Here is a 1,025,470-nt window from a genome sequence, read left to right on the forward strand (position 1 = left end):
TCATTTTAAAAAAAAAAAAAAAAAAAAAAAAAAAACACAAAATTGCCCCTCTTTCCCCAGCTACAAGAAATCCAAATTAAAGCAAGAAAAGATAAACACCATTAACTCATCTTCTCCTAATTACATATCTTGGTGTGTACTTAGCTTTTCAGTCAAACTCTTCTTCCACTTCTTTAAATAAAGTCCCAGAGACAATTTTTTTCAGCCATTTACACAACTTCATTAGGGAAGATGCTGTTCTTCACCCTGATATATTTGGAATCAATTTAGCAAAGCCAAGCCCTTAATTTATCAAGAGAAATCACTTTGGATCCATGCATGCAGCTGAAATTGAGGCTTTTCCCACTGATTCTTAACAGATGTTGGGCATATGTTTCTTTAAACCTTTAAGGCTTCAGAGTCAGATAGAAACTTTCTTTAGCTCTGCTTTACACATTTTGACAGAAACTCACTCATTCTTGCTATCACTGCTTCTTGCTGTCTCACAAGATCTGAGTTTTATATACTCATTAATCAAGCTGTGACAAGAGCTTAAAGCAGTCCAGGCATGTTTAATTTACAAGGGAAGCAAAGGTCTGAGCACATGAACTGAGCAAAGTTTGAGCAGGAGATGTGACACTGGCTGCTGACTCAGTGGGGTTTAACAGGCACCAGCAGAGGCTGCACACACTCACAGGACAGCCTTGTGCTTGCCTCTAACAAACAAGGTTTGTTTGTTATATGATCCTTTTCAAATTTTATATGCTCCTTGTTTGTTTGTTATATGCTCCTTTTAAGTTCCTTTCTAGCTGACTGAAGTTGTCATGATACAATGCTCACAGGCAAGACCCTTCATACCCAAGGGGTTGAACTGCTCTGACAAGAGCTCAATTCCTTCCATCTCGTTCAGCTGATGAGGACTGGGTTAACACTGGGCTAAACCCAGGATTAACACAGACCTCAGGATCAGCTGTGGATTGCCCCAACTTTTTTCTGTTGGTGTTAACATAGAAATACATTAAATGTTATTATGAACTGAAGCATTCTGCAGTCAGACTATATTCCAAAGAGAGTTATCACCTAGGAACACCTGCATTAGTATTTATTGTTCTATTAGGAGATAATGAGACATTTAATTCAAAATCCTCTCATTGATCTGAATGTCACATGTAATTTTAACTTGACTCAGAATAAAAGAAAGTGCAGTATTGAATGTGTTTAATACATTATACATTGCATCACAATATTCTAGGATCTATGGCTGATCTTTCATTGTTATTATCAGTGCTTTGGAAAGCATCCACTACAGTAATATTTATGCTTAAAGAATAAACTATGAAGAAATTTAAAGTTCATTATTTCTGTCCTAAACTTTCTGTTCTCCATTTCAAGGTAAAAGAACAATGTTCTCTCAGTGATAAGAACTAAACAGAAACCTTAAGGAGACTGGAAGAAAGCCTTTATGACAACTCATCTTAAAGTAATTAAAATACTTTTGCAGATATTTACTCTTGCCAAATTAAAGAGGCTTTCCTCAGACACACCTGAATTACAGTGGGGAAAAGCTGCTATCAGAAGTACAAGGAGATGAAATCTTGTTGCACCTGCTAGGACCCCAGGCTAAAAAAATATTTTCAGTAGCCACCAAATACATTGGACAAGTTGAAAAAATGCAGCAAGGAGAAACTTTATTTGCTTTAGTCCCATTTATCTCAGCAGGAGTCACCCAGGGAATACACTTCATGAAGTGCACTGTATTTTTCCTCAGTGAGGATGGTCTGCTAAACCCCAGCTAAGTGCCTGCCATCATATAAGGATTTCTCATTAGGTACCTAGAGAAGAGTAATTTTTGAACTAAAACTAAAATCAATGTCTCAGTTGGTGCTTTCAAATCACCCTCTCTGCTCTTATCCACATCATCCTTTTGCCACTCTGCCAGCACTGGGAAAATAGGGGCAGAGCAGAGCTGTGTCCTGGACAATTCAGCCTTCCCTCTGTGGCAATCAATAGCACAACACCCACTGACTCCAGTGAGACAGGAACAAACCTCCAGAGCCTGGAAGTTTGCTCTGGTCTCCAGAAATGCTTAAAATACATACCATACTTCAAATAATATATGTGAGCATGCAGATCCTTTGCTGCCTCTCAGTTTTTGCAATCTTTTCTGGTATCTGGAAAGCAGAAATGCAAAAATATTTCCCTAAATGCTGTCCTGCAGATACAGTGCTGCGATGTTGATTTTAGTCTGATTACTCTTTCCAGCATTAACAGCCAGGTAAAGAAATCAGAGTTATCCAGCACAGCACAACAAGTGTAAAATAAACACCCACACTCTCCCACCTCTCTGTTCTACCAGAGTTACTCAGAGCTGGAGTAGCAAACACACAAGATTAACATCTCTTGTAAACACAACACCTTGTTATGAAACAAATCCTGACTTTCAATAGCTAAATCCTGTGGAACAGTACAGTTAATTCATTAATTTACCAAGAGACTGATGGCAGCATTGTGTTTTTAGAAAAACCATACTAGGGACCAGAGCAAATAAAAGCAGAAGGTTCTTTCAGTAGATTTTTATTTTAACCCGCACTTACATACGGTATCAATCAAATAATTTATTAGTACTTCTTGTACAGTTGATGAACTACTTTTTTTTGTCTCTCTTGATAATTTAGCAAAAGATATAATTGTGATATGTTTCAAAGCAAGATCACCTCTTGTACTTAGATGTAATTTCTCACCTGTGAAGGTCCAACTTGTCCTTCTGGGAAATCTGGAGATAAGAAGATGATAGCAAAAGGCTCCTTTCTGATGAACGCAACATCCTTCTGTTGCAGTGCATATATTGCTGATGTTAACAGTATTCTGGTTTCATTTTTCTTGATTTAATGTATAATTTCAGTATCTGCTGGGACAGAAAATTTCTGCAGTATTTATATGGGCACCAGTAGGAATCCTTCCACCCATCAACTTCACCAAGTTATTTTCTGCTTGTCCATCCCATCTAATCTATTGCACTTACCCAACAATCCATTAGTGCTTGTTTTTATGAGTACACATTTTATTTCTGAGAGAAGTACTGCAGCTTACCTGCTGGTGACCAGCTTGCAGCTCATCTCAGTTTCCATGAAGCTTCCCTCATTAGAATCCTAATGCCCCTTTTTTTTTTTTTTTTTTAAGTATTTTAAAGTATTTTTAGCAAGAAACCACTTCAGTAGTTCTGAGAATTTTTCACCTGTGGCCTTTCCTTCTTAACAAACCTTTGGTCGCATCAGGAGATGGAAATATCTGTGGATCTGGGAAGCTCAGGAGTATATCCCATTAGATTGCATCCTTTGCTGACATTCAATTTGCATTAACATTCCTGAAGTAAAAATTGTGCCTTGCCAGGAAGGGAGCACTGTTCATTCCTTCTTCAGTGTCCACCTCTTCAGATGACACCTGCATCACCTAAAATTATTAGATACATTGTAGGCAGCAAAACAAGTTTACTGATGCTTTTCAAATAAAACTAAAACTATAAGACATAAACAACAAAGGTTACAGCATAGATGACTATCAGAAGGAGTTACTCATCTGATAATTTTATCACATATAGAAAGTTGGACTTCAGGGAAAACTGAAATATGCCCCTAAGACACTTTAGTGCTCAATATCAAGTTCACCATTTTAGATTCTAGGCAAAATCATTTATTCATGCAACAATTTAAAGAACAATGGATCATAAACTTCACTAGAAACTTCAAACTGATGAAATTTCAGCCACTAACATATTAAAAAAAAAAGAATCTACTGTGAGACAATTTCTTAGAGTAGCCTCAGCCTGGCCAGAAAAGAAGATTAGTGCATAAATATTACCATATGCACACGCTTTTTTACTTTGCAAAAATTATTTCAGTCATGGGCTGACTGCCCATGCTGAGCACCAATCCCAGAGTGCCTGGGGAGCTCTAAGCTGACACAGAGGGAGCACAGGCAGATGAAGTGGATTATTTATGTATTTACACTTGGTTGCATTAGAGCCTTAAAGGGCTTATGACCAACACCAGAGGTGTTACCATCCCATCAGCAAGGCAAGACATAAGCCCTGAAAGAAGGTAAAGCTTTGCATTTTCTTAAATGAGCAGAGATATGATTTTCCATGGATCACTGAGGGAAGCAATAATTGCCTCAAGGCTTAAAGCACTTTAGGCAGGCAGAGTTTCTCAGCTGCTCATGGAGGATCATCAAAAAGCAGCATGCAAATGGGGCAGATGTTAAAAATTTCTGCAGGTTTTGACAGCAAAACAGTTGAAACACTTTGTTGCCAAGGTCCTTGGAGGAGACAGAAAATAACAAGGCTACAGAAAGGATAGAAGTGTCCTTTTGGTTACCCACAGTCACTCATAGGGGTACCCCAAAAACAACAGCCAAAGGGAAGTGTGAACCTTGGAGAACACAACTTAAAAGATGCATCTTCACTGTTTTGTGCCAAAATCTATCAGCTCTTCCTCCATATACCTCACACATGTATAGAAACCATTTCCAACTAAAGACAACCAGTTCATGAAATGGCTGAAAAGAGTTTATTCTTTCTCTGCTGCCACTAATCCTTAGATCATAGATATACAAAATCATAGATATACAAAAGTGACTCCCAAATCTGCTTGTTTCTTTGTGCTTCAAAAAGAAACAATCCATTGTCTGGTGATCTGCCAGGCAGCACTGAAACTTCATTTAGAATAATTGCTGGTGCAAAAAGGTTACAGAAGTCAAATAAATGGCTGAGACTTCAAAAATGCAATCTCATTTGGAGCTGCTATATTTAATATGTGTGATGTTCTAAGGAAAACAAGAATAAATATTTGCTTCCAATCAGGTGCTTCATTCTCACACAGCATCACACAGCACAGCATCCTGAGAGAAGCATCCTTTGATCTGGAAGTTTGAGTAACTTCACTTTTCAGTCACTTGTCATGTGCCAGGGGAATTTCAAAATTACAGGAAATCCATTTGTCAGCCTTCAGCACAGCAAAATGTTCAGGCACATCCACAGATAATTATATGTATATCAAAAGGACCTCAAATATTTTCCAAAAATTACCTCTTTCTATAGAGTTAAGGTGAGGGTTACATTTTCTTAACAGTGGCAAAGATGAAGATAGTGGAAAGACACTTTTGACTGAATAGTATTATGTGCTAAAATTGCATGCTAAAAATTTCAAGGTGCTGTCTCTTAGGAGTGGAATAGTCTCATCTGGGATGTGCTAAAGTCTGTGACACAAAAGATTCAGTGAAGAACATATTATAACAGAAAAAAACCAAAGCACATATTACAGAATAAATTCTTTAGTCACATGTGCAACTTATTTAAAAAATATCTCCAGGGGAAAATAAAATCTCAAAAATTATTTCATTTTGTGGCATGAGGTGGCTCCTGAACACCCAATTTCACAGCAAATGAGATAAACTTACCTTGAATCAGTCTTTTTCTCTGGGAAGAAAAAAAAAAAGTTGACTTTTAAGGTCCTGGACACTGAGAGGCCAAACCATAATACAATATTGGATCTGAACATGGATTTTTTTAGAAATACATTGTACTTACTGGCTCGGTGCAGTGAGCACACACAATCTTCCAGAACCTTCAACATCAGTTTCCTTCAACTTTTTAAAATCATGTGGAATTTATTACATCCTTTCCTATCTCTAATGCAGCTACAGAAAGAATATTTTTCTCTGTGAAAGGATTTGGGCAGATGCAGCATCTTGCTGAATAGGGATTCTGCTAAGGCTGAATTTCTATTAAAATTGTCAGTGGGAGAGGTATGGATTTTTATGACTAGGTTTACGAAAACAAAATGTACTGAAATATATAAAAACTGATAACATGCAGCATTTTGACCAATAAATTGAGGCTTGTGGTGACTGACAGTACATTTCAAAGCAGCAGAAATATACATTTGAGATAAAAATACACGTGATTTACCAAGGGAAATGCTGTTTTCCTGGGAGAATGTGTAAAATATGTTGTTTTTCTCATGATGGTGTTCATTATGTTCTGTTGGCAAAAAGCCAGTGAGGCCCCAAAGGTCACAGGTTACATTTTGGAGGACACATCAGACCAGGATCCATCCCCTGGGGCTGCACACAGAGCTCCTACTGCTTCCCAAAGCCTTTGCCTCTGCCAAAACAGCTCTGCTGAAGGAGCATTTTCAAAAGAAAACCTCGTTTTCCAGTAAAACTTTTCAGATAACACCAGCTCCTGCTAAAATGCTAATCTACCTCTGCTTTTAAATGCAACATTTATGGTTTGCTAAATCCACAAATTAAGTATCCATATTACATTTGCTCTGTGGTTTTTTCCTTAATGTGCTGTTGAAAATGAGTAAAATCTACAGTTCAGAAACCCTGTGCCTTGCTGAGGCATCTCTAAAAATGCACAGCTTGGAGATAACAAAAGAGCCTTGGAATCATCTGATGGTCTCTATTTTGTGGGTTTAATTTAATTTTTTTGCTGAACTCAAAAGCATTCTGTCTGCAGAGCACTTGGAGCTGCAACAGTGACTGTGCTATCATCAAATTCAAAAAAATCCCACGTGTATTGTTTCATCCTTTGGAAATGGTCATGACTTACAGGAGGAAGCATAATTATATATTCATTTTGGGTATCTTTAAAACCAGGAAGATTGTTCTGTAAGATAGATTTAGATATAAGAGCGAGCCAAAGGGAACTGAATCTATCGAGAAGCTTTGTGGAAAGATCACTGTAAATTAAATCATTTCAAAAGCATTCAAAATAGGTTGGTAAGCAATTCTCCTAGAGAGCTTCCAGGGCTTTGTACAGCTTTTGAATGATTACAGACTCCTAAAAAACACAGAATATCTGTGACATAAAAACCCCACTATCAACTCTGGATGATGGCTTTATAGGCTTAGTGGTTATCCTATTCTAATTATAAATAAAACCTTTTTTTTCAACAGAGCTCAGCTTCTGTATATTATCCACATTACTGGAAGATGCAGTTTTGTCTTATTTGTGCCTTATGCTGAAAGAAAAACAGCAATTTTAGCTTCTAGTAAATTTCCTGAAGGTTTTCAGTGCTGCCTGGCAGACTCAGATATAAAGTGCAGCAGAAATAGAATTTAATTCCAATAATGAAATTCCAATTTTACACTGTGATGAGATTAAGAAAGCCAGGTAATATTACAGGATAAATTATGAGTATGTAAAACTACAGCATGCAAAACATTAGGCCACTATTTTATTACTCAATTACATATTAATATGGAATTAAAAGACATCATGGTGTGATTTTATTGCTAACCACATCTGTTTGCATTTTTTTATAACCACTAAGTCCTTTCACAAGAAATTTCCTTTTTAAAGCCTGAATTACCATGCCAAGAGGAAATCTTTTAAAATTCAACAATCAAAAAGGCTAATCAAAAAGGTTTAATAAAGGCCTTCTACTGGAAAATGGTGTTCATTCAAAGCACTCTCTTAGGATAATTTCAAACTTTAAATGAAAAGCCGAAACCACTATGAATTAAAAGGGGGGTGGGAAGAAAGAAAGAGAGAGCAATATTATAAAATCTGCCCAGAAATACAGGTTCTAATGCAGTTCAGCAGTTCCTAGTGCAGATTTTGGTGCTGCTTTTTCTGTCCTGTACTTGGGCCAGATCCCAGACTTGGCTGCCCCTCCATCTTTGAGGTGACTCAGCTTAAAACCACAGCTCACCCAGCCCAGTCACAAAGAAAGTGTTTACAACTCACCTCCAGTACAACTCCCAAGTGCCACAGATTTCTTAATTTGCTTTTTCCCACTGGCAGCCAAAGGACAGGGAAGGTGGGAGCAGGTGGATTTGTTCTGGTTAGCATGGGCACGACACATGTGGAAAAACTCCCAGTCGTGTCTAACTCATGCTAGTTGGGTCTACATGGATGGGAAGTGGATTCCCATTATTTTGGTCTGCAGCACAGTGTTGGCATGTGTGAAATAAATCTCCTCTGGAGGAAGCTACAACAGAAGCTCTTCCCCAAGATGTTCACCAAAAGCAGTACAAATCCCCCTCCCAAAGGGGCTGTAGGGTTACAAACCAAGGGCTGCTCCTTTGAACACCTCCAAGCTACTTATAAAGTGGAAAAACTCACTCCAGAGCAACAGGCTAAGTTTGGTTTGAAATAAAATCTATCATAGTATGAGGCTAAGGGGGGGTACTCAACATCAGCTCCTCTTAAAGGTCTTTTCTAACACAAACACAGCCAATTCTGTCAAATTCAGGCAAATAATTTCCAGGCCTATGTGCAGCAGCACAGGTGTGTTCAGAAAGAGCCACAGCCGAAGTTCCCTGGTGCCCATATAACTTTAAATATCTCCATCGAGTGCTTTTATTGTGTGTTCAGGCTGGTACACATGCACTGGAATAAATGCTGCCCAGAGCTCTCTGGAAATCAACCTGTCCTCTTTTTGTCAGTGCTAAGCATCAGACTGGGTATGAGACAAAATCCAGGCACAAAAGCAAAGCAATCTACTTTCTCACTTTAAAGAACAGCATCACTGCAGCCTCATGCAGTTATTTAAATGTTTTTTCCTCACCAGATCAACCTCATGAGACAAATATCTAATTTTCTTGGAGTTCCCAGAGAGGCAGCAGTCATAAAATCCATGTTTCAGCATCCTGCACACAGCACAGACAATGTCAAGCAGAGCAGATGTCACCATGCTCTTGCATAGAAACGAGGAAGCAAACAAGTGGCCCGTGTCTTCCCTGCACCTGCCAGAAAAACAAGCAAGAGGCTCATGTGGTTTGCAAACAAAATTCATTTTGCAGCTCTGAGTAGTACAAACAATTGAAAAACTGACACCCCCCCCCCCCCAAGCTGTACAATCTTCCTAGCAGAGTTCCTGCATATTAACAAAAAAATGAAATAGCAGGGATACAGGCACAGCCTCAGCTGTGCTTTTACACCAGCTCATGGTTTTGCCACCTCCTCTGGCTCCAGGAGGAGCCACTTGTGGCTCAGCCACGTGCAGAAGTACCCAGAGCCACTGTCAAACCAACCTGCCCTGTCTGTGGCTCTGCAAAAACACGGAGCAAAGATAAACCTTACAACAAGGAATAACTGGAGGGGTGGAGAGGGAAAAAACCCAAATCCAAAGCTTTGAGCAGGAATTCAAGAGGTAAATCTTGTGAATAAGGGTGCTGAGGGAAGTGATATGTTTGCTGGAGGAATGTGTGCCTGGCAGTTAGTGTGAGGCACAGAGGGGAAAATTTTGAAGGAAAACCAAGGAGAGAACGAAACCACAGCCCTTGTGATGGGATACAGGAGCCTTTTCCAAGGGGTGGGTGTGCTGTGTGGAGGGGGAGCTGGAATGGCACAAAAGGATGCAGGAGTACAAGGCAGAAGTGAGCCCAAGTGATCCAGCAGGACAGGCAGTGGTTGCCCATTATGAACAACTCCCAGCTGGGTTAACTCCTTGGGCCAATCTATTATTTACTCATGATTTAAATACTGCAGTGTCAGTCACAAAGCACCAGCTGGGCACATCTGCACTAACACACCTTCATGCATCAGTGCATGAAGATATTCAGAATGAAGCAGCAGAGACAAATATTCCTGTCTCTCCTGTCAAACCCCCAGGCACTGGCTGTGGTGTACCCACAGCTACAGTTCCCATTGGCCCCACAATGCCCTGGAACCTTGCAGACAATCTTGTGCAAAAGCTGTGATCCACCCCTTGTCAGTCAGTGAGGGAAGGGAACAGTGCTAAGGGGAAGCTCTTTTGTTCATCTTCCCACAAAGAGTTCCTATTCTGAGGAAAGCACTTCCCCATTGTCAGTGTTCTTGTGAGATAAACTACCCTGGGATCTGTGCCTGCCAGGAAAAAAAAATTGCAATAGCTAAGAAATGCAATGTCGTAGCCTCCAGTATTAAAAATTAAGTCATGCCCTACAATATTTACCTAGAAGTGATCTGCAACAGTTTCCTCCAGGCATTAAACAATAAGAATTAACCAAGTTGTGTGCAAGGAAAGGGCATGGCATCCCCTCTCATAGCTGCTTTTCTTTCTGTACTTGCCACACCTTTTACCCGTTTCAATTAAGGGGTGAGCTTTTAGGGCAGCTGAGTTATTTCTAAGGTAATAACAGTGACTCAATGAGCAATATTTATCTCCTCATGCAAATAGTAAACAGGGGACAACAAATACCTAATTTAGTGTTTGGCCAGACACCAAATGTTGTATCAGGAAGTGATATTCTCTCAATGCCAAATTAGAAGTGAGAAAGGCAATGAATGACTGGGTACACTTCTTTGTCTTTAATTTACATTGTCCCTTATGCTAAGGTCTCTGTAGCAGGCTGATAATAACAAAACCAGAAACAACTGATAGCTGATAGAGCAGCTGAGCAAAGCAGAACACAGAGGAGCTCTGTGGGACTATGAACCATTTGTCAATGGGCTGTTCTCAGCCTGAAATCTGCTGCAGGAGCAATCCCTGACTCTGCTTTTTTAGTGACAGCAGCATGAAGGAGAAGGAAAAGCACAGGAGGCAGGGGAAAATCAAAGCCATGCAAACTCAAACTCATGTCCTATAAGCAAGCCCTGGGTTGCACCACCTGTCTGGGCACCTCAGTGCCAGGCTGGGAGCAGCAGCTCAGGCTACAGCAAGATGTGCAGACAGCTGAAAATTCAGCTGGCAATAAAAGGGTCCTGTGTCGTTCATAGATTCAATTCACCTTCTGACAAGCACAGCAGGTAGCTGGGATGCAAGAAAAGACAGGCCTGGCTGGTTGCTCTCTTGTACCCTAAATGCCTGCAGCTAAGGCAGGGGATGAATCTGTTCAACATCACCTGACCCCTTCTCATGGCCAAGCTGGGCAAAAACATCCCATCTGGCTGGAGAAAGGAAGCATCATCCAGGTACCTGAAGAGGGACAATTTCAGTGGGGGACAACTGGGGACACAGAGCCAGAGGGTTGTGTGAGAGCTGTGATTATCTCCCATGGGCTGGCTACAGCTGAGTGCACCAGACTGATGGAGCTGTGCTCATTTACACAGACTTTTTGTCCTGGAAAAAGTATCAGAAGGGAAACTCTGCAAAGCAGATGTAGGGACCAAAGGAACAATGGGATTGTCACCACCTGCAGCAGGTGCAAATCTGAACTGCTGAGTCAATATGTGGAGCACCAGCACCTGCAGGGGTCAGAGCATCCTTCAATGCTTTTTTCCTTGTCCTTGGGATGCTCTTAGCAGTGCAATTTAATTTTTATGGCAGATTCTGTAATCTGAGGTGGGGGTAAGTTACATGTAGCAGGGAAGGAGCAGTGGAGAGGATCAATTGCACCCTGCCTCTCTCATCTCATGGCAGTAAGTTAATCATTCACTACACTTTAATCCTCATCTCCATTTCCAGAACTTTTGTGATTCTCTATTAGCTCCTTAGCTCTCAACAAGTTTATATGCCTCATACTTTGTTTGCAGTACACCCTTCATTAAATTTAGGTGCCTGCCATTCATCTTGTGTGCTCCTGCTGAGAGATGCAATAATGGGGAATGCTGGGACCCAGGGAATTTTGTGGGATGAGAAGAACATGGAGACATCCCTACACACCTTCATGCAACTCCTGTTGTCTCAAGAGCCAAAGAACTCACTCAAGAACCCAAAAATTCTCTCAAGAGCCCAAACACTTCCCATCTACCCACAGGTGGAACTTGCTGGAGCTGAGCCATTAGCCCAAAATCCCTTTCCTCCCCATGGAAGGAGCTTACACAATCTGTCTCTTGTTGTAGATACTCTGTGGTGGTGATTGAGTCTGTACTGCTGAGCTTCTCTTGGCTATGAAGGAGTAACAGAGCAATGACAGCTCTTTGCATTGTAGCTTTCACCCTTCCCAAACCTCCTGAAATTGTTCTTCAGGTTTTTTTCTTTGTTGTTAGGGGGGTTTACTCCTAAAGAAGCCACGCTTGAAATTTATTTCCCATTTCTTACATTCCATTGAACAATTGCTTGTCATTTGCTTAACTTCAGGGGACTGTCAGAGATTTTTTCTTTCAGACTGTTCTAACATCTGTTCCACCTTGCTCAAGGAACAATAAGGCCTGATTTAAGGTAAGACAAAATTTAGTAAAATATGCCTCCCCTTTGGACAAGATCACTCTTTTTAGACTATAAAATCTGTTCATTTCATGGGAAACAGAATCAGGTAAAACATAAATTACAGTTCTCCTATTTTTCTTACTGCTCCCTAGAACTCCCTGATGTAACATTTATTTCAGTTTTGCATGATATTTAGCATTCTTGTGAAGAGGAGCAGCCACTTAATGATATCAAAATATTTATGTCAGCAGCATGTTTATAAACAAAAGCTATTTAACCTCTTCTAATGCATTGGTCCTACCAAAGTACAAACCCAATGCAAGAATAGCACTGGAAAAGCCACCAGAAAAATAAACCAAATACCTCACTATTTAATGGCCTTCAGATTTATTGAAAATAAATCAAATATTTTCACTATAATCTTGAGTGAGGAAAGAGACCATTTTGTGGGAAAACTGCTGCAGAATAATAAAATGCCTGCAGTAAAAACCTCCACTGCATACTTCTACCATCTTTAGGAGGGCAGAACTTGGCTTTTTTAACATTTCTGGTGAATGAACAGTAAAGAAATATCTGCTAAAGATATCAGTAAAGAAATATCTGCTAAAGATATCAGCTCTCCCCAGTGGAAAAATCATTCTTAAAAAAGCCTTGGATGTGGGCTGCTGGGATGAACCCCAGGGCAAATATCCACAGCTGGACTTCAGGGCAAGCAGAATCTCTCCTTCCCATGAGCTGTGAAACATTGGCTGGTAGAAACTCACTTTTCAGAGCAAATGTTTCATGCTTTCATGAGGCATTTTCAAAAGCTTTGCTTGGATTTGCTTTCCAAATTGCCAATTTTCTTAACAAATTTAAACATCTCATGACTTTTTTGCTTTGGAGACTCTTTGAGGTAGAGAGGACCTTGCACCCACCTTGAATGCCCTGGACACAGGGATATCAGTATTGCACAAGCTTATTTCCCTGTACTACACAGCACAGCACAAGCTGAGCTCCAGAAACACACAGGAAAACTCAAACATAAAATTCAGTGCCTTCTTGGTTGCAAAGAAAAACACATTTCTTCCCAACACAAGACATCTGACAAGCTTTTTCAGCAATGATCGCACCAGCACAGACACAGGGGAGGTGCTCTGGAGGATGACTGAGAAGAAAGGCAGCAGCAGGGAGGAGAAGTTGTAAAGCCTGTCCATGGCTGGGAGAAACAAGCCAGCAGCCACAGCCAGGGCTCAGTTTGGAGAGTGACCCATGCAGCCTTTAGATCACAGCTCGCCCCTTCCTCGAGGGTCTCTCCTGCCTCTTTCTGCTTGGGTCTGAAAGCACAAGAGTTTGTCTTTTTCTCTCTGTATTGCAACAAAGAGAAGAAGCAATCAGTCACAACTTGTTCTCAAGGAAAGATACTTAGTAAATATGGACATTTTGTGAAGCTTCTGGTAGTGTTGCAGAATGCACAGAATTAACAAAGAATCACTGGGTTGGAAGAGACCTTCAAGATCATCAAGTCCAACCCAGCCCCAACAGCTCAACTGGACCCTGGCCCCCAGTGCCACATCCAGGCTTTGTTAAACACACCCAGGGATGGGGACTGCACCACCTCCCCGGGCAGCCATTCCAGAACTTTATCACCCTTTCTGTAAAAAACTTCTTCCTAATATCCAACCTCCATTCACGCAGCTTGAGATTAAGGTTTCCCTTGACATAGCTTTCTATTAACCCTGAAAATACAGACCAGAGGGCTTAGACACTTACTACACCAAGCTTTAGTGTCTCCCAAAAGACAATGAACTACTATTTAAAACTGAGAGCATTATAATCTCTTTAAGTCCTGTAGTGAATTTATCTTGTGCCATTGTTTGCTAGCCTGACTCTGACAAGTGGCTGAAAATCTACCTGACTACCTTAGGGAGCTCAGTCTCTGCCAGCCTAGCAGGGCCTCCTTCATTCTGCTCAAGTAAGAAGCTATTTCAGTGGAAAAAAGCTGTTTTTTATCAGATCAGAGGCCGCAATCACTAATTCAGTCCTCTCACAAGGACGCAGAGAGCCAAACGTCTTTCTGCTTTTCTCCACTGGCCTTGATGAAGTTGGCATTATCATGCTAAATTACAGCTCAGGACTGCAGTGCATGTACAGATTTATCAGAAGAAAGCTATTAAAAGTCTTCAGTACCGTGCCAATTATGCAGTCCCCAACACATAATTAAGTAAGGCCCCAAAGTATGTATTTTAATCAATCCCTGTTCAGCAAAGCACTTATGTGCTGGTGCTTTACTTCAACACTCATCTAGCAAGCACATGGGTCCTTTTGTGAACAAGGAAAAACATGGGAGTACTGAGAACTTCACCAGTGCCAGGCACCACTGCGATAAGATATTATTATTTGGATAATGGTTTATATTTTCAAAGTATAAATCAGATGCTAAGACCGCTTTCTAGATGGACCTCAGCACAGAGCTGTAACTAGGGCAAGTTAAGGACAAAAATACACAAGTTCTGGAGGAATTAGTATTCTTTACTACATGGCATGCAGTTGGATAAAATTTGCAGACTTGAGGCAGCAGAAATCTTCTTACAGGCCTTTAAAGCTCAGATTCATCCTGTTTCACCTGAGCTGGCCCCAGGTAAGCTGTGCTGCCTGAACAACTCACCCAGGATTTTCCTGCAGTCAGTGGAGAGCACATGTACATGCCAGGGATTGAGGGGAAATGGCCTCAGGCTGCACCAGAGGAGGTTTGGATTGGATATCAGGAAAAATGTCTGCACTGTAAGGGTTGCCAAGCATTGGATCAGGCTACCCAGGGATGTGCTGGAATCATCATCACTGGAAGTGTTCATAAAACACATGAATGTGACACCTGGAGATGGTTTAGTGGTGAATATCTTGGTGCTGGGCTAGCAGGGGTCTTTTCCAGCCTTACTGGTTCTATAAATCCATCCCATGTGGAGGTTTCAACAAGGGTAGGATGAGCCATGCTCTGTTTCTCTGTTGTTTTTTGTTGGAAAACCCCACAGAAGCAGTTTAGATTAAACACCTGAGTTGCACCTGACCGAATTCATGTCCACCCAAGCTAACTCTCTGTACCAATGAAGATATTGATGTTGCACACTAACTAGACAGAACCTTGGCACCTTAGCTGAAATAATTCATGCCCTAAACACACTCTTTTCCTCCAGCCCATCTTACACTGCCTAGCTCAGCTGCAGAGAGGGGGCCACATCCAGCCCCATAAACGTCCGGGCCAAGCACTGCTTTGGGCACTGTGTGTTGTCACAGAAGGCCCCCAAATGCCATCCCAGAATAACACAGGTCTGGAGTGGCTCCCTTAGCACCACTGTGTGTCACAGGAGCTTGGTGGCACCCTGAACACCCCACAATTAACACCAAGATGTCCTGAGGTGAACCCCTCCCTCTCCCGCACCTCCTTGGGGAGCAGCAGATCTCCTTCCATCTGCCAGGCAAAGCAATAAACAAAACCAGATGGCAAAGGCCACTCATTTACACACATCATGGGCTTTCTCAACCAACAGAGGCAGCTCCATTTGGCTGCTCCCACTTTCAGCTGGCATCAGGCATGGATCATTTCAGAGCAAAGTGGTGTATCTACCCAAAAAGCAAAGAACCTATGAAAAACGTGTATTGACTTAGAAGTTGCTATGCAGCCTGAGCTACAGCAGTGAGAGCCTCTCTGTAATCCATTACAGCTGTGCAAAATGTAATAAAACTACTACAAGGTGCTCTAATTCCATTTACTAATAATCATAAAAGTATTTGAGATGCATCTGATGAACCGTTTACAGGATGCATTTTTCAAAGATGATTTGTAGTCCTAAGAAAAGCCTTTAATACCATATAAATTAGATTTTATGTACAACAATATTTAAAACCATTGCAAAGGAGGTGTTTTGTTGTTTTATAGTCGCTGTTCAGTCTTCATTGAATAATTTCTTTGAAGAAAATTCTTGGCTTCTGAGTTCTTCCCAATGAATCACAGAGCAGGAGCAATATCATAATTTATCAATTTTTTATCTGCAGATGCTATGGTGTTCAGTGTAGCTCTACCCAGTTAATCTGCACAGCTTCTGATGAATTGCATTTACTAAAACACACAAAATTATTTTTCACTTAACCAACATCCTGAGCAGCTCTACTGACAAATCAACTCCTACAATATGCAAACACACAAATGTTTTTCTTTTCCAGAAACAGAGGCTGGGTGTGCCAGAGAAATACAGGAATAAATAAATCAGCCATTGAATGATCTGCTGCACCATTGATGTCAGCTAGCTTGATAGGTTGGAAATGATTGCCATATTTTTATTTTTGTCTTACCACCAGCTTTTGCCATCACTAGGCATTTGTGTGGCATCTCAAAGAAAAGGGCTGGTCTCACTCCAAAGCCAGATGCATGTGGGGGATTTTTTACACATTTCCTTTATGCCATCTCTAATCTGTCACTCTTGCAGAAAAATTCTCCTTTAAGGTACAGTTTCCTTCGCTCCTATTTCCTCTGGGAGAGCAGGAGATTCCTGCTGGCCCCTGTGAACACCAGGCTGGCTATTACACTGAATTTTTCCATTATGCTGCAATAGCGAAGACATTTCCATTCCTTGCACCTGGTAGAGGAAAGCAGACATCAAACACTCTCTTGCACCCATACCAGCCTGACTTCAGGATTGCCTTCATCTCCTCCAGCCATCCAAACAAGGGTCAAATCTTCTTCTCCCATATGCATTTTGCACCTACTTTCCTTTTGAAAAGCTGGACTAAGAACACTTATCCTCACCCCTCACAATGCCATGTGATTTAAACATTGTCAAGTTTTTCATTCATCCACCAGAGTAAAACTTATTTGCAGAGGACAATCTATAAAACACAGTGAAATAGAAAATCTGTCTCTCCACAGGATTTCAGAGCCTTTTCAGCAAACCACAATGTCACCATCAAAAGTCTCACAGAAGCAGCAGTGCTGGCTAACACTGCCAGGGTACATGGGCTGTGTTAAAAGCAGCACAGTCTCACACAAAAAAACCTCTACCAACTTCATTCAGACTTCCCCCACCTACAGCTTGTGCTTGTAAAAGAAAAATGAATAGGAGAAGAAAGCTGGAAATCTGAGCAGCACTAGGTTGACATATATTTTTTAAGTACGTACCAAGACCTATATTGTCATCAGCTTTTATTCCCCTTTTTACCCATTTGCACAAAGCAAATGCCTTATCTCCAAGTGTCTTTTTTTTTTTTTTTCCCAGGGGCAAAGGGAATCTCTGAGGTCAGCTCTTAACAGCAGACAGAGAAGGAAGAAACCTCTGAAATGAAATATCACAACTGAAAGTCCTGGGATGAAAAAATTTTGACAACCTCCCATCCTGCCCTTCATCACCAAAAAATATTTGGGGAAGGTGGGGAAAAGAAAGAAATCTATAATTTTGCATTTAGAGGAAAGTCTTTCTTTATTTATACATTTATATTCAAGAAATAAATAAAGGTCACCATTTTCCTTTAAAGCTTATACAGAAAAAAATGACTGCGGGAAAAAAACTCTTTCCAGACATGCTGTCCAAAAAAGAAGTTATTGACTCTGGGTTAAGGATTTGTCTCTGCAGTAAATTTTGATCATGACAATGTCCCATGTAATTCTCAATTACTTACAGTTATACACACACACCATACAGACAGTCCTACTCAAGTGTAACACAGATTTTTGGACTTTTTTCCAGCTTAGCTTATTTTAACCAGTTTAAGATGGGTGAAGAAAAATATTTCCACTGCAACAGAGGAGTTGTATTTTCATGGTTACATTTCCATGATACCCAAGTCTTAGCCACACTCCTGGAGATCAGCTCTGCTGGGTAGTGAATAATCACCATCCCCAGAAGAGCCTGGGGACACTACAGGACTAAAACCAGGGCAACTAGACGGGCTCAGCAGAGTTAACAGACTCAGTGCCCACTTTCCTGCATGTTGGACACCAAAGAAGCAATTGCACCATTTAAATCTCATTTTCCCTTCCTGCCCAGCTGTGTGGGCCAGCAGTGGGTGAGCAGAGCAATTTGCGTTCCTGATTTCCCTGGCCCTTTCTTCATGGACTGTTACATTTGGAGCAACATTTCAAATACACACAGGAAAGTCCCTCATATTTCACTGCAGTCAGAGCAGCTGCCTGTCAGTGGGACTTAGTCCTCAAACCTGAGCAAGGCAAGCTCCTATTTGGGAAATCCCACCTGCTCCCACTCCACAGAAATTCAAACAGGAATTATTCAAAGGCAGTGCTGGTACAGCAGCCCAACAGTGACTACCAACTAAGCCTTCAGGGAAGATTTTGGCTGGTTGGGCTCCATACACTAGAAACTATATAAATAGGAAAAGGCAGCAGGAGAAAGATTTCCATCTTTCCCACTTTGACATTACCTCTGCTGCTGTCAGTATACCTCCCATGGCTTTCACTTTCACGCAGCAGAAACACAAAATGAGGCATAAATCCTGCACTTCTGACTCACACCCAACACAAAATCTTTGGAGTCACACACCTTTACCTGGCAGCTGATCTCTGCACTCATGCTCTCAGCAGCCAGTCTGTCCTAGCACAACACAGAACACGCTGTACAGCTTGAGCTGAAAGAAATTAATAAACTCTTATTCCACAATCAGAGTTATCAACACACAACTAGAGCACGCATCTCAAATCTCCCAGCACAGACCACACTCTGCAATACAATTTGGTGTGAGCAGCAAGATGCTGAAAATGAGAGATGAAAATCAAGGCTGGGAGGAAGCTGCCACTTATACCAAACCAAAGGGGAAGACTGAACAGCTGCAGGTGCTTTTGACTCCTACAGGTGTAAAGCATATGCTAGAAAATTGAGTGAGTTGTTACAGTCTGAGCTGAAGTATTGAAACTTTCTATTTCATCTAATTTGTTGTATAATTACAAATGTGCCAGTTTAATTTGACTAAAGTGTATTTCTGCAGGAACAAGCAGTGTTTTTCTTCACTTGGCAAATGCTCCCAATGCAAAACTTCTGACAGCCAAGATGCACAAAAGTTTGACTTCAAATCTTCAGAGAGTTCGTGAAAACAGAAGAAAGGAAGCATAGAACATCCTATGGGAAACTGCTCAGAGGGGAGATGTTTTAGCTATTGTTTTGTGTCCATTTTTTATTCATTAGTCAAGAAAAATTCAAATTCCTCCTTACAATCATGGGCTACATTTTGAGCTTTACACCTTCAGCGAGGTGCCAGCAGTGAGTGCTGAAGTGTGAGGTGTGGTGTGTGCATCCCAGACAGGCTGTTCACAGCCAGGATTTAGAATTTGTACTGCCAGCAGCCACATGCAGAACAACCTTTCCAGGGTAGTTTCATCCAGTCAGGGAAAATAAAATAACATGACTGACATGGATACTCAAAAAAGCTGTCACACCACGTGTGTAATGGTAGAAAATTCACTGATCATGTCCTCATGCACTGTTTGTTGGGGTTTTTCTGCCAGAGACAACAATTTCCAAAAGAGATGGAAGAAGGCAAAATATTCACTGTTCTTAAGAGAATGGGACTAAGAACTCTTGGCTGAATTTAAACCCAGTTAAAATATCTGCTTTTTTTGCCTAAGGAATATAGGATGATAGAGGTAGCAGAGTTGTAAAGATGGTGCTTAATTTCTTCCCATTTCCCAAGGCAAAACTGATTAATGTTACTTGAACACACACATCCTCCCCATCACAAGCAATGTGAACATGACAGCATCTCCAAAAGAAGTGTGACACTCTTGAGGCATGAAGAAGACTTCAGAAAGTACCCCAGAGGATCATCACCAGCCAGGCTGAGCTCAGCAGCCAAACCCCCAGAATGGGAGCTCTCCCACCTGTGTCCATTCTACCAAATCCCAGGCAGATGTAAACCCATGCAGAGCAGGCTGCAGGACCGAGATGCTTTTTTACATGGAAAACCCACCACTGTGAGACAATTCCATCTGCAGCTGTTAGCTGAATCTCGTTTGACAGAAGACATCCTGCCAGCAAACCTGGGCTCTGTTTGTGAAAGGCAGGACTGCCACATTTCCAGCGCCACTCCCCACCCTTGAATGCCAGTGCTAATGTTTCTAGCAAATTACCTCCCAAATGTTGCAGCACGACATGCTTTAGAGGAGCTAATGAATCACGCAGTAAAAACTAATTGCAACTTACACACTGTTTCGAGCTGAGTTTTGCAACATAAAAGCAATCAGGCAGCAATTAAAATGCTAATATGGGGCTGAACCTCATATAACTGTTTGCCAAAATCTAGTGCAACACAGTGCTTCCTGGAGTACTTGGAACAGATGGGATTTAGTAAGTAGGTAGTCATTTCATCAAGCTTATAAACCTTACCATGCTGGAGGAGGGTCCCCACTATGATACATTACATATTTCCAGTATTAGAAGTGGCAGTAAAGGATCATTACATATTTTTTTCTTTTGAATGGCTTTTTTTATTCTCATGTAAATGATTAATAAATTCTTAGCAAGTCAGAAAGGAGGGATACATACCAGATGCTCTTTCCAGACACAAACATTTTGAATTTCTTTTTGTTGTAGTATAGATGGACTCCAAATGTGGTGGTGGAAATCATCAAACCTACTTTTCTTTTTAATTATAAAATCTTCTTTTCACAGATTCACTAATGCAAGGTTGTGAATTGAATGAAACAATTACATTTTAATTGGGTTCACCTCCCCCACATCCACTTTTTCTTCATTACATTCCTAACACTAAGGCAATCAAAATAGATTAATTAATTCAAACGGGGAATTATTAATTTTCAACATTATCAGCCTCGGAGAAATTACCTCTGGTCCTGGAACAAAGCTCTCAGGAAGAGCTTCTTCCATTGCATGTCAGCCTTTAAATTTTTATAATCATTATTTGTAACCACACTGAAAAAGCATGAACAAGCTCTAAACTGACTCACCAACCTCTTTGTTCTGAGCCACCTGCTCAGAGAAGCCAGGGAGGGAGACCAGAGTAGGAGCCTGGAACTCGCCTGTATATGGTGATGCCATCCAAACTCCTCTCAGCAGGACACAGAACATGAGATACCCAAAATGTCCAAACTGGATAAAGCTGTCCTTCAGGAACAGGGAATCTTGAGTAATGAGGTCTTGGCTCTCAGGTCCTTGCAGCCCTCCAAGCACAAAAGCAAGGCAGATCCTTGCCTGATACCAAGACATAGTCAGACACAGATAATGAATACAAATAACAAAAAATTTATTTAAGTGTTTTCTTCTCACTTATCAGTGGCTTTCATATCCTCTTTTCGTCTCCTATTCAAAAATAAAGCTATTTTTCTCACATTTCTTACAGTGCAATGCTCTTCATGAGAAACTCCACATGGAGGACCACATTCCTTGATTAACAACCACTTCCCTTCCTTACCATTTTATCCTTAGCATCTCCAAACACCCACTTTCCCCATCTTATCTCCACTCCAGCCTGAGCTCCAGAGAAATAAGCAGCTGCTGCTCCCAGCTCAATCCCAGCAGTAAAACTCCACGCTCAGCACACCTGCACTCCCCTCCCATGCATCCACCCTAAAAGGAAATGGGAGAGAAAATGCAGCATCTGTCCAAAGACATGACAGCTGCCTAAAATGCAGAAGATGTGTCCAAAAAAAGCAGGGAACACCCCTCCACCTGCTCCAAAGGACGACAGGGACCCTAAATGAGAGGAGATAGGCTGGGGTTTGCTGCTGTGTTCACTGCTGCAGCTCCACCACCACGTGAGGACACAAGGTCTCATTCTGAGGCAACTTTGAGTTTATGAAATAGGAAACCTATTGCTCAGAGTGCAAAAAGTGAATCACCACTGGAGAAGTGACCTGCAGTCTGAAAGAGGTCTGTCAACAGAGGAATTGGAAACTTTAAGCCTGATTTCCCAAATTACCACTTTGAGATAGCTTTGGAAGAAAACTGGCAGGAGTGTGGAGAGAAAAGGCACTTTCACAGAAAAGTGTTTCTCATGATAGCAAGGCAGAGCCTCCCTTAGCCAGACTAGGGATGGAGCAGATTTCACAAAACCACTAGTATTCCTGGAAGTCATAGAGATTTGCCTCTGCCTGTTTGCCCTGGGGACCCAAAAATGATGGGACTTTTTATAATCCATCACCAAATCGGAGGAGCCCTAGTGCCCAGCTCCACAGGCAATGCATCCCTACAGATCCAACCCGTCTTTCTCAATGAGGGCTTTATACTAGACAATAAAAGCTGCTTTGCTCTAAGATTCTCAGTACAGAGGAGAGGAGCAGCACCTTTATTTCACCCCAGTGAGCAGAGAGAGTGTGTCCAGGTGAAGGATGTGCCCCAAATCACACAACACTTTGGGTAATCCATCCAGTGCCATCACCATCACTTTGTTCTACTTCACTTACAGCACACCCCACAAGGCAGTAAAACTCTGAATTCTTCCTTCCACACACCAGGTTCCCAAGCTCACACACTTAACACTCACCAACTTAGATGTCAGCCGAGGCCTGTGGCACCACCACCAATTTTAAATAGTTCATTCATCTTACAGTGGGTGCAGACACTCCAGTCTGACCCAATTCTTCTGTTTTATTGGTAACTGTGACCTTGAAACCCATGAATTGTGTAAAGGGGAAAATAGCTGTAAATAGTTCTAAGCAGTGAAAGTTCGCTGATATTACAAACACATTAAAGAAATTATGTTGGTTTGTGTCTCCTGAAAATCTGACCCCATAATGTGCTTCTGTACACATTTACAACAAGCTGTAGGCACACATATTATCTATTTTTTTACCAGGCAGAAAGAGCCACAGTGCACATTTGAAGAGCAAATACACTGAATTTAAAGGTAAGTAAATGAAAGCAATGCTGAGATATAAGCTGGACATGATAAAAAATGCTACTGTAATTCCTTGCAGTATTAAGCTCTGTAGTTCCATCTGATGCCTTGGGATAAATATTGCAATAGGGCTGAAGATCTCATTTCATTGTACTCTTGGAAGGGATTGGGTTCAGACTGCCTGCTCTGGGAGCCTTAGAAAGAGACTTGTTCAATGATTTCATAATAATTTGCTTTCATGCAAAGCTTTGGGATAAATGGGAATCATTCAGCATACCTGAAGCTCTGCTGTCATATTATTGTACCTGTGTGTACCACAAAACACCTCAATGAGCAGTGAAGGCAGAAAGTTCTCCTCTGATTTAAAAGAATTTCTTTCACAGAAATAGAATTTTCAATGATGGCACAAAAGCAACTAGATAATGAAAACAGCCCTGTGTTTCCCAAATTTACACTTCCTTTTGTTTTATTCTCATTTATCTCTCTAGTAACACAGCAGAGTAAAACAGGGAGGAAGGGAAAAAGGAAGTTTGTGGTTAGCAAGGGGATTGTGAAGGGATTTTAATGTTCAGAAAGAATAGGAAGCAGACAAAGGGGTACAGTCTTGTCAAAAAGAAAAAGTACTAAAAAGCACTTTCTCTTCTAACATAAGGTCAGCGGAGGAACCTGGTATGCCATGCTTCACTCCTTTGTGATGGAGATCGAGCAGTAACTCTGCTCATGGCCTCTGGAGCAAGCCCTGGGTGAGAAAATAACTCAGGGGAAGCCTCCCAGCCTGTTCCCTCGCAGGGAAATATTCATCTGAGGCTGCACTTATGACTGGGAAATTTGCATACAATTTCAGGAGCCACCCTCCCAACCCAGAGCAATAGATCTCACAGTGGAAGAGGAAAGATCAAGGTCATTTTTGGAGACCTTCCCAGAGTGGGGCTCAGCTGACTCCTTGTGAACAGCAAAGGACTGGGGCAGGTGTATTTGTGTACAACTCAGTGCCCCTGGTCTGCAAATTTCCTCAAGGCCACATCTCAGCACCGGCACTGTGAGAAACAGAAAACTGCAGCCAAAGCAGAGCAGTGCAGCTTCTGGGTCAATGATGAGGTCAAACATCCAACTGAGAAAAGAGCTGGAATCAGAACACTGGGAAGAATCAGAACCCTGACTGATGAGCTTGGGACTCACACAGCCTAGAAAGGCCAATTGCCCAGATACTCCTCACCTGTGAGATGAGTTACAAAACCAGAAAGAAATCACACAAATGGGCATTTTTTAATAGGCTGGGGCTCCTGCAGCAAGTCCTCATGCCCAGAACCTTCTGGCATGACACCCCTGACATGGGCACCATGGCAGCAGTTGTCAGAATTTCTTGTTTTAAAGAAGCACTAGTGAGGTGAATGAAATTAGGAGATATCAGAGGCATCATGGTATAGTGCCACCAGTAGATGAAGTTTGATGCAGGTGACCCCCAGGGATACAAGCACTCACCAAACACCTGCTGGTGGTCAAGGAAAGAATCACAGACCAACAGCCCAACTTAGCCATATGAAGGGGCTTCACAGCAAGAGGCAAAAAAGGCTGGATAGATCAAACCCCAGCACTTTGAAGAAGCAACTCAGTGAGAAATTAACTTTCAGGGGCATTTCTGGGTTGTGGCTAAGGGTTTTTCAAGTGATGAACAATCCCCACTTCCAAACAACAGCCCATAAATCATTCAGAAATCACCATCATGGAAGAGAGCAAATATGAAAATAAAGTTAATAATTAAAATGGGGCAAAGGGAGAGGATGTTAGCTACAAGGAAAGCATCAGCCTTTCCAGAGGAGTTAACAAAATCAGGCATAAAGAAACAAAGCAGAACGAAAAGAGAGTGGAGGGAGAGTGAAGGTGTGACTGATGTGGTCAGCACCACACTATGGGCAGATTTGTAGGAAGGAAAAGAGCAGGAGCAGCACAGAGGCAGGTCGGGGAGAGAAGGATATGGGAAATTCAGGCTGTTGGAAAGAGGCATATCTGAGGATCATGACCTGACAGAGGTGAGATGGGATGGTGGGAGAAGAGATAATAGGAACAGGAATGAAAGAAGCAGGATAGAAGGTACCCAGGAACCAGAGGGACTATTTTCACCAGAAAATGTTAGCCAAAATGTATTAAATAGCCCTGTATGGGCATCTGAGGGCTTGTGCTGTGGGTGTGGGAGATTTTTTTTAGACTTACTTTGAGATGCTGGTGTATAGATAAATTTTGCTCAAGCCAAGGTCAAGATGCCCTGGTTGAAACCACTGCCTGAGGGCCTGGTCTGTGCTCTGGTGAATCCCATAATAACTTGGAGAAGTGAAGGCAGGGAAATACAGCAAAAGTGCTTAGAAGGAGTCAAGAAAATGAAGTGAGCTTGGAAGAACCAAGTTCCCCATGGAGGCTACTGACTTTGTACAAAACTAATGGGCAAAGCCAGAAAGGTGAGATTTGATGAGGGCAGAGACATCAGGTCAGTGAGATGAAGGCTATAATTGAATACAGTGAGGTGGCAGCAGAGGTAATTAGGGTTAAATAAGCTGCAAAGGGCACAAATTAAATGAGGATAAAACAGAAGTTAAAGCACAAAGACAGTCGGCGTGCAGGTTTTCTTTGCCAATGGCAATCTGGCTGATGAAGATCAATTAATTGAATTCAAAGAGCTGGGATAAGCCAGACCTCCTGGGAAAACAGAGTTTGGTTGTGAAGAGAAAGAATAGAGCTGGTGAAAGAAAACGGGGTGGTACAAAACAAAATTAATTTGGTTCAAAAGAAGATAAGAGGGAAATACCATGAAAAGAGAAATTAGGAGAGATTGCTGGCAGTGCAGGGAGGAAAATGCTGAAAAAATGAAAGTTTGAGAAGGTATCAAAGAGGGGGAAAACTGAAGAGTGGAAAGGAGAGAAGAGCACTATCATCAGCAAGAATGAGGAACATCTGTGTTATTGTCTTGTAGTCAGACTGGAGTGGTGGGAAGTTACAGCCCTCACCAAACACTCTCCTCTTATCAGTGGCTAATGCCCTGCTGATGAGCAGCACTTCATTCGTCACAGGATTTCACCTGCTTTTCTCCTCCCTCCATGTGAAACCATGAGGAAAGACACAGTGATCTTCCTGCTAAACCATGGAAATTATAAAGGAAAGCATCACTAATAATTTTCAGGGCTTCCTTCTTCTCTCCGCAATGCTATCAGAGAAAGTCTGGCTTTGTGTTCAGAACTTTGGCTGCACCAAGCTATTTCCCAGCCTTTGCAGGCATGTGGCGTTCTCAAAAAACAAGATACAAGATGCCAATCCTCCACCACCTGGTGCCAAGGAGATTCTTGGATTGGTGCTGGGGAGATTGAGGATGGAATCACTGCTGGACAGTGTGGCTTGAGCCCCAGCACAAGCCTGGCCAGGCTCTCCAGTGCTGTGTGAGGGGTCAGGCTTAGGGAGGCCTCTGCCTCAATCTTCCTCATCAAAAACTCAAGTTCTGCACTTTGTCAAAGCACCCTCTAGAAGGACACAGGTAACTTTTAGGTGGATCAAACTTGGGTCTCGCAGTGCAATGACTGAGAATAAGGAGGTGTAAAGAGATCTGTCCCAGCCCTCACTTGTTGGGTCCATTCTCCCCAACTGGTTCTTAGCCCAGCAACCTTCAGTGGCTTCTGAAGATATGGACTCTGCAACCCTCAGGGTTTGTAGAAAATTCCTTCCTTCCTTCCTTCCTTCCTTCCTTCCTTCCTTCCTTCCTCCCTTCCTCCCTTCCTTCCTCTTTCATATGGTACTTCACGCCCTTCACAACTTCCTGATCACCTTCTCTCCTACAGTCTCCCAGTTCCTGCAGATTTTCCCAGTTAAGTGAAGTCTGATGCTGGCTGGGAAGGAGCAGTTCTCTCTCCCAGGGTCCTCCCTGACTCCAGGTCTACTGTCCTGGACAACGTGATGAAGTTGTCCTTCTCCCTGCTGCTGCATTTTCTGTACTTTGTCTTCAACACCTAAAAATAGCTAAATGCAGGATTAATACCCAAGATTCTTGGGCTCACATTAATTAGATTTGCAGCCTGGAAAGACAACACAGTGGTGAGATTTTTCACAGTCCTGATTCAAATAGAGATAAAATCTCCCTTGAGAACGGTAGTTCTTCTGCACTGTCCACCCAAGAGGCACAGCAAATTGAACTGATCCTAATTTAGCCAAAGACTGATGATGGATATAGGCCAAATGCAGAGTGAATAGAACAAAACCTGACAAAGCTGAGGGAGATCCTTCCACTCTAAGTTCTTGAGAGGACACGGAGTATGTTTGTTTCAAAACTACTTATGTAAGCTTATGAGATTCTTTCCTACTGTAGAACAGTACATAATGCTGATGAAAAAATAATTTGCCAATTCGACAGTTTCTATCTCAGCCAGTCCATAATAAGGACAGGGATGAGGACAGATGGACACTTATGTGTGTCATTCTGAGAAAGAGCAGACTGGTTACTGCTCTGCCTGGCCACCTTCATAAAGCACTCCTGGATAAACTGACTAAGATCTTCACTGCTGAACCTGATGTTCATATTACTATTATTTAATTTTTGAGTCGAACGGGCTGATCTACAGCATGGCCACAAACTGTTCATTATATGGCTCCCAGTGACATAAAAATAGTCAAGGCGGGATGAAGCTCTGTACATGTACAGAGGACAAATCTTGCCCAAAGAATTCCCAAAACCAGGAATTTTCTCTTTTTCTTTCTTTTTCTGTTTTGCAGGCTGGGAATGCTGATTAAGCACTAAAATATTTGTTTAATGGCAGCAAAGCCTCCTCAGTGACAATCAGATAAGGTAGAAATAAAAAGAGGATAAGGCTAAGCACTGCCCTGAGTGAGATGCCAAACCAAAGAAGGCACTGCTGCTGTTCACTTGGCCAGGAGTGCACGGTCACTCTCACAACTTTTGACTCAGTAATTGCAGAGTGATGACCAAAACTAGCAGGGCTGGCATTGCCACTTCCCCTGGGACTCGAGCAGAGCCTTTCCATGGACCCCCAGCACAGGCTCATCCCTGTACTCCCAACATGACCCAATGCTGGACAAGGCTTTTGTAATCTTGGTTGGGTTTTGTCCTCCATAGATCAAAAAGCCTAACAATTATATCTGGTTTTTCTCCTCAAAAAACTGGTTTGGGTTTCTAGTATTGCTTTGATTAGGCTGACCCAAGTATGCAATCAGTGCAATTTATATTCCTAAAACAGATAGAAGTGCTCTGACTGGAGTCTGTATTTTCTGTCTGATTGCTTTTCATTTCACACTTCTTTGTTTTAATTATGCTTTAAGATTAAATACGGAGATTGTAGTTAGTTGCACTCCATGGATATTGTACAGATTCAAAGGTCAAAGGAAAAGGAAAGGAAAAAGACAACTAATACCTCACTGTTTGCTGTTGTTCCTATTACATGGGCAATCAAGTGCACAGTGAGTTTTAATAGAAATTTGGTTTGATTATGATTAAATGAAGAATATACTGAATGAATTCTTCAGCTAAAAACTACAGGATTTTAATTTCTCTACCTGTATTGAGCCAAAAAAAGCTGATACTGCAGAACTTTCTTGACTACACTGATTGCAACTAATTGCAAGATGGACAGCCTGGATTTTAAAGAATCAGCCTGTTGCAGCAGCTGGCCAAGTGTTTCTTAGATAGCTCAACATGATGGGACAGAAAGGGACATGTGGATTTTACTATTTCTTTCACTAAAGCCATAAAAATACTGCTTGGCTGGCTCATAAGGTCTGTTTAAAAATTAATAAATAACAAAAATAAAACAAAAGAGCTATCAGTAGGTTTAATATAATTTTATTAATATATATTAATTTTTAATTAATATAAATATTAATAAATAGTATTTTTTTAAAGTCTGTTGCTTTCCTTTATTCTCAATAGTGAGAACTGAGAAGCAGTGAGAAGTATTTTATCAATAAATATGAACAATCAATATGGTTCCAACAGTCCCTCATCTCCCTTTTTAATTAGCCTCTGGTACAGTTTCAAGACAGATGCTTCCCAGAACAGCCAGTAGCATTGTGAATGGTGCTTTCACAGCTGAGCTGGTGAGAAGCACAGTGAATCACAGAACTAGGAATACCTGAGGGAATTTGTAGTGTTATTTTGCATCTCATATTACAGCCTATACATCATATTTGCTATGCCGCTATTAAAAAAAAAAAAAATCAGTATCTGCACCAACTAGCGTTTCCAAGGTCCAGAGGAAGACAGGAAGGTGCTCAGGAGGAAGAATGGATGCCATGCCAGTGGTTGTGCAAGGAGCTTTATGATCAGAAAGGCCTGAGAAATTCCACAGAAAGCAAGCAGATTTCTATGCAATAGGATTTCGTTCTGGAATCATCCAGAGTCAGGCTGGATGGAGCTCTGAGCAACCTGGTCTAGTTGCAGAAGTCCCTGCTCATTGCAGGGAGGCTGGACTGGATGACTTTTAAAGATTCCTTCCAAAAACTATTCTATAGTTTTATGATTCTTTAACTGCACCTTCATATGGATTTTTCCCATATATGTCTGTCTAAATGATGTACAAAGAGGGAGAGCTATGGCTGTGATTTACTAATTTCTTTACATTTGGATTTGCAATCTTAAAAATTTATGACACATCTTTTATGCTAGGAAATAGATATGAAAAATCACAATGTCTTCTTGCTGCTTTTCTTCTCCTTAGGCACAGAGATATTTAATAATGGGAGATAAATAAACTAATCAAAACACTTTAAAAACCCATGAGAAACTAAATGAAGAAGAGGAAAAAATAGTAAGAGTTCCTGTCCATTCCTTTGCTGACTGTTAAATAATTTCTCAGACAGCAAACACATTTGCATTTTTTTAAGAGCATGATCCACCTTATAACTAACAGGGCATTATCCTGTTCATAATTAACTGAGCATTAGCATCACTGACCATGAAGGTCAGCAGTCTGTAAGCAGCAAGGATCCTGAGAGTTCTCCAAATTAATTGAAATATCAATAACTTAAGTGATGAGGCTCTCACTGCAAAACCTAATGAGGGTGTTTATTTACTTGTACTTCCTTGGCTCGATGGAGAATGTCTCCTTTGACTACCAGAGGAGCAGAGTTTACACTTGGCTACTGGAGCCCAACCACAGTCACCCAGTGACTTCTGGATTTCTCTGGAGGTGTCAAATTCCTCCCCCCTTATTCAACAATAATGAACAATTAGTTGATGGTTTAAAATGGCGACTCCATGGCTGAGGAGGGAAATGAAGTGTCAGGACAGAATACACAATTATATCATGCTAGAAGAAAATCAAACTCATCTTCTGAGCTTTATGAAGAATATGGTGCACTAAAACACAAAACAATAAAAATATTTCTGGTTTTATTCCATCCCATTCAGCTTCTCACACCCCCCCATATTCCTCAGAATCTGAGAGTGAACCTGAAAGGTGATTTTGTGAATGGAAATTAGGGCTTATGAGCCTTCCAGGAAAAAATTCACTGATGTGGCCATTCTTTGGGGCCCTGTCAGGGTCCCCAGAGGAGAGAATTGTGATACCCTGTTCTACAGTGCTTGATGAAGATATTCTTGAATTTCTACTCTCTGTACAAAGGAAGTTCAGTAATTTAGGGTGATGGTAATTCCTTATTCTCACGCCCACAAGAGCAAGGCACAGAATTCAACAGGCAGTCACAGAATTCAACAGGCAGTTGTAACCCCACATTTTTATTCTGTACTAGCCAAAAAAATGAAATCTTCCAAAATCTTGTTTTTAATCAGTTCTAGAGTTTTCAGAGACACTTCTGCAGAACACTACTGGCTCCCCATTCAGAATAAGTAAGTGGAAAGTAGCACTCTCCACATCTCAGCCATAAAAAAAGACACCAAAAAAATTGAAATGCCTGACCTTTTCTCTTGCCTTATTAGCAATCATAGATCCAAGGCAATCTGTCTATATGCTCTTACACTAAAGAGCTATTTCCTAATATTACTGGTTTATTGCTCTTTCTTCCAGCTGTAGATTATTGCCCAGCACTAAACCAAGAAGAAAAGCACGTTACAAATGCCAAAATAGAAGGATCTTTCCAATTCTCACCAAGACCTTTCACAGGTATTTCCAGAACACAGTCCCTCAGATTTGACAGTGTGACTCATGGATAATGAAGTTATAAGTATATAAATGTTATAATTGAAGTTATAATTGGCATTACAAAATAATACAGATGAGTAAATTTACCAAAAAAAGAGAGGCAGTTGTTATAATAGACATCAGGTTTACTAAGCCTAAGAAGTTTCATGGTATTTTAAAGCCTTTTTTTTTGTTGTTGAGTAACAAGGAAAACCAATCACAGACAAAATGCCCATTGATGTAAAGTTGCCAACTCTCCCTCCGCCATTGCACCAAGGACACAAAGGGCTCCCATTCCACAGACATCAGCCCAAAGTGGAGCACCAGGTCACTGACAGATTATTAACCCTTCATATTTAGATTTTCAACAGGGCATATGGCAAGAGAAACTCCTTACCTCACTGCAGGAAGGAACTGAGCACTCAGCTGCAGTGAGGAACATTCTTCTGTGGGTTCTGTGCTGTGCGTTTAAAACACAAACAGTGCTCAAACAAATGGACTTAATTTAATTAAATCAATAGCCCAAGCAAATTACATTTTCAAGTTTTATTAAGCATTATTTTACATTACTGGGAGTCTATTGCCAGGACAAAGAACTGGGAAAGGCAGTGAGCTACACAAAGCACTGATCTCCTGGGAATTTGTTTTCCTACTTATCCAACATGCTGGTACTCAGCCTATTGCTCAACTGAGTGCTTTATACAATGTCCTCTTCTGGTTTACCTCAATTATTATGAAACATAATCACTAATGAGCTGCATTCCACTTGAAAATTTATTTATATAAGAATTGGAAACAGAAAAGAGGGGAAGGGAAGGGAAGGGAAGGGAAGGGAAGGGAAGGGAAGGGAAATAAGAACTCATAGATCTGGAGGCCTGGAGGGGGAATTAAAACCCTAAGTAATAACCTTTCTGCAAGACATTTGGGGGCCAGCCAAATTTGAGCAGAATGAAATTCTTGAGGGTGGTGAATATTTCCTTTAAAATAACCAGCCTGTGTTAACTTCTATAAATTATCAACCAAGCATTTCTTCTCAGAAGATAAAACAGGGAAGACAGAGTTCCTTGACAGGTGATTGCTTTCTTGACTTAAGAGTAAGGAACCACATAACTTCTTGTACTTCTCAGCCCTAAATCCTCCTTAAGAGTTTTGTGTGTGCCATGAAGCTGTTTGGGTATAAGCAGTGGGCACACACTGCAGATGTTCTGCAGTCCCCAAGCAATCACTTTACAAGGTATTGCAAAGATATTGCAAAGGTGTCCAGAGCTTGTCACAGACATATTTTATGAAAAATCTTTTTGTTAGGGTCTTTTCTCCTGAGAAGCTGGGAAGCTTCAGCTTCTCCGTGTTTTGTTGCTTTGAAATGCGATTTGGAGAATTGTTTACCTAGCATGTGAAATTGTTTTTACTTGATAACCAATGATAGACACCTGTGCTGAGGCTGGGAGCAGTCACAAGATTTTGTTATTTATTCTTTTCTTTTTCCAGCCTTCTGATGGATCTTCCTTTCTTTCCTTTTTAGTATAGTTTTAATATAGCATATTAATATAATATCATAATACAATAAATTAACTTTCTGAACCATAAGAGTTCTCTTCCCAGGAGAGGGAAGGAGCTCTGACTGCAAGGCTGACACAGGAGGGGACAGCCTGACATTGCCCTGGCCACCAGAATGGAGAGCTGAAATTTCCATCCTGCCAGCATCATCTCCTGTTGCAATACCACTCCTGTGCATTCAGGTCACCTGCTGAACAGATTGTCAGTGCCACATTCATTCCTTTTGAATGAATTCATTCATTCCTTCTGTATTGTATTTGCGGGTGACCCCCACGGCAGGGAGGAATGATACATCTGAGTCCATGTTCTCAGAAGGCTAATTTATTACTTTATAATACTATATTATGTTAAAGAATACTATACTATACTATACTAAAGAATACAGAAAGGATACTTACTCAATGCTAAAAAGAAAATAATGCAAACTCATGGCTCTTTCCAGAATCCCAAATCAGTTTGGCCCCGATTGGCCAAAGAGTCAAAACAACTCACACCAGAATCCAATGAAACAATCACCTGTGGGTAAACAATCTCCAAACACATTCCACACATGAGCACAACACAGGAGAAGCAAATGAGATAAGAATTGTTTTCCTTTTCTCTGAGACTTCTCAGCTTCCCAGGAGAAAAATCCTGGGCGAAGGAATTTTTTAGAGAATGTGAATGCCACACTTCTGAATGTAGGAGGTGGGAAAATATGAAGTCCTGGGGAAAACATCACAGACAAGAATTTGGTGGTAGCAGTGAAAATCCTCTGATGGCAACAGCACTGTCCTCTTTGGCACGGGAGCCACAAGAGTTCTTGGAAGAGGGGATAACATAAGGGTTTCCTGGAAACCCCTGGGTAGTGTATGGGAGATGGTTTTCAGGAAGTGGAACATGGAAGAATGAAAATTAATTTGAAATGGGTAGATGACTCTCTGAATTTAATACACATGGGGTAAGGACAAAAGTGAAATACAGATGAGCTGATCAGCAACCTTAGAGAAAATAAGGGGGAAGATGGGTGCATGCAGATTTGGCAGCCAGCAGGGCAGCTGAAGGTCATGAAAGACTTTTTCCAAGGAAGGTAATGAACTAAACTCTCTGTGTGACTGCTTGAGCTGGAGCACTAAGAAAAATAAAACAGACACGTTAGCACTTCAGGAAGGAACCCAAAAATCACAACATTCCTCTTGTACAAAAATTTCCAAACTCCCTTGGAATATTCTTTCCTGGAATGAGAGGCAGAAGGGCAGGTAGGACTGGAAAGAAGGATTTTTCTTAAATCAACATGACAGCATAAGGGCCAATTTCTTCCCCAGCTTCAGAAAAATAGCTCTACAATGTGGAGAAGGAAATTGGTCAGCTATCCAGAGGTACTCACCCACTCTTATTCCTTCTCCGTGCTCTTCTGTATTTTCTGAGCAGCAGTATATGAAATGGCTCATGTAAATAAAATGCAAGCACTTAACTGAAACAACCTCCAAGTCTACTTAGTGTCACTCCTGATATGTGGCAGTGAGTTTGGCAGAAATTCACATCATTAAGAAGATTTAACCCCCTATACAGAAGGCCTTTGGGCTCTTGGCAGCCATTGCCATCCAATTCTAGCTGCTTGCCTGTCAATAATTAAAATGCAATCTAAGAAATAATAGGAAATTGCTACTTCTGGGTGCTTTTCTGATAGCTGAGCAGCGGTTTCCTTGTCCTGAGCTGGAGAAGCTTTCAGACAGCTGCTGTCCTTGAGTGAGGACTTGGAAAAGAGCTGCAAACAGCTCCTCTGGACAGGTTTATCTTTCAACCTGATGATCTCCAAAGTTTACCTGAGGTTTGGGAGCTTTGTAACCCTTTCCCTGGCTAAGTGGTTACTCAGGGCCAAATGTTTGTGTGCCAGTGCCCCAGTGAGCAGTGTTGGATTACAGCTCCCAGGTAACTCAGCAGCTACACCTCAAACCTAACCTGAGATATGGGTGACAGGAGAGCAGGGACTGTGTGCAGGACATATCCACTAAGGGGATTTATTCTGAGCCTCTGGGCAAATGGGAAGGGAGTTTTGCTGACTCCCAGGAGAGTGAAACCTTTTTCATTGCACCTGGATGTGGCTGGGAGTGATTGATTTCCTCCAGGGAGGAGGGATAAAGCACAGGCTGAGTTGAGGGGGGTGGGAATCTCAGCAGCAGCCAAGCATGCAGAAGGGGGTGAGTTTTGTCTTCATTAATGTGCAGACTTCCTTGAAGTGACGACGTTTGTAAGGCCCTTGCTCACAGCACCCTTCTATTATGTTAAATGACACATCTTCCTTTTCATCTGTATTTACACTGCTCTAATGTCAGGCTGTCACAGAGACAAACTGGGCACATTTGGTGCTTAACTTTCCTTCATAAATCCTGCTCTACAGCCTTATTATTATCTGTGCTTGAATTCTATCCTGTCCATCAGTGTGTCCCAGTTATGACCTGCCCAGGAAGACCAGAAGATTAAAGGCCCACCGGAATGAAGTCACTGCCTCCTCATCCCACTGCTCCAAGCCACAACCCCCATGATTGCTCTCCCAGCCCTTCCCACTACTCCTCATGCTCTTGGTCCTTCCTCTAAATCTGGAGTTTATGCAGAGTTTTTCTTCTTTAATTTGCCTTTCATCTAGTTTTTCCAACCATCTCCCCAGTTTTCTGTCTCAACACTTTTGTACATTTTGTTATAGAATAATGGAACAGTTTGTGTTGGAAAGGACCTTTGAAGGTCATCTAGTCCAACCTACCTGCCACAGGTAGGACACCTCCCACTAGAGCAGGTGTCTCAGAGCCTCACCCAACCTAGCCTTGAATGTTTCCAGGAGCGAAGGATCTACCACCTCTCTGACCAACTTGTACCAGTGTTTCACCACCTTCATTTTTAAAAAAATTATTTTTTATATCTAGTCTGAATTTACCCTCCTTCACTTCAAAACAATTCCCCCTCATCCTACCACGAGAGGCCTTCCTAAATAGTTTGCTCCCATCTTTCTTATAGGTCTCCTTTAAGTACTGGAAAGGGGTTTTGGGAGTACACAGCACTAACCTGCCTCTCTTGTGAATCTCAGGCACCCAAGTTTGTTGCCATTAGGTGCCATAAAAACTTTGGTAAACTTTTTGAAGGGAAGGAGGAACATCAGCATGACTTGTTTGGGTTATTCCTACTCTAAGACACCTTGTCCTGCTGCTGCCACAGTGTCGGTGCTTGGTTTCTTTAGGTCCAAGGAATTTAAAATTCCACATTAAATTCCTAGTAGAGGCTTACTTAACACATGATTAAGGAACTAGAATGAAACTGCTGCAACAAGCAGTTTTTCCCACTAAAACCTCTATATAGAAAAAATTGATAAGATGTCAAGTTTTTTCCTTTAACCGATTTATCTTCCCTGCAGAGTTAATAGTAAGATCATCTTGAATAACTAATCCACAGCCCTAAAGCAGAAGCTATCATTTATTTTAGCATTTGCATTTAAACAAAATGATATTACAATTCAGCAGGACATGATATGTAATCCAATAACCTGAGGTAATGTAATTCTAGTCCATGTAGCAATCATTCCCACAAATAATGTGACCACAGAAGGCCAGCAAAATTTATAGCAAGTATTTTTGTATTTAGTGCTACAATATGACTAAATTCAGTAATGAAAAGTATAAATGCTCTTGATTTTAAATAACTGATCGCTTGTGCTTCAAGCATTCACTGGTAAAAATTTCATTTGCTTCAGTACATCAGCTTTGTTGTACCATCAAGGCTTCTGATTTTTACAGAAATACCAATGTGAATCTTCTATTTATTCACTACCAAGGTGAATTTATTAGTGAAATATAATCCCAGGACTATCTTTACTCTTACAGAATGTCAAATCAGTATCTCAGTTTCCAGAGAGCAAGTCAATCCTATCGGGTCTTTAAACCACCAAGAGCTCCAGTCCTGGACTCCTCCAGCAGAAAGGGCTTTGGATCAGCAGCTCTGCCATAATTTGCATTACTGACCTCAGCCTGATGAGAGCACCAGGTATTTTTACACAAATCTGTAGCATGGCTACTGACTTCAGGATTATGATCTGTATTTGTGAAGGCAAAAGAATAAATCACACCAAAAAAAAAAAAAAATAAGGAAACCATAGAGTGCTGGTGGAAAACAGGATAAACTGTCTGCTTGCTCGTTCATCCCCCTTCAGACTGACAGCATGGTTTTCTTCCCATTACATGGTCAAGTTAACAAACCAATGTATAAATAATTTTTTTTTCCCCAGAAAGCCCTTCTGTACATAAAACAGACATTTACACATGTAATGATGGAGTTGGGTAAACTCTCCAGGCACCTTCACATAGTACAGGACAGCATGAAGTCTGCAAGACACTGACAATCTTTCAGAGGTTTTTCAAACATCTTCATAAAACACTTTTCATGAAAAGACTGACATTGGCTGAGTGGAGTTTGGATAGGCATCAGTATAAGTGAAAGGTTTCAGACTTCTGCATTAATTACCAGGGGAAAAGACATAAAATTCTTCTTTTCATAGAAACACAAATACTGCATACACTGCCTCTGGAACTGTGTGCTGGAACCCTTTGCACCAATGAGAAAAATTAGCACATTAGTAAGAAAGCTGAAGGCAATGCCAATGGCTGAAGACTATTGTAAATGCAGGGCTACCAACAAAGGAAGGAATGATGAGGAGGACTCCATCTTCTCAGAAGGCTAATTTATTACTTTATTATACTATATTATATTAAAGAATACTAAACTATACTATACTAAAGAATATAGAAAAGATACTTACTGAATGCTAAAAAGATAATAATGCAAACTCATGACTCTTTCCAGAATCCCAAATCAGTTTGGCCCTGATTGGCCAATGAGTCAAAACAACTCACACCAGAATCCAATGAAACAATCACCTGTGGGTAAACAATCTCCAAACACATTCCACACATGAGCACAACACAGGAGAAGCAAATGAGATAAGAATTGTTTTTCTTTTCTCCAAGGCCTCTCACTGTCTTTCAGCTTCCCACGTGAAAAACCCTGGGCGAAGGAATCATGTTCAGAGAATGTGAATGCCACAGAAGACACCTGGCCTTGGCTGCTCCAAGGGGACCCCACAGCCAGCCTGTTGTCACATTCCCAGCCTTAAGCTGAGCATGGCTGAGAGAGAAGCTGAGGAAGAAAAAAATCATCAATCCCATCCTCCTCAAACTGTCCATTCAAGAAAATCTCTCTCCAAGTGTTAATGTCCAGCAAAATTACCATCCTACTGTGACAGTTTTGTAGAGGGGCTTGTCAAGCAGCCCCAGTGACAGAAGTGTCTCCTGTGGATACTGCAGGAGCTGCTGCCTGCACTGAGCAGGTGATGGCTGCACCACCTGCCTGGTAGCTGAAAAAAAAGGTGTGTGCTGCCTCTCCCAGCTCAGCAGGCCAGACTGGCTCAGCTGTGATGTCAAACTGTCACCACAATGCAGCCTTCTCCTTGTGACCATTATTTCAATGAATTGTCTCAATGTGGTGAGCTCCACGACAGCCCAGGGCAATGCATTTCACAAGTGAAGTGTTCATCAAATTCATTCAGCCTTCAGGTTCACATTTGCTACCTCTGAGTTTTCCTCTGAAAAATGGAGAAAGAACCCACAATTATTTCATGAGCAGGACAGGCAATTGCTGGTGTCATTCTGTAGTTTGCAGAAGCTCCAGAGGTCTCAAGGTTATCCATGGGAATAATGGCACTCAGATCTCTGCTGATATTAAAGGACTGTCACAGATTTTGCTCCTAAACCTTAACCTCTTCAAATAATAAGTTACTTTCCTTTTGTTTTATTAGCTATTTCTTCCAGCCTCAGATTCTTTACCTCAGAGCAATAATTCCTCATAAACTTTCTGTTGAAATTGCATTTGTTCCTGTACTTTGCATTTTATTCCTTGTCTGTCAAGCTCTCTCTTCCCTTCCTGACTTACATGACTTACACTTTACATCTGTAAGTGCTTTGCTATTAATCTGCACTGCAATAATTTTTCATCCCTCTAGCTTTGTTCTTTTTATTGGTTACACCTTTTAATGTCCCCACCTGATCTGGTATTATTTGCCTGTAAAAATGCCTGCCCAACTGTTGATGTGACAATGTAATAGCAATAATTTTCCAGGGAGCTGAGAATACAACTTCCCAGTCAGTTCCTGGGAACTGCCATGATTTAATGAGTCTGAAAAGTATCTAAGAGTGCAACTAGGTCACACCATGATGAACAGAGCAGAAATGCCAGAGCAAGTGATGGCCACCCAGGCTCCAGAGCAGCCCAGCCCCTCCTCTGAGGGCATCAGCTTTGCTATGTGTCAGAGATTACCAGTGTGGGTTTATTGCTGTGCTAAGAGTGATGAAGAGCTGTTGGGGTCTGATCTAGCATCTCTGCATGACTCAATGGCCCACATGATCTGTGTCTCCAGCAGAAAACTCCACATGAACTTGCTGGTGCTTGCAGTGAAGTCAGCTGTAAGGTGTAGATGTGTCTAGAGGCAGGATAGATCAAGTGCTGGTCTCCTAGTGTAGCTGTGCACTAAGAGGGAGCCCACGGGGATAAGGAGACAGTTTTGACCAAAAAAAAAAAGAAGCACAGGAGGCATCAGTCCTCTGCTAGAAACCTAACCTAGATACCTGTGCCCCTGGCCCACAGATTGTCACTTACTGCTGTGGGTGTAGGGGCTGCTGTCACACAGACCTGCTCTGTGTAGAGGTGTCCCAAATGTGGCACTCAGCTCACAGCCCTGGGCACATTGGGCTGCCTGGGCACGATGCCTTCCTTGAGCTGGTGAAAGTCCTGATAGAAACTCCATGTGGCAGAATGTCCAGCAGCAGCTCAGCTACTGAAGCCAGCTGACTGGCAAGCAAATTTGCAGACAGTGCAGAACTGGGAGGAGTGGCTGATGCACCAGAGGCTGTGATGCCATCCTGAGGGACCTCAGTAGGCTGGAGAAATAGGCCAACAGGAACGTCATGCAGCTCAGCAAAGGCAAGTGCCAAGTCCTGCAGCTGGGGAGGAGCATCCCCAGGCACCAGGACAAACTGGGGGCTGACTGACTGGAAAGCAGCTTGGCAAAGGAGGCCCTGGGGGTCCTGGTGGACACCAAGCAGAGCACAAGTCATTTCAAAGGCAATGTGCAGAGGATTTTGTGGACAGTTAGCTAGCTGACAAAGGTCATACTGGAATAATACCATTAGTTAAGCAAGAAGGAGACGAGGATAGGAGTCAGAAATCAGTGTCTAAAAGTGGCAAGGTCACTGTGCCCTTGCCGAAACTTGAGGTTGTGAGAGAGGTTCATTAGCTAGCAAGAATGAAGAAACCATAAAAGAAACCACAACAAGGTGGACACTAGAATGTGAACGTAGGTGTAGTTAGGTGATTGATAGACGATTAACCAATGATGAACTCAATTTTTGCAATATGCATTAGCCTTATTAACACTGTTATAAATGTGTGTGCCTATTCAATAAACTTCAGAGACTTGCTGATCACTCATATTGCGTGCCGCATTTCTCCCGCCGATCGCAACAGCAATGCACCCCTGTAGCCAAGAAGGAAAATGGTATCTTGGGCTGCATTGTGAGAAGCATTGACAGCAGGGGATGGCACAGTGCTAACCATGGGTAATACTGGTCTGAATTATTGCAGGAATAGGGGAGTACCATACCAGCTCACTCTGTGGCCACACAAACAGCCTTCTTCCTCTGCAGACCCTAAGTATGCCCCGCTACAAAAATGCTCCCCTCTTACCCTTCCCAAAGCTTCCTGCAGAGCCAGCCAAGACTGTCTGCAGCAGACCTTTGCAGAAGCAAGGCTGCCTACGACTGGCAGGGAAAGGTGTATTTTTGCAAAGCACCTGTATTTGCAATTCCTGTCACTGAGAACAAGCCAAAGGTCAATCCTCTGCTCTGCCTGTCTCCCCAGCACAGCACAATCTCCCTCCCCAAGATATGACCCAGACAGCTTTCTCCACTTAAGAATGCAACAGCTGCACCATGGCTGCCCTTCAGTCATGTGTTTCTTAGGTTCACAGATTTGTAATGCCAGGAGGGAACATCAGGATCAGTGAGTATGACAGCACCGTAACACAGGGCATAACATTTCACCTGGTAATTCCTGCATAATTTCTGCTTGAACTGAATAAAGCTTACCAAGAGAAATCCAGCAGTGATGTAGAATCCACAAAATAATTAGATGGAATAATACCATGGCTGCTAGCTTGTAAAAAGTTTTGATTCTTTACCCTAAATTTATCCATCTTGAAGCTCTGACACAGCATCACACCATGTATTTGCGTGTTCATTTCCTCAGCCCTCTGCCTTCAGTAATTTTCTGTCCCACGTAGGTGTTTACAGTCTGTGAGTAAGACATATATTTATTTCTGAGTAACATTCCTCTTGTAATTAGGCTTTTTGCCTAAACTCAGATATTTTTTTTTTTAAATGTAAGTGGCTATTCTTGTAGTGAGGACATTGCACCTTCATTCAGACTCCAAGATATTTTCTGCCATTGAGCACACTACAGCAGCAATAGATAATTTTTTAAAAATGTAAGTGGCTATTCTTGTAGTAATTCAGACTCCAAGATATTTTCTGCCATTGAGCACACTACAGCAGCAAACAGCAGTAATATCACTTTCTTCATTCCATTTCCTCTAGGATTTACATCTGAGGCTCCCATTAGATCTCTGAGCCACACAATTATATCAGACAATCACTGCACACTGTTTATTGACCATGACCTCCCATCCTCTCCTCTTCCAGGAGGCAGCCCCACATCCTGCCAGCTCCAGGCCCAGCTCCACTTCCCAGGGGCACATGTTGGCATTTGGGTGCATTAAAAGAGCTGGTTCTTTAAATCATTCCACATCACAGAGCTCTGTATGACTGTCCTTCCCTCACCATTATTCACCACTGCCAGCTGATGCTCCAAACCCCAAACCCTGCTAGCAATGAGCCTATCTTTTCCTTTGTATCATAAATAAATGCAGTGTGTTGAGCTACACCCTGTGCGTAACTACTCACTGAGTTCTCCTGGTTAGTCAGCTCTTTAACATATTTTGCATGGTTCAGGTGATTCAGTATGCCATTTATTGTGGGGCTTAATAGATGGTCATTTAATGGTCATTTAATATCCCTGAGCACAATTGCTGTCATCCTCCCACCAAAGTCATTGTTCCCAATTCATGTCATCCCTTGGGGGGCAGGTACACCAGGATTACTTTGGCCCACAGGCATTTTGAGAGATGCACACCTCTCTTTTGGGAGCCCTGGGCTACCCCACAAACATCAACACAGTTTTAATCCAACACCAAAGAGGGCAAAGGCTCAGTGTGTGTGCCCACACACATCCATAAGCACGTGGGACGTGTGCTTTGCAGATGTGTGGGTTTGCAATATCCAGCCCTGTCTCTGGGCAGATGTGTTGCACCAACACATCACAGGCAGAGCAGCTCTGATTAGGACTTGGGGTGATGGATGAGCAAAGCCTGCCACTGGGACTGTGAACAGCTCACAGTGCTGCAGCAGACCTGTACAAGACACCCTGTGTTACAAGAGGGATGCTCAGCAGTGGGGAGGAGGAGGTGAAGAGCCTTCAGCAATCTGTACTTCAGATGTGCAGTTAAATCTCCAGCCCTGTCTGATAGGATTACACTGACAATTTGTCAATATTTGCTAAAATATCCCCTATTTTCAGGGTGCATCAGGATCACAGTCCATGTTAAGGGCATGTTCAGTTTCTGAAAGGTCACTCAATGTCATAGATGTGCCTGTTCAGAGCTATGACCTCCAATAACCCTTATTTGGCTTTTCTGTTTCTTTCTGATGTTTGAAAGCCCTTGGTAAGATACAACTCCATTGGCTCCACTGTGGTGCTCTCACCTCAGCTCCCCATCTGACATTGTACTTTATATTCTGTGCTAACACCCTTCTTGGCAGGGTCAGGTGAAAATTTCAAAAGCCCATTGATGGCTCCACAGCAGGAGGCTCCATGAGTTACAGCTTGAAATTTTGTGGACTTCAACAGGGGCTCTCCTCCTAAATAATTTTGATGCTTTGGGAAAGCTGTTATTTCCAGCTGCCTCTGTTTAACAGCAGGATCCCCAGTTCCTGCAGAGGTTCTGTTTTGGTTGCTGCTGTTACAGTGCTAGTGAATATGGTGGGAAGGAATAAACAGTTGATCTGTTTATTTTGATGACTCCACTCAATGCATCTGGATGGAAAGATACAGAGAATTATTGTCTGATTATGTATTCTTTGGCATTAATCTCAGTAGCTGAAATGAAATATTGGGCTATTATGAAGTGTGAATGAGCTTCTAATGTGATAGGGAAGGTTAAGATTTGAGCAGTGGCTTGGTTTTCTCATTCATCTTCAGTGGGCCAGATGGTGTGTCATCGGGCTTTTATTGGTTCTTTATCAATTTTATTAGCCATATGATTTGATTGATCTTATTTTGCCCCAGTAAAAAGATCAATTCAAAAGGTATAACTTACAAGAGCAGCTCCATACCTTAAAGAAATAGAAGAGCCCAACAAGCATTAAAAAACTGTTGAGATCAGTGTGCTTAGAGGGGTTCCAAACACATCCACACAAGAACAGGCGTTGTCATCAGGAGATGAGGCCACCAGGAGACAGGGGAAGATGGATGTACTTCATCAGATTGGAGCAGGCTGATGGCTCCTGGAGATGCAGCTGAGAGCAGGCATCAAGGAACAATAATCCAGCAGAAACAGCAGCACAGCACCTTCACTGCTGTGTGTAATTCATGGCTCAGGTGGGAGGCAGCTGTGGCCATTGGAAGCATCAACAAAGAAGAAAGAAGCATTTCCAAGCTTGGGATCACTATAAGAGTGTTTCTAGAAGGGGTCTCTTCAGATGAGGAGTCTGGAGAAGGCAATTTTCAAGGTCCTTGCCATCCCTTGGGGCAGACATCACAGTAGCTTTGACATCCAGCACTGTCACCTCCAGGCACATCTTGCCAGTGTCTACATGGAGACATCTGTAGATGACCTCACATTACACTCAAAGAGATCCAACCTGTCCAGTTAGTGAAATCTAGGAAGTATTAACCTCATCCTACATTTATACAGAGCTGAACAACTCTCTGCAATCTGGTCTCTCCATCAACAAGTTCTTCATGGAATAAAACGTGAGCACGTGGCTCACACACAGCCATCTCAGTCTGAGAGTTTACCAATCCCTAAATTTAAATCTGCATCTCACCAGCAGTTTCTGAAATCAGGACTAGAATATTTCTCCAAAGATAAGCTATTTACCGGATAAATAATGGAGACATCCTAAATTAGGGGATACAAACACTGTTCACACTGATGGCCATGGCTTTTCTACAGTAGAAAATGGGCCCAAACAGGTACAAACACCACTGTGCTGCAACAGCAACCCCAAACATTAAGGCAACAAGGGAACTTGTAAACAACATTCAGTGCCAGGAGCAAGCCAGCACTCAGCAGTGGGGTTTTACACCTCACACCCTGCCAGAGCAGTGCCACTGAGCTGGAGGTTTAGGGATGGAGCAGCTTCTTCCACAGCCAAAGAGGCAGGGGAGCTGATAGCACCTGTGAGAACACACGTCCTGTTCACAGCCATGTGCTCCTCCAGCACCCCGGCCTTTGTGAAACCCCATCCAACAGCTTCCTGATAAGAAAGTGTTTCACAGTCAAGGTTAAAGCAGAAAATCAAAAAAGAGCACTGCCCTCCTCCCCACAGTCCAAATGGAACAGGGAGAGACACAAATAAAACACCCAGAGTCAAGAGGAGGGAGGAAATGCTGATGAAGAGAGTGTGAGAGAACATTACGAATCCCATTACACTTCTATCTCACAGAGCAGATTGCTGCTGGCAGGAATTTCTGACGTACAGCCTAACTTGCTGTACAGTCTTATCACATATAAAACTGCAGTAATCATAATGCCAAGGAATGAGACAATGACAAATGAAAAAGCTTTCAGAAGTTAATGTTCACAACACACTGCCAGCAAAACACACAATCTATTTAATTAGTAAAATGCCATGAGATACTGCTCAATTCTCCATTCAGAGAGAGTGTGAGTAAATATGCAAGAGTGTTATAATCCAAAGAGATGGCTGCATTAAAGATTGAAATGTATGTGGCTGGTGAGATGCAGGCACTGCACATTAAAATAAACACACTGCCTCATAAATTTAACACACTTGACATCATAATGGGCAATAAAAACTATGTCACCTATGAAAACAGCTGCAGATCCTTTACAACCACTGGCACGGACTGCTGCAGATGCACATCAGCTTGCCCAGTGTCTGGTCTTGCTACTTAGGTGTTGTGCCACCACAACAGCCACGGGTGTAAGGAGAACCAATGGCTTTTTGTTGGGATGGAGGGAATCCATGATCCCCCCATGCCATGCTCTCAGTTCTCTACACGCAGTTCCTTTCTCTATTTTCCTGGCTCTTCACTTGGCTCTTTGCCTCAGTTTAGGTAGCAAATTCCACACTCTAAATCAGATGCAATCTCGCCAGCCTCAGCCTTTTGTAACTGCTCTTCCCCCTTCTTCCTCTCATTCCTGGGGACTAAAATGTCCTTTGTCTAGTTTCCATCTCCACCAGACATCACCTGCAGCAGCTCCGTAACACTCCAAGCCAGGAATGGGCAGGCATTCTGAGCTCCTATTCGGCCACTGACTCCTTCTATCATTCCCAAAGCCACCTCCAATAATAAAATATTCTTAAAATAGCATTCACACTTCCCAGGAAGCTCTGGAAAGCAGCCTCAGCCATCAGGAGGTTCTCCAACCCACACAGTGTCAAAGGATAACTTTTATTCTGGACAAGCTCAACATGGAAATCCCAGCTCCCTTGGTTGTGCTGGGCCCAACTGAGTGTGGAGGGCTCACCCCAGCACAGCTGATATTCCCTGTAAATGGATGTATTAGGATGAGGGAGTGAGGAAAGGACACGATGGCACTGTCACCAGTTCAGGTCCCTGTGCATATTTTAGACCATTGTGTTGCACTTTTCACATGCAGCACGGAATATTTAATATTCATGGGACTCCATGTGGTCCTCAGAATGTCTACCCAGCAAACCATAAATTCTGTTCTCTAAGCAGTAACTTTGATTTAACATTGCTGGTGTCCATTCCTAAATCAGCTTCAATGTCTCCAAGTCCCTGCCACTGTATGTCTGCTTCAGCAAGTGATGCAATGATTCACAGTGAGCAATCTGGTTCATCAAATAATCTATTCCCTCACCTCAGTAATTATTTTTGATTGGTGATTTATGGTTTTATGAGCAAAGCAGGTTAAAAGCCTAGCACAGCATATTTCAGAGTGTGGTGCATGGTTACAACTTCTTGAGTTCATATGTCTCTCTCAAGTCCAGGATTGACTGACACATCACAAAATGTCACTTCATTAGGAGACAAACAGAAATAATCCAAGCAGAACAATTTTTATTGATAAAGTGGAGCAGAGAAATATCAGGGTCACTTATCATTTTCTATGTGAGGAAGAGGCAATGAAATCTTTATCGGGAAATTCTCTCTGACAGGAATGCACTTAATCTTGTCAGAGATAACACAGCCACAGTAATGTAGTGCTTGATATTTATAATAGCTACAGTAGATAGCCCTACCCAAACATGCTGTTTCAGCAGTCCACAAGGCTTAAACTACTTTGTGTCAAATGCCTTTGAAGATTTCATTTCTCCCTATTTTTTGCCAAAAAAAAAAAAAAAAAAAACAGTATCCAAGCATTTATAATGTGTCTATTGCAATTTCTCAGTCTTAATACAGAGCACAAAAGGTGCCATGTGCTCTAGAGCTCACAGGTTTGCAACAGGACTCTTGCACCTTCAGAAGATGCTTCTGCAGGACATGCAGCAGGTTGATTTTGATTTTGACAGGTTCAAAATGGGAAATAGGATACCTTTAACAGACAAAATGCTTGCAGAAATGCTCATACCACCTGTTTTACAAGTAGCTTAAGCCTTTCAAAACAAAACACGTTTTGAATTGCTCCAGAAAGATTCTTTTGTTCTTGCTGCCACGTTAGTGACCCCAAAGGAGTAAGCACAGTCAATAACCTCCAGTAACATGGGGAACTTCCCAGTCTGGTGACATCCTCAATTCCAGGGCAGGAAATGTTCCTGTAAATGAAGCCATGATTTGCGTAGTGTATTATACATTGTTTTTCCATTGCACTACAATAGTCAAGAGACCTTATCTTTCAGTTACTGAAGTGTAAGGAATCCAAATCAACCTCCTCTACCAGATATTTGATGACAAATACCTCAGATGCTGACAGCTCTACATCCTTCTCAGTGAATCTCTTTTCAGTGTTTCATTACCAAGTTTTTTGTGATGTCGATTTTAAATTCTCCTTGTTGCAACAAAAATCCATCATTTCTCATCACATTCTGCTGGAACTTGAAAAACAAGTTATTCTTGGTAACAGTCCTTTGTGTATTTGAAGACTAGAACTACTCCTTCTCAGTCTTTTCATATTTAGGCTGAGCAAGTGTTGATCTCAATCTCTTCAGGTTACATTTTCTGTTAATTGACAGCAGAATTCAGCTCCAGAGAATGAACCTCTATGTAAGCACCTACCTATAGCTCTATACATGGAATCCAAGTGTCTAAGATCCCAATATAGTTAACAGTCAATCAACAAGAATTTTGAGAATTATTTTATTCAGCTTAAAGCAGGTATCTCCAGTGACTATTTTGCCTTCATCTTCATCAGCTATAAGAGCTTAGACATCTGCTTTGCCTGCAAATGCTTACACTGTAGCCACAAAATCTTAGGAATCTAAACCAGATATCAAATAATCCCCATATAATTTTCATTGTTTTCCACAGAACTGGTGGACTCAAACCTCTGGGACAGTTTCAAGCCATCACCACTTGTATCTCAATGACTGCATTCCCCAAAAGAGTTTTCCCCAAAATTAGTGATTTACACCATATATATACATAATAAGTTATTTATAACTCAGGCAAACAACTCAGAATACTCCTGTCCTGACCTGAAAACACTAAATTAGCAGGAACTTTTCAGCCAGGGATTTTTTAATGGCAGATATCCCAGACCTCAGAATTTTAGAAAAGATTAAATCTGGGGCTGGGGAGCAGTTTCACTGCTCCACCAGCCTGAAAACAATTATAGTGATACTGGCAATTCTCCTGACCTCTCCATGGGGCCAGATGTATCATGATACAAGCAGGAGGAGCATACAGCTATGGAGCTGTGTCCTTATCAGGGAATGTGGGAATATGCTGAAGCATCTGGTGCTGATCCTGGTGCCTCTAAATCTTATCCCCAGAAAAAGCTCTGAGGAATGTTCTAACACCCTCTCTCTCCTGTGGAAGAGTTTTATGTGGACACTGCCACCTATACAACCTGAGCAGCCTCCAGACTGCTGCCACCACCCCCTGTGCTGCAGAAATGCAGAGCCCTGCACAAACACACACCAAAGGCAGACCCTGGGCAGGCACTCACAGGCAAAATAGACTCAGCAGCAACAAACAAACAGAGAAAAACCTTGCCAGGTCCAGAGTCCCCAGTTTGAGCTGAGATGCAGGTGTAAAAACCATTCCACACTCTCCCTTTCTTGTTCTATACACACATTGCCCTGCCGGCTCCCTGGCCAGTTTGCCCACTGGGACTGGTCCCAGCTCCTGGCAGCTGCATCTGTAATGGAAGAAAAGCCAGCCAGTGCATGTTAACTGGCAGCATATTTCTGCAAGAGGAGATTGGAAGTGACTTCAGCAACAGCTGCCAACTGAAGGATCCTTGACTGTAGATAAGGAAATTTCATTTTTGTCTGTGCTCCCCTACTTGACTGATGTTCCTAAAGAGCACCTAAAGAGCAGGTCCTGCTACAGGCACCTGTGGAAGAGGAAAGGGCAAACCACACCTTGTCTCTCCAGGTTCTTCAGAGCAAATATTTCAAACTGTGATTTAGATTCTCAGAGCTGAGGTTCAGCATCCCCTGCTTCAAGCTGAAGCTCCCCTGAAGACTGGGATGGGGATCAGAATGAAGCCCCCATAATCCAAGGGGAAAAGCTCAGGGACCTTGGTACAGCACTAAAGACACACACAGCTCCATGGGGCTGGATGGGATCCACCCACAGATCCTGAGGGAGCTGCAGGAAGTTCTCACTGAGACACTTCCCATCATTTACCAGCAGTCCTGGGTAACTAGGGAAGTCCCAGTTGACTGGAAGCCAGAAAATGTGATGCTCATCCACAAGAAAATTCAGAAGGAGAGTCCAGGGAACTAGAGACTCAGTGCCAGGGAAGGTCATGGAGATCACCTGGAGTGCTATCACATGGCACACAAGGACAAACAGGGGATCAGCTCAGCCAGCAGGGGTTTGGGAAAGGCAAGTCCGGCCTGGCCAACCTTACCTCCCTCTGTGACAAGGTGACACACTTAGTGGGAGAGGGATAGGCTGTGGATGTCTACCTGGACTACAGGAAAGCCCTTGGCACTGTCTCCCACAGCATTCTCCTGGAGAAACTGGCTTCCCATGGCATGGATGGGTGTTCTGCTCACTGGGTAAAAACCTCTCTGGATGGCCTGGCCCAGGGAGTGGTGGTGAATGGAGTTTATTTGAAACTGCCTGAAATGGAAAAATAAGATAGTTCTCAAGGGTTCTAAAGTATTTTTAAATTATTTCTTGTGGAGGTTTTCTCCTTACTTTTCACCCTGAATGTATTTATTTTGAAATGAAAACCTGGGCATGATGTCTTGTCCTGCCAGAACAAATTGTTCTCTGGGAAAGAAAGGTCATGGCAATGGTGAAGTTACACAGGCAGCTCTTCCTGACCCTCCAGGTACAAAACCAGACACTTGACCTAACCCTCTGCCTGTGAAAGTCTAACCAGCATCAGCAGCTTCCTGCACAGACAGACCTGGCTGGGACATCACGTGTGGCACTGGAGCTGAAAGAGCCATTGATTTCATCTGTACTGAAAAGGACTCCATGCTCCACTTGATTTTAGTGCTGCTTTTGTGCAGGAATCTTTGAGACTTGTTCTCCATTATCTCCACACATAAAAATGTATCCTGCCTTGAATTACAAATGCCAGTAGTCCAGGTTAAGAGGTAACATTATTGTAGCCAGGTACCAGCTCACTGTAAGAGATGTACAAGTGTAAATCCACCACACCCAGCTGAGACATCTCGTTATTGCTCTGGCTCAACAAAGTGGACATTGAGGCATGGGGCAGCCAGGAAATTTGAATTTTGTTGAAATACTGATATTCAGAAATAAACAAGCAAAGTTCTTGACCAGAGGGGAAAAAGGTTGCAAGTTTAGTCTTGACACACATGTAAACATCTAAAAGCCTGCAAACCCTTTAACCCAAGCCACACAGCAAAGGCAGGAAGGTTTGGGGGCTCGGTGGCTTTGCCACAGAAATCCCTGCATGTTTCCCCAGCTGGCTCACAGTGCACCTCAGTTCTTCCACCTGCAGACTAAGCCCTGCTGAGCTTGTGAGACCTGCAGGGTTTATTTCACTAAGTATTGGAAGATAATCTGAACATGAGAAAGCGATAGTTAAAGATTCATGAAGCACCAAAACCTTTTTACCAAACCCAGACGTGAGAGCAGGGAGAAGCTCTGATAAGAGAAAACCTACAGAGTCTTCATGAACTTTTCAAGACAACAGAATTCTTCCTGTGTGAAACCACAGTCCCAGCAAGAAATAATTGGGGTCAAATAGTTGAAGTCAATAAGTGCCACCCCACAGAGAGCAAAGAGCTCCGGGGCAGGCTGTTAAGGAGCAGGCCCTTGAGCACAGGAGCATCCCATGAGCAGATGTGCTTCTCACTGGAAATCACCTCCTACATACAGCTCTCCTGACTTTAAAATTAAAAATGAGAATTTTCTAAAGCAGATTTTTTTCCTTTTCCACTGTAGCAGGAAGTCATTGTAAGGGAAGCTGAAATATTCCTCTGCCAAGGTGCCCAAATTTTTTCTGGAGATAGGACAGGCAAACGAGCTCAACAAAACCCAATTTCTTACACAGAAAACCTATTCTAAGTCTTTAAGTGTTGTCATAAGTTTGGAAAACAATAGTCATGATAGGGTAGTGATATTAAAATTACTGTTTTGAAGAGAAAAAGCAAGGCTGAAATAGCACATATCTTTGTCTAAGAGCTCCCTCTAGCTCATCAAACAGTGTTCAGTACCACAGAACTACTCCTTGCACCACAGAGCAACACTGCACATATGCAAGTTGGATTTACAGAAAAGTATTGCAATACAGAATATACACAGCATGAAAATCTACTTCTCATCACTCCCATAGGATTGAGAACAACAATAAATACAAACCAGTAAGATATTAAGTTCCATTTCCCAAGACTTTCATTTTCCTCTAATGTTAAATGCAACCTGGCTTTAGAAGAGTTTTTGCCCCTTCTTGCAACTCTCTCAGAATCTTACCAAAAATAAAAAAAAGAAAAAAGAAAACACCAAAAGAAAACAAAAAAACAAAAAAACCCCCCACAACTCTCAATATTGTTTTGCCAATCTGTGTAATGCATTCTCCAACACCCACGTGCCTAGCAGCAGCTCCCCTGCGCTGTGTTGGGCAGCAGCAGCCACCCCACGTTCCCCACTTTCTTCTCCCTGTGCCCAGGTAAGATGTTGGCACCACAGAGTGGTTGCAGTGGTTGCTGGAGGGGCAGGGGAGGTGAGGGAGGAGATGAAAACAATTGATTTTCCAAAGGGCAAAGAAGGTCACACCCCTGGTGATCACAGGGATGGGGCCATACTCCCCACAGCCAGCACTTGCAAAGTTGCACCTTTGCTGGAAGCTCATGCTGGGCTTTAATTCACTGCCAAGGACCTCAGCACAGCTCATGCAGAAAAAAAAAATACAGCTGCCCTGCTCTGCTTCATTGAGCAATAGGGAAACTGGTTTCTCAGCAGCTGCATCTGTCTGGGGGTGATGTCTGAACAGAGAGCTAGGCCTGGATATCTGTCAGAGCTGGACAGAGCTGTGATAACAACTGGGAGGGGTCCAACAATTGCAGCAGGAAGCCTCTTCCTCCTTCTGCATCATGGAGCACAGGCAGCACCATGATGGGGAGTGACTGGAGGCTCCTTACACCACAAATCCACTTTTAGACAGTGCCAGGTATTCCAGTTTCTGCCAGTTTTCACCTGTTGTTGAGTTTCCCCAAACAGACACTGTTTCACAGAAATCATGGTGGTTCTTCTTGATTTATGAGCCTTGAATGAAGGACTGATAAAGAAAGTAAATGGAAGTAAGGCTGGGAATAAATGTCTTGGGACAGATCTGTTCCTGCCTCCTCCTAACACCCCAGCAGCCTCAGTTCAGTATTTCTCTTCACTAGAGCAATGTAATTAGAATCACCATAAAACTTTCATTTTTAGCTTTATATAAGTTTCCCTCAGAAATAAGTCCTATCTAAACAGAAGAAAGTCAGAAGAGGAAAAGCTGAATTTATTAATCATCCCAAGCTGGATCAATACACTTATTTTTAGTTAATAGCTCATCCTGTGTGTGAACATGCACAGTGCCCACACTCCAGCCTTGCCTCCAAACAAAATCCTGGTTAAATACCTACTCCCAGCCAAGGAGAGGACAGAAGAGCAGTCAGACTTAGAGATTAACTGCAAAAAAGTTTCCTTCATCTAAACTTAATTAATGTGCATCCTTATCAGGTTTTAGCAAATTGCTGAGAAATCACAAGCTCTGTGCAAAAAAAAGTTTCTAGAAGTAGAAAGGTCTAGGGTTTCCTTTCTGGTAGAAAAAAGATAAAAAATTGCATTCCAATATCATCTGTAATTGCCCAATAAATTGCAGCTATCTGATTTTCTGTAAAAGGCCAAAAGGCAAGAATTCAAATGGAAATGTCTTCTATCACTATGTTCTGTACATAAAGTAATGTATCAATGCAATGAGGAAGTTAATTGGTTTCATGTTGCTTAGAGTGCATATGGAAAAAAAATTCAAAGGACCCAATTGCTATCTCTAATTAGAATTTCTGAGGAGCCACATCGTGGAGACAGATTGTCAGCTTCTTCAGGCATTTCCTACTCATGCCAGTCAAATTTATGCACTCCATTTCCAATTAGTACCTCAATTCCCTTTCCATAAGTAACAAACCAGGGCTGGCTGATAGATTATTTTAATTCACACAGTCACAGAGATCTACCAGTGAGCATCTGGGCAAATGGGTAAACCACTGTGTTGCAGTGATGGACAAACACTGCCATATGAAGTATTTCTACTACAAAATTAAACCCATTACAATTGCCATCTAGGACAGTACTTTTAGAGGAGAAAAGAAGTAGGTAAAAAATAGCAAAATATTTTGAAAATAATATGGCTCTTGTAAGACATTCAAATACATGAGAAGGCTTTCATGAATATATCTGCTTTATTCACAGGGTCTTCAAGAAATTTGGGCTGGTTCTTGTTATTCAGTTTAGTCTCCTTTTACTGCATCAAATCCACACAGGAGACTCTCAAGTCAAGCACCCCAGAAGGGCAAAGTCATCTATAGAAGATGTTCCCACCCATTGCAGGTGGCTTGGACTAAATGACCTTTAAAAGTGCCAATCCAAACCATTCAGGGATGCTATGGTCAGGTGTCCTTCCAGAGTACCCAACTATGAAAAAGTCAAACTTATAAAAAAGGCAAGAAACTAGAAACTATCTTACCCAAATTCACACTCACTGTTGTTTTTCTTTCTTCCCACTCCTTCCCTGCACAGCCCAGCAAAGCAAACAGAAAACTCCTGTCACTCAGCAGCTTTCCCAAAGTTCACTGGTTTTACTGAAAGCCAGAGGGGATCCTAGGAGGGGCAGCACAATTCTGATGGCAGTGTAGATCTTTTTTGGGACAGAAGGCCCCTTGGCATGGGACCTGGATGCTGATGAGGGGCTAGGTGAGTGTGGCTTGTGGGGTGACAAGGGGCACAAGGTGACTGTAAGCACACAACGCAGAGAGACCGTTCAGCCCAGGGGACAGAATGTTCTGTCTGTGGCAAAATTGACACACTCCAGGCCAGGTGTAAATAAGAGCTGTTGGCTGGTACATGCAGGCAGAACTAAGACATGTTGTTCTACAGATGTACTGGGGCTATTTCTCCCTGCTCATTTGGTGCTGCTCACTGCAAAATGTCTTGGCCTTGGAATGCTGAATTTTTCTAAAATCAGTTTTCTGAAAAAAAGAAAAACACACCATCCTGCTACCTTAACCATTTACTGAAAGGGGTTTTTTACTAGATGTGTTCTAACCAAAGACATAAATGTTAATTATAGAAGACAACAGCTATGCATCATCCTGTGGCTGGGAAAAGGTCAGTGGGCTATGTGCTCTGTAGCATTTCTATACATCAGTGTTATTGTATATGTGACCTCACTGGGATGTGAACTGTAGCTAGGCATCAAACACTGGGTTGTGTTCCAGCTCTTCCTGACTGCACTGCCAATCAGGTGAAGTGGCTAATTAACACCTGCCAGGTTCAGGATTCTACACAGGCAGGAGAGAAGAGCTGAGATCCCTCTGTCCCAGACAACCTGCAAGATCCCCTTGGATACTGAATCCTCCTATCCCACCACTGCTCCTAAACCAGGCTCTTCTGAAGATGACAAAATTACAAGATGAGGACCAAGCAGCCCTCCCAGAGCCAGTTTAAATCACTACTGAACATTATATTCTGCATTTGATCTCTAATGGGACAGTGAGCACTGGACAGTGACAGGTGGAACCATTACTGAGAGCTGGGGATCCTGCTAGGACTGATGAGAAATATTTTGACTGTATAAAAGCATATAAAAATGGCAACAACTGTCCATCAGTTTCCCAATTATTGACATCTCTATTGAAAGCTCTGCTCTTCTGATTCCCACTCACTTCTAAAATGGAGACAGCAAACCAAGCCCAGGACTTGGGGCTGCCTCCACACTTCCATCAAGTGTCCCAGTTAAATTTCAGCAAAGATCACTGAGGTGTATGACAGCTTTTTTTTATCATCTTCAAAATCCCTGAAAAAGTGTACCTATTAATACCTGGACATTTCACTCTTCTGAGAAGTATTACTAAGGCATCCTTTCAAAAGAAATTGTTACAGCATATAGAGATTCCTAATTCAACTCAGGCACAGCTATAGCAGAATTAAGCACTATGATACATTAAATAGAAATGACCTTGGAAAAAAATGCTTGGCAATACACCAGAAGCACTTTACTTACACAAAAATCAGAGTAATGAAGTAAATTGCTGTTCAGTATCTATGACTTTTCATCTTGTAGGCTAACTGCAGTGGTGAAATTCCATTTGCTTATACAAATGTTAGGTGAAGAATAATAAATTTGCATCAGTTAAAACTTCATGCAATGAACTGGCCAAAAGCCTGGAATTTTTTTAAATCATCAAGTGTAATGACAAGATCCTAACACTACAAGCAGGATTTAAAACTGACTAGAAAGCAGGAGCCAACAGGTCAATGCAGACTGGTCATGATGGCAGTGGTGGATGGCTGTAGGGAAATTCTTCATACAAACATTTCTTCATCAAGATTAGAAACACCAAATGCTTTCACATTCTTATCCAAGTTAAGAACAACGATGAGTAGATCAGCTTTTTAAAAGCATTTGAATTTTTAGCAGCTTTCCTAGAGAAAATTACAGAGCAATAAGCCTACCTTCCCTATGGATCCCACAGAATAAATCAGTGTATCTTCTCTCACATTATGAAGCTGCACAGCAGCTCAGCCTCCTGCTGAGGACCACCAGAAGTACTGCAGTGATCAGCAGGACACAAGGTAGGGCTGTGATAAACCTAGAATCTCCAAAAGGAGGTGGGCACAGAATTGCACACAGCATGGACCTGTGGAGCAAAGGCATGCAACGAAAACAGCATCAGGTGCCATGAGCTTTAGATTAAATGTCAGCACAACCCTCCTCCCCATCCCTCTGTGCCCCACAACCCTTTGTGTTCAAAAGTCAACTCACTCCAGACTAATGCAGCCATTTGGAGTGAATTAACACTGACTTTGGCTCCCTGAGAAAGCCCTTGCAGTTACACCTGACTATTTAAAACAGCTTGACTAACAGAATTATGCTGTGCTCCCAAGCAAGAGGATAAACTGAAACACCCTCCCCAGTACCAGTGAGGGACAGGACATCCTGTTTTCAGCCACCGTTGTTGCTCTTCTATTTTTAGGTGGGAGAAAACAAATTACTTGATCCTAGCTGCTGCCTTCTCCACAGTGCATGTTTTCCATAGGTGACTCCTTCCCAAACATCCCCTGCTGCCAGAACATTGTCAGGATCCTTCCCAGCCAAGGAGGTAAGAGACATTTGCCTCTGCATGCAGGCTGGTGTCTCAGAAACTTTGCTCTAAAGCTGCCAACAAATAAACAAATAAATGAGCATTATTCAGGAGCACTCACCCATGAAATATTGGTCTGCTTCAGCCACTAACATCCCATAGCCACTGTGGGACACCAGTCAAAAGACACCATTACAGCACATGGGAAATCCATGTGATGGGTTTCCAGATGTAGAAAATGGTGCTGTCCTGAAAAGCTACACGATAGTCCAAAAGGACCAATAGTTGAGCTGTTTATGTTGATTCAGGAAAGGTGAGCACAGACTGAGCTGCTTCATTTTCCCTGGTGTTCACACAGGGAAAATTTTCCTGCAAAGAACCTAAAGGCCCTGTGATGTGCCCAGCACTCCTAGTCCATGCAGCAGAAAGACAGTGTAGGTAGCCCAGCAAATCACCTGTCTGTAAACAATTTAATTAGAAGGCTGTGCTCAGAGTAATGTCCTAGGAAAATGGCAGCCCAGAGCAAGAGAATATTGACAGCCCTGTGTGTGAGCAGGGAAAATGCTCTGGGGGGATTGGACAGGTTACTTTGAAACTTTACCACCACCACTGACCTTTTGTACTTCCTACAGCAAGTCATTTACTGTCCTGTGCTTTTGCTGCCTCACCTGCAGCCATCAAAATTTAGTCACCTTGCACAATTCTTGACTTTAACAATAAAACCCACATCTAAGTGGAGGGTGTCATTGCTGTGACACAGAATTTGTTCTCTGCTATGAGCCTGCCCTTTTTAACCTCACAATTCATGATGTGGCTTGAAGAGCAGGTAGAACGGCACAAATAATTGTAGGTAAGAGCACCTGCCTTTTGTTTCTTTGGAGTCAATCCTAATGGGTTAATTTACCTTCACCAGTCAAATCACATCTTTTTGATGAGAGACTCGGGGTGCACCTCAAAATGCTGAGGCAGCTGACACAATGTCTGATGTCAAAGGCAATTGCTGTTGTTCACTGCTGAGGAGCAAACCTGGCTGGAACAACAGGACACTTGACAGTAATTTTCAGTGTGCAAGACAAATAGCTGGATACTGTGCAGCTGAATGGCTGGGATGATAGATGGGCACTATCTATATAACTAACTATAATAACAGCCATCACACAGCAGCTCAGAGCAGGGAACAGAAGCATCACATTCAGTTTTACAGCTCCAATGAAAACACCACCAAGCTGGACTTGTCCAAATGTCCTGAACAGCAAGTGCTGGACTGACCACTGAGATGCTTCAGACTGGCTAAAAGGGATTATTTGAACTTCTGGCCAATGGATTGGGCACTCTTGACACAATATAAGGGTATAACCCTTATATAAAGGTAATGCCTGTGACTTCAGAGTTCTTTACTTCTCCTGATACACCAACAGCAACCAGATCACACAGGGACTTTAGCCCACAGCACAGGAACCACAGCACAGCTTTTTTACCAGAACCCTTGGCACCACATCACCTTTGTGGAAGGACAAGAGAAGGACCACTGAGCTGGGTATTGTCATTCAAAGCCCTGCCAATACTTGCCACGTTCCTCATCAATACCATAGGTAACCAGAGATGTCCAAAGGAGCAGGCCAGCTGCTCAAAAGGCTCCATGCAGCAAAGCCATGGTGTGGCTGTCTCAGGTCTAGGAATTCCCATCAAGATTATCATCAAAACAAAAGATCAGGTTCAAGGGAACAGTATCCTTTTGGCACCTCCTATCTTAACACGCATTTAGCAAACAAATACTGATGGAAACAGGCTCCACTGCCTGCCCTCCTTCCCCCATAGGAGGGATCAGGATTCAGTCCCAATCTTCTTTCAGTGTGCTCACAGTTTAACACATTGCTCTCCTCCTCCTCGTCTGTCTGCTTCTTCTTAGAAACTCTAATTCATGATTTGGGAAAGGTTAAAGCAATCCCAAATGAAATGAAATTAATTCACAAAGCTATTTAGGAGTTTGGTCTTTAAGTGGCAAGAAATGCAGACCCAGAAACAGGACATTGATGAACTAACAGTTGCTTTGAGGATAAGAAGGTTGAATCCCTGTGTCTGAACTCCCTATTATTGAACTCCAAAGCTATAATAAATGCCTTGTTTGATGTCCCCAGCCCTCAATAAATCACAGTATAGCAAGTCACTGCTGCCCTGTTAGAAGGAAGAGATGCTGACAGCTCAGTGAAGATAAGAAGCAAAATAACATTAAAAACAGATTCATGAAACACAAATACGGAAGGACCCAAGAATAGCTACAGTCCAGGAGTAAAATGATTTCAAAGACATCAAAAGAAGATCTTTAAACATAAGCAGCACTGTCACAAACAACAACCATGTGAAATGAACCTTCTCAGCTCTGACACTGCACATCAACCCCATGCCTTTGAAAAGATGTAATATTCACACTCACACAAATTACATGGGGCAGCTGAAGTACAGCATCACAAAGTACCACTGAATAATGAAGAAAGGATGCATGGAAAGAATAAACACTCACAGTTCATCTGATCGTGACGGTTACACTCAATTTAGTGCTACCACCAGCTGGTAATTGGTAAATGGATGTCTGAATCAACTCAAAATTCAGGGCAGCATGAAAACATTACCAGAAATTTCATTAGGAAATGCAGTTTCTTTCTCTGCTTCTAGAAGTAAACAGCTTTTCTCAGCCTTTCAGAGTCGTAACCTGACTCTCTCAGGACTCAGAAAAAACCTGCTGTTTCTGAAGAAGGGCTAGCACACGTCTGTCCTTGTCAGAGACTGGATACACCACCAGAAGACTTAAGCCCAAGTTTGTGACACAGATTTGAGTTGAAGAAAACTCTTCTCAGTTCCAGCTGCATGTCTTGATCTCACTGCATGGGAAGAAATAGGCAGTACCATGGAATTGTTGCTCTGACCTATTTCAGACCTGTGTGAACTGCACTCAGCAGCACACACTTCCCTCCTTGGATTACAAAGAGAACCAAAATTGATGACTCAGGTTCAGGTATCTGAGAATTATAAAGTGGAACAGATGAATTCTGTCCTAAAACACAGCACATCATCTCAGGATTATAAGCCTGTTTTCTCAGCACAAAACAGTGAGCTACCTGAATATCCACTAAGGAATCAGGAATATCAAATGTGATGAATACCTTCCTCGCAGAAGAGCTGGTATCTTCAGGAGGAGGAAAAATTGTAAAGTAAATTTTTCATAATACCCCCTTCTTCCAGGAGGATTTGCTCACATCTAGCTCCACTCTGCTGCCCTTCACAGAGCTGGAAAACCCAAAAGAATGGTCAACAAGACCAAGAAACTGAGAGCTCTAGAGCAAAAGATGCTCATGTTGAGCAGCTGCGCCAGGCTGCCATATGTTTGTCTTCCTAGTCAGCACTCCACTCACCATTCCCATGATGATATTCTAGATCATCTGGATTGAAGAAAATTAGTATCTGTTGTTAATTACAGCCGTGGAGGCCGGGTAGAGTACAGAGTGCATCTCTGGCAGTACACAAGATTGGTCAAAACATTAGATTTCTTGGAGCTAACAAAAGCTAAATAGTACTTTGGTCAAGCTTTTGAGAGGATTAAAATGAAAACTTATTAAAAAAAAAAAAAAAAAAAAAAAAAAAAAAAAAAAAAAAAAAGTAGAGAAATCCAGAAAGCACTTGCTTGTAGTCCAAAAGGAAAGGAAAATCCCAACCAGAGCCAATAACAGCAAAAGTGCAGTTTAATCATCATTTGATGTGTAATACTTTTATTAGCATCATTTGGAAAAGAACAATTTCAGTTTAGGGATTGAAATACTTTATTTTCCTCACCAAAAAAAAAAAAAAAATTATGCCTGTCATGAAAAAGTGTTTTATGAAAACCGGTGTTTGGACTAACCTACTCTGGCTGAGAAAATGCTGAGCAGCCAATCACAAATCCTTCCTTTAAACAAAACACAAAATCAAAACAAAAAACCCCAAACCAAACCCAAAAGACCCAACCAAACAACCAAAAAACATCACAAATACTTCCTTTCAACAAAAAACAAAATCAAAACAAAAAAACCCCAAACCAAACCCAAAAGACCCAACCAAACAACCAAAAAAGAACAACAAAAGTATTAGTACTTAATTTTGGGTGTCTAGTTAGAGTGACAGCTACCTTCAGAAGCTACAGACCATCCCTCAGATTGGGGAGAAATCCTGAACAAGGAACACCAACCCCCCAGGTCAGAAAGTATCTGAATTGTCTGAGGGAGCTGCTGGTCTGCCTGATGATTTCTGGTGGGGGCTGGAACAGGTAAAAAGTGCCTGCAAGGAGGAAGCAACTCTTCCATATAATTTATTATTCAAGTATAAAAGTTTAATATACCTATTTGAACAATTAAAGTGTGCTCTCTAGAGCAAAATTTTCTTTTTGTACTTGAAAACACAATGCCTCATGAATCACTAAGTGCTACAGCCAGGACCCAAACATGCATTTAATTGCAAGTTGCTTGCTGCTCTGTACACACCTAGGAGCAAGAAATAGCTTTATTATTATAAAAGACACAATTAAAGAAAGATAAAATCAGGAACCTCACACAAAACTCACTGGGCTTCTGTGACAAATCTGCTCACAGCTGGAAGCCCAATATGTTTAAGGGTGTTTGGTCTTTAATACAATTTTTATAAGATTGTTGCAGAGCTGCTATAAAAGCCTGTGGCACAAATCATGATTGGAACAAGCAGACCTTCCCTTCAGAAAGAACTGAGCTGGCTGTGCTGCAGTTCACTTCATTTCATGTTTCAGGTGTTTATATCTTTGCAGTTTAACTGATGGTAGTACCAAGCTGTTGCCCAGTTACATTCAGCAGCAGGAGAGGAAAAGGGAATTAATTTCACTGTTACCTTCAGATATTAAGACTTTGGAGTACTCATGACCCAGAGTCTCTAACTCACAGGATGGATTTAAATTACTATTCTGTGAAAGATTTCCTTTCTTTGGCTCTAACTGTGAGCATACAGCCTAACCTGAAAAAGAAGGCAATGCTTTGTTGCAGTAATAAGCAGACAGGGCTCAGTTTCTTCATGCAGAAAAGCCAATCTTTAATGTTACAGCCCATTTTTACACATTTTTCAAGACCTCATGTATAACTCTAATTGGTTCATAACTTTCTTGCCACTCAATTCATTGGTTAGAAAATGATTGTGTGTGTCCATGCTAAGATTCTCTCTTTCTCCAGGTGTTTACATATTTTCTTTGTGGATTCTCATGGGAAAGACTCCTTGTTTTTACAGGTGCAAGCAGTTCTCTTACCAGACCAGGTTGTTGTGCTAACTGCTTCTCATTCCTCTGATCCCTTCTTATGGGAACTTACAGGCTAGCTCATAATTCAGCAGAGCAAGATCTGATTTTATAAGGCCTTTCTTTTATAAGATATTACCTGTATGCAACAATGCTTGGCTTTGAAAAGAGTGACACCACTAAACATGTTATCTGCTGATTTAACAGTTGATTTTTCACTGTTCTTCTGCTGCTATACAAGCAACTGCATCTAGCAGTGTTATCTAACTCTGCTTTAATATTTCACTAGTAGGATCCATTTGAGAAGGCACAGCTTCACAAGACTGCATCTTGCCAAATACTGAGAACTGTATTCCCTGTCCTCAAAAATTACTATTGGTAGCAGAATCGCCCAAAAAGGATTCCCCTTTCCACTGAAAAGTCACATTTTGTAGCAGCTAATCTTTTCCATTAAATTAATCATTTAATCAAAACATCCATGCCAACTTTCTAGGACCAAGACAGAAGAAAACTTCAGCAGAGGGAAAAAATACCATACAGACACAAAAGGACAAAGGAGAATTTTTACTACAGTTTCAAAGCAGTTTCTGCTTGAAGAGAAAGACAGAAGAGCTTTAATGTTCATGCCATCCACACAGCAGGCTGGCTCCAGCTGCCAGGCCTTATTTGCAGCAGCACTCCAGAACAAATTGTTCAATTGATAGCTCTGTAAAGCCATCCAGAGAAATGTGAAAGTCAAGGAGGATGGTTCTTCCTTTCTCACATTTTCCCATCAGGAGGAAGATTCTCAAAGACAAATTAGGTGCTAGATACATCTCTGTAACGACAGCTTTACTGAGGTTACACGATGGTAACTCATGCAAAACAGTGAAACTAAAAGATGAAGGAAAAAATCCTGTTAACCATGAAAAACTGCAAAAAGTCAGGAGTATAAGCTGACCTGTATTGTTACATATGTACAACTTAAACATTTAAATCCTATTCTGACATAAAGAACTATAACAATGTCTTTAAAACTATGGGGGTTTTAAAAAATAAACTGGAGAGTCTTTTTTCAACATTGTTATCTAACAGTCTAAGGTTCACATTTCTTCAGCAACTATAGCAAAAGCACCCTCCTAAACCATAAATCAGATTCATGTAAAAACCAGAATGACAAAGATATGGGGTCTTAGGAAAATAAAACATCCTGTTTGAAATATTTAGCATCACTCTGCTACTCAAAAGACACAGGCTTGATTTATGCTGGCAAATTAAACACTGCCAAGGAACATTACTAGGTGCTGGAGTGCCATCAACTACACCATTAAATTGCAATCATGATCCACAGCACCATTTTGGCCACAGCCAACTGTCAAGTGAGCCAAGAAATGGCAGAGCACAGCTCAGGAATCAACACAGGGCAGAGAGCAGCCCATAAAGCAGCCCAGATGTGCTCACTCCACTGGCACAGTCAGGGAGCTGAGGAAGAACAGGCTGTGTCATGCAAGTGGGTCTCAGTGCCACAGAAGGGCTCTGAGCATGTTCAGCTTACAAGTATTGCTTCAACCACTCAGAATTGACATGAGAAGCAAGATGATGCATTTCAAAATTAATCTAAGGTTTGATACTACCCTTCAGGAGGTTTGATACTACCCTTTAGGAGAGTCATCCAAGTTCACAAAGTTAAATGTCATTTAGTTAATATGTTGTAATTTGGAAAAAAAGCAGCCTAAGCTTTCCAAACAACAGTTCAGCACTCTCCTGCTACTCCAAAGACAGTGCTTGGTTACATTCTCATCCATTTCAAATAGCACCAGCATTTGGTTTGTCTTCATTACAACTAAACAACTGCAGTTCTTCAAAGAAATGTTGATTGCAGAGGTTCTTGGAGTACATAATTTCCAGATATATAGAAACAAAATGTTTATATCCTACTACTTGTGAAATATGTAATAATATATGATGAAAGCTCTCTTCTCCATTCCACAGCAATGGGGAATCCACAGCTTTTTGCTGAGGTGTGAAGGAAGAGTGCAAAAGAGGAGTCAGTTTAACAGTGCAGGGCTGGCTGCTGAAGCTTGTCTGCTTTCACTTCTTTAATACTTCAATTTCAGGGTTGTCTACTCAAGATCTGAGCTACTCTGGCCAGTCCCTGCAAGATAAACTCAGGGTGAGGGAAGCATACAAGCAGAACATGACACAAAACATTCTCCTGGACTGTATCCTCTAATAACATTCCCCAAGAGAGGTCACCAGCTCCTTAAAGCCAGTGAGTTGTGAACAGCATATCCACGAGCTGCATGTTACAGGAAAACAGCCTGTAATCCCCCTATTAATCCTTGGCATCAGGGCACACACAGTGTAATTATAGACTGAAGCAGAATAATTTGAAAACTTTATTCCACAGGGCCATAATTAGATCCTGGCTGTAATCCTTTAATTGCCAATATCATCTAATGCATTACAGACATAGCACACAACCACACCAGCAAATGGGCTGAGAAGTTGTGCAAGAGCCACAGCAAAAGCAACAGCAGAGCCACGGATGCAGGCTGTTAAACAGGAACAATTAATAAACACCAACAAACAACCCAGAAACACCAGGATTTCTACTCTCTGCAGATTTGTTGCATCAGTAGTTGGTGTCCAAGAGCACCTGATTAGAAACACAAGGTCACAACTATTGAAAAAAATCTATCATAAATTGTCACTCAAGTCACTCAACCACCAAGAAAAGGGCAGAAATAGATTTCTAGCAATTCTTTGGAAGAAGTTATGAGGACTTACACTGCAGTAGATGCTGACTCAGTCCAAAAGGGAGTGAAACCACAACAGACCACCCAGACCAGACAGCACACAGCCAGCTGTCAGTTCTGTGCTCCTCTGTGGGCCAGGGAGGTGCCCACCACCTCAGCAACACATCTTCAATTGTGTTTCAACTAATTCTCATTGCAACTAACCCAACGACACCCAACTACTTATCAGCAGCAATAGAATTACAAGCAATACACCTTTACATTAAAAATATATTTCTCCTTTTACCACCTGTCAAAGGCAGTGAACAATTTTCCCTTTGTAAAAGTGGCTGCAACTCCTGTCATTATCCCACAGGGTGCTGGAAAAAACAATAGCACAGCAAACTGCTGAAAAATTGCTTGAGAGGAACACAGCCTCCCAGTTAAACCATTCTGCTCCTTTATTTACTGATAGGAACACACATAGCACCACTTCTTTTAAGTGCATCACAAACTCAAGATATATGGAGGTAATAATTCTCATAAATATCCTCTATTTACTGACTTTTCAAATCCACATCCACTCACTTTGTTTCCTATGCAGAGAAACACCTCCCCTGACTGGCAGCTCTGTCACTTCCTTGCCTGGATTAAACTGGAAGATAAATTGAAAATGAGGGGGGAAATTAATTAATGATTTTCCATATATTCATTAATAACACAAGATACCATGGTTGTTGGGAAATGTAAAGTCTTTAATTTTAGAACAGTCTAAGCAACTGGGGAGATGTAACACATTCCTGGAATCAGAAGTAAAGCAGCACCCACCCTCAAACTAGGCCTAAGTAAGAAACAATTACTACTAATAAAGCTTTATTATATTCACCAGCTGAACTCAAGAGGATTTAAAGGGAAATAGCACTAGAAAAGCAGGAGAGGTGACAGGAAGTTTGTTTATTTACAGGTACTTAGATGAACTCCATGCCTCTGCTCAGTATGGCAGGCTTTTATTGTAATATATTGGTAAAAATATAAAATCTCATTTAAACCTCTGAAAGAGTTACCAAATTCTCCTCCTTCTTCCCAATTTCACTTAATGAAAAGTTGAAAAATAATCCAAATGTCCTGATTTAGTTTGACCTCTACCTCAGCAATAGCTGAAGGCAGCAGATGGGTTCTCAGGCACCTCCAGAGCCTTTCACCAGCCCAGCAGGAGAAAGCTGCAAGGCACAAATGCCACTTGGACAAGCACTGCTCCGAGGGGACAAAACCTCCTTCTTGAACAATGTGACAAGTGCAGGCAGAGCTGAGAAAGCTGCTGAGAGCTCTGTGCTGCGAGATCACACCATGGCAGCTCTGTGTGTCCCCAGGCACAGGGGCACAGCTGTGCCAGCTCACCCTTACCTCGCACCAGGGAAAGCTGCAGCTCACAGCAGTTATCTTCCATAAAAACAGGCAGGAAGTGTAACAGGTTGGCACAGTGAGAGCCAAGCTGTGAACACAAAAGCAGGACCACACAGGTTGTTCATTTAAACAACATCAAGGTAAAAAATCTCATGTTTGGAAGCCAAAGCAGTAGAGCATTTTTCTTGGGTGCAGTGCAGCAGACCCTCCTCAACTTCCTCAGCCAGACTTGCCTCAGTGTGTTCCACCAACAGAGACCAAAATCAGGGTGGCTTCTTTTTATTTTTCCTCAAACTTTGAGCGTTTGGAAGCCAAAGCAGTAAAGCAGCATCCTTCAGCATTTTTCTTGGGTGTAGTGCACCAGACCCTCCTCAGCTTCCTCAGCCAGACTGCCTCAGTCTGCTCCACCAACAGTGCCCAGAGACCAAAATCAGGGTGGCTTCTTTTTATTTTTCCTCAAACTTTGAGCCTTTAAGAATTAAATGCAGCATCTGTGCATCATATCATAGAATTTCATTACCTGAATGGAAAAATCACTGCCAAAGGATGAATGAACCAACTGCTTTTAGATGCATACATACTAGGATGAGATGACTTGTCCCCAGAATGTAATTACACTACTTCTGAACCCAAGTGACCATGTCAGACATCTGTACCCAAGGGTTTGTCAATTATGTCAGAGCACACACACTGGGTGCTAAGGTATTGTCTAAGAGGCAGTCCCTAGGAAAAGGTCAAGAAAAAGCACACAGGAATGAAGCAACCTGCCTGAAGTAGTGCAGCATGGGCAAGACTGACATGGCAAGTGGCTCTAATAAATGGAAAAGAACACAGAATAGTATCAATATCAATACAGAATCAATAATGCCAAAGAAAAATCTTTTCCACTGACTTTGGATCAGGCTCTGGATTTTGACAGAGGAATCACCAGAGGTGAAACAGCAAGAACAAATGTGACCTGACATGAATACATACCCTTTTGATTCTTTCTCCCATCACATGAATACATACCCATTTGATTCATTCTTCCATCACATAGGTTTAGCTTGCAGAAAAGAAACCTAAGAAGCTGGAAAGTTATACAAACACTCCCCTTCACTGCTTTTTTTTCTTTACCTTTTACAAAAATGCTCTTGCTGGAGACCAGTGTATGAAAATGAGAGTGGCTATTTCACAGTTCTGAGTTTTCATTTTCTGCAGCTAACTGAAGGCACCATGCAGCACTTCTAAATATCAAGCAACACACTTTCCAATTAGGCTGGAGGCTGCATATCTCTGCTCAATATCCCTGGTGGTTTTTATTAAGGTTTTTGCTTGTTCCATCTCCAACACTTGTTTGACACAACAGCAATTTTTCCAGATGAGAGAGAAACCAGCAATCATGAAGAATGAATTATTTGCAGAAAGATCAGTACTCCAGTACATGTCAAGACTTCATTAATTGTAGTTAATTGAAAGTACCACACTGAACATATGCACAGTGCTCTTCAGGTTCATAAAAGCTTCGAGTGTTTTTAAATACTACTGAAAAAATGGAAAGGCTCAGAAGATTGATAGCAGGAAACAACACCTTCCAGTTCTAGAGCACTGACTCAAATCAAGTCAAAGCTAATCAAAGGTAGAACACATCACCTGCTAACTGGCTGAAGAGGGCAGGTAATCCCTTTTTCTAATCATAAATCTTCAACAAAGCCATAATCCCCAATTACAGCTGTGCAGATCAGGCTGAACTTTTTGCTGCAGTTTAGCTTACCTGAGCTCTCTGTCCATGCAGGCCCTCCACCTGAGCCACGCTGATCTAAATCTTTGAAGAGCTTTTAGAACGACTTTCAAGGCATTCTACAAACCAAATAAAAAAAACTAAACAAACAAAAAAACCAGAGCACCTAACTTCACAAGACTCATTTAGAAAGCAGCAGCAAAACTCAAGACCAATTTAGCTCCAGGTTCATTGTTCTATTCATAAAGTTGCAGTTTCCACAAGCATAGTGAAGCACCCTAACAGATCACTGTGCTCAAGAAAACAGGGGTGGGGTGAAGTTGCCTGGGAGGTTAACACTTCAAATCATCTCACAGAAGTGTCCTGTGATCACCAGGGACAAAGCAGGATCACAACCCCTTCAACAACAGCTGCAAGAGCAGCAAACCTTTACCCTCACCAAGCTCCAGGAATGTATTATCTTTAGCGAGAGCACTCCTTAGGAAACCATGCTGGTGTGTAAGTGCCTGGAACTGGACTAGGTACCTGCTGGACCTTCTTGTTTATGAGTCTTGGGCTCAATTCCTTCCTCTGTCCAAAGGAATTCAAAGCCAAGTGCTCCTTCTTAGGTTAGCACCCAAAACACAAAGTGAGGAGATCATTTTCAGTGTCACTGTGGCTACTTATTAACTATTTGCAACAAAGCCATAAAATATAACTGAAAAGGCAAGCTTACCTGCTCTGAAGCTCAAATTATTCCAACAGCAGAAAGAGAGAAGGGGCTAATAACTCACATTTGCATTGGTCCCCTAACTAATCTCACCTTGGATTTTTTTCAACCTAATGACTGTTATAGACTCACAGGGTCTGTCATGTGGCAAGTATTTCAGCCTTCCAAAAACTTGAAGAACAGGGAAATTCAGCTTCAGATCATTCAAACATCATGAACATTCTTACAATCTCTATTTTTTTCATGAAGAGCAAACATGAGCACATTTCCTGGTTTGTTTTCAATACAAGTTTTACTCACTTTCTGAAAGCATTTTTTCCCCCCCAAGACAAAATGGGTGCCCATGTCTTGTGTCAGAAGATTTTATCAAAAAATTACCTGCCTCCTAAAAATTTCAAGATGCCTTAATGCCTGGTTAGAGCTGTTTGCAAGCCACATGTAACTTCCCATGCTACTTACCCAGAATTCCCAATTTGGTAGCACCATGTGAGTGTGATGGTACCTCAGCAGCCACTTTCTCAGTGCACAAAATGTGTAACTCTTCCTCTGAAGCCTGACTTCAGCCATGCTGTGCTCATGGCTCTGGATTCTGCTGTACAGGTCAAAATCCTAAGTAGTCAGCAGTGCATTGACAAACTTGAAATGTAAATTTGAACACAGACAAGCTGATGTGACACTGGAACACAATGAAATAGTACACATTGTACTAGGATATCCATTTCTTTCTTAGTGAGAGGATTGAGCAAATTATGCTTCAGTGTTCTTCCCCTGAGTGCTGAGCTTTAAGTTCAAAAGCATTCAGAAGCAGGGTTGAGTCCTGCAGTCTCATTTTGCCCAATTTCTAACTTATGCTTGGTAGAAATAATTGCTTGGTATCAATCCCTCCATGCAAGCTAAAATCAAAATGATTTGCCTTACAAAATTCTTATTGCGTTACACAAACTGTATGAAACCTCTGCTGACAGAGGGGCAAGCAAGGATTTCCTACTCTATTGGATTTAAACCACAGAAGAACAAAAGCTCTGTCCACAACGTAAGAACATGTACCTATAACAGAATAGTTAAGCCATGGATCAGCTTTCCCAGGTGTTCAGAAACCTCCATTAACAGAAACTTGACTGGCCCTGGGCAAACAGAGAGGATTTTGAAGAGAGCCCTGCACTAAACAAGAGTCTGTACCAGAAATCTCCAGACATCCCTTTACATTCAGAGTATGTGATCCCACACAGACTGACGTACAAATGCAAAGCCAACCCCATGAGGTGAAGTGGGGGAGTAAATCAGGACTACCACAAGCATTCATAAAGATGTTAACAGCTTTTATTTCACTGGTGCAAGGCCCATGTGTCATCCACCACTCACCAACAGCAAAACAAAACATCATCTCCTAAAAAACAGCTTCAGAAAATTCAAAACAAAGGAACAGTGGCTATAATAAACTTCATACAATACTGTAAATCACTTTGTATCATCCAAACGTGAACAGATCCATTTCTATCATACATGGCTTTTTTTTTCCCCAAAAAAATATACCAGCACTGATCCAATACATGCCTCACACCTGGAAATGCATAACACCATTCCATTACATTGACAGCTGTTCATGCTTAGAACTAGTCATCAATTCACCCTACCAATATCATAAAATACAAAATGGTATGAAAACCTACATTTACAAAGTACTGTCCCAAATCCTGCAACCTATTCCATTCGGGCAGGTACCTGTATCCATTCCAGCTCCCCTAAAGGCAATGTGGTATTTAGTGCTCCATTGCTAAAGGTTTGATTGCAAACTCAGGGCACAAGTGGGAAAGGTTTAGATCTTTCCACAAGCAGTAAAACACTGCCTTATTCTTCTAGATTCAGTTGCAGTAGTATTTGCACAACCTCCTAAACCGAGACTTACCTATTTTCAATTACCTCACATTTAGGAAGAAAGAAGGAAAGGCTCTGAGTAGTCAGCAGAGAAATGGCTCGTACTGAAATGACTTGGGGCTGTAAGCTGTGCTTTAGTGCACAATGGTGATCCAAATTCCTCAGAGTTAACCACATCTTGTTTCAGTATTTACAGTATCTGCTGCCTTCCCCTGCACTGCATGGGTTTCTTCACCAGCACAGTATCAGAGATCTTACTTCCACTGGATGAGCATTATGACATGACTCCAAAAACGGGATTATGACGACAAATACTAGGGCCATACTCTTCATAGTCCTTCTTGGTGTGACATACTTGGAAAAACTCTGGCTATAAAAATATAAAACAGATCCCCCCAAAAGCATAAGAACCTAAGTAGGAAAAACCAACACATAAAAAACATCTTGACATTTTTGTAGATTGCAGCTTTACAACATTGTACTACATTTTGAAATATAAAAAACTGAGAAATATTAGGATATGAAAACAACTAATCAAGAAGTTTGTCTGGTCATAAGACTGCTTTTGAACACTGCAATTAGAAATCCCACTTGGCAGACAACAATTGCTCCCATTTTCCTGTATTTGCTTCTCTCTTGCATTTAAGACCGCTGATTTGGATTCTATATTCCTGAATTCCTAACTAATCTCTAGTGCTGATTTAAAGAATAAAGGCATTATATTGGAACTACAGTACCAAAACTTTATGTCAACTCATGATGTCCTTACTCAAGCAAAGCCCCCATTTGCCCTTTACAAATTTTACTGAGATAAAACTTGGGTAAGGATTCCAGAATGTGACACAGTTTAGGCTGTCACAATGACAAAGTTTAGAATTTAGTACTCAGGTCAAATATACCCAAAATTCAACACACAATAAAAATTAAAAATAACTCTAATGAAGACTTACTGTTGAAGCCAGCATGGAACCTCCAAACCAAACTGCATAACGCTGCATGTGATGTGTTATCACTTGAACCTCCACTGGTTTGGGCTAAGGAAAACAGTTCATACTGAGTTGGTTTTCAAACTTAACATGGTCATAACCAGACAGCTTCAACCCTCCATTCACATCACTTATTACTCAGATACACTCCCCCTAGGAGACTAAGTCATAAAACTCTTCATGACAACTATGATGAAGGACACAAAGTTAAATCCCTCTTGTCTACTGCTCACATATCTCTTAGAAGGAAAACCTGAACTGCTCACAGTAATTTTAAGATTCCTAAAGATGTCATATACTGCAAGGCTACCATTGCTTTTAACAACACAAACAAATCCTACTGACTTTATAACATATTTTCACTAGTGAGGAGAGAACTTTCAACTTGACTTCAGTCATTAGTCATGTAATAAACGCACTTGAAACACACACTCACTTTTATCCGACCACCACTGAGCTCCTCACTGAGCCGCAGTCTCGCATCCACCACTCTCTTCAAATCCCTTTGCAGTCGTCGTCCAAAGTCCCTGAACATCGTGGAGCCTCCTGAGAGGACCACATTCTGTGCAGAAATTAAAAACACATTCTGTAAATCCATCTTCAAGCAAGTTTCTCAACAGCCAACACTGCAGAGGTGACTCTTTGAATTTCAGCATCATTAGGAAGCTGACAAGGCAGGTAGAACAATTTCAGCACCCCCCAAATCACAGGAACTTCACGGCTCCCCTACTCTTCTCCTTTAAATACCATTATGTAGAATGGGTTATTAGAAAGGAGGATTCCATTAAAACCATGAGCTAGTACCCTACATACACAGAGCAGCAGAAATATGACACTACATCAAGAAGTTTCTCTGGGGATGTTCACAGCAAGCAGTTTTAGCCCTGACACTAAAGGCTCAAGTCTCATCATATTACATAGCTACAAAATTACCTAGAACACTATTTTCTTTTTTTAATTTCCAGAGTTCTTCAAAAAGGCATCACACCTTCACAGAGAACTGGACCAGAGGAAGGTATGATGCCTCTTCCCTTGCTTGTCTGGTATTACTCAGTTTTCAGAGCAGAATCAAATGCCTCTTAGCCTGGACTTGTACTTAGATTTTAAACAGACATTTTAGAATTTCTCATCCCAAATTCTGATAATATTCCAGCATCCCAGACTAACACAGAAGTAATTTCAAAGGTGGGGGATTCAAAACAGGACCGCTAGAACATAACAGCAGTGGCAGCAAAAATGCAATTCATGGTCAGGAAAAAGAACTTAACATGACAAAACTGCCCATGTGCCTTTGCACAGTGCTGGAAGCACTCACATGCCTTTGGCACATGTCCACAAGGAACTTGGATCCGGAGTTCATTGTACACAGTTGTACACAGGTCCAAGGATTACAGTAACACATTTCAGTACCATTTTTTGACACTCCAGAGCAAGACTGCATATAATGAAAGAATCCCTGACCCACTGCTTTCAGCCTGCACATGGATCTGAAGAGTCAGACATGCACAATAAGTGCTCACACTTGCAGGATGCAGAAATGCTTGGATTTTAAGCAACAAATAATCAGGGAAATCTTGTTTGTACCTTGTAAAGTGAGAAGAAAGCTGTTTGTTTTTCATGAGGGAAAAAAATCCCTGCACATCATAAAACCATTACAGTAGGAAAAAGTCATTTCTTCACAACTGCAGATTATCTGCAGTATAAAAGAATGCATAACAAGGCAAGCGTGCTTTAAAGAAAAAAAAGCACAAGTCCCCATAACATTAGTGAAACACTTCCAAAAGGAAAAGAAGAGGACAGAGGAGAGGAAAGGAGCCAGAAATCACAGCTGAGCCTGAAGTTAAAGCAGCAGGAAGGATTCCCCCTACTCTCCCCATACACAAGAACATATCTTCTCCTACATCAAAGTGGTCATGTACTCCACTTGGGAAAAGGAAATTGCTAATGGGCAAAAAAAGACAACAACCAACCTGAGTGATGAAATAGCAATTAAAAAGATGTCATCAGAAAATATTACCTGGAGATAATGAAGTTGGCAAAGAATGTGAAAGCAGTAATTCTATTTAAAGCAAATTAAACTTCAAGCATACTCCATAAAGTGGACAATGCTATCACTACAAATAGATTCCAGAATAAACTCACAAATATTTTTTCAATACATCCAAGACCAATTCGTGTAACTACAGAGTTAGCAGCATCACTGAGATGATCCTTACACCTAGTTATCATTCCAGGGTTAGAGGCTAAGAAGTTACATCTTCTTCAAATTATGACTATTCAAGTACTTCTACACAACAAAATCAGTTCAACAATAACACTGCCCAAGGAGACCAGAAGCACCAAGGTACAAATGTTGAAAAGATGAGTCACCTCATTATCATGTATCTGGACTAGCCAGGCTAAGCAAAATTCTGGATATAAGTAACTAGGTGACACCAACTGCATTTAGAAGTTGTTTAATTAAACAGTTGCAGTTCCCCTGCTCCCTGCACTCTTGTCAGTGCCAGACCAAACCCATGCTAACTCTTTAGTAGAAGACTTGTCATTCAGCCTTCAGCAAGTTCTCAGGTCAGAAGCCAGGTAATTCCCACTTAAAATGGAAGCAGAATGCATATCCATTCCAAACCCCACAAACACCACACCCACCACTTACAAAGGACACAATAAAAGTAAGATAAAATGGTCAGATTGGAAAAAAAAACACCTAACCAAAAACAAGCCCCAAAAAACAAACACCTCCCTCCACCCTGACCTCTCAAATATCTTCTCTAGAATAAATCTGAGTAATTCCAATAACTACTTAAAAATCATAAAAATAAAGCATGCTAAATACACCTGTGGAGACAGCTTACTAGTGATGTTTGGGTTTTCAGCTTGTCAGAGAATCCTCTGGCCTCCCAGAGAAAGACATCAAAGAAGTTAGGCTTTAAGTATCTATTTCCAGCTGATTCCTTTAAAGAAGACTTCTTCTGATCTTACTCTGCTCAAACACACTTCAGCTGGTTTAAGAGCTCCAAGCAGCCCACATGTTTCTCAGCTAACACCAATTATCATACCTGCTGATGGAAAGAACCTCCAGCTGGTTTCACTTTTATAGCTAAATAGCTGAACATTCAACTTGTTCTGAAAGAATGTGTTCCCTTAGCAGAGAGGGACAAAGCCCTTCCACACGCCTGAAAAAGTTAACCACAACAAGCAAATAAATGGAAGTAGGCTATTTCTGGAAGGAGACCAGGGAGTGGATACCAATCACAGAATCATTATGATGGAAAAGACCTCTAAGATCATCAAGATCACCTCAAAGGGCTGGCAAGAAATTTCTCCCTTCTCATTTGTACCTTTTGCTTCTCTTATGAACTCTGTGGTGCTGAGTTTCTCCTTGTACCATTTCTGGTATTATGCCCGTACAATGTAACACTGCAGAGACCTGAAATTACCCAGCTCCTGCAACAGAAATCTCTGACTAAATCAAGCTCACATCAAAATTCCAAAGAGGGAAATTAGCTCCTGAAGAACTCAGCACTACCAAACACAAGGTGCTGAACTGGTTTGTGCATCCTCACACTGCACTGTGGTGTGAGCACACTCTCAGCTGGACACAGCAGACTTTGCAGCACCAAACTGAAAAGCATCCCCTACTTTTCTGGCAAGTAAGAACACATCCCATTTTCCCTTCTTTCCAGCTGACAGCCTAAATTAAAGTTAACATGACGTGACCAGACCACCAGAGACATGTAATGAGATCAATATATGACTGTTAATAAAAATTATTATGGGAAAAAACAGGAAGGTTCATAAGCTGAAGCCAAGTACTTCATTAGCAAGTGAATCAATTAAGCTACATGTCTCTGTTAATTTGGTTAAAACAAGGCACTATTTGCCAACACAGTATGGAAAGTGTAAGGATAAATATTGTTCATACCAAACAATAAATATAGCACAAAGAAGTAAATTTATTGTGAGAAACACTATTTTAAAAATACATTTACTTCTAATAATAAAGAAATCATTTCTTTCTCCTTAAAATCATGAATGTAACATTCATTTCACATTTCAATTCACAGCAAGAGATTTCAGCATGACTTATGGTGGTGCCATTCTGCAGAAATACGCCTCAGACACAAAAGGAACCAGAAAATCCTGCAGATGCACTGAGCTATTGTTAAACCAACTAGCAGGAGTAATCTTACAAATTTATTTACAGCTGTGATGGGAATAAACAGGGCTTCTCCTCAGTATTCCTGTGCTACAACGACAGAGTTAATCTCTTGGGGCTTTCATTAAAATACCACAGGAATACTGCAGTATTGAGCAGGAATGCTCTCCCTTTCCCATGTCCTGTCATGGTGCAAGCAGATGCCATGGCCTGGCAGTTTCTCCACCCTTCCCTCACCCCAGAGCCTCCCCACTGTGCTCTGGGTCAGTAACAGGGAATTTCTGTGCTGCTGGAGCACAGATCAGCAAAGCCAGTCCTACAGTGCCATCTACCCACCATGCTGTGCAGCTGGAGCTGCTCTCATACCAGGTGTTTCTATTTTCCACAACTGAAGTCAGAAGTGATGTCAGGGGGTTTTTAGCACCCCGTCTGTCCCTGCACCCAGGACCTCTCCCGTGTCTGAGGCAGTATAACTTGCTCAGTGAACACTGACACAAGGGCAGCCCAATCTAAAACATAGCAACGAGCTTGACTTTACTATTTCACTAAGCTTTCATTTTGAGAGAGACTAATCTGGGTCCACAACAGCTGCAGAAGTCACCTTCTCTAAGGAAAAGAGACAATTTGTCAAAATCTTCTCTCCATGCACCCGTGTTTCCATGGAAAACCTGGATAATTCATCTCCAACAAAACACCACACTTAGCAATATCCTACAGTCCCCCCATCTCATGCAGAATTTTCAGTTTGATAAGGTGGCTTAGAAGTTTGAGGTCAAGGATGTTGTCATTTGATTCAGCATGATGTTCAGCATGAATGCTTAAGCATGCTTGGCTAGGACCTTTCAGAGGTATTTCTGACACAATTTACCTGGCTTCAGATGTCATTTATCTTATATTCTTACTTTCAGGTACTTGTGCCAAAAACACAGCAGAGAAAAGTTGAAAAAAGTCAATTGCTGAGACAGTCAGTGACCCTACACTTCTATCCTTTGTACTGGGAGAAGGCAAGGACCTCAGAACTGTTAATACTGCTCTCATTTAACTCTGGAAGTACCTGGGGAGAGACCCTGGATAAGCAAAAAGAAAGATGAAGTAGAGTGTGGAATAAAAGTGATAGTTTCTGAACCTGTTACTAACAAAAAATACTGTTTATTAGGATAGCAAGCAGTTTTTAAAACTTTTCAAAGCCCTTAGTCCATCTCTGAAGTTATTATAACTACACTCAGGAGACTGGTTTTTGACACTAAGTGTCAAAAACTCATGTCCTAACTGACAAATGTTAGGACAAGTTTCAGAGCACTTTCAGGTTGAAAAGAGACTTTTAAACACCAACTAGTGCTGAAAACATTCCACACCAGCATCTGCTATGGCTGTACCACAGGAGCAGATGCTCAGCACTGATCCAAGCTGGGTGTGTAGCAGTTACACAGAATTTACTGGTGTGCTCACAGGAATCTGAAAGCTGGAGAAGGGTCTCATTTTTGTACAGACCACCATCATGCTACTGCACTCTTCCTGTAATTTCTCTCCATTTCTAAGATATCAGTTGGACTATGTATTCATATAATTATGAGGTAAGTACAAGGAAAGGTTGTGGATCAATATTTTAAGAAAAAAGGAAGCTAAGAAATTCTCAAAAAAAAAAAAATAGAACTAGATGAACTATACACCATTCTTCCTAGAGAACTCTAAGGGTGATGGAATGTCTCACTGAGCCCCACAAATGCAGGATTTTTAGCTGCATGCAGGATGGGTCATTTTTCAGTGGAATTTAACACACAGGAATGATCAATGTAGCCAGGATGCCAAATTGTTTCATCCATATGGTAAGATCCAAAAATTATCTCCTCTGTCATTTCTCATTTCATTTGAGCACTGATTTTAAATTTCATTTTACTTTTTGAAGCTCTGCGTTTGAAAGAAAAAAAAATAATAAACTCACCAAAGCCCACCTCATTTCTTCAAATTTCAATGCAAGTCCCCTGATTTCAAACCCATACCTATCTTTTCCTGTTTTAGCAGAAAGCAATTCATCCCAAGCAATTCAGATCTCTCGACTCTGTGTTAGAGAACACAAATCAGTTTTTCCAAGCAATCACATTAAGATGATGTAATCATGGGAATTAGAGAGTGTATTGCTGGCAATCATTGTACAATTTAAAAAGGCTTCATCATGTGTGAAAGGATGTTTGTGCTTGGTATGGAACAGCTGCAGGTTATAGGATCTTGTGGAGACACAGAGAGGCTGACTTCAGTTGTGGGATGGATTTTCAGGGGTGCATCTCCCCCACTCCAGGCCCCAGTGGGATCTGAAAAATGCTCATTAGGCCTCAGCCCTGACAAACTGCACTTGGACTAAGCCCTTCTTGAGCTTAACAGAAACACTGCCTGTTCCCAGAACTAACAAGTGTTAAGTGAGAACCTGTCTTTTAACAAACAGCCTTAGAAACCTTTTTCTTGCCCAAATAACAACTCAAGTGAAACAGTATTTTTGTTATTGAACTTTCAAAGAAACTTACCAACTCAAATTGTGGCCAGGAGGGGAAAGTAATGTGATTAAAGCCCACTCTCTACTGGTCCTGTAAACAGCAGTTCAACGTGGAATTCTTTTGAGCTCTCAATTCCCAGAAAATAAGGGGCTCATGTGTATCTCTCAAACACCAATAACTAAACTGCTGTGGAGCCAACCAAGAACTGTTGGAAACAGCAGACAAGAATTGCTGGTAATAACCAGGGACTATTGGTATTAACACACTGTGAGGAAGAACACGATTTGGCTGGAGAAGAGGGGCCCAGGCACTTGTAGGGCATTTGTCCATGAGAACAAACCACAACACAGTACAAGGAATGAGTGGGAGGGAGCTGACATGGACTACAGGGTGGGATTACTGCCACCAAAAGTCCCCAAATCCCTCCAACCCATTTCCAGAAAGGCCAGAAAGAACAGACTGCACGTGGTAACTAATTTACAGCACTCCAACCCATTTCCAGAAAGGCGTGAAAGAACAGACTGCACGTGGTAACTAATTTACATGGAAAGCAAGAATCCCATATTTGGGGCAGAGGAACCTCTCCATAAAAAGGTACCCCCACCCCAAGCCCAGGGTTGCCCCCAGGACACTGGACATGCCATTGGCCAGACTGATGCAGCTGCATCAACACTGAAACCAGGACTGGTGCTCCATTTTTCTCTCTTTCTTTCTTTAATCCATCTCTCCCTCTTTAATTCCTGTCTTCTCCTGCATTCACCCTACCCCTTTACCCAAAACCTACTGCTGTGTGCTTAGATAGCAGGTCAGGGACTAATAGACCAATTTCCATGCCAAGCGTGTAATTCATTAATAAAACTTTCAGACTCTCTGACTTTTCTAATTTCTTTTGACCAATGAGCATTTACAAACCTTAGATGCTTTCTTCCCATTAGGCTGGGTTGTCACAGATCTGGCTAAAGTCTTATCAAGGTTCTGCTGGTTCAAACATCAACATGAGGTAAGATAAGAGCCTTGTGAGAGAGATGTTGATCGGATTAGGAAACAGGGATACTGGCAGTAAAACTCAGAAATACCACAGGACATCAAAAGATGGGTTGTGGAACAACCATCATTCAAAGGCTACACACCACATAAAACCTGCATAAGGGTACTTGTTAGGTATTTTCTGCAGGAACACTGAGGAAGAATGCAAATACATTTGATGGCAACTCAGCTCCAAAGCACAGACCCTTGGCTGGCCACCACTCAGCACCATGGGCAAGTGAAACTGATAAACCTCAGAGAGAAAGCATGAGTGGAATATTTCTGCATCCATACACTGTTTTAAACAACAAGAACAAGGGATGCTCATCCCTTTGAAGTGACCTTGCTTAAAGAAGATAGCTGCTTTTACCATTAATAACTACTGACATCTCTCAGTACATTGCACGGGTAATTGTGAAACTTCATTTTAATTAAGCAAGTATAATGAAAAACAGAAAAAGGAAAAACAAAGCCTCAATCAGTGGCAAGCCAAGGGAAAGTTATTTGTCTACTGACTATGATGAGGCAGAAGTAACTTAACCTCAAATTTTAAACACCACTTTCTAATCAGCACCAAACTCTACCCTACCAAGCAGAGAATCTGTTGCTCTGAGGAAACTCTGGTCTTCAGATAAAAAGCAGAGACCCCTAAGCACAACCACACATTAAGGGGTTCCTAAACTCTGTTGCTACCTAAGCCTGAACTGCAGAACTGACATCTACTGCAGAACTGACATATTAATCTGTTAAATAGCTCAACTTCCCCTTTCAACCTGCCCCACAGACCTGCTCTGCAGTGCTACATCTCATTCGAGATTACAGAGAGTGTTTATCAGGCAAGGAGAGACTGTGAAATGTCAATAGTTACAAATTATCCTGAGACATGACTTAGGTGGAACTTAATACTCATTAAGTATTAATCAGTAACATTACCACCTTTTACACGAGCAGACAAATCTCTCCATGCTATAGCTTTGTGCTGTTATTTCCAAAATTGTGCTGCTCCTGCACAAACTGAAAAAAGGGAACTATGGGATGCGGGATGTGCTGCCAATACAGACAAAGCTTGCCATGGACTATGCATGTCAGTACCTTACTTTTCACTCCTTAAACAATCAGGAACTGGAAGTACTCCCTGGACTACACCCGGGTTTAAGCAGGTTTAAGTTGCCCTAATTGTTCTCTCCTAAAATATTTTCAGTTTTCATGTACTTTATAAGTGATGCAGTACTGACTAAACTGCAGACAATGGGCAAGACAAGTACAATGGTACAAGACTATGAAAAAAAATATTGGAAACCACTACTTAATAAAGCAGGAAAAGGAGGGCAGTGAGAGGGGTAAGACCACATAAGTATAAGCCTTAAAATGGGCAAAATTAGAAGTCCTTCATGCATAAGAATTCACATTACAAATAACATCCCTCTGCCACAGCTCCTCAGTGACAATACTTACCTATGTATTGAGCCTTTCCAGAAACTTTTCTTTCAAAACTAAAAAAGCAGCAAATATCTAGTGGCATTCAGAAGTGGCACTTTGTTTAATTTCTACTCAAAGTTCACACTTCTCATTGCAGAGGAAGTGGTAGCCATGCACATGCTTCTGACCATGATGCTGGTATTTATTCCTCAAATAAACGAGATGAATCCTACAAGAGAAAGGCCATACCTTATACAACGGCCGCCGGACATCGATGGGACAGCTCTGTATGACTTCATCCACTACATCCGAAATGGATTCCATGAAATCAGGGTTAGCAAACTAAAATGAAACAGAACAGGCATTAGATTTTTCATCCAAAGAACAGAGAAATAAAAAAAGCAGAAATAAGGCTGTGGAGAGACTTTATAATAGGGGATGAGTGGGAGTTTCAAGTCCTGCCCATCACTTATTGTACATTAAAACAAACACTTCTCTGCAAGGGAAATGAGAATTTCTTTTTTCTGCTAAGAAACTCAGATTCTCTTCCTTGGTCAGAAATTCATTGTTTACAATTTATGCACTATGCACTTTTATTGCCTCAAGATGAGTTTGAGTTTCCCTGCAGTATTAAACACACTGTTACCACTCACTGTGGTCCTGCCTTTCCTTTCAAGTGAGATTAAAAACACCAGCAAATCAGAATGTTTCCCTGCAGAAACATTTTAATGCTACTAAAATACTTCAGTTAAATTCCCATCAAAAAGTTCTACTTTTTTTTCCCAAGGCCAGGAAGTATCTAATGTTCAAAAAAGCACAAATAGTCTAAGATTTTGAGTGAAAGTCCCCATCAATGCAAACATGAACACAATGCTGATGTAAATTTCTGCATTTATAAAACTAGAGAGTCAAGAGTTGCTAATGCCAGAAAACAGTCTAGTGGAAATTTTCCACTTAAAACTTAACATAAGCTTTAAAGTAAAGAACTGGTAATAGCCCATGTTTTTTTGCTTTCAGAGGTTAAACTCTAAAACATTAAATCAATTGCCAATATATATATATATAATATAATATATTATTGCAGATATAAGTTTTTGTGTAGAAGTATGTGGGATTTAAATTCAAAACAAGATGAGGTATCTACATGGATGAACAAATAACAGTCAAGCACAGCAAATATACACTGAACTGAGAGAAAATTAGCAAAGGCTTGGAGCTCAGGAGCTCTAAGAATGGTGGGGGCACTTCCCAAGAATTCAAACTAACTTCCACAGTAAGAATTAATCATGCAAGAAGCAAAAACACAAAGCCACATAAACCAAAAGAGAAGCTGCTGCACACCAAGTTTTCATCTGAATGAAATACAGCCTGAAAACTCCTGAGCTCTCCATAAAGATATTGATAAAACAGCAGGGAAAAAGGAATAAGTAGAAATGAGAGGTGGGGTATAACACCATCCCAGAATAGGAACAAGAGAACTGAATGTAAAATTGCAGTCTGCCAGCCAATATGATATGTTTGGAGAACAGTGAATAAAATCTCTAATTTAAAAAGCAGAGAAATAATCTGGATAGCCACAAACCCCAAGACCTAAATTCAGGAGTATTAAAGACTTCAGAACAAATTCTGTAAACTGAAAATACGAAAAGATTACAAGACAGCTTTACCAAAGGCACTTTTTACCTAGCTAAGCTGCTACACTTTCAAGTGAGGAGTTAATGAAACACAAGAAGAAATTCTCTTTGGATGCAGTACACATCATCTATTATGTTTTTCTTGTCTAGGAAATCAATTCAGGTTTGGGGTGGTTTTTTCAATACAGAGTCAAGAAACTACCAAGAAATGAAAAAAAATGGAAATTGGTTCTTTATTCCATTCCCAAGTCTTTTTAGAGACTATGGAAAAAGAAACTCTTGAAATTATGTCTGACATGGGATTCAGTGCTTCTCTGTTCAATCACACTGGTATACAGCAGGGAAGAAAAACTATTTAGCTCAGAGATTTAATACTGGCAGAAGATCAGATGGCTACAAACTGACCACAGAAGATTAAGGCTGGAATTCAGACAAAAGGTGGCAGAGAGAAGCTTTTTAATATTCCTCCAAGGAGGAGGGTAGAAAAAGGGAAACTTCACCAGTGTTGATATGGATTTTTATAAAAGTTTTTAACAGTATTACAGACTATGGGTGCCTGAATTAGTTCAAGTAAGTGTGCAGGAATGGAGAGGACCTGTATTAAAACCGGACTCCTTCCTCTCAACAATATCCTGAAACTCCCTTAAACTGAACTATCAGAAATCAGAGAGGTGAGGTAATCTTTCCCAGAACTGTACATACTACGTATGACCACACCAAGAGAGATTTCAATAGACTTCCTTCAAGGACAAATATATCATCCATGCCTTACAAACCGACTCAGTATCAAAATTCTGCATCCAATATTTAGAATATCATCAATGCCATGCTTAGTAGTGGCCAAAGGGATTGGCAGCATACAAAGTATAAAGGCAGACTTGTTTAAAGTGATGCTGAAAGAAGAAAATGCTATACAAAAACTGTGAAATGAAAGAGTTTCCTCTCAAGTTCAGATTGCCTTTAGAGGAACAGAACAAGATGTTAGAGTGGACACCACAAAACCACTTTTCTGCTGTGCTGACGTTACCTGTGAGTGCACCTGGCTCGTGTTCAGGAGACTCAGTGGTCCCTCACTGCCACGGGATGGCGCCCAGGCACCGGGAATGGCACAACTGAGCACGGCTATTCCCTGCTCTTACCTCGGGATGGAAGAAGATTTCTGGCCCCAGGAACCTCTCGTAACCAACATCAATAACAAACTTGGTTTTGTTGATGGCGTTGATGCCCGTGTATTGTTTGATCCACCTGCGAGAGTCCCCGTCGTACTTGGCAAATTCCTTCACTATGTCAGGGCAAATGTAACAGTATTTCTCCTGGTAAGAAACACCAGGTGTTAAAAATAGCTGAAATCATTAGTACATCAGTGCAATTCAAGTGCAACACAATCAGGAAAAAAAAAATAAATAAAAGAACATTTTTACAGATGGAGCTGCTCAAGGGACTTTCTCACCCAAATCACTACTGGAGCCTCAGCCCCACCAGGCACGGGGCCCATTTGCTCCCAAAGGGCTGCACACGCTGATTCAGCCACATCTGCCTCTCCCAAAATGAAAACAATTTCAAGGGCAAGCTTTCACTGCAAGAGCCTACACAATCACCCTATTTTTTTTTTAAGTTCTATTACAAAGCAAATTTTAAACAAAGTTTAAAAAGTTGAAATGCTGATTTAAGCTGTGGAACATACTCACTCCAAACAGCCTAGCATGAATATTTTCTTCCTCTTTCTCCTTCCCCCACACTTGACTGGATAAACCACCAGAAGCTGGTGTAATTATAATACACTGCCTACATCTGCATTTTTAAGAGAGCCACTGGCAACTTGCTAGAGCCAAAAAAATTAGCTCACGGAGATTTACTATGTATTTATTAAGAGATAAAGGAGGATGTACCTTTATGGCTTTTGCTGTCTCCAGAGATTGTTCAGGAGGAATTCCTACCTCCCTTTCCCTTAGAAGCTGTTGAATAAAGTAAGTAATATCTCTACCTGCAATAGGAATATGTTTGATGCAACTTCCAATGACATAGCCTTCTGCCTATGTAGGAGGAGAGGAAAAGACATATTTAAGGGGAAAACTTACTGTGTACCAATAATTAACATTCATTTTTATAATACTCTGATTTTCTATTAAAAGTAAACTCTTGAAACTTCAAAATCACTGTAAAAATGTGCACTCCATTGCAAAGTGGGTATGATTTTTATTTAAAGACCTTGATTACCACATCTAAACAGATAATGATTATCTAATAGACATACAAGTGATAAACATACCAGTCATATCTGTACCTATTAGTCAGATCTGATGGTTCCTTTATGGTATCATCAGAAAAGTAATATAAATAAACTACCTGTATTCTGTTTGAGAGTGAAAAATTCATAGGAAGAAAGTATAAAATTAAATTTCTCCGACAAGAAAAATCACAAAGGAATAGAAAACTCAAACAGAAACAGGATCTTACAAAAAGCACAACAAAAATAAGAAATCTACTTGCTGAATTTTTTTTAGGATGTATTTACTGAAAACAGTGATACTGCTGAGCCACATTATTTTTTCCCTTGCTTTTTTTTTTTTTTTACACTTTTCAGAGTTTCACTAGGATCTTACAATAAGCACAATAAAATTAAGAAATCTACTTGCTGAATTTTTTTAGGACGTATTTACTGAAAACAGTGATATTGCTGAGCCACATTATTTCTTCCCTTGCTTTTTTTTTACACTTTTCAGAGTTTCACTCAGTAAATGCTCCTTGTTCTCAGCACTGCCCATATGACAAAACACTGAGAAGATCAAGTTAACACCAAAATGCAAGATGAAGTTAAAGGGAATCAAATTTTCATTTCTAATATACCTGATCATTCAAGGACACAGTATGGTCCAAAAATACACAAAATGTCATCAATGTTGTCAGTATGCACAGATATCTCTGTATTTTTAACATCCTCACATAACTAAACTGATAAAATTGATTGTGTATACCAACAGGTACTTATATAAATTTGTAGTTGTTTCTACATAAGCAGAGTGGAAACAATAAAATACAATAATTCATATAAAAAGCACACATTACCACATATATTAAACAGTCAAAATGCAGGGTGCCTCTTTAATTCAGAGCCACAACTCATATTAGGACATTCCTTGTCAGACACTTGGCATAAACCCATGATAATAATTGATATTTAAGAGAACTGAGGCATCACAATAACAGAAATAGGTTTTACACAGAAATAGCCTTTTAAAAGCTGGATTGATGGTTCCTAACTGTGACTTTCCTGTAGTCTGCAAGCTGAATTAATACATACTGAAAAACACACTTTTGCAAGGAAAGAAGTCCCAGACAACACGAAAAATTTAAAAATACGGTTTCATTTGACACTTCTTATTTAAATTTATAGTAACCAAAGCCTGTCCAAAGCAGGGCTGATTTCAAAGTGCATCCTGCTCCTTACCACGGGGATCACGTGGGTCACTCCGTCACCACTGTCGATGACAATTCCAGTCAGAGTCCGCTCCCCAACCTGCCGTGACGTCCAGGAGGCAGCTAAGGCCAACACTGCCTACAGCACAGAGAGTTTATATTTAGAAGCAGGCAGAGTGTTCTAATTTACACTCCCAAAAAGTACTGTTTCAAACATTTTACACACGTGCCTACGAAAGACCAAAACACCGCGGTTGTTTTCTACTTTAGAAGAACGCATTCACTTTGTTCACCTGCACAGCAATGTAAAGTCCTGGGATGTTAAATGATTCAAACATGATTTCTGCAAGATATTCTCTGTTTTCTGGTGTGTTCAGTGGAGGCTCTGTCTGCAAAAACAAAGAGTTTTGAAAAATCACCTTGATAAGATCCTGCCTTGATTAGTTCGGTACAATGCTAATCAAACTTTTGGTAATCAAACCTTTAAAATCCTCAGTGCACCCAAAATAAAAAAAAAACAAACAGAATTTAAACAGTGTTTGAAGCTTTTCAAAAGCAACAGCTGACCTTCAGTAGCATGCATCACAAAATTAACAGAATATAGTTATAATGCAGCTTTAAATATTAGTTTTCTCCTCCCAACACAAACCCTGTCATTGCTAGAGAAATAAGATATACAGAGAAAAATCCTCCAGCAGAGCTACTTGTGCTTGGAATGGTATTTGGCTTTCCTATTACAAAACTATTTCCTTACCAGGCCTCATTAACTCACCATTAAAAAATAGTGATCCTCAGGCTCAGCTCGAAGGTACTTAAAAATGACTTGTTCCATGAACCTCTCCATGAGGTCCCAGTCCTCAACAATTCCATGTCGGATAGGCCACTGCAACAGCAGAAGATCAGCACTGGATCATGCAAGGACAAAGAAACCCAGCCACAGGAACAGTCTGACACCTCATCTCACAGGAATCTCATCAAACCCTCCATCCTGACTTTAATCCAGAGGCACAATTCAAATTTGCCTCCTGCTCCCAAGCCCAATTCTACCTTGCAGGACTTGCAGCCAGAATCCAGACTCTATTCCTGTTAGTCTGTTGCAGAACTGTGTTTTAACCTCTTTCTGTATAAATTTTATCACTTAAAAAGTTGAGAAGCATACTTGGCTTCAATATGGCTTTCCATATTATAAAAAGAAATAAAGACCATATAGGCTATATATTTTTCACCTAAAATTGCTGGCAGGGATGATGTTTACATTTTGTTCAACATTAAGAACACAGCTGACATTTAAGTAACACAGAAGGATGTATAAAATATGATTTTTTTCCACGTAGTTCATAAGCCAGTAACGCTTACAAGTACAAGAAGTCCTTTACTAGGGTATGGAAAATATGATTCACAGAAAAGCTGCATTGAAGACAGCCCTTCACAAAACAATTGTGACTCTCCCTGAAGCAAAAGTATCCAACACATTTCCCAGTTTGTATGCCATGTTAAAAGGGTACACTTTTAGCAAGAATTTAAATATTCAGTGTATATGACTATTTTAATAACTCAGAATTTTGAAAACTGAACAGCTGCACTGTATCAATGAATATTTACACAAACACCAACCACACAAGACAGCACTAGTAAAACAGATATCTAAAAAAGGGTAAAGCCATGAACAAAATTGTGAAGTTCTTAAAAAGCAATAAAAAATTCACAAAAAATGAAAACGTGTTTTGAATGGCTATCCAGAAGTCCTAGAACATTTTATCATAAAAATGTGAGACTTGGAAAAGGCTGTCAAAGTCTCCTGAATGCTCACCTTTGTAGCATAGGTAGGTTTATCTATGGCTTCATCTCCTATGAAAAAGTCCAGATCATCAACACCTTTCATTACCCTCCTCTGAGCCTGGTCCCCCACTTTGGCTGACTCTCGGATTGCAATACCTGCAAATAAACCCAAAAAACAAATCAAAACAAAATTAAAACAGCTAAATGCCAAGCAATGAATGTTTATTTACTTAAGGATTCTTTTCCAAAAATAAAAATTGGGATATAAAAAGTAGAAATCGTGTAAGTGATCTACTAACAAGCCCATAGAGCCAAATTCATTCTCACTGCATCCTGCAGGATTCTGGTCATCCATTCCTCATTATTGTACTAGTAATTCACAGAAAATACTGAAAATGCATTTTGTTACACACTACAGCAGTCACTAAACCTGTACAAGTGCAGCATTCCTGGAAACAACATGATTTTCCGAGTTCCAACTCTAAAATAAAGAGGATGAGCACAGGAGAAGAAGAAAATAAACTGTGTATTCAAAAATAAGTATTTGAGTCATTATCCTGGTTGGTGAGAAAAGAGGAAAGAGGGAGGGGAGAAATCAATTTGCAGGGCTACAGAGAAACCTCTGGAGACACTTATGCTTCCCATTAGCAGCCTTCAACTATCACTGAAATTATTAGATGATGGCTGCTGTAGGCAAGAAGATGAGACAGCAAAAATCAAATCTGGGGCAAGCTAAAAATAAAAATGGAATGAAGTACTGCTAAAATGTTACCTTATTTATATAGTTTTCTTTTAATAGGTCATAATCAGGGTCTAAATAACATACAGCAGAAAATACAGAGTAGGCAGGCATCATCCACAAACACACCAAATCCTACTAGCACCAAAAATGACTCACAGGTGAGCAATTATTTTGGAAAAACATATATCCCCCAACAGGTTTACAGCTGTATAAAACAGGAGTTATAGCAAATTCACAGGAAACCCCTGCTATCTCACTTCTTTAACACAAGACATTTAAATGTTTACCGGTGGTTTAGGTTTCAAATATTACAACACTTAAAATAGTGAGTCTGTAAGCAGTACTGCAGCTACACCTGGTGAAGAACTGTGTCCCCTTCACTTCTCTGGCCACCAATTACCTTTATAACTTCCTTATCTTCATACTTTCTCCCATGAGTCTAGGTAGTCTAATGCATTAATAAGGAGTTAATTGGCAAAGGTTTACAAAAAGTAAAAAGGAGTGTTTAACATAAATGGAAGTAACAGATGCCATTATAGATGTAAATACACAGAACTACTATTTATATATATACACACAGCATTTCAGAAAAACTATTAAGATGTCAATTAAAATCAAGAACACCAGAAAAGTATAACATTTTAAACAAGTTTAACACACACACAAAAATTAAAGAGTAAATCTGTTCAACAAAAGCATTTTAAATGTGCAAGAACATTTTAATTGGTAAACACACACCCAAAAGGAGTATTTTCTAATAGGAACAACTTTTTTGAATATTAAACTGTCTACAGTCCCAGACAATGTAAATAAGGCAGACACCACCTGCACTTTAGTACTTAATTTGATTGGGAGCCTTCCCCCAGATTATCCAGGCTGTAACCATGGTGTCAGGTAGACAGGAGGTAAATTACAGTCTGTCTACTCAAGAGTCCTGGCCAAAAAATAATGGAGATAAAAAGGAAATTGGACTGGAGTTCTCTTCATCTTTGTCATAGCAACCAAGAGCTGGTTTAATGAGCAACAGTCCTAGCTAACTGCAGACAAGGAGCTCTGTTTAGCTACACTCCAGCCAAGGATGCTAACAGGGTGAATATCACTTCCCAGATGGACACGGGACTATGAGGGCTGAGTTGGGAGTTGGAAGCATGTCATTTAATCCTCAAAGTGCTAGTAACAGCAGTGTATGTTACAATTTGGAGGGACAAAAAAAATCAACTCACATGATGGGATAATGAACTGAGGTTCTGTATTTCCTGCATAGCCAAGCTTTGTATACCTAGGGGAAAGAAAAGATCACCAGGTCATTAGAGGTCATTAGATGCACTTCGATGCAAAAACATGAAGAAAAAAATACTTTCAATTCATTCCACTTCTTGAAGTGAAGGTGAAACATGCATCACATGCCATGTCCACATTTTCTGGGTTATGCTTTCAAGTATCATCCGGCTGAAAACAAAACCCAAAGTTTTTTACTTGAGGTAAATACTTTAGGTGTTAATTTATTTTTCAGACAACTTCAGCTTACAAAGTTTGCTAGTGTTATTCAGAACTATCAAGTCTGAAAACTCAATTCTTATTTTTTCCATCTTGTTGACCAGCTATGACAAAGGACAGGCAGGTCACATTGCACCCTTTGGGAAAAATTAGGGCTGTGCAAATTTTACCCTTCAGTTACCATGACCAAAGAGATCTACAGACTTGACATAGTTGTTTAAACATAACAAATACAGGAAAAAAAGAAACCATACAGTGTCACAAGTAAACCACAGGAGACAACCCTACAATCCTGATACAATTCCCTTTCAGGCCTTGAACAAACCACTCACTTTGTCACAGGTATATTATCTGTGTGTGATAAAAGGCAAATACTACACCAAAGCAAGCCTGCACTGATGAAATGCTTTAGAAATGGGCAGCAGATGGTACAAAGCATTGATCAATTCTTTCAATATACATATAAGATCTATTTTAACAATGGAAGGCTTGAGAGGAAAGAAGCAGGGGAAAAAAAAGTAAAGAAATTTTCACCTAAAACTTAAGAATTTCTACAGGTGTTAGTGGCTGCAAGCTACTCCGGGTCTTTAGCAACTAGAAATAATTAACATCCCAGACTAAGAAAAACAGCTCTATTTCCTGGGGAGGGGGGGGGAAGAAAAAAAAACCATAATGACAACAAAACCCACATCAGAAACTGTTAAAAGAAAAACCAACCCAACTAAATTGATTGAATGCTTGCAGAGACTGATGTAATTCTTGAGTACTGCCATCAGCTTCAAACAGAAGTACAGCAGCAGCAGGATTTGAGCGAATCAGCATTGTTCACGTAATTTTTACACAAAAAAACATAAAGGCATGATATTCTTATATTAGACCAATCCCAGTCTAGGTCCTAGAGTGAATTTGAAGTCTTTGTCTGCATCCTACTCTCAATATTTGCAAATAATATTATGCAATGGCCAAAGCAGAGGTTTGCATCTTCATTAGCAGCTTGAAAAGTAGGTTCCTCTTTACAGAGTATTTGGTATAAAAATACTTATTAAGGATCACAGTTTTCTTGGATAAAGGAATTAATACAAATTGAATTATCAATGACCTTGGACTTAAATATTTATATTTCAACTTCTCTTCAAAGCTATAGCTTCAAGAGACTTCAAACAATAGTTAAAAAGCCATTCCCCCAAGGCTAAAAAGACAAGGACTGTGTTTTGCAGGCAAGGGTTTGTTGGGTTTTTTAATCATCATTATAGACATATGCTTTCAGTCTAACCCAAATTGTTTATGCACACTTGCTGTGGCTCTCAGAAAAACATAATCAGGACGTTAAATTAGACTGACTGTAAAGGAGGACATTACTAGTGAAGTTCTTTTTATGATTATTATTGCATAGATTCCTCACATTTTAGAATGAAGCCGACCTAGGGAATATTGTTAAAACATAACAAGCAACAACAGGAGTTCCACTGGGATTTAAGACCAGTACAGGCCACTTCCTCTTATTTCTCTCTCTGAAATGAATCATGGCTAAATGAACATAATTAAAACCAAGGAAAACATTTTTATTTGTTTAAAAGACCTAGTTTCAAGACTTAGAAATGACAATTAGCCAGAAACACCACAAAAAAGAGCCTTTCAAGCCTCAGTGACAAAACCCAAAGACAATATTTACATACACATACATGTAAAAAATATATATACTTTTCATACAATTTTTATATATCTGTGTGCATGAATAAACTAAAAGGTTTCTGCAGCCTAACCAGAACTCATTCCTTAGACTAAAGTCTGGCCAAGAGGTGAGTTCAGTTTGCCATCTTTTCCCCCTCAACACACATGCTAAACTCACACCCACTCACAGCATTAAAAAAAGAAAACACTCTCTAAAAGTCAATTTGGGCTACCAGTCTGCAAGAGCTTCACCTTCCCTCTCCAGAATGGATCAGATCCCCCTGCCAGGGTAACTTGTAAAGTTACCAAACCCTTACAGCTCAGTATTTTACAGATTCATTTTTAACCTGGGTTAATTCTCCAACTAAAAAACTACCAAATAAGTTTATTTCTCAAGTATAATGAAATAAATTCTCTCCAAAGAATTAATCTCACAGAAGGTAACATATGGAAAGATTTCTATTGCATGTCATTAATCCATGAAAGACTAATACTGAAACAAAGAGAATAACTAAATTCTCAGCTCAATGGTGAAGCAAATAAGCAGAAAAACAAAATCTGTTAAAAAAAATCTACTTAGGATCAAACGAGAGACAGACTGGAACAAGCAGACACATTTCAGGTATTTTTGACAAAACCAAGTACAAGGGAAACTCAAAATTTCTCCCAAGACCATGCAGGAAGAGAAGGAAAACAGATGATGCAGTTGTGCAGCTCTTTGCTATCCAGGAGCCTCAGGCCATGGCAGACTTGGTCCCAGATCTCTGCTGTGCCCAGCAGGACCCAAACTCATTCCACCTCTCAAGGGTACATTAAATTGTTTGGGTGACCCATTTCCAGCACCTCCTACAGAAAATACTCCCTTTCCTACATGATATTCAAATATTCACTGAGCAGAAAGGCTCTAGACTTTAACAGTTACAGAGGGTACCTGGTCTCCAGTCCCTTCTCCAATGAATATTTAAGCATCTCAAACACAGTTTTCTTTCTCCTGGGTTACAGCCTAGCAGACTAATGGTAATGCAACATCTTGTGATCTGTAGAATTACAGAGACAGCTGTAGCAGAATGTGTAGATAATCAGTATTCCAACTTAATTTCATTAAAAGCAGCAATTTGTTGCCAGTGAGATAGGAACCTACTGGAAACAGGCCAAAATATAGGATGCTGCACTAAAAATTAGCAGAAAACTGATCCAATAGACTAAGGCTATTTCATGCAAGAAGATTTGGAGGACTACACATTTTGTATTAAATATCTGGAAATCACATGGTGTTGAAACAAGCAATTTCTAAAAATAGTTTGGTCTCTTTCATACTGCTTTGACCAGGTGACAAGTTCATACACAAACCAGTTTCACAAACATCTGCATGAGGATGGGTGACCTAACCCTGTTCTCTTCTGAGGTCCCACCAAGATGGAAAGATGGAAAAACTTACATCAAGAATCAACTCCAAAGATATACAAATGCACTGCACTTGGAAGCAGATGCTGCACCCTCAACCACTTTAGAGAGAAGAGATGTGTTTAGGAAGATTCTTCCCAAAGCAGGAGAACAAATCACAAACTCAAGCAGTTGCTTTATCCATCTGAAAACACAAGACATCCAATTTTTCTCTGCACAAGTATGCAAAAGAGCAAAGCCCAAATGCAACTATTTTAGCATTTGATCACTCTCTATTGCTTTTTTGGTCCACATCTTTAAAACAATGTGTTACATTTGCACAAAAACCCTCCGAAAAGATAAATACGAAGTGACTAAAAATAGCAGAATGCTTTGAGAAAGTCCTGTAAACAAACAAATAGCCTCTGTAAATAGAACACTTTCCCTGACAGCTAAGAGGCTGAATAACCAGGCTACTGCTGCCAGAACACCTGTGATGCCAGGCTGCCACAGCAGACTCTATTATCATTATTACAGCCATGTCTGAGGAACTTGCAACACGAGTTCTTCATGAAGATTTGGAAAAGCACTTTTGAAATCAAGGGATGGGAATGAAGAAGACATGAAGGAGAAAATATCAAATAGAAAGAAAAAAAATCTATTTTGTCTGCACAATTTACCCAAGAGCACCATCAGCCACTATAATAAAGAGTACAGTAGAGCCATTGGGTTTCTTGAGAAAGTCTAGCACTTTGCAGGACTGAAGCCTGTGATTATAAACATCAGTTAATTAACTCAAGCTCCTTAGACCCAGAACAGCAATTACAATAATGCCTGTTCACATGTCTCACATGAGAAGAGCAGAGGTAATACTCACTAGGCATCAGAAATATAGTAAGAGAGGGAAAACTTAGCATGTTCTGAGGCTCCAGCTATCTTCAATTAGCAACATCATCAAAAACACCTTAAGCTTCAAGTTTTAAGACCCAGTCCAGCTCACTTCTCCCAAAAATTAAGTATTTACCTCTAAACTCAGCTGTAAGACTTTGCCAAAGTACTTTCTCTTTACTAGAAAGGAATGGCTTCAATAAAATACACCCAAACCAGAAGCACTCCTCAGCATCTACAAATACACTGAATAGGGGTATTTTAATACCTTTGTTTTGCTCACCCACCTACTACTGTTCTGATGTCCCACAGCTAAATGCCAATTAATAAAACTAGTTATGAAGTCTAAAGCTATTTAAAACAGCAACACAAAAAGGCCTGGTAGTCCTAAGAAACTAAAAATAGCATGCCCTTCTCCACAAAAAGAGTGACAGCAATGTGTAAACTGATCACGAGGAGAATCTCACGCAGAGAAAATCAAGATGTAGTGCATCAAAATTGCATTATGTCAAGTCATTTGCAAATACTAACGGAAAAGATTATAGCAAATTATTAACTATTTCTGCAAGATTTGTGAATAAAGAGTGAACAGCTTATGGCAAATGAAATTCAAGTCAACTAAATCCAAGAGACTAAAGGAATGTTATCCTGTCCTGTTATAAAAATGTTTCTCACTGAAGGTCTGTAAGTATTTTTTACACCCCTGTTCTTACTTTTTTTGAGGAATTCTGGCATTTACAGGACTGAGCCATGCGCCTGCAAATTACAGTAAATTAAGCCAGCCTCCTTATGCACAAAACAACAACAAAACCATTCTTTTAACAAACTTCTAAAAAACCCCTTACATGAAAAAAGATGGATTAGTGGCTGGACAGAACATCCCATTCTGTACCAGAGATTTAAGTAGAAAAGTGTATTTTATATACACCATGTCCCACGGTGCATGTCTGCATATACCTTTCCCTTTCTGCTATGCTCTTCCCAATTTTTCATCTGAAAACCCTTTCATGAATAATTTGAATGAATTGTTTGAAGCTGGAAACCCAAAGCAGATTCATTCTAACAATAAGAAGGTTTTCAGCCCACACAGAGGAAAATTCCAGAGACTGCGTATCAATGAGTCAAGCTACTTCTTCTGGCTGCTTCTGTTCAAACTTGTTTCATCCTGAATTCTGCAAGACAACTTATTTCACATTCAGTAGTCTCCTTGCTGAAAAGTCTTCAATTTTTGAGTGCCCTACAACATAGTCAAGCACAAGTCCCATGAGCAGAGATATCATGTTGTCTCCTGTGAATCAAGATCACTTGGAAGTATTGAAAAGCAAATGGGCATCCCTTGGGGACTATCCAAACTCTTCCTGAAACAAAACAATATACATGTCCCTCCTCCAAAAACCCATCAGCTTTGCCCATGCAAGCACCAAACAGATTTTAGAAATTCTACCTCAATTATTATTTCTTTGAAAGGGCACAATAAGCAACGTCCTATCCTTATTTATTTTGTGTAACTGTTGGCCAGCAGTATCTCCTGCTAGTGTAACACTGGAATTACTGCACAAACTGAAAGCCAAGGGGGGTCTCCTGCAAAAGGCAGCTTTGGCATTTAACGTATTTTCTGGGTTTTACAGTTCCTACTGTACCCTTTTTAAAGGATCCACCTAGACCTCCCATTTCTCTCTGAACTATCAAGTAGCAATCCTGTAATATCAACAGATCTGTGGAGAACAGATACTTACAGTATCTTCAGCAAATACATAGAAGAAACCTGGGAAACTACCAAGAAGTATCCAAAGATCAAGCAGAATTAGACACAAGGTAGAACCTGGTCTCTATCCTATCTCCAACATCTCCAGCTGTCAACTCCAGTATTCCCCACTGAGGGAACAGAGCTGGATTCTGGTAAGCTAAAGTATAAGTAGAAACAGGCAAAGACTTCTAAAACTTTCATGACAGTTTAATACAGACATATGTCAAAATGTGACACACTTTTTCAGAAGAAGGTAATGTGGCACCACAGCACTGGAAAATGCTTCCTGCAGTTACCTTGGGATTGGGGTTTCTTGATTTCTTTGGATTAGTCTGGGGTTTGGTTTTTTAAAGATTGTTCAGTTCAGGAAATTTTAAAGATTTCTTTCCAAGTACTAAAGAAATAAAAATAGTGTTGCAAATTCCCTGCAGAAGAAAGGCTAAATTAATGCAATCAGTGAGACCGAGTCTAACAAGTAAAGCTACTGCACGAATAGTTACTCATGGACCGGCGCTTCACTTTCTCTCCTCAGAGCTGTCTGTAACTGTCGGGCCAAAGGAAAGGTATTAATTAGCAAAAGCACACCACAAATTCAGTATTACAGCTGAATTACAGCCCCCTCTGATACCACCCCCGCTAAGGCACAGCAGGACTGGATGCTGAATATCCATTCAGGTCTTCTCTAGCACAGAGGTAGGACAGAGCCGCTCCTGAAACGCCTCCCAAACACAGCCTCTGAAATTCAGAGTCACTCCTGCCCTCAAAGACTTGAGTTACAAAACTTATGGTTTGGTTAAGTATGGAATAAACCCCACACCGATGAGAGAAAGGTGAAGGGGTGACCCAATGACCGAGCGCATCACCGGAGCAAGGCAGCGAGCTCCCACCTCAGCCGAAAATGCTGAAATTGGGGACGGCTGGTTCCAAGCGGGGAGAGGAGGCAGGAGCCCGCATTGAGAGCGGCCCGGGGCGGGGAGCTGGGCTCGCCGGGCTCGCCGGGCTCTGTGTCCGGGCACGGCACCGACAGGACTGCCCCCGGCTCGGGCACCTCCGTGAGCCTTCCCAGCTATCGCCCCTGCACCGCTCCCAGTGCGGGCTCCTGGCTCCTCTCCCCTTCTGAAACCAGCCGTCCCCAATTTTAGCACTTGCATCATGCAGTGCTTCACAGCCAGAGCACACAAACGAAAGCGGGTCCCGAGAGGCGAAGAGGGCACACAGAAACACGCACGGCGGGGACGCGGCAGGGCTGCCCCGCTCCGCGCTCGGGCGGGATGGAAGGGCAGGAGGGGCAGAGGGAGGACGAGAGCGATGGGCACCAGCCCGCTGAAGGCCGGAGGGGAGAGAAGCCCTTAGCAAGCCGAGAGGCCACCGGGACACACGGCAGCAGCGCGGCCCCGTGCGAAGTGCGCTCGCCGGCAGCGGGAGGCGGCGGAGGGGCGCGGCGCGGAGACACCCCCCCCGTCCCCAGCACGGGCACCGGCAGCCGGTCTCCCCTGCCCGCACTCACCCCGTGCCGCCGTCGATCACGCAGGGCGGCAGGCAGCTCGCCATGCTGCGGGGCCGGCAGTGCGGGCCCTACGCCACCATCCGGGCGGCCGCCGGCTCCCCCGGCGCGGGCTCCATGCGGGCGGGCCCGCAGCGGCCGCCGCCAGCGCCGCCCCCCGCGCCTGCGCCGCCGCCCGCGCCCGGGCCGCCATGTCGGGTCAGGGCCCACCCGCGGGCACGGTGTGAGGGAGAAGCCGGAGCGGGGCTGTGTCTGTGGCGGAGAGCCGTGCTAGGGGTTCGGTGATCGACTCGGCACTGACGAGTCAATGTGGTTGGGAAAGAGCTCGGGTGTCCTCGAGTCCAGCTTACCACCCAGAACGATCAGAGCATGTCCAGTCTTTTCTGAAACACCTCCAGGTGACTCTGCCACCTGCTTGGGTTGCCCATTCCGAACTGGAGTCCTGTTTCCCAAAATGGACATCTCTAAAATGGACAGGGTATTATGAACCTTGTGCTCAGCACACATCCCAGCCAGCCACTAGATACTGTGAGGAAAATAACCCCAGCTAAAGCCAACGCGTTCCACTCGTTATTCCACACCACTGACACCATGCACAGCTCCCACACTTGCTCTCCTGCTTGTGAGAACACTCCTTCACCCATGTCAACTAGGGCCCCTGATGGATTTCATCAGGTTAAAATCATCTTAAGTCAGATATTAAAAAATTTAGGTTGGATATTAGGCAGAGATTCCTCATTCAATGAGTGATTGGGTGCTGGAACAGGGTCCCCAGGAAAACTGGTCACAGCACCAGCCTGATGGACCTCAATAAATGTTTGGGAAATGCTCTCAGGCAAGTGGTGTGGCTTTTGGGGATGTCCTGTAAAGATCCAGGAGTTTGACTTGATGATTCTTGTAAATCCCTTCCAACTCAGGATATTCTGTGGTTCTTCCAAGCCACGCATGATGGCAAAGGCTACAACGCAGGTTGCAGGGGGAATAAAAGGCTCACTGCCCTCCAGCAAATGCTGCAGATGCTGCTGCCCCTCAGAGCAAGACCTGCCTCGCTTCACGTCTCGGTGAAGGTGGGGTTTGCCCCCGGAAAAAAAACACCGACGTGGAACCAATCACTTGTAAAAACACAAAACACTCTTTCTTTGGGTGCAGGTGTGTTGTAATGTGGTTTTTTGTTTTATTAGTATGCTTACTGTTTGATTTGTAATTTTGTAATTTCCTTATGCCGTCCTTTCCCTGCCTTTAGAGTGGCACAGGTTTCCCATTTTATATTTTATGGTTTTAAAACTAAAGTTGCTTTCTCATTGTTACTTGCTTTAGTTAAGAGTTGGGTTTTTTGTTTGTTACCTAGCTACTCCCTGTCAAGTTTTAAACACCCTCCCCTTCCCAGTTGATAACACCCTCTGCCCTTTCCCCAGAACCTTCCTTACTCCGCCTTTCATTAAATGTTAATCCCACCCCGAACCTGCCTTCCCCCTAGAAACTTCCCTGTCAGTTTTGTATTTTTTTCAAACCCCAGTAGTTCACTGAAGCTGTTCTCCTCCCTTGAAATTTTTTTATTGGTTTATACATTGTATTCCCCACCTTGTTTTTCACCCCTAGTTCTCCTGATTAGTTAAGGTTGTATCATCCCCTGAGACCTCCCCCCATTTATAAGTCGTTGTCTGCCCTCAGTTCAGGGTCCTGGGATGCTGGGGAGAGGGAGTTTTGCCATTGAATAAAATTACCCCAGTTCCACCCCAGGACTGTGCTGCTCTTTTGTTTCCACTCTGCGCTTCCACTGGTAGCTGGGATTCAGTGGAGCTCAAAGGGGGCTCTGTCGCACTCCTGTCACCATCTAGCCGGGACATGCGACACAGATGGCTGCCCTTCAGCCCACAGATCCTCCAGGTCAGCCCAGAATACCATGTACTGGTGCACTTGAGCACGTCAAATAAAATTAAAAAAAAAAAAAAATAGGCTGCAACAAACATCACCTGCAAAGTTGTTGACATCTAATTTGCATACAGGATAATGATGTGTGACTCAGCCCTGGTCACACTGCGAGTGCAGTGCGTGGTGATGCCAGAAATAGCTCCTCCAGATGCCTTGGCCTGAGCATGAACTACAGAGCAAGCGTGTTTCCCATGAGGAGGCAGTTTCCTATCCCCCACTCCCAGCTCCACATTACTTTACCAGCAGCTCGTGCTGACTGAAGGCCTGTGGAAGAAAATTAATGAGATGCATCTTCTGGTCCTCATACCCAGTGTTGGTGTGATGGCTATAGACTGTGCATATGTCCTGGGGGGGTTGTTCTGCTGTTTGCCACAAACTGAGCACACTCGCTCAACATATTTGTTCACTCTGTTCCCCTTGGAGATTTTGGAAGATACAGAGCATGATGGAAGGGAGCCCAATTTGCTTGTTGGATGTGCTCCCTTATCGGTGGGTTGAAACAGCGAATGTTCAGACTCTAATAAGTACCTCCAGAGCTGGGGATTGGAGCGTGATGGAAATTGTCTGCCCCCCCTCGTCTGGCCAGTGAAATCAAACAGCACATGGAAGGCGCTGCTTTAGCATCCAACAGATAAAAGAAAGAATATGCTTTGACTTTCCTGGCCAAAATTTCCCCTCTCCCATGCTGTTGCACAATATGCTGCACTGGGCTCAGAGAATATTTGCTCGTATGCTATATGGGCACATCACCATAAACTTTCTTATCATTTGCAACTTTCATTTCATTTTATTTTTTTAAAGAAGCTCCTAGCTGTTACAGCTGAGGAGAGAGAACACCTCATCTGGAAACGGATATTGCAATAGCTCACGTGCAGCTTACAGGCTCTCTGTAGACATTCAATTTGCAAACAGCTGCAGAGGTTTCAAACATTTGTGCCCCGCTGTTCTCTTTTCAAGCTGTTTATAGAGTCCCTTGGGCATTGATTACTACCCGGGTAGCTCTCCCAGCTGTTTGAGTGCTCCCTAACCCACTTCAAGCAGAATCAGCTGAGTTCAAACAATTTGAATAGGAGCCATAGACTAACTGTGTTGATTGTGCCTGAAGTGGGTTAGGGAGCACTCAAACAAGTTGCTTTGTTAGCAGAAGTGAGGGGGTAAGACATAGTAACATCTTAAGCTGTTTCAGGAGATGACATCTGTCTGTAGTTTAAATAATATAGAGACAGGTCCATGGAGTATGTGGAACAGAAATTGTGCCATGAAAGTGTGATGACAAATGCCAGCTGATGGTCTTAAAGCAGTGGGAAATGTGAAAACATTCATTCATCCTGGTGCTATATTAGAAACCCAGTATGTAATGATTATTTAAATGGCAATAACAATAACTAGATTCTCAGGTAGAATAGGAAGAATGAGGCACCTGATCTAAGATATAGGGTGTAGCATTCTTCCAAATTCATCATCACGCAGTGTTTGGAGGATACCCTGGCCTCTCCCTTGGAACACAGCCCTTGTAATTGTCATTTCATGCTTTAAGCCCACAGATACCATTATCTCCTTCTGCTGTCAACACTGTATAGGTCACTGCAGTTGCTGAGTTTAAGCTGTGCTGGAAGGGAAATGGACACCCAAGGAGTTCTGGGTTTGGATCTCTGTAGTGCCTACCACAAGTTACATAATTTAAGCTTTGTTGTCTTATGTTGGTTTGTCTACACCCCTTTTCACCACAGCATCCAAATGCCTTCCAGGAATGTGTTAAGTGATGTGGCTAAATATCTGCCACTCTTTCATTTCAGGCTCAAAGACAGAACTGTGTAGGCAGCAGAGGGTTGGGGGTTTACTTTTTATTTTAGGGGTTTTATCTTAAAATGTTGATGTTACTGTATGTTTACAACAAAGAAAGCAACCTAAGTGAGTAGAAGGTGGTGTACCTTTGATAAGCCTTTACTCCCATGAGAACTTATTTAGCACTAACAAAGCAGGTCCCAAGAAACTCAGATAACTTTGAAAATTCACATCTTAGCTGTGAGAAGCCAGCATGTGAGAAGGGGATGCTTGTGATGCTTTGTGTGAAGATGAACTGCACGTTGTGTTCTAGATTGTGCATCTCCAAAGGTAATGGTGCCATACCCAGCCATGCTGCTGTTTCAGGGAAGGGGTAATGGAAACCCAGCTTTGGTTACATCTTAATCTGCCAGGAGGAGACAGGAGTTCTTAAAGCAAATGCACAAGATTAGTGGCAGTTCAGAGTCCAGGGCCATCACCAAATGAATTAGCAGGTTAACCCATAGTGTTTGCATACCCTCAAAGCAATGAGACTACAAAAAAGGTTTTCTTTGTTTGCATAACCTCTCCCCTGCTTGAGATCGCTTCAGTCAGCTTTTCCTTCTTGCTGAGCTGCTCTGTAAAAGCACTCTGCTGTCTCACTGGTACTGATAACACCTAAGATCTGCTGAAGGACTGTGCTGCTGGCACTGTGGGTCTTCGCATTGCCCAGACAACCTACCTGCAGGCCACATGTTCATGGTAAATTCTAGTTGAAAGGATTAGTTGTCAGGATGTACATCTTCTTATTTAGTGGACATTTTCATAGAGCCCCAAGAACTTTCTCCTGCACTTCTGCCTCTTCACAGAGAGGTCACCAATATCTTGAATTGTGTAACTTGAGAATGAGGAAACACTACCACACGTCCCCTGAAGTTTCTGTGCTGTCCAGCTATCATGCTTCATCCAAAGTATTATGTTTTGGAGTATTTTTAAAATTACTTTCAAATCTAAAATTTCAATCTTTAGATACATGTCCAGTCAGCACTCTCTTTAAACTTTGATGTGGAGAGCTGCTATTATATCATATTCAGTGAATTACTTTTGACTTAGGTAAACTATCCCCTCTGATTTTGTTCATCATACCAGCCAAAACCAGTGCTGACATCTCAGTCACAAATACAGGATTGAATTCCCTCCTTGTTCTCTAACTATCTGAAGTGATGACAACAAAAAAGACTCACTTCAGAAGCTCAGCAAGCAGCAGCACAAAAACCAGGTCTTTAATCCCTTGATCTTCATAAACCTGAGGCTGGTTTAAGAGCAACTGTTACGCAGTTGTCATCATACAATCACTTAGGAAAGGTTACCAAGTAATGATGTTCACACACCAGCAATCACAGTGTTGCTCAGTCACTAGAAAGTAAATGGATGGAGGAGCTAAACCTTCCCCTTGCCTGCAAAGCCCCCCAAAAAGAGCAATAACACAGTGTGAACTATTCATACAAAGATGAATCTGTAAAGCACACATTAGCTTATTGCATATTTATACCTGTGCACAGCTATTTCTAGGACCATTCTTCACCAGAGTACTTCAGTCCACCTGTAATTTAAAGTACGTGAGTACTCCCACTGAAAACAACAGAACCATCCATGTCTCTGAAGTTATATGTCCTTTAAATAAGTTTGCAAATCAAGGCCTTTAATTCCTGCAAACCAGACCTTAATATACTGTGGCAAAAACCTACAAGCTGCTTATGCAAACGGTCTAAAAAAGGACTTGCTGTCTTCAAATTATATCAGGGTCTTATGATACAAGACAAGTTAAAGAGGGTTTGGTTGATGGGGGACAGAGATGCATTTTGCAGAATAAGTGTCTTAGTTCTGAGTGTCTTTCCTAGTTGTGTATCCCACTGTTGTGGGATCCCTTGCGTGCTTCATAGATCCATGGGGGAACATTGCCATTACTGGCATCTGTTCAAAAGAAGTTTTTGTCTCCCAGCTAAAAATTTTTCAGTGCTTCTCAAGTTTCTAAAACATCTCCTGTGTCTGCTTTTTCTGTGCTAGATTTGAACAGAATCAGAATCCAATACTCCTGTTGATATTGTACTACCAGCCATGATATAATCAACTACTTCCTACCTTCCTCTTTCTATAAGCCACTCTAGATTTACTATTGGTGTGTATTTTCTTAAATTTTGCACAGTGACTTCCTACCTCCCTTTCCTGAATGGCCACTGTTAATTTAGATCTACTCAGAAACGTTTTGGATTCTATCTAATCTATTTTCTATTTATATCACATTCATCACCATGGTAGCTGAATGCCTTAGAAAGTGCCTTTGAGGTAGAGACTATGCAAAGCTTATTTTAAACCACTCTGATCTGATTCTTTGCCTTTAAAACTGAAATCTCTCAACTTCATCTTACCCCAGCTGAGAAATTGCCCTTTTGCACTTTGCAAGGAACTGTCTGTAATTTGAAGCCAGTCCAACACTTGGGACCCAGTGTTAGCTGAGAATATCAGCTGCAGCAACTCTCACCTATGTAAATATTGCACTTATATTTCTCATATTCAAAGAAATATTATAGAACATACAGAACATTCATAACTAATTAATTAAGCAGCAGTTCCTCCATAGTTTCACCTATGTTAACGTGCCCATCTACCTCAAAATCTGATTATTCACTGTACAGTCTAAGTCTGCATATATTGAGGTGTATATATATAATGACATAGCTGTGTCACATGGTTTTAAAACAGAACACCCAATTTTGTTCCATATACTCAGTTCTGTGTACTTTGTGATGCTGCACCATGAAATTTGAGAAAAATTGCAGCTCTAATTTTAAAAAGAGTACACCAGAAGCCATATTTTTATATCAAGGGATTTTACACCTGCACTACTGAAGAATTCTGGCGAACAACAGAAGGTCTAGCCAGTACCTAGAGAAGGTCTGAACTACTCCATTAATCCTGTCTTGCTTAACAATCCCAGCAATACACTTGTGAATTGTAAATTTAAGGAAGAAAAAAATAAGTCTGCCCATATTGAACATGGGAATAGCACAGAGTCAGTTGTGTTTGTCAAGTTTTTATAGTAATTGTAGTTAGTGTTCAATTTCAAATTCCTCATTTGGGTTTTCAGTTTGATATTCTTAGGAAAAAAGTTTATATTATCTGATAGTTTCTTCCCTCCCTCCAACAAACTCACTGGGCAATTTCAACCAAACTTGAGTCAGGGGTGAGGCCTGAAGGATTTTCAGGAGTTGTGTGAAGAAAATTCCCGAGAATCTTACAGGGAAAGGCCAATACCACCCTCACAGAAAGATTCAGCATCAGCACAGCTCTATTATTAGACAACAACAAATTAACAAATTAACATGGCTGAGGCAACTTCCCAGTGCCACTGTCTAAAGGACTATTTGCTCATTTTGCCTGAAATAGCTACAGAAACCCAGCAGAAAGACACAGAACAGAGCAACACAGCGACGAATTGGAGCATGTATGGCCACCCAAATAAAAAACACCAAGACAGAGAGAGATTTAAGTTCATGCAGGTGTACTTCAGGGTGCCCAGCTCCAGATGATAGAGAAGCACCCCGGCTCTGAGAAGTGCATGACCCATATGTGTGTGCTGAACCTCTTGTCCAATGGTTCCATCCTTAAATAAAATCCTGCAAGCTGACCTGAGCCTCTGTTACACTAGACTGACAGCTGCACATCTTGTCTCCTGTGCACTGAATGGAATATTTTCTTCTATTACTGGCTGAGTCATTAAAATACCATTCAAATAACTTTTATGCAATGTGGTTTTTATCAATATCAAACCTGCTCAAGTTTCGTGGTTTGCTAAGTTTCCCATGACATGCTCTTCATAAAGCATAGATGTGTTTGTCACAATGATGCCATCTGAAACCTCCTCTGAGGCCCAGAAGACCTGATGGTAATAGAGAAGTGATTTCTTCATACAGCCTATGAAGCAAACAAGAGATCACAATAATCTGATGAGACGATATCCTCCAGCCCAGCCTACCTCTGCTGACATGTCAGTAGACTCGTTTGGACAAGCAGTTTGTTGTTTGTTTTCTTTTAAAATACATCAAATGAGTCAACACATCAACAAGGCAACAACATATTTTTTCCAGTTGCTAAATGCATTTGTTAATCAGCCAAACCAGAGATACAGTGAAGCCTCTTTGTGATGAAGTCTTTGGTTCTCGAAGTCACCTTAGCATTGTCACACACAACACAAACATCATTTTGATCTAATTAGGCTTTAAGAAAACATTTATTGTAGCTGAATACAGCTGTTCAAAAATCACAGTCATCCAAACTGCATGTGACAGGATCAGCCCCAGAGGCACAAAACGGGGTCTGACCAAGCTTTGCTGCAGGAGCAGGGCACTAGCTGGTCTGAAGCACCGTTAAAAGCAACATGCCATACCTCATCTCCTAAACCTCTGCTATTTAGACCAACTATCTCTCTGAGTCTGTGTGTAACTTTCCTAAGCAGCAGAACTATTTTTAAAAAAGCTTTTGAGGAAAAACTTGTGAATTTTTCAGGTTGCAACAAGTCACACACCAGAAGGGCTCTGAGACTGGTACTGGCATACAGTAATTGGAGGTGGAAACCTAGCCTTCCATGGAGGCCAGGGGCTAATTCTCTTCAGTTACACGAAAATCCTGGGATACTCATTCTGCCAAAAGTGAAATGGGCTGCTTCACTCTCCAAGGCCTTCCCACAAAAATATTTTCAAAAACTGAAGCTAGACCTAACTGCTAACTCAGGCAAATACATTTTTATTGGGCATTTGCATATTAAAATTCCCCAGAATCTCTAGTTGGACTTAACTCACTGACAGTATTCATCCATTTAGCAGTAAAAATGCTGAGTGTGAGGTGTTGTTTTGACTCTAAGTTCACAGGTCCAACATCCAGCAGCTGTCACTCACTGCAAAGTGCTCAGACCTGTGGTAATTGTCCATTGATTTACACACTTTTTTCCTTTTCTACCTCAAGAACCATCAAGGTTTATGCAAGCCTCAGCATTTTAAAGTTATATAAGCTCAGTCACTTTCAAAACTTATTATTTCCCTACATAATATATCAAGGGAAACCCATCTTCCCAAAGCAGTATTTTCATCTTCTCCTATATGGACAAAGATAATTTTCTTCAAATGTTTTGCTGCTGCTTACCCCTCAGCTCCTGTATCTCCACTCATACCTCCCTGCATTCAACTCCACTTGTTTTTGGGCACTGAAAGATCTATCAACTACCAGATAACGTAGGCTTTTTCCACAAAGTACAGAATTTTTCTAATGCATAACAAAATGTTTTGATACTAATTCTGTGCAGAGGCAACCCCCGTGTCCCAAGTCTCCATATCATGGCATCAACGTTTGTGAAAACAAAGACTCGAGTCTGTGGACACCTGGTTTCACACACCACCTTCACGTACACCATAGTGCAACAGGTCTGTTCTGCAACTGGAAATAAAAATACAATTGCAGCACCTGTAAACATATGCAAAGCATTTCTAATCTTTGTATCTCAGCCACGGGTAGCAGTGACTGCGCAGCCACGAGGAGTGGGCTGGGGGTGATTAACCGAGTGGGTGGCGCTTGCATTGATCTCCTCACCCTGCCTGTTGCCCAAGCAAAGCAGATCAAAGTTAAATTAAATGTACTTACCCACACTACAAGCAGACCCCCAGCTGAGGCAGACATGCATGGCCACTATACCATAAATCCTTGCATATCAGATTTCCTCTTGCCTGTACTCCCACTCTGAGAAAGGCTTGTAGCAACTCTTCAGAGCAGCTGAGTTCTTTGGGACATGTGTGGGTGCCATGCCTTTCCTCAGCTGGTTTTGTTTTGTTGTTTGTGGGGAGTTTTTTTTACATAAGAAACTGTCATTACAGCAGGTCAGGCTACGACACCATGAGGTTCAAAGTAAGAAAGACTATCAGCAGATGCAAGCAGTGAGGTGAAGATTCAGTACTAATAATCTCAAAGCCTGACAAGAGGAAAGTGGGAATCACATACTGACAAAATAAGCAGATGCAATCAAGCAGCTGCACCCTTTACAATAGAGCAAGTTTTTATCTTATCTATTCATTGCAGATGCAGTGTTACTTTTCCACTTAGCCAGACACTGTGGCTCCCTCAGGAAAGGTATGGAACTGGCCTGAAAAAAATAAGAAAGAAAAATGTTCATACTGTTTGAAAAATGTATCTGCTTCACAGTTTTGTAGATGAAATATGAGATTCTAATGTAATTCAGGAGCTGAGAGTTCCATAGAATGAGGCAGTAAAAATTACCCAGCAGTCACAGTCTGTCGGGCACGCTGTAGGGACACAGTCACTGCATCATCACTTTGTGAACCCTTACTTACTTTTTAATGACAATGTCATGGGTCATCTCTGTGCACCACACCCCAGGCACCAGCATTTCTGCGGGATTTGAAAAAAGCAAAATACAGGGGGCTTGTTCTATATTGACTTCTCTAATACAATTAAGTTTAAAAAAACAAAAAAGCCTGCTGATTTAGTAGCCAGAAGGTCAGATACTCCCCATTTATATTACCAGCAAATCAGCCAGTTTAGGGAGCTCAAAATAGTAATTATGGCCACTTATTGCAGTACCAAATAACTCCCAGAGGCACTTACTGTGTACATATACATGTGTGTGTGTGTGTATGTATGTATGTATATACATCAATATCAACTTTTGTCATCACTTTGGAATAAACCTTACCTGAGGTCTGAAAAGGAGGAAACATAGTGAGCCCTTAAAGGCCGCCTCATAATTTTGCTTTCTGCAGATCTCCCTGGAAAAAAGTAAAATAAAACATGACCTTAGTATATCCAAGTGAGCCTCACACAGGAGTTCACTGCTGCACACGGGTGGAGATCACAACTCAGTCTCTGCAGCACACTCCCAGGGTGTAAAAGACCTGGGTCATTTACTCTTCTTTCCCACAGCTCCCACTTCTCTAGCAAGATCTTCCAGCCATCAGAATAGGAACTGCTCAGCCCCACTCCTGTGCATCTCCTATGACAGCTGGCTCACTGAGCTGCAAGGTGAAAACATTCAATGGGCCACTGAGAAGCTAAGCACCAATCTGACTCCTTAATTATGAGCACCTCCAGAAAGGAGGAATCTGGTTCCCACTCAGTGACTGCTTGTATTTTTCCATTTAAGAGTCCACCTATCATTACCTACCTTCCTAGAGCTCAGTATTCTTGATCTGCAAGGGACAGAGACACCCCCAGGCAGTCCCAAGTCAGGCATCTGGTCTCAGACACATCTTCTCATCATCTGTCCCAGGAGCTTCTTCCTCAGCCCACAGGCTTCATCATCCCATAGATTCATTACAAACAAAAGGAGAGTTACTGCCTCCAGCATACTGACATGGCCTCTGAGCTATCTGTCTTCACTTGGAATCACTGCCTGATGGCCAGGAATTAGTTTTGAAGCATTATTTCACTTTAACCTAATGCCTGAAGCTACTGGGTATATCAAGTCTTTGGTTGTGTTTTCAAAAGCACTTGTGCAACCTCAGATCCTCAGAGTCACTTTCAAACTGACTCATTGAAAACACTCTCTACAGCCTCCAGTTATCTCCAGAGGACAAGAGGTGAGTAAGACTGAAAAGCAGAGGCAAGAAGATATACATAAATATATCTGTGTACACAATGATAACATTTAACATCACAAGAAAAATTCATAGAAAGATATCTTACAAATTACATAAACTGTTAAGTTTTGGAGTACAGATTAAAAACTCCTTGATATAAACCAAGGATATATTTCCCTTTCAGTAGAGGATTCTCTAATGGTCCAGTGGTTTCTCTTATCGGTGCTTTGAACTAAATGATAGTTCCTCTGTTTTGAGGTAGGGAGGTTCAAACCATGAAGAGCTTCACTAGTTCAAAACTTTTATTTTAAACTGAACTAGATGTCAAAGTAGAATATAGATCTTGACTGTCACTTCACAGTTTCTCCCAAATTCCCCTTTGATGCCCAGTTTGGCAACCAGCCCTTGTGTACAGGTTATTTCCTCCCCATCCTTATCAAGCAAACTGCCACAGGGCTGTCTTGTCTCCTTGCAGGTGGCAGGAAGAAGTCATCACAAAAAGGAAATCCTATCATAGCTGATGAGCAATATTTTGAGCAGCTTTGTCTGCTAAAGGAGTCTCTGCTCCTACATTGTTTCTCCTTGTACCTCCTAGGTTGCTGCAAATAAATTAGAGCAGGGAGTTGAGCTAGATAACCCCCCACCTCTTCTTTTTCAGCCAGAGTTTTTTTAAGTCAGATTAGCTCTCCCTTTGCACTTCACCACATGCCCAAATGCTTGTGCCAGAGTAGCAGAAGGAGGAGTAAGAGAGTGGGAAGAAGTGGCTGGAAGTAGGAGGAGGTGAGGGAGCAGAAGGGACTTCTTCAGCTCTGAGGCCTGCAGCCTAAAAAAATAACTCCCTCACTGGGATCAAGTACTCCTGGGGTGCCCTTGTGAGGATGGATGTGCTCACTCCCTGAAATGCTTCACTTGACAAATCTTCATGTGCTGGCAAATACCTAATTTGCTGTAATGGAGATCTGCCACTGAACGCGTTTTCCAGGGGGGACATTACCTGTAACAGACAGCGGGTTTCAGGCAACCACTGCCAACATCTTGTGGTAGTGTGTTGGCCTTTGGGCTTTTGTATGTCTCCAGCCTTGTCTGAGGGCACTGAACAGATTCTGACCTAAAGCAATGCTCTAAGCAGGCGTTCTGTTGCCTCGGATTTCACACAGCCCACAGCGCAATCACAGAACCTGCAAGCAGCTAGATTATATTTAGAATCCCACATTGTCATTACTTTCATCCTTCAAAACGGAGGTGGGGGGAAATAAAGAACAGAGGTAGATGAAGAATGCACAGCTGGAGAATGTCAGCAGGCATCGAAGCATTGGCAGGGCCTGGTTCACCTCCTCTTCAACTGAGAGGGAGTGGGTGAGCCTGAGAAAAAGAAAATGGGCATTTATTTCTCCTGTGGTCAACACCTGGCTGCCCCTGCAAAGAAAGTGCTCTAGTAATCCTCTAAGCATCGTTTTCTGTGCCAAGTCACTGCTGCCACTGAGGGACGAGTGGGTGGTGGGAAAGGACACAAGTGAAAGATCTGCCAGTGAGGAGAGGAGCACATGGCTGCTACCTGGACTGAAATATCCCACAGGCAAAGCACAGCAAGAAAACATGCCGTAAGGACAAAAGGGATTGAAAATAAAAGGTGATAAAATGAAAAAAGAAAGCGGTGGCACAGTCCATTTAGCCATATAGAGGTCAATGCATAGTCATATGTAATTATAATTAATGATTAATTTTTTTTTTCCTAATTCCTTTGGATCTGAACTGGGATTTTTTTTTCCAAGACAGGATCCCAAGAGAAAGAGGACAATCTTGAAGATACAGATAAAGTTTGAATTCTACCTCCAAAAGATACTTCCACAATCACTCAAACTTATCAGCACTGTTTCCTGTTCATTCTCCAGGCCCCCATTTATGTCTGTGTTAAAGCATGAGCAGAGTTGCCTCCAAGGGAAGCAAATGACCTATTTGTGCTCTCTTCTACTGCTCCTAAGGCATCTTTATTTAACTTCTCAGAGGCACCTCATCTCTTGATAGCATGGAGAACCCTTGCTCCTGCAGCTGTAATAATGGGTAAAATCAACCAAATTATGCCTTTACATTTTTTATCTCCATGCTACTCTTTACATTAATTTGTGGGGTTGGGGATTACTTTAGTGAAGGCTTTGGCCTGCTGAGGCTTTCCCAAGGGCAGGAGGGAAAAGAGAATAGAGAGAAAGATTTTGGCTATTTTATTTTATTTTTAAAGAACTATTAAGTTCACTTTAGAAGAGCAGGCAAACACAATAGCCTGCTGAAGCCTCCAGATTATGGGGTAGAAGAGCTTTTCTGGGCTCCAATAACTCTGTTACTGTCTAAATAATCCCTGTTATCCTTAATTTCAGGAAAAAAAACCAGCAATATTAGGGGCTGTCATGTTCAGTTAGAACCTGTGGTGTTAATCTCAGAGTCCTAACCACATCAGCTCCCATTTCCCCTCTGTTGCAAACCAGCCCCATTCTTTCCTAGTCCCTTGCTCTCAGCATCCTCAGTACCAGTCAGACCAGTGATTCCACTGAAGTGATGCACATATTTTACAGATGTTTCCATGTCCCATTCTCCTTCTATGACTGCATCCTGAGAAGCAGATTTTCCAGTCACCATAGACACAGATAAGTCTCCTAGAAAGCCAAGACCTTTGTTTATTGGTATGAGGTGTCAGAAATCCTGCTCTTATTGCATAGGATCCTTGTAGCAATTTTTAATATTTCAGTTAACTTCTGAAATACCTGTTGGACATGAGAAGTTCTCAGAAATCCATGGTCAAGGGTTGTGCAGCTCCCACAAGTCTGCTACCACTTCCCAACTTTCCAAGTTGTCCTAGATCATCTTCTTTGTTATTGACCATCTGTTTAATCAATCCAAGCAAGTGCTTGCGTGCAGGTCTTTGGGGGAAACACTGTAGCACAATTGTTGCTGCTGTTGTTATGTATGAAATCACTCTTGTTGAAATTCTGCTGCCATCAGAGGTTTTATCCAGAAATAATTTTAGCCTACAGATCTATCACAGTTCCCTCACAAATGAAAGGGTAGAAATGACGTGTGTTGGGTCAGGCACAAAAACCATTTTGGATCACCTCCAGGTGGTCTGGCAACAGGGTATTTTCTTCCGGACACTTCACTGCATGCTTCAGAATTTCAAGCTTTTTTTTGAGACTAAATCTCACAAAGGATAAATTGATTTCTGAGATTTAACAGTGCTTTGAGATGTCCCTGCAACTGTAGTCACTTTTTGCCAGCCTACATACAGAGGTGTGGCCTGGCCTCTCTCACTTCTGGTTTCATGATGCCATCTCTGCACCAGGGAATTGAGCACCAAAACTGGGGTACCATCCTTCCTCTCACCCCCATCAGGTCCCAGCAGCATTTCAGGGCTGACCTGGTTCAGTGCACGACCCCAGCACAGCCCAAAGGAGACAGCAAGAACATGCAGCCCAAAGAGGGTTCGCATCTTCCAGGAGCAGCTTGAGTTTGTGTTTTAATGAAATCAGGCAATTGCAACCTTAGCCTGCACATTGAAAATTTCAAATTACTCAGGTAATTTAAGACTCAGTGAAGTGTTTAATGTTTTGGTAGAACACTGTTCACTGCTGCACTGATTATCACAGGTTATGGCAGTGAAAGAGGTGAACATGTTTTCATGATCTACATAAGCTGAGAAAGTATGTCAGAAAACCCCATTTGAAGAGAAAGGATGTTATCACACACTTTTCCCTCCAGAGACCACAATTACTAAATCACAGTGTTAACTTTTTTTCCAAATGTTTCTATAAGAGGAACTGTTTTTGTAACCTGTCCCTCAGCAACATGCATCATCAGAAGATTCAGGCCATCACTGCCTATGTGAGTACACAGAACATACAGTTCATAGGAAAAAATGTGGTTTATATATTTTTATATATACTTATTTAGAATTATTTATTGAGAATTAATTTCCTGCAGATATACTTGAATGTTGCCTTACAAAGTTGCTGCTTCAGTGAACATTCCTATCAGCAGTTAATTGTGAGGGCATGTGCAGAAATGCATTGAAATAGGTATGAACACAAGCAAAGCGAACACATTTAAAAATTAGAGAAATGCTACTCATCCCAAAGTGAATTTTTGCAGTAGTGTCAGGACACAATGCATACAGGAAATCAAAACACAGAATAATATTCCCAGGCCATGACAAGCCATCTAACCTATCAGAATATTAGATGGGTATTTTCTTTAGCAACCAGTAGGAGGAGGTTTCTCATCCTAGGGGAGTTTCAGTATTTCAAAAGCCAAAGAGCAAAGTCTTGTACTCTAATTCACCAGTGAGCTGAGCTAACAAGAACATGTTTTAAATCCTTAATTTTAACTATGGCCTCCTTTCATTGAAATATCTTAGTGTATTTAACATTAAGAGCAGAAAAAAGTTTCATGGGTCAGTTTTCACACAAGAATTGTTAACCTATGATGTCTCAGCAACTTCCAAAACACTTCTACCTGGAGATTTTGAAGATGAGATATCCATTCAACCCATTTTGATTCAGCCAAGAGAGTCCACGAGAGAATTTTTGTTTTCTGCCAGACTTTATTCTCTGATAGGAGAACTACAGATTGTTAAACTGTTGGCTGACTCAATTCTATGTTGCTCCCATGACCATCTTCCATCCTCGTGACAGAAGAACTGCAAGCATGCCAGGGTGCAGGATGTTCTCTGCAGCTCTCCACAAGTGCAACTTCACAGCAGGTACTCCCAGTTGCCTTACACAAGAGACTCTCTGTGGCTGATGTAACATCCATCATGGATAATGCAGCTTTCCACAGTACCAGGAGACTGAAAAGACTCTGAAAAAGCCATTGTAAAGCCATATTTGATCCACAGCCATGGTCACAGATGTACAGTTTGCACAGATTGGAACTTCTGAGAAACTTCTAAGGAAAACCCTACAGACCCAGGCAGGTCACAGGCAAACTCACCTGAGACTCCTCAGGCTGCTGTGTGGAAACAAGGATTGCAGAATCAGAGAAGCAGGAATAAGCTGCTGAAGGTCACTTGAACCAACCTCCCACTGAAAGCCAGACTGCCACCAACTATAAATCAAACCAGACATGGATTTATTTGGCTGAATCTTGAAAACCTTCAAGGACCAAGATTTCACAACTCTTCCAAAAAATGTATTCCAGTGCTATACTGTCCTCCTACTGAAGAAATTCTGCAAATGTCCAGTTTCAATCTCTCAAGATGAAAACTGTGGCACTTGCCCTCAAATTTGCTCCGAGTTTCCACATTTCACAGTAAGTTTCCAGTTTGTGTTGCTGCATGAGGTTATTCTGCTTCAGGCACCAGGCTTCACACACCTTACTGAATGTCTTAAAGTCCAATCCACAGGTGTATTCAGTCCCTCTGGACTGAAGCTCTGTTGTTCAGGGTGCTAATCATTTCCCTTAGTTTAGCATCATACACAGGTTTTTAGAATTTGCATTCTCACTGATCACAATGAGAATACTGAACACCGCCAATCTTGGGGTACACAAGTACTGAGTTTTGGGCTGTTGATAACTGTTCTTCAAACCTCATGGTCCAGTCAGTTTTCAACCGATCTAACAGTCTGTTCATCCAAGCTGTAGTTCCTCATCTTACAGATAAGGATGCTATAGAAGCCTTACTGAACAGATAATGTATTACATCCATTTTCTCATCTTTTTAGCCAGTCATTTCACCATAAAAAGCAATCAGGCTGGTGAAGAACAATTTACCTTTGGTAAATAAATCCATCCTCACTCTTCCTTGTCATTACCATTTTATCATTTGTGTGTTTCTAAGTGGATTCCCAAAGGATGTGCTCCATGAAGAACAGACTTGAGCTTCAGGGGTAGTGGCAAGGCCAACATCACACAACACTTCAATTTATTCACAGATATCCAGATATTGCGGTATCACTCTGCTGCAAGCACAGCAGTGCAGGGGTAGAGAGGTTAGCTCAGACCCTAGAGTTTACCCACAGTAGGACAGACTTGGTCACTTTACTGAGCAAGCTTCTGTGGGGGCTTGGAGCCATGGTGAAATCAGACTGCCACAGAAAACCTGTGTGCAGTGCCAAAGATGGGCAGTCACTGCAGTAAGTGTACCCCAGGTCTCTCTGGCAGATGGAGCTCACAGGCTGTTCAGGCTCAGCTTTAGGTATCTCTGGGATGAGAGCGCTGTCAAGTTCCAGTTTACAGACAACAGACAAAAACAGGCATTCCCTGAATAGGGTCTGGAGTGAGGTAAAGGTCTGGTGTGGCTTGAACGACAGTTTATAGCCTTCTATAAAAACATACCTTTTTCTATTACTACTGGCAGCAGATCTGACAGTGTTATCTCTCTACTTATATTTTATGCTTCCTAATTCCAACATATGATGGCACTTCACTTCCCAATATCCATTGACATTCTTTTGATGTATCTTTTGGGCTACTGCCTAAGCACATTTGCAAATAGTTTAGTGCTCAATTTAAGGCTGAGTATATTCCCAGAATTCCTTGGGCAATCAATTATTTATTACTTACAAGTGTTAAGATCAAAAAGAAAAGAAATAGATGTATATTCCACACTGACAGGAGGTCCACGGGGATTACAGAAAACAGAAACTTTAATGCTAAATTTGTGTAAAAAGGATAAAATGGGGATTCCCTAGTCAGTTAAAAAAGAAAAAAAAGAAAAAAAAAAAAAGAAATCGCCCAGATTATGCAGTTATTTTTCTTGCACATTTGAAATGTGCCATTAGTTCTCTGTACCACATGGGCAAATTGTGGTTTGTCTTCACTAAGAAATACCAGTCAGCTTGAACTCAGAGCCAGCTACCCTACTAGAGGATGCCCTTTTAGCAATGTGCCTAGGGGAGCACAAATAGCTAATTAATTAAGATACTGATTCACTCTTATTGACAGGCCTAGGATTTGTGTGAATTCTTCAGCAGGGTCATAGTGCCTGCATGGATTCTATGGAAAACCTGGGGCTTGTAAGGGCATCAACACTCAAGCAAAAGGTAACTCACAGGAGCAGAATTTAGGAAGATCATTCATTCTTCATTGAACAGCGCTGTAGAAGGCAGAGGACATTTTCACAAGCCTGTTTGACTGAGGCAGAATTATTTTTATTCCCGTCAGTGAGATATGAGCAGAGAGGGAGGTTCACAAGGTCAAAGACAAGACCTCTCCCTCCATGGGCTGCAGGTCAGAGCTCAAGTACTCAAAGAGAAACTTCATCTGCAGTCACTGCTGGCTATGAAAGTGGCTTTACAAACCACATGTTCTTCTCTGTAAGCCTTACTTACTTATTGCTAACCTGAAACTGTGCCCATAGACAAGCAAGAAAATACCCCTGGCTGGGTCACCAACACAAACCCAGTCCAAGCAAGGGGCATCCAGCAGCTTTGCAGTGAGCCAGTGCAGAATCATTCAGGCAGGACAGAAATAGCTGCAGGAAAAGGACAATGTGGTAAAAAAAACATGAAGTAACTCCAGCTCAGGAATACAAGCTGATGAAAGGCAATAAGAAACCCAGACATAAATACAGGTGAATGGCTACACAGAGCAAGTTTATTTCTGATGTATGTCTGCAAGATGAAAGGTAAAGCAGAATATCCAGCAACTGGCCAGGAAACCATTCCAGGCCAGGTTGGATTGTGCTCTGAGCAACCTGGTCTTGTGAAAGGTTCCCTTCCCATTCCCTTGCCCATGGCAAGAGGATGGGAAGTAGATGAGCTTTAAGGTCCCTTCCAACCCAAACCATGTTATGATTCCATGATCACAAATGCCAAGACTAATAAAGACCTGGACTTGCTGTTTCATGGCTAGCAGTCCAGCTACCAGTGGATTAAATTATTTTCTCTTTGTGATGTTGTTTTTATTTTTTCAACAAAATTCAGGAAATCTATCAGCTTTTCTGAGGTCAGTGAAATTATAACACATTTGCAATTTAGGTTACTTATTTCTCAAATAAACAGATAAATGAGACTACCATAAAGCCCAAATGCATGTAAAGAAAGTGGCAGCTCTCCAGGTAAAAAGAATCAGCCATCTGCTCTAAAAAATAAAAGCAAAAATCTAATAAACCCCAGTGACAGATCACTTCACTCATTGAGAGAAACTTGGAACAGTAAGGCTGAAATCAGCTCCATGAAACTGGAGGAGTCATGCAACAGAGAGGTTGCAACTAATCTGGTGGCATTCACTACATGGAGACCCAACATATACTTTAAGTCTTAATTCTTACTACCACTACTACTTCTGTTACTGTTATCAATCCTTTTTAGGTCTGCTTACATCTTTGAGATGGTCTTTAGCTGATAAACCTTTTGGGGTTTGAGCATTACTACACAAAGGAGGAGATAAGACTCAGAGCCCTTCTGGTTTATTTCTAGGAGTGATTCTTTTGTGTAATGACTTTTGGAAGAGTCAATTTGTCACCTTTGGAATGAAGGTATTTAAGAGTCTGGACATTAATTAGGAAAACAACAACTGACTTTACTGAAAGAGTTTAGTTCAACTATATGAACAAACTGTTTTCAAGCTAGAAGATCTGTTTGGAGCTGGTTTGTGCTGGAATGTCACCCACACAAATCTTGTGAGGGAACATTAAGTGACAATACACTGAAAATGATGAAGCTTATGTTGGAGCAAAATCTCTGTGGCTCAGAAAAAAATCCAAGCACTCAAAGGAGGAAGCATTTACATTCCAGTTTCTAAATTAGCTATTACTTAATTAAATATAAAAGTTTGATGTGTTTTTTGCAAACACCCTCACACAATCTATCTTTCTTGTCAACATATTGGTTTCCTTCATGCTTTTCCCCTTTTGTTTAAGTTCTTACCTCAGGCCTTGTTCTAGGACAGGGTGTTAGTTCTTTAGACTGCCATCTAAAGTCTAATAATCAAATTCTTGAGACTATTGTAGACCAACTGGCAATTTAGGACTTTGCATTTTAAAAATAAATTAAATGTTTATATATACAGTAGACTCTCAACATCCCTGGGGCACCTGAGCTAGTTCTTCCTTCTCCAGAACCCATCCCAGTTTCCTTCTGCTGGCTGAAATTAACAATAGTGAATGAATATGAAGAATCAAAAAAAAATTTTTAAACTACAATAAAAAATAATTTTGCAAATCCACTTCAAATACCTCCCTCTCTTGCACTGTCATTTTTCCTCACAACAATGCAGGTCTTAAACACATGCAGTGGAAAATACAGCATCCCAGCATGGGAGATGTTCAAAATCAAGAACAGAAAATAGGCATTTTCTCTGGAATACACATTTCATGAAGACAGAGATGCTCACCCCTAGAGTCTGATCTTTCTGCTCTTAGGAAAGTCCTTGTTCCTGCTGCTCAATTGCTGCGCCAGCAGTGCTGTGGCTCCTGGGGCCCCCTCAGGCTCCCCTCATGCCAAACAAAGGAACAGTAATTTTCTGCCTGCAGAAATAGGAGTGCTGGGGCATGGAGACCCTGGATACTACGAGCTGCTTAGAGCTGTGCTGCTTTAAGGAGGATTCTGCTGTTTGAGAGGGAAGAGTAGGGGGTGGGTGGGATCCTGTACTCCTGGATAGCCCACTATCACTCAGAAACGCTCCAGAAAAATATGAAAGAATGAATCATAGATAAATAAATAAATAAAGACATATTAATAGATAAATAAGCCCACCAGAAGCCCAAAAAGTAGAGGGTGCAATTAAAATCCTTGCTCTGCTGAAACCAATGGTAAAGAATTTCTCTCCTTACCTATGTTACTGTTTTTCTCCTAAGAAGCAAGGTCAATGAAGAGGTTTGCCATGCAGGGAGAAAAATAAACAAACAAACAAACAAACAAAAAAGATGAACTATGAGAACTACATAGACAGCTTTGATAAAATATTACAAAATTTGGTAAGATGCTAGCAATATTGACTGCTGGTGTGCAGTCTCCTTGTTAAAGTGACCAGTGTATTTGATTCACACATTTCTAATTATGATGTACTAACTATTTCAAGCTATTAAATATCCTTAATATTTTTTTCTCAGATGAGTTCTATGGTTTTAACCTTCCTCTCAAATATTTGCTGCTTGATCTGCATTGAACTGTGATACTTCATTTTGCATTAGGTTGTAATGCCAAAGCTGTGTTCAGCTGTGCAGGGGAAGAGCTCCCACAGAACCCTACTGGGACTCTTACAATGGTGATGAGCTAGGAGTGGGCTTCAGTCGACTGGTATTTATCTGTGCTGTACATTTTATGGCTCTAAATTCAACTAGCAATCACTTTTCAAAAATTAGTACAACATCTTTAATTAGAGGACAAGAGCAACAAAGAACCTATAATTACAAAAAAAAAAAAAAAAAAAGTGGTTGATGCAGTGAGTAGTGTCTTTGTCATCACTCTGCTCTTGGGTTAGGTCACTCCTCAGTCAGCTTCAAGGACAATCACTACTAATTAACAAAGCTTTTAAACTCTTCCAGGTGGCCCAGACCACTGAGGTACTGTAGGAATACTCAGATACACAGCTCTTAAAGTTGTCTGTCCTTTATGTTGACTTCTTCCAAAATGCAAAGAAGAAACTTCCTTCAATACAATGAAACCAAAAAGTATTGTCGCTGCATTTTTGTGCCCTCCCCATGGCCATCCAAGTCTTTCTCACCAGAGAACCACATTCCATGCTCCTGATAATGTGGCACATGTATCCATACACAGAGAAAGACAAAGACTACCCAGGCTATGCAGAGCAACCATCTCCCTTCTGTACTTTAATGAGAAGAATTAGGACTGGACACCAAAACTAGAGGTTTGAGTTGGGTTAATTCTATCTGATGCCATCCATCTGGAGTTAGTCAAGTGACAGCAGCAGTGTGTTTTGTATTGGAGCTCTGTATTTTGGGCTGAAAGAGGGTTGAAAGAGTAAACACAGCTAATGCCTTGCATGTGAGGTTAGATTTTTTGTTGTGGCGCATGCTAGTAGAAACCCTATTATAGACAAACCTGATTTCTTTGAAGCAACAGAGAACTCCACCACCAGTTTCTCCTGCTAACTGTAAGGACGTGCAGTATCACCGATAACCTGGCTAGACCCGAAGGGATGGTATCATGGTATCATTACTGCTCTTTGATATGCAGATACTGAGAGCTGCTATTCTTATCCTGCTGGTTTTGCATTTAGCCTATGGAAAAAACAAACAGGTTCTCCTGTGTTCTCCCTGTGCCCATCCCTCTTGCCTGCCCAGGTTGCACAACTGCAGTGGACGGGCCGTGGTCCAGGAGGAGCAGGTCCTGCTGCTGACCACAGGCTGCTGTGACCAAGGCACTGACCATCAGCTCCTGCCTCAGGGCATCACACACCACGCACCCCGTTCATTCCAGGGACTTCTCAAAAATACTCTAGACCCCTTTTCATTTAAGCCGTAATTGATAGCTGGCTTTGGCAAAGAGCAATTTCGCAGGCGTCAAGAGTTTAATCGCAGCCACGCGAACGAGCTTCCCTTGAGTCACGGCTACCCAGTGTCACCAAGGAGCATCCTCTGAGTCACACCAGCCCAGCCACCTGCTCCTTTCCAGCAGGAGCAGAAAAAACCCACACACGCCTGTAGAAAGACAAGTCCTTAAAAATAAATAAACAGCTTGTCTCCGGGTGGGGGGTTCAGGTTCTTCTCTCAGGTAACTTGGGACAGGATGAGAGCACATGGTTGTAAGCTGTGCCAGGGGATGTTTAGGTTGAGCACCAGGAAAAATTTATTCTTAGGAGTTATTAGACACTGGAACGGCAGCCCAGGGAGTGGTGGAGTCACTGTCCCTGTTTAAGTGTAAGATTGATCTCTGGTTTAGAGACAAAATACAATATTTAAGAGATGCAATACAACATTTAAGAAAAGACTGGACATGGTACTCAGTGCCATGCTCTGCTTGGCATGGTGGTGTTAGGTCATAAGTCGTACTCGATGACCCCAGAGGTCTTTTCCAACATATTTGATTCTGTGATTCTCTCGGCCGCGTCCAAGGAATCCCAGACCGCCCACGAAGGACGGGCAATGAATTGGCCGGAGGCTGGACTCGAACCTACGACTCCGCCGCCCTCAGGCTCCACCCCGCGCTCCCGGGGGGCCGAGCCGCGCAGGCGCAGAGGGCGCGGCCGGGCGGGGGCGCTGCGGGGCGGCAGCGGGCGCGGGGCCGCGGGGCCGCCATGGGTGACGCGTTCGGCGGGGCGGAGTCGGGCACGCAGGTGAGGCGCGGCCCCCGCCCCGCTCCCCGCAGCCCCGGGCCCGGGCACACGGGCGGGGAGGGCTGGGCGAGGCTGTAGCCAGGGGAAAAGAGCTCCGAGCCTCACCCCGCACCCGCACGGGCGAGCCGCCGCGGGCTTCCTGAGGGGGCGGTGCGTGAGGGAGGGAGTTCCGCCCCCGAAAGGCCGCGGGGGCTTTCCCGGTGGAGTTCCCGCGGATCCCGGGGGGATCAGGGTTCTCCTGGTCCGTGTTTTGCATTTCTGTCGGGATGCGGGTGGGTTCCTGCCGTGGGCGCTTCTTGCAGCACGGGGAGAGGTTGGTTCGGGTGTCTCGATAATTCCTTCATAAATATTCCCTTGGCGCTCCCCTCCCTGGCGTTGGAGGGGATGCCCGAGGAAGAAGGCTTGTGCGGAAGGTTTCATTTAAAGGTTCGGACTTGATGATCTTAAAGGTCTCTTCCAACTTTATGTTTCTATAAATAAACATTTTGTAAGGTGGAATTGCTTTCCTCCTCATTAGGAAAAAAAGGGGTTTGAGTTTTGGGATCTTGTGTTATTAGGGTTTTTTTTCATTTCTGGGTGTTTTGTTTGTTAGAAACTTCCAACTTAATTGCTTGGAGATTTGTGTGCAACTCTACCAGAATATGCTGAATAGTTCACATAAAACAGAAAAGTGTGATAATATTTATTGTTAAAGCTCTGTGTGGTTTTTAGTGGGACTTGGGCTTTTAAGCCCTTTTGACACTTAAAAAAAATACTAATACCAGATGTCCACTATTGGCAAATGGACACGAATTAAGGACATGAGCTGTGCTCTTTGTCCGAGGGCTAAATGCATTTATTTGCCCCCATGAGTGGTGCTGACAGGGAATGCTCATGGCATCACCTGCCTGCAGTGGGTGGATATCCAGCCTGGAATAAGGGAGGAGTTGAAAACCAGTGGCTTTAGAAAAGGCAATGTATGAATGCAGTGTCCAGTCAAAAAATGGTAAAAGCACTTGAAACAGAAAACACTTAATTTAAACCAATACTTCTTTAAATAGTCTCATGCATAAAGTCAGATTTTGCTGAGTTATACTGAGACCGCAGTATTGTGCTTTTATTACTGAATATAATTAATACAGCAAATTAGAACTTCTTGCAAAACACCTTTGCTTTATCACAATAAAAGTAAAGATAAATAGCTTGCATATGTCTTCATGCCCAAAGTTTACAAAAGCTCAATCAGAGCGGTTATAGTGGTTGAGAATTAAATTTTGTCTAGTACTCGAGATAGGTTTGTATGTGTAAATAGCCTGTAGGTTAGCTCACAGCCTCTACCAGAGCTGGAGTATTTAATTTGAATTTCTTTAACATTTTAATGAAGTAATCTCTCATTCCTGACAAGACCTATGTGTGTGCTTGCATTGGTACACAGCTCTGTTGAAGCCAACAGAGTACGAGCACGTCGTGCACTAGACAGTGGGACTGTCCATATGCATGTTTGTTTATTAAAAGGACAATAAACTATAAAAGGCATGGCTGAAATATTTGAGTCCCACCAGCTTTGTCATTAATAACATTTAACCCGGCTGCTGCTGAACTTTTTTCTGTACAGCTTATTCTCTACATGTAACTGCACATCTGTGCAGTTTCTTGCTGGCATAATTACATTTTCAAAGAATACCTAAGAGTGAGGAGCTACCACTAGCAGGTTGCTAAAGGGTGGTGTTTTATGTAAAAAAAGATGAAGAGAGGCTTATGGAGGAAGAAATGAGCACCTACACTTTGATTATAGAATCAGAAGTCTCTAATATGGGATTTGAAGTTGACTTGGGAATTTTTTCTAAGCTCTTCCCACTCCAAGATTCTCTCCAGGGGTGCTGTCCTGCTGTGTTCTGTTCATTGTGACAAAGCTGGGGACACCTGACATCCACCCTCCAGACTACCCTTTACATGCTGTAGATTTCTCCTCCTCTCATATTCCAGAAGAACACGTGAGGAGGCAAAATGGGAAAGCCTCCCCTGGATCAGAGCCAAGGTGGCTCTTGCTGGATTTGGAACAGCCCGTGCTGTCCCTGTCTGTAATGTGGGCAGAGGTGAGGGGTGCCTGTGTAGTGTCTCATCTCAGCTTTGCTTCCATCACTTCTGCTGCAGTGTGGACAAACCTTTGTGAGAGCTGAAGGAAAATTGTTGGCTGTTTCTGCCAGGAACCCCGTTGCTCCCAGCATGGCACTAATGAGGCAAGTGCCTTTGGAGATTCTGCTTCAGAACTCGGAAGTAAATACAAGCTTGATAAAAACACAGGTGTGCTATCATCAGCAAATTACCATAAATTACCTTCATGAGCAGTGCTCAGAGAAAGCACCTGTAGTTATTTAAAATTAATACATCAAATTGTCATTTAAATCACAACAGATTCATATTTAAACGATGGTGATCAATTTACTCTCTCTCAGTAAACTTATAGAGTTGATAGTCTAAGAGGAGACAGGGCTCACTGTTCCAGAAAAAATAAACTGCAGAGGATGTATTTGTTAATGTACAAATTAATTTAGGAGCACGAGGCTGCAGCAATGTGTTCAGACCAGCCATAGTTGTGACTGCTGGCCCCAGCTGAGCCCATCACTGAGCCCCTGTTATCCCTGCGTGCTGCAGCAGTGCTTCCTCTGCTAAAAAGTGAAGAGCATCAAAAAGCAGCAGCCTGTGGTGGTTTTCCTCTTCCCCTCAACTCCCACTGCTGACAAAGGGGTGAGAGATTCCTGGTTCTTCTCCCCAGTGGGTGCAGCCTCTCTCCTCTCTCCTCGCTGGTGGCCAGGCCCTGGCAGCAGAAGAGCTGCACATGCAGGGTCTGCCAAGGCCCTCTCGGTAGTTGAGAGCTGCTGGTTTATATGCCCCAAGTTAAGTTCCTGTATTCTTATGTACATATGTCCAACTGGATGTTTGCTTTGTCCAGATCATGGAACCCTGCTGCTTCCCAGGAGTTCACTGTGTGTTTTGTGCTGCACAAATGTGTGAAGTGTAATGGGAGGATCTGCTGATTTTTGGTTTTTTGGCCCTTCAGAGGACGAGTCAGAAAACTCTCCTGGATAGGTATGAAGAGGCCAAGGCAAACACACTGACATTTTGTTAATGGAAGGGAATCTTAAAGTGTCAATGAAAATGTCACACTTAGATTCCCATTGTGACTACTTGAAGCAAATTCAGGACCATGTAACGGAGTTTTATTTTACTCTTAAAGGCAAACACACACACACACACAACTGTTCAAAGAACTTTTAAGATCATTGAGAGCAAATGTTGCTCATGGATGTGACAAGGAGGAAAGCAAGAGAAGGCAGCAGTTGTTTGAAGGTCTGTGCTCACTGCTCTCTTGGTCTTGAGGATGGGATAAAACTGAACAGGACTTGTTTTGTTCAGATCTTTAAATAACAGCTGGGTGATTTGGAGAATGTAGTATTTGGCACCAGGTAGGTGCTCTGGTGACACTGAGCATCCCAATAATGTCCTTTCCATGTATGGGAACACATGTAGGGAATAACAGTTCTAGTACCAGGAAAAATTGTTTATTCTTGCTTTACACAGTGTGCCAGAATTACTAATAACACAGGTTCTGTGAATACCTGTCTACTTGCTATGCAAATACCTCTCAATTTAAGAAACTGTCTGTGATCTCTGAACTAATTAGTTTTACAATGGACTTACTTTACGAGGGGCTTTGGAGAACTTGCTTAACAAATTCAAGCTTGCTTTAGAAAGGTTCTTGCAGAGCCACTGGTGACTAATGACTTTTGAACATTCGTAATCCATACTCTGTTTGAACAAGTAACTATGATATAACAGGATTGTAGCCCAGAGGAGTCCTGTGTAACTTTTCAGGTGAAATGCACATGGTTTTACTTACAAATGCTCAGAGAGGCTGGCTCAGGGGATTGTTGATGGGTAAGGTTTCACCTCTCAGCCAGTATTTCTTTTGGAGGTGATGGTTGTTACAAATGATGTTCTTTCCCTTTGTTCTTTGGAATGACAGCACTGATGTGTACTGGAAGTGATCCCTCTCACTGATGTCCCTGAGCAGCCTTTGCTTTTTAAACTTTATTTCTCTTCATATCTCCAGTCCTCACTGCCACTGAATCTGTGTGCTTGTTGTTTGTAAGGCTGGGACCTTCTATTGCTGTAGTCCAGACTATACATTTCCATATTATTTATGAAAACATTTTTAAAATCAGGCTGATCTTTCAACAGGACTGTCATGGAAAATTGTCAGTTCTTAGAATCCTTTAATTTTGTGTCCTGAGGTTCATTATTTAAAGTTAACAGCATGGCTCTCTGTCTTGTCTTTAAAAGCTGCTTGCACGACTTGAGGGCAGAAGTTCTCTGAAGAATCTTGAACCTTGTCTGTTTCCTGAGGAAGGATCTCCTGTTCATGGTAAAAATGTGTCTTCATCCCATTTATGGAAAAATGTTCATGTAAAAGTATTCTCAGAGATAAGCATACAAGTAAATTCTTTTGCCCTAGATCAGAATTTTAATTGTTGTTGTAGTTCAATGCAAACTAGATAAAATGGAATAATGCAAAGTTACCCTTCCAAACATTATTAAATAGGCCTCAAAATGTGCTTTATGCATATCAAAACAGAGGTGTAGATGAGTAAATACCAAGCACGTTGGTCAGTGTCAGTAGTTTTCCAGCAATTTATTCTAGAGTCTGTCATTAAACCTCTTTGTTTGTTTTTTTTTAATCAGTGATCTAGACAACCGCCACAAAGTCATAACTGCAGAAATTTGCAAAGAACATGAGGTTCAGTAAATAGCAAAGAGTTCAGTGATACAGAGTTGTCTGGGTAAATTAGGATAAGGAGCATGAGCAAACAGTATTTTTCAATGAAGCCAAGTCATGAACCTGAACAATCCTAAGTATACTTAGAACAGAACTTCATAAACAATTCCATTATGGCCATAGGTACTAATTAGTTGAATGAGTTCACAGAGTCAGTGTCAACATGGCTCCTAGAGACCTTCAGTGAATGAATGAGAATTTCAGATGGGAGAAGTGGGGTAACCTTTCAATGACACCAGTACAGGAAATTTTAAGGTCAAGGTTGGATATTTTAATGAAAGAAATTAGTGAACTAAACAGGAGAGAACACATTATTCAGGAAGCCAGACTGATTTTCCAGATTGTGTGAAATTTCATGAATTTCACAATGGAAGAGACTTACTAACTCTGATTACACAAGACTAAAAATGTGTATGAAAAAAGTGAGTGGCAAACTGTAAGGATCAGTGGTGAGGTACTACTGTTGTGGAATTTATGTCTGAGTGAGTGGATTTCATAGGGCAAGTATGTGGCTTCAGTGGTTAGCAGCACACTTATCTGCAGTTTGAATTCCCACAAATATGGAATGTTCACAATAAAGAGCAGAAAAAGCAATAAAAAGAATCAGGATAATTGGATGAGAGGTGATGCTTAGTCTTCAAACACAGTCACTGTGAGACCCTGTGTGTATTGCTTTGCAGCACTAGAAAACATGTGGGCTTTAGCAGTACATGATTCCTGCCCTGAAAGCTTCCAATGTGGCATAAGAGTGATAAAGGGTGGAGAAATACTGCTAAGCCAGTGCAAGTAGAGCACAAAAGAATATTTAAATACTCTCATTTCTGAGCTGCTGTGTTACTCCCAAGAAGAATTAAGGGCCAGGAGTGAAATTGGTATGTTTCACAAGACTCTCAAATTCTTATTTTTTTTAGAAAATTAGATACTACTGGTTTTTTCAAAACATAAATATTAAACAACCTTTTAGTCTGGATGTTTGGTATTTTTTGGTCAACTTTACACACAACACACAAATGTTTGAGACTGAGCTGGTTATGTGCTGGTCAAACAGATTTTAAGATTTTTTTTGGGGATCACTAACTGCCCTTGCTGCAGTCCATAGCGTTACATAATTTCATGTCAAATTATCTCCTTTGCTCTTAAAGCTTTGTAGGTTGTTCACGTCTGTCTGAAGACTGTTCCAGAACCTCAGTTCTGAGATGGCTGGAAGCCTTCTAAAATTCATCACTGACTTCTCTGTGCCAACAGAGTCATTGAGCTTTTGAAGCACTTGTATTTTTCTTCTGCTTCCAACAAATGGTATCAATTATTACCCATATTGGTCATGCTTTTTGGCTGACATTAATGAAGCTGCCTAACATATTAGCACAGCCCTTTAGCTGTATATATATAAATGGACTTCACCTTTTATTGCATTTTTGCTTTGTCTTTTAATACCACAGTATTCATGTGAGGCCATGTGTTATTTTGATGTGTGTTCACATTATTCAGTCCTAAATCCCTGTTGAAGGCCTACTTCTCCATTTGTCATGAACTTGACTTTTAGTGTGTCACTGTGGAATTCTGTAATATGTTGCCCATGAAGTCAATACTGAACAGCTCTTCATCTAAAATACTGTGATTAAAGCAATGCAAAGACCTAAATTATTCTTTTTTCTGATGAAATTTAAACCAAACAAATACATGAAGTTTCAATAAACTATCCAAAGGTTACATTTTAGTTAAGTGTTCATAACTTGCATGTCAGGGTACTGTAAAATAGGGACAGGTAATATAGGTATTAATGTGATATTCTAACCACTGCTTCTAATTATGATGGACTTGCATATTTAAGAGTGCATAAGTACATTAATTACATACCATTTAAGCTCTTCTGGAATGGAGCAAAAGTGACACAAGCATTAAATAATCTTCCACTATTGCCAGTCATATTTCCCCTGTGCCACTGGCATGAAGGTGTGGGTGTCAGTGTAAGGCTCTGATGTTCACCAACTGCAAGACACCCAGCATTAACTTGGAATAAATATTAGGCCTTTCTATTTCACTTATAAATGGTATAAATATTAGTGACAGCTTCTACACAGTATTGTAAATGACCAGCTCAGGAACTTCAAGGTAGCCTACAATGTGAAACACACAAAGTTATTGCTGAGTGTTCCAACAGCCTGTTTGTATCTGCAGTGTCAGAAAATAGTTTAACCAGCATGTGCTGGTGGATTGATTACAGACAAAAATAAGGCTCTTGTCATTCAAGACATAACACCAAACTGATGACCAGGACTGAACACAGTGTTTCAGTTAAAAATATATTAATCTTACATAAATATTTACATTTCTTCAGCATCATTTAATTTAACCTGCATGCTCATTCGTAGGAGTGGACTATTATTCTCTTCAGTCTGCCCATAATGAGCCAGTTCAGGCTGCCCTGAGCCAGGCAATGTGTTTGGGGACTCCTTAAAACCTAACTCCTGAATTTACTCGTGCTGAATTTCATGTGAAATCACTCTACTCATCCATCTCCATCTGTTAAGTCTTCACAAACTTAAGTTTTTATTAACCCAATTAGTTTGTCTTCTGCATGTTTTGCCAAGCTAATGGAACATTCATCTACTGATATGTTTAATGTCTGCCAACACCAACTCTAATAGAAAAAATTCCCATTAACTTTCTTCCATGTTATAGTGCTGTTCCTGCTCTCCCTCTCAGCCTGTTCTCATCCTGTGACAGTATCTTTTTACTAATCCTCCTTTCAAAGTTGTTTTGACATGAATGGATGATGCTGGTTGTGATCGCTCAGTTTCTTCTGTGACCTATTGTCAGCGTGTCAGAGGCTTCTTGAAAACGTTGCTGGCCTCACTTCCTCCTTTGCTGTGTCATGGTTTGTCCTCTCTGATCCAGAGAAATGAATTTCCCCTCTTATCTTCCTGTAACAGCCTGGTTGCTAATTCAATGAAACCCTACATTTATAGCATTTATAGATGTTGCTATAAATGGCTCCTGTTTTGCACCCATTCTCCTTGTGGGCAGCCTCTTGGATAATCAGGAAGGCACAGAAATCCCCAGCTCTCTTGAGGTTTTCTTGCAGTCCAAGCTGTTGCTGTTTTCAGAGTAACTCAAGTGTCTTGGTCAAACTACAAGGCATCTGTGGATCTCTTTCAGCAATGTTGAACAAAGTTTGAGGGGTGCTTGGGTGTCTTGCTGTTCACATTTATAAGCCACCACCACAAAAACCTCTGAGAATGATTTTTGTCATTCAACTTAGAATTTTTACTCTAATAAGTTTTAATAATTTTTGAATCCAGCAGGTCATATTTTGCTGTAAAGGCAGGTGAAGCAGTGAGGCCTGTTGGCCCCACTCAGTTGCTGGTCTGGATTCAGAAATGCCAATCAGGGTGGCAGAAGTTTTGTGCCACAGCCAGCGGCAAAAGATACACTTAGTTCTTTATCAAGAGCTGCCTTACACAATTGTTCTAAAATACTGCAGGAGACAAAATAGGAGGAGGGAATGACCTACCCAGCAGTTTTAGGAGGAGTTCTTCCAAGCTGGTATCTCACCCTGCCAGGGTGTGGTTATGTCTCTGGCACAGGCTGTGTGACAGCAGAGCCACTGGCTGCAAGTGTCAGTGTCGGGCACTGTGACCTCTGGACAGGAAGAGAAGATAAAAACTTATGTCCCAGGACGTGTAGTTATCTTTCATCTCAGAAGTGAGGGAGCCATTCAGAACAGCTTAATAAGGGCTTGGGAGACAATCAAGGTTTTAATAGATTTCAAAGGATCAGAAATTCATATAAATGGTATTTCTGAGTGTCACTGGAAATGGACAGACTTGTCACATCAGGTGTAAATTGCTTTTAACACTTGCAAAGGGAGAAGAGCTTGGTTTCTTCTCTACCATCCTGCTCCCCTGATCCCAAACTGCACCTTGACATTGTAGGCACTTGTGAATGAGGACATCCTTTGGAAGTTGAGCGGTGACTTGAAAAACCCTGTTAACTCAGGCAGGCACAAACATGTTTAAGGAAGGTTCAGTCAATTCTCTACTCTCGCATCCCCCTATGGAAAGCTGTTATGCCATTTGCACTTGCCAGGGCTGTGGAAATCTCTCACCTTCCTGCAATTACAGTTGTGTGATTCTCCTTACTGCATGTGGTTACCCTTCTGCCTATAAAATCCAAAATGTCATAAATAAATAATCCAGTTCTCAAAATTAGAAATTTATAAAGAGCAGCTAATAAATTAACTTCTTCTAGGGCCTTGCTCTGATACAAGACATCAGAAGACTTTGGATAAGGCTTTAGAATATCTTGCATTCATGTCCCACAAAAGAACTGGTTTCCTAATGAAGCATACTGCTGTTTTTAATTAACATTTTAAATTTTTATGATATGTATTTTATGACCCACATGGATGAGGTAATTAGGCTGAATCCTTTTATGAACAGAGATCCTTTGCTTTAGACAGAGGCCTTGCCTGGAGTTGAAGGAATCCCTGAGTCTCCCTTGTCAAAAGAAGCAGTTTCACATTATTATCACCACAGAAGAATATAAGTGCCAAATAAACTTACTGGTGTTCTCTTCACCAGTCACAGATTCCTGTAGGAGTCTTGTGACATGCAGCATGTGGCATCTATGTGAAGTGACCTCTAATATGTCAATTTTTTTTTTGTTTTGTCCTCTACTTGTTATTTCTTAATTGTGTAGATGGTTTCTTAGCCACTTTCGTGTATCAGCTTCGTCTTCTTCGTTTATCTGCCTGTAATGATATAGATGAAATCCAGTTGCCAACCTTTTATTGATGGAAGTCTCCTAGATGGTGCTGACAGAGGATTTCAACCTTTGTTCACAGCTGATTAACTTCACTTCAGAGGCCTTTCTTGAAAACTGAAATGTCTTTTGGTAGATACCAACCAGGATTTAAATAGTTTTATGAATGTCATGTAAAATGCATTTTCCAATTTGTGCAATATTATTGGTTCAGAAAACACTGAGAACCAACTCTGGGCTGTAAATGCTCTTGCCTTACAACCTGCTGCTTTGTTTTTGAACAGGAGATGTTGTTGAGTTCCATGGCCCAGAAGGGACGGGAAAAACAGAAATGCTTTATCACCTGCTAGCCCGCTGCATCATTCCCAAAGCACAGGGAGGGCTGGAAGTAGAAGTCATGTTTGTTGACACCGATTACCACTTTGATATGCTCCGCCTGGTCACCATTCTTGAGAGCAGACTGGCACAAGGGACAGAAGAAACGATAAAGCAGTGCCTGGGAAGGCTCTTCCTTGTGAGCTGCAGTAGTAGCACTCAGTTACTCCTCACTCTCTACTCTCTAGAAAACCTGTTCTGCGCTCACCCCTCGCTCTGTGTTTTGCTTTTAGACAGTTTATCAGCTTTTTATTGGATAGACAGAAGCAATGGAGGGGAGAGCCTTACCTTGCAGGAGATGAACCTGAAGAAATGTGCTAACTTCCTTGAAAAGCTTGTGACACAGCACCACTTGATCCTCTTTGCAACAACACAGACACTAATGCAGAAATCTGCAAACTCTGCAGAAAGCTTTTTACCTTTAAAACTTCCACATGAAACTGATACAGACTACAGACCGTATCTCTGTAAATCATGGCAGCAAATGGTAACTCACAGGATGTTCTTCTCTAAGCAGTGTAATTCTGGTAACAGCAAAGGTTTTACTGTAGTTTCTTGCCACCTCAAAAGAAACCAGATAGTAAAACGATCATTTAGTGTTGCAGAATGTGGAGTTCAGTTTTAACATCAGTTTATTTAGTAAACATTTATCAAATCCTGGTGCTTAAGGCCTGATTAGGCCTAAGTACCTTCTCGTAACTTTTCAACTAGCTGGTTGTTGCTGGTTGGTTAATAATTGTTGTCACCATTTTCTTGAAATTCAGTGAAGGGCAGGGAATGGTAAAATTTTTTAATTACTTCAGCAATTCCATCCAAACTATAGAGGACTGTTGACATTACTTGTTTGTGCTTAATCAAGAAAATGATAACCAAAGACACATTAAAGTCCTGGTATCCTTCAGCAGTCGAATTTATGTGGCCAAATGCCTGTTGGAATTTCTGGGTCTTGCTCCTTTACACTCTTCCAAGCTCCATAACTAGGAGCCTACTTTTCTGTGGCAGAGGTTGCAAAGAGGCCAGAGTTCATGCTTTATAAACATCGGCCTTGGTTTATTCCCTGTAGCTTTGGGCATAGGAAATGCTGATTTTGCCTGAAGAAGAAGAAGAAGAGGATTCATTTTCACAGCCTATTAAATAGTGGTGATCCTGACTGTGCTGCTTCTCCTGGCTCTCAACCTCTCCATTTACATTAGCAGGTGCTCAGAGGAGCAGGGATTGCAGGTGTTCTGACCCTTACAAACGTCTGGCATTGAAGAACCTTCAGCTATTAAAGAAATAGAGGCCTGGTTTCCATAACTAAAGGAAAAGTAAAGACCCAGCTCTGGGTACCTGTGAATTTGTGCTACATGCAGCAAACAGTTTAGTTTTTGAAAATAATTAAGTGCAAGTTATGGGTTATTTTGGGAGGGGAGGTGTTTTTTTTGTTGTTTATCATTTTTTAAAATGATGCACATACTTTTTTCATAAGTAATTTTTTCATCATTTTTGCCCTTCCTTATTATTCTTTCCCGCTTCTTTCCCTTCCCCAGTCTCTCTAAGAAATCCAGGAATGCCATGCCTCTGGTCTTCACCAATATGTATTTGCCACATGCAGAACATTTGTGCAGGATTTGGCATGTAACATGTTGCAATTCTGGCAAAGAAGATTCAGAACTTAGGAGAAATGCCCTACAGTTCTGGCAAAGAACACCACATTATTTATGAACCTAGAGTGCCCTTTGAAAGCTTCAAAGTACTTCACAAGAAAGAAAATTGCACACAGTACATTATTTAATACAAAAACTTACATTAGCTTACAAATTCAAATTACTCAAACAAGGGGGAAATACTTCTCACAACGATGTTTGTTCAGTCATGTTGCACAGCACATTTTATAGTTTAGATTGAAGAGATTATTAACAAAAATGCATATTAAGAAGAAGTATCTAGCTCAGTATCTTTTTGAGGAAGATGCCTAAAAAACTCTGTTGTGAGATACTTAGCTTTGAATTTCATGACTTCTGAAGCAGCTTTTTCAAGCTGAATGTATGTCTGGAATCCCAGCTTTGTATAGTTCAGTTACTCTCTTGGGTTCCACTGTGTCTGTTGATAGTGAGTTCAGTTTAATTATTCTTTCTGTGGGAAAACTTCTTTTTTTCCCTTCTCATTTTAAACCTTTAATCTGATCACTTCTTCATGCCATCAGTTCTTTTACTCTGATACATCAGCAAGCTTTGCCTTTTCGACATCTCCCAGAGCTGATGATTTTATAGACTGTCACTTCATTTGTGCTTTCTCATCCATCAGCACCAATATGTATTTTATTTTAAAACCTGCATAAGTACACAAATACATGAAAAAATATATAAAAAGCATTCAGCCTAGAGTGGACCCAAGTTAGATCGTTTACTATGAGTAGACACATTCATGATGAATTATGATAAAGGGCATTATTGAATTTTTTTGTAAAAAAGAATGAGAAATTTCAAGTAGGACTTGAGAACTTTAAAATCTGAAAATTCTAGGACTATGTAATTTCTACTAGAAAAAAATCAAAAACAAACAGCCCCCCTTTCTACTGGAGAATACAACCCCACTGATGATTGACTTCTTTATAAAATCATACTTGCTAAAGAATATGCTTGAGAAAAAAAACAATGGATATGTTCTGGCATTCCCATCTGGAAAAAAAAGCTTTTATATTCTTCACAATGTAGTCTGTATTTTGCATTGTATTATAAAAGAAATGCCTAAATTGAAATGAAGCCAAAGTTCTAGTTGATCAAAAAGAGCACCTCAGGAAATTTTGAAATTTCCCAGTTTTATTTTTACTTTGAATGCAGACAGATTTTTTTAATTCTCTGGTAATTGTAATATTCATGCTTTGCACATTTGTTTTAGCTGTATAGCAAGGCTGGCTTTCTGAGGTGCTGAGCATCTGCATATCCCTGTAATGCTGCAGGAGGGATAGGCAGTACATAATCTGGGAGTTCACTGACCTCATGCTTTGCCAAAATTATGCCATTTGGAAAAATGAACCTTTAGGATACAAGTCTCAGAAAGATGCAGTGATAAAGAACATGGAAAGCAGCAACTTTGTTTGTAGCTTAATGCTCTGTGCGTATTAAACATGGGGTTTGCCATTTTTTAAGTGGAGAATTTTCCAAATTTTGTACCAATTGTAGTTATTGGAGATGGCAGTCCATCCCTGTGAGTTAGGAACAGTGTATGAAATGTAGCATTATACCTGGAATAAATACTCTGTTTAATGCAGATCCTCCTCTTTCACCCAGACCTGAGGTCCCACCCTGTCTCACCTGGGGTGCCCTGAGCTGCTGTAGCTCAGTCTCCCAGGGAGGAAGCACATTTCAGGTTAGTAGGTCTGGTTTAAATCAGCCCAGCAGAAGAGCATGGAATACATGTATTCCTGAACTCTGATTTAAGGTATTTCTTAGAAATGAAAATCCTTTCATGTCAGTGCCATTGTTCTTCAGTTCAGGGTGGTGTTATTAAAGCTTTTGTAGACACAGGAACTTTTTACATTCCTTAGAATTTTATTTGTTGTTTCATATGCAACATGGAATTAAAGCAGCAAGCTTGAAATAAGGAGGAACTAGTTCACCCTTTCCCCCATTCTTTTCATAACAAGAGGGCTTCTTAGCAAAACCAAATTAAGGTATTTTGCAGGTTTTATATTTATTTTCTGCTATACTGGTATTTCTATGAACACCTGGAAAGAAAATGTAGAGTTTTATATTCAGTTAAAAGTTCTTTGTATTCCTAGGCTTTTTATAGAGCAAATAAAATACAAATAACTGTTTGCTTGGTTTAAGTTTGCACTTGCACATAAAATTCAAGTTTCCTTTTTCTTATATAACTGATCTCAGAAACTTAATTTTTCCTGGAGTTTGGAAATTGCAGAAGATAAATGTTCTCCTGTGGAAACATACCTGCAATTGTATTTCTGCTGGAGAGTAATGGACAGAGGAAGAAGAAACACCACTTTGATGGCAGCTGTATAGAAGCCATCTGTGTCTGAAGAGGAACATGACTTTTTACTTTTCTGTGGCTGCTCTAATAAAATGTCTCTTGAACTTCTTTATTCAAATGTACTTTTGATATACAAATACCATACTGGGGCAATGGGCCACATCAATTTGCCGTTACCAAGCCTGATGCCAAACTCAGCACCCACCTCAGCATAAAGCTGTGCCACAGCACCAAACTCCAGCTGCTGTAGGAACAGGTGCAGTGTATCCAACAGCTACAGAGTAGCACAAGACCCCCTGCATTTTTTAAAGAAGGGGAGGCACTGAGAGGGCTTGAAAGACTTTGGCAATGGAAAAAATTTTCAGACAGGTAAAGGAACATGACTACAATGCATGTGCATGGTCTGGATAGAGAACTGATGCCCTGCAGCAGTCCGTGAAATCAAAGGTCTGGCCTTCCCTGTGTGTGGGAGAAGACAGCAGAGTGGCACTGGGCTATGAACATGGAGTGTGACAAAAGGGCCCATGAACTTCACTGACCTGTCTGGCATGGCAATACTTTCGAAGAGAAGGTTGACTAGAGTGGGCCTGTATGTTGTTCCCACTTGGGAATATGGATTCCACTACATAGATGCTTTATAGCTTATTTATAATGAAAATATAAAACGCCGCTGCTCTGGACCCAGGAGGAATTAAATGTAAAAGCAGACTTTTTATTTTATGTTGGGGGTTTTTTCCCTCCAGCTCTAGGCACCTTCCCAACAGTCAGCACTTAGCTCCAGAGCACTCTTGCAGCTTTCTGTGGCAGGAGCAAGTTTCACTGAAAGTGAGTCCTTCTCTCCTTTGCTGAGGGTTTATGAACACTCTTTATTACTAGCACAGACTGGGCTACCCAGACAGGGAAGCTTGAACCCATGTGACACATCAGTTAAGTGGTAAGTAGCTGTGGAGGCTTGATTCTGTTGGCAATCAGGAGTAATGTCACATTTGAGTAGATGATTTTGAAGAAACGGGGCTATGACTTCGTTTGGGAAAAGTCTGGCACTCTTCCCTCTGCTTTCCCACCCTGCTTTGCATCGTGCCCCAGCCAGCTGGTCCTTGTACCTGTGTGGGCCTCAGTGCTCCAGGATAGCGGTGACAAGATGTCACCGCCTTGCCAAATGCTGGTGAGCAGCCATGTTTGGATCTTGGCACTCTTGTTCTGCAGGAGCTGGCACAACCACTAGAGTTAATTTAAACCTTTTGCCAGGTTTCTTTCTCATACATCTCACTGGGCCTGTGCTAAAGACCTCCTAGCCGTGGGGGAGATAGGAAAGGGAAGAAATCTTAGGGTTTGAATATTAAGGACAAGTTTTAGGCCATTGCTCCAAAAAGAGGCTGAGCAAGGCTGTGAGGTTCCTGCAGTGGCAGACAGAAGTCAAGGCCCTAAAGACGGCTTGGTAAAGGTCAAGGAATGGACTCTACATCTCCTGTCAAGGGATGAATAGGAATTTTGACTTAGAATATCTGCACAGTCTCACATTGCTAATGGAGAAGACCATGCTGTGGTGGACAGTGCTGTCTTGGAGGCACATCTCAGACTCCATCACTGACTCTGTCTCCATCCCAATATCTCTTTGAGGAGGGAAGTGAGAGGGGGAGGGGTTGAGAAGAGGGGAGGCTGTTTAGGAAACTCCTTAAGGCTTTGATGAAGTATGGGAAACAGGAGAGCCATTTGGTCATCAAAAGTTGGCAGACAAAGGCCTTCATTTCTCTCCAGAGCCTGTAGAAAAATGCCCATAGTAGCAAAGAATGGCTTAGCTAAAACCAGCACCCTCAAAAGGTCAGGGGGTTGCAGGAGCAGCCTGCAGCCACCATAAAGAGGAAAACTTGGCTGAAGAGGAGACAGCACCAGAGCTGCTGTTCTGCTCCTCCAAATTCCTGTGAGCATGTCCTGGTGGACATACTGCCACTGGAAGCTCCTGTCACAGCTGGAATTGGGACACCATTCAACCCCTTCTGGGAAGCAGGAAACTGGTGGGAGGCCACCCTGTCCCCATGGCTGCTAAGCAATCTTGCCCATGATGAAGAGCATTCACTTACAAGGTCATGGCTAAACTTTCCCTCATCCTTTATTTTAATGCCTTAACTTAGTGGCTCTGCAGTGAGACTGCTGGCACTGCTTGCATTTCAATTACCATATGCATCAGTGGCACTTTTCTGACAATAAAATCACATTTCGTGAAATTATACAGGTGCATGTATTTTCACCCATCAGAAAAAAATGATGCTTTTAAAGAAATTTATGAATCCCCTAAGCAAATGCTATAGACCTGTTGCATAGGCAATGAAGTTACAGGAGCCGATAGAGGCAGGAATTTGAATAGCCCACGCAGTGAAAGGAAAGGGCTCACCGTCTTTAAAATCCATGGTGGCGTTCCAAATATCATTATTCTGCAATCCTGTTCACAACAAATCTTGCAGGCTGACACTACATGCCCCTTCCCATTGATTGTATGGCCTGCACAAGCACTCTGAGTCTATTAAGTCTGAAGTCCCTGCTGCAGATAATAACTTAGACATTTCAGTCCCTCAAGCAGACACAAAAAAGTACTTACTAGCATAGTTGTCAATTTTGTGGAAATATCCTGTGGGATTCCATAAGTATCCTAACAACTGGCTGAGCTCTTTCCTTTGCTCCCACAGGTGTGGTTAAATCAAGGAGCAGTCAGTGCTAGCTGGAGGCAGGCAGGGCTCAGCTGCCTCATGCCTGCCAGAGAGCGTCCATGATCCACTGCTGGCTGCTAAATGCTCAGGAAAGGTTCCATCTCCCACCATGGCAGAGGAGTCAGTGAGGCCCCTCTGGACTCAGGAGGGGAATCCTAATAAGCCTGATTTTCACCATGCCACAGCAGCAAATCAGCCTTTCTCAGTGGTGGAAATGGGAATTTCTGACATTGTCAGGTCTTTGCTGGTTGCAGATCAGCTCACACTGATGTCAGTAATTTACTTCTGTGACAGACCACCACAGCACAGCCTGAAGGAGACTCACCTGGAGGCAGCTGCTGGGAGGTGCAGCATGGCTCCTGGACCAGGACACTGCTCCTGGCATCCCTCCAGGCACAGGGAGAGCTGGCTCTGCTCCCCTCTAGAGCTGCACAATGCTCACATGTGGTGGCAGTGGCTCCTAACCACTGTCACAGAGTACAGACATCACTAAAGGAAAACCCTGTCTCTCATTCTGATCAAATTCCATAGGTCTGCTCATGGCTCTGCTCTGGTGGGATTCGTGCTTGTGCTTTGAGTTGAAGTCACTTCTGTTTTGTAAAGAAGCTCAAGTGGTTTTCCTGCTCTGGATGAAGGACAGAGGTTGCGTCCACTGGTCTGAGTGATACTTTACCTACCCTCATGGCTGTGCTGGCTGTGAACCAAATAATAAGGAGAAAGAGCAGCATAACAATGTCAAAGTTACAAAACAGGCTTTTCTCTTTACATTGGTTTGGGGTTTATTGCTGCTTCTAATAGCTCTTCTAGGAAACAAAATTTCCCAATACTTCCTTTTCTGGTAAGACAGAGTGTGTGTGGTATCCTACCCCAAAGGCAAGAAAATAACATTCTCTGGGTTTATTTTTTTGAACTAAAAACATACTCTGGTTTGGGCTGTGCATTCCTCAACACAGTGTTTCTCCACTCATGGATTGATCAAAGATACCATGGACAATGGGAAAAGTAGGAGGGAGTGCTAAAATACAAAGCAGGCGGCACTGCAGGCAGGTGTTTAAATGAACTCACTGAGTTCATGAAGAAAATTCTGCAGATCTGAAATCCAAACGTCAAACTCTGAACTATTCCTTCTGAATTTGCACTTTTACTTGTGCAGGACAGCTGAATTAGAGGCTGAAGATGATAAAAATGCAGACATAGAATAACAAGACTGGTTTTCTAGATCTTTTAATACTACAACCTGTTTTCTCCAAGACCAAAGTTTAGCTTCTAGGAAAATAAAGGTGACACAAACAGAAGAGCTTTCTGTTAGGATAAGAACTCATCAAATGTCAGTGCAAAATTTCAAAACCTGCTAAATTCTCAGTATGTAGAATTGATCCTGGCTACTCTCTGCTCTGGATGATTTCAGTGTCACTGTTGTCCTGTCATTTATTTGAAGAAAAAAACATTATATTTGGGAAGCAGGTAGGCTTTCAAACTCTTCAAAACCAATTCAGTATAATTATGGAGTAGGATATACTAAAACTAAAAGGTTAATTCATACACAGACTAACATATATTTAGTTGCCACTAGGATCCTTGTGAACAACAGCAACACATGGATAGGACAGAAGGCATTTCATCTTGCAAAGCCATCATGACATGGAAGAGGACATTCAAAGGCAATGGAGAAATGCTTTTGTTTAATGAAAACTGAATGTGAGGTACATTTTCTTACACTGTGGTCTCTTGTCCCAGCTCTCCTCCCTGTCTGAAACACTGTGCCAAAGCTCGAGCAGTAAATCTCTCTTTGCCAAAAGAAGCCTGCTGGAAACCAGAATAAATACAAGTGGAGACTGGAGTAGAGACTGAAGCCTCATCTCATTTTGGATTTGTCTTGTTTCCCCACAGCTTTCCTTCTCACCAGTTAATTGGTCTTGATACTGAAAAGCAGATCCGGATAATCCTGGGCAGGGTGACATTAGGTTTTGAATACAGAAGAAAAGAGAGGTCAGAGTGTAGTTTTGATACAAAGACCCAACCTCCCCCCCAGTCCTGTGAAACTGTATAAAAGCCTTAAGTACTCCTGAATAAGGAATTGCTTTTTTGCAGACTTTTAGTTGACGGTCTTGTTCAAGTACTCATTTTAATTCATCAAAGGAAACATAGAAGATGGTTGAGGATGCGACTTGCCCAGGCTTATGCTATGAAAACTGCAAAGCTTAAAAGTCTGTTTTAAGGTGTTTTAACAAACACAGGTCTAAAAGGCTTGAGTATAGGGCAGCAGATTTGCCAAACAAGAGGCCTTTGGCTTTTAATGGTTTTGATTGTGCTATAGGCTGCGTTCATGTTGTTCTCCAACCACCAGCTCAAGTCTCAACTTTGCTTATTTGCTGGAAGTTTGTGTAGCTGACATTCCCAAGCAGGCCATGACAACTCCAGAACAAACTATAGATTTATGACTACAGCATAACCTAGACAATAAACCTATCAAGAAAAACAATGTGAAGAAACAGTTACAGACAATAAAAATAAAATCATTTTCCATGTGAATATTAAAAAATAATTATGCGTTAATAGCTAACAGAATTCTTGCTAGCCCAGGTAAGCTACTGCTTGAATGAAAGTTCATTACTTATAAACAGACTGGGGATATCTTGCTCACAACAGACTGCTCAAGTAATGTAGATCCTGTTCATTTTTATCCATTCCCTTTGTCAGGCCCCAATGGAATTGTTTAAGTTGGACTTAGCACAGAAGCCACCAGCAGAAATGCACTGAGTGTGCTGCTCTGTTGGCAGGACTCGAGGCTGTCAACGCAATGAAAGGATCTCAGCCACACAACCCAAGTTAAACTTGCCTCCTGCCAATCTGCCACATGCTAAATTCCAGTAAATTGCTTAATTAACGTAACGAAAGCAAACTGCACTCCAGTCTGCTCTGTAGGTCGGTGAAAACACCCTTTCATACACAAGCAATGATGCCCTGTCCTTTAACAGTGTGACCTGCGTTTATCTGTTCCTAAGAGGACCTATGTGCACACCTCTTGTAAATTTTTCTGTTCCATTGTACAGAAAGTATTTCTGGTTAACTATTTTGGTAGCCTCATTTATATTCCCTATTTCTAGAAAGGTTCATGCATATGTTTAATGCATGAATAGTTCCAGGGAAGTCAATGGGAAAATTTATACCTTTAAAGTTAAGGGTGTGCATACATCTTTACAAAGTGAAAATGGACTTTTCATCTACACCTCAAGGTTTCCTCCAGCTGTGTCTGCCAGAACATACATAACTGAACCAGACTTCCAACACTAATCCATTATTCCTCCACCTAGAAACTTGAAATCCACCATTAGCTCTACGATCATTATATATGGCTCTCTTCCTTTTTCCTGCTTCTTTCCCAAATTACTCAGAACATGGGACATGAAAAAATTACTGTGGTGGCTAAGAAAGCACGTGCACAGGCAGAGCCAGGTGGTGCTGGCTGGAGAAGGACACCAGGCCATGCTGACAGTGGCTGTTGTCTCACGTTGTGATTCTGAGGCCTGTAGAGGTATCCACAGGCTCACTGCACACAGGCAAATGTCCTGTTCCCAGTCTGTAATGACTGGCACTCATTTCCACCTTGTTCTGGATCAAAATCCATGATCTAACATCTGTCCTCAGTCCCATGTGCTCTCCGTGCCTCAGTGACTTGGAGCCCTTTCCCACCAAGCACATCAGTGTTGATGGCTTAGGACCACACTGCTATTTTTGGTATGTATGTTCCACTCAGGAAAAAATCCAATGAAGTGTAATAATCTGTGTTGCAGAAAAAAAGTAGCTGCATTTTATCTCACTTTATTTTCCTCTACTACAAGGACAGGCCAGTCAAAGACTCCATGGAGTAGAAAAGTGTGCTCAGTAGAAAAGCACAACTCCTGCCTACATGACGTTCAACTATCAAGTAGAAACATTTTTTTGCTTGGTGATTGCATTCCCTCCCACTCTCACACAAGCCAAGAGGAGTCTCTTGTGTTTACAGCCAGAGAATGGGAAAGAAGCACTGGGCTGGTCTTAGCTCAGCTTGATTTTTTGTTTGTGTTGGACACACGATGACACTCCCCTCTTCAGATCCAAGGTCCTAAAAGCAATTTGTTTTCATTTAAAAACAGAAAAAGGCCGTGCTTTCTTACCAGCACACACGCTGGGGAAGGCTGACAAAGCAGCTGCCTGTCCTTGTGCCTCAGCAGAGGAGCTGGAGCTCCCATGGCTCCCACCCAAATCTCGGGCGCGTCAGAAAAGTATAACCACAAACTTTCCAACCTTTTGCGATCCAGCCAGCAATATTCCTGGTTTGGCAACTCCAACTCCCAGCTGTCAGCCTTACTGGGCTGTATCAGAGCCACGTGGACACGGGGAGCTGCTCACACAGCCCAACTTGCAAGACCGGTGCCTCAATTTGTCATGCTCATATAATAAATCAATTTGTTTCCTTTAACCAGGGGTTAGTCAGCAAACCCTCACTCATGCTTTTCTCTTACAGTAGGTCTCACTTCCCTGTAGGATTTGTGTGAATGTGGCCTTACCTTTGCTTTAGGAGAAGCAGTGAGATGAGGTTGGTTTTTCTGAGATATCCATTCTCTTGTGAATCCCCCCACTCAGCAAACACCTGATTTTTCTACCCATGATGAACAGCTATTGGACATGTGGTCTACCCTGTATCCTACATGGCATGGTGTAGGGAAGGGATGATGTCCTCCAAGCCAGGCTGACCTGGATGTGATGTGGCTGAGCAGCAGAGCATTTCACCCACAGCCCCACTGCCACCCCTGTTCCATGTCCTGGGGGCGTGTGGAGGCTCTTTGTTCCGGAACAGTCTGGGACAATTCCCACTGAGCCAGGGGAGATCCTGTCTGTCCTTCTGGACAAACAGGTTGCTGTGTTAGGCAGGAGAGGCCTATCGGTGCTGGCATCTCTCAGTCTGCCCCAGCAGGGCTGTGTGGGAGGGCTGCTTACCAGCACCAGCAAAAGTGGCTCCTTGTAGCCCCCTGGCCCCTCTGGCCCCAGTTGAACCCTGCTTGAACTCAGGTTCAGGCGAGAGATTTCGCACGTGGTTCAGAGTGGGGCTTGGAGCAAAAGGACAGTGTCAGCAGCAGATCCCTCAGCACTGCTCCTCCCCAGCTCTGGCTGTTGGACTGCAAAATCTCCAGCCCCATGTGCTCAGCCTGCCTCATCCAGCTGTGGGAGGAATTTCAGCTGTGGAATAATTTCTCAGAGGAAGTGTCTATCCATGAATTAATGTCTCTAAGAACTAATTATTGGGTAAACTGTATAAACAGTCCCTGGAGTGCCTCTTCAGTACTCAGCTTTTGGGCTTCAAAACAGACAGAGCAGGCAAGAGGATTTTCAAAGGACGCTCTGTCTGGGCAAGCGATGATGTAGGTGACTCAGTGGTTTTCCCTCTCACAGCCTAAAAAGACAGAAAGCTCCACAGTGGTCATTTGGAGTGAAAATTTATAGCTTATTAATTAAAAAAGAAGGAAAAAAAAAAGCCATTTCTAGGCCAGATCATAGATTCTAGGCTACCATCCAATGTCAGAAAATGTTCCCCTCCCAGCAGGGGATCCAGGCTAAAAGGTTATTTAATACTTTCTGGTTGATTTCTGTTTGGAATAACTGCCTTAAATGATTGGTTTTGGCCTGAGAAACTGTTTGCTTACCTGGCACCTGAACTTCAGTGATAAACTTTAATGTCCTCCTCTGAGTATTCCCGTAGCACACAAAGGAGGCTTCATGCAGTCCCACTAGCTATAAATCTGACCTTTCTTAAAAAAAAAAAATCAAAATCAGATGTTGTTCATTATCTCTTCCAACTCTCATCTACCCGTGAACATCCAAAAGTTTTAAAAGCCTTGCTTAAGCAGGTCTCCACTCCATTGATGGAATATCCTTTAATATTTTATAGCTCTGACTTGCACTTCTAAAAGTACTAATTAATCTCACTAGATAAAAACTGGCAAAAAATGGCACAAGTGAGAATAGCTTCATCCTTCCTCACAGCAATCGTGTGCCAGTTCATCTTGGAGCATGTAATGATTTACGGTAATAGTTTTAGGTCCGTAATGGGGCCAATAACTGGCATCTGGAAGCTGTGAGGCTCTTTCCCAATGGATGCCATTCACATATAGTTATTTAATTAATTAACAGCTCCACTACCATAAGCCAGTGAAGAGTCCATTAAAGGTTTTATTTTTTTTAAATATCTTCCGAAGTAAGAACATATGCTGCACACTGCTTTTCCCTTGGAGAGTGCTTAATGTTGCAACCTGTTTATCTTATGACTGATTTTCAAATTCCACCTTAACCAGCTGCTTTTTGCTCGACTTTGGGATTCAGCAGAGACTGAGCTGCTGAGTGCTCAGCAGGAGCAGCAGAATAACATTCTACCTGCATGTGCTCATTCCTGAGCAAGGTGCCAAACCCCTGCAATGGCTGCCTGGCTGTCTCTGTGCTCTTCCCAGACTGTACATGTGATGCACTTTCACTTGCCTATTTTCTCTGCTGAAAGAAAAAAAAAAAGAACTAATGAAAAAAAAAAGACAAAAACCAAGGTGTGGAGTTCATTTGGAGTAAGCAAAATATCAGTGAGAAAATGAAACCCAGCAGACATTGGAGGGAGTTGGTCAAGTTTGTAAAATGCATTTAAGAGCTCAGTCCCATGTGAAATGTGGAAAAGCCATCAGGGGCCGTCAAGCCAGCAGGGATGGGTTTGGTCTGGTAACAGTGCCAAAGGATTTTGCTTCCCAAACGAGGATTCCTACTCCTGAGGTGCAGTTAAATGCAAACCACGTCCTGTTGGGTGCTGGCCTGCAGTGGGGTGAAGGGCTCATCCATGAGATCCATCCTTCTGCAGGGAGCTGAGGCAGGAGAGAAGAGCAGCTTCCCTGGCTCTGGCTGGGCACAGGCACGTGCAGCGTGCAGCTCCAGCCCAGTGCCACGCAGCACAAGGGAGCTGAGGAGCTGCCCCAGAAGGATGTGGGAGACATGAAATTGGAGAAGCTCTGACAGGACAGGAATGTCATTTAACAGTGGCTGTCTAAAGTGAGCCTGCTAACGTGGCAGGGCACAGTGTGAGCTCCCCGGTACTGGATCCTCATATGTAGGACATGTCAAAAGTTACATAATCCCTGATGCAGAATCCTTTTCCCTGGATGTAATGTGTTGTGTCATTCCTTCTCCTGCTCTCCGTCCCACTGGTCTGCAGCACAGCCTTCTGCCTGCAAGGCTTTTACTGGGGTGTGCTGCAAGGTTTGGGAAAACCAGCAGTGCCCTGGAGCAGCTGTCACCTAGAGCCCTTCAGCTAGTTCCTCACCCCTGTGACGCACCATGGATCATCCAAGGGCTGCCAGAAACCCAGGGGAAGCCAACAGGAGCTGGGTTTGATACTCCTGGAAGAGATTCAGGTGTGCTCTGCCCAGATGTCAGGTGTGGAGAGTGAAGAGCCAGTCTTTTTAACTGTGATGTCTCGTGCTCCTCCCTGGGTAGAGCCTCAGGCCTGACCAGCCAGCATCCAGCTCATTTCCAAGTCCATCAGGGCTCTGAAATTGCTCTTCAGCCCAAACCCCCTGAAACAACCAGTCTGTCCAGGCTGCTGGGTCATGGGAGGCCTTCCTCCTCCCAGAAGGAAACAGCAGCCCTGCTGCCTCGCAGAGCAGGGGCTGTGCAGGACGTGGTTCCCACTGTCAGTTATTTAATGGTGAAAAGCATGTGAACCAAGTTCCTTCTCCTGTAAAAGGGCATTCAAACATGCACCTCCCACTTTCCTCAGGATACCTCAGCCCCTGGGATAATGCACTCAGCCCCTGGGATAATGCACTTGACTGGAGGAAGAAGGGACACTCTGCATTCACTAATGCTTGTGTCCCTGTGACCTGTCATCTGCACAAACTCCATCAGAAGTCCCTGAAGCAGAGGTCAGAGCTCAGGATCTCTCCTCCCAGGAGAGTGCCATAGCCAATACGCCATGCAAGGTCACTTCAGCTAACTTCAGCACTATCCAGGTACCTACATGTCTCCTATAGGTACCTGGGAATCAGGCATTTCTTGTCCTGAGACAAATACCTTGAGCTCCTTTTCCTCTCCACTGATTTTACATGGAGCCTAGGATGATTAACACAGTCTTTGAAGTCCAGCTGTTCAATATCTACATCAAGGATGATGAGTCCTCTCCTCTCCTCTCCTCTCCTCTCCGCTCCTCTCCTCTCCTTTCCTTCCTCCTCCTCCTGTTGGATTCAATGATCTTAAAGGTCTCTTCCAACCTCATTATTCTGTGATTCTGTGAACACTTTCCTGTCTTCTCTTTCTATCCCAGTAAAACTTTCATGATGCTGCAGCTCTGACATGAAGACCTGGGAACACAGAGTTATCCTAATCCCCTGCGGAACTGCTAGGGTTTAGGAGCTGTGGGCTCAAAGCATCTCCAGGAGCTCTCCTGTGAACCAGCAACCCCCCAGCAGAGGAGGTTCTGACGTCTGGTTTCCTTTCCCAGTTTAATTTAATTTAATTTAATTTCCCACTTTTATTTTAATAGGCAAGCCTGACCACTTCTTGGTTCTGCACAACACATGCTGTAGACACCTATCTTCTGCAAAGAACTGTAAAAAATATTAATTAATATTGTAATTAATACCCCATGGGTACTTTGTGCTTTTGTGGAGAGCAATGCAACTATAACCCAGTTTGACTGGCTGTTCTGTTTTACTGATTTGTCCTGCTCTACTACTTCAATTAATATCCTCTTTAAATGTGATTTAGGCTTAATATTACTTATCTTCAAAATATTAGAAGCATCCCGCATGACTTCAGGTTTCTTGATTAGTGTTCATTTACAGATAAATTACCTCAAGGTGCAATGAAGGTTATGCACTTATACTGGAAATTTAAAGTAAAACACGTCTGACAGATTTTCAACTAAACCCTGGTGCAGAAAGCACTCATTCCTGAAGTTACACTTAAAATCCAAACGAATTAATATTAGAATCATAGAACCATAGAAAGGTTTGGATTGGGAGGAGCCTGAAAGATCACTTCATTCCAATTCTCCTGCCATGGGAGCTTCTAGGTGCTCCAAGCCTCATCCAGCCTGGCCATGAACACTTCCAGAAATGGGGCATCAACAATTTCTTTGGGCAACCTGTTCCAGAGCCTCACCACCCCCAAAACAGCAAATATATTTGCTCTCTGGTAGTGTTTACTTCATGAGAAAAACAAAATCTATCATAGGCCTCAAAAAAAAAAAATTTACCAGCTCCAGCCATGGATTTTGACCCCTGCATGGTCATAGGCAAGCCCAAAGATGTGGTGTGGGGCCTCTGTGTGCTTACTTCCTTCCTCCACATCCAGCCTCTAGACCAACCTTCCACTTCTTTTCTAGGTTTCCAAACACATCAGACTGGACTTCTGAAAATATTCAGTGGTTCTTTGTTTCTGTGATGTGGAATAAAACCCAATTCACAGCCTGAGAACTCCCTGGGATAGAAACAGGCTGGTGTGATTTTCTGTTTCCAGGAGTGTCGCTGGAGGATCAGGGAGTATCATTAAAGCACAAGACAGAACTTTCCCTGGACATATGCTGTATAATGTAAAAACACTCAAAGGATTAACAGCAATCAGGGATATATCTCTGGCTGTGTGCACATACCAAATCTACAAACAAGGGATTAGAGATATAGCATATGAACCTGCAAGGAAGAAATATAGTGGGGCCAGTAATGGGATCGTAAGAGAAAGGTTATTCCTGCATCTGTAAAATTTTATACAGATCCTTATATTCCATGAGGGCTTATATTTGTATTGCAGGAATATGTAGAAAAAGAGATCAGTCACAGGCTGCTGGGGCTTGCATACACTGCTCACAAAGGAGAGTCTCCCCTGGAGCTTGCAGGCCAAGAGCTGTTCCTTGCAAGTGCATCCACATGGTTGGACTCTCAGCATGTGGAAACCCAGTCCCAGGCATTAGCCCAGAAGAGTTATTTAAACAAGAAACATCTTTATTCTTTCGATGCTCATTATTAAAATAAAACACCCTTCTGAATTTTAACAAGATCCATGCACTCCCTGCCTGGTTTTACAGCATCACCCTCTTATCTAGATAGTTTTTCCTAATGTCAAACTTAAATTTTATTATCTGCAAATAAAGCTAGTTCCTTCTTTCCCTATCCCCCAGCAAGCATGGGGAAAGATTTATCACCATCCTCCTTACAATAAACTTTAAAATATTGCAAGATTTTTATCACAGCTCTTCTTTAGACTCTGCTGTTCCCAGACTAAACAAACAATCCTTTCAACATTTCCTCCTAGGTTGTTCCTTCTATGCCTCTGATATTTCCAGTGTCTCTCTCCTGGACTCTCTCCAGTTTGTCTACATTTTTCTTTACAGCACAGTACCCAAAACTGGACACTTTATTCCAGCTGAGGGCTCACCGGTGCCAAGTGGAGTAGAATAATTATCTCCTATGTCTTAGGTTGCAGCCTCACATCCTGTTCTGCCTGCAGCTGAGCTGGGTGAAAAGTTTATTTCTTTTCACCCACTCCAGCTGCTTATCACCACCCCCCAGCTGCAGGCTCTCCCCCTCCCAGGTCAGCAGCGTAACTGCCGGGGGATTGCTCCGAGCACAATCGGGGTGAACAGCCCAGGTTAGAGGCAATAATTCAAACAACAGGGCCTTCCTGATCACCAGGTCAGCAGGACCAGGTGAAGCTGAGGATAAACAGGTATGAAAAAGCTGAAACCTGAGGTGGGAGGAGATGATGAGCAACAGGGTAATGGACAGCAGCTTTCACAGCTGGAGGAACTGCAGCCAGGAAAGGAAACCTGATATTGTCCTTACCCTCAGCCTTTTGTCCCCTCTGCACGCTCAGTCCCTCCTGATGCTGCTGCCCAGCTGGGAAATCCTCTTTTGGATTTCTCCTCCCAGAGTGCTGTAGCTTGCACTTCATCATCAGGCTGACTTTATAACATTTTTCCTCATTATCATTACCCTTCTAAACTCACATTTTGCTGTCCTGAGTAAGACCACCACAAACAGTTCTCTTGTGACACATCCCTTGTTCTCACACCCAAGGGGTTATGAAAAGGACAGAGAGGAGAACATTGAGGTCTGGCTGAAAAGCTGTCCTGGTGTGGCAGCAATGCTTTCATAGCCATCACCTACACTCCTCATCCAGCACCTCAAAGTGACAAAGTTTTATGTCTGCTCACAGCCCTTCACTGAACAGGGTCACAAGGCTCACCAGTGTCCTCGTGAAAATTCCTGTTGCCTTCCTCCGCTTGCTCTGCCTACAGAGAACACCTGGCAGGACCCCATATGGGCTTTTCCCACTGACAGGAGAAATACAGCCAGACAATATGGAAATACTGCACTGATAAGACTGAAGGTGAGCCCTTCTTTGCTTAATCTGTGGCTTCTGCAAAGATATGATGCAGGCCTGAGATGGCTGCTGATCTGTCTTGCAGATTTTCTGCTCTCCTGCAAAACAGTGGTTTGTGCTCTGAAGAATGAAGACTTGGGGAAACAACAATCCTGTGGGGTCTAAGGGCATTTCTACACCAGGACCACCAGCCACAGTGAGAACATTTGGTGACATTGTGACCCTGTGTGACTCCCTCTCACAGCTGACATTTCCTTCTGCTGTTTAAACAGAGTTACACCCATTCTGCTTTGGACATACCTTCATCCCACCCTTTGCTTATCCCATGCATCCTTTCCCTGTCCATATTCATTCATTTTTTTCCTAGTCTCTCCCACTTTCCATCTCCTTGCATTGAGACTTCTCTCCAACAGCTTCCTTGTTTTCTCAGGCTCCCCTGTGCCACCTCTCCATTCTCCTGGCCCCACCATGGCCCCCAGTAGCCGCAGGCAGGCTCTGCCCTGCCTGGACACAGCTGTGGGGACTCTGTTCATGCCACAAATCCCCTCTTTTCTCAGGCTCTGTGGGAGCTGAGGGTTGGGAACTGCAAGCTCATGGCAGGCTGAAGTAATAAGAGTAGAGATGAGGTGAAGTTCTTGTTCTGTCTTGAACACAGACTGCCAATCACGCCATAATAGATGGTGGTTCTAGGCAGGGAACAGCTTTTCAGCCCACCAAAATTACACCATTAAATGGAATTTCCTCTATGGGCTAATCAGGATTTGAACCCATTTCTCTGGAGATAAAAGGCACAGCTCAATCTCCTGGTTTGAGAGGTCATCTGGAATACAAATCAACTTTCATGTATTCATTTGAAATGTTTTTATGTAAAGGATATATATATATTTTTTTTTAATCTGCTTGTTAGTGCCTTGTGCCTAAACTGGAGCTGTGAAGTGACTTTTTCTCACTAGAGGCTAAATAAAGTACTGTACTGTTTTTATAAATGTCCTAAGCTTTGCCAGAAGGCTGGCAATGAAAGAGGCTGGCAGGAGACAGGCACTGTCTCTGTTCTGTATCACGGAAGTGAGCCCAAGGACACCGGGCAGTGCCTCCCATCCGCGGGAATGCCACCAATTAACGCACGGGTGATGTCATGGCATGGCAAAGGCACTTCCCTCGCAGCTCTCCCTGCTCTGCCAGCTCCAACCTTCAGTGTATTTTCCTCAGTCTGGTCCATGTACTGTAATAACTAAGTCAACTGGAAAAAATATTGAAGAAAAGACTGAGGAAAAACAGTGTAGGGGCAGCTGGAGCCAGCAAAGAAGGCACACTGAGAGCTATAAAGACGCTTTGTGCAGCAGCTTCTCTCAACTTCAGGATATTTAGTTCCACAGGAGTTGGAGAAGATGGGTAATAAGCTGGCCTTTATTTTAAGGGATATCCCTTGTAGTCTCAGCTGCATAAAGATCACTCTTTGGGCATGTGGAAACAGTGCTAACAGTATCTCTCTTTCAGTACCTCCTGCTGCTCACTCCATTGAATGGCCTTGTTCCAGCTAGAGAGGAAAAAAACCTTCCATCCCTAAACAGCCATCAGTCTGAGGGAAAGGAGGTGATGAAAAGAGGCTGCAAGTGATGAAGTGAAGTAATTATTTATAGAAAGATACATGACCACAGCACTCAGGTGCCTGCACAGGAACAGGGCCCAGTACTGCTCATCTTGAATGCAAGGGAGATGTGTCTGTGCCTTCCCTGCCCCAAAAAAGGCAAGGGGAGCACTTCTCTGGGCTTCAGGCACATGAACCACACTGTGCACAGGGTCAGGGAGCACCGTGGATGTGGGATGAGGCTGCTCCAAGACCAGCAAGGTGAGGCTCAGTGAGGGATGAGGCCAGGCTCAGATGTAGCTGCAGCATCACTCGGGCACAGACTCGGGGTGGGAGCTGGAGATCAGCTCTGGAGAGAAGGGCTCAGCTGCCAGTGGGACTTCTCCCAGCTCCTCCCACAAGGTCTCTTCCCAGCACATCTGAGCTGGCCTGGAGCACTGCCAGCCAGAGCTCACAGAGGGAAAATGGTCTTAAAGGCAGTGGGCGCAGCCAGGTCTGTGTGTACCTGTGTAACCACTCAAGGAGATGACCTAAAGAGGAGCCCACTCTGTAAAAACTGTGAGCTGAGACATCCAAATGGAGCTGAGATATCCAAATGGAGTCAAGACATCCATATGGCCATGTGCCACTTGGGGTTATGGATGTATTTGGAAATTTGTTCTGTGTTTGTGAACCAAGACATGCAGTGCTGATGATGCAGATATATAAATTCAAATTGGCTTCATGTGACCGTGAATCAGTAGATGTTGGTAGTGCATGGATACAAATCCAACTGATCCTGTGTCATTGTGAATCAATATCCATCATGCTGATTACACCCATCCAAATTCTTTTATTTTGTAGCTGATGGGGAGAGCCAAGCTTTGAGCAGGGATAGGAGGAAGAAGCAGCCCTACAGGCATTGAGCAGAATGTCCCAGGGACCAATGTGTTAAATTGATCAGAAAAAAAATTTAAAATTTTACTTGGAAGGAAATTCAGAATAAAATTGCCTTGAATGTATCGCAAGGGAAGGTGGCTTGCAGTGTTCTGTTGTGCTGGGCAAGCCAGCAAATGTTCACACTTCCTTTTGACCACAGTCACCTGCACACGCTTAAAGAACATTTTTCTACCCTCATCATTTTGCTCTCAAGCCTTTGCTTTTCTGTTCTACCTCCATTACAAAACTGGCTTCAAACCATCTCCTAAGCCCAATGTGACAGAGATGAAGAGCAAAGAGATGCCAGATTGCTGGTGGGGGCTCTGGCTGACTGGGATTACTGGTGGCTGGAATGTGCTAAAACAAAGGGAGAGCAAAGGAGCTCAGGTTTTTCAGATGGAATCAGAAGGCTCCAGGGGACTTATCTCTGCCTTGTGAAACACTTTGCAGATCTTCCAACTGGTAAAATGTAAAGTGACACTAAGTGAAATAAACTACTTTATAATTCAGCTATAAGTATCTTTAAGAGCCATATGACTAAATTCTAAATCGTTTAATAAAATAAAAGTTCTTGTTCTAGAAGGGTTTTCTTTTTAATGGATACTTCAGATGTTCAGTTAAATGTATTGTGACCAATGTAATTATCATTTGCCTGTATCTCAAAATTGTCTAATCAAGCACTAGAGGGCTGAGTAGTTAACAAGCACAAATACTGAACTCTCTTCCTGTGGGTTTCATCATCTTCCATTTCCACTCACCAGAAATACCAAAAATGTGGAGACATGGGCTAGACATAAGAGTATAACAGGAAAACTAGCTGGGAATAAACACAAGCTCAAAAACTAAAAGTAAGGTTGGGCATAACTTCACTGCAGGAGGGCAGGAGGGCAAAGCAAGGGGAGAAAAAAAAAAAAAGGAAAACAAGCAAAACTACTTTTAGAATGGAAGTTTGCCCATGTAATGAAAGGGATTACATCATGTTTGTCTGCAGTAGTGAAGGGCTGAACTCAGTGACCTCAGATATCCCTTCCAGCTCCTCGGGCTCACAGATACCATTTCACTGAGCACAAAAGAAACACCTGACCCTGCTTCCTTCTGCCACAGACACAAACAATGTGGCTGTCTGTGGGCAGGAGCAGTTTATATACTGAGGGCTTTTTTTTTAGAGTTTATCCCTGCTCCTTAACATCTGGATTTGGACAGAATTTAGAGACCTTAGTTCCAGAAGTACCAAAGAGAGCACAGCCTAACCACCATCATTTCCTGATCCCCGAGGGGCCCTGGTCAGTTTCCCACCAAAACCCTCCTGCAACCCAAATTTTGGCCAGTTCCTACACAGAGTTGGAAAGATCACTGGAAGGGCACTCTCAGAAAACACTGACAAATGCTAACAGAAACACAGTGATGAGGTGAAATCTCTGCCCATCTCTTTCACAGCAGCTTGGGCACCCCACAGGAAGCAGCAAAAGGGCACTACAGGCTTTGCTCAGCCCTGTGCCACTGACTGTTTCTCAATAAAGAGTGGGCCCAGATCAGTTTAGAACAGAACAACAGAAGTTCCTCCAGGGCCAAGATCCCCAAAGGATCCAGGGCAGCCCTGAGAGGAGGGCTGGGAGTTCAGGGAGGGGAGTGAAGGCAAAACACAGCATTTAGCACTGTCTACATCCCCCCAACACTTCATTTCTCTAGAAAAGCAGATTGGTTTTTTGACTCACTCTCTGCATGCGAAGCCCAAATAACCAACCAAGGTGACCTGGCTCATCCTGCTGGAGTCAAGACACTTAATTTCAGCAATGACTAATGGTGGCCTAAAGTAGGTGGTCGTTGTTCTGAGCTCAGTTCCTTCCCTGGTCTGAGGTGACTTGCAATTAGCAGTGCTGTGACTAACTGGTTAATAATAGTTTCAGGTTGTGCTGCACAGATCTTACAAGTATTTCAAAATGCCACTGAGCTTTACAGTGCACTGCTTTCCCCTGCAGATGGAAAGAACAGCCTCCACCAGCCCTGTGTACCAGGTAGTCTGTCAGCAGTGCTAATTCACCATAAATATTGTTTCCCCTCCACCACAAATATTGTCTCCATCTTCCCTTTAGGAGGCAAAAAATCCCACTGTGCCTCCCATTTCTCGGAGTAGCTGAGATCCAGCAGAATACAATATCCCTCCTTTGGTATTTTGTATTGTTACTTCTGTATTGACATTTTTGGAAGAAATGGGTGTATGGGCTGCCTGCAGAAACTCTGCAAGAGCTGTTGTCCCTGCTGGGTTCCTTTAGGCAGTGTGGAAGCAGCTCCAGAGCCTCTCCCTGTCTCTGGCAGATCCAGCCCAGCAGCCCCAGCCCTGTGTGGCTGCCCCAGCCCCAGGTGGGCTCAGAGGTGCTCCCAGAGGTTGGCTCCTCTTTTCTTTTTCCACCCCAATTTTAACTCTGTCAGCACAGAGAGGTGCAGACAGATGTGGGCTCACCCTGCCCCTACTCCAATGTGCTCCTGTGCAGGAGCCACGGGGCTCAGTGCCCACGCCAGCACTGCTGCTGAGAGGCTGGGGCAGGAGAAGCCTCTGTCTGTCAGTCTGTCTGTCTGCATAGAGCTGCCCTGGAGAGCTGAGGCACTGCTACTGCTCTTCAGTAAGTTAACTTTTTTTCTTAAATATGAATACAGGCATGAAAACAAGGGATTGTGAGTTCCAGGAAAGGTTCTGTTATGTTTCTTTGAAGCTGCCACAGATCAATCCAGCAGCAGCCCCAGGAAGAGCACAGCAGGAGCCAGGGGAGCTGGCTGCCTCCTTACCTCTGCTCTGGCCCTCCCAGTCTAGATTGCCCATGTTTACCTCCCCCTCCTTGAGGGAAATGGAGCAGAACATGCACTTTCCTAATGTAGTTTTGGCCAGCAGCTATTGCTTGAAAACTCTGTGGTGGTCTGACATTAAAAAATTATAAATCTGTTAAAAAAGGTAACACTTTTCTAGAACACAGTCACACATTATATCCTATTTTGATAGAAGGAGAACAGTACCAGCATCCTTCAGGCCATATGTAGGCATGTCAAAAAAAGAATAATTTTCAAAAGAAATTCCTGGCTGCTAATAAAAAGTTTACTATCTGATCCTTTGTATATCAATATGGTGACTCAAGGCTGGCTCTGGTGCAATATACAAATGAATTCAGTGTTTCTTTGTGCAACACCAATTTGGTTTACCATGCTAAGACATGACTTCCAGTGTTTGTGGCCAGGTGGAAAATATCCAGCAAAAAAGTCCAGTGTCCAAGTGCTCTATTTTCTCAGAAAGATAAGTACAATTAGGAAGCTCTTAATATGGGCTTCCTTCAGATAAGAAGTTTCTGACTAAATTTGTATTTGGTAATCAAAGGTCACCCTATTCTAAAACTCCAGTGAACTTCACACCCAAAAATTGCAGCATTTGGTGGAATGGAAATAACAGACAATTCTTATAAAATGAAACAGAGTTCATGAAGAAGACCTCGGGGCTCCTTGAAAAGCAGAATGTTATCCTGAGATGTGGCCATGAATGATAGATATTTAAAATGTCTGTGAAGTTTTGTTAATTGGAGGAACCTCCCTATTGTAATCTGTTTTCCTATAAGCCTTGTATAAAGAGAAATTCATATGAATAAAAAGAAATAACTGAAATCTTCAATTCTTCAGGAAACAAAACCAAGAGTAGAAATTGCAGTTGCTGGGTGCTTTCTCTCTGCACCTCAATGGGTCAGTGTGGAAGAGGAAACAAAACCAGGCACTATCTCCCTGTGATTCCAGAGGCTGCAGCTATCATCCTGTCCCATATCCTTGGGGAAGTCCAGACTGAAAAGACTGAGCAGTGCTGAGATGCTTGAAAAATTATTTGGGTTGTGGCATGTAACAAACATCTATTCATTAAAGCCTTGCAATTGTGACCCAGCCCTTCATCTTGCACAAGATCTATAAAAAAGGCTGAGTGACTATAAATGTGTCCCTTGGAGCAAATTATGGAAGACATTATAGGAAGACTGGTTTCTAGCCAGCTTTTCCAGCTTAATGAATTCCTTTCAAGGATGTGTGAAAGCTCCATTGAGACCACTGGTGAGTATCCTTGGACTCCTCCAGGAAGATTTTATAAGGGGTCTCAACTATTGTATTCTTATTTTTCTTCTATTTTCAGAGAGCAGTTAGAAAATTATTTGCAATGGTAACACTACAGTTCAAGCACTGTGAGGACTGACCTAACTGATCCATGAAGAGTCAGGAAAAGGCTCTTGGGCAGATCAGTTTTATCATGGTATCAATAACCATGAAAACTACTGGAGTTTTTGTGCTGACCACTCTGGAAGAGATAAAAAATGCTTTCCTGCACCTTCCATGCTGAAACCTCACTCATTTAATTAATGTACAGATCCGGATTTCCAGTGTGTTCCTACAGACATCAGCTATACATGGACCTAGAATGGGAATACTGAGAGCCAAGGAAGACTTTGCTTAGATCAAATACCTGCAGGTACCTTATATTTCTGATATCACTTGCAGCAAAAGAACTTTCATCCACACATGTATTATGTTATCAGCTGACTTCACATATTTTCTGTTTCTCCATTAACAGAGTGAGGAGGATAATGATCTGCAGTGTTTCTCTCTCTAGAGACTGGTTTGCTCTTTCAGACTCCATGCCTTCAATCACTCCTGCCCAAGATGTTGGGATGAGTGGGGGAGGTGAGGGAGAGGAATTATGAGTTATGTGGAGAGAACCTACAAAGGGCAGTCAATGGAAAAAAGAGGGATGTTTCATCTGGGAAGGAAAAGGCACAGAGCAACGGGGGGAACGATGGTAAAGAAACAGAGCAGTGTATAATATGCAGGCAGAAAAGATGGGAGATGAACAAATGGAATAAAAAAAAGGTATGAAGTTTTAGCTGAAAAGGTCATCACCAGTCCTTTACCTGTGTGACTTCCCATCCAGTTGTACTGGAATATCCTGATATTCAGCTTTTTGCTCAGGTACACAGCAAGTCACAAGGCCCAGGGAGTGAACAAGTGCTGCACACGCCAGGCCAGGTTCACACTCTGCTGGACCTTGTCACATCGACCCCTGGAGCTGCTGCTGGCACCTCTTTGTAAACAGCTACCCAAATGAAAACTCTTTTTATCATCCAAAGACAGAAACATCCCAAAATAAGTGTTGTCACATGTAGCAGGAATTACAGACACGTACTGAAATACGTGACATTGCAGACAGGTCCACAGGCTGATGTCAGGGCAGCTGTCACCTAGAGATCCTCCTGGCCTAGGATCAGTAAGGCCTAAAATATTGTGTTTGTACAGAAAAGGCATGAGCATCAGGAATCTGCTCCTGTCCTGGTTAATGAGCAGAACCATCCTTCATCCAGTTGGGAAAGCTGAGCCATGGACTCTCAGCATTTCCCTATTTTATTGTTTTTCAGACTACAAACAGAGGCAAATTAATTCCCCATGTAATTCCATTGAAATCTAGTACATTAAATGAAGGACTGCATTTATTTAAGCCTGTACCAATATTTATGAGATGAATTCAGGCCCAGAATGAGTTGGCTGATGGCCCTTTATTGGGAGATGAACAGGATTGCTTTAATGGAAAGACTCCCCAGCCACTGGGAGTGACAGTGGGGACTGGGCAGGAGGAAAGAGAAGAAGAAGGGCAGAACAGAGTGTCAAGATCACAATAATGAATGCTTAGTGAGGCAGAAAGGGAGACAGACTCAGAGGACAGAAATCCAGCTCTTTAATTCTTATGTTGTGGAGTGTCAAAGTCAAATCAATGGCTTGAACACAGCTTTATCTACACAGGTGCCACAAGGAACTCACACACTTTCTGCTGTTTAAAAAACAACAACCAGCATTAAATTGTCCTGCCACAGCAACAGGAGTCCTGCCAGACTGCCATGGAAGCAGGGACAATACAGGTGGGAAAATCTTTTAAACCTTACTCATTTTAGATTTCAGAAATACATCTGACATTGTTATGCCAGCGGCACAGGCCTGCATAGGTGAGAGTAAGAGACAGTTCCTTTCAGTACAGGGTGATGATTGGGGTGTATTTGAAAGTAATTACAGATAACAGAGCTAGAAAGAAGCTGGGAAACATCATAAAGAAAGCTCCTCTTCACATAAACTAATACATGGAAGATGCAGCCCCTTCTGATGTTTTGTGTAGCCTTTTAAAAGTTATTTAGAAGTTCCTAAGGGTGAAGGATACACCTCTTGGAAGACAGAGATTTTTCACAGCCCTTTAAGTTAGAGATTAAAAAAAGTGAGTCCATAGGCCTAAATAATGTGGTCTGTGATACAGAGAGATGTGTGTGCCCTCTGAAACACTCAGCAAAGGATTCAAGAGTCAATAATGGCTTCTTCAGCTTTTTACAAGGGAAGCAGTTTAGAAGCAAACTGTCAGTCTCATGGAAATCACCACATGGAAATTACTGTTGAATTTAGGGACAAAATTGTTAACAGGAGCAGTGTAGAATCAGTTGAACTTCTTTAGTTCTTTGAAAATGTTATCCAGTTTTAGTTTGGCACCCTTTTATATTTGTGGAACAGAAAACCTCCCTTGTTACTCTGTACACTCAGGAAGCATTTGAGTCTCATGGACTTCCATCTTTTCTTTGCAATTTTGTTTTGTCAGTTACTTGTAATTTTGTCACCTCCAGAATGGATTACACCATCATTTAGGGCAAGCACAGAGGGACCTGTGGCACCAGCAGTCTGTGCCTGCAGAGGAGTTTTGACCAATGTGCCCACACCACACCAGACTCTGCCCATTGCTTTGGATACCCCTCCAGTTCTTGGTGAAATTCATACTTTTAGTGATATAACAGAAAGTCTTTGATAATTTGTAACTCCATTTAAATATGGTGTCTCCTTCAAATTTGAGTTGTTCCTGCTGGAAGCTTGGGTTTTCCAAACCTAACAGCTGAGTATTTTTGGTCTGTACATCAGATTCTGCACTTGGCACATTCTGGGCACTGTAAGTCAAACCAGCTGTTTTCAATGTTACTGAATTTCCATATTTGCATTTGTTTGGTTCTTTGCCCCTTTGTTGCTGGATTGGCAGGGGTGGGGTATTCCTGGTTTCTTGATGGAGCTTTACAAAATGCAGATCAACTTCCTAGACTAGAAGTCAGAACATTCCTGGTTTTACAGGTTTTTTATGCACAAACCTGCCAGTCTGTGGGGACTAAGGAGTGCTGCAAAACCTCTCCTGTGTCAGCACAAGGAGCAGTTTGAGCCCTCCAACATCAGGCAAATTGTTACACACCAGGACAATCCCCTGCAGACCAGCCAGGCTGGGGCTGAGCCCTGAGATGCTGCATAACAAACAAAATAGGAAAATGTGCATGTCTGAAAAGGGAATTATCACTGTGGTACAATGCCTGCTCTGCCTCCCTGGAAAATGCAGCATGGTGCGGGACTTTGTTCAAGCAGTTTTTTTCCCAAGCTGCTATTGCCAGCTCCAAATGTTCAAGAACTACAGTTTGACCCTCAAAATCACAAGCTTGTCTGTGAAATGATAAATGTGGAGCTCTTTTACTGTGCTTTCTGGTTTTTGAGCTGTTAGGGTGCACCTGGGTCACACTTGCAAGCTTTATACTCTAACCATTAGGACTAGGAACTTACTTTAAATTAAAGAAAGAGGAAAACTGAGTTTCTAACCTCATTACACAACTGTAGTAGCTGGAGTGTAAGTGAAACATCAAACATCACAAGACTTGTGATAAAATCATGAGTGCTGACAACATCAATTTAGAGTAGGAGGTGGGATAGCAGGGGAAACTCAGGGCAAATGGATTTACTTTTTATCTTAATGTTTGTACAGGCTGTCTACTTTTATCTTTAATCAGAAGTTTTCAGTGGCAGTTCTTTCTTCATGTATCTGTGCATGACATTAAAAGGTCACTTCTGCATTAATACCTGATGCCATTTGCTAACTGCATCTCTCTATCAGAGCTCACATGAAAAGGCAGGTGTACTGATGGTGCTAATATCACAGCAAAGAGGAATTATGGAAGTCCAGGTCATGAGTGCATGGGTAAAACTGCATTCTAGTCCCCTGTGGGGTGTGTGTGTGAAGAATACAGGATGTTTCTCATGGCTCTGATATTTACTGCCTGAGCAGAGAATACTGTGTGGAGAATTTGCCAGTAAAGCTCCACAGTCTTTGTGGAATGGGTTGTTTTAAGGCACTGCATGCTGGATTTTTTATGTCTGAAAATTACCTCAATGAAAAATAACATGGAAACTTACAAAGGTAGGTATAGTTAAACCTTTCATTAGAATAAATTGCCTGTAATTAAGCCAAGTAATTAACGGATCACTATGATTATAGATCAACAGACTGGCCAGATCAAGAATTCTGGTCAGTTTTCTGTGATGCCAAAGTGGCAGCAGTGACAAAGTGCTCAGCTGTCCCTCCACTATTAGAGGCAGTTTCCAAACCTTGCTTTTATTATGTGAAATGCTCCAGTTTGAGGGAATTGTGCAGTCACCAGTCCTTCCAACCACATGCAAAGAGTTGTCAGTGGCAGGTTCTTTGGTCACCCAGCTGCTGCCACTTGGTCTGACCTGTCACTGATCTGAGAGTGCCAGGGCAGCAGAGTGGCCAGCTGGAAGGCAGCCCCAGCACAGGGAATACTCCTGCTCTACCATCATAATCCTGGGATTTAAAGTAGGGAGCTAAGCTTGGTCCAAATGGTCAGTTTGCTTCAGCTGCTTAGCACGGCACCACGGGTACAAGCAGAGTGCACAAATGAATTTCATGGTGACAAGCCAGAGGTTTTTATAAGACATAATGCTGATATTATATATCTTGCACTCATGAAACCAGCTCCAGATGCATCTGGGTGGGACTGAGTTCTTTAGTTCATGGGTGATTATGTTGCTAATTGGAAGGAGAGACACAGCCCCTGTGTGAATCAAGAGGAGGTGTTGAGGGTCTGGAGTGTGGCCCTTGCCACAGCAGAACGGATCCAGCCCAGTGCTATCCCAGCAGGTATGTAACAAAATCAGAATATTCCATTTATTCTCCCCAAAAACATCACAAACCCAGAAAATTCAAGACAAGTGCACAAAATTCAAAAATCCTAATAACCTCAAGTTTGCTCTGATGTGATATATAACCACATGTAACTCACATGCATGAGAGAATTTCATAGGTCATAGTCTGAATTTGGGGGAAAAAAACTATTTTAGAAGAGAAGTTACTTTTAAAAACATGTTTCAGTATGTTTTGGTTCCACATATTGCTGCAGGAACAGGATTTGACCTGTTCATTCTCATGCAGGTGATTTGGCATTTGGTCTGATTTGATAGATTTCATCTTTCTACAAAACTCAAGTACAGAGGTCAAAGAAGGAAATGCTTTGTCATCCCTGCCTGCTTTCGTGGGGGAGCATTGAGGTTAGCCTTCTGGATGTAAAATCTTACCACAGAGACAGAAAACAAGATTGGCTAACCACAATGACTTGACTCAAAGAATTAGCAGCTCTGACATAATGGAGGCATTCCTGAAAAATCTCAAGTCAGAGTTCTGCCCACTTTTGTGAATAAATAGCAATCAAAAAATCTAGGGCAATAAAACTCCATAGGCATCTCAGAATTTTATTTCAGCCAACATCAATCTTCCTTCCCTTCAGACAAGCTAAATTATACCGGTAAATCAGCGACATTAAATCAGTCAAACCAGCTGAATGCAAAAGCTGAGGGAACAGACCAAATTTGAACTGTGTATACTGAGAGAAAGAAAGCTGCTCATAAAGTTAAATCTTAAATAAACATGAACCCTTAGAGGGGGCACACAGGGAAAAGGAAAGACTGCAGTCCAAAACTTCTGAGAGGCCTCTGAATAAATGTACAGGGGAGTGGGAAAGGGCCTTGGGTTTCTCTGTGCTTCAGAGGCTGCAGCTTATGGAGCCAGAGCTGTAAAGGAGCTAAATCAGACTTACCAAGAGGACAGGAATAGAGCCACAGCCTGGCAGGGCCAACCACCAGGAGCACTCCCAGTCTGATGGATTCTGTAGCTGACACTGCTGGATTGGTGCTGTTGGAGGCGCAGGATCCAGCGTGCTCCAATCATCTGCACAAAGTAGGACAGGCAGCTCTCGGGGGACTCCTGCATGTCACTGCAGTGGCTGAGGACGTGACATCCCTGCCTTCCTGCAGGGACATCCCTGCCTTTCCAGCTCAGGACCCTTCCTGCAGGGACAGAGACATGGGCATGCCAGCTGCCAAGTCACTGCTGTGGCAGTGAAACCTCCCTGTTGGTTTAGGCTGATTTGTGTGGAAGATACAAGACCAGGAGCTGCTGAGATCCGGGGCAGTGCGTGTTTGGGTCTGCTGATCACACAAGAGGGAAAACTCAGTAATGGAACCTCCACTGACTGAGGTACCCATGGAAATGCTGACCACACTGTGCAGGATTGTGCCTCAAACCCTGTGAGACTCCAGAGGTACAGGCACTCTTTTCACCAAGTCCAAGGATATGTCTTACATCGCCCACATCTCTCCCACAGCTCCCAAATGACACAGGACACAAGGTTTGAATGCTCCAATACAACATTCTTCAATCTTGCCACATCTGTAGGAACAGGATGGCTCACTGCTTTGTAGGTGCCCTGGAACAACCTTTATTCAGAGCAAATGTTGGAGAAACTATAATGAAAGAACACCCATGCATATCCAGATAGCAGAAACCAGTAAGAAAATCCTGATTTTCTCCTCCTGTACTGTAGATCAGCTCCAGGAGGCATTCTGCTGTTCCATCCAGTGAGGCAGCTGTGAACTGTCTGTGGCTGGGATCTGCCATCCCCTACAACAATTTTGAGTGAGGTTTTCTCAAGGAGTGCCCAGAGATGGAAAACTGAGCTTGCCTTAAAGCAGAGCTCACAACAGATCTCCCTCTAGTCTACTCCTATTGAGCACGGGACATCTGAACTTGTCTGCAGAAAGCAGCTGAAAAAAAGGGCAGAAAGGGGCTAAGAATGACTTGAGATTACTCATCACTTGGGATTCCTTTGATTTCCTCTCACAATATGAAACAGTAGAAGTGGAGCAGGTCTAGTAGATCAGTGAATGCATCTTACTTGAAGAACAGGATTAATATCTTCCCACAGCCACCCACAATGAAGAATTCTTCAGTTGCCAAAATAATTCTGTGCTGAACAGAGGAATCCACAGGTGGGAAGCATTTCTCAGTGAATTTGCTTTCTGGGTACTTAAAAACTGCACATATTCAACAGCATCATTCTCTGAAACAAACAAGAGCACTTTTTCTGTGGTGCCCTCCTGCCTGTTGGCCAAAGGGATCAGAATCCCCAGTTCTGTTCCTAAAGGCTGGGTCCACACTACCAACTGGTGGGTTGATCCTTGCCAAGACATTTTTAGAGGAATTATAAAAATCCCTCTTACAGAGGGGAATTATATGCAGTACTTAGGAAAACAGGCATTCCATTTATAAATATAATTACTTCTGCTATTCTATCAAGAAAAAGAATGTAGTAGTGAGGGATACAACAGAGAAAATTATTTATGTGTTGACACTTGACAACATAAATAGAAAACAGATCTGGCTGGAACTAAGTGGGAAATGAAAAAAACATGAGAAAATATGTAACTGAGATTACCAGTTGGGGGGATAATTTATGACCACTCCTAGTGCATTCTTTCCAATGGAAGTGCAGTCCCTCATTTTGCTTTATGTTTGGACTGTAATTATGTGTGCACTTAATTAGCAACAAATGCACGAGCTTACTTTGCGTTTTTTGGCAAATTATCTTCTTTTGACTGATGCCCTGAACACTACAAAGCAGGCACTGGTCTGCCGTGCAAAGGAGGGAACAGAAGATGGCTTGGACAGAGTCCCTGTGCTTTAGTGAGCAGGTTGGGGAAGCAAGGAGTGAGAGTGCCATTCACACTCACAAGCAGTGACTGATGAAATATTATCACCTTAGGGATGATTCTGCCCCCATCTCTTGTATTCATGCTCCTTTTACTCAGGCTGCTTGTCTGGGTATGTCCATTACTGCACATCTTCTGCTTTAGATTTGGGAAGAATATTTTTCTCCAGCATCTTCATTCTTAATATTAGTGATTTATCACATATGGTGCTCTATATTTTTACAAAGCTGTAAGATACCATGGTGATTAACACCATATGAGAACCTAAATAGAAGGGAAAAGGATAACAGAAACGTCCTCCCAGCAGACACAGGGCTTTGGCTTGTTTTTAGAGACAGTATCTCAGCTGCATGATTTTACTCTGTACATAAGAATTCTAGGAGTTCCATAACAGAAAACTGGACAGTACTTGACAATGTTGCACATTAAACCTCATGTTTAATTTCCCTCTAGCCTTTAACTAGGATTTTCAGATCAATTTGGAGAGATTGATTATTCTAACTCTTTTGATCATACAGATTTATTACTTTGATTTAAGAAGGCAGGAGAAAAAAAAAAGTAAGAGCCACTAGTATTATCCCTTGTGTTTATACATATACATAGATATATTCTGGTAGGAATTTCTGGTAGGAAAATATCCCAGCTTCACACAGCCTTGCAAACTTGTCCTGTCAATATTGCAGTCCCCACACAAAATCTATACACTAAACTGACATAGTAATGAGAAACTAATCACATTTTACTTACCCAAAAAAACACTGTGAAAGCCTGGAGACACTGAAGGCTGCTTGAAATGAACACATCACAGCTGGGCACAGCACAGCCCTGCTTTCCAAACAGCTCTGTCCTCACCCACCTGGATTAGGGCTGCCCCTGGGAGAGCCTTCCCCCCTGCACCACTGGATCCAAAGCAAGGATTTTACTGAAGTGTGGCAGCCAGCAAAAAAGGATAAATTGTCTCTGGGCACAGGGTAAACCAGAAAGACAGCCTGGGGGATGCTGGAAAGTGTCAGGGTGAATCCCCTGCGGTACAAACGTGCTGGACATGAACTTTGGCTCCTGCTGGGATCCCATGGCAGACAGGCAAAAGTGTGGAGAAGCCAAAGAGGTGGCTGCAGGCTGGGCATCCCTGGGTACTGCTTGATCCTCCAGGACCAGGGCTGGCTGATCCTCCAGGAGTGCCAGGAGGGCTCCAAGGAGCGTGGGGAGATGAGCATGAGCAGCTCCACACACATCTTCCCCCCGAGCAGCACAGCACAGGTTAAATTAAAAAATGCACCGGGGAGAAGGTTGTTTCTGTAAAACTGGTCACTAGCAGCCAGGCCCCCAGGGATGCTCTCCTTGCCTAAGGATGAAATAGGATTATGATGGTAATGTTTGCTGCACTGTAATTAAGGTGGTGTCAGGACTTTCATTAAAAAGTGTTGTTTTTGTTGAGGGACTATGGCTTGGAGAAAATTTTTGCTTGAGGCTGAAATATAACATGGTTCTCAGCCAGAAAACACATGCACAACCTTTATTATATATGTAATTTAGATCTTTAGTCTTGGCTGTGAAGGCTCTGCTATTGTTTCCATAGGGGTATGTAGCTAATTGGTTAAAAAAATTAGTTATTAAAGTAGTGAAGGACTGAATTCTGTTCTGGAACCCATGTATGTGACAGGCCCCCATTAACTGTCTGCAATTAACTCCAAAAACCAAAGGCCAAATGCTGCCCTTCTTACTCAGACACACAATGTTATTGGAGTAAACAGCTGGAACAGGACTGGGCACCTGTGTCCAAGTGTTTACCTCACTACAGCCCAAGGCCTCTCCCACACTGTAACAACTCTACTGAACGTGGGGCAGAGATTATTTCCTTGCAAAACTGGCAATCCACGGCAAGCTTATTTCCAGAAACAGTATTTAAATTCCTATTATCATAGCACCCAGGATCTCAGATAAGGAACCATGACCCCAGTGCATGAGGTTCTGCGCAAAACACAGAATAAAAACCCAGTATATGATTGCACACCAACAGATCCTTTCCCCCATTTTGTGGCCAGGTTTGTATTATTTCTGTTCGGTAATCTGAGTGCAACGCACCACTCCTGCAAACAGCAAACACTGCTCAGACATTTATTTAACTTTCTGCATGATAAAGTCCCAACTTCACAGCAATCTATTGTCTTTCCCCAGAGGTGCACATAAAGGGGTCAGCTACTGCCCTGGGTTCTTGCTGCTGGCTCTGGGGTTTTTCCATCTATCTGCACAGTTTGGCACGTACTGCTTTCAGGTACTAATCTGATTTTCCTCAAACTATTAGCATTCTACCTTGTTGGATTAAAACCCCCATGTAATTAATAGTACGTCACAAAATATAATTTCTCTGCTGCCCACCACCACATAGATAAATAAAAGAATACTCAAGTTTAGAAAATTACAGTTTCATAAATGTGTAAACCAGACAGGAATTCACAAAGAATGGAAAAGAAGTTCCTAAGTAACTTGTAGATGTTTATGTGACTTCACAGGGATGCTAAAAAAAATACAACATAACATAGCACAGTTCATTGTTATTTCTAAGAAAAAGTTACATAAATTGCTAGTTTAGGATAAATTTAAGCATTTCTGCAAATGTTTAAAGACAGAACAAACTTTGATCAGGACGTAGTTGTCTTCAGTGAACCTATTTATGCATCTAGTTACTTACCTGCCTAATTTAGCATCCCCAGGATCATGGCCTCAGTTTGGAATAACCTAATGAATTTCAGTAGAGTGCCTCAACTACCACTTGTAAAAATAGGATGATTCAAATGCAAATAAGTGCAAACATGTGCAAAATTAACATTCCTAATAGACAAAGCCTTTCCATATAGGAAGGTATTAATGCTACTACCAGAGGTAGGCAAGCATAATTCCTCATGTGGACAAACTCACCCTGAGTACCGTTTTTTGATTTCACCTAAATCAATTAAAGAAGTTGGACTTAATCTAAAAAAAAAAAAAAAAAAAAAAAAAAAGCCAGAAGATGCCAGGATGAGTGAGTCTGCATGAGGGTTATACTACAACCCCTGGTTTTAAATTCACACTCTGGTGTGCACAAAAAGAACACTTTTTTTGAAGATAAAAGCCTCCACGTGTAATAACTCGATATATAGACAAGCCCTAGGGGCTTGCATCTTGAGCACTTAACATTTTTGGCCTCGTCTTAATGGATAAAAAAGGTGTGTTTCACAGTCACATTAGCCCAGTCAAAGGAGCTTAATATGATGAAAAGGCCTTAGGGTTTGGTGAGGCTGAGGTGTAAAGGTGTGAGGCAGCACATCCATCACAGCGTGGGCACTGCTGCCTTCAGCACACACTGGGCTGGGCAGGGGCAGCAGGCAGGGATGGGGAACAGGGAGGGATGGGAGCAGGGAGGGATGGGGAACAGGGAGGGATGGGAGCAGGGAGGGATGGGGAATAGGGAGGGATGGGAGCAGGGAGGGATGGGGAAATGGCAGGGATGGGGAGCAGGGATGGATTGGGAGCAGGCAGGGATGGGAGCTGGCAGGGATGAGGAGCAGGAAAGGATAGGAAGATCACAGAGATGGGGAACAGGAGGGACGGGGAGCAGGGAAGGATGGGGAACTGGCAGGGATGGGGAACAGGAGGGATGGGGAGCTCACAGGGATGGGGAACAGGGAGGGACTGGGAACAGGCAGGGATGGGGAACAGGCAGGGATGGGAAGCAGGGAGGGATGGGAAGCTGGGAGGGATGGGGAACAGGAAGGGATGGGGAGAAGGCAGGGATGGGGAACAGGCAGGGATGGGGAGCAGGGAAGGATGGGGAATAGGGAGAGATGGGGAGTAGGGAGGGATGGGGAGAAGGCGGGGATGGCGAGCAGGGAGGAATGGGGAACAGGGAGGGATGGGGAGCAGGGAAGGATGGAGAGCAGGGAGGGATGGGGAAATGGCAGGGATGGGGAGCAGAGATGGATGGGGAGCAGGCAGGGACGGGGAGCTCACAGGGATGGGGAGCCTGGCCTGTGTCAGCCCCACATTCCTACAAACTCTGGATCTGTTTTGTGGGGTGCAGCTGCTGTCCGACAGAACTGAGAACAGGGATGGATGGGAGCAGGGACGGATGGGGAACTGGCAAGGATGGGGAACAGGAGGGATGGGGAGCAGGGAGGGATGGGGACCATGCAAAGATGGGGAGCAGGGAGGGATGGGGAGCAGAGATGGATGGGGAGCAGGCAGGGACGGGGAGCTCACAGGGATGGGGAGCCTGGCCTGTGTCAGCCCCACATTCCTACAAACTCTGGATCTGTTTTGTGGGGTGCAGCTGCTGTCCGACAGAACTGAGGGTATTTCACAGAGAGGAGCAGGTGAGAAAACATCAACTACAATGAAATGTTTTTTCCTTGTGGGCTGTGAATGCCTCCAAAGAGAGCAGTTAGATGGATTTTAGGCAAACTGGACCTCCACACCATGTGCACTGCTCCAGAGCCCCTGGCAAGTGCAGTTCTCCAGCTATCTGGGAGTGTTGCTCAGGATGAGAAGTGAAGCTTTTCCCCCACCATGGCAGCAAAAAGCATCTCCCCAAACTGCTGGGAAAGTCCTCACTGCTCAAGGAAGGGTGTGTGTGTCATACCCACTACCCAGGCTGTGCTGCTGCCTGAAGTAAGGCAGATCCACGAGATGACAAGTAAGCAAAACTGATGAAAAGAAGAAACAAACATTTCAAGTTTAAAACTAGGCTTCCACAACACATTGGTTAGCATACGACAATTAGCATATGCTAACATTTTTTGTAGCCCAGCCAAGTTTAGTACAAATTAACCAGAAGTCACGTATTTGTATGATGTAATCCTGATTTTGTCACTTGATTTAGGCTTTGTCTAGAACTCTTTTAAATTATCTTGGTCTTGGTTTTTATTACTGAAAAAAAATCCAGTAATTTGGCTATTTCTGGACTACTTGGGTGAATATAAATGCAGATGTAAAACAAAGATCACAGGCAGCTGATGTGGTTGCTGCACTCAGCTGTCCCTGCACCTTCATCCTGAAGTTTGCTACAAGGAGAACCATATGGGATGTGCAGCAGCACCAAACTGTCTGCAGTTTTCAAAACAGCACACTGAGGTAAGCAGATGTTGAACACAGTCAATTATCAATTTAGCACAGGGTAAGACAAAGTGGTTCAATATACTGAACATTTGAAATGTTAGCATGATGCCGGTGTAGCTTAAATGCAGCCTTTGTGATAACTTGGATGTTTCTGCAATGGGAACACAAGTGAGAAGAAAACAAAAATTAAACTTTTATTTGGTTCATGTAGAGTGATGGATGATCATTAAGCTGGCAGAGCTCTGAATTAATGTCATAAAATAGAAAGTATCTGGATCCCATTCCTGATATAATCCAGAATAATTTTCTTATTATTTATGTTCCATACACCACTTTAGCTCTATGAAGACAAAATTATATTTACATTCCAGTTGTCATTTTCCTTTAATTGTAACAGAATAATTTTCCTTAACTAGCTGATTTAAGACAAGATCCTGTCTTCAACTTCTTCTGTTATGAAAGTATTTGTTATTAAGCACATTGGGACAATTTAGGATGTTTTGAAGTTACAACCACTAGCATGCCTTGTTTAATCAGAACTGCAAAGATCTCACTTACATTTCAGAAACAATTCCAAAACTACAGAAATGTTTATTTTAAGGAGGGCTAGAATATAAAATTCTAGTTGAAAGCTTCAACGCTGTCTTGCCTTTAAAGTTTAAAAAAAAGCAGGTGTGTCAGCTCACCTGAGTTAGTTTACAATGAACTAGAAGATCTCTTAACATTCAGTAAAGCAGACAACCTGTTCATTCAATATTATATATTTGCTGCAAAAGCGTGTGTTTTCCAGACAGCGAAAATTTATAATAGGTGGTTAGTGTGGCCAAGGTATAAACGTAAAAATGTTCCTGACAGAACTGTTCAAATATCCTGAATCAACAAAGCACTCCCACACTGGGTTTATGTGTGACACGTCTCCCAGCTCGTCCCTCTGCCTTCTCCAAGTGACAGATAACGCCAGCAAATAGAGTTCCCTACAATTCCATCTCCACCTCAGGTTCCTGCTCACGAGCCTCTCTCAGTCCTGCTCGGCTCTTCACACCTTTGATTGCCACAGCAGTGGCTGCAGCCGCTCACAGCACAGACCTGCCCAGCTGTGTTTGGACACGTAGGGAGATAAGGCACAGCAGCACAACTCCTGGGCTAAGTCCCTAATTCACTCCCGTGCTAGACCACACCACACCAACGCTGACTTATTCCTGCCTCCACTCCTGCTTTATATGGTGGTAGGTATATATACACATAATAAACGTATTAACAAAGACAAAAAGAGAAAATATTTGAATTACACATTTTTGTATAAGACACACATCCCAAAGCTCAACCACTCAGGGGTGATAGAAAGGTATTAAAAATGTGTCCATGGGGAAACTGGATGAAGAACGCAGGGACAAGTGAACCCAGTGACTTCTGTGATCTGCCATGGGATGTGGCAGCTATTCCCCACACACCAAGCAGTTGAAGCGAGCCCACGGTGTGCTCCAATCAATGTGCACACGCAGAGTGGCTCTGACACATCCGAGGCTCACCCAAGCCGTGGCGCATGTGCACTGGGTCTGCTCACGCACAGCCAGCCTTTCAGGAGATGGCCTTTTTTTCACTAGACCAGATGGCAACCTGGCAACTCCAGCAAATGCCACACCAGCGATCCCACTGTGCAGAGGCAGTGGCCTTTTCCTTCCCTCTCCCTGCCCTTTTTCTCTCTACTCCACCCAAGCCTGGGCCTGTATGGCATTAAATGTTTTCTGTTAAATTACGCTAACTTGCCTGGGTTAACAAAATTCAAAGGCACTTTCTTCTGTCAGACAACATGTAAACACATTAAGACCCTGTATCTGAAAGTGTATGAGTAGTATAGCCATGCTGTCATTTGCAGACTTCGTAACACAAACATTTAGCTCGGGATGTGTTTTTGATTTGGCATAAATGAGTACATTTTCAGTGATAGGGCCAAGAAAGCCATACCAACAATCCAGCTGCTCTCCTTGCATGGCTGAACAATAGGGATGGCTCCATATAATTTTTTATGAATGTAAGTGGAGACAAATGTGTTACTTTCTAATATATTTCATACGTTATATGAAAATGTCACAAAGATCTATTTAATTACTCAGAAACGTATAAAAGGAATCAACAAAGGTTTTGTTATTAAATGGTTCTGAAGAAAACAGGCCAGCAAAGTCGTATTTGCCACAGCATACCATTTAATTTTGTATTCTGACGCTGACAAGTGAAAAATTGGGGAAGGAAAAGAAGTGTAATGGTCTGGATTGCTTTGTGTTTATTTTTACTTAAAAAAAAAAGAAAATAGCGACCTAAGATCAGCCCCTCCTTCCGTCTTTGTACCTCTGTGATACCCCAGGCCATTTTATCAACTGGGATTCAAACAGAAACCCAAAAGCCACTGCCAACACGCTCCGTGCGGAGCTCCCGGGATGTGTTTACTCGCACCCTTGGGGCTATCGCTCCCCACCAATTCTGCAAGTCCGGCGAAGTTCCCGAACCCGCCCGCCGAGCGCGAGTCACCGCGCTGCTCCTCTGTCCGTGCGCGCCGTTCCGTGATTCAGCACCCGCGCCCCGAGCGCGCTCCCTGCGCACCCGCAGCTCCGGCCCCGGGAGGGAGGGGAGGAGACAGGGAGGGAGAGCGGCCGGGCCGGGGCCCCGCGGGGGTGGATCAGGGGTGCCCTTGGGGCGGTGCCCGCTCCGGCCCCGGGAGCGAGGGGAGGAGACAGGGAGGGAGAGACGGCCGGGCCGGGGCCCCGCGGGGGCGGCTCAGGGGTGCCCTTGGGGCGGTGCCCGCTCCCGCCGCGGGCAGCGGAGCGCGTCGGGGCAGCGCCCGGGAGGAAAGTCCGGGGGCGCGGCCGCTTCCTCGCCCCGTGGCCGGACTTTTCTCCGGCTGCGAGGCCGCGGCGCTCGCCGCCTCCCCTCGGGAGCCCGAGTCCCCGCTGGCCTCCGGGACACGTTAAATCCCGTGTAATGAGGCTTAACCCCGCCCCGCAGCCGGGCCGGCAGGCAGCCAGCCAGGCGGGCCCCTGCTCGGGGAGTCCCCCCCCGCCCCGAGCGCCCGCAGCTGTTCCAGCCGGAGCTGCTGGAAAGCGGCCACGCTCCCCAGACTTTGTCTCCCTCGCACACAGCGCTGAACTCTGCTCCCTCCCTCCTTCCCATCCCCCGGGGCGCCCGCGGCTCCCCCCGCCTCCACCGCCCCGAGCCGCAGACGCGCGGCGGGGGGAAGGGGGAGCGCTCCCGCCGCCGGGCTCCAGCGGGGCCCGGGGGGAGCGAGCGCCGCCGGGGCGGGCACCGAGCGCTGCCCCCGGAGCCGCGTCCTGCGGAGCGCAGCCCGTGTGCGGGGAGCGGCCGCTCGCATTCAGGAGGGGCTTTTCCTTTTCTACGGGGAAATAAATAAAAAGAAATAACAAGGGCGGGGAGAGGGTGCGGGAGCGCTGGAGCAGCGGCCGGGGCGCGGTGCGGGGTGGGGTGCGCGGAGCTCCCCGTGGCGCCGCGTCCCGTCCGGGCCCCGCTCCGCGGTTTCCCCGCAGCCCGGCGCGGCCCCAGCCCAGCCCGTGAGGTCGGCGAGGCGGCGGATGGGTGTCTGCGCCGGGGGACGGGCGGTGGGCGGGCGGGGCAGGCGCAGTGTGGGGCCGCGGCAGGGGAGGAGGAGGAGGGCGGTCGGTCGCTGTGTCTATGTGTCGCACTGGCAGGGGGGAAGGGAGTCGGGGAGGCGGGGGTTACACACCAGGGCAGCGCCGGGATCCCTTCTCCACCCCGCGGGGAGGGGGCAGGGCGCCGCCTCCTCCTCCCCCTTCCTCCTCCCCCTTTTTCACCCTTCCTCCTCCTTCTTTCCCCAAAGTTAAACTTCCTGCTCCCGGCCCGGCTGGGAAGGGGACGCGGAGCCCGGCCGGACTCAGCCCCTCGACACACACAACAGCTGGAGCTGTCAAAACTTCCTCCGCTCGGCCTCGGCCCCCGCCGCCTCCGCCGCCGCCGCCCGCTCCTCCTCCGCCCCCGGGGGCTCTGCGCGGGGGGAGGGCGCAGGGCCAGGGTACAATGAAGCGGCGGCCGCCGCAGCCGGGCAGCGCAGCAGCCGGAGCCGCCGCCAGCGCCCGGGGCCTCTGAGCGGGGGCGCCCAGCGGCGGGACCAGCCGCGTCTCTGTCGCTCGCTCTCTTCACCTCCCCCAGCCCCGACAGACCCCGCCGAGCCCGGGGAGGGTGTTATTGTGTGTGAGACCCTTCCTTCCGTCCTCTGCGCTTTCTCTTCGCCCCCCCCCTCCCCCCCTTACAACTTATGTATAATAGAATTTGATAAGTGGATGAACAGATTTTTGAATTGCCACATGTGACTTCTTGACTTAGGAGACTTTCACCCCCGCCACCCCCCTCCCCTCCTCCTCCTGCTCTCCCCATGCTGCTCCCCCTGCTACCTGTGCTGGTCGGCGGCGGCTGAGGCCAGCGATGCGAGGCGGAGGTGGAGGAGGCGGAGGTGAGGAGGAGAGGAGCCGCGGGAGCAGGAGGAGCATCGGGATCCCCATCACCATCCTCATCTTCATCCTCATCATCATCATCCATGTGTCTCTCTCGTCCTGCTGACTAGGATGTCAACGGAGGACAAGAGTCTGGTGGTGGCGGTGGTGGAGCCGCCTCAGCAGCAGCAGCAGCCCCCCGAGCCTGGAGCTCCCCCCCCAGCAGCAGCAGCAGCAGCCACAGACAAAAGACCTAGGGGCCGGCCTCGCAAAGATGGCGCTTCCCCTTTCCAGAGAGCCAGAAAGAAGTAAGTTCAGCGTTTGTGTGTGCGAGGCAGAGAGGGGCCGGGGCAGGCGGCCAGGCGCAGGCAGAGCTGTCAGTGGAGACTCGCTACTCGTCGCCCCCTCCCTCTGCCTAATGCCATTTTGAGAAGGGCCCTTCTTTCTTCTCCTCCTCTCCCCTTTGCACTTTCCCCTCCTCCTCCTCCTTTTTCACCTTTGTCTTCCTCCGCCTGCTCTCCCTTTTCCACTTTTCTTTCCCCATCCCTATTCCTTTCTTCCCCTCCTTCTTCGGAGTTTCTCTTTAGCTCTTCCCCCTCCACCCTCTTCCTCCTTTTTCCCTTGCCTTTGCACCTTCCCCCTTCTTTTTGGGTCCGTTCCCTTCCAGGACGCTCGGCTGCCTTCAGCGTCGCCTGGGTGCTCCCTGTGCGCTGACGGTAGTTCCTCGTCGCTTTCCCTTGTAATGCCCCCCCCCCCCTTCCCCTCCTCTTTTTGGGAAGGAAAACACGGTTCTCGGCGGGTGGCGGGGAGGACACCCCCGCACCCCCCGCGCACACGCAGAGTTGAGGCAGGAGTTTCTCGGCGGCGCGGGGGGAGCTGTCAGCGGCCGCCGCACGGAGGGACGCGCCGGCGGGACGGTGCCGAAGCACAACAAACACACGGAGGGAGGGGGCGGAGGATGGCGGGGGGAGCCCGTTCCCGGCCGCTGGCAGCTCTCCCTTCGCCGCGGCCTCTCCCCGCCGGGGGCGCGGGCGCTCCCCCCGCCCCGCCGGGCGCTCCCCCGGCACGGAGCGGGGGTGGCCGCGCTGCCGGTGCCCGGGGTGCGGGGCCGGGCTGCGCTCGGGGAGAGGCCCCGGGAAGCGCCGCTGCCGCGCTGGCTCCGCTCCCCACGGGTTATTTTTGAGTAGGATGGAGCTTGCCCTGGCATAGCTGATGGCAGCGGTAATAGGGCAAAGCTGGGCGGCACGTTTGGCCGAGGAGCGTCAGGAGGTGGCCAGAGCAGCCTGTCTGTCCGAGCCCCGGGGTTCAGAGGTGGTTCCCTTTGTTTTGGGGGACGCGCTCCGTTTGACACTGCCGTGTTTGTCCCGGCCCTTCCCTAGACGCCCTCCCCAAACATCGCTGCCGATTTCCGTGCCGGAATCATTTCGGTTGGAAAAGACTTTTAAGGTCAAGCCCGACCATAAGGTCACAGTGGAAGTCCACAACGTGACAAGGGATTCTGCTGGGCTGGACCTAACCACATGCGGAGACCAGGCGTCTTTTATATGCGTTTGTTTTTACCAAGACATAAGTATCCCAGGACAGAGCTATCACTTGTTTGGGATACATGATTTTTTGTTCTTGTTGTTTTCATTGATGAAGTTTACCTGCAAAGATTTTCATGTCACCTCTGGCTTTGGGGACGGTGTGTTGTTTACAGTTCCCTCTTTTCATTATCTTATGTATTTTCCTGATAGAATTTTTAATATAGCGGTCGTTGAAAGTAGTTGGCAAACATACACGTGGTGAAGTTCCTGTGTTCATCTCCTTTATGCTTAGTTTGACACGCTTTGGTTTTATTTTTACTTACAGAATCCAAACCTTACATAGGAAACCTTTGAATGTTTCCATTTTGAAGGAAATTTTTCTGAAGAAAAATGCAAATGCAACTGAAATGTACCAGTTTGCACAAAAAACCTAAACAGTGTTACTGTGAAAATTGACATATCTTGTTAGGCCAGTTTGAGGTAGTGTATGCACTCTTGAGGAAAAAAGTGTGTGTTAAAGAGGTAATTCCTTGCCTTCAGTTAGGTTTTTGGTGTCATGGAACTGTTGTTGGCTAGGTTTAGGGAGAAATAAAATATTCCTGTAAAATATGAGCTTATGTTGACATGGTTATAAGTGTTTGTGTAAAAGTGGGAAATTAAATTAGCTGAGACAAAAATTAAAATGAATCAATACTCTTTTTGTTCACACTCTGATTGTTCCTGGCTCACTTGGTGCTCCTTATCCTGCTGCATCTTTCTGCAAATCCTGTACTTTTGGTAAAGGCATTATGACATAAGTCATAAATGCTTTTGAAACTAGGGTTTTATAAAAAACTGTTATTTTTGAACATGTACAGCAGAAGTGTAGACTGGTGGTTTGTAGTTGCATCCATTTTGGGAAGAAAATGGTTTTATTTTGTAAGTTTTCCTATTTACAAAATACAGATTACAACTAGCCTGGCAAATACAGAAATGAGACAACTAAAGCTATTTTCTATTTTTTCCTTCAGAGTGCGTGGTCCTGTCTTCCTTTTCACTTCTGTGCTTTCCAGTTGGATTAATGTGCCTCATGTAAACCAGATAAAAGAGCATATGTCAGACCATTTTCTGTACTGTAATCACATGTCTAAATCACTATTAGCCAGTCAAATTGTTCAACTGCTTTATCCCATTATAGGAAATGTTCCACTGAATGTTCAGTCTAAGTGCAGTCTAAGTAATGATAAAACGAAGAGCCCTGCATTAAACTGGCAAAGCCAGAATAGAATAATTCCTCAGCTATGGATGCCTCCATTAAACAGCAGTGCCATATTGGAGAGTACTTTAGGTTGGTATTTTGCCTTCTTTGAAGGCCATGTTTTTAAGCAAATTTGATGAGTTTAAGCAGACAGATGGAAAACTGCCTTGAATCTGCTCCTGTGGGATGCCAGGGATTCTCAGCTCTTCCCAGGAGCAGGCTTATGTTAAGGGAGCAGAGGGTCCTTCAGTAGGACAGTGCTTGCCCACATCTCATTCTGCTTTTTGCCTGGTTATCAGTAAAAATTCCAGTGGTGCTGTGGACACAGATAAGTACAGGGAACAGTGGAGGCTTCCTGCAGGTGAAGAACTTGGAATTAATGTCATCAGTACCTGGAGAGAGATACAGATGGTGGAATGTGGTGCTAGAACAGCCTTTTGTCATTGTTTGGAGGCTGTAGCTTCATGCAGCACTGTCAGGAGAGTTAATCTTAGGTGAACAGTTCATTTTTATTATTTATATTGTAATTGTGCCTAGAGGCCAGGGCACCATTACACTACACGCAGTACAAATGCATAAGCAAAGGTTGTTCCTTCACAAACAATTTCTTAATTTAAATGTGAAGATAAGACAGCATGTAAATGTAAGAAATGTATTGGGAAAGCACAAGGGAGCTGTGAGAATGCTGTGAGCAAAAGAACATGCAGAAGTTCAAGTACCCTGACTATCTCAGCATCGGGGAGTGATTCACAGGCATCCAACTTGGAGGATATATTTAAAGCAGGGTAGCATTGTCACCCTGAGGATTTTCACAGAAAGCTGGGTTCCTGCCTGAACTGCCAGGCCAACACTCCTGTTTTCTTCCTTATGTTTTGACAAGGGGATATCTCTACAGAGCAGCAATTCAAATTTAAGAGGTGGAGCAAGAACAGGCCATGCAGAGCCTTGAAATTTAGAGCAAGGAGGTTGTTCATGTTATGGGGCATCAGGAAGAATACAGAAAACTGTAATCAAAGCAGTGAATGAAGAAAATATTTTTGCAGTATTGCCTTTCTGCCTTAAAAGGTAGAAAGACTGAATTCATAGAAGTTGAAAAAAGATAATAAAGTTGCATTACTAAGCTGGGTCTTGATGGAGAAGAAAGAAGCTTTCAGATGCATGGTTAAAAGAAGTCTTGCTAGGATTGTAGAGGGAAAAAAGGAAATTAGGTGCCACCTCACTGTATGGCCTGAAATCTTGGGAACTTAACTCTTGCTTGGATTATACCTCAAGTTCCAGGGTAGGGACCTGAAGGATAGGAATATGATTGGAAAGAAGTTGTAGAGGAAGAGTTCTAACTGCACAAACAGGCGGTTGTTCATGAAAATGTATCAGAATAGTATTGTAAAGGTGAAGTAAACATTTTTGTAATAAATTTTAATTAACAGAGCTGTCTTAATCTCTGCAGGTTATAAGCAGCACAAACAGATGCAGCTTCTTACCAAAATTTAGTAGAAGTCTCATTGTAGGTCAGTGTCTAAGCTCACTTTAAATGTTATTTTCAGCATCCATCAGATCTTGATGTTTGTTATTTTTGCAAATGTGTTTAGTTTAAAGCAGCATATAATAATGCTTTCAAAATTGTGGAGAACATTTTGTGTGTCTTTTTTAATTACCCATGTTTTCATTTCCATAGTAGTTTTTTCATTACTTTGGCCAATATAAGCTGCAGTAGGTTTTCAAAGGCCATTGATTTCTCATATGCAGATAGTTCTGAGGACCCTTAAGCATAAGTGTTTTTGCCAGGAAATGATTATTTGAGAATTTTTATCATCATTTTAGTTGCATTTGCATTAGGGTAGGCCAGTATTTAAAGATACCTACTCTCATTTCAAAAGAACCTTAAAGTGTTGGATGGAGCTTTGTAGCTCAGCTGTGTTTCTTTAGTTCATCACACACCTTCTGTGTGATACTTGTGTCTTTACTTGCCTGCCCTTTTCTCAATTCAAAATTTAACATTTGCAAATGGAAGATGTATGTTGTGTTGTAGAATAAAAATGTTCCTAAACAAGATCACAGTCAGGGGAAGTCATCCCTTCCTGGCAAGACAGAGGTTTTTTGATGGACAAGCTTGGTACAACTATTGCACAGCAAAGGGTTAATGTATTAAAGCAAACACTGGCCTCTACAAGCCACGTGTATCAAACTGTTTGGCCAAAAGCCAGAAGGCACATAGTGGAACACGGAGTGAGGAGGAGATGAGGTGTGAGGATTGAAGTTGGCTCTGTGCAGAACAGGGCTGAGCTTTGTGCCATTTTCTTCAGCAGCCCGTGTTCTGTGACTTCCTCCACCCTATTTGAATTCCCAAGCAATTCCCCAACTGCTTTATGTATTTTTTGCACAGGAGCCTGCCTCACAGTGCTCAGGAGGTGAATGATATCTCTATTAATCTTCAGATTTTCAGTTCTCTATAATTGCTTGTGTGATGGATAGGGTTTATAGAATTGTTTTGCCACAAAATTATTAAAATACGGATTTATGTAGAGTCTTTACTTGTGTCTTAAGGGTGAGTGAAGTTAAGCTGAATGCTGGAAATAGATGCACAGTTTCCCCAATTTGAAACAGACTTGCTTTGAAGGACTCTTTGAGACTTTTTTTTTTTAAACATTTCACTTGTTAGTTTCTCTATGTTTGTATTTAATAATACATTGAACTTCTGTAGCACTTGTCATGAGAGGACTTCCAAGAGCTGTCAGACACATCAAGTGTGATGGCTGTCTGAAATCTCAGCATATTGGTCACAAGGAATGTCTTGCCCAGTCTCTTGGTTGCTACTCTGAGCCATCTACACACCAGACATCTCTTCATCCTGTGTGCAGTGACACTGGAGACTTTTCCCAGCTTAAAACAATAAAAACAGTTCCATTTTCTTGGCTTTGCTTGTGGATTTTTTTTTCTTGTTAGCATGTTAACTCCTACTAACTTCTTGTCATTGTTCTTTCATAAGATAAGTAATTGGAAATGGACATTTCTATTCTTTGTCATCATTTCAGCTCAGAGATGGTTTTCCAAGGCAGTTGGCTTGCTGAGAATAGGTGAACTCTGCCTTTCTCAGGCTGGAGTTGTTTTTAACTCCTTGCACCACAGCAATACTGGAGGGATAGCAGGGTTATGTATTACCAGGGGAAATAGAATTTCCTTATCCATCACTAATGATCACTCCCTTATACAGTGTTGTTATACACTAATGCTGTGAAACTCACTTTTCAAGAAATGCTGTCACAGGTACACTAAAATGTTATTAATTGCTAAATAATTAGGTGACTGACAATTCCAGGAAATATTGAAAGCTTTTCTCCTATTTTTAATGTATTTGATCACCAGTTCATACAATCTGCATGGTTCATATAGTTTGGATAAATACAGAGGAGCAAGATTTTACTACTTTTTTGCTTGTAACTTGTACTTTTCATAACTTGTACTGAATTCTGCATTTTTTGGCGGTTTTTTTGGGTTTTTTTTTTTTTTTTCCCACTGGAAGGATGGCACTAGACAGTGCTGTTCATGCCATTCCTCTGTTAGTCAAAGTAACTTTGGGCACTTGTTTCAAGAACTACCCTAAGTTCTTCTAACAGCACTGGTGCTTTTGAGAGCAAGTAAGACTAAGCAGGAAAACCCTTATAACCTAGAATATTTATTACTTAAAGAAACATAGGCTCTGAGTGTGTGGAGGGCATCAGGTGGTTGTTTTCCCCAAACACTATAAATCTTAAGCTGGTTCTGGCAGCGAAGAGGAGCGGCAGCTCTGCCCTCCCTCTGCTACCAGCTGTTTGTTCTCTCCCCTGTGCTGACCCAGGCACTTGTGGTGAGCTGGGCTGGGAAACTGAGCTGGGCTAGGACTAACCTGGCAGAGAAACGTGTTTGTGATAGCACGAGGGAGGAGGAGGAGGAGGCCAGAGCAAGGGCCAGGCTGCTGGAGGGAGGCAGAGCTGCGGCTCTGGCAGCGCCGCCAGCCTGCAGCGCGCTCTGCCAAGGGGCAGCCTCGGCTCTCTGAAATTTGGGGGATTTTGGTCCCCAGGCTGACTCCTTTGAGCTTGCCAGCACAGGAGGAAATTGAGGAGATGGAGGTTTTTTACAGGCTGGTTGTGCAAGAAGAGACGGTGATGTTGAGAGGGTTCTTCACAGCATGTAGATAGAGGAGTTGTTCTCATCTTCCTTGCCTCAGACACTGGCATTGATTAAATGAGGGGTTTCAGTTCTCACTTTGATCCTGGGAGCTGTTCTTAAATTGAGTATTTAAAGCGCCCTCAAATAACAATGTAAGTAAAATATTTTATGTTAATAAATATGTTATAACAATAATTTCTAGTGTCCTGGAAGCTCCTTCCTACAGGCATATCAATATTATTATTGATTATAATTATAATGAAATCAAATGAGATCTTGTTTCTATCAGAATATTTTTGCCTTTTGCTTTTTTTTTTGGAAAGTATTTTTACTAAATCACACGTGCGCCCAATCCTATTGCCAGCCATTCCCATATAAATTTATAATTACTAATTGTCAGTGCTGTATTTATCAACATTCTAATTGCTTTCCTTGAAGAAAGTGCTGGAAGCACTATCAAACTAGGATGTTTCCACCCAGACTTTTGGCATTGGGTAGGGGGAGGGAAAAAGAGGACTTTTTCTCTTCTACTGCGTTATTACTGAAAATAAAGTCTTGCCAAAACTAGTTTTAATGAGGCTCTCAGGGAAAAAAAAAAACCCATCTTTAGAAAAAATTACCAGTTTTTTACTTTGCTTATGTCCTTATATATTTATATTCTTGGAGCATGTTCAGTTGAGCCACTTCTATGGCCCAGTAAGATAAAAGGGACTTTTGGTAGTGAAGACGTGGTCCAAGTGTGCAATCTCTGCCTCTAAACATTTTCTGACATCTGAGGTGGCTCTTAGTGATGTGAGTCTGGAAGCTGCAGCTAATCCAGAATGCCTTCTGGAGCATCCCAGTGTTCATGGAACCTGGATCTTCCAATAATGGTGTCTTACCCTGCTGTCTGGCAGCGAAGACTGTCTGCAGTGTTCTTAGGGGTCAAGAGAACAGGACAGCATGTCTCCATGTTGTTACTAATAAAGAGAAGAGTAATTCTGTCTTAAAATTTGGGAGATTTATTAGTAGGCCATTTCATAAACCCAGAATGTGAATTATTCAGGGCTCTTTTTCCTGAAGTGTGAAGTTCAAAAGCACAATGAAATTATTTTAAATAAAAGGAATATTTAGTTTTCCTGTATCAGCAGAGATAAATGGAATTGTATGGCCAAAAAAGACTTGAGGGTGATCTTGCTCATCCTTCTGTGTGTTGTGTATCTGTTCCATTTCTGACAAATGGTTCTCTGACTTGTTTTTGAAGTATTTAGTGAATGCAGTTCCTCTGTATCTCTAGGCGGTTGGCTTCAGTAACTAATTTTGTGTAGTATAAAATAAATATTCTTTACTGCTGATTAAGCCAGTTTTGTCTTGTATTACACACAGCTAAGACTCAACAGCTGAAATGGAGAACAATTTTTATACAAAGCTTTTTCAGGTGATTGTCTCCTGTGTTCTGCACTGAACCAGCTTAACCTCCTTAGCAACATAATATTGATTTAACTGATTTATCCTTCAAAAGATTGCTAGTCTTTATTAAGTTTATCTTGGTTGATATAAGCCACTTCTCAATTTAACAGAATGATTTTTCTTAAGATCTTGTCATCAAAAATACTTGTAGCCCCTGCCTCTGCCATGTCTTGTATGTAACTCTGCTGTGTGTGTCAATGTCCTCATGCAGGTCCTGGAGGAGGGGACTTTCTTGCCATGTTCATCCACATGGATTGAAAAGAATTTGCAAATAAAAACCCTCTGGGTGCCATAGCTCATTGTTGCCAGCCTCTCTTAGGGCATTTTTACCAGGACTGTATTAGGGAAGATGATTGCTCATAGCTTAGAGATTACTTCTGTTTCTTAAGCATTGTGTGAAATTCTTCCAGTCCTGCTGACTTGAATTTCTCTGATTATTTAGTCTAGCAACAAAATTAGTTTCTAGTATTAGCTACAATAAATCTGTTTTATGAAGGCTAAATACAGAAAATGGCATTTGAGTCTGTTGTGTTATCCGTTTGTTCTTTCTAAACACTGTTTGTACAGACTTTTGTGTTTTACTTCTTACTTCTAAAATATTTCTGAAACTTTGTTTGCCTTTTATACTGCACAGTGGTAATACTGCATGCTGTGCTTTTATCTCTTCTGATTTTTATCCCTGACAGTTTATGCTGTTCCTTTATATTCATTAAAATGCCCTTGTTTCCATTCCTAATATGATTCTTTCTAGTTTCAGACCCTTATTACTGGCTGCTTTTATGTAGCCTGTATTGTTCATATACATTTCCTATCTCTCCCCTGCTTTGGAATACTTTGCCATTGTGCACATTCCAGTACAATAACTGCCAGTCCTCCTTTAAATTGTAGTCTCAAGAGATTCTAGCAACAAGTTCAAAGAGTTTGTTGAAATTTGCTTTTCTCCTTTCAGTTAATTGAAGATAAAAACTTGCTCTCCCTCTCTACTGCTCTCGCTTTCCCCCTTCCTTGGCACAGCGAGTGCTTCTCGTTACCACTTCCAGCCAAATCACTGTACACATTGAGATGTTTAAAATGGAGCCTGCCCTAATAGAGTGAAGTGTGAAGTAACTGCTCTTCTGGCACCCTCAACTTTGTGAAACAGTTGTCCTCAGCGTTTTCACAAACATGTTGGGCTGTTTGTTCTGATATTTTGGTTTTCTATTAGACGTATGGATGATGAAGGCCTCCTCTTACCCTCTGAGATACGTGCTCTGAAAACTTCTGCTGGCTGATTCCAAAGCCTCAGCAGCTTCCTCAGATTTTTCTCTCCCAGACTTCCCAGTTCCTTTTTCCCCTAGTTCCCCTTCTCAGTTGCTTATGTGTTTGTTTCACCTCCAGCTTTTTTTCCTTCTCTGTTTTTTTTCTTTGTAATAAAAGCAAGTGACTATTTTTTTTCTTCCCGTGGCCCACTGAACTGGATGAAACTAGAACTTAGAAATGGGCCAGATGCTTTTCATTGTGAGAAAAAGCTTGGAAAAGGGAATTTTGAAATAAAAGGAACTGATCATTTCAGTTCCCTTAAATTTTTCCATTTCAAATTGTGCTAATTTGTGGCTGTGCTTGTTTTGTATGGATGAGGGGCATGGCTGTAGCCAGCAATAGTGTTCTGGCACATGAAGCACTCAGCTTCTTGTCCATGGTCGTGAAAAACCCAGCAGGGAATGTTTGGAGTTGCTGGACACTGTTGTCCCCAGTGTTGTCTCCGCTGTCACACGGTTGCAGTGGTGGCTCATCCAACTCTGACCATTCTGCCAAACAGTTCTCAAGGCTGGCCCAAGGTTTCCTGTGGTCCCCACGCTGCTCCCAGCATAGTTTGTGTGTGGTTGCTTTGTGTGGGAGTTTGGGAATTAGATAGCGTGGATGGAAGCTGTCCTGTGCTTGTCAGCCTCAAGGCCACCACCACCAACTACCTTTAATGTTCTGGTATAACCATAACTGGATTTGTTTTGTTGGTGGTGTTCTTTCAAGGAGGAATTCAATCAAACTGATAGAATTGTCATCAGTTTCACTTTCAGCCTCCTGGGCAAACAGTGTGCCACAGTTAATGTTCTCTAACCCATAGGGATGTGAGTTTAGGAGGAACAGCTCACTGCAGAATTGCTCTAGAGGGAGCAGAGGAGATGGGATGTAGGAGCCATGAGGCTCTGGGAAATGCTGGATTTCAGTGTTACTTCAGGCTTCTCACACACAATGTTTCCTGGTTCATCTTTTGAGTAATTAACCTTGCACCAGGCATCCTGGTAGAGATCTATACAAAGACATTTGGCAAAACACATTTGGCAGGAGTTCTAATTTATATTAATGCCTGCGTCTTCAAGAAACCCTTTAGGAGGGATCTGGGCCCAGAAATGCGAGGGTAACTCAAGAAATAAATTATCTATAAGCAAAATTATTTGAAGAAATAATCTCTGAGTTCTTTCATGTAGCACTGAGGGCTGGCTCATGTCTGGCTATGATGTTGTCTCTTTCTTTAATGGAATGGCAGAGTACGTCTTTGTCTTGTGGTATGCTGTGAACAGCTTGGAAATACATTCATTTCAAATGTATTAGTTGGTAAAGAATGATATAAAAGCTTGGTAAACTCACATTTCACGTGCTCTCTATGTGGTCTTCTCAGACAAGGATGCATTGGTAGAGCAGAACAGAGAAAGTACTGTTGGTTGTGAACCTGCTTTCTGGACAAGCAGAAAATCTTGATCTCAAGGCTTGTTAACCAGATGATGTCAGGGGGGGTTTTAAATTACTGATAATATAAATAAATATTTGTTTAAGAATATTTTCAGCGTACTTTTTTTTTTTAATTCATGTGTCTCTTTCATTTTACTTGCTTTGGACTGTCTTGATAGAAAAAAATAACCAGTTTTTACATTGTTAGCTTGATCATGTTATTTTAAAGCCTTTTTTAGACCAATGAGAGTTTCTTGTCTATACTTTGTTAACATGTTCACACTTAGAAAAAGTGAAGTCATAATTGTCTTGGACATGTTTAAACTTGAGTTGAAGCTTGGGCTCTCAGCTATTCCGTATCTTCTCAGATGCACTGTTTTCCTTGTGTGGCTAGAATTTGGAGAAGTATTGTGACAGACATTTGTTAGCTGCCTTTTATCTAAAGACTATAAATGTTGTTCAGTTAAGTTGTTAAATATTTCTGGGGGTTTTCTCTCTCTCTCTTTTTTTTTTCTTTTCTTTTTGTCCCCTAGAGTGTAGCCTGAACTGAACCTGGGGAATTTATATCTGCATGGATGTGACCACGTCATGTGGTGTGGGAGCATATTCTATAACAGCTATTAGTAATGGGCCTTGGGGACAGGGCAGGGGCTGAATTCTAGCTCCTGTAGTCATGCTACCTAGGTTTCTTTTTTAGGAGCATTGTGATGGTTTCTGTCTGAATTGTTTTCTTTGAAAACTTGAAAGGAATAATTATATTTATTGTACTGTTCTAAAGGAGCTTACTAATGAAAGGAGGAAGTGTTTTTAAGTTCTGCAGAGGTCCTTATGCTTAGTCAGAAGAATGAAGTAGTTATCTCTGAAATGCAGTTCGGATAGACTGGGGTCTGGGCAGGGGCAGTCTAATAGGAAATACTAAACAAAGGTGTTTAGGTGTGATTTTGGTTGTCTGAATATCACCTTCATGCCCTGATCTCCGTTGTCTGTACTTGGCATAAGTAATTTCAAATAGGGTCGCCCCCCATTGGATTTCAGCACTGTGTGTAATTACACAGTTATGTAAACAACAAATTGAACTTACAAAATGTTTTTAGATCATTTTGGGAACTGACTCTGACCTGCTTTGAGGGGGAGGTTGGACTGGCTGACCTTTGAGGTCTTTTTCAACCTGAGTGACTGTGTGATCCTATTCCATGAGCATCCCTTCTGATGGTGATGTCCATTATTTCTGTGGTACCCATTGCTTTTACACAGTGAATGATGTGTAATAACTTCTATTTCCTAGATGGTGTTTTCCTGTATTGTTTATGGAAAGAAAATAGTTTACTCAATCTCTTTGTTTCATTGTCTGTGCTTCTTATTTCCTTTGTCACTTGATACTTGCTTTATCTATTAATCTGTGTGATTCCACATATACTAAATAAATTATTACTTCCTTACACATTGGGATTGTTTTTTTCAGAAATGGTGTCACCTGGCATTCCAAATTTTCTTTTTAAAAAGTAGATTTAAAAGTTTATCTGCTAGAAAAGTGTAGGGCTATTTTGATTACATTAAAGTAAATATGTCAGAATTTATATTCTCACTGGATTTCCATCATGCACTGTTGAAAAGAGTTTTGTCCTGCCTGTGCTAGCAGCTAACAATGCATGTCACTAGCAATGAGTCATTTTCTGATGGCCTGGGAGTGTTCATGTATTTCTGTTTTTTGCCTCTTCTAATCTTGCATCTTCTTTTGAACTTGTGGTTTTTAATCTATATTGCTTTTTAGTCCTCTCTGTATTTTTTTTTTTTTTTTTTTTTTTTTTTTTTTTTTTTTTTGATAAAGAAAATTTTCATCAGGAACTCTAGTGACAGGACAAGGGGGAATGGCTTCAAACTGTCAGAGGGCAGGTTTAGATCAGATGTTAGGAATAAATTCTTTGCTGTGAGGGTGGTGAGGCACTGGAACAGTTTGACCAGACAAGCTGTGGATGCCCCATCCCTGGAAGTGTTCCTGGCCAGGCTGGATGGGGCTTGGAGCAGCCTGGCATAGTGGAAGGTCCCTGCCCCTGGTAGGGGGGTTGGAAATTATATTTGCCAAACCTTGCCAGTCAAAGCCATGAGAAAAGACAGAATGTGAAGTTTTCTTTATAGAAAGCTATTTTAATTATCTGACTTACATTGCTGTTCAATTTTGGTTTCTAAATGCAAGCTTGCTAGATGTGGCATCTTAGATGTAATGGCTTTAAATCAAATTTATCACAGTAGGTTAATGTGGGTATGCAGTTAATACACATGTTTCTTGGCTGTGTGACGTGCTGCCAACCTGTCTTTGGGTCTAGATATGATCTGGTTCATGCTCACAAGAAGAGAGAAGCAGGGGAGAGGAAACAGACTGTTTGGAACTGGTTTAGAACCTTTTTTCATTTTATTTTTTACTTTTAGAAATGAAGTCTCTCTCTAGAGAATGTTGTAGTACAGGTTAGAAATGAAGAACGTCCAAACACCTTCAAATGCAGTAAAAAAAGGAGTCAGTCTTCTGTTTAATCCTTTGGCATGGATATTGGAATTTACAGAGAAATTATTCACAGAAGAGGGTGGTTTGAGTTGCTATGTAGCATGGAAGCATAAAGGGATGCTAGAAGGTAAAATGCCTTTACATTTCAGCAGAATTGCCAGGCTAAGGAGAAATATTTGCATTTTCTGCTGTTGTCCTTTTGAAGCTCAGTACTTAGGGCTTAATCTCAAGTGGTTACAACTGTAATATTTTTAGAAACCCACTGAATATTTTGGAAATAGCAGGTCGGCAGGAGTTGAGGAAAATGTGTAGGAAAGACAAACAGCATTTTGATCTTCTCAATGTATCTGTCTTTACATTTTAAAATCAATGAAGTAACAGATCAGATGTATGACCCAATTAGAGTAACCAAGTAATACTTCTGTTGAGAAGCCCATGTCTTTTAATTGTATATGTGTTCCATCTGAAATTTTGATAAGAATATATTGGAATTGGTGACTTGTTTATTTCTGAATTTCTCTTGGTTGCTGTGAAGAAACATTCTCCCAAAGTTAGGAATGTAAACAGGGCCTATCACAAACAGATAGGGCTGCTTTGCTCAATGTGTCTTGATTAACTCAAGAGTGGCATCCTTGAGTTAATCAATTTGAGCTTGGAAGAAAACAGTCCACCATATGTATAGACATAAGTTTTTATCTTAATCATTAAATCTATCACTTCTGTTGCTTATTAAAAAAAAAAAAAAAAAGAAGTCTGAGGAGAGACGACTGGTCCCATTTTTCCCATGTACATTTTCTTGGCAGAAGCACTGGCATAAACACTTCCTGCCTTGCCATTATGGTGACACACGTTTGTGGAGATGTGTGAATCAGGGCAGGGAGCTGCTGCAGACACAATTGCTTTGCCTTTTCTCAGTGTCCAGCCCTGCTGCTTCTTGCTGGCTTGTCCTGTAGCAGGTTTGGTCCATGTGGCTGGTTCAGAATCCAACATTCATCTGAACGGGAACAGTTCCAAGGCTGGGAGGAAGAGGTGTGGGGTGGGATCAGCTTCCACTGGAGCTGCTGCTGAACATATAATCCTACTGCATGCAATTTATGGGCAGTTTGTGTGGAGAAGTAGTAATCAGTCAACATGACTGGTGTTGGACCACATCTGACTGTGCTGTAGTACAATTACACTTTTTCCTTCCTAAGATTTTTATGGCAATTAATGTGCTCTTACAGTAAAATAACTGTCACCCTTTGATGTGAGAGGAAAATACATCCCCAAAGAAGGAGAAGAACAAGGCCAGCTAATATGGCTTCACACCTGTTAGCTTGGATCTTGGGTCACATGAACAGCAAGGAAAAATACTGAGAGTAATTTATTATTATTATTTTAACCAGCTGTTACTAAATTAGAACTTGTTCGTGCTTAAACTTGTCAGGTGACCCATTACCTTCTAGGTTAGAACCTAAAGTTTTTAACAGTGTAACATGTGAAACATATGCAGGTTTAAGGTACAGCAGCACAGACAGTGATGTGAATTGATGGAGGGTCACTCATGCTGCAGGGCTGTCACCTGGAATGGTACCACACCAGGGTTGTGGTGGAAGCTCATGAAAACAGGCAGTTATGGGATAGATGACACATGGGAAACTTGGTACTCCAGCCTTGCTTAACCTACTGACCCTAAACACTCCTTTTATTTAATACAGTTTGGAGAACACACAGCTTCTGTCTGCTCTTTGGTATCTTCTTTGCTTGAAGAGGAGCTTACTTTAGTTGATCTGAGAATTATTGGTTAGAATAAGTGTTTAAACTCAGCAGAGATGGATGTCCAACAGGGGCTTGTCCTGGCTGAACCTGAAGGACAGTGAGTGTGACAGGGAATAGGCAAAGTGATTAATGGCTCACTAGGGGCTTTGCAATTCACCACTTGTTGGTTGGACCAAGGCAACCAGCCCTTACTGCAAAATAAACCCCTGACATTCCCCATCTCAGCTAAGGTTTAGAATAACATATTTAACCTTCTCATTGCAGCAGAATGAGTGTGCTAATACGTGTGGTTACAGAGATGTGCTGATAAGCCAGAGCTTGATAGCACCTTGTAGCCAAATATATTTATGTGTCCGTACCTGTACTAACATGGCACAATGGCTCTTATACAATAGTTACTTGTTTCAGAGTAAACACCTGGAGATTTTTTCATGTGAGTGCTTTCATTTTAAAATTTTATCTTCATCTTTGTAGAATGGGTTTGATAAAAAACTTTCCTGTAGGCTGGGCACCTAGAACATGTTCCAGCTGAAAATGGAAGGAGAGGCAGCATTGGTCCACTCCCTCTACCTGGGTAGATCCCATTCTGTGAATCAGTGTGGGATTTTGGGTTTATTTTGTTCAGTCTTGGAGGTGAAATGATATCTTTGAGTTCCTAGGTGCATTTATTGAGAATTTCTCTAACTAGTACTCATAAGGCAATACTGAACTTACTTGCTTGTTCACAACAGATGGTGCCCAAGATTAACTATGTCCAGCTGCAGCTCGGTGTGACAGAAGACAATTTGATAAGAAAAAAAATACCAAGATGAATGAGAAAATAGAGGTGATGCATGGTCTTACTTTGTTTGGCAGACAAATCAGATTATTGTTGTCAATGTGTCAACCTCTGTCTTGCAGATGTCTGGTACTTAAGCAAATTTTAAGAAAACTTGAGATTGACAGAAGCAAAGCATTACACAACAGCTGCTTCGGGGTTTTTGTGTGAAGGGAAGTTGAACAAAGGTAGTTGCATTACTGCTCAAATTGGCAGGACCCATTGGTTTGCCAGTATCTATCGATGCAAGTGAAGTGACACTTGCGTAATGTTTTCTTGATTTGTTTTTCTCTCTGTAGGAGAATAAAATTGGCAGGGAGCTTTTGGAGAATTAGGAAAGAGCCATTTGTAGATGGACATTTGTCAAGCTTTGCTTTCCTATCTTGTCCATTCCAGATTGTTTTGGAGAAGTGTAGAGCAGCCTGGAAAGCATTGGGGGAGCATGAAAGGGGGAGAGAAAAAAAAAAAAAAAAAGAAAACTAAAACAAAAAACACTAACTAAAACCACAAAACTAAACACCAAGTTTCACCTCAACATGAGGAACTTTATGTTGAGAGTGGAAGAGGCTGCCCAGGGAAGTCATGGAGTCATTCCAGACCCACCGGGGCGCGTTCCTGTGTCACCTGCTCCAGGTGACCCTGCCTTGGCCGGGGTTTGAAGCAGCTGATCTCCAACCCAAAGGGTCCTGTGATTCTGTGGAAAAAGGAGGAAAAAAAAAAAAAAAAGGCGATCCCCCCAGTCCCACGATGATCTTTCACGCGTGAAACCCTGCTTTTCCCAGAGCAGCCCCAGCAGCCGAGGAGGGGCCGCCAGGAAAGCGGCTGGCGTCTATGGAAACGTAACTTTTGGTTGCGCTGCTTTGTTAAATGGAAAAGTGCGGGCGTGGGGGGAAGGGAGCGGGAGCGCTGCCGCCCGCCGCGCCCGGAGGGTGCTCCCGGGCAGGGCCGGGGGGAGCGCCGGGCGCTGTCGCGCTCCGTTCCCGCTTCGCCCCCGGGCTCGCCCGCCGGGACGCGCGGGCCCCTGCCTCCGCCGGCGGCCCCAGCCTGGTTCGGGGAGGATCCCGGAGCCGAAGTTCCGCGGCGATCGGGGCTGTGGCGCATCGCTCCCCGGCGGCGCCGCCATGGGGGGGGCCCTGTAGAGCCGCCCGAGGCCCCGGGGCAGCGGCCGGGGGAGCGCCGAGCGAGCGGCACGAACATGGCAGACCGCGGGCAGCGCTGAGCATCGCCGTCTCCGCTCCGCGCTGGGCTCGGGCCCTGGCATGTAAATAACTTCTCTTCCCTCCGGATCGCACCGGTGCCAGCCCCTCCATTTTCCAGAGGGGATTTGCGAGCGGTTCCGCGGCGCTGGGCGATGTCGCGCAGAGCCAGTTCGCCGGGGGTGAGTACGGCTGGCGCTGAACTTCTTTGTATCGAGGGCAGGCGGTGACAGCGGGAAGGGGCTCCCCGGGGAGCGGGGACCCGCCGGGACCGGGCGGCAAACTTGGCGTGGGGACTGGGCGCCGCTGACACTCGGCACGGCGGATTCGACGCCGTTCGGTCAAAAAAAAACCCGGACCCGTGTCCAGACGTGGGTGTAGAGGTTCAAGTTACACGCTGGCTGGATTATCCGCGGCCGTTTACAAAATAAAAATAAGGAAAGGGAGGGTGGTGGGTGGGAGAAAGAACCACAAAAGCCCCGCTCGCTCTGACCCGGGCGCAGCCGGGCATCCGGTCAGCGCTGCCCTGGGTACACCTACACACGTGTGCCCGCAGATATTCTTTAAAAAATACGACTTTATATAGATACCTATAGCACAACTATTTATTTTTCCTTTTATTTTTTTTTTGGTCACTTCCTGATGTAAATACTGGAGAGATGGAAAATGGAGATAGGGTTAATTTTTCTTTAATATTTTGGAGTATTCCGTTCACGCTATTTTTGAAGAACGTGCCATTTTAATTTTGCATGCTTTCAAAGCATACCTTTATAGTGTTAATTTTAGGTGATCCTCCCGCTGTTTTAAACTGTAGTTCTAAACTAAGAGAGAAAAATAAAAACACTTTAAAAAATAAAATATGTCTCTAGCGTATAATGGGTGCTCAGACCATCATATATGATGATTTTGTGTAAGCAAATAGGTCATAAGTCAAAGTAAACGTTATGTAACTGGCTGGCTTTAACAAACTTGGTACAACTGTAAAAAAAAAGTCTATTTTTTTTTATTTTTATTTGGGCACTATGAAAGGCTGGCTACCCCTTTTTCCAGTGGCCTTACTTTGTAGCAGGTTGATTAAAAAAACCCACCCAACATAACAACCTATGCTTTCAAAATATGAACCAGTTAATTTGTACAGTGTTTTGTATTTTCCTGAAAAACTTCTCCAGTCTTGTGCCTCATTCTAGATACTAAACACTACACACCAGTAAATCATTAGTTAACACTCTAACTGGATTCTTACATAATTGAAAAACGTTCCTGAGTTAGTTTAAATTTTTGTTTAACTTCATTTTTTTTTCTTGTGTTATTTGGCGTAGAGCTGTTGAAAGCTCTGAAGATCGGTATGAAAATGGTTTGAGGCTTTTTCATGTGAAGAAATAAAGCAGTAGTGGGTTTGTACTCCTATACCAAAACTGAAACAACTGGGCAGACATTTAAAGGTTCTCAGTGACTCTGTACAATGCTGGATGTTGAAGTACACGCAGCTCCTGAGCTGGAGGTTACGTGCAGGGGTCTTTGTGCTGTGTGACCATCACGGTGATGGTCGTGTGTGCTGTTTGATGCTCCTGCACAATAAAATCCACTTGCTACAGAAAATAACTGCAGCTTCCAGACTGCTGAGTGGAAATATTTTAACCATCTACTTGTAAGATAGAAACAGGAGACAAGATAGACTTTTTTTCTCAGTGCTGTGTGATTAGCTGCTGTTAAGTGCCATTCAGTAACTTCACTGATGACTACGGTACATTTGTTTTTAAAGAATTTGGTTATGCATCTTTTACTACTTTGTTGTAGATGGCCTTTCTTTTGGGAATATACTTGGAGTTAAGTATCTGTAGTTTTTAGTTCCTTGCCTCACAGGTCATCTTTGTAAACTGTTTTATGATTCTTGTTTTGTCCATTCTGTGCAAAGTAATAACTAATATTCTGCCAGCATTAAATATAGATGCTTTTAGGTCAAAATATTTTTGTTTTGGTAGGAATAGTATTTAATTTTATATAATTATTTTGTCAGACTCTGTTGACTTTTAATTTTTTCTGCTTGCCTTTCTTTTTTTCCTTTTTTATTTTTTTTTTCTGTATTATTCTCTCCTCAGCAGAAACTCCTGCAGAGTTTTGGCAAAATGTTCTTTGGAAGCTTTTTTTTGGAGGGGAGGACACAGGGGGTGATATTGTCATTTACATAATATACCAGTAGAAAGTAGTTGCATCATGTACAGTTTCTTAATGTTCATTGGACTTGCCTGAAAATGATTTCTTAAGGGTAAATGGCTGAGCAGAAATTAAAAGCAGCCATGTATTTGTTCCTCCTTTTGTTTCTGGCTAAAAGGACCACTCAATGTATGCTTTACGTGTATTTCCAGACTTACTGTATTTAATTTATTCACCTACTTAAAAATAATGGTTAAAGTATTCTTTTCTCATCACTGCTGTCAAACCTTACGGCTTTGCAATTCTGGTTTCCTGTTCTGAAAGTGTGGATAGAGAACTCTTAGTATGGAGGAATATGTACTTGGTGTATGCCATTTGGTATAAAACACACAGCTCGAGAGCATGGGGGACTGGCTGTGGAGTGTTGTCAAAAACATACTCTAAAAAGGCTGAAATACACTTTTGTTTTATTTGGGCAGTTCCAATTTTAGTGATTACTAAAGCTCCTGGGACATAGGGTGTTTGAAGAAGTACTAAAATCCAGTTTGACAGTGGGCCTTCAGCTAGTCTTTTATAATTCTGTCTTTCCTCTGCGAAATCCTTTTGGCGTGTTGAGGTTCTCTGGCAGGATCCCAGCGTGTGATATCACAGATATCAGATGTCTTCTTGCGATTCATGGCATTTGCTGTGCTCCCCGGGACGGCCGAGGTGAACCAGGAAATGTCATGGAAATTCAGTAGGGAAAGCGTGGCGGAGGAGCCGTCACGTGGCTTTGGGAATAGGTGAGCGCCTTCTGTTTGACAGTGTTCACGTCTTTGTGTTTGGTAATCTGATGTGGAATGTATTCAGCAAACAGATGAGTCTTTTAGTGGTCTTGACAGATTTTTTTTTTTTTTTCCCTGACATCTCAGATGGAGTTGAGTGGCGAAACATCACAGTTAAGCTTTGTCCTTTGGAAATATCTTTGATTAAAAAAAAAATGGAGCGTAATTATATGTGGCCTTCCTCGTTAAAATTTTTTTTTTCATCTCCGTGTTGAGGTCCAAAGCCAGGCACAAGCATAGATGATATCATCCTTTGGAGGATATTTGGCTCCTCCATAAGGTCTGTTGGAAGTTAGTCATAGCACTCTGCGTTTCTGTCTGTCTCTTCAGGGAAGTCTCCCTCTTGTTTGTACTCACTGGAGAAATGTTACACAGAAGTGTGGCTTGTGCTGATGGTGCTTTTGTATTACAGCTAGAAAATGAAAGATTTCACGCTGGCATCTTTGTCCCATGTTTTCATCCTGATTTCCAAACATTGAAAGGTGAATACTTTTGTAATGTTACTTAATTAGAAGAGTCTGCTTGTGTATTTATTTGTTTGTTTAGCCAGAACTTGCAGTTCTTGCGTATAATTCAGTTTCAGGAATGAATTAGTTGTTTTAGATAGAGCTCAATATGTTCCTTCCAAGCACAGTCACTTCCATGTTGTTTTTACTCTGGATCTTCTTTTTCTCTATTTATTTATTTATTTGTTTGTTTTCTTACTTTTAATTTCTAGGCCCCCAGTGCCCCGATAGTATAAAAAGAGATGGTAGGTTGCTTTTGGAAGACTCCATTCAGGAAGAAATGCATATGAGAGCAGGTTATTACTGCCTGGTTTATATAGTTTATATATAGTTTATAGTTAACCAGTTTGCAGTCCCTGTTAGCATGTAACATCAGGTGCCATGGAGAAAAATGGGACAAACTCTGAAAAGGGCAGTTCTGGGAATAATCATTCCGTGGGGGATGTGTTTGAGGTGGAGTTAGACCAGGAGGAAAGGGAGCTGTATTTTTTCCAGAATTCAGAAAACCTCAAACAGAATTATTATTTAGGCTCTTACAGTTCTGCAGAATTCTGCTGTCTTTGAATCAAGTGACTTGTGAGGGTACTGAGTTTAATACAATTTGAAGGCTTTTTTGAAGCAGGAGGAGCAGGGTGAAAGGATATGATGTATTTGGTGGAACAAAGAGGATGGGGCAGGGGGAAGGGATGGGCTGGATGGGACTATGCAGGGATGGTGTATCTGGAGCAATGAGAAGAAATAAGCTTTATTTTAGTCACCTTGCCCTTGGGCTTGAGTGGGGCAATTTTGTCAGCATGGTTTTGTGGCACTGTTGAGAATGTATTTAGCATGCGAGAAGACACCAGCAGTGGTCAAGGAGAGTGGTGAGGGAATGAATGAACCTGAAATATTTTCTGACCTTTTCAGAGGTCCTTGATCTGGGTCAAATAATAGGTGTGCTAGGTGTTGTCACTGCCATGTCAGCCTTGCCTTGTGTACAGAAGGTTTAGTCACAGTTGTGGCAGAAGTCATTCAGTGTATGTTCAGGGCTGCCATAAAATGGAGGTCAGGATTGAGCAGTAAATACTACTGTTAACCTTTGAGAGACTGTTCTTGTTGGAAACATTTCACTTCGGCTTTGCAGTATTTTAGTAGAAGGCTGATTGCACATAGGAAGGGGTACAGAAACAAGGTAGAGAGCTTTTGGAAGTGTTGTGGGTTTGCAGTGCTCAGGAAAGAGGAGCCCAGAGTTACAGGAATATAATCTGTAAAACAGATGGGAGATGGAGGTTGAGGAGCATGGACTTCAGTCTTTCTCTTTCACCTTAATCCACCTTGGTGAGGTAGCTTGCCTGTAAGCAGTGCTTAGTCTTATGTGTATGTTTTTGTATCTTTATGTATCTTTTCATTTCTGTCTCCTTGTGATCTTTGTTTTCACCTTGTTAAAGGAAGCTAAGATTTTTAAATTAAGAAAAATAAACAGTCTAGGGAACCATGTGAAGACATTTTTATGCAGCTCCAGAAATAACAACTATTACTACTTGAAGTCTAGTTCTTGGAAGAAGAGAGTGATGGTGAGGAAGTCTGGAAGATTCCTGAGGTGGTTTATTTGGATCAGGGTACAATCCTACATTAACAAATTCTTGAAACTGGGCTGGGGAGAGCAGTCTGCCTTGTAGATTTTGTTCAGATATTTATTAGTCAACAAGATGTGAAATAGTTAGACACGTCTCTTTTTTTCCTCTGGTATATTTGTCCTCCGATGGTAAAATCCTTCTAGAATGATGAAGAATGTTTAGCTGTGAGGAGTTAGTAAGTTAATTTCTTTCTTCCATTTTTCAGAAATGCATGTAGATATTGAACCTGTCTTGATGCCTGCGGTTCAGTAACTGAGACGGTTGTGTCACTTTTCCATAGAAAGTTTTAGAATCCTGCAGCTGAGCTGGTGAACAGCTTCTATTTCAGGCTATTCTATTGCTTCCCTTGGGGGTGTTTTGAAATCGGTTGACTCCAGTTTATTTATTACCAGAAAGTCAGAGTTTCTGGGCTATGCTGTGTAGCCAGGGATTGCTCTGGCCAGTTCTGATATCTGCATTCACCCATGTTGATGAAGATAGTTAGCTGCTGTTTTCTCTGGTGAAAGCTGAGAGATGTAAAGGTTAGGCAGAGGTAGTTCCCCTGACCATTGGCAGACCTACGTACAGTTGATATCTAAACCATCCTATATTATATTTATTTCTTTCCTCATGGCTGCCTAATCTTCAACATCTGCTGCTGACAGCTTTGCCAGTACTACAGAGGAGTTTTCATTATTGATGCCTCTGGACCTCCAGATAAAGAACTGTCAGTGAATAAGTACTATATGGATTCATTTAATTATTAATCAGCATGATGGGGTATTCTCTAAGGTACACAATTCTGTTTCAAAGACAAGTCAAGTCAATAGAAAGTTTTCCATTGAAATAAAATAGTCATGAGAGTAAACATTCATCAGTACAAGTAAGAATTCGATAGCCTGGACTGTTCTGCACCTACTGTTTTGAATAGTGCTAACGAATTGCTGCTCTGCATGATCAAAAACTGTGGGGAAGAGGATGCTTCCGAGAAAAATAAACCAGGCATTGTGGAATAGTTTTTCATTCTTCAGATATCAAGAAAATGTGAGAACAGTTTTCTGTCAACTTGGATTCTGTGAAACAGTGCTAAGCTGAAATCACAACAATTATAAATTGCATAAACTTGTTCTTGATTTCTCTATTATTCTTTTACTGGCCAATTAGTCATGTTTTACTCCCACTGCTTTGCAGAGGCTGGCAAGAATCACAGTCCTGTTGTGTGCAGGGGAAAAAAGGGGCAATTTGGGGTCACTCAGAGAGAGCTAGGCTTATTTCTTCCTGAGCTAGATACGTATTTCATGCCTCTGAGGCCCAGCCTACTGATTTCATCAAGCACAGTCAGCATCTGGAAAACTGATATTATGTGTTCAGTTTTATCAGAGTGATGTAAGGCTGAATAATTTTGCATGTAGTACTCCATATCTTGTCCTTGCACTTCTCACCAACCCCTGTGCCAGAAGTTTCAGGCCAGGAGGCAGGTAAAGGAGAGATACTTCGTTGGCTTTCTTGGTAAGTAAGACATACATTTGTAGGTGAAGAGTAGTAGACTTTTTCTAAGGAAGGCTGTCTTGCCAGGGCTTCTTTGTAATGGAAAAGCCAGTGATGGTTGTGGTCTGTTCAGCAGTTTATCATGGCAATTTTTTCTGACTGTTCTGTAACATCTTCTGAACATGGAATTACTTCTGAGAAATTTGGAAGATGTGCTGTATAGTGGTATAGTTAGGGGCAGAAGAGCAGTGGTGGTGGGGTCATGTCTCTTGAGGCTCTAAGAGAAGCAAGGATGTGAGTGAGGGAAGGTGGTTGCATTTTAGGGAGTTCAATCTGCAGAATCCTTTCAGTGGTTGCAGCTTGGACTGAAAGAAGACGTATCTTGAAATAATCTCTCCTGTAATCTCCTCTCCAGGCTTTTTAACAATCTCCTAAGCCTGCTAAACTCATCAGAACTAAACTTTCTGCAGATCATCCTATACCCTGATTCTACCTGAGCAGCAAAAGTGAAATTTACTGACAGAGCTCCGTGCCATCCCAGTACACACACTCCCAAGTCAGAACCATCCAGGTCATGGCATTCTGCAAAATACACTTTGTCTTTTACTAGTTTTCCTCATGAACATTGACCACATCCTTATGGAAAGTAGATGGGTGAAATTAAGCAACTTTAAGGAATGAGGAAGAACTTGCCAACAGTCAATGAACTCCAACTGTTTTTCATAAAAATTCTTCCTTGGCTCTTTGGTTGTGGTATTCAAAGATGCTTGTCAAATTCCATCAAAAAGATGAGCCTGAGTGCTCAAAGTCAGGACTTTATCCAAGGTGAGGGGGCAGAATAACCTTGCATGAATCTCTCTAGGTAGTCTTTAAGTGACAAGAAGAAGCAAACAATTATAAATTATATAAAGGTAAGGTTAGAATGCTCATGAATTGGGTATTATTTCAGATTAGAAGATAGCAGTAAAATGTAAGGTGATTGTATTTACAGGACAGAGGGGCTTTAACTTATTTCTGATGTTGTGCAAGAAATTCTATGACTTAGGAGGATCCATTGATCTGCCAGAAGAGCTTCATGTTGCTTAAATACAGGAAAAATAGACGTTCTTTGGCAGTGAAAGCATCTTGTTAAAAAGCATGATTGTGTGACATGAAGCTTGCCTCAAGGTTATTGTTTTGCTGTGGTAGATAATGACCTGAGTAGGGGATAAGGTATACACCCTTTTCAGCACAGTATGGACAAAGATCCTGGATGGGAAGGTCTATAGGATGCTTGGGCATTTTCTTTGCTGCCCCCCATGCGGAACTGAATTTCTGGAAGCCCACATGGGAGTCTTTGGACTCAGGAATCAGTCTTTTGGAGCAATGAAACTCCTATAAACCACTAAAAGCTGCATAGTTGCAGGTTCAGTTTTCAGAGTACAGGGTATTGAGTACAAGGCTGGAAATGAAGTTCAGTGTTGCTAAAGATGAATTTTTAGATGTGACAGTAATCTGGGTAGTATGATGAGCTTTCTTGATTCAGTGTCTGTTTGTAAAATAATTTGGAGAAATTACTTATTTCACAAGAGCCATCTGTGCTGGGTCAGATCAGAGATGTGGATGTCCCATCATCATGTTTCCTGCAGTGGTTACTAGGAAAGTAAGACAAAAGTAATTTTGTAATGATACTTCCCCAAACCCCTAATTGCAGGAGATTGGGAAAGAATTGAGGGATTTCTGGAGTCAAGGATAGTGTTGCTCTGTCAGATCTGTTGAGCATAAAAATCTCCTTTGAATGTGTCTAGCCTCTTCTCAGTCACACAAACTTCCAGTGTGCTGGGCATGGAGTTCCACATTTCAGCTGCAGAGTGTGATTTCTTGATCCTTCTGCCTACTAGCATCAGTGCTGTGTAGTAATTGTTGGAAGAGACAGTAAATGCTGATTTTGTGATCACCTTCTCAATGTGAATTGTGGTGATAATTGTCAGGATGCATGAAAATGTATGTGTGGGAAAACCAGACTATGTGCTTTCCAAAGATGTGGTTGATAGCACTAGGGCACATCAGGAAAATTTTATTTAAACTGAAAAAAAAATTCTATATGTGTAACAGGACTGCCTTTTGAAGGCAGTAAGAGACAAATAGACTCCAAAAGCAGGATTTCTGGACTGTTAGCAAGTTTTGGTGTGGTTCTTAGAGCAGGAATTTTTTTCACTTTTTGCAGCCTTAAGGATCCACAGTATCTTGTTTTCTGATGTTAAATGTCTATTGCATAGCTTAGGTTTTGATTTAGTCTATTAGTTAAATAATATTTGTATTTGGATAATTAACCTGTTTTTTATATGACATAAATTGACTTAATTATTTTGCGTAATATGTCTCCTGATAGAACTGGTTATTAGTGAGTTAAGGTTTCACACTGGATGCTGCTGATTTCTGTGGATCTACAGATCTTTTAAACCCCCAGTGTATTAATGCTGTTATCAACCAAAGCTGCTGCAGCAGCTTTATTTATTTTTCCTTCCTCAGGGGTACCGTAGAGGCCAGTTGGAGCATTAGCCACCAAATGCCAAGGTGGCTGTAGAGTAACTGCAGCAGCATTTCAGCATCTAATGGACCAGGTCACGTGCAAAGCCTCATTAAAATATGATTCAAGTATCCCCTTTTGTTTGTTCCGTGGAGCCAAGCCCATGCTGGACCCTCCATTATGTTTGTGCTGTGTGCTTGGAAATGCCTCCTGGTTTTTGTGAGGCTCCTTGTTCACCCCCCTCAGAGCCCAGCCCTGTCCAAACCTCTGCTGAAGATGCTTTCCCTATTCCTCTGTCCTCTTCCATCCACCACTGATTAAATGCGAGGAAATGAAAATGGTGTCTGCTTTCATTTAAGCATAATCTGCTAAAGACAAATATGAGGCTTCTGTTGTTGTCTGGGGGTGTCTCCTGCTTTCCTGTACCTCTGCTTTTTAACTGCTGAAGACTGGGGTGTGGGTTTTTTTCTGTTTGTTTGGGGTTTTTTTTCTGGTATTTAATTAGTAAGCTAGACTTGCAGTTAAAGAACCAGAATAAATTATGTTGGTAATTTGCCATGACCACCTGTGGTAGTACATAAGTAACGAGAGAATAACAAAAACTTACAACTGAATTAAAAAATGAAAAGGATTTTGTTACGCTTTCTCACACAAACCTTCATAGCTTGTCTGGAAGCAGTAAAAAATGGGCTGTTCCTTAGGTTTATTTTTTGTGAAACATGGAAATCAGTATGCTTAAAGCTAAGACTCATAGCATGAATCCACAAATTTTGTTTGTATCTTTGATCACATACAGCCTTGACAGTATCCATGGACAGCTCAAACTTACTGAAACATGGTGTAGTTGACTAAGTCCTGTGATCAGTGTAAATGACTGGAGAGGGACAGCAGACTTCTTGTAGCCACTGGAATTTGAGCAAATGAAGAGTATTATTTCCAAATCAACATGTTGCAGAGGAAGAAGGGATAGAAAATGCTATAAAAGTTCTTAGATCTGGCTTTTCTTTTGACACTCTGTGAAATCAGATGATTTGGCACTTGTAACTGCTGTGGGTAAGAGGCGTTCATAAGAAATAAAATAAAATGTATATGTGGCAGTGGTGGGGGAGGCGTCTGTTCTGAAAACATCTGAGATGCTGGAAAACTTGTCCCCAGTGGGAAAGAGAAATTGCATAGCTGGCACTGAGACTCGCTGCTTATGCTTATGTGGCCATATTTAGAAAAGGATCAACACTAGGAACTGAATTATTAGAGAAGTGAGTGACTGGAGGGATTGAACATAAAGAAAATTATTTCTATCTCGCTTGTTTGTTTGAGTTGGGCCAGACGATGCTGTGGGAGGGCTGCGAACTCCAGACTCTGTGGAGTGAATCTGGAGATGAATTTGAGGAGGTCAAACACTGTTTGAGCTCAGGCTCCTCCCTACCTGGGTTTGGAGGTGGCTGTCTGCAGGTGGAAGATGAGCAGGAATGGAAAGGACCCTCTTGACTTGGAAAAGTCTGGAAAGACTTGATGGAGCGAGATGCAGGCTCGCTGTGCTGTGTGTGGTGCTGTGGGAGGCTTCTGGTTTCAGTACATCTTGCAGACATTCGTGTGTATAAGTAAATCAAACAACAGCCAATTAAAAAACCAACACCACGTTTCAAAGTTGTTGTATATATGAAAAAGAAAGCTGTCTTATTAAAAAATACTCATCAGTAGAGCAGCACAGTTCATCACAATTATTTGCATCTGTGTGGCAGTTTTAGTTTATTGTGGTTTTGTTGCAGAACAACAGATTATCTAAATAAATTAAGTAATTTGGGGTGGAGGAGATTAAAACAGCACTTCTAAGGAGAGATCCAGGAGGAATGCTTTCAAAGTTTTTAGGGGCACTTAAACTACCCTTCCCCCTCTGCTTTTTTTTTTTTTCCCCCCCCTTTAAGAAGTGGTTCTTTTCGTTCCAGTCATCAAGACTCATTTTGAAAGACTTATTTTTCTGGTTTTGGCAAAATAGTTGATCAGCGCGACTGGCAAGGAACTGCTGTGGAGCAACAAAGAATTTCTGTGTAGCTCAAAACTCTCTTTGAGGCCATCTTGGAGCCGTTTGTGAACTAGAGTAGAAACTCCGTGTAAGAAAAGCCATTCAAGTTAAGCTGCACGTTTTCCTCCCCAAAATTAGCATACCAGAATACTTCACTGCAGTGTTTAGAATACTTTGTACAAGAACTAACAGTAAGTTGGAGATCGCTAACTGAGGATCTGTAATGATGCCAACTGACTTTTTTTTTTTTAATGAAAGCTTTGTATACATAACAGGATGAGTCATCACTGGAGAGTTCTGAAAGTGTTTGGCATCCCGAAGAATCCTTTTGTGTGTCTCTGCCGCACAAAATGAGTATTTTTGTCATGAAACTCTGCCTTAAGAAGTACTGCAATAACTGCAAGCTTTAGGGGGAGGTTTTCTAATGTGGCTTCACTTTCTATTATTGTTTTAAAAATATTTTGGTATTCTTAGATCTTCCTGAATAATAGGATAGAAAATTCTAAATACTTTGTTGGCTATTATTTTTTTTTCTGTGATTCAGCTTTAGGCATACCTCTATTATAAATTTGTTTTTAAAAGTGTATAATAGGAGTTTACTGTTTTCCTTAGATTTAATGCAAGTATCAAAAATCTCATTGTGGGAGAATACTGTTAACTCATTTATCTTTATTCAAACCAGGGTACCTGTAGTAAACTGATAGTAGCTGCTTATCTGAGTCACATTTATTTTATGTACATTTTCTTTTGATACATCTGTCACATTGAAGAACTGGTTGGCCTCGATAGTTTTTATGTCTCTTTGAAATGAGTCTCTTACAAAGTTAGAATTTTTTTTCTACGTGTACTAAGAACATGAGTAGTTGCTGCACTTACTCAGAGCAGCTCTGTGATAAAAAGAAAACCTTTCTTACTGAGGTGTTGGTGGGCAACGTGTCAGACACCATTGTGTTTGGCCCGTGATATTCCTGATTATGTGAAACCTGGTTCCTGTAGTCTTCCATGTGTGAGCAAGGCAGCAGAGATGGAATCTTGCAGCTGGTGCAGTAGGTTAGCAAATTTTATCTGAGATATTTGGGAATGGATGACGTTTTTCAGAGATCTTTTCACGATGCCATTCATTCTTCAGTAGTTTGTTTTCTAAGATGTGCTGTCACTAATTTTAAAAATCAAATTCATTGATGGATTCTTTCATGGTTTGTTGTAGTGGTGGTATATTCATTAGCTAGTAGGTTCAGCAGTATTAATTTTTATTATTTCTTTTGAATTAACCCAAATATAAAACTTATGGCCAAGGAAACTTGAAATAACACAATTCTTCTTCAGAAGAATTCTTACAGAACTCATCAGAAATTTGTAGGATTTCATAAAAAAAAAGCTTTTATAACAGTTTAGAATTATATAGGCGTTTCATCTAAATGCTCTGAATTATGCTGATAACAGAATGCATAAAAACCAAAGGACTTTCAGACAGTCCTTGACAAACTACACAGGTTAATTACTCAGCCCTGCATGTGCAGGTGTGATGGTTTTGAGTCAGGCTCTCAGACTAATATATTTTTATTTTAATGTGCACATCCAAGGCTAAGCATTTAATCAGGCTTGCATTTCACTTGGAAGAGGAAGAACAGAAATGTATTTAGCTAATAAAGTTTATACTTGGTGATATTTTGTATTAAGCTAGCTGTGAGTTCTGTGGCATTGCTAAGAGATTCTGTTTAATGATAGAACACATTGTCAGTGTTATTGTTTTATTTTTTAAGCTGAAGTTCTTACACCGTGCATTACCAACTTAGTTATATTCTGTAAGAAATTAAGTGTTGGGGTGTGATAATGTGGGGTGTGTCTAATGAGACTCAAGCCCACGTGTATGGAATGGAAGCTAAACCTCAACTTCTGATCTCAGTTTTGGAAGAAAGAAACCCTCAGCATATCTGCAGATTGGGATGTAGAATTGGCTGTAAGAAAAAAAAGGTGTTGGGGTGTGTCTGTATATAGAGGAGGTAAAATTTTTGGTGTTACTCTTAATTTCATTTTCCTGGCATCTTCTCAGAGCTTTCATTGGAAGGATCTCTGCTTCAAAATACTGTACTTTACCCAACAAAACATAATTTCCAGCTGTCTAGATTAAGAAAGTTTCCTTTAGGGACTCTAAACCAAGCTTGTTAGCTTTACTGTAGGATCCAAATGCAAAGAAGAAAACTAATATTTGTCCCTTTATCAGATGACTTTATGTGCTTATTCTGGAGTTTATGGGGCCTGGAATTTCTGTGAGTCTTAATTTAGTCTTTATCCTTTTTAGCTTTGAGGTTGACATTTCCTTTTGCTGTGGTATAGATTTAAATTTATAAATTTGTGCTTTTATCACTTTATAGTGATAAAATTCTCTATAGTTTAGAGAATTCTTGATAATACATCTTGAACAATTTTAACCTGTTGAAATAATTTGAGATTTAAAACGGTTCAGATATGCAGGAAGAAAGACAGGTTTGGTATAGTATTAACATCTTTGTCATGTCAGTAGCATAATCAACAATTTAGTATCTCCTGTTGTGCCACATCAGCTTTACTTGTCAATAAATCAAACTTTCCACAAGTTAAGGCATGCCATATTTAGGCGACACACTCACAAAATTTAACTTTTACAGAGAATACTCAAAACTGCCCTAATACTTCTCAGAAGCTGAGATCCAGGAAGCCAGCTTTGTGTTATCTTCATGAGAATTTTGTGCAAAACCAAAAAAGTCTAAATATAACAAAAAAATGATAAAAAGGAGGCTGCTTAACAGCTGTCTAAAGAATTAATGTTGTGATGTGTTAGTGCTGAGCTTTTAAAGATGAGAAAATAAGGGTTAAAAATTCATGTTACTTCTGGTGCTTGCAGCATAGTTTACAAAATGATAGGTGCAGATAGTCTGTAAATGTTTTGTGGAAATTCAGAATGAAAAAATCAATACAAATGGAGCTGCAGTTCCAGTGTGTTTGAAATTGCTTGTATCCAAGAGACAAGGAGTGAAACCCATGGGAAAGGTGGGAGCTGGGTGGAAATAGTTAAAGGCAGACTTAGGGATTAGTGTTGGGTTGGCCTTGCTGTTAATGAGCTGGAAAAAGGTGGGAGCAGCGAGTTAATGGTATTGACAGACAGCGTGGAGGTAAATGGGTTTGTCAACACAAAGAGAGAGAAAATGGAGAAGAACACGGGGTAGGAATATACAAAACAGGGAAGAAGGAGGTTCCCCCAGCCTGCTCTAAGGGATGGAACAGCCACCATTGATTGAGTCTGTTTGGGCTGATGGGTTTTCCAAACGTGGCGCTGATGAGAGTGAGAATCTCACAGTAAAATAGTGCTGAAAGGGCACAGCAGATAAATGAATGGGTTTTTTAAATCATATTTTAATTCAAATACATGATGAAGATTAATACGATATTGTTTATTTTGCAATTACACTGTGTTGAGGTAACAGCAGGCATGTCCACGGAGCAGTGCTGCTTTGAGACAGCAGTTCATGTTCACACCTGAATTGTTTAAACAAATGCATCGTGGGGAAAAAAGTATTGCTGGTAAAATAGAGTAGTTAAGAATGAAGCATGTTTAAAACTAGCAACTTTCTTTTTGTATGTTAAAAATATTAAACCTGTTTTATCTTGTAGATGGTGGTGAAAATGTAATGGTAGGCAGAAATTATTTTTTTTTTAAATCTTTTTTAGGAACTTTGAAAACAAAGTTATACTCAGAAAAGAGAGGGCAATTTTATAAAACTAGTGATAGTATCTGTAGTCCGCAGTGGATGAAAACATGTAATAACTATTACCATCCTAAATAAGTAAATAAAATTATCCACTCTTGAACCATTTCAAACGTAACCTCAGCTGCTCTGCAGACACAAACATCGAGACTAGACTAGCAGCATTTACCAGCTGTGTGTAAGAGCTACACTGCACGTAAAGGGATTTCACATTTTATTATGTGGGAGGGATGATGTCAGTTTGGTTGATTATGCCCCTTTCAAGCTGCTGTGATAATTACCTGCTTGTTACCAGAAGTGTCGAACCCATTTTCAGTTCTTGTTTGCTTTTGCTGTCATGCCCTAATTGCTACATAATTTTGTCCCTGCCAATTACTACCTTGGAGTTGAATTTTACAGTGAAAAAGTTGTAAGAAGCAATAAAGTAATTGTTTTTTTAGATCTGGTAATTTCAGTAGAATATTTTATTATGCTACAAAGTATATTGGGATACATACTGCTCACTTCTGTGAGATACTGAAATCCCATGGTTCTCACTGAAATGACAACAGTATGGAAGGCATGACTTTGGGGCAGATATGGATACTTTCTGTTGTAGAAATAAAGACATTTGCTGTGTTCTTTAGAGGCAGGAACTCGTAGGTTTGGTGGGCTTTTTTTATTCTTTCCCTTCCTTTTCATCCTTTTATCCACTTTGTGAGTTTTACAAGTTTCCTTTGATGTAGGTATTAGGTCATCTGATGTGGTCCTTTATCCATCGTTTTCTATGAAGATGTAATGTAAATGGATTTCTTTAAAGGTGCTGGGCTTAACAGTGTTTTATACTCTGATTAAAACTATTTGTTTGAATTATTCAGTGGAATAAAGCCTGCAGTAATTGGTTTAAGGACTGGCTGACCAAGCACTTTGTTGTCTTTGGGAGCTGTCATCGCTTTGCTTTGGGTTTTTTGGGTGGTCCTCCAGCAGTGAAGTCTGGTATTAGTCAATATTAATAACAATTACTGCTGTTGAAATCTGGATATGGAATGACATGGATGAGCACAGGGAAGAGGCAGAAGAGCAGTAAAACAAAATGTTCTTCAGAATAAGGAGAGAGGATGGTGTTGCCATGTAGAGATTTAGGGATGGGGTTGCAGTCCAGAAAGGAGCATTTCTGGCAAGAGGTTTGAAGTGTGGGATGTTTGTGGCTGTGCACTGAAGCTCTGTTTATCATAGAGATTGTGAGATTTGCTGCTGCCATTTCAATGTGATTCAGATATCCATGGCTGAAAGACCAAAATACTGGCAAAAAGTCATGAAACAGACCAGAGATTGTAGAAAGCTTGGAGAAAATTGCTTTGGGGAGGAAGGTAGAGGTGCTCAGTCTGGTTATGGGGGTGGGGGATTTAAACCCTAAAAACAAGTAGTAGTTACAGAACAGTGAATGATATCTGCAGCAGAGAAAATGCTGAGTTCTTAAGGGATCCCTAATGTAACAGGAAAAGGGACAAGAACCAGTGGTTGAAAGCTGAAACCAAAGAAGTTCACAAAGGAAATGAGCACGAATTCAGAGGGAGGAACAAACGACAAAGGGAATGGCAAAGTGAGTGGCTTTCTGAAAGATGGGCTTCAATCAATTATGGTTATTGAGTGGTAGTTAGGGATATCGGGCTCGCATGGATAATGATTCTGGCATTGTGTCCCCTGAATCTGTGAGCAGACTTCTGATAGCACTCCCTGCAGCAGCTTTGCCAGGGATGGTGTAATGAATGTTGAACACCTTTGTGGTTGAGGATTCTTTTCAAACGTTATCTTTAATATATTGATTGCAAAAGACAAATGGTTTCTAAGGTTCTGAGGGTAAGGCATACTTCAATTGTAGTTCTTTTTGTTAGCATAAAGGCTTTCAGGTACTTCAAGGAGAAATTTCAGTGTGCAAAAATACTGCAAAAAAAAATTATGCAGAATACTCTTTAGGAAAAAATAATTAATTTAACACTGAAATTTGTGTGGCTCTGAGCTAGGAACTGCTCTGTCCTGTCGTGACACCAAGGCAGTACTTGGATAAATATGAGTAGCTTTAGGGCCATTAAGTTTCACCTATGTGCTTCCCTGTTTGTATCATCTTCACAAGTGGTTGCCAGTATAGCTCTTTCAGAGCCGTTCTGCCAGCTTTTTATACCTGAAAGTACTTCTGAAACATTTGATTAAGATAATTTTTAAGGCTCTGTGGTGTGGTCTGGTGAGTAGAACTGAATTTCCATGCTGTAAATGTTAATTAGAAGCATATGTGTATATGTAAAAAGCAAGCTGAAATAAAAGTATAAATATCTAAGAAGCTGTCATTCCAGAAGGTCTGTGCTCAGAAAAGATTAGGTAAATATACAAATAGTCCCATTATAAATCGGCTGCAGTATCATTTCTGATTATTTTCATTACTTTTTTTCTGGTGGTTTGCAAAAAAAAAAAAGAAAAAAACTTAGGAAGCAAAGGGATTCAGATTATGATTTCCAAATCCTTTTAGACAGCATTACTTGCACTGTCACTAAAAGAAGCTCCAGTGGCTTTATTTTCTCTTATCCTTCTTCAGTAACCCTTTCCTACCACTGCTCTCTCCCTGCTGCTTCCAGCACAGACATTTAGAACCTCTAATGAATGAGGCAAACTGATGGGGATGAAAACTCTCTTTTTTGAATTTGGGTATAAATTCAATTAGTGTTGATTCAGCTTAGTATAATTTGTAAGTTGCCGGGTCTGCACGTTTGAGGCTTGAACATTTTCATGTTTTTCTCCACAGTGAACTTAGATTTTGAGAATTGGTTTCATTACATTTAAAAAAAAACGCATTTTAATGTTTAAACTGAGTATACTTGTGGAACTGGAGGGAAGCTGCAGAACTTGAGGACGCTGTGCAAGTTGCAGGGCAGTAAAAGGAATGAGCTTGCAGCCTTGTGTCCTTGGGTGGTGGCCTGGAAGGAACTTGACCTGGAGGTATCAGTTGGTCCTCTTGGATGACTTCCATTGTAGTAGCTGCTCCAGCAGGGTTCGCTGGGGACGTGCCCCTCTCATGTGACACAGAGACAATTTTGTTTATAACTCTGACCTGTATCATATGAGGTAGGCTGAGCAGTAGATCACTCTCGTGCTGGCAGTTCTGACACAGCCCGATCCCTGCTCAGGCTGCGAGAGTCAAGGTGGGCATCAGCTAGAAAAACTCCTCTAGCATCAAGTGCTGGAAATACCATCCTTCTATTGACTTCACTTTTTAAAAGGTTTTCTTTAAGAACATATTAAAGAAATGAGGAACTAAGACTTGAAAAAAATAATTAACCCCCCCAATAGTTAAAAAATATAGCATTAATTTGTTTTTAATATTAAAAGGCTGAAGTCTGGCATGGACAAAAAAATATACAAACCAGCTTGGTATAGTTGGTAGTGGTCTTGAATAAAAACAGGTGAAATGTTGATATATTGGTGAACAGCAATGATCATTGTCCCAAATAATAATGGTAATTTAACAATTCTTTTGAACACTTTAAAAGTTCTCTATTATAATTACTTGAAGCTATTTGTAAGCTATCTGTAATTGTCAGAAGGCAGATTTATGTCGTCAGTTTAGAAGACTTCTTCAGGGATGAAAAAAAGGTTTAGGCACATTATTGTTAGCAGAATTTCTAACAAAAACCTTAGAATTTCTATCTCATCAGCACCCCTAGAGATTGATGTGCCTGTTTATGCAGAAGCTTTTAGACATGTTTCAAGATCTGTATTACTTGTGCCTGTGCTATGGAGTGTTGCTTATTATGCTACTTATATTGTTGTTTATATTTCACAATAGTATTTCCAGACTTTTATTTACTCTGGTATAAAAATAGTTTCCATGATCTGGCTTTTAGGTTTTACGTCTAGTTTGAAAACAATTTTGTTTAAAGAAAAACAATTCATGTGAATTATAAATATACACTGACACCCATCTGATTCCATTGCCCATTTTCTTCTTAGATCTATTTTTATTCTTCTGAGGTTTTCCAAGCCTTCTGACTAAGTTTTAATGGATTTTTAATTAGTGAGCAGATCTTGTGTTTTTTCCCTTTGGCTTTCCTAGGTTTAGCAGTTTTATTGAAAGAGAAATATTTCATAATACTTGTTGACATTATCTGAAATAAAAATGTATTTCTTTATAAGGAGCACTAAGGGTGCTAACAGATGGAAAAGATACGTGGTGATATGACATTCATTTCTGTTGTGTTTTTTTTTCCCTGTCTAAATCCATTTTAGATGGGTAATGACAAACTGTGGTTGACATGCAAGAACTGCTTTTCTTACATGCCATCAATTAATTTGAGTATTATAAAGAAAATTCTATCTAATGCATTCTAGGCCAGCATCTTGTATAAAAGCAGGTTATTTATAGCTCTTTGGGTACTGCCCTTTCATGTCCTGATCCTTCTAGTGGAAGCTTAAATGCTTGTTTAAGATTAAATACACTAAAATTTTTGGCCAGAGGTTCTTCTATGCTTTTCATAAACATAATTTCAGGTGAAACTGGTGGACAGATGCCTTTCTTAGGAAATCCTGTAACACATACCTAGTGAGAGAAGGGTGTTGGTTTTTTTGTTGTGTTAGTGGCATCAGAAACATTTGAAAAACACGAGAAGGAATGGAGTTATTGTCCATGTAATCTACAGGAAGAATTGTCTTTGCTGTGAAGTCTGAAGACATTAGCAAAAGTGACTTGAGACAAAAGATTCTGAGTTTATTCGATGAGAAAGCATGAGATGTTCTGAGCTGACTGATGCATTTTGATAGATGTAAGATCTGGAAACTTCTCAAAATGATGTAGTGTGAGTGGGGTTAGTTTATCTAAAATATAAGATAGTTGAATATTTGCATCCTTTTTTGAGTGTCCAAGCTGAATTAATGATGATTAAAAGCAGTGCTTACAACACTGTATAATCAGTGTATGCAGACTGTACTTGCTGGGTATAAAAACACTTTTCTGAGTAAAAACTTTAGTATTTAGTAGTAAACTATTGGATTGTTTGTACACCTGCACTGTGTGTGGCTGAGTGACAGAGAGCACAGCCTTCACCTGGCACCTAAATATATCCAGTGAGGATATTTAACTTAAGGAGACAAATGCACTTTGCAAGAATCTTCATGATGTTCCTGTGATAAGACTCTGTCAGACTGCAAAGTTCCAAAAGGAAATCTTTGAAAATGACTTCTAATTAATGGTGCTAAAATTACAAAAATCTGTTCACAGAGACCAAAACTTCTACCAAGTTCCAAGTACTTGGCAGCTGTTTCTCATGCGTGATGACTCAGATCCGCTGAATTTTATGTACAGGATCTTGAAATCACCAGACATGAGAATTACAGCCCTCACCATTGTGGTGCCACCCTTATTCAAAAGAGAGTAGCAAGCGAACCCTGCAGCATGTGAAAGAACAAGGAGCTGGATAATTCTTAAAAAAGACATGAGCTTGGTGCTGATGTGGGTAAAAAATTCTGGGCACCATGGCTGTTCACAAGATTGGAGGAGTTGGAACTTGGCATTGCCCGTCGTCATGGAGAAACAAATCTTGTGTTCAGATGGAAGTGGATGCTTATGCTTCCCATGAGGAAAATGCTGTGTTGGGTGCAGTAGCATATTTTGATGCAATTTTGTTGACTTAGAGGACAGAGGAATGAGGACAAGAGCAGTGGTGAATGGTGTGGGTTGAATTTGTCACACGTGAAAGTCTTGCAGAGGTTAGAAATTTGTGCTTTTGACAGTCAGGTGATCTCTCAGCTGTTCTTGTTGCCATTTCATTCTCTTTGTCTGTCAAAAGAAACCATGTGAAAACAGTCAGTGGACTTCATAAACATTATTTAGCAAATTTACCAAAGAGCTTCACACTAACTGTTGTCTGGGGGAGTTACAAAGGCAGAGCCATTATCAAGTCTGGAGCCAGGTAGATAAATAGAACTTAGTGGGATTGGAAACTTGCAGGTGCCTCTACTTGGTAGCTCTTGGTGCTCCCAAACAATTGTCTTAATTTGATTCTAGAAAAGGTTTTAAAAAATATTGCAAGTGCTGCAATTCTAGTATGTTGTTTTGCATCGTTATGTTAGTGAACGTGGCCAAGTGCATTGGTGACAAATATAGAAAGGATGTTGTTTGTGCAAAACTGCAGATACATAATGTGTTGTAATGGCAAATGAATTTTTTTTACCATTTTTTTCTGAAAAGTGTATAATTGTTCAGGTCTGCACGTAAAATGTTTTGTGTTACGGAACTAAAACTATAAATGAGGCTCCATATCAGTGGGAATGTGGTTCTTGAGAAAGAAGAACCTGTAGCAGTTTCTGATGCTGTGCATTGCTGGGTTAATGTGACAGATAGTTGACTGAAGGCAATTTTCACTTACAGAATTTATAGATGTCTAAGCAGTCAGTTTGAAAAGTAAAAAAGAAAGCTAAAAGATCTGAAAGCCTTTTATATGATTTCTCACTCTGTTGCTGGAACTGTCTCCAAATCTGAAGTCCATACATGTAGATCAGGCAGCCTGGCTTCATACTTTGAACATCTAACTCAGATTTTCTCATGCAGTGGCGTTACAAAAGGGTGTGCAGAAGTCTCTGCAATGTAGTAGGCTTATTGCCAGTGTCTCAGGCCATAACTGGCTGTAGCAGAGCAGTAACTTCACGGGTATTTTATGGGCTCATGTGAAAAATGTATTATTTTATGTACCTGAAACTGTTAATGAATTGGTAATCAGTGATGCTGAATCTTGCTGGTGTGACCCTGTGTCTCTCCTGCCAACCAACTGAGGATGTTCTCAAATGAGTAACAAGTTGGGAAGAAGACTTCATGGTCTTGATATTGTTAATATAGCTCTGCTTCAGCTATGATGGCCATCGTCAGCTTTATCTCTCAAAAGAGCAGTTCCAGACTCAAACTGAACATCTGTAAAGAGCATCAGGGATGAACAGAGAAAATACTGAATATGGTGGCTTTGTCCAGATCAGCCTCATCACTCAGCAGAGTGCAGCTTCTGCCTCCTGGATCTGGTGGCCTTCTGCAAAACTGAGTTGAGATTAAGATTTTTCAACAGTGGGATGACATTCCTAATGCTCTTTGGTTCGGGTAGACAGTCCTCTGATGAGTGCCTGCAGGCAGCACATCCTATTTGCCTTTTCTCAGTCTCCCATGGAAAGTAATTTTGCATCAATACGGGCCCGAGAACCTCTGTAGTACAAGTAACTATGTGAGGACAATTAAATCAAAAATACAGATAAACCAAACTTCACATTTGCTCAGATATACTAATTTATTTGGCTTTTAAATCATTAGAACTATGCAATTCAGATTCATTTTGATACTTCACTCCCAGCCTCTCAGCCTTGTTTCCTCAAGAGCTCTGCATTTACCTGTGGGTTTCCTTTGCATTTGCTTACTGTATGTCAGCACTGACTGTACTCTAGAATGAAAGCAAAGATGCATCTATGATACTCGGTACAAATAATCTTAAAAAAATTCTATTTGCATTTCTTTGGGCAATGTAGGAAATTTTTGACAAATCTCCCTGTCACAGGGGAGTACTAGAAAAGCTAAGATGAGAATTGTCCAATGGAGATAGGGTTTTTTTACGCTTTTTCTCAGACATCCTGATCTCAAAGACTATAATTTTTTTTTTCCAGGTGTTTATTGCTTTCAGGAGTAACTACATTAAATATAGATGTGAAAAAGCTTCAGCTCTGAAGTTGCTTTAGCCTGAGTAAAGGAATAATGTTGAGTGACTGAATAATGTTTTTTAGATTGTTACTGGTTAGAGGAGAGGTGTGAGGTGGGAAGTTGCAATGTTTTGGTTTTAAATGTAAGCTGGGTCACTTCTCTTTAATGCAGTGTTTTATTTAAAGATTATAAATTTATAATTAAAATTAGTAAGAAACTTGCTTGTATTTGGTGGTACCAGGAGACTAATAGGCAATATCAAGTGTATTTTTGATATGTTTTAATAATGAAACTGAAGGTTGTGCAAGTTCCATGAGATTTTAATTAAAGTCTGGTTCAGCAGATGTTAAACAAGAAAGTTTTCACTTCTCTCTATTAGTAAACGGTCAACTTTTTGTCACCTTTCACTTGTCACGTTTCTGTTGCACATCTTTCCCATGCATCAGGATCCCTCAGCCTTTAGTATACACATGTATAACATAAGAAGTAAATAGGAAGAAGCTACATGTTGCATTCTTTTTTTTATTACCATGTACAAAAGAAAACACAGGGAACATTTTCACCTGTTACTGATTGCTCAATTAAAAAATCCTTTGAAGAATCTTGTAAATCAATCAGTTTGAAGCTGGAGTCAATATAAGAGAGAGTTTCCTGTTTTAGGCTTGTTAATGTTTAGGGCTATTGAAGTTTATTCTAGCTAGATGGCATCTTCCTTGCTTTCAGAGCTGTGCTCTTCATTTTATCCAGACTTGGATGTAGAATTTTCTCAACTCTTCGAAGTAATAAGGAGTAAAGTAATGTTTAGGGGGGGGGGGGGAAATACCCCTTTCCTCACAGGTATTTTCCATGAACTGATTCTTGCTTGCTGTGGTTCTCTTTGCTTGGGGCTACCAGCTGAACCTTGAGTATTTTAGCCTCTACTTAAGCACAGTTAAACTTTTACAGCTGTGTTTGGGACTCCACGGTTCAGTAGCAGTGTAGTGGGAGTGTGTGGCTTTTGCACACCTGTTAAAAAGATTCTTCAAAAGAGGGTAACAGCTTTCACTGGTGAAAGTGCCTGGGAACATTAATTTGTGACTAGCCGTGCTGATGGCAGCACTAATTGAACCTTTTTATAAATCATTCCTGTACCATCTTCCAGCACAGGCCTGTGGACAGATGTTCATTTAACAAGACATCTGTGCTGGTTTAGGATGTTACTGTATCCCAGATGTTGCACTGCTTTTTAAGGTTATTAGCCCTGTTTTATGTATTTAGTGCCATCAGTTTTGCTCCATGGTTTGCAGAGCATACGAAGGAAGGTGGTTTCTTTTCTGAATGATGTAGAGGTTTCAACATTTTGGAAAAAGGTGTCAGCTCTTGAGTGGATCTTGTATACCAAGATCAAGTGGATCTTGTTTTCATAAGCCTGGAACAAACTGCACAGGGCGAGTAGGGTAGTTCTGATAGAAGGTCTTGAACGAGCTCTCACGTGGTTTTGTTGGTAGCAACTTAGGGAAGACTTACAGAAAGTGGTGTCTGGCAGTAACTTCTGGGTAATCATAAACCAGTCCTGGCAGTGACAGGCATCTGAGGATAGTAGCTTTGTCAGTTGTTTCATGTGTTCCAGGAAATGTTGGCCCATGGCCTTATTCCTGAGCACTTTGTGGAAAGAATGAGCAAGATCCAAGATGTACTTTTGACCTACATTGTACTTGTCCAGTTTTGGTGCTATTGCTGTGACTTTTCAAAAAAACAACAAAACAAAACACCTAAAAAAGCCCTAATCGTGCAGAAAAGAAAAGAAACAGTATCTCATTACTGTCAGGTGAATAAGAGACTTTCCCATTTTCTCCCATGCTGCTCTCTGTGCATTCAGCAGAAGCTGCTCAGGTGCCTGGTGATCTCCCAGTGGTATCCAAGTCCTCAGGGCTTTGAGGCAGCCTCAGCAGGGCTTTCCCCCTGTGCAGAGGGAGTACCTAATGCTCTGCTGAGCCCTGTGAAAGGTTTTTCTGGGCTTTTCTTCCCCCTCAGGGCTAAATTTAATTAGTTGCTTACCCAGAGAAGTATTATGAGATTTTTGTTTACCATGGTATATTTAAAGATGGAGATTAATGAAAGGCATTAGCTGAAAAAGCTAATTGATAAAAAATTTTAAGAGTGGGTCACAAAGGATTTGGATAAATGACTCTGTTTTATCGAAGGAGGAGTAAAATTATTGTAGAGAGTAATTATATTCATGTATTAATAAAAAAGTCTAGTTTGTTGTTGACTTTATTCCATAAAATGCTGAACGTGCTTTAAGCACTTCAAGAAGTTAAATTTCTCTCAGCAGATCTGTTCTCTTGAGCAGAAAGAGATGTGCTCTTGTATTTTTTTTTTTTTCCTTCTAAATTGACCTCTGTTGTAGGAAAAAGGCGGGCAAGGAAGCCATGGCAGGGACCTTGGCAGCACTTCAGCCCCTGTACCAAGCTCCCTGCCTGCCCGCTGACTGATATTTATTGTTTTCTGCCGCAGTGTGCATCGGTCAGGCTCTGCCTGTACATTTTGTTCTGGGTCTGTTGTGAGCTGCAGGAGATGTGGCTCATCTGTGTTCAATATTTCTGAGCTGCTGGGGGTTCTGCAGGGTGATGGAGTTACTCCTCCTGGTAGGAAAGTTTGGGGTCCAAGATTTAGAGGAGAGCTGAGGTTGTGGTGTTCAATACAGCAATTATGGTTCAGGACTGCCTGGCTTTATGTGGGTGAAGGGCAATAGTCATGGGCTGTAGTTTCATAATTGCTTTAAGACTGAAAACTGGTCCTCCACACCATCTTTCCCCTCTTGCCTTCTTGCATCCTCCTTCAGAAGGATGAACTTGAGAAGAAACCAAGTTCCAGGCAAAGAATGGAGCACAGGCTGCTTTTCCCACTGTATTTAAGGGCAAGTGGAAATAAATGTAGAGAAAAAACCAAAAATTAACAGGGTTTGTCAGTGGAAAAATGCAATGTTGTGCAAACCAGCCAAAAGCTTTATCTATAAAACTATTAAATAAAATGTTTAAATTTAATGCAAATAACATGAAACAATCCATTCCTATTACAAATGCTGATTGCAGCGATTAGGTGTGCTATATGGCCTTCTCAAATGGCATTTGCTGTGGAAACATTAAATTATAGTTGTCAGTACAGTGTATATTTCACTGTTTTCTGACTTGAGTTATTTTTTTGCTCTAAGCCAAACATAAATTTGTAGGCTATAAAATTGCTTCTGGTGATTGGGAAAATAATGTAAGGAGCAAAAATAAGTTACTGATATAATCTACCGTGTTTTCCACTGTTTCTTCAGTTTTATTTAAAACCTGCCCCACATTAAGAAGGCTTTTTGTAGAATATTTGGGGGAGGGGAATGGCAAGGAAACACCAGACGTGGTTATGTCTTCTGCTGAAAGAAGCAGCTATGTTTAATTAATTGAAACTTCTGCTTTTCCTTGGTGTTAAATAGATTGCTAAAATACAATAGGGAGTTCAAGGTATGAATACTGCTCTTGTTTAAACAAACTGTTTAAAAAGACTTTGTGAGTTACTTTGGTGTTTAATTCATGAACTGTAGTTCAATAGAAAATCTAAACTCATCTGTAAATTATTAAATAAACATAAACAATCATCATCTTCCACTATCCAGCAAGTTTTGCGTCCAGGGTTGTGTTGGGGAATACTGAAAAGGGGTGTCTGTGAAAAAGTAGAATTACCATTTATGTTTGTGATGATTTTGCAGTAATCCTTGTTTAGTATGGACTTGTAACTTTGCATTGCAGACAGGTAGTTGGTAGAAGAATAATTGGGATAGGATTTAGAAATAATCCCTGTCCTTAGCTGATTGTGTTCTGTAAAGCTTTTGAGCATTCCTGCACCAAGGGAAGTGTTTTCACTCACCTGCATTCCTGTCCTTTCACTGGTGCTGGATGATGTGCTGGGATGTTGTGAGAGCTGCAGGAAATTTAATACTTCAATGCTTTTGGCTTCTTTACCTGCTGCTTTGTTTTTCTCAGTGTTAGAGGAGTGTTACCTTCCTTGCTGTATCTCAGTCTTGCTGGAAGAGCCTGTTCTGTCCAGTGGCTGTGATATTCCATTTGCTTCACTCCCTACTTTTTGTTATGGCTGGGAATTAATCTCTCTGACCATCTCAGATGCTGCTGCTAGCATTGTTTGTGTGTTTTCCACTTCCAAAACATGTCCCCATTCTGGCCAGCTCACTGGTCACTACTCCTGGATGGGCTGATGCTGTGGCTGGAGGGAGCAGTGCAAGACAGTTTCATCTTGTCACTGTGCAGTTTATTCTGGTTTGAATTTCTGTGAAACGTGGGTTTTAAGAGACTGCTCTAGGAGCTTGTGAAGTGGCAAATAAGTGAAGGGGATTCTTCTGTCTCTCATAAGAAGGCTGTTACTTATTTTGTGTGTTCTGGATGTGCTGTCAGTGCTTATGGATAAGCAGGCAAGGGGAGCAATAACCTTGTAATCCCTAGGATTCCATCTGTGCTCACGTTTTTCAGCATTATCCTGAAAAAAATTCATAGGGATGCCAAGAAAAGTCCTCCTGTCCTTAATCTCTTCTTGCTTTTCCCTTTCACCCAGCTCCTTTGTAAATTGAGTGGGAGGTTTTCAGACTTTGGTTTGAGCCTCATTTTAATTCTTCTTTTCCTCCTTCACAGAGAGTAAAATGGCCCCAACACAATCTGAAGGGGTTGTCTTGCTAGGTAGTCCAAGAGAATCAATCCTCTTCTAGCAGGAGAGCAACCTGTACAGATTCCAGAGATGGTTCTGTCCAGTTCTTTGATCCAAGAGAACCAAAGGCATTGCATGATAGCATTTCTTCTGTAGCTGATCCAGTCCTGCGGAAATAGTTTGGATGGACCACAGTTCTATAACAGACTGTACAAAAAAAGGAAATGCTGGTTTTGGAATGATTTAATCGCTTCAGAAAAAACCCAAAACCTTTTCTCCCCAATGCAGAACTAAACCCAAACCTTTCAGAATGCTCTGTGAAAGAGGAACTGGAGGGGTTTTGTCTGGGGGGGCAGGCGGGGTGCCCGTGTGCTGGCCTGCCGATTCAAGGCATGTTGGTTGGGTGAATGGTTGCCTGGGAGCTCTGGACATTGGAACTGCTGAGATGCCCCAAACTGCTCAAAATTTGTGTACTTGGAATCAGAAGCTCCCAGGGTCTCCCAGGCTTTCCGTCAGCATGCCAGGCAGGTTGCCAAGTAGCCTGAAAATTTGGGAGGCGAGTTGCCAAGCTCTTGGCTCCCTTTCAAATGGGCTGCTGAACAGCTGGGAATCTGGATGCCTGGGCTTCTCAACAGCCCACCATGATAGTTACTGAAGAGCCAGGCAGGGAAAAAAGGCTGGAATTTGTGGCACAAACCTGTCTGCTTTCCGTCAGACCTTGGTTGAAATTGAAACAAATCTGCCAGGTATTTTAGTTTTGACAGGCTGTCCTCACGTGATGACTTTTTTTAATGTGATGACATCTAGTCATCTCTCATAACATTTTACTTCATGTGTCAAAATATTGTTTCACTGAAAATAATGTGTGTTTCAGTTTCATTGCTTTAGCGTCATTATTATTCTATAGAAATTTCTTCCAAGGATGCTCTGCGTGGATCAGTCTCTATTTTGTAGTAGCTGCTGCCCAAATTTTGGATACTGTTCTCTCTTACCTCTCTGTAGTTAAATTTTACATGGAGCACATAGGATGCTTGTGTCAAAATCTGGCTGAGTTAGTCTGTTGTTTGATCAGAAAAAGTTCATTATTGTATTTTTCTTGTAAAAAGAATCAGAGAAACTTAAGGGGCCAGCTGCTGTTTCATGTGTACCTTCCTGGGGACATAAACTTAGAATGGGGACATAAACCTAGAAGTTTCCAGTTTGTACAAGACTGAAGTAATGGGTTAGCTTGAAAGTTACATAATTAAGTGCTGACATTCATCCCTCGAAATGAAGTGATTTAAATCCTAATTTTACAAATGCTTTCAGTCTAAGAATTTTTTCCTTCTTATGTTTGCAGGCCTCGGAGTAGAGGAAAAACTGCAGTGGAGGATGAAGACAGTATGGATGGTTTGGAGGCAGCAGAAACAGAAAACACTGTGGAAACAGGTACTGAGATTATAGTGCTGATGCTCTCTGGGTATTGCTTCTCTCTCAGAAATGCATTTAGTTATGCAGGACTTTGGTAGACAAGAAATACTTCTTCCATTTTGTAGTACGAGATGTGCCATTTGGGCAGATTTAAACCTTAATATTTAAACCTATATTAATTTAAAGCTATTGAAACTATTATTTTTAAATAGTGTAATGGGATTCTCTTTGTAGTGTAGATATGTAGAGCTTCTTTTCCTACTTTTGCAAGGCTGTATCTAACAAAAATAAATGCTCTGAAGTGGCAGCTGCTGTTCTTGGAGTACCTGCCAAAATACACTACTACTTATTGACCTGTGTCTTCAGCTAACTACAGCAGACTATATACCAAAGGGATAACCAGGATAACCAAATGCTAATGCTTGCTGCTGCTGCTTAGGAAACGGATAAATCTCTGTTCTTGCCTCAGTAAATATTTGTTGTGGTGGTACCCAAATGCTTCAGTTACCAGAGGGAGCTCATTGTTCTGGACCCAGTACTGTTGAAACAGTTTGTGATTTCTGTTCTGGCAGTTCAGGAGCCTAAAGAGACAAGCAGATGAGCCAGCACATGAGATAAAGGCCATGGTGAAGAGCTGTCATCTCCTTGCCAGGCATGTGTCTGTAGCCATTTCCCTGTTTTTAACCAGGGACTGAGTGTAGAAGAATGAAACCCACCAGGGAAGATGCTGCTGTGGCCACTTAGCAGAACTTTGTTGGCTTGACAGAAAGAAGCCTTGAAAATGCTTAATGAAAATTGAGATCTAAGTGTATAAATTTAATTAGGTGGTCCTGTGTGTGTATTGAGAGAAGTGGAAGGAAGCACAGAGACATGAACAGCAGAAGCTGTTGGTCAGGGCAGAAATGGCCTGGAAGTGCCAGCTGGGTTAAGGGAGTTGTCCAGGTCTCTCAGAGCTGTTGAGTAGAGGGGGTAGAGTAGTGAAGTCCTTAAAGATGAAGATGAGGATCTGTGCTTAGTGAAGATTTATAGGGACAACAAGTAGAGAACCTGAGAAGAGCCATTTTTGCAGCAGTATTTTTCATGGGCCAAGCAGGAGCTTGGCTGCTCTGGTGAAAGCCACAGAGGAGGAGGAGGAGGAGGCTGAAATTCTCCTGAGGATGGGCTTCATGTGTGCTGGTTTGCTTCCTCCTTGCTAGATGTGGAATGATGCTGGGAAGTCTTTGTGCTTGTGACTCGAGGCTTTGGGGAGTGTCTGGAGTGTGTAGTCACAACTTGTGTTGAATTCAAGTGTTAATAGCATGTGGAGGGAACCTAAATTAAAGCTTAATTCAGGGATGTTTCATTGTTTCATTCTGCCCTTTGTTTTTCCGCCCCTGCAAATAAAACTGCTGGTGGTAGTGAACTTGGGTGATCTTTTGCAGGTTCTGCGAGTAGGTAATTAGTAGTTAATAGGCTAATAAATTAATATATAAGTGAAAAAGTTGGAGCAGGTATTTATGTGTAGAAAAGCAGAGCAGGGTAAAGGAAGACTAGTTCTAATGCTATTATTCCATCATTGTTATTACTTTATGATGATGATTACTGTTCCTGTCCTGTGTGGTAGAAGCATTCTTATGAAAGTCAGCAAAGGGGACAAAAAGTGTCCCCTTAAAGTGATAAGTTCTATAAATTTTAAATATGTTTAAGAAAAATAAAAAGACCAAATGCAAATTCAAACCTAACAACTGGTGCACTGCTGTGTAGGGAATTCAGTGATAGCTGTATTTTGGTTTTTTTGCTTTTGTCATTTTTAACAGAGTTACTCAACAGAAACGTGAGAGAAGTTTCTGATTCAGAAGAGAGAAGAACACATAATTATTTTTAAGGCTCTGAGAGTGCATACAGATAATTCTCTCCATTGTCTTTCATTAGAATAATCCTGAGTGTCACAGGTGTCTGATACCCATTTCTAAAGGTGTGGGCAGTAGGAGCACTGTGCTGGAAATCCCCATGGGCCAAGACTCCAGCAAGTCTGCTGCTGGAAGTGAGGCACCATCACTTCAGTGCTGAGCCCAGGATGGATTTACAGACTGTGCTCCACACTGAAAAGATGCCTAGTAAAAATACATATGTCTGAAATCCCATTTGTGCAGGGGAACCAAAATAGACTTGAAAGAGCATTATCATGTTGAGCAGTTTGATAGAGACAGAATCACAATTATGTTATTTTAAAAGCAGGGCACCATGTGACTTGCTAGAGGTTTAATCATATTATCTGAAAAGGGTGCTGCCTCTAAAACTTACTCTAAGCACTTACCTGAGTTAGTACAAAATGTGGGAGAAGGAATAAGCTCGGTTTGTTTCTCTGTTTAAAACTGTCTTGATTAAATTGAAGGGTATTTCTATACTAGTTTATTAATTTTTGCTTCAACTAGAAAAGGGTTTTGTTTTCTTTGCTTGCAAAGAATGGTCTTGCCAGAAAATTTTTGCAGTAGTTGGCAAACCAAAACACAATATAGTAATATTACAGAAGTTGAAATTAAATGTCTGAAGATCTTGACATGTGATTTGTGACATATTTTGAGTCTTTGTGTTCCTAGCTTCCTTTCCATTGTTTGATTCATATGTTGAGAATAATCAGGAGTTCTTTTACTGCGAGAGTTTGGATTTTTGAGGTTGTTTCTGTTTTGTTTTATTCAATTAAGCTTCATAAAATGAGAGAAGTTCATGTTACTGATGTTGTATTAAGTATAATGAGCTCTGCTTTTAGGGAGAAGGGAACAATGCAGGAGGAGTAAGAACTCCGGACACAGGGAGGGAAAAAAGGATATGCCCCATATAATCCCACCTAAGATAAAGAAATCTTAGGTTTGGTAGCTGTCAAATCTTTTATGGGGGAAAAAGCAAGGAGTGTGCAAGTACTAAACATTGTTTCCATTTGTAATGTTGACACAAATGTTTGTTTAAATAAAAAAGAAAAAGACCAAAATTCTTCCCAAAGGGGCTCTTTTGCAATGCTGAGGCACAGTAATTTTAATTGCAGTTCGGGAAACAAGTTACTGCCCTTCCCAAAATTCTGTAATCTCACATGTGAAGTGAGGCAGAGTTGGAAGTAGAGCAGGGTGAGCCGTGTGCTGCTCTGATCAGTTCAGTATGGCTGCTTCTCCTGCCAACTGCAGCAATTCCTGAGCCCTGTCCCTTTTCTGCCAAGTACTAAGTTCCCTTTGGTGTAGATGAATTCTTAAGGACGGAAAGAGAGGAGGAGGGATTTGGAATCGGAGAAAGGAAATTCTGGAATTTGGAAAAAAAGAGCTGTTTGGAGCTAAGTAAACTTTTTTCCTGAAAAAAGGGTGTTGACAACTGCTTCTACTGAATCAATAGATTTTCAGCTTCTTGTAAACCTCAGGACAGACTCCTTTCATTTACCCACCAGCCCTGTCTCTCTTGCTGATCCTTTGGCTCCTTACTTCACGTCTGTTCTGCTCTTCAGCTTTGTATTGCTCTTTCCAGCTGTCTGCTCCTTCATTTTTCTTCGCTGTGGTTCCCCCAGTGATGTTACACTGGTGTTTCTCTAGCCAGCTGATGTTGTGGTTTCCCATTCTTCCCATCATTTTGGCACCACAGCATCTTAGCATGGTTAAGGATGGCTGGGACCTCTGGGGATCATCTTCTCCACAGCCCTGCTCCAGCAGGGTCACCTAGAGCTGGCTGTCCAGGACCACGTCCAGACAGCTTTTATCTCCAAGGCTTGAGGCTCCACAGCCTGCCCTGCACAACCTGTGCCAGTGTTCAGGCACCCTCACAGTAAAAAAAGGGTCTCCTGATGTTCAGAGGGAGCCTCTGGTTTTGTTTGTGTTTTTGTTTGTGCCTGGTGCCTCTGTCCTGTCAAACCTTCCAGCTGTCAACACCTTCCACCTTTCTGGTTATCAGTAAAATACTATTTGCTGCAAAATTCTGTGTTCCCTTCTGGATCCTCTTGTGCTCCTCATCTCTGTAAGAACAGTTTTCTTCTGGTGAGTGAATTTCTCATGGCCAAGAATATACAAACCAGAAAATTCTGGAATGCATGGGGCTTTGTGCACAGGGATATATGCAAATATAAAACTGCTAATCCAAAGAAAGAAATAATACACCAAGAAGCTCCTGATATGCTTACTGTAGGTTTGGTAGCCCTTTTGCTACTAATGAAGACTTGGCTTCTGTTTCTTTTCCCCATCTTCTGTTAGTTTCAGCAAGTTTCTGTACTTGATATTTTCTTGGCTCTGCATTTAAGTTGAAACTGAATTCTGTATGTTAATTATCTGATTATTCCCTTTTTTTTTTCTTTTTTTGGATAACACTTGTGAAATATCCCAACTCATTCTAGAGTCTGTAATTCTTGCTGTCTGTGTCCCATAAAAATGTTGAGATTCAGATCTGGGAGAAATGCAATAAAATAAGTTTATTTGAACTGCTGAATCTCTTAGGTCAGGTATTTATTTTGTTAACTATCCATACCATGTCAGCCAGCTCTTACAGCAGTGCTGTCTACCAGCCCCTCAAGTCCCCATAGTGTTGAGAGGCTTCTGATAATACATAAAAGAACCTGGATGATGTTATCAACCAGTAGTTCCTTATCCACATTATTGTTGTTGGTAACATTTTTATCAGACCCCGTGACATTGCCTGGCCAGATCAATTCTTGTTGGACTTAACTTCCTGAAGATGGAGCTTCCTCTGACCAGACTCATTTGTCTCTGGGCAAAGCACTGAAGAACCAGAAACAAACACTTCTCAGTGGAGGAAAGTTATTAATGCAGAAGTTGCCAGGGATTTTTGGACTAATCCAGAGTCTCATCAACTTTGAAGCAGCCTGAAAAGCACTTTCCTGGAGAAGAAAATTCTGCAATATCCTGCTTATTAAAGGAAATACAGGCATCCTTTTGCAGTCATATGAACCATACTGAGTAGAGCCTCTCATTGAAGCAAAGCAAAACACACCTGAGAGCAAGTCCTGGTCTGGGTGAATCAATGGCAAAGCTCTTGACAATGTGTTTTAATACCAAAATTCAGTTTTAAAGTCCAGGCAGATACTTTGGCCTCATCCTTACCACCCATTCTCTCTCAAATTAATGAAGGGAAGAATTAACATCACTGAGGGCTTTCTTGTAGATTAAACTTGGCCGTACAATTTGTGGCAAATAGGTGCTTAGAAATGCACCTAAATATTTTTAAGGCAACTAATATTCTATGTACTCATTAGAAAAGGAGTCATTTCTTCTTTCTTGTGCTGTTGACTCTTACCTGCTCAGCCACTGGAAAAATTAGCAGAACTGAAGCATGTTGTTGTAATTATTATAAGCATCTTATTATTTTTGTTTTATATTCTGGTAATTTGTTTGTAATGAGGAAAGCAAACAAAAGAGGAGGTTACTTCATATTTGCATTTAAACCATTGTGGGCTTACTCAATAATACCATTTATCATCATGCACACTTAAAATGGGCCATTTAGAAAAATCTGATTTTTTTGCCTTTTGGCTGATATCTCTGTCTCAGGTGTTTTGAAAGCTGGAATCTCTTAATTCCAAATCAGTTTTAACCTCACTGAGTTTTCCATTCTGGAGGTTATTTCTGAAATGCAACTTTTCTGGTTTTGCTTATTTATTCAGTAGTGGTTTTGCAGTTTTGGTGTCAAACTAATGCTTTGTTAAACGTAATCCAACAGGTTTTGAAAGTTTCCCAGGACCTAGAATTTTCCACTTCTCCATTACCTTGATGTTTAACTCTGCTGCTGTGTCATTAGTGATGTGATGGAAGATCTGCATGGCCATTGCCATTCAAATACATTGAAATAGTTACATGTGCTTTGTGTGCTATATGCTCTTCTCCTCACTGGAAAGAGGGGCTGCTCTGTGTATGTTTTAGTTCATAGACTCACAGAATGGTCTAGATTGGAAGGGACCTCAGAGATCATCTTGTTCCATCCCTTCTGCCATGAGCAGGAACCACTTGCTAATTCTGTAGACTTGTCTTAATTTTTACAGTAATGCTGTGTTGAGGATGACGCTTCAGTTGGGTAAAAGAAATAGAAGGGAAATTCACTGCTGATGAATTAAAATCACACTGTAAATCAGACTGGTGCTGGAGTACCACTAACACCTACCCTGGTAGCCCTTTTCTAGGTCAGGTTCAAAGGGGAAGAACATAGTGGGTAAAATGAACTTATTTAGGATAATAAAAGAGAGGTACCCATTAAATTACTCTTAATTCAGTAGTAGTAAAAGTAGTAGTAAAAGAACACGCAGGGCAAAATTACCATCATGCTTTTATATAAACAAAAATCACTCTCAAATAGCTTTTGCTACCTGAGCAAGTGGTGCTTCAGTTCTTCTGAGAGTTGCAGAAGCTTTCATAAGTTAAAGAGAGAAGGAAATTCTAGGAATTACTGGCAAAGGGATAAGTGGAATGAAGCATCAGCGAGGGATTTTTTTCTCTTTTTACTGTTGCTTTATAAACCCTTGGCATGTTAAATGTCACGTGCAGTTCTGCTTTGCCTTCTCCAAAAGGATGAGCTGTAATTGGGAAAGTACAGGAAAGGCCAACAAGTATGACAAGAAGTAAGTAATAGCTTCTGTATGGGGATCAGTTAAGGTAAAACCTTCAATCTGAAGTGATTTCACTGAGGAGGGTCCAAAAAATGATGAGTGGTATGGGGAAAATGGATAGGGCACAATGACTCATTTTGTTGTGCAACACAGAAATTAGGGGACATCAGGTGGTGTTCATAGAGTACAGGGGCAGGTGCATTTGCACTCAGCATCTGCTGCAATTACAGAATTCATTGTTCCTGGATGCTTTGGGCATGAACCACTTGATATTGGTTTCAAGAAGACCTAAACAAATTAGCGAAAAATAATCAGGTGAGTGCTGTTGAATACCACTCCTGGCTTAGGAAGTTCCTCAGTCGTGGAGGTTCCATGTTATGGTTATCCATAATATGGTTTCATGTTTTTTGGGTGACCAGAATTACACTTCAAATGGTCCTATATTGAGAATCTTGTTTTTATTTTATAACCCAAAATTTTCATTTATTTTCTGTACTAAATGTATTTTGTAGTTAAGAGCTCATTTGAATGAAAAGTATCAAAATACACAGTGAAATGTGCAGAACAAGAATTACTAACTGATGGTTTTCTTCTCGTCTCCATCTAGCACCTGTTGCAGTATGTAAATCAGAGAATTATAGAACAGTTTGGATTAGAAAGGGACCTTAAAGATCATCCAGTTCCAACCCCCCTGCCATGGACAGGGACCTGTAGACCACATTTCTCAATGCCCCATCCAACCTGGCCTTTGAGCACTTCCAGGGATGGGGCATTCACAGCTTCTCTGGGCAGCCTGTGCCAAAGTCTTAACACCTTCACAAGAAGAATTATTTTCTAATAGTAATCTAAAACTACCCTCTTTTAGAGAGTAAAAGAATTCTGCACCTAAGAGATCTGTGCATGTGACTTCCTCAGCCACTGGCAGGAGAGGTGATGTTGCTGTCAAATTGTGTCCAGAGCAGTAACAGAATTATCAACTATGAGTAGTGGACACTTGTTTTGTTCCTAAACTGGGACAGTGAGTGAAACTTGCTAATTATAGTACTGGGTAGTGGTCATGGTTTATCCCAGCTGTCTGCTGAGTACCACACAGGTGCCTCCTCAGCCCCTGCCCCATGGGGAGAGGAAGGAGAACTGGATCAAGGTAAAACCCCAGGGTTGAGATTGGAGCAGTGCTGAGCCCCTGGTACAGGTTCCCCAGAGAAGCTGTGGCTGCCCCATCCCCCCAAGTGTTCAAGGATGGGTTGGATGGGGCTCTGAGCAACCTGGTCTAGTGTCCCTGCCCATGGCAGGAGGTTGGAATTGGATGATCTTTAAGGTCCCTTTCAAGTCAAACCGTTCTGTGATCTACTGGGTGTGGTGTTCCATGGTGTGGAGTATCCCTCTGGCCAGTTGGGGTCAGCTGTCCTGGCCATGCCCTCCCCTGGGTTATTTTTGCACCTCTTTGCTGACAGAGCATGGGAAACTGAAGAGTCCTTGCTTTAGAGTAAACATTGTTTAGCAGCAACTAAAACCTCAGTGTGTTACCAAAATTAAATCTCATCCTAAATCCGAAACTCAGCGCCATACCCGATACTAAAAAGAAAATTGATTATGCTGGCCAAGCCCAGGACAGGTAGGCATTTTAAATTCACAGTTTGCATTCCCTTGTTAAGGTTTCTTTTCATATTGTTGCTACACTGACCTGGTTTTTATCTGTCAAAACTCCTGGAGCTTTTTGGTGTGTTTGTAGCTCTGCAGACCCCTGTGGGGCTGTGTAAAGCACCTGGTCCTGTTGGCTGTTTCCTGACACAGCACTACCCCTTCCTTGTGCAAAAATACCTGTGGCTGCCTTCAAAACCTCGTTACTCCCTCTCTCAGAACATCTTGGTAGGCAACAGTTGAGACCCCTGGGATGTTCCTGCTGTGTTTGGTGATCTTGGCATTTTCCAGCCTGCAATACTTGGTGTTCTTAGTGAAAGTTTTGGAAGCTCGTGACATGTGCTTCATTGTCTGCCTGATCAGTAGGTCTGACAGTAAAGTAGTTAAATAGTCAACCTGCTGCACCTAAATATTAATTTAGTAGTAGAATATTAATTTAATGTTTATGACAGCTCTTTGGGTTTTGTTTGGTGGGGGTTTTTTTTAAGTGTCACTTTATAATGAGTATTATGATATTTTAAAGATATTTTTTCTGGTAGAACTCTCACGGTATTTTTAGGTTTTGACTTGACAGGTAGTTTCTGAGTATGTAGAAGAAAACCTTTTTGATATGCTGATGTCTGTCCTTTGCCTGATTGCCACAGCAGAGCCCACACATACATCTCCTTATTTTGCTTTATGTATACCCAGGTAACTTGTAGAATGGGGCCTTATGAAAACAGAAAGAGATTGTTTGTAACAAAAGAATGTTTTAGATCTTAAGTTGATGTTGCTTCATCACATCCCCAAAGAAAGCTGTGGTGGTGTAATAAAATCCCAGCCATCCCCAGCTTCCTGCTTTCCACAAGCCCTGCCACAGGGGGGGCTTGCACAAACCAGGGCTTCCCTCCTGAGCCTGCAGGTCCCATGTGTGTCTCACATGGGGAGAGGTTTCCAAGGGCTCTGAAGATAGAGCAGGAAAACAGGAAATTATCAACACAATTATTACTCAGAATGTTGTAAATCTCTACATAAGATGTGTAAATAAGGAGACCAGCTCCTAGGAAGCTGGTGTGGAAGGTGGGTAGTCAATCAGCTCAGGGTGCTATGTGCTGTTTGTTATTTTGTTTGATTGTTCTCTGCATTCTGCTCTATAAAGGGGAATAAAAATAACAAGAAGTCTTTGAACCTCTGTGTTTTTCTCCTTCTTGAAAAAACCCAAATTAAAACCTGAATAGTGTAAAAGCTAAGGATTGTATTTTCACCACTGTATACGTATTACTGAAGCTAATGTGAAAGAAGTGTTAATTAAAAGAGACATTTAATACACATGTAGTAAATCTTACCAGTCCCAGTGACTTCCCTGCATATCTGTCCCCTGTCAGTGGTAGGCAATTTGATTTTTTTCCTTTGTATTTCATGTCTCCATCCTTGAAGATGCTCAAAAACCATTTGGGCAGCTGGCTCTGGTGGCCCTGCTTGAGCAGGGGTTTGGACAAGGTGGGTCTGGGCTGCCTTCCTGCCTCTGCCAGATGTCATCCTGTGAGTTATTCAAGTTTGGATAGCATGTGGAAGTCTCAAGCCTTTTGGTGGCCCATATGGACAGGAACTTTAGTCCTTGTACTTCTGGGGGTTTTCTTTTAATAAGAAAAGTAAGCTTTTCTGTCCTCAGCAGCCAGGTGAGAAAGAACTCTGGATGTAAGTGTATTTAAGTAATAAAAAAAAAAAAATATTAAGTGCAGCGTTTCCTAATATTTTCCTGAAGTTGTAGAAAAGGATAATGACATTAAAAATAACCTAGGGACACTGGAGAATTGTACAGCTAGGTTTTTAAAATCTCAGTCTCCCCACTAACTCACTATACGTAGGCAAGACTTGTGCCAGAAACGATCATGAAAAGAGGATGCAAAATAAAGCATTACATGTGAATCTGCAAATGAGCTTCCCATTTATTAATCATCCATGGATCCTTCATTCCCAGTAGCTTCAAAGTAGAATGTCATAACCAAATCTGATGATGTTCATTAAACATTATGTGCCAGGTGCTTCCAAGAACATCTCTGAGGTGTATCTCAGATGTCCCCTCGCCAGGCCAGTGCTGAGATCCATCTCCTAAGAATTTGACCCATAAAATGCAGTGCTCCTGTTCTTCCTATATCTTCTTCAGGAAAACTTTCACAAAGTTTTTTCAGAAGTAACACACAAATTTTCCTTACTGTTTAGTGAGCACCATGTTTTCAGTCTTCCAACGGCATATTGAGGCACAGTTTGCTTTATTGCAGAGACAGCAACTGAGATGTTGTTTGTCTCGTTTAGTATAATTTGGGTCCCTCCTTCTCTGGAGAAGCAAACAGCAGGGGAAATGCACCATAAGGATGTAAGCTCATATAGTTGTCATGTGTAGTGAAACAATCTGTGTCTTCTCACACAGCCCAGAGTTCCTGGGAGTGACTGAGAGCGCCCCTGAACTTCTCCTTCCCGGTGTGCTGGCTGCCCAGTCGTGGTAATGAGCTGAAAGCTGGCACAGAGTAAATGGCTTTTTTCCTTTACTTGATTGAAAGTTTCAGCAGGCACACAATCAAGGCAGAGTTCCTTTTGCATAGTTTAACTAGGTTAAAGAAAGTGGCCAGGATGGATCAGAGCAGGGCCAGGGTTTCCGGTGGTCTTCCTGGAGCACTTCAGGCGTGGCTGTCCTGGGCTGTGCTGTGGGTTTTGTTCTGAGTGCTTTGGCGTCTGCCTGTCTTCTAGGTGTTTATGTTTTGCTCTCTTCATTGAGGTTGCATTTAGAAATTTGGGGGTTGCTGGCACAAAATTGTCCTTTAGATCCAACATTCTTGGAAACGCACCGCGGACCGTTGTGAATGGCTCTGCTGGACACTGCCTGCTTCGGGAATCTTCATCCAGGAAACATCCAGGGATGTTTGTTCAGATGTGCCAGAAACTGAGGGTGTGGGGTTTGGCTTTATTTTGTTTTGTTTTCCGTACTGAGACATTTACTATTACAAGGGATGCATTCCCAAGGGGATATTTATTTAGTGTCAAATCATGATCCGGCATATTTATTCAGAATAAATTGATGAAAGGGGTTTAACACAAGCCATTGGGATTTTGGACAGATAGTCACATTTGGATGTTTCAGGTGTCCAAAAACCATTTCAGATGTAGGTTACTGAGTTGTTTAACTGACGTAGGATATACAATTTCAGTTTATACCAGCTCAGATAAATACTTGGAACACTCAGTCATAACCAGGATTTTTTTTTTTCTTAATGTTGTGTTTCTCATCACTTGGTTTGAGGTGTTCACTGAGGGTTTTAAATGTTGTACATTGTCTTCCTAAATGAGTTCACTTTAGGTTAAAGAAAAATCTTATTTCAAATCTCTGTTCATGAAACAGGACAGATTTCCCATTTTCCATGTGCTGTAGCAGGCATATGATTTCAGTATTTCAGACCAAGCTGCATAGTTTTACGTTCTGAGAATTTTCGTCTCTTTTCTTGGTTTTATTTATAAGATTAAAGCTTGTAGCAGGTTTTTATGCGTGCCCACCCATGTGGCAGATTCTTCTACCCTTTCATTTCTCCACTTGTCATTTATCCTTTGCAATATTTAATTATATTTTGACATGTATGTTAATTTTTTAAAAAATGTGAATGCATCTTCTGCTGAATTTTTCTAAATAATCTGCTGCTTTACTCTAACTGGACTACTTTGCAAGAGCTGTTTGTACTGGCCTCTGAGCTCAGACCCATGTTCACTGGGAATTTTGAAGGGGACCAAAATGGCACTGCTGTGAGACAGATCTAGAAGCCATGGACACCAGCAGGATGAGGCACATGTATCTTAAGCTGGAAATGTCAAAGCACATCTGTCAGAGTCTTGTGATTTTCATGTTGCTTAGGTTTCAAAATCAAAGTACAGAGGAGTGCAGAAACACCAAATTCTGTTGCTGTACAGCCATGAACCTTGTTCTGTGCATTCTGGTGCACTTGGAGCAGTGCTTTGCCATGTCCTTCTGGTAAATCCCTGACTCACTCCAAGCAAAGGGGGAAGTTGATTGGGAAGAGGGTTTAAAGTTTCACAGACAGTGGCATGTTTCATATTTCAGACTAAAACCAAACTTTGTAGTCAAATCTAGCATTGTCAGCTATAGATATATATATTTTTTTGACTAACAACTAAGGTAATGTAAAAGTATGCTAAAAAATTGGTTATGTTCCTTCAGTTCAGAATGAAGTTTAAGCTGGCATGAACCACATCCTTCATTCCTTCACCTCCTCAACCCTGTGCCAGCATAGTTAGTGTAACCAGGAATGAATTTGCAGGGAATTGAACGAAGTTAAAGGTAATAGGGGAGGAAAAAGGGTTTAATATACCCCAGAGTAGCGTGCTCACTGTGAGGTGTGTTCAGGGCTGACACAGCAGGTGCGTGAGAGATGTGGGGAGAATGGAAATGGCTCCAGCCTTGTATGAAGTTTGTCACTGAACAGTTTTCCCCTCATGCCATTCCTCATTGCATTGAACAGCTTTAATTCACAGTGGTACTTTGTGTTATGGAAATAATGTAAGCATCCAGTTTCATGTTTTAGCTAGATTTGGTAATTTTCTATTCTTCAAATTTTGTTGTGTGGCAGAAGATACTTACATAGGTTAACCTGTCTGTAAATAAAATGGATGCTTTCTGCACAAAGGAAAGCTTCCACATGCAGCTAAAATATTAAATATTTTCCTTTTTGTATTTTTTTACCCAGAAGTCAAAGAGCAGTCTGCAGAAGAGGATGCCCAGACAGAAGTGGAGAGCACCAAGCAGCTAACACCAGTCCTTCAGCACTCCGTGTCCGAGGAGTCCGCGAGCTCCACCGCCTCCGTGGGTGTGGAAGCCAAAACCAGGTGAGTGAGAGAGCAAGAGGAAGGAGGTGGCTGCTGAGTCAGGGGACCGGCTGGGGCTGGGGCTCTGGGGTGCAGAGTGCTCGGGGCACAGGGCTGGGACTTGCTGTCGCCGCTTTGAAGTTTGGGGCTGGTGCCTTAATTGGCATAAGGAGGGAGATCAAGGTGAGGAGCGTGTTCCGTGAGCGCTGTCCTCACAGTGCTCTGGGAAAGCCTTGAGTTACAGCTTATTAGCTGGGTAAATGAAAGGAGGCATAAGTGATAGGAGATAAAATGTGATTACTGAAGCTTTCCTGCTGTGTAGGAAATGGTGTATTAGCAAATTTATATAAAGTTATTTTTTGATGTTGCAGCTTGTATGAGTGTATTTTCAGGAACAAAGTAAACCAAATGTCTTGCCATATCTATTGTGTTCTTCCTTGTTTTGGAATTTATAACAGAGAAAATAATGTTTGTATTTTTTAAACTTTTTATTAATACAAATTAGCCTAAAAGCAGTGAAAGTATTAATTATGTTACATGAGGGAAACCAGAGCACACTCTCTGTGGTCACTGTTGAAATGGTGTCACACAATAACCAGAGCTTCTCTGGTAAGAGCTTCTAGCCCAGTTGCAGGTCTCTCCTGCTGCAGAAGGTGCTGTTACCAGCTACCAGACAGTTACAGGTGTAATTATATTTTGACAGACTTGGAGAGAACTGTCGTCATCATTTCTCTTCCTCTTAATCCAACACAGAACATATTTTCCATGCACAAAAAATTACTTAATCTACTTGATACTTATATAATTTTCATGTTTTACATGCTCACAAACTTCTTAGATTCCAAGAGTTACTTTCCTTCTTACAGAAAATTCAGTTAAATAGTTCCTGTGCATATACCTGAGTGAAATACGTAAAACTGTCTGTCTTTGATGGAATTTTCCAAGGATGAGATTAAATTGCACTAAATACTTAGGGCAACTTGAAGTGAGCAGCTGTTTTGCTTCATTATTTGACCCTGTTTTGGATAATTTGCAAAAATTTTAGTGCTGTTTCATCCACCCTCTGTTCTTCTCAAGGTTACTTTTTTTGCTGTTATCATGAATATTTGATTACACCACTTTCCATAGCCACAGACTTGTTTCTTAAAAGCTGGACAACAGTCTCCTGAAAAAACTTTGGCCTGATTCTGAGCCAGCCCTTATTTGCCCTCAACTTATTCTTCCTTCCAAAGTATTGACTTTGATCAGTCAGGATGGAATGGCTATTATGTGCTCATTGCTTTGGCTGATCAAAGTATTAAAAGGCTGAGTACTATTAACTTTTGATTAAAATAATAGTGATCAGACTCTGTCTCTGACATTTTGGAAAGAAATGTATTGAGGAGATATGAAACTGTTAATTGGGAATCAGGGTTTCTCTGACCCCAGGTAATTTTGATTTCAAACTTAGATGCAGAATGGGGGTTAGTTGCAGAAGTCATTGGTGTCTTCATAACAGTGGAAAAACTCCAGATGTCAGGGTTTCTGTGGAAGTGATTCTTGAAAAAAGCCTCTTCTGCTCTGTGATGTTTGATCAGTCATTTGTGTCATGGTCTGTGTAGTGCTGCCACTGACATTGTGTCGTGCAGGGGCTGGAGGACTGAATTCTGGGTGCTCGACTCTGTTTTCTTTGGAGAAAATCCAGTGTGTGAAATAACAGACTGCTAATGCTTTTGTAATGACTGGAGGAAATGTATCAAGATTTAGGATGAAGTGTGGCTCCACAGTGCCTTTAAACTGTTACTTGGGGAAGTAGTTTTAAAAGTGATTTCCAAATAATTCATACTCATCAGCTTCATCTCTTTCTTGGTAAGCTTTTCTGTTTTATAACATAAGCAACTTCCACTTTCTAATAAAATGGAAGAGTTGGTATATATAAAAATAGCTTTAGGTCTGTGAGACATAGGAGCATTATGAGAGTATATCATAACAGACAGAGCAGAAATTGCCTAGAAGACAGAAAAATCTAAGCCTCCATGAAAAGTAGATACAGGTGTAGGTGGAGCTACTTTTGCATTGCTTTTTCAGAGTTGAGTTTAAGAAAATTCTGTGTTTCTGTCTTTGGTAATGAAGATAAAGAAATTAGAGAAGCACAGGACACAGGGCATAAAATAAAGTCTTTTCCATTAAAAAATTAAATAATTTACTACTGAAAAACAGTGATTTTAACATAGTAGGGCATGTCAAAACTAGGATGGGGATTTCAGTAGCTGAGAGATGAGCCAGAACTTGGCTTGTGTGGTATTTCTCTCTGGATCCTTCCTGAGACTGCAGCTAAATAAAAACATTCAAGAGCAAGGCGAGAGAGCTGGTAAATTTTGGAACCTTCCTGAGATGGGATATGGGAAACCAAGAGAGCTACTGACAGCAGGTGGGATTGGGGCAGGGAATTAAATAACAGATTCAGGATTAGTGCTCAGAAAGCAATGTGTTAAAACCCCATTAAAATAGAGTCTGAGCCATACTGGGGTAGGGAGGCTGAAAGGGCTGAGGCGTGTGCTTGAAAGGAGTGAGTGAATTATTGACCACATGTGGGGAGGGGCAATAACATCAAGCAGAGATAAACTCCCAAGCCTGGCAGTGGCAGGAGTAACACTGCCAGCTCCTATATATCATGAGCGTCTTGGGTTTTGGAGCCTTTTCCTTTGGTTGTTCCCTTTTTTCTTTTTATAAGCCTTGTGAGAAGCTTCTGTCAGGCCAGGACTTCTGGCTGAGTGGAATCCAGCTTCTTCGAAAGGAATCTGCTGCCTTGGTTTGTGCTGCCTGCAGAGAGCAGGGGAAGTGCAGCCCTTGGGGAAGGCAGGGAGCCAGGAGCCGGCTGCGACTCAGAGCAGAGCCCACTTCCACCTTCCTCCTCTGCTTCCCACATTGGCAACCCGGGCATTAAAAGCTAATGAGAATGGCCTAGAAACACAATTTCATAGAAGAACAAAACACCTTTTGATTCATTTTACTTTCTGTCTGCTCTCGGAGACTGTGAATCGCATTAATTGCATGTTTTTGGTCCTTTTGCCGTAATCATGAAGACAGAACATTCTTAAAAAGTAGAAGCTGAGGTTTTCACACAGCTCTTTTTGATTTTGGTGCTTTGGCTTGCTTAAATATCTGCTCTTGTGAGATTGTTGCTAAAACTACAAAAAAAAAAAACCCAAAGAACTGGCAAAACACCTTCCTGCTTTCTTGCTTCACTTGTAATTGGACAAAGGACGTAATTTTCATTCCAGACCAATTGCGCCATTCCCTGTTATTTTGTTGCTGCTGCTGCTGAGATGAAATCTGGAGTGTGGAGATGGAGGGCTTGGGTGCTTTATTCCATCAAAAAGAAGCAGTTGGTGAACATCTGTAGATTGTGTGAACAAAGAAAATAGTGAAAAAGTAGCAGTGAACTTCTTTATCTTTGTTCCCTTTTTTTTTTTTTAAATAATCTTAAAGCACATTACAGAATTTGTAACAGAGCAACACTCAGTGGAAAAAGAAATTGTAAAGTGGCAGAGAGTAGACAGTCTGGATAGAATAATACTACAGTGATGGAAGGAAAAGCTAGATCTCTAGGCAGGAGGAAATTAGATAAAAGATTTAGTATTAAAATATGTTTAAAAATTGGTTGAAGTTGTAAAGTCAAGCACATGTTTTGAGGAGATACCAGTATTAAGATTAATTTTAAAACTGATTATTTCTTTTTATGAACATGTACTGTGATACAGTTTGTAGTTCTATGAGAATGTTTTTCTCCAAGGATAGTTTCTGCAGAGAATGGACCTTATGCATGACACAGGGCATTTGAAGCCATTGCAGAGTTTTGCCTTTACATTTCCAACTCTAGATCCATTTAAGTATTTATGGGATCTTCCTCTGAAGCAGGAAGATCCCATCTGGAAAGAAGACACAGTATTCCTTTGTCTTCCAAACTGAAGTACTACTTCAGCATTATGTTAATGACCAGTCTAACCCAGAGGGAAATTACTGATTTGGCTAGCAGGGCACAACTAAAGACTAAGACCACACACTGAAAAATTAGAAAAAAAGTTAAATATTTACTGATTTTCCATCCTGTTTGTTCATGCATTATTATGGAGATGGTCTCAAGAAGAATTCTGTGACGAATCATTGTTAAAGCAACTTTTCCTTGGATTTATAGGGCAGGAAGGGACCTTTGGAACTCATCTAGTTCACCTCCTTTTCCAAGGCAGTTATCTACAGCTGTCATTCCTGACAAAAGCTTACGTAAACTGCTCTTAAATCTTCCAGTAATAAAAGCTCCATATCTGCCCTAAACAGTCCCTTCCAGTCTCCTTTGTTTTTACTGTTGGAACCACTTTGCTCACATCTAACACACATTCTCCTCATCCTGGGTTTATTCCATTGCTACTCGTACCATCTGCCAAGGATAATGGAGGACAGCTTTGAGCAAAAGTCTCTCATTTATTTCCCCAGCATGCTTTACCTCGTAACAGAAATCCCAAATTTGTTCCTACTTTCTTTGTAGATGATGTTTTCTTGAGCTCAGATCCTCCTTGCTGGTTTGAGTTTTCTCCAGATGGTCTGTGTCTTTCTCAGAGCACAGAAGGCGTGTCACACAAATGGGGCCAAAGAAGGGTTTCACAGGCAGCCAAAATCCTGCCTTTTGCTTAGGCTGAACAATTGCCATTGTGGCCATAATGTGTTTAATGCTCTCATGTAGAACTTGTGCCTTGTGGGATTTGACACCATAATCAATGACATTCATTCTGGGCCTTTAAGTTGCACAGATCTTTGCTCCATGATTTCACCTGTTCTGTAGGAAGGTCCAACCACAGAAACCATGAAATGTCTCCTGCCCAGCATGGGCAGGTGCTCCAGGTTTCTGGAATCCCACTCTCAGCCTCTCAGATGTTTTAGGCAGTTTTTCTGTCTCGTCCCCATCCTAAGGCTGCATGTCTCCACCTTGGTCTGTCTGCCCTGCTGCTTACAATTCCTGCACCGGTGAGCAGCAACCTAAGCACTGGCAGGTCAGGTCTGATGCCTGGACAAGTTTTCTGTCCTCTGGGAGATGGCAGACAGAGAGACAAGCAGCCCGTGGCTGTCAGTCTGTCAGGCCATGCTGCAGGGCTGAGGGCAGTACTCACTGCAGCATGGGATGCCTGCTTTGCCAGGGATTGCACAGATACAGGATATTCTCAGACAGTGGGGATAGGCTGGGATCTTCTGTTCAATGTTGAGTGAATACAGCATTTTCTCTCATTTCTTCTAAATAACACCCCTTCCATTTGTTTAATTTTTTTTTGTTTTTTTGTATTTTTTTGCCTCCAGCTTTCTTTGCCAGCCTCTTGGGGTTTTTTATGTTGTTGAATGCTCATATTTCCATTCTCTTTGCTAATTCTAAACTGCTCATCAATTTTAATCATTGTTTTAAGGTTCACTTAGTTGACGTTTACTCTTCTTTTTCTCTTTGCCTGATCTGCAGTTTCCTTCCATCCATTCTGAGTGGCTTCTAGACAGGTGTTTGTTACATGGTGTTTCTTCTCACCTTTTTGTCCATTTTCTTGTTCATTTCCTTGTCAGCTGTGACTGTTTTCTTCTTGCTTCCTTCAGCTGTCTGTGTGATTTGTGTTGTTTTCCAGAGTCAGTAGTCTTATTTCTCCAGCACCTTCCGTTTCCCTCTGTGTTGTGCCCTTCATTCTTTCCTTGCTTCCATACTGAAGCTGATGGAAAATAAAAGCAAATTAAATGGTGAGATCTGCACTCACAGCACCCCAGAGCTGTAGTTGCAGAGATGATCCCTGTGAGTGTTTCTGACCTTTGCCAAAAGGATGTTCATTCACAGGGAGTGGATGGTGCATATGGAGTCTGCTTTCACGTAGGGACTGGGAGATTGGAGTGTGCTTAGTGAGGAGAGAATCTTTGTGCTCGTAGCTTCAATGTGCTGAAGCTCTTCTGAAGCCCATGGGCTCTGCTTGGTGAGGATAGAAGCATTTAGAGAAACAAGTTTGGACTAAGTTTCATAGGGTTACAGAAAGTCTGTCTGTAACTTCAGAAATTAATGTAGTGAAACTATTAAACATGTCACAGAGCAGAAGGGTTGATCGAAGATCTGAAGTAGATTGCAGTTAATTCAGGACCCTTCAGTCTCTGAAAGGTGTTGGAGAAGGAAGATAAACTTCAGAATCGCCGGTGGAGTGAGGAAGATGGCTGTATCCTGACTGTTTAGTTTCTTTTAATGCAAGAAGCTGAGTGATGCAAGTGAAACTTTTAAGGGTTAGATGCAGAATAAAAGGAGGTGGTTCTCTGTACAGTGGAGAGTTGTCTAGAGTGATATCCTTGCCAAAGGATGTGGTTCACTGAAACTTTAGGTGTGGTCAAGAGAAGACTGGGCAAGTTCATGAAAGGGAAACTGAGAATGAGTGTAGAGGAGTCACAGTTGACACAGGGAGGCCCTGAACTGAATGTACTGGGGGCATGGATAAGTACCATGTCATCCTCCTCTTTAATATCCCCGTGCCTCTGCTTATCCTGCTTAGATGAAGCTTTCTTGAATAACTGCTGTTTAAAGCCAACTTGCTAAATGGTAAATCTCAGTAATTTTCAGATAGTAAGACCCTACTTAGTATTTGTATGAAGCTCCCTCCAAGAGAGGCTGGCACCTCTGTGAGTTGGGTGTGACTGTGGCTGCCCCAGCCCTGGAAGTGTTCAAGGCCAGCCTGGATGGGACTTGGAGCAGCCTGTTGTTGTGGAAGGTGTCCCTTCCACGGGAAGGGTTGGAGCTGGATGATATTTAAGGTCCCTCCAACCCAAATCATTCTGTGTATCATGTTCTAATTACCAAGGGAGAGAATTTGGTTTACACAGACAATACTTTCTGGGCACAGATGTATACTGAAGGTTGAAGCGACAGGACTTCTTATTCTTTGACTTTTATCCTTCACAGATGAAGATAACTCTCAGAATTGCATGAATTGCTACTTTTCATGTACAATTAGTTGCATTCTATAGGGGATTGTTATTTAAGTGTACAAGTTAGTTCACATGGACCTTAAGGAGTTAACTAGAGGGCCTTGGATTAGACCTCTAAATTCACTTTTTTCAGCATTGGCATTCTGGTAACTCCTTTTGCATCTAGGATGTGTTAAATCCTAACTGAGCTTTAAATACTTGTTTAAATTAAAGCTGACACAATTAATGGTGAATAAGAACATATTTTCTACATTTCAGAATGTCAGTAAGATGTTGTTGTTTTGGTTGTGTTCGGAGGGGAATGTTTTCTTTCTTTCAAATGAGAAGAGTATCATTAAGTTGATTATATGGCTGTAGAACTCCAACTGTGCTGGTTTGAATAAATTGGAAAGCAGTTATTGTCTAATGCAGTTTAATTGCTTTGTATAAACTTTTAAAATTCTTCACCTGAAGTTCGTATGAACTGTCCCGCCTTATTTTTTTAAAAATAATTATGCTACATAAGTTAAATACTTACTTCAACCCCAGATCTCTACAATAGTCTAACAGTATAATAGTGTCAAGCCACTTTACAATTTCAAGTTGTTCTGTGATTCACGTACCTATTGGAAGGAGATTGTGCATCATATGCTTAAATACAGCTTTTAGCAGAGATTTTTTTGCTTCTTTCTCGTTCTGGTATCTCCATTTGCCTTTTCCATCCTTGTCTGTCCTTAGTATCTTCATTCAAAAGGGTGATTTATTGGGTTGTTAGTCCTGTATCAATGTGAAGCTGTTATGTCTCACCTAATGAGGTTTCTTTGGCAGTTTCCTTTCAAGCTTTATTATTATTGAGGTCCAGATACTTACAGAATATTTAGATGATGCTGAAAAGCTTCATCTGAATCTGAGTTTTAGATAAACTTTAGCTCTGTAGTATCTCACATATATTTGAACTCACACTGATGGAGATCCCTGGTGTTTCAAGTCAGAAATATTTTGGTTTTTTTCTTCAGTTAAAATGCAGCTTGCAGGTATTGATGTGAATTTACATAAATGATACAATGGTGCATCTTCACTAAGGAGAAGAACACTTTACTCTTTAAATAACACAGCATAAAATGAGAGCAAAGGTATTTCATGCATTGGCACAACTTGGCACAGCTAAATAAATAGTAGGTCCCCTGTAGCATTTCATTTAGCCTTCCAGCATATGTTAAAACTACTAACAGTGTTAGGAGGAAGAAGAATTCTCAAGGCCAGTTCTTATCAGTCTGCTACGGTAATTAGCACAAATGATGCTCTGAAGTTCTGTTTTGCTCCCAAGTACTCCATTTCACTGTGATGAGCTTAATTTTAATTGTGAAAAATAGATGTTAAAAGCACTGTAAATTCCTGTAACAGGTAGTGTGTTAAAAAGACATCCTGAAGGCATTTCCAGGCCTTTAAAAACAAATTCGTAGCAAAAGTCACATGATAACCCTCTTCACTTTCTTTTTCAACCCAAACCATGAATGAAAGAAATCTTTATGCTTTCCAAGTTGGGTTTCTTTTTAACTTTACTGCAATAATTATCATAATAAATGGCAGTAGTGGTCATCTGCAACTTAGTGTTTGATGTTGAGGCAATGGCTATAGTTAGTGGATCTTACTGGATTTGCCATGCCTTGCATTTTCTCACATACAGTAGATTGTTTTTTCCTTTTTAAACCTAGTTTTAGTGTGATTAATTGGAAAAGGTGAATGCATAGCAAAACTCTTTTGGTAATACCAGTCCCACAGTAGGCTGGGAGAGATTTCAGAAAAGTTACAAGGTGAGCATCCCTTGAGCTGAATGCAAGAGTTTGAATTTCTCCTGCTGTTGACAACCTGCCCTTTATCTCTGTGTAATGTTTGGATTCCCCTGTGCAGGCTCTCCTGAAAGAGGGGCACCTTTAACACCTCTCTGCAGAACTGGCAGCTGCAGGATTTCCTTCAGCCTGCCACCCTCTGCATGAGTACTGAAAGGGTTGGATAACTTCAGGCATCTCACTGGCAGACGTGCTCAGCACAGGCCACTCGCTGTCTTGCTCGGAAGGAAGTTGTTCCTGTGAGAATGAGGAAGGAGGATTTATTCCCCCAGCTGTATACGTGGGGGTGTGGGGGCATGGCAGTGCCCCGTATCACTGCAGCTTGTGGTGCATTCTACCCATGTATGAAAAACAGGCAGGAGAGTGAGATACTGTTGAGGGTCACACAACCTCCCCTGGACGCATCTGGAGATTTCCAGAAGCTGCACGGTGCTCACGTGGGCACAAGTGCACATCTGTGAGATAGGAGCCACAGCATAAACAAAACATGTTTGCATGAGCCAGTCTGCACATCTGCTTGTTATCAAGGAGCCTTGGCTGACACAGGATTACCCAGTGCCATTTCCCAGCTCAGAAGGATCCAGGAGGGGCCTCTGCTTACTCCTGGAAGTACAACTACAGGTGTTGGTAATCCTGATGCTAAGGCTTAATTCTGTTAAAAAATAGTTTTGGGGGACTCTCAGTTTTACCTTAATTCTCTGACTGAATATTTGCAAGCAAACCAGATGTTTCTCCTCCTCTGGTTGTGATTTAATATTGTGCAATCAGTTGCCCAATATTGCATGTGTTGAAATGAAGTTGTTTCAATGGAAAAGTCTGTGTTTTAGGATGAGTCCTGATGACTGTCATCAGTCAAGTAGAGGAAATAGTGACTGGTCTCCCTTCCTTCGGGATTAAGTGGCTGCAGGGCATTTTGTTATCCTTTGTCAGGATGTGGACAGGGGAGGATTATAGCACTTCAGATTGTCAGAGGGTTGAGTAAATTCTGTGTGGGGAAGAGACACTGATGCGATGAAATAAGGACCTGTAGAAGAGAGTGGCTGTGAAAGAGTGATGGGATCATCATGTTTCTTGTTAGAAAGGGCATCCTTCAAATCCAAGGATCCAAGTCTGGATCTCCTCTCATGGCTCAATGGGAACAGACATTACCTTCAGACATTACTAGCTTTTCTGCCTCTTACTGCATCCCCAAAACTCAGCGTGTCTGGTTCACTCTGAACATGTTTTTTCCTCAGTGTTATGTATTAAAATTTCTGTGCATTCAAATCTACAAAATCCTGTGGGATGAGGTGAGGAATAGGAGCATCTTCTGGTAATAAAACACTTCTGGATCTTTAAACCCTTATAAGAAAGTAGCATTTGTCATGGGAAAATATGTCATTTAAGTTGAAATTACAGATAACGATGAACTTAAATTTTGAGTTGGAGCACCTAAGATATATCTTAAATTGAGTACTCTTGATCTGCTTTTTTTTTTTTTAGTAGCTTATAAAAAGATTTGTGACACATTGTCTCTTGCTTTTTATCCCATTTTGAATTATCCTGTTCTTAAAATATGTTAATCATGATAACAGATCTAGGGTTTGATCTTAAGATTTGCCAGTATCTCTATTTCGTTGTCTTCAATATGAGAGCTCTTCTTGCATCACAGATTTAGATCCTTTAATTGCATATTGACATATGGAAAGTAGATTTGTAAGTACTTTCTGCAGTCTTCAGATGATAAGAAAAAAATCTCCACCTTCTGCCCATACAGACATAACTTAAAATATTTACTGAGCGCTTCAAGCTAAAAGGCTAACGTGATGGAACTGGCCACTTTGTATGGCATGACAAGCCAGCAGCTGTGGCATGTCAGGGGGCACAGGAGCGTGGCTTTCCTGCAGAGGGTCTCTCCAGCATCCCAGCAGAGGCAGGGAGTTCACTGCCACTGAGTGTTTGTGGCTGTCTGGCTGTGGGTACAGTTGAAGCCCCTCTGCTAACCCCCCTGGAAAGTGTGAAACCTTTTATTCCCCCTTTGTATATATAATCTCTCCCCTCTATCTCAGCCCCACTGTGTCCTGGCAGTGCTCTGGGCACGTTCTGCTGCTCCTGTCTTTAATTTCTGCACCCACGTGCTCTCAGCCCTCAGTGAAGGCTCCCCCAGCCCCCTCCCCGTGGCGAGCACTCGGTTCAGCTGCGTTCCCAGCTCTGCTGGAGCAGGAGCAGTAGCACAAACCATATGATTCTTGACAGCTTCACAGCTGTCCACAGCACGCTGCAGAGTAGCTGTGAAACTCCCTGCTCCTGTTGTTTCACTCCACCCTGCCTGCAGAATGCTGCTGCTGGAAGTTGTGATGCTGGAGCTGCCTTACTGGCTCCAGAAATACAAGCTTTACTCCTGAATGCCTTTTCATATATTACCACTTGAAGAGTTAGTTTATTTTTTTTTTCTTAATTACTGTTTCGTATTTCTCTTTTATAGATCTTAACATTATTGCATATTTGCCATGACTCCACTTTAAAGGGCTTTGTTTATTTGTTTGTAATTATCCTCAGGTCTTTTAATGAGCAGTGATAGTCTGTCCTAACAGGATGTATGAATAATTATTTATTCCACTGTGGATAATCTTGTGTTTGTAACTAGTGTAATTTATATACCATGCTGTTGTTGCCTGTTTAAATCTCTTAAGTCTCCTCACAAGTCTCTCTAGTCTCAACCAGCATAAATAGCTTTCCTTTCCCTGCTTAGGAACTCTGCCTGTGCGGCCATATCAGGTTTCACTGGCAGTCCAGTGGTTACAGTCACTGACAGACAAATAATAGTGTATTTGTTGCTCTATCACACTGAAAGCTAGCTATGAAATAGACATATGTACTGTTCACTGTAACTTTTCACTTTTCACTGCTCTCACACTACCTTTATCCATATTTTCTTTGAATTTTTTTGTCTTCAGATATCTTTTTCTAAAGATTTCCGGAACGTGTCAGACATTTGCCGTCAGCTCCGGGGGTTGTGCTGGCTCATGCTGGTTGTGTGTTGAGGCAGATCAGTGAGGGATGTGCAGCCAAGGCCAAGAGATGAGGACAAATGTTTCTTAACAGTACCATAGGAAGGTGTGATTTCAGTACTGTGAATGGGACTTACTTTATCTGCCCACCAACCTGCGTATTCCCAGTGGTTCGTCTGCCTTAATGAAGGTGCAGTCCTACCTGTCAACCGTAAATTAAGGCATTTGGCTTCATTCTGGGCTTCATTTTGGGCTCATGAAATGCTTCTCCCTTCCTTAGCATCTGACTGACTGGTGTTACCAGTAGTAGTAGACCAGTTCAGTTTTCTTTCTTCTTTTTCTTTATTACTATTTTTGATCTATGGCAAGAGCAAAAGGAGCCATCCCAGAGTATGATAACCCAAATATCAGAGGCTTTGCTGGATTCTTGGGGTTTTCTGTTCTGATTTGGAACTTTCCTTTTCCACTTCCACTTTTTTCTGTTGCTGTTCTTGTCTCTCCAGGCTGAAAAGCAGAGGAGACTTTCTTTTTCCCCCCAGAATTTAGTAAATATTTTACAGCAGTTTAGCCTTAAGGTTCTCTCTTCCTCCCACTTCACTTCCCTCTCACTCACACAGCACAGACTGTCCCAAATCCAAATGTGCCACCTTGGAGATGCACTGAAATCTATTTAAATGGAATCCAGGCATAACCAAGCCTCTATCCAAGTGCCTGATTCCCTGAGGCATCTTTTTGGGGTCTTTGGGGCACAAATACGAAGAAAACAGAATTGCTCATTTAAGCATTAAAAAAAAAGTGTTAAATGGCCTTCCTTTAATGCAAACTGCATTAGTTGCAGAAGTTCACATTTTAAGTTTGTGGGTATGTTTATTATAGAAATATTTTTCAGTAGCTTCCATATGATGTGACACAAGGAGTGCTGTCAGAGCTGTCATTTCAATCCTGTCGCTGTGTTGTGCATGTTAAAACATAATTGCAAATGGTACAGGGTATTGCAGCGGTCACGGTTCTGTAAATATAAAATTCCTCCAGTAAAACTTTTAGACATAACTTTGTTTTTAAATATTGAAGTAAATGAGGATGGTTGCATTTGTGCATGTGGTGTGCTCTGGCATGTGTGACTGTAGCCATTGCTGTGGTTTTCTCATATTCCATTTTTCTCCATGTTAGTAAACCTTTTAGTTTATAGTATTTATACATTGTGTTACACATAAGCTGTATGTGCTTCCAGAAAGGTGTGTGTGTTGTAGTTTTCTGTGTGTTCTGTAACATTTTGTTGCCTTTTAGCAAGTATGTGTCTAGACACACAGAATTTTGGAAATTCTAATCATTTGAATATAACATAGACTTTTTTTTATTTGCTTCCTTAATCAGTTTTGTGAACAGAAAAAAAAGTTATTTTAATGTAACTGTTAATTAGCTGGAAATAGTGTTTCTGAATGCTGAATTCTGATACCTGACAGCACATGGGAGCTTTTATTGTCTTGTTATAAAGGGTTAAATTAGCATGAAATTTGCTCTTTGATGAGGTATCCTCTGCTGGTTTTCCCCGCAATAAAGAAGTAATGATCTTCCCTTTTACAGCGAACAACTCTGCGCCTTTTGTTACTGTGGAGAACGGAGCTCATTAGGACAAGGAGATTTAAAACAATTCGGTCCCACTCCTGGGTATGTTATCCCATGGAAAAACCAGCCTTTAAATAAGAGTGAAGCCAGCGACAGCACCGATGGAGCTTGTGAGAGAACTCCAAGGCAAAACTCAGTGCTGCGCAAACAGAGAGGCCAGAAGAAGTAAGTCTGTCCTAAAATAAATATGTAGATTTGTTTTATTTTGCATGAAATTCAGGAAGGATCTTTACTGGTTCTGTACTACAATAGGCAACTAACTTGTATTTGTGTAAATGCGGGGTTTTAATATTAAAAAATGTTTGTAAGGAAAATAAACATATACAAAAACCTAACTAAAAATAGAACCCCAGAGCAACCAACACGTGAGCAGCATAGCAGTGCCTGTCTCTTCTGCTTTTTAAAAAAGGGTTTGTTTCTTTCCCAAGTGAGAATCTTTACTCTGAAAGAACACAGATAAGAAGCATAGCTACTGTAAAACACAGATCTACTTGTGATGCTGATGTAAAAGTACACACAGAGGATGGAAAAGGATGGACTTTCGACACTTGATGTGTTGTGTAGCCTGGAATGATGGGTAGCCTCTGCCCATTGTAGCCTCTCCTTTTGCCATCCAGCACTGGCTCTCGCCCTGGTGCCGGTGCTTTGGAGGGCACACAGCAGTGGTTCCTGCCCTGCAGCAGTGGTTCCTGCCCTGCAGCAATGGGGTTTCCTGGCAGCTCTCCCAGACCAGGGGGGTTTGGTCATGGTCCCCCAGCCTCCCAGTGACTGTGAGAGATGGCAGGAACATACCTGGGGCTCTGCAGTGGAGCTTGCTCAGTACATGGTGTGTAATCCCTGGTGAGGGCATTGGGATAGGACTGATCAGAGCCACGTCTTTTTGGGCTGGGGATCCTGTCACTGGGGCCCTGTGTGACTTGGGTTTATTCAGGGTTGATTGGTGAGTGTGGGATCACTCCGTCCTGTCTATGTGGCAGAGGGGCTGCAGCCCTAGAGAAACATGAAGGGTGGCAGTGGCAATGCGGGGCTACAGGCCCACGGCTACGGGATGGGCCGAGTGGGATTGAGGGTGGTGAGAGGTTGAGGGCGGTGTAGGGTTGAGAGTGGTGAGGGGCTGTGGGTAGTGTAGGGGTGAGGGGTTCAGGGTGGTGAGGGGCTGCCAGTGGTGAGGGGCTGTGGGTAGTGTGGGGGTGAGGGGTTCAGGGTGGTGAGGGGCTGTGGGTGGTGCCGGGTTGAGGGCATTGAGGGGCTGTGGGTGGTGAGGGGCCGTGGGCATTGAGGGGTTGAGGGTGATGCTGGTGGTGCGGCATGGTGCAGGGTTGAGGGCAGTGCCAGGATCAAGGGCAGTATGGGTGATGTGGGGCAGTGATGCAGGGTTGAGGGTGGTGTGGAGCAGAGGGCAAAGTGGTGATAGTGATGCGGGACGGTGATGTGGAGCTGCGGGCAGGATGACTTATGAGGGGTCGAGGGTGGGGTGATGATTTGGGACCACGGGTGGTTTGGAGCAGTGGTGATGGGGGACAGAGATGCGGGGTGATCATGTGGGGCTACGATCTGGGGCGGTGGTGATGTGGGGCTGTGGTCTGGGACAGTGGTGATGTGGGACAACGATGAGGGGTTGAGGACACGGTGTTGATGCAGGGCTGTGGTCTGGGACAGTAGTGATGTGGGACAACGATGAGGGGTTGAGGGCACGGTGTTGATGCGGAGCCACGGGCGGTGTGTGGCACAAACCGGGCATTGCGGGATTGGCTCCGGGCGAGGGCCCGGCCGGGAGGGAGCAGTGAGGGAGGCCGGGGAGGGAGCATTGAGGGAGGCCGGGGAGGGAGCAGTGATGGAGGGGGGAACAGTGATGGAGGCGGCTGCCGGCTGTGCCGAACTCCCGAGCAGGGAGCAGTGAGGGAGGCCGTGGAGGGAGCAGTGATGGAGGGGGGGAACAGTGATGGAGGCGGCTGCCGGCTGTGCCGAACTCCCGAGTCAGACCTGTCTGTGGCTGTGCTGCTGCTGCAGAAGCTGCTGAGAGTGTTCCGCACTCACTGAGGTTGCTTGGGTACACATTGTATGTTTTTGGCATCATGTTGGTGGTGGAAAAGTGCACACTGTAATGCTGATAGAGAAAAGTGGCTTTTCTTAAAGCTAATAAAAGTAACACTCTCACCTCAGGTTGTGTTCTATAGGTATATGAAATAATATTTTCAGAGAAGTCTGTAGAAAGGGTGAGATTGCAGAGTAAATTGAGAAGTTCTATAAACGGATTGGTTTGATCTTGTGAGAAAGTTTTTTTTCATACAGAAAAATGCCTTATCAGTCGAGATTTAGTTTTTCTTTAAAAAACTAAAGAAAAAGGATCTTAAGTTTTGGTGTTGTGAGTAGCAGTTTGGTGTTAGAGGAGGCTCCACTGTCCTGGGGTGAAGCACTGGCAGAGGCTGCCCAGAGTAGCTCTGGATGCTCCATCCCTGGAAGTGTCCAAGGCCAGGTTGGACAGGGTTTAGAGCAAACTCTGGGATAGTGGAAGGTGTCCCTGCCCATTGTAGGAGGGTTGGAACGAGATCCATTCCAACCCAAACCATTCTGTAATTGCAGTGGACATGAATGGTGTTCAAGAACCAATTTTGTCAAACAGAATATAGTTCTTTGTTAAGGAGGTTTTAAATATTGATAGCATCAGCATTAATAGGTTTTGGGGTAGATATTTTTAAATTATGGAGGTCATGAAGATACCATGTAATAATAGAAAACCTTTAAGATTTCTTGGGTGATGCAAGAGAGGTTACTCTTTTCCCCATAAACTGAGGGGCTTTAAAATGTATTTATAAATGTAATGGCTGAAGTAAAGCGTGGTTTTCAGCAAAGCAGAGTTATCACAGATTAAAATTCCAGTGGTTACTGTATTGACAAATGCATACAATTGAGATATTAACAGCAGAGAGTAATCAAGTTCAAAGACCTTTAGTAGAAAATGCAGCACTACCTTTCCTACCAATTGTTGAGGCATGAGTGATCAGGTCTCTTATCAGTAGGCCTAAATGCACACCCTTAGATGTCCAAGATATTCTTCAGCCTGCAGGAAATAAAGGCAGAATTGTTGCTTATGGTTTTTTTTTAAATGTGGTAATCTCTGAGTTGTGTGAATTTTTTTCTGTGGAGATTAGAATTTGGGGAACAAATTAATAAGGTTATAAACCAGTACAATATAGTAGTCTTTATATCACTGCATTTTTTAATCTCCCCCCCCCTCCTTTCCTCCAGCTCACCCTGCCTTTTTTTTTTTTTTTAAATATCTGATGACATTGTATAAACATGTTTATTTCCAAGCAGATTTTGAAGTCCTGGTCTTTTTTCTACCTTCCCCTCATAGCTGTAGCATTTTATAGAGGCACCTCACCTCTGGATGTTATCTCATTCTCAGTTCCAAGGGTTGGGCAGATTTTAATATCAAACAGAATCAAGCTTAAAGAAGCATGTGTGTCCTGAAGAACTGGAAGAGAGCAGGCTTGTTTATTGAATAGCAGCTTTAACTGGCAATTGTTACTGGGGAAAGTGTTGGGATAAAATATAAGGAAGACTTTTGTTCATGTTGATTTATATTTTATCATATTAGGAAAAAATTGTACTCGCTTGAGTTTTGGATCATTTGTGAGTATCTGGCTAATTGGACAAGGAATGTGATCACTTCTAAGTTTGTTTTTCTGCTCCCTGATACAGATCTCGATCGAGTATAGCATCATGTACAAGTGTAAGCACCCAAACTGCTTCTGACGATCAGGTTGTCAAATTCTGGGATGAACTCAGTTTAGTTGGCTTACCAGATGACATTGATCTTCAAGCCTTATTTGAGCCAACAGGTAAGATCCATTGTTGTCCTCCTTTTTCTCCCTGTTCCAGTAGCAGTACAGTAGCCACAGTGACATGAGTGAAGTTTTGCAGCTGTTGGTGTTTTGTGCTGTGGTGTTCGTCAAGTCTCTGATAGTGCTTCAGCAGCTTTTGCCTGTCAGGTTTTGTTTTTGTAGTCTTCCCTCCAGAAAAGAGAATCCTCAGCTTTGTTTGGGGAAGTATCTGTAATCTGCTGCTGAGCTGGTGTTTGGGTAGTAATACCTTCAGTATCATGATTCTGTTTTGGGGAGAAAAGGGAGAAGAAATGAGGCACCGCTTAATATAATTGTCAAAAATCCTGTGACATTACCTGATATCCTGCTGCAAATGTTACTGGAAACAATAGAAGATTTAGAAGAGCAGTAGGGGCATAATGCTCGTGCATGTTTCCAGAATCTGCAGGTTTGCTGTCAGAAAAATGTCTGGTTTATCATCTGCTCTATAATTTCAATTGAACTTTTCTATAATTAAGTTCTTAATTACTTTTTCAGAAGGCATCTGTGTCCAAATGCTTTGATGCCAGTAGTCCATTCACTTTTTTTGCTCCAAAAAATGGAAATGCGTTTACGTAATAATAAAAATTTCTCTTTCATGAGTGTGGAAACTTGTTTCAAGGTCTTATTAAAAGAAAAAAATAAAATCCAATGGCTTTGTTTCAATAGTTTTACTATAGTGGATGTTGATGCCTGGGTGTAGATCTATCAATCTACGTTTTTATAGTTGCTGTTATTTGCAAATGACTCTGCCCAAATCCATTCAGAGATTTTTGGGATTTTTTTTTTGGTAGCTTGAATTATTAAGTTGGCCAATACCTAAGTTGAACAGCTAGTGTAAACCATCATTTCTAATTCCTGTATAAAGCAATCAGAGAATTCCTTTGGAAGTATACATCATTTGCATTGTTTTTCCCAGAACTGAATTAGAAACTTCCTGTAAGAGTTACCTGTTGAATTGTACAGCTTATGAATTTTTGTTTTTTGTTAGGTAGGTGTATCTCTCTACTGTGTTTGTTGTATTGACACCATTTTCACAATCTTTTATATGAGTTCCTGTACATGTTTTATTTTGAGCTTTTAAACACTTTGTGTAAATTACTAAAGCATTATATGAACATATTCTACATGAACATACAGATCTCCAGTCCTTGGGAATCATAATTTAATTAATCATAATTTAACTCTTAATTTAGAGTACAAACTTAGGGAAATGTTATCTACAGTGAAATACAAGGTGAAATGGAACTGTGTGTGTTGCACAAGCATTGAATGTAGTATCAAAGTCAGAGAATGCTGTGCACTCCCATGCTATGATTACATGTTCAGGCACTTGAAAATTATAAACAGATAAAAAAAAAGTTTGTTGTACATAAAAGAAAATTGCAGTGTTTTTAGTGTCTGACAGTAACTGCAATATATTCAGTGTATGATAAGGTGGGTTTTCAATGTTGCAACAAGAAAAAAAAGGGGGAGAAGACCTCTCTGTTACTTCTGGCAAGTATTCAGTGCCAGAGGGGAGTTCCATGCTTGGAGGAAGTGCCTGACAGAGCTGTCCAACCCCGGCCCTTTGTCTCTCTGCGCTCCAGGTCACTGCTGGGCTCATCACCGCTGTGCGGAGTGGTCTGTGGGAGTCTGCCAGACTGAAGAGCAGCTAGCGCTGAACGTGGACAAAGCTGTTGTCTCAGGGAGCACAGAAGTGAGTAAAAACACTTGAATGCTCAAATCTCTTAAGAAAACTGGGTGGGTAGGGTTGATAAAAAGATAAACACAATAAAAAGTGTGACTGTAAATATCCGTGTGTGGATCTCTGAGCGCTCATTTATAATAAGGTTTCCTTGGGCAGATCCTTGTGCTAAAAAACTTGAGTTGCAATTTATTATAAAGTTTTATGGAGTTGCACAGGAAATAACATTAATTAGTTTTGAGGTAACTAGAATATAGGAAGAGTCAGGCTGACCAAAACAAATTAGACACAAAAGAAAAGTTGAGTTCAATTAGCAAATACTCTGGTAGGTAGAGGTAATATTTATTGTACCAGTTTATATCCTGAAATTATATGATGCAAATACAGTAAAAAAAATTCTCAGTTACTTTCATACCAGTTTCAGAAAGCAGGTTAGGATGAAAAAAAGCCAGTGTTTGCCATGAAAACTCACCTTGATACTCTAAATACTCATAGAAATACACAGATAAATATTTCATCTTTTAAATTGAAGTGTTAATGTGTTTGGAAAAGTAAGTGCCTTTGAAAAGAATGAACTTGTTCTGGTGTCATATTCTGGTACCATTTTGAAATCTTGGTTTTACACATTGGCTTTACCACATGTAGCTATTGTTTGGTCACATTTAATACTGCCCAAGACGTTTTTTTATAATTGTATTATTTTTTATATTAAATCAGTTATTCTATCAACAAATATTTGTAATTTTTGGTGGTTTTCCCTTGATTATGCTTAGGCCTTTTTTCACTTGAATCTTCTTGCTTTTCATGCATTATAATAATAAAAAAAAAAAGTGGCAAAAGATACCAATAGATGTTCTCCATCATTTGGACTAAAAAGATGCTTCACATCAGTCTTTCAATACAGGCCATAGAATACAGCTTTCTTTGTACCTTTTTCTACTCATACTAAGTAAATGCTTTATTTTGAATAATTATTTAATTCCTGTGTTTCTGCTTTCAAAATAAGACTATTGAAAATGAGTGAACCTGACAGTATTAAGTTCTAGATGACCTTGAAAACGTTAAAACATTTGTGTGTGTATGTGTGTATGTATAAAAATAAAACAGTAAGAATTGAAAGAGTATTCATACTTGAATATTTTTATTTTTTAGTCTTGCAGCTGAAAGTTTTTACCCCCTTGTTTTTGGCTTGCAGTCATTTTGTGATCAGCTCATTCTTGTCTGTAGTCATTTCTTTTAACAGAAATCCTGGTTGAGCTGTTCAAGTTGGGGTTTTACTATGTTGAATTTCATTCTGTTTTCGTTATTTCGTTATTTCTTTCTGTCCAGTACCTTGCTCTTTCCCTGTGCTCAGGGTAATGGTGCCTCACCTCTGTCATCAGCACCTTTTTAAGTTTTGCATAGATGTTAACAATGGAATTACTTACCTACACATTTTTTGAAGAATGAACATCTCTGGTGTTGCGGTTTCCGTTCCAGCCGTCTTTTCATGTGCTGTACTGAATCTTCCCTACTGATCTTTTCAAATTCTGCAAGTAATGTTTAGATCTCCCTGTTGCACGTTTCATGACAATGCAGAGAGAGGAGAGGAGTTTGAATTGAGTGTCATTCTGTGTATTTTCTATTCAGTCTTTGCTGAAACCGTTGAGAAACTTTTTTTTTTTTTTTTTTTGTGTAGTTCAGCAGTCAGCCAGTGAAGAATGACATTGATTTGGTTATTCTCTTTCATCCTTCTTGTGATATCCCCAGGGAGAGCTGAGTAAAGGCACAACTGTGATTCTAGAAGAATAGCTAGATGGAATTGGACTTCTTTATCCCACTATCACACCAGGGATTTGTTTGCTTTTTATTCTATTTTATTTTTTCAAAAAATAAGGACCAAACTCTTCCGTAGTTCTCTGTTCCTGACTACAGAGAAGTGTAATGATTGCTTAAGGAGTTGGTGAGGAACTGGCTTGGAGCCCAGGAAATCCTGTGTTTGCTTGTGTCCAGCCTGCAGTGCTTGGTAATAATTCTTCCACTACTTTTAAAGTTGTTACTAAGATTAAGAAGGAAAAAAAAGTGTAAGGTCCTGGTTGTCCTATGAGATAGTGGAAAAGGTCATCTTTGTGTGAGTTATTTTAAAAAAGTTTAGAATGAAAGGTGAAATAATTAATTGAAGGTATCAGTTTGTGTTTGCAGCATCTTGTGCTTCTGTTCATTTGGGCTTCGTTCTAATGGGATGTTCCTGCATTTTAAAAGAAGAGTTCTGTTCAGATGTTCTCAAATCTGTTGGCCATGCAAAAGAAACTGTGTGCTCAGGGCATACAGAAAAATAGTTTAAATAACACCAAGCTGCATGCTGTTTTCCTCTACTTGTCACCAAATTTGCTTTGGGTTTGTTGTTGTTTGCTTGGTAGGGGATTTCTGTCTTCTTGGAAGTCCTTTTGGCATGAAGAACTGGTTTGTGATGTGGTCTGCAGCACTGCATTTTTCCTTTACTGGGAAAGTACATTTTCTTTTCCTTCTATTCATGTAATAAAGCATATTTGAAGTGTAACCAACTTTTGATAATCCATTGGTTTAGGTATTTTCATTTTTGGAGAGCATTTCAGGCCTGTTCTTACCTTGAGGAACACTTTAATTTGTAAGCTGCATTCATGTTTCTCATTAGTAAGGCTGCCTGTTGTTTGCAAATCTGCTTTAACTGGATGTGACAGTGTTTCTTATTACTCTGTTTACCAGTTGAGATGTCCATTTGGCTTCACTGGACTTGTGATTGCATTAGTAAAGCTTGTGTGGACATACTCCACTGACCTGTTCCAAAATACATATTTTTATCCATTTTGGTTGTATTCTGGGCCCTTCCTTCTTTGCTGAAGGTTTAAAACACAGCACTACAGAGGTCTCAGAATCTGTGAATGTCTCACAAAATACCCTGCTTAGCGTGTCTTTCTTCTTCAGCTCTTTTGATTTGCTCATTGTGAAGGCCTGGCAAAGGCACCTGACCAGCTTGTTTCATGTATTTGTGTCTAGACAGTGGTGGATTCTTTGTCTTTCTTTCAAAGTCTGGGGTTTGCCATTCTTTACTATTCATGAGTGCACAAACCTGCATCTGTGAGGTGTTTGAAATCCTGTGTGTCACATTGGTTTGTGACAAGGGACAAAGAAAAGCTGGAATATACAGTCACATCTGTGGTGGAGGTGCCTCAGTTGAGCTATTTGCTTGTCTTGCTTATCTCAGCAAGGGAGAGTCATGGATTTTCTCAGAAATGCTTCCTAAGTTTATGAAGCCATAAGGAAGAACTGGTGATCTTGGTGACAAACCTAGTTGCCAGAGCTTTTCTCAGGGTGATCCTAAGAATTCACCTCGTTATCCTGGTTCAACACCCCAGTGTGGCAGTGACTTTCCCCCACTACTTTAATGGCATTTAATGGGATTTGGGAGTCACTTTGTTTCAAGGTTTGAAAGAAAACAACTCTTCAAAATATCAGTGGGGGAGAGAAAAGTTCAGTGATTTGTTTGATCCAAAACTTAACTAAATTTTCTTATCATTCATAAGATAAGAATGTACTGTTTTGCTCAGTATATAAGATTCACCATGGTAAGGAAGTTGTCACGTAGTCAGCTTCAGGAAGATGGACTTTATTGGTGTTTCTGCAGATATTGATTATAAGATGCAAAAACAATGTGAATTGTAGACTTAATAAGACAAACTAAGCAAAAGAATCTGATCAAACAGAAATTACAGTTTTTTTTCCCTGGAAAAAAATACAATAGATTTGGACAAGTGGAGTTTACAGCTTTGTCTTTTATCTTTGGTTTCAGTCTTTTGTAACTCTCCTGCTTTCTGGTACTTGGAAATTTGAACTTACATTATCATGTAAAATGTAGAGGCCTTTTAAGTCTTGTATTTGTTCAGCTTTTAACAAGACTGGTTTCTGAAATAGTGGTTCCCGAAATATTTTCAGGTATTTTTAAGTAATACTTCATAATTGTGATGTTTATTTTGCATGTATTGAGTAGGTTGCTGTTTGTTTGTCTGCAGTCAGCTGAGGAAAATTAAACTTTGCCAATTACCTGTCTTACATTGTCTAGCTATAGCTACTCTGTATGCCACTGAGTCCCAAATCATGTGGACTGCTTTTTGTCCCCCAGTATGTAAATAATTCAGAAAGTGAGTTTAAGTAGATAATGTATTAAAACTAGTTTGGAACAAACTGAGCAGAAGAAAGGAGTGCAAGGGTAACTTTCCCAGCCAGCTTTCTCTTCTGATAAGATGTAGGAAGCAGTTTCCAAGTTTGGGAGAGTTTGTCAAGGACATGAAAGGCAAAGAAAACAGTGCTGGTGGAAAGCAAGGAGGAGGTTCCTATCTGCCTGAAGACTGAAAAGGAGAAACATGATAGTTATGAAAAGTCTCTGTAGAGTTCTTTGCTCAAGACTTGGTTCTGGTGTGATGCCTACCAAGCTAGATCAGAAATAAATAAGCTGAGGGGAAAGATGGGGAACATGTTTGCACATCTTTAAAACTGTCCATATTTTGAATGTATCTTCACCCCTTAATCTCAGTGCTCTTCTCATCTTGTTGAAAATTGTCCTTGTTTTTCATGGTGTGTCTGTTTTATTTGTGCTGCTTCAAGTTGAAAACCAGTTTGGCTAAAACAATACTTCCTTTTGTAGTTCCTTGTATGTGAAAGTGAGCATCCACATCCTAATGTTAACTTCATACACTGGGGAGGATTGTGCCCATTTAACCACAGCAATTTTTCATTTGGTTTTACTTTTTGTTGAGAAAAACTGTGTCAGAAATGGCTTAGATGACAGAATCTTGAATGTAGGGATGGTGTTGGCTTTGTGTATGTCACAACTCAGCTGAACAGAGCATGGAGTGATGTGGGGTTTTTCTAGATAGAGTGCAGAATTTGCAGCTCTTTGATGCTTTAAAAGCTCCCTTCTTCCTTTTTTCATTATTGGAAGAACGACTAATTCTTAAATCCAGAGAAAAAAGCATGAAGAGAATAATATATTATAATTTATACCATTTCTAGGTAGTGTCCTCTGCATTTACCCATTTTTCAAGGACAAGCTTTGTAACATGAAAACTAAATGAGCACCTCTGGGATTTAGAAGTTCCTTTCCCAACCCTTAAGTTTTTAATGGTGCTTTTTGCATGCAGCAGGCACTTGGCTTCTCCTCATCTCCCTTCACTACAGCTTGGGAGGGACTACCTGGCTGCTCTTGGGAGTGGCTTCTGATTTTATCTTATTGAGCTTTTTTTCCTGTAGTTGCTTTTGTCCTGCAGCTGAGGAAGTACTGCAGGAAGTTTTCTTCCAAAATAACATCTACTTTTTTTTTTTTTTTTTAATGGGTTGCCGTCTCTTAGAGGGCTCCAGCACAGAAAGTGCTAGAGAAAGACTGGAGAAATAGTGACATACATGTCACCAAGAAGACACTTGCATGTGCTTTTGGTCAGTTTGGTAGTTTCATTCAGTTGCTGGCATGTTTTAGACATGCTGTAGCAGTTCACCAGTGAGGGCTGTGGACTATTCAAGTTTTCCATGAATTTCCCTGCTGTTATTTGGAGTTTCTCTAGAGATCTGTAGCCATTTCCCTGCTGATGAGGATAAGCATTGTTTTTAAAGAACCTTACTGACTGAGGGTACAACTTTAGGGATCTGTAAATGATCTTCCATTATTTACTCTGTTCTATAATGGTTTGGATTTTGGTCACTTAAAGCCAGATCCTTGTTGTCTTGAAGAATCTGAATTGTTCTTAGAGCCTACAAATGGTATCAGAAAGCCTGTGTCAATTGTTTTATAGCTGTGTTTCCCAGGTTCTGGAAAGCAGCTGTGGTTATCTTTAAATTATCGTAGTTGGCTCTGATTTACATGTATAATTCTTCTGGAACACCTTTGTACACCATAAATTATGTCTGTGCAGCTTTGGTAAATCTGTTCAGGTGACAGGGCTGCTATGGGACCTCTGTGTGTTCAGATTTTTTGCAGGTCCAGCAGTTTGAGAACAGATATTTGATGCTTAGTAAGACCTACAACTTAATTCTCGTTAGCATTGTCAAGTGAACAGTGATTCAAGTATTCTTTAGTTTGAACCAAAAGAAGCTTTACCATAACAAGGGTGCTCCTCATTTGGGCTCACAGAATCACAGAACAATTTGGCTTGGAAGGGACATTAAAGATCATCCAGTTCCACCTCCCCTGCCATGAGCAGGGACACCTTCCAGCCAGGTTGCTCAAAGCTCCATGGCTTCAAGCAGAAAGAGAGTAGCTTTAGACTGGATTTAGAGTGGAAGCAGTTCTTTCCTGTGAGGGGGGTGAGGATTGGGACAGGCTGCCCTGAAGCTGGGAGTGCCCCATCCCTGGAAGTGTTTGAGGCTGGGTTGGATGCAGCTTTGAGCAGCCTGTTCTGGTGGAAGGTGTCCCTGCACATGCCAGGGGGTTAGAGCTGGATGATCTTTCATGTCCCTTCTAACCTAAACCATTCTTTGACTGTGATTCTGTTTTTTCTTCTGCAGTGAAACACAGAACAGAAAAATGTAAATTAAGTTCTGACAGAAGAGTTTTGTTACCTATCAAAACACAGCACCTTTGAAGCTACAGACTTGAGGACTCAGCTTTCAAAACACAGTTTCCATTTCTCATGTTGTCTGATGCACCACATTTTCTAGAACAAAATACATTTTTCTAAATCCCTGCTGGTATTTAAGACAATGAAGTATTAGTTAAAACTGAGTAAATGCAAATTAAGAGCTTTGAGATTCTTTTCTTCTAGTACATTTTTGTAATTATTTTGGCACCTAAATTATGGATACCTTGGGATATAATTAGACTCCATGCTTGTAGGTGAATCTTTAGTGGTGTATTTAAAAGTTTGTAAGGATTACTGTAAACTAGACTGGTCTGTCTGAATAGTTATGGTCATAAAGTAAGAGGCAGTGACACATGGGAAATACGTGGCTGAAGTAAAGTCTGAGCACATCTGATGATTGAAGGGGTCTGGAAATAATTTTAATTTTGAATTTTCCATTTTTTAAGAAAAACTCTTTCATTTATTTCATTTATTTTCCTCATCTTTCTGAGAATCCTTTGATACTTGGGTGGGACTGGGTGCATGGCTGAGGGAAAGGTTTTTAGTAAGGGTTACTTGTTGCAATGTAATTGAGGTTTATGGAGTGAAGAAGTGACCTGTTTTTTCTTTCCCCCCACCTTTTGTTAGGTGGATTGATCCTTCAGGTTTGTACTGTGTGGTGTGAGATACTCTGTTATCATTAAGTAACTTTCCAAGTCAGCCAGCCAGTGAAAAAAAAATAAAGGCACAGTATTAAACTGAAAGTGTTTAATTAAGAACTTGTTTCTAAAATAATCTGACAGTGAAAACAAAATAAAGGCATACAAAGCTACAGTATTAAACTGAAAGTGTTTAATTAAAAACTTGTTTCTAAAATAATCTGAGCAAGATTACATTTTTCCCCAGCCAAATTTCATTTAAAATAAATACAGATTTTTTTAAAGTAATTTTCCCATAATTAAAATTTTTATTATTAACATTCCAGTAAAGTCAGTACTATGCTTCAGCCTGTTAAGGTCTTTGGGATTTTTACAAGTGGAAAAGTTTATTAGGAATATGAAGAAATACTGATTTCAAGACTGTATGACACCTGTCCACTTCAGCACTTTTAAAAATCAGCATCTCAAGAAACAAAAGATGTTCCTTTCTTTAGATACACAAAACACTGATCTGTTTATGTGTTAATGTACAGTAGAGTATCAATATACCAAATATCAGCAAAGTGTTTGATTTAGAGCTTTTTCTGGGTATGGAGATTTTTTTTTTAAAATTATTTTTTTTACACTTAAGAGCTTTTTCTTTTTTATGGAGTTTGATTCTTATCAAGTGCAGATACTTCAATTTCAAGTCATTTCCAGTCTCTGTAGTAGTTCCTTGTTTGATAACCTGTTACCAGTGTGATTCTGACCTGTTGCCTGGAAGAAGGAGCACATGGTCATGCTCAAACTTACTTAGCTATTGTTGTTTTTTTTGTATTGTCTTCATCATGTTTATTGTATTTACAAGAGGAAGGCAGGCTTTATTTTGTGAATCACAGTTCAGAGAAGAATTTGCCTTTTCAGATGAAGCAGAACAAAAAGTGCACATTTTAAAACAAATTTTATTTTGAGATTTTTATTTTGATGTGCTTTGTCACAAACCTTCTGTGAAATAACAACTATGTTCGTATCCCTACCTGTTTGTTTCCAAGTATATAAAAAAAATAAAATACTGTGAATTTGTGTGCAGATCAGGTGGTACTGTCAGTGCACATTGGAACTCACTGCTTAGAGTAGAACTGTGTCTTGTTCCTTATTTGCGCCCTAAGAACCTTGCCAGGGACAGTGACCAGTGCATGGATGCTAATATATGTTTTAGGTTTAAGTGTTAAACTTTTTTTCACAGTAGGCCAGGATTTTTCATAAAATATCACTTCTTTCCAAATACAATTTCTCTTGCTTCCATTGCTCTGTGTCCCCTACAGTTTTGTACATCTGAACAGAAGCATGGTGTCATTTCTGGCAAGTGAATCTACCTAAATGATCTTTCCCTTTATAACTGCATTTGTGGAATACAGCAGCAAATGAGAGAGGAAAATACTTGGGGTGCTTAGGCAGCACTGAGTGTCTTTCCTTAAGATGGTTTGTGTGGCTTCATCTGAAGGGGGAAGTGTTTGATTTTTCAGCCTGATCCATTGTTTTTCTTTCCCAGAGCAGTGGTGCTGCTGGGTTCCTGCTCTGGAGCCAGGAGGAGGTTCCAGGGATCTCACCATGGGAGCGCTCCCATGACACTCAAGTAGGAAAGCAGAGCCAGCCTTGGAGTTTTCAGTGTGGGCTTTTTTTCAAGCTGAATGCTTTGAAAAATGCACCTTTCTTGAACTCCAGATGTCAGATAGGTGGGTACCAGAAATGGGAGGGAGACTGTGGTTACAGAAACATTTCTGAGAGGGTTTTTGATGCTGAATAGGTGATAGGCACTGAGGGCAGGCTGAGGTGTAGGAACCAGACAAAATGGACTGGAGCACAGAAAGAGACTGAGAAACAGCAACAGCCCAGGAGTGAAAGCTGAAGAGCCTTGCTGAGAAACATGAAAGGGCCTGTGTTCCTGGAGGAATTTCCAGTGCAGGTTTCCTTTATTCACTAACATTCACTGAAATAATTTACTGGAGGCTCTGAAGTGAAATTGTTCAGTGTGTGTTCCAAACTGCTGAAGTGTGTCTCACAAAGACCTTTTCTTCCTCTGGCATGACTTGGGTAGAAAACACTTTTTTTCACGTGTCGAAAGAAATCCTCTTTTTTTTTCTTCTCCCCCCACTTCCCTTGATGTATTTCATAAATGTTACTTTGAGCATTAAGGCAGTGGCATAGCAGTTCACTGACATTCCATTGTAAAATTTTATAATCTGGGGGGGGAAGGTTAAGTGTTAAAACCAGAGAGAACCTGATCTCTGAAGAGCAAAGAAAACCCACTGAAGGAAAATCACACTGTCTCTCCAGTCAAGAATGTACTTTCTTCCTTGGTAATGTGTCACATTACTGGTAGGACTGACCCATTTTGGAGCTTTGCTGTAGGAAATGAGAATGCAGATACTTGGGCCCTCCCTTTCTCCTGTCTTTCTGTGCACAGCAACAATGGCATAGTCCTTCAATGTCTACAAAACAGAGAAAATGTCAGTGGAATGCCCCCAAACTCTGAATGTGGAACAAGGAAATAAAATCTCATTTTAAAATGTATGAAAAATATTAAGAAATTTATTTAAATTATTATGCCATTAGTATTTTCAGCAAATAAGAAAACTGGAGCTCTGTATATATTTAAAAAGTCAGGAAACCATACCCATCTCTTAACCAGCATGCCAGCAGTAAGTTTATAAAAATTTACACAAGGAATTGTGGCAGTACCACCAATCTCCTCACCTTTGTAGGTGTTTTAATGCAGCCCTCCTTTTCCAACCTTATTACCACCTCACTCATGGTTGCTTCTGATTTAAATATTTTATATTCAGTATTTTCCATAGCTCATCTGGGGTTTTTATATTGTTGGTGTTCAAGGGTCTAATTTTGCCTTTTGTGTGATCGTTATATTTATGCAAAAAGAGTAATCGGTCTTTTGGAGTTAATATTGGTTAGTTTCAGTCAAGGACAGGTCCTCATTATGCTTTGAGCATTTATAGAAATAAAAAGGCCTCTTCAACAGCTTTCTCCTTAATATATAGCACAGGAATAAAAAGCAAAAATACTTCACTGGGACTAGTAGGTGTATTTGCTCAGCTGTAGCATTGTTTGCTTAGTGTTACACAACTGACTCTAATCTAGGTTTCACAGCAGTATCCCTTTTATATAGTATTTTATTTAAGCGTGTCTGTTAAATTTATCATGAATGTGAGTCACATGGTTTTTTTTGAATGAGAGCTTTACAGTCCAGACTCTTTAATGAAATTAGAATTATAAAGGGGTTCTGATTATTCCAGTCAAAAGAGTCTGAGGTTTTTTTCCTGATTACTATAAATTATATTGTGGATTTTCATTTGGGATTTTCACCCATCCTCAGAAATATCTTATAAACATGCTTTAAAACTCAGGAGTACTCATATTAGTCTGCTGGCTTCAGTTTGCTTTTAAGCAGTAGCCTAAAAACTACTTCAGAGATTGGTGTACTCAGCAGCTCACAAAATCAAACCATTAGCAAAAAATAGTTTTGAACTCCCTGAAGATTTTGTTATTGACTTCCATTAGTGTAAGTTCTGTCCCAGAGTTGCAGATTGAGCATAAATATTGCAGACATCAGTATGAAGTAGTGCCATTAATGCAGGTGTCATAGAGTGCTTTTTTTAATAACATGGAGCAAATCAGGCATGAGAGAGGCATCTTAGGAATCCTCACAAATGTGGAGCAACTGCCCATCCTGTGCAAGTGCATCACCTCGGTGGGAAATACAGACATTACTTGAATTAAAGCTATTTTTCCTAATAGGCCACTGTTGATAGTCATTTATTTATGTGAAAGAATTAATATTGTTTATTTTCATGTATATACTTGTCCTCCTCGTTCTGCAGATCTGACCTGGGAATAAAAAGTAGGCAGACAATAGTAGGTCTGCTGCCAGTAATGAATGTGTAGGTGTTCCATGAGTCATAGTCATGATTAATTATAAGAATCCTATTAAATAACATTAATTGAAGGACTGATGAAGTGGCATGTTCTCAAAGCAGCACTTCACGTACTTTTTTTTTACCAGTGTGTTTTCAGTCATATTAATGGTTTCCCTCAAAGATGTCACTTTCCCCTTCAGTACTTCAGGGAGGAAAAGTAGCTGTTATGAAATAAATAAATATTTATTTTTTGAAGCATCTAACATGGGTAAAATTACTTGCTACTCTTTATTGCAGTGTCATGGTCTCACTTCAGATACATGTATTCAAGCTGCAATCTAGACACTTTTTTTTAATAAAACTGCAAGTGCTTCCACATCTAGCTTTTCCCTTTGCACTTTTTAATTTATACTTTAGTATTTCCTTTCTGTTCAAAAATTTTCTTCGGTATGAAACTGCTGTGTAAAGAACTGGGAAGAATCACAGAATCTGCAGAGTAAATAGTGAATCTGAATCTAAATACCCAATCCAACCAAATATCCAAGCAAATACTGAGGGCTTTTTTCCTTTCAATTACTGCAGGTTGTTACAGAATATTAGATTTTTTTTTGTGTGTTATTTCCAGAGAGATGTGTTGACAAATTACAAACCTTTAAAAGCAAATAGAGAACTTCTAGACAATTGACACAGGAAGACAGTTCAGTTATTATTCTTCGAGCTTTGTGAGAGAAATGCTCATTTTCAAAAATGTAAATGGATTTTATACATTCAATACTTAGGAGTTTCTTAAATGTCACACCAGGTGAGGTTTTTTAATGAGAATAACTTGAAATAGATGGCAAGTCTTTGGGAAGACCGTAACCATTACGCATCCATCACATCAGAATGTGCCTTGGGCACCTCCAGAATGTTTGCTTCCTGTCAGACCTAAATGCTGTGATGGATAATCCCCCAGAAAAGGTCGGCCCTGGCAGCAATGCTCACTTGTCTGGGAAACTGAAAGGTCAGGATGCTCAGGGTTCTGGTAAGATTGGAAGCTGAGCATCTCACTAACCTCTGGTTGGACTTTCACTCCTAATTTTGTGTGATCTTGTTGTGTGTGTTACTTCTGGAAGTTAATTTCTGTAGGTGAGTGCTCTGTTACAGTCTTAGGCACCAGTTAAGTGTTTTTCAGCCTTTAATTGAAATAAATCAATTTTGTGGTAAACCATCTCTTGCCTTATGGGTGTTTTAAGTAAAATACTCATCCTAGTACTGTGACAGAATTGTTATCTTAACACTGTCACAGCATTAGGATGTCATCTGATACTGAGATTTCTATGCCATCAGATAAAATTGGTTTTAGAAAACAGCGCAATCATCTTGATTGTTTTAACCATCTGAACAGCTCTCTAATACTACTGGACTGCTGACATGAATTAGCTGAGCAGCCTGTGTCTCTTGAAGAGTTTATTTGTAGATGATGATGTTGATTAAGCCCAGGAACCTCAGTGAAGTGGAGTCTCCACTGTGTCAGCGTGGGGACAGTCTTGTGTTTAGGGCTTGTGACCTTAGAGCCTGGTCTGTGTGGAAAATGCCCTGTCCAGAGCATGACACAGAGTCCACAGAATCTCAGTCTGGCTCCTGCTCTCTCTCCAGGCACCACATCTTTTGTTGACCCAAATTGTTTCCCCTTCACTAGCTCTGATGTATTATTAATGTTATTTCAGTGTGGTTTTACTTTTGATAAAGAAACGGGATTTCCCCATTTGACTGTAAACATGGTGAGAAAAAGCTTTTAGGACATTATTCCAGCCCTAGTTTAGCTGTAACCAGCTGAAATGTAAATATCAAAACCTCCTTGTCCTGTCATTAGAGATTAAGGAAAACCATTATGAAGAAGTAGGACTGTGCTTGGTTTGTCTTTGTGCCACAAATGAAACAGAAGCTTCATTTGATTGTTTGTACCTTTGCATGTAACAGTGTTAAAAAACACACAGAATCTTGTAGTGGAAAAAAATGGCTTTAATGTTAAAGAGACCAAGTAGGAATTGGTGTTGGAACAGAAGAAAATATGTACATTTACTAAGGGAATCTGTGACATATAAAGCATAACACTAATCTCTGGTAGTTCTTTTCCATTTGATGGCACTAACATTTCTATAATTAAGAGCAATGGAATTATTTAGAGGAAAACTGTGTTATAAACCATTCTTTTTTTAATTGAACAGCTGTAATTTCTACCAATGGAGCAAACTATATTATAAGAAAATGATTATTAGTTTAAAATGCAAAGTTAAATGAATGCAAAATTAACAAACAGATGGTGAAGAATTATTGTGCTTTATTTTACTCCTGGGTAAAAGGGCTCATGCAGGATTGTAAAAATGTCATCACACTTCGTAAACCTGAAAGCAAACAGAATTTGCAGTTGTGCACATCTGTTTTGGGACACTGCTAGAGGGTTAGAAGAATCAATGTTGTTTTCAAATAAGGGTATTCATCAAAAGGATATCATTTACTTAACAGTTATGGCTTCTGCTAAGCATCAGACTTAATGTTCTGTGGAATTCATTACAAAATTTGGCAGCTTTTTTCTTGACAAGCTACTGAGGCAGCATTCTGCAAAACTGAAACAAACAGCCCCTTCTTACCCTCACCTCCCTGAAGCCCAGCTGAATAACCTGCTTCAATGTTTGACCAGTAATTTTAGGGTTTTAAATTCTGGGTCAAGATGTTGCATTTCACAATGCTTGCCCAAGGAATACCAGTGAAGGAGCAGGATGGAAAGACATGGGGCTTATTATTTCAGTGGCTGAGTTAAATAATTGTATAATGTTTGGAATACCATGTCTTGGAAGAAGCAACGGGACAAATACATGTAAGTGACTAATTTAGTCAAGTTGAAAAAAAAAAAGCTAAAAGCCCTAGCCAGATAAAACATGTCAAGTTTTTATTAGGGAAGAAATGATACTAATGTTCAAGCTGGTAGTTTCCAAGTATGCCACCTAATTGCTTTGTTTGAGCTCAATTTACAGAAATTAGTGAACTGAAGATGTAGGATTTTGTTTACGATGACTTTGTGCCATTTGGAGAGTGCAATTTAGGAGCAGCCAAGGAAATAGGAATTATGAACAATAAGGTACTGATTGCAGTCAGTGGGGAAGGAATACTAAGGAGGTGCTCACTAATGAGGAAGGTATTAAAGGCAGGAAATTCTTGCATTTTTTATGTCTCTACATAATCCAGAGTTTCTTGTCACTCCATCCCTTCTATTACCTTGTAAATTATATGTATCATTGAGTGTATATAGTGACTTTGGCTGACATTAACTTTCTGTTAAATCAGGGTAATGTATCTTCAAAATCTTTCTTAAAAGAGCACATTATTAAGACAATAAAATGAAAACACAAAGTAAGGCCATGTCAGAAGATGGGTTGTCTGCACACAATTAACATCCTTTGCACACAGTTTGTGTCCTCTGCACACAATTAATGTCTTTTGTGCCTTGGCCTGATTATGCATCTTTAATTATATGAACACATGCAGAACAGTTTGTGCCTAGTTCAGTCCATCAGATAGACATTGCTGTCTTAGTATAAACCTCTTCAATATTGCATTTTTTTTCATTATTTAGTATGTAGGTATGTGGACTATGCAGATACTGCTGAAAATAAAGAACTCCTCATTTCTGCATGATTTTTTCACTAATGTGAATAACTTGTCTGTAATTTTTTTTTTAATAGCAGGTTTACATGGCCTTGTTATGTGTCTTAGGCTGCATTTTCCCCCAGAGAAGTTGAATTTATTTATATCTACTAATTTGGATGGCAAATTGAAGGAGTTTCAAAAATACTCAGGCGTAGTTAAAAAGGTTGCACTGATATTGCAGTTCTTCCTTCACTCTGGTGCAGTTGTGAGTACACAATCTATGTGGAAATTAAGGCTGAATTTTTACAGGGCAAAGAAAACTCCAGGCTTTTAACAGTAAGATTAAGAATAAATAAAAATAAATGAAGAAAAATTTTACTTAGTGCCCTGCCCAGTATCATCAAGGGAGCTTCATGGAAGAAATTAAATTGCAACTCTTCTGCAGGCCATTGCTCTGTTGCCATAACTAAGTGCTTTTCTTCTCCCACAAGCCATCCACAACCTTTTCCAATATTTCCTTTCTTTTTCTCTCTGTAAATTAAGCACAGTCTCACAGGTGACAGGTTTCTTTAAGTCAGTGACTCCTCTTAAAAGATCTATTTTATGCACAAAATCCATGTTCGATCTGTAATGCTCCTTGTGTTTTAGTGCACACACATGTGTGCGTGTCTGCCCATTCCTTTATCTCTGTCTCCACGTCTCTGTGTTGTCCTGTATTTGCCTGCCTGTATCATTTCCTTTTGTCATGGAGAAAAGGAAAAGGCAGACCTCCCAAACTGCAGGTTTAAAGCCTTTGTGCCTTCATAAGAGCGCTGCTATTTGAGCTGGCTGGGTGATAGTGATACAGCACTAGGTGTCAGAGAGCAGTGTACTTTTCCTCCTGGTAATCTTCATCCAATTTCAGTTGTCTCAGACTTCTGACTTTTTGTTCAGGTTGATATTTTTAGCCATTTCCACTCTTCATTTCTCCTTAATATTTCTCACCCCTTTTGGCTAGGTTCTTTCTGGGATGTGTCCCATCACCATTTCCTGAGTCTTAGCACCCAAGTTCCTTTAAGGGCTTTATCCAGTTTGAGTGCCCATGTTTGATTAATTGGCCCTTCAGGTATTACCCCTGCCCCTCCTCAGCTTCCATCTCCATCCATGGTTTCTCCTCCCAGTTCACACAGTGAATCCCTTTTGTCTCTTTGCTCCTTACTTGTCCATCTGCCTGTGTGCTGGATACTCCTATTCCCCACATGATTAAGTGACAGTAGTATCAGGATCCTTAGGGATGTCTTCTTTCCATTCTAATGGCTTTTTGTGCTTAGGCTTAGAGTATTTATTACAGACTTCCTCCCTCTAATCCTTGTCACACTGAAGGAACATTTGCAGGAGGTACATGTTGTCCAGTCAGTGCTAGAAATTGGAGAGGATCAGTCATGATCAATGAGAGTAGGTTTTTCTGTGATTTTTCACGGACAAACTTGTGGAAGTGTTTTACATGAAAAAAAAGAAATAGTTTTCTCAAGCTTGGTCACATCTGGATAGATCTGCAGGGAAAGGGCAGAAGTTGCATCCCCCACTCTAAAACACATGACAAATTGCAAATCCCATGAATGAGGCTGTTTTTAAGATGAACAGAATGTTTTTAGTGACTTTCCTGGCTGGAAAGTTTTGTCTTAAGTGTTCCAAAAACATGTAAGAGAATTTAGAGATGTGTTGGGAGAAGATTACCCCAGCTCTTTATTGTTCAGAAAATTTGCAAAAATAGGGGAGGATTTATATGAAAGTATTTTTAAACAGTCTCTATTTACATCCCTTCTTTGATAGTGCTATGCTGACAAAAACTTTGGTGTGGACTTGGCTGTGGTACCAGTGAAGAACTTGTGTCAGCATAGGACAGCTCAAGGCTGTACTCTAAATTTTGACTTCCCTATGGATGTGCCTACCTGTGAACTGTGTTTCAATTCCAGCTGCAGGCAATGGAGATCTGGCCAGTATTGTCAGTGGAGCCTGAAAATGGTAACCCACTGTTTGGCCAACTGAATTGCCATGAAGTAAACACCATAAAATGATTAAGCCTTATTAAGTATAATGAAGTTTGGATGTCCTCATCAGGCCTTGTGTTGTTTGGAAGCACAGTGTGACTGTATGAGCAGTCCTTTTACTTTAAATGCCTTTATAAATGTATTTATGACATAACCTGTAGAATGCTTGAGCTACTTCTCAATATATGATTTAGGAGTTCATGGGCTGTGCTGGATTTCACAGAAAGTTGACTTCATCCCAGTATGTTCTGCAATGACCAGTAACAGATGCCTAGAGATGATCATTAAACAACAAGCATGTAGCAATGTTTCCCTCAATTATTTTTTCTCAAGCCTCCAACAATTTGTGGCTCAGCTCATGCTCTGCCAACACAAAGAAATGTCTACACACACTTCTTAAGACCTTCTGAGCATGAATCAAATGGAACTGGCACAATAGTCTGTTTTCTGAGCCTGCCAAAAAGCAGCCTCAAACCAAAGCTGATGATTTTTGTTCTTGCCTTGTTTGTCCTGGAGTTGCTGATGCTGAGGCCTAATAACCACAGTTTAAATTACATTAAACATTATTGACCTTCTTGTTGTTGACAGTCTAACTAAACAACAGGCTCATGTGTGCTCTTCTGCCATGGTGGATATTAGATGGGAATTAAGGGAGTAGCTGGTTGATAGCTGTGGAAAAGCTTAGCCTCACTCAAAACATTTACATTATCCGAACTCTTGCAGAAAGCAAGGAGGTGATTAAAAAACCCCCATTTTTCTTCATGAAAGTGTGAAAAAAGAAGCAAAGGCAGAGCCTGTGAGGGAAGTCATATCCATGCAGTTATTCTGCTAGCTTATGTAATGATGAGTAAAACACAGCTCTGAGGCACCCAAACCCTTCCTTGGAGCTTCTGAATAAACAGGGTTTGGGGACATTTCAGGTTATATGAGGAAGAATTTGTGTGCAATAAAGTTTGTATGTTTTCTCCTGCCTATTTCAGGTTTCAAATAAAAAATGGTATCTTACTTAGCAAATGGATTTTTACAAGTTTTTAACCTATTCACCACTATTAGAAAAAACACCCCTCCAAAACCTGAATGCTTTTTTCCTCTGAATTCTTAAATGCCTTAATATCAACACAATTAATTTAATATATTTTTTAATGAAAGTGAAAAAGAGGCAGCTGGTAAGAGAAACAAAGTAGTGACTTGTAGAGAGCCTGAAATTTCCACAGTTAAAAGGACTTCTGCTTTCTGCCTTGTTAGCATGTGTTGAGTCACTGTGTTAAGGTTTGAGGAAGAAGAGTAACTGATCTCTGATTGACTTGCTTGTTATAAATTGAAGTAATTTCCAAATCTGTGACATGAGTCATATAAAATTAAAAAGCTAGAAGGTAATTTCCAGTACTCCTGGAAAGGTGTTCTGTTTAGTACTTCTAATCAGTAGTTCACTTGAAAGCCATTAGTTGTTTTTATGTTGCCATCTTACTGCATTGTGCTCTTTAGTGCTTTATGGTACTTAAACCAGTGTAGTTGACATGAGAGGTGCTAATGGTCATTAGTGTCTGCAAGCAATATAAAGCTCTTTCTAGATGATGGAGTAACCAGTGAAGATTATCAGAAGCACCAGGGAACATACTTCTTTAATGACTGTTTATGTAAAAATTTCTTACTGCTCTCATTAATGACAGGTTTTTAAGGTCCAGTTCTCTTCAGTCACAGGTTTGTATGACAGCATTTCCCTATAGCTAACCTGTTTGAAATTTGCTCTTACAGGTAATGCATTAAATTGTTTAACCAAGGACAGATGGCTTGTGTGTATTTTTGGTACACTGTCATAAAATTAAAAGTTCTTATTGTTCTCATAGGTTGTGTCACCTGATCTTTTTTAAAGAAAAAGTTCATAATCAGTGAAGAACTTGTCATTTTGCTTTACAATTCACAGTACTAACATTTAGGCTTAGGACACTTAACCAAGTTGCCATGTACTTACTCAAAGACTATTTTAGCCTTTCTTAGCCTTCTAAGGGTTGTTACTCGTCTGGTTGCTGAGACAGTAATACTGTGAAGTAATTCTAAGGGCAATAAAATAATGATAAAACATGACCTCTGATTAGTTCTTGGTACTATCTGGATAAACTCTTACATTGCCTTACAGGCATCTTTTTATAATTTGAACAGGATTTTGGAGTACTCTAAAATATGGAGCAACAGGAAGGTTAGAAGTACGTAAACAAAAAGCTGCTGCTCTTGTCACCATTTTCCACTTTGGCCATCTGTTTCCAGTAAAGCCAGTAGGATTTGTGACATCAACTGAACTGAACAAGGCAGAATTAACGTTTTTGTTCAGCTGGTTTTGGTGCAATTCCAGTTGTAGCAAAGAGGGTTTTGAGTTTTTGTCTTCCTGGAAATCTTCTGTGTGGTTTCTGCCACTCTTATTTCATGGGGAATTTTCTCCCAGAGAGCTAGAATACAGAGAACGTGATTGATCAGGTTTTGTTTTCTGTTGGTTCACTTAGTTCTTCCTCTTCCACTGTATTTGTACAACAGTGTAATATTTGAGCCAGTAGGATTAGTAAATAAAGGGATTTTTAAAATCAAATTTTAAAGATGGAATAGCTTTTGCTTTTAAAAATCAGTTCCTTTTCTGTCTGAAAAAGCAGATGTAAAAACCAAAAAAAGTCAAAATTGCCAAGTAGAAAGAGGAGTGCATAGTTTTAAATTATGGAAATCACAGTAGTAAGAAGTAACACAAGTAGGGATGGACTCAGCTTTCTTGCAATGGACAAGTGCACAAGGAACTTACTGAAGGAAACAGTTGGTAACCAGTGAAGGACTTCCTGAGTAGGAAAATAGTCTGCTGGCTCTGCTTTAGTTTATTTCCTTGAGTGTACTATGAATAAGTAATAAACTATCTCTCCAGCTTTCTGACACCTTGTAAAGTTGGGGTTTTTTTTCCTGTAGAATAGGAATGTAAAATTATTTGATCCATAAACAAAACAGTGTTTGGCTTACCTTGACAGATTACCATTTTCTAGTACCTGCCCTTTGAATTCAGCTTCCACCCCCTTCCCATAACACCTTATTTTGTGTTCATACTAATGAAATGGGACTCCAGCCTGTCCCTGGCTCTGGTACTGTCCTCATATGGGCATGCATCTCATGGGCAACATGATTTATTGCTTCATTCCATCTCCTGCTGTCATGATGCCATATTGTAGCAGTAGTAAAGTAGTATTCATTACTGATTTTATTTAGCAGAGCTTTTAATATTTCTGTTTAATTTAATACATTTCTGCTGTTCTTTTGGGGTCATAGCATGGGGCCTGGCTTCAGAGGAGTGTTGGCTTCTAGTGCTGGAAAAGTAACTCTTCTCACCAACATCTGCTGCCAAAAAAATCCCTTTGGGCATTAGTTTCTTCAGACTGCTTTATCTGTCTTACAAATTCAGCAAATGTTGATATTCTGTGCTTTTTATTTGCTTCAGATGATACATACCACATTGTTTTCAGAGTGTGTTTCACTTATCTGCCAAATGCTTTTCATTGCCAGTGCAGTTTAACAGATGGGTTTGAAGGGTTCAGTTACATGTAACTTGGGCTTCCATTTTTCTTCCAGCATCTTTATGTGGTTCCTTAAACCAACATCAACATTTTTTAAGGTTTTTTAGTAATCCTGTAGTTTCTTAATTTTCCATAATTTCTTCATTTATTCATAGAGCATTTGGGAAAAGTTGCATTCTGATTTTGTAGTTGCTACGTACTGTGGCTGATTGGTGGTTTTGAAAAACAGATGTGGTATTTAAAAATGCCTTTTATATTGCTATTTTATTCCATTATTCCTAGCTTTTAATAAATGTTGAATGATTTAAGTGCTTACAGCTCTATCATAATTTTCTTTTCCTGATTTAATAGCTACCAAGGGTCAATGATGTGATTCAGCAAAGTCTTGTTGAATACTTTTTTGAGGGATACATTTTGGACCTTAGCTCCTCCAAAGTTCCCCTTTCTATTTTTTTCTGTACTGAGTAAAATCTTAGAAAGAAAGTGTGGCCTGTAAGAATTGTGTCTTAGCTAAACCTAGTCCATCTCCATAGGTTTTCAGAACATGAAGGACAAAATAGGGCAGTGGTTGTGTGTGGCTCAGGGTGGAGCTTCAGTTCTTGAAGTTGGAGGCTTTGGGCTGTATTTTCATGGTTTTACATCTAAATTCAGGATTTGCCTTGTGCAGCTTCCTCAGCAAGTGCTCACTGAAGGTATCATTTCCTAAATGGAGTTTCTTGCAGGACTTTGGTTTTATTGGCAGTCCATAAATGTAATTACCATTGCTGCTGCCTTGCTCTCCCTCAGAAGTTCCACATTATTATTTGCTTATCTTGTTCCCTCTCCTCTCCTCTGCATTTCAGCTGGTAAAATAACAGGATGCACCTTACCTGTACAGTCAGCAGGTGTTAGACATGGGTAGAGGTGAGATGTCCTGCAGATCACAGGACAGACTAAGCCTCGTAGGCCACAAACTTGGCAGTAGTTCTCCTTGATGTTCTCCTTTAATTTCTTTGCCAGAGCATTTTCTCTTTACGCTGCAGTTCTGTTTAGCATACACTAATATATTTTCTGTCTCTTGTCCATGAGTTGTGGTGCTGGCAGATATTTTTCTGAAGATCATTCATTTCATCTGGTTTTAAAGAATATTAAGGTAGCTGTTGACACAGGCAGCTTTGTGATTTGTATTTTCATATGGGCTGGTTTGGATATCTGTGGACTTGTAGTAGCACTATTTCATGCCTAATTTCATGCCAGTCTTTGAAACGCAGAAGAATTACGGTAATAAATATTGTCTGTATTCTAAGAATCAAACAGATGCAGTACATAACTTTTCTTTGATTTGGTTTATGTTCGTATTTGGATGTTACTTGACACTTCAGCTAGTAATCAAACACACCAGTGTTAGTGTTGTATTTTTATTGTGAAAAATGGAAGTCCCTGAGCTCAGTTGTTGCTGTATATTATGTATGCCTTCCTGTGAGCTGCTGACCTGTTTTTTCTTAAGTTTGCTCAAAATCTTACCGTGCTGTGCCTTAAAAAGTATTGTTGCCTTGGTGAAAAAGTGTAAAAGGATGTTACAGTGCTTCAGGGACTGTAATGAATCCGAGAAAGAAAAAAGACTGATTAACTGAATCAGAAAGGTGTGGGTTATTTTTTACAAGCAGACTCATAGACTCTGCTCTCGCTTGACTGAAGAACTGCAGGATCGTTGCGTAGTTCTTTCTGAGAAATTATTTCTCTGGTGTCTAATAATAATCATGCTTATTTATGACTTCTCAAAGTTTGGTGGTGATATTTGTGTAGTCTTGAAAGGCAAGATGAGAAGAAAGTGCAAGGTTATGTAATGCATTATCGTCCCAGAGAGAATTGTATAATGCCAGTAAGATTTTTGAGAGAACATCATACTTGAGTTCCATTTGCATTTCTGATTACAGCATCTGTGGTTTTACATTACAGCTTACAGAGCCATGTGGTTTTTAGTCATAACCTATTGACAGCATGGTGTCATCTGCCTTTATTTCCAGAATAAGTCTCCAAGCCCCATTACTGAAGGCATAGCTCAAGTTAGATAACATAGAATGAAAATGCTTTACTGTGACAAGAAGAGTCTTAATTGTCAGAGTGCGTTTAGAGCGCAATGTGTTTGGGAGTGCCACTGAAAGACAACACTACCCACTAGTTTCCTTCTCAGTATTGACTACCTCCTACTGGCCAAGGTGTTCATCTGCTAAATGAAGGAGGGAAACAGATCTGGCTAAAAAATGACAAGAAAACGAAATTTTGAAATGACTTGTTCTCTTTGTTTTTCAGCGATGTGCATTTTGTAAGCACCTTGGAGCCACTATCAAATGCTGTGAAGAGAAATGTACCCAGATGTACCATTACCCCTGTGCTGCTGGAGCAGGCACATTTCAGGATTTCAGTAACTTGTCCCTCCTTTGTCCAGACCACATTGATCAGGCTCCTGAAAGATGTAAGTACACAGTGTTCAAATGACACAATTAGTACCAGGTTTTATGAAAACTGCACTGTCATATCATCAGCTTAAGAATGCATTTGTTGACGTGCACTGTCACAGTTCACATACCCAAGAATTCATGTGTGTTCATGGATAGAAAAGATGTGAGTTAATACTCTTCTGTCTTTAAAGACCAGCAGTCCTGCACAGCAAAGGGTTTTTTTTTATTTTAATGACAGAACAAGAAAGAGGTTTACTGGTAAGGCTTGTCTTCTGTTGGGTTTTAGTTCAAATTGATGGACTTGCTTGTCCTAACTCAAGTTAGAGCAGCCTTCTTGCAAACACTTCAGCTAAATAATAGATTTAGGTCTGTTTATTTTGTACTTGTTCCACAGAGGAGTTGGTTCCGAAGCTCTCAGCTTTGTCTCGAGGAGAATAAAACTGTTTCTTTTGTAAGACTTCATTAAGGTTTAAAATGAATTTACTGTTATAAGAAGATTAGTTGAGAAAACTGAATTGAAATAGTAGCTATTAAATATATTAATTACATTGGAATTTCATAAGAATGGTCAAGTTTTTTATGCATAAGAACTACTAAGTAATTTTTCGGGTTTATTGAATTGTTCATAATTTTGAACAAAATAATAATTGAAAAAAATAATTCTTTTTAGCAAAAGAAGAAGCAAATTGTGCAGTGTGCGACAGCCCTGGAGACCTCTTAGATCAACTTTTTTGTACTACCTGTGGCCAGCACTACCACGGGATGTGCCTGGACATTCAAGTCACACCTTTAAAAAGAGCAGGTTGGCAGTGTCCTGATTGCAAAGTGTGCCAGAACTGCAAGTAAGTGAGACTTACAGGACATGGAGGAGTATGGTGTGAGATTTATGCGCTGTGGCTTTGAAATGCATATTTCATTAAATGTTTGGGGTATTTTTCCAAGAAGTGTGGATTATTTGCCCATCTTTTCTGTTATGATGCTATGTTAAGTAGCTGAGCAAACACTGGTATTGGAAGCTTTGTTCTAAAAGAGCTGAGCTGAAAGTCCTGTGTGTTTTACCCTTAGAGTTACCATTATCTTGGCAGGTTCTGGAAAGCAACAGAACATTCTAATTATTTTTCCTCCTTTTATACAGAGGAGGATTTTTCTCTAATTTACCAAATAAATAATTCTACTGTAGTGCTTTCACAGTCTAAGAACCTGTGTTTTAACTCAGCTGACAGTTCAGTTGTGCCTGTGCCTACATTCTGGGCAGGTCTCCTGCATTAGGCCCTCTCATTTAATATCTTTCAGAGGCAGATAAAGAGTTGTTAATGAAAACAAAACCATGGCTTAGTTGAGCAAAGAAGCAAAGTGACATGAGTGGCCCTGATTGAGTAGTTGCACCAGAGAGAGACAGAGACAATGAAACTTAGTTGCTGTGGCACTGTAAGAGTTCTCTTAGAAAATTCTGACTGCTTATGGGCTTGTTCTCTTATAACTTAATCTGATGGGCACTGCAGGGTTCTTTCGCTTGCTTGGGTTTTTTAAAGGATTTACTGAAAAAGAATTGAGTTTTGTTCAGCTCTAGTCAGATCAGCTGGGACAGTATGAAGGAAAAAAAAAACCACTCTTACTACTGCCTCATGTGTCTCATCAGTCAGTGCTTTCCTGTTTTCCAAGCAGAATACTTGGTATTTGCTAGCATTCACTCAACTCACTTCAGAAGAAGAGTGTTTCCTGATCACATACAGGAGATAGTAAATCTCAGGAATGAAGCTAGCATACTGAAGCATGTTCTAAAAAGTATCCCTGAAAATGTTTTACTAGGTGATTACAGCATCTGCTAACAAATCTTCTCTTTAGTGGAAGAGCAGAGAAAATGAGGTATGTTCACACCCAGTCCATGGGACCATATGAGAGATGTCCTTGGGTTCTGAGGGAACTGGTGGATGAAGTGGCTAAGCCACCATCCCTCATATTTGAGAAGTTTTGGCAGTCTGGTGAAGTTCCCACTGACTGGAAAAGGAGAAACATAGACTCCAATTTTACAAAGGGAAATAAGGAAGATCTGGGGAACCACAGGCCTGGCCCATCCGTCTCACCTGCCTGCCTACCAAGGTCATGGAGCAGATCCTCCTGGAAACTGTGCTGAGACACATGGGACATAAGGAGGTGATGGTGACAGACACCATGACTTCACTGAGGGCAGACAGTGCCTGAAAAATTTGGTGGCTGCTGGGATGGGGTTACAGAGTTTGTGGTGGAAGAGCAACTTGATGTCACCTACCTGGATTTGTGCAAAGTGTTCAGCACTGTCCAACACAGTATCCTTGCCTTTAAACTGGAGAGAAATGGATTTGACAGATGGAGCACACCATGGATTCAAGAGCTGGGGTCAAGGACTGAAGTGGAGACCAGTGATGAGTGTTGTTCTTCAGGGGTCAGAATTGGGGCGGGTGGTGTTATAAACATCTTTGGCACCCTCAGCAAGTTTGCCAGTGACGCCAAGCTGTGTGGGACAGTTGATGTTGCAAAGAAGGGACCCCATCCCGAGGGACCTGGGCAGGCTGGAGAGGTGGGGCTCTGTGACCCTCATGAACTTTAACACAGCCAAGTGCAACGTTCTGCACTTGGACTGGGGCAGTCTCAAGCACGAGTACAGGCTGGCAGAGGGGCACTCAGAATGGGTTGCCCAGAGAAACTGTGGATGCCTTTCCCTGGAAGTGTTCAAGGCCAGGCTGGATGGGCTTTGAGCAGCCTGGTCTAGTGGGGGGTGTCATTGCCCATGGAACTGGATGGTCTTTCAGGTCCCTTCCAACCCAAACCATTCTATAATTTCTCCCTGTGGTATGGCAGTTCCTCACTATTATTGGAAGAACAGCATTTTAAGCATATCTTCATGCAAAGAGAGGGTTTTTTAAACCACGAGATCTCCCAGGTAATGAGGTAGTATCTAGTATGTATAATGCCATATACTGCAAGGCTTTATCTAGGCAAATCTTGTTGCATGTTTACTTACTGCAGTAATTTATTTAAACGAAGGCAGAACACAATGCCTTTAGATATTACCAAACTATTTGTCTTGTTCTCAGCAAATTTATTTTATCACTGGAATCTGTGGTGGAGCTCTGTAATACATCATTGTAGAAAAATTGAAATCTCTTCCTTTAATGTTTGTTTTGCTCTTGCAGTCATATTGTCTGACATTGTAGGAGCTCCAATAGTCAGACTTGATGGCTCCTTTTTTCCTTTGGAAAAATTATGGTCAGACTGCAGAAACAAGTACAATTGGATGTTCTCTTCAGAAAGAAATAAAATGTATATTGCAGATTTTGAACTGGTTTCAGTACAGAGAGGCCATCAAATCTATCTACACATGTGTAAGTGAAAGTGGGCCAATATCTGATATTCAGAATGGTTGCACAGGCTCAGCTCTTGGTGAATAAACATAGTGGAATGCACTTGTATTTAAAAATAAATTTGAAGGCATTGTCTCTGGAGATATTTGTAAGTATGTTTGTGTATTTTTATGTGCACACCTGTGTCTTCCTGTTTAGACTTTTCTTGAAACAGATATTTTGTTGCTGCTTATTGAAATAATTGTTGATCACTTGTTACTTTTCTTAGACATTCTGGGGAAGACAACAAGATGCTGGTGTGTGATACATGCGACAAAGGCTACCACACTTTCTGTCTACAGCCAGTTATGGATGCTGTACCAACAAATGGTTGGAAATGTAAAGTAAGTGGGAAGGTTTCAGAGTAACTCCTGGTCATTTGTAAGAGCCCAAACTTTCTTATCCATACTATGCTGTTCCAGGTGTATTGTGGATTGCTGTTGCTGTGTAATGTAATTTGTAATTTTTGAAGGAATCCCACTTGGATGTAAATCCTCTGGCTCTACAGCTGCTCTGTGGGGGAGGCTGTCAGTGGTGTGGCTGAAGCAGCCTATATAGGACAGTAAATCAGCCTCCATAGGGAAAAGAGAAGTGTAGGATCCAGGTGCAGTGGATAACCTGCAGTTAATAACAGCTGCTCTCGTGATACAATGGGAACAAAAATGTAAACTCAAAGCTATAGTAATGTATGTAATCTATACTTAAAGTCTGTTTATATTCCACTCCTTGCTTACTGAAACAGTTCTGCAGCTTGTGGGTTCCTTTGCATTTGAGGAAGGCAGAATGAATTTGTTGTTTTATAAGTAACTTTGTAAGTAATTGCAGTGGGAAGTCCTTGTATATGAGATGTATGTAATGTTACATCAGTTTGGGGCAGTCATAAGATAACTGAGAGCAGCAATAAAAAAGTTTATCTCATAAGAAATACTCCTTTCAAATCAGGAGTAGTGTCAGGTAACTTCTTGCTATTGTGCAGGTTATTCATGCTCTGCTATCAGATCTTTGATAACTTTTTATATTATCAAGGACAAAAGCTATTAAATTTAATTAAAAATAGGAAAATGTCAGTTAATGGCAGTTCTATCACATTGTGAAATGTCATAATTAACTACTAAATTCTTGTGATCTCTAGAACTGTAGAGTATGTGCTGAGTGTGGCACACGAACAAGTTGTCAGTGGCACCATAATTGTTTGGTATGTGACAGTTGTTACCAACAGCAAGACAACTTACCTTGTCCTTTCTGTGAAAAACTGTGCCTCCAAGACTTCCAGAAAGATATGTTGCATTGTCACATGTGCAAAAGGTAAGTATCCAGCTTTTGTTAATTTGTACTAAAATGCATGAAGCTTATGATGAGCTGTGTGACACTGATGGGTTTCTGGGAAGGATGTACAGTACCACAGGATCTTGGGCAGCTCCTTGATCCTTCATCCCTAAATACAATGAACAATAGCAGGTAGCTTTATTTTAATCTTAGCAAATAAGTATTAATTGGCTGTTGCTTGAGGATATCTGGCAGTTACTTGCTGCAAGCTGCTGCTGCCTCTTGAATTTAACCTATTTTATGAGGAAGCAGGCTGAAAAAGTCATTGTCCTAAAGTTTAAAGACTCTTGTTTGCACTGATCTGGGTTGTTGTTTTTTTTTCTTTAATTTTCAAGTTAATATTTTGTGTTTAATTTTTGTCTTTTACTGTTTCAGTAATTAAAAAAAACCCTAAAAATACAGTATTTGGAACATTTTAAGAATGTAAGCTATGGTTTTTATCCAATAATACTGTATCTCACTGTGCAATATCATGATGGTGCTCTACATCTTGTGGAGTCTAGTTGGCTGTAGAGATAATTTAGGTCTTCATGTTTAAGTTTGTTCACTGTTTGACATGCTGACATATCATGCTTATTCCTCTAAAGTTCTCCATAATCAAGCATTGGTTGAAAATCTCTATTTCCCCATAGGAATGGGAAGTAGTGCTATTTTTTAATGGATTTTTACTATGATGCTTTATATTTTCCTTACTAAAATCACAGTCACAATAAATTAATCTCCCCAGATGGATTCACATAGATTGTGACAGATCTCCAGGTAGTGAATTGGAGTCTCAATTGAAAGACTACATCTGCACTCTTTGTAGACAAGGAGAAGGGGATCAGACTCAGTCATGTGATGTAATGAACACTTCTGAACTCATTCCTGAACCTGACAGTATAACAGGTAATCAAACTTAAACTTCACAGTTCCAAAATGCTAACATCAGATGTAATACCTGTAGTCTCACCAAGTCTTCTGTGAACCAGCCACTCAAATTCTGCTCTGTGAGGTTCGTCCCTTCCTCTGTCTAACAGCAACTGCTCAGGCAGTCCATGGGTGGCTTCTCTTTCTGGCTTCAGGATCCTGGGTATAAACATGAAACATGGGCTAGTGAGCACCATAACTGTGGCTCTCAACCTTCCAGCTCCAGCCTCTCAGGCTGTAGCTATAAACTTCACTGATTTATTTTGGATGTGGTACAGTTCATAAATGTGTTCATTTGACAGTCTGGCTGTTTCACTCATTTGTGCGTGGTAGATATTTTTGGAGACATTCAGTTCTCCTGTTTCTCTCTAGCTGCTGGTCAGTCTCATAGTGCTTGTTCTCCTCACTTGATCCAGGAAGGACAGAGCAGTGGGAGCTGGACTGTGTTCAAGGGACAGGTGTTTATTTAACTAGACAGCTTTTAATAGGTGTTCTTTTTCAGAGCAGTGTATGATCAGTCATCTTGTTTCTGAGACATTCTTATTTAAGTGGACAAATCAAGCAGAAAGTGGAAAGTTGTATAGAAGTGTAAAGTATGTTTTAAAAAATAAGTCAGTAACAGTAAGGAAGCACAGGGAGGACTTGGATCTGCTGATCTGAGCCCAGTGGGTCATCCACAAGAGCTGTGTTATAAACTGAAAACTAAATGCTTTTGTGTATTTTACACCACATGTGTGCTCTCTTGGGCAGCACCTACACTCATCCAGGCTGAATTTCCCTGGAGAAGCATAGCTGTGGTTAAATTCAGAAGCAAGGTAAAATGTAACAGATGAACTGCACAACCACTGCCATGTGCATTTCTTGGGCTTGCACTTGCTTGTGCACTGATCTTTTGTTATCCATAAGTATCTGTGGTTTTGAAAGCCTGGTAAATTTTGGCAGGAAAAGGGAAGTGTTAGGCTACAACAAAACTCTAATGTTTGTGTTCAAACTGATGTTTTGTATAAACAAGTCATCCCTTTGATGTTAGCCTGTACATTACCTTTTGTGAGCAGTAAAGACATGATGGAGAAGGTGCTCCTGGAGGAAGGGCAGTGACAGGAGGGAAATGTCTGTAGATGAGTTCACTCTGTTAGTGAACACAGCCACCAGCGTCCACTTCAGCCCTTGCAGATCTTTTCCCTTCTGAAAGCCTAGGAGAGGCTGTGGACTCCCAGGCAGTATTTTTAGAGCATTTTGAAGATGTCCAAAACAAAACATACACTGTCACAGCTCCCAGTCTCCTACAAAAACCCCTTTTGAGTAAATAGCAGGTTAATCTGGAAGGCTGAAGTTTTAAGCAATGCTTCTGTTAGGATTTCTAGCTAGTAGAAACATTGACAAGCATGCTCTTGTCCCCAGGGACAAGATGACAGGACTGTCATCTCACCTGCTAGGAGTAATTTGGAGCTATTACATCAGTAGAGTCATGCAGGGTTTTTATACCCAGGAGAACACTTCTGTACTTTAAAATGAGATTTGGAGCCAATCTAAATGATCATTTCCTTGAAGTTAAAATACCGCTTTAAAGTTGGCAGAGTCTGAGAGCTTTTAGGCTGCTAAAAGTAGTATCACCTAATAGTTGTGGGCTTTTTGAACTTAAGAAAGACTTTCTTGATGCAGGAAGCTGTGTTTGTTTCCCTGGATTTTTTGTGGTAACATCCATAGAGGATCAGTTCTCTTCAAGTTAATGCTTGTTATATACTTTGTTTTCCATACTTCATCTAGTGCATTTTAATGAATTTCCTTAACTGAAAGAGCTTTTACACAAGGGGGAAAAAAAGTATGTCCTCTTTCTGTGCTCTGTAGTGATCCTGTCAGCCAAAAAACCACTCAGTTGTGCCTTTTCCATGCAAAGATAAAGATATCTCAGTTCTAAAGTGACAAAATTCAGTTTTCACATTGTTGAACACGTGAGGTGAAAATCAGTGTTGCCAGTGCTGATGGTAGATGAAACTTCATGTCTATGCCATAATCCACTGTAGTATTTATATACAAATTTGCAGACTTCATGCTGCCAGTTCTATTGAATTTTATAGACCTGAAATTTAAGAAAATTCTTTCTTGTATTGCTCAGGCTGTGCAGAAGTCTGTAACTCTGTGCCTATTTTCACTATTAGGTGTATGTAATTGCCTTACAGATATCTGAGAGCTTCAGTGTTAATGAGTAAAACGTTCTTAATTTTTAAGGAGTGCTGTGTAGTCTCTTTACCCTTCTCACTGACCTGACTTGTCCTAAATCCTGTCATCATTAAATATCAGTCTCTCTTCAGCCAAAAGGTCAAACAGTGGCAGCAGTTGCTGATGCCAAAGTAGTAGAATAAACACAGCAATTTTAATAACTGTTTTGCTTCTCCTTAAGCTTGTACAAATGAAATGGAAATGGAAAGTGCTGGAGAGGATATGGCATTTCAGGAACAAGCCATTACAGGTCATGGCCCTGATCAGGAATCAGCTGTTGGGTGTGTTACAGAAGGTAAGAAAGAGCTTTGCACTCTGAGAAAATACCAGGTCAGAACCCTTCAGAACCAGAGCCTTCTTCCAGTCACTAAGGTTTGCAGTGCTTTATAAATGCAAGACGAAAAAGCACCTGGAAAGCACTAGGAGACACATTGCAACAGTTCCATCTGAGCTCTCAAGCAAGTATATTAACTTTGCTTGATAAAAGAAATGTTTTATTGAAGGGGAAGAGAGCCTTCAGAATATTTGTGTTGTTTTACTTTTGTTTGTTTGTTTTACTTTTTTGTTGGGACTGGCTTTTTCCAAGCTGGAAAAATAGTTCAATGCTTTGTATGCTGGAAGTTTATTGTAAAACCCAATGATTTGTTGCTATTTAAATACTGTCACTCACACTTTCTCTTATGTGCTTTATGGTTTTAACTCCACAGGCATACTTGGTTAAGGGTTTTCTGGATTTTTTTTTTTTGTTTGTGTGTTGGTTTTTTTTTCCTTTCCCTTTGTAAGTAAAAGATAATCTTTGACAGGGTTGCAGCAGCTGATCATTTCTGTTTCAGGAGAAACTGCATCTTACCAAATGTGCAGAGAGGAGCAGCTAAAGAAGGGTCAAATTCACTAGGTGTGTTAGTTACCAATATCAAGGGTAAAGAACTTGTCAGTATGTCCCATTCAGTCCCATTCAGATGTTAGAGAATGGCTGCTGTAAGGGGACACAATAAACTTGTATTTAAAGACAAAGTAAAAAAGCCCCAACTTTTCAGATTAGCTGTGATCACTCAGTTGTGCATCACAGTGGTAAAAGGGCTATGATTTAAGCTGTGAAGAAATATTCAGAATAAAATCTGCTGTCTGTGAACTTAGTGGCTGAGGAAGTTGTAGCAGTGTGAGGTTTAAGAAGAGTACAAGTGTAATAGAAATAAATGACCTGTAAGAGAATCAGGGCCCATCAAAGGAAGGTGTGAGAAGCCAAAATCAGAGCAAAGAATGTGGTTCTTTATAGAGTGGAACAAAAACTCTGGAACTCCTTGATGAAGAAAGTTATGGATGAAGGGTTCTTGATTTGGTCCAAAGACGGGCTTGATAAATATTTTTGAAAGAAATTAATATTAGATTAATAACTTAAATCAAACCAGCAGCAGCTGTTTTCATTTCAGTTGATTTCCTGAAGTCTGAAAGAGTTTTAGGAGGAGAATGTTTATTTGTACTTGTCCTGTTTTTCTTAGCTTTTTGTAAGTGTTGGGACAGTAGCTTAAAATACATTAATTTATGATAGCATGCATCTTCAGTACACAGAAATTAAAAAGAAGAAATTACTTTTGGCTGCCTACATGGAAATGTGTGTTCGATTCCTCAAAAATTAATCTTGGGTCTATTTTATTTTCATTTACTCTGCTGTGTTTTTAGGGAAGAAAAATAATGAACTAAAAATATAGACTACGTAAAAATAGATACAAAGAAAGATGTTAGTGAAGTATATTTTAAGCTACATATTAAATTCACTGAAGTAACGTGATATGTGTTGGCCTGCATGATGTGTACTGATACTTGTTGATCAGAACACCAGAAGTTTTTTTTCTTTTTCACAGTGAGCCTTTAATATGGTTGTACTTTATTACAGGCATATCACCAGGAGAAAAGACCACACAACTGGAAGCAGAAGTCTCTGTTGAAATCAATTCAGCTGAAATGGAAATGTCTCCTAAAAAGACACCAGCATCTGGTGACAGTCAGAGTGAGAAAATGATGGAAGTGGTAGAAGGTGTTCAAGCTGTAGCACAGCAGGAGTTGGACAAACCAGCTGAAGAGACACAGCTGCCTCAGGGTGGTGGTGTGGAGGTATCAGAAGTGTCCACAGCAGACTCTCGGTCTCTGTCCTCAGTACCTGAGACCATGACTGTGACACCAGAAATTCTGGAGACTGAAAGAAAAGGTGATATTTCTGTCCCCGTAGAACAACAACTGGAAATAATGAGAGTGCAGAAAGATGTAGAAAAGGAAGAAACCCATGAGAAATCAGAAGCACCAGCTCTTCTAGAAGTAGAAACTCCTGCTTCAAATGGAGGTGTTGTAAATAGTTCACCAGTCAGAGACAAACCCATAAAACCACCAGCTGAGACTTGCCCCTCGCTTCCCCCATCACTTAATCTAAACAAGACAAACGTGTCTTCCTCACCAGATGTTTCTCTAGACTTGCATTCTGCACGAGATGTGCAGCACAGTCAGCCCCCAGTGCTGCCTCCAGCTGCTGGGAGCGCTCTCCCAACCACCTACATATCAGTCACTCCAAAAATCGGCATGGGCAAACCGGCCATCACCAAACGCAAGTTTTCCCCTGGGAGACCCAGATCCAGACAGGTAAGCACATGCACTGTTCCTTTATGTGTCTATTAAATTGCAGTATAACTCATCAAATCCACCTGTTTCTTATAAAATGCATTGATTCTCCTGAGTGTGTGGTTTATTTCTTCAAGGAATTAATGGTCTGGTAAATAATGAAAAAGTTAGCTATCATAAAGCTTCTCTGGTGAGAATCTGAGTTTCTTTTGGCTCATGGTTAAAGCAGACTAGAAGAAAATTTGTTGTGTTTTTTGTCTGCTACAAATGCAGATAGACACAATGCTGTGCTGTTTAACTTACCTTTTAATGTTTTTCATATATGCATTTATTTTGGCTGGTACTTTCAAAGTGTGTTAAAGCTTCTTAAACTGGCCTTAGAGAAGAACCTTCTACAACTCTGTGTCTGTTACTCTGCCAGATATTTCCTTGATCGACATTTCTAATGGTGTGGTAAATAATTCTGTGGTTTTGTTACATTAGGAAATACCATGCAAGAACTTGTACAAATCATTGTGGTTTGACTCAGGATTAAATTTGATCAGTGAAAAGAATCCTCAAGTCTGTCACTTTCTGCAACATCTTTCTCTCTATTCGCGTTGTGTTCCGGGGAAAATGGTTTATCAATCCAGGGTATTCATTTCTTGTTGATGAAATTCTATACAGAAAGTGTGTCAGTGTGACAAGTTAGTGTTTCATCTTCTCATCACAATTTATTTGTAGTCTTTGGGACTTCCAGGTTGATGATTTCGTGCTTTTCTGGACTTAATGTTAACAAAGGTTTTTTTATATATTGCACAATTCTTTCAGTTTTTACATGTCATCTAAGGGTTCAAAATTTTTGCTTCCTAAGGTATGAGAGAGTGTTCTGGAAAGTTTTTCTGCTGTTTCCACTGAGTTTAGGAGGTCTGTGTTTGTTGTGCTGCAGTTAGGTTTTCCTGGGTCACTGTACAGTCAAGTGTATGTATCATATTTGCAGAAATATGTTAATGCCTTAAACAAATTTCTCTTCAGTACTCATAAGTTCCTGCTCTGGGCTTTTGATGAAGGACTGAAAGCTTTTGAATGATGTTCTGTAGGATATGTAAAAAAGAGATTTTTAAATGTCCAGTTACAGGCAAGTGGGGTTTTTTTTGAGCGAGATGTAATTGGACAAATCCACAATGTGGAAGGCATGTATTTAAATCACTTTGGATTGCAGACAGAAATAGGTTTGGGTTTATTTTATGGGAGTTTTAAATTATTTTTTCTGCTGAAAACATTCATTTTTTAAAAGAGTGTGTATTTTTCCAAATGGAGAGTTGTGCATAGGAGCAGAAGCAGAATCCCAGAATGGGTCAGGTTGGAAGGGATCACAATGGGCCATCTGGTCCAACCTCCCAGCTCAGGCAGGGTCATCCCAGAGCACATGGCACGGGTTGCATCCAGCCAGTTTGGTTTCCTGTTACATGGGGATTCTGTGGGATAGTGTTGGAAGAACACTATGTTAAACGGTGTTGCATTTATTCTGTGTATCTGAATTGAACAGAATTGAAATAGTTATTTTTGCTATGGCACTGTGTACTGGAAAGCAAAGATTAAATCAGTAAATAGAACGCATTACAAATTTTGGCTCTGAAACAGTGGTAGGTGAAGAGTTGAGAGCATTCTGTAGAATAATTTTGAATAAAAAACAATAAACTTTTGCTGGTTTTGTAAATTCCAGAAATATTATTTTAGTATTATTCCAGAGTGTGTTCCTTGAGAAATACTTTGATCAGAGGTATTTAATCATCATGAAGATGTTGGTGATGATCACTGTTCCACAACACACTGAGTGTCTGTTGTTATTTTAAGAGGTTGTTTTAAATGAGATTTAAGAAGGCAGAGCCCTGTGATGGGTTTGGTTGTGTGCTGTCTTGGATGGGATGGTTTTTTTGCTGTCTTCACTTACATGGTATCACTAAGTATGTTGTTGTAAAAGGTAAATGTTGGAAAAGAAGAGAAAAAAAGAGTCTTTTTCAAGGATCAGTTGTTGTTACAGTTTTTATGCTTGGTGCTTGGTTGGTTTTTTGTTGGTTTTTTTGGTTTTTCTTTAATGAGGAGAGCTGTATTTTCAAGTGATTAAAGTTTGTTCACAACCCTAAAATTACATTAAATATTAAATTGCAAATCCAGCTTTGTGCATTTGCAATTGCAGTAGGATTCATAAAGCGTTAAGCAGCTAAACACAGTCAGTGGTAATTTAGTGAGATCTCCTGACCCTTGCTGACACTGGGTTTCCTTTTGTTATAATTTACTTGCAGCTGTGTTGTTCAATTTTGAGGACTCAAGAATATGATGGAGAATTAGAACTTCCTGTTTCTGTCACAGTACATAATTATTGCTGGGGTTCTGATGTAAATGAACTGAATAGAACTTTCTCTTCAGTTTTGTGTAGTAATAGGCATTAATTAAAAGCCAAAAATATAATTAATGCATCTCTTTGATGTAATTCATTTGTTCGTGGTATTGTGGAAATGTGTGTTTTTAATTAAGTTTATCTGACCAAGAATTCAAATTTTTCTGATCTACAATAAAACTCGGGTTGAATTTCCAATTTAATTCTTAACAATATGGTTCATGAATCATATACAAATCATTTTGTTTTGCAAGACTGAATATTTCATATTCAGATTTAATGTTCTTTTAGCTTTTTAATCTTTTGAATATATTTAATCACTGGAAAAGTTATCTTCCTAAAAGGAGAATAATTTTGTACCTCAAAACTAAGAGTAGGTAATTTTAGTTGTTAAGTATTTTCAGCATGTTTAAGATCTTGAATTTCGACACTGTGAGCATGTTGCCTCCTTTATAGATTGATGTAAAGATTACTTCTTTGATAAATAGATTTTCTTTCTGTTGCTATACAGATTTTCTTTGTGTTGCCACTTTATAAGAACAGTTGCCTACCATGCATTACGAATTTTAGCAGTAATGAGGAAACTAATTAAAATTCAATGAAACTTTGTGTTTTACCTGCTAAAACTGACTGTTACTTTATATTAAAACTAGGGCTGGAATAGTTTAGGCAATCTCCTGTGCCACAGACCTGTTGATATGGTTGCCTACCAGCGTATGAAATTTCCTTTTTTCCCCCCCATTTCTGACATGATGTCCCTGTTGTGTCAGGAATGTTCTGTCCTTGTGCCCTGGGTGTGAAGCGGGACTTGTCCATCTCTAGGTCGGAAGGTGAGAAGGTTTATGCCCAGCACTGTTCCCCTGTTAGAGGGTGATGAACCTCTTGATCTTCCGAGTTGTCTGCATGATGACCACCTGTCTGCAGTCAAGGAAAAAACTGGGATAGCAAAATCTTCCAATCCAGGATGTTCATTCCAGCACACTGAGTGGAGTCCCTGAGCAGCTGCTGTCAGGAGCTGTTCTTGTGGAGTGGGTTTTGGAAGCCTCTTAGCAGAGGGGAGGCTTTGATGGCCATCCAAGCACACAGGTGCTCTGGGCACTAAGCAGTTTGTAGGTTGTGTGTCCAATTACCACCTCATGTGGGCAGAATTGTCAAATTGTTATTTTTTAAAGTGTTGTGTTGTCCATAGTCCTTTTTTTGTGCAGGCAGAGCTAACTCCCAGAACGCAGATCTATGCTTAATACCAACTGTGTCCACACTGTGGGTTGTACCAGTTGTTGGTGTTTTTACCTTGAGACTTTTACCCCTAATTAGGCATTTAGGTCACTGACAAGCTTTCTGGTTTGGGTGCCTGATCAATTGAGGGATAGCCCTGTTTTCAGTAAGTGCACCTGTTAGCAAGACATCTCTTTACAGTTCAAGATGAATGTATGTTTTGATGGAGTTGTTGATTCCAAAGGAACTCATTTCCCACACGTTCTTGATGGAGAAATTGCATTTCAGAAAAGGAAAAAAAACTCCAACACATCTTGCAGAGCCATCTCGTTTTCCTTGATGCTTATTATTATTATTGTACATCCCAGTATTCAAAGGTGTAAATGTGTTTGGACTTGCCCTTGTGAGAGATGTGAATAGTTGGGATTGTTTGTATGCATGAGGTTATTCCATATCAGCCCTGGGATTATGCTGCTGAATGGCATTCTGGGGAAGGTAAACCTACCCTTTTCATCAGTTCCATTCCCATCCTGGTATTCCATATTTCTTACTCTCACAAATTTAGAGTTAGGAAAATGTACTGTCCTTTATTAATCTAATGTGTAAATTGGCAGTGAAGTTACTTATGATGTCTGTCTCCTGCAGTCTTCCTTCTGTGCTTGACAAAGTCTTCCACAGATTTTACTTTCTATGAGGAGCCTCAGCATTTTTTCCCTTGGCTGTCTTAGCATTTTCTTCTCATATTGCTTTATTTCTACTGACAGTCATACAATATCTCACCATGATGAAACTACATAAATATGCCTCCTTTATAGATTGATGTAAAGATTACTTCTTTGATAAATAGATTTTCTTTCTGTTGCTATACAGATTTTCTTTGTGTTGCCACTTTATAAGAACAGTTGCCTACCATGCATTACGAATTTTAGCAGTAATGAGGAAACTAATTAAAATTCAATGAAACTTTGTGTTTTACCTGCTAAAACTGACTGTTACTTTATATTAAAACTAGGGCTGGAATAGTTTAGGCAATCTCCTGTGCCACAGACCTGCTGATATGGTTGCCTACCAGTGTATGAAATTTCCTTTTTCCCCCCACCATTTCTGACATGATGTCCCTGTTGTGTCAGGAATGTTCTGTCCTTGTGCCCTGGGTGTGAAGCGGGACTTGTCCATCTCTAGGTCGGAAGGTGAGAAGGTTTATGCCCAGCACTGTTCCCCTGTTAGAGGGTGATGAACCTCTTGATCTTCCGAGTTGTCTGCATGATGACCACCTGTCTGCAGTCAAGGAAAAAACTGGGATAGCAAAATCTTCCAATCCAGGATGTTCATTCCAGCACACTGAGTGGAGTCCCTGAGCAGCTGCTGTCAGGAGCTGTTCTTGTGGAGTGGGTTTTGGAAGCCTCTTAGCAGAGGGGAGGCTTTGATGGCCATCCAAGCACACAGGTGCTCTGGGCACTAAGCAGTTTGTAGGTTGTGTGTCCAATTACCACCTCATGTGGGCAGAATTGTCAAATTGTTATTTTTTAAAGTGTTGTGTTGTCCATAGTCCTTTTTTTGTGCAGGCAGAGCTAACTCCCAGAACGCAGATCTATGCTTAATACCAACTGTGTCCACACTGTGGGTTGTACCAGTTGTTGGTGTTTTTACCTTGAGACTTTTACCCCTAATTAGGCATTTAGGTCACTGACAAGCTTTCTGGTTTGGGTGCCTGATCAATTGAGGGATAGCCCTGTTTTCAGTAAGTGCACCTGTTAGCAAGACACCTCTTTACAGTTCAAGATGAATGTATGTTTTGATGGAGTTGTTGATTCCAAAGGAACTCATTTCCCACACGTTCTTGATGGAGAAATTGCATTTCAGAAAAGGAAAAAAAACTCCAACACATCTTGCAGAGCCATCTCGTTTTCCTTGATGCTTATTATTATTATTGTACATCCCAGTATTCAAAGGTGTAAATGTGTTTGGACTTGCCCTTGTGAGAGATGTGAATAGTTGGGATTGTTTGTATGCATGAGGTTATTCCATATCAGCCCTGGGATTATGCTGCTGAATGGCATTCTGGGGAAGGTAAACCTACCCTTTTCATCAGTTCCATTCCCATCCTGGTATTCCATATTTCTTACTCTCACAAATTTAGAGTTAGGAAAATGTACTGTCCTTTATTAATCTAATGTGTAAATTGGCAGTGAAGTTACTTATGATGTCTGTCTCCTGCAGTCTTCCTTCTGTGCTTGACAAAGTCTTCCACAGATTTTACTTTCTATGAGGAGCCTCAGCATTTTTTCCCTTGGCTGTCTTAGCATTTTCTTCTCATATTGCTTTATTTCTACTGACAGTCATACAATATCTCACCATGATGAAACTACATAAATAGGGATAATAATTAGTTAAAAAGAGCTTGTAGGTACACCATATAGATGTATATTATTACTTGTACATAATAACATGTTCAAATGTGATACCACAGCATAACATGAAAACACTGGGGTGAAAAAAATCAGTGGTAGGGTTTTATAATGGTTTATTTGTAGCAGACTTGCAGGAATGAGCTGCTTTGTTGATTACCATGGCTATGTTCCTTTTCTTTTGTCTAGTGGTTTATTCATACTCCTTTTGTTCGCTGTGCTTCTCAGACTAGTTGTTGCTGTGAGTGGGGGTAGTTTAGCTTCAAAAGTCAACTGAGGCCATCAGTTCTTTCAAAATGTGATTTGGAATATAAAAGGAGATGTTACCACCTCCAACTACTGTCTTCTTCACTGATGCAATAAAATTTAGGCATGTAATTTGTTGTTGTTATGACTGCTTGTTTTACATTTGTATTAATCTTTGTGTATAAAACTCATTTTGTTGTGCTTAACCATCAGTTGGAAGTAAATAATGATTTTAGGGCATGTTTCAGTGAGAACCTAAAAATTTCCCACTTTCTACTCACTCAGTGAACTAATTGACTACTGAAGTTAATGTAGAAATGCCTATGCCTGCATGTGCTTTGCTTTTCAGATTTTTTTTTTTTTTTTTGTTTTTTTTTTTTTTCCTTTTTTTTTTTTTTTTTATGTTGCAAAGTTTTATACATCTATTTTCTCACCTACCGTGTCCTAGGGGGCTTGGAGTACCAATAATACAGTGAGCCCACCTTCCTGGTCCCCAGACATTTCAGAAGGTCGGGACATTTTTAAATCCAGACAGCTTCCTGGCAGTGCCATTTGGAGCATCAAAGTGGTAAATAACTTGAATTTATTTTCATGTATCCATTGCTGTCTTTCTGCTGTAGAGATTAGTGATGAAATTCTGTCTCTCACACCTTAATTAATCTTCCATTCTGTTACTGTTCAAGATCTCTAAAAATTATTGAAGCTCTGGAGGTTTCAGGTTAAAAGGTGTGAGCTCTCCAGAGCATACACTATGATGGCATTGCCTTGATTTTCAATGGCAAAGAATACTTTGTATTACCCAAATTTTGTGTGTGTTGAGTACATCACTTCTTGTGGTTGGCTTTACGTGGCTGTCAAAATAAATTACCTGAGAAGGAAAATGTCTTTAAGACTGGCATTAAGGTAAGCCAGGCATGGAAAGGAGCAGAGATCTGAAGGATGGCTTGAATTTGTTGCTGTGGAGAAATCTTGCAGAGTGGATTCAAAGTGACATCGTTTTTAGCTGATGGGGGAATAAACAACAACTTTCCTACCTGATTAGGTGGGCCAAAATTGTATCCACAGTGACATTTACTATTAAAAACACCTGAAGTAACTAAAGTAGAATTATTTGGTTTAAGTAAAGGCAAAAAAAAGCTAAGTTATGAAACTGACAAATAACTGTAGCTTCCCAATGATTTAAGTTCATCTCACTTTAACTCTCATGCTACTTTTATTTTGATTTGACATAAGCTTAGCTTTTGCTGCTTTAAGCATTAATTTTCAGCTTAATATTCAGCATTAACATTGATACAATTATGTGCTTATTCCTGTTACTATTTGTGTGAAAATAACAATACTGACACCTGTTCTGAAACAGAAAATAAGAAACTTGTCAGAAGAGTTTCCATGTTAAAAAGTTGATGAGTGTATGTCCTACGTGTGCATATGTATTAGCTCCATAGATATCTAAGGACATTTTTTGTTTCACCTCAGCCTCCAGCAGCATCCTTCCTTTCACTCCTCAAACATCATTGTGTTACATTAACTTGGTGTGTGAGTCAATTTAATTTCTTTTTTCTTTATTAGATGGATGTTAATAAAATTTTAACATTGGGATCCTTCAATTCTCCCTTTAATTATGACCATGAAGTTCAATATCTTCTTTTAAGCCAGGAGTTGGAATATTTGAGAAATACTGTAGGGAATATTGAGCCCACAGTGCTTCTTTCCATCCAAGGAATTCCTGTCTCCATCAGTAAAGACCCTTCATGTCTCTTGGTGCCACAGTCCCCATGGAGCTTTGTTGCTTCCATCACTGTTGTTTTACAGAGCAAATGTTTTACCTTGGTATTAAAAGTATTTTGCAGCACACGTTTGGATACCCCATACTCTGTACTCCATACTTGGGCTGTATTGGCAGCTGAGATTGTTGACAAATATGAAATGCAATAAATAATCTCAGTGCTTTTTTTGTTGTAGGAAAGGTGCTTATTTGTACATGCCATAATTATTGGTTACACAGATTAGAGGCTTTGAGACACATTGTAAAGATATCTGATATATCAGCCAGAATTTGTGGACGTGAATATGTTCTTTTTCTCTCTGGAAATGATTAGGGAGGATTAGGAATCCTCTTGTGCTTAGTTCATTTTGAAATTTAAAAAAAAAACCCAAAAAACAAACAAACAAAAAAACCCTCTAAATTTCAAACTTAAGTCACTGTATGAATAACAGGTAATTATTAGTAAAAACATACTTACTCTCCCAAGGATAATTATAGTTGAACACACTGAATACTCCAAAGCACAACACTGTAACTCTGCCTCTGCATCTTAAATAAAGAAGGGAGAAGAGAAGCTGTCTGTAAATCAAGTGAAGATTGTCTAAGAAAAGCTTGACATTATGGGGATTATTGATCTAAGTGTAATTGACAGAATTAATATAAAAAAACTCTCTCTGTACATGCTGAATTAAGAGAGTTTCATGGAGCCAGCTCCCACTTTCCTTTGTGAGTGGAACTCAATCCTAATAAATTCCAGGTTTCACTTGATTATTCATAGTGTAAGAAAAGAATCTATGATTACCAGTAATCAAGTGTCCAGACCCTGTGTAAAAGTCCCATGACTGTCTGGGCTGACTGTTCAAAGAGAAAAGAAAAATGAATCATAGAATAATAGACATATTTTGGAAACTTTGCACATGAGGTGGGGGGAACTTGTGGGGGAAATCCGTATTTCCAGTTACTCCTGAGCAGAATGTAAACATTCCTGGTTTTGGATGCTTTCTCGCTGAAGATAAAGGTGATCATATTATGCCATGTAAGTAATTAAAGGTATTTCACACAGATTTATGCAGAGATTTAATGACCATGCCCTGGTGTGCTTGCACTCACCAGAAATCACAGGGTGTTTTTTACTTAAGTTTTTCCCTAGATGAACTGAACAAGTTTGAATGCTATGTAACAAAAGAATTTGAGAGGTTGCATTTACATTGTTACCTTCCATTGAATAGGGCCGAGGATCAGGATTCCCGGGGAAGCGGAGACCCCGTGGAGCGGGTCTGTCAGGAAGAGGTGGCAGAGGAAGATCAAAACTGAAGAATGGAGTCGGGGCTGTGGTTATTCCAGGGGTAAGGCCATCTTTTTTACAGTCATATTGCAGTCTGTTAGTATAACAGTTTTACTCAGCTGTAATTTTTGTATTAAAATATTCCATAAAAAAACCAATGAGCTCTACAGAGCCAGGGGTGTTTGATGGAGCCTGGCTGTTACTGGTTGTGATGAAGAACTGGAACACTACAGCTCAGTGGGCCTGGGGCAATTCTGTGCTTGTCTTGCCATTTAAAGACACAACAGTTGGGAGTCTTAAAGTACTCCTTCCATTTCCTTTGGTGCAGAACGTGCTGGGTAAAGGCAGCACTGACTGGAGCAACCCAGAAGGAGAGAGCAGGCTTTGTGCATCAGAATGTAACAGCAGCCATAGGAGACCAGAGCAAAAAGGTTCTTCTAGACTGAGTGGTGGTGCAGGAGTGCAGAACAGAAGAGAAGACATTTCTGCAGTTTGTGGCTTGGGGACTTGCTGGACGGGGGGTAGTGTCTTGGTCTTGGGCAGCCTGTGTTGGAGCTTTCTTTCATAAACCTGCCCATTCACTTAAAAAAAACAAAAAAAACTTTAGGGAAACCACGGCTGTTTAACCTTTTTCAGTTCAGCTCCTCAGTTTGTGTTTTAACTGGCTGCCTCCTGGATTAGCTGCCTGCCCCTCAGTACTCTTAGTGGAAAGCTGGTTTCTATTCTTTTCTTCTATCCATGCCACTCAGTTTCTATAGACCTCCATCATTTCTCCTCCTTTTCCTTCCACTCTTGACTTACAAGTATGGAGGATGCCAGTATTTTGAGTTGTTCCTTGTAGGGAAGCTACTCCATATTTCTGATCATCAATACCAGTTCCTTTGTCATGTTAATTCCCTTACTTTGTGGACATCCATCTGCCATTTTATAGCCCAGCACTCAGCTTCACGAAGTTCTTGTGCAGTTCTTCTCACTTGTCTTTTGGATTTTATTACTCTGAATATCCCAGTCCTGTTGGCAAGCTTTGTCACCTTGCTTCTCACTTGATTTTTCAGATTGCACATGAGTGTGTTGAGCACCACCACCTGTTAGCAGGCAGGCCCTGTCAGATTTTGACTAGTGCTATTCTCCCACATACAAAACTGATAATTTAGTGCCCTCTTTATTTTGTGTCTTTGGCAGTACAGGGACCATTCCTCTTCAGTTTAACTTTTTTTGAGTAGCTTTGGTGAGGGACTTTGCCAAAAGAGTCTGGTGGTGAAGTAAGTGGCATCAGTCAGATTTCCCTGTCCCCAGAATTGCTGACTCTTTCAGAGAGCCCTTACAGATCATGATTTACCATAACTAAAGCTTCCTTGACTCTTTAATGAATTAATACATCAGTGAGTCTCAATTCTTTGTTGTGATCAGATGTCTGCTATTCTGTACACAGCTTCTGTTCAGAAACCCTTGAGAAAAAAATGATTATATTTGCTGTCTCTTTTCTTCAGGAGCACTGAAGTGATTGTAAGCAAGTGATTTCTCACTGAAGTTGATAGTTAAGCTACTTAATACTTGAAGTATTTTTAAAACTTGAAAATCCTGTGCAGTCCTAGTCTGCTCCTCATAAGAAGAGGGATTTTGATTCGAAAAACTTGGAAATCTGGACTGTAAAACAATTTTTTTTTCCCCACTGTGGGCTTGTTCTATTTGAATGTTCCTTGTAAACTTTGATTACCAACAAGCCCTGCATATTTTGAGAGACATCCTTTTCCTTGTGTTCAGAGAGGGACTTGCTCATTTCTGTTTTTATAAAGTAATTCCTGAGACTCCTTTAGAGCTGTGTTTTTGTCTTCTTACATGGAATCCATTTGAGTTTATCACATTTTCTGCTGCCTGTGTAATAATATTTTGGAATACTCAGGTGCTTGTGATTTGAAAAAGGAACAATCGTCTCTATCACTTTTCCCTTTTAAAGCATTGGATGGTCAAGATTCATAAGGAAATTGGTAATTTTAAACATAAAGGATTAATTCCATTTAGGCTCGTTATAGTACCTTAATCAATTGGAGGTATTCACATCATTATTTTGGCATTACAGAGCACAAATCTGTACCTCAAGAGAAGCTGGGGTTTATAGATCAAACTCCTAAAAGTTTTTGTAATTGATCAGAGGAGAGTGATATAGGTAAGTTGCTATAAATACAAAATGGACATCACTCTCCACCTTTTCCTACAGAAATTTGATGCTTTGAGTCATCACATCGAAGGGAGTCCAGAGTTCCAGAGATGTGGCTGCCTTGTGGTAGAGTAGATGGAGTTAGCAATGCCAAGAGCTCAGCCTTTTGCCAGATAAATGTTTGAAATGAGAGTATTTTCAATCAGTTTGCACAAAATAATTCTTACTCAGCATGTGGTCAGTGGACAGCCACACAGATTTGGAAGTGCCTTGGTATATCTTGGGAATGGAGAAAAAGGTGACTACAGGTTTGACCCATGGTCAGTGCTGGGGTTCAGCAAACACCAGCATTGCAGTCATTCAGTCCTTCAAATTCTGCTCTTTTGTATATGCAATTACAAGAACTTTGTGAAACCTGTGGAAAAGTAGGTAAGGGAAATGCTGTCCCTGAAGGTATCAAGGTGTTTCAGGTGCTCTGGAGTTAACTGGTTAGTTACAGCTGCAGTGCTCTCAAATATTTGGTAATCAAAATACATAAAGAATATATTATCTTTTTAGCTGTTTCTTAGTAAATGCTGTTTCAGCAGCTGTGTTTCGTAGGGATTCCTCTGGCTGATACTGTGGTATTTACATTTGTCCCTAGAGTTACATTTGGATTTGTAAAATATTTAAATTATTATTTAAACAAAATTTATCTGTGTAGGACTTACACTGTATTTAAAATAATCCACATATATATAATTGGAACAGCTGGTGAAACAAAGTTGCAATTCTCTAGCATGCATTTCATCTTTTTTATGGAACTGTGCCCTTATATTCCTGGTTCAGAGATAATAGTTGGGCCTATTAGTTTAAATTCATGGACAGCAAATTCTGTATTTTAAGATTCACATGAAAGTCAGAACACAGTTGAAATGTTTCATTTGTGTTTCTCTTCCTGAGAATCTGTATATGAATATGCTGAATTAATAAAGGGCAGGTGAGAATAAAAATCACTTGATGAAAAAAAGAAATACTGTCTACAGTAAGAGCTGATGGATTGGGATCAAAATAGCTGTTTCAAGTTCAGTGCAAGTTTTTGTGGTAAAGATTGATAAGCCTCATAAACTGCTTGCAGCAAGTAACTTTAGAGCTCTTGCTTATTCCTCTAACATACTTGGAACATTAGCTGAACCTCATTTTAGGCAATATGGGACAAACTACATTTCTGCAGTTGCTTTTTGAATTAATATTCAAAAGTCTGTCACTGCAATTAACTTTTTGATAAAAAGAACTTCAGTGTTTACGTGCAGGGAACAGAGCAGACTGGGCACAGTATGACAATTTCTGCTTAGTGATTTTTTTAATTCGAGTATGTCTTTGCTTCCATTTTCGTTTGGAAGTGTAATGGGATAATATGTGAAGGTGAAAAAAGGAGAGGAAGAGAATATGTGTGTAAAGCTATAATACTGATAATGAGAAAACATGAATTAATACAGTAATTTCTGATGGAGGTAGCTTTTTGTGAAAGTTGAAACTGCATGAATAAATATTTGCAAAACTCTTATTTAGAGAATGTTTGATTTTGTCTCATGTCTTAGAAAATGTGGTGTGCTTGCTATTTATATTTTGTGGTTTTTTAATAGGTCACAACCATGGATATTTCATCTAATAAAGATGAGGAAGAAAACTCGATGCATAATACAGTTGTCCTCTTCTCTAACAGTGACAAGTTCACTCTCCATCAGGTCAGGATAATAGCTACGATTTTTCAATTTGTTTCCCTGATCTTAATTGGAAAAAAGTGAATGAATATCCTTGTTAGGAGTTAAATTACATAGCAAGCTAGTTGGATTTTAGTTGCATGTTTTCAGAATGTAGTGTCTGGCACGTGCTGAGAGTCTGCTCTTGTGTGTCTTTGCAGGATATGTGTGTGGTTTGCGGGAGCTTTGGCCAAGGTGCTGAGGGCCGTTTGCTGGCCTGTTCCCAGTGTGGGCAGTGTTACCATCCATACTGTGTCAGTATTAAGGTGAGTGCTGTTGTTCCACACAAAAACTACTTGATTGCACTGTTTTCATATTGTACTTTAATAGCACCATGCTGCCTTCGGTTTTGTGGTAATTAGGGGAGTCATTAACTTGTTAGATATTCATCAGCTAATGTGACCATTATTTGTATGTGACTTATGAAAGACTTTAATTAAATGTCATTTTATGGTATGCATAGCCTCAAGAGAAATTAACCTTTTTGTAATTTCACAACCATAAATAGCACTGATTATCCAGCAGTTGGTTAAAATAACAGTTTGAGATACAAGTTTCAAACCTAGATACAAGCAGCATTAAAAACAAAGAAAAATTACACTGCATCTTCATTTACTTGGGGCATAAGGTTTAGTTGATTCAATTTGCCTGTTGGCTGTCAGAATTGACAGCAGTTGGAGTGGTTAATTAATACATTTTACATTCATTAGTCTAGGAGAGAATGTGTGAAAATTAAATTTGAATGCTGTGAAATGACCTAGCAAGCACAAAATAAGCTATTTACTGCAGTATATACACTGTACACTTTTCATTGGTTGTGATGTAAGTATATCTGTGTAAAAGTGGGATTTTTTTTTAAACATGTCAAAAAACTTTATTTTGCACATACTTTACAAAATGCCATATGCGTATTTCATGCAATTATAATTTGACTTTTTGTTTATATGCTACTCTTGCATTATATATTAATTGCAGTAAGTTAGCTGTTTGCTTCAGATTACTAAAACTCCAGCACTGATCACATCATAACATGAGAGGATCAGGTTTGTGACCTCTTGAGGAACCAGAATGTGCACAAATGTCTGGGACCTGACAAGATGCATCCCAGAGTCCTGAGGGAATTGGCTGATGCAGCTGCCATGCCACTTTCCATGAGATTTGAAAAGTCCTGGCAGTCAGGTGAAGTCCCAGGTGACTTACAAAGGGAAACACTGCATCTGTTTTTCAAAAGATTAGAAAGGAGGACAGTTTCTTTCTGTTTAATCCATTCCTGTTCATTGAAGCTTCAGAAAGTCTAATTGCTGCAGAGCTCCTTGAGATGTGGGTGGTGTGCCCAGAAGAGCGTCCTGAGCTCCACAAGCCAGACCTTAATTTATACATAGATCACACTTCACTGAGCCATTTTCAACTAATTCTCACCTTGCATTTTTCAGATTACTAAAGTGGTACTTAGCAAAGGTTGGAGGTGCCTGGAGTGCACAGTGTGCGAAGCCTGTGGGAAAGCCACGGATCCAGGGAGACTCCTCCTGTGCGACGACTGCGACATCAGCTACCACACCTACTGCCTGGACCCACCCCTGCAGACCGTGCCAAAGGGAGGCTGGAAGTGCAAATGGTCAGTGTATAAGGGAAACTCAATGATAAGTGTATAAGGGAAGCTCTCACCTCCTCTTAAAACTGCTTCTTCATACCAAAAACCACATAAACAGAGACAGACAGAATTTCTCTTTTGAAACGCATAGTGAAAAAAGTTCCAATTTGTATTCATTGTAATCATCCCAGTGTTCAGTTGGAAAAATGAATGGGTGCTTCACCCCAGTGTTCTTGACATAAAACCCTGTAAAAACAATTTGTTTTACTTGGGTAAAACACAAACAGACCAGACCTCTCACATGGTTAAGTCTCCAGATCTCAAAGTGAATGGCAGCTGGAAACAGGAACTCCTTTGACCTGTTGAGCTGTTACAAGAACCCATCTGCCTGCTTTTGCAGTTTCGAGGGAATTATTAATTAAGAACTTTCTCTAAAAAGTACAAAAAATGTTGTTAAACATTTGTGGTTAAACATGTTGTTAAGTTAAAACTTAATTACTCACCTCTTTTTAAGTGGAAGAGATTTAAAGCCACAAAATCGTCTTCCTGTGAACTGACAGTAATAAATCTTTTTGTCTCTTCTGTAGGTGTGTTTGGTGCAGACACTGTGGAGCAACTTCTCCAGGTTTAAGATGTGAATGGCAAAATAATTACACACAGTGTGCTCCCTGTGCAAGTTTGTCTACCTGCCCCATCTGCTACCGCACGTACAGGGATGAGGAGCTCATAATTCAGTGTAGACAGTGTGATCGGTAAGGATTTCTAATATTTCACATGGTTTTTCTGTTCAAGTCTTATTTTAATTTTTTCCCCCTAATATTGAAGTGTAGAGATGAAGAAATGGTTATGTGGTAAAGAACGGTGGATTACTGAGTCTCAGAAGTCTCTTAGTAGTTCATTCCTGGTTATACCACAGACTTAACTGTCTGGCTCTGGGCAAATTAAGTAATCAGTCTGTGCCTCTTCCCCCCTGCCCTGTAAAAATAAAACTAATTTACCACACAGGACTATTGTTGTGAGGCTGAATCTAGCTTGCATTGTATAAAGTAATTAAAATTATTGCAATATAAGGAGAAAATTATCATACAAAAACATACTTGGGAGATTGTTCTATAGAAAGTTCTTTCCTGTGGAGGGAAATAGTTGTTCTGCTCCTCCATATACAGGCTGTAAAACACACCACTGTAGGGGATGCTGTATATGGAAAATCTGATTCTGTGGTTTCTCCCTAAAAGAATTCAAACTGAACAAATATTCCCCATTTACTTGGACCATAGACTGATACTTGGGTCTCTTAAAACACCACCTATTTCCTTTAAATTGTATTTTTTCCCCCACTTAATTTCTAGATGGATGCATGCAATCTGTCAGAACTTAAGCACAGAGGAGGAAGTGGAAAACATAGCTGATATGGGTTTTGACTGTACCATTTGTAGGCCATACATTCCACCAACAAACGGTAAGAAGACAATCGAAACCAATGGCAGGACTGCACACTGCAATAAATAGGTTTGGGAATGTGTTCTGTGCTCTGATGGAGGTTTGGATTGTGGTAGAAGTAAGATTTTTTTTTTTTTTCATGTTTGTTTTAAGGGCTCTTGTGAAAGTGTCTTAGCCTCTTTTGCACTCTCAAGTGATTTAGGCCAGAGGAAACCTCATGGGAATTCTAGGTAGAGGTATTGAAGATAGGGAGAAGCTGCTAAGAGCATTTGGTAGTGAAGGGGTCAAAGGCATCTCACTCTGTCAAGTAGAAGGAAAAAAGCCCAGTTCTCTAAAGTTACATCTACAGAAAAATCAGAAAATTATTTCTAAGCAGAAAAAGTTGGTGTATTTTGAGGCTGAGGCAGCAGTAGCTGTAACAACAGTCTGTGTAAGCATTTTTTTCCATCCTGCGTCATGTTTTCCTAATGCCTTTTCCTCAGCTCTCCCAGTATTCAAGACCAGTGCTTCCCTCCCTAGCTGCAGTCTCAAAAAGAATTGGCCATACTTCTTTATTTGGGAGTTATCACTCCCTTATTAATTAAAATGTGTAATTCCTTCTGATGAACTTTGCACTTCTCTGGACTTGGATACGGACAGCCTTGCTGGTCTGTATCACAGTTCTGTGTAGCAGTGGCACTTCAGGGGCTGAGGTTACTGCACTTTAAGCACATTTACAGCATCTGGTTCTGGTGCTGGTTAATGTTCCTGTGAGTGGCCTGTCATCAGTTAGGTTGGCCTGTGACATGATTTATAGTTATAGTCTTATATTTTGCTGCAAGGGTGATAGCCCAGGTCTGTTTTCCCTGCATGTCAGCTCAGGGAATTTGCTGCTTCAGTTGGCTCCTTTAACATTGACACCTATTCCCATTTTTAGCATAAGCAGATGAAAGTGTTCATATTACCCATTCATTGAGGTATCTCAAGATAACAAGAGGAGGAAGGTACAAGAACTAAGCAAATGTTTCAAGAAAAATTCATATCCCCCAAGAAGTTGTCAGTAAGATTGGTTTTCCTGATCAAGATGGAAGATGTTGTGGGGCTTGAGAGATCTGCCAAGAAAAGTTCAATAGAGCATCTAATGTCCCTCAACACTGTGATGTCCTCATCAAGCAGTAATTGTAACTTACTGACTTGACCATGGAGGTTTATATACTCCCTGCTGGAACACTTCCAAGGAAGTGTCCCATTTTTATCTCTAATAGAAAAATGACTAATGCTTCTGTATTTCTGCAAGTCACTTCATTGTAAAGATCTGCTTTCAAAAATTCAGAAGGGGAGAGGTTTTGTAAGTGGAAAAAGCAAGAAACTTGCAGATACAGCACAGACTTCTGTGTATTTTTATAATAAGCTTTGAGTATTTAAAGCAAAAAGATCCTAGTAAGAAATACTTCTTCCTTTCTCCTGGGAGCTGGCAGAGCTACCTTGTAGAGATAATTAAAGTCCATGATATGTGAGATGGAACAGCTTCACAGGAGGTGTTTCCCTTCCAGGCAGAAGCTGGCCCCTGAGTTAGTCCTTCCTGCACACCTCTCTGTAGTTGTGTTGCTTAGGTTTGGATTCCAAGGAATAGGAACCAGTCCCTTGGGAGTTCCTAAGTTTTCTTTGCAGGTTTTTTTCACCTTTTTTTGTAAGACAAATTTTTCAGCTTATTCTTTCCTGTTTTGACTCAGTATTAAAACTTCTCTAACACATGTACATTTGCACAGTTGCATGTCTGAATATGTCTTTTGATGCATGTTGATAGAAATACCTGCATGTACTTTTATATGAAATGTTTTGGTCTTTCATGAATTCTTATAAAACTTCTCTGAAAAATGTCTATAATTTTTTTGTTTCAAAGTGAGAAGAATTAGTGTTTGATAAACTTAGGGAAATAAATATTAGTTAGCAGTACAAAGCATCTCAAAATGAATCATATTGTGGGATTCTTACTGGGATGGTTCTTGCCCTTTCCATTTGATGTGTCATAGATGTGTGGCAAGTATTATTACAGGGTTTTTAACCACTTTTTCTAGAAGAAACAAGAGCCCCTCAACCTAATAAAGAAACAAAACATTGCAGGTGTACCCTTGGTGAAGAGGAAATGGTTCTTGTGTTGTAGGTATTGAGAAGGAGCTTTCATTTCTCTTTCTTCTGAAAGTGGAAACTTTTTAAAATTTGTAAAAGCTCTTTCCTGTCTCATCATACCTGGTATTCCTAAAAAGTCATCTTCTTCAGGAAACAGAAATAAAAGATAATGTTTTTCTTCTTGAACATACACAAAAATCAAAAGCCATGATGGTGTAGGATTTGCTCCAGTGTACCAGAAACCTTCATTACAAGGTTATTGTGAAATAACCATCTCTGATCACTGTTTTACCAGGTTCCTTCTAGTACTGTCTCAAGTTATAACAAATGTCCCCCAGCATATTGCTGTGTCCTGTAGAGAAATTTATAAATTCTCTTGACTGGATGCTAGGCAGGTGCAGCTTTTCCCCTGTGCTGTAATTCCTGCACATTCAGGGGGGTGTGTGTCTCTCTCATCTACATCAGCTCCTGGACAAGCAGTTCTTGACCATCTACTCAGCAGTTCTGCCTTTGTGTCATTTGCCCTTGCATGTCATATGCCCCATCTGCAAATTTCATCCCTCCTCACTTACTTCCATCCTGTCTCCATCCAGACTCCAGCTTCCTCCTCCCTTGGTGCTGTTTTCACTCCTCTGCAGGATTCAGAGGGACCAGCTCTGCCTGGTTTTCTGTAAGCAGTTAGAACTGAGCTGGGTGCAGTTTCTGAAGCTGCCTGTGCAGTTATTCCTCTTGGGGCTCAAGTAAACATGTTCATGGAGGCAGTGAGGATTTGGTATCACTTACCCCTGTCCAGGGGTACCTGATACTGCCAGTGAGACACACTGTGGCTAGCAGTCTCTCTTGTATCATTTTCATTAAACTGATGTAAATTTTTCTTCATTCTGAAATTTAATTCTGTGTACTTTATAAGATACAAATGCAACATAATACTATGTGTTAAAAAATTAGGTTTTGAAATTTTTTTTATTATTTGGCCCATTTACTGTGTCAACTCTAATGTTCTTGTGTCACTGCATTTACCAAAAAAAATCGCTGTGTCATTGACACAGTTATGCATGCACCCAATAAAGAGTGTTCTGTTAGTGCTGTATTTCTACATCAGCCATTCCACTCTGTCCCATTTGCTGGTTTCATTTTTTCATAGAATTGTTCTTTTCTATAACAGCCTTAAAAATGAACTCTGCTTTCTTTTCTCATCATTGTATTCTGAGCAATTATTTGCTTTCCATTGAGGCTACTAAATGCTGTACAATATTCAGCACATTTAAACCATTTTGCAGATAAGTTTAACAATTTTGGTTAAAATGCAGCTGAATGCCTCAGAAAGCACTATTTTTTCCATTTTATTTTTTTTTTTCCTTTGGATAGGCTTTCTCTAACAGTACTATGCTTTTCTGCTATCCATTTTATTGATTGTAATCCTTAATCTGCACTCTAATTAGCTCCTTTTCTGGAAGTCTGTTTGATACTGTCTTCAAACACTGTTAGTTCATGCAGTTTTTGTGAATGGGTCTCTGAAGGCCTCACCTCTGTCACTATCAACTGGTTTATTTGAGCCTTTCAACTCTATTCAGTCTCCAGAGCTAAAATGGTTCAGTCTGACCTGGATGAGAAGATCTCTCTGTTGTTTGACTTTTAAATTAAGGATTTCAAATTTCTGTTCACAACTGTCTTTCTGATTTTCTTGTTTACCTTAGATTCCAATTCAGTATTTGCTACTTCATTCTTAAAACCATCTTGTAAATTATAAGAAATGAAATGAACAGATGATGTTTTATTCCGCTTTGAATAGTTCTTACAATTGGCCTCTATTCTGTTTTTTCTGTTTTGAGTATCTTCCTTCCTGCAGCTTGTCCACTGTTTTTGTTTCTTTCCGGCTTCATGTCTCTTTCAAAATGTCATTTTCAATTTATTTTCTTCCTTGTCTTTCTCTCCACTGTTGAGTTCAGTTTTTCAGTAGCTCTCATAGGCTCCTTTTGTTTACTAATTGCATGAAATACTGTTTTTCTGTAGGTTGTACCCTCTGCATTAGTTGCACATTACATAAAACTTTCAAAGCGCTGTACTTTTTGAGGACAGACTTGCACTTTCTTTAAATTTATTTATATGCTGGAAAGCATCCTGTATGTTTCATACTCATTCTAAGTGTTACTTGGAAGCTGTTGTGCTTTTCCCCATCTTGTCCTGGCTCCCATGGTGTGTTGTGAGGTGGGAACAGCAGCACAGTGCCATGGTTGATGTGACACACAGAACCCCCACGGGTTCTCTGCCTCAGGGGTCTCAGCTTGTGTGACAGGCACAAAGGAAATACTCCAGATGTTATCTTGAGTCCTAAATTCAGCATGAGTAAGATTTCTAGGCCAAAGAAAAAGGAAAAAAAGTGTGGATAAACTTGTCTCTGTGGTAATGCTAACTGTGCCTGACTAACAGGTTTTCTGATTCTAGTTCAGTGTTTGCAAGATAGAAGCTCCTAATTTTCACTTTACTGCTCTGTCCACGTAATCTCTGTGAAGTCACTACTAATATTAAAGTTTAGTCTACACATCATAGGTGAGTGAAGCATGATTGCAGTTATGTAGTTAAAGCAAAAGGGAAGAGCATTTCTGCCCACTGCTAAAGCAGCCTTGTGTTGCAGGACATTTTGATTATTATTTTTTCAGTCACACTGTTCCCTGCTGCCCTGTAGCACACAAGGTGTAGTTTTTAAGTTGAGTTTCTGCTGTCCATTTATCAATACTCTTAACTGGAATAAGAATTGCCTTATCTGACTTGAACAGGTCCTGTGTTATCTGTTCTCAATACCTCAGTCTTCTCCAAGTGCTGTGTAAGGGCACAGCACAGACACAGTGAGAGCCTCGTGTGCAAAGCTCTTGGAGTGTGCTGGCCCCTCCTTGGGGAAATACTGATCAATACTCACTTCACAAAACCCTCACAGTTACAATGATTAGGGCAGCAAAACCTGAACATCACGACTAGTGTAGAGGTTGCTTTCCCACCCAAAAGACCCAGTGTATTCTTTTGCCCTTGGTCCAGTAGAAGGAGATAATTTCTCATTGAGTTCAGTGCTACTCCAGTGCCATTCTTGGCTTCAGGAAATTGGAGAACTTCAGTTTCTATCAGGCTTCTTTTGTAGTCACATCTGTGACGCTGAAAAGCACTTTATTTTAAAGGTGCAAGTAAATTATTGTCAACACTATAAATTAGCTAGTTTAATGGAACTGCTTGAAGGAAAATTGATAGTTTCAATTTAAATCAAGTCACCATTTTTAAAAGTTGAAATTATTTTCCTTATATTTTTCAGTGCCTTCTTTGGACTGTTGTGATTCATCAGTTGGAGCTCAGATTATTTCAAAATCAAAAGAACTAGGTAAAGAATGGAAATGCTTAATATCTGATCATTTAGAGTACTTTAAGGGTATATTTTTACATGAGACAAAAATTCCTTTTCCTGTGATTTTGTAACACACAGCATTAACTATCCTTCAGTTACCACAGCATGCTTTCTATTTTTTTTCCTCATTCTCTCTTCTTTCTTCTCTCTTGCCTGCCATACCTGCACTATAATAATTACTTTAAATTATGCTTTGATCCTACAGTCTTAGCTGCTTGCCTTAATATCAGTGGTGATAACACAGTGTGGCTGAGTCAAGCATGTACACAAATGTTTACAGGCTTGAGCTGTTAGGAGGATGCAGCTTTTCTGTATTTGTTTGGTTTGTGCAATCCTGACAAGCCTACTCACAAGTCAGTCTTTACAGTGATAGCATCCAGCAGCTTCTGTCATGTTAGGACAGCTTCCATCAGATCAGAGGTTTTTTTCTATTTGACACCTGAGAGAAGGTTCTCCCCTCAAATATTCAATCTGAAAAAGAGTGTGAAATGTTTTTGAAGCACACTTTCAAGTTCAGTGTAAGAAGGCAGTCAAGTGGGAAGAATTTGTTCAGAACCAGCTGTATTGTCAGATGTTACATGAAGAAATGTTTTTGGTTAAATGGAACAAATGTTACTATATTTGTGTGTTTTCAAAAGCTGTGTTACCAAATCGTGATTTAATTGGCTCCAGAGAGCTGAAGCATCATTGCAGCCTCCTCATTATTAGGCAACTCCCTGAAAGTTCCCAAGCTTCCATTTGCAGGGCCTCAGCACAGGTGGCAGGGCCTTTCTGCATGGTGAATTAAAGAATATTAGAGCTTATCAGTGGACTCAGTTGTCATTTAACAGCTTGAGGAGGAAGCAGTCTTGCAGGTTTTGGGAAACCTGTGTTCTACCCACAATTTCCTTTTTGATCTTGAGCAGCTCACTTGATACAACTTGGGTTTTTGTCTGCCTGTGAAATAGGGCTGATAACTTCTCTGAGTTACCAGGAGTTCTTGGAGGTTTAAGGTTTTTTAATAAGATGAGGGTAAAGTGCTGAGGGCTGGATGGGGGCCTTGGCTGATAAGCAATAAGGACCCAAAGTATGACTTGGCACAGTTTTCTGTGGGTGCCAGTAATGCAGAAATACCCTGCAAGGCACCAATTTCCATAATCAAATTGTTCTTTCTAATGAGTCCTTGATATAAGTTGTTTCATAGCAGTGTAATGGATTATTGCTGGATTTGACATCAGACTCTAAATCATAAAGCTGTAATTGTAATGTGTAAGACGGTGTCTGATATCTCTGGTTTATTTATTCCAATTTCTTCACTCACGGGTCAGCTCCATACTTGTGGATTATTAACTCTTGTAAGTGCTATTCCTAAAAAAATCAAAGACTTGTAAATTAAAAGAGTTTTATATTGCTGTTATGATTCATTCAACTTTTATAGACCCACCGAAGACATACACCCAGGATGGAGTCTGCTTGACAGAATCCGGCATGTCTCAGTTACAGAGCCTCACTGTTACAGTACCCAGAAGAAAACGGACGAAACCAAAGCTTAAACTGAAGATTATAAATCAGAACAGTGTGGCTGTGCTTCAGACACCCCCAGATGCCCAGTCAGAACACTCAAGAGATGGGGAGATGGATGACAGTAGAGGTAGCAGTCTACTTTTGGCATGTCTTGTAGCTTGGAGTGTTGCAGTACCTGTGTGTATTGCAAATATCCCTGGGAGTTTTTATTACACTGATACTCCTGTGTTCTGTACAGAATGTTTTATGGAAATTTCTTGAACAGTAGTCATGGCTCATTGTCCATTTCAGGAATTTTCCTTTGTTCTGTTTATGGGACATCTATCTTACAGGAAATTCACCTTTCTAGGGCTGCCAGCACTGGAAATAGGAGATGATTTTTTGTGTAATCTTTGGGTTACCTGTAAGAAGCGTTGCACACTCACAGTGTACAGGTGTACTCAAATCCAGTGCAAAGTGTTTGAAAGTGTTGGCTCAGCAAAGCAACATCTGTATCACTGAGAGGCTGGTACTAAAATCAGGTGGGAAAGTGGAGTAGTTCTTTGCTGAGAGTAGTATTTCTCTTTTCTGAAAGAAGTTAGGTGAGAGTCAGTGATCATGGCTAGCACTTGCATGGTACAGCACCATTGTCCTTGCCTTGGTCTGCCTGTGCATGCTGAGAAGGGTGATGGCACAGCAGGTGTTAATCCATGGCCTGGGACAGGGCTCCTTCCAGTGGCAGGTGACAAGTCATTGCATTGGTCATGTAGGTGTCTCTGGAGAGGAACTGAGGCACCCCCACCTCCCCACAATTCTGTTACTCTAACACTGCCTCGTTAATCAGATCAAATGTCATAAGAAGCTGGGTAGTTCAGCCATCAGTGAAGTTTCAGTGTTAACTTGTTGATAGAAGTATTGTTCCTGTTGTTTGATGAGGACATTCTTACCTTCTGTTGTTGACTAGAATTATTACTTACTAAAAGTAGCTTCCTTTTATTTCTTTATAACCTTTTAAACAGTTTGTTTTTCTTTCATGTCTTTCAGTATTCACAGGGTTTGGTACATCATCCTAGCATTACAAGGACTCTGAAATTTCATCTCATATTTTCATATTCTCCATCAGCTGGGTTTTTGAAAACAAAAAATGCTTTTGAATTTGGAGGCAGCTAGTCACTTCCCTTGTTCTTCTTCAGTGGTTAATAATCTTTACTTTTAAAAATGTGTGCCTGTTTTCTATATGACTTTTTCTGACTTCTTTATCTGCTTGTTGGCTTCTATAAGTGGTAGGTCTTTTCCAGTAGATAACAGGATATATAGATGTGATAGCAGGGTATGAAAGGGAGAGCCAGAGTGTCCACAACTTCAATTTCAGTTCTGATCACCTTTTGTTGCCTTTTTTAGAGATAAAGCACATTCATGTGTGTGATGGTAACAGCACAGTGAGTACATGGGAGATAGGCTGGATTTCCTTGAAGCTCTGGGTGTGTAGGGCTGTACTCTGGAGAAGGGATCAGTGTCTATCTCCAAATATCTGGAATTTTTGTATGAGCATCAGCATGAATAAAGCTGTGCCATGGCTTTGATTGGAGTAACACAGTGTAGTAATTCCAGGGAAAAGGAAAAAACCCTTATTTTGACTGTTGACATTCCAGGTGGAAAAAAGAGGCTTTATCTGAGAAAAGTGAGCTCGTGGAATTTCGTTACCATCTCGTCTGTAGGCTTGCATCAGGTTCAGCTTTCATTGGGTCTTCTACATTTTAGAGTCCACTTGAAATTTTGAGCTTGCTTTGGGAGCTTCAGCTTGATGGCCTTTGCTCTCCACTGGCTTTGTTGGATGAGGTCTTCATCAGTGGGAGAGTCTGGGCCATGGCCTAGCCTGTGGAAGCGTGAGGGTTACAGTTCTGCTGCAGCAAAAGTGGTGTGAAAGAGTCCAGCTCTGTTTTAACAATATTTCTCCCTCTTACAACTGCGTGGGGTTTTACTCATCTAGAATTATATACCTATATCCAAAGCAGAACATGAGAATTCCAGTGTGTTTTCAGGGGTGAGAGCATATTTAACATTTCAGAAGGTTTATGATAAAATGAAGATGCAAGGTCTTTTTGGGGATACCAAGAAGAATTTATTCCCTCTCTCTTCAACACCAAAGGCTTTTTCATGTCAATGTACTTTACATCTGTTTCTACCCTGCTTTCCCACAGAATATAAACTTTGAGTTGTAGTCTTCATCTTCAAGGCTGAGTAATTCCTTGGGCTGAATTTTGTATTACATAAGTCAAATTCCTCTTCATAGGTCAGTCTGCTTTCAGTCAGTCACACAGCTTCAAGTCATGAGCCCACTACACTAGAAGTCATTACACTTTGCTTTCCAAGTGCAGGCTGCAGTTGTTGAGTGTCTTCTCAATTAAAAAAATAGTCCTGTCAAAGAAAACTGAGGAGGACAGTGAAGAAAAGGGAGTATATCTTGGTAAATTGGGTCCATATTCCTTGATGGAATAGCTAGAGATTGCTCAGACACTTAGCACAAGCTTCCAAAGGAGGTACCAAAAACTTTCTCTGAATTACATGTACTAATTACAGCATTCATATGCTGGTTTTGTCTATACATCATCTCATAGGAAATGTGTGTATAGATAGGATGGGTTTCCCAAAAATGGCCAGGGATTATGATTGTCTGTCACCCTTTCGAAAAACGTGTCATTCTCAGCCAGTTTCTCATAAAACAATCATGTGGAAATTTTGGAAAAAATAATTTTCTTTGGCTTTTCCAGTTAAAGTTACCATTGCCTCTTTTCTGCAGAAGGTGACCTTATGGATTGTGATGGAAAATCAGATTCCAGCCCAGAACGGGAAGCTGTGGATGATGATACCAAAGTGGCTGAAGGAGCTGATGGGATTAAAAAAAGGAAGCGAAAACCATACAGACCTGGTAGGATAAAGTAACTTAGATCATTGTGTGTCCATTGTTCATTTTTTTTCTGTATCATTACAAAAAAAAATTCAGAAAACACTACAAAATATTTGAAGTTTTCTACTGCTTATTGATGGCTGTAGTTTTTTTTTCCCTATTCTGTTTAAAGTTGCCTTTTTTCTTCTTTGCCAAAACACATTTGCAAAGGTTGCTGGTCAGCAGTGCCCTTGTTCTTAGTGTGCTTGTCAATTACTTGTAGTAGTTGAGATCTGTGTCTTATTGATTCTTAACTGGATAGGAAATTGTGCTGTGTTTCTGTAATTGTTGAAGGCAAGTTTTTATGTGTGTATATATATGGAAATACCTGAACTTCAGACAACTTTTTGTAGTTATTTTAGGTGTTTTCTGAAATATTTTAAAAGAGTAATTTACCAGGTATTTGCAGATTACTTCTGACAGGTGAATTTTAATGAATTCAGTTACTGGATGAATTCATTTATTTTAATTTCTTTGTGTAGTTGATTCTTAATTATCCTGACTGGATTAATTAACTGTATGTCTGGTGCACAAACAGTTGAGCTGTATCCATGTAGAATACATCCATTAGTTATCCATTAGTTTTCTGCAGCCAGCAGTTCCCCAGGAAAATGAAACAGATCTGTATCTGATACATACACACTAACTGCAAAGATCAGGAACTCTGCAGGCAGTCTCTAGTGAAGGATTCAGGAGTTCCAGGCCACTATGATGTTGATTAATTATCTTTTTATTTGGGATATGTCCTTCTCTGGTAGCATCATTTGGAGTGGTGGGCTCTCTAGAGCTATTTACAGAGGATTTTTTGTGATCCTTTGAGGTTCTTTAATAGGTTTCATTTGGTAGATTGACAGCTAATTCCAGCAACTCATCAGTTTGCCCCAAGAGAGGGGAAAACCAGCACCTGAAAGTTGCCAGGTTTGGTGATTCGAACTTCTTGTGGATGTTCTACAAACCTGAAATTCTGATCATTTTTCATTACATGTGTACCCACTGAGACACAAAAGTTCAGAAACATCTCATAAAAATCAAAATGAAAACTCATCAGATGTCTCAGATTCATTCTTAAACATCAAGGTGCAGCAGTCTCCTTGACCTGCAGAGTAATCTTGGCTCTCATTTGTACTGTGAAACACAGTTCTTATTCAATATATTGAATTTTTTACTTCCTTGTTCAGGTATTGGTGGATTTATGGTACGTCAGAGAAGTCGTACAGGGCAGGGGAAGACAAAAAGATCTCTCTCCAGGAAAGATTCTTCTGGATCTGTTTCTGAACAGTTGCCTGGCAGAGATGAAGGTAAGTGCAGGAATTTGATGTTAAATGTTTGTTCATGCTTAATGCAGTAAAAGCAATACAGCTCATCAAACATGTATTTTTGTCATGATGGCTTCATTAATTCAACTGAAAATACCCATTCCTGCATAGCTATCATTTCAACAGAGCCCATGATGTACAAAGAAACTGAAACAGTGAATTGCAGGAGTGAGGATAATAATAACAACAATAATTAATAATGATAATGATGATGATGATGATGTTATATTTAAAGGAATCCTCTTTCTGATACACCTTTCTCCAGATATAGCCCTGGTCCAGGGGTGTCTTGTGGACCATCAGATTTAATACTCTTCAGTGTTTCATATTCCATGAGTGTGTCTAATCAATTTTTATAAATCTGTTCATGCTCTGGAAAATCCTTTATTATAGAGTTTAGTGATAGGTTACTGTTGCATGAAAAAATAATTCCTTTTTATTTTAAGCCTGATATCGGATATCTGAGAGTTTCATAAGCTGTCCTCATGTTTAATGTTATGAAAGATTATTTTAAAAGAATCACTCATTCTAGAAATATTTTCTAGATGTGTATCATATTTCCCCATCAGTGTTGCCTTTTCCAGGGCTGAAGAATCCTTGACTTTGTTGGGTGCCTTTTCCCATGGCAGAACCATTTTCGTACCTCTGACACTGCAGTTCTCAGTAGATTGGGCACCTAACAAGAAGTCAGATTTTATTCATTGTCCTTTTTCTCTTTCTTACTGTGTGTGATTAGACTAAATTATTCCATCCATCTGGAGGTGTTCACACTTACCTAGAGGATGTTGAGGTATCATGCAGGGGAGATGTGGAATATGTTTAGTTCAGAGCCTGTTCCCTGGAAAGTCAGTAGAAGGAGTCAGCTGCTTCTGAAGGATGGCTGATACCACCCCAGTTAAAGACCCTGGCCTGAGATTTCTCCTGTCACTGTCTCCTTTCAGTTTAGATACTGGCTTTTTTACCTGTTGTAGAGCCAGATCAGTCTCTTGCTGTAGATTGTACAACATGGTGGATCTTTGCTACAGCATAGAGTCAGTATTATTAAAATCTAACATTCAGGTGTTGTCTGTGCTTGCATTTGTAGAACTACTTCATAAAGCCAATAAACATTTCTTTTATCAGTGCAGCCAGATACCCTGATTAAGTTCCCAGTCTTGGTATAGTGTTTGCTTTCTCTTCAATATTAGTGTTACAGCTGTGTTTCTGCTTTGTAAATAGTATTTCAGTGTAGCATACTGCCTTATTTCAGCTTGTGCTGAAAATCTTGTGTTAGATGTTTTCATTGCTGTAGGGGTTTGCTCCTTTAAGTAATTTTTTTTTAATTGGCTAATAAGCTAATTCCCCTTTCTGGGTAACATTACAATGCATATTGTTTAAAAGGAGTATTCTTAAACAAGTATTCTTCAGTTGGAAGTTGGAGGTTCTTTTTGTCTGCTCAGGCACAATTGCTAGTTGAGAAAAATACAAATCATAGTTTGCCAAGAGCCTGCTTCTCAGTGGCCAGTACTCATCAGCTTTACCAGGATTTTTTGCATCCTTGTCACATCCCCTCCTTTTCTCTGTAAAACCTCCCTCTCAGACAGTGCATAGGTCAGTGGTGGTGAACCTCGTTCCACTCATGGTCCTCTGGATATCCTACAGGAGATTACTGCAGTACAAAGCAGAGCTGATTTTATTACCATGATAATACAGTTTCCTAAATAACTTGCCAGAGTCCTTAACTTCATGTAATTTGCTTTGGCAAGACAGAAGTATCAGAACTTGAGAAGTTCTGCATTACCTGCAGTGTTTTTCTTGCTCTGTTGTAATAAAATACTGAATGATTGATGAGCACTGTGTGCTTTTGTGTTTATTAGAAAAAGCAGTGCCACTTTGAGATATGACAGCTGAATAAATGTGTAATTTTTCTTGAAGGGCTTCTTTATAGATTTCTTTTTCTAGGCTGTTCATTATTTATATGATATTTCTTTCTCAGATTAAAAAAAAAGTCTTTTTTACTTGTAATTTGAGAAAAAATAGTGTATGAAATGAAAGGTGGTTAATATGTAACTCAGTATTGATGACACTGGAGGTACTTCTTCAGTGGAATTGTCTTTTCAAATACCTGCTTGAACGGCACCTATAATTTCTGTCAAATTGGCAAATTCTTAGGTTGCCTGGGGATGCAGAAGTTAAAGGTCTCTGTGTACCTGGGAGCTTACAACAGTGATGTGGCTGGTGTCACATCTGGCATTTCTGCTGCCAGAGCCTGGGTGGTCAGGGCAGCTCACAGCTGGGTGAAAGCCCCCTTTGGAATGCATCTGCAGTAACCCACACACCCAGAGGTAGCCAGATGTGCTGCCACTGTCCCTTTAGAGCGAATTACTGAGTGTTTTATTTACTTGTACCCTAATGTTCCTTTGTAGGTTGGACAGAGCAGCTGCCAGACACTCCAGTTGAGGAGTCTACCCCAGCTTCTGAAAGTACTGAGAAAATCAAAAAGCGTTACAGGAAAAAGAAAAATAAACTCGAAGAAACCTTTCCTGCCTATTTGCAGGTAAAGCTTGTGGTCTGCTCCTTGTGTTGTAAATCCATTTAAAAGCCTGCTCTTCTTGTGTTCTTTCATAGTTTATTTAAACCAGTAGTGTTTCTTTTCTGATTCCAAAATGGTTATTTAAATGAAATGGGGTTTCTGTAAAGAGCGTTCATGAGCTTGTACAGGAAACTCTATATTATGTTAAATCTCCAGGAGTCTGGAGAATCCTTCTCAATGTATTTGGATCTCTCCTTGTTCTGAGAGATCAGATGGTTTGGAAAAATCATTCTTCTGCTCTCTGAACTGCCTCATGGTGTTTGCACATTCAGCCCTGTAGGATGTCTTAGCCTGATCAGGCCACTTCCTCAGCTTCTCATTTTGCTTTTTGAGGATTATAGAAATAATTTGATAAGGAAACTTGTTTCCTACAGTTTTATAGATTAATGTGCCCTGCATCTCCCTGCCACAATAATGTCTGTTCTTCCCTCCCATTGATTTCATGGTGTCCCTAGCAGGTAAGAGGCAGCAGTTGTGGGTAATAACCAGGATATTAATGTTGATTGAGCAAATTTCCTTCCATTAATCAGGTTACAAACTGGCTGGTTTATATATATATGTATATATATATATATATGTATCTCACATACTTGGCTTGTTCTTCTCAGCCACCTTCTTCATGGTGAAGGGAACTTTGCCAAAGTTGCAACTTTTCATGGTCTTGTAGATGTTCACCAAACTTCTTGGCATGAACTGTATTGGGATTGAAAGCAAAGAATTAACAGAGAGGCAGAATATTTTCTCTTTAAAAAATAGTATTTCATAAGTAGGGAAGTGACTTGGAAAGAAAATACTTAAACAACATTTCCTTTGGACTAATAAGGATAAATATTTTTAATGCATATTTTACTCCTGTAAAACATAGAATATTTCTTAGATTCTTTGTTGGTATTACAATAATTGCTACTGAAAAATCTATATTTAGAACTGTATCCTAAATCAGGATTTTAAGGACAACATGGGAACATGTCCCAACATGTTATATAATGAATAAAGGTTGGCAAATTACTGAGTATTCAGGCTTAGGTGAGTGATAGCTGTTACATAATATTTTAAAAGCCACTTTTATAATGTAAGTTAAACATCTTCAGGTGTTTTGTTACTGCAGTTAGACATGAGGATGATTTTGTGAAATGCAGTGTGTGGTGATTGTCAAAATGGAACCAAGGTTCTACATCAAGTTGCCCAGTAGTGTGCCCCTTCTTCAGCTCTCCTTTTTGTGCAAGGAGCAATATTTTAAATAATAAATAAATTGTGATAGATAGTAACACTGTATTGGTACACTGTCTGTGCTACATGTGTGTAAGAAGACTGAAGTTTTTCTGTATAATCTTAAGGCATTAATTTAATCCTAAAACTTAGGTAATGTAGCTTTCTCAGGTAAGTTGTTGCCACTGTAGCCACTCCTCGTAGAAGAGATATTGCCATACTGGAATGTTTGTGAGACTGAGACTGTGCTTTTATATTCTTACTAATCCTTGACTTTTAGTTTTAACTTTGTCATTTACTCAAATTTTTCAGTCAATACAGTGTTCTTCCTACGTTAAATCATTTTGTCTTCTTTGCAGGAAGCTTTTTTTGGAAAAGACTTACTGGATACCAGTAGACAGAACAAGATGAGCCTGGATAATTTACCTGAAGAGTCACTTCCACTTTCATGTAAAACAAACTTGGCCACCAATTTCCTGGATCCTTCATCTGACCCCCTTCTTAGCTCCACCTCCACTCCAGCTCAAGCAAAACTGGGACCTCAAGGTACACAAACCTGAACTTAGTGATAACTCAGTAGTTTGATTTTATTGTGGTGACTGTGACTTTTCCAAACTTTTCCCCTTTCCTCCCACAGTTTTTCTGCTGTATTTTTCAGCATTCTATATATGAACTGTCCTTGTGAGGTTAACCAACACTGATATTTAGTGATATTCTTCTCAAGGGCTCCAGCTGTTTCAGAAAGAGCAGTGGATGACACAACAATTGGCACTTAAAGCAAATCCGCAACATCTTGACTATAATATCCATGGCTATAAAATCCATGAAAATTAGCTCTGTGTGGGAAAAAGCATAACAGTTCATTATAGAATAAAACACAGATACTCTCTTTAAATGATATTTTTAGTAGTTTAGTGAATACTAGTTGGATGAATATCATCCAACTATTCTTTTCTTTACTGTTTTAGATTATTTTAGTTTGCCAGTCTCCTCAGAATTTTTGTTTCACCATGTCCTTTCTGAACATGAGTGCCCTTTCCAGGTACAGTTTGTAGCCCCTAGGCAATCTTTTGCTTCTGCTATTGCAGAACCTTACTGAAGGTTCTGCTGAGAGTTTTGCAAATAGCCAGAGGGTTGTAAAGTGCTGCTGAAAGAGCAGCCTCACACAAAAGAGCAATTAAAACCTTACTGTCTACTTCAAATTGTTTTTTCTCTGCCTTGTAGTAAGTATATGCTGTTACTAGAGGTATCTTTATTTTTAGAAACTGCTACTATTTCTTTTGTATATTAATTAATTTATGGCTTGTGTTTCAGCTGATCCCCAGAGTTTTTCCATCTATAGTTGTTTGCCCACACTATCACAGGTCCCACTGTCCAGAGAGTCATTTGAAGAAAGGTCACCTATTTGTGGTTGTTACTCAGTGAAAATCTGCTAAATGAAAAGCAAACAACTGTATTATAATTAAACATTGATTCTTCTGCAGTTGAAGTTGTGAATAATAGAGAATGAAAAAAGTAACTTCCCTTAAGGTGAAGCTGCTGGAAATGAAGTGTTGCATGGTCTGTATTTCTTTAGTTCCAGAACTACAAGAAGATACGCTCACTATGAATTTTTTCCACCTGGCTTTCTTTTGAAGCCAGAGAAATTCAACTTCAGAGGTCTTTGCTGGCCTGTCCAACTGCAAGTTTGAATTCACTTAAATGTTCATGTGCTATGGTAGTACAGGGGTTTAGAAATTCATGAAGTTTATGTTAATTTAATGGTCAGTTTTTCCAAAGTCTGAAAGCTCTTCATAAAAAACCAGAGTTGTAAAACTTTGTAGTTTCGTCTTTTATTTGTTCAGAAATAAATAATAAAGAGGTGGCTATTAACAAATAAATTGCTAGCAATGGCTTTAGTGGATCATCTACTGTCCTTCCCATTTGACATGTGAGACACTCAAAGGACAGTGTTTTCTGGCCATAGGAATGTTCTCAGTCAATTGCCTTTCTCAGTTCTCTTGCAGCTGCTCAGATTTCAGCTAGAATTGTGTCCAGCTGGAGCTGTTTGGTATTTGGGGCACCAGTGAGTGGGTGAAGTCACCTTGCCAGTATTGATCAGTTCCAGTGCAGTTGGGAACTCTTTGCCTGTGCCTTTCTGGGACAGTTATTTCCACAATAGCATCCCCCTGTGTGAGGGGTTCTCTGGCTAATTGCTGAGCTCCCTTCTGGCTGGAGCTGCAGATGAGAACAGTGTCCCAGGGCACTGGGATGTTTTCATCATTTCCATACAGACCTGGCTGTGCAGCAGGAACAACACGAACGGTTTGTTCCCTGCACTGGGGGCTGCAGGAGTGTGTTGTCATCAGCTGTGATGTTTTCCTACACTGTCACTTCCCACAAGGATTACTGACTCCTCTGAGAGTCCTTCCTTAATTGCACAGGTCTTTTCCACAAGGAAAATGTTTTTCTCTTGGAAACTCCACTTGTAGAATCCCAGGATTAAGGGTTGGATATGTTTGTACATCTTACAGAGAGCTCTTAGGAATCTAAAGAAGTGACCCTGCTCTGCTTTCCAGCAGGTACCCAGGACTGCTGGGAAGAGCAATGATGTGTTCAGGCTGCTCCTGAGCTGACAGTGCATTTCAGGGACATGTTCTGGGATTTATGTGTTCTCACACCTTGGTTAAGGGTAGCTGAACCTTTTACTAGCCAGCGTTGCAGTGGTGATGGGGATTGGCAGAGCTGGACAGAAGAGGGGTTTGGGAGTCCTTTGTTTACTGTTAATTTCTAGAAACTGTGACTGAAGTGAGCTTTAGGCTCCCAGCTCTGCTTTTTGTCTGACAGAGAGGTTGCTGGTTTTATTTTCAGTTAGAAAACTCACCTTTCCTATGTTTTTATGACATGTGGCACTCTGTGCACTCTGTTCTGCATGGCACCAACCCTTAAATCACTCCCAAGTGCTGGAACAGAGTGCAGAGGTTTGCTCACAGGTTCATGGGTGAAGTTGAAGGTGTTGATTTAGATCTGTTGCGTTCTGAGGACTGTCTGCCTCTCTAGTTTGCTGACCTATGTGTCCCTGATGAAAAAGAAGCCGCTTGGTGAGGTGTGTGCTGTGAAGGCCCCGGCAATGTGACCTTTCCTTTAGTTTGAAATAGCTTAAATTCAGTGTATTTTTTCTGGAAGTACTGAAAAAGTCATCTGTTCAAGTGAGGTCTCCAGAGAATGCTAAAGAAATTCTTCCTAGACAAAAGGAGAGGAGTTGTCTGAGTCTCTGCCACTGATTCAGGTGCTGCTGGGACATTTTATGACTAGAAATGTTACTGTGATTAAACGTCTTGGGGTGGCTGCAGCCTTGGGAGAGGCATTTTTATGATTTTAGAACTTCATAAATAAACAAATAGCTGCATTTGAGGGATCAGGCTCACAAGATAGCATTGGAACTGTACTCTCTTAAAGATCCAGCATTATAAGCAAATTATTTTCCTTTTTGCTTTGTCTTGGCTTTCATCTCCATTCTGAAAAGAGTCAAATTAATGAGCAGTATTGAGCTGTTTGTTTGGCAGCAGATGTCAACCAGCTATTGATTGTGATCCGAAGCAGCTGACTCAAGTGATTTTGTTGTTTCCAAGATAATATTTAACACACATGGAATTAAAACAAGGAAAAAATAGAAGGAAAAAAAAAAGTAAAAACATGCTTTAGATTAGATGTCTTGTGTGAGTTTTATGGATTATAGACTCTAGCCCTCTGCTGTCACCAACACTCAAGTCTTTTTATAGACTTAACAAACTGCATTTTGAAAGCAGGATCTCATTTGAAAGCCAATGTGGAGTCTTAATTTCCTTCATTTCTTGTGGAATCCTAATTTTTCTTCGGTTTGAGGGTTGGAGACCCTCAAATTTGAAGCCCGAATTTATCCATGGCCAATTTGTAGCTACAGGTGGTAAACTTTGTATCTTTACATGTTAGATCTCTTCACCTGAGCTCCTCCCAGCTACTTGCACAATATATTTATATTCACATTAGAAGTTGAAATGTTAGGGCTGTGGAGAAAAGCACCATAAAATAAAATACTAGAGAGGAATTAAAGGCTGCCAGTACAGCCTCAATGCTTCCTTCATGGGCTTTTTTCTCCCTGTTACTTAGCTGCCTTCAAGCTAACTTGAGGAAAGTCAAAGAGGGACTAAGATCAATCCATGAGCCAGCTGAAGTCATTACATCACCTTGTGCTGCCTGGTTACAGTTACTTGCATAATCAGACCAAATTGCCAGAAGGAAAACAAGTATCTGAAAAAACCCAAACAAACTAAAAAAAACCCAAAAAATGAACCCACCAAACACCAACAACTGGGTTCTGCTGAGAGACTTACATTTAACAGTACTTTTTATCAGGTACCAGTAACTATGCCTGCAAAGTGCTGTGGTTTTGAGGCACTTGTACAAAGGTTTGCTGGTATCAGTAGGAGCTGTATTTTGTTTGTACATTTAAATGGACTGGTCTGCACTGGCTTATTAATCCACCTTGTTGAGTGGCAAATATAAAACCTGATTTAATTAGGGTGGTTTCATCTTGTCTGCGTTACAAAGGGTAAAAGTAGCAAAGTAAAGAAAAACAATTTTTGTTTTGACTTGATACTGGAAGAAGGGAAAAGGGTTGTCTCTGAAAATCAGCAGAAGGTACTTGTAATTCACTGTTAAACCTAGCAGCTTGGAAAGTAACCTCATGATAGAAGTAAATCCTTGGCACCAGGCTCTGAATTAAGCTGTATTTTTTCCTGGGGCAGTTGGATTGTAACAATGGGAAATACATCTGTATTTGCCTGAAATGTGTGTGTTCTTTGGCTTTCTGGTCCCCCTTCAACCTGGACATATATATGTTTTCCACATTATATATTTTATAATTTGTATTAATCCCTTTTTTCTGTTAAATTGATATTTGCCATCTCATCATGTTTTATTGGTCTGGCAGTGATTGCTCATGTAGTCATGACAGTCTGCAGTTTTACTGAAAAATATTTTTCTCAACTTTTATTTGTTTGTCAAACATTTTGTGCAAATGCTGCACATCTGTAATAGTCCAAAGCAACTAGTTAATAAAACCAGATGGGCCATTTGGAGTAATTCCTCTCTAGTGAATTGGAGGTCAAGAAGATAATAGTATCCAGAATTCATTATTTAATATTAAAGAGTTTATTGCTAGACCAGGCCAGTTTTTCTTAGATGACAAACAAACATGACTTTTCTATCTCTGGCAGTTACCACTCTGTCAGGTTTTCTTCTGATCTTAAAGGTATAATCTTCAATTTCTATGTATTTACTCTTGCTTCTTACTCTAGATTTCACTTCCCTGTCAGGGTGCAGTAACCAGTTGCTTCTGTATTAAGAAAGACAGTGGTGATAAAAGAAGTAACTGATTACCTTATAAAAAAAAAAATACTCCTTGTAGATTTACTGTGAGCTGTCCTATATAAAACCTGTTTGTTGACTTACACATTCATGGGCCTTTGTGTCTCAGAGGTTGCAAATTCAGAGTAGATTTTGGGATATTTTTCCCCTGGAATCATCCAGTCTATGTTTCACATGATGTGATCACATTATCACTTCTGAAAAGACTAAACAATGTAAGCACATGCAGGTGGCTCAGTCCTGGCAGGGAGGGGCTGCTGGTCAGCATAGTCTGACCCCAGGGACACGTGCAGTTGAAGACAGCATGGGAGACCCTTAGAGCCTGGTACATCTGTTTGGGGCTGCAGCTCAAGAACATCACCAGAGATGTAAAAATGTTGATTTTGTTCTTTGCATCTTCTACAGGCAGCACCGATGATCCTTTAGCTGATCTTTCTGAGGTCTTAAATACTGATGATGATATTCTTGGAATACTTTCTGATGATTTGGTAAAGTCTGGAGATCATTCAGGTATGTCTGTCCATAGGGTCTCTCCCTGTTGTTTCCTATTTTTTCCTCTTTATTATAAATGTATTTGTTGTGCTGTATCTGTAGGTTCTGCTCTAGGTCATTTCAGATACAATTTTCGTATCTTAAGAATACCTTGGTTTGGAACAATTTTGGTTTATTCTACCAAAAAAATGCCCAAACTTGTCAACATTTTGTTTTTACTTGGCTCTTTGCTTTGCTGCTTAAGAGGAGATAAAATGTAGCTGCCGTTGTCTCTCATACCTGCGTAGCTTTTTTCAGCATGCAGCTTTTTCTTTACTTTTTTTTTTGTTTTCGTGTTGTAATCATCCATTTTATCTGGTTTGGGTCCTGTAGGTCTTGATTTATGCACTTTCCAGGTTGAGAACTCACCCTCCCCATTTGGTAAGAATCTAAACAATGGATGATCCATGGTTAGCAGTAGCCCTCTTTTCCTAGTGGTTTTAGCTGAAAGAACTGCATGTGTAGAAGTTGCTTCTCCTTTACTGTGTCACTAATTCATGTTTCATTTTCCACTCTGTGGTGTTTGAGTCTAACACAACCTCTAAACTCTGCACTCTGCCTTTAAGAGTCCTGCATCAAGTTTTGCTTATAGCTTTTGAAAACCTCCCTTAGTTTTTTGTGTTTCATCATACAAACCCATGCATTTTCTTGCTACCACTGTAAATATTACTTCCTGTAGTAGTGTGTAGTTTTTATCATAATGGTATATTTTGTAAATGAAAAGCATTTTTTCAATGTGAGTATATGAAAGCATGATTAAAGCAGTCAGTATCCTGTCGTTTTCACTGGATAATGGTTCATCACTTTATGTAAAAGGTTGACAATAAGTGGAAAATGGTATGTTTCATTATTTTAAATTCAGGGTTATTTGGTAATTATTATAGAAATATATTTTAAATACTAAAGGACACAATTCTTTTTTTCCAGATTTTTCTCATTTGAGAGATTTATTGACTTGTTAGGGATGTTAGGAAATTTATGTAGTGAGTTCTGTTTTCTTAGTGCCGACAAATCACTTTGATGTAACCCATAATAGTTAGGATTTGTTTTGAAAGTGAAACTTCTCTAACTTGTTTTATATTGGCTACATCTCAACAGCATTTCAGTAAATATTTTGTGTAATATTTGAAGTGAACCTTAAGGTACATGAGGATGAACCATGTTTACTACTGGTGTGTTTCTTTTCAAAATGTGGAAAATAGTTAAAGTGGAACTATGTTCTGAAACCAATACATTTGAAACCATGTTGAACTTAAACTCAATAGTCTTATTTCCTGTTCTTCCAGTTGCATTATAGTCAATTAACATTCCTCAGATAATACAATAAACTGGAGGCAAAGAGTGGGAAGGTTTTTTACCATTTCTAATCAGTGTTTTGTTTTGCCTTACCTTTCAAATATCAGAAAGTCCTGGTTTAATTGACGGCTGAATTCTAAGGGAAGGAAACAGGGTTTATGCTCTTTATTCAATACTAATAAAATTTGCTATTCATGTCTAATTTAATATTCTTTCTTCCTCCAGCTGGATTGGATATTGGCCCCATCTCTGATGATCCTTCTTCCCTGCCTCAGCCGAATGTCACCCAGGGCTCGCGGTCACTGAGTGAAGAGCAGTTAGATGAAATCCTCAGTCCAGAGCTAGACAAAATGGTCACAGATGGTAATTTTTTTTTTTTTGTCCTTAATCTTGGTCTTCTACAGAACTGATATAGAAATCATCTTTTCTTTTTTCTTCCCCCCAAATGGCACATCTCTGTATTGTAACAGACCTATTTGGACTTGGTTGCACAATACTTTCATTGCTTCCTCCGATGATTACTTACCCTGTGTTGCCTTTGCTTTGTCCAGGTGCTATTCTTGGCAAACTGTACAAAATCCCAGGTATGTGTTCTGATCCTCCTTGTCTTTTATGGAACACAGTTCACAAGCAATGCCAGCAACTCATGCAGAGTGTTTTTTGCAGAGCTGGGAGGGAAGGATGTTGAAGATCTGTTCACAGCTGTGTTGAGTCCAGCAGCCCCACAGCCAGCTCCTCTGCCGCAGCCTCCTCCCCCACCACAGCTCATGTCTTTGCACAGCCAAGGTATGTTCCTCTGGTGCTTCTGTGGGCAGCAGCCTGGCCAGGAGAGTTGTGCACATTTCAGATGCTGATGTGGAAGTAAGACTGATCTTACGCTGTGCTAAATTGTGGAATCTGCCATTGTTAATTTGTGAAATATTATTCTAAACCTGTTCTGAAGGGAGTATGTGATTAACATCCATGTAAATGTTGCTAATAGAAAAGGACAGTTATTTGAGGTTTTTCTGACATATTGGTGCTTTTACTTTAGCTGACACTTGGTTTGGAAATGAGTCTGTGATAAAGCATGTGTTCTCTTCTGACTTCACTCTTTAATTATTTTTGAGTACCTCCTCAAGAGTAAGGCAAGACCCTATGTAACAATGATGTACTGAGTCTTAATATCTGTAAGAATGCAGTATTCATGTATTAGCTAGACCTAATGGAAAGGAGACTAAAAAAATATAACATTTATCTTGGAAATTATACTTTATTTTTCTTCACTACTACTAAAATTACCATGAGTTAGATACAGCATCTTGCTCTTGTATTGAAGGCAAGAGATAGATTGATTTTATTAATGTTATCAGTAGAGCTGTTTTTTTAAGCAGTATGTGGGAATGTAATCTTCAGACATCACCTCTAGTGGGTTTTCCATGAGCTCATGTAAAGAGTGTCCACTTTGATACTGGTACTACAAGAAAGACTATGCAAATTGATTTGACCAGTGAATTAATCCTAAGAAGAAAACTGATTTGTTTCCTAGTTGGATCAGTTTTCATAAAAAACAAAATACTTCTAAACCTCTTAGAAAAGAGAGTGTTTTGAGTAAATAATGAGTTGATTTAAAGCAAAAGATAATGTGCATACCATTGCCTGTTTCCCAGTTACTTGAGTACTTGGGGATAGCTCCAGTATTTAACTCTTCAAGATTGTTCAGCTCCTCCCTGTGGGAACTGCCATGATAACAAAGTTTTGGATTTACTCTTTGGTTCTGCTGCAGTGGAATGATCCACAGATAAATGCTTCAGTAGTGGTGCAACTTGCATCAAGTTTCAGCAATTTCGGATAAAATTATTGCTCTCCTCTCATAAAGCCACAGTGCAGACCAGAGCCCTGACTCCATCCTGTTTGTTTGCCAGGTCTTCAGAGTTAGTTACTGTGTTTACCAGCACAGTAACATTCTCCTAAATTTTGTGTTACTACTGTAGTTGCTGCATAGCTTACATAACCTTCAGATCAGAAACAGTCTCCTAAAATGGGAGTATGATACAGTGTCATTCTGCAGATAAATCTGATTCCTGAGCTACTTTTGTGCTTTTAAGGAAGTTCTGGAACAACAGTTATAATCTCACTTAAGTGACGGGATCCAAAGGCCAGAGTTAATTCTGTGTAGTAACATCTGCAAATACCATCTGCTGGAATGAATCTGCCTGTGCCACATTTGTAATACTGTAATCAAATAAATAACATTTTCTGCCTTCTTACTGCTAGACTGGACATTTAATTAGAAAATGTTAATGCTCATTTGAGTAGAGTTATCTGTTTCATTGGTTACAAATTAGGGAGTTAGTAGATAATGAGGCTTACTTTGGTACAATGCTCAGGAGTCTCAGAAGAGGAGATGTTTCATTCAGGTGGCTAATGATCATCCTGCAAGGACTGAAAACTACCTTCTCCCTGGCTTGCTGCTTGTGACTGGGTCTAGCAAACATGAAGAACATGAGATTTTAAGTTTATTACCTCAGTATAAAGTGCAGTACCATGGCATGGGCTACTGCAAAAGTTTTGGGAATCCATTTTTGAAAGAATTGTATTTTAGACAAGAAAAACAATGTGTGCAGGGATGTGATAGAGTAGAAAAGGATCCTTTAAGTTTACAGGGAAGGATTTTGAACTGATTTAAAATATTTCCCAGAAAAGTAAGGTCAGCACTGTAAAATTTTAAAGCAGTTCGTTCTTAGAGGAGACATTGTTTTCTCAGTGAAAGGTTCCACCTCTGCCTTAGAAGCAGTCACCCTTGAAAACTTAAATGAGTGACTTAATTTGCTTATTTCCAGGAGAGAATACATTTCCAAGAGTGCCCCTCATGAATGGTTTGATTGGCCCCAACCCTCATCTCCCTCACACAGCTCTCGCTGCTGGAGGAGGGCTGGGCACCTTCTCTCCCATTACTCAGCAGCAATACACTGATGCCAGGTAAGTCCAGGTGGGGAATAAAAGAAATTTAGTGTATTTAGCATTTAAAAAAAATGTAATTAACAAAAACAGCTGGAGGGTGTTGTTGGTTACTAATAATGTGATATTATTAGTTCTTGAAGCCACCATAAAACCTTGTGTATTCTTGCAGTGTGTTCACTGCTGAAATAGCAAACAGAATGAGTACCTTGCTAATTGAGGGTGGGTTTGTTTTGTTTTTATACAATCTGTAAAACAAACCCCTTTTCTGCTCTGTCAGGGATAAGAATCCAGCATTCAATCCAATGGTGAGTGATCCCAACAGCTCATGGGCACCAGCTGCTCCACCTCTAGAGGGGGAAGGTGATACCATGTCCAATGCTCAGAGAAGCACCCTGAAGTGGGAGAAAGAAGAAGCTTTGGGTGAAATGGCAACTGTAGCACCTGTTCTCTATACAAATATCAACTTCCCTAACCTGAAGGAAGAATTCCCAGGTGAGTGATTTACTGAATCAAGTTGAATTTTGCAGTAATTGGTTCATCTTGATTTGAAAGTGTTTCAGATAGACTTGCCATAGCCTTGTGTATTGACGCATTTTTTGGTTGCAGACTGGGCTACAAGAGTGAAGCAAATTGCTAAACTGTGGAGGAAAGCAAGCTCTCAAGAGAGGGCTCCCTATGTGGTAAGAACAATTCCCACCTGCATTTGCATGCTTCCAGCAAACATACATTTCATCTATAAGGTTGTGTTGTTTTGTTCTGTTTTTAATAACTCAAGTTCCAGGTTTAGTGATAAACCCTTACTGCAAGAAAACCTTTTTAATTTAACTTCTAAGTCTGAATACTTCTACCTGTATTCTTTGTTTTTCAGTCTTGGAATAAACTATATTAGTATTGTGCAATCTAAAGACATCAGCTGAGATGAGAACATTTGTGACTCTCACTGCCTCTCAGCTGCCTTTGATTCATGCCTCAAGTCATCTTTGCTCTGTCTCTTTCTACACAGAATCTCACCAGTTTCTTCAGAAGGATAATAACAACTGATCATGAGATTCCTCTCCCTTTCATCCTCCCCTCTCACTGGGCTATTCTTTTTTTACCTGTTAGAGCTGCTGAAGTTTTTCAGCTATTGAACTAACAATTCCAGAGGTGTCAGTGCTCACATCTCTGCTTTCCTCATTTACTTTTCTACTCCTTGTGTTCTTGCTTTGCTGTTCCCTTTCTTTGCTTACTCTCTTGTATTGCTTTGTATGGGAACTCTCCTAATATCTTCTGCTATTCATTTTTCTGGTACCATTTTGTGGGGAGCATGAAGGACTCCATTTTTCTCTCCAAAATCATTCACCTTCTTCACATCTGAGCTAAGTGAACACACAGGTACTTGTAGCAGCTATCTGGAGTTACATGGTCATTGATTTCACCCTGCAGAACTTCTACCATTCAGAAGGGCTGACCCTTAAGCTTTGTTGAAGCCTCTGTTGAGGCCTGTGTGCATCCAAAGTATTATTGATTCTTTTGGACTTTCCCAACAATTGCTGGCAAATGTACTTTTCTTTAACTTCCATTCTCTCCTGGTTCTCATCTTTGTTTCTTCACAGCAATAACTGGATGGTCATTCTCACTTTGCAGCTTTCTGTGGATTTTGCAGTTTTCAGTCTCATACTCTTCCCCTACCTGTTCTTTTTTCATATAGTCCCATCAGTAAACAAATTTCATTCCTCTGCATGTTGATGACTTAGAGTTTAGCAGTACTATGTCATCTTCTGCTGTCCAAATTCAAAATTGCTGTGGTCTCTAGCTTAAGAGGATAAATCATATCCCCAACTCATTGTGAGAAGTGGAGTTCTTGATCTTTCTGAAACCCTTTCTACTTGAAAGAATAATTCTCTCATTTTTTCTTTGTTATCACTGAGGCATCATCATTATTCTGCTTTTTATTCAGTGTTGCAATTTCAGCACCTTTGGACCTCTATGTCACCTTGCCCATGCTGTAGTTAATCTTGGTGAAGGAAGGTGATTCCTTCTTTGTAGTATTTATAAGATAATACCCACTTACATGGGTGACATTTACCACTTCACAATTATTTCTGTTACTGATGCTTTATTTTTCGTTGTTCTTAAAAAATGCAGTCATATCCTTGTGATGGGTATCCAAAAGTCAGCAACAAAAATTACTCCCTTATGTACAGGAGGAGAGAGCATGCTCCTGCACACAAGTAATTCCACAGCAAGGTGTGGTTAATTCCTCTCAGAAGAGTTCTTCTGCTTCTGCCATGCAGCTCCTGCTGGTGTTCCTGGCATTGTGCACACAAGAAGCTGCTGTGGTTCCTCTCCTGAGGGACTTACACTCCGAAGGGTTGAGTGAAGGCTGAAATGAAATTCAGAGGAGTACTAGTAAATTTTCACTGTAGGCTTTTTACTTTACTTAGCATGCACAATCCCATCACTTACAGGGAAAAATGACAGTGATTTTTCTGCTGCTGTGACATTGGTGTTCTCATCCATGTCACTATTTCATTGTTTGGGGGGAAGTATTAAAGCCTTTTCCTCTAGGCAGCCCCTACTTGACAGCTGCAGATAAATTTGTGAAAAAGAGGATGTGAGGGTTTGGTTCAGAAAAGAAATCACATTCTAGATTGGTGGTAAAACAGGCTCTTTGAAACTTCCATTAGATACTTTAAAGTGTCACTATGGCTGTAAAATGCCTCATTGAAGAGGAATTGCTGTGTCTCCATACAGTTTTTCCTGATCCATAAGCCCATATCCTATGTTTATACTGTTAACTGTTAACAGACTCAGATCTTTAGAGGTCATTTAATGGACTAGACTGTATTTTTTTTGTCATTGAAGTTCTCCACATTAGTGGCCTTTATTGATCCAAACATCATCTGCTGTGCTCAGCCTTCATGTTGTAGACCACACCAATATGTGATTGGAAAGGTAAACTGGTGCTATTAACGATTTCTTGGCACAGCACTGTGCCTGCAACAGACACCCTCCTGTACAGAAAAGCTTTGCTAATAGGTTTAGTAATTTACTAATTGCTAGTAACCTCTTAGTTCCTTCCATATATATTAAACACAGAATTTCCATAGAGGTGTGAAATTTTTCTGTTTGGAATTCTTTCCAAAGTGCATAATGTCATTTCCACAAGGATGTGTGTGATTAAAACAGGCTGTACAAATAATTTGGTGATAGATTTTGTAGGAATAACAGATGCAGTATGCACACTTAATAGAAGAAGATAAGTCTAACTGCATCTTTTCTCTTTTTCCAGCAAAAAGCCAGAGATAATAGAGCTGCTTTGCGCATCAATAAAGTACAGATGTCAAACGACTCCATGAAAAGGCAGCAGCAACAGGATAGCATTGATCCCAGCTCACGCATCGACTCCGACCTCTTTAAAGATCCATTAAAACAGAGGGAATCAGAACATGAGCAGGAATGGAAATTCAGACAGGTGTGTAGCATTTAAGGTGTTCTGTTATTTTCTCTCTGCTTTTTATTGCATTGTAGGAATCTGTTGTAGTAAAATCTATTTGAATCTTTTCTTTGTAAAAGAGCATACAGTCAGCATTCTGCTTGGGAAGAAAATAGATGTTATCAGGACATAAGCTTGCTTGTAAAAAAACTTTTCTTTAAATTTTGACTGTTAAATCCTGTGTATTATAGAAACAGGTTGTTCTTTCTCTACATGGGTGGATGCTGCAGTAGGTTTTTATTACATACCCTGTATTGCAGTAACTTTGTCCTGCAGACTGCTGCCTCACATGGGGCTGGATGTCTCTCAAAGCACACCCCAGTGCTGCATGTCAGTAACCTTTGTCTCCAGAGTATAAGGTTGGAAAGCAGTGATGCTCTGTAGGCAACCTGGGAAATGCTTATTCCCAGGCAAGCAAGATGCATGTCAAGGTAATTGAACTTCACAAATAGCGGAACTCTCTGCAATTATTTGTAACTGATATTGGATGTGTCCTGAAGTTTTAATTATAGATTCAGTCATTAGAAAGATTTTGTATATCCTGAACTTAGAAGTGTAACATATTTCCTCATAATTTTAAAACAGCAAATGCGGCAAAAAAGTAAGCAGCAGGCCAAAATAGAAGCCACACAGAAGCTTGAACAAGTGAAAAATGAGCAGCAGCAACAGCAGCAACAACAGCAGCAGCAGCAGTTTGGTTCACAGCAGCTCCTGAACCAGTCTGGCTCAGACACACCCAGCAGTGGGATCCAGAGCCCCTTAACGCCGCAGACTGGCAATGGAAGCATGTCTCCTGCACAGCAGACATTCCATAAGGATCTGTTCACAAAGCAGCAGCTCCCTGCTACGCCCACACCGGCGTCCTCAGATGATGTGTTCCTAAAGCCACAGGCCCCACCTCCCACTCCCACCCGAATCCCAGTGCACGATTCACTGTCTCAGTCTCAGACTCCGCAGACATCATCACAACAGATGTTTTCTCCAGGTTCCACAAACACAAGGCCTCCTTCTCCGATGGATCCCTATGCTAAAATGGTGGGAACACCCAGACCAGCACCCATCAACCAGAACTTTGTCAGAAGGAACACCATTGCCCCGTTAGATTCCTGTGCAGCACAGTCCTCCATATCTCGGGAGCCGTCGGGAAGCAGGCCCTCACCAGTCAGGGACTCATGTTCTTCGTCTCCAGGTAGCAGTGATCCCTATGCAAAGCCACCAGACACACCCAGGCCTGTCCTGCCATCAGAGCAGTTCTCCAAACCGCTGGGAGTCCCACGGTCGCCCATAGTTATGGAGCAGTCAGGGAAGGTTCCATTAGCTGCTGGAAGCAGCGATCCGTTTACTAAACCGGCTCCTAGGACTGACACGTTTCAGAGACAGAGAGTAACCTCTGCTGATGCCTATGCACGGCCTCCATTGACTCCAACTCCTGCTCCTGTGGATGGGAGCCCTGGACCTTTCAAAACTCCTCTGCGCCCTCCTCAGTCCCCGCAGGATCCTTACTCCTCCATGCCAGCCACGCCCCGGCGCGTTGCTGTCGATCCCTATGAAAGGCCCCCTCTGACGCCCAGGCCCGTGGATAACTTTTCCCATAACCAGGCCAATGATCCCTACAGCCAGCCTCCCCTGACTCCCCACCCTGCAATAAAGGAGCCTTTTGCCCATCCGCCGCGGATAGTGCGGCAGCAGGGTGATTCTTTCCCTCAGTCTGGGCCCATTTCAAGGCCAGCTTCTCAGGACCCTTACTCCCAGCCTCCAGGTACTCCTCGGCCAGTTGCTGATCCTTATGCCCAACCCCCAGGAACTCCTCGTCCCACCACGGTGGATCCATACATGCAGCAGCCACCAACACCAAGGCCTGCTCAACCAGCAGATTTGTTTGCTCAGTCCTCAGCAAACCAGAGACACTCTGATCCCTATGCCCAACCTCCTGGAACACCACGGCCAGTTCTCAATGATCCTTACTCTCAGCAGCCAGCAACCCCAAGGCCAGGCATTCCTGAGGGTTTTAGCAGACCTGCCATGACAAGGCCAGGACTGGTAACAAGTAGAGATCCTTTCCTGCAGACACCACAGAGCAGGTTGCAGGGCACTTTTGTCAGGCCATCAGACCCATGTTCTCAAACTCCCAGGTCTGCAGGACCTGCAATAACAGATTCCTTTAGCCATGGTGCAGCTACTCCAGCACATGACCCATATGATCAACCACCAATGACTCCAAGACCTCAGCCAGAATCTTTTGGAACTGGTCAGCTGGCCCATGATGCTGCTGAACAGCCACGGCCTGGATCTGAGGGGACCTTCAGTGCATCTGGAAATGCTCCCATGACTTCTCAAGGACAACAATTTCCCAAAGTTTCACAAGTTCCTGGCCCTGCACCCACTACGGGAGTAACAGATACACAGAATACCATGAATATGTCTCAAGCAGATACTGAGAAGTTAAGACAGGTGAGAATTCTGATGATATTAAAATTCTGGAAGTAGAAGAATTTCCCCAATTTTTGTTAATGCTTGAAGTTTCTTGCCATTATATGTAACTGTGTAAGATAAAAATTCTCTTAGTTTCCTTAATATGTTTGGTCCTTCTGGGTAGAACCACAATATACAGAAGCATCAATAATTTTTAAGGAGTTTGGACAAGATCCAAAAAAAGAAGCGAAGGCTATTATATTTGAAGCCACTGAATACATAGATGGTTGGTCTGTAATAGTGCTTTTAGCTACAGTCTGAGGAAGAAAAAAAAAACATTTTAAAAGGTCAGTTTGTTCTATTCTGTAACAAATGAGGTGTGGAACTGATTATCAGTGACTTGTCCACTGGCTGGAGAAGGGAGTACAGGCAAAGGTCTCAGACCACATGTCTGACTTCACAGTTGGCCAGAGAGTTGAGGTCAATCCTTCCCTTGGTCGCTGCTCTTCTTGAGGAACATTCACTCCATGTCTCTGTCCATGAATGTGTGGCAAACAGCTCAGAGATAGAATTACATTCAGCTTGGGAGAAGCTGCTCAATCTTTTGTTTGGAAGGAGGGATGGGAAGTGAATTTAATGAAAACCAGTGGTTTATCATAGTGGTTGTCACAGAGAGTTAAGAGGGAATTCTGCAGCTATGGTGCAAAAACCTTTTGCTGAATTTTCTTCAGTGGACCTCTAGTCACCTTTGTCTCTCAGAATGCAGTTTTCCTGTGGTGAAAGGGCCTGCAGTACTGGAATAGAAAAATTGAAAGAGAGTTGCTTCCATGTTAAATGGTAGAATGGGATCACACCATACACTTTACCAAGAGCTCTGGATGTTAAGTTGGGTTACCAGCACCCTGCACCATTTTGATCCTCCTTTTAATTTCTGAGGTGATTGTGTGTTGTTTATAATATTTTCCTGTAACAAATGAAGAATTTATTTCCTCCAAAAGGCTCAACCTAGCAGAGTGTAACATTTCAAAAGATGTCAGTTGCAGTGTCAAGTATAATGATTTATTTTCTTGTAAACAGCGCCAGAAGCTCCGTGAGATTATTCTACAGCAGCAGCAGCAGAAGAAGAATGCAGTTCGCCAGGAAAAGGCCTTGCAGGACACAGCAGCTCCTCCCCATGCAGCCCCTCTTCAGCATTGGCAGCAAGACAACTTAAATCAAATCTTTAACCGCCCTCCTCCTCCCTATCCTGGGAATATTAGATCCTCTGTGGTCCCTCCAGGTGGGCCAAGGTTCTCCATGTACCCAAAGGAGCAGCGTGGGCCGTTCCCTGGGGATGGGCAGTTCAACAGGCCCCAGTTTCCAGGAGATATGAACACCATGGGGATGAGACCTCACGGTCTGAGGTAAGCTCTTGGATCTCTTAGGGTAGTACAGGGATAGTTAGAGAAAGGGGGCTTTTTAGAAAGGGTGGAAAATCATCTACAAGAGCTTGTAACCTTCCTGAACTCTGTACGTGCAGTGGGTTTTCCTGTACTATTAGAGTGTGTGTCTTATACTAAGTATTTTACACTGTTTTGTTGGGAGTAATTCAGAAAAATAAATGCAGAACTAGTCAAACTTACGTGACTTGAAACATCTTGTTGTCCATGGCTTTTGGGGCATTTCTTAAAAAAAAAGTAAAATACTTTATTTTTGATGTCTTAATAATGAATAAATTAATTTCTAATGAGTATGTGATCAAACATCAGCTTCTGTCTGTGGCATTTCTACAGTGAATGCTACAATTTAAAATGAATACCAGTATCAACAGTCTCAGAAATTAATTTTTTCAGTATCTGGATTTATTTCAGTAATTTCTAAATCCACATACTGAAGTTTTTTTACTCTGAATTGCATTAACATGTATTTTAATTACTAGGTTAGTTCTGACTGTCAAGAGTTTTCTATCTATTATTATTATTGAAATTGAAAGCAGGTTGTTTATTAAACATAATTAAAGCAATTATTTTATTGTAGTCATAAAGCTCATTTAAATGTAAGTATAATTAGTCAAAACATTGATTTAAATATCTTGATGAATGCATCATGTAAAGCATTTTGGTGAGCAGTTACTTAGTCATGTGAGACTGAGAAAAAAGACGATTTGCCTTTCATGCTTTATTTTAGATACGGATTTCCAGGAGGTGGCCACGGTCCACCCTCGGGCCAGGAGCGTTTCCTTGGTCCTCAGCAGCCCATGCAGCGCCCTGGAGTTCCCCCACAGCTGAGGAGATCCCTGTCTATTGACATGCCCCGGGCAGTGAACAACCCACAGATCAATAACGCGTCCGGCATCTCGCAGCATTTTCCCCCGCAGGGAATTCCGGTGCAGCAGCACAACATCCTGGGGCAGGCGTTCATCGAGCTGCGTCACAGAGCTCCTGATGGCCGGCCAAGGCTGCCCTTCAACCCCGCTGCTGCCACTGTGCTGGATGCAGCAGCTCAGCACCAGAGGCACCCCGGCTTCCTGCCCAGGCAGGAGTTCCCAGGCCCAAGACAGGCAGAACCGCTGAGACACAATTCTCAAGGAATCCCAAACCAGTTGCAGATGGCTGCGAGTTTGGAGCACATGTCCCAGTCCCAGCAGGATCAAATCAATCCTGAGAACCCACCTGCACTTGTAATGCGTTCTCTGGGTCAGCCAGTTGCTGATGCGTTCCCAGGACCATCTTTGTCTACATCTGCACCGAGTGATGAATCTGCAAACTTGCAGATTCCCAGCCAGCCAAGTGATGGTCTAGAAGAGAAGCTTGATCCTGATGATCCTGCTGTAAAAGATTTGGATGTGAAAGACCTTGATGGGGTTGAAGTCAAGGATTTAGATGATGAGGATTTGGAAAATCTGAACCTGGACACAGAAGATGGGAAAGGAGATGAACTGGACACTCTAGATAATTTGGAAACCAATGATCCTCACCTTGATGATCTTCTGAGATCTGGGGAATTTGATTTAATTGCATACACTGACCCAGACCTTGATGTGGGGGATAAGAAAGGAATGTTTAATGAAGAACTAGACCTTAGTGTCCCCATTGATGACAAACTAGATATCCAGGGCAAGGCAGAAGAACCCAAACAGAAAGAACAAGGGGATACAACTGTTGCCCCTGCTGAGACCCCGTCTCCACCAAAGAAATCAGCTACAGAAAATGAAATTAAAACAAAAGTACTTTCCCCAAACACTCAAGAGGAAAAGAAGAATGAAAATGAAAAAGGTGATGGAAATATTGAGTCCACAAGTACTCAACAGGCTGCTGAAGTGGAGTTAAAGGATGGGGAAAAGGCTCCTGCACAACCTGCTAACCCAGAATTCCCTGACGCAACTCCTGCTGTTCCTAGTCAAGATACAACTGTGCCTAGTCCTGATGCTCAGGGATCTGCTCCACTGCCTGTTCAAGGAGCAGGAAGTTCCTGCAGTATTTCTGGGTCCACCCCAGTCCTCTCAAGTTTGCTGTCTAGTGAAAGCTCAGACAATGCTGAAGCAAGAACTCTGGGATCTCCATCTCAATCTCTGCCACCCACACAAATGAACCATGGATCAGGTATTCCACAAACACTCATGACACCTGCTGGACAGATCTTGGAAAACACTTTAAATTCCAATCTGCCCATGGTTCCACGAATGAACCATAATTTTTCTCAAGGGTCACCAAATCCAGGATTTATTCAGGGTCAGTCATCTAATCATAACTTTGGGACAGGACAGACATCTAATCAGACTGTGGCTGTACCAAACCGTCCTGGTCCCAGTGGCATCTCTGGTCCCCAGCAGATGATGCTCCCTCAGCCCCTTGCTCAGCAACAAAACAGGGAGAGGCCACTTCTGCTAGAGGAACAGCCACTTCTTCTGCAGGACCTCTTGGATCAGGAGAGGCAGGAGCAGCAGCAGCAGAGACAGATGCAAGCCATGATTCGCCAGCGTTCGGAGCCATTTTTCCCCAATATTGGTACGTGGGTGTCCTGTTTGTGTTCTGGTTGGTGTTCTAAAAATGCAGCAACAAATAGTTAAATAATCCACAGGACTGCCAGAAGCAGGTAAATTTGTAGAACTCGAAGGTGGCATAATGAAAATCAGCCTGCCTACTAGGTACGAAGGGAGTATGGAAATTGAGCATTGTGGGTGGAATTCTGAACTCCGTGGCAAAGCTTCTGTTGCCATTACCAGGATCAGGGTAGCTCTGCTATACTGATAATGTTTGTGACGTCAGCTGTGTCACATACTCTCTTTGTACTTTAGGTTCTCATGAGACAGGGAGTAAATGCATCCTTTGTCAGCAAAATAAAGTGATCAAGTGCAGTAGCTGACCTTGATATTTCATCTATCAATTTTATGTTTATGGTTGTTCTATGACTTTTTTTTTTTTGAGTATTCGTTGTGTCATAAGGAAAGGGATTATCAAAACCCACAGTCTAGGCAAGGCCCAGAAATATCACATATAATTCTGCTTGTACTAAAAAAAATAAGAAAAACTGTGGTTGCTTGTTTAATATAACCAAGCAGTTTGAGCATTCATATCAAGACCATCACCATTATTTAACTGATAATGAAACACTAAATTTTGGAATTGTTTAAGTTGTAACTACAGTGACCATCAAGGCCATTCTCATAGTGCATTAATGATGGTGTCTCAGTTGCCAGTTGCGATCACAGGAACAACTCCTCTTCCTGAGTCTTAAACCCATAAATAGAATTTATTAATCTGTTAGGTCATAGGCCATATTGGGTCTAGAGCCCTTCTCAAAACTCTCAGACTGACCTGCTTTTGGTTGTATGTTGTGGCTGATAACAAAGGCAGCTGTTGCTGCACTAAATTCTACAGGATACATGAAACTGCTTATTAACCTTGAATATCAAAGTGGGGAGGACAATTAATGTGAAATAGGAATGGAGTTAATGTTTTACTGTAGATTTACACATGAACTAAATGTAAACAAGTAATTTCCTTTTAATAACTTGTGATGTTCAGCTGTGTGATTCACTGCTGCTGACTTTGTCTTACAGATTTTGATGCGATTACGGATCCCATAATGAAAGCAAAAATGGTGGCTCTTAAGGGGATCAACAAAGTCATGGCACAGAGTAACATGGGGATGCCACCAATGGTCATGAACAGGTAGGCAACTCTTGACACCATTCTTTAGGACTACAGAATGTAAAAGGAAATGACAGAGCTCAGGGAAATTGTGCAGGAAATGAAAAAAATTATTTCTGTTATGTAGTTCACATTTTATGCTAACACAGCATTATCTCCTAGGAATAAAGCCAGTGTGGCAGTAGGGAACTATAAAAGGTATTCAAATGCATCAGATTTGTGTTCCAGTTGTAATGTCATGGGTCAACATGGCCAACATGTTGATGCTCTTCTTGTTTTCCCACTTGCTAATTAGGTAATGACACATCTCCCACGGGTTGTGCTAGAAAACTGGGGGTGGCCGTGTAACAGTGGAACCTCATGTTGCAGCAAATCATTTAATGCTGGGTATAAATAAGATTTTAGCCCTAGTGGAAATTCCATCCTCTCCTTAAATCTCTTCTGAGGACAAAAGGAGCCATGAACTGTGCAGGCTGTACCATGACTGTCCTTAGGGTGGGTGGGGAGTCCAGGGGCCAGGGAGAATCTTGTGCCTGTTCTTTTGGTGTGGCCCTTCAAACTGGATTTTCTCTGTCCAGTGCCCCATGATAACAAATGGCTTACCCAAGGTGCACTTACCCAACTGCAGTTGACTGTGATGGTGGCCATGAAACCTAAATTCATTCAACTGTTTTTCTTTAAATTATAAAATATTAAAATACAAATACAGACTTGTGTGTGTGTGTTTTCACTGTTGTAGCACAGTAGGTCATGTTCACTTCATCTCTCTGAAAAATGTAAAATGCAATAGTTTCAACCAAGGGCAAGATGCTATATGTATTCTCCAGATGTTGAAAAGGTTTGGTACAGAAGTTCGAGTGCATGTCTGTATAATATTTGGGTGCTTTGTTTAAGTTGAACATAATAAAGTTGTCTCACTCTCCTAAAATGCTGGTTTGCAAGGTTACAATTTCTCTTTCTGTTTATCAATAGGTTTCCCTTTATGGGTCAGCCAGTGCCAGGGGCTCAGACCAGTGAAGGCCAAAATCATATGCAACAGGCAATTACACAGGTAATGCAACTTGATATGGGCTTGAAACAAAACTGTTCAATAATGATCACTAAATTTTGAGTATTTTAATTGAATCATAATTCAATATCCTTGTTATGTCTGTTTTACTGAAATTTTTAGGATGGAAGTTTGACACCTCAGATTTCTAGACCTAATCCTCCAAATTTTGGTCCTGGTTTTGTCAGTAAGTAAAGATTTCATAATTTATTTATGGTTTGGTGGGTTTTCTTTCATTTTACAGTTCTGCTTTCTTTAAAATGAACTATCCATAGATGGATCCTGTCTCAAAAAAAAAGATCATTTTAAAATTGAGTCATTTCATCATTACAATGCCAGGTAATGATGGGGTGTATAGTAAATGCTGTTACCTTTTTTTTTTCTAGAAGCTATCATCAACAAAACACCATAAAGAAAGAGGGAAACAGAAAATTAACATTGTTTGGATTTGTGTAAGAGCAATAATCTATTAACTGACTGCTGTATCAGAAACCTGGTCTTGGGTTGTGTTGTAATATTCCGAGCTCAATGAACAGCTGTGTATTGATGGAGTTTTTTTATTTCAGAGGCAGAAAGTTTTGTGCAGCATCATTTTCATTTGAGCAAATACCAGAAAAAGCTTTCCAGGCACTGGTTAGGCAAGCCTGGCTGGTGAAGCACAGTTGTTGAAAGCAGAAATACATTGCAGTAGCTTTTTGCATTCCTTATTTCTGGCTGCCCTAGATCAATTGTGAATCCTAGTCTCTGTGAAGAGAAAGATTTATTGGAAGAAATTAAAACAGAGCATATGTTGCGAGAGAAAGACCATGTGTAAAAAAGTGTTTCTATTACTACAAATACTTCACTTGATATTTGTGAATAAGAAACAGAAGTAAACTCCTTCACATTTTCCAGAAGCTGGAGTAGCAGCACTGGGTATGTAATAAGGAGCTTTGGCAATATTATCTTTATTAATTATTTGTGGTGTGATTCCACATGGCACTCAGCATGGCCCTGCTCTGGTTGGGTGGTGGTGGCTTCTGAGCACTTGAGTAAATCTGGTTTTCAGTTCAGTAGTAATTACTCTTACCTGGAACTCATTAACATTTCAGTGCTTTCGTGCTTCTCATGATACTCCCAGTGCTTCCACTCAATTGTCCCCTCAGTTTTTGGGATCAGTTCTGCAGAATTTTTCCCTGAAAGCGCCTTGAGGCTGTAGCTCACCCTGAGTAGGTTTAGTTGAGGTGTGTTCAGTCAAAGCTGTCAGTGACACATGGAGCAGAAGGTGGCAGTGTCTGGAGCACGAGGAAGACATGGTTATATTGAAATCATGGAGCTGTGTGGTATCTCTGTTAAACGAGGGTCTTCACAAGGAAGATCTGTGCATACTTGTGGTGTCTCAACTCACTGAAAATGTGATCAGGAGACAAATGACACCATCAGCAGTGTTCTCTCTTGCTTTCCGTGCTTAGTGCAGATCAAGTGTTATCAGACATGGTTGTTTTGCCTCCAGAAAAACATCAGAGAGCAGTGGACTGCCCGTGGCAGATGAGCATTTCTCATTTGAAAGAAGAGCAATGCCTCTAAATGAGAGGCATTTATTTTGGGGATACAAAATGGCACTGGTGCTGAAGGCCCCATGCTGAGAGCTGACACTGACAAAGTGGTTTTTACAAAGACAGTCTATTTCTTTCACTTCATGAATATTTGATGTTGTTCATCATTTTAATATTTTTCTTTTAAGTTGTAATAAAAATAAATTTTATATGTACAACAGTTTTCTGCAAACACCAGAATTTATTAGGCCATGTTTCCTTTATGTCCTTGTTCCCTAATCTTTTTGTACTTGAGTACTTCCAGAGATCTTCCATGTCCCCTCTTCTGTGGCAGGACAGGGAATCACTGGATTCTGTAGCAGTTCTCAAAGCCACATTTGCTCACTGGCAAATGTGTTTCCTCTAACAAATGAAGTAATTTGGATATCTATCTCATTTACTCAAGTCATTCCAAGACATACTATTTCTTGAAATACCTGTCAAATTTGGCTGAATTTGACCACTAGTTGCTTAAAATAAAGAGGGGAACCTGATTGTTAAACTTGAGTTTTAAAAAGTAGGATGAGTCCTCATCTCCAGGATGAGATCATATCACACTTCATTTCCCTTCTCTCTAGATGATTCACAACGAAAGCAATACGAGGAATGGCTGCAGGATACACAACAACTTCTTCAAATGCAGCAGAAGTACCTGGAGGAGCAGATTGGAGCCCACAGAAAATCCAAGAAGGCTCTTTCAGCCAAACAGCGCACGGCCAAGAAAGCCGGCCGGGAGTTCCCAGAGGAGGACGCAGAGCAGCTGAAACACGTTACTGAGCAGCAAAGTATGGTCCAAAAACAGCTAGACCAGGTAATCATCTGGAATCCAGACTGTTCACCTTGGCACTGAGCTGTCACAGTGGTAGTAAGTCTTTCCTTTAAATCTTCTGAAAGACACAGTAGAGCTCTACCTAAAGGAGCCGCTCCCTGTTTTGTTCCGTGTGTGTAACAGCATTGCTCTTGAGTGTAGGTGACACTGGAGCTGCAAAAGGAATATTCTGTAGCAAACATTATGACAAAAAGCTGGGTTAGTACTTTTGGGAAGAGGGGAATTCCTTGGCAAAATGACTTGCAGCAGAGTTCTTGGCACCATACCAAGCAAAAATGAAACCTTCAGAGAAAAGTTTTAGCATGCAGGGCTTTGTTTCAGGCTTGAATGAATGTCCTAACCCAATCTTCTTCTTTTTTTACAGTTTGAAAATCTGTTGTTATTATATCTAGTGTTAGACTAGTTTTGTGGTCTGTCTCATTCCTAGATGCTAATCATCAGTATTGTGTCATGGAATAACACAGGTCACAGGGATGTCTGGAGATCTTTTAGTCATGATCAAAGCAGAAGTATCTTCACGATTAAATCAGGTTACTCGGCACCTTGTCAGTCAAGTTCTGTAAGTCTCCAGGGGAAGAGATTTCCCAGCCTTTCTGGGCCCCTGTTTCTACATGTAACCACTTTCACTGGGCTTTGTTTTCCTTTCCTTACATTCAGTTGGAATTTCGCGTATTGTAACTGTGATAATAGTAAGATGAAACCTGCGATAGTTTTGTTATTATGCTTTGCCCACCAGTAGTTATTCCTGTGTTCCTCAAGACTTTTATTATAAATTACCTGGCATGATTGTCAGGATCAACTAGTCCTGTTGAAAATGAAAATGCTTTAGAATTATCCTTTACTAGTATGAAAGAAAAAAATTGGCAGCAGACAGCTTGGAATGAAGTCCTGAGCAATATCTGACCCTTGAGTTCTCCTGGGTTGCTTCAAGACGAAGTATGTGCTGGATGGGATATTAGTTGGCTTATCTTTCCACTGTGTGGAAGAGGGATGGAGTGGGTAAATTATTTCTACATAATTTTTTTCCCCTTCCACAATGAATCACAAATAGAACAAATGCAGAAAAAATCCCCTTTAACCAATTTTTTTTATACATACGACAGTCCAATCTTTTGGTGGAGTTAGACTGAAGTAGCAGCTGTTAACCATGACATTGCTGGCAGATCCATTTACTGCCCCATAATTAAGGTTCTCCTATTTGTAATTTTTAAATTTAAGTTCAATCTGCTGCTAGCAGAAGCCATCCACTGCCCTTTAGCCACTGATTTAGACCAGTGGTTGATTCATCCACATCCTAAGCCGCATTTTATTCTGCACCTCATAGGAGCTTAAATGAGGTTTAATGCATAGTTTTTACCACCTTCTATTGGAAGCAATTTGCCACTCTTTCAAATCAGATCAAATAATTTTTCTGCAATCAACCTCCTGTTAGTTTTTGAAAAGTCTCTGTATGTATGTAGAGAGAAAAGATCTCCTGGATCCCTGGGAGTGGCTGGTCCTGGACACAGGCACGGAGGACGCGGAGCTGACTGTGCCCCGGGAGCTGATGTGAGTCAGGGTTATTGGCCAGGCATGGAGCCACACAGACACTGCCAGATGGCCCCTGTGGCACTGTGCCTGTGCTCACAGGCTCTGCCCTGCCCTCCCTGCCCTGCTGAAAGCTCCAGCTCGGCTCACAGCCTCTGGGTGTGCGCAGCCCTGGGCCTTGGACACCTCAGCTTGTTCCAGGGACAGTCACAGCTGATCCAGGCCCAGGAGGTTGTGGTGGTTTGGGGGCCTCACGGTACAGCCCCACAGAGCCAGCATGGATCTAGTGCTGTAGGAGCAGGGGAAGCCCTGGAGCACTGGGTCTGTGCAGTGCAGATGGGTCCAGTCAGTGCCTCTGTGCAGTAGCACTGTTTATCCAGCAGTGTCAGTGCCAAGGCAGAGCTCATAAATCATCATGGACTTGGGATTAATGTGTAAATAACCTTTTGGGTGCATCTGTCCGGCAGCCTAAAGTGTGTCCTGTGGCATCACTGTTACCCTGAGCATTCTGTCTTAGTCCTTGCTTCAGATAAAGGAGAGGGCTATCACACAATTCATTTCAGAGCTTTTCTATCCCTACATAAGCTGTGGAAGTCATAATCAAATGAGCAGAAGTGAGAGGGGGATTTTCCATAATGTATGTATCATCAACCAGTGGATTGCAAATCCTTCTATTTTTAGTTTAGTTGGGTCCCTGCAGTGTTTCTGAAAGGCTCTTGCTTGTCCAGTTGACAGTGTTGTGACCTTCCCTCAACTTCTCCAGTTTCCCTCAACTTCTCCAGTTTCCCTCAACTTTCTCCAGTCTAAGCTACAAGGCATAACTTGCAGTGCCCACATTGAGTTTATTTTGGTCTTAAAATCTTAAATTTTCAAGCAGCTGTTGCAATTTTCATCTGATACGGGGTGTTTGAGGATCTGCTTGTGAACAAATGGGAATATCCATCACTGTTTTCCTGCAAACTTTTCCTTTCCAGTTACATCTTTTTAAAATGTTGCTGATGTTTGAACATCATCCATCTCACTGTTTCCCTTTTCCTGTCTGTTCCCAACTGTTTGTATTCTGTGCATGGAGGATAAGATCTGTAGGACAAGGATCACTGCTGGTTTAGGTTTGTATATTCTCTAGCACAATGCAGTCTTGGTGTGTAATTAGAACTTTGAGATGCTGCTGTTTTGTCTGAGGTCTTGGGCTGGGAAGTATTTCTGATGAAATAATGGCTGTTTAGCATTAAAAACGCTGCAGAAATTCTGGTTTGGCCTGAGGTTCATTGTCTCCTGGAATTACAGTGGTGAGTACATGCTTTATGCTGCTTGCACAGCCAGTTGGTGGCAGAGGTGAATAATGACTGTTTCAATGTTTAGATCCGGAAGCAGCAGAAGGAGCACGCGGAGCTGATTGAGGAGTACCGGATCAAGCAGCAGCAGCAGCAGCAGTGTGGGATGGCCCCACATTCCATAATGCCAGGGGTCCAGGCCCAGCCTCCCATGGTTCCAGGAGGAACAGCACCAGCAATGAATCAGCAGAGCTTCCCCATGGTGGCACAGCAGCTCCAGCATCAGCAGCACGCAGTGGTGATCCCTGGGCAATCCAACCCCACCAGGATGCCAAATTTATCCGGATGGCAACCTGCGAACCCTGCGAGTCACATTTCCATGAATCCAGCAAGGATGCAGCCTCCAATGACACCACTGCCAATTACTCCTGGTGCACCGGCTCCTGTGCCTGGCCCAAATGCAGCTGCACAGTCAGGGCCACCCCCAAGGGTGGAGTTTGAGGACAACAACCCTTTCAGTGAAAGCTTCCAGGAGCGGGAGCGCAAGGAGCGCTTACGGGAGCAGCAGGAGCGACAGCGCATCCAGCTGATGCAGGAGGTGGATCGACAGAGAGCTCTGCAGCAGAGGATGGAGCTGGAGCAGCACAGTATGATGGGGCCTGAGCTGAACAACAAAACATCCTTATCTCAGATACCTTTCTTCAATTCTGAGCTGCCTTGTGATTTCATGCAAACCCCTCGGCCCCTGCAGCCGTCCCCACAGCAGCAGCAGCAGATGGGGCAGATCCTGCAGCAGGGTGCTGTGACTTCCCCTCCTGCCACCAATTTTATGCAAAGCACGGAGCGAAGGCCAGTGGGACCTGCAGCTTTTGGACCTGATGCATCTGCTGGTCCAGGTGGAGCCCCCAGTTTCCATAATGTAAAACAAACTCATGGGAATCTCCCTGGGGCTGCCTTTACGCAGAACCAGGTCAGGCCTCCGTTCCCTTCTGCTGTCCCTTCATCTCCGGTGCTGGGGGGCAGTGCCCCATGTGGGTCGGACACTGGTGTGCCCCAGGCTGCAAACATCCCTGTATCAGGCCAGTCTCTCATCCAGCTGTATTCTGACATAATCCCAGAAGAGAAAGGCAAAAAGAAAAGGACACGGAAAAAGAAAAAGGATGACGATGCCGAGTCCATCAAAGCCCCGTCAACCCCACACTCGGATATCACTGCACCATCAACCCCAACCATTTCTGATGCTACCTCCACCCCCACAGTGAACACCCCCAATGAGCCACGGCACCAGGATGAACTGGAGTCCCTGGAGCTAACGGGCCCCTCGACATCCAACGCAGGAGAGAGCTCCCCAGAGCTGGAGGGGAAGCTCCCCAGCAGCAGCAGCGTGTCCCAGAAACAGCCCGGGGGGAATGCAGAGGCTGAAAAGGCTAAAATGGACACACCCACCAGCCTCCAAGAAGTTAAACTGGAAAAGGCAGAAACTGATCAATGCTCAGGTCAAGCTGAGCCTAAACCAGAAAATCCAAGCAGTATTAAGGTGGAGGAGGATAAGGTCACCTCACAGCCAACCTCTTCAGCTCCGAGTCCAGCACAGCCATCCGGTGCTCTGGCAGCCAAAGGGGAGTCAGGGAATGAACTGCTGAAACACCTGCTAAAAAACAAGAAGTCCTCATCTCTTCTAAATCAGAAACCAGAGAACAGTGGCCGAGCAGAAGAAGAGGCTTCTGGGGATAAAAAGTTAGCAGAGAAGCAGAGTCCAGCTGAAGGAATGGTGAGCCTGGTACTGGTTTTGTTACTCTGTGGTCAGCAGCAGTCCAGCCTAGTCTGTGCCTTAGTGTGGGCATGTGTAGGGACATAACCTACCTGTACAGGGGTGGAGGAAACACCTTTAAGGAACTTTAGCCTCTTTCCTGCCTTTTCTCCACAAGTAAATCACTGTGTCGAGTAAAGAATATGGCTTCTTAGGTCAGCATATGCAGAAGTCACTAAAATGCAAAAAAACCCCAATTTCTACAGAAAATTTTCTTCAAAAAATACCACTTCCTAATATTCAGGCAGGATTTTGTAGTATGATTCCTAGTTACTGACTGGTATGTGTCTGTGCAGAACATGGTGTGTCTCCTTTCTCCTGTGTCTCCACCTGAGTCATCTGTATGTTTTATTAATTCTTAAGATCTTTAAAAACAGACCTAAAGAAAAGTGCTTTTTGTGGAGGTAGGATACCCTTTACACTTAGATTTGTTGGTCGTTTTATTGTAATCTTAATCTCTGCTTTTGGGTTTTGACTGCCTAAACTCCTAATTCATTCTTAAAAAAAAAATTCAAATGTATTTAAAAGAAAAAAAATACTCATAAAAGTAAAGGTAATTGTGTGCAGCTTGTAACTAAGTGTAAAAGATCTCCAGTTAAAACGTGTGGTTGGAATATTAAAATACTAGTGGTAGGGGTCATGTAAAGCTGTTTAAAATAACAGTGAATTTTTTAAAAACTGGACTTTCTTTTGTTTTGCCCCTGTATCATTAGACTCCCGTCCTGGTCCCTTTTACCCATCTATGCTTCTATGGGAAGAAAGGCTTTGCAAATTTGTACTGGAAGTATTTAAGCAAGTGGTACAATCCAGAAAGGTTTCACAGGATTTTTTTTGTTGCTAACCTCAAAATTCTTTTGTATTATATTAACTTCCACACCTTTCTTCTGCCACCAAGTCTGTCTTTCATTAGGCCCTGGTGAACATCTCCAAGGCTTCATGCACATGTAACTTTATTTTAGGGGGTATTCAGAAGAGAATGTTACTGGCCTGTGAGTTTTTAATGATGTTTTCAGATGTCAGTGGTGTTAATGGGAGGTCATAATTCTGTCTGTAGGGACAGTTTAGCAGTTCCACCTGCCAGTAAAATACACTTTGTTATCAGTGAGATTTATTACTCTGTGCCTGTGCTTTCAGAGCCGTGCAGTAAATCGGAGTGAAGTGTGTATTAACATGTCAAAAATTCTGCTGCACTTCCTTTTTTCACACCAGCAAACTGCAGGAGCCCAGATGCAAGGTACATTTGGGTGCAGTAACAGCCAGCTCCAGAGAGCAGATGTAGGACCTGAAACCAAGAAGCAGAGAAACAAGCGGGCTCAGAGGATGGGAGAGAAGGCAGCTCCTCGGTCCAAGAAGAGGAAAAAAGAGGAAGAAGAGAAGCAGGCTGTTTATCCTAATGCAGATACCTTCATCCAGCTGAAACAGGTGAGTGTGCAGGGGCTGGCAAAGGCAGTCCAGAGGCCATGTGGAGCAGTGGATTTCTCCCAGTGGAAGTGAAGTTGATGCTTAAGTTGAATTTTGAGCACAGGTTGGGGAAAATGTGAACTTCCACAAAGTCAGGGAATTTGGTGTTTAATTTTGGAAGGTGGGCTGACATGGCAGATAGTCCCAAAGCCACAGAGTTCCTGTCAGCTCTGGCAGCCTTTGGAAGAGCTGGCAGGGAGCTGGAGCTGAACAATTTCCTGCAGTGGATAAATTCCAATTCTTATTTCAAATTAGAAAGCACTCTACTGGCTGGAGGATTGCAGTGTTCTGTCTTAGACTTAATTTCTGACTTTTTTTTTTTTTTTTAATACAGCAACTTTCTCTTCTGCCTTTGGTGGAACCAATAATTGGAGTGAGCTTTGCACACTTTCTCCCTTATGGCAGTGGCCAACTCAATGGTGGAAATCGACTTGTGGGAAGTTTTGGTAGTGCTACTCTTGATGGGGCCTCAGATTACTATTCCCAGCTCATTTACAAGGTACAGTTTTAATCTGGATTTCTGTTCTGTGCTCTCTGTGGGAAGACAAGTCCATGATATTACCACTAGTAAGGGTTCTTGCCTTTTATGCAACTAGAAGAAAAACAGCCTATTGGTAGACTAGATATGTGAAACAGTCACCATTGTTTTACCCTCTGAAAGTGGATTTTGGTTCTGGAGACTGTTGTTGTAAACTAATGAAAAACTACAAATACTCTTTTAAGAAATGGACGCTAAATAATGAAAATTGTAATTACAGGTTTATGGAGCAGAAAAGACTGAATTCTCAGTATTTTGCGAAGTCTTTGAAAGCATTAAACATTTCTTAATGTGAATTAAATAAGAAATAGAGTTTTTCTCATTTGCTCACCAAGCCCTGACTAAGACCCTGGGAAATCTGAACAAAATACACTGTTTGTTGATGAGTTAATAACCCACAGCATTTAAAACTTAGTCTCTGAGATCAGAGTGGCTGTACTGGGGGGGCAGTGGGATACTGAACAGACAGAATCAAATTTGCTGCTTGGATACCCTAATATAAAAACTCTTAAAACCAGTGGTGTTTTCTCCAGCCTTACACAGTGTGTAAGCTGAGAATGGGACCTACAGAAATAGTTCTTGTTGTCAAAAGTAAGTAATGAGGATTAGCTTTGTGGGCATGACTGCAGGAGCAACAGATACTGAAGTTCTCATTTAACTTTCATTTAAAATATGGGCAGTTGAGTAAACTGGTGAGAAGTAGCCCAGAGCATGAACTTGCAGAGTATCTGCTGCTCCATGGTTGCTGCTTCAGTGGCAGCTCATCCTGTGCTGAACATGAGGCAGCTTCCCCTTGAGGGGCATTTGGGGAAGCTGACTTGTTCATGGTGCTGGAGAGTCACTGTGGAACAGCTCTCAGCATGGAGTTGGGACCTTTGCTGAAACTGCAGGAACTAGTTTGAAACCGTTCCTTCTTTGAGCATTTTTGTAAACAGTCCACTTCCTTAAAATGTTCTTTGAGCATTTTTGTAAACAGTCCAGTCACATCTTCTTTTGGCAGCGTTTACTCACACGAGCCATTTCTCTGATGTCACTGATACAAGAAAAGCCACTCGTTGTGTCTCGTGCAGTAGACCCCTTTCTGTCTCATGCTTGGGTCTCAGCTGTGGCTGTGTATCAGTTCTACACCTGTGAAACTGAGTAGGTTTCATTGTCTGGTACTGGAACAAGTTGTCTCCTTGTGTTCCATCCTGGTTGATGGTTCTTTCATCCATGTCGTGCAGCAGAACAACCTGAGCAATCCCCCGACCCCCCCGGCCTCTCTCCCTCCCACGCCGCCGCCCGTGGCCTGCCAGAAGCTGGTCAATGGCTTCGCCACCACGGAGGAGCTCGCTGGCAAGGCTGCAGTGCTGGGAGGCCACGATGGTAAGGCTCTGTGTGTTGGTGCTGTAAAGTCTGTCCTGCTTGTAGCAAGCGGCAAAATAGATCTTTGAATCATAAAACATGCTGAGTTGGAAGGGACCACCAAGGATCACTGAGTCCAGCTCCCAGCCCTGCACAGGACACCCCCAACAATCCCACCCTGTGCCTGAGAGCATTGTCCAAATGCTCTTGGAGCTCTGTCAGGTTTGGTTCTGTGACCGCTGCCCTGGGGAGCCTGTTCAGTGCCCAACCACTCTCTGGGTGAAGAACCTTTTTCTGATATCCAGCCTAAACCTCCCTTGACACAACTTCAGGCCCTTCCCTTGGATCCTTTCACTGGTGACCAGAGAGAAGAGATCCATACCTGCCCCTCTGCCTCCCATCATGAGGAAGCTGGAGGCTGCTGGGAGGTCTCTCCTCAGACTCCTCCAGGTTACCTCCTAGATGCTTCTCAGTTGCAGTGCTCCTTTATAAAAACAAAATGCCCAGATTTTTCAAGGTTAAAATCATTACTAGCCAGCAATATCTTACACCAGTATAGTGTCACTTGTTGGTGCTTTTGCCTTGTTCCCATTCAAAAACATGTTGAGAGCTAGAGACACTCTTAAGAAATGAGAAAGAAAACCTTAAGATTATGTTTTTTGGGTCCAGTACAAATGACTGGCACGAGTTCCTTGGTTAAGTGAGGTCAAAGCAGCCTATCTAGAATGTGTGCAGTCAGTGTGTATTTCCTGATACTTACAATTTGGACAGTTAAAATTGCTTTCTGTTCTTTGTACTGGCTCTTTGTAAGGACTATTCAGTGATTACAATCCTTTTTTTCACTCCCCTTTTCCTTTGTTGTTACAAAATTGTTGATGTTTTTGTAGTTTTGTGGGTTTTTTAAGTAAACAAACATCCTCTCATAGTGGAAGAAAACACACTCAAAAGCCTTTCAGGCCCTGTTTGCTCAAAATATGCAGATTTTTGTAAAAATGGAAGTTAATTCCAAATGGTCACAATTTTTTGAACTCCCAAGTGCCTTAGAATGGTGTCACCATCAGGCCCCACCCACACCCAGCAGGCAGCATGTCCATCACTGCAAGAGCTGTCCAGATGTCTCATTGTGCTCTCTGTGCCTCTCTGGTTTCAGTTACCAAAGCTCTGGGGCCAAAGCAGTTCCAGTTGCCTTTCAGACCACAAGATGATTTATTAGCCAGAGCAATGGCTCAGGGCCCCAAAACTGTGGATGTTCCTGCTTCACTTCCAACACCACCTCACAACAACCAGGAGGAGTTAAGGTAGGTTTGATTTGACATCTTCTAAAAGATACTGGAGCAGATTCTGTGATCTTTCATTGGAGGAGACTGAGAAAGTGTGGAGAAACAAAATCCTTTTTGCTCAGGCACAGAAGGGCAGAGAATGGAATGGGATAATTTTAACTCTTAACAGTCCACGTGTAGAGAGCAGCATAGTGAAGTAGGTGATTGCTACACTCTAGATTCTGCTAAATTGTTAGGAGTTCCTTACCTTGATCTTTTAAGTGGAAGAAAACTATACAAATAGGTGCTTTTCTTGGAGCAGTGTGGTGCTGCAATGACAGGTGACTGCTGTAGCAGCAGCAAGACTGTGCAGGGGCCAGCCTGAAACTGCAGAGCTCCACTCAGTTTCCCAGGTGAGAAACACTGGCTGGAACATGAGTCTTCCTGCAGAGTTCTTCCCTTTTGCCTCCCTTTCATTTGCCTGCCCAAAATGTGGGTGAAACACTGGAGCCTGTATTTGAACAAAGGCCAGACAGTTTAAATATTAAAACAGTTCAAATACTAAATGTTCATTTTTTACCCTGGTGGATAGAGCCATGGGGAACAGAGGGTTTGGCTTTGTTAGTGTCTTTGTTTTCTTCATGGATCTTTCCCAAGAAATGGAATATGTGTGCAATGGAGTATGAGATACCCAGAGGTGATGGCCAACCACCTACTTGTGTTCTGTGACCAGGAGCAACCAACAAGTTCATTTTAGTTCCCTGTCATGATTTATAACTTTGGCTTACCAGAAGTTTAGTCCATTTCCAAAACAGCGTTTTTGGTTTTGTTCCAGGGTTCAAGATCACTGTGAGGACAGGGACACTCCTGACAGCTTTGTTCCTTCTTCCTCTCCTGAAAGCGTGGTGGGAATGGAGATCAGTCGCTACCCAGACTTGTCGGTTGTAAAGGAGGAGAACCCAGAACCTGTCCCATCTCCCATCATTCCCATCCTGCCCAGCAGCACTGGGAAAGGTGAGGCTGCAGCAGAGTGAACACTTACAGCTAGGATTGGTTTTTTGTCTGTTCCCATAAGTGTAGGATTAATGTGCTGTATTCTGGTTTATTTTCAGGTTCAGAAGCCAAAAGGAATTACATAAAATCAGAACCCGGTTCAGGAGCATTACCTGGTTCTGGCTTCTTCTCCTCCCAGCTTGGACCATCCCAGAACGGTCCTAAATCTGGCCTTATCTCTGTAGCAATTACTTTACATCCCACAGCTGCTGAGGTAAAAAGAATTAGCATGTATTACATACATAGAGTACAGCAGCAGTTTATTAGGTTTGTGTAGAGTGACTCTGAGGAGGTTACAGTGCAATAATGCTGCTGTTGCAGTGTTCTAACAGTTTGTATCTCTGCTGTCTGAGCTGTTTGTCAGATGTAAACAAATGATTTTTGGTTTTTATTCCTGTTTTTAGAACATCAGTAGCGTTGTAGCAGCATTCTCCAACCTGCTCCATGTCAGAATTCCCAACAGTTACGAGGTCAGTAATGCTCCAGACGTCCCATCCTCCATGGCAGCCACCAACACTCCCAGAGGGAACCCATCTATGGAGTACAGGCAGCACTTGCTCCTGCAGGGTCCCCAGGCAGGATCCATGGGACCTGCCAGGATGGTGGGGCCCTATGGACTGAAGCAGCCCAATGTGCCATTCCCTGCCAACAGCAATGGTGAGTGGGCTTTAACCTCCCAGTGTTCAGTACCAGGCTTTTAACTGAGTCAGTATGGATGTATTTCAGGCTCATAAATCCATGCTCTAGAATTCAATAATTGATTCTTGTTTCAAATAAACCTTTTCACTTCTTACATGATCATGTGGATGCTCCTGGATTTAACCATGAGGAGTTCTCATCCATCTCTGATTTCTGTTGTCTGTTTACATCACTGTAGGTGAGGCATTTCTCCCATAATTCCTAACATTATTAGGGTCTTTTATGTCTGGTTTTAAATACATCATTCAGGAAAATTATTCCCATGTTGGAAAGTTTGACATGGTTGTTGAAATGGTTGGTATTCCAATATAATGTTAGTTAATTTTGTGATTTTTTTACACAAGATGTGTTTTTGCCTGGTTTGCACGTCTGTTTTAGGTCTGACTTACACAATTTATCTGTCAGGTCAAGGTTTAAAATCCTCCTTCCATGCCCTATCCGGGAGGTCCTCTAGTCCGGTCCTCTACCAGTGAAGAATACTGTGATGTCTCATAAATCTGCTTTGATCTGATGCAGCCTCTACCTTCCATGCCCTATCCAGGAGGTATAATCCTCTAGACCAGTGAAGAATACTGTGATGTCTCATAAATCTGCTTTGATCTGATGCAGCCTCTGACAGATAATCTGTTCCCTAGGTCTGGCTGGCTACAAGGATCACAGCCAGAGCATGGCAGAGGGCTCAGCACTGAGGCCTCGCTGGTGCTCCCACTGCAAGGTCGTGGTTCTGGGCAGTGGTGTGAGGAAATCCTTCAAAGACCTGCCCTTCCTCAAACAGGTCAGTGCTGAGGTGCCCTGTGCTCAGCTGGGCTCCTTAAAGCAAGGGGTGGCACAAAGTCCTGCTTGTCCTGCCTGCCAAGAGCACTTCAGCTTCCTGTGTTGTCCCCCTTCCTTGTATGTCCTGATTCAGGGTGGGACATTCAGGCAGATCTGCAGTACAGCTAAAAAATGGCAAAGTTGCTGTTACTGATAGAAAATGAATCCCAGAACATTTCATAAACCAGGTCCCATCTATGGGGGTTCTCAAAGCTCTCCTACCAACCTCCTTCCCTGACTTCTTCAGGGACCTCAATTCAAAAAAAGCTCATTTGTGAGGCAGCCACGTTGCTGTGTCAGGAATTACTGCAAGAGCAAGAATACTTGCACTCCTTTGGGGCAGGAATCAGATTTCAGTTGCAATCTCTTGTCCTTACACTGGGAAGTGTCATTCCTTCAAAGAATGCCATTGCTCTTCAGTGACCAGGAGGTGACTACACCACAAAGACACAGCCAGAACTTGCACAGAGTAAAGTGTTCATGCAGACAGGAATGCACTGAATTCCCAGTAAGGTTTTGCAGATGGATCACTAGATAAAACAGTGTGATCTAGCTTTGATTAGGCTGAAATTAGACATTCTTTTGCCATCTAAAGATAAAAGAAAATGGATTTTGCTTTGCAAGAGTGCCTATGGAGCAGATGGATGCATGGTGTAGAATGCTTTATTTTGATTGTTAAACTTCTGTGAAAGGCAGGAATTGCTGAAGAACAGGGGTGTAGGTGGTGGTAACGTTAGATCTGTCAAATAATCAAGTATTTATATCACAGCATCCCTCATTATTTCACAAATGTTCTACAAATAAAAGAGTTTCCAGCCAGATTGGAAGACTTGTTTCATTACACTTACTATGTGAAGAATGGTATTAGAATGCACTTCTGACACTCTTCTGTGTTTGATTCCCAGGATTCCCAAGAAGGCTCAGATAAAATGAAGGACATTGTATTCTGTAGCAACAACTGCTTTGTTCTTTATTCAGCAGCTGTGCAAGCAAAAAACTCAGAGAACAAAGTAAGTATCAAACACTGGCAGACCCAAGTGAGCTGAAATTATTGCAGCTATTTGTTGGAGAACAGAGAGGGGCCGAGGGCAAAGTTTGCACTTCATTTGAGAGGTTTATAAATTAATTGCTCTATATTCAGACACTGAGATTCTGAACCAGCAGCATGAATTAAAAATCATGTTTGCAGAAATTTGTGTCTGACAGATGCATGGCAGAAAAGCCATCACCTTTGGCTCCCCACCCAGGCTTTGAAGATGCAGTCTCAAGAAATGAATGATTCAAGTTCTCTGGACATTGTAAACAACCACAGACATGTTTTAAGGGGTATATCCTGCATTTGGATTTGGCTTGTACAGTTAAAAATAAAATTACAGCTGTGAAAATAATAATTGAGCAGCAAGTTTGTAAAAAGAGTTTAATTTGTTCAGTGTACTGTGAAAATAGAATCCTGTTCCCTGGCTTTATTTGGGTGAAGCTGCCATTTTAAAGCATTGATTACCAAAACACCAGTAAGGAGCCTGTGAGCTGACAGTGACCAGGGAAAGGAGTTCCTTCTTACTGCAAAAGTACATCTGAGGAATTTCATTCAACTGAAGGTGGAATTAGGCCAGGGAATTTTCTCAGGTGGTCCCAAATATTCTGCTGTAGTTCTCTACCTGCAGACACTGCAAGGGGTGTCCAACACCTGAGAGAAACGGGGCGTCATTTCTTGCTGTCTCAAGGGTCATTCAGTGTCAGAGGAAGGGGAACCTAAATTTAGATTACTTAAATCTAATTATTTAATCATTAAAAGTGAAATAGTCTTCACTGAAGACTGAATGATCTTGTTGAGTTTCTCACAGTTAACATTTTTGGAGTACTGCTTTTGACTAACTTGTCTTCTACTGTTTCTAGATCATATGTACCTTTTTTCCCTTAAACTGTTGGACAGAACAGCTTCCTTCAAGCTTTACCTAATTAATGTGTTCTCATAGTCCTGTATAGGCTGTATAGTTTGAAGCCTTCCCTCAAGTGCATCCTACTTACTTTCTCAAAAGGAATTGAATTAAAAAAATACAACCCTGGATAAGATAACTCTGTGTGCATCCATATCCTTTTAGAGTCCCATGTAGCTCATTTTCAGTTGTTGTATAAACAGGGTAGCATTCCTCTACAAGTGCATCAGCATGTACCTAATTAAGTTAATTAAATGTCATGTTCAGCCTCTTGATCCTTTAATTTATTCTTTCAAGATTAATCACACAAACGACGTTAAGCACTTCATAATATAAACTTCCTTTGTTGTTTCTTGTTTTCTCTCTTAGGTTTTTGGGGTTATTTTTTTTTTTCACAAATCTCTGCAGGTATAATTCTTGTTTACTGTGACTGAATAGTTTAAGTCCTCAAGTTTTATCTAATCCAAAGCCCTGCAGAAATTCCTCCTCACTTGCTTCCAGGAAAAAAATTATGTGGCATTAGTTTTAAATTTTCCACTTCTACCATATATCAGATTCTTATGCTTTAAATTAGTTCATGACCCATATTTTAAGGTTCCTTTGTGTTGTAACAAAACTTTCTAAGAATCCCCAAGAACTAAAGCTGGCAGTCAGCTCACGGAGGGCAGTTGAGGAGTTTTGCATTCAGAACCTGGACAAAGGATTATTTTTGCTTTCTCTCGTGTATTGAAGGGGCACCATGTTCTAGGTAGGCTGGGGGAGCTTCCTGCTCCAAATCCTGATCCAAGCTGTGGGTCAGAATAATTTCCATCTTTCTCTGTTGCTGCATCTTGATTTTAGGCATTTGGAGAAGCCTCTCCCATACTGATCTACCCATGTTTTCAGGTTATGTTAATGATTAACAAGTTTGGGATCTTTTTCTTAAAGAGTTTTCTGTTGATTTTCAGGAATCAGTCCCAACCCTGCCACAGTCGCCAATGAAGGAGAGGCCGCCCAAAGCATTCCATCAGTACAGCAACAACATCTCCACTTTGGACGTCCATTGTCTGCCTCAGCTGCAGGAAAAGGTTTCTCCACCCTCATCACCCCCCATCATGTTCCCCCCTGCCTTTGAAGCAGCCAAGGTAGAGGCGAAACCGGATGAGCTGAAGGTAACGGTGAAACTCAAACCCAGGTTAAAAGCAATACACAGCAGTCTGGAGGACTGCCGGCCTCCCAGTAAGAAATGGAAAGGGATGAAATGGAAAAAGTGGAGCATTCAGATTGTGATTCCTAAAGGATCATTCAAACCTCCTTGTGAAGAAGAAATAGATGAATTCCTTAAAAAACTGGGCACAACCCTTAAACCAGACCCTGTGCCTAAAGACTACAGGAAATGTTGCTTCTGTCATGAGGAGGGTGACGGATTAACTGATGGACCAGCAAGGCTTCTCAACCTGGATTTAGACCTTTGGGTCCATTTGAACTGTGCTCTTTGGTCTACAGAAGTCTACGAGACACAAGCTGGTGCCTTAATAAACGTGGAACTAGCACTGCGGAGAGGCCTGCAGATGAAATGCATGTTCTGTCACAAAATGGGTGCCACCAGCGGTTGCCACAGGTTAAGGTGCACCAATATTTATCACTTTACCTGTGCCATTAAAGCACAATGCATGTTTTTTAAAGACAAGACCATGCTTTGCCCCATGCACAAACCAAAGGGAACTCACGAGCAGGAGCTGAGTTACTTCGCGGTGTTCCGGAGGGTGTACGTGCAGCGCGACGAGGTGCGGCAGATCGCCAGCATCGTCCAGCGCGGGGAGCGCGACCACACCTTCCGTGTGGGGAGCCTCATCTTCCACGCCGTGGGCCAGCTGCTGCCACAGCAGATGCAGGCCTTCCACTCCTCCAAAGCCCTCTTCCCCGTGGGCTATGAGGCCAGCAGGCTCTACTGGAGCATGAGGTACGCCAACAGGCGCTGCCGCTACCTCTGCTCCATCGAGGAGAAGGACGGGCTCCCGCTCTTCGTCATCAAGGTGGTGGAGCAGGGCCACGAGGATCTGGTTCTGACTGACACAACACCTAAAGGTAAATTTTGTCAACTAAGATGATGAATTTGTGGCTTTGCTGTTCATTGTGGTACTGCTGATTCCTGTGGTACAGTACCTGTTCGAAGCGGCTGTTGCAGGCACTGTTCTAACCTAATGTTTATAGTGAGCTTCCAGGGCCCATTTTTAATACCCTGCTGTGAAGACTGTGATCGCCTCTGAAGAAACTATAAGCTGCAGATCAGAAGAATTGTTCCAAGTCCACAGAGGAGACCCAAGACTGAGTGTAAAATAAAAATGAAATAAGCAGTAGGAAAGTCAGCGCAGGTTTCATTTCATGAAAAGTGACTTTGTTTAAACACAGAGCCACTACTGAGTTATCTTCAAATCAGCTGGGCTCAAGTTAGGGTGCTCTAACAACAGCTGAGTGACCACATTGTTCTCAGGGTGGGTACTGTCTCTGTCAGGGTGAAGAATGTCAGGCTGTCCATATTTCCACTTGGAAATTGTCTCCTGGATGTGCTGGAGGCCTATAACCCTCCAGGTCTCAAGGCCTTAGTGCTGTGGGTGCTGATACCCTCACAGAATGAGCACTGACTACAATCAATCAGTGGAAATAAATATATTACGTATTTTCAGAAAATCATGCTTTTGCAGCATTTCTCGAGAGAAACTTGTCCATGTTCCTGTCAGAGGACTGAAAGTTTCCATGCTGAGAACACTGAAAGCTTCATGTCTGAGAACTGAGAGTGCAGAATCAGTGGTGTTTTTGATTGGGATTTGTTAAACCCCAAAAATTAGCAACTCAACAGTCATTCTCCACTTCACTTTCTAGATCCTGGCCTGTTTGTATAGGCAATCAAAGACAAAAGTTTTCTCAGTGCTGAGTTCTGGTTCCCACATTCTCAGGTGTTTGTTTTAAAACCCAAGTGCAATAGTTTTTATTTTTTTTGATCACTGTAACTCTCTCCCAATGGTTGTGTAGGTGTGTGGGATAAAATCCTGGAGCCTGTTGCTTCTGTTAGAAAAGAATCTGAAATGCTCCAGCTGTTCCCCGGCTATCTGAAGGGTGAAGACCTCTTTGGTTTGACAGTCTCTGCCGTGGCCAGGATCGCAGAATCGGTGAGTTCACCACCCCAGTTCTTGCTGGATCATCCCACTTGCTGCATAGACACATGAGAAGGGGAACAGAAAGAAGTGTGGAGAAGTAAACGTTTTGTTACACTCGTAATTAAACACATAATTATTTGTATTTTTTTTTCTTTCTCTCTTTTTTTTTCTGCAGCTGCCAGGGGTTGAGGCCTGTGAGAACTACACTTTCCGCTACGGCCGAAACCCCTTAATGGAACTTCCTCTTGCCATCAACCCCACGGGCTGTGCCCGTGCCGAGCCTAAAATGAGTACCCATGTCAAGAGGTTTGTGTTAAGGTATTTTGTTTTAATTTCACATAGTACAGCCCAGGGTTTATAGGCTGCTTTAGGGTTATTTGTGCTTTCGTCCGCTGCTTACAAACCCTGTCGTCCTTGGCTGTGAATGTGCATGCCCCAGTCAGAGGAACTGCTTTGTGTCTCCGCTAGCTGGCTTTAAGTGTCTGTATGTCCGAGAGGATTTTTATTGGGTTTCCTGGCTGTTTTCAGAGAAATCTTCAGTTTTTCTTGTATTCTTTCCTGTTACATGCCCAATTCCTACAGGCCTCACACCTTGAATAGCACCAGCACATCGAAGTCCTTTCAGAGCACAGTCACGGGGGAGCTGAACGCGCCTTACAGCAAACAGTTCGTCCATTCCAAGTCCTCTCAGTACCGCAAGATGAAAACCGAGTGGAAATCCAACGTGTACCTGGCTCGCTCTCGCATTCAGGTCAGCTCCAACTTCAGGAAATGGCTATTACAAAAACTACATGTGCTTTTATTAATATCTGCTTTACAGCTAAATGTTGTAGATATCATATCTTCTGTATAATTATTTATCCAAGTCCAGATGAAAATTTGAAACCAAACTAAATTTTGTAGATATCATATCTTCTGTATAATTATTTATCCAAGTCCAGATGAAAATTTGAAACCAAACCAATTGCAAAATTCCTTTAAGTCTTGTTCCAAAATTGGCAGTTTTTAAGTGGCACATCAATTGCACAGATTTACCTTAAGTAAGATTTGTTTCTAATTACTGTAAATATCTTAAAAACTGCTTTGTTATTGTCGTCTAGAAAAAGGATTTAATTTCTGGGGTGGTTTGTTGTTGGGTTTTTTTAGCCTATTCCTCAAAACCATAGTAAAACTATAGAAATAGAAATACACAGTGGAACCTTGAGATGCTCAGGCCAAGCTGATGAAGTGATACAAGACCAGCAGGAAGAGCTCAGCACTTGTTTGCCTTCTAAGAGTATAGAATCCATTGCTTTATGTGATGCTGCTGGTTTGCCCCACAGTGTGTTTTGGAAAAGCTTTGTCACTAATCTGGCCATGTGTGGACATAGTTGTTGTTTATTTCAGGCTGGACTTCACCATGCCTGGGTTCCTCGCAGGTGTCTCTGGTCTAGCAGAACCCACTTTTATTTCTCAGTGAATTTACAACCTTTACACAGTCAGTGTCAGAGGGGTAAGAGCAGCTTTCTCACCAAGACAGCACCCCCAGTTTTGTGGGATCTGTATGAGGCTGGATTCTGGGCTGTTACTGCATCAATTACTTATCAGTGCTGCTTCTCTCTCCCCTTTGCACTGCTGGTTTGGGGCATGGTGAGGAACACAGTGTGAGTGTAAAGTTATTAATTCTCAGTGTACTTTCTGTAGGGCCTGGGCTTATATGCTGCTCGAGACATTGAAAAGCACACAATGGTCATTGAATATATCGGGACGATTATCCGGAATGAGGTGGCAAACAGGAAGGAGAAGCTCTATGAGTCTCAGGTAAGGCTGTTTGTTCATTCCCTCTCTCCCCTTCCCCATTCAGACATTCATAGAACAAAACAAATGCTGTTCTTCCTCATGAATTCAGGTCCCCTGATTTGTTTTCTCCTATGCCATAAATGAAAATAGGCTTAAAAGAAAACCAGAGGAGTCTGTAGTAGTTGCTATCAGAGTATTTCAATGTTTAATAAATCTCACAGCACCCTGGCCAGGTAGGGAGGGCACATTCTCTGATCCAGAGGTCACAGTTCTGACAGACATGTCAGGACCTCCATTTTTAATGAAAACTTCTTAAATATAAAGCCACTTCCTTTGTGTAACTTGATGGCATTGTAACAGTTAGTGCCTGTCTGGGAAGCAGTCAGATATCCCAGATGAAAGGCAGTAGGAAGCTCTTAGGGAAAACTGAACTGTCCAGAGGTTTGTGTTTATGACCCATCATCCCTCACAAACCCGTTGGGACACAGGCAGTGTGTGACAGTGCTTTCCCTCGTGAGCCAGTGGGCAGTGCCTGATCTGGAATGCAGAATGGAGCTGGCCCACGTTGTTGGTTCCTCACTGGCAATGCAGTAAAGCCTTACCAGAGTCCTTGTGCCACTTGTGTCTTCCAGAACCGAGGTGTGTACATGTTCCGCATTGACAACGACCACGTCATCGACGCCACCCTCACGGGAGGCCCTGCAAGGTGGGTGGCCCTGGAGGGATCCCTGACCTCCTCTGGGGCATTCCCCGTGTTGGCCTGGGGCTCTTGGAGGCTCTGAGTTTGTGGGGTTTATTCTCTGAGCTGGTACATTCAGTCTTCAAACTGTCCCACTGTCTCTTCCATCAGCTTTGCTCGTCTTTCAGATATGTTTCATGGCAGCTGTGAAGAAAGGAATTTTTTTTGATCCTTGATTTTTTTGGCATTTTCTAGGTAAAGGAACAAGTACAGAGTAATGTAATTGTATGTGGAAAGGCGGTGAGGCCGTGGAGCTAAGGCCATCCTGAGGTTTGGTTCCGATTTGCCTCAAGGGTTGGGTTTTCCTAAGAGGTTCCATCTGTCCCACTCTTTCCTAGGTACATCAACCATTCGTGTGCGCCCAACTGCGTGGCTGAGGTGGTCACTTTTGAGAGAGGACACAAAATTATCATCAGCTCCAGCAGAAGAATCCAGAAGGGGGAGGAGGTAGGTTCCTTAGACCCCTCTTGCCACGTGCATCCCTTCCGTGGTTCCTGGCCAGTGGCACAACTTGTTTGCTCTGGGGGGAGGTGACATTTCCCTTCCCCTTTCCTGTAAAACTGTGCTGTCCCTTACTCTGCTGGGTTTTGCTGTTTAACCTGTAGCTACAGGGACAGCTGTGGCAAATCCCAGCTCTTCCATAACCACTCTCGTGCCTTTCCTTCCAGCTTTGCTATGACTACAAGTTTGATTTTGAAGATGACCAGCACAAGATTCCATGTCACTGTGGAGCTGTAAACTGCCGAAAGTGGATGAACTAGAATGCATTCCTTGCTGTCTTTGAGGGTTGCTTGTCCCTAGGAAGAAGCGATTCACATTTTGATTTTGTCGACGGAAAATTGTTGCCTTTTTGAAGGGGGAAAAAAAAAATGTCACTTCTGGAAACACAGATTTCTATCTACACAAGTGTTTAAAAGGAAAAAAAAAAAAAAAACCGAAAAAAAAAAAAGGAAAAATAACCCACCAAGCACCAGAAGCAAGCCGGCAAAATCTGAAGCTGACTTTCCAGACACGTGGAGGTGAAACTGAGTTAGCAGAATGGTCCAGCACTTTTGTTTTTGAGCTCACTGAGGAGAAACTGTTTAACTTGGGCAAAGAACCGCTGGCTGACCTGCAGGAGGGCAGGTGGCCACTATGAATGTAAGACTGAAATCACCAGCGAAAGGGAGAAGTCCAAAGTGCTGGCCACAGCCTTATTTGAAAAAGGGGCAGGCCCTCTAATTAAAGAAAAAAATTTTAAATAAAAGTAGACACCACTGAACAAGGAATGTACTGAAACGACTTCCTTAGGGATAGAGCTAAGGGAAAAAATAACTTGCACTAAAATACATTTAAATACTTGATTCCATGAGTCAGTTTATTGTAGTTTTTGATTTCTGTAAAATAAGAGAACCTTTTTGTATTTATTATTGAATAAGTGAATGAAGCTATTTTTAAAAAGAAAGTTAGAAGAAAGCCAAGCTGCTGCTGTTACCTGCAGAACTAACAAACTCTGTTACTTTGTATAAAAGTGTAAATATTTTGAGAAAAAAAAAATACAGTATAAAAATAGTTATTGACCAAATGCTACCAGACTCTGCAGCAGTTCGGGTGCTCATTCTCAAACGTCGATAGGGATGTTACAATATGATCTCATGTGCTCACGGACATGCGATTCCCAGTTCCGAATAACCAAAATCTCAGTTTAAAGAGAGGGGGTTTTGTATGTTTAAAGCAGTCTCAACTGTGGTCTTATGAGAATTTTTTTAAGTAAACCTTAAGCCTGGTAAAGGCCGTGTATATTACAATTCTGACTTTTGTAGATGTTTGGGTAATTTAGATTAATTTTATTTGTATTATATTGTTGCATCCCTATTTCTTAAGTCAGGTTTTTTTGTGCTTACAATTTGTGATAACTGTGAATAACTGCTAAAACCACCCAAAACAGAGGCTGGACATGGTTTTTATTCTTCAGCAAAAGTAGTCAAGGATTAGGTGACTGTTCAGCCTACAGATGAAATCGTTGTAAACAGCATAGAATGAGTTGGAGCTTCAGTCTCATGCGATAGCCTTCTTAAAAGGAAAACAAGGAAAAATAATTAGGTGTAATGTGCTTGCAGCTGCAGGACTCTGGCAATAGGATTTTGGAAAATGTAATTTAAAGATGTGTTTGTATGGATTGTTTTTGTTTACATTTCTTTAAAAAAATAAACACTGTTTTGTGTTTGCTTGTAGAAATTTAATCAGCATTTTGAACCAGGTTAGCTTTTTATTTTGTACTTAAAATTCTGGTACTGACACTTCACAGGCTAAATATAAAAAAAAATGAAGTTTTTTTTTTGTGTGCACAATTAAAGTGGACTGTAAACTGTTGGTATATTCAGTAATACAGTTCTGAACTTGTAATGTATATGGCATGATGTATTTTTATCTTACAGAATAAATCAATTGTATATATTTTTCTCTTGATAAATAGCTGTATTAAATTGTTTCTTGAATATTTTTCTTCTCTTGTACAATATTCCAACATCCTACCAGTATTTGTCCTACAGTTTTTTTTTCTGTTCTGTATAATAGTATCTAATGTTGGCAAAAAAAAAATACAAAAACAACACAAAAAAAAAGAATTTTTTGAAGTATACAGAGTGTTATGGGTTTTGGAATTTGTGGAAACAGATTTAGAAGATCAGCATTTACGAATAAAAATATTTTACATCTATAGAGTGCATCCTCCTGTTGTCATTTGAGGTGTCTGGTTTCTGCTTCTTCCAGGATCTGCCTGCTTCCACCATTGAGAAGTAAGTTTGCCTTCCCCCTTCTCCAGTGTATCCTAAAAGTCACAGTGGGTGCCACAGCCTCGTCTGGGCCCATGAGCTGGGACACTGAACACCCTTCCCCAGTGCTGCAGGAGGGGCAGTGAGCAGAGGGTTAAACCTCCACATGGGTGCTGTGACAGTGCTGGACACCAGAGACATTCCCGGCCAACTCTGAGCACGGATCCAGCCTAAAACAAGGCTCCAAGACTTACCATGGGGCAGTGGGAAGCAGCCAGGCCAGAGCTGTCCCTGCTGTCATTTATATGGCGCACTTTGGCTGCTGCAGGGTCTCTGCCCCTCTGGCAGCCACGGCCCCCACCCACTTCAGGCGCCAGGGACACAGGGAATTAATTCAGCCCCAGAGTTTCCTTCTGTACAAACAATAAATTCTCACTATGACAGCAGCAAGCTGGGGGCTGTGACAGTGCCTGCCCTGGGATGAGGCTTTTCCTTCTGTGCTTCCTCTTCACCAAAACCTCCTAGGTAGCTCGGAGCAGTCCCTCAAATACAGGGCAGAACTCGGAATTCTGCTCACACCAGGCAGCCCAGCTGGGAACAGGCCCATGGCCCAGGGCTGGGATTTCCCAGCAGAGAGCTCTCACCCTCAGGTGAAGGCCTGGCTGCACCAGATCCGTCTGTGGCCAGGAATGCCCTGCAGGAACTGACACCATCCCAAATGCCATCACCTCCATCTGCTCCTGGAAACCAGTGCCACTCTCGGTGACAGCAGCCTCCAACTCTCCCCAGGAGCAAAAGGTCCAAAATTCTCTGTGGCAACCGACCCAGACTGAAAATAAAGCAAGCTGCTGCTCTCCCTGTTTGGGGATTTGTTTGGGTTTCCTGGTTTTTTTTTTGTTGTTGTTTTTGTTTTTTTTTAAAGACAACATAAAGGCAACAGAAGACAAGGCCAAGCAAGGTTTCTGCACAATGTGGCTGTCACCGCCAGTGTCACAGAGAAGCCCCCACACACAGCTGGGAGGAGCTGTGCCAGCACCTGCTGCAGTCAGGCTGAACCAGACCGGCATAAAGGAAGATGCAGCCCATCCTTTCACCCAGCAAAGACTGGAATTTCACACACAGCAACCACCCAGGCTGCCACTGCTGCCAGTGAAAGGGCTCACCTGAGCTGACACCATGTTCCAGCCCGACCCTGCAAGCCCTGCCTGCCTGCAGGAGGCACCTGGGAACTGATGGCAAGACTCCAGGTGACCCTGAGCAAGGAAGAGCACAGGCTCAGCTGACCAAGGGGGCTGGGGTTGGTTTAAGAGGCTTTTCTTGGTAGGCAGGAGCTTGGCTGGTGTCTTACTTAATTACCCCCCTTGTAATGCTTTATGTGGAAGGACTTCCCCTTCGGCCAGTTGGTTCTGCTTTGCAAACCCTGGTCCCTCGTTCTCCCTGCCAGGGGCTCACTCCCTCCAGGACTAGTGGAGGAGGCTAAAGCAGCTGCCCTGTGGCCAGGCCACTCTTACCTGCTCCTTTGCATCCTCTGCTCTTCTCCCAGGTGCTGGCCCTGGCAGGGGGCTGAAGGACCAAACAGAGCCTGGCACAAGCAAATCTCCTCTCTGCAGAAAGATGTGGGTCTGTAATTACTCCAGCATTATCATTATTTTCTTCATACTGCCCAAAAGGTCAGTAAGTGGATGCTGGAGCATTTGTGCAGTTGGAGAATGTTTCTGCTGCCCAAGTGGAAGGGCAAGGCTGTCCTGGAACTTCCAAAATCCGAACTGCATGTTCCCAGGGAAGGCCGTGGCTGTGGAGTGGGAATCAAGGCCAACAACGGTGCTAAATAAAAACACACGGGGTAAGAGCAGCTTTTCTCTTCTGCAGGAGCTTCCACACGCTGGAGAAGCTGAGGCAGGAAGTCAAAGAAATGGTAAAATAAATGAAAACAGAGAAGTGGAGTAAAAAAACCCAGTAATTATCTGTCAAGCCTTCCAAGATGTGAGGAAGGGAGAAAGGGAGTGAAAACAAGGGAAGACCCAAACTCTGAACATTAGTTTCCATCGGTGTCTAAGTTGGTGCTTTCTGGTCTAACAGCTACAAAGAGTAAGACCATACAAATTAATAAAAAATTGATACTTTATTTTAAATGCAGCTACTGTCATGAGTCATCAAAATAGACTTTGCAATAGTTACTTTGTTTTAAATATGAGGTGACGAATGACAGCAAAGAACTTAAACTACATGAAATGTCCTAAAATTAAAAGAACTAAATTTAAATATTTCAAATGACAATTATCAGAAGATAAAAGGGAATAAAAATATTTTCCAAAAAAAGTAAAATAATTTTGGCCAGTAATCCCATACTAGAAATGTAAATTACTGAGATACTGCACATGAAATAGTCAAGGAGGACTCCTTTCTGTCATTGTCATTTAGAAGATCCACAAAGCTGAAATCATGTAATTTAAATTACATTGCTCTAATGATTTCTCTTACTTAAAACCAGTCCAGTAATCCAGGACCATCCAAGGATGATGATAAATTTCACTCCTTGGTGCAGTGGGGCTGCTGCTCTCAGTGTGTGACCAGGGACCAGTGACCACCTGGAGCCTCCCACGCTCAGCTCCTCGGGGCAGGCCATTCCAGCAGGTCCTTCCATGGTTGTGGCAGGTGTAGCAGCCAAGGGCTCTGCACAAACCCCTCCAGAATGACTTCAGATCGTGGCTGAAGGGGAACCAGGGCTCAGCTGAACTCCCCTCAGCCGCCTCCTCGCTGCCTCAGCTCTCGAAGTGCCACTGCTGAGGAAGGGACCCGTCGCAGATGGCCACGGTCACGTAGCCCTTGTGGCTCAGTGGATCCACCACCTTCAGGCACTGCCCCACGGACACCTGGTACAGGCGGTTGTTTTTCTAGAGCAGACAAAGACAGATGGGATTTATTTACTGAAATTTCTGTTCTCCATTGTCAGACTGGAGCTGGAAGTGATGCCCAAGGGCAGGGGGTGCTCCTTCTGACAGATGAGCCTTTCAGCAGCCTCCCTGACACAGCAGACCCACAGCAGCAGAGTACAGCACACCCCATAACCACATCCAGACTTTGAAACAAAGGCTCTCACGTCCTCACAGGCCCCCAACTGGGATTTTGTTTATACCACAGTCTTTTAATGAGGTAGAGGGCTGATCAAACCCATTCCCCAGCACTCAGCAAAGAGAGAGAGCCCACAAGGCTGTAGTGGGCACAGAATCCTAGAGTGGTTTGGGGTGGGAGGCACCTTAAAGATCATTTAGGTCAAACTCTCCTGCCATGGGCAGGGACATCTTCCACTAGACCAGGTTGCTCCAAGCCCATACAACTTTGCCATGAACATTTCTAGGGATGGGGCATCCACAGCTTCTCTGAGTAACCTGTTCCAGCATCACAGCATTCTCACAGCAAAGAATTCCTTCCTAATATCGAACCAAAACTTGACCTCTGACAGTTTAAAGCCATTCCCCCTTGTCTTATCACTCCATGCTCTACGAAAAAGTCCCTCTCCAGCTCTCCTGTAGCCTCCTTGGGCACTGTAAGGATGCTTTAAAGTCTCCCTGGAGCCCTCTCTTCTCCAGACTGAAGAGAGGTCCCTGTTTTGCATCTGACCATGAGCACTGCCACTGCCCTCAGCACCCACACAATGGGGAGCTGCCACACATTGTGACAGGCCTCATGCATGGTGGGTGCCCACAGCCAGGGCAAGACCAAGCCCCAGCCAAGAGTGACAAGGAAACAGATCCTATCCTTTTATTACCTTTAGAGGACTGTGCCATCTCCTCCACTAACAGCCTGTTGCAGCTGTCTGGAAAGGGCTCTCAGCAGCTCCCATGGGCAGCCACCTCCTGCTCTCTGCACAGAGGGAGCAGATACAGGAGCACAGCCATGCCAGGCTCTGCCACTGCTTTTGGCCACAACCAAATGTCCAGTGAAGCAGGAGGACGTGGTAAGAAAACAAAACACTCCTCCAAAATATCCCCCCAATCCAAGTCTTGTACCACAGCTGGCAGTGCACAGTTAGTATTTCCCTGTATCAATGACTCAATCAATGGAATTCCCCTTGTTCCAAAAGGCTTGATATCTAAAGGGCTCCAGCCAGCTCTCATATTCCTTATGGGAAAGGTGCCCCCACCTTCCATTTGCCTTTTCATGCCTGTTTGAGCCTTCTTCAGGCCTAATTCAGCCTTTGTGAGAGGAGGGGACCAGCACGTGCAGTACAAACATAGTGTGCTGACATTTCCCTGCCTCAGTTTTTATCCCCTTCCTAATCAATCCTAGTATTTGAGTCACTTTGTTTTCTTGTGGGTCACTGATGAGCACCAACGTGACCCTGTTACAGATCCACCTCCCACACCCACAGTGGCCATGGCCAGCTCAAAGCCCACGTGTCACACATGAAGTGCAGATTCTCCAGCCCTGCCACAGGCATCACCAACAGCCACATGCACCCAGTGCCAGTGGCCATTCCCTCACTCCTGTACATCCCTGCCTGCTAACACCAGCTGCAGAACCTTCAGTAATTTCTGCTCAGCAGAACTGTTCACTCACTGTTCCCACTGTCCCTGGGGGCTGTGGCAGACACACACAACCCTGGGCTCACACAGTATCTCTCTATCTCCACACCATCCTGAGCTGCAACAGGACTTGTGGGACTCCCCTGGGGAACTCAAGCTGCCAGCCAGCAGCATGGTAGGAACACGAGACAGGCTGTGCAGAGCTGTGCTGGAAGCACCACTGGCAGTGCTGGAAGGTCTCTTCTTCCCTCTGTTCAACCATGCTGGTGCTACAGACTCTCTGCTAGGCTGAGAGAATGTGAGGGGCAGCCTCTGAGTGAACACCCAGGAAACAAATTCCATGTGTGAGCAGCACTGGCTTAGTTTTGTAGATTGGCCACTCCAGGCTGTAACAATTACACTAATGAGATCAATTACAGGGCAGAAGCAACTACTCTGCCCTGTGCTTCTTGAAGCACTAAGCAGGAATCACCACATGGACAATTCCTGTCTCCCAAGCCTGCAAACACAACACAAAAAAGCTCTGGGGTGGATTTTCTTCTCTCTGGCATATCCCAGATGAGCCACAGTGCTGTGGGTGGCTGTGACTGGCAGAAGAAAGGCTCAGTGGAGCTGCAGAAACCTTTCTTTGTTGCAAAGGGTCTGCATGTCCCAGAGCACAGCAGAAGTCGGGCTGCTTGAACCATGGGCTGGGCCTGGTACAGTGCAACTGCCTTGGTACATCTGAGGTTTGGTCACACTTAAACTCAACCCTGAGGTCCTGTTAGTGCTACTGTCCCTGACTGAGACACTGATTACATGTGTCATATGGCAGCCTCTCCACTTACCCCAAAAGTCCACTGCTGAGAGCCACCAGAGCCGTGGCACTTCATGAGACGAGGGGGATCGGACGAGCGAGTTTCCGAAACGTCCAAGCAAAGCAGATTATTTAAAATCAGCTCGTGATCCTCGTTGTAAATCCAGACCTGAAACAGAACACAGAAAGACATTTATTGCAATGTTTCAGGGCAGTTTCCTTGAATCTTTTGTTCACCTACAGAGGAGATGCTTCAACATCTGGATGTCAGAGATGGGCATTGCAGTGAGTGGTGAGAATGGAATGCAGCTCCTTCACCAGGGCCCACCTGCATGAAACAGGAATGCACTGGTTCATATTTGCAGCTTCAACTGCAAATGGGTTCCTGAATTTACATGCCAGAAGAGTTTCTATGTGATCACACTGAAAAAAATCAACTGTCAGTTCCAACAAGCAACAAGGACACACTGAAGCTGCCTCTTGTCTGTCCTCTCCCACATGCTGCTTGAACAGAGCAGGTATTTTTGTTCTTGGCACAGAAATGTGTCAGGCACCTTCAGTTGCTGCCATTCATGCCCAAACCCTGCTGGCTCTCAGCAAGGCACACCTGGCACAGCTGGACATTCAGGGAAGCAGGAACAGCAGCCTGGTCCAACTGCAGGAGCTGCTGGTTCTCCCTCCCTTGGCCAAGATCACATCTGTGGAAGACCTGGAGCTCTCACAACCAACAGGAGAGTCTGAATCCCAAGCCAGAAATCAAAGCAATTAAGGAACTTGGGGCTGTGCACCTCAAAATATCCTGGGTTACAGAAGGGTAGAGAAAAGAGAAGTACATGGAAACAGTAGCCCTGCAGTGCAGGGAAGATCCTGGAACCATCTGGCTCAACAGCCAATGACAGCTATTCCCAAAGCACAGGGCAGCCCTGGCACTCACAGGACAGCTGGACAGCACTTCCAGCCTCTGGGGATGTTGAGCAAGGCAACTCCCTTCCTCCTGACATGGCAGCCTGTGAACAAGAGGAGCTGAGCCCCTCATACCTGTCCCTGCAGTACCTACATGAAGTTCTTGTGGTGTGCTCCTGCTCCAGCCCTGCTCCCATTTCTCAGCTCAGTGCTGCACTTGCCATGCCCACCGTGTGATTTTTTTTTCCATTAAGTCTGCATGAGTTTCACAGTCAGAATATGGCATATCAAACTCTAGGCAGAAAAGTCAGGCACCTAAATTTTATAAATTTTGTCTTTTTTTGGCCTATGAAACAAAAAGCAGCCTCCTGGGGGGTGCTGGGATTTGGGACATAGCCTCAGTTGGACAGCATGAGTGAAAAGCACACAGTTCATTATCACAGTGACTATTATAACACAAGGAAGGCCTCCTTGGAAGAACTGCAGGGATCACATTAAAATTTGCCCCAACCTCAGGCATTTTGTGTTCTAAAATAGACTTTTCTGTTTAAAGCCTGCCATGAAAAAGAAAGCATGGCAAGATTAGAGGGAGGAGAGAATGGAGAAATGGCAGGACTTGCCAGAGAGAATTACTATTGAAAGAAGAATGATGGAGCCAAGTCCAAACAAGAGATGAACTGGTAAGAATGGAGAGAGAAGATTGCAGTGACACAGAGAACAGATCTTCAATCAAAAACTGAGTAATAGCAAAGAACACAAGGCAGTGGTTAAATCCAGTGTGATACTTCTCCAGAAAGGCTTACACAAGACAGCCAAAATTAATTTCATACTAACTATGTGTTTAGCATAGAAAACAAAGGAAAGAGGAAAAATAGGCCCAAATTTGGTTCCAAATCCAGATTATAGTATCACTATGAATTTGCAGATTATTAACAGATTCAAGCACCAGGAAAGCAAAACCACCCCATGAGGTTTCTTTGTTACACAATTGAAAGCCTTAGCATATTCCAAAAATTAACTAATTTTCTGCTGAAGACTGAAAGGATAATGTTCAGCTCTTGTTGCCAAAGGCTGTCAGGAGCAACAGCCCCATACAGGAAAGAAACTCCTGGCAGGCAGCACAGTATCTAAAGTCTGTAAGCAGAAAGGTGCCTTCCCAGGATTTATGTCTCATTTCTGAGAGGCTCTCTTCTTTTATCCTCCTATCTATTAAAAAAAAAAAAAATTGAAAAAAAAAATCACCAAAAAACCCCCAAACACAACCATTAAAAAAATCTAATCTATTAAAAAAAAAAAAAAAGAGGCAACAGAGATGCAGGATATTTTCAACCTGGATGCACTTCCTAACTAGCATCACTGTGGTGATCTCCTAAATGATGCTAGTTAGCATCACTACCTAGCATCATTTAGGAGAGCATCATCACTGTGAAGACTTCGGTTTCTAAAACTGGGAATGTGTCCAGTCTCCAGAATTATCCCAGACTGTTTCTACTACAGTTAATGGATCACCCTAGTTTTCATTATAACTTATAGACATAATTTTTCATATATTTTCTAGATACAAAACCCACTTCCCTTATTATTTTCTTTCTATAGCAAAATTATGAACTGATTGTCAGTCATGTCAAGCCTGAGAAAGCAGGACAGTGTGGAGTGCCTGACTAATTTTCAACTCTACTTAATGATGACCATCTAAGTCAACTACAATGAAAAGTATTGCCCATAATGCTGCTACAATTGAAAGCTACAGAATACCTGTTATTTCTTTTAAATCCAAGTTAAATGAGAACTTGAAATTCCTTAGCAGCCATGAAGGCTACACAAAACAAAGCAAGCATAAACCAAAGGCAAAACAGAATTGCTTTTAAGGTCAGTCCCATGACTTTGGAGAGGTTGGTCAACTCTCACACGCATTCATCAGACCAAACATAGGCTTTTTTTCCTAGGATAAAGGCATAAAACAGATAATAAAGGCATAAAAACAGATAACAGAGCAATACCAGCTGAAAATGCCAACAAGATGAGTGAAACTACAGTTAAAAGCTTCCAATAGTCAGGGTGTTTCTTGCTATTTTTATAAGAAGCTGCTAAATAAAAGTCATCTTTCTCTACATTGTTCTCTCCTATCTATAGCAAGATTGTTCAAGAGGTTATGACAGCAAGTTGGCTGAATGCACTCTTGGGATTTATTAGGAGAACAAAATAAATCTAATAGCAGAAAAACAGTGTTGGTTGACATACTTGGTTGGAGAACAAAATCATTGTGAAAGAAGAGAGCACAGCCAGTTTTTTTATGAGAAATAATTGTTAAATTTACCACTAGTAAACCAGATTCATGAGAAAAGAAGCCAAAGATCAACAATCAGAGCACAGATTTGTCTTTCTCAGCACCAAAAGGGATAACTGATGTTTGTTCTCCAGGATTAAAAAAAAGTCAGAAAAAAGTTTTGATGTGGAAAATCAACAGAGATTTTCCTCCAGGCATGTGGCACTTCATTATGAGAAATACTGCAGCAAGGAGAAGGGAAGCATAACTGTGTGGACATGCCCAGGTTTTCTCACCCAAAGACAGAATGGCTCAGAACTGCAGCTTTGGCACTGCAAATGTACAATCACTTGGTGATGGTTGGTGCCCATCAGTCACTATTACAATCACACAGCCTTTTTTATTGATAAGACTTGCTGACTATCTTACAGCTAATGGAACAGATGAAATAGGAACAACTCCATTCTCATGCCAGCTTTAATTAATCCATCCTTAACACAGGAACTGGCAATTTGGTCACAGTGATGATTCTCAGTGCTCCAGAGGTGAAGTACAAGGATGTACATGTACTTGCTCCTGTCTGATAACTGGACCTGGAGGCCATGTGTCAAGAGCCAGCCACACTTATCCAGAGAACTGCAAACACCCCTCTGTCTTCCTCTGTCACACTCAGCTGGAGAGGCCACAACAGGAGGCAGAAAGTCCCATTAGGTGACAAAGCACACAGCATTTTGTTGGGACTATCACAGATCCACTGCTGCAGTTTCCATAGCCTGAAAACTGTTGCCCATGCCATGCTCCATTTATTCTGTGTCTTTGATTACTTTTCTCTTTAGATCCAAACTAGCTTTTAGAATTGGGTCCCATGGGCTCCTAAATCATAAGTTCTCAGAGTAGTTCTTAGCTATGTAAGCCTTTATGGCATTAGCTGAAGATCTCTCTATCCTGGAGACTTTTTATCCAAGTCCTGAATTTCTGTTACCTGAAAGAAGTGAAACAGCAAAGGCTTCATGTAGTGATCCAAAAATTCTCATTAGGTTTTCACACCTATCTCTAATTAATCCCCAGATCAGCAATTCACCTTAGCCAAAGGATCTTCTGAATTCCTTTTATTTAACAACAGTTCATTCATTTGTCCCAAACTGCAGTCACTCCAGCAGCAGAGGACTAGGTGTGCAGTACACAACCACCAGCAGAGCAGGAAAGGGCTGCTTTAAATTCCAGTATGAGGAACCAGCTGAAAGAGCTGCTACAAATTCTGAAGTGCCAATCAGTGGATTATGAACCCATCAGGAGCCACTTTAGGGCAGCCTTCAGCCAAATAGAGAAATTCATGCCATAAAGACAGGAGAATATAATATCCAACACTCAGCATTAGTAGGAGCTCCACAGTGTCCTGGGCCAGCCCTGAGGTTTGAATGCCCCTCTGTATGCAGCCTGTCTGCTGATGGGATGTCACACCAGGGCACTTTGCCAGCAGGAGAACATATTGGCCATTCTAAAGACATGAATTATATTATTCAATATCATTGGGAATCTCATACCTGGTTCTGATCGTTGTAGTCACATTCCCGAACCACCACCAGGCCTCCTTTCTGACTTGGGTGGCCCTGGGCAACCAGGCATTTGTTGGTTTGGAGGTGATACAGCTATGAAAGGAAAACAGTTTGATAGTCAGTGTGCTGAAAAAAACTCAGCCAACACTTCCAGTTATTAAAAAATTCTTCCCTTTTAAAATGCCATTCTGTTTTTCAGATAATTTGGAGAAAAAACTGCACTAAACAGTTCCAATTTGCTTTCTAATTACATCAAGATTTCTCTCTCTGGTACAGTACACACATCCTGGCACTCTGTCAAGGCTCTTTGCCCACTTCACTCTCCATGGAAGTCTAAGGCCCTACAAATTCTACTCAGGAATATTGACTGTACTATATAAACTGCATTTTACTACAGTTTAGCTTAAACGCAAGTCTCCTCCTTCAGCTTCTCTTCATGGAACAGGATCACCTCCCTGGGAAAAGAGAAGGAATTACTGAAATAAAAACAACTGCAGAGATTTATGTTGTTAGCAAATTGATTTTCAGAAGCATTTATGTAACTGAAAAGCCACTGTTATCAGCTATGGTATTTTACTGATGGATCAGGGGAGGAAGAGAACATTTTACAAGCATCTAAATGCTATTTTTGCTCTAATGCCCTACCTAGTCTGACTTAGGGGAATGCTGTATCAGAGCACTGAATTCAGGTCAGAAGCCTGTCCTGTGATGCAGAACTGTAAGCACCTACCATCAAAGCAAACAAGAAGGCTCTCAGCAAGCTGGCAGTCTCTCCTGATTTGAACAATGATGCCCACCCTAAGAGACATCCAAAACATTTTCTGCTGTACAAAGTTTAGGTTGTTCTATTTCAAGAATCAAAAAAACATTAAGATCTTGATGTATCCCCACAGAGGTACTCAGGGAGAGAAAACACCTCTGATTCTGGCTTTAAATTACACACATGCTCTGAACTAACTGCTGGCCAGCAGATGACTTCTTTTCAGCTTGATTATTTTTCTTCCCCTGATGTGGTGGGGATCAGGCTCTGCAGGCAGCCAAGACTGCCTGCACACTATGAGCTGAGAGATGGCAGGGCCTCAGATCTGACACCCACATTAAAAATACTTATTTCCAATCTGGAGCTGGATGTAGAGGGAAAAAAAGAATTTACTGTCCTGAACTCCAGGCCAGGCTGATTAACTAGCCAGCTGAACTTTATTATGAAGACATCCATAGCTGTCTTGGCATTGCTGTTGACTCTACAAATTTTTAGAAACCAAAATACACTTCCAGTAATAAAAGGAACAAACTGCTCAATCACGTGATAGCAACAATTAGCACAAACACCAAATAATATTTTTCACTAAACACCATTTCTGGACATAGCTGTCCCAAGGCACAACAACAGTTGCCTTGAGTGCACCATGCTTCTCCTGTTCCCCACACACATCTAGAACAAATTACACAAAACATTCTAAGCAACATTTCCTCACACCCCAGATCTAGCACAGATCTCATTTTCATCATTCCTCACTCAACAGAAGGTTTTTAAACCATACACTACATGAGTTTTGCATGATTTTTGTCCTTTTTGTTTTATTGGCCATGATGGCCAGCATTGGATAACACTGGTAGCAGCTGCAACCATCATTACATTTCTTCCCAGCTGTCAAACCACCACTTATCTGTGGCCCAATTAGTTTTTGAGAATAAAGTGAGATTTGGAGTGATTCCTCCCAAATCCTAAAGAGTCTGGCACACAGTGGTGACACTGGCTGATCATTCTGTTCCTTGCAGGCATCTGGAAATAGTTTATACAGCCATCAGAGCCAAAGCTGACTCTCTCATACAATGCTGGGTATAATTCTTGAACCCCAGAGAACCAAGCCAAGGAATTGCATTTTTCTGCTTCTTTTCCCCATTTCTTAAGGGGCACACAAAGTTTTTCTCAAAATTAAGCCATGATAAATAAGTGCTGTGAAGAGTTAACCTTAAGTGTTGCTGAGATATTCAGATCCCTCAAGGAGTTCTCTCCAAAATCAACAATTTCTCAGTTAAATTTCTGTCTGAATGAAAGCAAAAAGCTATTAAATTTTAAAAACAAGAAGAAAAGGTCTGACTAGGGGAGTAACAACATCCAACAACTAGGGGAATCAGCCCATCAGTTTTATTCAGGGAAACCACATAACAAACTTCACAGCTTGGCTGGGATGTTGCTATAAAAATACTGCACAAATTGAGGATTCCCAGACTGCTGCTTCCAAGAAAAAAAAAAATCTAATGGTGTCAAGAGGTCCTGCATGAACACAGGTCCTCCTGACTCACTTCTTGCAGAACCAGCAGCTACTGCAGCCTGGGGGGACATCACTACTAAATGCTTCCAACTATTGAGTTAAAAGGGAACCTGCTAACCATAATCTGTGTGCACAGGAAGCAGTTTATTCCAGAGTATTTTCTTCTATAGAGAAGATATTGAGATAGTTGTCTTGGGTTTGAAACTATCCATTATTTTTGGGAAGCATAAAAAGCACACATCAAGTGAATCTGACCCTGGAAAGAGCAGATGCAGTCTGCTGATTCTGCCTGCATACAAACCCATAAGCAAAGGTCTCAGAGCTAAGGCATGAATTTAATAATGATTTCCTTCATGAATACATATAAAAATTTCTCTCTTCACTTCTACTTTGAAGCAAAAAAGAGATGAGAAAAACTCAATTTTTCTTCATTAGCTAACAGCCAATACCAGAAAAGCCATCATCAGCCTCAGATGCAAATGTTCACCTTTGCAGAAAATTACCCAGTAAAAGCAATGAGTTTGTAAACTAATTACACTGTACTCTTATCATAAACCAACAGAGTGTGAATATTTGAGGCCAAATTTCTCTATCCAAATCCATCTCCAGAACCAACAGCCATGAAAACACATTCTAAAGACTGCAAAATAAAGTTCCTAATTCAGAACTTCAAGGTAAGAGACCTCATGGAACAGTATCTAGTCTAAGGATGGCCTGAAATATAGACCAGACTGATTTGACAAAAATCCTGTTATTTTCAAGACAGCTTGTTGCAAAACTTATGGAAACAGACTATTTTGTTGAATTTGAGCAAATCTTTAAGAAAAAGTCTCATAATAATTAACACACCAGAATTCCATATATTTAAGTTTCTCTTACCCTTCCACGCTGGATTATTTTTGGTCGTTTCTGTGCTCTATTAATAAAAACTGGCTGTGGAGCTTTGGCATTGGGCCCAGATATTTGCATCTCAGGATAGATGTTATCTAAATACCACTTAAAGGACTTGCAGTTCAATCTCTTCCTCAGTTCTACACGGTCAGTGATATTTCCACAGCTCCTCATCCTCAGCTCAGGTCTCAAAGCAAAATACTGCTCCTGTAATTAAGAGAAACAGGTTGGGGAAAAGGGGAGAAAAATTTCACATTACTGATTTCCAAATTGTTCCTGTTTCCAGAACTCCTGAAATTTCATTTCATTTCATTTTGCTAGTGCTTTCATTTCAGTTTGCTAGTGCTTTCAGTAGGTTTGAAACTGGCAGTAGGAAATTGCAGTGCTTGCATTGTTACAGGAAGTGAGATTTAATCTTGCCTAACTCTGAGCTAATCTTTCTAACTGAGGTTTTTTTTTTTTTTAATAAGATAATTCTTGGGTACAAATTTTCTGATCTTTTTTAGATGCCAACTTGAGGAAGAAACAAATCAAACCCAACTTTATTCCATTGGCAATACAGGCATCCTAAAATCAGTAAGTAAAAAACAGATGCATGTACCATCAGCAGCCTCATCTGACAAAAGTTTCTTGAAATTATTTTTGATTGTTCAATGGATTGTTTCCATTGCTGTGGGATTCCAGTGTGTTTTGTCTTGCACAGTTTCCAGCCTTCCAATTTTACAAATGATTAGGGCAAAACCATTCCAGAATAGACCTATAAATGGGACTAATATAATGAAGTTCAGTGGGAACACACCTTATTCATGTGAATAATCAGAACTGTCACCTGGGCTTTCTGGGAAGCCCAGTTCTTTCCATTCATCTGCATCATCTCCAAGAAGACTCCCACAATGTTATTTTTTCACATTCTATTTTATGATAATACTCAGAATCTTACAGATTAGGTGAAGATAGATTAAGACTTCAACCCAATCTCATGTGCTGTTTGACTCCAATGCAGAGACAAAAATGGGGACAAACAGGAACTCATGAATGTACAATGCAGCACAAATACTATTGCTAAAAGTAGGGAAAAAATCCCCTTTTAGCATTTAATCCCAGATAAAGTTACAGAGCCCACAGAAAAGGCATTGTATTTGCATATTAATTTGTTTACTAGGTACTATTTAGAATTCAGTTTTCAGGCCACTGAACAATGGTATTTTCCTGGATTCATCTCCAGGAGACATTTGGAATTCACCCACCATGATGTGGTTCTGACAGTTTTCAATTACTTCCTGCTATCTGATACTCAGAAAACAGACAGCATCACCTCTGGACAAGTTACACATCTCTCTTCATCAAGATCTTTGAGCATTTGGATGTGCTTGATGTATCACTGCTATTTTAACAGCAGAGGAAGGGGAAGTGTGTACTTGGTGTACATTGGACTGTTGGCCAGCTCTGAGGAAGTCTGGAGACAGACTGGACATCACAGTCTGGCCTGCTTGGAAAAGGAGATCTGATATTCCAATTTTCTCTTTCCTGGTTGAAGTTCAAATGTTGGTATCCCATCTTGCATGTGTTATTTATTACCACTGTCTACATGAACTTATACTTTTGCATTTTGCTTTTGAGAATTATGAAAATTTTGCTGAATCACTTCCCTTATGCCATTTCATTTATTAAATACTGATATTTACTCGTTTAAGTCTTATCTTTGTACTGTGCATTATTAGATTGCTTTGGTAAATTATACTGGCCCTAAATATCTACATTATTCTCATAAAAAAAATATTTCCAAGCTTGTCTTCCATACATTCTCTGGCAGCTATCAGAGAATCAGAGCAGAAACAGCTGGAAAAGTTCTGGACACAAATCTGTGATAATAGACTGCTAGAATCAGCAGTTCAAGTGCTTGCTGGATAAAGCAGTTCAGCTGGAAATTATAACAAAGAAACAAGCCCAAGCTTCAGAGAAAGCCATCATTAATCACAAAACAACTGTGCCCAGACACTGGTAAAAGGGAAGGTGATAGATCAGATCTACCAAAGCATTACAGAGATGAAGAATGGAGATAAAAATTAATGCCCTCTAACAGGTTTCTCAAATTGAAGATCAAGGTAAAGGACGGGGAATGAAATATAAAATTAATTAAATATATCTTATATAGAAACTGTAGGGAGCACAGGAACTGAATACACAGCAAATCCTATGGTCTCATTAAGTATCCCAAAGATGAGGTACTCAGAAGCACCTGACCTATGTTTAAAAGCATCATTATCAAGACCTGAAGACAAGGAAGGAATACATTTGCCCTTGAATCCAGAAATTAATCCTGATTGCTCTTCCAGGGCAAGACAGACTAAGAAGCATATTGCTAATTAAAATAGAAAGCAAACAAGCACAAAAAAAAAATCCCTATCTCACCAACATGGAAACTACCTGAAGGTACAGTACATGGCTGCCACATAATACTGATTTGGACACAAAGCAATGCAGAGCTTACCAAAGCTCATCCATCATCTTTTACTTCACTAAAAAGGCATAAAACTCAATCTCCTGCAGGTAGTAAAGTAACAAGGAGGAGACTTGAGCACTCAAAAGCCAAATGACAATTCTATAGAATTTAGGAACTCCTATCAGAACTAACATTATGGGTTCAGGCTACAGAAGGAAAACCTCATCAGAGACGTAACAGCTCTCGCTACGACACAGTTCTTTGACAAACAAACCAGTCAATAACCATTCAATAACTTCATTTCATGACCTAGAACTGCCTCTTACCTTGTATTCATCCATCCACACATGTGCCAGCCTCAGTGAGTTATGAGCCATGGTGTCCTGTCCCCCAGGTGAGCCATAAGGACGCCTCTTACGGAAAATGTGTCCTACCCTGGAGCAGGGGATGATCAGAAGTCTGCCACCACACATCCAGATCTGTCCACAAAAAACCAGAACATGTTCAGGTTGCTCACTCACTGTTCAGACTGCTCACTAACTTCTCCCCTTCTTCAAGGTATACCTTATATGTTATACAGGATTAGGTGCCAGCAGTGTTGGCCTTCATGTCATGTTTTCTGACAAATTAGATTTCTAGATCTCCATGTTACAAAAGAGAATTTTTCTCATATGGCCACACTTTCCACAAAACACATCATGGCTTTCAAGAGACAAACAGAAAATTTTGCTGTTTTGCTCTAACAACCTAGCAGAAAAGACTGGGATTTATGGGCTAGGACTCATCCTGCAGATTAAGTTACCTAAATTTATTTACCTGCATGAAAATTATCCACAATTCTGTGACAGATAACAAAGACCAGTCTTTGTCATCAAGGGAACCTGAAGAGCTTTTCAACTAAGTGTGGAAATTTATTGGACAGAGCTGTTTGTTTCTGCTAAGATAGGGGAACTCAGAAACACTGTTCCCATTCAGATGCTACATTTAGGAATCTTTCTCTGTGGCACCAGGGATCTACACTTTATTTACACTCTACTTCAATTTATCTTTTTTTTAATTGCTTTTTTAACTTCATCCTCCAGCAAATTATCAGCACTGGCTCTTTGCTGGACTAATATGTTCTCTAGGCCCATAAAATCATCCCACATTAGCAGTTCATAATCAAGACACTTTTAAAACTCCTTCTAGACAAGATAAAGACTCAACCTCTTTCCAACTCTCCCCCAGAGAGACAGGGACTTCCAGAAGCTCTAAATTCTCTGAATGTGTTCCAATATTTCAAAGCTGTTTCTACTGAAACTGTGTATTACAAGATAACAACAATAATCTCCTCACACTCCACACACTTCTATTCAGATACCTAATAATTACATTTATACTGAAAATTTAAAGATTTTGTTTATTCTGTACACACTCCTTTAAAGTCACTCAAATGTATGAAATCCAGTTCTTATTTTTGAACCCTAGTGTTGAGTTCTCTAACTGACAGATTCTTTAAAGTTTTGGGGGTTTTGTGTCTGGTTTTAGGTTTGTTTGGTTTTTTTATGCTAACTTCACCTTTTCATCCCCTTTTCATAACTGTCATGATAGCATATCATTTTCAGGCAGACTCTTGTCAAACCTGTTGATGAAAGCCCTTTACAAAAATAAAGAGATAAGCACATTAAGCACAGTAAGTTTTTTTCCTTTCAGTGGAGTGACAGGGAAGATGACAGAAAACACAGGAAGCCCAATGCAGCTCCATTTTCAGATCTTCTGATTTTGATTTTCTCATTACTTTTCCAACCAAGACAACTCCTCTTCATGACTCTCAATTTAGTTCCAGAAAATTTTACAATTCCAGGTCCTCAAAAAGGAAGCTGAACTGTCCAAGGAAATACACTAAGCTTACATCTTAGCAATATTTCTGTGAGCCACACATCTCTTGTGTGGCTCAACTTTCTCAACTTGTGAAATTCATTAGACATTGCTCATAAACTAATTTGAAAAACTTGCATAATTCTTCTTTTCCTACTCTTCTTTACAGCTATTAAGAAAAGCTCCACCACCAACCCAAGAAAAAGCCACAAACATTCAACTACAGAGCTGTAAATTCTCTGCTTACCCGAAAAGATATTTCCAGGTTTTCTCCTCCCCAGATGTCCATGCCGCTGTCGTACTGCCCAAGCTCGTTGAAGTACTCGCGGTCCATGGCAAACAGCCCTCCAGCCATGGTGGGTGACCTAAAAAGGTGCATGGAAGGAAGTCCATTTTCTTTCAGACAGAGGAAAAAAAACCCCACACAGTAATTTTTGCTGAATCTGTTGGTCCCAAAGTCCAAATTTATAAACTGACCTAACACAACTTAAATCCTTCAGTCATTTAGACATGAGTTCTAGTCTCAAAACATTTGCAAAAGCAGATCTGTAAGTGATAATTTGTGATATTCCATTGTTCCAATATCCATAAATCTTATTTCTTTACCTGGTAAATTTGAGGAAAAGGGATAGGACAGAGAAAGAGGCAGCTTTGTTTCATCATTAACTCAATTATCAGTTTACTGGCAAGTTATTTACACTTCCTGTATTTATACAGATGGTCCCTCTGGCATTTTGCAGTTTTTCACCTTGCCTGCATGTTACTGGAATGTGTTCTATTCTGTAAAAATCTGCATAGACCCTCACTGTTCAGTCTCTAGATTGAATTTCTACTGTATCACAACACTGGAATATGTGGATGACCTACAAGGGTATAACAGAGTAAAAACACTACATAAAAACAGGATATGATAGTTGGAACATCCCATGGGCTGGAAAAAGGCTTTTTCCCATCCTTGCAAAAACCCCCTGTGATGAAACCAAGCCTAGGCCAAGATTTCATTGCTTGTTCTCAAACAAATTTTTACTACAGTTTCTGTCACCTTAAAAACTGGGTTGAAAGGTTGCTCTCAATTTTCCCACCCTGACACCAAAATACTTCACTGGGGGAAGTCCCTAAAATTCAACACCTTCTGTTGGATGGAAAGCCTTTTACAAGGTTAAATAGCAATCTAGGCTCCTTATTCAAAGGAGGCAGAGACCTTTAGGTAGGAAAAATCACTTTCATACTCAGAAAAGGTAATATTTTGAGATTATTACACTTGCTTTAACTATAAAGTTCTCTGTCTTTTTAGCATAGGACTTTTCATAAAACTGAGTTGAAGGAATGCAACAGCAGTGTTGAACACAGCAACAGCTAACCTAAACCACTGACCAAATTAAGTGTGAGAATAGCTCTTAACAGAATAAGGATTTGAATGCTGATTTAATAAGGATTTGGATGCTGATTCCCCACTCAGGTTTTTTTCAGTCTGTCCTTTCCTTCCAGGTTCAGAAACTGCCACAGTGACACTTTCCAAACAAGCCAGTCAAACTGTTAAATAACTTAATAATTTTCCTGGCTTCTCAGACAAAATCTGGGGATGGGGAGATATGGGAAGGCCAACTCCAGAGCTGTCAGATGACAGCAGAGAACCTGTGCTGGAACTGTTTGTGGCAGCAGAAATGCTCTTCATTTATAGTCCAAGAAAAGAGCATGAGAGAGAAATGAAAACACACCCAATTTCTAATTCACTTGGAAAGTCTTATCCACAAAGAGTTATTTTGTAAAAAGGGGGAAGTTCTTCCACCTGACAAACCTGAATTCTGTACTGAGATTGATATTTGCAACTAGAAAAAGCACAGTGAGCTTCTTGCCTTTGCTGTAGCAGTTCTGGTTCTTTTCATTAAAGGATTCACTTGGGACAGTTCTATTTTTGTGTCTGAACCACACATGTCTGCCCCTAATAAAAGGTGCCTGCTGACACCATTTTACATCAGCTACATGCTCACTAGAACCAGATATTGCCAGTTCTGCACAGGTCACACAGCCATCAGTGGTTAAAAGATATGGAAGGCAACTTTCTAGTCCCAGTGTTGAGCTTTACTGAGACTTTTGTTTCAAAACAACTCTCAAAAGACCACAAAACCAAATTCCTATTACCATAAACAGATTTTCCCAATCTAGTAATTCTTCAGCACTTCATCACAGAAATTATACAGTTCATATTAGTGGGATATGCAGGCTACTCCTGGAACAAAGGCAATATCAAAATTGTCATTAAGCCAAGCACATCAACAGACTGGAAACAAACATCAATGCATAGCTCAAAAGTGAAATTATTGGATAGATTTAATACAGACCACCATAAGCTCCCTCAGAATTTTGTCTTCAGCAAAAGCTGCTATTGTATAAGCATTTTCTAGAAGTGTGCTTTCTTGACCTAATAAAACAGATATATCTAATTCATGATTAAATGCAAGAAATTAAGGTGCAATAGTTTTGGTTACTATTCCCTATTTCTAAGCAAAATAAACATGTCAGATATTTGACAGGTTAGGCACCTGCTCCTAAACCTGCACAGCCAGAGAACACTCCCTGCTGCTTAGGAAGCACTCCTGATCACCCCCGTGTCACACAGAGCTTCTCACCACAGAGGAGGAGCCTTACTTGATTGGAGCAGTGGCTCCCTCGGGTCCTTCCAGTTCTGCCAGGGGAACGAGATCCCATTTGAAGTGCAGGCCCCAGTTAAAGCCCCCCCGCACGACGGGGGAGGAGCTGTAGGTGAGGGTGTCGGCGCTGATGATGTCGATCACGGGGCACACCACAGTCCTGCGATCCTCCCTGATGGGAGTCAGCAGAGGCTGCAACCACATCTCATTCACCTCACAGTGACTGTCCAGGAACACCAGCACCTTCCCTGCAGAGCACACAACACAAAGATCCATGGGGCCACGGAACACAAACATGCAATTCAGTGCAAACACACTGCATTAGACAAAGCAACACTCGGCAATTCACATGGAGATTACTTGCCACAGTCAGTAAGAACAGTTTGATCTGTGACACACCCTCAAGCTCAGTTGGTCTAAAAAGGCATCAGCATCTTTATGACACAACATAAAATTTATATAACACTAGAATAACGTAGGAGACATGGGAAACAGGTCTAAAGAAAACAACTTTGGAGCATACAAAGATAACAAGACACCCCACAGTCAGTATTTGACTGGGCATGGGGATAGAACTCCTGCAGTTCAAAAGAGTCATAAAATTAATTAAAATTGCACTAACTGAAATGTATTTTAGCACAGCTTGGAAAATGTAAGCACAATCTTCTCTCTGGATTATACCATTACAATGGTAATGAGTAAACACCAATTAAGAGACTTATCTGCCACTCAAAATTATTTAAGAAAGTAACACAGTTTCTCTGATGCCAGAGAATTTAACTGAAAGCACATTCTAGTAAAGGCTGTTTATGAATCACCAAATATTGGTTTTCCCAATTAGCACTCACTGCAACAGAAGAGCTTCTACAGAAGAACATTATAATTACATCTAAGCACTAACAACTAGATTAGTGTACCTTAAAAGGGAGCAGATTTTATTTTAGACCAAAAGTTCGCACATGAAACATGCAAAAAATATTCTGCAACTACAGTATCTTGACCACATGGAGATGCTCCTGAGACAACATTCTTTCAGGGCAAGAATAGGAAAAACTCTACATTGTCTCACTAACACTGCAGTCATTGTTTGAGATATAGTGCAGGGGAAGATTTGGGATGATGATAACTTGTGTTCATAACTTTCAATAAAATGAGGTACTTTTTTAGAGCACAATACTGGTTTTGTTTCACAATTTCACTTACCCACTCTAAAAAAGTACCTCATTTTATTGAAAGCAAATGTCTCCAGGAAAAAAAAAAAAAGAATCAACAGCTGAGACACTCAGTGTCTCAAGGTTTAAAAACCACTCAAATTTCGATCCAAATTTCAGTTATTATTTGAGATAGTGCAGGGGAAGAAAGATTTGGGATAATGCTAAGTTGTATAGCTTAGTGTGTGGCATGACATGCAGAGCCCCTTCAGGAGGCTGAAGTAAGCACAGGTCAAACATCCAACATCTGAAAAAGTGCACTACAGAAAGAGAAGTCACCCAATCAACTAATTGTAAAGTACGCAAGGAAAAGAGAGAAAAGCAAGTGTACCTGTGGCATGAGAGGCTCCAATCATCCTTCCTCTGATCAAGCCTTCCCTCTTCTCATTTCTTACCAATTTTGTGGTTTTAGGAAGCTGGGTTTTAATATATTCACTCAAGTCTTTTTTCAAGTCAGCTGAAAAAAAGGAAAACACAAGTTCAACAACAGGAAAGAAATTCTGAAAGCTCTGTTTAAAGTCTCAAGACGTTTAACTCAAAAATGGCCAAAATCTTGATCAAAGCATTACCCTGACACAGCAGAGCTTCAAACTGAGAGTATTTTAATGACAGTCATTCCACATCCTATACTTCCCCTCCGATGCCTTTGGTACACTACTCCAAGTTAACTGGAACTACTAGACTCAAAAAAAATTGCTGTTCAAAGAAACACATTTCCAAATTCTTCTCATGGTGACTGGCATTTGCAACAGATGCAACAATAAACATTTCATGCAGGCAAATTATTTAAATTACTACATTCCAAACATGAAAACAAATGCTGACACCTTTCAAAAGAGGTGCCTGCTTAACTGACAGAACAACAGATACCAAGTACAACTCACTCACAGCTGGTTGCTTTTCTAAAACCAAAAAGGATCAAAGATTGTGCTGGCAAGCCTGTGCTTTTGAAGGAGTGCAGAGTTCACTGGAGTCTATGGGCACTACTGTAACTTAGCTGACATCAATGGCAATTTTAAGAGTAACAATAGGTCTTTCACCCAAGGTCAGTGGTTTCTAACATTAAAGCAGAACTACTGAAGGGAAGATGGACACAAAGACTGAAGTAATGGAAAAGCAGAAGTTAATAAGCTTATGGAGAAATAAAAAGGAATATAAAATGAGAAAGAAAAGCAAAAACCCAACTGAGATTTCATAGAGAACCTTGGTGTAGAGAGGCAGACAGACTTTTGTCACAGGATATGAAATGAAATATATGTGGAAGTCAGAGCTGTAACCTTCAGGAGGAATAAGAACTTTCAGGCAGGAGATTCCCAGATGCCATTCCAAATTTTAGATCTCAGCTTTTGCATTTAAAGGAAACATGGTGGATCAGAAGTGAGAAGGCAACACACAGAAAGTATGATTCTAGAGAATACTCTAAGACAAAGGAAACTCTCCGGGGAAATACAGACAGAATTCATTTGGGTCACAGGAATTCTCTCCCCTAGTCTGGAATAATGACATCATATGCCAGAGACAATAGGGAAGATGTTTTCAGAGAAAATCTCCTAGAAAATTGATTAAATAACCTCTGAAGTATCTCCAAATGAGATACCCAAACAATCAGGGCAGGCTTGCAAACCTAAAATAAAATACTGTTTGAATCATTCTTCACCTGATTCATTATAGCAAGAGAAGAACAGTGTACACCTGCAGAAACAATGGGACAGCACAAAGCAGAAAAAGCTCAGTTATGAAATTCAACTCTTACAGCAGATAAGCCAAATAAAAAAGGAAGGAGTTACACATCTTCAAACTTCTGAAAATAATAGGAAGGGAAAAAAAAAAGGAGAAGATGTGACCAGGAATTAAACCAGGTCCACAACATTGGCTTGAGCAGCAGAATGGAAGGGAAGGGCCAGTAGAGTTTTGACCCACACAAACAGGCTGGCAACTGTGCCCATATCACAGATCATTCTTAACAGGCAGGTTTGTCTCAGACACATTTTGGGATTTTTGCTGTTGATGGATTTTTGCTGTTGATGGATTTTTGTGTGTCACCTCCATGTCCACTGGGAACACTGACTACTTCTGATACAACACAAAAAATTGCTTCAATCCAGCCTGAGAAATTTTCCTCCAAAGAGAGAATTGCTCCCTATTAGCCAGTCTTCAAAAATTACTTTAGGCATTACCTTCTTCCATATCTATGCAACAAAGGCAAAATGGGCTCTAGGATGGGAGTCTGGAGTGTTATTATTTTAAACTATTCTAAAGTACTGAGCTGCAGACAATTGGCTCCTTTGCTGTTCTTCAATCTCTCCTTCTACACAGAAGAATGCCTCCAGTAACAGCCTTCAAAACACATCCTCAGGGTTTTCCACAACAAGTTAAGACTAAATCAGGGAGAAAGAGGTTATACCAGAAAAAGAAATCCTGCCTTTCAGGGAATGGAGGAAAATACAACAGTGGGTTCAGCTGAGCCATGGCAATGCCTGCTTGGCTAGTAAAACTGTTGATGGTTGAGTCTAAGAAGCTTTTGAGGCAAAACTGGGTGCAAAGGCCCAAGGTTTGCACAAGAGCACTGATGTGTACCACAGCTCTCATATTAGCAGGTGAAGAACTAGAGAAAATTTCATCTAGAACACCACTTCAGAAGGCAGGCAATGGAAGGAAAATTAATCTGTAATTAAAAAACAAAACAAAGGGGCATAAAGATCAAGCAAAATGCCTGAGCTCATGATATCCATAGCACAGCCAAAGTTTTTATCCATTTCTTCAGTTTCCAAACCATCCCCATTCCCCACTTTTCTTTTGCTGTAAGAATTCATCCACTAAAATTAAGCAGCAGCAAACACATAGGCTCATTAGCATCAAGAGCAGTAATTCTGTGTAAACAATACCTCCTCCTGCCTTTGACTTCAGAACAAGTTCATTTGAAGTCAGAAAGACAAAAAACAGCTACTTGAATGTTTTGAACTTAATTTGGTTCAAATTCACTAGTCACTTTAATTTAACAACAGACCAGAAGAGTGATGGTATTACTGCCTCAACACAGGCATCAATCAAATGCATCCTTGCATTCCAAAGACTGAGTTTTGAAATAAGGCAAGCTCTGAATAGAAAACAAATTGCACAAGACACTTTATAGCAAGTCATATGCTCCCAAAACACAAAACAAGCTTTTAATTATTACACATTCTTATCAGCAAGGAACAGTGTTTGATCTTTGTTCTCTCTTGTATCTTGACATTTGATCTGACCTCAGAGAAATCAACTTCCAGCACAAGAGAATGCCATTCTACACCAGACATATCTAATCAGTCTCTTAGAGCAAGTGAGACCTTAAACCAGAACGAAACAATGAGACCAAGGGAGCTATAATTATATATATTAAATAAAAATGCAATCTAAAAAAATCTTTAAAATGCAAAAAGTTGTGGACTTGAACAAAGATGAGCAGGGAACCTGCACAGTCATGCTGACAAGAACTGCTATGCTAGCACATTCTTCAACAGGCATTAGGCTTTTGAAGAGCCAAAATGAAAGGCTTTTTGAGGGCCATGCTTGAATTGCGTGTCTGTCTTTGCCTTGTCTGTCAATCGAGAGAAAAAGCAGCAATCCTTCAACAGGAGGAAAGCAGCTCTGCAGAGCCTACCCCTCCAGGGCCCCTCCGTGCCTGCAGGAGCAGAGGCTGCTCCCAGAGCCAGGACAGCCGCTCCCGGCGTGGCCACAAGAGGCTGTTGGAGAGCCACGCAGAGCCCCGGCCCCAGGGCGCTGCTGCGGTCCGGAATGCTGAGTACAAAACGCGGCTCTGTTTCCATCGTGCCGCAGCAACATCGGCAAGGCTGCAGCCGGGAGTGCCTCCAGCTCCTTTCAGATGCATTCACAGCGAGCAGTGGCCTCTCTGTCACCTGCTCTGAGCACCTGAGCAGATCAAGCCAGGAACTGCTAAGAAAATCCAAACTATGAACAACTGTATCATGACCCCCACTCATCAGTGTGTGCAAGAGGTGAGATAAGAGTGGAGCACATACCCTGCGAAGGCAGGGGAAAACCGGGGTTGTTCAGCCTCGAGAACAGAAGGTTGTGTGGAGACCTCATTGCAGCCTTCCTGTATCTGAAGGAATCCTACAGGAAAGCTAGAGTGGGACTCACCAGGAGCTGTAGTGACAGGATATGGAGTAATGAGTAGAAATTGAAAGAGGGAAAATTAAGGCTAGATATTAAGAAGAAATTATTTCCTGCGAGGGTTGTGAGACACTGAAACAGGTGCCCAGGGAAGCTGTGGATGTCCCATCCCTGGAAGGATTCAAAGCCAGGTTGAACAGGGCCTTGAGCAACCTGGTTTGGTGGGAAGAGTCCCTGCCCATCACAGCAGGAGTTGGGACTAGATGATCGTTAAGGTTCCTTACAGCCCCTTAACACAGTTTGACTCTATGATTATTAGCTTCAAAACCTGATTATGAACGTTAAAGCCTGAATGATACAAAGCTCATCAGCAAAATGGCACCAGTGGCAAAGAGGATGTCACCTGGGGCATCTCTGGACACCACACATCTCCGCTGGCTGGCTCTCTGGTGATGGGCTGCAGTACAAACTGGTTTTGCATCATGACTTCCACAATTTATTTTGACCAGTCAATAAAGCAGAGGAAGGCCCAGGAGAGTAATACTCCTGAGACAGTCTCTCACCCAATTCACTGTTGTCATCCACCAGAATGATTTCGTGCAGGAGGTGGGCGGGGGTGCGGTCCAGGACGCTGTGCACCGTGCGGAGCAGGGCGGAGAGCGCCTCGTTGTAGAAACAAATCACAACGCTGGCAGAGGGCAGATCAGCAGGGTAGGACTTGTCTCTGCATCTGCAAACAGGAACAGAGTCTTTGTCACTATTTACAGAGGGGTTTCCATAGAGCTGGGTCACTGCTGAAACTTCCTAAATAACAAGCAAACATTAAATGTGTAGGAGGAACCCCTAACGTGAACATAATGAGCCCAGACGTGTAACAGCTATAGGAGGGCTCAGCATAGTAAATTATTTTCCACATAACACAGACTCATAGTTAACACTGCTGCTTGCTAGAAAACAGAGGATGCCATGCACTGAGGTGGGAATAAAAACCAGAGATCCTCAAGACAGAGAACAGAAGATAGTGAGGGCTTGTTTCAGCTGTAAAAACACAGTCTAGTACCCTCAGGTAGCTCAGACAGTTCAAATACGACATGAGGCCCACGAAAATACCACAGCTTTATTGGCCAGCTGCTGGAGACAGAGTTGGATATCCCAGAAAACCTCCAGTGGGGCTAAATACCTATTTACACAAGCAATACTGGGATTCAGAGGGCAGATTAAGACACTTAAGTCTAGTCACTGCTGTCAGTGCAGTCTAAATAGTGTTCAGCTCACCCTAAGGCTGTCAAGCGTGTTTTGTCAGCTGAAGAGCTCTGCATGCTTCATTAACTCCACTGACTGGATCTCTGCTAATTATAATAAAAGCAGAGACAACTGACTAACAAGCAGTTATCTAAGCATCTTAATCTGCAAGATGAATCCCACTCAAAGCAAAATATCATTCTTTCTTCTCATTTTCAAAGCTTGTCCTTCCTTCTGATAGGGCCAACTATCACAAATTAATGCCATATGAAGGTGCTAGGCATAGGGGGATCCAATAAAAATAAGAAATTATAAATGAAAACCCAGAAGTATAGAAGAAAAGTTTTCATTTACTTAGAATTAGCTCAGTTCTGGGAAAAACAATCAGCAAGTACAATTCATTACATTCACCCACACCGGAGAAACCACTAGAAAAATTCATGCAAGTTTATTTATTTTTCAGTGTTTGGAGTTTTTATTCTTGTTGCAGAGGTGAGTTGCTCCCCTCCCCCCCCCCATATGCACCAGGTAGATTATAGAAAAATATCTCTTCTTTAATAGAAAATATTTAGAGCACAACCTATCATATACCTTTAGCAGCTAACCAAAAAAAAAATTACACATCTGCAGAAATAATATTCAGTCAAAAAAGACAGAAAAGACCAAAGAACAGAAACCCTAACTTCAAGCACTCCTGTTAAATAGCTGAAAAATCCACCTTCAGCAACACATGGGGATGGAATAGTGTATGACAGAAACACCAAAATACCAAAAATATTACATACTGCATCAGGTGTAACAAGTCATTGAGCATATGAAATTATACCATGCTCTCTCCAAAAATCAGCACCTACTTTGCATCTCTTGTATCAGGCACCTCCCTGTGGTATCCCAGTCGATTGCTGATAAGCATATTGAAAGCATGCTTCTGATAGCCCAAGTCTCTCACTTCCTGATCTTCTTCATTAAAAATCATTCCTGCAAAAGAAACATGCCAAGATCAGCTAAAAGACTCAAAAACATCATTTGAAAGAAATCAAGGATTGAAACATATGCTTCGACCTCTTCTAAAATCCATCATGCTCTTAAAAATCCCTCTGGTTTTGCAAAGTGTGTATTTGTGCAACTATTTCTGTTTCCTCTCACAAACAGGCAGCACTTATGAGCCCTTGCAGCTGTAACAAAATTAAATCCTTCTCCAAAGACTGCTGGCTCCATTGTGTTTATTGCCTCCCTTCACTCATATGGCCTCTAATTCTTAGCACCACCTAAAACCAACATCAAACAAGCAACAGAGGATAGACTTTGGCATACCATGAATCAGCATCTATCCCTACAGGTGACAGGTGTGTAATGGGATTTTTGAGTGAGGAAATACATTTAAAATTGTAGAAAAATCCAGACAATAGCAGCTCCCATTTCATGCAGTTCTGTAGTCCATGGTAACAAAAATAGCTATGCAAGAACTGTAAACTTTTGTTTATCTCACCTGGGACTTTGATAACAAGTAGAACACCAGCAGAGCTGCTCTTTTTTGATTTTTTCAGCAGAACTAAAAACTGTGACTAAGCATAGCAGAAGTAACTGTTGTTATTAGGAAATGTACTGCTATCAGGCAAGATGAAATTTTCAATGCCATCCTGCCTGCCTTGACTCAGTGCCACGGGCTTCTCTCACTGAGCCATGCACTCACCAGTGTGAACAGAACCAAAACATTGTGGCACTTCACACAACTCCATGAGGAGTTGAGACAGCTGGTGTCTGCCACCACCTGTGTCTCTAGCCACTTCTGCAACAATTCAGGGAGCAGAGTGATTATTTTTTATTGTCTTTATTCAACTGGCTGCACAGAATGAGATGCCTGTCACCTCTTCACTTATTATCAAACCACACAGGCAATTTTACTGAAATTTCAGTACAAGAAGTGAGCAAGGATCATGTAAGTTATCTCCTTTCACCCTGCCCATCATCTCCATATCATTCAAAATCTGCAGAAAATAGTTAACAAGAGGGTTCCTCATTCACATGATACCATACTTCCAGGAAAATATGTTTCATACATTCACAGACTAATTCATATTGAAAGGGACATCTGGTCTAATCTCCTTCCCAAAAGCAGGTCCAGCTAAATCAGAACCAGTGCAGTTAAGTTTTGAAAGCCTTCAGTATCTACAACGATGGAGATTCTACAACCTCTTGTTTCCCTGTTCAGGCATTTGACCACCATCACACTGAAAATGTTTTTCCTCTTCCATAATTGAAATGCCCTCGCTCCAATTTCTTATTATAATCCCATGCACTCAGGAAGGAATCTGCCTCTATCTTCCCTGCAGCCTCCTATTCAGCTGCTGCTGACAGCAATAAAATCTCACCCCTCAGCCTTCTCTCTGAGGCAGAATAAACTCAATCCTCTCAGCCTGTCTCCATACCTCATGTTCTCCAGTTTTCACCAGCTATGCAAAAGCCAGCTAAGCTCAAGCCTGGAGAAAATGAATTGCGTTAAACACAAAAGAGAATAATTTTAGAAGTTCGAAATGGAAAAAAAGCTTCAAAACAAGTAATCCACCTGGGCCTTTGGAGCACAGCTGTGTCTCAATGACAAAGTCTACCTAAAGGTACCAGGTGATCTTCAGGAGGGAATTCCATCCACGTTCCCACCATTTATATTTACCACTCTGTGGCTTTTAGTCTCGAGTTCAGCAATGGCAATGCAGCTGCACTGTGCAACAGCTCAAGAGTAAATGCCCTGGCATTTGAGCAGGACCAAGTGGGAAGTGCTGGTAGGGATATCTGTGAGATAAATGGGGACACACCCACACAGTGTCCTGTGACTGCTGTGCTGCTCAGGGGTGAGTGCTCCCACTGTGCATGAGCTGCACTGTGGGGGTAGGAATGAGCTCTGTTTACAGTGGCAGTGTCACTCCCCCAGCCCCAGCAGCCTAAAGGGGTCAGTCAGTCCCCTAATGAACCACATCCACTCCCAAAGAAATGTCTCCATCTGGTCAGTTCAGGCACCCAGCTCCATTATTCTGGCATAATCAGTGGCACCTTATAATGTGGTCACCTTAAAATGTTTTGTTCATACCAAGCACGAATGTAAAACACACCCCAAATATTTCATTCTACAATCCATCCATAGCCAACCACTAACTACATTTTTCTGATCTTATGAATATATTCAAGGAGTGCTAATATTTTTAAAAACTTCTCATGAAGAAGAGTATCCAATGCATGCAAAAGACCTGAATGATTTCAGTTCAAACAGCAGAAAGAAGCCCTTGAAAAACAAGGGGCTTGCAATCAAAACCTCATTTTAGGCTTTACTTCAGCAGTGTTATATGCGGCTCAAAGGTTAACAAAAAAACAAAAGACAGACTGACCTACCAGATGACAGTTTGATTTTGACTATCATACACCACATTTCTTTTCACTTTATTTTTTTCTTTTGTGTTTATCACTGTTCTACCCTACACAGACTTCAGGAAACCCTTTCCTACAATACCTCATCTTAAGAGCTGTCTCTTGATGATTCCTGTAGAATTTATCCTGGCACTGTAACTTGCCTTGGCTTTCACCAACCAAACCAGTCACTTGGTTTGAAGATCAAAGAACTTCTCAGCTAAAAAGCTCCATTTCTTTCCTGGCCCAGACTGAATAGCTGGAAAGAAATGGCCACCTCTGGACTGGCCTTCACCCCACTTGGCACTCAGGTTTTTTGCAGTGAACTGAAAAACACTTGTGATGCCACAGGGCAACATGAACTGCCATTTTTCTAACATTGACAAAGGTCTAATAACCAACTCAGAAGGTGAAGTTTGGTAAAATTGTACAAACTCACGAAGCTCGTGATTCACCGTTCGTCCACAGTCATGACAGGGGACTTCACTGAGGTCTGAGCATTGAACCCTGCCTATGAAGGTTCATTTCTGTGTTCTATTCCCCAAAGCAGCAGCAGAAGCCAATACCCCAACACTTTGCCACAACACTTCTGCCTCCAGACTCAAACCAAGATTTAAGCCAGTACACAATGTGCCTGTTTGCACGTCTGAACCCAGCAGTGAATATGCTGTAAGCACTAGAATACACAAAGCATTTTATTTTGGAGCACAAAACGAAACCACCTAATTGATGAAACATGCTCCAGTGAAACATACAGACCTTTGCTGGTACAAAGTAAATAGGATTTGGCTCTAACCACTGTCATCTCAATCTTGCATTGCAAGTGTGTCCCACATGCATTTCTTGTACATTAAGTTATACTCCAAGCATATTCTCCAAATCAACAGGTACTCTTCATTGTTTATTGATACCATGTTATTTTTAATTACTGCATATAAGTACAGTCTCTCTGCAGCTAATTAAGGCTTATGTATTTGAGCCCAATTAAAACAGGAGTAAGATATGAAACAAGCACGCACTGAACCTTCCAAAAGCAAGATTAAGTTCATCAAGGGCAGACCCTGCTGTAACCCAGTCTTCATCAACACTTACACAGCATAGATGCAAATGTTGGAGTGTATTTTGGATTAAGCACTGTAGAATAAATTTCAAGTAATTCCTAATGAAGAGAGCCACGAGTACCACCTGCATTTTAACAAACAAAATTTCCTTCATTATACACTTTCCCCTGAGATAGTATTCTGTAAAAAAAGAAAAAAAATCTCATTTCTCCTGTTGTTTTACTAAGTTTGTCACCAACACTAAAAACCACTTACCCATTTCAGGAGAGAATTCTATCTCCCCCTTAACTGGGTCCTGGATATGATTTCCAAAAGAGTTTCCTATCTTATTCTCTTTCTGTTGCAATTCAGGTATATGAACTGGCCCCCGTGTAAAACGGGGATAGAATTTTTTTGGAAATGGCCTCTGAGGTTCCAGCCCCTTGATGGGCACATTCTTGAAGGATTGGTTCTCTTCACTGAAGTTGAAATAAACAAAGAGCAGAAGTGTCCAGGTCACGGATGTGAAGAGGCACCCATAGCAGAAATAGCGAAGTGTGACACTTCCCATTGTAGACTCAGCATCCTTGAGGGCCCATTCTCAATTACCTGGTAAAGAGTGAAAACACACATTTTGAGAGTGCTGCCTGTTACCTTATACATTGCAAAATACATTCAATATGTTACTCCTCCATTAAATTGTTTTTAGAGCTTAAACTTTAGGCACAGACCTTCATTGTCCCATTCAAAAAGTAAACATGACCAGTTTTCACATTTAATGTGGATACCAGTGCTTTAAAATATGGAGCAAACAATCATTAAGAGCCCAGTAACACACCACAATTAAAGGTAAAAATGATGAATTCTCCTCAGAATAGTTATATAATTATCACTGTTCTACAACAGTATACTTCTAGTATTCCTGCCTTGAATTAAACATGTAACTATATAATTAAATATATCTACACAGGGAATTGATTCTTCACAGATTGTTTTGGCTGGAAAGGACATCTGGAGGTCACCCTGTCCAACCCCCTTGCTCAATCAGGGCCACTCTGAGCCAGTTGCCCAAGAGTAAGTCCATGTGTATCCATTTTCATAGCTCAGATCCTATCCTAAAGCATAGAATGAGAGACCTCAGATTCAAAAAAGCTACATGGTTCAGTTCCTTTTGCCCCAGATTTAAGAATAGCCCTCATGAATGTCCCAGGAGTTCCAGAAAACATGGGATGCAATTGAACAACACATAGCACCAAGACAGTCAGAAGATTTACAGATAATCTTCTCCACAGAAAGAAGACAGATGGGACAGGAAAAGAAGGAAAAGCTCTAAGGCAATTTACTGGGTTCCTCCAGGCCTCTGCAGACTCCAGAAAAGCTTTCATATTCCCTGAAGGAGATGCCCATCTAGAGCTGGGAGGAAGCAACTCAGACTAGAGTTTTACTTTAGACATCCATAAGACAATTTCTCCCAAAGCTATACTGCATAGGCAAAACTCTGAAGTGAAGCAGATGAAGCTGGTGAAAAGATTTTATTTATGGGCCAGGGGAATTGGGAAAACTTTCTGGACTTCCCCAAATGTAAAAAATGTTAAACACCCTTCCCCCACCCTGTAAAAGAAACCAAACAAAACCAACCAAAACCAACAAAACAAAACCTCCAAGCAACACACAAAAAACCCCACACGCCTTAAAAACTATACAGATCAGTTCCTCAAACTGAGGGGGGAAAATGCTGACTTGAAGAATATGATTTCTTTCATTACTACCTAACCAAAACAAAGTCTTTCCACAGTAACAAAAAGTGAGGAAACAATGTAATCACCTTTTAATTAGCAAAACTTTTAATTTAAGAAAACAAATATTGGAGGAGGAGTCAATCATTTATGCTGATACGTTTTTCAAACTATTCAAAAAGTCGGAAGCTACCGAAGTTTTCAGGTCAGTCTGGCAAAGAACAAACCAGAATATTTATGAGTCCAAAGAAATTATTCCTTCTCAATATGGGAAACTCTTAAACAAAGGTAAAAACTGTTAATGATCCCAAAGAACATTATAGACACCATTTGCTTTGGCAATGTAATTCTGAGTCCTTAGTGACTTGGATCCAAAAAGAATATATGTCAAAATTCAAGCTTACATTTCCCAGACTGCAGCAAGTCATCATCACCCAAGAATAAAATATCCACAGAGTAAAGCAAAAACCAAAACCCACCCTCCTCAAAAATAATTTACCCATTGTTCTTACCATGTCAAACTCCCTCACTTCTGCAAGGCAACAATCTACAGAGCAGTTGAGCCCTAGGAGCTTAAAAAGGTCTTACAGAGGGTTTAAATCTCAGGCTGACCCTGTGCATACAGATGAATTGCACTCTCTGTGAAACAGGCGCTCTCTCTAACACTGTCACACAGAAATCGCGCTGCTTAACTGCAAGGCCATTAAATTAGGGAGGCATCGAATGCTCTGGGGCAGAAATGATTGAAGAAAATCCTCATTTTTGCTAGCAGAATAGGTTTCCCAGTTAGAGAAGTACAGATGAGCAATCCCCAGTGCCTCATCCCTGTGCTAACACAACCACACCAAGGTGAACCTTGGCTCAGAACAAGCACGTGAGGCTGCAGAGGAGCAAGAGCAGACAAACAGCTATATCCTCTCATTATAATAATTCTTCCTGCTCAGCAGTCTGCAGACAATTCATGCTTCTCCATAAAAGAGGATCTGGGTGCTTGCCAGATTCTTTTTGCATGGCCACCAGAAGGTCATCAGCAGAAAGATTTGTCCTAGCCTAACATTCTGCTCCTCAAAAACTGCTGGAGGTGTTTTTCCATTCACTATGGTAACACAGATGGACAATCCTAACATGCCCTGACACTTTGGAACAGAACTGTCCTAGTAAGATAAAAATTACTATAACAGAGAAGGAACCTTCTCATTTCAGAGTTGTTTAAGGATACAAGCACTGCAGCTTGCACAGAAGAAACAAACAAAATCTATCTCTGGTAACAGTCAGAAGACAGGCACACAGAGCAGAATTCCTCATGGATTAAATATTTCCATAGGTCCTTGCATCTCTTTCATAGCTCAGAGCTACACCTGCTGCTCTGGCACTTCCAGCCATGACAAGGTTAAAGTTTGCTGTGACTGACACACTCAGATTAAAGAGGAAGGGATAAATTAATAATCACCAAAGTGAGGACCCTGCTGTACATCCCTTCCATCTCTAACCAGGATAAAAACTCATGCTTGGCTACTGCTACAAAAGGAACAAATACAAACCAAAACTAAATAAAACCAAAATTAAAACAGCCTGTGCCCATTCAGTACCTTGCTATTCAACCAAGACATTTGGTAATTTATTTGGCAGGAAAATACAGACTCACTATGTAGACCATTCTGAAGGTGGAACAGGAAAAAAAAAAAAAGTTAACCCTGTGTATGAAAAGCACATTGAGGCTTATTAGGTTACTTTATTCACCAACACACATGTATTTACACAAACACTGTCCTTTGGATTTCAACCACTTCCACCATTTAAGCAGACAGTCATGATCTGTGTCAGAGCTGCACATTCCAGTTTTAGACAGTTTTAAATTGAGTGACTTCTTACAGATGTGGTTTAGGCCAGAGGAGGTTTCCAAGTCTTCAGCCATGTCAGTCCTGCTTGGGATCTGCCCTGAGGAACCAAGAGAACCTTTCCAGCCCTACACTTACATTTGTGTGATTGTGCTTTGTATGCATGGATCTCTGCTCCTCCTCAACATACCAAGAACCAAGAATCCCTCCACTCATTTCAGTGTGCAACAAAAATAGCCACTTTGATAAGTGCAGAGGGAGAAGAAGAGGAGACTACAGCTGGGGACAAGGACACAGGAGGAAACATTCAGTTCACAGAGCCTGACATTCAACCCTTGATTCTTACCTCAGCCATCTCCCTATCCATGAACTCCTTCCATGCAGACACAGTGAACAGAAGTCTTACTCTGTCCAATTTCCTTTCCTCTCCAGTGTTGTGAAGTCTTCTAGGAAATACATTTTTCCAATCTACCCAACAACTGTTTCAGCCTATGGATGGTCATAATATCTTGATGAGTGTCTTAAACATCCATCCTCTCCCAGCTGGTTTCTTCAAGCAGGATTTTGAATCTTAAGCAAAGTCAAATCTTTCTTTATTTCTTCCTCACTTTTTTTTTCCCCCTTAAATAGAGAAACCTGTTCCTGAATACAGGCGATGCAAAGGACATGCCTTTCAAATCCAAAGGATCTTTCTCAGTCCTGATACATGCTGCATGAAAAAAACAGATTATATGTATTTTTAACTCAACTGCCTAAAGCTCTGCTAATGGAAGCACAGCTGGCAGGTTTGAACAGTTAGATAGAAACAACTGAAATTTTAAAAAAGGCAGAACTGCATAATTCAGATAACCAACGGGTTCATAAGAATAATTTTCACTTATGCAATACTATAACAATGAGTCCAGTCACCAATAAATTGCTATTTGGACAGTAGTTAAAATCCTTTTCTATTTATTTATTCAAGTTCAAACAAAAATACTAAACGCCACAAAAGAATAATCCATTATTTAAACATAACAAGAAGAATTGTTTCACAATGCAGCTCCTCACAAATTTTCCTGGAAAGAAACTAGACTCGAGGGTCTATCATGCATCTCCCCTTCATTTCTGAAAAGCAGTACAGCTGCCAAAAGTAAAAAAAAAAACACCTCAAACAATTCTTCTTTCCAAAAACTCAAGTAGTGAAGAACTTCCAGAATAAACAGAAGGCATTTCCCTTCCCTTGGCAAGATAGGAGCTTCCAGAGCAAGTAATGAATAAATGATAACACCTTTATGTATTTTACAGGCATTCATTCCCATGCCCTGGAGATGCATGGAGTTCATGGCTGTTCACTCTGGTGTACTCAGGAATCCAGAGACACTTCAACATGACAAACACAAATCATCCAAGGTGGCAGTATCTCCTACATCAGGAAATTACAATTCAGATCGGGGGGCAAGAGAGGAAAAAACATATCTTAGAAGCTGTCTCCATCAGCATCAGCTCTGAAGAGACCAAGGCTGAAAGGAACAGTATTCTGAGAATTTCTAACCAAATATTCAGCCTTTCAGTGTCTCTCTTGTTGCTCTATTTTGACTGTCATGTATTTATTGCATGGCAGTTTTCCTTTGGCAAAGTCTTGGAACTGAGTTTGCAGACCCACATACCAGAAATGCCAGGAGTAAAATGCTGCTCTCTAATTTCCACAAATTCCAGTACATAATTCTCAGTTCCTTGCACAAGTAGTAAATAATTGATTTTTTTAAGAGAACTATAAAGGTTAAATATTAGTAACTCAGTAAAAGTCTCTTGAATTCAATAAATCACAAAGGTGAAAAGGGCTCCAGGAGCCCACCTGCCAGACCTGAGCTGCAGTACTCACCGTGCAATAGGCTTTTCATGCCACAGCAGCTTCTTTTAGCAGCTTTACACCACCACCATGACATTCATTTCATACATTAAGCCCAGGAACATTTACATTCATTTAATAACTGGCCCAACAAGGACACAACTGTGTTCCCCCCACAGCCCAGGAGGGTTTGTTGTTAGTAACCTGCACAGCTCTCAGTAACACTGGCCCAATGTGTTGGGCTTGGATATTTTTAAAGGAAGCAAAAAATGTCAACCACAATCCACAATATTTTGGCTTCAAGAGCAATATTTGCTACAGACTCTATGACCTGCCACTGCTTAAGCACTGACATCTGCTTGGATTAATGTCAACAGCTTGGTAAACACACCGTATGAGTAGATATTTCATAACTGTGCCAGAACTCATGTTTGTCAGAGGTCAAAGAGAGGATCAGACTAACCTCAAGATTTTTGAAATAGGAGTAAAAATTATTTGAGAAAACCTTTAAGTCTGCTTGTAGTTTTTCCAAGAACAGCTTTTCTTTAAAAAAAAAAAAAAAAAACAGGAAAAGACAGATACTCAACTCATACTACTCAGGTCCCCTGCAAGACTACCTGTATATTTTGGAACTACACTGAGGCAAGGAACAGATGTGTATAATCTTCATTTTTAAGAAGTTTGTCTACCAAAAAACAAACAAAAAAAATCACTAAACTACTTTATCTTTCTACAGAGTATTAGGATATTTTTCTGCATGACTTTCTGTAGATGCTTATAATTTTTACTTATTCTTTGGGGAGAGCAGAACACAAGACTATAAACCAACACTATTCATGAACGCAACTTTGCTCATTTAGTAGCCTGAACCTTTCCTACATTTCTTGGCCTCCAAGATGATACAGCTACCCATGAACTGGCTTTCCAATTTACTGATGGAATCACTATCAAACAACAGCATTAACAGTGCAATAAACAGAGGCCAGATTAGGAAGAAGTAGTACTGCAGTAAGACACACTCATCACACAAACAGAGATGCCATTCACACACCTTCTGCACTTGCAAAAGTATTATTTTTTTCCAGGCAACCTTTCCATTAGAATCTCTCTCATCAGGGAAAGTCAGAGTTAATAGACCAGCAAGATGAGATAAGGGACACCTCAGGCAGATTTTGCTTCAGATCCAACACATATCACTAGGAACAACATTCACTGAATATGCAGCCAGAGCAAAAGTAATAGACACTTCCAAATAAAAGCGTTTCATGTGCTCCAGCACCAAGCCAATTTAACTCCTTCTTTAAAAACCTTCCTACAGGACTGATTTATCACTAAATTTGATCTACCTACCAGTTTCTTTTAATTAAAAACCACCATTAATTTTTGACCTTACAGAGAGATGGGTGATTGCACTTTATGAATTAAGTGGCTTTTTTTGACAGAATGCAGGCAGTTTTGGGGTTTTTTTTGACAGAATGCAGGCAGTAAACACTCATGTAAAGACAGGTTGGGCCTACAGGAACCTAAATCGTTCAGAAGGGACAAATGCCAAGTCCTGCACCCGGGACAGACAAACTCTGTGGCTGCTGGCACAGCCTGAGGAACAGCTCTGCAGACAAGGACCAGCCAAGGCCTGGCTAAGCCCGAGCCAGAGCACAGCCCTGCAGCAAGGAGAGCTCAGGGATGGACCCACAGGAGCACAGGCAGCTGACCCAGGGGTGCAATTCCACAGCTCCCTGAGACCACAGGCAGAGGACAGCACCCAGGGAGGGATTTGCCAGTACAAGACAGACATCAGAAAACTGGAGTGAGGTCAGTAAAAGGCCACTAGGATGGTCACAGGCTGGAACAGCCCTGTGAGAACTGAGGATGCTGGGCTCCTTCAGCCTGCAGAAGAGACAGCTTTGGGATGAGAACTAAAATAGCAGCCTGTTGCTACCTACAGGGTACCTACCAAGAAAACAGACCCAGGCTATTTAGTGAGGTGCAAGGTAGGAGAAAGAACTAAAAAAGACTAATGTTAAATCATGTTAATGTTCAGTCACACCAACAGTCATTCACAGAAATATCCTGTGGACCACAGGCTGTCCTCTTGCATAAGACTACTGTTCCCATTCATTTTAATGAGATGACACATTAAGATCTATTTTTAATTAGCCTCTGCAAGTCCCTTCTAAATTCAACTTTCAAAGCTTTGAGAGCTAACAGTTTAGTCATTTCAGCACAGATATACAAATCCATGTCATACCACCTAAAATAAATCCTCCTGGAATGAATACAAAAATCTTGAGCAACACTTTACAGATAATCTTAAAATACCAATAATATTCATTATACTTTAAAGATAAAGTAAGGCACATAGATTAGTTGCATGAATTGTTGAAGATCTGTGAAACTATACTCCAATTATATGAAGTCTGAAAAGCTTTAAGTGTTTTAGGACACATTTAAAAATTCATCTTCTTAAGTCTTTATGTTCTCAGCCCTCACTATTTTTCCAGTGTCAAATGACTCACTCATATACTGACTTGTATTTCAGTTTTTGGGCTTTAACCAGAGATGCCTAAATATTGCATAGTATCATTTTCAAATCTATGAAATATACATTGAAATGCCTCCTCTAGGAACATAAATTTGCTTATCAAGGAATTTCTCAACTCCAGTAAAAAAGCCATACTTAGCAGGCTGCCATTCCAGAGTGTATGCAAACACTTTGGCTTTTTTATAATAAAAATGTGAAATTCCTCTTTTATCCACTCACATTTTAAAAAAAAAATTTTTAAAAAAGCATCCTTAAAGAAATGTTCAAGTAACATCTTCCACTTCTTTGTCAACAACAGAACATATTGGGGTTTTCCCTAATTGATAAAGGATTCCTTTCTCTCCACATATTACTCCACTCCATGAAGTGAGAGTATCTCACGAGGTCTCTAATTTAAGGACACAATTTTAATGGAAAAAACAGTTACAACTTTTGGAAAGAAAACCTTTTGTAAGTCAGGATCTCATGTTAACAAACAGCTGAAAAGAACACCAGGTTTAGTTACAACCAGTGGTGCAACACTGCATCAAGAAAAGTAACACAATAGTGCAGCCTGATTAGAGAAAACAAGAACTATTGGATTAGAAATACAAGCTTACCAAAATCCTAGCTCCCAGTTCTGGGTAATAAAGTGCTATACAGTACACAGTTTCATGCTGCTGCAGTGTCCTCATTCCCCCCAAAGAAAGCTTTTTATTTCCCAAAGCACAGTTATAAGAAGAAATCCTTACCTATCCCCCTGACAAACGCTCAGGCTGCTGGGCTGGATGTTCCTTTAAGCCATCTGGCTCACAAATACATGTCATGCCATTCCCGGAGTCCTAAAAATACCTTCAGCCTTTCTTGTTGCTGACAAATATTTTCTTCTAATTCAAACAGCAAGATTTTAATTTCATCAATAAAACCAGCTCTGAAAGAAGCCACAATGTCTCCGAATAAAGCTGCAATGCATTTTGTAATACAGTCCCTTCCTTCTTCACAGAGCTTAAAAAACAGCAAGGTTAAACACCCCACAAGTTGTTCCTCATTGCATCTCTCTCACATTAAAGATCCATGCATTTAAATATTAGTTTAACAACCCTTCAGCACAATATACAAATGCAGAATGTAAGAGAGCTTGCAAGGTCAACTACACACAAATAAGCTGCTTAATACCTTTTCTAAATGTTTAAATCTGCTTATCTGTTCCTCACATTTTATGTCCGCAAAGCTCACCGAAATAACAACAAAAATGCAGATTCACGCAAAATAATTAGATTATGACACTTTTACAGGAGCAGCTGAACTGTAAAACCCTCACCTTTTTCCAGAAGAGTCGGCACTAAAGCAGAGCAAGGTTACACAGGGAGAGCACATTGACTGCAGCAGCGGCGGTGTCTTCATTCCCGGCGAACAATGAACCGCTGAGCCAGAAACTTAACACTTTATTGCTTGCAAGTCCTGACTGGGAATGGGGAAACAAGCACAGGGTTCTCTAGGAAAACAGGGCAGTTTGGATGGCTCTGAGGACACCAGTGCTGCATTCACTGCTCCAAAATCGTCAATATATTTTTTCTCTTTGTAGTTATTTTTCACATCTCTTTTATTATGTTTTGTGGTTTTTTTTCAGCTGATGCATGATCCATCTACCAATCCATGGATTTGGCAATATACACATGGTCATTTTCCTGCCACTCACATAATCAATCAGTAACATTGTTTCTCATGACTAGACCACAGTAATGCTAGAGAAAGTGATCATTAAGTTGTATAAAAATTCCTGTAGTTCTCATTTTCCAAATCCCTAGGAACTTCATAAGACTCCCACATTTGAACAGAAATTTTCTAGGTATGTTTGCTGTTCATTTTCAGAAATTTTCATCAAATGTGCTTTGGGCTTTTTTTTCCAGTCATTTATTAGGAAAGTGAAAACACATTTTCTAATTCTTTAAAAAAAAAAAAAAACCAAAAAAAAATTAAGGCCTCGTTTGTGCAACCATCCTGACCAAAAAAAAAAAAAAAAAAAAAAGCTGGCAGCAAATCTGTCAACAAAACAGACCTCACTGAAGGACTTTTGAGTGGGACAGTGGTAAAAAGTGGGGTTGGCCAGGCTGTTTTAAACCTGTGCCTGCTAACCATGGAAACTGCACTTGGCACAGGTTCTGCAGTAGCTCCCAGAAGACATCAACCATCCACTCGTGCAGAACTCAGGCTGGTATCAACAGCTGGATACAAAAAATACACAGAAGACATCTGCCAACTCACACTGGAAACTTCCAAAGACTCCACCTGAACATGTACGAAATGTAAAATGGCTGCAATTATGTTACTATTTGTACTAGAGTGTTGCAAACTGCCTTAATGAGAATTGTTACATTGCACCTTATCCTGCAGCCTCAGATCCCAGAATTCCTAGACATCTGTGCCTGCTCCCCACAAATCATACAAGACAACATTTCTCTTTCTCTATGGTTTTCCTTTTCAATAGGCAGAAATTTATATATAAGTACTTGGTTCAGTCAGACCAGAATCAAACATCATTATGGAGTCTGAGCAGAATCAAACATCTTTATGGAGCCTGAGTAACTGATATAAACAAAAGGATTTATTTGTGTAAAAAAACCCAACAACAAAAACCAAACACAAACAAACAAAAATATAAACAGTAGATGAAATGTAGCCTCAGAATTCGCCATGAGGTTAAAACAAGTTACAGTTTAAATCCCTAGATTGCCTCTAATAGGAGAATATTTAACTCATGCTAAAGTGCTCAGAGTTAACCCTGTTACATGTCTCCATGCTGTTAAGGATAGCACTATCTTAGTGATTCCCTCAATATACCAGATCCTGTGTTTTTTTCATGTGAATGGCCATTGTTAAAAAAAAAATTAGAAGTGAAAAAATACTAAAAGCATGAGTTGAACTTAATGTCCATCTGCATTTCTCATGTCCAGAAACAAACATTATTTGGAGTTTTTCACTCCAAGCTTTAGCACAGTCAACAGTATCCATGCCATCTGGAACTTTCATTTTTCCCCAGTAAGAAAATCTGAGATAAACCAAGACCCTGCAATCTTCTTGCTTTGGATTCATTTTGTCATCTGAAGTTTAAAGTATTTTCTGCATGCAGGTTTCCCTCTGTGTCTCTAGACATTAATAAAAGAGAGGAATCCTAAGGATATAAACCTACTTTGTGTTCTCTCTTCAACTCACTGACTGCACCAGGACAGGTACCAGACCAAGCCAAGAAACACTCTGGTTGAAGTGTTTGTTCTGCTGCAGATTTTGATGAGATTCTCAGCAATTCAATGTCTCAGCTCTCTCCTCATGCATTAAGGAAAATACCTTAATTGTTGGATCAAAACAAGTCACTAGCAAAAACAGATTGTACACTGCCTGTAAGGACAGCAAACTTCTACAAGTTATGCCAAAAATTAATTTTCTTAGGCTTTCATTCCTTCTCTGTGATCTTACAGACTAAGTCTTTCCTTCTCATAAGAAATCCCTTTGAGGAAAGGGCTGTGGACCACTCCTTTTCCATCCCCTCTTGGTCACTTTTCTTCTACTTATCTATTGCCAATGTTTCTAACAGGAAAAAAATACTCAGGATTTTGATGTTGAAATCACGGATGTTGCAACAAAATGAATAGCAGATCAAAAATACATTTTCCCACTTGAGTAGGAGCCATGCCTCCCAACACTCTGCTTGCACAGAAGGTTAATGTGCAATCCAGAACTTGGCCATCTCCTGGTTTATAGGTGATGAGTCTCGACATCTGCTGACACCAGAGATAAGAGGTTCATGCTAACTGACAAAATTAAGGTATTTCAGGAAATGGAAAACTAAAGAAAATACTTCTAGAAAACATATTCAATAACAAATATGAGATATATCAATAGAGACAGTGGCATCCTTTGTTCTTGATGTTATGCTTGAGGAACTGGCAAAATAGCCAAAATACCTACAAAGATTGATTCATAAAGGGTTTTGAATCAAAACAAGATAGTTTGTGCTTCCTGGAAAAGTATCTGTGTTTTAATTAAAGCCACCTCCAAGGTTTAAAGCGTCCAATTTAATTCTTGTCTGCACAAGAATATCTGTGTCATTTAGCCAAGCAACATTTGGATGGTTTTACAGAAACTAAAAAGACCTCCATGAACATGCCTCTAACATTCATTAAGTATTTGCTTAAATCAGTCTGGCACATAGCAACCCTTCACTGAGGTACCTACCTTTCAGCATGCCTCTGCAAGTTTATTAGCTTAGCCTGTCAATTTAAAATCTGACTTCTTAAAAGGTGCAGTGTCTCTGTAGCTGGAGTCTTGGGAATGACAAGAAGTTATTGCAGGTAGGCAGTTGCCCCCCAAACTGCCACTCATGCATGTATGGCTTCCCATTCAAGCAGCAAGAGGAGTTACTTTTGTCCTGTTCTATGGCAAGAGAGGCTGGAGCACAAATGTGAACAGTCTCTGTAGAAGAGCTGGTAAGGCAGAACTTGTCAGCCACAGCCAACTTCAGAAACACAGAACCTGCAATGCCACTACTGCCACGAGACACAAAACCACAGGAGCTCACCTGCTCCCAGCTGAACTTTGAGCCACAAGGACATCAAAGACCTGTGAGCACTGTGGGGTAGCAGCTCTGGACTCCTCCCTGGCCTGCACAACTTCTTCTTGCAGCAGCAAATCCTGCACCAGGGGTCTCTAATCCGTGTCAGCAGTGGAAAAGCTGATTCACCCCTGAGCACTCTGTTCCAGTTTCAAACATGCAAAGGATCAGGCTGCCAAGCCAGACTGCACAAGAAAGGGCTGAGATACAGCACATAAAACACATGTTTACAGGCACTTTAATCCATGCTCTACATTTCAGTAACACCATCAGTCATTTAATCTACAGATTTAGCATATTTTCACATCTCAGGGAATAAACTCAGAAGTTCCTACAACAAAAAAATCAGAAATTTAGTATGCTTGGAGTCAATTTTTGAATGAAACAGTACAAACAGCTTCCTAATTTTCTACCTTTTCTGCTGCAGAAAAGTATTTTTAGTTTTCACAGAGTCTTCAAACAGAACATTTACAGTAATTCTTACCCAATGCTGACTCACATGAGAAACATGCTAGAACGTGGCTGAAGGATGTGGTGCATACAACTCTGACACAGAGAGAGCTGAACAAATGCTTTCACTCATGCTGCAAACCCTGCCTGATCAGCCGAGACCTCACCACTGACACTACTTTATACATTAACACAGTAGCTGCAACAGCAGATGCTTTCATCTCCATAAACCACCATATGTTTAGAAAAGAAACCTTAGATAAGAAGACAGTTTATCTGCCTCCCACACTCTAACAGGGATTCAAACAGACTTCATCTCTGTAATACTTTTTGAGAAGGGAAAATCAAATTTATTCCTGCACTTGAAATACAACATACTTTTACTGTGCAACAGCAGGCAGTATCTCTCCAAAATGTATGGTACCAAAGGAAATTGCTTGATTTTGGGATACCTTTAGCTGCAGTATCACCTACCAGGCAGATGCAACTTTTTAGGAAGGTGACAAACAACAGTCTTAGAAAGGAACGAAGGAATGATTATAATCTTGGAAGTTTACTTTTTCCTTTCAGTGGAAGTCTCACAGCTGCCACAGTGCCAAACTCAGCCTGCTGGTTGCTCTGACTGCAACTGTTCTACAGGACCTTTAATGAATGTAACCAAAGAACCAACCTGCCTCTGTTCTTTTCACCCCCACAGTACCCTGCTCTTTCTCACTGGAAAATCCCAAATCCTCACTTTTACCATCTGCTCAGACACTTCTAACTTCATCCATGTGACCCCACACCACACACACGCCTTATACCTACCAGTAAAAACTTGAGGTTTGCATCACTTATTGTGAGGAAGCCTATTTTCTGTAGATAATTTTTCAAAATACCAATAATTTATCTTTATTCCCCTTGCCCTTCTGTTTTCAGGCTTTCTGCCACCTGAAGTGCTTCAATCACACCTACTGTCATTTTACATCACTATGAAAATGATCAGACTCACCCATTCTCATAAACTACAGTCACACAGAAGCTTTTCAGGAAGTCTATCCAGTGCTACTCCTGTGCATAATGAAGTATTGATTTGCATCCTCTGAGAATGTGATTAGACAGTAGAAGCCAGGCCACAGGCCCTGAAATCCACAGTCAGACTCTCTTCCAGCAGAACAAATGCCACTTCCCCTGCTGGCATCCTCATCTGAGGCTGGGAGACGAAGGCTCATTAGAGCTGCACTGTTATTTCTTTCCTTCCCTGCTGCAGAAGAGCTCCTAAAACTCTGCAGGAGCTTATCTTACCCAGAAAGGAGGAAAAGCTTATGCAGGAGGCATGCAGTTCTTCAGAGACAGTTCTACCAGGGGAGGCCAATTGCTTGTTAATCAAAAGCCTCTTATCTGGAACCACCTGGACATTTACACTGTTCTAAAATGAGGCCTAGGAATCCCAGCTGGACTGTTTCACATTTTTAGAGGTTCTCTACGGGGTAGCATGGCAAAAACACACTGCAGGAAGAGATTGGTACCATCCTTTCCTGGGCACAGTCTGCATTTGGATCAGCTTAAGCTAATCAGAGATACTCAGGAATAGTTTTCTATTAAGATGACATCCATAGGAAAGGAAAATAAAAACAGATCCTAGCTCATAAAGCATGCAAGAATGCTTAATGTAACTTACAGACTACTCTTTCTAAGGAAAGAAGGGATTTGATCCTCTGTTGAAATACATTTTCCAGGGAAAAACAGCATGTTAGCAGAGTGCTAACAACCCTGTCCACCTGCACAATTACTCTGCTGGCACTGAGAGATTTCACCCTTCCTTTGAACAGAAAGCAATGCTTCAAATACCCTGGACCAAATGGAGAAAACACTGTTTACAGAACAGCAACAAAGCCAGGGCATGAGATATTGTTTTTTTTTTCTTTGGAAGAGTAGAGGCTGCACTTTAATTACATAATTAAAATCCTGTAGGGTTTACTGCAGCTGCCCTGCAACTGATATTAAAAACAACTCAGGATACAGCTTGGCAGAGATGCTGTAATAGAGCATCAGTGTTCTAATTACTTTCAACAGCAGTTTTAAGGCTGACACCTGTGACAAAGTGAACAAATGTGAAACAGCTGTCTGGAAAGGTGGATTCTAAACACAATGCTTGCTTCCAGTACCACATTACAGCAGGGTATTCTAACCTGCCAAATCTCCCACTACAAGTAGCACAGGGCTTTTGGTGGTTTATTCAGATCCATTTGTTTTCTTGCAAGCAAGGGACCAGAGAACCTTTAATCCACCTTGCAAGTAACTTTGAGACAGTCCATTTGCTCCAGCATGTTCTGCAGCAGCTTTCCTTACAAGCTTTAACATAGACACAAAAAAATAAAAATACCACATGGCAAAAATGAACTGACTAAAGAGCTGGAGACCAGCCACAAAGAACAGCACATATTTGCTAAAAGGAAGAGAGAAGCCTCAGTGTTGCATGTAAGTATGTACTGAAGAACAAGGGGGGAGCAGAGAACGGGGGACAGGAGGGGGAAGAGGGAAGAAACGGTTTTCAAATAAATTTCCCAGTCACAAAGGAAAGAAAGCTTTAATACTTCACGGGGTCACAGAGCACTCCAAAAAGCAATGCCTGACCTCGCCCTACAAACGAATCAATGAACGGAGCAGAGCCAGCAACACCAACACGTAGCGATCCTCACATGTCAGGTCAGATTTGCAGAGTTTCAGTCTACCTGTAGCCGGGCTGCTGCTGCGCCTTCACACGCATTCAAAGAGTATAAGAAACAGTAATTACGTTATCTCCCATCCCGTACAGCACACCCTGCTGCAGCCCCTCGGTCTCCCCCCGGGGTCACGTTAAACCAGGAGCTCCCAGCAAGGGGCCGGGTCAGGCGGGGACCCGGCCGGGGCAGCCTCCCGCTGTCACCTCACCCGAGACCCAAAGCCGGGCAGCCCCGCACCGCACCAGCCCCTGGGGCTCAGCAACCGCTGCCTCAGGGCAGGCGGGAAAACACAATCACACCGCTAGGTTGGAAAAGACCTCTGAGATCATCGAGTCCAATCTACGACCGAGCACAGAGAGCCCGATGCCGCCGCTGACCCCGACCCGCTCCCCCGGGCTGCCCCTCACCCCGGCGCCGGTTCCCCCGCCGGGGCCGCCTCCCCTCACGCCACCACCGCGGCCCGTGTCCCGCTCAGCCCCGCACTCACCGCGGCGGTGGCATCGCCCCTTCGCCCGCCCCGCGCCCGCTGTGGCGGCGTTGGCGCCATGTGACCGCTGCCTCCTCCTCCTTCTCCTCCCTATTCTCCTCCTCTTCCTCCTCCTCCTTCGCCGCCATGACAGGCGGGGCTTGGGGCAGTCGGAGAACATGGCGAGTTCTGAGGGGTAGAGCAGAGGCGCTGTGGCGGTGTGTCCTGCATCCATTTTGCCGAGCTGTGAGGGGAATCAGGAGTGCAGGGCTGTGGATATGCGGCTTTTACTTCTCTCCTCCCCTCAGATTTGCTCTGAATGTCTCTGCTCATGCCACCAGGTTTACTCTGTGTGTGGCAGCTCTCTGAGACGAATAAAGCATTTTCCAGTCCCTCGAAGTATTTGTTTCGGGCTTTTCGGCCTTAAATGGCCCCATGGAAGTACAGAATCACAGAATTGTTTGGGTTCCATCCAGCCCAACCCTGCCAAGGCAGGTTCACGTGGAGCAGGTGTCACAGGAATGTGTCCAGATGGGTTTGGATGCAGTGAGGGGAGACTCCATGACCTCATTGGGCAGCTGGTACAGTGCTCTGCCACCCTCAGTGTAAAGAAGGTCTTAACTCATCTTGAAGTTCAACTTCTCATATTTTAGTTTATGGCCATTGCTTCTTGTCCTGTTGCTGGGCATCACCAAAAAGTCCAGCGTCGTCCTCTTGACAACCCACCACTGAGATACTTCTATGTATTCGAGAGATCCCTTCTCAGTCTTTAAACTGAACAGGACCAATCTCGCCTCGTAAAAGAGATAGTCCATTCTCTGTACTTTTCCTGGGGCTTTGAAGGGGGAAAAAAGGTGTGTAGGTCAGGCTGGTGGAGGATGTCTGGGCTGACCAGCCATGGATCCCTCACCCTGTAGGCTGAGTTGCTGTGGGGAATGTGAAGGGGTGTTTTCTTCATCTGGAAGAGGGAGATAGCAGAGGAAAATCTACCACAACTACACTGAAATAACCTGAGATTGGCAGTTAATGTGCTTCCGTAGCGACGAGATTTACATCCTCACAGGTGGGGAGTCATGCTGAAACCTCAGATCTTTGATATCTAGAGTAAAGGGTCAAACAACTGGCTTGCTAAACCCACCACACCACAGATCCATCTTTGTGCAGGACTGACTTGGCAGGTGTCATTTCTCCAGGCAAAGGGGTGAAACTGGAAGGCATGTTGGGTTTGTAAACCCCGGTAAGGTTTAAGAACAAACTAATTGTCAGATTTGCATGGCATAGTCAGGACTGGGAGCTTATTTTATAAAATACAGATTACAGAACTTGAGCTCCTGAATGACACTTTGAAGATGGCAGATTTTATTTTATTGAAGTGGAAATTAAACTGGGTTGACACATCCAAGCCCATTCTTTGGTGGATATTGCCCTCAATATCCAGAGATTATGGCAAGTTGCTTTATGATAACAAAAATAGAGAAGAACCCAGAACCTGTCAAAACTCTGTAGCTGCAGCATTAGAGTACAGAGGGCAAAAAGGCAATCCATAATCAGAAGCTGCAGTGAGAGAAAAGGGAGTTACAGCCTGTGGAGGGGCTAGTAGGTGGATGGCTAGGAGGTAGCAGGGATCAGGATGAAAGCAAGGTGCAGTTAAATGAGATAACCACACAGTCAGCCCCCCATCAGACAGCTTTCCAGAATTCCTGTTTCATAATGGCTAACATGCACCTTTGATCTCATAATTTATCCCAAGGACTGCAAGTGTGTGTTAAGCTCTTTTAGGTAAAAGCAACCTCAGCATATATGATATCTGTTTTTTGCAGAACCATTATCCTGGAAGTCCTAATTTGGCCAGTTGTTGCCCACCTTGTAACTCGAGCTATTTAATCTCTTTTAATTCTTATTGATAAGAATTTCCCTGGTGCTTGGATTATCATTTTATTAACAGAATTAATAAACCTATACTTTTTTGTGTCATTTAATATAAGGTCTTTGAGATGTGTTTTACCTCTCAAAATTCCTGATAATCTGTCCAGCCCAATTGCTTAATAAGATCTGTGATAACTCGTTAGTGTTAACTAATTGACCCACTTCCTATGTGCTCACAGCAAAAGGCAAGAACTCTTATAACAGTCCTGGCAAGAAGCCATAACCCAAAGTAATCCTGTGTCAGTGTGGGTTGGGGTCAAAATTTGGGTTCCAAATTTACTCAAGCACTGAAATTTAATTTCTGTTGTTGATGTGTCTTGGACACAGAAATTACGCAAGAGAAATGGACAGTCAGGTACAAAAGATACTCTTTAAATCCTGTCTCTTATCTTAGATTGATCCATCTACTTTGTGAAAAAGGAGCCAAATGTCCCCAAAACCAAAGAGAATTAATGTGTATTGTTTTTTCCAAATCCAGATTGTTGAGACCAAATTTCTCCAGCTGATGTGTAGTGCTTGTTGACCAGCTGTGATAGAGAAGACTGGAGGAAACCCCAAGTATTCCTTCAATAACTGGGAGGACTTGCATTTGTTTCAGTGGTTTCCTGTTGCAATTGTCTGCCTACAGGCTGTCTATGAGTGAAGTCAGTTTCCACATCCCCTAACAGTTTCTAAGTGATTCTGGTTTTGAGTGGCATAGAAAAGCCCTTGCAAGTGCTGGAGAGTTTATTTGGAGTGTTTGAGGAGCAGGACATTTGTCTGGTTGCTCTCAAACCACTTCCTTCTTATTGTTACTTTTGCTGAAGACCACTTGACGTGGTTTTCTTGCCTGCTTTCCCAAGGAAATAAGGTCAAATGACAACTCAGAATATGTATATGGGTTTATCTGTTCTGCTGTCTCTTCTCAAGTGCTTCTGAAATCTTGGGCTATATGTATCAAATTTGACAGTGGGTGGAGATCTCAAAGGGATATATTCTAAATAGCTTTGCAAAAACAGACGTCTGAATTGGAGAGACTCTTATCCACCACCAAGGAAAAGCCTGTAGAACAAAGACATCCCACATACCCTTAAATTTATTAGGAGCACTCAGGAAAAAAATCTATGGAGCTCTTGTAGCTCATCTATTGAAGGCATCAATTCTGTGCTTTGGAGCAGATGAAAAGGCAAAAAGGATGTTAAGTATATTAAAACCAGAATATAGAACAAGACGGGAAGATTTGTAAAATCAAAAATGCTTGCACATCTTGAATATTTTGTGGAATTCTCCCTAAAGCACCAAGGTAGAGAGAAAAGCAATGAACTGATTGGAATTTCTTCCTTAAAAAATAAAAAAAAAATAAATAAAAGAAGTGTTGGAATACACTTGAATGGTTTAATTTGGAAAAAGACCATGAAGGAATGTGATTGTGATAGCGGTCAAAAAATCTGTTGTAATAGAAAAAGTGAATTCTGTATTTCTTATAGCATAAAATTTAGATGTCCTGAGTGGAATTTCCAGGCAATAAATTTAAAATAAATAAAAGAAAGTATGTTTTCTCTAGAGTTACAGTTGTAAATTGCTGCAAGTGTATCAGAGAGGCCAAAAGTATAAATGTTCTCATGAGTGGATTAGAAATGGAAATGAGAAAAATGTCCACTGAAGCCTCTTAAGCATAATGCTAATGCAGCTGCCAGCTGAGGAAATCTCCAAGTAAAGGGGTGGATTCAGCCAGCAGATTAAGGCACCTAAATTTGGTTTTCCATGTGTAGGTGTCTCCATGTGAACCAGATGTCTAAGCTCCCCTTATACTCAGCAGAGAATTAATGTGAGATTTAGTTACATAAATGCAGGCACCGAGTGCCAGTTTAGGCACTGAGGAATTTTCTACCTGGCCTCCTGCTCCAAGAAACAGCAGGTATCCAAAAAAGCTGTTCTGGCTGAAATCTCACGTGGAAGTTGTTGGTATCTCAGTCCACCACGGTTGTCACTGAGCACAGATGGTTGGCAAGATGAACCTTGCTCATGGTTGCACAGCAAGCTGTTCAGACCACCTCCAGGCAGATGGATCAGTGTACTCTGAGCAGCTGAGTAGCTCCTTGCTCCATCAGCTGCATTGAGTAGTTCTGTATCGACTGCAGGAGGAATTTGCATGCAGATGAAGACATTGGCATGGGGACACTTCAGTCTAGGTGTCAGAACTTGTAGGTTTTGCCAGGCTGTACAGAGGGAATATTGCTTAGCTTTTCACGCTGTCTCCTGAAGTTTCCTTAGCTAGTCAGACCAGTGAGTTGATTCGGCAAGTATCGATTTGGGGGAAGAATCCAAGAGATTATACATGAAAAGCCATCCTAAAATACTGTTGGTAATGAGGCTTGTGTGAAGGATTAGTGACAGTGTGTTGTATCACGGTGCATGGATATGGAGTGACACTTGGAACACAGTTACATGACTCCCTCAGCCTGGAAGACACCCAATGGCCAAGAGTTCTGGGGCAGCCACAGGTACTGCTGCTGACACCCAGAATGGCCAATTCTTAATGGCCATTCAATCCTGTAGCTAAAAGGGATTTTATTTTTTTTTCTTCCACAAAGGGAAATCAAAATGAATTTGGTTGATGGCACGCTTTGCACGCTGTCGGCTGTGAATCAGACCAGTTAGGTCTTGTTAGAGTAGCACAACTTGTCTTAAAAGAATTTAGGCTAAGATTCAGGGCAAAGAAATCAAAAAGAAGGATAACTAGAAAAGCCAGATGATAATTAAATGATTCTTGGAATGCTGAATCAGTTTTTTCCTCAGTCTCTCATGCTTCAAATTATTTACATTTTCTTGTTGGAAATACAAAACTTTTAGCACTAATGCTGTCCTCTGGGGCTGATGAAAGTTCTAACAAAACAAGTCAGCAAGCTCAAGAGTTTCTTTTTTGGACATCCTACAACAAGATGTGAAGCCTTTTTCAAACACCATTGAGCACCATGTGTGCTCCTACACATTTGCTAATTATTGGCAGAATGCTTTGATACTGCAATAAATAATAACAAATAATAAATAATGAGTACTTCCTTCTAGCATTGCTGGTGTCAGGAGAACATTGTGATCTCAAATATCCTGCTCAGACAGAGATGAGAGCAAACCTGATACATTACAATAAACAGGTTCTCTCCCTTTTCCCATACACAAGACACAGATAAGATCTACAAACCAGCTAAATATATTAACCCATCCTAATGAAGCAGGAAACAACTAGTAAGCTGGAGTAATGAGCATGTGTGATGTGGCCCTAAAATCTGCAGGAATAGGAGGAAGGAGCCAGTTGTGTGACATACAGTGCCTGGGAGAATTCACAGATCCAAGGATCTTGCTAAGAGTTGTTTTGTCTTAGCAAGGTTTGCAGTACTGAGCATACAGAGTAGTATTGTTATGCTCTCTCCAATTCCCTTCAAATTTTTGTCCTTCATTTTCCAGCCGAGGCTGTGTTGTTTTTCTGCACTTCTTAACACTTTTTTAAGCTCTTCTGTAGAGTCTCTCCAGAACTGTGGAAAAGTTGTGTTTTATCTTTGGGGTGTTGCTGTCTAAATTCCATCTAGTTTTCATGTTCATAAGTTCTCACTCTTAAGGTCTTTGAGTGAAACATTTCTATGTTTTCTAGAATTTCTTTTTACTGAAATAAAACTTTCCTTGGAATCTGTGGAGAGGGGTAATTGGCCAAACTTTCTGTCCAGTGTTGCTCAACTGTGCTCAGATCACTTCACAGGCTCTGGAGTCTGGGCCAACCTGGACTGATTTCTTTTCCACTTTGGACTGCTTTGCAAAGTTTGAGAATGAAAACAATCCCATTAACCCAAGAAATCTCATAATTGAATTGGCTTTTTACCAGTGAACTATATTACAACTCTACCAAGAGTTTCCTTCCGTCATTGTTTCAACTCCTTGATAAGAAAAGGAAAAAAGTTTATTTGCAGAGGAGTTCAGCCTCATTATCTTCTTTTTACAGATGTGGAAGTTAAGCACAGAAAGATGAAGTTGTTTGTTCCAGGTCATCCAACAAAGCACTGGCAGACCAAAAAATAGAATTGAGTCCTTCAGTGCTTTTTCTGTTGCATCACTGTCTTCCTGTTTTGATGAAAACGTCTAAAATGTCATTTTCATAGGTAAGTATCTGAGAAATATTCAGACTTCCTGAACAGTCTGACAAAACCTTTAGTTATGTCACATAAACTGGTCTTAGATAGAGTTCAGACTGAGACTAGGACTCCAAGCCTGAATTGTGGCATTTCTATTATAAAGGGGTTGGTTTTTTTTTTTCTCTTTTTTTCTCACAACAGGTATAATCTTTAATCAAAAGATCTCTCAGCCTCTAGCCCCAAATTTGTTGTACAATAGGATGCTGAGCTATTTTGCTTTTTCATACTGGAGGATTTTTCCTGCATTCTCAGGAATGGGCTTTCACTTTCCTAGAACTGAGAAATGCATAAAAAGGATGTATGTGTAACAAGGAAAGGGTGGTTATCCAGTAATATTCATAGTTCCATTTTAGGTCTATTTTTCCCATTCGTTTTGTAAAATTATTCTGATTCGCACTAACTGGGGGTAGTTCCTGCTTCTCTGTAGCAATTTTAATCACAGTGGTACCCTTCTTTCTTTTCTTCTCTTCCCTCCTCCAATTTGTCTTTTTTTGTCTGTTTCAATAACACATCCTAAAAAAATTTCACAACTTGACAATTTTCATGAGCAATCAGACAGTGATTTACAAACTTGTACTTTGAATCATTCTTCTTTTTCAGAGGCCTGACATATGTTTGCAGTAAAATTGATCTTTGTATTGTTTTTTCAAAGAATATGTGAAGTTCAGTTGTGTTTCCTACCTTATGCACATATGAGAAACTGCAGAGGAAATTATATTCTTATAGCTAAGAGGATAAGAATTAGGAGACGTGACTGTCCCTTAAGGCACTCTCTCCATAAATCTGGATTTATTGTTTGATGTCTTCATTTGTTATATACAGTGTGTTGATAAAATTGTTACTCTCACAACCTGTGCCTACTTTATCTGTTTAGATTAGAACCACTTGCAGTCAAACACAGTTTCTTGTTGGGCAATTAAATATCACTACAAGCAGGGATGCCTGACCTCTCAAAATTCCCAGGCAAATTGAAAGCAATACAAGAAAAAAAAATCCCCATCAGGAAGGTGCTCTTTGTTGCACCACTAACTTGTGGTTTACCAGAGAAATATGTTAGAGTAGACTGTAAAACCAGTATTTCTAAAATGCAAGTTTTAGAAGTGTCATAGATTTGATTTCAATAAATGATGAAAACAAAAATAAGTGTTCTAATTGGTCTATACAGTAACCAAGAGCTGTGCAGTTACATGTAAATTTACTCCTTATTTTAGCATGAACAAGATTGGTATGATTAAAATGCTCAAGGCAATTTTTGGGCCTATTAAATTAAATGAATGACTGGAGGAAACCATTATTTTACTCTCTGAAAATGCCAAGCTCTGAAAGTGAACTGCCTAAGGAAAATGGTGAGATTGGAAGATAAATACCACAGAAATTTATCCTGATTAGACATTGTGCTGTTCTAGGGAATAGCATGTTAATAGCAGGAGAATTCTGTGTGAGCTGTGAGATGCCCCCTGGTGTATTTCTGCTGAGACATTGTACAGGACCAGGACACAATCTGAAGTATTGACAGAGGATAAGGAAGTGCAGAAGGCACAGGAAGCTATGTAAGGACACAAAGCTGCAGAAGAGGGATTGGTAGCAATGCCATTTAGCATCTAACTGCCATTTACAATAAGAAGCATTACCTGTAAGCCACTCAGATTTCAGATTTCAGTAGTAAGGGTGGGAGGATTCTATGTGGTGGTGGGGATCCAACTGGGAAAGAGATCAGCAGCATTTTCTGGATGCTATAGATGGAAGGGAGGTTGGAGAGGCTTTGATGAGCCCCAGAGAAAGGAGTTCCATTCTTCACCGTGATGTCTCTTTGATAGAGAGCTTTGTGAGGGTTATGGGGATCCCCAAACTTGCCTGCACAGCATGTGTCTGAATTCCTCTCACCACAAATCACCACTCAGATTTCAGTAGTAAGGGTGGGAGGATTCTATGTGGTGGTGGGGATCCAGCTGGGAAAGAGATCAGCAGCATTTTCTGGATGCTATAGATGGAAGGGAGGTTGGAGAGGCTTTGATGAGCCCCAGAGAAAGGAGTTCCATTCTTCACCGTGATGTCTCTTTGATAGAGAGCTTTGTGAGGGTTATGGGGTTCCCCAAACTCACCTGTACAGCATGTACAGGTGAGTTTGGGGAACCCCAAACCCTCTCACCACAAATCCCAATATACTCTGTCTTCTTCCTTCTTCATCCCCAAACTTGCCTGCACAGCATGTGTCTGAATTCCTCTCACCACAAATCCCAATATACTCTGTCTTCTTCCTTCTTCTTCTTCTTTCCTAAAAAATTATACTTGTTTGGAGCTGCTAAGAAGAGGAAGAAGCTGGAAAGGGACAGAAGAAAAGGAACTCAGCAGAGGGGAAGGAAGGAATGGAAGCCCAAGAGGAAGGCTTTAGAGAGCAAGGATTTCTGTTCCTATTACTGGGGTCAAAAATCACTGCTCCCAAGAACCAATGCTCTGACAGTAATGCCTGCTCCTCTTGCTTTCAGAGATAGCAGTGGCTGGGAAGGTAGCAATCAAGCACAAGCCTGAGTGCCTTGATGTTTGTGTGTAATCCAGAACCCTGAGCAGAGTGCCTGTGTCCCAAGGAGTGGTGCAGTGACTACTGGGACATGCTCTTACAGCAGCCCTGGATTTCAGGTACAATTTTGAGTTAAGTATCATTTGTTACAGGAATGCTAGAAAGTAGCAGTAGTATCTTGAATAGGATAAGAAGAGAAAGTGGAGGTATTTCAAGGTCTGACATAAGGCTGGTTGGCACACGGTGGACTTAGAAAAGTCAGGATTTTCTTGGAATAGTCTTGTCAATGAAGAGAGAAGAAAACTGTGATTGGGGTAAGAGAAATTAGAATTCTTTTGCCTCTAAATTGGTATGGATGGCTCTTGTCCAAACTTAAGTGGCAGTTCTAGATGCTAGGAAGTTGTTCTGTGGTGTTGATTATCCAGTATTTTTCAAGAAATAAAGTCACATAAACCATAAGGACCTAAATATGTGTAGACAAGAGTAGAATCAAAAGCAGGGGATTCTAAGAGTTTGAGGAGGAGCTCCTGCACTATAAATTACCCGTTCGTAATTCAACTGGAATTTAATATTTTCAACTCTCTTTTGGAGGATGACAAAACAAAATGCGTTTGTTACTTCATTCAAGAAGAAAAAGAGTATTATAAACTATTTTCATAATTAAATTAATCCAAATCTCAATCCTTTTTGTATGCCCTTGTGATGGAAATAAAAAAGAGTGTGTAATTTTGTATCATTAAGAGAAAATGCCAGTGGTTGAGCCAGGTATCTTTTAATGTCTGCATATTTTGGACATGTTTTTACTAATGAAAGCTTTAGTTCTCTTGTGGATTAAATAAGTGAGGACAGGGAAGTAAGGAAATGAGGGCAAAATCCCTTTGAGCAGATCAATACTGGCTGTAACAAAATTTCATTTCAGCACTTTATTGCATAAAAATCTGTTGTAAACCAAACAATCCTGGTGGTGTTCTTACAGCCATTGTTGCCAAAAGAAAGAAAATAAAAATTTCAGCTTTCATTGTAATGAAAGCCTCCAGTTCTTGTGATTACAGGAATAAAGCCTTAAAGATTTGACAAATACATAAAATGATGGCTTTTCCTACAGAGTAAAATTAAAAATAAAAAATAAGTGAAGAGACAAAGGGAAATAACTTCTAGTATTTTTTAACAAAGCCATTCTTCTGATTTTACAAAAACCAGCCCCGGTTTTGTTAGTGCTCAGGCTGGTAATGCTGAGCATAAGTTCCAAATATGTTGTCTGGCAGTGCACCAGTTTGAGTTAAACCAAAATATATTATCCATTCTCCTAAATGCAAGCTTCTGCTGCACCAGATTTTGAAACCAAGTTATCTGAGAGTTACAAAGCAATACCAGATGGTGACTGTAGGTTGGCTGGAATTTGTGGTCTCTCTCGTCTTGCCACATGTTTCACTACTTGCAATATACTAAATTATATTTTTCAGTTATTTGTCTCCTTGGCTCAATATTCCCTTTCTTTCATGTTCTGGACTGGTGCAATTCTTCATGGTTTCACTAGGTGGGTCCCCACAACAGTGCACTGGGGAAGCAAATTGTTGAGCTGCCTGAACACACTCAGGTAATCTCCCAGTTAGGTTTATTTTCACTTCCTTTGGCAGAAGTTCACTACAGCACGTGTTTTGATGTACAATCTGGTGATCAGTGTGTTGGGAAGTTGTCATAAAGGGACTGTTTCTTCCTAGGACTATTGCATCTCGAACTTACCTATTTCAAATTGAATTTAAAACCAGTGTAGGGTTTTTGATAGCCAGTTAGGTTCAGGCCATCAATTTTTGTAATTATTTTACCTTTCAAAGGGTGAGGAAAAGCTGGTGATCCATTACATATATCCTTCCTTTCCAAAATCAAATAATTTTTAATGCTTTGATACTTTTTATACTAGTCAAAAACAAACCAAAAAAATCTTTTCCATGTGTGTGAAGTATTAACATGATGCCTTAAAGATCTAGAAATAAAGCAACACACTTTCAAGACAATATTAGTATAGGAGGTATTATAAAGGCTGGTCTCTAATGGAGGCCTCCAAGGGGCAGATATGGAAAAGTGCCCACACCACATAGGGTGAATACAGTTCTATAAATTTAGCAAATTAGCATAATTGACAAGAATCACCAATTGGAAGCATAAGTGATGAAGTAATTCTCCCTTTTTGATTCCACAACTTCTGCAGCCCCCTTTTAGATAGGAACTGAACTTTTTTTATGAAAATGTGTCTCAAAGAGCTGGTTTCAACCTTGGCTGCCAGAGAGCCAAGATAGGATAGGGGCCTTGGACCACAGGGTTTGGAGCCTCTGGAATGTGTTTTGTCTTTCTTCCTGTCAGGGTAGGGAAGAAGTAGGGAAAAGTATTGGAGCTAGCTACAAATACAATAATAGGCTACAGAGCTACAAATAGATGTGTAAAGAATATAGAGAATATATAAAAGAAAAAAAGGCAAAAATCATTTTGGCATCAATTGGCTAGTATTAAAAGAAAGACATTTTAGCTACAATCTTCAAAAATTTTCTTTCCTAGTGTTTTATATGTGTATATTTAACATGGAAAAGTATTTACCCCCTAGACATGACCAAGACAAAACCCAACACAAAGCTTCAGATCTCTGTATCCATTAATGTCCCAGAGAGAAGAAAAGGGAGAAAAGAAATAATATATTAACAATATCTTTCATGTCAGTGGTGCTCTGACTGAGGAGGCAAGTGGCTTCTTTACTGTCTCAGATTGTGCAAAGAGAGAAGATCCTTTAACCTGCAGAGAGTTCTGTACTGTCATGTCCAGGCTGCTTCTGGCATTCAAACTTGTACACTTAAACCCATGGCTCTTTATTGTGTAGTCTGTAACACTGATTTAACTTAGTTAACTCTTACTCTGGGAGACTTATCTAAGGACAACTTCAGTGTCCCCTTCTTATATCTTGACATCTACAGAAAAAAATTAAAGCAGACAATTTCCATTTTTGTGAGGTTTGGGATTTTTTTTTTCTTCCTCCTTTTCCCCCTCATGTCCAGGCTCACTAAGTGAATCTATTTAATCTGCTTGTTTGACATGATTACTTCTTATATCTTGACACCTACAGAAAAAATTAAAGCAGACAATTTCCATTATTGTGAGGTTTGGGATTTCTTTTTTTCCTCCTTTTCCCCCTCATGTCCAGGCTCACTAAGTGAATCTATTTAATCTGCTTGTTTGACATGATTAGACAATTCATTTAGAAGCCTATCAAGAAGCACAAATTTTGATTGAACTAAAGTTTTTATTCCTTGTGATTTATGTTTAAAGGGCAAAGAAAGGTTTAGAAAATTCTTACATTTTGTATTGCATAGATAAACTGAAAATTAAAATTGACTGTTTTCTTGCTCAGTAACCAACTTGCATTAAATAAAACTCATAATCATTATTGACTATATTTTTCAAGTCAGAAAATCTTGTTTTTTCAAATGGAAGACGAGAAAGGCTGTCACAGCACACATAAACATGGTAGAACTTTATGTCAGAGATCTGGCTCAAAATTCATCCTCAGGAGTGACTATAACATCTGATTTCCTGTTTTTAGTAAGCAGGTAGATATAACCTTCTGTATTTTTTCCAAACCAGTTTTAATAGTCTCTTTCTCCTCATTTTGATGGCAAGACCCAACTTGGAAAAAAATAGCTTCTGTACTGTTTTAGTAGACTTGTGTCTCTAAATGATAGTTATGAGCTCCAGTAGTTATCTCTCCATTATCAAACTTGCATCACTTACAGTACCCCTTCTTCATCTGGGGTCCAAACCTTCATTTAGGCTGAGTGCAAATGCTCTAGGAGTCCAGGGCAATGAAGATTGGTGAGAATTCCAATAAAAGCCTGATTCAGATTTGGAAAGAGCTTGTGGTCTGAGTCTGGAGGCTTGATGTACATAGGGAGATCTCACGCTCTCCTGGATTAGAGTCACCGTTCTGTGTCCCTGGGCAATGACCAGAGTGTGGTGGGAGTGCTCATCATTTCCACTTGCAGAGTTACAAACCACACAGCCAGACACACTGTATGAGCTTGGTCTGCTCACACTTGTCTGGCACCATCACTTCCTCTGGGAAAATGGCAAAAGCAAATAGCAACTTGTCTGTTTGCATGTAGGCGTGAGCCTCCTGAGAACGCAGGATTTGGCACCGTGCACGAGTGAAGTTCAAACGTCCTCGAGCTATGAGTTGTTGACATGTTCTTCTCTCAGAATTGACATATAAACTACTTAAGCAGTTTTGGTGCTACCTTATCTCAACATTACCTTCAAAAGCTATCATGATTCCCAAGTCACCAAGTCACCCTGACCGGGGAAATGTGCTTACAGCAAAGGGTGTTAACCATTTGCATCGTCCCAGTTGCCTGCAGGCAGAGGGTAGCAGAGCTTACAGCCTCTTCGGGATCCTGGGAGAAGCAAAGCACACTCCATTGAATGCTGATGTCTTGCTGCCCCACAGTGGCTGTGTTTACAAAAGGAATAATCCCCACAACAAAGGCGATGGTGAACGCTTCAAACAGTAGTAATTTCTCAGTCAGGTTATAACTGTGCAAATCAGACATTGCATTTGCACGGTTCTGTGTTTACTACTCTGAGTTTGAATGCAATTAAGCATGGATGGTGTTGTCACACTTATGCTACCAGTGATGGACCTGTCCCTCCTTTAGAGGAGTAGAGAAGTGCCAAGTATCACTCTTGTAATGAAATCAGGGGAAGGTAAATACACAATCCAAGTATTCCAAGGCTTCTTGGGGCTGAGAGTCAGCAAGCGAACCTTGGCTACAGCACCAAAAATCTGAGTTGTTAATGGAGGATTAAAGTGGTAGGCATCCTCTCACAGGCATCCTGCTACAGCAGGATTTAACAAATACCTGTGAATGAAACGTTCAAAAGGACTCCAAGGCAAAGCTTGACTGCAACTTGGAGTGTGCACAGAGGGAAAAGAGAAAGCAGTCCAGGATCATGTTACTCATCTGATTGCAACGGGCTCTGTTTTCAGCGCTGCCCCCAGGGCTTTACCTGATCTATCCAAATAAGTCTGCCCTTCCCACCCTGCAATCATTCATACATAAACAACTCTAAATACTTTTCTGACTGTTCTGCCAGTTTCAGCTCTTCTTGCTTATTCAGTGCCCGCTCTCCTGCCAAAACAACAAACTGAGCTCATGTGGGTTGTGGTTGGGGACAGAGGCAGGCAACAGTGGTCTGCCCATTTCCTTTGTTTTCAGTGTTTCTCTTTGGCCTTTCCTTGGGTAGAATCCAAGGGATGGATCATTGCTGGTTCCATCATGATGCAGACGGAACAGACATCACTTGTCAAACAATGACAGCTTTATGAAGCTTAACAATCTCAGCCAAAGTCTTGATGCTATCATCAGTCATGTCTTTCTTCCCAGTCCCTGCAGGTGACTGCAGCTGGCAGCAGATCTTTTGACAGTCAGATTCTCTATATTATCTCTTTTGGACCAAGCCTTTAAATAATTGGACAGGAAAATCTGGGAAAGAGATATGCTGTTTCAAGGCATAAATAACATCGTGCTGAGTGCTACAGAAAGCTTTTATTTAATTTAGTTTGATTTGGTTCAAATGTGGTCATCTGGTTTGGCCTCCAACCATGATTTCTGTAGATTTATGCTCAGTTTCTTCTTAGACCACTGACTGTCATATCCAAATAATTTCACTGTACCTGCATTCCTCAGCTCTTCAGTGGGAATAAGAAGAGGTTCTTTACTTACAGGAAATGGAGATAGTGATGGGATAAGGAGTTTGTGAGATTTTCTTATTTTCTAGTAATAGAGATCCATATACATAACTGAAACACAGGGCTGAAATGCCAAGAGTCTTTGCTTCTAACAACAAAGAAATGTGGAGAGTATTGCTGGTACTCTGCCATCAACTTGTGTGTTCTACCCCATGGAGAAAGCCAGACCATGCAAAGTTAAAACTATTTAAGCGATCAGAGATCAAGTGAACTTGAGTTTTGGGTAGTCTGTCTGACAAAGTCACTGTGATGGTGACACTTATAAGGAAGAAATGTTTTACACTGAGGGTGGTGAGGTACTGGCACAGGTTGCCCAAAGAGGTGGTGGATATCCCATCCCTGGAAACATTCAGGGTCAGCTTGGATGGGGCTCTGAGCAACCTGGTCTGGTTGAAGATGTTCCTGCTTGTTGCTGGGGCTAGATAAGCTTTAAAGGTCCCCTCCAACCCAAACCATTCTATGAGTGTGTGCTTACAAGGAGTTTAATTCTTCAATTTCCTTTTAGCCAATTGTGATGATGACTCAGAGCTTCATTTTAGGTCACAAAGTATTTTTGATAGTGATCAACTTCACCTTTTAATCTGCACGTATTAGCTCAAGGCTGTTTTTTTTCCTTCCAACACACCAAAAACATTCACCTAAATGGAACAAAAAAAAAAAAAAAAAAAAAAGGAAAATAGCCTCGACCAAGGACACACACACATTCACATTTGCCTTTTTTTATTCTCCCACCCTTTTTCACAAAGGGGCAACTGCAGCTACCTGGCTTTTTCTGGAATGTAATATGGGAGGTGATTTCATTTTTCCTGTGGTAAGAGGAACAGCAGACTCCTAGCAGCAGCATCCTGCCAGCTAGTGCTGCCACCAGAGTATCAACAGGAGCTGTGAGCCTGGGGATGAGCAGCTCCCCAACAGCTCCGGATCAGGGGCAGTAAAGCAGCATTTGATGGTTTGACCTGTGGCATTTTATGATATTTACTTGCTTCCCAGAAGTCTGGGAGGCTCTGGATTCCTTGGCGTCTGGCTGAGCCAGGAAGATAGATTAACTGAAGGACTGTGACTGTTTTGTCTTGGGTGAGGCCTTGTGGGCAGCCAGCTGTTTTATTTTGTGTATTGCACAAAAGGTTCCTTTAAATCTGTGTGTTCTAGGGATGAAGACTTGGAAGTGAGAGGGTAAACTGGGATTTTTTTTTTTCCTTACACAGCAACCTTCACTAGCCAACATTATTGGCAAAAGCAGACAGAAGAGAGAAATTCTGTCAGAGCAGTGCTTGTGCACACTGCCCTGCCGTGGAAAGTTTAAACCAGGAGGGTCAGTCCATTATGGTGCTAAAGGCCTGATTATAAAATTCACTTGCTGCCTGTTCCTGGCTGTTAGAGGTCACTGCTGGAGCCATGTAATATGCTGAACATATTGAAGTTCTGATAGTCAGGATCCAGAAATCTAATGCTGTAGCTGGACTAAAATTACCACCTTATGTGTACACAGGGAGCTCTGCTGACTGCAGTGAGACAAAAGCATTCACCTAGAATTAAATGCTTATCTGTTTGCAGATAGATAATGGCTGTCCTCCTGTCAGGAGACAGCCTGAACAAAGCCAGGAGACACTGTGAGCTCAGTGATATTTGTGCAAACCACATGCAATGGGCTTTCTTAGTTCATCCTTTTATAGTGCCATGCTCCTGTAACACAGTTCTTACTTTCACATTTTAACCAGAAAAATTATGGTGTGCTCTCTGCAGTATAGCTCTTCCTGCCAAAGCTGCCTCAGAACAGAAGGAAAAGCCAGCTTTGCTTTTCCAGCTATGGCTTTTTTAAAACATTTTTGTCTCAATCTGTTAGGCTTCCAGAGAATGTTCCATGGATATGTAGCATATTATGTTATTACTGCAGTCTATCTATGTTAAACCCTTTATCATTCCATGGCCCTTTGAAACAGGGAAGGCTTGTAAGTCCTGGTTTACAAATGAGAAAACAGTAGCACAGCACTTAACCCCTGTAAGACTTCTCTTGGGCAAAATTCCCACATGGGAAGAACCCATTGCCTTCTCTGTCCTTGTCTCATACCACTCATGTCAGGGATGTGAATGAACCACGTGAGATTGTGTCCATGCTGGAGACAGGGGCCAAGGAGATATAACCAGACCTGCTCCCACATATTTCAATAAAAACTGTGAGCACAAAGTACTCTGGAAAGGGGGATCTTAAGTGATTTGGAGTAGGCACCCTCTAACTGCTTGTAAGAAAACTGATAGAGATTTTGCTATTTGTATATGTCTTGACCTGTTTTTGTTTTTTTATGCAGTAATGACAAAAATTAAAATTGATAAACATATTAATAAGTTAACGAATAACTTTCTTAACAATGTTGGCCTTCAGATTGCCATTAGGATGCATTTAAGCTAATAGAATGGTCTCAGAATTCTTATTCCAGCTTCCTTGCACACCTGTCTGTCTGTACTGATCAAATCTTTGAGGTTTTCCTCACAGCTGTTAAGATATAGAAACTTAATGTCATGTGTGCATATGTTGTACAGCTAGGTTAAAGTCCATACAGCTAAAAGAAACTCAGGTCTCAGGTTTCCAGGTTTATATATAGATTTTTTTTTTCTGATGCAACAAAATGAAAAACAAACCCATAAAGCATGTGGACCCATCCCAAATTGCAGGTAAACACACTTTAAACCCCAAGACAATGTAAACAGAAAAATGCTTGCTACGTTCAGGCTTCTGTCCTAGATTCACCCAGGCAGTTCCAAACTGTTTTGGCTTTACCTGTCAAGTTTCTGGATACACTTAGATAACTGATATCTCACTAATGTATTAAATGAAATATATAGTACTAGAGAATCTCACTGGTATAAGTTGAGATGTAATTTATATTGTAGTGTAAAAACTGACTTTGCACTGGTGACTCAATCTCCAACCCCTCCATTACTTTGCTGTTTGCTGCTGCTTGGACTAAAACTTGCTGAGCAAGTGTAGCTTTTCACCCCAGGAATTTTTGCTGTCTGCCAGTGGCTCAGGCCTTGCAACTCAGTGGTAAATTTCCCTTGTGACTTGAGCAAGTCCCACAGTTGGTGTGCAATAAATATTCCAAGAGTTTGCCATTTACCCCCCAAGATCCACAATGCTGAAAGGAGTGCTGAATTCATATACCACCTGTGCAGCATCTGTTTCATCACTAGAGAAGATCTGGGGATAAAACAATACTTAAACCCATAAGATTTTCAATAATGGAAAAAATTACAAAAATATACAGGATGGGTCACTAGGATTATGTTTGCCAATAAAGCCCTTTCACAGTTGTTCCAACATCTCATGCAGTAGGAGGCTGACATGGCGATTAGTTTCTGCTATCCACATCAGATTTGGCTCACCTAGAAAACTTGAGAGCTGCCTTTTTCATGTCCTAGTGATAAAGAGGTTACTCAGAGTCTGGAATAGCTGTTCCAACCTGGAGCAGAATATCTTGTCACCTACCCCTGATAACACTTTCCCTTATCTCTTACAATAGGGCACTCAAATTAATGAAGGAGATAAGATCATTACTGTACTCTATAAAAGCCTTATTTTCCTGTTGTACAGTTTGACTAGAACACATTCTTGGTTTCAGTTTTGATTTTGTTTTGGTTTTCGTTGGTTTTTTTTTTCCCTTACAGGTCCCTTCAGACAGTTTTTGCAAATCATAGTGTATAAATATATAATGTGCAATTCATAAATAATAAATTATTATTATAATTCCATTTCAAAATACAGATGAAATTTGCTCATTTTTTTGAATTCATTGCAATTAATTTTTTTAAAATTTAATGAAGATAAATGGATGGCAAAAATGGGAATTGAAGTGTTTGGAAGTTTCAAGTTTCTAGGAACTCTTAATTTCAAGGGCCTTTTTCCTCCTTAGCCCCAGATTAGCAGAGAGATGGGAGAGTTTAGCCACCAGATATATTAAACACAACACCCAAGTGCTCTCTGGTTTTGTGTGCAGGGTTGGGTATGGGAGTGTAGAGCCCTCAGACCTTTACACCTCTGCTGTCACCTTTCTCAGGTGTTTTTACTTTGTGTGACTTTGAACCTGGTAGAGAATAAACATGTTCCCAGCACGGTGTGAAGCCCTGCAACACAGTCCTCCTTGCATTAACATTGCCTCTACCAGACATAACAGTACAAAGTTCAGGCAGCTTGTTGAAGGCTGAACTGGTCTGTTCTAATACAATTTTCTTTATCTTATCAGAAGTCCCCCAATGAGCTGGTGAGTCCAGACTGCTTCTTGGTCTTTGGTTCCTAGGCTCAGTCTCTGTCTTCAGGCTGCATGAATCAGTTTGCAGTTCTCTGGCTCCTGTTTTCTAATTATCTGCCTATTTTTTCTCTAATCATTTTAATCTGTAACTATACGTTAGGAATATTTTGGTTCACAAAGCTCTGACTTGCCTTAATCCATTTCAAAATAAAACATTCCTCTCTCACATTTTCCTAGTTCTGAATGTAGCCACAAAAATTTTCATTGCAGCGTTTAATTACTTACCCTGACCATTTTGAGTTCCCTGCCACCTCATTTTCTATGCACAAAATCATATTAAATTTGTTTGCTGTTCCCCACTTACAAGTTCTACATCCTCAAAATGGTAATTGGTATTAATTAGCAATTGCAGATTCATAGGGACAGTCAGAGCTGTGGTCAGCACCAGTAGCCTGAAGCAGTGGGTTGTAAACTTGGCCCATGACATTTATTTACATCTCTTAGATCTGAGAACTGTTCAAATCACAGTTTAAGACCATTACAGACAGTTTGTTCAGACTTAAGTGAGGCTGGTGGGTGCATGTCAAATGCCAGCATGGGACTACTACAAAATAAAAATCATTTTCGTGTGTTTAGTTCCAGTTTTATTTCTCATGATGTGTGGCTAGTGTCTCATTTCTTCTGAAAGGCCTGTCTTTGGCCACTTACTTTCCAGCTGACCTTATAAGATTGCACTGTGTGTCTGAAAAATCAATTTAAAAAGAACTGAAATACACTTCTATTATATATTAACACGTGTCCTTGTAAAGAAAGGCCATGATCTGAGTATGCAAAAGCTAATAATTTACTAACTTGTGGTGCCATACTATTTGTTCTATTTATTTTCTTTGCTAAAAGCATGCAAACCCTTCACAGGGACACAGAAAAAATCTGCAGAACACCCACACCAAGTTTAAATGGGCACATTTTAAATGTTGAGCAATGATTATCAGTTTACATCACCAAGGCTGCAAAACTCTTCTAACAAAAGAGAAAATTCAGATTTTATAGGTTCATAGTAGTGCAAGAAAAATAGGTTTACTTTGGCTCATTGTAAGACTTTAAAAAAACCAGCAACTCCAGATCTAATGTGATAAAGGCACATGAAACGACAGGTTTGTGGTTTTGTGTTACAAGGGACAAGTTCAGCACTTGACTTCAGGAAGTTTCTGAGGGCTCCATGTGGCATCCAACATTTACTCAATGTGTCTGCAAGCCACTGGAACACTGAAGCTCAGCAGTGACATTTGTCTCAGAGCAGAAAGTCCTTGTGGTCACTTGGGGGGACAAAGAGGACAATGCATTCCTGTGGCAGCTGTGTGGCAGGGGGGACATGGCCTGGAACTGTCATGTCCAGTGGCAGCTGAGAGCTGATTTGGCCTCCACTCTTGTTTGTCTTCCTTAACTTGTCTGCAGTCTTTTGTACTCCTTTTCCTCCAATAAGAATTGCCCTGTGCCCTGGAAGTATTTCACTTCCACAGATGTTATACCACAGGACTATTTTTTCCCTAAGCTATTTCACTATAGTGATCTTTCATAGAATTATTACCATAGAATAGCCTGGGTTGGAGGGGACTTTAAAAATCACCCAGTTCCAGCCTCTCTGCCATATGCAAGACACCTTCCACTAGACCAGGTTGCTCAGAGCTCCATCCAACCTAGCCTTAAACACTTTCAGAGATGGGATGTTGTGATACGGCACAAAATGATGACACAGACACTGCTGCTCTCGAGGGGAACAAAAAGGAAGAAGAAGAAGAACTTTATTTTCTGACTCCAACATTTATAGTTTTCCAAAGGTGACAGTGGATTGGAGGGCGACATTGCCGCCTCTCCAATGTGACTGGACAGACCAAGGGTCCATCAATTCTCTCCACCTCCATGAAAGAATGCAAAACATAGGTTATTTACAGAACTGTGTGTGAGAAAGTTTGTTGAAAGAATGCAAACATCAGAAGGCTTAACAAAGTCTTATAAAATCAGGGCGATGATGGGATATCCAAAACTTCTCTGGGCAACCTGTTCCAGTGCCTCACCCCCCTCATAATAAAGAATTTTCTTCAGTTTGAGGCCATTCCCCCTTGTCCTATCAGTACATGCTCTTGTAAATAGCCTCTCTCCATGTTTTTTGTGGGCTCCCTTCAGGTGTTGGATGGCTGCAATTAGGTGACCTCAAAGCCTTCTCTTTTCCAGTCTAATTGGTATAATTTTGAGAATAATTTTGAGTTTCTATGCTCATGGTGGTGCCACACCTTCTTTGGTTTCACTGTACTTCCAGAACCTCTGAAAAAGTCTCATAATGCTCAGAACTATCTCACAGTCTGTAGGACTGAGGTCAAAATGAGTCACTCTTGCTCTTTCTCAGTAATTTTTGGGACAACTCACCTTTCCTTCTGGGCAAGGATATACATTCTTGGAAGACATCAGAGGACTTGGAGCATTTGAATAGTTAACTTCTATTCACATTGTTGTAAGGGAATAATGGTCTTTCACCCACATGACTATATTCTTTAATTCAGTTTATAACTCACAATGACCATGAGAGATGAGCTAATCTGTGGTGCTTTCAATTCCAGCTTTGTAGCTTGAGAGCACCAAGATTTAAGGGTTCCTTTTTTCCCCCTCTGACTGAGTTAAACTGGGGGTTGTATTTAAACAATGTAATGACAGGGCAGACCCAGACCTGTATCCAGCTGAGAATTAGACACTAATCTTTTAGTAGTCATACCTCATTTGGCCTAATTCTCAGATTAACATTTACATTCTGGCTGGGAACATATTCCAATCACCTGTTATTGACCCTGTTATCATATTGAATATAATCCCTTTTGTTAATATATTGCCATTAGCTTTTTTGCCCGTTTCTCTTTGAAAATCTATTCCAGAACTTACTTGCTCTTATCCATAAGAAACTTCTTCCAATTCTAAATGTTTTCATTACAGGGGTTTTTTTTAAATATTTTTTCTTACAGCAACTTTAAATTTTAGCTAAATTGATTTGGCAGAGAACACTCTCAGAGTCAGGCTGATGTTTTCTGAAAGAGCTTATAAATCTGTAATTCCAGTGCTCTCCCGTTTTCTTCAAGGAGAAAGTACATGTTTCCTCCTGCCCAGCACTCCTTTGATACCAAGAGCTATTTATTTGCTTAGAGCAACTCTTCAGTTTTGGGAGTTTCTTTTAATTTTGCCTTTGCATCTTGAAAGATGTGGTCTCTCATAGCAGATATTAAAGAGAAATTCAGCACATACTACCCAGGAGCAACATTGCTACTAATTGCTTATCCAGAGGATAAATAATAAAGCAGCTTTACTGTGAAAAGAGTTAATGAGGAACATAATTTTTTTATGGATAAGAAAATTGTATCATCCACTCAACTTTACCATTGAAGCTTTAATTTTTTGTGTGATTTGGTGATAAATATTTGTGTGACCTTTGATGTGTACTTGGCTGGGTATTGGGATTCCCTCAGCTTCTCTTTTAGTGTTAATGAGCAGAATGCACTAAAAATATTTTTCCTAAACTTGCCCTAATTTTATGGGACATCAGTGCTCTGGTGGGACTAAGCCTTTTGCTGAGGGATTACTGTCAGGTTCTGCAGACATGAATGGCAAAAGTTGTTCCTTTATCTCCAAAAACCTTAAAATAAACCGACTTTCCATTCCCAGGAGTGGAAGTCTTGCTGATGAGCTGAATGACAGCAAACCTCACATACAGCATAGATGTTTTCCAAACAGCAAAAAGTAAATTCTGAGTATTAACAGCCCAAGAGTGACATTTGACTATTCCATTAAATCAATCACATTGTACCAAATATTTTATATTTTATTTTGGCAGTGAAATAATATTTGTTGAATATGGATCCTCAAGGCCTGATGAAAACAAAACTTCTGTTATGATAAGATTGCAGGATTAGCCTCAGCTTTAGTAATTAATGGCCTACTTCCAGAAAATTTCATATGGAATGCTTGAGACTGGTTTGAGATATATATGCCACATATGTTTATGTCTGCATATCAGCAATTTTGTATCTTTAATATGGTATAAAATTAGACCTGTTTATGGTGGGTTTTACATATGGGTGGTCCTCCTATATTCTTAATTAGTTATACATAATTTAATTACTCTTGTAATATATGCAGTCGAAATATAAATATGTTACAGTCCTGATTTGAAGTTCCCAGACACAAAGTGCTTGTCATTATAATCTTCTAGATATTAAATACCAGCTCAGATATTCATCACTCTGATAATTCAGAATAACTGATAATTTCATTAGTTCAGATAGTAGAATAATGCTCAGTGGAGCTTACTACCCTACAATAAAAATATCTTCCACATGATCAGCCTTGTGCCATCAGCAGCAGTGTGGATGGGCATGAGGAAATTTGACAGGAGGATGACTGCTCTCCCCCTCCTTTCCCCCAAGCTCTTGTGGTCTCAAATCATCTTGGCAAGACCCAACTGAGGCTCTTGGGACCACTCAGCTCATGGTCAGCTCCCAGTGGAAATGGGTCTTGTGTGGACCACAGTAATGCTGGGAATAAAGAACATATTTCACTCGGCTTAAGAGAGCCTCCCACACTTCCCACTCACATTTTTATGCACACCAGAAAATAAAATAAATTTGTATTTAGTTAGAAGACCATAAAGTCAAGATTATACCCTTCCTGTCATCTGTGAATCTTACAGAGATGCTTGCAGAAACAGAAATCAATTGCATCTCACCTGATACAGGCAGGACTTTACGATTTTTTTCAATCATCCCCCTGCTCTTCACCCTCCTCCAGTCCATAAGTTTTGTGCCCTTCCTGCACATGATTCCTGATTTTATTCATCCAGCAGTAGCATTTTTCCATACTTTGTGGCAGACTTCCTTGGACTGTAGAAGTGGATATGATCTGACATCAGTTCTTTCCAAGCAGATCTCTATCCCATGTCTCATGATTCTAGCAGGCAATTGCACTCTATTGATGCTCACTTTGTGTGAGCTTCTGACTGTGTCCTCATTCACTAAAACAAGAGATATTCCAGCTGGTGCTTGTATTTGTTTGGCTTTCTAAGCTGATTGTTGTAGAAACAGTAAAGACCATGTATAGGGAAGTCAATTTGACTTCAAATAACCTAAATTCAAACTGTTCTCTGTGCTCTCCCTGCAGAGTTGAGTACCTGGAGAGCTGAGAGAACTGGCTGCTTTCTGCTGGAAGTTGCTAAGTTGGTCCAAAATCAGCTAAGTTGGTCCACCTATCAGCTCTTACAAAGCTAAGAGCTACTTTGTTTTTATTTTATAGAGGATATTCAGTAGAAAATACTCTGTTTGCATGGCCAGCATAACTTTGAGGATTTATGTTAACTACCTTTTGCCTTCCTATGTTAATTCATATCTATCTGGGAATATTACAACTATAACCTCTTAATCAGTAACAAAACACAATCAATTAATAATTTTGTTTGTTTTGTTGTCTGTCTTCAACACCTGGAAGTTCTCCTTGAGCCATTCCTTTTCTTTTAACTCACTTTTTACCTTCAATGTATCTGCTGAGCTTGCACATCTCTCTAATGTTACCTTGTAATTTTTCATGTAAAGACTCTAAAGTCCAGGTACTTTGCATAATAAAACATAATCAAAATTTTAGTTGAGAATAAAATAATAATCTTAATGAAGCTACACTGAATTACATTAACTATTTTTAGGAACTCTTTGGATTCATTGTGGGGATCACTTCTATATTCTACGGTCATTTCTAGGTATTTGTTGCTTCTAAAGCTCTTCTGATAAGATTTTAGACCCTCTTCTTAAGAAAAACAATAAAAATAAAATTATTTTGAGATATTTTGAAACAAAAGTTCTTCCTGACATGAAATTATGTTATCATAAACCTTTCCTTATGGACATTTTCACCATTTTCTAACACTGTTAGTCAGATTCTCCTGGCTTTAGAATCTGACTGCATTTGTTAAATTTGTTAAATCTGCACTTGCTATATTATATATGTACTTAGTTTGTAATGACATCAATGCTATGGTAATGTACAATCTGCAGTCTTTAACTGGATAAATCGCTCACCTTTCATGTGTCAGAATGATTTGCCAATAATCATGACCCTTGGTACCTTCATCATTGCACATCTGAGATTCCTCCTTGTACAGCTCATTTTCTGCCACAACAGGAGCAGTATAATGGGAACTGTGTTGGCCTTCTCCTATGGAAGTGGTCTGCTGACAGACATTGAAAGGACTGAGAAACAACTGTAGTTTAGTTTTCAGAGAGCCCAGGCATGCAGGGAAGCCAGGATCTAACATTTCCCTCCTCTTGGCACAGGTCTGAGCTTCAGATCTCAGACAGTACAGCAAGGCTTTTAGGAAAACTCTTACCTGTCAGACAGGGCAGCCGTGATCTGGCTTCCTACTGGCAGTGCTCCCTGAGGTGTTAATTCCTGAACCATGCCTTGGCAGAGTCTTGGAGAGCTGCAGACAGCCCGAGCCAAAGCTCTGCAGGGACTGAGAACAGTTCAACAATCAGAACTGTTCCAGGACACTGCTCAGGCCTGTGCTCTGGTGCTCTGGTTTGCTGGTGGAGATGACAGTTCTGAGCCACCTTTCCTAAATGTCACCTTTTGTCCTGGGGAGATGTCATCTTGGATCTGCATGAATTCACACTGAACACCTGCTCATCATGCTTGTCTGCGCCCATCACACATGGAGAAGCAGAAAAACAAATCCTGCAGCACCTCAATTACATAGAGTAGATACCTGGGATCAAAAAAAGCTGTTGGCATTGTTGCAAACAAGCCTAGTTAAGACTGTGCTCTTAGTACAAGAGAAATACAATTAATTTATGAAAACAAGCGGGAGTTGCCATTCACCTCTCATGCTTTTCAGATGTTTGGTTCTTGTTGCACACATTGTGATATCCATAGGTCCTGGATACCAAGGTGTAGCCAAGCAAAGTTTTGGAGCATTCTGATCCTTTGGAAGCCATTTTGCAGAGGAGGTTTCATATCATTCTGCTGTTTCTTCTTTTTTCAGTCCTCTTGTCTCATCCATAAACTATCACCTTCTCATTGATTCTTCACACATAATGGAATTTCTGGGGCTCTTCTGTTATTAGCTACTACCAGATGAGAGAAGATGTTTGGGTTGTTTTACAATTGTTGCAATTTTGCCCTCCCTAAAGGGAATCTTGCCTTGGCTGGAGATCAAGTGGAGAATGCTGCTACAGGTGTGTTCTGGGACACTGTGCCACCAGTACCTTGCAGCATTACCAACTTGAAGCTAAATATGCAAAATTTGTTTTCTTTGAGATCTTACAGCCCATCCTGGAATCGACTGCTTATGATTGCTATGGAAACCTCACCTCTTTTTGCATCTGCACCACCAAGCAGTGACAGAGTCATGTTTTGGAGCAGTCTCACCCCCTCCAATCCAGAAGGAAAGTGCTGTTCTTGCCCACTGTCCTGTCTGAAGCCAAGCACACTCCATGCCAAGGAATAAATTCTGATATTATCACACAGAGAAGGCTCACAGAAAGCCTGCTTGTAGCTCTTCAGCTCTCTGAATTCTTCACAGTGAACTGGGAAGAACATGGAAGTACTTTCAGATTCGTGCTGCTGAAAACACTTTTTGTTCTTATGCCCACACATACCTGGTAGAACCATGTCTCTGCCTCCTTTAAACATTCTTCCAGCTAATGTACTGCATTATGCATATTATTGGAAAAGAAAATGAAAAGCAGACTCTTCTTGAATTTTATCTGTAATTCTCTGTTAATTTGCACAACTGACAAAAATCACTCAATATGGGAAATGAATCTTTTCTCACTGGTTTTGAATATAATCTGTTATATTAAATTTTGATTGAGGTTATCTGTCTAACTTGTAGGCCTACATATGCAAATCAAAGGTTCCAAGTATTCTGTTTGGCTAACAGCCAGAAATTCTGACTCACAATCAGTAGAAAACACAAAAGAAATTTTCCTGTATCAGTAAGGAGGAAATTAGCTACTTTTAAAAGTCTTTTTCATTGCTTCTTCATGACTTTTAAGTACTAAGAAAACTTGAGGCTGAACAGCATCATTCCAGTTAATGGAATTTTTTTTATATATAGAAACCAATATAAAAAGATAATGTCTGATAAGGTACTTCAATCTTTGGAAGGCTCTCCTGGCTCTCAGAACCAACAGAGATTGTGTGAACTTTGAAAATCAGCCTCAAAGTTTTTTATCAATGTGTTGTGGTTCAAACAAGAAAATGTGTTTTCCATGTTTGTACCTAGTCAGGTCTCCCAGCTGCTTTCTAGCAGAGATGAGAGTTCTTTATTTACTCTTACAGTGTAGTGATACAAATGAGAAACAGAACTTACCTGTTGACACAGTCTATAGAACTGTGCTGGCACTAATGCCACCACGCAGTGGGGTTCAGGTCACAGCACCGTGCACCATCTGATTTCCAGTGCCTGCATTTCCTGTGGGGTCAGTGCTGTGCAGCATGAGGGCAGCCTCGTGGGGATTGTGGTTCTGGAGCCATGAAGATGTCTCCAGATGTCTCTGTGTCTCTGGGACACAGAGAGACAAGCACTGCAGCTGCCAAACAGGGAGCCTCCTGCCAGTCCTTGCTCCAGTGTCCATGCCACGGCCTTCTGTGTACCAAATACACCCATTCCATGGTGTTCCACTGCTCATTTTGAATGATGACTTCTGAAACTTTTTGATACACAGGATCAGTTGTCAAGATCTGCAAGTGAAAAGGAAATAAACTCAAAAAACTGCCTCTTCCTTTGGCAGTTTGAGAGAAAATAGCAGTCAGGTTAAATTAGAGAAACAGCCTAGAAAGGTCATATGAAACTGCTCCTCTCTCACTTTCCCTCCTCTGCACTGTGATGCAGGTGAGAAGACATCCCAGTGACTCAGTGGATGAAGCAGTGCAGCAGCTCTGGGGGAGTGCCCAGCAGCCAGCAGCAATTCTGGCAGGGATTCTGGGGACAGTGGGGACGGAGCTGCAGGGCAGACTGTGCTGATGGGCCTCAGGTGACAAGAGAATCCATTGCAGTAACCACTTACCTACCAGAAGGTGTCTGACAGCCTGGAAAGGAAGCACAGCCATCTGTCCACACAACCTCTCTTTCAGCATAAATATTTGTCACTCTTTGCTACTGTTATGTTCCTGGAGACCTTCTGGGAACAAGAAGCTCCTCTCATTAACCTCATTACCTCACCTTGCTTCAGCCACTCATTCCTTCCTGGCAGATTTACAATTTCTCCTGCAAATTTCCCCACGGAAGGCAATTTTAATTGCAGTTTTGCTGCAAGCCATGCAATTTAGCTATCTACAGGAATTTCCTCATGTTGGTCCTATATTCTATTTGACTTGAAATATGCACCCTGCACTGTGCTGAGTGTCAGCAGGTAGCAGGTCTGTAGGCAGAGTGTGGGTGTAGGCAGACAGATGTCAGGGCTGTGTCCTCTCTGGCCTCTACAGAAGACTTGTGCAGGGACTATAGCATCCCAATACTGCATCAGGTTAATTAGATTGTACTGGTAATTAAGTTAAGGAGCCCTATGCAGCAGGGTCGAATTCAATCTAATAAATGTGTTGAACAGAAACCAAGCAATCTACTTCAAGCATGCTCAAAGAACTGAGTGGCAAATTGGAGAAGAGAGAAAGATGGACAAGAAAATCAGAAGGATGAGAATAAGAGGTGAAATGTGAAAAGAAAGGGACAGGCAGAGGAGGAAGTACAGAAACCAACATGGACAAATATTACCATACGAAGAGAATAAAGAGAAAAATAGCTATTATAAAGCATAGTTAATGCTGGGATACTGAATACCAACAACAGCCAGGCAAGGTCTTGGGCTTCCAGATTTCAAAATGTCTTGATTTTTAAGATCTTGCTCTAAATCCTGGAAACAGTTTAAAAAGGTTTGAAAGTCACAAATAAGAATATATGTGTATATATACTTAAGAAATAATATGGTTGACCTGAGAAATTACAATATTTACCCTGGAATGGGATACACACATTATTTGTGGTAGGAAATGTAGTCACCCAAAATGAGACTTCTGCAGGGGTTTGTGCCTAAAGTATACCTACAGATTGCATGTGTGAAAAATCTACATTGAATGCTCACATTATGATTAATATATCATCTGCAGAGAAAGAATAATAGTTTTTTTCACAGATAGCTTTCTTTTTCCCCTCTGGTGCAATGTGTATGATATTACCAACAACAAACTATAAAGCATTACCAAAAAATGCTGGTTTTAATAAAGAATTAAAACCCACCAACTCACATAGCTCTCCCTATATACCACTTTTTTTTTTTTTTAATATGTTTTCTCAGTGAAATTTAAAGTCTTCACAAAATCTCTACATATTGCATGTGGAACCTCAGCACAAAAGTTTGCTGGTGCCATATTATTTTCCTTACAGCAACTATAATCAATACAACCAAGGCTCAAAGAAAAGTTTTATGGCTATTTTATAAACTTAGGAATGTACTCAGGGAAATTTATTATGGAAAAATGGACTCAACCTGTATTTAAGGATTAATGAGGGCAAGTCCTGTGGCAGGGTGTAGCCCAAAAATTGCTGTTTCTGCTGAGTTACAGGTAGGACTGAGTTATAATGGGGAGCATTCAGGTGGTGTTGGGGAGAGGCAAAGCGTGGCTGGTGTGTTTGAAACGCTGTTCTGCTTTGCCCCCCTGAGGGCTCATGAAATGTGGAAGTATTTGGGTGATAAATGTGATGCCCCATCCCTGGAAGTGTTCACAGCCAGGTTGCATGGAGCTCTGAGCATCTTGGTGTAGTGGAAGGTGTCCTTGCCCATGGGAAGGGGGTTGGGAGCAGATCATCTTTAAGGTCTCTTCCCATCCAAACCGTTCTGTGATTCTGTGATATTCTCCAAAGTGTTTTAGTACCAATTTGACTGTGAAATCAGTAATTTAGATGCTTATATGCATCTGAAAATGTGGTTGTTGGCAGTGAAATTGATCAAAATAACTTAGATCTCATGAAAAGTATTTACAATGTTGTTTGGGCATATGCTGGATACATTTACCCATGAAGGATAAAGAGCAAAGAGGGATAAAAACAGGGTGCCCTAATGTCTGAAATAATTGGTGATTATTTTGTAGCAGGGTCGTATTAACACTTGATTTTACAAGGAGTCAAGCTCTTGAAGTCTAGCAGCTGTAGGAGGATTTAGGCTTTGTTTTGTTGTTTGTTGTATTTTTTGTGGTTTGTTTTCTTTTTTTCTTCCTTTTTTTTTTTTTTAACATGTCTCTAATCCTCAGAGCTGCAATGAAAAGTTTAAAAATATGACTGGAGAATCAAAGGTCATATTTGAGATCTTAAAGGGTCAAAGGAAAAAAAAAATAAGGATAATTCCTTATTGTGGTATTCTGAAATGATAAACATGCTTAAGGCAATATCCTGATGGAGAGAGGTTGATTTGTAAATTTTTTTTAGGTTTGGGTGTTTGGTCATGCTGCCTTTATGGAAATTTCTGAAACTTTTTTTTACAATAACCACAATTATTCATACCAATAATCTAAAACAAGAAGAATTAATTTAGATTTAAAATACTAAATATAGAAAATAAATTATAATATTGTGGGAAACAATTTTGCATAAACAAGGGAAAGGAGTATTTATATGGTATATTTCACTCCATCTTGAATTAATTAATGAATTTAGTTAATTTAGTTAATTTAATGAAGAATGACCAGAAGATCTGCTTACAATACCAATTGCTAAAATCCTTCTAAAGAAATTCTACCTTTCCTTCCCTGATTTTTTTAACTTTCAAGACCACAGTAGCTAGAAAAACCTTGTGACAGTTTTTTCATAGGCACGATTATTAGCATTTTTTTCATTTCTTTATTCCAGTCATTCCCATATCCCTTGACAACAGCACTTTGTTGGCAGAGTTTATATAAATGCTGGGAGAAAGCAGAGAGATGTCCACATCCCTTCCTGAGCTGGTGTCAGTGATCTTGACCCCTGTTTCATTTCCATGACAGTCTGTAGGAACCTATAGGACAGTTGTCTGTTTCATTAAGGGGGTCAAATTTTTATTTAATTCTGTACGGTTTTAGAGAAGCAGCTACAGGCTTTACACACGACCAAGCTTTGCACCTGTTAAATACTGAGACTTCCAAAAGGAGGGAAATAAATCTGAATTCTTGCACTTTTTGATGATAACCACTGCAACCCTGTATTTTTTTCAGAAGATAAGATTTTTGACGAAAACTCTTCTGCCTTCTCTCCTCAATTGTTGTTTTATAGAATCTCCCAAGATTTGCTGGTAGTGATTACAGTGTCAGCTTTGTGAATTACACACATATCTTTGAACCCAGGGAAAATCTGAGTTTAAGAGCTGTGATCAAAGGTCTGTGGCTGTAACGGGTTTGGCCTTACCCTCAAATTCAAGCAGTGTAAAAAGATCCAGAGATTGTCAAGGGAAAAAGAGCCACTTCTGAAACAAACCCTCATATTTTGATGCAGCATGTATGCTTGTTTAAACCACCTGCTGTCCTAAAGAAAAGACACCTCTCTGTCCTTGCTGTCCCAGACTCTCAGCCCTGGTGGCAGCAGGGGTGGCACCGCGGTGGGATTGCTCTGGGGCAGCAGCACAGCCACAGGTGAAGGGATGTTGGAAGCTTTTCCTTCTCTGGGAGCCGGGGACGCCAAATCCATTCGCCCGCGGGGGCTGAGCCGCCTCTTTCGCTCGGCTGGATCTGCAAGAGAGCTGAAGGCTTTTTGGAGGGAGGGAGCGGAAAAATCTACGTTCAGGAGTGGACTGCGGCCCTCCCGGGCTTGGCACACGTTCCCTGCCAGCCCGGCAGAGGCAGGGCAGCCTGGGGTTTTGCCCAGAGGGAGTGAAGCCTGGCGGGGCCCCCTCCTTGCCGGGCTGCGGGGAGCGGTGCCTCGGGGGAAAGAAATACCCCTCCCTTAGGGCACGGCCAGGAGAAACCCTGCGGGGAGGGAGGCGAGAAAACAGCCCGGGAGGTCGGGAGGGAGAGGAACCGCGCCGCCTTTGGGCGTTTTTGGCAAGGTGAAACGCAGCCTTTTCGCCCACCTCCGTGCTCCGGCAGCCCGGGGAATGCAGGCACAGCTCCAGCTGCTCTCCCAGCGCCGAGGGGCCGGCGGGGCGGCCCGGGGCGAGCGGCAGCCGGGGGAAGCGGCCGGACTGCGCGAAAGTTGCGTGGTGCTCGTTTGGCAGCTCCTGGGGACCCTGCCGGGGCTCTCGGAGAGCCCGGGCACCTCCTCCCATCCTCCTGCCCCCCTTCCCTCCCTCCCTCCCTCCCTCCCCGCTCGGGCTCCCCGCGGGACTCCCCAGTCTGCCAGGAGCGTCGCCCGAGCGCTTCCCCTTTTCGGGTTTTGTGGCCTTTGAGTGTCTGGGGGGTTGTTTTTTTATCTTTTTTTTTTTTTTTTTGCCTACTTGAAAAGAGCAGCAGTGTTCCTGATAAAGGTGAGAGTGTGGCCGAGCTGGGCGAGGGGAAGGAAACTTTCTCCCCCCCTCCCCCAGGATGCTCCGGATATTTTTGAAAGGGCGGAAGAGTGAGAAAGGGAGCAGCGTCTGTAAGGGCATCTCATGCTCTTGCGAAGGTCCCCCCTGACACCTCGCTGCTGGGATTAAAGACCGGAGCTGGAGAAACTCCTCCCCTTCCCTCGGCTTCTCTCTTTCTCCCCCCTCCTCTTGCTTCCCCCCCCCGGGGAAAAAAAAAAAAAAAAGAGAGAGAAAAGAAGAAAGAAAATAAGGAGCCTGGAGTAACTGCAGCCCGTGGGACGGTGGGGAGAGGTGGAAGAGGAGCCTCCCTCTCCAGGTCCATCGCTCAGCACCACGCTTGGGTGAAGGCATGGGAAGCACTGCCATGGACAAGAAGAAAGATGCCTCCAGCAGCAGCAGCAGCAGCAGGAAAAGCTCCAGCCACAAGAAACTCATGTTGCGAGTGCACATCCCCGTAAGTGGCTCCTCGCTCTTCCTCCCGTTCGGCAGCTGGCGTGGCTTAGGCATGTTTTTCTCTGACATGGAGCGCAGCGAAAGGCAGGGAGAGGTGTTTCCTGCCGAGCTCTGCAGTTTGGGGCATGCTGGGCTGGGGGTGCACCCCTGCAGCAGGAGAGTCCTCCACATCTGGGGTGGGCTGAACAGTGGGGTCTTGGCCCCCCGTGCAGTGCTGGGAGCCCAGGATGCAGTGTCCCTGGCACGGAGGTGTATCCCCCTATCCCAGTGTCAGAAGTGACTCTGACTCCCTGCTGTACAAGTGCCTTGGGCTGTGGGTTTGGCTCAGTTTGTCTCACCCAGTTCCCTCCCAGACTCGCAGCGCGGTGTGGCAGAATGTCTGCTCACCCCCAAACGCTGGTCTCAACATTCCCAGCTTTGGCTCCGGGAACTGTCCCTGCCTGTGGCTGAACCAGCGTTTAGTCTGATTCTTCCCTCTCGAGACTAATCCAGTTCTGAATTTCCCAGGGCTGGGGAACCCAGAGCTCCCTCAGATTTGGATCCCAGCAGTCTGGTCACCAGCTCTGTTCTGTATATTCCACTATAAAGTAACATGCAAGAAATTCTAGGTATAGATACAGAATAACTACAGATCAAAAGTTTCTATTTCCAGTGAGTGCTAAAAGGCTGACTGGCTCCATCTTCAGAATTACATGCCTTTCAAAACTTATATTACTGGGGTTTTTTACTATTAGGATGTTCTTGTGATCCATGTAGCTATTAGTTTTCTATTCTCAGTCCTGATGTACTTTTGGTTTCAATGCTTCTGGCAAGAAATGGCAAAGTCCTTGTATCTTCTCTGTGCCCTCTGTTGTTTTATTGCTTATTGGTGTTTGGTTTCTTTTTTTGTTGTTATGTTTTGTTTATTAGTTTGTTTTAAATCTCATTATATAAAAGTGGGAAACAGTTCTACCCGTATCTCTGCCAGGCCACCAAGGAGCAAAAAGATATTTGTGGTTCTAAGATTTTCCTTTGTTTTAGGAAAGAATAAGAAGTCAAAGCAAATTTATTAGGTGTCTTGAGTGTGTGGAATAAAATGGAGGAAAAGTACATGACTCTTCTGCAGATTTTATTTTTCTCTGGGGAGGAATGCAAGCCCAAGAGCCCAAGCCAAACTTCTGGAGCTCAGAGTGCATTCAGTTCTAGAAGAAAAGGGTCTGTTTCTGCTAACAGAAATGGGTGTTGCCTATGTATTTGTGACAGAAGATTTTAGGCAATAAACTTTACCATGTTGCCAGTAGTACTTCACAATAGGGATGTAAAATACCAGCAAATAAAATGTACCACACCAAAGCACCACTCCCCCTGTGCTCATTATCCCTTCCCACCCTGCCTGCAAAATTGTCTCTGCCATCTCTTTCCACTGGCCCCCACCTCTGACTCAGTCTGGCCAGAAACTCTGGTGCAGTCGGATCCCCGCTGCTGCTCTCAGGGGCTGCATTTTCTGCCTGCTGAGGAGCCATAGGTAGTTTTGGGGTTTCCTACTCAGTCTGGCCAGAAACTGGTACAGTCGGATCCCCACTGCTGCTCTCAGGGGCTGCATTTTCTGCCTGCTGAGGAGCCATAGGTAGTTTTGGGGTTTCCTGTGGTTATTGCAGGATTTTACAGCATGCATCTGGTGTTTTTGAAATACCTGCTGATCAGCAGATATCTCTGACCACACCAGAACTTAGAACAATTTTCCTCTTTTTATGGTGTGAAGCTAACATGAAAAAAGTACTTAAGGAACTCATTAGCACTAAATTATTATTGACAGAGGAATGCTAATTCTTTCTTCCCTAACTTCCTCCCTAATCCATAGACAACCTTTAGTCATGAGTGTTGCCTTAGTTCTGTTTTGGATGAAACATTTTTAGTAGTGGGTCATAATTTTTCATGTTCATCATCTCTTGGCTTTTTGCTATACACTTTATCACCTGGTAGTGGTAGGGACTCAGATACACAAGCTTGCAAATGCCTGATGTTGCACTGAAGTCAACATAAGTTTTGTTGTTCACCCAGTTAGTAATGAGATAACACCTTCCATCCTTCCTCTCCATCCCCAAAATATGACCCTTCTCTTCCATTGTGCATCATTCTAACATTCCTCAAATGGACTACTGAGCCCATGGTTGTACTCATATTTTTAGTGGTTTTCTGTAATCTGGCAGAGTTTGAACATGGCTGTGCTATAAGAAAGAACATTTTTCACATTCTCCTTACTTGACAGAGGAATCTGCATTTGAAAAGATCTGTTTAGACTGGGGGTTTTTTTCTCTTTCATAACGTTGTCTTGGCTGTTGTTTTGAAGCATCATTCCTATTATTTCAGTGGCGCCTGTCAGTGTAGCTGTAGTTGTCAAGGGAGCTTTCACCAGACTGTAATTTTTATTTTGTTCATCCTCTTCTTTGTGTTTCTGTGAGATCATGTTTATTGCTGAGACACGTAATTCTTGCTCATTTGAATCTTCAAATTAGGAACAAGAGAAGACCTAACAAGGTCTGAGTAGGAGAGGAGAAAGGAGTCCATTCTGAATGAGAAAGCAATGGGACAGAGAGGTACTGTTGTGATGCAGGCTGACCTAAAACATATTTATTGGTCATGCAGAAATGCTGAATGGAAAAATAATATATATTGTGGGGGGGAAAAAGAAAGGGGGAAGGATGCAAAATACACTATAATTAGCTTAGAGGATTCTGTAATAATAGGAATTTCTGAAAAGAAAGTTGTATGCATATCTTCCCTCCCCCACATAGTTTTATTGTTTTGGGTTTGTTTGTGACAGTGGGGAAAAAAGAAGAAAGCAGTTTTGGCTTGCAACACTCAGGTACAACTTTCTTAGAGAAGAACAAGACATGATACAAAAAAAATAGAAACACTCTATTTTCAACTTCTTTCTGTGCTCAGCCTCCCTCAGCACTGGTGGGTGGTGCCCTGCTTGTACTTCTGGGAGTGATGGTGGATCACTAAATTCCTGCAGGCTGGCTTTCCCCACTGCTCTCAGCTTGTGTTCAGTGGCCAAGAATAAAGTAGGGGCAACTGTAATCTGTAGCATGGCAGGGGAGTGTTTGCTGAATGGCTGGGATGGTGGAACATCTTCTTGTTTGGTTGTTGTTTTCTTTGTGAATACACAACTGTCTAGTAATTTAGATGGACCAGAATATAATTGCAGGAGCCTTTGTAAAGGTCATATCAACCTCTGTCTGTCCCAGCAGCACATTCAGAAGTCTTGAAATTAGAGATGCCTAAATGGAAATTTCTGGTCCAAATATCTTTGAAAGCTGCTACAGATTTAAATAGAAACCTTTGCTCTCAAGATGCATCATAGCTGTAATATGAAGACATTAGCATTATAAAATTCCTTTTTAAGCCATTAGAAGTTAATGCCTGCACACTGCTTTGAACATTTTTAAAACTCTATTCTGAGACGGGATGCAATTGTCTGCTGAGTAGGAGCTCTCAGCAGTGAGATCAGAATGTTCTTTTGTCATCTTGCAAAATCGATCTGTTCTGATGTTAACGTTGCCATTGTAGGCCCCTGGTGCTGAAAAAAAATTAATTCTGCTCTTGTTTACTTTTAATTTCATCTGGGATGGTTCAGTCAGTGCTAGCAAAGTTGTGTGGTATTTACATGAGCACAGCTGAGGGCAGAACCTCTCTCAAGAGCTTCACTATGCCAGGTGCCAAGCACACGCTGCTCCCAGCAGGTGGGAATTGCAGGAGCTTGGCACTTCCTTGGATTTTGCCCAAATACATTGCAAGGTGACTTTTTATTCAAAAGAACAAAGAAGTTTTTTCACAATAAGCACAAAAATAATATCTGTGAATGAATGTCAAAACACCTTTCAGTTCACTGAGGTGGCTCTTGCCTCTGGTACTTCAGCCCTGACAGCAGAGTTGATGCACTAGAAGGATGTGCTTGGAGATCAGGGTTCTTTATTTTCTGTGCCACACAAAGAAACATCTCTGCATAGTTTCTCCCTTTTCTTTGTCAACCTCTGTGATTTGAAGAGACTCCTCATTGTCAAAATTTATTGCTGTTTCCAGGTTTAGTGTTATGGGGGAATGCCAGGCTGAACATCAGATGGCTTAAATATTTCTAACCCGATAGATGACAATGATGTTCTGACAGCTACTGTTGGCTCAGACGCTGCCCCTCCATCTTGCTTTCCACACTTGCAAAGTCATTAGTGGCTGCATGCCTAATAAATCACTGTGAAGTGATTTTGTTCTGTCACAGTTTTTGCAGGGTGCTTCTTGTCTCCTGGTAATTGCAGGGTGGGCTGATAAGAGCTGCGCTTCAGTCTAGGCTTTGTTTAGGAAGCTGCAGATGGGGAATAATGTAGTGAATTCTTTCAAAGGTGAAAAGAAATCAGCTTCCAGTGTGACCTAGGAATGAAAGAAATATTTGTTTTCTTGGGAAGAGGAGGTAAAGGGAGAAAGAGACAGAGAGAGAAATGTTTGCCTAAAATTAAATCACAACTGTTCTCCCTCTTGCTCTCCCACGGCAGGCTCTGAGTTGTCCTGAGCCTCTGTGGCCTTGAACTTTAAATTTGGATTCCTCCCTCAAGAGCTGATATATTAAGACAGGAAAGGGCAAGAGGTATTTGCTCGGGAGCGTTGGGATGGTACTTTGAATTATCTGAAGGATAAAAGAAAGGATTCATGTTTACAATCATAATAGCTGCCACTGCAATTAAGGAAGCATCAGTCTTTTTGGTTCTACAGCATAACAGAAACAGACCATCAGTATATAGAAATGTGCTGTGTCTTACAAAATACTACTTTTCCTGGGCTTAGATTCTGCTCCTAAAGGGTCTCACCTGAGCCTGTGAGGACGGTGGGCTCAGAGGAATGTGAATTTCCTTGGAGAAATAAGTTATGAATGTAGAAGGACCTCTCAGAAATGTGGATGGTGAGACTTTTGGGCTCAGGGAAGTTTACACTGTGCTTGTATTGGGAATTAGTGGAACAGAAGGAAAGTCTTGCTCCAGAGGGATCAGGAGTGAAATGGGGGGTAGTGATCTCCACCTAGGAGGTTCCAGCTCCTGATCACAGACCCACAAGGTTCAGCTTATGCTCAACTTCACCACATTAAATTCCAGGGAGCTACTCAGATGTGACTGAAACCAGAATTTAGCCCTCATTTTGTTGATGATGTATGGGCAGTCATGGAAGTAGGTTGGTGTGCCCAGGTGCTGGCTTCGCAGAGCTAATGGGAGGAGGAAGGAGGCTAAGTCAGCATGGGTTGCCCAAATTGTGGGCATTTATGTTGAGTGAAGTAACACATGTAATTCTCATCTTTTTGAAGAAAAGCTGAATTTCTGTCAAAAGGCTTCCCATGCACAGGGAATAACGAAAGAACAGAGTTGGTTACAAGAGAAATGAAGCATCAGGGAAGACATCAACAGCAGACAAGGAATGTCACAATGTGGGCTATTTTACCCTAGACTGATCACCAGGCTCTGGGAATTGGCTCCAGGGTTTGATCTGGTTGCAGGGGGCTGCTGTCTAAATTTTCTACTGTTGTTTGCACCGTAGACACACTGGAGAAAGTGTTACAGTCTCACAAACAGGGAGACCTGTACATGTCTTCAAAGGCTAAAAGAAAGAAATTTCAATCTTGAATGGAGTGTGGTTTCTCTCCTGAGAAGGAAAACTTATGTACACATGTAAATACACAATGCCATCAATAAATATAAAATATTATTGTTGGTGTGGTGATACAGTGCTGTACTGCTACTGAACTATTTCTCATACCAGCAGTGAGCTAAAACACCAATATGTGTTAGATATGCAGAATGATTTTTGTGTTTATTCTTTATGGAGTTGTAGAAACTGGACTATAATGCTTCAGTTTAGTGTTTGCTTCTGTAATACTGTCTCTCTCAAGTTGCTTGCCTATGAAACCTTTAAAGCATGAAAGCATTATTTACACAGTAGAGAACCAAAACATAATGCTGTACTCCAATTTTTGACATTGAGGATTCATAGAATGGCTTATAACATCCTTCAAATTTTCATAAAATTTAGCTTGACAGTAAATTACATTACGTAGGCGTGACCCAGTGGGGTGCAGAGCAAATGCATTGCAGTGTGAGTTTCATGGTTGTCATTTATTTCCCACACCGTGACTCTTCAGATCTTATGGTCATTATTGCAAAGGGTGCCTGTGACCTTCTGCTCCAAAAACAGAACCTGTGTCATAAGCTGAAGACTTAATCTATTTTTGTGACTAGGTTGAGAGAGCTATATGCCTTTTTTAAGCTGCTGGAGAACATGCTCACACATCTGAGAATTAATTAGGAGGAAGTGTGTGCATTATAAGCATTGTCTGCTATGCTATGAAGCCTTTATCACCATTTATGTATAACAACAGCCATTCTGCAATTTTCAGTCAACTTTTCATGTCAGTAATGCTGCTGGAACAATGAAAATAAGAAAATACACTGCTTCTGCAAGCTGAAGAAAGCAAACCTCTCTGAGTGGCTGGAGTGCATCCTGACAACATGACACAACACAGGACTTTCCTGCTCAGTTGTGGACTTAGCGGGGGTCTCTTATGAATGACTGAAGTTTGGGTCTGGTTTGTGCATGTTGATTTCTTTAGAAGAGGTTGGAAAAGTGTTTTCCATGGAATTGTAGAAATCAGTACTTGGTGAGCTAGATTAGGGGTAAAATCTGAGTCTAAGCATGAAGAAACTTTTCGGTGAAGACAAGCTCTCCATAGAAATGGGATAGTTTTAGGAATGTAGTGGACTGAACAGGTGCCATAAGCATTGCCTGTTGCCTGTCTAGTGCAAAAAAAAGCATTGTTACCTGCTTGCCCCTTGTTTTGAATGGACTCTACAAGGAAATCTGAAAAGACGAGTTGTGTAGACATTGCTCAAGTGTGTCACAATGACTCTATTAAGGCTACCTACCCCTAATCCTGACAAATTTCCTCTGATACAGGACTGTTCTATGCCTTTAAATAGGTGTGCATTTAATGTGTTTGCTAGGCCTGTGTTGCCTTGCTTTTGGCCATGTGGCCTTTAAAAGGTATAAGTGCAAACAAGTGTTTTTACAGAATCATGGAATTGTTGAGGTTGGGAGAGGGAGATCTGGAGGTTGTCTAGTCCAGGTGTTATTTCTGACCCAGTGGTCAACTTGAGCAGGTTGCTCAGGACTGTTCCCCATCAGATTCTGAATTTCCCCAAGCATGAAAACTCCCCAGTTTCACTGATCTGACGGAACACATTTGAGAAAGTGAAAGTTCCTAGAAACAAATTATTGTTCAGCCACTCCACAGGTACATGGAATTGAACTCCACAGTTGGTTGGATCTTGTCCCAAAAGCATAGAGCCACTCTGAGCAGTGAAATTGAATTTGGCTAGAAGGAGTGTAGAGACATCTGGGAAAAATATATCTGAGATGATATCAACACTGGAGGCACAATAGTCTCAACAAGACTTGAGAAAGGAAGGAACAGTAAGGAAAGGTAAAAAAGGTGCTTAGTCAGTGCTACCATGCTGTGTATGAGTTTGCCAGCTTCTCAGTAGATCACTGCATCTTCTGGAATGTGGTTTTCATCATGTGTTGTCATTCCTTTTGCATAAATTCATTAGAGAGGGATTTGCTATTACTGAGTATTAATCATGTGTTGGATGTGTGATCTAAACCAAGAAGCATGAGGAAAGACAGTTCAAGGATAAATCCTCAGCAATCTGAGTCTCTATCTGCTGTATGGCCTGAGGGCTGAGGAGGTGTAAGCTGTGCGTTGATGAATGGCTGAGGCTTGAGGTCCACAAAAAATGAACTTTTAAAGTGTCAGCGTGCCACACTGAAACACCAAAACAGCTTGTAGGATCTTCTTTCCATCCATGACTGAATGCTCTTAGATGTCTGTACATATGTCAGTAAAGACAAACTCTCTGGAGAATTTAAAGCCTTGACAGATTGTATTGGCTGGAGGAGGTGTGAAGAAACAACTTCATCCCTCTAGTGCTGATATTCAAGGAGATGGCTGGAGTTAAAGCAATTTTTCCCATATTGTATAGGAATGTGACAGTTGGACTCCTGAAGTTTTCAGACCCAGTTCCCTTACCTTAACCGTAAGCCAAAACTTCTTTCTATGGTATTTGTTCCATAAGGATCCATTTACAAGCTCAACCTAAGTCAGATCTGTGTATAACATTAACCTAAGGCAGCAGTCATTTTTCCTTTTGCTTTTTGAAGATATGTGTGAAGTGAAAGGATTCCAGTCTAATGTCTACAGACAGTCATGCCAGGTCTTAAAATAACACTATTAGGACTCTTGGCAGCCTGATCAGGAAGACCAAGGATTGAGGATATTAAATAAATTAGAGGAGACTATTTTAATTTCCAGCATCAAAAGTGGTACCAATGATTGTGCCTAATTACCACATCCTCCATGTGGTTGATGTGGTTGTTGAAAGCTGTGCAATGTTACTCTTTTATTTTCTGTATAGCTGGTGGCACATCAGTTGTAGAATTCTTGAAACAAGCCATCTACAGCTATTTCACATGTAGTCATCTACACTGTCAAGAAAATGGAGTTTGGGTACATATAAACCAGCTCTTTACCAGCCATGTTCAACCTACAGCAATCTCCAAAGAGTTTGCATGCATTCTGTCTCCTTTCCTGAGTTCCACTTGCTTGTCCTTCCAGTTGCTGGAGCTGGGCATTCTCTACTGCTGCTGTCAGCTAGAGCAGGAAAGAGAATTACCAGCATGGTCTCAACACCATTTTTTGATACTCCTTCCACTAATCTAGATCAACTCTACATTTTTATGGGAGAATGGGGAAATTCTGCCATTTGAAAAGTAGAGCCAACATTATTCGTAAACATAAAATCTGGAGCCTGAAAAGAATGGGAGGTAGATGTTATTCAGCTGTTCCCTTTGCTCTTTATTTAGTGAGTCAATATTCAAGGTAAATACTAATTTAAGAGGCTTCTTTTAGTTGGGTGATGATTAATTATGCATTTTCTTTATTTTTTTTTGTGTTTTAGAATGACTCTACATGCTTTAAGCTGTGCAGAGGCAGGAGAATACATGCCAGCATTTTTCTTTATAAAGTAAATCCAGTAATTCAAAAAGTGCAATTACTTGAATTCCTTTTTTTCTGTATTGTACTAAGAGTTCTGGCTCTTTTCACTGCTGCAGATCTGTGGACATGTCATCAATTGGCATGTAAAAGTTGCTGTTAATGCAACTCTTCTGATTTTCAGCTGTAAAACACTGGTGTCAGTAAAAGAGGAAGTGTCTTACTTAACCATGCACAGGATTGAGCTCATCTCCATTACTTAGTCAGACAAACTGTTCTTCACCCAGTATTCCTCAGTTGTCCTGGTGGACCTCAAGCATTTACCATGGCAAGGGAAGCTGCTGTTCCCCAGCTGGATTTCCCAACAGACTGTGTGCATCCTCCTGCAATGCTGAGCAAAGCCTGCTGCCTTACTATGCCTTCCTACTTAGCCAATCTGTTTTATTTTCATGGTCAGATAAAACAAGTGGTAATTTGGTAAGCCGTGGTAACTCGCTTGCTTTGATGCCCATCTGTCTGTAGTCTCAGGTCCAAAAATCTGCAAACAGATGACTCAAGTTTACTTAAAATGCCATTCACAGGATTAAACCTTGAGAAAAGAAAATAGATGCTAAGAAGGCTAGTAGCTCAAAGAGATGTGATTTTCAAAGGAATTTGGGCATCTTAGGTTCTTCTACAGTATTTGAAAATCCTGCCAGTCCATTTGCACCAGGATATCCTTAATTACATTTGAAAATTAAGCTTTACATCTTTCAAACTTTCAAGATGCCATTCTTCCCTCTTTGCTATTTATACCTGCATTACAAACAAGCCACTTTCCTGCTTTTCCAGTAACATGCTCTTGTGCCTGATAGCTAAAATGGAAAAAACAAACACAAAATACAACAACAACAAAACCCCAAAACAACCCCAAACAAATCAGAAATTGGCTTTTAGTTCAATGGAACAGAGATTGAAAGTAATACTAGGAAGTAATTTGGGAAGAGATAAATAGCAGCTGCTCTCCTGATGATAAAGACTGAAACTAATGCTGATGCTTGGTGCGTTGCAATCTGTTGTGACATGTAATAAAGTCAGTGTATGTTTGTCTTATGTTTGTCTGAGAGGGACCAAGTATTACATGTGATAAAGACTTCAGAAAGGGATTTCTTTTCAATGTAACTTGAGAAAAGGCTGTGATAATTTAAAATTGTCAGAGGATTTTTTGTTTATATATTTTTTACCTGGGTAAACTTGAAAGGTTTTGTGAGCTACTGTACGCATTTAATGTGTTCAGACTCTCTCTGGGTAGTTATTTCAAATTTACTTTCAAATATAAATGTTTAAAAATTAAAAATATTTATTTCACTGCTATAATCCACATAAACCTTTTTGTCAGCATGTTTATGAAGCAGATTTGGGTTGAAGTAACCAAGGAAGAGGCACACATGTAAAAGCAAAGGATGTAAGATCAATGGCATTGATCACTATATGCACTTTAATGGATGAGATTTGGGACACCCAGGCTGAAATCTGGGGACATGTGTCTGGGGACCGATCACCTTCTCTTGGAGGAATGGTAAAATCGAATTGCTCGACTGCAGCAACAAAGTGAGAGAAAGATATTAACTGATGCACTCTATATATTTCTGAAAGTTCATTTTCAGAGGGCAATAGGTTCCTTTTTTTGTGTTTTATGGTCTTAAATGTTCTGTGTACCTGACTAGGTTAATTTAAAAAACAGATCAGGACACAAGTCCTTACCCACCGTGTGGAGTTCATCAGGAGAAAGTGCTGGATTCTGCACTTTGCATGGGGCAGCCCTGCATGTACAGGATGAGAGGCTGGAAAGCAGTGCCACAGAAAGGGACCTGGGGCTCCTGTCAATGGCAAGCTGAATGTGATCAGCAGTGCCCTGGAGCCAGGAGGGCAACAGATCATGGGGGCATCAGGGCCAGCACTGCCAGCCTGGCAGGGAGGGATTGTCCCACTCTGTTCTGGGTTGGAGCAGCCTCACCTCGAGTCCTGGGGACAGTTTTGGGAGCCACATGACAAGAAAGACATTAAACCATTAGAGACCATCCAAAGGAAGTCAATGGAGATGGTGAACGGCCTTGAGGAGGATCTGTGTGAGGAGTGGCCGAGGGCACTTGGTCTCTTGGAGACTGAGGGGAGACCCCACTGCAGTTACAAATTCCTTGGGAGGGGAAGAGGAGGGGCAGGCTCTGATCTCTGCTCTGTGGTGACAGTGACAGAACCTGAGGGAATGGCCAGAAGTTGTGTCAGAGGAGGTTTAGGTTGGATATTAGGAAAAGATTCTTCACCCAGAGGGTGGCTGGGCACTGAACAGGCTCTCCAAGGCAGTGGTCACCAAATCTGACAGAGTTCAAAAAGTGTTTGGACAATGCTCTTGTTCACATGATGTGACTCTTGGGGATGGTCCTGTACAGGGCCAGGAGTTGGATGGACTGTGATCCTTGTGGGTCCATTCCAACTCAGCATATTTTGTGATTCTGTGATGAGCAGAGCCTGTGTGTGTGGAGAGAAGCTGCCCTGTGTGCAGCTGTTTGCTCTAAACTGAATACATTCAGTGTGTATAGACAAGCTGGCAAATTGCTCATGTTGCAGAGAAATGAGCTGTGATGGAAAATACAATAGATGTTTAATTATTTCAGGGGAAAACCCCATGTTATGAATATCCTGTGTTTTCATGTCACAAAACAAACAGAGCAACGAGTCTGACCTTTAGGCTGTTTTGATTTCTGGTGGTTTTTGGTTTACAAAAATTAAGTAATTTAAAGTTCAGTCACCTGGGCTGTTGTGCTAAGGGATTAACACATAGTGACTTGCATCCTACTGTGCCAGATGTAACCAGGACTAACTTCTTCCTTGCCTCTGTCTGCTTCCCTGTATACAGCCATTGCTGTAGAAGGCCTCCAAGTCATGTCATGTTCAATAATGCATGGTCTTCAGAGCTCACTGGGGGAGAGAAAAGTCTGGGAACAATGTGAGCAGGCACAGCCAGGCATTTCCACTAATTGTTGATGTGGACGATGGAACACAAAAGCAGAAGAAGGGAGGGGGGGATGGAAATGTGTCTTGGTGTGGAAATAACTGCGTAAAAACAAATATGCCTGGACTTGCTTTTTGGGAATGTAAATGTAGCACAGGAGAACTCCCACAACAGGAATCTTCTGCTTTAGTCTGCCCCTGCCAGATAATTTTAGGTTTCTTTTTTATTTATATACCTCTCGAGAATTTTTTGGCTACTGGGGGTTGTGGACTTCAGCAACCTTAAATTGTAACAGGTAGTTGCATTTTACTGCTGAGCTAGCTTTAAATTATCTGTTACCTTTTGTTTCTGGTTGCCTAAATATTGGAAATGGAAAACTTTAATTACTTAATTATTAATGCAACATGGAATTGGCATTTCAAAATACATCCTGGTGGAGTTAAATATCTAAGTGACTCTCTTCCATACTGTGTACTCTAATCCAAAGCGGGGTGGAGTGATTTCCAGATCAGCTGTATAAAATAAGTAAAATAAAATTGCATATTTGGATTTGGGTGGGGAGGGGATTATCCATAGTGGCAAAATAGAATTTCCTCTTGAGAACTGCCATGCAGAAATATCTATAATGTAATTTCCTTAAAGTCAGAAACACAACAGGTAAAAACAGTGATGAAGTCATGACCATTTGGTAGGATGAGCCTGAAAATGGCACATTTATCCTGTAGAATGAGAGCTATATGGGATTAACTGAAAATGAAGTTAGTAAATTTAGTGAGATTCATAAAGTAAAATTATTAGGTTTATGTTTCATTACACAGTGGAAATTTTTGTACACAGGTGAGCTACCAACCCATGTTGGGCTTCCTCATCCCCTCAAGATGGAAAGGTTTTTTACATCAAGGAAGCAGAAAACACAAGTGATGCACAGGGCACTTGCATGTTCACCTGTGCCTGAAGGATCATCCTACCTACGCTGAAAAGCAGATATTTTTGCAGTGAGATGCAACAGCTGCAATTAGTAATCAGCACAACGCAACACAACTGGTGAAAATCCAAATGCTTATTTTGCCCATTTCCTAAATGAATTGAAATGTCTGAGCTGAGAACCATTATGGACGCAAGAGGAAAGGGAATAGCCATCAAAAACACCAATTTGTTGATTATATAATGGATCTGTCATTAGTAACTTGATCATGCCAATGCAATTGCTTTTTCTGCAAGACAGATGCTTGTTCTTACCAGGACTGATTGAAAAGCACTCTGATTATGCCAAAGTGTGCTTTAAATGGAAAGAGAGAGATGGAAAACTATTTAACAGTAGAAATATGATTGCTGATAGCATTGCAGAAAAGTGACAAAGCAGAAAGATAGCATGGTTTTATCCAAGCAGTTAGATTGATCCCTTTTTAGTTAAAAATAAACTCAGTGCTGTGAAAGTTATCACAAGGACAGCTGTAAAGACTGATCATGGCTCAGAGTGAAAATTGAGTTCATCCTGTGAAATTCATGACAACAGTCCATTGTGCCACTTCAGTTTTGACAGGCAGGATTGGCCTCCCAGCAATTACCATTGAAAATATTTACTATTGTAGTGTGGAAATCTGACTCCCTGGCACTGGGCTGGCAATTTCATTTCACAGTAATTCCTGAACATTTTTGCTGACTAAGGCTGATTCTGAGCAGGTTGCCAAAAGATTTCAATTTCTCCACCTTCTTCCCAATCTTCCAGTTTTTACATCAGATTTGTCTTTATTATGTGTTCCTATTTTTGTAATCCTGTGATTTCCAAAAGCCACTGTAACCTCCACACAAGTAATAATTCTTTATTTAAACTTCTTTATTGTGCAGGTGACAACACATTGAGACCGATTGTCTGCAGAGGATGTGGAGTCTCCCTTACTGGAGATATTCCAGAATGATCTGGACATAATTCTGTGCCATGTGCTCTGGGATGACCCTGCTTGAGCAGGGGGGCTGGACCAGATGTCCCTCTGTTGTACCTTCCAATCTGACCTGTTCTGTGATTCTGTGAATATTCCCTGAGCTGTATTCCCTGAGCCAAAAGCAGTAGCTGCTATCTCTAGAGTTTCCAAAACCTACCACAAAATATGAAAAACAAAAATCAGGCTCACAGAATTACATATTGGGTCTTTATGGAAAGGATTTTTAGATTTGTTCACATTCCTGAGACATGGGCAAGCTTTAGGTGTGAATATCTTGTTTTTCAGAATTTTGGTGACTTTGCTCACAGCTGAGGTACTTAGTGCTAATTTGTGCCACAAGGTTCTTGCTATTTCATGGGGGATTCCCACACTTAGCATTTTAGGGGATTTAAAAATTATTTTATATGGTTAGGTGACCTGTTCAGTGCAGAGCATAGAGCAGCTGAACCTGCTGGAGGAAGATTTTTGAGCAGCTTTTTGAGCTGCTCACCATTAGATCTCCTGAATGCTATTCTGGTGGTACTTGCCTTAGCAGGAGCATTTTTCCTGTTACTGGAGCTGCTAAGGGCAGTGGGGCTGGAACTGAAGAAGCTCTTTCTGCATGGGATGGAAGTGTTAGGATTTCATTATGGCTTTGTGCAGCTTAGAGGGATGGGAGAAGGAACCACCTAAAGCTTGTGAGTGTATAAAGTATAAATGAGCAAATATGGTGTACCAGAAACATCTCATGAATGGATACCAAAATATCAGTATTTTTGGTTTTGATTTTGCAATAATTCCATTTAACAAACAACCAGGTTTCTTCTAGTTGCTCTGCTGAGACCTTTCTCTCCTTGCAGACAGATTTTCCAGCTCTGCTTACCACAAGTCTTACCACATGTGAGAGGATTGTGTAAAGTATCTGATACAAGAGCACTGTGATGGAAATGGGGGAGTGAAACCAGGGTACAGTGGTAATATTTATGGCTAATGCTATGATGCACCCTCTCTGCTATTCTGACTGTGTTCCAGCTTTAATTCTGGAGCTGTGGTCTAAAATGGGGAGGCAGGTAAGAGGCTGAACTCACTGTGAGCCAGGAAACCTAAAATATCGCTTTTACTTTTGGCCAGATGCCTAGACCAGAATAAATACGTTCAGCCTTTCTCTTTCACATCCCCATTGTAGAGACGAAATACAAAAAGGCCAAACAGAAATCTGACAGACCATATTTTGTTTATATAGAGGCTTGCTAACGATATGAGATGAAGAGACAGTTTTCAAGCTAAGTCCTGTGCTTTATATGGATTTATAACAGCCATTTAAATAAAGTATGCCTTTGTGCTCAGGCTGAGAATTTGTAAATTCAAACTGTTTTATGCATGTTTCCATAATATATGAGGGGGTTTTATGTGTAGCACATATATTTGCCTAGATGTTTTTGTTGTTGGAATGATCATGGTGATTTAGTTAATGTTGTTTTCTTTTCTCAGCATCATCTCAGAAATTATCACAATTTCATTAATAGGAAAAATCCCTTCTTTTATCTGTCCTAATTTGTACACAAGGGCAGTTTGAGGGAAAGGTTGACTTTTCTGAGAAGCTTCCAGAAGTTCCAAGAAATATTTATTTCCATCTGGTTATTTCCATCCGGCAATTAATTAAAAATAGGCCTTAAAACTTCCTATTTTCCTTTCTAGGATATTCTGTTTCTCAGGCTTTTCAGCCTGGCTGTCTGTGAGTCTGATGGTGTGTCACTTTACAGAACTGCTCTGTGGTCACAGAAGAAGATCTGTGACACCAGTGGAGGGAGAGGACTTTCCTCTGATGGCTGGAGCTGGAGTTCTTGGTCTGGCACATTGGCTGGGCTTCAGAGGAAGTGTATAGATTTGGGAAGGAAATTTTATTATATGTTCTGGCATAAGCCTTAACATTTTCTTGCTCTTTTTATTGTTGGGAAATTGCATGTAAAGCAACTGCAACTGGTGCAACATATTTCTGTATTTTATGTATAACTTCAAAGCAGAGTGAGGTCAAATGTTTATCTCAGCTAAGTCTTTTCCAAGAACATGTATTCATTAAGCTGACCATAGAAATTCAGTCAAACATAAGCTCAGCTATTGCTGGTGATTCATTAACAGATTCATCTAAAACTTTGTCCAAAGCTTTAGTTTCTGAATCGGGTCATGAACAACTCATTTCCTCACCAGTCCTAAAATACACAGTTGATTTGGTGGTTAAAGCCAAGTTTAGCCAGACTGAGCAGCAGTGTAACCTCCTAACCACAAGCTTGCTTTATCTTGGATCCAGCTGTGCTTCGCCTTCCATGTGGCAGGACTGAGGAGGAAGAGGATATCCCTGAAGTGTGAACATGGCAGTCTTGACCCTGACACCCTGATGGCTTCGTTCTTCATCTTGAAGGGATTGTGTAGCCCAAACAAAGCTCTCACTCCACTGACCTTTGGGTGGTTCATTACTTGGCTGGGAACAGAGTGTGTGGAGTGAACTCTGGGGCTGATACAAACTTTGGCATTTGAAAAGCCCTGAAGTGCTTTAGGAGTTATGTTTTGTCATACATGACTGACATATAGATAGCTATCTTAGATATCTGGGGCAGTGATCACTAAATGCTTTGCTGGTGTTTAGCAGTGCTAGGAACATTTATGCTGGAATTCAAGGAAGTTACTTCATCTGGACTACATGATAGGGAGGACTTTGCCAAAAAATGCCAAGTGTGGAACAGAGTTTAGAGTAAAAGTTCTTTTTCTGAAGGAAACTCTTGTGAGATCCTGAATGAACAAAAGAAGTTTACTTCTCCGTGTCTGGAGAAAACATGGTTTTGCTCATTCCATGTAAACTCAATTTCCTCTGTAGCACTTTGCCTGCCTGCACTGGCCCTGGCTTGTTTCCTGGTGAACCCAGTAACATCAGTGCCCTAAATAATCTGGATCAGGAATTTAAAGAATCACCAGTCATTGAGCTGTCAATTCTTGGATACATACAAGATCCTGATTTCCCCCAGTCTCATCTTGTTTTCCATATGGTATTCAGTTTATCCTCTTGCAGCTCTTATCAGACAAGTGTGCCTTCTAATATCAACCTCCTGTGCACTCAATGTTTCACTTACACATGAAACACTGGGAGACCTGCTTTATTTGCTCTCACCAAAGAAGTGGACTCTTGGAGGATATCCAGGTTTTTATTGAACAGGTATTTGATCCAAGCATTTCTTTTAAAACTCTCCTAGAAAGAAAGCCTGGGGAAGAGCCAACATAATAACCCTAATGCACTGCCCCCCTCTATGTCCTTCCTTCTGTAAATTTCTAAATGTTTAGGAGAAATAGTTGATTTAATGTTGCCCTGGAAGTATCATTATTTCTGATGTGAAGCTTGGAAAGAAAAAATTTATGAAGTAATTTGCCCAAGACTGTAGCATGCTGGAAAGTAGAGCTCAGTGGTTCCCTAGTTTTATATGTAAGCTAAAAACCCATCATGCTTAAAGCCAGACCACTGTACATAATTCAGCACTGCAGATGTCTTGGCCCACTCCACTCCTGATTCTGCACTGTGTGGAGCTTTCCCTATATAAAATCACCTATAACATGGCTCCCTTTGGCCTCAGGAGTTTACCTGGGATGAGGTCTGTTGCCAGACTTCTGTGTCAGTACATTTACTGCCTTCAGTTGTGGATGAAGCCAATTTGACTCACTTGAAGCAAAATCAAAGAGGACCATGAGCCTATGGCTCCCTATAAAACCTCCCTTCCCTGCCATTCACGCTTGTTACGGCTGATGGAAACGAGCCAGTGTTAAATAAGGGTGGGAAAGCATCGCCCTGCCTTAAACTGAGTACAGCTGCACTTTTGTTACTCCACTTATGTGCAAGGGCAAGCAGTGTTTTGGCATGCTCTGGGCTCCTAAAAGCACTGCTGGGGCAGCAGCGGAAGTGACTCCCACTATTTTAAAAGGCAGGTCACCAGAGTCCCAAAGTTCCAGCAGCTGAAGCCTCTGGAGAGCCCTGTGTTCCCTGAGCCCTGGGGAGAGCTGAGGAGGAGCCTGTGCTGCCACGGGAACTCACCGTGGGAACTGTGCTTGGAACCTGCACGGACGGTGACAAATCTGTTCAGAACTCCCCAATGAGGGTCTGTTTTTTCTAACTGTGATAAAAAATCAGCCAGATGGCTGAGACAGGTGAAAGTTGGGACTGTGGTGGTGGCTGGTCGAATGCTGGAAATTCCAGTGCTGTGCATTTCTAGGTGGCCTTTCCCATCCATTTTCAGGAAGGGTTGTTTTTTTTTTTCCTTTCTTTCTCTGTCCTTGTTTACTTGTAATTTCACTTTTAAAGCTCTTCCTTCCTCTTTCTGGGCTTCTCTTTTGAATCTGTTAAAAAGAAATTTCTTTCAGATTCACAGAAACAGTGTTTGCTTGCTTGTTTGTTTTCCCAGGCTGTTCAGTAGACTGCAAAGATAATTTCTGCTTGTTGGTTAGTTTACATAGGTAGGATCCTCTTGTTTCCTATTTGGAGTCATTATACAGCTCTTCATCAAAACTTGGGACATTTGAAACTCTTAAATAAGCAGATGGTACATTTTTATGAGCAGTATCCCATGTTATGTATCTGTGTAGGTGGGTGTGCCTGCACACACCCATATTTCCATGTGTATTTTTTGCATATAATCCTTGGGGCACGTTTGATCTGAGGCTTTGGAGAAGGACCGGAACCATGGCATCAGGGAGCAAGGATTTCTTCTGACACATCTGGTATGTTTTGATGCAGGTGTAGGCAAAGAAGATGGTTATCACATTCTGAACATGGAAAAGGTCACATTCTGACATGTAGCCACTGGTTGTGTACCAGACTCTTTCTAGATTTGGAAAACAGTTCAGAATTAACCTTTCTGAATTATCATATATTTTTATGTTGACCCTCACATTACACCTAGAATGACTCCTTTCCCTTGTCTGTAATTTGTCACCGTCATATTTTCTGGGGAAAACCCCTTGCCCAGGATTTCTCTCCTGGGAAGCTGAGAAGCCTCAGGGAAAAATCTTTCCTCACCTTCTTCAGGGCACCCCAAACATACCACAGCCCTTCCTCATCTTTCAGTCATTAGACATCAGAGCTGGTTTCCTTCTGGAGATCAGGCAGTTATTGGGTCTCAACAGGAGGATCAGAATTTCTTGAGTCTAGAAAAAAGTGCTGGAAACATTCTTCTTTATTTCCCTTCTTGCTCTAGGGGTTGCATAACGCAAGAAGGAGGCTTCTTTAACTTGCCATTTATTTCCTACCTCCAGTAGGAAAACTCTTTAGGCAGTGCCATCATATCTTTCCTGCAATAAACTCCATCAATTTGCAAAGTGGTGTTTCTTGCTCTCATTAGACCATTCCGCCAGAACATCACTCTTTTTTCCCTTCCTAATTTCCAACCTCAATTTATGCACAATAATTTTCCATTTTCTAATTGCACCCACAAAGTGTCCTTTATCCCTTCTCCCTTGTTGATGTTTATGCACCTTATGTAACTGAGGAGAAGGATCACACACACGATCAGCTGTCAACTGCAGAGCCCAGCGAGCCAAGCTCCTTCAGTCACGTCCCACGAGAGAGACTCTCTGTTCCTCTCACCATCAGAACAGCCTGCTAATGCACCTGTTGCCAGCTGAATTAACCTTCCCTGAGCAGATGACCAGAACTGTACACATTATTCCAGATGAGCTTTCACACTGCTTATATATATCAATATGGGATTAAAGCTTTTTATCTGTTCTGGAGGCCTCCTGATGCCTCTTCTGATCTGTGCTTTATCCATGGCAACATTACCATGACAGCTCCCAGTTAACCTTTTGAGACAGGTGCACTTCAGTTTGTCTCTATCCAGCTGTTGAGTGCTCAAGTTATAGACAAAATGATAGTCCTTGAATACATAAATGAGGGATTAAGGACTCAACTAAAATAATTAAATTAAATTGATTAAATTAATCTGATTTGTAATCCTCCACTTGCTCAGATTATCCAGTCCTTTTCATGAGAGATCCTCATGTTTCCCTCAGGGATTGAGCCCAGTATCTTGGTATCCTCACCAAGGTGCCTGGCTTAGTTTAACACACTGTTGCTGTTTACCCAGGTTTCAGGAAGTTGTTTCATTATTGCTTCTCTTTGCACTGGGGACTTGAAATTCCTTGTTGTCCTCCAAGGTGCCCAGGATGCCAGCAAGAGAGAGCACAAGAGATTTCCCCTTTTCCTCAGCATTGTTAGCTGGCACTTGAGTGGCAAAGAAAAACAGCAAGAGGATGTAAAGGGAGTAACAAGGGTTTTCTGGGTGCAAACTAGATCTTGGCAGAATTCAGTAAGAAATTGAGATGTCTCCCACAGCTGTCTGGTTTATTGCTAGGCCAAAGTTGGGCAGAGTCTCACAGAGATGGCATTAGACACGCCAGGAGACCCTACTAGATTTCATGGTCATAGTGACAGTGACAGATCTTTGTGGAAATGTTATATTTTTTTTTTTATCTGACAAGTAATATATTTTTCTAAATTTTTCTTTTTAATCTTTTAGCTAAAACTTAGCTTGAAAAAATTTATACCATAAGGGAACACCTGTCATTTTTGTTGAATTACAGCCTGCTAAGACAGGAGTTGTTTTCTAAGTATTTGTGTAGCTACAGGTTTTATAGCCTATAGACCTCTTGTTGCAGAACTGTGAATGAAAATAGACCAGTTTTGTGCAGGAAGGCAAAATAATTATCTGGCTAAGTTGTTAAGATGGTATTTAGCAAGTTTGCATGTTTAGTTAGGACTACGTCTGTCCTCCTTGCAGCAGTAGCAGCTGTCTAGAGAGTAGTGGAGAGGGTGACTAGAGCGAGTGGATGGAGTAGATGTTGGTTAGTTTGGTTAAAACAACGTGACCTTTGGAGCTAAACCTGCTTACTCTTTTTCTCCCTCTCTTCAGGGTAACCTGCTTTCCACATTTTTTAATTGATGGGCTGCATACTTTTTGAAAGAAATTGAGCTCATATAAAGTAAAAGTTGTTGGGATTCTTTTTCAGGGTCTTCTTCAGCTGGCTTGAGAGGCTGATAATGCTTGGAATAATTTTTTAAGTTTTGTTTCTTCTTTTTTATGCTATGCTTTATATTTCTTATTCCTTGTTTCTCTGACCTATCTCATTTGTTTTTTAAATTTTATTTTTACTATCTCTTTTCTCAGGTCTCTTTGAAGGGTGTGAGCTGTCCTTTTAAAGTGGTGGTATTCAAGGGAAATAAAAGGTTAACACAAGATCTGGGCAAATAATGATTCATTTCCAACAGTGCTACCAGCAGAATTTGCTTTAGCTGCATTGTGTGCTGAAAACTGATGACTTACAATTGGCTAAAGCTGCTGGTGGGGCTGGAACAGCTGTGGTACAGCAGGGCAGCAGAAACTTGCAAAAACAACTGGATTTGTTAAAGCTGAAAAAGAATGTAATTTTCGTCCCCTCTTGTGTAAGTAGGTGCTCTGAAGGTTTTCTTGTGCTGTTAAATAGCTGCTGAGAAACAGCAGGATTTCAGGAACAAAGCTGTTTGCATGTATGTGTACTTACATAGTGAAATGTTTAGATAATTGATTTGGTAATGCTTAAGCTTTAGTAAAGTTTGGGTTTTTTTCTTTTCTTATGGATTTAGTGCTTGTGGCAAAATTGCTGGATGAACAGCCCTGTAGCAGTCCATTTATCCAGGGAGCAAGTCCTGCCCAGCCCCTGGCCTGGCATTTCCTTTGGCTCACCTGCCAAGACTCCCTGGAGAGGCAATCTGTCTCTCCACCCCACCACCATCCTATGGTGGTGGAGAAGTTAAGCTTTGCTGAAAGTTGTGATAGTTTTGTGTTGCAGAATCCGGACCATACAAAATTCAACCAAGTACAAATTCATCTCGTGGCAATGAAGCTGATTTATGAGGGCACTGTCAGGGAGGGCATTTGCTGTGCCAAGGGAACTGTGTCTGTGTGGCTAGTGATTCTGGAGAGAAACCAGCTGCTGCTCCTGCCTGTTATTCCTACCAGCTCCTCTTTCTGCTCTGCTTCTATTAGGACCAATATTCTACCAGCAAGATAGAACTCTTCTGCTGGGAAAAAAAAAATGTTTTCTTCTGTGAAAACACATTAGTTTGGCTTGGTTTTGTTTTTAGCACTACCTAGAGTCCTTTTGTCTGTCCTGGTGATGTTAGTGCTGCTTCCCCCGGGGCTGCAGCACCCTGAAATGCGTCAGTGTGCTGCCATAAATGCTGAGCTCTTCGTTGTTTCCTTAATCCCTGCTGACTCTGTGGTTTCTGGGTGTTAGCAGGAAAGTGCTCTCCTCGGTAGCAAATCCACATGGGCCACTGGACTTCATGGCCTTGCGTGCGTCACCACATGGAGTGGTGCTAGAACTGGAGAGATCTTCCCTCCAAAGAGAGAAAACAAAGGGGAAGGAAGAGCCTAAGTGGCTCTTCTTATCAGCAGAAAAAAAGAGGATTTGTTTTTGAAGGCTAAGCTGCTAATGCTGAGTGACATCAGGAAAGAGATAAGAGAGCTGCTAAGTCTTTGAGGAGGGTCCTGGGGACAAAGTATGCTCTCCAAGGAGGATACAAAAGACAAAAGAAAGGAAAATCAAAACAGTTATGGAAAGAAAAAGTAAGCCACTCCAAGAGGAAGCTTAGCAGAGAAGATGGGCAGCAGTGAGGAAAGTTGTGATGTCTATGTGAAGGAAGCCAGGGCTGATAGAGGCTGGTGAAGATCATCCTCCACATAACAGAGATAAGATCCATAAGCAGCAGGAGAGAAATATAAAAGGTAAGGGCCCTGATTTTCCTCACCTTCTTCCAAGCTATTTGACTTTAGCTGCTCTCTTTGGAAGAGTTGCGTGAGTTGTTCCCATATAAACTGCCCTGGCTTGCATTTGATTGGTAACAAATAAGCTTCCAACACCAAAGGTAAAAAATATCTTCTACTGATAGAATTATTTCCTGAAACAGAAAGAAGTATATGAAAAAGCAGAGAATGCTATCCAAGATAGAATGTCTTTCTCAAAGGAAGGTAGTGCAGGGCCAGTACCTGTTTGAGTTTCAGTTGGGAATCCTAAATTACCTTCAGAAAACGTTAAAAGAAAGAAAAACATTTTGTAGTGTGATGAGATTAGATGAACAGCTTGATGTAGAGGTGGCAGAAAATCTGACCTTTGCTCTTGGATGAGTAGCCAACAGATTATCCGTAGAATGAGAAGCTTCCAGTAAAGGCTGTGATAAGATACCTTTGTGTTTCTGATAAACATGAGAACTTTTTCAGCGTCAAACAGGATATTCTGAATAATGTCCAGATCGTTGATGTTGTTCTGAGTAGGACATGGTGAAAAGAACTCGTGGAAAAAGCAAGACCAGCTGACTTGAAGAATTCACCAGGATTTCTGGAGTAGGTGATGGCTGTTACTGAGCCATTTTACCTCATTTCCTAATGATACCCAGTAATACTGGAAATGGAGATCTGACACAGCACAGCCGTACACAGTCTTGTGTATTTTGGTATTTCCCCCAGATTAAGTTTATTTTAGCGGACTGAAATTTTGACATGGGCATGATCTATCCTTACTTCTTGCCATGGATTTTGCTATATTTGCCATCTGAGCTGCTTGTGTGCTGGACAACACAAAGCAGGGCTGCTTCAAAACATAATAGTCGACTTGTTATTAGTAGCTTGTTTGTTTGTCCTCAGGCCTATTTATAAAAACAGCCCCAGGCAGGGAATTGTGCCAGCAACCCAACCACTAAACAATTACAGATCTTTTCTTGGAGCTGTGTTTTCCAATCTATGCAATAATTCAGCAGCAAACCATACTCGCTGCTCACAAGCATATGAAAGTAGCCATTTTTCTGTGTGGCACTGTTTTTGTTGTTTTTTAAAAAATCAAAAGTAGAGTCTCCAAAGGTATCCTCATTAATACTAAAAAAATACAAAATTTAACTTACAGGCATTGCTGCCAGGTTGGTAAAACCAGGCCCAGTATGATATGCAGAACTCAAAAGTAAGTCAAAGTGTTCAAGTAGATATTAATCAAAAACCATACATAGGCTGCAAACTTGAACAAGGAATTCAAGGGACTGGTACTCATAAAGAACCAGGCTTTCCAGATCTCTCCTCTCAGGTTTAAGAAAAACAAACAAAACAAAGCAAAACAAAACAGAAACAAAAAACAAACAAAAAAAAAAACCCAACCAAACAAAACAAATCAAAAAAAACCAAAAAACAACAACAACAACAACAACAACAAAAATAAAAAAAAAAAAAAAAACAAACCAAAAAAAACCCCACCATCACACAAACCCAAAAACAACTATAAGGAAGAAGGTTAATCTAATTTTGAAAGGACAGTGTAATATCTGGTTTTATTTGTGCTGTGATCATAGAGTTCAATTCATAAGTGTGACAGGTGGTTGACTGGGTTTGCATGGTTGCAATGCAGATGAGGTGCACTGTTTAATTAGTGGATAGGAAACTACAGGGAGCAAATAATAGGCCCTTGTTGGCCAGAATGGGATGGGAGGAAGTTTAAACATTTGGTTTTGTTCAGACTCCTGTAACAGCACAGTGAGAGTATTTTGTGAAAACAACCTGATAAACAAGTCAGTAAATGAGTCTGGTGAGTCTTATGAAAGGTGGGAATGGCCAAATGAGACTTTTGGGGAAGTCCTCTCCAATGGAGACAGCTTTGCACAAGGCTGGGTCACTTCTCTGTACAAAGTTCAGAAGTCATGAACCACAACATCTCTGCTTGGAGAATGTGGGTTTGTTAAACAGATTGGTTGTGTTTCAAGGGTTTGAAATGTTCTTTCTGCACTTGAAATATGTGTCTGTGTTTGCTAGATATGACGCAAGGTTTTGGCAGTTTTGCGCTTGATTTATAATTTAAGCCTTAAGAAAGACCTAGAATTTGGGATTTAACCCCAAATCACTATGAAACTTTTTAGGGGTTTAAGTATTGGAGTTTAAAAAACTGTTATTTTATTATTATTTTACTTTCTTCTTTCTTGGAGGGAAAACAAAGCTAATCTTCTGGCTGCTGCCATGGAGAGGTGTGGCAGGGACAATTTGTTCCTTAGATAACTTAGGCCTGCTTATATAAATACACCCTTGAAACAGTCAATCCCTGTATTGATGACTGAAGATTGAGGGAAATTGTGAAGTAGCTTAAAAAAAAACTGCTGTGCAGAGCACAAGGGTTGGAAATGCAGAAATACTGTGCTTTCCTGTGTACATCTGAAAGGTGTGACAGCAGCAGAGCCACTGTATCTCCAGAATGTGCAGCAAATTGGAGGGATATGGAGCACGGATGTGGAAGCTCAGCATTGTCTGCTGCTTCTCCTTCACAGCAGCCTGGGACTGTTGTTGAGCAAGGTTTTATTCTAGAAAGCAAGCTCTGTCCCTGTTCATTCCTCAGGTTAATGAAAAAACACCAAATATGTCATGCTTTGGATGTCATGGCTCAAAATGGAAGTCAACCAGTGCTGGAAAGTGTCTGTGAAGTGTCTTGAACTAGGAGTGGGAGAGGGAGGAATCCTGTAGCATTTGTAGAGGCTTTTCTCCTCTGACTTGTTTATTTTCTCAAATGAAAACTAATATATAATATTGTTTTAAGGAGTAGATGCAGACTTTAACAATAAGTTCTACAAAGTAATTGCCCTTTTATATTGTTATTTTCTTTCCATCTCCTCCCCCCTGCCTTTTGCTTTGTCTTCTTTAGAGTTTAAAAATGGGGAGCAGCAGAATTGTAGCTTTCAGTCTCAGTTCCTCCTTTTTTCACAAAACCCTTGTTGGATTGCCCTGATCTCCTTCCCGACAGATTATTCAGCCACTCTTCTTATAAAAGGTTAAGATCTGATGGTGTTGAAACCTCTTGTTTACAATCATTGCAGAACTGTAGTATGGAAATTTCCATCTGCAGGAAGATTAAAAAAAAAATCCCTGCTGTTTTTGTGAGCATTTGGATCCAAATGAAGAGATGGTGGTTGAATCAAGCATGTTAATTCTGACTAGCACATACAGTGTGTTCAGCCAAAGAGGTCTAAGCTAATACCCCCATAGTCTGAGGAAATTACCTTATTCTGCTTCTCCAGGAGCCACAGTCTCACTTGCAGAGGTATCTAAACTGCTCTGATAATCTTTGTATTGAGGTTCTCTAAAGTGGAGTGCTACCTTCCTTAGGGAGATATGATCAAGGTAAAAAAATCACTGACTTTCGTGCCAGCAGTGGGTTAATTTTTCTTGATATTTAGCTCTTCCACCTGTTTGGGCAACGCCATGTCCAAGGATGTCAGTACTTTTGGAGAGTAGTGTTCATAGTGCAAGCTGCCTGTGACAGATTTAAATCTATGATTTGATTGTTTTGGGAAGGATCCACAGGCCTTTTGGAGAAACCAGACAGTTACCTTCTCTAAAAGCAACACCAGTGCTCCCTGTGTTTCACATACTGTGCTCTATTCATGTGCAGTATTACAAGCGGTGTAATTTCACAGAGAACTTGGACTTTCTGTATCAGTTCAGAGCACACACAATAAAGCACCCATGCCCTGCAGCCACAGCTGCCTCTCCTGCTCCTTCCAGAGCCCAGCAGGGCAGCAGTTGTGCAGTGTTATCACTGGGCACAGAAGGGTACCCTGCTTGCATTTAAAACTTGCTCTGAAGACTCTGATATTTTCTCTTAACACAGCAACAGCAATTTAAATTCTGGGGTTGAGTTCCTGACAGAAGCAGATGACAAAAATCAAACTTTTTGACAAAATGCAGGGTTGTGGTTTTGGGAAGAGGTTCTTTCCAAGTTGATGCTTTTCAGTTGTGTACATGTTAAGGTTTGTCACTGGGCCAGTCTGAGAAGGAGCATTTGGTGCATTTGGGAAGCTGGTCCATGTGCTGCTGGCAGTCAGGAACTGACTGACTCCTGTCTTGTTGCTGAGTGCTCAGTGTTCACTGGAGCACCCTTGGCCACTGCCTAATGAGCTCAGTGATCTCAGCATCTTCAGGCTGCTCTAAGTGACCATTGTTTTCCATAAGAGTAAAATTGAGGGTGTTCCATGTCCTCCTATTTTGCTTTTGGGACAGGTTATAATTAATCTCCTCTTGCCTTTGTAAGCCTTAGCCCAAAGCACTGCAATAATATTAAAAATTATTATTGCAATAAGCAATAATAATCAAGGTTAATAATTCTACACTATAGTGACTGGTATTTTCATAAGCCTCTACCAGCATTAGTCAGTTAACTATCGCAACATTTCTGCTGTAAATGAGCATTAGGCTCATTTTTATGTGGGAAACCTTTTGCTGAAGAGCAGGGCTGTGATGAAAGCATGAGGGAAACAAATGGTGGTGTTGGGATGGATTCCAACCATGCCTTTTGCCAGAATAAGGCAGGATGCCTTGGGTTTACCTGGCAAGGGAGAATATATGATAATACATAACCTCTATACCTGCTGGGAAGAGCAGGCATCTCCCCACAGCATCCAAGAGGGCTGTGCTGTGCATGTTTGCAGCTGTGCACTGGCAGCTGCAGGTGCTTTCCTGTCAGATAGCATGGAAGGTGCCTGGCTGGCTCTCTGCTGCTGTGTTCATCTCTTGCAGAGGTTTTGGCCTCGTGCTCATTAACTTGCTGGTGCAGGGTACCCTGGAACAGTCAGGCAGGAAATGCTGTAAAAATCAGGAATTTATTTCTAATCTGACTGCCTTTGGGCTGCCAGTCTCCATGTGAAACATTATCTGTAGCACATTTGAAACACTCCAGTGATTGCTTTTAGACTGTTGTGGGTTTTTTTCAGTCATGGAGTTGTTCCCCTGGCAGCATCCCTGTGGTAAAGGCAGGTGGAAGTTAAAAGGGAGACTGTGGATATGCAGACGAAATGCCAGTGTGAGCAATATTCCCACCTCAGCACTCAGGATCTGGATCAGGTCTGCCCTGTCTCAGGGTACTTTTCAAAAGGATGCTCTGCAATCTCCTGTGTGGCAGGATACCACCCTTATGCCACTACTGGAGGTGGACCATGGTCACTCCAGCTTCACTGGGAAAGGCAGTGAAGTGGGAGGAATGTTTATGTATTTATGCTATTTCTAAAGCCAAGGCTTCAAAAACAACAGAAAAATCAAATTCACAGCTTTTTTTCTCTGGACAGTTCCATTGTTTTTGTTTACAACAAATCTTCCTAGTTTGTATAGAAAGAAAAACCTACAGTGGGAGAGACAATATCTTAAAAATAAGAAAAATCTCCACACAGCTCTGAAGGAGATGAGAAAAAAGCTTTCCAAATGTTTAATTGTTGCAGAGATTCACTTGTAAGGTACATCTGGGTCTGCATGTGTGGCTTTGCCTGGTAAAACAAGGGCATGTTAGAGGCAGAATCCTGGCAGTGGTCAAGGCAGTGGGATTTTTGCCAGTGATTTTAATCAGAGCCAGAATTTCACCCTAGGTCTATAATCTTGTGTAATCTCCCTTTGAAGTCACATGGATTTTTAACCAATGTCTTATATAACACTAAAACAATTCACTATCCACCCAAATGTCTGTTTTCCTTTGTAACCAAAACTAAATGTTCCAAATCATGTTTTCCAATACCTGAGATGAGATTGAATTAGAAAGCTTTCCCCCCCACCACCATTTTTCTGAAATATTTGGTGTTTACAGAGTCACTTTGAATAGCTAACCATGTTCAAAGCCTTATGTTTGGGACAGAGATTTATGTCCTTCCCTTCCAACCTGAACTCTTCTCTGATCTCACAGTCCTGCTTTAGATCTTATAGAAATCCCTTTTAGGCTCATCTGCTGATTAAGAAACAGATAGGCTGCTGAAAACACAGTTTGTCGCATTAAAATGAATAAAATTATCAACCCTAATAATTCTTTGTAAGAATTTGAGTTTGGGGTTTTTTGTCTGCATATTTGGGGTCCCTTAGCCAGTGACCAGCTCTACTGAAACCTGAGGAAATTCCATTTCCAGCTTACATATCCCCAGAATTTCACTCTATCATCAATGCAACATCTGGGATTTTTAAGACCGCAGGTGTGTCTTGAGCCTGCTGAACTAAAAGAGAGAAGGTGATAGGAAAATATGTTCAGTACAGTAATAAAATGGTTCCATGTCAGAGACAATTAGAGGAGTATCACACAAAACCACTGTTTTGAAACAAGGACTCCCGTGTAATTTTGAAAGGAGTTATTTCTTTCAGATCTTAAAGATTATGAATATTTGGAGGTTTTCAAGGCAAGGCTGGCCAAAGCCCTGTGCACCCTGGTTGAAGTTCCCTGTTGACCCTTTCAGCAAGAGCTGGGTCTAAAGACTTAGAAATTCCTTCCCTTTTGAATTGTTTTATGATCTTGAATCATGCACAGATCTGCTTAAATAAGCATTAGCAAATCCTTGTCCAACACAGACTATAAATTATCAGGTGACAGTACACAGGTTGTCTTTTCAGTGCATTTTGGCTTTATATTCTGTATTTACACAGGACTGAAAGCTGGATTTTTGCTTTGCTTTAATAAAAGTCAGAAGGTATATCAGTGACAGAGGCAATTCTTAATTCCTGACCTGATGGCCTGATAATACAGTCTTCCAGGACTGAGGAATTGTAACCTACATCTGGGCAGATTTTATAATTCGCAACAGTATTTTAATTCACAAGTAGAATTGCTGTTGACCTGGTTTATATACACATGTTTTAATTTTAAAACAGTTAAGGAAAACTTTCTGACTGTATTAATCTATTTTTATTGTCAGTTTAATGAGTTACCTTTTTTACCTTATAGCAATACCTTGGTGGTTTGGGTTTTGTTAAAAATAACCAGCTGACAGTTTCTGTTTCTTTGTGGATTCTTAATTTGTGTGAGTTTTATCTTAATATTTTTTTTAACTGTGTGTTTCCTTTTAGTTCTTTCCTTAAAAGAAAAATCTCTGCCTTTGTAGTTCAGTCAAGTTTGAATGAATTTGCAAATATCTGACTCAAGCTAAATTTGCTGTAGAGAACATCTTTGTAAAGCCATGAGGCTTTTCTTTGTTGAGGGTTAACTTTATATTACTTTGATTTGAATGCTTCAGCCTGGGAATTGTTTCAAGTGGTGGATTAAGAGGTTTGTCTAAAGTACTTAGGAATGCAAGATTTGCAATAGCAGGTGAAATAATTTGTCAGCTATGTCTGGTAACCTGCCTCCAGCAGTTGTCAGTCTCTGTGGCTGTGGTGAAAATTTGTTTTTTTCTCAGCATCCCTTGTACAATTGGGCTGGTTACTTGTATAATGCAGTATAGGATAACTGTGGAAAAAAACCACATTATGTTTTTAAAGAATAATTAAACTTCTTACACTGCAAATTTGACCCATATTTTAAAATTTCAATTTGGTACAGGAAGTTTCAGACTGTAAACCTGGTTTTTGTTCCCCTCCCCCCAAAAATGGACAGAAGGCTTTACCCAGTTTTCCAACTTTTTTGAAGTAATGTGTTTTTTCTACAGAAGTCAATATAGTTGAGAGCAAAACAATGCATTAGACTTAGTGATGTACCCAAGAACTACTTCAAGAAAATAATTGCTAACCAAGAGATGACCAAATCTAGAAATCAGTGAATCTAAATTTGTTTGGTTGAAATAAGACCACATTTCTAAAGGAGAAGATGACCATGGGCTCAGTACCACTTCTGGGATCCACCACTGGTAACCTAAGAGTTAAAATCTGTTATTTGGGAATTGAGGGCCAAAGGAAGCATGTCCTGCTGTCCTGACTGCCAGCCCTGACCTGCCACCACAATGGCCTTTCCTTATTGTCATCCTGAGGAATGCTTTCATAAGAGACAGAAAGATGGACATAGAACAATATATTCTCTCTGTCTAGCTCCCAAATGACAGCCAAACAGGGATTTTTTTTCTCCATTTCTCTTTTATTTTGTCTTTTGAGAGAGTGCAGGCTGTAATCAGTCATGTGGCTTTTTTTTTTTTACTGTCAGCACCTGAAGGAAAATCTTAAATTGCCAAGCACTGCTATAAATTGGACAGGTTGCTGCATGGCTGGTTGGGCATTGTACCATGTCTGTGTTTCTCCAGCTAAAACAAAAGGAATAAAGAATTGTGTTGAAATTAGAGCTTTCCATTATTGGCTGCTTTGAATTATCTTTCTTCACTTCTACATTTGTAACAAAACCCTTTTGAAGACAGTGTTTTGATCAGGGCAGTGTTTCTGTATCTCGAAACTCCAAAATTTGCTTAATTATTAAATGTCTTACTATGGCAGGGTCATATTTCACCCTTGCACTCTCAGAAATTCTTTGTTACATAAATATTTTCACAGCAAGCCCACTGTGGTGGAACAGGGCTTTCCTCAGTGTTACTCAGAGGGTGTGTGAAGGAAAACCCATAAGCAGCAAAGCAGGCAAGGGCAGTGCTGGGACTGGGTGTTACAGTGCAGCCAAAGCCTGTTCACCTCTTCCAGCTGCAGGCTTCAGCCAGTTCCATAACCCTTGAAAGATGAAGAAGGGTGTGTTGGCTGAGGAACATTCATGAGTCAGGAAGCTCTTTGCTCTTGAGCCTGTGATTGACTTTATGGACACTCTTTGTGCTGTGTTCTTGCTAAACTAAATGGAAAGTGCTCTTGGGTTTTGCAAGAATGCTTAGAGGTAGCTGAAGTGTTTGATGAACAGCCTGGGTGGGATTGTAGCCTGGTTGGAGCACTTTGCTGTGTAAACATAGCATAAAAAAGAGACCTGATCAGAAAATCGACTTGACCTGTTTGTGAGTTGAACTTTGCACTTTTTCTGGAGCTCTCTTTCCTTCAGGTGATCCCTGGGTCTTGCTGGAGGGAAGGTACAGTTTCTGCTAAAATAATGCCATTTTTCTTATGCCAAACAAGAGGAGACACAGAGGCTGGCACCTGCAGCACCTTGCTCATTCACTGTGGGAGCAGAGGATGGCCCAACCCCTTCTGTCCACCAATCTCACCTGAGGTTCTGAGTGCAGAGAGAAAGTGGATTTGATGTGTTTGAAGGAACAAGAATGGCTGTCAGTATGTATGTGTTTGCTCATGTGCTTCAGGGGTTATTTACTTTGTTTATTATGTTATTTATTGAAAACTATAGACCTTGCATAGAATCCTGTTTGTGGAATGTTGTTTGGTACCACAAATTGAATACCTAAGCACTGAATGAAAGGCAAACAAATTATTACAAATTTTGTTCTTGTAAGAATATATTGAAGACTGCAGCATGTGGGAGGGCTCTTGGGACACTTAAAATCAGGACTATTCAAGTATATATTTTTCTTTCCATTTGTTATATGGGGTGAAGGGAACCAGATCTGCTGCTACAGAACTCCATTTCATTCCTGCTGGGATTCATCAGATAGTTAATGATTATCTGTTGTGGGAGAAAACAATTGAAATGGATTCAGCCTTTATGAAATCAAAGCCAAAGTCTTCAGCCCCATTGTTGTGACATACCCTCTGGAAGGTGGCTTCCCATTCTGGATCCTGGGAGATCACTCAGGCCAGGCTCTTGCATTAAAGCAGGATAGGTGCAGCTGGACTGGACTGAGGCCATGGATGGCAGATGGGTCACAAAAATCCAGCAGGATCAATGAAAAGAGGGAATGCCTGCTAAAGCAGCAGAAGGTGCTGCCACAGCTAGCTCTCCCATCCTGGCCCTGCACACACAGATGTTCAGGTGAAGCTCTGCCTCTGCTGAATCCGGATGGAAAGAGCAGATAATGCTGCAATTTCCCTTATCCAAGACAACCCTCTTCATGAACATGGAGTGTGTGGGATGCTACAAAACTGAGATGCAGCCTCCAAAGCTATCAGACCATCTCTGGCTAAGCTCTTTTTGATAGAAGTTCTTACTAGGAAGATCTACCACCTCCCAGAGCAGCAGGTTCTTCAGCATCTCTTGGCTGTCTCTCGAACTTCGGGGTCATATTGATAGGAAATTATCCTACTGTCCAACCTAAATCTTACTTCCTGAAAATTAAGTTCATTTATCTTTGTTCTTGCCTTAGAGACCATGGAGAGTATTTGACCAACCACTGACATGTTTATTTCTTGTCTTCTCTTTCCCAGTCTGGAAAACCCAGTTCTATCAACACAGGCCACATGTGATAGTCCTCCTCTGGTTCTCTGCACTGCTCCATTTTGGGGCACTGTGTTTTGAAGATGCTCCAGACAAACAAGATCTAAAATTAGACTCACAGAAATCTTATAGAGTGGGAAAATTGTCTAAATTGCCTGTCTGACATCTCTCCTAATGTACCATTTGGATACATTTGGGTTTTTTTTGCAGTTTCATGTCACTGACTCATCCTGGAGTATTTCTCCCTTTTAGCAGCCTGGCTAATAGCCAGCTGTTCCCTGCTTCATATTTAGGTGTTGTCTCCCTTTTTTCTCTGACCTGTTGAAGTTGAAATTTTCCCCTTCAAGGGGACACAAAAGGTTTTTTTTTCATTAGGGATGGGATGTGTGGACCTTCACAGAGGCACTACAGGGCAGCCTGTCCCAATCCCTGTCCCTCAGCCCAGGGATGAGCAGCCCTAGGTGCTTCTTCAGGAGTCAGACACAGCCCAAGCTCTCACAGTAAGCACTGAAATTATCTTCTCTACACTCAGGGGATCTTGGTTTCTATCACACACACAGAAAGGTTGAATAAAAGCCATCTCAGCACCCTCAGCTTTTTAGGCCCAGTCTTGTAGCTGTACAGCATTTCAATAAGAAGTTCACAGCTCCACACCAGATTCCCAAAGTGGGAATGCACAGATGCCCTTGCAGAAAAAAAATTCCACAATATCCCTAGGGTAATGCCACAAGGATAATGCCACTGTGTCATCCCAAAACTACTAACATCTAATGTATTTCAACGGACTTTGATATTTTGTTACTATTTCTTCTAACCAAAACTTTTTTATTTGTTGCTTTCACTGAAGGAACAAGATGAGATTAAAAAATCAGGCAACAGAAGAGAGAAGTATGGGATCCCAAGATAAAACAGGAAGAAATTTGCTCTGATTTTCTTCTCTTCTCTCCTTTTTGCCTCCTTCCATATTTCAATTGTTTATAAATCTTTCATGGTTCTTAAAAACCCATAGAGGGAATAGTACAGAATAATTCTTTAATTTTTCAAATTAATTTGTAAAATATTATTTTCCAATTGTTTAAAACATTGTATTGTTACTTTGGGAACATCTCTTCTAGGTTGCTCCATTTGCAAGCACATAGTTTTTCCCCCAGTGCAAAAGCAGATGTCTCCAAGCAGCATCATACAGGAATTTTTCAGACATGAAACAAAGTTATCTCAGAAATGCCATTTTTGCCTTAACCAGCAGTGGGTTATGATGCACTGCAGTTTACTAAACTTTTGGGAGTACTTCATTTTATTTATCTGAACTATTAATATACTGCAATCAGCTCAGTTGGCTGATTTTTGGTAATAACACATTTACCTGCATTTCTAGTTGCCACTTTTTTTGCTTCCTCTTATTTCTGCCTTTTCATAATTTTGTTTGGCCAACTAACAAACATATAAAAAAACTCACAGTCTTTAACCTTCATCCTCATTAGATGTCTGTTCCCCATCTCTTAGGCTCACACTCTGGTTTCACATACAGGATACAATTTACCCCAAACACATCCTAAAATGCACACATTCCAGCATGATTATATCTCTTCCCAGTGTGAATGTTGTTGCTATGTAGATCAAGCCCATGAGAAAAATTTTTGTTCTTCAGGGGTTGAAGTAAGCCAAACACTCCAGTAAAGTTGTATATGAGAAAAACAAGGCAAAATCCCAACGTTACCATTCATATCCACAAAAACAACCTGAGAAAAACATGACACCCATGTAAAGCTTTATAGGCATCATTTCTGGCCAGAGGTTGAGCAATTGAGATGTGCACATTTCTTGTAAGAGCTGCTAAAGGAAGTGACAATCTATAATTTAGCTTATTTTTCTGTGTAGGAATGCAGCATGAGCAAAGGCAAACATGATTGACAGCACACATATAACTCAATATGTTTCACTTAGGAGATCTTAGAGCATTGTAATTAGTGAAAAACAAAATACATGTTTTTGCTGAAGAGCTGTCACCAGCTCAACTCACAGGAATTGCATTTTCAGTTTGAAAGAGTGCAGAGTTAGTTTAGAGAATTCAGTTATCCCTAATGACATTGAGCCTTGCTAGTGAAGGAGCCAAGAAAGCCCAAAATGACCCACAGCATAAATACTGTTTGCTAACAAATATCATATATTAATATCAATAGCAACCCAGAGTCTGTGTTACATTGCCAACAACAGCAAACTCCACAGGACATGTTTCCCTACTGATATTCATGAATATTTTTGACCACAAATAGCATTACATAAAACTGAAGGAATATTTGTATCAACTATAGCAACTAAGAACAACTCCTGGAAAAACATCCTACCTACCTGTGTGCCTCAACACCTTAAAATGGTAATTTGGTTCTCTTTGTTTATCCTACATGGTTGAAAGGTTTTTGAATAATTCCTAAATAATGCCACCTTCAAGCCAAAAAGATCTGAATTCTGGAGCCAAGGCAGCCCAGCAGACAAACCCTCAGGGTGCTGGGAGCAGAAGGAAACTCTGAAGCCAAAATGCTATTCAGAAGTTTGAAAATAAGCTAGGAATTTCCCCCAGAAGAGCTCTGCAGCAAAGAGACCTGGCTGAACTGCCAGCTGCTGGGGAAATGTGAATCTGGACAGCTCTTCAAGGGCCAAGGCATTCACCTGCTGCCAAGGAGCAGCAGGTCTGCTCCCATTCCTGAGCTGCCAACAGGCTGAAGTAGTCTTTGAAACACACAGGGTAAATTAGCATTAAAATGAAAAGCAACAAATTTAAAATGTTATGCAGATGGAGGCAGAAAGTGGCCTCAAATTAGGATTTTCCAGTATGCAACTGATTTGTGGCTTGTGGTTCAATTACTCTGGGTTTATAAGATCATTACTATAAACATACCCATTAAACCACGGCAAAACATGGTGAAGCTGCTCACCTGGCATTCATTTCTATGGAATCACATACAATATTTGTAGGCCAAAGATTACCATCAGAGTTCAGAGAAATTCTGGTGGGATTAATAAAGAGTAACATTCAAATAAAACTTCTCATGTCCGGAGTTCTACAAACACATCCCAATTCCAAATAGCTTCATCAGGGAGATAGCGACAAATGCTTCTCCTTTTTAGAAACTAAGGAAAGAAAAGCAGAGAAAGTCATTCCTCCAGAGTCACTGCAGGGGCAAGCAGGAGGTAACAAGCTTTAGATCTTTAGTCACACTTGTTGGCACAAGTTTTGGATCTTCCCGAGCCCTTCTCTCATCACAGCTCCCAGATCGGAGGAGAATTCCTCGTCACCGGCACTTTGTCTGTGTCAGCACTGCCGACTGAAACTTCAACAGGAAGACATGGAAATACTTCCTAATGAAACAGTTTGGCAGCGAGGAGAACTAAGGACCAATTCTCCTTGCAGGCTTGGCACATAAGTCTCATTAAAGTTAATAACAGATATGAGACTCGTGTGCAAGGGAAAGTGATTAGAGCCTTAAATCCAATCAATGTCAGGTTTGCCACATTGTTCCACTTCAACAGCTTCTTTACTGCCCACGCTGATGCTTCTTTCCCAAGGAAGTTTATTTGTACTTACAGTTTTCTTTCTGTGGCCATTTTATTTTATTAATGAGAAATTTAAACATTATGTGTTTGGTGTTTCATGGGCTTGTGGTTGTTGGGATTTTTTCTTAGGTAAACTGGTAAGCGATAAATCATCTGCATCTTTTTTCTTTCTTTTTTTTTTTTTTTTAAGCTAGCTGACAGCTGATTTCCTTCCTCTTTCTCTTTGAAGATCTGAACTCCTCTTTTGTAGTTGTTTGTTGAACTACTGGCCCAAGGTCTGGTACAGTTCTCAAACTTTTGCAGCTCTGTGGTTACAGAACTTCTTCTAAGATCTCAGGAACTGCAAACTCATGCCAGAAAGTAAACAGCTCTACCAGCAGGACAAAGAGCAGGGTTTTCTTTATTCTTTTGCACACAGGTTGGTGATTGCCAAATATCCACATCAGGTTTGGGGCCTGAGCTGCTTGAGCTTGTGTTTGAGATTTCAAACAAAAACTGTTCATGATTAACATAGTGCAAAGCATGTATCTGTTTCCAGTTGCTCTTTACTAACCTTTTCACGGTGCTTTCAGCTTCCTCTTTGGTCTTCACGAGTTACACAAGGACTTCTCACTTTGAATTCCTCATGGAGAGATAAACAGGAGGCAGAGAAATCAAACTAGGCTGGCCTTGCTCTCAGTGCCTTGCTATTGGATTTCATAAACCATTTGTTTAAGCATATTTGTCTTTAGTGGTTAGGAAAACCATCTCTGGGTTTGCTTTAGTTGGCAAAGGTACCTATCTGTAGAGAACATGCTGTGCATTATGTATGCCTAGTGCTGCTTTATGGACTATCACAAATCAAAGATTTGTTTGAATTTCATCAGATGCTTCTGGCTACTCCAGTCCAAATTTATATATAAGGCCTTTATACAAGAAAATACAAGAAGTGTTGAAAGTATATTGGTAAGGTTACAAAGTCAGTGCCTCAAAAGCTGAGAAATGTTTGGACACAAGTAGCTTGTCCAGCTTCAATTCTGTTCTTTTCTGCAGATCCATCAGGATGCCCATTTATAAGCCTGCAAGCTACCACTGGAGCTGTGCTAAGTAAGGTACCCTGCCAGACCTTCAGCTTTCCTCATTGACCCTGGGATACTGCTGCTGTCCCCTCTCTGGAGAGGATATTCTTTGTCAGTCACAAACAGTGACATATTTTCTGCCAAAGGACTCCAGGCAAATTGGTGAAGTGTTTTCCCATAGATTGCAGGCCCCATGTAGATGCTGTGGCAGATGTCAGCCTGTGCCCTCACCTGTGTTGTCTCAGATGGCAAGGACCTCTATTTCAGCCACTGAATGCCACCCTTTGCATCTATTTTCTATCCTGGGAATTCAAACACCAGGTTATATGTAGGCATTCGTGGTGCGACACCTGAACTTAGGTGTCCAGTTTTAGTTGACTCCTGCTGATAGTGTAAATTTACCCAGTCCTGTTGCTTTCTCCAGGAGGAATTGATTCTGTTTAATCTTCTGGAAGTGGACAGGAAGTGAAGTCTCTTTCGCTCATTCCCAATAAAGCTGTCTCACTCACATCCTATGCCTTCAGTCACTTTGCCCTGTCCCTGCCTCATGTCTGCTTCTTAATCCAGACTTCCATTCTGTGGATGTCTGAACCCAATTTCATTCTCCTTGTCCAGCAAGTATTAGATTCGGTCCTCTACCTCTCAATCGCTTGCTCCTTTTGAGATATTCTCAGATACCACAGCTGCTTACTTGTTAGTCTGACCACATTATATCCCACATTTTCACTCCCCTTATTTGAAGGGGCTCAGTTTTTCAGTCCCACTGCCTCCAGTGCTTGTCCAATATAAGCATCCCTGTATAAAGTAGTTTAATTTAGGTTCATTTTTGTATAGAGAACAAAAATGTTTGCCTTATGCAGTCTGTCCTGCCAAGTCATAACTCTTAAACCAAACCCAAGGAGGAGCTAGAAATCTCCCTCTAAAATTCACCAGAAAATTGTTGCTTATATGGAAATATTCTCTGCAACATTTTTTTAGGAATGGCTTAAATATTTTGGCTGAAGTTTTCTCAGATAGTTCCTCTTTGGGCAGATGCAGCTTTGGAAAATTTCTGCTCTTTCTCATTACAGTTTGGCAAGACTTGAAGGCAACTTAAAACAGGTTGTTAAAATAGCAATTGCAAAATACAAGATTCAGATGCAATCCTTGTTTTGAGCATGTGCTGTAGCTGAAGCCATACATCAAGCTTATGACTTTACTACTAGTTTTGTAATGTCTTAGGGGCACTGACTTGCTGTACAGCTTTCTGAGTAGCTGACACAGAAACTACCTCTTAGTGATTTTTATAAACTGAAGAAATTTAGTAGTGGGATAAGATCGATATGGACTACTCTGCATTGTCCTGTTACCTCATTTCCACAATGAAAAGCAAAAAAAAAGGCATTAAATTGACAAGAGAGCTTAGCTTAATCTGCTGAATGTTTGTGGTTACATCTGGAGGAACAAGCTGATCTGGTGGTTGCTTAGGACAACAAAATGAATGTCTCAAAAATTCTGTGTGCAGTGGCACTGGTTGCCATCAGCGTGTTGGTGAGGTGTGTGTAGGGCTGTTTGTGAGAGACAGAAACTTGGACATACATCCCTGAAGTGCTGTGTCTGCTTTTTGTTCCATGACTGATGTTCTTTGCAACAGGTGCTCCTCTGTCAGTGTTGGTAGTTGCCATCTCCAAAGGTTTCATGCTACAAGGATCTGCAGAACATTTATTACACCCCATAGGCAGGGACCCACTGCAGTGCAGAGCATGTCACAGCTTCAGCAGAATGTCACTGAAACCAAAATCCACCACCATGATGTGCTGCAGGAAAGGGGCTGGAGTAATCCAGACTGCTCTCAGCTTTTTATTCTGAAATTTACTTTCCCAGAAGGAAGGGTTTGTCAGGTAATTTTCTGAAGTGTCCCTGGAAATGGGACCACACATAAAAAGATGAAAACCAACACAAAGCACTTTCAGGAAGGAAGGAAGGAAGGAAGGAAGGAAGGAAGGAAGGAAGGAAGGAAGGAAGGAGAAGGAGAAGGAGAAGGAGATGGAGAAGGAGAAGGAGAATTAGAGCAAGCAGGACAGTCAGAAAAGTGGTAACCCTAATCCTAGAGGCACTTTTTGCGGAGAAGGAGGAAGGGGAAGGGGAAGGGGAAGGGGAAGGGGAATTCTGTCCTGGACACCTCCATTTGTTTTAACCTCGAGCATGTGAATCACCTTTTCTTCTCCCAGTGTTCCAACAATCAGTTCATGCAAGAACATTGTGCTTGTTCTTTCAGTACATGAAGCTCAAACTCTAGCACTAAGATAAACCTCTTAATTTTTGTAAAACAAAGTGAGGAATGGATTCAGAAAGATTAACCATTAGCTAGTGGATGTTGCTGTGCTCACTTTTCTCTGGGTGGTTCTGAAGCACTTGTCTGGGCAAGCTCTGGCTTGGAAGACCTCAGCTAAAATTATCACAGGGTAGGGCTGAGACATTTTGAGGGATACTGGCTGGACTTCCTTTCAGCTGGGATGTAATCTGGAGTCTGACACAACATCTGGATCATCATTGACTGGAGTAGATGTTGGTCTTGGACCTGGGGAAGGAAACTCCATCCTGGAAATGCACTGCTAATATCTCTTTGGTGGTAGGAAAAAATAAAAAAAAATGTTCCTGTAGGATCCCTGTAGCCCCTTACTGTGCTCCTGCAGTGTTAGGAGTTGCCTCTTTGATGACTCTTTGGACAGGATGCCTGTTAGGAATAAGTTTGTACAGAAGAAAGGGGAATAGTTATTATTCTTGCCTAAAAATAAGCACAGTATTGAGCTTCATAGTGCATTTAAATATAGTCCAGTCAGTGGTCACTTCCTTCTGTGACCTTGAAATCTAGCATTTGAAATGGCGTTTTCCAGGCAGTTGTAAGTGTTTGATTTTCTTCTTCCAGATGCTTTCTGCTTCCCTTCTTCCTGCCCTAGAGCAAATAAACCAAATTAGCTCCTTGCCTACTGGTGCTTGAGATGTTGTCAGTGTATTACACAAAAATCTGACTTCACAGCGTAACTTCCAAAGGCAGTGAAAGGCTGCACTGCAAAGTTCAAGTCAGATATATTTCTCTTATTCCTTTCCCAGAAACAGTCTCTGCTGATTATATTTCAGTGGAAATCTCTACTGATGCTCTGAAGAGAGGTAATCAGACTCTGAACACCAAGGAATGAATTCTGTATGGAAAAACCTTTTGTAAAAAAGCTTTAGTTGAGGTGGAAACCAGTTTATTAGAATGTCTGTATGCTGTCAGAGTTTCAGCAGGAGGTCCCCAAGGTCCTCCTGCAACTTGTTAAATGGACATATTTCTGAAGCATTCGAGTGGAAAGCTGAGGGACTGAGAAATCTGTTTGCAAAAGCTGCTTTGCAATCAAGAGAGGCAGTGGTCCTGGAGAAACAAATGTCTTGAGCTGTACGTGGATGGAAATGTTTATTCTATTTTAGGACATTGTAGCTGGTATATTATGCCATGCTCATAATGTTTTAATTCAACTACTAGGAGAGGATAAACCCAGAAGTATTTTGTAGCTGCAATTCCTCCTTTTTTTTTCCTTTCAAAATAGCTGACAACTTGTGCATTCTTAAGAAATTGCTGCTAATAACACACACAAATAGTAGTTAACATATCCTCAAGTAAATAAAATTCTCTTTTTGGAATATATTATTGGGCTGTAGGGGAGGATTATCTTTGGCATGAGATCTACAGAGGTATCCAACGACAAGGGCAAGGTTGAAAGCCTTTCTGGAGTCTTTTGCAAAGCCCTCAACCACTGGCTGTTTGTTGATCAAGATCCAAAGCTGCTGTTTGTCATAATTAATGCTGGTGTTGTAGCCAAATGATTTCTCAGGTTTCTTGGTGCTTCCTTATTTAATGCCACATTATTATCTTATACTATATCAGAATTTCACTGAACAATACTTGTTTTCCTGTATGTTCTGTTAAAAGGTGGTACAGTGTAGTCTAAAAAAAACAACAAAGAACAACCAGGAGGGGAGAAATTAAAACAGTCAATTTTTTTGAACAGCCATTAATACTTTTTCCTTTTTGTGATAAATAAAGAAGAGTTGCTTGTTCTAAACTGATACTCCTGAATTTTGCAAATGTGGCTGCACAGCCTGGTGTGGTAGAGTGATTCTTGCTGATAGATCAGTGGAAGTATTATTAGATCTTATATTAGGACTATCAGGTCTCATTAGACCTGCCACAGCAAAGCACAATTTTGCCTAGGTCCATATGGGGAGCCAGAGATCGGGACTGGGACCCATGTCCACAGACCTGTTCTCACTGGAAAATGTGTAGAGGCTCAAAAGTACTACAAAAGGAAGAAAAAGGCATTTTATGAAACACATAAGAATGTGCTTTGAATTACTGAATGTTGCCAAGAAACAAGATTTCAGTCTCCAACCTTCAAAACAGATGATCCTGCTGTTTATGGGACGTGTTCCTGTTCAGAAGCTGCTCTGGTGCTGACAGCTGCAGGGGGGTGCTTGGGCACTCACAGGGGGATTTCTGTCAGCTCAGAAGCCTCTGGACTTTTGTTACCCAGTGCAGACTATAACACAGTGATCAAAACAAATTATATAAATGTAGTAGTATTTGAGGTATGGAATTGGTCTTTCCAGGAGGTTTTTCAGGATGTGACTGGGCAGGGTGCTAGATAATCTCATCTAGGCTCTCTTTCCATGAAAGGTTGGTCTGGATGATTTTTTGAGGTCTTTTCCAACTTGGGCTATTCTATGTCATGGCAAAAATTGGTTGATCTTTTAAATTGATATGACATAATTAATGTTCTGATTGCACTCTTCAGTATTTTTTCAGCATAATTCATAGAATCTCCCCGAACAGGTTTGGGGCTTGTGGTGTTGCCCCCAGTGGAATCTGGGTGTTTGAGGCAGGTTTGGAAGCCCAAATGTCTGTGGAGGACAATTTCAGTGTGAGGAATTAAACAAGTGATGCTTTGTGTGTAGGTTGTAGTTGTTTCTGCCATTTTATTTGTGTGTTTAAGTCAATATTATGTCAAATGTACAAAGTTTGAAAATAATCATTGCTGTTTCTTCCAGTTCTACAAAATACTGAAAAGTATTTTAAAAAAATAAATTAACTCTTCCTAAACAAATCTAGTCAATCTGTGACTGAGAGAAAAGACCCATCAGCCTTCAGGGCTTGCTGGAATTTGTCTGCTGGGAGTAGAATGTGAGTACCCTGCCAACCTCAACCACAAAGTCATCCTTCACCATTTAAATTGTAGATGTAACAGGGAGGCCATGGAGTGGGGGAAGAACTAAAAATATTCACCTGCAACAGTAGTTGTTATGCATGTGTCTGTATTTATATGTACGTGTGTGTGTATTTTCTCAGGTAGATGTACATATATTCACACAGATTATTACTCTTATTAACCTGGGTTACAGCATGAATTAAATTAATTGAGTGACAGTTTGCACTCTTTTTTTTGTGAGATATAATAGTTACAGCCTTTAAAAGACTTCCCCTTTTAAATTATTTCATGAACCTCTTAAGTGAAAAAAGTCCATTTTATATACGTGCCTTAGTGATTGCTTTGTGTGCAACTTGTCTTACCTTTAAAAAACCCAACCTAATAAAAGAAACAAAAAAAAAAAAACAAATTAAAATGAGAATACTGCAGAAATTGACATAAGTGTTTCTTCGGATGTGATTGTTTGTACTTTGTCTTTGATTTTTTTTAAATTTTGTTGGCTCTTTATTAGTTGGGTTCTTGAAAATCAAACAGCATTCACTTTTCTTTAGGCAAATTTTGTGTCCACAATGTATTTAAAGTGCTGTTGTCTGCAGTGAGAGACTTTGAGAGGACACTTCTCTTTCCGGTGTGGGTAGATTATTTTAAATTATTATTTACATGACCAAATTAGGAAGTAAAACCTAAACTTGTATATGCTCTTATGTGGTTTGGATTTTTGGTTTTTTTTTCATTTGTTTGATTGGTATTTTGTTTTTGTTTTTGTTTTTTGTAAATAAGTCCCTGTGGTGGTAATGAAATATTTGATCTTAAAATAACTTCACTCTCACTGGGTGCATCCTATATCCAGAACTGCCTCTGGCAGTTAAATAAACACTGGACTTTTATCATGGATGGCGTCTGTTTCAGAGCTGATCACCACTGGGCTCCACTGTGCTTGTGGGTGCCACAGTGGAGCAGTGGGGCTTTGCCTCTGAGCATTTTGCATCCTTTTGGGGAGGGGATGTGGCTGAGCTCGAGGGTCCCTGAGCTGCAGCCCCAGCAGAGGGGAGCTGCTGCCCGTGTGTGGTGTCTGCTCTGGCACCAGCCTTGTGGGGCACCTTCCTGAGAGCTGGGCAGCCCCTGGTGCTGTGGGAGTGGCTGAAGCAGCTCTCAGGGAAATGGTCCATCTGTATTCCAGAAATCCCTGAGATCATCTCTAGTTACAGTCTGACAGTCTGACTGCTCATTCCAATAGGATCCAGCATAACCCGTGGATGTAACTATTCCTAGGGTGTTCATGCCAGTCTGCAAGTGTTGAAATGGCTCGTACCCATCTCATCAGCCCCAACTGCTGCATGTCTCTAAATGAAATTGAGTGGAAAACTCATTTACTTCTGTTTTGGTTAAGCTGACAAGTTCTTTCTGGTGAATTTGTAACTCTGTGTCTCTGCATGTCTCTAAATTAGAGTGGATAAACTCATTTACTTCTATTTTGGTTAAGCTGACAAGTTCTTTCTGGTGAATTTGTAACTCTGTGTCAGGTTTCTGCATCACAATGTATTTAAAAGTATTTCTTTTCTGGCAGTGCTGACCTACTTTAAATGCTGCAAGGTGCTCTTACCTCCTTTTTTTTTTTTTTTTTTTTTTTTTTTTTTTTTTTAACAGCCGGTTGATACCAGCAGAGATCTTTGTACTCCAGCTTCTAAACCTTTGATGATATTTTAACTGTTCATTCCTGTATGTAGGCAGCCACTTTATCCTTTTCTAGGTGGGCCCTTGTTTCAGTTCAGAGTTAATGGTTACTATTTATTGCACACCTACAAAAGGTAAAAGCTCCATAGAGCAAAGCTGCTACGTGCACAGAGTGCCTTAGAAAGCCCAGAATCCCTGACCTGAAGAACAAATTGTCCCTAGCCAGGCTGTACAAAGATGTGAGGACGTGGGTAACTCACCTGGGCCCTGCAGGCACGGGGATAACTTCAATGAAATAACTCAGCATCCACCACAACAGTCAAACCTAAGTCATGAGGTTCAAAGAAAATAAAACTTGCTGTGAGCGTGCAAGAGCATCTTAATTCCTGGATGGGTGTCCTGGAATGTTATTGTAGTGGGATGTTTTCTTTTGGGTAAATAATTAGTGCTCCCCTGAGAGCTGCAGATGTGCTGTAGCATTATATGTTCTCCACCACAATCTCTAAGCCAGTCTTAAAATGTTACAGACTGCTCAGGTGTGGCTGAGTTTATGTGCAGCTAATTACCATCACCTTTTGCTCCTTCCTGCCTCATTTTTTCATCTTGTTCCCCTGGCTTTTTTTGGCACTGATGCCCCTATCCCTGTTGCTGCCCCAGCCCCCAGGAGCAGTGTGTGCTGCCAAGGGAGGGAGCACAGAGCAGCCCAAAGGCAGAGAGATCAAGGAGGCAGCAGCAGAGCTGAGGCATCTCCACTCGTCCATGTGGCCACTGCTGTGTCCTTGTGGAAGTGCTGCTCCTCAGAGATCCCACTCTGGGACCAGTGGAGCTGAAAGCCATATTGCAGAATTCACATTTTTATAGATCCCAATAGCCTTTGCATACAGATATAAAAGGATTTTATGCTGAAGCCCCTGGTTGGAGTTCTTACCCATAAATCACCAGATCCTACTCCCCTGTGGTTTTCTCCCATTCCTAGATGCTGCCGTAACTTTTTTCTATTCCGTCTTGTGGGACTGTTTCTGGCCCACAAAGGGTGTTTCTCATCCAGGCTCTTAAGGGATACAGAAGAAGCAAGGTAAGACCCATCCTGTGTCCTTCAAAACTTTTAAATTGCAGTGCCTTTGTAGAAAATGAAAGCAATGGGAACTCTGAGCCAGTCCACAGTGTTTAAATCTGGTCATCCTGAATCACCAGTTGCTACTGATTCAAAACCTCCCAGATCATCACTGATACCAGTGTGGCAGCCCCCACAAACACCTCAAGCAAAGCTGAATGTGGGACCACTGCGGCACCACCAAGTTCCTGACAGTAATTTTGCTCTCTGGTTTGTTCATCCTCAGAGACCAGGACATCTCCACACCACTGAGGATTATAGTTCAAAGTGTTGGTGCTTCACTCCCTGAGTTATTGAACATTGTGTCCTAGCTCAGACTTTGTAATTCTCCCCAGGCACCCAGAGGCCTCCACTGACCGCAGACACAGCTCAGCTCTGCACTGGCACCTCTCCAGAAGTGTCTCCACCCCTTCCTCCCCACCATGATGCAGGAAAGAGACTCCATCTCTCCATCTGTGAGATCTAGACAGGTGGGAAGGGCAGTGAGGTCTGTGTGGAGCAGCACAAGGCTTCTGTTGTGCAGCCTCCAATACTGCCTTTGTATGAACACCTCATCATTTCAATGTCATTTGCATCTGGGTATACATGCAAATACAGAGGGGAAAACCCCTGTGTGTGAGTCCTGCTAAAGAACTAGATTTGAGAATACAGCTATCAGCTTTTGGTAGCTGAGCTGGCTGAGGCATCCCTTGTGCAGTGTGATCCATATTCACTGCAGAGGCTGGCAGGGTGCTCCCTCCCCCGGGAGAGATGGGTGACTGCTCGCTGGGGTTTGATGTTTCTCACATGGATGTGCTCCTTCTGGCTTGTCAGCAGTGAGTCAGGAATCCCAGCTACTTGGTTCATTGCTTGGTAGATCATGCTGAAAAATTGCAAGGAAAAAATTGTGGCTGTTTGAGATGAAAAAAAGGAGTAAAATGTGGATTTTGTTTGTCATGGCATATTTTTCTCTGCTCCTCTCTCTTTCCATTTTGTACCATCTCCATCATCCTGCATTGCAGTTTTGCCTGATTTGGGTTGGGTGGACTCTGCAGTTCATCCCTACCTCTTACTCTTGGGCCAAAATGTTTTGGTTTTTTCCTTGTGCTCCCTTTTCCAACTCTTGCAGATCACAGCTGCCCTTTGCCCGACATCCGCTCTTGAGAGAACTACTTTGGCTGTTCTACTAAGAGCTGGTGTCTTATGGTGCAGTTTAGGATTTTTTTTCTCCCCATTTCATCTTCCTCTTGGGCTCTGCTGGTCTCCCAGCTGCTGCTGTGGCTTTCCCTGCCCTTCAAGGACTTGCTTCTCTCATCTGAGCATTCCCCAGGTGTTTTGGCTGGAAGCTCCATATCTGTGTTGCACTTTGCTTTTGGTTGGTGCTTGTGCTCAGTAGGAGTCAGGATAGGGCAACCATGAACATGATGGCTGTGTTGGCTGTAAAAAATGTGAAAAATCTTTCTTAATTACACCCTGGACAAAAGCCCTGCCCTGCCATGCAGAGCTCTGGCTCACCATGAACTTTGATAATTGATGTATCTGCTGTGTTCTGAAGTGATATCTTCACAGACAGAAGCTCCATTGATTTCAAGGCACTGTTTGCCTCTTAAGAAAAAGGAAACTATAATGGAAGCTGGCCCCATGAACTCATCTAATTTATGTAGTACTTACAAACCCACCATATCTTTGTGGGAAATTATGGAATATAAATAACAACAACCAATAGCCAGACATTTTCTGTCTCCTCTGGGAAATTGTGGAAGGTTGCTGTACTGCCAGTTAGAAATTTATGATACTTTAGGCTTGTACTTGGACTAAAAGGATGAAATTGAGTTGGTGTTTTGGAACAGTTCAAGGAAATTGTGCAGGAATTGTGTGCAGTCAAATCTGAAGCTGATTGAGGGGTCTGGCTCTGAATTTCTGAAAACCAAACTCTTCAAATGGAAAAATAAACCAGTACAACAATGCCTGATTCAGTTGGGCAGGGAATTCTGTAGCTTTATGCTGGTGGAAATGTGACAGTCATAAATCTGCTTTGCTCAGAGTTTGGTCTTTGGGCCATAGGTGAGTGTGTAATTCACAGTCCAAGGCACAAGCAGGTTTTGGTAATTTGTTTTTCCTCCAGCATTGCTGCCTGGTAAAGTGTGAGAATCCTACAGTCAGGACAAATATGTGAGTGATCTAGAAGTCCTCTAAAAGGAACTTTTTTTTTTTTTTTTTAAAGACAGGTGGTTATAAATGTATTAATGACTGCTGAGCTTGAGATGCAAGGACTTAAGAACTGGGAGGAAAAAAGAAAGAAAATATCTGAAAAATACATTGTCATGGAAAGTTGATTATACAAAGCATTTTCTCTAACCTTCTGAATTCTCCTTAATATGTAAGGAAGAAAAGGAAATGGCTGGAGTTTTGGATCCCTGTTCATAGAGACTCCTAGAACCTGTCAGTAAAGTGTGGTCGAAAACATCATCAAATAACTCCATTTGTGTGATTTCCCATATTGCACCATCTTGTGCTAGATGATGTGCTGTAACTCACTGCTGCTTTTAGTCACTGAGCCTCAGCATCTCTGGTAGAACATAGGCACTTGAAATCCCAATGCAAAACAAGGTATTTATTCAGAAATTAGTTGGTTTCTCTCAGATCTTCACCACTTGCTTATGCAGCCACATATGAGCACAGGTATTCAGTATGGGAATATTTAATAAAAATATATATAAATATTTACTTAAATGTGATTTGGATACCTCAGGCCTGTAGATTCAAGAATCACTTGGGCTTCTTTGGCATGAGATATCAACATAAATGTGAGTAGTCATTAAATAATGGTAAGAAATTATAGCAATAAAATCTCTCTGCCTATTTTTCACCCCAGAAGGGTGAAAGAAAATGGCAAATTATTCAATGTTTTTAATGGTTGTCAGAAACTGGACAGAATCCAAAAACTAGTTCAGCAAATATTTATGAAATGGTATCTAAACCATTAACTGTTCTGCCTATCTGAGATGTAGTTGTGCAATCTGTTTCACACTCCTTTTCCAAAGGTGGGGGAGGAAAAGGCATGTTTTTGAGGTGGAATTTGTGCCAATCAGACTTTGAGACCAGAAACAGTTTCAGGGGTGGTTTTTTTGTTGGTTTTTTTTTTTTTTTTGTTTGTTTTTTGTTTTTTTTTTTTTTTTAACACTTTAATAGGTCTGGATGTTTCTTGGCATTGGCCACATCAAATTGAGCCCGTGAGTGATTTAAAAGGGATGATTTAGGGATGTGGGACATGTTCCTGGCTGTTAATGCCCCTTTTTATTTGATCTGATTGCTTATCAGAATAATCCTTAGAAGTTACCTATACAGAGAAGCATTTGATCTGAACTGTGCTTTGCAGAAGAGCCCTTTTTATTCCACTATGAATCCAATCTTCCCTTTTACCCTCTCTAGGTCAGCCACAGATTCCTTCCTTTCTCCTACAGCTCAAGGAGGAAAGACAAAATGTGTTTTGCTTGCTCCAGCTGGTTGACTGGTTTCTCTTGTACCCCTTAAAGAGCATTTAAGAGGAAGCTTGTTTATTTTCCTAAACTATTTGTACATTCTGCATGCATAAAATATTAATTTAGCTGGGGACAAATCTTCTAAACACCAAATATTTGTGCATGTTTCTGTTAAAAAGTGCTGCCAGTGATCTTGTCTTGAAAGGATTTAAGTAATAGCTGCCATTTGTGAGTGAACACTATGTACCATTTTCAGCTTTTTTTGCTCCCAAGGGGCTTGTGTTATCAGAGGCACTTAGCACACTGAATGAAGAGAGAGCAGTGGATGGTTCCTAGGATGTGCTGTCTGCCTGGCACACAAGGGGTGTCACCTGGACCTCATCTCTTTTGCTGCTCAAGTACTGCCCAGCCTCAGTGGTGTTTATTATTTGATGTAGCAGAATTAAGGTTGGTGTTGGCTGCATCCTCTTGTAAAAGGGTGCAGCATCATCCAGTGAATGGGATGAATAGACTGAGAGTGATGTGTAAGCCAAGTCCACTCCACTGATCTAGTGGTTTAGTGACCTGGCCTCAGTTAATTAAAGCAAATTCTCCATCTTAGGGAGTTTTTCAACAGATCATCACAAATGGTATTTTGAGATGACCAAGAAAGAACTGGCAATGCTCTGTCACTCAAGATGTGGCCACTTGTTTCTCCAGAGAGGTGTCAGTTCATTGCATGGTGTTTTGATGCCTCTGTTCAAGTATTGGAAGCTGCAGGGATGACCTTTCTGCCTTTTGCTTTCTTTTGCTTTGTTCTAGCAGAGGTGTCCTCATCTGATCCAGCCTTCGATAGCATCCTGGCCAAGGATATGTCCCCATGGTCTGGGAACAATTTCATTGCCAGTGAAGGACACTGTGTGACTGGTTGGTGGAGTAATCAAAGCTGAATAGGGTTATAAAAGAGGGATTTAGCTTGATGAAGAAGAAAATTCAAATCCGCACCATCCCTCAGCTCCTACTGGGAGAGTTTGCATTGCTCTGCTAAGCACTTGCTCATGTGGTGCCCTTTCAAAATAACTATTATCTTTTTTTTGGATGGTGATACTTTTGATGGTTATACTTTGTGTTCAGGCACTTTATTTTCCCAGTGAGGTCTTTATAATAAATTTAAAAGTTAGCCAAGTTATCCCCTGTTCACACTGCAGATGGGAAAACTTAAGCCCAGAGAAATAATGTGACTTTTGTGCAGCTACAAAGTGGAGCTGTGGTTAAGTGGGGAATAAGGCTGTTATGGAGCAGCAGAGACTCCAGCCTTGAAAATGCATTTACTGCTCTGTGCCGCCTTCCCAAGGTATTCGATACTGATGCAGACGCAGCCTCAATCATCTGAAACTTCTGCTATTGAAAACGAGGTTCTTTTCCCCCCCTTCAGATCTCATTAAAACCGCCTGCGGTTATTTGAACCCTCTGACTTCCTCTGTGCCCCCTGAGCACCTCTCACCCAAAATGCTGCTAAATGACCCCCCCGTGATGCCCGAGCCCCCGGCCGGTTCTGCAGGCGGGGAGCCGATCCTGGCCGTGATGCCCGAGCCCCCGGCCGGGTCCATGGCCGGTTCTGCAGGCGGGGAGCCGATCCTGCCCGCGGTGCCCGCGGCCGTGCTGGCACGGAGCCCGCAGCGGGGAGAGCCCGCCCGCCTCCCCTGCGCTGCGGTAGCGCCGCCGCTGCCAGCCCCGCACCGCGCCGCGATGGGAGGCACCAACACACCCAGCCCTGGTCCCCATCTGTTGCAGCATCGGCTCCAGTAGCAGAGCCCGAAATGTTTAAATGCGCTTGCCTTTAGGGAAAAGCTTTCAATGCAGTTCTTCGATGGACGTTTCCAGCCAGACTGCAGGATTTTTCAGAGCTGTAAGTCAGAGCCGGGGTTCGATTGTCCCTAGGTTTCTCTGGTTTTGATTGTTTTTATTATTAAATTAATTTATCTTAGCAGGGGAAGATAGGTTTTGCATTCATTTAGGTGGATGCCCGAGTGCACTGCAGGAGTCTGCCGAGAGGCAGGAATTCTTCAGGCTCTGTAAGAAATGCATGGTTCTTGGGTATTTTGGGATTTTTTGTTGTGTTTTGTCTCTCGTATGCGTGACTGGCACAGGGCTGTTGTCCTGTTTTTAGACCATTTAATTACAATAGATACTCCAAGGCTGAACAAAATGTTCTTTTATCTAGTTAAAGAATGTAGCTTGGATTTGGGGTTGGTTTGTTGGTCTGGGGTTTTTTTTTTTTTTCCCCTTGCATAACTTTTCGTTAATGTTTTGGAAAGAGAGATTATCATTTGGGGGGTATTCATTTATTTTCAGCCTAAAACCATCTGGTCTCTGCATCCTGCAATGCTTGGTTTCTCCTACTACTCATCTCTCAGAGCCTCCTGAACTGCTGAGCAACTAATTGCCATTGCAACCCCAAATCACAGGTTTGCAGGAAGTGCTGGTTTGCTTAATGATTTTAATTTGATATTTCATGAGGTTTGTCAGGATAAAGAGCTGTGTTACTGGCTTCATGCTTTCCTCCTTGCATTTTCCCCTTTTTACAAGAATTAGTGCTGAACACATGCAATTTGCACCGCAATTAATGGATCTGTAAGATAATGAACGGCCAAAAACGGATGAGGCGGCTCCATCCTGGGATCAGAGCCTGAAGGGTTTCAAGATCTTCTGTTAGTGGGGTGATGGTGAACAGCAAATGAAATTTAACCCAGTATAAGATGCAGGGTATTTTGCCAGCATCTTGTGTGTTTTGCTTGTTGTTCAGTGTTACGGGCCACAGGAGAGCTGAGAGTGTCAGCCTTTGGGGAAGGCATTTCCCCCTCAGCTGTGTCCCCTCTGTGTGAGCGCAGGAGAGGCTGGAGAGCAGAGGCGGTGCTGACTTCGAGCAGCCCTGGGAGGTGTGAGCAAACTGGGGCTGCTGCAGCTGGGAGCCTGGGGGGCAGGATTATCTGATGGAGGAGGGAATGATGGGCAGCAGGATGAAAGGGATCCTGCTGACAAGGGGCCAGCCCTCAATTCTAAGGGAGGCAGTGGGAAACCCAGCAAAAGAAGACTTGGTTGTACTTCAATTTAGTACATTTTTATTACTGGGAGTGGAATACAACTATTTTTTTTTTTAATGCCCAAGTTTGAAATAAACAAAAAAGCTCAGCTCCCCCTCCAAACCCATCCCATCAATCTGAATGTGCAAGGATGTCTCGCATTCATCAGGAGGAAACTAGAGAATTAAATGCAATATTGTTGCAAATCTTTAAAGGCAAAACATAGAGTTGATGGAAATCACCTGTATCCAGAGTCTGCTTCAGGCAGCCAAGAGCCATCGGGTTTCCATCAGGAGGAGAAATTCCTCCTGTCATTTCAGCCTGTTTGGCCACCCAAGTAGGGGCACTAACAAGCTGATTTGAAGACAGTAAATATTTAATAATCCTAAATTTAAAATAAATGGCAGTTAAAAAACTGTAAGAACTTGTTACCATGTCTGTATGCACATATGAATGTATATGTTTTCCATATCCATTGCCTTACATGAGACCATGTTTTGTGTGTGTGTAAAAATAGTGATGCTCTTGGAGTTAAACTCTGTCGCATCTACATCTGGGAGGAAATCGTCACCAGGGCAGTTTGTTTCTGCTTCTCAGTGTAGGTGCCAGTGCCTTTGCTTTTAGATCTGATGTATGTTTTGATAAAGTTACCCTTTGTGTGCTGATGTAAGAGACACTTTCCTCATAGGCATTTGATGGCTTCTAGTGCCTGATTGTGGTTCTAAGTCCAATTTGTATTTTTCTAATAGGCCTCAAAATAAGTGTTAATAAAACTTGGATGTAAATATATGCTAATAGTTGTACAGCTATATAGATAGAAATTAGTATATATATAGATAGAAATTGGTGTTCCTGATGGGAAAAAACACCCAATATTTTTATGGCCATATTACTGGCATGAACCTAATTTTTGGTAGTAATGAAAAGGTAAAATTGTTATTCTGAATCAAAATTTCCTGCTTGTGGATTTAATTTATCATGAGGGGAAAAAAGAAAAAAAAAAAGCTTTGCTGAGTTTTGCTTTGTTTTGTTTCCTTCTTGGGTGTTCATTAATTTCATGGGAGGTTTCAGTGATGCTCCCTGGCAGGGTGGGTGTCCGTGCCAGGCTGAGCTGCAGGCAGGGGCTCTCCCTGAGCCTTGGTTTTTGGTAATTCCAGTGTGAGCTTTATTTTTTTGTGACAAACAAGTTTGGACTGTCTGCCACATGGCTTGGAGCAACAGCCAGTTCTGAAATGGCCTCTCCCATGCCAGGCTCATACTCTGCCCATCTGTCACCGTGTCCAGGGTGTCCTGCTAAGTTGGAAATGTTTCCCACACTCTCCAAGCAGGATCAAATGCTTCTCAACACATTTTGATGCACAAACTGTCAGCCAAATCAAATGCAGATTTGCCTGTTTCAGCTCACCAGTGCCTGCTGGGTTTCAAAGCCATTGCAGAGGGCAGAAATTACTTTTGGTGTATGTGGATAATGAGCTTAAGTTTTCACTTGGGCTTCCCTGAGTGCGTGTCCTTTCTCCACAGCATGTTCATATTGGTCCATTATTATGGTGGTGCTTAAATGAACTCATAAAGAATAATAAGGTGGCTAAAATCAGGAGACTCCTGCTAAAGGAGTCAGAATTTGATATGGCTCATTTGTAATGTTTTCTTCCATGCACTGGATCTAAAATAGGAACTATTTCTGGAAAAAAAAAAATTAATGAAGTCATAGTCCTTGAAAAAAGCCTGAAGTTTACTTGGGGAAATATCTTCCTCAGAATTTTAGTACTACATGTACAATAATTAGAAAAAACCCTTGGGTATGTATCATTTATTCCCTTCCTTTTCTATATGAGGATTATTTCCAAACTGCATCCACTGCAAAGATTTATTTTCAGTGGTGGCTATTTCTAGTGTGAGTGAGTAATCTCTTTGTTGTGTTCTTCTGTTTGCCTCATTGTTCACAAGATTTTCCAGATGGCCAAGTATTTTATCCATATTTCTTCCAGAGATGGTCACTGGTGTCTTCTAACACCACCTTCCAAGCAGAACTGTGATGCTCTTTGAAGCACATCCCTTGAGACAGACTTTAACAAGTGACCAGGGCTTGGTGTGTGTGAGCCTGGAAATGTGAGATGTACTATCCCTTGGACATTGCCAATTCTCTTAACAAACATGCTTTTTCTCAGAAGATGTATAGCTGGCCTGTTTTCTTAAAATTTAATTTCTGATTATTTCACTTGGCCACGGAGGTTCCTTCATCTCACTCCACTGGGCACTCAGAGAGTTAACCCTGCTTTCTACACAGCAGCCAAAGCTGTGCAAAGGAAATCTCATCTTAGTAACACTTGCAAGTGCCCCCAGAGCTCCCAGCGCAGGGATGTCTCAACAGAGTGTGTCTCAACAGCGAGCCAAGCCGGGATGAAACCGTGCTGGAATGATCCCGGCTGGGTCCTGCAGCCCAAACACGGAGCTGGGAGCTCGCCGTGCTGCCGGAGCCTCGGCTCAGCCTCCTGCGGGGATGGAGCATCCCCGGCCCCGGCGTTGTCATGGCTACGCTGGTACCGCTGCTGGGGCTGGGGAGGAGCCGGAGTAAACCGCGCTCCGAGTGCCGTGCACAGCGTAGTGAGAGGCAGCCCCTTGTTTGGACAGCTTTCCAAATAGAGGGGAAAATGAAAAAAAAAAAATACCCAAGTTTATTCCCACTTTATCGACAGTAAAGATGGAGAGGTGAGATGCAGGGTTCATTTATCCTATGTTGAATCCTCCAAAGTTTAAGCACGTCGTCCTGCCTCTGCCATGCCAGGGAAATGGCAGCACATTGCCCATGGAGATGCTGGCTTTCCCCTGCCCTCTAAGCTGGGGGCATGACCAGTGGCAGATATCCTTAATGCCTTCCCAGAGCTAATCCAGAAAGCCAGAGCAGGCAATGAAAGACTCATCACTGAAGTGCTCTCATGAAGCTGTTCTTGACTGGATCTGCAGTTTGTAAAGCCCTTTGGATTCCCACAGCATGATTGTGATTTATTAGCATTGGATGTCACTGCCAACTGAAAATCTAGCAATGGCACAAAATCTCACTCTTAGCTCCAAGTCAGGGGTAGGACCTAAAGGGCATGCAGGCTGTGTTTGGGCAGAATACTGTACTAGGAGTGTGATAAAGTCTCCTGGGTTGTCTCTGAGAATTTGAGCTTTCTTCTGTCCTTGAGAGCATTCTGTGTTGCTATCTTCAGCAAAATGCAGCTTTAAATAAAGAGCTCAGAGTGTGATGAATTAACACATCCATTCTTTCGAGAAAAGAAAAAACTAGTTTAGCTTACGAAATAAAGCCTGTTAAATTTATTGGTCTCTTTTTACACGTGGTGCTAAAGGTGTAAGGAAAGCTGTAGCAAAGTGGATGTAAACTTCATAGAGGTGAAATTGCTCTCTGCAGCTGCAGAGTGATGTAGGAAAATGTGTCAGGAAAGCACCAAGAGGGGAATCTTTCCTCATCATGGACACCATGTGCTGTTCCCCCTTGACCTCCCATTCAGGTCTTCAACACACAAAGCACAGAATCATCTTGTTCTTCCTTTCCTTCCCTAATTCCCTCTTTGCTTCTGCATTTTTTCCCTTTTTTTTTTTATTTTATTTTTTTTTATGGGACTACAAGATCAGAGCAGGTCCCTCACTTGCTCAGCTTTTCAGCTGTAAGCTTTCTTCTAATTCTCAAGATTATTCACGGTTATTGACTGACAAGAATGGAAAGAGGAGGCAACAGGCAGCTGTCTTCCTAAATGCAGTGAACTGGAAAAAATAGTTGCAGTTCAAGTATTTGTGGCAGAGATCTTTTGCCTGGTGTGATTGTCACCTTTTTTAGTCATACATATGCAAGGGAGAACCCTGCAAGTCCTTCTCAGATAAGGCCATCAGCTGGGGGTTTTCAGTTCTGATTCTGTTGTTTTATTCTTCCTTGAGGACATGTTTTTTGAAGAGATTTGGCCAATAAAAAGTGGGGAAATACATAAAAAATGTAAAACACAGTGACTCAAAGTAGCTGAAGCGTGGAGATGACTTCGTAAGCCTCAGTGTGATCCTTGTGTTGAATCCCCTTCAGATTGTTTGCTCCTGTGCTGAGCAGCTCAAGTGTTTTTATTACATTATGACAAAATCATCTTTTGTTTCCTGCAGTTCTGCTATTTCACTGTGGCTGAAGTTGTGTTTTGCAGCAAATGCTGGCTTTTCTCTACAAATACATTGGGATCCTGTGTCTCATCTATGTAAGACAAACTCATAAGTATTGGAAAGCACTTTTATTGGCACTGAGTATGAGCCATCTGAAGAGTAACATTTCCAGTCTCCTGCAGTCCTTCCTCAGAGTCGTGCGTCTTGGTTTCTTAATTCCCTCATCACTCACCTAACCACATTTTCCAGGACTGAGGTGTGTTATTTTCTGCTTTTTCCATGTGTTTATAAACTTTGGGTGCTTCTTAAATGAAATGTCTCACCAGAGGAAGGTTGTCTTTGGCGGAGCACCCAGGAATAGCACTTAATAATGGGTTTGTATGTGCATAATGGTGGTGTCACAGAGAATATTTGGAATTTTGGTTTCCTCCCTGGCATGCTTTCTCTGCTGTTCTCTCGCTTTCTCTCTCTCTCTCTCCCTTTTTTTTAAGTGACATTTCATTATTTGCACGTTAGCTAGGTTGTCCATCTGCTGTTGTAATAAACACACTGCCAGTCACTGCTGTGTGCTTTGTGGCATGAAGGAGCTGACAAACCAGGCTGTGTGCTTGGGGATCCTAGTCAGGCTTTGTCAGGGTGCCTCTGTGACTTCCTGGTGAGGTGGGGAGCAGCACCCTCCACCACAGCCTTTCCACACAGCCCTGAGCTCTCTGCACACTATAAACATGATGGGGCTCCAGGCAGGAGGGATTCCATCCCACCCCAGGCTGTCTGTGCCCAGCTCATCTGCAAAGACTGAATCACTGATGAGATACAGTGGGGTTTTCTGGCAGGAGAGCACAAGGCTTGAAAGAAAACTTCATTTTTTTTTTTTTTTCTGTAAACAGCATAGGAATGTGTTCTAGTGATTTAAGTCTGAGATTGAGAACAACACGAAAAACAATCCATGCACTCTTGAAAGTTTTTTTTTTTTTTAATGGATCTTGTCTACAGCCCCAGAAACAAAACAAAACAAAAACAAAACAAAAAACAAAAACAAAAAAAAAAAAAAAAAAAAAGTGAATTTGCTATATGCAGACTGCTGGAGATTAATGCCTGTCAGGATCAGTTAAGAATTTCAGAAATTAAGAAGGGTGTACTGGATGCTGCCAGTATCCCATGATCAGGATAACTCAGGAAGAAGAGCTTGGAAGACAGCTGTTTTCAGGGAAATATCAAGGACTTATTTGTTTCATGGCTCTCTTTAATCCCTTCCCTGTAAAATTTGTAGTTTAGCAGTTTTTTCTGCCCAAGTGGTGGCAATCTGGAGGACCTGTGATGAGAATAATGACTTCAGTAGCTCCTCAAGTAGACCATGTCCACTTCTTGTTGCAGCTGAAAGAAATGCCTTTGAATTGCACAAAGGCTGTTTTTCTTCTGCCAAGCTTTCATATGTGAGGTTTTTTACACAGAACATTGAATAATCACCTGATGGATGGGGATTTTTACACACTGAGATCTGGGTTAGATTTCAGTCAGCCATTACTTCCTAACCTTTCAGATAGTGCCTCTTTGGGACTGAATATTTTCCATTGGTTCCAGGCATGTAATTTAGGGAGACTTACCTTCTGGTATTTCAAGTCTGATGCTGCATCCACCTTGAAGTGCACACAGCTGGTCCTGCACAGTCACCCAATAACCCCTGGACTGTTCTGCCTCTGGAATCTTCATACTGTGGACAAAATCATAGAATCATTAAGGTGGGAAAAGGCCTCTAAGATTAAAGAGTTCACTGCAAACCTGCCATCTCCACCATTTCCTCTTGTCCTCTTGCTTGTTTTGGGAGAAGAGACCAACCCCCTCCTGACTACAGCCTCCTTTCAGGGAGTTGTGGGGGATGATAAGGTCCCCCCGAGCCTCTTTTTCTCCAGGCTAAACTTCCCCAGCTCCCTCAGCTGCTCCTTATAGGACTTGTATTCCAGACCTTCACCATCCACCTTGCCCTTTTCTGGACACTCCCCAGCCCCTCAATATCTTTCTTGTAGTGAGGGGCTCAGAACTGAGCACAGGATTCAAGATACAGCCTCACCAATCAAGTCTCTATATCTTATTTGTACCCTCTCAAACTCTCCAGACCTACATATTTGTTTGGGTTTTTTTGTTTTGTTTTGTTTTGTTTTACCTTTTTTTAAAATACAAATAGCCTTAAAAGTAATAGCAAACAGATAAATTGTAATAGCCTTGTGCAGTACAAAGCTGTCTTGCACAAATCCAACCAGTTTTGTACATCTGTTCCTGCCCACTCCCATTGAGTCATACTGAGACTTAGTCACCAGCATCCTCAGTCTCACAGTACAACTTATATATTTCTCTCCAAAACACATGCTACAGTCTAGATGGCATGGGGGAGTGAGAAAAGCAAAGCAATGAGCAACCTACTCCTAAAGGAATAAAGGAATGTATCAAGTCTTATTATACTTTACTATAACTGGTACATCAAAACAACAATAACAAAAGGACAGAAATGCCTGTGTATGTCAATTTTGAATCTTTCCTTGTGCAATAATGGAGTGATTTGTTATAAATCCCCAAAGGCTTCTAGATAGGATTGTTCTCAGAAAAAGACAATTTTCTATTCAAGCAGAGCTACCAAGCTATGCCCTCTATTCCGTGGAGATCAAACTGTGGATTCTGCTCACAGGCTATTAGCATATGCAGCATATTTGCTATTCAGAGTTTTACATAGGCTTGTAATAGGTACAAATTCAAGGTTGATCTAAAAAAAATCTGCTGGTGTGCAGAATGCAATGAAAGAAACTGTTCACAGCTGATGTTAATAAAAGATCCTGACCTTCTTTGTCCTTGCTAGGATACTTGAAGTGCTCATAGCTCAGTAATATCAGCACAGGAGGAGGTTTTGTTAAGGTGTGATGCTGAGGAGTGCAGCTTTTATCAATCTTTTGTGAGATCAGAGCTCTTGTCAACACACAGCTTAATTTCACTGTATGTTGTTTTCTTTGTTTATTTTATTAAAGGAGCTGTCTCCCCTTATTGAAAACTGCCTTAGTAAAGTGTCACCTTCTGCTTGAGTTATGTTGTAAAAAGAAACTGTAATGTCTGGCAGGCATTTCACATCCTTAAATTTGGTGCAATCCTAGCACATATATAGAACTTAGTGAGGCAGAAAAATAATGCCTCAGAGGTGACACCATCCGTAGTCAAGACTGCGTGATGCTACCCACACTAGGACTCTGTTAATAGCTGAGGAACCCAGACTTTCAGCAGAGGCTGGTTATGGGGTTACCATGAAGCTCTTCTGACCTGAGTCACCCCTGAAATGTGGCCAAAGAGATGACCTTGTTCATGGGGACCCACCACTGTGGGCACAGATTTCACACCCCCGTGTTGCTCACAGTCTTTCCTCATGTTTGAATAGTCAGTTGCAAAAGATGCCAGCAGGGAGCTGTTTGTGAAATACACTTTTGATACCCAGCCCTGAAATTTTGGACCACTGTTGAGTGGAGCCATAAAAAGGTCCTACTTCCACCCAAAATACATTGGAGATTGGTCTCTGGCCTGTCAGTCACAGCATGCCCCAGCCCTTGCTGGCTCTTTGGCTTCAGCCCTTGCAGAGAAGCTTTATCAGCCTGGCTGCCAAAGCAGCCTTGAAACTAAACAATAATAAAACAAGAATCCTGTTTATTCTGTGTTGTTTACTGGATTCAAGGCTTTAGTGGTGTGTTATTTAAGTATGCAGCCTCTGCAACAGAATTGCTGGAAGCCCTCTTCTTACACCAAGGTCTCCAACTGCAGTAACCTCCAGACCAGTGTGTCTGGGCAATACTTTTTGGCAGGAATTCTTCCCAGTATAGAAAGAAACACTGAAACTGTCTGGAAAAGGTGAAAAATGGTTTGGCTAACCAGATCTTTCTCCTGCTATTTGAATATGATATGCCAGCCAATATATTTGCTTTCTGCATCCTCAAACGTGATTTTCTTTCCTGTTCTCCAAACCAGTTCTGAAAAAAGTTTATTTATTTTCCCAGGATAACAAAGTACAGAAATTTTATTATTACTTCTTTTCACATAATCCCAAATATTCTGATATAAGGGATGTTAGAGGAAAAGGGAATTAAGAAGGATCATCCTGTAGGGGTAACCCAGACCAGAATCATGCCAGAGTTATTCTCACCTTTGGAGGAGAATTTCCTGTGAAGAATTTCTGTAACCTTCCAGTTGTTTGCCCAGAGGAAATAGGGAAAGAAGTGGTAGAGAAAATAAGTGCAAATGCAGACAGAATAATCCTGGTTTGCACTGGAAACTCACCTGTTGAGTTTTGGGAGATTTCCCTTCCCAGGAGGGAGCCTGGCTGCTGACAGGAGCACTGAGCCATGGCTCTGCTGTGTCATGGCTCTGCTGTCCTCCAGGAAAAGCTTTGCTGCCCCTGGGGCTCTGTTCTCCAGTGAATACAACAGAAGCTGCCATGACAACCACTTGTAAATAAATTGGATTGAAAACAAAATAAATCTGAGGCAGCTTTGTGGCTGTAAAGTAGATCTAGAGTGGTCAAAGAGGTCATTTTTTCTAACAGGATGACAGGAGTGATGTCTGCCTGTCAGATGGGGCAGAGTGATGCAAGGATTGGCTAAGGAGCACAAGCATGACAGAAAAGCCAATGAAACTTCCAAACCAGGCTTTTCATATTCTTAATTCCAGGTTAGCAGCACTAGGAGCTGCTTTTTCTCTGTACAGGGGTGATCACAGACTGAGTTCTCTGCAGAAGCTGTCTGTCCAAGGATACAGTGCAGGACTGATGGACACAGGGCTCAATGCCATTCTGCAGCCAGGGCTCTGCAGTCTGAAGGACTCTTCCTCCTACCAAGACATCACTGTGTGCCTTTGATGGAGTTTTAAATGTCTCTGCAGAACCATGTGGTTGTCCAGGGAGCTGTTTCCAAGTGGAGCAAAGCAGAGCTGGAGAGCAGCAAGGCTGTCTAAGAACACTTCAGTCCCCAGTCCCTGGCAGAGCAAGGCTTCTGTGTGTGTCTGTTGGCACCAGATCAGAGCAGCCACAACTGTGACAAGGGCAAGGGCTGCACCATTGGTCTGTCAAGAGTTCTGTGGTATTTTGCAACACTTTTGGAGCAGTTTGGTTTTTTGTTTTTGTTTTTGGGTTGGGTGTTTTTTGTTGTTTTGTTTTTCTTAAGAGTTTTTTGTTGTTTTGTTTTCTTAAGAGTTATCATCAGCTGTATCATGATGTGTTTCTGGATGAAGAGGAACACAAGAAAGAAATTGTTATTTATCTCTATTCTGCAGAAATATTCATGAAGGGGAAATAACCACCTAATGTTTCCTTGCTTAACCAACAGATTGTAATTGAGAGAGCAGCATTTGTAGCCTGGTATTTGATATATGTATTTTTTTCCTTCTGTGAATGGATGCCTTCATATATAGAATCTGATGAAAGACTGAAAAATTGTGAGGTAGCAGTTACAATTATAGACTCTTTCACAGGACTAAAAGTACAATTATTACCCACTTTGAAATGTTCAGCAGTGGAAAGCTCCAGCTTCATTTATTTTGGCTTACAGGTAGAGATTTGTTCTGGATGTAAAGATAGATGAAGTCACAATAATACCTCCATGGTATCTGAGAGTTACAAACCAGAATAGAGTCATCATCTGGGTTTCATGATACTGTTAGACTTCAGCTTTTGATATATATGTGGCTTTAAATTTGGAATTGTAAATGAGAATTGAAATTTAGGTCCTAGAAAAATAGTTGTATCTGCCTAACCTCTCCTGGTTTTGAAGGTTTCTGCTCAAATAATATATTTTGGTTTCATTCCTGGCAGTTCTAGATTTCTGAACAGCTTTTTCAACCCTGATTACTAGATATGTGTCCCCTTCAACCCAGTTTCTGCCATCCAGTCTCCAGCTTTCCTAAATAGCTGCTTTCTTCCCTGGAAATTACACCAGGGAGTAATATAGAGCTACTAATATGTGGATCTCAAAAGAGGTTATTTTCTTGATTTATTCCATGGAAAATTACTTAGCACACATCAGATTCCAGCTTCTGCCCTACTGAAGATGGGTAGAGGAAAATGCTGGCCAATCCTTTGGCTAAATTAAACACGAGGGGATATGTTGTTGTATAACTTGCATTAGGGTCTTGTATAACTTTCATTAGGGTCTTAAATATCTTTACAGAGATTCTTCAATTAAGTCCTGCAGTAGCATATGAAGTAATAATAATAATGATGATGATGATGATGATAATCTGTATATAGATGGTGTTTATCAATGCCATTTATGGCAAAATAATTTTTATATGGAGTAAGTAATTTTAATCTTAATTTTAATCTCTTCCTTTGGTTTTGAGGTGTTTCCTTATCTTTTATTTGCAAACAAAGATGATGTGAAACACAGATGCCCAGGCAAGAGGGAGATGTTACATAGCTAAGTTTTGTAGATAGTTCCTATTGAATGTGCATAGGTAGGGTTGGGAGCAGACAGAATTTGTCAGGAATACATTTGTTTGGGGCCTAATGATTTGGGGCCAGCTTGGCCAAGCCTGGCTCCTGCTTTTTTTTTTTTTTTTTCCTCTTTTCAACTTGGCAAGAATTACTCCCATGTGTTTCAGTTCCAGTAATTGAATATTTTGTTCCTTGTTTTTGTTGCTTGTTATGTAACCAGAATATTTTCAAACACTACTAAGAATTATGCCTGAGTTATACACATTTTTTGAGCATATTTTGACTTTAGTATGATTCCACAAAGCAATGTAATTAGACCTGTGGCTGCTCTGAATTCTGAAGACTAGCAAGCCCTGCAGACTTCATGGATGGTGCTAATTTTTAATTAAGCTCTGTTTGATCACAAATTAGGTGCACGTGAAATTGCTATTTATTTATATTTTGAACTCTTTTAAATGGATGCAGATGTGGTGGTTGAGAAGCACTGAATCACTGCATGGAAAGGGTGATGCCTTGCATCTGGGAGGTTCTGTTTTGGGAAGGTATTTCTGACATTTAGAAAACAATTTAGGACCCAAGACTCAGTTCTTCAGCACACAATATTAGGCAATCTCATGCTTCTGGTCACAGAATTGCTCATTATGTACTTTTCTGATCAAACAGATGCTAAACTTGATACTAACATAATTTCTTTATGCATGTAGAAAGGAGCTCTAAAAACCCTGTGGCTGGAACATTAAGTATCATAAACAGAACAGACGGCAGGAGGTGGAATATAATTGCAGTTTGTTTTTGTTAGTTAAAAATGAACATGTGTGCTTTTCTTATGGCTTTATTGTCTTCAGTCCTGCAGAATTGGATGCTCCTCTCTCATTTGTGCAGGTGAATCAGTTATTTCTTCCTTCAGCACCATGTCAGTTTTCTCTGTCTTTTTTTTAGAAGTTATATATTTCTCAGAATGTTGACATACTTTCATTCAGGTTGTGTTTATTGCCATAAATATACTTTAAGATTTTGCATCCCACTAAAGGCAAGACAGGCATTTGCTGAGCAAGTGGATGTGTTTAAACTATAATTTCCTACCAATTTTTCTGTAGGATTTTGGTGCCTTACCTTGAAATTATAAGGACTTTTGAATTTGGCTGTGCAGGTGGATTTGATGGTGATGTGGTGCAAGTGCTGCTGGGGGCTCTCTGTTCTATTGTAACTTACCTCTGACATTGTTTCCCAGTGGGCACTCTGGAAATAGACCTGTGGGCTTCAGTCGTGGGGTTCTCTGATGGAAGGAAGAAAACATTGATAAAATACATCCCTTTTTCTTCTCTGTCCTTGCAGGATCTCAGCTCATTTGCCATGCCATTCCTGGACGGTGATGTGGAGAGCACGGACAAAAATGCTTCTCGCAAGGTAGGATTTATCAAAGCTTCCCCTTCTTTGCAGTGCTTGAATCCCTTGTGGTGCACACAATTTGTCAGGCTTAAAAAAGACTGGGGTTTTCATCTTCCCTGCCACACCATTAACCTGTTGAGAGTGGTGCACTAAGGCAAACCCAGTGGCTTTTGCTGACCTTACCGTGACAGTGCCTGTGCAGTATAAACTGTAAAGGATGCAAGCTGCTGGTGGTATTGCTGTAAATACTGCAGATGTTGTGTGTAACACAGCTGTAAATCAGTGAGGTGATGTTGCATAACTATATAACAGGAATATCTTTACCTTACAAGATCTGAGGTGTTGCTGCAGAAATATACACTGCCCAAAAAGGAATCTGTGGCTGTTAGTAGGTTTTCCTGGAATTGCCTCCTGATGGCTGCTCTCTCTCTCTGGAGGGTTTAACTGTTCACTGTCCTTGATCTCTCTGTCCTTGGCACTGGAAAAATGAACTGCCTTCATTTGCTGAAGCCATAGTGGTAGAGCCTTCCCATGAGCAAAGTAGAAATCTTCCTCCTCAGTGTGGGATTAACTCAAGGTTATCCTTCTGGAGGCATTGATTTGTTTTTCTAATGCTATTAAATTAAGCCAATGTAGTTACAGAGTTGCCTTGCTTTAAAAAGGATCAGGGCAGCACATTCAATGGATGACATTGGGGATGGTTATACAGTGCCTGCACAATCTTCAGAGCAATAAAAATGGTGTGTAGGATGTGTCATCTTCAGGTCTTGGCCTCCTCATTTTCACAAAGCACTGAAGTACAAGCTGGGCTGCTAAATGGAAGCCTCCTACCAGCCTCGTTTTGGGTTTTGCAAAAAGGCATTCTCCTCCAACCCATCAACCCCCAAAAATTGATCTTCATCTACTCCTCAGACCAGTTTCACTGATCACAGTATTTACAAGGCTGTGGACCTCCATGCCCATTAAACCTGCTACAAGCCATGAGGCAGAGAGTCTGCAGTTTAGGTTAAGGCAGGCAATGTAATAAACACTCCTTAGTGAAGCTGATCTGCCTCTAGAACAATAATAACTTAGCTCTGTTGACAGCATGAGTTTCTATTCCTTTGCACCTCACAGCTAAGAGCAGATATTTTAAGAATTTCTGCACTCCATCAGCAATTGAATACATTTATAACATTGGCCTTGTTCTTTTCTGTGCTGGACCTTTTAGTCTGAGGTAGGAATTGCTGGTGTTGGGGAAGTCTTGTTGTTGTAGATGCCAGGGAAGCTAAAATATACAGTACTACCAAAAGGTGCCTGTTTGGAGGGTTTGAATAAAGGGAACAATGTGATGTTTTTGGAAGGGATAGTAATGCTGGAAGAAGGCAGAGGTTTCTGGCTAAAACTTGATTTTTCCATTTAGCACCTTCTTTCCACAAAGAAAGGTGAGAAAGATGAATCGCAGTCATGAGGAAATAATGTGCCAAGGCTAATTGCCCTGATGTGCAGAATTACATGTTATCATTTAATGACTTCCACTCTACCATTCCTGAATCCTGTCATTTTCTTCCAAGTGGTCTGAGGACTATTTTTTTACAAAAGCACAGAATCATTGAGGTTGGTAAAGATCTCTGAGATTATTGAATCCAACCTTAGGTGACCACCTGGCCTTTGGTAAGTTCACGTCTTGGGAGAACTGGAAGGACATTTCAATAGTTGCTCTTCTTTTTTTTTGGCATTGCTAAATGCTGGGGCAAGTTCTGCTTATGGAAGTGCAAGTGACTTTGGAATAACCACAGAGCTGGGGCTTAATATCTGAAGTTGTATTTTTAACTGACCTTTTAGACTGAGTGTGTAGGACCTAGTGTTTTTTCCTACTATTATACTTGAGCTCTGTTCAACACATGCAACAAAATGGTAAGAAGGGAGCTGGCAGTGCCCCACTTTTGATAAAAAAGAAGAGATAATATTTTAAAATCCATTGCCACACAATGGATTGACATCCAATATGTCATTTTCCTCCATGAGAAGTATGGGATTTTTATTAGTAGTTAACGAGTAGCATCAGACTGCTGATTTATTTAATTCTAACTAAAACATTGCCATTCCCTACTGCTGATACATAAAAAAGTCCCTAAGTTATTCTTCAAGGAGGAAGGTTTTTCTTAGTTCAAGTTTGAAACCACTGTATCATTTGCAACTTTTGTCTATTAAAAGTCAGTATTTCATCAGTACTTTGGCTTTTTCCATTCACTCATCATGCTGGAGACAGGGAATTCATCAGAGATGTCTCTCTTCCTGCACTTAACTCTTCTGTCACCTGGGCTATAGATCAAGAGTAGTTAACAAGCCATTTTTCCAATCTGCCATTAATTTAATTCTCTGTTCTTTTTGAAGGGCTTTTAGAAACTGAATTAACGTTTTTCACAGAAACTCTCAGCAGTTTACCATGCAAGTGTCTCTCAATCATTGTCCTGTGACAACAATCCTCATTACACAGCTAGGAAATTCAAGTCTAGCATTATTTGTTCAGCTTCACATAGCATTTTTTTGGCAGCAGTGGTAAAGTGACACACATTTCCTGAAGTTCAGCTTTAATCACTTCTCATTAATATGTCTACTATTATAAATGATGTATTCTTCTTTCCTTTATGACTAATGGCAGGAAAAGGATAGGAATAGTTTTCACCCTTCTGTTTTGAAGATGGAGAATATAATACTGTGAAGGATCTTGTGTAGAAATATTTGGCCTGGTGTGGTGGAGAAAGGTGCCTGGGACAGATATTTTTACCCTTCTTATTGCCAGACAAAATACCATAACACTTGTGTGGGTGGCTTTGTCTGGTGTTGCTGATTGCCCCATGCTCAAAGGTGGGGCTCTCCAGAAATGGCTTAAATCCTTCCTGCACAGAGGACCATTAAAGGCACAAATATAGACAAGGATAACTGGGAGCTGAAAAGCAATGACATTTACTGCTTTTCCTCAGCCTGGGGTCAGGCAGTGGAAGAGGGGTAGTTTAGAGACCTGGAAAATCATGAGTGATTGGGAGCATCATTCAGAAAATAATTCTGGTACAGTGTGGCAGGGCAGCAGTCAGGGAGGAGTTCCCCTCTGCACCCAAACAGCTCTTTCAATTTTAGAGGTCTTCACACCTTGAATGTTTATAGATCTTTCATCTCAAATGTAGGTTAAAGGATAAGGTTTGGAAATTACAGGAAACTGACGGCCATTATTTTCAGCTTAAAGCCCAGGGCTGTGAATGATTAAAAAAAAAAAAAAAATTACACAGGAAACTTTTTTTATGAGGAGTCAGCTAGCAAATTATAGATGGAGGAGGGAGGAGGTGGGAGAAAAGACATCTGAAGAATAATATTGATCCATTTCTTTATGGCAATAATGGAATTGTCACAAAAATATAGACAAAAGCTTTGAAAAGAAGCATGCATTAAAATTCTTTTCTCTGTGTGGGGACAAAGCTGGGGAGATGTTTATCTTAGATTACAAAGGTGGCTCTATCCTATTAATAGCTTAAGTGTCTTCAAAGCACAAGCTGTTAAAGTAAGATATTTTAAAATTAAATCCAAACAACTCTGATGAAACACTCTTGAATGAAGTGGCAGAGCTTTCTCTGCCAAGTGTTGATTGTGAATAAATCATGGAGCAGAGATGAAGTTTCAAAAGACTGCAAAAAAGGCAATTACTGTGTTAATATTTATGTTTGCAATTAGGATAATGTACAGGTTTGTCAAACATTAGTCCTGAGCAAAACAATGAAATAGCTAATGTTGGCTAGTTAATGATGCTGTTATAATGGACTCATTTGGATTAAAATTAATTGTAAATGGCTCTTATTGAACAAATGTGGGGGTTTAAATTAACTATAAATTGGGTTGAGAAATGTCATAGCGTTGGTGTCAGGTATATAGAAAATAGCACAAGTCACTTTTATTTAAGAAACTGGAATGAGACTGAATAAACATGGAGCCTGGTAAATGAATAAAAACCTGGCTGCTAAAATAAATGGAGACTCACCAGTGGAAAATTTTGTTTCTAGGCAGACAAAACATTCTGCTGCTGTACTATATCGTACCTTATCAGTGGTTTGAAAGACAGACAGACTCATTACTGGTACAATTTGTGGTTCATACAAAAATGAGAGGGGAGAGAGTGGTAAATTCTGAGTGAGACTCTGATGGAGAATGACATGACTCATTTAAAATGCATTTTGCAAACAAACAGCCCACCTCCATTTGGCCAATTTGTGATCAGTTACATCTAGGAGCATCAAATGCAGACTTTTTGGGAAATCTTTCACAAAGCCTGAGTTAGATTTAGAGAATAGCTGTAGGTATTCAGCTGTTTGTGGATTCTGGATGTGACTCAGTGGTTAAAGGATTAGTTTGGGTTCAATGAACAAATGTACAATGCACAAATGAAGGAATAGACTGAAAGTAGAGGTTTTGTTCTGACTGTTTGGCACTAACTCGCTGTTCTGCTATCAGCAATGCAGGGAAATGTGGTCCAGGAATTGTTGGTCGACTAGAATCAGATTATTGCAGGAGTGACTCCAATATTGAAGGATTCCAAGGAGTGTTTTGTCCTGCTACTGGTCCCAGAATTCTTTTTGTTTTGTTCAGTGACTCATGGGAATGGCATGAGCAAACCCTGGATAAGGGAAGAGAATTAAAAAAAAATTCAGCCCCTCCTTCCTCATTCACTGGCAAATAAATCTCCTTTGGATTTACTGTTAATTGTCCATTTTTATGAGCAGTGAAGATGGGGAGCAAGTCCTGGACAGTGCCACAGCCTTGGCATAGGGCACCTGCAGTGGATGCAGGGAGCCTCAGGGCAGGGCATGTGCAATAACCACTGCACTGTGGTGTGCACAGCTCCTCCCCATCCTCTGCTTTGAAATAAATGTACTTAGGGATTAGGAATTGGACAGGGAGCAGCCCTGCTCTGCCCTTTCCTAATGCCTGTTTTCTGTCTCTGAGCAGCCCTGCTCACTGCTGGAAACCTTCCCCTGACCATGTGTGCAGCAGTGCAGAGCTCCCAGAGCTTGCCAGAGCACCAGCCTCATCCCATTGTATTTTAATCTGGGAAAGTGTCATTGTACTTCAGTTTTGGGAAGTGACATCTCTGACCCTGTAAAACACGGTGCCATCTCAATTGGTACAGCTCATGCAGAAGGAAGGGGACCAGTGGTGCTGAATGTGACACTGGGAGAGCAAGTCCTTCATTACCTTTCAGTCTAATGAAGTCAGCTCTTGTGTCTCTGTGAGCTCTTTTATTCCAGCAGAATGAGAGAATCATCCAATTAACTTTATCAAAGGGCTTTTTTTGTTGGGATTCAGTGGAAGAGCAGGAAACAAGTGCAGACATCTATCTGCTGTATTGTCTCTAATTGTGTTTACTGTCCCTGTCAAGGATGGTGGGAGGTAATTCCTTTTCTGTTACTTGCCTCTCAAAAAATTTTAAGTGAAGAGGCAAAATAAAGGTCAAATAACTCACTGTTGTAAAATCATACAAACTCCACAGTGCTCCATAAATGTCCTCACTGTTGAAGAAAAAGGGAACAGAGCTCAGGAGCATTTTATAATTTTCACTTAAATTCAAAAGTATTTTGAAAGGCTGTTTAGATTGAGCCCATTTGTATTTGACAGAATTTTTTTTCAGCTTGTTTTGAGAAATGAAACTAAATTCACCACTGAACCAGAGCCAGAGATTTCTCAGAGAGAACATCCTCTGGGAAGGCTATGTGCTCAATCCAGGATCTGTTGCTGGGGCACCCTTGGCAGGAGAGCAGAGGGGATGGCTGTGAAGAGGTGCTGGGCACAGGCAGAGCCTGGATTTCCAGTGCAGTCTCTGCCTGGCCATGGTCAGGGTCTTCTCAGGAGAGCTCATTGATTTTTCTGGGCATGCAATTTTGCCAGGACGCTTCTCTCCCCTCAAGTTCAGTGCTCCTTAATTTCTAGGTTGGGACCAGAAATTTCTTCTTAGAGAGGACTTTATCAGGCAAAAAAAAGGAGTGATCAGATTTCCAATATAAAGCAAAGGAACAAAACTAACAATGTTGGGAAAATTTCTGCCTGTGGCAGGGCTGAGATGGGTGCTGTGGGGATGACAAGAGACCGGTTTGTGGTGAAATACGAATAGTTTGCTATCTTAACCCATTGCACTGAGGATTTTCATATGGTAGTGATTAAGTGTGGTGCACTTCAATATTTCTTGTGAAATAAGATGAAGAATTGCAGGCCAGGTAAGAAAATAAATGAAGGAAAAGATTGATATTGAAAGGATGAGTGCTGGATAAAGGGACAGAACTGGCTGGGGTTTCCCCAACGTCACTCCTGGGTCTTTGCCAATAAAGCTGAGACAAAAAATAGAAGAACAGCAACCAAATTTATTGCAGATGCAAAGGAAATTGATTTTTTTTAATTGTAGGGAGGAATCTTATACAGGAAAACCTGGATGACCTTCAGGGTGGATAATTCTTAACAGCACAAGATACAAGGTTGTTCACTTCTTGTGTGTTAACCAGAGCAACAAGTAAAGGAAGTCAGGGAATGTTCTCTTGGTCTGAAGATGAAGGGTTTGGGCACAACCCTGTTGCAGAGCCAAACTCTAGGCTAGGAGAAAGGAAAAGGAGATCAGCAAGAGAGAAAGATTCCATCATCCAGGTGAAATGACACGGGCAGCTTTCATAGTCTTATTCCTTGTAGTGAAATCTTCCAGAGCTGCTTGACTTGGAAGTCACTATCACTTTATGTTTCACTCAAAAAATGGAATGCTAAGTCTGCTAGATGCCAAACACTGTAAGACATGTCTCATTTTGTTGCTTTGTTTTCAGCAGTGGTAATAGTTCTGGAGGTATTTTCAAAACATGCCTGTGATCACTTAATGTGTACAACTGGGCAAAATCTCTCCCTGATCCCCAGCTGGGGATCCTTTTGTGCTGCAAAGCATGAAAACTGATAACAAAGAGCATTTCAGGAGATTTTTTTTTTTCCTCAGTGCTGTGTGAGATAACCAGTTTAGCCTTGAACAAGTGCAGTTGGTCACTAGAACCAGCACATCTGATGTGGAACAGGGCTCTGCTCACCTCCCTTGGGGAGCACATTGCTGTAGGCTTAGGGTTACACTGGCACTAGCACCAAGCTGCTGATTTAGCCCTGTTCCAGTTCCACTGCTCTCTGCAGGCATAAGGTCAGGGGCTGACATTTCTCTCCAGCATAACCAGTTTTAAGATTTAAGGAGTCGAGTGTTGGGCAGAGAGCTCAAAGGTCCCATTTATGCTTTGCACAAAGCCAACACAGGAAATGTTTTGTGGTTGGTTGGTTGGTTGGGTTTTTTTGTTTTGTTTTGTTTTGTTTTTGGGGGGTGGAATTTGTTTGGTTTTTGTTTGTTTGTTTTTGTTGTTGTTTTTTTTTAATGGCTGAACAGTCTTAGTACTTAGAATAATTCTTCAAATTTTTTATTAGATGTTATTTGTGCATTGATTAATATTGTACCTGCATTGTGTGTTTGGATTCCTTATCTCCAAGAGGTCAATTGTCTGTTTGGGACAAAATGAGCCATAGCCCCATGTGCATTTATGTTGGTTTTAGGTGTGTTTCATATTTCTGCCCATCCTCTCTTTACAGCTTCTCCTGGACCAAGACAAAGACAGTGCTTACTAATGTGAGAAACCAGGGTGTAATACTTTTATTTTGCTACTAAAGCTCAGCTGGGAGAATAGTTATCTTTCCAAAGCACATGTGGGAGTTTTCAGCCCACCTACCTGTCACAGCTTTAGGGAATGAGTCCAAAAAGCATGAAGAACAGGCTGATGAATGATCTAGCTGTGTAACCTGCCTCTAGCATCACTGCCAGAGTTGTCACACCAAGCCTGCATGGGTTGATGGGGTTTATTCCACAGCAAAGATTCTTCTGCATTCCCAGCTGAAGCATGAAAATGAGCATTGCCTTATGACTTTTGGATATGCTGTGATAACTGTTGCTGCTGATTTTACTTGCAGAAGTACCTAATCATCTTTTAAAACTTGCAATCCATTAGCCACAAATGATATTCTAAACAAGGAATCCTGTTGTAATTCCCCAAGCAAAATCACAAGTGTTTACCCACCGTGATGGTGGGTGTAACCTGTGTGTAATTAACAGGCTGGGGAAGAATTCAATGTAGTAATTTCCTTTAATTTGGTAGCATGCACATGTGTATTTAGCAGCGTGCCCCTGGTGCTCTGACAATTAATTAATTCATCTGCCTGGCACGATGGAGAGAAAGCAACTGGTTGTGATTGCAGTAAATAAAAACACCCTGCTGCTTCTGCTCAGAATTTGAGAATAATTTGCTTTTGTGTCTGGCTTGCATGTACAAGGGAATACTGACCTTTTTTACAATTTGTTGTTTGACATTTTACATCTCTAAAATTACTTTAGTGTGTAAGGACACAGCAGTTGTTTTGAAGTGTCTCCTATCAGTGTGTCATTTTAACCAAACAAGCATGAAAACAAAGTTAACATGAAGCATTAAGGGTAGTGCCAGAAAGAGGTCCTTGGCTTTACAAATGTCATGGCTTGTCACTTTAGGAAAAAATATAATGAACTTGCCATCCTGGAAACACACCTAAACTACAGTAGCTATGGCAGATTTGTATCATGATTAAAATAAGCTAGAAAATGTTCTTACTCCTCACTTTCAGGCAGCAGACCTATTTAAATTGCAGTGCAGAAGGAGGTGCCATTGTGCCACCTGGTTGTTTCTTGAACTGTGTAGTTGTGAAGAGAACAAGGCATGAGTAGTCTCAGATGATTTACAGATTATATTTTAGCAAAGTTAATGAGCTTTTATGAGAAAGCTGTCACTTTGGGACTGTTTTACCCATGACAAAAGTGCAATTTGTTTATTAATTTCCTATAGTGTGGTTATTATGCCTGGTCTCAGGTGAGAGACTGTGCCCTATTATTCTTGATAAGTACTCACTGGGAGACAGTCTGAGTGCTGAAGGACTTAGAGTTGGAATAAAGGAGATGCAGTCCTCATGGCAGAATAGATTTGTAATTTGGAATGAGTTTTCAAGATTGCACACAGAATCCATGACAGAGCTAGGAGGCAAACCTGAGCCTCAGGCAACTGCATTAAGCATGAAACACTGCTTTTTTCTTCTCTTATGGAGACTGTCCAGAGTCTGTTGTTGCTTTTGGTAGTTGCTATTGCTTCAGTTAGAATTGATTTATCTTTTTCAAAAACTTCCCCTTGAGGACAACTGCTCCCCTAATTCATCTGTAAAAGGACAGATATATGTTTGAGACATTTTTGCCCAAACTGTCAAAAACAGAAATGAAGTTTTAAAAAAAGTTGTTCTGTCTCTTGTCATTCATCTCTGTGCTGTGCAGAGGAACACAGAGCAGAATACATCATCTCACCAGGGCTATGCTGGCACAAGTCTGTGCCCTTCTCAGTGACCCACACTATTTGTGTCCATCTTCCAGACAAGGTGCCACTTCCACTTGCCCTTTAGGTTAGAAACCTTCCCAAAAGGGAGATTGTAATCTCTGCAGGCCTTTCTCCAGTTCCACACATCAGGACCTGCTCCAGCTCTGTCCCATCCCAAGTGGAAAGAGGAGCTGGTCCAAAGCGCACGTGCAGGACACAGAAAGGTCTACAAGGGGGACCCTGGGTTATGGACTGAGCAGCTATTTGGCCATTATGCTGCTTGTGCATATCTCTACACATGTTTTGCAGCTGTGAATAAACATTATTTTGAAAAGAGAGTTGTTTGCATGGGTTTTAAACTTTGCTGACCATTTTTAGTTGGGTTAATACACACAAGCCCTTCACCAACCCAAAGCAGAGCATATGTGCCTATGAGGTTTCCTTTCATCTCAATCATCCTAATGAAAGATGCTATTTTTACCTAAAATGACTCCCATGGCAGCAATGCCTTTACCTAACTGGACTGACACACATCAGGAAGCATCTTCACAGGCCTGCTCCATCTCTCTGGTTTGTGTTGAGTAATTGGGCAGAGGCATGCAGGGGGCTGTGGGCACATCCAGCTTGGCCTTGGCTTGAGCATTCCCTGGTGACCTGAAACCCACTGTGCCTTCTGCCAGGAACAGACCCCTTCATTCATGAGAAATGCCCACAGCCAAAACAGCAGCCTTATACCCACAGAACTACTTTGTGCTTCCAGAAGGAAATAAACTCTCTGTATAGCCCAGGCACGTGCAAATCCCACAGAAATTTTGGATCAGCTTCTGTTAATTGTATAGGGAGGAGAATTTAATCTTAGTTCCTTTTTTTTTGTTTGTTTTTCTGGGTTCTTTTCTCCCCCTCACTGGGCGAGCACACACAGTACAGAGCTGTCCTGTGCACAGATATTTCCACTGCTGGAAAGGCAGCACAGGTCCCAGAAGGGATACAGCTGTTAGAAAGGTCATAGCCCAGCTCAGGTTATTAGCAGGAGCGTCATCACTCTAAAATGGCTCCTCTATTTTTGGGATAGAAGTTGCAATCCTACAGTTGTGGCTGTGGCCAGCATCATGGAGGCCTGTCAGGCACTTGGGGACTTGTGTGCTGTGCTGAGTCACATCATGGGATGGAGATTTAAGAGCTGATTTAAGAGGGGAAGACTTTGGGGCACCGTGTTTCCTTAACCACAATCATTCATTGCCTTAAGTAAATTCATTGCCAGTCACCTTTCTTTTGTCTGAGGAAGGAAAAGGTGTTTGTGACAGATAAAAGCAGTAGACAAATTCCTGCATTATATGTGTGCTAATAAAATGTATCCACAGCTTGAAATGTTTCTGTGAAATTCAGGGTGTCTTTAGGAGCAAGGGGCAGCATGAGGCCAGAGAGGTGGCACACACACACCTGTGTGTCAGTGGAGGCGGGTGCTGGGGAAGGTGAGCTCTGGCTAATCCACCACCCCAACAAACAGTAGTTGGCTCTGTTGAGACAAATTCAGAGATCCTGGAAGCCTGAACTGAATTAATGGAATTTTTCTTTTTTTCTTCTTTCTTCTCTCCTCCTCAGGTGGACGAAAGCTACTCAGCCGGCAGTCCTTCAAAAGGCCTTTTCTCAAAGGGGCTGCAGAACCGACCTTCCAGCCCCGTTTCTGCCCCTGTGAGATCCAAACACAGTCCTGGCTCACCCAAAACAGTGTTCCCCTTCCCCTACCAGGAGTCTCCCCCACGCTCCCCACGCCGAATGAGCTTCAGTGGGATCTTCAGGTCCTCCTCCAAAGAGTCTTCCCCAAATTCTAACCCGTCTACCTCTCCTGGGGGCATCAAGTTTTTCTCCAGATCAAGAAAAAGTAAGAAATTGCTCATGTTATTTCAGGAAGATACACGGTACCTCTGGGCTTGGCCCATTCTTTACCTGCTGTAGTGAAGTAAGTGCAGATGAGGCATGTGCTAATTGTTCATTATCTCTTTCACTGACCGTGTGTTGTGGGTTTCTGATGTGCTGGCCTTGAGGCGTGACTTCTGCAGGGCCATGGACACCTCAGGGGCACCTACACAGGGCTGAGGATGGAAATCACACTCCTGTGCTGTGTTTAGAAATCCTTTGTCCACGTTAGTGGGAGTTTTCTGGGTGGTTTCAGTGAGGCTGGTTGGATCTCAGTGCCAGGACTTGAGAACAGCTGGAGATGTTCATGGGATGTGTGGTGGGTGTGGGCACTGACATGATGCCACTCAGGAGTTGCAGGTTCTGTAGACCCCAAAGGGAATTTCAGCTGTGTTCTTTAATTGGTATGTATTTGCCCTATTGTAGGAAGTGCAAGTCACCTTTGCTGGATGGAAATAAATTTAATTTTTTCCAGTCAAATGACCATTAAGGGGATATTTGAATATGAAATGCATAGCAAACCTCCTTGGCTCAGGGCAATTACTATATACAGCTTTATACTGGGCAAAGATTTTAACTCTTCAACAGCGTGGGTGCTATTAACACACTGCTAGAACTCAGAAATGAGCAGGATTGAGAACGTGCTTCAATTTCAAAACTTTCTTACTGAACAAGGTTTCCCAGTGCTGGCCAACAAACCAGCCTGGGCTGCATGAGGGTTTGGTGGCTGTGGGAAAGGGGCAGAGTTACAGGGGAAAGAGAGGAATAATATCTTGCTGGATTGTGAGACCACAGTGAGTTTTCAGTCTGTAAATAGAAGAAATAATGAAAAAATGTTGGCAAATCTTCTGTGACAATGTAGGTACAGAGTGGTCATTCTTATACCTGCATTGGGCTATATGTTTCCTGCAATGTATTTATAATTTTCAGTGATGTTAAGTAGTAGAGAGGGACCTTCTCATTTTTTTATGAGAATTTGTCTTAAAATCATTGGCTTGAATCAGAACAAGTTATTTCATAATGACTTGTGCACAAGAACACAGCAATACAAACCCATGGAAGACTTTTCTCTTGGTTTATCAGAAGTGCTGCTAAAGGTTAATTGAAATGGTATCTTTTCCACTCCTTGCTTCTCTCTAAAACACCATCAAGAGACTGAAAGTAGGAGTCAGTGTTTCTGAAGGACTCAGAGATGGCTCTAAACATCTATTCAAGGACATTTGTTCATCCCTGCTTGAAGTTCAAGTATGCTTTTTACGCTCCCTCTTGTTAAAACTTCACAAGAATTAAAACCCATTTAAGCTCTTCTTGCTAGTCCACATAGGTTCAAATATGGCCTTTAAATTTTGGCAGTATTCTGCTGTTGGAGTATGCAGAGAAGGGCTCTCTGCTGCATTAATAGCAGCAATTTAGACTGCAGAGCAAAGCCATCCTGGGACTTTGTAATCGACTTATCTAAGCAGCCAGCACTATTTAAGTCCCAGCTAGATACAACAGATTATTAAATAAAGGAATCTTCCAGGAGTCAGCAAAATCCTTTTGATAAGGTCACATCACTGCCTCAGGAGCAGGCTTGGAATGGGGCCATGCTCTATTTGAGCTAACAGAAAATATCCATGGCCCTGCTGCTCTGGGAGCCTTGCAGGAATTGCACTGGGCTTGGTGCTCGTGGTCTTTCATTCTTAAGGCAAGACAGACAGCCTCTTGGAAAGGGTGTGCTGATTTTAGTTGGTGTTTAAATTGATAACTCTTCCACAGCTTTTTGCAAAACAGAACATTTCTTATCATGTTTTCACAGCATTTAGCTCTCTTACAGTGAGTCTGATGCAGACACCTACCCTTCACTACCACATTAAAGTAGATTTTATCAAAAATCTGCTAAACAGGGGCAGCAAGGAATTACACACTTAGAGTTTACTATATTTAATTAACTTTGACAGGATTTTATTTAGCAAAACCCTTTCAGGACTTCTGGAAAAATATGGGTTAGCATTTCTGCTGTGCTGTTATATTTTTACAAGCAATACTTCTGCATTCTGCTCCTTTGCAAATAGAGTAACCCCATGTAGTACAGAAGAGTAAGTTAATTGGTTATGTGCTACTCAAAACAAGGTCTCTGTGGCTTGAACAGCATTTCCTGAGAGACAAGGCTTCTCAGACACTCCTCAGACCAGACTTGCAGAGGTGCTGTGCTGAAGAGCTCTGAGAAAAGCTAAACCAGCACGTGGCTTCACATTTCTAAAGGTGCTTAAATGCTTCACTGCTCAAAATTGTCACAACCTACGTGATTAAAATCCCATTTTTTTCAGACAGCTTGGGTTGCCTGTGTTGAAAGTGAGTGGGACTCAGGTTGTTTTATCACTTCTCAGACTGTGAGTGGGACTCAGGTTGTTTTATCACTTCTCAGACTGTGAGTGCATTGAGATCAGCTGGACTTGCTGTGTTTGCCTGCCTTTACATCCCTGCTGGTGCTGGATTAATTGCATTAAAATGAAAATTAACAGACTGCACTCTGAGGATCACCAGCAGGTCAGGGGAGGTCATCCTCCCCCTCACTTGGCACCAGTGAGACACATCAGCAGTGCTGGGTCCAGCTCTGGGCTCCCCAGTACAAGCAAGATGGGGACATACTGGTCCAGTAAAAGCCATTGCTTACTGGGGCTGCAACACATGGTGGAGGGGGAGGAATAAAAAGCAGGAGAAGATCTTTGTGCTGTCTTCAGATTCCTAATGGGGTTAGGGCAAGACAGTGCCAGGCCCTTCAGGGATGCCCAGAGAAAGTGCAGGAGTCAGGAGGGAAGTGCCAGGACCGTGTAGGAAAAATGTTCTTGGAGGGGCTGATGTGGCAGCAGGGCTCCAGAGGGGCTGTGAAATTGCTGTCCTGGCAGATTTTAATAAAGTGACTGGACTAGGCTCTGAGCACCTCAGTTTAAAGCTGCTTTGAGCAGGGATCAGAGCAGAGATCTGCAGATGTCCTTCCCAGCTGTGGCTCTTCTGGGAAACTCTGTTCTGGAGTCTTCCCTTTGGGTTTATAGCAAGTCTATGTTTTATCCAGGCAACCAGCAATCAAAAAAAAAAAAAACAAAATAGAGCAGATAAAAGTTCACAGGGACCTGGGGTTTGTTTTTGTCCCCCACTTTATCTGAAAGGAGTCTGTGCTGCACTCCTTTCCTGTCATCATGAGCAGTATGTGGCGGAAAGTAGGTGCAGTCCTTGTTTTAAATAACATACCCCATCTTCCCTCCACTTCCTCCTCCCACACATTGTTCAAAACATAGACTAACCTGTTACGCTGCATATTCCTTGTTTTTCTTGGAAGCAACTTCTTCCTAGCTTGTTTTCATTTTAAATACTATGTGTGGTATTTGCAGCACTTGCTTTCCCATGTAGTTGCTCTTTTCCAAACTAAGTTATTTTGTCTTTTGAATATACACAGTTTAGGAAGGGCTAGGGTAGGACAATGGTAAAACAGAAAGTGATCTGCAGATGTGAAACCTAAAATATTTTACACTTCAGGCTGGGAATTTAAAGGTTTTGCTCATCTTCAGTATTTTATTATTGGTTTCAGCAATGTCCAAGAGCTCATCTTTGTGCCTCTTCCCTTTGGTTACCCCAGTTCAGTAGCTGGTCATAACCTCACAGCTCTGATCTGACAAAAGATTTGCCTTGCAAGAAAAAAATACCTTCCCACAACATGTGCTTGGCTGCCAGCCACTTCAGGTAGTCCATAAATAACAGCAGTAAACTGCTGGTTGGGGCTTCACATTCAGCTGCTTGGGGCTTCACTTTCAGCCTCCCACCTCTGCAAAAAATCCACCTCAGGTCCCTCTGGGAGAGGCTCTGCAGTGACATTTTTGGGTGAGGTGTGTGCTTGGCCCCCTCTCTTTGAGAAGTTCACTGCAGAAAAATCCAAGATAGCTCTTTGTGTGCTGGGTTTCTGTACAAGTGCTCTGAAATTTAATAATCAAATTTATTTAATTTTTCATTTCTTTTTTGTCTGAGTATTTCTTTGCAACAGCACTGTTAGACTGACAGCTGAAAACTGAATATGGATTGGGGTGAATTAAGCCTGGCTTTGAGGTGAATATGAATATGAGGCTATGGGGTGAAACTGAATATGGATTGGGGGTGAATTAAGCCTGGCTTTGAGGTGGTGCAGAGGACTTTTTAGTGCTGTTTCCTGTACTGTGATGCTTGGTGAATGCATCCCCTCAGTGCTGCTCACCTTACACCTCCCAGAGCCAGGTGCTTTCTGCAAGTGGAGATTGGCTGCAGCACCTGGACCCAGAGCTGCCTTCAGCCTGCAGCAATCCAGCACTGTGTGTGTATATCAAAGGACAGGAAAGGTTGTTGTGATTTATTGGGATGCAGTGGAAAATGTTGGAGCTGGGTGTGATGTCAAAGCAGAGAATAAGAGATGGATACCACCCTGGTTTTGGCTGGGATAGAGTTAATTTTCCTTCTAGTGGCTGGTACAGTGCTGTGTTTTGGATTCAGTACGAGAATAACGTTGGTAACTCCACTGGATTTGTGTGGCCAGGTTTTGGTAGTGGGGGGACTACAGGAGGGGCTTCTGGAAGCTTCCCCCATGTCCAACAGAGCCAGTGCCAGACGGCTCCAAGAAGGAGCTACTGCTGGACAAGGCTGAGCCCCTCAGCAACAGTGGTGGTACCTCTGGAATAACAATGTTAAGAATGGGAAAATATCCTGCACAATTAAGGATGTACAGCTCAGTACCACCAGCAGCAGTGTGGGCACATGAGCAGTCATGGAACATTAAAGTAATTACATTCTAATTGGATGTGAGTGCATTAGTGTGACCTGTAGCTTGCAGTAGCCTTCCACAGAGCTGACACTGATTTCACAGATTTTCTTCAGGGACAACAGGAGCAAAGGGTGGGTGAAGAGGTGCAAGTTGGAGTTTGAGGGGCTGTGAAAAGTGATTTCAAAATTGGCATTGTAGAACTGCTTCCCAGTTTGTTTTAGGCTGGCTCAAAACTGCAGGAACTGCTCTCATGAGGCACCAGTTGGGGCTGCTGCTCCAAGACTTGGTTGAGTCGTGGCTGCAGTGGGGAGGCACTTGCCATGTGTGTCACTTTTGTGAGAGGTGAATGCCAAGAGAAAGCAGTGACACTTCTCAGTAAAGCAAACCGAGGTGATCCAAAGTAAACACAGGAGCATGACCTGCACTGGGAAGAAACACAATGCAGATGACACTTTTCTTGCATGAACTCTCCCTGCACAGCAAAAACATGTACAAATAAATTAGAACAGCTTTATTTCACCAAGTGGAAATCAGGGAGCTACCCCTGCAGATAGGCTAAAATCAAGTACCCTGAATATTTTATTAGAAGTAGATGTTTGTATGAATTTTAATTCATTTAAATATACATTTAAATGTACATTTTTAATGGGTCTGAATGTCTCATTTGAAGGACATCAGAGCATTTTCCAGTGCTGCTTCCCCTTCTGAAGCAATTGGTTCAAGTAACAAACAGCAATACTCCTGACACATTAATGATGCTATCAGTTTTACCAGTAAAAGGAATCAATTAAAAGGTTTCCATTGACCTAAAGCTTTGGGTTGAGGTGCATGGGATCAAAGGATAAATTTAGCTCAGAATTGAAAGTTGCTTATGGAACATTGAATTGAAAATTACACAGCTTTGAAACACCTTGATGCTGGTGGTCAGATTTGGATCATGGTGAATTCTCACTGCATTTGAGAAAGGAAATGTTTTTCACTATAAAGTTTTAGTGTTCTGCTTCCTCTTAATACTTTTTTCTCCTTCTGGTATTCAATACAATTAACAAGCAATCCATAAGGAGGACTCCTGGTGCTTCCATAATAATGGTCCAGATGGTATTTCTTTCAAAAGACTGTGAGAAGCAAGGCAGAATGGTGGTCATTTACCTTATTCATTCAAATAATTTATTTTCTTGTAGAACATCTCGTGGTTAGATGATGCCCTCTGTGAGAAAAGCCTATGACTATTCTAATTTTTACCCATAGATGGAGCAAGTAGCTCTCATTTGCAGTTACCCAGGGAAGGGATTGGGGAAACCCTGCCACACTTCTGCCAGTGTGCTCTGATGATGTCTTGAAGACCTTTGGATTGAAGCTGATCTCTGCTAAAATTTTTCTTCAGGCATTAGACTGAAGTTCATTGCCTCCCAAGATTTTACTCCATGTTTGTGGTATTTAGGTGGCAGCTTGCAGAGACGTGAGTTTAGCCCAGGACAGGCTTTGTGGAGGGCTGGCTGCTGGGCACAGACATTTCACCTTCCCTTTCCTCAAGTTATTTCCCACCATTACTCTTCAGGAATGTTTTCCCGCAGAATGGCACCGTGCAATGGGTGTCCTTCCTCATGCCAGCTGCTGCAATCTGCATTTGGATTTATTTTTTTTTCCTGCTAAATCAATAAATTCCTCCCAGGGTCTTGGAGCCTCCCAGCCTTTGGACCACAACTGCAGAGACCCATCAGTTGCAGCCTGCACCAGGACCCAGAGCACTGAGGCCATTTCCAGTTCTTCTCCTGTGTTCACAGTGCCCCAGCCTTCTGAATGGGCAGGCAGGTGGGCTGCAGAGGGAAAGGGGAAAGGCAGCTTTGATTTGTGTCTGTGACCACTCTGCAGGACAAGTGGGGACAGCTGGGGAAGGACAGGGCTGCTTGGTCCAGATCCACCTTGGGGGGTGATGTAGACTCTTCCACAGTCAGCCCATGAAACCCAGAAAAGGAGAAAAGCTGTTTGTCTTGCTTTATTCTCCAGTGCTGGTGTGCAAGGACATCTGATCATCCATTTTCAAGCTTGCTTTGCCCTCAGAGGCAGACAAGGGGAGCAGCGCTGTTCATTTTGGTCTCATCTACACCAGAAAAATGACTTTTTGCAGACAAAATGTGTCAGCACTGCTGCAGCTAAGCTGGTGCTGCACACATGGCCAAAGAGCAGCCACGTTCAGCACCATTTCTCCTGCCAGTTACTGATGTCTGCTGTCAGCAGCAGATGATTTGTCTGGGTAAAACGTGCCTATGGTGATTGTTCTTAGTTTATTTGGAGATATCTTTCTATGTGCTTCCCTTTTCACTTCAGTTTCTTACGGTCAGTCTTGTCTGCATAGGGGGAATACATCCAGTATGTTTCTATATTCCTCCCCTCTCTGTCTAGGCAAGAAGAATTTTTCAGATTGTCTTCAAATTTCTAATTATTTATATGCAGTCATTAAAAATAATTTTTAAAAAGTCAGTCCTTAACTTTCATCTGTAGGGTATGGGTCAGACCTGTGACTGCATTCATTCCCATTTTTTATCTCTTTCCTGGGGTTTCAGGTGTGGAACATATTGCAAATAATCAAACTTTTAAATAATAACCAAATTATTATTTCTTGTGATGTATGGACAAGACCTTAGTTTTATATTTGCTCTTTTAGGGACTGCTGCTGGCATGAAGGGTAAATAGAAACTGCAGTTTGAACATCTCCAAAGGCTGATGAACTGCTGCTCTTCTTTGTGTCTTCTGATAAAAGTTGTCTGAAGGGTATTGCTGATGTGCAGGTGACTTTTCCACACAGGCAGCAATGTAAGAAATAGTAAAGCTAAAGAGAGTGCTTTGCTGTCTTAAGCTGTCTAATCACAGGAAATCATTTGGAAATAAATTGTGGGGGAAATTTTTGTGGTTGTGGGCTGTTTATATTTAGCTATCTGTATTTTACAAATCTGAGAATATATGTGGGAGAGGAGCTTCAATTACATTTATGAGTCAATTTTCCATTTTGATCAATCATTTCAGAATTTGGTCCTTAAGTAAGTATTTGTTTTTAAGTGCTGGAGAAATCCTATTTATTAAGTAGATTTGTTCACACATTTAAAAGTACATTGCTTTTCCTGTTTCTAAGTTAATGCTTGTCCTAATTCCACTGAAAAAGTGTTGTGCATCCAAGATTTTTTGCTATGTGTTTGCAGTCTGGAGGAGTAATAATGACTTAAGTTATCAGATCTAACTTTTACAGATATCATGGATTATCAGCTTCTTAGATAAAGTGCTTGGAAAAATGCCTGAAAAATGGGCTGAATAAACATGATAAATGTTAACTCAATCAGTTTTCTGATGTGGGAAAATATGTAATGAAAGAACCTGTTCACAAAGCAGAAAAATGCATGGATTGAGGAATACAGTGTGTGTAGTAGAGTGGGTAAAATATAGTTAAATCCCAGGCTCAGGCAGCTCTTATGTAGCCCTTCTTGGGTCAGTGTGAGTTATGACTGAGCTTGATCTGATTTTAAAAATAAAATAAGCCCCATAAAAATGATGGTGAATTGCTGTGCATCGTGAGAGTCAATAGGGCAAGGAGCTGATCACTATCATGTCTCAGTTGATGGGCTTTGTGGAAATGAGCCTTTGCTTTTTCAGCCTTTGGGGCTGTGAAAACATCTTGAAGGAGAGCTCTGCTGATAACCAGTGATGTGACTGAGAGGGTTTTATAGGCTTCACACAGACTCTGCTACTTGCCTGCAAGGTTTTCTAGATTTGTTTCCTGCTTCCACATGTACATTTTCCCATTGACCATAAAGCCAGCTGAAGGTGACATCCCCATTTGTATGGAAAATAACCATGGGCAGGCACTGCAGTGTCCCAGCTGAGCTGCTATGAACCATCACATGAACTTCCAGCAGCTGCTTTAGCAACTCCTCACTTCCAGCAGTCACTGCCAGGGTCACAAACTAGGCAAGGAGAACCTGGATCATTTGGATTCACTCAGGGGCTGGAACACCTTCAAGCTGTGTAGTGATCATCTTCCAGTGGAGTTGTCATTTGTACAACAAATTTAGAAGCAGGTTGGTTGGTTTAGAAGCTGGGAGAAGGAAATGTGGAAAAGCAGAGTAAAAAGTATAAAGCTTAGCATGGTGCCAGGTTGAGGATTTTTTTCCCCATTGCCATAGTAAGTCAAATAAATATCTGTCTGAATTAGGAGATCTAGGAAGAAGTCTTTTGTCCTTGTAGTTTGACAGAGGTGAAACTGCTGTGGAATTGGTGTAATTCCAGCCTATGTCACTGATCTAATTCCTGTTCCACTGAATCTGTGTAGTGCAGCTGAATCTTTCCATGCTGCTTTCTCTTTGACCAAAGTGAGCTCATGTTTCCTTTGTCAAAGCCAAGTACAACAGAGATGCCACTTTTTAAAATTAATTAGATCAGGATTTTCTAGCCCAGTGAGTTAATTGATTTGAGGTTTGTTGTGAGTAGAATAATGAACACATCAGCTGGAGAAGGCTAGAAGTCATGTTCCTAGTTTAAAATGACAGACAAAGTCTTCAACTGATAGCAGAAAACAGGTCTTGGGTCTAATTTTTGGACAGTGATCTATGAACTGTTCCCATCTATCTGAACCTTTCAATAAATTTGATTGATAATCCATCAAAACTTCTGACAAGCTTCCATGGCACAGTGTGGGACATACTGAATGAAGGACAACACTGTGCAAAAGACCCAATTCAGGCTTGTAAAAGCATTTTGTTACTCACAGGCACTCGCATGCATGTTAGCCAGAGGTCCATGCTCCCCAGATTTTGCACCATTTTGTGATTTTGCCCTCTCTGTGGTGCACCAGTGTTGTATGAAATGGTTTGTGCTGCTGAGTGGGTGTGTGGGGATGCTCCACAAAAAACGTGCAAAGGATGGGGCAGGGAGATGAGGATTTGTGGGGGTACAGTGAAGCTGGAGTAAGCAAATATCTTGTAGTGAATGTGATTTTGAGAGTAATGCCCTGAATAGAAAACTTTCTGAAGGGAAGATTTTAGTCAGTAATCTCTGATTATCCATCTCTGGCAGTAATCTGTAGTTGGTGTTCTCACACAGCGCTGCCCCTTTGGTCTGCTGGGGTATTAGAATTTGTTGTCCAGCTGAACAGCTAAACCAGTGCATGTACAGAGCATTGCTGAAAGATCCAAATGGCAGAAATTAGCTGATTTATGAGAGTCCTAAAACCAGCAGTGATGACTGCTAAATGACAAACCTAAAGCCAGCAGAGAGCTTACAAAGGTCCCTGTGCCTGGGATCTCTAAGATGGATCAGTAGACTCAATCACCTTCTCACCAGGGAAGGCTGGTTCTAGAAAGGGCACCAAGTGTTAATGAAACCCAAATTTCTTATTTTAGTTTGAAAACAAAACAACAAAAACAAACAAACAAAAAAAAAGGGTTGTGGATTGTTTGGTTTTGATTTGTTGTTTTGGATTTTTTTCTATATAAACTTTCTGTTATGCCCTTTTCTTTTGCACTTCACAGAGTATTTGAATGTTCTTCTGTATCTCAAAAAAGCCTCTTGTCTTAGATGATGAAAATATTAATGTGTGTAGTTGATATGTGAAACAAGCACTCAGAGCCTTTGATGATCAACCATCAAAGCACCTCAGTTCTTTAGTTAAATTATTTTGAAGCTGCCTGGGGTTTCCTGTAAGCACACTTTATCAGTTGGCAGCTGGGGTGGGTTTCTTTGTAGTTTGCCTCTTGCAGCATCTCCTGCTGTTTACAGCTCTCTGAGCCCCAAATGTGGGTGAGTGCAGGGTTGGGAGCCCTGTGTGGGTGTGTGACACAGGACTGTGGTGACAAGAGCGTGGGAGCAGCTGTGCCAGGCAGTGCCACACTGTGCCAGCCCAGACTGCACTTCCCTGGCAGCTCCTACAGCACGGTGAAACCGAGGTGCCCTCCTGTGGGCACCCCTCTGCTTCTCCTTCTTGTGTGGAGAGCCTGGCATTGCCTTGCCTGCCTGGAAATCCTTTGGCTTAGGTTTTGAGCTAAAAACCTTTGACTGTTCTCTCTGTTGTTTTGTTTTTTTTCTTTCTTTTTTTTTTACCTTCTAAACCAATTAAAACATCAGGGACTAAAAGCATCCCTCCTTCCAAACTGCTGGAATTTCAGCAGTTGTTCAGGAAATCTTCTCCTTCCCAGGAGAGTTTGACATTGCCTTCAGGTCAGGATATGACACTCCATATCAAGGTAGACATTTAATTGTGTTGATAAATGCATGCAATTGAATTTTGGCTGAGGAACACGTGTGGAGGTAAGCCATTAATCAAATAATCTTCAACAGACACCGTTATTTGGGAATACAGAGCATTTCATTTCACTGTGAATGTATCTGCTTCATTGCCTGCCTGAGCTGGGCAGAAGGTCTGGTGTCAGATTTGTTTGCTTAACCTCAGTATAAGGTTTCCAGAGCTCTTCATGTTCACAGTCTTTCCATGAAACTGTTTAATGGTGAGAGAACTGCACTTGGCAACCTGAGCTGTAGCTCCAACAGGATGAAGCTGTTTGCACTAAAGCCTTTGCTTCAATTCCTCTGTCACACTGACATGCCCCAGAGCACTGAGTATCCAGAGGCCAAAACTACCTTTAATTCCTGAAAAATAGAGGTGCACATCTAAACTGCACAAAGGTCAGGACTTTCTGGAGGGAAGATGAAAGAATTTAGCATCTATATTAACATATAGCAATTAGCATCTATATTAGTGCTGCCTGCTTTGTGTGTGGTGAAGGGGTGAGTTTGGCCATGTTCAGGGCACCTGGGAGAATTTCTGAAAGACAAGAAGTGCCAGTGGCAGCTGAAACAAGTATCCAGCTAAAAGAAATGGGCTTTTGGCAAAGGAATCCTCAGCAAGGCAGCACCAGCCCAAACTTGTTCAGGAGAGTGAACCTCAAAAATGAAAGAGTGGTTAGCTGAGTTTTTTCATCTTTTAGAAGAAAGTATTGCCTCTTGCAGCAAAGCTGGTTAAAATGTGTTTCTACCTTCATGAAGATCAAATTTTGCTCTGTTATGTGCAGTCAAAGACGTTGGATTTACTACATCTCACTTTTTGACAGTGACACAGGGGAAGATTTTATCACTGGGCTCTGAGCCAATGGAACAATTTCCAGACTTGGGTGCCTGAAATTAATAGTAAATCCTTGCTGAGCCATCTAAGTCAGTTGATCTAAAGAAAAAAGCCAAGACCACCTTAAAACAAACCAAAGCAAATAAAAACAAAATCAAAACAAAACCAAACAAAATCCAAAACAAAACAAAACCCCAAACAAACAAAAAAACCCCAAACCCACGAAACCAAACCAAAAAACCAGAAATATTTTGGCTAATTTCAGCAATATTTGCTCATCCCCCCTGTGAAGGTGGTGAACAATAACCAGTAGTTTCCTACATGGGGATCTAAGTGTTGGGTTTCGTCCTTAAAAGCCAGAGGAAAACCCTTCTGATGCAGTCAAAGGGATAAATTCTAAGTAATGAGGAGTATTGCTGATCTGACATCTTGTATGTTTGTGTTCACAGAAATCTTTCAAACAAATGGTGGGGATTAGTGCAAACCCATTTGTACAGCTGTCTAGATTTTGTTGGGTCAGAAGCCCAATCTGCAGAAAAATAGGTGGATTATCAGCAAATTCTTACTAATGGCAAGGGAAGACAGGTAGGGAGAGATGTTCTAAATTTAGAGAAATGGTCAAAGCCACGGCTGTGGAGTGACAGATTTGGGCTTTGTTGCAGATGTTAAGAACAGTTTTCTTTTTCTCTGTTTTTTGTAGAAACAAAGACCAAAAAAGAAGCGGAGATGTAACATTTTTCTCAATTTCATTGATGTATATAAATAATAAATAGCCATTCCTTTGGGATTTATTTGTGATGGGCCACAGTCCCTTGAAGTTTGTTTAAGCAAAGAGGATTTATGCTTTGGTGTTATCCAAGTCATTGGAGTGAAGAATGTGTAAAAAATACTAGAATATGAGAATGCAAATAAGAAGATTAGCATGTCTTATTTCTGCATGTTATATGGAACACCTCCATGTAGCAATAGTCACACATATCCTGTCAGATAAATCCTGAAAGATAAGGCTCTCCTGATTTTTGGGTGGTGTGGGGGGTGTGTGGAGCTTCTGTGCAAGGGAGCTGTCATCAGAGGGGTTTTGCCCCATGCTGATTTGCTGCTTTTTCATTCAACTACAGCATTTAGGGGTGATGAAGAGGGTTGAAATCTCAGATATTTTTTTAAGGGAGAAAGCCCCACCAGCCACCCAATGGTGGCTACATTGGGATTGTCCCCAGCCTCAGAGAGTGGTGCTGGAGGAGCAAGTGGCTTTTCCAGAGGTGACACTTGGGGTAAGGTTGTTGGTAATATTGTGGCTGTGCTGGCAGCTGGAGAAGCTGTGGGTGGCTGCAGTCCCTCAGTGACCCAGGAGAGGTTGTGCAGCACCAAGGAAGCCACAAGTGAGAGAAGAGGGGATTGAAAACCCTTTGGAAACTGGCCTTAGGTCAACTCTTGTTCCAAGCACAGTTTCTTGGCATGGGTTTTGTTACTAAAGACATGTCACTGCAATTAAATGGCATTAAAGTCAACCCAGCTGCTGCTGAGGGCTGGCCAGAATTCATGACATTAAAGTCACCCATCATTTTGGGATGAGCTTTGAGGCAGAGTGTCTGGAGCTTTGTTGGAAGCAGCTGGAAGCCGCAGTGGCTGTCACAGGAAGTTCCTACAGCCCCTCTGTTTGGAAAGCTGGGATATGGAGACAGTGAACGTTGTCAGTGGAGGAGCTTGCGAAGCAGAATGTGTAAAAACTTTGTGCTGCAGAATGGGAAACTTATATCCAGTGCATGCAGCTGCTTCCCTGGAGAGCCCAGCTACAAGCTCAGGAAAGGGGAATGCCAACAGAGCACTGAGCTACAGCAGTGGTGCCAGGGCTTTGCCATGTTTGGCTCTGGTTTAGCCAAGAGAGACCAGAGAGGATCCAGCTGCCCTGGGCTGGGCTGGGAGCCCCACCTGTGCTTGGAAAAGAGAATTGGAGAGTGTGATTATCAGGACTCACACCATCATTTCCACTCCTTTATTGAATTCTGTATTTAAGAAGAGGTGTGCAGTGGGAGAAGGCTTTTCTTGTGCACAAGTTCAGTGGGAGCCTCCTGGCACTGCCTCCATGCACTGACTTTTGCATCTTCAAGCACATCCAAGTGCTCTGATGGTTCCAGCAACATCAGACTTGGGAAGGCAACAGCAAAAGGCATCACCACAAAATGAGCCTGTTGAGTCATCTCCACCTTTATTTCCTCTGCCTGTCATTTTGTCCATTCCAGTTTTAAAGCTGAGAAGAAGAAATATTTTTCAGGGCTTGTTTCTGCTTCTAGGTTTTCATCAGGTTTTTTTGTCAATGTCAAGATTTTCTAAGTAAGGTTTTTTTGCCAGTGCTTAAATTTTAAAATTTGGACTGCTACAACAGGAAAGTGTCTTCTCCTCCCCACGAAGCTGTTGAAGTCAACAGTGCCCAAAATCTCATGTCTGCTACCACTGTAATGAGAGGGAAAACAGGATTACACAGAATAGATGAACTTCACATGTTCACACTGCTTTGTGCTTGGCATCAGCTGGGAAGAGTTATGAGATTGTGGTACCTGTTCTTGTTGCATTTAAGCTTCATTTACCCTTTTGAGATGATGCAGTCATGATGTTTATTGTTAAAATATATGGATTTTTTTAATGAAGAACTGGAAGAGGAAGGAGAGTATACCCTTTGCTTCAGCATGGCTAAACTGAGTCATTCCCCAGTGCTGTAGGCTCTGCAGGAATGGGGACCTGATGTTTGGGGTGGCATTGTTGGAAGACCTGCTTGCCTATGGAAATCCTGTGACATTATTAGATAAATTTAAAAAGTGGCACTAAAGAAAGTATCTGAACAGCACATAATTTCCTTTGGAAAATAACCCCGCAGGTTGCTGAAATTTGCTGTGGGGCAGCAGGATAATTGTGCATTATTCCTCACTTGGGAACCATGTCAGGGACCAGACTGGAAAAATTGTCTGCAGTGGATGTTTTTTACTTCTCTGTCATCTAGCTGCCAGGAAGAGGAGTTTAGGGCTGTATTTTGTATATGAACTTAGGTCCTGTTTCTGTTTCTGTATGAAGCTCTCCAAAGTCCTTCCAAATTCTTTACCATAAAGGATAATAAAACACTACAGTACTCCATTGAATGGCATCCAGAACTCTCTTCTTCAAACACTAAAGCACGAATCAGATTGGGAGCAGAACAGCAATAAAGGGAAGGACTGGGAAAAATTCACTTCCCTTTGGAGTAGCTGGATTTTTGCCATCCGTGAAAACCTGGAATCCATCCACTGTAACAAAAAATTAGCAGGTACTTAATAATGCTCTTTTTTCCCAAGACTCCATGGATACCCACCAGTAGTGATTTACTGTAAGCTCTCCATGAGAAGCAATGTTAAATCCTGCTGCCTTCTGCTTCGGAGGTCACAGAGAGACAGCTGAGCAAATCTCAGCAGTGGCAAATGCAAGGCATGAAATACTGTCACTGGGAAAGAAGGAGCCAAGTCTAAATCACATAAACAGATTCTCATATACTTTTGCCATGCTATTTCATAAAGTGTTTATATAACCAAAAAGATTAACCTGGAGAAAAAAAAAAGGCTAGAAAAAATATTTTTACAGCTTCTTATTTACAGCTTTACTATGGTCGAGGAATTAGTTTGCATTTTACAAAGCTGAAAAGTGGGGGAGGAGAGAGAAAGAGGGATCTGAATAAGGAGAGATATTTGCACGGATCTCAAAATATTAAAGAAAACCTAAAATCCCAAGGAGTTACTCCTGTCAAGTGCAGACATGCAGGCAAATCTGAGGCTGGAGCAGGACTCAGTATCCAGGCAACGTCAACATTTTTTTGTTAAGCTACTGCCAATGCCGCTGACAGCTTTTGCCACTTTATGGTCACATTTAAAAAAGAAAATGCCTGACATCACTGAAATTCTTAGAAATTACTTTCTTGTCCATCCAGCAGATGCGAGGCTCAGCAGCACACAGCACACGCACATCTTGCAAAAATTCCGAGGGAAAAATCCTGTGATGAGTTCATGGCTAGGAACTTGTGTTTCTCTCCAAACCTGGCACTTTGTTTCCCCAAAGTTTCTTATCCTCTGGCCTGGACACAGATATGTGCTGTGCATTGAGGAAGGAATCGTGTTCAACCAAGCCATTAATAAGCAATTTCTGCTTCTTCACTGAAGGCTGCAGGATTAGAGGAGCCCTTTGCTGTGCTGAGGAAGCCTCCAGCTCTTCTTTCCTTGTTCTTTTTGCATGGTTCAAAAGCCAAGGAGGTAAACAAGGTTAAGAACTTAATTAATACACTAATAATGCTAATATAGGAGGGGAAGAGGCCCTTGATTCGCAGCCTTGAAGGGGTGAGGCAGGAGTGGTGGGTGCAGCCTAGTGGGCTCCGTGCTGTAAAGAAAGGACACTGGTTTGCCTCGTCCTTAGAGAAATGCAAATGGTTTCATGCTGGTATTGTTAACACAGTGGACCTTTTCTTGGAGCTGAGCAGTTAAAACTGTTGAAGAGCCAGCTTCATTCTTCACTGTGGACCAGCTCAGGGAGCACTGAGCACTCCCCAGGCACAGCTGCATGTTTTGTGCCCTTGCAGCAGAAAGCAAAACCATCGGTGACATAGGGCAGTGCCTGGTGACAGCAACCAAGGAAACGCTCTGGAGACACATGGAGCTTCCCAGTCATGAAGGGGGGTACCACAAAAACCCAGTAAAAACTTGCTGCTGACATGAAGCTGTGTAGCTGAAGCACATTAGGATGAGATACACAGGGAGCTGCTGAGCAGCAGAAAGTCCTTTGGGCTCTGCTGGTGCCCCACATCCTCTCCCATGTCAGATTTGTGCAGGCTGGGATGTGGCAGGTTTGTGCAGGCAGGGAGGGTAAAGGCTGGGACAGCAGCATCCCTCTCTGCTTCTAGTTTCCCCAAAGCTTTGTCCATGAGCCTGAGTGGATCTTCTCCATGTTTTGGTGAAGTTTCATTAATGAATGTAGTTTAAGAGTGTGAATTTTGTAGCAGGTAACTGTAAATAGGGAGAACTGAAGGCTGCATGGGGAATTTGAAGGGCTGATTTAGGCTGGTGGTGTTGAGGGCTCTGATTCAAAGATCAGCAGGACCTTCTTAGTCAGTGCTGTGCTTGGCACAGGAGCTTGTGTCACATCTTTCAACATGTGCAGGAAAAAAACACTCAGAAATTAATTTAAAGACATCTTGGGTTTTGCTACTGAGGCCAGTGGAAGTTTGGTCTCTTGGGTTGAGGGTTGGTGCTTTCCACCCTGCACTTATCCCTCTCTGAACAATTCCTCAAGACACAGGAATTTTTGCTGTTTGCCTTTGAACACATAGGTTTCTAATGGATATAGGCAGCAAATAAACAGGGAGGAAAGCCAGAAACCTGTGGTCACCATAAAAATTTACTTCTTCTGCTGTGGGTCTTCATTTTCATTAAGATTTTTAATTAACTTTCTGGTTAATAGGAGTAGAAAAGGGATTAGTCTAAGCATGAGACTCTTGCAGTGCAGTAACATCTGAAAACAGATTTTCATCTGAAGCTCTCACAGGGATGATGTGGGTTTTTCCTGGCTGTGCAGTTGCCTGATAGCAGAGTTTAGAATAAAACCAAAGTCTATTAATGCCATACTCAGTCCCATTTCAGTGTTTCTTCTTCCCCTCCTCTGCCCTGAAAGTATTTTATTATGACTGGAAACAACCTGCCTGGTTTAAAGGAATATGTGGCTTGGAGCAGTAATTTCTGTTTGTGTCTGTTAGCACAGAGGTTTTAATATTTTTATTTTTGCTCCAGTGATGTGCTTGCAAGCTGAGGGTCAGATTTGCCAGCCTTTATTGCCAGCTGCCAGGTGATGATGGAGTGGGGGTTTTTTTCCACAAATATGTAATAATAACAAAAGTGTCCAATCTGGAACATGAGTAGGTTTTTACAGGCTGTTTTAGGCAACCTTGACTCCGAGAGCCAGAACTGCACCAGGTGGGAGAAAGCTCCTAGGCCTGTGTTAGAAATGTGCCCCAGAGAACAGAGGCACCTGAGTGAGGGATGAAGGATGCAGGAGTCTTTCAGGGCAGACCAAGAAATTCAAGAGTCTCTGCTGCTGGATATATCCACAGCTCTGTGGCCATAACACTGAGCTTCTGCTTTGTTTCTTGATATGGAATTTAAGGATTAGTGACAGGGTAGAGTGCTTTCTACTTTAAGCACTGAAGCCACTGCATCAACCTTGATGAGATCTGGGAACCTGATGTCTCTCTACAACAAATTCTGGTCATCTGTGGTACTATTTTAGATAATTTTCAATTTACTTGACAAGGTACAAACAGTACTGTGATTGGCCCAATGTATTGCTAAGCTAAGTCACAAGAAAAGAGATTCCATATTCCAGAAGTCTCTCAGTTTGAGGCTCAACATGCTTTGAGGAAGTGGACAGGGAAAGATGCTGGCTGCAAATTAAGTGTCAGCTGGGATGTGCCTGGGCACTGGTCTTCTGATTTATAAGGGGATCTTAAAACATAAATGACCAAGGAAATATTGTGTAAGGAGTGGCAGTGGTGTTCCCCCTTTCCCACTCTGTTTCTGGCTTTCCAGCAGATCCCCAAGGACACAGCTGACAGCCTTTCCAGTCTCTTCCTTTATCATTAGCTGTTGTGAAAAGTTTCAGACTATTTTTTCTCCTGCCAGGTTTTGTGTGTGCGGACTGGCAGATCCAGGAATATTTTCTTGCTGCCTTGTAGCTCCCAGGTTTCCAGCTCTTCTGTCATCTCGAGGGATAAAGACTCAAAGCTTTCTCTAGTTCATGTCTGCGTTGGTCCCAGCCAACCCACTGAGATTTTTCACACAATCCTAAAAATAACAACTCTGAACTTTACAGTGCTTGGTGTTTTCACTCATACAATGAATGAACAGGGAACTTTTCACCACCCAAACTGTTCCACACTATCCTTTGAATCGTAGGATTGTGGCAGCCACAGTCACAGCAGCTCTTTAGCTAAATCCTGGGGATACTTCTTCCCAATTTGCCAGTTACACAAATTGGTAGAATCATCAATAAATGGGAAATACTTGGGTGGTTTCTATCATTGTCAAGAGTAAAACAATCCAGCTTTCCCATACATGTTCACTGTCTCTTTCTTTGTCCCTTCTGTATGTTTGGAGACTGTTAAGGTGCCTCTGTACCACGTCAAAAAGCTGCAGAGTCTGTTTTTCTCACTGTGCTTTCATATCTCTTTAAAATCAGTAGTTTCTTTTGCTATCAAAATTGCTCAGTGTGATATGGGTGCAAAAAATGTAAAACAAACCCCATTAAAACAAACAGCAACAACAAAAGCTAGAAAAAGAAACCAGAAAGATTTTCTCTTCCAGACCCTGTGTGTGCCAGTGTATATTTTCTCCTCTATATTTCCATCTCTTCGGGCATATTTGGAAAACTAATCCTAGTAAACTTCCTCTCTCTATATATCTATGTCTATATCTATGTCTATATCTATCTATATCTTTATCTGTATATAAGATGGTGATGGTTCCTGAGGTGTTTATCTTTGGAAGTTAACAGAGCTGGTTTGCCAGTTGTTCAGTTATTATGACATTAAAGCATGCAAAGCAATTGACTTTATTCCTTTCCTTGCAACTAATTATGATTCTGAGTCATTAATTTCTTGGAAAAGTAAAGGTAAAAAATGAAGACAGATCTTGAGGGTGTTTTTTTCTGGATTTATTTTCTGTGACGTTTTGTTTGGTTTTGGGGTTTGGGTTTTTTTGGTTTTTGTTTTTTTTTTTTTTTTTTTTTTTTGGGGGGGGGGTTTTTTGGTTTTTTTTTGTTTTGTTTTCTTTTTTGGTTTTTTGTTTTGTTTTGTTTGGTGGTTTGGTTTCTCTGTTTATTTGCTTGGGGGTTTATGTTTTGGTTTTTTGTGGGGTTTTTGTGTTGTTGGGCATTTTTGGGGTTTTTTTGGTTTTGGTTTTGATTTTTGGGGTTTTTTGCTTTAGTTTTTATTTTCTGGTTTGTTTTGTTTTGTTTTTTGGTTTTTTGTTTTGTTTTGTTTTGTTTGGTGGTTTGGTTTCTCTGTTTATTTGCTTGGGGGTTTATGTTTTGGTTTTTTGTGGGGTTTTTATGTTGTTGGGCATTTTTGGGATTTTTTTGGTTTTGGTTTTGATTTTTGGGGTTTTTTGCTTTAGTTTTTATTTTCTGGTTTGTTTTGTTTTGTTTTTTGGTGCAGGTTTGGGGGGTTTTTTTTAATCCCTTGTATTGTTTTTTAAAGACCGAAGGTTTACTGTATTTTGCTAACGATGGCTTGAACAAACAGATGAAGAGATTTGCTGTGATTCAAAAAGATTTGCAGGCAGGATTTTAGTTCAGTCTCTTCTACATAGAGGATTCCTCTCTTTATTGTATTCCCCTGGCTGGAGCAATCCCACTTATATTAAGAATGCTGCTTTGGTTGATCCTGTAGGAATTTTCCCTCTTGGCATCACTCCTGTGTTTAGTTCATCAGGATGGAGTCCTGTGCAGTGTCCTTGGTGTAACCAGACTGGCAGTGGCTCTATAATTAGTTGAAGTCCTTCCCATGGATACCCTGGCTAGTCCTTGGGATTTTGTAAGCTCTGAGCTCGAGTTCAATGAGCAATTCAGCTCACTGCTACAAGGCCCTGCTTTCTCTGCCAAAATAACATTTATTTAAACACCTATAGGTGACCTCAGCATAGGTTTCAGGTTCTTCTGCACCATCAGAGCATCAAAGAGCAGGAAAGGCACACAAATCCTCCTTTGCCCTTCAGATTCATGGGGGATGTTTCATTCCTCTGGAAGTTGCTGCTCCCTTGCAGATGAGGTCCTTTTTTAATCAGTGAATAGTGGGAGAGTCATTGGTGAAACTGCTAGAGTCAGGAATGGGGAAGGCTTGTCAAGCATTACCTAAGCATTTAGCTTTTCTAGGTGTGGTTCAATTTTCTCTTCAGTCAGCATTTCTGTGTTGTCTCACAGGTCTAATAGGATGCTGCTGACCACTGTCTGGTTTTATGCATGTAATATAAATATAGTATATATGTCTTTATTTCACCCACTGTAGCATTGGAAAAATGTGGAAAAAATGGGTCATTTTGGGGTGGCTGGTTTGTGTAGGGTTGACATTCAAGGACAGCTAAGCACTGGTGTCAACTGCTGCTAACTCAGTGAGATCTGATTTTATGTATGTAATATAAATATAGCATATATGTCTTTATTTCACCCACTGTAGCATTGGAAAAATGTGAAAAAATGGGTCATTTTGGGGTGGCTGCTTTGTGTAGGGTTGACATTCAAGGACAGCTAAGCACTGGTGTCAACTGCTGCTAACTCAGTGAGATCTTCTCTCTCTTCTCTTCTCTTCTCTTCTCTTCCCTTCTTCTTCAAAAACTGAATCAGTGCAGGCCTGTATTTCTGTAGATTTGTAATGCTCTGATTTTTCAGTCTCTTATACTCTTCAAGTATTGGGATAGTCATATAAATTTCACTTTTCAGTCACTGGCCATCCCTAACATATTACTTTTTTTAAGCAATCTCTGTCTTATTTCATTTGCTGACATTCCCTTTGTGATGCATTCAGTGCTGGTTTTAAGACTTTAATTTAAACTGAAGGCCCTACAATGCCCATTTTAACTTTAACATCATTTAATCTGTTTCAATTCTGCATGAGAAATGAAGAAGCAGTAAAGAAAGGAGGACAAGAAGAGAACAAAAAGGAGATTTGTGATGTTCCAGTGAATTCTATCTCCTTCTCAAGGTTTTGTGGATCAATATATTTGAAAGACTTCAGAGAAGTAAGAAGAAAGAGAAGCAAGAAGAGATGAAAAAAGCCCAAGTAGAAAATTCTTCTAAGGAATTTATTATCTCTGCTGTTGCATTATTTTTTTTTATTTTGTAGAAGTTACTGCTGAGATGTTTTTCTTTATCTGAGAACTTGCTAAATTTTAGAAGTGGTGTTGTCACCAGCCATCTTGTATTTCCTGGATCAAATACTGTTTTGGTGTTTTGAGCACAGCCAGATGGTGATGCATTTAAAAACAGCTCAGTTTTTTACAATAGATGTGAAATTGTTGAAGAGAGTGCTGGGAACATATGCACCGAGGTTTATTAGAAGGATGTGGGGAAATGATAAAATTATCATTTGGATGGGATCACAGTCATCAGTCCCAGCTTACTGCTTTTCTGGGTCTGAAAAAGTGTTTTTCTTACTAGAAATCACCAATATGCCAACACTACCATTGCTGTTACCCCTGTTCCTGCTGGTTTGTGTTAAAGCTCTGGAAAGGTAGGATAGGAAAACATCACAAAGATGCCAGGATGTAATTTATAAGTAATTTACCAAGAGTTCTGGGGAATACAGTGTGCACCTTAGGGGACTGCTGGAAAGAAGTGAAATTAAACTTTTCGATTTTTCTGGCAGATTTTTCAGAGATTGAAACCTTTCTTAATGTACAGTGAAAGCAGCATGAAGTAGTATTAAAAAAGGGGGACGAAAGCTCGTTACACAGAAACACTTGGTTATGATTATGGGAAGTAATTGAGCCCAGCTTGGAGTCATAAACTTGCAATTCTTTTATGGGGTGTGAGCTGGGCTTGGACCAGATGGAGAAAGTGGTAGTTTGTGTTTCTCTTTGAAAACATGGGCTATGTGTTCAGTTCAATCAGCCTGCAAATGGTGTTCAGGCTAAACAGCCTTTTTGTTATTGTGCATTGCATCACCTGCACTCGAGTGGCTTTTTTTTTTTAGAGCAAGGATCTCTTATTTATTTGCACGTTATTTTGAAATATTTTCCACATTTATATGAAATATGGTTGCAGTTAAGATCAGTCTGGTGTTGTAAAACATGTAAGCATGTGCCAGCACCACTGACAGCATTAAAATGTTCAATTTTGCCAACATTATTAGGTAGAGTTTAAAAAATGAAAATTAGAAAAAAAGTCCAGTTTAGGGGAAACTTTTAGGACAACATGGCAGAGAAACATGATCCATGTAGAAATGCAAGCATGCTTCATGCTTTACCTTTCTGAGCATAGATCTGAACTTTATTTCTCTTAGCAATGACAAAAACAGAGGGCATTTTGAACTAGGAAATTCTCAGCAATGAGGAAAGGGAAATACTTGGTTTTGCTGATTTGCAGTCAGCAGCCAGTTCAAACAGTAATTGTCACTAAGAGGATACATATTTCTCTTAGCTTTCCTGTTTTGAGCTAAATGAGCTCTTAAATTTCGAGAAGGAAAACATTGTTTTTTCCATTTTCACAAGAAAATAAATTAGATAGCATTAACTAGCCCCCACTGCCTTCTCTGTATTCTGCTGCTGCATTTGTATATCAGATTCAAGCTCCTGTTAAAAAGTCAACTGAGAAAACGGTTTGAAATACCAGTTTTTAAAGTATTTTCCCCATGGCAGGGAACTTACAGCTCTGTGAAATGGATGAATCAGTTTCTGTTTCAAAGCTCTGATGTCTGGTGGCTGCACTTTGGTGTGATGACATCTTCCATATTTGCTATCTGGTGACCAAATCTGAACACTCAGTTCTACCTCATAGAACAAACCTTCAAATCACATTCAGAGAAAAAAAGATTTTTGTTATGTTTGTGCCTGAGGAGTCGTGGTAAATCACTGGGGGCAGGTTCTTTAATCCTGAGAGGTGGAGAACTTAAAAGCAAAAAGCATCAAAAAGAGGGAGCCCAGGCAGGGATGGGGGTTTTTGGGCTGATGTTTGGCAGATACAGTGGGATTAGGGCAGTGTTTGATACACATACACCAGTGTTTTTTTCCTCCTTCCCCAAAAATAATTTTATTAAGCTGCCCATTGCTTGGTATCTCTCAGAGTAAGTTCATGTAGGATTTTTGGAGGGGCACGGTGTTATCCTTATGCAGCTAAAAAATCATAATATGGGATAACTAATTTGGGAGACTTTAATGTGGCTTGACAAGAGTATATTTCATGGTTGCTTGGAGGGGATGGAAGGGATTTGTGTTTTCAATCTCCAGAACATAGATGGCCCCAAAGGAACGCTTTGAAGCACAGCTTTTTATTATTAGTTTTACAAGATCCTTGCACTGGAATCATTAAGAAGATGTAGTACCTGGTGTAAATGTGCAAGTATCTGCTAGACCATTAGCTGTGGGAGACAGACTGATTATACTCAAAACACTTAGTGCTTTTTTAACAAATTACTGTGAAAGTCAGTTGTTAAACAGTGTTGTTTCATTTTCTAGTAGCTCTGTGCAGAAACATTAGAGTCTTGCTGCTTCCCTTAATAAGGGGAAATGAGCCCTCCTGGTGCAATGGCCCTGCTTGGAAAGGTCATCAGTGACTATTTATCCTTGGTTTCCATCAAAAGGGGGGCTGTTTCCATGCTGAAGCAATAGCAATTCTTATCTCATTAAAAAGGGATTTAAATTTTTTACTTTCTGATAACATTAAGTCATTCCTAGCAATCCTTTGGCCACTGAAGTATGAGGAATGCTTTTCTGAAATAGAGGGAGCTTGAGGTTCAGACTGCATTGGGGGTGTAGGCAACATTTCCTGTGGTTTTGGCCAGGTAAAGACTGGACAGGGAACTAAATAACTGTTGTCAAATATGCCAGGAGTGACTCTGGATCAGAAAGGAATGCTGCTCTCCCTGTGCATGGTGAGAGAAGAATGACTAGGCTTAGTTTGCAGCAAGGAGAATCCAGGTCTGGTTTGGAGGAGCTGGTTTTCAAATGGATAGCACTTATGGAAATAGGTTGAGAATCAGCACTTGAAATGTGCTTGTGGGGAGAGCCAGAGCTTGTCCCAGGGCAGCTGCTGTCTCCGTGGTGGTGCCATGATCATGTCAGAGTGAAGGGAGGGAACAGTGCAGATGAAGTTGCACAGGTAAATGTGGTGGCTGCACAAAGCCAGATGGGGTGTGCAGAGCTTAAGGCTTCTCACAACTACATTAAACCAAATATTTAAGTAACAGAGACACTTTCCCCTGCTAATTCCTCAACTCATTGTTCCATTTGCTCCTCCTCTGTGCTGGGTGAACAGTGAGCCTCAAGGGAGGGGCTGGAGAGGGGGCTTTGTAAACACACTGTGCTGACAGGAGATTTTATGCCAAGGATTGTTATTTGGTTAAAAGCAGCAGGATGTTCACTTGCAGAGCTGAAACAGGGCCACAGAGATGAGGGTAAAAGAAAGTGGGAGGACTAGTCAGAAGGGGAAAGTCTGAGAACAACTTCACGTTAATTATCATCGTGCCTCACTTGGATATTAGTTCAGATCCTTGTGTGGAAGGTAATTAAGTGTCTTGGTAATAATTTGATTGTTTTGGTTGCTAGGTGAAAGAACAATGGTGTCCTCTGTACTGTCTTCTTCCACGTTCTTCAGGGTAGACCTGGGGGAGCCTCTGGCAGCTGAAGATGACAGAGGAACCTGCTGCCACCTCTGCACATACTCTTGGGGGCCCTGAAGGCCCAAGACATCCTTGTGTTAATGCATATTTCTGAAAACCAGAGCTTGCAAGGAATCTGTGTTGATAAAGGCCTTTTCTCTAGCATTCAAGGCTGGGCTTTGTTTTTCTTCCTAATGATATTAAGTCCCAGAAGCAATCATGGGCACAAGGAAGAAGTCATGTTTCTTTGTAGAGGAAAAAGGTGATATAACCTTCAATTCCTCCTAGGAAGTCAAAAGATAAGACTCTCATTACTCATGTAGGGATTGATTTTTGAAAGAGCTGAGCTTCACAATCTAATGGTGTCCAGAGGAAAGGCTGATGCTCTGTAACTTCAAAAAAAAGCTTTTGATTTAACAGAGCATTTACTATGATCTTAGGAAGGTTGGCTACGATGGTTTGACTGTGCCTTGGATCACACTTACACCCCTCTCCAGCTGCTCAAGATCCAGCCCACGATGTTCAACCCTTTCCTAAAATAAACAGCTCTAAATGTACAAACTCAGAGCCAAACATCATCACACAGCCTGGCTGCTTGGGATGAGCAACAGCCTCGTGCATGTTTGTCTCATTGAAAAGACCACGAGGTGGATTCAGCTGTGTTACAAACAGCTGTGCTGGTGCCTTTTGCTTTGCAGAAAGCGAATTTGGACAGAGCAATCTGCACTGAGCACAGGGAGGGCACGTCACAGAGAAGCTCCAGCTCATCACTCCAGCTACGGTTTCCAGAAGGTATCAGCCTTCTTTTTATGAATTGGCAGGAGCTGGATCCCATGAACCCATCAGTCATTAGCTGTGGAGGGCCGGGCATTCCGGAGCTCATGGACAGTCAGCTGGGCTCTCCTGTCTCTCCCAAGACCCAGCACACGTGAATCAAAATAGTTGGGTGACGTCACATCGTGGTGCCAGTGTGCCTGGGACACTGCTGCCAGGAATTGTCTGTCCAGGGGTGGTTTCCTTTTACAGCCTGCTGAAAGAGCCGTCATGCCGAGCTGCACGTGACGGTTCCCTTCAAGAGGGCTGGTGGCTCCTTCGCACCGTCAGTGGTTTTTAAACAAGGCAGCTCATCAGGCGGCTCCTGACCTTTTCCACATGGGCTGACCCTCTGGGAAATGTTTTGGTCTCCGAGGCTTCTGACAGCTGATGTATAAGAGCTCTGTGGCTGCAAGCTGGGCAGACTTTGAACTTCTCCCCGTGTCCCCAGAGCCTTGCAGGGCAGCCGCTGTATGCCAGAATTAAGGCTGGAAGCGCCTGGCGGGCAAGGGTCGGCAGCCTGCTGCAGGACAGCTCTCCAGGAGGACCACAGCCAGGCACCTCAGAGCTGAGCTGCTGGCCAGCTGCACTTCTTTTGCAGCCACGCTGTCTTTCTGGAGAGTTCTTTTCTCGCACCTGGGCTTTTGGTGTAAGCAACACCTCACCTCGCCTTGCCCCTCTTGCTGGTTTTTTTCCTCCGGCCCCGGGCATGAGCGACAGCTGCCGCCACGCGAGTGCATGTTGCAGCTCATGAAGCGTTTTGGCAGCTTCAGAGGGAGCAAGAAGAGAAAGGAGCGATGCAAAATCTTGGAAAGGCGCCACTCCGACCCCCAGGGCCTGTCTGGTAAGGAGCCTCTGCATCCAGCAAGGAGGGGCACTGCTCTTTGGGAGAGGGTGATAGTGAAGAATTGAGCAGCAATGCTGTGCTCCCCAGCTTCACTGACTGAACAATGCATTTGTTGCGTGGGGGGGTTATTTTGATGTTGGTTTGCACCAGAGATGAAAATCCCAGCTGACACCTGTAGCACACATCAGCCATAACCTTTAGGAAAAGAGTGGTGGTACAGGAAGCTTTGCAGTAAATCCTATGGCATTCAGAAAGGGCTGCTGCCTGATGTCACTTTAATTGAACAATAATAACTAAGTTAGGCTTAATAACATCTATTTAAACATGAATTTTAAGTAGTGAAAAGATTCTTATCAATCTCTTAACTAATGCATTTAAAACCATCTTTCTGATACTGCAGTTATCGGTATAATTGTGTTTGAGTTGCAATTAGGGACTGTTCTCTCTTAATCAAAAGCTTTTCCTGGTCTGAGTATTAGCTCCAATACAGGTGCTGAGGTGTACATGTCAGACAGTATCTGTGTGTCACACAGGGAGCAGCTGGTCAGGAGAAAAGGGATTTTTCAACAGGATCTGTCTGTTGTCTTACTAAAGGAGAAATACCAATTTTAATGCATTTCCTAATGCATATGAACTAATGGTAGCTGGTTCTCTGAAGACCATGAGTATTACTGAGCAATTCTGTTCTGTGACTAAGAGGGTTAAAACTGATGATACACTGAATCAGCTGGATAAGGCTCTCTTTAGAGAGGCTGACATATACAACGGGTAGGCAGGGCTCTTTTACTGATTGATCTTTTACCTCCATTGATCTGGAGTCACTGTGTCAAATCCAGCAGAATGGTGCAGGTAGGAGAAGTATTGGACCAAATGCACAATGTGGAGGCATAGATGGACATTTAGTGATGGGGAATTACAGCTGTTGGATGGCTGGCTGCCCAGAGCGCTTACTTTTCTATTTAATGTTTTGCAATTTATATAGTGGTTGGTTGTGTAATTTTTAAGTTGTAATCTTTACAAACACTTCTCCTTTTGTTCCTGTTGTGTACAGTTAAGTCATTTTAAATCTAAAACTGTTTACTCTGTCCTGTTCTGCATTTCCCTAAACCCACGTGAGGGTTTCAGTGGGAGTGGTGGGAAGGTCAAGGTGATGTGAATGAGAAATGACCCAGGTCTTTGGAATTTCACAGTGTCAGCAACAAAGACAGGGTTTATGCAACAAGAAGGGGAATATTTATTTACCTTAAATATATAAATATTATTTATCTTAAAGATGTAAAATTTCTTCCCAAATTTCTGATTAAACCTCCTGAATTCTCACGTAGAATAAGTAGAAACATATGTGCAATTTATTGATTGAATGTTGAATGGCACTTTGGACCACTAATTCACTGTATTATTGTGGTTTCATCAACAGAGGGGAATAGCCAGTATGTGCAAAAGGATTCACTGCTGCAAGCACTAAACATAGTGTGGCATGTCTGCTTCCTCTGAGTCTAACTCTAACCCTGTCCTCAACTCCCTCCATGGAGAAAATAATTTGTTCTGCACAAAAAAACCTGACTATATGAACTGTACTCTTTGTGACAGAGTTATATAAAAAAATTGGAAGTATAATGCCAGCAGTGCCAAAATACTTGCTCCTTCTTTCCCTTATTCCTATTATTCCAGCTTTGTATCCCACTCCAGTGATAGACAGCGAGCACCAGGCAGAGTTTTCAGCACAGTTTTTACTCTACAGATTTTGCAGATGCCATTCTTGCCTTGCATTTCCATCATCAACAGAGAACTACTGAGTCACAAGGGTGGGGAAAATCAAATGGGGTTTGTCTGAGTTACTGCCTTCCTTGGATGCCCTGCTGTGGGGATTGCCTCTGCCATCCCAACAGAGTCTGAGTTCCTTTCAGGGAACAGGTTAACACTTGCAAATGCCTTCCCCACATACTCCCACCCCAATGGCCTTAATTAATTGCAGGGAAGTGTCAAGACAAAAGCTTTGCACTATTTGCTACATTTAATCTGTATCTTGTAGCTATTAGGCCTCAATAAACACTCTCTGGGCAGCTTTCAAGGGAACTGCTGGCACTCAGCATGTTTTATGACCAGTATTAATGTGTGCAGAAGTGCTGGTAGCAGGCAGGCTTGGTGGCTCCTCAGGGTTAATCACACACCAGCACATCTCATTTGGTTGTCATCTACTATCAGGGGTGAGAACTGAATGACAGCAGCCTCCCTGTTGCTAAATGAGCTTGGATTGTATTCAGAAAAGGGATGGAAAAGGAAATAAGAGGAAAATATCCCCTGATATTTACCCAAAAGGGTAATCTGACACTCGGACTGGTTGAATTTGGAATTTTTGATTTTTCTTGGCCACTTTCTTAAGTGTTTTAAGGAAGAATCCTCCAGTCATTGTAAATAGGATTGGGCCAGTGCAGCTTCTTGGCTTCCCAGGGCTAGATGACATCAGGCCACTGCAACTAAAATTATCAAGTAGTACCATTCTTCTGTGTATGAGTTGAGCTAAATCCCTTTCTGCACTGGTGCAGGGGTTACATCCTGGTGCAGAAATAAAGAGTGGCATTGCCAAGGATGGTCATCTCTGTAATTCCCTAGATTTGGAGCCTTACAGTGTTTTTATTCCAAGTGAACAGCAAGGGGAGACCTGAATGCAGACAGAAGCAGAGAACACACAGAGAGGAAACGGAGAAACACATGAATGAGTACCAGGGGCAAACGAGAGCAGGAGTGAAGGTGGAGATCCCCCAGTTGCTCTGGGACAGGAGCAGCCAACAGGGAGACCTCAAAGCTTGAAATGTCCACCAAACAGCAGGGAAGCTGATTTATGCAATAGGATTTTGGCAGGGCTGAGAACAGGGATTACCCAAAATTTCTCCAGCCTCTAGATCACCACTGCATAGTTTCCTCCTTCCTCTTGCAGCTGCTGTGCAGGGTTCTGGCAGTTTCTCCTCCTGGCAGCTCTCACTGCAGCTCAGTGTGTTGTAAATGGATAGGCTCTGTGGCATTTCTGAAAGGGAAAGATTTTTGACCTGAGAGAGGCTAATTGCTCTGCCCTTTAAAGCACACCATGTATTCCACAAAGGACTGAGTGACCTATGCAAAAGGAGTAATGTTTAAAATGTTTTCTCCCTGCCGAAAGGAGGGAGCTGCACTGGGGCTGCCTTGTGCTGGGCATTTAACCTCAAAACACTTGTTTTGGAGTCTTTTAGCTGCATGGAAGTGCCCAGGAGCTTCTCTTTGCCCATGCTGCTCCTCTTGGGGTTTGTTACTTTAATCAGGTGGCTTTTAATCATCAGATAGCAAAGCTGAGCCCCAACAAGTCCAAGGGGCTCCAAGAAAACCTTGGTGCAGCCCCTGTCCTGTCCTACCTCAATGCACTCTTGAGGATAATTTCCCTTGCAGTTGTGATAATTAGGTGCATATTAGGACTAAACTAGGAGTGAGCCTGCTGGATGTCTCAGACCCCAGTAAACACCAGTGCAAAAATGCTTCAGCCGTGCATGAATCAGGCAGTCCCAGAGTCACTCCGTAAGCTGCTGAGTGCACCTCTTATCTCAGGTCTCTGTAACCACCATGGAATGTAGTGGAATGGAATGGAATGGAATGGAATGGAATGGAATGGAATGGAATGGAATGGAATGGAGGGCTGCTGGGGCTCTAGAGTGCATCTGGGAGGTGCTGTGGGATGTCCTTAAATACTCAGCCTAAAGGGAAGTGTCTTCCCCTCTCAGTCAAAAACTCAAGGGGCTTCTTCTGCCTCTTGTCATGGTCCTTCCCAGACCCTGGGGGTGGGGTGTGAGTGTGGATTGTGTGTTGAGCAGACAAATTATGTTCTTCTTTCCCAATAATGGGGATATGGTGACTGTGTCCATGATCACTACGTGCAGGTAATGTGCCATGGGATGTGACCAGCTCTCACAGCTGTCCATGGGCAGGGACTTACACCAAACCAAAGAGTTGGTGCTTCACAGCCTCTCCAAGTGCAAATGAAAACCCAGGAGATAATTCAGCCTGGCTCTCATTACCATTCATTGGCAGAAGCCTGAGAACAGGGGCAGAAGACATGGGAGAAGTGCAGGGTGAAAACATTAAGCACAGAAAACATGATGGAGAAGAAATTGCAAAAAGAAAACAAGACTTTATCTCCTTCTCTTCCAGCCTGGAGAGCTGCAGCTCACCCAGTGCTTCACCCCAAAGTGGGTGGTGCTGCTTGTGGGAGGATCAGAGATATTTATTTTTCTCATTCTGGTGGGATGTTTTTTGTTATGAAGCAGTGGGGGAGAAATCGTTGTGAAAAAATTTCTGGAGAAATAAATGAGAGTGAAGGAATTGCTTCATGTTCCAGCACTGCCATAAATGAACTGGAAGAGCAAAATCCTGTTGCTCCAGTAAAGCAGCTTGAAACCACCATCATCAGACACTGGGCATGGGAAACTGAGCCAGCTTTGGTTTGTTAATGATTTTCTCTACTGGTTTTCAAGCTCTGTTGAGCTGACAGTGATTTTAGAAGATGTGCAGCCCTGGCTGATCAGTACTGATTAATCTTGTACTACAGAGATCACCAAGACTTGGAAGCTGTGAAATTTCTATAGCTGGTTGTTGGGAAGGGGAAAAGCAGTGACAAGCCTGATTAAACGTCTAAGACTTTTTAATTTGCCATCTTCTGCTTCCTTGTACTCACTGTCCTCATTCTTTCTGGCACATCCAGGCTTTGTGCACAGCTTTGAATGTGCACAAAGATTCTGAACAGGGGGAAAAGGACTCTGGCCATGAAGCAGTAGAAACAGCAAGATGTTTTCAAGCAGGCACCTGTAAATTCAGGTAGTAATAAACTCATAAGACCTCCATTGATTTGCTGGAAACTGAAATGGAAGTGGATTGAGCAGAGTGCAGCATCCTGCCTCTGCAGCCCTTTGCAGCCTTAAAGAAGACGTAGACTCTGCCCTCATGATGAGTTGTCCAAGAATGCAAATTATCTGAGTAATTTATTTTCAAAGAAGTTATTTTTGCCTGAAGGGCAGGTTAGACATGTAAAAATACAGTGTGTTCTCCAGGCACAAATTTCCAGATCAGTGCTGCCAATGAATCTGCCCACTGACTCTTCTTCCCAGTCCTGCTCCAGGCAGCTCTGTGTGTCTCATCACAAAATTTGGTCAAAAATATCTGTACTACTATAAATGACTGAATTACTCAGCACTGACGTGCCGTTGTCAACAACGTGGTGAGAGCAGCAGGGCCAAGCCTCCCTTTTGATGGGCTGTTTTACAAACTGGGCAGGTTTTTGGGCAGGGAGATCCATCTGGGAGGAGTCCATATGGTTCTGGTCCTTGTTGCTACTTGTGGGTGCAGGTGTTTGTCCCCCAGACACAGCAACAGCAGAAAAACTTCATTTTTAACTGTCTGAAGGACACTTTCCTGTAATTCTGCAATTATTCAAATAGTGTTATTTGAAAAGTGGGATAAATGTTATTCCTGAGAGAAAGAAATTAAAAGTAAGTCTTGGGACAGAATCTGAGCAAAGATGTGAAATGCAAGTATGGGGAGGAGTTCATTGAAGTGAAAAAGGAGAAACTGAGATAGAAGGAAGCTGGATACTGACAGTGAGTTAAAGAGGGTGCAGATCCTGCCTTTTTCTGACAGCAAGTAATATTTATGTATTTATCACATTTCCTTTTTCCATCCTCTGCTTCTGTTGTCTTCAGGTAACAAGTCATTTCTGATAGGTATGTAAGGCTGGAACACTATCTCTGTTACTTCTGATATAAATAAGTATCTGATTCATTTTTGAGGCTGAAATAAAACAATGTAGATAAGACTTTCATACATGGCACCTCAGTTTAATGAACACAGCCTGGAGTGCCTTCATGATGGATGCTGGAGAGTCACAGCCTACATACTAAAAATCACTGGAATTGCTGATTTCCATGCATCCTCTCTCACCCTTGTTACACCAGTTGGGAGTAGCATAGAGATAATTTTTCCCCTGCTTTCCCTGTACTTTCCAAGGGTTCTCACTTCAAAGGAATATCTGCATGAGAAGCTGTTATCCTAGACTGACTTTCTACTTATTTGAATGTGCTAAGCTAGACTACAATTTATTTATACTCCCATGCAACTATATTAAAAATCCTGTTGTCAGACTTTAAAAGCAAATTTCAAGCCCAGGTCTGTTTTTACAGCCTAAAATTGCACTTGACAGTAGCATTTAGGTAGGTGGGTACTTTAGTTAAATTAGAAATCAATGTTTTGGACTATTGACTCCTTGCTCAAAGTTTCAGTGAATTGCCCAAGAGTGCAATTTCAAGGATGTTGTTAAGGCAGTTTGTTTGTCAGGTTTAGTGGATCAGCAAATCCCAGGAATTACCAAGATTCAGCTGTTTTCTACTTTCACCTCTATTTTTGTCCAACCTAAAAGCAGCTCAAGGACTTAAAAGTGCTCATAATGGTGCTATTGAAGGCCTTGAAATTGTTTCAGCCATTTGATTGTCATTGCAGAGTCACACTGACACGTGAAGGCTTTGCTCTTGGGAGATGAAGGGCTGCTCTGTGAGATAGCGTGGTGCAGCTGGCAGGCTTGGCTCAGGGGCTGAATTCTCCCTGCTGGAAAGGTCACCCAGCCTCACTTGGTTTAAGGACAGACCCCAGGGAGGGTTCCCATTCTGACCTTCTTCTGCTCCTCCTTTGATAGAGTTGGGGCAGTTTAGCTGGAGGAGGAGTGATGGGATTAGCTGGCATTAATTAATAGCATCCTGTTGTTGCTTCAGAGTTTTTTCCAGTGCTTGGAAAACAGCTGCTTCTCAGTGCTCTGCTCCCTGTGGGGCAACAAGGACCCTTTTGACACACTCAGAGCTACAGTCACAGATTGTTTCACAGATCCTGCACATCTGGGACCCTGGTTTTATTTCAGTCAGAGCAGGAATGATGATAGTGAACCCAGGATCCCTGGGACAATCCTGCCTTTCCTGGAGAGGAACAGATGATTTATGACATTTTCACTGCTTGTGTAGAGTATAATTAGGGATAATAAACAAGAACAGGGCAATAAATCAATTTAGGAAATACAGACCAGGCAGAAATGAGGTGGCAAGTCAAACCAAGACATGAAAGGGATGGAAAGCTTGCAGTGGAAGGGGTCTTGCTGCAGGAGTGACTACAAAAGTTGGGTGGGTGTTCAGAGGTGAGGGTTGCACCAGTCTCCTTGAGAGGAGGACTGAGTTGAAAGGATGAGAAGCTGGAATAATGTTGGCATTTCCCAGGGGACCTAACTGTATTACTGAATTTAGGGATAGTTAATATCCAGGGACCAGTATGGGGACTGGCAATGTTCATCAGGGAGCTGGGTGGTGAGGAGAGCCTGCAGCAGGACACGCTGGCTCCTGACTCCCAGTGAGTCAGCCACCCCAGGATTTGGGGTTGTGGTGGATATAATCTGGACAATAATCCAGAAATGTGCAGCAGGTGAACCACATACTGAGTTACATCAGGAGGAATGGAGCAATCCAGTCTAGGGGGTTATTATCTTGGGGTTGTGGTGGATATAATCTGGAAAATAATCCAGAAATGTGCAGCATACTGGGTTACATCAGGAGGAATGGAGCAATCCAGTCTAGGGGGTTATTATCCCACTCCCCCTTGGCCTGCTGGGCTGCACCTGGAACAAGGGGTCCAATTTCTGGGTCCCCCCCAAGAGAAGGACAGAAGGAGGCTGGGAAACTACAGAGGGTTTTCCTGAAGGGCTGTCAAAATTGTGACCTATCTCAGATGTTTTGGGATCTGTGAGGAGAGGCTGAAGAAACTGGCAGGCTTTTTTTTTTTTTTGTCCAGCAAAGAAAAGACTAAGGTGCATTTTAATAGAAGCTTGCAACTCTCTAAAGGGCAGTTTCAAAGGTGACAGAGCCAAACTCTTCTTAGTAGTTGCAGATGGTAAAAGAAGGAGGACAAGGCAAGAATTTGTGCCTGAGGAGGATGAGGCTCAGCAAAAACTCCCTTAAGAGGGTGGTGTGGTACTGGCACAGGTAACCTAGAGAGGCTGTGGCCTCCATCCTAAGAGATTTTCAAGTCTTCTAATCAAAGCCATGGTTGACCTGGTCTTGGTTGATACCAGACCTGTTTTGAGTGGGACATAGAAGAAGGGGCCTCCAGACATCCTTTCCAACCAACATTTCTGTGGTGCTCAGTTGTTCAGTGGCAAGGAAAGCTGAAGTTTCAAATATTGTGGTTTTTTCCCATCCAATTCTCAACACAGGCACAAAATCATTCTTGTTCTGATGAACATTCAAGAACAGAGTGATTTCTTGGTGGTTGTATTTGTGCAGCTGATTTGTAGAAGGGGACCACTGCAAAGACCAACACCAGCACATTTACTGGGCCAACAGAAGCAGCAAGATGTGTGTGATTCCTACAACAGGTACCCAGGCTGCCTCCTGCCTGTTTCATATGCATTAAGCATCACCCTGAGAGTCCTGGACAGTTTTTAATGCCCCTGAGCTGAGCAGTGTCTGGGCACCCCCAGGTGCTGCTCCACTTTGGGGGGTGCTCCTTTCCCAGCCCCAGGAATTGCAGTGGGACTCAGTTTGTATCAGCTATCTGTCACTATAGCAACCTCTCACTTAACCAGTCCCTGCACTAAAAATAGATCACCTTGATCTCAAGGAAAGAAAACCAAAGGAAATCAAAAGGGACAGTGATAGCAAGAGCTGTGGAGTCAGGTATTGACTCAAGTCTGGAGCATTTGAAACCTCTTAGGAATAAACTGTCACATTAAACTCATATTTCAGGGGAATCTATTTATCCAGAATCCCCCCTGTGTCACTGGGTTTGAAGCTTTTGCAAAGGACACGACTTTTTATCAGAGGGATGTGTTTGCAGCTATCACCCAGCAGATGGGATGTGAAACCCTGTGGGATGTTGTTTAGCTGGTTAAGACACATAAGGGATCTTATCTTCCCAAAAAGCAGATCTGCAGCTCTCTCCCTAGAGCTGATAGCCTCCTGTGCTCTTGTATATAAGTTATCAAAATCCCTGCTGGTTTATGAAATTGTTGCAGGAGTCTGTGAGGGACCCAAACCTGAAAAAAGCCAAATGCTGCTGGTGAAGTCGCTGCTATCTCACGTTGCAGTGAAGGGGAGCTGAGTGTTCTGGCACCTGATAGGGACAGGGCCCTCTGTAAGGGATGTGTAAATGATATTTGATCCTATTTTTCCTCCAAACCCAGCTAGTGCTTTCTTCTTATCCTCACAAAGATAGGGCAGTGAAGGTAAAATAGCAACAAGATTAAAAGTTTGTTAAAGAACTGCAGAATTAATTGAAAATGCCTTTGATGGGGAAATAACAGAATTTGCATAAAGACAGCTCATATATCACAGGCAGCACATATGATGCTCAGGAAAGGGTTAATTTAGCTTGTGGAGATGACTGGAATTAGCAGCAGGTATTCAGCATTATCAGTCAGCAAGAGTTTGCTCTTGATAAAGGGCCAGATTATTTTAATGACCTTTTAGGGCTGACAGTTTGCAGACACAGCTGATATTAAAATGTGTAGGTGCTTAACTGCCCATGCCTTGTATATATTGATTCTTGTTTTATTTAGTATTATAAAGTGTGTATTTTACATTTAGTTAACCTTCCAAGAAGTAAGAGAAGCAGCTTTCAATGCTGTCATGCACCTCTGCAACAGGGGAGGGTGAGAGGTGGCACCAATCCCCAATTCCCTCCATCCTTTCAAGGATATTATTGCAAAATATAAAATTAGTTCTTAGCACATTTTTTGACCTCACTTGAGATCCACTGCTTTTACACTATCTGGGGAGCAGATCCATATTGCTCACATCTCTTCACCAGATTATCTTTCAAATCAGCTTTGGAGCTGTGAAGGAACTGCACTGCAAAGTTATTGGATATCCTAAGTGTATTCCCAAACAGCAGGCATGGAGGTGTGAAAATATAAATTTAAGTTTTAGAAACAGAAGAAAATCATTCATTGAAAAGGTCCTGTGGTGCTAAGCCCACCCCAGGCATGACTCCAGTCCTCTGTCACTGCATTTTGGGGAGCAAAAGCTTTATCAATGTTTGGATGAATGTCTCTAACACAGACATTAATGAGGAGGAGATGAGAGCAAATGAACTGCACATATCATTCAAAGACTTGTACCGGGGTAGTCACAAGTCTTCTGGAGATGCTGGTTGCTATCTCTCAAGGTGCCAGTGCTGTATTTGCCCAAAGGCAGAAGTTCCCCCAAACTGCAGGAGTTAGTGCCAGTAAATGCCCTGCCTAGTGCTTTTATTTCCAGCTCCAGCCTGGCAGCAGATTTGGCACAGTTACAAAATTTGTAAGAAAGAGCAGAGTACCCAGAACCAGTATTCTCCTCACATGAACTTTTCATGGAAGTAAACTGTTCTTTACCTCACTTAGCAGGAAATATTGCTAGAAGTGCTTCTTCTGCCTCTAAAGAAGCTGCTGCTTCCACTGAGATGCAGTAAAACTCCCCTTCATACCCCAGAGCAGGTGGCAGCTTTCTCCTGCTGCCAGATTTGGGTTTATTTTCTTCTCTATTTTCTCCCCTTATTCTATAATAGAATACCAGAGTTTTCCTCTCTATCAGCCAGGTCCTTGTTTAAAACTTCATGGAGATCCTTCCGGGCAGAGACCATGTGAATTCTGTTTGAGCTTTAAGGGTTGTAAACAAGGGTCTTACTGTAAATCATTACAATTTTCTTCTCAAAATAAACACCAGTCTGACACAGAGCATAAAGCAAAGCAGCAACATACCCATACAAGAAATCTCAGCAGCATAAACTAACCTTGAGATGTAGGAGACTAATACAGAAAAACTTAAGACTGACAAAACTGATCCTGACTGAGACTTGTAGAGAAATGATGATATTATGGGTTTGAAGTGCCAGCTGAAATGAAAGCCTGGAAAACAATGAGTGAGCAGCACTCTTTAATATTTAATTACAAAACTCTCTGGGAGATCAAGAGATGCTTCTTCTCTGTTGGGTGGAGCTGGTGAGTGGTCAGGACCTGGAATGATACACCCGGTGCTGGCTCTTAGCCAAAAATGAGATCTGTGAGGTTCCTACATGAAGGGGAAAGTCAGCCTAAACAAGAAAACAATTAGGCTGAAGAAGTCATACTAGTGGAAGTTCTTCCCTCCATGTGGGGTAGGGAATAGCCCCAGTCTCACTGCAGCTGCCAGGGTGGGTTTGTGTCCCTGCCTCATCCTTGGGTGACCACATAGACTTGAGTGTGCCTCTGCTGCAGTCCTGCTGTGCAGAATGGCTCCACAGCAGCCAACTTTAAATCAGTTGATTGCCAATTTAAAGGAGAGCAGCAGCTTCTCAACTGCCCCATAATGGAGTTAGCAATTCACCTTGCTTCCCCTGCAAGCCCCAGCTGTGCTGACACGGCGTTATCCCGGTGCTGTGTTTAAAGGTGGCTTGGATCCCTCCTCTCTGCATTGCAGGCAGGACAATTCCAGCTTGCTTTTCCCTCCCCAGCTTCTTTCCTAATAGGAGGCAGGAATCCACCAGGTCTGATCCTCTCACTGCTCTTGCAACACCTTGTAACCATAAACAGGCCACGTAAGCTTGGACTTGACTCTTCACACTTCTGAAAACAGCAGCTTGAGCCCCTCATCCTGGATTCCAAAATAAACACAAAAAGGAGGATTTTACCTCAATAGGCATCAAATACTCTGCAACAGCTGGTGCTTCTTAAAAATCAAATTTAATGCCTGATGTCTTTTTTCCTCTTCTTTTGGGACCTTTTCACAGACCTTGACTAGTTGGACCAGCACATATAAACCCATTTACGTGGCTGGAAGGTTTTGGCTAATAGCATGAGCAACTCCTCATGATTGTGTTATTTGTTCAGCTGTAGATCATGAAGTATCTCTAAAAGATAGGCACCATTAGTATCATTTCACAAATGGTAAAGTTTGGGCTGTAGAAAATAGAGTGTTTTATCATAACCATTGTGTGGATGGCACTAGGATAAAGGCAAGTCCTGCTTGGGCATAAGGTTCCATTACTATTTTTACTGCTTTGAAACTCACTTTCAGTTAAAGCACAAGAGCAACTGTACCACGTCAGGCCAATTCTCCATCCAGGTCAGTCTCTTTTTGTGGCAGTTGTCACTGACAGAGGTAGTGTAAGAAGAGGACAGGAGCATAAGGGACACGTTTCCCCTTGTACTGTCCCAGCCTCCAGCACTTTGTGGCTCACACCCTAAGCTAAAGCTGATGTTTGGTAGGCTTTAAATAGTTTCTTCCCAGGATCTTGTCCAATTTCATTTCAAACCCAAACTTCTAGCAACTACAACAGCACCTGTTCTGCTGTTTAAGAATGTGATATATCAGGAGCATTTATTTGTGTTTGCTTTGAACCACCTGCTAATTTTATCTGATGCTCCTTCCCTGTTTACCATCTCCATCCCATGCCAAATTTTACAGGCTTCTGTCATATTATTTGCTTGCAGTCTTATTTTCCTAAAATGAAGAGTCACTCTGGACCTTCAATCAACCTTTATCAGCCTTTTCTGCATCTTCTCTGGTTTTAGTGAGTCCTCTTTGATCTTGCTCAGTAGAAACCCGAGGTCATCTACTGCAGTGTGTAACTGCAGCTCGCCCTGCCCCTCTGTGTCATGAAGCACAGCCTATAAGTGACAGGAGAAGGCCACCACTGATGCCATCCTTGGGCCTGACCCATGGAGCTTGACACAAAAGAAGGTTATTTTTGTTCTTCAGCCCATCCATTTACCTCTGTGGATTGTCCACTCTGGTATGCAACCCTTGGCCACTCAAGGCACAGCTTACCTGAAAAGAGGCAAGCTTGGCCTTTGTGGTTTATTTTTTTTCCTACACTGATGAGCAAGGAATGGGTACATTTGCAAGGTGGGACATGTAAGGGGAAAAGCATTTCTTGGCTCACTGGTAGGATTAGGAAAGTAGCTTTGTAAGACCTGTAATAAAGGCAGTCAAAAATAGTTCCCTGTCTAGCAGATGGGAAAATGATAAACCCAAAAAGTGTTATTATGTGATTTATCTATCTGGAAGATTTAACTCAATAGCAGGAAAGCTTTTTGCAAAGAAAAGTCGGCTCAGACTGCCTTGTAGACAAATTCAGCTCTGCACACAACTGTGCCTATAGTAAAATAATTTTCTGAAAAGTGGAGTTGTCTATTTATTATTTCCTTGGCTTGTGTCTGACTATCTAATCAGTCTTTGTACATGTCAGCAGCACATCCATAATAAGAAAGTGCTGTGTGGATTGTGTGAACTGGAATTAGAAATGTGATAATCAGCCAAACCGTTGGAGGCAATGTAAAAGCTGCCTGGTATTTGCATTCCTTTAGCTGAGGAGAAAACCCTTATACGTGCAAATGAGTTGTTGGTTTGTTTTTTTTTTTCCTTCCTGATATGTTATAAGCAAATTTTTCCTGAAGCAGCACTTCCCTGACAGCGGGCCAGCTCACACTGGGGTGCCTCCTTGCCTGGTTAGACCTGTTCCAGCCTGCTGGGGACAGCTGTGCTATTACTCATATGTGAGGTGATGTGGCAGATAGAGGCACAGAGATGCTTGTATGCCATGGAAAAAATTGCTGATGTATAGGTGGGTCCTTGGTTTCATCATAAGAACATCATAGTTAGGATCAGAAAATCTATATTCCCATCTGTACAATTCTGATAATATTAATCCATCCCATCAAGATGTTCTGAAAGTAGCTAAGAATTAGAAAAGAAGCCTCACTCTCTGATGCTCATGGTGTTCTAAATTGTTATCAATCCTGATGTGAGCAAGCTGCCAGTTATCTGGTTACTCTTCAGCCTCAGGATTTTCTGTCCCTATCCTCCTTGGCTCCTTTCTTCCCATATTTTGATTCACATCACTGTTACAAGGTTATCAAGGTATAAGGAGAGACTGTAAGCACAAGCCTAATGTTGCAGAGGGAAGGTATGAGGTGCTGAGCAGGTAAAAGCAAGGTTAGAAGTGATGAGTAGGACAAGTTCAGCAAAGTCTGATCCTAAATTCAATAGCAGCTTTGTATGGCTACCACACCTTTCCTGGCTGCAGGAGGAGAAAATTGTGGGTGAACTACTGGTGTGTTCAGTCCCTGTGCTCAGCCCTGCCCATACCCAGTGTCCCTGCTGCCAGGGCAAGAAAATGAGACAGAAGAAGGTGAGACTTGAAATGAGGAGTTTTTTCATTTTAAACACCTGTCCTGACATACACCCCAGGGCATATATTGCTTATCAAATTATTCTTTAATGTATATACTTTTTAACTATTCCTGGAAAGTATTTATCCATATTTATAAAATGCAGAATTTGACATTGCTCTATACATAAAGAGCATTCTCCTCCCAAAAGATATTAATCAGCTAAATGAGTTTTTGCATGTTTTAATGGTTTGGGTAACTAAAACATAGATGAGTCAGCTCACCCTGCATCAGGACAGATTTGTGTCCCTTGTTGGGTTACATGACCCAATACAATCACCCCCCTGCCATGAAGAGCTGGATATTTAAGTTTTCAAAGGTATAACCTGAGAAAGGGAGACAGAACAAACTCCCTTTCTGCAGTTCTAAGGGCAAAATGGGACAGGTCTGTATCCATTGATTGGTTTCTGAAATTCAGGCTCATTATCCCAGGCTGAACCTACTCCCTGCTCACATTGATGCTGTGTTTAGTGACAGGTGCCAGAGCTCATCCCAGCTCCACTGGCATCTGGAAGAACAGGAAATATGAAGGGAACGTTAAGCCTGCAGTGTAGGAGACTGTCTGAAGAGCTCATAGCTAAGACACTGTGCACCAATGATTTTAATCAGGAACTCACAGGAGTTCTTGGATTTATTCCATTGTCTAATGGAACATTTCAGGACAGAGGAAGCTGATTACATTCTTTGCAATAATATCCTTCTTCAAAGAGACTGACATGTCTTTCTGGTTAAACAGAAATATGAGCTGACAAATGTAGTTATACACTTGAAAAGTAGCAAATCTCAGCTCTGTGTTGCTTACTCAGGCATTGGGAAGGATGTGAGAACAAAATAACTGAGTTGTATTCAAATGCAATATTTTGCAGGAAAGTGATAGGAGGATGCAGATCAATTCCTCTCCTGCTCTCAGTCTCCCACAGTTCTTTTCAGCCTTGAGAAAAGACTTGATGAATGAAATCTGACCCACTCAATTTTAAATTCCCTTAGGTGAAGTCGCTCAGGAAAAGGTGTTGTCATAAGAAGAGGGATTAATGTATCAGATGAAAATCAGAGTTGTGTTCACTGCACTGGCAGCTTGAGTTTCACCCCAGCTGACTCCTGCTCACATGCAGGAGGTCCTAGCTTTGATTAGGGATGCTCTAAAGCTGAGATGCTTTGCTCAGAGGGAACTGTGTTGCTGCCACTCAAAGTGGAGCAGGGAGGGTGCAGCAGAATTGCAGAGGGGCTGCTGTCCCTGCTGACACTGCTCATGACAGTAGGTCTTTTATTTCATTTTCTCTCACTCACAGGGAAGAAATCAAATGTAGTAAATCCTGGCTAACAGTGGCAGGCAGCTCCTACAGGAGAGGGCAAGGACCACAAACAGTGTAAGAGGGGATGTTGTGAGGGGCTGTAGCAGGATGCTGTCAATAATTGGAGAGTTTGACCAAGACTAATTGTTTATACATGCAATGTTTTTAGTGTTACTTACCCAAAATACATTTTGCTTAAATATTTCTTTTCAGGAGTCTTATTGTAGCAGTTCCAAAGAGTCTTTATGATCTGTTTGCTCTCTGCCTTAATGTGTCATGGTCTGGGGTAGTAATAGCAGTTTCAGACTTCATTCCCTGTTTTTACAGACTATGATAAACCTCAGCCACAGAAAGATGAAGGAACTCAGGAGGGATTCAGTATCAAAACCAGAACTAAAATTGCAGTTTTTTTCTATTTCAAATTGCACTTCTCTCCTCACACAAAGGGACCTTTTCTGCTGGCTGTCTCACCTAGTTTGTGTGTAACAGGTGTTTCTATTTATATTAGCATTCCTGAACTCCCATTTTTCTTGGGCTTTTTTGTATCATAGCACTCATTCACTCCTGCTTGTTGCTTGAGAAGACTTTGGAGAGCAGACCAGACAAACCACATCTCCTCCTTGGGTTACACAGCAGGTAACTCAGGGCCTGGTTTGCTCAGGATGCCTTCAGTTGTATCAGTGCCTGTTTTCCATCCTCATATCCAAAGACAGTGTTTTGTGCTCAGTTATCTCATCCAAGTATCTTATCCTCAGGTCTCCCATCAGTATGTGTTTCCCATGGGCAGGTGCACTGGCAGAGATCTTTGTTCATTTTTCCAACAGAAATAGTTTTATGGAGGGTAGAAGGACAAACACTGACTTCTTTCTGAACAGTGATTTAGTTATTAGTGAGCAAGAGCAAGCAGAGAAACTCAGGCAGAACGAGAGTTTTGTGGGTACTGTGTCTCTAAGTGTGAGATTATATTTCAATGTTTGGGAAAACCAAAGAGACACATGGAATAATCCTTAATTTTGCAATTATGACAGATACTGCTGAGCACACAGAGAGGAAACCAGCATATTTTACTGCACTTTTTTGGCTGTCTTAGAGGAAATCTGAAGGCCTCTGTGAGTGTGTCTGTCTCTAACATGCTGTGATGACATACAGCCACCTTGCAGGTGTACTGAGTAGGCTTTAATTTAGTTAAATCAGGTAATCCTTTGGCAGGAAACTCTGCATAAATACCTCGAGGTGCTGGCAGATCTGGTGAGTGCATGGTTGCATATTCACATCTCTTGGTTGTGGTGCAGACATTCTATTGCAGTCAGCATGTTTTTTGCTCAGATTTTTTTTTTTTTGTATTGTGAAGTTTAAAAGGATGCTCAAGAAAGTATTCTGCTGACTTTCAGATGGCTGGGGTTACCATTTCAGATTGGTACTGCTTAGAAAAGAGAGAAGGTAAATGAAAGATTTAGATTTTGTTGATCAGAGCTTGCTGAGTGATTTTGGATAAATCAGATAAAATTTTCCCATTCAGGTGCTTGCAGCTCATTTCCTAAAACCCTGTGGCACAACGCCAGAACAGGCTTCAGTAGCACAGTGGAATCTCTGAATCCAGAGTGCCCTTTGCCTTAGCTAAGGCAGTTGGGCAATTATTTAACTAATTTCTGTGGATTTGGGTGTCAGATCAAGTTTACAGTCCTTGCCTTAAGCTCTCTGTTTACCCAGCTGGTGAAAAACATGGAAGAGTGAGCTTCCTATTGTGAGGCTGCATTTCATGAGTGCTGAATGTAGAGGGAGAGCCTCATTTGGCAAGAATCTCACTACATTCACCACCATCACCAATCTTCCCTAATTTAATTTAGCTGAACTATCAGCATCTGATGAGCATTAATATAACATGGAGATTTAAAAAATCATTGATCTGAGGCAAATAGGAAATGGTGGTTGATGCCTCATGAGGTTTTTGGAGAAGGATCTGGTCCCTTTGCTCCATTCCCAGTAAGCTTTGACTCATCCTGCAGTTCTGGGAATGAATCTGGAACTGCAGTGTCCTCTGCTGTGGGTATTTCTGTAGGGAGAGGCAGCTGTGCTGGAGCTCATGGACTTTATTTTACCAATGCAGTCAGTGAGGGAGAAGAGAGCCAAGAGTCTGAAAGTCAAAGGCATGCTGATGCTTCTGGGAAGGAGGTGTTGGTAGCACAAGTAGTAATGCCATGTGTCACCAAACAGCCAGGAACAGGTTTTCTTGCCCACAAAACAGGTTTCTGTGAGATTTCTGAAAAGGAGGTGGAAGTGCAAACTCCCAGAAGTGGAAAGAAAGGAGCAGAAACTGTGAAAGTTGTTTGGCTTTTTGCTTTCTAGCTCCCTGTGTTTCATTCTAATGATTTAATGGGCTGTTGAAGGTACGTGGGTGAGTTCTTGGAATCTAGTCCACCTATAAAAATTTCAGCTGGTCCTGTCAGTGCTCATTAGCTGACATAGAGCTTCCTTCATTTCAGCCTTTCATCTCATGATAGAAGAGGTTTGCAGGTGGGGCCTCTGGGTAGGTTTCCTGTCCTGCCTTCTTGGGCACATGCTGAGCGTGACTTCCAAAAGCAGACTCAGTGTGAATCAAGCTCATGTGATGCTTGAACCTGAAATACATGAGCTATGGATCACAAACTTCTACTCTCCTGTGATTTTATTTTATATATAAAATATATGTGACTAGGCTTTCCTGTTGTCATGTGGTTTCAACCCAAATATTGTGCCACATTAGGCACAGAATTTTAGGTGTGTGTAGGGAATGGTAAGGCATTTAAGATTTTAAAGCAGTGTGGCTTTGCACAAGTAACTGGTGACAGACCATCTAATGACACAGCCCAATTGTGATTTTCAGTGAGTTATTCTGTGTCCACATGGTTTTTAATGCTGTAAGCAAATGTAGGTTTTCATGACATTAAAAATCACAGCACAATTTCTGGGCTTAGCTTTTCAACACTATAAAAGCTTCCCTATGTGAATAACTCACGGAGGGACTATTCATAGCAATAACTGCTTCTCCCAGCCCTAAGGATTTCTATTTTATTTTGCATAAACCTTGCCATACAGGCAGGACAAGGAGCATCTGTCCTGCTAACATTATGGAATTCAACTTTTTCTAGGAGATAATATTGAAACATAGGCAGGGGGGTGGGTGAGTCAGAGGTGCAAGCAGCAGAGGGGCTTCAAGGCAGAAATGTATGGCTATTTCTTACTCCAGGATCGTATTTACCTGGGATTGCTGTTACAATGTTTCCTTCTTAGAAGATGTAATTGAAGGTGAATTTTACTTCCTGTTTAAAAAGCATCAAACTTCTGCAGAAGCAGCAGAGTTACTTTAGACTGCTTTTCAACCCCTGTTAAAAACACAGGGTTTGGCAGTCAGGCAGGCTGGGTTTCAGGATTTTCTATGACTAAATTCCTGGTACTGTTTTGAGTATTGGAGCCTGGCACTTATCTGTAGCTGTCTGACAAACACTTGCTTGTCTTCAACTGTTCTCACAGGCAGCTTTGCTTGATTTCCATGAGGGTTTTTTTGGCAGCCACTTAGATCTAAGAATACATTATCAGTCTCCATCCAGATCCCCATAACTTGTAAACCAGGCTGTACCCAGGCTGTCTGGAGGCAGCAAAGGGGAGAATCTCCTCTGTGGGCTGTGGAGCAGCAGAGAGGATCCAGGGCTGTGGCAAGTGGTTTGGTGGCTGTGGTTGCCTCTGCCCCTTTGTGAGAGCATCCTTAGCACTTCATCAGCTTGGATCCAGCACAGCCATAAAGTTGGTGGAAGGCAAAAAATGACTTGCCAAGGTAAAGCTGCTCTCTGTGCTGAGAATATGAACACAAAGGCCTTGCTGGGGAAGGGGAAGGTTTGAACTCATCCCTCTGTCCTCAGCCATGCTTTGGCTGGTTTGGCCCATCTCTGCCCCATCCTTGCTGCAGCAGAGGCCAGAGATGTCTCTGGCAGAGCCTCTCTGTGTCCTGCCCTTCCCCAACTGCATTTGTCTGGTTTTATGGAGACCTTTCACCTCTGTGTCTGGCAGGTTTGGCCATGGCAAGAAAGTATGTGCTAAATTCTGAGCACAGAGCAAGGAATGTAAAACCAGGAGGTTTAACCTTGGGGTGTGTCACCCAGGCATGCCCCAAGCCCAGGTGTCTCTGTATTGAGTGGTATAATATTTATCCCACTGCAGCAAGGCTGCCAAGCCACGTGGCTTGGCAATTGGGCATGCAGGCAGATTATTCCCTGACATGTTTAGAGAGGCACACCTACCAGGCAGCATGTTTGCCCACATTTGAAAGAATCTTGATGGAAACAAGAGGGATTACAGCATTCAGCATTCAGTCTCAGGCTGCAGGAGTGATTGCAATTAATTAAATGGCATCTGGACAAGTTTGGAAGTTGTGTAAGAATGTAAAATCAAATATAAAGGAGTCATGGAAAGGCATCTCAGCATAGCTGTGAAATGAGGAGGCACCTTCACTGCCCTGTTGTGTTGTGCATTTGGTGCTCAGAATTTAGAGAAGTGCCATTTTATGTAGTGACAATCAATTAGATAAATACTGCATTCATTTAAAAGCATTCCCACAATCTGCGGGATTCCTCCTGGGGATTTCTGATGGACCTGGGTTCCACAGTCCTTCCACTGGCACACACAATACCCTTCATGCTGGCTGGTGGGATTGTAATTGTGTCTTCTCATTCTCCACATTACTGGTCTACAAATGCTTCTATTTCCACTAGTGAGGGAATAATTTTTTTTTTAATGTCATAGGTCTTTCTATTTCAGATTCTCTACCACACTTTATGGGACATCAGAAAGAATGACTTGTTTTTCTTCTATTTTCTTAGACATGGCTTTATACTAAAGTCCCCAAACTTCTCTAGTACAGTTTTACACATAGAGAATCTGAAAGATGTCCAGCATGGATTTTTACATGCAATGTTTGTTCTAAAAACCTGAGTTATGATTTTATTGGGTTTTAATTTGCTTGTTTATGTGTGTACATGTGTACAGTTACAGGTACAGGCAGCTGGAAGGTGGTAACCTGTAAATCTGGTAGCAAATCAAATGTCACAGCCAAAACAAACAGAGTCCCTGCCACAACTGAAGTTATAACACACATTTTTCTAGAAACTAATGCATGCATGGTAGACCAGCTATACTTGAGGCAAAAAAACCCCAACCCAGAATGAAGTAGTTTAAGTTCTTTTGAATTTTAAAATATTGGGGAATAAAAGTGGCAGAGGCTGTGCAAGTCAGCTATGAACAGCTTGCTCTAGAAGTTACTCTGAGGAAGGAAGTGCATGAGCAGATGTGTAGAGTGAATTGTTAACTCTCTTGGAGTCCAGGTAATGCTCACTGGGAGTCTCTCTATTGATTTTTATTGGGATTTAGATCAAGACTTTTGGTTGAGAGTGAAATGAGAGATAGAATCAATCACAAACCACTTCCTCTCTTCCAAAATACAGCTTCACTAAATAATGACAATAATTAAATAAATCAGCTCACTGTGGCCTGTTCCATCAGTTTTGTAGATGTGGAGCACGCATTTCAGTGTTGCTAAGATGGTGAATAGTATTCTATTTTACATTTTGTCAATATTATTTGTATAAAATTTAGGAGGTTTCTTAGGTATTCATAGCATGGTAGAGCAAGTCATAAATCATTCCTGTGCGGTATGTAGGAAATGTCCCCAGGATTCACAGAAGGGGGAGCAGAATCAGAGGAAAATAAAATTGTGGAGCTGGAGTGCTCTTCAATTTCCCTTGATTTTATATCCTATACCATTATATCAGTTGAACATTTATGATTTTTTGTGATCATAACTCATGAATAATTGCTGGGTTTATTATTGTTATTATGTACAGTGGAAGTCTGATTCTTGCTTCATAAATAGATACAAATCAGGAGTAAGTTGAGGTATTCATTTCTCATATCTGTACATAAATGAGAAAATAAATCAAAAGTAATTTATGAAGCAGAATTACCAGTCTAAATTTCTTGCAGCTTATTGAATCTGTAGTCTCTAATGTCCCTGGCTTCTGGAATCACATTACTGTACAAAAGCTTTAATTTTCTTTCTTTTTAAAAAATCAAACAAAAATAAAAAATTTTATTTCTCCTTGGAATTTATAGCCCCTCAGAGTGCAGAAAAATATTGGAAAGATTTAATGTTTCAAAAGAAAAAAACTAGGAATCCTGACATTTATAGGTTTAAATACCATGACACTTTCAGGGTTGAGCTGGTGATTTTTTGAGGCATTTGAAACCAGTCTTAGTGATGAATCCAGTAGGACCATATGCATTAAAATGGCTGTATAGGACTGTTGTTTGTTTAATCCTGGGACATGTCCATGGAAAATCAGGCAGCTAAACCAGAAGCTGGCTTCATCATCAGGGCTGCATTACCCAGGCTCCACATGCACAGCTTTAGGCACAGTTCTTAGACAATTTTGGCTCTTGATCTGGGTTGTGCAATGCTCAAGCAAAGGTGGCTGAGCTGCCTGAGATGCCAATCAATGAATGAGTTAAAATTGGCTTGTGAGACAATTATGTCTAATCCAGTGTTTTGGTAGCTCTGCTGGGGCCATATCAAGTGCACTTATAACAACACAGCTATTGAAATGCAGGGTTATATTTACATTCAGGAGGGGAATGGTTTGTTGCTGTTGCTGTGCCCAGCTCAGAGTGTGAGATCCAGCATTTGTGCCAGGGGATCTGAAACACCCTGAGCAAAACAAGGTGTCTGGGAGCACATTCAGCTTGGCCATGCTCTGCTGTTATGGCCAGCAGAAGCCACAGCTCTCAGAAGTGACAGTCTTCCCTCATGCATGGAGTAGATAAACAGCCTAAGAACCCAAACCTAGATTAGTTGCATTGACTACTTAACGTGTAAATGACCTCCTGTGAATCCCAGAGGGAAGTTTTTTGAAGAACTGTTTGACAAGGTCAGCAACTCAGTTTGGAAATCGCAGAAAAACCCACCCTCAACTTTAGCAGAATGGCTGGGGAGGTTTTTAGGCCTGTTCACAGGAGTGAGGGTGTTCTCAGCCAGAAAAGGTAAGGTCCATGTTGGAGACAAGGCATGAAGGTCCCCTGGCAGGAGGACTGGAGCACAGGGAAGGGAAAATAGCATTTGTTATTGAAATGGGTATGTAAGGAAGAAGGTTTCATGGCATTTCAATGAAATTCACTAGTTTCTGTCTGCAGCACAGACCTGTGCCTTGCACTGGGGGTACAACTGGGAAGCCCAGGTGCCCCATGAAGTAAGGTCAAAGAGAATCAGTTTCATTATCCAAGTGGGATGAAATGTATGGAAGATCGAAAGCAGATGAGATCTGAAATATCCCTAAAGCAAGACAGCTTGTCTTCAGGAAAAACCAAATAAACAAATTCATGATTAGGCATGATTAGCCACATTTCAGACTAGAGTCATCCCGTGTGTTACCATCATGATAAGCATGTGCTTTTCCCATGAATTCCTGTGGCACGTTCCGTTTTGCACGTTATCTCCAAGCTGGCCTCTCACAAAGCCAAATATTTGAGCAGGAGTCATCTCCATGGAGTTGGAGGGATCAGATCAGGAGCCAGCAGGGGCAGCTGAGTCAATGGCAGGGGCTGACCCCAGCAGCCTGCCAGGAACCAGGAACGGGCAGCTCCGCATTCCAGCTCGCGCGGTGGGAACGCCGCCAGCCCCGGCTGCCCAGGAAAAGTCATGAATTAATGCATGTCTCTGCCGAGGAACAGGGGTGTGCTGGGGCCTCTCAGGAAGGAAGGGAATGCACTGGTCTGTGCTTCTGTCCCCTGTTCAAAGAGCAACTTTGAACCCTGGGGAGCGTATAAATACTGGGTTTGTAAACCGAGACGTGTAGGTTGTTATTTTGGTCTGCATATCCTTGTGGGTAATGCTCTACATATTTGATGTAAATGGTACAATGGGTCTGGCTCCAAAAGAAGTGTGTAGCTCAAGGGATAAATTGCAGCTCTGTTCCCAGAGGAGTAAGAGATGCTGCTCTGGTTAAGTCTAATGCAAGCTAATTTCTGCAGAGCCCAGTGTATTCTACTGCTGATGTCTTGCCTTTGTTGGGTTTGGTTTCACATGATTAATTAAGCATACTGCTGCTTCCAAGCACCTGAGACCCCTTTGAAGTTGCAGTTTGATCAATTGATATGTGTTGTGCTACAGGTATAAACAACCTCAGTGCATTAAACTGACACTTTAAGTAGTTCTGCAGCCTGAACACTTTCCAGAAGAAGTTCTCCCTGCTGAATCACGACTTCACATTCTAGCAAAGTCTGTACCACCAAATGTTGGCTTTGGTCTTTAGAAATGCCTGTTGTTCTAAGCAAATGTATCATCACTTTTAAGAGAGAAAATATGCATTGCCACATGTTTAAGGCAGTTGTACTGGCAAATATAACCCTCCAGAGAGAAGAGAAGAGAAATGGCAGCCTGTAAGGGATCTATACAGTGATTAATAATCTGCTGTGGAAGAGATTATTGTGAGGGCTATCTGGTTATTTGTTCTCTGCAAAGTGCTCAGTATTTGTGATGGTGTAGCTCATCCGTGACAGTGTTGCAGAGCTGAGTGGACATGTTTGGATTTGATGCCAGTTCTCCTGGGATTTGCAGAAATCTGGCTCTGTGCTTTGAGCTGTCTGATCTTCCTCTCCTTTGGCAGGGCCAGCTCACAGTGGGAGAGAGATGGTGTGAGCACACTGTGCTCCTGCTTCCTCTTCCTCAGCAAACTGCGGGAACAGGAGCACCATGAGCAGCAGGATGGAGGAGGGAAGGAAGAGATTTGTTAACAGAGTCTGGTAATCCCCACAGGAATACAAAGGACATAACAACATCCACATTTTCAGGAATCATCCCTGTAACCTCCATGAGGGAATGAAATCCCACAAGGACAGCACCTGGTTCCCAGCAAGGTCCCATCCCACTAGTGATGTCATCAAAACCACAAATCTTCTGCCCATGCAATTGCATGATTATTTCCAGCCTTAGTTCTGAATCCTGTTCCCCTAGTGCTTTAGTCCTTGGCTAAAGGTTTTAGACCTGCCTGAAAGGCTGCTGGGAGAGCCCAGATCTGAGTAAAGAAAGGATGAAGTGGCTGTGGATGACTGTGAATATTGAGGTGTTTCCTGCACCCTTCACTTTGTATATATTGGTGGCAGACAGTTTCCCTGTGCTCAGCCCACATTTCTCCTTTCTTACTTAATTTAATTGAGATAAATCCCCTGTGTCAACCAAACCAAAGGGCTCAAAGTGTGAGAGAGGAAACCAGCGTAGGGAAAAGGAGGAGGAGGAGAGGAAGGCAGTCAAGGGAAAGGACTGAGCCAGTTTTCCTTGATCACACTGTGGCACGTGGCTGGGAATCACAGGGTCCCGGCTGCGTGTCCTCCCGTGTACAGCAGCCATCCACATGTCTGTCACACTCTGACACTGGATCTGCAGCAACTGTTGCTTCAGCAGCTGCTGGCATGTACTTATCATCAGGGGTGTTGAAAACAGAGCCAAAGCAAAATGTCATGAAAACTCCAGCTCTGGACACCAACAAGAGAAAAATGGAAAAGTAGCAATATGGGGTGCGTGTATTTTTAAGCACAGGTTTGGGATATTTTCGTTTGGATTTTGATTGATTTCAGGTAACAACCAAAGGAATGAAACCAAATGCAGTTACCAATGTGTTCTGTTGTTCCTGCATGGTTTTATTTCTCCCTATTTCTTGCACTGTGCCATAGGATGAAGGTGTTCGGTGGCTGGGAGCCCCGTTACTGCTGGTGGGACACAGGGCTTGGGGAACAAGGTCACTGATTGGTGCTGTTGTGTCTCAGCAATGACAGAGGTACATAATTATGTCCTTTGGGGATCCTTTTTGCTTTTGCATATTGCTGAGGAATTCCCACAGGCTGGGCCTTGTTTACCTTGGCCATTTTAGTGTGGGGCAGGCTCTGGCTGATACCCATTTGTTTCTGCAGCTCTCACCTCCTCCCATGGCCAGCTGTGCCCCCTGCCCAGCTCTGATTATTTTCCTTCACAATAAATAGTTTTGATTCACTGTCAGAGCCCTTTATTTTCACTGTGCCTTTGTTGACTGAGATGAAGCAACACACTCAGAGCCCAGAGTAATACAAATAATTGCAATTTTGGGGAAATTGTTCCCCCAGCCCCTGAGATCTCAAGCTTCCTGCTCTGCCTGCTTGGTACCAGCAATACCAGCACACCCAGCTCCCATCTTGTCTTGGTTTAAAACCACAGCTACTCTTTCTGCTACTGCACTTGAATGGAAGTCAGTGCCTTCTCCAAAAACTGGTTGCAAAGTTTCAGGTTTGTGCTGGGAAGTTACTTTCATACAAACTCCAGGACTGTGGGGTGACAGAACTTGACACAATCTGTGTTTGGAGCAGGGCTGAGCACTCTTTTGGCATCACTGAGGTGAACAGGGCTGAGTCAAATGCTATCACAAATCCCACACTTGGCTCCTCATAGTGTGAATACCTTGGACAGAAGCTCTGCAAGGCCAGGGGCCAGCCACGTGATAGTCCAGAGATCTCAGCTGGCCTGGGCTGGTGTTCAGCTTGTACCAACCACTGACACAGCTGAGTTGTTCCAAGCTGGATTCTGTTCAAGTTCTACAGAACTTCAGGGATGCTTCATACTCAATCCTGTATCAAGAAAAAGTATCACTACCAGCTGCCTTCTCCAAAACAGTGACTGAATTGCTTTTACAGTGGTGAAACTTCAGCAGACTACATCTGTTTAATCAATGCAAATTTTAGGATTTTTTAAAAGAGAAAAAAAGGCTTCTTTTGGCCACAGCTTTACAGTGTAATGGAACAAGTGGTGCAAATGAACTGCTGAAGCCCCTTGTTCTTCCAAGAGCCCATAAGAACAAATCTTAGGGAAACTTATAGAGAGCCATGACCACTATTCTGTACCATCTTGCCCTCTCTTGCAAGAACATTGCAAAAATTCCTGATGTTCTTTGCAGTCAATCTAGAAGCTCATGGTTGATAGGAGTTAAGGACCTCATGCTGTCTCTGCAGTATAATCTATTTTTCTGGAGGTATCAAGAACATACCTCAGAAAAAAAACAGGCTTGGGAAAGAAAAGGATGTGGTTTTCTTGGCAAGTGCACTCTCCTAATTTTATGTCCTTTGAGTCTGGCCTGGAAGGACTAGAAAACAGTCCCCTTTTCTAAGTAGCTTTTGCAAGACCTGCTCAGATCATCTGCTGTCAGCCACCAACCCTCATCTGGGTGGCTCTTTAAGCCAGCTGGCCTTTTACCACCTGACTGATCCATTTGTGTTGAGCAGCAGCAGCAAACTCCCAGCATGACATACATTTTCACCAGTTCTGTAAACTGGGGTAATGTATACAGGTTTACTGCTTGCAGAAGTGCCTGAGAACTTGTCACAGTGTTTGTGGAGGCAGATTCAGCCTAACTGGCTTCCTGAGCAGGAGCCCTGGCTATCTCAGGGATATGCAGACACTGAGAGAGCAATGCACTTGTCCCAGAGCTGCCAGTGCTTCGAGGAACAGGTTGCAGCACTTCCATGCTTTAACAACTGAAAGCAACCAGTTTTCCTCTGCAATAGTTACTTGTTACAAAGAGAAAACAACTCATAATTTATTTTCAGGAATGAGGTCAAAGCAGTGCAGCTTGGGGGGAAGTGACGGGTGCAGCAGGTTGGTGAAGAGATAAAAAGCTAAAAAGCCTTTCCCTGCTAGGTTAAATCCAGCTTCAGTCAGCAGTGACTGAAATCTTTTCTCATCTGACAGTTGTTCCCCGTGGCCTTTGCAGTGTTGGCTTTGCTCCCTGACATCTGAGTCAGTACTTGCATAAGCAGCCCCCTGCTCAGGGCTGGGGCAGGTTGGCAGGGAAGCATCCGCTGGCCTTGCCGGGATCACACGTGTCCTGTGAAGAGACCTTCTGCTCTTCAGAAGGGTTCAGATTGAATGGACTTTCTTCCAGTTTTGAAGCCCTGACCCCTGCCTGTTTCCAGCTGTCTCAGTGGGCAGGGTGGAGCTTGTAGGAATCATCTGCTCCAGGATGAAGGGCAGCATTTGAGTGGCTCTGCCAGGGCTGTCTCAGCAGCCTCACCAACTGCTCCATCTGGTCCTGGCTGGTGGAGTCATCCCTTCCCCAGGAGATCTGGTCCTGCCCTCAGGTCCCTTCCTCACAGCCTCCTCTGAAGCCCCTCTCCTGTGTGCACAGATTCTCACAGGATTAAAGCCTTAACTAGAAGAGCTCACAAATCTTCTGTGCATTTCCTTGAGCACTGCAGAGTTACAGAAGACAACAGGGCAGGCAGCCAGACCTCTGCCCACAGGCTGCCCTCTAATGCAGAGCTTTGGGGGTCATCAGTGTGCCTTTCTTACTGATCCACCTTGGATGGGAAACACTGGGAGCAGATACTTAAGAGCTGTCTGTCCATGCTTCTTTTCTGTGGCAGGTCAGAACTGTTCCTGCAATTGCTCCCCTTTTAGTAGATGAACATTCATATTGTAGACTTTGTCTGCATCTCTCCTGCCCAAGATTTTGGATACTGAGTTGTCCCTAGTCAGAGAGGCAGGAAACTTCAAGGAAGAGCCTCTGCAAATGTACCTGCTTGGAGATGCACCAAGTTTTATCCTGATGCAAAGGAAGAACCTAACAGTCTGTTCACCTTCTGTGCTTTTTATGGCTGCTGGCTTTGCCTGGCTTCTGTGGTTTCCAGTGGGCCAGTCCTCTGGGTTTGCTGCTTGGAGATGCACCAAATTTTATCCTGATGCAAAGGAAGCACCTTCTGTGTTTTTTATGGCTGCTGGCTTTGCCTGGCTTCTGTGGTTTCCAGTGGGCCAGTCCTCTGGGTTTGCACCTGGCTATCTGTGAGTGGGCACGGCTCAGCCTTCCCGAGTCCAAGGACTGAAGTGATGCTGTAAAATCCCCACCCCACTTTGGAGTATTAACTTGAGTGGGAAATGAGGCTGGATTGGTGTGTCAGTGTGAACTGCCTGTCCACAGCTGATGCTGATCTGCAGGAATGGGATCAAAGTCTCTGGAGACCCCTGCAAAAGATGAGAACTGGAGTGATGGAGAGGAGCAGGATGAAAGGGCAGGGGTGGATCTGCTGAAATAAATCACATTTCCCACTGAGCCAGGGGAATCTCTGGCATGGAGGTGTCCTGTGCTCCAAGCCTGCTCTGCTCTTGAGGTATTCATTCTCAACATGCCGAGTCCTTTTGGCTCCTATGTTCTCATTTGCTTTATAGCAGGATGACAGCTCTGGGGAGTGGAAGAAGCCAGGAAAGTGACTTTATCATGTGCTGGAGGAACGCTGTAGTAGTGACCTGGGATGGGCTGTGGGGTGAAGCTGGGGTTGGATGACAGGGGAGGGGAAGGATTTCCTGGAGATGCAAACTGCCTGACTAGCCCTTGGAAAAACTTACTCTGCCAAAGGGCTCTCAGGTTCTTTCCTGCCAGAGGTTTCCAGCACCACAGGGCTGGGTGTTGAGAGGAGGAATCAGCTCCTGTTGGGCAGCCAAGCAAAGAAAGCCGCCCTGTGCATGCTTTTGGGGGCTGGTCTTGCAGGCACTCTGTTGTCTTGGCAAGTGGAGGAGATAGGTCTAAATCAGCCTGTATGTTGAAGATGAAATTGCAAGAAAAAATTAAACGTGTGAGGAATTCCTCTAATGCATTCTTGTAGCATCAGTCTGTACTGGTCCTGAAATGGAGAGTCAGATATGACATTTTAGCAGGAAACATGGAGGGGAGGGGAGATGGTTGGTCTGAAGAAAAAGGAGGCAGATCAGGAGGGAAGAAAGTGTGCCTTCCTACATGGCTGGGAAGGCACAGGCCAACCCTGTGCCCTGTAGCTCGTGCAGAAATATCAGAAATGTTGCAGACAACAGAAACACTTGGCAACAGAGATATGAAATCACACCAGGTGTTGGTTGATCCAATGCAATGGACATCACTGAAATGTTGTCCCCTCCCATGAGTTTTATTTTATTCATGGGCAAGTAAGAAGAATAAGATGATGGAGTTTAACTTGATAGGATCATTGAACAGCCCAAGCTGAGTTTTTCTTCATTCCATGTGACTGATATTTATCCAGGTATGAGTTTGAAATTCCCTTTAGGCTTATGTTAACAAAGTAGGGATTCATTTCTGACTGAACTCCTTAAACAGGATGGGCCCAAGTGTTCAGGGGTCTCTTGGGCAGGTAGCAAACGCTTGCTAAGCCTGTTTGATTTCACAGCTGTGGCAACACCACCATCTAAAACCCTGCAGACATATCTTCTGGTAACCCTTGGACAGCTTCTTGGAGTATTTGCTGGCTCCATCCTGAAGTTTAAATGTACAGATGTGATATTGCTGCTCCTCAGCCTCATTTCATGGCTGGGTATCCTAACAGTACTTTATTGGAGTAAGTGTGGAGAGTCACAGCAAGAGGACCGGACTTAATTTGATTTTAATCTTACCCAGTTTCTGTACTGGGAAAAGAAAATAAGATGGTAACTGATTCCTCATGTATGAGCAGCATGGACTTGCCAGTGGTTGATAAGTACATCCCAGTCCAGAGCTTTGATACATTTGTGGGTTTGGTGAATGGCTATGCATCTGTCTTCTCTCCTTTTCCCTCCCTTGTGCCCTCAACCAGATCCTGGATGGACAACTCTGTCCCACAGGAGAACTTGGGCTATGGTTTCCTGTACACTACCAGGGCTAAAAACCAGCAATGTCACTGTACAAAGTGATTCTGCTTTATCCTGGCCCCTTTCCCACTGCTGCCTACCTGTGCCAAGAGGAGTGTTTGCTCTGCACTGGAAACCAGTTTGGTTTCGAGCTAACCAGAAGGAGGGAGGCCTGAGGTTCTTTGTCATCCACATCACCTTGAGATCTGATAGTGAAAGGCAGAAGAAAGCTGGTGCTGCTTGGATCATTTCAAGAGAAGGGGAGGGGAATTCTGTGCCAGCTGGTGTCTAGAGAAAGCAGCCATTTACTGCATTTAATGTTCTGCTAAAAGCACCATCCAGTACCAACTAAGGCAATGGAAATTATACTAGCAAGTGGCTTAAGGAGCAGGAGCAGTCCCACAGCAATTTATTTTCAATCAAACAAGAGCCATGAAGTCATTAGTTATTTCTTCAGAAGTCTTTGGTAGGTGTGCTAGAGAGCACTGAGTTGCCTCTGCCATGCCATATGTGCACAAAAAGATTAATTCCCAGGTTAGCAAGAGAGGAATTATGATGAGGCACAGGTCTGACTCAGACACAGTGGGAAGAGGCAAATGCCACCGGCTGAAGCAGTGCTTGGACTCTTGCTGAATTTTGAAAAGAGCTAGAAGGAGAGATTTTTCTTTCCTTTTAATAAAAGAAGAAAAGAAGGTTTTAAAAAATTAGTATCAGAGACAAAGAAATGTCAAATTATGTCTTCTTTCTTTAGCTACAGCTTTCCTGAGGATTTGGAGTACTTTGCAAATATTTAATTACTCGCAGCTCAGTGCCCTTGTAAACATTGCAGAAAATAAACAGAATTAAACTGTGCTGTGAGACTGGCATTCCAGCTGTACCTCTGGTGCTATTACTGGCACCTCTGGAGCTATCCTATTCATTGCAAGAGTAGGAACCTGAGGCTAACATAAACCAATGAATTAAACAGAGAACAGGTCCCGGGGCCTGAGTCCTGAAGTCTCTGCCCTGATAGCCTTATATCCTGCTATTCCCAACCTTGGGAAGCATCACAGTGTGATCACAGCCTTTAGCTGCATGCACAGTACAGTGCACATTCCCCTGGCACCAGCCCTGGAGCTGTCATGCCTACCCTGCAAATAGATGCCCTACTGGTCTTTATGTGCATTAATATTCTGTCTCTCGCTGTTACACAGTGAGTGGATGTACTGTGCAGATGAAATCCCCACAGGGATTCCAGTGGGGTTCTGCAGGCTCTGATTTAGACTGTTCTTTTCGTCAACTTGCACCTCTAATGACATATTTGTAAAATATTTGGAGACTGCTCTGTTCGTCAACTTGCACCTCTAATGACATATTTGTAAAATATTTGGAGCTTTTTTTTAATTCCATGGGGTGTTCCTCTGCTTTAGTGTGTTACAGAAATAAGGTACGTGATTAAGGTGCAGTTTTATTGCTAGCAAATCTTTGCCTTAATTACCTCATTTTTTTAAAATTTGCACTGGATGAACATATCATAAATCATAGGTGAAGCAACAGCCTACCTCATTCTGCAACCCCTCAAGCATCTGCTTCAGAAAGCTGACATTTATTGCAGTGATTAAAGATGAAATCCCTAAATGTGAAATTAAGCATCAGAGCAAGTAATTGCTTCCAAACCTGTCTTTATATGCCGTGCATGCAGCATTCCTCCTCCCACCTTTTCCCCCTAAATTTCCTCCTCTTTTCCTTTGCCTGTGAAAATGCAAACCCTTCAGGGCAGGGTTCTGTTTCCAGGGTCTGTCCATGAAGAACTTTGCACGCAGCAAAGAAGAAGCAGAACAGGAGCAGTGATGATGATGGTTGTGCTTTGGGAACTCTGCTGTGCAAAGCCAGGGAGAGATGCAGAAAGCAGTTCTAGCAGCCTCATTTCATGGCTGGGTATCATAAGAGTACTTTATTGGTAAGAGTGTGGAGAGTCACAGCAAGAGGACAGAGCTTAATTTGATTTTAATCTTGGGCAGGGTGATGGAGGGGCAGAGAGTGCTGGCCAGCAAAGTGTCTCCAAAGACAGTAATGGCAAGGGAGCATTTAGCTCAGCTTGGCTCAAAACAGAAGAAAGCCTGGATGGGACAATAGAGGTTAATGTGGAAAAGGCTGTTAAATGCCCGCCTGAGCAGCCAGCCTCTTTGCTAGAACAGAAAACAAAAGTTATTTCATTAAGGGCTCTGAACACAAAGTACCCAGTGAAAGTTTAAATGCCAGGTGGTGTATTAAGTAAATAAAGGCGTCCCGCTGTAGGCATTGTTCCTCCCAGCAGCCGGCTGTAACCAGTGCGGCACCAGGGCCATGGGAGCCCCTGCCATGTGCTGGGAGCTGTGCCTGCCTCTCTCTCCTGGCTGTGCCTGGGAAGGCATTGGAGCTTTGCTTTCAGCAGCTCCCAGCACATCGATAAGGGCCAGCTGCGGCACGTGGCTCCTTCTCCTGGGCTGGCTTTCGCTCATCACTCATCGCCGCTCTGGTTGGGATCAGAAGCGCGGGGTCTGCACAGATGCCGTGTGTCTCCGCAGCGTGGTTGGAACGGAGAGGAGCGATTCATTTTAGTGACTTTTCAGATGGGTATCGCAGCGCTGCACAGTTGGCTTTTGTTCCAGCCCAGCGGTGGTCCCCAGGCAGCGGCCGCGGGATGTCACATCCCATTACCGCAGTCCCGGCCCTGTGCGCGGCAGGAGCCCTTCGGGAGGTGGCCCTCCTCAGCACCTCCAGGAGAGTTGCCCAGCCAAAGTGAAAAGCTGATGTTAAAAATGGGAACACGCTCCCAGTTCTAAAGTGATTTCAGCATTTATTATAAGACCTAAAGCAAGGGGGCCCGCAGGTCGAGCAGGAGCATTCCTGTCGAGGATGCTGCCGGCGCTGGATCTTCTTCCTTCCTTGAGCAGTGATGTCCCGATGTTCCAGGTGGAGCAGCACAGGTTCACTAGGTCGGATGCTCCCTTTTTACACTGTTTCTTGTTCCTTTGGATTGGTTTCTGTTGGGATCCTTCGTTTGCACGAAGGTTTAAAGCCCTTGATTGGCCCATTACAGTTCTGTCAGGGCTGGCTCGTTTTGCCTGCGGAAGGGGATGCACTTTACTTAGGGGTAATACAGTACGTGGAGCACCATATTTCTTATTTCTTATAACTACCCTTTTAACCCCTTTTACAATACAATTACCAAACTTTTTTGAAGTACATGCTTAACAATTATCAACTATTTTACAACAGTTTCTAACCTATTTTTGACAGCTGATGTCTGCAAACTTCTTGACCCCGTGCTCCGTGGGTGATGGATGTACAGGAGGGTGAAGCATTCTTTGCTCATGTATGTGCTTCTCGTGGAGATTCCTGCTCAAACCTCCTTCTCCTGGTGTTGGAACCCAGGGCACAGGGAATATTTCTCTTCCTGTCCTGAGAAGTCCTGATCCCCAGGGGAACACTGCTTTTAACCTTCGTCTATGGAGAAAGCTTCCAAGACTTAGGGATGAATTGGAATCTACGAGTGTGTGAAATAGATAGTAGTGTAGTTTATCACAGGGTGAAAAACTAGATGAAGACAGTGTGCTGAACTTCTGACAAGAGAAAAATAAACAATAACCGAAGAAGAACAAAAAAACCAGAAGTCCCACCCATCTCTCATTCCCAGCACAGAACTTTTTAGGGGTCTCCCCATCAGGAGGATCGACGAGGGAGGTTTCCACATCCTGGTTCTACAGGATGTTCCCCCATCAGGCTGTTACCTGCTGAGGATCTCTGTCAGTACTTTTCTCCTCTCACTGGCACTTGTGCTGGCAAGGCACACGTTCTCTGTTTCTGACTCTGTCTTGGCCGCAGCCATCTGGTGTCTGACGAAGTCTTGGTGCTGAGTCTCTCAGTGTAATTACCATGCCCAGTTAATTATTCGTGCCAGCCCAGGCACTTATTCAGTGACTACCTCAACCATTACCAGGACCTCTTCATTCATCACCTGTCAGGCTGTCGAACAGCAATGGAATGTGCATTTGGCCGTCTCAAAAAAAGCCATTCTTTGTCATCAAGCTTGTGAGTGATCCCCTTTTCTTTGCTCTGAATTATTTGGCCGTGGTCTTTCCTCCAGTATTTGCAAGACAAAGGAAAAGCACTGGCAGAAAATTAGTAGTTAGAAGCCAGGCTGGAACCTTGCTGCCAATGAGAACTAGAAAAAGCCCATTGGGAGGGATGCTCCCACCAGGATTTCTGATCTTGGAGCTCATGTGTTTATTGCTGTGTGAGCTAACATAATGTGTCAAGTCTCTCCAGATTTGACAAGTACATTTAACAAATATAAGATAACCAAGGTGTGGTTCTGGGCAAGGTGGAAGATCCTCTGCCTAATGATCATTGCAGGAGAGATCTTCAGTAAACTCCTTTGAGGATACAGCATCATCTTTTTCAAAGGATACAGCTAAGAGTTTCTCCTGATCAGCCTTTCCTCATAAAGGGGCCTTGAGATCTTCAGAAAGAAGAACAATTCTCAAAACTTTGCTAATTAAACTCTTCAGCTCCTGCTTTTCTCAGTTTTATGAGGAAAAGGTGTTACTTTGCAGATTCCACAGACACAAGTGTGGTTTTGGCACATAAATAGATCACAAGTGGAGTAGAGCAGGCTGAAATCTGGATACCAGTGGGGTTTTGTCTTTGGTTTTACAAAGTGAAATAGCATCTGAAGCAAAAGCTGGAGCTTTCAGGGTTGGTCAGGTGTTGCTACGGCTGAGACCACTTAAGAAATGGTTTCCTTGACTATGTTCAAACTACTATAAATAAATTTGATTTTTTAGAATTTTTTTTAAGTTACAAAATGATACATTTTCCTGTGAAATTTTCAGACAGCACATGGTATTTTAATTACTTAAGAGATGTATTTTTCTCTTCCTCTGATTCATGAAAGCATCAGAAATGTGTTTTTGGAAACAAGTGAGCTTCCCATTGAGTGGTGTACCTGCTACATGGAAATCTATGGAGCTGTTTCAGTAAGATTGAAACAAATACATTTGCTAATGCAGCTGGGGTAGATGCTGCTCAGCTGGCAGCAGGGAGCTTGGAAGGGCTGGAAGGCCTGACCATTATATGGGTGATGCAGTGTCAATCACAGATAAAGGCTATAGGGTTTGAGAATAGGACCTGTAATTCTTACATGGTGGGAGGCACCTGAACTGGTGTGTAAGTGGCAATATTAGATAAAGCAGAAAATTTCCTGGGCAGTATCCATGCTATTTTTTGGTACAATAACTCTTCAGATTTACTCTTCAGGCTTCATTTATTATTTTTTTAAACTAATGGGTATTTTACAACATTTAGTGCCAATATCATCAGTACTGTTTGGATGGAAACAGGCAGTAGCCATTTACCTGCTGATGGCTTCAGAGCTTTACTGCCATTAAGTGGCATTAAACCTCATTTCACATCATTTGCATTGATTTGCTTATGTGTCAGAATTAACATAGTATTGTGTCTGAAGAGTGAATCAGCTTAATGAACCAGCAGCTCAGCTCAGATTCACTTGTGCTGCAGGGTACTTAAAATTCAGCAGCCACAGCCTGTGCCTTCTCTGTTTCACTGCCAGCTGAGAATGCAAATGAAAGGACAGTGCTGCCCTGGGAAAGAGTCAAGACAAAAAGTGTCACACGGAGACACTGCAAATGGAAATTCCTTTTGGGTTTTGTTTTGGGGGGATTTTGTTGGGGTTTTTTTTTTGGGGTTTTTTTTTTTTTTTTTGGTTGGTTGGGATGTTTTGTTTTGTGTTTGGTAGGGGGTTTTTGTGGGTTTTTTGTGGGTCTTTTTGTTTGTTAGTTTGGTTTTTTTTCTGAGAAGTTTCACTCGAAATGGTAAATGAATACGTCCCTATAAATAAACTCAGAAAACTGTATTAGCAACAACTTTAAGTATTAGCAGTGTTGTTATTTGTTTGATCAGGTACAGGATGAGAGAATACTGAAGTGTTTCCTAGGGAAAGTGCAAAGAGTGATTTCATTTTCATGGCCAGTAACTCTCTCCAGTTTCAGCAACTTAAATATACAAATTTAAAAGTTTGAGAGCAGGCTGCTGGCTCCATCCTTAGGGACCTCAATGAGGAGTCTGTTACTGTCCCCTGAAGCCAAATCTCTGCAGAGGAGTGTTAGCACATCCCTGAAATCCCTTCCAGCATCCTATGGGGGCAGGTGGCTCCAAAGGTTCATGGGGGCAGCAGCTGTTTTTCTTTCTGGAGAAGGGTTGATGAAAAGGGAGGCTTTGGCAGGAATCACTGGGCTGTGAGCATCCTGCCTCCCAGAAACCACCAGATGCATCCTGCCAGGTCAGGCATGAAATGTAGGTGACAGAACTCATTGTGGGTGTCACCCTGGGAATGTAGGAAATGTAGGAGGGCATCCACCCTTCTTCCCTTGGGAGTACACGGATGACAACACAGCACTTCATCCTTTCCTGTTATGCAGCACTGGAGGGCTGGTTTGGATCAGAGTACCCAAGTACGTGGGTGAAAAACTAAATGCTGTGCAGAATAAGGGCTATATTTAAGAGAAATGGTTTGAAATACCTAGAGAAAAATTGAAAGGAGCAACACTGATTTTGTATGTCTGTGCCCAGCTCGATACCAGCCAGCACTGGGTGTGACTTGAGCCAAAGGTGTGGGCACTGCCATTCCAGCAGCACTTCCTTGGGGCTTTTCCATGATGTGTGGCTCGATCCCAGCTGAAGCTGCTCAAGTAGGGGCACAGAACTGAGTGCTGGGCCATCCCTGTCACAGGGGGAAAGCAGCTGGAGACAGCCCCATTCTGCTCCAAGTCTGCTAGCTAGTTCTGCTAGGATCTCACATACACGTTCCATGTGAAGTTGTAATATGAAAGTTGTAATATGAAAGTTGTTTTGAACCACATATTCCTGTGAATCTCATGAATATTCTTATTCATATGCATAATCAGTTATGCAAATGTTAGTACTTATGATTCATCAATTTGGAGACCAAAAAGTTACCCTCTTTGTTTGCTCTTGTTTTGTCCTGAGAAAGGTAATGTGAGAATGAATCAGAGCACAGCAAAACTCTCAGGTTGTTTCAGGACTGGATAGAGTTAATCAAAAGGAAATAAAGAATCATTGAATCATCAGATGTTTTGTGTTAGAAGAGACCTTAAAGATCATCCAGTTCCCACCCCAAAGGACAAGCCCTTTTGTTAGCCAGAGACACAGCAACAATCTGCTAGACCCTTTTCTCTCCTTTTAATTTTTTTTTCTAAAATTGTTTTGTGCTATAAAAAAGGGACAGCTATTTATTTCCATAACATGAAAACACCACATTTTGTTCATTTGTTACCAGAACTAGTAGGGTTTGTAGCAAATGTCAAAGTTTGTTTCTTCCCCCAGATCCTACATACATACTGAATTGCTCCAGCTTCATTATAGAAGAATCCTGAATTGTTGTCTGGTTTTCCCTGTTTAATTGTTTTAAGCACATTCTCCCAAATAAACTGGTTTCAGCCATGGGGTAGAGTTGTATGTTGTCTCTTCACTGGATTCCTTTTGCTGCAGGAGCAGGGCACCCACTGCATGTACAGATAACAATATATTTACACCCATGCTGCTGTTTAGTTGTCAGGCCAATAGGACTAAAGTCAATACAAAGTCCTGTTACTCCTGAACTGATTTGCTCTGGAGATCTATTACAGATTTTCATTCTTTGATGTGGAAGGCTTTTATAAAGGACTTAGGTTTAGGGTGTTAGGCTGTATCACAGCAGTCAAAAGTATTTTGTTGCAACTTCATAAAAAATTTAACATCTCCTATGTGATTATGACTTCATTCTCAGTATTGTACAAATGTAAATAACATAGATACCCCAATAATACTCTGAAGTAGGCTAATAAAAGATTGAAAATCTTAATTGCATTAATTTTATCAAGTACCCTGCAAAATAATTATATTTTTCCCTCCAACTCTGTGCAGAAACTGAGTCACAGACAAATTGAATCTCAGATGTATTAGGGTGTGCCTCACAGCGAGTACTTTATGTTTGAAGTGCCTGGTTGAAACAAACAGTTCTAAGGCTCAGTGTGCTGGAGTCACAGATGCTCCTCATCCATAAAAACTCATGCCAAGTATCCAAGGCTGGCATCCAAAAGGAGATGCACCACCAGTGAAGGTTCTTATAAGATGGAAACCACGCTGTCTGTCCTGCCTGAGCTGTTACATGTCAGTGATGAGGTGACAGTAGTTTTCACAGCATGTTAAGAGGTGTTACTTCCATGGTCCCCTTTGATCCACGTGTCCCTGTGTCCTACAGATGTCCTCTGCTCTTGGCAGGCCAGCCTTGCTCGGAGTGTGTGGTTTCTGTATGTCTGCTAAACTCTTCTGGCAGAGCCTCTCGGAACTGGAAATGGTTCTTCTGGACTTGCAGAATACATTAGCACACAATGAACACATCCCAGCAGCAAGACTTTAAGACCTAATGGTGTTTTTCTCCCTTTTAGTGGTTTTCCATTTGCATCGATTGCAGCTATCTCAGCTCCCAGTCTGAGCACTCAGGGAACATTTGTTCAATAAAAACACAGAGGAGCATCTTCCCCAGAACTGCTTATTTAAATTTGTCTGCAAGCAAAAACTGAGCAGGCGAGTTAGGTGTCCTTTCAGTCCTTAAGGAAGTGGAACACACTCTCCAGGCCCCTGAAATGAGCAGGGCTTGAGGACACTCAGAATGTCAGGGTGGTTGATCTTGCCTCACTTCGTGGCATGTCACATCTGCCAACATCTGTACCTGCCTCCAGCCCCAGTCCCCTCTGGGCCTGAGGTATTGCTGCTTGACTGGCAGAGCTGAAGGGCTCCTTAAAAATCAAATTAAATGGAAGTCCAGCTGCAAGCTTGGAAAAGGACCAGAGATAGGGTCTGAGTAGGGGGTCCTTTTCTATTCCAGCAAAGCTGAAGTTTATCAGTGAGAATTAAGATTTTCTTTGAAAGAAATGAATACAGTACTCTGTACCACTAAACCCACTATTAATAAAACATATCAGAGCCTAATTATTTTGCAGGTTTCATGCTGAGTGACTCTATTATTATAGAGTTAAGTCTCTTATTATGTAAAAGCCATCAAGAAAAGTTGTTTTCAAAGAAGAATAATAGGTAAAGAACAGTTACCCATATTGCATGTTAATTCCTTTAAACACAGAATATGCCAACTCTTCCCCAGATATGTCATGAGTAATAGTTTCTTCAAGTAATAGATCCCTCCCTGAGTTGTTGGATGTCCAGTGTTCCAAGTCTAGGAATTTAGGAAAAAACCTCTGGAGCAATAATCTCTGGTGGAGCCCTGAGAGCTCCCACCAAGGATCCAGACTTACCATGAAAATGCAACATTGTGTTCCCAAACACTCCTTTGAGTGGCCTGGGCTTTTATGCTCATTGATCTCCTCTCTTTTGATGGGCTTGAGTCCCCTTTGGACTGACTGATCATCTACACAAATCTATGGAAGCATAAGAAAAGAGCCAAACTCAGAGGTCTCACAGCCCATTTAAAAATACACATCCCAGTTCAGCTCATGGTTTTTATGCATCTGACTCTGTTCTGATTTATGCTGGCACCAGAGAACCACCCTTGGTTTGCTGATGTACATGGAATCAGAAACACAGATTTGGAACCTGAATTTTCTGATTGGTGGTGGATGTCTGCTGGTTCTTAAATGGGTAATAAACACAGTTTAAATCTGTTTGTTCACAATTCAGAGCTGCCCTAGGAATGTAACCAAAAATACAGCTGGGGTACACACACGTGTCAAATAAAAACAGGGTGCTCACAAGAGCAATTATCTGCTGCTGACACTGATTTTTGGCAAAAGATATGATCAATCTTTCTTCTGAAAGGCAGCTGAAAACAATTTTAGTTTGTACAAAGGCTGTACAAGAGCTTTACAGAAAGCAAACTGAGGCTCAGGAGAAATATGCTCTGTTTCTTTTTTGTCTCTGCTCCTAATTGTATTTTTACTGCTGGCTGAGATACTTAAAATAATAAAAAAGAAGGAAAAGCAACCATTAAAGGATTTGAGCCATGTGCCATGAGATAAAGGTAATCCTGAGACTCATAGGAGTATTAAAATGACAACAATAAAGTAATACCCGTGCTGAGTGTCATTTTAGAAATAAGCAATCAGAGAGGAGGGTAATACAAGACAAACCTCCAGCACTCCCATCCTGCCACTGGGCCTCCCTGTAGTGGACCAGACAGTTCAACCTTCCTAAAAGAGTTGTAATGGCAAGGCACAGATTCCCTTTCATAAACAAAGAGGTGAGAGCCCTACTTTTAGTTTGGGGAAATGTGATGCAAAATACAGGATTTCTGTAAAGCTGAGATCTCCATCTGCTTTTCACCTGAACTGATCTTTGGGCATTTTTGTTGTTCACAGCCTCTGGCCTCTCCTCTTCTCCATCTACCCCAACACAAGTGACCAAGCAGCCCACGTTTCCTCTTGAGTCCTATAAGCACGAGCCTGAGAGACCAGAAACAAGGATTCACTGTTCCTCACCTCCGGACACGGGGCAGAGATTTTCTCTGCCTCCATCACAAAGTGCAGCCAAGCCTCCCATCATGACACCAGCTCCCTGTGCTACCTCAAAACCTGTAAGTAAAGCTCGTGTCCAGTTTTCCACTGGGAAATGTGCAGGGCTGTGTGTGGACTGTGTCTTGTGTTGCAGCTGATGGGCTGCAGTCCATTAGTGGGTGTCCATATGGGACAGAATGAGAACAAAGCTTTTTGCCTCAGTTTTCTTCAGACTTTGGCTGAGAGGGAACTGGGAATCCAGACGTGGTGGCTCCCTTCTGATTTATCCAAATGGTAACTAATCTTTGCACTGCCTTCAAAGTGAGTTTTGCAATGGCTTCAGATCCCAGGATACGCTGCTGAGATGCTACCCTAGAGGTGGATAAAATTTTATTTAGGATTTTCTTTTATCTCCCTTAAGAAGAGCTGATGAGAGAGTTAGCAGCCAAAGAGAGCATATAAAAAAAGAAATTCACAGTCTGAGCTGCAGGGGCTCTGAGTTCCTGCTGCCTCTGGAGTCTGAGATGACTGGGACAGCTGGTGACTAATAGCACACGTTGCTATCACACCTCCTGCCTCAGCCCAGAGAGCAGAAAAAGAAGGGCAGCACTACCAGGACATTTATCCAGCCCCCACATAGCAAAGGTGTCTTCATAAGAGTGGTTTCTTCAGTTCCTGGTAGTGCATGAACTCAGCAGCTCCTGGGAGCACATGAATTCCAGCCTCTGATATTCTCCAGTACTGCACAGCTCTGTGCCTCTCCCCTCTCCCTTGGCCAGCCTGAGCCTCAGGGTTATCACTCTCCTTTTCTTTCTCCTCTGCCTTTTTCCCCCTTTTCCTTTTGTGTTAATTCCTTTGCATTACCTGTATCTTTCCATTCCTCTGACTCATGGAACCAGCAGACCGTGATCTGTCACCAGAGTAAACCACCCTGCATCTGCCTTGCCCAGCTTTTCTTCCCTTTTTTCCCTCCAAAATATAAAATCTTCAACATTTTTTGTGTCTAGAAATCCAGAACTGTAAAGGGCATACAGGTTCATGAGGTCAGTTGCTCTGTTGAACAGCTATGAGTTCTGTTTCATTCCAGCTCTCGGTAATTTATTTAAAATCAGGAAGTTTCCTCCCACTCACCCATGGGAAAGTTGTTCCAGGATCTGAGCACAGTAACACAGCAACCCCAAAGCCTTTTTGCTTTGGTGTGAGGTACCTCCAGCAGCAGCAGCTGTTGTGATGCTGAAAGCATTTGGGTCCTGGATCAGAGTTCATCTGCTGCTTTCAAATCATTCACACATATCCCATAAAACACCTGACTTATTTTGGGGGCCTCTTCTGTAAAGTTTAGGAAGTCTCTGATTTTCAACAAAATTTTTTCATGGGTTAACACTATTTGCTGTTATAATGAATGGCCTTTTTCATTCATTGTTTGCTACATCCTGTTGTACCAGTAGCCAACCTTTGTTTTTTCAGATCAAGCAAGGCAAACTCTCCCTACAAATTACAGACTTTCTGTTTTTCTGCTATGCAAAAGTAAATAATTAAAGTATTAAATGAAATAAGTTCTACATTTATAGTTAGGGAACTCCAGCAGTAACTTTTCTGCAGCCAGCTCACTGCCTTGCCATGTCAGTATATTCTTGAGATGCAGAAATTATTAAACCCAAAGGTTTGTAGGATAAAAAAATATTTTGGGTAGGTTTTACTCAATCAGTCATATTATTTGCATATGAATGTGTTCATCTGTGCCATGCAGCTACAGAAGAGTCTTTTGTACCTGTTAGAATAGAAGTGAAGAAACAGCATAATCTTGGCACATTCCACTGACTGAAAGACTGAAAAGTTTGTTTTGTTTTTGATTATTTGCTGATTTAGACAACATGCAGTTGAGCAGAAGATGCCAGAATAAAGAAACAGAATTCTCAGCAGGTTTTTATGAACAGTTGTGGCTGTATATATGTACAAGAGAGAGTCTGGGGAGTAACTCAGAATGCTGGACTCAGTTCTCTCCTGCTCAGAAGATACAGAAATATGTGGGATGTGTAGCACCTGATTGTCTGGTACCCTCTGTACTCATTTATGTCTGAGAGCAGTGAGTGTGCAGGGCTGCCAGTGAATCATTAGGGGTTTGGTTTACTTGGCAATAAATGTCAGCAGCCACAGAGCAGTGAGGAGCAAAGCTCTGGATGTTTAATTTTCAACAGAGACTGAAAAGAGAGATTATATTTGCCATTCTCTTCTAGGAGAAACTGTTAGAGAGAAAGGCTGAGTTCCTGCAGAAGGACGTGAATCTGAAGCTGATGAGTGTTCCCTCAGCACTGTCATGTATTTTGATCCCTGCAAATTATTGACCCAACATTCCTTTGCAAATACAACAGCACTATACAAACATTCTAGACCTGAGTATTGTATTTCCAACAATTCATTTATTCTGAGCTGTGTTAATAAATACATCATTTCACAATCATGTACCATAAACAAATCTGTAACAGGCAAACTCAATTTCTTCTTTACTTACATCACTATTTGCTAGCAGAACAATTTCAGTTATTTTAAAAACACACTATAAATTTGATGATAAATATGGCCATGCTGTTAGGTGATCAGTTCAATGATATGCAATCTTCTGTGTTGACATCTGAAATGAGAATGACTCTTATCTACAGGCTTCTGTCAACTTAAATCTCATTTACTTATTACATTGCTTAACTGGTAATGATAATGTGTGAGACCCCAGAACTATTATAAATTAATCATGATTGCTATATATATCACAGTAGGAAAGAGGAACTGTTTAAATAATATTTCCAGAGCTGGAAATATTATTAAAAAAAAAAAAAAAAAACAAACAAAAAACCAGAAGAACAGATAACTATAGGAAGATATATAGTGTCATGGCTTGGAATTAATCTTAGCCTATTTTTATAATTAATGGCATTTGAAGCTTGTTCTGAAATTGTTTTTGACCTCTCTGAGACTTGGGTGCAGAATAGTTAAATCTGTTCAGTAAGAGAGAAGACATGGAGGGAAAAGTACTTATTTCCCAGCAGATGTAGCCAAAACCTTTCATGTTTCAGTAGCACTTCCAACAGTGGGTATTTTCATGTGGCTTTTAAGCCTTTACTTCTGGGGAGGGGAATAAATAGTGGGAGACAGTTCCTGAGAGAGGGAGACCCTCCTTCAGCAAGCATCATCTCCACACAGTACACAGAGCTGAGCAATTAACCTCATGCTAAACGGGTGTCCGTGGTAATCACCAAGGTCTGGATTTATCCCACCTAACTTTAGAAACCTTTCTGAGCTGCTTAAGCTGGGAGTGCAGCAGCTCCAGCTGTGTCTGCATGCCACAGAGAGGCGTTTGCAGGGGATGAATCAGATCCCAGGGGCTGAGGAGCCTCTGGGCTGCCTGGGAAGGAAGGGTTGACTCCAGGTGCTGCATTTCTGATCCAGGCACCTGCAGCTGCTGGGGCTGTCACACACCAGTGCAGCAGCTCTGCCAGCCTCTCCCCTGCATGTGTAGGTGTTCCTGGTGGCTGAAGGTTATAATGAGAGATGCAGCTGATAAGAGATCAAAGCTGTGCCTAAAGATTACTGTGTGCTGCATTAAACGGCAAAGGAGCAATTTGGTTTCTCACAATGCAGCTCACTATTCTGTACTTTGGCCTTGTGTTGTTTGGATGGTGTAACCTGCAGGCAGTAAGTGGTAAATGATAACTCTTTCCTAGTGTGACATTAGGAACCATGATAGAAATGCAGAGAGGTTGCAAATTCAGTACCAAACCTGTTTGCCCTGTTTCCACCTTGTCTGTATTTTGAAGTGGAACGTGGTACATGGGGCATTATGTGGCTTGTGGAAGCCCAGAGCACTGGGAATATTTCTCTGTCTGCTCTGGGGTCACAGTGGCTGTATCCTTTTCTTTCATCCTTTCTTCCTCCCCTGATGCACGACAATGTGAAAATAGCACTGCTCACTGCAAACACAAGCATTTCTGTGCTACCTCATGCTCCTTTCCCAGCATGAGAGGAGCCCAGGCCACAAGGTGCTGGCTCCAGACTGGAGAGGTCTCTTTTGGTGGAAAACAAGGCCGGGGCTTCCTCTGCTCAAAAGTGACAAATGCAGAACATGTCTACAAATAGTCCTTTCCATACAATCTTGCAGTGAGCCACTGCCCTCCAAAGAACTTCCAAGCCAAGTAATTTCCCAGAATGTTCTTAACAAGAGGAAAAGTCAGCCAGGAGGTAGTCAGAGACTTACCTTAGCTTGTGTGAGTGAATCCCCTTAAAACTGCAGACAGAGCACACAGAAGGGAGTCTGGTCTGTGTTCATTTTGCACAGTCCTTGCTGCTCCAGCACATGGGAGAGGAGAGATGTAATGTACAGCTGGGACTCTCTTCCAGCCCTGGGTAAAAGGGAGACACCAGATTGTTCCTGCATCTACTCACTTGTTGAACAGTAGCACTTCCCTGCAAAGCTATTCATGCTGTTTCTTAGCCAAAATGTAGTAAACTCCCAAACAGGGCTGTTAACTTGCTCAGAGGGAGAGAGAGGCTGTTACATCACACCCTGGGCTGGCAAGGAGCCTGGGAGCCAGGATGTGTGCAGCAGGTCCTTTGGTTTGGCTCTCCAAAAAGCTGTACCACCTATCAGAGCCCCATGATCTGCTGGGTGAGTAAAGAGATTGAAATCTGGTGAGGAGAACAGAAAAGTGTTCTTTGATTCTGAGGTGGTCTTTAAAAAAAAAAAAAAAAGGTACAGGCTGGGGAAAAAAAAAAGGAATCCAGTTTTCCAATGTACCAGAACTCCTTATTTTAGCATTTGTGTGGTTTAAGGCAGTGTGTGAGTGTGCCAAGACATTACTGTGATTCACACCACAGTAAACTGATTACCAAAATTAGAGCCCCAAAGGCTGTCATTTACCAGGGACAAAGCTCTGGCAGTGCTGGTGTGTCCAGGCTCCTTTTAAATGCCTCAACAGCAGCACTCCTGGGAGGTGATTGTGTTCCCTAAGAGATCCCAGGAGCTGTAACAAGCTATCCTTGTTTAATCATTTTTCCCTATGGGAGCTGTTGCTATCCATGTGAAAATGTGTTTAAATTTAAAATATTTCTCAATAGTGGGCATATAACTAATTAGTTGCAAACCTAGTGAAGCAATCACTCTTGATAAACCCTACAACAATTATGAAAATACTGCTGGGAAAATGGTTGGAGCCCACTTGATTTGATTTCAGTCTCCTTTGACAGAGCATGATGGTGCCTCCACTGAATCAAATATAAGTTCACAGGAGCATTCTTTATTATGATTGGAAAGTCCATAGTGAGGTTTAGTGGGACATACAGAATAAATGAACCTGAACTTCACAAACACAGAAAGCTTCAGCTATATCACACTACTTTTTAATCACAGCTCCCATTTTATTAATATTCTGTTTCCTCACTTCCTTTCTCCCTATTAGTCATATCTTTTGTATCCCATTTGGTGTTTTTCTCCCATTTTAGTATTTAGAGTATGCAAAAAGCATCTTGCTATCCCATTTATATTGGTTATTTTGTTGTTGGTTTTTTTTTTTAAGCTACTTACTGGTTTTAAAAGAAAAAATGTTCAACCACAACCTCCTGAAACATTGGTGTCCTCATATATTTTTATCCTGGTTGCAGTGTCCAGATTCGTACAATCAAACTTACATTGCAGAGAAGTTTTTTTGCATAAAGATAATTTTTTCTGCCCTAAGGAAATGTGTGTCTGTGTCAACTTGTGGCTTTTTCTGCAGCTACAGAAATAATTTAATCAACTATCCATGGGTTCACTCAGTGGAGAATTTATTTTAATGACATGAAGTCCTACAATTCCTGTTCCTCCTAGTCCTAGATCAAAAAGAGGAAGGCAGGGTGGAAAGGATGAATAGCCAGAATGCTGAGTCCAATCAATTCCCAGCTGCTTTGACAGCTCTCATAAGGCTATAAGTAGCTAAGGCAATTAAAACTAGAGCATCTCTGGGGCTTTTTTAAGATACTTATTGGTACCGAAATCTTGACCCCAGCACCCTGAAGACTGAGTTAGTAACTTAAACCTAAATTACTTTTATCACCCTAAATCCTGCACTATGCATGGTATAAAAAGGCTAAAGCTAAGGATCTGGCCTTGTGTATCTGTATAAATAGATATCTTTTGGTTAAGTACCATGCTGTAAGGGAGCTGGAGGGACAGCCTCATTTTACCCATTGAACTGATTTCTCATGGCATGGTTTATCTTGAATTTTAGACTTGTTAATTTAATAAGCATTCTGTTATTCTGCTTAGAATATCAGAACTTCTGGTAGGAGTAACCTCCATGAGTGATTAGAAGCCAGATGCCTACTCTGTGATTTAATATAAAGCTGCAGTTTCATGCAGGGTCACTAACAGTTTCTTCCCAGCTGTATCTGAACAATTTTGGAACACTAAAATTATTCATCATCAGGGCTGTTTATTCACAAAGCAGTAGGGATTATAGAGCACTTTCCCATGAGAGTGGAGGAGAAATAAACAGCTTTGAACCTCTTTGGTTGCACCTTTCCTGCTTCTGGATTGGACTAGATGGAAAGTGAAATAAGAATAAGGAAAAAATTATATGGAAGGGAACTCTTAGAATTCCTAGCCATCTTCATGTCTCTTAACCCAATTTTGTCTATATTTTATTCTTAGATACAGTCTTTAATGGCCAACAGAGCTTTAAAGAATGTAAAAGGCTTGTTGATACCAGGAGGAAATTTTCTGTGTAAAGCAGTCATATTCCTTTCTCACTTTCTCACAACATTCCCCAATCCCTTCCTCTGACTGGATGAAATAAACTGGCAAAGTTGGAAGAAATAAAAGGGGACATCCCAAAAAGGGGTCACTCCTTTCTCCCAGCTTTCACATTTTATAGTGTCACTACCTGCTTGTGCAAGAGGAGAGCAATAAAGCTCTTTAAAAATGCAGCTGGTTGTTGTGGTTTGGTTTGTTGGGTGTTTTTTTTTTTTCTTTTAAGATTACAATCAAGCAAGTTTGGCCATTTGAAAGTCAGCTGCATGGGCTGCTGAGTCAGAGGAGCACTAGATACCATCTTGGCAGCAGCCTGGAAAAATGTTTCCATTGTGCTGGTGAAATGAATGCAAAATATTTATTCTTTGAGCTTGTTCACAACAGCAGCTCAGTTCTCAGCTGGAACCGAGGGTGGGGCCATGTGAAAGACATTTATAGGAAGACAATAATGATTTGTACAGGGCCTAAGGTGTACATAATCTTATTTTATGATTAACAAAGGACAAGGCTCCAACCATATGGAACTCATAAGCTGAAGTGTAAACCAGTGAAGTAATCAACAGAGAATAAAAGAGAAAAAGTAATGGAGGCAGAAGGTTAGCAAAAGAAAGGAAGGGAGCAGAATTCAGGAGGGGAGGGATTACTTTAGTGTTTTTGCATATTTAGGGTTACAGAAAAATGCCAGTGTTAAGGTTAATACCTTGGACTTTTGAAATTTTGATCTGTCATACTTTTTCACTTAACAACTGCACAAATCAGGTTATCTGTGGTATGTAGAGAATCTTCTTCCTTGTACCTCTGAACAGAAAGTTCCTAACTGCTATTTTGTGGTATATGAGTACATATGATTCAAGCAGAAAAATAAACATGCTTTTTGCCCTGGGGACCTTATTGTCCAAAAGCCTGATCTAGCAAAACAGGCCAGGCAAATTCTAAATCTGTAAGAAAGGCTTGGCTCAAGCAGGGTTGTTCCTAAACACTACTTCCAGTGCATGCTTGCAGAAGAGATTCTGAGTGTAGCCATAACAGAGTTAGCAATGACAGAAGGCACTGAGGAAAGGTAACCTGAAGGTTACAGCCCTGGGTTTGGTTGGGGTTGCTATGTTTTTATGTTGCTGAATCTCAGGTGCTGTTTTGTTCTGGCTGATGTCAGTGTGGTGATGGCCTTGATCCAGGAAAACACTTAAATGTGTGGTTGGATTGAAGCACAGTGGCAGCTCTGTTGGAGTCAACAGTACTGGAGCACTTAAAGCTCTGTGTGTGTGTGAAGTTACTTTGCTGGATCAGGGTCTTTGTGCAATTTTTATGGTCTATTAAAATATTGCAAGATGACAACAGCAGGTACTGAATATAAGAAAGGAAGCTGAAGGACAGAGGATAATAAAAGAGGTGAGGAAAATATTAAAGGTTCAAAAAAATTGAGAGGAGAGGAGAGGAGAGGAGAGGAGAGGAGAGGAGAGGAGAGGAGAGGAGATCCAAGCTCTTGGTGACAATGGGAAATGGCTGCTGAGGGAGTGGCAGGGAGGGCAGCAGCTGGAAGGTCGCTCTCTGCCTGCTGTTGTGTGTCTGGCATTTCTCTGGGTGTCAGGACTGTATTTACTTGGAAACATTCACGGTGTGTCCTACCTCAGGCTGGAGCTCCTTGTGTAAATGGGAAGAGCTACTCATGCAGATATGAGAGAAGACACCTGAGCCCTTTCCCACCCCTTTCCCTTGAGCCCGCCAGAAACAGCTGCACAAAAGCAAATCCCAACAGACATCCTGCACACAGGAACAGGACACTGCCAAAGCTGCTCTCTTAGCTGTATTCACTGTGAGGAATACAGAATCACAGAATCCTTCAGGCTGGAAAAGACCTCTGAGATCATTGAATCCAATCTTTCACTGATCACTGAGTGCCACATCCAGTCAGTTCTTGAACACCTCCAGGGATGCTGACTCTGCCACCTCCTTGGGCCTCTATTCCAATGTTTAAGAACCATTACCATGAAGAAATTCCTCCTGCTGTCTAAACTGAACCTCCCCTCATGCACCTTGAGGCTATGGTCTCTTGTCCTGTTGCTGTTTCCCAGGAGCACAGCCTGACCCCAGCTGGCTGCTCCCTCCTGGCAGGAGCTGTAGAGAGTGAGAAGGTCTCCCCTGGAGCCTGTCATCTCCAGGCTAAACACCCCCAGCTCCCTCAGCTGCTGCTAAGAGAATTCACTCCCCAGACCCTTCTCCAGCTCTGTTGTCCTTCTCTGGACATGCTCCAGCCCCTCAATGTCTTTCTTCTTGTGAGGGGCTCAGAACTGGACACAGCACCTGAGGTGTGACCTCACCTGTGCTGACTACAGAGGGACAATCATTTCTCTCGTTGCTGGCACACAATTCTTGATAGAAAATCATTGCCAGAGAAAGTGCACAGCTCTCTTTCCTGGAGTGTGCCATGAGGGCATGGCTATGGTACAATATGAACTGGTCATTAAGTAGTTGCTTCCATCATCAAAGATTTTATGGGTACAGAGGTTACACTTTGAAGATATAGATGCTTTTTTTTTTTTTTTCTCATGCCCTCAAGGATTTGGCTGTTGATATTTCAGGGAAAAAATAATGGAATTCAATGAATGTTTTAGTTGAAGAGTCATTAAGGAAAGCAAGAGTTTGAAGAGGAGAAAAATAGTGCCAGTAGCTGATCAGAGAGACCTGGCTGCTACCATCTGCCCCATCAGAGATCACTTGTGCAGCCCTAAGTCACTTGGTCCCTCAGTGCCTCAGTTTCCCATTTATAAAAAAAATGGGGCTACACTGCTCTAAGTCAGAAATGTTACAGTGATAAATTCATAAAAAAGTTCTACATAACTCAGATATTTTTTGAACAGGAGCTACAAGTGGCTTAAGATAAGCTAACCATAGATAGAATCTGTTGTGTTTAAAGTTTGTAGCAACAGGCTCTCATGCTGCAGGCTGTACTGTGTCCAGGAAGCCCTGATGTTTTCAGAGCACATCAAGATTTACACAAAAGATCACTGTGAAGTCGGCTGCTCTTCTGAGCCCCAGGGAGGCATGTCAAGAAATAATTTCAGCTCTTCTCAGACATTTAACTACAGACTCAATCTGCATCTCAGGTTACGTGCCATGAACCCAGCATTTGCCATTTCCACACTGAAAGCACCCAGTGCCCATGAATGAACCTTTGTATCTGCATCTCCAGCAGCTCTGCAGGGACAGGAGCGTGGGGGCTGGCTTGCTGGAGGTGTATCCCTAGTCCTTAGTGTGGAACTAATTTCAATTTTTTTTTTCAATCCCACTTCCTGGAATAGAGGGAAAAGCCTTACCACTATTTGCATGTCCCTTTATGATCTTGTTTGTAGCCATGAAACATTGAGCTCGTGTGCTTGATAGGTTTCTTGCTCAGCACAGCCCTTGTGTGAGTCCTTCCAGAGGGTGTCAAACCACAGAAGCAGCACTGAGCACAGTCTGCTTTCACTGGCAGTGTACCTGGAATGAGGGAAGGATGCAGTTAAGAGGCTGTGAAAAGGGAAAACAAGCATGGCAGAAGGAAGGTATCCATTGTGTGAGCTGTCATTGCAGATTTCTTTTGTGCATAACAATACCAAAAAAAAAAGAAGCAGCACACAAAAACAAGGCCTGGAGTGATCAGCAGTACATCTGGAATGAATTCAGGAAGAGGGATAGGTTCCTCAAGCTATGCACATTCATTGCCATCTGAAAAACAGCTTTTAGTCAAAAATTAATTTACTTGGAGATTACAGGCCAACTGTAGTCTCTGTGTTTAAGGAGGTTTATTAATATATTGGTTTGTTTGTGCATAATAGCAGCTACTATTATTAGATAACAGAGATAACAGGTCTCACAAGGCTGAGTGGTGCCCCTGGTAGCACTCATGCCTCGAGTTTGTCAGCTCTGGGGTGGGCTTGAAATCTAACGCAAACACACAAGCCCCAAGTGCTACAAGGAAGTTCTCCTCAGTGTTCAAAGTCCTCCTAGAACTGCAGTGAAAAAAAGGCATCCTTATTTGTGCCTGCCTCTTTGAGAGAGCTCCCAAAAGCTCCTTCTGGAGCCCTCCTGGGATCCCCAGTGTGATGGGCACTGCACAAGTGGCCACCTGTAGCAGCTGCTCCTTTTCTGCACCTTGTGGCACGGCAGCTCGTGCCACAGAGGAGTATTTGTTCAGCCCAAGTCTATGCCAATTTCTCTAAGTTTTATTGAGGTTGTGGGTGACTCAGCTCTGAGCTGAAGGTTGTCTGAGTTTCTCAGAAATGCACCTTTGTAACTCTGCCCTACATCTGATGCCCTGGTTCGACAGATCTGATTTCAGCCTTTCGGAGCTGCCGATGGTTGTGAGAATGATGGGCTGGGAGAGCTGGGGCTGCTCAGGGTGGGCAGCAGAGAGCTTCAGGGAGACCTCAGAGCACCTTCAAGGGCCTTAAGAGGCTGCAAGAAAGCTGGAGAGAGACTCTTCACAAGGGCATGTAGTGATTGGACAGGGGGAAATGGTCTTGAGCTGAAGGAGGGAAGGTTTAAAATAGATTTTAGGAAGAATTTTTTTACTGTAAGGGTGGTGAGGCACTGGGCTTGAAGCTGTGGACTCCCCATCTCTGAAAGTGCTCAAGGCCAGGTTGGATGGGGCTCTGAGCCAAGGTTGTCTAATGGAAAGTGTCCCTGACCAGGGCAGGGGGTTGGAATAAAATGATCTTTAAGGTCCCTTCCGACCCAAATTATTCTGTGATTCTAAAATTACATTTTGATGATAGACTACAATTTGGTTACTAGAATTTTGTGATATTTACTCGAGCCTTAAGTGTAGTATCAACTAATTTCAGGCTTATTTTAGGGGAAACATGTTTCATTTTAAGTTTAAAAAATATCACTGAAAGCTGGTGTAACAAGTGTTCACTCAGTGGACTCACTACTCATGACTGAGCTTTGAAATATAACACTGAGATGAAGAAAGCAAAAGGGTAGATAGTAAATGTGTTTATTTAAATCAGATTTGGCTCTGAGTATTTTTTTTTTCATTTGTTATTCTCAGTGGCCTTGGTTCTGCAGATTACTCATCAGTACTCTGGCCTCAATCCAGCTAAAGTACTTAAGTAAGTGCATAACTTTAACTAACATGAATAATCCTGTATTTAATGCCAGCAAATGAAGACACACATCCATGTGGGCTCACTTTCTTCTTTCCCATTCACTTAAATTAGTGAATGTGTACCTATGTTTTACCATTAGTAATATCTTAATCTGTTCTGTTTGCTTTATTTTTTTTTTGAAGTACATTTTTCACAAGAAAATATCTACTGTAATCATGCTTAGTACCTGATTGCTGCAGCTCTCTCCAGCAATAATTCCCTCTTGCCCTTACCTGAGCCCCTGAGTGTGATGAGAGGCTGGTCCTATTTCAAAGAACCTAAGGAGCACTCTAGCATATGTGTAAAAACAGCTGAAGTACATCTTTTTGATCATATACAATAACAAATATTTAAGACAAGAACACTTAACAACTCTGGAAGAGATTAAAACTAAGTGGCATCCCTGTGTTTGCAGTCAGGTAGAACACTTGTAACATCTGTATTCACAACAAACTCAGGTTAGTTGCTCACAAGTACTTGACTTCTTTGAAAGTTGTTCAGAAGGACAGAATTTAAATTGTGTGGCTGTTTGATTAATAACGTGTCTCACTGATAATTGTGATTTGGACTCCACCTATTCTCAACATGAGTAATCTGAGGAAGGAATGCTGGCCACAAGGGCTTGAACAGAGAATGCCTCTGATATTCTTGACTCTAAACTCCACCTTATCTGAGTAGCAGAGCGATACAGGATCAGACACAGCTACAGATTAGAGGTTATGTAAACAAATCCTGCCTCTTTTCTACTCCTGCCTTGATTTCTCTCTAGGAGTTTAGCTTGGGATCTAGTTTATTCCTTCATATTTTACTTTCTTTGAAGTTTATTTTTCAGAAGTGCTTAACTCTTCTCTCACTGGGACCATTTTTCTTTGCCTTAAACTGAGGAGCTGGAGGACACTGTGTGCCACACAGGTTCTTGGTTTCTGGTGTTAGATCAAAGGAAGTTCTGTAAATCTATTCTCTTTCGCAATTAAGTCAGGAACAAAACTCACTGGGATTAAACTTCAAGTTCATTTCCAAACAGAAATATTTAGGAAGGGCTCAACACTAAAAACGTGGAATCTCTCTGCACATTTATTTCATGTATCTCCAGGGTAAGCAAATTCCAATACTCAGTATTGCAGTGAGGATTTAATAGAAATGAAGGTTGTCTATTTTATCATCTTTCTCAGTGCAGCATGCACTCCATGTTTTTTATTCTTTTTTTGTTTTGTTTTTGGCGGGGTGGGGGGAGGTTTGTTTGTTTTTAAAAAATTTTTGTTATTTATTTAGGATTTGGCTAAAATTGATTGTTGCTACATTTGTGTTATCCATTTTACCTCCTAAAGATCCCCAACTGCTTATCACTAATAATTAACTCTGTAAAGTAATTAATATCATAGCTGTTATGTGGGAGGACACCTGTAGCAGGAGGCTGGTTACTTGTTAGAAAAAGTAAAAGCAATATACAGCTGTTCTGTATTTCATGCCACAAGACTCCTGCTCAGGATCCCTGGGCGAGTCATATTCTGATGAGATTGGGATGAAGTAAAAAAATCCTTCCAGGGCAGAGTTGTTATGCAGTGGCAAGCTCTGTCTGAGCTGTTTTGAAATGGAATCAATGGAGTTTCTTCATACTGGAAATACATTTAGAATAGATACCTGCTGTGGGACAGTTGTGTCCCTGACTCATCAGATTAGGGACAGAGCACCCAGCTGGATCCAGTAAGGACTCAGAGGGGAACATTGTCAGTGCCAGGCTTTTTATGGGGCTTGGTTATTCTGTTCTAAACAAATTGTAAAATCTGAGCTGCCACCACCTTCATTTACACATGCCAGGCACAGACGTGATTGTAGCATTTGGTATTTCAAAAGCCTTTTAAGACTAAAGCAATTTTTTATTACATTCCTTCTGGATATGGGGAATAAAAACTGCAATCCAGTATTTTGTATGAGGCGTCCCCTTCCTCACTGGTTTATTTGGTGCATGGAGCAGTTTCCTTAGAATAAATGGTAGAAATTACAGTTCCTGCCCAGCTGCTCTGGTCACCCTGAGGTTTTTGAGGTCTTTGAGGTGAGACCAGAACACTGGACAGACTCAGGGACTGCCAGCCTTCGCACACAGGTGGCACTTCCAGCCCCAGAAGGGATCCAAGCTGGGATCCTGACCTCAGCCTCAGTGATTCCAGTGTTCTCAGCTGTCCTAAACCCACCAGTATCAGTTACCACACTCTAGCAAAAAAAAAGTAGCAGTTTAATTTACAGTTTAACCAGCAGATGAAACCTTTTTTTTTGTCTTTTTTCCTGGTAACTTGTCCTTTTCCACTTCACAAACCAGGCTAAATTAAACTAAAAATAAGCAGAAAGTGTTCTAAATTAATTTTACACAGATTGCAAGAGAAAAAACATATTTATGCCATACATTTGGGAAAAACTGTAAGTTGTTCTTTGACAGTTCATCAGGAGAAGAGTTGTTAACTACTTCAGTTGTGTAGAACTGTAATTGTAGTAGGGAGCAGTAGCAAATGGTGGGAAAATTACCATTTGTAGTTTACTCTTGCATTCAAAATGGCTTTGCCTTGATTTGCATTTAGATGGGAATTCCTTCTGTTGCTCTTCAATCCATTAGGTTTTATAAGGTAAGTAGTCTTTTTTTTTTTTTTTTTTTTTTTTTTTTTTTTTTTTTTTTTTTTTTTTTTTTTTTTTTTTTTTTTCTGAAGAGCTGGGAAGGGTATTCAGTTTTAGTGCTGAGCTGTGCAGGGGCACCCCAGCATATTCATATTAAAGCCATCAGGAAAGAGAAAGGGCAGCCTTGAATTTACCTGGAAATGCCTATTTTTAAATAAAGCACAGGTAACATTTTTGTTGTAATGCCTTAGTAGGTCTGCTCCACACAGACTTGTGATTTGCAGCAGCATTGCTTTTTTTTAGGTTGTTCTTTCTATTCCTATCCAGTCACCAAAATATGCAATCTTTATTATTACTCTGACAATATTTGCTTTAGAATATTTCTATTTCAGAATTAAGGCTACTTGTTTGAAGAGAGGGGGAAAAGAAAATTTACATTTGTATAGATGGTTTGTAAACTGGGTTTTGTACATAACATACATAAAAAGAATTATCACTGAATTACCATACTAAGACTATATATATTTTTCTAAAGATTGGACAAAAATAGAAACTAAAAAAAAAAAAAAACCAAGCCTGGAAGGGACATTAAAAATTCATTTTCCCCTATCAGACAATCAACTATATGGAAATAATAATGAACAAATGGGTTTTTTTTTAAATCCATTGCTAAAAATCTCCTGTGATGGAGATTTTAGAGGTTTTTTTCAGCAAAATGTGCTGGTGCTTCATTTCTGTTATACTCAGAAACTTCTCCCAAAGTCCAACCTAAGAATTCTTTAAAGGCTAAGTAGATAACTTCTCATCCCATAACCAGTGGACCCAGAAGAGTTAATCACTTTTCTTCTTGCAAAAACACACCATGTTTGGAGCCTGTTGAGGTATTTTCCTTCAGTCTTCTTTTTCTGGTGTTGTGGTTTTTTGGGTTTTTTTGGGGGGGGGTTTTTGTTTTTTTGGGTTTTGGGGTTTTTTTTTTTGTTTTTTTTTTTTTTTTAGTTTGGTTTATTTGAGGAGGGGGTTGTTGGTTTTGTGGGGTTTTTTGTTTGGTTTTTTTTTCCCTTTGTAGATGAGGAAACTGAGAAGTTTCCAAGTTCTTTACAGGTCATGTTTTCTGAATGTGTAGATCATTGCTGTTCCCCTTTTTTAAACTCTTTTAGTTCATTCTTGAGTTTAATCCCTAAAACTGAATGCAGTATCCCAGCTGGCATCTAACCAGGGAATGTGTAGCACAGATGCTCCATGTCTTACCTACAACACATTTGTAAATAGTGTGATTTTCTTTTTTTTTCTTTAATTTCCAAGAAACTGACATTGTAGTCTCACATTTAGTTTCACTCCCAGGTCTTTTGCTTGCATGACTGCTGGAAGTCAATCCTTTCCCATTTTATTTTTGCATTTGATTATTGTATAACACACTCTACTTAGCCATATCAAAGTGCACCCTGGTTTTTAAAGCATTGCAGCAATTCTCAAGTTTATTTTAAGTTCTAGGGCTGTCCCTAAAAGAGCAGCTTCTTTTACCATTGAGTCACTTTGAGTCATTTGAAAATGTGGTCAGGTTATTCATTATTTCTTCCTTGAGTCATCAGTGGAAACACTGAGTGATGTTAGAGAGAGCACAGACCTCTGTGGAACCCTCTCTTAAACCCTTCCAGTGAGATAAAGAAACCTCTGTCCCTTCCTTGAGAATATTGTTGTGACCTTTAGCAGTTGTTTCACCCAGACAATCTGGGTGAATCATTAGAGAGGCTGAGAGTGCTGTGGCTTTGGTTGCACACCTTGACTGTTACTGATGATCCTTCTTTCCTAGATCTCCTTAAAATGTCTCTTACACATCTCAGAATCAAACTTACACCAAAGAGCGTAAGGCAAGATGGCAGGAAACTATATAAAAAATTATTTTCTGCTGATGTTAATTGATGTTCACATCCCTGAACCATCCCTATGACTTAAATACTCAGCATGTGCTTATGAAAAGGATGGGATTCTTTCAGTAGGACACAGGAACTGAAAGATCTCCTAAATTATCAGAAAAAAAAAGATTACCAGATAAGCTTTAATGTATTCATTGTAAGAGCATCTATAATTTATAGGACTGATTTTATTTCCATAGAGTATTAGTCATTCCTCACTCCCTTTACCCTAGGAAGCTAAAGAAACAACCAGAGACAAAGTAAGCAGTTACCTATTAAAATTTACATTCCAGCCTTCCCAGAAATCCTAAAATCTCTTTTGTTTACATCTACCTTTTGTGACTTTTGCAGTTGTATCAACCATGAATTTTCATTTTGTGTCTACAAAGACTGATGCCTCTGCTGTATTAAGGTCATGTTGTAGGTCCATGTTTTCTGGCATAAATAACGTTATTGTAAAAATGTGACAAAGAAGAAATGTACTCAGGCAGTTTTGGGTTTGTGCATATTTCTCTCCTAACTTTTCTCTCTAGCATTTGTCACCTGGCAATATTTAGGGTACAAGTGTGTACTGTTCTGTCACAGAGGGTGTCTCAAACAGTTAAACTGGGATACCTGACACACTCTGAGAGCAAACTTTTGAAGTATAATTTGGATAAATCCCTTGGTTATAGTTCAGGGAAACCTTCTGTGGCAGTAGAACAAAAAAATCAAATAATCACAAAACAGAGGTAGGAAACGTTACAAGACGTAATACCACCCTATTGGAAATAACAGCTCCTTTTCAAGAAATATTTTTTTCTTTATCTTTAGCCAGTAATCCTGCTGTAAAATGACAGAGGGAGTTTGTAGAGAGACAATACTGTTAAAAATATCTTTTAATTTGTCTAATCCTGTCCAGGATGAACAGGATGGTGTTTTGACCATGATTTAGGCTGATTTCAGAGTGTGTTGTTCCCAGAAGGTGTGGTCCCACTGTCACTCCTGAACAATTCGTGTGCCAGTGCTGATACAGCTGAACAGTGAGTTGGATCAGGAGCTGATCTGGATAAAGCCCAATCTTTTCTTTCAGTCCCTTTGGTTTTCAGCTGCATCAGTTTCCTGTTCTGACTCACTGTGTTGCCCACAAGCCAAAAGGAGCCAGAATGCAAAGCGAGGAGCAAAAGGAACGCCATGATCAGCAGCTTGTTCCAAAATTGGTTTAAACAAATCGTGAGACTGCAGGCACATTGAAGGATGGGGTTTCAGCCTTTAGCTCTCCATTTCCTTTGGGTTTCTTTTTTGAGCAGTGTGGATGGTACATGTTTCCATTACAAATCTCTGTTGTATATTAAATTACTGCCTTTTTATTATCCTGAGTTTCTCATAGTACTCTTGGTCTGGATGTAGGTTCTGCCACTGTAAAACTCTGATCTTGCAGTGAGCTCTGGGGTTTGTAGCATGAAATAGGCTTAAATGACTTCTTATAAACATCTTGTGTTCTGTAGCAGTGAAATTCAATGCACACCTTTCAAGTCTCAGTGTCACTTCCAGCTACAAAAACCTCGGAGTTGTATTTCCTCATGGCTGGTGCTTACTAGATAATTATGGGGAGTGAATTAAAATAAAAAGAAACAAAATCATGGCAGTTATTTCTAATCAGATATGTCATCTTCTTCTCTGCCTTTGATTAAGAAAAGATGTTAAAAACTCTTATCAGTATCAAGGTACACGATAAGGAAGATAAATAATTTAGAGCTTTTAAAGCCAGCTCCCAGAAGGAATTAAAAGCTTCCAAAGTGTTTTAATTAGTAGGCTGAAAATATTATAAACTAATATGAACTGCTCTGCTATCTTGTGTGACTGGTCAGTTAGAACATTTACTGAAATCCTAGAAGCTTTTTTAAAACACACCTATGAATGAAATATTTCAGAGTTTTTTTTTCAAAGGATCTTTACAGTAAAGAAGAACTGGCTATTGTTCACTTCCTCCTATATCCTTAAAAGTGTCCTTAGATAGCTTGGGAAAAGAAAAAAGCTGTCACCAGCAGTTTGTTTCCTGCAATTGAGAAACTACGAGACATCTTTCTGTTTTCCCATAAATTCTGTCTCTCTCTGCCCATCATAGTTTTATTCTCATTATCTTTCATCTTTCCCTGAGTTTTATCCACATTACTGTGCCGTGCTGGGTCCGACCAACCTTCCCTCCTTGAAGGGCTTGCTGAACTTTTGAAGCCTGAGCTTCCCCTTGGGACCAGTAGGTTTAAAATGTTCCTTGACGACTCCTGCGACTCCTTTGGAGCGCCATCCGTGTGTGTCAGCTGCCATTGCCAAAGGAATAATCCCTTTATCCCCTTCTGCAGCATCCGTGTCTGAGCTCCCTGAGCAGCCAGCGGGACCTGCGCATTTCGGCTGAGGAAGCCCAGCCAGAGCTTTCCCACACTGCCAAAATAAATGTAAATGACGAATCTATTTCGAATATTTCCTCATTTCTGCTCTAGCCTGGCTCAGGGGCTCTGATGCAGTAAATCTCATCGCTCGTGAAGTCGCTGCTCCGGGAGGGCAGAGCCGCGCCGCCCGCCCGGGAGACGCCGACATTCGGGATAATCTTGAATTGTAACTTAATCTGGAATTGTTTTACATGGAAAACAGCGCGCCCGTGCCCAGAGGGGTACCCCGGGATGGAGCGGGAACCCCGGCATAGAGGGCACCTCGGGACAGAGCGAGTATCCCGAAACAGGGAACACCCCGGGATGGAGGGTACCCCGGGATGGTGGATACCCCGGGATAGAGGGGGTATCCCGACACAGAAAACATCCCGAGATAGAGCGGGTATCCCGACAGAGGACAGCCGGGGATAGAGCGGGTATCTCGGGATAGAGGGCACCGCGTGATGGCGGTACCCGAGACAGAGCGGGTATCCCGGGATAAAGGGCACGCCGGGGCCGGGATAGCGGCGCGGCGCACTGCGGGAGCTCCCGTCACACACAGGGGAAACCCCCTCGACACCCTTACACCCCCCCGGGGCGCAGTGGAACCGTCCGTTTCCCCGCCGCTGCCTCGCAGGTGAACGCGCGGGAGCGTACCAAGCTCCGCTGGCGGGGGGAGCAAAGGGTTTCCCCCGGTCCACCTTCAGTCGCACCGCTCTAGTCCAGGTCAGCCCGGAGAACAACCGAGGCTGCGGAACGGGCTGCGAGAGGCGGCTACCCCGGCAGAGCTCTCGGGACACTAATCTCCCCCTCCTTCTCCTCCCCTTTCCACGCGGAAGTGGTAGCTCCCTCCCCCTCCCGCCGCTGACCAACGGGCTCGACTGCAGCAAAACGGGACGTACCAATCTCTCCGCCGGGGGGAGGGGGGAGCGGCGAGGCGTGGCGGGAAGCGCCGTCCTGTGAACGGGCGCCCGGGGAGCCGCTCCCGCCAAGCGGGGAAGAGGCGGCGCCCGCAGGAGGCACGGCCGGGAAGCCGGAGCGAGCTCGGGGAGAGCCCGGCGGTTCATGGGCTGGGGGAGGGCGAGCCTCGGTTCCTCCTCCGGTTCCTCCCCCCGCGGTGTGTGCGAGCGGCAGCGTGTGCGGAGGCCGAGGGGCAGCTGCCGCCGTCCCGCCTCCCCTCCGCCCGCTCCGCGCCGCCACTCCCGACCCGATGCCGCCGCGGGGCCGGTGAGTCCGCGCCTGGATGCTCATCTCCTTCTCCTCTCTTCCCTCCCGCAGGCGGCGGCAGCGGCTCCGGCTCCCTTGCAGCTCCCGGCCGCCTCCGAAGGGATGCTGGAGAAACTAGAGCTCGAAGATGAAGGTAAAAATCCGCGGCGGCAGCGGGGGGCCGGGGGCGGGCCGGGGACACCCACGCGGCCGGCGGGGTCCGGGCGGGAGCGGGGGATCCCCGGCGGGGAGCGCGGGATGCGCCGTGCCCGGGCCGTGTCCTTGCGGGGCGGGTCGCAGCCTCGCCGGCCGCGGAGCCAGCCCGGTCCCGCTGCGGAGCTTTTGTCCCGGTGCCGATCCCGCTGCGGAGCTTTTGTCCCGGTGCCGATCCCGATGCCGCTGCGGCGCCCTTGTGCCGCTGCCGCCGCCGGGCCGTGCCCGATCCGCCGCTGCCGCCGGCCGGGTCCCGCTGCCTTCATGGCACCCCCTCCTCCCCGTAAAAAAAACCCTTCTCCTGGAATACGTCTGCGATACCAAATATAGACTTTGAGAGCAGTGATGGAAGGCTCTTTCAAGTAAAGCTTCCACTCCTTATGGCAGCGCATACATCTGCTGGAAGCGGCAGCTGTACACTGAATTTTCCTTATGTGGCTGCGCTCTGTGGTTGTTCTCCGCTGTGCTCTGAAGGGCTGCAGTTCTGAGCGTGCTGTGCTTTCACACGGCAACTCCTGGCAAGTTTTTCCCTCTCGCAGGCACTAAACCGTGCTGTGGGAAAGCACGGATGGTTTTTTTTTCCTCCAGCTTACACCAAGCAGCCACTTCACCTCTGAAAGATCCTGAATATCTCGAGCTTTCATTTTCAGAAAGGATTAGCTCAGTGGATGCAAATGCGGACGCATGGCTTAATCTCTATGCTCAGCATTGTGGAGTGGCTAAGACTTCATGGGATGTGTTTTTCTGTGGTTGGTAACTCTTATTGTAAAATGTAGGACAAATATTTAAGGAAAACTTTGAAAATAGCAGGCTGAGTCATTCTGGGAGAAGATATATCTAAGCTGGTATGCTAATAAGGCAGCTTCTTGGTTACTAGCATGCTGCCTGCAGTTGTGGGACTGGTCTGGAAAAGTAACACCTTTTATTTTCATCTTTCTGTGTGTGAGAAAAGGAAGCTCTTAACAATTGCATTCTTTGAGCTGCCTTTTTTTTTTTTTTTTTTTTTCCTTTGGAGTCCAGACAGAGTTTGAATTGCAATGAAATACTTGTGCCTTTGTGCATCTTGAACATGCTTAAGTATGAGTATTTGGTGCAGGGGATCTGCTAACTTGTAGGGTTATTTTTCCTCACACTGTTTAACTGTTTTTAGTTAGGCATGCATGTTATGCTTATGGAGACGTAGAAAGTTACCAATTTACCTGTTTTATTTTTACATAAAGCTTGCTACTGTGAGATACAGGTTCTTAAAACCTGCTGAATCATTAATAGTTAAGCCTTTTAAAAATCTATTTAAAATATCTTACAAATTTAGGTATATGAAAAGGATCTCTAGGTTAAAAAAATTTGAAACGACAAACCTTCAGTTTTGAAACACCTTTGTACTTTTAAAAGTGTAATGTGGAGTTATGTGGAGACACTTGATAAGGGTGAAGATCTGTGTGTCTTCTAAAACCCTGCAATAAAATAATTCGAATTCTTTAGGAAATTTAGTAGTTTAAACCATTTTTTTATGTTTTTCAAGCTTCTGTTTTGCTTTTGTCTTCTAATTCATTTGGCTGGGAGGGTGAGAGGAGTTCAGGGGCCTGTCAAAAGATCATGGCTAACAGCAAGTTTAAAGTAGGGTGTGGGTTTTGAAAGGAAGCAGTCACCTTATTAGCCTTTCAGACTAAATGAGAAACTGGCTTTAGGCTTAATTTTAAAGCCAAGGGTAAAAGGGTTAGAGTGCTGTATTCAGAACCTGGGTGTGAGTAAAAGTGAGTGAGAGTCAGACCAAAAGCTGCTGCCCAGAGTGCTTCTGTGTGAGAGGGCCCAGGGAAAGAGAAGCACAGAAAGTTGAGATGCAGCTGGAAATGCAGCTTAGTTGCAGTACCTGTTTTATGACCTAAATTTCTGCACTGGTTGCTGTCATTGTGTTTGTGCTAATATTGGGGGTGGGAGAGTAAGAGACATCTGAAATGTTCACTTTGTTGTTGGATAGCAGGTGGTGAGTGCTCAGAAGTTCAGAAACACCTCTGAAGTCTTGATGAGGTTTCATTGAGTGGCTGTAGCCAAACTGTAACTGATGATCTTTTGTCAAACTTTAAGTTTCTCTGCTGATGCTTAAAACTGTGGGTTGAATGACTAATTTAACACTTGTTTTAGAGCTGCTTTCCTGACTGCCTCTACTTTGGGAGTACTTGCTCTTCTGTATCCATCAACAGTTGCTAACTATCTTGTGTATCAAATTATGCAGCAGTTCTGTTGAAATAGGGAGCTTAATAAAAAGAGCTGAAAAATGAGGCTCAGTGTGTCTGTGGAATGCCATCCAGTATGTGAAGTGGATCTGTTAGTCCCTCTCCTCAAAGGTTACACAAATGAGAATATGAAAGCACAGAAGGCATTCATTTAATTTGGATTCTAATTAAGAGGGTGAATTGGAAAAAAGAATGGTGCTAGAAAGATTTATGATTTATGTAGTACTGTAATGAAATATGCAGAGTCTGGCCTGATGGTGTGACTTCTAAATAAAACAGTGGTGTCAAGTGAAGAGCAATTTTAATTTTCTTTATGTAAAAAGAGTGTATATGAGCTATTTTGTTCCTAATTAGCATGGACAGTGTTAGATAGGATGCTATTGTTGCAGAGAGAAGTGCTGGTCATGTTTTTAGCATAAAACATCTTCATATATCTGGCTGAACTCTAAGATCAGTGTAACTTCTCACTGGAGGGTCAGTGGTTCTGTCTAGGACTGGCTTCATAATGTTGCTTTGGTGATGTGTAAGTGTAAATGTCAGTGAGGTGATGTTAAACAACACCAGGGCACCGTGGCTGGAACAGGCTGTGGGCTCAGTATGTGCACACAGGAGAAGGACTGCATAGGCCAGGGATATTTATTTTATTTAGGGCTCCCTACAGGACCTTCCTCCAAGCAGCAGTCAGTGCAGGAAAGGAAAAACTCCCAGATAAAAGAAGTCCAGAGTCTCTTTTTAACTGAAGAATGCTCAGCTTAAAAATAAACAGAAAATTCTGAGTAATGACCTCATCCTGCTCAGTATTTCTTTGGATGGGAATGACGCCTATATTTGCTCAAAAAGTGTGAGAGCTACCTGTTGATGGGTGTGCAGTTTTTCATTGTAGCCTGAAATACAGTGCTGAGAGGCCTCTCATGAATGTAACAAATGATCAAAAACTGGTTATCTTCATACACATTATGGATTTTCCTTTTCAGCTCTAGTGTATGTGCAATAATGTGTCTGGAGTAAGATTATTTCTACTTCTGATCAGTCAAGAGTAGTTCTGGGTTTTCTTTTATGGATGATATGATGAGCTTGGAAAAGGATGTGGAGAAATTATTCTGAAGATCTAATATAAAAAAGGACTTTAGTTAATAATTTACACTTACAAGCTTATTTTGTTAAGCTGGGATTCCATAAATGGTTGTGTTCCAACATCTACCTGTGCTCTGAAAGGAGAAACTAGGTTAGAGTAGCAAATCAGCCTGTCAGGTGTATTGATTCAGTGGGTATAGTTTTAGCATGTTATTTTGGAAACCAGTTTTGTTGCAATGTTGCCTCTCATCCATGTTATTCTCTTCCTTCTACTCACCTTGAGTAATGCAGTAGTAGCTGCTGAAAGCAGAATTAACTACTTCTCTGTAGCACCTGCAAACCCCTTTGGAGGTGCTTTGTGCAGACTGAGTTCATTTAATTGCAGGCTTCTGCTCTGTCTGTGCTCAATTCCTAGTCTGGAAAAAGGGAATTCTGCAGAGTGTGTGCAGCAGTTGCAGCATCAGCATCATGGGACCCATGTGCTCCCTCTTGAACACTCTGCTTCTCTGGATTGTTGCACAAGGCAGCTTTTAGACATTGGATAAACAGTTTGCATTAGAGTGGAATCTCTCCTAGTAGTGATCTGGCCTTCATCTCACTCTCTCTGAATTGTGCATCTCTTCTGTTACCTGCTGTCTCCTGAAATAGACTTTCACCAGTAATTGCATCTTCACTGCTGTTGTGTCTGGGGTCATTCCTTGCCTGCTCTGTGGATTTTCTTACTGTGTCTTATTAAAAATAGTTTCTTGAGCTCTTCCTGCCTTCCAGCCTCCCGCTGTCAAGTGAATATCTGAATCAAGGTATGAAAACAGATGTCACTCTAGGGCCAAAAATAATTAAAAGAAGCTTGTAATAAAATGCATGTTAATAGGCAGGTTGGGTTTTAAGACTGAAGGATCAAGTGCTTGGGTTAGGAGGTGGTAAAGTTAAGCCATTGTTTTGCAACTGTAATTAATTTCTAATAAACATTCATTACGTGATTGTTTAAGCTGATGTGCTCTGGCACACAGAAAATGTATTTTGCCCACAAGATGTGCTTTGAGATACCAAGGGACATGGTGATAGTGATAAGGGGATGTTTTGTATTAAATTTTACATAGTTTAGAATCCTGAGTGAATGTAGTAAGAAGTTGTTAAGTGGAGATGATCATTGTTATTAATAGATTTCATACAATCTTTCCTATAATGTACTTTACAAAGTTGTTAAAGAGCAACATATCTGGAGTATTTGCATGTTCAGCTTTATAAGAAATCATGATTGAGTGCTACACTGCCCTGGACACCCTTGTCCTTTGTCTTCCAGTTGGCTATATGGGAACACCATACATGATTTTTCTTCCCCCAGGAAACTTCCATCCTCATATTTTAAAGATGAAAATTAAGTATCAAGTGATACGTAATTAATTAAAAGTGTAAAACTTCATTGAGCAGTGCAAGAGAAGATGCTGGAAGTTTTGTTGTCCTCAGTGAAGGCTGTTCCTGTGGTCCACACACGAGTCTTTATCTTGTGCAAGTATTGAAGGGGTTCTTGTCAGCACAGTGCTCACTGTGTCCAAACAGCCCTGTTTTCCTACTCCTACAGAGGATACAGCTGTCGTTTATTAGTTTATACAAGAAATCATGATTGAGTGCTACACTGCCCTGGACACCCTTGTCCTTTGTCTTCCAGTTGGCTATATGGGAACACCATACATGATTTTTCTTCCCCCAGGAAACTTCCATCCTCATATTTTAAAGATGAAAATTAAGTATCAAGTGATACGTAATTAAAAGTGTAAAACTTCATTGAGCAGTGCAAGAGAAGATGCTGGAAGTTTTGTTGTCCTCAGTGAAGGCTGTTCCTGTGGTCCACACACGAGTCTTTATCTTGTGCAAGTATTGAAGGGGTTCTTGTCAGCACAGTGCTCACTGTGTCCAAACAGCCCTGTTTTCCTACTCCTACAGAGGATACAGCTGTCTTAGTCTTAATATGGTATTTAGCCCTACAGTGAGCAATGCTCTCCTCTGTCTTGACTAGGAAATAACCCATTTAGCAGCTAAAATTTGCAGTCTTTGTCAGGAAGCAAAAATTTTTAAGCTTTACCTATCTGGGAAGTGATGTTTTAATAGAGCAAAAGATACACAGGGCATGCTTCAAAACTGCTTTGGGTCTAGAGGGATGCAAGAGCTTCTTGATGAGAAAGCTTTCATAAAATTTTAATGTGGTCAAAGTATGTATTTCCCTAACTTGTTTATGGAAACAAGTGCCTGGGACTTCCTAGAAAAGGCTTACCATGGCAGCAATTCCATGTAATTGCTTTGGCAAAGCTGCAGGGAACTGAGAACAGTTGCACAGGAAGTGTTGGGGCCCATTGTGTCCTGCCCAGCCTTGCACCTGCATGATTTGCAGACATTTATCTTCCAAGTGAAAGCCATTCTTGGCCAGCAGCTCTCCCTGAAAAATATTGGGACAACGAGGTGTTCTCCTACACCTGAATGACTTTGCTGCTTCAGGTTGTGCACGTGTGTTAGTGTCTGATGGACAAGGACTGATTTACAGTCGCCTTTAGCAGCCACTCCTGCTGGTGCTGCCACTCCTGTGTGCTCCAGAGGGACAACATCAGCTCTGTGAAGGGCTTCCCTGCAGAACCTCCCTTGTCCAGAAGCTGCTTGGTTTGATAGTGGGGCTGTCACAGCTGGTAAGCCACTGCTTGATAGGAGGTCAAAGACTTTGGCCAATATCATCTCAATTTCCTGGTTTAGAGCTATTGAGTTCACAGTGTCTTGTGCTTGAGCAGGGATAGACCTGGAAGATGTGACAATGTCAGTGTGGCCTTGTAGGTGGCTCCAGAATGATGTTTGTTACTTGTCTGTGACTGCTTTGCTGGGCATTACCAGGATGGAGAAGGGTGACTGCAGAGTCCTTCCCTTAAGAAACTCCCTAGGAGGTGGTCTCCAGTATTCTATCCAACAGAATGACCTGCACATCCATAGGCAGGACAGTACAGATGAAACAGGATGACTGTCTTGGTGGTTTGATACTTTCTGCTGTTAAATTTGGCTGATCAAGTCAGTGCTCTTGGAAAACCTACTGCCTTGGGGCGTGGCTGAGTTCTGCATGGAGTGACTTGGTTTGAACTGAAGTAACGCCAGTGTGGCAGGAGTGACAGCAGAACATTTGCATCCGTTGGCCCAGTCTAACTGTTGCTAAACAATCTTACGTATTTCTGCTTATTAATCATCTGCAGCAGATGTGGGTGTTCTGTAAGACAGGACTTTTTGTGAAGTTCACTGTGGTTTTGATAACTTGAGGGTGCCTGATCGCAGTGTTTGGAGCCTCAGCTCATGACACTGACACCAGTTCTGCTGTTTGCTTAGGAGCTTGGCCTTTGGGTAGCAGTGAATGATCTGTCTGCAGGTACTTTGTTGATTTGAACATTTTTAGCTTCCAAAATGTACAGCTCTATTAGCATTGCACGGGTTTGGGGAAATAGTTAAGTGTGAAATGTGAAGAAATGCAGCATTTCCAAAGTACAGGAGCTGATGGCATTGTTTTTCAGAGCAGTTCTTGTATCTTGAAACAAAATGTTTCTCTCCATACTGAGACTGTTTGCCTTGGGTGCCTGCTGTGGTGGGCTTTCCTATAGCTCTTCTGTCAGGGCAGAAGACTGACAAATGGAAAATCTGACAATTCAGGGGAAAATCCTTCTGTGGAAGGGTTGGGATTAACATAAAGCCAAAGCAGTTTAATACAAGCCTAACTATGTTAGAGCAAAGTCAGATTTGTCTTTTAGGCATCCAGCTTGGTATCCAGATGGAGCTTTGGAAAGCTTAAATTACCTTGTCCTTCTAAGAGTGGACCACATCTAAAAGGTTTTTGAGTATGTTGTGGATATCTTCAAAGCAGCTTCTGAATACTGTTTGAATACAACTAATTTGGTTTTAGGTTATTTTCTCCTCTGCTGAATTTTTTGTGGATTTTACTTTTTCAGTGAACCACTTGGGTGATTTTACCATTTTTGACTGTGCAGAAGTTAATGGCACTCCTACATTTTGTCTAAAAGCAATTTTTCTGTGCTATAGACCACTGGTTTTACTTGTGATGTGATTTTCTTTTTGACTTTTTTAGGGTGCTTTTAAATTGTGTTGGTATTTTTGGTTGGTTGATTGTTTTTACAGTATTATTGTATTATTTTGCCTTTCTCTTTGTATTGTGACAGAGTATTTCGTTCTGACACTGAGCATTTTAACAAATAGAATGAAAAAGGGGTTTTTTTCCCTACCAGTCCCTCACACTGTGGCATTCTTTTCTGCTGTTTATTTTGAATTTCTACTGATGTAAAGACATGGAGAAAAAAAATGGCTGAGCTGCTGGAGGAGGGAAAAAACTGAGATGGCCATAGAAAAAGGCCATTTATGAGGAAAGCATAAGGCTTTGCTCATTTAACTCAGTAAAAGGAAAACCAAGAGGTGATGTGATAACACTGTATGTATGAAAATATCCTAGAAGGGATGGGAACGGGGTAAACACCAGGGAGGGAAATTAATCTAGGAACAACATTGGCACAAAAATAAATGGATATAAACTCTTCCTATAAGAGCTTTAAAGCAGTATTCTAACTTCCAGCATAGGTACTGTAGGGTGGGTTGTAGGATAGATTTAATTATTTGGCTCAGTCCAGGATGGAGGGTGATCACTGGCAAGGGATTGTGTGGCTGCCTTTGATGGAAGTCTCTGAGTGCCAGAGGGCAGAAGGTGAATGCTCTGCTCTACACAAGCAGTTGCATGGATCTCTCCTGCCACAGCCTTGCTTGAATTTCTCTAGTATAATAAGGCAAAAAGGACCTCTCAAAAACTCCAGTGCTGCTCTGTATAGACATCAAGACATCAGAGGAAGGTCAGCTTTGGGAAGAGTTGCAGTTTATCTGTGGTATAGGGAATAAAAAAAATCAATAGTACCTGTAAAATGGGTTCCAGAAAACTGTTTCTGAATACATTGAATGTGTGTTGGGTGTCACCTGCTTGAGTTACAGAGCTCTTGGTTCTTTTTCTGTGTCGCTTCAAGCTACACCTGCTGTAGGTAAATCTCCTAAGTGGTATATTGGAGCAGAACACTCAATAGCCTATTAAAGTGTGCATACAGATTCATTAATTTTTATAAGAAATGCCAATAATAGCTATTTAAAAGGTGTTGCCATGCATAGGGAGGGAAGGAGAAGAAATGTGCAAGAGCAAACTAGAGAGAAATGAAAATGGAAATACCTAATTATTAAAAGCTTCAACTTAAGATGGTTTAAGTAAGTATTCAGGATTTGAGACCAGCAATTTATTAGACCTCACAAAACTTTCTCCAGCAAACATAATCCAAAGTCCTTATGGCTGAAGTCTTAAAAAAAGTATTTCTTCCTTAAAGCATTGGTCCTTTGGGTGTAGTGTTCAGTGGATGATTACCTCCAGATTAAATAATTGCCCTGTTCAGTAGGGATATGGCTGCAGCTTGTGAAGATGCTGTGTGCTCATTTTGAAAATGCTTGTTGTGTGATTAATGCTTTGGTTAAGCTGCATGTTTAAGATTGATCTTAAACTAATTCTTTGAGGACTTAAATGACTATTTCTTTTCCAAAAGTTTGTGCAGACTATGTATCTAGTAGGACTTGGGCTTGTTTTAAAGATACAGCAAAAATTCAAATTGTTTACTAATCTTGCAGTAGAGATTCAAGCTGGTTTATTCTCTCATTAATCACATACCTTAAAGTTCCCTTGACTCCAACTCTGCACAGAGTGGTTGCTGATATTAATATTCAGAAGTTTAATACCATTTTTAGTTTCTTGCCTTTCGTGTCTCGCAATCTTGAAGAGCAGGCCCACATTCCAGACAGGCGACATCTTAATTTAGATCTTTGTTTGGGATGCTTAGGGAAGAATTGTAATGCCTGTTGTCAAGGGAAAATCTTCAACATGGTTTAGAAAATTCTTCAGGTCAGCTTATTCTTTGTTGTGGTGAAAATCCTAGAAGCATTAAGGTTGCAGGCTGAAGTTGCTACCTTTATTCACAAAACCACAGTGATGCTTTTCTCAAAGTACAGACCTTTGACCAACAGTTGATTTAAGAGATACAGACAAAAGTATTTTTCAAAAGGATTCAGTTGGGCTTATGGTGCTGTTTACCAGTTAGGTCCTTAACAAGGCAGCTCTTGCTTGTACACAAATGAGTTTCTCTGCCTGCCTGGACAAGGAACTTCAGAGTTACTATGATTAGCTCAGGAATGTGGAGTTTCTTAAGCTGCCCATCACTTTTTTTGTCTGTCTCAAATCTCACAATAATCATTTGCTTATCCACACTGCCAGTAGAGAGCTACAGAACAATAGAAGTGTTAACTTAGCCCTGTTACCAGGACTTGCTAACACCAATAATGAGGAACAAAATTCAGTGCAGGATTTTTGAGTGTGCTGTGAATGTAAGACTGCAACACAATGCAAATCTTTCATTGTTCCAAAGAACTGTTTGTATCAATTTTCTCTAACAAGTCTTAGTTACTGCTGAAATTTGAAGACATGTCCAAATCTTTTGTTTGTATCAATTTTCTCTAACAAGTCTTAGTTACTGCTGAAATTTGAAGACATGTAAGTATCTAAACCTCAAAACCAGAAAAGTGGATCTTTTGAAGTATTGTCAAGAATTAATAACTATTTTGTTCTAAACAGGATGTGCTTTTGAAGCACATTTGTCTCATTCCCTGTTTTGGATCTTTAAGGAAGGAGGGTGTGCAGTGTCCTAAGGTTGCTTTGTTCTGTCTAACCAGCTTGTGGAATGCATTAATAGCTCTCCAGCACCTGTGGTGGTTTTTTTGTTTGCCTATTGTTTTATTTAAGCAAACTACCTTTACTTCTTTACTTCTGCTGTAGCAAATTAAGTTAATAACAAGGTACTTCTCTCTCAGTAGTGGTGGTGTTTAGTTACTCCACAATTTGAACTCTTCCAGTTGAGTGTGTCTTTCAGATTTCGGTATTTCCTGAAAAATTGTATTATCTCCAATCCACTTCTAATTTCAGTTTGAATATATTGTTAAGTCTTGCAACCATTTCAGACTCTTACTGCAAGCTCTTTGGAGTGTGGGCTATTCCTGTTTTGAAGTTCACTAAAGAGAAGGTTGAATAAAATGAAGTCTTGATCCCCTGATGATCTTTTGTAATGGAAAGTATCAAACAACTGGTAAAAAACACTTCCAGGGTGAGTTGTAGAAATGTAAGTTCTGCAGTATGAGCTTGCATGCCATTCTGCACTACCTGATTTGCATGAGGTGGGCCTTGCAAATGTTCCAGCTTGGGGAAGAGTTTGAACTGGAGTCCTTGTCTTGTTAGGAACACAGAGTTGTCATCCAGTCTTGCAAACCCACTGAACAAAAAGCATATTTCTAGTTTTGCTGCAGCTGGGATTGCTTGTTAGGCAGCTGCCATGGGGTGACTCTACTCTGTCTTCTCCTCATGCAGTGATATCCGTGCTTGCTTTAAAATTAGTGTCTCAAGCATGCTGTGATTTTTTTACTATTATTTATATTTTGTGTCTTCCTTTTTAATTCAGTTGATAATTTTATTCTGGGTAAAAATTGGTTAGTCTAAACTGTTCCTATACAGCCGTGTTGAGTTTTTTCTTTGCTTTTGATGAGCTGCCTTTGTAGGTGCTTGCAAAGGCACTGGTTTTAATCACTTGCTTCAATACACTCCTGACAATTCTGAGTGGGTTTGAATTTGTTTGGCTTTCCTATAGACTGGTAATATATCTTCTACTTCACGAACCTGCAGAGTTCAGGAATGGTTGCTTTTAGCTAGGGTGACTCCTGTTTACACACATAATAACCTGCTGTCTCTGCATGAAGCAACTCCTCGTGACAAGGGGAGAAAACATCTCAATTACCTTGGTGATCCAAAGTGACTGAACAGTTGCACTGACTCTAGAATTCAGAAAACACACTAAAATGTGTAGGGGGAAAAAAAGGTAGATGCACACAGTAGTGAAGGTTATGTTTGAAAGTGTCTTAAGCAATTCTGAGTATAGTTCTTAAAGTTTGGCTCTGGTTTCTTTTAGCTTGTTACTGTTAGTAGAAGGATTATTCTTTGTCTGAAGACCTGAACAACAAGACAGCACATTTACTTCTGTATTTACTGTTATTTATCTGTTCATGTACCTGTTCTCCTCTCTTATTTTCTCTGCTTCTAGACCCTCTTCCTGTTTGCAGGGAGAGCTCACGTACTCTATTGTTGTTCCTGTGTGCTCACACTTCTTTTTAAAGTACTTTTCCTCTGTCACATCATATATCCATGCTGTAATATGCAATTGAATTAATCTTGGAGCACTGAAAAAGCTCCTGATACTGATCTCCAGATACATTTCCTATCACTTCTTTGTATCAGAGCTCTTACATTTATAAACGTGCTGTAATCTTTATTTGCCAGCTCGGGCATTCCTTTAGATGAGGGTGGGAAATGTTCAGTCTGCAACATCCATGCCCTATAGCCCCTGGCTGCATGAATAATGCTACTGTGTAACTTCAGTGTGTGGTCTTCCAGAATATTTTAAAGCTCTTTGTAGTTCTCAGAAAGAAAAATAAAGTCTTGTTTCTGTCTCTACATCCTTTCTTCCCGTTCCTTGCATTTGAGAGCCTTTCAGCTTGTGATGGAGTTGTCAACTTCTATCACTGTCATCACATTATCTCTTTTATATTGGACTGTAAACCTGTTTGTTTTTCCCCCTGTATAATTGGAAGTAGTACATTGCTAGTCTAGTCTGCCATTTCTGCAACCAAGTTTTGTCAGGCATGTTCTAAAACTTTTGGGGTTGTCCTGTGTAGAGCCAAGAGCTGGACTCTGATCCTTGTGGGTCCCTTCCAAGTCAGGATATTCTCTGATTCTGTGATTTATCTCCTGCCATACAGAATAGGTATTCTTGTGACCATCTCTTCCTGCTCTTTCTGTCTTTTTTTTTTTTTTACCACTTAGTCTTACCCTGTGGCTGATTACATCGGTGGTGTTTTTTTCTTTTTCTGAGATAAGTTTCCTCGTGAATAAACAGAAATCAAATGATAAAGCACAACACTGCTTCTTTTCTCCCGTGCTTGCCCTTGTTAAACTATGTTAGTGTTCTCTTCCTACCAAGTCTGACATTGATTCAGCTTCTCTTGTCTGGTTTCTTGTCCACTGTTTCCAGTGTTCTTGGTTCTTCAGCAGACTGAGCAGTCATGCCCCCTTACTGTGTTATTCTGTACAAAATTTCAGTTTCTTGCACTTCACTGCCAGCCCCTCGGTTCCCAAGCTTTTCACTGGATATACCATGTACGTTTTAATTGGTGAAGCACTCAAACCTAACTAAAAACCTGCTAAACATTTGTCTTGCAGAAGGTAGGCTGAAGTAAAGCTCTTGCTCGTGATCACAGCAACGTCCTGTGCACAGCAATTACTGGATAAATCTGTTCCTGTCTGTCCTTTTGCTGAGGAATGCTGATCAAATCCTACCTGGATATTTGATTCCCAGAACATTATTCTAGAAACCCTGCTTCATTCAGATGCCTCTGTTTCCCTTAAAAGCTGTGTTCCAGGTCCTGGTGGTCAGGAATAGTTTATGATTCCTTCTGTGTGGTGTCACTGTTGCTCTTGGAGTGGATGAACTGCACCCATTGTGGATGACTTTTTCCAGCCCTGTGTTATGTTAGTGACTTCTGCTGGTACTCCTACAATCTCCAGCACTGTGAAAGCTGTGTGGGAGGTTTTCCAGGATATTAAGGAGCTCCTTCAGTAAATTCAGACCAGGAGTTATCAGAAACTTTAAAGCCAGTTTTGGTGACAGCTTTCAGATAAAACCACAGTCAGAAGAACAATTTACAAGGTTAATGATGTCTTTTACCTGTTGTATTCTCTGCCAAGGGTTATCTGTAGCAGGAGGGAGGGAGGGAGGATAATTTGTCCTGGCTTATTGAAGTGATTTCTCACCCTGGTGTCTTCTGGCAGCACTTGGCACAGCTAAGCTGATCTTTGCTGTGAGTGCTGTCATTGTCCTGGATAGCTTCTAGTGTAAGAAAAGGGCAGGAGGATATATAAATATGTATATATAAATATGTGTGTGTATTTATATATACATATAAGAATAGTACTTTGGCATAACACCTTTCAAAAAAGTTTATCAGTATAATTACACTAATAAATTTGACTTAATGTATTGCTGTTGGATCAGTTCCATAGTAAACATTGTGATGAAAAAAATCTTTGGTCTTTAATATTTTCATTCTCTGGCATCTGAAATGTGATATGCAACATACCATGTGACTTTTAAAATAGAAGTATGGCTTGGAGTGCCCTGAAGTACAGATATGTGTGTGTGCAGTAACAGAAAATAAAATGTGTTTTCCCATAACTAGGTTGTTCAATGTAAGTGAGAACATCACAAAACTACATTTCTACTTCCCCATTTCCTTTTATCTATTGGACCTGGCTGAGGGGAGATGATTATGCCAATAGTAGTCAAGGTGAAAAGCAGTGCTGGCGGTGCTTAGCTCAGCTCCTGCTGCTCTACGAAAACTCTTAAGCTTTTCAAGTTGTACAATTTCCATACTGATTCTTATTAAAAAATCAGGCAGAATGGTGCAATTACTGTGTATATTTGTGGGTTTTGTCTCCCTCCAAGCTGTTCACCAGGCTAGGCAGTTAGCTGAGTGTATATTTTACATACTGCTCTCTGCTGTTTTTTCCTTACTTTTTAAAAGGCCTTTAAAATTTGACCACTAATTTCATATGAAACTTTAAGACGTCATTTATACTAACAGTTATTTAGGTTAATGAGAAGGTTTAGGTTCATAAGTTTGAGTTCTTCAGATGATTGAGAGTTGCCAGAGGACCTAGCCCTCAATCTAACCATGAGGACAGGGGTATGGAAAGCTGCTGTGGTGGAATTAACACTTCAAAGAAAGTGAGAGAGCCCAGCCTGTGTGGAACCTGTGTCTTTCTGTCAAATACTGCTGGAACCAATGAGTGAACTTGAAATACGACTGGACACCAGGACCATAACACAGCTGAACCATAAAATACAGTAGGAAAGGTCGTGATGGTGTATTGTTGAGATCAGGAAGCACGTGTGGTCCAGGATCTTGTTGGGCCATCCCAGTAGGAACACAGCCCGAAATGCAGCCTGTGGTTTGCAATAGCCACTTCTGAGGAACTTTCTTTAGGTTTTTATGTTGCAGTATTTGGAAGCTTTTCCATGAGTGTTGACATTACATTCCTATTCTCCATCTTCAGGCACTTCTTTTTTTGTTGTTTTTTTTTTCCTCTTCTTTTTTCTACTTTTGAAGGCCTTGAAAGCACTTGAGGAAAGCACCCTGCCTGGTGGCAAAGGCATGAGTGGAACTGAAGGATCTGTTCAGTAGATCTCTGAAGAAATGGCTTCAGCAATGCTGCAGAAGTTTCTGTGTCATTCATGAGTGTTCAGATGGTAGTTCTACCTTAGAGCTCTCTGAATAGAGAATTATGCTTAGTACTGAGTCTCACTGCAGTCTGAGTCAGTATTGATGAATAATTAATCTGTCCAAAAAAAAAAAGAGCTATGATGCTCTTGTAAATAACATCTACTGGTTGAAATAAAAAACAAAAGCATGTCTCATCTTATAATGAAGGATGGGAGAAAGGAAGAAAGTAAAAACCATTTTAGTCAATAAGATTGAGGAGCAGAGTGGCAGAAATACAAATAGATTGATCTTCTACTCTTTAAGTAGGAGCAAATAAAATGCCAGTGCAGAGAATTTACTCTGTAAAACCCTATATGACAAGGTGCTCAGCTTCAGGTGTTAAACTGTCTGGCAGGGTTTATCTGTAACCTTCCAGGTGATTTCTCTTCTCTATTAAGAATCACAAAATACAGCACTGGGAATTTGGATGTTTTTGCCTTCACCTATGTCTTGTGGAGAGGAGTGCACATGACCAATGTCCACTTGCAAAATAACTTGCAGGTGAATCTTCAGGAGATAAGCTTGCGTGAGTGTGCGCCCTCACAGAAATACACATTCAGCTACTTATTAGTGGATTCTCCTCCTCCCTGATCCTGCTCTAGATTCAGATGCCTCCTGCTGGGAATCTGCTCTGTGAGCCAGCTGATTTGCAGATGATGAGCTGTAGAGAGCTGAGGTTTGGCTGGAGGCAGTTCTGTGCTCAAATCTCCTGCACGCTGGGCAGATGATCTCGGGTGCAGATCAGAGATGACGCGCAGAGACTGAGGAGGTTGTAAGTCAGGCCAGGAGGGATCTGTCCGTATCCATCCAAAGGAAGTGCTGCTCTGCAGGTGCTGCAGAAGCTTCAGAATGAATGGGCAGTTACTGGGAAAGCAAGTAGAGACTGGAACAAGAAACTAAGCAGGTAAAAAAGTAGAAATATCCTCATGGAGATGAGGATGTTCTTATTTGATCAGTTCTATTTGCAGCACAGTGGTGCTTGGATACACCCCAAAGCAGTGGAAGGGGAAAGAAACTGTAAAGAGGATTATGCCCTGTGCAGGAAAGATGGGTGTGAGTGTATCCCTGAGATGTGCTGAGCCTTAGGTTTGGGAGACCTTTTTCTCCATTGAACAGCTGTGTATGTACATAATATATACATAATCCACAATACCTGTACAAAGAATTGGGCTGTGGCAGTTTTTGAGTATCCCCAGGTAGCTGAAGGTATTAGAAGGTCTTAAATATCCTTTCTCCAGGCCCTTGCAGCTGTGTAGGACTTGAGAGTTAAATCAGTGCTGCTGATGTTTTGCATGTTTAGTTAGTAACTAATGAAGTGGTGCATTGCACTTATTTAAAGTATAAGGATCTTCTGTAGAAATAAACTTCAGTTCCAGCTGGACAATTTGATCCTTGTCCAGATCCTGCTAGAGTTTCCTAGCTATTTCACAGATGGCTATCTCATGCTTCTGAATATTTTAAATTGTAACTTTCCAGTTAAAATTAAAGGGAAACAGTCCCTCTGTGGTGTCTCCCCTGAGCTGGAAGACAGCACAAGGTGAGATGGAATTTAACCATTCCTTTGCATCTGGGTGGGGATTGTTGGGGTCCAGTTGAATTTGTGTTTGGAGGGTGGGAATGTGTGGTAAGTGAGGGGAGGGTTTATGGGCACACCTTCACTGTGCTGGTGAGAGTTCCTGGTTGTGGCTGCCATGAGCAGCCTCCCCTGATTGAATTGTTGTGGCTCACAGTTATTGTGCTTATCCTGATACATTTAAGAATTGTTAGTGAATTGGCAAGACTGTGGAGCCATGATGTGCTCTAAGAATGGTCATTTTTTTCAGCTGGTTGTTTTGTGGTTTATAGAATCATTGAATCATTTAGGTTGGAAAAAACCTCTTCAGATCATCCAGTCCAACTGTTAACACCGTGTTCACCATCCGTGTCCCCAAGTGCCACATCCACACATTTTTTTAACATGTCCAGGGATGGTGATTCCACTGTTCTGGTGGAATCTGAGCTGTTCCTATGCTTGTTTCTACCTATAGGATCTTAATTGTTTACAAACTTGAGATTGAAGTAAATAAGGGCTCTTGGGACTGCACTTAGGATTGCAGAAGCAACCATAACTTTCTAAAGACCAGACTTATTGATTATTTATTTAATTATTTATTTTAAGAGTAATGGGAGCAGGAAATGAAGGACTTGTTCAGTGTGTAGAAGCTGCTAGATCCTGGAGCAGCCACTTGCAGGGGAGATCCAGCTTTGCTTCTGTAAATTTGGACTAAAAAGGCTGTGCTGAGCCATTTGCTGGAAATGACAAATAATTTGTCCAGAGCAATGTAACTGATTTTGAACAAATCTAGCAAATTAAGATTTTGAGTTTTGAACTCCCTACTATGAAGTTCTTTAATGGTCAGTAGGTATTTCCAGGTTTTTTTTTAAATTTGTTGTCTTTTTTTATTGTGCTCTTCAAAAGTGGAATATATGTCCAAGTTTCTGTGGAATTACTACAGGGTCTAAAGGGTGCAGTCTCTGTTGGGGGGATTATCCTTGACCAAGTTCTAGGTACTTGCTGGAAAGAATAGAGAGCCAAACTGCTTAAAAAAGAAAAATTAATGTAACTGGGCAGATCTGGGGGTTGTATGCACATGCATCTGAACAAATGCAAAGGAAATTTAAGGTAATATGGATGTGATTGCATGTCCTTGCTACAGACATGCAGCACTAAAACCATTCCAGCCACGTGGATCCTGGATTGACAAAAAAAGTGTTGGAGTTGTGGTGCTCTGTGTAGCCTGAAGAGAATGGAGCTGGTTACAGAGCTTGCCTTGCCTGCTACCTCTTTAGAAAATAGAAAATTACTGTGTGAAAAGTGAAACAGGTAGTGGTACAGATTCAAGAAATACTAATTTAGGGAGCTGGAGTTAGTCAAGCCCAACACTACTTATGTTTCAAATTGTCTTCCCCTGTACATAATAGAACTGAGATGCATGTTCCAGTAGCTGCTGTTAGGGGAAAAAAAAAAAAAAAAAAGAAGGTTTTTTTAAGAATGTAACTCTTCAGCATGGTAGTCCTTTCTCATCAAAGAACAATGCATTTTGTCTTTATTATATTTAATCTGAAAGGAAAGATGAGTCTGAAGTGCCAAGTGCAACCCTGTGACTGTCTGTCCAGACCTGAAAGTGTGAATTTGAATTTTGCTTTAGGATTGTCCTCCTGCAGTGGTGTTCAGTTGATTTGGCATGGTTTTTTACTACTCTTTTTTTAAGGTTACTTAAATAAAACAACACAATGTTTTTACTTGCAGCACTTGAAGAATCGGAAAGTGACATTTATGTGCGATTCATGAGGTCACACAAGTGTTATGACATTGTTCCAACAAGCTCTAAGCTTGTTGTTTTCGACACTACGCTACAAGTGAGTATTCTCCTTTCAGTCTGCCTTTGCTTGCAGTTCTTTTTTTTTTTTAAATGAGTGTTTCCTGAGTGTTAAATGAAATTTGATCTCTTGAAGAGAAGTACTGCCATCGTGCTGTGCTTTGACTGTACAAAACTATATTGTTTCAGCTGTGTCTTTCATGTTATGCCAGAGGAGGAGTTGGGGGAAGACATCCTAGCAGAACAGGCAGAGGGGATGTAATCTGGTTTGCAGTTGAAATCTGTGTCTAAAACCAAATTGCAGATGAGCCCTAATTTATATTGGCTTTTTCATGGATATCTGAATCTTCATAAAGACATTTGGTGGAAGACCCTTGTGCAACAGCTAAGGAGTACCCAGGTGCTCTGAGGCTGTTCCTGCCATACTGATAAGACAGTTTAGGACTCAAATGGATGGCTTAATTATGCAAATTATTACATTCTCCAGAAAATTTTTGTTTTCAGCTTCTCATTTTGCGTTTAATCAGTAAATCATCTGCTAGACTCTTGGCTCTGTCTGAAGAGTTTGTTTGCCAAAAGAAGGCATTAGCTGCCTGCTATAGAAACAGACTAATCTGTTCTGCAGTGTGGTAGAAAGCTGTGGCTTTCTTTGTTTCCTGGATTTTGCAATTGGTATTTTTTTTTTTGTTTGCTTTGGTTTTTTGCTGTTTCAGTATGTTTTTCCTTGTAAAGATGCTCAAATTCGGACTTAAGTAAGCCCATTTAGTAATTTTGGTCTGGAATGTACTACTCAGACCTCAGCTTTCCACAGTCAGAGGCAGCCATGTAACAGATACTCAGTCCCAAAACATTCACAGAGCCATCTTGTGTATCAGATAATTGTATACAGTGCTGGATTGAGTGCTATGATCTGAAAAGTGGAAAATTTACATTGACTTTTTCACCATCTTAGAGGGAGGAAAGTTCTGCAGTCTTTCCTTGCTTTTGCCTGAAAGAGAGGATGACTGTCAGCTCTTGAGTAAAAAATTTTGACCTGAAAAATCAGATTTCGGATTATGGGGTTCACTCTTTCAGCTCTTCTCAAAGACTGTTGGCCTCCTTTTCATTCCAGAAGATATTTTTTCCTCACGCTGTGCTGGGAGTTGGTATCTGCAGTGGGCATGACCCACAGCCTGGGTCAAAGGTTACAGTTGGAGGGATGATTGTCCTTTATTCCATTTACCAGTTATCTTGAGACCACTGGGGCAGGCCACTGATTCCTTTTGGAGTCTCCAGGTCTCTTGATGAAAGACATCATGCCAGATACCAGTTTCATTGTTGGAGCTGTGCTGAGAAAATGCTGTTAATGCCAAAAAGTGAGAGTTTCCTCTCCAGGTGGTGAGCCAGTGTGAGGTGACACCTGGGGAAACTGTGAGAGAGTGAGCCTTGGGAGTTTGCACCACAAAGGAGAACAGGTAACTCAGTGGTGATGGAAAACTTTCCACCAGCACTTTACAAAAATCCCTGTCTTACTTGGCATCCCTGATGATTGTCATGGATTACAGCTAGAGGAGAACAAAGTCTGTGATCATGGAGTCATATTCTCAGTCTGCTTCTCCAGGTATTTGAAAGCAGAGTGGTGGTAGGAGGGAAGTCTGGAGTTGTTCAGTCAGACTCTAGTATACAATAAATATCCAAATCTTGAGTTTGTATTGCTGGTGAGGAGCTTTTTTTCCCCTCTAAACTGCTTTTTTTTTTTTGGCTTTGCATTATTACATTTAATCCACTTGCATTACTTTTAATTTATAAAGTCATAATACTGTAAAGCAGGATGGGCTTTACAGCATGGACACTATCTTTCAACTTAGCAGGTTTTGCAGAACTATTTAAGAAAACACTAGAAAGGAAGATCTGAATGCTTACCAAACCTACACTGTTAGGAGGTCTTCTAAATACTTCTGTTCAATATTTCTTTTTAGTTCTTTACCTGGCACCACTGTTCATGTGCCACCATCAGTGTGTTCAAAACACATTGTGGCCATTCACTTTGATTGGTGTGGCTGGTGCACAAATATGTATGGAATATGAAAATAGAATAGCTTTATTTGCCTAAAACAGCAGAATAAGTACATGGTGGAGAATTAGCCCAATAAGGGTGGTCAAATAAAACTTCTAAACTGTTCCTTGCATTTTAATTTTTAATGTATAAATTACTTATTGTCCAGTACCTCAGGACTTTGTATCAGTTCATACTTGGAAAACACAGCTCTAAAACATTCAGTGTCCATTAATCCTCTTAAATAGATATTTGTCTTTCCAGGGTCTGTTTCTTTCCTACCCACATCAGTGTTTCACCTCATATAAAAACAAACAAACACAAAACACCTACCAAATAAACCAAAAGAACTGGTGCATTGAAAAAGTTCTTCAGTGATTTGAATTCAGGTTTTTATTAATATTAGAGCTAAAACACACAATTTAGGAGCTCAGTTCTTGCCTCCCTTTAATATAAGTTATTAATCATCAGTGGAGGAAGAAGAAAAAGTAGAGCTGGGTTGTGTTCTCATGGCATCCCTTGAAAGATTCCAGATTTTGGGTTTTTGTTTGGGAACAGTATCCCGTCTCCCTCTGCTGGTCAGCGATCTCAGCACACATCACGTGGAAAATGATTTGTGAGATCCTTTGGAAAGTATTCCAAACCTGTTGTTAGTTGTGGGAAAATTGGAGATGTTACCCTTATATAACGGGGCAGCAGTCATACCACTGAAGCAACACTGATGCATAAAAGTAAATATTTATTCTCAGTGTCTGTGAGGGAATTAGTATGAAGTTTCAAAGGGAATCTTGTTTTAGGTCTAAGAGAGGGGATGGTGAGGTGCCCTTACCCTGGAATAGAAGGAAGGCTTTAAATAGCAGCTAATGAAGAGCAGGAAAGGGCTGAGAGCCTCCAGCCCTGCTTTGTGCCTGTCAGAAGGCATGGGGAGCTTGGTTCCAGCAGCCCCAGGGCTGGCTCAGCTCAGTGTGCTGGAGTGTGCAGGGCACAGGCTGCTGTGTCTCCTCTGTCACCTGCACGTGGCTGTCACAGCTGGGACACAGCTGGGCTGTGGCTCTTGCCCCTCTGCTGGCCATCAGCTCCTTGCTGCAGGAGAGCTGCGCCCCTTGGCACCCAGCATCCACACTAAATAAATGCAGTGTTGCAGCTAGCACAGCTCAGCTGGCCTCTGAGGTTTCACCTAGAGGTTCCCCAAAACAGGATCTGCCTCTGCTCTGCCTGCCTGGAGTGGTGCCTGGCCCATGCTGAACCCTGGAAGTGGCAGATGTTGCCTGGGAAAGTGCTTGCTGGCACAGATTTCTTGATCTAGACTGACAGTGGACTGTTCTTTCACCTTTTCAGTTTATTAATACTTATTTGCTCCTCATAAATATTTATGGAGTCCTGTTGAGATTCATGGCTGTGCCTTTCCCTGCCTGTGACCCACGAGTGCTCCTTGTTTGTGACAAGCTGCTGCCTTTGGCTTTTCCCAGGGAAGATACTGTCTTTGCTTGGCACACATGAAAGCAATTTCATAAAGTCTGATCTGACCAGGAAGAGAGTCAGGAGACAATTAGATGTTATGAGCTTTCCTGTGATGTCTGGAAATTTGACTCTGTGGATGATGGGGAAATAGGGCAAGTTGCAACAGTGTACAGCTCACAGTGGATAAACTTTCTCATCTTTTTACATCTCCTGAGATGTAAACAGGACAATAAACCCTTCACAGCCCCTAGGAGGTATTGGTGAGGTTGTCCCTTGAAGGGCTGCTCTAAGCATTAATTTACTGTTCTTCATTCTAATTATGCTAAATATAAATGACTCTGGATTGTCTTCATGATAGACTTCAGGAAATCACTGAGTTGAATTCAGATTTATTGGTCACCAGTTTGTGTCTTCAGCACAGCTTGTGAGCACTGTCATTTGGTGTGTAGATGATCTGGGGGAAAGAGGGGACACCCAGGGCTGCCTTTCCTTTCTTTTTGTTGGTTTTGACCTGTATCAGGTACATACAGTGACACAGCAATCTGATCTTTTCCTTTGATGGTAAACAAAACAGTTCCTGTATTAACTAAAAGATGAATGAAATATAACACTTTGTTGACATTCTGTCTGCCAGGCTACTTTGTCTAAAATATCTAATGTGATTTCAATTTTTCCTTGTTGTTGCATGCATCTGGTTTTTTAGAGGCCAGTACATTCCCTCCCCTCACCCTCATCCTGAACTGTATTAGCATTTTTTAAGGAAATGCCTCTTACCTAGCTTATAGCAATCTCTGAAGCTTAACTCCAAAAGCTTTCTTAAGGCCAGATTTTTGTCTGACCTTGAAAGAAATGTATTAATTTGTTGTGGCTTTGCCCAGACTACACAAAGATGAGAAGGATTAGCTTGTTTTCTAGCACAGAGCAATTAACCCTTGAAGAGGAGTGTGGAAGGTGAGTGTTAGGTGGGGACTTCCCTGCTTTACATCAAGCAGCAATCTGCAGTTCCAGGAAGGATCTGCTAGCAGATGTAGTGGCTGTGTCTTGTGGGGTTTGCATAAGCTCTCTTTGGGTCAAAAGCTCTATCTAATCTTTGACTAAATTTTGGTCTTGCTTGTTACAAGTAAATTTGGGTTTTAATAATAAAACATACATAGCTTTTACTCACCATGACCTTGAAACTGTTTTTAAAGCATTTGTCCAGCACTTCTTCATAAACTAATAAAAGTCATGTTTATATGGAAACAGTTATCAGAATAAGCTTTCAGAATCATAAAGACTCTTCCCTTTTATTTCCTTCTGTATGCAGAAGAAATCTTTGCACGACTCGGTTAAATTATTTAACCTTTCTGTTTAATGAAATTACCTAAGTTGTTAATGGACCAGATGTCGTTGTCACCAATGTAGGCTTTTTTCAGAACCTGTCACTCTAGTAAGAACTCAAATAATTTTCTACCACATAACTAAAATAAAAATACTTAAAAAATGCTCTGGAAACTTCTTTAGTGATTTGACAAGCTGGCAGTAAGTGTACCTTGTAACTTCTACGGAGCATGCAAGGGATTCAACATTAGAAGAATGGAAGAGGATTTATATTTCTCTTCCTTGGGCTGACTCTATTCAGTAAATGGATTTATTATTCTGATTCTCTCCAGGTCATTCTTGACTGGGGTGTTGCCTCTCTCCACGGTAATGAGATAAATCAGGCTTCCAGGAATAATGTTCCATGATGGTTTGCTCCCAGAGCCACAGAGCAGACTCTGGGTCTGCTGTCACACAGCTTTACAAAGGGACTGACTGTCTGTTCCTTAGCTGGCTTTGAGGGTTCTCCCTGATGAAGCTGCTGCTGTCTGCATTTCTGAGGAGTGTGAATACCCCTCCTTGCTTACCCTGCCCACAGAACTGTAAGAGAATCATCTAATTTTGCTTCTACCAGCATGTGGGCTGAGGCAGTGGAGCAGCCACATAAAAGCTCCCTTCATTGAGATCAGGCTGGAATCAGTAACATAATATGGGAAGACTGTGGTGTTTTTTTAGAGCTTCTCCTGTTGCTGGTATACAAGCATAGGAGTTTAATTCCTGCAGCTCTCAAAATCAATAGAAAGCACTCATTTGTGGATCTTGGAGGAATGATAGATGCCACTTAAACAGAAATTGCTACAGAGGGTGTAGGTATGGTGTTTGTGCTTGGCTGAGTGAAAGTTACGTATCATTCTTCCTGCCTTCTCTGCCCCATCACCACTTTTTGGATAAGATCTTAATCTGTGATGAAGGAACTTCTGTGCCCTTCCCCATGCAGCTGATCCCACTGGCTCTGCCTGTCACATTTACCTGATGTTCCCTCTTGGCCCATTGTGGTGTGAAGTCTGACAGCAGACAGCTCCAGTTTGGGCACAGTGACACAGAGCAGGACTTGGTCTGATGTTCCCTCTTGGCCCATTGGGGTGTGAAATCTGACAGCAGAAAGCTCCAGTTTGGACACAGTGACACAGAGCATCGTGCAGGACTTGGTTTGGTGCCTTTCCACAGGCATGTGGTGTGGGGAGGAATTTTGCATGTGGACATGGCACTTGCTCCCAGGGGAGAAATCTAGAGTATGTGCATAGTTTTAACTTGAGGATAAGACTCTACCTGTTACTTCTGGGGTTTGCCTTGGCCCTGAAGGGTATTTAACCATCACGTCTTACATTTTACTCAGCTATGGTGATAAGAAGTGCATGACCTACCCAGGAGTGCTCCCTTTCCATCACCTGCACAAGATAAATGAATTTTAATCTGGTTTCATACAAGCTTTCCAAAATTCAACCTGACTTAGAGGACCTGGTTGTGAATGTTTATTGGTTGGGGTTTTTCAGATGTTGAAGCAAGTGTAGCTGCCCAGTTAATAACAGATTTGTCCAATGTTTCTCCAATCTACGTGGTAAGGTAAAGGAGGAAATTCTACTTGATCTGGTCCAAGAGTGCTTGTCCCTTGATGAAAGTCTTCATTGTCCCTAAGTAGCCTCTTTGTTTGACAGCATAGTCCTTTAAGGAGGAAATGCTTCTAACAAATTCATAGACCAAAGAAAAAAATAAATGGAAAATTAATTTGAATGCAACAGTCACAATGCTGAGATGGTTGGTTGTGTTCTTCATCCTGGTTTAATCTCTCCAGACAAGTCAATTTGTAAAAACACTGAATTATGTAAATGCACCAGAAGAGAGATTTAAACTTTTCAAAATAGCTCCTTTGCAGGACTGTAGTTCTCTGTAACTTAAAAATATGTCTGGATTGGTCATTACAACTTCATTTGAAGGGGGAAAAATAAAGGAATTGCGAGTTAAATATGCTTCCCAATGTGAATTGCTTCAAAGTGAAAGTGCATGATGGACTTGGACAATATTTAGCTTGTACTGCTTTTGTATTATCAGGATGGTAATTGTGGGATCTGGAGGTGAATGCAGTATTCCAGGAAAAAGTCCTTTGAAGGTGATGCCAACAGCAAGGAAGGAGAAGGCTGTCCAAAGAGCTCTGTGGCAAAGTTTTGTTTTCAACTGAGTTATATGTTCATAACATGTTCCCAAATAATATTTCATGGTTTTTGTTCAGGTGGCAGCCTCATGCAGAGGAAGCACTGCTTGAAATCCTGTCAGTGTGAGGGAGCAGCAGGGGAGATGTGTTACGCACCTGTCTTATGGAGCAAGACCATCACCTTTACCTGCAGAAGTTTTTTTCTTTTTCTTCTCTTGGAGACTTGCTAAGATTTGGGCAGCCAGAGAACTTGCCATGCTGCTTAAAGAAGCTCAGTCCTGTTTATGTTTGGCTAGAAACTGTTGCCTCATTCAGGAGTCTTGGCTCATAAACACACTTGAACCAAGGGAATAAAGTGTGGGTTGCCCAGGTTTTATGCTGTACAAAGGTTGCAGCAGAGCCCTGATGATTTTCCTGTTACAACAGAGACCTGTGTGTCTTCCTTCTTGGTAAGAACTATTGAAATGAGAGTTTGGCCTCTTAAGAAGGAATTCTCACAGTAAGTTTTTGTTCCACCTTCATGTTCTTAACAGTGAGAGCAAGTCTGTCTGGAGTGATTTTGTCACATTTGCTCATGTTGTAGAGATAGAGATAATGCTGTTTTCCTTTGAAATTATAAAACTTTTCCCCCTTTGCAAGAAGAAGCCATTGAGAAGCCCCTCCATGCTTTGGTACTTAAAAGATGTGAGTGTGTTGGTGTAGAAATTCAACCTTCTCCTTTAGTTTAACAGCTAGTCTTACCAAGTTTGCTAAGACTGGATGTCTTCCTCCTGTAAATTCCTTTGAACTATATTTCAAACTTTGTGCTTTGTTGTGCTAGGAAGGGTGGTTGTTTCTCAGGGACTGCTTGAAAGATTTGGGTTTGATACTGTGGTCTGCGTGTGTATTTTTGGAGGTTTTTGTCCTCTCTGGTTTTGTGCTCCTTAAAAATAGTTGAGAATAAAAATAAGCTGGGAATTTGTCAACTTAGCTAGTGAAAATTATGAATGTTCTACATCACCTTAGAACATCCATCCATCAGGAGTCAGAGATTATAAAAATGTCAGGGATATCAGCTGGGTCTGGTACTGCTTTTATGGGAGCTCTGTGCCAAAGATTGTAAGAAGGAGCTTCTTCCTTTCTATTCTGATCTGATAAAATAGACATTTCCCAGGGTTACATTAGGGGCTTTCCAGGCAAGTGGCTGATGCTGGCTTATCCAGTGAAACAGAGAGACATTTATCATCCTGCCTTTTGATGGCAGCCATACCACAGAAGTTCTGGCAGGTCTTTGAATGCTGTCCATGCTACTGGACAAGGATTTGCATCATCCTCTTGCTTGGTGCTGGCATATCTGAAGGTGTTCCCTAGCTTTGTTTCTTACTTCTGCCACCTTTGAGTGAATTTTGTCACAAGGCAGTTGTGCTGAGTTGTGTTTTTCAGCTCAGTAGGATTCTCTGCTCAGCTCTGACCCTTTAGCACCAGGAACTGTGACAGCTCTTTTCTCACAACCGTTTGTCGAGGACAGGAATCTTTTTGCAAGGCAAATGAAGTCAAATATTTCAGCAGCAGCAGCAGTCAGTCACCCTCCTTGCCTTATGGGGCAGTCCTGGAAGACAAGTCTGAAGCCACTGGTTACTTATGGACCTGGTTACAGTTTCCATAACACAGTGTTAGGTAAAACAAACGTGAGTGTTGTACAAACACTGACTTTTTGGAAATGAGCTCATCCTCAGTTTTCCTTTCAGGTGGGTTCCCTCATTCACAGATGTTTACTGGGGAGAGCATTTCTGCAAGGGCTTGTAAAATCCCTGGTGTCTGGTAAGAAGGAGTGTCCCTTTCAGTGTTTCCCAGCAGTGAGGAAAAAATTGTTCTGCAGTCTGGTGAAATCTTCTACCACTGTTCCTGGTTTCACTGCCCAGTAATCCAGCTATTTTAGGAGCTCACTAACTGTAATGGACAAGGTTTTCCAAACATTCTACCTGGAAAACAGGACTTCTATGTCTGGGTCTCTTGCTTTCTTGGTAATGACTGTTGTATTGGAAGAGGCTTTGTCCTCCTTCAGACTTGCAGTGGAAATGCTTGAATGGTGTGCAGAAACAGTGACCTCCAGAGGCTGTGTCTAACCTAAATTAATCTGTTCTTTATTCAGCATATTCACAGTGTAATGAGTTCCTGTAGTAAGAAAAGCTCGTTCCTCTTGTGCTCAGTGCAGTGGAATAGCAGCTATTGTTGGGGTGATCTGTGATATATCCAGGATTTAGTTGCTGTGTTCTTTTGCTGAAATGTGACTCTTCTACTTAAAGGGCAGATTCTTGGAGAAGGCAGTCACACAAAGGAGGATTGCTCTTCTAATTGTAAATGTCTAGACATCTCAGTGGGGGGGAGATGGCATCTGTGGGATACAGCTTAATCCCTGTGGAAGGCTGGTGAGTCGTGCTCCAGCTGACTGTGAATATGCAAGGTCAGGGTAAATGTCAGAACAACCACTAAATTTGGGTGGATAAATCCCATTTTTAGTGGCTCACTGTGTGTGTTAGGACATGGTTAACAAGAACAAAAGTGCTTTGTTTAAAGAGTGTGTGTACATGGTGTTGAACAACAGCAATCTGTGGGCTCTGGCTGCTGAACAATGGGTTTGTGCAGGTCAGGCCAGTCCAACACTGTGGGGTCAAGAATTAACAACGCTGTTGGAGGTCCAAGGATGGGACATGGTGGAGATCTTCAAAGGCTGCTAGCTATGCATCATCAGAAAGCAAGGTCCTTGTGGGTATTTTCTGCATGAACATCACTGAAACATCTAAAAGTGCTGGACAGAAGCCCAGCTCCACACCCCTGTGTTTGGCTGGCCACCAAGCTGTACTTTGGGCAATTGAAATTGGTCAACCACAGAAACTGCAGGGAAGTGTGAGTGGATGAGTATCTGTTTGCACTAGCAAGCAGTTTTAGCAAATAAGAATTAAAATGGCTTTTTGCATTGTAATTACCTTACTTAAATAAGAGACAGTATTAACAGTAAGAACTGATGGCATTATTATTTTATTTAAAAGGTGACCATGTAACACTTTCTACAATACAACTGAAGGCAACAATAGCAATGTCACTTGAGCTGTGGTCTAGGAGGACAGCCCAGGGGGTTGAGTTTAAGTGTTTCTTTACTAAATTTTGGTGATTTATTACGTCAAATGTTTAATATTCTAGTGCTTAAGCTAAAATCCTTGTCTTTTGTGAAGGATTTAATTCTGAACTGTCTTAGTAGCTGTATCTGTTCAGATTTTCCAAAATTTATCTTTTAAAGCTAGACAAGATGGCGCCTAACTGAAGATTCTTGTGATTCTTGGAGGCAAATAACGTGAAAGTAAATCAAACAGCAGGATCAGGGCAAGAACTTATCCTTTGAAGAATCCTTTCTTTTCCTTCTGGATTGTCTACAAGCTCAGCATCTTGAGTAGTATATCTTTGGAACTCCCTCTCTTGAAGTGTCTTTTCTGAATGTAAAATATTACCTCAGCGTTGCTGTCTCACCCATCTGAGCATGGTGCTAGCTGCTGTTCTTTGCTGCTGCTGTGTCTGGGAAAGGAGTAGCAGGAATTTGGAGATTGCCTGAAGTGCTGTAGTTGGCTTTCTACACATTTTCTGCCAGGGGCATGCTTCTCTTCCAGGTTATCAATTACAGGGTTTGTAAACTTGCTGGAGGAGTTGTGTTGCATGATTGCTATCTGGGAGAAAGCTCTTTCCCCCTGGCCTCAGTGGGTTAGCTGTTCCCTTCTGGCTCTGATCCAGCCTTGAACATCTTTTTCTATTGTGAAGGACTGGGAATATGAGCTGACAGTGACTGTGACCTTGTGTGATGGCTCAGGGTTTCAGGCTGTGTGAGGTCCTTTCCCCTTTTTTTGATGAAGAATGGTTAGAACTTTGTTCTGGTCTGTGTGAACTCACATCTGTCTTGTATCTGCTCCCCAAATAGCTCCCTGCTTTTGCTGCACTAACTCAAAGTGTGATGCTGTTATGTGGGAACACTTCATGTAGCTTGCCTGGGGGGTTTCTTTGTGGTTTCAGTCTTCCTCATGAGTTAGGATGCTCCTGTGGTGGATTTGGTAATGTTTATTTAGGCTGACTCCTTCTTGTTTCAGCAGGGTGGCTGAACACCTCTGGCACCTTTCTGTTTAACCATTTTTTAGATAATTCCAGTGGATTTACTCTTACTTGTTTGTTTCCCTGGGGTTTTGATGTTGTTTTTCCCTCTGTGGCTTCTTCAGTTTCAGTGCAGTTAAGGGATGATGGCTGATGGTTATTCCTGTTCATTGGAGATACGGGATCCCCAAAGTCAGGAGGCAGCTTTGAGATCTGCCATCTGCTGATGTCTGGAGGGTGGATTTGCTTCTCATGGTCAGGGAGGAAGCAGTCAGGCTGCATAGAAGCTGCAAGAAATGCAGATCACTGCCTACATTCTTCCTTGCCACTACTTTATTGGCTGCCGATTCCATTGACTGTGAAGCCCTTTTATTCCTATTAATGTGAAGTAGAGAAGATCCCTTGGCACATAATTTAAAGTAGACCTTTCAGATACTGATGTGAAATCATGATCTGTTCAGATTGCAGTCATCCAGCAAGTGCAATTATTTGGGCCAAGGACAAGTTTCATGGATACAGAAATAAAGATTGGTTGTGTCCTGGTTTTGTGTCAGGTCAAGACCTGGGCAAGAACCATCACTTCTGTATTGTGTTTTCCATAGGAAGATTATTTAGGGGTGTGGGCAGGACAGGAAGGATGTCATACTCCAGCACATCACCAGATCAGGATTTTGGGGTCCACCAGTACCTGAGTCCTTCATTTTCAGAGAACCAGAGTTCACAGGGAAGTGTTTCTTTCCCGAATGACACCATGACCTTGTAACCTCTGATTCTGGAGAGGATTAATTAATTAAAAATTGAAGTGCTTGGTTGATTTCTTTAGCAGCGAAACAGGCCAGGTACTTCTTTCAACTTTTGGTCATATTTAAAAAAAAAAAATTTATATATCAGGTGTCTAAAAGCTGTAGGAGACATGGAACTGCTGTTGTTTCAGTCTCATTTTTTTAACAACTTGCTACAGTAAACATTGATTAGAATGTAGCATAGTCTTCATGTGTTAAATGTAAGGCCCTCTCTAGTTTATGGATATATCAGAAGCTTTAATTTAGAATATCCACAAAATAAAAACAGATCTAGTTTTGCTAAGCTTTTTCTAGCTTTTAAGCCATTTTAAAAGTTAAAGGCTGAAGGTTTTTGTGTGGCATTGTGGTTTCTATTCTGTTTTGAATGCCAGCTACCTGTTATACTGCTTTTGGGTTTTTTCATGGTGAAAGGGGAAACCTTCTTATGTTGGTGTCTGGTGTGCTAAATCAAGGTAAAAATTTGAATTTTTTTTTTCTTTTTTTTCTTTTTTTTTTTCAGGTAAAGAAAGCCTTTTTTGCCTTGGTGGCAAACGGTGTGAGAGCAGCTCCACTGTGGGAGAGTAAAAAACAGAGTTTTGTAGGTAAGTAGTTCTGACATTATTCAGGATTACTTGAATTTCCAAAGTGCCTTATTGTTCCAGAAGGTGACCTGAGCCTGGCCATCACATAACATCCTAGAGAAATACTGGCAAATTGAGAAACTTGAGAAAATCATGATGCTTCTTTTAGGTCCCATCCTTCTGAAATTCAGAATATTCTAATATTCTAATATTTGCACTTCACTGTGTATTTAAAAATAAAGACAATGGTCACAGAAAGGAAAAATTGAAAACAGGAACTACAAAGAGAATGATTTAATATTCCAGTATCCTGATATAAGTGCAGTAGGAGGCTGTCTCTGCCTGTGCTTAGTAAGGTGCAGTGAGGATCTCTAAAACCAGAAGTGAAGCTACACAGATGTCCCATGTTGGGTGGAAAACATTAGATCTGTGTACTGCTTTTTAAAAATCATGTCATTAATTGCCACAACAATAATCTTCCAAAACTAGATCTCTCAGTTAGAAAATGGGGTCACAGTGGCAGTGGCAAATAGAATTATATGTATTTCTTGTGACCTGGAACGTTGCGGATTCCTGGAAATGAATGGTAGATACTAAAAAAAGCATTTGTTAAAATACTTTATATCCAAGTGGGGAGGAGCAGTCTTGCAATACACCATAGGAGTGCTGTGTTTTTTATTTTAATTTGATTTGATTTCATGTTCTGTCTGTAACTAAGCTCTACTGATTTAAAGCTGAACTCCAGATTAATTTTTCCCTTCCCCATTTCTTAGTTTCTTCAGTTTAGATGTAAGAGTAGTAAACAGTGGAGCAATTGCATCTTCTCAAATCTAGAACTTGAAAGCTCAAAAAAGATTAATATTTTCAGGTAACTAAACTAATCATCAATATTATATTACATAGCTTGGTGTTGGTGCTTAAAATATATATATAGACAATGGATGTGCTATTTTTTCTTTTGAAAAGTCACATTTCTATACAGGCATTGAAGATTACCATGGAAATGATTGAATGAAGTTCTGTAATAAGTAATAGTCAAGAAAAATGTATTATACTGTTCCTTCATTTGAGTCTAGGAGTCTGTCTGACTTGGCAAGTACATAATGAGAATGTGTCTTATTCAAATGAAAATGAAAGACTAGAATAATTTTCCAACTTTGAAAGATGTTCTAAACCCCCTCTTTTCCTTCCATGTTTGGGGGTGGATGTGGTCTGAATTCAAGGGTTTTTTTGAGTCAGATTGAAAGTGAGGAGAGGCACATGGGTTATAATATTGAATATTACTTCAGATGTGTTTTTATTCTGAAGCACTGTGTCAATGTGAAAGTGAATAGATATGGTTTTGAAATCCCAATGTTAAATAGTCCAATACCAGTGGTATTTTACATGGATTTAACACTTATCATATTATGTATTGTGAATATAAATTGAGAAAGTAGCTGAGAGTTCTGTATGTTAAGTATGTATCTAAAGACCTTTTTTATGTGTCACTTGTTACAGGAATGTTAACAATTACAGATTTCATTAACATACTGCATAGATACTATAAGTCTCCTATGGTAAGTATGATGTTAAGCTATAATTTGATCATTTGCCATACAGTACAGAGACTGATATACCAAACTGAAAGTTTATGTTGATTGTCATTATTATTTAAGTCTGTGCATGGTAACTTACAGAGGCTTGGATGCTCTAAAAATTACTGTTCTTGGAGTGATGGTATGGAATAAACAAGTTAAACTAGTTAAATATATGCAAATATTTTAGTTACATGGCTGAATTGCACAATCAGTTGGAGATCTGTTGACTTCAATTAACTGTAATTTGAAATTCCCATTGGCAGTCAGTTGATGAAATTCTCTAGCTTGCATGTTCATAGAAACATTTACATCCCTTTCTTGCTCTTGTCAAATCACAATTCCCCCCTACCAATTAAAACATATGTACTATGTTTTACAAGCTAAAAAATCAAGAACAGTTGGATGGAGCAGACATCTGATGTATTTCCCTTCTCAAAGCTCATGTTGCTTTTTAAAAAATTAAATGAAATTAAATTAAATTCTCATCAGATGCCAGTGGTGTTGTGCACTGTCCTTTATCCATGTTAAAGAATTCTTTTTTTCTCCCTGGGGACTGATAAGGAGTGGGGGGAGGAACAAATGAAAAGTACTTGCACACTGGTAACTTCTTTAAAATTGTTTCTGTGTTGTTATGACCCTCTGCATCAGTATTACTGATTTTTCCATGAGACTTTGCCTGATGAATTCTCACTCATTTACGTTGTTTAAGGTCCTGTTCATAGCTTCTACTTAAGCTGGCAGCATTAAAAAGGAGAAGCTGAGGAGGGACAATATCTGATTTAAGTGACTGATGAAGTCTTCTGTAAGAAAAATAAATAAATGAATGTTCCATCAGAGAATGCTCTAGTTTTAGTAGGTGAAATTATGCAGAAAATATAATTCTTAAAGTTTTTTAGTCACTCTTCCTGAAAGCATCAGGATGTAGAGTAGGAAGCACATTGCCACTCATGTGCTAGATAACATCCACTGCTGAGTGATGAGAAACATCCAGGTAGTTTCTCCCTAAAAGAAATGCTCTTGGTTGTTAGTGATTAGCTGACTTTATTCTGCTGGCATTAAAAAATCAGGTGATCAGGGTAAGCATTTTACTGGTGTGGATGTGTGAGGAATCCCCCAAGGGTTTACCCTGGATGGTTCTTTGAAGGTGGTAAAAATGACTGAGGTGATGTCTCTGAGTCCAGAAAACACCTGGGCTGCAAACCTAGGCCAGTCAAAGGCTTTCCTGTCCCCTGAAATAATGAATCCAGAATTGTATTATGCATCAGGGGCAGGATTGCACCCTTTTTCATTGTTACAAGAAATGTTGTGTTGTTCTTATTCTGTTAGATTTTTGTCAGTGAAATAATATTATTCAGATGTTTACAGTGTTAATGATGCATTTAAAATTAAATTACTTCAGTTTGAACTTCCATCTACTCGTAGGTTCAGATTTATGAATTGGAGGAGCACAAGATAGAAACCTGGAGGGGTAAGAATATTTACTACTTGGTTGATAATTTACTAGGTTCTGATGTTTTTTAGTATAGTGGATTTTGAATTCATCATAGACTTCTCTCCACGTATTTTTTAATGAAAGCAGAAATACTAAAAGCTTCTCTTTTGGCTCTATTCCTTATTTTTTCTATCTGAAACAGCTGTGGACTGGTGATCTGGGCTGTGTAGCACTTTGCCCCTCGTTCATGGCTCTCTAAGAAAGGAAAGAAGCCAGTGGAGTGAGGCATGTGTGGAGGGGGAATGAACAGAGCTGTGCCCGAGTGAGCTGCACTCTGCACCCAGAAATTCCTGCCAAATTCTGGGTGTGACCAGAGGTGCTGAATGTGGGGAGGCAGCTCCATGTGAAAAGCAGTGTGTGTCCCTTGGAATGATACATGGAGGTGTCTGTGTGCAGCACACACTCACAGAACCAGGAGTAAAGGATTATTTGTTGTAATTGCAGTGACCTCTGCTGGTATCAAGCTTAGTCCTGCTTTTAAATTTTATGTCTTTTTAATGTCAATATAGAGCACTGTGCATAAATGGTAGAATAACTAACTGTAAATTGCTGTCTGCCACTTAATTTTGTATGAATGAATTCATGAAATGCTTTCATAAAAAAGCTGATGTTTTCGTTTGAAGTGGTAACAGTCTATTAATTTTCTAACCACAGAGCTTTATTTACAAGAGACTTTTAAACCTTTAGTGAACATCTCCCCAGATGCAAGGTAGGATTTCACTGTTCACTCTGCTTAACTTGAAATACACTAACGCTGTCTCAACTCTATTTATATGTAAGAAGGCCTATTTATATGTAAGAAGAAACAATTTGTTTTGTAAACTACAGTACAATAAAGAAGGACTGTCTTTTAATATAATCAAGAAGGGGTGAGAGCTTTTTTTTATTGTGAGTGAAGACTTCTTTGATTATCCTAAGAAGGAAATTTTGAATTGAACTTTTGTGGTTTATCAGCATAACTTTTCTGGTAAATGAGCTAGACATGGGTCAAAATTCAAATGCAAAACAGGCAATAGGTTGACCCTTCAAGCTAGCCTGCAGGTCATCTTTATTTCATGAAAATCAGAAAATTTAGATCCCATCAGCTTGTTCTCAGCAGTCACAGTAATTGGAAACTTAAAGCCCTTTTCAAGGGAAGTAACTTTCCTTAACTGAAGGAAAGACAATATCTCTGTGGCTTGTTCTGCTCTACTGTAAGGCTCTCTTTCTTAAAATATAAATGACTGTCCTTTTCTTCTTGATGGAAGTTGAAAGAAATAGTTTTTAAACTGTCACTATGCCTTATTTACTAAATAACTTGAGAGGGAGATTTAGTTGATCACTTAAATCTTGAGAACTAATGAATTGCTGAACTGGAGGGTGAAGTTGTGGTTCTTGCTTCAGTTTGTGGACCAGGATTGTTTGTGCCCTGGTGAAGGGAGCTCCAGTGATTTCACTGAAGTAATGATGTGCAGTACCTCAGTGGAATTGTCATTTAGTCATGAATAAATCATTCAATTCAGTCATGAGGGATGTATTTTGAATGGTGGCAGGTTGCAGTTAATATTATTAAGACAACAAAATAGCCATAATTGGTTTCAGTCAGAGTGCAGCACGAGCAGCTTTGCCATAAAGAAAATGCAGTAAAACTTTTACAAGAGGTTACAGCAGGTCAGCTGCAGACCTGATCCAGAGATGAGCTGGGGTCTGGGGCAGTCAGACAGCACTTGGGAATTGTTGAACACTCACTGCAGGAGTGGGGTCTGCAGCAGGGGGGGAATCTCTGTGTACATTAAATGGGGCTATTTCATCCCATGATGGACCCAGAGCACACAGCTTGTCCATGGGAAGAAGCCTGCTTCAAAAAGTCGGTGTTTGTCAGAGCTTTACCAAATTTTTGACTTGCTAATTTGTTGCAGTCGCTGGTCAGATGCTTTATCATGGTCTTAATGCACCAAGGGAAAAAATAAAAAGTGTCACTTGCAAGAAGAGCAGACTTGCCCAGGTTGGAATGTTGCTAAATCCTAGTCTGGAGTGCATGGGAATGTTTTAGATCTCCTAAGGATAATTTTTTTGCCAATGCCCAGTGATAATTCAGTGAAATTATTAGGTAATTGTTAGGGGTTAATCACATATATGCATGCAGCCATAAAAATGCCCTTTGTAGAAAATGTTACAGAAATTTGGGATTGGGATTCATTGAGTGCAGGAACTCCATTTTTCACAGTTTGTCTCTTAACAGAAAGGCTCATTCTGAGTGCAGGGATGCTGGAAGCACAGCACTTGCTGGAAAATCAATTTACACTTGTGAAGAAATTTTTTTCTATACTTCTTACCACAAAACGAACTTTCAATGACATTTTCTTAATGGATTTAGATTTCCATGAGGATATAGTTGTTCATGTAGTGCAATGCAAAAAGCTGCACAAGTTAGTTTGAAATCCCTCAACTTCTGTTTTTTATAGCATTAAAGATAATGCAAATAATTACCACATATACTTCATGTGGGTTTATAAATGTGTGCATATATATCACTTGGCTTTACTTGTTGTTAGCTAGAATTCATTAAAAAAATAAAATGTTTTTCTCCTCAGCCTTTTTGATGCTGTATATTCGTTGATCAAAAACAAAATCCACAGATTGCCAGTCATAGATCCAGTCAGTGGAAATGCACTTTATATACTTACCCATAAAAGAATCCTCAAGTTCCTCCAGCTTTTTGTAAGTATTTAAAGCTATGCTGTGCTTAGCTGATTTTTTCCCCACAGTAGACATGTGATATAATTAAGCAATTAAAATCTTGGTGCAGAAATTTCATAATGAATTTCCAAATTCATTGTGTCTTTGTGTGTCTTTTATAAGGTAACAGGGTAATTAAAGCTTGATATAAGGCCTATATTTTACCTTTACTTTGTTTTACTCCTTTAAAGAAACCTAAACAGCAAGGACTTGTCTATTGGTGTAATTTGCTGTTGTTTCTGGAACACCTCCTCAACTTCAGGAGTTTGTTTACGTGAAAGGAAAAATGAATTGTCTCCCAGAGATGAGATTGTCATTACTCTGTAGTAATGTTAGTCTCAGCAATGAACAGGAGGCCAAACAAAGCAACAAGAGTTCAAAGCAACAAATATTCAGATTAATGTTTTCTATCTTCTCCCTCCAGTTTTAGTGGGAGTGACATAGCTTTTGGTGGTGTGTTACTACAGAAAAAAAAATGGAGTAAAAATCCTAGTTACATTGTCCTAATTTAGAGCTTTGAACAGAGTTATTTAATGTGTTAATTTCTGCTTTGAACAGAAAACCCTTGGGTTGTTTGGGTTTTGTATTAGTGTGGTATCAGGAGACTGCAGTGACCTGTAAGCATCACTTGGAGCCTGCAGATGGATGGGTGAGTGTCTGTGTAAACCCATTCCTTCTGACTCCCCTAGATGTCAGAGATGCCAAAGCCTGCCTTTATGAAGAAGAATCTAGATGAACTTGGAATAGGAACTTATCACAACATTGCCTTCATACATCCAGACACTCCTATCATTAAAGCCTTGAATATATTTGTGGAGCGAAGGATATCGGCATTGCCTGTGGTGGATGAGTCAGGTGGGTACAAAAGGGTGGGGAGGGAAATGCTGCTGGGAAGGAGGGGAAAACACAAGAAAAAGTAAAAAAAATTTATTAAAAATCCATAGGGGAAGAAAGGGAGCATAAAGAAATACTTATGCACAATGTAGGTTGGTGGGCTTGGAAGAATTTTATTATTTGATAGGTTGTTTGGGTTTGGTTTTTTTTCAGATTTTCCTTCTTGACCTATCATTTCTTTTTGGTGATGAAAACAAGTAGAAACAAAACTGATACTGTATTTTAAGCACTTTGTTAACTTTGTTTTTATTTTCTTTTTAGGAAAAGTTGTAGATATTTATTCCAAATTTGATGTAATAGTAAGTATATCTCTTAAAATCTATTAAATATTTTCTATGTAGTAAGCATTTGCAAATTAATTTGTTAATACAACAGTTCTATTTTGTTCCTTTGGCTGTAATTAACAAACTGAATGAAGAGATCCAATTCACCCTGCACATAATTTTTTTTTATTACTGCTTTTATTTAAGTTATCCTTAGTAGTACTGTTTGCACACAGGCTTTTATTGCTCTGGATGTTACCCAAAATAAGATCTGGCTGGGCATAATCCAGAGGAGGGGATCAAGGCTGGATCTTTACCAAGAGGTGTTAGAACACTGAACAGGCTTCCCAGAGAAGGTGGCTGATGCCCCAAGGCTGTCAGTGCTCCAGAGGCACTTGGGCAGTGCCCTGAATAAAATGCCTCAGCTTTTGTTCCTCCCTGGAGTGCCAGGCACTTGCAGCAGGTGCTCACTGTAGGTCCCTCACAGCTGAACTGTTCTGTTCTTGTTGGTTTCTGTTTTTGAGCGAGGATTTCCTTTTTCCAGCTGCTGCCACTCCAGTCTGTTCTCAAAGAGAATGCAGATTTCTTTGTGCAGTCTGAGTAGTTTGTACAGCTTGACCTCAGTGATGTAAAAACCACTTGGCCCATTCTTTTGTGTCTCTGACTCCAGAGTCTTGCATCTGTATTCCTTCTGCTTTAGATCTAATCCAGGATTTCCCTCAAGATTCCAGCTGCATACTCGGATTCATGCCATGATTTACCAGCCTCTGAGAGCAAGGGCTTTTCTATTCTCATGGCTTTCAGAAACTTGAAAAATAGATCTATCTTTTTATCCCTGTCCCCTCCCAGCTGTGTGCACCTGCTTTCTAATTGCAGCATCTGCAACTGCTTTATTTTCTGGAGGTTTCACTGCCCAGGTTGCCACCAACCAGCTGCACTAATGAAGAATCCAGATGTTTGAAACACTGCCTAGAAGGCATTCAGTAAAATGGAGAATAGTCCCAAGTGAAAATACTTTAAGCTTATAAATATCTCTGGCTGCAAACATTGTTCTTAATAGTGAAAATTCTGTGATGTCACTGCTCTTGCCTGTCATTTTTAGGCATTTGTCTTCTTATTTAGGACTCTTAGTGTGCAAGATCCTGTTCTGCCATAAAAGCTTGTCAGGGAATAGGCAGTAGCTGCAGAGAGAATGGCCTGATGTGTCAAAGACAATGAAATTTCCCAGTTGGTGGATTCTGTGTCAGTTTATTTTGTAACTGTGCTAGATTTTGGGGCAGGGCATGTTTCCTTCATTTCCCATTCTTCTTCAGAAAGACACCAAAAGGAAGAGGGCTCCTTATGTTTTTCACTTCTTTTCTCATTTTAAGTGATGAAGCAACAAATTTGATTTTTAATGATGTTGGATCATTTATCTGGGAAAAAAATATGTATTGGGAATTGGATAAACACTCCACACGACAAAAATGCAATTTTTAGGATATAATTGTTTGCACACAGCTAGTAACATGGGAAAGAGTTAGGGCATCTATTGATTGCATGATTGACATGTGGAGTTTTCCTCACATGTCCTAGTTTGCTTATTAAGTTTCTAAATAAATCTGAATTCTAAATAAGAGTCTAAAAGATTCTATTCTTAAAAGATAATCACCTCTGAGCTTCCAGATTTCATCAGGCTGCTTCAACCTGATCTCCAGCTTTGAAAAAAGGAAAAAAAATGTAATCTGAAGTGTATGGATCTGATCTTCCAATAAACATAGAATTTCCAAGATTTTTAACTTTAAACCATGTGGCTAATGTCCCTGCTTGGTGGTTGAAGCTATGCCTGTCTATGCAGCTGGCTAAGTTGATAGATTTCTTTCATTTTAGAAGTTCTAAATTAATTTTTAGGTTCTTGATTGGGGAAACCTGGGAATGGAATGATGTGTAGGGATAGCTTTATATTGCACCAGTTATTGTGTGTAGGGTGACTTCAGTTTGCAGAGACTTTTTATGTCCTCTCAATGTCCTTCATTAGGACCTGGTTAAATTAATTAACTAAAATTGGCTTTATCTTCATGATCACCTTGAACCTGTCTTGTCACGTCTGGTGTAATTCAATCAAAAAACTTGACCCGAGTATCTTCTAGCCTAAAATTAATTGAATTTTATTGCTTGGTCCAGTGCTTTCATTTAAAAGCTCTCTCTTTGTTCTTCCTTCAGTGCCTCAGCAGCAAAATCAGTAGGCCAGGGTGTGCCAACACTACTAAAATACCACAATGGTCTCACCTACAGAAAGCTTTTGCAGGTCTGGACAGAGTTCTCTCACTGCAGGCATGATCCTGTTCTTAGAATGAAAGTTAAAAATGTCAGCTTTCAAATCCTTTTAATCTCTTCCTTTTAGTGGTGGGGGTGAGGTTTCATTGTTATTATTCTCATAGTATTTATTAAAATACACCCAGACACACAAATTGTGATGGAATGGCAGCACCAGCTGAGTCCAGGAGAGGGAGTTTGAGCCCACAAATTAGGAAGGTGAAGAATGAATTTGCTCTCCACTTAGCTCTCAGCCACTGACATCTACTCTGTGGGTGCTGTTCAGAACAGTGTCTTCCCCAGCCCTATGAAAAACAAGCAACAAAAAGTTGTGTATTCTGTGTGGTGTGAAATCTGAAGAGCTTCACCTTTACATTTGCTGCTCGTGGCAAAAGCAGGATGAGTGACACCAAGATGAGCTACAAAGTAAGATTTTCACTGGTGGCCTAATGCAGATCCCCAGTTTGATCCATTTACCCAGGGTGTCAGGTGGTGTTCAGCATCTTTGTGCTTGACAGTTCCCAGATCTGAGGCTGAAGAGCATCTGCTTTGTTTAATGTGTTACCTGGAATGGACTCAGCTTGCACCAGAACTCCCTATCTGCTTGATGCCAAAATATTTACTTTATGGAGTGCTTTGTTACTAAGTACTGAGCTGTCTGACGTGTCCTGGGTTTGTTTTTCTTTTTGTTTTTTTTTTTTTCAGAATCTTGCTGCTGAAAAAACATATAATAACTTAGATATCACAGTGACACAAGCCCTACAGCACCGCTCTCAGTATTTTGAAGGTGTTGTAAAGTGTAGTATGCTGGAAACACTGGAGACCATTGTGGATAGAATAGTGAAGGCTGAGGTGAGTCCCTGCATAAGAAGTTACAATTTGTGTTATGAAACTGATAAACAGTACGAATTTATCCTCTTTAAGTTGTTTTGATTACTTGGTGAAAGTATTTTTTGATAATTATGTTTTAATAATTATATTTAATAATATAATATGTATCATATGAAATTTTTTGAATTATCTAATTACTTTTTAATAATTGTAATGATTAATATTTAATTCAGTCTGCTCTATAGACTCAGGTCTATATATATATGTATATATATATATATAGATGCTTATAGGGATGTGCAAAATATTTCACAGTATACCTCTAATGATATTCAGTTATTTGCATTTCTGTTTTATGACATTAACTAAACTGAATACAAAGCTTTCCCAAGTTTCTTCCAAGCCTGTCATAAGTTTTGCAAACAAATAATTTGTTAAACTCCCAGTTTATAGCTTGGCTCAGGAAATTTATTGGGTGCAAGTTGTTTTGATGCATGATGGGATCCTGCTCTGCTCTCACAGAAATGCAGTCAAACAGGGCCATAAAGTAAATTCTTGTGAAGAAGCCTTCACTAACTGCTCTTGCAAATTTTTTATCTCTGTGCTGTCCATTCTTTTGGTGCTATTTGTCTTGTTTATAAGTACTGGGAACTTCTTACATAGAGAGGTGAATGAGTTTGTAGGTCTTCCCTGTAAGGCTTCTCTGCAGAAGAAAATGAATATTCCCAGTTTCAGTCGTCTCTGGGGTGTGATCAGCTCCATTTTGACGCTTTAACGTCATCAATTACGAGATTTATTTATTTTTAGGGCTGTAACCAGGCATACACTTGATAAGAGGAAAACTTCCACTTTGTTAAGAAGCCCTTAGAACCTCATTAGGCAATTTCTACTTGCAGCTTTCAGCATTTGCTTGAGCTTCCTCCTGAATGGAATAATTTTAGCATTCCTGATACACAGATTTCAAACTTGGATTATTTTATTACTATCTTAAGAAGCTTTAGACATTTGTGTTTTAGGAACAACTCCTACCCTCTCGTTCAGTCTAAACACAGTGAGCTTACATGTAAAAATGAGTCAGTCAAAACTACTACACAGCTATTTTTAGCTGCCAGACAACTGCTTGATCTTACAAGCAATTAAACAAATGAAACATTGTCCATTTTTCTTGAATTCATTACACTGAGAGAGGAATAAAATTATTAAATATGTGCATATGCAGAAACAAATAAACCTGTTTAAAATATCACCAGCGTAGCTTTATCAAAAATGAACTATTTTCTCTCAACTTCATAGTGAAGAGAGATAATTCACTTGGGTAAAAGTAAAGATGTAGTAGGCTCTGAACTTAGGACAGACACTTCCCTGGTTCTGCAGTGGCTTTTCTCAGCTTGCTGTGGCCAGTGAGCCTCAGGATACAGGAGCACCCATCTAATTTCCCTGCAGTTAGCACAAAGGTTTTGTGGTGTAAAATGTTCCATAGAAGAGGTTTGTAAGGATAGATCATTGTTTGAAAATATGGTCTTGCTGTTGGTAAATCTTTCTTCTGAGTTGTGTCCTTGTGTTTATTTGAACAGATAAATGGAATCCTTTTTCTGTCTTAAACAGTCTGTTTAAAACAAATTGTTTTAAAACCAATCTGGCACTCACTTTCCATTGTGAGAAAAATTAAATTAAAACCAACTCAGAGGTGTCAAAATACAACAAGTTTTAGTGTTGTGTCTCTCTGCTGAGTAAGTTGGGAAGTATTTTTCAGAAGGAATCCTCATTTTATTACTGTGTCTGGTTTTTTGGAGACCACAGACTGAGCTGGGCAGAGGCTGTAACTTGGGGAAAAGTGTTTGATGTGAGTGGCACATTTTGAGAGCAGAAGTATTTTCAAGACCTAAATCTTGACTTACCTGTCACTTCACATCACATTCTGTTGCCAGTCAGCCAGTTGTGTGCCTTTTAAACATTCACTATTTTCATTTATGTAGGGCAAGCATGTTTGTGTTTCTGTGAGAGAATTGCTATTCCTGGCACTCTGAACCATTTTGGGTTGTTTTTTCCTACTTATCTTCACACTGCTTTACTTCAGGGGTTTTGTTTGTTTCTTTGTTTGTTTTTCTTTGCTTTGCCTACTTTAAATCAGGTAAATATATCTCAGGCTCTTCTCCTGCTGGCAGGTTCATCGTTTGGTGGTAGTGAATGAAGCTGATAGCATTGTGGGTATCATCTCCCTTTCTGACATCCTACAAGCTCTGGTACTCACACCTGCAGGTATGGATCTGCCCTTGCCATGGTGCTGTGCACACCCTGCTGGGTTTCAGTCATTTCACAGTGATAAATGTCTGATTTTCAGCTTTTTTAACTGATTATAGTTCTTAAATACACAAGTAATTTCAAAAAAAGCTGACAGAATATGAACTGTCAGTCTCCTGTTCACTGAGGAGGGCGTGCAGAGCTTCATGAATGTCCCTGCTGTTCATATATCTTTTCTAGGGGGAAAAAAAAGTCTTTATTAATATTTTAAGTGGATGAAGCTGAATGTATAGACAACATCTACAACTGGGCACCTTCTCAGTTTCTGTACTCTGGCCAAGTGTGGTCACAGCTGTGTTTTCCACTAAAAAAATCACTTTTTGGAGTCTTGCTACTCTCCAGATATGCTTGGCTGGCACAGCTTAAGTCAGAGATGGAACCTCAGCCCACCAGAACTCTTGCAGTATAAAACTGCCTTGTGAGCAGGTTAAATCTCTAGTGATCAATCTAAGCATGACCAGGTTCCTTTTAACAAAAGTATCCAGCAGTAGGTTTATTTCTGCTACTTTTATCTTGGTTGTGGGGGTTTGGTTTTGTTGGGTTTAGTTTGGTTTTGGTTTGAAGTTTTTCCCAATTTCTTAACCTACTTTATGTTTTCAATTGTGACTGCACTTTGACCTCATAAGTTACTTCAGTGTCACAAGAACTAAAGCAAAACCCTGTTTTGGCTCTGTGAGGAAGGCAAAATGTCTTGAGGATTATTGCCATTTTGCCTCAAAAAAATATCAGACAAATAGAGCCAGGTACATACTTTAAAAAAAAACAAACTAAAAAAGTCAATATGTGAGCTTAACTGAAATCTCTTACCTATCAGAGAAATAGAGCCAGGTACATACTTAAAAAAAAAAAAAAACTAAAAAAGTCAATATGTGAGCTTAACTGAAATCTCTTACCTGTCCTGATAGATAACATAATTAAATAAAATTGGTTTTTTCCTCTGTAGACTTAAAAAAAAAAAAAAAAAAAAAAAAAAAAAAAAAAAAAAGCAGCTAATGTACCTTGTTTAAATAGAAATATTTCTGTTCTGAAGAGAAGCAATCAGCTTTACTGCTGGAGGTGTTGTGTCAGTACATCTGGTTCCTTTTAATAGCCTGGAAGAGCAAGAGCAGAGCAAGCAGCCCAGCTCTCTGAGAAATCAGCCCAGAGGTCTGGGTCAGATGGAATCCTTGCCTGGAGAAAAAGAGGGAGCTGTGAAGACAAGCAGCCAGTCTTGGCAGAGGAGGGAGTTTCATCCATGACTGGAGGGGGTAGCAGGATCCCAGGAGAGCAGATTTTAGTGCCAGTGGTGCAAAGTTCACACAGAAAAGCTGCATTTGGATGCTGACAAACCAAGAGCTTTGTTGTACTGGAGTCACATGGACACCTCTGTTGGGACTCTGAGCTGAGCTAAAAGTGCTCTGGGATTATTGCAAAGGGAAATTCCTGCTCCCACTCTGGGGCAGCACCGTGCTCTGAGGTCCCTGAGCTGCTGTAACTCACTGAGCCAGCAAAAAAGCTGCAGTTCAGTCAGCCTGGCACACTGAACCTGCCCACAGAACAGTCTGGTACTGAGCACAGGGGTTAGAGCAACAGAGAGGGCAGGGTTGTGCCACTGGGAGAGAGGAGGTGAGGGAAGGTTTTTTGGGGAGCACTTAAGCATCAGATTGCATTTCCACGGGCAGCTGCCCAATTTTAGACTAGAATTTGTCTCATGCAGGGAGGATGTCTGCCATGTAAATCTGATTTGTAGAGTATGAAGTGTGACTTTGCTCCTAAGAACACCAGATAAATCATTTGTCCAGTTCTCTTCACAGATGGAAAGGAAAATTTATTGACTGGCAGGAATTAAGACCAGCCTGTGTTTGGGAAAAAATTAACAGTTGTGATGTGAAAACATTTAATGAATCTTTCAGTGTTTGATAGTACATTACAAGTAGCAACTCCAGGTTTCTGGCAAGAGATTCTTATTCTGTAGAGTTGGATGCTGAATCCTAACTCACCACAGGGTTCAGTCATTGCCCAGCATGTTTGAGTATCTGGAGAAGAGCTGAGATGCTGCACAGTCCTGCTGGACAGGTCTCTCAGATCCCTGCTGTAAGCAAAATCTGCCTCTGAGCCAGGAAAAAATGGATCCATCAACAAAGTGTAGTTAAACTAAATTCTTACATCATTTGGCTCAAGCAGGACTCATTTTCTGGGGGCTGTTATGATGATTAAGCTTGGCTCTAAGCTGAGGGACAGGTTTGGGCTGTGGGTTTTTAGTTGGGAGTTTTTAAACAAATATTTTGTATGTGCTGGGGAGAATCTTCAAAGGCATTTGGAGTAACTTCCCAGAAGGGTTACTTAAACTTAGCAATGAAATTAAAGCAGTGATGGTCTCGAGCCTCCCTCACTGTGTCTCACGTTGGCATTTAGCAATCCTGCAGTTTATTCTCTTTAAATGTTGTATTTAGGAGTGTGATTTTGCTAATGTGATCAGGGAAAGTTGCAGCAATTGGAATGAGCTGCTCCAGTTTTGTGTGGCCAAGGAAATGACAGCTGCTTTCCTCTTCTGTTCCAGGTGCCAAACAGAAGGAGAACGAGAGCGAATGACTGCTGTGAATGTAAACATTTGTAGGAGAACTTGAACAGAGTTTCTGGGTCGTTTGTCTCAAGAGCAGTGACTGCAATGGAACAGAGCAGGATGGTTGAGAATGTGTTTTGGGACTTAGTGATGGATGATGAGTCTCTTCCCCCCAGTGATGTCGCAAAAAAAGCAGCATGACAAAAGCTTATGTTAAAATGTAGGCTCGTATTTCAAAACATGTCTTCGAAACATTTGCTGGAAGACTTCACATGATGTCCTTCATTAAAATGCACTGTATTCTGAAACTTTTTCATTTTGTATTTGACAGAAGTCACTGGTCAGCAATGGATATATGTGGCATAAGGCAAGTGTATGGCATATTCATATCATAGTGCCTTATGTCAAAATACAGCAATATGTCATCACTGTTGCCCATCACTGTCAAAGGAAGTGTTGTGCTAAACGAGACACTGTATTTGAATGTGAAAGTCTTTAAACCTAAAACCAAATCAGTTTCAGTTCTCATTAGATTTGTCATAAAAGCTGTAATTTGGGTATCGGTAGACTTCTTTAAAACTTCAATGACAGTTTTGTGTTCAATGTTGCATTCTGAACTGAAATGTAAAACAAGACTGATTTAAAAACAGCTTTATTTATTTTTACTTTCATGACAATTTTTTACACATCTTTGGTGGATAGCTAAAATTTCACCATATCCATTAATAAACTGTTGATTGTTATACAAACAAGTGGGAGATTTTTCTCATTATTTAAACCTTTGGAGTTGCAGAAGCTGTGCCCTGTTCACCAGTCTGTTACTTGAGCTGAAGATTTCGGAAGCATGGATTGAAAGTGCTCTGTCCTGTCGTACACAGGCACCACAGAGGAAATGAGGTGCCAGAGGACAATATTTTCACCTGTACTAAAGTGTAAAATGATGTTTGTACAACGAAAACCCGAAACTTTTTATTGTATATGATTTGTACAGAAGCGGAGGAGTGAGGAAAGCTGTGGGGTATTTGCTGATGTAAATGTACTGTAAAGTTTGAAGATGAGACTTTTATAATTGTAGATTCTTGTAGACGGAAGAAATTAAACCCTACAACATCAGTTTGGTTTTAGCAGTTCGTGCCAAGTTCTTTCACATGTATGAAGTACATGCATTGGGATTAGTGCAAACCAGGAGCATTCTTATTTTCCTCTGAATTTAAAGCTGGCTTATGCTGATGGAATACTGTAGTTAGGACTTCTGTACTGTGTTTCCAGTCTGAATACTGCACTGGAATAATGCGGGAAAGGGATACAATATTTTTTCCATTTATAAACATGGAGGTAAAAGGTGAACAGTTTTCAGTTTGCTTATAACATGTAAATATAATAGTAATGAAAAACTTTCTTCAGAACTTTTCTCCTTTCTACAAGAATTTAAATTCTGAACTAAATGTGTGAAAACTTCCTTCTTACAGGTCTCTTTCATGACTAAAAATATTATTCCTGTAGTACATGATGGAAACTGTTCACTTAGAGTTTCTTCCACTTTCTTACCTTGTGAAAAACATTGTCAGCACCTTTTCCTTTTCTGACTGGGTAAATATTGTTCCCTGCAATTCTAGGTGGTATTGAACTGCAGCAGCTGCTTTGTCCTAAGAACAACAACCTGGTGCTGGTTGCTGCCATCAGAGCTGACACCAGCCCAGCTCTGATTGTCCTCGTGTGGGAGATGGAGCGATTCAAACTAAAAATAGTGGCTCTCATTCTTCATAGGGTGTGTGGAGGGGAGAATCTGTGGTAGGAAGCTGATTAAGGGTAAGTGGGCAGTGCTACCTGCAAATGCCACACAAACCACATGAATGCAGCTTTGTGAAAGCAAGGCTCTGCTCCAGCACAGGCATTGCAGCCTCCTCTGGGAGATGGGGTGGCAGGGAGGTGCCCAAAAGCATCCTGACATCTCTCTATCACTCGTCTGCATGAGCACATTCTTCACCCCTCTGGTCAAGGTATTTTTAAAGATAAAGGTTGAAGCACTGATAAGTTTTTTATATCTATTTTATAGCACAAGTTCTTCTGTCCCTGTTCATGCAGATGCTGTGGGCCTGCCTGCGTGCTGCAGAGTGCAGAAAGCCAGAATGAATTTGCAGTTTTCAGATAACCACATACAAGCTTCCCATTTTCACATTATTACAACTGCTGTTGACATGTTGTGGACACAGGACTTGCAAACGTAGGGAGAACACCCTCCTCAGTGGCACAAAACTGTGTTTAGAGAATTTCCACCCTTTCTTTCTGGAATTCAGCTCTGAAGTCTGCATTTGTGAGTGGCAGAACGGCGATGTGACCCCACCAGCACAAATCAAGAGCAGTGCCATCAAAATACACTCTGCTTGTGCTGGCACAAGTGCCAGTGCTGGTGCAGTAAACAAAGCTAAAGAAATCTTGTCGTTTTTAATACACATCAGTTTTCTACAGAGCTGGAAAAATGCTTGTTCCAGCATAAGGGAGGTACAGGAGTAAGTAAATGAGGGTGGAGGGAGGAGGGGTGACTCAGCAGCGCTGCAGCACGTTCCAGATTAAAGGGAAAGTGTAACTAAAGCTTCGGTCTAGAGCTCTTCATGTAGCTCATTAGAGGTCTCAGCCATGAAAAAGAATTAATAAATTGTCATTAGACTCGAGTTCTTGTGCGTTCTCCCCTCTGGACAGGCAGCAAGCAGTACTTACAGGTCTGAGACCACTGAAACAGCTCCAGAAGCTCCTTTTCTTGTCACAGACAGGACCATGCTGCAGATGGAGGGGTCAGTAAATGTCCCCTGTGACTCCTGAAAGCCTGTTCAGCAGTGCAGGTGAAGAAATGGGTTCTATTTTAACCAGCAGGACTGTAATATGTGATTGATGCCTTTGCTTCCCTGTGCATTTCCTTGCACAGCAGGAGATGTCTGTGAAAGATAATTATTCTGAAGGGCTTGTCTTGGAACAAGGGCTTTTACCTGCTCTGGATATTTTTAACTGCTTAGGTGTAAGAAAATTTCTTAGTAGACTTCAGCCCTCCGTATTTTTCAGTACCTAGAGATGCTCTCAGCTGAGGAAAAATCACCCTTTGCTGACATTGATGAAAAACATTTTCCTGTTTTACTTCTGGAATCCTTTGGGTAAAAGGTCTGAGATCAGACAGTATTTGCTGTTTTCTAGGAAGTGAATTCCAGTTGTTGTGTATCTGAGGCCTATTCAACATTTATTAAGGAATACTGTTCTGCTGGGAATGTTGGAGTAAAACAGAAAGAACAAGCCTTGATTTCCAAGGCCTGAGCTCTTGTCTCATGGCAGACAGGAGGAATCTGACTGAAGCAGTTCCAAGACTGCACATGGAGAACACTTCTTGCCATTTTTGGAGGGTAAGTTGGAGTTTTTCAGTTTTGGTCCAGCTGGAAGTGAAACCACACGTGCTTAATCCTGTCTCACAGCAGGCCCTGTAACTGCTCCCACTGAGCTCTCCAGGCAGCTTTAGAAGTAACCAGTTTACTTCTAAAGTTTCCGTGAACTCTCACCCATATTGAACACTTATTAAGGGTAATTTCCAGAGGAAAATGCCATTCCGGATAATTTAATGCTACCCTTGTACCCACATAATGCATTTATGCAAAAAGAATGTTCTGCAGACACTGCTCTTTCCTCTTCAGGACTTCATTTAAATGTGGTTTTGAAAGTCACTTTCTTGGTACTCATTTGTTTTCTGGTGGTTGCAGTCAGACCTGTTCCTGCTGAAGTGAATGGGCAGGAGGTGACCTGTACTCACACATCAAACCCATTCCTTCAGATCCAACCCTGTGGAACGTGTGTCCCTGCCAGCTGCACACCAGCCCCTGTAGGGCACCAACCCGTGGTGTCAGCAGCCCCTCTGAACTGAATCAATCCCTTAATTTGCTTCTACCAACATCTCGCCAGCGTTTCTGCCTGAATATTGCAAAATTCAATCACTGTGAAAAGGCAGGAGGGAGCAGAAACAAGAGCAAGGCTGAACTGAATGTACTTGTTGAGCTCTGTGGGCTGCAAGGGCTGTGCTGTGCCTGTGGAAGCACGCCCAGTGCAAACACTGGACACACTTCAAACACTCCTTGGGAAGGTCCTGCTTTGCTGAAGGACAGAGCAGGTAATTGTGCTGGTAATTGCTGCTGCAGGAATTGAAGGTGCAAGTCAGAGCTGTTCTGCATTTGTAGAGTAGCTGGATGGCTGTGGGTTTGCACCTACTGCATTAGTGTAAAAATACTTGGCTGTTGAGTTACCTTTATTACATGAAATCTATTATGGTTCTTTCTCCATCACAAAAAGCAGATAGAGGCAACAAAAGAAAGCCAAGCACTGTTTGTGCAGCCTTCCTCAGCATCCTGATCTCCCCACAGACACTCACTCCAGCCCTGCTTGCTGTTTTCCCCCTTGTATCTTGTCTTTCAGAACCACATCTGATGCGTTGTATTCTTTGAGCATGTTATCTCATTTACAGTAACATTAATGTCATTTATCATCTGAACTGATCCCAAGGCTGTGTTGGATTTGAGGGAGTACCTGGCAGAGGGAAGCAGGGGAAAGGCCTGGAGCACAGCCAGTGCAGAGGCACACGGGGCATGTCACTTGTCCCACAGCTCTGAACTCCTTGGGAGCTCAATTTGCAAACACTGCAGACCTGAGGAGGCTGCAGCAGGAGCAGGGAATGCACAACCCTAATTCCTAATGTAACTGATGCTATGGAATGCTGCTCTGGGAAAACACAACCTGGATTGTTACAGGGGAGAGGATTTAGCAAAGGGGTACATGGTGTGTGGGGCTGTTCAGCCCTAAATGTATAAACAACAGGAGTTCAGATAGTGCACAGTGCCTGGACTGGACATTCACAGGTGTGCTGTCCCTCTGCTCAAAGCACTCCAGAAGTGTTTAGATTTCACCTGGGCAGGAGAAATGCAGTAGCAGCCTTTCCACAGTCCAGATCCTCTCACCCCTGCTTAAGCTGCTGCCTCTTGAGTAGCAGCATCCCAGAGTGCTGCCAAAGGCCATCAGCAGTGTCACCCAGCCCCAGAGCATGGAAAAACAACAAACTTCCCTGAAAGCTCTGTATTTCCCTGTATTCCCAGTAAGACAAAATGAAGCACTTACAGGATCCTGCTGGAGGAAGGATTATTAGGCAATTCCCTCCAAAGGAACAGTGGAAGAAAAAGGAGTTAAAGGTTTTTCTTCAAAATAAACCCATGCCCAGGGTGGATGAGTTCTGTGTTGCTGCTGACAAGCATCCTAATGTGAGACAACTCCGTTGCAATTTGAGGCAATAAAGCAAATAAAGAGGGAAGAACAGAAACCCTGCAGTAGTGAGCTCCCCTAATCAAGCACAGAGTGAACCAGGGGCAAGGTAACAGAAACCAGATAAATATACAGACACTCTCCAAAAGGAGAGTGGGATACGAAAAATACAGTAATGGAAAATACCTAATCAAAAGAAATGGAGGGAACAAAACCAGAAACTGCCAAAAATGAAGAAAATGCTCATCACTCTGAGCATGTGGAGGGGTATGGATATATATCCTGAAAATACAAGTTAGTTTTCACCAGAGTAAAAAGCCCAGTGCCAAAATATGACAGACAATGTAAGGAGATGGAAATTGAAAGCATCACTACCACAAATTTCAGCTATTTTTCCAAATCCATGTATGCCATTGGAAGGTGATTCTTATCTCAGTCCTCTCAGTCTTCAGGCTCAGGAAAAAGCCCACATTTTGGACCATGGCATGGTTCCAGAAGGAATGAATGTGAAGGTGATGGCACAGCTCCAAGGGTTGGTCCTGCAGGGTCATGGCTACTGCAATCCTCATGTGCTCCATAAACAGTCGTGTCTGTCAGAAGCACAAGACAAAGAGGAGTCTGGTGCCGCACACCAGGCTGTCCCTCTGCACCTCCTGGGCAGCTTTCAGCAGGATCCCTGCTCACAAACGCTGGATTTCCACAGACTGCTGCTTTTTTGCAGGCTCTCCAAATCCCAGCAATCCCATCCTCCAGGGCTGTGATGAGGTGGGAATCTGCTGTAGTGAGTGGAAAAGGCTGGACACAGAATGAGCACGCGGAGTTGTATCACCACAGCCATCACTGAGAAAGTACAAACCCCCCATGTTTCCTCAGGAAATAACTATCCTTCCATCATGTACATCATGTATTCACTGTAAGCTGTTATTCCTGCTGTTTAACAGGTTACCAGCTCTTGTCCTGTAAAACCCCATAATCCAGAAGACTAAGGGTATAATTAGACTATCCCTAAAAATGCAGGTATCTCCTAAAAGCCTGTCTGCTCCTCCAGAAGTGAATCACTTTTGTGGACAAATGGCTTTCTTTTGCTTTAGCTCCCTGCCCTCTCAGCAGGTTAGATGAATGCGTGGGAGTGGATGGCTGAGATCAGGGAGAAGCCAATCCATGCCCCTTAACACCACCCAGCTAGGCTGGTTTGTTGTACCCTGGCATAATTGCATGTTGGGTATTAGTGTTCCCCAAAAAGACAAGATGCACGTTTGAAAAAATTAATTCTAACTAGCATTCATTTTTCAAGCAAATGTGTAAAGGGTTGGGGATATTAACCCAAAGTGTTCCAAATCTGCAGTAGAGGCGGGGGGAGGGATATGACTTTCCTTAATGTCTTTCTCCCTTAAATTCTGCATCCATCAAGTGTTGCAGTCACCACCAGTACACGCAGCCCTCTTTTCACAGCGGAAAATTCTGCACCGCTTGGATCTCACTGTTAACCATTCCCAAGCTCCCAAACGCCGTGCAATTCCCAGCACTTTATCGACGCTGAGAGGCCCCGAGATAAATTGAAACAAATTCAAACAAATTCAAACCAGCCCGGCACGGGAGCCTGGAGCCTGCGGGGACACGGCAGGGACAGCGCCAGAGGAGGAGCCCCGGGATGGGGAGAGGAACGGGCATGGACTCGGGGATGGGGAAGGAGAAGGGGACAGGGATGGAGACAGGCATGGGGATACGGACAGGACTGGGATGGGGCCAGGGCCGGCGACGGGACTGGGAGGACCCGACGTTTCTCCATAAATCATCTGCGCGCACGGGGAACGCTCTGAGAGGCACCGAGATAAATTGAAACAAATTCAAACAAATTCAAACCAGCCCGGCACGGGAGCCTGGAGCCTGCGGGGACACGGCAGGGACAGCGCCAGAGGAGGAGCCCCGGGATGGGGAGAGGAACGGGCATGGACTCGGGGATGGGGAAGGAGACGGGGACAGGGATGGAGACAGGCATGGGGATACGGGCAGGACTGGGATGGGGCCAGGGCCAGCGACGGGACTGGGATGGGCATAGGGACGGGGATAGGGACCAGGGATGGGGATAGGAACAAGGATGTGCACGGGGATAGGGAAAGAGATGGGGAAGGGGATGAGGAAGGAGACGGGGATTGGGCCGGGGCCGGGACTGACAGGATAGAGACAGGGATAGGAACAGGGATGGGGATAGGAACAGGGATGTGCACGGGGATAGGGAAAGAGATGGGGAAGGGGATGAGGAAGGAGACGGGGATTGGGCCGGGGCCGGGACTGGGACGGGCACAGGGACGCGGATAGGGTCCCCAGACAGGGATAAGGGACAGGAGCCGGGCACAGGGACGCGGATAGGGTCCCCAGACAGGGATAAGGGACAGGAGCCGGGCACAGGGACGCGGATAGGGTCCCCAGACAGGGACAAGGGACAGGGGCCGGGCACAGGGACGCGGATAGGGTCCCCAGACAGGGACAAGGGACGTCCCGAGCGCGCTCCGGCCGCCGCCGCTCCCCCCGCGCTCCCCGCATGTCGCTGGCGCCGCGCCCCGCGCCCCCACAGCCGCCCGCCGCCGCCCTCCGCCGCAGCCGCCGCCCTTGATGTGGTTCGGGGCCGGGCGGGGGAGAAGATGCCGCCGTCCAAGTCCCGCAAGATCGCGATCCTGGGCTACCGGAGCGTGGGTGAGCGCGGCGCGGGTTGCGCGGCGGGGGTGCGGGCGGGGTGCTCCGGGTGCCGCCGCATCGCCCTCCCCCGCGGCGGCGGCGGCGGCGGCGGCAGGTGCAGCGGAGGCAGCGGCGCTTCCCGCCGCCCCGAGCGCGCAGCCGCGGCCCGAGGGAGGGAGCGAGGGAGGCCCCGCCATGGCGGCGCCGCAGAGCTGCGGGCCCGCGGCCGCCGTGCCCTTAATAGGAAGTTTCGCCCCCCGCACTCCCCGAACGCAGCCCGGAAAAGCGGGATCGGGGGAGCTGCCGAGAGGGTTCCTGCTCCGCCGGCTTTGCTGTGCTGGGGTCCAGCTCCGTATGGAGCGAGCCCGGGGAAGGGCAGCGGAGCTGGGGAAGGGTCTGGAGCGCGTGTCCCGTGAGGAGCGGCCGGGGGAGCTCAGCCCGGAGGACGGGAGGCTCAGGAGGGGCCTCACGGCTCTCCGCAAGTCCCTGACAGGAGGGTGCGGCCAGGTGCGAGTCGGGCTCTGCTCCCGGGCAACCAGGACATGAGGACACGCTCTTCAGCTGCGCCCGGGGAGGTTTGGGTCGGACACAGGAAGAATTTGTTCTCAGAAAGAGTGATCGGACACTGGAATGGGCGGCCCAGGGAGGTGGTGGAGTCACCGTCCCTGCAGCGGCGCTCGGTGCCGTGGTTGACACGGTGATGGTGGGTCCCTGGTCAACCTCAGAGCACTTTTCGAGCCTCGGTATTTCTGTGATTTAGAACGAGTTTTAGATGCTGGGGAGGCCAGGCGGGTGCGTTGCCCGTGTCTGGCCTGTTTCTGCCCCCGTGGAGGTCTGTTCCCCAGGGCCGCCTCGGCTCCGGGCTGTGCCCAGCACTGCTGGGACAATCCAGCCCGGGCTCATGGCTGGGACCATCTTCGTGGAAGCGTCCAGCACGAGTCTATAGCAGCTGATAGAGGGTTTTGTTCCGTATGAAAAAGTGTGATCTTTTCTCCTGCATTTGATGGAGAACGGTTTCAGATGTTTCAGCATTCGGGCTCTTGAAGCAGAGGGGAACAAGCTGTAGTAGAGCCGCTGCTAATCGATCAAACTTAAAAGCATAGATCAATGTGTAAGATAATGTGTGGTTGGAGGGGAAAAAGATGGTACAGAGAGATACTACTCTGATATAAATGGGGTTTTTACATTGAAAACAGTTATTATATCAGTAATTTGTCTTACATGGCACACAGTTTAAAGAACCCTTTAAAGAAGCTTTTTTCAATATATAAAAGTGGGCTAAATAAGGAGAGCTTCTTCTTGCATTTTGTGCATAGCTGCAGCCAGGTTGGTGTTAAAAGGATGATGAATTTGTCCAGTTCTTAAACAGAACAGTGCGTAGTAGATTGATCAGTTTGCACAGTCTGTATGACATCACTTGTTGCAGTCTGTTCATTGTCCTGTGTGCTATGTTTTCTTTCTTCTTTGAGCACTGGTGGGAGCAAAGCAATGGGCAGTGGAAGTGGGAAGGGGGAAATGCTTGAAATTCTGTTCTTTGGAAGTCTGTGGTGGGGACTGGGTGTGCTGTTGAGCTTTGGTCCTTCATCTGTTGACATGGACAAACAGCAGTTAGGAAATCTGATATTAGTGGGGTGTAAGACCAGTCGAGGAGAAAGAGAAGTAGTATAATGTTGTTAGTTTGGTTGGTGATGTGAGCAATAGTATTCGTGGAAAGGATGGCCAAAAAGTTACCTAACTGTTAAGACCTACTGCTGAACTTCTTTAGCTAAAGTTTTCTGGGACTAGTATGGAATTTGGCTTGATAGGACAAGACCAGTTTTATTAGGAGAGCTTCAAATTGTATGGACATAGAATTAAGTGGGGGCGGGGGGTGGATCTGGTTTACTGGAATTTTCCCTTCATTGTCATTTAATTTCTTGGCAAATACTTAGGTGAAAGTTCAAGCAGTAGAAATGGGCCATTGAGGTCCTACTTCCATCTTGTAAAGCTGTTAGAAAAGCAGGAAGGTTAACCTGTGAGATTTAGACTATGCTCTGCTTCCCCAAATATCCCTCCTAAAGTGTAGTAGGATGGGGACTGAGTTTGGCTTCAAGGAAACTTTTGATTAAGACTTGCCTTGTATTATGATGGCAAGAATATCACTTGAACCCTGGATAAGAAAGGATGTAATTCCATTTTAGGACAAGTGTTTGGGTGGTACAAAAGGAAGTACGTTTCTTTTGGAGGAAATGCTGCATTGTATAGAGGTAATACTCATTAAAGTGGGGAATAATTCCAGAATCTGAAGGACTGGAAGGAAATGCTTTCTACATTTCCTTTTGTAATTAGGGAACAACATTGTTTTGCCATTAACGTTAATCTTGACCCTGGAATTAGGGAGGTTAGCTTTGGTGAGTTGTAAGATGGTTGCAGTTTCATAGGTTGGCCCTAAATGCTTAGGTGACCTGCTCTGGGAAGCTGGGTGCTCCCCCTGCAGTATTTGAGATTAAGCTGTCAAAAAAAACGAGGAGCTGTTTTTCCCATGTCTCTCTCAGTTAGGTGCTGAAATAACCAGGTTTTGATGATGTATGTCAAGCAGGGAGCTTTTCCCTACAACTGTTGATTCAACAACACCGTGGGTCTCTCAGGTTACAAGTGTGTACAGTGAAGGGTGGGCACGCCCTCCCTGGGGATTTGTGAAACAGGGTCTGAAAATTGCCCTGGATTCGTGCTAAGGCCTTGTTTATTTTACTTACATTAAATTTTAATCTTATCCCGCTGCTGTTGTCAGGTAAACTGGAGGTTGGGAGTGGTATTCTGGTATAATCGTTCTCAGAATAGAAAATTCAGGAGTCTGCTTGTTTGAATACACTCCCTCTATCTTTCAACACCGCCATCAAGCCTTTCATATGTGAAACTCTTATTCTTTGCTGATGGGAGAGATCACAGTGGCAGCCTCGTGAATTCCCAGGCAGTCATACTTTCTGAGATGCAGACAGAGTATTTGCCAGGAGCTTTAGGAGTTGTTTTTTGGTGAGGAAGACTATCTGTGGATATAGCATGCAGGTCGTGGCATGACGTGAGACAAAATCACACAAGAATGTCTCTGTTGGGTTTTGCTCAGGCTTAAATTGGTCTAAGAAAGCTAAATTCCATTATGTAAGTGTGCTTGTCTCAGCAAGGTTCTGAGTAGAAATCAGATGGATTTCATCTCAAGATCTGAGTTTCACAACAGAGGAACTTGACTTCCATTACTGTTAGCTGGGAAATGACCAGAGTGGATCAGCTGTTTGAGATTTGATTCTGGACGAAATCTGTCTTGTGCATGATGAAGCATAAAATTTTATAAAGTTACTGCCTTCATTAAAAAGAATCTTCGTGTTTGTGTTTTGGTCATAACTTAATATCCCAAATATAATTGGAAGTAATGGATTTGCTTGGAAATAAATCAAGCAGGACTAAGATTTTCTGGATCTTTTTAGAGTAACAGCCTCTCTAAAAGCAGGTTAGAGTCGCCAAAAATGCTTTGTGTTCAGTTTCATTCTCTGTTTGTAGAACAGATGTGCAAATTCAGACCACAAATGCCTGTAGGAAAGAAGAAGTTTCTTAGATCATCTTGTAAAGTACCTTATTAATGGGATTCTCTGTGTTCTATTGAATGGATGGATTTAAGATAAGCAGGAAGGTATTGTTTGGATCAGCTCCTTCAGTTGTAGGTCTTTATCTCAGCCCAATTTCTTTTGTGCTGCTGGTTTTACAGATGTACTTGCAGAAACAGGAATTCTCTTTCTGAATTTTACAAGTTTGTACTGGTCACCTGAAAATGCTGTCCTGGGCACTTTATGGCTCTGAGGGGAAAATCCAGTTAATAATAGGGAACTTACCTATTTTCTTCCCTGGATAAATAAATCAACTTCTTTTGTGTGTGTAGGTGTAGAGCAGACCATCCTGCAGGCATAAGTAGTCATGGTCTGGCTGCAGCATGCAGGTATCAAAAAAAACCTGTGATGGAACAAAATGATCTGTCAGGATTAGATTTGTGTGGAAAGGCTTCCAGGTGATTGTATTCAGCTGAAAAAATGTCTCTGCCCCCTCCACTTTGCTTGAAAAGCAAGAAGGCAGAAAAAACAGTAACTTCCATATGAACCTGTAAATAGTAGATTTTTGTGGCAAAACGTAGTTTGAAAACACGAGTTGTGTGAATATCAGGAGGTTTGCACTGTAAAATGGAGCTGGGGCTTTGCTGTTCGTGTCTGAAAGATGGCATCTGCTCGCACAGCAGCGTTCCGCCCCGAGCAGGGATCCCTCTGGGATTGGACGGGGAAGTGGTAATTTTAGCAGGCGATAAATTGCCCGTGTAAATGTCAACAGAGGAGGAATGGAGAAATTACCGCTGTCGTGCGCTGTAATTTGGTTTACACAATCGGCTGTGTCCGCAACGTGGGAAAGCCTGAGATTTACCAGGAAAGCTGAGCGCTTCGGGAGCCAGCTGATATGCAAGGTTACGTTTTGCTGTCCCTTGTAAAGTGCCAAGATGACTTCCACAGCCCTTCCCTCGCCAGGGCCGCAGTTGGCTCTGCCGGGGTGCGGCAGTGCTGGAGGAGGAAAGGTTGCAGCTCCCAGGGGAGCGGGATGAGGCTGGAAATGCCGGCTTTAATTGCATTTCGGTGTTAGCGGCTGCAGCAGGGAAAGTTGCTACAGAGCCTTTGATAGCAGTAGCTGGAAGCACTAGAGGCAGCATGTTCAGCTGTAATATCAAGCCACCGTAGGGTTATTTGAGGACACTGCTCGAGGATTAACTCTTAAATTGCCTGCTCTGATCTGTCAATGGCAACACTTGCACGTTTTGCTTGTATGTATGGGGGCGTTTTGGTGTTTGATTACACAACTTGAAGTTCACATCGACAGGAAAAGCTAAATGAAATGTAGATCCTGTAATTTATAAGCTATATAAAGTTGGAGCTCTTCATTTAGAGATACTACACTGCCTGGAGTGTAGGTTCTGGCTCAAGCAGCCACCTCTGCGGTACAGGCTGCTGCGGAAACTCGGCGTGACCACGCAGCCGGGATTAGAAGAGCAGGCTAAAAAGTGATAAATGCCATTATGATTAATTTCCTGTAGCTCTCCTGAAGGTGACATCCAAGGGCGTGCTTTAAAAACTGCTCAACTTAATTGTGTATTCCGTCCAAAATCGAAACAGCTTCTCTGTGGGATGTTCATAATGCACTCAGGCTCTGCGAATCCTGCATGAGTCAATTGGCTGGTGTCATCTCAAATTTTCCTAAATCAGAAGCTGCAGACGTGAAGCGTGGTGAGTAAAAACACGAAGTGGCCCTTGTCAGTCGTGAATTGGTCTCCTTAAGGATTTGAGAGGTTCCCTTTTGTTTTCCAAGGTCTGTATTTGAAGTGAATGGCAGATCTGTTGTGAATTTGATAATGTGAGGAAACAAAATCTGCTTCCTGTGTTTGGGAGATGGTTGTTCCTTAAAATTTCTTGCTTCCAATCCTGGTCAGGACATTGGCATTGACGCTGTGGTTCCTGCCCATTGAGGGCAGCTGTCCTGTAAGTGAGGGTATGTGGGATGGGGGAAAAGGGGAGTGTGGACAAATCAATGTTTTATGTTGCCTAGCAGACCTTTTCACAAGATTTCAGATTATTAATTTTACTGAAAGCATATTAATATGGACTATTACAGGTTGCATTTCCTTTTGGAGAAGTACAAGGTATGGTGGGTGCTGATTTGGGTTTTTTGTGGGGTAAAGTTGCTTGTATTGAACTTTTCACAAGGAAGGAAACTGAGGCAATTTTTGAACCAAGTGCCAAAACAGGCTTTCAGGTGCAGCTTTTCTCAAGAAATATCCAAGCCACTTCCTTTTTAAATTGCCGCCTAATGAAGGCAGATGCAAGTGAACTCTGTTGGGTGGAGCACCTCTTGGCCCAAGTTGAGCTAATCCTGCACTGTGGCTGGAAGTCAGACCTTGCTACCTCTACCCAGGTCCTGGCCCTGGTATGATGGAAGGCTGTCCACCAGCTCAGAGCAGTGATTTATTTAAAAAGTAAAGCAACCAGGAGGGAAAGTTTTTGTATCCTTCAGCTAGTTGGCTCAGTGAGTGCAGCCTGACAGGGGGAATGGGGTCAGGAGCACAGGATTTTGGGGGAGGGTGGTGTGGGCTCTTTGTGGCTGTGCAGACTTCTTTTCAGTCAGACTTGCTATGGAACCACATCTGTGTTTTCCTCCACCACCTGAGACAAGCATGGATGCTTTTTGGTCAACTTTCAGCAGTGGAACTTCTGAACTGGACCTGTTCTCTTGATGGAAAAAGATGGCCTTGTGCAGGTGGTGAGATGTGTGCTAGGGAGCCATGGGGAAATCGAGTTCTTGAAGGTTCTTGTTTAAATAACCTTCTGTAGTCAAGTCTAATCGATTCATGCAGAATTGAGGAAAAAAAAAAAATCTTTGACCTGGGGTAAACCTAAACCTTGTTAGACAAAAGTCTTTAAATTCAGATGGTGTCTCAAGTGATACAATCTGGAATTTTCTGGAAACACGTGCTAGTAAAGATGTTGCAATGGATGAAAACCAAAGTTTCAGGAAAAGAACATGGAATCCCCCTGTTAACCCAGCACTGCCAGGTCCACCACTAAACCATATCCACACACCTTTTAAATCCCTGCGGGGCTGGTGGCTCACCTGGTTCCCTGGATATCCTGTTCCAATGCTTCACATCACTTTCTGTGAAGAAATTTTTCTTGTCATCTAATCTAAACCTCTCCTGGCACAACTGTTTTCTCTTGTCCTATTGATTGTTGTTTGGGAGATGAGGCTGACTTCCCACTTGGCTACAACCTGTCCAAGGAAATGAAAGGCATTCAGAGTCGCTGATTTCCTTCCTAAGTGGAAAGCCAGTGGAAACAAATCTAAGCTGTGTTGCTTTTCAGCGTGGTCTTCTGTCTTGGTCTTTCAAAGTATCTGTTTTTTTGCAAATACTGGCTGACTCCTCCTTTGGTTGTTTATGGGCCCTTAAGGCTTAGTGATGAATCTTAGAGTTTAGGGATGAATCACAGCTACTTCATTGTTGAAATGCTCTGGTTTTTCCTCAGTTTCCCATAAACACATTGATTGCTGGCATGTACATTTTAAGAAATGAAGGGTGCTGGATGAGACAGTGGTGAATGAAGCATTGGTGCAAACAGATGACACAGGTTCTGAAAATGCAGACTTGGGATTATGAAGCAGAATATTCCCCAAGATGAAGTTAGGACAAGCTTGAGCCTTGGGGGCTCCTGCAAAAGGGAAGTCTGCTAGAATTTCTTACGAGACTTCTTGTGTGAATTAGAGAACTTGAGGCTAGAACAAGAAGAGGAAATGTACAGCAGTTTGATTTGGGTGGAATGATCAGGAGTTTGTGGGTAATAGCTAAAGGTTATGAGGCATAAGACTAAGTGCATGATTTCTGAAGGGCCTTTAAGGAATGAAAGATCCTGTGTGGCACTTGGAGGATTAGTTGAGAAAAGTTGTGGTCTATGTTAAATAAGTATCAGCTGCAGAAATCACAATTCCCTGATAGATTATACTTGAAACAGTGAATTTTTCTTTCAACACTGTTTTTAATTATGACACTAAAATCTCAGAGATTGAGGAGTCAGTATTTCTGGGATGGTTGTCACTGTTGTTGGGTATTTTAGATTACAGGAACCAGAACATCGTGTGTGCCAAACCTAGTTATTTGTGTTCTGTGGGGTATGGAGTTAAATTAATTTTAATTTGGGAAAAGATGGAATATATAAGTGGTCTTCAGTGTGTGGATGTAAACATGTGCAAGTGTAATACAAAATTAGGATATGAAAGTGTCTCTTGACAGCGTTGTCTCCAGAGTTAGTGAGATACATCTGTCTAGCTTCAACAACTTGTCAGATTGTATTGCCAAAACTTCATTCAATATGTATGACCTCCTTTAAAGGTACTCTTGCTGTATGCAAAAGAGCTGGGAAGCATAATATGTAGGAAAACTCCATTAAATCTGCCCTACAAGCTGTCAAAACAATCAAGCACTTGACATTAATGCAGTAAAGTGTATTTTGCTTCAAGGCTTGTTATTCCATCAATAACAAATTTTTGGTCTTCTGAAATCTGTTTCAAAATTAGCATTTTTTTAATTAGAACTGGAAGTTTCTGCTTTGAAATGTGCATATAAACAAGCACCATGTTTCTTAGTGTGCTGAAGTACCTTGTTCTTCATTGCTGTCTTGGAAATGGTGTTTGTGTCTTTTGTATGGTTTGACCCTGGTGAATAAATTCGAAAGGAAGGTGTTGGTTGTGCTGTTTCCACCTTCATATTTTGAGAAAAAACATCAAAACTCTTCATAAACCTTTTGAGATTGCTAAACTTAAATATAAAAATGGTTCAGTTGGAAGGTAATGCAAGTTTTTCTGAGCAGTGAAGATAGGAAGAAAAAGTTGTCTGAATGTTTCAAAATCTTGTTCCTCATACAGAGTGTATAGGAGGCTTAGGGCACCTCAACCTTTTTTCTGCTTGTCATTCTACAACTGCACATTTTTATCACTTTTATCCCCACTTTTAGTGTGGTGATAGGACAGAGGAGGAGCTAATGTGAAACTTGCAGAACTGATGGGTTGACATGCAGACAGACAAATAGAATGTTCTGCTGTGTCTCCTGAAGCCTGACCTTACTTTAGGTTGTCTTAAGCTGTAGTTCAAAACCCAGCTGCTTGTCTAAGCTGTGTGGTTGTGCTAGAGGAGCACTGGAAAGTGAAGTATCCAGCTTGTGTTTGCAAGGGCTTCCTCAGGTGCTGGAGCAGGACTGGCTGGAAGACACTTGACTTGTGAAAAAATGAAAAAATAATTTATTTTCAAGTTGCAGGTGTCCTGAGATACTTTCAGGGGGGGTTGAAAGAGGCTGGGAGTGAGATGGCAGTGGTGAAGTTTTTTTTATTTGTTCTGTGTTTTTCTCTTCCCTGCAAAGGTCAGAATTTTGTGTTGTGACCTTTTAGTACTACATAATATGAAAACTGAGAATAGGCAAGTATGATTCTTATCCAAAACCTCTTAATTTGAAGACCTAATGAACCAACAGATGGATATGTGCTGGTTAGGGAGGTGAGAAGGCCAGCTGGCTGTCATGGCAGGCAAGAATTTGATAGTAAGATACAGCAAATAGGAATACCTATTCTATCTTCTCTGCCCTGTGGCAAAATCAACTGTCATGTTGTATCTGACAGATCTTTGGCTTAAATTCCCTTAACATTTCCCAAGGTTGGGGGCTTTAATGATTCTTCTGGTATTCTACATGATGTTATTCTTACCCTGGAGTCTTATTTTCGCCCTGCTGTTTTACCCATGGGCATCAGGCAGAGATTTTGCTGTATTACTACTTTATTATTACTTTAAACCTCCCTTACTGTTGACAGATTGTCCTCTGTATTCAGCAGCTACTCTTGGGTAGATGGGTAAGTGTGTAAAGGCAGGAGGCTTGCAGCCAGCGTTGGTGGGGAGGGGCTGATGACTAACTCCAGCTGGGTGAAGTGCAAGGCTGTGAAGATGGCATTTAACAGATTGTGGCTTTCTTCAGCTCTGATAAATAGAGGGGAGGAGCTTCCCTGATCAGCAGAAGTAAGATGGAAGGTGCCCGTGCAGTTAATTCAGAGAAGATCTAGAGCTGAAATGGAGAAGAGACAAAAGTAACAACAAAAAGCCATCAAAACCTGGTGGTGTAGAGGAAAGAACAGTTCAGGAACACGTTGGTTTTTATGTTGGTGTGGTTATGTATAGCTCCACTGGGGTAGCACAAAAGAAATAGTCAAGGCTCAACAATATGAACATTAATCAAAACTCTGTGTCTGCCAGTTGTGGACAGAGATGTGATGGAGTTGACCATGTCTTGCTCTGTTGGAAGAAGGAGTCAACACAACTCTTTGTCAGTATCCCCAAAGGTGACTTTCCCTGTTCTGTGCTGAGAGATTTTGGTGTTACAGGGTTGGTACTGCAGTGCCTGATGCTTCATGCAGCCTTGGGGGCTTCCCCCTTGTAGGAATAGCAGGTGAATGGTGCTGTCTGCTGATGTTGGGTGCTGGTAGCAGCTGTCCATGGGTGTCAGGGTTTATTGGCCATGTGCATTGCTGGTATTGGGTTTGTCAGACCTTGGACCATCAGTGGTGACACAAAGAGCCTGAAACATTGACTGGCCACCTAGCAGTCACACACTGCTGCAGAGTGGACCTGTCTGTTGTTGCCAAGGTTTTCTAATGTTATGCAGCTTGATTTATGTATTAGTATGATATGTTGTACAAGTAGCCTGCCCTTGTGGGCACAAATCACTTGTATCTTCCAGCTTTTGCTACTGTTGGTGGAGAGCTCTGTGAACTTCCTGCAGAGTAAGGCTGAAACTTCTTAGCAGTAGTTACAAAATGTGCATCACATGATTTGATTGGATAATGTTACCAAAAGAGGGGATATTACCCTTACTCGCCTGTCAGGATTTTGTCAGGTGATAAGATAGCCTTTTGCCATCTTATAACAATGGAAAGAGAAGTACATCTCTTACACGTGTACATCTTATATTCTTGCAGTTCCAGGAAGATTCTGAAGCCCTCTGGTCATATGCATTTCAGTAGTACTGCCAAGATGATCTATCTATTCCTCACCCCTTTCAGCTGCTTTTGGTATTACTTGGTGTTACAGTATGCTCAGGGTCATGTTCCTAGACATGTGTTTTTAAATGATGCCAGGAAGGGTTTAGTGACGTTTTCAAGGACTTGGCTGTCTGCTTGGTGGTGGCTGTAAGCAGTGATTGGTGTATGGTGGCCACAGTGTTGGCAACTGTGAATCCTGTGGCTCCAGTCCTCAAGATTCTTTTCAGGAAATACCTGCATGTCAGTGGAGCTGAGGTCTTTCATCTTGGTAATGCTTCTCTTTCTCTCTTACTGGTCTGAAAATGCAAGTGAGATGTGTGGAAGGGTTCATCCTGTATCCTAACAGAACTTGAAAGTTTAACAGGCAGTGTCTGTGCAGAGGGTGCAGAGCTGGTGCTGTGACTGCATCTGGAAGGATTCACTTGAAGAAGGAATGGCAATTTAGGTTGTACATCCCAGAAATCTTTAGCTGCAAGAAGGAAGTGACTGGAATTTGAGAGTTTGATCCCTTGTGTTCTTGAAGATAGAAAAGGGAAATGTGTGGAATGCATTAAAGCAAGAGAGATGTGTTATTTCTAATGACATAGCATTTAAAACTGATTTAATGATGAAGCAATGTCAGTTCCTGAAAGGATCTTTCAAAGACATTTCATTTCATGTTGTATATACCCAATGTTCCAAGGAAAGGTCAAGTTTATTCAAACACCTAATGAGCTGCTTGAAGTGTGTGTATAGGGGGAGAGGACTTGGATTCTACCCTGCAGTAGAAGTTGAATTTTGCCCCTTTGGAGAGGAAGTCAGTACAAATTTCAGGCTCTTTACCTTTAGGTGTGTCATAAACTGCAATGTTAGGGTCTGATCTTTAAGCTTAATAAACTTCCCTTTAGAAGTTGTTAGGGTTTAACCCATTGGGCAGCTGAACACCACACAGGCATTCATTCAGTCCCCAGAGTGGGACTGGGGACACAGGTGGGGGAAAAGATAAAATGGAATTGGGATAAAGACAGTTTAATAGGACAGGAAAGGAAAGGTAAATGATAGTAATGGTAAAAGAATATACAAGTGATGCACAATGCAGTTGCTCACCGCCCACCTACCGATGCCATTGGATTTCTGCTGCCACCTGAAATATTTTAAGCCTTGTGCTGTGGGAAGGTGCTGCAGGGATGCACAGTTTCTGCAGGAAGTCTGAAGGGAATACAGAGGATGGTATTTATCTCAGAAATGCAGGCTGACTGTCTGGGGTAGGAATGTCTGAATTTCCTTTGCAGTTAAGGAACACCAGGATGCAGTTCCCCTGACCTGTTTAAAGCATCTTCAATGCAGCCAGGTTTGCATGCATTCCTTGGCCTGGTGAGGTATATGCCACAGAGGTTGTTGTTTTGGGGTTTTTTTTGGGAAGCTTTGTAACACCTTTTCCCATCTTTGACAGCTGACAGTAAACACGTGGAATTAGAATTCATGTAACTTATTAAAAGGGGAATGGGAGGAAAGCTGCAGCCTGGTGCTTTTTTGCCAGCAGGGGTAATAAGCAGAGGTAACAGGACTGTGTACTAAAATAACTAAAAGATTTCTTTTGACAGTCCTTTGCTGTAGTTACTGACTTTATTGAAGACAAAATGGACTGCCTGGAAGTGTAAGCCATAGCAGGAATGCCATGGAATTTTTCTTTACATACTTGTTTGGACATGTAATCCATTGCAACACAGTTTAAGTGAGCATTGAGGGATGAGCACTGCTGTAGGATAGAACAAGCCTGCTGCTAAATATCAGGAATAAAGCACATGCTCTCTTCTTGCTTTCTTTACAGGAAATGTGATCTAGATAGCATTAGGACTCTTGGCTTGTGTTCAGAAGGCTCATTGCTGCCGACCTAGCCAAGGCCTGCAAGTACTCCTGTGAGTGTGACCGATTGCTTTGAAATCTGAAGAAAATAAAGGAAGCCATGTGGATTTGTTTCTAAATGACTGCTCTCAGATTTCCTCTGGCTTGCAGAGGAATACCTTTGATAAACCTCAAGAAAATTGTGCAATGCAGATGGAAGGGAAACAAGCATCTCCCAGCAGGCTTATGCTCTTGGGTGTTACAGACCATCATGTGAAACTTCTCCTTTACAGCAGAAGTAGTTCTTGCTACAAAACCTTGCCTTAGACTTCAGATGTATTTCCTTATATGCTAATTTAAAAAAAATAGAGCAGGAGAAGGCAGGGAACAATTGTAGCAATGAGACAGAGTGTCAAAGAAGTTAAAGAAGAACTTTGGTTGTCCTGAAAAGCTGATCTGCTCTTTAGTTTGTCATAAAGGGTTCTGCAGTGTTTGACACTCCTTATCACATTACCAAAAGTTGTGTCATCGAGGTCCTCCAACTTTCACTCCCTCAGAATTACAACCTTTAGTCTGTCCTCCAGAAAGCTCAGAGAGCATGTTGAGAGAGGAGTACCACCACTCCGTGCTGCAAAAGCATGAGTATCATGAGCAAGTGTAGGAATTGAGGAAGAGTTTTGTCTCGAAGCATCAGAAAATATTTTTCTAATCCTGTTACTGTAATGCTGACATCACAAGGAAATCCCTACAAAAACGTATAAAACTGCAGCTCAGTGTAGATGCTTATATAATTCCTCATGATTAAAAGTCTAATAGTAGAATTAAGTTGCATCTGAGTAAAACACAAACTACTCATTGTATTGCTGCCTCCAGAGATTTAGAAACAGAATTCTTTATTGACCCAGATGTATCATTTTTATAGTCATTAGACTAATTCACCAAATACAAAGCAATGATCAGCAAAACAGGAACTACACAGCTGTAATTAGTACCTGGGGGGGTATCTTAATTAACTGTAGAAAGTTGCTAACGATGTGGCCTGAGATGAATGATGAGCTAGTGATGGGCTCTGAGATAGTCTGCAATCTTGTGAGAGGATCTTTGTCAGAGGGATGCTGTAATTCTCTTTGTTACCCAGTCAGCCATGGGCTCCAGGAAGTCGTTCAGTCCCACTCTGTGCTGAGGATGGATAATCTGCACTGTGGAAATGCCACTGTCTCCTTTTTTGTGCATCTTGGTATTGTGAATTAAAGAAGATAAAGATCCCAACATTCAAATTAAACCAAGTGTATCTTTTGGTATGAAAACTTCATCTCTTTGCAGTGTAGTAAGTTGAGTGTGCCATCAGACTTACCTAATTTGATGTGACTGACAACATTTCGTTATGAAATTTCTTGAGTGCTTTTTGTGGCAAGGCCTGAAGTAGTTTGTTCTGTGGGCAAGACTGGGTAGACCTAAGGAGAGTCTAAGAAGACTAACTAGGTAAGTCTAGTTACTAAATTGATCTAGAGACTAGCTTAGGTAAGGTGCTATGCTTGTGGTAGGAGTAGATGAGATGCTGCCAGCTGTTAAATGTTTAATGACTATGTAAATAAACTACATAACCGTGCGTTTTAATAGCAAAAGATGAGTTAAAGAAACTGCATCTACACTGCCAACAGAACTGCAGCTCTTCAGTAGCTGTTGTTCTTGAGCAGGACAAACTGTTTACTGATGGCTTGTGTGGGCAGTTGCAAGGATTGAGAAACCCTTCCTGTTGAGATAAGCTGCACTGTGCTGCCCGTGGCCGTGGGCAGCTGTGCAGCCCTGCTTGCACAATGCCCTGCTTGTGGAGCTGTTGTTTGACTTATCGCTGCCTGGTTGCATCATTTTTGTCTCCTGGGTTTGGGGAGAAGTTGGCTGCCGATGAGAGTTGAATCTGGGCTTTCCCTGTGCCTGTTGCAAGGAGAACAGGGTGTGAGATGGGGACAGCAGGCAGGTGGTGGTGCGCAGGAGAGGGGCATGACCTCTTTGGGGAGGGCAGCTGCCCCCGGATGGGGACAGCAGGCAGGTGCAGGAGAGGGGCATGACCTCTTTGGGGAGGGCAGCTGTCCCCAAACCCACCCAGGCTCCGTTACTCATCTCTTTGGTAAACTGCCTAGTGCTGTAAAGCTTGAATTTTAAGGCTGGACCCCCGAGCCCACCCAGGCTCCGTTACTCATCTGTTTGGTAAACTGCCTAGTGCTGTAAAGCTTGAATTTTAAGGCTGGATTATAAATACCACAGTTCTTGTCCAAGTAGTAAAAGCACGAGTAAAACACAATTTGGCAATTGTTTTGTCTTGACAGTTGCAATGGCATTTGAAACTGATGTGCTATGATTGCACTAGTTAGGGTGTTTATGGGATGCTCTGCTTTATGGTGCAAGTGGTCTAGTGTATGAACAGAAAGATACACGACAGCTTTAGTTTTTGAACTGGCTTTCTGTCTGAAAATCTGCTCCTTTTCTGTTTTGACAGTGGAAAACTCTTTTCTTTACCACTCTCACCATAATAATGAATTGTGTATGCAAATACACTTTGGGTACTTCTGGACAACTTTAGCTGAGTTTTCAGTTACCTGGGACTTGTATTCTAAACACTCATGAAACCCATTTCTTGCAACCCTTCCCTTCTGTGCTGTTCCTTCAGGGAGAGAGAGTCAAGTAAACTTGGAGGATTTTGCTTACAACTCTGTTGTGGAGTACCTGGTGTTTTGAGTTACTGTAGCAAGGCTCTGCACTCAGCTTCCAGCCTTGTTTCAGCTCCTATAACTTCTCCTTTTGGTCTCAGTGAATGTTTATTTTCTTAAAACTCAAATACAGTGGATATGTTGAATTTACTGGCATGGAGGATGCTACAAGGAGAAGCTTAGCAAACTACAAAAATGTGTGGCTGCGTTCCAGACGAGGATACATTAGAGCTGAGCCTCTTTGAGGTGTGCACCCTTGAGGAATCAGCTAATCAAGCCTTTGCTGCTGGTGTCAGACTCCCGGGTGCTGCTGAGGCTGAAGCGTGCCCGTGGTGCCTGCAGCGCAGACAGCCGTGTGTTCCCTGCTGCGCCCCGACATGGAGCTGGCCATTGGCAGGCGCGGTTGCGTGCGGTCCCTTGGCCTCACGGACCTTGTGTTTGTGTTGCAATCCTTGCTGAAAGCCTTGCCTGATCTTTCTGGGGCAAGAGCAGATAGGAGCTATCAATTGTCAGCTTGATTTTCCGCTCTGTCCGTGAGCATAGGTCAAAGACCTGGAATAAAACCTGTGGGACAAAGTTCAAGCCAAGCTGTTGGTCGCAGGGTTCTGCCTGCTGCTTGCTCATGGGCTGACACACGGGGTGTTAATGACTCAGGGTTTAGATTTCTCGTGTCCATGGAAGCCTTGGTTTAGTGGGATACAGTTGCCTGCACTTCCCCCGGAGGGGGGGTGGATGCTGAATCCCAGACTGGAGAGTTTCCCTGTGCCTCATGGAAGAAAGCAGGCTTGCTCTCATGATCATGAACACATCATTACTGGAAGGCTTGTTAGGAAGCTTGGAGGAATTTAGGAGGAGAGTGTTGGAACACTGGTTTTATCTGTTTCCTCTTCTGTCACTGTTAGGAGGAAAGCAGTAATTAATACAGCTGGGTGTGAAATGCAGCATTTTCTGTTGGCTCTGACTTCTTTCTGCTATTCAGTTTCTAGGCTTAGCACAGACAGACGGCAGCAGTCAAGTCTTTCAGTTAGTTCAGAATCCTTCTTAGGAGGAAAAAATTTCAGTTATGATCTTTACTGAACTTAGCTCTCTTACCTTGAAGATCTAACAGCGTAATATAGGGGTAATTAATCTTTTTTTTTTTTTAATTGAGTGCTTAATGTGCTGATATTGGCAAAGAATCTGGGAACATGAACTCTGGGTAGCAACTTCATAAGTTTATAGCTAAAAGAGAAATAGCTTGAAAGTTTGCTCACTTTCTAAATGGTGTCCAAAATACACAGTTCTAGAAAGTTCCTGGGAGGCACTGTTTCAATCCTTAATCTGACTTTATTAGGATGATTTGGGGGTGGGGTGTGTGAGCCTTGCTGGAGCAGCAGTTTAAAGTGAAATGTCCTCTGTCAACTCATGCACTGTGAGCGTGACACCTTCAGCTGAGGTGCTAGATAAGACCAGGAAATAGTATCTTAGAAATTTGATGTTAGAAAAAGCAACTCAATAAAATCTTACTGATGGTTGGTCTTTGTGGGGTTTGTCTGGAAATTTTTTTAACATTGTTTCTTGAATAAATTGTCATGATTGATAGGAGGCAGCAAAGGGGTAAGCATGGCAGAGAATGAAATGGAAGGCTGTTTTTTTAATATCTCCTGGAGGAATGCTTAGGAAAGAACATTTTCTGAGTTCTGGAAGTGGGCAGTTTTTTTACCCAAAGCAATTTATTCTTTTAAACAATAATACTGTATATTTCCACCACAACGTTGGTTACTTAAGAGGTCATTGAGAGGTTTCCACTGCGTCAGGTGGTTTTGAGTCAGAATTTTAACTTGAGGTTGTATTTTGTTTGTGTTTCTTGATGATGAAAAGAGTATAAGGAGCATGAAGAATGTGCTCATGTCCAAAAGCAGCTAATGCACTTGGCAATCCTTGTAAGAGGGTATTTGTCCAGTAAACATAATGTAATAGGATCTAGGAGATTCCCAGATGTAGATGATGTGCTGTAATGGAAATTGTGTTAAGGCTTCACTAATGCTTTGAGAAGTCTTCAGCTGCAGAGCTTTAAAGGTGCTTTTTATGGTCAATGTATGTGATTCACCATCTTATAAAATATCTCAAGACTAAACGAGTTGTCATTTTTTCAGTCTTGCTACGAAGTTCAGTGCTTTGCATTACTCTTTAAGTGAAATGGGGGATGTTGTCTTCTAAAGTAGCAGTTAAATGGCTTTAAAGAAAAATCCAATTATGCCACTTCAGTCACTGCTTAAAATACAGCATCCACTGGCCTGTTGTGGTGTGACAGTAGGAAGATTAATAGGAGAGTATATTGGTCTCAAGAATTTTGAGATCATCCTTTTGTCATGGGAAATCTCTCCAGTCTCCCAGTAAAACCAAATTTGGCTAATTCGATCCAAGTTTTTTCTGTGGTTACTGAAAATTATTTTGAATTTTACTTGCTTCTTGACAGAAAAACGTTCCAAGTATATCAGTTTGTTAAATTTAGTTCTATGAGGATCATGCACTGCTGCTTTTAGATTTCTTTTAAACTGGAGGAGTCATTTAAATTATGCCCTGTTAAAACAAAAGCAGAACACATGCTGAACAGCTTTTGCACTGCTTTTTTTATGTTCAGGAGACCCAGTTACTAGAAATAGGCACTTAAATTAAAAATAGGTCAGTTGTCATGTATAGATAGTTTAAATGAACCACACAGAGCTCATATTGGATAGATAGAAAATTGGTGTGTCTACTAGTATGCAGTGACATGATAACAGTCAGAAGACTTTGTTTCATTCCAGATTTTTCTTTGCTTTGCTTTACAGGAAAATCTTCACTGACGATCCAGTTTGTGGAAGGACAGTTTGTTGATTCATATGATCCAACCATAGAGAACAGTAAGTAAATAACTTCCAAGCTCCTCTTCTGTACCAAGCTAACTTGTATCAGAAGCCATTGGGGTTGTACATATTACTTATGTGGGTATTTACATATTAACATTAACGTCCATTAATTACCACAGAAGTATTATTATTCTTTTGAACCAATGCTACATTGTTGCAGCGTGGAAATCACTGTGTGCATATTTCTCTAGACAGCTGAACTTTTAACATTAAATGAAGAGGTACCTAATGAATCTGGCTAAAATGCACCTCCTTGTATTTTATGTGTGTTGTTGAGCATCTGCTTCCCCTGATGTACTTGTGGCACTTCAAATTCCTTACATCACACTGTATGAAAATGTGCCACCAAATACAAGTATTCCAGAGTCTCACATAAGGTCAGTATATCCAGATGAACAGAAAGCCAGCAATATCCATCAGGATTAAACCACTTAGAAGGTAGGCTATGTGGCTATGATAGCATGATAATCGTTTAAATTCCTCCTTTCCAGCAGCTGGATAACAAGGCTGCAACACAATCAGCTTGCTGCAAATACTGGGTATTTGACTTGTCAAGTGTTTTTTTTTCTCTTAGCAGTTCTTTTAAAAATAATTTTAGTACCTTTGTGAGTAGCTGGCATAGCAGGTGAGTAAAGACACTAATGCTAAAAATGCTGCCAAGAGGAAAAAGTCATTTCAGAGGTTACCTGGCATTCATTACAGTCCAGCCACCTCTTTCTGAGCTAGCAGTGGCCATAAAGTACTTCAACAACTGCAGTGCTGGGCTGAGTAACTTGACCATGTTGGCTTACTTTAGTCATGTGGCAAATAAAAGTGATTTCATGATCATAGCCCTGGGGTTCTTGTATTTTAATGACTTGAGTAGCACACATTTTTAGTGTTTTGAACTTATGCAGTAGGATGTTAAGTCTGTGTGATACTCTGGAAATTTGAATGAAGCAATCAGCAGAACAAGGTTGGTTTTTTTTAATATATATATGTGGTATATAATTACATCAGTAGCTATCAGTATATTTTACTTGGGATTACTTTATTGCTTAGAACTGAAATTCAAATGCTGTTTTTTGAGAAACTAAATTTCCTTCAGCAAGTCAGAGTGGATAATTTGGCCCTTGGTCTGAATGTTAGCTCTTATACAGATATTAATACTAACACTTTCCATCATCCTTTTTTACTTTGTTTGAATTATAAGTCAGGTATGTCTTGAATTAAAGCTGCTAGCAAAATACTGGGGTTTAAGCTTCTGTGTTTATAATCTTAATTCAGTTGGGGCAGGTTATTTTTCACTGTGCCATATAAATGCAAATTATTTAAAGTAATCTTTTAGTTTTATGCAGCTGCATGTGAATGAATAAAGACTGAGAGACACAAAGGCTTTACAAAATACTGAATCTGTGTCTTGTTTTAGGATTTTGACACCTTGGTATAAGATTTGTCTTGTTTCATCCTTTACCTGTTGTCTGTAGCTGCTGTTTGTAACTCTGTAGTTGTGTTGTCACAAGTTCAGCATTTCTGAACCACACCAAAATACCCTGTGGATGAATTTTGCTCATATTTGACTCTCCTAGTCTGCACTGTGTGCTTGATCTGAATTCTAAGCATTGAGCATATCCTGGCCATGAAGACTTGCTGGGAGGGGGCATCTTGAAAAGCCTTAACTTTTCACTTGATTTCTTTCTTGTATGGAAAATAAACATCATTCATTTGGTGTAAGTCTTGTGATCTGTGGCATGGTTGGAGGAATTTGCTTTCTGAAAGGTAGAGAATTGAAGGGTCCTTCTGACATCAGAAAATATTGCTGGGAAGTAAAGGTTGAAAAGATGAAAGTTATGCCCTGGGGCTCAAAACAGTGGGAAATCTGTCCCATCTTTAAGCCCCAGAAGGCCTGGTAGAGATAATGCCTTAAAAATGCTTCTGTGAACAACAGACAAGAGAACACACTCTAATTTAACACTAAAATTTAAAACTTACTGGGTTTTTTTTAAGACAGATGTGAAACTAGTTTTAATAGGTTAAGTAAAAAACAATTATTTTGACTTAGAATTTTTTTTTTGTCATTAGGTTTTTTTTTTTCTAAATAGAAATCTTTGTTCAGCAAAGTCTTTGGATGCTCCCAGCTGTGTTTCTGATTCTGTGTAGGCTCATAAGATGCAAAGTACATGAGCAACTCTTAGACTTCTCCTAGCTTGTGATTTCACATTTGGTGGACAGTGTTGGCAAAAAGAGTTGAAAACTCCAGGTTCATAATTATACTATGGACAGTGTTAGAGAATGTTGCCTTTTTCCAGGCCATTATAAGTTGTAAAATGTTTTCAGTTTCATCTGGTGATTTGGTCTACACATGTAACAAAACTTGGACATGAAGAGCATACGTGGGAAAGGATAGTCCAGCCTAGGTGATTTCTGTTTTGTCTCCAGAAATTGTTGTTGGTAATTTGTTACAGTATTCTACCAGCAGTGAAGAAAGGCTAGAAAGCTGCAGTACTGTTGGTAATGCAATCTTTATAATTTTTGTCCTCAAATAATAAAACTTGCACAAAATATTGACTGCAAAGCTAAATTGTATGTAAGGCAAGCTGTAACCATGCTCTTACAGAACAAATTGTGTAGTTTATAAGCCTTGAGCAATAGGAGTAAGACCTAATATTGTAGAAATACCAGGTTTTACGTGTGAAAATCTCTGCCTTTGGAAGTGATAAATGGAAAATAAGGTGCCTCAGATTTGTCGTATTGTTTGTGAAGGTTAGGACAGCTTCACTGCTACATTTTCCTTTGCTTATATTGCATTTGCACCAGAAAAGTTAATTTATTTCTGTGAAGGGGCATGCTGAATTCTGTTCCTTCTACCAAACTTGTGTGTCAGGAAGAGTAACTTGTAACCTTTTGTGGCAGCAGTGGAGGTGAGAGATAATAGCTTCAGGAAGAGACTTTCCCTGTCTGAATGTCCCAACAGGAGTGACATCTCAATGAGTGGCTATTCTTGAGACAGCCAGGTTGAGAAACGAGTGGAACTGCTACTCGCAGGAATGTTGGAAACGGAAGAAAGATCTTGGAGAGCAGGAATGTGTGCAGGGAGTCTGTGTGGACCTTGGGCTGGATGGGGCTCTGCAGGCAGATCAGCTCACATGAACTAAGACCAGTACCAATTAAAATGCAACAATTTTACAAGAATGAAAACTAGAACATGAATTGGAAACTCAGGTCAGAAGGATCAGGTAATGAAGATGTGCACTTAACTCCACCCACATCATCTTTGCAGGGATGTCTTGTGTTGCAAGTAAGAAGACTTGAGTGCCCAGGTGTCAAATGTGTCCTCCAGAGCCTGCCTGGCTGCTTTTTGATTTTTGCTGCAGTTTTAGAGGGCCTTCTAGCACTGCTTCACAGCTCTGTGATCTTCCTTTCTCCTCTAAATTGCCTCACTAGCCTCCCTAAGGAACGGAACATCTTCCTCCATGCTTCCTGCCTCCATCCCAAGTTTTTTAATACAAATGTGAGTAGAAGCATATTAGAAAGGAGCAGAGGGCTGGAGAACCCCTACTAGTGGAGGGGCTCCTGTAGGTTTAGATGAGTCTGACAGAGAATCTTCAAGGCTAAACTTCTACACATGCCTTGGCAACTGCACTGGAAGGGTGAACTGTTCTTCTCTGGAGCTGCTGGTGAGCAGCCTTCTAAGGGGTGCAAGTGAGACTTCTGAGGAAAACTAAAAATAGCTCTCCTGCATCACACATCTCAGTGTTGTGAAAGATGTCCTGGTAGATTAGTGGCAGGCATTGACTTTGGAATGCAGGCCAGTAGAAGGAGATGCAGGAGGTGGTAACCAAGGAAAGCTTGTGAGGTGATTGTATTTAGCTACCAGCCATGTTGTGGCAGTGATGTTACAGCACTCTTGTACCTTTCTTCAGTATCACTATTGATCTAAAGGCCTGCATTTCTTTGCCTGTTACTGTTTGGGGCTTTTCCCCTAGCATAATGGCTTGTTTCCACAGCAGCTGTCATGGAGTTGCACATGCAAATAATTTCATTCATGCTGGTCTAATTGCAATGTACTTCATCTTCAGGTAGCCGTGATCACTGGAGTTGTGTTGCAAGATGAAAGAATGTCCAAAATCTGTGTTCCAGTTGGTGAGCAGTGTTTTGGAGATGCTCACATTATGATTTAATGTCAGGTCAGGTCTGCTGAAAAGTGTCTTTGGCCTACTAGGAAGAGCCAAATTGTCCAGGGATTATATTGTTTGTCTTGTGCACAAGCACAGCAGAAGTCCTAGGATGATAGGTGATGGAATTGGAAATTAACACTTTGGCTGGATCAAGGGGACCAAGTTTTTCACAAAATTAAATTCTTAACTAGGAATGGTTTTAAAAAGCTTCAGCAAAGAAATGAAAGTCATTGGTTGTGACTTCATTGAAGCAGATCTGTCTTCACACTAAGCTGTGCTTAGTGCTGCAAGGCTCTGCTCTGTACTAACAGCTCTCCTCACCAGGCTATGCTGACTCCTTCACTGTTTCCCTTCTCCTATCTCTGTCACACTGTGCTTTCAGTAATGATGATGATGACATCATTGCTGTGTCTCTTCCAGGCTTTTAGAATAGTCTGAAAAAACTGCTGTCTGTCCTTTTTTAAATATTAACTTCATGATGCCCTTGAAGTTACTTTGCAGATGCTTTGATGCGTATGTGAAGTGTCAGGAGACTGGAGAGGCTGTTACTTGCACACCTGTAAAGGCACTGTGTCTCCAGAGGAGTCTGTTTTCCCTCTGACTCCAAGCAGTGATATTGTATATTGCAACACAGCCTGCTAATATCTGTTCAAACAGTTTGTCCCCATCACAGCATTCATCCAAGGCAAAGAGCCATTGTGGATCCGTGTTTCATAACCTAAAACTTCTAGTTGTTTGCAGCAATAACAGCAGCATCCAGATTTGAGGGCACATGTGCTAAAGCAGCTTTCTTGGGGGATAACCAGGGTAAGGCAGGAGCTTTCTTTGAGGCTCCATTTCAAATGTCATTTGCTGATTTTGTAATGGAAACTATAGGTACACTTTACACTGTTGATTTAGATGCTGTTAGGTTGGCTTTGCTGTTTGAATTGCTCCTTTTTTTCGAGGATTGGATTTATGAGGTGGGTTGAAACCTCCAGTTTCAGCTATTTCAGCCCACTTATTCAAGATAATGCTCACATTGTGGGGACTTGACAGAGGGACAAGCTTGGACTGGGAGGAGGAAAGTTGGCCAATTCCATCTACTTGAGGCGTGGGCAGGGGCTGCCCAGCGGGGTCAGGAACGTTCAGCTGCGCAGCTTTGGGAAGCTTTGGCCAACTCAGCTCACCTAAGTGACCTGTTCACCTGACTCTTGTTTCCCTGCTCATCACTGCAGTGGCAGATGAGGTTTCTGAGGACTGCTACTAGTTAGGAAAACCACCCCAACTAGAGGATAACACAGACTTTACTCAGCGTGTCAGAACTGTGCAGCAGTGGTGTCTGGAGTGTGTCTCGAAGGCCACATGAGATTTCCAGAGCCAGGTTTGTGTGCTCTGGTTGGGACATTATTCCTGCAGGAGCTGTGACACTGTTTGCTTTTGCAGTTGCATAACACAAACACTGGGTAAGATTCCTCGGCTCACAGCGCGTTGGCATTTCATGAATCCGAGGAAGAGCAGCAATTCTCATCACTTTTAGGGACTGAATGTACTTTGTGACTGGGGACTGCACAGGCTGGTAGCTGCAGCAAATGTGAAAGTAACATGGTGAACTTAGCTAATTGTTATCATTTGGGTTTAATATAATCATACGTTCTGTGTGTTTTAGCTCTCAGCGATTTTTCCTTTTTTCAATCCAGATCACTTACTTCGTGGTATTTACATTTAGGAAATTGATTTTGCTAAACTGTTTGGTAACCAAGGAGAAGACCCTATAATAAGTTCAAACTTAGCTTTGATGCCAATTGAATTTAAGTGTCTTTTGTTACCACAGATTACAATTGTCTGGATCTTGTAGAAATGCATGTAAATCACCCTTTTTATTCCTCTTGTTACCTCTTGTACTTAAGAGAGCAAAGAATAAGCTGCTGCATCCAGAGTGAGAATCATCTGAAATCTTAAATTCAGTTTCTGAGTTTTGCTACCTGCAATAGACTTGCATCTGATTAGCCTTTTATTGCTCCTTAAAAACCTGTAACTGGAGTTCTTTTCTTTGTGCCTTGGCTGATGATAGCACAGATGAGTGACTTCTGATCTCTTCTTTGTGTATAATTCTGATCTGTTTATGTATTTCTTGTTCTAGCTTTTACAAAACTGATCACAGTAAATGGCCAAGAATATCATCTTCAGCTGGTTGACACTGCTGGCCAGGTAAGTTACCTTTCTTTGAATCTTTCTTTTAAGTTATGACAACGGGTATTGATATTCCTGTTGAGCTAAGTTGGTAGTGACTGTGTGTTCAGAGGTGAAAGTTAACTTAAAAACTATCCTGACTTGTTGTTTAGTCACTAAAGAACTTTTTCTGTAGCATTTATTTAAAGATTTTTGTTTGTGTTTTGTTACTGGGTTGGGGTTTTTTTCCCTATCTGTTGAATGAGTACCTAAAAATGGGAAGAGGAAACTACTGTAACTCTGACGTCCCAGAAGTTCATCAGTAATGTATAATATTTACAGAGTAAGTGAGCAGTCTTGCTTTAGATGAAAAAGGGTGCTTCAGTAAACCATGGGGAAATTTTTCATAGCTTTTTAGTATTTGTCTGCTCCAGCTACACCACCATGACTTGTATCCATGGAGCAGTCATGGGGAGCAGACAGATTCATGTAGGTGGTACTTACTGAGTTAGCAATAAACTGCTGCAGTTTGTCTGCATTTTAACGTGATGGTTCACGTGTGCGTCCGAGCTGCACGTAATGACGGGGTGAGGAGACAGGGAGCACGTGTCCTGCAGCGTGCTGGGGAGCTCTGGGAACTGCAGCTCTTCATTATTTACAGGTACAAGAGTTCACTGCACGCTGCTGCTTGGCTGAACCCATGCACGAGAGTGCTGAGTCTGTTGAGAGACTCTGTATGAGGGAAAAAACTCATCAGGGACCACTAATTAGACCCCTGTATTTTTATCCTAAATTTCTTTTTTTTTTTTTTTTTTTCTTTGCTTACACGCTCTTGCCTTCCATGATCTCATACTATGCCTTTGGGTTTTTCCAAACTATGAGTAGTGTTAAACAGTGTTAGTGTTGTAAAATACACTGCCAGTACTTAAGGCTTTAAAGCTGCAGGATACCTGCTCATAGCTGTGAGACTGTTCAGAGGAGTTGTAACTTTCTAGGTATGTTTGATTGCTTTCTTGGAAGAGAGCTGTGTGACTGGGGACTAGCCATGCTGTATTTATATGGTGTCAGCCCTTGGTGCTCATCAGCAGCATGTGTAATCTCTCAGAGGTATCTGAGCACAGCACTGGCCACAGGATTGCTGGATGGGGAATGCTGTGCAGAGGAGAGGGTGAGAGAGGGGCAGGCTGAGGAGTGTGAGCAGCAGAACGAGCTCCATAGGTGTCACTCAGTGCCATTGTAAGTGCACTTGCATTACAGCTCTGATTGTGTAGCACAGTGATAAAAGAAAAATTCCTCTTTGAGGAGGAAATTGCCTTCTGGGAAGGCAGTGTGACTCACCACTGACATACCTCTGTTGCTGAGGATTGATTTAATTTTATACAGTATTGTAGAACTTAAATAGCTGCTTTCCCAGCCTGTGGTTATTTTCAGATTTAATTCTTCATGGAATGATTTGAACTTTGATTTCTGGCACACAAGGTTAGAGAGGGGAGATGATGTTGGGTTATGGAAGGTGTGGCTTGGACAGATTTTTTTCTCAAGTCTCTCTTGCTTAATGGCCCATAGGGAGTCCTCATGTGTATACAGCACAGCAAGAATTGTATTGCAGATTTGTTAAATACTTTTGAAAACCTGGCTATGGCCTGAAAAGTTGTAGCAATGTTGTTTTATCACTTGACAGATTTCTTAATTTGACCCATAAGTTTCAGTGAGCATAGCAGCTTTCCTTCCATCTCCTAATGAGCTAAAAATAAGGTCATGAATTAGGAACAGTTGAGGTTATGGCTCTTATTTTTCTTGGTATTCATCCTCTGTCCTGTGCCTCTTTACTTTTCTGGTTATTTACTGTGCTTTGTGCAGTTCAGTCCAACAGGGGTCTTGATACAGGGTCACAGAAGAGGAGTGTAAAGGGAAATCTTACCTAACACCAAATTCCAGCTGGGGCAGTCCTGGGAAATTCTGGGTAAAGTCAAGCCACTACAGAGTTGCACTTTCACCTTTTTTACACAGACTTAGCTCAGATCCCTTCTGTATTGACTTTGGGATTTCACATCCAACTGGAGTGGCACTTTGGCATTTCAGAGAAGATGGGTGAGGGCTGCCCTCTGGGTAGCAATAAAGGCAAATAAGTGCAGCTTTTGCCAAGTGTTATTCTTTCAAACTTTTTTTGGCTGGATCTATGAAGTTGATTTATAAAGAGTTTTTCCTCTTCTGCCAGTGAGGGAAGTTTGATTCCTTTTGGGTGTCTCAGATTTAAGCTATGTGATTGCACTGCTCCATCTGTTCAGCCATGACAATAACAGAGAGGTTATTTGATCTTCAGCTAAAATTAACATCTTCAAAAGCATAAGTTTAACAATTTGAGAACTCATACATTAGGAAGTATGGCTCTTGTCAAAATGGAAATGTTTCCTGGGAATGTCTGTTGGAACAGGTTTTTAAACTTGGATTCATAGTATTTGTGTTGCATTACCTGCAGTATATCAGTCTGTTTTGTTTGCCTGTTTGGTCAGTCCCTTTTCCAGAGGGGTAATAAATTCACTGAGTAAGTTTCTGGTGGTTCTGTCTGGTTTTCTATTTATGTAAACACTTGTCCTGTAATGTAAACTTGCAGTTGTCATAAAGAAACTAATAACTGTATTTTTTGCACTTGATAAGCATAAGTTAGTAAGCCACAATTACTCAATTCCTACCAGATTCCTTAGGTAATTTAGATGTGATCAGTGTCATTTGAAATTACAAACTGCTAGATCCTGTCGTCAGCTGTTGAAATTAAAATTTTGAAATGTATCACCAGCAAGATAAGAGGCATAATTGCTAATTAGTAGTGGGACAGAGTGGATGTTTTGTACTAATACAAACAGATAATTAAGCAGGATAAGAGGATTGGGAAGAGCTTCAGCTCATCCATAGTCTTAGAGGGAATAAACCATAAAAGCTGTAGATCAAATTGTGGAGTATACAGAGGAACTTAGAGCTTTCTCTAGATTTGGTAAAGATGCTGCTTGTGACATAATGATAAAAAAATCTGAAAGTACTACCTATACAAAAGGTCTTAGAGATATGACTGCCTTACCTGATGGTGATCTCATGGCATCAAGGTCTGAACTGTGGCACCCTTAATTTTAACTGCAGTATTCCTTCCACAGGATGAATACTCCATATTTCCTCAGACGTACTCCATAGACATCAATGGCTACATTCTTGTTTATTCAGTCACGTCAATAAAAAGGTAATAAAATCTGTTTGTCTTCTTCTCTTGAAATATTTTCTGGGTTTAGCTCCTGCCTCTGCTGTACTTTGTGTGATTATTTCAATTAATTTTTCACCTTTAGAAGTATAGTAGAAGTGAATATTAATGTTTTGTCAGAAATGTCCCCTTGGACCCAAGTGTCACAGACACTTTGCAGACTCATGTGCAAGGTGCCACGTAAGAAATGAGACAGTGTTAGACTACATTGTTTTGAGGTGTAAGAAGAAGTACAAAGGATCATTACAGAAATGAGTTCATTGCTCTTGCATCAGATAGAAAGGCAGACATAAATATGAAGCTGAAGGGCACTGTACATTTATGTGAAGTACCCAGTTAGTCACTAGATCATTCCTTCAGCCTTGTAGCTTTTTACAGTACTGAGATTCCTTTGACTTCTTGTATTGAGTTGTCCTGATTAACTGTAGAAATCCTCATATAAACAGCAATAGATGGCTTTTGAACTGTAAACACTCTCCTGGCGTGCTGCAGCAAATAATCCTCCCTGAAGGTTGTCCCAGAGTGTCCCTCTTGTTCTTGCTGTTCCCTGTCCAGAGTCCCTCGTACCTGGAGTCACACAAGACACATCAGCCTCTGTGTGGCTTTGTCACCTTCTGTTATTTCCTCCCTTCCTCTGGTCATCTTGCTTTGTTTAAATAATGCTTATCCTTGAGTAGGTGTTGATTTTCTGATGTTGTACATCATCTTTATTAGGTCAGCTGAAATTTTTGTTTGAAGAGAGTGATTAAGACCTTAGACCTTTTCAGTCTTATCAAGTACAAGAGAAATTGATGCTTCCCTTCTACTTCAAGGCAGTTAATCAGCTTTTTACAACTGCTGGAGTGTTTCATATATTTTCCTCTGAATCAAACAAAGCTGATCATTTCAAGCTCTTTGATAGGCTATCATAAAATACAGGTAAAGCAACTTGCCTGTTGACTCTTTTTCCTTCTCAAAGGAAGGATATAGTCTGGTTACAAATTTCTGCTGCTCTCAAGGTCTTTAATGTTGAACAGATTTCGCAGTTCTTCATTCTTGGTTTTCATCTTCAGTTCTGAAGTAGAGAAGGGCAAGCACGTGTTAGGCTTTTATGTGTGTCCAGAGATACTAAACTACCAAACTCTCTCTGGGTTTTTAGTGAGAAGTTCAGTGTTGGTGCTGGGTAACTTGTATGAAATAGGAGTCAGTATTCTGTGCCTAAGCAGCCAATGCTCCACTCCTAAAACAAATACAAAAAAGTTCACTGATAAATGGGTGCTGTGAGGACAGAAGTGCCTTTGACTGAAACCAGTGTACATTACTCAGGGGATTCTGCAACCTGTGCTGTTCTCTGCTTGGCAGCTAAAGGGCATATTCTTTCTCAGCTGCTCCAGTTGTTGCCTCATGATGCCTTGAGCTCACCAGGTGAAGAAATGAACATGTTTTCTGTGGTAGCATTCAATCAGTTAAACCAATTATGGTAAAAATACAAACAGGACAGGCTAGGTTAAGGCTGTAGGTCAAAAGTCTTTTCATCAGTATTTAATCTTGATCAGTTTATTCCAAGTTTTTATTGTTGTTGTTGTTCCTTAAAATTTCAAAGTGTCCGTGATCCTATCTTGTTCAATTCTTGATGTTCTGTATCAAGACAGGGTTTAGGTGATAGGAAAGATCTTCCACAGTACTCTGGTAGCTTAGATGACTTGCCCAGACAATGAGATCACAGTCTTCATCTGTCCTGACTTCTGTCAAAGTGTGTGTATTGATCCAAATATTGATCCAGCTGGGTGAGAGCTTTGACAGCAGACTTATTAGAAATGCTCTTTTTAAAGTTATCAGCTTCCATGCTAACCTCCAGTGGGAAGTTTAAATAGGACTTGAATGAAAGCTAATGCCCTACATTTTTTATATTCCCAGGCTCTCAGCAGCAAGGTTACTGGAAGGCTTTTGCTCTAGTTCAGCTTAATTAAATTCCAATTTTGTATCTTGCTCTAGGTTCCATGATTTTGTGTAACACATTTATCTGACAGCTAGTAATGGTTTTTTTTGTATTTCACACATTGAGCTGTTTGCTGTAACCCATTTGGTTGACAGAACTGGAAGGGACCTCTTACAGTCTCCAAATCTCACAGTTTCACAGCTAGATGTGATGGTGCTATTTTTGGATTGGTCAGTCCTTGCTCCTTTTTGTCCTTGCTCCTTTCAACATTATTAATTTGGAAAGCTTTCTAGAACATTAATTGGTCGAGCCAATTTCATTCCTGGCAGTTCTTAGCAACTTGTTTCTGTGTCAGAATTGTGTTGGAGTTTAAATAGCACTTCTCCTGTGGTTTCCATCTTGGTCTGTTAACAAGGATCAGCTTTTTATTTGTAGTATTTTCACTAAAAAAGGAGTGTTGTGAGCAATGTCAGACAAGCAGATAGGTGCCCAAAGTGGGGCAATGGAGAGCCCAGGTTCACGAGCACCTGGCAGCACTGTACAGGGGAGCCTGAGGCAAGGACTTGCCAGGGTGCTGTGCTGTGGTGTTTTTCTGGCTTAGCTGGAAGCAACACACCTAATAGGGGAAAGGAAACAGTCATTGTACTCTTCTAAGGATTCAGTTAGCCTCTGGCTAGGGTGCTAAGATTTTTTCCTGTTGCTTCAGACTGAGAAACAGTTTTGTGGTCTGTAGCAGATGGGTTTTTTTGGTTGCATTTTTATTCTTTCAGTTTGCAGGGTTATGTAGTTCTGTGTGTACTGATGCCTCTCAACTCTGTCACAGCCAAGCTCCATTTAACTCTTATTTTCTTAATAATTATCATCTTCCAAGATGAGTTCTCAAGACTAGAATTTCACTAATACTCTTTCAGCATAAGCTCCTTATGTCTCTAAAGTCCTTTCATTGATTTCACATTTTTCATTGATTCCATGTTTTCCACAGTGTAATCTGTAGTATCCTACTCGAGTTACCAGTAGCAATTCTTGCCAGAGTAACTCATGCTTCTGTTTACAAAGAACTCATTTTCTTGATAGGATGCACTGAAACTATTAGCTGAGCATGGAGAAGCATTGTGTTCCACATAGCCTCAAATATTACTGCTGGAGTCAGACAAATTGACCTGCTTGACAGAAAATCCATCTTAAATGTGGTAGAGTTTATTGTTCTAGAAGGGAGAGGTTTTGCTGCTTTGAATGGTTTTTAGGCACTAGGTCTTTGATTTCTCTGAGCTGGAAGTGTGTTTGAGTGCTGCTCTGTTTTTAAGAGTTTCAATTCTAATTGAAATGCAGTGCAAGTCAAGACACTGCCTGTAGCTAGCAACCTCAGAAACTGGAAAAGCTTTGGTCCCTTTTCTGTTGTCTAGTTGCGTGTCTCATCCCTGAGCCTATGCCTCTCTTAAATCCAAGTTGTGTACTTCATGTACCAGCATTTTTTCCATAGTGTAACCAGAGGAGTGCAACATCTGCTCTTCAATCAACCCCGTTTATAGCTTGTTCTCAAAAGTACTGAATGTCAAATGCAGTGGATTTTGTTAGTGAGGTTTATGACTTGATATTCTACAGTACTGCTTCTTAACTCCTGTCATCCAAACTTCACCTGCGTGGTAGAGGAACAGACAAAGAGTATTTGAATAATCACTGTTTCAGTGCCATCTTGCTGATCAGTTTATTCACTTTCCATAGAAAGTTAGAATTTTGGCTCCTTTTGGCTTTTGCATAATAAAACTTAGTAATTATGTATGAACTAAATGTTCGTTAAAAACAATGATGGAGCTTGCCTAACTAATTACTTTTTCCTCCAATTTGCTTTAATTTGACATACTCATCCAGGATTGTTAGACTGCAGCAGTTAAATTTCTCACTGCAGATACAAACCAGATGAGAGGTGGGAGGGACTTGGGGTGATTCTGTGCTAGATGCATCAGTCCTGGGTAATGTTATTTATTTCTGCAAGTACCATAACTGGGGAGGCTGTAAGGGTAGGCTCAGGCTGGTCTCTGCTGCTGCTGGGACCAGTCTGCTGTGGTTACACAAACGGGTAAGACTTTTCAGCATCTGTGCAGTTGTGCATACATAGAATAAGTTTTAAACACAACCTACATATGCATTTAATTGCTTGTGTATTGGGTATTGAGGATAAACATCAGAGTGCATGTGTGACTTCATCCCTTTATTTTGCAGTTTTGAAGTGATAAAAGTTATCCATGGCAAGTTATTGGATATGGTGGGAAAAGTCCAGTAAGTAGTGACACTTTCATCTCATTTCATTGCAGGCATGTTGCTAGTGCTTTGTTCAGTATACTGTAACTGTTCTGAAGTTCTGAACTTTCTTTCACAGAATACCCATTATGCTGGTTGGAAATAAAAAAGACCTGCATATGGAACGGTATGTGAACTCCAGAATGTGAGAAATGCAAGGCAGCAGCCTGCATTCCTGTGGCTGCAGCGTGCTGGGTTTGTTCTTGGCTTTCCAGAGCTAAAATCAAATTGTTGGTTAAAATAAGTTCCTGGCAAAGGACTTGTGTCCAGAATGTGAACTGCGAACCATGAACTTCTGTTGTAATGTTGATTTTTGCTGTGAGGTTCCAGGGACAGTCATTTAAAATCACACTGGGTTTTTTTCAAAGTAACAGAAGTGTATTTGTCACAGCAGCAATACCAGATAATGTTACAGACTATGAAAACAAAGCAATACTTTGGAACAACTGCTCTTCTGGCTCACAGAGCAGTTTTACCTGGCCCAGAAGTGCATTTGACAGCAGCCAAAAGCAAATGCTTTGGATCAGACTTCACAAGGCATTCCTATTACAATGCACTTAAGTGCTTTGGTACTCATGAGGTATTTCTTGACAGATCAGATTCCAATTCTTCTGCAAGTTATAAGAAACATATTTTTCTTTCTCTGATCAGGGTGATCAGCTATGAAGAAGGGAAAGCTTTAGCAGAATCCTGGAACGCAGCTTTCTTGGAATCTTCTGCTAAAGAAAATCAGGTAATGGATTTAAGAGTCACTTTATTCAAATAGCAATGTAATGGATGACTCAGAGTTTGACTCAATAAAGGAAGCTAAAATATTTGCATGCACTGTACAGATATTTTGTGTAGATGGAAGCAGAATGGCTGTCTGCACTCAGGTTTATGTACACAAGTTTTTCCCTGCAACTGTCAATGGGAGGAGGAAGTGAAGAACTGAAAGTTCAGCTTCACTGAACATATCAGAACACTTAGTGACAAATTAAACTCACATCCATGGGGTTGGGTGGAACAGGGTCTATTACCTTAAACAGGAATCACTGCTGCCAGAGCAGTGAGTTGGTTTCAGAGGATGAACCTCATGTTTTAAGGTGCTGGGCAGGCTCAGTCTCTCTAATGGGGCAATAATAATTTTGTCTGATGTTTATGGTCAACAATTCTGCAAGTTACTTGAGTAAAGTTGGATTTTTTCCCTGAAAGAAAAACTTGGATTATATTTTGCCACCAGATATGGAACACTTGGAGTTAGTTTATCAGGATTTCTGTTTCTGGCTAAAACTTGGATTAACCTTGTCAGAACTGGCATGATGGAAGCATGAAATTTCTCCATATCTTCTATGTATACTGGAAAGCTTCAAATGCATACCAAAGGAAATTAAACTGATAGTGTAAAGAACAAACCTGTTTAAAATGTCTGTTCTTGTTTTCCACCCCTTTATTTTAAATAACTTCTGGATTAGGCAAAGCTGTTGCCTGTGCTCTTTTTCATTTGGCACATGTTCACAATGTGCAACACCACAGCAATTCATATCCAGCAGAAGAATATCTTACTGATAACTTTTCTGGAGTTTTTATTGTTCTTGAAGCAAGAAGAAAAAAGTCATGTTTATTTATGTAAAGAAGCTACAAGCTTTGTAGGATGCTTGGTATGTCCTGTGTGTTAACTTGCTGTACTGACAAAGTCCCCTGTACTGCCATGTATTTGTGCTCCTTTATTAAGTTAAGCTGCCAGCTGGAGTTTATATCTCAAATGTGGTACCCTTCAGGGAAATCAGAATGGCAATTGTACGTCAGATTTTCAAAATCCTGTACAAATCCTACCAGAAGAATTCAGAAGTCCTGTGCATTCTGGCTGTCAAAGGTCTTCCTTTCTTCAGGACCCTTCAGAATAGTGATCACTGGTCGCTGTAAATTCCATCCCTCTGGGTTTAGCAGCAGGTTGTTAGAGGCAGGTGCCTGAACACAATTCCTGCTTCATGCCTGCTGTATAATACACTTGGTAAATTTGTCCATCTTCAGAAGTCTGGCAGATCAGATGTCACTTCAGAGATGGGTGCCTGCAGCATGTGACCGTCCTGTAGGCTCTCTGGCTTGTTTCCTTTGGAGGCTTGGCATGTGTGGAATAAAGTGTGAAAGAGCCTAACACTGGCACTGCTGCCTCAGTCTTCTCACACATCCCCAGCTCTGAAGAGGTGGAAGATTGAGTTTTGAGAGACAAGTGTGGAGTCTGGAGCTGTGGGGTGCTGGGGGAAGAGGAGACACCAGACATTGTAACATCCCTTCCTGTGAGTTGGACCAGGAGCACTTCTGAACTCGTTTGGGTTTTCTCCTCCAAATCCTAATCTGACAGGATCAAAAGAGCTGATACATAGACTTCTGTCAGAACAGGGCATCTTCTCTTCCTCTGAAGCTGTGTCTGGTTGGGGGGGGGAAAGGGGTTTGTTTTGAATTTGGTAACAAGCTGTGTTGTCATTTTCCTGGTACTGACTGTTCACCTTACGTAAGCCAACATTACTGGAAAAAGAAGTCTGTTGGCACTTTCTGCATTGAGGTTCATCCAAATAATCACCTGTACTGGCTTGGTGCTGCAAATGTAACTTGACTATCCAGATTGATTCCAAAATCCTTCCAAAAGTGCTTCAGCTTCTGTTTGCTTAACGGAAAGCTGGTTTATGCTTAAGGCATGAGCTAAACTGGATCAAGGATTTGGAACTTGAGCAGAGAGTTCAAAGCTTCTTGACTGAGGGTATATCTCTTCATTCTCTCTGAAACCAAGCCCATCTGTATGTGGAGGATTTGGAGCAGAAATGTGACATTTCTGGTATGCTGGTCTGAGATGGGTGGTGTACATTATGTTCTTCATAGTGGTGAGGAGAGGGGGGTCCCTGATAGCAAAGGCTCTTTCCCCCCTTTCCTATCTTCCTCTTCTATTTTTGCCTCCCCAGTCCCCCAAAAAATCCTTTTTGGAGCATCTGTGAAAGTCCAAGGAGCATAACCCAATTATACTGGGCAATTAAAATAGTTCTATAGATTAACTTAAACTATGCCTATTCTGCCAAGAGTTATCAAAAGAACATGTCCCAGAAGTGGCATGACTTGGAGTAGATGGAAAGTGAGAGAGGCAAAGATTAAAGCTGCAGTGATGATAAATGATGGTGGCTGGCAGGAGTTCTCAAGGTCAGATAGACTTGAGTATGTGCCAGCTCCTCCAGAGCTGGGTGACCTGGTAGGGCTTTGGGAGGAGCCTGCATATCACCAGCACATCAGTCATCAAGGGAAATCCCTGGGCTTTGGGAAGGCAGTCCTGCCACTTAATGGAAAAGACCTCTCTGAGATGATTGCTGGGCTGTTTCTGTCATGTTTTCTCAAGCTGCTTAATTATTACCAGATATGTTGAACTGCTTTGGCTAACTTCAGGAATTTCAAGTTCTTTCTTGTGGAATTCCTTATGCAGCGTCACCTGGACGGTGGTAGAGTGCTTCATCTTAATCCCAGTGCAATAAAGTCACTCTTGAAAATACAGCCAGAATCCAAAGTGGTCTTAAACCCAGGTGAAACTAGAAGCCAACTTCTACTGGAAGAATTTAGGAAGTAACAAGCAACTAAAAGCAAAATGCATTAGATAAATTGCAAAAGGAGCAAGGAAGTAGCAAAAAAATTTGCTTCTTACCAAAATGGAGCTCTCTTAAAAAGCAGTTGCTTGGTTGTGCTTCTTTTTTCATGAGCAGCTTCATCTTGGAGCTCAGAAGATGCTCTGCTTTGTAAATGCTTCAGAGTAGTTTGGAATTCGGGGATAGGGATCTGACATGTTTGGACTGGCAAAGGATGGGGGGAAACAACCCTCTTTTACCTGGCTGTTACTCAGATTCCTGTGCCCAGTTCTGTGCTAGGATAAACCAGTAGCATGAGCAGCTGAGGGTTTCCTCTTTGGAATAACAAAACAGTTGCCAAAGGGTGACTCCAGCACTGTGGGCTGGATTTGGGTGGTTGCACCTTCCTGCTGCCTCCTGGCAGCACATTCCCAGCTCCCTGCCCGTGCAGGGAATCTGCCTCCTGAGCTGCCTGTCCTGCTCACACCAAGGGCACATCTGCAGCAGCAGCTGAGCCTCTGGTGTCCCCTGCTCACTGCTGGGCTCTGTGGGCAGCAGGTGTTGCCCAGGCTGGCATCTCTTTGCTTTGCTCGGGGAGAAAGGTAGAGGGAAAAGCCAGATGGCTTCCCGTGGGCTAGGTGTGACCCACATTCCATAATTGCACCATATGGAGGCAGATGCTTATAAAGTCTGGCTGCATCCTTTATTCCTTGTCACAAAACATCTTCCTGTGTTGTGTAAAGGCTCAGTCTAAAACTCCTCAGCACGTTTGAGCTGAATTACAAACTCCAAGGCGTTCGCTGTAGGACAGTAATTAAACCTTCCCAGTGAACACAGGGTTTGTTAATTCATTTCACAGAAAATACGTGAACTCCTACATCTCAGTGCTTCAAACAGCACATCTTTGACAGGCAATGTGCAGCTTTTTGGTTGACAGAGTAAGTTGTGGAGGCTTTTTAATGTGTTCTGTGAAACGTGGGCAAAAAGACTTTGTGTATTAAAATGAAACCATTGAAAATTTCGACTCTAAGGAAACGGTGGTGCAGCATGTTTGTAAATCAGTGTATCACCAGGTTTTGATTAAGGGAAGCTCTTCATTAGTGGAAGCAGTTTGATAGCAACTGCAGTCCTGGCCATGGTTCTCCTAAAGTCTTAATTTGCCAAGGAAATGTGTTGTATCATTACTGAACTAAATTAGCCTCTTCTGTCAGGTTCTGTTGGGATTCCAGCAAACTCCATTATATGGAAGAATACCCTATTTTCCAGCTGGTGAAGTACTTTAAATAGTTCCAGAGATCGTACTGTGCACAAACAGTATAAATGTAGGAAACTTTAAGTCTAATCTTGTTAAGATTGCTGTGGGGCTTCAGTCAATGAGATTAATTTGGAAGTGATCCAGTTAAGAATTACATCTTGTGGAGGTGGAAAAACATCTGTTAAATCAGAATACGTAGCCATAAATCACAGGGTGCTCTTCAGCCTACTGATTAAAACCAACAAAACCCCCTTTCCATCCTCTTTCTAGCATGACTGCTTTTATATAATGAATATATTTTCCTGTGCTGGGAATTCCTGGAGTGGATGGCCAGAGGTTGGATCAAATGTCCAACCATTTCAGGAGACCATTTCCAAGCTGAAGATTCACACACTGAAGCTCTAGTCATGCAGCTCAGGCTATTTAAAATGTAACCCCTTCTCTCTCAGGAGGACTTTATTAAAGGATGTTGCTTAATATTAGTGACAATTCAGCTTGTGCTTTCTGCTAGTGTCACTGTGTCTGATATGGATCTTACTCCTAGGGACAGTGAGGAAATCAGGAGTAGTAAAGTCACCCCTCATACTGGGCTGTGCAAAGTCAGTGTTGAGAGCTGAAAAATCTGCTGCCTTCTGAAATTATTCATTATTTTAAAGATTACTGAGAGCAAACTAATTGGATTATTCTCCAAAGCAGCACAGCATCCAAACCTTCCGTGCAGTCAGCCACTCAGGACAGGCTCACCATGCAAAGTAAGGTGATTACAGTTATTAGCTCTGGTGTGAATCTGGCTCAGTTTGTGCCTGCCCTCCCTGCTGAGGATTGCTGTGGATGGGGGTTTGCACTTCGAAACAAAAATTACTGTGTTTGCCCTCCTCACTTTCGGAATAAGCATTGGATGTGTGTTTAGCTGCTGATGTAGTTGCTAAAACTGCTAATGTTTTTTTAGTTATTCTTTCAGTAAGTGGGCAGCCCCACCTTCCCTCTAAATGTGTGCTCTCTCTTTGCAGACTGCCGTTGATGTTTTTAAGAGGATAATTTTGGAGGCAGAAAAAATCGATGGGGCAGCTTCACAAGGGAAGTCTTCATGCTCAGTAATGTAATTCCACTGCAGAACCTGAAAACACTGGGAATACATTCTACCTGAAGAAGCAAAACTGCCCATTATCTTTAAGGATAAACTATGCTTCTTTTTTTTTTTTTTTTTCCTTTTTTTTTGGTTTGGAGCCTTTCCCTTCAGATTATGTTAAACTCTGACTCCTGTGCAAATGGCTTCACTTCCATTTTTCAAATTTTAAGCAATCATATTTTCAATTTATATATTGTATTTCTTAATATTATGACCAAGAATTTTACTGGCATTAATTTTTCAGTGTAGTTTGTTGGTTAGAATAATCATCAAAATGATGCATATTGTTACACTACTATTAACTAGGCTTGGATATCAGTGTTTCTTTGTGTTAAATGTATACTTGTAAATAAAATAGCTGCAAACCTTAAATGTTCTGTTTATAATTTTTCGTTGATTACTCCATATCAACTTTTATTTTTTTTTTTTTTGTGAAAAATGTTCACCTGCTGACCTTAAGAGGAGGCGTGAGATCCCTGGAGCCAATGGATTGTTTGACTATTGCTCGGGAAGTTGTTTGCGAGTGATCCCAAACGTTTTTGCTACTGGAACTCCAGGCTGGCCAAGCAGCTCTGCTTTGCTTTGTGCAAAGCAGAGGGAAGGAGAGACAAGTGCCAGCTTTATTTGGAAGTCCTGGGTTTCAGTGAGAGCCTGCTCTGTGTTTTTCCTCTGTAACGGCTGAGTAAAGGGTGCGCAGAGCCGCCCCGAGTTCCCGCGCTACGGACTGTTCACGCAGACTTGTGACTGGCAGTGCTGGCAGGATGGAGTGGATTTATCCAGGTCACAAGCGTAGACTTGTTAAGAGAACAAAAATGTCATTTAAAATAAATTGCACGTCCTGAACAAATCGGTGTGGGCTGTTTGTCGTGAATTCCTGTGCTCCTGTTGAGAGGTGAGCGGCCTCCTGCTGCCTGGCCGTGCACAGTCAGGGTTCCTGCACAGCTTTCCCTGACCATCGCCAGGCTTTTCCATGGCTTTTGGACTGGAGGCTTAGCAAGCTGTAATCTCCCAAGTCTGGAAACAAACCACTTACAACTACGTATTTAAAAAATTTGCAGTTGACCTACTTTGTGTTGAAAAGCAGAACAAAACCCAAAACAAGGCTGATTTGGGGAACAGTTAATTAAATTAAGTGTTTCGCCTGCATTTTTGTGTTCATTTGAAAACTTAATTTCTGACAGGAATACATAGGAAGGGAAAGCTGGAGTGTATTTCCAACCAGAATTAACTTTTACCTTACAGTCTGTGCTAAAAGATACAAATGAAGCATTTTGTTCCTTTATTTTCTTTGTGCAGTTGTTCCCTCCTATGATATAAAAAATTGTCTAAATCTCTCAACAGTGTACATTGGGAAGCTTGGTATTTTCTTTGGTCAGCATGAGAGTACCTGGTAAAAGAAAAAAAGCCTTTTTTCTCCACTTAGGTATTTCCCAATGTTTCTGAAAACCCATTTTCCATGAATTCACACACCCTTGTGCCAAGCACAGGTTGAGTAGCTGGATGATTGCTATGCTTGATGGATTGCTGGAGTTCAGCAGAGAGTTTGTTCAGGGAAACGAGTCCATGCTTTGATTTTGGACCCAGACTGAGCTGGGGCTGTTTCTGCCCAAGAACCTGCAGCATTGCAGCGAGGGCTGCTTGGCTGGCAGTGGCATGGCTGAGGATGCAGAGCATGGCCTGAGGAGCAGAGCACAGGGTGGTGAAGGTCTGTGTTCCTTCAGTGCCCCATCCCCAGCACTGATGAGCTGCTGCATGACCCGAGGCTGTGGTGTTGTGTCATGGGCACAGTGTCGTGTTCTGCGTCACAGGGTGGAAATTCTGGAGTAACACAAACCTCAGTGACCACATCTGCTCCATTTTTTTGTCAAACTGGCTGCAGGTGTAATGGCATCAGTCTAACCCCCATAATAGCTGCTGCACTGCTTCTTGAGGCGTGCCAGCTGCTAAGAGTTTTAAAGGAGATGCATGAGGGCATGTGCAATTTAACATCTGGGATAACTGAGGTGCTGCCTTGCAGTGGTGAGGCTTTCCAGAAGGGCTTGCTTAAGGGCAAGTGCAGATTCTCTGAACGATTTGTGGTGGGAGTTTCTGAGACTTGAAAGGGACATTTCACAAGGCCATGTATTGATGGACAAGGGGCAATGGCTTCAAACAGCAAGAGAGTAGGTTTTGAATAATTAATAGGAAGAAATTCTTAAGGGCAGTGATACACTGGAACAGGCTGCCCAGAGTTTGTGGATGCTCCACAAAACCAGGTTGGATGGGGCTCTGAGCAACCTGGTCTAGCAGAAGGTGAACCTGCCCGTGGCAGGAAGGTTGGAACTGGATGGGCTTTTGGGTCCCTTCCAGCCCAAACAATTCATGCACTCAGCACTGAGATCTGTAGTGCTCTTGCATTTTCCATAATAGCTGAAAAATTGAGCTCATCCACATATGTTACTCCCTTCTTCCTCTTTCTGCTTCATCCAGTAAAAAATTGAAATTATTCCACTTGTCCAAGCCTTTGTTAATAAGATCTGAAGACCAGCCATGTGCAATAGTCTTGCAGTTCTGCTGAAATGTGTACTCAAGCTTGATCAGTGAATTCCTCCTCATCCGTGGCTGTACACAGATTTCACTTGGCTTCTCAGGGTGGCACCTTCAGCAGCTGGAGTCTAACAGGCTGGGGCAGCCTTGTGCTTCCTTGTCCTGAGTGGCACAGGTTGGGTTCTTCACCCTGAGAGCCCCGAAGGTGAGGATGGGCAATTGTGGAAGTCCTGTTATGTACAGAAACAAAATACTGCTTTGTAGCAAACTGCTGCTTTCCTGGAGTTGATGAATTTATACAGCCTTGTTAAAGTTCTCTGGTCCAGGCTAGAAAAATAATTATGTAGACTTAATAACCTTAAGTCACCTTAACTACTCTTAAGTCATGTTAAGTTATCACTGACTTGTGTGGATTTATAACGGCCTGGTTTGGAAGTGACTCCTGCCTTGCTTGTGCCCCTGTCCAGCTCCTCCTTTGCTGTGTGAATAATCCTGAGAGCCAGGGCTGGAGCTGCCCATCTCCCAGCCTGCCATGCCTGGAAATGCTCAGGATGAGTAAGGCAGTGGGGCAGGTGAGCTCAGCTGGGGGAGGATGGACTGCAGGTGCTAAATGGAAATTTTAAATTATTCTTCCTGTTTCCATGACTAAACGAAGTTTGTCCCTGCCTGGTTAACTCAATGACAGGGAGTTTGGGGAGTCAGCTCTGGGTCTGTGGGGCCTTCTTTGTTGTGCTTCTTCCCAGCTTCTGTAGAGGGTTGGTGAGTCCATGCTGGAGAAGAAAAAAGCTGGAAAAGTGTTTTCATTGCTGCTGTGTGTCTGCAGTAGCTGTGCTGTCATATCTGGATGAGGTGCAGATGTCCCAGGTGCTGTGTGAGCACGGTGCAGGTGGTGATGATGTGATGTGCCCAGGCTTGCTGGGCTTACCCTGCTAATTAACACAGCTGAGCCTCTCCAGAAGGAGAAATCAACAGCTTCTAATTAGCCCTTATGTAATCAGGACTGCTCATCTTCAGAGCATTTTGCTAATACTGGCTAATCTTCACAACTTCATCTCATAAGGTCAATATTGCTCCCCTTTGACAACTGAGGAGGGGGAGTGAAAACCTTTGCACAGATCCCTTCAGCTATTGTGAGTATGCAGAAATGTGGCTAAACTGGTGTGGGTGATGGGTGTCCTTAGCATCCAACTTTTCCTTGGATATCCTGTTTCCCTATTTTTTGAAATACAGTGAAAAATGAAAGGATTTCTCCCCCTAGGCTTTCTGATGCTTTCCAAAATGAAGTCCAGGTCCCATCTCAGTCAGTTGCTGAGGTGTGTGATGAACCCTGGACAGAATACTACTGAAAACAAGACTGTAATTGGCTAAACCTGACCAGCAGGTCCCCTCTCCAAGGTGAGGAGCTGCTTTTCCTAGTAGGAATCTGGCCAGATCCATCATTTTGTGACAGGATTTGCTGAGTGTGAGGAGGCTTTTTGGAGTCCTTACCCCGCATGAGGTGTTGCTGCCATGGGATGGGTGGTGGATCAGGGTGTGAGATGGCCACCCTTGGTAGAGATATTCCAGAGATTTTTATGTTGTAGTGCATCCATGCTGAAGGCAACGCACTGAACCCAAAACCATTGCCTGGCAGCTGATTCCCATTTCCAGCAGCAGGTGATGTGTTCTGCCAGTGAGGGTGTGGGTTGGATGTTTTGCAGAGATGCTCTGCAGTCCCCCTGGCAGCTCTGGGAGGCAGCACGTGGTGCACTCAGGTACAGGAGTGGGTTATCACCAGCAGAAATTGGTACTTCTGGCAGCTGGTCTGAGGTGGGCCAGCAAGCAGCGTGTATTTCACACAGAAACTCTCCCTTGAGTCCTGAGATGGTTTCTCACTCGGTCTGTTGCTGCTCTGAGGAGTCCCACAGGATGTGCTCATCATTCCCAGCAGCAAGCCAACAGTTTTTCCATGGGAAGGAGCAAGACCCATGGTTGTTTCATATTTAATGAGCTCAAAGTATCTCATGCTGAGGTATGTGAAAAATCTATGAGCTTTTCAAAGCAAGGTGGTGTTTTGAAAGCCCTGAGCTAGGGATTTTCCGTGCCAGGTGTTAACACTGCTTTGCAGATATTACAGGCTCCTCCAGAAGCTGAAGTGTGGCCCTTTCAGAGGATGTGGAGCAACTCCTTGGCTGCGGCTGCTCCATTGGTTATTTGTGTGGGGCTGTGCCAGCTGTAGGAGGTACCTGTGAGCAGAATGCTCATCCTGCTGAGCCTCTGACAGGGAATATTCCATTCATATACATGAGGTCACTCCCAAAGATTCACCTCCAGGAGTCACACCCTGCTCAGCTCCCCTGGCTCTGGCCTGGACAATTTGGAGAGCAAATTGTCTCTCACCACTCCACTCCTCAGCTTTGTGGCAGCAAAGGCCAGCAGAGATAGCACAGCCTGGAGCTGCCCTTGTGGACACCAAACCCAATTCCTTCCTCTAAACCAAACCCACAAAAGAATCTCAGATTTTTGGGTTTTGGCTGTTGAAGCCAAATACTCAAACTTACAGGTTAATTTCCAATGCTTCATCCTTTAAGCAGCCACAGTGGAGGAAAGCTGCCCACAACCCTTTTGCTGTGGGGCTCATGGTCAGATGGACCTGGGCACGAGCAGGAGGCAAGGATCACTTGCCTGAAATGCTGTTTGTGGCCATAGGCTCCTCAGGCTGCTCTTTTCTCTCTTCCATTGGCAGCCTTTCCTTCTTTGGCAAGGAGTTAAATGGCTTTGTCCAGGAATTATGATTTGCCATTCTCCCCTATTCTTTCCCCCATCATTTTGCTTTTCTCTAGAGATGGGGCCTTTCTTATTTCATATCTTTAACATGGTTTCTCCAAGAAATGAGGATAAAATTGCCACAACCTCTTTCCACCTCTCCTGAAATGGCTTTTGAACCTGTTGGACAATCTCTAAGAAATGTGACAGCTGGGCACAAGTCTCAGATTCAACAAGCTCTTGCACATTGAATTAAATGTCACACCTTAAGAGAAACAGGAAAATCCCCTCATGAGACAGAGCCAGAGGAAACCAGGCTTTTGTGGTTCCATAAAAATCCCCTGAGGCAGTGTTTGCTTCCCTGGGTGCTTTGGAGCAGTTTGCCATGGATACCACGGGTTTTGCCCTCCAGGCACCCAACAGCTCATGGCCAATGCAAAGAGTGCTTGAGCTCCGACCCCAGTGGGTGCAGAGCTGGCTCCCAGTGCCAGTCATGGTGCCACCCCATTGTCCTCGTGCTCCCAGCCATGACTCAGAAGAGGGACACTTCTCCTTCCCTCCCAGGGCACTGACTGTCACAGGAAGTGCCTGGTTTTTGGGTTTTTGGGAACACTGCTGATGCCCCCCATCTTGGCTGCAGCTCTTCCAAGTGGGACTCTGCGTGCTGTTAGTTTTCCCTGCACCATCTGGTGATCAATGTAACACCTCAAAATTAGCACTGCTGTTTCAAAGAGGTTTTGGGCAGGGTTGGTTCTTTTAATCAGATGAGGGTTTTTCATTGTTTCCTGCCTCACAGCACAACAGATACGTGTGAGCCGTGTTGCTGTGATGCCAGGGCAGATTTGCCTGCACCAGCTGGAGGATGTGTTTCCTTTGTGCCACCTCTCTCCTTCCTCCTCCAGTGCATCCCAGTCAGTGACATCCTCTGGCTCAGCCTACGTGTGTCTGCACACGTGCTTATTAACTTTTACATCTTAATTGAAAGGGTGGCACACGTTTGAGCCCTAATAATGACATCCTTTTTCCTGAAGCAGTCTTTAATCTCGAGATGAAGCAGTGAGCTGAGGCAGCAGAGCCAGGCTGCTGGCACACCTGAGGATGGGAGCAGCCTGCCAGGAGAGGAGGTTTTAGGTTCAGATTTGGAGCCTGTTCCTGATGGTCCAGGGAGAGAGGTGGCAGCAAGGGGAGGCGATGGGGGGCCAGTGAGTGAGAAGGAGGATTCAATGAGCAGGAGCTGCATGTGAAGTCTCTTTCAGGGCTATTAAAAAGCATAAAAGCACAAATCTCCTTTTAATGTGGCCCCTTGGTACGTCTCTGCCTGCTGGTCCATGGGCCACCCCCATGCATCTGCCTTTACCTCTTCCTAGCCTGGCTCGTTAGCATAAACTGATGGGATTTATGGGCTGGGAGCTTCCTTTGCTGTTTGTCCTGGGAATATGACAGTTAAAAATCTCTGTATATTCTTATAACACAAACAAGGACTTTATGATCCCATATAGCTGCAATATAAGTTACTTTAACATGGTAACTTTATGGTCCAAAAGTTCCTCTAATCCTGACTTACAGCTGTGAGTCAGGGCTTCAGTGCCGGAAGATCAAAACATTCCTGAGAACGATGCTCGTGAGTAACATCAGTGGGTTTGTGAGGCCAGCCTTTGTGCTTTGGAGGGGATCAGGTCCTTGGCTTTTGGAGGTGCCATTAAGAGAGGTTCAAAGGTTAAATGAGAAACCATTGGTTTGACAGATGCAGTGCAATGTTTGTTGGTGGGGAGTCTTCAAGGACACCCTCTCTTGGCTGCCACGCTGCAATAGGTGGGAAGAAGCTGGGAAAAAGCAAACCTGACATAGAGAAATTATGTGCCATGCTTGGAGATGCTGCTGTTTCCTCATTTACTTGTTATCTGTTCTGGGGGGAAAAAAAAAAGAAAAAATAGGGGAAAACAGAGGGGGGAAGTAAACAAGAAACAGAAACAAAGATGAAAAAAGTAAAAAAAAAAAAAGAAAAAAAAAAAGAAGTCCTCCAAAAAGGAGCAGTAAATGTGCACTGCTAATCGACCAAAGCCCTGCCAAGCAAATCTTTTGTCAGATCATCTGCCCAAAATCAAAAGCCCGGACTCAGCAGGCCCCGTTAGCGGCGGTTCTGCCTACGAAGCAGGAAAGGCAAAGCCCTGGCGGCACCGGCCCCGCCGGCGGCCCCTATATAGCGGGGTGTCCAAGGGGCTGTCCATCGCCGTTCTGCCCTGGCTCCCGCTCTTGGTCTTGGGTAACAGCCAGCAGAAAATGTCTCAGTACTCAGGAAAAGTAAGTAGCGACTCCACCGCTTCCCTTTCAGCCTGGGGCCGGAGAGCCGGAGCATCCTCCGGGTGGACGGAGCGGATGAGGGTAATAGAGGCAGCAGATGTGGTGTGAGTGGTGATCCATCCCGGGAGCAAATTTGGTAGCAGGGATGATGGGGAGGGTGTGGCAGAAGGAGCTGCATTTCGGGAGGCGAATTTCCTGTTTGAACATTCCTGCTGGAAATAGGTGTGAGTGAGCACGAGGCGGTGAAAGTGTCACAAATGCGGGACGCACTGCCTTCCCAGAAAAACAAATACGCTCCTTAGGAAAAAACGCCAGTGATGCCGTGCTCCTTTTGCGGGAAAGCATCTCAAATAACCCAAACCACCCTGAAATGATGCATCTGCAAGAGATTCCCATCTGCTTGGAATGGGAGTCCGGCCGTGTCCCTGCTCCTCAACGCGGGCCCTTTCTCCTCCTGCCCCCAGATCACTTTCTACGAAGGCAAATGCTTCACAGGCAGGAAGCTGGATGTCTGTGGCAGCTGCAACAGCTTCCAGGACCAAGGTTTCCTCAACCGGGTCAACTCCATCTGTGTCCAGAGCGGAGCTTGGGTCTGCTTCGACCACCCCGACTTCCGAGGGCAGCAGTACATCCTGGAGCACGGCGAGTATCCCGACTTCTACCGCTGGAACGGGCGCAGCGACCACCTGGGCTCCTGCCGGCCCATCGGGATGGTGAGTGGGGTGTTGCTGCTGTTGGGTCTCCCAGCCAGAGCACTGTTGGGTTTGGTTTATCCTGGTCACAGGAGCCCCACGATAAAAGCCATAAAAAGGTGTGTTCTTTAGGAATAGGGTGTCCCATTGAGTAGGAAGGAGATTCCTGGGTGGGTTTGTCCCTGTTCAGAGCGGTCTGTGCAGGCCACAAAGCTGAGACAGTTTCCTGTGTCCCCAGAGAGGAGGAAGATACATCTCCTTCCTCTCACAGTGAAAAACACAGTGCCTTTAAGAGGATGAGACATTCCTGTGGTTTTCCAGATGAGATGGCAAGGTCCTGCTGGTACCATGTGCTTTTCCTTTTAATGTAAGCTGCTCTGAGATACTCTTGGGGGAATTCAGAAGGAGATTCATTGCCCGAGGCAAGTTTGAGCTGCAGCTGCTCCATCTCCCCACGCACCCAAAGGGGGAGAGGGCAGCCCAAGGGCTTTCCAACCTGACCACAGGGCTGCTCCTAGCAAATTTTAGTTAAATTCTCTGCTGTTGCAAACCACACTCTGACCCCAATAATCCTAAACTAAACCCAGTATTTTCCTTTCCCTTTATCAAGCTTTCAAAAGCACTGTCCAGAGGAAGGGTTAAATGGGAAGATTAAAAAGTAAGAAAAATGAGTATGGGTTGGGTCTTTCCATTGATTCTCCTGCCACTGAGGGCCTCTGGGGCAATGATGAGCCCAGCTGGAGCTGGTGGGATTTCTCACTGGCCCTGAAACTGCTTTTGGCACAGCAGCAGCTCTGTTTCAGGTCTGTAACATCATTCCTAAAGCACCTCCATGATCCATACGTGGAGGGATGCTCTGGCCCAGGCCCTGGACCTTGGCCAGCACAAGGATGTGCTCCTCCTTTCCTGGCCCAAGATTTTCCCTGTGAGATGCCAGCAAGGGCTTGGAGGCGTTTGTGCAGCGCAGATTCCCAGAGGAATGTTTGCTCAGGCCCGGTATCCGCCTGGCTGCTGCCGGCGCTGCCTGCTGTGAGGTTTGGCATGGCAGCCCGGCCTTCTTGTGTGCTGACGTTGTTTATTTGAAAAATGCCTTTAGGTATTCTTTGAATTTGGCTTAAAAATACCCTTTGAGCTCGCTCTGTCCCACATAGCTCTGCCACAGGCTGCAGAGATCTCCCCAGAGTCATTTGTGCCACGTGACCATCAAGGGCTCACGCAGCAACGATGATGCTGGGAAAGTTTCCTTTTCTCCCCCCTGTTTTTATTTTCCTAAAAGAAAGGCAAACATCTCTCACGAGGAACAGCAGCTATGCATGAAACTGCAGGCAGTACTAATTAGCTTAGGGGAATACTCCAACATCTTTGTACACTCGGGATACGTTTCTTTTTTCCTGTTTGGGTGTGCGAAGCGTCGGGGCTGCAGCTGATGCTGCATTGGGTGGAGGGTTTGTGGGCTGGTGGGGGGATCTGCAGATGGATGAGGGGCTGTGTGTGCCTGAGCACTGGCACCCCACGATGTGTTAGCACGTGGACAGCAGCGCACGAAGGTGCAGCTGGGCACAGGTTGAGGGATTTTTGGCTGCTTTCATGGTTGCTGTGCTGGGAGGCAGCACGAGTTTGTGCGCGCTCTGTTCATGCTGGCACCAATGGTCTTGGATTGCTCCTCACATCCCCTTTCCAAAGCACCCTTCTGTCTCCCTCTTTGTCTGACAAAAGCCAGAGAAATAATTTGTTGTGCTTTTTTGGTGTTGCTGTTGACTCCAATCCCTTTGTCCCCAGCACGGCGAGCATTACAGGATCGAAATATTCGAGGGGAGCCATTTTAGGGGTCCCAGCCTGGAGCTGACAGAGGATTGCTCCTTCCTGCAGGGACAAGGCTGGGACAAGGCCTGCATCAATGCCCTCAAAGTGTACGGCGACGGCGCGTAAGTGATTCCACGTGTCCTGGCATCAGCCACTGCCACGCTCCCTGCCCTGGGCACTGCAGGGGACAGGGGGCTGCAGACACTCCTCCCTCATGGAAAACCCTGTCAGTGCTGGGGCCACTTGGAGAAAGCCTGAAAATGTTTGTTAAGCCTTTGGTTAAAGGTGAATGTTGGTGCCTGCCCACTGTGAGCTGCTTCAAAGGGGTGTGACTTCTGGAGGGTGGCAGCAAAGCACGAGTTACAAGAACTCTGAGACACCTTTTAAAGGTGTGTGAAATGAGAAGCCTAAAACCATCTCCTCCCTCCCCCCCTCCCCTCTTTCAACCCATGCTGGAGCTCTCAGGGAAGTTGGATTGATGGTTCCAGGTGATACAAGTCAGGGCTTTTGCTTTGAAAGTGGCCTCACCACACCTTTTCCTATGATGGCAAAACTGGGGCAGCAGCATCTCCCCTTTCCATTAAATCCTGTCTCTGAAAGTCAGGGCTGGCAGCCGTGGTGATGCCCAGATTGAGGCTCTGCCCCTGCAGATGTTCCTGAAAGCCTGGGCAGAATGCCAGTTTTGCCTTTTCCTTGATGTTTGGTGGCAGTTTGTATTTTCTCAGTGGTGTTGGTCCTTTTTGTGTTTTTTTTTTTCTCTCTTATTGTCAGACAGGCTGTTGTCTGTCTCCCCTTTCCTCTGTCTGACTGCAAGGGTGCTGGGAGCTGGGGAATGCCATAACACCTTCCCAGAGCCAAGCAGAGGGTTAGGGTTAGGGTCAGAGGGAAGCCCCTGCAGAGGAGGGAGCACAGATGCCTTGTTCTTGTCCTTCACCTGTCCTAGACTGGATGTTGTGCAGCTCACAGACACCTGGTGTGACATGCTGGACCCTTTGTGCCCTTTTTTTCCTCTTTTTTTTTTTTTTTTGAAGAATAGGGAAAGGTTGTTGCCATCAAGACATCCTGACGACAGCAGGTGTCCTGCAGGAGTTTTTCTGATCCAACCAAGGCCTCTCCTCTTCCAAAAATCCAGCCTTATGATTAGGCAATGGTGGTTCATTAAGGAGCAGAGCTGGCCACACCTGATGGGAAGAAATGGTTGGAGCCCACCAGGGACCCTGTTAGTGCTGAGCATTTGAGTACCAACACCACAAAGCCCAGAGGGAGCCTCTGAGTACTCTGGCAAGAGCTTTAGGGCCAATTTACTTCTTGGGTCCCTGTAGCAGAGGCTGAAGCTTGAGAAATTGGGAAGCTGCCCAGAAACTTTCAAGCACTTGAGTTTTTCAGATTGATTTCCCCCCTCCACTACAAAATATATAAAGGGCACAAAGCTTGCTCTCCCTCACATGAGAATCTGGATTGTTTGTATTAACATTACAGGACTTCTCAAGGTCCATGAATAGTGAGAAAAAATTGGAAAAAAAAAAGCACAGAGAGGAGCATGGTGAGGAAACTCGTTGAGGTTTGTAGCATTACATTCAGATCCTGGGAAGATCAGTGTTGGACATGCTTGGAGAGGTCTGTAAAGGCAATTAAAGGCAGGACAATGCAGAGGGACCTGCTGTCCCGGGCTGCAGGAGGAGAGAGGGAAGGATGAGATACCACTGCAGAGAGGTGAGAGCAGGGAGAGGAAGGGACCCTGTAGCACCACTTTTCTCCTTTGGATGGACCTTCTAAACCCAGGTGCCTCCAGAGGTGCTGCAGGTGTAAATGGTGCTGGCAAAACTGTCCCAGGACTCATCCTTGGATGTCTGGGGGGCAGAGGAGATGGGGTCAGTGGAAACAAAGGGAGTTTCAGCCACAGTCTCCCTCTGTGATTTTCACCCTCAATTCCCACAACATGACATCTGTTGGATACAGAAATATTTGTTTCCATTTCAAAATCCATGGATGGTGTCATGTGCTGATAAAAAGTTGCTGCCTGCGCTTTGTGGAGGTGGCTGTGCCCGCGGGAAGTGATGATGGATCAGCTGGAAACATGGCAAAGGACTCAAACATCGGCCTTTGCCATGGGGCATGGTGAGCCAGAGGGGGTCCAGCACCTTCCCTACTGCCTTTCTGGGGTGGGCAATTGCTACCCCCACAGCCAGAAAGGGTGATGGTAAAGCTGTTTAAGGCACTCTGGTGGTGAATTGCTATTTCGGAGCAGTTTTGAGGTGTCACCGCCTCCTCGGAAGCTGTTGCAGGTTTGTGGTGAGTGGCTTCGCCCGTCCCACGGCAGAGCCAGCTCCAGTATCACATATGGTATCATCTGATTTTAGATGAAGATGTGTGCTTCTTGTCCTCCTTTGTGCCTCAGCCACTCCACAGAGCACGGACTAGAAACTGCAATTTAAAAAAGCTGAATTTGTTTTGTGGCCCAGGAGAGAATGCCCCAAAAAGAGCTTTTCTACACTACAGTGGAATAACCTGAAGGAACAAGACCAACCATTTATTTTGCTGAAGCATCCATGAGTGCTTGGTAGCTGCTCTGCAGTCAGGTTGCAAAATACAAAGCAGGAGAGGTACCCAAATACTGCTGCCCAATGAACATCACATATTTCTCAGCAAAGGTGGCACCTGCTCGTGCAACTGCTCAAGTCCTACATGGAGAGTAAGTGACTTTGAGCTCCACTGAAAGCCTCCTGCTTGGTTCAGGCAGATGCTACAGCATTCCCCTCCTCATTTTTCAGTTGGAGCAGCCAGTGTTGGCTTACAGAGTTTGAGTTGGTTCCATCAGCATTTTATTCCCATGTCCGCTGGGATTATGTGCTAATGAAACACAGCACTGAGATGTTTGAGGGCTGTGTGCTATGTGCCTGGATCAGCTCTCTCATGCTGGGCTTGAGGACAAGATCATCTCTTTTTTTTTTTTTCTGGGCTCCTGACTGACTTGATTTCCCCTCTCGCTGATGGTCTCAGAGAACGTAAATTTTAGGCAATAAAGGAACAGCTAAGTAAGCCATACAGTCCTTCACTCATCACCTTGCACTGCCAGCACACTTCACTCCCATCTTTCTGCTATTCCTTTTATTCCTTTGGGTTTTTTCAGCCCTCCCCAAAGCAGAGGGACAAGTCAGGGAGGGTTCTTATCACCACACCAGGTCACTCAGTCTGCTTATCTACACCAAAGCCTGTCCCATTCCCTCCATGTAATGGTGCAGACACATCAACCATGTGTCTGGAAAGAAATCTTGGGAAAGACAGTGACTGTGAGGGGCTGCTCTTCCCCCTGCTCTATTCCCCAGGGTCCACATGTCATTAAAAGATGCCCTAGAGCAGAAGAGCTGAAAAGAAAGAGAAGGAAAATTTTATAAATATATAAATTAAGCTGAGGACGCTTTCTGTCAGTGCACACTGGGATAAGTGGTGGGGGTACACTACACTCACAGGTGAGCTGTGGGCAGCCTTCCCCACATGCTGCAAAGGGAGCATCAAAGCAAAAGGCTGAGAATGATTTTGTAATTCCAGTCTGGGATATAAACTGGCTGCAACAAGTGCCAGAGAATGATGTTGTTTGTTTGCAGGAACCACGTGTCAGCAATGCCAGGGCTCTGGTACTGCAGGATGCTCTTTCACAAAACCAAGGCACAGTATTCCATGCTGGTATCCACAGGCTGGTCCTGCACAGGGATCTGGGAGAAGGGACTACCACAGTCCCACCTCATGTCCTCTCAGAAACACAACACAAATATGTCAAGGAACCTGTAAGGTGCCTTGGATAAATACCCCAAATTTTCTTGGTTTGTTTTTTTTTAAATAATGCCCGTGGGTGGCTGGTTTTATAAACAATTTTTCCTAAGCCTCCAGCTTTTTGCTTTGGGTTAGACTGATCTGAGTTCACCAGCTGTTCTCTGACCCTTAAGGCCCAGCAGTCTTTGACCCCTCCAATTCCTGAAGAAGTTTCTCCCTGGAAATCCCACATACAGTAGGTCCCAACCCCAGTGTCTCAGCTGAATTCCTGCAAAGACAGACCACAGAAACCAAATTATTTGGAGGATTGCATTTCTGCTTTGCTGTCATTGCTGAGCACATAAATGGGAAAAGCAGCAGAGATCCTCATAAAATCTTAAAAAATATGGGGATGAGAGGAAAGAGGCAGAGATGAGCAGCTCAGCAATGGCAGGGTGGTGACCTGACTGTAAAACTGTCAGAGCAATGGCAAAATTTGGTTAAGAAACATGGGAGACTCTCATAGAGGATAGGGGTGACACTTGTGGCCACAGTATGATCATGTGCAGTGATGGGAGAGAAAAGCAGCAAAATTGTCCTTCTTGGCCATCAGAATTGCTCCTGACTTGACCTTCAAATGGAGAAAGACATGTAAGGAGCCAGGGCGATGGAGAACAATGTAGCCAAGCCAGGTGAAGAAATAAGGCGTGCCAAAACCACCAAGGTTATTGAATGTTGTATCCATTTGACTGCATTCCAAGGGAAAGCTGTCATTAACTCTGGATGTAGAGATAAAGATAACAAAGCCAAGCCCTGCTCTCTGTTGGAAAGCATCAAAGAGGCCATTAAGAGTTATTAACAAGGAGAGAAATTACTAAATATGGTTCCCATCACAGCTAATGAATCAGTTCAAAGAGGCAAAGCATCCATCAAGCATTGCATGTTTCTCCTTACAGTCCCTAAAAAAGGGGTTTATGCAGGGGCTGAGGGGACTCATGTCCTTCTTTAGCACTATCAAATGCTATTAAATTGTTCCTGTTGCACATGGTGAAGCTCAGAGAGATCCATTCCTACAGTAATGCGAAGCAGGGAGCCCTTGGGCCCAGGTTTTATTGCTGGTGTAACCCAAAACACCTTCCAAAGGCAAGGTCCAACCTGGCTTTGGGTGTTTGTCATGCTGGGGGGAGCGGGGGGAGGCGCCCACAGTGAACTCCACCAGGAGCATTTCCGTGTGCGGGGTGGGACTGGGAATCAGGCCCTGTGGTTTGCAGTGCAGCAAAATGCTAAAATTTGCTAAATGCAGCCCCTCGGAGCAGCCACTTTGCAGGAGCACGCTGCTGGGGCCCAGGTGACCCCCTCTTTGTGCCCAGGTGGGTGCTGTACGAGGAGCCCAACTACCGAGGCCGCATGTACGTGGTGGAGCGCGGCGAGTTCAGCAGCTTCAACCAGTGGCAGGCGCGCAGTGCCAGCGTCCAGTCCATCCGGAGAGTCGTCAACTACTTCTAGCTGAGCTTCCACCCTGCCTGCATGGCCTGCTGAGAATGAGCATCACCCTCCTCCCCTCTCACTGAACCCTGGAATAAATTGTTAAACACCAGCTGTTGGCTCTAAGCAGTTTTTTTTTTTTTTTTAATATAACTAACATGAGTTCTCGAGAGAAGAGGCTCGTAATCTTTCTAAGCTTGATTTACATCATGCTGCGAGTTTGCTTTCTCATTCTGCAGTGGTTTATGAGGAGGATATGGGAGGACGGGCCAGAACTGGTGGTGACACACAGACCTAGAACATGCCTGCCGTTGTGGTTGTGCTCTGACACATGTTCCCTCTGCCCCGACCAGGGCCACCGTGTGATGGCCCCAGCTGACTCCAGTGCCTGGAGGGGATCACATGGATGCACACATGGGTGGGGAGACTCTGAGCCATTGGGAGCCATGTGAGGACACACATGGGGATCATAGCAGGAGCTGAGCTACTTGTGGGGTCTGTCTCAGCCTGACATGCTGGTCTTGATAAAAAGGTGAAAGCCACCATTCAGCCTGAGTTACTTTAACTTTAGATCACTACACATTAAAAATATATATTAAAAAAACCCCGTGCCTGAAGGCACAAAACCTGAGCAGCCTTCTCTTCATTCCCAACCCTTCATGACAATGACATTTTGAGGGATCAGCAGCAAAGGGAAACAGCCACTGCACTGCCATTTATTTCACAACCCCCTTCCCATCTTTCTGTCCCTTCAGTGTTCCTGGTCCATCCCAGTTGTTTTGGTGTCCCTGAACCCCATTCCATGGCTGGCAGTTGGGATGGGAACCACTCTGCCCCTTCAGCTATAGACTGTCCACTGCAGCCTGGGCACTTCCCCTGCCATGCAGCCCCCAACATTGCAGTATCCTCTCTTCTGTAAAATCATAAGCTGTGTTCAGCATTAGCTAGGGTGTTTCTGGCTATTTCAGAAAGGGGTAATTTTATTCTCTTCACTCCGTTACTCTATTAGCTGTTAAGCCTTGGCTGTCTGATAGATCCTGACAGGCGCAGGCATGGTGCCGGCAGAGCTGCAAAGCTCTGTGCTAATCCAGCGGGAAGGCTGCTGATGTAACCCCAGCCCCAGCCCTGTGAAGGGACATGAGTGAGGCTGACAGGTCCCCAGCACACTGGAGCACGAGGCATGTGTGCCCTCAGTGCTGCTCTGCTTTGCAGCCATGGGAATCTGCCCTTTCCTGAGCGACGGGGAGGAGCAGGACTGTGCTCTGTGCCAGGGGCTGCTGGGTCCCGTGCTGCATCCCAGTCTGACACTGGATCTACCTGCCATTCCACCAGCTCGCACTCATCCACTTGGATCTTGGCTCCCTGTGGCTCTCTCACCAGGGCTGGGGTGACTGGTAACAGCTGGGCCTGTGTGAGGACGTGCTCTTCCCATGATCAAGTGACACTGTTGGTAGAGCTGCATCGATTGAGATTTGCCCCACATGCACGTGTGCTGTATATGTGTCATGAGGGGGTATGGAAATGCAAAAAAAATTCCACCTCGTGAATTTAACAGCAGTTTGGGTGATGTCTGCCTTAGTAGTGATAAGATAATCATGCCTTCTTGTAGACAGCCTGCTGTCTCCATGCAAATCATCACAGCAGCACTTAGTTACACCAGCTCAGCTCTGGACTTCAGTGGCCATGTCCTGGGTGGCTTGTGGTGACACGGTCCATTAGAGCTGTAAAAATATTTAAGATCTTTAATGGGTTGCAAGGTATTTCTGTGTCAGAGAAGGCAGGGAAATGATTCATTCATTGAGTGGGATGCACAAATGTACAACTCGTGCATCAACTCTTGCGTATTTCATTTTCTTTTAATTAGATGCAGCTTATGAAAGATTTTAGGAGTCCTTCCAGGATTAGCATTGCTCTTGCCTCATGAAGGCTGTAATCGGCTCCTGAGCAAAATGCACTCTATTAAAAGTTAATATCCAGTCGTATGCAGTGCTCTCTGTTGTGACCTCCTGGACATTAATCTGTTAAAAAAACCTCAAAGTGGTCCCAGAGAAAGACAAGCATCGAATTGTGATGAGCATTAAAGGAGGTTTTTCATTCATCTGAAACACATTCAATACCACAGTGCAGCATGAAGGATAAGGAAACAAAGGTTTTAAAATATACAATAAGTGGAGCCCCAGATGCTCCAAGTATTTGGGGAACAAAATAAAAGAAAACAGAGAACAAGCATCCACCCACATTCCCCCGGGAAGAACAGCATAAGCCCAGACACCCCCACATCTGGGTCTCTCAACACTCAGTGCACACAGCCAGGGGAGGTGACTGTCCCACTGGTGTTGGGGTCAGAGCTGTGACATCACAGATACTCTGCTGTGTGGCTTCCATGGTCAGTGGTTCAACTCCAGCATTAGAGGGATCCACTGACATCCCTGCCCGTCCTCAGTGGGAGCGTGGGACTGTGCACGTACGCACAGCTGTACAGGCTGACTCCAGCATCCAGCCACTGTGTGCAAGCCCACTTCATCTACACACTTCAAACTAATTATTTGTTTATATGATCTAGGAGATTAATATTTGCTGCCTAAATTGTGGAAGTATGCTTAGGATCCCAGTCGTGGACTGAGTCATGCCTTGTGCTAGGAGTCAAAAGCACAAAAAACGCAGTCTGGTTAATCTGTGCTGTTGTGTGGAACCCTGTTTGTAACCAGCGAGTGTTTAACTGCCTATAGCACATTTTACACAAGTCTGTAATATGCCTACAGAGTAAACACTCATCATTTATTGACATCTGATATCCCATTTATGAGCACACTCTCGATGCAAAGAGCTGGTCCCATGTGAAAACCGTTTAAAAAATTCTTCTGTGTGCACAAGCCTAATCTCACTAAAAACTGGCAGCAGGGAATTGAATACTATCTATTTTTTGCTTATTTGAAACCTAAGTAGGGTGGCCATGGGCCTAATCCAAACAGTGATGCTGCAGGAACATGCATTGCGTTGGCAGCGGGGGGACGTGGCTCTCGTTCTCTTCCTTTTCCCTCCCCCTCCTTGCTAAATCTGCACTTGTTCAAAGGACAGAACGTACAGATCCCATATGCTTGCTAGTGGCTTGTTGGTGGTTTTTTCCCATTAAAAAAAAAAAAAAGATATTATTGACATTGCTCTAGTATGAAATGACATGATTTGTGAGTTTATAGCGTATAAAATATAAATGACAAAAATGCCAGCTCGATGTGAAGTGAATGTGAGATTGTGCAGCAAAGGTTTGAGCTGCACGTGGTTAAACTGTGTGGCTGAATGAGCTCTGCTACGTGAACCGAGGAGGCAAGCAATGGATTAAGGAAATTGGAAACTGTTCCACAAAACACTGAAGATGAAATGAAGATTCAAAATGAACAAAAGGGACAAGTTATTAATTACAAGAGAGAGAACTAAATGAAATCAGCTCCATCTGGAAAACCAGGAAAACCCTAATAATCAGTGTTACTGTGCTTGGCTAAGCTGCTGCAGTGTAATATTCAGAATAACTTTGAATTACATCTGGCCCCAAAGCAAATAGCTCCTGCCAGAATGCCTGCACACATGAACGTCCTTTCTTTGTAGCTGGATAATGTGCAAATGTGATGGAATATCTCTTTCAAATGAATCCTTGGAAGATATCTGAGGAACTGCAGTGCTTTTGCCTTGCTATACTACTTGGCACATGTAGATATAATGAAGGTAAGGAGGAAACTGCCTACTGATCCACTGTTGGCATGTGTGATGTTGTCATGTTCAAACCAGTCTCTCCTCACTGCTTACAGAGGTGAAAGGGCTGCACAGCCACCACCTTCCCTGTGGAATCAAAGAGGTGTTATTCTGCTATTGAGGCTGCCCCACACTCACACCTTCCTGTGCTTTTTTCTCTCCTCCTCCAGAGACACTTCTCTGGACCTGGTAGAAATTAGTTCACTCCTTGGTGTCTGCTAGAGCTGTTTTATTACTTCTTTAAGTAGGAAGTCTGGCTCAGCAGTGACCTCTTTGACTGAGTGCAGAAAGGAAATGAAGAGCTTCAAAAGGTCTCTCCGAAGTCTGGCACCAGCAGGAGAGCCCTGGTCATTGTTAAAGCCTAAGCAATGGCAGGGTAAAAATGTGGAGAGAACACAGTGATTGGGCTCTGGAAGAGGCTGCTCAGAGAGGTTGTGGAGCCTCCTTCCCTGGAGATATTCAAAAGCTCTTTGGACACAGTCCTGAATAATGTGCACCAGGGGATCCTGCTTGAGCAGGCAGGTTGGAGCAGATGACCTCCACTGATTCCTTTCAACCTCACCCATCCTGTGATTCTGTGATACCCGGGACCATTGACAGATATTTGGTTCCCATGCTTCATCTAGTTTGGTTTTTGCTTTCTTTTCTTTACACATTTTCTCCAATGTTGTATTGAAGTCAAAGGAAAATTAACTGGTGAAAACACATTTGGTCTTGAAATTTTTACTACCTATGGGCTCAAACCCTTGTCGAGGAGTAAATGTGATATGGTTAACAAGACCTAAACCAGATAATATCTGTGTAATCAGGTTAGCATCATCAACATTGCAATGGTGATTTGTTTGGGGTTTTAATTCTAAATAATCTGGTTTATTGGATAGGTTAAACTCAGTTAAATCAACCTTAGTGGTTGAGGCTCATGTAGCTTGATGTCCTTTTTTTGTTCCAAGAGTCACCCTTCAGTCAGCAGAGGAGGTGCAATAACATCCCATACAATTTGAGCTGTTCCCACAGTTACTGGTGGCTGTGGCAGAAACCAAGCACACATGGAAAAGAGTGGAAAAGGACAGAAATAAAACAAATATTAATTTTCCATGGAGCAATGGGAGCACTGAAGAAAGAGCAAGTGGTGTACCAGGTTTTCCACGGGCAGCTGACCATCTTTACATGATTCAGAATGAGACAGTTTGTAATCAAGTCAAGCTGTCCTGGTTTAAGCATGTGAACATATGGAGGAACGTACCAGTGCATTCAGTCAAATTGTGCGTGAAGTAAACATGAAATCGTACAGAAATTGTTAATGTAAATTCCTGCTTTGAATATGATGATCTCTAGTGGATTGCAGTAAATCCACATCTCCTGTAGGCATTTGCACCTGCACTCACACAGTCCAAAAAGCACTGAATGCTGCCTCTCAGTCAGAATGGTTTCATGTGCTCCTGCTAGGGAGTTTGGGATGGTGAAGGATCATCCGTGCTATTCCATGGAAAAAAATGCAATTTAAAAAATATTTGGTTAACTCATTGCAGCAGTTCTGGTATGCTGCCACTCTGTTTGTTTAGCCTGATATAAACTAAGCTCTTTTCTCATTTTAGTATTTATTGGTGGCCACCAGTGCTGCTCATCATCTATGATGGGGTAAGCAAGCAGTGCAACTCCTTCCCTGCAAGACACCACACCAGGCAAGGCTCATGGTCAGCACAGGTTTGTTCATGTTTTGGGAGAGGTGCTTTTAAGCTTTGACGTTGCTGCCCTGTGATCGTGGTGGTGAGGAGGTGGGTGAATGATCCTGACTCATAGATGGGCAAAACTCTGTGGTTTCAGCTGACCTTACACTTGGTTTTTTTGGGTTTTTTTTGGTTTTTTTTTTTTTTGTGTGCCACTGGAAACCAAGAGCTTAGAGAGAAATAGCAAAAGACTGTTCATGGAACAGACCTCTTCCTTGCATGCTTTGCACTAAAACCAGTCCCTTACATGCACATGAACCAGTGCTACAGCATCCATAAGGCACCTGCACACAACTGAGCCCTCTCTGACACAGAAACACACCCAACATTATGGGCCTCCTTTAGTCCTGCAGGGCAGGCTGCACAGAAATCCTGCTCTTAAATCAAGTTTTCAGGAAGACAAAGCACAGTGTGGGCCACTCCACACACAGGGAGCTGACCTGCTAAACTCTGAGTGCAACAGCTGCTCCAGCAATGTAAGTGGGAATCAAAACTGCTGAGATTTGCAAAACTTTGTGTGGTTGTCTTTGGTTTTCTTGGCTGGTAATGCAAGAAGAAAACAATAACATTTGAGTCATATGAACCAATAATAATAGTAGTAGTAGTAATAATAATAATAATAATAATAGGATTTCAAAGGTTTTCTTTTGTGTGAGTCTTGCTGTTGTTGACTTGCCCTTCAAAATGATTCTTCTGAAAATAATAGAGCCTCCTTTTTTTTCCACTGAGGGTTGGGGCTAGATTAATTTGTCATCTCCCTTCTAAAAAGAGAGGAAAAAACCCAGGCAAACACCATTTTGACTTCTGGAATTTATCATTTGTGTTCCGGTCTCTCTATACAGTTGACAATCAGCCTTTCAAAGGTTTCAGACTTCTCTTCTTAGAACTTATGAATATATTAATGATATTTAATAATCAGCTTCCTGACAATTAAACACCACACATCCCATCAGAACCAGGGGCTTCCACAACACTGGAAATACTTCTGTTTATATTGAATGATTCTTCTTTTCAGCTGCATTCAGATAATACAGGTTTGGAAACACAAAAAAAAATTCTGGTAGGAATCCAAAATTTCTGTAACAACCCCCCAGGCCTGGGATTTGTCTAATAGTTTGCTATTAAAGGGTTCTTTGGCTGGAAAGAAGTACCAGACAGAGTTTCCCTTGTTCTAGTTCTTTGTTTATTTTTTTTTTTCTATTTCTTTTAATTTGGTATTTGACTCCTCAGCACAAACTTGCTGTCAAGATGATGGAAGCTCCAGGGGGGGACAGAGGTTACCAGCTTCTCAAAGCTTGCACTGATTTATTGCAGGAGTTTTTCCTTCCCCAACCTCCCAAGTAAGACAGAATAACAATAATATGAATAATAGTAACAACAACAATAATAAAAACATTCTAATCGGTGATTTTTCCATTAAGGTTCAAATCACCTCTTGAAAGACACAGCGGAGCATTTTAGCTTGCATGGAAAAGACCCCAAACTGTGTCAGGAGTTGTCACTCCCAGCCCTTTGGTGTTCTTGCCTTCTGCTGGGGGCAGCAGTGACGGGGACACCCTGATTTCCCGGCAGCACAGGGTGATTACCCAGCACTGAAGGCAGCCAGTGCAGTTAGTGGGAATTAGGGCAGGCCCAGAGCTGTGCCTTGGCTCCTGCAGCCTGTCCCAGAGGGACACTGACTGCTTTAGGAGCCTGGTGCAGAACTGGCTCATCAAGCAAGCCAGAGAGTTCAATCACATTTATTTAGCATGACTGCACCAATTTACTGCAGCTGAATAGCTGGCCCACAGCGTGCACATGTTCCTAGATGGTTAAAAGTCACTCTTCACATTTCCCTTCCTGTTCAAGTGCTCCAAGGCTGCATATTTCAGTAGTGCCTCTGGAAAGCAGCTATTGTTTTTATCTTTTCAGTGGTTTAGTTGTGAAATTCATGCTTGAAGAAGGGGTGGAGGAAAGTCCCAGAACAGCCAACTGAGGTAAATAGCATTTCCTCTGTCCTAATTATTTTCTTCTGTCACTTCTGTGCCTTTGCAGCTCCCTGAGAATCCATCTCCATGCCTTAAACATCAGATATTTGCTGACACCCTTGCAGAGCGCTGATCAGATGAAAACAGTATGTCAGATTTAAGGCTGGAAGTAAGTCAAGGCCATTTGTCTAATCAGCTTCTCTTTTTCTTCACACAAAAATCAGAGTAGAAAGCACCTTCCTCATTAACAAAGAGTAATGGACACCAAAGCAAATTTACAGTGGAGAGAGGAAAAGTATATTCCCTAAGTTAATAACCTTAACTAATGCAGCTGATTTGACTTAATTGAAGTCAGTTGTAGAACTGGGCTCTGAATCTTTTCCTCATTGCATGGCTCAGCCTAACAGGAAACCCAAGGGTTAACAGCACAACTGCTGGTCCCCTTAGCATATATCTCTGTGACCATAAGTAATGCATATTTTGAGCAATTGCATCCAAAATGAACAGATCTGTGAGAGGAGATGGATCACTCACAGAGCAGATCAGGAAGAGCCCTCAGCTGCCTTCCAAAAGCAGTGGATGGTAATTTCCTAGGTCCTAGTGCCTTTTCCCAGTGTATTCCAGGCTCAAACACTTAATCAGCATGATTATCACCACACAAATGCTGCCAGAGAGTCTGATTTGCACAGTTATTTCTTTGCTAAATGAATAACCTTTCCAAAACCCCATGATGCTGGAGCCTCTGTCATAATTCTTCTCCATTTTGGATGTCTTTTTCTGCCTGCTTGAGGTTTGGTGCTTGTGTAAAGAGGTGTAATAAGAAAAGTTACTCACAGGAGAGTGTAAGATAAAGCAGGCAGCTCAGCCTGATTGAACCAAGGCCTCATCCTCCTGGGGCTGAAGCTTGGCCGTGGTGTGAGCAGATGCAGCAGCTCCTATTGCTATTTCAGGGGCAACTGATCTGCTTAGAACAGGGGAGGGATTTTATTCTGGGTGAGCAGATGTTTTGCTGAAGTGGTGTGAGCAGCAGGGAGCTGTGCTGGGTCTGTGCATTTCCTTTGTCCTTGGATCTCAGTGGGTGCATTGCTGCTGCCTTGTGACAGCTTCCTTTTGTTGGCAGGATCAAGGGCAAATTCTGTGCGAGTCCACCCTGCCTCAGACCCCCAGAAGGTCCCTAATGGTGTGACAACAGCCCAGGCTGAGATTTATGGGGGTATCTCCGACACAGCTTCCCAGAGAACCCTTTTGGTGCACAGTGGACAACTAACAACCCGTGGGTGACTTGGCTGAGCCTCCTGGCCTTGGTTTCCTAGCACAGGCTCTCCTTGTCCCTCTTTGGAGGTGGAATGGGGAAGCTCAGCTGCCCTACAGCTCCAGAACCAGGGCTGAGCCCCAGGGCACTCTGGTGCTCTTTGTTCACCCTTTCTCGGAGCTCCACCTCTGCTGCTAGGGCTTCACAAGCCATGTGTATGTGTCTGCAACTTTTCTCTGTGCCAATTTGTTATTGAATGCCACCAGAATGTAGCACCAAGCCTTCTAAGGACCCCAGGGCCCTCTCTCTCTCTCCCTTTACGGCCTTAATTCTTGGCTTCTTCTCTGAGTCACAAAATGTCCCTTTCCCTGCAGCCAACTCACTGCTCTTTCTCCTGTTTCTTCTCCATTTCTCTCTCTCTTTCTCTTAAATAGTTGGCAGGAGGCCCTTTCTTTCCTAACTTCCAGTCATTTTTGCCAGGTGACCCTGTGAGTAATCTCCCCCAACAAATAAGTGAAGGCCTAGTTAAACGACCACTTCTGGCAGGAAGAATATTCCTCCTTTGAACCCCCTCATTATTCTCTCCAGTGGGTCTCTCAGGCAAACAACACAAAATCCGGATCACCCGCATCCCCAGACCAGACCCAGCTCTGTGGCACACGCACGTGGTTCTTATTTCCCCCCCTGAGAATGGCTCTGGGAAGAAGTTAACCTCTTGAGGCCAGGAAAAAGGCAGCAGAAAATGTAATATCTTCAGTGATTCACACACAATATTCCATAAAGTGGCACAGCAATTGGCTTTATTTTCCAGAGTCACGCACAACGATTATTATTATTTTTTTTGGTCAAGTTTAACCCAACAGACATTTTAAATGTCACGGTTTATACCCCCGATGAATTTCACTTGTGAGTGTTGTTGCTAAGACAGACCATATTGTGGCATCAATGTTTAATCAGGCTATTCCCTCAAACTCAACAGGGAGTTCTGCCTGAGATCTGGTGGTATAAATCATGAAGTTCTGCTGTTAGCAATTTTTATTACTCACTTTATGCCTCTTTGTGAAAATGAAGGGAAGATAAAAGGAGAGGGAGAGAGTTTAACTGAAAAATGAAATATTACAACCTTTCTGATGAAATCTGTCTACTCTACATCCGTGAAAGTGCAGCATCAGCCCCCCTTGGAATTCAGTTTGTTTTTCCTCCCAGTGCTTAGATGCCTGAATTTGGTACTCCTGACACTTGCTCAGCAAGGAGCTGCATGCTTGAGCCCAAAGTCTGGTGCTGGGCCATGTGTGGGTTGGGGTGTCAGCAGATTGCTCCTTCACCATCAGCTTTCTGACCATGTCATGCCAGTATCTGCTCCATTTTCCAGGGCAAAAGAACACTCTCCAAATCCCCCAGCCCCACCTAACCCTTTGTTCTGGACGTGGTTCAAGTCTGCACAGACTGTATCAGTGCATTGTTTTCGTGGGCAGCTGGAAAACCTCAGGAATGAATGGAAACAGACGGTTACAGACCAGCTAAATTGCAATCTCTCCTCTCAGCAAGAGAGGACTCCAGTTAGGGTGCCTTTCCAAAACAAGAGTGGGATGAACACTACTGGGAACTCAGGGGGCAGATAAAAAGGAGAGCAGACACAAAGAAAGATTTATTCACCAGGAGATATGTGGGCTATTATTGAGGAGTGAGGTGACATCCTGACACCTGATTTGTAATGCTGGCATCAGTGCCTGGCATCAGGCTTCCTTTATGTCCCTCCTCAATACATCAGTCACTATCTGTGTTTTGCACTTGGATTGTGCCATTGATTTCCATAGGATTTTGCCAGGCACTGGCACTGTGGGCCCAGTGATGCTGCTGCTGTCCCAGTTCCATTCAGCCCAAGAGGAACACGAGAGACAGACTGTGCCCACTGGTGAGCCCAAACTCACACAAACAGAGGTGGAGGTTGTAACAGCACAGCTTCCCTGAGCAAACCTATGTTAGATCAGGCAGAAGTAAAATTCAGTCCTAAGGGTGAGAGTATTTGAGAAGGAAAAGCCACGTATCCTGTGAGACGACAAATGCACAAAAGAACAAGAAGTGCCAAAAAAGAATAGGTGCATCATGAGAATTTTCTCTACGAATCCAACTTGAGACATTACAGCTGAGATGTTCAAGCTTTGGAGGTGCTTGTGAACCTCGTGGTGGGCTGAATGTTCACCCTGGTGTCCTTCTCTTTACCAAGGACCACTCTCATATTTGGTGGAGAAAATGAAGACCAGCATTGGCTCTAACCATGCTCTGGCAGAGGCACAGAGCAGGGCAGAAGCTTTGACATCCCTTGGAATGGTTCTATTTACTCCCACCACCAACTACACCCATCCGAGACCTTCCCTGCCTTTCTCAGACTCCTGGAAGAGCTGTGCACTTCTTGTGGCAGCTGTGTCAGAAGCAGGGGCAGTCTGGCCCTGAAAGCCTCATACAAAGCTCAGTCAAGGCTGCAGAAGATTATTCTGTGGTCAGTGGGTTTGGTATCAGTTGTTCCTATAACTTTCTCAGCAACAATGAGGTGTAAGAGATCGTGACTGCTCCCCCCTTACCCAAGGTTTGGCTCTGCTAATAATGAGGCAGACAAACAACTGAGAAATCTTCCAGAGGCCAGATGTGAATGCAATTGTTAAAATACTGCCTGGGTCACTGGCTGCAGCTTCAGCATTTTTGGAAATTTGTTTTTGTACCAGTGTCAAAGGCACTGGGGCTCTCTGCTTGCATCAGTACAAATCTGGATTAATGCAGTTAAAGCCAGCAGAATTGTATCCGTGCAAAAGCAGTTAAAATGGGCTCAGAATCAGACTCAGAAAGTTACCCTTGTGTCACTTAGTAAGATATATTTCTTTTGGCTTCCACTTAGATTTGGTCCTTAAGGAGCCTGTCATAAGAGATATATGGTTTGGGCAAGAGGCCAACTTACCGTCTGGAAGAAACAGCAGGGCTCCCATCGAAGTAGTGAACAGGGTAAAATGAGCTTTTGACTATTATTTTGTAATTCTGTAAATATTTGTGATTTTGAACTATTCAGTAAAGTTCCCACTACGCTGTGACAGGATGGAAGGACCTTGTCATCTATGGACTGTGTGGGGAGAAACCTATTTACAGTGATCTTTGAAACAGCTGCCGTGAGATCTTACACTTCCTGGCATGTCACTGCTCAAAAATTTCTAGGAAATTGCAGCTGCTTTCTTAGCCAGGGAGATAAGATGCCTTTGCAGCAGTGCTTTTAAGCCATTGCTTCATCACAGCAGAAAGTTAATGCAATCCTCTCTCTGCCTAGTCCAAGTTCACAGCTAAATTCCCATTGCTACCAGGGCCTGACATTGGAGTCAGCTACTAAGAGCCCATTTGTACAACATTACCATCACCTAACCATTCATTAGGTCACTGGATCCCAGTTGATTCTCCAGATCCCAGGCTTTCAGACTCCTGGCATTGCTTAGGGGCACCCAGGCGAAGCAGGAGTGGGGAGCAGGGATGTACATGGGTTTTGCAGATGGGTGTTCTTGTTAGGAAACTCTTAAAACCAAGTATTTTCTGAAATAAATGTTTTGGAAATACAGTTTCAGATCTGATTAAAAACCAAAAGAATGTTACATATAATTACAGGAGAATCTAGTGTAAGTGACAGTTTCCAAGCATCTTTTGTCCTGTAGGGGAATTTGCTAAACATTTATACCCAAACTAGATTTCTGAGCACCCTGGGGCATTTTAAGCTGCATTTTAAGAGGGAGGGAAGGACTGTATTGCCTGTAAAAGAGGCCAGTTGCAGAGGGCTCAGAAGGAGCTGCAATGCTGCATCAGATTGGGTCTGCAGTCTCAAAGTCTGCAGACTGCTCTTCCATCCTCACTTCAGAGTAAGGCTACATCTGCTCCATGGTGATAATTGAACCCATGTAAACTTAGTTTGCCTTCACCAATGTCAATTTTTACTGCAAAGTGAAGCCACTTAGATGTTGATAATATTTTTGATTAAATCAAACCAGTAGAAGCTACATTTAAATCTATTTAAGTTTAAATTTTATTTACATTGTACCAGTGTAATTGGATTGATTTTAAAATCAAATTTCACTTTAGCAGGGAAATTTTCTTAGAGTAGTTTGCTCAGTGAAGGAGCTTGCCTCTGGAGACACCATGTAACATGCTTTTGTTTGTAGTTCTCATTGACTGTAATGATGTGGTTGAATCAAAAAAACAGCCAAGACTGGAACCATGCAGGATGTGCCACTGTAAACCTTTCAGGCCCCTGACAGTAGTTTTAAGAGAGTTAGTTGGCTTTTGCAATTTTCTGAAGTGAAAGAAGAGGTAATACTTAATTATCAGCAATTTTGAAAGTGATTGACGTTGACAGCCTGAAGGAGAGAATAGATGAGAGAAAAGACCCTGGCAGCTGGAAAGGCCCTTCTTTAGAGAAGGAGGAGGGGCTGCGATGATGGAAGGGGTTAATTCTCTAAGAAAGATAATTTGCATTGCTGCACACTTTATTCTTTTGTTTTTGGTCGAGCTCTCTGTGCTGACTTCTTTGGGGTGTTATTGGCTCTGCTTCCTTGACAGAACAAAGAACCTTTGTTGTCCATCAAAGACCATCCAGATACCCAAGGCCCCAGGAGGGGGAGGTGGACATGGAGGAGCTGCCTGTGTTCCTTCCTCCACAAACAACAGCAATAACATTATTGGCAGCATTTGCAGCATTGCTGAAATGTTTTCAAGGGAAGTGTTCTTCAGCATTTACATCAGTGCAGATAGTGATGTAAATACTGACTTACTAATTTCGAACCCTGGGAGCCCACGCTGTGTTTCTGAAGGTCTGGCAAGTGAGTCTAAACACAGATAATTTGGGATGAAGTTGTTCACAGAGGATTTTGCACCTGATCATTACTGTCTTGTGTGTGTGGATAATAAAGTCTCTTGTCCTGTGTTGTTGCTGGGTCAGAGATATGAGAACGGGTTGAACCTTTGGTGGAATGAAAGTATGATGTGAGGATAAAAGTCTTAATTTGTTCTACTTAATTGTGGAGAATTTGGAACCTTCTGAAGTTGGACCCCTGTCATCATCCACAGTGAAGGGCAGAGGCCTCCCTCTCCCCTTCCAAAACACAGTGTAGCTGATCTAAACTCTGCATCCTTCCTTTGCTTCTGATAATTGCCTAAAGACTCTAAACTTGGCTCCAACCTTAGCAACAGCTACTGGATCCTGCAAATAATGAATCCAGCCATAAACACCTGGAAGCTTTCTTAAGGTTTTTCACTGCCTGGATGTTCTAGGAGCAGCTCATGCATTTATGTATGTATACATCTGTCTGGATGAAGGAGGATTAAATGCAGGATTTTAGCCCTGAGGAGCAAAATCAAGCAACAGGCAACTTTCTTTTACTTTTTTCATTGCCCTACAATTAAAAACCCACCACATGAACACAAATACAATAAAGAAAATGTGCCTAAAATTCAGGCAGATAAAAACAACTGAAAAAAAAGATTTTAAAAAGCCCTCAAGAAAATGAATAAATATTCATGAAAATAATTAACTTTCTTTTACTTTCTTCATTGTCCTACAATTAAAAACCCACCACAAGAACACAAATACAATAAAGAAAACGTGCCTAAAATTCAAGCAGATAAAAACAACTGAAAAAAAGATTTTAAAAAGCCCTCAAGAAAATGAATAAATATTCATGAAAATAATCAAAAGCTCAGATGTTTTCATTAGTCACCACAGGAGGGAAATATTAATTTGAAATAATAATATAAAAACCTTGAAAAAACTTTAAAAAGAGCAAGGGGAGGAACAGCACACCCTCTGCTCCCACAGCTGATGCATGGCTGAGCTGTGGCCAAGGGTTTCCCCTCTAGCTCAGCCTCCCCTGGAGATTTAAATTGTGTGGGTTTAAAATGTGCAGACCTGCTTCAAACCTAACAAAATATCCCTTCCCTCTGAGTTTTTCCTTTTATTCACACCATAGAAACACAGGAAAATAAAAAGGAGTGCTAATCTATCCTACAGTTTCCCAGGCAAGGACTCTGGGCAGGGGTTTGTGAGTGGATTTGACAGATGTACGAGCAGATGGTGAGGGACACTCCCTGAGAGCACCCGATTCCCAGGCCTCTATGTCCAAAAAAATATCTTTTCACGGATAATGGGATTTTCAGAGGGAAGAAATACAGAATTCACGTCTCACACCAGAACTTCTCGGTCATTTCTTGAACGCACAAGGGTTGTGTGGAAACGTTTGTCTTCAGAAAAGAGCTGGCTTGGGCCCATAAACCACAGGGCTCGATCTGACCCTCACAAACCCCAAATTTGCAGCCCGACTTCTCCATCTGGCAAGTTCCTCCATGGCTGCATGGCTACAACTGGCAGCTGAATCGGGATCACCTCCTTGTTTACATTGGGTGTGACATATTAGTCCTGTTTGGCCTTTGCCAGAACGTGCTGTGCAAAATAACACATCCCAGGAATTACCCATTGAATGCACGCATTTCCATCCTGCCCCCACGCTGGGGCACCTCGTGCCAGAGCAGGGCTGGAGCCTCATTAATGTCATTAACGCCTGCTGAACCCCGATACTGCACCAAGGGCGTGAAATGGAGCGGGGGGCTGGGGATTTGACACAAAAAGGTGCTCATCCAATGGAGCAGAAGCTAGAATAAGTTTTGTGATTTATCTATCCTACCCCAGGCAGCATATTTTTAGCTACAAATCAGCAGCAGCTCCCTTTTCGTGCGGGGGGAATCCACGTCGGACCCTGCTGCTGCCTTGCTGGCAGCTCTCAGCCTCTGCACATTACTTTGCCCAGGAGATTTAGCCTTCCTACATTTAATTACGGAACGGTGGGACAGAACCCTTCGGCCCACGTTGTCAGAGCCCTCGGCCAGGCGGTCAGCAGCGGCACAAAGCCGGGGCTCACCACCGCAGCCGTGCCCACGGCGTGCAGGGGGTGGACGGGCGAGGGGCTGCACTAATTAGAAAAAATTAAAAGGGCCCCAAAAGCTTCGGGTCGGAGCAAAGCGAGACAGCGCTTGCTGTCTCCTTTGGGGCTCCTGTGGGGGGGTCCTCAGGCGAAACGTGGCAGGAGCTCGCCCAGGCAGAGGGGCCAAAAGAGGAACAAAAGGCGATGGTTTCCCTCAACCCAGCTCCCAGCACAAGCCTCTGCGCCCCCCGGGAGGCACCGGAGAAGCCAGGGAGGAAATGCCGGTGCCCTCGCGCGTCCTGAGGGGCGAAGGTGCCGCAGGAAGCGCTGCCTCCCCCGGGACGAGCTCCGCCGTGGATGCGGGGGTGCTGTCGGGCTGCTCCGGCGGCAGTGCGGTTCTCAACGAGACCCCAGCCGGGAGAGACCCTCCCACCCCGCCGGGAGACCGAGCTGCGGTGCGGCCGGCTGCAGCCCGGGGGAGGCCGCTGGCCCGGGAAGGGGGGTCGCTGTGGGTAGAGGCCGTCCCGGCGGGGCAGCGCTGCCGGGCACCTCTGGAGCGGAGGACGAGGCGCAGAGCGGCAACACCGGGGAAGCTGCGAGGGAGGGGCGACGCGGCCGCCGCGGGGGGAAGCAGCTCGAACGCGGAGCGGGAGGTAATGGAGGCAGGGCTGGGGCGGGGGGTGAGGGCCCGCCCCGGGGTGGGCTGAGGGGGCACGGCGGGAGCCCTTCCCGCCTCCCCGCAGGGCGGAGGCAGCCGGGGGGACCCTGCGCTAGGGCCGCCGGTGGCTCCGGTGTCCCGGCAGGAGGAGGTTCCCCCTGCCCGGAGCGCGAGTGCGGGATCGCTCCTCCGGAGCCGTGCCCCGGGCGGTGAGTGCAGAGATGCCGCGGGACCGTGCGGGAGGGATGGCGGCAGCCCGGGGCTCTGGGGGCCGCCTGAGCCCTGGCTCCCCTCTCGGAGCCGTCGCCTCCTCGGAGTGCCCGAACTCAGCGCTAAGATTGCTTCAAAAGCAGCAGCCTGGGCGAGGGCACCAGGTAGCGGTACCGCCGCCCTGGCTCAGCCGCCCCAAGGGGCTGGAAGTGCCCCGATGCCCATGGAGCGGGCACAGCGGGCAGCGTGTGCGCCCATCTGCGCCGTGGGGCTTGGGATCCTGCAGGGAAACGGGGACCCAGTGGCTTCGGCTCACCCTGGCTGGGAAAGCGATGCAGCCACGGGGGGATGAAATGATTTAAGGCGCTCTCCCCCGTTCCCCCTTTGTGTCTCTGTGCAGGAGCCCGGACTGCCGTGCTGATGTTTCGGCGTTGAGGTAATGGCAGAAGTCGGTCTGTGTGGCACGGCCGGAGGTCCGGAGCACGGTCTGCCGTGATCTGCGCCGGGATGGGGAACAGCGGCTCGGCCGTGAAGGTCTGCACGGATCACCAAGGCGGCATCAACTGGCTGAGCCTGAGCCCCGACGGGCAGCGGCTGCTGACGGGCAGCGAGGACGGCACGGCGCGGCTCTGGAGCACCGCGGACAGCCAGTGCCGCGGGCACCTCCAAGGTACGGCAGCGGCTTTTCGCCGGGGCTCTGGGGCTGAAGGGTGGCACAGGCCACACAGCGTGTTCTGTCTCTTTCAGTCCCTGCCGACAGCCAAAATCATGCTTGTTTTGGTGTTTATTACAGCAGCGTTAAGCAGGAGCTGTTTCAACCCAAAACAGGTTACCGGCACTACTGAGTGCGCGGATCCTTTTATCTCAGGGTGTGCGAAGTTGTTTAACTTATGTCACTTTCTGGAAGCCCTGGTTTACCCTGTGAAAAAATACTGTTTTTTTGTTCTTCTCTCTTTTTTTTTTTTTTTTTTTTTTTTTTCGGTCCTTTTAATAATCTCATTTCTAGGTGGTCTTTATTTAGAGCCTCTTGACCCAGAAGTCTGGAAAGGAACCTTGCTAAATAGGTTACTTCTGTTTTCCCTCCTCATGGGATGCACAGAAATGTTAATTGCTGGGCTTTTGAAATTTAAATTCATTTTGCATCTTAAAAAAAAAGACTGGTGTGTCAGTAATTGAAAAGAAAAAAAAAACTGTAGACAGTGGACATGCAGAAGTCTAGATGTGGGCTAAAGATGTTTGTATTCCCACTCATGTTCTTTTAATGAAAAAAAAGAAGCTGTTAAATTTGGAATTTCTAATGTTTTTTTCTTCCAAAGAAGAAATCACATTGCTGTGATTTCTTTGTTGTTTGTTTGCTTGCTTGCTTGTTTTTCACTATGGAGTATTGTCTTTTTTCCCCACATCCTGCCATGATTCTAGCTTCTGGAAAACTCACTGCATTTGCTTAAGGCTTAGAAATCCCTTCAAACTAGAAAGAGAAATGTATTGGATAGCATCCATTATTATGGAATCTGCCAGTGTTTGGGGTAAACTCTGAAGAAGGTTGGGCTGGGTGGTTTGTGAACTGCCAGTCAAATCAGATAATTGTATGTATTTTATACTTATGCACACACGCAGTTGTCGTGTCAATTTTGATTTTACAAGCTATAATTACTGATAAACCTGTATCTCTAATGCAGTTTCAAGCTCCACCACAGCACAACCAGCAGAGTTGTGTGGTGGCTGCTTTTGGCCAGACCAGCACCAGACCTTGTCTGCCACATGGGGCTTTGGCACCCTGTGTGTGGCTCGGGTTTTACTGATGGTTGAAATCTGCCTGGCAGACTTTGGTGCAGTAACCAAGATGCTGTTTTGATCTCAGAGCTGGATTACATGATGCTGTGAGAAAAATCCCAGTGATTGAAACCTGATCTGTTCAGGCTGCTTTGCAGAAAGTTTCACAAATGTGGGAGAATGAGTGTAGTTTTGCTTATAGCCCTGGTGATCTGTTTAATTTTTGGCATCTGATGAATTTGTTTTAGAGGAAACAAGCCATATGTTTGTAACATGGATTCTGGTTTGCTTTTGAACTACAACAAGGCTTTTGAACTTCAGGACTCGTACTGAAATCTGGTTTTTGCAGTCAGTGAAACAGTGCTTTACTGGACAGTCTGCTTTCCCTCAGTTTTTTTACCATCTATTTATTTTACAACATTCAGTTTTTCTAATACCTTTGTCCATCTGTCTCTCTTTAATCACAACTGTCCTTTAATTTATTTTTTTTCTTTTTTTTCCTCAAAGAATAGTATTTAAGTCACAGTAGGGCCCACCAACTTCAGCCACAGCTGTCACTCTTGTAATAGTGACTTAAGTGGAAACAGTTCTGCTCCTAAAAGCTTACAGTTTAAATGTTAAAGCAGAAGAGTTCAAGGTAATAGTAGTCCAATGATTAGATAGGTGACAGCAATTTCACACATGAGATCTTGGATGAAGCTGGGATTTGTATCCTAAGGTGATTTTTACGTGTGGTGCATTTAATATTACAAGAGAAAAATGACACGTCTTGCTAAGCAGCAACAAAAGCTTGAGGTGGTAATATTGATTCCTCTTTTTTGGTATTGCCTTGTTTGTCAGTGTGACATTTTTAAAGCAGTGGTTGTGCCTGTTTTTATTGTAACTGTAGAGTCTACATATTGTGTAAACAATTGTGCTCTAATCCTCCCTCCCTCTCTTCCTTTCTTTTCCTTAAAGGTATACTTATACTTAGAAAATTGTGGGGTTTAGTCATGTGGGGGAAAGTGTTGGCTGACTATTTACTTGGTATGTCTTTTTGTTTGCTTTTCATTCTGCCTGGACAATGAAATCAAACTTGCTGGTAAGTCTCAGGTCATTTTTTTCAGAGTTTCTTGCTTTGATTTATGACTGTGTCCTGACAATCAGTGGGCTGGGTTGAAATGCTGCCTTTTTCTCCCTGCTCTCAGAAGAAGGAAGAAAAAGCATTTTTTAATTAAAAAATAATCTAGATTTTTACTGGTATCACACTTCATTAGTCTGAGTTTTTTATATTGGTATTAGTCTATCTCATTACATTTTTATAATACTGTTTGCTTTACCTGCTTGGTGGAACTGTACTGTTTTACTCTCTCACTTAATCCTGATGTCAGTGAAGTTTTCTGCTGTGTTGAAATGGTTCTTGTTTTACACAAATCTTTAAACGTGAAAAGCACGGCGGTGCATTTAAAACTGGAGCTTTGCTGCATTTGTTTGTATTTTTCTTTTGGCTAAGGTGAAGAGCTGGACTGGTCTGTCCTTTCTGCAAGCACAGTGACTGATTTCCTTTGTTGTTCCTAGGACATGAAAGTTACATCACCTTTTGCCACTTGGAGAACGAGGCCGCCTTCACGTGCAGCGCTGACCACACCATTCGCAAGTGGGACGTGGCCACCGGGCAGTGCTTGGCCATTTACCGAGGCCACACATCCATTGTCAACAGGTGGGCTTGTCCCCTCGTGCTCCTGTCATCTGCTGTCACACACTTCATCATTGCACTGCAGCTCCCCATTGCTGCACTCATAAAAGGGGCTGTGTAAACCTCTGAGTTCGTGTTCTGAGTTGCAGTGATTAGTTTTTCTAGCAACACTGCTGACACAGATAGGAGAGAAATGAAAGGCACTCAGCAGGGGAATGGAATCCAGGGCCAGGAATGAAATTCCAGAAGAAATGATCCAATTGATAACAGATGCTGCTGATAAATAGGTTTAAAAACATCCTGTCGAGCTTTTGTGTCAGCAAGAGGGATAAAGTCAGAGATTTTTCTGTTATTATTATGCCTGTTTGGGCAAATGAATTTTAATAATAAACTTACTGTGTGTGGCTGATTGGCCTTTCCATTTAAAGTGCCCATTAATAGTTGGACTGGATTTAATTAATGGCAAATAGAGCAGTCAAAGATTGGTATTTTTTTAACATTTCTTTTCTGGTGGGCGTGTGGGCTTTTTAGTTCCTTTCTAACTCAAAACACATATGATGTGTAGTGAGATTCTGTAAATAGTTAGGAAGGCTGGTTCTGTGTTTTGGCACAGGCCTGATTTTTGCTTGAATCAGCAAATGGGAAATGTGTTCCCCATTCATATGACTTTGTTGCCTGTTTGGAAGGTTCCAGAGGACAGGAACCTGAGGAAAGGTCAGCTGACAAAAAAGGCAGGTTATGGATGTTTCCTATCTCTGGTTTGGAAATATGAACTGTAGATTTTTTTCTGGTTTTGTATGTTTGTGCAGCTACAACTCATTATTTTGAAGGCCCAGGAAGTTGAATTCCTGAGGTGTAATCTTTGGTTTGCTCTTCACTTATGTAATAAGTGGGGTGCTTGTGCTTTACCTTTTTTGAGATCCTGAGCTAAGTGGAATTAAGTGTATTTTTTTTTCTTGCACTCTCCTTATTTGATGATGGAAAGATGGTTATTTTGCACACTGTCAGTTACAGTTAAGATTTCTGGAATGTTATTTTGTTGCTTTGTTGTTGTTTTGGTTCCAAGCTATTGTCACAGGTCTGTTTTTAAACAATTTTTTAATAAAGAAATATTAATGAATAATTTACAAGAATTAACTAATTACAAAAAACCCCAACAAACACAAACCAAACAACAAAACAAACTTCTAGGTATTATATATAACTTAAGAAAGTTCATATTCCTTGCTGGAAGGAATTTCAGCAGCACAAAATGCAGAAAGTTACAATGCTATAGTGTAAAAATATCTGCATCAATGTACCTGAATGAGGGACCTCAATTTTAAAAGTAGAAACAGGAAAGTGTTTAATTTTTAAAAATGCCAAAGATGTTATGTATATGCTGCTATTTCATGCTTTGGGGTACTTGGCCTGGCACTGAAACAGTGACAAAAGATGGTTATGATAAAGAACAATACTGTTCACATGCACAAACCTTTATTTTTTGCAGAATCCTGGTTGCTAAAGACTATCTCTTCAGTGGCTCCTATGACAGGACAGCCCGCTGCTGGAGCGTGGACAAGGAGAAACAAATCCAGGAATTCCGGGGCCATCGGAACTGTGTCCTGACCCTAGCTCACTATTCCTCCAGGGATGTGCTGGAGGAAGAGGAGGAGGAAGAGGAGCAGGAGGAGAAAGTGAGCAGGGACCTGCTGGTGACAGGGAGCACGGACTGCACTGTGAAGGTCTGGTGGGTGTCCAGCGGGCGCTGCTACCAGACCCTGCTGGGACACACTGGGGCTGTCTTATGCCTTATACTTGATGCACCAAACAGGGAGCTGTTCTCTGGCAGCACGGATTACACCATCAGGACCTGGAATATTGTCACTGGAGAGCAGCTGAAAGTCTTCAAAGAGCACCAAGGATCAGTAATTTGCCTAGAGGTAAGGGCAGAGGTTTCCTCGAGGGCCTTTGGGCATCTGTGTCTTAATTCATGTGGATCTCAGTTATCTTCTCATTCATAAAGAAGCTCTTCTGAGACAGGTTATAAATGGTGAGCTTAAATATTTATGTAATAACAAAATAATAGTGCACTCTGGTCTTGAGACATACCCTCTTTCTCTAAAACACTTAGTGATTTCCTCTTAGCTTCTGGTGGCTGCCCTGGTCTAACTTCTAGCTCAATATCTATTTAAATTCCACTAGGTCATGGAACTCATGAGTAGGTGTGCTGAGGGCACTGTTCATCTGAGTGGAATTGTGCAGTCAGGCTCACCAGACTTGGAAGAAAATAACCTGAGCAAGTAACACAGGGTCAGGTCTTTTAAAACGGGGAGGGGAAAAACACTCAGTAAACCAGACAACTTCAAAAAACCCAACCCAAAGCCCTACCCCAAACTGTGGGCAAAAGATAATAGGAAAGCATAAAGCTGAAATAAATCCTACATTAAAGACCATACAGACAAGATGGGAGAAAAAAAGGGAGAAACAGATGGCCAAGACAAGAAAACAGGCAAGAAAAATGGAAAAGAGAAGAAGAGTATCGGGGAGAGAAATCAGGAAATGATGGAGCAGAGAGGGAAAAAAATGTAATGAGATCTGAAAAACTATACTCTGTTTTTCTGTTTGCAGTATTTTTATGTTGAATGCTGCCAGCTTTGTTAACATTGCAATGGAGAGGAGGAGGTCAGGCAGATGAAGCAAGAAGGGAAAGACAGTTATCCACAAGCTCATTATCCACCAGAAAATGCTAATAGTGCATTTAAAAGAGTACATGATGGTCTGTCACTCAGTTTCAGGTCATAAATGTTTATACATGGATGTGTCTGGCTGAAGTTAATGACAGTAGTTTTTCTCCCTGCTCTCCCTGTTTGTGTTTGTTGTCCATAGGTGTTTTTCCCTTACAGAGGCTACAGGAGCTATCTTTAATAGCTGTTTAATAAAAGTTGCCTTTGTTTCTAAATAAGGTAGTCACAGCTGACACTAGAAGACTAAAAACCTGGGAATACTGAAGGAATACTGTTTTCCTTCACTTTTAGAAAAGAAAAGAAAAAAACCCACACAATATCATATTGCCCTGGAGTAATGTTTGTCTTGCTTGGGTAAATTCTCAGTGTTAAATCTTGTTTTTATGATATTGTGGTAATGTACTCTGAGGATACTGAAGTAAATCTGTTGCTGTCCTTAGTGTCACGCTATGTTTTGTTGTTAATTGTAACCCTTCTCCAAGGCACAGATTGGCAACAACAGAGTTTGCCTTAATTTAATTGGGTTCTTGCTAAAATTGTTACACAAAGCTGGCTTGACCCTCTCCCAGAAGCCTGGGAAATTCAATTATGCCCTTTGAATGCTCAGGAATGAGCAATGCCTGTGAGCACAGAGTTAAGCAATGGCTTTAAACAAACAGAACTTCTTGTAGGGGGGAAGAAAAGCAAAACCAATACATCTATTTGGAAAACCTGAACAATTCAGAGTACACAAGACTGCTGCTGCTGCCAAGACCGTGTTGGCAGCAGTCCTGGCCAAATCTTCTGGAGTGACTGGTAGCCCCTCTTCTCTCATCACCAGTTAATGTTTGGGGCTGGGAGGGTCCAGCTGAGGTACAAACAGCCCCTACAGAGAGCATTCAGTGTCCAGGCCTCCCAAACTTACCCCAGCTTAAGCAGTCACTGCTGTTGAATAGCTTTAGGCTGTCAGTCTTTCCTAATTCCTCCCTCTGCCTTTCTGGGTTCAACACTATCCCTTCTGTTCCACTTGGCTGCCACTCAGCACAGCCCACATGGTATTTTCATTCTTTTAGAAAGGGGTCAATCACCAGAATCTGTACAAAGATGTTTCAACAGAAAGGAAACTTCCTGAATAGAGGTGTGTTTTTTATTATTATTTTTGTTTTGTCCTCAGAAAGCTTTTGGGGCCTTTTTTGCCTCAGGCTTCCAAGTGACAGTGTTGGAATCTGTGGCAATGAGCTGGGATGGTATTTTTCAAACCCTGGGTCAGGAAGGACTGGGAGGTAGTTGTGAGTTGCCCACAGTAGCCAGAAGTTTTAATTGTTGACAGTAATTAATTTTCTCCAGTGCAGCAGTGAGCTGCTAATTACATCAGATTTTCACTCTGCTGTCCTGGAAGAGCTGAGTTGGTGCCAGAAATTGAAGGCAGTTACCTGTTCTCTGGGTGGTACAATGCTTGTGTGGGGAGAAAAAAAGGGAAAGAAAAATAAAGACTTCTTTTCATTTTATTTATTAAAATAAAGATCCCTGAGGGAGGATGACTTTTCAAAACGTTTGAGAAATGCTCAGTGTGATTTCTCATCCTGGACACAGATCAGGAAAAATTTGGATATTGAGACCATATTTTCCCCAACTTTAAAAAGCTGTTATTGATGGGAATGCCCCAGGATGTTCTGAGCTGCTGCAAATTAGATCTGGTCTGTTCCAGTCATCTCCCATTGCTTTACAGTAAACACCAATAGTGTTGCTGTAGCAGTGAATGGAAATTCCTGGAGCTTGTTGAAGGAGTTTTCTGGGTAGATAGCCATAAAGCATACCCATGTTTTCCACCCTGCTTCCTGCAGTGGTGGTGTGTGGAAAGCAGAGGGGTCATGCCACAGACAGGTTCAGATTTTGAGCATTCCCATGTTGCTCTAAGATCCTTTAAAGTGTTGTTGCCAGGTAGTGTAAGTACAGGAGCCTGGAAACAATTCTCATCTAGCATGGCAGAACAGAAAGTGTTGGTGGGCTTTGGGCTTTCCCTCGTGCCCTGTCCTTGGTGGCTCTGGGCAGGGGAGTGATGAGGTTGAGCTGTCCTGTTCCCCAGGCTCGTCCTGCTGTCTGGGGGCCAGGCTGGTGAAGGTGACCAGCTGAACCCACCTCGTGTGCTCTGCTGCCAAAGGAGTTCTGCAGCTTTATGTGTTCATAATGCCACTTTTCTTCTCCTTTCACCATTTAAACTGTGAAGGTGACCAGCTGAACCCACCTCGTGTGCTCTGCTGCCAAAGGAGTTCTGCAGCTTTATGTGTTCATAATGCCACTTTTCTTCTCCTTTCACCATTTAAACTGTGAAGGTGACCAGCTGAACCCACCTCGTGTGCTCTGCTGCCAAAGGAGTTCTGCAGCTTTATGTGTTCATAATGCCACTTTTCTTCTCCTTTCACCATTTAAACTGGGCTGAGAGAGGTTTTGCTGGGAGACTTTCTGCCGTGGGAATTGTGTTAGGTGCTTTGGCAGCGTTGATTCCTTGACTTTCCCAGTCAGGCAAGGTAGCTCACAGTGGAACAGCCAGAACTCTTCACTCTCCTCCTCCTGCAGTGTGTTGATAGCTTGGCAGACAAAGTACAGCAGCTGTTTTGGGAGCTCCCTCTTCATATAAGAGCCAATAATGAGATTTTATAGGAAGTGATGGGAAAAAGCAAGGGTGGGCTGAGTGTAACCACATAGCTCATGCTCATTCTTCCACTTAAAATTTCAGGCCTGGCTAAAGACCAGTATTTACAATTAATAATCAAATATGCATCTTCATTATTGTGTCCGCCTGCAATGGGCTGAATAACCCTGATTTAAATATTTACTTGTGTGTGTTTTTCTAATGTCTCTCCTAAGTAGCTTTGCAAACTGTTCACAAGGATTGCTTTGTCCTTTGCCGATTGTTCGGCCTCTGAGTATTTATCAAAATTGTGCTGCCAAAAGCTGGCAGAGAGAAATGATCCAGCTTGGAATTTAGCTTGGATCCTACTGCAAACATCCTTGCAAGAAAACTCCCTTTTGAAGAACATGAACATGAGTGGGCAAGGACTTGCTTCTGCTTTTCCTGCAAAAGTTCCTTTGTTTGGACCATTCCCTTCAGTTGCCTTTTAAAGCTGACTAGAAGAAAAGAATGCTTTGAACAAAGCCACTGCCTGAACTCTGTTTATGTGCTGAACTGTTGTGATCACAGGGACAGAAGTGTTTTCTTGCCACACCACTTAAATTAAGTGCACGTATTTTTTGCAATTTGTGTTGGTATTTGTTGCATCAGAGGATGAAGATGTGAATAAGTGGAATGTGAAGGTGTACAACACATGTAAGAACCTGTAAGAAACATTGGGCCATCACTTTGCACTGCAGTAAAAAAGCTGAAAAACATTCTCTTAACAGCCAGTCCAGAGAGCTCATTCTAGATGGATTCTCAGGGAAAAAAAACCCAACAATTTCTTGCCCACAGGGACTTTGTTAGCTCGTTAAAATGGATGTGGTTTGAATGGGATCCTGAAACTCTTAACTCGGCCCAAGACTTACATAGTTGTATCTTGACATTGGTCCAGCTTGGTGATTTTTGACTTAGAAGTGGCTGTGAACAGAAGACCCAAATTCCAGATTGTAGGAACACTGACCTCCACAAGAAGAATAAACTGGTGATGGGGTATGTGGTTGCTCATGTGAACTCATCCTGAAGTTGATGAGGGCCAGGCTGAGTGCACTGACCCCCAGCAAAAGGATGTGTCCAGATCTCTTTGGAGAATCAGTTGGCTCTCCTTGGCTCTCCAAAAATTGTTTCTCATAGCAAAGGTTAATTGGGAGGGCAAAGTCCATTCCTATAAGGTTGAAATATCTGCTAAACAGCTCTTTTGCTGTTATTTTTTGGCATTTTTACAGGTAGAAGTTGGCTTAAGCTGCTGCATTTATGCAGTTCAGCCAAGCTTGTGAAGCAGTCGGGCTGTGATTGTCTTGAGAGACCAACCCTGGACGTGATAATTTGTTCTTTATTAAAATTCTGGTTGTTTGTGGGCTACAACCAAGGTTTTTTCTTATTAATGAGACCTGTAACTACTAAAGTGTTTACAACTAGTCTTTTGCTACTGCTATTACTATGCAGCTCACAAGCAGTTTGACTGAACTTTTTCAAGGGATAGTTACATCTCCAGTACTTTGGGTTGAGGATTAAGACAAATTTGCTCCATTCACATGTCAGTGTTTCATCTGGTTCAAAGCAAAAGTTCTCATGGGAAATATTAACAATCCAGAATTGCCAATATCAATGCAATGGGGTTTTTTTCTGCTGTCTGGCTGAGACTTTAGAACTGGGCATCAAACTGTTGTCAGCTTTTTAATGTTTTTGAAGCTACATGGGTTTGAAATGTCCACTCAGCCCATTGGTATCTGAGCTGCAAATCTGTTCTGTGTCGTCCCCTCTGCTGCAGGTGTCCTTGCCTGGCCGTGGTGTTCTGTGCTCAGGAGCTTTGTTGGGCAGTTGGCCAAAGTGAACCAAGTGTTCAAAAGCCAGCCAAGGAAAACACAGCTTTAGAAATGTCACCTCTTCTCTGGGAAGACACAGATTGGAATATGTAACTGTGTCTGCTAAATATTTTGAAACCACAGAGTGTGGGGCCAGCTTGTAAGGTGCTTTTTGCTGGGGGAACAGTAAGTGATGATAATGGTTATTTTAAATGTAGAGTAAATGCAGATATCGGAAGTGTTGCAGCTTAGGCTGGAGTTGTAAGCTAGACCTATCTTTAGTCAAGTGAAGGAGTGATCTCACCTGAATTATTCTGGCCACAGCTGAGAAGGTTGTCCTTGCTGGGTGTGGGAAATAGCGAGTTTTAAGGCATGATCTGTTTCAGATGTGCCTCAGGATGAGAAGAATTGTGCCCTAGACCACAGTGACTGTAAGGCAGCTATCTCCATCCTGTGGAGATGTGAACCAATTTAGATGAGATTATGCCTATCATATCACTAAAGACAGATCTGATTTGCAATTTCAGCCTGAGCTGAGAGCTCTTGAAGGCTTTCTTCACTAACAGCCATTTCATGCTGTTTTATAAAAATGCCATGGGAATGAGGGGCTGTGCGACAGTCAGAGCCTGCCCTGGGTTTTGCTGTTGGCTCTGCTGCAGGCTCAGTCTGTGGCATCTGGTGGATTGTTTAACCTGTTAATACTTCCTTTCCCATGCAAGACTGAGAATCCTGTGCTAGGCTACTGTGCCCACCTGCTTAAATTGGGGAGAGGAAGGAAGTGTTTCATTGGGCAGCACAGAGGCTTTGAATTTAATTGAGATGCTTGGTGTGCCAACCACCTCACCAGATCTCAGACACTGAAAAGCCAACCCTACCCAGGGCTGCAGCAAAACCAGTGCAGGCAGCAGGTCAAGGGTGTGATTCTTCTCTGTTTTTCTCTTGTGAGACCCCACCTGCAGTGCTGCATCCGGCTCTAGGGTTTCGGTACAGGAAAGACATGGATTTGTTGGAGCATCTCCAGAGGAGGTTGCGAAGATGATGAAGAGGGATGGAGCACCTCCGCTGTGGAGACAAGCACAGAGGGTTGGGTTGTTCAGCTTGGAGAAGAGAAGGCTCCAGGGAGACCTGAGAGCCCCTTCCAGTGCCTAAAGGGGCTCCAAGAGAGCTGGAGAGGGACTTTGGACAAGACTGTGGAGTGATGGGACAAGGGGAAATGGCTTTAAACTAAAAGAGGGTAGATTTAGATAGGGAAGAAATGATTTCCTGTGGGGGTGCTAAGGCCCTGGCACAGGTTCCCTGGAGAAGCTTTGACTGTCCCATCCCTGGAAGTGTTCAAGGCCAGGTTGGAAGGGGCTTGGAGCAACCTGGGATAGTGGAAGGTGTCCCTGCCCATGGCAGGGATTTTGAACAAGATGATCTTTAAAGTCCCTTCCAACTCAAACCATTCTATGATTCTAAGGCTCTTAAAATCCTGATGCTATAAATTATCTGAGTAAATCTGCATAACTTGAAACATTTTTGTGTCTAACAAATTAGCAAATCTAGGAAAGCTGCAGCTCTCCTGTTCATTGATACACCCACTTAAATGTAGAAATGAAGTGGTATAACCTAATGTACCATTAATGCAGAATGGCATTTACCTGTGGGAGGTTATAATTTAGTGTTTTTCCTTGCTCAGTGGGTGGGTTGATGCTGCTAGCAAGACGTCTAAAAAAGAAATGCAACAACTTGGCCACAAACCACGCAGCAGGATCTCAACTCCAAACATCCTCTTCCATTTAGCAGGTGCACATGACAATGTTCTTTATGCCTGTTTAGGGAGAGACTGAAATTTAAAAGTCCTTCCTCAGGCTAACTTGTGGGTCTTGGTTTTGTTACTGCTGCTGGCCATTCGTTCTCTCTTCTCATGGAGATGTAGCATTAATGCTGTTGCTAAAACAGCTTAAAAGTAATAGGAAGTGACATTTCAAAGTACTGCTGGCTTTTTACAGTGGTTTGTGCTTTACAAGCTCCTGGCATTCAGCTGTGAAATCACTCCCATGGGCCAGGTTCTGCTGGGAGGAAGAGTGGCATGTCCTGCTCCAACTGAGCTGGTGGGAGCTGTGGCAAGGGAGCCTCTTAGTCTGCTTGCACTCATTTCTTGTGTGGGTTATCCCAGTCCTATCACTGTAGTGCTTCATATCTTAAAATACCTTTTGCTTCACGTTGTAACACAGCACAATGCTGTTTTGTACAAAACTCACTTCTGATGCTTTTTGGGAATGGGGCCATTCCTTTATGGATTTGGAGTGGAGATGGAAGAGCATGAACAGCATTCCAACCTTACAAATAGAGAGTGTGAAAAGAGTGGGGACCAAATCTAAGGTGGCAGGAAAGCCAACCCTTAAAAGTGCTCTACGAGCAAGACCACAAGTTGATTTGTTATTTGCTGGTTTCCTGGAGATACTGGAGAAGCATCAGGAGTTTGTGCACTGGTGGTCATTCAAGCCTGGTATGTGTGTCTGGTGGACAAACAAGGTACCATTCATTACTCCCTGGGGAAATTCCACTTCTTGGTGGGGGGTCAGAGTTCTCCCTCCTGTCTCTCCATCCCTCTGATACAGAGGCTGCTGCAAGTCCATAAAACTTCCCTCGGGCCACAGCTGGGTGTTGGAGTGACTGGCTGCTTTCAGCAGGAGTTGGGCTCTACATAATAGCAATGGCTGTGAAAACATTCAGTTTGATGTCTTTACACAGACAGAGAATGCCAGATTTTTCTATGCCCGATGGAATTTTTCCTTCCTGAGCTTTCAGGCTTTGTGTAGCTTGTTTACTGTGAACTGGTTGTTTTTTTTAGTTTTGCACAGGTCAGTTATTTTCTCTCTGTCTCTGTTCCCCAGCTTCAATCCTTCCTTTTGTCATTCTCTGTCCTATGTGGAACAAGCCCCATCCTCCCCACCAGTGAGTTCTCACAATGTGTAGGATGACTGGTACAATGAGGGGTAGCACATAGCACAAGACAATCTGCTTGAAGATGTTTAAAAACCTGTGTCAGGATAGTTACTTATTTAATCATTCAATAACAGTCTAAAAAGACTTGTGGAAATCCAGATACAGAACACTTTCAAGGATGAGTTAGTGTTTCTGAACGCTGACTTTGTGCAGAGTGATCATACTAAATATAAACCCTGGTTTATGGTGTGTAGATTTTCATTGTAATTTACCTTTTTAAGAAATTTTTGTTACTCAGAATGGTTCTGAATTTTTTTGTAATTAGCAAGTAACAATTGGGTAAGAGTTCTTTGTCAAATATGCTTTGCAGAAACAACACTGCTGGGGTTTTTTTTGAGACTTTAGTAATATAACTGATTATGGATGTAGGGTTAGCATTGTTAAGCTCCCTGGAATCCTGCCTGCTGGCACAAGCAGATGGGCTAAGCCTTTATGTTCTGAAAGCTGGGGGCTGTTTTTAAGACCCAGAAGTCAGTGGGAGATGCGACTGTGAAGAACCCAAGGTTGGTTTGCTCACCACTCCTCTGTTTGAAGGTGCAGCTTGTTGCTCTCTGAGTCAGAAAATGTGACTTGGGATGGGTCCCTTCAGTGCAGCTCTTTCACAAAGGTGCCTGAGAGGGCGTTGCTGATGTGTTTTTCTCTCCCCCCAGCTGGTGAATCGTCACCTGTACTCGGGGAGCGCGGACAGGACGGTGAAGTGCTGGTTTGTAGACACTGGGGAGCGGATCCAGACCTACAAGGCTCACAAACACAGCGTTAGCACTTTGAAATACCACGCTGGCATCTGTAAGTTGCCTTTCCTGTGTTCTCCAGCCCCCTCCAGTCTCCTTTTCCATGTCTGTGTTTGATTGAAGGTGGTTAATGGAGAATAATTTTGAATGCTTGTGAAGTTGTCACTTTTTTTCAACTCCAGCATGATTACATTCAGTACCAAACTGCTGCACCACTCCCTGTGGGAAGCTTAGGCCTTCCCTCCATTTTCCACCTCCTTCTCACAAATGAAGAGGCAGTTATTTTGTTTCTGTTACCAAGGGATGTGGCTTAAATCCTGAGCTTGTTTGTGTCGCTGTGGTTTAACCTTAACTATCTGGTGTCTGTCACCTGCTTCTGCTGCATGCTGGGGACAGCAGGTGCTGCTGCTGGACACACAGCCCTGTGCCTCTCTCTGCTGCCTTGTAGGCTCTGTGGAACACCCTGTCCTAAACCAGAATCACACCTCAGGTGCTCACTGCTCCTTTCTAGGCTTCCTATTAGGCTCATGTTAGGCTTCCTATTGAGGCTCTGACCATCTCCTAGACTCATTTCCCACAAGTTCTTTACCTGTTATCTGTTATCATTCATGGACTTGTTTTCCAAATCATTTTCCTCTAGTAGCCAAGCCTTACTAATGATCAGGACTCAGCTCTCCTACCTTCAGTCCTCCTGTTTACAGTGGTTTCTGTCCATCAGTGTCTATTGCTGACCATCAAACCTCCCTCTCTGTGCTGGCTTTCCTTCTGCTTGTCTGGATTTGGGTTGCCAGACAGTGCCTCTGTTTTGATCAGTGAACCTCTCTGTGTCATCCTGGTCTTATCCTGCTTCTGGTATTTGACTTGATGTATACCTTCCCTTGCTTCCCAAAAAAGAACTTCTCTCCTTCTCTCCTCTCCTGCCCTAAAGGAGATGGCCATGGCTGTCTTAAGCTAACCTAGACATTCACAGCTCTTTCCTGATTTTGATTTCTTCACTTCAGCTTTGAAGTGAACACATCACACTAAATGAGTGGTTGCTATCTGGGCCTTGAGCTCTCTTTTGGCAGCTCCTCAGTGTGATGGTGATAAATAGCTGACAGATGCAAGATGGTGCACGTTAGCAGAGTTGTACCTGCACAGTTTAGTAGCAGTTGTCTGGCACCTACATTTATAACCCAGTAACTGAACTGATTTCTTAATTATGTTTGGAAACTTAGTATGTAACCAGGCACAGAGGTAGAATTTTTAGCCAGGAAACCTTGTTTTGGTCTTCCTTTCAGCACGAGTCCCACATGACTGCTTTTCTGCAGTAAAATATTTATTTATAATTTATGGTTATTTCAGCTCTCCTCACCTCCATGGCAGAATTACCCCATTCTTCCCTACCTGCAGGTTGAAATTTTTGCTGGTTTCAGCTTCCACAGTTGGCTAGAAGGCTGAAATGGAAGGGGTAAAGGGTCTGAACCTACACTGCACTTTCAAGTTATTATTGCTTCAAGATGCAGGCAGGTAGAGCAAGGGAAATGAACCAGAAATTGTAACCTGAGATGCTCACTGGTAGACAAAGTACTGATGATTTTGTGTGTGTGTTTTCCACCTTTTAATTATTAAGACACAAACCAGATTTTGTCCAGACTAGGCAAAGGCCAGTGATCTGTGCTAGGCTGATGTTGGCTGATCCCGTGCTGAACTTGCATGTCTGGGTGGCAGACAGGGATTGTCTCCTTCATTAATGGCACCTCCAGAGCTGCAGCTGTTCAGTGTTGATCCTGCTCTTCATGCAACCTGTAGAGACTTGACCAAACTGTAAAGAAAAGGAAGTTTTAGCTCAAACAAAAGTTTCATTATGTGACACCACCTCCATCAGCTCTGCAGCTTTCTCTCTCTTCCCCCTCATTCTACCACCTTGTCCCTGCCATACACATACATTATTTTTCCGCAACACTCTTTTTTTGAATTAAAATGCAGACAATATTGCTGCATTTAGTCAGACCTGCAAAGAACATCCTGATAGTGTGATAGAAGAGTTTGCAGAGTTATTTAAGATCTTGTTTTAAATCAAATGCAAAAATACTAAAAGTGTCAAACAGGGAGTATCAAATTGTTCCGCTTGAAGGGTAGAAAAAAAGTTCTGGAAAAATATTAGGAACTTGTTTGAATGCATTATGTGCGCTTTAATTAATGAAAGAGGAAATTTCCCCCTAAGAATTAATTTATATACTATGATTGCTTGCATTATTGTGGTGTATTCATCACTTCTTTCCACAGTATCTAATAATTTTGTTAGAATTAGAATTATAAAGACATGTTAACTGGATACCAGTGTAACTTAAAATACAGTCCATTCTCCTGGGACAGATCAGAACAGTCTCTAAAAATGTGGAAAAAATTATTGAAATTATGTTTGTTATGGTTTATGTCACATTTGCACCAGTGCAAGAACATGAAAAAAACATCTCAGCCATGAAGTGGTAATTTTCTGTTAGAAGATCTTAATTCTGCTGCTTTCTCTCTGATCACAGCCCAAAGGCTCATTGCCCCAAAGGGTTTGTGGTCTAAATAAGAAAAAAGAGTAGAAGAAAGAGAGGAAAAATACATGCCTGTTTCCAAAATCACTTTATAGTATACAGGAAGTCCAAAAAGATGTGAAAACTAAGCATTAAATCATCAGAATGTGTTTCCAGTGGCTTTTCTCAGTCTGCTTGTGTAATTAATAGCATGGGGAATATTACAGCTGGTTCTCAGTCTAATTTATTTAATGATATGTTGATTATTTTTCTCTTAAAGTATGTGCACAGCCATTTAAAATTTAATGTGGTTTATATATTTTTCATGTTGCAAAAGCTCCAGGGGAATATTTCAAAACTGTTCTCCCAAGGGTCTGTGAAAATTAAGTAAAAAAAGAAAATTAGTTTTATTTTGTTGTTGTTGTTCATTTCACAGGTGATATATATAAGTATGTATTTAAATGCTAAGTCTGGGTTAGATCAACAGCTCTTCTTTGAAATTCAGAGGTGGAGAGAGACTTCCTAAATCCAGAGTGACAGTTCAAAAGACATAAAGGATGTCTGTCAAAAGGGAAGTTCTGATGGCAACAGCTGAAGTAAACTGGCAGCTGCATAGTGAAAACAGCTCTTAATTGGTTCCTGCTCTCTGCATGTCTGTAATAGAATTAAGTGATTTCCATTCACTGGGAAAAAATCAGTACCTGTTCCCTGCTTTACTTTGTTGCTACTCATTTGCAGAGTGGGACATGATGCTTTTTCAGGGCTCTGCTGGAAATTGAATTATTGTGGCCCATATAAAGTGACATTGATTTTCCACATCCAGATGTTTCTTGGAGGTGCACCCAGGAGGTGCCCAGCTCCCTGCTGTTTCATTTGAATTTAAAAAGCTCGTGGCAGTACATAGTCAGTTCTCTCATCTGTTATTGTAGTCCTGAATTTACAACCATGATAATTTTTTCACCTCTCTTTAGAGATTCGGTTCCTGACTTCTCCTAAAAGATAAGAATCTGTTGGCTTCAGGCACACCAGTTTTGTAAAAATCTTCCCATGCTAGTGGCTTTTACATGAAATGCAGAGAGCAGTGAATATATTGCTTTTTGAAGCTCTGAAATATTTATGTCTAAATAAACTTGAGGAGTTTGGGTTAACTGAAGGGAAGTGTTTATTAAGATTGTTTGTAACCTTTAAAGCACACAAATGGGCTCCTTTTTGGGCATATTGCTAAGTACAAAATCTAAATATTAAGACTGCCTTACAGTTCCTGGATGCAGCAGTCTGGGGATCTGATGTGAAGATGCTGAAGTGTTGAGAAATTGTTCTTTCAACATGCAAGGTGCTCTAAGGAAACTGATGAATAGCCAAAATTCCTGGTCATGCTCAATTTAGTTACCCCAGCCCTGCCCCTTTTGCAGCAGCAGAAGTAATGGAAACACTGGAGTACTGAATGGAAAGCTGTAAATAACTCTGGTAAAACAAATGAAAGGTTGAGTGGAAATGCTTAAAACCAGACTTGAGATAAATTGCCTGCTTAGAATTATTATAGGCAGGGAAATAGCTGTGGAAGAGAAGAGCAGAAATAGATACTTGAAACATGTGCAGAGTGAAATGTTGGTATGTGTAGGAACTTCAGGTTTAAATCAGTTCAGTATTTCAAAAAATACAGCTCAAAACAAGCATGCTGGGGGTCAGCAAAATGATCTGGTTTGTCTGAGGAGAGAATCAAAATGATATGTCATACCCCCCTGAGAGCTGGTTTTAGGTACATTTTTTAACTTCTATGGACTGTCCTCATGTGGCTGCTCACATCTGGCTGTGCTGTGTGGTTGTGTGTCAGTGTTCACAGGAAGTGGTGATGCCTGTGCAAGAGCTTTCAATTCCAGGAGCGGAGTCTTGCAGAAGATCTTCCGAGGACACAAGTTCATCATCAACTGTATCCAGGTCAGGAAGGGGTTTCTTGATGGAGTTTCTTCATTTAGATTGCTCCCTCATTTGTTTTGTGGGATCTGGTGTGGCTGACTGTTCTGTGTGTCTTGGATTGGATGTTGTTCTAGCATAATACTTGAATATTCTGTATGTAATTTTAGAAAAGCTTGTTAATAATCATAAGGATAAGTGAAACCACGGAACGAGTCCCCAGGGACAGCCCCATGTCTGGGACGGGGTTTTTTCAGGTCAGCTTGGATAAGCAGCCACGGGAACTGAGACAGATGAACTGATGCTGTGTGGGGCACAGAATGGACTCCAGCCTCATGAGACCTTTTCCATTACAAGACACTAATGATAAGTGTTTGCAGTGCTCTAAGGGGAAAGGAAGTTCCTGCCTTATGCAGGCAGAATAATTATAGCATTGTCCCCCAAACCACCCAGGGGCATGGCATCCCCAAACAGTCTGAGGCAGCTCAGTAGTGATATCTGACCCACATCCTGCCAGGAAAATGGAGGAGTTTCTGCCACTGGCTTAAAACTGAAAGTTAATGTTTGCATAATGTCTAGGGTCAAGTGAGACTGGCATTTAATGGTTACCACAGGAGGAATTAGTAATCCTTGGTGGCCATGCAAAGACCATGGAATCACAGAGGGGCTTGCATTGGAAGGGACCTCATTCCAACCCCCCCTGCCATAGGCAGGGACACCTTCCACTAGACCAGGTTCCTCAATGTCCCTTCCAACCTGGCCTTGAACACTTCCATGGGTGGGGCAGCCACTCTAAGAATCTGCATCTCCCTGCAGTGGGATCTCAGTGTAAGCTGTGTGCAGGATGAAGATTTTCATTAACAATGGGAGACATTGTTGGTAATTCTGGCAGGCTGACAGTCCAAAGAAAAAGAGAGGAGATAAAATTCCTTTTGGAGTTGATCCCAAGCACATGAAGTTGTAAATACAGTTTTCTCTTGAATTAGCAAGTGGCTGGATGATCTTAAACTGCAACCTGCTGGTACTGGGAAGTTGTTGTAAAGCAGGTGGGCATCTGGATGTGTTTGGGGAGTAGATGATAGAACCACCCTGGGCAGCCCCAGGTATGGACAAGACCAAAGCTTGGCTTTGTCTTGTTCTTCTTTGTAATTGAATTTCCAACTGCACAGGGGCAAAAAAAAAAAAAAAAACCAAAACAGGAAGAGAGAGGACTGAGATGTGGCAACCTTAAGATGATCGTAGGTATAATAATGAGGGCTGGATGAGAGGTGTGGTGCTTGTGTGGTACTTATGTAAGCCAGGGAGATGCTCACTGTCCCAGCACAGACAGGCAAGCACAGGGCACCCGTGGGGTGGGCAGGCTGATACAGGAGCAGGAAGATCACCAAGATTGATGTCTGGTTTCCAGGGCAGAACATGGGCAATTGGAGACATTACCAATAGCAGCAAATGGTTCGTAAAGGAAATGAAACCACAGCAGTGAATCCAGGTTAAATTACGGCAGATTTGAAGAGCAATGGAGTTTGAAGGAGGAATTGTACCTATAATTTAGTGCAAAGGAAGAAGGGAAGCGAGAAAGGAAGCATTCCTGAACCCACTGCTGCCCACTGATGATGGTTTTGGTGCCTCCTTAAGTTCTACATCAAAACTAGCAGTCTGAAAACAGTTCCAGCAGAAATTCCCAGCCACAGCCTGCTCTGACATTGGGTTTAGTTCTCCTTTGCTTTTCTAGAGGGTCTGGGTTATTAATAATTCTTGCTGTTTATGGCTCTGTGAAGTGGCTGAGAAATGAGCCCTGACTTGGTAATGTCTCATCCCACTTCAGCAGCTTTTGTGATAATTTATACTGGCTCTTGCAAGGAGCTCAGGCCTTAAGTGTTGGGATCAAGCTGTGTTTGCTCTGCTTTTTGACAGTTTGATTGTGCTGTGACCCTGTTGTTCCAGATCCACAACGAGCTGCTCTACACAGCTTCCCACGATGGCACACTGCGGATCTGGGACATCCGGGGCATATGCAAGAGAAATAAGCGGCGCTTGAAGAAGGAGAGGTCTGTGCAGGGCAGGAGCTCCCAGAAGGGGAGTCTGTCTCGTCTCTTCAACAATAAAGTTGGCTGTATGATACAGCAGGAGAATGGGGAACATGAGGCTGTTGAACTGATGTGACTGTCCAGAGCAGGCTTTATGTCAGTGACCAAAGCTGAACCTTTTATTTTCTGCACCACTGTGTCCATGTAAACCAGAACTTGGAAAGAGATGGGAAGTGGCTTTGCCTGAATCTCTGTGTGAGGAGCCAGGATTCTCTGTGGCTGCCAGATGGACTCAGGTCAGATCCCGTGGCTGTGATGACGCAGCTGAGCAGCTCTGGGGTCGGGAGGCAGCGTGGTTCAGGTGAGGTAGCACTGTGTGACTGCAATTAGGGACTCAGCTGAGCAGCTCTGGGGTCGGGAGGGAAGGCAGCGTGGTTCAGGTGAGGTAGCACTGTGTGACTGCAATTAGGGACTTTCCTTACCACTGCTGACATCAGTTCCCTGGGCACAGAGGTGGCTGCCTGGTGTCTAATGAGATGTTTTCCCGTTCCTGTTGCCCCCTCCCATGACCCCTGTCCAGCCCAGTGTGGCAGTGAAAGGTGGCCTTGAATTCCACCTTCACAGCTGCCCTTCGGGTCAGTCGTTGGCTGACAAGGCCAAAGCAGGAGGGTTTGGCTCTGCAGCAGGATTTTAAAGCAGACTGGACATCTCTGTGAAGCTGGGAGTAGTAGGACAGAAATTAATTTAATTGGTTTTTTTAACAAAACATAGGCCACAGAGCAAGCTAAACCTCAGCCCTTTTGTGCCAAGGTTGTTTGTGCCTTTTGTGTCACCTGTTTGCTGACCTTGTGTTGTCTTTCCTCCTCCCAAAGTTGTGTCTTGCTAGGTTGTCAGTAGCATTGGATAAGCAGTCAAACTCAAGAGTTTTCCCAGTCTTTTTCCAGGTTCATTCTTCTCTGATAACCACTGAGCCATGAATTAACAAGGGTTCTTATATTTTTCTATTTGCAGATATAACTCTTTGTAGAACCATTACAAAAATATCTAACCACATGTTTTTATTTTTATGGCTTTATTTATTCTGTACTACAGCAAGATAAAAATGCTGTAATCCTTTTTTAGAATGGATTAATAAACATGTGGCATCTCCAGACAACTACCTGTCTAGTTTTCATTTTTGTCTTATATATCTGGAGGGGTGTGGCCTGGCTGCAGAAGCACAGAAGTTAAGAATGGATGGAAGGAGGGAAAAAACCCCACATACACTTCTGGAAACATTTCTTGCCTTTCCCTCAGTTCTGGGGTTGGAGTTGGGTGTGTGTGAAGCTGTCCTGCCTCCCACCAGGCACCAAAGTGCCAAAGCTCAGTTCCCTGATAGGAGGGACCAGACACAAAAGCACAGACTTAGGGAAAGCAGGGATGACAAAGTGCTACAAGCCCTGACTCAGCACTGCCCTAATGGCACCAAAGCCTCCTGTTGTGACACCTTTAACACTGTGTCAGTAGGTCAGACCCATCACAGACCCTGCTCTCCTCTCCAGCAGGTTTCCACATTTAGTAGAAAACAGCATTTAAATTTTGTGTGCTGAGCAGCTTTGGTAGTTCTTACCCAGCAGGTTTCCACATCTAGTAGAAAACAGCATTTAAATTTTGTGAAATGCCTACCAAGAGACTAATTTGGGAGGTGAGCTGCATCGTGCAGACTTAATTCCAAAGTAAACCTCTCAGGCTGGTCATTGTGGCTCAGTGGCATGTGTCTGTGAGCTGCTGCTGGCTTGCCATGCAGCTGATTGTTTGTATTTTGCTTCTGAGGACAACAATAAGTAGGAGGCCTTTAGGAGCTGGATGGAGTTCCCCAGACCACCTGGGCTGTATTTTGTGTTTAAAACTTCACACGCAGTACATGAGACACAGGAGCCTATCTGGGCACCCAGCAGCTGCACACGCAGTCAGCAGAGATCTCAGAAAGTGGAATTAATGAGTCATTACCACTTCTGCCTGTTGCTAAACATATCACAGTGCCTCCAAATACATGGTCAAAATTAACTTGCAGCTTTCAGCCAATGCCTCTTGCTCTGCTGATCACTTACAACTGCACTGGCAGAGTTACATCATTGATGAATGGCTGCTCTGACAAGCACTGCATGTTATGATGCTAATTTTAAATTCCCCAAGGACAAACCTTCCCTTCTGAAGTTGTCGCTGCCAGTTTGCTGTGCAAGCCACTTCAAAGAGAACTGCTGCATGTGCAGCTCAATGCTGCCTTCAGTGCATGCCCAGGGGCAGGCAGCCAATGCCAGGAGGTTTGGGAAGGGAGGAGTAAATTTGTGTTTCCACCTCCTTCTTGTTAAAACTACATCCACGACTTGCATGTTTTCAATTTTAAATTCTTTCCTCTATTCTGTTTTTGCTCTTTATTTTGTCCAGGGGTTCCTCAGTGCTGGCCTGTAAAGAAACCAGGATATAACGGGTGCTGGGGCTGGTTTTCCCTCAGAAGCTCCTACTGCTGTCTTTGGAAATCCTTCAGCTTTCAGGGTAGAGATACAAAGCCATTCAATTTTTACAGCACTTGCCTTGATAGAGAAGAATGAAATACAAGCAATTCCTTAACAGTGTAATCACTGCCTGTTTTTGCTGTGTTTGGCTGAGGGAATCAGCGCAAAACCCGACCTTGTGCTGCAGCCGTTCAGTCCCCGCGCTGGGGCTGAGCAGTCCTTGCGAGCCAAGGCCCTGCTCCCCGCAGCGCACAGCCGGTAATGCCGGCTGAGGAGACGCTGTCACCACACGGAGGGCTGCTGTCCTGGCTGGAAGCGGAGAGCGCGGCCGATTCCCTGCTCCCACCGGCTCCAGACGGGACCTGGGCTCCCTCTACCGAGAGCGTGGAGCCATGGAAAACGAATAAACCACGTCCAAGCAAGGCTGCCAGGCAGAGGAATGTCTGTTCCCGGCGCAGAGGAGTGCTTACAGGGCAGGAAAAGCGATGTTATAAAACCACAGAAACGCCCAAATGCTTCTTCAGAACGCTGGAGCTGGACACAGCTTCTGAGACAGCACCTGAACCAAGCTCCGTTCAACAGCTGATTGCACAAAATCCTGTAATCCCCCGAAATCACAGAACCACAGGGTTGGAAGAGACCTTCAAGATCATCGAGTCCAACCTTTTCCCTGACACCTCAACTAAACCATGGCACCGGGTGCCTCATCCCAGTCCAGGGATGGTGACTCCACCACCTCCCTGGGCAGACCATCATCCTTAATCCACACCTTAATCCATCAACCTTAATCCACACACCTGCAGAGGTTAAAGAGAGCTGAGGGAAAGTGGCTGTTTAGTTATAAAAAGAAATTCCAGTAGATCACTCCCCCAGTCCCAAGACAGGCCCTGCCAGGTAGTTCCCACTTTTTAAACAAAGCACAGAGGTCTCTCACCGAAGGCAGAAGCAGCACAGAGTCACCTTTATTGCCTGTGTAACACCTGTAGGAAGGGACAAGCAGAACACGGTATAAACCCATGCACAACAGATACATTAATGTCTCTTAGAAATCTTTCAGAAGAAAAGTAGGAAAGCTGATACACCTCTACAGCCTCATGAGCTAAGGTTTCTTGTTTACAAACTCACATTTTTCTTTTAAAGCTGGTATTTTAAAATGGTATAGAAATGCTTCTTTACTGAGTTAACTTATTTCACAATAAAAATATAGTTTAGTTCTATTAAATTTTCTTCTGAAAATAAATGTTTCTATATTTCTATGACAATAAATTACAATGTATCACAAATGTAGGCTTTAAGCAGAGTTACAAATAAGCAGGAATTAAGTATTCCAACTATAGTTTAATGGAATTCAAGGCCCTTAGTAAGAGATAAGATGAAGGTGCATTTATAATCCAAACTCCATTTGACAAGGTAAATACATATAACTGAAGTAGATTTAATGGGATTTAGTGCTGCGGTACTTGTATATAGGATAAGTATTCATGAATTATCTGCTCCTCTTCCTCGAGTGTTAAATCCAGATAATCCTCTTCATGCTCAGGAATATCCTCTAGGATTTCATTGACTGCATCAGTCTCCATGTCTTCATCTGTTGGTGAACTAGAGGAACCTTCCAATAAAAAGCAGCAGCAGTGAATTCACCACTGAAAGAAGTTGGTGCTCTCCCTGTTTCAGCAGCCAGCCCCTTCCTGCACAACCACCTCTTACAATTACTGTGCAAAGGACAGGGCAGGATGGCCATTTTTCCTTATTATTTAAATGTGGTGTAGGAAAGCTTTTAATTATACAGCAGGGATCACTACAGCTCTGACAAGTAACGAGAGAAAAAGTATGTGCAAGTTTCTTTAAGTTTAAAGTTATTGATTGTGGTTCTATCCTGTAAGGGACATGATGAAGGAGTATGGAGGCAGGTCAGCCACCTGCAGAGGACAGTTCTGGAATAAACTCCTTAGCCTTGCCCAGGACACCCTGAGTGTCACTTTTTCTCCTGGGCTGCACCTGCCTGCAGCTGGTACCAGTCTCCTCTGGTTCCTTTGTGGCTGTCACTGCAGGGAACAGCAGCTGCCTTCCTGTAACTGTGTTCCCAATAAAAACAGCCTGAGGCATTACTGCAGCCCTGTGTCATGATTTCAGCAGAAATTGCTTAACTATTTCCTACAAAAGCCAGAACAGCCTTCCCTTCCCACGCTGCTGGATGCAACATTCTCACCTGCAGACTCTGTGAGCAGGTCCTTGGAAGAAGTGGATTCCTCTGATGGACTGGACCCTTCTGAGGACAGCAGCAGTGAAGGGGGAAGAACTCCCCCATAATGAGCAAGGGTTTGGGAAGCCACGTGGATGTTCCCTTTAAAGACCTTTAAAGCTTGCTCTGCAGACTCACGGCTGAAACCCATGTACGTCAGCTGTGGGGGGGGAAAGGATAAAAAATAATAAATAATAATAGTAAAATAATAAAAAATCTGGGGAAATCTAAGCTCATCTGACACCAGGATCTGACAGGAATCTGACTCTGCATCTGACAGTCATCCTCTCACACAAAGAAAAGCACTGCATGCCAGGAATTCCAGGACACTGACTCTGGTTTACTGGAACAGTTAACAACAGGGCAGTGACCTATTAAAGGCATGAGGATGTTGAACAGGATCAAGAGCCTCTTGTCTAGTACCAGACCAATTCTTTTTCTGTTTTCAAAATGAAACTTCAAAGCACTCCAGTGTACCAGGGGGGTGCATTTGTTTTTCTGAGGCAATACAGTTTTCTTGCCTGGCATCAATTACACAGCCACTCTAACTACTGACGAGCTTGTCAGACAGCCTGCCATGAGAAATACACATTCCAACTCTTTCCCTTGTGCACTGCAGAGTTTAGAGACTTGAACAGATTTCTCATTTGCTGTCTTTTTTGGGACAGAGCATTACAGTGCACACAATTTCCCTCCATATGCATGCATGGCAGGGTGGTGCACTGGGCAGGAAGTACACACAAATTACATGTTAGCCCAAGGGACTGCACCATGAAGAGTGAGTGGATGCCAGACCCTGGAGTGTGACAGCCTGAGTGAACATGGGTCCAAGAACACTTGCACAGCTTCACTTCAGGAAAATCTGCTGTTCTTGCAAGCACAACTCAGAAACAAGACAACCAAGTCACAAGGAAGCAAGTGGTCTAGCTTACTTGCTCAATACTTTCTTGGGAAACCTGAAACTGGTCCATGGCCACAGAATCATCATCATCATCTTCCAAGAGTAACTCAGGATTGTCAAGAATAAACTGTAGGAAAACAGAGAGAGATCAAAATAGAGGAACAGAGCTATAACAGTCCTCAACACGGTTGTGTATGCAGCCCAGTGGTTGATATAAGCAATACTCAGCCAAGTTAAGTGACATCTCATTTATTGGGTCAGAAGTGCAAGTTCAGTCATTACAGCTCAGAAAAGGTAGCTATGAACTAAAAAGTATACCTCGGCCAAGTTAAGTGACATCTGATTTATTGGGTCAGGAAGTGCAAGTTCAGTCATTACAGCTCAGAAAAGGTAGCTATGAACTAAAAAGTATAGAATACAGAGAATAGGAATCTGCTAAACAATAAAAAAACCCCCAACAAACAACCAAATTTCTTTTGTACAATGCCACAGAAAAAAAAGTGTAACAAGAAATCACTTACCTTAAAGGCTTGGTCTAGGTTTCCTCGTGTCTTTTGAAGAGCTATCTGAGCAGCTCTCTCTGAGTAGCCCATATTTTTCAGGGTATTGATGTCCTCCAGTCGCCGCCGCCTTTTAGCTCTCTCCTCCCTCCTGATCTGTGCCTTTTCCTGCAAGAGCACAAAGCTCACTGTGCATGGGAATGCTTTAACACATACCCTGTGTATGTAGGGTTTCTTGGATTTTTTTTACTTCAAGTTTGAATCTCTTGAGAAAAAGGCTTTTTTTTTTTTTTTTTTTTGTAAATACAGACTGTGCTGCCAGACACTCGTTGCTAAATAAAGCTGCATTTCCATGAGCCAGCCCTGTCGCCACACTTCCGCTCTGCAGATCAGATCTGGTGCCATCACAGCTATTCCAGGCCCTGTGTGGTAAGTGACAAACCCATTTGGCAGATGGGCCCACAGACAAGACTTGCCAAGGACAGACAGTCAGAACCGGGCAGGGAGCCAGGGAGTTCTGTTCAGTCTTCCCTCAGCCAGTTGGCTTTTCTGTCCACACTTCACTGTCTGAAGTCTAGAAGTGCCTCCTCAGCTTACCAGACATCACTTCAGATCTGGACAGCACTATCTCCACTCACTCTAGCACAAGAAAATCTTTTCCCTCCTGGATCTTCCAAGTACAAACCCACAATAGGGGGCAGCAAGGCCAGGGAGTGACAGCTTGGTCCTGGTGCTTTATTCCCATATCTCTGCTGAGTAGCAAACACTGGTGCAAAGCCTTTCCATGTGCCTCTGTAGTACAACCACAGGTCTTTGGCACTCTTGTCCCATCTGTTTTGAGACAGAGCTTCCCCTGTTAGTGCATTAAGTTTTGGTTTCCAACTCATCCAACTGTCAGCTACACCAAGAGTGCCAGAGCAGGATAATCCAAGTCCTTAACTCAGCACCACCCTGCCCTGGCCACACAACTCATGGACACCTCAACTCAGGTGATCCGTGGTTTAATGCTTTCACTGCCCTTACCTCTCTCCTGTTGGTGATGAGATTGGCAGCATGCTCCACATTCCCATGGCACGCTCGCAGGGCAAGGCGAGCTTCCTGCTCCGAGAACCCCAGGAGTGACAGGCGATCCACTTTGTCAGGATCTATGGACAGCTCTCCGTACAAAGAGGATGCCTGCATATGGGAAGAACAAAATGACACACGTACACTGTTAAAATACAAACAAAAAAAAGCCTCCCTGTTTCTCTGAGTAAGCAGAGAAGAGGTTCCAGATGGAACCCAAACCGAGGGGTTGGAGTGAAGGACTCCAGAGTTTTACCTAGAGGTAAAAGAAGGTCTTACCTTCTGAATGTACTCCGCAGCCTCCTTTTCTCTGCCACTGTGGTAGTGCCCAATCCCTTGAAGGAGGTAAAGCCGCAGAAATAAAACCTTCTCCCGACCATAGCTTCCCTAAGGAATTGTTTAAAGAAGGAGAGGGACCATGTAGATAGAAATGTGTGGTAGAACACCAGTTCATTATGAACAGAACAATTTACACATTTAGAGAAGATGCAGTCTGGGCTTTGTGACACTCAGTGTGCAGATAAAGCACCACACCTAAACCCTTGATCATGTCTGTGCATATAAACACAGGTTTGCCATGATCTTTTTGCCAGGCTTGATGTTTCCCTGTGCTGACAATTATGGAACCAGGTAACAGGCTGATGACACACAGGAAAACTTTAAGCTTCTAAAAGCCAGTCTTGCGATATTTGAACAGCAACTGAATACATGCAGAAAAAAAAATCCCACCCTAATTAAGTCCAACCCAGCATACTTTGATGTCAATAAGCCTCTCGTGGTTCTCTCCATAGCACCTCTGGAAGCATCTCTGTGCTGTGGACAGCTTTTTCTCTGCATCATCCAGGCAGTCCAGCTGCTCCAGACGGAAGTAGCACCACACTATATCCAGCTGCAGCACTGCGTAATTATCAACCGTGTTCAGCAGCTCCGTGCTACACTCACTGCAAAATAAAACCATTTTTTTTTTCTGCAAGAGGGTTGTTTATTTCCCCTCTCCCTACTTTTTAACATTCATAAAACAACATCAGAAGTGTGCACACTCATGTTGGAGAAAGCACACTCTTTGTATCTGAGGCAGGAAACTAATGCTGATCAAACTAATGGAGATCAAATGCTGATCCCCATTCCACTCACTGACACACAGGACTGATGCCAGTGCTACACCTTAAAGCATTACAGTAACAAAATGAGCTGTGGCTACTGTTTAATATGGCATCTCTAAAAGCATAATGGAATTAAACCCTGTGGAATCTTTGGGAGGACTGAGAAACTGCCTCAGTGCACATGAACATGCTGAGAACCGTGTCAGTCTCCTTGCACACCCACACAGATGAGAAACAGACAGGGACAGTATTACTTTTGGGATCCCAAAAGAACAATTTAGGGCTCTGACAGCTGATAGGAAATGAATTTACTTGCAGAAGCACTGGTATGGTTACTGACCTTAGCTATCTGCTCCACCTTTTACATGAAATTATTACTTCACAGGAGCAACTGCAAATGAATATCCGTAACTGTCTCTCAAGCTAATGCAATTTATAACCTGGTACATGAATATTGACAGTTTCTGTTTAGGCTGTTATGAAAGATTAACTTGCCCAGTGGCAGTATCTGTTTCAGCTGTTCTACATGAAGCCACCTGTCACTGCAAGTCAGAGCTTTATCTGCTGCTTCCCATCTGTAAGGAGGGGTGTGGAGCAACCCCAGGCAAAACTGGCCCTGATTTATATGCACAGGTAGAGGCTGTGCTGTTCCTTTATGGGCTGACAGTAAAGACAGACACAAAGACTCAAAAATGTTCTTACCAGAAGTGTTTATCAGCATCCAACAAATATGGCAGTGCTATTTCATATTCTTTCTTCTTCATTAATGCTCTGCCTTTCTCATGGTAACCCATAGCCAGCACAAGTGCCTAGAAAAACAGATATTGAGACTTTTGACTGCACTTCCCCAAATCAAAGTGCTAAAAGGAAATAGCCAGGTAATCCATCAGAGTCCTTGTTCTTCCTAGTGAAACACCACTGTATCAGTTCTGCAAGACCAGTGCTATCTCACACTGCTTGACACTTCTCTCCCACCTGATAACGTCAGATATTGTCTAGTTAAAAGCAAGGGATGTTACTGGCACAAGAAATGCTGCACCAAGCCTACTTTAAGTATGCAACCCCAGAGAGATTCTCAATGGTGAGTGATACAAAGCTCAGCATTTTTCTGGCTGCTGCACTTCCTAACAGCACCAAACTTGTTTTGCTTCGCTATCCCAATTATCTTGCAAAACCTAAGAATTCACCTCCTGAAAAGCCTCAGAACTGAAAATTAAATTTTCAATGTGTCAGGAAAACACTCCTGCAGTATAACCAATGAAAATGCAATAATAATTCTGGATAGAAACAGCCTGCAATATTTCCTCTGATCCTTGATCAATACTGATGAAATTTCATTCACTTGAACACTGGATGCTTTACGTCTTCAGGTGAATTATTACGTTGAGCACTTCATCAGAACTGCATGCAGACTCATCAAGTTTACAAATGGAAATAAGGCCTAAGAAACAAATTACTTTCATGCCTTTCTAGGACACCCAAAATTTATAATAGGCACTAAGATCAACAAAATTAAAGCTTGTCTTAAACCTCAAAGTAAGATGTGGACCACACAGGGGTCAGTGCCAGATTAAACCTGCAATGAGATCAGGAATCAGAGGTTGTCTCCAGATGACTGAAATGTTCCCACCTATAGAATTCTACTTCAATTGTATTTCAAAATTATTGGCATTAAATAAACATCTAGTGGGCCCAGGGTTACATCCCCAGAAAGTCTGGCTGTATTTCAACCCCATATTTTAAATGTTTCACAGCTTTAAGAGCCACATTAGTGGCACTGTAAGATGCTTTCACCTACTTTTTTAGCTTGAGGAGGAATCTGAATTGACCTTCCAGTTTGATTAGCTATATCTAGGTATGGGGCAGAGTCTGGATCCAAGTACTCCTCTGAAAGATATAAAAAAGTTTAAAATTTAAACATCACCTTCAACAGAGCAACTCTGCTGCCATAAGATTATTTTAGTAATGTTGTTAAAGAAAACACCAAACAAAAAAACCCCAGAATTAGATATAAAGGCTGCATGTCTGTTTTTCTGGACATACCAACAGTGGCTCTGGCCAGGTAAACATGAGGAACTTCTAGAAAGGTCACTGTGGAAAAGGCCTTGTGCATGCAGAAATTTAGACAAAATATCAAAAGTTTCATGAACTATAAAGAAGTTTTTTTTTTTTTTTTTTGCAGAAGACAAAACACCTACATTTTAAACAACAAAGCATTTGAAATGATTTATCAACTAAAGCTGGAATATTTAAAAAATACAGCTGAGCACAGTTGATAAAGCTGGAAAAAAAATACAGCTCAGTATTTTCCTTCCCCACATCTTTAATGCTTGTTACCAAACTACCAATTTTGTTTTCACTTCCATTTGATTTACAAGGAAAAGATTGTTTTCTTGTAGCCAAAAGACAGTTAAGGAAGAGCTTGTTGAGATTAAAAGCTTCTGCCCTGCAGCTTCTCTCACGTGAGACAAAAGGATTGTGAAACCCTCACTGCACTTCTCACAGAACCTTCATCCTGGGAGCCCATTACAGACTCTGCTCTTTACTCTGGCATTGGCTGCAACTGACAGTGGCAAAAAACATAAAGAGACCTAACTCAGGATTCAAAATTTGGGGTCTAAACAATCCCTTATGTCCAAAAAAGGCAAACACTTCTGTCATGTGTTCAAAATCTGGTATTGTGGTAAGAAACCAGAAGTCACAGCTTTGAAGCTTTGTTCAGGTGCTTCTGCATTTGGCAGGAATTCGTGACCTGCTCAGCTTCACAGCTCCTTGCTTGTGGATTTGTGAAACAACGGAATAGAGAAGTGATTTAAACTCACCACCAAGCACTGCAGTTCACAAACACAACCTCATTTTGAAGAATTATTACTGTTAAATTAACTATATCCCTTTAATTTAATCCACAGTTGCCAGGAATCAACATCCCAAGGGAATGAGAACACCACAGGCGTGTTGCAGATGACAGTGACAAATGAGCTGCTCTGCACAATGAAACCATGGTTACACACAGCCATAGCTAAACCAGAAAAAAAAGTGTTTAATGACTTAAAACACATTATGCACTGTGCTTTTGTCTACAATAAATCCAAAGCTTCTCACAAGTCATCAGTCCTCTAACTGCCAAGTGCTAATTAAACAACTGATTCATATTATGTCCTTCTCAAAGTGCCAAAGTTTTTTGTAGCGTTCTAGTTGTGTAAAAATGGTGGGAAAAAAAGTTTTAGCCAACTTAAAATCCAGTTTTCAAGTAGGCAGAAACCTAGAAAAGTGTGAACTGAAATTCACCCATGGTATAGGCACTCTTCCATGTCAAAAGGCCTGTGAGAATTTAACTTGGACTCACAAAGATTAATGAACACCCACCTCCCCCCCAATCCAAGAAGCCCACTTACCTCTTGCTGCTAGAATTTCCAAACCCTTCTTAGTTCTCTGCATCTTGTCATTTATTTCTTTTTCTTTCTTACACTGAAGCTCTTCCTCCTGAACTTTTCTTTTGGTTTCCTCATCACTCTGTTCCAGTTGAAGCACCATCACTTTTGCATTGTGTGTGACACCCTGATCTTCAAGGGTTTTACCTGTAAAATAGAGTGTGATTAATACAATTCAGCTACTGGAACTAATGAAATTGCAAGACTTGAGAACTCAGTCAAAGCCCCTAAAAATTACTGACAGTCAGCAAAATTTAGAGTCAGATTTGTGTCTTAAAAGTGCTTTTGAAGTGACTGTTATGTTTCTTTCCAAACATTTTAAAAATACCATTATTTCTATTTCAGTTAATTGATCTTCAGGCAAAAACTGCAATAAGAACATGTCCAGGATCATACCTCACAAGAGAACAGGATAGAGAAACTGGGAACTGAATCCAAGTTCCTTCTGTCAGTTCTGTGTCTCTAATTCTGATATATTCCAGGGCCATCAGCAAAGAAAAAGCTCTATCATCACTTCCCACATGTCTGACAGGTTGAGCATGGGCAAAACATTACAAAAAGTCTTTGAAAATGCTCTTATAGAGTAAGTCTAAATTTCTTCAAAAACCTTTCTCTTAAATGTGCATTTTCAGCATTTCAACACTAAGATTTTCTACATTCATTACAGCATTCCTTTAATTAGTCTAATTCTATTTAAGCATGTGGATTATTATAATTTAATAAATTTCCTGTAAAGCAGAAACTGAAAATATAACAGCTGTTTTTTTTGAAATTTATGAAATTAATAGAGTTGCAAGGCAAATTTTCTTCTGAGAAACAGAAAACTAGAAAATTATCATAAAAGTATCTTTAACTAGATATACATACCCAGATCAAGCTGCTTCTTATTTATGATTATTTTGACAGCATTTTCTTGTAATGCATATTCCTGTGCTATCCTGTGAAATAAATAACATGAACATAAATTTTTAAGGTTATACAATATTGTTGTTTCAATAGTAATAAAACCTAAAAAAGTGCTTATAAATGGCTTAAAATTTTTGCTACAAAAGGCTGCTAGAAGCAAAATAACCCCATCAGAGAGCTTTATGTACTATATAGAGGAAACCTGGGATACAAAAAGGGAAAAAGCAAAACAGACAAAAGCATCTGATTTTTTTAGGCTTAAAAACACAAAAGAAAGAGAAAGTCATGTTCAATGTTTAGAGGATCTGCCTGGTTACAGACTTGGAACACTGGTACTTGCTGGGGATTTACACAGAACTATCTTTTTCCTGTTTTCCATCTGTTAAACCACAGCTGTTCCCATGAAGAACTGCCCTACAGGGACACTGGACATCCTGTTCAGAGAATACATGCTAAGAAAAAGCTTAAATCAAACAAAAAGCATGTTTGTTTGCATTTTTCCAAAATGCTCTGTGACAGGGTGGTGTCTCATGAGAGAAGCACAAAGGGTGATTGCACTTACTGGGATCTGAGCTCTTTGCCTGTGATGAACAGACTGGTCTCCAGTGGGATTTTCCTGCTCTGTAGTAATTATATTGGGTGGGGAAAAGAAAGAGAGAAGGAAAAGCATATTAATAAATAGATATTAATATACTTTGGACATTTTCTTAATTAACTCTTCTACAGTAACATTCCTCTTACAAATAACAATCCTATTTAGAGGGTTATGGCTGGACATACCTAGCAATAATTTCCAGTTCTGTACTTGCTACAGTGCTAAAAATAAGCATTATAACAGCAGGATATTCAGAATTAAATAAATCTAAATTCAGAACCAAACAATTTAAATTAATTTAATTATGCACCTCCAATCTTAACTGTGCTTTGCAATTATGCCACTCACCTGTGACTGGCTAAGTTATGATTAATTCCTATTAATGTCTCTGGTCCCAGTTTAGATAAACTGGAATTTTAAATTAACTCATTTCCCTATTTGCCCAGAAGCATTATAAAGTAGAATTATGAAACTATTTAGTTGTTTTAACTGCATGGCAATCACTTAACACTCTCTACCCTTTAGCCCAGGTAATTATTTTTCACTACAGGAGTATTTTATGCATGAAAATAGAAATCAAAACCTGACTCTAAAAGGGCACAACTTAATTCAGTTCTCTGTTGGAGAAGATTTTAGGAGCCTGCTCTAGAAGGCTGAGCTTTGGAATGGACTGCCCAGGGAGGTGGTGGAATCTCCATCCATGGAAGTGTTCAAAAAACAACTGGAATAGTCAGGGAATGCCATGGCTCAGTTGCCAAGGTGGTGGAGATTGAACTCGATGATCCTGGAGGTCTTTTCCAACCTTAATGATTCTGTGACTCTGTAATTCTATGAATCCATGAAGGGAACAGGTGAGTGCCATCACAACATAAAATCCTGCTCCTCATTTCCAAGTTCAAGTGACATCAAAATGCTGAATCAACTTTAGGTATTCTACAGCTGAAAAAAATTCATCTGTTCTTTATTGCTAATACAAGCAGTTACATCAGAAGGAATCAAATTGAAATAAGACACTTAAATCTAATTTACTTTTCTTAATTGAAAGATTATTTGCCATTAAATCCTAAAGGGAAAAATTCCTCATCTCCTCAATATTATATTTCTCTGCTATGATGTTTCCATATACCTGGGAAACTAAAACATGTAATTTTCCCCTCCCCATTTTTTTATACCTGACACAGATCACTCATACAAAACACTGTAGTGAAAAAAACCTCAAAGTAAACCTACTCAAACCTCAAAGTAAAGCTATTTATGCAGATTTTTTTGCAGTCTTACTCACTTTTCTACGAGGCAGATATATATCAAGTCTTGCAATCCCAGTCACTTTAAAATTCTCATTTCCTGTCCCACGCTCAATTGCTTTACACCGTATTTCTTCCAGCATATTCTCTGCATCATTCTTATTGATATTCAGCTTGGATGAATATTTCTGTACAAGTTCCTGAAAAAATGACAAGAAAAACTGGGAAAATGCACCAGCAGTATGACATGGAAGACGTATGACATCAAGTCAGAGAAAATATTTACCTTCATCTCTTCACCAGCTTCCTTCTTTTCATTTGTATATGGTGGTTTCCATAGCTGAATTTTGTCCTCTCTTAAGCAGCTTGTCAGTTTTGCTATCAAATACTTCTTTTGTGCCATTCTTTTAAAACAAAAGCAGAGTTGGAAGGGAAAAGAGAGAAAAATAAACAATCCTTTAATAATAGCTTTCCTGTAGTAGGATATTCTGCTTTTCGAGAAGCCTAAGTGACACTCTGGAATTCTGAAATAAATTCTGAGTATTAAATTCATTCCACACATTTTGGTGGGGAGGGGAAACTGAGGCCAAACCATGAGAAAAAATGGGGGGGAAAAATAAATGAAAAGAGGGTGAAATTTGGATCAGAGTAGGGATAACTTACAAGGGCCCTGCCGTTTCAAGACAAATTAAACCTTTTCCTATCCCCTCACGTGAACTGGGATTGCAGTCAATACATCAAAATTGACAATTCAGTTGTTCTGCCCTGCTCTGGATCCACCAATTCTGATTCAGCTCAGACAAAGCAGGAAACTCTGAGTTAATCAGCATGACCCTGGGGAAAAACCCAAACACCCAAAAAGCAGGGAAGGCACACAGAGGGCAAGGAAAGGAGGGTGCAGAGATCAAGAGGAAAAAACAAACTCCAGGTGCATGATAAAGCATGGGAGAGTTGTGGATCCTGGGCACTGGGAATCATATGGAAAACATCCTTTATATTAGACAGAAAAGCATTTAAAATGTTGGCATACATGCACTAAGATGGCCATGAAATTCAATTAATCAGTTTCAATTTTCTTTCAGAGTGGTTTCCATCTTTCATTCTCGTTTATTGGCACAGAGCTCTCAGGAGAAAAGGGAAGAGTTCCCCCAGTTTAAAAAAAAACTACTCCTGGCTCAGAAAAAAACTTTTTGAGGGGGGAAAAAAGTAGGCAAATATTCAATTTGTGGTAAGTTTTACCAGTCAGCCTTACCTCAAGCCCAGCTTAACTGAGCTTCAAAGAATTCCCTGCAAGCTGCACTGACAACAGTTTCCCCTAAAGAGGAGTCAGAGGGATGAAGTGGGAAGTGGATGGTTTAACAACCCTTCCAGCTGGACTGCTGCAATGTGCACAGTGTCTGTCTGTCAAAACCAGCAGAGACAAACACACATTCTTTTTCCTGCTGGGATGCTGCTGCTGTTATTTGAGAGCCAAGGCAAACAATGGCATTCACAAAGCTAAAAGTGACAAAACCACTCAATTTTCAAAACACTGTAGCTATTAATGTAGCTTTCCCCTCTCCCAAAACACACCAGGGAATTCTCATTAACAGCCTGTAACCATAATTTCCCCACTTTTAAGTTATGCTGAAGACCCATTTCATAGCCATAATTCTACTTAACATTTGCAAAAAAAAAAAAGTTACGGTGTTGGGTCACTCAGATAAAATTTGAAATTGCAATCTATGCTTAAGACTAAGAATTGTAAATCCAGGTGACATTTATAAACTGGCCATTCATCTGTTTATCAATACTATAGCTTGGTAAGTTTGTGATTTTTAATTAATCTATCAAAACAGAAAACATCACTGCAGTCTCCAATTAAACTTACTCTTACTAACACTCTATTTAAAAAATAAACTTTTGCTTTCACAAACACGAAACCTACGATTTTATATGTAACATTTCTAACACTTATAATAAATCCCAGCACACCATCACTAAATTGCATTAGAATCCACGGCAAAACCATCTGTGACTTACTCTTCCATCAGCCATGAAACGCCACAAGAGCTCCTGAGGCAATTTCACTTTCGGAATGAGTTTAAAGGGACTTTCTCAAAACTCGCTGGAGTAAAGGACGGGGGTATTTCCCCAGAACCGCTCTGAATGCAAGACTCAGCTTTTGTAAATAAAATGTCATCCTCTTAGGCCAGTCTTACGTGAAACAAAACAAGTGGAGGAGTAAGATGCGCGACATAAGATGCAGCAACCAGGTTCAAAAGGCAAATTGTTGACGAAAGGAACAGGGGATTGTCAGAATGGTTGGCTAACAAAGCAAGACACATTAATTTTCCCTGAAAACGAGTCAAGCACAGCCCTGCCACACTCCTCCGCGGCTGAGCGAGGGGAAGCACTGAAGCAGCGCCACGAGCAGACCCACAGGGAGAGCAGCCCCATCCCTGCGGGCCCGGGCATCCTCATCCCTCCCCAGGAACACATCCAGAGCCTCCCGTGCCAGGGCAGCGCCGCCACCGCCAGTCCCCGCTGCCACCGCGGCGCTGTCAGCACGGCCCCGGGCCCGGGCACCCACCTGCGCCCCGCGGGCTCGGCACAGCCGCCGCCGGGGGAAGCTCGGGGGCCGACGCAGCTGCTCCCTGAGCTGCTTCCCGGGAGGGAAGGAGGGAGGCGAGGGCCGCGGTCCCTGAGGGAGAGGATCGGGAGCGGCTCCTACGGCAGCCCGGAAGGCCCAGGGAGACGGGCGTGACGTGGGTGAAGCCGCGCCCCGCCCGCCATGTCCGCGCCCTGCCCTCACTCGGGGCGTGTCCGCTGCCAGGCGCGCAGGGGCAGGGCTCCCTTCGCTCCGGTGGTCTGTGGTGTTCGGTCTCTGCGTGGTTTCGAGCCTAGTGAAAAAGAAAGGAATCATGGAATCACGGCGTCGGTTGGGTTGGAAAAGAGCTCTGAGGTCATGGAGTCTGACATGACGGAACGCCACCATGTCAGGCAGACCATGGCGCTCAGTGCCGTGTCCTGTCTTTCCTTAAAATCTCCAGGGACTGTGGCTCCACCGCCTCCCTGGGCTGCCCGTTCCAGTGTCTAATCTTCCTTTCCGTGTGGAAATTCCTCTAAATATCCAACCAAAGCTCCCTGACACAGCTTAAGGCCCTGACCTGTCATCCTGTCCCTGAGGAGATTTACCCCATCAATGTTTGAGAGAGGTGCCAAGAGCATGGACCAGGCTCTTCTTGGTGGCACCCAGCAACAGGACAAGAGCCAATGGGCAGAAACTGGTGCACAGGGAATTCCACCAGAATATGGGGAAAAACTTCTTCCCTGAGCAGTGACCGAGCACTGAACAGTTTGCCCAGAGAGGGTGAGGAGTTTCCCTCACTGGAGATATTCCAGAACCATCTGGACACAATCCTGTCCCATGTGCTCTAGGATGGCCCTGCTGGAGCAGGGAGCTGGGGCCAAATGACCCCCGTGGCCCCTTCCAACCTGACCCATTCGTGGTTCTGTGAGACATAACCCATGAAACAGCAACTAAGTGATATTATAAGTTCTAAGTGACATTACAAGTTCTAAGGGACATCCAGATGTTAGAAAAATAAATTATTTGTTGATAGAATTACCGTGTTAAGGTTTGGGGCTCAACATGTTTCAATGATCTCAGACCTTGGGGAAGGTTAACAGAGCTTGGGAAGTAGGATCTACTACTGATAGTTGACACAAAGAATGCAGAATTTACAGGCCACAAGGACATTTGGCAGAACTCCCAAGATAAGGAAGAAACAGATAAAACCAACTCAGTAGCTGTGCTGAAATCAGCTCCAACTGGGTAAGAGGTAATTCTGGCATTACCAAAACATCACAACAACTGACCCAAGAAACCCACAGACTCAAAACATGAGAAAGTGCTTATTAGCATAAGAAGTGAGAGAATCATTAACCAGTAGAAGATAGAATACTAATTAAGAAAAGAACTCTCCAACTTGTAGCAGATTAACAATAATGGCTTTGTTTGCTAAAATGTATAAATAGTAAAAAGTTTTGATGGTGGGTGTGCTTGATTGGTGAAAGACCACCAGCACCCAGGCTTGAAATAAATAATGTTTCTCTCAAGTGTGTAATTATTGGCTTGTTGCACACTGGTTAATGTGACAACAGCAGGGCCTGCTGGCTCCAGAGGATCTGGTGGCTCATCCCTGGGATATGAGGGGGGTCCCCAAGGCTGCCTGAGGGACTGTCCCTCCGGGAAAGACTGGGTCTGGGTTGGGGGCGAGTGTTCTGCAGCCACCCCTCATCTGCCACCTCTGTGTGTGTGAGGCAGAGATGTGCAGGTTGGGGGTTTTTTCCTGTATTTTTTGAAGGCAGCAGTGTTGCAGGTGAGATTTAGCCTGGGAGTTTGTATTTCCCCATCAGTGGGGGTGGGCAGGGTCTTGCCTGGTTGTGGGACTGTCAGGAGTTAACCTGGGTTCAGAGACTGGGCTGGAGGGATGTGGAAAACCTGGTGCTAAACAGCACCTCAGGCTGAGGCAGTGTTCCAGTGTCACTTTTAGTCCCCAGAATGTCCAGGAATGGGAGCAGGGAGCAAAGCTTCAGGGATTTGGCTGCAAAACGTGGCTGCTCAATACTGTGTTTTGTATTTGAGTTCCTCAGGGGGTTGAGGCTTGTTCCTGGAATGTTTTTGGTGCCTGTAAAAGACAAACTTTTCTTCTAATGGGTAACACCAGTTCCAAGTAACTCATGTGGGCTAATTCTTTCATGTGACCAGCAGCATGTTGTCCCAGCAGCAAAGGGATTTAATTTTATTTTACTTGATTTTATTGATGTGTGGCTGAAATAATTGCTCAGCAGTGTGATTTATTCTAGAATGGATGGACCTGCAAGACTGTCCTAATATTTTTCTTAGGAAGTCAGGCAAGCTACCATGAGGGTCTTGTTTGCATCTTTGGAAATGGGAACTTCATGGGCTTGTGAACAAGACACTGAACTAGAATTTCAGGATTCCATGTTCCCCCATGTGCATAAATCAGTCAGGCTTGCCTGCTGATAAACTCAGAGAAAATTTGCTTTATGGTAGTCTTGAGTTCAGTGCTTGAAACTTGACTACATCTGTGGTAACAGTGATGGAATCTCCTGCCCATGATGGCCAAACATGAAGAAGTTAACAGGAAAGGATTTGCAGATCAGATGCCTTTCAGAAGTGGGACTTTCTAGTGTTGGAAGTTTTAGGCTCTTTTCTTATTTTTCTGCTTCATTTTCACTACAACTGCTTTAGGAAAAAAACCTGTAATTTTCTCATTAGACAATTGTGTGTGTAATATTCCAGTCTCTTGAAATGTTAGTATAGCAACTATCTGTGGTAACAGTGATGGAATCTCCTGCCCATGATGGCCAAACATGAAGAAGTTAACCGGAAAGGATTTGCAGATCAGATGCCTTGCCTTTCAGAAGTGGGACTTTCTAGTGTTGGAAGTTTTAGGCTCTTTTCTTATTTTTCTGCTTCATTTTCACTACAACTGCTTTAGGAAAAAAACCTGTAATTTTCTCATTAGACAATTGTGTGTGTAATATTCCAGTCTCTTGAAATGTTAGTATAGCAACTTTTCTCATAACTGAAACTACCCCACTAACGAGTGAAAACTTACTGAAAATTCCCTTTCATAATGTCCTTGGAAATTAAATTGAAAGATTCTCCAAAGGCAAAATGCCTTTTCTAAATTAGTTCCAGTCAGTACAAAGCACAGTAATATCCTAGAGAAGCCTGAGGAAAGCACAAAGTGTTTGTATGAAAGAGCTTACAAAGGAGTTAGTTACCTAGTCCATGCATAAACCTGCACTGACTTTAAAACCAAGGTTTTCAAGGTCCATGTTTAATTAAGATAACTAAATCAATCAAAGGACAATGAAGTTTTTAAAGTATTTCCTTCCAGGTAATTTCTTGTTTCATGTGGACTAATTGTTATCTAGTATTTTTCCCTGTTATCTGTTAGGTTTATCTATGCTTTATCTTATTTTCCCCCCTTCCTAATCCTTCTTTAAACACTTTAACTACTGTGAAGAAAAAAACCCAGTTACTATGATGTCCCATGGCTACCCATTATGAAATAGGGAGACATTTCCCATCTCCAATTTTTGTGAAGACTACATTTGAAAAAGAGACCTGTCTGAGCACTTGCAGCCAGAAGTGGGTGATACAAAAATCTTGTTTGTGTCATTGAAAAGCACCTGCAAGAGAGACTCTCCTCCTTCTAAAGATCTTGCAGAAGGGGAGACCTCATTAGTTTTCTAATGAAACACTGGGGATAGATGGGAACTAAAAATATATTAGGATAAGATTTATGTATCAGAAAGGAATTATATTTACTAAGTCTCATTACAACAATAGAAATGAGCAGAGGTTTTATTAATTGATTTAAAAATACATCAGAAATTACCATGAATATCTTGAAAGTGAATGATGAAATCATATGTTACAAATTATAAAGATATTAAAGATTATATAGTCAGAATCTTCTGTGGCTAATAATGGTGTTAAACCCTCAGCAGGTTGATCTGTGTAACCGGAAGGACTACTTTGCTATTTTAAGTTTTAGTCAAGTTTTTGACTAAGTTTTAGGTATTACTGAATGTCCTCATTGTGAGACATACAACCCAAGCCTCCTTGCAGCTTCAGAAATTCTGGGCCCTTTCCTATTTGGGAAAGGGTAAAAGTTCAGTTTGTTGCAGGCTGGCGTGCATTTTGTAGCAGAAATCTGCTGATGTGCCCAAAGTGCTGCAGTGGGTGATTTCAGAGGAGGCTTTTGGCAGGAGCTGGAAGTGTTGCAGCCGTTCTCTTTGCTGAGACTGTTCAACAGGCTTGAGCTTCCCAGCTGCCTGAGCTCAGACAGTTCACTTGCTCCTTCATGTTCCTTGGTCTGTGCTGTGCCATTTCCCTTTGAAATCAGTCTCTGGTTGTCAAAACTCCACGGTGTGCTGTTGCAGTGGGAGAGATCCCAGGAATCTCCTGTCCCCAGGTGCCTTCCCAGGTGGGCGCGCCATAGCAAATCCTCTTCTGAGTCGCCTCCATTGGATGTCTCCAGTGTGACCTTTCTGACTGGCACGTCTCCTCTACATGACTTTGATCTTTTAACTTTCTTATTAATCAGAACAGGGTTGATCATTGATTCTGGCAGAACAGATTCATGTCCACCTGCTGGAGAAATGCATTTGTGCGCGTTAGTATGGTGGCAAAAATCAAGGGTATGATTTCAGCAGCATTAACTCGTCTGAAAAGCTTTAACATGAGTTTTAACTGTGCTCTTTCTTTCAGTGGCTGAGAGTATTGCAAGTTCTTTTGATGCCAAATTAAGGAGTAGAACTACTTCATGCTTGCTTTTGCAGTTCTGAGAGCATAAATGGTATCCTAGTTTTAGTCAAATGAAAATGCAAATTTATCAAGACAATATTGATCTAACTGGTACTCCAAGACTCATTAACAGCACAGATTGAGAATCGACTTTCAGTAATTAATTGCTTGTAAGCAAAACTTCTTAAGGTGAGTAGGGACTTGCTCAGTGTGTTGGCAAGTGCTGTAATTTGAAAGACTAAAATGTTCTGTTTGGTACAGTTTGAAGTTTGTATTCACAATTTAATAATATTGTGACTATTTCCAGATAAAAAAAAAGTTGTGAATGCCTTCTTTTTCTTAATGAGGGATCATTAACATTATAGGCTTGTATTTTAATATTTTACTGCAATTTTACTATTCCAGTTGGTACAAATTGTGTAAATAGCTTATCATACTCGTATTGCCTGAATGATAACTTAGAGGAATCTGCTTCCTCTATGAATGGTATAGAGTAGCTGTAACAATTGGAGAGATTCCGGTCTCCTTTTTTTTTTTAATTCTTTTACCCCTATAGCTTAATTTCCAAAGCACTATGAAAGTTAAAAATGTTTAAGATATTAGGGACAGAAATGCTAATGCTACTTTAATTACATGTAGCAGTCAACAAATTGCAGGACATGACTGGTTTTCTGTGTCTTGAAAATGAACAGAAACTGATCCATTACACTAAAGATAATTCGTTGACACTACTTCAATATACTTCAGTTGGTATAAATATAATTTAAAGTAGGGGTTGTACAGAGTGCTGGCCTTATTTACAGCGTTGACTTATAGTGACTGTGTCTGTTGTACAATAAATTCTGAAACACATTAAAAGGAGAAAAGTCAACTTAGGAGAGTGCTGATTGTATTTTGAGTGTTTCTGAACAACTGTTTCAAAATGATTGCAATCCTAAATTTGAAATGAAGCTAGAGTGAGTAGGAGTAGGCAGTGTTTTGCCTCCATCAAAACCCAACAGCACAACCTCTCCTTTATAGCTGCCTTTTGTGTCATCTTTACGAATAAGTATTAGATGTCAGACCCAGCTGATTTCCTGGCAGTAAACGAACCTGTACAGCAGGGATTTTGCTAGGCAAGGCCTTTCACTGCTGCCTTTCTCTCCCACTGCCAAAACAACAACCCCAGCATAATATCACAGAGCTTTTTCTGCTCCTTGGCCATGAAGGGTTGATCTGATAAGAGCTGTTTTGCAGCGTGGCTGGGAGGGAGAGCAGTGTCAGACCACATTGGCTCTCATGCCACGTTACTGGGAGAGAGGAGACTGAGGCACGTGTAGAGCTTTGAGATACAGGTGTGTTTGTGCATCCCTCTGTACAGTGAGGTGTGTTGACAGAATTTCTTAGGGTGACACCTCTCAGAGACATAAGAATACACAGTTCTATACTATACAACAGTGAGAATCAAAGTTATGACTGGACCTCATCCAAGAAATGAAGCTGAGCTTGGCTGGCTGCAAAAAGGTTCACGTGCAAATCAGAGCTCTGTGTGTTCTGCAGAACAGTACAGTGTAGCACCAGGCTGTGAAAACCAAGGCTTGTTCTCTGTATGTGAGAGAAAAGCCTTGAGAGAATGGAACTGAGAGACTGAGGTGAAGCACCTTTGCATGTTTTTGTGGTGTTAACTGTGCTCTTGGCTGGACTGACATTGATAGGCAACATCAGAACATCTAGAGCCTTATGAACTGGTCATCAGAATAATTATGATCTGTCTTGAGCAGATCAGAAAGTTCAGAGTGACAAAGCTAGTGCAGTTTTAATAGTGTGCACTGGTTTTGAGTTCAAGGTTGATTTGATTCCTTGCTTGGCTACAGGTGCAGCACACAAAATTGAGCAATGACCTTGGACAGAAATGCGATAGTCCTGAACCACTGGGTGTTGAATTAACACACCTCCAGCACTGTCCAAACCTCTTAAGAAAGCTGCAATTATACAGCTCTTTCTTTCTGTTTTTCTGTCTTTTTTTCCTCCATGTAAATTATGTATTATAGCCTTGTTGCACAGTTGTTTACCATCTGGCCATATGCTGTCATCAATAGATACTTTAAGGTTCCGGAGTGGCAAAAGTTAATCTTATCTCAAGTTACCTTGGGAAATACTTGGAAGAGATTTCTGCAGTCAGAGCTCCAGTATTTATTCTGTTGTGACTGCATGTGCTGAATACTCCCACTTAATTCCTAAAGTAAATACTGTTTTTCAGCTTCTTAGGCAATAAATAATGAATGCACTGCTGTATTATCCCCTAACTGGTGCCTTTCAAATCTTCTTATGGTCTTTGTTCTCAAATAATCAGGAGTGGGCACAAGCATGAGTATGGCTGTGTGTATTGGGGAAGAAACAGAACAAAGTTGTTTTCAGATGACTTGTTGGTTACTAAGCCCTCTGACAAAAAAATAGAGAGGTTAAGAGTGTCTTAAGTTCTGTTTAAAGGTCCACAATTTCATGACTCCTGCAGAGGAAGTGACATACAAAGCTAAAAGTCCTCCAGAAAACTTGGAATTATCGTTCCAGCTGTGGTGCAACAAACCTACAGTGCTCAAAATCCCTGTGGTTCCATGGAAGGACAGCAGCTCTGCCAGGCAGGAGCAAAGCAGGGTTTTACTGGTAAGAACAAAGACCTTTGGCAGGGACTTTTAAGACCACAAGGGACTGAAGGTGCTTTCCTTCCATGAGGAAGGGTTTGTGTGTCTGGCCTTTGAGGTTTGTGTGTATGTGTGGGGTTTGTGGTGGTGCTGTTGTTGTCACTCCTTTCCCAGCACAGCTATAATTTTACCCTCTAGGTAGGGAAACAATTTCCTGGCAGTACAAATCACTGATACATACATGGACTGCCTTTTGGAACTACCTAGAATTTCAGGATGGTGTAGGGCAGTCCTGATGCAGCAATGTTCATTTCTGCTCCACATTTTTCTGAAAACTGATGCATGTAACAGGTGCAAAGTTCTGAGCCAGATAATAGGTTTTCCCAGCTTCCACAGGAATGTGTAAGATAAACTTTTAGGACCTTGAGAACTCAGTATAACAAAAAATGCCTAAGGTCTGACTGCTTCTAACAGTGACATGAATTCTTTCCACACAGGTAGTTTGAAGAGAGAAGTTAAGTGCAGCAGGTTATGTGGTTTTGTGAATGTTTTCTAGAATGTGCATGTGTATAAAAATATTTGTATGTGGATTTTTAGCCCTACTACATTTTAAATTCCCCAGAAACTGTGCAGTTCTACTTTCTTACATATTTTAATCTTCATCTAAAAATGACCTTGCAAGAAATCTGCTCTAATTACATTCATTGTATCTGAAACTTCATTTGAATTAATCTGAATAAAGGCTTTTGCTCCCTTTCCTTAACTAACATATTTTTGCTATAACTGATTAGATGGGCTGTTTTGTCTTCAAATTAGCTGCTTTTTGATACCTGATAAAACAAGCTTGTATATATATATTTTTGTTCCTCACAGAGATTTTCATTCTTTTAACATGAGCATTTAAAAACATTTGGATGAAAGAATATTGAAGAAGCAAATCTGTTATATAGTTCATAATAACAATTTTTTTTTCTGATTGTTTTGATCATGAATTCTGACACAGCCAAATGCTAGAACTGTTGAAAAATGTAGAGGAAAGTGTAAAGAATTAAATAACATAAGTCCTACATCTATTGAGCTAAATACTAATATGAGAGGTGAATGAAGTGTGGATTTTATATTAGAATTAAATTCAGAAGACAACTTCATTAGTTGTCTTAGTATTCTCAAGATCACTTTTAACTTGGAAAGCTGATGTATCAGTGTAGTATTGTTAGCAGTAGTCTAACTAAAAATGTTAAAATAATTGCAAGTTTCTTATATAAAATCTGCTTGACAGGGCAGGTAGATGAGTGATACATATTCTTACTTGTTTTTCTATTTATGCACTTTCCAAGCAGTATGCACTGAAAATACTTTCAAAACAGGACCTTTTGTTCAAAGCTTGTATCTTAGTTACCCACTATGACTTTTAATTAAAGTTATATTTTAACAAAACCCCAACTTGTGCTTGTTACTTGATATTTGCCATTGCTTCCTGTAGTCTTTCTTTACACAGACAGAGAAGGGAAAAAAGAGAAAGATGACCCAGAGCTGCTGGTTCTGATGGAAGCATTCAAGAGAGCAGAAATATTACAGAACACGTTGCACAAATACACTTATCATAGACATGAAGAACATGGTTGCTGTAAGGATTACTATTTATGTTTAGAACTTTATTTTACTGATATAAAACCTGTAAAATCTTACCTCAAATATGTTAATCAGTTTCAAATACATAATAATATTTCACTGACATGAAGCTTATTGATATAAATATAAAACCACCTTTCAGCAAAACAAATAAAACCCCAAAATGACAAAAAAAGGAATTTTCTTCTACATGTCTTGAAGCTGAACACAAAAAGAACAAACAAGGTGTTATTAAAGATTTAAAGAAATAATCTTTACATTACTTATGCATTTTTTTTTTCTACAAAGAGAAGCGTACCTGTTTTATATACAATAATGTGTGGTTGCAGTTTTTGCTTCTGTTTTATATGGACATACTGCTCCTCAAGTATGCTTACATCCATCCTGGTAAGCTTCTTGTCACCATCTGAAACCTGTGGCTCTGAGCTATGAGTCACTGAAAAAATACCAGTCACGTATTTGTAAGCCTTCACCATCTGTTCCAACAAGGAAGAAAAACTCAAGCAGAAGCAGGACATTTCCTTCATTGTGATGGCAAAAAAAAAAGCAAATCAAGCGTGAAGCATCTGAAATCTTCCTAAATGAAGGAGTGACTTTCTTCCAAGCACGGTGCCTTGTGTCAGGAGCTGCCCGGTCTGCACTGGAGCTGTGGAAGTCACTCAGGTTCTTTTCATGCCGAGTGCCCGGAGCTCCTGCATACAAGAGTTCAGGATCAGGACTGCATAGCTGGATTCAATGTTTACTTAAGGTTGTGAGCACATGAACCTTTGCCAAAAAAAACAGTGAAGTACAAACCCTCGTTGAACACAGCCAAATACAGAAAAGGCTGGGTAATACTGGTTTATGTAGCAATGCTAATTCTCAAATACATGCTGTTGTGGAGGCATCCCCAGGTCAGCAGTTCCACCTTGGAGATATTTTTCTTTTTGCCTGTGTATTTTGTGTCTTTCTCCCCGACTCTTCCTTCCTGAACTTTTAGTTACATTATTGCTGACGCTTCATGGGGCACTGGGGTGGGAGGGGAGGATTTATCAAGCTTTCATACTTTTATGCTTATTGTTGCCTTTCAAAAAATATGTTAAAAGTATTCAGAGTCAGAAAAATATGGGCCAGCAACACTTGGAATTGGAAGGCTGGAGACAGGAACGCCTTAGTCTGACTCATTCAGAACTTCTGCTGTTCTCTAAAATGAAATAAACTACAGAAAGAATAATTTTGTTAATGAGAGCTGAGGAAACTTTAAAAATGCATGGTAAGCTAAATTTCAAAACTTAATGCTAACATTATTATCTCACAACGAGGCAAAAATTTGAAAAACTCGTGGCTTTTGATCATATCAGGTAGAGTATAACACTTTGCCTGGGCTGTGTACTGCAAGTTTTTGTTCCTGAAATAGGTCTATCAAGGGCCCAAGACAGTAGTATGTGAAAAAATTATGCAGTTAAACTGTAGCTTTAATACAATTGTGCATCTGCTCATTCTCACGCAGTGGCACATTTTTGGTAAGAGTTTAAAAGGACTGTGTCAAAACTAATTTGAGTACACAGTCGGTTATTTCCTAAGAGCCGCTTTGAATGTAAGGCTGAAGTTTTGTAACTAAAATGTCATCCTCTACAGACAATTTACCTTTTGTGTGGCATAAACCAAGTAGAGAAATAAGGCTTGAAATCCAAACTATTGATGGAAGGGGCAGAGAATTGTCAGAATGGTTGGCTAAGAAATGCAGGCTGATAATAAAGACAAGGAGGAAAGGCACTGGGCACAGCTCTGGCACATCGGCACCAGAGCAGCCTCCTGTGAATCCCCCTGAGCTGGGATTGCCCAGCAGCAGCTCCGGTACCCACCTGCACCCCGCAGGATCGGCACAGCCTCCGGGGGATGCTGGGGGATCCTTCCCGGGAGCAAGGTGAGAGCTGCTGGCCTTGAGGCGAAGGGCCCGGAGTGGGGCTGCGGGCACAGCAGCAGCAGCAGCAGCAGGTTCCCATGGAACCCAGGCCCTGGGAACATGGGAGCCAGGCGGGCGCTTGTCACAATGGACTGCGTGAGGTATGGCCAGAGGAAACAGCAATGGGTTCCACGGTGGGTTTTTCCAGTTTTGTGGGCTTCAAGTCCTGCGATACACTTAGAACTGTGAATCTCCTGTGCTGGAAATGTAGGCTCAGGTGGGTCTGTGCAACATCTCCAGATGTGGTATCCTCCATCAAGCACTGTGGCATTCACATTCTCTGAACAGAGAGACATAATTCTCTCTCCCAGGATTTTTCTGGGAGAAGCACAGAGAGAAGAAGACAAAACAATTCTTACCTCTATTCTGCTCCTGTTGTTTTTGCACATGTAAAATGTGTTATGGAGATTCTTTACTGAGAGTGTGTTCTTAGTTGGGTTCTGGTGATGGTTGTTTATATTAATTGGCGTGTTAGGTCCAAGCTGTGTCCTGGCTGTCTGGAGATGGTCACAGGTTTTTCTTTAGTATCTTTTTAGTATTCTTTAGTATCTCATTAGTATAGTTATGATATAGTATTAATGTAATATAGTATAGTTTTAATAAAGCAATTTTTCAGCATTCTGAATCAACGGAGTCAGATGCCGATCATTCCCAGATGCTGGGGTCGCCCTGCATACCATAAAGCACAACAGAAGTCACAGAATCACAGAGTATCCCAAGTTCTGAGGGATCCACAGGGATCATCAAGTCTGAAGTGAATGGTCCATAACTCCATGGATCAAACCCACAACCTTGGTGTTATTAGCACCATGCTCTAACCCACTGAGTTCAAGTCAATGGAATTGTAGGGAAGATTATTGGTTTGAAGTTGCCTTGAGTGTGGTAATTTCTCTTAGGAATGGATAACACTCCTGTCACTTTGACAATAGGCTTTTATTTATCTATTGGTCTCTTTTCAAGATACCTTGTGAGGGGATGTTTTATTTTTCTGGCTGAGAAGAGTTTGTGTCTAGAAGGACATAAGCCACGGCTGTTAGACTGGTAATAATCACTCACTTCTGAAAACTTGCACAGGTTTGTGGTGCTGTTGTGGCACAAGAGAATTTAATGGAATCATGGAATGTTAAGGGTTGAAAGGGACCTCAAGGACCATCTTGTCCCAACTCCCCTTGCCGTGGGCTGCGACACTTCCCACTAGATCAGGTTGCATAAGGAATTGTCCAACCTGGCATTTATCACTGTCAGGTTTGGGGAATCCACAGCCTCCCTGGGCAACCTGTTCCAATATCTCACCACCCTCACAGTAAAGAATTTCTTCCTAACATCCAGCCTAAACTTCCCCTCTATCAATCTGTACCCATTGCTCCTTGTCCTGTCACTACAAATCCTGATGAAGCGTCCCTCTCCAGCTTCCTTGTAGGCTCCCTTCAGATACTGGAAGGTTGACATGAGGTCTGCGCACAACCTTCTCTTCACCAGGCAGGATGTTAAATCCTCTCTATAAAAATCAGTAGTGCTACAACAGTTACATCTGTGTAGTTGAAATTGTTACATTCCCTTTGTGCAGGGGTGGTAAGAGCAGGAAGATGTATTACAGTCTGGTAAGGAAGGTGTGTTGTTACATGGTATCAGGGAACTGAGTAATAAATTCCAAGTTTTGTTTCCTAACAAAATACTGGGGCTGGTTGGGAAGCAACAATATGTTATTATAAAATTTATATATAAGAAAGAGATGCCATTTACTAAGACCCATTAAACAACAATAGAAATGAGCAGGGGATGTATTCATTGATTTTAAAAGTAATAAAAATATTAAAGATTATGTAGTCACAATCTTCTGTAGCTAGTAATAGTATTAAACCCTCAGCAGGTTGACCCATTAAAGTTTTAGTCAAGTTTTTGACTAAGTTTTAGGTATTACTGAATATCATAAGACATACAATCCAAGCCTCCTTGCAGCTTTAGAAATTCTGGGCCCTTTCCTATTTGGGAAAGGGTAAAAGTTCAGTTTGTTGCAGGCTGGCGTGCATTTTGTAGCAGAAATCTGCTGATGTGCCCAAAGTGCTGCAGTGGGTGATTTCAGAGGAGGCTTTTGGCAGGAGCTGGAAGTGTTGCAGCCGTTCTCTTTGCTGAGACTGTTCAACAGGCTTGAGCTTCCCAGCTGCCTGAGCTCAGACAGTTCACTTGCTCCTTCATGTTCCTTGGGTTGCACATCAATGATTGACTGAATCAGGCTGAAATCCTGCAGATCTTGGGAATCCCCTTGGAGGTTCTGTGCCTGCAGGTGACAAGACTCTAGATATGCAGTGCACAGGGTTCTGGGAAGGCTCAGCAGGCTCACGTGTGTAAGTCTGCTGTAGCTGGCTTGTTAATAATTACTCCTGCCTTCCCAATATGCTTGTGTCTTACAGTTGGGTTACCTGCTTCAGCTGTAGTCCTTTCCTGCCTTAGCCAGGGAGACAACAGTAAACACAATACTTTGTCAGACTCTGTGGATACTCTTGAAGTTGGCTTCTCTCTACCTCAGAAAAAGCACATATCATGTTAGAATTGTTCTGATGTATCATGGCTTTGTTAGATCTACTTTGATACTCTGCCTTGAGCAGTGACAAACACCTGGTTCTCTCTAGCAAGCAGTGCTTCAATTGCCTTGTTTGTCCAGTGTTCTGAGCTGTTGTCACATGGAGTCTGCCTCTGGACCTTCAGGCAGTTGGCTTATACATTGGGACAGGGGATTTAATTAACCTCATTACAGTTTGAGCTGGCATTCAATACAAACATTATTAATGGTCATAAAAGTTACCCAACCTTTTTAAAATTCCAGTCACGCTGTTTCACTCTCTGACCTCCTGTGAAAGTGACTTGTGCAGCCTGCCTGTGTGTGTGGCAGGAGGAATTACTGGGACAGCATCCTTAAACCTGAAACACAGGCTCTGTCTTCAGAGATGTGAGCTTCACTTCTCATTAGAAGAGCATTTAACTTGTAATGAGTTTGTATCTGATCAGAAATTATTATTAATTATTTGTGCTGCACCATTCCCTCAGGATCACAGAAAAGCCATCACACGTAGACACGTGAATGGTTTATACAAGTCAGTTCCCTCCCAGGCAGTTCCACGGGTAAGCAACAGAACCACAAAGCAGGCAAAGGAGCCAGATGGCCAGTGAGACAAAGGGAATGGGCCCAGGTGGTACAGCAGAGAGGAGGAACTGCAAACAGGATTAGCTCAGCCAATCCCATGTACATCGCAGTTTGTTTGCTTCTCAGGGAAAACTTGTGAGCAGAGTCTGCATAGAATTGTTAAGGCTGGAAGAAATCTTTATGATCAGCAAGTCAGCCCAGCACCACCATGTTCACCATTAAACCCTGTTCTCAGGTGCTGTTCCCCAAGGGCTCTATAACCCTTTCCATGAAAATATGTTCCTAAAATCCAATCTGAACCTCTCCTGGTGCAATGAGAGGCCATTTCCTCTCATCCTGCCACTTGTTACCGAGAAGATACCGTCCCCCACATCACTATGCCCTCCTGTCAGGAGCTGAAGAGAGTGAGAAGGTCCCCCCTGAGCCTCCTTTTCTCCAGACTGAGCCCCCACAGCTCCATCAGCTGCTCCTCATCAGACTTGTGCTTCAGGGCCATTCCCAGCTCAGTTGCTCTTCTCTGGACACACTCCAGCAATGTCTTTCTTGTCATGACAGGCTCAAAACAGCACACAGGATTTGAGATGTGATTGAATCAGTCTCTGGAGGTGTGTATGAGTTTGTGTGTATGTGTGTTTGTGCAGGTGCACTTTACTATCAAGGCATGTCTCTGTGTCTGTATACACACACACACATATATATGTATGTGTTTTTTGTGAATAATTTGCCACCAGGATATGATTAATAAAATGAATTGCAGCTCTAATCATCATGACATCAGAAAGTACATGAGGTTAATTGTAACTTTGATGTGTAGTGAGCTGATGCAGCTAATCCTTGTTATGCCACTGGGATAAACTTGAAAACAAATTACCCACAGGTTCTGTTCTTACAGCATAGTGGAACAACTTCCTTTTAGGTATTACTAAGAAATAAAAATAAATTCCCATTGTCATGCATGCACACCATGTGATTTCTTTTTAAATCAGTCAATCAATCTTTAAATCGAGCTCCCTGGAGCTCCAGAGCCCTGTACACTTTCCCAGTATGCAGCAGGTGGCACTATTGGAGTGGCATGGCTGTGTTTGCCTGAGACTGACACGTTAGAGATCTCCATTCGGGTTGCTCTGGGCTGCTGAGGAGTATAAGCAGCCAAGCCATTTTCTAGCACTGGCACATGTATCTCTGAACAGCACTACAGGTTCTGAAAATTTATTGCCGTGATTAGTTTTGTGTCAAAACTCGTTATTTTTTAATTGAACAAATTCCTGATCAAAACATCGTCTGAGTGGTTTTCACTTGATTATCCACTGAAGTCTGAAGTGCCCTATTTCCCTTAAGTCTTTTCTTCCGTCACAATGGAACCAATTCTTCATTTCCTTGAGGCAAAACAAAATTTGAGAATACTTCATTGTCCAAAAGCTGTGTCTTTTAGAACCTGAAGTAGATGTTTACTGCCCTTGACCTTGGTTGCAAAATCTAATTTAAAAAGATGCCACTAATTTTATCTCAGACTAATTAATTTGTGTGTAGTAAATTAGTTTTTTATTAAAAAATGTTTGGAGGACCTTTTAGGAATAATTGTTGGTTTAAAGATAATTAAAAATGCTCATAATGGTTAACTGACTGAATGCACTTCCTGTAACACTGGGTTTTACTGCACACCTGAGACTAGAGGTATATTATTCATGATATTCGTGTGCTGAATTATAGACATGTTCAGCACTGTTCATGGAGCTTAAAAAGACAGAATACAAATGTCTGTAGATTTTAACTGGCACTGAGAAGGAAAATCAAAGTTACTGTGATAATCCCCTTTCTCTAGCTTTCTATAGTGTAAGAAAGTGACTATTTTATTGTTAGAAAATGTAATAGCACAAAGAAAGATAGAAACAAGATGGCTGCTATTATTTGGATTCCAGACAGTATTAGTAGAATCAATAGTAATTGTTTACTTTTTAGTGAGATTTTTGATAAGAGCACACACATTTCTATTGTTTGAAAGCACAACCTTAAAGCATGCCCCAGCTATGGTGTGTTGTGAATAGAGCACAGGACTTTCTGATGGGGCAAGATTATTTGTGGTGCTCTCTGAGTGTCCTTGCTAATGGGGTGAAGGATCCTATGATGGAAATTTTCAAAATGATCTTGAGATGTTTCCTCTGATCTGATCTTTTCTGTGCTTTCAGACTTAAAGGGTTCAAGTCAAAGGAAGGGACCAGCTGCCCTTCAGGTCCCTCTGAAGGTTTGGTGAGCTTGGGTTGCATATAGTCCCTCTCACATTTCCTTCACAGGATTCTAAATACCCATTTTATTCCTCATGTTTTTAGGTAAATATAATTAGATAGTGTGTGTAGGTAGGCATATACCAAATATCTCTGATGCTGCACTCTGCCTGGGTGTCTCTAAAGGCTTAAATCAAGCACACCAAGTTAGCACTGAGGGTTTCATACCAAATATCTTGTGCTTTACATGCTTTTACCAAGAAAGGTTGGACTAGCTGGTCCTTGAGATCCCTTCCAACCTTGTATCCTGTGATTCTACGATTTAGTACTCACTCATCTGGCTTTGCAGGTGTCAGGAGCTTGGTGCTACCCAGTCTCCTTTGCAGAACCACATTCTTTGGGTTTTTTTTCTTTTTGTGGATGGCAAATGTGGTCAAACAGAAGTTACTGTGTTCCTGCATGCCAAATTCAGTGCTGCTCTTGGGGAGTTAAATGCAGCAGATGTTCTGTATGTGCTTTTTGTGCCTGGCATAAGCTGCATTTGAAAACCTCTGTTCTTCTGTCTTGCTGAGGATTAGATCATATTCCTTTGGAGTGTTAGTTGCTACAAAAAGTAAACTAAAATGCTGAAATGTGCTTTGTTAGATGGCTGCTCCCTCTGTTGGTTGTTTCATTGATATGACTGGAATCTCTCCTGGGCAAACAACCAGCCTCCAAAAATGAGGGTCAGATATTGCTCATTTTACAGCTCTGCTATCCTTGCCTACCAAGAACTGAACATATTTACCAGTTAGAGATTTTAAACAAATGAACTTTTGACATCTTCCCTCACAGTTCCCCTGGCCTCCTTCTCTTCTATACCAAATACTTTTCTGACTTTTTCCTATCCATGGAGTTATGAAGGCTACAGTTTTTGGAGGTGACAACAGCCTGTGGTTATTTGTTCTCCCAGGAGACATAACAGGCATATAGGAATTCTGTGGGAATTTCATGCAGGGTCTAAAACAAGTTGTGTAAGATATGTAACTTTTCCGCCTAAAAAATCTGCCTTGATTTTTCCACCTAAAAACTACAGGATTTTGATTGCAAAATTTTTGGTCCTTCTAGGATGGTGATGAAAAGAGCAAGGTTTGTCTCTTATTACTGCCCAATTCAGACATTGTTTGAGTAGGAATGAGTTTATCTTTGATTGCTTTCAATCAATAAGATGTACTTATCTGTAAGTGAAGTTTGATAAGAATCAAGTACAGCGTGAAAGAACTGGTTAATGTGTTGTTAATGAAAAGTTTTATCTGGATGACACCATCTTGCTTCTGAGATATTTGCTTTTGAGCACTAGAACACAAACCACTTTGGTATTCATCTTCGAGAAACTCTGCTGGGTGCATAAGTTAACTTTAATAAGCCTTGCAAATGGCTGTAGTTAGGATAGTCCTCCAAAGAGGATGGTTGACTGCTGTTACTATTGAATGAACGTGGACTTGAAGTCTGTGCAGAGGAGGAAAGTATCCTAAAAATAATTTGTTATTCAGAAGCATCCTTCACTTCCATGCAGAAATCTCATGAGGACTTTGTACTGCACTTCATAATCACTGGTAGCCTAATTGAGTCAAGGAAATTACATCTGTAAAACTATAAACTATATAAACTAGAGTATATAAAGTAGAGTATGTAAAACCAGATACAATTCCACAGTGCCTGATTCAGTACCCACAGGAGTCAAAACATCTTCTGCTGAATTCAATAGAAGTGCAATTGGAGAATTGTATGCACATGATCAAATAAAAACTGCAAACTGACCAATACCCATGAAACTGATGGTATAGTAGAGATTTTGTATTGAACCATCATTTAAACTCTTTTCTGTACCCATTATATATGTGCTTGTGTGTGCTTTTGTATGGAATCCTGCACCAATTCCTCATGAGTTCTCTGTAAAGGGCCTTAGCTGGTTAATGCAGTACCACACCTGGCATATTGAATATGCACGTGTCAAAAAATTAACTCATCCAGTAAGTTTGTGGAGTAATTACTATACTTAAATAATCTACATTTTTAGTCTCTATGCAACAGCTGTGCTTTGGGCTTCCTCTTGTGGAACTCATTCATAGGGATTTTGCTGGATCTTTGTATGTGCTTTTAGAGAATCAGAGTGGGTCAGGTTGGAAGGGCCCACAGTGGGTCATCCAGGCCAACATCCCTGCTCAAGGGTTGTCCTAGGGCACATTGCACAGAATTGTGTTCAGATGGTCCTGGAATGGCTCCAGTGGGGGAGACTCCACAACTCCACAACCACTCTGGGAAGCCAGCACAGCAGCAAAGTTCTTGCTCACACTCACGTGTTCATGGCACAGCCAGTAAAAAACCAGCAACCTCAATCCATTTAAACATCGAGTTCTTGTCCTTACAGAGTGAAGACTTTCCACTGCTTTTGAAGGAATGGACAAACATAATGGTTTACCACAAGATCATGTGCAAGAATAACTTCAACAGATAAGCACATATTTAGGGAAAGTAAAACACTTTTGGTATTATAATACCATCTCAATAAAAAGAACAGAAACTTGGTCTTTTAATTTATGGTACTGTGGTATTTTATATTTTCAGTACTTGGTTAAACATTGCTGGAGATTTTGTGATAAGAGTGCTTGCAATGCCGAGTGGGAAGGGAATGACCTCTAGGGCATTGCCATTGTTCAGATATTGTTCTAGTAGGTAGGTCCAGTGCTCAGGCTGAGACTATTTCTTTTTTTAATGCAATGTGTTAACGTGTTACTGTTGTGTTACTTGGAGCTTAACATTGTAAACATCTCCTACTTCATTAGCAGCAGTGCACCTGACTCAGGTTTCTTGGCAAAAAGGTTGGCTTGCATCTGACCCAGCTTACTATGTTTTGTGTTCCTGAGGCTAATTAAAGAGCCACAAGATTTCTTATTGGGTAAAGGATAATTGTGCCTGCAGACTTAACAATGCTTGTACTGACACGGGCTGCTGTGGTTTATTGCATGTTTGTAATTTAAGTCTCTATTTGCAGTGACTCTTACCTGTCCCATTGCTTCTGTTGGGCCCACCTGTGCAATGTGGAATACCTGCTTGGGGCTTAGAAACACTTGGCTGCCTGCTACTTAAAATAACTAGTTAGGTTAGGCTCAAATTCTGCTTCTGGGAGCAGGAGGATTGTTAGCTTTGTAGTTGCCCATGGGCTTCCTGTGGAGGTGTGAGTCCTTCCACATCCCATTAAATTATGTAGCTGGTATAAATCAGGTTAGCTGGACTGCTGTCAATACAGTCACCCTAATTTAGAGCAAAGGTCTGGTCTATCTGCTCTCTGTAGCTTGCATGTCTCAGATGATGTGATGATAATGAAGCCTGGACTTTAGGCTATCACTGTTTTTGAAGGAGTTCTCCTGTGCAAAGCTGAAGAGGGTGTTTAAATCTAAGTTCGTATCAGGGTGCAGCTGAGATCAGAGGCAGGTTTGATACTGGAATTGAGAATAAAAAGTGAAAAATCCCAGTATGTAGGAATGTGGAATACAGTTAATTTGTGTTTTGCAATGAATTGATATAAATTGCAGTTGCAGTTAACTGACAGTGGGGTAAGAAAAAATAGCTTTAATTGGCATCCTAGTTGTAACTTATCTAAACAGCCAGGGGCCTAGGAAAGCATGGAAGTATTGCTTCTCCATCAGGTTAGAAACTAGTTAATAGGAAAAGGGGAATAAACTTGCTTTTCCCTTTACTCTGCTCCATGTGTCTTGAGTGATTAATCTGTGCTTTGCCTCGAGCTGTTAATCTGCAGTGGTGACATTTCAATTATAAACGGCATTTTGTCCATCCCCTCTGGAAATTCTGGATTTGTCAGTGCTAAAACCTCACCAGTACATGAATTCAACTTCACTGATAAATGCACAGCTAAACCTTCTTTGCTTTCAGGAGACATTTTTGGAGGCTGTGGCAGTATCTGTAAGTATGAATTTGAGCTCAGAAAGAACAGCAGCAATACACATTTTCCATGCTCAAACAATAAATTTGAGACAACACTGCCGTGATGAAAAGACGGGCAACAGAGTAACTGGGTGAGGCATTGATTCTACAAACTTCCTTCCTTTCTTTTGAGAAACATGGACAGTGAAAGTAGCAACAATAACATTCCCACTTTGTCCTTCAGTGGGTTCTCCTCCTGACTTGTCTTGGCCCCTTATTCCTGATTAAGATATTGATAATACAAGGGAGGTTATTCCAGTCCCAGCTTTTCTGTGCTGTTTAAGTCAAGTAATTTCTTGTTTTTTGAGAGTATTCTGACCTGATTGCTGAAGAATAGAACTGATTCATCCTCACAAGACTGTTTTTTTTTTTTTTTTATTTATAAACTCTAGTTCCCTTTCTACTAGCCAATACCTCCTTAAAAAAATTTAAATCCACTCATTTCTCTTTTTCAGAAGTCATTCATCATTCTTACATTCGGACTTACACACTTCAGTTTCTTGTTGTTTTTTCAAATCTTTTGAAAATTGCAATGCTTCAAGCCTCAGCCTTTGAATCTGTCATTGTTTACAGGGACGGTGCAGCCAATGAAAGGCTGAGCAAACCTCTCCTCTCTGGCTCACCAGCCACATTCTGCATTAATAAAAAACCCAGCCTCTGTGTGTTATTTGATCCTTTGTTTTCTGGTATAAATTACGCCGAGGAAACAGTTCTTGGTAACATTTCAAAAACATTATTTCCTTCACAGCCTCTGGTTAAGTGAGACCTTTGTTCAGGACAGGTTCATCCAGCATGAGCTCTTCAGGGGCAAGCAAATTCCACCACTACCTCGTGGCCGTTGTTTTTTATAACAATAACTAGAAATATTGAAAGTATAAACCTATGGGTGTTAAGGCTTTGAGAAATCACTGGATATATTTTTAAATGCTCAGTCTGTGACAAAATTTCATAATATTTTGTAGTCAGAATCACAGAATGTTCTGAGTTGGAAGAGACCCACATGGATCATCAAGTCCAACTCTTAAGTGAATGGCCCATACAGGGATCAAAGCCACAACCTTGGCATTATGTGCTCTGACCCACTGAGCTATCTCAAATTAACCGTTTGTACTGTAAAAAAATTTTAAGATCCTGGGCATGCAAAACCTATTTGACTTCATTAAGGCTCTGCTGAGATACTGCCTTGATTGCAGAATGGAAGTGTATTTTAGATGAGTCTCCTTTTGATTAAGGAATACCATTTTGCTTGTCACAGGCAGATAATGCAAAACCCGAAAACCTGCTCAGCCCTCCCAAGTGAAAAAAGGCAAACTAGAAAACAATACTTCAGCCAAAGTAAATAATAGTGGGTTTTTTAATGGAATGCTGTGTGTGTTTGTGCTGATTAGAGTGTGATACCACAACAGGGCTGTGGGATAGTAGTTGCAGTAACAGGTTATTGAAATTTAATTAATTATTTGGGACTGTGGCTTGAGGTTGCTCATTTTGATTTGGTTCTGGACCCTGGGTGGCTCCTGCATGGCAGCTCTGGTGTTCTCTCACTGCCTGGGGGCTGCTCCTGGGATCCCTGTGTATGGGTCCTGGTCATCCGTGCTCAGCTTCCCCATGCACACCACAGTGTGACCCACCATCACATCATCCCACCACCCCATCATCCTGATCCTGAGCCCCTCAAGATTTGAACAAGGGCCTGTGTCAAACTTTGCAGGTGCTTTTTATTTTTTTTTAGTTGCTAACCAGTAGCTGTAGCTGGACAGTTAGGATTACGAAATTGCATTGTGAATTTCATATGCTTGGTTAATTTCTTGTTTTAAGGAAAAGGGAAGACAGTCCCGAAGTGAATGGTCTGGACAAGAGCCACCAAGAGTGAATTCAGCAGAACTGGGGGAAAAGTGATCACAGCAGCAGGTAATCTCGACCATCAGCTCACGGACTGCCTACTCAAAACGGACTCAAATGCCGGGAAAAGTCACGTAATTTGTAACCAACAAAAGCTGACGCCTTTGTTTTAATGTATAAACAGTGTAAATTTTTGATGACCTGCGCGCCAGCCTTTTGCGAGTTACCACCCCGCTCCCTGCTTCGCGCAATCTGGAACGAAGGGAGAGCATCGCCTCGCCCCGGTGCGTGACCTGGGGCTGCGCAGCGGGGAACGGGCCCGTGTTCGGGACAATCCCACCGCAGCATCACCCCACCACGGCCTCGATCCACCACCACCCCACCCCCGAGCTCTTCCCGGCCCCTCCGTGCGAGGGATGGAGCGCTCGTCCCGCTCCCTGCCCCCCGAGCACTCATTAACCGCGGTGCCGCCGCTCCGCGGGGCCGGGCCGGCGGCTCCTGCCCGGGGAGGCCGGGCCAGCAGAGCCGCCCCCTTCCCGGTCCCTGCCCCGGCTCCCGGCTGAGGCCAGGGCCGTGCCGTGCCGTGCCGTGCCGTGCCATGGCCGCTCCGTGCTACCTGGGCTGGGATTTCAGCACGCAGCAGGTACCGCGCCGCCTCCCCGCCCCTGCCCTGCTCTCCGCTCCCGCGGCCGCCGGCGGGGCCGGGGCTGCCCCGGCCGCTGCGGGGCTGCGCTGCCCGGGACGGCTCCGAACGCGGGCCCGGGTTGCGGGGGCTGCCCCGGAGGGATGCGGGAGATGAGCTCGGCTCTCCCGCCGCCACCGAGCAAGATCGGGGCCAGGCCTTCCCTCTCTCGCCGCTTCCGTCCCCTCCCCGCGCCTTCCGTCCCCGCTCTCCTCCTTCCCCGGGCGGGTTGGGTTTGCCGTGCGGGGCTGCTCGCGGTGCCCGGGCCCGGCCGGGGCTGCGGGGAGCGGGGCGGTGCTCCCTGCCCGGGGCTCCCTGCCCGGGGCTCGCAGCCGCTGCAGCCCGACACGGCTGATGCCAAATTATTCACGGAATCACACAATCCCTAGGGTTGGATTGCCCAGAGAGGTTGTGGAGTCTCCGTCACTGGAGACAGTCAGTAGATGCCTACACAGAATCATGTGCCAGGTCGTAGGGACGAGCCTCCTAAAGCAGGGAGGTTGGACTGGATGATCCACTGTGGTCCCTCCAGCCTGGCCGATTCTGTGAGTCTGTGGAAGGGACCCCTGGAGATCATCCAGTTCAAACCTCCTGCCAAGGCGGGGTCACCTGGACACAGGAATATGTCCAGGTGGGTTTGGAATGTCTCCAGAGAGGGAGACTCCATCTCCTCCCTGAGCATCCTCTACCAGGTCTCTGCCACAGTCAATGTAACAAAGTTCTTCCTCATTTTGAAGCGGAACTTCCTGTGTTTTAGCTTATGGCTGTAATAATTCCGAGTGACTTATGTGTTTCAATATGTCCATGGCCTGCACACAATGCATATTCCTGGTTGTTCTGATATCCCCTTCACCTCCATCCCTTTCTGTTTGCCCCATCTGAAGCAGTGGGTTGTATATCCAAATGTGTCCTGCTTCCCCATCCTGCTAGGGATAGGCTAAATCCTGGAGGAATGTTGTGGTCCTTCTTTATATGCAGGCTGCATATAGACCCCTCTGCTTGCTGCTGTAGGACCTGTAAGACACAGCTTCCCTGTGTCTTTGTGTGAATCAAGACTCTGAATCTGGATGTTCAGATTTCTGCTTGAAATTCCGATTTGTTGGCACAGCCGGGTAATGCTGTACTGTGAATAGAAACTCTGCCTGAGTTCTGCAGAGACCTGAACATGTTAAAAATAGGTGTTCGAGCATAAATCACCATTATGGTTGTGCTGAAGTTTGGGAGCTTGAAAAGACACATCCAGGTTAGGTTGATCAAGTGTTTTTATGGGGGCATGCTGCAAGCAGAGAGCCAATTAAGCTGCAGTGAGTCAGAGCCATTTTTAAGCTAGTGCAGGTTGGTAATGAGTTGTGCCAGGGCATAGATAATGGCTCTACACTACTATGGTAAAAATGGGGATGGCTTTGTTATTTGAATGCAGCTCCTTGAGATGACTGTCTTTTTAGGATCTTTTTTAATCAGTTCCTTTAGCAGCAGTTTGCACTCTCCCCCTGGTTGAAATAGGCACAGAATGTGAGCTTCCTTCTTGCTTTTCTTCTCAGCTCTTACTGTCTTTCTTCAGAACTAGGTGAACTCAAGTGAGGATAGATGAGGAAAGATTGTGGTGCCCTCCTAATTCGTGCTTACAGGAAGGCTCAGCTTTATGGAGTTAGGGATGTTGCTTTCTGTTGCAGTAGCTCCAAATCCACTTCTGTAATGCCCTCTGAGCTTTGCCAAATGGGCAGTGTTTGATTTTCTCACCATCTGGGGAGCAGGAAAGGTGTTCAAGGTACCCTAAAGGGTCTGTGAGGTTCCTTGGTAAGATGAGGCAAAAAAGAGGAGGTGACAAAAAAACAAGGTGTGTGACATCTTCAATCTAAGATACTGTATTCTTTGGAGGAATTGGAAAAACTGGCTACTGTGATGCAAGCTGTGAGCCTGGTAACAAGTTTGCTGTTCTTTAGCACATGCCTGTAGCCCGATCTTGTGCATTACAGGAGAAAGAAAATACAAACAAACAAACAAACCCACAGGTTGCTGAATAGGTAACATTCTGGAAATTCACATAATGACTTGTTTAATGTAAAATTATGCCCTACTTTTAGTGAGTTGTATGGATTGGGGTGATTTATTTTTTTTTCATTTTGTCAGTGGGAATTAAATTATTATAAATGAGTCATCAGTGCTATTCAATTATTGCTAGATTTTGTTAACTTCCTGTTTTATATCTTCTAGTTGAAAGTCATTGCTATTGATGAACAGCTGAGGGTCATTCATGAGGATAATGTTCATTTTGATAAGGACCTTCCGGAATTTAAGTAAGGCTTTTTATATTTTATGTTTTACTTGGATAATGTAATTTAAAGCTTTGGAGATTGGGGTGAGGGGACTGATGCCCTATTTGGTCTCACTGATATTTATGGAGGCACAGAAAAAGTCATGCCCTGTTCATGTTTCCCACTCTGCAAGGGTAGTATATGTTCTTGCCTTCCTTGAATGTAAATATAACAAGAGCTCCCAACAGGAGATAAATTAAGAAAATATACTCCAAAATATTACATATAAATTAATCATTCTTTTTCTTTTGGAACTTCAGATTTGTGGACAAGACTGGGTGGGATGCTCTCAGAACAGCATGTAAATTGCATGAGGGGAACATCTAAAAGGCATTTGGAGATAAATTCAGTTGTTAAGATGTAGGATGACAGTATTTGCTTACTTAAACAATAGACTAGAATTGCCAAGTGTCATCCTCCAGTCACAAGTTTCAATAAAACACATTTATTTACTTGATGGTTTAACAGCAGAATTGAACTTCATCTTTGAGGTTCAAGTCACTAATTGTGACAGAAATAATTTTGCAGCCAATGAGCAATATCAGCAATGGATTCTATCACAGATCTTCAGGATCAGGGCCTTTCCTTGAAAATCACTTATTTTGCGATAGTGTCAAACATGTCTCCTCTTAGGAGCTGGCTTTTACTTTTCCATGTTTCAAACACTGATCTTTGCTCTAAACATAAAAGCATTGCAGTTTCTCTTTGGTCGTTAATAAACTTGAAGAACTCTCCTTGGCAGGGAAAGAAATTTACTGAATTTACCAACTGAAAATCCTGTTTTTCTGTAGGACTCAAGGTGGAGTCTACATTCACAGTGACAGACTGACAGTGACTTCACCAGTGCTTATGTGGGTCAAGGTATGAACAAACTTTAAATGCATCAACTTTTTCTTTGCTGCTACAGAAATGAAAGTTTATTGTGAGCAATAGTGGAACCCATCAGTCAAATCAAAATAGTCCTTTTGCTTACATTCTGTTTCTTTGAAGTGTTGTTCTGTGTCTTTGGTATGCAAATAGTAATGCTATCAACAAACATAGTAGAAATTGCTAACATTTTGATGGGTTTTTTTGTTTCTTCAGTTTCTACTATTACAGCATTCTGTGTGTGAGAAATTCATTCCTGACTTTCCTTCCTTTGAGAAAATATTCTTTTTTCTCCCCTCATACAGAAATGGGGCAGCTGTCACTTTGCCTTGCTTAAATCTGTGTTTTTGTAGCACCCATATTACTTAAGCTTATTATTTCATTTAGAATAAGCTCTGCTTACCAATTGATGTTGTGACTGGTAAGTGGTGAAAGGGCAGTTTATTCACTGGTTCCCAGTAACTTTCACTAATGTTTATTTTGAAGTACAGCATTTTTCTATTGTATTGTATTTCTATTCTATTACTGTTGTAATTATTAAATTAGTAATGTGATTATGTAGGTATATATGATGTTTCTTTGGAAGTCCTGCAGTGGTCCATTTGTCGAGACAGCCTGGAAAATGCTGATCTAAATTAAACTATTTAAAGATAGATTAATTTTTGGCTTTAAACTTCAGGAAAATGTGTCAAGAACTTATCTAGGTGCTTGAAGGGCTCAAATCACTTGAATTATCTTTATGTGAAAGAATTTGTTGACACTGGGGGCACTGGTAGCGAGGTTACCTAATGTCTTGTAGGATGGGGTGCAGGCTGTACCCTACTAAGATTTTGTAGCTTTTCAAAAGTAAGAACAAAAAAGATAATCTTGCTTTGTGTCTAGCACTCTTAAAGTGCTTTTTAATGGACTGGAATTCTTTAACTTTTGCCTCATTTAGGATTCAAAGAATGGATCTTTGTGATTCAGCTTCTTTAAAGATCTTATTTTTCCCCTGTGTGACTCAAGTTTTCTTTTATGGACTCTCACTTAATAAATTAATTTATGCAGATTTTTGAAAAGTCCATAGTCATTAACTAATTTTTCATTATCTGCCAATGAACTCTTATCAGTGATGACAGGAATTTACTGTTTAATTCCAGATTGTGAGTATGCATAATTTGATAGCTCGTTACTGTCATTCTTGATTCTGTTTGTTGTTGTAGGCTCTGGATATGATCTTGGAAAAGATGAAGTCTTCAGGCTTTAACTTCTCTCAAGTCAGAGCTATGTCTGGTGCTGGCCAGGTTAGTTTATACAGAAAAGTTCAGTTTTATGCATTTCTTTGATCAAGTATAAGGTTGAGTGATACATTTAAACCAATGTATGTCAGAAGACTGTAATGGCATAAAATAAGATCTAATCTTCTACATAAGCATCCACAGACATTCCTCAGGGGAACTGGACACCTGAAGCACACAGAGCAATCACTAGAAGATGGTGGGAGTGGAGGATGAGGTTTGCAGTGCAATTGTTTAGATCAGCATAGTGCAGAACTGCTTGGCTTCATGTTGTTTTAATTCTTTGTTCGTTTTGAATTTCAGCAGATCCAGGTGCTTGTGGAAAATGGGGTAGGAAAGCCAGCACAGTTTGCTAAAAGCACAGTAGCATCCCACTGAGCAGTTTTTTGTTGGCGAGGACAGGGTTCTGCACAGAAACAACAAAGCCCAAATGATGCATAAATGACAAAAATGCTTCCATGATTTAGCCTGTAATGCATAATACCTTTTAAAAAATGTTTACAAAACCCACCCTGACATTTATTTAGTTAGCCAGTCTCCTCCTAGTACTCAAATGAATCAACAGAGGCTTTTATGACTTTCCCAGATGATATTCAGGGTGAGGACAGCACCAAAGCAACAGCTAATTCTGACATGTGAGGTTTAGGTTATTCATCTTGATGTATCTGGGACTAATTAATCAAAACCCTTGCTTTTATCTCCATGTTTCATTGATTGCAGTTGAAAGTCTGAGCAAAGTGTCTGAAAATCAGAGCTGCTATCAAGGCAGCTCTGAATTCTTCAGTGGAGCACAAGCTGGGGACTGCCAAATAACCCCACCTTACTCAAGTGAAAAAAGAGGGTGATTTCCAGACTGCCCATATTCCCTTTATTTTGCCCCCTCCAGAAAGGGGGACAGGCTTGTAACTGATGGATCAGGGAGCTCTGCTGAAATAGCACAGAACTAAATCTTGACTGTGGAGCCCTGGCTGCAGCTCAGAGAGCCCTCAAATAAGTATCTAATGCCATCAGCAATGCAATAATTATTCCAACTGGAAAATTCCATAATTCAAAATAATGCTTTGATTTAGCGTCTGCTTTGCTCAGTCTTCAATAAGAGATTTTTATGAGACCCTTGGTTTGAAATGGGCCATTTTTTGGTCCTAGTTTGAGAGAGCTCTTTTGTTCCTTAGAATTTAAGATCAGGATATGAAGTTTGAAGCTTGCGAGGGCATCTCCAACTCCTGTTTCTGTGTTTCCTACAGCAACATGGGAGTGTGTACTGGAAAAAAGGAAGCATCCAGATTTTAAAGAATGCATCACCTGAGCTGCCTTTACATCAATCACTAAAGGTAAGGTGCACAAAAGCTCTGAAGGGAGGGCTACACTGTCCTTTTTCTGATCCTTACACATTGCCTTTCTTCCTCTTGTTTGGCTGGCCTGCAAGCCCCTGCAGCACAAATGAAATGTAGTAGTTATTCTTTCAGTTGCAGGACTTTTGACATTTCATTTTCTCCTGAATGGCAGTATGTTCTGCTTTAAAAGCTTATAGGGGCCAGTAGGTGTCCCAGAACTTTGTGTGTCAGAGTAACTGCCTCTTTGTTCTTCTAGAGAAATCTTCTATTCTAGAAAATGTAATATTTTTGTAGACAATCTGTAAATATTTTACGTTTTTAATATATTCATATTAACAAGAAATTATGGTGAAAAGGACCGCTGTACCTGAGTTTCTGTGCAGGATATGCAAATGATTTCATAAGAAAATATATCTATTTAAAAAGACCAGTTTATACTTGTCCCTGAAGGGATAAAAGTGTAATGTTGTGTGGACTTAAAATCCTAACCAACTACATTGTTGACCTCAACATTTTGTATGTGTGTGTGTGGTGGGCTTTGAACATGGACTTGACAAGTTTTTATTTAAAAAGAAAAACTGTGAGTACTCAGCTTTCCTCTGGAAGACCCTTCTTCCCTTACTTCGGTGTCAGAAAGGACAGATATACATTGAAAAGGAGACTTTTGTATTAAATGTGCTAAATCATTAGTTTTGTAACTGTCTCATCTGTGCAAAACTCATGGAAATGGCATTAACATAAATAAGTGGTGTATTAATCCACAGTTGTATTTCCAGGTGGTTATGCCATGCATTAAGGAGAAATGTGTTAGTAGAGCTGTGGGAAGATAATCTGATGGTTTGTGGAGGGGTTCTAAAAGGGGCTGGGGTTTTGGCTACCAGAGGATGTGCTGCAGATTCTGTGAAGTGACAGCAGAAAAAGAATGTTGCTTCCCTCTGATGCAAAGTTTGTGTTGAACTTTTCGTCACTGGCCAACGTTTTACCCAACTTGTGTAACTGCTGAGAGAAGGGCAGAAGGCACGTCAGAGGGCTGAGCTGTGAGCTGATATGTGTATTTCATTACTCTAGCAGGGACTTCTCAGAGATCAGACTTGCTAATAGAGGGTGTTCTTCATTGCAGGGCTGTTTTTCAGTCCGTGACAGTCCCATCTGGATGGATTCCAGCACAGCCTCCCAGTGCAGAGCCCTGGAGAAAGCCCTGGGGGGAGCCCAGCACCTGGCCAGTGTCACTGGCTCCCGGGCATATGAGGTGAGGAATGGATGGGGAGAAAGTTCCCAGCAGCATCCTGTGCTGGAAACAATTCTGTCACCCCAGGGAGCTGCAGAAGGTAACCATCAGCCATTATCTAGGAAAGACAGAGCTTTTGAAGGAACTCCAACCATGCTGTGCTTTGCATTAGTCTCACAAAGGGAAATACAGAAATTTCACAGTGAAATGAACCAAACACTGGAAATTTTGCTGCAGGAGGCAGTTGGAGCATTTGGCCAGTGGCTCCCAAATGCAGTGTTGGGTGGCCATGCTTAACGTCTCAGGGCCTGGTTGTCCCCTGGGAGCATCTTGTGTGGCCACATTTCTATTGGGATGGAAACCCAGTTTATGTTGCAGGTTTGTTTGGGGTAAATCCATCCACCTATTTGTGAATCATGCTCTAGGTTACTTCTGCAATTAAAAGATTGGCCTTTTCCTATTCCCTGGAGGCTGACAAGCAGCTGTTGACCTAAGAGAAGTGTTTCAGAGGCTTGTGACACTGTCAGAGCTATGCTGTCACTTGTCTCCTCTTCCTGACTCTTCCCTCCTTGTGAGTGTGACAATGAGTTCTGGAGTGGGAGCAGGGCTGCCCTGCAGGCACCTCAGCCCCTGGCTACTCATACCCTTGATTCATCAGAATAAGGCTTTAACCTCACAAACTGATGTTTCTCTTTCTGAATCATCATGCAAGGTTTATGGCCGATGTTGAAAATCAGACTTTGCATACCACTAACAGTTTATTTTTCACTTCTTAAATGTTAAGGTTTCAGTGTTAAAAGGTTTTTTGACTATCTGACATAATACATGGATGAAAAATAAATATTCTTACAACTGTTTTTAGCCTGTGCTGGAGTTTCTGCTTTGAGTGTGAAACTTCCTGCTTTAATTTCAATTCACCTGCCTCACAGGCAGGCACATAGATTTTGTAGCTTAAACCTTTTCAAGGATTTGAGGAAGCATTTGAATTGTGCTGGCTCCTGTGCACAGAATAAGTGTGATTCATTCCATTGAACTGTCATTTCTGAAATGTAAATTATGGATAGTAATGCTTTTCCACATGTTTTTTTTTTTTGAAAGGTGAACAAAATTCTCATAATGAGACTGTGTGTTATACCCTGTTTAGTGCAGATTGCCTGCTGTGCACTGACTTTCATCATGCATCAGGCAAATTAAATATCCAAAGTGCAATGTTCTGAACTCATTACACAGAGTTAATGATTATTGACTCCATTTAGGGTTTGTGTTTCTAAGCATTTGCATTTCTTTCTCAGCGTTTTACAGGAAACCAGATAGCAAAGATTTACAGCCAGAATCCTGAGGTCTACAAGCAAACTGAGGTTGGCTTAACTTCAATTCCCTTATTGGAAAACATGGTTGAAAGTATTTTAAAATTTATTTTGTGCAGATGTTTTTACAGACCTTTTTGCTAAAGATTATTCTGATTCTTGTGTTTGAAACTAAGATGAAAATAGAAATTTTAAAATTCTGTTAAATTATTAGTGGTTAGGCAGACAAAAATCCGACACGAGTTCTACTTTGAGTTTTATACTTCTCAAACTGGTGAATTGAGCTTTAAACTGAAGTTGTTGGGAGAGGAGAACCTCAGCCATCCCACTCCTACCAGGTTGGTGCCAGAAGGAGACTCCCAGAGCCTGGAGAGGGATGGCAGGTCAGCAGGAGAGCACCTGAAGGACATCAGCAGCCAGCAAAGGCACCTGCATTGGTGGTCCACATTAAATGTCTGGAAAAACACACGTGGCATGGGAAATAAACAGGAGTTAGGGGGTTATGATCCTTTTGGCATCACAGAGATGCCTCCTGGAGTGTTGGAATGGAAGGATACAGGCTCTCCTGTATCCTTCTCTCTAAGCTGGTTCGTATTCAAGGATCAGCTCCTCCAAGCTCTGAGGTGATGCATCCCAACTAAGATTAAATCAGGCAAAAACATCAGGAGGGCTGTGTGGTTGAACAAATTGCTCCTGGAGAAACTCAAACACAAAAAAAAAGCCTACAGAAGGTGGAAATAAAGGCAGTCGCCTGGTAGGATTACAGAGAGGCCCTCTGAGCAGTTAGGGATCAGATCAAAATTAAATCTGACCAGGGACATTAAGGGCAAAGAGAAAAATATTTATAGGTATGTCAGTGTTAAAGGGAAGATTTTGAGAAATGTATTCCCTCTCCAAAGGAAATGGGAGGCCTGGTTACCCAGGCTGTGAAGAAGGCCAGGTACTCAAGGACTTTTTTGCCTTGACCTTCACTGGCAAGAGTTCCAGCCACATCACCTGAGTCACAGCAGGCAAAGGGAGGGACTGGGACAATGGAGAACCACCCAGTGAAGGACAGGATTGAGTTCAAGACCATCTAAGGAACCTGGAGCTGCACAAGGACCTGATGAAATACTTCCATAGATCCTGAGGGAACTGGTGGATGAAGTGGCTAAGCCACCATCCCTCATATTTGAGAAGTTTTGGCAGTCTGGTGAAATTCCCACTGACTGGAAAAGGAGAAACATAGACCCAATTTTTACAAAGGGGAGTAAAGAAGACCTGGTTTTCCATTACTTCAGTTATTGATAGCATTAATTTTTTTTTTGGGTTTATTTTTTTAAATCTCACCCCTGTACGAAGCAGTTCATTTCATGAGAAAGTGAATTGCAGTGTTGACTTTGTATTTTGTTGGATAATGCTTGATTTTTAATTTTTTCCCCATCTTTTCTTTTACATTCTCATTGTAACTAGTAAGGTATGAGATGAAACAGAATACTGATACTGTCTGATCATAAGCTTAAGACTAAATGTAGAGAAAGATATGTTACTGGGGGGAAGTGGGACTGACAACTGGTTAAACCAATTTCAGACTTTGAGGGCTGTTTGAATTGATGGCAAATTTTAGCAATAAAGCTTATGCAAGATGCATTCAAGCACAAAACATCTCTCTGCCAGAGCTGCTCTTGGGGACCCTCTAGGAGCACTTAACAGCTTGGCAGTCCCAATGACATGTGGAAGGTGGAAGTTTTTGCTTCTCTAGGTCAGCTTGCTAAACTGGCTGGCTGATTCACAGTTTAACTTCATCCTTTTTTCCTTCCATTTCAGGCAGCTAGTGCCCACTGGGGCACCACGGAAGGTAGGCCTTTGTTATCTGAGCACAATGTGATGTATTCTGGGGGAGAGATGCACAAAGAGCAAATACATCATTAAATTTCCTGGTCATTACAACCACCTCTCTTAGATCTCTGGCTACAGGCTGCCCTCGAATGCTGTGAAGCAGTGGTTTTGTGATCATTAATAAAAACCTGTCACTTCTGGCTCGCTCCACCTGTAGAAGTTTGATTCTGTTTAGTTATTGGGTGACAACCACATTTCTTCTGAGCGAGCCACAGCACAGAATGAGGGATTTGTCTGCTTTTGTGCCAGCTTCTTGGGATCAGGCAATACTTGATCATGCAGAAAGCCTGCTGGTGGCTGGTTGACCTGGTGGTTCACACAGCAGATGTGAAGAGGAGGAAGGTTCGTGGTGGATCAGTGTCCTGTGTCACATGGGGCATTTTTGGCCAGCCCTACAGCTGGGTGTCACGCAGCTGGAGCATGGCCTGGGGCAGAGCTGCAGGGAGTGGCTCAGTTCAAAGCTGATTGTTACCAGCTCCTGGGAGTAACTCCTGGGAGGTCTGGGGTCTCAGCTGGAAGAAAGGCAAGGGGTCACACTGAGGTGCTAAAGGTGCTCACAGAGCTTTGCCAGAACTTCTAAAATTTACAGACCTGTGCTGTGGGTGGGGCAGAGCGGGGTTCTGAGCATTTCCCCTGTCATAACACACAGGTGGTTTTGTGGAGTTGGGTTTCTTTTGGGTTTTTTTTTTTTTTTTGGTGTGTGTTTTTGGTTTTTTTCTTACGAAGTGTTTTTCTTTGAAATGAGATTTTTTTATTCTTTGAAATCTTTGTGATAGTCTGAAGTTGTGGATTCATGCTAACACAAAGTATGATAACATACCAGGTGTGTTTTGCATGTTTCAGAAAGCAAAGCTATTAACAGCTTTTATAATGAGGTTACTTTTAGATTGATATGTGCTGTATTACTGGGATGGTCAGAACTGAATAATCCTTCTAGGTGTATTTTTTTTGTGCTTTCTGGGCCTAACCTTAAGCATCTATTAACATTTGCTGCTTCCAGTTATTTTATTTGTTTTCTGCTTACTTTCTTTGAAGTGAATACTGATGTGACTCACTATTTCTCACTGGTTTTGGGGTTTTTTTTTCAGAGAATCTCTTTGGTCAGCAGCTTTGCAGCTTCCCTTTTCCTAGGAACTTATGCACCCATTGATTATAGTGATGGTAAGTGTGGGCTTTTTTCATAGTAACAGTTTACAAAGGAAATTTTCCTTCCATCTGCATATTACATAGATGGGGGACAACGTGTCTGGTGTTTGTTTTCAATCTTTAAATTTTAATGACAAGTGTATTAGATTTTAAGCTAAGTTACTTCTTTCAGTTTGACATTTGCTATGCTCATCTCTCCGCATCTTACTGATTCCCACTTCTATCAAATGGATCCACAGAAAAGAGTCTTAAATGTAATTATAGCTTTTTCATTTTTTTTCCCTGATGTATAAAGGAGTAGTGAAAGATCTAGAGACATCAGAAAGTTGTGGAATCTTAAACTAAACTTCAGAGTTCTGATATTTGTTCTTTGGTTTTGCTGGTTTAGCTCAGAGGTGCACAGGATGTGAACTTGTATATTGTGATGATTCCTTCCCCACTTAACTGGAGTATGGATCTACAACAGAAGTGTATTTTCAAAATGAACCAGGGAAAAAAGCATAAATAAAGCAAAATGTACTAAACCCAGCTGAGAAAAGAATTCTTCCATATCTCTCCATTCATCATAACAAAGACAAAGAACTGACAAGACTACTGTCTCTCTTTTCTGTTGTGTGTTATCTCAGTTATCCAGCTTTTAAATGGCAATTTAAAATGGCAATTACAAAGGAAAGCATTTTCCTGGGAGCTCTGCTGTTATTTCTAAAATGCATTTCTGATTTCTGCTCTGAAACTAAGAGAAGACATATTTCAGAGCTGAAAGGTTGGATAACAAGGCTCTCTACAGAATTTTTGCATTATAGAGACATGTTGACACCCATGTGTTAAGACCAATTAGGTTTTTTCTCCTTTGTTATTCCATCAAATCTTACAAGAAAAGACAAGACACCTCAATTTTAGCTAATGGACAACTTACTTGCTATCAGACCTTCCAGTTATACTTGAGACCTCAGAAATGGCAAGGCAATCCATGCTTATTTCATACCACTTGTGAGATTATTATATCTGTTTTCTGGTCCTGTCCTTTTAGCCAAGTATTTCACAGCTGAGTTTAATTTTTTTTTTTTTGGTGTATTATTGGCAACAAAAACTCCTTGGAGATTTGCACCTTGCTCCTCAGCAGGTCCAAATACTGAGCAGTTGTGCTGCTCAGCCACCTACTGTATTTCAAAGAGAGGTAGTAAGATCTTTAGGTGCTTTTTCTGATAAAGAAACATACTGATTTTTTATTTTTCAATGAGAGTAAAGTGTTAATTTTGATTTGAATGTTTAAAACTATAAACATTAAAAATATCTCCTGTTTGGTTTTGGTTTTTTTTTTTTTTTTTATTTTTTGATAATGTTACTTTACCTTTTCTGCTTGGAAGCAAGTAGAGGAAAGCCATGCTTCTGCAATTTCAGAACATGAAAAATTGTCATTAAACAAAATATTTTAAAGTAAAGAAAATTAAAATTTCCTTAATTGGAAAATTTTCTTAGAAAATGAATCACATTTTTTAAACAGCTCCAGGAGAACCTGTTCTGTTACACTTGTGGGTATTTACAGAACCTGAATAAATGTTATGTGCTGTTCAGAGCATGTAAGACTATTAAATCTTTGTGTGAAATAAGAGAACTAAGCAGGATGTTACAGTTCTCTTTACAAGACAAAAGATTTTTTGGCATTGTAAGCTGTATTTTGCCTCATTCATTCCTTTCTTCTGCTAATATAATGAGAGAGAATTCTAATTCCAGTAATAAAATATAAGTATAGAGGATGCAGTAGTTATTTGGATGCAGCTGAAAAAGTTGTTTTCTTGTCACTTACAATTTCTTGCAATTCACTTGATCTTTTACTTAGCACCTGTGTATTGTAGTTTAAAATGCATCTCTCAAAATAATATTCAGATAATAGACCTATTCTTCATTTCTGTAGGTTTAACTTCAGGTCATATCATCTTTAAAAGACCCTGTCAAATTGTTTAGCTCTACACAATAACTTATCTCCAAATTGGCAGGTTATTGTGGGAAATGTGCTATTCAGTTTCAGGATTTTTTCTTTTTCTTCTTAAGGGTCCAATCTTTTAAGGTTCAAATCACTTATGAATGGCTGAGCACCCTGAGTGATTGATTTAAAAAAAAATGAAATTACCTTCTAGTGGAATGAAGAATGATTTTTATTTATATTGTGAAGATGTTAAAAGTAAGATACATCTGGGACCTAAGAAGTTGAACACTTGGGGCATTGCTTCTTTTAGAAGACACCTTAAAGAACAGCAATTCAGCCCTTGACCTAGAGAAGCTTTATCCTTTGAAATGCTTTTCTAAGAGCCTTAGGCAAATTGTAGCTTAGCAGACTTGTTTTTTGTTGTTCCACCAAAAAAGGATGTGTTGGACTGAAGCTTTTTCAAAAGGGGTGTGGTGGGCTGAATTTACTCCTCCTGTAGCTTGTGTGGTGTCAGCAGTTACACTTCTCATGGCTTTAGCTCACTGAAGAGGCAATCCAGAGGGCTGTAATGCAGAAACAGATGCACTTAACTGCTTATAAATATATGCAAATATTGATCTTTACTTTGTGGATTAATAAAACCAGTTAGCCTGCATCGCTGGGTCATTGTAATGGAAGTGTTTGTATTCCCCCCTTCCCCCCAAGTGTTCAAGCACTTCTGTATTTGTAATAAATATTAGTAAGTCCTGCTTGTGCTCCTGGTCATTCTGTGCTAAAAACCAGTGATGTTTGCAGTGAAATATGGAAATCTCTTCATCCATGTTTTGATCCTTTCCTCAGTTTTTACTGTGCCGTGGCCTTGGCTGTTGACCTTCACTGCTGATGGGGTGATCACTCAAAGGGCTGCCTTTGATTTTTGCTAGTTTTCTCCCCTCACTCCTCAGATTATTACTGATTTTGTATGTTAAACTTTGTGGTGTTTAACATGAGCAGAGGTGCTAGAGGTAGGAGCTCAGTGTGAATCACTCCTTGTATAATCAGAGGAGCATTCAGCTCTGATTTTTATTTTCCACTGAGACTCCCATGCCCACAGCTGGACAGGATGAATCCAGCCCAACAGATGAATAGTTCATCTAAAACAGTTGTTTCACATTTTTAAAATGAGTTTCTGAGGTTGGGGCAAATTGCCTCACCTCTCTTTTCTCAGGGCATATGAAAGTCTTTGTGCTGCTGCATCTACCAGTCAATAAACTGAAGTGTTGTTTCTGTATAATGTAAACATTCAGTTATAAAGATTAGAGGCTTTTCCGTTTTATGCAGGAAAAATTGAAGGCTGCCCTAATGCCTTGTAAAATTGCATTGGAGGATTCTGGTGAAATGTTTCTCTAGGCTTGTGGGATGTGGACTGGGAAGGATTAAAAAAAAACCAAACAGAAACCTGCAGAAAACAACAGCTAATCTTTCTGTAGAAAAATCCTATTTATTTAAAGATTCTGTTCCTCACTGCTTTTAGTTTAGTGAAGAGGTTCTTGGCCTTTTAAATCATGGACTCTTCCAGGAAAAATGATAGATTTGTGTATTTCCTTGTAGAAAGTCCTGTTATGCCTGAGAGCATGGAACACATGACTGCTCACACCCTGTACCTCTGAAAAGTGCCCGTGGTGACTCTGGGCTGAGTTTACCTTGTCAGAGCACAGTTTACCCTGGGAAGGAAGGGATGGCTGGATTTAAGAGTGATCTCTCATAGAGACATGAGATATGCTGGATTAAATCTTGCCATCTTTCCTTTTCTGGGTGTGTAGTAGTGATTTTGATGGCAGACAAGGGATCCTTTGCCTGTGGGAGGGTTGTTGCACTTCATGCTCTGTCAAATTCCTGCTGTTTCATCATAGGCCAAATATTTTAAATCTGTTTAATTTGCCTGAAATGGAATTGATTTATTGATTTGGATAAAATTAATTCTATTTTTATGTTATTAAGAATAATCCAAATATCCTGCTGTTTGGCTTGGGTTATGCCAGTCTCTCAGCTCACGTGTGCAGCACTTTCTGTTTACAACACCGTGTGGAGCACTAGGTCCAGACAACACTGGGTGTGCTTAGGATTGTACTGATAAATATAAAGTCCTTTTATAAATGCTATTAAACAGTTTTTAAGCCTGTAAGAAAAAGTCTGCTAGGAGTTGATAGTGTGGGCTCACTTGTGCTTGTGTAACCAGCAGCAGAGTGTGTTGAAGGCTCTTTCTCAGAGCAGAAGCACTGCTGGAGCCTTGTGATGAGCTGTCTGGGATGGGGCTTGAATCCTTTTCTTCCTCTGCATCCCAGCACTGCAAGCAAGGTCTTGTTCCACAGGCACTGCATGTGGCATCAACTTCACCATTTTTATGGTTTGAAAAGCTTAAAAATGTATTGAACAGAAGGAAATACCAGGTTTTCCGCTGTGCTTAACTGAAGATGTGGCTGTGTTTCTGAGATCAATAAATTGAGGGCTAAGCAGTCCTTGGAATGAAATTGATATTAATCTAGAATAAGACTGCTCTGTCCCTGAGCAGCACTAACCAGAAATACAGATTTTCAAGTCTAATGAAATGTGCAATTAAAGGCATCTTAGAATCATAAGCCAGGGGTGTGGAGTGCTCAGTATTTTATATAGATTTGGCCACTAACCAACTTCAATTAACTTTTAAACCAGCAATAAAAGCAGTGAGAAAAGAGCAATGAGAAACCAAACCAAAACTGCAAAGTCCTTTCTCATATCTAATGATAGTTCTGGTGAGAAAACAGGTGACCAACTCAGTTATTTAGGTTTTTAGCAGCCTAATTTCACAGAATCTGGCCTTAAGAGGTTTGCATGCTTGCAGGTGTTGCAGATTTCAGCTGGGCTGCTCAGCATGCCTGAAAATAATGGCTTTGGTATTCAAAACCAAATTATCCTCAAAATTAGAGGCTTTATTTGAAAAATTGAAAAGGGAAATGTTGATGTGGAGGAAGATTAGTCAGTGTGGGTTTAGATGCTTATAGAACACTGCTCAAAGGCAGGAGTAATGTAAAGCCATCCCACTGAGGGGGGAATTTCTTCACTTTTGGGTCTCTGCTGAGCACAATACATCTTCAAGGGACATTGTTCCATCATTTTTAGTTATTTGGTGGAAGATCTGGAGGGGAGTTGATGGGGAGGCATTGATATTCTTGTCTTTACTCATAATTTGTGAATAACTGAATTGCCTAGTGCCTTGTACATCAGAGAAGCATTTTCTGCTACTTTTGTAGGTGAAATCTCTCCAGAGGTTAAATTATCAGTATCCTTTATTCTTAGAAGGGCTGAAAATGTTCTCTTTAAGTGCAAAATATACATCTGTAAATTTTCTGTTGTTGGAATTTTCTGGTCTTTGCTTAATCCTCTGCACTTCCTCTTTTGATCTGTCTTGTAGGGTCTGGCATGAACTTGCTGCAGATTTGGGAAAAGGCATGGTCAAAGCCCTGCCTTGATGCTTGTGCCCCTGGATTAGAGGAGAGACTAGGATGCCCTGTACCATCCCACTCAGTCCTGGTATGTCCCTGGCCAGAAGAGTTGTAAGCAACAACTTTGCTGGGAGTTCTGCTAATGTCACATGGAGTGCATTTGTGTGAGCAATGCTGCTGCTTTAATGTTTCCAGCTGTGTTGTGAAGGTGTTGATCAAATCTTTGGAAACTGGCACCCATCATAGCTTTGGTCTCCTTGGATTCTTGCATGCCCTGGGCTGTGTGAGAGACTTTTTGGTAAGAATTTGATAAGATGCTAAGCATGATAGGAATTTTTGGGGTCCTCTCCCATGCCCCAGCGCACCTGGTCAGTGCAGAGCTGTGCAGGGGTGTTTATTGCTGCAGAAACAGAACTCTACATTTGCATTTCTCGACAGAGATCTTGTTTTAAGCTGTTTGTAGAGTTAATGAGGTAATCTTTGTGAATAATTTGGGATATTTAAAGCTCCTCAGTTCACGTAGCATAATGGTGAAATCAAATCAAGCCTCACATCTCCTGAGTAAATGAGTTTTGTCTTGCTACCCAGCACAAAAGCAGCTATTCTTTAGCTGTGCACGTGTGAGGCAGTGGAGATACCCATCACCTGAGCCCTCTGAATTCACTCTGATCTGTAGTGGAGAGGAACATATAAAAAAATCCTTATAGATGTCCTTGTGTTTTTTATGGGTAGTTTTCTTCTGTTTTTTTCTCAATGGCTATCAAATGTGGCTTAAAAGAATACAGTTCTTGACCTCTAAAATAATAGGGGTCGTATTCCAGCATTTGATGCTGTGATGTATATTAATGTTGTGTTTCCTCTTATGTTTGCATTGAATTTCTAATTTCTAGCTATTAATATTCATGTATATGTGCAAAACAGATAGATGTGTTTATGGTACTTGATGTGAATAACTGAAGAAAGACCCAAAGCTAAAATACTGCTATTTAATAGCCTACTTCCAAATCTAATCTGAGGGTATCCCTGTGAGGTTCTCAACAACTACAATGAAAAAAGAGCATTAAAAATTTTTAAAATATTCATTTATACCTTAAATGTTCAGAAATTATTCTTGTAGCTGCTCTAGGGTTTTTCAGTTCCATGTTAACAATATATTGTCATATATTGCAAGATTGCATTCCATTTTTTTGAGCTTTTTTTCCTCTCTTTCTTTCCTTCCTTAGGGGCCCATTTCTCCATATTATAGTCAACGTTATGGGTTTAGCCCAGACTGTAAAATAGTAGCATTTACAGGAGACAATCCAGGTGAGATGATTAACTGTGCAAGATTCAGTGGATATGATTATGTATGTACTGAAATTCTAAATCTATCTCACTGGTTCTCAGATGCTGCCTATAAAATGACAGAATATTGTTTTTATCAGCATTAATTCCTCTTCCCAACACCCTTCCATCACTGATTCTTTTGAGATAGAGATATCTTGGATAGGCTGTATATGACAAATTAATTCTCTTTTGCCGAGTAATCAGAGGTGAATTAATTTGCCTCTTGATAATTTCAGTTTCTGTTATGAGAAACTGTCCCTACTATGAACTGCTAGCATTTTAGCTTAGAGAATATGAATTTAAAAATCCTTTTGCATCTTTTCAAGCAAAAAGATGGAGATGGACTTTGTTGGCTTTCTCTAAGCTTTAGAGCTGACCTTTTGTAAGACTGATAGATCTCAGTACAAGGGAAGGTGTTAATTCAGGGTCAGTTTTTTTTTGAATCCTGGAGACTGTTTCAGTGTAAAGAAAATTACATAAATTACAGTAGCTTATGAAGGTTTGAATCTCTGCATTTCCCAAAAGTCCAATTTTTCTTCTAGAGACCCAAATTCAATTTAGTCCAATAAAAATGTGAATAATGCCATGGAAGTAGGAATGTTCCTCCTCTAAAATGTGTTGTTAATCAAGGGTCCACTGTATATAAAAATCTGAATACATAAACCATTAGAAAAACCATGCTGTTCTGTCATCTTGTCTTGAGCATATTGATTTTATTAAGAAAAATCACACCTTCACCTAAAAGTTTTGCCCATCTTTTATGGTGGATAACCCAAGGCCACCGGGAGCATATTGCCATTTATATTGTACTTTGAGAGGTGTTTGTAATGTCCTATGATGTCTCAGGTAACAGGCTGTAATTAAGTCAAAGAACTACCTTTGTACCTGGTATTCTTTTTGCTTTCAGCATCACTGTCAGGGATGAGACTTCAAGAAGGAGACATTGCAGTAAGTCAAAACACTCTCCTGAAAACTGTCCTTGGATGCTTGAAATACTTAAAATGTAAATAGCTGCAGGTTGCCAGTTAAATATACCTGCTGGTGTTGATTTGCTGCTTATTGGATTCATGCTTGTTCTATTTCTATCAATCTGTAAGCTGCCTGAAAGATTTTAAGTAAACTCTTGTGACTATTTTTAACTAACACTGCAGACATTAAAACCTAAGTCTCCATCTAGTATGTATTTCACTGGCATGACAGCCTAAGTCAGAGCTAGCTTCAACACAAATCCAATTGACTTAATGTGTAATTTAAAAACAATTAGTGGCAATAACAAATGGTTTTAATTTAATTTCTGTATTGCTTTCCATGCACATTGTGATAAGGCTTCAATTATTTTTTTTCCCCTCCAGATTAGCCTTGGCACAAGTGACACATTGTTCCTGTGGATCCAAGAGCCAACTCCTGCCTTAGAAGGTCATATTCTCTGCAATCCTGTTGATTCTCAAACATATATGGCCCTTTTATGGTAATATCATTTATTTTTTTACATCTGGGATCGATAACATATATTTCTTTCTCTGTGTTAGTGCTTTTTATTTCTTTTGTGAAATGATAATGAATAGAACATTCAGCATTCTCTACGGTATATGGCAATCTACTGCTGAAACATTTCCATCAACCTTATAGCATTCCTATTGTTTAATCTGAGGAACTGAAACTGCAGAGTTGTGGAGGATAAATTCTCATGGCAATAAAAAGCTGAAATTATTCCAGTGTATGGATAGAGTCAGTTCTCTGTGTATCTCAGGTGATGCATTTAATGTGCAGGAAGAACAAATCTGCTGAGATGGAATGTGAAATGTGTGAAGCCTGACCAGGCTGTGCAGCTTCTGCGCTCCTCCAGTGCTCCAGCGGGGTCTTAATGGAGGAGGTGAAGATTCCCTTTCCAGAGAGGAGCATAACCAGTGCTGCTCAGGGATGCATTAGGGCTGTGCTTGAGGAAAATATTGAGATCTCAAGAAACCCAGCTGAGAAAATGATCCTCATGGTAGCTTTTGGCTGCTGTAATTTGGGAGTTGTTTGGCCCCTTGCCAGCCAAGGAGGTGGACTGGAGCTGTGTTTGCCCTTACTGAACCACTGTATTCTGGATTAAAATTTCCAATCCAGGTCATAGTGTTTTGGCAAGTATTTGCAAGTAATATACAGATAAATTTTGTGTCTAAATGCCCTGGATTGTAGATGCTTGAAGCTTAGAACTTCAGCAAAGCTCAAGTCTGCCCTGGAGCTACAGTGTTGAATCCCACCTGCACAGAAGTAGATGACAGTGGGAACTGTGTTCATGAAGTTGAGTTCAAAACCAAGATGTCAGTTGGAAATTATTGAGTTTTGTTTTGTGATTTCCCAGCAGGTTTTGTTTGTTATGTTTTGTTTTGTGTGGTTTGTTTGTTTGTTTGCTCTGTTTTTAATTTACATTTGAGTTTTTCTTCCACCCAATGTTTTCTTTGCTTTTGCTGTGTAAAAGAGCTATATAAACAACCTGTTCATAATAGAAAAGCAGATACTGAGGCATTTTTCTGAATAAATGTTACACTGCTATTCTTTCACTGCAGCTTAACATGCAGTTTGGTGGTGGCCTTGGCAGTGCTGAGTTAATCCTTCCTGCTCCTTCTGTATAGTCATTTTTGAGCTGACCCTGCTCCTTTGGCACCAAGGCTCTTTATTTCTAGAATATTAGAGTTAATAGGGGACTCTCAGTAGAAAATGAATGCCTGAGCTACCAGACAGGGTATTTGTATAGAAAACTCAAATAGCTTCAGCTGGTGCTACTGAGCAAGTTCAATGATTTCCTTGCCCTCATTTTTGATATTTCTGTGCCTCTTCTGCTGAACTGCTCTGATAACTCTGTGCTGGAGAGTGTTCAAACTGCTTTCCCCTGGATACGAGTCCAGTGCTGCAGTGTTTTGCAGGAGTGTGATATTCAAAAAGAAGGTGACAGCATGAAGTGTGCAAAGACCATAAAAAATGAAGAGATGCATATTTTTCTGCATGTTTTGCTAACTGGCTGTGGTGCTTTCCTTTGCCAGATCCTGGCACAGAGCTCACCGTAATTCTTGTTGGGCCCAAGCTGGTTCCATACAGGTACCATGTTCCTGAAATCATAAATACAATGTGGGGACACTCCTGCTGCTCCTTGCAGAGTCATCTCAGAGTGAGGGGTGGCAGGGCACCTCTCTGAGGAGATGTCTCAGCTGTGCAGAGCTAGCCTGGGTTTGGCATGGCCTGCCATGGATCTGACCTGACTTACTGGAGAAATGCATATTCCCAATTCTGCACTGTTCCCCAGCACCTCCTGTAAAAGTTGTTTTCTCTTATCTTGCTCTTCCTTTTCTATCTCTTTCCGTAATGAAGTGTTTATATCTTTTAACTTGCCCAGCTTTAATTCAGCTGATAAACTAGACAACAATGCCAAGAAAAGGAACAAAATCTTTTAAATTTTTAAAAAAATTTAGAGCTAAATGTTTTGGAAAAATGTATATGGCGTGTTTGTGTGTTTCAGTTTTAAGAATGGTTCTCTGATGAGAGAGAGGATCAGAGATGACTGTGCTTCAGGCTCCTGGGATGAATTCTCCAAAGCCTTATCCTCAACTGTTGCTGGAAACAGTGGAAACTTGGGTATGAGCCTTAGCAGGGCTGGGACTTTGAGGGTTTGCTTGGACACATACTGCAGTAGGTGTTGGATCTCTTTTTTAATTGGGTCATCATAAAGGTCAAGAATTAAGTTAACTAGAGCAAGAGAAATTCCTGATGTGTACTTGGAAATGCTCTGTTGACAGCCTAAGTGTCATCACAGTGTTTTCCTTCAATATTCACTGACTAAGGAAATTATATTTATGGATCTCCTTTGGCATTTGGAAGGGTGTTAGTAACATCTTAGCTGTAGAATGTTTAAAACTAGTAATTTCTGAAGGAGGTTTTCATTAAAGTTTATTTCTTTTTCTGAAGACTCAAACCAAGTGAATTAAGTACCTCCATATTTTTTCTTTTTCAGTCATTACTCTGGAATCTTGTTCATGCATGTGTACAAAGCAATGATATCAAGGGATGCCCAGATTTCCTGCATTTTCCCTAGTGTGTGTCACAGAATCATTTCATCCCTGTTTTTTCACCCATGTTATGGTTGGTGAATGGAATGTAACAAAACTCTGATGACGGAAATATTTTAAAAATACTATTAAACTCATGGATTTGAAGCTTTTCATTATTTTCTCTCCCACAGTTTAACATTTTACAAGTCTAATATGTAGCTCTGAAATAAGCTGTTGAAAAGTGAGCACATGTCAAATCAAGATTAAAATGGACCCATTGCAGAGCAGGGTATGAAATCATCACCATCACCTCAGGTGTGAATTGATATAGGTAAAATTAATGTAAAAATTATAGGCAGCAAAGTTTTTAAATGTAGATATTTAAGCTATAGAAGGCTTCACTCCTTAGCAAAGTGAATTTAAGACAGAACCTCTTGACACTGTGAGATTAGATTTTTCATTTTTAGAAGCTCTGTTATGTTGTCTGTCAAATCTGCTCTCTGTGGGGTATTAAAACGACCAGGAATCTCTTTTCACTAGAAGACAAATCAATTCTAGTGTTTTAGAAAATGGGAAGAAATTATTCTAAAACCCCAAAGTCAGCCAGTTTAGACAATATTAAAAAAAATGGAAGTTGATGAAAATATTGTTACTGAACCAGGACAGTGCCTTAAAGTTTTAGAATCTGTGTTACAGTATATTCACTTGAATATCTCACTGTAAAATGGGTGTTTCATGGAAGCCATCCTCAATAATCTATGTACTAGAATAACCTCTGGGTATATCTGTAACAAATGCAGTAATCTCCTTAATGTGAGTGCCTGGGGGGAGCAAAGCAAAGGCATAGCTGGTTAAATACCCCCCTTTTATTCCTTGTTCCCTGTGCTCCCTGTTGTGTGGGGAGGTGCCTCTGCAGAGGTTTGGAGGTCAGGATTGGAATGTTGGGATGTGCTTCCCCTGCAGATCTGTGGCACACAGAGTTGCTTACTGGCAGCTTTGCAGAATGTTTAACCAGAAAGGTTATGTGTGCTGAAGCACAGTATTATTTTGGGTTTTATTTTGCCGGTAATCACAGGTCTGCTAGGACAGCACAGTTTTGTCCCAAGGTTAGAACCTCAGAAACTCTCTAGTTTCTTAGCTATTCTGTTCAGTTTTTCTGTCCTCATTTTTTTCTGGTCTCCTTTCTTGAATATCTTTTCTGACCAACCCAAAGAAATCTTTGTCTAGCTGTCTACAAAGCATTACAGCATTTCCTCAGATCTCATCAAAAGTATTCAGGGGCCAGCTCTGCTTCGTGACTTAAAATATCTGATGTTCCCTAATAAGCTCATGAAATCTAATCCAGGATATGAAATGTTCCAATATTCCTGTACTCTTCTTACCAACTTCCCATTTTTTCTGTGGTTTTTTTTTTCTCCTTTCACCCTTGCATATGGCCTAGTCAAACTATTTCTAGTATGTGTTATGTATTGGCTGTGTTACTTGCAAATGTGTGCATTGTGGTGGATGTGTCCTCTCTTGTGGGCTTGGTGTTTATTACATTGTTTGGCATGTTTAATATCCACACTTTGTAAACTGGGAGAATCATAGAATTATAGAATATCCTGAGGTGGAAGGGATCATTAAAGTCCAACTGGGACTGGGATCATTAAAGTCCCAACCCCTGGCACTGCACAGGAGAGCCCCAAGAATCCCACCACATGGCTCAGAACATTGCTAAGAAGTTGATGTGTGGACTGAAATTAGTAAAGAAACAGGCTGTGTGGTTTATACATGATAAACATCTATTATCATTTTAGCTGTGTGCAGAAATAAGATTCCAACTTTGGGCCTGGGAGCAAACATGACACTCTTTAACGTTCCTTGATGCAGGTTTCTACTTTGATGTGATGGAAATTACTCCTGAAGCAGTTGGGATTCACAGATTCAACAGAGACAACCAAAAGGTAGTAATAATTTGGTTAATATCTCAAACTGTGAAGGAGTTCTGTCAAGGCTTCAAATCTTTGCCATTATAGATTTTTTTTCTTTCTGAAATACTTGCTGTCCAGTTTCATTTATTGATGCAAGTCCCTGGAATGAATTTCATAAGGAAGTATTTGGTCTGTAGCTTGAGAGCATTTACAGAGCAAGGTCTGAACTAGAACTTATATGGTATTTTTTAATGATATACTTTCTTTATTGGAAAATGTGGGTTTACTGAAACCAACACTGTCTTTGAGACAGGATTAACTTTAAGCTTACTGAGAACTTGTACATGACTTAGTCCTTGTTTTTTAAGTTTTAGACATGCACACAGATAAGGGTGTGTTTAAACTTTGGGCTGTAATATTTTGTCTATATATGTGTGAACTTAAAGACCTCATTTTTGCTGTCCTGCATGACTTGGAGTAACCTACAAGCCACACAGTGGCATTTAAGTAAGCACAGGCTCAAGTCCAAGTGGAATGAAATAGAAATTAAGTTATGGGAAGCTCTTTGTATATTTTTCCTTTTTATTTTTTTATTTTTTTTTTTTTGAGGAATGGCTGTTGTTTAAATGCCTGGCTTTCTGGGTGGTACTGAAACTCAGGAGGTGTCTTTGATCAATCATGACTCCCAGTCGATTAGACCTCGTGGGTGAACAGAGATTGATGCTATCTGCTGTTTGCAGTGCAGCTCTACTCTCTTAAGTGTTGGCTGTTAAGTGAATGCTTAATCACTTCTGGCTGTTACACAAATGTAGGCACTTACTGCAGTGCGTGGAGAAACTCAACTTCATGTGAAGGATTCCCTCTATTTGTGTGCAGTTCCATAGTCTTCTGCTTCTGTTGCCTCGTTGAGGAAAGGACAGAAAAATGTTATAGATAGAAACAAAACAAATGAATTAAAAGATTATGTGGTTTCTGTCGCCCTGATTTTTAAAGTTTTTCTAAACTTTCTGATGTTTACATTCTTGTAACGTACTTTCTCACACACTTTATGCAAATAACTTATTGTTTTGCATTCTTTTGTGGAGGAGGAGAAATTTGATAGACTGTTGGTTTGTCCAGTGTCATTGGAGAGGTGGCACTGTCACCCTCCAATCCACTGTCACTTTTAGAACTCTATAAATGTTAGAATCAGAAAATAAAAAGCTTCTTTTTTACCTTAGAAAAAGCAGCGAATCCACGTAGTGTTGCTTTGTGTCCTATAGTAACAAGTTTCACTTTTGTGCAGACAGAAAGAGATTTAGATTTTTGTGACATTGCTTAATTCATCTGAATTTGATATAATTTTATATTATATAATTGCTTTAATTTTATGTTTTTGAGATATGATTCCTAAGCAGCTCTTGCTGATGGGAAATGCTTAGGGAAGTGTTTACCACTTGTCCTAAACAACTTCCCATTGTGCATCAACTTCAAGTTTGATGTATTTGCCAACAGCATTGAGGATCTGGGCTGTGTTCTCTGTCATGATCTTAGGTCCATCTTGTGTGCATGAGAGAAGAACTGGGCCTAGATGAGAGCAGACCTCAGGGTGAAGGCAAAGATAATCAACTATAAACCTGTCTTGTGTTTTTAACCACTCTGCATCTGGGCAGTGTGTGCTGGAGGAGGAGTTGTTAATTCATTCCCTCTTTGGTACAGGTTCCAAGGTTTCCAAAGGAAGTAGAAATACGAGCACTGATTGAAGGGCAGTTCATGGCCAAGAGGATTCATGCTGAAAAGCTGGGATATAAAGTCTGTAAGTATGATGAGAACTAATGGCACTGGAGGCCAAAGGCAGTAATGTCAGTGCTGTGACTCCTGTCCTACAGAAACTGCTATGAATTCTGAATTTGGTCTCTCAGAAAAATTGTTGATGGTGTGTTGGGTGCAAGTTTTTGCAGGTGTTCACATTAAAAGGACCAAGGCGGTTTAACTTTAGGAAGACTTCTTTTTCAAGCATTCTTGCTGTTTCATTGTTTCTGAGCTGCATTGTCCATTTTTAAATAAGAGTTTGGCCTTAGCTTGTCAAGTGAAAAGGAGACCAGCCTTCTGCCTGAAGCACAAGACTAACTCAGAAAATCTGAAATCTATGTTCAGTTCTTGGATCTGCCATAAGCTGGTCACACACCTCTTTACCTCAGTTTTCTGTTAATAAGGCAGAAGCCCTTTCCCTGTCTTGTGATTTAGAAAGCCAGAGATCCAGCTTCCTAGAATTTATGGTATGAATAGCTTTTAGCACATTGGAACAGCAAAGTCAGCCAGTACTTTACCTAGAGAAGTGGGTTCAGATCATTACTAGATGTGCAATTCTACAAAAATAATACAGGCAAGCCTGAAAGATTTTTATTGATGTTTTCTGACTGTGTATGAGCCAGTGGTATCTTAACATGCTAAATTAACTCATCTGGAGCATTTTTAATAAATATTTTATTTTTAAAAATCATAGTATTTTTATTTACATCCTGACCTCCTTCTTCACAAGTCATTGCTTGACTCCTACCCCCAGGCTTTTATCAATAATCATGAAGGACAGAATATTCTTATTGTTTATTTTTAAGAGAGAACTCCAGGAGCTGAAAGTTGAGAAAATGCAGAAATACTGGAACAAATCACAAGGCTTGACAGCACCACCTCATAAATTTACGCTGTAAAGGTTTTTGTGTTATATATTTTCTTATATAGCTGAAACTGTATTTATTTGTGGAGATTATTTATGGAGACAGGCAGAGTTTCAAATAGACTGTGTTTAAAATACCTGTTTATCTTTCATTCTTAGATTCTGCTGCACCAAAATCTTGGCTTATATAGCCTAGAAAGCTCATGGCTGACGATAGTTTTGCAGTCTGTAAATGTCAGGGGTTAGACAAGCACCAGAGTGTGAGAAGAACTATTTGAGATACCAGACAACCCTGACACAGGAACAAATGGGGATAAATTATCTGTAAATACATTTAGGCTGAGTAGGACAGCCAAAAATCCAAATAGTTTTAGGATGTGGCTTAATAAGCTTTAAGAATTTAAGAATTCTTCATTAGTATTTTTTTTAAATGCTGTAGATGCCTACAATGAAAAGGAGACAGGTGTGATTGGATTATATTCCTATGGATTCTTTGGAATATTAGATACTTTTGTTTTGTTGCATCCCTAGGGCCTTTTAGCTATTGGGTAACTTAACAGATGAGTTGCTTTAAAAAAGAACTGCTGTACATAGTGTAGGCTGTGTGCATCTCCCACTTCTCCTTAGTGGTATTATTTAAATGTCATACTCTGTTGTTTGTGTAGTGATGGCAGGCTCACATCTGCATTTGTTGTGTGACAGCTCTGAAAACAGGGTGTGTTCTCAATGTGTTTCAGGGTAAGGATGAGCATTGTGGGAATTACTCCAGCATTGCCAGACTTTCTCTTGTTTAATAGCTGCTGGTTTTCAGGCTGCTTTTTTATTTTTTTTCCTTTCCTTTTAATGTGATTTAAAAGCTTATTTATTTTTTGGATTAAATATGCAGTCGGGACCCTTGTGTTTATGCAATTCCTTTTAGGCCTTGCCTACATGGGGGATTTACTTTGATATTTCCAGGAATCAAGCTGATTTACATTCAGAAATATAATCACAGCGGGGTAAATCTTGGCTTTTTTTTTTTTGTTGTTGTTGCTGTTGTTTGCACTGATGGGAGAATACAGTAAGAAGTACTGTGGAAGTGCTCTGGAAGGTTCTATGGTGACACCCATTAAATCAATGTGTGACAGAAATGTGTGTGGTGGCATGGTCAGCCACAACAAATGCCTTGCTGGGGTGCCCTGAGGTTTGTGTGGTGCTGTCACAGTGGTGCATATGAGTCAGAAACCTGGCTAAGAATTTCCCTAGCTCTGGCACCAAGGTGCTGGAAAATGATTTTGGCAGCTCTGAGCCTGCCTCTCTGTTCTTGGGCCAAATGCAGTTTGCATGGCTGTAATCAGAAAAGCAGCAGCGTACGTGAGAGAGAATTTTGTAAAAACAAACAAATAAAAACCTGCCATATAGAGTTCTTGGTTATGCACTGTGAACATGACAAACATTAGATAATCCCTTAGAATTAGCTTCCAGTTAATGAATATATTATCTTGCAAGGAGCAGTATTTTGACTCCTCAGTCTGGCTGGTGCTGTGGGAAGGAGTGCAATGATGCCGAAAGAGCTTTTTATACGTGAGCTTTTGTTCCCAGTTGGATGTGTCCAGCACATTATAAATCAGATATAAATGACAAATAATAGTTTAAAATACCCCTTAAAACAGCTCCTCAGGTGCTGTTTGTGCTCTGTGACATGAGCTCAGATTTCAGTGCAGCTTTGGTGCCAGTAGAGGGCAGGGGATTCTGTCTCATGAATTTTGTCTTCAAGGCTGGGACGTGTCAGCCTTGTTCTGAAAATGGCACACAGTCACCAGATGATCCTTAGGAGAAAGGTTAAACCTTATATTAATTGTGATTTAAAGGCTTTCAAAGTGTGTGTCACTCTGTTCTAATTGCTCTAATCTTTCTCAATCAGGTTTCAGAGGAAATCATTCAGTAACACCCTGTATCCTGTTTTGCTTATGTGCTTAAGGGGTGGACTGAGTGTTGAATCTAGAAACAAACAAGTGAAGTTTGGTCTGTCCCTGTTGTTTACATCCTCCCATTCAGAGATTCATAAAGATAAGGTGAGGGTTTGCTGTTCTGCCTTTATTTTCCTGAATTTTGATTGTATCATAAACACCTTCTATTTTTTCACTTCCTTTTACTGCTTGCAGCCATCCCCCTTGGAAAGCCAAGCTTAAAACTGCAGTTCAGAGGCTGGACTTAGAGCCATTCTTGCTGCATGGTTAGGGGACCCTCTGAAGTGAAAACCATGGTAACTTTGTGGAGAAATGACCGTGTCTGCAGCTCAGTGGCACAGATGATCACAGCAGCTGTAAAGCTGTCAGTGGTACAGACTGATCTGCCAGTATATACTTCAATAATCTTGATGACCTCCTCAGAGTTGCTTCTATTTCTGACCAAGCAATCCTAAAGTTCACCCTAAAATTGACACTGTCTGGAGAATGTTGCCATGGTCCTTGCTTGGACGTAGTGAATCTGTCCTGGTGAAAACCCACAAAACTGAATAGTTTTGGGAGCAAAATCCATCCTCCCACCTTACTGATAGGTGAAGTAACTATGCCATGATGTGTGTTACATATGCTGAAGGAAAACAGCACACAGGTAAAGGCTCTGTGCTGATCACACATGTAGTCAATAGATATTTAAATTACCTTCTGCTCGAGTGTAGGAACCTTCATGACAATGGTAATCTGAGCCCTGAGTCAACCCATGTTGGATCAGGAGTGTGCTAGAGTTGTGTTAAGTCAGCTTTTGTAGGACTGCAGCAGCAATTAATAAATCCTGCCATGTAGCAAGGCTGATTATCTGGGGTGGGGTCTGTGTTGAAGCTGTTGTCTTTGGACAGGGCTCTCTATCTTCACGTTTTTGTGCCTATCAGTGAGTCCATAATACTCCAATTGCCCAATGTGCTGTTTTGTCACCTTTATACCTTTAGGAATCTGATTTTGCCACCTAACTGTCCTCAGCAGGGGCAGGTGGGCAGAAGGTGTCACATTTTATGAGTGCAGGCTTTGTCCATAAAACCCTGGGTGTGTGATTATTGTGTAATTTATAGTTTCTTACATAAATCCATCACTCACAAATGAGGTTGGTGCCTTGAATTCTAGAGACTGTATTGGTGCTCAAGTGCTGGTTGGGTGACGCTGACATGCCTGGGGCTTTGCTCTGCTGTAAGAATGATCTTTTTCAATGGGGTGCATTCTTGAAAAAAATAGCAGCCCTGAAGTGCTAAGAAGAAAAAGAGGAATGTCAGAGCATGCTGGGCCTGATTTCTCAGGCATTAGAGGGGGGACTTACATTTCTGAAGAGCTCAGTTTAAGATTACATGAGGGCAAACTCCAAAGTGACGAATTTTATTTTTCTTCTGGTGGTGTTTTCTTCTGATGCTCTTCTCAGCAGGCTGGAGGTAGCAGTAATGTGCTAAAAATGGCTTTTTTCCTGCAGGGAAGGCAGTCTGATGGAATCAGGGATGCTCAGAAAATAGAATGAAGGAATCATTGAGGTTGGAAAAGTCCTCCAAGATCATCACATCCAACATTTGACCTAACACCACCATGCCCACTAAGACATCTCATGAAATGCTATGCCTACATGCTTTTTGAGTGCTTCCAGGGACAGTGACCCCACCACTTCCCTTGTTCCAAACTATCACTTAGAACAATGTGGAGCAGTTTTTTCATTGTTCCTGTTGTCACGTGGAGGCACAGAAACCCAAAGGTGAGACCTGAGGCTGTCACTCCACAGCAAAGTGTTGGATTGGAGGGTGAAGTGGCTCTCCTTCTTAGCAAGGCAGGATGCCACTGGTCCTTGGGGTGCTTCAGGGATGCCTTGTGTCTGGCTGTGAGACAGATTTTCCTGTTGGTGTTTGTCCTTGACTGTCTGGCATTTGTGACTGTGCTCTCCAAAACTCCTGTGAATTATTGGGAGTGTGGGGATACTTGTTCTGTCAGCCTCTGTCTGCACTGCTGAGTGTGTGTTTACTCAGTTGTAGCAGTATTTTGGCTGAAATAAGGAACACTGGGAGTGAGGCCATTTTGTAGTTGCATACAGATTAAATTGATGTTTATGCCCTGTGGGATTTAAATTTCTTAGAGAAATCAATACTAAAATGTTGTGTTGGCTTCGTGCTTGTCTCTTGCTGTTTGCTGCTGAGAGTGCTGATGGTGTTTCAGCAGCGAGGGTGCTGGCTTTGTTAGGGGCCTTTTGCTTCAGCAAGCTTGTGAAAACAGTTTAAAATTATTAGAGGACAGTGACAGGTTGAAGTATTCTTTTTGGAACAATAGTGAATAGCAGCAACAGCCAGATTCAAATGTGGAACAGGGATGGGGCAGAGTGTGCTGCTTGGCATGCAGTACAAACAGAAATGCCTTGCCTTTACATCTTAAACCTATATTTTTGAGGGAGGAGAGTTGGCTCAAAAAGTACTTTGAAATTCATCAGAGGCAGGATCTTCCTCCCAGATAAGCCAGTCATTCTGCTGCAGAGGATATTTGTATTTTCTGATGAAACTTCTGCCTGATAAGAGTGCCAGTTTGAGATGGGCAATAGCTTGCCAAGAACTTGACTCTATCCACTTTTATTTTTCACAGAACATCAGACTTTTATCACGTAGCTGAGCCTTCGAGGCATGATCAAGCAAGGCTTGGTTTTAAGCCAGTGATCTGGAAAGGTTGGTTAGCTCATTACCAATTCCCTGACCAAGTATTTCACAAAAAAATGGCTTTTTATTATTACTTGGCTCAGGAGAGTAAAGTATTAGTTTAACTAATTTTTAAAGGGTTAGATAAAATGTCTCTGAAGGAAATGACCTCATGTGCTATAAGGAAGCTGCTTACGTGCTCTAGAATTTTTCATGCAGTGGCTATTGTCTTGCTTGTATTTTGCTTTATTGTTGTCATACATATACAGGAAACACAATGAAGACAGAAAATCTGAAGAGTTAATAAAAAGATTGGAAAGGGTACTATCTGTCTTTCTTTTCTGACACAATGATAAAATGTTGTCATTCTTTGAACAATTGCTTTTAATGTTTGGTCAGCAAAAGACCAAGTATGTAAATGGTTCAATTCCTGTGCCCTGATGTTAGGAGAGATTGTTTATGGCTCTGTCAGTGGATGTACTGTTCAGGCAGTACTCAGAAAAATAGTCAAGCTGTCAGTTTTCTGGGTTTGTTAGAGCTTTGTGGATCTCTGGAAGCTGGGGACCTGGAGATCAGCTGGGTTATCTACTAAATCTCCTTTTATTGCTTGTTTTTTGAGACTGATCTACAGTTTTAAGTCCAATTAGATTAGCAAGGGAATGACATGACTGCAGTCTATAACTACCTTCTTGGGGAAAGGAAACTTGATAGTATAGGACTCTTGGGCCTTACAGACAGAAACATTATGGTTCAATAACTGGAAGCTGAAAGCAGGCAAACCTCAAATGACAAGGAAGGTGCAGATTTTTAACAGAAACTGAAATCAAACTGCAGCAATTGACAGCGGTGTAGTGAATTCTTTAGCACTGGCAGTTTTAAGAACAAGATTTTTTTTCCCCCCCTAAAAGTAGGTGTACTGGTCTAAAGAGATCATTTATGTTACAGAAGAGTGAGTTTAAAAGGTGAGAGTTGTCCATTCCACCACAGACACATGGGAATATGTAGGAAAAAGAAGTTAATCTGATTCACAGCTATATAACATTGCTGTGTAGTAATCATTTGTACCCATAGCAGCTTCTGGTATCACTATAAATTAAGCCCTGTTTTCATAATCATTCTGCTTGTAAAATACTACATTTCCTGTAGTTGACACTTAGTGAAATGCTTCATATTTATTACTTTAAAATATTTCTCCTGGTGTGTTCCTGTATTTTCATTTTTTGTTGCTCAAATGTGACAGTCATGTTAGCGAACTCTAATCAGCTCTCTCAAGACTTTCCTAGTCCTTCCAGCTGTTTTTCCTTTATTTTTTTTTCTGGTTTAAGGTTATTCATCTTCTTTTACACTTCTCAGGTTATGCATCACTCCTGGGCATTGAGTGTCTCAATGTTTTCAGCTGCATCAACCCACACATGAGGTTTTCAGTGTTAACAGGGGTTCCTACTAGACAAGCCATTCTTTCCCTGCTTCCTCTATTTGCTTGCATATACACTGATTTTTAGCTGTGATTGCTGCATGAAATTAGGTAAGGCAATTTTCCCTTACTTAAAAAGACATTACTGCCTACATTTCAAAAACAATTTTGGATATCTAAAGCTTTGTTTCCATCCAGATTTTGATTTCCAGAGGACTACTCAGTGCTTACCCAGATTATCTCAAGAAAAAAAAAAAATAGCCAACCAGCTCCCACATTTCTTGTTTAAGTAAGTCCCAAGTAAAGTTCACACAATTGTGGACAAGAGTTATTTTGCTTTCTACTTGCATAACTTCAATTCTCTTCAGACATGAGGAATTAATTTGGGCAACTTTTTTTTTTTTTTATTATTTCTGGCCTGTGGTTTTCAAAAACACACATGAAGGGTATTCTTTAAAAATAATGTTATTTAACCTGTATGTGGTGTGTCTAACTTATGCACTAGCACAGGTGTGTGTGGGATGTGTAAAATGACAGGTCTCAGCCCCAAGGTTTCCCCAACTTCAGTTTAGTCCAAGTGTGAAAAGTGGCAAAAGGTGGAAAGTTAATGAAAAACAACTTCAAGTGCAGTGTGTACTTCTCCAATTCTCTCTCCGAGGTAAGAGCAGAAATGTGTTACCTTTGCACTTGGAGGCTGGAATTTGGGATCTGTGACAGGACCAACCCAAGGGAGAAAACTGGGTGTGTGGAAGAGTGAGATTAGAGCATCCACAGCATTAAGTCCCTCGATGATGTGAAATTCCTGATCCCAGCTTCTGGACAGTGATAGAACTTTTCTCTTTGATGTTCAAAAGGCTGGACTTGACAGTGTCTTGCAGTGACCTCCAGCTTGTCAGTGCTATAACTTTCCTAGCTGGAAAATCCAAAGAATGGATAAAAGAACACAAAGAAAGTTTGCTTGAATCTGAAATTGTCTTTTTCTGACTGCAGTTAGAGTGATTGTACAGCATCAGACAAAGTAAAACTAAACTCAGGAGTACCTGCTGAGCATTGTACATCAATTACTACACAAGTAGAAAGTGAGTTTAAAAATGGCCACTTCTCTACCACTTCTGTTGGTTTTAAAGTATTTGTGTTCCATTTGACAATATCTGAAGATTAATAAGAAATGTCAAGAAATCTCTGAAAGCTGGAAATTTGAAATTAAAAATAGAAGTATGAATATACATACAAGCAAAGGGTAGGTTTGTAATGGTTTTATTTTTCATAGTGTCTCAAAGTGAATTAGTTCTTTAGAGAATACCTCTACTGCAGATAATTTCACTTGTCAATATTTATCTGAAATGTTCCTAAACTGTGGCTTAGCACCTCATGCTTCACCTCTGATTGTGCCTATTTCCATGGATTCTTCTGAAATGCATATTTATTAGACATTTTCAGAAGTTCTGGTGGATGAAAGTTCAATTAGCTCCTGGTTGTAGAAATCGGCTGCATCTTTCTCAAATATAAATCTTTTCCATTTCCACTTTTGCAGTAACACTTACAAATGAACTGACTCATGAATATGTTCAGTTTCTAAAGTTGGTAGCCAAAGTTTCAGCGTGCTTGTCTATCTTGCCAAGGCACTCCATCATTTAGAACTCCATCATAAGAACACCTCAGGGTGCTCTTATATCTTATTTTCAACAGCTTGGTATCACTTTTGTTGCATTTTAACAACGGGCTTTGTTGGTAGAGGGCTTTGTACCTTGGATGTATCTACGTCCCGGGGGCTCCATTTCAGTACATCCCTTTGTGTTTCCAGGAGTGGACATTCAGCTCCTTCCCTCCCCATTGCCAGCATCTGTTACTGAGCAGGGGAGGTGTCAGAATTTATCAGCACATAGCCATTTTCTTGGTGGGAAGCTTAAAACATACAGAAATGTTGTATATTTTATCCTGTGTGGCAGCAGCCCTGTGAATAGCATTGGAATGAAGGTGGTCACTGGTCACAGAGCCTGAGGGATTTTGAAGGATATTTTCAAAAGCATCTATTCTCTTCACTTAAGATGCTCTTGATATTTTTTTTCCTGTGTTTATTCTGGTCAAAAATGAACTTTTTGTTATTTTGAAGTAGTTCTAATTATAATGGCAATACAAATGTACGAGTGAAGAGCTGCTTGACTAATCTCTTCAAATTAAGAGCACTTCTAGTTAAATGATTTAAGGTTACCTGCAAATGAACAGTTTTACTGCAGAGAGAGTGATACAAAGCTCATATGGGGCACTTAATTTTGTGAACACAAAAGCTTGCTACCCCCTGAAATGGAGGTGAACATCTGAAAACATTGTTTTTAAGTATGACACATTGGAATAAGAAGTTGCTGGCATATCTGTTGGAAAATGTGGAACTCTGTTTATAAGTAAACTGCAGGTAATAACTCCTTTAATAATCATCTGCATCTAATGTTTTGGAGCAATGCCACGAAATTATGAAAAAAGTGATCTAAGGGATGGTGTGTACCTAAGAGATTCGCATAAAAGGCTCAAAGAACAATTACCTAAGTTGAATGCAGTGTTTTAAAAACAGCTTCATCCATTTTCCTGCCTTTTTTTTGTGCCTTTCCTCTAAATAACCCTAATGTATATTAATTAATTGCTTGAAATAATACCAATAAATCTAACAAGGTTTGTCTGAAGCTTCACTGCACAAAGGAAACTTCATGTTTGTTTCAGTGGTGAGAGAAAAAAATAATTTACTGAAAATATTAAGAAAGCTAATATTAATTTAGATGGAACTTAATGAAATCTTTAATGGCTTTTTAAAATTATTTTCCTTAGATTGTAATTTGAATTAAATCATTACTATTGTTAAATTAGTTAAACACTAAATTAAGAAATGCAAATGAAGTGAGCCCAAAATCCAATGTGGTTATTGTTTTTATTGATATATGTAGGCTAGTGGTGCGGAGCAAATTCCAATTATATCTGATCTGTTATTTGCAGTACAAGTTCCTGACTCTTCATTAAGTGTAATACATTAGATTAAATGCTTTGTTCGATAAGAGCTTGGAAAATACCACTATTACAAAAACCTCTTGCTGCTCTTGCCTCTTTGTTTGGGCTGTCAGTGCTGTGCATAATGCAGGCTTTCTGGTTCAAAGTTTGAAAATCCTGCCCAGCTGTGATCATCAGAGGAAGATAAATGTAGGTAGCACAGTCACAGGAGGCCCAGGAGCGAGGGAGAGTTGCTGAAGGCAACTCCATTACATACATGAGTTCACCTGAATAAATGTTCAGTGGCTTCTGTTTTGCTAACTTTAAATACTGGTAGCTAGCGAGGAAAATGCTCGTTTCACATGATATATCTCTCTCTCTATGATTAAAACATCCAAAATAAATGAAGCATGCCTCCACGTATCAGAAGTGGATTGATCCAAGTTGTTCTTTATCCTTTGGTTTATATTTTTTTTAATAATTTTTGTATTTATGAAACACTGACTGGAATCAGTAGAAATCCAGGGAGGAAAGAGGAAAATGTGTGTGCCGTTTTGGGCTTGCCTGCTTTGTGCACAGCCAAGGTACTCGCTTGTGTAAAAGCTCATTTTTCATTTTTAAGCCGCTGTTTTCCTCTGAAGCTGTTCAGGAAGGTGAAATGGAGCACACCAGCTGCCAAACCTCCCTGTGACAGTCCCGTGTAGGGAGAGGGCACCATGACCAAGGGTAGGTCTGGCTGCATGACTGGGCAAGCCAGGCACACGTGGTGGGACCCACATTCCCGAGCTGTGCCAGGCTTGTGCCTCTGCATCCATCCTGGTGCTGCATGGCTCTGCATCAGGGGATGGGGCTTCTCAGGTGCTCTCCGGAGCTCCTGTTTGAGCTGAGACAAGATTCATTATTATACACTAAGAGCTTGCCTGTCCTGTTGAGCCCCCCATGCAGAAGTGCTCTTAGCTTTGTCAGTATAGTGATAAAAAAACACTTTCAGCTCAGTGTGCTCCTCAGTTCAGTTTATTCTGGTGGTGTCAAGGCATGTGTCCACCAGCCCAAGTGGAAGAGCTGCCTCTGCTCTGGCTGAGAGCAAAGATGAGACCTCAAAAAACATGAGACCTCATCACTGTTTTCCAACCTTCTGGAAAGCACTGTTGCATTTGGGAATGCATGCAGGCAGGGTGCTGGCAGAGCAGTGGTGCCAGCTGATGTTTGCAGCAGTTGCTCTGGTTTCACTGTACAGAGATCTCTTTTTTTTCTCCCATTGTATGAGGTGAGCAGTGCAAGTAGCTCTATAACCATGCAAATACAACTGACTCCCCTTCAGTCCATGGTTAACCTTTTCCTGGCAGAATAACTCTTGGAATTGATGTGATAGAGGCTTGTGAGGGGTTGCTGCTCTGTTTTAGCCCGATGTGGTGGGCATAGCTAGTGTGTTCAAGTGCTCGATGGCTTTGGGAGAAGGGGTTCCAATGCTGGAATTTAGTTATTATATTCATGTCTGTGCCAGGAGCATGTGGCAGAGTAGGACAAGACATTGAGCACTGATGTTTTGTGTGCCCTCTTTCCAGTTACCAGAGAAATTTTTTCCCATTGTACTCCACATATTGAAAGCCAGTCGTTTTCCCATACTGTCTCTGTCCTCTTCCTCTTGTTTCAGTTTCTCAGAATTCTGATTCATCCTGCATCCAGAGCCATTCAAAGGGTTCTGTGAAGGCACTAAAAGACACCATAATGTTTTATTACTGGAAAGAATTAAAATCCCCTGTTTTCTGCATCATGATGAGGACCCTAAGGATATTTGCCATGTTGCTTTGTTTTGTGCATTTGAATGCTCAATAACTGCTACCACACAATTAGCAAAATGCTTCCCTTTCTTGGTTTCCTCCAGTGCTCCTCATTGCACAAATCCATGGAGTGTGGCTGCAGAATGAGTCTCTGAAATGCTTTTATCTGTCAGTGTAGCCTATTCATCCCACTCGATTCCCATGGTCATCTCTCATCTGTGCTGGGAATAGAAATTCTGAGACCATTCTGGCTGGAAAACCTCCTGGATGTTACGCTGGCATTGCTGCTGAGGGTGGTGGCAGCTGGAGAGTGTCTCCTCACAGTGGTGGTGTGTAGAGAGGAGTTTCTGGGTCGGAGAAAGAGATCTTTACCTTCCAGGAGATGTCTTGTGGTTTTTGAGGCTGACACTGCTTGGCCTATTAGTCTTAAGGATTTTTTAATATGCTCTTACATAGATGTTTTCAGATACTTCTTCCAGACTTGGGGCCTTTTTGCCACACTGCTGTCAGAGGATAACTAGACTTCCAGAACGATCCTCTGGCCTTCTAGGACCACATTGCAATGGCATCATCTTGTACTTGAACTGAACTGAATGGTGTGGCACCAGCAACCTGCACAGAATGAGGATCCCATCACCCAGGCAGAGCAAGCAGGGGTTATTTTCAATGCATACTGCTAAATGGAAATTAGTTATGGAGAAGCCCTGGAAGCAGTGGCAGAGAGGAAATGTGGTTGGTGTTGACCTTTAAGGTTTGTTGCTGCACAACAGGAGCTCGTCCTGCAAGTAAGTCAGTGTCAATGGAAGCACTGGGTTATGAATAGTGCAGCTGCTATGAATAGTGAGGATAAGTAGTGCTGGATTAGAATATAAATCTTAATCAGGATTAAGCCTCAGCAAATATGTATCTATGAAGCAGAACGTGCTGTATGAATAGGGAAGAAGCCAGATAACCAGATTCTGTAAGTTCAGAGTCAGCCCTGCTTCAGTCTGCAAGTGGTTGTGCCCTTTTACACTCCAAGGAGCATCCTTATTGCACTGGATGTGAGGCTTTTCTTTGAAATCAAATTTGCTCACAGAATTGCAGAACTGTTTGGGTTGGAAGGGACCTCTGGACATCATCCAGCCTGATTCCTCTGCCAGGGCAGGGTCACCTGGAGCAGGTGACACAGGAATGTGCCCAGGTGGGTTTGGAATGTCTCCAGGGAGAGACACGACCCCCCCTGGGCAGCTGTTCCAGTGCTCTGCTCTGTTGGCCCACAGCTGAGAAAAACTTGCTGCAGCTTTTGTGAAGGATTCACTCACCCCATCTGAAATTCTATCAGGGCTGAAATGAAATGTGAGCAAGAGGAAGAACCATGTTGCGGTAGAGGCTCATTTGTTTTCACATGAATACATTAGAGCAAAATCTCACTTTCATGAATCAGCATTTCCTTTGTCAATAGCTTTCAATATTAAACAGTAAGGTGACACCAGGATTACATTGGAGGAAAAGTAAATTAAACTGCAACAAAAGATTCTAGAGGGTAAATTGACACTTCAGGTCTTGATTTAGGTTCAGCTACAGAACAGGAAGGGAATAACTGTTTCCTCCCCACAATGTTTCAAACTGTTTTGTGACTGAGAGATAAAAAGGACATTTCCAGATCCTTAGTGGATACCAGCTCATCCAAAGCCCACACTGTATTGAGAAATTATTCTGTTATTCCCTTCCATGTTCTCTGAAATTTGTAACACTCAGTTTGCCAAGATATGGAGCATATAGTGGTGCACATCCCTTGTTGCCTAGAAAGAAAATAGCTGATGTTTCAATATCCTCATGTGCTGAAATGTCGTATTCTTCTGCTGAAGTGCACTGTTTCCTCCTCTTCCTTCTTGCCAAATCCATTTTGTGTTTCCACACATTAACCTCTTCCTGACCTAGTGCTGCTCATGCATGAAATGCCCAAGCGCTTCTAGGCTGCAAGCACAGCAGTTATCTGATGTGTTAGTCTTGACAGTGATGCAAAGGAAATGCCCAGGTGTATGAATGTTACCAATAATTTTAGCAAACAGTCCCTGGAAGTTATTTGGGTATGTGTATTTTGGTGGAAAGGCAGTCTTTAAATATTCTGAAACTGTTTTTAAAATTGCACAGGTATCCCTGCTATTCTGATCTTAGCAGTAGAAATTATTTTACCTTGGGACACATTTGGTTGATACCCATAAGTATCAATGGGTTTGCATAAATACAAGTACATGCACTTCTTGATTGTCAGTGTAGTGGCAGCTTCTCCCTCACACTTAATTGTGTGGGTCTCCTGTATTTTTTTATTTGCCATTACAAGTTCAGATGGCCACTCCTGAGATGTTTTCAAAGTTCACAGAAAATTTAGAAGGCAAGCAAAACCAAAAGGGAACACACTTCCTGCAGGATTATTGGTGGAAATTCAGCTGCTTCTTTAGTTGTAGAGTAGGTTCTGTGGAGCCAATGGCAGTGAAGCTTTCCTGTGCTTCAATTGCAGCTGTGACTTAAGGAAGCACCTTTAGAACAAGATGTTAATATCTTTATAAAAATGGACTTTACCTCTAGTCTGGCCACTTTTTTTTTTTTTTTTTTATTGTGAATCTAGATTTAAATACAGACATTGTCATCTCATTGACTTGTTGATATTAATGATGCTGCTTGTGTTTAGGCATATTCTGAAGCAGTTTTCTAAGTTCCTAACTTGAATTTTTCGCCTCCTCCTGAAAGCCATTGAGAAACCTGAGTTGTGTCATTTGTGAGCCAGTATGTGCTCAGCAATTCCTGGCACAAATCTCTCAAACAGTGGTGTGTGAGTCTCTCAGAACAGAGAAGTTTCAGCAGCGAGACCCCCAGTGTGTCAGTCACTGTGAGCGCAAACGCTGAGAGAGGTCTTGTGATCTAATGAGAAAAGGCCAAAGAGGTGAGCTGTGCAACACACTTCTCCACCCAGTGTACACCTAATCCTATCTTACACATTCAGCTCTATCTCCAGGCTTATCCTCTGCTGTGATGATGAGAAGCTCATGCTTGTGACTTGAATAAATCATGTAAGTTGCATGTTAAACAGAGGAATGGTCTGTTGGGAGCCTCATCAAATTCAACAAAGAAAAATGTCAAGTCTTGCACCTGGGGCACATAGACTCCCTGCCTTGGTAAGAATCTGGGGGAAAGCTCATCTGAAAAGGATGTTGGAGGTCTAGCTAAAAATGAGGCAGCAGTGTGTTCTTGCAGCAAGGAAGGCTGAGAACTACCACCAGAGGCACAGCCAGGCAGTTGAGGGAGAAGAATTATTGTCCTTTATTCTGCAGGCCAGAAGATGACATCTGGAGTGCTGTGCCTCATTTGGGGCCCCTTAATGTAAGAAATTTATTGACAAACTGAACCAAGAGCCAGCAAAATGCCTTGTGGCTGGAGGACCTGCTCTGGGCAGAGGCTGGAGGGGCTGAGCTTGCTCAGCCTGAAGAACAGGAGGGTTTAGGGGGGGCCTGATGGCAGCTTGTTGAGGTGCTCTTGTCTGAGGTACACAGCAGAAAAAGGTGAGACAATGTCCATAAAAAAGAGTTCACAGGGAGGAGTATAAATAGGAGGAGTATAAATATAAAACATTTTATTAGTGAGCTCTTGTTAACTGAAGGTCTTGAAACCTTGTCTGGGAAATGTAATACGACAAGGCTAATTTTATGTTGTCCTCCTCCTGAATAAAGTTGGTATATTGACCTAGTTCTGTCACTCTGCAGCCATGAGCCAATTGGATCCCTCAGCTGCCACCCCATCTCACTTTGCCTCCTTTGGACAGACAGAGCTAATTACAGTAGGTACTCCATCCAAATTTTTATGGATTAATTTACAGCATGATGAACAGAGTCAGTGATGGAGATGCAAGCAAGGAAGTGAGGGGTGCTCTGACCTTGTCACTCACAAGAAGTGGAGGCATACTGCTCTTTTCCCAGATGGCTTTTGAGTTTTACAGAAAGTCAGTGACAAGTTTAATTATTTCTGACAAACAGAATGCTTCCTCTTCTATCTATTGTGTTATACCCTTCATGGCAGTGGAAGAAGACAGAGCAGCATCTTGACGAGCCACCCTTTGGGTGGGATATTATGGACTGAAGTTTTGGGGTTCAGGTCCAGAGTTTTGGCTCCAGTTGGCTCAGTGCTGTCAGGATTAGATATTTCTGATGCAAGAAGGTGCTTAGGTACCTCTCAAGTCAAGGAAACCTCAGCGCCTGCCTAAATAATGTTTGGCAAAGAGATGTTTTCTCAGCAATCAAGATGTAGTTTACATGCTATATGGCATTTGATAACTCCTGCTAAACAGAGAAGATTAATGTGAAGTTGAATTAGCACGTGGGTAAAAAGGTCAAGATTGTTGCAATCTCCAGAATTATGATAAATATAATTACAGTTGTAAGACTTTTGTCTTTTTATAACTTTTGAAACAAAATTATTGAGAGGGGGAATGCTCCACTTGGACATTTGGGGTTGGTAGAATCAAATATTTATTTGCAAGATTTAAAGGTGCCTTATTTTTTGGCTTGATAGTGAATTTTTTAACACCCAGTGTAAAATTCTTTCATGTATTTTGTGACAGGGAAAGGCAAATTGTGCAAGCTGTGTCTTCCCAGCTGGAAAGTCTTTTGGATCACCTCTGGCTTGACTTGATTTGCAGGCTTTTGTTCAAAAGAGAATTAAGGAGAGGTTCTTTCAAGAGTGCTCAGAGATGAAATCGTTTTGCTGCTGTTTGTGAAGGCAAAAAATTGTTATCCTGGGTCAGGCTGAAGGCACAGCTGGGCCAAAGTCTTCCTCTGACAGTGGCCAATCTCTCACACACATGCAAGGCTTGAACTTCCTCCTGGTCTGCAGCTTAGCAACTTCCCAAACCTCAGTTTTTTTTTATGCAACATTGTTGATGGACTTTTTCCCATGATTTCTTAAAAAGCATGTAGGGTTTTGGCACCCATGGTATCCTGCAGCACTCAGAGCTTCACCTGAGCTGTGCATGGTCTGAGATGTCTCTGTTTTTTGTTTGTGTTAAGCAACTCATAACTTCATTTGCACCTCGGTAGGATTTGTACTATGAGAAGCAGAGAATAGTTATTCTGTATTTATCCTCTCTGACTTCCTGTGCTCTGCTGGCCTCCTCCTGGTATCCCCTCAGCCATTTCTTTTCTTGGCTGAATAATTGTCATCAGGACTTACTCAAGTCTGGTTGGAAGCTGTCCCACCTTTGATCAGCCTTGTTGTGTCTCTCTATATTGTTTCCATTTCTGCTGTGTTCTTTTTGAGATGTAAGAGTGGTGCTGCACTGAGTATTCAGACACTCAGCGTTTATTTAACTGGTGGCAAACTGCTGTTTCTGGCTTCATTCCTTTTATAAAAGTTTTTAATGTACTTGCTTTTTAAATTTTTTTTGAGTATTGATCGATATTTGCATGAGATTTAAAAAATTTACCATGCTTTACTCAAAGATAATACTTTAGAGCCTGTTGGGTGTGCAAATTTAGGTCTCTTCAGTGTTGTGTGCTTGTTATCTAATTCTCTGCTTTTTCCAAGGTTACCTTTCACCAGGTTACCTTTACCAGGTTACCTTTTCCCAGGTTACCTTTTGACTGTGAAAACTGGTCATTTACTTCTACTTTTTGTGTCATGCCTTTTTAAAAAATGATCATTAATTTGTGAGACTACTTCTATTCTTGTCCTGTGGCAGCCTTCTTTCTACAAGAAACTTTGGTGAAGGACCTAATCTAAATACCTGTTGGAAATTTATGCTTGTGTAAACTATTTATGTTTTCAACAGGTAACATTATAATAATTGGGCACTCCATTTGTACACAACTTTTGCCTGAGTAACGTATGATTTGTTCTAAACATCCTTTGTTGACCTCCTGAACCCATGGATTTTGATGGATTTTGTGCTTAAGTCAAGAGTTGCTTGGAGGTTTTTTTTTTTTTGCTAGGGTTCTTGAGAAGTTGTGGCATAAAGCAGATGTGAGCGTGATGTTTAGCCTAACATTTATTAGTTTATCCTAATATAGGGATAACTGTAGTGTGTCATGGTTCCTGTGTTGCCTGTCCAGGCAGCCTGTGAGATCTCTGTGTATGTTTTGATCACTGCCATCATCCTGGCAAGGGGGCTGTTGTGTGGTCCTGGTATTGATGTGATATTCAGACCATATGGATTATGTTACAAGTTGGTACAAATAACTGCTTTGTCTGCTCTGGCTTCAGGTTTTCATTAGTGTATGGCAACACTCACTGCTGTGGTTTTCCTATATCTTTGCAATATAATTTGTTCTTTTATTTTACAGCATGTAATGATTGCCTGCCTTTCACCAGTGTGTTGCTTCTATCAATATCCTCAGTGAAAACTAGGCATTTTAAGCCTTTCTATCTTATTTTTTTACATTTCTAGTGTCAATATAACAGCACTTCCACACTTGGCTCAGTAGCTTATTTTCATGCTATGATTAAAATGGAATTGTGTCCTCTTTGTGATTACTTGTTAAGATTTATTAATGTCTGCCCTATCTTTTATTTATAGATACAAAGTTTTAATGATTTCAGCCCTAGAAAATGTGTCATGTCCATTACTGTACTTCTAAGTATTCTCTTGTAAGATTATTAATTGTAAATGCTGGTAGTTTGGTACCAGTTTGATTTGGATGAAAAGCATCTTTTATATAAAAGCAGAATTTCTTCCAAAAGTTTCTGCAGTTCCTACTGAAACAAAAGTTTGTAGTAAAAACGAGGAGAGAGTTACACCAGAATGGAGGGTTTTAAAAAAAATGCTAACTGAAATATTTGACAGACTTTATTAATGGAAAGAGGTTTGTTAGAACAAGTGAATATGGTTGATATACAGTAAGCTGTGGATACTGGAAAGGCAGAGTGGTAGTTACCAAAGCAATGGACATTCAGGTGTTGGCTATGACTTTGGAAGAACTAAGCTATAAAAGAACATTTTGTTCTACTGGTGACTTGGCAAAAGACATTCAGAATCCTCAGCAGAGGAGAGAATCAGGCTAAAAAAAAGGCAGATTCATGGTGTATGGGTAGGATCTGGTTGTAGGAATTTGAAAGTTGGAGACAGTAAGCTAAGCAGCTTAACATCTTCAGAATAAGAGGGAGTGAAGCTTGTAAGTGCATCAAGCTGTTTGCTTAGATCTGGACTAAGGAGCTTAAGTGGCTTATAACACCACAAGCTCCTGAGCTCCAGAGGAAGGGACTTACAAGCTGTGCAACAGCCACACTTCAAAGGCCTTACAAGTACAGCTGATGAAGCCTGCAGGGCTTCTGGGGAGCGTGTCAAGTAAATGTGTCCGTCTGTCTGTCTGCTTCTGTGTCGCATCCAAGGCTTCCTTTTGTTTCCTCCTTACAAAGTTACAGACCCCTCTGCCCCCTGGAGTTATCACAGTGTTAAATGCCAGGCACTTGGAAGTCAGGAGGTTCTAAAAATTAATTTAGTCGCGTCCTTTATACATATTCTGTCCTTTTTACTCACTTAAAAACCATAGTATTATGCATGCTGGGATGTACCACTTGTTTTTCTGATTAAATGTATGAGGACCTTGAAAATGAAGAGTTCTCTGCTTACAACGGGGGATAGGAAATTATCTCAATTGTATGATCTCAAAATGTAAATTAGCAGTCTTCAAGGTCTTCAGCTCTAAATGTGTTTGGTTCTTGTTGAAGTCTTTAGGACTAGATCATCACAGCTTGCAAAGTTGCACTGTGTTGCTGTGATCCTGCCTGATTCCCACTGAAATCAGTTGACTTGGATGGAGTCAAAGGCTCCTGCAAAGCAGAGATGGCTACTTTCACAAACTTCTGCTCTCCAAAATAGCTGCGATGTCCTCAAGAGTGTCATTACTTACTAGTCAAAAAAATTACCTTCATAATGGTGCTTTCTTAAGTAATTTTGTCATCTTGAGCTTGTTCTGTCCTGATTTTATTAAGTCTACTGAAGATGCACTTTAAATTAGAGGCATATGACCACATTTCTGTTTTGCTCTAACTCCTTGCTCCCCAGCTATTTAGTTTCTATATATTTCAAAGTAGATCCTTACATGCAACTTAGTATTTTTGTCTGTACAGACTGAAGCATATGATGATGAAAAATGGATCTTTGTACATTAATATCTCACCCAGACTGATTTTGCAAAGTAGTCTTTCAGGATATTTTGTACTGTTTGCTGTTACATGTAGTGTTATACTAAGGGTAATTCAAATCACAGTGTGGAAGAGGATGGAAATGATCTCAAGGAGCTCTCCTAGTCAGAGCAGGGCCAGTTGGAAGAGATGGCCCAGGACTGTGTCCAGTTTGGGTTTGAATCACAGAATGGTTTGGGTTGGAAGGGATCTTAAAGGTCATTTCATTCCACCTCCCATGGGCCGGGGCACCTTCCACTATCCCAGGCTGCTCCAAGTCCCAGCCAGCCTGGCCTTGGACACTTCCAGGGATGTGGCACTCACAAATCCTCTGGGCAATAAGAGGGTGTCTTAATGCCCTCACAGTAAAGCACTTTTTCTTCATAGCTAATCTAAACCTACCCTTTGTCTGAAAGGGTGGAGGTTCCAGAGTCTCTCTGGGAAACTTGCTGCAGTATTTGATCACTGTACAATTTTTTAAAAAAAGTCTATATTTTAAAGGATTTTTTTTTCTGTTTCAGTTTGTGCTCTTTGCCTCTTGTTCTATCACTGGACAGTACAGAGAAGAATCTGTCTTACTTTCCTCATCAAATATTTATGCTCATTGATAAGATTCCCTGTGACTCTTCTCTCCTCCAGGCTGAGCAGTCCCAGCTCTCTCAGCCCTTCCTTGGATGCCAGATGTTCAAGTCCCTGAATCATCTGCACATTCCTCCACTGGGCTCACTCCAGTGTGTCCATGTCCTTGACTCTCTTGCCCAGCCTGGACCCAGCACTGCTGTTGTGGGCAGCTCCTCATCCTGTTTTTCTTTCTAGTGCCACCTAGGATGCTGCAAGGACACAGGGCTGGATCTTGTTTGCCTTGCTGTACTCCAGAACCTCAGCTCTTTTTCTGCTAAGCTGCTTCCTAGCTGATCTTCAGCCAGCTCGTTCATGGGGTGTTTCCTCCCTGGCTGCAGGACTTTTCACTTCCATTTATTAAACTGGATGAAGTTCCTGGTCTGTTCCTCCAGCCTGCTGAGGTCCTGCTGCTGGCAGCCAGGACCTCAGTTGTGTGGTCACAAACCCCCTTGTGTGTCAGCACTCCCCTCAGCTTTGTGTCATCTGCAAACTTGCTGGGGACTCCCTTTGTCCCATCATCTAGGTTGTTAATGTTGAACAGTATCAGACCAGTGCTGACCCTTGGGATACACCACTAGTGAGTTGCCTCCAGCTGGACTTTGTGCCACTGTTCAAAACCTTTAAGTCCAGCAGTTTAGCCAATTTTCAGTCCACCTCAATGCCCATGTATCTAGTCTGTGCTTCATCAGCTTGTCAGTGAAGATCTTGGGGGAGACAAGGTCAAAAGGCTTGCTAAAATAGAGAAAAACACCATCCCCTGCTTTCTCCTCATCCAGCACAGTCATCTCATCTTAGAAGGCTGTGCTGACTAGTGCCAGTTGCATTTCTATCCTTTGTATGTTTGGAAATGGTTTCCAGGAGGTTTTGCTCCATCTTCCCAAGGATCAAGGTGAGACTGACTGACCTGTAATTCCTGGTGTCCTCCTCTTTGCCACTGCTGAAGACAGAAGCCACATTTGCTTTCCTCCAGTCCTGAGGAGCCTCCCAGAATTGCCATGACCTTCCAAAGAGAAGAGAGTGGTCTCACAGTTATGTCAGCCAACTGCCTCAGCATTCAGGGTGCATCCCATGAGGTCCCATGGACTTGTGTGCATTCAGTTTATATAAATGTTCCCTAACCTGGTCTGTTCCATTGAGAATTTCCTCTGGTCTGCATTTCCCTCCTGGCCTCATGGACCTGCCATTCCTGAAAGCAAATCGGACTGAGGCAAAGTCAGCACGGAGGATTTTGGTCCTTCATCACCCAGTCCTATTCCCTAGCTGTCTGTGTCTCTGTGTGTGTGTTTACTTGTGGGCTCCTTTCCAAACAAACAAGCCTGAGTTCTGTGCTGATTTCCCAGACAAGCTTTTCCTGTTCGTGGCTCAGGATGTCAGCCAGCTGCCCCAGTGAGCCAGCGATTCAATTCCAGGGGAAGTTCAGCTTGGGTGAAAACAAAGACAGCAGTACACGTTTTTCTTTGGGTTTTTAATTACTTCCCTCTCTGTATCTGAAGCATTTTTCTTAAAAATATTTCACTTTGCAGGTGTTGCCTCACAGACTTTCTCTCACTATAACTTTTCTTATCATCTGTAGCCATTAAAGAGTTCAAAATACTTTTGGCAGGGGGGTTAACACAGGTGCCCTGGAGCAATTCCCATTGGGATAATTGCATTCTTTTTAAAGTCCCCTTTTTGTCAGGTGTTATCTTAGGGTTCATTTCATGTCAGGAGTTGCTGTGTTGTCCTGTGCACTCTGCCAGAGAGGGATGTACTTCACTGTGGACTTTTCCAGGGCTGAAACTTCTGTATGCAAAGTATTTTTTTTTTTTTTTTTTTTTTTTTGAATACTGGAAGGACAATCCAATAAACCATTTTCTTTCTTATTGGAAATTGAAATAATGTTGCTTTTTTTGGATGGAAAGACATGTAGAGACTGGATTTTTATGTCTCATTGATTATCAAGCAGAGCTATGGCTGCAGCTCACAGTGAAAATGTGGGGTGATTTCAGCGCTGCTTTCACCCTCAGGAGACTTGGCCTGCAGTCCTAGTTCATCTAGCTGAGTATCTTCTATTTTTCTCACATTTGAAATCAGGATGCTGATAATTCCTATCTGTCAAGGGTGTTCTTGAGCACGAATTGACTATTTTTAGACTGGGATTATCAACTCCCTCAGTTGTTAAAGTGGAAATGAGATTCAGACCCAGCAATTTCTCCTTTTGGTGCTTAATTCTCAGATGAAAGATCTGCTAAGGACCCCGAACACTGACATGTGCAAGGGTCCAGACCTGGATCTCTGAAGTTTTCAGGTTCACAGAGGGTTATTTGCAGCTTGGATGAGATGTTTGTGTACAAGCAGAGGAGAATAAACCAGGTTGACACTCAGTTCTGGAGAGCAGCAGTTGTTGCTTCTGCAAACTTTGAAGCATATGGTTTGCATTTCTATGTGGTAGGAAAACGGAAGATGCTTGGTAGGGCTCCCATGGTTTCTTCTGGGAATTTGTGGAAGGAAATAGTAGCTGATAGGCCATGTAGCCTTTGCATGGTGAGCATGATGTCTTCGATATGTCAGACCTCTGACACATGTAGTGCACAGGAGACCAGGGCCCATATGGTAAACCTTGATGCATTTTGTATTCCTCCCTTGCCAGCCAGTCAAAATTTGAGGTTAAGAAAGGAAACATGAAAGCAGAAATCTGACCATATGGCAACCCTAATTAAGGGGGTGATGTTAGGTTTTTTTGCCTTCAAACTTCATGCAGTCATAGTGACCTCAGTGCTCTTTGCTTTCCTATGATGCATTTCAGCATGAAAAGTTTGCTTTACTGAGCAGGAAGACTGAGAGAGCATTTGCAATCAAACACTTGTGGTCTTGTTTCACAGGAAATGATGTGCTTTCAAAGTTTCTCTTCAAACTTCTCATACTTAAAGTCACATTTTAGGTGGCTTTTGTGAGGAAACATGAAGGATGCATCTCCTTTAGGAGACTGAGATTCCTTTTTTGAGTGATAACAGAAATGATTCTTGAACCTAAATTTAACATAAATCGAGCCAGTGTCTTTGCTATTGGGTTTTGAGTCAGTCTGTCTTCTGCTTGGGGCTATTCTGCCTCTTATGAAATATTCACCAATCCAGAGAGACAGTGTGACTTTGTTTAACTTGATGGTGAAGGAAAATCTGCAGGATAAAGCAGATCCTGGATCAAGTTCTGTCCCTGCTCTAAATAAGGGGATTTATGTCCTGAGTCCATAGGCAACAAGGTGATAGTGTTCGTTTACTCTCTTTCTGATCTTTCTTGAATAGAACATTTTCCAATGTGGCCTTGAAAAACTCCTCAGTTAGCTGTTCTGGTCCAACACAATGTAACTGGCAGAAAAAAAATTTGACCAACTCCTGCAGGATTACTTGATAAGCTATGAGTTACAGAACAAAGGGGCTGATGTGTTCCAGGTAATAGTACATAGGGTTTCCCATTTTATTTAGTTAGTCTTTGCTGAAGTCAGCGCCTCTCTTTAGATTTTTGGCTTGTTTGCTGCTGCTATGTCCCTACTTTGCATGAGACCGTGTAAGGAGAGGGTCTAACACTGTCTTTCTCATGGCCAGACCTTTGTTTTTCCCTTTTTGTGTGATTTTCCATAATTTAGATAGCTCGACAGTGTGTCTTAGTGGATTTTTAATTTTGCAGAACTTGAGTCAATTCGCTGTTGAAAAATTAACCAGTCCATGCCCTTGAGAAGTCATTGCATCTGTTATTACCTCCACATGTGATAAGTTTAAGAAAATGATTAGCAAAGGTGTCACTCATTTCTGCATGCTGTATATCAGATCGGACTGGCTGTGAAGTAGTGAACCATATTAAAGCTGTGAAATCAGCCCTGCTCTACAGGGACTACAACCAGCTGCACCAATTTTACTATTTTTTTTCCCCCTCTTGCAGATTCAGGAATGATTGGAATGGAGTTTGACAGTTTATTTACAGATTTGCTGTGACTGACAGGATGCCAGAGGGGAAATGTTTGTACTCCCTGAAGATAGTTTTTAGTAACTAAGGCTAAATATCTGACAGGACTTCTGTTACTAAACAGAGTGTGATCAACAGTTGTGTTACTGCAGAATTCAGTGCAGTTTTTCATTTAACATACAGCTAAAAATACAGAACTAAAGCCAGCGTTTGCTTTAATGTAAAATGTCTGCACAGAGAAGTGTGACACTGGTGACAAATCCAAGCCTTCCAGTCCAGTTCTGATCCCTCATCCCTGTAAGAAACTGGGGAAAGGAGGATGAAAACTGCTCACATGCCACTTTCTTTCCTCTTGATCATTGATTTTCAAACTTAAAATTTCTAGGATCCCTAAATTTTTCAGTGTGGGACTGGACTTTTGCATGGTAAGTTCAAGTCTCCTTGGCAACCAATGTGTTTCTCTTACATTATGGGCTGCCAGGAGTTCATGGACCATGCACTGAAAACTTACAACCATGTGTGAGATGTTAAGGTTCTTTGAGGTTTAACCTTGAAATGAAGAAAACAAAATTAATCTTGTTTTCCCCCTTTCATCCCTTGCTTTTTAACTAGTGTGACTGGGCTTTTTCTTTTTCATGATCATTCTTTTTCTGATTCCTAGTGTAAATCTGCAGTAAACTAAAGTATCTTTGTGGTGTATAGAAATCTTATACAATGGTAATTTGAAACCAGAAACCTTTTAAAAGAAGATGCATGAGCTATATTCTGTGTTAGGTACAATATATGGATAATAATATTATGTTCTGTATTCCCAGAATTAATATAAAACTTTTAGTCAGGAAAGTATTTTTTGTTCATTAGGAGCTCTTTCTTCATTTATGAGGCACAGAAGCTTTTGCACATTGCAAAGGTTAACTGTGCTCAGAGTAAAGGTACTTGAATAAATTGTTTTATGGGTAGCAGAGGTTGAAGGTGGGCAGATTTGTCTAGCACAGAGAAAAAAAAAACTTTTATTAGATCGTTAGGTGCTAAGAAGTGCTGCCAACTTGCCAAATGTAATCTGAGTATTCATGAGCAAGAAATGCTGAAATATTGCAGGGGACAGAAGAGAGGCACCTGAGTGCCTGTGTCCTTACTTGTATTTAAGACAGTTCTGGTTACGTCAAGTGTGATAGATTTTAGTAGGGTTAATTTTTTCTTAATTTTGTTGTTTTTCTGGCTGTATTGATAACCTACTGCAGATTGTATTATTTGCTGTATGTTTTTGTCATAATAAGATGTTCACCAAGGAAGAGATGTAGAGCTCAATGAATGAAGAACAAATAAGAAAAGGCAAAATGAGCCTTTTTCAGCCATGATCTTCTAGTGAATAAGTCCCTGGTTTAATATTGATATATGAAGAATGGCTTACAGAAAACCTGAATACACTGTGGCGTGCCACAGCCCTAGGGAGGATTTCTCTGGTTATCACCAGGCTGAGCTCATCTTCCCAATGATGGGGCTCTTCCAACATAGTCTTAATTCTGGTGATGACTTAGGTTTTAGCTTTTATATTTTTCAGATTCTGTGCTGCTTTAGTGTGTACTTCTGAGCTTCATACTGGGGGATGGTGAGCTCTCAGTACAGAGCAGGGAGACAAAACAATTCCTTCTCTAGCTGGGGACCAAGGACAAATGATCCAAATCTCAGGCCCAAGAGCACAAACACCGTGGGCTGAAGAGAGAAAAACAAGCAGGATGGGACTGCATGGGCTAAAGCTGTAATGGGACAATTAACTCCAATATGCAAATGGACCAAAACTTATAAAAGTGAGAGACCCCATGAGTGCTCATGCATTTTGTGTCCATTTTGGTTCATCTTGGGTGTAGCCCTGGCTGGGCTCTTGCACTGCCCAAGGTGGATCCATGGAGGCCTTCTAATAAATCCCTACTTTATTCTTTAGCTCCATCCAGCCTCTGTTCTAGATCAGCCTTCACAAGGCATCAGTGCATGCTACAGGGGAATTCTTATTTGCCTTTTTTAACTGTTGGTAATAAAAGCCATACTTCTGGGAACAGAGACTGGCATCCAGCTCAGCCCTTTCCTGGTGAATTCTGTTTTCATTAGGCTGTATGGCCATGGTTGTTTTGGACCTGTGGCTGTGGCAGTCCTGGCTGCAGAGTGACTTTTGTGTCGTGGCAGAGTGAAGGTTTTCTGTGTCTGCACCATTGCCATCCACACAGTCAAGGAGTTCCTCAGGGAATGGGAATGGTGGTTAACCTATTCCTGTGTCTTGCTATCCTATCAGAATCTTGCAACAAGTCCAGCTTTGGTGTGTCACAGCCTAATCCTGCCAGGCTCCCTCCTGTGTGTGCTGGCTGAGGAATGGCAGTGATGGCTTCCTCTGCCCGTTGTTATCCATGCAGCCAAGCAGTTCCTCAGGGAATGGGAATGTCCAGTGTCCAGTTCTGGCCCCTCAGTTTGGGAAGGACATTGAGAGGTTTGAGTGCATCCAGAGAAGGCAACGAGGCAGGAGAGGGGCTGGGAACACAAACCCTGTGAGGAACCCCTGAGGGAGCTGGGGGAGCTCACCTGAAGAAAAGGAGACTCAGGGGTGCCCTCCTCACTCTGCACAGCTCCTGAAAGGTGCCTGTGCTCAGCTGGGGCTGGGCTCTTTCTCCAGGCAGCACTGACACAACCACAGCACACAGCCTCCAGCTGAGCCAAGGGAAGTTTAGGCAGGATATTAGGAAAAAGTTTTTTACAGAAAGGGTGCTAAAGTTCTGGAATGGCTGCCCGGGGAGGTGGTAGAGTCACCATCCCTGGGTGTGTTTAACAAAGCCTGGATGTGGCACTGGGGGCCAGGGTTGAGTTGAGCTGTTGGGGCTGGGTTGGACTCGATGGTCTTGCAGGTCTCTTCCAACCCAGACATTCTGTGAATTCTGTGAATTCTGTGGATTCTGTGAATTCTGTGGATTCTGTGAATTCTGTGAATGGTGGTTGTGGCTCTGTGGCTCTCTGGTGCCTTTCAGGACTTCAGAAAAGTGACCAGAATAGTTAAAGAACTGTCAGTGACCACTGTGCCTGAAATTATAGTTGAAGTTCTTCAGCAGTTGGATTATGCTATTAAAAAAGGATTAGATGATATAGCAGGAATGAAGTGCTTTGAGATCAGCAGCAGAGCTGTGAACTGGAATCATGAGCATTACTAAGACTGTCATCCAGTGCCTAAAGACAAAGGTATAATTACCATCAGAAGGTCATTTTTCTAAGCAAAGGACAGTTGTAAACTGCCTTTACCAGGAAAAAAAAAATCAGTATTTTTTGCATTGCATCATTGAATTATTCATCAAGATCAGACGCTTTCTTGTTCAATTTACTTTGTCATTTTCTTCTGGCTTATTCTCAGCAGTTTGGATGAAAATATAACACAGTAGCACCTGCTTACAAGAGACATTCAATTCACTGGATGTCTTGATTGGAAAGACATTTGCTCTGGTCCAAGGTAAAATCAAATGCTCTTTGTTTTAATGGGATATTCATGTTTTATGGATAAATAGCTAGAATTGGTGAAATGATACTTTTCTGTCAACTTGGTCTTCTTACTTTAGTGAGCTATTTCAGACCCTTACTTTAGAATAAATGAGATCTACTTATGGATCAGGTCCTGCATCTTTTCTTCTGTTCTATACAGCCTGTGTTGAAACAAGTGTTTTCCCAGCAGTAAGATTTGATTGTCTAGGAAGGTGTAAACATTCCTTTTTCTGAAATTGCTTCATGTATATAGGTGAAAATAACACTCTTTTAGGAAATTCTAGGCATGGTTAGATTGTTTCAAGACCCTGGTCAGAGTACTGAGATGAGTAAATAATAATTTCTCTGTCCCTTCACAAGCTTTCCTTCTTATACACACGTATATAGAGAAACTCAGAGACACAGGATGATCAGAATTGCCCCCATATGTTCCTCTCATCATGATCCCTTTTTTCTTTTTTGTTGCTTTCCCCCATTATTTACTTCGTTTGCATATTTCAGTGTTTCATACCATGGTGCCTGAGTCAATTTTCTTTTGAATAATTAAACAGGTACATGCCCTTGGAAAGTCATTGCACCCTTTATTGCCACTTAATGTGTTAAACGTGAGGAATTGGGAAAAGATGTTGGACATTTTTGTTGACTGCTGTTTTATGTGGGGATTGGATATGGTGTAGTGTAAGGGACTCAGAGAGTAAGCTGCATTTTGGTGAACCACACTCAGGTACCCAGAGGATATACCCAGAGTGGAAAATCTTATCTTTTTGCATTTGAAAAGAAAATGTGAGCACCCTCTTACTTTAACAACAATAATGATATTAATTTAAAAAAAATTAAATATTAAAATTGATTGTTTCAGTGGCTATTCAGTGATGACTCATATTTAGCTTGGGCTGGGTTTTAAGTTGTGGAAGATTTTGGCCTTTGCAGAAGAAAATTCAAAGACAAGAATTGGCCCTGAGTCCTCTGTTCTGTGTTTTTTGGAGAAGGGGAAGAGAGAGGGAATGGACAAGAGGAGTTTTTCAGCTTTTTAATGAAGATAGCTGAGACTTCTCTGGAGGGATGACAGAGGCAGGTGGGGATGGGGTGGATAACACACTCTGAGCTGCTCTAGGGAAGGCTGGGCTAACAGGGAAGTTTCTGAAAGCAGTGGAGAGCTCCAGGTTGTCATTAAAATCCTGAGCCAGATGAGCTTGAGCATAGCTGTGCTCCAGATGCAGCTCCAGCAGTGATTTTATAGGGGTTTGTTAAAATTGTGCTGGCTTGGGTAAATGAGTCACTGTTTCTGTTGCAGGAACAAGGAGTGTGTGCCAGGGTAGGCCAATGCAAAAATGTGCTTTGCTAAATTGCATTTTATTGTACTATTGTCTGGTAGTCATGCTTTACTTTACCCACTCCTTTATCTAGAGAATAATCTTAATTGTATACATATTTCAGTGTCTTTGGTCACTCTAAATGACATTTAAATGTTGGTTTGCCTTCATTGCTCGTTCAAGCTCTACTCTTTGCAATTAAGGTGCTACTAGAAAGTTATATTGATTTCTATGTGGGTTTCCCCCCTTTTCTTAGGCTAGGACGTATCTCTGCTTAAATGCTACAAAATAAACAAAGTCAGTTTTTGTTTTTTAATGCCAGCAAATTGGTTTTTGGGATTGTGTGGCTCATTACTCAGCATGCAGAGAGATCTGGGGAGAGATCCCAGCTGATCTCTGCAGCCAAGGCAGCTGCTGGACTCCAACTCTGTGGCAGGGAGGTGAAATCTCTTCTCCAGCTGTCAAAGGCTGAGAATTCCTATAAAACATGAAACTGCTTGGTCAAGCTTGAGAAAAAAGTGCAGACTGCCTCTTATGCTTTTGATGTGTGAGTTGATTAATAAATGTAGAAATAGGAGGAAGAGGTTATGGCAGGGTGGGTTTGGGTTCAGTGCAATCAATAGTGATTTATCCAGAGAAAAGGGACTCCATCCATTGAGACAGCTCTCTTCTCTTGGCCTTTGGAAGAACTTTCCATAGGGTTGCTCAGCTGTGCTTAAAATATCCCCATGTCAGCATGGCTGATGTGTTCAGCCAAATGCTAAATAAAACAGGCCTGATTTTGGGGTTCATCAGTGGAAGGAAACATGGGGAGTATGGCAGTGGTTTGTAAAAGAGCAGCCTCTTGAATTATGGAGATTAACATCTCGGGGAACGCTACGGGCACGAAGCATACCTAAATAATGATCATTGGTTAAAAGGCATCAGTGCCTTGGAGATAAAGAACTGCTATAGATTGTCAAAGAGATTATCAAAATCCCTCAAACCAGACAGGGTTAATGATGCAGATCATGAAATGTGTGGTGACTGAGACTTAAATGTGTATTTTGATATAGATTGTATGATCGCTCATCAAAGGATTCAGACCTGTTTTTGTTTGTTCTTTTTTTTTTTAATTTTTAAATTTTTTAAAAAATTTTCTTTACTATCTGACTCAAATATGTCAGCTCTGCAATCTGTGACAGGTTAATTGAAATGCAGTGAGAGTGCAAAATCTGAATCAAGCATGAGGTTGGCAAACTTTGTTTATCCTTTTAGTTTTGCAGATCTCTAAAAGTAACTGCTTAACTTGAGAACTGTTGGTGAAATTAGTGTGATTTTTCCATCCTTCCTCAGATAGGAGGTATTTGGGCCATAAAGGAATAATTTGAAAGGTGTCTTATTTGGCTAGATTGAGTGGAGGTATATCAGGAGCTTGAGGAACATCTTATTATTAATAGAGTTGTAGTTAATTTTCAGTGGCCAGTGATGGACGTCATCTGACTTGAGTAAAATTCTGCAAGGGGCATGCCAAAAACATGCCAAGATCATTTTTGTCATCTCCTTTTTCTTCAGAAATTATTATTTAGTTAGGCTTGGTGATATTGAGTGAGAGGGAGGCATTTCCAATGATTGCTAAAGCAAAGGGTTCAGGGTATTTCAGGTTGATCTTTGTGGGCTGTTCTGGTTGTTCTGCCAAACCCATGTGCACCCCAGCCTGTCAGAAACCTGTGCCAGAGCCTCTGCCTGAGCTCCTGCCTTTGGTCTAAGTGAGATCCTCAGACACCCTCAGCAGGAGAAAAACAAACCCATCAAACATGGACTTGTAAAATTTACACTGTGAGGGGCTGAAAATGTGCAATTTTAGTCTTTAACTTTTATTGATTGTATGGGAATGTGAGGGCAACAGGGGATGGCTCAGGTACAAGGATGATGCACCAGGTCCATGTATGCACAGCACAGCTGCAGGGGATTGGAATGAGAATAGGAATTAAAAAGGCCCTTTGTCATCAGAAAGTCCCCACTTTTCAGTGGCATGAAGCTATTAGGGTGTGTGAGAGAGTATGTTTGTACTGAGGGGTTGTATTGTTCAGTACCCAACAGTGCACCCCTCCTAGATCTAATATTTCATTTAAAAGCAATTTGCCTGAATGAAATAAAATATGCATGATGGGTGAACACAGATGAGCTCTGTTAATGTATTCTAATTAACTTGCTAAAAATATTTTAAAATCTTAATAAGCTTAAAGAGAATTTCTGATGATCAGATGCAATGTTAATGAGCATGGTATAAAAACATAAGAAGATAAAGTGAAAAGCTGATTGGCAGTTGCAGTGCTGTCTGTATAACTAACACCTTTCTTGGGCAAAAGAAAGATCTTTGGGTTAAATTTTACCTTTTGTCTTGGTAGCTAATTTCTCAAGATCTATTTCTAGAAAGTTTAATGAGCAAAACATTAAAAAGAAAAAAAAAAAAGGAATTTACCTGTTTGATTTGGGGTGTAGTGGGAATTTTATGGCTTAATTATGCCTTAGAAAAACATGCTAAGGACATTTATAACAAAGTATTTGTGTTCTTTGTGTGTGGGAGAATGACTCTTTCCCTTTTATATATGCCATAAATCTCTGATTGTAGTCCTTTTTCTCTCCAGGCTATTAGGTTTCTGCAGACTGTATTTCATTCCTTAGCACCTATAGTTGCTTGGCAACAACATCTGATTTACATGAACCCAGCCCTGTGAATGAATAGTTACCTGGAACCTTTCTGAGCAGAAACCCTGAGAAACGTAGCAGCTCTCCCATTCACCATGACAATTATTAGGAAATATTAATTGCTTCTCTCTATTCATCTTCCCACAGCCTTTGTTTTTCAGCTAAATGGGAACAAACTGTATTCTCTGTTTAGTTCTGGCCTGCCAGAGGTCACAGAATTAATTTATAAATAATCCACTTGGAAAGGAGGAGATTTATTAATAACAGAAGGCTTTAGTGCTGCTCAGAGACCCAACTGGTACAAGTGGTCCCCAGTGCTGTGTTCTTTAGGTACAGGAAGAATGAGTTCAGAGGAGTGAAGTAACTCAGCACAGTCACACAGAGTAGGTCAGTGTGATTTTTTTTTTTCTGTGAGTAGGTCTGGTGTAGTTTTCAGGGAGAAAAATGTTACTGCCTCAATTTATTTTCTTCCCTTCTTGATATATGGAACTTAACTGAACAAACAAAATAAACAGGTTTTCTGCTATCTCAGCTCTTGTTTGGCGAGCAGTTACACCCTCCTATCAATTAATTTTATTCTTGTGAAGTGCTTTCCAACCTGTAGGTTATTTCTATTGAAAGGAGTAGGAGGTATGAAAGACAAAAATCAAGAAGAATAATTCTTCACCAGGCACTGAATGAACACAAACCAGCCTTCCTGGACTAGGAGATGAAAAGCTACAGGCAATATTGTGGATGCCAAAACAGTTGTAATAATTCTTTTGAAAAAATGTTTAAAGAAAACACCCAAATTGCCTTGTTTTGGGAGTTCTTTTCTGTTCTTTTATCAGGCTTATCCTTTGCAAAAATAAAATATTGCTTGGGCTTGACTCTTTTCTGTTGCATTTCCAGAGCCTTTTATTGCCATTGTTGATAAGGCACAAAGGCTGGTGTGGAGGGAAGAGCAGACCTGAGACCTGGTAGAGATCTGCTTTGCAAATCTAGATCCCAAACTGATTTTTCCCCCAGGTTTGTTGTGCTTTGGGTTTCTCTAGAATCAAAATACTTGACAGCACATTCTTTTTTCTCATCACTTGAGTGGCATTCAAGGTCAGGTCATTGCACCCTGTGCCTTTTAATTATATCCTGTGCCTTTAGGTACTGCTGAACTTGCAGCTCATTATTATTATTATTATATTTTCTCCTGTGGACATGTCTTGCTACTGATGCTCATACTCTGCAGATTAACTAATGCAGAATTGAATGCATTTGTGATCTCAGTAATGAAGAGGCCTTTGTTCTATTCTTGCTTGTTCTTCTGATTTTGTGTGACCTTGGGTGGCTCATTTATCTCCTTGCCTGCTTTTCTCATTTTAACCTTCAGTGGATGGTGTCATATGTTGATTTGCCAATGTAATTTTCTATTTCCCTTAGAAGATTTTCAAGGCTGAATATTGGCGTACGAGGACAAATCTTTATTAAAAACTCTGTTCTTTGTCTTCCTGAATAACTCAGTAACAAGCACTATTTACTGAAGTGTGACCTGTAAAGCCACATGTGGTATAACACACATCAGAACTGTGATATGTGTGGGAGGTGTGTATTTTGCTGAGTTTCAAGCACAAGTTTCTCACGTGCCAGAATACTTTGAGGAGATCCTGACCTGTGCTGCAACGCTGCCTTCAGAGCACATTGAAAAGTTGGTTTTAGTCAGTGGAGAATGCCTCAGGTAGCAGCGACCTTTTCATTAAAACTAATTTGTGAGCATATCTTGCCTGTGCCTGTCTCCGGGTGAATGCCCCACCTTGGCCTGGAGCTGGGCAGCAGGAATTGCCAGGGCTGCCAGAGGCACTGGGATGCAGCTCCGTGCAGAGCTCTCCAGAGCCCTGGCCTCTCTGTGATGGGGACCAGGGGACACTCCTCTCACATGGCACTGCAGGGCACTGCCTGTTGGAAGCTGCAGACATCCAGAGCCACAACATTCCCTCCAAAAAATCTCCCAGGCAGTTTTCCAGTGCAAGGTGCTCTGTGATTTATCAGGAGTTTTTATAAGCTGGTAGATATCTGGATAGGCCATCTGACAACATGCAGTCAGACACTTCTGGGACAGACACTTTTAGTGCTCTTACCAACTCTGCTCTTTTCTTTGACAGTGGTTTCAGAGGTGAAGACCAAGACAATGGTACTAGACCAGCAGCACTAAGCATCAGTGGTTTGTGGTCTTGAAATTATGCCTCATAATGAGTGGCAGAACATTATATCCTTAGCTTACTGAAAAGAAATACAAGATGTAATTTAATTGTGGTCTGTGAAGTGCCAACATGTGAAGGGGAAACCTAATTTTAATAATAATGTTTTAACTGGAAGGCTAAAGCCACAAAGATTAAGTGACTAGACATTTAAAGATGAAAAATATAAATTATGGGAAGAGTGCAACTATTTAAAGGTACTAAACATGAAAACAGTCAGTAGACACAGCAAATTCTCAGTCACTTTAGCTGAGGTTCTGTCTCTCTAAGGTCCCTGTAGCTCAGTGATTACAGATCTGGACTCTGGGATCACTGTGTGGAATTTGTGTGATCTCATTTAGACAAATGGTCCACTCTGATCTTTTACTATTTAGCAGCTGTCTGTGCATATGTTATTAAAAAACTGGATGTGATAGGCAGTTTTAAAATGCCTGGTTTGCATCTCCTCTAGGTTCTGTTTTCACACTGGCACCACCTGCTTCAGAACATTTTTCGGGAATCAGTTAATTTGTCACATTGGTTCCAGATCTCTTGTTTATTTGCTGAATGACAGGAATTCTGCAAGGGAAGGTGAAGGTAGAGGTATTGCCAAGAGGCTCATGAATAATTGTGGCAACATAGGGTAAATCAAAGCATGTTGTTCTTTGTTAGGTTAAGCCTTTAATTGGAGCCTTGGCTACTTTATGTATGTTTCAACAACTGCTGAATAGTTGTTGTGGTTATTTTTCCTCAACACACAGTTGTTATGATATCCAAACTTTGGGTAACAAAAGAGGAAAACTGAGTGGCCAAAAAATAAAGAAATTAAACTTGATGTAAGCAGTTACATTGGTACATGAATCCTTTTTACCTTAATACTTCATGAAATATGTTACTTATTTTTTCTTTAATGAATTGAGAACCTAAAAATTAAACAAGCAAAAGATAGCAAAGTACATTAAATTGCTTCTAGTAACAATGTCTTCAGGAGAGGACTTCCCTCAATACATTTTCAGTGTTGGCCAAAGAGATTTTAAGTGTTCATAGAATCACAGGAAGGCTTGGATTGGAAGTGACCTTAAAGATCATCTAGTTCCAACCTCTCTGCCATTTCTTCCATCTCTTTCCTTAAAAGCTTCCAAGAAATATTTTTCCAAAATATTAAACCTTTATCTACAGAATTAATTTGTCTGAATATGCTGCTTTTCCCCCCACCTTGCTGTAAGCTCTAGTGCTGAGTTGTGGATTTTTTTTTAAAAAACTTACCTTTGGAATTTGTCCCAGGCTTCATCATAATATTCTGCCAAATAGAGATCTGTGTCTAAAAAAAATAAATTAAAAATCACTGTGAATTGATAAGCAATTGCAGCTCTGCAGTATTTCTACAAGATTTGCAAATATTTCAGAAGTCTTGTTGCCAGCGTGTCAATGTATGTTATAACAATGTTATGACTATTGATCTGCTTGTTCCCAAAGAAGTCTTTACCACTCATGTACCAAAGTTTTCCCTGCAGTATAATTCTGCTGCAGTCAATGGAGTGAATTGTATCTTGAGTAGATTTTGTTTCCTCTGGATACCTCTTGGGGTCTGTGGTTTTTTTTGGGTGATCTGCAGTAATTTAAACTGCTCTTAAGAGGTAATTTATGGGCATGTTTTCCTTTGTTTATTTCTTCCTGAAATCCATCAAGAATGAGAAGGCTTTGGGTCAACATTACATTTTAAATTAATCTCTGGGTTAAGCTAGACTAGGAGGATTTTCAATAAATGATTTGGTGTCTTCAAGCTTCAGGTTCTGAAATCCTAAAATTTTGTCTTGATTAAAATAAGGTCTTAGGAAAGCCAAATTTGACATCTTCATGAAAAACAATTTCTTGAGATCATGAGGTGGCCTGTGACTATCAGTGGCACATGAGCCTTGGTTTCTAAACTGTTCCTCTAACTCTGTTTCAACTTGGTTGTTGCTCCTCTGCTCATTTTAGTGGTGTTGTTCTTGCCTTGCAGCAGTGTGAGCAGGAAGAATCACGGCTGGTCTCCCCCACATCATTGTAGACACTTTATCTGTGTAAGTAGCATAAATGTTGAGAATATTAGGCAAATTTATCATTGTTGCTGAGAAAATCCAGGCTTTTTTCCCCCTCTGTTGAATTACAGCTGATTTAATGGTAGCTCTACTACAGTGGCCTTAGAGGCTGATGATCAATTCTATCTGTAAAAGTTGTTTTTCTTCCCCAGGCATTTAAACAATAAGACTAAATTTCGTGTCTGGAAAATTCCTGACAAACATTTGAGCAAACCTCAGTGAAATTAAAGCATGTTACAAAATATATGAAAACTTCTTCACTTGCCAGTTAAAAAGCAACCATCCTCTATGGCAAACCTGGCTTGCTTTTGTCAGTAATAAATTAGCTGATGCTTCAAAGTGGAAGTCAGAAACACTTCTAAAAAATAGTTTTTGAATGGCTCTTATTTGGGCAGTTGTATTTGTCTAAATTAAAAAGGAGAAAAAGAGTACATTCCAGTTTCCATTACTTTTGCCTCATTCATGTAGATATTGTTTAGGACCCAGTCCTAGAAGTCTCAGGGACACAAAAGGCCATATTTACAAAGGGTTTAGATAAGAGTAATCTGTTACCATAGCAAGAGTTAAATTTCAGTGTCTTTATATGAATAAAGAAGATTAGCATGAATTTTGGAAGAGTTAATAAGCAAGGAGGATGATTTTGGAATATTTGTTTGATAAATGGGACAAAAAACCCATATAGTTTTGTTTTGTTTTATTTTTTTTCTTGAATGAGAAGCTAGCAAATACTGTTTAAAAAAAATTATAGTCTTTGAAGTTAATCAGAGAAATAAAGGAGGGGCTTTTCTTGTTTCTTGCAAATTGTAAATTGCAGTTATTTGCAATCATGCTTATAACTGGCGTGGGTTCATGTGCATAATCAGCTGCTTTTTGAATACATGTTCTATTGTTCTGTTTTATTTATGGATTCAGTTGTGATGAGAAAGATGTTATGAAGCTGTTTGGATGAATTCTTGGAATTGTCTTTTAAGAGTTTTGAAAGTCAGTGTGTGCCTGGAGTTTGGGCTACAAACCAGGACTGTGGGTAGCACTGATAATTTAGATGAAAAACTTGAAGGGTTTTCAGCCTCAAAATGGAAGGTCAAATTCTGGTTTTGGACTTTGAGGTGCATGAACCAGCAAAATTCTGTAGTGGCACAGTGACAGACACACCGTTTCTGTCCTGCTGAAATACAGCAAGATCCAAAAGCCCTGAGGTCAGGAGTCATCCCACCAATTCCAGCATCTGGATCTGTTACCAGTCTGACCTGACCCACTCCTGGTGGGATAGGAGGATGAATTTCTACCTCCAGTCTCCCTGCACGAATGATGTGGCAGAAGACTTTTGGTGACAATTATTAGCATTACCCTTCTGACAGGTGTGAGTTTGCTGATAAAATTATTTTTCTTAATAGCTACATTTATCATCGTAGAATCCCAGAATGCCCTCAGTTGGAAGGGACTCACAAGGATCACAGTCCAACTCCTGGTTCTGTACAGGACCATCCCCAAGAGTCACATCATGTGAACAAGAGCATTGTCCAAACACTTGAACTCTGTCAGATTTGGTGACCACTGCCTTGGAGAGCCTGTTCAGTGCCCAAACACCCTCTGGGTGAAGAACCTTTCTCTAATATCCAACCTAAACCTTCTCTGACACAACTTCAGGCCATTCCCTCAGGTTCTGTCACTGCCACCACAGAGCAGAGATCAGAGCCTGCCCCTCCTCTGTGTTTGTAAATATACAATGGTGCAGGACTGCAGTATTTTTGGGACCACTGACAATGCTGAACATATATCATTGTAATTTCCCTCTATTCTCAGTGACAGATTTTTTTCCCTTTTCACTATGTCCCTTTCAATAAAAGCAATATTTTGGCTGAAAGCAAGAGAGAGGAGATGAAATTTAACATCACTCAGCTCTTGCTGGATCTCTGTGAAAGGCACAATAAGTATTTTTGTGTGCATAGAGATGTGCACAGAGTGTGCTGCCTTCTCAGCCTTGTGAGCAAGTGCCTTTTGCTCAGACTTCCCACATAAACTTCTTTACTTGGGGCTTCCTCCCTGCTCCTGTTCAGTGGGATTTTGTTAGGCCAATCACCAGGTTCCACAGAAGATAATAGATCTCCAGAAGATGTGCATATGACAGAACAACACCGTGTCATGTGCAGCTGCAAACACCTTCTAGGCAGGGTTAAAATTCAGCATCAGCTCTCTAAAAAATAATTAGCTTTTCCATAAGAAGGAAATAAACTGGTTGGTTAGGTGGTATGCAGAGAGCTTTTAATTAAATATGTTTAAATCTGATTATCTCAGCTGTTAAAGAATGGAATTCTTGAATTATGTTTGCTACTGTTGTTGTTGTTGGGGATTTTTTAGTAACACAGTGAAGTTCTCTTTGTGCAGTGCTGTAGGGGATGGATGGTAGCTCCTGACAGATTCAAACACAGCTGGCTGAGAACACTGCTGGTGATGGATGAACAATGTCTCTGTTAATGCCTTTTATACATAAATGATGGGCTTGCTTTATTTATTTATAAGATGTATCTAATTACACATCTCAGAGCAAATGTCCACTGTTCAGTAAAGCACACACTATTGGCATTAAAAAGACAGTCCCTGAAATCAGTGATCAATGTATTTTCCTTGCTCTCTGGAGAGAGACTGAAATAAGAAGTAAACCTAAAATTCAGCAAATTCCGGCAGTTCTTTAGGGACCTAACCCTTGTCTGCAAGAAGTGACTGAAACTTAAGGAGGAATGATGTCTGTGCTCTGGCCACTTGCAGAGCACCACGTTCACCTGAGATTTTGCTTCCATGTGGCCTGGATGGATCAGTCCCACCTGTAGAGCAGCTCAGAGTCTGTCATCCCACACTGATGGCTAAGGCTCACTTGGCTGTAACCTGCTGGGATGTGTTTCAGCGGAGTGAGCCATCCTATTTACTCAAAGAGGAGGAGAATGAATGGCTTTGCCCTTCATGTAGCCTCAGCACAGGTTTTTGGGTGCTTTTACTGTGTGTCTGTGGGTGTTTGTACTCATGAGTGGATCCAATTTAGTACATGAACTGTCTAACCAATGTTAGAAACTTCACAGTGTAAATTAAGTTACTCCTTTTATCAAGTAGGTTAGGTATATTCTGAAATATTTCTTAGTATTTTGCTGCAGAAGAATTAGTCTGGATTAAGGTGGGTGTGCAGATAGCAGCATGTTAAACAATTTTAGACTTGAGATCTGGTTTGGCCTCTTGGAAGACACGTAACTCAACTGATAGTGGGGTAAATGCTTACTTGTGTGGGGCCTGTATTAATTAGAAAATGCACTGTAAATTTGCCCCTATATTTCTGATAACTTATTGATATAGAAGTGGCTTGAATTACAGCGATGACACGAATTTATAACGTAGCCAAACCCTGAAGGTGCTGACCTAGCAAGGAGAAAGTCTCCTGTCCATTCTTGCATTCCAAATGCAAACATTTGGGAGGTTGTGGGGCAGAAGCCCCGGGACAGAGAGCTGGCACACAGATGGCAGTGCAGGAAGCAGCTGAGCTGAGCTGTGTTTGCTGCTCTCACAGGGGTGGCTGCTGTTTGGCTTTGGCATTTTCATGTTGCCCACTGTTCTTTCCTGATGGTGGGAGCTCAGCAGTGGCTTTGGCCCCTTTCCAGAGGCACTGGAGAGCAAGCCTGGCTTATTCTTTGGTTTGGGCTGCTGGGAAGTGTGGCCTGTGTGTTTGTTTCTTGTCCTGCCCTGCTGTCTGTCTCTGAAATGTGGTGTTTTCACATTGGATGTGGTAGTTCTGCAAGAATTTATATTCTTAACAAGGTTTAGCAAGACAGAATTGTGACTACCAGGCAAATAATTTAGAGTTTGGTTTGGTTTCTAGGAATAGAGGCTTACTAGTTATTTTTCACTGGTTTCTGTGCTATTATGTTGTTGTGATAATCTTGGTAGGAATCTGTCACTCTGTGTTGGTATAATTGAAACTTGTTTTCCCTGAGGAGTCACTCTGCTGTTTGTTTTATTTGTTTACTGACATTGACAGAGATCCTAATGGCTTTTAAAACCCAATTTGTGCATCACTGAATATCCTCCAAAGAGGAAAATAAAATTAAATTTATCAGTAAAAGAGGGTCCCCCATGCAATGCTTTGTCTGGGTCTTGGGCTCCACCTGAGCACCCAGATGGGGGTCTGGAAATGGTGTGGTGAGCTGCATCTTCTGATTATTTCTAATTCTGTCTTCGGGGCTTTTGTCATTAAGATACTTGAAAGGATAAATGACAATAAGTTATTTAGGGCATGAGTGTAAGCTGCCCAACTTTGCCTTGTGAGAAATAAATTATCTTTAGCTTTTATTAAAAAGGAAGTTAAGATAACAAAACAATAACCACAGTGAAATTTCCCTTTTGGGAGGGTATACATGATGGTATCACTTATTATTGTCATAAACCAGGGTAATTAAATGTTTAGATTTTTTTTTAATGTATGATATCAAAGTGTTTATGCAGTTATTTTGTTTTAAGCCTTTGAAGAACTTCAGTGAGAACATTTGGACTATTTCTGTTTATAATTCCTTGCTGAATTGTGACTATGGATAGCTCTGTGGCTTGTTGCATGCCGTGCTCCGGAGAGGCACACACAAAAATAAATGGTGAGGCAGACATTCGGTAATGTAGAAGAAAGGATGAGTTTCTTTAAGCCTAAAGAAGACAGCATATATTTTTTAACTCCCCCAAAGCTGTGGGTTTGCACTGGATGGAGATTCAGATATTTTTTTATTAGTGAAGTGATTCAGACCATCTCTAATTGCCTTTTGACACACTTCCTTGTCATTGAAGCGCGCAGGGATTGCCCAGGTTTCAGTGAACTCTGACTGTGAACGTCATGAGGAGATAAGTTTGGAAAATACTGCTGATTTTAAAGGTTATCTGTCAGTTTGTATATATACAGCTATGAGCCAAACCAATCTGACCTCAAACCAGAGCTGTAATATAATAACACTGCCTTTCTTACTCTGTATCTCCTTTGCCAATCTCCCTGACATTGATAGCACTACAATAATAATAGATCTGCAATATTTATGTTGCCTCTTCTAAGGAAGAGTTCTAATGTGCCTTGGAAAAGTGGGTAATTAGTGTTATCTCCTTTTTTACAGAAGGTAAATTAGAGGTACAGAGAGAGAACTGTGACTCCCACCTCCTTGTTCTCACTGTTCTTGGTTCAGTAGCACAAATCTTGACCATATGCACTGTCAGTCTGATTTGTACTTCTTATTGCATTGCAGTGCCTAGAACAAGGATTTTGGCTACTGGTGGTGCATCTCACAATAAAAACATCTTACAGGTAAGTAGAAAATTAAGTCCTGAACTGAGCCTGCAGTTACATCTCCATTTCTATTTTGCTGTAGTGAATCCAAATCACTGCAGCTCCACAAGAAGGTGTGGATATGGAATTATGAATCTGCTGCAGGTCCTTGGGGTTTTTCTTCAGGTTTAGTGTGAAAACCTTTAGCCCAGTGCTAATTTTACATTGAACTTAGAGTTTTTTTCACACTTGACTGGTTTTATGAATGTGTATCTGAAGCACTGGTGATTTCTAGGTCTCATCACTTAAATCAATCAGCAAAAAAAATCACAAAGAAACTCCTTATGTAATACCTGAGATTTTTTTGTCATTCAGGTCAAAAGTTGAACCATTGATTTCTTTCAACTGAAGGAGAATTATGCTGGTGGCAAACGCTGAAAAAACCCAACAACAAAAACAAACAAACACCCTCATACGAACCTCAGCCCCCTACCTTTTCGTTACTTATTAGCATCATATTATTTGTTGGGAGGAGGCTGGATTTGTTGGATTGTTGTTTGTTCCCAACCTCCTCTTTTGCTGCTGCTGCACATCCAGCCTGGCTGAGATGCTTCATCCATCTTGCGGAGAGCAGAGAACCGTGTGCTCTCTGCTTCGGCCCGCTGAGACTTGGCAAAACCTGCCTCCCAAACGGTGAGAGGCTTCTCACCTGGCCTTGACAGTGCAGAGAGAGACATCTGGGTTGGGATTCATCCTGCCCAAACCCACTCATCTGTGATGGGATGTCTGGTTACGATCTGTCAACCCTGCAGTAGTCGGGGGAGATCCCGTCTGTTGCAGCGCAGGGGAAAGCGGATGCTGTTTTAACTTAACAAATGTAAAGTCTCCTTCTGGGTGATCCCTGGAGCTTTCTGGGCTCCAGGGGCTGCCTTGACAAGCTCCCCTTTAGCCACAGGCTCCAACACTGACCTGCAGGTAGACATGTACACCAGACGTTCTAATCTTGGGCTACGTCGTATCACTGGCGATGGTTGTGAGAAATGATACTCACTCCAAAAATTTAAAAGGTTTATTAAAACCTTATAAAAAATACAACAGAAGACTGAAAAGAGAAAATAGTACAGCAAGGAGCAAAGGATTTTTTCCCACCATGGGAAAACTTTTAACCCTTTAGCCCCTTCCAAAGTCTTGTCCATTGACTCCTTCTTCGCTGTCCAGTGGTGGAGATCACTCTCTTACATCTTGACTGGAGGTCAGCTGTTGCCATAGTAATGAGCCAACCCTCCCGAAGGTCCCAACTACCCAGGCCATCCCATGATAACAATGCAAAGGGGGGTAAAACATAACTATAAATCTATAAAACTTATGCATAATGTTTGCCTTTTAATTGTGAGAGTCAACCATCGCATTGCTCATCTATCACACAGTGAATACAAGGTGAAATGTTTTCTGGAGATTCCAAACACAGGGTGAAATGTTTTCTGGAGATTCCAATCCCTTCCCGTCAGCTCCAGAGAGTCAAGGCCAGCCTCAGCTGCACACCATTCTCTTTGGCAATTGCAGTCAATTCTCTGCTCCACAAAACCTGAGCTGGATTAAATGGAAGTTGAACAGCAAAAAAAGCAAAAAGCCGTTTTCTCCTAAGGCATCTAAACCACGTGTGTGTGTAACTGCTGCCTGTACAGCTGATTGGGGAGCAGCAAATTTGGCATGTTTTGCATGCAGATGTCACTTCTCTTCATCTGCTTTGGTTGCTTTGCCTAAGAATGTGACATTGGAAAATTAACTGATTGGTTAATTGCTTAAAACATTGGTCCTTACAGGAGTAATTCTGCTAAGGGTACATCAGGAAACATTGGATTCACAGAGGAGTTTGTTTTTAAAGCTGTATTTCAGTTTGGGTGCTAGGAGGATCTCCTTGCTGTGCAAGGAAGGCAGAGAAACAAAAGTTCTTAAAATACATAATTTGGTAACATACACAGCTGAAAAATCATGGGATTGGGAGAGTGGTGGCTGGGGTGCTTGCTCTTCACGTATAACAATTCAGCTGGTTTTAAAACTCATTAGAAGTGCCTTAAAATAATATGATCAATACAGTGTCATTCACTTAATTCAATCACTGGTTAATTGGATCTTTCTTTTTAATTTAATCAAAACCTCAGAAACCATATCAGTTGCATAAAGAATAACAGCTTGCACCCTTATCATGGTCAATTTTGGATAATTTGTTCCAGGGCTACAAAAGACTATCATTTAATTAATCAACGTTCAGGAACTCCTACATTTTACACCACAAAGGAGATAACTTAGGAAAATCTGTTAAAAAAAATTTAGTAGGGCAGCTTTCTCTACAGTTCCAGGAAGCTTTTTATAACATATGTGGTGCTTGATTAATGACCACATGGAACACAGTGAATTATCTTAAGCAGTAGAACCTCTAACAGTTTCTTTTTAAGTTATTTGTGAGAGATACCACAGATCCAAATGACTTACCAAATATATGAACTTTGAATAATTTTTATTTTATAATCGTGATTAAAAAATGTTGTTAAAATGTTATTTGTAGTATTGCAGCACTTTTTAGCAATCAGTATAGAGTAGAGCTGCATTGATGAGGTTCCTCAGAGATAAAATTAAAAAATTTTTAAAAATGGTGTCCAAAAGATTGTATAATTTAAACTTAAGGCAAGATACGCCTACTAGAGATGAGGTGAAGATGTAGATGGGGAATGTGTTGAAGCAAAGTGGTAGCATTGGGTGGGAGGATGGGCAGTGGGACTAGAGCTCTGTGACCTTACAATCTCCAGAGGACTTTTTAATAGATGACCATGATTTATTTTTCATTTTTTCCTCTAGCATTGAAGCTCATGTGCTCCTCAGTGTTTGCTTGCAAATAAAATTAGCCAGTCCTGAGTTTTCTGTTTTACCAGAAGACAGTTTTAAGTGTATAAGCTCAGGCTTCCACTGGGTTCTAGTTAGCAAATGACCACTTTCATTTAAATTGTGAAAATCTGCGATTTAAAAAAGTTTTGATTTGAAAATTCTCCACAAAATTTCAGAGAAAGAAAAGTCCTTTAGAAATTTCACATACTATATATTTCTTTAGGTGGCATGGATTGAAATTCTTGGTAATCTTTTATGAAGCCCTGGGGTCCATCTACAGCAGGGTTATAAATTCCAGGATCAGGGTTGCCTTGCACTAATCCAAATGGTTTGGAATTCTGGACATTCTGGCTTTATTTTAGACTAAATTGTATGGATTTAAGTCAGGTGAGACACTTTTCCCTTTGGCAGAAGTAATAAAACCAGCACAGGTTATATCTGAATTGTTTCCTGGTTCTTGCATTGCTCAGCCCAAGGGGTATCTGCAGTCCAAGAAATGATGAAACCAGAATGGAAAGGATTTGTTGACAATGTTTTTGGAAAGGAGTTACTAAACCTCCTTTGGATAGGGAATAATACAATGTCCCTATCCAAATATGTATTATTTTTTCCCATTCTGTATTGTTTATCTAAACCTAAACTGTGGGGAAGAGCAGATGTGCTCAGGGGATGTGAGGTGCTGATGGTGTTGATTTCAATGCAGAATGATGCATGGTGGAATAAATTTAGTATCTGTTGGATACCATAATAATTTCTTTGCCTGTAAAATTTTATTTCTATTACTCAAGCCAAATGTGTCAATATATCTTCATAGCTAAGGTTCTCTTAAAAACAGGAAAACTGGGAAATTTAGAGGCTATGCAATCAGCTCCTGTGTCATTCTCCCTGCTGACCCGAACAGGATGGGAATGGTGGAGGTGAAGAAAGACTTAGCAGGCCTTCATACTGCTGGAGGTTTATTTTTATCCAAGTTTAGAACTGGGGAGCCATGACTGCTTCTTCTCTCTTTCCTTCCCAGTTGAATCAGCCTTAACAGGATGGAGGCAAACAGGCTCCAGATGTGGGTTCCTGAGCAGGTCTCCTTGCCCTGACATGAACCTTCAGCATGGGCTGACTGTGTGAGCTTTTGAGGAATGATGCTTGAACCAGGGCTCCTCTGGACTGTAAGCAAGAGATCTGGAGAGAAACGGGGCTTCATTTCCTGGCTAGAGTTACATCTCTAGCTCAGAATTACCAATACCCTGTGGTGTGACAAGTTCAGGCCTCACTGTTGCCTGCAGTTCTTCTTTCCACGGATTCCTGAGTGCTTGGCTGGGGCGTGGGACAGCTGCTTGTTTTCCTGGGCAGTGATGAAGCATTTTTTTTTCCTTTTGTGTTTCATGGATGCTTTGATGCTCCTCAGGTCCTGTCCGACGTGTTCAACGCGCCCGTGTTCACCATCGACACGGCCAACTCTGCTTGCCTGGGAAGTGCTTACAGAGCAATCCACGGTAAGGCTGCTCCCTGTTTAATTTAATAAGCACTCAGGGAGTTTAATTTCACTTGGTTAATACTTGGGATTAGTGCTACTGGGCATGAGGGGGGAGTAAAGCTGTGCGCATCTGACTGGAAGGTCACACAGGTCAAAGAGGGATTTTTGCTCTTAGTACACTTGGATTATGGCAGCGAATATAATTTACATTGTAATTCCAAGCCTGGTGGATGCTTCTCAACCAAGGGATGGGGTGTGAGAAGTGTTGGTACTGTCCAGAGAAGGTCTAGGACCTTCACATGTTGAGTTGTTATATCCATGGAACAATACAGCCAACTGAAGGTGCTGGTGCAGCCTGCTGCCCCAGTTTGGGGACTGGGCTGTCAGCTGGGTTGCTGAAATGGCCAAACCAAACAAAAAGTTGATCCTAGCAAAGAAGATCAATAAGGGCAGGGACAACAAGACCTATAATACTGCTGGCCAATATGAAACCTATATTTATCTTCCAGCTTTTAAACATCAAGTTGAATGATATGCAAGATGTCCTGGGCTCCATGCACTTTCTCTTGTAAAAGCATGAATCTTGGGATACTCTTAGGCTGACCAGTCATCTTGCTTGCTGTACTACATCACTCACTGTAATATAACAGTCCAAGCCCCAGGATTTACATGTTAATTTTAATTTATATCTATTAATGCATGTGGGTGTGTGTTAAGGGTGGGCCATCAGCTATTTAAGACTTGAATCCCAACCATGAATTTTTATCCATGTATTTTAAAATGGTTTCTAATATCTTACAACTAAACAATTCAAGAAGTGTGGAAGTCCTTGTTTAGGTCACCTTCAGTTAGCCTTAGTTTTTTAAATTGGAATCTTTAGGATTTGGGCCTTAAGACATGGGTAACTTTTCTGCAAGTTCATGTAAGACCATGGGATTGCAACAAGCATGGAAAAGATAGCACCAGCCATCATAAGAAATCAGCCAAGTTTTAATTTTAGAAGTGAATTCTGCTGTCACATTACAGCATCTAAAGACTACATGATCTCTTGCATTTGAAAACAGCACAGAAAATTGCACACCCAAAACCTGAATTGGTGTGTTTAATGCACACAGCATGCTCTCCTTTTTATCTCCAGAAAAGGCACAAGGATTCTGTCGGGCCAAGCAGGCTTTTGCAGGACACTGGAAACACTTGGATTATCTTTATATTTAAAGCCATTTTTGCACCTTGTGGGTCGAGTTTCCAAATTGTTTTTCTTTATACTCAAACTTTGCCTGCTGCTTCAGAAGCCTCCCTGCACCTCATGCTGCAGGCAAAATCCTTGTCCTTGAATGCATGTGAAATGTGGAGCCACCATTAAAGTTTGTGCAGATATTTCGTGTGTGTGTGAGATGTGTATTCCCTCTGCCAGCTTGGCATATGAGATGTGGAGGCTTGGCTGACAGAGCGTTTGAGCGAGGATCTCGGATGCCGTGCTGATGGAGACACTCCTGGGCTCACATCCTCTGCCACCCAAGCCCCAGGGGGTTTGCTCTGTGTGTTCCTAAATGGCATTTTTGATTGATGCTTTCAGCTGCCTCACTCTTGGCCAGGCAAAAGAATTGAGGAAAAGTGAGGACTTGCTAATATAAATGAAATACTGATGGCAAGGGCTCTTTAATAATATTGCAGTGTGCATCTGGGTTGTTTCACAGTTAGCCTGGGGTTCTTAGCAGGGGTGCAGGGAGCTCCTGAAATGCTGTGATTTGCTCACAAAGCAAATCTGCTGTCATAGCAGAACTCTCCTATTATTCTGCTTCCTTACATATAAATATATTTAATAATTTGTAGCATATTTTCTTGAAAGTGTTTTCATTTCTCTTCATTTTTATGTTTAGTCACATTTTGTCCTTGAATCCCTTGCTTCCACCTATTTTCACTGCTGTTTACTGTACTGTTGTAACCATAAATAATTACTGATATTGTTGAGTAGCATTTCTGCTGCTTACCTGTTCCCCAGGGTACAAATTGAGTGATTGGCAAAAACTCAATCACAGAGTCCCCACTTCCCTGGCTAGCTCATAGGAATGTAAGATCTTCTGCCATTTATCCTTCAATCCTGGATGCTGACCTGACCAGGGAAGATCAATATAATGTATTAATTTGCCAGGGAGTCAAGGCACATCCCTCATGGTGTTTTTTTGCATTGATCAGGATTGTGATTCTCATTGCAGGACTTGTAGCTGAGAGGAATGTGTCCTTGGCTGATGTTGTGAAATTAGCACCGGAGCCCAGATTGGCTGTTACACCCACCCCAGGGGCTGAGGAGGTGAGCAGGTTTGGGAATTCCATTTTTCTTTTCATTTCTGCTTCAAAATGTAGTGGTTTGCTAATTCTTCTAGTAAAATAGATTAATTTAGGAAACTCTTGTTACACAGTTCATATTCCTTGTTGTAAAGACAGATTTGATTTTGAGAGGTATTTGGTGTTGTAATGATGCAATAATCTGATCCCACCACTCAGGTCTGTGAAAATGAATTTTCCTAACAAAGTGTGATCGAAAGAAAAATATCTTCCTTATGGGACAAATAAGTTATAAAATTGATTGAATTTGAATACAGGTCAATCAGGTTGTAACAGATAATCTTGACAAAATAATCTGGAGTTGTTTGCAGCAAGCAGCATGGACAAAAGGGTGGTGATTGTGCTTTCTGGCTTCTTGGAAAACATCTCCAGAAATCCTTCCTGTCTGTAAACAGTGGTCAGCAATTGTATATAATCACTGGTAGCTCCTCTGAAGCCATGGCAGCTGGGAGGATTCAGTAGGCACAGGTCTTGGGTCCTGGGCCCATCCTGTGAGTTTCAGCACGTCTGAAGGTGAGGCTTGTGCTTTATGGCCCACGTAGACAAAGCAGAGGAGAGAGTCACTGCTGGTAACTGTGTGATTCCAGCCCTTGTAAAACCAAGGAAGGAGTCATTGTCTCAGGCTCTCCAGTGCAGCCCTGCACGTCTCACTCTCAGCCAAAGGCTTTAGTTTACAACAGCTTTTCAAATATAATGCGCAGTAATAAATAAACAACACAATATAGCAAGATTTCTGGAGAACACATGTTTAAATAAAAAAGGTGAATCTCACCAAGGTCTTCAGCTGTGTAAAAGCTTCTTTTACATCAGCACAGCCTTACCCACTCCACCATTTATGAGATTTGGAGGTGGCCTAACTACAGGCAACAAGGTTTTAAAGCTTTTATTTAAACTGGGAAATTAATGATCTGCCAAAACTACTAACTCCCAGCTACATGTGTAGAGGAGCACCAGATATCATCATGAGTAATAATAGAAATGATCATGCTGCATTGTGCCTGCCAGCGTATTATTTAATTATTAACTGAGATGGAGGAGCTCAGTAATCGAATAGAAGTCCCCTTCAGAAATATTAAGACATTGAATAATTTAAACTTGATTGATCTGATCTCATTTACTCAACCTTCCCCCCTCATTTTAAAAGATAAAATAATTAACAGCAGCGGCCTGTGCCACGTGTGTTGCAGCTGAAGCTCTCTGCAGGGAGCACACCACAGGAGCAGCTCCCTGGTGTCTGATTCAACCTCACGTCACTGCCCTGTTCCTCCCCAAAATGCTGTGTGCTGAAAAGCTGGGCTGGAGGTGGGGATTGCTCAGAGACCTGCTTTTGACCCCTGGTGCTGCTTCAGCTATAAAACTCAAGGGCAGAGAATACAGCTGTCACTCACAGGGGCCTTGCAAGCACCTTGTACCCCTGCAGGGGCCAAGCGAACCTGACTGGAGAGATCACTGGGGAATTCGGTTCCTCTTTCTGTTTGGCTCTCTGCATAAAATGGCCTGGAAGCTAAAGGAGTTAATTATCTCCTTCTCAGTACTTTCCTTTTCCACATGATTAGACCTGGCTCTCCTTGCACACCTTTTTTATTGGTTTTAAATGATGTACAGCAGTGAACTGTTGCCCCAGTAGATAGGAATGAATGACAGGGAGGCCGTGGCCAAACAGCATGGGAAGGAATAACCATTCCCACTCTTTAGCTTAGATTTCCAGCTTCATTCCATTAAAATCAGTTTCTTGCAATTACATATTCCATACCGTTTCTTTCTTCTTCCTGCCTTATAATTTTGCAGTTGATGGTGGATACCCTGGCTAGTTTCATGGCTGTGAAACTGCAGAAAGCCAGAGGGCCTGTCAGTAATACAGTGTGCTAGCATGAACAGTGCAGTAAAAATTCATAATGCAATGAGTCAGTTTGATTCTGTTTCATACAGAGCTGCATCTCCCTGTCCATCCAATTTCATTCTGTTGAGGTTAGAGCCTTTCACTTAAATGATAGTTCTTTTTATAAACTTCAAAGTCATCCCGAGGTTAAGTCCTGTCTTGCTGAGGAGCTCTTCTGAAAGAGTCTGGCTCACCAATGTGATATTCCCCCAACCACTTCTTTACATTTTTTGGACGGCTACAGCTAGATCTTGGCAGGGTGGAGAAAAAACAGGTCATAACACAGCAATCTGCTCTGGTTTCATCCTTTCTTCCTGGTATAGGTTGGAGACAATGTGTTAGATCATTGGAGAGAGGAAAACCTCCTATAGACAGAGGTCAGATGGGGCAGTTTGATGTAGCTTCTCCTTCCTTGCCAAGGCTTATGCCCACGGCAGGGGTTTCCAGGAACCAAAAATGCAAAAAGCGTTTCTTTGATTTCTGAGGGATCATTTGTGATAATGAATGTGATTTTAAAAAGCAAGGGCAGGGCGCACAAAGCAGCACTTCTGGTTCAATTAAACTGATGGGCAGGTAAAATGGAATAAAGTCACAAGATGGGGAACACAGGGCTTGGGGTGGGCGATGAATCAGTAGTTAGTGGAAACTGAAGTCTCAAAAGTTCCAACTTGCTTGGCAACAATGTGACTTTGTCCTGCAGCAGACCATGGTGACTTGAAGAGACCATTTCAAAGAGGATGAATCCCTCTCTGTGGGTATGACCCCAAGTCTCTTAGCTGAACCTGATTTCCCAGTATTTTTGTAGGATAGGGGTATTAATCTGAGCTTGTTACTAATTCTGTCAATACCCAAATGGGTCATGAGGTGTTCTGGTGGGAACCACTGTGGTGATAGTGCTTGGTCACTCACTCAACCAGACTAGTTCAAGTCAGTCATCTGTGGGTTAATCTGATTAATCCTTCCTCCTTTTTTTCCAGCATAGCAAAAATTAGAGTCATTTCACCTCTTTGGGGCCTTCTCTCTTCCCCGAGGAAAAAGATTAATCAGAACCACTAAGCATGACAAAAATAACCAGGAGATTCTAGAGCAACAAATAGATGTTAACAGACAGAAATAATCTGTTATTTTAGCATTAGATTTCAGATCTATTTCAGTAATCTATTAAAACAAGGATGGTTGGCTAGTTGGTTAATTAAGCAAGAATAAAACATGAGAGAGAACATGATTGTCTGGGAGTTGGTCACTTGTGTTTATACAAGCCGTGTGACAGAGTGCCAGATTGGTTGTGATATTGTCCTGTGGGGTTTTCCAGGGAGAAGGCATAGAGCAGCTCACTACCTCTGGGTGTGTGATTTTTGATTGCATTATTGACTCTGCTGAGATGTATTAATCTTGCAAAAATTCAGGAAGGGAAAATGTAAACCTAACAGGTTTTCTTGACTTTGGTGAATTGCCTTGTAAGTGGGTGGATTTACAGAAATTACCCTATTACCCAGGAAGGCTATAATGACCTATTTATTGATTTAAAATAATTATATTTTGTTGAGTTAGATTTTGGAGGGGGAAAGTTGTTTTCTAGAATTGGTTTAGGTTGGTTTTGTAGTGCAAAGTAGGTAATAATAATACAACCACAAAAATATAATAGGTATTGATAGAAGTTTGATTAAGTTGATTTGTGTAGCCAATAATTTTTTAAACTGACTAAGATAGGCTTGCAGAATGGATATCTGAAGTAAAGAATGCAATTGTCTCAGGTGTGGTTCCTTGGAGAAGTCTTCAGAGTATTTCAGAATACTGTTTTATTGTTTCTGCTTTATGAGTATTCTTTCTCTGTTAAGAATAATGAACAACTGCTATGATTTGAAAAATAAAAGAACTCTTGATTTCTTCAGCAAACCTCTACGAGTAATTTGACTTTGGTTTAAAAAAAAGGAACACATCAAAAGTAGCAAGTGTTCGTGAAAGACTGATTAATTTTAATCTATTCACGGTAGATTAAATGTACTCGGGTAGATTAAAATTAGATAATCATCAGCATCATCTTTGTAATTTGTAAATTTTGAATTGCTCCAGTGATTGGCTAACGGAGCATTGCAGGAGATAGGAGGATCCGTGTGGATTGTCACTTGTAGTAATAATTTGTAGCTGCTTTTGCTCTTAGAAGGTGGCAGGGACAATCTAAACAGTAAAAGCCCAGTTGAGTACATAGGCTGGCAATGTGGTATGTAATGTAGTAACAGGATGAAACATTTCATTTGTTCTACAGAACAAGGTAGCATTGTACAAATGCATTTTTCAGAGAGGGCAAGTTAAATTATTCCCTGTAATAATGTATTATTAATCATTAGCATTTTCTTTAGTTGTGGGACTGTCAGAATGTGCCCAAATTGTCCCAGGAGGGAAGTTTAGGGTTTGTAAATGAAACAGTCAGAGTATTGTCAGCGTTGTGGAGTAGGCTATAAAGATAAGCTGGAGAAAGGGCCATAATTAAGCAAGGACAATTAAATTATGGACAATAATAAGGTTTGTGTTGCGATACATGTAATTACTTTTATTAAATATCACGGTTTGATAGATTAGGTTTGAGGCTATGGCAGAGTGGGAATTTATGTCCTTGTGTTTTATGCATTATTGAGAGTCCTTTAGTCCCTTTGGACCTCAATTATAAAAATACATCTATATAATGGCCTCAGGAAAGAGACTCCCAGAATTGCACAGGAGGAGCTGCCCAAGGCACTTCAGTCATGACAGACGTGGAGAATCACCTTCCACAGACACACCTGGGTGCACACTCAGGCCATGCTCTGGGTTGGTGCTGTTTGGTTTTTCTTCTCTGTGTTTCGTGGGAGCTGCACTGCTCTGGCCCCAAACCTCAGCTGGCATGAAAAATACTGCTTGTGAAAAGCCTGTGGCACTGCTGCACTTATCAGCTGTGATGTACTGGTGGTATTACAGCCAAATTCCCTGAGGAGGAGGAATTTAAGGCTTTGCTTATCCCCCTGAACTGTGCAGCTTTTTATCCCAAAGAGCAGGAATAGAGTACAGGAAATATTCTTAACTATTTGTTTGCAATTTTTTTTTTTCATATGGTCCATAATGCAGGATTCATTTACACTAATGGCTGAGAAGCTTATTGCAAATGCCTGAATTTTCTCAATTAGCAAGCTAAGTGCTTAAGTCCAATAAACAGGAAAAGAAACTGTGTCAGTAAATGTGGCTGTTCATTTATTTTGACACATTTTAATTTAGAGTGATGTATTAACAATAATACTTCCCAGCCTTCTGGTAAATGTGTTGTGTGCATTTTGTAAAAATACTGATGGGCAAATAATATGGAGCCTGCTTTCTCAATGCCTGAGCTCACTTACCAATGCAGCTTTGCTGTGCTGAATCTTTGCTGAGAAGCACTTAGCACTTATCAAATTTACAGAATAGTGAAGTAAGAAATAGCCAGTCTTCATTACAGATGCTTCAGTGAATAGAGGAGCTGGTTTTATTTGAAATACTGATACTCCCAGTATAGCCATAGTTGCCTGCTCAATGTTTTGTTTACTCTGATGTGCATATTTACCAGAAATGAGAGCAATATTTTCATGTTCTTTGGGAACATGAAAAGAATATATATATGTACTTCTCTGAGCCCTCCAGGCCCTCATGTAGTTAGTTAAAAATACCATGCTGAGTAATGTGACATTTCATAATAGTGGTGCATTTTATTTTCTAACCCCATAAATCTGCATAAACCTCCAGGATCTCAGTATCACTGTCCTGTGGAGAAGAGGAACTGGGGCACACACATGTTAAATGCCTGACCTGGGGTCACTGAATGAGTCTGTTGCAGAGGCAGGAGTGAGTAGGATTCTCTGCTTTAATCAGTGGAAGACACTGTAAGACTCAGTCACTGTGAGATGTCTTTAAAAACCATTTTTTGGTGTCTTGGCTAATGAACAGTGTCTCTTTCCACTTGATGTGGGTGCTCCTTCTCTTCTACCCCTCCATATACTTAATCTGTTATAGAAATGTAGAAATGAAACTTTAAATTCTGTAACATCTAGTTTGTAAAAAGGAAGGAGTTGGTCAAAACTAGATCCATCTTCAGAATGTGTCCATTAAGTCACTTCCACCTGCTGTTGTGGAAGGTAGAAATGGGAATGAAGAGATAAATCCAGTTTTCACTGGTCTATCTTAAACTATCATTCAACAGAAGGGAAACATAAAAACTGGGTATTTTGCCATCAGTTGAAACAGAAAACAAAAAACCACTTTTTTTTTATTTCCTAGATGAGTAAACTTCGTGATTTTTTTTTTAAATTTTATTTTTAATCTGGGAAAATGTGGCTGTTACAGACACTGCAGGACTGTACAGAGACCTGCCCAGGAAGAAGCTGGTCTCCTGCTACATCCCCATAGTTTACACCTGAAACATTTCCTCCTGAATTTTTCATACACGTACACACACTGTTGTTGGCCATCCTGAAAAGCTGGATCTCTCTTACTGATGAGAGCAGTGCCGTCCTGAAAAGGATAAAATGCATTGAAATGCTGGATCTCTCTTACTGATGAGAGCAGTAATTCAGTTTGCTGGCTATGATTCATTATGGCTCTATAACCTCTCTGAACCTGGAGCTGGGAGTGAGGCTGCCCTGATTATGAGTCAGTGCAGAGGGCTTGCAGAGCAGTCTGGCAGCCTCTAGGATTCACTGTGGCAGGGGTGTGACCTTATGGCATCCTCCTAGGGACTGCTCAAGCCTGCACCAGACCCTGCACTGGCTCCTGGCATTCCCTTCTTTGTGCTGGAGCCAGCAAATGTGCAAAGCTGTCCTGGTATGGCTTGTCACAGCACTGATTTTATTAGAGGGACAGTTAACACCAGAGGGAGGAGATGAGGGGAAAGGTGCATCTCCAAGATCTAGATGAAGTACAGTTTTTGGTTGGAGCCAGAGTAGAGATTTATTCAGGGTTTCTCATGTCATGGATCTCACCCATATCTGAAAGTGCAGGACATGTCAGGAGTCTGGGGTTTTGAATACATTTGAGTCTTGGTTCTTCTTTTTATGGTTGTAACAATACTGTAGCTAAAAACTGCTGGAAAATTCTAGCTAGGAAAATACAAACAAGCTACTCAGATACTTTGTGTAGCTGTGGGTAAAAGCCGGGTCTGAATTTGTCCCTGTGGGTCTGGGGGGCAAGGAACATGGCCATGGAGCAGCCTGTGGATGGGGAAGGTTGTGGCTGTGAAGGATGTGTACTAGAGCAGCAGCTCAGACAGGTACAGGAGTCTGAGAGGGAGTGTGAAGTGAATTTTAGAAGGCCCTGGTCAGCACATTGGCCGAGGAGGACCCAGCTGCCAGTGCTGGAGGGTGCAGTGGGGTGATTAGTGAGGAAGAGGAGGAGGAGACAGAGGCAGTGATCCATCCTGGGGCAGTGGAGGGAGGCAAGGACAGGAGTTCTGCCTGGGTGATTAGCACAGCTATTACTGAGGGGGCATGTCACACTGGGAGAGGTGACTTTAGCTGAGCTGCTTCTGCTGGAAGTAATGGCTTCTGCTTATAGCAAGAACCCAGTCACAATAAGAATAACCTGTGCGTGCCATAAAATTAAGCTGTAAAGGTGATGGTAAAAAGGATTGTGACATTTAAAGAGGGAAAACTCTGCAGCACTTTCATGAGCAAATTGGGGAAAAACCAGCCCAAACCTTCAGGTACTTGTGAAGATGCTGCATTTTTCATGTCTGAAGATGCTTTTTAACTGCAGTGTAATTTAAAAATCTAATTTTTCAATGAGACGTATTTATTTCTTTTTCCTTTTTAGCTCTATCGTCCACTTCTGAAAAGATATGCTGAGCTTGAACAGAAGGTTATCTACAACCCAGCCTCTTCTTGTCTTGTGAAATAGAAGCAAATAAAATTTATATGTGTCTGAGCAGACTCCCAAGGAGAAGATCAGAAGAGATTTGCTCAGAATTTACTGGAGCTGTTTAAATCATTTCGTTCTTCTTTGTAGACAAATAATTTTAAAATGTCTGTGTTTGAGTGTTTTGGTGGGCAAAAAATTACATTGTGATTGAAAACCTGATTAAAAAAGCATCATATTGCTCTGTGTGTTTGTGGCCTCAATTTTTCTTAGGTACTTTTCAGAATGTGCTTGCTGTTTTGGAAGAGCTGGGTGACAAAGTCAAGTTCCTTGTGTATGTGAGTCACTCTACCCATCTCTGTCAGCTTTGATTCTGTGTGTTTGGCGTGCCAGCCTCTGCATACCTGTCTAGCAAAGTATCTTAATTCCTCAATTTCTCTTGCTTAAATGTTTTGAGACTATCTTTCTGTTCATCTGTAACTTGGTGGTGTTTATATCTTTGCCTACACAGAAAGCATAAGCACATTGACTTAATTTCATCTTTCTTTAATATGTGGAGGAGGTTGATTAAAGTCTTTAAAGACTCCCTGGGATCCTCTGAGAAGGGAAATTCTCGTCACATGATACTATGGAAAGCCTGGTGTGTGATAAAGCATGATATGGCAGGGGTTTATAGATTGTGGAAAGCACAGAGATCTTGTGTGATGTGCAATGTTTTACTTGACATCAGCTTTGTAAAAAAGAAAATAAAGAGACCAAACATGGGAAGTTTCATACACCTTCTTTCTGCTTCAGCAAGCAGAGTCAGTCCATCTCCACACCAGCCTGGGGTTTCTTTCTTCCTCCTTCTTGTCATGGCTGTGAAATTTTGTGTCATGCTCTGCTCTCAACAGGGCAGGAAGACAATTTTTTTTCCTTACACTCCCAATATCCCATTTCTTTCTTGGAGATCTTGAATAGAACAGCTTGATTGTCTTGCTCTGTTGCTGCTGTTTCACTTCAAATGTTTTAGTCCAGATTAAGTGGCCTCTAGCTGAGAAAATCTTAGAAAATGTGAGCCAGGAGATCTTTCTGCAAAGATGTGTGGAAGTTGCAGAATTTGAATGAACACCCCTGTGCAAGTGGGAACACTTTACTGCCTTCTGTGGAGCTGGTATCTTTCCCTTAGGATAAAATTTCTCCTGGGAATAAAGCAGATTGTTTAATGAGAGTGACTGAAGCTTTTCTTCCCTTCCTGTAAAGCTGTAATGTGTCTTGGGAATTAGCCAGGGAATTGTAGAGAGTAGAGGATCTCTTTATTGACTGAGAGCTGGATTGTGCCCTGCTGGAGCTGGAGGACTCAAATTCATGTTCTTCACATTTTGGGGGCATAGGAGCACTCTCCCTATCCCTGCCACATCCTGTTGAGATTGGGAACCCTTTGCCATGACTCACCTCTGGAGTGGCCAGGGAATACTCACATTCCTCCTTCGGCCTCTCTTTTATATTTAAGTGCTGCACTTTTGAGTACAAACAGTACCTTCTTTTTTTCACAACTGAATAATTGCAACTTCTCCTGATATTAGCATGATTACTCAGGAAGGTCAAGAATTACATTTCCGAGTTGCTAAAGCAGGATTCTTTTAAGCAATTGCTTTAAAAGGTGGCATTAGAAATACACATCTATCTCTTTTATGTGCTTATTATTCTGGGTCCAAAGGTACAGTGCTAAAACATATAATATTTCTTGCAGGTCTCCACTGTCAGCAGTTGTTTTGTCATTGAGCAAGGCTGTAGAGAAATGCAGAGGATTAATTAATGAAAGTTAAACAATGCCTGCTAGTTTAAGTAGCATTACCATCATCATTAGCCTGAAGTTCTGCCAGGTTAATGGCAGAGTCAAAGTTGACCACACAGGTAAGGGGTTGGAGAGGTCACAATCACAGCATGGGTCAGGTTGGAAGGGGCCACAGGGGTGATCTGGTCCCAGCTCCCTGCTCCAAGAGGGTTAACCCAAGGCACACAGCACAGGATTGTGTCCAGATGGCTCTGGAATATCTCCAGTGAGGGAGACTCTAAACCCTCTCTGAGTGATCTGATCCAGTGCTTGGCCACTGCCCGGTAAAGAGGTTCTTCCTCATGTTCAGGTGGAACTTTCTGGGCATCAGTTCCTGCCCATTCCTCTTGTCCCATTGCTGGCTGCCACTGAGGAGAGCCTGGTCTATGTCAAGGCTGAACAGCCCCAGCTCCTCACCCTTTCCTTGTAAGAGAAATTCATCAGACCCTTGATGACCAAAGGAAGGTCTTCCCCCTGACATTCATCTACCCATGGCTCCTGGGACAGAGATTCCTGAGGTCCAGTCTTGTTGGTGAAGACTGATGAAAGGAAGGCATTCAGTAACTCTGCCTTCTCTACATCTTTCAGCTTTGTGCAGTTTTGGTGACAGTTTCCTGAGTAGCTCATTAGTTTTTTCAGGGTGAGATGATTATTGTCTCTTGTAGCTTTCTGGCTTTATTTGCTTGTGAAATGGGAAGCTCAAGATCAGTTTCTTACTCAGCTGAGGAAGATTAAAGCTCACATTTCCCAGCTCATAGCACATTGCAGAACATTTCTAGTTAATATCTTGGCTCCTAGCAAAGTATTTTGTAGTGCTAGTAGGATATTGTCTGGATGATTTAACTACTTTCTGGGCCTGAGCTCTCCTCTGGATGGGGAGAGGAGACACTTCTTTGTCTGTTGGGCTGGGCTGGAGCTCTCTGACCTGTCCCACATTAAAGCACTGTGTCCTCAGGGCAGCTGATGCACGGTGTGTTTGCTGCAGGAGTGCCTGAGAAAAGACTGGGATGCAGGGCTCTGAAGAGTGAGCCACCACTGAGTTATAGTATTGCTGTAGTGAGGGTTTATTAGGGCTGGCCTCTGAGGAACAGTGTCTGGAGTACAAGAATTTATAGACAAGCTCATTTTTTTCCCAGCTCACCCAAGTTGCACATGTTCACTGACTAGTGTCTGATAGAATAAGACTCAATAAATCTCCCCCTTGAAAGGTCCTTTGAAGAAATTCTGCTGTAAGACTTCTACTGCTCTTTTATTTTTGTCCTTCTAGGAATGCACATTATCTCACCAAGGAAACACAGGTGCTTGCTCTCACATACCTTTAAAAACGTGATGGAAGGATCTGGTGCCCTTTTGTTTCCAAAACCACGTGGCTTTTTGCCAGCTTCTCTACCTTATGGTACTCTGGATGTTTGGAGCAGAGGTGGTGTTATGGTATCAGCTGGACTTGATGATCTTGGAGCTGTATTCCAACCTCAATGATTCCAGCCTCTGTTTTCCAATCTCAGTGATTCTATCACTTAACAGCTTAGCTAAGAGAAATCTAAAGGCAAGGCAACAGCTTCTACCTCTAAATATTTGATAGAGGTTGATTCCCTCCCTCCTCCACACGGAACCTTACTGTTCTTCAAGGTGAGCAACAAGGCATGCCCATCTTGCCTAGATGAAAGTTCAGCTTCTGTGTTTAAATATCTGATGAACTATTCCCAGTCTAGAATAACTTGATGGAAAATTAATCTTACCTCCTGTAAAAAAAAAAAAAAACAAAAAAAACCAAACCAAACCCTTGATTGCCACAAAGAGATTGTTCCCCACTGCCTTGCCTGCAGCTCCTGTCCCACATGGGTAAAGCTACTCCAGGTTGGAGGTGGGTCATGGAGTTACATGGAAAAATACAAGCACCTTTCCCAGCTCGATGGCCCTGTGCTCTCACCAGTCAATCAGAGCTTCACTGGATTCACCCACAAGCTCTTGCTGTGCAACAACCCAAAGACAAACAGTTTTCTTTGCAGCCTGAAGTATTTAAAGTCTTTTGTGATGCAGCTGGAAACAAACAGGGAAAGATGTTTGCTTTTTCTTAAGGGATCAGTCTGAGAGTGTTGGAGCTCTGATTGAATAAGTAATGTACTGAAAAAAAATCTATGCTGTGTCGGTGCTTTAATAAGTAATTGAGCTGAATACTGCTGTGTGTGATCCCGGGGGGACCTTTTTGTTTTGCAGCTTGCTTTTCCTTTGGAGTTGAGCTACCACCACAGACCACAGAGCAGTGCAGTGAAGGATGTATCTAAAGCCACAAAAAGCCAAAGCAGGACTTTGAACAAATAATTTGTTTTATCCTCATTTTTATTACCTTGATCCCCAGACTGCTGCATGCAGATTAGGGGCTGCAGGGAAAAAAGACCAACATTTTAGAGACCTAAACTGTCTGGTCTTGGTGTTGTCATCAATGCCAGGCCAGTTTAGAATCTCCTCTGTAGGAGAAAGGGACTAATTTGGATTTTTCTTCTCCTCAGCTGATGATTTTTCATGTACCTCTCTGATTTTGGTTTTGGTGAAATCTTGACCCTCATGTTAAATTTGCATGTCAGTGCAAATTGAAATGACCAAACAAATGGCAAAGGAAAATAGGCAGAACTTTCACTCATCTGATACCAGGATATCACTGTTCTGTGAGGAGCATTTCCCTAACAAGCTTTTCTGAAGGTGACTGTAGTCCTGATTCCATGTGGCTTGAAATTTTATACTCCTGTGCAAACTGGGTACAACATAATGTCTGCACCAAAGAATCTTATCTCTTTACTACTTTAAGCTCATTTTGTGCAGGTCAAAACCACTATGTGATGTGCAAGGCAAAAGAAGTCTGAATTAATTCTTTGGGTAATCCCTGCTCACTATCTGTACTTTGCAGTCTGGATCCAGCCTCTGGTTGGTCAGTTCAAGTGGTTTATCTTTCAGCCATCACAGCTTACTTTGCCAAAATGTAATATTTTTGGATTATTTTTTCCCCTAGAACCAGTTTATTCCTCTTTTACAGCAGATAACTACCTTTTCTTGTGGATGATTTACCTTGTTTGCTGTTTCCACTTCTGAGGGATGCTGAGAACTTCTCTTATGTGACACTTTGCTGAAATCCAGCCCCAAGAGAAGCTTTGCTTTTCTTGTTCTTCTGCTTCTCTGCCACTTCTAAAAGTTGGCCTTGACAAACAGAACAAGGTTTCTGTGGTGATCCCAGGCTTCTGGGAACATCTCAACCACTGTGGGAGCTCAGTGACTTGGTTCAGCGTTCTTGAAGCACATACTCTGAGGGAAGGGTGAAGGAGCAGCTGTCTCTGCCTATGGATACTGCTACAATCTCTGATTCCAGTCTTTCACTGAGTCACCTCTGATGTGTCAGCCTGCCCATCAGCCCATTAGACACGATGTTCAGTCACCAGCCTGATACTTTGGGGATATCATTAATTGTGAGAGATGCTTTTTGCTCTAATATCTTTAGATGACAGGTAGTTGTGACACATTCGTAAGATTCTTTTATTTGGTATACGTTGGCAGAGTACTCTGTAATGCATCCATCTGGTTGTCATTCCTCTTTTAGCATCTCATCAGCCAAAAGGAGTCTGGTCATTCAGGTGTGAGATTCATCTGACCAGTGTAGACATCTCTGTCTGCTGTCATATGGGCTCCTTTAGCAATCAAAGGAGAGGATCACAAGGGAGAGGAGTTTCTGGCTGCTGTTCATCTTACCTTGTGGCAGATGTCTACAACAGATCAGGTGATTTGTCTCCTGAGTGAGCAGGTTCTCCCTGCTGAGTAGAAAGGCAGTGGTGTGGAGAAGAGGACAGAAAAAGCTGATTTCTCCTGTGCCAAAACTCCTGAAGACTTGATTGAAAGCTTGTCTCAGCTTTGGAGATGAGATTTGTCCCTGTTTACCACTCTACAGCTGGAAAGCTCCCTTATTCCACGATTGCTCTGTCTTTACTGTCAAATTCATGAGAGTTACCTGCCCAAATCCTCTCACACTGCCTCTCCACACACCTGCATGGAGGTATCCAGCAGACACAGTCTGAGAGCTTTGGTACTCACGGTCTTGCTTTTTGTCCTTTATTTGCATGCCCTTGCTTGTGTTTATCCCTTCAAGCTGGACTCTCCCAGGCATTTGTGTTATGCCTGCAAGCTCAGAACCCTGGTTCAGTGAAAGACAGCTCCCTTAAGACTGAGACAAGCTTTGCACAAGAAAACAAAGGTCTGCACAGGAAAGCAAAGGAAAGCAAAGGAAAACAAAGGTCTGCTCCACTTGCTGTTCGAGGACTCTCTGATTGACAGGTATGCACTACCCTCCTGAAACCTCAACTCTCTTCCAGGTCTGATAAATACTGATGTTTTGGAAGATGGAATTCTCCTTAAAAAGTCATCGAAGCCATGCTGTGTAACAACTTTGATATCACAGCTTATGCCACCTGGGAGCATCTCTTCACATGGCTGTCACAGCTTGTTAGGTTAGTGTGGGACATTCCCCCTGTCACTCCTGGAATAATTTCCTTGCTGGGTTACTGCCCTGCTTGAGGACAGTTACATATAGCAGAAACACCCTTTTAATCAAGAAAGATCTTGTCAAAAGGCAGCAATATGTTTTCCCAATTTCCATTTCTCAGTTAAATTATTTGGCTCCCCACAACTGTTGTCCCTAAGAAGGAACACCTACCCAAGCAGAGGAAAGAGAAGACATTGAATGCAGTTAACCCAATATGTGATTTAGTCAGAGGGTTCAACTGAATGAATAAGCAAATAAACTTCATTTCAAGCCCTGCCTTGCTCTGAAAGTATTTTATTTTCCTCAGAGTGATTCTTGGCTGAGAAAATACAGCTGTTGTTTTCCATTTGTGGAAGGTGTCCTTGCCCATGACAAAGGGATTGGAACTAGATGATCTTAAGGTCCCTTCTTACCCAAACCATTCTGTGACTCTGTGTTTGGCAGACTCTCCCAAAAACCTTTTAGCACAGACTCATTTTACTGCTTGTCCAGTGAATACAGATTTTTTTGTGTTGATCTGTGTTGTGTGTGGATTTGGCATGATTTATAAATGAACCGGTTGAACAAGTGTTGCTGCAACTGCCCCTGCCTGCTGTAACCTTCCTTGTTCATGGGCTTCCACAGAAAGAAAGATGAGCCTCTGTGGGACAAAGGACTTCCCATAAAGACCAGAGTAAATGTTAAAAGGCTCTTTTCCCTTCCCTCTTGGCCCAGAAATTTTTTTGTTACTCAGGTTTGCTGGACAGGCAGTGTTGGGTTATCTATAGTATATCTAATCATATCTATATCAGTGGTTTGAAGTGAAGGATGTTAATGTTCAGCCAGATTGTCTGGATGAGAAATCACTAAGGTGAGACTGGACAGGAAATTTGTATCAAGTTCTGCATTTTGTAATTTATACTCTGAATCTTTAATTGACAAAGTAAATTAACTTGCTCAGATGACTGAGAACCATGTTTAGATGGGGAGGGAGAATTCATCTGGACTCAGGAATTCTTGGTGAGGAGAGCCAGGCACTCAGAGGCTCTTTTTTCTGGCCTGATGCATCCTGACTTTTTTCCTCTACAGCAGCTCAGGTTTACAGCAGACATGGAAACTTCTCCCTCTGTGAGGTTCCTGCAGCCTACCAAAGGTGGTCTGCAAACTGGCAGCTGGGGTCAAATCCACCAGGCAGGGGGAGCACCCAGAGCTCCCTGCTCGTGGTGACAGGCTGTCATCCTCAGGCTGTTGTCCAAAAACTTTTCTGTTTTGCATCAGTTGGACATGAGGCTCTCTTTGGGGGCTGAGTCATGGTGCCTCCTGGATCTGCCTTAGAACAGAGTTCAACATTTAGCAGGAGTAAAGGAGGTGAAAGGTAAAAAAATACTAGTTTTTTTACATGATGACTAAGAACTGTGAGTATGACCTGGCCATGAAGAAGGTAAATGTTATCCTGGACTTTACCTGTGTGCCTTTCCAGCTGAGATGGTGCATTGCCTCATGCAGAACTTTGGTAAGACCCAGCCAGATCTGCTCTTTTCTGCTGAAGAAAGAAGAATTAAAACTGGAACAGGTGAAGGAGGGGCTGTACCTTGATCAGGGGAAGGGAAGGGCTGTCCTAGGAGAGGAGGCTGAAAGTTTAACTTGCTTTGCCAGAAGCACAAAGAAGTTGAGTTATTCAGTAAAACTTATTTATTGGGTTATTCAGTAAAAATCCTTCAGGTTGGGGGTGGAGAAAGCTCTTCAAGCCAAAGAACAGTGTTGGCACATGAGCAAGTGACAAATACTGATTGGGAATAAATTTACACTGGAAATTAGGAATGAGGTGGGGGCAAGGCACTTAAGGACCTCTTGTACCCTGTGTGTGGTTCCAGGAATACAGAGCCCCACACCTCCAGCACAACATGCTGCAGGGTGTAACAAGGTGTTAGAAATCCTGTGTGAAAACTGGTTTGGACCAATAGTGACCTTTAGAGAGACTGTTGTTTGCTGTGTGGACGGAGCAGGTTTTCACACTTGACCTTTTCCTTCTTGACTGTGTTTGGTTTGTGGGAAGGAAAAAGTAAGGAAGGAACAAATAATGGAAAGCTTCCAACTCTACTTCTTAATCTTGGGACATGTAATAGCCCAGTGTGCTAGCAGTTTGTTGGGCTGGTCCTCTACAAACAAGAGGAATTTACCTCACGGCAATCTTTCTTCACTAGAACCCTGCAAAAGGAAGTGAGTTTTAATTAGCATTTTAAAGTGGACAGACTTGAAGTTAATGATATTCAATAAAGAAAAATTGTTTTAACCTTATTTGCACTTTTCAATTTACTTATTAGAGGCCATCTGTTATATTTTAAGCAAGAGCACTGGGAGCTAAACTCTCAGATTGTCAAATGAGGTTTTAACTGGCTAAGCAGAAGGGAAAGAACAGGCTGCCTTAAATGAGCAGTTAGGCTGTTTTTCTTCAATTTCTCACTTTTGTGTCAAAAAGCAAATGGTCACCCTTTCAAGAAACAGTCAAGTTGCGACAATGACATCTGTTTTTACAGGTGCTGATGAGTCTTGGCCAATGTCACTTGTCCTCAGATCTCAGATATGCTCTAGCATGGATGAAATTCAAAAAGCCAAAAGTGAGATCAAACTGGAAAGGGTGTGAAGGGCAGGAATAAGGATTTCTATAAGTAAATCACAAGGAAAGGGAGAATGGGAACATATTGATTTGCTGCTGAATGTATTGGCCAACCTAGTGACAAAGGCCATGGGGAAAGTTGAGGTGCTCTTTGCCTTTGTCATTACTGGCAAGGTCTGCAATCAAACCTCTTCATTTTCGTGCCTAGGAGCAGGATTCAGGAGAGGCAAGTGCCACCTGTCATAGGGGAGGATCAGTTTAGGGACTGGTGAACCAAAGTGGGCATTCCTGGGTGCATGGGACCAGGTGGGATGTGTTGAAGGGTGCTGAGGAAAATGGTTGATGCAATTGCAAGACAGCTCAATGTGATCTCTGAAAGGTGGGCATGATTATGGAATTATCCCTAGGGACTAGGGAAAAGGTCATTCTCAAGCACGGAGGGCCTAAGAAGACTGCAGACTGGTCAGCTTCACCTTTGTCTCCATGAAGGTCAAAGGGCAAATCTCCTTGGGGATCATTTCAGGCATGCGAAGGCCAAGAAGTCACTGTGGAATGTGGGGACCTGATCTCCATTTACTGTCACAGGATTTTGACCCCTAAGCTTAGCTCTCTTAAGCTTGAGCAGATTCCCACCATACCTCTGAGAAACTGAGTGTTTTTCCTGTGTTCCTGGCCAGAATGGGAACCTTTGATAGGACAAGTGTTAAACCTTGGTCTCTCATGTCTCATGAGAATAATTTAAATACTGGGCAACCCATAATTCCTCCTAAAGGGTTGGGAAAACAAAATGTGGCTCTCCATATCTACTGAGAAATGTATGGGATCCAGTACAACTACTGCAGTGCACCTGGATTTGGGACTGTGCATTCATGTATGGTTGTTTGGATTCAGAGGTGCTGCTAGAACAGGTAAACTGTTTTCACCTGAGCAGAGGCTCTGTATCCCTGGGGAATTTGGCTGTGGTTGTTGCAAGGCTGCCATGCCCAGATTGGGGTTGGGATAATCCCTTTAATCCCTTTTGCAAACAAATTCAAATTGTGATCAATGCCATGGAGCAGCAAGGTAAATTGCTTTAGCCTGAATCCCTCTGAACTGGCAATCTGAAGACAGATCACACAGTTGCTTGAAAATTTAGTTCTCAGGCAGAAATGGTGAGATTTTTCTCTCTGTGTGAGATTTTGTGTGTATCCCAGATTTTCTGGGGACTGACCCAGCAGCTGCTGGTGGTGCCAGGCTTGCTCTACAGCCAGCTGTGATTCTGTCCTGCGTGATGAGTTATGGCAACAGAAGGAGGGAGAAATGATCCAAACAAAAGAAACAGGGCAGAAATGTAAACTAGATCACATTGATTCACAACACCACTTGATCATTAGGAAGAAAATCCCCACTAAACCAAATGAACTATGAAGTATCTGTAGCAGTGAAATCTGGCTGCCAACAATGTTATTGTAAAACACAGTTATGGGTACTGTTAGTTTGCTGAAGGCACTGAAGCTGAATGAGGGGGCAATAAAATAGCTTTTATAAAACCTGTCTTTTGTGTCATTCCAAGACAAAAATGCTATTTTGTGTTCAGATCTATAGATTAAAAAAATCCCCACATCACAACTTGGGGTGACTTTTGTTTTAAGACTGTTTTAAATTTATAAGTGAGCTGGCTAAAATGCTTTTCATCAAAGTAGAAAAGTTTCATGCTGTAATTAATGGCAAGTGATATCTAATGCAATAAAACACCATCATTTGAGTGTTCTTACAAGACTATTTATGACTGGATATTGAAACTGATAATGATTCTGCCATTTGTCCTCATAATTTATTATTCCAAGGAGAGGCAAGTGGTGTTAAGGGTTCACGATCCGTTTTATGGAAAGAGTGCTGAATTCAGCTTTTTATTGGTGTAAATGACAATGTTTGGCTCTCTGTGGAAAATGAGCTTGTGACAGTGAGTGCAGGCCCTATGGAGAGGTGGAGATGGGGGGTGTTGATGCTTTTTCTTAGAGAGCTGAAGCCTCTGGCTGTGTGACCTGGCTGCAGGTAGCCTTACTGGGAGCAATGCAAAGGCTCTATTGCCATCCCAGCAGGATCCCTTGGAATACCAGGGCAGGATTTTTCTGAAAACCTTCTGCCTGGCTTCTCAGCTCGATGATATCTTGAGGTGTCACGTTGGGCAGCCAAAGCTGAATTCACTATAAGGAGCCTAATCCAAAACCCATGGAAGATAATGGAAAGAATTAACGGCTCAGGTAAAATCTTGTGTCAAGCCAAAACAAAACTAGACACTGGAGGAGACTTCCCTTGGTCTTGTAAATTGCCAGCCAGGCTGTGTCTCTCTAGGCACAGCCCCTTCATATGGTGCCAGGCCAACAGGCTCTGATCCTCACCTTATTCAGGCTCATGGAAACATGGAAGAATTTCTTTTAAGTCAATGCTGATGCAACTAATGGAAAATCTGAATGAAGTTAGACCTTGGTTTTTTTTTTTTTTTTTTTTTTTTTTTTTTCTTTTTTAAAAATTTGGATTTTGACTGCTATCTGAAAAATTGAGATTATACTTGGTTCTGACAGACTCCCAGCCCTGAGAATACAGATTTACAGATTTTTGGTTTTCCTTAGCCTGCTGTTAATTTGCTGTGGAATAAGGTCCTGTAGGTAAAGATTTGCATTTCCATCAATAGCCCTAGCAGCAATCTAATGAGTTTCTTGCCGTTTTGCAAATAACTTGCAGTGAATCTGATGGCACAGAGTCAGGGAGCAGGATGTGGCCCATTGCCTTTGCTTTTCAAGAGCTGCAGTCACCTTCCTCTTCCCTTCCGCCTCCCCTCGTTCATTCTAATCAGTGTGTCAAAAGGGAAGGCGCTCCTTTATTGGAGGTTATCCATGTCAAGGGAAGTTATGTTTCCATCACTACCTGGGGGCCCATCAGCAGATGAAGATGGAGAGCAGTGACTCAGAATGACTTTGAAGCAACACCCAGCAGCAACTGAAGACAAGAACATAACCTCAGCTGACATTTAAAGTAACATGATTCACAAATAAAACTGTTCTCTAAATTATACATCTTTTTAGTCTTGGCTGTTCTTAAAGGAAAGGGACTGGGTGAATGTTTTCTGTGTGTGCCTCTGCTTTTCCCTGTGCTGGGAGCTGAGTGACAGATGTACACTGATGGAGCAGAGTGGATTTATTTTTTTGGCTGTGGTACTTTATGCTGAAAAGAAATACAGCTTTTAAAATGATGGAGGGCCCCTTTCAGAGAAAAAAGTGAGGTGTGCAGGTCAGTTTTACTGAATGTCCCTTAATTTTCTGTTTTAAGCATGTGCTTAAATGCTTTGTTGACCAGCATTGATGTGAGTACACTTAACAGTAAGTTTGAGTTGAACTAAGTAATGGCTAAAGAAAAAGCAAGAAGGATAATAGGGAAAATGAGAAAAAATCTATCTCTGTTTTAGTAATTGAAACCAATAAAGAATGTGCTGTGTTTAAATCTTCTTCCCTAATGGCACAGGAAACTGCCATTGCTTGAGCACTCCTCTTTTCCCAGCTGAAGTGTGAGGACAATGCTGGTTGATCGTGGACTGTGAGTCAGCAGTGAGCCTGGACAGCCAAAAAGACAAAATCCATTTTGTGGTGGCTCAAACACAGCAGGACCAGCTGGTCAGAAGAGGTGATCGTCCTGCTCTTCTCAGTGTTGGTGTGGCCTCATCTGGAGCACTGTGGGCAGTTCTGGGCCCTGAAATTTAAGAAGGGTGTGAAGGGCTTTGAATGTGTCTGGAGGAGAGCAACAAAGCAGAGGAGGGAATGTCCTGTGAGAAGCTGCTGAGGGCTTTGAGTTTGTCTTGTTCAGAGAAAAGGAGGCTGGGGGGCAACCTCATTGCTCTCTACAGTTTCCTCACGGGGGGAAGTGGAGAGTGGGGTACTGAGCTCTTCCCTCTGGGATCCAGTGACTGTGTGGGAATGGTTGAAAACTGCACTGGAGGAGGTTAGATGGGACATTATCAAGCATTTTTTACTGAGAGGCTGTTCAAACACTAGAACAGGATTTCCAGAGATTTGGTCCATGCCCCAAGCCTGTAAGTGTTCAAGAGGCTTTTGGACAGTACCTTAGTAACAGGTTTTACCATGGTCAGCCCTGAACTAGTCAGGGAGTTGAAGACAGGGGTCATTGGATGTCCTTTCCAACTGAAACAGTCTATTCTCCTCTCCTTCTCCTTCTCCTTCTCCTTCTCCTTCTCCTTCTCCTTCTCCTTCTCCTTCTCCTTTTCTCTTCCTCTTCCTCATCTTTCCATTCCATTCACTGGTTCCAGCTTCTCAGTTTGACATCAGTCAGGCTGTTTCTCTTATCATCACTGATCTCACTCTGCCCTCACCAACACAGCCCCTTGTCACCTTCCTGAGGTCCTGTGGCCAAGCCTTTGCCAGATGCAATTTCCACAAGGGAGATGCATTGATTAACCTTGAGCAATGGCCTGCCCTCCAGCTTTCCTTTAATGACTCTTCAAAATTTTTGGGAAGGGCAGAGGAAAGATGAAAGATGTGCCATTTGATTTGGGTATCACTTCTCCTACTGCAGCAGCACTGAACAGCTGTGGATGTGTATCACTCTGACGTTGCACTAACATAGATAAAGTATCAGGTTTGGACACCAGTTTCTCTCTGTTTTGTAGAAAATACAATCCAGTTTTACACACTGAGTTGTCTGTTTAATACTTTTTCAGTTCTTGCTGTGGCAGGCAGGAGAGAGAGCCACCAAGACCTGTTTTTGAAGTGATGTCCTCTGAAGCACTGCTTCTGTCATGTTTCTATGTCAAGATTATCTTTCTGTGGGTTCCCAGAAAGATTCAAGCATCACATGTGTTGGGCTGATATAAAGGAGTTGTTTTAATGTTTAGCCTCCTGCCCTGTCTCCCAAAAAACCTGCTGGTTCTGATGGGGGCTGGTAATCTGGTCATAACTTTGAAGCCTTGAACATGGCTTGAGTCACCTCTGATACCTTTAGCTCACTGAACTCAGTATACCCATTTCAGGTGAGTCTCTGGTTTAAAAATTTTTGATTTTAAGAATCAAATATTAAAAATAGTTGATTTTAAGAAGAAATCTTACATTTCTAAGAGGTGGAGGGGGAAAATCACTCTTTTGTGAATATGTTGATCAGTTGAGATCAGTCTGTCTCATGGATGGGCTCTGTGAACATGTGTCCACACCATAAAATGGCCATGCAATTTAGCATGACAGGCAAGAGGTTTTTTAGAGGTTATTAAGGGGATACACTGGCTGATCTGCCTGTGAGAGCTTGCACTGATCCTGGCTCAGCCTGTGTTTTTGTGTTTCTGCACCTCTTACACTAACTAGCAATAAAAATTTAAGCCATGTAGCAAAATTACTTTTGTTTCAGGGGCCAGGCAAATGTCCCAGGTTTTGTGTTTATTTATTGGAGGTGAACTTGCTTGTGAGATGGGTTTCATAAAATTGGATCCAGCTTTACCCAGAGCTGAGCCAGATCCATGGCTTGCATTACTGTCAGCTGGTTTTCATGGGAAATATCCTCCTGGTTCAGAGGAGTACAGGACACGGAGGAGGGTGGTGAGGATGCAAGACGTGATGCAGGAGACACATGGCCCTGGTTTTCCCCTACACAAGTAGAGTCCTTTGGTGTTGGACAAACAGGACAAGGGAGAGCATGAGCTTGTAGAGATGTGAGGGTTGGTGTCTTTGAGGGGACCAGAGGAAATGTCCTGAATTTCTGCCAGGGGAGGTTTTTATTGGATATTGGTGAAAATTTCTTCACTGAAAGGGCTGTCAAGGATTTGAAAAGGCTGCCCAGGGCAGTGGTGGAGTCACCATCCTGGAACGGATTTAAAAGATGTGTAGATGTGGCTCTGAGGGACATGGTTTAGTGGTGGGACTGGCAGTGCTGGGTTGATGATCTTAGAGGTATTTTCCAACCTAAATGATTCTATGAGGGATGAGGATACAGGACAGTTTTGAGGTGACAAGCAGGCCCTCAACCAAACACAAAACTCTATGAAGATCATAGAAACCTCCAACACATCAAAATGCCAGCAGTGATGTGTCAGGCAGGGGTGACCTTCACTAGCACAAAGGTTGGCTAGATTCCAGGTCTTCAAAGTCAACAGGGACATTCAAAATAATGTAGTTGCTGTACCACTCAGATGGCCTTTGGGGACTTGGCCCTGTCCTGTCTCTGATAGCTGCAGTTGCTCACCTACACCATCACAGGTGCTGAAGGTCAGGCCACCAACCACTATCCCATTGCCACGTGGCCTGACCCCAAAACCCTTTTGCTTTCAAAGCCCTAGGAGAGAAGAACATGTTGTTCAGTAGTGTTTGTGGAGGTGGTCCCAGTGCCTGGGAGAGGATGGTGCTCTCTGGGTTGGGGTGTTTTATCTCCTCTTTCCTGTGCTCTGTGTTGGTTCCTTGGTTGGGAATCATCGTCCTGAGAAATACAAGGGTGCCTGTTTACCATTCATGGAGCAGTGCTGCTCCGATGACACAGCATACATTACCCAAAAGTTCACTGCAGGACAGTGAAGGTGATTAGGAACGGAAGAAAGTTGTTTTTCTTCCAGCGACTTGAGAGCCAAATCGTAAAAAGTGAAATGTGATTGGGTGGCTGTGGCTGTGCTACACTGCTGGGTACTGGCTGGACTGGGACACCCTGGCCTGTCCTTGGTGGTTTTGTTTCTTTAATTTAGACTCTCTCAATACAAATGTCCCACCCCAGACGCCACACAGTCAGCTGAATCTGCTCTCTCCCAGATAACTCTGTCCAACAGCAACATGTCTAATTTCCCAGCATGTGCCCAGGGACACATCTGTTTTCATGCCCAATTCTGCACGTGATGCTGTAAGTGATGGTGGCCCTGATGCCCTGGCATTGCCACTTCTTTACCCTCAGCCACACCAGGTCCCCAAAGCTTTGAAAATCTCCTTTAAAGCCTCTTTGGGCTGTGCATCTCCTTCTGATCGGGCTCACACTCGCTGGATGTCTTGGGACACGACAGGCTCATCACCAGGAGATGCCGTTCGCACTAATGAGTTTCGTGTCTTGCTGCAGTGGATGGTAATTAAAGGGGGTTGATGAGACGGAGCCTGCGGGCACGGGTGGTCGGTGTGGGAGTGAGGAAAGAGGCTGCTGAGGAACAGCGTTGGGTGCCGAGGGACGAGCTTTTCTCAGAGTGTCACACTAGAGGGTGCCAGATGGCTTTCCTCCACCCTGCTGCCTTCCCTCGCTCACGTTTGGACACATTTGGCTTTGTGCATCTTGAAGGCTCCTTCCACCCCCGAAGTGCTCACTGTGTGCACGCAGGATTGCTGCTAACCGGGTGCAGAGAGCTGTTTTCCACCCTGAAAACCGTGCCATGGACATGTGGTGTCCTCCTATGCACACCCTGGCTTGGTCTCAAAGCCACAGCTGCACCTTGAAATTCAGCAGTGGGCAAAGAGCAAATTGGTCTCATTGTAGGGTGTGAATTGACCTGATAGCAGGAAGCATCTCTGGTCTTCAGTAGGGAGCCCAGAGGCTGTCCTGGTCTTGGATAGGGAATCACAACAGGAAAGTTGGAGATTATCCCCCATTATGCCATGGCAGGTTCATGTGCTTCCCTGTGGATCCCCTCCAGTCAGTGCAGCATAGCTCTGATGGGATGCTGCTCTCCTTGCTGGCTCTTTGTGGCCCTTTTTCCTGTCCCCCAGACCACAAACAAGCACCTCTTGTTGTTCCTGTGCTCTGGAAATGTCCCTCCCAAGGGCAGGAGGCTGAACTGATTCCTCTGGATTTCCTTCTTGCTGCTTTCAGATGCATTCCAGACTGAGGCCATTCTGAATTCTGCTCCTGTCCTCTTGAACATTTACACCCCTTTAGGACTTGATCCCACCAGGCATTTTCCAAGCGAGTTCTCCACCCTTCATCAAAGGCATCAATCAAGATGCTGGCCAGACCCAAATCTGGGGCAAACCTCTGCCGTTTTGGGAGTGAGCAGTCACTATTCACTTTGTATCTTGTCTTTAAACCACTTGCGCCTTTACCTCCACAGCTTTTGTGCAACCTGGGGCCATCATCTTTCTGGGCCCAAAGCATCCACAGGATGAATTAATCAAGACCCATGGATCTGCCTATGGACTCTATCGAGCAGTCCCAGTCCTGCAAAGACAATTTCACCCTGGTGGGGATCTAGGCCAAGCTTTCTGAAGTGACTATAATTCATGAGGACAGCAGCTTTTCCTTCCAAACTGGTTGATGGGTGTGTTCAGTGTACACAGCTCTCATCCACATTAATTGGAAACTCTTGGAAGTACTTCTCCTTCCCAAAAAAGTGGGGTTGGAATTGCTGATCCCTGTAGGTTTGAGATTGTCTCCTAATTTGAGACTTGTAGAGTCTGTAAAAGAAGGGGAAGTATATGAGGCAGATGGGAGGAAATAATTATTAACTTCAAATCCCTTGAACTGCAATCTCACCCATGCACAAACACACTCTTCCTCACATTCCAAGCAGAATTTTTACTCCCCAAATGCCTATAAGGACTCCCACTCCATAAAATCTCTAGTAATAAAGGCTGGATCTTGCAGGGGTTGGTGGCAAACTACTGGGTAGGTAAAGCTGCATAAAGGTAAATTAGACACAACCTGATTTCTGCATACAGCAGGATAAATATTTCTTCAGTGGGGAATACCTCCAACTCCATTCCTGCTCATTGTTCAAGGGATGGCTTTCCCTCTTCCTCCTGTTGCTGTCACCATTGGAGCCAGACATGTGTGTTAACTCTTTCTTGCCCCGTGTGGGTAAATTAGAGCAGAAATGATGTGGGGTGTAATCAAAGCTGCCAATTAGAATTATGTTTGGTTATACATAATAAGCCTAATTAGTACCCAGTATAGATCTGCTGGAACTCAATGAATTTCACTGTGGATGGATTTGGTCCAGTGTTTTCATGCCATTTGCATGTGTCTGTAAATGGCTAATGTTGACAAACCAGTGGCATCACAGAACAATGCAGGAAGGGGAGATGTGTTTTTTATCCCATCCTCTCTGCTTGTTCCTTCATCCAGCATTTTGCATTCATATTTGCCCACTTTTATTTTAGAGTGTGGATAGCATCAGGAATGACTGGCTTATTTAAACATGTCATTTGATTTTTCTACAGGTTTTAGTAATGCTGTTTTATCATCCTCTGAGCTTCAGGGGGATGAGAAAGGACTTTCCCCCAGCTGCTTAAAAACCCCCTGCCACATATTCATTGCTCCTTACAACAAGCCAAGCTCAGAGGGGTTTTTGAAGCAGCTGTGGATCCTACTTCTCACTGCTGTGTCAGCTCATCCTCTCTGGAGGTGAATCTTTCAGACCAGTGCTCAGCATACACAACACCTTTCTTCCCAGGCTGTCCTGGTGCTGTTAGTGAAGTGTCTGATGAGTAACTTGTGGCTTGGTGCAAGGGGATGAGACATGTCCTGTGCTCTTTCCATCAGGCTCAGCTTGTGTCCTGAGCCATGTCCCTTGTCCCTGCATGGATCAGAGTGGCAGCATCCCACTGGAGCAAGGGCAAGGAACTTGCTGAGAGACTTGGGGATGCTGGCTGATGGAGGGCCCCTGGGAATTTTCTTTCATTTTCCAAAATGATGCCTGATACTGGCTGCTGAGCACCACAACTTTAAGTCTCTGATTCAGCATAATTTCTTTAATTTTTCCTATGATTGCATCAGAATAAAATTCAAGGTATTCTCCTTCTCCTTCCTAAGCTGAGACCTCACTGTTTGAAAAAAAATTAGTGTCACTTCTCTCATGTCTCGATTAGTGGGGTCCTCTAATCCTACCAAATTTTGCAAGCTTTAAACATTCATGCTTAAAATGCTAAGGAGAGCAAAATGGGAGCATTTCCTTATTTCAGCACCCTTGCAGTCTGGCCTCCCCATTGTCAGTGAGCAAGGATGTCCCTTAGGTTGTGGTGGTATAGAAAGCAGATGCCCAGGACCCTGAAGTCTACAGTGTATGGCCAAGGCTTTGAAATAAGTTATTCTTATTGTAATTCTTGTTTATAACACCAGATTCATTGTTTGTAATTTTGTTCAGTGGCATCCAATCAATAGCAGACAATAAAATATTATTTCGAGTGGTGTAGACATTCCACGAGAATGTGATTGATTGCTTTAATTTCTGCCTTCCTCAGTGTTTTTACTAAGCCCTGTCTTCATTTCTTTCATTCTGCCTAGTTCTCTTCAGCATCAGTTGTTAAATAAAGTGACATATTATTATATCAGCTTTATTTGACAGATTGTGGGGCGACATATTTCAGATTAATTTTTTCATTTATAGATGTATGAATGTGTGTGTGTGTGAAATTATACATATATATATATATATATGTATACACACTGTATAAAATCAGTGTGTGCCTGAATACACTGAAGGCCAGAATTTCCAAGCACAGCTGGAGATTTTAGGTGGTGGTTTTAACTGCCTAAATTGACACCCTTTGACTAGCCTAAAATCAATTGCCAGCAAGTGTATGATCATGCAATTTAAGTGACATGTTATATGAAGTTCTCAGTGGCCAGATGAGGTTTATTATCTCTTCAGATGGCTGCAGAAACAGACCACACAGCACTCCTGGTTTTCTATGTCTGACAGGACAGCTTAACGGCCCACCACTAAGAATTTTTATATTAAAACAAACCCTATAAGGTGGCTTTAACATGTGTTTTACAGGGATATTTCAGAAATGTCTGGAAAAGTTCCTTTTTGTCAAAAATCCAGGGAATTTTCTGGAACTATTTCTGGTAACCATCAAACCCTCTTGGAGCACCTTTGTTCCAGTAAGCCTGGTGTGAGCAGGGCATGGAGATTAAAATCAAGCTCTTTGGGTGGTGTGCATTGACTTAATCCACTTATTCCATGTAAGGGTATGGGCCATGAGATTTAGTGCACCTCCTAAATTACCACCTAAATGAGCTTTCTCCCCTAAATATTTCATGATTTTAAGTCAGGTGCTCCAGAACCTTAATAGCCTGTCCCAGAAATCCAGTGTTGTGGGGAACATGACAGCTGTTTCCAACTTTAGCTGGTCTTGATATTGAGCTGTAAATCCTACCCTTGGTGGAGGACTGAGCATTGCTTCAGAATGTGCCCAGTGTGCTTTGGGTAAGGAATTTCATAGCTGGAGAACATCTGGGTGCTGTTAAACATCCATTCTTGATCCTCAGACGACTCCTTCTTTTTTTGTGCTGATCTGAGTTTCACATTTAAAATGGTAATTGTCTGAACTTGTTTAGCAATTTAGGATGTTCTCATAGCAGGGAGGCATTAAAGACTACACAGGCTCTGAACCACATATTGAAAATGGAGCACATTCATGTTTCTTTCCTAATCCTTTCAAAATGTTGTTGGAGTAGGGTTTAAGCCCAGCCAGCCCCCTTTTCATGAACATAGCTTGTTGTCTCTGAGACTGAAAAAACCCCACAACCACCAAACAACCAACAAATAAATCCTATTACTTCAGAATATGATTAGTGTTCTGGTTTGAGTTATAAATCCCCTTAATTTAAAATGCACTGTTGCTACAAGTTAGGATTTGAAAGTACAATCATGCAAATGCCATTTGCAATGTTTTCACTCTAGTAACCTTGGCAATACTGCAAACAGCTCTCCTGTTTGATACACACAGGTTGGGAATCTCAATTGTAAAGCAGAGAGGGGGATGCTGCCAATTTGTGCTGCTCCTGGGAGGGGAAGAGGTCATTTCTGGGGTAAAATTTGGTTGCTGCAGGAGCCATCCCTTTCTAGTCCACCCCATTCCAAATATTGGTGCTTTGTTTTATGTTGTTTTATGCTGGGTATATCCAGCTTTACAATATTTAAACCCCTTGTATAAATCAAAATCATGAAGCATAAATATTTATCAGCACAAGAAATACACTGCACAGGAAACAAGCTCAGGAACAGAACAAGCCAAGTATTGCTCATAAAGGCAAAACCAGTGGGTTACATTTCCATACCATCCAGAATTAGTGTAAAACAGTCACAGACCCAAACACCTTAATTAATTCCCTCTTGATTTGATATTAAACATCCCAGACCAGCATGGACATCCATGCCGTGGCCACCTGTTCCTCAGGGCTGGTGCAGAGGAGCAGTGGGGCTTCCCTTGGGCACATCTCCCTTCTGAACCGAGCCCCACCTCTGCAGGCTCACAGCCCCAAACACGGGCCCTGTCCTGCACTGCTTGACCTGCCCACCATGGCTGGGGATTGTTTCTGGTGGCTCTCGCAAGGCTGGTCACACCTGACCACTGTTTTGTTGCCTGGTGGAGTGTGGAAGATGCTTTGTAGGTGCCTTCTTGTGAGAGTAGGAGAGCCAGAGCTTCTTCTTGCAGGTAAAAAAATAAAGTCTCTGTAAGACGTGGCAGGAACTTTTGTCAGTTGTTCCCTACTGACTGACAAGCTGGTCTGACATTTCCCTTTCCTAGAGGCTCCTTCCTGGTGCTGATTTTCTCACAGCAACCTCTCTGGAAATTCCTGCGCCCACCTTTTCCACTGCTGCTGGATGCCAGCCCTGCTCACAGAATCAGAATCATTAAGGTTGGAAAAGACCCTTAGGATCATCAAGTCCAATTATCAGTTCTCGTGGAGCCTGGGACACCAAAACATCTTGTACTCTGGAGAGTGGGCAAGACCACAGAATCACAGAATCACAGAATAGGTCAGGTTGGAAGGACCACAGAGGTCATCTGGTCCAATGTCCCAGCTCAAGCAGGGTCATCCCAAAGCAGAGGGCATAGAATTGTGTCCAGATGGTTCTGGAATGGTTTTCCATTCCAGAGAGTGTGGATGGTTTTCCTCCCCTGTGAGGAAACCTCCACACTCTCTGGTCAATCTCTTCCAGTCCTTGGTCACTGCATATAAAGAAATTCTTCCTCATGTTCAGGTGGAGCTTCCTCAGTATCAGTTTCTGCCTGTTGGCCCTTTTCCTATTGCTGGCACCACCAAGAAAAGCCTGGTCTGTCTTCTTGGCACCCATCCTTTAGATATTTGTACACATTTATGAGGCGCCCTCTCAGTCACCTCTTTGTGAGACTGAACAGCTCCCTCAGCCTTTCATCATAAGAGAGGCTGCCCAGACCCTTGACCAAATTAGTGTCTCTCTACTGGAGCTGCTCCAGGAGTTCCATGACTCTTGAAATCTCCAACCGGCTTCGTGGGAGATGTTCTGTCTGCTCTGATCATAGAAAACAAGCAGAAAAGAACAAAAAGGTGAAGAAAATGTATGAAGACTGCTAAAGAAAAAACAGTGTTATGTGCATGTGTGTCTGCAGGAAAAATTATTGCTGACTTAGAGATATTCATGGCTGTTTGAACTTCAGCTGATTTACAGCAGTGAATGTATTAGCAAAAGCATGAGTTAAAACTTAGTCTTTTCTCATCCAGCTCACAGAATAATCTCCTGGGGTCTGGGAAACTCATCCAGAACCACAGAAGAATGGAAGTTGCATACCTTGAATGTAGCTGCAGAAAGGCAGGAGGTACAGGAGCTTGGCTGAGCTCAGGAGGTGGCTGTGTGGCCAGCTGCACACATGTTCATGTGCTTCCCAGCTCCACATGAGCAGAAAGGAGGGAATCCCAAGCTGAGCTAAGAGCAGAGAGTGCCTTGAGGGTAGAAAGCAGAACCTGAGGTGGGTTTCTGAGCAAAAGGTTCTTATAATTCCTGTACAAAGAGATGCCATCGCATGCCTTGCCTTTCTGCAGTGCAACCTCATTCAGAAAGATTTCCCTCTGAAACTAAACACCTTTCCTGCACCTTTTCAGCATGAGCATGAAAGCACACCACGGCTGGGCAGAGGCTGTCTGAGGGCCCTTCCTGCCTCGGGAGGGCTCTTTGTTTGACCATTGTTTTTTTATTGCCTTTTCAGACAGCGTTTTGCAGCCTTGAGCATTGTTCGAGTTCTATAGCAGAGTCAGATGTTAATCGGTTTGTTGTAGAAAAAAGTTTTATGGCACAATTTAACTTTAGCTGGGCCCTCCCCCTCTTCCCTGCCTTGTTTTTCTTCGGAAGGGGAAAGCACCTGCATGATGCTGTTTGTCAGGGTGGGAGAGATCTCCTGACCACTCTCCTTGTCCTTTCCTGCTCAAGCAGGGAAGGCGCTTGGGTAATAATTTGTGGGATAGGTGCTTCCATCTGTGGTGTACAGGTGATCCTGTCTGGATCTGTGGGCTTTGAGGGAGATTCACCCCACCCGAGATAAGGTGTTGTGCTCAGGAAACTTTTCTACCATGGGAATAATGTTTTCCACCAGTCTCCACATAAGCATGCCCAGTCCTCTCATCATCACTTGTAGCACAGCACAGCAAGGCTCAAAGTGTTGGATACATTCCCCTTTGTTCACTGCAGTCTTTCCAGACTGAAAGGGCAATTTGGGAAATAGTGAGTGCTTCCAGTGCAAAACCATTACTTGGAAAACAATAATTCATCATTTTGGAAAATCATGTTTTGAGCAAGGGAGGGATAAGGCACTGAACCAGGCTTATTGTTGTCAGGCTGTTTAATGTCTGTTCTCCAGCAGCTTCTCCAGGATTACAGACCTCCTGATAAAGTCTCAGCTCTGCTTGCAGACTGTCTCTGGGGTGCTGAGATACTTCAGGATCTGTGGTCATGCTGTCTGTGGCTGGCTGGCTACTGGTTAAAAACCCACCTTGACATTAACACAAGTGCTTTGTGGACTCGTTGAAATCCTCCCTTAAAGCTTGTTAGGTCAGTATTAAATTCAAACGGGTTTGGAGTAGGATGTCTGGAAGCCGACACCTTCCAGGTGCTGCAGCCACGGGGGTGAAGCATGCAGCACCTGGAAACAAAGACACTATTTGGATGCTCTCCTGTTTATGCAAACCCCTTAAAATTCAATGACAATAGGAGCAAGAGCATTCTCTAAGCATCAGATAAATAGCTATGTTTTTTTTTCCCCCCTGCATACTGTAGAATTCAATACATATAAAGATTGCTTCTAGGAGTGTCATTAACAACTTATTTTCTGTTAAGTTCTGTTGTCAAGGTCTGAAACAGAAAACAGACAGTTGCTATTACAACATGTAGAGCATCCTTCTAAGGATTTTTTCCCTCTATTATCCATAAAAGAAGTGTGTTCCAAATCAGTTAAGGCTACCTTTTTGTCATATTTTCCATTCTTCCCTAATCCTCCTGTTGTCAGAGGTCTTCAGTCAGCTATGATGAAAATGCCTCCATTTGGTGGCTTAGGATCCAAAATTCACCCTCTAAACAAAATTACCCAGACATGATTTAGCGTTTTTGATAGACATTGCAGTGTTGAAACGACAATGTGCAAACATATCCTGTCTAGTGCTTGTATTGTGGACAAATCCCAAATCATGAGCTTCTGCAAGAAAAAGGGCTGGAGGGAAAATCTCTGTGCATGCTGGCAATGCAACAGGCATGCTAATTAGCTGGGCTGTTTGCTGCTCTGGATCTCAAAGGACCTGGGTCTGCCCAGGGATTTCTTAATTCTTTCCCTCATTTCCCCCTTGTTTAGTTGTTTTGCTTTTTTCTTCTGGCCTTCACCTGTTTGCTCTTGTGGGAACAGCTATTAAAGGCTCTGAGGAGGCCTGTCAGTGAGTAATTGCTAGCACCCAGTAATTAGTTGAACTAATCAGAAGTGGTTAATTGTGATGGGATAATAAATGTAGTAGCCCACCACTGTGGCTTGCAGAAGGGAGGTGAAGATGTTTGGGTGAATTTTAGCACTTATTAGTAGGTAATGAATGGGGTCTGGGTAAGGGCTGTGGGTCCTCATTCAGTAAATCTGGTGACTCTTGATATCCTGATGTTGAGGCACCTCCAGTCCCTGAGCAGAGGTTAAGCTGCAAGGCTTCCAGGTTTCTTTACCCCACTGTGGTTTGTCATTCCTTACACTGACTCTGAGTTCCAGTCCAGAGGGCTGCAGTGCACACTGGATAAGGAAACTCCTACTGTCTTTCCTTGCCCCTTGTTTATAGAGGTGGCTCTGATCTGGAGCAAGGTCTGAAACCACCACCCTGGACATTGATAAGGATCTCTCCACCCTGAGTCCTCTGCTTGGAGAACTCTAAGCCCTGAGAACTTGCATTGCTCCCTATTGACTTGGCTTGCTCTGATAAAGGGCATGCTTTGTGATCCCTGACTTGTGACACAGCAGGCTTTGGCACATCCTGAGACACCAGTCTCTTGTTTCAAAGCTCCTACATCAGGCAGTGAGTGACTTTTTATACCTAAGAAGCAAGTGCAGACACTACACAGAGAATGGCTGGGGTGGGCAGAGCCCTTCAGCAGAAAGTGTTGTGCTATATCCTTTCTGGAATTTTAGACGGTACCCCTGTCTCCCTGGTACTCCATGCCTTTGTTTCTGAAGAAGCATGGTCTGTTCTGTGCTTGGACAGTTTCCCTGACTGTGCTGTCCTTGGTTATGCATCTCATCTAGAAGTAACCTTTGTATTTTGCTCTCCTACTGGTGACCAAAATTCCAGACCACGGCTTGGGTGGGCCACTTGTGTCAGCTTTGATCATCTGTTGCCACAAGGCTTTGTTTTTTTTTCTTTTATAAACAGGGGCTGCAAATGAAGTGCTGGGTTTAAAGCAAAAATGGGGAAACAAATCACCTTTTTTACCACTCCCTCTCCTGAGGATGGACCTTATTTAAATGGGGGCTCCTGTTGCTGTCCTATGCAGAGTTTGTGTAGAAACCTCTGACAGGATTGTCAAAAGTAGGTCATAGAAGCTGGAAGTTCATGTTGGAAGGACAGAATTTCTGGTCAGAGAGAAATATCCTCATCTGGAGTACCTGAAGGTGGGATGAGTTTGGTGGTCACCCCAGAGACGAGGAACTGAACCTCACAGCAATACCATGGCTTGAAACTCTTCTGCATCCTGCACTTCTAGCCTTGCTCACAGTTTTTTGCTTATTGCACATGGATTGTTTTTCTCCTCTTGCACTTTTCCGACTTCACATGGATAGCTGAAGAACTATTCAGCAGGAGGAAGGTAGGAAAGAAATTTTCTTCTTTTTGTCCCCCCTTCCATCTTTGAATGTCACACGACTGGAAGGTTTTCTCTTTGCAGAGCCAGATTTAAAACACTGTAATGATCACTGTTTCCTATGAGACTGAGCCCTCCTGGGAGGTCTCTATCCTGCCCCAGGGAAGGTGAGGGACATGAGTACATCTCATGAGTGGATCCCAGTGCCTGTTTCCCACAAAGAAACATTCCTTTATTTTGACACTGTTTTTTGGTGTTTGTTTTTTTTTTTCTTCCTGGTCACATTATTAGTTTTTCATTTTTAACAACCACTGAAACACTGCTTCCAACATTAACTTGCCACTCCTCTCCTGTGATGTGTTGGAGACCCTTTGGGGCAGCTTATCTTCAAAGAAAGTCAGATTTTCCTGTTTTACTTGAGGACTTTCATCACTCCTTCAACCTGTGAAAAAAAACCCCAAGCCCTAAACAAGCTCATGTGCAGGAGCCCAGACAAACTGGATTGTACTGAAAGGACAAGACATATACTGTACCTTATACTATCAAGCCCACAAAGCTCAAATCCATTCCAATTTTAATTCCTTTTAAATACCTAGACGGCCTGTATAGCTTAGAGAAAATCTAGTTTTCCTTGTCTATACATGGTGTTTGCTGTTTGCCTTTCTCTTCTCTGCCTGTCCTTGGCAAGAGGGAAACTGTCACTTCTTGAGCATTACAGAAAAGCTTCTCACACTGTAGACTTATAAATAATAATAGAAACCTATAAGTGTTCATACAGTAAATGCACATTAAGCACCGTCCTATCTGGAAGAAGTATTCATATTTTATGAGACACTCTGCACAGCCACCTAGGCACACATAACACAGAGGTGTCTTGAGCAGGTGATCAGATAGCAATCTAGGCCATAAACTGTGTTTTTAATTCAGGAGTGGGGACCTGTTTTTTTGCCCAGAATCACTCGTGCTTCCTGACATCAAGTGTGGCACAAAGTTCAGAAGGTAAATGCATGAATGTGGAGTCATCCTCAGTTCTCACTAAATCTCAACACAGACAGTTTTGCCACAAATGTAACATTAGAAACAATCAACAGATGTTAAAGATGTGTTGTACTAATGACCTATTTCATATTCAAGTTCAGTTCTGAATTCCCATCTCAGCCACTAATCTGCATAACATTTTATTCACACTCATTAGCCATCAGGAGATTCTAACTCAGCAAAAGTGGATATTAATCAATTTCCCCTTTGATAATGAATGGATACGACACCAAAAACCATTGTAAACTTCCCTGTACCTGCTGCAGTACCTGGAAAGAGTGTGTTGTGCAGCCCAGTCACTTCATATCTGACAAGGATGCCTTGGGGGAATTCTTATGTTTGATTTCAGTGGAATAAATGAGCCCTGCAGAGAGGCAGTAAAAAATATGAGACCATGAGCGCATGCTAATGAACCTGCCTAACTGTGAAGGTATCCAATACCTCCCCAAAATGCTGCCTGAGGTCCAGGAACCTCTTACAGCTAGCAGCTGAAGCCTTCAAATCTGCAGGAGTGTTACCAAGAGGGAAATTGAGACATGGTAAGAACCAGCATGACCAGTAATCAAAAACTGGCTCTAAATCTGATTGATGGACCAGCTTGCACCCTGTCCCTGACCTAGCCCATGTAAAACTGCATCACCAAAACCAGCAGCCACCACCTATCACCTGAATGGAAAGGAAATGACAGCCCAGCATGCATGTCTGGAAAGACCAGAACATTTTTGATGACAAAAAGCTGTTGAGTAGCTTGGATTTTAGTCTTTTTTTTTTTTTTTTGTCCTTATTTTTAACTCTGTTGGAAGACTTGGTGCATGGGAAACACTGAGTTTGTTTTCAGCTCTAAAGGCAGATGTCTTGATGTCAATCTGTAATGGTGATGGCACAGAGAAACCCAGCAAAAATAAGTGTGGCACATTGTTAAGGAAGGGAGACTTCAACATGAAGATTAATTTGGAATGACCTGTTTCTACAGAGTCCAACTAGACCTGGAGAAGCTTCAGATTGTGGTGTTTATTTTTGAATGTGTCATGCTAAGCACAAAGAATCTTGTTTACCTTCAGCTGTCAGACCTAGGGCAGGGTGGATTTGTCTCTGCATGGGGGAAGAAGGTGCTGGGGAAGGTCTTTCTCACCCCCCTCTGCTCTGGATCTGGAGGGACTCTGTGTCTTACAGCTCTGACTTGTGATTTTAAGTAATTCCCGGACAAAGCCAAGGCTCAGTTAATAATGTAAGACAATTCTGGGAGTGGGGGTAGGGGGCAGCCTGCTGTTCCTTGTATTGATCAGGAATTAATGTCTAACCTTTGAAAATGCAGTGGAGAATCTCAGCATGATTGCGAAACCCTACTTTGCGCTGTGACCAGTTACCTCTGGGGACCCGCGGGGCTCAGCCTGCTGATTACGATGCATTAGGAAAAACCCAAATTTTCAATTTTTCACATGAATCTTATAAAGTGAAACGGACTCCTGCTGGGATTTATGGAAACTGGTTTACTCTCCACTGCACTCAGTACATCTACTTAGCTAAGTTGGGAGAGTGCTTCAACCAGAGAGGCACTGCAAGAATTATTCCACCCTCAGCAAGTTAATTGCTGCATCGTCAAGTAGCATGGTTATCCATCCTATTCCTTCTGCTTTCTCTCTCTTTTTTTTCTCCCCTCTTCCTCTCCAAGAGCTGATGTGTGATGTCTTTTATTTTTTTTTCCTCCTCCTTGCCATCTGTTTCATGTTTGTAACTTGCAGAGGGTGGGTGTGTGGTAGTGGAGCTTGTGATGAAGTTTGCTGGTGGAGGCATTTCTTTCACTCTGTTAATTAGATTTGTGTTTTTGTTACTCCCAGTTCTAAGGGCCATGCAAATAGGACTAAATTATGCATTAGTGATATGCCCCAGTGTTTAAAACATTCTTATTGTTGGGGGACACCGGCTCCATCCTGTATTCCTCCCTTTCATGGAATTCAATTATATTTAAACTATTAACATGGAAAGTCTAAAAATTCTATTAAAATGTCAGTTTAATAAATCTTCCCAGGTTTAATCTTTCATTTCTGGACCGGGGGAAGGGGAGGATGAATTATGACAGTTTTAAGTTTTCCCTGAGCAGCCCCTGTGTGTTAAATTGTCTGTAACTGTCAGAGTGTTTCTGAACTTATCTATATTGGTAAAACAATCTGAGGCAATATGAGAGTGCCCGGAGTATTCACTACAATCAAGCACTTCATGTCCAGGTCTAAAACACTCCACAACTGGAGGAATTTGGACCAGTTCTTTCCTTCCAACCATTACAGAGAGGCAAGGGAAATGGGGTGCTTCGTGCCTGCTCTCCACTCCCTGCTCCAGGCTCTCAAAGATGGGTTTATCTGGCGTTGGACATGTGATTTGGACCCAGAACTATTTACAACTGACTAGATTGTTGTTTTTAATTCCTCTCCTTTTCCATATGCCACTTCAGAATTACCAAGGGACTGTCAATCTTTCTGGTTGGTACCCCATGGTGCTGAGTTACTATGTGAGCATCTCGTCTAAGCAAAGCTTTCTGCTCTCCCTCTTTTTGTGCTGTACTTCTGCTTTTAATAAATGCTGAAATCGTGTCTCTCCTGTTTGCTTCAGCTAACTCTTGACTTGAAGCTGTTCCAGTGTCTAGCACACAGGGAGTTTTTTATTATTTCCTCTTGGCATTCCTGTGCTTGAAAATCAGGACTCACATAGGACCATATAAAGAGATTGCAATGGTTTAGCCCAAATAAAGGAAATCCAGCTCATGGTCCTGCACTCTCATGGCTGTAACACAGAGGATGTAGGGATGGTTCTGAGACCTGGGACATGAACAGAGCTTCCAGGAATGCTTTGTGACAGGGTTGCTCCTATCAGGTGAAGACTCAAGAGCTAAACATCCCTTGGTGGGGGGTCTTGTGAACACTGTCTGGGAGGGAAAAGAAGATCCAGGTGGTGATTTGACCCAAGTGAGTCTACTTGCACCTGAAGTCCTCCTGGATGTGGTGTGGAGACAATGATGACGACCGTGGTGGGTGATATCTGCAGGTGATATTTTTTGTGAGGCAATTAGTAGTCCTGCTCTGTCTGTCCCATAAAAATGTGGATTGCTAGATGCTGATGGTTGCACAGAGCTGTGAGTGTCAGGTCTGACCAGGCTTGAAGGGGCTCAGCTGTGGTTCCTCTGGAAAGCAAGGGATCATGATTTGTGCTGGCTCTGCAGGCCTTGCTCATGTGTTGGGGTGCAGATCCAGCCCTGGGAGAAAATCCAATTACTGTGGGCTCTTCAGAGGATGGATGATGAGGAGAAAAATCCAGCTGCCCCTCCTTGGTGCAGACTGATGCCAGAGTCAAGGCATATGAGGATTTATATTGAAAGGGAAGAGACTTTCATTAGTTTCTTGGCTTTGCTGGGGATCCCTGTGTGCTCTCAGCAAAATGCCTGCACAGCAGGAAAATGTAGTTGGCATGGGCATATGGCTTATGGCATTTCTGCCATATCAGCAATGAAGTATCTCTGACAGAAGACAGTTCCATGTGGGAAATGCTGCTGTGGCTATTGGTAACACAGCACAGAATGAGGAATAATTCCCCCAAACAGTCCAGCTGACCAGTGACCCTGTGATGACCTAGCAAGCATGGCATTGCTTCTCCGAAATGGAAATGGGTACAGTCTGGCACAGCACACCAAAAATGTCAAACTCCTCTTCTTGCCTCCCTCTTGCTCACATTTTCAACTTCTCCCAATACTTAAGCTCAGTAGGGATGAATTGTCCTATTCCAGCTCTGGATATGGAGAAAGTAAGTGACTAGCAAGAAGGATCAAAATGTTCTTGCTGGATTCTAGAGAGAAAGAGGTGATAAATGGTACTGGTTGAATGCCTTGGTCAGCTGGGCTGTGGTGTGTAGCTAATGCCAGGCTGCAGGGAGAGTGTTGGGGGACAGTGCTTTGTTTGGGTGAATAAACCATGCATGTTCATGGAATATTAATTAATAATAAATGAACATGCATGAATTATTCATGCTCATAAAAGCAAATTTGCCCTGAAGGCATAACACAAGATAGGTTTTAAGAAGGTTTGTTTTTGCTGGTTTTTTTTTTTTTAGCTAAGGGATGGATTTGTATAGGGCATAACTGATTGGTGGTAATTTGAATCCAAATGCAGTGTGACTGCCACGGCCAAGCCAGTGTATCTCAGCACACTGAACAGGCATTCCTGCTTCCTCTAATGCTATTCCAGTCATTCATTTTTCTTCCAAGATGCATACAGGGACCTACTTGCTCTGAGTCCCATTTGACTCTGGCAGGTCAAAAAGGGTCCCCTGGGTTAACACCGTTGCTGTTGGAACAGGGATAGATTTGTCCCAGCACGTTTGTTCTGCTGACAGATTTGTTCCACCAGTGTGCAGCGCAGATGTCTCATACATGATGCAGGATTCAGGTGAGATTTGAAGCAGTGAGCTGATGCAGGAAATGCTGCCTCTCTGTTTAAACTCCAGGTTATGCTAAACAGACCAGCAGAACCTTTTGCTGCACCAGGGTTCATCCTTCTGGACAGCACAATAAACCCCATTAAGAAGGATTTAATTTAAAAAATGTCTGTGTGCCTTAGTGCTGTGCCACCCTGCCATAAGAGGCTGAAAATTGTTCCTAACTTAGGAGGTGTCTTGACTCACCTTGGGCTTCACTTTGCCAAGGCAAAAATGGATGGCTGCAAGCACTACATGTAGGACAGATACCACTGTGGGACTGTCACCTTGTTCACTGTGCTCTGTAAAGGCTGACCTTGCAGGGGCCAGGGGCATAATGTGTTGAAGCCATGCAAAGAAATATGCAAACGTATGCAGTCTCTTTCTAAGTGCCCTGCTCTGTCACTGCTCTACAAAGTGAAATGCAAAGTTTTTCTCCCTGTCTGAGGCCACTAAATATTCTCAGGCTGCCATCCTGTTAGATCCTAACACAGTTAGAAACATAGCTCCCACCTATCTACAGCCCTGCACAAGTTTCATGTCAAGATATTCTGGCATCTCCTGATCAGATGTGGGAAAACTGGGTAAGCAGGATGTTGCTGCACTTGTCCAAAAGCTGCCTATTGATGGTGTGTAATTTGTAGCTCTCCCTGGGTGCTAAAACCTCTCCAAAATATCATCCTGTTGCTCCCAGGAAAGGAGCTGTCTGGGTAGTGTACATGTGTGACATTGTGGCTGAAGCCCCTCTTCCTCCTTGGTCTCCTTGCACACTCCCAGCCTTCTCATGTTTTGCACTTATGGTCAAAAATTGCAGCTGGCTTCTAAGGGCACTGTCCCTGCTCCACAAAGACACCACAGTTTGGCCAAAGTGTTGTCTCTGGGCAGGCAAATGTGGCCATGGTGTGTCAATGACCAGCTGAGGAAAGGGCTGCCCACACCTCTGGAAAGTGGGTTAGGAGCTGTGAAAGTGAAGGATGGTTTGGACATTTGCCGAGTGCTGCTGGATAGATCTTGTGGGCTGGCAGGATGGCAGGTGCACAGGAAAGGATGTGGAGTGGCACACCATAAACACGGTGCTTGCCAGCCTCCCAGCCATCACTTCATGGGAAAACATCAGGGAACATTAGAAACAGAGGAGAGATCCCCAGACACAACTCAGGTCTGCTATGAATTTGGCCTCAAGCCATCAAAATAATCTTAAACTCCTTTTTATTTCCTTTCCTATTTTTTTTCCCCAGAAGAGTGTGTTGACTTCCTCAGCTAATAAAGAGCAGGGCCATAAACTCTGCTGCCTTTCCCTGGCAAAGCCATTCCCTTTGGTGAGCTGTTTCCTCTTGTCTTCATCTTCCTGTTATTACATTTTTAGTTTCTGCTTTTCCAGCAATCCTTCTCTGCTGAGCTGCTGCAGTTTGATCTCTTCTTTTTCTGATTCCACAACAAACATATTTTAAAGCCTTTGCTGCTGCTCTGCAGACAGTTTTTCCAGGAAAAATGCTTCATGTATTACAACTTAAAACATGGGTGGATTTTTCAGGATTTAACGTCTTGGGACCTAAGTCTTTGGTCTCCTCTTTCATATGGTCATGAAGGCAGATAAGTGGGAATGATTTGAGTAATTTATATATTAAGAAGTAATAATCTTTGCAACCACTTTATCCATCCAAATGCTTTTAACTTTGATCTTTCTGTTTTCTAGCAACACCTTGTATTTTTTTCAGACCTCTTCACCTTTCAGAGATAATCACCCCTGATGACTCCTTTGAATGCTTCTCTCAGCTAAAGAGAAGCAGTGTCTGACTGCCACTGCACCATCCAATAATCCAACTATCTCCACAATTAACTGAGATAGTTTTTGGTGTTTGAGGGTAGGGCAGCAGAGGGAAAAAGCTCTCTAGACCTTGAAAGCTGCTTTGTCCTTGCACAATGGAAATCTGAAGCCCTAGGTCTTGCTGTGTTTAGAAGTCAGTAATTTTACTAGTTAATTTCTTCACTCAATTAAAAAGCCCTTGATCTGAGCCAGTCAAAAGATTTTGGTATCTATAGAAATCTTGGCCTTGCACTGAAAGATTCAGCAGTTTCCTTCTCTCCCTTCAGACTAAGTCTCAGTGGGGATGAGATGTTGTTTGGCAAAATGGGCTTGGCCACTCTGCTGGGCTGTGCCGGGAGCCCCGCCGGGAGGATGCAGCTGGGAGCTGGCCTTAATTGCAATAATTTACTGGGCCGGGTAATTATCGGATTAAGGGTCAGTGTTGTGGCACTGAGGGAAGGCACTGAAAGAAGAAGGAGTCTTGTCCCAGGAAGAATCTGACAGGGCTAGTGCAAAAGCAGCAAAGGCATCTGTGGTACCTCTTTTTGAAAGGTCACACAGCGTAGGGAACAAGGCAGCTACAGACCAACATTTACTTTATTTAGGTTATAAACAAGGAGGGTAAGAAGAGAGATATTTTTATTTATTTTTATTTCACCTTGTAACAGCACAGAGACAGTCAGTGCTATGTTGTCTCACTTTCACCTCTTGCTATAAATACCTTCTCAGCCCACTTGGTTTGCATTTTAATTATTTTCTCTGTCTGGCACTTTTCACCTGTTGAGCTATCTATTGTTGATGTTTTGTAAAGGCAGAAAAAAGCTGAGCACCACTATGAACTGGACATCCCAGTTCATGTTGGAAAATTCATATGAAAGTTTTCCTCATAAGAGAAAACCCTGAAGTGAAAAGAGAATGAAGCCAGTTTTTCCTAAGACCACTAGCACAGAATGATGCACTGATGTCTTGAATTGACCTAACTCCAGCACTGTACAGTGTTAGAACCTATTTCAGTGACTTTCTCAAGAGGTTTAGGCACATGTACCCTCCAGTTAAAGTCTTTGTCCTCGTGAAAGACCCTGCTGAAATTGTGCGCCTTAATAATCTCTAATCATGCTCCTTTCCTGAGAAACGCTTTCATCATCAGTTGTCTCATTAGACCAGCTCTCTTTCTTCTTTGCAGGATGAAAACCCCTTGTTAGTCTTGTGTGTGTGGCACATCTGGGTTTTGGAGTGTTGGGAGGTGGCAATAGAATGTGTCATGGGGAGGTGACATGAAGAAGCCAATTCCTAAAGCCTGTCCTTGTTTGGCAGTGCTGTGACAGAGCACACTGGATAATGTTCTCTGCACTCACAACTGCCCCCAGCTTGGTGTGGGCAGGAGCTGGAGAGGAAGGGTCAGACAGGGCCAGGGAATGAGCCTCTGTGGCTTGAAGGGAAGGCACAGCTCAGGGACTGTCATCTCTCAGCTCTCACACTGAAAGCGAAGGGGCAGGCGAGGTGTGAGCAGCACAGGCCTCTGCAGCATCTCCCCCTTCTGCTCTGCTCTTCAGCAGCCAGCTTTAAAGCCAGAGAAGTCATCAGCCCAGGGAGGCTACATGGTTTCACATCCAAAAACATAGCTCAGATGTGATCCCGTTTCGCCTGCCATGTGTTTGTCTGCTTTTCCTAAACCCTCAAGTCTCTCGGTCGGAGCGGATGGGACTCGTCTCATCAAACTGGCATCCGCAGTGTCGGTGCTGACTTCAGCAGCAGTCACCCGGGGCTCCCAAAGGCTCTGTGGGGACGGAGCCAAGGCAGCCGAAGGAGTCCAGGGCATGATTCATCTCTTCTGAAACTGGATGTCTAAAATAGGTCTGGAAAGTTGCGCTCGGGAAGTGCCGATTTCCCTCGGCTGGCTGTGAAAGGAGCTGACGGTGATTAGCTGAACATCCCTGTTGAGGATATCTGTGTCTAGTCAGATGAATCCTACCCAGATGGCTTTTGGCTGTGTTTGTACACAGAGCTCAGCACAGGGGGGCCGTATCCTCAGTCACCGTGGATGTTACTGTGATATAAATAATACCACCACCACCACTGAGGGCACGTACTGTACATCCCTCGTTATTCCAGCTCCACAGACATACATCCTACCATCTTCTGGGGCTCCATGTAATACAGCTCCATATGTATTTGTTAATATAATAAGAACAGGGGTGGACGTGTGAGGGTGAGCGAGTGTACGGTGTCCTGTATGAATAGGTTGAGACGGGCTGATATGATCAGACAGCTCTTCTGCATCCTGATTGATTGAGGTGTTCTGTTTCCACATTAACTTGCAATAAAGTGCTCTCTGATGCCGATACGCATTCATCATGTGCAATTGTGGAGACTGTTTATAACTTAATTTACTCCAAGGTAATGATGATTATATCTAAATATTTATGGAGAGGTCAGTGCAAGTAAATTTCTCGGTAATTTAGTTTTGCTTTTCTTTCTCTTTTCCTTCTCTTTTCTTCAGCCAGCCAAATTATCTCAGTGCTCCCTATAGACCTTCTGCTAATTCCTTTGTTTGCAGTGACAGTTAGTGAAGAAAGAAGGCTGATTAACTGCAGGCAGCCTCTGCACTGAGCAAGCCAGCAGTCTAACCAGAGGTGCATGCCGAGCCTCTGCCTTTTGTTTTAATTTTGACCTGCATGAATGTCATGGGCCAGAGCTGTCTATTAGGATATATCTGAATCGTGTTTGTGTGAGTTAGCAATGCTAAGCAAAGCTTCCCACTAACACTGTCTAAATTGATACATTCTGCAGACGTGAGAGGGGGTGGCATCTATGCAGCACTGGCTGTTCATCTGATGATGATTTGCTCAGTGCAGACCACAGGTGATCACTTTTAGGGTGGGCTCAGTCAAGAAACCAAGTAATTTATGGCACCTTAGGGTATTTGTTAATTTTGGGGTGTGGGCTTCTTCCTCCATTTCTTCTGCTTGCTCTTGTTCTCATGTGATGTAGTCCACTAAGGGGATTCCATTTCTTCTAGGAGGATTTAGCCCAGTGGGGCTGTGGTCTGTAGATGATTCCCAGCCTGTCTGCTAATATTTAAGACTGACTAGTGCTGGAATTTTTCACCCAGGAATTTTTTGAGGCAGTGTGGAAAATGGACCATTTTGTTATCTCTGAAGGAATAGGAATTTCACAATATTGATATGAAACAGCTGAAAGGATGTTTCATTTTGATGTCTTATGAAAAACATCTGTGGATCCCTGAGCTTCTTGGCTCACCCTGCTCCATATGCAGAGCTCCGACACATGACATTATTCCTTTCCTTCTTCTCCTTCAGCCATGTCTGTGTACTCATGTGATCCTGAGGGCTGTGCTTTGTACAGAGGTTTTTGTCACTAGGCAATCAATGAACCCCAAGTGTGTCCCTCAGGCAATGGGATGCCTGGATCCTGGATGAGTGGTGAATATAGAAAGAAGATGGATGCTGATAGGTGGCACTTCATGGGTTTGAGGATAAGGGTGGGTAAAATGGGTCTGTAGGATCTGATTGCAGCTGGATGTCTCATGCTCCCTTGGACATCAGCATCAGCACAGGAGGATTCAGTTCTGCTCGAGAGGGGCAGTCACCCACCAGCCAATGGCTGTTGTCAACTTTGGGGGCTGGCACTGGATGTGAGGTGTGTGAGTTTTGGACCTAAATGCTCTGCAGAAAGGTGCTGTAGTCTTCTCTTGAAGAAGGGAAGCTTATTGATGGTGCTCTTATTGCTGCATTCTATCACAGTGGTCCACGTTGTCTTTAGAATTTACCCTCACCCTCATTTAAATACTGCTTTACTTCTATCCCTGGCATTAACTCTTCAAATATTTTCTCCTTTTCCTTTTCCCAGTTCTATTTTCCCTGGAGAAGCAGTAGAAACCCAGCAGCCATGCCTTCCTGAGCAAGGATCACTGCCTTTTGTCCTCACCCTGTGCTATGCCACAGCAGAGGGATGCCCAAGCTCTGTTACTGCTGATGGTTACTCCATGCATCTATTGGTGATTTGGTGGTGAGGATGTGTTTTCAAATGTTCCTCAAAACATTTGCTCATCCAGCTGTGGCCATCAGCTGCCTGGATCCAGCTGGAAAAAGGACCCGTCTTGCAGTTCAGTCTTTATGACGAGGAGAATGGCAATATATAAATCCACTGTCATCCTGAATCAAATGCTAGAAGAGAAAAAAGATATTGAAGTATATTGAACCACAGAGGGGAAAAAAAATTATGAGTGCAATCTGCTCCATTAAAAATTTCATAGGCCGTTACCTTTACAGTGCAATTAGCTGAGTGACTCTGGTGCTGTTGGAAGCCAGAGCAATGGATAATCAGAGGCAGAAATGCCTGTGCAGGTACATTTGCAGAAAACCTTTAGGTTTTAGCTGCTTCTCACGTGTTATGAGAGCACTGGTAAGTCACCAACTGTTGATCCCTTCCCTTCAGCCTCACTTTTCTCCTTTGCTTGTGTTTCCTCCCACAACTCCAACAAGCCCCGGCCCCTGAGCCTTGATGTCTTTGTTGCCTGTGCAGCTGCTGTGGGACAGCGGCACAATGGGACCTGTCAGCGCTGGGGAGCAGGGCGGTGGCGGGCGGGGGGCTGCTGCAGGCAGGCAGAGGGGGGCTTTTGTCAGCAGGGAGTGTTTGCTACCTTTGATGCCAATCATTTTGGAAGAGTTAATGCTGACACGGAAAGCAGCGAGAGGGCTTTTCATGTGAATTCTGACGGAGAGAAAGGGATCCTGGGAGCCACATAAGCACGTTTCCATGGCTGAATGCTTTGTACCAAGTTTGTGGTTTCTTTTTAATTTAAACTGATGGTCTTTTTTCCACTGCAGTACTGGGGGGAAACTGCCCATTTCTTTGATAAATGGCCTGATTCCAGTCTTGCTTGCACCAGACTTGCAGGAGGAGGCATCAGGGGATAGGTTTTCCTTGTGCAGAAAAATGTTTGGGGTTAATTCTTTGCATTTCATCATGAGGACTCTAAGCCATGAAACTTATCTCTAAGCAGAAAGGTTTTACCACCTAGTGTTTGACGCTTGAGCACCCTGGCTGTGTGCTTATGTTCAAAGGCTCAGGTCAAACCTTAGAAATTTGGAGTGGGCAGGGGGATGACTTTGCTTGGTGAGAACTGAAGACAAATGAGAAGGCAGACCCAAATTTTTACATCTGCTGTCTCTTGTTCTGACAGCTGAGGGGCTGCTTTTGGCTCATGTAGTTGTGCAGCACGGGAGGTGAACTCTACGAGTGGACATGCACGGTGGGAGCACGAGTCAGGCCTGCATTTATATGCATGTCAATGACCAGCCAATTCACTGATTAATTTGACAGCAAGCCCCATGAAAGGTGCTGGGAGCTTTCTGCCCCCACCCCAAAGCCTGGAGTTCAGTGTCATACAACTGCACAACAATCACTAATGAGAAAAAAAATGTTCTTATTCCTTCTGGCTGAAAAAGATAGATTTCCTTAAAAGCCAGACCCTGACATTTCAGTGAACTGTAGCTGAAGACAAAGAATGTGCATTGTTTCTAAACAGATGCAAAAATAATAATAATAAAAGATCTTCTGCTTTTCAAGCCAATCTCACAATTTCCAAACCTGGCTTATGGTTTTTCTCATGCTTCATGATGACAATGCCAATTCTCTGTTGTCAGACTGCTAAAAAACCTCATTCAGTTTCACCCAACTATCAAAGAAATGAGCACAATCAGATCAGTCTCTGCAGCTGGAATGGAGTTCATGTGTCTTGTTCTGATGTGTGCCTTAGAAGAAGAAGCAAAATCAGGAGGCTGAGCTCCAAGATGTCCTCCTGCTGTCATTCTTCTGTGGCCATGCACAGGGCTCCTTTATCTTCCCTCTCTCCTAAAGTATCTCCTCACAACACACTGTTTACCAGAAATTATTCATAATTCAAGATAATTAATTTCTCAGTGTGAAGCTACATTGCAAAATACAGACTGCCCTGCACAACAGCTCTACCCTGAGGCTTTCCCTTCACTGCTGGTGCTTCTGCTCCCTGGACATTTCCACACCATTTTAAAGCTGAAGTTTCTCTCCTTTCCTCCAGGAAGGAAGAATTCTAGCATCCAGGTCCACTTCCAGCTCCCTTGTGTGAAAGATCCCATAGCTAAGTTTTGGACTCACTTTTGGAAATGTGGTGGACTCCCCAGAATGCAAAAGGTATGTTTTCTTTCTAGGTTATTTCACTATCACAGCTCACAGATCCTGAGCTGCTTGGGTGCCCTTTGGTATTTGGGATCAGATGACTGGCCAGGGCTCCCAGAAACAGCCTGAATAGAGCCTGGGGTGAAAGTGGAACCCCAAATCCCATCCCGGAAGGGAACCAGTAACACAACTAACTTGTTAGCACTCAAAAGGCTCTGGGGAGAAAAAGGAACATTCAGGGCACCTTCTCCTCAGGTCAGGAGTTGCTGCACTGCAGTCAGGGTAAGACTGGCTATTACTGTGTTAGCTGTGGGGTAATATTGGAAGATCCAGGCACCTACACCACGTAGTGGGATGGGGCTAAAGTCCATCAGACCTGCTTGAGGTCCTGGCTTGCATAAAATCCTCATTGTGGTGCTGTGTTCCTCTACATACAAGCACTGTTGTGCTCCCTGCATGTTATTTGCAGAGGATTCTGGTAACCAGAGGCTTAAGATAAATCAGTTTTTGTTGTTGTTGCTATCGCCATGGGCAGCTTGGTACTGCTGAACTGTGGCCAGGCTCTCCAGTCCAGCATATTCTGCTGCCTCCTACAGCTCTGCTAGAAGTCAGCTGTCAGGCCAGATGTTTAGCAACCATTTTTCCTAGTAGGAAATTAGTCCCTATCAGGTAGCAGGTGGCATTTTCTCTCCTTGCTGTACAGTCAGAGGCTTTGGAGAGTGAACATCTTTATCCTCTATCACCTACATCTATTTCAAGGGGCAGCAGCATGGAATCAGCACCAGCAAAGCCAATTACTTGGAAGAACAGAGAGGAAATGAAGGTAAGAAAAAGAAGTGTCTCTAATGGACCCAGACCAACAGCAGAACATCCATGAAATTATTATTTACAGAGACTTTCACTTTTATGACTATCATCTCAAACAATGAGGGGTATCTCTTTTCTCTTGGAGGCACCGGAGCATCTCTCTTTAATGTTAAAAAAAAAGCTGTGCACACCTGGAGACAGGGATATGAGGGCAAACGTGCCAGACAGGCGATGCAGCTTTGCTCTCCCAGCTGCTGCTGCAGAGATGGGTGGGGAGTGGGAGGGCACATCTTGCAGAGGGTTTTGGTTGCAGCTCCAGCGAGCACATGTGAGATCCCGAGGTGCAGCTCCCTGCCGATCTGCACCTGGCATCTGCTTTACCTGTGCCAAGCACAGCCCCTGCCAGGGCTGGCTCCTGGAGCAGCAGAGGTGTGGCTGAGCAGGGACTAAAACCGCTGCCTCCCACAGGTTTAGGGTGTGAAGGAGAAGAAAACATGCTTTGAAGACTCCCCAGGGAGCAGACTTAGTAGCTGATGTCCCTGGGGGATGCTAGATCCTGGATACCTACTTATCCACAAGAGCCTGTGTGCAAGAGAGCTTCCAGTTTACCCTGGAGATTTGCAACTTCTGCTGGTTTCCCCAGCATACAATATTGTCTTGACAACTGTAGCTAACTTCTGGTTCCACTTGCTTTTCCTGTTAGCTGGGAGTGTTGTGTGCAAAGAGGAGCAGACCTTGTTTATATCTGCAGAGCTGAGGGAGGTCAAATGCAAGCCAGGAATGGCCCCAGTTGTCACTCAGAGCTTGAGGAGGGAGATGTGGGGAAAGCTCTGTGTCAGTAGCCCTCAGCTGGAGAGTGCTGTGGGGATTTCTGTATGTGTCACATGTGTATTTATGCCCAGAGTGGCTTTTTTTGCCTGGTGGGAGCGTGGACACAGGTATGTATTTGCATCTGCCTGTGGGCACCCAGCAGGTTATCATGTTAGCTCGCTTATCAGTTCTACATTTTAGTGGTTAAATACTTCCCAGATCAGGTCAGACTGTGCAGAGATGAGCTGTGTTTGAGAGGGTTTTGGGATAGACTAAAGGGTTTCGATACTCTGGTAGCAGGGGGTCAAACTGAAAGCCTGGCCCCTCGTGGTACCCAAATGTCAGGACCCTCACTGGGCTCTCCAGGCCCTGCTCCATCTTTATGCCAGATGTCTCCTACCTTCCCTGCAGGGTCAGCATGTAGTCTGTGACTCCACGTGATCTTTGGCTCTGCCACAAAATGTCCCCATGGGTCAGAGGGCAACCTCTGAGGCTGCTGGCAGAGCACAGTCCTTGCCCTGGTGTGTCCAGTAATGTTGCAAACCACAGAGACACCCTGGCCCTCACTTGAACTCCAAGGGTCTGGTTTCCAGGAGGATGCAAAAACAGGCTTTAAAAAGGCATCAATCAGGATATCTCTGTTCTCACAGACTGCCATCCCATGGCTTGTACTGACTGACTCTGGTCACAGCTGTACTGGAAAATCTTTGGTGTCCCTGAGACCAATTGTGAGTACCTACTGACTGCATCAATGTGAAGGATTTTGGTAGGGCATTGACAGAAGCACAGTGGAGGTGACAATATGTGGGAGCAACCCTGGCCCCATGGTGTCTGATTGTCATGTTCTTGGTTTGGGCTCCTGTGGGGGAAGGATGGGGAATGTGCCTGCTGGTGACTTGGGCTGTGAGGTGTGGCTGAGGGCTGTCTTCAGCCGGGAATCACCAGAGACCCACAGCACAACAGCAAGGCCAGGAGAAATGGAGTCTGAAACCCTCTGCTGCAAGGCAGCAGCATCAGGACCCACAAAGAGCTAAAACCTTGTGCTTGCATGTTGCCTGCTGGAGATAGAAAATGCAAAACAAGACAAAAAACCCCAGCCAAATCCTCACCTGGTGCCAGCAGCACCCTGATGTCAGCTGAGGCTCAGTCCTGTGCTGGCACCAGTCCTTGTAGGCAGCTGTGGAAGGGGAGCAGTGCTGGGCAGCAGAGCTGCTCCTCTCTCTCCTTCCTCCCCATCCTTCCCAGCCTCCTTCTTTACGGGGTTAATTTTATTTTTTCCTCCAGGGGTTTAGGAACAGCCAGCTGAAATGCGCAGGCCAGCTGCCTGCCGGTGGCAGCAGGAAAACAGGCAGACAAAGCAGATGGACACAGCAGGGGTGAGGGAAGGAGCGCTGTCTTCAGCGGGCCATGGGCACCACGAAAGAGTAAACAGCTCTCCAAAGGGAGCCGGGAGCGAACTCCAAACCCCATCCTCTCCCAAGTACTCAATCACAGCACATTAACGAGAACGCCTGGACTGCTGGGGGAGAGTAAACAATAAGAGGCCATGCTGGCAGGAGAGTGGGAAAAGCAGAGCCCCCTCCAGCTAATATTTATTGAAAAGGGTGTAAAAAGTGGCTTGTGGCTCAGCGTGCTGTCAGCGAGCTGCAGTCTGTGCTGCTGCTCATCTCCTTTCGGGACGACCGCCCTTTCCCTATCTGCCCTATCCCAGCATGTGCAGGGGATTTTTTTGAGGGGAGGAACAAAGGAAATCCAGAAGCTGGAGGTGAATCCGCTGCTCCCTCCTCCTGAACTGGCTGCTGCTCCATGGATGCAACCTGGCTTCCCAAACCCGGGCTGGCCTCTGGGGCCTTGACTGCTCCGACACCGCAGGCGCTCGGCCGTGCTGCCACCCAAGAGCTCTGCTCCCATGTGGGAGGGGGGAATCGTGTTTGGGGGACCAGGGCTATTGTTCAGCAGCAGGAGGGGGCGATTCTTCTCCTGCTTGTGCCAGCGTGACTTCCTTGATTTTGCTGGAGCGGCTCCTGATTTATGCCTGGGAGCTGGATCCCGCTCGCCAGGCGTTGCTCTTTCATCTGCAACATTGCAGCGAAGTTTGTTTACAAAGGTTTTGGCACGGCCGCAGATTCCTTCTTCCCTTCCCCCCCTTCCCCCTAATCAGCTGCAGTTTTCTCTCTCCTTTGAGTCCCGCTGAAAAACTGATTGACCTTTCCGAGCCGTGGCTGACACATGAACCATGCAAAATCCTTTCTGCTCCCTCAGCCCCGTGCTTGTTTGGGAACCCGGCTGCCTGCAGCAGCCCGGATGGGTGGCCTCAGGCAAATGAGCTTGGTGCCTTTTGGGATCTGCTTTGCTTTTAGTGTTGGGCGTCCTTGACATTGGGTGAATGTGTGTTTTGTGGCTGAGCCTCCCCAATGCTCTTTGCAAATGATGACATTGCTAAAAATGTGCCTCTGACTTGTGCTCAGTCCCGGGTTGCCCCTAAAATGGACTCATTTAAACAAAACTGAATTTCAAGGCAGAATATGAAGACTTCTGGCCCAGTGTCTCCCTTCACCCCAGCAGGATGTAGCCACATGGAAGGTGCACAAAGGCAATTTAATCCTTTTCGAGACCAAACTCAGCAGAGCTCTTCCATGAGAAGTCAACCTGACCTGCAGCAGCTTTCTATTTCAGCCATGGGGTATGAATTGCCTGTGTTTGGCTCTCATTAGATAAAAATCTAAGAAGAGCCATGAATTTGCCATAAATATGCTTAAACTGGTTTTTCTTTCTGTATTTCTTGAGGGTAAAGAAGCATGGGAGTAGAGGTGGCCTGGTGGTTTGGCTAAATTATCTTTGCAGCCATTCCCACAGGCTCAATGTCCAGTGATATTGGGGCCTAAACACTCTTTTATACCTTCTTGAGCACATGGGGGACCTTATTTCTTTTACCATATTCCAGTGGTGGTTCAGCTTTCTGTTGTGTTACTTGTCTGTATTGTGAAAGCAAGGTTCAGAAGAAGCTTTCCACTGCTGGTAGAGATTGTTTTTGAGGCAGGCCAACCCCTCTTGCTTTCTGCCTTGTGTTTGAGAAGCTGGAATTGGAGGCAGGTGAAAATATAATAGAGATGTTTTCTTGCTGTTGTCTAAAGCAGAGTTTTCTTGCTCTAACGGTGTGTTACACACCTTGGTGAAATCTGAGTGTTTCTCACCTTGTCCAACACAAATCAGAAGAAATATAAACAGTAATTTGTAGCACATACAGGGACAGAGCTCTGAGAAAAGCGCCAAGGCAACCAGGGATTTGTCAAAGAGTGAAGGCTGCTCTGTCTCTGGAAGCGAGACATAAAGTTTCCATTTCCATAGAAAGACAACAAATTGTCCAAAAAAACCCTGCACAGTAATCACACAGGCTGAGCCTCCTCAAACTCAAAATGTAAAGCACAAGGGTCCCATGGGGAACCCAAATGTGTCTGGCTTGTACACAGCCAGGGGAGCTCTCCTGGGCTGTGATGCATCCCAAATGACCCATACTCAGGTCCTGGGTGCCAGCAGAAGGCTTGTACTGGACCCCAGGAGAGCATTGGTGTAACTTAACAACACAATCTCCCTTCCTTTTTAAAGACATGTTCTCAAATCAAGTAAAAAAATAAAAGCATTTTCTTCTCTTGTGCCTCCTATGATAAAATTCCTCTGATGTTGATGGTAGGCTTCTCCTTACCCTGGAAAATTTCTCAATTTGATTTTCTCCCTCAAAGGATAAATCTCTGAAAGACACCACCACCCAATTTCCCCTCAATTGTGGCTGCCTCTGCGTGCTAGGGGAATACCATTGGAAGGAGCTCTGCTTTGTTTCAGTCCTTCTATGCATGCTCGTTTTATTTCTCATTTTTCCTTCTCTGATAGTTTTTTTTTTTGTTCTTTTTGGTTTTTTTCCCCCCAAAACATCCTTTTCTTCACCAAAAGCTGGTGCTGCCTGGGCTGTGCCTGTAGCAGCTGAGCACACCGCAGTGTCTGTCCTAGGCAGTCTGTCCCTTCCTCTCCTCTGCCATGCTGATTCCCCCATCAAAATAAAATTATCAAAAGCAGCAGCAGAACACATGTGCTTAGAGCCTGCTGGAGGGCAGTTGCACTGCATGTAAGTGTCAAAAAATTTGACATCTGCAACAAATGGTGGCAGAGCCCTGACATGGTGAACAGGACCAGTCAGCGATGGGAAGCTTTTATCAAAGGGCATTAAATATCTATCCTTCCATCTTCTCTGGGCAGCAACTGAACAAGGTGGGCTCCAAAAGTATCCTGAAGCTTTCAGCACACTGTTGTGGTTTTCACGTGGTACCACTCCATCTCAGCCCTCATTTATGATGCTTTCTCTTTTACCCCATGACCAAATAAAAGCTCCCATATTTTGGGGTGTTGCATGGGTTTATCAGACAGAGTCACGTGAGACATGCTGCTCCTTCCCTGCAGGTGGGCAGAAGAAGAGGGGATTCATTTTGAAGACACCTCAAGCTTACTTTTCTTTTCTCCTCATGCCAGTGCCACACCACTTGGATAACTTGGCTGGAAAATCCAAGTGGAGCAATGATCTCAGCCTCTTGCAGCTCTGATCGTGGTCTGCAGTCCCCTCCTGAAGCCCTCCATGCTCTCCAGGAATGGATTCACCCCAACCCAGGGGCTGAAGGGTGACTTTTGTGCTGCTGAACCTGGGACCTGTGGCTGCTGATGCAGATCCCAGTTGAGGGGAAGAGCTTGTGGGGCTTGTGGAAGTGGACTGAGACTCAGTGTGATGCTTCACAATGCTGCTGTGGAGGCTTTGGCAACATCCACAGGGCACAATGGGGTCCCTTGGAGGGCATCAAGGGAGCTTTACCTTTGGCCTTAGTGATTTAGGAGTGCCTGTCCTTGTTTCTATGGCTCTTAACTTCATAAAATTGGACGTTTTATGGATTTAGGGTATGTCTGTGCCCTCCAGAGGTCTGCCAGGAAGCACTCAAGGCAGATGTACCTTGCTTTTGGGAAAGAGTCTGCTTTCTTCTCTGGGATACAGCCAGTGCTGGATGCCACAGTGGCCCAAAGAGTTCCAGAGGGAAGGCAGCTCTGGGCTGGAAAACAGGGGCTGAGGAGCACACTGTGCCAGTGGTTCTCTTGTAGTGGTCTGTCAGCCCAAAATAGGCATGACATCATTTTAAGAGCAACAGCTTTCCAGCCAGTTGTTAGGGGTGTTGTGAAGTTTCCTTGCTTAAGGACTGTGGAGTGTTTTGGGGTCCTTGGAAGAGAGATTTTTTCTGCAGTGAGTCCTACACCCCAGTGTTTTTCTCAAATGCTGTTTGCCAGCAAATTACCTGGATTTGAAATTCAGGTGAGACGTTGGATAAAAAAATATTCTTCCCCATTTTGCTCTGACCTCTGAGGTGGCTGATTTATTTTTTAAAGACATCACTGCTCCCCTTGGGAATGGTGTCTTGCTCTGTTTTTGGCTCTAAGGAGGTAGCTCTTTTCATGTTTATCTTTGATTCAAGCATTGTAAGGAGCAATCCCCCTCACTTATGCGCTTCATTGTATTCTGGCCATGAGAGACTCTCCCCTACTGTTTGTATCTCTCTTTTCAGTGTAGCCAGTAAAATATTTGAACAGAAAATAAAAAAAGAAACGTTAAAAAAAAAAAAGACACTAAACAGCCTCCAGCATTTAGAGGATAAAACAAGATGTAAGTGGAAGGCTTACTGTGGTTAATGCACAGGGCTGGCAGGCCTCAGATGGACCATGGCCTCTCTTTGCTGCTCTTCTTCTGACATCTTCTGTGACTTTGTCTCATTTATTTGACCACCTCCTGGTGCAGCTGTGGGATCTTTAACATATCCCATGTTTTCTGCCTGGAAAACTCATGGAAAAACAGAGGGACAAGCAGAGATTTGGGTCTGAGGTGGGAGGGAAGATGCTCTTTGTTGGTCCAGCTGATGACAGATGAAGTATTGGTGGAAGAGCTCAGAGAGCATTTTGACAGTGTTGGAGCATGTGAGAGGCTGTGCACAAACAGATGCAGCCTCCAAGGCCAAACAAACGGGGAATTTTCCCCACTTCAGCCTTTTTCCCCCGTGCTGGCCAAGGGAAGATTTGGGAAGCAGTTAACTGGCAAGTAGACATTTTGAAGCATGAGCTGTGTCAGTGTCAGGCTCCACATTTGCTGCAAACATTTATGGGAGTTTTTTCAATGTGGTTGCACATCCATGCATCTGTTGGAGCCCCAGCTAGGCTGAGCTCTTTTCCCCTTCTGATTGTTTGGGGCAAAGGCTGTTTTCAAGACATCTCTCTGCCAGGTCTAATGCTGCAGGGAAGTTGTTTTGCACAAGGTGGTTGCAAGCCAATGGCTCATCCACAGAAAAATAAGTTAAATCTCAATGGGCTGTAACAGGCAAACCTGTTAAAGGGTCCTCAGGTTAATTTTGTCCTTCAGAGACCTGCTGTGAATTCAAAACTGAGCCCAACTGGCATGAAGGGGCATCTTAGGGCTGAGTGTTTGGAAAAGTAGAAACCCACTGTGATGGTGATCATGGGGTGGTTTGAGGGGAGGCCTCCAGCAGGATCTGGAGCAGTCCAGGTAATTCAAGATGATTTTAAAAAAAAAATCCCCAAATTTTGGAGCATTTTTTTAAACTTCTGGGGTGTAATGGCATGTTGAATGATGGAGAAAAAAAAGGGAATATTTAAATAAAATAAGCAAATGTTTCTCTGTGGGAGAGGGACTGAGTGAACCTGTGAATTAATGATCAGTTTTTAATTTGTCCTTTCATTGGGATCAATGAAAATGACAGAATGATTGAGGTATATGTGCTCACAGGAGAAGAGAGTATTTTTAATATATGTTTTTCCTTGAAGAAGACACTTCCCTTCACCTCTAACACCAAAAATGTGATAAGAGAAAGCAAAAGGGCAGCCTGAAATTTACCCCTCTGTGGGAGTTGCTCTGCAGGTATTGATCTATTGAGAGTAAAGTTATTTATCCTGCACTGCTGTGTTTGCCATGAGTAAATTTCTCAGGAAACCTGGACAATGCTCATGTCCCATCAGAGGATTGAAGTCCACCATCCCTGGGCTGGCAGCAGCCCTTGGCAGAGGCTTCAGCCTCCTTGGTGCTGTCAGATGCCATTTTGCTGGCTGCAGACCTGTGCTGTTTCCTCTTGCCAGTGCTGTGTGGTTCAGGGCTGGGTGTGTTTCAGGACACCAGGGGGACAATGAGACACTCATGTTTCTGAAGATCCTGATTTGAATAGGCTGGTGGATGTGAAAAGTTGGAATTAATGCGTTGGAGGCAAAACCAGTCTCCATGGCCAGATTTGAATTCTGATTATTGGGAGTATTGGATGTTTGATCTCCACAGCCACACCTAGTTGTGCAGGACAGCATTAACCTTGGCTCTGCACAGGGTTGTCGCATTTCCCACTGTGAAATCAAAAGGACTAATGAGGTTTTCGGTGTAATGAAGTTTCTTGAGGGTTTTCTTCAAGAGCAAGCAGTTTCCCCAACTTCATACTTACAGCCATACATTCACAGCTATAACAGGCACCTTATTTCAACCAAAATAAAAAAGATATTACTGAGTCTTAGCAAGGCTTAGGCTTAAGGAAACTCTTTTTTTGGGTGCTCACTTGGTGCTTGTATTTATCATCTGTAAGTCAGGTTTTTAAGGGTGTGGGCAAGGGTTTAGCCACCTGGGGGAGTGACCTGGGTGGAAGCAGTGGCCTGAGGTTGTAGGCTCCTTTGTGCATCCCCCATCCTGATGGAGGCTCTGGAGCAGAACGCATCTGCAAACTTCCAGCCATGCCTTGGCCTAATTAAATATTCATTGTGACAAAACACCACAAACACAGGAGACTTTCCAACAATTGCTTCACCCCAGGTAATGAGCCTACACTGGCTCACTCCATGGGGCTCTCACGATTCATTTCCTTCCTCCCTCCACACTCCCTGCTCACCTTGCTCAGCCTCTTGTTCCTTGTAATCAGGGAAAGGGAAAGATTGAGCTGGGCTCTTTTATTTCATGGCTGCGTTGCCTTAGTGCATCCGTCCCCACAAATGCTTCTATTTTTGTCTATTGGGGGCCTGATTATTACATTCCACACTCTCTTCTGTGGCCTCTGGCTTTGAGTTGAGGTCTTCACCAGGTGGGTCAGCTGCCAGACTGGACCTACAGCCTCTCTCTTCCTTCTGCACCTTGGCTTAGACTGGGTTTTTGTTACAGAAAATTTCTCATTCTCAACACTCCCAGACATGAGCAATGCAACTGTGCTGCTGCCAGAAAACAGAGCCCCCAGCAGGAGCTTTTATGACAATATCACCTCAGCTCTTGCCACTTATCCAGCCCTGTGGTGCTGTCTCAGGAACTGACCTCATCCTTTCCTGATTTTGAGCTCAAAATTTGGGGCACGGGGCACAAACGTGCACAGCACTGATTGTTGTGAAACCTTGGTAGCCTGGTGAGCTCATCCTGTATGAAACCTTTCCTCAGCATGTCCCTGCACTCCCAAACCAGTGTCCTCTGTCAGAGACCATGAGCTTCCCGCGTGGTCTCAGCAAACACAGGTTTTAGCCAAAATAAGGGTCACTTTTACACATGCCTGAAAATAGAAATGGAAGGACTGAGGGTCAGGCTTCTGGCTTCAAGCTGAATTTCTTTGCTCTTTTGAGGTGAATATGCTTCTTGTGGAAGGCATCAAGCTGTACTTTCCTCCAGTCCAGCTTAATTCCCATCCCACATCCCGGCCAGTTCTTCTTGTCCAGGGCAGTTGCAAAAAACCCTGCTGTTACAGAACAACTTAATCACAGAGAAACTTTTCTACAAAATCCTTGTTTTGCTTTTTTCTCATTCCCCCATCCCTCCAAGCAAGAGGTTTTATATCTCTGATAACCTGCTAGGGCTTTTTAAACTCCTTGCTTTTATTACTCCTGCGGCTCATAGAATCATAGAAGAGTTTGGGCTGTAAGGGACTTTTAAAGGTCATCTAGTCCAACCCTCCTGCAATGAGCAGGGACATCTTCACCTCGATCATTCTTATTATTGAAATGTCCATCCCTGCCCTGAATGTGTGGCTTGTAGAGATGTACTAGTGCAGAGAAATGCAGAGGAAAATTATGCATTATGTCAAATTTGGGGCAGAAATCCTTCAGTGAGCTGATTTTTAGTCACTTTATTTCTTTGGTTTCCCAGCTGATTATTTAGCCATTTTCACCATAAAGTTATCTCAGTGAAATGAGAACTCACCCACATTCAGGATAAACTCACAGTTTATTTTGTTGGTCTTTTTTTTTTTTTTTTTTTTTTTTTTTTTTTTTTTTAGGTTTGAAAATGTCGGGTTGTCTGTGGTGGAGGATGTGTGTGCTAGTTTTATTTTGTGTGTGTGGCATCCCTGCATATGTTTTGGATTGGTTCAGGAGCTGAAATAGCAAAACAAGGTTTTCTTTATTCAGAAATGGAAATGAAATTATCAAACAGCTGAGACAAAGGCTATGTGGAAATGCTTTATGTTTTACTGATTATTTAGTAGATATCAATAGCAGTAATTATTATTACTGTGACTCTTTCTGCTGTTACTTTCCCCATCACTCCTGAGTTTTTCCAAGTTTGTGAAACATTTTGATAGATTGTTCCTGTTTGTTTTCCACCCATTGAGGGTGTTTTAAACTCTGCTGCAATCTGCCTAGAGGCTGTGGCAAGCCAAAGACAGTGGTTTGTGCAGTGCCCTGGCAGAGCAGGAATTCCCTGCACAGAGGTGGCACTGGCTATGCTGCCTTCTCTTACCCTGCTTCTGTAGAAGTGTGCATTTGACTGATGATTAACTTCCAGGGAGCACCTGAAAGTCCTTTAGGTGAATATCTGGTCACAGAGATGCTCTGATTTTTGGGCTGGGGATGCTAAGACTCAGGAATGCAGCAGAGCTTGATTAGCAGGCTCTAGCAGAGGGAAACTGAGACCTAAGGAATGGTTGTGACATCAGAGGACAGCTTCAGAGAAAGTTCTGCAGGAAAGAAGGTGTGGGTAAATAAGAGAAGGGACCTGCACAAATCCATGTCCTTTTGCCAAATTTCAGCCATTAGAAGCTGGGGAAATGCAGGGTGGAAATAATTTTAGGCAACTAGGTTTGTTGCAGCTACACAGCTGAGTGAGTTATGAAAAGGGAAAAAAAAAAGCCAAATCAAAAGTTTTCAGGCTCTATATTTTTGGATGGGGCTTTGCTGAGCTTTTTAGTAGATTTTTTTCCCCACTGAATTTGGCACAGTTAGCATGACAGAAGCTAAGATGATACATATGTTTTATAACTGTAGCTCACATTGTGAGTTTAAAATCAGTTTGTCAATGTCTCTTCTCCTTTCTCTTTTTCTTGTTCTCTGTATTTGCTGTTATTCTTCAGGAAAAAGTTCTGCAGCCTCAGCCAAGGAACTGGATGTCATTTTGTTGAGGCAACAGCAATGACATTTTTTTTGGGTGGCACTGACATTCTTCCAGTTTGGATGGCCAAGAGAAAATGACAATCAGACAAGGTTTCTTTTCCTCTACATTATTTCTCAAATCCTGTCTGTGGTTGTAAGAGAATTTATTTAGAAGAAAATTAACTTTAAGAGAGAAATTTCCACAGCTAAGTCTAATTAGGCAGAGCAAAATGCCTAGGGTGGCTCACGGCACATTTGGATGTAACAGAGACTCTGAAAAACACTAACTTCAGCTTCCCCAGACATGCTGGCCACTGCAGATGTGTTGACTGGATATATCACAGGGCAGAAAAGCCACATGCATTCTAATCTTCCAACATCCCATAGCTAAAGATTCACAATATCCTGTATTTCTGCATTGGACAGCAGGATATATCAGGGTAAAGTCTAACACTGCATATGTGGGAAGGTTGCCTCACATGTAGGTCTTGCTTTAGCTTTTCAAAAATGAACATTTTCCCAGTGAATCCAATGTCTGTACATGAGTTATAAACCTCAGTGTGCACCTCTCTGCTTGGCATACTGGCATGCTTTGGAATGGCACAAAAAAAGGTACAGCCCTGGTTTAGGTTGCTGGTTCATGGTTGCTTGGTGTTATTCTACTGACTTCCATGAAGCTAAGCTGAATTACATCTACTGAAACCAAATCCATCTAATTTTCTCCCCTTGCTTCTTACCTTCAGGCTTGATGTATTATGTCTGGAAGCAAACAGTTAGAATAAGATGCATTTGTTAGATTGTGTCTTTTCATTATCCAGACAGAAGGAAGAGGCAGTTGACAAAGTTTCAGCAGACGGTGCATAGTTGTTGTTTATGTTAAACAAAACGAGAATGTGCAGCATTCAGGGGTATAAACAGCATGACAGCAATAAGCATAAAACATAAGATTGGAAGCAGATTTCACTTTCAGGCCTTGGGGAGCAGATGGATCTGAGATCATTGTGCATTTATGTACAACTCCAAGACCTATATAAACTCATTTATTCCCCATGTCTATGTGTTTTACAAGAGTCAAATGTAGCACAGCTTCAAATGGATGCAGCTCCGTTGAACATAATGGGCTGGACCCAAATAGCCAGATTTGTCTCCTAAACTGCTCCAACAACACTAAAAGGATGGAGGGATGCTTTAGTCTTGCAATCAGAGATTGCCTTGTCATCTTAATGTTCAGGTGGCATAAAGATGAGGTAGCCTCTGTTTGCATCTCCTTTGTGCGCAGGCTGGAGAGAGCTGAATGCAGGAGGAGTCACAGCTGGTGAGCTTTAGACTTGCTGAACTTGCACAGAAGCTGTTTTCCTCCCCATATCTTATATCTGTATGATATATAGATGTAGAAGAAACCCTAAACTTTTCCCTTGATTGCTGTTTTCTTAACTCTCAACTCCTGAGTTCCCATCCCAGATCTTGCAGTGGGGTGGGCACAGCTGGAAGAGGAGATGAGGCTCAAACAATGGAGCTGCATCTGTTGGTACGCGTGTGGTTCAGGACTGTTGCTGTAAGTTAGAGAGGAAACAAAGCCCACCCTCTGTACATTGCTGGTGATAAAGTCTTAATTTCTCAATTTCAGTGGGCCAACTGTATCAGTTCAAAAGCTGCACTGATTTAGTACTTACAGAGGCAGGACCACACGGGATGCCTATTATTTATGGCCCTGATTCCACGGCAGATCCATGTCATTGAAGCAAAGGACATAATGAGGGATTTCAGGCCCAAGCAGAGACTATCCAAGCAGGTGGGAAAGTGACAGGCCAGCATCCAGCCTTCAGAGCACAGACCAAAGCGAAGCTGTTTAAAATAGCAACAATGGCCCTAATCCCCCGGCAGGATGGAGAGATGCAGATTGGTAAAGGGAAGAAAGGGAAAAAAATAGCAACCACATCAAGTGTGTGCATGTGAGAATCCCTTTCAGAATGCATTAATAGGATGCACTGAATAGGAAGAAGAGACCCTGGAGTGTGTTTAAAACTGATTCCTGGTATAATATGAACCACTGTAAATGAAGCGCTGTACAAAAGAAATAATAAAAATATATCACTGCAGTCAGTACCCCTGTCTGGGTCAGTGTTTAACCACGTCAGGGCTCGTCCTTAACTCAGAGGCACAATAACACGAGCAAACAGATGACAACTAGGAGGGAGAACACGAGGACAGCTACAGGACCCCAGCGAGGTTCCTCTTGCCGCTGCTCCAAGGAATGGGAGCCTGGGAGGGAGAGGAAGGCCACCAGCCAGGCACAGCTCTGCAGACACCTCCAACAGCGGCGTGGGTATGCGCTCACCTCCTCCGTCAGCAGCCCGCCTGGAACAGCCACTCGCCTCCGAGCCAGGAGCTTTAATAAATGATCATCACTCGCAAGCCGTGCCTGCGCCAGAGAGGATGGGGATGGGTATTTTTAAACGCGAAAACTCCCACCAGCCGCAGTCTGAACACGGACTGCATGATCCTCGGGGGAAGGAGAAAAATGTTTCCTCTGAAGCTGGACGGTTTGCTGCGAGTTGGGTTGTTGATCTGAGGAGAGTTATGGAAAATGCAGTCTGTGGTGGCTAGTGGTTTCAGGGTGGTATTAATTTTAGGATGGTCTGCTAAAGGCCCTCTCCCAGGAGAGGTGTTTTGCACTTTCTGGAGATCAAAACATCTCTAGATGCTTCAGGCTGGATTGCTCTGACTCCAGCAGTTGAGAAAATAAATCTGTATGAACAAGTTTCTAGTGCTGGCTGTAAATAATTTGTGCAACCCTTAGAAGGGTGAAATTCTGCCTCCACCAGTGTTAATAGTACATGTGCCACTGACTACAGTGGGGTGAGGACTTCCTTGGGCTGCCTGACTCTGTCCCCTTGTCTGACTCTGGTCTTCAGCTGGGATCTGAAGTCATACCAGATCCAGAGCAGCATACCCAGTGTCTCAAAGTAACAACTCAGGCCAATCAAATTTATCTACCCTTTGTGTCCTGGGTGTTTTACTCCTCAGTGTTTAGTACCTTGCCTGATGTAAGCTTTAGTCATGCTGAAGAAAACAGCTTTATTGAATTTGGCTCTAAGTTAGCATTGACCGGACAGACTGTATCAATTCAGAATGGACTATTACCATCCCTTTTGCTACTTATCTGGAGCTCAAATATCCTGAATAACATGCTCTGATGATGTCAGTGTCTCAGGGTCAATAACTAGTCATCAATACGAGATCTGCTGTCTTTTCCTACTCTTCTTTTTGAGCATGGGAGAATATACAAATACTGTGTGATTTGACGTTGAAGATCATGCACAGAAGCTGAAGACTTGCATAGAATTCATTGGGGATGCACTACATCAACCGTGACCTGTCTGGGCTTTTGTTGCCTGACAGCCTCCACCCTGAGGCTGCTGCCTTTGGCTCAGCCCTTCAAGGACAGCTCAAGCTGCATTTGGGGTTCTTTGTGACTCTTTGAGGAGGTTGGGAAGGTAGGAGGCAAGATGAGGAAATACATACTGTAGTCTCTTGAATGTCTCCAGTGAGTGCAGTAGGATGGAGGCTGATGGGAGCAAGAGGAAGCTCATGGGAAGGAAAGGGAGAACAGGCAGAAGTACAGCCTTTATAAAACATGCCATATAAGTTTAACCTAACCACCCACCTGCTGCCCTGGCCTCTCATGGCCTCTAGGGACTTACTATGACAGCTAAAGGGGGGTTGTGCATGCAAGGGGTTTTAAAAATGAGCTGTGAGAAAACCTTCCCCATGCCCTCAGCCTGACCTGCCAACCCCAGGCCGGTGATACCCCACATTTCTGCACGTCCCACTGGAATACCTGCATGCCTCCAGCAGCAGACAGAGCCCCAGGCTGTGGAGGCAGGTTTTAAGTCAGCTTCTCAAAGCTACTCTTCTGTCATCTGTGTGCATGGTGTTAGAGCAGCATTTCATCCCAATGCTGGAGGGCTGCTCAGAGATGCTGGGTGGCCACGATTTGCAGCTCTAAGCTTCTCCAAATCCAGCCAGATAGAAAGGGAAAGACAAAAAATGGTTCTGCATCATTTCTGCTGAGGAGGCATTTCATGACAAGAGCAAATACAGAAGTTGCTTTGACTTCTGGACGGAGGATGTTTGAGGACAGATTTTCAGAGGTTGGAACGTACATAGTGACTGTAAAATTACTTCATTGTGCCTGGCTGTGCATGTTAAGCCCATATTTGCCTGCACAAACAAGGTGCTTATACATGCAGTTGGAGGTTTTGCAGACACAGGGGCAAGGGATAGTTCAAACCCTGGATTTCTCCATCTTTATGACTTCACTTAGCAGTACTCTCTCCTTGCCAGGAATGCTTCCCTGGGATCAATGTTTTCAAGGAAGAACTCATACCATGTCCCCTGATGGAAAATATTTAAGCTCATAGCTTCCATTGATAGACTGTTTTAATTGGGGTGGTTCCCTAAGCAAAGAATAATAAGCCTTGAGTTTTAAATTACCCCAGAGGAAAGTCTGTTTGGCACATGGTGGGAAGGTGCCTTCAGCATGATTTCTCATTCCTCATTTGATGCTGCAACTTCAGCTCCTAATGTCAGCAGGTAAAAGCTCAGGGTGGCTTTTAGGAGATGTTCAAAATTACCTTCTCTTGTGCCCCAGGGCTAAGCTCAGGCCTGGTGTCTGCTCAGAGCCATGGTCAGTACAAGCTGTGACAGCACTCCCGTCTCCTCCAGCTTCAGGCCGTTTCACCAGGGGTAGGTGGCTTGAGCTGAACACTTCCATGGTTTTTAGGGTGAGCTGAACTTGGGTTTCCTTTGTCCAGGCTGCATGAATAGGGTTTTGGGTCCACTCTCTTTCCCTGCCAGACCCTCTGGAACAAGGCTTAGGTGCAGGACTGCATTGAAACCAGACTGATGCTGGGACAACCTGGATGGAGGGTGAGCTCAGAGGTGGTGAAGATGGACAGCATGGGGGGAACAGAGTTATATCAGTCACGATATAACATGCAGAATTTCATCCCTGTTTGATCACATAAAAACTGCCTGGGCTTTCTGTGTACGGGGAATTAAAGCTGCAGAAGCAGCTGGTCACACCTCAGTGTCTGGAGGCAGAGAGAAACCATGCTGCTCTTAGGGAGATAATAAAGGCCTAAACATCCACAGGCTTTGAAAATAATTCTCTAAGTAAAGCGTGCTCCTAATCCTGCCTCTCCCATGACATTCCTGCTTCCCTCAAGATCTTTGTCTCCTGCTTGGCTGTCCAATGCAGCTCAGCGAGAAAACTCGTGGTAGTTAATAATAGCAGCTTGGGGATAGAGATTACAACCAGGGCAACGTAAATAAGACATTTATTTTCAACAAATGGGATAGAGTGTCTGCTCTGCCATGTTTGCATTTGGCACTCATGGAAATTTAAAGCCTGATATTTGGTGTCAGGCACGTCCATAACAATGTGGATTCATCACGGCCCTAATTATAGCTTCTGGGCAGCTCACATGGGGTAGCATGGCTTATTTATAGGTAATATTTATAAACAGACCCTCAGTCATCCCAGGAAAAGGTCTCTTAAAGTGAGACACATTGTGGTGATTAGTCTGCGAGCCATCACAGGGAGCATCACTGCCAAATCCTTTCCACTTCCCAGTCAGATCATGCAACATCGCTCCCCTGCAGCAGGAGAGGGCCAGCCTCCCCATCCCACCCCAAATACAACACACAACGCCCACAAACTGATTTGCTGCACTTTCTGGTTTCCTGAAGGGAAAAGGGGATGCCTGTGTTAAAATAGTGATTTCCCAATGCCACCGATTGCAAGTGACAAGCGTGCAATTGTATCTCAATAGGCCACTGCAGTGTTCAGCCACAATCATGTGCCTTAATCACCTGACTGTATAAATGAGTTTCCCTTGACAAGATTCGATCCCTTCGGGCCCCTTGACTAATTGCCTGCTATTGTGAGAGGCCCTGCTTGTTGGGAAAAGCAACTTTTGTCCCCCAGCAATAGCAAAATAGAGAAATAAACACAGAAGTCTGGAGATCAGAAGGTGCCCATTTACTCTCCATATTTAGTGAGACATAAAAGGGATATTAATTATGTTCCTCTTTGATGACAAAAGTAGCTTTTGCAAACAGTTTTGCTTGTTTATTCTTTTTTTTTTTTTTAAGCAAAAGTACCTGTACTTTTGTCTCCCTAATCACTCTATAGCACACAGCAGCCTCGTGAAGAGAAACTGCAAGTAACCATGCCACCCAGCTCTGCATGCAGGGGTTTCTCAATGCCCTGAGCAACAGAAAGTGGAGCTTCCTGTCCCTTGTACATTCCCTGGATAAGAGCTGAAGGTGCTGTGCAGAGAGAGGAGCTGCCTGGCAACTTTCCTGCAAGTACCCAGAGGCAAGAGCTGGCCAGAGAGTGCAGGGCAGGTAGGAATCAGGCCAAAGAAATATTGCAATATCTGAGCTCTGGAGGGAAAGTCTTCTAGTGTCTGCTCCCTTCTCCCCACTGTGCGTGCTCATAGGCATCGTTTTTCATGCATATGGGTGACAATGATGTGCAAAAAGCATTTCAGAAGGTAATTTGAGTTGCCCAAGGAGAGAGTTGGCATCTCTTCACAAGAAGGCATCAAGTCTGCTGTACACGTTGAGACCTCTCATTTATTCTGCCAGGCTTGCCCCATTCATTTCTGGGTATGTGGATCTGGAAATGGAAGGTGACAGAGCACATGGCTCTTTGATCCTGCAGAGTGGTGGAGAGTGTGTTGAATTGCCAGAGCTTTCCACACCCTGCACTTGGGTGCTGGCTGATTTACAGTCCCTGCCAGAACAAAGCTACCTACAAACTTTAACAGACCAGGTTCAACTTTTTTATTTTAAACTTTTTTTTTAAAAAAAAATTCCTTTCTTTTTTTTTCTGAATATGCAGAAATCCACCCCAAATTGTCCTAAATTAACCTCTCTTCTGACATGCTGTCTCACACCTCTTTAGTGTCAAATTCTTTTTTAGGTAGTGCTAGAAATCAGAAAGATGAAAAGAGGGGAGACGTCTGACCTGTGCCTTTTCTTAGAGCATCACATGGCTGTGGCTCACAAGCTGGTATAATCCAGCTCCAGTGGTGTCAGTCACCCTGCACCAACCTGGAACTGCCCTGGGATGAGCAGAAAGTCTTCTTCTGCCCTTCTTGGAGAGAAGGGGCCTCTTTGGTATTTCCTAGTAGGGATGGTCTATTTATAACTGATAATCTCCTGAGAAAATGATCAGAACAGCCTAAGGTCATTTTCTATTCTTATGTTTTTTGCTGCTTTAAGCTCCACAGAGGGTAATGGAGCTGCTGTAGGCTTAGGAAGCAAAGCTGAAGTCCAGCTGGAATAGACCCTTGGAACATACATTGGTCCAAGGTTTCTGTCTTGGATCACTTGGTCCAGTGAAAACCCTGGAGAAAATTCTGTATTCTAGGGTTCTCTTTGAAAGCTCACAGTGGGTCTGTGCTTTGAAAATGCAGTTTCTTCTCCACTTGTGTTACAATTTCGTCTTAACTGGAATATTCCAAAGAAATTACCACTCAGGAAACACCCATCATTCAAAAGACACTTATTCCCTGAAACAAATATACTTCCACAAGACTTTTGCAGGGTGAGTTTCTTAAGGTAATGATGATAGAAAACAAGAAAGGGATGTGTGGGTACTGACTCCTACCAACTAAGAAATCATACATGCAAAACACTTGTCTTGGAAGTGCAAGGGTTACATTCCAGACCCTGTACTGAGCTGTGAGGTGTCACAAGCCCAGTATCCTAACCTCTGGCTTTTTCAATAGTTTGATGAGGCAGAGCAAGTCAGTCAGCATTTCTTTGGTCTGTCTGACTTTTAAACAACCTCCTGCCTCATCATTCAGTGCAGACAGTTGTTTCCCAAGTTAAATATTTATATATTCACCAGCCTGAGCATGGGGCTTTCACTGTGTCTGCTCATCAGTGAGCTGCACTTGGTATGGCTTGTACCTTGACCATCTTGCTGCAGCTCTGCTTCCAAGCAATCGTGTGTAGCCCTGCCACACAATGGAGATGTTATCCCACATCATTATTCCACAAAATGGAGACCTTTCTTGCCCCTGAGTTCTCACACCCCTGCAGCTGGGTTAATGGTACCAGCATCTTCCTCTTGCAGCCTTTTTGATCGACTTCAAGGTTCCTTTCTTTGTGAGTTTAATTTCTTGCTGCCCAAATTAATTTCCCTACTTGTAATTTTTTCTGACTGACTTTAGTGAAGCTTTCCCAAGACTCCTAATCTTGATGACCTTTCAAAGAAGAAACACAAGTCAGCTTGTTTCCCCAGGCAGTTTTTCCTAATTTCTTACAGCTCTGTTGGCAACACATTGCCACCTCCCTCTAATTTCCTCTGGATATGTTGATGCCTTTCCTAGCTCTAGAGAGACTAATCAATGTCAGGAGGAAAACCAGCCTTTTTGGCTGCTTGCAGGAGAAACAGTTTGTCTTTTTTAAGGAAACTCTAGAGAGGGTCTGTGAGACACAAACCAGAGTGAATTGCCACCTCTCACATGCTGACAACTTACATGTGTACAGTTTTTTCCTTATGCTGATTCTTTCAAAGGCTGTGTGAGCTATGAGCATCCCCACTGGGGTTATTTCTCACTTGGCTGCTGAGATTCCTGTGAAGGACCACCACACGACTTTTTTTTGCACTGTGATGTAGCTTTTTTGCAGCCAGATGAATTAGAAGGCATTTGGAGATGACCAGCTGAGACAAGAGCTGAAGCTCAGGTCTCCAGTCATGTCCTCCTGTTGAAATCAGCTTTAAAAAACCAGCCTAAACAACTTGCCAAAGATTACCCAGGATATCTGTGACAGTGACAACTGAAGTTTGCTCTCCCCTGTTGCAAGCCTGTGCCCTAAACAGTGGTTTATCATTAGTCTTTTCTGTAGGACTTGGAGAGAGATGTAGAGATTTCCAAGGAAAAAAAAAAAAAAAACAACCCCTCTTTATTCTTGAAACCTCTTTAATGGCTGGGAAGGTGTATATTATTTTTTCTGCAATAGGACCAATATAAGCAGGGCAAAAATAATATTAACCTTCAGCCCAAGCTGGTCTGCAATCAGAACAGCCTTTCCCAGTTTGTCCCCTTTCTTTTCCCCCTTCCATACTGAGGACATTTAAAGAACAAAGACTCAAAGACTAGTCACAGGGTCTGGATTTCTGGCACAACCTGAGCTACTGCAGAGGAGCAACATTTTATATTCAGATGATACGCTGACTCTGTCATAGCCCTGATAAAACATCATTAAACCCAGTTATTTCTAATGACATATTCCAGTGCAATGGGAGATTCCTGTGTACACTAATTTGCCTCTAGGATTGCATCATCCTGACGGAAGTGTAGCCAGAGAGATTTAAAACAAAAGCGGTCTGTCTCCAGGCTGGGCTGTGGTACTTGGCAGAAATACTGCTCTCTACAGAGCCCGGTGTGCTGTTTTAGCACACTGCTCCCCTCTCTGTAATGTCACACTGGACCGATGGCATTTCTGGGCTCCCGGTCCCTAAAGGATCCTGCAGGAGCTATTCAAGCTACCAGTGCCCTTGCATGAGGTTATTGGTCCACACAGGGCCTTGGGCTGTCAGCGTGACCAGGATTTCAGGGGAGATATTCAGGAAGCAAATTGTTGAAATGGAGCCTCTCATTTTCAAAGCAAAAGCCATGGAAAGCTGCTGATAAATTGGTTAAAGGGCTGACATATTTATCCCTGTTGCTATCTCAGTAGTATATTAGGTAGGATCATATGTTGAGGTGAATTGAGAGCGTTGGGTGTCCAGGATGGGGGAAGGATTTCCCTGCCCATCTCAAAGATTGACATGATGGAAACAATCCCACGGCACCCATTTTCAACCTCAAAAGCTGACATGTATCCCTTGCTGCCTGGCAGGACAGCTCTGGGTATTGCCCTTAGGATAGGTAGATCTGGTAAAATTACAAGTGATGTCCTCTGGGGAAAAAAGGAAGAAAGAAAGAGAAAAGAAAGAAAGAAAGAAAGAAAGAAAGAAAGAAAGAAAGAAAGAAAGAAAGAAAGAAAGAAAGAAAGAAAGAATCTTGGCTTTTGTAATTCACTTATTGACAAACCCACCATAAAAATGGGTGGTTTATGGTAAAAATTAGTAAGACCTTGATAAAGAAAGAAGAAACTTGGCTTGAAGAATTTTACCCATTTGTAGGACTAACACATGGAAAGTATTTGTTATGGTCCACTCCTGATATTAGTGGTCATGTGATGGGGATGTGAAAGGGTAAAATGCTCCCAAGAGTTGTTAGAAGAACCTTTTTAATTTGGAAGAGGGGGAGCTCCTAGAAACCTGTCCAGAAAACAGGTGACAAAGTGTCCTGTAATAGACAACCTCCCTCGAGTTCCCTGGTACATCCCTGCTTGCTGTCCTAGCATGAGTAAGAGTGTAAAAAAGTGATTTTTAATCAATCTCTGCTGAAATGTAAGGCTGTTGCAATTATATTACATCTTCCCTCCCACCCCACAAAGTGATTAATTAAATTGCGTACAAATTCTGCCTGGTACTTAAATGTTGTGCATGCATTATCTTCATAGTTCATTATCCATTCCTACAGAGATCAAAAAGCATGGCTCTGACTCTGAGGAATATCTCCATTAAAAATGTAATCTTTTTATTGTGCTGCTCTGCTGGCTACCTGTCATCAGAGCTTCACCTGCCCCCTCCCTCAGCTGGGGGCAGCTGCTGCCTCTGCAGCTCAGCACTGCATGAGCTGTGTGGTGGATTTAGGCTCAGGTTCAGAGGACTTCCCTGGGATAATCAATCCATTAAAAGCTGGAGCCATTTTATCTGCTCTAGGTACACTTTCAGTGGCAAAGTTTAGTGGTGCTGAAGTTTAAATCTGGCAATTGTGGGTGTTTTTTATAGTCACTGGAAAAATCACTCCAGGATCCTTTTACATTTTCTCTGTGGAGAAAAATGACCCTTTCTAGAGGATGGTTCTGACCTCTCTTAGGTACTTATTTTAGGATGACATCACTTCCCATCTCACTGTTGGCTGTAAATGAGGCCAAGGGTGAAGCTGTCTCGGTTGGACATGTGGATACTTAAATTAGGGTAGATGGACTGTACCCTGCTGTGTTCCTTCAGGTGAATTGGGCCATGGGACTCCCCTACCCCCATGTGAAGGGCAAGCAGCCTCTTGGCCAGTGCTGGCCTCCTAAGCAGATTTGTTTCCTGATCTCAAGCTCTGGACAATTTCTTGTTCATAGAATCATAAAATCACAGAATGGTGTGGGTTGGAAAGGACCTTAAAGATAATCTTGTTCCAACCCCCTTGCTAGGAGCAGAGTTGCCTTCCACCAGACAAGGTTGCTCAAAACCCCATCCAGCATAGTTTGTCAGTACATGAGCCATAGAAAATCCAAAGCTGAGGATGAATTTTCAAGGTAGGTGGCAGGGTGGAGGGGAGACCCTTCCTTTTCCATTTATTTGGAAATGGAGCACATTTGGTATAACCTTGTTGGAGGGCAATAACATGGAGTTCATGGGGGTAGCCCAACAGAGTCAACCTGCAAAGGGACATGGAAGAAAAACAGACTCACTCCCACATCCTGCAAGAGTCTGGCTGAGCTGGGAATACAGCCTGGGAGGCTTCAGTCTCTCTGCTGCTCTGTAGTACACACTTCAAGCAAAAAGGATCCTGCTCTTCACCTGCCAGAGTGAGAGGAGCTGAGGGGAAGGCAGGAACTCAGAACAGTAACAAGCCACATGCCTTTGTTACTGAGGGAATAAAAACTCTTTGCACCAGCTATTCCTTTCTGTGCCTATTTATAAGTGTTTCCACAATACAAGCAGTGTTCAGAGTTCACTGCATCTGACTTTTGTTTTTTAAATCTCTGTTGTACTATTATCTGGAGCATATTAACCCCTAGGTGCTTAGGTTTTTAAATGGATAAGAGATGCCACAGGGAGGAAGAAGGAAAAAGAAAATATCTAATCCTGCTTAAAAAAGGACCAGAAGGTGAAATAAAAGATTAATCACTCTTTAATACAATTTGCTGTCACCTTCACCACAAGGTCGCTTTGCTCTCATACCCAAAATTAAGAGACAAACTCAACTAAGTTGCTGCAATTCAAAAAACTCAGATGCACACACATACAAATAAATCCAAACCATTCCCTGTGGTACAATTGTTGGAAGCACAAACCATTTTTAAACTGATACCAGAAATGAAGTTTTATTTTCAATCATATTTACTGTAAATTAGAAATTACTCAGTAAAATGCAATCTGTTAGGCAAAATGCATCCTGTCACTTTCAATTAACCAGCTAAAAGGTTGTTAATGAATAAATATTGACTTCTAGAGGAAATGCTTCTTAACCAGCTGCAGATACATGTGCATGATATTTGACAAGTGATCAATACAGAGCTGGTATGCTCCTGCTAACCTGGAGGTAGCTGTTCCAAATGCCTTGGCAAAGATTTAGATGATGAGTTGCGTGGTGCCATGGATTAGGGGCAGGGCAAAGAGGTGCTGAGGTATTACAAAAGTGCCATATGTTGTGAATCCAGCTGTACACCTACTTCTAAAACCAAGCACCCTAGAGTGTAAACTTGGGGACAGAAATCAGCCATTCAAGCATCCCTGCAACTTCCACTTTGATTTTTCAAAGCTTTAAACACTGATGAGAGCTGAGACAGCCCAGCTCCCTTTTCAAGGGAGCTTTCAAGCTCCCTTTTTATTAGTACCAAAACTGTGCACATAGGTGCTGTCCACATTGACTCTTTAGTCTTTTAACAGTTTGTCTGACAACTGTGTCTAGAAAAAATACCCAAGGATGACACTCCAGGTCTGTACTGGTTTCTGTGTATGGTGACCCACACTCAGCTCTTTGATAATCCACAAAATTGAATCCTTGAGCCAAATGCTGTTGTGGGACATTGAGTCTCACAGTCCAGCAGAACTAGCTGGGTTCTAGCATCTGTGGGTAAAGGAGAGCCAGGCAGAGAGAAGGATCCTGTGGTGAAGGAGCATGGCTGGGATTTTAATCCTGGACTCAGGCTTCAGTCTCAGGGATGGCCACACAGTTGCCTTAGTTCTCATTTATATGTAGAAGAGTGGACCTGTTTAGCTGAAGGTTGTTGGTTGGAGGGGTTCCTGGCAAGTCAGAATCCTCTGGATCCCAAGTATGGAGTTAATTGAGTTTCCAGAAACTTCAGTCACTTTGTAATAATGACTGATGTGCCATGCTATAAGTAATGCACAGCATGGAATACAAAACATGATGTGGTTTCACATGAATTTTCTGCAAGCACTAAAGCTGTTCCCACCTCACAACACAGTTGGGCACATGATCTGGGGAGAGGTGGAGACATACAAAGACTTCCATATCATGGGAGGCTATTTGAGCTTTTTTTAATGACTATCCAATGAGCACTGTTACAGTCTGTTTTTCTTCCACGTCCCATGTGCATGACAATAAAGATTTCTCATTTCAGTGCTTCAGCACTTCCAGTTGTTCCTACAATAAAAAGTACTTTTCAGCCTATGATTTCTAAAAATAGAGTGTAAAACATGACAGCTGCCACTGGGCATTGTCTGGGAGTTTAAGGAGTTAAGTGTTTTCTCAATGTTGGTGTTTCAAGTGTTTTTCTTGCTTGAATGGAAGCAGTTGTCTCTGGCTCCCTGGGCTGAAGCTGATCAAGATTATGAAGTTCATAGATGCTCTTCTGTTTTGGCATCTAAATGGAAATGAGTCCATCAGCTGGGACTCCTCAGGAGACCATTGCAAGATTACTGTTTGAATGATGCCAGTTGCAGCAGAGGTTAAAAAGGGTCTGTGTCAGATGGGCAGGATTGTCTTTATCCTAAATATCCTCTTCATCCTGCTAATGTGGTTGGTTTAATTGGTTTTGTTATGTGAGGACTCAAAACTCATTTCAGTTGCCCTCGTGGTACTTGTGTCCCTTCAGGAACAGAGAGCTTTACCATGTTGCCACTGCAGATATATTTGCTCCTTTCTTCCTGCCTGTCCCATTTACCTGGTTTAGTTTTTCATTTGAGCAGAACAGCATGGTCTGATATGTGCAGGTTGATTCAATAATTGGAGCACCTTTGGGGTCTGACTGGCATCCAAGGGCATTTTGGTGTGGTGCTGTGCCCAATCTAACAAATCCCATTTCTCATCAGGAATATTTCACACACTCCTGATGGTCCAGCTTTGGCTTCTGGCTCTGAGGTAGCTCAGTCAGTTCTCACCAGAGGATTTTTTACATATGTAGCCAAAATCAAAATCAAGGGACTCTGCCTTCCAGGTAAGCATATCAGTAGATTTTTCTCCAGCTCAAATGCACAGCAAGAGCTTGCATGCAGTGATGCTCTCTCTCCATTGCCTTAATTCCTGTGCCTTGGGTGCACCTAAATTCCTTTCATGTTCTCATTTGGGTGATGCAGCACAAATGATGAGAATGGACATTAGGTGTATCAACAACAGTAAAAGCTAACAGCATTGCACAGGGACCAATAAAGCTGAGATAAGAACTGCTGGGCTTTTCTCTTCTTCATTGGCAGTTAAGTGTGATTTCTATTATCTCACTGTTTGCTTTAATGTTATATGGAACCTGTCAAGGCCCCATAGTTTTGCCACTTACTGTTCCACTAGAAGGAAAAGACTCTGTAAATTACAGAACCTTTTGCTCCTGAAAGGTGTGTAAAACTATTCCATCTAATTCATGGTCCCCTTTATCATAAGTGATAGTGGAAATGCAGAAGATTAGCAAGGTCAGATGAGTTTGGGATATCAGGCCAAATCTGTAAATCTTCTGAGCTTGCTGTATTCTCACCCTAGACCTGCCAAAACCTGTATGTCTTCTGGTGTGCCCTACCTCCAGTTCAGCTTTTCTCCTAAAGTCACCCATTTTGGCATCCTGCTGGCCAAAAATACCAAAACTTCAATAAACCAATGTGTGCCATAGAGGATGTGATTTATGGGATTGTAAATCTTGTGAATTTCTACACTCAGATTATTTCCTCACATCCCTGTGTAGACAACAATGGGAGTCAGGTGTGTTGAAGAAAGAGAATGTCTCAGCCTATTTCCTCACATGTTTGTGTAGACAACAATGGGAGTCAGGTGTGTTGAAGAAAGAGAATGTCTCAGCTAATGAATTAACATAGTCTCATGCTAAGCTCACTACACCGTTCTTCCAGGGATATTACCTGTGTCTCAGCTAATAAATTAACATAGTCTCATGCTAAGCTCACTATGTTCTTCTTCCAGGGATTGTTTTTGAACATGTGCATAAATCTGCCTTGCATCTTATGTAGGACCTAAGACACACCTTAAGGCACTTCAGTTCCTTTATGTGTCTTTGTACAACTTGTGGGGAGGAGCTTTGTTATTAATCTTGGCACAGTAACATCACCCTCTAACCAAGATGGACTATTATTCTCCTGTCCCTACTGTTCTCATCACAACCCAGCCTCTGCCTGGTGAGTTTTACCCAGCAGCACTGACTTAGGTTGGCTTTGACAGCACGGTTGAGTCCTTGCTGTGGGGCTGAAGTTCCCTCCCTGCAGCTGTGCCAGTGATGGCTGTAAAACACCCAGAACAGGACATGAGTGTGTAAGGTATGTATGATAGAGGAAGGAGATTCAGCTTCTTTGATAAGGGTCCAGACCTTCAATATTATCAGATTTCTTCAGCTGGCCATTTGTAGAGTGATTTAAATATCAAGGGTATAATGAAAATCTGCCAGAACACATTGCTCATCCCGTGCCAAAATCCTCATCATCCTGCTGTTGTTATCAACTAAAGAGTCATAACATTACTACTTAATATTTATGTTGCAGAATAATTCAGGAACAATTGGACCATGTTGGGCTATATACTGCATAAATAAGTGAAACCACATCTCCAGCCCCAGGGGAATTAATAAAATGTGTAGGGTGTGTAAGGCATGGCAAAGGTTGCTGGCTTGGGAGGGAAAACCTGCATGGCAAATGATGACATTTTCCAATCTCTGGGTTCTTTCCTATGCTCCCCACAAGTGCAGAACAACCTAAAGAAATTTTTGAGTCATTTTTAAGGAAATAAGTGTTACTTTTTTGGGAATTGGTGTGGTTGATGAGAAGGAGTGAGTATGTCATCTCTGGTTCCAGACCAAAACAGAAGGATTCTTTCAGATAAGATGAATCAAATACAATTGAAGAAAAATACCAAAGGGGTGAGGGATAAAGTACCCTGTGATTACTCCAAAATGGTGTATGCCTTTTTCTAACCTACTCCTGCCTCGAGTATTACTCTCCTACCATTGCAAACTCACCAGAGCCAAGAGCTGATCCCTTGGCTCTTTGGATGAAGATCACTGATGTCCTACAAACTCTGGTGATGTCCAAATCTACAAGCAGATTGGCTAGCCAGGATCTAGTGACTCCTCTGAGCTAGGAAGGAGACAGTGACTTGCACCCTGGACCCAGCTCTGGGAGTTCAAGAGGAAAAAATGGAAGGTATATGTTGAGTTGGATCCTACTGGAACTAGGTTGAGGTCTGTGCAGTCCTGCTTAGTCCTTCTTAGTCCTGTTTGGTTAATATCTTTTTGTGTGGGGCAGAAACTTGAAGAGAGTCTGATTTCAGACTGGAAGAAAAGGGAATTTTTGAGCTGGCAGACCTATGGAAGGAGAAAGAGGCAGAGATTCACATTCACAGTTTCCTGTGCTCCTGGTGGAGAGCACAGTGCAGGAATGAGGATTAGAGAGAATCCACTCCTTGTGCTCACAGCAGGAAAGGATAGAAACCTTGTCATCCTCTCAGGAGCTTTTTTTTTCTGACATGCTCTTAAATAAGGTAGTGATTAAATTTCTTCCCTGGGAGTTTGCCTTTCTGGAGCAAATGAAACAAGGAAAGGAAACATGTAAACAAATATTAAACAGAGCAGCCTCCCAGATTTCATCAGGCTTCAGGCTGTTGCTTGGCTTGCCTTCCAAAGGAGGTGTTTGTGCCTGTGTTCCTGGGCTAACTCCCATTTTCCCTCCCTCCATCCTTATCTCTGTACCATCGCTGCTTCTCCTTGTGCCTGAACAGCAAATTAAAAATTTTGGAGTGGGACTTTTGCTGTTAAAAGTTTCCCTCCAAATGGATTTGGAGATGATTGATTATTCGGAGCAGCTTTGGAGCCCATGCAGAGGCTGGGCAGTGAGTGTGCTGCAAAGGACACGAGGCAGAGAGCTGCTGGGAGGTGTTTTGGCAGCCAAACCCAGCCCACAGTGCAGGCAGTGCTGCGCCTGTGAGGTGTTACAGATCTGCATCTTCCTGCATCGAGCTGCACGCCCAAAGAACACTCGGTTACATTATGTCAGGAGCTGCCATAACATGAGGTAATTGTCTTTGATATGACCTAATCCACCCATAACACAACATGTGATAGATGAAAGGACTTTCCCTGAGGCAAGAGGAAAGCAGCTGGTATTGTACAACACCTGAAAAGAACGGGAGGTTTTTAATCATCTCCTCCTGCCTTGCTGGGGTGGCAAGTTGTTCAATCTATGCACATCCTTAATTGAAAACTCAAGATGATTAATTGTTTTTTTAAAATACCGCAGCATGTCTTATTGCGTTTGAAACAAATTAAAGTTTCCATAAATTTGTATCAGTCATCCACATAAAAAGAAGAAAAAAGACAAACCAAGCTCAGGTGAACCTCTACAATATACGAGATACAATCAGTTTTCTTCAAGATCTTGTGATCTGAAGTACCTTCTGCTCATTCTTGGCATGGGTCCATGTTTAACCTCAGATTTGCTGCTCAGGGAAACACTGATGGGCTGATATCCCTTCAGATCTGATCTTGAGCAGAGCTTCTTGTGCTGCTTCCTGCTGGTCAGGTTTAGCTGCAGAGGAGGTGAAACCTGGAAATGGCACAACTGAACTGGACCGAACACTTGATCATCTTTACCAGGGGGCATCCCAACCTGTGATATCCCCTGAGTGGAAAGGGAAAGCCATGAATAGATGGCTTCATGTCTTAGGAAAGTGTTTTGGAACCTTCATTTCTGAATGAAGACATCCTGAGGAAAGAGCTTGATGGAATGGAGGGAGACTTGCTTTAGATCAATTATAAGGGATCTGATCCTAAAGGGACCTGTCCCCGATCTGATTTGATTCAGGTTACTGTCATTCAGCTGTTTTACAGGTTTCCCTTTCAACATTACTTCCTGGAATTCTGTCACCTCTTCATTCACTGCAAATGTTTCAGAAAGGTTTAAAAAAAGTAGTAGTATGAAATCCTGACAATTATAAGGATGGGAAGAAGAGGGTGTCATTTTCAATGTACATGTCCTAATTCCTCTTGGCTTTGATGTATAGCTCGTGTCTTACGGAGTTTAGCATAGACTGTCTTGTGCATGTGGCACTCACATTTTCATGACCACATTCCTTAATTTTTGAGGTGCAGCATGTGAAGTTTCATGTTATATCACTTGTCTGTCAAAGAGATGAAATACTCCTTTTTGTCACATTTCAAAGCCAACCCTGCCTCACTAGTTTTGTCCTAGGGAAAATCAAACAAAAATTGCAGATGATAAGACAGAAGTGTTTACCACTGTCCAAGAATCTGGCTCACTTAGGGGGAGGAGGACTCTTTTGCCATCACTGGTACCAGCTCCCCTGCAGTCCCACAGATTTCCCTCTCCTCTTTGCTGGTCCCGCAGTGTCCAGCCTGGGCTCTCCTGAACTTCTTGAGTTCTTTTGTAAGCAAAAGCAGCTTGACTACAAAAATGAGACATGTGACTTATTATGATGATCTGGAAAAAAAGAGGTAATTCAATATTCCTGTCCAAGGCTCTGCTGCCATTTTCTCTTGCTGGTGTTTCCAACTGTTCCTGCCAAGTGTTGCCATCCCACTGGATGCCCTAGTGAGCAAAGGCAAACTGTGTTTCAGTGTTGGCCTTGAATGTCCTTCGAGGGGTTGATAGAGATGCTGAATGTTGCTCTAAGCTGTTTCTTTTGTGGTGCCTTTAGTATAAATCTCTGCCCTCTTTCTTAAAAGCCAGCTCAGCCACATGAACGAGGCTTTATTTTATGAGGCTCATTATTTTTATATTGATGTTCATTTTCTGAAAATAGTGTGAAAGCTAAATGCATACAGCCCCCTAGATGTTTTAACAAAATCATATTTCAGTTGCAGTATTGATTGTCTATCTATAAAGCAATATATGGCCAGGAGTTAATGTTAACAGTGCACTATGTTAACTGAAGTAATGTAGTGAAAAACAAAAATGAGAGTTGGGCTGCCTTTACTTTTTGCTGCAGTGTGACACCTCCAGCTGAGCTTTACTGCTTCTCCTGAGTGTTAGGTAATCACAGAGATGACCTATAGCTGTTCCCCTTAATGGATGATAAGCAAAATCAGCCAGAGTTCATGGTAGCTAGTATGAGGGTGGCACATAAACAATACTCCTTTCATTGTGTTTATACTCATTTTTTTCCTGTCTTGTGTGCAAGAAACAGTCAGGTGCAGGTTCAATGTTACAGTGGTGTTTACCCTTGGTGGCTGCTCTGCACTCCTGTGGTCTTGAAACTGTTCTTGCTTTGCTGCAAATGGTTGGGATTGTCATAGGAACTGTATTTGTTGAACAATTTTCTCTGAGGAATTGAGGCTTTAAGGTGAAATCCAGATAACCCTTTAGACTGCAAAGCCTTTCTTCTCTCATTACTGCAGATATACAAAATGAGTTGGAGGACCCTGATCTGTACTATCACTATCCATAGAAGGATGGCTCAGCTCCTGTTTTTAGAAGCCAGCTCCATCCTGGCAGATCCATGAGCAGAGAGAATTTCTAGGTGATAACTTTTTTTTGTTTTCCTGGAAATGGATGAGAATTTTGTTTCTGAATATTTATAGAATATATGGGAACATTGACAAGTAGAGGAATGTAGTGATCTGACCAAAATCACACTGTCACACTGTCCCACCAAAATGGGAGCAAACCTAAATATTCTTGGTGTAAAAAGACTCTGAGAGATGCCAACCAGTAATCTACTCAGTTCCTCAGTCTGTATGTTTGTTCAATTAAAACAAAACCTTTTGTATATTATTTTTTAAACACTCCAGTGATAATAATTTCAAACACTACCAGGTGCTACTTTTCCATGTTCTGTTCTCTGTTCTTCCCTGTTCTTGTTCTACACAAATCATAATATCTCTCTTTCTTGTAATGGATTGGATTTTGTTTTTTCTTTTTTTTTTTTAATATTTAAAATTTTTATCTCTTCTCTCTTGCATTAATCCAACTTCTGACATACAGCGGCCCAAACAAGAAAAAGTTCTCCAGTGAAGCCTTTACCAGCAGCAAACAGAGCAGAAGGCTTTCTTCACACATCTCAAACATGATGGTGCTCTTTGCCTGCCTCAGCATGGTGTTTGCTGTTTTCAGCACAACCCTGTTGATTCACATCTAGCTGCTGATCCACTCCAGCCCTCCAGTCCTTCTCTGCAGATCCCCCCCACCCAGTCTGTTGTTGCTGGCTTCTAGTCATGCAGTTGTTGTTCCTCTCTGATTCTGATATTTATTGAGGAAAAAAGCTCATTTGCATCCTGGTTTTTCAGACCCCTTCTATCATTTGTCAAGATGATTTGAACTCTAGCCCTGTGTGTTCTGGTGTGCTGGTGGCCCCTCCCTCTGTGGTGTTGTGTGTGAATATGCAAACATTAAGATTATGTTGTTAAGGAAAATATTGTGTAGTGTGACATCCCAGTCAGAACCTTGAAGACTTTTTCTTGATATGCACCTCCTTCTTGCAAGTGAGCTGCTGATTACTATTATAATAATTTATCATTTTTCCCGTATAGTTTTGCATGCTCTAATAGCAGCTTCACCTAGAGCATATTTCTGTACCTTGATACAAAACCTTGTAAATAGGTGAAGTTGAGGTATGATATCTACTGCTCTTCTTCCTTCTCTCTGCCAAAGTGAATCAGATTTGTTTAGAAATTATTTGATCTAAACAGCGAAATAATCCAAATGTGAGTGTTGCTCAGTGTTCCTGGGTGTTCCATATATATTTAGAAACATCTTCAACTCTAGTGCTTGTATATTTTTTTAAATTGAAGTTAAATTGTTTTTCCATTCTCTCTCTCTCTCTCTCTCTCGTGCTTTTTTCTACATTTGCTGTTTTTCAGTTCTCTGTAATCACTACCATTCTTCAGGAGCTCTGGACAGACACTGCCAAAGGTTTGGAGATCTTCTAGCCCACTTCTGAAATGCTGTGGTTTCTTTGTCTCTTCTCAGTCCTTCAGCACTGAGCTGCTGGATGCTTTTCTCCTGCTGTGTAAAACCTTGGGAGATGAATAGGGCAGAAATTCACAGTCTGTATCCTAAACAGAGAATTCATTCTCAGCATCCAGGAGGCTGATCCATCAAATCTCCAGAGAGTTGTCTCACAGCCATGACAAGGGGCAGGAAAAGAAGTTGACATTCTCTGTTCCAGCTGCTCAAAGGTTTCCACTCTTCCTGTTTAATGAGGAGCTATCCCCAACCAAGGAGAAGGCATTTAACTGTTATCCAGTGGTCTTTTCTGGGAGAAGGAGCCCCAGTTTTCATTCCCTTCTGCTCCATGGACTGGTTTTGTCATTTAATGTGTTATTTTATGCATTTTTTGGTATGTAAAGTGGATAATTAAACCACATTAAATCTCTTCATCGACCCTCATTCAAGTTTAACATAGCATAATTTGGCTGAGCTTAATTTACTTTGTAAACTGAATTAGAGGCACTCTAACTCTGAATGAGAGTGTGCATAAAGGAGCCTAATGTGGATTAAATAATCCAAATTAATTTATAGTGTGAACAGAAAATGAATTAATTTCCCTGGATGTCCCAGTGTCGATTCAATGCTTCAATCATCCTCTGCTGTGACAGCTCACCCCACACAGGTGAGGATTTATCTCCAGTGGTTCTCTCCCTCTTTGCTACGTGGGTCTCTTGTTTCTCCGTGACCAGATCCTCTTAGAGCACTGATTGTGAACTGGATGGGCAGCAAGGGAGCAACGGGGGTGGTTTTTCAACAGAAAAGCGTGTGAGTGCTCAGAGCACATAGATAAACCCCAACCAATGGTTCAATAAACAAGGAACAGCATTGAGGAGCAAGGAACAGCCTGTCCTGGCCATAAAAAGGGAAGTAAAAAAAGCTCTTCCTCTGCTCGCAACTTTGTTCCCCTCTGCTTTAACCACCACTTCTCATTTACACTGAAAAGAAGGGCTGGGCTCATGGCTTCTGAATGTAAAGTATTCCTGTAGGACACCATCCATTACTGTGCTGGGTAAGCACCAATAATCCCATTGAGTGTTCTTTCGCTTGTGCCTTGATGCTAATGCCTTGCACACCAGATTTCTCATGCCTCCCCCTTCACTGGCAACTCTGGGGAGAAAACTGAGATCAACCACAGGTTAGTCAGACTTGCCAGGTGTGCTCTGCAGAGCAGAGAGTACATTCTCAGCACACTGCCTGTGCATAACTCCTGTTCACATTAATGGGAGTTATGTGCTTACATCCACAGGAGGCTATTCCGTGATGCCTGACATCTTGTTTTATCATTTATGATGCTGAAATGACCTGCAAATTGTAGGGGAAGGATGTAGTGATTGCAGCAAATGCCAGGACATTGGAGTGGTGCCGTGGTTACATGGACTGGAGATCCCCTCTCCCTTACACCACAACACTGCCTGGCCCAGGGCATCTCTGTTCTCTCACTGCTAGTAGGGCAACTTCTGGATAGCTTTGCAATGTTTTCCCCATGGAATTGAAATAAGACAAAACTTAACCTCTCAAACTCTTTGACACCTGTATAGAATAGATTTATGCCAACCTTACGTGAAAGGGAGTTGGCCCTATGGCAACAATCAGCAATCATACATGCCAGGGACGAAGAGTGCTGCAAAGGGTATTAATTAGGAGTAATGTGATAAAATCAATGTGGAGGAGGGAGTTTGGTTTGGATATTAGGTCCTGCTTTATACTGTAGCATTTCTCAGCCCATGGAACAATCTCTAATCTTGCCACTTTGGAAATTCAAGTGTGCATAGAGCTGGAAGCCTCTGAAGGGACTTTACTTGCCTCAGCAGTAGTAGGGTAGGATATGAAAAGGATGGGAGCTTTCTCATGATGAATCAGCCCTCTGTCATCTCTGTGTACCCTTCTCCTTGCTGAGGAAGATATGGGTTGTGGATAAAGGAACTGCCCCACCAAGAAGGTATGAGTATGTCCATACTATGAGCAAGAAAAATATAAATCAGTGAGCAATGTCTTCTTTTCCTCCAGGAGTGCTGATGTCTTATAGCTTCATTGACTGTGGGCAGGCAGTTGGACAAAGCAATCCTTATGACCACAGTGGGGAAAAATGAGGTGCCAGCGGGCAGAAGATTGCTGTCTGCAGGCCCTGAGACACAGTGTAAGAGGAAGACTTGGTGAATCTGCTCTCACATTGCTCCTGCAGCCATAATTGCATGGTTCTGCAGCTGGAATTTATTTGTGTCCCAGAATGTTTACACATGGTTTTTATTTTGTCTTGAGTCTGGGCCATCCTGTTGTTACCTGGGAGAAACAAATCCAGGATGGAGACTTGCACATTGTCCTATAAAATGCATCCCCCACAAAGCAGGTGGCAGAGCAAGCCTTGGCCCAGCCTCAGTCAGGCTGATGGTGTGGATGTACCCAATATTTCTCCTATTAGGCATATGAAAGTGTTCAGTTATAGCTGTGCAATAGTTTAATTTTTAAAGACAGAACCCACTTTGTATCCTTTCAATATCATCACTACAGCTCTAGACAGAGGCCTGAACAATCTGTTGTTCTAACAGTGGATAATGTCGGTGAAAATAGGGTGGTTTCTTGTAATTCTTAAGTGCTGTTTCCCAAACATTTTTGAATCTAATATTTTTGGTGTTCTCCTGAGTTCCATTTTGTCCCTGCAAAACTCAGTTGGGCCACTAGGCTCATGGGTGTGTCTCTTTAAGCCTGAATATGTCCATGAATTTTATGTTTGTATTGCCACGGTATGTTACACCATGTGTGTTGGCATACACCATCCAAATTGCCTTTGGCTGGAATTTGTGAGTTCTCTAGTGATAGCAGGTGGGAAGAGCATTCATCTTCTCTATTCAGAACCATGAAGACTACAGGAGTAACAATCAAGCCTCAGAGATCCTGTCTTTACTTGCAGAAAGCAGCTAGAGCAGGAAAACCTCATCCTGCACTACTTGTACCCTGTAGATCTCTCCCTCTGCTCCCAGCCTTCCCTCCCATCCACAGTGACATGTCTGCAAGGAGTGACAGCTACTCAGCATTACACCTTCAGCCAGGTGAAGCTTTGCCCAAAACGTGATGGTGCTGTACCTTCAAACTGACAGCACATTTATTTATAGTAAGTGGCATCTTTGACCTTCCCCATCTCCTTACTGCTCTTTTAAGTCCGCTTCAATCTCATTACATAAGAAAGTAAGAGCCTTAGAGGGAGAATCTGTGCCCAAGCAGGCCAGCTCAGATAAAGCTCTAAGCACTGTAGGGTAAAAACCCCCAATATGTGGTTATTGGCTATGTGGGAACCAACAAGAGTGAAGATGTGACCTAGCAGACAAGTGACAAAAAGACTTGAAATGAGTCTGATTCTTCCCTCTGCTTCCCTTTTGGTTTAATCAGACTTTTTCCAATTCATCTGAGTAAAGAAAACTAATAGAACAATCAGACTCTGACTCCTGGGCTTTTTTCTGAACGAGCTTTGAGAAACAGATTCATCCTGGGACTGGTGGAACATCAGAAAGGATGTGACATCCTGGTTTCTGCTGGGGAACTGCTGAAGGCTGGTTTAGCCCCAAAATTTGCAGCAGGTCTGATGTTTTCTTCTGTTCAGGAGGAATGGCAGCTCTGCTTGGTCAGGCTCCTTTCCATCCCAAACCTGCCTTGAGACAGGAGACCACCCCATCTCCATGCAACCAGCAGAGCTAGCAGGGAAGCACTGGGAATGCAGGAGAGAGAAGTTTGTGCTGTGCACAAACTCTGTACAGACCTGAGTGCTCTGGAAAGAGTTTGGGGTTGTGCACTTGCAGCTATTGTTGGGGCTCTGGGAGTTTCGCTGTGGGTGTAAGCAGCAGTCTCAATACCTCCTTTTAAGCTTTTTTTTTCAGAGGTAAAATGGGATTCCTAGTATTAGAGTGCTGGAAAGATTTGAAATGGGTGCAATAAATATTTCTCTCCTGCATAATTCCTCAGTTAAGGTGTTTTTCCTCTATTCCTGTAGGCTTTCCTGGGGTACTGTCGCCTCTGATCTTAAATTTGGCCTCTCAGCAGCACTCAGTAAAAGCAGAAGCATTTAATCTCCCCTCCTGCGTCCAGGCCGATGCTTCACTTTTTATTGTCTACATATATCTGTAATTATTATTTTAGAGCAACATTTCATTGGCCAATAAATGTTAGTTATGGTATATTTGGTAGCTTTATGAAATGTAATTAGTGCTGGTATAGTGTGAGATACTCAGGAGCTTCTGTGCTGGTAGATGAACCTTTTATCAGCTGTGGGCATTTAATTCACTTTAACAGAAAAGCTGTAAACAAATAACAATATTGCATCCTTGGACTGGCCTAGTTTCATCTTGTTTGCCTGCCTGGCTGCTGTGTTTCTACAGTTTCCTTATATGATTTTTAGCTCCCGCAGGCTTGTAGTAAATTGATCATTGTTAGTTCTGAGATTCAAATTTCCCTTTATACCAGGCACAGTCCATTTATTACCACTTATCATATTTCACTGGAACCTAGGAAGCTTCTGCCAGTTTTGGAGGACCTTGCTCAAGATTTTAAGAAGTGTGGGACAGAAAAAATTGGAAAAATACTATGACCAAAGCTTTGAAAGGATGTAGTTTGGCAATCAAAATAAAACATATAGCATTTAGATTAAGCCAAATTATGTTTTCTGGCCAGAATAAATAACTCCAAAGTTTGGAATCATAGAATTGTTTAGATTGGGAAAAAAAACCCTCTAAGATCACTGAGTCCAACCATTAACCCAATGTTTATCTCTAAACCATGACCTAAGTGCCACATCTATGTTTTTTGAACATTTCCAGGAATGGGGAGTCCACCACTTCCCTGGGCAGCTGTTCCAATCTTGACAACCCTTTTGGTGAAGTAAATTTTCCTAATACCCAATCTAAACCTCCCCTGGTGCAACTTGAGGCCATTTCCTCTTGTCCTATTTGTTACTAGGGGAAAGAGAACAACCTCCACCTGGATACAACCTCCTTTCAGAGGTTATGGAGGATGAGAAGGTCCCCCCTGAGTCTCCTTTTCCCCAGAGTAAACACCCCCAGCCTCAGCCACCTGTCACAAGGCTCCAGACCCTTCACCAGTTTCACTGCTCTTTGGATATATTCCAGCACCTTAAAGCCTTTCTTCTTGATAAAGCTTTGCTGATCACACACAGTGATCTCCTCAGCAAAAGGAGTGTAGCAGGGGAAGAGTATTTCTACTGCCCCTCACTCTCAGGGACTTGGAGCACTGTTAGCTAAAATCCAGAGGTATGTGCAAATCTAGTGGAAAAGGGAAAATAAAATGCCTTTAATCTGATTTTATTTACCTGAGGCTGGTACAGGGTCATCAGCAGGTTGTGGGGCTGGTCTCAGTGCAGGCTGGCAGAGCTGGCAGGAGGGGGAATTCACTTGTCATTCACGGGATTATACCTGATTTATGGCTTCACTCATTGACTTCAGAAATCTCACGGTGGCAAGCTGCATTGTCTTAACTTTGCATTTGTAGATTATCCACACTGCAGAGTTATAAATCCTTCTGAGCACAGCATGCTTCCAAGGTCTAATTATATTGTCAGTGATAGGGTCTGGAGCGGGAGTGGATGCACGACAAAGCTCTGCCGGCCCCAAGTTCAGGAGGCATTCATAGAGGCATTTTATCAGTCAATTTCATGAGACATTAATTAATGAGATACTTCAATTAGATCATTTCTGTCACCAGGAAGGAATTATTCTTCATGGTCAAGATTACATCATCTTAATTAGTCCCTCTCCAAGTAATTTGCTTCTTTTCAAGCCCCGAAGAAGGGTACATTCATTATAGATAATTAATATTCAAGTTAATTGACTGTACCCTACAATTCACGGAGCCCCTTTGAAACAGATTTTCTAGTTAGGCATTGGGAAGGGCTGTTAAAGTTGCACTGTGCAGTCCTCTGTAAGGCTTCTCAATCATCTGGGGGACCAAACTATAATTATCAGCCCTGGGCCTGCCTTAGCCACTCTGGTTAATACACACAATAGAATGCCCATTCTGAGCAACCACTACAAAGATGCAAAAGTTGAGACCAGAAGGTTAAGCTAAAATCTCTTGTATTTATGTATACACTGTGTAGGAAATCTATTTTTTGGGGTTTTTTTTTGTTAACACACATTATTCATAGCAAAATTGCTTTGATTTGTCTATTTCAGTTTTAAAAGGGAATTTTTATTACAAGCCAATCAGGAATAACAGGTACTTGAAGCTCAGATGTTCTGTTTGTTTATTCTCTCCAAAGAAAGGTCGTGCAATATTAATGTTATGTCTTTTAATGTTGCAAATAATCCACAGGAACCACCATATCCCACTCAGAGTAGTAAATTTCAGGCAGCTGGCTGATGTCATCCAAAACCTCTCTGGACAATTTTTGAGTGGTCTTGGGACTCTGGAGAGGTCCCAGCTGACTGGAAGCTGGTGAATGTTGTCCTCATTGTCAAGAAGAGTGAGAAGGAAGATGCTGGCAACTACAGGCCTGTCAGTCTCACTTCTTCTGTGCCTGGTAAAGTTGTGGAGAAGATTGTCCTGGGGGGTATTGAAAAACACCTGGAGGACAACACAGTTGTTGCTCACAGCCAACACAGCTTCATGAGAGGAAAGTCCTGCCTATCAAACCTGACTGCCTTTTATATTAAGGTGATAAACCTTGATATAAAACCTTAGTTTTATATCAAGTAGTTACCAAGGGAAGCCACTTGGTGCAATCTTTCTGCATTTCAGTAAAGCATTCAGTACTGTCCCTCACAGTATCCTCCTGGACACAATGTCCAGCAAACAGCTGGATAAACCTCTCATGGCATGGGTGACAGGTTGGGCACAAAATGACTGGGGTGACATCAGGCTGGAGACCTGTCACTAGTGGTGCTCCATAGGGTCCATCCTCAGCCCTGTGCTCTTCAACATCCTCATAAATAACTTGGGTGCAGGACAGGAAGAGATACTAAACAAGTATCTGAAAAGAGAAAGTGCCGGATTCTACACCTGGGATGGGACAACCCTGGATGTAGGGACAGACTGGGGAATGAGGGGTTGGAGAGCAGGGCTTTGGAAAAGGACCTGGGGCTCCTGGTCAATGGCAAGCTGAATGTGATCAGCAGTGCCCTGGACCAGGAGGGCAACAGATCATGGGGGCATCAGGGCCAGCACTGCCAGCCTGGCAGGGAGGGATTGTCCCACTCTGTTCTGGGTTGGAGCAGCCTCACCTCGAGTCCTGGGGACAGTTTTGGGTGCCACAATACAAAAAAGATGGTGATCTATTAGAGAATGTTCAAAGGAGGGCCAGGGGGATGGTGAATGGCCTTGAGGAGAAGCTGTGTGAGGAGTGGCTGAGGGCACTTGGTCTGTTCAGCCTGGAGGAGACTGAGGGGAGGCCCCACTGCAGTTACAAATTCCTTGGGAGGGGAAGAGGAGGGGCAGGCTCTGATCTCTGCTCTGTGGTGACAGTGACAGAACCTGAGGGAATGGCCTGAAGCTGTGTCAGGGCAGGTTTAGTTGGATATTAGGAAAAGGTTCTTCACCCAGAGGGTGTTTGGGCACTGAACAGGCTCCCCCAGGGCAGCGGTCACAGCCCCAGCCTGACAGAGCTCAAGAAGTGTTTGTTGCCTACAACTCAGCTTTTTCTGTGATTCTGTATCATGTATGACCCCTGGTACACTGTAGCAGGCCCAGGGCCTGCAATGACTCCTTGGCAGTCAGAAGCCTGAGCTAGGAAATGCCAAGTCATGATGACTGGGCCTTAGAAGACCCTGTCTTCTGCCTTCGGACCCTGCTTATCTCTCTGTAAGCCTACAGGTCACTTTCCCCTGACCCTTACTATTGGACAATTTCCAAAACCCCTGTAAGGTATATAAACCCCTAATTCTCCTTGGTTCAGCAGAAGAGCTGTCACTGAGAAGCTTCGTGGACCAATAAAGAAGCCTGCAGAACCTTATACAGCTTCTTCTCCTCTCTCTCCCTGCATCTGCTGCAGCAGCACCAGCGAGCTAAAGAGCTGAAATCACAAAGAGCTGATAATGACTAGGAGCCAGAAATCACTTAAACTTGCTTAGGTTGCCTGCAGCTTGGGAGTTCGGACGCTGTGCTGAGCCTCCCTGAGCTATCCTGGCACAGCAGCCCATCGGGCATAGCCCGGCTGGAAACTGCCACGATAGCACATAAATTCTCTTTTCTAGTATTTCTACTGTCATTTTTCCATTTGGTTTAAGTCAAAACTTGAACTTGTTCTGTGTCAGATTAAGGTGGTAATTTTATATTTGAAAATGCTGCCTGCCTAAAATATCAGAGTCTGGAAACTTCAAGTACAAGTCAGTGTCTCCATAAGCAGCTATTACAATGAAAATAAATTGATAACACAGGCCAGCAAAGTTGCCAGCATCTTCAAATCTGGAACAACTCCCGCTGAAGCCAGGGAATTGTGCTGTCTTTCCTTGGACCAGGGGTAAATCTGCCTAATTGCAAGTGCAATATTGCTGCTCTTTATTTTTATGCAGATTGCTGATCCTGTCTGATCCAGGCAGAGCTTCCGAGGAAAAGAGATTTGGTCCATACGTGTGCAAGTCTTTGTTTTTAAAAACAAAACTTCCCCTTTGACTTGAACTTTAAATAACAGAGCCAGGCAAATAATGTGGATAACGTCACTGAATGTGTTCTCAGATTTCAGTGGTTTATAGTTCTTCCTGTCTTCACACCACTTATTAGTTTCCTCTGAATAGTCTTCCAAACAAATTAAACGGCAGGAATGTTAGTGGAAGCAGTGAGATATAAACAAACACTGAATATTCAGAGCCACTATTTTTGTTCCCAGCAGATAACTAGTTTTAAGATCAGACTTTCTCCAACTGTGGAGAAGAAATATTAGTGTGAGTACAACAGTGTTTGTGTGCTGTGGTTTTACAGAAGCACTGCTAGAAGCATGCCAGGAGCAGGATGCTGTTGAGTGAGTACACACAGAGTGAGACTTGGGAAAAATCTGTATGTGAGAGGGTTTTTAGCCAATATGGTGAATCCACTGCCTTCATGGCAGGGACTGCACAGAGAAAGGAGTTTGCTATCACACTATTCCCACCAGTATCTGTTGGAATAGGTTTGCAGCAGGGATAAACACACTGGATATTTGAATTTAGTAATATTTATGAGGAGCTGTTCTGCTTGCACTGCTCTTTTTGCAGAACTCTCAACCTGCTTCAGCCACACTGTGAACCTCACTGCAGGAGGTGAGCACCAGACCTGACAGCAGATGTCCTTGCTGAAATGTTACCTGTCCTGAATATGAGACAAAAGAAATGCAGAATCCCTAGTAAGGAATAATTATGGAGATGACTGCATTCTGCATTTGGTCACATGACAAGAAAAGGCCTGATTGATTGTCCAAGAGCAATTCTTGGGCCCAATTTTTTTTTATTGCTAATTAGGCCAATGAAAAGCAATAGTCTAAAACTTCTTGTTGTCTGCCCCCCCACCCTCTTCATTCACCTTCATTTTCTCTAGAGAACTCCTAGCCCTGCCTGTGCACCATTGCTGCATTTGACTTGCTGATACTTTTTCCCAATTTTTCTGCCCCACAGGAAACTGCAGAACCCTTTTGCTGCTGGTTCTAAACCCTCTGGGTTTGACATTTTGTGGCTCGAATCAAATCTGTGTTCTTCTGTCACCTGCTTATGGGAAATACAGGCTCTGCCTCAACAGGAAGCTGTGAGTGGACAGAGACAGAGCAATGTTCTGAGCCTCTCCAACTACAATTTTAAAACTTATTACTGAATTTGGGGTAAAACACTGCTGAAAAAGCTTTTCTGCTTGTGTTACCAGCTCATCTTCCAGGCTGCCTGTCACCATGGCTGTGGACATCTTTACTCCTCCAGCCCTGGAGCTGGCAGCACTCTCTGCATAATGACAATCACAGGGTTTGTTTAGGAGGGTCACTGCAATATATTTGCACCTCTGGAACAGCCAATTTGAAGATCTCAAATTGCTCTGCAAACAGCATGGCGAAATCCACCAAAGGTCAGGTTAACCCTACCTTGACACTGACTAATTTAATGTCCAGAGAGACAGAAGGTCCACACTGTGGAGGTGCTGAACAAGTGCACTTTGAATTGAAGTGTGGAGGAGCTGTGGGTGTTTGATGTCTGTGTAAAGCAGAAATCCCACCAGGGACTTGTTTAAAGGTAAATGAAAGAAGATATGGGGAAGTCTTGGCTCCCCCTCCTCTCCTCTGATCACTGAAACACTCCAAAAGGTAAATTACTGAATCATCTGTGTCTGTACAATACCAACCTGAAGCTTGTAAAAGGTGTTTTGTATTTTCAGGGCTTTTTTTTTATGCTGTGAAAAATACTTGCTCTTTAAAAATGCTCCCAGCGTCTGTGCAGTTCTGATGTTTAAACTGGGCACATTTAGGTCACTCACTGATCCCATGTGAACATTGGAAGGTGCTGATGGAGATTTTTGCAATATTGCATCATCATACTTGGTAGCCCAGAAGTTTGTCTTGCACTAAAGTTTCAAATACCCTGGTTTCTTTCCCCTGACTTTTATTGATATCTTCAGGCCCTGACTGACTCCAAATTAGGAAGGATATGTCCTGAGACAGAAAGCAGTCATGAGCACATCCTGCATACTGAATAATTACAGTGAAAAACCATGTCCATTAGCAGAGGTGAGCAAAATCATGGAAAAAAGATAATGGAGTCCACTGGAGCAAAAAATCCATTTTAGCAGAGATCTCTGAGAGCTGGGGGAGCTGTTTTCAATGAGAAAATAACAAATTGCACATTTTAAACTACATTTTTCCTTACAGAAAAGTTGGAGAACCGGGCAGGTATTGTCTTTGGACAGACTGGATCCAGGGTTCCAAAATCCTGGGAGAAACTGGAGATGTGAAAGCTGTTTGGGATGGGAACAGCCTCCTGACATGACACTTTGCCAGACACAAGGCAAGAGGCAGAAATCAGATTTCTTCTGGAGTGACTGATAACCTCTGACAACATGAAGCAAGTTAATCACAGATTATGCTGTAACTTGCCATTAGGCAACTTAAAAGTACTTCTGCACGTCTAATGGTGCAGTACAGTACACTCAGCACAGCAGCATAGAGGGCTTTTCCCCAGCTAAGCATTTCTCTTTTTTAATAACCTCCAGCTTTTCGTGTGAAAACGTCTTTTAATTAGTGTTGTCTTACGTACTTGGACATTTGCCCATGGTTGCAGCATCTGCTGTTTGCTTTGTAGGTAGGGACCTGCTGGCACTCACAGGAAGATGCTTTCTGCAGGTCTCTGAAGAGGCTCAGGGAAGTGTGGTCGTGGCCCAAATCTGTGGCCAGAGCAACCTGAGTCATTTCCATATGGTGGTTTGAGTCTGGCAGGCTGCAAACAAAGGGAAAAAGGAAAGAGCTCCCAGAGCACAGCCATGGGGGCTGAGATGACAACCTGATGGGACCTTTCCAAAGAGCACTGAAAATACCCATCATCTGCATTCTGGAGAAAGTCTTTTCAAGTTTTTCCCCACTCCCTTCCTTTCTCCTTTTGCTTCTTCTCTCTTTCATCCTATCCTTTTCATTTTCAATTTCAGCTGCTTGATCTCCAGATATTTTTGAAATGGCTGGGAAAAAGGGAGACAAAAACGAAGCTGACATAAGGGAAATTGAAGTGTGGGGAGAAACCACAGCAGTTTATTCCAGACCTTGTTTAATGAAAAATAATTAGACGATTTCAAAACACTTTGCAAACTGCAATCCCATTTTCTGTTCATTCACGATGGACCAAAGACTCAAAGCTTTGGTTTCTTATGATAAAAGCAGGGAATACTTACTTTTTAAAATCTTTTCTCTTTTTTCTTCATTTAATAACTTGAAGGGCTTTTTCATCTGAAGCAGACAATATTCAGAGCTCTGCATTCTTTCTAATTCTTCTTATCCTGCTCCCCCAGCCTGGTTGACATTTACCTTCATGACCTCCATCCTCCCTGGGTGTGCTCAGAACTAAAGCCAGTGCTTGAAGTTACTGGTGAAACAGATCTGGATGATGGAAGGAGATGCATGTGCCCTGCTCTCCCTCACAAGGAAGAGTGGGTGGGATAAACCAGGCTTTTCAGTTTGGGAAGCAGATGAGGGAAAATATTAGAAGGCATCAAAATCAGGAATGGAAAGGAGGAAGCAATAAGAAAACAATTATTCACATTTTTTAAAAATGCAAGACCCACCTAGATCCAATTAAATAATCAGGTGATGCACATGAAACAAACAAAAGCCAATATTTTTCATCTAAGGAAACCTGTGAAACTTGTTGCCTCTGGGTGCTATAGAGACCAAATGTTTAAGCATTCTTAAAATAGACTGAACAGTAATGAAAAATGTCATTAGTGATGACTGTTAGACATGATGGTTCACACCCAACTTCCAGCTCAGGAAGACCTGAGCTGCCACCTGACAGAAGGTGGGGGGATAAGCCAGGTCACAGTCTGTTTTGTACAACCTTTCTCCTCCTCCTCCCTTTATTTTCACTGATAGGATAGACCTTTCCCATGCTGGAGCTTGGTAGGTCTTTTGTACCAACGTACCATTCCCCTGCCCAGTTGGACTTAGAATTAGTTAATTAAAAATTGAGGCTGAATTAGCTGAATCAGTAGGTAAATTTGAACTGCTGATCAAAGACAAAGACTTCCTTCACAATTATCCACCCTGTGAGTGCACCAAGTGCTGTGGCAGAAAGAGTAATTTTATTCTTGACTTCTCTAAACTCTTGGATTAAATTGTTTCTTCTGATTACTTCCTCTGGTTACTTTTTTTTCTCATCTGTGTTGGAGGTGAAAGGAAGTTTTCTCATCTGGACTATTTGGAGAAGAACCTCTTAAAAATTCTCTATGTCTTCAACTGTTAGTACCAAGACTAGGGCAAGAAAGCTTTAACCTTCTAAAGGTTTCTAGGTTCTTCTTTAAGACAAGTAAATAATTTTAATTTCTATAAACTACATCATCTTCAGTTAAGTCTTCATAAATATCTTCTAGTAAAACATGGCTTGTAATAAAACAACTCTTTGATCTTACTGAGTCTCAAGAAAAGTTCTCTCTTTGATGCTATTTCTCTGCTTTCTCCTTTGAATAAAGTGGGAAATATACAAGGGCTGCTTCCTGTGCTGGTTTATTGTTTTGCAGGTGGTGGAGTGTTTCTAAAGACATCTGACTTCAGAACCAATGTGTGTGGTGCAGTCACACACTGAAGGGAAGGGATGCCATCCAGTGGGACCTGGGCAGGCTGGAGAGCTGGGGCTGTGGAGACCTCACCAAGTCCAGTAAGGACAAATGCAAGGTCCTGCACCCAGACTGGGGCAATCCCTCCCACAAGGAAGGGCTGGGTGGAGAATGGGTTGAGAGCAGCCTTGCAGGGAAGGACTTAGAGGTGTTTGTTGATGAGAAGGTCAAAAAAGATGGAGAGGGTGTTTTTAGCATGGCCCGTTGTGATAGGACAAAGGGTGAACTGAAAGACAGCGGGTGTTGCAAAGAAATTCTTCACCATGAGGGTGGTGAGCCCCTGGCACAACTGCACAGGGAAGCTGTGGCTGCTCCATCCCTGGAAGTACCCAAGGCCAGGCTGGATGGGGCTTGGAACAACCTGGGATAGTGTAGAGGTGTCCCTGCTCCAGTGGGGGCTGGAACTGGGCAATCTTAAAGGCCACTTCCAACCCCAACCACTCAATCATTCTGTGATTCTGTGAACCCCAGGAGTACATTGATTAAACAGAACTAAATATACCAATACCCATGTCAGAACAGAGGTGTTTTTTTGCTGCAGGAGATCACAGACAGAATGGATAGGGAAGATTTCCACATAATGCAGATCATACATGTAAAAAAAGTTAAAAATTACCTCTCATGAAGTTTTTTCCTAAGTATAAGTGATCTCCAAGTGCTTTTGTGATTGTCTCTCCTCAGATATGGTTATTATTTGGCAGCACCAAATTGTGTTTGGTTGTACATTGCCAAGTGAAAGACATTTGACTGATCAGGGTGTGATATTTTTGGGGTTGCTGGTGCAGCAATGGGAAGATGACCTTCTGTAAATTTAAACAATGAGGGATGAACAGAGATTTTTTCTTCTGATGAGCATGTAACTCACACAATATGAAGTTTTTAAAAAAGTGCCTGGAAGACAATTTGGATTCAAATAATGTTTTCTAGGAGGAGCTGCCTGCTGGCATTGTGTCTCAGTCCGCTGTGTGTTGACAAGCCCCAAAGTAGAGTTAAGAGGCCCTCTGAAGCTGACTGAAGTCACTGTCAACAAAGCTGGGATTCCTTCCAACCAAAAGCTGTGCAACCAATGTGAAATGTTTGTCAGGCTGTAGAGAGGAACAGCCAGAGCAGCTACCAAAATATTTAACTGAGGCTTTCCGAGAGACATTGGGTTTCTGCTGAAAGATACTGAAGTGGCATTCAACATTGAGTAGTGTTTAATCCAGGAATTTCCTTGAATTTCCCCATGTCACTGGGAGGTATCCTGACAGTTGCTCCCTCTGTCACTCACAGACAGTTGCTACCACACTCACACACCACAGACATCACATTTTTCCCAACTCCCCCAGAGCTCTTGGTGTCAACTGCTTGCCAGTAAACGAATTCTTCTGTAACTCCCCCACTGTCCTAATGTTTAGGATGATTCCCCAAATGAGGCTACTGCACAGAAGGCTATTGGCTAACCAGGAATCCATGACTCTGTGGTGGAGCACAGCAGCTCTGGTGAGCACAGAGGCTGCAGCAGTGATGTGGCCTTGAGGTGGGGTTTGCCTGATGGCTTTGGGACAGCACAGATGACAGCCACCTGAAAAGCTGAGAGGAGCTCAGCACAAGCAGACTGGTGAGGACACTAAAGACAGCTGTCCTGCTCTTGAGAGACTCTTCTGCTGTGCTCACTGTTGCTCACAGTCTCAGGTTTATGTCTCATCCAAAGGATAGGGCATTGCTTGGGAGCCAGTTTCTTGCTCTGTAAAACTGTATCAAATGCCCACTGAGGCCATGGCAGGGAATATTTGCAATGGCCTCAGGGGGTGTTTCGTTGAAAATTGGACATGATATCAATTTTAAAGAGGTAATATTGCTTAGAACAAGGTGTTATTCTGTTCTTCTAAAGCTCTGCTAAGGCTTCTGATGTTTACATTTTTTGTAATGGGGTTTCTCATGCACTTTTCATTTAAATAATGATTGTTTTGCATTCCTTTCTGGAGGAAGAGAGAATTGATAGACTGTTGGTTTGACCTGTGTGGCTGGAGAAGTGGCAATTTCATCCTCCAATCCATGGTCACTTTTGGAATTCTACAAATATTGAAGTCCAGAAATTACTGCACCTTTTTGCCTTAGACATCTCAGTGTGTGAGTGTTGTTCATTTTGTGTCGTATTGCAACAACAAGGGGCTTATATGAAGCCATTTCTTTGCTTTGCCACTTGCTTTGCCACCTAACTAGAAGATTTGTGGCAGATTGAAGTGCATGCTTCCTCAGCATCTGGGATAGTGATCCACTGGGTCTTCAATGGTGATTATCTGCAGAGTTTAACCATGAAGCCAGCATAGTTGATGGACTCATGATACCAAAGAACAGTAGGATGTAAGGCTAGAAGTGACAATTAAATTATTATGTTCTTTTCTCATGAACACATAAAGTATAAAAAGTAATCTGGTGATGCCTGCACTGAGCCTAAGGTCCTATGCTTGATTAGACCATCTCAGTTGATTCAAAATCCCCATCACCCCTGTTTGTGGACTGATTTAACCAGAATTTCCACCTTGCTTGAGAATTACTGGTGTGAAAAAGGAACTAATGAATCTGAAAACTGACCAGCATTCTATCAAATATTATTTTGTGATAATATCGATTAAAACCTTTGCTCCTTGGCTTAGGAAGAAGAGGAAAGGCAGTATTTACATTGACTGGGGGAAGCACAAATTCTGGATTCTCATGGGCTAATTTATAGGACCCTGTGGAGCGCTGAGGAGTGGAATGACCATGTTGACCTGGCGGGGTTGAAGCCAGTTCTGTTCAATACACTACAATGAAAATGTTTTTGAAGGATTGTACTTGCTATAGTTTGGTGTTAAATGAAAGAAAAAGGAAAAGAGACAGAGTAAAATCAAGAATAGAAAAAAGGATCAGAGAAAAACACTGGCATGGACCTCACCATTTTTGGAGGGAGGAGGGCAGGGGGGAAATAATCCCTTTCCTCAAAGATTTTGGGGAGAAAAAAACCCTGCTGTGCTTGCTAAAATTCTCTTCCAGCTCCCATTGTCAGTGTTAATTGGTGATAGCCCCCATCACACAGAAGAACTGTGGAGGTAAAATGAAAGGAAGTATGTAAGGGTGTGTGTGTGAGTAAGAGGCTGATGTATCATGTGAATGAGGAGCACAACAATGGCCCAGAATAAGCTAATATATATAAATGAAAATATCAGCTTGATCCTTCGCTGGACTTTTTGATGCTTTGAAAGTTCACGTTAGTTCCAGCTGCTTGGGTCCCTTTATTAATTAAATGGTCAAGGCAAGCTCCATGTGCAGTACCAGCTCCACTAGCAAAGGATGAAAGCACCATGTTGACATCCTTATTCTAAGCTCCACAGTCACCTTCAGGGCCTGCATTCAGGGTGAATTACTTTGGCTTCAGTGAACTTAAAGAATCCCAGGCTTCTCTCAATAGGTTTTAAATCCCTCAGTGTTGTTCACCTAAGAAATGAGAAGGTCTTTTTGCTGACACCTTTCTTGTTGTTCCTGATAGTAAAAAAACTTTGGAGCCAAGTAGGTAGATCTAATTATTTCAAAGGGTTCCCAGCTGCACCGCTTCTTAGCTTTCCCTTTCATCATTTATTTGATTAGAAAAGGGCTTTGTTTTATTTATTTTTACATGGTATTCAGTAGAACTTTATTTCAGAACTCGTGGTAGCTCATGGACAGAACAAGACAGAACAATCTGCGTCATCATGGATGACTTTGGTGATATAAGAGGATTTGCTTTGTGCCTGACCTGAGGAGCTGCATGGAACAGTTACCTGTGCTCTCTGTGCACAATATATAAATAAATATAAAAGCTGATGGTCCTTGTTATTATACTCTTCAGTCCAAAGGACACCTCTGATGAATATGCAGCCTTTGCTCTTTATCATGTCAGTGTGTGGTGTCTCTGGGTGGCTCTGCAGAAACATACTGAATGCAAACACCAAAGGTGTGCTGAGCAGGAGGAGGGATAGCAAAAGAGATGTTCCAGAGCCCTGTGCCTCTGTTTCATGGAGAAAATAGTGTAAGGATTGTCCTCCCTCACCCTGCTCTGCCTATTCAGATCTTGTGACTTTTCCTCTTCATCTTTTCTGCAGTCCTGAAATTCTGCAGGAGCCAATTCTCTCTGCAGGTGAAGTGGTGCAATGTGCAGGTCTTGGTCTTCTTTGGAAATAACAAAGGATTTAACTACCATCACTAGAGGAACAGGAAAAGTCAATGTCTAAGCTAATCTAAATTTGTGACCCTCTGAGTTGAAGGAAGGACTCCCTAACAGCTCTTCTTGACCCTTGTCTAGATTTTGTACTCTCCTGGAAACCTTTTGTAGCAATGCCAGATTGAATGCTAAATTAAGACTGTGAAAATAAGGGCACTGGCAATGACATTTGTGAGGGAGAAACAAATTCCAGCCCTGGTGGGAGCCACAAGCAGAGCTTCCTTTGGGACAGACTCTAGCATAGCTGGGTCCCTCTGCCCAGGCAGTGCTTGGGCTGGCAGACCCAGCACTTTCCCCTTGCAGCAGTTCCTCAGCACGTGTCCAGGTTTGGGTGCTGTGTGTTGAGCTTTTAAAGAATTACAGAACCATTAAAGTTGGAAAAAGATTATCTAGTCCAATTCCTGACTCAGCACTGCCAGGTTCACCACTAAACTGTGTGCATAAACACTACATCTACATGGTTTTTAAATCTCTTCAGAGACAGTGATTCCACCACTTTCCTGGGTAGTTTATTCCACTGTGAAGAAATTTTTTCTAATATCCAAAATAAACCTTCCCTGGTGCAACTTGAAGCCATTTTTCTCCTATTCTAACACTTGTTACCCAACATATTTTCCTACACATTATGGCAAGTTTTAACCCTTAAGTGTCAGAAAATAAAATCTGATCTGCTTTGGAGATGGATATGATTATTCTACAATAATAAAGTATTGCATGAGCTTTCCCTGATTTAATTAACTGTTGTTTTACCCTGTCCTATCATGTTTCATCATCTGCACTTTGAAAGAGTATTGTACAATTTCTTCAGTGGTCAAGTAATTTTTTCCTCCTGGATATTTTTCCTTTCTATTCTTATATTAATAACAGTAGGGGAGATGGAGGCACTGCATTAGCAGTTGGGCTGGGTGGCTGTCCAAAGTGGGGATGGCTTTTTCCCAAGCCAGCACATGCCACTTGCTACACGGTTTAGCGTGCCAGGTGTCCAGAGGGAAGAGCCAGCTCTTAAGCTACTTGTCATCCCTGGGTGGCATCATTAGTGCATCATATGTTTGGGAAAGAGTGATCCTGGTGAGAGTCCAGTGTCACAGAGCAGAAGCTGGAATGCTGGAGCCTTGTCCTTCTGCTGAGGGGAGAACGTTGCACAGAAGGGTTGGGTGGGTTTGGTGTGTGGGAGCATCTCTCCCATGCTGTGCACTCTGGTTGTCTGCAGCACAGTCCCACTTCTCCTCCCACAGCAGAGGACAGGGAAGAAATGTCCCCAGAAAAGGACTTTGCTTTAATTTTCAGTGTTGATTTTGTCTTTCTCCCTCTTTTCGCATGTGCTTGTGCACACACACACACACACATGCACCCTGCTCTTCCTTGGGTGCCTTTGTGCATTTACCTCCTCCTACAACAGTGGGAAAAGCTCTACAGCACCTCAGTCTGTATTAGAGCATGGACTCAAGCTGTAACACCCATGTCTTGGCGGTTTGATGCCTTCCTCTGACCATGGGGTTCCAAGTGTCACCCAGGGGTGCCCCCAGCCTCCTGTCACCCAGCACTGTACCAGGTTTGGTGACATGGCCTTGGTCCGTGCCAATGAGGTTGCTCCCCATGACATCTGTCTCATTCCACAGTGATGGCAGAGTCAAGGCAGCTGAATGGGAAAAGTAATTGGCATTAATTACGGGTCTTGTGAGCTGTTGTGTTCCTCAGTGGCAGCCACGTGGCCTTCACAAATGCATAAAATTCTTTGGGTTTTGAAAACATCAAAAAACGCTTAATAAAAACATGCAATGAACCCCACTGTGCAAGAGGTCTTTGGGATATTAATAGGGAATTTGTGTTGGCCAAACATTATGAGGAATCAGGAAAAAAACCTCAAAAACAAACACGGGAGAGGTTTGTTTTGTTTTTTTAATGAAGATTTTTGGGAGGATGTGTGGTTATTTCCCTCTGAAGATTTCTGTTACTTCAGTGACAGGGCTTGTAACAACACCAACGTGTTTGCAATGGGAAAATCCTTAATACAATCACCTGCACTTCTATTGGAGCTTTGCCAGCATAGAATCATAGAGTTGCTTGGGTTGGAAGGGACCTTAAAGATCATTTAGTTCCAACAATGTAGCTGTGTGTGTAGAAGAACACAGTGTAGTCCCACCCAAATGACCATTGCTCCATAATTTCCCAGCTCTGTGCCTCAGTGTCCCCATATCTAAAATAATGGGACTCCTCAAGAATTACAGCACAAAAAAAAATATTGGTGGGAATTGAGTGTTAACACAGGCAAGGCCACTGCCATGGCTCTGGGTGGTCTGGAGACTCTGTTTTTCTCATGATTTTTCTCTTTTTTGTTGTGAAGCAAAAGAGCTTTGTGAGTGCTTGAAAACAGCCAGTGGAGGAACACAAGTGCTTGGGAGAGGCAGTAGATGTGTGGATTTCTGCGGGTGTTGCACGGCCCTGCCTGAGCCTGGATGGTGCAGAGGCAGAGGGTTCTTGTGCAGAGAGGAGCAGCTCAGGGGATGCAGGGCTCCATCCTGCTCCTTCCACCCTGCTTGGTGAGAGGAGCATCACAACACGACTGCAGCTTTTGTTATTCTCAGGGAAAACAGCTGAAGTGAGATTTATTCGTAAACGCACTCTGTGTTCTTTAGGAGGAAAAGCCATGTGGAAGGAAATCTTTTTAATGAGTAACATACAAAATTAGAAGCTTCCAAAATGTGTTTGTTATCTAATAGCTTAATAATGAAATGTACTGTCATCAGGGCTCTTTGCAGTGTTTGCAGAATTAAAATAAGCATCACCATGTTTTGTGGTTTTAAGATTTTTCTTCTGCTCCTGGAGCAAAAGGCCTGATCCTGACCCAAGCCCCTTTGTGGCTCTTCACAAGGACAAACCTAAATGGCTGAAGGGTGGGTGAAACCAGGTGGGTAAATGCTGACAGAACCCTTGGCAAATACCCATTTTTGTGAGTTCAGCCCCTCGGGTGCCACGGGGTGAGGAGGGGAGGCAGAGTGTGTGGCACAGAGGGCTCCTGTGCATGCAGCTCATGTTCACTCTGCCATTACAGCTCATTCCACCTCTCTGAAGGCACACACTGTGGTTTCCCACTTTGTCACCAATAATAATTATCTCAGGAATAGTCTGTGATGGGAGCTTGCCCTGAGGAGGCTGCTCTGGCTGCAGGAGGTGCAGTAAGATGCTCCTAATGATGCTCTGTGCTATTTTGGCTGTGCACTTCTTGCACCAAGGAAATCAGCATATAGCAAGGGGCAAGAACCTGGTGCATTTAACCATCAGGAAATTTTGGGGTATGCCTGTTTAGAGTGGTACAGGTGCTTGTAGGCTTCCCTTTGTGTTCTGTCTGCTCTCTGCACCTGCCCAGGTGGAGCCCTTCCAGTTCAAGCATTTTTCTGACCTCAGGGAATGCAGCAGCCTCTCGATATGTATTAAGCTCACACTCTGGCACTGCTGGTTTGCTTTCTGTCCCAATGAGTTTCTTACCATTGAAACAACCATTCATCATTCACCATGTACAATAAACCAGGAGACTGTATTTTATTTGGTTCCAGCCTCAGGCATCTGAAGCAGGTATGAATCTTTTAAATGTAAGTTCATCTTTAACTTTTCCCAAACGTGCCATGAATTACTTACGTGGTTTGTTATCCGTCTGTAAAACAATCCTGAAATTGTAGATGGTGTTGTAGCCCAGGCAGCTCTCTAATACTTGCAGAAGGAAGTTTGGTTCTACTGTTGGACAGAACTACCTGTGAGACAATACTTCTAGAGGGCTGGAAAAAGTGCTAATAATTGTGGGTGCCATCCCAACAAGATTTTTCTGGTGTAAATCCAGACGCTGGAGTTTTGACCATGTGTGGTACAAAATGCTCAAACAGAAGATTAAGGAATTAGGAAAATTGCAATTTACCAGTTTTGTGGTGTTTAATGACCACAAGAGGTCAGGGCTTCTGTTTGCACATCTCATGTGAGAGAACAGCCCTGTCAGAATGCAACACCTTTAAAGGTACCATTCCCTGAGCAGCTTGAAGCTGAAGACTGTTCCATCAGCTGGAAGAGGCATCTGCACCCTTTCACCATCCTGGGCTGTGGGGTCCCAGTTCTTGGTTTCTCTGGGACTGGATTGAAGGCATTTGAGACAATAGTTCACGTTGGGACTCAGGTGTTTATTATTTCTTAACAGTAAAACAGTCTCACAACCATGATTTCAGCAGCAAGGCACAAAATGGCCACAATATCTTGTTCCAAAATCTGTTAAGACTAAACTATCTAATTAAGAACTAACATTTAGGTTATTTTCTGTTTTAACCCAATAATTGATCCCAAGAGCCCCCAGTGTGGATTTTTCTGCCCAATTACAAAATGCCACCCAAACCCATGAAGAAAAAGGAAGAAGAAGCATGAAGAAGAAACCCAGGATGACACCCTCTACCCTGCATCTTTCTTCCATCCACAACATACTAAAAATCCCAAAACCTAATTTTCTCACCCAGTCATACCCCTACACTGATCTCTATAATCTATTTCACACTTTTGTAGATTCTGGTCTCTCTTGAAGTCTAGGAAACTTTCTCCATGAATGAGGGTCAAAGTCAGTGCTCCCCTGGGGGTCAGGGCACCCCAGAGCAGACAGAGAAATATTCCCAGTGCTCTGGGTTTCCATACTGGGCCTTGTGTTTTTGCCTCCTCCTTTGCCCTGACAGCTGCAATGGCACTGCCAGGTGAAGGCAAGCCCCAGTTCATGATGTGGCTGAGAACACAGGGGTGAACCTCATGTTTGCAGTGGATAGAGCAGAGGAAGAGGATGGCTGGGCAAGGAGACAAGGGGACTGTGGGTGGTGCTGCTTCTGGTACCAGTACAGCCCTTAAAGGGCTCATGCTCAAAATGAAACCATGTCTCTGGACCTGCAACATTCTCTGCAGCTTTGGTAGGCCTTATTATTTTGAAATATTGACCAAAATTAGCTGAGGGAAGCATGGGAATTCTGAATGGCAGCTATCCAAGCAGCCTGGGGTACCCGAGGTGACCAGCTTTGATGGGAAGTAAAGGACAGGATGGGAAGTTTAAAGATGTAGAGTCTAATGGGCAACTGAGAATATGTTTCACTCATCAAATATTCAGCAAAGAATGCAAATTGTTCTGTGGAATGGATTATGCATCATCTTGGAAGCATGCAGGCAATTTGCCCCTCTATTCCTACTTAAATTCTGTCATCTCTCTCTTGAGAGGTGTAGACACTGACACTGTCTTCTCATTTCTGCACAGGTAAGGCACTGTATGCCTTTAACCACAGAGAAAAGAGGGAGATAGAGCTGTTTAGAAGAGTCTTTGTCCTGATCACTTGGGTATTGAGGGGGATTATGTTCTCCTGAGTTTCACCTGAAACTGCATTGAAAAAATCCAAACTCAGGTGACCCCACATGATAGTAAGCCTAAGCTCAGAAAGGAAAGGATACTCAAGGAAAGGCTCTTGAAAGGAAAAGCACTTAGGCCACTTTATAATCTGGGATAGAAGTGCACCCAGTATCTCAGGCCAGTGATCTGAAGCAAAGCACAATGCATAGAGCAAGGGGCCCTTACAGGAGGTATTCCTCTTCTCCTGTGCTGTCATACAGGTTTTTCCCTCCAATTTCTATTCCACAGTCTTTTGCATGTCACTGCTGATGGCATTAAAGGCTTTTTCTGTTCAAACCTCCACTAGAGCACACCCTCCCTAGGAGGCAGCCTCAGTAGCACCCTGTACCAGCACTGTCCTGACTGTGGAATGTGGGGTCTGTAACTGCTGATGAATTCATTAACTTGGTGTTTCTGAGCTGCAGACTGAAGGAATGTATAAATTTTGATGTATATCAGGGATTAAATGCCTGGCCATGGCTGTACTAGGAGTTATGCCAGAAAAGTCATTTGCTACCAGGCTCCTGCTTCCAGAGCACCCCAAGGTAACACCTGTTGGGTTCCTGGTTTTGCTTTAAAGTGTCTGTCAGGCCCCAGGGACGTGATTGTTTTGTAAAGATGAAACTCACTGCCTGCCCTCCTGAGACAGGGCCAGGAGTGTGAATTTTAAAAGACCTGGTAAAGTCCTAAGTGGCTAAAATGGATAAAATACCAGCACTGGGTACTTTAGCATGCTATGCTAACAACAAACAGGAGCTTCAGAGGCACAAGGGTCTCCTAAATACTTATGGTAATGTCTAACAAGAATAGAATATGTCAGACAAAACAGCAGCTACACATCTTGAGGAAAAGCCTTGATGTTTCCTTAGCTCATTGGACATGTATCAAAGCATAACCTGTAGGTTAGCCTACAAAGCACCAGAAAACAAAAGGCTCTGTGTTCAGATCTTTCAAGGGGGGAGGTTAAACAAAGGACATTGAAATATGCTATGTCAGAAGATCTTTGTTTCTAGACATCAGTGGAATAGAGGATTTGGAATAGCCTTCTCACTTCCTTCATTGTCCTTGCCCATGGGTCTTTTTTTTTTTTAAAGAATAAAACAGATGAAGAAGTGAAAACAATTGCTATCTGTTGATGCAGTTGTTTGAATAGCCATATGTGCATCACCTGGAATATGAACTACTCATTTTCCAGAAAGTAAACTTGATCCATTCTGCTCAGATCTCCAGAGTATTCTGCTGCCATAGATGTAGGATTTTCAAGATAAACTCATTTCCTCAGGGAGTAATAGATAAAAAAAATGAGTAGAATTAATCTATGAGCAAATTCCACAAATGGGACACGTGTTATGTATATTAGAGGGATTCATGCTGTTTTTTCTAGGATGGGTAAACCTTTTGTACCTCTCATGGCACATTTTGGATGCCATAAAACACAACCACTGCCAAGAACCAGCCTGTTGTAAAAGGATTGTCATATTTTTAAGAAGTCTTTTTTTTTTTTTCCACAGGAAAACCATATTCTGGGATTGACTATTACTTGTTCTTCTCTGAGTCTTTCCCTATTACATTCAATGGCTAATACCTTCCTCTTACCTCAGTAGTCTGAGCAAACAGACCTTCCCTAATTCCTTCCAAAGCTCCCATCTCTGCATTACCAAGATGAAATGTCTTTTCTTTCTTTGCACTCCCTGCTCTAGAGCACGGGCACCACTTTTCACAGCAGCCTGACATACGACTTTATCCCGTGGGTAGTGGCTGCTTCATGTAAAGGTTAAGAGGCTCGTGTGGATGCCAGGCAATAGGTCTGGGCTGGCATCAGCCCATTCCTCCAGTTGATGCCAATGCCAGATGCTCTGCAGTGTAATTTGTTGGCATGCAGTCTCATCTAAACAGTCTCTGAACATTTCATAGAACGAGCAGCTCAAAGAATAAGAAATGCTTTGAAAGCAGGAAAGCTGTGGTGAAACCACAGAGAACCAGGAAGGTCACCTTTAAATACAAGTGAGATGCCTGGTCTTAAACGAACTTGGTGAGGCTGCTTCTGCATGAGGAGAGGTGCCCATGCAGAGGGATTTAGGGATGCTGGTATTGCCCTGCTCGTACAGGCTGAGCTAGCATTGGTTGGGTATCTCAGACTGATTCCTTTTCTCCAAAGCAGCTGCAGTGGGAGATCATACCTTAGACTGGATATTTCCCTGGGATGCTTCAATGCCTGCTTTGTGTCTATTCAAAACCATACAGTTCATCTCCCATTGCCTTTCAGACTGAGAATGTGCTATTCCCTGATATCAGTAAAATCTGCCTATTGATGCTACAGGTTTAAAAACCAGGGAAGTTAAAAATTGGCCTTTTTCAAATGGGAAGGTTGCTTCCTGTGTTGCCTGCAGGCTTCACATTTTGAGAAGCAAGTTTCCCTCTCTAATGGCTAATTCTTAGGAGGTGATCACACAACCTGGTGATGATTACAGCTATTGTAATGCCTGTAATGTAAAATTGAATGGGTCATTCTGAGTATTTCAATGATAGACATAAAATATCATAAAAGTTGGGCAACTGCAGCTGGAAATTATGTTTTTTACCTTTTTCCACTGAAGTGAGTATAATCAATGTACAGCAGAGTATAAAAGGGTTTAACATGTACGTTCTGATCATGGGGACAACGTCACTGTATGAATTTAAGATGCTTAACTTTTAATGTGAGTGCTTGAAAAAAGCCTCTCCAGGGGAGTTTTCCATTCCCTGGAAATATGGCCAGGATAAATGCTCCATAAATAAAGGAGGGGACACTTAGTGGAACTTGAAGTGATCAGAAGAGACGTGAGAGATGGCCCTGGGTTTCAGGTACTGCATTTCAACTCCAAATAGCTGGCTTCACTAGCTAGAAGGCTTCACTTCCCACAGGCTTCCTGTGACTGAGAGCAGTTACCTGGGGCTGCACTTCCCATTTTTAAACCAAAGGAACAAAGCAGCTTTAATGCACTTTTACAAGCCCTTGTTTACTACAATCTCTGCAGCTAAAGACCATTTTCTTCTCTCTGCTATTGGAGGAAATCTGCTTGAAGAGGGATCTGGATACAGCAGCTGTATTTTATCTCATTTTTTTCAGGCATTCTGTATTTAACATAACAGGACTTTTGGCATTTTCCTAATTTATTTTGAAATTGTAAATTAAATATTGATTAAATGAGGCTATTTCTATCTCCACTAGTCCTTCACAGACACCAAGGGATCCCAACAGCTAAAATCACATTATGGTTCAAACCAGTGAACTTCTGTCACACCTGGTCACAGTGGTGGCTCTGGGATGAACCTCATCTACATATTAACATAAAGCACATTAATGCAAGGTTCAGCATGTGGAAAGGCTTTTCCTAAAGTCTGCAATTCCTAGACAGGAAGGAGAGCTTTACCTTTAAAAAAGCAACCTTTGGGTTTTGATGAGTCAGTTCAGCTCCTGTGGGCTTTTTTTTTTTTTTGGAGGAGGGGGACTTTGGTGGCCTGGGCAGGGCTGTAGAGCCCTGGGGAAATGTTGGATGTAAGCAAGGAATGTGATGTCCTGAGGACATCTGACCTTGAAAAAACCCTAAATAAATTGGGATAGTGGCATCCTCATGGGGAATCCAGCCTGGGCTAGGGGATATGTGTTAGGGGTATATTTACATCCTGTCAGCAGACTGGGGACCAGGGCAGCCTTTTGACCCTGGGCTAGCAGAGTACTCACTTGGCAACAGCTCAGATCAGCCTGTTTTCTTTACTTTCCCTTAGCTGTGACTTCAGCAGCTGCTACAGGCAGCATAAACTGTGGATGTAGTGCAGTTGCAGAGGAGCAGAGCTGCAAAAGAAAGCATTTGATGAAAAGGGCAAATAATCCTCACTGTGGCTTTGAATTTTACTCCAGGATGGCTCCTAAATATCCATTAATAGTAGGACTTTACTAGATGTGCTCCCAAAGAGCATCTTCCAGGGCCCTTTAGTTGAGAAGGAATCCCCTTCCAGTGCTTTGTGCCTGTGCCATGATACCAATGAAAGCGTGGTAAGCAAGGACTGTAAGAGGGTTCACATCCAAATTGCTCATCTGCTCCAGAATAAAAGCCTGCTGTCAATGTGCCTCCAGGCACCTTGATGGAGAATGCAGTGATCCTTAAACCTTCAGTGCTGGGTCCTTCCCTTAGAGGGGAATTCAAATACCTAAATAGAAGTAAGATGCAGGACTTTGGGGAGACCTGGGGTAGGAGCAGGAGGTCAGGCAGCAGCACCTCAAATGGTGCCAGTGCTGAAGCAGCTGAAGCCCATCCTCTGTGGCCAGTGTCCTAGCACAGCTCCAGGCCACCCTGAGAGGACCATGGGAATTGGATCAGGCTGCTGTAGATGGCTGGCTTTGGAGACAGCTGTGGGGAGAGACCCAGAGATTTGGAGTGGCTTCTAACTGTGTGCCATGATAGCATCTAATGCAGATGGAATGGTCCTTCACACATCTGAGGCAGTGACTTGCTAAAAATTTATTGCAGTGGAAATCCTGTAACAGTGAACATTTATCCAAGTCCCTTGGGGGTTTGCTATATAGGGAAATTAGATTGCAGTCTCATTTTTCCTATCATCTATTAACACTATACATGATTTGTGGAGCATGTATCAGCTTTTCCTCCGTGCTCAGCGCTGTGAGATTCAGGTCTCTGCTGAGCCCTTGCTATGATTGTGATTAAAGGAGTTTGGGGCAAAGGGTGGTTTGTGGTGTTAAGCCAGAGACCACAAATAATACAAACAAGATGCAAAGTGAGGTCTGGTTGGAATTCTGGGATAATGCTTCCTCATGGCTAATTTAGAAGGGCTTAGAGTTTCTGTGGTCAATTCTGCCACTGTGATCTGGTAACAAATCTGTCCTTCAAGAGGCAGAAAAAAAAAAAAAAAGTCACATCATCATGTCCTCTTCCACAGCCCAGATCCTGGGGTGCTTATTTAGAAAAGCCTCCCGTTGACTCTCACAGTATGAACCCACAACATCCGCAGGAACACAGCCCAGAAATGTGACCCAATAAATGCTGTGTCTTCAGCCATCAATCTGGTTTGCATCATGTTGTTCTCTCAACTGTTAATCCAGATGTTATTTACATCAGTACAGTAACATTAAACGCTTGTACAAGCAGTATTAATAGCATCAATAACAATACCAAACATAAATAGCGGTGGCACTGATAGTAATACTTCCAAAGCAGCTTGTAATTGTAACAACCTGTCATTCCTTTGCTAACTCGTGCTGACTCAAGATTAAATTGCTCTATGTGTGGAAAGCAACATGCAAAAGAGCCCATCTGTGCCAAGGCTGTTTTCCTCCCTTTGTATTTTTGTTTGTTTGCTTACACCGACTAGCTGAGAAAATGTCACCATGCTTCACCCTCTTTTCTTGTGGCCACATTTTTGACTGGCACCATTCACAGGCTGTTAATCCTTGGAAATGGTGTACAGAAATGGAGTGGCTATGAGTCCTGAGCAAAGTCTGCCTGCTGGTGAAGCTGCAATGACCTTGGGGTGTTGGATCCTGATTTATGGTGCTGTAATCTGATATTCCTGGCCATCTATTAAAAAACCCCACAACCCAAACTCTAAATGTTGTCAAAATATCCTCTGGATATGTTTCCTGCTGTTTTGGTTTTGAGCTGTTTCTAGTAACTTCAAAATATCCAAAGCAGCCAAATTTCCCTAAAATGTCTCTTGTGTAGAACAAACATGACCCATTTCTTGTTCTGGGTGCGAATAGAGTCCCACAGGAAAAGATTTGAGACTTCTGATGTGTAACACACCAAAAGCATCTGTGAATTTTATAAATTCCTCAGCTTTGTAAAAGGATTGTGTCCTAAAAGAAGAAAAATAAGCTTTCAATTCCTAAAATTATAATTCGGGTTTTTTCCTTCCATGAAGCGTGATATTGTTTCTCATTCTTATGAAGATGGCTGTATTAATGTGTTAAAAACATGCAGAATACAGGGGTTTATTGTGTTCCTTGTAGAATTTGCTTCACAGCCCCATTCACTATGAAGCAAGTAAGGAATAATTCCTGTAAGATGGGAATTTGAGATGCCTCTTTCTGGTACATGGCTTATCACAGATCAGGGAATAAATCTTCATGCCTTCATTATTCCAGGGATCAAGATCTAACTCATTAAGTTGTTGAAAATTTCCCACTCTGAGATGTAAGTAAGATAACAGAAGGATTGAGGTGTAACATGTATTGAGGAAGATCTTTCTCAGTTTAATGCAGATGCAACCAAGGTATTTTATGGGATTCTTTTAAATCACTGCTATTTAAATTTATTGGCTTTGACTCTACCCTAAGTGAATAACTGTGCTAGACTGGATTCTTTGCCCTGTGTAGCTCATAATCTATTCTCCCATGGATTTCCAAGAGAGCTAAACATCTTGGTACCCATATCCACAGCATCAGTTTTGGGCTGGTTTTCTTCCACATTTGCAGTCATGAGATGATGAATGGAGTCAGGGGATGGTCACTGTAGAAGCTGTGCACTGTGGTCATCTGTCCTGCTCCTCATAAAACGGACACAACAGTGTTTAGCTGCAGAAAATGGAATCTGTGAAACATGGAGCACTGACAGCTGGTCCCTGACAGACCCTGTAGCGGCAGTTTTGGATGTCATCATGCTTGAGTATCTCTCTCATCTAGGAAAAGTGGCTTTGTGCTAAGATGCAAACCAAAGCAGCTGAAGGGACATCATCAGTCTTGGACTGGGAGGGTCAAACTTGCAGCAACACTTTGAGTCATCACAATAGAATTCATTGGGAAATATCACCCATTGTCCTCCACTAAAAAAGATTACGTTCCTAAGCCTATCTACAGAAAACAGCTAAGTAGGGAAGAAGTTGTATTTGCACATCCCCTTTTCTGACAGCCTCTCCTTGAAAGCCACCATGGAAGTCACTGTTATCTCCTGTCTTTTTGAGTTTTCCATTTGATTATGTCATATAAGTTATAAACAGAATTGTAAAATGAACAATAAAAAGCCGAGCCTAGGACATCTTCCTTAAAGGATTTAAACTATTGCAGTTTCATGGGCCCTGATGATGCTGAGTTTAAATTGGTGGCTGGATCATTGACAGTTTGCCAAGGGACTGCGTGCCCCATTCTGTTTCTGTTCCCTACCCACCGTCTCAGCAGGTTTTCAGGCAGCTAGTGGAGAATTGTGGTTCTCCATATGTGTGAGAACAAAAGAACAATTTTGTAAGTGGATGTTGCTTTGAGGTGCTGGAGTCAAAAGTATTCATCTGGCCTGGGTTATGAAAGAAGCCAAATGAAAGGATCATTGTAATGATCTCCTGGCCATTAAAAAAGAAGTGTTAGTATCTGGATTTTGGACATCTTGGAAGATTTTACACAATGTTTGCTCATAATAAGAACTGTACTAAAACTCCACTTTGAACTTTAATAACTTTAAAACCCCACAAATTCAAAAGTCAAAAACTTAAAAGTAGTCTTGGCATGAGATTTACCTTTGTACCTCGCAGCTCTAATTTGATGTAAATGAAGATCTGGAAATCTTTTTCTAATGAAACAAATTGACTGGGACTGGGAGGGCTCTTCAGGATATGGAACAGGAGTTTCAAGAGGCAGAGGGAAACCCTCCTTTGTATCATGAACTGTATTTTAACTGTACTGGAAAAGTACAGCTCAGTTATGTACCCAAAAATTAGTGTGTTTACTGAAATCTTATCTCACCTACAGAAATCTCTGAGAAGGTCAAATTAGGCAACAACTTTTTGATAACAAGGTTTTTCAGGAAAATTACAGTTCTTCTGATGGATCCCAAAATAACGGCAGCATAATCTGCTGCAACGTATTCAGCCCACTCTCTCCTGATCACGAAGGGATTGTGGAAGAAAAGTATGGAAATAGAAAATGTTGACTTTTTTTTTTTTTTCTCTCAAAAAATATCTCCAGCTGTGAAAAATATTGTATTTCACTTGTCAGTTCCAGAGGGTTCCGTTTCCCTCCTTGCAGTTGTGGCCAATTTCCGTTCAGATCGTGGTGGTGCCAGACTCTCTTTTCCCAGGAAGTCAGCTCATCCAAATTGCTTTGTGTTTGCTGTGGGATGAAAGCACAAGCTCACATGTCACCTGTGATGTGGCTGCCTTACCCACTATCTGATCCCTAAATCTCAGTGGTGTAGAGTTTTAGGAGCATTTAGCAGTTCCAACATGCAGTTTGGCACCTAAAGTATTTCTGAAAATGTATCTGAACAATTCGGTGTGTAATTGTCATTGAAACCCGAACCCAGCTACCTAAGGCCCTCTTCCAAAATGAGATGTAGGTGGCTGTAGCCTCTGAGACTTGTACCCCAAAAGTGCATGGCCCTGTACCCCACACATTCCCAACAGAGCAATGCCCTTCCCCACCAAACACCAGCAAAAAGCAGTGGCACAGTCCCCACCAGGGCAGTTGATGCAGAAGGCTTTTCCTCATCTCCCTGCAGGAATGGGAACTGAGCAAGATTTTACTTTTTGTTGGTCACACAAAGGATGTTCTGGGGCCAGGGGCCACCTTACCTTTGCTGTTTCTGCTGCCTGCAGCAGCCACAGAGTCCTTTGGTCTCCAAATCATTCAGAACACTGCTTTTTGGGTAACTTCATCCACCTGAACAGCTGTGGGGCTCAGTTAACCAATTTTTGCAGCCTCTTTTCTTGAGTCTGAAATGAGAAGCTCCCCAAGCACAGCAAGCTCTTTGAGTGCACACGCAGCTTGTGCCAGAGCACTGCTGGAATTTCAAATGCTCTGATTAGGTTGGAGAACCAAACACGAGTCACTTGGTAGCACTTAGGTGTTTCTCTGCCTTCAGTATCTTCTGAAAAATGCCCCTCTCTGGAAACACCATCTCTCCATAGTGCTCCACAAGTGTTCCAGTGTTTGGAGCTCATCTCATCCCTAATGTAAACAGCACAAACCCCGAGCTGGAATTTGAATGCTCGCGTTGCCCAGAAATAAACAGGTTTTCTTTGTTACTGCTTGGAAATGAAATGCCACTTTGCCTGGCCCCATGAGAAGAGGGTTTTGCTGTACATGCTCCAGGGAAACTCCTCTTGGCTGGCAGTCAGGAGAATGGCAGCATCTTGAGCTCTGCCACAAGATGCTGCAATTATTGTACTTGTGTTTCTTCACATTTCAAGCCTCTGTCTTAAAGTCAGCCTGTGCACATTAAACATGACAGTTCTCTGTGATACCACTATATCCCTGACAAAAATGGATTCCAGGAACATGGCTAGTGGGGAGTTTTTTGCTTCTTCTGCCCCTGTCATTTCTGCTTGTGGGAGTAGTGGCAATTCAGGCATGAATCTGGAGCCACTTTTAAATTCACCAGAAACCTGGGTGTAGCTATGCAAAACACTGAACAAAACACAGGAACATTTCACAGGAAGGAATTGTGTGTGCTGCAGTTTTTTTTATTAGATTAAAGAACTAGAAAAAAACCAGTGTGATTCAAAGTGCCCACACAACAACAACAACAACAACAACAATAATAATAATAATAATAAATAAATAAAAGCTGATCTGAAATAGTTTAATTGGAAATAAAAATCAGCTTTTGCTAAGCAACCTGGAGAGAGGGTACAAAGGGAGGGGAGGGAGGGTGGATTTGGAGCCCCTTTGAATGATCTATTATGCTGAAACTGCTTTTATCTTTTGTTTGGTGCAGTTGTTGAATGCAAAGTTGGCTTCATCTGCGTGACATGTGTGGCAGACGCCTCTTTGGTCTGTGCATCCTACAGGGTGCAAAAGACCAGCTGGCTCAGCAAATTCCTCCCAGCATTATTTGCTTCTTATCTTAATACTGTGCACAGGGATCTGCTGACATCCTTGGGAAAGATGAACTTGCACAAGAAGAGGGAGGCAGGGAAGGAGGGCACAGAGGGCAGGGAGATGAGGGGCATGGAAGCAGCTGTCTCTCAGCATCCAAGTAGATTCTAGTAATTCTCACATCCTAGTGAGAGGGCTGTGGAGATGCTTTCCCTGCCTCTCTCCTGTCCTCAGTCCATCAGCAGTTTGTCCTGTTTGATGAATGCACAAAGCTGAAGCCACAGGTACAATAAGTGCTTTGGTTAGGCAAACTTTCCAACTTTCTTAAAATCACTTCCCACAGCCTCTCTCCAGGCTGCTTAGAAGAAACAGAGCCTTTTGTCTTTCTACAGGCTTTCCAAAAACCCTTCTTATTCATAGTCATCATTGTTTGGTCACTTTGGACTCCTTGTGCCACTGCAGTTTAACTTAAAGGCAGCACAAGCAGAAGGCAGCAGCAGAGGTATTTACCAACGATATGATGGTAACCAACCTCCTGATAAATCTCTTACCTAGTACTAAATGCTAGCTTGGACTATATGTGATGAACATTATTTTCCACTCATTTTATGACTCCATTTGAAATTTCTGGCAGTTTCTCACAGAAGCCACCACTGAAGCCACCCTGCAACCAAAACCTTGCCATGCAAACCCAATACAGGAGGTGGTAAATGTGAAGGTTGTTGAAACCAAGCTGATAAAAAATACTTATTTGTATAGAATCACCCTGGAAAACTATGAAAGTGATTCTGCTTCAGAAGGCATCTGTCATGGGACATCTGCAGGCAGCACAAGGTGGATTTTTCATTTCCGACCTGTGCCTGTAATAACCTTTATGGCTGAAAGAAAAGTCGACAACTTGCAATAAAGGTGCTATATCCAGAAAAAAGAAATTCTAATTTATGGTGATTTAAACACTCTGTACCTGCAATGCCATTTGAAAACCATGATTGTAAAAGAACTATAACATGAAAAACGTGGGGAGGAATTTATTAAAGGCCAGGCCACTTTAGCAGAGCCAAGATCTGAGCTGTCTGAGATGTAATGTGGTGCTTATAAACTAAAGACATAAGTTATTAACTTAACCTAAATGATTTCAGATTTGTGTTCAATGGACTTGGTAATTATACCAAGGAATTTAAGCTGACCTCATCAAGCCTGCTTTCTCTTTTAAAATGTATTTCTGTGTCAATTAAAATGCCTGAGTATAAAAAGCAAAGTTTTTATAGGCCCAGCCATACAAATTCATTATCGCGCTATTATATACTTGGCAGTCTACAAATATGCCAGTGATTAACTTAGTGTGCATTAGCTGCCAATATTGCGGCATTTCAGATAAGTGTGGCTATTGTCTAAATTCAGCTGACGGAAATTGCCATGGATATAGACCTTGGATCTCCTGGTGAAAGTAGGTCCTTTCTGTCTGGTAGTGACTGCCTGTTAGATGAAGCTTGTGTTGGATATGGCAGCACCTCAGTCAATAGACAGATAACTGCTCCTGGAAAATGGATGTTGGAGAGGTTTTCTGCAGGGTGCTGGGCAAGGATGGTGAATTCCCAGGCTGGGATCACTTCTTGCCTCTGACCACGCATGGCCGGATAGCTTTAGTCAACAGCTTCCCTACTCCATGTGTTTCCATCATTATACTATTCCCTTTTTGTTCCATTTATATGTCTGCTTTACATTGTAAATTTTATGGGGCAGGGACTGTTTTATGAGTGGCTGTTATTGTATTACTGTAAAATATTATCGGCTAAACTGATTTTTCTCTAACACTTGTTTCTGCTTCTCTGTCTTAGCACTGTGATGGCAGTGGTGGTGGGGCAGATCACCACTGGACACCAAGACAAGGGGAAAATGCCCTCTCCCTTTCCATTCCATTATTAAAGTGATGAATCAGTCCAGGAAAGGCTAAATATCGTGCCCTGGGGAAATCCAGGAGGGTAGAAGCAGAGCAGGGTAGATCCCAGTCCCCCAGCATTGCAATTGGGTGCCATAGCTCTAGATGGGCCCTTTCCTTCTGTGTCTTCAACAATAATATCTAACCCTGCTGGTAGATATTTCAGAATACCTAATATAAAATTCAATAAAGTTATAATGTCAATAGGGGGGGAAACTATTTCCTTGGGGTAACAGGCTCTTTGTATCAAATAAATGCTGGAGCAAAGTTTTGAACTGTAATGGTAGGAGACATCAAGGCAGGCCCATCAAGGCTCTTTGATGCTGTGACTGGGGAACTTTTTGCTGATGCTTTATATGTTGTCATCTAAGAGCTTCTCTCCTTTGGGTGCTGAGCAGCCACATTCCCAATGGGAGATTTCTTCTGAAAATTATGCCTCTAAAGATGAATCTTGCTATTTTGGCTATATCTGAAGGTGAGTGACAGCTGGTCAGTGAAGCCATGTTTTGGAGTAAATCTCTGAAGGAGGCAATACATGGCTTTTCCTCTGCTGTTTTCTACTCTTGGGAAGAGCTCTGTGCTTCTGGCTTCCAGCTGGAGCAAGTCCCAGGAGGTGCAGTGGGACAAGAAAACCTTAACTTCAGTTGCTCAGGAGGCCAACCTGTTCTTCCACCACTTTTGCCTGCATCAAAGGACTCCCAAAATGTGGCCACAGTAATCTGGATTCCCGAGACTGATATTCTCTTTTCCTCCATCGGTGGCAGATGGAGGAAAAGACTGATATTCTCTTTTCCTCCATTGGTGGCTCTACAGATCCCCCTGGGATGAATAGATCTCTCATCCTGCATGCCCTGCAGCTGGGAAGCCTGTCCTAGAGAAGCCATTTAGGTTTCACATCCATGTCTGGGCTGCCTGTCTGTGTCTGAGCTGTCAGACACCATGCAGGTGAGAGGATCAGTTCCCTCTTCAGTCAAAAGTGAGGCAGCTACAATGACAAATCCTCCAGCTCAGACACTGTCTTTAGGCTACCTGTCCTCAGGAGGTGCATGGACATACAGGAGAGAAGCCCAGGCTGCTTGCTGACATTAAAACTTCAATTTCTCTGAATGGATATGGTAAATTCCACCCTGGGCTGGATTAGCTGATCAGCAATATGCATTAGCTCTCAAAGACCACCAAAACATGAGCATGGTGGTCTCCAGTTGTCTGACCTGAAACTGAGACCTGTAACTGATAACCACTCCAGGCACAGAAGAATAGCCCAGGACTAAGAAATATCAATGAAGTCATGTTTGTGTCTATGAAATGATCAGTTCTGTCATAGACTATAAACAAAATCAGGCAATGTAAAATGAGCTGTGTACCTTTTCTTCTTGTTGTTTGAAAAGTACTTGATGAATTTATCTGCATATGAAGTCTGGATATGATTAGACTAGACCAGCTTGGAAGGAACCTAGAGATTTCCTTACCAAGTTGTCCATTTTCTTTTAGTAAATCTTGCCTTATATTTCATGTAATGATGGAGCCAGAAGACACTGTTTTTGCCACTCAGTAAAACGCTGCAGTTTGCAACCATATGAAGATCACACTTGTAGGCCATGGTGGATTTCACAGTCTCCCAGTTTTTCAGCCAGCCTGCAAAGAGTCTCTTTCTGGAAAGACCTACTGCTTATGGTAAACTGAAGACAAGAGAGAGCTCTGAAGGATATTTGTGCATTATTATTTATTTTCAGCTAGAGAAATAAGAAATAGAGGACCTGTCTGTGGCAAAGGCCAAATGCAAATTTCCAATTTTGCTTCAAAGCACAAGATCACTATGAAGAAGGAGAAGGAGACCAGTCCCACTTGGAAGACCAACTCTCTGGGATCACAAACACCTCTGCAGACAACATCTTGTGGCCTAAGTGGGGCAAATTCCAAGGCATGAGTGGAAGGGGATGTGTTACAGGTTCTGATGCATATTTTACTCCTAGGCAAATAAAACTCAATAATTGAAGTTTTTTGAATGAAGGAGGACAATTATGTATGCAGGAGAATGCTTAAGCCAGCTAGACATGTCACAAAATGAGACTCTTACTGATGCATTATTATTTAATGAGTATTGCTCCGTTTAAGCAAGGCCATTTGTACTTGTACATAGCACAAGCCCTCAATACAATCCATTCAGGAACAATAGTGGTGCAGAAACAAACAACTTTTTTAAAAAGTATCTTTTGCAAGTGGAATAGTAAAAATTGTGCTCTGGGTCCAGGGAGATCCTTATCTCTGAGAAGGGGAATTTAGCAGTTTCCATTAAACACGCAGATGTACATAAGGTGCATCTGATGGTGTCCCTACTGCAGTACTCTCAGAATGAGGTCACGTCTCTTCAAGGCACTTCTGGCACCATCTCTGCTCCCCTCTGTGCCCAAATAACTCTGTTGGACATAGCAGAGGGAAAAGATGGGGATATGACCTCCAGCCACAGTTTTGAGATATCTGCAGGTCTGGTGGAAGCAGTCCTTGAGTGAGGGGTTTCCAGTTGTGTTAAAACCCAAAAGGTGCCAACCTGTTCATGTACAATAATCCTGTGTAGGTGTGCTTATGTGAACTTGGACCTCCCTTTGTCTGTGTTTTAAAATGCTAGAATTTCATTTTACACCTAAAATAAATAAAAATAGTCTAGCCTTTATCACTGTTCCTCTTACCAGACATGGATGTGCAGTGCTGCTTGCCTAAGTCTGAAGACAACCTGCAGATATCTCCAGGGAAATAAAGTCAATCCTCAATTTTACATTACTGCTGCAATGCCATGGCACTCATTTTGATCTTTATATTAAGGGCTATGTAACTTATCAAATTGTCTACAAAAAGAGAATGCAGCTGACCCTCTATTTGGAAGACAAGTGATCAAAATCCCTTCCAGTGTTATTTTCTCTGATTTTTATATGAAGACTGTGCTAGCATAGTCAACAGCAAGATGGAAAACCTGGGAGAGTATCATAATTTATTTTTTCCTCTGGGAAATCATGGACTTTTTTTTTCTTTTCACTTCAGCCATTCATTCTCCTTGCTTAATCTCTCCCCTCTGAGGTGCTTGGCAAGATAGCAGAAGCCCTCGTACCATTTATATTTGATGCAATATCTTGGAACATGTGGGGTTTTTTCCCCCCAAACTGGCAACAGGCTGTGAAAGTAGATGCCTGCTCACCCTCTGCCTGCTCACCCTCTGCCTGCTCATGCAGTGAGCTCAAGGGAATGTCTGCTAACCTAAGGGGTTTCTGGCACTGCCCCAGCCCAATTCCAGCTGTGAAGGACCGGATCTGTCCCTGCAGCTCCTGGGTTTGGAAAGGTAGGAGGGGTGTGACCTTTTATTGCCTTTCATCTCCTTGGCAGGGAAGAGACATGGAGGGAGTAACTTACAGAGAGAGGGATGATTGTGCAGCATGCTGGAAGGAGAGGGAGAAGGGCAGCTCACTTGGCTGCTGATGATAAAACCACTCGGAATATCTCCTGGTGCCTGAATTGGTGGCACTTATAAGGACTGGAGTGAAAGCACTGCAGTGCCATGACAGGTGAGCATTTGTTTTCCTGGCCCAAGCCTAGGCTATGCTGTGAGTGATCTGGGCCAGAGACCTGCCCTGACAGCCTTGTTTGTCATTAGAGAAGGTTGTGACAATGTCCATTAATCTTTTTTAAATTCTTCTCTTACCCATGTATTTTTTTTTAAACAGCGGTTTGTAGAATGAGCAATTTTGTCTCTATTTCCAATGATCAGTCTCTGTGAAGTCAAGACCTTATTTATTTATATAGGGTTAATATTTGTGGGGCTCATTGCTAAAGTGGCCAATAGCTTTCTGTCCAGTGCTGCCATCCATCTCAGCTGGCTCTTTCAGAGGATGCTTGTGGCCAAAGAGAGCAGTGCTTTTATTTCCTTTGGTAACAATTTGAGTGGCTCACCAAAAATATCAAAATTTCTCCCTCATCAAAATAAAATTGTTCACCTGCTTGTGTGAAGGCTGCCTGTGGCACTCACTGCCACCAAGAAACGCTTTTTCTTTCCCCTCTCCACTGAAGAGGGATGCACATCAAATAGTTAATCCATCCTGATTGTCTCTCATCTCCAGCTTGTTCTGGGCACCAAATGAGGAGCACATTTCAAAGAGATACATGTCTGCCATGCAGTAACAGTGCATGTTTGCTAATTATCTGTAAGCAATAATTATTAGTTAATTATCAGCTAATTATCAGTATTAGTTGATAATCAGTAAGCAATAATGTAAGCTGTGTTTGCTACTAGAGTGACATTGTAGATACTGAGCCTCATGGCAGCTTCTGGTGCCTGAACTTCATGTAACGTTTTTTATGGAGCTCAGAGTGCTCCCAATAGAGCAAAACTTGCTTTGTAGAGGCAACATCTCCACAAGTGTGTGTCAGGTAGTTGGGTGGGTGCTGCATGACTCAGAAATACCTTGGCTTAAACATAAAAAAAATTAAATACAGCATGATGGCAAAGAATATTGCAAATTGTAGTTCTAAACGTAACCAACATGGAGTTTGGCCTTGCAGGGTACTGGCTTAAATAGTCATCATCAACACCAGACCTTTTATTAATGAAAAATACTAAATATTTGGCTCACTGTATGCACTCAGTGCCATCCTGGATGTAATGTATTTATACTGAATGAAAGACCTTCTAAAGAGCTCTCAGAGAGAAGGAGCCTTTCAGGGATTTTTTTTCCTGCTAGATATTAGGTCTATTATTGTTGAAGACAGTGGACTTTGAATGGGGTTTTTGTAAAAATATTTTGAGGAGGATGTAGCAGCCCAGAGGTGATGCGCTTTGGGATTTGTAATATCATGACTTCATCTTTTGACAGGAGGTGGGAGAGATCATTGGGGCACTCAGCTTCTCTGAGGCAAGGGAAGCAATTTACCATTCCTTCTTCCTTCCTGTGAGGGTGCTGAGGCACTGGCACAGGTAGCCCAGAGCAGCTGTGGGAGATGTCCTGGCAGTGTTCAAGGCCAGGCTGGATGGGGCTCTGAGCAACCTGGGATAGTGGAAGGTGTCCCTGCCCATGGCAGGGGGATTGGAACAAGCTGATCTTCAAGGTCTCTTCCAACCCAAACCATTTTATGATTCTGTGAATTTCTCACCTGGGCTTCTGAGGAAATCTGAGAGAGCAGCTGTCCAGGCCAGGTCCTTCTCACTCTTCACATTTATTACTTTTTACAATACATGAACGTTGATCTGCTGTGCCTCTTGTTATGTGTATATGAGTGACCCAGTACAAAAGGCCTCAAAATATTCAGTAACTGATACAGTTTAATATTGGTTTTGCCACGCCAAAGCCAGTGACTTATTATATTAGCTAAAAACTAAAGGGAGAACTTAACCCCAAGCAGTGTGCAGTGCACCTTGGTATTGCTGGGGTTGGAATGCTGAGCTTTCATGATGCTTAGATTCCACCAGCTCTCTTCCCTACAGTCTGGATGCCTTTTGGGGGCCCCACACCCCCAGGACTGCCTTTTAGTCAGTGGCCAAAATGGCAGGTACTATTTGATTATAATGAATTCCTTTTTCATTACCTTTGTCACATTAAAATATTGTTTAGTGATTTACTCCACTTTGTATTAAATACACTGATTCAAATGTCTTTTTGTATTAGGCTGCACTTTTACTTTGAAGATGAGAAGTGCCAGGTATTAAAGCACAGTGCAACAACTCATGAATCCTGTTATTCACAGTCTGCATAACCTGGACTTGAGAAGCACCTGGTTGCACATTCTTCACAAGTGTACCTGGATGAATTTTTTACTCCTAAAATTGCATTTTGCAAGGAACTATCTGAAAGCATAAAGGCTTTTTTGGTCCATTTATGTCCTCACAGCTGATACCAGAAGAGCCTTTAGTTTGCCTCTGGAAGAAAGAGGAAACCCAGCATCCCAGAAAAAAAATGTATCTACTCATTTTTAGGAGAAGGTCACAGACTAGGCAGGCTGAAAAGGCCATTCAGCAAAAATAAACAGAGGGAAATATGACCATCTGTGCTCATCTCGGATAAGCAAATGGTATTTGGCATAGTCATAGTCACAGCTGAGTACCATTACCTTCTGTCCCCTCCAGAGAGGGAGTGTGAACTTCACCATTTAAGCACCAGGAGGTTTTGCAGTTGAACTGGCACCATGAGCTGTGAAAGCCTGTCGTGTGAACCACAGCCTTTGCTGCCCAGCTCTCCCTGGCTCTTTGTGGCTTTTCCAACCCTTGTGTTTATGTAAAGCACACAAATGAACCATCTCTGGTGTAACTCCATCACCTGCTATGGCTCCCAGTTGCCCAGAGCGCTGATAGGGAGGACCACAGTCCCCCCAGAGAACCATGAGTCTTGGCATTTGGAGGTGCCTTATTCAGATACTTGTGATGGAGTTCATGGCCAAAACCTTAGACACCCATCTCACAGCTCCTGTCTCCAGGGCTTAGTTCCTCCCCACTTTGTAGCTTGTTGGTCAAATGTCCTCTTGAAGAAATAGTCCAGAAATAGGGGAGGACTCCATGAAAGAATGCAAAAGGGTGTACCAAGAGAGCTCTGGTGAAAGACAGTAAGTTTTCCTGTAGAGTGGAGCTGTGAGATTTTTCTCCTGACCAATGTCTGCTAAGACCAGCTGCCATGCAGTCTTGGCATGCAACAGATAAACTGTGCATTTAACTATGGACTCTGAGCGTCTTCAGGCATGAGGCAAGGACATTCCCTCATTACATTTTTGGCAACCTATGGACCTGAACTCTCCTGGGGACACTGTTTTGTTCAACTCTCACGTAACTCCTGAATACAAAGTTTTTGATATGAAGAGCTGGTCCAAGACTGAGACATCAAGTTCAACACTCTTAATTTATTTACATCCTTTTGACATTTCCAGATCCTGCAGTCATATGGTTAAATCTGACTCTCAACTTTCATTAAAAGAAAAAAGGTGTGTGACTACTGAAAAGCTATTAGGATGAGTCTTGCTCATTCATAACCACAGGAAAAACAACTAAAATAAGATAATCCTGTCTGACTTTGAGGTGGCCTGATTTCAGGTTAAGCAAGTCTGGCTGGGGCAAGCTTGGACTGCAGTTGCAGATGTCTCTTCTACATGTCTTCCAAAACTTCTCACCTTTTCCTCCATGGGATTCTTTCCTCAATCCCTAGGGGGTTATGACTGATGTGGCAGCACTCAGTCAGCTCTTTGTACTATACCTTTTGCCAGATTTGTGAAATAAAGTACTTATAGAAAAAAAAACCTACCAAAAAAAAAAAATACTATCATGCTGACAGACTGAGGGGAATAGAGCTAATAGCAATAAAACTCTACCTCTATTTCAGCTGCTGATGTGCATGTCTGGCTCTAGCTTTTAGGGCTCACCCTGCACATGGTTCAGTATCTTCAATACAATATTCAGGCAACTTTTCAAGCCACTTGGAGTGCCACTGAGCAGCTGAGATGTCCTCATGGATTAGGCAGAGGTAGACCCACTCTGCAGCGACAGCCAGGACCAGACACAAGCGGCTAAGACAGCCCAGATGGCCACAATTACTTAGACACCTAAATTACAGCTGATGTGGCCACACAATTTCCATTGCATAGAGAAACTGGTGTGGCTCCTGCAGCCCTGCAGTTCTGTCCATTACACTGACATGAAGTGGCTGATGTGTCTCAGGCACACAATTGCGTTTCCACAGCCAGTGTGTGCAATCTGATGTTCATGCTGCCCATCTGCTGACCATGAAAGAAAAAGCTCCTGACTTGGCATAAAGTCTTCCTAGGTAATTAGGTAATTTCCTTGAATACATTTAGAAACATTTGGTATGGGTTAGGTTGCTGGTTTTTTGGGGGATGGTGTTTTAGTGACATTTGTGTTCTCTGGCCACATGGCTTTTGCTGGAGGACTGGTCACCCTAGAACTTGGTTAATTGGGTGGTACAGCCATGACACATCTACACCAGCACCAAGGACAGGACATTTTTATAACTGAGCAGCTCCACCAGCACTGAGGCACATGCCAGTGAAATGTAACTACTGCTAAATGAAAGGACCACACGGATTTACATAACATATATAAGGATATAACACACAGGATCATGAAAAGTAGCAATGGGCTTGTAGAGTTCCTACCTGTCAACCAAGATTCTGCGTCTACCTTTGTCTATTTTCTTTGCCTATTTCTCTTACAGGACCTGCAGTTTAGCTTTACCCCTTGTCAGTGAGACATCCACTACTGAGCTTAACACACAACAAGAAGCAATTAGTTTTTACCTTGCCACTTTAAGATGCTGTAATTCAATTGACTGATTGCATCCTGGTGTTTTAGACCAAGTCTATCATGGCTGCAAATGTTAACTTAATTTAGGCACTCACCAAATGCTTGTTTCTGGCTGGGGTCCATCTTTCAACAAATCTTTCAATCCTGAAAGAAGTATTGATGAAGGATTGCTGATTTTCAGGCCTATTTGCTAGGACACTTTCTATAGCAAGTGCTTCTGTTGTGGAAAAGTTTTTCTGCTCTCTGCAGTGGGTCGTGGAAGCCCCAGTCCCCAATGTACCTGTCCTGTCTCTGTCCTGTGAGATTTGTGCCTCTGATTAGCACTGCTGACTGCCAAAAATCACCCAGGCTTCAGATAACTCTTAGCAGCAGGACCTTTACATGGATTTGGACTTTGCATGGATTTGCTGAGATTTGGAGTAAAGCTGCATATATGCCTCAGTCAGCTGCCGTGTGTAGATATGACTCAACACTGCACCATGCCCTGGCTGTTAAATTGTCCTCTGGTGAACCAAGAAAACAAGAGAATTTTGGGATTTAGCCCCCGTCAGCCGAAGCCGCCTGCTCACTGCTCATGGTTTTCCTGGAAGTTGCTGAGAACTTCTTATGCCTTGTATGGGGGCTTGAAGTGACAAGTGACAGAGTGAACCCCCTCACCAAAGAATCACATTTCAGTTTGGATATGTCAAATTACACCTTGAACAAGAAGCCAAAACAGTCTCAAGAGCCTCTGCAGGGAATGTTATTCCCTGGTCCCTGTAACTTCTGCAGGAGGGAGGGGTTTCTACACAGGCTTCAAAGGTGGGTTTGTTTAGGATCGTGTTCTACCACCCCAAATGGAGTTTGCTGAGCAAGGGGAGCTGTGCATAGCCAGACGTGCTGCCTGCAGAAAGGGTCTTGCAACATTTCTGGGCAGGACCCAACATTTACAGGGCACATCAGAACTCAGATGCAGCGTCCAGAGTGGTATGGATACATGGATAGAGTTGTCACTGGAAGAAAATTCTTGCCAAATACCCCAATAATAGGATTTTGAGCATAATTGAGGATTAAAAAATAGACAGAATCTGATCAGAGATGGATCAGGGCAGGTGATAAGGGAGGTGGGACCAAACATTCCCATGCAGGAGAAGAATGCCAGACCCTCTCAAGTAGGGAGTGTTCCATAAATCTTAAATCTTAACCTATCTTTCTACCTGTGTACCAGGCTATCTACTGTGTTGTGTCTCATGTAAAAGAGAGAAGGATTTGCCTGTCCTAAACAGGGAGACTTCCACTGCTGCCTTTGGGAAAGTCTGTGCCAGAAAATATTTAAGGGGAATATTCAAAGCAGCAGCAGTTCTAGTGTTTAATTTCTCTAGTGAGAAAAGCACAGGGTGGGCTGCAGATGATCTAAGCATGTCAGTTGTCAGATGAAAGCATTTCCAAATGGCTTTCTGGTTATATTTATGTCTTCTGGCTGAAAATGCATTTGATATTTTTTTCAGATGAGTAGTTTTGTTTTTTTTCTTGCTTGTCTTAGAAAGGGAATTTACTGATTAAAAGTCACTGCAATGACAGCACTAGAAATTGAAGTTCCTTTTTTATCTATAGAACAGGTACAACATGTACAGAGGCACTACACACCCAGGCTGCTGATGTGTCTCAGGTCTGTCCTGGGCTTAACAACCTGGAAGGAAGAGGGAATAAGCTGATCCTCACAGTCCTGTTAGGCTGTGCTGTTCAGATGGAGAACCCTGACTAATCTGGAGTAGGACGTTTTGTTAATAGGATTTTCTGTTCAGCAGGAGCATGGCTGAAACCCTCTCTGGGTGGATTTGCAAAGGAGGTAACTGGATAGCTGTCAGGTACTGACAGGTGCTGGTCTTCTGAGTTGGTTTTGAATGGTTCAATAATTGGTGAAAGGCTTTTCCTACCTCTGAGTAAGTCCCTTTAAGAGGAAAGTGGTTTGACTGCAGAGGAGATCCCATTACATACTCACAATGAGGATATCACTTTTCACACAGGTCTCATTCTTTAACAAGCCTCTGAAAGGAGTCTTTGTGTCATGATTTAGCAAGGTCCACTTTTTTTTTTTTTTTTTTTTTTTTTTTTTAAATCTGTGCTGAGAGATAAAATATTTATAAACTACTTTGGACAAAATAATTCCACAACAGGGTAAAAGACTGTGCCATTAAAAACCAGTGGTTGCCTCACCATTTGGTGGGTAGATGTTGTCTCTGTTTGCAAACAGCCAACTTTGCAACCCTCAGTGTTTCTTCTTCTAGCGAGGCCAAAATACCTTGACAACAGTTTTCTCCTGATAGGCCATGGGTATGCCAATGTCAGAAGAGGACACTTGTTTCTGCATATGGAAACAAAAAAATAAACATGAAATTAATGGTCACTAACCTTTCAAAAAGTATCTCTGTGCATGTGAGGAAGGACAGGAGGTGTATTTCTAGATTATTTTTCTTGGGAAATAAGACTTATTTGATGGGAACTAAGAATTACATGATTTCTGTGCCTGTATAAATATCCTCTTGCTACTTTCTAAACCTCCTGGCCTATTTCAATCAAATCTGTCACAAGTCTCAAGACATTTAACTCCTAGAAGTTTCACTAAAATAGACAGTACAGGAGACAAACTCTGTTAATGCCTTCCCTAGAGAAAGGTTTCAGTGTTAGTATGGCTCTCCACAGACACCAGAAAATTCCTCCAGAGATGAGAAGTTTGCGGGAAAACTGGTTTCACTAGCTTTTTGGAATTATTTGGTGAACTATATGGCAGGGTGTCACTGTAGGACCTGCTCTGCATGTGTATCTGTCCCTGGGCTCAGGAGTTAAAGCAGCATGGATCATGCTCAGCCAATAAATCCTCACTGTAGTACCTTGAGGGAGGGAGGGGTTTTGTTTTCCTTGTCTTTTATTTTCATGTGAGACTTAGTGACCGCAACATTTCCTATGACCTCTTGAGGATATAAGTGTTCATCAGTTTAGATAAGATTCCCTAAAGTCTGTGATGTTTTGTATCAAGAAAATTTTTAATTTCAACACACAATAAAAAAAAAAATTAAAAAAAGAGATAAAAAAATGTTATGAACTTAAAAATGCTAATTACCAAAAACCCCCAAAATAATGAGGAGAAAAAAATGCATATCTTGACTTGCTGGAGAACAGATGCAAATTTTTGGAGCATTTTTTCTCAAATGTTGAACTGTTTTTTTTCCAAAGTGTTTCTTTGAAAGCTTTCATTTCTTCTTCATCTTCTTTTTTTAACATATTCCAGTGCAAAGAACATAAAGAAACTCCTTTAAATAAGTAAATTCATCATTAAACCTGGCAAGTGTACTTTATAGAAACCATTTTTCTCCTGAGCCATATTAAGTCTATATAATAGGTAGGGGTTGTGGTAGGGTAATCTTTACATGGCAGGCTGTTTTCACTCTGTGTGTTGCACATTATTAAAAAAATAAGTGGTGGTCAAATAGCTAAGGTGGTACTTCACATACACTGCTGTTGAAATGGAGGGTGGATCCATTCTTGACTGTAAAAGGCACTCCCCAGAGAAAGCTCAAACTGCAGCCCTAGCAGGGACAGAAGGACTTTTGGTGGCTCTGTGTCACCTGATCCAGCGTAAGAGTGGCTGGAAAGTGACAATGGGAAAGGACCTGGGGGTGTTGGGAAGCAGCTGAAGAGGATCCAGCTGTGCCCAGGTGGGCAAAAAGCCGATTGCAACTGGCCTGTATCAAAAACTGTGGCCAGTGGGACCAGGGAAGTGGGACCAGGGAAGTGTCTCCTGTTCTCAGCACTGCTGAGGCCACACCTCAAATCCTGTGATTCATTTTGTGTCTCTCATGACAAGAAAGATCTTGAGGGGCTGGAATGTGTTCAGAGAAGGACAAGGGAGCTGGACAAAGGTCCAAAGTATGGGTCAGGTAAGGAGCAGCTGGGGGAGCTGGTGAGGGGAGCAGCTCTCAGGCTGGAGAAAAGGAGGTTCAGGGAGGACCTTCCTGAAAGGAGGGTGTAGTCAAGAGGAGGTTGGTCTCTTCTCCAAAGTAAAGTGATACAAGTGGAAACCACCACAAATTGCACCAAAGGAAGTTTAGATTGAATAATAAGAAAAAAGTTCTTCACCCAGAGGGTTGTCAAGACTGGAACGAGCTGCCCAGGGCCATCATGGAAGTATTTAAAAGACGGGTAGGCGTGGCATTTAGGGACATGGTTTAGTGATGGATTTGTCAGTATGGAGTTGGACTCAATGAGCTTAGAGGTGTGTTCCAGCCTGAATGATTCTATGATTCTCTGATTGTACTATTCTATGATTAGTAATGGGGAGGTGTGGAGAAAGGGAAAAGAAAGACCCCAGCTGAATAGTTTTGGCCGTGCAAAATGCATGTGGTCAGTAAATCAGTTAATAAACCTGTCTGCTGGAAATGCCCTGGCTTACACTGATCAAAACCTTCCAGCAGGCAGTGCCTCTGAGACCTTACAGCTCAGCAGAGAACTGCAAACTGTTAATCTGAAAAATATGAAGAAGCAAAGCTCAGAATAAAACAGCCCTCTCCCCTCCACATCCCTGAAGACACACGTCTGTGGTTCTAAATGCACTTTGTCTATGTCACCCCAGCTGCTAAATGCTTTCTATTGATTTCTCTCTTACAATATTTCCCCCTCATTTTTCTTTTTTCTTTTCCCCCATCTCTCTTTACATTTAGTTTCCTTGTCCTACAGGTACAATGCACAGCTTTAAACAAAGGCCAGAGTGACTATTTGGGAGATCACAGCCCTTTCTGTTGTCTCAGCCAGCAACAGCTTAAGAGCAAAATACATTTATTTTTTCTATATATGCTTCCATTGTTTCTATCCATTCCCTTGCATATGGGAAGGGGCAAAGAGGGGGGCATTTCCACTGCACAAGTCCCAGCACCACCCTGCACATCCTAGAGACCCCCAAAAGCTCAACCAACCAGACATTTCATGCTATTTCATGCCCTTCTACTGGCTTCACTGAGACTGATATTTAGTAAGTAGCCCATAAAAACTGGGGTCTTTTGGGACCAGCATGAATGGTTAAATAACAGGGAGCTTTAGAAGCTTTCATGCAACAGCAATTTCATTTGAGTGACTCTGTAGCATCATATAACTTTTCCCTCTCCTGCTTCCCCAGGGAAGGAGCCTGCAGAGATTTTCCAGCTGAGTGGGAATGGCAGGGGAGTACTGGTCAAATGGCATGTGAAGCAGCACTCTGCAGTAGGGGCTGGAGTCTTCAGAGGGGACATCTCAAAGGAGGAATTCTGTCTCCAGAGGCTTTAGTGTTTGTGTGGGTTTTTGTGGCTTTTTTTTCTCCTTTGTTTTCTGCCTCTCAGTGTATTGTGTTGATACAGCAGGGCAGCATGGGAGTTGTTCAAAAATAAGGTGCTTCTCCCCTTCCCACTTTTTAGCCGTAAAAGGGAATGTGATTCTTCTAAGGTGGATGTAAAATGTGGTGTGCAGAGGTCTGAGCCACCTGGCTTGAGGTACATGGGCAAGCTGCTCTGTCCCCCCTCCCTGCTTTCTCACCATCCATCAGAGTTTGTAACAATTCTAGCGTCCTGGCCACGAATTTGGTTAGTGAGTGGGGAAACTATGCCTTTGTTCTGATCCTGGCAAAGCTCAGCAAGCTTGATTACCTAAAATAAAACCATCTGCAACCACTCTAATCAATGGCACATGCACAGAGCAAGAGCTGTAAGCTCGTGGCTCGTGTAAAGTGTTCATTACATCAGACTGTATGCCGCAGGAAAGAATTTATGGCTGAGAGCAAGTGGCTCAGTGTTACCCAAAGTTGTTGTTGGGACACATGTACCCCTTGTCCTTTCCAGTGGCTGGTTCATTCCTGCAGTTTCCTGCCTGGAGGAAGGGCTGTGAGTGCCCCAGTCATTCCTACGCCACTGCAGATCCTGGATTCAGAACTATTTACATGGTGTTGTTTTCAGGCAGGCTTGGAAACCAGAAAGGACTCATGAAGTTAGCACATATGCCTTGAGGTTTGAATGAGATTATGCTAAATATGTCACTGGATTTGTAGGAAATGGGTTAATCTAGTTCTTCATTCACTGAACCCCCCTGCAGACTGGGAGCTGATGTTTAGTGCTTGTCTCAGGGGTGAGATGTAGCCTGTTGATCCCACACACCATGTGGGTCTAATTGGTGACCATATTCTGGATCACAGACTCACTTTTTAGCTGTGTTTTCACTAGTTGGAGCAGATATCCAAGGCAGTTCACCAACAGAGGAAGCATCAATGCAGTACCTACAATTTCCTCATCTTTTAAATATGTGTATGCTACCCTGGACCAGAGCACAGAGAAAGTTATTTTGAGAAGCTCAGTGCAGGTACTATGTTTAAGTCCAGGAGACATTTCTTAAAATCTGATAGTATAACAAGGTCAGGAATAAGTTCCCATGCTACTCCTATAATTCTTTTTTCCGACAGCCTTGTGCAATGCAGCTAATGATCCACCTGTCAGGACCAAATATTTCCTCAGACATCAGGAAAATGCTTCACTTCACCACTGGACCTCCCTTGCCCTAAAATTGTTCACGGCCATCGTTTTCCATTTGCACTTTTCATGTCAAAGTATTGTGCCAAAATTGACAGGTATGGCAAAGCTGGGAAGCTGTACACATTGTCTTGGCTGATGATAATCTCAGCATCTACTCCTCTTAAAAGTATAAAATTCTGGTCCCCCATAGTCTCTTTGGAGCCGCATGCGGCCTGATACTCGTTAAAATTTTTTTCAACTTATCTTTTTCCTCATGTTTGAACAAATGCTGAGCCTGGGAGATCCTCTCAGAGTTTGTGATCTTCCTCCTGCAAAACCCACGTCTTTGTTCAGCAGAATGTGCAGTGGTGGTAGACATAGTTGCTTTGTATTCTGAGACAGTGCTTAAAATGAGACTTTTCCCTTCAAAATCTGATACATGGGTCAAAGGGGCGACCAACCACGTGGTTTCATCTGCACGCTCCTGACAGCTCCCATCCTCTTCTGCATATTCATTGCTGCTTCTTTCACTGCAAAATGATGCATTTGAAAGTCTAGTCCACATCTGACCACTTTGGGGACTGATTTACGATACCAGAGAGGATTTTTTCAAATTGTATTAATCTTTACATATTGAATGAGGCCCTGGGCTACAGCATGTCTGTTTCAGGCTTGCATGCTTCTGGTTTTTGCAGAGATATTATGGTAGTTTTCAGTAAAGATTGATTTAATCAGACAAAATCTCCCAACCTAGAATCAAATCCTAATTTAGCAAACCAAATCCACTCTGCAAAGCGTGTAAGCTTGTGGTTTATGGCAAAGCAGTGCTTAGATTGCCATAGGGTCAAGAAGGTTTGAAGGATTTTCTTGGGGAACTCTGCTGAACTGGGTAGGGAAAGTGGGAAAGGAAATCTCTGCTGCTTCTCACACCACAGCCAGATCACTTAGGTACAGTGAACGCAGTGGTGGGAACCATGGTGATCAAAACCAGGCTGGCTTCTTGTCTCTTTTTGCAGAGGCCAGTGCAGTATTGGTGGTGAAGTCTTGACAAAACTGCCCCAACAGCTTTACTGCACACAGTGAACCTGAGCCCATCCCAAGTAATTTTATTACCCCTGCAGAAGACACTTTGCCAGGCTCAAGATCTTCTCCAGAGCAAATAGGGTAGCAAGGTGGAAAAAAAAAACCCATCCAGCCTCAGCCACAGGAAGAATTCACCCTGTGATCACTAATTTACATCCACAGGAGATCTCTTAGCCTGCAGTGAGAGCAAAGTGATTTGGTACTTTAACTTCCTTTGAGGAGAAGCTCAATTAATCCAGGTTTTCTCAGCCTGAGATCATTCACAGGGGCAACTATCATGGACTAGCTGTTAGGCTGAAACTTGTCACCCTCCAGGAACTTTGCCTGCATTTTCCAGCCCTCAGATTTGCTACAGGTGCACGGGCAGCTTTGATATTTACCTTTCTGTAGCAATGTTTGACCCTTGGCGGAGGGGAGGTCCTGAATTTGACAACAGCACTCAGCAAGGGTGTGAATTTCCAAGTTTTACACTCGTATGTGCTGTTTGAAATTCATCCTGCTGTTGGTTGGTTGCATAAGGCTTTCCAGGGAGGGAACAGGAGTGTTACCTTGACGTTCCCACAGTGAACCCACACAGCATGAGCTGCAAACTGCGACTGCTCGCTGCGTACGGCTCACAAATGATCTGCAGACTGATTATGATTCACTGAAAAAATCTGCAAATAATTTTAGATGAAGAGTCCAATCAAGAATCTATTTGCAGACAATTCACAAACACAAAAAGAAGTGAGATTCATTGGATAAAATATGCACTATGAATTATTCATCTGGCTCTAGTTAATGAGGTAAATGGTACTATCAGTGTTTAAAGTTAAGCTCATTTGTATATATTGGGCAGATCAAGGCTGAAGTAAGAGCTGAGGTTTTGGGGCAATAACCTAGTCTTCAGAGGGTTCAGCAGAACTGCTAACCAAGTGTGCAGCCAGGATTTCATTCCTTCAGTTTGCACAATGGCTTGTCTGTGCTCTTGAACCAGAGGAGCAAGAGAAGGTATTCCTAATTCCAGGTTTGGATCTCTACATTGGATACCATTCTATGGGGTTTGCAATCAACACAGAATACATAAGGAAGGAAGAGAAGCTTGGGGTGGTTTCTTTAAAGGTTTTTTGATGTTTTTAATATGGGATTGACATAAGCTGCAAATCTTGGGTCTTTATTGATTTTTAATTTTTTAATTTTTTTTTCAGGAGTTAAGTGATGTCTAGGCACCCATATGTGTTACAGCATGGAGAAGTCCCACTGAGGGAGGTATCATGAAAATTTGATTCTCTTCTAAGCAACTTCTGTTTAAATCCTACTTTTTCCAACATCTTAAGACTTTTATACGTAGATTTTACAACACCAAAGAAACAGCAAAGCACAGGTGTGACCTTATTCATGAGTACCTCTACTGAAATTGCAGTGAACACGTCTATGACCACATGTATATGAAAACATAAATCCATTCAGAAAATCCAAGGTTTACTTTTAGCCACTCAGAGATTTAATCAGAATTAAAAGAGAGGTCGAGTGGATATTAACTTCTTCCAAAACATTTTTCTTTAAGAGTCTCAAGGTGGATTTAATTCTTTCATTTAATCACCTAAGTTTGACAGTTTGCACTTAAAATATTCTGGAACCTCAAGCAGAAGAATTTGGATAATTCTTCATGGAAGTGATCATTATTTTACTGGAAAAGCCCTTAATTTCAAATCTAGATTTTCTTTTGTAACTTCAAATTTTGAAATTTTTATAACTGATTCCTATTGGTTCTGGTACTTGACATTTTTTACATTAAATGACATTGTCAAGAAACATTTTTTTGACATTCCTACAATAAATCTTTAGCAGGTAATGCTTGAAATTACAGGCCACAAATCTCGGTAAGTGCTATTTACTAACATGATAATTGTGGAACATTCAATGATGTGTTAAGTACCATGGAGTGGCAGTATAATTACAGTACATGGCACGTTACAATATAAATATAAAGTAAATACATGATTATTTCTGGCTTAGGTCACATGGTAAATACTAAGTGCAATTACGGCACCAAGTAATCTGCAGGAACGTGTAATTACTCTTGGGCTCAATTCATTTACAAATCCTTGTCCAGCTTTTCACACCACAAGGGTTGTGGAAACTGTGGAAAACAGATTATTCATGGCTGCAGTGCCCTCCTTATTACCACAGCCAAACCTCATGGATGGATGATGGCTCTTCTGCCCTCTCCCATGTCCCAGAGGATGGAGGTGAGGATTGGCGTTATCCAGGCAGCACTGTGCAGCCAGATGTCCATGGCAAGCTGGGCCAAGAGCTCTGCAGTTCTTTGACAAACAGAGCTGATGTTATTTAATAGTTTCATCTTAACAGTTTTGCTTTGGTGAGATCATTTCACCCCATTTTGGGGTTATCCATCAGCAACATGGACTCTGCTTTATTCTGCACCCTGGAAATCCGAGGCTATGGCTAAGTGCTCTCATCACCAAGGCTGTCTTGGAAAATGCAGGAACCTGCCATTTTGTAATCTCTGCGTGGATCCCTCTGCTCTGTTAGCTGGGAGGTTTGATGGGCTGAGAGGGATGGTTTGGATAACACAGCCAACAACTCTGCAGGTTCAAGAGAAGAGATGGCAGTAGAGCAACCAGGGCATATGGAAATCCTGTACACCTAAGGGAGAGCAGACATTTGATTCAGAGGGTGTGAAATACTCAGTCTATGGACAGCCAGTGTGTGATAATTGCAGAAAAGTCTATCAGAGAAAAAAAAAAAAAAGGAGGAGAAAATTTAAAGCCACCAGAGCATCTTTCTGTTTATCCAGGCAAGAGGACATCATGGTGCTTTAGACATCACCTGATGACTCTTCTCCTGGGGCCTCAAGAAGGTGATCCCCACAATATTTTGCTAGGAGAAATTATCAATATCAATCTGTCTGTCTGTCAACAGGACCTGAACATGGGACCGTCACTGCTAAAGCTCAGATACCCTGAGATAACATTAACAGCTGGAGCTGTTTGACATTAACCAGCCTTGCTCTCCAGGGATTGCTCCTGGGGCAGCTGGGATTTTGGCTTGTTTCTTCTAGGGTCATCTGCAAAGCACTTGAAACAGGGACAGGAGGTGGGGAACCAAGCTGGACACAGCAAGGAGCTGCCATGGTCTGTGCTGCTTTGGAACTCACAGGAGGGCTGGCTCCTAAGCTGAGGTGCGTGACGCTTGATAGGGTCTGGTGAAAAGAGAACTCAGAGAACTCAGAGAACTTCCTGAACTCAGGATGGGCACCATCTGAAGATTTGAAGCTCTTGTGATGCTTGGGAGTGGGAATACCCCAGCTGAAGAAGCAGGCACAGATTGGCTAAAGGGCAACATGACTCTGGAGAGACGGGGTATTTGGCATTTTGGCTTTCCTCAAGAGGTAAAATGATGTTCCTTGTCTGAAAACTGCTCCCCTATTCTCATCAGGCCAAACACAACTTCCAAGCCTGGGGGGTGCATCACCCTAAGGCACAGCAAGAAGCCCATGCTGTGCTCCTCTGCCATGGTCTCCTTATGCTTCCCTCTCAGGGGAAATGCTGCCCTGATGAGCCAAAATGCTGGGGCAGAGATGAAAGGATGTGGTCTCTTAGCATTTTTGTTTTATCCCTCTATACTCCCATTTGTTGAGCTTTCCTTTTGGCTTGCTCAGTTTCACTTGGTTCAGTTTTTCCCTCAGTCTCCCTTGGCCAGAAGAGAGGGAGAAACAACAAACAGCCTGAAGAAATATTTCCAGTTGTGTGGCACACACTGTAGTGCACAGGGATAGTTAAACAGGGCCTTGGGGCTAAAACAGCAGAAAAATAAGAGAAACACCAATGATTCTAATTTAACATCAAAATGCATTTGTCTCTTCTCAATAAAACCATTGAAAACTCCTCTGAGGTTCCCAAAACTTTGCATAATGCCTACAAAGAGGCGTCAGTTTAAAATTCCTGCCTTGCTGTAAGCTGTAATATATAATTGTATATTAAATGATTACGGTGTCAAGAGAAACTCCAAAGCAAGAACCTTCTTATTTGTTGCACACCATTTGCTTATCATGAAATATGAAACACACTTACTCTGTGCTGCAGCCTTGAGAAATCACTATAAAAATCTGTCATTGCAAGCAAAGGCTCTTGCTTACTCCAACCACGGCTAAGAAGTAACAAAGACATGAATTACGTGTTACCTAACTCAAGAGAAAAGTTTCCTGCCCTAGTTCAGCAGACTAGTGTAATTTTTAAGATGCTGTGTCTAATGCTGAGTGTCTGAACACTCTCAGATTGTTTAGAATCAATTGGTTTAAATCTTGTGTAATGAAAGTGTATTTGCCAAATAGGTTCGAGCTCCATTGCCATGCAAATTAACATTTGCAGGGACAAATTTTGAAGTCCTTCCTCTCTTTGTTACTTCCAAGATGTTATGGATACAATTTTGCTCTAGCAGTTATGTGTGGGTGCAGTTCGTGTCATTTAAACTTCTAATTACAGCATCTGATTGCACCCACGTATCTTATCAGCTAGTTAGACACGTCAGTGACATGCACCAAAACTGCAAATAACTGGGGGTACAAAATTGCACCAGCAATTATTTGCACCCACTGAAGGCGAAGATGGGTATAAAGCAGGCCATTAAAGTGTTTAAAATACTTTTCTTACAGTAATATAAACCACTGCTATGGGGATACCTGTGGGAATGTAGAACAAACATTAGGCTGAATTTTGAGCAGCAGCTGGGTTGGTTTTTAGCATGAATCTAACCAAGGCTCCCTTTGTGGGTGCAAAGTGTGTCAGCCAGGTCTGAGTTTACTTACCTGGCTTTCTCCCTCAGCTCTGCTCAGGATCCCCATAGTACAAGCACAAAACTCTTCCTTGAGTCCAGCTGAAGCCAAATGTGATGCCTACACTGCAGCCCTTAGAAAATGTGCTCTGGCAGTGTCTGAGTCAACTCCACAAATTCTCTGTGAATACAGTCTGATTTTTTAAATAGCCTGGGGGCTTCTCTCAGCAGCCAGAGGAGACATGTTGATTGGGTTCATACTCATATTTAAATTTAAGCTTGCAAGTGTTCTGCTGAAAAAGGGTGTAAATGGAGTGAGGACAGTTTAGGTAGAAAGAAAATAAAGCTTTACTTAAAATAACAGAAAGCACCTTCATGACCTGCCTATTATTAATCCAAATAACAAATTGTAGTCATCTTTAGGACATGCACTTTTCCCTGGTCCCTTGCCATTACTTCCTGAAAATATCAAGGGATGTCACCAGCACCATGGTAAAATGTAGAGATTGCTGTGTGATTTTCCTACAACTCTGTGTTAGTCCAACCCTTTGGCACTTGGATTAGAGACTGATCCTCTTCTGATGCAGTATGGAAGGATGGTTCATGTCTCAGAAACCTTCTATGTGGGTTCCATTCCCTGTATCAGGTATGGGACATGCAAACATCACTTGCTCTCACGAATTAATGAGTAGCTGAAGGTAGTAGAGTTACTAACAGGCTACATTTCTTGTACAGCTTTGGGAAACTCTATCTGTTTTAATGTCTCTCTTTTTAAAAATAGTTGTGTTTTAAATTGTAAACATCCTTACTCAGAAATTGTGCAAATTTTATCGAGCATGTTTTGCTGTCTGGAGTGCAGTCTCCCACAACAACCTAGGTGCACGTGTCTTCAGATATTATTTTTTTCCCTATGACAAATACTTGCAATTGTTCAGGATTAGATCTGGGCTTTCCCAAGCAGCTGGGAACGTTACAGGAGCTGAGCTGGAGTGGGGTTGTCTTTAGAAAGGAGCCCTCTCAAAAGTGGAAGACTGTAGGGAGCACAAATATTTCAATCTACACAGATACCAGTGGTGATGAAGAGGTCCTACTTTGGAGCTGTATGGATATCAGATTCTTGGAATCTAGCCCTGGTAGAAAACCTAGGAGGGTTGTCTTCTGTTCTCATGTACCCTGGGGTAAATCCAGAGCAAATTCAACGATCCAAATGGAACTAGTCCAGATTTCTGCTGGCCTAAATGAGAACATTGTTTTCATATACTAGTGGGGAATTCTGCTTTCTTTAATACCATACTTTTAAATTTTGCTGTCACTGTGGGACACAGAAGCTTAATTTTTTGGCTTATATTCTACCCATGAAAGAATTAATTGTTTCAGTTTCCTAGAAATCATTGCATGATTCAAGTTACTCTTTCTTCATGGCTTATTCAAAATTTGGGCTTAGTTTCCACCACAACCATTCCCTACTCTAAATCATTATTTATATCCATAAACCACTGCAGGTTGGGAACAGCCAATGAAGAAGAAAAATAAACACAGCATTGCCTTTTAGCTGGAGTTGTACTCTTCTCCCCAGAAGGGATAACATTTATAAATTAAACACATGTTTAATTAACTTGCCGTCTTTGAACAGGATTGTGAGGGCGCAGTCACAGTGATTTGAAGATGTAAGGTGCTCATGTGACTCCTTCAAAACTATTTAAGCCAGTAAAATAAATCATGGTTTAAAAAACTAAGGGCTGGGTTTGGGCTCTGCTGGTGCTAGCCAAAATGTATAAGAGACACAATGAAATAATTTCAAAGGAGTAAGATCAGAGCATGGTATCCAAAGTGAGTATTTCTGGATTATACATGGGGAATTTTTTTTTTTCCTTAGTGGGAAACAATAATATACATCCTGGGATTTGGAAGGTGGCTTGCATATACTTTATCATCTTGCAGTCTGCAGTCATACACAGTTATCCTAACCTGTCATCTCAGTGAGTGACACTGCTGTAGTCAGAACTTCATTTCTCCCTGTTGTGTGTGAGAGACAGAGGGGGAATTCTCCTTTGCTTTGATAACATACTGTATCCCAGCTGAATGACATCCTTCCTGGGGAGCCCCTGTTTGTGTGAGGAGGAAGTTCAGTAACCATTCGTAACCTAAAATTAACAGTTACTGTTAGATCAGTCAAAGAGAGTAGCAGTCCCTTTTGAAATGAAGTTAATTAATGACATTAATGAAGGTTTGGGTGCCTTTTGAGAAAAAGAGCTCTGGCTCAATCACAAGGTGTGAATGTTTGATGCAAGAAGCCTGGGGCATGTTTCTGGGTCTGTCGCAGTAAGCTTGTGTGAGATGTTCAGGGTGATTCCTGCAGCCTTTAAACTCCAAGTCTACCAGCTCTGCCTGTGCTGGGAACACTTTCCAGAACATTTGAGCTATGGATAACATTGTTGGAATGACTGTATTTCTAGTGGCAAAAGAAAAGATCTGCTATCTACCGTTGTAGGTTTGCATTTTTGTTGCTGTTCCTGTTACAGCTGCTTGGAAGTCAGACTGCACAAATCCTCCAGCCTTTGCTAGCCCAAGGTGGGCAGCTGGAGAGGAGACACAGAGCTTTGCCTGATGTGGATGAGGCATGAATATTTCCAGAATCTCACTGAAGAGGGCTGCAGATGAAGATTAATACTTACAGGAATGTCAGCCTCAGTTTTCTGACTGACTGTCCACCTGGCAAATCCGTGTTATGAAGGTGGGCTGACAGAAGTGCTCAGAATCCAAGGCCCCTGAGATGGTTCCATTCCTACATACCCACTTGTGACTGCACTGGTAGCAGCAAGTATCAGCTTGGGAAAGTGTTTGTCACTGCCTGGGAGCTCTGGCAGGATGGGTGTCTAAACTTTTTATATAAAACCACAATGATACCTGGGAATCAGGCAAAACATCTGGGTCCTGGTCCCCAAGGCTTGGGAGAGTCCCAGCACTGAAGGGAAGGAGAGGGGCTGGTGGTTGTTGAGGGGGCTTTACTCTTTAGGGAGAGTTCAATCCTGCCCTGATATCCACTTGGAGGGAGTGAATTTTCTAGCTCTAGTCCCTCTTTGGATTTAAGAGAAAACCCAGATGTGAATTTCTCCTTGGTTTTTGTTTCAGTAACCTGGCAGGGCACAAGCCCAGCTTTGCTTGAATGACCTCTGCCACTGGGCAGACAACTGGCTGCAACTCCTGGCTTTGCTGAAGGATATTTAACAAAGATTTCCCCTTTTCAATGTTTCAGTGTCCTTTCTCCTTCCCATTACAATGCTGCTATATTTCTAAGAGTTTGAGGAGCATCTATCTGCTCCCTACAGTCAGCTCCCCAGCCTCCCTGGTGAATCAGACACATGGAATATAAAAGGCAGCACTGCAGGGCACTGGAATGGGATATTGGTAACCCAGCCATGAGGGCAGGTAGGGAAACCACCAATCAAACTGCTCTGCAATGCATGCTGTAAAGGATGTGTTAATTCTAACTCCATTTTGTGTTTCTTCTCCCCAGTGAGCATTGCTGACGTCTCATCCATGTTCCTCGCTTGCTATTTCCAAGGAGTTATCAAGTTTAAGTGCTGTCTTTTTCTGTCTTACAAGAAGGGGATGCTTGAGCCTGCTGATTAAACACATCCCTTGCTTTTCCCTGTTCAGGCACAAATTTCCAGACTCAAACTCTGAATGTAATTTCTATTCCTCCCACACCATGTGCATGTTGCAGAATTTTACTGTCACATTCCAAATCTTACAGTAAAAACTTTTGAAAGCTATTAACAGACAGGATGGGTACTTCAGCTTTGACTGCTCTAGACTATTGCATCAGGATAGGCTCTTTGTTTGTTTTGATGTTTGTTGGGTTTTTTTGGTTGTTTTTTTTCTTTTAAATGAGGGATTTCAGCCCTTGGAGATCTGAAGAAAAATGGGCTGAGACACGATTGCATGGATCAGTCACAGTTCCTTGCACTGTGCTATCAATCAAGGTAAAACACAACATCCTAGATGACCTTGTAGAAGTTTATATACCAAAACAGATAAGCACGTCACTTGGGTGAAAAACGGCCCCCAAAAAGGTACTGAAACTATCTGATCTTATTACAGTGTGTTGAGCAAACTGTCTATTATGGTGTCTGTATTGCTTTGTTATTGCACACGTGGACATGGACATGACACAGTGCATCACACACATTATTTTTAATTTGGGAAACATCAACAGGGAAGCCATTAGGTGCAGGGCAGAACTTGCAGCGTGGTGCCTGTGAGCAGAGGAATGATTGAGGATGATTTGCAGAGGATGTTTTAAAGGCTTAAAATGATTCTCAGGGCCAGGCTGTGAACTTCATTCTCCAGGAGACCCAGGCTGTTCACTGGTTACCCATGGGAATGCTCTCCAGTGGGAGTGGGAGGTGCTCAGTCTCGCTGTAAATTCTGGTTTCCCTGGGTTTCTCACCACCAAGCAGCACTGATAATTACAGTCACCCTCAGGTTGGAGACATGCAAAACAAGACTCTTGGGAGCCCTCCCTGGAGTAACTCTACTCCAGGATTTCCAAGTCCTCCTATTCTGAATATGAGTTTCAGGATGCTTTCCTGCCTCCCACCTTCACTCTGGACACTGGATTTTCTTTCTCAGGATGTGGCTCTGGAGGTCTGATTTACAAGTGCTGGATAAATGAAGGTGGGAAATGAAGGTTTAACCCTCAGTAACATGCCCTGTTGTGTGCCCCAAAACATGGAATATGCCACCATGGCACCTGCACCCTCCTTGCATTCTGTTTGTGTCCCACCACAGTGAAGATGCTCTGAGGTTTCTTTATGAACAGTGGCAGGTGATTTCTATCTTCAGTGGGCTGAATGTTCTCAGGGATTGCCTCTCCCTGGAGGCAACTGATGTGGCTGTCTTCAGGCCACACTCAGGTGCTTCATGCCCTCAGAGACCCTGAATGGGTCAACCTGATGCCCACAAGGACCCCTCTGCCAAAATCAGTGAGAAAAAAGGAAAGTGTGAGTTGTAATTTACTCACCTGCATTTCAAATGTGTGCCAGATCAGGGCATTCTGAACCTGATAAAATGAGCTTCTGCATTCAGAATGGTGGGAAAACAGATGTTGGGAAGCCTTAGGCTGTGGACAGAGAGAAGAACTGCACCAGCAGTGCCTGCATAGCCACATCCCAGAGTGACTGAGTTGGGAAAATTGAGCACCATCAGAAGAGATTTCTGCCAAGTGCCTTGTTGATGGCAATCTCCTGATGTTTCTTTGGGGCTCAGCACAAAGAAGTAGGAAGCACTTTTCAAACAGTGCTGGGGCACCTCTGAGGAAGTGGCAGAGCTGCAACTGCTCCAGACAAGGCTACAGAGAGCAGCAACTCAAAAGCTGATCCCTGGGGAGGACCTTCAGTCCTTCCATTGGGGATGGATTTCCTGGGTCTACTCTGCCCTGTAGAAATGGGTTTGGTTTTGGGGTCACAGGGTGGAAGTATCTGAGGGATTGCTCTGTTGGTTTCTCAAGACTGGAAGAACACTACTGCAAAGAGTGCTGCCAGGGTATCCTGGAGTCAGGGTCTTCAGATGAGACCACATTGCTGATCTGTTGAATGCTGGGCTCCTAACTTGACTCTCTCTTTTCCACCTCCTACTGCTGTTTTGAGCCAAACAATATTTGATTTCTTTTAACTACTTGCACATAGTACTTAGGCATAAGAAAATATTGCACATCAAAGAATTTCCTGAAATAAAATGTTTCTCTGGAATTGCACTGAGGTTGCTGATGTTTCTCTATCTTTCTAATGAGTATATTCAGCAACTCTGAGTCTTTGGGCTGAAGTCACTGGCTACCCCAACCCTGTCCTTCCCAGGACAGCAGCCACTCAGCTGCATGAGTTGTTGGAGAGGAGTAGTTGGGGAGCAGATGGAAACCATGTGCAAATCCCCAGCTATGCTCCTGCCTGAGCTTTGGGCCAGAATCAAATCCTGTATTTGAGCAGCCTTCTGGCTGTGGAGGTGGCATAGACAAGAAGCTGTGTAGCTCAGCTCACAAAGCCAGAAGGCAAAAATGGGATATATTTCCTCATTTCCCCTCGGAAACCTCCACATCTCTCTACCCTTTATTCCTCTTCTCCTTTGTGAATTCTCTGCTCTCATCTCCCTTCACAAGAGTCCTGTGTGACAAAGGGGTGAATATCTTTGATATCTTCCTTCCCATCAAGCTGCAGATATGATGAGAGGGAGATTCACCACAGTCTCGATTCACTCATCAAACTTCAGGCGCTTCACCAAGGCTCCAAAATTAGAAGCCTCATTGTACTGACTTACTGCTGTTTGTGCCAGCAGCATCTTGAGAAATGGAGAAATACTGGCATCTTGAGAGAATGATTCACCCTCCTCAGATGTGAATCCCTCTCCTGAGGTGTCTCTCTCTTCTCTGTGAATGTAGCTGGTGCCCAGATAACGACAGTCCTAACTTCAGTGTCTTTGACTGCTATCAGGTGGGATCCATCTGAGCCGAAACGCCAGATAAGCAAAACAGCCTGTCAGAAGTAAGGTGGGGAATATGAACAACAGGACTGATTCAGCCTTTGCTGTGAGAGGAAGAAAAGTTATGAAACGTCTTTAAGTCTGTTTCTCAGATTTTTATTATATTTTTTTTTTAGTCTATCTTCTTGCAACAACTTTCTGGTAATCCACTTTGAGCAAGAGCAATGGTAGTTTTTTAGTGGTCACCTTCCAGGACAAGCAAGGAAAAGCACTCCCACTCTTCCCCACTGCTGACAGATGATGTGTCCTCTGAAGAAATCAAAACAAGTCCTACTACTTCATCTCAAAAAAAAAAAAAAAAAATTAACCCCCTCCAACCCCTATCAGTAAGTAAACTTTAAAATAAATGGTTGCTGCTTTTCAGGAAAGGGATCTAATAGGAAATATAAAATCTCTTGAATGACAAACCTATATCTAGCCTGCTAGCAGGTACTACTTTCCCAAAATATTGATGCTTTTAAGCCTTAATCCATCTGTCAGAGCTGATAGGATATTTTTAAAAGGAAAACACTGCTTCAGGCTATTGGGGGGAAAATGGAACAGAGTATGTTAGCAAGATGTGTTACCTGTCTTCTGACAGCTAATGTATCTTCCTTCACGTCACTGCGCCTTTGTCCTCCTCTGGTACAAGATAAAAACAGAATCATTACGGATGTCCCCAAAAGACAGCTTGGTAAACATGGAAGATAAATTAAGTTCTACATTCTCCCAGTGGGATCGCAGTGTAGAAAACTCAGCACAGTGTGAGTGGGGCCCAGGTGCCTCTGCTCCGTGGCTGTGTCTGGAGCCAGTGGGAATGGCAGGACCTTACAGTGGATAAAGGATTTTCTTCCTTATTTGTCAGAGTTCACTCTTGCCTTATTGCTAAGGTTCCTCTGCTCATGTGCATGGCCAGATAATTTGATTTTCAAAAGCCATTCAAGCCATTTAAAGCAGAACTGAGGAGCCTCTCAGGTTAAGGCACCATCCACACAAACTGATGAAAAGTAAAAAATCAGATGGAAATGATGGGTTAGAAGAAGCAAAGGGGCAGAACATGGGTTGGCAGGTGAAGGAGAAGAGAACATACTATCAAGGAAACTTAGAAACTGTCTTCTGGTAACTAAAGAATAGGGAAGTAAATACTATATTGAGAAACCCCAACATTTACTTGTCTGGTGGTGGTACAGTGTGAAACCTTACAAATAAATAATTCTGAAGAGGACAGCATGAATTTAACCACCCAGATAATGGTTTTGCAATATTTTCTTGCATTGTTTTCTTTCATTGAGGAAGAAATGGGATATGCCATCAGAAGCGATGATTCTGCGTTCAGCAGAAGTTGCCCTCAGTATCCTCTTACAGAGAAGAGTTTTCAGCTGAGCTTTTCATTAGCCACCTGCACAAGTTTTTCAAGCTATTTGTGCTCTGTGATTTGTTCTGCTGCCTGCTTGAGGGCATGGTCCCAGGTCAGTCATGTGAGACACAGGAAAAGCAAATGGTCCCTCAATGAGATATAAAGAAAATGCCTGACTTGCTTCCACCCAGGAGAATTGAACTGTGGCCTTGCAGGTCACCTGCTGCAGTAGGACTTGTGTGTTTGGGTTCACTTTCCACCTCCATTACAGCTGTCTTTTGTAGCCCTAAGAGACTTTACTTTGGAACATTTCTAGAAATCTATGCTATTTAGTAGATAAACCGATTTTATCAGTCTCTTCTGGCCTTAAATTCTGTGACTTGGCTTCACATGCTCATATTCCTTTTTTAAAACCTCCCTTGGGCTGCACTATAGGATAACACACAGCCATCCTCAAGCTGGATTGACTTTACCTTTATGGGTGTGATCAAAATTTTTATCAGGAGTAAATCACTACTGCTCCTCTGTAGGGAGTAATGTAAAAGGTCTTACACATTTAAATATGTGCAAATCAAGGGTAGTTTTAGACAAGTTAAGTAAAGAGTTATGCTAGTAGAAGAGTAAACACAGAGAAAAAGGAAAGAAAATAATGGGTTTTCTTGCCAAAACACAAAAGTATGATGATGCTTAAAGTGGACTTATTTCTAGCCATGTCCCCTTTATGATGTTATTTTCCTCTTTGCAGAACACATACAAACCTGCAGCAGTTCAGGAATGTCTCTTTCACATCCAATTGTCACTGCATTACAAAGTGCTTTAGGATGTAAGAAAGCAGGAAATCCCTTCACTGGGAAGTTTTTCCCTGACATCCTGACTCTTCTCACATTTTTTTGGAGGCTGCTGGTCCTCCACCTCCTTCTCAGAGGTCTCCTACAAACACTCACCAGCTGCCTTCACAACTCACCCTTGCTGCCTTCCTGCTTTCCACTTCCAATGAAGCTTCTGTGTGGTTGATGTTTTCCCATCTAACAGACTCTCTCATATTCCCAAGCTGCTGTTGGAAAATAGCCATGAGAAATTCTGCCACTAATATATTGCCACCTGCTCTCTGAAAACCTTCTTGGTATCTGGTTTTCTTGTAATGCATGTGATTTTTTTTCTGATTCTCCTCTTTCTTCCAGCTTTTTATGGGCCCTTAAATACTTTCCTTACCCCTTCTATATTGCCCTGTGACAAATTTCTTAGTTTCTGGGGCAATAAATTAACAATGCAAAGTCTCTCATAGGGGATGTAAAGTCACTTATTTTATTCCCCCTTACAGCCTCAATGACCTAAAAAGAAGCTCCTGTGAAGGCTACAATTCCTGCTAGAAATGCAAAATTATTTTAGGCAGCAGGACATATTGGCCACTGATTGTGGCTTTGATGCTTATATACACATGCACACAATGCTGTCCTGGAGACTATTCCCTGTGGCTATTCAAGTTAATCACAATCACAGCACAAATGGCCCAATACTGCAGGAGAAGTTATTTTTAAAGACATTCTGAGGATGAAGCCTTAAGAAAATGCTTGGTAACTGTAGGAAGGTCCTATCAGAAAAGGGCTGTGTTATCATTGCGGTTTTGTGCTATCCAGAATGGACATACAGGAAGCTATGCTGAGTTGTAAATTTGGGGGGCTTAAAATCCACAGAAGAAAATCTCTGGGAGAATTCAGCTGGTTAGAGGGAGGTGGAAAAGAGCAGGTTAGATCTCAGGAAGAACTGGAGCCTTCTACACTTCAGTCCACTGTCTCCTTGGCACATACATTAACAAATTTAAAAAACCCCCTGACACTGAATGATCTTTTAAAAAGAGGAAAGGTTTATGGGTAAGTGGTATTTTGTCCTCCAATTTTTTCTTAATGAGGTCAGAACACATTTAAAAATATTTCCCGAGGTATCTTGCTTAATGTGTAGCGCGTGTGTTTAGATCAGAGAATGGTCAATGAAACCTACAGTTCTCCATCCCTCTGTGGTTTATAGCTTGTTTAGAGACATGGACAGTTCCCATAAATACTGTGCCTTTGGGGCTGACTCCATGCCAGGCATGCTTACATATTTTGGTTTCCACGCTGGATCACCTTGAAAAGCCCAGCCTTGAGCGTTGTCCCCAGGTCACCTCTGGCCTGCTCTGGAGGAAGGCTGCAGCAGCACTGCCCATCATCAGTCATCAGGTCTCCTGCTTGCTGCTGATGTTCTGTAGCAAATTGCTCACCATCATTTGTATTTTCTTTTTACTTTGGACAAATGCAGACTTTAAGGAGTAGGTTAATTCCCATGGAGACCAAAAGTTCATCAGGACAGGGCTGCGGTCTCACTGCCCCAATATACTGACCTTAAACCAGCTGGTACCTGCCAAGAGCTGGGCTGCACAACCAGGTATTGCCTTGAACCAACTTGTACTCTTTTTTCCTTGTGTCTCTGCCTTCCTTCCTACAGCTCTTTGGGGATTTGACCACACAGAGTGCATGCACTTAATTAAAATTAGTTTAAAAACAGAAGCAGTTGAAAAGATGCAGAAGATGCTAGGGACACAGCTGGCAAATGCAGAGCCTCAAGTTAAACTGAATTTTAAAAAATAGGTTTAAATCCACTGAGAGTATCTACACAAGGGTTTCTACCAGTGTAAGTTAATTGGTTTAAAAGAATGCTTTTAATTAATCCTGTGTGTTCCTATAGGTGGCTGAGACCTTCATTGGAGGCAGCAGAAAGTGGCCAGCAGTCTCAGACAGGGCTGATGGAAGGAAGAAGAATTTTTAGTCACCCTTGTTCTCCTCCCATGGGAGCCCAGCTGCTGTGCCAGGGATGCTGATTCAGACCCATGAAGTGTCATAAAACTTTTTGTGTCACCTGGGGCAAGCTGCTTAACATTTTACCCATTTCTCTGCCTAAGAAGAAAAGGATAATTGCATCTAATTCCCTGGGGTGCCTAAGAATAAATATATAAAGCATTAGGAGGGGAAAAGATGCTGCAGTAATGGGGACCAGTTAAAAGTACCTCTTCCTTTCTGTAAGCTGGTTCTAATGATGTATTTTGCTTTGCAGGGTAGCTGCTAGCCATACATTACTTTTCAGACAATGAAGGCTTTAGATGTGTCACTAGAACTCTTACTGCTGAACTTGTGATGTATATTTTTATGAAATTTAAACGTTTATAGTGCCTTACAAAAATAAAGCCAAAAAAAAAGAGGAAAATTAAAAATCTACAAACCTTTCACCCCTAACATCTTTCAACAGATCTTGTGGTGTTGGATGGAAAATGAATTTAACAGGATATTACAGTTCTGTTGCAATATTTCTGGTGTACAACAATATTATAGTTGGTGTTAAACTTTATTACTAGCCCTGTGATAAAATTAGTTCAATATCGGCTGCTTTTATAATGTGGTTTTACAATTGCAAACATGGGATAATGTGATAGTACCAAACAAAAAAATAAAAAATCACAAACAAACCTAAATCCCAAATCCAAAAACACAGAGTGAGGGGAAGGAGCAGGAAGGGGGCTGGACAGGGGCAGGACAGGGGCTGCATTTTAATGTGGGGTGCTGTGAATTTTTTTTTCTGGAATGGCTTGAAGCCAGAATCAGCTTTTTGATTATATTATACACAGGCTGATGACTGTCACTGTGAAAAGTGTCAAATGGGGAACAGGCAGGAAAGACAGGAAAGAAGGTAACAATTTAATGGCAGTGATTGGTTTGCCCAGAGGAGAACTTAGAGCAACATCATTGAACTGTCACTGGCTCCCCACGGAACAGAGGCTTCCCAAATGGGGCTTTTTGAGGTTACTTGTGTTCTTAAATTGGGTGAGCTTAACCACAGAAGGGTTTAGTGCATTAGGGTGGAGTTACAGCCCTAAGCAGTGCTGTAATAGCAGAATCAGTGTGTGGTGTTCAGGCACCCAGCCTGTAACACTCTGCCACGTTCCATCAGACATCTCCCTGTCACTGTGATGTCATTCCCTGTTGCATTTAGAATCAGGGAGTCTTAGAATCCTTCAGGTTGGAAAAGGACTCCAAGGTCATCAAGTCCAGTTGTTGACACAGTACTACCATGTTCACCACTGAACAATGTCCCCAGGTGCCACATCTACACGGTTTTTAAATAACCCCAGGGATGGTGACTCTACCACTTCATTGGACAACCTGTTCCAGTGCCTAACAACCCTTTCAGTGAAGAAATTTTTCCAATTATCCAACCTAAATCTCACCTGGCACAACTCATGGACATTTCCTGTTGTCCTATTGTTTCTCACTTGGAAGAAGAGAACAACCCCTACCTGGCTGCACCCTCCTGTCTGGGAATTGTAAGAGAGTGAGAAGGTCCCCCCTCTGAGCCTCCTTTTCTCCAGGATGAGCTCCCCCAGCTCCCTCAGATTCTCCTCATCAGACTTGTGCTCCAGAACCTTCCCCAGCTCCATTCCCTCCTCTGGACACACTCCAGACCCTCAATGTACAGTGAGGGCCCCTTTTCTATCAGTAAGCTTTTCTTCACGTTTGTGTAGAACTTGGTGCAGCAGGAATGATTCCCTGGTGTTATTTGTGGTTTCTAGACCATCATAAATCCCAGAAAATCCAGGACTGGATAGCCTAGATCTGAACTGGTACAAACCTGAGCAGCTCTACTGGAGCCAGGATAAAGCAGACAGAGAAAGAGGGAGGAAAGCTCTGCTAAAGGTGACCGAAAATCTATGTCTGGAGCAGTGACTTCAGAGCTGTGTTTAGGATGGTGTTTCAAAGGTGTGTTGTAGCTGGTGTCCTGCTGTGTCTCCTTTGGTCTTAGGGATTCCTAAGATTCCTTCAGGGAACAGCTGGCCCTTGCTGCACCTTGCCATGGAGTACAAGATGAAATCAGAATAATGTCTTCATTAGTATTATATATTATATAATCTTTTTTCTTCCTTTTTTTTTCTTTTTTTTTTTTTTTTTTTTTTTTTCCTTTATGAAAGTAGAAATTTTACTTCTTGAGATTTATGGCATCCACTGGATGTTGCTGTTACATGCAAGGCTGGAGTTAAACAAACTGTTACACAAACAGTTACTGCTGTCTGTGCAGAGCTCTGTGCTGATTTCCAAAGAAATTTCTGCTATAAAACTACTGGGCCAACATGGCTGCAACATTTCCTCTGCTTCAGCTTAGTCTCATGTTGGAGCAAATCTCTAGTAAAAAAGAGGAAGGTGGAAAGAATCTGGAAAATGTATTGCCTATATGAGCAGCAAATGCAGCCAGCAGAAGCAGTTTTTCCTAGTAAAGTGAGCTGGGAACAGTTAGGAACACTCACAGAAAAGTATAAAACCCTTTGGGCTTTGTTGTAAAGATGGAGTGATACAGATATGTGGTAGTTTCCAGAAGGAAAACACAGCTAATGAAAAGGCATGGCAAAATTTCAAAATTTGGAGGTGAAGTTGAGACATTCCCAAATTAACAGCTAAGCTGCAAACTGCCTGTGGAAGCCTGGGCTGTGCTAACACTTTTTTAACCCATTGGGTGCTGAAATGAGGGAATACTTTGTGCTGGATACTTGAACTAGATTGCATCAGCACAGACTTGGTATTACAAACACTCCTCAGTCCAGAAAGAGAGCAGGGTGGTTGTAAGGACCTGCTCAGAAGGACATAACTACCAGAATCTGTATCTAGAGTCTGGCAGTTCTAACATGCTTCAGTCTCACTGTGGTTGCCTTATTTTGTTGTTCCTATAACTCAGACACTTTGGTTTTCTCAGACACTTCTCAGATGAGTTGGTCCTGAAAGCCTCCTCTCTCTGAGACTCCTTCTCTCCTCTAAACAATCCTTGCAGAAGATTTGGGTTTGTGCAGGACTTTTTTTTGAAGCAATTTGTTTGGCTCTGAATTGCCAGATTCTCCACAGCACTCAGTCCATTTTACATAGCTGTGTTGCACCTCATTGGATGCATTTCAGGGAGCAAGGTGATGGGTTGGAGAGCAGCATCATTCACCGCTCCATGATCTTAAGGGCTCTTCTGCAGCTGAATTTTTTCCATGAGAAACACTTCAATGAGAACATAGCAGAGTGGTGGATGATTTGATTTGCTCCATGATCTTAAGGGCTCTTCCGCAGCTGAATTTTTTCCACGTTTCTATGAGAAACACTTCAATGAGAACATAGCAGAGTGGTGGATGATTTGATTTAAAGTAAAAGTGGCTGAAGGGTATGTGAACATGTAGGTGGGGGAGAATTTAAAATGGTGAATAATTAAGTCCTGCAGATAAACTGCTTAACATTGCAATGGCCCTGGTAGCTAATTGTATTGCCTCCACCCATGTCTGGAATTGGTAGGATGCTTAAGCTGCACTGAAGAGGGGGAAAAACTCCTTGAAATTGATTGTCCTTTCCCGCAACTGTATATTTGACTCATCAGCAGCACTGTCCATTGCAGAAAGTACAACATAAGCTCAGCCAGAAGGACTGGCTTCACCCTTGGTGACACAGATGGACCTGAGCTGGGTGGCACCACCCCCTCTCTGCTCCTCAATGTGCATCCAAGAGCCACCTGCCTCCGTGTCCCAGCTTTTGCCCTTGGGCAGGGTGTCTCCATCTCACTCTGGTCACCAGGGGCCATCTCTGTCCCCTGCAGCATCCTCCGGAGCAGCTGGCAGCCTGCAGCATGCCAGAGCAGGAGCAGGGCTGCCTCAGCCCATGCAGCCACCCCAGGGTGCCCAGCGGATCTCGGGGGCCAGGCCTTTTCAGGGGTGATTAGGAATACAAAGGGCTGTGCCTGACAATTAGAGACAGGCTGTGGGAGTGTGACAAGCATGACTGGAATTTGGAGCAGATGAGCACTAAAATCACCCATGGCCGCAGCCACAGCTTTATGTTTCAGCAGCAAGGTTTAAATTTGGGGGACGTGACTTGTTGTTTTGGGGTTTTATTAATGTAGATTTTTTTTTTAATAGCTTTCTCAGGGAGTTGGGAGGAAACTGTGGTACTGAAACATCCCGTGGTGGAGGTGGGAGCTTTGGCAGCATTTAGACCCGGAGTAAAGAACGGTACCCAGAAACAAACTGTAATGAGAGCGTGTCCTTTCAGAGCCAGCCATCGGGGAGAGCAAATCAATCACGGCCTGCCCTCCGCTGGGAGCGGGGATGATTGATTCAGCTCCTGTCGGCTGTCCATGGGCCGGGATGTGCGCGGACATGAAAGGAGCAGAACAAAGACCCCATTACCGCAGTGGGCAGAGAGAAGGCTCCCCTGCTGCTTGATGCATCTCTCCCTCTCTCAGCCATTGCAGCCTCCCCCTCTTTGTCCTCCTTTCTCCTCTAGTGCTTTGATCCTTCCTGCCCCTGCTTTCCAGCCAGCCTGGCCCCAGTTCCCTTTTCCAGTTACTCCCAGCTGTGATATTTCCTTGTCAGGGAAGTCCCAATACCCTCATGTTGCCACTGCTGTTCCTGGCCTGTCCTTGTGGTCAGTCCTTCTTTCCCATCTATTTTTCTTTCCTCAGTCCTGTTCATCCACTCTTGCAGAAGTGATAATAAAACTCAGGCTCAGACAAGTGTCTGCATTTTGGGATCCCTTACTGGCGATGCACTGGCTTCCCAGTTCTTGCCTGTAGTTCCTAATGTCTGTTTCTCTCTTTCTGGGATGCTCCCATTTTTCTTTATTTATTTGTCTCAGTTAGGACCATGGAGTTGAGTCACAGAAGTGGAATGGAGCATAGTTATTTTGGTTTGAAAAGACTTTCTGTCCCTTCCCACTGCACAGAGGAGTGTGAAGGGATGAAAATTTGCCTGTGATTTTTCTTCCCTGCACTTCTTGTTTTCACCCACATTATTCATAGTGCCTGGCTCTTCCCCCTCAGGGCTTTTCTGGGCTCCTGTTGCTGAGGCCCCCCAGAAAATTGATGGCTGCAGCTGGCAGTGCCAAGGCATGAGATAAATGGTGTGAGAGGTGTGGTGCTGCTGAGTGGCTGACGAGTTTCTGGTACCCCAAAGATGGATGGTGTGAACTTTCAAGCTGTAGCATCTCAGGTGCCTTCTAAGTGGGGGCTTGTCCCAGCTCCAGATGTCTCCAGATGTGACTCTTGGTGGATGTTGAGTCCATCCAGCTGGAGTTCACAGGCTGTGGTACCTTGGGTTCTGCTTTCTCTGGGACTCCCTGACTTCCTGAGGAAGATCATGAGTGCTCAGAGCTCCAGCAACCCAAATGCTGCTCTGGTTGGCCTTTGCCTTGTGAAGATGAGTCCTGTTGCTTGTTTTGCCAGGAGCAAGCCCTAGAGATACAAGCATGTCTTCATAAGGCCAGGGAAGGTTTGGTACTCCAGGGTACCTGGAGTCCAGCAGCTCTTTACTGCTTCCAGAACATGTAGAGTGGATCAAAGTAAGGAAGGCTGGCCCTTCCTCTGCTGATTCATGGCACAGTCCTCCCTTTAAAATGCCCTTTCTTTCTCAGCTCTCTTTAATCACCCCTTCATTACTCATTCAGTCTAAAAGAAGTTTCTGGTTGTGCCGAGTGAAGAATTTTTATTTCTCCAATCCATATGCCCGTGCAAGCTCAGCAAAATCCACTGGCACAGAGCAGCTTGGTTAGAATTCTGCAGCTCCAGAGGTAGGCTTTGAGCATGTTTTTTTCCCCTTTGTCTTTGTGTGGACACATATACACACACAAGGAGAGGGCAAAGGCTAAAACCTCAGAGGGGCTGCTTACAGTTTCATCAATATTTCATGATTAAGAAGGTGACAGAATTCTGCTTTATTTAATAAGAATATTCCCTAGGTAGGTCCTGTTTTCCCAGCCTGCTCCTGTAATTACAAACTGTTTGGGCATTAGCTGAGCAGCTTCAATGGGTTATCCCCCCCTCAACTGTTTTAAATTAAGGAGTTGACTTTTGCCTTGGTCAGACCCATGCTTTTCCTGGAAACCAGTGACATTTTTCATAGATTATTTTAAATGAATCAGGAAGGGAAGAAAAGAAAGTGTGAGAGAGAAACTGGGTGTGATTGGAGGAGCTGAATTTCACCCTCTCTGAGCACAGCTTGTGAGCATCAGGCCGTAGTAGCCAAAATGTCAGAAGAGACTCTCTAAATTAAGAATTGTAATCTGGGGGCAGCACTGCCCACCAGCTGGATAAATGGTGGCCCCTGCAGAGAGGTGGGTTTGGAATCACATTCACCACTGCCACAGCTCCCTGCAGCCGAAGCTGTCACTGGGGATTTCCACAACACAGAGTCCAAGGGGCCGATTCCTAGCTGGCTTTTCAGGGCTACCACAAAACACCTTTTTGGAGTATGCTCAGTATGCTCAGTGCTCTGCAAGTCCCTGGTGCTTTACAGACAAAGGAAGCACGAGGAGCAATATTGGCCATATTTTGAGCTCCCAGCATAGAGATTGAAAGGGCCTACAAAAAAGCACTGCAGGTCTTTGGCTCCCCCGCATTCCTGCGGCTCGGTCTGGGTTTGGACTCAGTCTGGGGGTGGACACAGCTCCAATGTGAAATGGGAACAGGTCAGGTCCATGGGAGCAGGCAGTGGTGCCAATAAGGAGGAAAGGAGGGTTTAAGGCTCCTTAGCTCTCTAGTCTAAGCAAATCTGTGGCAAGTTTAGAAGTGTTTCTGTGGCTGGGGCCATGCTGGTTCATCTCCATCTCCTGATGTTTTGAGGCACAGGATGCATCAGGGACAAGCACAGGGGTTCATGCTGGAGGCTTTTACACACCCTTCTGTGAGCTTCTGGGAGAAAAGCTGGTTTTCCCCTTGGACAAAGCAATGGACATCAGGAAGTCTGCAGCCCTTGGGATTACCCTTTTACAGGATATGCTTCATTAGCATCTCCAAGGGATGCTGTTAGATGGTCTGGAGGTGTCACTGTGGGAAAGCTCCTCCCTTCCAGGACTCCCCACCACGCTTTCTGTTTTAGTCCACAGTCACAGCTTAAAGGAAGCAGTGTTTGCAGAGAGAGCATGGCAAGCAAATGACAAGGTGAGCCACTGAAGGGTGCAGGAGGACATGGGCAGAATTTCAGGAGGTTGCTGCTGCCGTCCTGCCTCCCCACATTCATCTGTGTTCTTTGTTCCAGCCTTAGGAGGGCAAATTCCACAGGCGATCAGCGATTCAGCCTGTGGCAGGATCAAAGCAGCCTCATTTCCAGGGCTTGTCTGAGGTCTGAGGTTTGGATTCTCTGGCACGGGGACAAAGTCAGGATTATCCATCAGCTGGGGCACGGAGAGCTGTATGTGCTGGTATTTGTGTGTGTCTCTACTTGGCTCCTCTTACCTCTAGCACTTCTTGGGGTCTGCACTCTTCCTTCTGCTTGGAGTTCTCTCATCTACCTGGCTGCCTATTTTTATGAAACCTGGAGGAACATCTAAGCTTTGGGAAGGTTTAATCTCTTTCTTATTGTTGTGAAGTGTCTATTTGGTTCAAAAGTTATTTGGGATGAAGATACATCAACAAGAAGTTAGGATTTCATAAACAAAGTGGAAGTAACCCTTCATTTTCCATGTCACAACTCCCACCTTGCCTCTCAACAGGATTTAAGAGTGTGTTTTACAAAAATGTGATATTTTTCCCCTCATTTAAATGAATATCAGAATACATGTAACTGGAAAGGCTCAATAAGTGCCATGAACGTGTGCTCTGGGTAAAGATAATTAGTATGATGTGAACATCACTGCTCACCTGTCTTTTCCCTCTGAACTCATCCCAGCAATCCCTCCTTCTCCTGGATAGTTTTCCCTCAGCCAACACCACATGGAGTCAGTGTGGTGCAGCAATAGGATCTGAACAAAGAGGGAAAAACCCTAATCTGTGCCTATATATCCCAAAGAACATTTAAGACCTCCTGGAAGTGTCTTTTGGGGCATGGGGACATCTTCCAGTAACCTTGAACCTGTCGTCTCCTTGTGGGGCACCAGCATCGGTGGCTCAACACAACAAGGCAGAATTATGTCCTACAGTTTCCTACACTTATTTGGGACTCTGATGATGTGGTCTGGGGTTTCCACCTTCTCTGTGCTGCAATTTTCTTTTGGTGAAATGAGGTGCTGCTACTGACCTTGTGTAAAGTGCTTTGGGATCTTCAGCTGGGAAGCAGCCCATAAAAATTATACATTGTTGGGAAGAAGGATGTAAATCCCTAAGTTCAGAAGGTGACTGAGAGAGCTGTTGGCAGCTTAGCTGTCATCTCTGAGGGATACTCTGAAAACCTAATGTCAATAAATGGGCCCTGTGATGGCTCTGAAAGCTCCTGCTGCATAAAGGCAAGATGGGAGTGACTCTGAGAGGTTGCAAAATCTTCTCTTGTCTGTGGCAAATCACTAGTTAAATCTGAGCTGGGATTAGGCAAATTTACTGTTCCAGGTTTAGAAAAGGACTACCACATTCTAGAGGGTAGACATGCCTGGTAGGGATAGTGCTCAATCTTTTTTTTTGAGACCAAAATTTATAAATTATGTTGCCCTCAGGACACAAGCTGTCTTAATGAGCTTTTTCACAGACCAAGTTCAGCTCTTATCTTGCCCCAGGACATGGGTTTGCTTTTAATGGGAGTCTTGAAACTAAACAAACAAACAAACAAAATATAAGAACTACTTATTAACTGTTTATGCTCTAGCTGAGAGTTTATGGCTTGAGGTGTTTGCCCTTATTTCATGGGTAATTTTCCTACATTCCTGCATACGGATGAGTTTATACCACTCTGTTTGAGCTTTTCAGAGGTGGGGAGGCAGCTGGGGTCAATAGGAGGCAAAGGCTGTGCTCTGCTTCACAGCAGAGCCTTCTTGCAACAATTAGAAGTGGATGCAGTTCTGTGACAGATGTAGAAGACACCTCCAGTTTAATTAGGCTGAATGGCTCCTTAGCAGATGCACAAGTGTCTCAAGAGTAGGAGAAGCAGCTGGACTTCATGCACCCATGTGAGATAGAGGACAGTGATCCAGAGGCACAGGGAAGTTAGGGGGTCTCTGAAGAAAATTTCCATTTGGCTGTGGTGCCTTTCCAAGCTCTCCTGTGGCTCCCAGTCCTGTGGCTGATCTGCAAGGGCAGACTGCCCCGTGCTCCCAAGCAGTTCTGGAAGATGAATTGGCAGAGCCAGCCTTGGATGTTAAGGGAAAGGAGGGAGTCTGTTTGCTCTGTGGGGCTTTTGTCCTTCAGACTCACCACTTGCTTTGGCCAAGTGAGACTCTGCTACGTGGTTGAGCATGTCACCAACTCCAAGGGCTGCCCCCAGAGCTGGGTGCCCCAGCCAGCCCCTCTTGCACAACAAGACACCACGGTGAGGTCTGAAATCACCAGCTGGATCCATGGACAGCAGGTCTCTGATCTTATGAGCTCAAACTCCATCCACCCTTCAACCCTTCAGGTGCTAAAGCATCTCTAGGACCTTAAAAAGTTGTCTAGCACTCCAGGGCAGTCCCCAGCTGCTCAGCCTCTCTGTCCCAGCTGACTCAGGGTGTGTCCAAAGAGGAGCCTTGGTGCTGGGCTATGAAGGCTGCTGGATGAGCAGCAGCACTTGAGTGCGTGCCCATGGACACAGCTTGTCAGCGCTGACTGCTTGTCTCACTCTTTTCAGAGGATATTTTTTCCTGCTTTGAATGTACAGGCAGGATTTTTTTCTTTGGAAACCAGCACTGACTGGGCTAGAAGTGGAGCAACCTGGGTGCATGGGTCTGTAGAACTGGCTGTGGCAGAAACACGGCCAGCAGTGGCAGAGTGGAGGCAGGAAGGGCAGCTCCTGAAGATGGGTAAATAGTCCCAGTTCTTCCATCAGTGAATGTCTCCCACCAGCCAGAATCCAGCAGAATGATACAATGACTGAAGAAATACCAGGCATTATTCCTGGAGTTCCCTGCAGCCTTTCAGAAAGACAGCCTAGGAGGGAGGGAGAAGCCACAAGTTATTTTCCCTTATAAAGACAACACAGAAGGGATGGGTCTCACACACACATCTCCAAAGCTCTGTTTGTGCTGATGACTCCATTTGCTGCAGTGATACTCACTGAGACAAGGAGAAAAACCTTTCTAGAATACAATTTCTCAGAAGAGGTGGGCTCACCTGAAAATCTGCTGTTGGTTAATAAACCTTGATCTGCTGAGTCATGTCTTTGTGCAGTCTGGGCTCGTCTGCTGTGACCCAGGGAGGTTTCTGTGGATCTGAATGCAGAAATCTTTGGCATCCCTGTGCTGCTACAGAATCCTTAAAAACAGTTTCATCAAGAGTAGTTGTTACTGTGAAAAACTCTGCCTCACTTGCAATATGTTTCACGCAGTCAAGGTCTAGGAGAAAGTTATATAGCAGACAGTAAACCCCCCCTACCCCTTTCTTTTCTTTTTTTTTTTTTTTTTCTTTTTACAGACAGATGTCAGTGTCTTTGAGTGTATGCTACTTTTCAAAGGGGCTTTGTAAGCTGATAACACATTCTTCCGAGGCTACACAATACTTAGCACTGCTCTAACAATTTTTATCTTCAAAGTGCTCTCCCCTGTGTGAAAGGAAAGTCAGTCTCTTCCCTGAAGAATTTCAAATCTAAAAAGACAAAAAGGGGTTAGTGGAGAATGGAGCTACGTGAAGCAAGTTCTCAGACAGTAGTTCACTCACTATAAACAAGTCATTTTTGGTTAAACTGAAACCTGGCAAAATCACACCACATTTTCAAGGCTTTTCACCCCCAAAAAATGTAAGAAAAACATTTTTGAAAATATTGCAGGTTTGTACCTTGCTGTTCGCTAAACCAAAACTTCACATATCAAATCAGTGTTTTCATTGGAAATATAATTCACTTTTTTCCTTCTAAAAATAATAAATATGAAAAAACCTCATAGAAGGAAACAGATAATTCATTTTATGTTTCCTGGTTCAGCCACTGAATCACGGAAAATAAAATCAATGCTGGGAAGAGCCTTTAAAAAAGAAAAACATTATAACCCCCTCTGTAAAATGGAGAAACTACATGGTGGTGGATACCACTGCACTGATTTTTATGGTCGACCTTCTGGCTACCCTTGCCCTTCCCAGCCCCATGTCATGCATCAAAGCCAGCTTTGCTGCACTCATGATTACTTGAGCACGGCGCTGGGGTGCAGCTGCATTCCTTCATCCTGTTAAAACCAGGGCCCTCACAGGAATGGCTCTGCACAGCACTTCTGCCTCTTAGTTCCTCTTTCTTCAAGATCAGCAGGCAGCAGAAGGAACACAGGAGCTTCTGGAGGTAAGAAAAAATACTGTGGGATGGATGGCTGCTGCAGATCACTTCTGTCGTATGATCGTGTTTGGGATGTAGGTAATACCAAATCCCACAGATGCTGTGCTGGGCAGCAGTGAAACATGGAACAACAGCCTTCACCACAGGACAGCTCTTGGATTTGGGCTGAGCAGCTGCTGGGTTGAGAGCTTTATGTATCTGATTGCCAGACAAGAGGAATTTTCCCTTGAAAATTCATCTTCAGTATCGTTGGGAGACCCAATGAACAGCTGTGTTGGTTGGAGGGAGAGTTTGGACCATTGACAGGATCCTGGTCTTGAGTCATGGTTGCAAACTGCACGAGCTGTGTCCCATAAATGAGTGTGGCAATGGCCAAGGGAATGCTGCCTTTGTGAAGGGGATTAATGACCTTCCCTGGTGGAACAGTGTGGAGAAGCTGCACTGATTCAGGAACATTCAGTCTTCCTGTTTTGAGGGGGCACCAGTGTTCAATTTGTGGATCTCAAATTCCTTTCTCTCCTCATTTGTGGTGATGCTGCTTGAAGGGGCCTTGAAGGAATATTTTCTCCTAAAGCAAAGGTCTGATCATGATCTCATCCTTGAAGGATGGGAGTTTTTGGAAACCTCCCATCCTGCAAAAGACTGAAAGCATGAAATTCATCCCTCACTGGGGTTTGCACACCCTTCTGCAGACCAAGGTTGTAGAAGGGTGCTGGAGAGTATGGTGAGACTAAACAGGGAGACTTTCCCTTTCCTCAGAGCACCCTTGCTCTGCACACCGCGATAACAGCTCACACCACAAATTTACAAAAGAAGCAATAAAAGATCACCACGAGCACTCTGAGAAGCCCCAGCATAAGGCCTCAGCCTTAAAATAATTAGTATTGATTTGCTCCAATAACTCGGGCTGCATGTGATAGTTCCACAAGCTACATCTGCCTAGAGGCTTTGTGCTCAAAATAGCTTCCTTTTCCGCTCTCCTTCAGCTCCCGCTTCCTTCGCTCCTCCAAATCACTGCAAAGTAGCGTTCTGCAGGGAGCTATGAGGAAAATCCCATTATAGACTGTGTGGGAGCTCAAAAGATATTCAAAAAAAGTGAGCCAGGTTAAGTGAGGTTGGAGTATTAGAAGCCAAATTGCTGAAAACCAGGCCACGCTTCTGTGGTGTTTCGCAGCAAACAACTGAAATCAGCGCCGACAAAATCAGTTCCTTCAAAATTTTGTTTGAGAGCAGCAAACGCCCTGTTGTCTGCAGGTGCTAAAAAGCTGGCTGGAAGTGTTGGTGAATAACTTTTTATAAGTCCCCATTTCTTACCACGGCTGTGCTAACAGCACAACAATTCTCCCTGGTTTTATAATTTTGGAATATAATCCCTGCAGAGGGGAGATGCCTGTTTGCGTTTTCCCATTAGTGACCAGCACAGTGGGTGCAACAGAAAGTTTAATTATGGTTGGGCTGGGGGAGATGAGAGAACCACAAAGGAAGGAAAAGTTCTCTAACTGACCACCATTTCTCCTCCTCCTCCTCCTCTCCTGGTTTCTCAGAAAACCTCAGGGAAGTTTCCCATGCTTCTCCACAAACAGAATGGGAAGGGTTTTAAAGAAAAATTTGGGGGAGGTTGGAAGAAAATTAGTTCAATGTGTTCTGCCAGTTGATCTCCTTTATGCAGCCATTACCCTCTACACTGGTTACCTTAAAGCTTTTCTGACGTGTGCAATTACTGGTCCCCAGAGAGACTGAAAAAACACATTTCACAACGTGATGCTGGGGCCGCCCCTGGGCCCCAACTCCTTCCACTCATAGCTGGGCCCTCCTCAACCCAGGTGTACATTAATACTTTCCAAAGTGTCCCATAGCAAAGATTTGGGTAATTTCCCCCCCCCCCCCCCCATTTTTCTATTTGCAAAGCCAAAAGAAATAAAATAAATAAAGACTCAAAACTTCGAATAGAATTATATAAATCAGTGAGTTGTTATGTAGTAAAATAGTCATGCCCTGAAAAACACACTTACACCATTCTTATGCTCTTTTGGGAGCAGCCTCACTCTCCAAGTGGTAGGAAATCTCTTCCTGTAACTTTCCAGAGATGCATGCCCCAAAAGGGGGGAGAAATACCCTTCCAGGCAGCTAAGAAGCAGTAAAATTTTGGAGTATGATTTAAAGGAATGAATGTTATGATAGCAATACTTACCATGCAAATGAAGCCTTAGGTGTGAGGTAACTGGAGATGAAGGTTGACCAGCATCCAGACCCAAAATGAAATAAAATGGAAGCCACGTATGAGATGAACTGCTTGGGGTAGACCAATTTGCTCCCTGCTTTAAAAGCACTTTATTTCTGGGGGAAATAGATAAGGGATGCAATGACATGGGGAAAAGGAAAAAAGGAACAATTATTTTTCCATCAGTGCTGTTGTCTGGAGGGTGATCTGCTGGTTTCAGTGTTGGGTGGGACCACGTGGAGTTGTGTGTCCCGTGCTGTGCACACATAGATCCACTGCATACACGTTGTTCTCCTGGGTCTGGGCCTTCCAGCTCTGCAGGACTGTCCTCAGACCAGGTTTAACCTCTGCTTTGACCTGAGTAGTTGGGACATGAGGAGAGGGGGAGCAGATGGACTTCCCCTACTCAGCCCCGTCTTGTTCAAAGGGACTCAGTCTTGCTTTGATCACACTTACAAGTTTTGCAGCTGAATGGATGCCAAAATAGGAGCTGCTTCCTTGAAAATCTGACCTCTAATAGCCTCCTCTGCTGAAAATGAGGAGATTTTGACATTTTTGGGTGGGATTCAGCCCACAGATTTAGATGTCCAGCTGTCCAGATTCCCATTATAGTCAGTGAAGGTCAGGGATGTCGTGCATTTGTCTAAACATAGGCATCTGATGTCATTTTAAATGCTCTCTTTTATCCACAATATCTCCCTGGGGCTAGCAAACATTACCCAAAATCTATGGAAAACTGCACCCCTATTGAGCAGTAGGTGAGAGTTAGCCAGGACACCCCAGAACCTCTAATGGTACCAGATGCCTCTCTTAGGCAAAATATTTTATCTCCTGACCAATATTATGTAAAATCAAGAACAATAGACTTCTACAGATGATAACTGACTGGATCTCCATTGGCTACAAAAGACATTAAGCATCTAGCTTACAATACACTTAAATTTAAGAGTCAATCTGACCCTTGATCCCATAATTAAAAGATGATTCCTTCTGCTGCCTGCAATTCATAACCCAAGTGGAACAGCCCTGAGCTCCTGACTGGTGGCCCCTGTCCCAAACCCCAGTGCATTACAGCAGAGTGGCCAGGCCACCTGCTATGTCTGGCTCCTTTGGGAGCTCTTGGCTTGTTCCTGGGGACACAGTGACAAGGCTGTGGCCCAGGTGGCTCCAAAGAGACCAGTGGCACAGTGGAGCAGCCTGATGGCCAAAATCCAGGATGGTTCCACTTCACCAACTCCGGAGCAGCCCATGCCCAGCTCTCCATGCAATCCTTGACCTGACTTCTCTTCTGCTGTGCTCTGTTTGCGCTTTGTTCACACTATCCAGATTTCAGATAGCGGTCATGGTTCTTTCACTCCCTTGGAATTAAGGTGTTTTTTGCTTAATTTTCAAGCTTATATAAATTAAAGAGCTAAGAAAGTGTATATGAATATGACCTCATTTTTCCCTCCTACCTCCCCCCACACACTTCCCCAGTTGACATGTTTGTGCAAATGTTGAAGACGAGTAACGTAAATAGACTTCTTTAGCAGTGATAGCTTATTAAAATAGCATGGGTGTGTGAATTTCTATTGCTAACCGGGAACCCTGCTGCTCACCAGTGGCAATGCCATCCATGCATTATTCAGCAGATGAAAAAGGCCATTGTTCCTGTGCTCTGGAATTAATCAGTTCAGTATGAAGATTACCTGTCACCAAAATATCTTGTTTACTGAGTCCATCAAAACAGCCCTCTGACAGCAGTTGGGTTTCCTCCATAGGGCCCTTTGTGCTAAAATACATGTTTGTAAATGTGACAGAGACCTGGTTGAGGAGAATGCAAGAAACAACCTTTTTAATCTGTCTTGTGTGCTGGAGTTTAAAGCCTGTTGTGGGGGCAAGAAGGAAGAAATGCATGGAACAAGGAGCACCTGTGAGTTATAATTCAATCAATCTGAAATCCATAGGGTTATTGTGACAGATCTAAATCCGACTTTCAGGCTTAAGCTCTTTCCAGCTGCAGCAGAGGCATGTGAGGTCCTTGACTTCATTATTTTGCTTCCATGCCCTTTCTGATCTTGGGTACTTTTTTTTACTGGAAGTTGTGGCCTTTCTCCCATTTGTCTTCTCCTGGACCTTGACCTCTCACTCCGTTCACTTCTCTTGCTGCCAAAGTGAGGTATTTGAACATCTGGCCTTGCCTATTTTCACCACTCTGCTGTATCAGATTAAGGAGGCCCAAGGTTGAGCTGTGCTGTGGCACGTCTAAAAGGGCTGTTGTGGACAGACTGATGGAACCAAGATCTGAGTGGACAAAACCAAAAACTTCTGTAAAGAAGAGTGGCCTGCTTGGCTTTTTTATTGTTTGCTTCTGAGTGCCCAGGATATTTGAAACAGGCAGAAATACTACTTACACAGAGCACCCTCCATTTTTTATTTAGGCAAAGTTTTTCCCCAACAAATACATAATAAAATACCCATTGAATGGGATCCCAGACCTTCAGATGCATGTGCCATTGCACAATCTCAACTAAAACCAAGTGATTTCCTGAGTGGTGACAGAGGAGGTGGATGGAGCTGTCCCCTGTCTACTCTCCAGGTCCTTGCAGAGCCCCAGCTGGGCAGAGGCAGATGTGCAGCAGCAAGGTGCTGCCTGCCTCTTTGTCTGCAGAGGCACTCATTTCAGTCTCTCTCCCTTAATTTGCCCAGATGCTGCTTTTAATTAAGCTCCAAAAGTTTCATGGTCTTTGAGACCTCTTCCACTCCGTCAATTTTCGTAGGAGCTGGCAGGCAGTGTGATCACAGCCTTGCTTCTGCCTGAACTCAGGCTGAGGTCTGTGCACAGAGATGACTGTTTCCAAGCAGGGTTAATGCATTCACCTGGGGTGTGAAATATCAGCCATGCTGCGTGTTTCCCACACGACCTTGACTCTGAGAGTGACTGGCCATATGCTCACTTAAGCTGATGGCAATTTTTTTCCCCCTCCTGTTGCCTTCAGGGAGTGCCTGATCAGAGCCCTAATCTCCGTGTGGCTGTAATCCCAATCAGGAAATGAGCACACACTTTGCTTTATTTAAAATGCGAGCTCCTCGGGAACACCAACGCTGTTTGTGCAGATTCCAGGATGGTGATGTGGGGGCTGGTGTCTCCTCCTGGATAAACTACATCCAGTAATAAATACCAAGTCTTGCCACCCTCCCAGAGGGGTGCTGTCCCATGGCCAAGGACATTCACAGTGTGTCACTGCCTCTGACTCACAGCTGTAATTCAACTGTGACAATGGCAAGGAGTGTTATCCAGGGAATAGGCTGGCCTTGTTACAGGAGGAATACGTCCCCTAAAATCTGGTAGCTTTGAAAAGATGTTTTAAGGATGTTCTGCCATTTTTGAAATTTTCCAAAGAGAAAAATGGATTATTTTAATGGAGAAGGTCAAAAAGAAAGAGAAACTCTTTAAAAGTATTCGGGGGCAAGACAGGGTTGGGGGGGGGGGGGGGGGGGAGCAGAAAAGGAACC

General features: G+C 42.1%; 12 protein-coding genes across 42 annotated transcripts; 7 read left to right on the top strand and 5 right to left on the bottom strand.

The window, feature by feature from the left end:
- Positions 1 to 69,050: 69,050 nt before the first annotated feature.
- Positions 69,051 to 96,119, bottom strand: ACTR3B (actin related protein 3B). Its single transcript, XM_041408778.1, has 12 exons — positions 95,965 to 96,119; positions 88,495 to 88,550; positions 86,561 to 86,685; positions 85,523 to 85,633; positions 85,044 to 85,139; positions 84,782 to 84,889; positions 83,223 to 83,366; positions 82,473 to 82,646; positions 79,949 to 80,041; positions 71,046 to 71,171; positions 70,574 to 70,657; positions 69,051 to 69,993 (listed from the first exon to the last, which is right to left on the bottom strand). The coding sequence occupies exons 1-12, from the start codon at positions 96,006 to 96,008 to the stop codon at positions 69,898 to 69,900; spliced, it is 1,257 nt and encodes a 418-aa protein (XP_041264712.1). The 5' UTR covers positions 96,009 to 96,119; the 3' UTR covers positions 69,051 to 69,897.
- A 23,339-nt stretch (positions 96,120 to 119,458) lies between these two features.
- XRCC2 (X-ray repair cross complementing 2) lies at positions 119,459 to 133,557 on the top strand. 2 transcript variants are annotated; one of them, XR_005952954.1, is made up of 4 exons: positions 119,467 to 119,525; positions 123,849 to 123,930; positions 125,484 to 125,637; positions 129,390 to 129,525. XR_005952954.1 is itself a non-coding variant. In XM_041408305.1 (3 exons), exons 1-3 carry the CDS (start codon positions 119,487 to 119,489, stop codon positions 130,103 to 130,105), a joined length of 837 nt encoding a protein of 278 aa, XP_041264239.1. In that variant the 5' UTR covers positions 119,459 to 119,486; the 3' UTR covers positions 130,106 to 133,557. The 2 variants fall into 2 exon arrangements, 1 of the variants encoding a protein (XP_041264239.1); XM_041408305.1 differs by lacking the exon at positions 125,484 to 125,637 and having other exon boundaries at positions 119,459 to 119,525; positions 129,390 to 133,557.
- A 36,023-nt stretch (positions 133,558 to 169,580) lies between these two features.
- Positions 169,581 to 172,284, bottom strand: LOC121337947 (translation initiation factor IF-2-like). The gene is made up of 3 exons (XM_041408410.1): positions 172,149 to 172,284; positions 171,477 to 171,642; positions 169,581 to 170,749 (listed from the first exon to the last, which is right to left on the bottom strand). The coding sequence occupies exons 2-3, from the start codon at positions 171,619 to 171,621 to the stop codon at positions 169,581 to 169,583; spliced, it is 1,314 nt and encodes a 437-aa protein (XP_041264344.1). The 5' UTR covers positions 171,622 to 171,642; positions 172,149 to 172,284.
- Positions 171,425 to 360,684, top strand: KMT2C (lysine methyltransferase 2C). Of its 15 annotated transcripts, XM_041408287.1 has the most exons (61): positions 171,425 to 171,535; positions 171,647 to 171,823; positions 217,414 to 217,502; positions 230,421 to 230,559; positions 243,911 to 244,117; positions 247,658 to 247,797; positions 249,408 to 249,517; positions 272,136 to 272,298; positions 272,955 to 273,126; positions 275,894 to 276,008; positions 276,797 to 276,969; positions 277,718 to 277,878; positions 280,301 to 280,414; positions 282,014 to 282,750; positions 289,427 to 289,546; positions 291,973 to 292,089; positions 295,812 to 295,913; positions 296,090 to 296,194; positions 297,362 to 297,543; positions 298,107 to 298,271; positions 298,869 to 298,978; positions 304,370 to 304,435; positions 305,877 to 306,089; positions 308,742 to 308,870; positions 310,067 to 310,186; positions 312,610 to 312,740; positions 314,345 to 314,531; positions 319,779 to 319,883; positions 320,238 to 320,285; positions 321,426 to 321,563; positions 321,752 to 321,784; positions 321,867 to 321,986; positions 324,023 to 324,161; positions 324,421 to 324,635; positions 324,750 to 324,823; positions 327,418 to 327,600; positions 328,207 to 330,072; positions 331,111 to 331,436; positions 332,200 to 334,019; positions 335,075 to 335,186; positions 336,138 to 336,216; positions 336,337 to 336,400; positions 338,366 to 338,598; positions 341,506 to 343,188; positions 344,434 to 344,649; positions 345,023 to 345,187; positions 346,450 to 346,591; positions 347,721 to 347,868; positions 348,665 to 348,843; positions 348,942 to 349,096; positions 349,287 to 349,539; positions 350,217 to 350,356; positions 351,300 to 351,404; positions 353,279 to 354,398; positions 355,344 to 355,480; positions 355,644 to 355,786; positions 356,051 to 356,219; positions 357,152 to 357,268; positions 357,880 to 357,953; positions 358,325 to 358,433; positions 358,655 to 360,684. In XM_041408287.1, exons 2-61 carry the CDS (start codon positions 171,648 to 171,650, stop codon positions 358,745 to 358,747), a joined length of 14,946 nt encoding a protein of 4,981 aa, XP_041264221.1. In that variant the 5' UTR covers positions 171,425 to 171,535; position 171,647; the 3' UTR covers positions 358,748 to 360,684. The 15 variants fall into 15 exon arrangements, with proteins under 15 accessions (XP_041264221.1, XP_041264225.1, XP_041264224.1 ...); XM_041408291.1 differs by lacking the exon at positions 171,425 to 171,535 and having other exon boundaries at positions 171,639 to 171,823; positions 355,644 to 355,774; XM_041408290.1 differs by lacking the exon at positions 171,425 to 171,535 and having other exon boundaries at positions 171,639 to 171,823; positions 346,453 to 346,591.
- A 2,158-nt stretch (positions 360,685 to 362,842) lies between these two features.
- Positions 362,843 to 408,143, bottom strand: GALNT11 (polypeptide N-acetylgalactosaminyltransferase 11). Of its 6 annotated transcripts, none has more exons than XM_041408840.1 (12): positions 408,087 to 408,143; positions 392,186 to 392,518; positions 388,325 to 388,448; positions 386,792 to 386,958; positions 382,447 to 382,572; positions 380,903 to 381,152; positions 378,501 to 378,618; positions 376,723 to 376,875; positions 373,942 to 374,160; positions 370,775 to 370,879; positions 366,093 to 366,230; positions 362,843 to 363,633 (listed from the first exon to the last, which is right to left on the bottom strand). In XM_041408840.1, the coding sequence occupies exons 2-12, from the start codon at positions 392,478 to 392,480 to the stop codon at positions 363,502 to 363,504; spliced, it is 1,827 nt and encodes a 608-aa protein (XP_041264774.1). In that variant the 5' UTR covers positions 392,481 to 392,518; positions 408,087 to 408,143; the 3' UTR covers positions 362,843 to 363,501. The 6 variants fall into 6 exon arrangements, with proteins under 6 accessions (XP_041264774.1, XP_041264777.1, XP_041264775.1 ...); XM_041408843.1 differs by lacking the exon at positions 408,087 to 408,143 and adding an exon at positions 408,007 to 408,074; XM_041408841.1 differs by lacking the exon at positions 408,087 to 408,143 and adding an exon at positions 401,157 to 401,243.
- Positions 408,144 to 440,471: 32,328 nt separating this feature from the next.
- On the top strand, positions 440,472 to 650,443 carry PRKAG2 (protein kinase AMP-activated non-catalytic subunit gamma 2). 5 transcript variants are annotated; one of them, XM_041408424.1, is made up of 16 exons: positions 440,472 to 440,711; positions 504,853 to 504,924; positions 515,925 to 516,204; positions 583,768 to 583,982; positions 604,016 to 604,097; positions 622,226 to 622,335; positions 634,715 to 634,796; positions 636,276 to 636,334; positions 637,778 to 637,823; positions 638,502 to 638,556; positions 640,421 to 640,547; positions 641,255 to 641,420; positions 641,721 to 641,758; positions 644,723 to 644,869; positions 647,014 to 647,107; positions 649,689 to 650,443. In XM_041408424.1, exons 1-16 carry the CDS (start codon positions 440,607 to 440,609, stop codon positions 649,718 to 649,720), a joined length of 1,710 nt encoding a protein of 569 aa, XP_041264358.1. In that variant the 5' UTR covers positions 440,472 to 440,606; the 3' UTR covers positions 649,721 to 650,443. The 5 variants fall into 5 exon arrangements, with proteins under 5 accessions (XP_041264358.1, XP_041264360.1, XP_041264362.1 ...); XM_041408426.1 differs by lacking the exons at positions 440,472 to 440,711; positions 504,853 to 504,924 and having other exon boundaries at positions 516,152 to 516,282; XM_041408425.1 differs by lacking the exons at positions 440,472 to 440,711; positions 504,853 to 504,924; positions 515,925 to 516,204 and adding an exon at positions 542,525 to 543,135.
- Positions 650,444 to 657,484: 7,041 nt separating this feature from the next.
- RHEB (Ras homolog, mTORC1 binding) lies at positions 657,485 to 696,294 on the top strand. Of its 3 annotated transcripts, XM_041408492.1 has the most exons (9): positions 657,485 to 657,668; positions 675,628 to 675,699; positions 681,985 to 682,052; positions 685,163 to 685,245; positions 689,402 to 689,458; positions 689,559 to 689,606; positions 690,131 to 690,212; positions 695,015 to 695,070; positions 695,908 to 696,294. In XM_041408492.1, exons 1-9 carry the CDS (start codon positions 657,617 to 657,619, stop codon positions 695,972 to 695,974), a joined length of 585 nt encoding a protein of 194 aa, XP_041264426.1. In that variant the 5' UTR covers positions 657,485 to 657,616; the 3' UTR covers positions 695,975 to 696,294. The 3 variants fall into 3 exon arrangements, with proteins under 3 accessions (XP_041264426.1, XP_041264429.1, XP_041264427.1); XM_041408495.1 differs by lacking the exon at positions 689,402 to 689,458; XM_041408493.1 differs by lacking the exons at positions 695,015 to 695,070; positions 695,908 to 696,294 and adding an exon at positions 695,329 to 695,536.
- A 6,781-nt stretch (positions 696,295 to 703,075) lies between these two features.
- Positions 703,076 to 710,835, top strand: CRYGN (crystallin gamma N). The gene is made up of 4 exons (XM_041408685.1): positions 703,076 to 703,100; positions 703,484 to 703,732; positions 705,491 to 705,636; positions 710,635 to 710,835. The coding sequence occupies exons 1-4, from the start codon at positions 703,095 to 703,097 to the stop codon at positions 710,768 to 710,770; spliced, it is 537 nt and encodes a 178-aa protein (XP_041264619.1). The 5' UTR covers positions 703,076 to 703,094; the 3' UTR covers positions 710,771 to 710,835.
- A 16,074-nt stretch (positions 710,836 to 726,909) lies between these two features.
- WDR86 (WD repeat domain 86) lies at positions 726,910 to 751,188 on the top strand. 5 transcript variants are annotated; one of them, XR_005952980.1, is made up of 8 exons: positions 727,141 to 727,250; positions 727,652 to 727,921; positions 730,582 to 730,723; positions 732,189 to 732,621; positions 741,525 to 741,660; positions 745,947 to 746,050; positions 747,971 to 748,414; positions 748,494 to 749,239. XR_005952980.1 is itself a non-coding variant. In XM_041408799.1 (8 exons), exons 2-8 carry the CDS (start codon positions 727,759 to 727,761, stop codon positions 748,187 to 748,189), a joined length of 1,113 nt encoding a protein of 370 aa, XP_041264733.1. In that variant the 5' UTR covers positions 727,141 to 727,250; positions 727,652 to 727,758; the 3' UTR covers positions 748,190 to 748,442. The 5 variants fall into 5 exon arrangements, 4 of the variants coding, with proteins under 4 accessions (XP_041264732.1, XP_041264733.1, XP_041264731.1 ...); XM_041408799.1 differs by lacking the exon at positions 748,494 to 749,239 and having other exon boundaries at positions 732,189 to 732,428; positions 732,513 to 732,621; positions 747,971 to 748,442; XM_041408798.1 differs by lacking the exons at positions 727,141 to 727,250; positions 748,494 to 749,239 and adding an exon at positions 726,910 to 727,036 and having other exon boundaries at positions 747,971 to 748,442.
- Positions 751,189 to 751,487: 299 nt separating this feature from the next.
- On the bottom strand, positions 751,488 to 765,289 carry NUB1 (negative regulator of ubiquitin like proteins 1). The gene is made up of 15 exons (XM_041408796.1): positions 765,108 to 765,289; positions 762,822 to 762,939; positions 762,574 to 762,735; positions 761,259 to 761,317; positions 760,658 to 760,728; positions 759,755 to 759,937; positions 758,158 to 758,246; positions 757,062 to 757,168; positions 756,011 to 756,197; positions 755,536 to 755,643; positions 755,215 to 755,367; positions 754,213 to 754,359; positions 753,723 to 753,818; positions 752,758 to 752,950; positions 751,488 to 752,157 (listed from the first exon to the last, which is right to left on the bottom strand). The coding sequence occupies exons 2-15, from the start codon at positions 762,936 to 762,938 to the stop codon at positions 751,994 to 751,996; spliced, it is 1,836 nt and encodes a 611-aa protein (XP_041264730.1). The 5' UTR covers position 762,939; positions 765,108 to 765,289; the 3' UTR covers positions 751,488 to 751,993.
- Positions 765,290 to 769,152: 3,863 nt separating this feature from the next.
- CUNH9orf152 (chromosome unknown C9orf152 homolog) lies at positions 769,153 to 774,645 on the bottom strand. Its single transcript, XM_041408937.1, has 2 exons — positions 774,417 to 774,645; positions 769,153 to 769,709 (listed from the first exon to the last, which is right to left on the bottom strand). Exons 1-2 carry the CDS (start codon positions 774,643 to 774,645, stop codon positions 769,153 to 769,155), a joined length of 786 nt encoding a protein of 261 aa, XP_041264871.1.
- Positions 774,646 to 787,780: 13,135 nt separating this feature from the next.
- On the top strand, positions 787,781 to 869,841 carry XYLB (xylulokinase). The gene is made up of 19 exons (XM_041408626.1): positions 787,781 to 787,893; positions 790,147 to 790,229; positions 791,039 to 791,108; positions 792,317 to 792,397; positions 793,636 to 793,722; positions 794,846 to 794,974; positions 796,246 to 796,311; positions 799,227 to 799,299; positions 804,642 to 804,760; positions 805,896 to 805,977; positions 806,906 to 806,946; positions 807,351 to 807,466; positions 809,498 to 809,613; positions 811,899 to 811,972; positions 813,638 to 813,734; positions 855,180 to 855,238; positions 859,485 to 859,572; positions 861,770 to 861,864; positions 869,590 to 869,841. The coding sequence occupies exons 1-19, from the start codon at positions 787,849 to 787,851 to the stop codon at positions 869,671 to 869,673; spliced, it is 1,605 nt and encodes a 534-aa protein (XP_041264560.1). The 5' UTR covers positions 787,781 to 787,848; the 3' UTR covers positions 869,674 to 869,841.
- Positions 869,842 to 1,025,470: the final 155,629 nt, after the last annotated feature.

The sequence above is a fragment of the Onychostruthus taczanowskii genome, unplaced genomic scaffold (assembly GCF_017590055.1).
Source record: "Onychostruthus taczanowskii isolate IOZ18803 unplaced genomic scaffold, ASM1759005v1 scaffold3, whole genome shotgun sequence".
NCBI classification, from domain to species: Eukaryota; Metazoa; Chordata; class Aves; order Passeriformes; family Passeridae; genus Onychostruthus; species Onychostruthus taczanowskii.

What these genes read in the sequence shown, in the direction of transcription:
- CRYGN (XM_041408685.1), top strand. An exon ending in CCTGCCGGCCCATCGGGATG is followed by an intron (nt 703,733 to 705,490) that starts GTGAGTGGGGTG and finishes CTTTGTCCCCAG; the next exon opens with CACGGCGAGCATTACAGGAT. An exon ending in AAAGTGTACGGCGACGGCGC is followed by an intron (nt 705,637 to 710,634) that starts GTAAGTGATTCC and finishes CTTTGTGCCCAG; the next exon opens with GTGGGTGCTGTACGAGGAGC.
- PRKAG2 (XM_041408424.1), top strand. Translation starts at nt 440,607, where the DNA reads ATGGGAAGCACTGCCATGGACAAGAAGAAAGATGCCTCCAGCAGCAGC. An exon ending in ACAAAAATGCTTCTCGCAAG is followed by an intron (nt 504,925 to 515,924) that starts GTAGGATTTATC and finishes TCTCCTCCTCAG; the next exon opens with GTGGACGAAAGCTACTCAGC. An exon ending in AACATCTCCCCAGATGCAAG is followed by an intron (nt 638,557 to 640,420) that starts GTAGGATTTCAC and finishes TTTTCTCCTCAG; the next exon opens with CCTTTTTGATGCTGTATATT.
- GALNT11 (XM_041408840.1), bottom strand. Translation starts at nt 392,480, where the DNA reads ATGGGAAGTGTCACACTTCGCTATTTCTGCTATGGGTGCCTCTTCACA. An exon ending in GGATGACAACAGTGAATTGG is followed by an intron (nt 382,573 to 386,791) that starts GTGAGAGACTGT and finishes CCTTTTTTTCAG; the next exon opens with CTGACTTGAAAAAAGACTTG. An exon ending in ACTACAACGATCAGAACCAG is followed by an intron (nt 366,231 to 370,774) that starts GTATGAGATTCC and finishes GTTCTGTTTCAG; the next exon opens with GTCTGGATTTACAACGAGGA.
- ACTR3B (XM_041408778.1), bottom strand. Translation starts at nt 96,008, where the DNA reads ATGGCGAGCTGCCTGCCGCCCTGCGTGATCGACGGCGGCACGGG. An exon ending in GTGATCGACGGCGGCACGGG is followed by an intron (nt 88,551 to 95,964) that starts GTGAGTGCGGGC and finishes TCTTTCCCCTAG; the next exon opens with GTATACAAAGCTTGGCTATG. An exon ending in TCAGTGGTGGTCGGATAAAA is followed by an intron (nt 70,658 to 71,045) that starts GTGAGTGTGTGT and finishes TGTTTTCCTTAG; the next exon opens with CCCAAACCAGTGGAGGTTCA.
- LOC121337947 (XM_041408410.1), bottom strand. Translation starts at nt 171,621, where the DNA reads ATGGATGATGATGATGAGGATGAAGATGAGGATGGTGATGGGGATCCC. An exon ending in GCCGCCGCCGACCAGCACAG is followed by an intron (nt 170,750 to 171,476) that starts GTAGCAGGGGGA and finishes CCCCCCTGCCAG; the next exon opens with TGCGACACATAGACACAGCG.
- CUNH9orf152 (XM_041408937.1), bottom strand. Translation starts at nt 774,645, where the DNA reads ATGAAGGAAATGTCCTGCTTCTGCTTGAGTTTTTCTTCCTTGTTGGAA. An exon ending in CATTATTGTATATAAAACAG is followed by an intron (nt 769,710 to 774,416) that starts GTACGCTTCTCT and finishes TTTCTCCAGCAG; the next exon opens with GTGGACATGAATCTGTTCTG.
- WDR86 (XM_041408798.1), top strand. Translation starts at nt 727,759, where the DNA reads ATGGGGAACAGCGGCTCGGCCGTGAAGGTCTGCACGGATCACCAAGGC. An exon ending in GTGCCGCGGGCACCTCCAAG is followed by an intron (nt 727,922 to 730,581) that starts GTACGGCAGCGG and finishes TGTTGTTCCTAG; the next exon opens with GACATGAAAGTTACATCACC. An exon ending in GATCAGTAATTTGCCTAGAG is followed by an intron (nt 732,622 to 741,524) that starts GTAAGGGCAGAG and finishes CTCTCCCCCCAG; the next exon opens with CTGGTGAATCGTCACCTGTA.
- XYLB (XM_041408626.1), top strand. Translation starts at nt 787,849, where the DNA reads ATGGCCGCTCCGTGCTACCTGGGCTGGGATTTCAGCACGCAGCAG. An exon ending in AGGTCTACAAGCAAACTGAG is followed by an intron (nt 796,312 to 799,226) that starts GTTGGCTTAACT and finishes TTTTTTTTTCAG; the next exon opens with AGAATCTCTTTGGTCAGCAG. An exon ending in TGGAAACAGTGGAAACTTGG is followed by an intron (nt 809,614 to 811,898) that starts GTATGAGCCTTA and finishes TCCTTGATGCAG; the next exon opens with GTTTCTACTTTGATGTGATG.
- KMT2C (XM_041408287.1), top strand. Translation starts at nt 171,648, where the DNA reads ATGTCAACGGAGGACAAGAGTCTGGTGGTGGCGGTGGTGGAGCCGCCT. An exon ending in TGTTGGGTGTGTTACAGAAG is followed by an intron (nt 280,415 to 282,013) that starts GTAAGAAAGAGC and finishes ACTTTATTACAG; the next exon opens with GCATATCACCAGGAGAAAAG. An exon ending in GTCAAGAGGTTTGTGTTAAG is followed by an intron (nt 355,787 to 356,050) that starts GTATTTTGTTTT and finishes CAATTCCTACAG; the next exon opens with GCCTCACACCTTGAATAGCA.
- NUB1 (XM_041408796.1), bottom strand. Translation starts at nt 762,938, where the DNA reads ATGGCACAAAAGAAGTATTTGATAGCAAAACTGACAAGCTGCTTAAGA. An exon ending in GGCAAAGAGCTCAGATCCCA is followed by an intron (nt 760,729 to 761,258) that starts GTAAGTGCAATC and finishes TTTATTTCACAG; the next exon opens with GATAGCACAGGAATATGCAT. An exon ending in CCTGCTCACAGAGTCTGCAG is followed by an intron (nt 752,158 to 752,757) that starts GTGAGAATGTTG and finishes TTTTATTGGAAG; the next exon opens with GTTCCTCTAGTTCACCAACA.
- XRCC2 (XM_041408305.1), top strand. Translation starts at nt 119,487, where the DNA reads ATGGGTGACGCGTTCGGCGGGGCGGAGTCGGGCACGCAG. An exon ending in GGGCGGAGTCGGGCACGCAG is followed by an intron (nt 119,526 to 123,848) that starts GTGAGGCGCGGC and finishes TGTCTTTAAAAG; the next exon opens with CTGCTTGCACGACTTGAGGG. An exon ending in GGAAGGATCTCCTGTTCATG is followed by an intron (nt 123,931 to 129,389) that starts GTAAAAATGTGT and finishes GTTTTTGAACAG; the next exon opens with GAGATGTTGTTGAGTTCCAT.
- RHEB (XM_041408492.1), top strand. Translation starts at nt 657,617, where the DNA reads ATGCCGCCGTCCAAGTCCCGCAAGATCGCGATCCTGGGCTACCGGAGC. An exon ending in TGGTTGACACTGCTGGCCAG is followed by an intron (nt 682,053 to 685,162) that starts GTAAGTTACCTT and finishes TTCCTTCCACAG; the next exon opens with GATGAATACTCCATATTTCC. An exon ending in TCAGTCACGTCAATAAAAAG is followed by an intron (nt 685,246 to 689,401) that starts GTAATAAAATCT and finishes TTTATTTTGCAG; the next exon opens with TTTTGAAGTGATAAAAGTTA.